Source organism: Ambystoma mexicanum, chromosome 4p (assembly GCF_040938575.1).
Source record: "Ambystoma mexicanum isolate Mex_15411 chromosome 4p, UKY_AmexF1_1, whole genome shotgun sequence".
NCBI lineage: Eukaryota > Metazoa > Chordata > Amphibia > Caudata > Ambystomatidae > Ambystoma > Ambystoma mexicanum.
The window spans coordinates 409,745,820-410,899,252 of record NC_090927.1 but is presented as its reverse complement, the minus strand read 5'-3'; the positions used below and the strand labels follow the sequence as shown (position 1 = coordinate 410,899,252).

Genomic DNA, 1,153,433 nt, shown 5'->3' with positions numbered 1-1,153,433 from the left:
CCATAGGGTTTTAAATGTGCTAACCTCGGGAACAGTGAGTGTCAGTAGTATTGGTGAATGGTCTGAGAAGGTCCTGGGCAAAAATGTAACGGCCGAAGTCCAGCCCAGTACTCTCCGGGATACAAGCCAAAGGTTGATCCTAGAGTGCATATTATGGACTGAGGGGTAGAAGGTATATGATCGTTGTGTCCCATGGGTCACACGCCAGGCATCCGCCAACCCCAGATCTTCCATGTGCAGTCCTATCTCACGGGCCACGCCCGTCTGTGGCCTGTGGATGATCGACGTCCTGTCTAGGACAGGGTCCAGTATAGTATTGAAGTCAGCCCCGCATATGATGTGGGCCGTAGGGTACTGGGCACATTTTTGAAATATCTCAGTATAGTACTCTGGGGAGTCTATATTAGGGCAATATATATTAATCAGCAGTACCTCTGTGTCACATAGTTTACCATGTACCAACACATATCTACAATCCGCATCACAGTCTGATGAGATACGTGTGAACGGCAGTGTTCTATGTATTAATGTCATGACCCCCTGGGCTCTTGTGGAGTAGGCTGTGTAGAAGCAGTGTGGACCCGATCCCGGTGCAAGTGTACTGGCTTGTTCACCCATCAAGTGAGTATGCGTGCACCTGTCCTATTGACGTATGCCATTATTTTTTGCGTGCCTTCATCTGCATCTCCGACCCCTTGACATTCCAGCTCATCATTTTTATCTCTTCTAGGTTCTTATCAGCCAATCTGTCTATCAGCCAAGCTGTCTACAACGCTATACCCTTGTGTCTCAGCGGCGCGGCCATGAGGTGCAATATCTTGTCTGTATATTTTTTCCAAATTAACTCCCCTAACAAACCACTCCCCCGCCACCCCACCCTCATAGTACCCCGAACATTGACTATGTAATGACCCGTCCCTCCCGGTTGTATACAAATTGTTCGAACTACATTTGATCGAATTACAATTGACCGAATTGTGAAGGTCAATTGTTACATATATGTGGGGGGAAACCCCAAGCAACCCCCCATTTTATATATATAATATATATATGTATATATATATATGCATTCAATTGTGTAAAGGTCAATTCGGACCTTTGACATTCAGTCAATTTGGGCATTCAAACAATAGTGTTCGAACAATTTGGGTAATACCCCCCTCCCCACCCACCCCCAGTTCTAACCCCTATGTCTAACTAGCGCACTTGCTTGTGGGGGCGCTTCGATGGCGGCCAGGGCCAGAGCTCTTGCCTAATCATATTTTCCTTCTGCGGTTCATTCTTACTTGTGTTACCATCTCTCGTAACAAACTGCATCAGCAGGTATATCATAGCTGCAGTCCGATTGCACATCAGTGCGTGTAGCGGCCTAGTGTTGCACAGTGTCCCTCTCGAGCTGTTCTAGTGGGTCGGTCCTCGTTCTGAATCAGTGATGTTGCCTGGGAGTTCAGTTTGTGGGGTTCCCACTCACAGGGGACTGCCTGTCGGGCATGGGTATATTCGCCTCAACAAAAAACAAAAAAAGTATGTCTTGTGTTGGAGCCTCAGCCTGGCGGGGTACAGCATTGCGTAAGGTATTTTATGGTCCCGTAGCATTTTCTTGACTCCCAAGAATGTCTGCAGCTCCTGTTGTACTGCAACTGTATAGTCCGGGAATATGCGGATGACGTTAGACCCCAGCTTCAGCACTTGTTTATCTCTGGCCGCCCTCAGCACCAGGTAGGTCTCTGTCCCTGTAGTTCAAGAGCCTAGCTATGATCGGTATTGGGAACGCGCCAGGTTTAGGACGTGGGACGAGGGATCTGTGTGCATGCTCCACCACGAACATTGCCGACCATTCGGGATCACCAAGCAAGTCCTTCAGCAGTTCTTCGATCGCTAGCTCCATAGGGCCTTTGAGCGCCTCCTCAGGTACCCCCACGATACGTATATTATTGCGGCGTGATCTCGCCTCCAAGTCCTCGCATTTCAATTTAATCGTGCCCAAGTCCTTGGCCATGTTGATGACTGTGTTCTGGAGGGCTTCCAGGGTGTCCTTGGTCTTACTGATTCTCGTTTCTGCCTCCGTAATGCACCCGGTCGCTTTTTCCAGCTGGTTACGGATAGATGTCACATTGGTGTTTATTCCGTTGAGCTTGTCGTTGAGTGCAGCGAACCCTTGTTTCATTGAGTTGAACACTCCCATTAGGTCCATGGATGGGGGAGCCGGTTGTTCAAGTGGGGAAGCCATCTGGTCGATGGGGTCACTGGGTTTACTTCTCTCAGTTGTAACAGGCTTAGTAAACTTTTCAATAGCTTCCCCTTTCTTGGCTGCCACGCCTTTGGGCATTGTATTGGGTCAGACCGGGTCGAGCACACTCGGCACCGTAGGGTGATGTTGCAGCCAATCCAGTCTGCTGTCCAGTGTGCTGGGCTTCTGTATTGTAGCGTGGACGGACCACGGCACAGCAGCAAAGGTGCCACACACCAGTTTATGCTCAGTAGATGTTTCTGTTATTGTAGGGTGGCGGGGCGTGGAACAACCATGAGGGAGTTGCCCACCAGTATATGCTTCGTAGGTGCCTGAGTTATGTGTCCAATATGTGGGATGGCGTAGGCACAATATAGACACAGTAGCTCTCTATACAAGCTCACAGATGGTTCAGCTGTTGAGGTGGGGTGAACTTCTACGCCCTGCTCCAATAATGTAACTAAAAAAGGTGATTCAGCGCTGTGTTGCCGCAGCCGTCAGGCGGGCCAGGATCGCGGGGCAGGCCTGTTGCACCCGATCCGGGTGCCCAGTGGTCTCAAGATGGCTCCCCCAGGTGGATGCCGGTTATCAGATTACAAGCGTGGTCCCTGTGGAGCATTCGTAGTCAAATGGTGGCACAGACGTGTCCAGTGTGTCCTCTCCTCTCCCTGTGCATAGTGTAATTGCAGGCCCTCTCCGATGCCCCAGATATATTTTGTGCCACTTTCCAGCGTTGGGCTTTTAAGAAATGGGCCGAACACCATGCCTTGCGGCTTGAAAAAGTTTGGTAGTGGGGTCCGGAATTTCCACCCTTAGTTGGGGACGTGCTGCCAGATAGGGGCTCTCACACCTGCACGTTCTAGCTTTATGCGCTGTCCCTCCTGTCTCAGGGGGTCAGCGAGCCCAGCTCTTCGTGTTTCACAATGGAGTTGTAGCCTCATCCCCTCTCCGCAGAAAGTACACGGCCGGCAGCCTGGGAAGCCACAACCCACGGCTATAGCATTCGGGCCTCCAGGTCCGGGCTATGCAAAATATCTCAGGTCACTCCCAGAGCCCAAAATCCCAGCAGGGGGACGTAGCCAACAGGCGTCCGCCTTGGTTCCCACACAAGCTCCATATTGGTTATTGGAGTATCTGTGCCCAGCTCAGGAGTGCGTGGGGCGCCGGGAGGAGGGCCGCCGATTCCCCGGTGGTAGCAGCGTTGATGTGTCGCTGGTGTGCCTGCGGCGGGGGTTAGACCGAGAGATCCGGATGGGCTCTCTTGCCTCTCCAAAGAGCAAGGGTGGCTCGCGTTGCACACCCGCCAACCCCTTTTGGGCACCAGAACATCATTGGGCCGGCTGGCACACGTGTAATTGCTTTGTTTGTTAGTTCCAAGTTTCAACTTCTAACTTTCCAAGCTTCCAGTTCCATCATAAATCATTCATTCAGAGTCTGCTCTGCTTGCAGGGCCTGGCTGGGCCTGGGAGTTCAGCACAACAAGGACAGCCAATGAAAACCAACATTCTGTTGTTACTATGCAACCTTTGATACATTCTGTATAGTAACACAGAATGTATACTTTTCATTGGCTGTTCTTGTGAGCCAGTGAAATGACACATTGACTTGGGGTTGTGGGGTGGGTGGTCACGTTGGTCTTTGTTGCAGAGGCAGCAGTGCAACCTCAGTACACTTGTTAAGGCGTGGGCAGCACTGCAGTCGACTCTGAGAGCCTCCCCTGCACGTGTGCGGCCTAGCCCTAGGATTGCTGCAGCTTAACTTCCTCAGGGGCAGGCCAGGCCCTGCTTGCTCAGTGCGGCACGCCGGCACCCGACAACGCAGTAAGTTCTGAAGAACTTCTTTTGTTATGTTGCAGGCAGGCAGGCCGCGAGGGCTGAGGCCTTGCGAGTGTCACTCGCATGATCCTTGCCAAGCCGCTGTGGCTTGCCAACATTATTATTGCGGCAGGCCGTCGTCGTGGATAGTGTGGTGTCACGTGCCCCGCGAGACGGAGGTCACGTGACACGGAAGGAAGAATAAAGTTTTAACCGGAACTGGCGTCACGGCGCCAGTCCGGAGTTGGAACCTGATCACGTTGGTCGCGTCTTTTGTATGCAGGCGACTCTGCTGCGCTGCACGCAGCGACAGGGGGCCCGGAGAGGCCCGAACGTTACGAGCGGTGAGGGCCTGCTTCCACACCACGCCTCCCCCCCGCTCGTAACATCACACTGGCGACGAAGCGGGATCGGCCCGCATTCCAAAACACACGCGGTGCCGCGTATCATTAATCCGCCCACGACGCAGAGGAATAGATGTTCTTTCTCCTCTCAATCCATTCCAGGGAGACCACGCGACGGCCCCACGACGTGCAGGTGCATGCCACAAGTCTACACAACCACTCCTAGGAATCCTGTATCTCCATGGGAAGCAGTGGAGGACACTCAACAAGCTAATGCGCAGCAAGCATTTCTTCCTCCGACACCTCCAGGCACCCCACATGCAGAGAACCAAGAGCACAAGACTCACCTCACCACAAGAGTTACCACGCCCTAAAACCAAGTAAGGAGTACATTGGCAAGGGAGAAGCAAAAGTACAATACGGCAAGGTGCGTTCTAAAACATGTCCAGCCCAAACACCAGCCCCACGAGAGCCAGCATAGGCTCGTCATCCAGGAGGAGCCTCACCCTGGACCCTCCAGACCCAACACAAACAACTTTTATGCCACCTTTCGACCCCTTCACCACTGGTGCAGCCATTTGGTGGGAGATCTGGCTACAACAATTTGAGATGCATCTAGATGCGAGAGACATTACCATAGCGAAAAAGAGGCGCATTTTCCTCCTACTCAACATTGGAGCAGCCACCCTACGCCTATTCAACGCTACCCCGAACCGTGGCAACGACAACAACTATGACGCAGCCAAAGCCGCACTTACGAATATGTTCAAACCTGACCTCAACCCAGACTACGAACGCTTTCATTTCTGCATGGCGAGGCAGCGCGAGAAAGAGACCGTAGACAAATTCCACGCTCGCCTACGAGAAATGGCAGTAGGTTGCGAGTTCCCGGATGAGGAGTTCGCCATCCGTCTCCAGATCATCAACGGGATATCCTCAGAAAAACTGAGACGAGCCATCATGTCCGAGAAAAACATCTGTCTCTCTCGCATCCTAGAAATGGCACGCCTCCGTGAGCAAACAGATGATCAAGTAGCGATCATGGAAGCTGCCATCCAAAGACTGCCGCTAGACAACCCCAAACCCACGGAAGACGTTGCAGCCATTTCCAAGCATCAGAGCAATCACATGAAACAGAGCCAAAGGCCCACCACGACACAAGGGCGAGACAGAAACTGCAAATGGTGTGGAGGCCCATGGCACAAAGGTGATTTGTGCCCGGCATGGTGTTCCGAGTGTAGAAAATGCAATCTCCTTAACCACTACGCTGCAGTTTGTTTGAATCCACCGAACAAAAATGACACAACACAACAACCCTCACAGGAAAAAGTTCGCGCCTAGAGAATTCTCCCACCAACAAGAATGGAAAGGTAAAGCTAGAGCCGTCGACGACCTCCAAAGATCCCCAGACACGTGCAGCAGCGACGACAGAGATGACGACTCGTCCCCAGAGAGGAGAGACAAACCTAGACGGAAGAAAGGGAGTAGACGGATTCACAGAGTACACCTGATCTCAGCAATCGAACCACATCGAGCACGAAAAAGGAAAAGACCATCGTGCACAGTTCTTTCCAACGGAGCACCCCTGAAGGTAGTCATAGACACCGGCGCAACTGTGAACGTCATGCCAGTGACGGCATTCAACAAACTCTGCCCGAAGCCCACGCTCCAGAGGAAAAAAGTTCAGCTGTATGCCTACGGAAGCAAGAAACCATTGCCCGTACAAGGATCGTTCAAGTCAGACTTTACTCACAAAAACACTAACTACAGAGCGCGCATCTACGTAGTAGACGCCGGCTGCGAAATGCTGATGAGCTGCAGGACAGCAGAAAAGCTAGAGCTGATCCACTTCGCCTTCGGGCTCCAACAGGACAATCTTGACAACCTGCTAGAAAAACATAAGAAGTTGTTCCAAGGCATCGGGTGTCTGAAAGGGCGAACCATCAAGCTCCACATAGACCCCACCATTGAACCCAAGGCAGTAAGGCATCGTCGAATCCCGTTCCACTTGAGGGGAGCGGTAGAGAAAGAACTAACTAAGCTAGAGGAAGAAGGAATCATTGAAAGAACGTCAAGACCCACCCCGTGGGTCTCGCCCATGGTAGTGGCCCAGAAGCCCAAACAACCGGACGCGGTAAGAATTTGTATCGACATGAGGCTTCCCAACACAGCCATTGGGAGAGAACGTCATGTAACACCCACGATAGGCGAGCTCATCGTAGACCTCACAGGAGCTACTATCTTCAGCAAACTAGACCTCCGATCAGGCTACCACCAACTGAGACTGTCCAGAGAGTCGAGATATATCACCACATTCTCCTCTCACCTCGGCCTGATGAGGTACAAATGACTCAACTTTGGAATATCATCTGCTGCAGAAGTGTTCCAGCATGAAATCCGCAAAGTCATCACAGGGTTAGAAGGCACTACCAATATCAGTGACGACATCCTTGTATACGCATCGAACAAAAGAGATCACCACAAACGACTGGAAGCGGTCCTAACAAGGTTGGAAGAAGCGGGCCTGACGCTAAACGCAGAAAAATGCGAGTTCAACAAAGAAGAGATATGCTTCTTCGGACATATCTTCAGCGCCAAGGGCGTGTCCCCGGACCCATCCAAGGTACAGGATATAAAAGACACCAAAGCACCCCAATCAGCCTCCGAAGTTCGAAGCTTCATGGGAATGGCGACGTATTGTGCACGTTTCATCCCCGACCTCGCCAGCACAGCAAGCCCACTCAGAGAACTAACGAAGAAAGACCAAAAGTGGGTATGGACCGAAACTCACCAGCAGGCGTTCCAACAGATTAAAGACACCCTCTCCGCGTCCACCACCATGGCGTTCTTTAACACCGACCGGCAAACCGAACTTCTGGTCGACGCCAGCCCTGTCGGCCTCGGAGCAGTCTTAACACAGACCGACAACGAAGGAAACGTGTTCCCCGTTCCATTTGCCAGCAGAGCTCTTACAAAACCTGAACAAAACTATGCCCACATAGAAAAGGAAGCCCTAGCCATTCTATGGGGATGCCGACACTTCAAAGTGTACCTGCTAGGCAAACGAGCAAGAGTCCTCACAAACCGCTGATCCCAATATTCCGGGGGTCTGCTCCTCACCCACCAGCGCGCATAGAGAAATGGATGCTGCAGTTGCAACCCTATAACATCGAGGTTGAATACCGCCCAGGAACAGACAACCCAGCAGACTACTTATCCCGCCACCCGCGGCCTGCTACCAACAGAGAGCGGCGTCAAGCAAAAGAAACCGACGAACATGTCTGCCACATAGTCACCTGCGCAAGGCCAAGGGCCCTGACCCTGCACGAAGTAGCCACCAAAACGGAAGCAGACACCATCCTACAACATACCGCTAATACCGTCCGATCCGGAAACTGGAAGACCTTTCTCACGTCAATGGCCCAGCGCACCGCGCCAGCCCAAGCCAAACTCGGAGCCCTGTTTGGGATTCGACATGAACTCTCGGTAGCCCCTGAAGGTGTCCTACTCAAGGGACACAGGATCATACTGCCTGAGTCACTAGAAGAAAGAGCTCTCCTCCTAGCACACAGTGGACACCAAGGTATGGTTAAAACCTACGCCTATCTGAAGTCCAGAATGTGGATGCCGAACATGCAACAAAAGGTGGTAGAGTTAGTAGATGCTTGCGCAGCCTGCCAAGCATCCAGGAGACCGGAAAATCCCGAACCCATCAGCAGTGCCCCAAGAAGCTGCAAACGCTGGGACGCGGTCAGCATGGACCACTGCACGATTGCCGGGGAGGGATATCTCCTCGTAGTGATCGACGAGTTTAGCCGATACCCGGAGGTGGAGCACGTAACATCCACCAATGCAGAGACCACCATCCTCACACTTGAAAAGATATTTGCCACTCACGGGATACCGAGAAAAGTGAAAAGTGACAACGGACCGTCATTCACCAGTCAAGAATTACGCGAGTATTTCAAAGAGGTAAATGTCAAACACCAGCGAATCACCCCAAGGTGGCCCCAAGCGAATGGAGACGCCGAAAGGTTCATGGGGTCACTCAACAAAGTCATCAGGATCGCAAAAGAACAAGGACGCCCGTGGCTGAAAACAGTTTACCGGTTCCTGAGAACACACAGACAAACCCCACACTCCTCCACAGGTATCAGCCCGGCGGCCCTCATGCTAGGCGTACCTATACAGGCAGAACTACCCATACACCCCCAATGGATAGCACCGGAACCAGACATCCCTGCCATAGACGCCAAGCGGCGGAGGCGAAATGAGCAAGAAAGCATCGCCAGGCGAGCCTGTCACAGAGAGCTGATGCCAGGAGACACCGTCATCGTCAGGAACCGAGCCCCACAAAAAAAGATGTCCCTCAACTTCGAACTCCAACCATGGACAGTGAGCACCGCAAACCACAGCATGGTCACAGCCACCCGAGGAGGGGAGACGGTGACGAGAAACGTATCTCACTTCAGGAAGGTACCCCCAGAACAGTGGGAAGAGTGACCGATGTCTCCGAGAGAAGAAACTGAAACACCGCCCTCACCCCCCGACCAAATGGCGCCAAGGAACACAGCCATCCCAGGAACATCAGACAGTTCACATCAGCAAACAGGGGGAGACGAGACCTCGTCCCCCAAAGCAGAAGCGCCAGAGAAGAAAAACACACGGTATCATCTGAAGGAGAAGCCCAAGCCGTCGTCCCGCCTCAAAGGATACGTAGTGGACAGAATAGGCCAGCCAAAATCACACCGGGGCGAACCCTGAATACAACCGCAAGTTTGACTACAATGTTAAGGTACCGGCTAAGATGTATGTTTGCAACCGCAAGTTTGACCATAATGTTAGATATTAGTTAAGATGTATGTTTTGACAGCCGCGCAAATACCTCCAATTTGGGGAGGAATGTGGTGTCACGTGCCCCGCGAGACGGAGGTCACGTGACACGGAAGGAAGAATAAAGTTTTAACCGGAACTGGCGTCACGGAGTTGGAACCTGATCACGGTGGTCGCGTCTTTTGTATGCAGGCGGCTCTGCTGCGCTGCGCGCAGCGACAGGGGGCCCGGAGAGGCCCGAACGTTACGAGCGGTGAGGGCCTGCTTCCACACCACGCCTCCCCTCGCTCGTAACATCACAGATAGGATATCCACAGCAGAGCCCCCCTCCAATAATAATGTAAGGTAAGAGTCCCCCCCCACACCCCACCCTTTGACCACAGTACTGTGGCGTGTCGTGGTGTACTAGCTAGTATACAGTTGCATGTTGAGGTGCTTTTCAGATGTTTATAGTGTGTACCCATTGAATCAGGTGTGATGTGCACAACATTCTTCCTGTGTTTCTGAACTCGCTTTGCCAAATCATGCCGCACTTATAACGCTTGCCGTGTTATTCGGGGTGGTCCTTACAAGGTGGTTTAGTCGGTGTATGGCCAGTGAGTGGTGCGTAGATCAAAGCCTCCCGTATTTTATCGACCTTCCTCCCAAAGACATTTAACTCAGATTCTACAGGTGACAGTTAAGCACTGCATACCCCCATGCACCTTGTTATCTGAAAGAATTCCAAACTGTTGAGGGATGTCAGTCCCACTGCAGGGCTGATATAGGTGCTCCGGGGTATTGCAGCTCTTGGCTGGATGCAGTGGTCTCGCTGAAGGCACTGCAGCCTCTGTCCACGCGACGGGCTGCAGTGACACCGCACAGTTTTCCCGAGCAGTGGCTGTGTGGCACGTAAGCAGCCGGGGGAGCTGTCCAGGGGTCCTGAACTCAAGTCTCAGTTTATAAATAAATCTCCACTGTTCAGGAAGTGTTCACTCGGGATAAGAACACAGTCCAACAAATGACTGTGCTCCGAGAGTGCTCGTATTATGCTGGTAAAATAGCTGACGCTGATGTGAGGCCGTAGAGACCAGCAGAGTTTTTCTAAAGTAATGTTTGTGACATGTATACAAAACCTGGTTGTGTAGTTTAAAAACATATTTAAGCTGTTTAATGTGTCTCAATTATTAGGACCACACCCTAGCACTGTGCCATGGAAGCAGCAAATACTTGCAATGCAATAAACGGATGTTCACAGCTAGTTTACACTTCTTAAAGCCTTGCAAATCCTGCGAACTAAATAACAGTTTATTTCTCAGCTATTTTATACACTAGCGTAATGCCGGATTACACATCAGATGACATCATGTCTGCCTTTCTCCTCCCAGTGCCTACATTATGGGGTGAGTGTGTGGACAGGCACCCTGCTGCCCTGTTCCAAGAATTAACTTATAAACTAGCCACATCTTACCGAGAGGTACTGGCCTTGTTACCAAGCACTGCTCCTATATACACACCTTAGGCTATTTTATCATGATAAGTAAACTTTCATTAGCAACAGGATTGTAGCTACTGCCTCGAGAATGCTATAGGTTTGCAACAATTTTATCAAATGCATTATCACTTTGAGGACAGCAAGTATGGTCCAGACGTCTAACAAGTGTGGTCTAGAACTTGGAAGTGTGTTCAAATGCACTCTTTTGCCTCTGGGGTTGCCGGAATGCTGGAACACCTACACTTACCATAACAAGTGTTTTCCAGCTTTAAAGCATTATACTTCCTCAACCCATGTGTGCCTTTCCCCATCCATCCCACTACTAGCCTGTGCCAGCAGATGCGTCAGCGCCAAACATGTGACATGGAGCAGCAGCAGTGTGATTGGCTGGTGGTGGGCTGATCTAGGTCTAGCACGGAACTGGCCTTGGCTGGGCCCAGCATTAAGGGGCCAATATTTTTGCTTGCTGTCTGTCCTTCAGCCGGGGACGGTTGGCAACCTAGGAGGGGCAGGGATTTTTTCCCCATAAAAGGAGAGGTATTCTAATGGTAGAGAGAGAATTGGAACACCGGGTGATGAAGTCTCGCTGAGAGGGAGGACACTCCGCTCCAGACCCTGTTTGTATGTGTGATCTCTCTGCCTACCTGCCTCGGGACTGGGTGGTGTCGCTGTGGCCGAGATGAAGTTTTATCCTAAAACTACAATAACAGTGATGTAGACTCTGTGTAACTATTCTTGCATGTTTATGTATAACCATTTGTTTGTATAACCAATTGCATTTATTCCAATAGTTATCTGTATGCTTATTGAGTGTGAATAAAGGGCCTGTAAAAGAGCCAATTATATTCCTATCATTGGTCTAGGTGTCTATTATTGCCTTCCTGAGTCTAAGAACTTTTAGTCTGTGTAATAGGGTGAGTAGCTCTGGAGCTCTGGAGTCATTACACGTGTCAGAAAAGCAAAACAGATGCCCGCAATGATGGAGCTGCGTAGGGGAAGCCCTCAGTTCCGCGATGTGTCCCAGCTCAGCTGCAATCATGAGGCAGCCCAGGTGTTACGCTCACCTAGTTCCCACAGGGGCGTCGATTGGACCCGGACAGCTGCGGTCTCCACCAACGCGAAGCGTAGTGCAGAGATGACAGTCTGGACTGACCTGCCTAGTCTCGTCTGCTTGACGCGTAGAAGTATTCTCCTGCAAGTGGAGAAAGGGATTTAGCCCCGTGGATTTGAGTGATGGTCCCTCCCCACTGTTCTTGCTCTCCCCACTAGTTACCTCCGATATTCCCAATTAGTATCCTCACCTTATGTTTTTAAATGATGAGCTCTCCATCCTGCATGGCATGCAGGGGCGCGTAGATACCAGTTACTTCACTGGTTTGGGTTACTGGAGTTCTGGAGGAATATTGGCTCTGGGGTTTACCAAGTTCAAAGAGTTCAATATGTCCGATGTTCTCTCTTGCATCCCCTTGTTGATTTGCAGCGAAAAAATAGTCTGGAGGCTGCTGATGGCATTCAGGTAAGAGTCTGTATTACCCAGCACTATCCGGTAAAGTTGCGTAAGTTTAACTTGTTGTTTTTTCCTCCCTTTATAGATGCGGCATAAGAAGATGTGGCGTATTGAAGGGTAATGCCTCTGGTGGTAAATCAGGTAAACCTTGTGGTAAAAGTGATTGTCTTTGTCGGCTCTCTAGGCTCACCTTGTTATTCCTTTGTTTTCCCCCAGGTATTGGAGTTCGCCGAGGAAAATGATGGAGGCAGCGCCGAGTCGAAAGATGCTGTGGACTGGTGAGTATGTCGCGGCGCCGCAGCTGGCGATGCGACGCATGCTGAAGTAATGTCCTTTCAGGCTCGGAGTCATGCAAAATCCTGAAGCAGGTAAGGAATTAAAATAATGTCCGTGATCTAACCTTTTCTCCTTCTTTCCCCTTTTTCTAGGAGCTCTGGATTTGAGGCGGGCGTGGCAGAAGACTGGATGCTGGCTTGCAGGCACGGTGAGCGTTACGCTGCAGAATAACGCGAAGCGTGTGTTGCTGGTCGGGCGTGGTTTAAATAGCCTCAAAAGTAGTCCTAGGTAAGAAGTCCCTAGAACCACACCCGAGTAAAAAATAGTCCCTGTGGAAAAATAGTCCCTTCCAGGCCTCACGTTGGCCTGGATGCATTTGCAGCATGGTCTGCCTGAGGTAAGTGATGACTATGAGCCTGGCGCCTTAGGCGCCAGGACTAATTTCTACTATGAGCCTGGCGCCTAAGGTGCCAGGACTGAACACAGATAGCCCCTGGCCGGGGCCTCTGAGGTTTTAATAAATGTCTGGATGCCTGCTTCTGGGGCTGATGGGCTTGGTCCAGATGCCCGGGGGTAGGCATCATGAGAGCACCCCCCCCCCCCCCCCCAAAGGCCCCTCCTAAGGTTGTTCTTCCCCTGGGCCCTGGTTTGTCTGGGAAGTTCCGATGGAATTTCTTCACCAACCGAGGTGCATGAACGTGGTCACTGGGTTCCCATGACCTTTCCTGTGGTCCGTAACCCTTCCAATCGATTAAATAAAAAAGTTTTGATTTAACCATCTTAGAGTCTAGGATATTTTTTACCTCGAATTCAGGTTCTCCATCTATCAGGATGGGGTCAGGTGGTTTGGTTAATCTTGTTCCGGGTTGAACTGGTTTTAGAAGTGAAACATGAAAGACAGGATGGATCCGCATATTAGAGGGTAATTCTAATTCGACGGCCACCGGGTTAATAATGGCTTTAATGGTGTAAGGTCCCAAATATCTAGGATTAAAAGTTCGAGTTCCTTTTAGAGTTATGTGTCTTGTAGCCAGCCAAACTTGATCCCCAATCTGGTATTGGGGAGTGTCACTTCTATGTTGATCAGCATTTTTCTTGTATTTCTCTTTTGCTTGTTTCAAATGTTCAGTTGCCTCCTTAAAGGCTTGTGTAATAGTAGAGTGCAGATGGGTCACTGCCGGCATTTCTAAGTGCTGGGGCGAATCAAGGTCTGAGGTTCGAGGATGATGTCCATATATGGTATAAAAGAGGCTTTGTCCGGTTCCTGAATGTACTGAGTTATTGTATGCGTATTCAGCAATCCATAAAATATCCTTCCAATTGCCTTCGGTCTGGTGTAGCATGCAACATAGGTATTGTTCAAGAGTCTGGTTGGTCCTCTCCGTCTGACCATCGGTCTGGGGATGTTGACTGGTAGATAACCTCACGCCGATTTGTGACAATTGACAACATTTCTTCCAAAATTGCGAAATGAATTGACTACCTCGATCAGAGACCAATACAGAAGGAAATCCATGTATTCGAACAATGTTTTCGAGAAATTCCTTGGCCAAAATTGAAGCGGAAGGTAATCCCTTTAAAGGAATAAAGTGGGACATCTTGGAAAAAAGATCAACAGTAACTAGAATGGTGTTAAACCCATTACACAGAGGTAGATCTGTAATAAAGTCTAAAGACAAAGTGTGCCAGGGTGTGGGTGGAATATCCAAAGGTTGTAAAAGACCGGCTGTTTTTTTATTCTGACTTTTGTTTTGGGCGCAGATACCACAAGACAGCACAAATGACTTTACATCTTTTCGCCAGGTGGGCCACCAGAATTGTCTTTTAATTTTAGCTTCAGTCTTTGCAATACCTGGTTGTTCTTCCATCAGAGCATCATGGTAATTGGAGATTACTAGTTCTTGTAGTTCTTTGTGTGGTAGAAATAGACGCCCTTGATAGTAAGGTAAGTCATTGATGACTGAGTATTCTTGGCCCTTTTTCACCCAGTCCTGCATGGCTGCTGAATCGTAAAGTTGTTGGATTTTTAAATGAATATCTTCTAAAGTCTGTAGAGTAGTTATGCCAAGGATTCTTTGTTCTGGAATTATAGGCACTGGTTCTGGGTTCGAAAATGCTTCTCCCATCCCTATTCGGGATAAGGCATCTGCCTTACCATTCTTGCAACCTGGTCGATAAGTGATCACGAAATCGAATTCGGCGGGGATTAATGACCATCAAAGTTGACGCGATGATAGGGCCTTGGCTGTTATTAAATACTGCAGGTTCCTGTGATCGGTGATTACAGTAATGGTGTGCCTGGCACCGAGAAGATAATGCCGCCAAGCCTTGAAGGCGGATTTGATGGCTAACAACTCTTTATCGGTAACCGCATAGTTTAACTCTGGGGCCGAGAACTTTCTGGACCAAAATGCTACTGGATGAAGTTGACCGGTTTCAGGATCCTTCTGGGACAGGACAGCTCCCATGGCTAAACTGGATGCATCGGTTTCGGCTACGTATGGGAGCTTGGGGCGTGGATGCTTCAAGACAGGTGCCGACGTGAATTTCAATTTCAGCTCTTGGAAGGCCTTTTCAGCCTCTTCGGTCCACAAGAAGCGTTTGTTTTTTCGCAAAAGTGCTGTGATGGGGTGTACAACATGTGAGAAGTCTGGAATAAATCGGTAGAAATTAGCAAATCCGAGCATGCTTTGTACCCCTTTAACTGAATTGGGTGATGGCCATTTGAGAATTGCATCAACCTTTCGAGAGTCCATTCGGACTCCTTTTGGAGTCAGGATAAATCCAAGGAATTCAACTTCTGCAGCATGAAAAACGCATTTTTCCAATTTTGCGTATAACTTGTGCTGACGTAGTTTCTCGAGGACTGCACGAACGTGCTTAACATGGTCTGCTTCTGAGGAAGAGTACACTAGAATATCGTCGATGTATATGACAACACAGACGTCAATGAGTTCAGGAAGGACATCGTTCATAAAATACTGGAAGGCTGCTGGTGCATTGCACAACCCGAAGGGCATCACCTAATATTCGAACAATCCATACTTGGTACGAAAGGCAGTCTTCCATTCGCCGCCTTTCTTTACTCGTACCAGATGATATGCCCCTCGGAGATCTAATTTAGTGTAGATGCAAGCATCCTTTACTTGGTCTAGTAATTCGGGGATCAGAGGCAATGGGTATCGGTTCTTCACTGTAATCTGATTTAATTCGCGGTAGTCTATACACGTTCTAAGGTCACCTTCCTTTTTAGGTACGAAGAATAAAGCTGAGAATGCAGGGGACTTGGATGGACGAATGAAGCCATTAGCAAGGTATTGATCCAAGTATTATCGTAGGTGCAGGTTTTCGGGTTCCATAAGGGCGTAGATCCTGCTGCATGGAGGTTGCGCACCGGGTATGAGGTCGATTTGACAATCGTATGATCTGTGTGGCGGTAAGGTGTTTGCCTGTTCTTTTTGGAAAACGTCCTGGAATTCTAGATATTCCTGAGGTAACTGCACGACTGGATTAGTGACTGTGGCCAGGCCTTTGTTCAAGGTTTTTTCCGGGTAACAGGTGTGCGCACAATCCGGGAAGGTTATTCTCTTCTCTCGCCATTCAATACAAGGATTATGTGTTTCCAACCAAGGTATCCCCAGTATTATTTGGAACAGCGGGGCTTTGATTAAATCAAACACAATAGTCTCTCGATGCCCATCCTGACCCAACAATGTCATCTCTGTAGTGGAATGAGTTACAGGCCCAGAGGCAATTTCAGTTCCGTCGACTGTGGTGATGACATCCGAAGTGGTCTTTTTGCAGAGAGGTAGATTCATCCTAGAAGCCAATTTGTGGTCCATATAGTTTCCTACGGCCCCGCTATCGATGTATGCCTTTACTGCGTGCATACGTGATGGCTGCCTTGGATCAATAAGGACCATTGGTATGATTAGATGCAAGGTCTGAGTGTCCTTCTTCAAGCTCGGCAAGCGGACCTCTACGCTTGTCGGGCGTGGTCGTTTCCTGAATCAGGCTCTGTTTGATTTCTAACAGCAACTCCGGCAACTTTCTTGGATGGTTTTATAGGGCAATCCTGTAGAAAATGTCCTGAGGCCCCACAGTATAGACACAATTGCATCTGTTGCCTCCTTTCTCTTTCCTTTTGAGTTAGGGGTCCCTTAACCCCCCCCCCGATCTCCATAGGTTCTGATGCGTCTGTTCCTTTGGGGGTAACATTGGGTTTAACCAATACCCGATTCTCGAACTTAGCTCGATCAGCCTTTCTATTCTGAAGTCGGTGGTCTAACTGGACTACTAAATCTATATATTCTGCGCAATCCTGAGGTGGGTTCACAACTTGGGCCAAAACATCTTTGAGTTCACCCCGAAGTCCACGATGAAATAATGTAACTCGTTTTTCCTCTGGCCAGCCGGTTTCCACCACCAACCTATTGAAGGTTTCGACATAGGTTAGCAGATCCTGATTACCTTTTCGTAGGGATAAAAGTTTGTTATCCAGGGCCTGTCCCTGTGAATGTCTGGCGAATAGTTTTTCTATGCTCAATTGAAAACTCTGAAAATCCCGAAGAACAGGGTCGTCCTGGTTGACCAGTGGGATTGACCAATTAGCTTGGTCGTTTGGGAAAGCTCCAGGTCTGCATAGAAAGTGCAAGCGGCATTGGTTCATGAACACGGCAAACCTTTTTGGGTCCCCAGCAAAATGTTCGGTGGAGCTAAAGGAATGCTCCCTGGTAGAACCACTTGCACAGGATTGCTCGATGAGACAGGAGTTGGATTCCCCCCTAGTCCAGGTAGTGGTGTTTGGCCAGCTTGGTTTTGGAGCAGTTGCCTAGCAAGATCATCAGTGCGTTCCTTTGACATAATCAGTTCTCTCCTGAGGGCATTAGTTTCTTGGCGCGCAAAGTACACTTCTGCCCTAAGTTCCCCTAACAATTGGGCTAGTTGGTCGGTTTCTGAGGTTTCCATTACGCCCAGGTGGGGATTTGTAGCTAGGCCTCGCGTTCTGTTACGCTCACCTGGTTCCCACAGGGGCGTCGATCGGACCCGGACAGCTGCGGTCTCCACCAACGTGAAGCGTAGTGCAGAGATGACAGTCTGGACTGACCTGCCTAGTCTCGTCTGCTTGACCCGTAGAAGTATTCTCCTGCAAGTGGAGAAAGGGATTTAGCCCTGTGGATTTGAGTGATGGTCCCTCCCCACTGTTCTCGCTCTCCCCACTTGTCACCTCCGATATTCCCAATTAGTATCTTCACCTTATGTTTTTAAATGATGAGCTCTCCATCCTGCGTGGCATGCAGGGGCGCGTAGATACCAGTTACTTCACTGGTTTGGGGTACTGGAGTTCTGGAGGAATATTGGCTCTGGGGTTTACCAAGTTCAAAGAGTTCAATATGTCCGATGTTCACTCTTGCATCTCCTTGCTGATTTGCAGCGAAAAAATATTGTCTGGAGGCTGCTGATGGCGTTCAGGTAAGAGTCTGTATTACCCAACACTATCCGGTAAAGTTGCGTGAGTTTAACTTGTTGTTTTTTCCTCCCTTTATAGATGCGGCATAAGAAGATGTGGCGTATTGAAGGGTAATGCCTCCGGTGGTAAATCAGGTAAACCTTGTGGTAAAAGTGATTGTCTTTGTCTGCTCTCTAGGCTCACCTTGTTATTCCTTTGTTTTCCCCCAGGTATTGGAGTTCGCCGAGGAAAATGATGGAGGCAGCGCCGAGTCGAAAGATGCTGTGGACTGGTGAGAATGGCGCGCGCCGCAGCTGGCGAAGCAACGCGTGCTGAAATAATGTCCTTTCAGGCTCAGAGTTGTGCAAAATCCGGAAGCAGGTAAGGAATTAAAATAATGTCCGTGATCTAACCTTTTCTCCTTCTTCCCCTTTTTCTAGGAGCTCTGGATTCGAGGCGGGCGTGGCAGAAGACTGGATGCTGGCTTGCAGGCACGGTGAGCGTTACGCTGCAGAATACAGAATAACGCGAAGCGTGTGTTGCTGGTCGGGCGCGGTTTAAATAGCCTCAAAATAGTCCCAGGTAAGAAGTCCCTAGAACCACACCCAAGTAAAAAATAGTCCCTGTAGAAAGAAAGTCCCTTCCAGGCCTCTCCAGGCCTCACGTTGGCCTGGATGCATTTGCAGCATGGTCTGCCTGAGGTAAGTGATGACTATGAGCCTGGCGCCTTAGGCGCCAGGACTAATTTCTACTATGAGCCTGGCACCTAAGGCGCCAGGACTGAACCCAGATAGCCCTTAGCCGGGGCTTCTGAGGTTTTAATAAATGTCTGGATGCCTGCTTCTGGGGCTGATGGGCTTAGTCCAGATGCCCGGGGGTAGGCATCATGACACCAGGCTGGAGCCGCAGTCGTCACTCCTCCAGGCCTCTCTTCGGACCCAGCAGTTGCATCCGCCTCCCCAGTGCCTCTATGCCAGTGGGACACCGGTAAGCTGCACACTGGTTTCTCCAGCCTCTCAAGAACCGCTTTGTTGGGTGGCATTACACAGATGCAGGAGGATATTGTCTGGATTTGTGCAGGTGTGCCTGTAGCTGAATACCGAGCAGCCATTCTTGCAGGTTAGCTGAATGTTGGGTAACCCACTCTTTAATAGATGTAACTAGACTAGGGGGTGGTGTACAAATACAAACGAAATGCACCTTCTCCAAGTTTGTGTCAGAAAATATGGGAAGTACATCCCCTCCCCCTCAAGACGGGATAAATCATTGGCCTCTCCGTGTGCAGTTGCAGTACAATATTATATAGTGAAGTTAAACATGGCAAAAAACAGGTGCCAGCGCACTTGATGACTGTTTACGCATTTCATGGAATCTAGATCCTGAACATTGCGATGGTCAGTATACACAGGAACAGGCCCCTTAGCCACAAGTAAATGGTGTCTCCATGGTTGAAACACATTTTTCACTGTCAACTCTTTTCTATGACAGTATAGTGCATTTCAGTGGGGATGAATTTACGAGAATGATAGGCCACCGGATGCAAAGGACCTGAGCCTGGACAAGTCTGGGACAAAATAGCACCCAAAGTAAAGGGGGAAGGATCGGCCTCTACTACAAACAGTGCGTCTGCATTAGGATGTTGTAAGATTGGGACTGTGGTGAAAGCCGCCTTTAGTGTATTAAAGGCTTCCTGTTGAGGAGTCGACCAGAGAAAAGGTACAGTCGAACTATTAAGTTTGGTTAAGGGAGAAGTAGTGGCAGAGAAATCAAACGTGAAACGCTGGTAAAAGTTGGAGAAACCCAAGAATGTTTGTAGAGCCTTAACTGATGCTGGAACAGGCCATTACAATATGGCCTTGACTTTAGCGGTGCTCATGGATAACCCATATGCCGTGATGTGGAAATCGAGGAAATCTATTTCACGTACATGAAATACACATTTCACTGCTTTAGCGAACGGTGCATTGTGCTGTAGTTTGAAAAGGACTTCCCTGACCTGTTTCACATGGGTTTGATACGTTGGTGAAAATATCAATATATATTCCAGATAGATGATAACATCGGAGTCAATTATGTCATAAAAAATGTCAGTTATGAAATGTTAAAATGTGGCAGGCGTGTTACAAAGACCAAAGGACATTACATCATATTAATTAAAGCTGTACCGCATACAAAAAGCCGTTTTTCACTCATCACCTTTCCTGATTCCGATGGGTATCTGTTCTTTACCGTGATTTGGTTTACCCGCCTGTTGTCGATGCATGGTCTTAAATCCCCTTCCCTCTTAGGGACAAAGAAGATTAGGCTGGCAGCCAGAGACTGAGAGGGTCTGTTATGACCATTGCGTAAAGCAGACATGTATTCCTTTAGAGCCTGGCCTTCTGCACGGGTTAGGGAATAAATAGGACCACAAGGAATTTCAGCAACAGGCATCAAATCAATCGGGCAGTCATACGGGCGATGTGGGGTTAAGGACTCTGCCTCGCCTTTATTGAACACATCCAAAAAGGAGTTGTACTCTTCTGGAACACCTGATGTGATGGTTTTTACTAGGTGGTCTATAGTAACTAATGCTTGGTAAAGATAATGGTACACTGAGGTGCTTGTGAGGCAATGTTCTTGACAGTAAAGGGAGCGAAAGTCAATGGAACCCTGTGCCCAATCAATTAACGGGTTATGTTTCTTCAACCATGGGATCCCTAGTATCACATGAAACTGGGGAGTAGATATAGGATCAAATTATAGTGAGAGATTTTATCTTGAATCGTGAGAATAAGAGACCTAATTTGTTGTCTGATGAGTCCGGAGACAAGTGAGTACCCATCACTAGCTTGCACTGGTTTAGGTCTTGATTTGTCCTGCAATGGTGCCAGGGTGATATCAACATAATTCCCTGTAGCCCCAGAATCGATCACCCCATGGATCGCATGTTTAGTAAGGTCAGGGACTGTAACACCAGCGTCTATTACCATGTGTGAAGTAGGAACAGACACAGGTTGACCAGGAGGCGGCGTAGGGTTTGGGCTCATCCGTGCCCCGTGTCCTAAGGATCAGCCTTCTGAACAGAATGGACTTGGTCAAGTTAGGAGGGAGGGAGGGAGGGAAGGGGGGGGGGGGTTTATTGTGATTGCGTTATTGTTCCCAATCCTTTATAAGTTTGTATTGTTTTTTTGGAAAATAAAATAAATTGGAAAAAAAAGGATGAGCCTTCTAAAAACCAGGAATCTTTTTTGGCCTTTTGGGATATTACTTAACAAAATGCCTCGATTGTCCACAATAGAAACAGGCATTAGACAGATAACTTCAATCTGACTCAGTTGGCGTCAGAGGGCTATGAACACCACCTATTTGCATAGGTTGCACAGTTGGTTCGGTGGATCCCGAAGAGTGTGTTGGTTGGCTAGGTGCAAACCGAGGTGTTCTATGCAAATCTGATTTTCATTCAGCCCTTCTGGAGTCCACCTGCAACGTCAAAACAACCAGGTTGGGGTATTGGGTGCGTAAAGCGGGTAATACAGACAAGGCATTTTTCATGGCCTCATTAAGACCCTTGTAGAACACTACTGCCTTTTTGTTTTCATGCCAGGAGGTTTCAGCAGCCAATTGATTAAACTGGGTAATGTAATCTAAAAAGCTGGTCTTGTCTTGCGTTAGTTCAAGCAATTAAAGATCACAGACTTGTGCCTTGAAATGAGTCTCAAAGACCCTGGTAATTTCCGTAACGAAGATATCAAAATCATATATCGGGCTATTGCTTTCTAGCAACGGATTCGCCCAAGTGGCTGCTGTCCCACTTAGATGGGACAGGGTAATGGCAGCCTTGATAGTGGAATTGGGGAATGCCAGAGGTCTACGGAGAAAGTGCAGTTTACACTAATTCACGAAAGTGCAGAATTTCTGTGGATCCCCGTTGAATCTTTCTGGTGGGGCGAAAGGGATGGATGTTGGAACAAAGATGGGAGCATGGGAGACATTCGGGGGGGGAGAGCGCCAGGCTGTGATAGCGGTACCGCAGCATCACCAAATTCCTCATCCGGAGGCAAAGGATGGTGCTCTGTATAAACGTCTAATTGCTGCTGGAAACTGTATTAGCAGTGGTCATGTCTGTCCTAAGCATGGTAATGGCCTGCAGTAACGGGTCCCCGGCCACTTCCATAAGTTCAGGTGCGAGTATAGAATAACGGCTTCTCATTCTGTTGTGATTCAAATTCCCAGGTGAACCTATACATGTGTCCCCAAATACCGGTCAGAGAGCTGTAATATGGACTCTCTAAATAGTCAATCCAAAAGGAAAAAGCCAGAGATAAAAAAAAGACCAAGTCAATCCAGGGAAGCAAAAGCACAGAAAAACGAAATGCTGCACGCAGGAACACTGAGAAGCACTGGTGTCCCCTTGCTAAGTCAATAAATACATTAAGCTTCCTGGTTCATGTTGTCACTTGACTTATTTAGGTCAAGTGAGAAGTGCTGAGACTGACGTGTGCGTTTCCGGGCTGCGGCGTCCCTGAGGCACCATGGCAACCTCCATCCGCGTTGCGGGTAGCGTTGTACGGGTGGGACACTGGAAGGTGGAGCAGTGCGTTACTGGACTCAGAGTGATGGTGAGTGTTTGACACTTTCCTGGTTTACTCACCTGCCAAGAAATGATCTCAACTTCACACACATTCTTCTTGATAACCATCATGTTTTCTGTTGGAAAATAACTGTAAATGTTCCTTTCCTGGTTTACCCTCCTGCCAGGAATAAACTTCAACTTCATACAACTGGTATCGCTCCTGGTTCACTCGCCTGCCAGGAATATGTCTTAATTTCACACAACTCTCAAATGTTTTCTCTCTTTGTGGTATTGGCAATATGGGCTCCAGATTTTCCCAAACTGATGTCCCAGGTGAGGGAATTGCACCCTGTGTGCCCTTCTTTCTTTAATTTATATGCTCTTGGCTGTTGGCAATGTTGGTTCCAGGTTTCCCCAAACTGATGTCCGAGGTGAGGGGAAGTGTACCTGGTTTGCCCTTCTTTCTGATGTCCCCTATGGAGCATCCCTAACTTCCCAATTGATCCCACGATCTTAATGGCATATTGCAAATTTGAAGTATGTGGCAAAAACAGGAACAAGAACATTAGGAACTCCAAATCCCCTAATGCTTTAAGTACTGGGACAAGGAAGAGGAGCTCAGAGGTGAAGAACTCTGATGCACAGTCTAGTAGCTCTAATGACCCACATCGGAGCAGGACTTTTTAGTACTTAAAAACCCTTCAGGTGCAAGCCATTAGAACTCATCAACCGTGTGAGCAGCAGAAGCAGAGAGAAGGCGCCGAACCGCTGCTGCGTTTCTAGTCTGTTGTGGTACTGAGAGAGTCATAAGAGTTGTGGCTTTGAAGTGCAGATATCATGCAGCGGGAAGTGATATGGAGGCTGACTGTCCCACGGGAGAGAGGAGCTCTCCCAATTCTGTGCAGTGCTTCAATTGCTGGCGTGCACAGGAATACATGAGAAGTGAAGCAGACTACATGCACTCAAGGCAGGAAACAGCAGCTACAACAGCAGTGGGTCGGAAGGAAGCACAGAGGAAGACCAGTTGACCCATGCCTATGCAAGGTGACCCTGGGACGATCCGTGACAGACCGCTGCCTGGAAATGGACATTTTGAATACCAAACTAATGAATTTGGATTCATTCTTACATTAAGAGATATCGAAAGATGAAAGATTATATACATTAATGCCAAAGAGAAGGCAATACTTGATCAAGAGAACCAGTATTTCCTAAGCCAAAGAAAGGCAATAATATATAAGATGGAAACACGTTTTCCTAGAGAGAGAAACCTAAATCGGAGACATTGGGCCTCAATACGGGTCTGGCGGTAACCATGCCGGTGCTACCGGTGGGTTGACGCCAGACCTGTATTATTTTACAGTGCCTGACTTCCCGGTGCCACTGGGAGATTACAACTCTGGTGGCCCGGGAAGTCAGGCGCAGGCAAAGTCCCCATTCCCAAAGATTCTCATAGGACTATATGGGAGTGGGGACACGAAAGCTCCGGCACGGTTGTTAACAGTGCCAGTGCTTCTGTGACTGGTCTGCCTACTGTGCCTGCTGCGCCCAGCAGGGTTAGACCTGTCGGGCACAGCGGCCACAGCAGGCAGATTTGGAGTTTGCCGGTCCGGAAATAAGGGTGCCAGTGAGCCTACCGGCACCCTTCTTTCCGGGCCGGCAATATACTATACTATATACGACCCTTACATCTATTCTGGCCCTATTTATGAAGCTCTATGAGCAGATAAGGGACCATCTTAAGGACCAGACTGCCATGCTCCACTCAAAAATGTTTTTTGTGAAGGGCTTTGTAACTGCTATTCAGAAAAATCTAGATAATAGCACTACAAACGTAGCCCGTTTGATGCATACCATACTAGACTCTCTGATTACTGATAAGGAAAATCGTAGGAAATCAAGACTGTTTGACATACAGGAGTTCAGAAACCAGTCAACATCACTGGAGAAAACAAATAACTGCCAAATCGGAAGCTCAGACATCACTGGCTCGGATATTGCGGGAGGGAGAAGCGTGCACCTAGACCACCTATCAACAGCCAAAGCCGGTGCAGGGTTATCAAGTTTGGACACTTTAGCTAAGATACATGATGAGGATCCTTGCCCAATTACGGTGAAAAATCCAACAAATAGCCGTAAAATAGCTGAACCTAATAAAAGTAGGATCACAGAGGAACCATTAAAGGAAAATTCATCTAAAGAACCGACTGTATTACAGCCAGAGGATATACAACATGAGGACAAAGTAAAAGTACAGAAATGTACAAATCAGATATGTCCCATATTTAATACCCTGAAGGCCTCTTAAAGGTTGGCTAAGGCCAAAGAAGGTACAGCAGATAAAATTGTACGAAAACAAAAAAGGTTGATATTATCATCGGTAGGGAATAAGTGGCAACCTCCAAAGAAGTCTAAAAATGAGAAATAAAGAGTTAACGGTACGCGACAATTTATTAAAAATCTTACAATACCAACTAAAGCAACTCAAATTAGCTCAGCAGGACTTAATAATCCAATACCGGAACTGCCTACTATTACCAAATCTGGAAAAACCCTAACTGCCAAGAAACAGAAGGTTTCATGGGAAGAAGAAGAGTTGAATGAGAAATCCTCAATCGATCTAATGGATATCTCGACATATTCCATTTCAGACCAGAGTGGAAACAGTGACCAATCCCAAGAGATTGATGACCAGGACTATGAAGAAGGAGTGAATGATCATGAAGAAGAACCTCCACTTAAAAACCAAACACCAGAAGGGAACAACAAACTGTCAGGACTGGTTATACTCAATAAAACTAATCTGTCATCCTTTGCCACTAAACATAACACAACAGCGGTGGGTGTACACCAAAAGAACTCCTGTGTAATATCGCAAGTAGAGGCACTATCGGAGCATGAAGAAGAGGAAGTCAAGAGACCGAGTACACTAACAAGAGAAACCATCAATCTGCCGAAACAGGCAGTGAAGAAACCTTGAGATAATCTCAGCAATCAACTTGAAAAGGGGGAGGCTCTCTCCAATTTCTCATATGTGGTCAAAAAGACACCTGTGGGGGATTACGGCAAACAGTATGAACAAGACCACAGATGAGAATTAGCCGGGAAATTGATCGAAAGTCGATCACCCGGGTCAGAGACCAAAAAGAAAGATCAGAAAGATTAGATTCTAGCAAATGGCCTGACATTTACCATCAAGATGGTCTATTGTTAGAAAGATTGATAAAGTCATCGGATGGACTGATTCTAAATAGAGCTAATTGTTTAAGGCTATTTCATCACGTCCCATCGCTAAGACTTCTGGCCTCAGATGACTTAGCAATAATCGAATTCTCTGATGACATGCGTACGGATAAGGTGACCATTTACCCTACTACACCACTGATTGTGCAACTTTTGAAAGAACAAGCGGGTCAGTTGAGACAAGGGTTTGACCATACAGAGCAAATGATCAAAATAAGATCGGCAAGAAGAGTTTCTCCAAAACATTGAGGAAAATATAGATACCTAAATAGTCGCAATTCTGACAATTATACCAAAAGAATGAACTCGAGGGAACGTGGACTAGTACGGAGGCCCTCAAGGGAACGTGGACAAGAAAGGAAGCATTGGTGAGGGGAAAAAACACTCCCAACCTAAGGAAAGAAGCTCTAAGAGCTGAGTTAAAGGGAACAGAGGACACCTGGAAGTGACTGATGGGTCTAGTGATGGATAAAATCAAAATGTCATAGACTGTTCAGCAGACCCATTTTGGCCCCCTCACTGTGGCGAGTTGGAACACAAGAGGCCACATTCTCTTGTTTACCAAAGGAGGGTTTAATATCAAAGAACATGACCTTATTTGTCTCCAAGAGACATGGCTAAGGTCGGCTCCAGTGATCAATGACTTTTCTGTTTACCTTAACCCAGCAGTGAAAGGAGCAATGGGTCGACCGACGTCATGTCTTTTGATACTTCTAAAGGATCAGTTTCAATTTGCAGTGGAGGAGGAAATAACACCAAACCCTCTAATTAAAATATTGGTGGGTAAACTGACGGTTGAAGACAACAAGATGAAGAAAACATTGGTTCTGATGAATTTATGTTGGAACCCAGCAAGTATGGCCAGTCTCAACTTTTCGAATCAGGTGGCGGAACATATAGACAGATGCCGAACCCTCTGGAGTGACCCTTGGTTTATACTATGTGGTGACTTAAAATGCACCTGTTTATGTAAAAATGCTGAATGGTCAGATATCGAGCCCATAAACGCAACGTCGCTGGAGAAAAGAGGATCCAGTGGAGGCAGACCATTGACTTAAAAGAAGTGGTTATCCTTAACGGTAATATCCTCAGAGATATTACAGGGCATACCACCAGGAATGGCAAGAATGGTGGGAAGATCTTGGATTACATTTGTATCTCAAAAATTATGGTATCATCCGCAGATACAATGAGAGTTGAAAACATGACGGGCAGTGACCACAACTTGTTAAGTTTGTCTTTATCTGTGGTCATTCAACAAAATGTTCAGGTTTACCCTTTAAATTTGGAGGTTACGCAGGGTCGTAATAGATTGAAAATCGCAACTCATAACTTAAATCATTTAACTAAAAATCTTAAAAACATGATTACCCTCCCAGGAAGGCCACGGGCCCCAGGTTTCCAAGGAAACTGGCGATAGAATTCACGCACAAGGAGGGAAGCGTGCACATGCTAGTGCGGTTCCCAAGTGCGATCACAAGCCGGGTATCCCTTCCAGTCCACCAAAAAAATGAAGCACCCCCCTACGGAAGCGGGAATCACAGATTGCCTGAATCTCGAATTCGGGGACCCCCTGCACCAAGACTGAGGCCGGACGGGGGCAAGTACGACCATAGGTGTCGTTGACATAGGGCTCAAAAGCTAGACCTGGAAAAACCGGGTGCACATGCCAAGAATGGGGTAGCTGGAGGCGGAAAGCCACAGAAGACAGGTGCTTGGTTATCCTAAATGGACCAAAATACCGGGGAGCCAATTTAACGGGTAAATTGCGAAGTGGCAGGTTCTTAGAGGACAACCAAACCCTGTCACCAACCTGGAAATCGGGTTCCACATTCCTCCTCCTGTCGGCCTGTGATTTCATGTGCTCCCGTGCCTCCATCAAGGTCTTGCTTGCCGTCTCATGTTGCCTCTGAATGGCCGTTATTAATACATCAGCGGCAGGAACCGCACTGGGAGGCACAGAACGGAAAGGCATCAGTTTCGGGTGTAGGCCTACAGAACAGTAGAACGGACTAAATCCCGTAGAGGAATAGACAGATTTGTTGTAAGACAACTTCAGCGAGATCCAGACAAGCCTTCCAGTTGGACTGTGTAGCGTTGGCAAAACAATGAAGATAATCTTCCAAAGTCTGATTAGTTCTTTCGGTAAGACCGTTGGTTTGTGGGTGATAACCAGAGCTCAGTGCCCTACGGATGCCAAGATGGCCACACACCTTGCTCCAAAAAGAAGAGAGGAACTGAGACCCCCGATCCGAAATGATCTTTTCTGGTAGGCCATGTAACCGGTACACTTCGTGTAGGAAGGCGAATGCCATGTGGGAGGCCGTGGGTATCTTGGTGAATGGGATGAAATGGGCATATTTAGTGAAACAATCTACTACGACCATTATGCAGGTGTAACCGTCAGAGGGAGGCAGATCAACAATGAAATCAGTGGCGATTGTGTGCCAAGGATATGGTGCCACCTCCGTAGGCACAAGCAATCCCAAAGGCCGCCTCCTGGGAGCCTTGGACTGGGCACAAACGCTGCAACTCTCCACGTATGTCTTGATTTCTCGGGCCAAACCAGGCCACCAAAACTGTCTGGATACCAGTTCTTGCGTGGCTCTAATTCCTTGATTCCCCCCAATAGGTGAATCATGAAAGCCTTGCAATATGCCATCGCGAATGGACCCCTTGGGAATGTACAGTCTTTTCTGGAAAAACAGGAGACCCTCACGTTCAGTCACTGACGTTCGTTGAAGAAGAGTTGTCCGTTCTGGATCTGTTCGGGTCGCATTCGAAATAGACTGTAAATGGGGAGACAGCGACAACAAGAAATGGTTTGGTGAAATCAATGGCTGGTCCAGACTGGGGTTCCCTGTGTCTTTTTCCAGGGATCTAGACAAGGCATCCGCTTTCAGGTTAGAAGTACCAGGGACATATGTCACATGAAACACATATGGGGAGAAAAAGAAGGCCCACCTGGCCTGGCGAGGCGTACGCCATTGCAAGGAATGTAGGTACTGCAGATTACGATGATCGGTACGGACCTCCACAGAAAAGTGACCCCCAAGTAAATGATGCCTCCATTCTTCAAAAGCAGTCTTTATGGCCAACAGTTCCTTCTCAATAACCACATAATTCCTCTCACTGGGGGTCAATTTACGTGAGAGGTAGGCCACTGGATGTTCAATGGACGTCTCGGGATCGCTCTGCAGAAGACCAGCCCCTACAGCGAAATCTGAAGCGTCTGCCTCCACGATCTAAGGTAACTCGCCTTGAGGATGACGCAATATAGGGGCGGTACTGAAGGCTGTCTTCAGGGAATTGAATGCCTGGGTAGCAAGAGAGTCCCATTTATACGTAACCCTGCTGCTGGTCAACCTGGTGAGTGGCGCTGTGATTTGAGAAAAGTGTGGAATGAAGCGCCTATAAAAATTGTCGAATCCCAAAAAGCGCTGTAACGATTTTACGTCATGAGGCTGTTTCCAATCCTGGATTGCTTGAACTTTCTTGAGGTCCATTTGTATGCCAGTATGGTTGATCACATATCCCAAAAATTCTATGCTTGGTTGATGAAAGGAGCATTTTTCAGCTTTGACAAACAATTGGTTGTGTGACAGGCGATGAAGAACCTCAGGTACATGTCCTACGTGTTCCTCTAATGAACAGGAGAAGATCAAAATGTCGTCCAAATAAATCCAGACTGAAATGCCTATCAGATCACTGAAGATGTTATCCATAAACCGCTGGAAAACAGCTGGGGAATTGCACACCCCAAAGGGCATAACCCTGTACTCATAATGCCCAAAAGGTGTTTTAAATGCTGTCTTCCATTCGTCCCCATTCTTAATTCGAACCAGATAGGCTCCTCGTAAATCGAGCTTGGTGAAAATCCGAGCGGTGTGGAGAGTCTCCAGGATACTGCGAATTAATGGTAATGGATATCGGTCTTTTGTGGTAATATCATTCAATTGCCGGTAATCAACACAGGGTCGTAAGGTTCCTTCCTTCTTCTTAACAAAAAACAAAGGGAATCCTGCGGGCGACTTTGAAGGCGCTATGTATCCCTTTCTTAAACATTCAGACAAATAGTCCTGTAACACTTGCCTCTCGACCTGGGTTAGGACATAAAGTTTCCCATGAGGAATCTCAAAGCCTGGCAACAAATCAATGGCACAATCAAAAGAATGATGAGGTGGCAGAGGTATGTCTCCTGGCTCAGAGAATGCATGTTCAAAGTCGGCATACACTTGTGGAACTTGAGAAATGGAACAAAGACCAGACCCTTTGCCGAGGGATTCTAAGAAAGTCGAAGTAACTTGAGTCTGACCTGGCAGGCTGCAATTCACAAAAGGCGGAGGAAAATGACAGAGTGTGAGTCTCCCAATTGATGAATGGATTGTGACGCTGAAGCCAAGGTAATCCCAAAACCAATTTGTATGTAGGGGACTTAATCCCATCTAAGGCAATATTTTCCTCATGTTTGGCAATCCGAAGTATCGGACCCACAGTGTGCAGATGGACGGGTCCGGAAGACAGAGGAGTTCCATCGATGACCTCAACCGGTAAAGCTGTGTGTCTGGAAAGAAGCAGTATCTTGTTGATGGTAGCAAATGTTTCATTGATGTAATTACCTGAAGCCCCACTATCCAGCAACCCGTATTCTTCCAAAAGATTGTCTGGCAGTTGTAGCTGGATCTTCAAGGTCATTAAGACGGCTGGTTGCATTGGGTAGAGCACAGAACAAGATGTGGAAAGGTCTGAAAATGGGGCAGGACCTGTCGTTGCCCTTCCATTACACAACAGGTCCTCTAGTTTTCCGCCTTCTTCTTCTGAGGGCGTAAAGGACATGTACCCAAGAAATGCCCAGCAGCCCTACAATACAGGCACAGGTGTAAAGTCCTTCTTCGTCTCTTCTCCTCTTCCGATAAAGAAACCCCCATGGCCTCTATTTGCATAGGCTCAGTTCCAGACTCCGCGGAACCAAACGATCCGGCAGGTACACTGGTCATTCTGGGGTTTAACCTCTCAAAACGATGTTTTTCTGCCCTTCGTTCTGCTAGTCTTTGGTCTATCCGAAGCACCTGTTCGATAAGGCGTTGGAGGGTCTCTGGCTCAGGAATATGAAGTAACTCATCCTTGTACTCCTCTCTCAGTCCTCGGCGAAACAGTGTCTTCTGCGTAATTTATGGCCATTGTGAGTCGGTTGCCAGTTGACGGAAATGACTTATGTATGCTATTATATCAGCATTTCCCTGTTTTATATCCATCAATTGGTTCTGTGCTGCCGAGGCCAGGTTGCGGGTTTGGAAAACCTCCAGGAAAGCCTTCTCAAAGGCTACGAAATCATTCAATATGAGGCTATTGGTAGCCACTAAAGGTGTTGCCCAGGCGAGAGCATTTCCAGTTAAGTTACCCAGGATGTATCCAATTTTGGCCTTATCGTTGTTCAAATGAGTTGATCTGAAAAGGAAGTAGATCCGACAATGATTGCAAAATTCCGCCACTCGTTGTGGATCCCCATCGAACTTGATTGGAGTCGTATGAGCTAATGAACCTTCAGCTTGTGAAGCACTCATTGCCCCCTTTGTTACCATTTGGCGTAATGCTTGATTCTCCTGATGTAGTGCAGTCATCTCTGCTCTGAGAGCTTGTAGCTCATTTCGCAATTCTTGATTATCCTCCATCTCCAGGTCTGAAGGCAGGCGTCTCAATCTGTTAAGGTGAGTATCACGGGAGTGTTGCGTACCTGTTGGTTTGGTTGCAGGTCTTGGTGTAGCAGCCAGACTGACAACTGTTTCCAGACGAGCGTATGACACGGGTACCGGCTTTTCCCCAATCCAGGAGTGATACTGGGTGGAAGATGGACCGACTCCCAACGTCACGGGGTGCTCTCTCCTGATTTGCGTGACGTCAGGACAGTGCAAGCACTGGCAGGAGAGGCGAATGTTCTGTAGTCCTTCAATTGATGAAGATAACCAGAAGATGGTTCTTTTGAAGAGCAAGTCCGGGAAGCAATGAAGCTGATGCAGAGAATGGCTGATGATCTGATGCTGACCAAAGGAACCTGGCAGGGAGATGACTGGCGCTGATCCAAAGCTGACCAAAATGAGTTGATGGCAGATGCAGGCAAGGTAGTAGATGAGAAGAAGTCAGGCCAGACTGAGGCGAACAACCAAGTTCCAGAAGGGCTCAGAACTGAGCAGGGGAGATAGCTCAGGCAGGAGGAAGTGGAACTGACCCAGGGAAGGGGAGCAGGCTACTGGCGGGAAGTGGATCCACAGAACAGTAACAGGATCCACAGAACAGTAACAGGGAGCAACCCAAGGGAAGCCAGCCCAAAAACAGGAAACTCAAAACTGCAGGAAGGAGAGCAGCCCAGAGGGGGGAGGCTAGGTAAGGAAGGGAACCAGAAGACCCACAAGGGAAGCAGGAAAAAGGCAAGGGACCGGCAAAGGCAGGGAGACGGGACCAGGAACAGGAACAGGGCTCAGAAGCCAAATGAGCAAGCAACACGATCTGAAGCAAACCGCGTTGAGACGCGACTTGCTTCCGATCTCCACTCCTTTTATGGGCCGCCAGCACACTAGAGGCTTGAGACGCAAGCCATCTTGTTGCCGGGTGCTGACGAGCCCAAAACGAGGCTTGGAAAGCAAGCCCTGACAGTGGCGAGGGCCCAGTCTACTGCGCATGCGCGGAACCGTGACTGTGGTCGCATGCGCAGAGGCAAGTCAATACGGACCCCTGACGCCCTCTGAACAGCGGATCCCCAGGTGCGGAAGCAGGGATAGATCCACCAAGAGGGAGAAAACCGAACTGGCACAGAGAATCCCGGTCTCCAGGTAAGTGGCGTGACAGGTATGTGGATCCTAATTAATCAATCAGATACCCCACCGGAGGCGCTTACATTAACCTCCATACCGTTAACAACTTGGGTTACATACTTTGGAAAATTCTAGAACAGAAGAATGAGAAAGATTCTGCAATCTCCGCTCAGCCGAAAGACAGGAAGCGGGACGCTTTTTACTTCCATCCAGATGCCATTCGCGAGAAAATAAATAAGTCTTCAAATTCCCAGGCTCCTTGACTGGATGGAAGAAAGGATTTTGGCATTGGTAGACAATTGAGGTTAGGCGCCCTGACGAGAAATAAGGTGTGTTAGAATTCTGCAGATGGGAGCAGGTTGTGGTTACCCTGCCAAGGTGTCCACGTCAAGGACTATGATTGGAGTGGATTTGCTACCATAGACTGCGCACACAAACACAATTGTTAAGGCTCATTTGAGCGTTATTTAATACAAATCAAAAAGAGCCGACACGTGTTTCGAGCAGCAACGCTCTTCTTCCAAGGCTGCAACATTATCACCAAGGATATGTACATATTGAACATAATTGTATGAAACAACCAAAATATAACGAACATCCAGGCCCAAAATAAGAAAGGGACATGGTGGTGTTGAGTGCAAGACAAAAGTGATAGCCCAACACAATGAATCAATGATATAAGTTGTGTAAAATAACCAAAGTTGAAGACCAAGACATATTCAATTAAAAAATTCATGAAAAGGATATTGGGATGAATGGTCAATGTAGTTAAGCAAACATTAAAGACAATTGACATACATGGAGAGAGAAAAAAAGGAAAAATTGAATGAGAAATTGTAATGGTAAGAGCTGTCATGTAAACACAATCCTGGTCACACATTGTGTCTTGCTATTGCAAAGCCAATTTGCAACATCCAAAATTAATGGTTAACTTGCGGATGCTTGAGCCAAAAATGTAGTGCAGAGGCTGAGAAAAACTAACAAGGATAAGAACCAGATTTCGTAGTCTAATAAAAAAATAAAATTGTGCCTAATTAAGTATAAATCATACGAGTAGGTAGCTGTAATGACCTTTCCTATGTAGTTGTGTGATTGAGAAATTGTAAGTACAGGGCACAATCCCTGGCTCCACTGTAAGCATAAAAAATGTGTATGTTACCTCTGATGGGTGTACAATTATCGTGATAGAGATTAAAATAATTTTAAACATTCAGCAACATACCTATATAAACGCAAATGCGAAATGACTCTATCCACGGTGACAAGTGAAGTTGTCAAAGTCAGGGGAACTGGCATGAATGCAGCACAAAAGTCAGGGGGAGACAAAGAAAACCAACCTTATTAGTGGTCTAAATTAAGGCTTAATTACTGCTCGCGAAGCGCGAGACAGTCACGTGCGTATGGCCCCTGGACTGTGCGAGCCTGCAGGGGTCTACACGAAAGACCTTCACTTACCGGCATTTCCGCACGTAGTGTAGACAACAGGAGCCTCGCGCATGTAAACAGGGCTCCTGTTTAAATAAGTTGCATGTGCCGTCTGCTTCCTAAACAAAACCCAGAAGCGTACGGCACATGCGGGCGGCCATGTTGAGTGTGAAAACTTCCTATGGACTTCATTGCTGGTGATATAACTGTGCTATGTAGATGCAGTGATTAACTCACTATTGGGCAAAAAAGGGTGAGGAGTAAAAAGAAAATATATATGTCAAGTTGACTGGGAGCCCAGGGAGCAATTCACTGCCAACGAGTTAGCTCCGTAGGTACGAGCTAAATTAAACAATTAAAAATAGTAATTTGCGCAGTGACAGCGCATTAGCTTGATGTCAGCCTCTTGCATACAAAATAGAGGATAATTATATCTCAATTTAAATGAATCTATTTATGTGCCAAGTAATAATTCAACATTAGCAACATTGTCCCCCCTTAAGGAATGAGGCATCCATACAGTCAAAAATAGATTGAACATTGAATTGTGAAATTTGAATTCTAACATGGTACCAAACCTGAAAAACACAAGGTGACCAGTGTTATCTGTACAGGACAATTCCTTTACAAGAGAATATATATATATATGCTCATGAGGCATAAAAAGGCAAAATGATCACGAGCATTTGTACACTATGGCTTCAGAGAAACACCGATAATTCATGGTCACTGTTGAGGCCAACTGATACAGTACGGTATTGGCAAATTAACCGTGCTTCCAGTTGTCTTAATTTAAGACTAAGATTGCCACCGCGTTGAGGCAAAGTTACTTTTGCCATGCCGGCAAACCTAATTTCTGACTTATTGTCCAATTGATTATTTTTTTGCCAATGTGTGGCCAGAGGGTATTTTGAATCCTGACTAGAAATAGTGGACAAATGCTCTCGTATCCTAATCTTGAGGGGCCTAATTGTGCTCCCAATGTAGTGTTTGCCACATACACACATAATGCAGTATACGCAACATTTGGTGTTACAATTAATAAAAGAGTTCACTTTAAACATGCCAAGTTTACCAAAGTCAATTTGAGAAACCTCTAATGCGAAACAACACATGGAGCATTTTCCACATTTATGAAAGCCATGGTTACTGCTCTGACTGAGCCAAGTTGTGACAGGTTGCTGGCTAGGCATGAATGATGGGGATAGCAAGTTTTTTAAATTATTTGCTTTACTATAGATAAAATTAGGTGATGTATCCAGCCATGGTGCTATCTCTTGGTCAAGCTGGAGCAAATGTGTTACAACTGCCGCTAGTTCGATTAGATATCAACTAATACACTGAGAAGTATCAATGGAATCTCACTAACCTGGTCGAAACTGGTTGGTCTGGACGCAGCAAGCAGAACGCAAGAATTGCTCTGAGGCCCCTGCTCCTCCCAATACTGGGACTGAACAACCAGCAGGAAGAAGCACGAACCCCAGGGAAACCCTCTGGGGAAGAAAACCCTGGGAGGCGAGGATGACCGGAGCTTCCGAAGGTTGGCGTCTAGCGTGAGGAATCTTGGAGAGTCTGCAGCATGGAGTCTACTGAATAAAGAAATGACAGGTGAGTACTAGAATTAGGGAAAGACAAGGGAATAGCAAGAAGAAAGTGCGAATGCTTACTGGAAGTTCCAAGGAGAATTGGGAAGCGATCAATGGGGAGAGTTCTTTTTAGGCAAAGTGGCGTGTGCATGCAGGAGTCTGAATCCTCCTGGAGTCCCTGAGATAGGAGAAGGGATTAATAAAGGAGGCAAGAAAAGAAAGCCTCTAAATCGGACGGGAAGGGAAGGTGACTCACTGTGGATAATGATGCTATATCTCCTCTACGCTCTGCATGGGTGTTGGTAGAAAGCGGACCGGGGAGCGTAGTCAGACCCGGAAGTAAAGGGTAACGTGGAAGCGTCCCTGAACGCAGGCACGGAAGAGGAATTCTAAAGAGTAAGTGAGAAGAAATGGTTAATACAGTAAATGGTTAGTACAGCAGAGGAAAGTAAGAAGTCTAGAAAACAAACTTATGGAGCGTCTTCCAAAGTAGCGACGCAATGTGAGGACAGTCTCTGCGGCTTAAATATAATCATGTGACTCGCCATAGGCTTCTGTTGAAAATGTGGTGAGATCACGTGACTCGGAGCAGACGTCCATAAGGAACGTGGACAACTAGACTGCAGACGCTTGCATTCTCCGAATCTCTTACTCTTGGTAATACATCAGGATGAATCTAACCACATATTCTTCTCTTACGTAACCATGACCAACGTTGGAAAGGTGTAACAGTATGCCCCCTTTTCCTGGGGGGTGAACCTGGCTTCCCGGGGTGCAGGCGGTATAATCGACGTACCAAAAGAGGGGAGTGAACTGCAGAGGCTGGTTCCCAGGTTCTCTCAGCCGCAGAATAGCCCTTCCAATCGACTAGAAATTGTAGCCGACCTTTATGATACCGAGAGACACAAATGCTAGCCACCTCATACTCGGTTCCTGAGTCTGTAACCACTGGCGGAGGAATAGTTTTCGCAGATCGATGAAACTGATCTTCGACAGCTGGTTTCAACTGAGAATGATGAAAGACAGGGTGAATGCGAGACTAAGAGGGTGGTAAGGCTAGGCGAACCGCACCAGCTCCTACTTTGGAAAGTATCATAAATGGTCCAAAGTATCTAGGAGACAATTTAGAAGGTACCAAGTGTCTTGGGAGAAATCGAAAGGCCAGCCAAACTCGGTTGCCCACCTTTAACTCCTTCATCTCCCGGCGATGTATGTCAGCGTAACGTTTGGCTCTGTCTTGGGCTGCTTGGAGGGCTAAGCGAGTCTTCTTGTGGCCAGTCTGAATGTCAGATATAAGACAATCTACTCCTGGAAAACTAGAGGAGGGAGGAGCAATTGTAGGGATAAACGAAGGGTGATAACCATAGGTACAATAGAAAGGACTTGATTTGAGGGCCGAATGCTTTACGTTGTTATAGGCAAATTCTGCCAATGGTAAAAGAACCATCCAATCATCTTGGGCCGCCGAAACAAAGCAGCATAAGTAACATTCAAGTGTCTGATTGAAGCGTTCCGTTTGCCCATTGGTTTGAGGATGATATCCTGAACTAAGTGCCCTCTTGATTCCCAGAATATGGCAGACTCTCTTCCAATACTGTGAAGTATATTGTGACCCTCTGACGGAGACGATAACCTCAGGCAAACCATGTTGTGAGAATATTTCTGTAATGAACAGTCTTGACATGTGTGCTGCTCCTGGAAGCTTGGTTAACGGAGTGAAATGAGCCAATTTTGTTAGATAGTTTATAGTGACCATTATCGTGGTGAATAGGGAAGAGGGTGGAAGATCTACAATAAAGTCTGTAGATATGATTTGCCATGGCTTGTCTGGTATAGGCATTCGGGTAAGGAGACCGAATGGAGGGGCTCGACAGGATTTAGACTTAATACATGTAGGACAGGCATTGACATAGTCTTGAGCATCATTTTGAAGGGAAGGCCACCAGAAATGCCGCTGGACCAGATCAAGGGTAGTCTGTATTCCTCTATGTCCAGCTGCTCTGGAATCATGGCACAGGCATAGTACTTCAGTCTGTAGAGAAACGGAAGGTATGAGGACCTGCTTAGCATGGAAGTATAACTCCTGATCCCTTGTAAGATGATGAGTTAGAGCAAGGTCTTCACACTTCAATTGGTGTTTCACAGTTTCTAGTTTAAGAAGTTGTAGAAAATCTGATACCATGGCGACAAATCTGGCCTTTGGAAACATCCTTTCAGGGCAAAATCGGGTGGTATAGGGAGATTTCCGAGATAAAGCATCTGCTCTCAAGTTTTGGTTACCTGGCAAGAATGTAAACTCGATCCGGTAGGGTAAAAAGAAGTGAGCCCATCATGCCTGTCTGCTATTAGTGGTTTGCGCCTGTTGCAATACCTTTAGGTTTCGATGATCCGTGCGAACCTCTATGGTAAAAGGAGAACCTAAAAGTAAATGCCTCCATTCTTCAAAGGCTCTTTTGATAGCCAGTAGTTCTTTTTCCAAGACCGAATAGTGTTGTTCTGAAGAGGTGAAGGTCTTAGACAAATAGGCAACAGGTCTCTCATTCCCTTGTTCTGTTTTCTGCAGGAGAACAGCTCCTAACGCATGATGGGAGGCGTCCGTTTCGACGATGAATGGTCGAGACTGATCTGGATGGAGTAGAATTGAAGCCGAGGTAAACAACCCCTTTAGAGTTTCAAAGGCTTGATGAGCTAGGGGATCCCAGGAAAAATTTGTACCTTTCTTAAGTAATCGGGTAATAGGTAGGATAGTCTGGGAATAGTCAGGAATTAATTTACGATAGAAGTTCGCAAATCCTAAAAATCTTTGGACTTCTTTTACAGACTTAGGAGAAGGCCAATCCAGCACAGCAGAGACTTTCTTGGGGTCCATGGAAATATCTTGGGCGGACAGAACGAAACCCAGGTACGTCACTTGTGTTTGATGGAACTCACATTTTTCTGCCTTAGAGTATAAATGGTTAGCTTGTAATCGGCTGAGAACAATATTCACATGCTGGATGTGGTCTTCTAAACTCCTGGAGAAAATTAGAATGTCATCCAAGTATATGACTACATAATGAAGAAGCAGGTCAGCAAATAGATGGTCCATAAACCGCTGGAAGACTGCTGGCGCATTTATCAGACCAAACGGCATAACTTGGTATTGAAAATGGCCAAAGGGTGTAAGGAAAGCTGTCTTCCATTCGTCATTGGGCGCTATTCTTATTAAATGATATGCCCCCCGAAGGTCTAATTTGGTGTAAAAAGTAGCACCTCTAACTGCTTCAAGAATATCCTTTATCAAAGGCATGGGGTATTTGTCAGGAATAGTGATCTTGTTGAGCCCTCTATAATCTATACACGGCCTAAATTCTTCGGTGTCTTTTTTGGGAATAAAAAACAAGGATGCCCCGGCCGGAGATTTGGATTCGGTAATAAGGCCGTTCTGAAGGTTATTCTGAAGATACTCTTTCAGAGCTGTCTTTTCCCGTTGAGAAAGAACATACATCCATCCAAACGGAATAGGTTGGTCCGGAAGAAGCTCAATGTGGCAATCATCTCTTCTATGAGGAGGAAGAGAGGGAAACTGCAGTGTGGAGAATACTTTCAGGTAAGAATGATGACATTCGGGGATTACTCCTAACCGACTAATGGAAGGAACCTCAGAAGAAACCGTAACCTCTGAAGGAATGTGAATGCCAACTGAATTTTGAGACAGACAATGAGATGCACAGTACTCTGAACCCAAAAAAAGAGTCCCAGCCTTCCAGTTAATATACGGGTTATGCAGACGTAACCACGGAAGGCCCAAAATAATTGGGAAATGAGCCGTTCTAATCAAATCAAACACCAGGATCTCTTTATGGGTAGTGATCATGCAGGTTACAGGTTTAGTTTGTTCTCTTATGGGTCCTGAACTCAACGGGCTCCCATCTACCCCTTGAATTGGTGTAGAAAAGGTTTTGGAAATCCTTTCTATGCCATGGGTTGCCGCCCATTGATCATCCGCAAAGTTGCCAGCAGCGCCACAATCTAGTAAGGCAGGTATACCTTGCAATGTCCGGTCTGGCAGAATCAAAGTTAAGGAAAGCACTATCATGGAATAATTGGAAGGTAGAGGTTCATGAGAAAATCCAGTTCTAGCTGGGGGAACGCTGTCGTTGGTCTCCTACCGCGGCTCCCCTTACGGCAGGGACTTGGCGTTTCCCGAAGGCAGTGGAGGCAGAGGTCGCGATCTGCGGGGAGGAACTAATGGGCAGTCCCGTAACAAGTGTGCTGATGAGCCACAGTGCATACATAGTCCGGAAGTCTTTCGACGTTCTCTTTCTGCCGCAGAAATAGGGCCCCTTACGGAACCGATTTGCATGGGTTCCTCGGAAGAGATGTGTTTACTTGGAGAATAGGCGGATTCAGAACCTGATCGGGTTCCTTTCCCTTTCTTCTTTTCTTGAGTGTGTTCCTGAAGTCGGTAGTCTATTTGCATAGTCAGGGTTATCATCTCAGCCAGATTAGCGGGCAGCGGGACCTTAGAGACCTCTTCTTTCAGATCTTCAGCCAGACCTCGTCGAAACAGGGTAAGTAAACCCTCATCGGGCCATCCCGTTTCCGATGATAATTGTTTGAATTGAGTGACAAAGGTCATGAGGTCCTTGTGACCCTGCCTAAGATCCAAGAGTCGTTCCTGGGTTGTTACAGAAATCTCTTGACGACTAAACATGGTTCTAAGACTGTTAGAAAAGGCAGGATAAGAATCCAGAATGACCTTGCCTGAAGTAACCAACGGGGTATCCCAAGCAAGGGCAGGACCCGTCAAATGGGATATGAGAAACCCAACCTTGTCTTTGTCGGTTGGAAAATATCTGGGTTTGAAAGTAAACTGAATAGTACAACTATCCAAGAATTCTTTTAATTTGTGCGGGTCTCCATGGAATTTGCCCATGGGTAAGGTGATTGGGGGGGTGTCGGAAAATGCTCGAGCGACTTGTTGCCTTAACTGAACATTATCCTGTTTAAGTGTCTGCATCTCTAAGGACATTGACTGCATGGCAGCCATAAGCTGCTGCATTTGCTGCTCCATACCAGAGCGGCTCGACCAGGCTTTTTCTATGCCAAATATTTTTATCTTTTATTTTAAGGCGTCGCTAACTGTTACAACTGCCGCTAGTTCGATTAGATATCAACTAATACAATGAGAAGTATCAATGGAATCTCACTAACCTGGTCGAAACTGGTTGGTCTGGACGCAGCAAGCAGAACGCAAGCATTGCTCTGAGGCCCCTGCTCCTCCCAATACTGGGACTGAACAACCAGCAGGAAGAAGCACGAACCCCAGGGAAACCCTCTGGGGAAGAAAACCCTGGGGGGCGAGGATGACCGGAGCTTCCGAAGGTTGGCGTCTAGCGTGTGGAATCTTGGAGAGTCTGCAGCATGGAGTCTACTGAATAAAGAAATGACAGGTGAGTACTGGAATTAGGGAAAGACAAGGGAATAGCAAGAAGAAAGTGCGAATGCTTACTGGAAGTTCCAAGGAGAATTGGGAAGCGATCAAAGGGGAGAGTTCTTTTTAGGCAAAGTGGCGTGTGCGTGCAGGAGTCTGAATCCTCCTGGATTCCCTGAGATAGGAGAAGGGATTAATAAAGGAGGCAAGAAAAGAAAGCCTCTAAATCGAACGGGAAGGGAAGGTGACTCACTGTGGATAATGATGCTATATCTCCTCTACGCTCTGCATGGGTGTTGGTAGAAAGCGGACCGGGGAGCGTAGTCAGACCCGGAAGTAAAGGGTAACGTGGAAGCGTCCCTGAACGCAGGCACGGAAGAGGAATTCTAAAGCGTAAGTGAGAAGAAATGGTTAATACAGTAAATGGCTAGTACAGCAGAGGAAAGTAAGAAGTCTAGTTACGGAGCGTCTTCCAAAGTAGCGACGCAATGTGAGGACAGTCTCTGCAGCTTAAATATAATCATGTGACTCGCCATAGGCTTCTGTTGAAAACGTGGTGAGATCACGTGACTCGGAGCAGACGTCCATAGGGAACGTGGAACAACTAGACTGCAGACGCTTGCATTCTCCGAATCTCTGACTCTTGGTAATACGTCAGGATGAATCGAACCACATATTCTTCTCTTACGTAACCATGACCAACGTTGGAAAGGTGTAACAAAATGCCAATGACGTCGGACTATTTTGTACAAATTAGAGCTATCTGTGTTATAGTGTTTAATACATTTTAATTTATTAGTATGGGTAGAGTTGGGTCTTATTTTAGGTGTGAGTAGGTCAATCCTCTTCATGCTTTGCACAGTGCGTTCTGCTTTTGACACCGTGCAGGGGTCGTAACCTCTGACTTGAAATTTATGACGTAGGAATTTACATTCTTGTGAAAAATCATTGTCATTAGAACGGTTTCTACGAGCTCTAATAAATTTGCATTCAGGTATGTTGGTGATGACAGATTTTTTGTGACAACTTGAGGCATGCAAGATTGCATTGACTGCGGTAGACTTGCAAAATGTTTTTAGTTACAATGGTGTTATCCTGCAGACTGATTGTCAGATCCAAGAAATTGATACTTTTACTGCTGCATTTGTGAGTGAATTGAATACCCCAATCATTATTGTTCAGGTAATTAACAAATTCATTTAGACAATCCACTGTGCCCGTCCAAATCAGAATCACGTTGTCAATATAACGTTTCCAGATATAAATAAATTGAACAAAATTGTTGCCAAAAAGTGCAAATTTCTCCTCTGCCGTACGCTTCCGAGTTTTGTTTAGGAAGCAGACGGCACATGCAACTTGTTTAAACAGGAGCCCTGCTTAAATGCGCGAGGCTCCTGTTGTCTTCACTACGTGAGGAAACGCCGGTAAGGAAAAGTCTTTCGCGTAGACCCCTGCAGACTCGCACAGTCCAGGGGCCATACGCACGTGACCGTCTCGCGCTTCGCGAGCAGTAATTAAGACTTAATTTAGACCACTAATAAGGTCGGTTTTCTTTGTCTCCCCCTGACTTTTGTGCTGCGTTCATGCCGGTTCCCCTGACTTTGACAACTGCACTTGTCACCGTAGATAGTCATTTCGCATTTGCGTTTATATAGGTATGTTGCTGCAAGTTTAACATTCTTTTAATTTCTATCACGATAATTGTACACCCATCAGAGGTAACATACACATTTTTTATGCTTACAGTGGAGCCGGGGATTGTACCCTGTACTTACAATTTCTCAATCACACAACTACATAGGTAAGGTCATTACAGCGACCTACTTGTATGATTTATACTTAATTAGGCACAATTTCATTTTTTGATTAGACTACGAAATCTGGTTCTTATCCTTGTTTGCTTTTCTCTGCCTCCGCACTAGATTTTTGGCTCAAGCATCCTCAAGGTAACCATTAATTTTGGATGTTGGAAATTGGCTTTGTAATAGCAAGACACAATGTGTGACCAGGATTGTGTTTACATGACAGCTCCTACCATTACAATTTCTCATTCAATGTTTCCTTTTTTTCTCTCTCCATGAATGTCAATTGTCTTTAATTTTTGCTTAACTACATTGACCATTCATCCCAATATCCTTTTCATGATTTTTTTAATTTAAATTGTCTTGGTCTTCAACTTTGGTTATTTTGCACAACTTATATCATTGATTCATTGTGTTGGGCTATCACTTTTGTCTTGCACTCAACACCACCATGTCCCTTTCTTATTTTGGGCCTGGATGTTCGTTATATTTTGGTTGTTTCATACAATTATGTTCAATATGTACATATCCTTGGTAATGATGTTGCAGCCTTGAAAGAAGAGCGTTGCTGCTCGAAACACGATTTGTATTAAATAACGCTCAAATGAGCCTTAACAATTGGGTTTGTGTGCACAGTCTATGGTAGCAAATCCACTCTTATCATAGTCCTGGACTGGATGGCCTGAGTAACTCCATCTTGAAACAAGACAAAGCACAATGGGCCACTTTTTTTTTCATCATGTTTGAACATATTGTTAAGTCTCAAAGGATCCCGAACTCCTGGAAGTCCACAAGCATCGTTCCCATCGACGACAAAAAAGGTGAGAACAGATCAGTTCAACTATTGTCCCATCGCTTTGTTGGACGTCCCGGGAAAGATTTTTGCTTCCTTGATTTTGAGATCTTTGGTCAAGTGGATATTAACCTCAGGTCACCAAGATATCTGGCAAGCAGGTTTTGTGAAAGGAGTAGGGCAGTCTTTAAACACCTTTATCTTGAGTTTATTAAAAGCTCGAACAGATAGAGACAAAAACAAGAAGAGCTACCTGGCGTTTGTTGATCTAACGCAGGCGATCAACACAATAACGTGCCCAAAACTATGGGATACATTACTTCATTGGGGATGTGTAACTCGCCACCAGTTGGACTGGCCAGGGCGTTGAATAGAAGTAGTATCCAATGGACAGGAAACTTCAGTCTCTGCTGAGAATTGCCCAATAAGGACACCTCAGACCGGACTACCTCACTTGAGGCAGCTCTTTATGATAATGAACCACCTCGGCTGTACAAACAGACAGGCAGGTTGGTGTATTACCCAAAAGAGCGGGGAAAACCACGCCACCACACCAAGCTGCAAGGAAAAGGCAAAACATTTTATACCGGAATATGTACAAGAAAAACTAAAGGTCTAGAGTAGAGGTATATACCTGAGACACTTGACAGCTAGTCCTAAGAGAGGAGTCTAGAGAAAGGCAGAGAGAACAGAGTGCTTTAGCAATTGGAATCCTATTCCGATGGATCGAAGAAAGAAGAATAAAGAAATCCTTACCCCCCTGAGTTGTTGGAAGAAAGTCCACAAAGAACACAACGACAGGATAAAATAATAAACGGTGTGGTTAGTAAAGGGTAACTCCCCGGGCGGCATGAGGGTTGCAACTAGGTCCGGGATGGTGCAAGGAATTCAGCACAGCATCCAGCTTGCACATGGAACAGATAGGAAGTACTTTCAGTCACTTGCAGGTTTCCCAAGTAGGTAACAAGAAATAACGATGTAAGTTACTGAACACAAAAGTACAATTGGTAGAACTCCTTACCGAGGATAACAGGGACGTAGTCTCTCTTAGCAGACACAAGGAAATGGCGGACACTGGTGACTTTCCATCCGGGTTGCAGAGGGTGTTAAAGCAGAGCAACAAATAAACGTGCAATGGAATGCACAGCTGCACGTAGAATGTCTCTGCGGCAGGAAAATAGTAACAAGTTCGGGAAGCCTTTCGAATGAGTTAGCGAATGGCAATTTCAGGGATCCGACAAAAGAAGTCCGATAAACAGTCCGAGGGCAGAGTCAGGCAGGCAGATCCAATGACAGACAAGGAGCGCGCAGTTGCGAGGTAGAGGGACAAAACCAGAGTCAAGATAGGAAGGTATCCAAGGCACAACAATGGTGATGAGAGGGAAAAAAGAAACGCTAATTAGAAGCACCGAGCTTCCGATCACGTGAACTTTTATGGAGAAAGAGGGCGTGAGCTGCCAACGCGTGTTGACTCGTTGGAGCGCGCCTGAATCAGCTGATTGAGGAAGCGCTGCACGGGCCTGTGATGTGGTTTCCCCAGCAACCACCAACGCTGCCAGAACGGGGAAGCAAGTAAAGCTACTCGAACCTTCGGGCGGCGGATACGATGCAGGTCGCAGTGCGCGAACCGGTACCTGGGTGTAACAGGATGTCTCAACAACCTGTTTGAACCAATACAAGATCTATATACAGACACCAACTTGAAGATCAGATTGAACACGCTGGGTCTTTTGACTAAGGCCCTAGAGACAAAGAAAGGCTTGAAGCACTGCTGTCCCTTGGCTCCAAAGCTCTTCAATCTGTTTATCTCAGACATTGACCATGCTTTCTCGGACATTAGATGCTCCCCCCCAATCTTGCAAACATCACCATCGGAAGACCTTTGTATGCCGATGAGGTGGTCCTGGCGGACCAAATTGGGTTACACAGACAATTGGAAGCGCTTCAATCTTACATCGAAGCCGACGGTCTCATGATCAATCCCAAACAAATCAATGATCCTTCCATTGGGGGAACGTAGGATAAGTGGAGGGAAAAAAAGGCTGAAATAGCAACTTCAGGGTGTAAAAATTCTGGTGGTAAATTCCCTTACTTATTTGGGAGTTTGTATGAATACTAGTTCCACGGATGCTCCAAGATTGGAGTCGCTTAGGAGGTAAACCCAGAACTTGGCGGCACAAGGGAAAGTGGATTTTCAATACTCCCGGTGATATCATTTTACCGCCTAAAAGTTGCCCCAATTCTATCTTACGGTGCAGAGTCTTGTTTCAACTTCAAAATGGAAAATTGGCCGAAGATCGAAGGTCTTTTCTGAAAAGAAGTCCTAGGTTTACCTAGATCTACTGTCAGGAATCAGGGGTTGTGCAGGAAAAGGTGTATTATGTGTAAATGAGCTGGGAACTACACTTCCCTAAGCGAGCCTGTCACCAGCTGCAGGCAATCTGGAAATCAGGAGGCGTGTTTGTTAGGGAGAATTCTCATTTATGGCTAATTTCCCTCACCTAGTGAGTCCCCCAGCAGCTTTGCTGGACTTCTGGAGTTTATTTTTTTCCACTTGGTAAGGGTGAGAGCTTTTCCCCCACTCTTACCTGGGTTTTGCTATGTGTTTCTACCTGTTTTTGTGATTGTGGACTTCAGTGCCGTGGCACAGGGTTGTCTTTGAGACTTCCCTCGACTCCATTTCTGAGGCGACTACTGTCCCCCAGAAAAGGGTAAAGTTACCATTAACTTTACTTAATCAATCTACCACAGATCCAGTACACCCCATCTTCCATGGAGTACTGGAAAGGGTTAACTTGTATCCCTTTGTATCTGTACCTCCTAGAGCAATGTTTTGCTCTTTTAACATTTAGACTTGGCTGGTGGCAGTGGTATCTACCCTAACTTTTCTACCGCGATTATATTAGATAAACGTGGTACTGTTCTTGGCTATTACATTAGCCTCGAACATAAACCCGCTTGACCAAATCGTCTTTCTCTTGGCTCCGGTTGGGTTTATTCACCATTTGTTTTTGTTAAAGTCCTTCTTGTATTTTACTTTGCGTGGCAAACTAGGTTCGCCTTCTTTGTTCACTGTCTTTTGGTGGGCTTCTGCCCAGAAGCCCTCATCAAGGCACCTGGCTGCCTAGGTGGGCAGAATGTGAGGGAGGGGTGTAGTCGCCCCCTCACAGGGTATCCTAGGAAACCCAAGTTGCACTTTGTCATGATTGGCCAGGGTAGTTGTCCGGGCTGGACAACCCCCCTGCTGGGTGATTGACAGCCAGGCTGCGTGAATGGGGGTTTTTCGCATAAAAGGCAGGTCTCTTGGGCTAGAAGTCAGAGAGTCGCCACTGGAACTACAAGGAACCGAAGAGAAGCGGAGAGAACGATGGCTGCTGCAACTACCCCGTCCCGGTGAAGCCCTGCTGCAGTCCTGAGCTATCTGCCCTTCAACGACTCAGAGAAGATCCAGTCCAGAGTCTTCTTCCCTTGAGCTTGGTGGGGATAACCAGCTCATCTTCTACAGCCAGAGGATCCTCTTCGAAGGTCGAAATCGCTGCACACTGCTGTAGTGGTCCGGATAGCCAACTGAAGAGCCTCTCCTGTTTTTAAGGAGCGCCCCTTTTATTCCTTATCGCTGCTGCCGGCTTCATCCCTGTGTGGTGCAGACCCCCTTCAGACGTCCTCCTTCACAACGAAGCTCAAGGAATCGTGGGTCTGCGGGAAACCAACAGGAACAACTGCCAGGGCACTAGCTGCACCACTGGAACAAGGTACTGTGTTCTGTTGAGGAAACTGGGTGAATCCCTTTTTCTTCATTTCCAAGGCTTGCCCTTGTCTTCCCTCCTTCTTATAACTTTTGCTTCTGAACATTGACAATATCAAAGTACTTTTGGCTACGTTGAATCGTGAACTGTCTGACCGTGTGATCTTCGGCAACTGGCCCCGGTGTCTTTTGACCCTGGCTCTGGCCCTTTGACTTTTGACCTCCTGTCTCTGAGTGTTTCTTGATTCTGCCTGCCTAACCAAAATATTGCCTTTGATTTTTGCCTCCAACTCCCTATGGGTATCTCAGGTGCTAAGTGTGTTTTTGCCCCGGTAGCATTTCATGTCACGGATATGCGTTCGTTTAGTAAACTGAACTGTCAAAAAGTGATCACAATCGTATTCGCGGTAACGTGTTTTGTTCATAACACCGGTTCATTCAAACACAGGGTACTTACCTTGAGGCTTACTGTACAAAGTGAATTGGTTAGTTGTAGTATATTTAACGTGTGGTTTTTATTGAAGTTCAATAGAAGTGTTGTGTTTATAACGAATGGTTTAAAAATAAATGTACTTATATTTTTCTACCTGAAACCTTGAGTCAGTGTTTGCTTGAGTCACAGTAATTGTGGTCCCTTTGTGTAATCTCTGCTACTGCTCATATACTCTTGAGATAAGCCTGGCTGCTCCGCCACTGCTACCACTCTGACATAGTAGTACAGGCTTGTACCAAAGGTAAAACTTGTATTGCCACCTGTAGTCTTAATTGTGTGTAGTGGTCCCTAAGGGCACTGCACAGGATTCTGCCCAACACTGTTGTACAGCAGTGAGGATTTGGAAGTAGAGTGATTACACTTAGAGTGCTGCTGTTGCTTGGGTTCAACTAACCACAAGGCTAACACCACTAATTCTATTTAACTAGGAAAACATGTCAAATATGGAAAACTTCACTGAAGTGAGTCTTTTACTCTATACTGCTGAGGTTCTAAGAACCATGTGTAGGGATAAGAATATCTCTGGTAAAGGAAAGAAATCTGAACTGGTTGCAAAGTTAATGGAAAAAAGCCAGGAGAGTGGGTCAGAAGGACCTACCACTCCAGCAAATGTGGATTTTGATGTTTCTGATTCTGAGAGTGTTAATTGTGAAGAAGTAGATGAGTCCTGGCTAGGAAACCCTGGAACTCCCTTGCCTGCTCAGAATGCACAACCTCTGTCCACAGGGACCCCCACAGGTCCTACACTTACTCCTGAGTTTATTGCACTTGAGAAAATGAGACTTGAATTAGAAGTGAAATGTATTGATGCACAAACTGCCATGACACATCAAGAGTTAAGGCTCAGAGAAATGGAGCTGAACCATGAACTAGAAATGAAGAAACTGTCTCTAGAAAATGCTTCTCTCCCAGAGTCCTCTAGGTCTTCGAGCCCTAAGAGACCTTTTATGCCAAAGGAAATTATTGCTATGTATGAGACTAAACTTGATATTTTGGATTGGTTAGCAATGTTTGAGTACAATCATGGGATTCAAGGTATCTCAGGGAATCAGTTGATTCCGTGGCTTTTCTCTAGGCTCCCCCCTGTTGCATGTGATGCTGTAATGGAGTTGGGGGAGGAGGATAAACAGGATTATGAGTGTGTGAAACCAGCATTAATATCTAGGTTTGGGACGACCCCCTCCCAGTATCTTAAGAGGTTTAGAGCCCTCAAAAAGCATTATGGTACCTCTTGGGCTACCTGGGTGTGTGAATGTTTGAAAAACTTAGATGGTTGGATTAAGGGTTACAAAGTGAACACTTATGAAGGTTTGAGGAATCTTGTAATGTTGGAGTCTATTTTTGATGTCTGCTCTCCTGAGCTTAGACAGCACTTGGCTGATTCAAAGGAGATAGATCCTAAGAAGCTTGCTAAGGCTGCTGACTTGTGGGTTGCCAACAGGGCCACTCACAAGGATTCTGGGGCTACTCAGAAGAAGGATGAGGGGAAGCAGTCAAAGAAAGACACCAAGAGAATTCCAATACCTCCCATCCGAAGAGGTCCCCAAACATAACCAGGGTAAGCCACACAGGAAACCAAACAGGGCTAGTGTACCTCCTGGTGCCAAACCAGAGGTAAGTCAGGAAAGACCCCCATTCCAGAGAGCATTTGGTAAATGCTTTAGTTGTGGGTCAACTGACCATATGAGAGGAGATCCCAGATGCAAGGGTAACCCTGCAGGGGTCAGCCCTACCCCCTTAGCCTTCTTCCCAGAGGAAGAAGTACAGATGTCTAGTGCTTACTTTCATTTGTGTGCTGAAGACCCTTTGGCTCTTCAAGCAACTGTATCCTTAAAGTCCAAGGGTCTGGGTAAGAAACCACGTAGTGATGTATATGACTCCATTCCTGAAAACTCTAGGGAGTATTATGTGGACAGTATTCTTGTCAATGGTCAGGACACCCCTGCCATGAGAGACACTGGGGCCAGCAGAACAGTTGTGGATGAAAGATTTTTCAGGTCTGAGGATGTTGCTAAGGCACCCACAGGCCCCACCAAACGTGCTGGAGGCCCTGTCCAAATGGTTCCTATTCTACCAGCTCTCATTCAGTATAACAATATGACAGTGAGGATCCCTGTCAGTATTCAGAGTGAGGTGCCTGGGAGGGTCCTGTTGGGGAATGATCTAAAAACTCTAGGAGTAGTATCCAGTACCCCCAGGTCTCCCAGTATGGAGAAGCAGAACCACACCAAATTGGCTAGAGAGGCCACCTTAAGGGACAACTCTGAGCCTGTGGGAACCTCTACAGAGAACCCCACTACAAGCCCTGGTGTTAGTAGGTTGACCTCTAACCCAGGCAAATTGCAGGCTAGTATGTTAGGGAAATGGGAGCCCAAAGCAAGCTCCATCATTGTTCCCCCAGTTTTAAAGTCTCTGACTCCCCCTGCTTCTGAAGAAGAGGTGGATAGACCAACTGGACCCCTCTCTAGGCCTACGAGAACTGGCAATTCTCAGTACTGGTGGAAAACCAGAAAAGACAAGTCTAAGGCAAAAAACCTTCAGACTGTTGGACCTTCTACAGAAGACTCCAAACCAAATCCTAATGTTAGGAGAGGAACTCCTAAAGTAGGTAAGGTTAGATCTAAGAGGAAGGGGAAGCATGTACCTTGCTTATCCCCAGTCCCTCCAACCAAGATACCGGAGACCCAACCTTCTCCCCAAAGAGAGGTGGTGAGGAACCCTGGAGGCCACTCTAGATCTAAGGGATTCCTTTATAAGGACACCTTGAAAAAGCCTATCACAGGTTCAGGAGTTGTAGCAACTTCTGAGGGACTGGTCACCCAGATCCCCTATAGATTCAAAAAGAAAGATGTCTCTCCAAGGGTATGTAGGTCATATAGCTTACAAAGAAAAACCTTTGATTGTAACATTGAAAACAGAGTAGGAAGTCACCACAAAAATGCTGATGGTCTCTCTAGGATGTTTGTAACCGACTAGAGGTATGAGGTCCATCCAGGAGTGGATTAAATCCTCCTGTCCCTTAGTCTGGGGGGGGGGGGCGAGTGTTAGGGAGAATTCTCATTTATGGCTAATTTCCCTCACCTAGTGAGTGCCCAGCAGCTTTGCTGGACTTCTGGAGTTTATTTTTTTCCACTTGGTAAGAGTGAGAGCTTTTCCCCTACTCTTACCTGGGTGGTGCTATGTGTTTCTACCTGTTTTTGTGATTGTGGACTCTGAAGTACACCACTTCAGTAGCTCCCTTCTTTTTGTGTGTCACACAGCACCTTCAGTGCCGTGGCACAGGGTTGTCTTTAAGACTTCCCTCGACTCCATTTCTGAGGCGACTACTGTCCCCCATAAAAGGGTAAAGTTACCATTAACTTTACTTAGTCAATCTACCACAGATCCAGTACACCCCATCTTCCATGGAGTACTGGAAAGGGTTAACTCGTATCCCTTTGTATCTGTACCTCCTAGAGCATTGTTTCGCTCTTTTAACATTTAGACTTGGCTGGTGCCAGTGGTATCTACCCTAACTTTTCTACCGCTATCATATCAGATAAACGTGGTATTGTTCTTGGCTATTATATTAGCCTCGAACATAAACCCGCTTGACCAAATCATCTTTCTCTTGGCTCCGGTTGTGTTTATTCGCCATTTTTTTTTGTTAAAGTCCTTCTTGTGTTATACTTTGCGTGGCAAATTAGGTTTGCTTTCTTTGTCCACTGTATTTTGGCGGGCTTCTGCCCAGAAACCCTCCTCAAGGCGCCTGGGTGTCTAGGTGGGCTGAATGTGAGGGAGGGGTGTAGTCACCCCCTGCACAGGGTATCCTAGGAAACCCAAGTCGCACTTTGTAATGATTGGCCCGGGTAGTTGTCCGGGCTGGACAACCCCCCTGTTGGGTGATTGACAGCCAGGCTGCGTGAATGGGGGTATTTCACATAAAAGGCAGGTCTCTTGGGCTTGTAGTCAGAGAGTCACCACTGGAACTACAAGGAACCGAAGAGAAGCGGAGAGAACGACGGCTGCTGCAACTACCCCGTCCCGGTGAAGCCCTGCTGCAGTTTTGAGCTATCTGCCCTTCAATGACTCAGAGAAGATCCAGTCCGGAATCTTCTTCCCTTGAGCTTGGTGGGGATAACCAGATCATCTTCTACAGCCAGAGGATCCTCTTCCATGGTCGAAATCACTGCACACTGCTGTAGTGGTCCGGATAGCCACCTGAAGAGCCTCTCCTGTTTTTAAGGTGCACACCTTTTATTCCTTATTGCTGCTGCAGGCTTCATCCCTGTGTGGTGCAGACCCCCTTCAGACGTCCTCCTTCACAACGAAGCTCCAGGAATCGTGGGTCTGCGGGAAACCAGCAGGAATAACTGCCAGGGCACTAGCTGCACCACTGGAACAAGGTACTGTGTTCTGTTGAGGAAACTGGGTGAATCCCTTTTTCTTCATTTCCAAGGCTTGCCCTTGTTTTCCCTCCTTCTTATAACTTTTGCTTCCGAACATTGACAATATCGAAGTACTTTTGGCTACGTTGAATCGTGAACTGTCTGACCGTGTGATCTTCGGCAACTGGGCCCGGTGTCTTTCCACCCTGGCTCTGGCCCTTTGACTTTTGACCTCCTGTCTCTGAGTGTTTCTTGATTCTGCCTGCCTAACCAAAATATTGCCTGTGATTTTTGCCTCCAACTCCCTCTGGGTATCTCCGGTGCTAAGTGTGTTTTTGCCCCGTAGCCTTTCATGTCACAGATACGCGTTTGTTTAGTAGACCGAACAGTCAAAAAGTGATCCAAATCGTATTTGCGGTAACATGTTTTGTTCATAACACCGGTTCATTCAAACACAGGGTACTTACCTTGAGACTTACTGTATAAAGTGAATTGGTTAGTTGTAGTATATTTAACGTGTGGTTTTTATTGAAGTTCAATAGAAGTGTTGTGTTTATAACGAATGGTTTAAAAATAAATGTACTTATATTTTTCTACCTGAAACCTTGAGTCAGTGTTTGCTTGAGTCACAGTAATTGTGGTCCCTTTGTGTAATCTCTGCTACTGCTCATATACTCTTGAGATAAGCCTGGCTGCTCTGCCACTGCTACCACTCTGACATAGTAGTACCGGCTTGTACCAAAGGTAAAACTTGTATTGCCACCTGTAGTCTTAATTGTGTGTAGTGGTCCCTAAGGGCACTGCACAGGATTCTGCCTAACAGTGTGTATAACGGCCGTCCGGCGAAGCAGCGACGCAGAAGGAGGCTGGCAGACACCAGGAAGCATAGGAGGGAAACGCTTGCCATGAAAGGCTGCAGGGTCACAACTCAGGCCGCGGCAGTTCGCAATTGCTGAGATTATCCTGCATACTCACTTCAGGTCCGGGGCAGCCGCAGGAGGCGCCCGGACAGCCAGTTAAGTGTGCCTTGTGTGTTTCGTGATGGGTAATGAAAGCCACATAATACCCGGGTCGCGGCGGTGATTGAGGTTGCCAGACGCTTCATTTTTGGCTTCATTTTATTGGGTCCGGACATCCGCAGGAGACGCCCGGACAAGCAGTTAAGTGTGTTTTCATAACCATTTTGTGCTACGGTGGACATTTATAGGTTATGATACGTTCTTGTTGAATTGGTGGTCAAGGAGAGGTTTTGCTAACACGGGGGGCCCAGGAAACATATGGTTCTTCACTGACAAGCAACAGTGACACTCCCAACATGTGTAGTGTGCTGGTTTATGTACTGTTGCTTGTGCTTACCTTAGTTGGGGCATTTTTGTCTCAGTGTCATGCCCGCTCTATGTGTGTACCATATGATACGCAACGTTGTGTTACATGTAAAAAGACTTGCCTAATAATGTTGCAATTCAGTCATGCTCACTAACATTTACGGTCCATGTATTGTGCTTTTTGAGTTTGTGAGAACTATGTCATGCTTTCCAAGTTCAAGTGACTAGGTGTATGTTCAGGGGTGTATGATTGAGTTTCAGAGTATCAAGTCAGGAATTACCAGGGTATGACTAAAAGGTGTTTAGTTTAGTTTCTTTCCATATGTGCATTGTTGTTTCACCCTTCCTTCCCTTTGTCAGTCCATCCCCTTTCCCTGACTACTTCTTCCCACCATTGGCTGCCACGTGACTTCCTGTACTTTAAATATTCAGGTGCCCGTGCCAACCACGGTGGGAGGGTCGATCCATTCGGCTTCTGTGGTTCGGGAGAGGGGATTGATATCCTGCTCCTTTAAGTTTGTTGACATCTACCCCCATACAGGCTGTCCGTATGGAACTGGGGTTAACGTCACTCAAGGCCCAAGTCATTTGGAAAACCTTGTTGTTTTTTAGGAAGTGTATAGAAGAGAACCCAAAGGGGGGTTTTGTGGTCCTGAAAAAGGCCTCGTCAGAAAGAAAGGAACTAACACTGATGGAATGAGAATCTAACTGCAAGGCAATATTGACAGACCTAGGAGAATCTACAAAAACCGTGGTTGGAAACCCTGATGAAACTAAAAAGAAACTGTTCACTCAGGATTGGATAACTGCGCAGGAAGAAAGTTCTAAGTATAAAGGTTACAGCAAAATGATTGAGGAATCAAGGAAATTAAATACCACTCCCAGATATCTACAACTATTCCCCAATTGTTTTTTTAGGAGACAATTTATGCTTTTCCGACTAAATCTGCTCTCAATTAGAGAAGTATTATGGTCGAAGAAAGGTAAAGAAAAATTGGTAACATGTAAATTGTGTCAAGAACTTGACTCAGTGGAAACACTAAAACACCTTGTGGTGAGTTGCCCAGCCTTAAATACCCAGCGAACAACATTAATTAATGAATGAAGTAATTGTCAAATATGGTCCGAGATCAACTGAGAAATGGCGGAAGATCCTTTTGGCCGGTGAAAAGGTAGCCATAACACTGGCTTTAGTCAAACTATTGATTGCCATCTTTGACATTAGTAAAGAGAATCCTGGAGAGACGGAAATAATAGAGGAACCAGCATGCGGCTGACAGTGGACTCATTTGTGTTGTCTATGTCTGTGCATATCTTAAGTATCAACTATGTGAATGGCTTTTTTCTTTTCTACGATGTATGTATTTGAATTTTTATGTGGCTAAAGGTTGTCTTTTGTATAACCATTTGTAAGTCACTGAATAAAAAAATAATAATTATCAATGGAGAGAGGAAATGAACCTGCATTGCATGTGCCAAGCAAGTCAATGGAACATATTGTCAGGTCCCGGACCTGTCACCGCCACCACCCGGGGAAACCTACCTAGCGGTGTTACCCGTGGTGGGTCTTGGCTACAGGAGGGTCGAGAGGGGTCTTGGGCATCGGGCGCCAGGGCCTGGAGTCCGGCCCGACACCCGTCAATTCCCCAGCCTCCTAGTCTTGCGCATGTGCAGACACGACCGCATCATTGGGAATCATGGCAACTCCGCCACCAGCATTTGAGTATTTAAAAACTTCTCTTGCACAGAACAGACGCATCTGAATGCACTCTGAATGTGCTTTTGTACTTGCCTTCTGTTACCTTGCGCTTTTGCTCTGCAATCTGGTCTAATTACTTGTGATCTTGCTGCCTGTACCTTTCCTCAGTCTCCTTGTGAGCCTGTCTCTCTCCCCTCCTCCACTAGTTCTCTCTTCCCGTCCTGCTGGTCACCTTCCTGTTATTCCTGGTTGCCTGCCGCCCTTGCCTGACACTCTCTACTCTGCCTGTTCCAGAAGCTACTTGCTGGAACCCAGTTGGACCTTGTGCTGTTCCTTCAGTCACTATCTACTCTACACTCAGTGGCTTGCTCGGCCAGCATCTTGGCACTGTTCCTGCACCACGTAAATCCAGGGAAGCTGTCCCGTGGTGCGGTTTTCTTGCCTCAGGAGTATTTACGAGAGGTGGGCTGAGAGACAGCTTCTCAAGTCACACATTTTTCCGGCAACACTCTGGACAAGTTAACAAGGTCCAAGGCCTGGGAGACATCATCACAACCTCTTCAGCGACGTGACCTGGTACTTGACACAAATGGCATCAATGTGTATTCTGCCATTGTGAAAGAAGTTATGAATCTCAATGTTTTTGAAAGTTGAAGACCTTTATGAAGTTTGAAGTTGACCTCACCACTGAGTACTCGTAGTAATAGTAGGAGTGTTACCCTGGCAACCAGAAAAGGGACTTTTTAGTGGTTAGTCGTGGCAGGTTAGTGGACTAGGAAGTAGACACTGAAGTACTACATTGTGGTTGAAGTTCGTGGTGGAAAGAAATTGGCAAGGCCACTAGTGTAATAATTTGAACTGTGATAAAAACTCATCCTGACAAGATCTTATTGTTTATAAAGAAGGAAAGATACAATGAACAATCAAAGAGTGAGAAGACAAACTTTGGGCCTCTTCGCAAGTCTGGCGGTAACCCTTAAAATTGGCAGTGACGGAATTAGCACAGACAATACCGCTCGGCTGGATCATGAGCCAGCGCAAATACTGCCAGTGCTATTACAGCCTATGCAATTACAGCCAGCACTTTTACAGCCGGCCACACGAGACGCAAACACAGCCGCATCACAAGTCCATGCCCGGCACTAATACTGCCGAAAACACGCCGCAGTTACCTCCATTTTGCAGCTGGAGGAAAATGAACACAGTGCCTGAAATGAAGCCACCGCTGATCCCAATACATTCCAGAGGGATGCATAAGGCACACCCTTACCCCAAACACCGTTACTAACACCATGCTGCCACTAGCCAGGAACAGGCAGTTGCACATGCTGTGCTTGCAAGTAGAGAGGCTGCACAACCAGGACAGGGCAAAGAGAGTACAGGTGGTTTGGGCAGGAGGAGGAGGAGTAGAGCCCAAGCAAGGCGTGCCCCAATCCCCAGGGTCAGGCCCTCACCTTGGACACTCACTGACAGCCAGTTGGTCACCCTGTACCGCCTCAAAAGGGAGGCCATAACAGAGCTGCTCAACACAATACAGGATGAAATAGGGAGCAAGCTCAACATCCAGACAGATGTGCCCCCACTGCTGAACTAGTGTCCGTCCTACAATTCCTTGGAATTGGCACCTTGCAGCACTCCGTGGCTATGATGCACAGCATGGCACAGCCCACATTCTGCACAGTGCTGGCCCAGGTGCTTGAAGCCCTCCTGCGGAAAGTGCAACACCACATCTCACTGCCCACAACCCCAGCACAGGTCAATGCCACGAAGGCACAGTTCTATGCTGTAGCCCAAATGCAAAATGTGATAGCTGCCCTGTACTGTACTCATGTTGCGCTGGTGGCCCCCCAGGCCCATGAAGCAGTGTACCGAAACCGCAAGCACTACCACTCCCTCAATGTGTTGGTGACCTGCGACCCCAACCTCATCACCCACTGCTGTGCCCGCTACCCTGGTTCCATGATGCCAGGGTCCTACAGAACAGCACACTGTCAGGATACATGGAGAGGCACAGAGGACAACGGACCTGTATTGTGGGTGAGAAGGAAAGCTAGTACACGTGCTGCGGGTCACATGCCCAAAGGGGAGGGGTGCGAATGACCACACAAAGGATGGCATGACAAGCAAATGTGAAATTGGCACTTTACCACCTCCCGCAGCAACATCACAGTACAGACCATGGAGCATTCACATGTCGGACTTATCCTGCACAGAGAAGCATTAGTTATATATACAGTATCAATCATAACAGGAACATCTTCAGATGAGAACAGTGATGCGGACCCACTGGCTGCACATTGCAGTTTTGAAGTTCAGATGTATTGGAACCTCACAGAAATACAGCTTCAATGTTGGCACCTGAGTTTTATATATTTGTAAGTGCTTCCCTTTTGAGGTTGAAGTTCTATGAAATAAACAACAACTCTGGAAGTGTATTTTATAATATTTAGGGATGGATGCATTTGAGCATCAGGTGTTCACCCCACCTCGTCTAGTCCCCCGGTGATGTTCTGTGTGCTCCCCCCTTCAAGCACACAGGTGTAGCCTGTTTTGCTTGATTCTTCTAACCTGCTCCTCCTCCCCCTCCAGCCTACTTCTCTAGGAGTCTGTCCTGATACATTCTGGTTTCGCCATCACCATCTTGTGGCCAATTCTGGATTTGACTTTTATGGACTTCATTGATTCACAGTGGGCCTCATTACGAGTCAGGCGTTAAGGGGTTAACGGCGCCGTAAACGGCGCCGACCCTTAAGGCCTGATTACAAGGTCCCTTAGCGCCATGGTGATTTTAACGCCTGCTTTTTGCAGGCGTTAAAATCCATGGCGCTGAGGGACCATGGTGCTAATTACGCCACCGTAATTTACGGTGGCGTAATTAGCACCTTCCCCACTCCCATTATGCTCTATGGGGCAAAAATGGGAATGGGGAAGGGTAAAATGGGAAATGGGGATTTACCGCCCCACTCACCTTGGAATGGGGCGGTAAATCCGCCATCCACCATGGTGTAAACACAGTTTACACCATGGTAGTAAGGGTACGACCCAGGCGGTAACTTACTGCCTGGGTCGTAATGAGGCCCAGTGAGTCACCCTTTCTCAACTCTCAAGCTGAACTTCCTTTGCATCTTGTACTCATGGTGGCCCTGAATCATGCTGTTCCTATCTTCATCTTGTATCCTGGCTTGCAACATTATGGGCCTCATTACAACTCAGGCGTTAAGGGTTAACGTCGTCGTTAACCCTTAACGCCTGATTCCAATTTTAACGGCTGCTTTTAGCAGCCGTTAAAATCCATGACGCTAAACCGCCTTGGTGCTAATTACGGCACCGTAATTTACGGTGCCGTAATTAGCGCCTTCCCCACTCCCATTATGCCCTATGGGGTAAAAATGGGAATGGGGAAGGGTAAATGGGAAATGGGGATTTACCGCCCCACTCATCTTGGAATGGGGCGGTAAATCCGCCATCCACCATGGTGTAAACGCAGTTTACACCATGGTGGTAAATTTGGTGTACTTACCGCCTGGGTCGTAATGACCCCATATGTGTTACTACTGACTTCTGCAATTGTAGTCGCTCTCCCCTCTTGCTTCTCCACTCTTTTTGACTGCTTACTCTCTGTTCTCTCCTGCTCTCCCTTTCTCCCTTTTCCTATCTCCTTCCCTTACTTTTTTCTATGCACTTACTCTATCAGAATTGCCCCAGGACCTAGTATGATGGCAACCTCGCCTGTCTCCTCCCACCTGCCTTTACTTGTTTCCCCCCACCTCCTCCAGCACTATCTGAAATGTCATCAGGTCTATTACGATAGTCGCTTGTTTTGTTCCTCCCCTCCCTTTCTGCACCCCTCTCCCTCACCTTTTGTTTTTCTCCGGCTCTACTAGAAATGTTGTCAGGCCTAGAACAGTAGTCGCCTGTCTGTCTACATTTCCTTCCCACTCTCCCCCTCTCTTCCTTATCTATGTCTTAGCTCTTGCACTATCTGAAATGTTGTCAGGTCAAGCACAATAATGTTAGGCAGAATCCTGTGCAGTGCCCTTAGGGACCACTACACACAATTAAGACCACAGGTGGCAATACAAGTTTTACCTTTGGTACAAGCCTGTACTACTAAGTTATAGTGGTAGCAGTAGCAGAGCAGCCAGGCTTATCTCAAGAGTATATGAGCAGTAGCAGAGATTACAAAAAGGGACCACAATTACTGTAACTCAAGCAAACACTGACTCAAGGTTTCAGGTAAAAAAATATAAGTACATTTATTTTTAAACTATCAGTTATAAACACAACACCTCTATTAGACTTTAAACAAAACCACACGTTAAATATACTACAACTAACCAACTCACTTTGTACAGTATGTCTCAAGGTAAGTACCCTGTGTTTGAATGAACAGGTCTTATGAACAAAACACAATACCGCAGATTCGGTTGCGATCACTTTTTGACAGTTCGGTCTACTCAATAAATGCATATCCGTGACATGAAATGCTACCGGGGCAAAAACACACTTAGCACCTGAGATACCCAGAGGGAGTTGGAGGCAAAAATCACAGGCAATATTTAGGTTAGGCAGACAGCATCGAGAAACACTCAGAAACAGGAGTCAAAAGTCAAAGGGTCGGAGCCAGGGTTAAGTCATACCGGAGACCTGTTGCAGAAGATCACACCGTTAGACAGTTCACGATTCAACGTAGCCCAAAAGTACTTGGATATTGTCAATGTTCGGAAGCAAAGGTTATAACAAGGAGGGAATACAAGGACGAGCCTTGAGGATGAAGAAAAGGGATTCACCCAGTTTCCTCGAGTAGAGCACAGTACCTTATTTCAACGATGCAGCTGGTGCCCTGGCAGTTGTTCCTGTTGGTTTCCCGCAGACCCATGATTCCTGGAGCTTCGTCAGGAAGGAGGACGTCTGCAGGGGGTCTGCACCACACAGGGATGAAGCCGGCAGCAGCGACAACGAATAAAAGGTGCGCTCCTTAAAAACAGGAGAGACTCGGCAGGTGGCTATCCGGACCACTACAGCAGTCTGCAGCGATTTCGACCACGGCAGAGATCTCTGGCTGAAGAAGATGAGCTGGTTATCCCCACCAGGCTCAAGGGAAGAAGACTCCGGACTGGATCTCCTCTTAGTCGTCGAAGGGTAGATAGCTGAGGACTGCAGCAGGGCTTCACCGGGACGGGGTAGTTGCAGCAGCCGTCATTCTCTCCACTTCTCTTCGGTTCCTTGTAGTTCCAGAGGCGACTCTGACTTCTAGCCCAAGAGACCTGCCTTTTATGCACAAGAACCCCATTCACACAGCCTGGCTGTCAATCACGTAGCAGGGGGGTTGTCCAGCCGGGACAACCACCTCAGCCAATCATGGCAAAGTGCGACTTGGGTTTCCTAGGATACCCTGTGCAGGGGGTGACTACACCCCTCCCTCACATTCAGCCGACCTAGACACCCAGGCGCCAAGAAGCCTGCCAAAAGACGGTGAACAAAGAAGGCGAACCTAGTTTGCCGCGCAAAGTAAAACACAAGAAGGACTTTAACAAAAAGAAATGGCGAATAAACCCAACCGGAGCCAAAAGAAAGATGATTTGGTCAAGCGGGTTTATGTTCGAGGCTAATACAATAGCCAAGAACAGTACCACGTGTATCTAATATAATCGCGGTAGAAAAGTTAGGGTAGATACCACTGCCACCAGCCAAGTCTAAATGTTAAAAGAGCGAAACAATGCTCAGGGAGGTACAGACAGAAAAGGGGTACAGATTAGCCCTTTCCAGTACTCCATGTAAGATGGGGTGTACTGGGTCTGTGGTAAAAATGACTATGTAAAGTGAATGGCAACTTTACCTTTCTCTGGGGGACAGTAGTCAGCCCTAGCGAAATGGAGTCAGAGGGATGTCTTAAAGACAACCCTGGGTTACTACACTGATGGTGCGGTGTAACCCATACAAGAACAGGGGCACCTGGAGTGGTGTGCTCCAGTGCCCAAGATCACACAATGAGTAAAAACACATAGGCCAAAACACAGGTAAGAGTGGAAAAAGGATGTACATTCTTGCCAGGTGGAAAAAATAAACTCCAGAAATCCAGCAAAGCTGCTGGGGGACTCATTAGGTGAAAGAAATTAGCCCTAGAAGGAGAATTCTCCCTAACACTCGCCCCCCCCCCAGACTAAGGGACAGGAGGATTTAATACACTCCTGGATGGATCTCATACCTCTAGTCGGTTACAAACATCCTAGAGAGACCATAAGCATTTTGGTGGTGACTTCCTGCTATGTGCTCAATGGAAAAATCAAACCCTTGCAGGCAGATTGACCATCTGAGTAATTTTGGGTTTTCCCCTTCCATTTGCATCAGCCATCTCAAGGGTTGGTGGTCAGTCTGAATGGTGAAGGTAGATCCATACAAGTATGGTCTAAACCTCTTCAGTGCCCACACAATAGCAAAGCATTCTCTTTCTATTGTTGCCCACCTTGTTTCAGTATCCTTTAACTTCCTGCTGATGAAACAAATGGGGTGTTCCCTACCTTTCTCATCCAGTTGACTAAGGACTGCACCTATACCTACTTTAGAAGCATCAGTTTGTACAATGAAGGGTTGGTGGTAGTCATGAGCTCTTAGGACTGGAGCTTGACAAAGGGCTTTCTTAAGGCTTGATTGCACTCCTCATTCCACCTGACCTTCTTAGGAAATTCGGGAGAGGAGATGACATTCAAGGGAGAAGCTATGGTCCCATAGTTCTCTATGAAGTTCCTATAGTACCCAGTAAGACCTAGGAAGGCTCTTACTCGGGTTTGAGTAGTTGGGGTGGCCCGGTTTTGTACAGCTTGTACTTTGCTAGGCAATGGCCTTATTTCACCTCCTCCTACCTCATGTCCAAGGTAGACCACTGAACTCTGACCAATTTGACATTTGCTTGCTTTTATGGTCAGATGGGCCTGTTCCAGAGCCTGCAATACATAACCTAGGTGTTCAATATGTTCTTTCCATGTAGGGCTGAACACTGCAATGTCATCCAAGTATGCCATGCAGAAGTCTTCCATCCCATTCAGAACTTGATTGACCATCCTCTGAAATGTTGCAGGTGCATTCTTTAACCCAAAAGGCATCACCTTGAATTGGTAGAGGCCAGCTGGAGTGGAGAATGCAGTTTTCTCCTTGGGATGGTCTGTCAGGGCTATTTGCCAATAACCTGACGTTAGGTCAAATGTGCTGAGGTACTTGGCTGCACCAAGTTTGTCCACCAGCTCATCTGTCCTAGGCAAAGGATGGGCATAAATCGTGGTGACTGCATTTAGAGCTCTGTAGTCCACGCAGAATCTCAGCTCCTTGGATCCTGCCTTTGGTACAAGCACAACTGGGCTAGACCATGGGCTAGTAGAGGGCTCTGTAACCCCGAGTTCAAGCATCTTGTTGACCTCATTCCTTATGTGGGATCTGATATTGTCTGACATTCTGTACCCCCTGCTTTTGACAGGTAAACAGTCACCAGTGTGTATGTCATGCTGGCCCCAAGGGGTCAAGCCTGGTGAAAGTGAGAACAGGGAGGCCAACTGATTTAACAGTAACTTGCACTCATCCTGCTGGTCAGATGTGAGACTGGAAGAGAGATTAACTCCTTCCACTTGCTCATATAAAGGTAAGCCTCTGAGGAGTTCAAGCAGAGGTTCACTCTCCTCCTCCTCCTGAGCTGAAGCTAGACGCAGAGCTCCTATGTCAGGTCTAGAGATATAAGCCTTTAAACGGTTGGTGTGAAAGACTCTGGGAGCCTCCTTAGGGTTGCCTAAGTCCACCAGATAGTTCACCTCTCCAAGTTTACCCACAACCTTGAAGGGGCCTATCCATTTGTCCTGCAAGGCCCTCTGCCTTGTGGGTACCATAACAAGAACAAGCTGGTCTTGAGTAAACTCAACCATGTTAGCCTTCTGGTCATGCCAATGCTTGACCAGAGCTTGACCAGCCTTCAAGTTATCACTTGCTTCTGCCATCATGTGTGACATTCTCCTCCAGAGACCTATCACATAGTCAGTCACTCTGACTGGCTTGGGGGAAGGAGCACTCTCCAACCCCTCCTTAATCAGGGCCAAGGGACCTCTGACTAGATGGCCATAGAGAAGTTTGAAGGGACTAAATCCTACTCCCTCCTGAGGGACTTCTCTATAAGCAAAGAAAAGGCATGGCAGTAGAAGGTCCCACTTTCTTCTAAGGGGTTCTTCTTCTGTTAAACCTCTATACCAGTCCATTGGTTTGGGGGTGGTAGGCAGTTGAGAACCTGTAGGTAACTCCACAGGTTTTCCACATGGTTTGCATGTAGTGGGACATAAAATTTGATCCCCTGTCAGATATCACGTCCTTAGAAGAACCTACTCTGGTAAAAATACCAAGTAGGGCCTTAGCCACAGCCGGAGCCGTAACAGTCCTCATAGGTATGGCTTCAGGAAATCTAGTGGCATGGTCCACTACAACCAGGATTAACCTGTTGCCTGAAGATGTGGGAGGGTCAAGAGGACCAACAATGTCAATCCCCATCCTCTCAAAAGGAATTCCCACCACTGGGAGAGGCACTAAGGGTGCCACATTCTTGGACCCACTCTTGCCAGTGGTTTGGCAAGCGTGGCAGCTTCTGCAGAATTTGTCTACTTCTGTACCCATCTTAGGCCAGTAGAAGTGCAGAGATAGCCTTTCCTTGGTCTTCTTAAAACTTAGGTGACCAGCCAAAGGTACCTCATGGGCTAATTGCAGAAACTGGAGTCGGTTCACTAGAGGTACTACAAGTCTTTTGTAGTCTCCAGGGGTTGACTCAGTTGGTTCACTGTAGAAGAGGCCATCTTCCCAGTGCAACCTATACTTCCCAGGCTCAGTCCGATTGAGCTGAAAAGTGGCCTGTTGGCAAAGACCTTCCAAGGTAGGACACTCTCAATCACACAGCAGGGGGGTTGTCCAGCCGGGACAACCACCTGAGCCAATCATGGCAAAGTGCGACTTGGGTTTCCTAGGATACCCTGTGCAGGGGGTGACTACACCCCTCCCTCGCATTCAGCCCACCTAGACACCCGGGCGCCTTGAGGAGGGCTTCTCTGCAGAAGCCCGCCAAAAGACGGTGAACAAAGAAGGCAAACCTAGTTTGCCACGCAAAGTAAAACACAAGAAGGACTTTAATAAAAAGAAATGGCGAATAAACCAAACCGGAGCCAAAAGAAAGACAATTTGGTCAAGCAGGTTTATGTTCGTGGGTAAGATAATAGCCAAGAATAGTACCACGTTTATCTAATATAATCGCGGTAGAAAAGGTAGGGTAGATACCACTGCCACCAGCCAAGTCTAAATGTTAAAAGAGTGAAACAATGCTCAGGGAGGTACAGACAGAAAAGGGGTACAGATTAGCCCTTTCCAGTACTCCATGTAAAATGGGGTTTACTGGTTCTGTGGTAGAAATGACTATGTAAAGTAAATGGCAACTTTACCTTTCTCTGGGGGACAGTAGTCAGCCCCAGCGAAATGGAGTCAGAGGGAAGTCTTAAAGACAACCCTGGGTTACTACACTGAGGGTGCGGTGTTACCCGTACAAGAACAGGGGCACCTGGAGTGGTGTGCTCCAGTGCCCAAGATCACACAATGAGTAAAAACACATAGTCCAAAACACAGGTAAGAGTGGAAAAAGGATGCACACTCTTACCAGGTGGAAAAAATAAACTCCAGAAATCCAGCAAAGCTGCTGGGGGACTCACTAGGTGAGGGAAATTAGCCATAGAAGGAAAATTCTCCCTAACACATACTAATTAATAATAATAATAATTTAACATCATTACTGTTCATGGCCTGTAGGAATGTCATTGTATTTTGCCTTGTTCCCTTTCTTGTCTTGAGGTGCTTTGAAACACATTGTGTATAGGCGCTATATAAATAAACTATCATATCAAATACACCAACATGACTACAGGTACCACAATGCAACATGCACCCACCAAGCAATGTAGACAAATGGCCAAATTACCACACAGAACTACATCCCTGCCAGTGCCATGGCCATGCACCCATGTGTGGCCAGCCCACAATGCCCACCGATAGCCACCGGACGCCCAGGGAGGGTCCATGGGGAGCCCAGCATGCCACATGCACGGTGTAAAGACACAGCCACATGACTGTCTCCATATCCGCAGCACATGGTACCGACAGACACCGTATGTAACATACGCTGCAAGGGAACATGGTGCATGTGAAGCACAAATGATGCATGGCACGAGTGGCCCTGCATGCACAGAAATAGGATAGATACATGCTGTGTAATGAATGCCCATCTGCATGCACAAGTAGTCCATTGACCTGATATTGGGCCTCATCACGACTTCGGCAGTAACCCTTAAATCCGGCGGTAGCGCTATTACCGCCGGATTTAAGGGTCCACTGAATCAGGGCTTTGGCGGATTTCGCTGGGGGGAAATCCGCCGAAAATTCACGCTATTACCGCCGGCGGATTATTAGCGCGAAGATTCCCCATTGAGCCCAATGGGGAATGGGGCATTCCCAAACGGGCTCAGTGGGGAATGGGGACTTACATTACCACCAAAATAGTGATCCGGCGCTATTAGCGCCGGGGAGTTCGGCGGTAGGGCTAATACCGCCCGCGCTAATAGCGTTACCGTTACTGCCCAAGTCGTGATGATGCCCATTGTGTAAATCCACCCCCACACCTTAAACTATGACTAATGCCTGTGCCTCCACCCATGCAGGTGATTCTTGATACCCCCAGTTGCCCTGGCTAATGACCCCTATGCATAATCCACAAGCACCTGAAGAGAATGCCTACAACCACGCTCACAGCCGCTCCCCTGTGTGCATTGAGCGTACCTTCAGCCTCCTGAAGGCATGTTTCTGCTGCCTCAACAGTACCAGTGGAGCCCTGATGCACGCTCCAGAGAAAGTCTGCAAAATTGTGCTTGTGTGTGTAATGTTGTCAATATTTACCTGAAGAGAAATGTTTTCCTACTCCCTGACGTGGACATGCCACCCCCAGAGGATGAGGATGCAGTGCCTGTGGGAGAAGCAAATGCACACATTTCCAGAGATGACGTGAGGGATGGGAGAATGGCACGCCAGGGACTGATAGGGCCTCATTACGACCCAGGCGGTAAGTTACCGCCTGGGTCGTACCTTTACCACCATGGCGTAGGTTGGCGGACTTACCGCCCCATTCCGAGGTTGGCGGGGCGGTAAGTCCCCAATCCCCATTTACCCTTCCCCATTCCCATTTTTGCCCCATAGGGCATAATGGGAGTGGGGAAGGCGTTAATTACGCCACCGTAAATTACGGTGGCGTAATTAACAAAATGGTCCCTTAGCGCCATGGATTTTAACACCTGCTAAAAGCAGGTGTTAAATCCGCCATGGCGCTAAGGGACCTCGGAATCAGGCGGTAAGGGTCGGCGCTGTTTACGCCGCCGTAAACCCCTTACCGCCTGGGTCCTAATGAGGCCCATAGACAATTTTGTTTGACACTTTCACATGGCACAAGCCATGCACCACTGTGTGACAAAACCCTAATCAATGAATACGACAGACACAATCATGAATGTCCTAGCATTGAGGAATTTGTATGTGCCTCCCACCACCAACATCCCAGCACACTATCCCTCCTCGCACCTCCCATCACCAACTCCCCAGCACACCATCCCCCCTACCCGACTCCCACCACCAACTCCCCAGTATATCCACCCATGGCGACCAGTGTCCCGGAGTCATTCACAGTCTGGGCTTCTTTCCCCCGCTGCCTGCCCCTGGTTAGTTTGCGTGAAGAAGGCGCTGGGACTGTGGCGTGCCCTGCTGTGACCCCTTCTTGAGTGTTGTGGGTCCCTGTGGCTTGTCTGTCATGGGGCAGGCCTACTGGGACAGCTTCTTGCTGGGGTGACTGCTGCACAGTGTCATGTTTGATCATGCACCACAATCCTGCTGGCATTGGGTGCGCCAATAGGGGTGTGGTGCACATGGCATTTGTTTGGTTCACTTGCCTGCCCTTCCCGCTGCTCTGACGCTCAGGGATGCCCTTGTTGCCATGCCTCATGGCTCCTGTGGAGGGTGGGCGATGTGCCACCCCGTCACTCTGCCTTGTCGGCATGCTCAGCGCCGGGGTCTGGTGACTTGTGTCCCTGTCTACTGGGGCATTTTATGCTTGGTTGTCATTTGTGCATGCATTTGGGGGAGGTGGCGTCACCTCCTGCCTCCTGGCTCCCGCCTCCGCACTGCTGACTCCCTCTATTCCCTTCGAGGTCCAGCACTGTGCTGCATTTCTACTCCCAGGCAGTGAGGGCCAGTGGCTCGACAGTACCTCCTCCTGTCACCAGGGACGCACGGCAGTGTTGGGACAGCAGTCCCTGCACCCTTACCCTCAGGTCGTTCCACCTCTTGCGGCAGTCCTCACCATCACAGGGTACACTTGCAACTGCTCACACCTTCTGGGCAGTGGTGTTCCAGATTGCTGTCCGCTGCTGGCCACTGGTCTTCCTTTACCTGCTTCCGTACAGCTCCTCGCAGTGGGCCACCACCTCATCTGTGAGTACCACAAGCTCTCCCATACTAGATTTCGGCTTTCTCAGACAATATTCAGCCCCCTTGCCTCGTAGCCTGTCCTGTGACATATTTGCAGCTTTACAGGACCGAAGGACTGCAGGTTGTGGAGATATTCAATGGAATGTGTTTTACAAAATGGCCGCCGCAATGCTTCCTGTTCCGGCGATAGCACAAATTCTGCCGGCACTAATAGCGCCGGGTATGCCGGCAGTAGCGAAACTTCGCCTTAGCACCCCATCTTCTTCCTAGCAATACTACAAGTGTTCATGGTTGCCTGGGTCATTTCTGCCAAAGTTTGGGCGTGTTTTGAAGTGGGATTTGGGCCTCGAGGTGGAAAGGGATCACAGAGCTTACCGAGGAGCCATCCGTCTGGCGAGGCAAGGTTGCAGCGCGGACTGAACCTCCCGCCAAGATGGTGGCCGATCAAAGGAAATGCAGAGAAGAATGTCAGTCACCCGGGAATGAGCGGCAGCTGGTGAGCATACTCCAGGGCCCCCCACTGGTACAACAAATCCAGCTGTCTGAGTCATAGAAGGCTCCCTGCTCCGTGCAGAGGCTGGTGGTGGTCTGCGGATCTTCACCCCCCCCCCCCCCTCCCATACTTGGGCTGCTGCGGCGGCAGCTTTGGATGAAGCCCGATAACGAGCAACGAAGGACTGAGGCGCCCGGAGTCGACTATCAGAGATGCGGAGGTGAGGAGGAGGCAGGTGCCGGCGTGGATGCGGGGGAACAGGCTGCTGCAGTTGAAGAGTGCCTGGCGGCCCTGAAAATAACGGACATCAGGCCCTCACCCACGAGGAGGGGAGAGAAGACAGATGACAGCACGAGCAAGTGAAAGTTGACTGAAGCGGGACTGGAGCCCCTTTGCACTATATGTGAACTTGTGCCGGAATGAGAGAAGACCCCGGGTGGTGCAAGAAGCCATAAATGGCACACGGGGTAGCAGACCCTTAAAGGCCCAAAACACTTAAAGGGCCTGCAATATGACACAGCATTGCTCGAACAGGCGGGTAAAGGAAACCTAGCTTGGCCATATATTTAAGCAACCCAAGAAAGAGACGTGAGAAGCTAACCAAGGCACTGTGGGCTTAATAAATGACGTAAAACATAATAGCTCATGGGGTCCTCACTAGGGAACCAATGAACCGGGAACTCTCAACGCAATAAAAGTGTCAGAGAGCTGCAAAGCATGTGCCAAGACCTAGGTGAGGTCCTGGTGATCCTGAGAACGCCTGCATAAGAGGAGAGCGCACCTCACAAACCCTTAAAGCCATAAAACACTGAGGAGGAGGTGATAGTCCCCACACTCAAGTGCCTGTGGGGGCTTCCGGATCCCTGAAAGCACAGCAAGCCCGGGAGGACTTGATTAGTTAAAGCTGAAGACGACCCTCCGGGGCCAAGCCCAGGATACAAGCAGGCCTTGGAAACCCAGATGCTAACTGAAGAAAATAGCATGGCCAAACAGGGTCAGAAGGAGAAAGGCCCATCGTCTGGGGACATCAAAGCCCATATGCAAGTGGCAGATACTCACAAATGCAACCAGCAGTAAACATCAGCTCAGGTGCACTCCCCTCCCTCAGGAAACATGCTGACACAGGAGGACACGCCTCTGCGCAAATCGGATCTGTTGGCGATGCTACAGAAGTTGAAAAAGGACATTAAGGATAGCGCCTCTGACTTGGCCAAATCAATAGCAGACCTAAATAAAGGAATTACGGCCGTGGAGAAACGGGTGGATGAAGCAGAAACGGCAATAGCGGAGCAGGGACACGAACAGGATGCACTGACTAGGAGAGTCCAAGAGTTGGAACAACAGATGGACCGGGTCCAAAGCAAACAGGAAGATGCCAAAAATAGGTCAAGGTGCAATATTATAAGGATCCGGGGAATTCTTAGATCAATTCCAGACTCCGAGCTCCAGCAAACAGGAATAGAGCTATTCCGACTAATACTAGGTCCGGAGGATGAGAGGGACATAGTACTAGACATAACTCATATAGTCTACTCCACCTATCAATACAATAAGAATGTGATCCTAGATGTGCTAACCAGAGTACACTTGTACCAATTAAAGGAGGACATCATGCGGGTGGCTTGCAATCGGCACCTATTCAGCTCTATCAAGACCTAGCGCAAGCCACATTACAAAAGAGAAAACGCTTGAGGGTGGCAACGGACTGGCTGAGGAATAAGAACATTCGGTATTGATGGATCTTCCAAAATGGGCTTAGACTTGAATGGAAAGGACAACGGTACACAATCACGAACGAAGAAGGCATGGAGGTACTCATGAGAGAGGAGGATGGAAGTGAGTGTGATGCTGCCGAAAAGGAATCCCTCAGGCCATCCAAGAGAAAATAATGCCCGGGAGAAGGATCAATGCAAACCGGCATGGCCTCGCCCAAGGGATCGCAATAGAGAGCCTAAGCAGAAGGACCCGACATGGTGAGCCCACATGAGAGGGTATAACGATGTTTATAGTTTTGGGTTGTTATCACTTTTTTGGCAGAGGGGTGACTGAATGACGGCTCTGAAATGGCAGGGGACCACGAGGCCATTAAATCAGTACTCTGTAAGGACAAATCACTAGGGGCAGAAAGGAATAACGCAAGGATATGTTTGGGGTGGGGGAGGAGGGAAGAAAGGGTGACAGGGGGGACACGGATCCCCATGTTCCTGGGAAAGTTTAATCCCAGTGAGTTACCGTGATATTTCATGGTAGGAGTTAATGTTGAATGTTATGGGGAAGTTAGAAGTCGGGGAGGGAAAGGAAATCTAAACAAAACACAGTTTGCGGTTGAGAACAAGAACGGCATAGATGCAATATCTAGAGGCTTTTGTGGAAACGGGGCCCGGCTAAAGAATATGAAGCATAATCTCAGGTCTGGTTGACCTAACATTTGTTACACTAAACGTTCAAGGGCTAAATTCCCCAATAAAGAGAAGATCAATTATGAGAAGGATGGTAGAATTGCAAGCCTCAGTGGTGTGGGGTGCAGGAAACCCACCTGCTCCCAGAAGATGAACATGGGCTAAGACATAGTGCCTTCCCAACGCAATTATTGGTCTCGAGTGAGATGAAAAAAAGAGGGGTGGGAATTCTCATTGCCAACGGGGTCCACTTCGAGAAGCAGTTTGTAAGAAAAGATCCAGAGGGGAGGTACCCGATCTTGAGAGGGACTCTGATGAATCAGCAGGTGACCATGGTAGCGATCTATGCTCCCAACGATAAGCAGGATCGGTTCCTACTAGAGTTACTACCGAAAATTGCAGAATGGGGGAAGGGACAGATCCTGATAGGGGGAGATTAAAATTGCATAATGGACGCCCCAATGAATAAAACTCTCCCTGCGACAGCCGGCAACAATGTAAATAGGCGAGCCCTAGCCCAATTTCTTAGAAACCCACAGCTAATAGAAACCTTGCGGTTTTTTCACCCTCAAGAAAGGGCCTACACCTTTTATTCAGCTGTACATAGAGGGTTCTCCCGGATCGATATGATCTTAGTCTCGGATGCAGCTATCCCACACATCACAGGGCTGGAAATAGGGGTACGGTGTATATCAGACCATGCGCTTGTCTCAATAACCATGGAGATGGCGAGCCCGAAACCACACATTCGTAAACCATGGTGCTGAAACTAACTGCTATTGAAGGATTTGGATATAGAACAGGTGCTAAGGAATTATTTCACACAGAACACCACACCAGGGATTAACTGGGGGACAATATGGGATGCCAGCAAAGCGGTAGTCCGGGGTGAAATTATTGCATACACAGCAAACTTCCTGAAGAGGAAGGAAAGGGAGAGGCAGGAATTAGAAACTAAAGTAAAAATAGCCGAAGCTCAATATAAGGATAAAAGATCCTAGAAGGCTTGGCGAGAACTCAAACAAACCAAAGCAGCACTAGAGGCTCACTATGCGGACGAATCTCTGCAACTCCATCTCAAAACAAGACAAATGTACTACATAAAGGGGGACAAAGCCAATCGGCTGTTAGCGGCCAAACTGAAAAAGCAGAAAAACCGCAACCGCATTAACCAATTAAAACGCCCAGAGGGGGGTGTGGAAAGGGGGGGGGAAAGAGATAGCGGAAATTATGCATGCATTTTACGCTAATCACTTATCAGGGGATAACCTACAAAGAGAGGCACAAATGTAGTTCCTGGCATAAACAGAATTGTCGCAACTCGCCGAAAGTGATAGAGAGGAGCTAGAATCACCCATATCAGAAGAAGAGGTGAGGAGGGTCATTAATGCCTTGAAAGGGAACAAATCCCCAGGCCCGGATGGCCTCTGTAATGCTTACTATAAAACATTCCAAAACATTCTGGTAGGCCCGCTGACACGCCTATTCAATTATATAAGGGACACTGGTCGAGTCATGGGTGATATGAGTCCAGCTACCATGGTCCTCCTGTTGAAGCCGGATAGGGATCCAACAGATTGCGCAAGCTATCGCCCTATCTCACTGCTACATGGAGATTCAAAAATGTACTCCACCATTTTAGCACAGAGACTAGCTAGAGTTCTCCCGAAGATAATCCACCCGGATCAGGCGGGCTTTGTGAGGGGGCGCCACACGTATGATAACATCCATAGGGCAATAAACACCATCGAATGGGGACAGAGAACAGGCCAGCCCATGTCAATAGTAACATTGGATGCCTCTAGGCCTTGGTGCTTCCTACAGCTGACCCTGGGGAGGTTTGGATGCGGTCCGATCTTCTCCCGTATGATACTAGGCAATTTTGTACACCTGACTACAAAACCAATGATTAATGGACAACTAACCAAAAGCATCCCGATCAGCAAGGGCACCAGACAAGGGTGTCCCCTCTCACCATTAATCTTTGCGAAGGCCATGGAGCCTCTGGCACAGAGGGTACGAGCGGAGCAAGGCATCCTGGGAGTGGAGACAGGGTCCTGTGGACCCCAGAAAATAGCCCTATATGCGGATGATATCCTTCTTTTCCTAAGGGATACAAAGTTCCCACTTCCCCAAGCCATTACACTACTAGAGAAATTTGCGGAAGTCTCAAGGTTTCATAATAATTACCCTAAATCCAAGGCACTCAACATTCACAGAAGACCCGAGGCGGGTAGCAGGTTGGGAAAGACGTTACCCACTAAAGTGGAGTCAAGGACCCATAGCCTACTTGGGCATAAACTTAACACCTACTTATAAGAAGCTTTACGGGGCAAACATCCCAGGACTGTTGAAAACTCTAACAGAGGACCTCAAAAGATGGGATATGCAAGAGCTATCCTGGTCAGCATAGATAGCGGCAGTTAAAATGTCCCTTCTTCCCAGATTTTTATACATAACAGGTGCACTCCCGCTAAAAATTCCCACCCCGGGGATTAAAAACCTGCAAAAGAAAGTTATGGCCTTTATTTGGAAAGGGAAGAAGCCTAGAATCCCTAAGAAGGTCCTAGTCCGCACGCAGGCAATTGGAGGGCTAGGAGTACCAGAATTCCGTGGATACCTATGGGCAGCACAGGTGGCACTGATGTTACAATGGGCTTCAAGGGAAAATCAGAATTGCTGGGTAAATCTGGAGAGGGGGATAACGAAAATCCTGTTGGAGTGTCTGGGGTTCTTGCGTCCGAGACATAGAGGGAAAGAGGGCACACTATTGGAAACAACTAAGGCCACTCAATGGTATTGGGACAAATCCCTGCGAAGCAAGAAGATAAAATTGGGGGGAGGTTGACTCACACCGATGGCCAATAACCCAGACTTCACACCAGGTACACAACCCCACTTTTGGTCTCGCTGGGAGGGTGGGAGAGCCCTTACCTTAAAATAATTTTACGTAGACGGGGTCCCCCTAACATTCGTGGAGTGTAAAGAAAAATTCTGAATCCCTGAAAGTGAACTATACCATTACACTCGGATCAGGCCTTGGATTACGAATACGAAGGTAAAAGAGTAGGCATCTCGGCAACCTATAGGGCTGGAACTCACCATACAGGAGGGGACACCGGAAAAATGGGTATCGCAAATATACCGACTACTTTGTGGGGAGGATCCAGAAGAAACTCTCTCATACATGAAGAAATGGGAGGAGAATGTGGGCAAACCTATTCCCGTAGAAACATGGGGACAAATATGGCGGTGGGCTGCGAAAAGCTCAAAATGAGCCTCAATTTAAGAGGCAGCAATTAAGTTATGTCTCAAATGGTACATGACACCACAGCGAATACACTCTACTAACGCTAGTTACTCCCCATTGTGCTGGCGAGGCTGTGGGAAAGCGGGAGACCTAATTCATATATGGTGGGCATGTCCTCGGGCACAGGCATATTGGAAGGAAATCCTGAGCCATATCAAAGAAATAATGGGGGTACTGCTACCTATGGATCCATTAGCGATACTGCTGGGGGAACAGTTGAAGGTAGCTATGCAAATACCGGGAGCAGGGCCACACTCATAACCCACATGCTGAGTGCAGCGAGAATCAACTTGGCACACATGTGGAAAAATAAACAAGGACCGGTTGTGGCTATGTGGTGGGTCAAGCTATGGGGGGTCATGGCTATGGAGAAGGTGACAGCGTTGGCACACGGCTCATACCCTAAATATTTGGAGACGTGAATGCCCCTCCATGAGTTCACCAGAGACAGAGAACAAATGTACTTTAAACCCAGAGTATTACGTAAAGTCTCTATTTTATGATTGAGAAAGCCAGATGTGAACTACCCGAGAAGAACAGCACTGAATCGCAAGTGGACACTTACTATGCTATCTCAACCGAACATTACTGAGAATAAGGGTAAGCGGGGACTGTTGGTGCGAATGTTAGACTTTGGTTCTGTCTAGCGGGTTTTCAGTTTCCTTGTGGTCATGCCTACATAATAGAAACCAGAGGGACACATCAGGCCATAAATAACATTCATAGTATCACAAGTGCACGAGTGTTTCAACCAGATTGGTTTACCTGAGTGGGGATGTCTGATATTATTGCCCTTGATTATGTTAGCACAATGCTGACAGTTCTGCCATGGTATAGTAGCCTTAAATGTTTTGTTTCTTGTTCTGGGAGTCACCATTTTGGCTTTAATCAAGCTATTGCGTATCGCTTTGTTGTTTCTGTATGCAAATGTGGGTGTCCGAGGAAACAGTTGTTGTAATTTAGGGTCCATTTGGAGCATCAACCAATGTTTCTGGATGATCCTCTTTATTCTCCCACTCTGCGTTGAGTGTGTAGTCACATACACTAAGGGTTCACTGTTTTAGGTGGCTTCGGAGTTAGAAGTGATTCTCTCTCTACGGTGTTGACTTTTTCTCTGATACCCTCAATCAACATGGTATCATAAACCCTTGCTTCAAATTTGGATTGCAGTGATTGAGATTTTCGAATGTATTCTGCTGGTTCAGAGATGTTTCTTCTGTAGTGAAGGAACTGACATAGCCGCACGCTATCGATGGTTCTCTGTGGGTGAAAACTTGTGGCGAGAAACAGGCTGTTTCTGTCTGTGATTTTAGTAAAGATACGTGTTTCCAACATCTGTTCTTTGACATAAACCTCAACATCCAAAAAATGGATCGAAGATTCACTGATCTCACTGGTAAATTGGATTCTTGGGTGCATTTGGTACATCATCGTAAAGAACTCTTGCAGTTCTTCGATTGGTCCAGTCCAGATTCCAAATATGTCATCGATATATCGCACATATAGAGGCAAATGTCGGGACCATCTGGGTGATGATAGCACATGCTCATGCTCTAGAAAGTACATAAACGTGTTGGCATAACAGGGGGCCATTGCCGCCCCCATGCTGGTTACTGAGATCTGTAAAAAGAACCTGTCCCCAAATTTAAAGAAATTGTTCATAAGAACTAATTTGAATAAAGTAAGCACCAGTAGGTGGTCGTCTTGGCAGTTTTCGGATCTTAAAAGGAGCCTTCCACGGCTTCTAGGCCTGCTTCATGTACTATAGTGGTGTAAAGGGACGTGACATCCATTGTAAATAGTATGTCAGGTCCCCTCACAAAGTGTACATCTTTGAGTTTCTGCAGGAAGTGCATGGTGTCCTTTAGGTATGTAGCCGTATTCTGTATCAGAGGCTGCCAGATCTTGTCTAGATACTGTGCTAGTGGCTCAAGTAGACTTTTGGTGGCAGCAATGATTGGGCATCCAGGTGGTTTAATTAGCCTCTTGTGGATCTTCAGAAGTATATATAGTACAGGTATTATAGGATGTTTGTTTTCTAGGAACCTTCTGGTTTTCTCAGACACTGTCCCCCTCTTTTCCGCCTCATCGAGTACTTCCTCGATCAGGGCCATCACCTGTGCAGTTGGATTGAACGATATTTCCTTGTATGTTTCAGTGTTGGATAGTTGTCATTCTATTTCCTCTAGGCAAATCTTGTTTGTCGATTAGGACCAAGGCAGCCCCTTTGTCGGTGGGTTTAAAAATGATACTATCATTATTCAATAGATTCCTAAGAGTCTGTCATTCCCGCACTGTGAAATTACCATATCCCTTGCTTTTAAACTGTAGTTTTTTCAGGTCTTGAAGTATGGTCTTCTCAAAAACTGAGAGGATTTGGTTCTGCACAGGTGGATTGAATGTACTTCTAGGAATAAGTACTAGATATCCTGATGGTTCTTCCTGGTTCAAATCCTCTTCGAGATCATCGAAGAACACTTTCAGCTTCATCTTTCTCAATAGTCTAAAGAAGTCAATTTTCTCTTTCAAAAGTGTGCTATTGTTCTGTGGAACAAAGGAAAGACCTTTCCTAAGCACTTGTAGTTCCAAGCTTGAAAGCGTATAGGACGAGATGTTCACTACTAAGTCTTCTTCTGTACCTTCTTTATCTGTGGATTCCTTTTTTTGTACACGTCTGGTGGGTCCTTTTCTAAAAAATGTGTACTTCCGGTAGCAGGTGTGTCATCACCTGAAGTTGTCACTAGCTCGGTTCTAGGATTTGGTACCTTTTCATGTTCTGTGCTAGAGACGTCAGATGACATGGTCTCTGGGTTTGGTACACCTGGGTTCAGTGTGTGGCCTTGGTATGGTTTATTCAGGCAATGTCCGTAGTACTCTTGCCATGTGTAGACGATATTGAGTTTGTAATCGTGTGTGTTGCACCTAAATTTCCAGATTTTCTTGGTTTCAAGCTCTTGCCTATATCTTTGTAATTTTTGATTAGTTTCTTCTAACACCTGTTGGAGTTGATCTGCTGTGTAGCCTTTACTGAGTCATGTTTTAAGGCTCACAATATCTTTGTCTAAGGTCTTCAAACTCTGTGCCAGTTCCTCGATGGTCAAAAGTATGAGGTCCAGCAAACATTTCTTTAAGATCTGGCGCCATCTCTTAACGAAAACGGGATTCTCTTTACACAACGTGGGCTCTAAATTCACTCTTAACCCCCGAGGGATTCTCTGGGCTTTATAGTATTGCGTTAAAGTCAACAAATGGAGTTTGAGGTTAATTTCACGCCGTATCTTCCACACTAGTTGCTTTATGAATGCCTCTGGTTTTTCTGATGTAGTTAATTCCTCACCGTTGATTTAATCAGTGATGAAATCTGTTTTGCTTCTTCACTAAAACCCAAGGTTTCAGCCCTGTTATTCGTTATTTGATCTATTTTGGCAAAGGACACGTTAGTTTCAGTTTAGTTCAAAGATTCTCTAACTGTGTGCTCTCCCAAGTGTGTGGCCGCTAATGGAGTATGAACAAGACAAGGGGAGGTGGGAGACAACAGACTAACACCAGAGCCGTATACCTGACATGTCCCAACACCATGGTCAGGCAAGGTCAGGCAATTACTGATCATTACACACACACTTGACTCCCATCACACTTCTCTACACGGATAAAAGGGAGAGCACGAAAGCACACTCTGAGCGAGGAATAGCGCACAAGGAAGCAGCTGTTCCAAGATGGCAGTGTAACAGAAAAAGAAATGTGGCGAGACCGGAGAGGGTTGCAAGGAGGGAAGTACCTGTCAACTTCCTTCTCCTGTTGGGGTTGAGTGTCCCTGTTTCCCTCCTCCACCTCCTCACCTGAGTAATCTGTGTCCTCTTCCACTGGGCTCAAGGATCTGTGGGATCTGTAGTCCTTTTCTTTCTTGTTGTGTAGCTTGGGTCTCGCACGGGAGGAAGCCACAGTGAAGGCTACTTGGGAGCACTTCCCTGGGCCCCTCTTCCCGGAAGGGACCAATACGGGGAAAAAGCCAAATGTGGCAAAAAAACCCTCTGAAGCGGTGTACAGCAGAACTGTTTGAAGGTACAGGATACAAGCGGCAGAGTAAGAAAGGTCCGGCAATGGGACCTCGAATGGCCAGATCCCAACCGGTACCACCAGTGATAGTGGAGCAGAGTGCGGAAGGCACTCCCGCTGGAAGAACCAAAAACGATAGGCGGAAGCACTGAGGAGGAGAGAAAAGAGAGCAGGGAAAGAGAGAGAGGCGGAGGCACCGCAGGGTACCGTAGACCTGTGCGCGAAACCGCACACGGGAAGGCAGCACAATAACAGAGAGAGCAGAGGAGGAGAGAAAGTGAATAATAAGGCAAGATAAAGAGGCCAGAACAGTCTGGGAAATAACACTGCGTAGCGCAACAACAGCAGCAAAAGCAAAACACAGCTGATCGAAAGGTTGCAACGCGCAGATGTCAACAAGGGGTATGCCTAAATAGTTCTACGTGCATCATGTGAAAAAGAACTAGACCGCTGTGTGCACGTAGATGAGAGCGTGGTGGGAATCAGGAAGTACGGTGGAGACTCAACCGGGGCCACAGACGCCAGTATCCAATGCGTCGCATGACAGTACCCTTGACCTCTAGAAACCGTTATTTCCACAAGCCTTAGAAAGTGAGAAGCCTAGGACCGGGAACAGAAGATGAACAAGCCTATACTGTGCATTAAAGTTATCCAGGGTACTCCTGTGTCGATAACCCAGGTCGGGAGGACCGATTGCTGTTGTGGTACTGTCCTTGGCTCCTGCAAGAAAGCTGCGCCAGTGAAAGCAGCACAGTCAGTGAGTCGGAGGAACTGATACGAAATCAGCTTGTGTTTGAACCAAGGTTTCAAGCGGCAACATTGTATGAAGAAATCCACAAAGAACACTGTTTGAAGCGTATGTAATGAGAGGCGCAAACAAGTGGAAACTAACAGAGTGAATATACTTTGGAAAGGCCAAATAAGATACTGTGTGCAGAGTGCTCCAGCTCCACGTGGGTGCTCATTTGAAGGTTTCTGTTAGGTATCCAACGAATTGGCAACTGTATTGTAAAAAAGGAACTTTGTATCGAAGTGATTCTGCGACATGTCAAGCTAAACCGTGTGCACATTTGAAAGTCTTTGATAAGTATCAAGTGAACTACAATTGGTCCAAGCCCGGCTGAGGGAGACTAATTGAAAGTGGAAATGGGATCTGACCCCGGATGAGGGGATCCGCATTGAACCGTGAGTCACCCGAGAAGGAATATTTGTGGAACCTTAAAATAATATGATCTGAGCCCGGAAGAAGGGGATCCACCTTAATAGAAAAGGGATCTGAGCCCGGCTGAGGGGGATCCAGGGAAGGACACCCGAATCACAAGAAGAAAATAACTTTCTATTTTTGTTTTGTACATCAGGCCCTCTGAATAAAGAAACTTTGATGAGAAAGGAGACTTGTCACAGATGGCCCTGATGCTGAAATTGGAACTGCTTCCTCTTGTCGAGGAAGTCACATTGTATGCTTGGCTCGGGTGAACCGCCTTGTACCGTCCGGACTTATCATTTTGTGAACACTTTCTTTCTCATGCACTGCACCCCACACTATTTGTAACTAGTAGTAAGGATTGGCAATAGTTTTTTTATCATAGACCCTTTTTATGTTGACGCAACTCCACTAGGACTGCCTTCATTATTATTTGATGGTCGTAGCTTGCTCCCATCTTCGATTTAGGTTTAGATAGGTGTTTATCACATCCCTGCAAAAAGTCAATAAACACCCTTCAACTGTGGTCACTTGTGTCTGACTTACTTCGATACCACGCCTTCCTTACAGTGGATTGGGACCAGACAGTCCCAGCCGACTTCCTGGCAGCAGACACCTGTAGCCCTCCTCTAGCCCACCAAAAGCCTCTGCTTTCCCATGCACTGGAATTCATATATGGATTTTCCTGGCCTCACAGCCCAGGAAGAAGGCTAAAAGGCAAAATAGCCAAAGGACAAGCGAAAAATCTCATGGCATGTCCATGTTTGCCCACTATCCACAGCCAAACGCAGTAAACACAGTAAGACTAAAACGAAATGCACCAAAAAATGTAAAAAAGTTACTGCTGCCAGATTCCAAGATGGCTGTGTCGCTGTAAGGACCGCGACTCCCGGGCTCCCAACCTGTGAAACGTAGGCAACCACTTCCCAAGCGCATCTGCCCTCCCCGGCACCCGCAGAGGGCAGGGAAAACCGTCGGAGCACAGCGGGACAATGGGGGCGTGTGGGTCGGCCCTCCGACTTACGGCGGAGAAGTTCAGCATTTTGGCCGTGGCATGGCACATCGCGGCCCGCGTCAGACAGCCCCTGGATCAAGTTGGCTGAGAGAGCAGTGAGTCTGACGTGGGTTCCAGCGACGACCTGTGCCCATCCACCCGACGGCGGACCTCGAAGCCCTGTGGGACCATTTTCAGCAGACCCAGCTGGGCTAGTGAGGAGGGGCAACAGGAGGAGCTGTACCACCCCCAGAGGAAGCGTGGCTAGCCTGTGTCCCCCCAAGGAGCAAAGGTATGGAGGTTGCGGTGGGGGGGTTGAGGGAGGTGCTCGTGTGGTGGCCCAGCCCTCCCCACCCCCGGTTGGGAGGCCGCCCTGTGGTGGTGCGGACCCCACGGTCTGGGAAGACCTGCTTCCTAGGGCCCGGGGCCTGCGGCGGGACGTGAAGTGCGCCACCACAAAAGAACTGAGCGTGAGTGTTACGCTCATCTGGTGTCCACGGGGGCGTTGATCTGGACCGGCCTGATGTTACTTCTTCCAGTGATACACGGAGCGCCGAGATGACGGAGTGGACCGGGCCACCCAGCTTGGTCTGTGTGGCTCGTATGAATACTCTTCTGTAATGCAGAAAGGGGGAATTAACCACCTGTGAGGTTTAAGCTTAACCCCACCTTCTCCCCATGAATTACTTTGGGACTCCTTTAGATTCTCACCTGATAATCTGGAAAGATGAACTCTCCATCCTGCTTCAAGTGCAGGGGCGCGTAGATGACCAGTTGCCTCACTGGTGTGGGAAGTTGGCGAGTTGCAGACGGTGTTGACTCCGTAGAGGTAATAGTTATAAAGAGTTCAAAACGTCTGGAATTCACTCTGTCCAATTCCCCTAGGTTGCCCTTATGGATCTGGAAAGAGTTCACGTGGCAACCAGAAATGCGCAGGTAAGTGTTTATAAAAGCTGCTTCGGAATAAAGAGGGAAGCTTGCTCTAACCTGTGGTCTTTTCCTTTTCAGGCATCCATTCGGAGGAAGATCCGTGGATTGAAGCGTTTACCGCAACCGGGTAAGTCTGTAGCAGAATATTTCCCCATAGGGGCCGCGGTGCGGCGCAGATGCGGAAAAGGTCGCGCCGACCCGAGATTAGGTGAGTATCCCCGGTGATCTCAAGTAAGTCTTAATATTTGCCTTTGTTGTCTTAGATAACTCTCTGTTGCTCACCTTATTGTTATTATGTCCATAGGTGATGAAGAGCGGCCGTGAACAGAAGATGCGCGTGAAGGAATGCTGAAAATGGCAACAGGTGAGTTCAGTGCGGCGTTGCAGGAGGCGCGGTAAGAGCGTCTAATGGATTCTTTCTTCCAGGTCCAAGTCGGGAAGATGCAGGATTCAGGTGAGTATGAATAAAACTCTTGCTCTAACCTTTCCGTCTGCTTTCCTTGCAGGGTTCAGGAGCTCCGGAGTGTAGACGGGCGTGGCTGAAGACTGGAAGCTGCTGCAGGCACGGTGAGCGTTACGCTGCTACTGCAGAATAACGCGAAGCCCGTGTGGCTGTCCGGGCGTGGCTTAAATAGCTTTGGAAGAAGTCCCAGGTAAGTATTCTTCCACTGCCCCACCCAGGTAAGAAAATAGTCCCTGCATTAAAATAGTCCCTCCTAAGCCTCATTTGGCTTAGGTCTTCATGCAGCATGGTCTGCATCAGGTGAGTAAGCAGCATGGTCTGCTTTAGGTAAGTTATCATTAATGAGCCTGGCGCCTGGCGCCAAAGGCGCCAGGACTACACCCAAACCACCCCTAACTGGGGCTTTTGGGCATGCTCCAAATGGCGTGAGGCCTGCTTCCGGGGCTGCTGGGCCTGGTCTGGTTTCCCGGGGGCAGGCATCATGACAGTGAGATGGTGGGAGTGCTCGGTTCCCGTCTCATTCAGCACGCTCCAGCTACGGAAGGGCGGCGCAGACCACCCCAAGCCCCTATAGCTGGAGGGGCGGGGGGCCCTTTTTGCCTAAGTGTTTCCATGGAGGGTCTGGCACAGGCACCTGAACATTGACTTCTGGGGGTGACCCCTCCGCACTGCCTGGGCTGGAGCGGCATCCCCTGGAGCATTACAATTTATCTCAACACGGTCTCCGGGGGCTCTCCTGGACAAGCCTTACTCTCCACGGAGGAGGCTTTCATTGGGCCTCAGCGGACCTAAGGAGGGGCGGAGGCCAACATGGGCCCAGCTGGGGGGGGCCACAAGCTGCAGGGGGACCATCAGTCTGACAGTTCACCGGTCCACCCACAAAGTCTTACAGAGCCAGAGGCGGCATGGGCCAGTTAGTGAATCTACATCGTACCAGCCTGAGTGTCACTACATTGGCCCCTTCCCGGCAAAAAGCCCCTTTCGTGACCCCTACTGCCTCGCCGGCAGATAGGTCGCTCCCTCAAAGGACAGCCACCACCACATAAAGCGAGGCAGCCGGAAATATCAAGGAACAGAGGGAAAGACGCGCTTGGCCCCTTGAACTGATCCAAAAAGGGGATGGATGGCCCCCTGACGAAGATTTGGCTAAAAGATCTCGGGACAACTGAGGGCCAAGAGAATGGAGAATGGACACATGATCAATCCGCCTCCTCTGGCCAGGGGGAGCAGGACAGGCCTGTGTCCCAGGCAATGCTCGCCCAATTCATGGGTGAATTGGTCGACAAGATCACGGCTGTGGGGCAGAAGCAGATGGACAAGCTGCGAGAGGATCTGGCGGAAGGTCTAAGAGAAATAAAAAGGGGTATTAACAAAGTGGAAGAGAGAGTGGACACTAATGAGAGGGCCATCCAAGAGCTGACAGAAGATGCAAGGAAAGTCGTCAATCTTTTGGAAACGCTGGCCGCCGCCACACAAAATCTCGAGTTACAGGCTGAAGATTTGGAGAACAGGTCAAGGAGAGTGAATATCAGAGTCAAATCCCTGCCCGAAGACATTCCGGATCAGGAGCTGACTCCAACCCTTAAATCAATTTTTGCAGACCTCCTGGAGTCTGATTCCGAACCAGAGATGCAATTTGACAGAATGTACAGGGTGGGCCAGCGCAGACTGGAACCAGGTGCGAGGCAGAGAGATGTTTGTTGGCCTTCCACAATTACGCTATGAAAGAGAAAGTGCCGGAAAAGGCAAGAAAGGCCACCCACCTCACCTACAATGGCCACAAAATCTTCCAGTATCAAGATTTGGCACAGATAACTCTAATTAAAAGGAAGCAAATGGGTCCGGTTTTGAACTATTTACGCTCTCATCAAATCTGCTACAGATGGTCCCATCCGTTCGGTCTGACTTTCATCTGGCAGGGCTCTTACCACAAGATTACAACCTGCGACCAAGGGCTGGCCCATCTGGGCCTGAAGGAGCACCCTTCAGGTCCCCTGCGGGGGTGGAGATTCACCCGAGTGTGCGCAAATGCTCTACGGTCAGGTCTAAGAGAGCGAGGAAGGGCGAAAAGGGATCTACTCCCAGGAAAATTGTCAACAATGCGGATGAGGGTCCCCCCGATGTGGCCAGGGGTTCCACTAATGGTTCCTGATGAAGCAAGATGTCTTGGTAGTCTAAGGCTGAGTCGGGGAAGGGAATTCGCCAATGCAGTTGTGTGGTATAATTCAAGTGGTTCAGTAAGGTTTGTACTTGAGGGGGGTGGGCTGGTGTCTTGGAATGGGATTGGGAAATCCTGCGTGGGGTGGGTCCGGGTTACCTATAAGGTCCGGCTCCCGTCTTTGTAGTACGAGGGGGGTCTTGTACCAGTCAGATTTTCCTGGAAGGAGGGGGGAGGGATGAGGGGAAAGAAGGGGGGTGGGGATGGGGGGAGGGAAGATCCAAGAGTCCCAACTCAGGGATGTATCCAGTAGGGTGCGAGACCGCTCCCAGGGCAGCGGAGACAGGGGTGTCGGCTCTTAGTGAGACTAAAAGTAAAACTATAGCCCCCCGCATGTCTAACATGGACTCCTTTAAGCTACTTTCACTAAACGTAAACGGGCTCAACTCCCAGGTTAAAAGGAAAAAGGTGGAGAGGTTTCTAAGGAGGGAACAGCCCCATATAGTAACGTTACAAGAGACCCATGTTCATTCTAAGGACACGCAGAGGATAAAATTCCGGGGGTACTCGAGATTCGCTCAGGCCACACAAGCAAGTAAATAGGGGGGAGTTTTGATCGCTCTGAAAGATGGGCTAGACTTGGCCATCACTGGGACGCAGAAAGACGACCAGGGGAAGTATTTAGCAGTGATCCTAGAGGGAAGGGGGGAGTCCTTTACAGTGGCGTCTCTCTACGCACCAAATCCTGCCCAGGACCCCTTCATTCAAAACGCTCTCTCCCACCTAGGGAAATTTGCCAGGGCTAACATTCTGCTAATGGGAGATTTTAACCTAGCATGAGACCCCTCGAAGGACAGGAGCTCACCCTCATGGGCTACACATGGGAGACCCTCCGGAGACCTGGTAAAGAAGATACAGGATTTGGCCTTGGTTGACGCTTGGCGGGAACTCCACGGAAACTTGGAGGGTTACACTTTTTACTCGCATGCACACAGAGTACATTCATGTATTGACTATGTATGGCTATCAAAACCACTGGTGGGGAGAGTCACTGACATGGAGATAGGTGCCATTTCCCTGGCCGATCATGCTCCACTTATGTTATCGCTAACTAGAGCATGGGGACCCCCGGGTCTTTGGAAGTGGAGGTACCCGGTCTCACTTTTCAAGGATCCCATTTTGGTAAAGGAGATAGAGGGGGAAATAGTAGAGTTTGCTAATCACAACAATTGGGATGACCCGACCCCGCAGATTTGGTGGGATGCCCTCAAGGCAACGATTAGAGGGAGAATTATAGCTATCAAGGCCAGAAGAGAGCAGGAGTTGAGGCTAGAGAAACAACAACTGGAAGTCAAACTCAAAGGAACTATGGCGCAGATGGGCTATAAACAATCGGCAGCCATTAAAAGGGAATACAGGGCAGTCAGAGGGCAGTTGAATCTCATACAAACAAGAGCGGCAGAGCACAGTCTCCTCTGGCTGTGCCAAAGATATTATATTAAAGCAAACAAATCTGATAGTCTTCTGACCAGACTGCTAAGAAAGGAGATAGTAGACAAATCCATTTTGAAAATCAAGGGGGTGGGAGGGCAAGTATACGACAATAATTCAGATATAGAAAGCGAATTCTGCAAATGTTACGTCGGCCTTTATACCTCCGATAACCCTCCTCTCCCTGAGCAGGTGGCATATCTAGATACGATAGACTTACATCAGATCTCGTTGGAAGACAGGGAGTTTCTGGAAGGCGAGATTACTTCACACAAAGTTAGAAGGGTTATCAACAACTTGCCTTCCAACAAGGCCCCTGGCCCAGACGGGTTTGTATCTGAGTTTTATAAAGTACACAAAGAGGTCTTAATTCCCCTCCTTACTAAATTGTTTAATTTTATAGGTTCCACCAAGGTCCTCCCCAAATCCATGGACGAAGCCGTAGTGATCCTAATTCATAAGAAGGGGAAAGACCCGACAGATTGTGGGTCCTACCGCCCTATAGCTTTAATTAACATGGACGCTACAATTCACACCAAAGTTCTAGCGAACCGATTAGACACTATCCTTCCTAAATGTATCCACACAGACCAGTCTGAGTTCATTAGCGGCAGGCAAACATCAGACAATGTAAGAAGATTGGCCCACCTTGTAGAAAAGACGCAGAAGAGGGAAATACCGGCCCTTCTGCTAGCAATCGATGCCGAGAAGGCGTTCGATTGGGTCGAATGGGGATTCCTTTTCGCGGCTATGGCCAAGATGGGCTTCGGTCCCAGTTATATATCGACCGATTCAGGCCTAGCTACCAACATCCACTTATCCGACTAGCAATCAACGGCTATATCTCACCCCCTATCCCGGTAGGGAGGGGCACAAAACAAGGCTACCCAATGTCACCTCTTCTTTATGCTCTCCACCTGAAACCCTTTCTAGCAGCAGTAAGGGCAGCCAGCGATATAGAGGGAATACCGTTTGGAGGCTCCGTCCACAAGGTAGCAGCCTTTGCGGATGACATGATTCTATCGCTGACTCATCCCAACTCTTCTTCATGTGTGGTAACTAGGGAGCTGGTCTGTTTTGGCCAGGTGGCGGGGTTAAAAATGAATATGCATAAATCTGAAATCCTCTCCCTCTCATTGTCAGACACCACAGAGCAAAACCTTGTGAAGGAGTATAAATATAGATGGTTCTGTAACTCTTTAAAGTATCTGGGAATATATCTAACAAAACGGCTGAGGACCTTTACAAGGCAAATTATCCTCCTCTCCTTCAGAAGCTCAAATCCAAATTGGTTGACTGGAGGCTCCTGTGTTACGAAATCCCTGAGTTTGACAATGCCACGCAGCCGCTTCGCTCGCTTTTCCGCATCTCCATTATTGCAGCGCTTGAGGTTGCCATGGAGACGCGGACGCTCTGCCTCCCGATTCGATGGAGGTCACATGACCTGTTTGTCACGTGTGCAGCGGGATAGGCTCCGACCCCACGCACAAGGAGAGGTTTAAATTAGGCTTGTATACTTCACAACGCTGCTTCTAATTAGCGTTATCTTGCCGCATTGCCTGAATTTTGGATTTTCAACCTACCTTTTGACCTCAGATTACATCCCTCGACTATTCTCTTTCTATGCATTTAGGGGACTCGGATTTGATGACACACTTGTTTCGGCAACAGTTTCGCCTGCACGCCGATCACCTTCGCCTTTCTGGCGATTTCTTCTACAGCTCCCTTCCGCTGGGGTTCTTCTCCGAACGCTGCACTTCCCGGCAGCCGTGATCAACGGTCCATAAGCACTCCAACGGTTCCCACAGTGGGTTTACATCTACCCACGAGTCAGTGCTAATCTCCTGTGATCTTGACTGCAGAAGTTGCCATTGAAGTACTCGTTCTGTGTACCTGGTGAGTTCAGTCACCCTTGTAAAGGTAAGCATTATTTCAGATTATCCTGTCCTTGCTGTTTAGAACTTTGCTCAATCAGTTTTTGACTGTTAAGTGGTTTTTTCTCCTTGGATTTTCTATTTGTTCTAGATTGTTTCATAAATTGGGACACTTTAAACAACTACTCCACAGCTACTACAGTGCATTTATGAACGCTATCCGACTCAATGCACCATCCCGAAACTAGAGGCGTCCCTCTTGCCGTTCGGGGTAGTCTGCTGTACTAACTCCCTGTTTGTTATTTTTTCCTGTCGTTGTTTATTCCAATTCTCAAACCACTCTCCTGTTAGGGTAAGCCTTCTACAATATTGTGCATTTTGGGTTTAGATTGGTATAACTTGGGATTGACCTATCTGTTTTCTTCCTTCCCAGTAATATGTCCCGACTACACAGCCCTACCAAGCTTATTTCAGGTATTCCTCCTTCTCGCTAAAACAGTATATATTGGTTTTGTAGTCCTCACCCTATAACTGTGTTTTATTTACTTCTGCAGCTTTGGTGTAGCGGTGTGGGTAACCAATTCCTTTGATTGTGTTCCTTAACAACAAAGGGGTGTGGTGCACTAAAGAGCTCCTCAAGTTGAGGAGGTCTGGTTCTGCAGAGTTCCGGTAACGGAACATACCAGCTTAGACTGAAGACTTACCGGAGCAGCTCCCTCTCCTCTAGTGTTTTAAGGTTGAGCAACGTCCCGACCTGTTCAACTAGTGGTGAGTAACACCCTGGCGATATCCTGGCTGGGACGTATTAATGTTTTAAAGATGGCGATGCTACCTCGACTGCTGTACTTTTTTTCAGCTCTTCCTGCACCCGTCCCAGCGTCTTTCTTCAAAGCCGTCCAGAAATAACCACCGGATTCGTCTGATCCCAGAAACGCCTGAGGGTGGCAGCTTCACTAATGAAGACTCAGCCAGCACGGGGCGGCTTGGGCGAGCCGAACTTCAGGGTTTACTACTTGGCGGCTCGGATCCGTGTTATCAGGGATTGGCAAAGGGATGACCTGGAGAAAGTTTGGAGGATGATGGACAGAGCGGTGGCGGGGGGGGGACTTAGAGGGGATACTGTGGTTGCCGAGACCTGATAGACCTATCCAAATGTACTGTAGCGTAATAACCGCGACAACGGGACAGGCTTGGGACCAAGCGATAAAAAGGGCGCACATCACCTCCTTCCCCTCCCCCTACATGCCCCTGCACAGCAACCCGCAGTTCACCCCAGCATACACTCGAGCGTCGGCCTTTAACATCTGGCACCAAGGGGGCTGCAGGATGGTGAGAGACATGTTTGTCGGAGACGAGGTTAAACACTTTGAGCAGTGTAAAAAAGGTTTTGGTATAGGTGAGACACAGAGATTTTCCTATCTCCAGATGAGCCCCTGGCTCTCTCACCCGTTGGTTAAGCAGGCGGGGTCCCGCCCCCTCATCCCTTTCGAAAAAGTACCTAGACACAGATGCGGGGGGCAAAGGGGTTCTAGCTTCTATTTATAAACATATCAAGCAAGGAGAAATCCTGTCAAGCAAAAAATATATGAAGAAATGGGAGGGTGACCTGGGACAGTGATAGCCGAGCCGGTCTGGGAAAACCTGTGGTCTCAGATTCCCAAATTTACAAGGTCAATTCAGATTTGGGAAATGTGGCTGAAACTGATACTCCAGTAGCACCTAACCCCGGTCAGGCTAAATAAAATATTCCCCAATGCGTCTAGGCTGTGCTGCAGGGAGTGCGGGGCAGAGGGCTCCTGGGCTCATATCTGGTGGGAATGTCCAGATATTGACCAGTTCTGGAACCAGGTACAGCGGGCGGTTACCCAGGTCTTGGGAATCAGGGTTGGCCAAAACAGAGGATTGCACTTGATGGGTCTAAATGGGGTCTTGGCAACCCTCGCAGCGAGGGCAGACCGTAAGCTTTATGTGATGATGATGATGATGTTGGCAGCTCTGGTCCTGGCCCGAAAATGGAAATCAAGAGAACCTCCACAGGAACATGAATGGTTTGCCAAAATATGGTCGTTTATAGCCCTGGAATGGCTCACCTACTCTATCCAGGGGGACCACATGCGGTTTGTCTCAGATTGGTCCAATTTATTGACATACCTAAAAGCGGGAGCCCGGCGAGCTTGGTGTCCCAAGGCCATGGAACTCCTTGGCATAATTTCCCCGCAAGACAAATCTGACTTGTGAAGAACTGTTGCAGGGGGTCCAAATGAGCGGTTGACCCTGGGAAGTTGTCAATGTTTCACACAATAGCTAAGACTGTTCTAACACGCAAGGTCGCAAACTGGGGTGCTCTTGGATCGTGGGTGGGGGAGGACAAGGGGAGGTTGTTGGGGGGGGGGGGGGCTTTTTGTTAATGTACTCTGATTAAAATTGTTAATAAAAACTTATTTGAAGAAAAAAAAAGGTTACTGCTGCCACCAGTTTGTCCATTTAGCACACCTAGAGTGAGTAACCAAAAATTCTCAGAGTGTCAGTCTAGGGCAAAACAAAATGTGTACCTCATTGTACTGCATTGTAAAATGCATTGTACAATGATAAAAAGTTACCACAGGTGATAACAATGTTACTAAAAGTAATAACTGTGAGAAACCTAGGGGTATTCCCCTATTTGGACCCCATGAATCCTCTATTCGGGTGGCCAGGGCACGACCATTGCCCTTGGATCCAGACCCTGGGGGTGGGTGGACCAGTGCGGGAGGATCACCCGTGTAGGGAAGTCTGGGGTCATTCTCATGGCAATACCCTAGGTGAGACACTTTATCCCCCTCTCAGCAATTATCCACAACCATACAACCCGTCTGTCTTTTTGGGGTATTTTCCAACACACAGCATCTGCCCCTCCCATTTTCGCATAATACTCGGATAAAAAAGAGGCGATCCCGAGGGGTGAAGATTACAAATGAAAAAACAACTAAGACTCAGAAGACAGACTACAACACTCTGACAGCAGGTTGTCCCCTTAATGAAGTCAGGCAGGTTCAGGCAGACCCAACCCTAATCACACACCTGCTACCCATTAACATCCCACAGCTGCATAAAGGGAAGCTGCTGGTGAGGAAAGGTCAGATGCAGTTGGGGGAGCAAGAAGGAGGCTGCAAGGCTGAGACCGGCAGAGGATCCCTCTTCAAATTGCAAACACCAAAAGCAAGCTGGGAAGATTGTCTTGAGCTGAGAGACCAAAGGGTGGGAGCTATAAGGTGAATCCAGAGGAGGGCAGCGTGCAGCGATGCTGGCCCAGTGAGATGGAAGGGCTGCAGCGTGTCACAGGAGCCGTGCCTCCTATGTGTTGGACTCAGGCAGCCAGGACCTTGCTGTTGAGGCCTGGACAATTGCATGTTATCTTGGGGCCAGTGCTCACCCCAAGGATGAAGAGGGGCAGGTGGTGAGACCCTGACCTCATAGCCATGCCAAAGGACAAAGCCACTGACATCACAATGCTGCCTGGTGAGTTTGATCAACAGACTCGGTGAGCAGGTGGGAAGCAGAGCACGTGGGGGAATGCACCAAGTAAAGCGGGCAAGTGGCCGGACCCAAACAGGAAGGTGAAAGTTGATGAAAAGTGCATTCTGGGACATGAAGTCCAAAGACTTTTTAACCTTGTAAATGAAGTTGGACCGAGCCCGGCAGAGGGAGATTAGCTGAGAGCTTTTCTTAAAGCAAACTGTGAGAAGGGAATTTTGATATCGAAATAGTCCTGCAATGGGTCAAGCTAATCCCTGTGCACATTCAAAAGTCTTTGATAGTTTGATGCGAACTGAAATTGGTCTGAGCCCGGCTGAGGGAGATTAATGTGTAAAGAGCAAGTATCTGAGCCTGGCTGAGGGGGATGATAATATAATAATAATATCTAGTTTTATATAGCGCTACAAGCCTGCAGGCATTTGAGCGCTGAGATAACAGTTGATATTATTATCCCACAGCGTGGTACTCAATTTATCGACCTCAGAAGGATGAAAGGTTGAGTTGGCTCTGCCAGGATTCAACCCTGCATCAGCAGGCTGCACACAGATGTTAGATACGGGCACTCAGCTCATTGAGCTATCTGACCGGGGTGAACCGTGAGTCACCCGAGAAAGAATATTCTCTGACTATGGTAAAGGGGGATCTGAGCCCAGAAGAGGGGGATCCAAAGTAATGAGCATTGTAAAAAGGGATCTGAGCCCGGCTGAGGGGGTTCCAGGGTGAAGAGTGAGTCATCAGAATTGAATACTTGAACACTTGGGCATCATCACCAGTCGGGCGGTATACCGGCAGTATGAATAGCATTACCGCACCTGGTCCGGCGCATTTAGCACCAGATCAAGGGTTGGGCGGTAATGGGTATTCCCCATTGGGTCCATAAATGGGGCATTTTCAGTGCAATTAGCGTGAACTAATAGCTCTGTGCTACTTGCACCCGAAAATGGCAATTTTTATGGCACATTTACCCGCAACTTGGAGCTGGGGGTAAATGCTGCCAGACTCCTGTTTGGACAAACCCTTAAATGTGGCGGTAATAGCGTTACCGCCGCATTTAAGAGCTACTGCCCAACTTGTGATGAGGCCCTTTGTGTTTTGTTTTTGATACATCGGCCCCTCTGAATCAATACTGACTTGGGCACAGAAGGCCCCGACACTGGTAATGGAACTGTATCATTGTGCCGAAGAAGCCAGAGTGTGTGCTTTTCTCGAGTGAACTGCCTTGTCCTGTGCTGAAAACGTGTTGAAGTGAGGCCGATGGCCTGAACATCCCGACATATCATTTTGTAAACACTTCTTTCTTTTTCACACACTATTTGTATTTAGCAGTAAGGATTGGCAATATTTATTTTTAGTATAGGCCCTTTTATTTTAATGAGACACCACTAGGACTGCATTATTATTATTTGATGGTCGTAGCTTGCTCCCATCTGTAGATTTAGGATTAGATAGGCATTTATCACACCCTTGTTGAAGTTCAATAAACACCCTTGTACTATGGTCACTTGTGCCCGTCTTACTATTGATACCATGCATTCCTTACATAACGAAGTAGGAAAACTAAGGGAAACAATGTTTCCCAGTACTAACAGCCTGAACGACATGTCAGTTTCCCCATAGCAGATGAGCAAAAGCCAGTGTAGTGTAGCTTAAGGCTTCACTGCACTGAAAAGATTAACAGGCCATATACAAAAATAAAAGCAAAATGTTTGGGGTCCTGTGAGAAACCAGAGGGTGTCTCACCTGCTAGTCCCTGGGGATCTCTCTCTCAGTTGGCCAGGGAATGGTCATCGCCTTTGGATTCAGACCCTGGGGGTGGAACAGTGTGGTTAGATCACCTGGGTGAAGGGTCTTCGGGAGTGGGGGTGAGAGAGCTGATGGCAAGCTGAGGTATTCACCCATATTTTGTTTATCAAACCCACCTATGTTTTAGGATGCTCCGAGATCCAAACCCCCCCCCCCCCCTTTACGAAAACACTGGACCGAGGATGACTGAGAATAACAACACTGACTTGCTTAAATCGTACTGGCCATGTCCTGCTAATCGGGTCAGGCAAAGTCAGACTCCTAATCCTAAGTGCATACATCTGATACCAATTAACTATCCTCACATGAATAAAAAACAGAAACCAAAGACACACTCTTAGCAAGGTGGAACACAAGAATGGGCAGAACTTCTGGGACAAAGCCACACCTACTAGAGCAGAGCAACAGACCAAGGGACGAGAGCCGTGGACGAAAACCCCAAGGCTTCCCTATATGAGGACGTTGCCTCCAACAGGCCACGAAAGACACGTGTAGAAGGCCAGAACCCACAAGGGAAGATTGTGTTTCAAGGAAGCCAACAACCCTCTCGGGTGAAGGGCAGAGTTGGCGAGGTGAGGTCAAGCTTGTGGTACTAACCGTGACTCGAAAATCAGAAAACGTCAAACAAGAAAGACACGCACACACCCAGTGAGTTTGCAAGCGACCTGAGAGTCCGGTGTGTGTTAAAGTGAATGAAATAGCAACATTATATCACAAGTGAAGGCTGGACACGTGGTTGAGACGCGAAGAAAGGCAGACCTGTAAATGAACTTTGATGTAAAGAACAGCTGGGAAATCAGCAATACTAAGTAACGGAGTGGTCTGGTGAAAGAAAATAACCCACTCGAAAGTCTCAGTGAAAGGTACTTTATTCGAAGTGAGAAAGCAAATGCACATTAAAAGTAAATGAAAGAAGATTAATTCCTAGAGAAGGGTAGAGTGAAATTAACACAGTGAACTTTGAATCGAAGTGGTCCTGCAGTGGTCTGACAAATATGCCACGCACTTTCGAAAGTCTTCAACACCCAAAAGGGGTCCGAGCCCAGTAGAGGGAGACCCGAAGTTTGTGTTGAAAGTTAATGTGAATGCTCCGAGCCCGACAGAGGGAGACCTGAAGTGAAATAAACTTGGGGGAGGGAGCCCCCCTTGCAACTTGTATTGAACTTTATCGTAGGAGATCTGAGCCCGACAGAGGGATATCTAAAAGAACTGTGTGGTGAAAGGTCTGAGCCCAGCAGAGGGGGATCTTTGGGAATGTTTTGGATAAGACATTATTTTGGAAGAAAGCGAAAGAGTCGTCTCGAGCGTGGAAGACCAGTCAGGCTTTGATCCACAGCTTTTTGAACTATATATATTGTGTTGGAAACCAAGCCAGAGTGTGTCATCTTGCCTACAAGGATCGCCTTACTCCATGAGGCCTAATGTGGGAAGGAGAGCTGCTTCAACCATATTATCATTTGAACACTGAGTTTTCCTTTTGTAGAAATGTTTCCTTTTCATCCTTGTTTGTACAAGAGATAGGGCAGGCATTCATTTTTTATAGCATAGCCTATTTTGATTTGACAGACTCCACCAGGACTGCGTTATTTTATTATTTGATGGTCGAGACTACTCCCATCTTAGTTATAGGGCAGACAGGAGTTTTTCCAATCCCAACCATTTAAATAAAGGTTTTACAAATTGTACCCATTGTGTCAGTCTCTGCTTGTGATACCATGCCTCCTCTACAGTCCATAGAGATGGAAGGAAAGGTGCAGTAAAGAGGAATCTTTCCTAATACCAGATTACATAGGACACTGTCACCGTCCACTGGAAAGCAGAAGGAGCAAGACCGGAACAAAAGGTAGGCTCGCAGCAGCAGTGTTTCCTGGCTCCAGTAGAAATCAGAAATGGTAGGAACCGGGAGCAGGAGCAGAGCGCTTGGAAGTGTTGGAAGGGCACGCAGACACTGAGAAGGAACGAAACAGACTGCAGGCAAGTTATATTCAAACAGAAAAGTTCATTTTGAATACTAAACTGAAAACACAAATCATATTCAACTACAAAAGTGCATTTTGAAAATCGAACTGAAAGCATATTTCATATTCAATTACAAAAGTACATTTTGAATACTGAACTGAAAGCAAACCGACATTTAACTATCAAAGTGCATTTTGAATATTGAATGGCAAACAGGCATATATTCAACTTACAAGAGTGCATTTCAAACTTATATTTGACCTTCAAGAACAAGAATGCACTTTAAGTTAACAAGAGTATTTTATTTTGCAACTTAAACTTTAAGCAACATAAGTAACCATTGCACTGAGAGCAATTCATCTTCAAAGTACATTAAAACCATTTTACATATGAACCCCCCTAATAAGAACTGTGAGGGACAACCCCAGAGGCTGACAACGGGCAAGTCAAAAGCAGTGGGACGTTTTACATGAGGCCAGGAGGCTCACCTAAAGACATTAAGCAGAATTACCTTTGTGCACAGGAGCAAGTGCCAAGAACCACCTTGGTACACAGGAGTAAGTGCCAAGGAACATCGTGGGGCACGAGGACAGATATCAAGGAAACCCTTGGCGCCCAGAAGCAAGTGTTAAGGAACTGGCAAGGGGCTGAAGAGCCCAGGGATCCTGGTTGTGTGACCTGTAATGAGTGGACCGTGTGGTCTAACAACTGCGCCTAGACCAGTGAACCCTGAATGCTGAAGACCCAGCATATTGGGAAAATGTACTGCTCAAATAAACTACAACACGTACAAAAGTTGAAGTCTTGGGGGAAGGGAGCCCTGAGACTGAGAAACCTGTTTGTGTTGTCTTTAGAGCGAGGTCTCAATACCCTTGCCTTTTTGTTTGGAATTGTGTTGTATGAGACTTGGGAAAGGGAACCCAGAGGATTATCTTGAACTATGTTGCTTGGAACTCGAGAGAGGTCATCTTGAGACGTTTGTGGGACTATATTATACTTGGGGAAAGAAAGCTGAGAGCTGGAAGAAGCTACAAACTTTGCATTGTGCGTTGCTTCTTTGGTTATTAACATTCCTACACATTATTAGTCTAAATGGTGAGGGCAGGTATAGGTTGTGGACATAGACAGACTTAGAAGTGGAACTATTTAACTCTGACTTTCCTTATTTTTATCCCGATAGGGAAATCCCACCATAGCATAGGGCAAGAAAGACTTTTAACCATCTTGACATTTGATTTAATAAAATAATTTAGTTTGAAACATACTTCTATAGTCTGTGTCTTGTTTCATGATGCCTTCACATGAGCAGCTTCATTTTACCAGCACTAGTCACCCGGCATCCCGCGCAGTTCTACTACTGCTGAGGGAGATCCTCACAGCGATCAACCACGCTGGCATCAGTGGCTCACTGCAGCACCACCTAGTGGAGTAAAATTAATTGCAAACCTCTTCACGATCACGAGCTAAAGCTTGGTCCCTGTGCAGCCTCAGTCTCTGTAAGACTGCACAGCAAAGCACCAACGAGCACAGTCCCAAGTGAATACTGCTAACAGCATCTGTTCAGACCTACAGCTTTATCATATCTTTGCAGTACTAGCATTACTAATGGTTTGATGGGAGCAGGCCCATGTACACATGTTGAAACTGTGAGAAACCTGAACGTAATCTCACATCTACTCCCCAGAGATCTTCTGTTCAGGTGACAAGGGAAAGGCCATCGCTTTTGGATCCCAACCCCTGGGGTGGACAAGCGAGGGAGGATCACATTGGTGGAGGATACTTGGGGATTGGAGAAAGGGTACCTGAAGGCGAGACATGGTATCCCCCTTTACTAACACTGACCTACCTGACCCTCCCTCAGTCTTCATGGGATACTGTCAATCTTATCCCATCCTTCCCTATAGTTTCCCACCAAGTACTGAGAAGAAGAGGCAGCTAAGAGTGGTTCACACTTCCTATTGCAAACACCACTCTAGTAGTGGGATGAAGAAGAGGGGCCTGGAGGCATCCAGTAATGAAGACCAGGTATGTCACACTAGCAGGTTTATGCAAGGTCAGGCAATTGAGTTTGACTCATTCACCTGCAGCCTGTTAACAGTGGAAAAGAGTATAAAAGGTGGTTCCCAAAAGCGTACAAGCAGCAGCAGCAGAAGAGAGAGAGAGAAGAGAATCTGCCGTGCTCGAGGACCAGGAAGCAGAGACGCTGATTAGGATCCCGGGAGAACTGCCAGAGGGACTGGGCAGGACTGGGAACACTCGTATGGGAAGGCGGGCAGCAGGCACTGCCGTATAGCAGAGCAGAGCACAGAGGCTGGTGTGTGCGTGATGAAGTGCCCGGCAAACTGGCGGTTTGGTAATCCATTCGCGAGAGCTGCGAAGAGCCGGTAAGTGTCAGAAGACACTGGGGAGACCGGAGGCCTCTGAGGCACCTAAAATAAGTAAGGGTCCACAAACACAAGGGAATGCTGCATTTACTAAATGCCAAACTGAAAGGAAGGTGCTATTTCAGTAAGCACAAGCCAATATTGCATTTATTGAATATCGAACTGAAAGAAAGGTGCTATTTGAGCGAGCACAAATCAGTACTGCATTTCTTGAATACCGAACTGAAAGAAAGGTGCTATTCGAGTGAGCAGAAATCATTACTGAAAGAAAGGTGCCATTTGAGTGAGCCCAAGTAAATGCTGCATTTATTGAATACCGAACTGAAAGAAAGCTATCATTTGACTAAACTACGATGTGCGGAATGGTGCACGATCACTTTAAGTCAAATAGACATATCAAATGGCACACAGCCAGAAAAACGCAATATGAACAGAACTAAAGATCTATGAAGAAATTGAAGAGTTGTTTTGCACATCATTAAGTAACACTTTGGGGAGATTTATGGTTGTGCGACCTGTGATGGGTGGACCATGCGGTCTGACAACTGTGCCCAGACCAGAAAGTCTCCTAATATGAAAGTTACCAAAATCAATAATCACACCAAAGACAAAGTATAGGGTTACTGGTTGCGTGACCTGTGATGGGTGGAACGTGTGGTCTGATAACTGCGCCTAGAATAGGAAACCCTGAATGGTGGAAAAGCTGCAAAGAGGTGTGAAACAACTGGTGAAACAAACCTGAAGGCGGGTCAAGTGGACCTGGTGTTTTCTTGCACCTTCGTTTGGTGTGAATTGTGATGCACTCGAGCTTAAAGAAGGTAATTTCAGAACTTGACCAAACTCTATTGCAGTGAAGCTATATTGTAACTATATTGAACTTGAGATAGAGAACTCAAGAAGAACTCAAGCTGCAAGTAGTTTAACCTTAATATTTGAACACTTATATTTTGCTGAGCAGATTCTCCACTATTTAGTTATAGTTGCGAGAACAAGCATAGGTTTTGACACAGACAGATTCTTATTTTGGACACAGGCTTTCCTTAGTTTCTTTAGGTAGGGAAAATCCCACCATAGCATAGGGCAAGTTAGGCATTAAACCATCCTTCTTGTTTTGACTTCTTATACTCAGTTGTTTGTTCCCAACTGCTTTTGAGTTTCTTCTTTGGGTATTTTTTATTAAACCATCTTGATCATTCATAATGTTTTGATTGGAACTGTACATCCGTTGTCTGTGTCATCTCTCTTGATACCATGCCTCTCTCACATATGGTGTCAGATGCGAGATGCAGCTCAACCAAAGCAGGCTATGGGGCCATGAAATATGAGAAAATTGAGCAACAGAGCTTCGGATACTATGATAGCCACAAAAGGATACGTGGGATTTGATATCTGTAGCAGTAGACAGGTATGAGAAACCTGAATGTGTCTCACCCGCTAGTTCCCAGGGACCTGTAATCCATGTGGCCAGGACATGGCCATCGCTTTTGGATCCAGTTCCTACGGGTGGACTAGTGAGGCAGGATCACCTGGGTGAGGAGTCTTCGGGGAGTGGGACACCGGATGGCAAAACGTGGTATCCCCTTCCCTGTAACACCTTAATCCCATTCTACCAGGTAGGATACTTAGGAACTCAACCACCCCCCCTTTCCCAACACGAACACTTCTTCCCGGACAGCTCACTATGAGAGAAAACAGACTAGCACCCGAGCCGTATACCTGTCATGTCCCAATAAAATGGTCAGGCAGGGTCAGGCAATTACTGCTGACCATTACACACACCTGACTTCCATTACACTTCCCCACACGGATAAAAGGCGGAGCCTGAAAGCACACTCTGAGCAAGGCAAAGCACACGAGGAAGCAGCAGTTCCAAGATGGCAGTTTAGTACAAGGCGAAAGACCACAAAACCGAAGGGGAACGCAAGGAGGCAAGTGCCCTTCATCTTTTCAACGAAAGACTGTTACTTTCATGATCCTTCGAGAATAGGAAACGTAAGACCAGGAATAAAGGCTGAAGTATCCTGCATTGTGTGTCGAGGTACCCGGGGCTCTCACGCATCAATAGTCAAGGTGGGGAGAATCGTTGCCGCTGTGGTACTGTCCTTGGCTCCTTCAAGAAAGCAGCGCCAGTGAAGTCAGCACAGCCCATGAGTTGAGGAGACTGATACCAGACCGGTCTATGTTGAAGCCAAGGTTGCAAGCGGCAAAATTATATAGTGAAAGCTGAAGAGAACTTTGTATGAAGCGTATGTGGCAAATGACCTGAACAAAATTAAACAACAGATGAGTGATTGACCTTTGAAATCAAGATATGATACCTTAGACAGAGTGGTCTGGCACCACGTGCGTGCTCATTCCAAAGTCTCTGTTAGGTATCCGTGTTAGGGAGAATTCTCATTTATGGCTAATTTCCCTCACCTAGTGAGTCCCTCAGCAGCTTGGCTGGATTTCTGGGGTTTATCTTTTCCACCTGGTAAGAGTGTGAACCTTTTTTCCCACTCTTACATGTGTTTTTCCATGTGTATTTATACTGTTTGTGTGATCTTGGGCTCTGGAGCTACACCACTCCGTGAGCTCCACTTTTTGTGTGTGTTACACAGCACCTTCAGTGCAGTGACACAGGGTTGTCTTTGAGACTTCCCACTGACTCCATTTTTCTGGGGCTGACTATTGTCCCCCAGAAACAGGTAAAGTTGCCATTTACTTTATGTAGTCATTTAAACTGCAGACTCAATACACCCCATCTTACATGGAGTATTGGAAAGGGTTAGTTCCTATCTCTTTTTGTTTGTGCCTCTCTGAGCTTTATTTTGCTCTCTTAACACTAAGACTTGGCTGGTGGCAGTGGTATCTACCCTAACTTTTCTTCGGCGATTATACTATATAAACGTGGTGCTGTTTTAGGCTATTGTATTAGCCTCGAACTTAAACCCGCTTGATCAAATACTTTTTATTTTGGCTCCGGTTGGGTTTTATCGCCATTTCTTTTTGTTAAAGTCCATGGGCCTCATTACACGGTAGGCGGTGAGCCATGGCGCTATTAGCGCCATGGCTCATGCCGGTAAAATACCGGCACCGCCTTGGCGGAAAGGGGATTTACCGCCCCATTCCAAGGTTGGAGGGGCGGTAAATCCCCCTTCCGCCATTGCCCTTCCCCATTCCCATTTCTGCCCCATAGGGCTCTATGAGAATGGGGAAGGCGCTAATTACGGCATCGCAATTTTGCGGTGCCGTAATTAGCTCCGAGGTCCCTTAGCGGGTTGGTTTTTAACGCCTGCAAAAAGCAGGCGTTAAAGCACCAACCCGCTAAGGGACCTCGTAGTACGGCGGTAAGGGTAAACGGTCACCCTTACCGCCGTCCGTGTAATGAGGCCCCTTGTGTTTTACTTAGCATGGCAAACCAGGTTTGCCTCCTTTGTTCACCGACCTTTGGCGGGCTTCTGTCCAGAAGCCCTCCTTTGGCGTCTGGGTGTCTAGGTGGGCTGAATGTGAGGGAGGGGTTTAGTCACCCCCTGACAGGGTCTCCTTGGAGACCCGAGTCGCACTTTGTGTCGATTGGCTGTGGTGGTTGTCCGGGCTGGACAACCCCCCTGCTGAGTGATTGACAGCCAGGCTGTGTGAATGGGGGATTTTGGCATAAAAGGCAGGACTCTTGTGCTGGAAGTCAGAGTCGCCAGTGGAACTGCAAGGAACCGAAGAGAAGCAGAGAAGAAGATGGCTGCTGCAACTCCCGAGTCCCGGTGAAGCCCTGCTGCAGTCCTGAGCTATCTACCCTTCAACGACAAGAGAAGATCTAGTCCGTAGTCTTCTTCCCTTGAGCCTGGTGGGATCAACCAGCTCACCTTCTACAGCCAGAGGATCCTCTTCTTGGTCGAAATCGCTGCACACAGCTGTAGTGGTCCGGATAGCCATCTGAAGAGCCTTGCCTGTTTTAAAGGAGCGCACCTTTTATTCACTGTTTCTTTGCTGCTGCTGGCTTCATCCCTGGGTAGTGCAGATCGCTCCAGACGTCCTCCTTCTTGTCCCCAAGACTGAAGCTCCAGGAACCGTGAGTCTGCAGGAACTACCAGGAACAACTGCCGTAGCACCAGCTTTTCTTCATACGAATAAGGTACTGGGCCTCATTCCGAGTATGGCGGTAAGGGATAGCGGCCACCGGTAACGAGACCGGTGGCGGTGATCCCTTACCGCCATACTCCGAGTTCCCTTTGCGCCCTCGCCCTTAACGCCTGCTTTGAACAGGTGTTAAAGTCGAGGGCGCAAAGGGGCCTCCAAGCCAATAACGGTGACCGGTCACCGTTATTTGCATCTTCCCCATTCCCATTGAGCCCTATGGGGGCTCATTTGGGAATGGGGAAGAGCCTTGGTGAATGGGGAATTACCGCCCCGCCAACCTTGGAATGGGGCGGTAATTCCGCCATCCACCAAGGCGCTGCCGGTCCGGGTACGGCGTCAACCAAGGCGTTAATAGCCCCATTGGTTAATGCCGTACTCGGAATGAGGCCCACTGTGTCCAGCTTCGAGGAATTGGGGTGAACCCTTTCTCCTCACCCAAGGCTTGCCCTTGTCTTCCTTCCCTCTTATAACTTTTGCTTCCCTTTTGACAATAGCTAAGTACTTCTGGCAATCTCGAATCGTGAACCGTTCTAACCTTGTGATCCTCGACAACAGGGCCCTGTCCCATTTGACACTGGCGCAGGCCTATTGACTTTTATCTACGTTTTAGAAGTGTCTCTTGATTCTATCTGCCTTGACAAAAGTATTGCCTATGATTTTTACCCCCAACTCTCTTGTGTTAATTCATGTGCTAATTGTGTTTGACTACGGTAACATTTCTTCTCGCGGGTACGCCTTTCTTTCGTAAGACCGAACTGTCATTACTGTCAAAAAGTGATTGCGTAATAACCCACGATAACGTCTTTGTTTCACAACACCGGTCTGTCAAATCCAAAGGTACTTACCTTGAATTGTTCTGCACAAGGGGAATTAGTTGTGTGTAGTGTATTTAAAGTGTGGTTTTAATTTAATAGAAGTGAAGTGTTTTGTGAACAGATGGTCTAAAAATAAATGTACTTTTACTTTTTAACCAGAAACCTTGAAGTCAGTGTTTGCTTGAGTCACAGTGATTGTAGTTCTTTGTGTAATCTCTAATACTGCTCATTTGCTCTTGAGATAAGTATGGCTGCTCAGCCACTGCTACCACTTTTTCTATGTAATACAGGCTTGTACCAAAGGTGAAATTGTACTACCATTTGTAGTCTTAATCTTGTGTAGTGGTCCGTAAGGGTACTGCACACACAGTATTCTGCCTAACATTCCAACTGAAATGTGGCAAATGTGAAGAGTGATAAAGAATTGTGAAATCAAAGTGGTGCTGCAACGGGTCAAGTAAAGCCGCGTGCAGATTCGAAAGCCTTCGATAGTTGATGACAAAGTAGATGAAGTTGGTCCGAGCCCGGTGGACAAAGATCAGCTAAAAGCTTTTGGCTAAAGCAAGTTTGTGTTAAAGGTTATATTGGAATTTGGAATTAGTTCGAGCCTGGCGGAGGGAGACTAATTGAACATTGTGTTTAAAGGATCTGAGCCCGGCTGACGGGGGGGTCCGAGGTGAATAGTAAATCACCTGAGAAATTGAGTACTTATAAAAACCTGAAAGAGGAAAGGAATTTATTGGTTGTTTGTTGCATCAGGCCTTCATGAACGAAGTAGATTTGAAAGGGAAAGAGACTTGGACACGGAAGGGCCTGATGCTAATGATTGAACCGTATCCTCACGCTGGAGAAGCCAGAGATTTTGCTTAGCTCGAGTGTACCACCTTGTACTTTGTGAAAAAGTGGGGAAGGGAGGCCAGTGGCCTGAACATCCTGACATATCATTTTGTGAACACTTCTTTCTTTTTTGTAACACTGTTTCCCACACTATTTGATTTGTATTTAGAAGTAAGGATTGGCAATAGGTTTATTAGTATAGGCCATTTTATTTGGACAAGACAACACTAGGATTGCGTTATTATTATTTGATGGTTTTAGCTTGCTCTCACCTGTAGATATAGGAGATAGGCATTTTTCAAACCCTTTTTGAAGTTCAATAAACACCCTTGAACTGTGGTCACTTGTGTCTGTCTTACAGTCTGTTGCCCATACCTTCCTTACACAGGAGACCATTCCTCCAGGAGAAAGAAGGCTGATATCCACAGCCTTAGAGCCTCAATATGACCCTGCTGGTCCGGTAACAATGGTGCTGGTAGGCTCACTGGCATTGTTGTTACCGGACTGGCAGAGTACAAGTCTGTAAGTCGGATGCCTTTCCGCCCCCAGGTCTGTCCTGGCAGGCGGAAAGGCGCCGGCTCGAAGACTTTGACGTAAGCTACGGCACTGTTGCACACAGTGCCGGTGCTTCCATCCTCCCCATTCCCATTGTGGGAATGGGGTGTTACTTTTTCCAGCGGCAGCCGTGTCATTTTTACCAGCACGGCTACCGATGGGGTCGTAATGAGGCCCTTAGTAAAGTCTCTGTGCTACCCCTTGAAAGAAATGTATAGGAAAGAAAGGTACATTCTGACAAACTGAACTTGTGTTTTGAAACTCAAAAGAAGCCTAAGCTTGGGGAAGGGAACCCTGAGAGGCCTAAGAGGTGAACTTGTATTTGAACTTGGAACAGGCCTGAGCTTGGGGAAGGGGACCCTGAGAGGCCTAGCAAAGCGGAATCTTGGAATTGAAGCTTGGGGAAGGGAACCTAAGATGCTTCAAGAATTTATTTAGTTGTTTTTTTTTATATTTTGAACTTAGAAGTACTAAAGCTTGGGGAAGGGAACCCCAAGGCACTAAAGACATTGGGCCTCATTACACGGATGGCGGTAAGGGTTTACCGGTACCGGTATTTTACTGGTACCGGTAAATCCTTACCGCCTTACTACGAGGTCCCTTTGCGGGTTGGGGAATTTAACCCGCAAAGGGACCAGGGAGCTAATTACGGTACCGCAATTTGCAGTACCGTAATTAGCGCCTTCCCCATTCCCATAGACCCCTATGGGGCAAAAATGGGAATGGGGAAGGGCAATGGTGGAAGGGGGAATTACGGCCCCGCCAACCTTGGAATGGGGCGGTAATTCCCCTTCCCACCAAGGCGGTGCCGGTATTTTAACGGCATGAACCATACGTGTAATGAGGCCCATTGACATTGTTTGAACCATGGAGAAGGTCCTACGAATAGTCAATTTTTGATTGAACCCATTCTTTTGAAGTTGCCCAACCTACACCTGGTGAGAAGACCACCTGAAACAAATCCTGGTTTCCTATTTTTGTTGAACCATCACTTTGTGCTTTTGAAAGACTTCCTAACACATTTTTGTCAAAGGGCCTCATTACACGGAAGGCGGTAAGGGTTCACGGTCACCGGTAATGGTACCGGTGACTGTTAACCCTTACCGCCTTACTACGAGGTCCCTTCGCGGGTAGGTACTTTAACACCTGCTGTTTAGCAGGCGTTAAAAACCAACCCGCAAAGGGACCAGGGTGCTAATTACAGTACCGCAATTTGCGGTACCGTAATTAGCACCTTCCCCATTCCCATTATGCCCTATGGGGCAAAAATGGGAATGGGGAAGGGCAATGGGGGAAGGGGGAATTACCGCCCCGCCAACCTTGGAATATTGTGGTAATTCCCCTTTCCACCAAGGCGGTGCCGGTATTTCACCGGCATGGACCAAGGTGCTTATAGCACCTTGGTCCTCCGCCTATCGTGTAATGATGATCAAAGAGTGAGGGCGAGCACAGGTTTAGACACAGACAGTTTTTTATTATGGACTCTCAGACATCGACGGCCCTCAGAAACATCAGTTAAGGGAACCACCATCCCTTTATTTTTAGGGCCAGTCGGGCAGTACACCAACCCAGGAACTTTAGTAAATAAAGGTATTTTTAAATGAATATCTTTGAGTCTGTGGGCCTCATTACAAGTGAGGCGGAACGGGTTAATGGGACCCGCTAAAGGAGGCGGACCCGTTAAACTCGTTCCGCCTCATTACAAGCTCCTCTCGCGGGACCCGGTAAGTAACGCCTGGTCAAACCAGGCGTGCTTACCGGGTCCCACGAGGGGAAGAGGGAGCAAACAACGGGCCGCTCGTAATCGTGTCCTATGGGGGCTGAATGGGAATGGGGAAGATCCGGGCCCGGGTTCCTGGAGGGAGGAATTACTGGGCCCTCCGAACTCGGAATGGCCCGGTAATTCCCCATTCTGAGAACCCGGACCCGATTTCGGCGGCATGGCTACCACCAAAATCGTAATGAGGCCCTGTGTCTCTCTTGATACCATGTCTGTCTCACATAGCAGTGGGATTCAGCTCAACTGATACATTTTGGGGACCGCACTAGATTAGAGAACAACAGCCCTTAAAACCGAGTCAATTGACAAACCTAGACCCCAAGAAAATAGACAATATCCTCTTTTCTACCAGCAGGTCCTTTTTCCCTGAATCAGAAGAATCTAAAACCATAAGGTGTTGCAACTTTGGGATGGGGATCACTTTTTATCCCTTAACCCCACGGGCAATTCTTCTCTTTAGGAAATTTGTAGAAGGGAAAAGTTACCATCTTTTTTGTCCCCAAGGTCATGTGGTACAAGGGAGAGACAAGGTGGTGATTTCCTTGGAGTTCCGTATATGTTTTCCCACCAACCTGCACATCTATGTAATACCCCACAGAGAAAGAGTATTCTAATTATTGCCCCTTCTCTCCTGTGCAGATGAACTGAGGTTTGTTCTACTAAATTTCTCTTTCCCTCCCATAAGGATCAATAGGGGTGAGGTAGTGGGAAACCTCATATATGAGAGTATGGGGCATCCCTTACCCAAGAAGACCATTAAAACCCCAGATATACCCGACTATCTACTCATTCTATGAAAGACTGCCCTCTAAGGATAAAGAACTAGAACCATCTTCTCTAGAAAAATCTTTCGCTGGTTCACACGAAAAGGAAGAGCTATGTAACTGTGAGAGAAGCAAACTGAATCCAAACATTATGAAGGTCAGCCAAGATGAAGGGTTGGAAAGCCTAGAGTGTGAGGGGCCAAGGGAACTCTCCATTGGGAGGACAAGGGAGAACCAGGGGGTGACAACCAACCAGAAAACTTTTCGGATCACCTAAAGGGAAAGAAGAAAGACCAGTCCTCGGAAAACCCCTTGCAGGGGGCTCCAATAATGCACCATCTGAGCTACCTCTTTTAACAGACATTTCTTTATAACACCATGGATAAAACAAGAGGTCGTACAGAGCAACCCCACATTTGAAGATGAGTTAGAATCCTCTAGCTTTGAATGCTGTTATTTTTGTGGGGATTTGGATCATAGTACAAAGCTCTGTCCCAAGAACTTAGAAGAGGAACAAATGGAGGCACAAGCAAGGGAAGACAGAGAAACTTCATCCGTTTAAAGACTCCCCTGTAAGTCCCCCATCCCAAGGATACCATCTTTGGAGTCCTTGTCTTCTACTGGAAACAAACCCATCCTTTTAAGGGAAGAGTTGGACCCCTCATTGGGTGACATTCTTTTAAACCAAGAGGGAAAGAATACAGCCATCTTTAAAATATCCCTCAATGGTTGCTCAGAACTGGAAACATCTGGGAGTGGTTGTGATATGGGGTTAGAAGAGAACATATATGTTGCAACATTCCCTGAAGACCCTGAAGATTGTGACTCTATAAAAGAAATTACTTATCCTCCCCCTGAGTCAGTGGTAAGATTGGAAAGTGGGACATTCTCATGTCCCATAACTACCATTGTACTGTCCAAAAATCACATTATAAGGGGATTAGACCAAAAGGAGAAACAAGCACGATCCCCATAAAGACATATCATAGAGAATAATACCATTAAGAAACAGGATGTTCCTATTCTAGAATAGGAACAACAAATAGAGCAGGAAACTCCATTAGGATCTGAGGTAACATGTATGATCCTGTACACCCATCCTGAGGAATTACTACCATTGCAGGAAACCCAAGGGGACCAAGTAGCTGTTACCTTAGATCGACCATGTTACTCCTGTCGAGAGGTGGGTCATGCAGCACGGAATTGCACTCTAAATAAAATAGATTGGACTCCTAACTAGATGAAAGAAAACCCCACTTGGGAATGGGCTGAATCAGGAGGGAAAAGTAGAACGGTCATCTAAAACCATCTCAGATATAGTCATATGTACCCCTGACAGAAGGAGAGGAGAACCTTAAGAAAGTTATCAAAAAGGGGAAGAAAAATAAGATCAATAGAAAACGCTATACGTTTCTATACACAGGCATCCAAACCATTTATAAAGTACCTGCTATCTGTAAGGAAGGCATGGTATCAAACAGTGAAGACAGACACAAGTGATCACAGTTCAAGGGTGTTTATTGAACTTCAATGGGTTGGTTGAATGCTTAGCTAAACCTACATCTAAGGATGGGAGCAAGCTACGGCCATCAAATAATAACAATGCAGTCCTAGTGGAGTCTTTGTCTAAATAAAAGCGCCTATGCTAATAAACCTATTGCCAAATGCAAATGGTGTGAGACAAAAATGTATGCAAAAAGAAAATTGTTCAAGAAATGATATGTCAGGATAGTTGAGCAGTTGGCTTCCCTTGCCCACGTTTTCAGCATGGGACAAGGGGGCACGCTAAAGCTTTGCACACACTCTGGCTTCTCTGCCACAAAGATATCTTTCAAATAATAGGTATCAGGGCACTCTGTGCCAAAGTCTCTTTCCAAATAAAAGTCTCTTATTGTAGAGGGCCTGACATAACAAAACAAACACCCAAGTTCCTTTCTTATCAGGATATTTACTTTCACAAGTTCTCAGGTCCACTGTTCACCTTGGATCTCCCATCTTCAGGTTTGGACCCCCTTTTAGCACACTGTTGACAATTGGTCTCCCTCATTCAGGCTCTGACCCCTTAAACACAATATTGACAATTGGTCTCCCTCATTCGTGCTCAGACCCCTTAAACACAATGTTAACAATTCGTCTCCCTCGTTTGGGCTCGGACCTCTTCATATCAAAAACTGCAGACTTTTGATTGTGTGATTGATTTTGCTTAAGCTATCCCTGCGATTGCCACTTCGATTAACTTAATTCCTCATTCTCGTTCTTTTACTTTCGTTTCTGCCACTGCTTGGCTGGATACCTTACAGAAACCTTCGATTGAGCAAACTCACAGTGCCGGACCCCTCTGTTACTAGTATTGTATCTTTCTTTGTTCGTTTTAACATCCATCAGCAATTAAGCTTTCTTCGCGTCTTTCATCACACACGTTACCAATCTTTGTTCTTGCATTCTTTATACAATGTTGCCACTTGCAACCTTGACTTCAACACAGACCAGTCTTGCATCGGTCTCCCGATCTCTCTGGCACTGCTTTGATCTTGGAGCCAAGGACGGTACCGCAGTGGCTGCTGCTCCTCCCCGACTCGATCAGCCATGCAGGAGGGCCGGGGTATCTCTGACACACAATGCAAGATTCTTCAGTCTGGTTTCCGGGCCTTACGCTGTTTAATCTGAAGGATTTAGAAAAGTCACGGTTTCTTGCCAGAAAGGTCATGAGTATCTCCCTCCTTGTGCACCCTTATAGGTTTGCCGTCTTTCTCCCCTTGTTCAGCTGCCGCCCGGAAGAAACTATTCCTTTGTGTGCTTTACCCTGCTCAGAGTCTGCTCTCGTGTTCCGCCTTTTATCCATGTGGGGAAGTTTAATGGAAGTCAGGTGTGAGCGGTTACCAGTAATTGCCTGACCTTGTTGTCCTGACAGGAAAGTCATTTTTTATTTTAATGGTGTGGGAATTTCTAGGCAGATTTTGAAATGTACGCCTATCATTAAAATGCTTGTAACCAAGGAAATACCAATCATATACACCAAGGTTAAAGCATGTTTCATTTACACCATGCAACAAAGTTTATTCTGCATCTATTTAGGCAAAAGCTTTTTAAAGAATACAAATACATTCAGCTGTTTTTGTATTAAAAAAACACTCAAAAGACACAAAATATCACAATAAAGACTGAAGAAAATTCAATTCAACCATACATCAAAGCAAGGCAAAATGTTTTTGTTGACATGAACATCACATGAAAGATCATTAAAAATAGCGCTAAACTGAGAGGAAACCTAATCCTCAAGAAACTTAATTACATATGAGAGTACCTCTCTGTCTAACTAGTTGCTCTGTGCTATTATGTGAAAAACATGCCCAAGAATCAAATGCTTAGGCTCAGAGGTCTACATAAAGCTCAGAGTCTATATATTAGAACTGAGCAGCTACTTTGCTGTGTGTCTGCACGGTTCACACAGGGCGTGTATGTTTCGGCGGTGGTATCCGAGTGGTTCTGCCTTCCTCAGGACCAAAATCAGAATGTTTTAGATGACCCAGTCTATGGAATGAATGTTTGCCTTCCGGGGTAAGAGATGCGGGAGAGCTGGTCCCCTTCACTGAGTCTAGTTTATTCATTTATTGAGACCATGAGTCATTGCTCTGTTTACCAGCATCCCACGAGCTGCAGTGATCTTCTCCAGAGCCCGCTACCTCATGCTCCGACGTCCAACTACCGCAGACTGTCACTTCTGAAGACAGGTGTGAGTTGTTACCAGTAATTGCCTGAACTTGCCTGACCATAGTAGTGCGACATGTCAGGTACAATGCTCGTGTGTGAGTCTGTTTTCTCCCAGACCGGGCTGTCTGGGTGAAAGTATTTGTGAAGGGAAAGGGGGGGGTAAAGATCCCAAGTACCATACTGGGTAGGATGGGGTGAAGGTGTTACAGGGAAGGTGATAACGCGTCTCACCATCATGTGTCCCACTCCCACTCCCGGAAGACCCCTCACCCAGGTGATCCTCCTGCACTGTTCCACCCCCAGGAACTGGATCCAAAAGCGATGGCCGTGTTCTGGCCACCTGGATGACAGATCCCCGGGGACTAGTGGGTGAGACACCTTCAGGTTTCTCACATACCCTTCCCCTGTGCAAGGTGGATATGCTTGGTCTTTTCCAGGGTCCTCCAATTTTAGGACCTTGGAGAGAGCAAGGAACAGATGTATCCATGGGGTCTCGCATATTCCAAGGGTTTCTTTTCCTCCGTTCCGGTAGAGGCAGGGTGTTCCTATTTGGCTCCTGTATGTATCCTACGAACTGGGATCGAGGTGGTGATTTTGTTATTTTGTATTCCTTATGCTTTGGGGTTAGCTCTTGGTGAATGGTTCATGAGATTCAGTTTCCTCCCACTGTTACGCATGGGGTCCCGTTGTGTCATCGCTCTGCTCGTTTTGGCACAGTCAGGCGATTGGCATCTCCCTTCCTTCAACATTGGAGGTTGCCTTGGAGACGTGGTGCTCGCGTTTCCCGGCTCCGCACCAAGTGACATGTTCAGTCAGCTGATTGTGGCACGTTGAGGTCCTGCCTTCTGACAAACATTCATAAGCGCTACTCGCCCAGGAAACGCTGCTTCTAATTAGCGTTATTCTTACAATTCCATTCGATATTGTTCTCCTGTTTTTTTACCACGGAATCCCGACTCGACCTTCCTACTTGCCTGCTCCTTTCGGGCTTGTTGAACCGGATCCGGTCTCCGTACCGGAATTACTCGGGTTGTTGCTCCCGAGCCATCCTCACCTGTTCCAGCGCTCCTGAGCTTCGCTCTCATAAGCTGCAGAGCCTGTGCCTTGAACTCTCCAGTAGAGTCATACAGCTCGCGTCCTCCATACTTGCGTGCTGTTTTCACCGTCCATGAGGCTATGTGGCACCCCTCCATGACACTGTACACCTGGCCCTGCTGATACTCAAGGTGAGCCCTCCGTTATTCTGATTACTATACCCATTGCGCTACTTCTCTTCTACTACTTTAGTACAGAGGGTCAAGGGTATTACACAACATCGTTCATCTAAAGCTTTTTGGGGACTTCCAAATACGTTTATGACCCAACTGAATACTTGATCTCCCGTTCTGTGAGAGACTTTGCTGCTTGGACCTGTATTTACTGGACCCGTAGTGCACTCCTGGACGCTATCCTGCTTAGTGCACCATCCCGGCTCTAGTTGCATTCCGCTTGCCGTCCGGGTAACTCTCCCATACTAACCTACCCCTTTGTTATTTTCTCCTGTCGTTGTGTCCTTATTTACTCTGCTCCCTTCCTGCCTTCACATAGGGTATGATTCTACCGGGGTGTAATATTGATATACCACCTTGCATTATAGGGGATAGCTGGTTCTTTATTTCTTTTCTATTTCTTAGTTGTTGGTCATTTGCTGTTACCATCCCACACTATCCTTTTTTCCAGTCCAGGGTTAATCAGATAGATTACTACCAGTAGGAGAATTGTACTTAAGAAGCTAACTTCAGAGGATTAACCTGTTTCTTGTTTCCCTTACAGCCTTGGTATAGCGGTGTGGGTCTCCCCGATCTTTTGGGTAATCAACTCCTCTGCCTGTTACACTACACAGCAGAGGGGTATATTGCATAAAAGAGATCCTCAAGTTGAGGAGGCCTGGTTCTGGGTGTCTCTCTTTCGGGAAACACCACAGCTTGGGCTGAACTCTTGTCTGGAGCAGCTCCCTCTTATCTGCTGATTCGAGGTCCGAGCAACGCCCCGACCAGTTGAGCTATCGGGGAGTAACAGAATTAGAAGCGATGGAACCTTCGGAGACTATGGCACAGATTCTGCAGTTGGTTGCACATTTGAGGGCCGAAATATCTTCCATGAAGGACAATTTTCAACAGCGTATTGACACTATCCAATCCCTGATTACCTCCGGTCAACGGGGAGCGGAAGCTTCAGGGGCTACCGCATCTGGTTCTGGGTTTCCCCCATCCAGGCAGGAGGCCACTCCAATAGTGCTTTCAGCACAATTTCCTTTAGCTCCACCAGAGCGGTTTTTTGGGCGACCCAAAACACTACAGGACATTTGTCAACCAGTGCAAACTGCACTTTCTGTGTCGACCCACTTCCTTCCCTACGTCTACCACCAAGGCCACCTTTACCTTATCTCATTTGGGAGGTACTGCCGCTGCTTGGGCTAGCCCCTGTTGGAGTCCAACAGCCATGTACTATACAACTGTGACGTGCTGTTGTCTGTCATGAGCATGGTCTTCGATACCAGGTAAACCTCTCAAGCTTCTGATTTGGAACTGCTTAAACTCAAAAAGGGCTTCTCTCCCCTACTCACTTACCTAACCCGCTTCAATCAGTTGGCGGCCAAAACCGTTTGGCCCGAAGAGAAGAAATCCGCTGTTTTCTACCAGGGGCTTTCTGAAGAATTGAAAGATACCCTGTCTACGGTACCTGTTGTGCCAACCGCATTTGGGGAACTCCTTGATATGGTACTCCCGATAGATGCCCGCAGGGCATAACGGAAGGGCGAGAAAAGGCCTAATATACCGCCTCTGCTTCCAGATGTCCCTACAGCAGCAGTCCCAACAACAGAACCTATGCAGATAGGGGCAGTTAGAGGGTCTCTGACTCCGGCACAGTGGGAATACCGCCGTAGCCACAATCTGTGTATTTACTGTGGCTCATCAGAGCATCTCCTTCCTGATTGTACTAAGAAACCGAAGAAGAAGGTGGGAAACGCAAGATCACGACAGTAGATGGAGTCCGTACGTCGGGAAGGCTAGCTCTGGACTCTCGCCTTCACAAACAGACAGCGTTGTTTCATCTGTCTGTTTCCTTCACGGTGGCTACTGGTCCCTCATTTCCAGTGTCTGTGGTCATAGACTCAGGAGCCACCGGGAACTATATCGATCAGCATTTTGCCATGATCTCCGGTATTGCGTTTGTTGAAAAGCCTCAACCTGAGTCCGTTAGTGCTGTTGACGGTTCTGCCCTGGTGTCTGGCCTTGTTACCCAGCAGACCATCCCCATTTCCATGTGCACTTCGGAGGGACACTCTGAGGACATCGTTTTCGATGTTATCATGGCCCCAGCATATAAAGTTATGCTGGGCATCCCTTGGTTTCGCCTTCACAATCCCGTAATAGACTGGGCTTTGGGTTTGCTTCAGTTTCCATCCACTTTTTGCAACAGCACGTGTTTCGCCACCCTAGGGGTTGCCTCAGGGGTCCCATGTCAGGTGCTGTCCACCATAACAGCTTGCATAGGGGCAGTCACGATCACACCAGTTCCTGTTGTTCCCCCCGAATACGTCAAGTACCATGACGTATTTGATAAAGGGAAGGCAGAGTCTTTGCCGCCTCACTGTGTTTACGACTGTCCTATTGATCTTATTCCTGGAGCCAAAGTCCCGTCTGGTCATGTTTACTCTTTGTCCCTAAAGGAAGACCAGGTATTGAAGGACTATCTGGACAAGGCTCTTGCCATGGGATTCATACGACCATCCAAGTCACCTGCAGCCTCTCCACATTTTTGTTGTGCCAAAAAAGGAAGGTGACCTATGCCCATGTATAGATTACCGGGCGTTGAACGAAGTAACAGTCAAGAACCAGTACCCCCTGCCCCTCATTTCAGTCTTAGTTGACCAATTGGGTAACTCAAAGGTGTTCACCAAACTTGACCTACGTGGCACCTACAATCTTGTCAGTATTCAAAGCGGTGATGAGTGGAAAGCAGCATTTAAGACCCACTTTGGTCTCTATGAATACTTGGTTATGCCGTTCAGTCTCTGCAACGCCCCTGCTACCTTCCAGGCGTTTATGAAGGACGTGTTTCATGATATACAGGATCAATACGTCGTGGTTTACCTTGATGACATTCTCATTTATTCAGAGTCTATGCCTGAACACGTACAACACGTTTCTAATGTCTTACAAAGATTGAGAGAAAATCATCTGTATGTCAAGGCAGAAAAGTGTGTGTTACATACCACGGAAGTAGAATTCCTGGGTTTTGACATTACTGACCAGGGAATCAGAATGAGCTCTTCCAAGGTAAAAGCGGTATTAGAATGGCCTGCTCCCAAGACAGTAAAGGATTTACAATCCTTTTTAGGATTCGCTAATTTCTACCGCTGCTTCATCCACTCTTTTTCAGCCATATCTGCCCGCTCACAGCTCTTAATAGTTCTAAAGCCTCGTTTCTCTGGAGTACTGTGGCCCAATCTGCTTTCGACCAGTTAAAGGAGGCCTTTACTTCGGCTCTGCTTTTGCAACATCCCAATCCAAATCTACCTTTCTTTGTGAAAGCCGACTCCTCTGGTTATGCAGTCAGAGCAGTGTTGTCCCAGTCTTGTCCGCAATCAGGGGAGGTACACCCTGTTGCCTTCTACTCCCGGAAATTATCCAGCTATGAAAGGAATTATTCCATCACTGAAAGGGAGCTTCTGGCTATCAAAGACGCTTTCATGGAATGGAGGCATCATCTCCTGGGGGCCATACACTCAGTCACCGTGTATTCAGACCACAGAAGCCTCTTCGCCTTCAAATCTATGAAATGTCTCACTGCCCGTCAAGCCCGCTGGCATTTGTTTTTTCCCCAGTTTCAGTTCATCATCACATACCGTCCTGCGTGGTTGCATGTCCCCGCAGACGCACTGTCTAGGCAGGCTTTGGTAGTTCAACAGGAAGTGAAAGCACCCGTTTCTCTCCTATCCGACAACGTTGTTTGCGGATGTACTATTAAACCATCACTGCGCTCCATCATTGAGACATGGGTTGTTTCTAACCCAGCGGAGGTGGACTCGCTCAACCTTGTTATACAAGGTGGTTTACCATTTATCCAGGGTCGTGTCTTTGTGCCTCCTGGTCAGGCGGAGTTGCATACCCTACAGTGGGCTCATGATTCTGTTTTTTGCAGCGCACCCCGGCCATCAGAAGACACTCGAGTCCCTTCGGCGCTGGTCTTGGTGGCCTTCGATGTCACAGGATGTCATGGACTATTGTCAACCTGTGCTATTTGTGCCCAATGCAAACCTACAAGGTCCAAACCTATGGGACTTTTAAAACCGCTTCCTGTTCCTTATAAGCCATGGCAGATGTTGTCTATGGATTTCGTAGTGGAATTGCCAACGATTGACAGGTGTAACGCTCACCTGGTTCCCACGGAGGCGCGGCGTCGAAGGCGCAGAACTCTGAAGATGGACAGGAAGGGCCCCTCTATTCTGGTTCCCTGGCTCGTTGGATACCCTCCTTAGGGTTTGGAAGGATGAGCTCTCCATCCTGCTTCTGATGCAGGGGCGCGTTGAAACCCAGTTACTTCACTGGATTGAGGATTGATGGGAGTTCAGGTAAGCTTGACTGTTCAGGTAAGGCGCTGTAAAAGTTCTGTTCAAAAGTTCAAGCTTAATAATAATGTTTGTTGTCTAATTGCAGCAAGCGCTAATGCTTATGTCTTTTTCCCCTTAGGGGCCGGGGTTCGGAGTGCCGGAGATATGGCGCCGACCCGAAGTGAAACAGTTCTGGATGAGCGCTCAGGTAATGTCTTTGCATTCGCTCATTCAATGTCTTTGTCTTTTTTCCCCATAGGGGCCGGGGTCCGGAGATGCCAGGAAGCGGCAGGACCCGAAATGCAGTGGGAATAATCCAACAGGTAAGACTTAAAAGGAAACTGAGCTTTCCTTATTCCTTTTCTCCCTCTCACCTTTGTTCTTGTCTTTTTTCCTCTAGGCGCCGGGGCGTAGCTGAATCCGGAAGATCGCTGCTGAAGATGGAAGCGCCTTGCAAAGGTGAGTAAAATGCAGCGCTGCAGCGATCGAAACAAAATGCCTTTAAAATGATGTCTTCCTTTTCAGGGCCGTTGGAGAAATGACTCCGGGATGCAGATTTAGCAGGTAAGGGCTTTTCTTCTCCTATTCTCTTCCTTTCTCCCCTTGCAGGTGTTCCAGGGTGCTGGCAGGCGTGGCTGAAGTCAGGATGCAGGAGCTGACACGGTGAGCGTCCAGCTGCTAGGTGCAGAACAACGCGAAGCACGTGTGGCTGTTCGGGTGGGGTTTAAATAGCCTTGGAAGAAGTTCCTGGTATGTATCCTTCCACCAATCAGGTATGTATCCTTCCCCGACCACACCCGGGTGGTGAAGTAGTCCTACAGGTAAAGTAGTCCCATTCAGGCCTCAAGAGGGCCTGGATGAAGCAGCAAGGTCTGCATCAGGTAAGTGTGCACCCAAGCACTTAAACACATATCCTCTTCTATGAGCCTGGCGCCTAAGGCGCCAGGACTGGGGTCCGCTATGAGCCTGGCGCCTAAGGCGCCAGGACTGAGTCCAAAGGGCCCCGACTTGGGCCCGCTGAGACTTCCCTGGGGAAAATGATGTCTGCCTCTGGGGTTGCTGGGCCAGGCCTGGCTCCATGGAGGTAGGCATCATGACAGTACCCCCCCTCAAGGCCCCTCCCAAGGTCTTTTCCTCCGGGGGTTTTGGTTTGTGCGGGAATCTTCGATGGAATCGTTGAATTAATCGTGGTGCGTGAACATAGTTACTGGGTTCCCAAGATCTTTCCTGAGGTCCATATCCTTTCCAATCAACAAGATAGAAGAGTTTCGACTTAACTATCTTGGAATCTAAAATGTCTTTCACTTCGAATTCTAATTCTCCATCAATTTGCACAGGGCCTGGGGGCTCAGACAGTCTGGTTCCAGGTTGTACTGGTTTTAGAAGAGATGCGTGAAAAACGGGATGAATCCGCATGTTGGATGGTAAATCGAGTTTAAAGGCCACTGGGTTGATAATAGCTTTGATGGGGTAAGGCCCAATGAATCTGGGATTAAAAGTTCGCTGACCCTTGAGGGGTAGATGTTTAGTTGCTAGCCATACCTGATCTCCTACTTGGTAAGGAGGAGTTTTACTTCGGTGCAAATCAGCGTTTTCTTTATACTTTTTCTTGGCTTGCTGTAAGTGGGTTGTAGCTTCTTTGAAGGCTTGGGTTATTGTGGAATGTAGGTGATTTACTGCAGGCATCTCCAGGGTCAGAGGTGGATCTAGGTCAGAGGTCCGAGGATGGTGACCATACAGGGTATAAAAAGGAGTCTGTCCGGTTCCAGAATGCACTGAATTGTTGTATGCATATTCTGCAATCCAAAGGATGTCTTTCCAATTTAACTCGGATTGGTGTAACATGCACCGCAGATATTGCTCGAGAGTCTGATTGGTTCTCTCGGTTTGTCCGTCGGTCTGGGGGTGGTGGCTGGTGGATAACCGCACGTCTATTTGTGCTAGTTGGCAACATTTCTTCCAAAAGTGGGAGATAAATTGACTTCCACGGTCTGAGACTAATATGGAAGGGAAACCATGTAACCGCACTATATTTTCCATAAATTCCGTGGCCAAGGTGGAAGCTGACGGCAATCCTTTTAAAGGGATAAAATGGGCCATTTTGGAGAATAGATCCACTATTACGAGAATCGTGTTGTAACCACCACAAGGAGGCAGGTCAGTTATAAAGTCCATTGACAAGGTGTGCCAAGGTGCTGGTGGAATGTCCAAAGGTTGAAGTAGGCCGGCTGGCCTTTTCTTTTGACTCTTATTTTGGGCACAGATTCCGCAAGACAACACAAATGACTTTATGTCTTTTCTCCAAGAAGGCCACCAGAAGTGGCGTTTGATCTTTTCTTCTGTTTTCGCGATACCGGGGTGTCCTTCCATTAATGATTCATGATGACGGGTAATGACAAGTTCCTGCAATTCTTTACTTGGCAGAAATAACCGCTCTTGGAAGTAGGGTAAATCATCCTTAACGGTGTAGTGAGGACCCTTTTGACTCCATTCCAGTAAGGCAGAAGAGTCAAAAAGCTGTTTTACTTGAGCTTGGATGTCCTCAATGGTTTGCAATGAAGTCAAGCCCAGAATTCTTTGTTCCGGTATGATTGGCACAGGTTCTAAACTCGAATTGGGTTCTTCCATGCCTATCCGGGATAAGGCATCTGCCTTACCATTCTTGCAGCCAGGGCGATAGGTAATTACAAAATCAAATTCCGCAAAGAATAAAGCCCATCGGAGTTGTCGCCAAGATTGAGCTTTGGCCGTCTTTAAATACTGCAAATTTCTGTGGTCCGTAATTACGGTGATGGTGTGTCTTGCACCGAGAAGATAGTGACGCCAAGCCTTGAAAGCTGATTTAATAGCCAGTAGTTCTTTGTCGGTAATTGCGTAATTGAGTTCAGGTGGAGAGAATTTTCTGGACCAAAAGGCTACAGGGTGTAGTTGGTTAGTTTCTGGGTCTCTTTGCGACAGGACAGCTCCCATGGCCGAACTGGATGCATCGGTTTCCACGATGTAAGGGAGATCTGGGCGCGGGTGCTTCAATACAGGTGCAGAGGTGAATTTGGTTTTCAGGTCCTGAAAGGCTTGTTCAGCCTCAAGAGTCCATTCAAAGCGTTTATTTTTCTTTAGGAGAGCTGTGATGGGTTGAACAGTTCGAGAAAATTCCGGGATGAACCTTCGATAGAAATTGGCAAAGCCAAGCATGCTTTGCACTCCCTTCACAGAGCTAGGAGATGGCCATTTGAGAATGGCGTCCACTTTCCGCGAGTCCATTCGGATTCCTTGAGGTGCAGGATGAATCCGAGAAACTCCACTTCTGTGGTATGAAAAACGCATTTTTCGAGCTTGGCAAATAATTTGTGCTGGCGCAATTTCTCAAGAACTGCCCTAACATGGTTTCTGTGATCAGATTCTGAGGAGGAATACACCAGGATGTCGTCAATATAAACGATGACACAAACATCGATAAGTTCCCGAAGAACATCATTCATGAAGTACTGAAAGGCGGCAGGTGCGTTGCACAAACCGAAGGGCATTACTTGATATTCGAAGAGCCCAAATTTGGTGCGGAATGCAGTCTTCCACTCGTCGCCCTCTTTTATACGTACCAGGTGGTAAGCTCCTCGGAGATCTAGCTTGGTGTACACACAAGCATCTTTTACTTGGTCGATAAGCTCAGGTATCAGGGGCAAAGGGTAACGATTCTTAATCGTTATCTGATTTAGGGCGCGGTAGTCAATACAGGCCCTAAGGTCTCCTTCCTTTTTAGGTACGAAGAACAAAGCGGAAGAGACTGGTGACTTTGATGGGCGAATGAAGCCATTGGCCAGGTATTGATCCAAATACTGGCGCAAATGCAGGTTCTCAGGTTCAGTAAGAGCATAAATCCTACTACAAGGTAGTTGTGCATTGGGTACCAAGTCGATTTGGCAATCGTAAGATCGATGGGGAGGTAAGGTGTTAGCCTGCTCTTTCTGAAAAACGTCTTGGAATTCTTGGTATTCAGATGGTAGCTGTACAGGGGTGGAAGTTACAGAGGCTAGACCCATAGCTGGATTCCTTGGGTAACAGGTTGGTTCACAATCAGGAAAAGGTATCTTCTTTGCTCGCCAGTCTATTCTCGGATTATGTGTTTCTAACCAAGGGATACCAAGAAGTACTTGAAATTGTGGGGCCTTGATCACATCAAACACGATTGCTTCCCGATGTCCGTCCTGACCCACCAGAGTGATTTCAACTGTGGAATGCGTTACAGGCCCTGAGGCTATTTCGGTTCCATCAACTGTAGTAATTACATCTTGGGTTACTTTCGGGCGGAGAGGAAGCTTAATCCTGGAAGCCAATTCACGGTCTATGTAATTTCCAATAGCTCCACTGTCTATGTATGCTTTTATAGCATGCAACTGCTGAGGCTGTTTTGGGTTCACAAGCACCATTGGCATGACAAAATGCGAGGTCAAAGAGTTTGTTTTCAAGCTCGGCAAGCGGACCCCTACGCTTGTCGGGCTAGGTCGTTTCCCGAACCAGGTGTCAATAACTCGTTATCAGTGGCTCCAACCACCTTCTTGGGTGGTTTAACTGGACAACTTTGAAGAAAGTGACCGGAAGTTCCGCAATACAGACAAAGTTGCATTTGTCGCCTTCTCTCCCGTTCCTTCTGCGTTAATGGTCCTTTAACACTGCCAATTTGCATAGGTTCGGAAACGTCAGTACTCTTGGAGTTAACGTGGGTCTTGATAGGTTCTCTGGTTTCATACTTGAGCCGATCTGCTTTTCTATTTTGAAGTCTGTGATCAAGTTGAACCACTAAGTCTATGTAGTCTGCGCAGGCCTGGGGTGGATCTACTATCTGAGCTATAACATCTTTAAGCTCTCCGCGCAGGCCTCGATGAAACAATGTGATCCTTTTATTTTCAGGCCATCCGGTTTCCACAACTAGTCTATTAAAGGTGGCGATATAGGACAAAAGATCCTGATTACCTTGTCGTAAGGATAGCAGTTCGTTGTCAAGGGCCTGTCTCTGCGAGTGTCGAGCGAACAATCTTTCCATGCTGGCCTGGAAGCCCTGGAAATCCCGGAGAATGGGATCATCCTGATTTACCAATGGAATAGACCAATCGGCAGCACAGCCACTGAGGTAAGATAGTACAAAGGCTACTTTGGTCTGGTCGTTGGGGAAGGCCCCGGGCCTGCATAAAAAGTGTAAACGGCATTGGTTCATAAAAACGGCATATTTCTTGGGATCCCCCGCAAAACGTTCCGGCGGGGCCAAAGGCATGTGTCCAGGTAGATTGATTTGTACCGGGTTATTCGAACCCATTGTTGTAGAAATATCTCCGGAAACAGGTAAAGGAGTGTGCTCTGCCTGGCCCTGCAATAACCTTTTGGCCAGATCATCAGTTCTTTCCTTGGATAGGATTAGTTCCCTTCTGAGAGCATTAGTCTCCTGGCGGGCTGAGTGCACTTCTGCCCATAATTCCCCTAAAAGATGGGCCAGCTGATCTGTCTCGGAAGTCTCCATAGCGCCCAGGTGGGAAATTGTGGTAAGGCTTCGCGTTCTGTAACGCTCACCTGGTTCCCACGGAGGCGCGGCGTCGAAGGCGCAGAACTCTGAAGATGGACAGGAAGGGCCCCTCTATTCTGGCTTCCCTGGCTCGTTGGATACCCTCCTTAGGGTTTGGAAGGATGAGCTCTCCATCCTGCTTCTGATGCAGGGGCGCGTTGAAACCCAGTTACTTCACTGGATTGAGGATTGATGGGAGTTCAGGTAAGCTTGACTGTTCAGGTAAGGCGCTGTAAAAGTTCTGTTCAAAAGTTCAAGCTTAATAATGTTTGTTGTCTAATTGCAGCAAGCGCTAATGCTTATGTCTTTTTCCCCTTAGGGGCCGGGGTTCGGAGTGCCGGAGATATGGCGCCGACCCGAAGTGAAACAGTTCTGGATGAGCGCTCAGGTAATGTCTTTGCATTCGCTCATTCAATGTCTTTGTCTTTTTTCCCCATAGGGGCCGGGGTCCGGAGATGCCAGGAAGCGGCAGGACCTGAAATGCAGTGGGAATAATCCAACAGGTAAGACTTAAAAGGAAACTGAGCTTTCCTTATTCCTTTTCTCCCTCTCACCTTTGTTCTTGTCTTTTTTCCTCTAGGCGCCGGGGCGTAGCTGAATCCGGAAGATCGCTGCTGAAGATGGAAGCGCCTTGCAAAGGTGAGTAAAATGCAGCGCTGCAGCGATCGAAACAAAATGCCTTTAAAATGATGTCTTCCTTTTCAGGGCCGTTGGAGAAATGACTCCGGGATGCAGATTTAGCAGGTAAGGGCTTTTCTTCTCCTATTCTCTTCCTTTCTCCCCTTGCAGGTGTTCCAGGGTGCTGGCAGGCGTGGCTGAAGTCAGGATGCAGGAGCTGACACGGTGAGCGTCCAGCTGCTAGGTGCAGAACAACGCGAAGCACGTGTGGCTGTTCGGGTGGGGTTTAAATAGCCTTGGAAGAAGTTCCTGGTATGTATCCTTCCCCGACCACACCCGGGTGGTGAAGTAGTCCTACAGGTAAAGTAGTCCCATTCAGGCCTCAAGAGGGCCTGGATGAAGCAGCAAGGTCTGCATCAGGTAAGTGTGCACCCAAGCACTTAAACACATAAACACATATCCTCTTATATGAGCCTGGCGCCTAAGGCGCCAGGACTGGGGTCCGCTATGAGCCTGGCGCCTAAGGCGCCAGGACTGAGTCCAAAGGGCCCCGACTTGGGCCCGCTGAGACTTCCCTGGGGAAAATGATGTCTGCCTCTGGGGTTTCTGGGCCCGGCCTGGCTCCTTGGAGGTAGGCATCATGACAACAGGCTTGATACCATCCTAGTGATCATCGATTACTTTACTAAGTATGCCATTTTTCTCCCCTGTTCTGGACTCCCTTCTGCTCCTGCTTTGGCCAATCTCTTTCTTGTGCATGTGTTCAGATGATTTGGTCTACCATCTATCATTCTGACTGACAGGGGTCCTCAGTTCACTTTACGGTTCTGGAAGGCTCTTACCTCCTTCCTCAATGTTGAAGATCGGTTCTCTTCTGCCTTCCACCCTCAAACAGATGGGCAGACGGAACGTCTTAATGCTACTATGGAGCAGTATTTGAGGTGCTTGTGTCTGCAATTTCAGAGCATGTGGCTCGCCGCTCTGCTCAAGCTGAGTTTGCTTATAACAACTCCCTGCACTCGGCTGCGGGTTCTTCACAGTTTTTCACATTGCAGGGGTTTCACCCTCGCTCCTTGCATCTAGACCCGTTCTTGCCTACGGACAATCTGGATGCCCTTGCTTGTGTGCAGGATATGGACCAGTTGCATCGCGATGTTGGCACCCGGTTGCCCCATCGGCCAGCCCCTTTCGTGGTGAACGGGGAGGAAGAGTTCAAGGTTTCGCCTATCCTGAACATCAGGTTGTCCAGAGGCAAATTGTTCTATTTGGTGGATTGGAAGGGCTACGGCCCTGAGGACCGCACCTGGGAACCATTGGCCCATATTCATTCTCCTGTCCTACTGCAGGCCTTCCATGCTGCCAGGGGGTTGCCTTGGCCTTTAAGGGTGGATACTGTTACGTATGGGGTCCCGTTGTGTGATCACTCTGCTCATTTTGGCAGAGTCAGGTGATTGGCATCTACCTTCCTTCAACGTTGGAGGTTGCCTTGGAGACATGGTGCTCGTGTTTCACGGCTCCGCACCAAGTAACATGTTCAGACAGCTGATTGCGGCAAGTCGAGGTCCTGCCTCCCGACAACCATTCATAAGCGCTACTCGCCCAGGAAACGCTGCTTCTAATTAGCGTTATTCTTACAATTCCATTTGTTATTGTTCTCTTGTTTTTTGACCACGGAATCCCGACTCGACCTTCCTATTTGCCTGCTCCTTCAGACTTGTTGAACCGGATCCGGTCTCCGTACCGGAATTACTCGGGTTGTTGCTCCGGAGCCATCCTTACCTGTTCCAGCGCTCCTGATCTTCGCTCTCATACGCCGCAGAGCCTGCGCCTTGAACTCTCCAGTGGAGTCATACAGCTCGCGTCCTCCATACTTGCGTGCTGTTTTCACCATCCATGAGGCCATGTGGCACCCCTTCATGACACTGTACTCCTGGCCCTGCTGATGCGCAAGGTGAGCCCTCTGTTACTATAACCATTGCGCTACTACTTGAGTACAGAAGGTCAAGGCTATTACACAACATCGTTCATCTAAAGCTTTTTGGGGACTTCCAAATACGTTTAAGACCCAACTGAATACTTGATCTCCCGTTCTGTGAGAGACTTTGCTGCTTGGACCTGTATTTACTGGACCCGTTGTACACTCCTGGATGCTATCCTGCTTGGTGCATCATCCTGGCTCTAGTTGCGTTCCGCTTGCCGTCTGGGTAACTCTCCTATACTAACCTACCCCTTTGTTATTTTCTCCTGTTGTTGTGTCCTCATTTACTCTGCTCCTTTCCTGCCTTCACATAGGGTAAGATTCTACCGGGGTATAATATTGATCTACCACCTTGCAGTATAGGGAATAACTGGTTCTTTATTTTTTCTCTATTTCTTAGTTGTTGGTCATTTGCTGTTACCATCCCACGCTATCCTTTTTTCCAGTCCAGGGTTAATCAGATAGATTACTACCAGTAGGAGAATTGTGCCTAAGAAGGTAACTTCAGAGGATTAACCTGTTTCTTGTTTCCCTTACAGCCTTGGTATAGCAGTGTGGGTGTCCCCGCTCTTTTGGGTAATAAACTCCTCTGCCTGTTACACTACACAGCAGAGGGATATATTGCATAAAAGAGATCCTCAAGTTGAGGAGGCATGGTTCTGGGTGTCTCTCTTTCGGGAAACACCACAGCTTGGGCTGAACTCTTGTCCGGAGCAGCTCCCTCTTATCTGCTGATTCGAGGTCCGAGCAACGCCCCGGCCAGTTCAGCTATCGGTGAGTAGCACCCACACTGGAGAGGTTTGGGAGTAACAGTCATAACAGTCAAATTGCCAATAATCTTGGGGCAAAAATTCCCTATGGGGTTTTGGTAGTCCTTGTAAGAGAGTAGAAAATGCAGATAAATCCCTTATTTATCACTTATAATCCCCCCTAATTTGAATGTACACTGGTATCTTGGGATAGACCTCGTTATCTCTGTGCACACATGTGACTCTAACTAGAGTCGCATTCTCTAGGTCCATTGTTGTAACCAAATTGGCCCTTATTTGGGTCTGTTTGCTGCCTGAATCAATTAGCACCTTTACGGGTCTTGCATTCACCAGGGTTTTTTCATATGTAAAGTCAGTTGAAGACTAGCATAGACATTTGCTAAAGGTTTCTAGATCTGCCTCTGTTTCTTCCCACTCATCCCCTTTTAGGCACCCTGTTTCCATAGGTTTTTCTTTAAAATATTTAGGGTAATATCGGGCCAGATGGCCAGTTTCTTTACACGAAAGACAAGTAGGACGTGACAGTTTAATTCCTTTAATTTCCTCTATCCTGCCATTCGGGTCAGGTCTTCTGACTTCTATTATCTCTTTCGGGATCCACTTTTGGGTTTAGAGAGCCCTCCTCTATCTAGTACCTGGGATTGGGAGCGGTAAGTGGGTTTGTGATCTTTCCGCTCCTCGCTTCTGTGTACTGTAAGGAAGGCATGGTATCAAAGTAAGATAGACACAAGTGACCACAGTTCAAGGGTGTTTATTGAACTTTATCAAGGGTGTGATAAACGCCCATCTAAACCTACATCTAAGATGGGAGCAAGCTACGACCATCAAATAATAATAACACAGTCCCAGTGGAGTCTCGTCAAAATAAAAGGGCTTATACTAAAAAAAACTATTGCAATCCTTACCACTAATTTGCAAATAGTGTGGGGGAATGTTTATGAAAAGGAAAGAAGTGTTCACAAAATGATAAGTCAGGATGTTCAGGCTGTTGGCCTCCCTTCCCCACATTTTCAGTATGGGACAAGGCAGGTCACTCGAGCATAGCACACTCTCGGGCTTCTTCGGCACAAGTACACAGTTCCTTCACCAACATCAGGGTCTTCTGTGGCCAAGTCTCTTATGATAAAAGTGTCTTGCTTCAGAGGGCCTGATGTATCAAAACAAACAAAAAGTTATTTTACAAAAAAAATCAAGTTGGGCGAGTCACTCTTCACCCTGGATCCCCCTCAGCTGGGCTCAGATCCCTTGTTTACCACAATCTTTAGTTTGGACCCCCCCCCCACTTCTGGGCTCAGATCCCCTTCTTCAGCGCTTGTAGAATATCTTTCCTCATGTGACTCATGGTTTACCCTGGAACCCACTCAGCCAGGCTCAGATCCCTTTTACACAATTTGTCTCCCTCAGCCGGGCGCAGAGCAATTACAGTTTGTATTAGCTATCAAAGACTTTCGAATGTGCACAGGGTTTGGCTTGACCCATTGCAGGACCACTTCGATTTCACAGTTCACAATTTTACACTCTCAGTTTGTACCTAACAGAGACCTTCGAATGAGCACCCACATGACATCGGAACACTCTGTATTTGGCATCTACCTTGGTTTCAAAACTTCAGTCACTCCTTGGATATTCATTTATATTTGCGTCGCTCATCACATATGGCGAACACTTTGCAGATTTCTTCATAGAATGTTGCTGCTTGCAACCTTAGTTCTAACACGGACTGGTCTGCTATTAGTCTCCCAGACTCACCAGCTGTGCTGACTTTACTAGAGCGGCTTTGTTGTAGGAGCCAAGGACAATACCACGGCGGCAATCACTCCTCCCCGCCTCGGCTACCGATGCGGGAGAGCCCCAGGTACCTTTGACACTCAATGCACCTTTCTTCAGCTTTAATTTCCGGTGTTATGTTTCTTATTCTCGAGGGCTCGTGAAAGTAGCAGTTTTCTTCCTCTGAAAAGACCAAGGGCAAATCCCCCCTTGCAACTCTTTCTGGTCTTGCTGTCTTTCTCCTCGTATTAAACTGCCATCTCGGAACTGCTGCTTCCTCTGGTGTTTTGCCTTGCTCAGAATTTTCTTTCGTGCTCTGCCTTTTATCCGTGTGGGGTAGTGTTATGGAAGTCATGTGTTTATGTGTAATTATCAGTAATTGCCAGACTCTGCCTGCCCCTTGTGTTGGTACGTGTCATGTATACGGCTCTGGTGTTAGTCCTTTGTCGCTCACTGTGGACTGTCCGTGAGAAAGTGTTTGTGCCGGAAAAGGGGCAGGGGTTGAATTCCTAGGTATCCTATCTGGTAGGATGGGGAAAAGGTATTACTGGGAAGGGGATCCCGCGTCTCACCCTCCGGTGTCCCACTTCCACTCCCCAAAGACCTCTCACCCAGGTGATTCTCCCACATTGGTCCACCCCCGGTAACTAGATCCAAAAGCAATGGCCGTGTCCTGGCCACCTGGATGACAGATCCCCGGGGACTAGCGGGTGAGACACGTGTGGTTTCTCACATATCCTAAAGGGAAGAACTAATTAGATACTGGGTGCCAAAGATGCGCAATAAGGGCAGACTTGCTTCCCTAAGGTTGGAAGAAAGTGGGGGAAGAAAGAGTAGGCTGTGTCCATGGCCACCTTTAGAGCCACCTACGAGCACAAATTCCCATTTCCATTCCAGGGGAAAAAATTACATCTTGGGGTAGCCGTACTTCCTAACCTCCCGCCCAATTATTTATAGGAAAGAGTGTACCACAATTTGATCAGTGGATCTCCCAAATAGGCCAAAAAGGGGTTGAGCTTAATAAACCTATGCAACACTATGGGTTGTGTTAGGGAGAATTCTCTGTTTAGGCTGAATTTCCCTACCTAGTGAGTCCCCCAGCGGCTTTGCTGGATTTCTGGGGTTTCTTTTTTTTTCTCCTGCCAAGAGTGAGACTCTTTTACCCTCACTCTTGGACATGTTGAAGTGTGTTTTCTTGGTTAAACCTTGTGTTGAATGGGCTATGGGGTCTTTTACTCCATAGGGCCTCATGTGTTTTTGTGATGTGGGTTACACAGCACCCTCTGTGCCGTGACCCAGGGGTGTCCTAGGGACTCCCCAACATAGACTCCATACCCTGGGACTGACTACTGTCTCCCAGGGCATGTAAAGTCACCAAAGACTTTGCTAATCTTGAATCCTGAACAGAACCAGTACAAACCATCATATTGTGGACGTACTGGCTGGGGCAATTCGATTGCCCCAGGGTCTGTTAGTCGAGGGGGCACGTCTCCGTCCCCCCTGATCGAGTTTTGGCTGGTGGCAGTGGAAACTACTTTTTATATTCGACCGCGAATATTTCCCTATGGGATTTCCCATTGTTTTAGGCTAACACATTTAATTATTTATTTACGGTAGCCTTAAACATACCGCCGGTTTATATATTTATTATTATAACTCCGGTTGGGACTTTTTGCCAAAACTTGATTCTAAAATGGCGTTGGCGTTCGCCTCTGTAACTCTGACCCAAAGTGGAGCCCTTTGTCCCACTTTTGGCGGGCTTCTCCACAGAAGCCCTCCAAAGTGGTGCCACTCTGTCTGGGGTACTTAGGAGGGGTGGAGGGGGATTTAGGCACCCTGGACTGAGTTACCTTGGTAACTCCAGTCGCACTCCGTCCTGATTGGCCCAAGTGGTGAGCCGGCCGGCTCACCACTTAGCATGTTTGAGTGACAGCTAGGCTGGGTGAATGGGGGTTTGCTGCATAAAAGCAGGGCTTTGGGGACTGGAACTTCAGAAGTCGCCACAGGACCAAGAATCCGACGAGGGAAGAGCTGAGCCGACCTGCTTCGACGACACCACCCGGTGGAGCCCTGCTGAACCGTCTCACCACTTTTCCCGACGACCGAGGAGAACTCTTAACGGAGTGGCTCCTTCCCTTGACTGGTGGGGACAACCAGTTTTCGCCTTCTTTTCGCTTCTCGAGGTATCTCGTGGCCGCCTTGCCAGTGCCAAGCACCCCGGCAACCGGAACCCCACCACTTTTACCCCAACCACGAAAGTCGGTACAAACCTTTAACCGGAGGACTCCGCGGCTGGTTTCTTCCCGGGCAGTGCAACGACCTTCTTCTTCTGCTCTTCAGCGAGAACTTCTTCTCTCCTGACCGACGTCGAGCCTTGCTGCCACTGCCTGGAACAACTGCCACCGCTGGAGGATCCTTTCCGCTTAAGGTACCGTGTTCCGCCTGGCTTCCCTTGCTACCGACTGTACGGGGTAGATTTAGCCCCCGGCTTTCGACCCTGGGAGTGCCTGGGACACCCTGGCTAAACTTTCTAAACCACTCTAAACTCTTTCTAACTCTTTGCAAGACTTTGAATCCCTAATAACAGTGTGATCTTGGGCACATTTTCGCTCCGGCTACTCTAAGAGTGGGCCCTGCCTAGTGACTTTTGCTCACCTGTGACTTTGTGCTTCTTGGAGCCTATTGCAAGTGTTCTGGACCTTAGAGTGGTGTGTTTAACCCATAGCTGTTTCTTTTTATCCCTTTCTTGAACCTACTAGAGTGTCATCTAACGTTAAGCGCTCACCTCTGTTTTAATTATGTGGTGTTAACTTAGAGTTGTCTAGATAGGAGTAAGGGTTGAAACTGCTTTCATTATAACTGTGTTTGAAGTGTTTTTACTATACTTTGCTAGAGTGTTTTCAACTTATGTGTTCTTAAAAATAAATAACTATATACTTTTGAAACCAAGCTCTGGTCAGTGTTTGCTTGTGCTATTGTGTCTGAGTACATATGGTGTATACTTTACATACTGCCTAACTCTTCTTGAGGGAAGTCTGACTGCTCAGCCACAGCTACCAGGTAAATCTGGGTGGTGCAGACTGCTACCAAGTGGGTTTACTGCTATACCTGTAGTCTTAAATCTTTTGCAGTGTTCCCCAAGGGAACTGCACAGGTTTCTGCCTAACAGGTTGGAGAAGGAATCTACCTCAAAGGTTATGCAGTGGTCCTTGGACCGTCAATCCCCCTGTTTCACAAGGGAATACCAAGAATCTCAAAACCAGAGTAACCTGAACTTTCATTCCCGGTTCCCATGTGATACGTCCCGGTCAAAACCGCATAGGGGAAGGTTCTGTGAGAAACCGGATGGTGTTCTCCCACCTACTCCCCCGGGATCCTCTAGTCAGGTGGCCAGGGAAGGACCATCGCTTTTGGATCCTTACCCTGGGGGTGACCTTCCACTCAAGTGATCCTCCCTCGCTTGTCGCTTGGACAGCAGGGCAGCAGGATCTACGGCCCAGAGGAGAACGGTGTGCTAAGACGCTGGCCCGGTGTTGGTGAGGGGCTGCAGAGTGGCTAGAAAGCTGTGTCTCCAGAAAGCTGGAGCGAAGCACCCTGCAGGCTGCTATTGGATTATTGCTTGTTCCCTTGAGACCTGTGCCGGCCCCAAAGATGTCTGCAGGGCAGGCGGTGAGACCGTGACCTCAGGTCCGCACAACCAGAAGGGGCCGCTTGTCAATGCGCTGCTGCCTGGGTGAGTCTCCGGACAGTCAGAGAGAGAGGGAGAGAGAGACTCGGGAGCATGCAGCTGACTGAAGCAGAGCGGGCGATAGGAATGCATAAAGCAGTACAGAGCGGAAAAGAAGAAAGAAATGAAAGAAACTAGTAAAGCAATACAGAATGAAAGAAGAGTGACAGGATCAAGAGGAAGTAAGAAAAAAGCAAGAAAAGCAGAGCGTGCAAGCAGCACAAATTGAAAGAACTGTAATAAAGAGGGGGAAAGCGACCCCAAACAAGAGAGAAGGGTACAAGCCACCCGGCAGAGTGTGCAAGTGTGCACGGGAAAGCTGAAAAAGGTGCTAGTGGGTACGGAAAGGTAAAGAGAGTGCAAGTGTGCATGGGAAAGTTAGAGAAAGTGCCAGGGGCACAAGAAGGACAAAGAAGGACGAGTGCCGTTCTGTGTGAAATGCGAAGTGCTAGGGTGGGAAGGGAAGTGCAGGGCAAAGAGGAGAGAGAACAAGGGAAAGTGGGGCTGAAGGAGGGGGTAGAGGACCACATGGACAAAAGGTTAAGAGAAGGAAGAGCAGGAAATTAAAGAGAGGGGATAAAGCTCAGAGTGGTCGCACTTAGGAGCAAAGAACCTGGAGTTTTTTAAAGTATGTGATGCCACCCCTTGAAAGAATTGTATATGAAAGAAAGGTACATTCTGACAAACTGAACTTGTGTTTTGAAACACAAAAGAGGCCTATGCTTGGAGAAGGGAACCCTGAGAGGCTACGATAGCTGATTTATCTAAAATGTCTCTAGTGAAAATTGACCAATAAACTGAAAAATGCAGAACCTCAGAAGATTAAATGGGATACAGATGAGGAAATCTGTAATAACCCTTTGAAACAAACGTTATGTCAAAGCCCCATCTTAAAGGTAGCAGACCTCTCTGAAGAGTTCATCCTTCAAACAGATGCCTACCTACCAAGACTAAGTACAGTCTTATCTCTAAATCATGATGGACTGGAATATCCGTTATTATACATTAAAAAAAACTGTTCCCTAGGGAGAAGAATGAATCAGTAATCAAATTGGAAGTGGGTTGAAAAATCAACCTAGTTACTGATCATTCTCCACTAGTTTGGAGAAAATAGTCTAACGCTAGAGTTATGCTGTGTTCCTGGACCTTCAACCATATTGCTTCTGAGTGGAACATCGTAGAGGTGGAGAACAAGGTAACGTCGACTACCTCTTAAGGTTCTGCTGTAAAGCTCCCAGGTCGACCACGCATTGGGGAAGAGTATGTGAGAAACCTGAAGGTACTCTCACATCTACTCCCCAGGGATCTTCTGTTCAGGTGACCAGGGAAGGCCCATCACTTTTGGATTCCAACCCTGGGGGTGGGCAAGCGAGGAAGGATCACCTGGGTGGAGGCTCCTTGGGGATTGGAAAGAGGGTACCTGAAGGCGAGACAGGAAACCCTGAATGGTATAAAAGCTGCAAAGAGGTGTGAAAAAACTGGTGAAACAAACCTGAAGGCGGGTCAAGTGGACCCAGTGTTTTCTTGTGAACTTTGAATAGATGAAACAAGGTGAATGCTTAGTTAAGTCTTGGGGAAAGGAACCCTGAGAGCTAAATCACCAGAGAACATTATCTTGGGGAAGGGAGTCCCAGGACCTCTGTTTTGTGTGAACTGTACTACATTTGAACTTTGGGAAGGGAAGCCCCGGACCTTTGTTTGGTGTGATTTGTGATGCACTCGAACTTAAAGAAGGTAATTTCAGAACATGACCAAACTCTATTGCAGTGAAACTATATTGGAACTATATTGAACTTGAGATGGAGAACTCAAGAAGAACTGAAGCTACAAGTAGCTTAACCTTTACTTTTGAACACTTATATTTTGCTGAGAAGATTTCTCCACTATGTTCAGTTATAATTGTGAGGACAAGCATAGGTTTTGAAACAGACAGATTCTTATTTTGGACTTGTAGACAGAGACTATCCTTTGTTTCTTTAGGTAGGGAAAATCCCACCATAGCCTAGGGCAAGTTAGGCGTTAAACCATCTTGATTATTATTAAATTAAAGTTTTATTTGGAACTGTACACCTGTTGTCTGTGTCATCTCTCTTGATACCATGCCTATCTCACAAAACCCAAGCCCTATTGTTAGTTGCAGCAGTATCAGCCGGAGAGAGCACAGCTACACGGAGGAGTCGTACGAGCCGCACTGCAGTCGCCGGCTGCACCTGTCCATGGGATGAGTAGTGCAGAAGGCCATCTGCGCCAGCTTGGGGCCGCTCGGGATACAGCTGAGTGTCATGGAAGACTTTATAGCCTTTTCGCAAAGGCATGCAAGAGTTCAAGGTTATCACCTCAGAGATTCTGCGTCAGTTGGCAGAGAAGGAGGAAGACACAAAGCCTGCAGGGCCAAGAGTGCCGAGACCCCCCCCCCGGGCACTCCGCGCAATAAGCATTGCAAAAGAACAAGGTCATGTGACAGCAGAGGCAGAGGATGGGGAGGGGATACCTCCTCCTCGGATGGCCAAGATGAGGACAGCTGGGCAGATCCCTCTGAAGCAAGCTCAGATAAGAGGGAAGACCTATCCTCTGACGTGGGGAGATCACGTAAAGCATCAAAGAAAAGCAAGAGATTGGGGATGAGGACCAGGATGTGTTTGACCCGGAAAGCTTCATCCACCCCAGATCGGCTGAGTGGGAATCGCCAGAGAAGATCGCTGCCTATCAGGGGAAATGTCTGCATATGCCCCTAGACAAAGAGGCCCGTGATAAGCTCAGGGCTAAGTGCTCCCGACCTCCACTTCCTAACAAAGTGGCTGAGACCCAGGAGATTGATGAGTGCATGTTCACTTTTATAGGGCGAGACATTAAGAAAGGCATCGACCAGTCCTGGAGGGAATGCCATGACAAGGCGTTGGACTTGATTGTACTGCTTGCAAAGGTCTGGTAACTGGCAGAAGAGGCCAAGCAGCAGTAGGCCGTCGACCCCGATGTCCTAGCGGGCTGGGCGCAACAGGCGATTTGCCTCCTAGAGAACTCCAATTGCGCCCTTGTTACTGAGCCCAGGAGGTCCATCCTGGTAAAAAATGTTTTAAAAACTAGGGGAGCTTGCCTCGTCAGAAGCGGCGGGAGCCACAAAAGGGATGTTCATCAAGGACATGAGCAAATTTGTTAATACGGTGCTCGACAAAGTGCAATCATCCCTGAAGAAGGTTTTCAGAAGTGGAGTTTTTGGCAGAGGCAGGGGCCGCACTGCCAGCCGCTCCTTCAGCTACGGGGTACCTTACGGGAGAAGCTGGCGAGACCAGCAAGCCAAACCCCTTCTTCCAGTCCAGGAGGCGAGGAAGAGGCTGGAGGCACGGCGGGAAGCAGCAACCCGCCAATTCAGGTGATAGTACTGCCCGTGCCACCTGGTAATCTAGCAAGTGTACATTTTCTCTCCATTAGGGGGGAGACTGGCGCAGTGCGCAGAAAAATTGCTAGAAATCACCAAAGATGTGTGGGTGTTGCAGGCGGTATGAGGATTCTGTTTAGTATGTTATCAGCAGCCCATGCAAGCGCAGCTACCCCGACCCACAGTGTTTGCAGCAGAAGACAAACACATGCTAGGAGAGCAGATAGCGCAGCTGCAGCACAATGGAGCAATCGAGCCAGCAGAAAGCAGCCCTAGCTCATTCGTGAGCAACATGTTTCTTGTGAGACGCAAAGCCAAGTTGTGCCCAGTGATCAATCCAAAGGCAATCAATGCCTTCTTAGTGTATCATCACTTTAAGATGGTGGCAATTCATCTCTTGCAAGATATTCTTCAGACGGGAGATTGACTATGTGATAAACCAGAAGGTGCTTCACAATCTCGTCCCTTGGGATGCCGTACTCAGGTGGCCAGGGAAAGGTTATTGCTTTTGGATCCCAACCCTGGGGGTGGACAAGCGAGGGAGGATCCTCTGGGTAGGGATCCTCAGGGAGTGGGGGAGAAGCACCCTATGGTGAGACATTGGGCCTCATTACGAGGTAGGTGGTAAGGGATTACCGGTAAGGACACCAGTGCCGGTAATCCCTTACCACCCTATTCCGAGGTCCCTTAGCGGGTCCCTTACTTAAGACCTGGTTTTACCAGGTGTTATGAAAGGGACCCGTTAAGGGACTTCAGAGCTAATAACGGTACCGCAAATTGCGGTACCGTTATTAGCTCCATACCCATTCCCATTAAGCCCTATGGGGGCTCGAATGGGAATGGGGATTGGTTCCCGGAATGGGGACTAACCGGGTCCTCCAAGGTTGGAATGACCCGGTAAGTCCCTATTTCGGGAACCCGGACCCGAAATGCGGTAAGGGGGTAGCCATGGTGCTAATAGCACCATGGCTACCTCCTACCTCGTAATGAGGCCCATTGTATCCCCCTTTTTCCACAATCTAAACCCTATCACTGCTTGTTTTATGGGAAACTACAACTCCCATAATTCCTCCCCACTTTATCTTAACAACAGTACTGCGCCGAAGAAGTTGAGGAATGAGGCCAGAAAGATTATCTCCCCTGACTTGCATTGGCCCTGTCCCTGTAATGTGGCCAGGCAGAGTCAGGCACGTAGCTCTAACAATGTACATCTGGCGCTTATTAACATTCCCTGTGAAGATAAAAGGTGGCGTACACAGGCACACTTTGAGCGAGGCTGGGTACAAGAAATAACAGCTCTTCCAAGGCTGATGCGAACCAGGCTGTGGAAGTTGGAAGGCCAATGGGCTGATCGGCAGTTGAGAGGATCAAAAGAAAGCCAGGCAAGATTTCGATGCTTTCGAGGAGGAAAGCCGAGTGTGCAAAGGACAGAAACCTTCAAGTTGCCAGAAAGTGGCCCGCGAACCTCCTGGATGAACGGCAGAGTTGGGGAGGAGCAGAGGAAGCATTGGTAACGGCCTGAGCTGCAGGAAAAAGATTAAAGAAATCCAATTGACACAACCAGTGAGTTATCGAAGGGAACAAAAGTCTGGTTGATGTCAAAGGGAAAGTGACTGTAATTTGAAAGTTGAAGGTTGCACGTGTGCCGATAAAACGCAAATAAAGAGAGCAATTTCTGAAAGGAAGGGACACAAAGTAACAGGGTGGTCCTGCAAGATGAAGTCACACATTCGAAATTCTCTGTGAAATGTTAAGTGTTTTGAAATATATTACAGTGGAGATCAAAGGAAAGAAAGTAACCGTGATAAAGAAAGAGAGGCCGAAGTGGTCATGTAGGGAAGAGAACCCCCACGAAGGAGGGACAGGCTCGATCCCGGCAGAGGGAAGCATGTGCAGAACTATGTGATAAAGTGAAAATGAGACAGGCTCAAGCCTGGAAGAGGGAAGCACGTGCAAAACTGTGAGCAATTGAGAAAGTGAATATGAACTGAATATTGATGTCAAGGCGGGCAAAGCCTAATGAAGTGATTGAACTACCAGAAGATGGAAGCCTAAGATTGAACTGTTGAATTTTACCAGTAAGCCGAAGTGTGCAAGACTGATATAATTGTGCCATCCTCCCACCCTTTGTTTTTTAAGAGACTCTCTAGGACCCCGTGGGGTTGAACCTGGGGAAGGGAGTTGATAGTGAAGCCATTCTGACATTTCTTTTTGAGACACTATTTTCCTTTTGTATTCCCTTAACACATTTGTCATTTTGTCAAGGAGGGCAAGGTTAGTGTTACTCACCACACAGGCTGGGGCATTGGTTACGGAACCCGGGAAGGTTGGAGAGTTAGCCAGAAGAATACCCGTAAGCTTCTTAAGCCCAAATCCGTTCGTCCGGGACTAGGCCTCCACAACTTAAGGGTACTCTTTATTATGACATATCCCTCTGCTGGATGACAGCAGACAGAGGGACCAATCAAACTAAAGAGCGGGGAGAACACGCACCGCCAAAACACAATACTGTAAAGGATAAAACCACAGGTCAATGCTGGGCAAAAGGTAGCATACAAGCAAGTTCTGATTTACAGTTATTGTACCTTATGAATGGGAGTTTGCTGTCTATGATATAAAGGGCTCTACAAGAAAACAGGACAAGATTGTCTAAATACCAGGAAGAGCTCACTATATCCAGATACAAATAAAGAGTTTTCCTTTCTTACCCCAACTGTATAACACCCAGTCAAGTAGGTTCAATACAACGATGGGAGAAAACAAAAAACTGGGAAGATAGTAAAGGAAAAATAACCCGAACGGCACGAGGGTCGCACTAGTGCCAGGTTGGTGTGAAGGGGCCCCTGAGGGACCCTCGGATGTGGAAACAAGGCACAGTCACCACACACAAATAGATACGCCAAACACGAGGTTCTGTTCCCAAAATCTAGGGTTTATTGCAATACAAAATAGTCCCAGTTGGCCAAGTGGTCCCACGCCCCGCGACATGTGTCTAACAGACCTCGGGGAATGCAAGAGAGTGCGAGACGTACATCAGTTACATATATACAAACGGAGCACCTTACAATCAGCAATGACACAGTATGACACATTCAATGCCGCCCTCAATTCATTTCCCTTTGAATTAGAGGCGATGATTGACCATCGTGACAAATATGACACCTTAGACCACCATATTTAGTAATAGTTTGCAATCTCCAGTTTTACAGACACCATTCTTTGTTTGCGAGAACACAGCGTTTCTGTTTTTCATGGGCAAGCTGCGCGTAGGAGACTGGCACATACCAGGCCTCACTATCTCTAAGTTTCGATTCTCGCTCTAGAAGTCAGCCCGCTCTCCGGGGCCTCACTGGGCTCAGAAAGGGGGGCCGTAAAGAAGATCATAATTCAACTCTTTAAATGCTAGTTTCGTACATTGCTATTCTTTCAGGAGACTCGCTGGCATTCGTGTACAGATTAAATGCCTTGCTCCCTGTCTTCAAGGATATGTGAGGTAGGGAATCGGGCTTTTCTGTCTGGCTCTCTAGTGTAATGTTTCAACATGTTTTTTAGCCTTGGACCATTGAAGCAAAATAATATCTACAGCAAAGCAGTTTTACATGAGGCAAAGTGGCAATGTTAGAGAGAGCTTCTGGTCATCTTAAAATGGCTTCACTCTAGTTAAACTAATAGCTACTTAATAACTAATGACTAATGAATATATATTTTCCTACACTGTAAATGAGGCGGTTGGTCTTTGGCCAACCAATTATCATTCATTTCCGGACCCTCAAGGGGTGTTTGGTTTTTCTGGACTGACAAACCCTCCTCTTGGCCGTAAGCCAAACGTCTCATCCATACATTGCATCCTCCTCCGACCAAGTATTTGGATTGGATTGGATTCGGAACCTGATTCAAATTCGGAGTCATGTACACTTGTTGTCTCCTTGTTATTATTATCAATATGAATTGCCATGAATTCTTTAATGGTTTCAGATTCGTTACTATGGCGAGTGCTTGGTTTAGTAATGTTTTTTTGTTTCCTCATTTGTACACACTCTTCACTAGTTTCAAAACATATTATGGGGAGACAATGTATGCAATAACAACATGTCACGAATATTCCTAGGATTGCAAATAGTTTCCATCCCCAGGATCGCAACACTTCCCAGAACCAGGAGCTTATGTTCAATTGCCAACTGTCTTCAGGGGGATGAAGATCAGAACTTAACACATGCAATTTTCTTATCGCCTCAAAGATCGTGGGGGAGGAGTCACTTACAAATACGCAACACGCTGATCCCACGATTTTGCAAACACCGCCGCGATCAACTAAGATTATATCAAGGGCCATTCTATTTTGTAGTGACATTAATCTAATTCCTTTTTCTTCAAGAGTCATATTATATAATATATCAGTGGTTCCATTTATTGTTTCTTCTAATATCCTAGACAGTCGTCTTATGTTATAAGAGTTTATCGCCTGGCCCCAAAATGGTATGAATGATTTTGCTATGTCCTCTACAATCAACCCGTCTTCAATATTACGGCGAGGTCATGACCTGGTCAATTTGGTTATGTCTGATGTTTTTAAAAGAAACACCCCAGGAAACAGAAATCCCAAACAACACGTACCTCCCCAGTTCCTAGGTAACCAAGGATATGCTTTTTCTCCACATATGAAATACACAGAATCTCCCACATATATTGGTTCCACTTCTTTATCGAGGAATGCTATATTCCTGCATCTGGTAAATGTTCCTACCTGGAAAGAACCCTTTTTATTTAAACAGAATGGGACAGAATGAGGGTTATAATTCACTGTATATGAAGGGGGTTCCGCATCCTTATTCCCATGTGGGTTCATGAGGAACGTGATCACAGAAGTTTTATAAGGTACAGACAATCTATCCTGTGGCATTATTGCTGGTGTAATTAATCGTCTTTTGTGGAACACGGAGCAACCCACCGGTTTCATAATCACTTCCTCAAATTCATTCATATGTGTTTTATCTAGTTGACCAGTTTCACTTTCGTTCCATTTCCCATAATATAGCGCACTCGGAGAAGCATAACATGCAGAAGTTAATAGAAGGGGCTGTACATATTCCCTGACCACCATGCTGCGGCAGGTGGGCACAAACCCAACAATTATTTTTTCTTAGGATTGAGTGTGTCATATTCATTTTTAACAGCAATGTGTTATTCCCATATCCTTCCATTGGGGACAAGGTATAGGAAATCACATGGGCTGGGCTTTCCGTTGTGGAAATGTTCATCATAGGCAAAGGTACTTCAAGAGGGTGCATTTCCTATAGGTACCATAACACTGGGGCTAATATACTCATTATGCACATTACTATGGTTAGACCCAACATACAATTCTTTCGACCATGTCCTTTTTTCACCTTATTATGTACTGCGTTTAACTCGCTATCAGCATTGGTGCAAGAGGGGGCATTTGCTGGTTCCGCCATTTCTTCTCTCATCCTTCTTCTTCTGCTGTGCTTGTTGTGAAGATCTCTTGTTCATGTGCTTCCCAGGATGTTGAAAAAATTCAATCAATGTCTACAATCTTTTATGCCAGTTTTCTGTCTGCCTGGATTGCTTTTTCACTTGGCAAGGCCTCCGTGCATTTTGCACATTGCTCTAGAATTTCTGAGCAGCTTCCTTTGTACCACGTGCGCCCCGCTTGTTCACTCGGGTTCCTGACACATGGATTTAGCACCGAGGAATTGCGTTTTGTGAGCTGTCTAATTTGCACAACTCTTACGCCACCCTCCTCTAGGCCTCCGGTTCCCACTTCATCCGAAAATAGGAAACAGAGGCAAGAAATTCACCAAGAGATGAAAAATGTGATCACTCCTTCTTTCTGCTCCGCAGGTTGTACCGATTTGCTCCTGGTACCGTGTGATCAACAAATAGTGCGGGTGCACTTCCGGTCTCGAGCTTGGAGTCAGCCTGGGGCACAATGGCAGATGATGATGGGTGCCCAGGCGACAATGCAGGCTGTGGCACAACAGAAGATGGTGGGCGCCACAGAGGTATGCGCTTGATGTCGGCCAGCAGAGATGCAGCTTCTGCTGGACAACGTTGAGGTACTCTTTGCTCTTCCATTTTTATGGCAATCTCATCAGGCTTTGTTTCAGGATCAGGCAGTTTCTGTGGCAAGGGACTGGCAATGGCATTTTTTCGTTTCTGGAACCGCTGCTATCTCTTTCTGGTCTTTGTCCCGCTCAGTTGACGTGTCGAATGGCGATGGGACTTTCTTGGCGTGCGTGGCATGAATCCACGCCTTGCGTCCATCCACGCGTAATGCTGTCTGTGTGGTTAAAAGTACCCTGTAGGGCCCACGCCACCTGGGTGCTAGCGATGTTTTCTGCTCATAATTTCTGATGAGCACCCAGGCTCCGGGCTCTAATGCATGTCCTGGGCCAGTATACCGCAGTAATGCCTCCTGCACCTGCTGATGAATCAAACGCAGTTTTTTTACTAACAAATTACAGTAAATGCTGAGTACAGGGTATTCTACCTCTCTCATTCTTTTAGGCTGAGGTGCGCACCACACATTCGCCGGTCTCCACATTATGATCTCATAGGGGGAGAGCCGAGTTCTGGCCTGCACTGACGTTCGCATGCACATTAACGCTATTGGTAATGCATCTACCCAGCTTAATTTGCTACCTGCACAGATCTTACTGATTTTGGATTTCAAAATTCCGGTATGTCGTTTGACCAGCCGAACTCGGATGTCTCGAACAATGGAATCGCTTGTCGATCTATAATCCTGCACAAATCTGCATTATCACTGCACCTACAAAGTGCGGACCATTGTCCGACCATATGACACGGGGCAGACCAAAGCGAGAGAAATACTCTTTTAGCATTACCTTTGCCGTGCTCATGGCTGTGCAATCTTTCAAGGGATATGCTTTACCCATTTGCTGAATGCACATATGATCACCAGAACGTATTTCAGATTTTGGCATCTCTCCATCTCTATGAAGTCAAAGTGAATCACTTCGAATGGCATAGAGGGAGGTCCAAAACTTCCTGTTTGGGTCACTGTTCCTTTTCCCACATTATGCTGTAGGCACGTGATGCAGTTTTGCACCAGCCTCTCAGCATTCTTTTTTATGAGTGGATTTTCCCAGACCGTGGCTAAATGTTGGACGATTTTCTTTGCACAGATGTGTGTGGGACTGTGAGCCATTGTAACCATTGCGTTTACATACGCATTTGGCAACATCCAATTCCCATTTTTTTATGTCCACCCAACAACCCTCCAAATCCAGTTCTGCAGAGCCCTTGGCCCATCCCTGTATTTCGTCGGCGGTAGCTTCCGCCTGCATTTCTTTAACAGTCATAATTCCATTTTCTATCATGCAGGGCACTTCCTCCGATTGTTCTGTCACATTTTTGTACTCAAATCAGTGGCAGTCTGTTTTGCAATCTTGTCCGCAAATGCGTTTCCTTCCCCCACTTTACATGTTATTTTTTATGCGCTTCGCATTTCACTATTGCCAGGTGTTTTGGACACGTAAGTGCAGACAGTAATCGCACAATCAGAGGGCCATGTTGAATTCCAGCCACATGGGATATTAAGAAACCTCTCTCGGTCCATAATCGGACAAAATTATGAACTACACCAAAGGCGTACTGGCTATCAGTATAGTTATTTACGCTAAAGTTCTCTGAAATTTCACAAGCTCTTGTTAAAGCAATTATCTCTGCTGCTTGGGCGGAGTTATAAGGAATTCTTTTACTCTCCACAACACTTTTTAATGTCGTAACAGCATATGCGGCAGTTGATGTGCCGTCAGGTAGTTTAAAACAGGAGCCGTCACAAAACAGTTCCCCATCTGGTTCTTTTAGTGGTGTGTCACTCAAATCAATTCTCCCTTTTGTTTCTTCCTCAGTAACCATTAGGTAATCATGGGGAAGCAATTCAGTCCCACCACTGTTTTCCCCGGGCATTGGCATTAATTCTGCTGGATTCAAAGCGCTACACCTCATAATTTTGATGTTGGGCGTGAACAATACAATTTCATATCTAGTCAATCTAGCAGAGGTGAGGTGTTGCGTCTGTGTTCTATTGAGTAGAACATCTATGGCATGTGGCACCATCAAAATTAAGGTGTGCCCCAAAACCATCCCTTCTGTTTGTTTCACTGACGCAGCAGCCACTGCAACAGCTCGCAAACATCGTGGTAGTGCGCGCTACAGGGTCCAGCGCAGAAGACAAATAGCCGCACAGCCTATTTCTTCCACCTTGTTCCTGTGTTAAAACAGACAACGTGCATCCTTCGTTCTCATGCACAAATAGCCTAAAAACCTTTTCATAATTTGGTGTGCCCAAAACTGGAGCAGAACTCAAAATGGTTTTTAGCTAATCAAATGCTTTCTGACATTCTTCATTCCATTGCAAAGGCATCACAGCATCCTATTTTGTTAATTCCACCATTGGTTTCACAATCAAAGCGAAGTTCATAACCCATTGACGGCAATAAGAAGCCATTCCTATTATCGCTCTCACACCTTTTTGCGTTGTTGAAGTAGGCATACCAGATATACTCTTTATTCTCTGTGGAGTTAATCTTCTCCCTTCCTTTGAGAGTAGGTAACCCAAATAAGCTACTTCTTTCTGACAGTACTGGAATTTCTTTAGGCTTGCTTTATGGCCATGCGTGGCTAGATGAGTCAATAATAGAACAGTACCTTCTTTACATATCTCCTCCATGTCAGCAGCGATTAGTAAATTGTCAATGTATTGTAACAATACACAGTCTGCTGGTAATTCTAACATGTCCAACTGCTCTTTCAAAGCTCTAGTGTATATGCTTGGACTTTCAGTATAGCCTTGTGGAATGCGTGTGAATGTGAATGATCGTCCTCCTAAAGTGAAGGCAAATAAATACCTGCTTTCTTTGTGTACTGGAATCCTGAAGAAAGCGTTTTTCAAATCAATAACACTAAAGTATTCTGCCGAAGCAGGGATCATTGTCAAGATCGTAGTGATGTCTGGCACTAACGGGAATTGGGGATCTACCACTTTGTTCAGTGCACGGAGATCAATTATGAAACGGTACGGTACCTTGTTACCCCCGTTCTTGTGTACGGGAAGAATGGGGCTGTTACATACACTACCTGTAATCTCTTCAATCACTCCCCATTTCACCAAATCAGAAACAATACTTTTCAATCCTTTTTCTCCTTCTGCTGAAATTTTATACTGCGGAATACGCGGTAGCGTTATTCCTTCTTTCAATGTAATTTTCACTGGCTCTATTTTCAAACATCCCACATCATTGTCATTCATGGCCCAAATGCAAGTTGGCACTGTACTCAATTCCCCTGTTAAGGGTTCCGCCATAAATTCAGAAGTCGGCATACTCTGGGGAGAAATAGTCAAAAATACCCCATCTGGTGTACAATGAATAACTGCGCTTAGTTTTTTCAATAGGTTCAATCCTAAAAGATTCTCCCCACAATGCTCTGTTAAAAGGAATGGACAATGTTCAGTAAAAGGCCCTATTATCACTGCCACTGGTTTGGACTCAGGGTTTATTACTGGTGTACCTGCGAACCCTACTGAGATATTCTGTCGCCCTGACAGAGGTATGTCTGGAACCAAGTGATGATCTATCTATTTGTGCCCCCGTATCTACGAGGAATCTATGCTCATCATTCCTGATTTTCATCTCTACGTAGGGTCCTTTCTGATTCACGGGAATTGACACTGGTTCCGACCCCTGTCCTGGGCTGTCCTATTGGGGTAACAACACGTCATCCGATGTGTAGTCACCACTGTTATTATAGTATGCACCTGTCTGGTTATCAAAAATGTTCCCCCCTCTCCCTCTATTTCCCGTTTGTACAACCTGCTGATTTTGACTTTGCGTAATTTGATTCGAAGCCTGGCCTTGATTCTATGCACCATTCCCTTGATCATTCTGATGCTGCTGCATATGATTTCTGTTGTGACCATTTGTTCCCATGTGCACTCTGTGAGGCCTTCTCTGACTATATCCGCCTCTATTTTCATTGCTAAAGTGTATTCATCAAATATTCCATGAATTTCCATTGTGGGAATACTGGGATCTGAAATCCAGTTTTGTGCCTCCTGTATGCATACTTTTAGCTCTGCACTAATTTGCGCTGCTGGTGACATAAATCGCTGCTTTCTACCCCTCTCAATATTCTTTCTCTTTTTCCCTGGTGTGGCGAGTACTTCTGAATACTCTTCATCCAATTCATTCTTTATTTCAAACAGTCGCTTCACATGCTCTTCTATTTCTTCATCTCTCCCTCTACAACGGGCTAATGCATTGAAATCCAACAATCGTTGCAGTGGTAACTTCCCAATTAACTTTTTCCATTGTCCTGACAAATATTCCCCCATGCATTCCAACAATACCTGTCTTTCGTTGTTTCTTCCGAAGTCATATAGGGACGCTAGCGTGGATACCTCATCATTATCGTCTATATACATTTCCGTCTGTTCTTGCAGCTCACGCTTTCTCTCCTTACTGATCGCGCTGCGAGTTACTCTCGTACATTCATTCTGCTCAATTCCACTCATGGGAGGGGCAGTCGGCACAGTGGCACCCTCTTGATCAGGAGGTGCAGATTGGGCAGTGAGAGCGGGATCCGTCTGCTGGGGCCGTGGTCATTGAGAAACACTCGGGGCTGGCTGGCTAGTGGGCAGTGCAGTGTCTGATGCAGTCTGTGGTTGTGCTGGTGTTGGGAGGGGCTGAGCAACGGGAGGAGGTTGAGCGGCAGCTACTGCCGTAGTCTTTTTAGTTACACTCCTCAGGCCCTGTTTTGTTTCAGTTAAGATTCTGTTTATTAATTCGTCCGATGAGTGTAGCTCTCTTTGTGGATATATTTTTTCTATTTTTAATTCATCGCGCCGTCTTGCCTTTCTCAAGCTATTACTCCACTCCTCCTCCTCCTTCTCCTCAGCTTTCTCCGTCTTTGAATTATGCCTGCGTGCATGTTTCTCTCTACTTTTAAATCGGAGCATTGCTTCCCTCCTCCAGTCCCTAAGGATACCAAGTGCTCCAGGGCGTGCTCTTTTACTTATCAACACCTTTTCCAGGTTATCTATACGTTCCATCTCAAAACTCCCATCCCTCGGCCAATGAAGATTTTCCTGTTTTCTGGTTTGCTTATGCCAAGTTTCACAAAACATTATCGCTCCCATACCATACTTTATGTACATATCATAAGCCAGCGTTCCTCCCGGAGGTGCTTCCTGGCCAGTTTCCAAAGATTGTTCACCGTAGCGGAAAAATCCCACTAAGGTGGACACTACCCCGGGCATGTTTTAAACTTATCGTTGGCTAATCAAACTTACTCTGGGTGTTTGATTTTGCAAAATCAACTCTCAACCAATATCAGGACTACTTATGAATTGGGGCACGACTCACCTGATCAATCAATTTGTCTTTTCAAGGCACAATTCGTCTGTATACTGACGCAACCAATGACGTTGTGTCTGCGTATCTCGGCTCTGCCTTGTTTCGGGACCCTCGCCTCCTTGTTCACTGGCCAGGGGCGTCGATCAGGGATCAGCGGTATGCAGATCTGCAAAGAAGTCTCATCGCTTTCGCAGGGGCGCCCCGAACACCTCTCGATCCCGGCTCGATCGCTCCCGTCCTCGCCGTTCTTACCGCCTTCCTTATTTTGCAATGTACACGATGGAACAAGTGGGGGAGGGTCCCTATTCGGGCGCCATCTTGAAGGGGCCCCTGAGGGACCCTCGGATGTGGAAACAAGGCACAGTCACCACACACGAATAGATACGCCAAACACGAAGTTCTGTTCCCAAAATCTAGGGTTTATTGCAATACAAAATAGTCCCAGTTGGCCAAGTGGTCCCACGCCCCGCGACGTGTGTCTAACAGACTTCGGGGGACGCAAGAGAGTGCGAGATGTACATCAGTTACATATATACAAACGGAGCACCTTACAATCAGCAATGACACAGAATGACACATTCGATGCCGCCCTCAATTCATTTCCCTTTGAATTAGAGGTGATGATTGACCATCGTGACAAATATGACACCTTAGACTACCATATTTAGTAACAGTTTGCAATCTCCAATTTTACAGACACCATTCTTTGTTTGCGAGAACACAGCGTTTCTGTTTTTCATGGGCAAGCTGCGCGTAGGAGGCTGGCACATACCAGGCCTCACTATCTCTAAGTTTCGATTCTCGCTCTAGAAGTCAGCCTGCTCTCCGGGGCCTCACTGGGCTCAGAAAGGGGGGCCGTAAAGAAGATCATAATTCAACTCTTAAAATGCTAGTTTCGTACATTGCTATTCTTTCAGGAGACTCGCTGGCATTCGTGTACTGATTAAATGCCTTGCTCCCTGTCTTCAAGGATATGTGAGGGAGGGAATCGGGCATTTCTGTCTGGCTCTCCAGTGTAATGTTTCAACATGTTTCTTAGCCTTGGACCATTGAAGCGAAATAATATCTACAGCAAAGTAGTTTTACATGAGGCAAAGTGGCAACGTTAGAGAGAGCATAGAGAGAAAACAAAATGACGATTCTGGTCATCTTAAAATGGCTTCACTCTAGTTAAACTAATAGCTACGTAATAACTGACTAATGAATATATATTCTTCCACTGTAAATGAGGCGGTTGGTCTTCGGTCAACCAATTATCATTCATTTCCGGACCCTCAAGGGGTGTTTGGTTTTTCTGGACTGACAGGTGCACACACACATAGCAAAGCACCCAGGGTGCACTTAAACGGATTCCACAAGACAGTTCACAACAACGTTGGTGTAGGATGGAGTATGCTGAAGGGCGTGCATGATTGGCAACAGCAAATGTTAAGTAGTTGTGGCAGTACTATGGATTAACCATGGATTAACCAGTATTTCCCCTATGAATGTATGTATGTATAACCATGAAGCAGGTAATACAGAGCTTATCAGAGGATGAAGAGGAGCTCAGAACTGGAAGCGTATGCAGAAGGAACAGCTCACCGCAGTCGGTGAGCTGCACTCGAGTGCTGAGGTAGGGAGCGAGTGAGAAGACATGTTGAAAGGAGTCAACGTGGTAGCATGCGTATCCGAATTGGAAGGCAGAAAACTGTCCCGGAGGAGTTCCGTGTTTGTCAAGGTGCTGGCGGAGGAGGATGACAGGGTAAACCAGAGGCAGTCCGGGAAAGAGGTCCGAGTTCGGTAACAAGAAGGCCATAAAACCAATTCACAAAGCGATAGAAAGTCCGGGGACAGGCCGAAGTCAAACACGTAAAGAAGTCATAAAAAAAGGTAGTATGGGAAGTAACGCTAAACAGAAGCAGCGTTCTATGGAGTAAGGCGTATCATGGAGGCATGTCTCAAACACTATTCACCTGACTGCCATGTGATACGTTCCGTCGAGCACCACGGAACAACAGAGCACATTGCCATGACAGCCGCCAACGCCTCCAAAGTGAACAATATCCCTGAACAGGCTTTCTAATAAGCCTGCCATTGTTTAGGCGAAAGGGGTGCCGCACGCGGCTACGGCCAGATGTGACAGCACCCGCCCCCTGTGAGCTACATTGACCTACTGAACAGAATTTCTCCATAAACAAACTGCGCTTCAGCAGAAACAGCAAAATGGCTGTGCTGGCTCCAGTGAGCACTATTGCACCAAAACTGCGTTTTGCAGCAACAAAAAGATGGTGGCACTGTTTTGCCAAGTGCCATGGAACAAGATGGAACAGGAAGCACCCCGGGAAAGGCTACTAGGGTGTGTTCATGTTTGTCTTAAAGAAATGGAGTGAAAAAGCAGTGCTGCTTTGCTGCAAGCCCAAAATTCCCATTGAAAAAGGGAATATGTCACCTCTAAAATGATGCTGCTCTGATGCTATGTTTCCCTGTTTTCACCAAACTGCTTTTATCAAAAAGACCCTGTCACGCCCAGCCAAATTCACATTGTGCTCCATCAGAAAAGAGCATTATTCCTGAATGACAGGCTGTGCCAGCCAAACCTGAGAAAATCAACAAATGCTTTCCTCCAGCTACACAGGAAATGCTTAAATTGTGCTACAAAATGTCAAAAATCACTGCTTGAAAAGAAAATCAGAGCTTTCTGTGCACTTGTCAATTTCAGGAGACCTTTGCCTTGTACAGACTGCTGTATACAAGAAACTATCTATGGCTGCAAAACAATGTTGGAATCTAGATAGAAAAACCGGATTTGCAAGAAATATGCAACAGTCACCACATGTTAAATGTACTTTTGCAAAATAAAGGAACATTTCTGTTTTAAAAGGGCATGTTGGATAAAGCCCTGACCTTATCTTGCAATGTGAAGGGGATTGTGATGGATGGGAAAATACGTGTATGAGATGGTTCTAGTCAGCAGGTTTTCTTCCAATTCAGAGCAAAAATAAATACAATTGACTCAAACTGCAATGGCTGCCTTGGGGGAAGTTAGCCCAAAAATAGTTTTATGCAGTGGCTACATGGGGGGAGAACCAGCCAAACAGGTCTACTTGGAGGCTGCTAGCAACATAAGGACCCCCACAGTAAACTCCTCGAACACACATGTGATAATTGCTAGGTTGGACAGACTGTTGTCTGTGCTCCAGCCTTGTACAATAGAATTCTAGGACACTAAAGTGTGAAGTGAAAATTCACACCACCTTGTGATTTCCATCAGAGGCCTCAAGGGAACTCTCTCTGACAACCTGGGGTGAGGGGGTAGCCTTGTAAAGGCATGCCCATACATGAGAACAATACTGACATTTGTTTCCAAAGACTATTTATTAGTAACAATGTTAAAGACTTTTATCTCTGCAGCAGGACTTTGCAAAAATGTGAAAATGTCACAGTTTAAATGTGATTTTGTGGTGTATAATTTAAGACATTGGGCCTCATTACGACCCTGGCGGAGAACCATGGTGCAATTTGCACCATGGTCCATGGCGCTAAGCTGCCAACTCCGCCATGGTGGTTGGCGGACTTACCGCCCCATTCCGACCTTGGCGGGGCGGTAAGTCCCCAATCCCCATTTACCCTTTCCCATTCCCATTTTTGCCCCATAGGGTATAATGGGAGTGGGAAAGGCGTTAATTACGCCACCGTAAATTACGGTGGCGTAATTAACAAGTCCCGTAGCGCCATGGATTTTTCCGCCTGCAAAAAGCAGGCGTAAAAATCACCATGGCGCTACGGGAACTCGTAGTCAGGCGGAAAGGGGCGCCATGGTTTACGCCGGCGTAAACCCCTTTCCGCCAGGGTCGTAATGAGGGCCATTGTAGCATTCACTGACCCCTTGGGAATAGAAATGGCAGATAATTGGGTATTATAAGGAAGGTATCCATGATGCCATTGTGAATTTTAACACTGATATGCCGAATAATAATCTACACACATGTGTAGAGTTATCGAATTTTAAGTAATATAATTCTCACTGAAAAGCACGAAAAACTGGTAGAAGGGCGAAACAAGGTCCCACAATTATGAGAATTGGACTGCTATGCTCTACATACAATATGTAATCCGCCAATGTGATTTGATAAAATCCCACAAATGTATAAATGTGTAAATTAGGTTATGACTGATTTTGGGCAAAAAGGACTATGGGATGGCTTTTTACCCCATAAAATTCAACCTCATAAACTGGGACTCCTCCCTATAGGAGGCAACCAACATTGCTTGTCCTATCCGCTTCTTGGAGGTAGGCCTAGCTCAGTTCTGCCCACCGATAATTCTGTGATGTCACTATGCTCTATATAAAGAGTAGCTGACAGAACTACACACACACACACACTCTTCCTGAAGTTCCTGTGCTGCGTTCCTGATCTGCTCCATTCATCTTGCTGATTCCAACTACAAGGCCAAAGCATTGCTGACCCTACTCCAGAGCCCACTGCAAAACCGCAGTGCATCGCTGATTCCTACGCCAGCAAGGCAATTGATCCAGAAAAATCCACTAGACTTCCATTAAAAAGGGGAAGAGCTGTGGTACCTTTTGCATCCTGAAATCAGACCGGCTTGCGGCCCACTAACTGCTTGCCCACTAACTGCATCCAGCGGTACCTGTGCCATCCAGTGTTCTGAATTGCCCAGCTGTTCGCTACCTGGTGACCAGACCTTGCCCAGCTGACTTTTAACAGGTGCGCCGCCATGTGGTGACCAGACCTTGTTGACTGTCCAAAAATCCCAAAACCAAAAAGTGGACTGTGAGTATAATCCCCACCCCATAGAAACACATAGCCTATCTTGTCTTGCCTTTGTCCTTATCCCACTCTCTGAGTAGTCATATTTATACCCTGGTAACGTGTTGAAACTGTTAGACTTATCCTCGTATCCTGTCCTTAATGTTTAAGTGCTAGCGCCATCTCTTTTCAATTTTGTCTGGTGTAAATTATAAGCCCATAGTTATATTTGGAGTAATCAAACTAATTCCCATAGATTTTATTATTGGGGTTGAGCACTGGCGTGACAAGGTTGGCCTCGCAAATCAACCTTGGAGCTTACTGTGTTCCACTTTAACAATGTAGCCTAGATAATTTAGTGTAAGTAACATTTTCCTTTCTTTCAAAACCGATTTTCTCACTTTTAACTGCTCTATTTTCATAAAAATGAACCTCACTCTACTTCCAAATTTCTCTCAATTCACCAGCTAGAGACCTATTTTCACCTCTATATTGTCCCTGCGATATATATCTATTCCCCAGCCCACAAACCACACTCCAAATCAGAGTATTTCACCCGTTTTTCAAAGAAACCGTTTTTGACATTTTGAACGGGAATTGGGTAAATTGCAAATTTTTCAACATGTCATTTAGCTGCAGCTGTGTTAAATTTCCACTCATTTTCTAATTATATGCTCCTCGTTGATCCATTGCATTGTGATTGTTAAGTATCTATGCAGTGTTTCCTCAGGGAGAAATCATATTTACTTCTAACCACATATTAATTATTTATTTGCCATTTCCGAGTGTTATTTTAGGCCTTTTCTAAGGGTTTAAAGAGTGTTTGCCTCTTATTTTGTGAGGCAAGGTCAGATTTTTATTCTATCTTCTGCCTCTTATCCCTAACTACCTGCTGCTTCTTTCTATCCACTCACTTATTTGTGGGTTCCTCATCCAAAAAGTGCTCCTATTCAGTGTGCTTTGTGTATGTCCTAGGTGTCACAGGTTTCCCCCCTTCTCACCTGTCTATGTTGCCTGATGTCCTCCTTTGGTGGAGTCTTCTTTCGTATGGTTTGGGACTTAAATAAGCCCGCTCGGCCGTCCTCGGCTTCCAGATTACGTTCAGCTTCGATGTCCAGGATCACGGGAAACTCCAGGAGTGTTCAAGAAGGTGTTGGGGGCGAGCGGAAGCGGCACAGGGATTCCGGGAAGTAGAAAAGAGGGACGAAGTCGGAAGAAGGGAATCCAGGGACCAGGGGATAGCAAGTAGCACTAGAGAAGGTTCGGAACACACGTTCGATCACAGCTAGTAGCAGTGTTGAGACGCGCGGGGCCGCGGGTGTGTGGCTTCTTTATAGAGGACGCTGCGTAGAACGTGAAGACTGGCGAGCAGCGTGCTGAACTTGCCGCCATGTTGGTAGTATTATGGAGTGTAAGGCCCGACGTGAAAGGGACCAGGAAACCCAGAAGGGGCGAGTTCGATGGTTCATGACAGCATGCCTCCTCCGGAAACTTGTTCCACCGGGTTTGCCCGGGTGTATGAGATGGAACCTTCTGAGTAGCCTGGGGGTATTTAGATTTGAGATAGGTTCCCAAGTGCGTTCACTGGGGGGATATCCTTTCCACTCCACCAGGTACTGGAGTTTGCTGCGTCTATATCTAGAATCGCAAATCCTGGAGACCTCATACTCCAGTTGGTCATTGATGAGTACTGGTTTGGGCCGAAGGTTAGTTCGAGAGGTCTGAACATATGGCTTTTTTTTTTTTTTTAAAACTCTTTTTATTAATGGTCACGTATAGGCCGCCACATCACAGCACAGTTGTTTAACAATTACATCAAGGGTAGAATATCCGTTACATTACACATAACAATATTATGAAGACAAGTCAGGATCGGCAATCATGTTACATAGGTAGGATCTGAACGGGCCCCAAATGTCCTTGGGCCTGCATGCCGAGGGGCGGGTTAAACAAACTGTTCCTCTGACTCGTTGACATGTGTCAGTTCTTGAAGGAACTGGTTTAGGGTGGGCGGGAGCGAACTTTTCCATTTCTGTAAAATACATTTTTTGGCAATAGCACATGCAATGTTAAATAATCTTCTAATTTTCTCTGGTTGCTTGTCAATGTCCCCAAACAAGTATTTCTGAGGAGTCAAATCGGGGGGAACCTCGGTGAATTCCTCCAGGAGCTCAGCCACCTCCCTCCAGAATCCCCTCAGTAATGGGCAGTCCCAGTACATGTGAAAGGATCCAGCCTGGGGAGCATTACATTTAGGACAGGCGTCAGAGGCATCCGGTGCAAACCTTGCGATTCTGGCCGGCGTATAATGTAGCCTGTTCAGGATTTTAAATTGAATCACCCTTAAGCGAAACCTTCTTGGATAACGCACAATAGTTGGCCCATTTCTTTTCTTCAATGGTCCCCTGTAAATCCGCTTCCCACTGCTCTTTTATCTGATTTAATGTGGGGGTATGAGCTTGCACGGCTGTGTACAACCTAGCAATCCCCAGGCCATTCTTAGATGTTATCAATTGCACACATGGGTGGGGAGGGGGCTCATCCGGGAAGAGCGGCCATCTCTTTTGGAATGCAGACCTCATACGGTAGTATTGCAACGTTTTTAGGGGCCCACCCCCCAGTGCTCTCAACAAGAGGCCCCAGTCCGCAAAAGTACAGTTCACAAACATGTCACCCAGTTTCATTTCCCTGTTAGGGTCCCAGGACTCCTGTATGTTAGTATCATGCATGGGGGGTATGCCCGGGAAGTCCCAAAGCGGCACCTCTGGGTTGTAGGGTACCTCCACTCCCAGCCTCTTAAATATCGCCATCCATGCCCTGACTGTGCAGCTAACCGGATTGTATGCGCATGTGTCTTTATACTTTGGATCGAAAATGACTGACTTTATATTCGTGGGATGTGTGGTGTGTTCCTCTATCCATGCGTGGGGTGTATCGTTCTCGTCATTGTACCAATATTTCGCAAATTGAGTTTGGGAGACGTAGTAATAAAGTTCGAAATCGGGGGCCGCCAACCCTCCAGAGGCATAGGGTGCCGCCATCCTCTCCCAGCTAATCCTAGCAGTCTTACCGTTCCAGAGAAATGTTACCACCATGGATCTAAGCCTGGAGAAGAAGGCCCTGCCCGGCCATATAGGAATATTAACAAATAGGTATAAAAGTTTAGGGAGGACCACCATTTTAAGGATGGCAACACGGCCGGCTAATGAAATTGGGAGCCGCCCCCAGATCTGAAGCTTGGAGCCTATTGCCTGTAGGGATTCCTCGTGGTTATCTGCGTAGAGTGTGAGCTTGTCCATGGAGACCAGTATTCCCAGGTATCTAATGTTGTCCGCTGACCACTTGAGTCCCACTGTGTCTGTAGGGCATTGGGTGGCAGGAGTTAGGGGAAATATTTCTGATTTTGACATATTTATGGTATACCCGGAATAGTCTGCAAACCCCTGGATCTCAGTCATGACGGGTGCTATATTAGCCTCAGGTTCCCTGACATATAATAGTGTGTCATCCGCGTAAAGCGAAATTAGTTGGGTGGAGCCCTGCATAGTGATCCCTTTGTCTGAGTGTCTAAGACGGACCGCGGCCGCCATGGGTTCAATGGTCAGTGCAAATAGTAGAGGCGAGAAAGGGCATCCTTGTCTGGTCCCCCTTTCTAGGAGGAACATCTCGGAAATGGTCTTATTGGTCAGGACCCGGGCACCAGGTTCCGTATATAGGAGTTTTACGTATCGTATAAAGGTGGGGCCCAACCCAAACGCCTCAAGCACCGAAAGGAGATAGACCCATGACACCGAGTCAAACGCTTTTTCAGCGTCAAGGGATATGGCCACCGCGCTCCTCGCTGGGTCGATCTGCGCCATGATACCAAAGAGTCGTCTGATGTTTAGGGCTGTAGATCGAGTAGGGACAGACCCATTTTGATCGGGGTGGACTAGGGTCGGGACTGCCGGCAGAAGGCGATTCGCCAGGACCTTTGCAAAGATTTTAGCGTCTGTGTTTATGAGTGATAAGGGCCTGTAGGACGAAACGTTCTGTGGTGGTCGCCTGGGTTTGTGGAGTACCACTATTATGGCCTCTCTCATAGTTGAGGGCAATCTGCCGGATTCGAGCGCTTCCTCCCACACCTGTAGTAGTATCGGCACAAGTTCCTCGCGGAACTCCTTGTAAAATTCGGCGCCTAACCCATCTGACCCTGGTGCCCTGCCTGTTGATAGATCCTTGATTGCTTCCCCAATTTCTTCCATCGTTACCGGCTGGTCCATTGCCAGTCGTACTTCGTCTGGAAGCCTAGGGAGGGATAGGGCCTCAAGATAGGTCCTGATTTCTGCGGACATTTTCTTATCTTGGTTAGAGTATAGCCTCTTGTAAAATTCCATAAATTCCCCATTAATGTCTTTATCCCCAAGGAGAACCCTCCCCTGTTGCGTGCATATGCTCGTGAACTGTGTGGGTTGTTTATCGTGTTTGATTAGGTTGGAGAGCGCCCTGCCAGCCTTGTTGCCCTCCCCGTACCTGCGTGCCCGAATCGGGGCCGCAACATATCGGACCTCCCTTAAAGCAAGCTTGTCAAATACCTGGAGATTAGTGTGTATGTCGGCTAGCACTTTCTTGTCTTGCGTATTTGAATATGCTACCTCAAGTGCATCTAACTTCCCTTCCACTGCCGATAGTTCGGTCCTCACAGCCCTTAACATACCCGTAGTTCTAGACATCAGCAGACCCCTCATCCAGACCTTGAATGACTCCCATACCATCGAGAGTCTGTCGACCGATCCGATATTATTGGACAGAAACTCCGAAATTTCAACATGAAGTGATTCCACCACACCGGGGGTCACTTAACATTCCACCAGACATTCTCCACCTCCTAAAGGGACTCGGGGTGTTCCGGAATAGTAATTCCAGCAATACTGGGGAGTGATCGGAGAGGGTGCGGGGTAGGATTTCACATCGCTCAACAGAGGGCGTCATAGGCGTGGACACCAACCAGTAATCAATCCTGGACTCGGAATCATGTACCGAGGAATAAAACGTGTATCTTCTGCTGCCCGGTTGAACCTCCCTCCATGCATCCAACCAGTGAGAGCTGTGCAATGACATGTCTGAGGCTCAATGCTGTCCTGCTTGGGGGTCTCATCACCATAGAGGATCTATCAAGAACCGGATCAATGGTCAGGTTGAAGTCCCCCCCCCCACAAGACACCCGAAACATCCAATGCTGTAACCATCTGATATATATCCAGGTAGAAGGCCGGGTCATCAATGTTGGGGCCGTATGTATTAACCAGGAGAAGCTGTTGGTTAGCCACCTCCCCCCAGACCATGACAAATCTCCCCTGGGGATCGACCTTGTGCCCACCAACCCGGAACCCAAGGCTTGGGTGAATAAGGGTGAGAACCCCTCTGGACTGGGTAGAGTAGTCCGTGTGGTACCTCTGGGGACCCCATCCGGGCAGGATGTGAGAATTGCCTGTCCCCACTGCATGGGTTTCCTGCAGCATCAGTATTTGTGGATTGTGCCTGGAGACGTAGTTGGATATCTTCCTAACCTTAACTGGATTATTCAATCCCCTCACATTCCACGTTAACAGCTTGACCAGCAGCCCGTCCCCGGGGACCAGAGATGTCATATTAGCCATTTCCAAACCTCACAGGTGCATAGTATTCGTGCCATGTAAACAGTGCAAGCCCAGCCGCGACCAAAATTTTCCTTTTCCAACAACAAGCAGCCCCCCTCCATCCTCCTTTCAGAGGTAGCTCCAGAAGGCAGCCAAAGCTTCCAACAAAATGTCCCCTCGAGACCATCCAACAACTGAACATAACTCCCCCCCCACCCTGTCCCACCCGTCCCCCCTCATCATCACCCCCAACTTGAAGATGCGGCCCATATAACTTATGGAACATTCCATGGGTGGCCATGTTGCTTCACATGGCCGCCGATCAGGTCCAACAGCTCCACCGACCAAAGTGCCTGGTGTACCTCAATCAGTTATTCGTATGGGCCCCGGGGCCCCGGGCCCGCGCCGGGTCGACATACAAGTGTTTCTCATTCCACGGGTCTGGGCCTGTTATTTTGTGCTGGTCTGCCCCCTCTGGGAGGAAGGGGTATGGAAGTTTCAATATAATGCATGGCCTCCGCTGGGGACTCGAAGAAATGGGCCCTTCCCGCATGTTGAAGCCTCATTTTTGCCGGAAACATTAAAGCGTATGGGATCTGGCGCTCTCTTAGGAGCTTCTTGACTGGTTCATAGGACCTTCTGCTCGCTTGTACTCCAGAGGAGAAATCAGGATAGAAATGTATGCGACTTTCCTCATAGTAGAGGGTTCCCGCCTCTCTTGCTTTTCTTAGGATTGTGTCTCTGTCTCTATAATTTAGAAGCCGAGCGATTATGGTGCGTGGTGGCGCACCTGGTTTAGGTGCAGGGGCCAGCGTACGATGTGCTCCTTCCACCAAAAATTGTTCAGAGAAGGCCTCTGGCCCAAACAGGGTTTTAAGCAGTATCTCAAGATGTGTCTCCATTTGGGCCTTCCCAAAAGATTCCGCTACGCCCACCACACGAATATTATTGCGCCTAGAGCGCGATTCTAGGTCCTCGCACTTGCTCTGTAGCTTCGTCATATTTTCCTTAATTTGGGTGATATCGCGGCCGTGGTGCGCGATAACGTCTTCATTGGTGCTGATACGGGTTTCAGTTTCCGTTATGCGTAGGCTTTCCTTCTCCACTCTAGCCTTTAATGAGCCGATGGTAGAGACTGTCATCCAGCTTAGAGTTTATCGAGCGGAACCCGTTTTGTACTATAGCTGTTAGGTTGTCCAAATTCTCACTGGATTCAGCTGCGGGGATCTCGGTGTCGGCCGAGTGGGCGTCGGCCGATACGGCCTGTCCCTGACCCCCCGTGTAGGCGTCCATGGGGCCCGTCCTCTGCTTCCCCGGAGTCTTGGTGCCCTTAGCCGGCCTCTGTGGTTCCCCCAGCACGCCGTATTCCAGTTATCGGTAGGGGCTTGGTATTCCGTCCGCTCGGAGACTTGAGCACACCGCCTCAACAAGGGTGGTTGCGGGTCCGGCCAACCCTGCGGCAACCCACGGAGCCCCCTCTCCGCCCAGCCCCGTCTCCTTACCGGTCGTCTGTGTGGGTATTACTACTGCGGTTCACTTCGGTTCTATGGGGCTGAGAATCCGCGGAACCACCACCGGGGCCGGGTCGGGCCTGGAGCAGATACGGGCCGGAGAGTCGACCACACCGCCGTAGACCAGAAGCCGTATCGTGTCGCCAGAAGGATGTCGGGGCAGAGCCGGGACAAAGCTCCTCCCCTTTTGGGCCCAGTCGTTCCGGCCGCGCCGCGGCTCTGTGGTAGTCTGCTCTGGAGCTCGCCTCCGGATACCTGTCACTCCGCGCGCCGGACAATCTGAATCGTGCCGTAACTCCGGCGACCTCGGACCCCGGGCCTCAGGATTTCGTCTGGTCACCCACGGGCGGCCGGGCAATCACCCCAGCCCGTCCGAGCCGAAACAGGCAGCGCTGGATGGATAAACTGGCTCAGGATTTCTCGGTGGAGCGGGAGCTCTTAGATCAGGCGGCCATTTCCAACGTGCGCAACAGCGCCCCCCCGTCTGAACATATGGCTTTATTAAGGACTTGTGAAAGACTGGATGGATTTTCTTCCAGGAGTCTGGAAGCTTGAGTCGGTAGGCCACTGGGTTGATGATTTCCTTTATAAGGAATGGCACATAATATAGAGGAGCCAATTTATTTGGTCGCAAATGCCGTGGAAGCAGTTTCGAGGATAGCCAAACCTTATTCCCTATTGTGTAGGAGGGGCTTGGTCTTCGTTTGGAATCTGCATACAGTTTGGTCTGGGTCCTGGCCTTTTCTAATTGTTCTTTGGCTTCTCTTTGAACATTAATGAGCATTTCAATCCAGGAATCGACTGTTGGAACTGGTGTAGGATGAGGAAGGATGGAGGGTAGAACCGAAGGGTGGAATCCTTGGCTACAGAAAAAAGGACTGGTCTTAATAGCAGAGTGGTCCGAATTATTATAGGCGAATTCTGCCACTGGTATTAAGAGGGACCACTCGTCCTGGACCTTGGTAGCGAAGCAACAGAGGATTTGTTCCAAGGTTTGGTTTACACGCTCTGTGGCTCTGTTGGTTTGGGGATGATATCCTGAAGAAAGAGCGCGTTGGATTCCTAGTATTTGGCAAAGATGTTTCCAGAATTGAGAAATGTATTGGGGCCCTCTGTCTGATATGATCTTGGAAGGAAGTCCATGCAGTCGGAATGTGTTCCAGGAAAATTCCTGCAAGTTCTGACAAGGATGGAAGTTTAAACAGAGGTGTAAAATGGGCCACATGGGTGAACAAATCAATGGTGACCATGATGGTTGTGTATCCCCTGGAAGGTGGTAATTCCACAATGAAGTCTGTTGCTGTGAATTCCCAAGGCCTTGTTGGAAGTGGAGGTTGCTGCAATGGACCCGCTGGTCTCTTGTTGTCATGTTTGTTTTGATTACAGACAGAGCATGCCTGGATATACCTTTGTACATCAGTTTTCACTCCAGGCGACCAAAATTGCCTTTGTGTTAATCAGAGGGTATTGGTAATACCACGATGCCTGGAGTAAAGAGTATCGTGACAGAGATTTATTATCCTTTGCTGTAGTTTTTGTGTTGGGATGACCAAGGCATTGTCTTTGAACAAGTATCCATCTTTGGTCTTCAGTTTCCACTGGTTCCTGTCCGAGATACCTTTCCAGAGTTCCGAGGATTGAGTCTGACTGCGGACTTCATCTAGGAGGCTGGTCGCCTGGGCTACAATTATTGTGTGGGGAAACATCTTGGGAAATGCTCGGTCATCAGGAGGTTCATAGTTAGGGCGCCGAGACAAGGCGTCAGCAATTACGTTTTGTGTTCCCGGAACATGGTGAATTTGGAACTTGTATTGAGCAAAGAAAAACGCCCAACGGGCCCGACGGCTGTTCCTGCATTCCAGGGCCTGTAACACTTGGAGATTTCGATGGTCCGTCCGAAGCTGGACAGGATGTTTAGCTCCTAGAAGTAAATGACGCCACTCGGTGAAGGCTTGACGGATGGCTAGAAGTTCCTTTTCTAAGACTGAGTAATGAGTTTCGTTGGAGGTCAATGTCCGTGAAAGATGGGCAATAGGATGTTCCAGCCCGTCATCTAGTTCCTGTTTCAGAACTGCTCCGATGGCATAGTTAGAGGCATCTGTTTCCACTAGGAATGGTCGATTTATATCAGGTTGAACCAGGATGGGGGCTTGTGTAAATTCTGTTTTTAGGCGTTGGAAGGCCTTCTCCTGGGCTGGGGTCCAACGATAGGGATTATCTTTCTTCAACAAGGAGATGATCGGTTGGAGAATCTCGGAGAAGGATGGTATAAACTTCCTATAGAAATTGGCCAAGCCCAGGAAAGATTGGATCTGTTTTACGGAGGTCGGAGTTGGCCAGGATAGTATGGCTTTAACCTTGGATTGATCCATGCCTATGCCATCTGGGCTAAGGACAAATCCTAGATAGTGAACAGTGGAAACATGAAAAAGGCATTTCTCGGGTTTGGCTAGAAGCTTGTGTTCGCGTAGCCGTTGTAACACTGATTTAACATGTTCTTCATGCTTGAGAGGATCCTTAGAGAATATCAAAATATCGTCCAAGTAGACGATGACGAAAAGAAATAGCATATCCGAAAACACCCGGTCCATGAAGCGTTGGAAGATTGCCGGAGCATTAGAGAGTCCAAAAGGCATGACCAAGTATTCGTAATGACCAAAGGGTGTTCTGAAGGCTGTCTTCCATTCGTCACCTTCTCTAATACGAATCAAGTGATAAGCACCCCTAAAATCCAATTTGGTGAATATTACGGCTCCTCTTACGGCTTCCAGGATATCCGAGATCAAGGGTAATGGATAACGATCCTTAAGGGTGCACTGATTAAGACCTCGATAATCAAGACAAGGTCTGAGTTCCTTGGTGTCTTTTTTAGGAACAAAAAATAATGACGCTCCAGCCGGAGACTTGGATGGGCGTATGGTGCCATTTTTTAGGTTAGTATCTAGGTATTCACAAAGGGCCTTTTTCTCTGGTTCAGACAGGGTGAACATCCTGTAACGCTCACCTGATTCCCGCAGAGGCGCCGGTCTTGACTGGGTGAATGCCGTATCTTCAAAGGTGATGTGTAACACACGGTTGGCTCTTTGGGCTGGACCTCTGTGCACTGTATGTCTGACTCGAAGAGTAAGATGTCTGCAGATAGAAAATATGGGATTCATGAACTGGGGTTATTGGGTGCCTCTCTCCTCTTCCCTTTCTCTTCTCCTGTAGAACCCCAAAGGTTAATGCCCTCACCTTAGGTAAGTAAACGCCGAGCTCTCCATCTGCCTCGGGGCAGGGTGCCGTAACCAGTTTCTTCACTGGATAAGGGTGCAGGCCTCTTGACCTCAGAGGACTGCTGTCCGTCGTTAACTGCACGAACGGTAAGTTCTGGGCACTTCAAATGTCTTAAAAGTCTTTTGTAATGATATCTCTTGTTTTGCAGGGTTCCGGCGATGGCGGATGGCGGGCTGATGAGAGTTGAGGATCGAACCCGCGTGAGGAATAGAAGCGCCTGGAAGCACGTAAGTAAGCGCTTGTAGCCTGCTTCATGATGCGCACTATCTGTCCCTTTTATCTTGCAGGTACAAGTTCGGAGCTTTAGAGAAGCTGAAGGGTGCTGGAATACCCACTGGATTCGGTGTGGGAAGGAGTAATGGCACGTGAGTAATAAAGTTGCCCAATGTCTTTAAACGCACCTTCTTTTGTCTTTCAGATGCCGGATGCAGCGCCGAAGGCCTCCGGAGCGTGCGAAGAGCTGGTAAGCTTTTGTCTTTCAGATGCCGGAATGCAGTGCGAAGACCTCCGGAGCCTGCGAAGAGTAGGTAAGCCTTTGTCTTTCAGATGCCGGAATGCAGCGCGAGGCGTTGGTGACAGCCGATGGACCAGGTAAGAGATGCGCTGCCACTGAAGACCGTAGTGCTAACCTGTTCTTTCTTTGTCTTTACAGGTGCTGCTGAAGACTGGATTCCAGGATGGTAAGCCTTTGTTCCCTTAGGCCCAGGATCAGAAGCAGAAGACACGATGAGCGTTCTGCTGCAGAGAATGCAGAATAACACAAAGCAAGATTCATCCATCGGGTGTGGTTTAAATAGCCTCCTGTAGTGCTTAGGTGTCTCCTTCCACAGCCACGCCTAGGTAAGAAAAGAGTTCCTGCTTTCCAGAAGAGTTCCAGTGTTCTGAACCTAGGGAGTGGCTCCTGCCCCACCCAACAGGAAAAGTAGTCCCAAACAGAAGAGGATCAGGGGTTCAACTGGCAGGTAAGTAAGCAGCATGGTCTGCTGCAGGTAAGTCCACCCAAGCATTATGAGCCCGGCGCTTCCAGCGCTGGGACTGGGCATCTATATGAGCCTGATGTCACTGGTGCCAGGACAGGGTCCAAAAGGTCCCAATTGGGACTGGCTGGCACTCGGAACCGGGGTTATGGGTCTGCTTCCAAGGGAGTCGGGCAAGTCCTGATCTTTTGGAAGCAGAGATCATGACACATCCTTCCAAAGGGAATCATGGCTGAAGGTTCAGTTTCAATAGCACAGTCCTCAGGCATATGGGGTGGCAGGGCTTGGACAATAGCAGAAGAGAACACATCAGCGTATTCCTGGTAGGTTTTAGGAACCTGGATGATGTTGGAGACCATAAGAGGATCTTGCTGAGTTGTTGAATGTTCTTCTGATGTTGTCGGTAAAGGATCCTGGAGCAGACAATGGGACATGCAAAATTCGGAACCTAGGAACAGGGAACCAGCTGTCCAATTGATGTATGGGTTGTGTTTTTGTAGCCAGGGCATTCCCAAAACCATTGGGTAATGGGCAGATTTTATGATGTCAAACTTTATCCTTTCTCGGTGATGGTTTACAGCAAGCTCAATTTCCTTAGTCTGAAGGGTTATGGGTCCAGAAGAAAGAGGTCTTCCATCAATTGCTTCTACAGGTTGCTGGACGTTCCGGGATTCATAAGGAATATGGTGTTTAAGGACCCATTCCTGATCTATGAATATTCCCATGGCCCCACAGTCCACTAGTGCCAGAATGGGGTAGGATTCCTTCTTAGATGACGATAGAAAAGCCTGTAAGACTACCAGGGAGTTTTGTCCAGGAGAGTTCAAGGATGGTATAGATGTGGAGCCTGCATCTCTCTCCCGAAACTGAGCTTCATCTAGGATCGGGAGTTGGCGTTTCCCGAACGACATGGAGGGGCTAAGGGACATTCTCTGACTAAATGCTTGTCCGAGGCACAGTACATGCATAAGCCAGTATGGATCCTTCTCAGCCTTTCTTGGGGGGATATGGGTCCATGGAAGAACCCTAGCTGCATGGGTTCCGGTTCATTTGTAGGAGCAGGAGACTCTTCGGATTTTGAAGGGCTCACAAGAGGATTTTTTTGGATGGTTGACTTGGTTTTCCTTTTCTCTGCCTTTCTTTCCTGGATTCGGAAATCAATTTGTAGAGCAAGATCCATAAGTGCCTGGTAAGAACTAGGACGTGCTACCCTGGCTAATTCATCCTTATCTTCATTTAGCCCTCTTCGAAAGAGGGTGAAGCAAGCTTCAGAAGGCCAACCCGCTTCTTTAGCCAATTGCTTGAATTGAGTTACGTAGGTGAGCATGTCCTGAGAGCCTTGCTGGAAATCGAGTAAACGTTCTTGAGCACTAAAGACCTGATCTGGGCGGTCATACATAGTTTTTAGTGCTTGAATGAATCCATCATAATCATCCAAAAGAGAATCTCGGTGTTAACTAATGGTGTGGCCCAAGCTAAGGCGTTCCCGGAGAGGTGAGAAATAATAAAGCCCACTTTAGCCCTGGGGGTGGAAAAATAATAACGTTTAAAGGTAAAGTGGACCAAACAAGAATCCAGGAATCCTCTGAGAGTTTTTGCACAGCCGTCATATTTGTCAACAATGCCGCCCAATAGCACGCTGTCCTTTGAGGCAGAGTCGCACAGAGTACCAATTGTTTCAGCGCGGCGTTCTCCGCTTTCAAGTTCTGTACTTCGGTCGATAGTTCTTGCATGCACGCATAAGATCCTGGATGACCGCCTCCATGTCTGTATCGACTTCGGTCAGGTGGCGTCTCAATCTGTCACAGGTTTCCCCCCTTCTCACCTGTCTATGTTGCCTGATGTCCTCCTTTGGTGGAGTCTTCTTTCGTATGGTTCGGGACTTAAATAAGCCCGCTTGGCCGTCCTCGGCTTCCAGATTACATTCAGCTTCGATGTCCAGGATCACGGGAAACTCCAGGAGTATTCAAGAAGGTGTTGGTGGCGCGCGGAAGTAGAAAAGAGGGAAGAAGTCGGAAGAAGGGAATCCAGGGGCCAGGGGATAGCAAGTAGCACTAGTGAAGGTTCGGAACACACGTCCGATCACAGCTACTAGCAGCGTTGAGACGCGCGGGCCCGTGGCTTCTTTATAGAGGACGATGCGTAGAACCTGAAGACTGGCGAGCAGCATGCTGAACTTGCCGCCATGTTGGTAGTATTATGGAGTGTAAGGCCCGACGTGACAGGGGCCAGGAAGCCCAGAAGGGTCGAGTTCGATGGTTCATGACACTAGGAGAAGTTTAACCAAGTGCACTGCTTCCATTTTCATTGTAAATATCACCCCATTGGTGATTGCTGCCCCATATTAAAAATGGTATGATTACTTTTGAATTTTAAAAATAAATAAATATTACCACGTATTGATACATGATGTCGTGGAAGACGTATTTCATGAACGCCTGGATTGTTGCAGGCGCATTACGGAGACCGACGGGCATCACAAGATACTCAAATAGACTGATTCTGGTCTTAAAGGTCGTCTTCAATTCCTCGTTCTCTCTGATACGTACCAGATTATATGCGCCCCTGAGATCTAGTTTTGTGAATATTCACGAAGAACCCAGTCTGTCAAGAAGGACTGATATAAGAGGGAGCGGATACTGATTATGTACAGTTACCGCATTCAGAACCCTATAGTCGATGTAGGGTCTCAGGTCCCCTTCTTTTTTGGGAACAAAAAAGAGGGGAGAGGCTGCGGGTGATTTGGATGGTCTAATGAACCCTGTTTTTAATGCCTTGTCTATGGGCCTCATTACGAGTCCGGCGGTAACCGCGGCGGTAAAACCGCCTGGTTACCGCCGGACTCGTATTACCATTCCGCCTCCGTGACTCCTGGAATTACCAGGGCATTACAGCCCTGGTGTCCCGGGAATTCCGGAGGCGGAATTCGGTAAATCCCCATTCCCATTGAGTCCCATAGGACTCAATGGGAATGGGGAAGTGGAAACACCGGCACCATCTCGTGATGGTGCTGGTGTTTCCACGTCTGCCTGCAGGTGGGAGGTGTTCAACCCGCCAGGTCAGACCTGGTGGGAAGATCACCTCCCGTCTGCAGGACTCGGGATCGGGCAGTCCGGAATTAACAGTGGCGGCGGGTTTACCGCCACTGTTAATTCTGGACCGCCCGACCTTTAATGAGGCCCTATGTATTCTTTGAGGACTTGATCCTCTTTCAGTGTCCGGGTATACACCCAGCCGGAAGGTGTTTTAGCCCCTGGTACGAGGTCTATGGGACAGTCATAGACTCTGTGTGGAGGCAAGGTTTCAGCCCTGACAGAAACATCATGAAAATCGACGTATTCCTGAGGAATACAAGCAAGTGTAGCAGACACAACTGAGCCAATTGAGGCCGAGGCTGCCACTAGCACATGGCAGGGGTTAGTTGTTGTTATGCCATGAACGGGCATACACTGGGTGTTGCAGGTGATAGACGGAAATTGAATGGTACGCAACGCCCAATCTATGGGGGTCATTTCGAGGTTGGAGGTAATGGAAAAACGATGCCGGTAAAGGATTACTGGCATCGCATACCGCTCCAGGCTATTCCGACCTAAGACCCCGGTATTAGAGGCACCGTTAATAGCAATGCCTCTAATAGCGGCAAGGGCACGCGCCCCGTCAGGCCAGCAATACCGGCATGCCGCTAATGGGAGGACATCACAAGTCAGGCGGACATGCAAATACCGGCATCATGAAAGCGCTAATAGGGTATACCGGCATGCCGGCAATACTGGCATTACCAACCAACCGTAAAATGCTATGTGCAGTGATCCCAACTGCCGCAGGTGCACACAATCAGCACAGGTGGAGGCAATGGAGTCTAGGCCAGCACAAAAAGAGCACACCCACACACCACACCCCTTCCCACACCAAAATGATTCCACTAGTAGTAGCAATACTGGGGATGGAGGACATGCTTGCATTGCTACACCAGCAACAACAGCAACAGCAGGCACCACAGAGGAGACGCAGGAGGAGAAGGAGGGTGAGACAGGCCCAGCATGCTCCACCAGGCAGCCCCCAATCCCTCGCATCAGAGCCAGTTCATTCAACCTAACCCCTGAGCATCCACACCCTGTACCATCTGGACCGGGACACCATCACCGCCATTGTGGACATGATACACAATGACATTGTCAGCCTCATTGAACTACGCACCGCCATCCCCCTCTACTGAAGGTAGTGTCGGTGCTCCACTTCCTTGCCACAGGCACCTACCAGCACACAGTGGGACACATGCATGGCATATCACAACCCTTATTTTCTCGCATTCTGAACCAAGTGCTGGATGCCCTCCTCAAGCACACAAGGGACTACATATCCCTACCATGGATTCCCCAGGAGATTTCTGATACAAAAGTTGGCTTACATGCACTGGCAGGCATGCCAAATTGTATAGGTGCCCTCGACTGCACCCACGTGGAGTTGGTGGTCCCACATGCCATGGAGGTGGTGTACCGCAACCCCAAGCAATACCACTCCATCAATGTGCAGATGGTATGTGACGCCAGCAAGATCATCGCACATTGTTTTGCCCGATATCCTGGATCAACTCATAACTCCACGCTACCACGCTACATGGAGTGACATGCAGGACGACGTGCCTGGCTGCTTGGTAAGTTGCATGACAGGCACATGCCATTGAAATGGGGGGAGAGATGCACACACCACCATGGTGTTAATGTTGATGTGGCAGCACGATGTGCACATCACTAAACACTGTGCCCCAAAGCATCCCAAACAGAACATGACAACCAAATCCCATAGGACTGCAGTAAGGTGGACACCTATCACAACATGCCAAACATTAAAGCACACCACATCCCACAACACGTGCACCACTCATCAGCGGACCTCACCCTCCGTAACAGCATCCAGAAGCATGCAGTGAATATGCACTATGTTGCTGTTTCCAACAAATCACCACACAGGACAAGCATCAATGGGAGTGCATTGAACAAAACCACCAAAGCAACTCACTGTCTGTTACAGGGCCGCCACAACCACAGGACTGCAGCATGTCACCATGTGAAAAATCAGCACTGAATGCCTAATATTGCAGAGCCTACTGCCAACGCTGGCAGTCAGAAAATCTTACACAACACAACACATCACAAATTTGACACAAACACAGCTGTATGCGTCCACAATGCATGAGCAACATCAAGGCAGTGCACACTGTGTATCATCTTGGAGATGCAACCCACACCATTAGTGCATGGCACAGGAGGGCATAAGAATGGCTTGCATACAACCAGGGACATGTGCATGTGACCAACGATAATCTGCAGGCATGTGTGACTAGTACAGCTGTCTATCATGAATCGACTGACCTATACCTTTTGTTGCCTCCCTTGCAGGTGGTAGTGGCTATCCCTTGAAGCCGTAGCTCCTCACCCCTGTCCGAAACCCACCTAACAGGCATGAGGAGGACTACAATTGTTCCCACACCCGTACCCGTGTGGTCATTGAGCAGACCTTTGGCCTGTTGAAGGCACGGTTTCGCTGCCTTAGCCGGTCGGGTGGGGCACTCCTCTACAGGCAGGAGAAGGTGGCCAAGATCATCATGGCATGTGTCATGCTGCACAACATGTGTATCCGACGGAACGTGCCCCTGCCCCCTGACATTGAACTGCTACCACCTGGTGATGATGAAGGGGATGAAGAAGATGTGGCTACACATCATCGCAGTGCCGATGCACAGGAGGGACGTGCTGTGCGTCAGTCAGTGATTGCGCAATATTTCTGACACACATGGCTGCAGAGGCTGACATGATAGTTGGACAGAGGGCACTGGGTGTGGGAGTACATGTACACTATGCACTGTATATGAATAAATGACACATGCGCAATGAGGAATGTCCACTCAAGATAATTCTTTTCACAAAACAGGTGTATTAAACTGTCCAATAAAGATGAAAGTGCACTAACCCTCCACCACACACACCTCCCTCCCCCCGCAACTCCCCCACACACCCTCACCCCCCTGAATTCCCCCACAACTCCCCCACACATGGTGTCCAAGCAATTGTCTATTGCCTTCATCAGGCTGGCCAGTCTACATCCTGCCACTCCCTGCACCTGGTGGCGGCATGTCTGGGCGGTGCAGGGCGTGCGCCGACCTGCCTAGTGGGCTGGTCTGCGTGGAACTTGAGGAAGATGGGGTGGCCGCCTGCTCGATTTTGGGGGGCCTGACACCCAGCCTCCATTGAATCTGCTATGTGGCTGAGGACCTGCCGCAGGGCAGACACCTCCTCGCACAATCTACCGGTGCTATCCTCGATGGTCTTCCCCAGGGAGGCGGTGTTCTCGCCCCACTGCTGCCTTGCTTGTGCATTGTCATTGACAAACTGTCTCACCAGGGCATTTAGCTCCTCCTGCCACTGCGAAGCCTGCCCTGCCTGCTGCCCCCCGCCGGTACACCAGTGGAGAGTGATTGTGTGTCATGCTCAATTTAAATTGGGTCCTCTATGGGACTCACGCTCCCTTGGATGTACTCCCCCCCCAGACTGCTCCGGGGTGGTGCCATTGTCGGAGTCAACCGATGTGAGCTGGGGGGATGGTGCTGGACTTGGTGTGTCAAGCAGGTCAGAGGAGTCGTCCTCCACGTCCCACACACCTGTCCCCGCGCCCGTCATCAGTCAGGGGTGCCGCCTCCCCGACAGAACTGTTCTCTGCAGCGAGTGCACCTTCAACTATATCCTGTGCCAGTGTCACTGGAGTTGTGGGTACAGTGTCGACGGGCCTTGGCGGCACCAGTGCCGTGGCATCCTGAGGTGGTTTGCTCTTCGGTGCCTGCCGTGGCTTGTGTGGGGCTTTGGAGGTGGAAGGCCTGTTGCCTTCATCCCGGGCCCTCTTCCGGGGTGTGGTCGGCTGTGGGGGTGAGTCCCGGGCCTCGCTGTCAGGATCTGAGCCTGTGGGGGTCGAAGAGAGGGACGACATGAGTGATGGTTTGAGAAGCATCATGCATACATTTGTATAATTGCTCATCTACACAATAGAGGGGAATAGGCAGTGGAGTTTGGATGATCACGTTGCTTGCTATATGGGTGGGTAATGCAGGCATCCGTCGGGCTCACTCATGTTGGGGCGGACGTATACTATGTGACATGCATTTCTGTTGTGGCCTGCATGCAGTGTGACTTATGCCATTAACATCTTAGTGTGGTTTGTGTAAGGTCTGGCATTGCCTTGCTCCAGGCATCTGCATGTGCCTGTGCTGCGGACTACAACTAGGCTGGGAATGTGTGTGTATTGGGGCATGGTTTGCCTCTTTAGACAGAGATATTGGTGGACTATCATCAGACTCTGCAATACAGTGTTTTCTTAGGACACTCGCCTCCTTCCGCCGATGAGGTTGCGCCACACTCCATGTCACCCACGCCTTCAATGGCCTCTATGCTGATCGTGCTGGCAGATATCTCCTCCCACCGGGACAGCTTTATCGGGGAACCTGCTCCTCTGCTAGTTGCCATGGCCTGGCTCCTGTTTGCAGACAGGATATTCCTGACGCGCAGGCGCAGGTCATCCCACCTCTTCCTGACATCCTTAGTTGTGCGTGGGGTGTTGCCAACCTGCGCTAACCCTTTGTGCAACTACTGCCCAGATCTCCTTCTTCTTGATGACTGCCTCCCTCTTGAGGCACTGAGCAAATACAACATTGGCTTTCTCAGCCAGGGTCTCTGCAAGCATGGTGAGCTCGTCTTCATTGAAGCGCTCCTTGCGCAGGCGGGAGGCGACTTTTTTCACTGCCTTGGGCATTATATAGCTGTTGTGGGTTTATGTAGGTACACAGCAATAAACTCCAGGTCCTGGGTGCTGAGGATGGCAATGGATTGTGTTTTTAAAGATGGCCGCCATGCTCTTTCCCGTTCCTGTGCGATGACGCTACTTCCGGTCAGGGTTGGACTGGCCTTTAGGGAACTCTGGAGATTTCCCGGTGGGCCTTTGCACTCTGGGCCTCTTTTCTGTGGTATTTCCAAATTTTCTCATAGGAAAAGCATTGGGCTTGCTGAAAATGTGTCATATAGGGCCACTTTGAACTTTATTTCCAGGGCCTCTTCTTTTGGTCCCCAGTAATTATTTCCAGGGCCTCTTTTAGTTCCCAGTCCAGCCCTGCTTCCGGTTCCGCTTATTTACGGTGACCGTTATTAGCAGTCACCGCTGATAGCGATGACCGCTAATGCCGTCTTGATTCATGCCGGTAGTGCTGTCTGCGCTTTACATGATGCCACTAAGGACCTTTTTTAGGACTTCAAAGGCATGGCAGTAATGTCATTACCGGCATGGCGCAAAGCTGGTGCACGCGTACTCATAATAGCCCTCTATTAGCAGGCTCTTGACTACATGGACACAGTATTTGCTCCATGCCGGGAAGGACGGTTGCTTACCTCCAAACTCGGAATGACTATGAATGGGATTGCAACCAGGGAAGCCCTAGAATGACTTTGTATTGCGGGGCCTTGATGATGTTAAAGGTCAATTCCTCAACGTGACCATCCTGTATACACATGGAAACAACAACCGTTTGTTGGGTAACCAGACAAGAAACAAGAGCGGAACCGTCAACCGCATTAACTGCCTCTGGATGTTCCTTGGTTTGGGTTGGAATACCCACGGACAGGGCATATTGTTGATCCATGTTATTGGCCGTGGCCCCGGAATCAACAATAGTCGAAGCGGGAAAGGGCATACCCGAAGCAACGGTAAAGACAACGGGTAGATGAAAAAGAACAGAATGCCCTGGAGTATGTGAGTCCAAGCATGACTCTCCCGAAGTAGGGACTCGATCTACTGTCGGGATTTGATGTTTCCTGCCTTTTTCTTAGGTTTCTTGGGGCATTCTGGTAAGAGATGTTCCGAAGACCCACAGTACGTGCAAAGGTTGTGAGACCTCCGGTACTCCCGGATCTGGAGTGAGAGGACCCCGTATAGCCCCTACTTGCATAGGTTTGGGTGTAGGTAGGAACGGAAGAAGCCAATGTTGCCTCTGAAGATGCAGAGACAGGAACAGCTCTCTTTTCGCCTTTCCTCTCAGCTTTCGAGCATTGATTTGTAACACCAAATCGAGTAGCTCTGGAAATTCTTTAGGCACCACAGGAACAGTGGACAGCATATCTTTGAGTTCCTTTGAAAGCCCTTGCAGCTTTTTTCTCTTCAAGCCAGTCAGTTTCTGCGGCTAGCTGATTAAACTTGGCCAGATAAGTCAAAAGCGAGGAACTCCCCTGTCTCAGTTTTAGAAACTCCAAATCCGTGTCTTACGTGGTATACCGAGTGTCAAAAACCCGGTTCATGGTATGGATGAGTGCATCACAATCATACAGCACCTGGCTGTTTGATTCAAGCAAAGGGTTTGCCCAAGTGGCGGCGGTACCCCCCAAATACGACAGAATAAATTCTGCTTTCGAGGTTGAGGGGAAAGAGGCAGGACAACACAGGAAGTGTAATCTACACTGGTTCATGAATGTCCTATATGTTTTTGGATCCCCCCCTAAACCTTTCCAGGGGTGCTAATGGAAATTGGTTTGACATTAGCACAGAAGTGACGGCAATGGGAGATCTGCTCACAAACACACACTCCATACGTGGACCAATCACGGACCACGGTGGTCCCAGTCATTCATGGCACTCCAGACTCTATGGCATCCAGGATGTGTATTGGATTTAGGCGTTCCAGCCCACATCCTGGAGGCACACACACAAGGCATGCAGAAGCCCGCGAAAGCATTGTGTTTCACGGTAAAATGCATGACCAAATAAGGACTGACCCGGGTCGACTCGACCTGGGGAAGGTGAAGGGCGCAAGATGGCCAAAGGACAGGACAAAGAACCTTGTGGCATGGCCATTTTGGAGCTAGGTCACCTATTTGTGCCAAACGCGGTTAACGCAGTTAACATGGCAGGAAAGGGTTAAAAATAATGCAAAAAGATAGCTGTCAACAGTCCTGTCCCTGACACATCTGCACAGTTAATAAAAAGTCCAACAGGAGTTTCTAGGGCCTTTGGAAATGACTAAGAGACCCAAGTGTGCTGTATGGTAAGATACATTGCACACTTGTTACATGTTGCAGAAAAGTTGCAACATTGGAAAAGGACTAAGGGAAGCAAAGTCTCACAGTACTGACTGTCTTAAGGGCATGTCAGTTTCCCCATTAAAAGTGAGCAAAAGCCCAGAGGAGTGCAGCTGAAGGCTGTGCTTCTCTGGCAAAGTCAGTCTATGGTGTCTAAACAGCAGCAAAAAGTGGTGTACATATGGAGGGTAAATTACATACAATTATGAAATCTTTCCTAACATTGACCACAAGTCTTTTTCACCCTCTGAAGTGACCTTTCGTGTCACCAAAAGAACAAAAACCAGGATTAGGTCAGTGTTGTATACGGCTTTCCCAGATCAGCCGAAGCTGTGTCCAGTTAAATGCCTGGTAGCAAACAAAGCGAAGACGGCACACCTTCGACCGCCGGAGCAGTCCCGCCTGCTGTTAGCAATGCAGAAGCATTCAAGGCCGTATCAGTTACAACTTTGGCCAGATGGGTGCATAGGTGCATGGAGCAGGCGGGGTCCACGTCCAAGCTTATGGAGCTCACTTGACCTGAGGTGCTATGGCTTCCAAGGGCTTTAGCGCAGGGGCCCGCTTAAAAGAAATCATGAGAGTGGCCGTCTAATGAATTGGTTTTCAAGACCTGGTACTTTAGGCCTATTGAGCAAGTATCGACGTTGGTGGTATGTAAGCTTTAAACTAGCATAATTCGGGCCTTTGTTCTTTTTTTTTTCAATAAGTTTTTATTAACAGTTTTCAGTGAAACAATTACATTGAGAAAAAAAAAAAATTAGAACCAACAAAAACCCCCTTTGTCCAACTCCTCCCCCTCCTCCCAGATCCTTTAGGTTTGCTGTCAGCCCGACTTCGACAACTAAATTAGATACATTAAGCATGTTAATGCAGCCCGGTGGCCCGAGTAAAACTTTGAGCCAGTGTCTCTAAACGGCCTCCCAAAAAGAATAGATGTACCAAGACACAAGTCTTCACAGGTCCAATTCGTCCTGAGGGCGAACTATGCCCAATAGTTCCATGGCCTTGGGGCACCAGGCACGGCGAGCTCCCGCTTTCAGATATGACAACAGGTTGGCCCAATCCGAAATGAACCGCATGTGAAGCCCCTGATCGAGTAGGTAAGCCACTCCATGGCCACCAGTGACCACAGCCTCGCCACCCACTCGTGTTCCTGTGGAGGGTCCTTTGACTTCCACTTCCTGGCCAGGACCAGTGCAGCCGACAACATCATTATCACATGCAGTTTGTGGTCCGCTCTGGTAGGGAGGGTTGTCAGCATTCCATTAAGGCCTAATAAGTCCCGCCCTCTGCCACAGCTCTGCTGGACCCCCAACACCTGGGCGATCACGCGGTGGACGATATTCCAAAAGAGATCGATTTTTGGGCACTCCCACCAAACGTGAGCCCAGGAGCCCACTGTGCCACACTCCCTCCAACAATACCATGATACAGTAGGGTATAATTTCTTTAACCTGAGTGGGGTTAGATGCCATCTCAATAACAGCTTCAGCCAAATATCCCGGATTTGAATAGATCTTGCAAGTTTCGGGATCTGAGACCACAGCTTAACCCATTCCTGTTCCTCTATGCCCGACTCAACATCCTGCGCCCATTTGATCATGTCATTCCTAGACCGTATAGTTTCTTCCCGTTTTATAAGTTTATAAATGGACGAGACCACCCCCTTGTCTCCCGTGTCCGTGTCGAGATATTTTTCAAACTGGGTAAGGGAACGAGAGCCCACCTGCGTTACCAACGGGTGGGAGATCCAGTGCCTGATCTGTAGATATTCGACAACCTCTGCTTCTCCCCCAAGTCAAAATCCTTCTTAGACTGCTCGAAGTTTTTCACCTCGCCCCCCCCACCAGCATATCCCGCACCCTCCGGCAGCCCCCGTGAAACCATGGGTCAAAATTCAGCGTATTAGTGGCCGCAGGAGTGAATTGCGGGTTACCATGCAGGGGCGTGTACGGGGAAGGAAAAGAGGTCATTTGGGCCCTATCAATGGCTTGATCCTAAGCATCCCCTATAGTCGGTTATTTCACTACAATACATTCTGGCCAGCCTATCCTATTTCGGCAACCACAGCACCCCCTCCAGGTCTTTACCCACTACCGCCCTATCCATGGGCCTCCACACCTTGCCCCTGTCATTTCTTTGCCAGTCTCTAATTGTAACGCTCACCTGATTCCCACGGAGGCGCTGGTCTAGGCAGGAAGGTGTCTGTGACTCGAAAGGTGATGTGCAGGACTCGGTTGGCTTCTGGGGCTGAGCCTCTTCGCACTGTGTGTCGAACTCGAAGGGTGAGATTTCTGCAGGTGAGAGAATATGGGGGTTAATGATCTGGGCAGTTGAGTGTCTCTCACTCTCTCTCTCTCTATTCCCAGCTTCCCCGTAGAATCCCCCAGGTCAACGTGCTCACCTTAGATAGGTGAATGCTGGGCTCTCCATCTGCGTCTGGTGCAGGGTGCCGTTGCCAGTTCCTTCACTGGGTAAAACGTAGGCCTCTTAACATCAGAGGATCGCTACCGCCGTTAACTGCACGAGCGGTGAGTTTCCGGACACCTTTTGTCCTTAAAGTCTTTAGGTGCGAGGGCACTTTTATGTAGATCAGGGTTTGGTATAATGCTTTCTCCTATTTGTTTTGCAGGGCTCTGGAGATAGAAGATGGTGTGAAGGGAGCCGAAGCTGGAGCCAGAGCCTTGGAATGGGAATGAAGCGCTTGAAAATGCGTGAGTAAATGCAAGCGCTCTAACTGTTTCTTTTCTCTTGCAGCTGCGGGTTCGTGCTGAAGAGATACTGGAAAACGCCGGAGTATTTGCAGGCGTCCTATTATGGCGAGCGTGATGGGCGTAAGTAAATACCTGTCTAATGTCTCTCCTTTTGTCTTTCAGGTGCCGGATTGCAGCGTGGGAGACCCAGAGTGCCGGTAAGAAATAACTATGCCTTTGTTTTCACAGGCGGAGATGCAGCGTGATGAAATGGACGCTGCCGATGGATCAGGTGAGTAATGCGCTTCGTATGAAGGTTGCCGTGCTAACCTGTAGTTTCTTAATTTGCAGGTGCTGCTGAAGACTGGATGCGGGGATGGTAAGTATTGTTCTTGCAGGTTCTGCTGAAGACTGGATGCAGGAATGGTAAGTATTGTTCTTGCAGGTTCTGCTGAAGACTGGATGCAGGAATGGTAAGTAATGTTCTTGCAGGTTCGGGCCCGGATAGAAGAAAAGCTGGAACAGACTCGGTGAGCGTTCTGCTGCAGATGCAGAATAACGCGAAGCACGTTTCATCAATCGGGTGTGGTTTAAATAGCCTTGGAGTGCTGAGGCGTCTTCCTCCACGGCCCCGCCTAGGTAAGAAAAGAGTTCCTGTTCCAGAAGAGTTCCAGTGTTGTATCCAGGGAGTGGAGCTTGCCCCACCCAGGTAAGAAAGTAGTTCCGGCTTACTGAGGATTCCTATGCAGCTGGTAAGTAAGCAGCATGGTCTGCTGCAGGTAAGTCCACCCAAGCATCTTCATATAGATTATGAGCCCGGAGCTTCCAGTGCCGGGACCGATGGCATTGATGAGCCTGGCGCCACCGGCACCAGGACAAGGTCCAAAAGGTCCCAGTGGGGACCGGCTGGTGCCTAGGATTAAGGTTAGGGGCCTGCTTCCAAGGACGTTGGGCTGGTCCTGGCTCCTTGGAAGCAGTGATCATGACACTAATGACCCTAATCTGCGCTGCAAGATAGTACACTCGAAAGTCCGGCTCCCCTACTCTCCCCCGGTCTGGCAGAGCTTTCATAATGGATGCCACCACCCTCGGGCGCTTTCGGTTCCAGACAAAACGGCTGGTTATTCTTTGCAGTGCCCTAAAGAATGACGCTGGGACTCGGACCGGTAAGACTGTGAAGTGATATAGGAGCAGAGTCAAGATTGCCATCTTTAAGGCATTGATTCTACCCAACCACGAGATCTCGAGGGGGTCCCAGTCCACCAGTTTCGATTTCACCTTCTGAAGGACCGGGGGATAATTTGCTGTATATAATTCCCCAACGGTATGGGTCAGATGGATACCCAGATACTTTAGCGAAGTGCTAACCCATCTATAATTGTAAGCCTTCCTGAGAGCTTGGGCCGTGCTGGATGACATGGTAAGGGGTAACGCTTCAGATTTGTGGACATTGATTTTTAACCCTGCTACTTGGCCAAATCTATTCAGTTCTCTTGCCACTGCCTGCAAGGAGGTGATCGGGTGGGTCAGCGACAGAATCATGTCGTCTGCAAAGGCAGCGATCTTGTGGACCTCGCCCTCAAACTGGACTCCCTTAATATCTTCAGTCGCACGCACCGTCTCCAAAAACGGTTCCAGGTGAAGGGCGTAGAGGAGCAGCGACATCGGGCAGCCCTGCTTAGTACCCCTTCCCACCCGAATCGGAGCTGATAGTTGGCCGTTTATTGCCAGCCGTATTACTGGGTTTTGGTAATTTGCCCTAACCCGCTTGATGAAACCCGGGTCAAATCCCATTCCGCCCATGACCGCAAACAAGAACCCCCACTCTACCCGATCAAAAGCCTTCTCCGTGTCAATCGCCAGAAGAAGGGCCGGGATATTCTTTTTCTGTGACTTTTCGACCAAATGAGCCAGTCTTCTGACATTATCTGATGTTTGCCTGCCTTTATAAAGCCCGCCTGGTCACTATGGATTAGATTGGGGAGGATGGTTTCAAGGCGATTGGCCAGGACCTTAGCATGGATTTTGGTGTCAACGTTTATTAAAGCAATTGGACGGTAGGATGCGCAGTCAGTCGGATCTTTGCCCTTTTTGTGTATCAGGATAACTTTGGCTTCGTTCATGGAATTGGGGAGATTTCCAGTGGACCCTATGCAGTTAAATACATTGGTTAGCATGGAAATTAACACTTCTTTATGGGTCTTATAAAATTCAGACACATACCCATCAGGGTCTGGGGCTTTACTGGACGGAAGGTTTTTGATGACTCTTCTAACTTTGTCTGTGGTGATCTCAACTTCCAGCGCATCCCTATCGTTTTGCAAAATCTGTCGACACCCTGCCTCGCATAGATAAGCTTCCTGGTCCGTGCCTTTGGGGTTACATGAGCTGTAGAGGTCAGCGTAAAATTTGGTAAATTCACCCTCAATGTCGGGATTCGTTGTTAACAGGACTCCTCCCTCCCCCTTTATTTTTAGGATTGTTTTGTCACCTGCCTCCCTACATAGCTTTCTGGCCAGCACACGGTCGGCCTTGTTGCCTTTGATATAGAGCCTTTGTCGCAGCCGTAGGAGATTGTGTTCGGCCGCTCTTGTTTGTATTAAGTTCAGCTGACCTCTCACCGCCTTGTATTCCTTTTTGGTGGCTGCCGACAACCTGGAGCCCATGCGAGCCATGACTTCCTTAAGTCTTGCTTCCAGCTGTTGTTCTTCCAGTCTAAGCTCCCGTTCCCTTCTGGCCTTGATTGCTATGATCCTGCCCTTGATTGTGGCCTTGAGGGCATCCCACCATATTTGAGGGGTCGTGTCCTCACACTTATTGTGGATGGTATATTCAATTACTTGCTCTTCTATTTCCCTGACCAAGACTGGATCCCGGAACAACGAGGCAAGGTACCTCTATTTCCAGCAGAGGGTCCCTTAGGTTTAGCTATTAACAGGGTGAGTGGAGCGTGATCTCCGAGGGTAATCGCCCCTACCTCCACTGCTGTCGCCCTTCCCAACAGTGGTTTTGAAATCCAGACATAGTCTATCCGCGAGTGGACCCTATGTGCATGCGAATAGAAGGTGTATCCCTCCGCCTCCCCATAGAGTTCTCGCCATGTATCAACAAGGGTCAAGTCGTGCATTTTCTTCACCAGATCTCCTGACGGTCGCCCCTGTACCTACCAAGAGGAGGAACTCCTGTCTTTGGAAGGATCCCAGGCTAGGTAAAAGTCCCCCATTAGGAGTATGTTCACCTTAGCGAATTTCCTCAAACGAGTGAGAATATTTTGTATAAAGGCATCTTGAGCCTGATTGGGAGCATAGAGGGTTGCTACCGTAAAATACTCCCCCTTTCCCTCGAGTATCACCGCTAGGTACCTTCCTTGCTTATCCTTCTGCATATCCCTAATGGTCAGATCTGATCCATCCCTTAGAGCAATTAAGACACCCCCCTTCTTGCATGCTTGCGAGGCCTGAACCACTCGGGAGTATCCCCAGAATCTTATCCTGTGGGTGTCCTTAGAGTGTACGTGGGTCTCTTGCAATGCCGCTACCTGGGGTTATTCCCGCCTGAGGAACCTCTCCACCTTCCTCCTCTTAACCTGGGAATTGAGGCCGTTCACATTTAGAGAAAGGAACTTCAGTGCATCCGAGGTAGCCATCTGACATTTTCATATAAAGCTATGTTAACCGTATTGGACCCCCTGTGCCCTTCCTCGTTTGCTGTTTGCGATGCAGGCTCCAACCGAGAGCCGCTGTTTGGGCCATCCAGCTCTGAACCTTGGATCTATCTCCCTCCCCCCCTTCGCCAACTCCCCCCACACCCTCCTTCTAGGCAAGCCCTGCTGGCACTCAGCCCCCCTCGTGATTTCTCCACGAGAGCCGTACTCAATAACTAACCCAGAAACTTCCCACGCAGGATTACCCAATCCCATTCCAAGACCCCAACCCACCCTCCCCCCCGCTCCTGCTACCCATTGCATCTCTAGTGAACTGCCCATCACCAACAACTGAACTGCTTTCACTAGCGCCCTCCCCGGGCTCTATTTTCGAAGACTCACACAACCATACGTTGTCCTATGTGCCTGTTGTAGGGCCACCCTCCTCCGAAGAACTTTCCAGAGCCCCGTTGTTGATGGTTTTCCTGGGAACTGGGCCTGTGGCTTTCCTCCTTCCTCTCTTGTGCTTGATTGTAGACCATTCCCATGGTTTGCGCCCACCAGACGGCAGTTCGCTCCCACCAGTGGAGCCGAGGCCTGCTCTTCCAGGCCCAGCAAGGCCAGCCCCTGGTCGCAGGTCGTGATCTTGTGATGGGAGCCTTGCCAGACAAAAGACAAACCGAAGGGGTGGGCCCATCTGTAGCGAATTTGTTGAGAACTTAGGAAGGACAGGACCGGACCCATCCGTCTCCTTTTGATTAGCGTGATCCTCGCCAGGTCTTGGTATAGCGAGATTTCATGGCCATTGTAAGTGATGTGAGTGGCCCCTCTCGCCTTCTCCAAAATCTTCTCCTTTACTACGTAATTATGGAAGGCCACCAGCACATCACGTGCTGGCTCCGATCTTCGCGGACCCACCCTATGAACTCTGTCTAACTGCATGTCTGAGTCTGAGCCCGCATTTAGCAGGTCCACAAATATTTCTTTTAACGATGGGGCCAGCTCCTGATCCGGGATGTCCTCTGGGAATGATTTAACTCTGTTCGCCCTTCTTGACCTGTTCTCCAAGTCTTCAGCTTGTAACTCCAGGTTTTGTGTGGCCGCAGCTAGGGTTTCCAGCAAGTTATCCACTTTTTGTGCATCCTCCATCAGTTCTTGAATGGCACGCTCGTTAATGTCCACTCTCTCTTCGACTTTATTAATGTCTATTTTGATCTCCCTTAGGTCTTCAGCCAGATCTTCTCGCAGCTTGTCCATTTGCTTCTGCCCCGTTGCCGTGATCTTCTCCACCAGCTCGCCTATGAACGGGGCTAACATTGCTTGAGATATCGGCTTGTCTCGGTCCTCATGGGACATCGCGGCCTCATTATCCGCTGAGCCTTGGCCCATCCCTTGAGTCTCTGCAGTCTCTGAGTCTTTTGGCCAAAATTTCATGAGGGGGCCGTCTGTTACTTTTTTAGGGCCTTTCCCCTGGGCTGGGTAGTCTTTCTCCTTATTTCTAGGCATCGCTACTCGGAGAGTGTGCACACAACGTCCTCCAGGAGGGGGAGCTAGTATGTTGGTGAGGAGGCGCTATCAGAACAGGCCCGGGGCCTCGCACATCTTCAAATGGGATCCCGCTGCGTCCTGGTGCAAATGCCAATGTCCCACAATTTCCCGAATGGGTGCCACTGCGCTCACTCCCCGACACAGTGATCAGCGCCCTCCCCTCTGGTGCTTCTACTTAGTGGGGCCAACTGCTGGCTTCCCCCGGGCTCAGCAATTTTAAAAGGCGCCGGTTCCTCCAGATGTCAAATAGTTTTGTTGCCTTAAAATCGAGGCATCATCCACACTGCAAGGCCCAGAGAGTCTAGAGGGAGACCCCACTCCAGAGTGTCGCATGTAGCTGCCACTGCTCGCTACCCAGGCGGCCCCCGGGTACCGGCTCCAGAGCCGAGGGCCAGCCAATCTGCACCAAGTCCTGCACCTGAGGTAGCGCCTCAATCTTCCGCCCCCAAGGGCCTCCTCGACCCCGCCGATCAGTTCACCCGGGGGAGCGCGCCCAGCGCGGACTTAATCCCTGCCCCGGCACGCTGGGGCCAGGGCCAATATGGCACTTCTCTCCCCGACTCCCCCCGAGGCTCCTCCGTACCTTCAGCAGTCCACGGGCGGGCAGGGACACTCCGCGCCCCCTCCTTTTTGTGCCTCGGGAGGGTCGGCAGCAACACGGTGAGCTTGCTCCCGTAGCCCACATAACACGCTCCGAGCGCCGAGGGCTCCGTCACCACCTCTCTGTGCCAGTCGCGGCCTCGGTCACGGGCAGCCAGTCCGCTGCAGTCCCAGCGACACCGGCCGCATCTCCTCCAGGGGCCGCCAGACGTCGCCCCCCGCTTGATAATCCCCCCGCCACCTAGTCTGGGTGCCGGGGAGGGCTGCAAGTGTGAAGGATGGGCTAGCGCTCGATAGCAGGACGGGAGTACGGGGCAAGACGTCCTCCACTCTACGCGGCCATCTTGGAATCTCCCGAGCCTTTGTTCTTGATATAGAATTCAGATTTTCCCTACTATCTTAATAGAAATGCATAATTCTATTAAAGACACAGAGGCGAAGGATTATCCCACCCATGCAATCGCGTAAATGTATGCATGGTAGCAGTATGTGTTGTGCAGCACGTCAGTTCTGTATGTCACGATTGCCCGCCATGTAGTTGCCCTTCATTCAGCTTTGCCATATTCTGGTTGCTTTGCAGGTGCATAGGTCAAGCCGGCAGGCTCGTGAAGTAGCAGGATGGGATGCTTGTTGGTTCAGAGGCATCAGAAGAAAGAGGAAGAGATTCAGTCAGACAGGGTGGTCTAGCCTGAGGTGAAGCAGGACTCGATGACAGTGTCACATGGATTTTAACACTCTATCAAGTGAAACTAGAAAAAGAATCTTTTTCCTCTGGGATGTTGTAGTTTTTCCTTGTTTTGTTTTGTTTACATTATGTTTCTAGTGAAGCTGCTCGAAAAGTAAAGAGTATCATCAGGTTGTTACTTCACTAATCTGTTGGATAATAGAAGCGAGGAATGTAGGAGCAACCCTCTGGGTATCCAGATACTTGGATGGAAACAGATTATTTGTACTCAACGGGCCAACGCCCTCAAGAAACCCTCTGGGGAATAATACCCAATCAGGATGTTGGATGGTTCCTTGCAGGCTTGTAATAATCCAGAAACAGATTAAGGAATGTTTCACAAAGTCCAGGTAGTCCTTCCAAGTAAGTTCTTGCAAGGTAAATTGAGGTAATAATACACAGGGAGGCAAGATAAGAAAAACTGGAACGATAGAAAAAAGGATAAGTGGGAAGGGAAAAGAAGTAACAGAATGGAAAAATAGAACAGAATAATAATAGAAACTACAAAGGTAGATGGGATGAGAATCAGGAGCAAGGACAACCGAGTTGCAAGTGAAGAAAGAATTTACAAGAATTAGACAAGTCAATTAGTTAGACAAGTCAGAAAGGGAAGGTTGCCTGGTAATGCAATTTGAAGAATGAACAGTTAAATGAAGAAATGAAAAGGAAGAAATGTGCGCTTCTTGTAAAATAGATCTGCGCTAGGCTGCACAGAAGGAGTCACAAGTGAGAAGTATGAAGGCAAGAGGGAAAAGAAGCTAACAGAGAAATACCGGGGCTCCGTAGGCTACTGCGTCGAAAACAAACACTGCAAAGGTAAGTAGAAGACAGTGGGCCTCAATCCGAGTTCAGAGATAACCACACCGCTATTTGCGGCATGCCTGCCTCCGAACTCGTCCAAACTCCGGCCTGGTGAATGGAGTAATTACCGGTCCATTCCGAGGTCGGAGGGACCGGTAATTCCCCATTCACCAGGGCCATTCCCCATTCCCATTTGAGCCCCCATAGGGCTCAATGGGAAGAGGGAAGGCGGCAATAATGGTACCGTAAATTATTGACCCCGGGGTCCCTTTGCGGATCCCATCCTTAACGCCTGCTAAAGGCAGGTTAAAAGCAGGCGTTAAGGAAGGACCCACAAAGGGAACTCGTAGTAGGGCGGTAAGGGATTAACGGCACTGTTCTCATTACCGGTGACGTTAACCCTTACCGCCCTACTCAGAATGAGGCCCATTGTCTGCCGCCGTGCGTAGCTGACGGGAACGGTAGCATGTAGAAAGTAAAACACACGCCAGTCCGTAGAAAAACAGAACGCCTGAAGAAAGGCAGAGTAGGAAATAAACACACCTAAGGAAAGGAGTTAGAAACAGAATAAGCGAGCTAGACGAAGCGCCTAGGAAGGATCCCGAAAGGATCTTAAACAAAAAAAAGCAAAGCGCAATGAAAGTAGGGACATGTCCACTCACCTTGAATTCCGGCTTAATGTAGAAGAGGATTCTTCAATTCTGGAAGTGGGCGTACAGCCGGCACCATGCTGGTAAAGACTAGAATGTTTTTTAGAATCGATAACGGTGTTCAAGAGACACCATTTTAAAACAAAAGAGGTATAATTAGGATGTCTCTTCTTCCAACAGTCTCATAAGGAGCGGGAGTTGGAATTCCTAACAAAGAGTAGAATTGAGCATAATCCTTTGCCTCCATGTCTTTTGTTTTTCAATATAACATATTTTGTTAGCATTTTATTAACATGAATTGTACAAAAACAAGAGAGGATTGTGGGATGTATTAACCCACTTATGCTCTGCCCTGCTGCATCACTGTGTTCTGATGGTGCCAGAATTATCAAAATGGCCGCAAAACCCTTGTGCGTGCCAAAACCTATGGAAATCTCGCTTTACAACACGAAAAGATGGTGTTACGCTCCGACAGCTCGGTTCTCGCCACCTCCCTTGGCAGTTACACCGGCTTACACCGTCCGGGGAAAGACATCGCTGTGGCAGCGTTATCGGTTTCCATGGAGACTGTATGGAGGTCAGTATCAGTATCGACCGAGTCAGCTGACTTGCGCATTACGCACTACGCGTACTCCGATGCCCCGCCCCTTGCCTTCTTAATCCGGTTCCGCCTTTGGCTCGGTGCTGCTAATTGTAGTCTACACGTACTCTTACATGTTTAGCCCTCGAGCTAAATTCCTTCTTCAAACCTTCCAACTTAGATTTCCTGGTTTTCGACCTTGCCTTCCACTTTGGACTGTTCATGGATTGCCCAGCTGATTTTGTTTCTACACGCTGTTACGACTCGGAACGTTTCCTGGATTGCTGACGGCTGTTAGAAGTCATTTTCCTATGCTCTGTAGCTTTTTGGTTCCTTCCACAAGGGCTGCATTAAAACAATCATCGCCTGACACTAGTTGCTTTCAGTAAGTGTTTTCATTGTCATAACTTCCTGTGATTTGGTTCTTGGATAAACACTGACTTCTCCCGCTGTGAAGAAATGACCTTCCTTGGACATTGTGCTGGATTTGTATTCTTACATTGCAAGTGCAGTTCAGGATGCTTTCCAGTTACCTGCACCAACCCGTACCTAGTGCGTCCCTCATGCCGTTCGGGTGTTTCCTCCCTCACTAACCTTCCTGTTTATTATTTTCTCCTGTCGTTGTGCCCTTTTAAACTGGAGTTCCCTCTTGGCTCCTCAACCATCTCCTTCCAGGTCAGTTGTGCATTCCCTAGGGGTTCAAGAGGATTTGTTAACTCAGTAGTTAGTTCCTTATTGTCCTTTGCATTGTTCTTTTAGGCTCTGCATCTGCTCTACTATTCCAACCAACTTATTATTCAGGTATTCATTGATAGTTGATTGTCTTACAATTATTATTCTTATCCTTGCCGTTTATAACCTTTTATGTGGTTTCTTTTCAGCTGTTGGTCTAGCGGTGTATGTGTCTACCCCGGTCTTTTATTTGATTGATACCTCTGTCTGTCTTATCATCACAGCAGAGGGATACATAATAGAAAAGAGCCCCTCTTTTGAGGAAGCCTGATTTATTAAAATCAGGGTAGCTGAGGTCGAGACTGGTTGATCTGAGACTTCCACCACTTCTGTCTTCGAGGTCCGTTTTCAATTCTCCGAATCCTGGTGTGGTGAGTAACAGATGGCTGCCAAATATACCATGCATGTTGTCAGTGGTGGAACGGAGATCTCACTCCAGAAACATGTCACTGGGCTTCACAACAAGTAAAAATGGAGCACTGAGGGAAAAGCAGTGCTTTGCTGAAAGAAATCCAAAATCTTGCTTGTAAATCTTTTTCTTGGTTGCTGAAACTGCAGAATTCCGGTACAAAACACCCTCAAACATCCAATATTCATGCTGGGTGCTACAATTCAGTTAGTTCAAGAAATCATTATGAACATACAATGTCCTGAAAGCTGAATTTGTTATCAAAACATTCACAGCAAAAATGTGCCTGCCTGTGAAATCTGTCATAATCTGGGCGCAGTACCCGTGGCCACCTGTATGACAGCTGTCAAGCTTGCATGATAGAATTGTACAACTGAAATCTAATGTCTGAAAACTAAGTGACCTGTTATTGAGAAGTAACCTAGGCTGTAACCGTTTAAATCACATGGTTTAGAATCTGGAATCAGTGTTCTAGCTGCTTGTTTTGAGATTACAAGTTTGGTTTAAACCAAGAAAACAATGTAACAGAATGACATTGAATTTAAGACTGCATAAAAACAATCAAACCAGTCCAACAGCTTCCCCCACAGAGGCCAGGCATCTCCCTTCTGCTTCACTCCACCAGGAAATCACACCTCTGTGATGATTAGATAAGGGGAGGAGAATTTAGGGCTGCATGGGAAGGGGAAAATGGACATCCTTTGGCTGAAAGGAAATGCGAAGTGTGAAGAGTCATAAATGGCCGGGCCCAGCAGGAACTGGGAGGGGACTGCTTCTGAGCTGCCAGGAGAAGAAGGAGGCAGAGACAAACCACAATTTGTTGCTTAACAAAGGCCAAAAGCACATTTTTAGAAGATTGATAAATGACTGTGTAAAATTGTGAAAAATATGTAAACAACAGATTTGTGAATCTAATCTTTGGCGGCACGTTTGAGAAGGTGCCAGAACTCTGTGACATGTTCTAGGAAGTAACGGCGGAAAATATGGTTTTACACCAAATGTATTTATGCCAAAAGCATGAAACTTCATACACTTATACCCATATTCAATGCGCACATTTGTACACATTTTCTGATAAACTAGATATTGTGCTCCGGACAAAAAGGGCAACATTCTGTCAAAAGCAGACACAAGATCCTACAACGACGGGGATTGGAGGAGCAGATGCTACACACAATATGTAAACTGTATATATGATTGTTATAGAGATTGCACACATGTAAATATGTATTGTACCAAAAGTAGATTTTATGTTCAAAGGGAAAAGGGGAGGATTCTCTGACTCATAAACTTACACCATCATGGTGACACCCTGTCTTCTCCTCCTATCAAGGTAGAGAAGAGATTCTAGCCAATCGCCTGCCTAAGGGGCGCGCTTAGGATAAACCAGCACACACTCCCCTTTGTCATAAGCATAAATAGAGACAGCTGAGGACTTAGAAGGACACAGACAGATTCACCCACTAACCGATTGCTGGCGGAGCACCCTGAAGCAGAAATCCATCTTCCTTGCTCCAGACTCCAGAAACTTGGAAAGCAGAAAGGCCCATCATGTAGCTGAACCACTTTCAGCTAGGCCTTAAAATTCCAGAACCCCAGAAATCTAAGGGAAACCAAAGAAACAGCCGGGCTGTGCTGTACTGCTTTCCTGCTAAAAGAATTATTACCAGAACCAAAAGATCCAATCCAGTGGTGCCGTGCTGTCTCCAGAACCATTGCAGACCCGATCCAGTCCATGCCGTGCTGTGAACAGACCCAGTCCAATCCGGTGTGCCCAGCAGTCTGTCCCAGAACCAGAATCCCTGACCAGAATCCCTGATGGTTCCGTTTGAAACCCATATAGTGAGTATATATAGATAGAACTGTATCACCAGCATATGTACTGTCCATGGTAATCCCTGTCTTAAACTCGACCTCTCTCGTATTCAGAACCGGTAGTGTTGGGAGTATTTTTGAATTGTCAGAGCTTTTCTTGCGCTAAGTTTCTCTCATTTGCTTTCTAAAATCATAATCATTAGTGTTGTGAATAAATAAATTGAATCCCAGAAAGAAAGTGAGTATCCACCACGTGAAGGGTCCAAGACCAGGACTGTGGAGATTCATGTGTGGCATTCTCTTTTTCTATAGTCATAATCTAGTATAAGAAATTCCATTTGTCTTTTAAAAGTGCATGCCTGTTTTCCCTTTCTTGCGCCTGTCTCAGAAAAACGACCTCCACTAAAACGACCATAACTCATTCAATTTGTATGCTAGAAACAAAATTTCAACTTCTGCTTGTATCTAACATCCACAGCTTTCCATAGAACCAATCAAATCCATATAGTTCTCCCGCAATCACAATTACGGTGCGCGGAAAGGTTTGCCGAAAAATTTTGTTTTAGGAAATTTCGGACACATGTAAAACAGCTTTTGATTGCACCCGACCTCAGTTTTAAGATTTCACATTGCTTATCAGTATCAAATCATTGCTAGTGTTTGTCTGCAACTATCTAAAGCGGCTCCCATAAGAATTTAAACAATTTCAGCAATTTAGCCCATATTTAGTGTTTTTGCACAATCCATTCTCAGATAACTTTAAAAACCATTTTGACAGCTTACCAATCAATTCCGTTTTTCTCTGGTGTTGCTGGGGGGAAATTGGGATTGAGATATTGTTTGAATTTTGCCATTCCTGAAACCTGTTCTCTCTCCTCCTATCTCTTTACATTGCCTGTTGGGAGGTTAAGGGGTATGCAGGGGGAAATAGTAACCACACTGCTATCTGTTTTGAACACAAACACAAAAGTATTATTTCTGTGCTGAATTATGTTGCTCACTATTACTCCTTGTGATTAAAGAGACTGCTTAGTGTTAGACCACCCAGTGATGATTATATTACACCCATTAAACATAGTATGATTAATTTGTAAATACATAAATAAATATTTTAACTTTGCAAGCCAGCCTGATTCCTGGTTCAGTGTGACCGGGGGGGGGTTCCAAGAGATGGGCGTGATATGAGTGGTACATTGTTTAGAATAAAAGAACTTTTAGACACAAATAAATAAGGATTTCAGTTGTGCATTGCACACTAGGCGTTGACTTAGGTGAAGTGCCGGATTGAAATCACGTACAGATTGGGGGCTCGTCACAAGATCCTGAATTAGGCATACCACTTGTGACAGTCTAATACAGCGTGCTAACTGACGGGGTACATAAGCCCTGTTGGGCTACCACACTGTGCTACACTGTAAAAACACCCTTCAATAGAAACACTCTAAGGAGTTTGGCCTGTTTTGCAAAAATAAAATAACTCCTGTAAGTCAGAAGGAAATTAATATTTCCGGAATGGCGACCCCAGTAGAAATTAATATGGCAAAAGAACACCTACTGCACAAATTATTTGTCAGGGGTGAATGGACAGAGCAGGATGAGAATGTCTGGCGGCAGGAAATCAAAAAACAAGCCACTGCCACAGAATTAGATATATGACAGGATCAGGGTCCATTACACATGGCACTTCGTGAATTGTACATGGCCCCAAGGGCAAAAGAAGAGCAATGTAAAATTGCCAAAATAGCGGCATACCTGTGTGGAGAAATACAGGAAAAATATGCTGAAAACCTAGATCTGGCAAAAAGGCAAGTACAATCACTAGAAAAAAACCCAAACTGATTTGGACTCTGCAGAGCAAAGGCTACAAAAGAGCCAAGAATCAGAGAATGAAATCAGACAGTACATAATCAAAGTAAAAGGAGATCTGGATATCCTGCAGCAAGAAAAGGTAGAGCAGGATACCAAAGTACTGGCGCTGAAAAAAGAGTGCCAAGAAGGGTTGGACTCTCTACTACAGAGCCAACAAAAGCTGGAGCAGCAATTAAACTATAATAGGGCCTGCGCAGGGCAGATAGTCACCCTGGATAATCAGATTGATGAGATAAAAGAAGAAAATAATAAATTAATTCTCAAAGATCTTGAATCTCAAACAGAATTTGATGAAGAGCACCAGAAAGCTGGTGCATTAAAAAAACAAAGGGACGACCTGACTGCACAGAGGGGCACTCTAATTCAGGAAAGGGACACCTTAGGCCAGGAAGTCAGTTATTTAAAAACCAAGATGGAAGAAAGTCACCTGGCCCTTCAGGGACTGGCTGAGCTCAAAAAGGTTTATGAAAAACTGTTAGAGCACACCAGGAGGGTGGAAGATGCTCTAGCAAAGAATTATCAGCCTGGGAATGATCAGACTCAGAAGGTCACCCTCCTGCAGCAAAAATTGGCCCAATACTCCAAAATTAGACAGGAAGCACAGAGAGACAATGAGGCTCTCTGTGAGAAAAATGACAGGCTCCATAGGCAGGTGGCCATGCAGGAACACTTAATAGAGACCGGTAAGGCCTTGATAGAAGAACAAAAGGGTCAGATTCTTGCATGCCAACAGGGTGTAGGGGTTGATAGAGATGAGGTCCACTGGGAGAGGGAAACCCCTGAGCATAACCTCAGGAACCCTGGCACCAGAGACTTTAATCTCTTCAATTGCATGGACCCTGCCACCCCCATGTCCACTGGCTCACATGAGCCAAGGACCATGGGGATGGTAGACTCCAACCCAAGGGGAAATATGGGGCCAATAGGTCAGCGCCTCCCAGAAATGGAAGGGCGGGCATCTATGTTTGGGTTCCCAAGTACTAGGGCCATCTTCTCTGATCAGGGAGACTCCAATGAGGGGAGAATCAGAGAAATGGATCCTCAGAAATATCACTTATCCAGAGATCAGATGGTAACATTTAGTGGGGAATTCCATGAGGGTAGCCCAACTAAGAGTACATTAAAAACCTCTTCCCAGCCAGGACAGTGGCGGGTGGGGGGTACTCAGCCAATCCTGGGAGCAAAGAAGAGTCAGAAGACTCTTCTGAGCGCCACAGGACCCAAGAAACTAGGCCCCCACATTCTGCCAGCCATTCCCAAGCTCGCAGAATCCGGCAGAGCCTAGACGACCAGACAGCCACCTCTGGTAGCAGTGTCTCTGAGTCAGAGGATGAGTGGAACAAGGTGACCCGAACTAAAAAAGCCAACAAAGTCAAAAGGGCCTTGCTCAAGGATCCCCTGAAACAAATAAAAGCCATTAGGAGCGTCATTACGCCCTACCACAAGAATGCTAAATATTCGGTTTGGGAGCACCTTGAGTTATTTGAACAGATGATGGAAACTTTCCATTTGAAGGACAGCCAAAGCTGTATTCAATATGTAAAGTGGACATTTTCTCCTGAGTACTCCAGCTTCTTTGCGGGGCTGGAGGATGAGAATCATTTCAGATGGTCCACCTAAAGGGCGGCCATCCTGAAACATTTTTCCATTCACAGGAATCCTCAAGAGGCTCGCAAAGCAGCCTACAACTTACAATGTGGGGAAGACCAGGCCCCACAAGAATTTGTCCAGGAATTAAAACGTGCCTTTGTGCAGACCACTAGAAGGGTGCGCACTGACAGTAAAGAATTTCTAAACACCTTCTTTCATGCGCTCCCTAAGTACATTATGACCCAGCTAGTGAGGGACTTTCATGAGAAAAGATCACTAGACTGGGTCATTGAACAAGCAACGCGCATCTATGAGGTGCAGAAGCCGTTAAAAAACAAAAATAGCAGCAAAAGCCCCAAAACAACCAACACCCCGGCTGCTGCTAAGGTGGCGGAGGTGAAGGTTGCCCCCATTTTAGATCTGGAGATGGGGGGGCCTAAAAACCTTCCTGCACAGAATCCAAACAACCCCAACCCAGAAGGCCCTCTGGCCAATCACAAACAGGGAGTCAGGGAGGCAACCTCACAAATGAGACCCCTAACTCCCCTGACTACATTAGCCCACGCTACAAGGGTAATAGGCCCATCCTGGGTTATGTGTAGACTCCTTCAGCCCAAGGAGGGGGGGATCCAACCAGACAGCAGGAAACCCAGGGAACTTCCCTCCTCACTTTCCCCAGTAGGGCAGTAATTCCCAAATGCCGGACCAAATTTCTTTCCCAGATACCCGCCAAATTTCAACCCCCAAAACAATCCATCATTCTTTCCCACTTTCCTGAGCCCAGACAGCCCAATCCAGGAGAGTGGAGGCCAAGGGTGGAGGGGTACCCAAACTTTCCTAACCCGGGTATTTTGGGAGAAGGGATAGCTACCCTTCCCGGGATCAACCCAGGGGAGACATGAGGACCCCGTACCAGCCAGAGTGGGTGTCCCAACTAGAGCGCTAGGTCCAGAACATGGCACAGGATCTGGGTCGCATGCTGAGGGCTCAACAGAATCCTCAGATGAGCTTGGCGGCTCAGAATGCCTCAAATCCAGGATCTGGTGCTCGAGAGCAATGACGGGGGAAGAACCCCCTAGCAGTTCGGGCTGGGCTGCTACCTTCGGTGGTGGCAGCTGCTGACTGATTTGCACATGGCTGGTCCCATTTTGCAATGGCGCAGACGGGCTAAAAAACGGTGGTGTGGAAGGTTGCCCAGAGCAATTTCCAGTGGTTTAGATTCATTCAAAACCTTACACCCATCACTTTTGTAGTCAGCTTGTTTCTCCTTGTGAGAGAGGTTATGCCCAGACGTGGGTCCTTTGCTCGCTGCGCCACAGGGAACCAGGCTGCACCTCACTGAGGAGCTGCAACAAGGCTGAAACATGTCTGGGGTTGCTTGGTTTTCTGTGCAGAAGGGACCTGGCCTAGCAGTTCGGGCTGGGCTGCTACCTTCGGTGGCGGCAGCTGCTGACTAATTTGCACATGGCTGGTCCCCTTTTGCAATGGCGCAGACGGGCTAAAAAACGGTGGTGTGAAAGGTTGCCCAGAGCAATTGCCAGTGGTTTAGATTCATTCGAAACCTTCCACCCATCACTTTTGTGGTCAGTTTGTTTCTCCTTGTGAGAGAGGGTATGCCCAGACGTGGGTCCCTTGCTCGCTGAGCCACAGGGAACCAGGCTGCACTGCACTGAGGAGGTCCAACAAGGCCGAAACATGTCTGGGGTTGCTTGGTTTTCTGTGCAAAGGGGACCTGGCCTAGCAGTTCGGGCTGGGCTGCTACCTTCGGTGGCGGCAGCTGCTGACTGACTTGCACATGGCTGGTCCCCTTTTGCAATGGCGCAGACAGGCTAAAAAACAGTGGTGTGGAAGGTTGCCCAGAGCAATTGCCAGTGGTTTAGATTCATTCGAAACCTTCCACCCATAACTTTTGTGGTCAGTTTGTTTCTCCTTGTGAGAGAGGGTATGCCCAGATGTGGGTCCCTTGCTCGCTGCGCCACAGGGAACCAGGCTGCACCTCACTGAGGAGGTCCGACAAGGCCGAAACATGTCTGGGATTGCTTGGTTTTCTGTGCAGAGGGGACCTGGCCTAGCAGTTCGGGCTGGGCTGCTACCTTCGGTGGCGGCAGCTGCTGACTGATTTGCATATGGCTGGTCCCCTTTTGCAATGGCGCAGACGGGCTAAAAAACTGTGGTGTGGAAGGTTGCCCAGAGCAATTGCCAGTGGTTTGGCTTCATTCGAAAACCTTCCACCCATCACTTTTGTGGTCAGGGGGAAGAACCCCGACAACCCATCGGTTCCCAGGGAGGAGGCACAAGGGGAAGGGGGTGTAAAGCCTTGGAGGAAGCTTCCTTCCCCGCTTGTGAAAAGCCCCTGGAAACCCAGGAACCGGAACCAAAATCTCCTGCCCCTGAAAGTCTGCAACCCAAGGAGCAGAGGGCGGGTAGGAGAAATAAAGAGCCCAAAAAGACCCATTTTGTGGAGGAGGTACAAATCTTCCAGTTTGAAGGAGAGGGATCCTCGGAGGATCCTGGGAAAAGGATCTTCTCCTTCAGGGATGGGGGAACTCCTCCCAAAGAAAAATGGGTCCCAAAGGATCCCAATCCAGACTGGGTAGATGTAGGGACCGAGTTAGAACCGCCCATCATAAGTACCCAGAATGATCAGCACGAAAATCCTCTGGTTCAAACCCATCCTGGTGACTGCCTCCAAAAAGGGGGGGGCAGCCCAGAATCAGAACCAGGGGAACCCGAAACTTCCCCCATATCTAGCTGTCACCTTTTTCTTACAGATTCCCAAGATCCCAAACAGAATCCTGCCCAAATCACCTCTCTATCAGTGTCCAAAGCAAAGAAACTAACCCACCAGTTGGGCAAAAATGCGCATTACCTCTGCCCCCTTCAGGAAAAGGAGGGAATATATTATGCCCTGGTCCAAAAACAGGGGCAATGTACAATTCTGGCACTGGGGGACACTGGATCCCAAGCTACCCTTCTGTCAAAAAAGGGCCTTTGATTAACTGAATTCGGGAAGGGGGGAGAAATACCAAATTCCTCTCACCCCTCTTCCTTGACAACTTCAGAACTTCGACGGGAAGGAAATTCCCATCGAGGGGACTGCGGATTTGGACATTAAAATTGGGCGACACAAGGTGAAGCACCTGGTCATTGTTTTGACTCCAGAGGGCACACCTTGTTTACTAGGGAATGACATCCTGCGTAGATTGTCACCCCTCATAGATTGTGTAAACAAGGCCCTCTGGACCCAGACTAAGCGACCAATAAAATTGAAACATAGTGTCAACCATGTTAGTTTAAACGGCACATGCCACATGGTTGAACAAAAACCTGACCAAATATAATTTCACTTCCAGAATAATCAAATCCCAGATGTGACTGTAATTGCAGTAGGACAACAAACTGGTGATGGGGAGTCCTCTCTATTTCTGAAAATCAACCTTCCTTCCAGTCTAAGGTGGCATTCCACACTGGAAGGAAACACTCTGAAATTCTATAAAAATTCACAATCAGAAAATCCCATTCCTATAGTCCAGAAAGATGAGAAATCAGCTCAAAGCTTGGCTAATATTCAGAAAATTGGAGAGCATTCTGTTCTCGCCCGAGTGTGTGTGAACAACGGTAAGCGCTTCATCAGCGAAGCCATGTTCCGGCAACTCCCAAAAGATCCAGCCATTCCCACATTTAAACTTATAGACAAATGGGAAATGGACCTGGAAACACCCAATTCCAAACATATCCTGCCTAGCAGGTGTATGCTCAAAATGTCCATAGGCAACAAGAGTATAGTCCATAATTGTTGGGTCGTGCGAGATGTCCCTGCTGCATTTTACTTAGGTAGTGACATTCTCAATCGCTTTGCCATTCTTAGATTTTCAAGATCTCTTTGCGCTGGACTCATATGACTGTGGTCGCACCAACATCCACACAACAAAAATTCCCACGGACCCTGGCATGATTCCAGTGTTTGTGAAGCAATATCGCTTGCCTCTCGCATCAATGGAGTCCCTTACTGAAATAATTAATAACCTTAAGTCCCGAGGGATAATTTGTCCAGTCCACAGCACCTTCAATAATCTGGTGCTGGGGATTTTGAAATCTAACGGCCAGTGGAGACTCTTCGCTGACTTAAGGGAGCTCAACAAACGGGTCCATACTTCCCGATGGCCTCTTCCCTACATTGACCAAGGGCTGGCCCAGATCCAGGGGTCAAAGGTATTCACTGCTATCGACCTGACCAATGGGTACTAGACTGTACCTGTCAGTAGGGAGGACCAATACAAGCTGGCCTTTACCTTCGGGGGCAGCAGTACACTTGGACCCGGACTCCCTTCGGATACATCAACTCCGGCAATTAATTCAACATTGTTCTACATAAGGCTCTGCCCGACCTGGGTGAAAGGGGTAACCTGGCCTCTGTAGATGATGTTCCAGTCGAAAGCTCAACTGTGGAGGAACACATAGCGGGGATCCGTTATGTCCTGATACAGTTAAGGGCTGCCGGAGCTAAAATCTCTTTTCAAAAGGCACAATGGTGCAGAACCCATGTCAACTTCCTGGGGCATGAGATTACTCCTCAGGGTCTCTGTCCCCAGGAAAAGAAAGTGGAAGCCCTCCAGAAATTAAAAGACCCCACAACTCCCCTTGGACTAACTAATTACAGCAGAAAGTTCATTGAGGACTACGCAGAGATCACAAGACCCCTGATCCATCTTTTGAAGGGGGGAGTCAAGTGGGAGTGGGGTCCAGAACAAGCCGAGGCAGTAAGACAACTCAAAAGAAGCCTATTACAAGCGCTTTGCCTAGCTTACCCTGTCAAAAACAAGAAGTTCTTCTTGGAGACAGGGTTCTCAAATACATGCTTGACTGCAGTATTATATCAAAAGCATGACAAAGTCAATAAAGTAATCTCCTATGCGAGTAAAACTTAATCCTCTGCGGAGGAAAAATTCAACGATTGTAAGAAGGTACTCCTGGCAACGATGTGGGCATTGAAGAATTACCGCCCGTTCATCCAGGGGGAACACATCATAGTGGAGACTCCACACCAATCTTTGCAATATCTTCAAAGTGACAAAATCCGGGCCGGAAATGTGAGTAATTCACAAATTACTTCCTGGATTCTGTCAATGCAAGGCTTTCCTGTGGAGGTCAGATATGGCCAAAACAAGAAGAGTCACCTTGCGCTGATTTGCATGATTGTGCCAGAGAAAACTGTCTCAAGGACGAAAATATTAAAATCAAGGACAACATGGAGGCATAGCTTAATTCCCCACACAAAGTCTATGAAGAAGACCAGTGTGAGGGAATGCCCACTGTCTATGTGGATGGGTGCTCCTACCATCTTGACAACAACGGGGAAAAGGAACTTGTGGCTGGCGTAGGGAATGCATGGGTGAATGATGCCCCAGAACCCTCCGCTGGGTACAAAATCGGTCCCCGAAATAGTCAAGTGGCAGAGTTGATGACTGTGCATCAAGCCATCCTCACTGCTGTCCAACACCAACTCCACGAACTGGTCATAATCACTGACTCTGATTATGTACGGAACGGGTTTGTGGAGCACCTGGTTAATTGGAAAACCAGAGGCATGCTATGTGCTAATAACAAACCATTGAAACATGGGAAATGAATACGAAATATTGATGATCTGGTCACCTCGAATGGGATGACCATATACTGGAAAAAGATCAAGGGTCATTCTAAAGTAGAGGGACCAGACTAAACTGGAAATGACATAGCTGATCAGCTGGCCAAAACCAGAGCCATCCAAGGGGATCTACTTGAGATTGAGTCCCTGTTGGGGGAAATCCAGGTCACTGCTATCACTAGGTCCCAGACAAATGCTCACAATGAACTCTCAACTGCACAATGGAGTAAGGAGACCGCAGATGCTGATTTGATTACAGCTCAAAAAGGGGATCCAATAATTGGTAAGTTTTATCAACACATTGAGGACCCTGAGAACTTTCCCCTGATGGATACCGATTACATAGGGAAAGAGGACCTCAGAGTGTTGATGAAATGTCCAAAAATGTTCCAAATCCAAGACGGTTTGTTGGTGAGGAGATCCCTAGCTGGCCATGACCAGTGGGTGGTCCCTACCTCATTCCGATGCCTGATGCTAAGTCACGCCCATGATGTGGCCACAGCTGGTCATCAGGGGTTTCATACGACACTAGAAATCTTCCGAGAGGTTGCATACTGGCCACACATGGGGCAGGACCTCGACCAATACTTGAAGGGGTGTCTTGTGTGTGCACAATTTCAGCCAACATCACTCACACACCATGCTCCCCTCCAAAAGAGGGGGATGACACTGCCTTGGTCAGATTTACAAGTCCATTTTATCGGGCCTGTGATTCGCTCCTCTAGGGGGAACAAGTACATGTTGACCGTGACATGCTTGTTCACTAAATGGGTAGAATGACTCCCGGCCCCAAATTGCAAGGCAGAAACATCAGCTGCCCTTATGATCAACCACATCTTCTCGCATTTTGGGCTACCCCAAAGGATTGAGTCAGACCGAGGTAGCCACTTCACCAGCGAAGTGATGACAAAGATGTGGGAGATACTTGGGGTCAAAAGGAAACTACACATTGCCTACCGGATTGCCTCTAGTGGTGGAGTTGAGAGATACAACAAGACAATTGTGAGCATATTAAAAATGTTTGTGGCAAATTCTGGGCCAAGTTGGGACATTTGACTACCTCTTGTCCTGATGGCCATCAGATCTACCCCTTCTTCTGCAACAAAAATGTCACAGTTTGAGCTGATGACTGGACGAAGGATGGTGCTTCCCCATCATCTGCTCTACAGAACTCAAGAGCAGACCTTGATAAATGCCTCCACAACTCATGAGTATGTTGAGAATCTGAGAAAACACCTTCAAAACGCTTTTGTCTATGCTCAGCGGAATCTAGAAAGATCTGCAGACAGTATGAAGACCCACTATGACCTTAATACAACTGGAAAAGAATACCAAAGGGGAGACCGTGTCTACTTGTACAATTTCCAAAGGAACCAGGCCAAACAGCACAAATTTCTTCCAGCTGGCGGGGTCTTTTTGAAATGGTAGACAGAATCTCACCAGTCGCCTACAAAATCTGCATCCCCAAAGGCAGTTTGGCAGAAGTGTTGCCATCCTAGGCATACTCTGCGGCAACTAGAGGAGCCATCTGGAAACCCAGAGGGGGAAATTCCGGATCCCTAGAAAATTCCAACTTTAAACCATTCCACCTGTCAAAATCAGTAGTAATTCCACCTGTCAAAATCAGTAGTAATTACAGGCGGGAAAGATTGTCAATTCTATTTCAAATGTATGCACCTGCCCCACTACATGAATAGTGGTGGGGAAATGCCCATAACCTTGCTCTGTTCTGTCATCATAGTACTGAAACCAGGGATTCTAAGCACCAAGGAGGACCACTCAGGGGCAGAAAGACCCAAGGGGCCCGGAGTATCGCTCCATACTCCCATCCGTAACCGGCGAGGAGAACCTGTCGATCCAGCATTGATGGGAGAAGCAGACGAATTTTTTCCACTTGGACCAAAGAGAAAGAATAACATCCCAATCTACCGACTTCCACTTGACGGGTGGTCAAATTCAAGTCGTTTTGATGGTGCCAGAATTATCAAAATGGCCACAAAACCCTTGTGCGCGCCAAAACCTATGGAAATCGCACTTTACAACATGAAAAGATGGCTGCCAAATCTACCATACATGTCGTGACCTGTTCTTGGGTCTCCTGCAACCCTCTTTCTTCCCCACTCTCCTCACCTGATTCGAAGTCTTCATAGCGTAGGTGACGATGGGCCAGATAATCCTTCTCCCTTTTGTGTGAGGTATGCCTGCCATGGGAAGAAGCCACAGTGAATGCTATTAGTGTCAGCAGTCCTGCAGCTCCTTTCCCATGATCAGGCCGTGTAGAAGGGAAAAAGCCAATCAAGGCAGAAAAAACCCTTCTGGCAAGTTGTTGAGCCGAGTAACACTGCCTGAAGTCGGCGCTGGACCCAGAAGCTTGATGATGATTGAATTCCAGGAATTAGGTGTGTCAGAGGAAGCAAGCTGGAGCTGCCGAGCATGCGGACCGGAGCCCGTGGTACACTGAAGAAATGCAGGGAGTCACTCGGAGCCAAAGTCTAGAAAGGGAGACAGATAAGGTGGGAAAAAGTGTTCGCTGTGGAAGAGGAGCGCCGAGCGAGAGGAAATGAGAGAGACAAAGCCGGAGGTAGGAGAGGCCGGCAGCAGGACTGAGAGAGACAGAATCGGAATGCTCGAGCAGCAGACCGAAGAGCAAGATACGGCCGAGAGGGACCGCGAAGAGGGAGCACTAGCCAAAGAGAGCTCAGAAGCCAAGCAAGCGGTTGCATGAGACTACCGCTGGAAGTGAAATGGCTAAGTACCTCCCAGTGGTCGCTATATTGGAAACCACTAGACCCGCAACAGACGTTAGAGGAAACGTGATGGAACTATCTGTTCCGTCTTCCGCAGTGGAGCCGCCAATGCAGAAGAAATCACCAAGCATGTCAGCGGATGACATGTTGTCAGTGGTGGAACGGAGATCTCACTCCTGAAACATGTCACTGGGCTTCACAACATGTAAAAATGGAGCACCAAGGGAAAATCAGTGCTTTGCTGAAAGAAATCCAAAATCTTGCTTGTAAATCTTTTTATTGGTTGCTGAAACTGCAGAATGCCGGTACAAAACACCCTCAGACATCCAATATTCTTGCTGGGTGCTACAATTCAGTTAGTTCAAGAAATCATTATGACAATACAATGTCCTGAAAAGCTGAATTTGTCATCAAAACATTCACAGTAAAAACGTGCCTGCCTGTTAAATCTGTGAAAATCTGGGCGCAGTACCCGTGGCTGCCTGTATGACAGCTGTCAAGCTTGCATGATAGAATTTAAACTTGTACAAAATGTCTGAAAACTAAGTGACCTGTTATTGAGAAGTAAGCTAGGTTGTAACTGTTTAAATCCCATGGGTTAGAATCTGGAATCAGTGTTATAGCTGCTTGTTTTGAAATTACAAGTTTGTTTTAAACCAAGAAAGAAATGTAACAGAATGACATTAAATTTAAGACTGCCTAAAAATAATCGAACCAGTCCAACAGCTTCCCCCACGGAGGCCAGGCATCTCCCTTCTGCTTCACTCCACCAGGAAATCACACCTCTGTGATGATTAGATTAGGGGAGGAGAATTTGGGGCTGCAGGGGAAGGAGACAATAGACATCTTTTGGCTGAAAGGAAATGCGAAGTGTGAAGAGTCATAAATGGCCGGGCCCAGCATGAACTGGGAGGGGGCTGTGTTAGAAGAACTCCTAGAAGCCTATGGAGACACTGGAAGTTACATCAACCACGATATACTCAGTGGAATCCAAGATGGCGGCTTCTTGATAACATCTCTATCCACTAACAATGCAGGTCTAGTCTTTTTCTTCCACTTTGTCCTTCTTCTCTTTCTACCAAATGTTCGTACTTATTCCCCGCGAACAAACTGGTAACTGCATTGCTACTCTGTTCTATAGCATTGCTCCCTTGTTGTTGTTTGCTCGTATCTTTTGGTACCTGCTCTCACTCAGACCTCCTTCTGAGTCCTCCCTCTTTCCCTTCCTTCGCAAGTCACCGTCACTTCGGTTTCTTCCTATTCCTTCCATCCCGCTTCCGACTCTTCCGTTCGGAGCCTGTCGCCTATTAGCCGTTCTCGGCACTGTTATCTGCTCTCTGTCTTTTCTGCCGCCCTTGGCATCCTATCCCTCCGTCTCCTATTCGCCGCCGCTTGCGGCCCCTGTTCTTTCCAGCTGTTTGCAGCTACTTCCAGTGCTTACCTTTTCTGCCGCCCTTGGCATTTCTTTTCCTCCGCTTCGGTTAGCCTCCGCTTGCAGCTTCTGTTGTTGCAGCCGCTCGCGGCTTCTTACTGCGCTTACCTTTCACCCGTCTCAGCTTTGACTTACCTAACTCTTCTTCTTCACGGTTCCAGCTGTCCTCCTCTCTCTCCTTTCATTCTTCTGTCTATCCTCTGTCCCTTTATTCTGCTGCCCCATTCCTTACCTTCTTGCTACAGCCGTCCACGTATTCTACTGCATTCAAGAATCATCAGCCATTGAATTACCTCCAGGACCCTTACCTATGGGAAAATATGAAGGCAACCCCAGGAAGCTTAAAGAATTCATAGATTCTTGTACCGTACAATTTACGCTCAAACCGGGATTTTTTCCTACAGAACGGTCCAAGGCTAGTTTTGTTATCTCTAACCTCTCTGGTAGTGCGCTGGCTTGGGCTACTCCATTAGTGACCACTAACAATCAACTCTTAGACTCTTTGGCAGGGTTTCTCAATAGTCTACAGGCCATGTTTGGTCGCAGAGAATTAGTGGTTACAGCCCAGGAAAACCTTCTTGATTTAAAGCAAGGAACCATGGAACTAATGTCTTTTATAACACAATTCAAACACTTGGCTAACGAGACAGCATGGTCCGATGATGCCCTCTTAACCATATTCAGAAGAAATGTTAACGAGGAATTAAAGGACAAGTTATCTCGTGTTCCCCGTCCACATAATCTTGCAGAGATGATCACTCTTGTTCTTCAAATGGATTATCGCATCCAAGAACGAAATTCGGAGAAAAGGAAAGGAAAGGCAAAAGGAATACCATCTTCTCTTAGAAGTGAAACACTCAAGACATCCCGTATCACCGAAGATGAACCTATGCAAATTGGCACTACTCGAGGCCCTCTTACAACTGAAGAGAGGAACAGGAGACATACTCTGGGGTTGTGCATGTATTGCGGATCCAACAAACATGTACTTAAAGACTGTAGCCTGGTTCCTCCACGGCGCTCGGGAAACGCATCCACCCGTTCATAAGGGGAACCGTGAACGGGTCCATTTTGAAGCGTTCCCTCAACTGCGTAACGAATGCCCCGCAAATGGTAGTGTTACCGTTAACCATCCAATTCCAGGACTCTATAATCGAAAAGGTACCAGCACTGGTGGATTGTGGTGCGGCAGGTCTTTTTATGGACATTGATTGGGCATACAAACATAAGATACCCCATCTATCCAAGACCACCGCTATACCAGTGGAAGGAATAGACGGAGAACCACTGTCCTCAGGATTCATCAAAGAAAATACTTCGGTCCTTACGATGAAGATAAACACACATCAAGAAGAGGTGATCTTTGACCTTATCAAGGCCGCACATTATCCTATTATCCTAGGAATTCCTTGGTTATCAAAACATAACCCCTATATTAACTGGAAGGCCGGAACTATGTTTTTGGGATCTGAGTACTGCATTGCAACATGCTTACCCCACTGTGACACTGGTGTACATATCTCCCAAGCTCAAGTAGCACCACAGAATTCCTCTTCTGTAGTACTGAATCTAAATCTGCTGCCTGAGAGCTATCATAAATTTCACAGAGTCTTTTCCAACGAGGAATTCAAGGAGTTGCCTCCCCACAGACGAGATGACTGCGCCATTGAGCTGTTACCAGATGCTCAGATCCCTTTTGGAAGAATGTATACTCTTTCTAACCCAGAAAAGGAAGCCTTACGGGAATATTTACAAACCAATGTACGCAATGGATTGATAACCGAATCCAAAAGTCCAGCAGGGGCTTCGCTATTCTTTATACCAAAGAAGGATTGCAAAGAACTTCAATCCTGTATAGACTATAGAGGATTAAACAAGGTCACTTACAGAGACAGATACCCCTTACCTCTTATCCAAGACATCCTCGAAGCAATCAGGGATGCTTCAGTCTTTTCGAAACTGGATTTACGTGGTGCGTACCATTTGATTCGGATAAAAAGCGGAGACGAATGGAAAACCGCGTTCCGCACACCATTTGGCCACTACGAGTATCGTGTGATGCCATTTGGATTAGAGAACGCTCCCTCAGTTTTTCAAAGGTTCGTTGACCATTTGTTTTCTGATTTACTCCTCCATTCCTTAATCGTCTACTTAGACGATATATTGATATTTTCTAAAAATCTACAAGAACACGTAGGCCATGTTTCCGAAGTACTCCACCGTCTACAAGACAATCACTTGTTTGCTAAATTGGAGAAATGTTCGTTTCATCAAACTAGTATCCCCTATTTGGGTTTTATCCTCTCTGCCGAAGGGGCTTCCATGGACCCACGAAAGGTACAAGCCATACTGCAATGGAAAGCTCCTCAAGGGGTAAAAGAGATCCAAAGATTCCTGGGATTCTCGAACTTTTATCGTAGATATATCCCTAACTTCTCAAAAACCATCAAACCTTTGACCACTCTTCTTCAAAAGGGTAAAAAATATATATGGACTACCGAGACACAACAAGCCTTCGACAAACTTAAGACTGCCTTTTCCACTGCACCTATCCTGAGATTACCAGATCAAACAAAACCATATGTTCTCGAAACTGATGCCTCAGATTCGGCTATTGGGGGAGTGCTAAAACAGGCCTCCTTGTCGGGCATTGAACACCCCATAGCCTACATGTCAAAAACCTTACTTCCTTCGGAACAAAACTACACAGTCCTTGAGAAGGAACTACTCGCTATTAAGAAAGCATGCTAAGAGTGGAGACATCTCATAATAGGTGCAAGACATCCTATCACCATCAGAACTGACCATAGTAATCTGAAGGTACTCCAAAACTATGAATGTCAGAACAGTCGCCAAGCCCGCTGGGCCTACTTCTTTTCCTCCTTTGACTTCATCATTACTCACATTCCTGGAACCAACAATCAATTGGCGGACGCCTTATCCCGGAGTCTATAAACAGCAGAAACCCACATTCAAGAGAAAATATTACCTCAAGCTACTTTTATCTTTTTGGTATCCACCTTTCTTCAGGACATTCGCAAACAGCTCCATGGAATCAACGAAATGGATATCCAAAAGTACCAACTCCAGAAAGAACAAGGATTGTACTACCACAACACAGAGCTATACGTGCCTACTGAATCCCTCAGGAAACAGGTATTATACATGTGTCACGACCACAAAATTGCAGGACATAGGGGAATAGCCAACACCCTCGAACTGGTCAATCGACATTTCTGGTGGGCATCTGTTTCTTCAGACGTAAGAGACTATGTTAGAGCATGTCCTGTATGTCTTCAGGAAAAGACACCAAGAAGACCACCTATAGGGAAGTTAGTTCAACCTCCCATTCCTAATCAACCTTGGGAAAGGATTTCGACTGACTTTATTGTGGAATTGCCTCCTTCCAATCGCAACACCACCATTATGGTGACCATTGATTCGCTGACTAAAATGGCACATTTCATTCCCATGGTAAAGCTTCCAACGGCTGCCCAGATGGCATTGTGCTTCCTACAGACTATCTTTCGTTTACATGGCTTACCAAAGAACATCATCTCTGACAGAGGGCCACAATACATTTCCGCCTTTTGGAAGAATATTTGCCAAGCTTTAGGCATACACCGGAATCTTACCTCAGGTTACCATCCACAAGCCAATGGTCAAACCGAAAGATTAAATCAATCATTGGAACAATATCTCAGATGCTTCGTATCCGCCACACAGGATAACTGGAATGAGTTATTACCATATGCAGAAATTGCTTACAACAATTCTCAACATTCCGCCATCAAGATGTCCCCGTTCTACTATAACTATGGGTTCCATCCTGTGGTTGTACCTTTCATAGCCACTCGGATAACAAACTTCCCCTCTGTAGAGGAGTGGGTGGCACACATTCAATCGGGACATAACATTGCCCGTACCATCCTGAAAGACACTCAACAGAGAACCAAAGTCCAAGCGGATAAAAGAAGATCCCAAGAACCAACGTACAAACAAGGTGATCTCATATGGTTGTCATCTCGTTATTTACCTAGAAGATTGATACCCTCCAAACTATCTCCCAAATTCTTTGGTCCTTTTCAGGTACTCAAGGCTATTGGAAAGGTATTGTATCAGATACAACTACCACCTTCATGGTCACGGATACACAATGTATTCCATGTCTCCCAACTAAAAACTCATGTATCTGACAGATTCTGCAGACAAGGAGTGATATCACCCCCTCCTATTGATACACCAGAAGGACCGGAATACGAAGTTTCCGCCATAGCTGATTCTAGGTATCAGAGAGGTACCCTACAATACTTGGTTGTTTGGAAGGGGTACGGTCCATCTGATAGAACTTGGGAACCAGCATCTGCAGTGCATGCACCTGCTTTGGTGAGGAAATTCCATCGATTCCATCCCTGGAAACCCGGTCCTTTCCCCCCACGGGGAGGGCATACTGTTAGAAGAACTCCTAGAAGCCTATGGAGACACTGGAAGTTACATCAACCACGATATACTCAGTGGAATCCAAGATGGCGGCTCTTTGATAACATCTCTATCAACTAACAATGCAGGTCTAGTCTTTTTCTTGCAGTTTGTCCTTCTTCTCTTTCTACCAATTGTTCGTACTTATTCCCTGCGAACAAACTGGTAACTGCGTTGCTACTCTGTTCTATAGCATTGCTCCCTTGTTGTTGTTCGCTCATATTTTTTGGTACCTGCTCTCACTCAGACCTCCTTCTGAGTCCTCCCTCTTTCCCTCCTCCTTTTCCCTTCCTTCGCAAGTCACCGTCACTTCGGTTTCTTCCTATTCCTTTCATCCCGCTTCCGACTCCGTTCTCGGCACTGTTATCTGCTCTCTGTCTTTTCTGCCGCCCCTGGCATCCTATCCCTCCGTCTCCTATTCGCCGCCGCTTGCGGCCCCTGTTCTTTCCAGCTGTTCGCGGCTACTTCCAGTGCTTACCTTTTCTGCCGCCCTCGGCATTTCTTTTCCTCCGGCTTCGGTTAGCCGCGGCTTGCAGCTTCTGTTGTTGCAGCTGCTCGTGGCTTCTCACTGCGCTTACCTTTCACCCGTCTCAGCTTTGACTTACCTAACTCTTCTTCTTCACGGTTCCAGCTGTCCTTCTCTCTCTCCTTTCATTCTTCTGTCTCTCCTCTGTCCCTTTATTCTGCTGCCCCATTCCTTACCTTCTTATTACAGCCGTCCACATATTCTACTGCATTCAAGAATCTTGAGCCATTTTTGCACTGATTGGTTTGGGATATTCTTCGTCCTTCTACCTGACACTACGGACATTGTGCATCTGATCCTCCTCTACACCTGCAGAGTCTGGGTTTTCTTCCCCAAGAGGGTTTCCCAGGGGGCGGCCCCCTAGGGAGCACAGAGCACAGATTATCTGGCCTCTGAACCTCCGGGGGGACGCCTCTTACCTCTTCACGTCTGATCTTAGAGTCCGAAGAGCCATGAGTACCCCGTCTGAGTACCAAAGATGTAAGAGGTTGTAAGAGGCTGCTTCTTAGCTGCCAGGAGAAGAAGGAGACAGAGACAAACCACAATTTGTTGCTTAACAAAGGCCAAAAGCACATTTTTAAAAGACTGATAAATGACTGTGTAAAATTGTGAAAAATGTATAAACAACAGATTTGTGAATTTAATCTTTGGCAGCATGTTTGAAAAGGCGCCAGAACTCTGTGACATGTTCTAGGAAGTAACAGCGGAAAATATAGTTTTACACCAAATGTATTTATGCCAAAAGCATGAAACTTCATACACTTATGCCCATATTCAATGCGCACATTTGTACAAATCTTCTGATAAACTGGATATTGTGCTCCGGACAGAAAGGGCAAAATTATGTCAAAAGCAGACACAAGATCCTACAATGACGGGGATTGGAGGAGTAGATGCTACACAAAATATGTAAACTGTATATATGATTGTTATAGAGATTGCACATATGTAAATATGCATTGTACCAAAAGTAGATTTTATGTTCAAAGGGACAAGGGGAGGATTCTCTGACTCATACACTCACACCATCATGGTGACACCCTGTCTTCTCCTCCTATCAAGGTAGAGAAGAGATTCTAGCCAATCGCCTGCCTAAGGGGCGCGCTTAGGGTAAACCAGCACACACTCCCCTTTATCATAAGCATAAATAGAGACAGCTGAGGACTTAGAAGGACACAGACAGATTCACCCACTAACCGATTGCTGACATAGCACCCTGAAGCAGAAATCCATCTTCCTTGCTCCAGACTCCAGGAACTTGGAAAGCAGAAAGGCCCATCCACTTTCAGCTAGGCCTTAAAATTCCAGAAGCCCAGAAATCTAAGGGGAAACAAAGAAACAGCTGGGCTGTGCTTTACTGCTTTCCTGCTAAAAGAATTATTACCAGAAGCAAAAGATCCAATCCATTGGTGCCGTGCTGTGACCAGAACCATTGCAGACCCGATCCAGTCCGTGCCGTGTAGTGAACAGACCCAATCCAATCCAGTGCGCCCAGCAGTCTGTCCCAGAACCAGAATCCCTGACCAGAATCCCTGATGGTTCCGTTTGAAACCCATATAGTGAGTATCTATAGATAGAACTGTCACCAGCATATGTACTGTCCATGGTAATCCCTGTCTTAAACCCATCCTCTCTTGTATTCAGAAACGATAGTGTTAGGAGTATTTTTGAATTGTCAGAGCTTTTCTTGCGCTAAGTTTCTCTCATTTGTTTGCTAAAATCATAATCATTAGTGTTGTGAATAAATAAATTGAATCCCAGAAAGAATGTGAGTATCCACCACGTGAAGGGTCTCTGGCCAGGACTGTGGAGATTCAAGTGTGGCATTCTCTTTTTCTATAGTCATAATCTAGTATAAGAAATTCCATTTGTCTTTTAAAAGTGCATGCCTGTTTTACCTTTCTTGCGCCTGTCTCAGAAAAAATGACTTCCACTAAAACGTCCATATCTCATTCAAATGATATGCTAGAAACAAAATTTCAACTTCTACTTGTAGCTAACATCCACAGCTTTCCATAGAACCAAATCCATATAGTTCTCCCACATTCTTGATTAGCACGCGATGAAATGTTTGTGGCAAATTTTGTTTTAGGAAATTTCTAACACGTGTAAAACAGCTTTTGATTGTACCCGGCCTCAGTTTTAAGATTTCACATTGCTTCTTAGTATCAAATCATTACTAGTGTTTGTCTGCAACTATCCAAAGTGGCTACCATAAGAATTTAAACAATTTCAGCAATTTAGCCCATATTTAGTGTTTTTGCACAATCCATTCTCAGATAACTTTAAAAACCATTTTGACAGTTTACCAATCAATTCCATTTTTCTCTGGTGTTGCTGGGGGGAAATTGGGATTGAGAAATTGTTTGAATGTTGCAATTCCTGAAACCTGCTCTCTCTCCTCCTATCTCTTTACATTGCCTGTTGGGGGGTTACGGGTTGTGCAGGGGGAAATAGTAACCACACTACTATTTGTTTTGAACACACACACAAAAGTATTATTTCTGTGCTGAATTCTGTTGCTCACTATTACTCCTTGTGATTAAAGAGATTGCTTAGTGTTACACCACCCCTTTGGTGATTATTGTATACCCATTAAACATAGTGTGATTAATTTGTAAATACATAAATAAATATTTTAACTTTGCAAACCAGCCTGATTCCTGGTTCAGTGTGACCGGGGGGGGGGGGGTTCCAAGAGAGGGGTGTGATATGAGTGGTACATCGTTCAGAATAAAAGAACTTTTAGACACAAATAAATAAGGATTTCAGTTGTGCATTACACGCTAGGCGTTGACTTAGGTGAAGTGCCGGATTGAAATCACTTACAGGATAAGACAGAACAACACAATACATCAGGGAAGTAACAGAATTATGCATAGATTGAGAGCTGCAGGATATTTTGACCCACTCAGATTTGCCTCACTACATCACTTTACTGCAATGGTGAAAGAAACAGCCCAAAAGGACCACTATGATCAAAAAAGACCCTGTTTTTTCATTTTCCCACGGCTAAAATGTTGCAACAAGTATCAAGAATCAGCAGTGCCGAGAGAGACTCTAAACAAATGTCTGATACATGTATCCATGCTGCAAAACAATTCTAGCACTCAAGACAAGAACTATAAGCTGCACAAAGTGTATTTTTGCTGAGATGAAAACGGAATTGAAAGGAATAGTAAAATGTGCTTTTTCCTGACTGAAGGGGGAAAATCGCCTATTTTAAAAGTATATTGTTGTGTCAAGGCTTAATTACTTAAGAAATGTAAAAGGATTTGTAATGGTAAAGACACACCTATAAACTGTTTTAATTCTATGGGCCTCATCACGACTTCGGCGGTAACCCTTAAATCCGGCGGTAGCGCTATTACCGCCGGATTTAAGGGTCCGCCGAATCAGGGCTTCGGCGGATTTCGCCCCAGCTCTGAGCTGGGGGGAAATCCGCTGAAAATTCGCGCTATTACTGCCGGTGGGAAATCCGCCGGCGGTATTAGCGCGAAAATTCCCCATTGAGCCCAATGGGGAATGGGGCATTCCTGAATGGGCTCAGTGGGGAAAGGGGACTTACATTACCGCCGAACTCATGATCCGGCGCTATTAGCGCCGGGGAGTTCGGCGGTAGGGCTAATACCGCCCGTGCTAATAGCGTTACCGTTACCGCCCAAGTCGTGATGAGGCCCTATATGTTTAAAGTTAAGATTCAAAAGCATAAATCAAAGCTCAACCCAGTCTGAATGGCAAACTATATTTAAAAGAAAAAAAACTTGCTCTGTCAGTGCTGACCCTGAGAAAGGGTGACACCTCAACTGCTGGAGCAGGAAAAGGCTAATTGCTGGCTGGAGGCTTGGAATCCCCAGGACAATGAGGCCTTTCAAGTCACATTAGACATTCGTTTTGGCCCCAAGCCTCCAGTGGGAGGGGCAGGAAGCTTCACTCTCAAGGAAGAGGCCACTCACTACTTCAAAGGATTGACATTTGTGTAACGCTCACCTGGTATCCACGGGGACGTCACTCAGCCTGCTCTGACCTCTTACGACCTCAAACCCTTCCCTGGAGGCTATTTGACTGGAAACTGGGCCTGAAACACAGGATTGGTAGAGTTTAACTCCCTATTATCTCTGTGTGCTTGAACCCCTTCTTCCCCGGGGTCCAACCCTTCCCTTTGGTCCACAGCTCACCTTGTTTTCTTGGATAGTGTACTCTCCGTCCTGCTTTCAGCGCAGGGGCGCGTTGATTGATGCGGGCTCGTTGCTGCCTAGTCCGACAGGTAAGTATAATGAGTCTTTTGAACAGTTCTCTAACTTCATTCCTTTCCTTCCTTAGATGATGGCCAGCGTCCAGAGATGGTGGCGTGCTGCTGAGATGAGTAGTGCTTAAGGTGAGTGAGACCACGATGCGCGATGCACCCCTTTCGTATTTGCATTGAACTGAGTTCTTTTTCTCTGTCTTTTAGGTGCCGCAACATTTTCAGCGTGGATGCCGGTTATTAAGAACAAATGCGGTGGGTAAGCGCGGTATGCAGCACCTCTAGATTTTTCCACGCTAACCTGGAGTGTCTTTTCCCTCTTGCAGATGGGTGAGAAGTTCCGGAAACAGAGTTCCCCCCAGAGCGGCTGGGATTCAGGTAAGCATTTGAAGCTCGTACAGTATTTAAAAATAAGCGAAGATTTGCAGAATGCTTACTAATGCCTTTTTTCTGTTCTTTTCCCTTTTCCTTAGGCAGCGGCGTGCCGGGATGGGAATGACACCGCAGAAGATGCCCGCAGAATAGACGGAGCGATGAATGATGGGCAGAAGAACCGCATGTTAAGGCTGTTCCTAACGGTGTTCTTGTTCTTGCAGGAGCTGAGCGCAGAAGAAAGATGCAGGCCTACTGGAGACTGATCCGAACACGGTGAGTGTCACGCTGCAGGTGCAGAAAAAGCAAAGCATGTTTCTCAGCCTGGGTGTGGCTTAAATATTCTCTGGGTATCCCAGGTGTCTCTGGCCTGAACCACACTCAAAAGACTAGACCGCACTGGGAAGCAAAATATGTGGGGGCATCCATCTTGTCCCCATCAATGTACTACAAGTCCAATCCCCAATGTTATCCTATTGGAGTGAGTGAGTCTGGTGCCACAAGCGCCAAGTCTGACTCCAAGTGGGTCTTTGGAGGGATGGAGAGGCCCTTGAGGGCCATGTAGGTGATTGTGGCCTGGCTCCAGCCTGACATCTTGGAGGGCTGGGGACATGAGGGGCAGGAATCATTACAATTTGCTTACACTTGGGAAAAATAAAAATAAACGGACGAGGACATTTGGTGTTTAAAAAGCCTATTTGCAACTGAACTCTAAGGATATTTAACTTTGCCACAAGAATGAGAAAAAATGTAAAAAGTGCATAATTCTAAATCTAATTTTATGTTATTCATTGGAAAACTTGGTAGAGCTTCATACTGCGTAAGGAACGGAAGTTGTGAAGAACGACCAATTGCGCGAAAAGTATTAATGCGGTGAATATAACATTTTGTACACATATTCCAGGGGTAATTGCGCATCTATGTACAAAATGTTAGGCTAAATCTTTCGTGGTTAAAATTGCAAAAATGTAGCAGAAAGGAAAAGCCAGGTCTCCCAGACTTGGGATTTGGATTGAAATGTGACCCACATGATGTGTAAGATGTACATCTGATTTTCTTAGAGGTCATAACTACATAAATATGTATTTCTGGGAAAGTTAGATTTTGGTCCCAATAGCTATGGGAGGTTTCCAGACATTGTAAAAGTAACACCATAAAACATGACATAATTTTCTATGATCCAATCAGCGAAAAGCAAGGCGGAGAGTGTGCTTTTGCCCAATTCTAGCCTTAGGGGTGTGGACAGTAAGACTGCCCTGCCATATAATGTAGTGATGTCATTTGGCATGATAAATAAGAGAACCTCACAACACACAGACACACAGATTTCTGACTTCATCCTGATTTTCTGCATGGCGCCCTGTTCCTGAATTCTCCATCCTTGTTCCTGATTCCTGATTTCATTACAAAGCAAAGGCCTAAGCATTTCTGACTCCTTTTGCAGCTAGACCTCAAATTCTAAACAAATCCCAAAACCTAAGGGAAGCATTTCTGATCCAGCCTGGCTTGCTACTACATGCATGCATGTTGCAAACTCACCATACCACTGATTTCCAGTCTCCAGTAACCAGTGCAGTCCAGTGCAGTAACCCGAGGTGCCAGTCTGCTGACCAGAACTGCCCAGCTGACCCTATCCCGCCAGACGTGCCCTGCTGTCCTTGGTTAGACCTGATCCGTGTGATGACCAGAACTCTTGACGGTCCAAAATCCTAAATAAAAGTGGACTGTAAGTATTAATAGGAAGCATAGAAAATCATAGCATACCTTGCCTTGTTTTGTTCCATCCAAATCTCTAAACCATCCTATCCTTACCTTAAGAACTTGTAACATTGTCAGAACCATTCTTGAAACCTTGCCTTTGATTCTTTGCGCTAGTTCTAACTTCTTTAAATAAGTTTGTCTTGTGAAATCCCAAACCCTTTAATCCTCCCTTGGGTAATCGGACTGAGTCCGCCAGGGCGGACACGGAGGTGCTGGTATTGGTTCCGCGGATCAACTCTAGAGCTTACTGTGTTTCAATCTGGTAACCTAGCCTGAATGCCCTAGTGTAGGATTAGACCTAAAAGCCATAGCTGCCATAGCTACATCCCAACCTAAAACCTGCACTCCAAATTAGTATATTTCCCCCATTTTTCTTAAAAATCGTTTGGTTAATTTTAGGCAGGAATCCGCATTTCTGCAAAGTTTACACATGTGATTTTTGTTTTAAATTATTTTCAAACTTCCATTAAGATTCAAAGTGTTTAATTTTGCTCAATGATTGTTAGCATCTTTTCAGTGTTGCTCCCATAGAAATTTGTATTGAGTTAAGGATTTTTACACACTTTTTCTTGTTTTGCTAAGTCATTTTCGAATATCATTTTAAAATTGTAAGATTTCCAACACATGTTTCTCTCTTGTTTGGGGAGGGAAGGTGGTATTTAAATTCTGTTTACTGTTCTTTATTCCTGAATACCTGCTGCTTCCTTATATCTATTCAGAATTGCTTTTTGGTGGGTTGAAGAATATTGCAGGGGGAAATCCTAACCTAAGTGCTATCCTTTCAAACAAGCCAAAAGTGTTCTTTTCTCTGATGTTTTATATTCTGTGTTGCTAAAAGTGAATTTAACTGCCTTACATACCCTATTATCTGTTATTGTCACCACATTGGTGATTGCTGTTCCCTATTCAAAAGTATATGTTTAATTTGAATTTTAAATAAATAAATAAATAAATATTACCTTTACCAACCAGCCTGATTCCTGGTCCATTGTGACCTGGGGATATTTTGAGAAGGGGTGTGATATGAGTGGCATATCACTCAGAATATTCAACCTATAGACATAATAAAATAAGCATTTCAGCTGCGCGCTGCATACTGGTCTGAGACCAGGGTGTATCGCCTGATTGAAATACTTAACAGAGCATCACACAGCATTGGTAGGCCATAATAGCAGGGTGAAATTCTTGATTTTTGGTGCGGGGCTTAAGCTTGATGGTTGGGTAGCGACGGATGCAGGTCGATGAGTATGGTCTGCTCTGTTCGGCGGTGTGCGCTGCCATGTGTAATCCATTCGCTTACGCCAGGGGGGAGAGGGGTAGTCAATATTTTGTGCTCCATCTAACTACAGGCGGTTTGCGAGCCACCCCCAGGAATTGTTCGGCCTAATCAAAGAAAGGGGACCAGATATTGTAAAATGTTCCCATATTTCCCAGGCGGGAGGCAGTTATTTTCTCTGCTACCAGTGTGTCCCAACATTTCACCCACCACATAGTGACCACTGGGCCTTCAAGTTTGCTTCCACAACTGGGCAACGGAAATCTTGCCCGCTGCAAGGAGGTGGGTGATTACGTCTGCCAAGTGCCCTGTCAGTGGGAATGCCCCATCGCCAGTGTCCCCCAGTAACACAATCCCCGGGTCCCAGGGGATCGTCAACCGAGTGATCGATCCAACATGTTCCAGAACCTCCCTCCAGAATTGGGTAGATTTTGGGCAGGTCCACAAGAGGTGGAACAGCCAGCCAGTGACTCCATGTCCCCTCTAGCACTGTGATGATCTTATTCAAGATTTCTATGGTGACATACCACTGATTACATACCTTCATTCCCCCTCCTTATTCATAACACATTTGGAGCCCTGTGCATGCGGGACCAGATGCGCCCCCACCAGTACCCCATCTCGAGCTCCCTCCCCAAGTCCCTTTCCCATTTGAGCATGTAATTCTCCTTCGTGGTGTCACCTTTCTCTAGGACCCTATGGAGGAGCGAGACTTTCACCCTCGGGTCGCTGATGTTAGGGTGCATTCCAGTGCATTAAGCTCCCTGCCCCCTTGTGTTCTTGTTTTGTGCTGCGACATCCAGTGTCCAGTGATAGGAATCTTTGAGCTTCCGGGAATTGGAATTTTGCTTTACATTCTTCAAACGATAGTGGCATCCCGTTATTAAAGAAATCTGTGATTTCCATTAAGCCCCCTTCCCACCATTTACGGAACCGCGCTGATTTAATCCCGGGCATGAAGTCTGGGTTGTCCCACACTGGGGTGAGGAGCCCCATTGACCCTTTACTGCCCCATCGACAAGCTGCCTTTTTCCAGCACTGGACCATATTTTTGGTGGATGCTAGTGGGCCGGTGCCTGGGGAAACGCGGGATGTCGCGAGGTGTAGTAGGACTGAGGGAGGGATCGGGCTCCATGATTCTTCAATATGCTTCCATCGGGGTTGGTTAGCGGAAGCCCGCTAAACGAAGAAGTGCGAGAGTTGCGCCCCTATACAGTACCTAAATGTGTCTGAAACTCTGAGGCCACCTCCAGAGGTGTCCCGGCACATGACTCTTCTGGCTATCGTAGTTTTTCCTACCCCATATGTAACTCCTCCTCCCCCTTTGTAATTTTTGGAGCTCCCCTTCGGGGATGGTCACTGGTAGAGCCCGGTAGTGGTAGATCAGTCTCAGGACCAAGTACATTTTGAGGGCGGTAATTCTCCCCAGCCATGATAACTCTTGTTTGTGCCAGTGGTCCAGGTCACTCAGTAAGTCCCTGAATAGCTTTGGGAAGTTATCTCAGTACACTCTCTCGATTTTATTCGGGATACAGACCCCTAGATAAGTAATGTGGGCTCTGGCCCATGGGATGGGACCCGTGTCTGTCAGTACATCTCTGCGCATGCAATAGACATTTTCCCCTAAAGCCCTTGATTTCACGTAGTTAACCCTAAAGCCGGATGCCTCTCCAAACGTTGAGACCTCCTGCCAGAGAACCTCATAGGAGCCATCAATCTGAGTTAGGGAGAGGAGGACATCATTGGCATACAGGGAGACCTTGTAGCCGTCCTCGCCCACCCGCAGCCCCTGGATATGTGGATTTTCATGGATTCTGGCCACGAACGGAGAGGGCAAATATTAACGCTGACAGGGGGCAGCCCTGGCGCGTGCCCCGAGAGATAGTGAGTTTCGGGGATCTCACGCCATTCATTATTAGGGAAGTGGAGGAATGCTGGTAGTTGGCCAGGACCCATTAAATGAACCTCGGCCAAACCCGAAGTGGGTCAGAGTCTTGCCTATGTACCCCCGGTCTCGTAGGTCAAACGCTTTGTGAGCGCCAATGAAGCACTTTCGATTAAGTCTATTGTGCGCCCGATTTTAGCCTGAATGGTGCGACCCAGGATAAACCCTTTTTCACCTCCATGTCTTTAATAGAATTACCTTCTGAACGCTGCTCTCATATGGCAGTATTGTAGTCTCATATGGAAGTATTGTAGTTTCAGTGATTGAGTGTTACCTGGCTTATTGGTGAAGTCCTCGAGTGACACAAATATACTTTCAGGGATAATACCCTTACATGTCAACGCTCCTGATTTAGGTAGGAGTCTCCCGGTTTTTCTATTAAGAATATTGCCATTTTTCCCTTTCTCACGCATAAAATAATTCTAAACCAATACAAGCATATAGGAACATTAATTTCCGTTGCTTTCCTTGACAAAATCTCCCTCTCTGGTCGGTGCTTCAGAATATTGGCATGTTATGTTATGTTGTGTTAAAGGTACTTCTATAGCGCACCGTCACCAACGGAATTGGTCCCCAGGCGCTCTGGCGGATCTGTAAACGAGAAGGTGGGATGGGTTAGTAAGGTGAAGAGGGAGTAGGTTAGTGAGAGGAGTGGTGTACTGTTGGCAGCTTCAACTCGGTGGACACCGGGTGCTGATCTTTGATGCGAGTATTGGATCGGTGTCAGTCCGCGTGTGCTGTTGGTGAGGCTTATGTGTTGTTGCAGTGTAGTGAAGTGCGTGCAGCTTGTGCGAGAGAAGGTTGTGCGAGTTATTTTTTAGTTGAGTATGCAGGTAGTTTGAGTTTATATTGGTTAGTGGGTTATATGACATTTAACATGCAAGCATTCACAGTTTTGTCTAAGTGTAGCACTTGCTGACCTACATAATTCTGTCTATGTACGGCGCAGGCTAATGTTCTCAATTTTAAGTGTGGCACATGCTAACATCCAAGTTCCATCTAGGTGTGGCATATGCTAACATTCACAATTCTATCTAGATGCGACGCAGGGCAAAGTTAGGAATTCCGTCTAAGTGTGGCACACGCTAACATTCACAATCCTATCTAGATACTGCGCAGGCTAATGTTCTCAATTCTATGTGTGACACATGCTAACATTTACAGTTTCATCTAAGTATGGTGCTTGCTAACATTCATAATCCCATCTAGATGTGAGGCAGGCCAAAGCAAAAAATTCTAACAAAGTGCGACGCATGCCTACATTCACATTTCTAACATTTCTATCAGAGTTCTATCAAGTGTGGTGTATGCTAAACCTTCCTAATTCCATCCAAGTAATCAGATGCCGACAATCACAAACCTATCTAGATGCGACGCAGGCTGGCATCCCCAATTCCCTCCTGGTTTGCCACTTGTTAACATTGACTAGTATGTTAGGATGCAGTTCAGGGCAACATTTCAAATACTCTCATGGATGAAATCCAGCTGGTGGTCACAAAACTTTCTAAGTATGCATGGGCTAAGTCTATGGCAGTTTATGTTATGGGAAGGCATAGGGTATATTTTATGGGTCTGTCCTGTTTTGAAGGAATCTCTCCTGAGCCGGACAGGAAAAAGTCCTGCCTGTTAATATCATAGACCCGGGCCGCCCATTCACACACACTCTGGTACATACGTCAAGTAACACGCAGACACGTCTGTATGCTTCATGGTATCGGCGGCTAATAATCACAGCGGGTTCCACTTTATTAAACGCACATGCGAGAGCCGGAACGAGGCTTGCGCATGCGTAACTACATGCGCTTCAATACGCAACATTCCTCCTTTTCTTTAAACAAAAACAGAACATCAATGCAACATGATACAACAACTCAACATGAGTCAACTATCACCATCTGTGCCGTTCAGGGATCGGTGTCCATTATATAATCTTGAAATCGGGCAGGACACCTTCTTGTCTCCCTGCTCGGGTATCTCCTGATGGCGTCCTGGGCCAGACGTGGCACATCCACTGGGGGAAGGTCCCCTCCCCCATCACCATTCTCTGCCGGATTGGCACTTGTTTCCACGACCCTCGTGGCCTCCAGCAGGTGGACGGGTCTCAATCTTTTTGAAATACGACACGTTTTACGTGACAGCTCCACGTCCATCTGCCGCGGTGACCATGGATCCGTTCACATGGGTCACATCCATGGGTTGGGGCTCATACGTAAGGGACATTTTACCCTCTGGATGTCTATTACACACCGACACCGTATCTCCTAAGGAAATGCTAGATTTTTGTAGGTTTCTTCGGGCGCTCTCACTCTCATTCCTCACCTGCCGCTTCTCACGTACTCGGTCATTGTCAATTACTCCTGGTTCTCTTCCCTCTTCCTCTGGTATGAGACCTCTGGGGCAGCGTTTGAATAGTGCCTCCGCAGGGATCATTCTGGTGGACTGATGAGGGGTTGCCCTGTACTCCCGGAGGTATTCGAATAGGTTCTTTCGCAGCTCCCCTCCCCCATTCAGGGATATCCGGAACACTTTGTTTAATGTTCACGTAAATCTCTCAGCCTCTCCTTTGGCTCTTGGCCAGAGTGGAGTCACTTTTCGATGTCGAATTCCTCGGTCCTCCAAATACTTTGCAAATTGTTGGCCCTGAAACGGGGGACCATTGTCCGAGCATAGCTCATTTGGAAACCCATGGGTTGCAAAGGCTTTCTCCAGCGCCAGTATGGTGTGGTCGCATGCTGTGGACTCCACCAGTTCAATTTCAGGGTATCAGGACCACTGGTCCACCACCACCAGGAAGTAGGTGCCCCGACCTGTGGACCCAAAGTCTGCGTGCACGGTGCCCCACGGTTGCTCACCTCTTTCCATGCACTGTATTTGAGGCCCCCTTTCTGCTGGACTGGCGGCTTGACATGGAATTCTTCTACCCTCTCATCTAGGTCCTTGAACCACACTTTGGCCCGTAAGCGCGCCTTCATCTTGGCTGCTCCTTGTGTGCCAGGTCCAATACTTTTGACACCAGTGTGCGAGGTATGACAATCTGGACCCTCTTAGCATCAGCCCTTCTTTGGACCTCGAGAGATCATTCCTGGGCCACCCCAAAGCCTGCATGTCCTGCTGGGCACCCTTTTCTCTTCTGGTCTTGTTGGCAAGTACTCCTTTCCAATCTCCGCTGTCCATGGCTGCTTCAATGACCTGAAAGACCTCGTCAGCTCTGGACGCCTCTACCAGTTCCTTGACCGTTAGTGCCACAGGTATCGCTGCCTCCACTACATATCGGACCATTTCGACACATTCAATCACTTCCACTTTCTCTTGTGCTCGGCCTGACCCCAGGTGGCGAGACAGATAGTCTGCAGGGTTGTTGGTACCTGGCCGGTATTGTAGTCTCACCCCATATTCCATTAAGGACAGCATCCAGCGCTCTATCCGAGGCGGTGGCTTGGACGACCTGCCAGCCATAATGGGGATAAGTGGCTTGTGGTCCGTTACCACAACTACTGGCTTTCCCAGACTATACAGGCGGAAATGTTTACATCCCCATAGGATGGCCAATGCCTCTCTTTCAATTTGCGAATACCGTTTCTCTGTGTCAGATAGCGCCTTACTGGCATATGCAATTGGGTGCATCTGTCCCTGTGTGTCTGCCTGTAGCAGCATGTTAGGCAGAATTATATGCAGTACCCTTTGGGAACATCACACACAATTGAGACTACAAGTGACAGTACAATTTCACCTTTGGTTCAAGCCTGTACTACACAGATAAAGTGGTAGCAGTAGCGGAGCAGCCAGACTTATCTCAAGAGTAAGTGAGCAGTATCAAATAGTTACACAAAGGACAGCAATTACTATGATTCAGGCAAACACTCACTCAAGGTTTTCAAGTAAAAGAATACTACATTTATTTCACTCTTCAGTTGTATAACAGTACACTATTATAAGCAGTTTAAACACCACACTCTTAATACACCCACCATTTCCCTTAAATTCTAGACAAGTTAAGCTCACAAAATGAAGTGGGAGCAAAATGGCACTCCAGCAATTTAAAAGGGAGGGAAAGACAAAGTTAATAGAAATTAAATCACACCAACAGGTAAGTACTCAGGGCAATTGAACAAGAGGAACTACAGGGATAGAATCAGGTAGAAAAGGCTAAGGGCCAAAGTCAATGGGTCAAAAGTCTTTTGCTCAAGATCGCACAGTTCAGGGTAGTTTGCGGTAAAGTTCGTGGCACGGTTTCCGGACGAGGTTGGTTGATACAAAAGTTAGTTCAAAGAGAAGAGAAGGACAAGCCCTCGGATTGGAGAAAGATTTCAAACACTTTCACCGCGGTTTAACGAAACGGACAACCGGATTTGCACAGTACCTTAAAACGGAGAGGGAGCTGTAGCTGAGGCGGACGTTCCTGGTAGTTCCTGCAGGCTCGCGGTTCCTGAAGCGACTGTTGGACTGGCAAGAAGTAGGAAGACTGGAGGGTCCTGCACTACCCAGGGAAGAAACCAGCAGCAGAGCAAAGCAACAAAAAGGTGCGCTCCTTAAAACCCAAGCAGGGTCTGACCTTCCTGGCTATCCGGCCCACTGTAGCTCTGTACAGCGAATTTGACCAGAGGATGGGTCCTGGCTTGCAGTTTGGGCGAATTGGTTGGTCCCACCAGCTCAAGGGAAGAAGTTTCCTGGAGGATCTTCTCTGTCATCGGATTCTGAAGATTCGGACCTGCAGCAGGGCTTCAACAGGCAGTTCAATCGTTGTAGGGGTCCTCTTCTGCCAGTTCCTCATTGGTTCTTTCGTTCCAGTGGCGACTCTGCCTTTCCAGTCCCAGAGATCTGCTTTTTATGCAGTTTTCCCCCATTCATACTGCCTGGCTGTCAATCACACAGCAGGGTGGCTGTCCTGGCAAGGACAGTCCCCTCAGCCAATCAAACAGGAGTGCGACCTGGGCTACCAAGGGAACCCATGGCAGGGGTCCGAAGATCCCTTCCTCACATCCTGTCTACCTAGACTTTCAGGTGCCCTGCACTGGGAAAAAAACAGCGAACAAAGGAGTAATCCCTGGTTTGGCGCGCAGAGAAAAACACAAGAAAGACTTTAACAAAAAGAAATGGTGACTAAACCCACCGGAGCCAAAACAAAATGTATTTGGTCAAGCGGGTTTATGTTCGAGGCTAATATAATAGCCTAAAACATTACCACGTTTATATAAGATAATCGCGGTATAAAAGTTAGGGTAGATACTACTGCCACCAGCCAAGTCTTAATGTAAAGGGAGCGAAACAATGCTCCAAGAGGCACAGACAAAAAGGGTTAAGAGTTAACCCTTTCCAATACTCCATGTAAGATGGGGTCTACTGGGTATGTGGTTTAAAGTGATTAAAGTAAAGTTAATGCCAACTTTACCCTTTTCTGGGGGACAGTAGTCAGCCCCAGAAAATGGAGTCAGTGGGAAGTCTCAAAGACAACCCTGTGCCACTTCACTGAAGGTGCTGTGTAACACACATGAAAATATGAGGCCATGGAGTAGGTGAGGCTCCAGTGCTCAAGATCACACAAAAAGTGAAAACACACACAGCAAAACACATGTAAGAGTGGGAAAAAAGGCTCACACTCTTACCAGGTGAAAAGAAAAAATAAATCCTAGAAATCCAGCAAAGCTGCTGAGGGACTCAGTAGGTAAGGGAAATTAGCCATTCTGGTGAATTCTCCCTAACACAGCACCTCACCCAAACCTAACGGGCTGGCGTCTACTACTATTTCTGACTCCTTCTCTGGGTCAAAGTAGGCCATTGTCTTACTGTCCGTCAGCGCCGCCTTGATGTCCTCAAATGCTCTTTGTTCTTTGCTGGACCATTCCCAGATGGCATCACTCCGAGTGAGGGCTCTCAACGGCTCTGACAGTGATGCCAGACAGCGGATGAAACGCCCACAGTAGGTCACCATCCCCAGAAAGCTCCTGACCTCCGATGGTGACTCTGGAGGAGATGTTTCTCGGATATCTCGCACTTTCTCTGGGTCAGGGGACATGCCGCCGGCATGGAAGACAAATCCAAAAAATTCGATCCGATCCTTAAAGAACTCACATTTGCTCTTGTGTAACGTGAGGCCCAGGCTCTTGATTCTATCCAATGTTCTTTCCAGTCTTTTCATGTGTTCTGCCTCTGATGAAGCAAACACCAAGATGGCGTTGCTTAAGTTTATCACACCCTTTAGTCCCGTGAGGGTGCCCCTAGTCACATTTTGGAAGACTTCGCAAGCTGACGAGATGCCGAAGCTTAGTCTTTTAAACTGGTATAAGCCCTTGTGTGTTGTAAAAGTCATGATGTAGCGGGACTCAGGGTATAGTTCCAGTTGATGGTACCCAGAGCGGAGGTCCAGTTTAGAAAACACCCTGGCACCCTGAAGTTTGCCTACGATGTCATCAAGCGTGGGTGTTAAGTGACGCTCTCGGCGGATGGCCATGTTGGGCAGCCTCATGTCCACGCATATGCGCACCGGCCCTGGTTGCTTGGGCTTTGCTGCCACCACAATTGGGGAGACCCAGGGAGTCGGGTCCTCAACTCTTTCAATAATTTCCATATCCACAAGAGCATGCAGTTCTTTCTCCACTTGCGCCCTCAGATGGAATGGAATCCTCTTGTGTTTTAGTGCCGTTGGTCTCACCGACTCGTCTATATGAAGGCATATGGGTTCTCCCTTTAATTTGCCTATGCCTCTGAACACCTCAGCATATCGCTCCATGATGTGATCCATGTTTGTCAGATACACCGGCATAGCAAAATTTACAATGTTGAGCGCCACCGAGGCCGCACAGCTGAGCAACGAATGGGGGCTAACATCCGTAACAAAGAATCTGGCCTTATTTGAGTTTTGTCCGTGAGTGACGGTCGATATGAATGCCCCTCTTAGAGGTAGAGGCGTGTCTCCTCCAAAGGTGTATATTTTCGCCTTTGTATCTTCAAGCGCCGGTTGGCCGGGTAGAGCTTCATAGTGTCCCGCAGCTAGGACACACACTGATGCACCAGTGTCTATGAGGACCAGCGTTGGCGTTGTTCCAATGCTGACTACACAGGATGGTTGACGTCGCTTTCTAGTGATGCTGGAAATGCATTGGAGGGACAGGGCCTCCCTGTCCTTGTCCTGTAGTCCTTTTTCATTTGTGTTCTGTATTGTTTTCTGCCCAGGAGTCCATGTGGGACTCCTGGCAGTGCAGCTCTTCCTGTTTTTGGTTTGGTGTACAGACCCATGGGATACCCTTATGGCACCCATGGGTGGGCGTGCAACCCTGTAACCCTAGTGTATGTTTTTGGGCACCTGTGTGTGGCCCACAGAGCAGGGTATGGGCTGGTGGCAGCTCCATGCTGAATTTGACAGGTGCTCTGATTATCCTCCATTTTGGGATACCCAGGACCTGTCATTGGAATCAGTTGATTCCTGATAGGAAACAAGATGGCCCCTGTGGCCTCTTGTTTTCTATTACCTGTTATCTTGTTTTCCCAAAGTCCTGAGAAGCCCTGACTCTGTCCCTTCCCCCTGACTGACTGTTGGGTGGAAGTTCCATATATGGTTTTGTTGTGAAGTCCAGGCCAGACTGGCTGGAGCCTTTCCAGTGACTGTATGTTGTGGGTACACCCTGTGGGTGGGACCTGGGTGAATGGGGTGTGTGACCAATATGCACTTCTTGTTGTGGATGTCTGGTTTCTGGTGTTTGATACAATTACTGAGACAGCCCTGCCCAAAACTGGTATGAATGCAGCGTGAAGTGTTGAATGGCTGGGTACTTGTCCCAATACACATAACTTTTTGTGAGTGTCTGGAGAGAAGTGAATGGCCTGAATGATTGGCTGCCTGCCTGCATGAATGCCCTTCTGACCGATTTGTTGCCTGTGTGTGACCCAGCAGAATGAATGGGAGATCAACTAGTATATCTGGAGGCCTCTCACTGCTAGAATTCGTGTTCAGAAGCTGAAGAGAAACTGGAGTTGAAACTGAAGCTTAACCTTGAAGCCCTGCTGGAAGAGAAGTCTTGCTGCTGCTCTACTTCGTCGATATGAAAGCTGCTGTGTCTCCAAGGACTGACAAAGAGAGGACCTGGCTAGGCGCCCTCTTCCCAAGCTATGAGGGACCATCATGCTCCAGCTGATCTTTGCCAAAGCTCCCTGGTAGACAGATCTATGAAAGGCTGCCGACCGGAGACGGGGACCGCCGCGGAACCACAAGGAGAAGCACCCGGACACTGTTGTCCATCTAGTCGACAACCGCCGTCGCTGACCGGAGCCGCTGTGCTCCCTTTGCCTAAGTAACATTTGATCCAAGGACGCTCTCACCTACACCGTCGACCGCTTTTGTCCCGCCGGAGAAAGTCGAGGCCGCTGATACGCCGAGGAGCATCCGCTGGTGGGTTTCCTGCCACCTAAAGACCACAGAGACACCAACGACTCAACGCCCTTGTTGGGCCACAGTTCTTCACAATCTCTTTACGGTCCTGAACTATCTTCACTGAGGTGCCCCGCACGCCTCTTCCTTGCAGGACGCCAACGCTCCGTCGTCGACGAGCACCTCTAGGATTGAAGCTGCCACCTCACCGTCGCCATTCAACCCTTTTTTCTCGTTGGATCTCGACGATCCGTGGCTCCTGCCTTAAAGAGAGCCGCTCAAGACGGATCTGTCAACCACCCGATGACGAACTCTGCTATTCCAGGTACATTGGGGTTGTAGAACTATTTTAGAAGGAAATCAGACTCATAGAACAATATATGGACTGGGCTTGTGAGATATCTTTATTTACAGGTTGCCCAGGTGGGGGGATCTCCACACAGAACTGTGTCTGTGTCTAGAAAACAGGCCAGTATTCTGCCAACTGTTCTAACCAACTGTTTTCCTCCTATGTCTAATGTTGGTTACCTCTATTCATTGATTTGTGTGACATTTAACCAGAGTACAGTTGATGCACTTTAATGGAATCTAATAATAATTGTGGTACCACTTAAACTGTATATATTTGCCATTGTAGATTCACTGAGCACAAAGGGAGTTATTGTGATTGTGTACATAACCTTGAACTTAATTATATAAAGACTGTGTTTGAATTAATACATTGTGTGGACAATCCTTGTGGGGGCTTGGGGACTACATTGTACTCAAGAACCAGCCTACATCACCTCCTGAGAAGCTAGGCCTTGATTGCTCGTCCATTGCTACCATAATAGAGAATCTTGGCTGGGGTCCCCTGTGCCTCTCCTCTACCATATAGAGAGCAGAAGTATAGACCCCCCCCCCCCTCCAGTCTTTACACTGGTGGCAGCGGTGGGAATCTTATGGTTTTAAGAATCAGTGTATAACCGTGCTGCACTTTGTTAAAATAAGGTTTAGTTGTGTACAGGATAACTGCATTACAAGCAATGGAGTCTATTGCAAATGGTAAATTGACTAGGATGAGTTTAGAGGCTCTCCAGAGTGCTTGTGAAGCCAGGGAGTTAGACTTTGTGGATAAGTCTAGGGCTGAGCTGATAGCTGCCCTGGTGGACTACCAGACTGATAGTGAAACTCTTGAAGGGGGGGATGCAACCAATGAGGACTCTGCCCCTGGGGTTGTGGCTGAATCTGATTCTGGGAATGCCACCATTCCTGCTGCCTCTGTTCCTAACCCCAGCACTGCTCTTCAGGGGGAAGCCCTGAAGATTGAACCTTTAAAATTGGAGCTACAACGGGAACAGTTAGCGTTTCAATACAAAAAGTTGGCAACAGAAGCTGAGTTGAAGAAAGATGAGTTGGCACAGCAAGTGATACTCAAAGATAGGGACACTGAGCATCAAAGAATCCAGCTAGAGAAAGCTAGAGTGGAGACTTCAGCTAAACCAGTTGAGAGTGGCAGGTCCCCAGCCACCAAGTTTATGAAAGATTTGGTTGGTGTGTTTGTGGAGGGTTCAGATATCCTCCAATGGATTGAAGCGTTTGAAATGGCTTGTGCAATTCATGATGTTAATAAAAGAGTTTGGGCTAAGTGTTTGTTATGCAGAGTGCCTCAGTCTGGATATGACTGTATTCTAAAACTGAGTGTGGAAGAAAGGGGTCAGTATGAGTGCATAAAGTCTGCTTTGATTGCCAAGTTCGGCAAGACACCTACCCAATACCTTAAAAGGTTCAGGGATTTTAAGAAAAGAGAGAATGTGTCTTGGGTTGACTGGGTGAGTGCAGCGCACATGAACATGATGGGGTGGATTGATAGTTACAAAGTGAAAACGTTTTTTGAATTGTCCCACCTTTTGTTTTTTGAGCATTTCTCTGAAGCCTGTTCACCAGACCTGCGTCAGTATGTTGCTGACCAGAACATTTTGGATCCCTTTAAGCTGGCTAGGTTGGCTGACAAGTGGGTCTCCCATCGGGTGTCCCCTAAGGACTCCAGTGGGAAGGACAAAGAAAAAGGGACCTCTCAGAAAGCTGAGGAGTCCCACAAGCAATCACAGTCGGGTAAACCAAAACCTTCCTCTCCTAAGACCCAAAAATCTAGTGGGGATAAGTCATCTGTGGGTGGGAATAAAGAGTAGTGGTCCACCTGCTGCAAAGCAGGCTCCCAGTGGTTCCAGTACCACACCCTGCATTCCTGGCACTTGTTGGGAATGTGGGGCTCTGGATCACAAGAAGGGTGACTCCAAGTGTAAAGGTAAGTCACTTGGAGTACAGGCTGTCAGCCTGACCTACCCTTAACCCATGTCTGAGGTGCAGGCCACTGTCCTCCCCTCCTTCACAGGAATCACATTTGGTGCTCCTGTAGGGATTTCCTTAGTGTCCCTTGGGGCCTGGGACCAGTACGCAGAAGTACTGGTGACTATCCCACAGAACACCCATAGGTTTTTGAGAAGTGTCCTCTTGAATGGCCAGCTTTCTACTGGTTTGAGAGACACTGGGGCAAGCATGACAGTGGTGGACAGGACCCTGCTCAAGCCAGAGGACTATGTAGGTGCTCCTCTGAAATCCACCAGGTTAGCTGGTGGGCCTCCCAAATTATCGCCTGTAGCCTTAGTCCCACTCATGATTGGAGACAAGACAGCAAAGCTTCCTGTCCTGGTTCAGGACAATGTCCCTGCTAACATTCTGTTAGGAAATGATCTAGTAGAGTTGGGGTTGATCTCGGATGGTCTACCCATGACTGCTGCTGCCGTCACTAGGTCTCAGATTCCGCAGGTTTATCACTCACACTTTCCTTACCACTAGCCCACTCCTCACCTGATGATTCTGTGTGTGTCTTTACGGATTCGTCGGATTAACTTTCCAGCTTTTCCCTCCAGGCTGTCTTTGTCTTTGTCCTGATGGCCTTATTCTTCTGTTTGACGAGATAGGGGCGAGCTCCCCCGGAGGCCATCTTGCCTATAAAGCTATTAGCCCGGCAGTGGGGACTCCGGGGAGCCCATCCCAAGCCAGGGAAAAGCTTTGCCGAAAAACCCTGGAAGATCTTGTAGCTGTGGTTGGCAGTGGTGAGTTGTAGTTATCCAGAGAGGTAGTTGTTGGCGTGCACTGGTATCTGGACTTCAATACCCAGCATGCACGGGTAGGTAAAGTAGCAATATATAGTTCCAACGGACTCAGGTTCTGAGGGTAACTGACTACCCTAACCAGCATGCACTAGAAAGCAGAGCAGCAATGTCCAGTTCCAGCGTACTCGGTTTCATAGAGTACTGGACCACAATAACCAGCATGCACTGGTAAGTATTCGTAGTAGATTGAGGAATAACGATCCAGTGCGGAACAGCACAAACAGTTCAGTACTCCGATGTACTCAAACAAAGTAGCGCTCCCAGCATAGAGCGTCTGATGGCAGGTGAGATGGCATGGCAGGGATGCGTACAAGAAGGCAGCGCAGAGTGCGGCACAACAGCGGGAAGCTGAAACAGACAGATAGGCAGATAGAGCGGGTGGGTGGAAACCGCGAACAGCAGTAACAGAAAGACACAGGCAGACGAACAAGGAAGGAGGACAAGGGAACACTGAGGAACAACGGGAGGCAGAGAACGAGTGTTGTGAAACTTACGTAGGCAGCAAGAAAGTTGCAACACACAGGTGTTCTCCATTCCCAGGCACTTGTAGGTACTACAACAGAAAGACTAGACCGTACCTTGCAGTGACTCTGAGTCTAGTCCTTCTTCCACATCGCCCATCTGCTCCATATTTTCCATGGGCAATATGACAGTATGACCCCTTTTCAGTGGTCCTCCTCCCGGTTTACCCGGGTGTAGCCGATGAAACCTTCGGATAAGTTGGGCTGCAGATATGTGATTGACCGGTTCCCATGAACTCTCAGACCTTGGGTATCCTTTCCATAGCACCAGATACTGTAAGGTGCCTCTCTTGTACCTCGAGATCAGTAATCTGGATACTTCATACTCCTTCGATGTTTCAATGGGTAGGATACCAGTTCCTCTCTTCCTTCTGTTGCATGGATCTTCCACATATTCCTTTAGCAAAGAGGTGTGAAACACCGGATGTATCCTTTGTAGCCTTGCAGGAAGAGCCAAACGAAAGGCGACAGGATTGATCTTGGCAGTAATCTCGAAAGGTACGATAAAACGGGGAGAGGACTTTCCTTGATGTACCCATCTGGGCAAGAACTTGGTGGATAACCATACCTTGGTACCAATGTCCCATTACGGATTGGGTCTTCGCTTGAGATCAGCCCACCTCTTATTCTCCAGACGGGAGATTTCAGGATTAGCCCTGGTTCTTTTGTGAAGGGTCTGAAGGGTGTTAAAAAGATGGTCCACAGAGGGAATGTTAGTAGACACCTGACCAAACAGAGGAATGTGTCTGAGATGAAAACCGTAGGTACAGGAAAAAGGACTCCTGCCTGTCGAGGAATGGCTTGTATTATTATAAGAGAATTCTGCCATGGGAAGTAGGTGAAACCAATTGTTTTGTTCCTGGTTACAGAAGCACCTAATGTATTGTTCCAATGTTGCATTAAGACGTTTGGTTTGCCCATTGCTCTCAGGGTGAAATCCTGAGGACAGTGATCTCTTTATACCCAAAGCCTTGCACAAGGCAGCCCAAAACATAGAGGTGAACTGTGAGCCTCTATTCGAGACTATGGATTGCGGAAGTTCATGTAACCTAACCACATCTTTCAGAAACACCTCCGCAGTGATACTTGCTGTTGGAAGACCTTTCAATGGTGAAAAATGCGCTAATTTACTGAACGAATCCACAGTGACCATTATGTCCGTATGTCCATTGAAAATGGGTAAGTCTACAATAAAGTCAGTGGAAATGTGTTGCCACGGCCCATCTGGTAGTGTGTCCTGTTGTAGTAAGCCTAATGGTTTACAGTAAGCATTCTGAGCACATATGGGACATGTAGCCACATATTCTTTGACATCTTTTTTCATAGTAGGCCACCAAAACTGTCTAGACACAAGTTGCATGGTGGCAAGTTGACCTTTGTGTCCCGCTGATGGGATATCATGGCACCAAGCCATGGCCTGTTCTTGTAGATCCTGAGTGGGTAGGAACAAAGCCTCTTTCATAAACCTCAGATCTCCTCTTTGGGTCATTCCATAGTCGTCTGTCTTCCTGTTATTCTTTTGGGCTTTCTGTACTTGTTGAAGAAATGTATTAACCATATTGATGAACCTCTTCCCTGCTAGAAGAATTTCTGGACCTTGATATCCTCCATAGTCACTCCCTTGACTGCGGGAAAGGGCATTTGCTAGTGGGTTATCCTTTCCTGGTAAATAGGTGATTACGAAATCAAATTGAGAAAAAAAATAGGCCCATGTGACATGTCTGGAATTTCGGCATTCCATTTTCTGTAACACCTTTAAATTCTGGTGGTCTGTACGAACTTGGAAAGGACAAACTGTTCCTTGTAATAAATGTCTCCACTCCTCACAGGCCTGTCTCATGGCCAGGAGTTCTCTTTCAAGCACTGAGTAATTCCGTTCACTGGGACTAAGGGTTCTGGAATAATAAGCTATAGGGTGTTCCAATCCATCCTCTCTTTTTGTAACAAAGCTGCTCCAATCGCCCCTCCTGAGGCATCGGTCTCCACGATAAATGGTAAAGATTGATCCCGTTGTCTCAGGATAGGAACTGTCACAAATGCTTCCTGAAGCCTTTGGAATGCTTAATCCATTTTCTGGGCCCAGAGAAACTTGACTCCTTTTTTAAGGAGGTTTGTAATAGGAAGTATGATGTCCGAAAAGTTTGGTATAAACTTACGGTAAAAGTTTGTGAGTCCCAAAAACCTTTGTATGTCCTTTACTGAATTGGGTATGGACCACTGTGTTATAGCTTGAGTCGTGGCTGGATCCATTTGTACCCGATCTGCGGAGAGGATGAATCCTAAGTAGGGTACCGTAGTAGCTTCGAAAACAAATTTTTCAGGTTTGGCCAATAGACTATTGTGTCTTAACCTGTGGAGGACTTCTTTAACGTGTTGATGATGTTCAGTCAGAGTGTTTGAGAATATGAGAATGTCGTCCAAATAAACCACCACTGAGGAATACAACATATTTGCAAATATCTTGTCCATGAATCATTGAAACTGGGACGGTGCATTTACCAAACCCAAGTGCATAACCCTGTACTCGTAGTGTCCTAGGGGAGTCCTGAAAGCCATTTTCCATTTGTCCCCTTCACGAATACGAAGCAGGTGGTAGGCCCGTCGAAGATCTAATTTGGTAAAGAGATGTGCTCCTTGGACTGCCTCAATAATGTCTTTCATTAAGGGCATAGGATACCTGTCTCGTATAGTCAGACTGTTCAGACCTCTGTAATCTATGCAGGGCCTTAGTTCCGTGGTCCCTTTTTTGGAGATAAAGAAAAGAGGTGCTCCTGCTGACGATGAGGATTCCCGTACAAGGCCATTTTGCAGGTTGGTTGACAAGTATTCCCTCAATGCCTCCTTTTCGGGTAGTGATAAAGGGAACATCCTTCCAAAGGGTACTTCAGTCTCCGGAATCAGTTTGATTCTGCAGTCTTCCTTCTGATGAGGAGGGAGATTCCTCGGTTGGGTGTCTAGGAACACGTCCTCATAGTCCTGATACTGAATAGGAATTGTATTAACACTGAGGATGGTATTTTATATTGTTGGAAGTATACAGGATAAGGCGGATTCATTAGCCAAATACTGCTGAGAGCAATATGTGGATCTGAACTCTACTGTGTTAAGTTGCCAGTTGATTGCATGGTTGTGTTTTCTGAGCCATGGTATGCCTAATATGACTGGAAAATGAGCCGCTCGAATAAGATCAAAAGATAGGTACTCAGAATGATTTGACACTCTGACCTGCAGTTCCTGAGTTTCCTGACAAATGGGTCCGGATGTCAAAGGTGTGCCGTCGACGTCTTCTACTGGAATCGGTCTGATCTTGGGCCGTCGAGGTAGGTGGTGTTCATCGGCCCATCTATCGTCTACAAAGTTGCCTGCAGCCCCACAGTCCAACATAGCCAAACATTCAATGGGTTTTGTAGAGTTCCAGTCTAACGTAATCTTAACCACCATCAGAATGTTATTGTTGATCAAAGCTGGTTGAGCATTAGCACAGGGATGCATAGCTGTCTCCCCTTCCTTATCCCTGTTCAAGGTCGGGGTCTTTCGTTTCCCTGGTTTCTGGGAGGGAATTCTGGGCAATCTCACAGCAAATGTGTGTTGGACCCACAATACATGCAAAGTCCTAGGTCCTTGCGTCTCTTCCGTTCGTTGGCTGAAAGTGGTCCTCTAACAGTTCCTATCTCCATTGGTTCTTTGTGTTGAACCTTTTCATGGACTGAGGGTAGGCTAGTGAAAGGTACGAAAGACTCAGGCTTTTTCTTCTCAGCTTTCCTCTCCGGCATGCAGAATTCTATCTGTAATACCAATGACACGGGTTCCTGAAAGGAAGCAGGTCTGGCTACTCTGGCCAGTTCGTCCTTTATGTCTTCATGCAGACCCCGATGGAAAATAGCCTGCTGCGCCGTTTCAGGCCAACCTGCTTCAGTTGCCACCTTCTGAAAACAGGTAACATATGTTTGTATGTCGGAGCTTCCTTGACGTATGTCTAGCAGGTTCTTAAAGGTGGAGTATAAGACTTCAGGTCTCTCAAATCTCTCTTTGAAACGTGTTACAAAGGCACCATAGTCATTTAAAGTTGGGACTGAGTTTGTTACCAGTGGGGTGACCCAAGCTAGGGCATTACCAGCTAAGTTTGAAATCAGAAATCCCACCTTTGTTCGGTCCAACTCGTACGTTTTGGGCCGAAAAGTATAATGTATTGTGCAGGCATCCAGAAACTCCTTTAATTTCCTGGGGTTTCCATCAAATTTACCACAAGGTAGGGATATAGGAGGTGGTTCTCCTCTGGAATCTTCTCTCTGTTGTACTTGTTGCCTCAATGCGGTATTATCCGTTTTTAGGGTTTGTACTTCAACCCTAAGGGCTTGTATGGCGTTAACCATCTCCTAGTATTGCTCAAGACTAGCCATCTTTTCTAGGCATAGCAATCTCTCAGATTCCGCAGGTTTATCACTCACACTTTCCTTACCACTAGCCCACTCCTCACCTGATGATTCTGTGTGTGTCTTTACGGATTCGTCGGTTGAGCTCTTCAGCTTTTCCCTCCAAGCTGTCTTTGTCTTTGTCCTGATGGCCTTATTCTTCTGTTTGACGAGATAGGGGCAAGCTCCCCCGGAGGCCACCTTGCCTATAAAGCTATTAGCCCGGCGGCTGGGACTTTGGGGAGCCCACCCCAAACCAGGGAAAAGCTTTGCCAAAAAACCCTGGAAGATCTTGTAGCTGTGGATGGCAGTGGTGAGTTGTAGTTATCCAGAGAGGTAGTTGTTGGCGTGCACCGGTATCTGGACTTCAATAACCAGCTTGCATGGATAGGTAAAGTAGCAATATATAGTTCCAACGGACTCAGGTTCTGAGGGTAACAGACTACCCTAAGCAGCATGCACTAGAACGCAGAGCAGCAATGTCCAGTTCCAGCGTACTAGGTTTCATAGAATACTGGACCACAATAACCAGCATGCACTGATAAGTATTCGTAGTAGATTGAGGAATAACGATCCAGTGCGGAACAGCATGTTAGGGAGAATTCTCCTTCTAGGGCTAATTTCCCTCACGTAGTGAGTCCCCCAGCAGCTTTTTCCACTCTTACATGTGTTTTGGCCTATGTGTTTTACTCATTGTGTGATCTTGGGCACTGGAGCACACCACTCCAGGTGCCTCTGTTCTTGTACGGGTTACACAGCACCTTTAGTGTAGTAACACAGGGTTGTCTTTAAGACTTCCCTCTGACTCCATTTCGCTGGGGCTGACTACTGTCCCCCAGAGAAAAGTAAAGTTGCCATTTACTTTACATAGTCATTTTTACCACAGACCCAGTACACCCCATCTTACATGGAGTACTGGAAAGGGCTAATCTGTACCCCTTTTCTGTCTGTATCTCCCTGAGCATTGTTTCGCTCTTTTAACATTTAGACTTGGCTGGTGGCAGTGGTATCTACCCTAACTTTTCTACCGCGATTATATTATATAAACGTGGTACTGTTCTTGGCTATTATATTAGCCTCGAACATAAACCCGCTTGACCAAATCGTCTTTCTTTTGGCTCCGGTTGGGTTTATTCACCATTTCTTTTTGTTAAAGTCCTTCTTGTGTTTTACTTTGCGCGGCAAACTAGGTTCGCCTTCTTTGTTCACCGTCTTTTGGCAGGCTTCTGCAGAGAAGCCCTCCTCTTGGTGCCTGGATGTCTAGGTAGACTGAATGTGGGGAAGGAGTGTAGTCACCCCCTGCACAGGGTATCCTAGGAAACCCAAGTCGCACTTTGCCATGATTGGCTGAGGTGGTTGTCCCGGCTGGACAACCCCCCTGCTGCGTGATTGACAGCCAGGCTGTGTAAATGGGGGTTTTGCGCATAAAAGGCAGGTCTCTTGGGCTAGAAGTCAGAGTCGCCTCTGGAACTACAAGCAACCGAAGAGAAGCGGAGAGAACGACGACTGCTGCAACTACCCCGTCCCGGTGAAGCCCTGCTGCAGTCCTGAGCTATCTACCCTTCGACGACTAAGAGGAGATCCAGTCCGGAATCTTCTTCCCTTGAGCCTGGTGGGGATAGCCAGCTCATCTTCTTCAACTAGAGATCTCCGCCGTGGTTGAAATGGCTGCACACTGCTGTAGTGGTCCGGATAGCCACCTGCTGAGCCTCTCCTGTTTTTAAGGAGCACACCTTTTTCATTGTCGCTATTGCCAGCTTCATCCCTGTGAGGTGCAGACCCCCTTCAGACGTCCTCCTTCACAATGAAGCTCCAGGAATCGTGGGTCTACGGGAAACCAACAGGAACAACTGCCAGGGCACCAGCTGCATCATGGGAATAAGGTACTGTGTTCTACTCAAGGAAACTGGGTGAATCCCTTTTCTTCATCCTCAAGGCTCGTCCTTGTCTTCCCTCCTTCTTATAACTTTTGCTGCTGAACATTGACAATATCCAAGTACTCTTGGGCTACGCTGAATCGTGAACTGTCTAACGGTGTGATCTTTGGCACAGGTCTCCGGTGTCACTTAAACCTGGCTCCGATCCTTTGACTTTCGACTCCTGTTTCTGAGTGTTTCTCCATACTGTCTGCCTAACCTAAATATTGCCTGTGATTTTTGCCTCCAACTCCCTCTGGGTATCTCAGGTGCTAAGTGTGCTTTTCCCCCGGTAGCATTTCATGTCACGGATATGCGTTTATTGAGTAGACCGAACTGTCAAAAAGTGATCGCAATCGTATCCGCGGTATCGTGTTTTGTTCATAACACCGGTTCATTCAAACACAGGGTACTTACCTTGAGACATACTGTACAAAGTGAATTGGTTAGTTGTAGTATATTTAACGTGTGGTTTTGTTTAAAGTTTAATAGAGGTGTTGTGTTTATAACTGATGGTTTAAAAATAAATGTACTTATATTTTTTTACCTGAAACCTTGAGTCAGTGTTTGCTTGAGTCACAGTAATTGTGGTCCCTTTGTGTAATCTCTGCTACTGCTCATATACTCTTGAGATAAGCCTGGCTGCTCTGCTACTGCTACCACTATAACCTAGTAGTACAGGCTTGTACCAAAGGTAAACTTGTATTACCACCTATGGTCTTAATTGTGTGTAGTGGTCCCTAAGGGCACTGCACAGGATTCTGCCTAACACAGCACAAAAAGTTCAGTACTCCGATGTACTCAAACAAAGTAGCGCTCCCAGCATAGATCGTCTGATGGCAGGTGAGACGCCGTGGCAGGGACGCGTATAAGAAGGCAGCGCGGAGCGCGGCACAACAGCATGAGGCTGAAACAGACAGGTAAGCAGATAGAGTGGGTGGGGGGAAACCGCGAACAGCAGTAACAGAAAGACACAGGCAGACGAACAAGGAAGGAAGGCAAGGAAACACAGAGGAACAACGGGAGGCAGAGAACGAGTGTTGTGAAACTTACGTAGACAGCAAGAAAGTTGCAACGCGCAGGTGTTCTCCATTCCCAGGTACTTGTAGGTACTACAACAGAAAGACTAGTCCTTCTTCCACATCGCCCATCTGCTCCATACTTTCCATGGGCGATATGTGACACTAGGTCACAGGTGATACCAGGTCTGGCTGTGAGTCAGGTACCCGAGCCAAAAGCGAGGCCTAGGGCAAGAAGACGGAAGAACAAGAAGGCCACCTCTGTGCAGGGCGCTACTTCTCTTCCTGCTGTTCCTACAGCACCCATTGGGATCCATGATCCGAACGGGCTGGATCCAGTGGAAAACCCAAACTCAACTCCTTAGGGAGAAGAGGCAGAAGACTCTCCTGTGGGAGAGGTTCTCAACCCAGAGGACCACACCGACCTTCAATGCCGGCTGGCTGAAGGGGGACCCTCCCGGGTGGACTTTTGTAAGGGACAGAGAGAGTGCCACTCTCTCGAGGGTCTGAGGAAACAGGCCCTGTCCCAGGCACAAGAAGATGTGCCTAGGACATTCTAGATCTATTGGGAGGGTGAGCTCCTTGTTAATGAGCCCACTAAGCCTGTACCTGGTGCCCTCAAGAGGTTGGTGGTACCCCAGGTTTACAGGCCCTTCCATCTGCAGTGTGCGCATGAGGTGCCCTTAGCTGGTCATCTTGGTACCAAGAAGACTAAGCAGAGGCTTTCTGCCCATTTCTACTAGCCTCAGATGGGGGTAGAAGTGGAGTCCCACTGCAGGACCTGCCCAACTTGTCAGTTATCTGGCAAGACTGGAGGCAGTGTCATTGGCCCACTGCTGCCATGGCCAGTGGTTGGCAAACCGTTTGAGAGGGTGGGCATCAACATTGTCGGTCCCCTTGACCCTCCCACTTCCGGTGGACATCGGTTCATCCAGGTCTTGGTTGATCATGCCACCAGGTACCCTGAGGCTATACCCCTTCGGACTGTTACTGCCAAGGTGGTTGCCAGGGCTCTCCTGGGCATTTTTACCCAGATTGGATTCCCTAAGGAAGTTGTCTCTGACAGAGTATCCAACTTCATGTCTAGTTACATGAAAACCATGTGGAAAGAGTGTGGGGTAACCTACAAGTTCTCTACCTCTTACCATCCTGAGACCAATGGTCTGGTTGAGAGATTTAATAAAACTCTCAAGGGCATGCTAGGCGCTTTGGAAGAGCCCCTAAGGAGGAAATGAGATCTCCTCCTGCCATGCCTGCTGTTTGCTTACAGAGAGGTACCTCAAGAGGGTGTCGGTTTCAGCCCCTTTGAGTTACTCTTTGGACATCCCGTGAGGGGGCCCCTTGCCTTGATCAGAGAAGGTTTGGAAGCCATCCCTCCAGTGCCTGCCAAGTAAGTGGGGGTCTATGTGTTAGGCCTCACACAGAGGATGACACAGATGATGGGTCAGGCGACAGAAAATCTCAAGGCCAGCCAGGAATTGAACAAGTACTGGTATGACCTTAAAGCCTTGCAAGTGGATTGGACTCCGGGACACGAAATCCTTGTCATGGAGCCTACCAAGCCTAGAGCTTTGGCAGACAAGTGGACCGGACCCTTCAGGATCATCTCCAAGATGGGCAAAGTCAATTATCTGGTTGACATGGAAGTCCTTGGGGTAGCCCCTCAGGTATTCCATGTTAACAGGCTCAAGCCTTTCCACAGGCGAGCAGAAGTCTCATGTCTCTTGCTAGCTTCAGAGCAAGAAGAGGATGCGAGTGAGCCCCTTCCTGATTTGCTGCATAGCAACCCTCAGGATGGCTCCATGGAGGGAGTGCATCTCTCTCCCGATGTGACGACAGAGCAGCAGAAGGCCTGCAGGGCTTTGCTCCGGCAGTATGCCTCTGTGTTTTCACTGACATCAGGCCTTACACCATGGTGTAGTCACGAAAATGACACTGGTGACAGTGTGCATGTCAAAAGCAGGTGCTACCGTATGTCAGATACAGTTAAGAACCACATCCAGGCTGAGGTCGCCAAGATGTTGGATCTGGGTGTCATTGAACCTTCAACCAGTCCCTGGCCCAGTCCAGTGGTCCTTGTCCCCAAGGCAAGTTCCCAGGCAGGTACCAACGATTGGAGGTTCTGTGTGGACTACCCAGGAGTCAATGTCGTCACCAAAACTGACGCGCACCCATTACCCAGGGCTGATGAGCTCGTGGACACCATAGGTGCTGCCAAATTCGTGAGCACCGTTTACCTTACCTCTGGCTATTGGCAAATAGCTCTGACGGACCATGCCAAGGAAAAGACAGCGTTCTCAACACCTGAGGGCCTCCACCAGTTTAGGGTCTTGCCTTTTGGGTTGAAGAATGCCCCTGCCACCTTCCAGAGATTGGTCAATCATGCGCTCAGTGGGCTGGAGGCCTTTTGTGTGGCCTACTTAGACGACATTGCCGTCTACAGTTCCACCTGGGAAGAGCATTTGACACATCTGGATATGGTGTTGCAGGCCTTGAAAAGGGCTGACCTCACTATCAAGGCCACCAAGTGCCAGATAGCTCAGGGGAAAGTCACGTATCTTTGTCATGAGGTAGGAGGGGGTCAAATCGAACATCTCCCCAGTAATGTACAGGGTGTACATGACTGGGAGACTCCCACTACTCAAACCCAGGTGAGAGCCTTTTTGGGCCTCACTGGGTACTATTGCAATTTCATGGCGGACTATGGAACCATAGCTGTACCACTGAGAGTTCTGACTTCACCCAAACAGCCTAGGAAGGTTAATTGGATTGAAGACTGTCAGAGGGCCTTAGATAGCTTGAAAGAAAGTCTGTGTAGGGCACCTGTGTTGTGTGTACCTGACTACAGCAAACCCTTTATCGTCCAGACGGATGCCTGCGACACCGGAATTGGAGCTGTCTTGTCCCAGTTAGATGACAAAGGGAGGGAACATCCGATCATATTCATCAGTGGCCAACTCAAGGGTAGAGAACTTAGGTAGGCTACTGTTGAAAAGGAATGATTCAGTATAGTTTGGAGCCTTAGGCGTTTTAGGCCCTACCTTACAGGGTCTACTTTCAATGTCCAAACAGATCATAAGCCCCTGAAGTGGCTTATGCAGATGAAGGGTGAGAACCCGAAACTGCTCAGGTGGTCCATTAGCCTACAAGGGCTAGACTTCACCATACAGCATAGACCAGGGAAGAGTCACAATAATGCAGATGACCTTTCCAGAAGGTATGTTGACTGTCTGGATGAGGGTGTCTATCTTGTGGGAGATTAGGCACCCTACCCTCAGTCTGGGGGGGGGGGGCGACTGTGATGCTGGAAATGCATTGGAGGGACAGGGCCTCCCTGTCCTTGTCCTGTAGTCCTTTTTCATTTGTGTTCTGTATTGTTTTCTGCCCAGGAGTCCATGTGGGACTCCTGGCAGTGCAGCTCTTCCTGTTTTTGTTTTGGTGTACAGACCCATGGGATACCCTTATGCACCCATGGGTGGGCGTGCAACCCTGTGCCGCTAGTGTATGTTTGGAAGGGTATGGGCTGGTGGCAGCTCCATGCTTAATTTGACAGGTGCTCTGAGTATCCTCCATTTTGCGATACCCAGGCCCTGCCATTGGAATCAGTTGATTCCTGATAGGAAACAAGATGGCCCCTGTGGCCTCTTGCTTTCTATTGCCTGTTACCTTGTTTTCCCAAAGTCCTAGAAAGCCCTGACTTTGTCTCTTCCCCCTGACTGGCTGTTGGGTGGAAGTTCCAAATATGGTGTTGTTAGACTGGCTGGAGCCTTCCCAGTGGCTGTATGTTGTGGGTACACCCTGTGGGTGGGACCTGGGTAAATGGAGTGTGTGACCAATATGCACTTCTTGTTGTGGATGTCTGGTTTCTGGTGTTTGACACAATGACTGAGACAGCCCTGCCCGAAACTGGTATTAATGCAGTGTGGAGTGTTGAATGGCTGGGTAGTTGTCCCAATACACATAACTTGTTGTGAGTGTCTGGAGAGAAGTGAATGGCCTGAATGCACTATGCACCTGATTGACTGCCTGCCTGCATGAATGCCCTTCTGACCGATTGGTTGCCTGAGTGTGACCCAGCAGAATGAATGGGAGATCAACTGGTATATCTGGGGGCCTCTCACTGCTAGAATTCGTGTTCAGAAGCTGAAGAGAAACTGAAGTTGAAACTGAAGCTTAACCTTGAAGCCCTGCTGGAAGAGAAGTATTGCTGCTGCTCTACTTTGTCGATCTCAAAGCTGCTGTGTCTCTAAGGACTGACCCAGAGAGGACCTGGTTAGGTGCCCTCTTCCCGAGCTACGAGGGACCATCGTGCACCAGCTGATCTTTGCCAAAGCTCCCTGGTAGACAGACCTACGAAAGGCTGCCGACCGGAAGCAGGGACCGCCGCAGAATCACAAGGAGAAGCGCCCGGACACTGTTGTCCATCACCGTCGATGACCGCCGTCGCCGACCGGTGGCACTCTGCTCCCTTTGCCTAAGTAACATTTGATCCAATGACGCTCTCGCCTGCACCTTCGACCGCTTTTGTCCCGCCGGAGAAAGTCGAGGCCGCCAATGCGCCGAGGAGCATCCGCCAGTGGGTTTCCCGCCACCTGCAGACCACAGAAACGTCAACGACTCGACACCCTTGTTGAGCCACAGTTCTTCACAATCTCTTTGCGGTCCTAAACTATCGTCACCGAGTGTAACGCTCACCTGATTCCCGTAGAGGCGCCGGTCTTGACTGGGCATATACCGTATCTTCAAAGGTGATGTGTAACACACGGCTGGCTCTTTGGGCTGGACCTCTGTGCACTGTATGTCTGACTCGAAGGGTAAGATGTCTTAGGTAAGTGAACGCCGTGCTCTCCATCTGCCTCGGGGCAGGGTGCTGTAACCAGTTTCTTCACTGGATAAGGGGAGCAGGCCTCTTGACTTCAGAAGACTGCTGTCCGTCGTTTACTGCACGAACGGTAAGTTTCGAGTAATTCTAATGTCTTTAAAAGTCTTTAGTAATGATATCTCTTGTTTTACAGGGTTCCGGCGATGGCGGATGACGGGCTGAAGTGAGTTGAAGATGAAGCCTGTGTGATGAATAGAAGCGCCTGGAAGCACGTAAGTAAGCGCTTGTTGCCTGCTTCACGATGCGCTCTAACTGTCTTTTTATTTTGCAGGTACAAGTTCGGAGCGGCTGCAGGGTGCCGGAATACCCACTGGGTTAGATGTGGAAAGGAGTAATGGCACGTGAGTATTAAAGTTCCCCAATGTCTTTAAACGCACCTTGTTTTGTCTTTCAGATGCGGGATGCAGCGCCGAAGGCCTCCGGAGCGTGCGGAGAGTTGGTAAGCTTTTGTCTTTCAGATGCCGGAATGCAGTGCGAAGACCTCCGGAGCGCACGAAGAGTAGGTAAGCCTTTGTCTTTCAGATGCCGGAATGCAGCGCGAGGCGTTGGTGACAGCCGATGGACCAGGTAAGTGAAGCGCTGTCACTGAAGACCGTAATGCTAACCTGTTCTTTCTTGTCTTTATAGGTGTTGCTGAAGACTGGATTCAGGATGGTAAGCCTTTTTCCTTAGGCCCAGGATCAGATGCAGAAGACACGATGAGCGTTCTGCTGCAGAGGATGCAGAATAACGCAAAGCAAGATTCATCCATCGGGTGTGGTTTAAATAGCCTCCTGTAGTGCCAAGGTGTCTCCTTCCACAGCCACGCCTAGGTAAGAAAAGAGTTCCTGCTTTCCAGAAGAGTTCCAGTGTTCTGAACCTAGGGAGTGGCTCCTGCCCCACCCAACAGGAAAAGTAGTTCCAAACAGAAGAGGATCAGAGGCTCAACTGGCAGGCAAGTAAGCAGCATGGTCTGCTGCAGGTAAGTCCACCCAAGCATTATGAGCCCGGCGCTTCCAGCGCTGGGACTGGACATATTTATGAGCCTGGTGCCACTGGCGCCAGGACTGGGTCCAAAAGGTCCCAATTGGGACTGGTTGGCACTCGGAACCTGGGTTATGGATCTGCTTCCAAGGGAGTTGGGAAAACCCTGACCTTTTGGAAGCAGAGATCATGACAGTACCCCCCCTCAAGGCCCCTCCCAAACCGGGCTTCTCCGGGGGTTTTGGCTTGTCAGGAAATGTTCGGTGAAATCTTTTGATTAGGCGAGGAGCGTGGACATATTCAGCAGGTTCCCAGGATCTCTCTTGGGGGCCGTAGCCTTTCCAGTCAATTAGGTAAAATAGTGTCATGTCACGCGGGAGACTGGGGTCTGCCGCTCCCATTTCCTCCTGGCGAGTCTACCCGCGCGTTCGCGTCTGGGGACTCGCCGGGAGGGGAGCAACGGATTACAGGGCCGGCGGCCTTCGGCGCATGCGCGGAGGTCCTCTCTCTCGGTTCCGCGCATGCGCCGTGGGGGCTTGCCTTCCAAGCCTCGTTCTGGGTTCGCCGGCGCCCGGAAACGGAACGGTTTGCGTTCCAGGCCTCTCGGGCGCCGGCGGCCCATAAAAGAGGCCGCTAGTCAAAGCTGCCCGCGTCTCAACGCGGTTTGCTTCGCTTTCCTCGTTGTTCCTGTCCAGCCTTACCTGTGGCCTGTCCTGGGCCTACCTGCTTGCCTCCAGCCTTACCTGTGGCCTGTCCTGGGCCTGCCTGCCTCCAGCCTTACCTGTGGCCTGTCCTGGGCCTGCCTGCCTCCGGCCTTACCTGTGGCCTGTCCTGGGCCTGCCTGCCTCCAGTCCTTACCTGTGGCCTGCCCTGGGCCAGCCTGACTCCAGTTCTTATCCGGGTCCTGTCCTGGGCCTGCCTGCCTTCAATCCTCACCTGGGTTCGGCCCTGGGCCAGCCAGCCTCCAGCTACTACCTAGGTTTTGCCCTGGGTCAGTCTTCCCTCAGCCCATTCCGGAGTTCTGTCCTGAGTCATCATTGTGTAGAGGGGACTTATCCCACACTAGCCTGCATTCCCCCTGTTCCATCTTGGGCACGTTCCTACAGTTCTCTAATTGGCCAGACAACTAGTTCCAACTGTCCTCACTCTTTCCCGTCTTGCCTGACTCCGAATCTCATCCTGTGTACCATTGGAACTATCTGCACCAGCCAAGCTCCTTTGCCTACTACGAATACCTTTCTGCTACACTGGTCTATCTATCAACTGTCGCTGCACTGAGGTTCTTGGAAGATTCATGGTCTGGACAACAAGCTCTACCTGGACTATGGTTCCCTCCATCTGAGCCTACATCCTCTTGTCACGCTTACCTGGGAGAGTGCCTTTGTGACATTGGGGGTTGGTCCATCCTTCACCCAGTTCCTCATTTGGGTGGTGGAGAGGCTGATTCCTCGTGCCGCTATCTCATCAGTTCCTGGACTCCAGACTGGCGACCTCTGCGAGACCAACCACCAAGTCTACAGGTACGCGGTCCTCTCGGGCCAATCAGCTTGACAGATTGAGACGCCTTCCTCCTGATTCAGAGATGGATGAATCGCAGGACATGAGGAACGAGTTGCTAGCGCTCAGGGCCGAGATGACCGCCCTGCGTCAGGAGAATCAAACATTACGACAAATGATAACGCAAGGAGCACCTAGTACCTCTCAAGGAGAGGGATCATTGGCTCATACAACACCCATCAAATTCGACGGAGACCCTAGACGGGTGGCGGAGTTTTGTAACCACTGCAGAATACACTTTCTCTTCAGGTCTACCTACTTCAACACTGATAGGGCCAAGATTGGTTACATCTTGGGGAACCTAACTGGGAACGCATTAGCTTGGGCAACTCCGTTTGTGGTTACGAACAGTCCTATTTTGAATGACTTTGCTGCCTTTGAAAAGGCCTTTCTTGAGGTATTTCAGACGCCGAACCTGGCCTCCGTTGCACAGAATCAATTGATGAACTACAAACAGGGAAGCAATGACGTCATCACCTACATCAGCCGTTTCCGACTTTTGGCTACTGACTCCCAGTGGCCCGAAATTACACAGAAGACACTGTTTCGTCGAGGCCTGAGAGAGGAGTACAAGGATGAGTTACTTCACATCCCTGAACCAGAGAGCCTTCAACTCTTGATCGATCAAGTACTCCGTATTGACCAAAGGCTAGCCGAACGAAAGGCTGAGAGACGTCGGCTTGACAGAAGCGGTCCCCGGACAACCAACACACCTGCTGGTTCGTTTGGGTCGACCGAGTCCGGACCTGAGCCCATGCAAGTAGGAGCCATGAGGGGACCTTTGACGGAAGAAGAGAAGAAACGAAGGAGGTCTTTGCGTTTGTGTCTTTACTGTGGAGCAGCTGGACATTATTTGGGTACGTGTCCTTTGCGTCCGCAGAAGAAGAAGTCGGGAAACTAGGAGACCTGTCGTATACAGGAAGGGCAACGACAGGTCCCATTCCTTCCTCAGACCCTTCTGTTATTTGTTCTATACGTCTGCCCATGCAACCAGCGGTACTACAGACCCTGAAGGTCCGAATTAAACTACCAGACAAGAACCTGGAAGTATCCGGTCTACTGGACTGTGGGGCTTCCGGCAATTACATCGACGAAACGTTCGTCACCAGACATAAGATACCACTCGTTTCCAGACACACGCCTCTGTCGGTGGAGCTTATTGATGGTACTCCCTTGTCTTCTGGACCCGTTAGTCAGTTCACAGTTGGACTGGCCCTTCTGATTGCTGATCATTACGAGGAACTAGCCTTTGATGTTATCAAGTCACCGAACTACAAGATGGTTTTGGGATTACCTTGGTTGCAACACCACAATCCTTTGATAGACTGGAGAACCCAGACCTTGACCTTTTCATCCGAACGGTGTGCTCAAGAATGCAAGCTACCCGTTCCCACCAGGACCGTCTCGACTTCTCTAATAACGGACAGCAATGGGGTTCATCTATGTTCCACGTCTCTGGTCCCACAGGAATATTCCGAATTCAAACATGTGTTTTCTGAACCTGGCAACATACCCCTTCCTCCACACCGTTCTTTTGATTGCTCCATTGACCTGCTACCGGACCACGTTATTCCCCATGGGAAACTATATGCTTTGACACGTGACGAGAAGCTAGTTCTTCAGGAGTATTTGTCGGAGAGTCTAGAAAAGGGGTACATTGTGCCATCGAAATCGCCTGCAGGATTCCCCCTGTTTTTTGTAAAGAAAAAAGAAGGTACATTGAGACCCTGTGTCGACTACCGGCAGTTGAATGACATAACAGCCAAGGACCGGTATCCTTTACCCTTAATTCGCAGCATCCTTGAAACCCTGCATACTGCGCGAATCTTCTCCAAATTGGACCTCCGCGGAGCTTATCATTTGGTGCGCATCAGGAGTGGGGACGAGTGGAAGACAGCTTTCAAGACATCTTTTGGGCATTTTGAATACAGGGTTATGCCTTTCGGCCTATGTAATGCTCCCGCTGTTTTTCAACGATTCATGGACTACATCTTTGGTGACCTGTTAGGGTTATCCGTTTGGGTTTATCTGGACGACATATTGATATTCTCTAAATCCTTAGACGAGCATGTGGAACATGTTCGTGAGGTCCTTCATCGGCTGTCCGTCAATAACCTGTTCGCCAAAGCGGAGAAATGTAGCTTTCACCAACCCAGCATTGAATTCTTGGGATTTGTTATCAATCAAGAAGGCATTGGGATGGATCCCAAGAAGGTGCGAGCCATACAAGAATGGAGACATCCACACGATATCAAGGCTCTCCAACGCTTCCTGGGATTCGCAAACTTTTACAGGCGCTTTATCCCACAGTTCTCACAGATCTCGGCGCCCCTCACCAGGCTAACCAGCAGCAAGATCACGTTCGAATGGGATCTCGTGGCTTCCCGGGCTTTCGACGTATTGAAGTCGGCCTTTATGGCTGCCCCGATCCTGCGCCATCCCCAGGAAGAGTTGCCTTACATAGTGGAGGCCGATGCTTCCAGCTTTGCTGTAGGGGCAGTCCTTCTTCAGAAAGATCCTATCACGTTGGTAGAACATCCAGTAGCCTATTATTCTCGCAAGTTGAGTCCCAGCGAACGAAACTACGCGGTGATTGAAAGGGAACTGTTAGCCATCAAGACCGCATTCGAGGAATGGAGACATTTTCTCCTCGGAGCACGCTTTTCTGTGGAGGTGCGGACAGACCATCGCAATCTGCAATATCTTCGCTCTCTGCAATGTCGGACTCCTCGTCAAGCCCGGTGGGCCTTCTTCTTCTCTCCGTTTGAGTTCCATGTTACTTATATCCCGGGAACCTCCAATACGAAAGCGGATGCGCTTTCCAGGTCCCTGGAAAACGTAGATGGGACGCCCTGTCCAGAACAGCCACTGATTTCTCCTCGCCATTTTCTGCTGGCCTTGTCCTCTCACCTTAAGTCCATCGCGGAAGCCACTCGGTCGGATCCAGAAAGAACGTCCCTTCTTAGTCGGCAACTAGTATCAGAACGAGACGGACTGTTGTTTTTTCAAAGAAGACTCTACATACCCAGAGGAGCCATTAGAAGGGGCATTCTACACGGATTCCATGATTCACCCATAGGAGGACATCGCGGGGTCAGAGCCACTCGAGAGTTGATATCCCGACAGTTCTGGTGGCCTGGTTGGGCGACCGAGGTCCAGAAGTACATTGACAGCTGTCCAATATGTGCCCAGTGCAAGGTTCCCAGAAGACGACCATTGGGTTTGTTAATGCCCACCGAAGTGGCTCCCTATCCATGGCATACCATCGCCACCGATTTCATTGTGGATTTGCCTCCATCTGAAGGGTACACCTGTATAATGGTGGTTGTGGACAGCTTCACCAAACTGGCCCATTTCATCCCATTCCGGAAAATCCCTACAGCTACTCAAATGGCTTCAGCGTTTCTGCACGACATCTACCGGTTGCACGGCCTACCGGAGAAAATCATATCGGATAGAGGTACCCAGTTTCTTTCATCATTTTGGAGACAGGTGTGTGGTCATCTGGGAATACATAGAGCTCTAAGCTCAGGCTATCACCCACAGACAAATGGGCTAACCGAAAGGACCAATCAGACTTTGGAGGGGTACCTCCGCTGTTTTGCCAATGCCACACAGTCTAATTGGAAAGGTGGGCTAGATCTGGCCGAAGTATCCTACAACAACACTGTTCATGCCTCCATTGGAGTCAGCCCATTCTTCTGTTCCACTGGTCTACATCCTCGGTTAATGCCTTTTCAACCAGTTCCGTCTAGTACTGTTCCCTCTGCTGATGGTCTGGTCTTACACATCCGGGAACAGCAAGAACTTGCACACAAGATCTTAAGTGAAGCCAAGGATCGGATGAAGAGACAGGCAGACAGGAAGAGGAGTGCAGAACCTAATTTCCAGGAGGGCGACAAGGTGTGGTTGTCCTCAAAGAACCTGCCTCTCCGCAATCTGCCCGTCAAACTGGCCCCTCGATATTTGGGACCCTTTGTTATCACCAAACGGTTGTCCTCTGTAGCCTTCCGTCTTCACCTACCCTCTTCCTGGCGTGTACATCCCGTTTTTCACGTGTCCCTGTTAAAACCCTATGTGGTCGATGATTATGGCCGCACCTCTCCTCGTCCGGCCTCTGTTTTGGTACAGGGGGGCCCTGAGTTTGAGGTACACGAGATCTGTGATGCCCGGTACCGTAGAGGGGTGCTCCACTATTTGGTTGACTGGAAGGGGTACCCGGCCTGTGATCGTACCTGGGAACCGCGCCAGCACGTGCATGCTCCCCGGCTGATACGTGAGTTCTACGTACGGTTTCCCTGGAAGCCTGGGGCCCCGGGTCTTCCTGGGAGGGGGCATAGTGTCATGTCACGCGGGAGACTGGGGTCTGCCGCTCCCATTTCCTCCTGGCGAGTCTACCCGCGCGTTCGCGTCTGGGGACTCGCCGGGAGGGGAGCAACGGATTACAGGGCCGGCGGCCTTCGGCGCATGCGCGGAGGTCCTCTCTCTCGGTTCCGCGCATGCGCCGTGGGGGCTTGCCTTCCAAGCCTCGTTCTGGGTTCGCCGGCGCCCGGAAACGGAACGGTTTGCGTTCCAGGCCTCTCGGGCGCCGGCGGCCCATAAAAGAGGCCGCTAGTCAAAGCTGCCCGCGTCTCAACGCGGTTTGCTTCGCTTTCCTCGTTGTTCCTGTCCAGCCTTACCTGTGGCCTGTCCTGGGCCTACCTGCTTGCCTCCAGCCTTACCTGTGGCCTGTCCTGGGCCTGCCTGCCTCCAGCCTTACCTGTGGCCTGTCCTGGGCCTGCCTGCCTCCGGCCTTACCTGTGGCCTGTCCTGGGCCTGCCTGCCTCCAGTCCTTACCTGTGGCCTGCCCTGGGCCAGCCTGACTCCAGTTCTTATCCGGGTCCTGTCCTGGGCCTGCCTGCCTTCAATCCTCACCTGGGTTCGGCCCTGGGCCAGCCAGCCTCCAGCTACTACCTAGGTTTTGCCCTGGGTCAGTCTTCCCTCAGCCCATTCCGGAGTTCTGTCCTGAGTCATCATTGTGTAGAGGGGACTTATCCCACACTAGCCTGCATTCCCCCTGTTCCATCTTGGGCACGTTCCTACAGTTCTCTAATTGGCCAGACAACTAGTTCCAACTGTCCTCACTCTTTCCCGTCTTGCCTGACTCCGAATCTCATCCTGTGTACCATTGGAACTATCTGCACCAGCCAAGCTCCTTTGCCTACTACGAATACCTTTCTGCTACACTGGTCTATCTATCAACTGTCGCTGCACTGAGGTTCTTGGAAGATTCATGGTCTGGACAACAAGCTCTACCTGGACTATGGTTCCCTCCATCTGAGCCTACATCCTCTTGTCACGCTTACCTGGGAGAGTGCCTTTGTGACATTGGGGGTTGGTCCATCCTTCACCCAGTTCCTCATTTGGGTGGTGGAGAGGCTGATTCCTCGTGCCGCTATCTCATCAGTTCCTGGACTCCAGACTGGCGACCTCTGCGAGACCAACCACCAAGTCTACAGGTACGCGGTCCTCTCGGGCCAATCAGCTTGACAAATAGTTTAGATTTGGAGATCTTGGAGTCCAGAATGCTTTTGACTTCAAACTCGAGTTCTCCATCAACTAGGATGGGTTTTGGAGATTTAGTTAGTCGGGTTTGAGGTTGCACGGGTTTTAATAGAGAGACGTGGAAGACCGGATGTATCTTCATGTGCGGGGGCAAGTCCAACTTGACCGCTACTGGGTTTACTATGGTAGTGATGGAATAGGGACCAAGGTATCTTGGGTTGAATGTGCGTGGCCCTTTTAGAGGTAGATATTTGGTGGATAACCAGACTTGATCCCCTACTTGATATTGAGGGGCTTCCTTCCGATGTTGATCTGCTCCTTTCTTGTATTGTTCTTTAGCCCTTTGAAGGTGAGAAACAGCTTCCTTAAAGGCTTGGGTGATTGTAGAATGCAGGTAGTCTACTGCTGGTGTTTCAAGATCTTGGAGGGGATCCAACTCCGAGGTTCGAGGGTGACTGCCGTATAAAAGAAAAAACGGGGTTTTCCCAGTTCCCGAATGGACAGAGTTATTGTAGGCATATTCGGCTATCCAAAGGATGTCTTTCCAAGTTTTTTCAGTTTGTTGCAGCATGCAGCGTAAATACTGTTCCAGAGTTTGATTGGTCCTCTTGGTTTGTCCGTCGGTCTGAGGGTGGTGACTGGTCGATAGTCTCACATCAATTTGAGCCGACCGACAGCAACTTCGCCAAAAATGAGAAATAAATTGACTACCTCGATCCGAAATTAGAACCGAAGGAAAACCGTGCAGTCGGACGATGTTTTCGAGAAATTCTCGGGCCAGAGTTGCTGCTGTTGGCAAGCCTTTGAGCGGAATGAAATGCGCCATCTTGGAGAATAAGTCCACGATTACTAGAATCGTATTGTATCCGGAGCATGGAGGTAGATCTGTGATGAAGTCCATAGAAAGCGTATGCCAAGGGCGAGGTGGGATGTCAATAGGGCGTAAGAGGCCTGCTGGTCTTTCCTTTTGACTCTTGTTTTGGGCGCATACCCCACAGGACATTATAAAGTCTCTGATATATTTTTTCCAAGACGGCCACCAGAAGTAGCGCTTGATCTTTTCTGAGGTCTTGGCCATACCGGGATGTCCTTCCATTAAAGAATCGTGATAACAAGAGATTACTTTTTTCTGTAAATCTGTGCTGGGCAGGTATAATCGTTCTTGGAAATACAATAAGTTGTCCTTTACTGCAAAGTCCTTTCCCTGCAGATGCCAATTCTGTATGTCTGCTGGAGTTACAAGTTGCCTGGCTTCATCCTTAACTTCCTCTATGGATTGTGTGGCGATTACACCCAGAATTCTTTGTTCGGGAATGATTGGTACAGGTTTAGGGTTGAACAAGTGTTCTTCCACTCCCATCCGAGAAAGGGCATCAGCTTTACCGTTTTTTGTACCAGGTCGATAGGTAATTATGAAGTAAAACTCGGCAAAGAATAATGCCCAACGGAGTTGTCTAGAGGATTGGGCTTTTGCGGTTTTCAAATATTGCAGGTTTCGGTGATCCGTAATCACAGTAACGGTGTGTCGGGCCCCCAGCAGATAATGCCGCCAAGCCTTAAAGGCAGACTTGATAGCCAGAAGTTCCTTGTCAGTAATCGTGTAATTGATTTCAGGAGGCGAGAATTTGCGGGACCAAAATGCCACGGGATGCAACTGATTGGTTACCGGGTCCTTTTGTGATAGAACTGCCCCCATGGCAAGGCTTGAAGCATCAGTTTCCACGATGTAGGGGAGTTCGGGGCGAGGGTGTTTTAAGATTGGTGCAGAGATAAATTTAGTCTTCAAATCCTGGAAAGCTTGTTCCGCCTCGGTAGACCATTCAAAACGTTTGTTTTTCTTTAACAAGGCAGTGATGGGCTGGACTATTCGAGAAAATTTGGGGATAAACCTGCGGTAAAAGTTAGCGAAGCCTAACATGCTTTGCACACCTTTTACGGAGGATGGTGATGGCCATTTGAGAACTGCATCGACCTTCTTTGAATCCATACGCACTCCGCTAGGTGATAATATGAATCCCAAGAATTCAACTTCAGTCACGTTGAAAACACATTTTTCCAACTTAGCGAAAAGTTTGTGTTGACGCAATCTTTCGAGGACCATTTTCACATGTTTCCGATGTTCAGATTCCGATGAAGAATAAACGAGGATGTCGTCAATGTAAACAACAACACACACGTCTATGAGCTCTCTGAGGACATCGTTCATAAAATATTGAAAGGCGGCCGGGGCATTGCAAAGTCCGAAGGGCATGACCTGATATTCAAATAGCCCATATTTGGTGCGGAAGGCCGTATTCCATTCATCGCCCTCTTTTACTCGTACCAAGTGGTAGGCTCCTCTAAGATCCAGCTTTGTATATATGCATGCTTTTCTGACTTGGTCCAGGAGTTCAGGGATCAAAGGTAACGGATATCTATTCTTGACGGTGATCTGGTTCAGGGAGCGATAATCTATACAAGTTCTAAGGTCTCCTTCCTTTTTTGGAACGAAGAACAAAGCTGAAGAAGCAGGGGACTTGGAAGGACGAATAAACCCATTTGCCAGGTATTGATCCAGGTATTGTCGAAGGTGAAGGTTCTCAGGCTCGGTGAGGGCATAAATTCTACTACATGGAGGAGTAGATCCAGGTATCAGGTCTATCTGGCAGTCATAAGACCTATGAGGAGGTAGAGAGTTAGCCTGATCCTTCCGGAAAACATCTTGGTATTCTAGGTATTCGGGAGGTAACTGGGGAGTCTCTGAAGAAATTGCTGCCAGTGCAACACCAGGTGGAGGGTGACAAGTAGAGACACATTCTGGAAACTGGACCGTTCTTGCTTGCCAATCGATCAGAGGATTGTGTTTCTCTAACCAAGGTATTCCTAGAATAATCTGAAACTGAGGAGCCTTGATCACATCGAACACGATCTTCTCATGGTGTCCATCTTGACTTACTAGCGTCACTTCTTGAGTGGTATGCGTTACTGGTCCGGAGGCTATCTCCGTTCCATCCACCGTAGTAATGACGTCCTTTACAGCCATGGGACAAAGAGTTAGATTCATCCTCAAAACCATTTCATGATCCACATAATTGCCGATGGCACCGCTGTCGACGTAAGCTTCAATTGCATGTAATCGATCCGGATTATCAGGGCTAATGAGGACCATAGGTATCACGAAATGCGAGGTCACGGAACTGGTTTTCACGCTCGGCAAGAGGACCTCTATTCTTGTCGGGCGAGGTCGTTTCCCTGCTCAGAGTTTGTAACTTTGGTAACTGCAGCTCCTACTGCCTTCTTGGCAGGTTTCACCGGACAGTCTCGAAGAAAGTGCCCTGAGTTTCCGCAATAGAGGCATAATTGCAACTGTTTTCTCCTTTCCCGCTCCTTTTGTGTTAGAGGACCTTTCAGGCCCCCTATTTGCATGGGTTCCCCGGAGTCTACTCCTTTGGAAGGAGTTGACGGTTTGGAAAATACTCGAGCATCAAACTTGGAACGATCGGCCTTCCTGTTCTGCAGTCTGTGATCTATTTGAACGACTAAGTCTATATATTCCAAGCAATCTTGTGGGGGATTCACTACTTGGGCTAACACATCTTTGAGCTCTCCACGTAGACCTCTATAAAACAGCGTAATCCTTTTGTCCTCAGGCCATCGAGTTTCCACTATCAGTCTGTTGAAAGACGCAATATAAGCCAAAAGGTCTTGATTACCTTGTCGCAACGAAAGAAGCTCATTGTCCAAGGCCTGCCCCTGTGAATGTCTTGCGAACAGTTTTTCCATACTGAGCTGAAAAGCTTGAAAATCATGGAGGACCGGATCATCTTGATTTACTAGAGGGATCGACCAGTCTGCCGCATTGCCACTAAGGTACGAAAGCACGAAAGCTACTTTAGCTTGATCAGTTGGAAAGGCTGCTGGCCGGCATAAGAAATGCAACCGGCACTGATTAATAAATACTGCAAACCTCTTTGGGGCACCAGAAAATCGTTCGGGCGGAGCCAGAGGTACATTCCCAGGTAGGTTGATCTGCACTGGATTCATAGAGGATGTAGAAGGAAGATTCCCCAGAGATGCGGGTAACGGGGTCTGTCCGGCTTGTGACTGTAGCAATTGTCTAGCGAGATCATCTGTTCGCTCCTTGGAAATAATCAGTTCCCTTCTTAGAGCGTTTGTTTCCTGACGGGCTGCATGCACTTCTGCCCTTAGTTCCCCAAGTAACTGGGCTAGCTGGTCGGTATCCGATGTTTCCATAGCGCCTGGACGGGAGTTTTGCAGTAGGCTTTGCGTTCTGTAACGCTCACCTGATTCCCGTAGAGGCGCCGGTCTTGACTGGGCGTATACCGTATCTTCAAAGGTGATGTGTAACACACGGCTGGCTCTTTGGGCTGGACCTCTGTGCACTGTATGTCTGACTCGAAGGGTAAGATGTCTTAGGTAAGTGAACGCCGTGCTCTCCAACTGCCTCCGGGCAGGGTGCTGTAACCAGTTTCTTCACTGGATAAGGGGAGCAGGCCTCTTGACTTCAGAGGACTGCTGTCCGTCGTTTACTGCACGAACGGTAAGTTTCGAGTAATTCTAATGTCTTTAAAAGTCTTTAGTAATGATGTCTCTTGTTTTGCAGGGTTCCGGCGATGGCGGATGACGGGCTGAAGTGAGTTGAAGATGGAGCCCGTGTGATGAATAGAAGCGCCTGGAAGCACGTAAGTAAGCGCTTGTTGCCTGCTTCACGATGCGCTCTAACTGTCTTTTTATTTTGCAGGTACAAGTTCGGAGCGGCTGCAGGGTGCCGGAATACCCACTGGGTTAGATGTGGAAAGGAGTAATGGCACGTGAGTATTAAAGTTCCCCAATGTCTTTAAACGCACCTTGTTTTGTCTTTCAGATGCGGGATGCAGCGCCGAAGGCCTCCGGAGCGTGCAAAGAGTTGGTAAGCTTTTGTCTTTCAGATGCCGGAATGCAGTGCGAAGACCTCCGGAGCGCACGAAGAGTAGGTAAGCCTTTGTCTTTCAGATGCCGGAATGCAGCGCGAGGCGTTGGTGACAGCCGATGGACCAGGTAAGTGAAGCGCTGTCACTGAAGACCGTAATGCTAACCTGTTCTTTCTTGTCTTTATAGGTGTTGCTGAAGACTGGATTCAGGATGGTAAGCCTTTTCCCTTAGGCCCAGGATCAGATGCAGAAGACACGATGAGCGTTCTGCTGCAGAGGATGCAGAATAACGCAAAGCAAGATTCATCCATCGGGTGTGGTTTAAATAGCCTCCTGTAGTGCTTAGGTGTCTCCTTCCACAGCCACGCCTAGGTAAGAAAAGAGTTCCTGCTTTCCAGAAGAGTTCCAGTGTTCTGAACCTAGGGAGTGGCTCCTGCCCCACCCAACAGGAAAAGTAGTTCCAAACAGAAGAGGATCAGAGGCTCAACTGGCAGGCAAGTAAGCAGCATGGTCTGCTGCAGGTAAGTCCACCCAAGCATTATGAGCCCGGCGCTTCCAGCGCTGGGACTGGGCATATTTATGAGCCTGGTGCCACTGGCGCCAGGACTGGGTCCAAAAGGTCCCAATTGGGACTGGTTGGCACTCAGAACCTGGGTTATGGATCTGCTTCCAAGGGAGTTGGGAAAACCCTGACCTTTTGGAAGCAGAGATCATGACACCGAGGTGCCCCGCACGCCTCATCCTTGCAGGACACCAACGCTCCATCGTCGACAAGCACCGCTAGGAAAGACGTTGCCACCTCACTGTCACCGTTCAACCCTTTTTCTCGTGGGATCTCGATGATCCCTGGCTCCTGCCTTAAAGGGAGCCGCTCAAAAAGGATCCATCAACGACCCGACGGCGAACTCTGCTATTCCAGGTACATTGGGGTTGTAGAACTATTTTAGAAGCAAATAAGACTCATAGAACAATATATGGACTGGGCTTGTGAGATATCATTATTTACAGGTTGCCCAGGTGGGGGGATCTCCACACAGAACTGTGTCTAGGTAACGGGGCCAGTATTCTGACAACTGTTCTAACCAACTGCTTTCCTCCTATGTCTAATGTTGGTTACCTCTATTAATTGATTTGTGTGACATTTAACCAGAGTACAGTTGATGCACTTTAATGGAATCTAATAATAATTGTGGTACAATGTCAGGAGTATGGGGTGGAGGAGGTGGAAGGGATGTCAAGGACTCAGGAAAGCTGTATACAGGGAATGAACTAGCTTTCCCAGCAATCCTTGGGACATCTGGTAGTTCTTGCCGTGCGCGCGTGGGGCCAGCTGACACTAATTAGTAACAGCTTATCAAGGGCCAACGGCGCACGGCAGGTGTGGCTTATTTTGTTTCTGGGACAAAGTCATGCCGGAGGATTGAGGGAGACCGCTCCCACCTGTATGTATTCTTTTCTCGCAGGCAACTCGAACTGGCAGCAGAGAAAGGATGCGCGGTTTCCGTGCCGGGAATTCATTTTCCATGAGCAGGCACTTTGAACTCGCAGCAGCGGAAGGAGGACCAGTGTGGCTGCTACGTGCTACACAAGATTACGTCCGGGAAGGCTTGCGAGCTTCCCGGACGAAAGATAAGTGTGGGAGGGGTTTGTTTTGAACTCTCGTTGTTACACAGGCACAACGCTGGTGATGTTTATTGTATTTTCATATGGAGAGGGCAATATCTTTTGATGGACATTACCTGGGGGTTCAGAATTCATAGGTTACCAGCAATAGTGTCTGGAGAGCCAACCTCGTTCTGGCCACATTGTTTTCAGGGTCTTGGCTCTTCAATGCATGTGGCGCTCACACTGAAAAGAAGCACAGGCTTCACTCGAGTATCAGTGCTGCAGTGCTGTTAACTAGATTACTCAGAGTGGGTTCAGAAACAGCACAGCGGTTGTGTCTGTTCCATGTCTATGACATTTCATGTTTGATGTTTGTACGTGTTGCTAATGCTTGCCCATAGGGCCATGTGTTATGTTCTTCATGTTGGGAAAACCTCCCATGTGTATGTTTCATTGTTCTTTGATTGCTTATATGTGATCCCTGCAATTGTATGACAACCAGTGCCTGTATCAAGGGGTACTAGGGTACAAGTGACCAAGGAAGGTGCATCAGGGGCCTGTATTAAGTGGTAATACTGGTGACTTGAGTTTGTGTTTATGGTCTATGGTATTTTCTATGGTATTAGATAGGGTAGGGTTTTTCTCCCTGTCACGTCCCCTGTCCTATCCAAAATAGGCATTCCCTAACCCTTTATCCGGGGTTCCTAAATTCCCCTCCCCGTCCACAACCTCTCCCTAGCCCTCTTCCCCCCACTGGCTGCCACGTGGTATCCTGTGTTTTGTATATCAGGTACCTGTGCCATCCACGGGTGGAGGGTCGACTTCATTCGGCTTCTGTGGTTCGGGGGAGAGTGTCGACACACCTTCCCCATTATTGTGTACTTGATTTTTGACATACCACTTAGAACTGTATATATTTGCCATTGTAGATTTACTGAGCACAAAGGGAGTTATTGTGATTGTGTGCATAACCTTGAACTTAATTATATAAAGACTGTGTTTGAATTAATACAGTGGCCCTCATTACGACCCTGGCGGAAAGTGACTGACCTGACCGCCACAGCGTAAATAGCGTTTCCGCCATTGCACGACGGAGCAAAGTGCGGCTAATTCCGACCCATCGGGCACGAGCACTACTCCATGGCGGAAGTGCAATGTCCGCGATGGCGGAAATGTCCCCAAAACGCCCCCCACCGCCGTCGTACGGCGCCCTAGGTGCAATTCCGCCAACCATCTTAGCGGACACCGTAATGAGCGGCAATCGGAAAGTACGGTGACCGTAAATATACGGAAACGGAAGTAAAAACATGGTCCCGGAACGGGAAACAGCACGCCGTACACCTATAAAATCAGAATTCCCACACAACCATTAAAAATACTACCCTGAGACACATCACAACCCGTCATCCACCCTAGTGAAAACAATAACAATGGGAAAAGTAGCGAAAAAAGCGTGCGACCGCAAGCGGCAGGTCCACTTCTCCCGTGAGGAACTCACCGTGCTCACAGAGACCCTCCAGGAGAATGCTGCCGTCGTCTTCTCGACGCAAATGACCAGGACGGCACTTGCGAACAAGAAGGCCATATGGGCCCTGGTGGCACAGCGGGTAAGTGCGGTGGGGACCGCACCCCGCAACCCACAGCAATGCAGAAAGCGATGGGACGACCTGCGGATACGCGTCCGGAGCATACTTTCTGCCAACCGAAACATTGCCACAGCTACCGGGGGAGGATCGGAATCACCCATCAAGTTGACCCCCTGGGAAGAAATCTGTGCCTCCACCATTGGAATGGAGAGTATAGAGGGAGTCGGAGGGATGGAGAAAGGAGTGCAGACATCCGAAGAATCAGGTAGGTGGGCCAAATAAAACAATGCTAAATCCACAATGTCCAATCATGTGAAGTACCATGTGTCCACATAGTGCAACAGTAACACATGTCCAGGAGAACGTCCACATACATTGGCCTGATAGCGCACTTTAAAACTCACAATAAATACATAAATAATTAAAAACCCTAAAAACACCCTCTACACGTGCAGCATGCACACCCTAACTGCAGGCTGCAAAACAACTGCATCCTCAATCCACACAAAAATGAAACCACCTCCAAGGCCCCGACCCAAATCACCCTCAGGTACCACCCCAATGCATGTGATACATTGCCATTCCAATTTCAACAGACCCATTAATAACGCTCGCCCTCCTTTACTCCACCACAGGGTCCGATTCAAACGACGAGCTCCAGGACACCCCTACCAGCACACCTGCAAAGAGGGCCAAGACCAACGGCCAAAGACCCTCCACCTCAGCTGCACGCATCAAGACACGGCAGCAGCACAAATCAAGTGACAGCACACAGGAGGGGACTTCAACAGGCACCCCAGCAGCCAGCATGCCCACAACAGCACCACCACAGGTCCCCCCAATGGATGCCACAGAAGGCACTGCTTCTGGTGGCAGCAGCACCATAGGTGACACTGCATTAATGGCAGCATGCTCCGACACAGAAAACGGGGATGTCGAAGTAAGATCCATCCATGACCTGTCTCAATCCCCCTGTTTGTTCCATCCCGTACACCATGAGGATACCACGCAGGGGCACCCACAAGACGACGACTGGCCATCCCCCACAAGCCCTGTGGCAAGGCAACATGAGGTGACCAGCCCCTCTGTGACACCACCGCAAATGGCCATGGCCCAGCAGAGGCAACAGTCCCTCGACCAGGTGATCGTGCAACAGCAGCAACTGGCCACGCTCCTCAAGGACCATGCTGATGAATGTGGGGGTAATAAGTCAGCCATAGAAACATCTACTGAGACACTTAGGGCAGAAATGGAGAGAAGTACAGAGACACTAAGGGCACAAATGGAGAGAAGCACCGAGAGCCTGAGAGTACAAATGGAGAGAAGCACCGAGAGCCTGAGGGGGGAACTGCATGCGACGTCCAAAGACGTATGTGCTGAACTTGCCGCTGTGCGCCGTGTGCTCACTGAGCTCTCACAAACCCTTAGGGACATGCATGGACGTGAGCAGGCAGAGACATCATCCGTTGCAAGTTCCGTCCAGGGCAGCCCCCAACGTAGATCTGGGAGGAACCTGCGCTCCACAGGCAGGGGTGCCCCTGATACCCGCAGAGGGGGCTTGCAATAGCGTCTGCCCACTGACAATGAGCATCTTTGGACACTGGTGTTCGGGGGGGAGGTAGGAGGGTGGAGGGGGTGTGTTGGGCTCACTTGGGTGGCGGGTCGATGGGGTGTGTAACATAATTTCACAAATGCGATAAACATTTCACTATCATCCAATGAGATGTGTGGACATTGATCTTTGTGTACGAGGCCATTATAGGCGTACAGTCCATATTGTGCATGTTCCAGACACACACATTGCCACAAGTCCCGTGTCCATGTATCAGCCACCAGGCGTGAGTGCTAGAAGCATGAATCTATGAGAATCTGACGAATGTCTCGGCCCTCCTGTGCCTCGCGGACTCCTTGAGGTGCTGCCACATCCCCACCCTCATCATGACCATCTTCAGGTGCTTGCAGTTCTGCGTCAGGGGGCATGGGCACATTTCTACGTACGCACATGTTGTGTAGCATGACACATGCCATGACCATCTTTGCCACCTTCACATGGCGGTACAGGAGTGCCCCGCCAGACCTGCTGAGGCAGCGGAAACGAGTCTTCAGTAGGCCGAATGCCTGTTCTATGACTACACGGGTACGTGAGTGGGCATGGTTGTAGTCCTCCTCATGCTGGTTCTGTGGGTTCCGGAGTGGTGTAAGGAGCCATCTCTTCAGTGGATACCCGGCATCACCTGTATGTGGACAATAAAGGATGTTTGTGGAATGACATTGCTACGTACGGCCCCCCCCCCTTCCTGCCAGGTCATTGCCGCATCACATACCCCACATTATCATGCATGAAATGAGACTCACCGAGTAGCCAGGATCTGTTCCCTGCGTGTCGCTCCATGTTGCGTGGTATTGTAGAGTTCCTCAAAACCATAGAATCATGGGTTGATCCAGGAAATCGGGCACAACAATGTGTAATGATCCTGTTGGAGTCACACACCATTTGTACATTCAGAGAATGAAATTGTTTTCGGTTGCAGTACTGGGCCTCCATGGCATGCGGGACGACCAATTCCACATGGGTGCAGTCGATGGCACCAATGCAACCCGGTATGCCGCCAAGTGCATGGAATCCCACTTTTGTGTTCGTAATTTCCTGCTCCGAGCGTGGTAGAGAGATGTAGTCGTCTGCGTGCTTCAGGAGGGCATCGAGCACTTGCAATAGTGTCCGTGAGAACACTGGCTGTGAAATGCCATGCAACTGTCCGACTGTGTGCTGGTAGGTGCCTGTGGCCAGGAAGTGGAGTACAGACACCACCTTCAGTAGGGGTGGAATGGCGGTTGGGCTATCTATCATGCTGACAAGGTCAGCCTGTGTCATCTCCACAATGGCGGTTATGGTGTCCCGGTCCAAACGGTAGAGGGTGTGGATCTGCTCATCCGTGAGGTCGAACGGATGTGCTCGGAGGCGTGGGATTGCGGGCTGCCTGCGTGGTGGTAGTGGCTGTGCTGGCGGGCCTTGCTGGCCCTGCCTTGCCCTCCTCCTCCTCCTGCGTCTCCTCTGTGCGGCCGGTTGTTGTAGTAGTTGCTGTTCCTCTTCTTCTTGAAGTTGGAGTACTTGCAGTGCAATCAGGTCCCCCAGGGCCAACATCGCTAGTCCTGCCGGTAGCATTTTGGTGTGGGTGTGGGAGGGGGTTGGGTGTGCAATTTATGTGTTTTCAAGCTGTATTGCCTCCACCTGTGGTGATTCATTCCACCTGTGGTGATTCATTCCACCTGTGCAAGCTGCAATCCCCTTTGGGCGAGCACGTCCCGCACACAACGCTGCAATTCGACGCATGGCATCTTGCTATTACAATCATGTATATGATCCCGATGGCAGTGAAATATTGGTTCATATGTTCATTCTGCTATGGTCCCATTGTTTCACATACTATCTTTGCAGTCGAGAACAAACTTGTGAAGGGTCAGTGGAATGTAGTACTCGATTAACGGTGGACCCTCATGCAGCACTGTACCGCGGTTCACCGACGGGCGGGGCGTCCCATTTGTGAGTGAAGCCAGTTTGCATTTACACACAATGCCGCACTACATGGATGAATTTGTGATTTCAAGCGGTCACAGATGCCTTTTCGACGTGATGTTGCAAATGAGGTATTCGAAGGACGGCGCTTTCGGTCTTCAGCTAGCGGCGAGGAGACGCCCACAGGTCTGACTGCAAATATAACGTTCTATTGTTTAGTGTCCTTGGGACAGGGGCCATGGCGAGAATGCAATGATTGATATGAATAGTATGGGATGCGCAATAGCGTAGTGGACGATGAGGCAGGACGTTCCCAAATACATCTTACTTCACAACGCTGGAATCCCGGCCTGGAGCACAGTGGATTTTGCAGACTGCATTACGCACAGACTCAATGGAAATTTCACATGTGATGTGAGTAAATAATCATGCGTTTTCATACCGGGATGAGGAAATGATGTATGGATGCATGGACAGATGATTTAATGGAGAGTTTGCCATGTACAGGGCTTTTTGGAATCTATCCACCTCCCCTGCGCTATGTGATGCAGAGCTGCCATAGTGGGACCATCGTCTATCTGCCCTTGTTGTACCCTCCGTGTCTCGACGCGCCTTCATACACTTGTGTCTATGCACGTTACTAATCCCATCGAATGGATTCTGTTTTGACAGACGCATGCACACAAGCACTCGTGTGTAATAGTGTTCCCAGCTCGATTTTTATAGTTATGATTCGCAAGTGATTTTTGGGTGGGAATAATCCTTTGGAGTGGGCTAGCATGCATATGGCTGTAGATTTAGTGTGATCATTGAAGTGAGTAATACGAATCAAGTTCTGATGGCCTACTATTCTTTTTCATTTCATTTGGGTGACAGGTATCTCCTCCCCTTTTGCCGCTGCCATCTGTATGCCACTCCTGCAGATGGCTTTTACTCCCGGGACCTGCTGCTTCGAGTTAATCAGTGGAGCACCATTACGATCTTATGGGACGATCGCCAATGGGCCACATGCCCTTACGCAGTACTAGTGGCTAGGAGCAACATTTCGAGCTTTCAGCTGGACTAGTGCCTACCTAATGGGACGGCCCTGCGGTTCTAGGCGCTTCCATGTTGCCTTTTTGAACGTGAATGTAGCCCCTGTGTACCATGAAGGAACAGGGCGTCACACAAGAAGAAGCTGGTCATTTATTGCGGATGCAGCCCACAATGATGAAATGTATTTTGGGGTTCATGACCTAATGGCTGTATGGGCTTGGTGATTTTGTGGTGCATTAAATGTCTATTCTGATTTTAACCGTGTAGCGTTCTTCTTTGCAAGTAATGTAGCATATTCCTATTTGTGGTGCGATGTTTTGTGAGAAGATCTGCATAGGGTTCCGGCTTCTGAGTATAGTTGCGTGGTACTGTACTGGCCGCGTTTGCCTACGAAGCCCAGTGTGGTCAGGGATAGGGGCTACCATTGTGACTGTTTTAATGATGTCCTGCTCATGGGCGGGGGATTTGCTTTTGTGTAACAGATGCCGGTCAGCCAGGTGGATTGGTGGAATGATGTGATTATCTGAATATGGCTGGTCACAGGTGCCTGTGTTTGCGTGCGTTTCTTGGAGGGAGACTGAGGTCATGTCCATTGGAATGGCTTCTGTATTCGTGCCATCTGTGCCCTGCAGCTCCCATTGGCCACTCTTGAGATGTGCCTGGCTGCTCAGTCACTCTGCCAACTTGTGTGGTCCATGCTTATGCTGATGGTTGGTTGGTTTACTGGCAGGAGTACAGGGCTGGTGCAGTCTCCCTCAGGATACTGCTTTGTATGTTGCCTTACACTGGTGTCAGTCGATGGGGGGGCCTGTTTTTGTTTGTCTCATTTTTCTGCTCATGTTGCTGTACTTGAACCTTCACATGCCTGTGCTGCATCAGTGCGGCAATGGTGCCATGGCATAAATGGATGGCCACTCACAAGGCACTTGGAGCACCTAGATTCATTTGTTCGTTGGCATGCATGGGTGGCTTGTACATTTCACTGGTTGCATTTGTGTCTTCATTGCACCTACGAGGAGTTGTGCAATGTGGCCAGGGAGTGGTGTACAGGCACTCAGTAGGGCCGTTTACGGTTGATTCGCGAAGCCGTACTTCTCACCATGGCGGAATGGTACTTTCCGCCATGCTTGATGGCGTTAGGTACATGTCTGCTTGGATCGGAATTCGCGTACCATTACGCCATGGTGGTAATTACGGTTTGGCATGGCGCGCGTGCGCGTACTTGGTGCAGTTAGCGTTGGCGTTCACTACGGTGTCGCTAATGGCATCGTACTTTACGGTGACGGCTCATAATCGCACCGAGCGCTATTCGATGGCGGTATTGCATTTCCGCCATCGTTTTTCGATTTCCGCCAGGGTCGTAATGAGGGCCAGTGTGTGGACATTTCTTGTCGGGGCTTGGGGACTACACTGTACTTAAGAACCAGCCTGCATCACCTCCTGAGAAGCTAGGCCTTGATTGCTCATCCATTGCTACCATAATAGAGAATCTTGGCTGGAGTCCTCTGTGCCTCTCCTCTACCATATAGAGAGCAGAGGTACAGACCCCCCCTCCAGTCTTTACATTTCTTGTGCCAGAAGCTATGTTTGAGATGAACAATACTTCCTCCTCCTCTTCCTCTTCTTCCGCGATGTCTAATTCTTGTAGGCCCTGTTCTATCGCAGCAACATCCTTTGGGCCTCATTACACGTTGTGCGGTAAGGGAATTACGGTACCGGTAAGGGATTACCGGTACCGCTAAATTCCCTAGCCAATTACGACCCGGACTTGCCACTATTAGCGGAACTGGTAAGTACGGTGCCACTAATAGCAGCAAGTCCGTGGGCGTGCGACCCCCAGGTCGGAAATATCGCCATGGCGCTAATAGCACGCCATTACAAGCCATGCGGACATGGCAATAGCGGCATGGTAAAGACCCAAAAACCCCTTACCGGCATGGCGCTAATACCGGCATCGCGAACCACCCGTAAAGAGACCTGAGCAGTGTTCCCACCTGCCACAGGTGGACACAATTAGCACAGGTGGAGGCAATGGAGACTGGCAGCACAAAAGAGCACACCACACCCCTTCCCACACCCCTTTCCACACCAAGATGGTTCCAATACTAGCAACATTACATGAGCTGGAGGACATGATTGCAATGCAGAACAAACAACAACAGGCAGCACAGAGGAGACGCAGGAGGAGGTGTAGGAGGAGGGCAAGACAGGCGCAGCAAGCACCACCAGGGCACCCAGAAATACCACAGAGGCAGCCAACAATCCCCAGGATCCAAGCCAGTCCATTTAACCCAACACCTGAGCAGATACATACCCTGTACCATCTGGACCGGGATACCATCAACAGCATCATGGATGAGATACATGACGACATTGTGAGCCTCATAGACATCAGACCTGCAATCCCCCCTGTACTGAAGGTGGTGACTGTGCTCCACTTCCTGGCCACAGGCTCCTAGCAGCATACTGTGGGGCAGATGCATGGCATCTCACAACCAGTATTCACATGCACGCTGAACCAGGTACTCGATGCCCTCCTGAAGCTTGCACATGAACACATATTCCTGCCACGGACTGCCCAGGAGATCACAAACACCAGTTGCCTTCTATTCACTGGCAGGCATCCCAAGTAGCATCGGGGCCATCGACTGTACTCATGTGGAATTGGTGCTCCCACATCACAATGAAGTAGTGTACCGAAACAGAAAACAGTTCCACTCCATCATTTTCAAAATGGCATGTGACGCAAACAAGATAATCACACATTGTTGTGCCAAATATCCCGGATCAACCCATGATTCAATGGTCCTGCAGAACTCAACCATACCACGCAACATGGAGCCACAAGCCGGACAACGATCGTGGCAACTTGGTGAGTAGCAGGGCATGCACATGGCGGTGTGATTGGGGGGGGAGAGATATATACTCCATTTGGTGTTGACTGTTGTGCGTAGGACAAAGGGACATACAGATGTACGCCAATGTCCATCAGGCAAGGCCACAATGTACTTGAGAAGACACCACATGCAATTTGAAGCTGCACAACATTTAAGAAAACCATGTTTCAAAAGATTACACATCCATCCACACCCACATTGCACATCATGCCACACCACATAATACACAAATCAGCAACATGCCGTCAAGACAGTCATACAGAATTAGGGCAGCACAACATCAATACAGCAATGTGCCCTTAAATGCATGCAAAGGGATCACCCCTAGCCATAGCATCGAACCACACACCTATAGCACCACTGAAGTGATGCTTCACAGCATGGCAACATGGATGTCGGAATGGCAGTACAGTGGCAGATTTGTACTATATTTGCCTGTGCCCAGGGACACCTGAAACCTGGCCTCACCCAGGACATTTATATTACTGTCGGAGGCATGATTCGGGCATGTCCACTTGCAGGGTCGAGCTCAGCTTTGTACATTGCAGTCACGCACTTCGTCTGCATGCATGCTGGTAGTTGTGATTCACAATCACAATGCAAAGACGATTTGTGTAACATGTACAGGCCGCACCAGAGGTGACCCGTAACAGGTACCCATTCCTCATACCATACAGGCGATGCCAGCTATCCACTGAAGAGGTGGCTCCTCACCCCTGTACGGAACCCACAGAACCAGCAGGAAGAGGACTACAATTTTGCACATACCCGTACCCGCGTCGTGATAGAGCCGTCATTCGGCCTTCCAATGACAGTGCGCTGGTGCCTAAGCGGCCTGGGTGAGGCTCTTGTACGGCCGTGACAAAGTGGCAAAGACAACCATGGCATGTGTAGAGCATCACAAAATGTGCATCTGATGGAATATGCCTATGCCACTTGACATTGACATGCAACCACCAGATGAGGATGATGTGGATGGGGCTGAGTATGGGTGAAATGCTCCGGCAGGACATGCAAGAGGCGATGTCAAGGAGGCACACGATGTGCGTCAGCATCTGAATCAGGAATTTCATCAGGTACAAAGGTGAAATTACATGGATGGAGATGGGTATTGTTGCCCTGGTGCATGTTATGAGGCCCACAAAGGACCCTGTCCACAATAAATGACACATACACAATGATGGAGACGACGCCTGGTTTTCATCTTCAGAACAGTGTATTGTGAACATAATGTGATAAAAATGTGCATGACCCCAACTTTCCAAACGCCCCTTCCCCCCTCCCCCTACAACACCCCCAAAAACACCCTCTCCCCCCTCCCCCCACAACACCCCCAAAAACACCCTCTACCCCCTTCCCCCACAACACCCCCAAAAACACCCTCTCCCCCCACAACACCCCCAAAAACACCCTCTCCCCCCCCACAACACCCGCATGTGAGCCTTATAGTGTCTATGTGTGCTGCTCAACATGTGCCACCTAGTCCTTGCTGGACCTAAGCCACAGGGCCTCCTCCACCATTGGGTGGTTGTGATGTGGGGCGCCTCAGGTTGCGCAGAGAGCGGCGCAGGGGGCTTGTCTGCTGGGAACCCGAGGAGGAGGAGGTGCCCGGTTGATCCCGTGTTGGGGGTTGGTATTGCTGCTCCATGATGTCCCCAATACGGTTAATGGCCTGGCGGAGTTGGCCCATTTCCTGGCAGATCCTGTCAGTGCAGGCCTCAATGGCCTCCCTTGTTTGGCCTGCATATTTGCTGAGGTCATCCCTCAGACGGCCTGTCTCGGCCACATGCTGGGCGACCAGCGCAGTAATGTCTGCCTGCCTCCGGCTGATGGTTGCAAGGTCAGGTTGGGTGGTATGTGATGGGCTGGCTGCTGCGTCCTGGTCCGTGCCTCCGGCGTCAGGTGAGGACAAATGAGGGCTCCATGCCCCTTCAACGGTGTGGGTGTCATGTGCTCCATGGCTACCTGATCTGGACATTGCCCTTGGACTTTCTGCAATGGAATGTGTCGGGCTGGGGGAATGGCATTGTTCTAGAATGTCAATTGCGTCCTCCTTGTCAGTGAGCAGTGCGGTGGCTGCTGCCTCACCAGTAGAACTGGTGGCAGCGGAGTGCGTGCCCTCCGTGCGCATTTCACCTATGATGGGGCACACTGGTGTGGGTTCAGCAATAACAGAAGCCGTGCCCTCAGGCTGTGTGGAACTGGTGCTCCTGCTGCCTTTGGGCCTCTGCTGATGGAGACTCCTCCCAGTTCCCCTAGAGGTGGTGGCGGTGTCACCTTTCTCATTCATCCTGGCCTTTTTGGCTGCTGGGGGGGTACGTGTTGCAGTGCATGTGCCTTCAGTGTCTGTCGGTGATCCTGTTGAGGACAAAAATAGGGTATATCAATGTAAATGGTTCTAGGTGCCTTATGCAGAATGTTCACGTCATGCTGCTCTATGCATTGGGGCCTCTTTATCATTGATTCTAGTAATGGGGATGTCGGGTTGGTCATGCATGGATGGGTCTCTGTTGCACGTGCATATGGTGATGCATGCATGTATGTGTGTGGCTGGATCAATGGCCTGGTCATGGACACATATTTGGGGGACCCCTCACCCTTCACTGTGCATTGTTTGATGTATACACTCACCTCCATCGGATGAAATGGCCACACCATGCTCCATATCTCCGACTCCCTCTATGGATTCGAGTCCAATTGTGGAGGCACATGTCTCCTCCCACTCCTTCAGCTTCAACAGGGAATCTGCGCCACCTCCTGTGGCCATTGCCAGGTTACGGTTGGCCGTTAGTATGTTCCGCACACGGACCCGGAGGTCGTCCCACCTCTTGCGGCAGTCCTTGATACTGCGGGTGGTAGTGCCCACCGCCCTGACTTTGCGGGCAACTTCGGCCCAGATGGCCTTTTTCTTATTGATGGCCTCCCGCCGCATATCATTGGCGAAAACAACTTCAGCATTAGCTGCAAGTGTCCCGGTCAACATGATCAGCTCCTCATTTGAGAATTTTTCTTTCCGCTGACGATCTGAAGATTTTATTAGCGCCTTGGGCATCTTCGGGCTTTCCTGGATGATTTCTTGTCGGAGTTCTCCGGAAAGAGGTCCTGGATGCGGAGTATGGCAATGGATTGTGTTTTTAAAGATGGCCGCCGTGCTCTTTCACCATTCCTGTGCGATAACGCTATTTCCGGTTCCGCTTTTTTACGGTGACCGCTAATGGCAGGGACCGCTATTTGCATGTAGCGTGGGGGCGGAGGTGCTATCCACACTTTGGTCGAAGCCGGTAAGGGGCATTTTGGGGACTTTTGCGGCATGGCGGTACGGACTTTTACGGCATGGCGCTATGCTTGCGTCCACGAACTCGTAATGGGACGCTATTAGCGGCCTCTTGCGAGGGTGGTCACGCTAATAGCGCCATGCCGTAAAAATCCGATTTTTACCGGACAACGTGTAATGAGGCCCTTTGTCTTTCTTGGGGTGCCACTGCCAATCCTTGTCGGGCCCCTGGATGCAGCAAACGGTACCGCCGCCCTGCATACCCTTGCGTAATGTCCTGCTACACCGCATCAACCACATATTCTCGATTTTGCTGGGCACTCCCCGACATGAGGGAGATCATAGCCACAATATTGACAGGACTTCGGGTGCGGATGATCCACTTTCTGATGACCTTACAGTTTCTTCGGAGCCCACCGTTGTTTCTGGGTCGCTGAGCGTCCTATGGCTTCCTCACTTTTCCCAGGACAGATTGTTGCTTCCATACGGGCACCTCTACTCTCCGCCAGTTCGTATGCTCACCCCATATCTAAGATCTGGGTCAGCGTCAGTTGAAGGCTCACGGAGTACCTGTCTTCTCAGCTTCCCAGAACTGCATCCTTGAAGACGTTGGTTGCGTATCATGCCTTCTTCATTTTCCCACCTGCAGGTGCTAGCCAACTGCCTCAGCCTGCCACAGAATTGGTCTAATGTCTCTTCACTCGACTGCCTCTCGGCACACATGACAAACCTGTCATAGTCTACATTTTCCAGGGATAAAAAGTGGTTCTGTAGGGCTGTCTTGACGGCTGCATATGTTGTCGCTTGTGAGTTCAGCGATGCACCTCCGATCCTGCCGAGTACAGCATGATCGCCACCTTAGCATCGTCATCAGTTTCGCCTGTGACTCTGATGAACATTTCTAATTTCTTCACCCATATTAAACACTTGGGGCCAGCTTGGATGGGGGCCCGGATAGGTAAAATTCCGGCATGGGCGCTAATGTTCCTTGTTCTCTTCGTGGCATTGCCACAGTGGTGACGGCAGCACCTTCTTGATCACCCATCTTTTCAGACCGCACGAGCACCCCTCCTTGTGGTAAGGGGCCGCAAGTCTGTCACTCCCTGGATGCAGCAGCGCACTCAGGCTGTGGATGTGCCGTATCTTCCTCTCCGACACCTTTTGGGAGCACCCACATTCAAAATTGGCTCAATATTGGGCCCACACACAATAGATGGTCATGTTAGTGTCCTGCACAATGTCCAGTTTCCTTTTCTTGTTTATAGCCACAGCTAACCACGATGGATTCACTGCAGAATGTCCGAAAATTGTCTTAAATTGCTTCCGACTGGCGCACGAGCACCCGTGAGGGCCACAACCATCGTAGCACAATTCAAAATGGCGGCTGCGATAGCCGCGTCGGGATCGGTACCATAGCTCTCAACTCACACGCTTTTGGAGGGTGTCACCCGCCTTGTAAAAGGCTGACTCACCCGCCAAGCCTCCAGCACTCCCATTCATTTCAATGGGCGTCTCACCCGCCAAAAACAAAATCGGGTGATTTCACCCGCCTTTGCAACACAAATGGTTGAGAGCTATGCGGCACCGTGCAGGTGTCAGATAGATCCTTTTGAAATAGCCAAGAATCCACCTTCCCCTCACTAGTGACTTTCCTCGTCGCCAGTGTTAATATTATAGACCCGGTCCGCCCATTCACACACACTCCAGTACATACGTCAAGTAACACACAGACACGTCTGTATGCTTCAGGGTCCCAGCGGCTAATGATCACCGTGGGTTTCGCTTTATTAAACAAGCATGCACGAGCCGGAACGAGGCTTGAGCATGCGTAACAACATGCGCATCAATACGCATCACTGCCTCATTTCATTCAGCAGTCTCGACTAATTCCTCCTTTTTGTGCCTGCAGATGGAGCCGCTGGTCTTCCAGGTGATGTTAACACTCTGACACCAGGCTTAATTACACCGCTAATGCTAATGGTTTGTCTTGGTCATGCTTACTGTTTAAAAACGTGACCATTACCTCCCAAGGGCAAAGCATTAGCATTTCAATTAAGTCGGGTGTTAGAGCGTTACAGAGAGACGATTGTATGGGGACGCTATTTCTAAGCATTTACAGTCTGGCTCACGCATTGAATGCATACCTGCCTAGCCTCTGGATTTTTCCCGGAGACTCAGGAATTTTAGCCATTTCTCTGGGTCTCCGGGAAAGACCCTGGAATCGCAGGAGTTTTTATGGGGGAAACTTTCACTGAATGTGTGGAGACGTGGATGAGCCTACAACATGCCCCGTCTCGCCAATCAGTGATCGCTCTCAAATAAAGGACGGACGCAGGGAGGCTCGATCAAACATGTCTTTATTGAATGAACACTTCTCAGGAACTGCCTGAGCTTAAACACATCTCGCCCCTCCCCTTCCCGTTGCCCCGTGTTCCTCTCCACGTGACACAGGAGTTGGTGACAACATCACACCTCCCTGATACTAAACATAAAGTTCAGGATCATGGCATCTCCTCAATGAGACAATGTGGTTTTCTTCGAGTCCTTTGCCGCCTCCCGCTATTTCTCTCACTCAATTCCGGCGATAGCCAACGTGGCTCATCTGTGCCAGAATCCTCCATGTCTCCTTCGTAAGGTGCGTCTCTTTCCCATGTATCTCTTGGTGTGCAAGGCTCAATTAGGGGTATGATCCTTGGCAGTCTTCTGAAGTGAGAGCTGTTTCTTGTCATGACACGGGTGCTGCCTTCAGCCGTGATGAGGGACCCTTTTCTTTGGGTTATGGTGAGGGGTTCTTCGTTGAAAGCCGCCATGTTCTTGCGGTTTTGTGGCTGTCTTGCAATGACGATGTCTCCTGGTTCTAAAGCATTCTCTTCGGCCCTTCTTCTCTTGTCAGCCGTTTCTTTCATGTCCATTTTCCGTGACGCATCCTGCTGTCTCTTTTCAGCGTCACCTTTGTACCTTTCCTCTTCCAGACCTATGTGAGGTAGTCTGGTTCTTACACTTCTTCCGAACATGACTTCCGATGGCGATTTGCCTGTGGTACTGTGTGGGGTGTTGCGATAGTCCCTCATTAATTGACACAGTAGTTTTTTCACTGATTCTCCAGTCAGGCGAGCTATTTGCGTGGCGCGCTTAATGTTGCCCATGAATCGTTCAACTGTACCATTTGTTTGGGGCCACAACGGTCTTATCTTGCGGTGATGGAAACCCATATATTCTGCGAAGGGTCTGAAGTCTTGTCCCGTAAACGGTGGCCCATTGTCTGATTTTAATACTTTTGGAATGCCATATGTGGCAAACATCCGATTCAGCGCAGGGATGGTATGATGCGCCGCCGTGGATGGTACGATTTGCACGTCAGGGAATCTTGAATATTCATCAATGGCTACAAGGATGTATTCGCCTCCTTCCAGAGGGCCATAGTGATCTACTGAAATTTCTTCCCAGGTCCCTTCAGGTAATTCAGTCATTCTTAGCGGTTCTGGTCTGGTCTGAGGGTTAAGGACCACACAAGTGGGGCAGTTCTTGAGCAGTTCTTGCACTTGGGTATCCAATTGAGGGAACCATACTCTTTGCCGCAACATCCTTTTTGTAGACATTATCCCTCGGTGTCCTTCGTGTGCCAGCTCAAGGACTTTTTTTCTCAGGGTCCGGGGAATTACTAATTTGGTTCCCTTAAGCAGCAATCCTTTCTCTGTTTTGGCGAGTTCCTCTTTTACAGCCAGTAGACATGTGATGTCTTGATTGGTTTCATTTCCAACATTCTCCTTGAGTTGCTTTGCATGCTTCCACCGACCCGTCTCAAGGCATTTCATGATGATCTGTATTGCTTGGTCCGTGTTGGATTCTCTGGTGATTTGTTCCATGTCCAAACCTTGCGGGGCATTTTCTTGGACCACATACATTATGTATTGGTCCGCTATGGATGGGTCTGGGCTGCAATCTTGAGTGGGGTGACGCGAAAGGAAGTCCGCTGGAATTTGTTCTTTCCCTGGCCGATGAGTGATGTCAAAGTGGTAGTCCTGCAGTCTTAAGGCCCAATGAGCTATCCTAGGAGGCATTTTGGCCTGAGCGTTGCCGTAAATGAACAGTAGCGCCTGGTGGTCCGTGACTATTGTGAAAGGTTTAACATAGAGAAATAGATGGAAGTGCTCACATGCCCACACCACAGCCAAACCTTCCTTTTCAGCTTGTGAGTAAGCTTGCTCAGTTTTTGATAAGCTGCGACTTGCATAGGATACTACATGTATGGCTTGACCATCTTTGCGATCAAGTTGAGTTAAAATGGCCCCAAGTCCAACTGGGCTTGCATCCACGATAAGTTCTGTGTGCCGCTGTGGATCGAAATACGCCATGTTCTTGGCATCCGCGATGCGATTTTTGATGACTTGGAATGCTTGTTGGCACTCGTCTGACCACCTGAATTCTGCGTTGGTTTTGGTGAGGGCTCTCAGGGGTGCACTGACCGATGCAAAGTCCTTTATGTACCTTGTGCAATAACTTGCTAGGCCTAGAAATGATCGCAGATCGGTGACAGAATATGGTGGTGTGGTGTTTGTGAGGGCACTGACCTTCTCGGGATCCGGTGTCATTCCACTTTCAGAGAAGATGCGCCTGGAGAATCTTAGTGTTGTCTTCCTGAATTCGCATTTGTCTTTGTTAAGAGTGAGGTGCGCTTCCTCCAGTGCCATGCACACCCGCATAAGTGTATCATCGTGTTGTTCTTGAGTTTGCCCAAACACTAAGATGTCATCGCTATAGTTCAGACAATTTGGCACATGTTTGATGATGTTATGGATTTCTGACTGAAAAATTTCCGCAGCTGAAGAGACTCCGAAGCTGAGTCTCTTGTATCTATAGAGACTCAGGTGAGTAGCAAATGTGGTGATGTACCTGGATCTTTTGTGGAGTTCTAATTGATGGTACCCTTTATTGAGATCCAGTTTCGAAAAGACAGTGGCTCCGTTGCGCAGATGTACCATATCCATGATTCTGGGAGATTGATGACGTTCTCTCAAAATTGCTTCGTTTGGTCTTCCCATGTCCACACAAATGCGGATGTCTGAAGAGTCTTTCTTTGGTACGGGTACTATGGGGGACACCCACGGAGTGGGGCCTTCTGCGGGTTCAATTATGTCTGCCTCTAGAAGTTTGATCAGTTCATTTTCTACCTGCTTTTGTATGTTGATAGGAATTCCCCGATAGTGCTGTGCTACGGGCGGGACGTTTTTGTCTATGTGTAGTTCAATCTGTCTGTCCTTCAATTTTCCTAGTCCTTTGAACAGCGCAGGGAAAACTTGGTCAATGTTTGCCGTGGGATCCAAATGTTTGTGCATCATGAGTCTGTACAGAACATGTATTAGTCCCATGTCGACGGCAGCTTTTTAGCTAATAATGCATCCACTGTCTGTGGCGGCTTCTAGAAGGTGCATGGGTATTTCTTTTGTGTGATCGTTGTATCTACATGATGCCATGAAGAAGCCTTTGCACGCTAGGGGTGTCTTGGAGCCGTATGGAAAGATGAGCGCTCTGGCTGGCTGCAGGCGTGGTGCATTTGGTATGTTGTTGTATACCTCCTCACTGACTACGTTGACCGTGGCTCCCGTGTCCACCAGAAATTCAGCAGCCACTTTGTTGACTTGTATTATGAGTGTGGGGCTGTTCTCTTTCGCAGTGGGGTTCCCTAGTGCATATAGGTAGCCTTTTACCCGTGGTTCTCCTTTTCTTGGTTTCATTTCGTTCCTAGGGTTGTCCTCTGAAGAGGCGCTGGAGACACTGTCTGACTGTGACTGTTCCACCAAGCATCTGACGTATCTCCGAGGACGCCGCCTTCGCCCTGAGGATGCGGGCTTGTTGTTTCTCCATTGCTGTGATGCTCTTGGTTGTCTTCGGTCTGATGGTTCTTCCCTGCTTCTGCGGCGTGTCGAGTCATTCTGGTGGTGTGAGTTGCGACTGGGGCTTGGACGTCTCGACTCTCTTTCTGGTATGGAATGTCTGTTTCTTCCACTGCCCCGCATTTTGCTGCGATATATGAAGCATACAGCCTTGTAATGGTTCCCCCCACACATGCAGAGCAAATTTGACCCATGGCGGGGCACGCGCCCTCATGTGGATATTCATGCCCACAACGATAACAGAATGGATCTGTGTTCCCTTTTGAGGTGTTCTCAAGTTTGTGTATACTCTCATGCTTCCCGTGGGTGATGGTGATGCCATCAAGACCTTCCACTTGTGCTGTCAGTGCCGCCTCAGATCGGGCCAGGCGTAGGATCTCTTCAAGGCTTCGTGGCTTTTGCAATAGTCGTCTCCTGAAATCACTGCTTTCACACCCCACTATGATTTGGGAGCGAAGCGCCTCCTCATTTGAATATTTGTTGAAGTCACAGTGTTTCATTTTTACTCAGTCTCATTACAAATGCATCCATTGTCTCACCTTTCAACTGTTTTGTGGTGTGGAAGATGTGCCGTTCATAGTCCACATTGGTGTGCGGCGTGAAATAGTCGGTGAGAGTCGTTTTGAGGTTAGTGTAGGTGTCTATGTTGTCTTCGGGAAGTTCATCTAGAATGTCTCTTACATTTGACCCTATGGCATGAGTGAGTAAGCTGTGTTTCCTTTCATCCTTGAGGGGGCCTACTGCTTTGAGACATACTTCAGCTGTGATATGAGGCTGTCCGTCATGCTTGTGCGTGCTACTCGGGCAGGTGTTAGCTGTACGGTTAGTGATTCCTCCGATGATTCATCCGGCATGACAAATGTTTCGCCGGCGTGCACTTACAATTTGTCGTGGTAGGAGAGTGGGGAGCCGCCTTGCTCCACCCTTTTGGCTGCTGCCTGCGCAGGAACTTGCGATGTGTTGATATTGAAGAGGCGTGGGGAGCCGATGTGTTCCACCCACGTTTTGCCGCCTGTAGCCAGAATTCCTTCTGCGCGTGGAGAGCCGAGGCGCTCCACCCACTTGGGCCGTTGCTATTTTGGCGGGAAGACCGTGGGGAGCCGATGCGCTCCACCCACTTGGGCCGTTACTATTTTGGCGGGAAGACTGTGGGGAGCTGATGCGCTCCACCCACTTGTGCCGTTACTATTTTTGCCGGGAAACTGTGGGGATCCGATGCGCTTCACCAACACGTTTCCGTCGTTGGCAGGAGTACGGGAGTGACGGCCTACCTCCACGTGAGGATCCGATGCATGTGGGGAGCCGATGCGCTCCACCCACCGCTGCCTTTCCAGGGCCAACGCTGTTGACGGGGATGGTCCGTCCAGAATGCAGGGAGCCGATGCACTCCATCTGCAGAGTGTTCATCGCCATTGGCGGGTACTCGCAGTACCCCGCCCGGAATCCTGACGAGGATTGTGGCTGGCGGGGAGCCTTCTCACTCCCACCCGCCTTACCTTTACCGTTGCGCCTTGGCAGGGCCACAGCCTGCTGCTCTTCCGACACTTGATGAGTCGAGTGCGAAAACGCCGGAATGGTAATTGTCGTGGCGTAGATTCTTCCGCCTCGTCGCCAGTGTGGAGATGTGGATGAGCCTACAACATGCCCCGTCTCGCCAATCAGTGATCGCTCTCAAATGAGGGATGGACGCAGGGAGGCTCGATCAAACACGTCTTTATTGAATGAACACTTCTCAGGAACTGCCTGAGCTTAAACACATCTCGCCCCTCCCCTTCCCGTTGCCCCGTGTTCCTCTCCACGTGACACAGGAGTTGGTGACGACATCACAGAATGCTTTTTTTTAATGCTGGCAGGACTTTGCCGCCACAGACTCCCTGCCTGAGTGTGGCTTTGTCTCTGCAGCAATGACTGTAACGCTTCCAACGCATTGGCAAAAAGAATGCAGGTGAAGCAAAATAACGTGTGTCTATTTTGCTTCACCTTTCATTCTTTTTTGCCAACTTTCAATGCGAACGCGTGTTTCTTTTGTGTTATGTTTGGTTTGATCACATTCAGGTGGGTGTGTCTCCATTTGGAATGTTTTATTGGAATATTTATCCTTGGGAAGGTAGCGTTCTATTATTGGCAGTTGGAGCTAACCTTCTGCATTGGTCAGACCGGTGGAGGTCTTTCCCCCTGATTACTTATGACCTCAATTTAATACTGCCTTACCTTTGAATAACAACTGTTCACATTAAAGAACTCAACATAATTCTGGGCCATGCAGTTTTTGCCAATATGCCGGTAACATTTTCCAAAAAGAATTTATGTTATAACAACATTCTCCTGGAGGGCTCTCTGAAATAACAAAAATAAAAATCCAACCACGTTAAATCAGAGCCGTTGCTGTTCTGTCCCTGGTCAGGACATTCCTGAACATTCCCAACCATGCTGTCGCCCTTGCTGGTAGGAAGTTCACGAAAGTTTACGAAAATGTTGTTGAACTAATCCCAATTGGTCGTAACATTGTCCAGCCGCGTCCTTGCTGGCTCTTCTGGACTAACGGGACCAATCTCCCATTCAAAAGACTTTTGTGCAGTACTTACAGTGTCGTCAGTTGTTACCTGCCGCTCATTTGACATAATAGACACTGTATCTCTGCAGCAATCCGCTGATTCATCCATATTGTCTTTCACAACACTTTCGTCCAGTGGACCCGGACCCGAAACATAAGCTCTGTCATGTTCACAATTGTTGGCAACTCTGATCCCGTTCCTTATTTCCTCATACGTAACTGGTGGTTTTGTATTCTTTTCTCTTCCAATACAAGGGCAATCTGCCATGGAAACAAACCGCTGTGCTTCACTAGAATTAACATGAAGCAGTACAGTATCGCTGGCCCAACCGTCACTCTCCATGGCGGAAGAGGTTGATCCTCCGCCTGGTGACGTCACCATATGTCCCGAAGCTCTCCACAGCTGCAGAGCTCCCAGAGGACCCAACTGGCAACCAACCCGAACAGCATATGACACAGACAGTGTCACCCTTATATGTCGGACCCAGCCCCAATGTCCGCTCTCTCCTTTGGCACACCTCCTTGCACCAGATGCGATACTGAACATCAGCACCTCCTCCTTGGCCAGTTCTGTGTGCTGGAATATTTCTCCACCAGCACTGCCGCACGCCATATCAGCTGTAAGTAGAGAGCCAGGGGCCCCGTTCACCTTCTCCGGAGGGGACACATCAAATGGGGGCGTGTCACAGACCCGGTGGATGTCTTTCCGCGGCACCGGCTGATTTTCCTGAATATCAATAGCTTCATGCAGCACCTCTTCAGTTCCATTATTCACGGTGTCACAACTCCCTTGCCGATTCTGATAACCGCTCTGAACCTGAAACTTCACGATACCTGCTATCTCACTCGCGTTGAAATTTGTGGCACGACACACACTTTGAGGTACAATTATATCCAACGCCTTTGTCAATCCCATCCTCGTTGCCAATGTTGGATCGCACACTTTTTTTTTTCAAACTCTTTTTATTGATTTTCACAGGATAACGAGTAAACATTCCCTTCCCCCCTCCCCTAACACCACCCCTCCCCCACCGGCAACAAGCTTGACCCCTTCAACCCCCGTCCACACGGGCTAAAATTCTACAGTCAGTGAAAATCCAACAGTCTCAATCGCTGTGGGCACCACATCACCTTAAAATCGTCTTTGAGAACGTTCAATAATTCCCCCCAATCTACCGCAAAGCGCTGGATCTTATTGTCCATGGCGTAAGTAGCCCATTCCAAGGCCACTATCTCCCACATCTTTCGGAACCAGTCTTGAATCATAGGGACCTCTGGGCCCTTCCATCTCTGGGCTATTAACAGCATTGCGGCAAGAGTCATTATAACTTTAGCTTTTTCCCTTCCTCTAGGTTCTCCTGCCTCCAATCCCTCCCGGACGCCCAGGAGGATTTGCGCTGAGTCCTTTTGTCTTCCAGCCCGAAGGCCTGCCCCTGAGCCTCCCGTACTTTCCCCCAAAACGATGCAATTTTTGGGCATTTCCACCAGATATGCTCCGCGGAGCCCACCATCCCACAGCCCCCCCAGCAGACCCCCGACACTGTAGGGTCAATCCTATGAAGCCAGGCAGGGGTATAATGCCACCCAAGCATAATCTTATACCATGCCTCTTGCAGGTGTGGAGCCTTGACCAGTTTAGGAATCCTCCTCCACAGCTTTTCGCAGTCCGTCCTACTGACCTCACATCCCAGGATCCGCTCCCATTCCTGCATGTAGGCCCATTGGACCCCCGCCCTAGAGCCCTCCAGAATCTTATAGAGGTTGGAGATGAGGCCCCTCGCCCCATCATTAGAAAGCAAACATTTTTCAAAGGATGTTGGGTCCCTTGTGGCCGCCTTCTTGACGCCTGGATGTAGTACCCAATGGCGTATCTGGTCATACCTTAACCTCTCTCCTTCCTTAACCGCAAAGTGGCTCTTACAGTCGTTAAATGATAACAATTCCCCCCCAGCAAACATATCGCATAATTTCCGACATCCGCCCTCCTGCCACTTCGTGAAGGCTCCCCTCTCCAAACCCGGTGAGAAATCCCCATTACCAAAGATGGGGGTGAAGGGAGACGGGAATGTGGTAATCCCCTCGGAGCCCGCCAGCCTGTCCCAGACATCAGCCAATAGTTTAGTTATGGAACTCTCGTACAGGTGCCGAGTGTTACTCACCAGAATGGGGAGTACGTAAAACAGGCCGGACCTCTAGTACTGGGGAGTTGCTTGAAGGAGCAAGGGTTGGAGCCTCCACCCAAGCCTCCTCTCTGTGAGGGAAAGAACTCTTTAATCCGATATGACCACCTGCTGAACAGTACAGACAAGGAGACCGATCGATCAAAAGAGCGGGGAGAACACACCGCCTCGAACCCAGGCTGTAAAGGAAAGGATAACAAGTTAAACTATATGTCAATTCTAAATCTGGTTTCCCCAAGACTATAGCCCTTAAGTAGTACCTGGTTTTACTCCCCTTAAGCCAAAAGAACTGGAACAACCTATAAAGCAAAGAGGCTTTAGTATATAGCTAAATGTGTAACTCTCCAATATTGAAAACCAAGAAAACTATACTTTACCACTGGTGGAAGTAAGATTGGTGTAAAGAATCCTGGGTAACAACGAAAGTATAAAATAAAAAAAAGGAAGGTTAGTAAGGCAGCTATCCCCGAGCGAAACGAGGGTCGCACTGGTTTCGGGATGGTGCACCACAGCAAAGCGTTCCAAAAAGCACTTTAGAAATGAAGCCAAAATCCACAGACGTGATGACAGTCTGAGGAAAGAGGGATTCCAATTATAGAGGTGTTCTTACCAGAGTAATCACTATCCAAGAGTACAGGAAGCAGGCAAGGGTTCTGGTACACGGGCGATCAAAAAACAGCAGAATCAATTATCCAAGAGTCCAGGAAGCAGGCAAGAGGTCTGGTACACGGGCGTTCAATTAACACAGCAAAATCACTATCCAAGAGTCCAGGAAGCAGGCAAGAGGTCTGGTACACGGGCGGTCAGCAAACAAATCAAAATAAGGTTTAAGAAGAAGGAGTCCGTGTGCAGGCAGGGTCGGTACACGGGAAAACAGGAACTTCCAAAATCAAGGTACAGAGAGAGCACTTTGGAAAGTATGCCGGTTGTAACTTTAAACAGAAGCAGCGTTCTGTACGCCGCTGTGGAATAAGTAACAACAAGGAGGCGTACCGTTTGAAAATGAGGCTCCCGTATCAACGCCGGGAACTACAACCCTTGACAGGTTTTCTGGGTAATGTAGTTCGTGTAGCAATTTTCCACGGCAGCTGCCAGCGCGATAAGAAGGGCGCATGCCGGCGCCGTAACCCTTTATGAAGGGCGATCACTTTCCTGTCCCTTATTCTGGCGTTACCTGGAACTCCCCAATTGTCCTTGTGTACACGGGAGGAACGAGGAAGAACCCAGGGAACGTGGTGCGGCTGAGGACGAAGTGTAACAGCATCCACCCCCAAAGGCGGCGCAGACCCCCTCCGAGCATGGAAACGGCGTAAGAGAGCCGGAGAATGTATATTGCATAAAGGCTCCCAGGACCTGTCTTCGGGACCGTACCCCTTCCAATCAACCAAATAAAAGGGGCGCCCCCTACGGAGACGAAAATCCAGGATGTCCGCCACTTCATATACATCATCCCCGTCCACCTGAACCGGAGGAGGGCGATCGGGCAACCGAACAGAGGGTGGACAAGGTTTCAGGAGACAGACGTGAAATACAGGATGTTGATTCCAAGAGGTAGGTAAAGAAAGGCGTACAGCCACCGGATTTATAATCTCAGTAATGGGAAAAGGACCCACGAATCTAGGCAACAACAAGCGTTTGCCAGGAATTCGCAAATTACGGGTGGACAACCAGACTTTCATGCCCACCTTATAATGAGGCGCCGGTTTTTTGTGACGATCAGCATTTTTCTTTGCCCTTGCTTGAGCTTGAAGTAGATGTGAGCGAACCGTTCTACGGGTCGTCACCAGTTCCCTGACACAATCCCGAGCCGCCGGGTTGTCAATGGGAAGTGTAGGATCAAAAGGCAAAGACCGTGGATGGCAACCATATAGGGCAAAAAATGGCGAGACCCCTGAGGCAGTATGCATAGAATTATTGTAAGCGAATTCAGCAGAAGGAAGCATCGTCAACCAGGATGCTTGAAAACGAAGGCAGAGACACCGGAGAAATTGTTCAAGGGTGGCATTTACTCTTTCAGTTTGCCCGTCCGTCTGAGGATGATAAGCAGAACTGAACCAGTCGTCAATACCCAATGAAGCAGTCAAAGCCCTCCAGAAACGTGATGTAAATTGAGAGCCACGATCCGAAATCAGGATAGCAGGCAATCCAAAGAACCGGAAAACGTTCTGGAGAAAAAGGGAAGCGAAGACAGGAGCAGAAGGCAGGCCTGAACAGGGAATGAACAGTGCCATCTTGGTGAAATAATCAATGACTACCCATATGGTATCAAGGCCTTTCACAGGAGGTAAATCCACAATAAAGTCCATAGAAACCATGTACCATGGTTTGTGGGGCACAGGGAGAGGGCGTAACAGACCCACAGGTTTAGAACGGGAGACTTTGCATTGAGAACATACTGAACAGGATGCCAGATAGTCAATCACATCCCTTGACATAGTAGGCCACCAGGACCAACGGCGTAATGCCTCCAGCGTCTTTTGCTGACCCGGATGAGCCGCACTTAGGGAGTCATGAGACCAAGCCAGAGCACGTAAGCGTGCCTGGCCTGGAGGCACAAACAAGCGTCCTTGAATGTAGGGTAGGCCTTGAACCACATCAAGATTGAGAGTTTCACACTCTTCCTTATGTGCGGAGACCCAATCCGAAATCATAGTCCGCAGGCTAGGTCGAGGGGTGCAGGCACAAACAACATTACAAGGTAACAAGAGAGGTTTGCCAGAGACATTGTTGTCAGAATGGAAGGCAATGCGTGACAAAGCGTCTGCACAAGAATTCAATCGGGCCGGTCGATACGTGATAGTGAAATAAAACTGGGAAAGAAAAGATGCCAACGAGCCTGTCGGGCGGTAAGACATTTCATTGATTGAAATGCCAAAAGGCTCCGATGATCCGAAAAGACTGTGACCTGATGTCGAGCCCCCAAAAGATGATGCCGCCATTCGGAAAAAGCGTCTTTTATGGCTAAGAGTTCTCGTTCTGTGATTGGATAGTTGCGCTCATAAGGCGTCAATTTCCTTGAAAAGAATGCAATCGGATGGATTTCCCCCGAGTCTGGACATCTCTGGGATAGAACTGCCCCAATAGCCGAGCCAGAAGCATCGGCCGCCACCAAAAATGGGAGTAAGGGATTAGGATGCTGTAACACTGGAGCGGAAGTGAATGCTGCCTTAAGGGCATCAAAGGCTCGTTGTGCCTCCTGGTTCCATTGATAGGATTTCTTAGAACTGGTCAAAGCCGTCAGCGGTGCATATATAGAAGAAAAAGAACGGATGAAGCGCCTATAGAAGTTCGAGAACCCCAAAAAGGATTGCAAGGCTTTAATCGATGTAGGAACGGGCCAATCCAAAACAGCCTTAACCTTGGAGCGACTCATTCGTATACCCCGACTAGTTAGATCATAACCAAGAAACTCCACCTCAGTGGAGTTGAAGACACACTTTTCAGCTTTAACAAATAGGTGGTTTTCCCTCAACCTTTGCAAGACAATTTGCACGTGTCTCGTGTGTTCCTCTCTGGAGGGTGAATATATGAGGATATCGTCCAAATATACTACCACAAATTGATCCAAACAGTCATGGAATATATCATTCATGAAGGCCTGGAAAGTGGCCGGGGCGTTACAGAGACCAAATGGCATGACCAAATATTCATACAATCCATAGCGTGTTTTGAAGGCGGTTTTCCACTCGTCCCCTTTCCTGATTCGAACGAGGTTATATGCACCCCTAAGATCCAGCTTAGTAAAGACTACAGAAGAACCGAGTTGGTCTAAGAGCACTGAAATAAGCGGGAGGGGATATTGTTTTTTTACCGTCACCGCGTTCAATGCCCTATAATCGATACAGGGACGGAGGTCGCCCTCCTTCTTAGGGACGAAAAAGAGCGGAGAGGCCGCAGGGGACCTGGAAGGCCTAATGAACCCAATGGCCAATGCCTTGTCAATGTACTCCTTCAATACCTTATCTTCTGGAACCGTAAGAGAATAGACCCTACCCGCCGGGACCTTAGCACCTGGCAGTAAGTCGATGGGGCAGTCGTAAGGCCTATGAGGTGGCAATTGGTCTGCCCCTCCTTTGTCAAACACATCACAAAAAGACTTGTATTCAGGAGGGATTTCGGTTTTGGGAGACTTAGTGATGGCTCCAATTATAGACATAGATGCTACCAAGGCTCGACAAGAAGACTCAGGGGACACACTAGTGTCTAGGAAACACTTTTCGTTACACTCAGTGGAAGGAAACTGCGCGGTTTTCCTTGTCCAATCGATGGCCGGATTATGATGTTGCAACCAAGGTATGCCCAAGATGACCTGGAATTGAGGGGCTTTAATTAGATCGAAGGAAATTGACTCAGCATGTCCTTCCTCTGTTTGCCTATGAATTAAGGAGGTATTTTGTGTAACTAGGCCAGAGATCAAGGATGTACCGTCCACAGCGTGAACAGCCTCGGGTTGGGCTTTAGAGACAATTGTAACATTCTTACTTGTGGCGTAATCGTAATCCATGTAATTCCCGGTGGCCCCAGAATCAATGATCGCCAAAGAAGAAAAAGTACTACCCTCAGTGGTAAACACCACAGGAAGGCTAACAGGAGCAGAAACAGCACCATGAGAGTCCAAGGAAAGCACCCCCGGCGTAGGGACCCTGTCTATCGCCGGGTTCTGGCGTTTCCCGGCTTTTTGACAGGTCTCTTAGGGCAATCCTTCAAGTGGTGTTCAGCAGATCCACAATACATACATAAATTATGTGATCTGCGATAATCTCGTTGTGCAGGAGTCAAAGGACCTCTTACTGCCCCGATTTGCATAGGTTCCGGAAGCGAAGTAGAAGGAGAAGACTGGTCCACCTGAGGAGTAACAGGGACTGGCGACTTGCGTTCGCCCCTTCTTTCGGTTCTTCTAGCGTCTATTTGTAAAACCAGGTCCAGCAATTCACCAAAAGTGGTAGGAACCACTGGTACTGTGGCCAAAACGTCCTTTAATTCTTCCGACAACCCTTTGTAAAAAACGGCTGATTTTTTCTCTTCAGGCCAATCGGTTTCAGCCGCCAGTTGGTTAAATTTAGTAAGGTATGAAATCAAAGAGGATGTGCCTTGACGCAGATTGAGGAACTCCAGGTCAGTAGCCTGAGATTTATAGCGGGTGTCAAATACTCTGTTCATGGCAGTGATGAGAGCATCACAGTCGTAAAGGACGTAGCTATTGGATTCAAGTAACGGATTAGCCCAAGCGGCTGCTGTACCCCCAAGATGAGAGAGAACAAAGGCTGCCTTAGTAGTAGAATTAGGAAAAGCAGTGGGCCGACAGAGGAAATGTAATTTACACTGGTTGATAAACGTGCGATAATGTTTAGGATCCCCAGAGAAACGTTCTGGGGGGGCCAGTGGGAACTGAGTAGCCATAAGCACCGGGGTAGCCGTAAAGCCAGAGGCAGAGGCTGTAGGACCGGTCGAACCTGATGCAGTAGCAGCAGACGTATCCACCCCCAGGGTGTGGGGGCTTGGAAAACTCTGCAAAGTGTCGATCCTTTGATGGATAGCACTATGCGCGGCTGTCATATCAGAACGAAGTTCAGATACCAAGCGAACCAAGGTGGTTAAAGGATCGACTTCTTCCATGGCTTCTGTTTTTGTTACTCACCAGAATGGGGAGTACGTAAAACAGGCCGGACCTCTAGTGCTGGGGAGTTGCTTGAAGGAGCAAGGGTTGGAGCCTCCACCCAAGCCTCCTCTCTGTGAGGGAAAGAACTCTTTAAACCGATATGACCACCTGCTGAACAGTACAGACAAGGGGACCGATCGATCAAAAGAGCGGGGAGAACACACCGCCTCGAACCCAGGCTGTAAAGGAAAGGATAACAAGTTAAACTATATGTCAATTCTAAATCTGGTTTCCCCAAGACTATAGCCCTTAAGTAGTACCTGGTTTAACTCCCCTTAAGCCAAAAGAACTGGAACAACCTATAAAGCAAAGAGGCTTTAGTATATAGCTAAATGTGTAACTCTCCAATATTGAAAACCAAGAAAACTATACTTTACCACTGGTGGAAGTAAGATTGGTGTAAAGAATCCTGGGTAACAACGAAAGTATAAAATAAAAAAAAGGAAGGTTAGTAAGGCAGCTATCCCCGAGCGGAACGAGGGTCGCACTGGTTTCGGGATGGTCCACCACAGCAAAGCGTTCCAAAATGCACTTTAGAAATGAAGCCAAAATCCACAGACGTGATGACAGTCTGATGAAAGAGGGATTCCAATTATAGAGGTGTTCTTACCAGAGTAATCACTATCCAAGAGTCCAGGAAGCAGGCAAGGGTTCTGGTACACGGGCGATCAAAAAACAGCAGAATCAATTATCCAAGAGTCCAGGAAGCAGGCAAGAGGTCTGGTACACGGGCGTTCAATTAACACAGCAAAATCACTATCCAAGAGTCCAGGAAGCAGGCAAGAGGTCTGGTACACGGGCGGTCAGCAAACAAATCAAAATAAGGTTTAAGAAGAAGGAGTCCGTGTGCAGGCAGGGTCGGTACACGGGAAAACAGGAACTTCCAAAATCAAGGTACAGAGAGAGCACTTCGGAAAGTATGCCGGTTGTAACTTTAAACAGAAGCAGCGTTCTGTACGCCGCTGTGGAATAAGTAACAACAAGGAGGCGTACCGTTTGAAAATGAGGCTCCCGTATCAACGCCGGGAACTACAACCCTTGACAGGTTTTCTGGGTAATGTAGTTCGTGTAGCAATTTTCCACGGCAGCTGCCAGCGCGATAAGAAGGGCGCATGCCGGCGCCGTAACCCTTTATGAAGGGCGATCACTTTCCTGTCCCTTATTCTGGCGTTACCTGGAACTCCCCAATTGTCCTTGTGTACACGGGAGGAACGAGGAAGAACCCGGGGAACGTGGTGCGGCTGAGGGCGAAGTGTAACACCGAGGCCTATGCGATTTCGGGAGCCACAGTACTTCTGCTAGGTTGCGATGCGCTACAGCCCTGTCCATCCGCACCCATAATTTGTCCTGCGTCCCTTCCTCACCCTTCAGCCATTCCCTGATAATTCGAAGCTGTGTTGCCTCGTAGTACCGCCGGAAATTCGACAATGAAAGACCTCCCTCGCCCTTCGAAGCCATCAAAAGTCAGACACCCACCCTAGGTCTTTTCCCCTCCCAAATGAATCCCTTAGTCAGCATTCCCAACTCCCTGAAGTAGCTTGCCGGGACTGGCTGTGGGACTGCCTGGAAAAGATACAAAAGCCGCAGGAGTGTGACCATTTTAACCGCGGCTATCCGCCCTATCCAGGACACCCTTAGATCTCTCCACCTTTGAAAATCCCTCTTGATTGCTTTAAGGAGCGGGGGAAAATTTGCCGAGAACCACCCCGCCAATGTCGCCGTAATTCTCACTCCCAGGTACCGAATCCCACTCGAGCTCCACAGGAAGCTATTATTTGCTCTCAGGCTCTCGCTCTCCGCTACTCCAAGCGTTAAGTTCAAAACCTCAGATTTATTGGCATTAATTTTTAGGCCTGAAGCCGCCCCAAAGGTCTGTGAGAGGGCCACACTCGCCTGTAATGATTCCAGTGGAGCCGTGAGCATGAGCAGCATATCATCAGCAAAAGCTGCTACCTTATGTTGCTCTCCTCCGAATGGGACACCCCGAATCTCCCCCGTCTCCCGGAAAGCCTGAAGCAGTGGCTGTCACCTGGAGGATGTTGGGAGGTGTAGAGCGTCTCGCAGTACTCAGCAAAGGCCTCCTGAACCCTGTCATGGTCCGTAACCCATTCCCCCGTGGCCGACCTCAAAGCTGTTATCGCATTCCTGGTCCTTTTACCTCCGAGCAATCGGGCCAGCAGGGAGCCAGTTCTATTGGCCTTTGCATAATATTTTTGTCGCACAGATAATAAGGCCCCCTCCGCCCTCTTAGTACATAGGAGTTCCTACTGCCTTTCTATAGGCCAGCATTGCCCTCCTCGAGGGGGTTCCCCCCGCCGCCTGTCTAGCCACCTCCACTTCTGCTTCTAAATGCGATTCCAACGCTTGCAGTTGCTTCTCTCGGTGGGCGGATATCGCTATCAATTCCCCCTAAGGGTGGCTTTAAAGGCGTCCCACCTCGTGTCCTCCCCAGTATCCCCCTTCTTGTTGGTGTCAAAAAAGAACTTGATTTTCTCTTCAACGCCTTTTCTGATTACTGGATCCCTCAAGATGGCCCTGGGAGTTTCCAGCCCCAAATCCCCCTTCTCCTCTGACCCACATCCAACTCCAGAGAGACTATTTTGTGATCTGCAATACCTATTGGCCCCGTGCATACCTCCCGAATGGCTCCAACTAAAGCAACCGAGACCCATATGTAATCGATTCTTGATCGGGAAACGTGAACGCCCGACAAGAAAGTGTGACCCTCCTCGTCCCCCCTTAGCTCCCTCCAGGCATCCCTTAGCCCCAACCTGCTGACTCTTTCCTTCAAGTCCGCTGATATTACAGCTCCTCCCCCCTCCACACTGCCTCCTGTCCTATACTTTCTCTTATCCCATGAAGAGTTAAGATCCCCCAGAAGGACAATTTGACCCCACGAGTGCTCTTCAACAAATTCAAAACCCGTTGCAGAAAGGGTTCCTGGCCCATATTGGGAGCGTACACTACCGCTATCATCAAAGGGACCCCCTGACACTTCCCCTTAACTACAATATACCTCCCTTCCTTGTCCCTAAGCACCTCGCAGGACTTGAAGTCTACCGTATTCCTAATTGCCAGGGCTACCCCCCTTGCCTTACAGGGGGCTGAGGCGTGAAAGATCTGATCAAAACCTCGCAATTTCAACCTACCCTGGTCCTTATGGAGCAAGTGCATCTCCTGAAGACCCATAATATCTGGCTTCTCCTTTTGTGTGAAGTGCTCCAGCTTTTTCCTTTTGAGAGGGGTATTCAACCCCCTCACATTATGTGTTAGCCACTTAAGGGAACCCCCAGTAGAGTAGAATCGCTGTTGAGTGGGAGTGCCTCTCAACATCGCCCTTCCAACTTTTGCTCGTCGCCGCCCCCCCATACTCCCCCAAATCCCCCCTTCTAGCCCCCCGTGAAGGCTAACACCTTCCCGCCCACACCACCCGCTAACCTTGGGCATCTTCGCCCTTTCTGCTTCCAACATGGTTGCACCCCCTACGACCCCTGAGAACTTAGACACCCTAAAGAGGCCCACCACCTCTACCACCCCGTGTCAGATCAAGACTGCCCCGGAGAGCCGCTTCTAGCTTCACTGGATGTTCAATCACTCCATCGACCACTTCCTCTGGGTCCCCTTTTCCTCTTCACTCGTACCGTCGTCCAATCCCAGGGCTTGGATCCCGAGCGACTACTCGGGCCCGGAAGGCCTGCACCAGGGGGGGGATCCTCCAGCTCAACGTGTAGAGGAGCAGCCCCTTCTTGGAGGGATGTGATTCATCTCTGGGATCCCTCCCATTCAAAGAGCAAGCCAAAAGGAAAGGTCCACCTGTATCGAATTGCTTTCTCATTAAGGACCTTCACCACTGGGCCCATCTGTCGCCTCTTTAGGAGTGTACTGCTCGCCAGGTCCTGGAAGAGAGCGATCTGCTGGCCCTCGAACATAAATGGTTTTCATAATCTTGCTACTCTGAGCACCGCCTCCTTCTGGGCATACCGGGTAAATGCGGCCAGTACATCCCTTGGCCTCGCCATCTGGCCCCTGGCCAATCGTCCACTTCTATGCACACGATCCAACTCCACCACCTCTGGACTGCCCTCATCCAAGATGTCCACAAAGATACCTTGCAGTGTCGCTTTCAGAGCCTTATCGGGCACAGATTCAGGCAATATTTTAACCCGTATGTTGACCCTACGGGACCTGTTTTCAGGGTCTTCCACTTGGAGTTCGAGATTCCTGGTGGCGACATCCAGCCTCTCTATAGCTTCACTATTTGCTGCGTTGTCTTTATCCACTTCTTGGAGGCCTTTCTGCAGGATATCGGTCCTCTCCCCCAGTTGTCGCATCTCTTGCTTCAACTCCCCCACAGCTTCATTCAGGTCTGTGCGCATTAACTGAAACTGTTCTTGGAAAGTCTTAGCTAGATTGGCTTGCAAGGTGTGTAGCTCTCCAATCAACTCATGTCTGGGCATATTTGCGAAATCCTCTGCTCGCCTTAGCGCGGATTCCTCCCTTGTCGTGCCCCCCAGGGCCTCGGACCCCTCCTTCGAGTTCTGCGCCGACCACATGGCTTGGAGGGTACCCGTGTTGTCCCCAGAGGCCTGTAGGTGCTTCCCCCCTCTTCCCTTAGATTTCGTGGACATGCCGGCCACCTCCCCCCCACTGGCTGGCTCCACCCCAGCTGCGCTTCACTGACCTCTTGCTGAAGCAGGATCCGCGGGCAAGGAGCAGGCTTTAACGGCCATCTGCGCAGGTAGAGTCTGCCCCCTAATTCCTGGGGGACCTGCAAAGCTATCCCGGGCGCTTTTTCCGCTTGCCTCCTCACACACCGCCCAGGCCTGGCGCAGCGTCGCTTGATGGAGGGATGGAGTCCACTCCGCGCTGAACGCGCCTCCAGAGAACGTACGTGGTCCTTCTGTTGTCTCTCCCGTCCCCAAGGAAAGCCGAGTCTGAGTCCCCCGGGCCTCTCTCCTCACCTCCGAGGGGCAGGGGGAAGCGAGTCTCCAACTCTCCCACAATGCGGAGCGGACAGGGCAAGCCGATGTCCGACCGCTCCTCCCGGGTCGGCGAGGTCCAGTCCTCCGCCGCCGGCCACCGCCCAAGCCGCGGCCAGCAGGGACGGGAGAACCCCAAAGATAAGGCTCCTCTCCTCGCTGCGCCCAGGCACCCACCTCCAGGCTATCCGCCTCCGCTCCGCTTTGTGGCTCCCAGCTTCAGAGCCCCAGCCGCCGGGCCCGCCGCAGGCTCCGTCCACCCAGACCGCCTCCACTCACGGGCCGCTCCCTGCGGGGGGCGCCGGTTCCCGCAGCCTGGGGATCCGCCAACGAAGGAGGCCGTCCCCGGCACGGCGTCCCACGCTGCCGAGCGCCGGCGGTTCTCCTCTTCTAGTTGCTCGCTGCAATGCTGCTCAACGTAGGACGGGACGGCGGCTACTCCCTCCGGAGCGGCGGGGCACCTCCCAGACTCACGCCTCTCCGCACACCGCCCGTCGCTCACGGGCGGGCCCGCTGCCACTAGCTCCGCAGTTCCTCCTCGCCTCGCAGGTCCCGGCTCCACTTTCTCGCCTCGGCTTCTCCGGGGCAACGCTCGCCACCAGCACTCTTCTCGCCCCTTAAAGTCCACAGGGGTCCACTTGATGCTTAAACGAAGTCTGTGAAGTGGGTGGTGGGCACCTTACAAACGGATGGGTCCAGGGAGCGCTGTCAGCACAGCTACTCAGTGCCGGCGGCCATCTTGGAATCCCGGATCACACACTTTGAAACAGAATGAAAGCTGCGTGGCCCAAGATTATTTTGAGTTCTTTAATGTGAACAGTTGTTATTCACAGGTAAGGCAGTATTAAATTGAGATCGTAAGTAATCAGGGGGAAAGACATCCACCGGTCTGACCAATGTAGAAAGTTAGCTCCAACTGACAATAATAGAACTCTACCTTCCCAAGGATAAACATTCCACTCAAACATTCCAAATGGAGACACACTCACCTGTACGTGATCAAACAAAACATAACATTTTGCTTTCGATTTTTTTGCCCAGGTTAGGGTGGACTCAGCCCCATTGAACCACAGCCATCAGGTCTGCAGGCTGGACAACTCGCCACTATATATAACCTGATTTTTGCGTAGTAGTACGCTGTTGGGCGCATGCGTGAGCCAGAACGAGGCTCACGCATGCGCAGTGTTAATAAACATGGCCCGTGCGGCAGTTCGCGCCGGGGACCCAAACCATCCACATGTCTCCGGCGTAGCTCCTTGGACGTATACGGAGCGAGTGTGTGTGTGACTGCGTGGGGCCCCCCAACACCCCCACGATACTCAACACTGGTGACGAGGACGGCGCGGGAGCCATCCTCCGCTCCGGCAACGTTCTAGGAGAAGAACGTTGACTCGCGTCCACACGAGTCCACGCGTATGGCCGGCGGCCATCTTGGTCAACACGTGAAAGGCAGTGGTAGCGGCCCGTGAGGGTGCTCGTGCGCCACTTGCACTTTTGCTTTGCCCAGCAGCAATTTTTGGAAATTCCACAGCCCTTACATTTACAGGGCTGTGGCACAGGGGACCAGGAGGAGAAAAGGGTGCAGGAAGAGCACCACATCGCAAGGGGACTCAGCACACCAGCCCAGCAGCCACAGAAGGTGTCCAGCAAGGACCGGTGAGTGCTATTCACCAAGATGGGGGAAGAAGATTACCTAGATGGTGCAATTGCCCCCATCCCACGCAGGATGAACAGCACGCTAAGCCCCATGCCTGAATTTGATACCACAGGCCCTCCATCTAAGCTGGGTCCAAAATGGCTCCTGTGGGTGAAACGGCTAGAAATGTTTTTCACGTCCGCGGGGGTCACAGAAGATGCAGAGAAGATCGCCATCATGGTATACTCGGCAGGGGTGGAGGTACACAAGATCTATGACTCGCTGACCATCCCTGTGGCCACCTACGCTGCAGTGAAACAAGCACTCAGGGATTACTTCCTCCCCATGGCAAACGTAGACTTTGACAGGTTTGTCATGTGCGCGGAGAAGCAGCGAGAAGATGAATCATTGGACAAGTTCTGTGCGCGACTCCGACACCTAGCAAGCTCCTGTAGATGGGGTAACGAAGAAGAGATGGTTCGTAACCAGTTGCTGCAAAGGTGCAGCTCCGGAAAACTGCAGAGGCAGGTTTTGAGAGAACCTGGGCTAACCCTACAACAAATCCTAGACATGGGGAGAGCATATGAACTGGCTGATGCCAGGGGGGCAAAGATGGACGCAGCTACTCATGTAAAGAAGGAGGAAGAAGCTTTTGCAGTCGGTCGCTATGCACCAGGGAAGGCAAGATGGGCGCCAAGAGATGGAGACCCACCCACAGGTCACAGCAATGCTCCATCATGCCAATACTGCGGATATGACCTGCCACATGTAGGCGAGTGCCCCGCCAAATCAGGAACCTGCGGCAGATGTGGCACTCCGGGACACTATGCGAGAGTGTGCAGGGCAACGACACCAGTCGCAGCGTCAAGAGGTCCCGAGAGAGTTGGCCGAGGCACCTCTAGGAGGATACGGGGTGTGTCGTCCATTGAACAGGGCATGCAAGATTTGAACATCGCAGAAGAAGAGGAAGAGGAGGACGAAATCTTCTTCATCTCCAGTATCGCCAAAGGCCCAGGAAAACGGCGCCAGCCCATATGCACAGTGAACATTGGGGAAACACCCACGCCGGTCCTGATAGACACTGGAGCGTCCATCTGTATGCTAGCGACTGAACATTACAACGCGTTGCCTGGCCCACCAGGGTTGGCAGAATCCACGGCACGCATATATGCTTATGGTGGACACACTCCGTTCCCCATCCAGGGGGTATTCGTAGCACCAGTGACTCATGGACAGACCAGAATCAAAGCAAGATTCTTCGTCACAGGTGTGAGCCCACACTCACTCCTTAGTTGCACCGCCGCTGAAGCGCTAAACATTGTCCACTTCTCATTTGCGGTGTACTGCGCCGACCTGGAAAACCTACTGCAACGGTTCGAGACAATCTTCAATGGCATAGGAAAACTGAAAGCTGATCCAATACGCCTCCACATAGACGGGTCAGTGAGACCAACAGCTCTCAAACACTGCTGTATCCCGTTCCATCTGAGAGCACAGGTGGAGAAAGAGTTGCAGTCCCTGATTGACCGAGACATCATCGAAAAGGTGGAAGGCCCCACCCCTTGGGTCTCCCCAATTGTAGTGGCCCGAAGCCTAAACAGCCAGGCGCAGTGTGCATCTGCGTGGACATGAGGCTACCCAATGTAGCCATCAAGAGGGAACGCCACATCACGACCACCTTAGATGATATCGTCGGGGAACTCCAGGGAGCGAAAGTATTCTCAAAACTGGACCTACAATCTGGATATCACCAGTTAGAGTTACACCCCGAGTCCAGATACATTACGACCTTCACGACTCATGAGGGGTTATATCAATACAAGCGGCTCAGCTTTGGAGTCTCTTCCGCGGCAGAAGTCTTCCAAAATGCCATCAGGGGAGCTCTGTCAGGACTCAAGGGAGTGATCAACATGTCGGACGACATCCTGGTCTTTGCCCGATCGGAGGCAGAACATCTGAAGCGCCTAGAGAACACCCTGGAAAGGCTGCGCACTCTAGGTCTAACACTACACAAAGAAAAGTATGAGTTTCTGAAAGACAGGTTGGAGTTCTTTGGTTTCGTTTTCCATGCTGGAGGGATCTCCCCTGATCCAGAGAAAGTGAAGGACATCCGTGAAGCCGCTCCACCGACATCTCCAGCGGAGATTAGAAGCTTCCTGGGGATGGTGAACTATTGCGGTCGCTTCATCCGTGACCTAGCCTCGCTATCAGAGCCCTTAAGAGCGCTCACCAGGAATGACGTCGCATGGAACTGGAGTGGAAAAGAGCAGCGGGCGTTCGATGACATTAAGAGCGCCCTATCAGGGCAAGAAACCATGGCTTATTTCAACTCGGACCGGGAGTCTGAAATTGTGGTCGACGCCAGCCCCGTGGGCCTGGGAGCAGTTCTTATGCAGGCGGACAATCAAGGAACCATGAGGCCCATCGCTTATGCCAGCAAAGCCCTCACCGAGACCGAGAGGAGATACTCTCAGATCGAGCGGCAGGCCTTGGCCATACTGTGGGGGTGCAAACATTTCCGCATTTACATTCTGGGGAAACCGGTTGTCGTGATGACGGATCACAAGCCCCTAATCCCAATTCTATCAGGGACCTCGTCCAAACCACCACCTCGCATTGAACGATGGATGCTCTCGCTAATGGAGTACGGGGTCAAACTACTGTATCGCCCAGGAACACTTAACCCGGCAGACTATCTGTCCCGCCACCCGCGCTCGGGGAGGCTCCGAGACTCCATTGAAGTGGCCGACTGCGTAGAGGCCGTACACCTGGCTGTCGAATCTGCGCTGCCCATTGCCCTGGCCCGCCAGGTAATTGCAGAGGAATCCAACAGGGACGAAACGTTCACCAAAATCAGACAGGCGATAGCGAGTGGGGAGTGGCGTGAGGTCCTGCAAGACAACTCCAGGAGGATCATAGGGGCTCAAAAGGACCTGCAAGCCCTCTGGAAGGCGCGGCACGAGTTGACGGTGGCGGATGACGGCCTCCTGCTGAGGGGTCACCAGATTGTGATCCCGAGAACATTAGTTGACAAAGTCCTACATCTCGCCCATAATGGCCACCAGGGGATGGCCAAGATGAAAGCTCGTCTGAGATTAAAGGTCTGGTTCCCGGAGCTGGAAAGCAGAGTGGAGGAGTTTGTGAAGAACTGCATTCCCTGCCAAGCTGCGAGTCCAGTGGAAAGAGGGCCGCCGATCCAAGCAATGGTAAGGAGCGACCAGCCATGGGGGACAGTACATGCCGATTTTGGGTCCACAGGCCGGGGAATGTACTTTCTGGTGGTGACCGATCAGTGGTCACGATATCCCGAAGTTGAGCTGGACGAGTCCACAGCCAGCGGACACACCATCATGGCGTTGGAGAAAATGTTTGCCACGCATGGGTTTCCAAGGGAGTTGTGCTCGGACAACTGTGCCCCGTTCAAAGGGCAGCAGTTTGCAACCTACTGTGAAGAAAGAGGGATAAAACATCGTAAGGTCACACCCCTCTGGCCAAGAGCAAATGGGGAGGTAGAGCGATTTATGCGAACGCTCAACAAGGTGTTCTGCATATCAATGAATGGAGGGGAAGATCTAAGACGTAACCTGTTTGAATTTCTCCGAGAGTACCGCTCGACCCCGCATCAGTCCACTGGGGTCGCCCCGGCGGAGGCGCTCTTCAAACGGGTGCCAAGAGGATTGTTACCAGAAATCGAAGGTCGACATCCGGGAGAGATCAATAATGAGCAGGTGCAAGCGGAGAGAGCCACTGAGAATGAAAGAGAGACCACCAGGAGGAGGCTCCCAGAGAAAGACATTGCTGTGGGAGACACCGTGCTAGTGCGAAACAGAAGGCCGGAAGGAAAGTTGTCACTACCATATGAGACGCAGCCACTCGGGGTGACGCACGTCAAAGGGTCTATGGTCACCGCCGCCAATGCACGAGGGACTGTCACCAGGAACGTGTCCTTCTTCAAGCGCATCGCAACTGCGAGCTCGGAGGAGACAGTCACACCCGACCCGGAGTAGAATGCCGAGTCAACACTGAGACACGATGAACCGCCCGAGACTCAGGGGACGCCCGATGTACCTCAGGATGAAGCACGCAGGTACCCGAGCCGGGCGGGGCGCAGGCCGCCGCAGAGGTTCCAAGACTTCCTTATGGACCCTGCTTCGTGATCAGTGATACACTAAGAGTTTAAGTTGTATTTGAGCACTGTTAATTCTATGTTTGTTCATGTTTTCTGTTTCGGGGGGAAAAGAAGGGATGTTGCGTAGTAATACGCTGTTGGGCGCATGCGTGAGCCAGAAGGAGGCTCACGCATGCGCAGTGTTAATAAACACGGCCCGTGCGGCAGTTCGCGCCAGGGACCCAAACCATCCACATGTCTCCGGCGTAGCTCCTTGGACGTATGAGGAGCGAGTGTGTGTGTGACTGCGTGGGGCCCCCCCAACACCCCCACGATACTCAACACTGATGAAATACAACTACGTTGAAATGTCCAATTTCAGTACTGCACAATTCAGGGAAAACCTGTGTTGGTTCTTGGAGTTTACATGTGCACATTATAACGTGTTGATTTTATGGAAGGCGGATGCCTTTTTTCCTATGCAATTTGGGTGGTTGTGAAAAGGCAATTTAATGAAATATGCACATTTCACTTTGAACTGCAAATTTCTGACTTCACATCACATTACAACAGAGTTTTGATATTTTACCTTTTTAACATGTGAGCGGAGCCATGTGAAAATGGGCGGAGTTTTGTGTGACTGTGGGCGGGGCATAAATCTCAGAAATTTTGATTTTCAAACGTAGGCAGGTATGATTGAATGTGGTCTTTAAGTTTCATTTAGGGGATCCTGTGGTTGTAAGTTCTGTATTCAATATAAAAAAAAATAACAAAACAAGAACACACGCACGTTCTCTTTATTGCTACAATTCACAGAAGGGTAGATTTAGAAACAGAAAACGTAATAGGCGCAAAGATCGTCTGCCATCTCTCATTACTTGAAGGACATTTTAGCAAGGGGATCGTTTTACGTTGGCCGGCTACGATCCACGGAGCTGTTCTTTTATTCGTCAAGTGACATTGTCTTAAAATATCATCGAAAAGTCATGATTAAGGATATGGAGCACACAGTAATCGCAGTACACATGCTGAGTTTAATTAACTATACATGTTATTGTATTATACAAATGTTTTCATTAGAATCATCATCAGGTAAATACTACTTTGGTTGAGGTTATATATATTTTGTTAATAAACATTTGTACACAGAGGCACGACTCGATGTTGTGGTTATTATATAAAGCAGCCACAGTCATTCCAATATGGCCGCGGAGAATACTAGTTGCCGGTGAGGTGGTGCTAAAGGGAAGAGGCCATTTTGCCCATTTCTTCATGTGTGCAATTCTGCTTCTGGGTTCACACTTAGCAGCGCCTGCACTGACATCATGGCGGCTTACGGAGGTAAGAACCGGGCCAGCCCTCGCGTTAAATGTCGGCGATCTCACATTTTGCGCACAGAGATTTATATGAAAGGTCTCAATACCGCTGGTAATAGATAATTTGCATTTGGCTTGGAGACCGGTGCAACTTGTCTTTTACAAACTTGTAACCAGGCTCTTTGGTTTAAATGTTACTATTCTGTGTTAGAACATTGGCGCAAATCAGCTTGCGTGGCAAGCGGCAGAGGCAGTCGATTAAAAGAAGTGCTTGTCTTGCCTGTATAGCCATCTGGCACACTATGGCTCATACAGGTGAAAGATAGGTCCCTCACGCATGTTACGTGCGCCAAACAGAGAGCCAGCGAAAGGTTATTGACTTACGGCGCCCTGCAACCTCTTCAGCCACGACACCCATATATTAGGCACCCGCCCCGCAATAAAATATACAAACATACCTGGCGACCCACTTTTGGCAGCCAGGGCACATGAGTGACAGAAAATAATTTGCCTGGGGTCACGTGGTTAGCCAAGAGGTGAAGCCTGGCTATGCACCCAGTTTGCTCTTTACTATATTCCAAGAAGGAACTTAAAATCCTTTTGTTAAGCAAGCAACCAGCTGAACCCACCAAGTCCCTCGTATGCCCATTCACTTATGTGGCCTCTCACCCGCCAAAAAGAAAATCGGGTGTTTTCACCCGCCTTGGTGACACAAAAGGTTGGGTGCTGTGTTTTTTCTCCATCTTGAATGGAAGATCCCTACTAGCACAGAGACCAGAAACTGGAGGCTGGGCAGCTCTGTGTCTCTCATTGGTCGTTATCCTTTCAAGGGAATCACACGCACCCACACAGAGCACGGTTTCCTTGCAAAGGTTGGTTTCTTTTTGATTCTTCTTGGTCTGTGTGGGCTTGAGTAAGGAACGGGTGAAGTATGAGGACAAAATGGGTCAAATATATTGAATAGAACGATTGAAGTATGAGTTTGGAACGGGTGAAGTATTGTGGGTGGAACAGATGAAGTGGGTGGAACGGGTGAAATATGTGGACGGAAAGGGTATATAGTATGTAGATGGAACGGGTGAAGTGGGTGAAGTGGATGGAACATGTGAAGATGACGTATGTGGATGGAGGATGCATGGAGAAAGGATAACGTGGGTAGCACGAATGAAATGAGCAGTTCATAAAAAGGTTGAAGTACATGGAACGGATGCAAGTCCATATACTGGCGTGACTTACATGGAATGGTTTGGAGGGCATGGAACGTCTCAAAGAGCATTGAAAGGAACGGTCTGAACGCTTGAAACGGTCGTAATGCACAGAACAGTTGGAGTACATGGAACGGATGGAGCACATGGAACTATTGGAGTGGGGTCGATCACAAGAGGCCTAAACTGCCTTATTCACATCTCTACGCTTACTCTCTTCTTTGCACCACCACTCAAATAGAACACAGCGATACTATGACACCATTCGGTATAGCTGTTCTCATACCATCATCTGCCTCATACTCCCCATCACCCTAACTAAACACTGCTGGTTACACACCCTCCAGCCTAGGCGTTCTCCTCAGGCCCAACGCAGCCAGAATCGGCCTGGATTACAACCTGCCAGAACAAACGCATACTCCTGATCTCTCAACCACCACACCTACCGCTAAGAAGCAGCTTTCACACGAATGCTACACCAGCTGCACACATATCCAGTGCTCACACACACCTTTTGACTCTACTGACTTGAGCTTCGGTTCCCGAGGGCGTTCAACCTACCAGCACCTTGAGACCATACCAATGGTACATAAGGCGCTATATAAATGCACAATAACATAACGTGTCACAGTAGGGCTGGTTTCACAGGGTCTTCGCTGTGATGGGCTGCGGGTCAGTGGCACATTTTTTGTGTGTTTTCTATGTAGTAATCCACTTTCCGAGCCCTTGTCCTTGGTAATAGGCCATTATAATATCTCAGAGGTGCAACTGCTTCCTCCAGGCAGTTTAGTAGGTGCTTAACAGAAAACATGAAAAATCCTATCACTGTCTAGGAAGAACAAGAGGGGGAAAATAACCGACAAATTAAATGGTGGAGGAAAGTTGCAGATGCATGGGTTTCAAGGCCTTTGGCTTCAGAGAGTGCCCCGTTGATCATGGCCTTGAAACTCGTGCATCTAGCCTACTTAAGGTTACCAACCTATTACAGAATGTTTGCGAGGAGATACTTTTCACAGTATTTTATCCCTGGGCGCGCACACGCACACACACCAACTTGTTTTGTCAGACTGCTCCCTTCAACACTCTAGCAGCAGAAGGAACGTCTTGGTGGTTTCTTTTCTTCAGCAGCACCATTTTGTTGTGGAATGCGGTCCTTCCCAGTACTTTAAGTTAGCTGGGGCTCAACCCCAGCAATCTCCCAAAACCATGATCGAGCCAGGTTCTCCTTACCCTTGTCAGCCCTGTGCAGGATTTGAACCCACGTACTGCCAGTGACCAGCTAGTGCCACGTTGCACTGTGCTGTTATTTAGTTGGTTGATTTCGTCTGTTTCATTCATCGACTGCTCAGCCCATAACATGCTTAGCGTCATGCAGTCTGTTGTATAAAACAAGAGATTGTGCACCTATGACAGTGAGCTGCAACACTGGTTGTCAGCGGCAGGGTTCGGGTTGGAATCCCTAGCACGGCGTCACATCGCACTGCTATTTCGCAGGTGCCCGATTTCATTGGTTTCATTCAATTGACTGCTCTACAGTCTATTGAATGAAACCAAATGAATTGAGTACCAATGAAAATAGCACCGTGTAATTCGACACTGGCGTGTCGCTGGCAGTGCTTGAATTCCCAGTGCGAGACAATAATAAAAAAAAAAAGGTAACCTGACATTTTTCTCTTTTTATTGTTCTGTGGACACTTCAGGCCACGCCCATAATTTAGGTTGCAGCCCATTGTTTTCTGACCTCACTTAAAGCAATGGTGCTTCATACCAACAGTAGCGGACCAGCAGAGGGTGGTGTACCCTAAGATATAAGAATGCCAGGCCACTTTTTTCAAGCAAAGAAACCTCCTTTTGGGCAGCAACCACCAAGCCTACTGTTAATATCCCATTTAGACTCTTCTCCACAGGCCTCCTTGTGATTTTGGTCAATCTCCTCACCTGTCCTTGAGCCCAGCAATAAGGGAAGGTTCTTTGTGAACATGTCCTATGAAAATGTAGCCAGCAAAAAGTAGTTTTCAAAAATGTTGTTGTTCAATACAATCATTGTAAAGGTGTTGCCAGTAATAAGGTCACCAAAAACAATTTGTAAATGCACAACAGTACAATGCTGTAACCCTAACGATGACCCAAACCTTTAATAAAGCCTCCACAATCACCCTTACTTAACCTTCTGCTAGCTCTAATTGTTATGCTGCACTCTTACAGAACACTAACCTTCAGCGTACTCGAGCCTTTTATTTGCATGTTACTAAATACAAAACCAATGGAAAATTAACAGTGAACTGAACTCCAACCCAGCTCTCCAGAAGTGATATAGCTGTTGCCCAAACCCTTGCTCTAATCCTAACCTTGCCTTACCCTACCTGCAACTCTAACACTTACCCTAATGCTTACTTTGCTCTAACCACTAGGTTTATTCTAACCCCCTATCTTAAGCCAACATCCACAGCCCTCCCCAACTTCCCTATCTTTAACACTTATCCACAGCATTACTCTTAGCCCTAGCATTACCATGACCCCTATCATAACACTTACCCAGTCACAGGCAATCACAAGCCCACAAAACCTTCCTTAACCCCAACAACCTTCGAGCAGTACCACATTTCTGGCTACCTTTCAGCTGCATTTATTGACTACATTTTGCTTGGCAACATTTTCACTGTAGAGGTATTTTCACCATGACATTTTCACTGACTACATTTTTGTTTTCACTGTGTACCTGAGGGAAGGCTCGCACTGTTAGGATTGAGTTTGTGAGGGGGGGGTACACCGTGGGGTAGGGGTACAAAAATCAGAATTGGTTCTGAATGGAAAGGTAAAAACTGAAGTGAGTACTGGGACAAGGAAGAGGACGTAGAGGTAGTAAGACTTGTATGTGTGTAGGAATATCCCACCACCTAAAAGTCCCCATTCAGCCTAACAAGAAGTAGTAAATGGGGCAATGAGCGCTACTCAAAAGTAAAGAATAGAACATATCTGGCCATGATCATTTCTCGTACGTTTTGTTTTTTGTAATTGGTTTTCTTTCTCTTCTGTACCTGCAATTTCCATATCAATTTGGTATTCATAAATAAAAAGCAAATACAAATATCTTGTAGATGCAGAGTATTCTGATTGGACCTGCAAGTGTGGCGTGCACAGCGTGTTTGGAAAAAAAAAGCACTTTGTTTATATACATGTTAAGCATACATCGTAAATCTTGCTACATGTGTACATTGTATTGTTGTTGCACAGGCTTCACGTATTGGCTGACTTGCCGTCTACAGTAACTCAGATTATGCATTTAGTCTTTGGTAAGGAACGTCTGAAGCTCAATCCATACATCCCTAGGACGTGATTTTGATGGCTGTATAGCAATAGATGTATCCTCACATTCATTAACCCATGTTGGGTCCCTTAACCATTCTTGCCTGCTTGGAGACGATTGGCATTGCCATCGCGGAAGAATGCAGCGTTTTGCCAGCAAATACCCCACATTTAGAAAGGCCCTCAGTTGCTTCTCCGGGATCCCCACCCACACACCAAACAAAGCACTCACAGGTGACCCTTACAATCGCCTGTTCACCACCTAAAACGGTGTCGTACTTCTGTTCTCAAAAGGTCACCAGCCCGGGGCAGTTCCACAACGTGTATATAGCCATCCCTATCTTGGCCACATCTTTGGCAACGCCACCCTGCCCCCCCAGGCCGGGTATATTTTCTGCAGTGCTCGTGGTGTGTGTAGTGTAACATGTGCGATCGTATACTGTATCAATTTGAACCTCTTATTAATGGAAACTGATTTAGTAAATAAACACATGTTCTTCCACATCCCGTCCAACTCCAGTTTAGCTGTCCGTTTATCGCGAGCCTTAGCACTTTTCATAAGGGTTCTATCTAATATTCTAGTGTATAAAGAGGCAACTATTCTCTGGAAGCCGTACGAGTTGTATTTGAGGACCAGCAAATCATTCCCAGTGGGTTTTAGCAAGTAACCTTCCCATCGTTGTTGCACTGCAGCTCTTAGTCTATAAAACTGGAGTATTTCCGTGGTTGTGACCCTGTGCCTCCGGCCATGTTTGCATTGTCAGGAACTTTCCATTTGGAAATAAGTCCCCTATTGAGTGGTACTCTAGCCTATTCCAGAGCATCATCGGGGAGGCATCCATAGTACGTACATGTTGCTCCCGTTCTTTCAAAAATGGCCCTTGAGGGGAACAGCGTGGTCTGCACAGGGTTGAAGGAGCACTCATGAAGTCCAGTGTCAGTGGTTTCATATCTGCACGCCCCACTACGGTTTTCTCCAGTTTAAGATGTAGTGGGAGCCCAGCTACACCATATCAGTAAGTTACGCAATGCGCCTGCACCACCAGCCAATGTACCTGTGTGGATTGGTTAAATCCCCCCCCTCCCCGCCCCCCAAAGGGCTGAGCCATGTATGGGGCACCTTTCCTTGCATCGCAGAAAATTATGTCACAAAATTGGTCATTAATATCCGTTGGGATCCAATAACCTACATTCTATATTTGGATTTTAACTGTCAATATTACGGTTGTAGCAATATCCGGAGTTAGGTTTATTTCGGAGTAGCCAACCTAGTCATTTGTAGAGATGGCTACTGCAAATGAAAGTTCTGTGATAAGGAAGAGCAGGACAAAGAGTGATGAAGATCACTAGTAAGTAATACAAACATACATAATGTGACTGCATGTTCCAAGGATGTAAGGGCAGGGATTGGCCCAGAGACAGACAGGGCAGAGTGCTTTTGCTGCAGGATAGTGCAATTGTAACTAGGCCTATTTACCAGAAAGGTGCTAAGGCAGTCGGAGCAAGCAATTCCGCAGATATTCAAATGTTATCAATAGGGTTGCAGTCCAGAAAAAAGTGTTGGGGATCATAACCGGACAGGGACTGAACGTATCCTAAAGTGAAAATGCTAAATTCAATTCAACTGGCCTTTCCTAATAGAAGAGCATTCAAAATGGAAATGAACATTGTTTTTCACAAAATAAATCAAAAAAGATGTGCAACTTTTTTATCTAAAAAATCTAAATTGAAATATTCGAAAATACCAATACAAGACGTGTACTTTGGAGACACTTTCATGTGGGTTAAAATCCTGGTGTGAAACTTGTGCAAACAAGTATTTTTGAATGCGGACCTCAAAAACACCCCAGGGTGATGGATTTGGCAAAGGAGAAACGTGGGCAGATGCTGTCAATGCACATGTAATCGCAACTTGTACCCTGAAAATCAGCACAGGCCTAGGTAGGACATCTTCAGTCCTGCAACCTCTCTTCCCACATCCATGGACCTGGCAAATCATAACAATAAACTTTCCCTCTGATCCTTTCCCCTTCTCCTCACGACATTTGGCTTTGAACAATAGTCTGTTTTATAAATCGAACTTGAAAAGTCATAATTAAAGTACTCCAGCAATATAGGAATCCTTATAGAAGTATGTTAAACAAAGAGTACAAATGTTGCATTATTTTCACCCCATCTTAAATACTAAAAATGCCAGAATGCAATTCCACAACATTATAAAAAAAATGGCTTGTAGGCTGTCTTTCAAGACTTCACATCAGAACAAAAAAAGAACGTGAAATGGTACCTTGCATCGTTTGCCAAAGGCATGCTTATAATGGGAGTGAAATGTGAACATATTAGTATCAATAGTGCAAAACCTGTGTTATTTTTTTTTTTTTGGGGTCATATTTTAATTTATTGGGTATTTGTAAGGCACCTATACAACAAAATAGTGTTTCGTGCCTGTTATATAGTCAGCTGGAGACAAACGAGGATTTCCTTTCACAGCGGTTTATTGCACAATTATTACTGGTCACAGATCAATAACTTCAGCCAAATGATGACGGTTCCTTTCACCTCATAGGCACAGGCGTTGTGCCTTGCTTTATTTGTACCTTCCGCTGCTGGGCTTAATTAGTTCCAAAATAACAGCCAGGCGATTACAGGCTTTCACCCTTCAAACCTGTCCGCCGGCCATGAAAACAAAATAACAAATGGCAATAGTACACACTTCACCCCTCCGAATCCTTTTCTTCGGAGGCCGTTTGTCTCCACTGGAATGTCTTGAGCCTTGGACCGGGTACGGCGTCACTCTGTGGACTTTCCGCTTCTTACTAGTAAGCCCACTCGTATTCTTGGCTGGTCTCACTCCACTCGGGTGCGGCGTCTCTTGCCACGCGCTGCTCCTGCAAGATAAAACGCCTCCTGAGTCTCTTGAAGTTGCATTTATCCCATGTCCGGCCCCTCCCCCGTAATCAGCCCCACGTGTTCTCAGCAACGGTTTTAACACACCTGACTCTGATTCCTCACCACCTCCCTGCTCTGTCCACTGTGGGTTAACCCTGTACTTTGTTTGTGTTCGGGCGGTTTTAACATAAGGAAACCCGGTTCTCCCTTTCCTCTTTTTCCTTTCTTTACCCATCGATGTGCCTCACCCCTGATGCAGTATTTCGTGGGGCATTCTGGGATCTGTAGTCTGTCTCTTTTCATTGATGGCCAGCACTTGACGGGCCCCTTCCGCAACCTCCTCCTTTCTCTCAGTATCCAGGGCGGCTGCCACTGCTTCCACCTCATACTTTGCCCCCCCCCACCCCCCCCCCCAGGACCCATGCCTGTTCGGGCAGGTCCATGGCACGTGACAAGTAATCAGCCACCATCTGATATTTTCCTGGTTTATGCACAGTCACGAACTGGTAAGGCTGTAGCGTCAAAAACCATCTCAGAACTCCATGGTTTGAGTCTTTTTGTGTAGCCAACCATTTTAGGGGTGCATGATCGGTAAAAATGGTAAACCGTCTACCCAGTAGGTAATATCGGAGAGACTCCACAGCCCATTTTATGGCCAGGCATTCCTTCTCCAGCGTTGAGTATGGAATCTCGTGTGGAAGTAACTTCCTACTGATGAAGACTATTGGGCAAAGGTTTTGCTCCGTCCCCTGGGACAGCACTGCTCCTAAACCACATCCCGAGGCAGCCGCCTGCAAATAGAATTCCTTTGAAAAGTCAGGACAATGGAGAACAGGTTTTGTGGAAATCATCCGGATCAGCGTCTGAAATGCTTGCACTGCCTCCGAGGTGATCTGTAGGGGACGGTTGGTTTTCAGCGCATCTGTAAGCGGTGCAGCTATGGTAGAGAAGTGTGGTAAGAATCTCCTGTAATACCCCACAAACCCCAAGAAGGCTCGAATTTCTTTCCTAGTTTCGGGAGGCCTAAGCTTTTGTAGGGCTTGAATCTTGTCCATAAGGGGGGTTATCACCCCTCCACCCACTGCATACCCCAAGTATTTGGTTGTGTGTGCTGCCAGTTTAGTCTTTTTTGGGTTAATGTGCAGACCAGCCTCTTTTTAATGATTGTATTACTTGGGTCAAATGTGCCAGGTGTTCGTTCCACGCATGGCTGAAGATCACTGTCATACAAGTAAGCCGCAGCATATTCTTGGTGTGGTCTCAAGACTTTATCCATTAATGCCTGGAATGTGGCCGGTGCCCCATGCAAACCAAAGGGTAGGACAGTGAACTGAAACAAGCCTTGAGGTGTCGAAAAGGCGGTTTTCTCCTGGTCTGCTTGGTTGAGGGGAATCTGCCAATATCCTTTGGTTAAATCCAGGGTGCTCAGAAATGAGGCTGAACCCAGTTTCTCTATCAGTTCGTCAATTCTGGGCATCGGGTAGGCTTCCAGTCGAACGCCTAAATGAACAAAAGATGAAGCAGACCACCTCCAAGGAGATGAAGACAAGTTGCAATGGCAGTTACCACGGTCGGGCGGTGACAGGCGATCTACCAGGACGAACAAGTTAACTCGAAAATGGTGACTGTTGGAGCCAGGCAGTCCATTAGAGAGCTGGCCAGTCCACTGGGATGAGAGAGTGCTGAAGTGGAACAAGGCTGCAGGGGCAGGGGTGGGCAGCTAATTGGTGTAAATGAACCACACCTGAAGGAGACTGGGAGGCTTAAAAGGCCTCCCTCAGGTGCAGTTATTAGAAGGAAAAGGAGAGGAGCTGAGTGAGCAGCAGTGCAGACTGTGCATGCAGCCGAAATCTGGACTGATGGAGAGTGACCCCGGGACCATTGAGGAAGCTAAAGAGTCTGAAAATGGTCTATACCTCCAGCTGTCCAATTGCAGAGGTCGTGTAATGGGAAGTGTGCAAAAGGAACGCTTGCCCTTTGAAGATTTATTGTGCAGAGGCTATGCGTCGGGGAAGCGAAAGCAGTGAGGCAAGTTTTCCCTCTCGAGAGGTCGCCGGTGGCTGGTGTGCACGAGAGTCTCCAGAGCAAAGGGGAAGCTCCAGTAATGAGTGGCACGGGCAAGGGTGGCCCAGGAGAAGCTTTTCGCTGAGTCGCGAGGAGCCACTGCAGCAGAAGACTTGCGAACGCCGAGAGGATCGGCAGCGTGCAACTTACCTGGTGAGTTCACAAGTTGAAACTGCTTGTGTGTTCAGGGCAGGCATTTTCACTTGCGTATGAGTGGAAGATGTGTTGGCAGTAATTTTGAATACCAAACTATCAGAAAGCAGCCATCATATTTGTTAAAGCCAAATGACTGTACATTTAAGCATGTGAGTTTATGGAGAGTTCAACAATTTGATGGGGCAACATTGTTAAAAGTTAACGCACACAACCATTCCCCAAGCCAAGAGAAACCAGAAATTAAGCAATACAAGTCCAACGGATATTGCCAAAGGCGGACTAATGGAAGGCCCAAGGGTTGTTATACTTTTATTCATACTTTGTGAAATATATATATTTTTTTATTGGTTTATTCAACCTTTAAAAAAAGAGACATAACTGCACACATCACTCCATTACGATTAGCCCTTTCCCCCCTCCCGCCCTCCTTGTGACTGACCATCTTTAAAACAAGAGAAAAGCAACCTTCCTTTCATCTCATACAGTACTTGACTGTCACTTTTAAGTTTTTTTTCTTGTTCTTCCAGCCGAGTTTTTAGGACTTGTAAAATGTTTATTACAGCAAACAATGCTGCTCTATTAAGTCCTTCAAAGAGAATTTTCCACCACTCTTCAGTGCTCTTTGTACGTTGAGTATTAATCACAGGGGCAAAGCTAAGGCCCCTTTGTTGCTCCAGAGTCGGACAGGACATAATCAGATGTTTCAAAGTTTCTTTGGCCTCGTTACAAAATCGGCAGTTAAAGTTGAAATTAATTTGTTTGGACCATGTTCCTATACGGTCTTTTGTCGGAAAGGCATTTAGTCTGAATCGCATATATAATGCCCTTGCGTGCTGATTTGGAAGGCGCAATACATAATTAGAGCGGTGTTCGTATGCTTTCGCCTCGCCCGGTACTTCAAGCATTGTTGTAGAGCTTGCTCTTCGATTGCAGGTTTTAATCCAGTCCAGTCTCCAGAGCTTCTTCTTTGCCGCCTCCGGATTTTCCAATAACAGAGTAAGAGTGATATCATATTCTTCCAGTAGGTCTTGAGACAGGCAGTTCCATTTCGCTAGAATGGTATTCGCGTTTTCCAAGTCAGGCCTGTGTAGAATACCAAATTGGGGTACCGGGACCTTCAACATTGTTTTGCGGTATAAGCTTAGTAGATTCCATGCAACTCTAGCGTGCATCGAAATCAGCCCTAATTCATACCGTATGCAAACAGTTGATGTACCCTTTGGTAATTTCAGCACTCGAGACCAAAAGATGTTTTCTAGTGTGTTCCAAAGCTCGTACGAGGAACCAAATGCATTTTCCCCTCCATAGATCAGAATAGGTACCACTTTCTGTTGATAAAACATAATGATTGGTTTTAATGAAAATTTCCCATATCTGTTATTGATCAATGAGGCTTGGGATGCTAGCTGATGACACTACTTTTTGACTGCTTCTACCTAAGGTCCGTCGTTTTGGCTCGCACTAATTCTCATGCCCAGATATATCGAGTGTTTGGCAAGCTGAATTTTGTCCTTGGCAATGTGCTAGGATAATTTCTTGCCCCTTCCACAAGCGCCTTGTAGCTTTTCTAAGATCAGAATTTCGCATTTTTGGTTATTGATAGACAATCCATTCGACGTTATATATGAGTCCATAAGAGTCATTTTGCCTTGAAGCCCTATTGGGGGTCTGATCTATCAGCACAAGGTCATCGGCATATACCAGGTAGTCAATAGGCGCGCCATGTATTTTTGGAGGAAACTTATTTGCACCAGAAAAAACTTCTTGTATATCTGATATAAACAGGTTAAATATTGTTGCTGCCAGAGGGCACCCCTGTTTTACACCATGTGTGTTTATTTTAGCAGACCGTGTACCTGTCATATCTATAAGTATCTTAATGGAGGTTTCCGTGTGCAATTCGTGAATTGCACTCACTAAGCTCGTGGGCCACTCCCACTTGGCTAGTTTTTTCCACTACAACTCTGTTTATACTGTCAAATGCCTGCGAAAGGTCTATCAGACAGCTTGGTGTTTAGTCTGATTGTTTCCATCTTTAGGATGTTCAGTAGAAGTAGATTTAGGCCACAGCCAACCCCCCCTTACAAACCCAGCTTGTCTAGGGTCAATATGGTTGAAGTCTTTAGCCCACTTCAAAAGTTTCCTTTGGAGCAGTGTTGCATATATCTTCCCCAAGACATCAAGAAGTGCTATGGGTCTGTAATTTCTCGGGTTAGATCGATTTCCCCCTTCTTGAATATTGGCACTACAACGGAACATTTCCAAGAACTAGGGGTTGCGCGACTCAAAACAATCCAATTGAATAAGGTAACGCAAAAATCTCCCCATAAGTCCGGATTACGCTTAATCGTGGTTTGTTAGGCCATCCGGACCTGGGGCTCTAGGTTCTCGCACACTTTTAATTGCGAGTAGGATATCTGTTCTCTCAAATTCCAGGTCCCATTCAGTTGCAGTCGGTGTATCGCAAGCTGTCGATGGTACTCCTTTGCTAAATAGGGCTGAGTAATACTCTACCCATACTTTTTCGGTCACTGCAATGGCCTGAAGAGCATGTTGAGGCGCTAAATTGCTGGTTATCAGTTTCCAGAAGTCTGCTGATTTTTCTTTTTTTTTCCCCTCCATTTTAGATAGCATGTTCTCAGCGTCATTTTGCAACATGATTGCCACATGGGACTTGAGCCAGTTCTTTTAATTTTGTTTAAGTATCCTTATCCTCTGTTTTGTATTTTTGTTCACAGGCCCCTTGGTCTTCCTTATTTCTTGTCTGATCAGTCGTTTTCGTTGCAGAACAGTCACGTCGAATTTATGTTTTGGTCGTAATTCGACTTGATTTAGGTTGTGTTTACGTTCTTCAAAATTAGACAACGGGTGTTAATATTCGAGGCCCTCTGTATTTTCCATAAAGGTAGCTGTTATCCCCTCTACTTCGGTAACGAGAAGGTTTAAACGGATCCTGCTAGACCCAGTACTTACAGAATGTGGCCAGTACGAACGAACGTGTTTATTCTGTTTTTCAAGGGTGAGTTGCACCATTTTGTGGTCACTATGAGTCCTTTTAAGAACGTCTAGGTGCAACACTCTCTTGTGGATGTTTTCGCTGACAAATATATAGTCAAGTACTGAGGTTTGCTTCAGCCTTCTCCATGTGGTCTGAGCTGGCATGTCGCCCACAGTGTTAACTTTCAGCATATACATTCCGCGTGACTCCATTTCTGTACACCATTGGGTCGCTTTTGGCGCCAGGTCATTTTTCTCATTTAGACATATAATGTTTAAGTCCCCACATAGAATCAGGTCCAGCGGCTGTGTCTTTTCAAGTAGCTCGTCAATCACTGTTGTCACTGTATCTGCAAACGCCTTTGCATCCTTTGCCTGGTGATACCAATAGACATTAATGATGTATAAGTGATCACTCTTGAGATTCACAGACTATGTGACACTTATTGTAGTTATCTGTATGTAGGGCGACACGTTATATGATTCAATTATCCTAAACCCTGAGGCCTTTCTAACTGCCGTCAATAGGCCAGCCATCGGTCTTCCCTTTGTCTGACATATCGCTGGGTTGAATGCAATTTCAAATCCTTCAAGTAGCGGACTTTCACTTGGGCATGTTTCTTGTATGCAAATAAGATCCAAATTCTTTGCCCATGCGGTTTTAAACAAGTGGCTGAAGCCTCTGGTATTCCACAAGGCCACTGTACAGATACTTCTGGGCTCCACTTCCTTGCATTAGGTGTTTGACACCTTATTTAGGGTGGCCGCAAGCCAAGACCAATCGGACACGCTATGGGGAGAGTTAGATGCTGTCGAGCCGTTGGCATTGCTGGACTCCGGGCTCCGTTGATTGTAATCCTTATCAGTTCATCCTTGTGTGGCAACGCCGCACAGTCCACAGACAAAGGTAAAGCCATTATTGGAGCCTTTATCATTGCGTCAGTTGTTCTTGATTTCTGCTCCTGAGATCGACCTCTATTACTCTCAGACTCTGTTATAGTGCTGTTATCTCTTTTTGATGGCAGCCGCGCGCTTTGGTCCACTATAGTTATGTCAAACCCTAATGACATCAGCCCAGGACCAGCATCATGTAGGGCGTCGGCTATCAGTTTCGAGTGAAGATGTAGTATTACAGCATCTTTTTTCTTTTCATTAAAGAATTCTACAATCGTGAGATCCTCCGGAAGCAATTGCTCTTAAGCTTGGAATCAAGTGGCACAGCCAAATTACGTTGTGGCGGTTTAGAATTAAGTCATCCGAGGTTACGATACGCTCAAGTAAAAGGCGGTGTAGACCTTGCTGGCATTTGCTCCGTAAGGTTTCCTCCTTCTTCTCACCCATGCAGTTGCTTCTTTTAACTGATTGTTGTCTATTATGATAATCTTTAGGCTGCAATGTAGAGTCAGACGGTTTGCTGTCCAATTTGTCGGCCCATAATGGTCCCGTCAAACAGGGCAACACTGGCTCATCTTTCCCGGACAGCAAACTCTTGCCATCCGGTTTGAATTTGGCATCAACAGATCCTTGCGCTACACATTGAATATTAGACTTTGCTTCCACCAGTTTGCGTTTATTAGCCAAGTTTAGAAAATGTAAGATCTGGTCCACTTTTCCGGGGGAACAAGGACGCAAAGGTTGAATCAATTGGCATAGTCTCGTCGGTTTTCTTTTGTCGTCTACTTCCTTTAGCCCTTCATTTATTGGGCACGGTGCAGGAGTGAGTGGCTTCATGCCATCTGGGCACCATTCCCGAGGCTGCGGGTGGCGACCATTCCAAGATGGCGGCCCTGCCTCGCTGACTTCACCTCCACCGGCCCCTCCGACGACATCCCTGACCATTGGCCGACGACGGCTACAAGGCAGCCAATCGGGCACCGGGAGGCGTGAGCCGGCCCCACAGAACGAAGGCCAGCAGGAACTAAGGCTGTTTCCTGTCTCAGCCTGTCTATGCCTGCCTTGCCTTATGCCAGAGACCCTACTCGTTGCCGCCTGTATCCAGACTATCACTAGGTATGTCAGCCTAACTCCCCTAAAAGAAACAGATAGGTCCTCCAGCGACGCAAGCGTGCATTCGCCGTTGCCACGCATGGGGTACTTGACGCAGCCCAATATGGCTGACCTATTCTTGTCGCCGATGGAACTACCTACATTCAAGTAAGGACTCTTTCAGTTACTTGATTGCCTATACTGTCCAGCCAGCCATACCCGGGTATTGCTTCTTCCAGTAACTGATTGTCCTCACTGCCAGGTGCACATCTTGCCTATTGTGATGTTGTGCGCCCTAGTCACTGTTGCTTTTGCACACAGGTGCATATCCAATCTTTGCCTATTGTGATGTTGTGAGCCCTAGTCACTGTTGCTTTTGCACACAGGTGCATATCCAATCTTGCCTATTGTGATGTTGTGAGCCCTAGTCACTGTTGCTTTTGCACACAGGTGCATATCCAATCTTGCCTATTGTGATATTGTGAGCCCTAGTCACTGTTGCTTTTGCACACAGGTGCATATCCAATCTTGCCTATTGTGATGTTGTGAGCCCTAGTCACTGTTGCTTTTGCACACAGGTGCATATCCAATCTTGCCTATTGTGATATTGTGAGCCCTAGTCACTGTTGCTTTTGCACACAGGTGCATATCCAATCTTGCCTATTGTGATGTTGTGAGCCCTAGTCACTGTTGCATTTGCACACAGGTGCATATCCAATCTTGCCTATTGTGATGTTGTGAGCCCTAGTCACTGTTGCTTTTGCACACAGGTGCACAACCACTTTTTGTTATTACTAATGTCGTGTGATTCAGCTACTGCTGCCTTGCACATAGGTGCATAGTCTCATTCTCCCCTTAGTGAGTTAGCCAGCTCACAAGAGAAACCCCCACTTTAGATAGCTAACACCTGCCCACTCCCCTATCCAAACCAAGCCATACCATGCAAGGCTGCTTACTATTCATGATGTTCCCCTTCTGTGCCATCCCGTTTGATACACGTTGCACAGGTGCCCACTTCCTTTTCCACGATAATGGCCTATCCAGAGCAGCCTGCCCCCGTCATCATCCCATCCCATGCCCCACTCCCTTCCTGCCCCGCACCAACCCATTCCACAACCTGCACCCTCCGATCAACAGTTTAACAGATCACAAATGTATCCAAACGCTACGAAGCAACAACACACCTCACTTTTCACCTATAACAACTACCCCAGTCCTCAGTGCACTTAGACGCACCAGACTCAGATCACGGACTTCCACATCTTCCTATCTCACTACGGGAGAACTACCCAAAGTTAATCAACCCAATCATATCCCAATTCTAGGCACATCAAGAACCCTAAGACTCAGATCTAGAACCTTCAACCCTCCTCGTAATATCACTCTTACCAATCATGCTAACACAGAAGGCATACCTCTATCAAGAACTCAAGATAAACACCCCAAAAGTCCCATCATAAGCAAACAACAATCTAACGCTACTGAAACTACCAACACTCGCCCACCCACCCCAATCCAAGAGCCACCTCCGGCCTCACACCTCAAAGCAGCCCTCATTAACGCGCGCTCCATACATGCTCATGCCACTGAAATTCACGACCTCATTACTGAGCAAGAGCTTGACCTATTCATAGTGACAGAAACCTGGCTCCACCAAGCATCCGGCCCCTCGCTCTCCATTGCCATTCCCCCAGACTATACCATTCTCAGAACTGACAGAACAAAATCAGTAGGTGGAGGAGTAGCCATCATCTCTAAAGACCACCTCAAACTAAGAACCAGCCCTATCGAGAGCCCAGACGGTTATGAAGTCCTGCTAGCTAAACTAGCTACGGACCACAAAACCACTATTAATTTAATAACCATCTATAGAGCACCTAACACCTTATCCCAACCAGAACTAGACATACCATTATTGCTAACGCCACTCATAAAACCAAACACAAAATGCTTAGTACTAGGGGACCTGAATCTAGGATTCAACGACCCCCAAGACCACAAAGCAGATGCACTACATAGTTCACTCAAAGACATGGCTTTCACGCAACTCGTGAACACCCCTACCCACATAAAAGGGAGGTTTCTAGACTGGATACTATATCTTAACACTACAGTATCCATAGATTCCATCTCCCCGGTACCATGGTCAGACCATCACTGCATAAACTTCACTATCCTGAGCAAAAAGCCAGATGCACCCAAAACGGCCATGAAAGAATCATATGTAACAAGAAACACACGTAAACTCACAGCAGAAAATATCAACCCACTATTAGCCAAAGCCCTCAATACCAAAATCATTAACGCCAAAGAACCGTGTGCCCTGGCAGACTTTTACCACAACTCTCTTACTAGTACAATAGACGCCCTAGCACCCTGCGTTAATAAAACTAAACGTAAAGACAAAAAATCCTCCTTCTGGTTCAATGAGGAACTAGTCGCCCTCAGACGAATTAAAAGATCGCTTGAACACCGCCTAAAGAAAAACCAGACCCCAGAAGCTTTGGAAGAATTCAACTCGGCAAACAAAACCTATAAATCAGCCATCATCGCCCATAAAGCAGATGCCTTCAACACAAGAATCAGTAATGCGTCCTCCGATAGCAAAGAGTTATTCACCATACTCAAGGAGCTGGAGAACCCGATCCCTATAATTAACCCAGTCAAACCTAGCAAAGAATGGTGCACCACCATCCAAGATGCCTTAGACACTAAGATTAAATTACTACAAAACAAAATTATCTCTAAAAGAAACCTATCCGACAAACACTCCACGGCCAACCAGATCTCCACTACCGGAGTAAACACTGCCCCTTCCTTCAACTTCACACCAGTCTCTCACGATACAGTACTTAAGACTATAGCCAAACTCAAAGCGTCCAACTGCAAAGGAGACAACTTCCCAGCACACCTAATTAAACTCTGCGCCCCCATCCTCACGCCCATAATCACCAACTTTGTAAATGCCTCCTTCTCCACCAACCAGGTCCCAATCAGCATTAAAGCAGCCTGGGTCACCCCCCTTCTAAAAAAGCCCACGCTAGACCCACTAGTGCCTACTAACTACCGGCCCATAACAACTGTCCCATTTCTACTTAAAATCATTGATAAAATAGCGTATAACCAACTACAAACTCACCTAGAACAAAATAATTTGCTAGGAGCCAGACAATCTGGCTTTAGGCCTAACCACAGTACTGAGACAGCACTCTTGGATCTAAAAATCCAATTAGACGCTATCAGAGACTCAGGCAAACTAGCTACACTACTGCTACTGGACCTATCAGCAGCATTTGACCTAGTAGATCATGACAAACTATGCAACACTCTAAAAAAAGATTTTAATCTTTCCAACAACGCCACTTACTGGATCAAATCCTTTCTTACGGACCGTACATCCAGAGTTGCCATTGGGAACTTTGCAGCGGACCCCATATTAGTGCCCTTAGGGGTCCCCCAGGGATCCTGCCTATCCCCCACACTCTATAATGCATACACCAAACTCTTATTCTCAGCCCTAGACGATATGGGTGTCATCTACACCAATTTCGCAGATGACACACAGATCCTCATCCCTATCTCAGGCGACCACACCCAAGACACCCTCACCATCAATAAAGTTTATTCCATAATCCAAAACTGGATGGCGCTGAACAGTCTTTGTTTAAATGATGAGAAAACGGAGATCCTCATCGTGGGCTCCCAAAAAAGATTAAGCACCCTCCAGCCGGACTACTCCCACATTAACATCGACGGTACCCAGATCCCAGTACTTAAACAAGTCAAAACGTTAGGTGTCTACATCGATGCCAACCTCTCCATGCACAAACAAATAGCAGCCCTCTCCTCATCCACAGCTTACACAGCAAAACTTATTGCTCTTAGTCGCCAATTTCTCACCCCTGTAAATTGTATCACTCTGGCTAGAGCCCTAATCCTAACAAAACTAGATTACTGTAACATCCTCTTCCTGGGAACATCCAAAACCAATATAAACAAAATCCAATTACTGCAGAATAAAGCCCTTAGAGCGGCTCTAGGGATAAAGAAATCAGAACATATCTCTAACATTAGAAGAGAAAATCACTGGCTGCCTATTGAAGCAAGGATCATATTCAAAACCCTTAGCATTGTCTACAAATGCACCACTAACAAAGCGCCCAGCTACCTCAACAACTCTATCAAAAACAAAATGGCTTGCAGATCACTGAGATCCAACAATCTTGCCCTCTTAGAAGTTCCCACATTCAAATATAGCAGAGCAGGAGGAAGTAGTTTCAAAGTTCTAGCCCCTTCGCATTGGAACGCCCTTCCACTAAGCATCAAAAAGGAGGAATCTTTACAAAACTTTAAAAAAGCTCTGAAAACCTGGTTATTCAATAAATACTGAACTATCTCACCAATTGTAATCTGATTTAGGACCATATTTTCCATTGTAACGTCTGTAAAAATATTACTGTCTTGAAACTGTAACATTGTGTATTAATTGACTACCTTCTGTATCCATTCGCCGTGATACCCCAGGGTCTGGGCGAGTAACAAATGTATTAAATAAATAAAAATAAAATTGTCTGGAACCAAGGTATTTGCCAATTGTTGGTCTCGCCTTAGCGTGGGCGGTAGGAAGGCATTTATCAGCCTTGCCTCTTTATCTAGGACAGTCTCTGCTGCTGACACCACGTTAGGTATGTGCGTCTGGCCAGTGACTACCTTCTTGGTTATACCATGCTCCAATGAGTTCCCAGATGGTACCTCATGAGCCGATATAACCGGTGCCAGCAGACAAGGCACTTGAGAGGTTGGTGGATTTATGGCATTGCTATGCAGCTCTTCATCCTCGTAAATAGATATATTCAGCAGCGCATCGGAGATGTCACTAATGCACGTGTACGAGGCCTCCAAATCTGTTGCCGTCTCCTTGGGAGCTTTCACCATCTACTTTCTTTCCAAGGGTTTACTTTTTGATAGCAGTCCATTAACCGTAACATTCACGGTTTTAATGTTACGTAGAAATTTTCGTGAATTGTTGGCTCCTCTCTTCGCTTTTCTTGCTGCTGGTAAATTTTTAGTTTTCTTACCGGAGCCACTTAATACATGTTCGGTTTTTTTGTTTGTTTTGTGTGTGTCAGTTGGGATCTTGAAGATGTCGTATATGACCTCCGACTTCTTGGGCTGCATCCGCCATCGCTTTAGGTGGTTCCTCAGGCACCGTCTCCTAGTGTAAGCAGCTTGCAGATGTCGAAGGCATTTGAGGGTTTTGTAAGGCTAAATTCGCAACGTCTTGGGCCTCTTTTACAACTTTCTCAAACCCGTTTACTATGGTGAAACAAGGATCCCTAGACGGGATAGTGACGGGCAAACTATGCTCAACAATACCAGTTAAGTCAACAGACCTTACCGGTTCCGGAGGAACTACTGCTGAGACCTGTAAGCCAAGTGTACTTTTCATAGGTTCCAAATTTTTCTCAGGCAATGCTGCTACGCATGCCGGGTTGTTAGATAGCTATTTTCTAGTCTGGAACAAGAAACACAAGTGTCCAATACTGTTGCAGGATTGCGCATCTGACAGTTGACGGTCCATTCGATGTTGTATCTTTTTGAAAGCTTCTTTTAACAGTTTTTTGTCAATGTTGGCGTTTCTTAAATTATCTAACGAGGCTGCAAACGTTGCATCCATCTTCTTGTTCATCTCTTGCAAAGCCGCCTTGCGGTCGGTGGACTCTTGTTCAATCTTATACACATTGTTTGTCAACGTATGTACTACCGAAGCCAGATCTTTCATGTTGTCATTAAGTTGCTCGTACATTTTAAGAAACGGGGCAGTGGACATACACATTGATGACATTATCAAGGCCTGTAGGACTTGTGAGTTTTGTGCATTGCCTAGTGCCGCCTGCTCAGGCTCTCCACAGCGCGCACTTCTTTTTTTTTTTGCGAATGACACAGCGTCTAATCTTCGGAAATGGTCGCTCCATAAGAGAGGAATCAGAGGACACTTGCTCTAAATCGTCCTCGCTTACTGTCAAAGTATTGCGCTCCCACTTTGTTCTATTTGCAGAGCTTCCGTTGGGTAGGTTGCATTCAATGAGTTGTGGTAAGAACTTTTCGCCTTTTTATTTTGTGAGCATCTAAGGCTGGGTGAAATACTTTCATCCATTCTTCTGCGTTTAACGAGGCAGCGGACTCGATGAATTTTCTGCTGCACAGAGTTGGGCGAGGACGCCCTTTCTTCGTAGGGCAACCTCGTAAGCGGATCTGTGATCGGCTGGCCGTCCATCGTTGTTCCTGTGTCGCCTTTCAGCGTTCTTTGTTTATTGATGCGTGTTAGATCGGCCAGCAGTTTATTCACAACCTCGAGTGAGTTTCTACGGTCCATGCCAACTACAATGGCCGAGGCAGATTCGTGCTTCCTTGTCATTGGGGTCCCGAGGTCATCTGCTGGATTTCTTCGCTGTCTTACCACATCCTCGTCTGGGCGTTTAAAGACCACATCTTCGTCTTCACAATTCGAGCCACAATTGGAAGCACAATGAAACTCTGTAATTGTGTATTCGCCTATGGAGCCCATTGAGGACACCGCACTGAAAAAGCGGCCGTGAGGTAGCTCTCCACTGGACGTGAATGTTGGTTTTGGACTTTGAGAAGAACACCGGCCCAGATTACCAGACGCTGTGATCGTTTGGATCGTGTCACTCACTCTTGCCCCCCCCCCCCCTCCCACCCCCCCTATAAGGTCCACCCGAGCCGCCTAGCCGGTCACATCATTGATTGCCGCTGGAAGGTGCTCCTGGGAGTGTGCCAGTGCAGTATGCTTGATAGTGTCATTTTCGTCGCTGTTAACCACTGTACAGACGTTCATACAGCCCCCAGCAACTCTCACCATACAGTCACTTACTTGGGGATCGTCCAAGAGTGCAGAAATGGCTGAAGGAGGGACTGGCTTGTTGCTGGTGGCAGAGTCCGTGAAGGCAAGATCGTAGCAGTTAACAAGGATTGCGGTCGCTGGAATTGCTGGTATGTCTAACAGTGCCGCTTCCAATCTCCGCTGTGCACGTGTTTTGGTGGGATAAATGTCTTTCATTGCCGCACAGGACCATACCGCCCACTCAAGCTCCCTCGAACTTCCTTGGGCTCCTTTGACTCTTCATCGACTCCGCGCCCGCTCTGCAGGGGAATCGAGTCTTTGTAGTCACGCAGGTACGCCCACAATTGTGAAAGGCAGTGTAAACGGACTGCTAAGACTGCTAAGGGAACAGCTCTCCGCTCCAGCTGCTGCTTCGACTCTTCACCGACTCCGGAAATATATAAAAAGCTGATATATATAGATACATAGCCAGAGCCAAGAAACGAACAGAATAAGACTTTTTCAGTATTTGGTTACTTTTTCAGTGGGGAAAAAGTTGCAAAAAGACTGCCCTTCTGGAAGAGTTTGTTCAGAAGGAGAGGAGCAGAGCTGGTCTTACACCAGATTGCACCCCAGGCGGGAAGCATCGTTGGTGCCCCCGACCCCTAAAAATGACAACCAGAAAATGTTATAAATGTTGTAAAGAGGACACTTCATTAAGAACCAGATAGAAATACAAATACAATAGGAAATGCATACACTAGACACTAGGTGGCAGTCTAAGAATGTTACCTGTATTATGTGTTCAAAAAGTAACTTTTGACTTTGGCCTTGAAAATTGAAGCACAGCGTCGGATAGATCAAGGGATTGGCCTTTGTCATTTTCGATTGATAAAATAGCAAGCAATGTCAGGCTTTCATTGGCCATTGTTGATCGAAGGTATGTTTTAATGAGCTTCAGTTTGGAGAAGCTGCGCTCACCGCTTGCAACTGTGATGGGCAGAGTGAGCAGAATCTTCATTGATATCCAGACATTTGGGAAAATGTTCTTCAGGTTAGCATCATGAATCTACTGGAGAACTGGTAGTGGTGTAACTTTCCCTCTTGGTAACATGTAGCATATATTTTCCAATTCAACATGAAGGTCCTTGCCATTGATGTCAGAAGATTCACTATGTTTTATTGTCTGGTGATTGTTTGTACAATGCTCCAATAGTGTTTTCTTGTCCATAGGAAGCTTTCTAAGGTCATACAGGAAGCCCCAGCATCGGTCACGATCCTTAATTTGTCCAAACCTTTCTTCAATTGAACCATGGGCTGTGTCAACAAGCGCATGATAAAACTCCCTCTTGAAATTTTCTTCTGGCCTTTGGGTCTGTTAGATCATCTCTGCCCTCATAATCAAACTGCCTCTTTCTTTGACAAATATGGATCTCCTGGAAGGCAGGCTCAACTCCTAGCTCAGCAGCCATTTCTTTGGCAGCAATGATGCCATTTTCAAATCCATTGTCTCTTTAGGCTACAAAGAAATGAATGCATCCTTTCATCAAAGAAGTAGCAATCCCAATGTCCACTGACTTATTTTGTAATGCCTTGCTCACAATGTTAATATGAAACAAGATATCGTGCCAAACTACAAGTGAAACCAGAAATTTGAAGTCCGTTATCCGGTTAACCAGACTTTGGGCCTCATGTCTGACTCCAGCATCCGTATTGCTTAACTGTGCTAAATCCATTAGTGCGTCATAGATGTCAGTCACTTGGAACCTTACTGCTTTGACACTGTCAATGCGACACTCCCAACGGCTATCCCTTAGCGGCTTTAGAGTGAGATTTCTAACATTATTTGTGAGGACTTTCCACCTAATAGTAGATGCAGACAAAATAGTGTATATTCGTTGTTGTAATCCAAAGATAGTTACTGAATCCAAAAATGACCATGCTGCTTCGGATACACCAGATTGAGGGAATGGCAGTCGTAAGCCACTAAAAATGATTTTTGATTAAGAGCAGGAATCCTAGCCTGAACCCCACTGTGCTTGCCTTTCATGTTTGCGCCATTTATTTATTTTTAAATGTTTTTATTGGCATTTATAAGTATACAGAAAAACTGTTGAGCAACTGCTTTTGGATTGCATCATCTAATGCATATATTGTGTGCCAATTAAACTGCAGTAAAACAATAACGAATAAACAAACAAAATAACAACATTGACTGTCCCACCATTTACTAGCACCTCGTGTTCCATGCTTCTAGGTTAAGGGCCCAGGTCCGAAGCCAGTTCTCTGCATTGACCCACTCAGGGCAGTGACATAGTGACGTATATGAGAATAATGGACTGATCTCTGCGCTCCGTTCCCCTTTGGCGCACAAGGGGGTTAGATTCAAGGAGGTTTATAGTTCGTCGAAAAAATCATGTCTCTCAGGAGGGCCCTCCAAACCTCTAGTGTGTTGCTCGCGTCGTCGCCTCTCCGGCTGTTCCCCTCCTCCCAAGCTCTAGTTTCGGCCATGGTCCACCTCTCCATCTCCTTAATCCAGGGCTCATATCTGGGGCCTGCTGGCGATTTCCAGGCCATGGCAATCGTCCTCTTAGTTAACACACAAGCCATGTCCATAGGTTTTGCCAGGTGCCTGATTTTACTCAGCCTCGGGTAAGTGCCCAATAGGCACTCCTTGGGTGTCCATTCATGTGTCTCCAGCCCAGCATTCCTGCAGGTTTGTTCAGCGGCCAGCCAGAGTTTCTGAGATTTGGGACAAGCCCAGAACATGTGGATCATGTCCGCAGGTCGGAGGAGCACCAAGGACATTTTGGGTCGGCTGTGTTATTAAACGTGGATATCCTGTGTGGGGTCATATAAGTTCTATAGAGTACGTTCAGTTGAATCAGTCTGAACCTGGCATTCCTAGACACCTCCTTTGGGTATGCCAGGGCTCTCGACCATTCGCCCTCTGTGATTTCAGTCCCCAAGTCGGTCTGTTGTTTATTTGGGTGTATAACCGTGATGTCGGCTTCCAGCCGTCGCCGAGGTCGTATATTTCCCGCAAAAGGGGGTGTGTCTCTGGCTCTTCAGGCCATTTGTCCCAATTCTCCTTGGCTACATGCTTCACTTTTTGGTACCATAGGAATTGGCCTGGTGGAAGTCCGTCCCTTTCTTGCAGTGATTCAAAGTCCCTGAAGAGTCCCTCGCAGAACATGTCTCCCCATGTGTAGAGGCCATAACTCTCCCAGCACCTCAGTGTTGATAGATCACTGGGGGTTTTGCAAACGTCCGCCAGCATGGGGATATCGGGTGCATATGAGTGTTGTAGTCCGACTATGGATCTAACCCTGTTCCATACTTGTCTCCCCACATCTAGTATCATGGGTGGGTTGGATGGCCCAACTCGTGTGTTCCATATTAACTCTTTGGGGTGCAACGGTGAGGTTAATTGGGAGAGAAGATTCAACTCAGCTGTAGGTTCGTCTGAAAGCCATTTTGCTAGATGTGTCGATTGAGCCGCCAAGTAGTATCTCTGGAAATCGGGAAGTTGGATGCCACCCTCGGTGCAGGTAAGTGTAAGGACATTTAGTGTGAGTCTGTGTCTGGCTCGTCCCCAGAGAAAGTCCCTAATCAGGGATTCCAGCTTCCTGAAGAAGGTTGGGGGAATGTAGTATGCCACATTGGTGAAGTAGTAGAGGAACCTGGGGAGTATTATCATTTTGGATATTGCAGCTCTACCCATCATGGAGAGCGGGAGCTTCGACCAGAATTTTATGGATCTACGTACTCCACTCATTGCAGCCTCTGTGTTGGACTCATGGGTGGATACTGGCGTGTGTGTGTGATAGTAAGGCCTAGATAGTGGAAGGCGTCCACCTGCCAACGGATCCCGATCTCGGGAAGCTCTTCCACAGGCTTTCCCCTTAGACTTGCAAGTGGGAACGAACATGACTTCTGTCTGCTAAATTTTATCCCCGAGTATTTCGCGAAATTATCCAGGACATCCAGTACTATTGGGGCATTCTTCAGGGGGTCTCGCAGATATAGGAGGACATCATCTGCGTATAAAGAAATAATATTGTCCGACCCACCAGTGTTAATGCCAGCGTCAAAAAACTACTTCCTGAAGTAGATTGCCACTGGTTCCAAACCCAGGATATATAGCATTGGTGACAGCGGGCATCCTTGTCTGGTACCCCTCTGAATAGACCAGGCTTCTGACACCATGGCTCCCGTTTTTACTCTTGCTACCGGGTTGCTGTAGAGCACCTTGATCCAACGGATGAAATGTTCTCCGACCCCAAACTCCCTCAGAGTCTCAATCAGCCATTCCCAATAAATTGAGTCAAAGGCTTTTATGGCATCAAGTGAGAGTACTACTAGGTCTTCCTTGCATTCGGTTGTTTGTGCTATTATATGTTGGAGCCTCCTGAGGATGGCAGTAGTGTTTCGTCCCGGAACGAAACCATTTTGATCTTCGTGTACCAGAGATCCAATCACCCTCGAGAGCCTCTTAGCCAATATGGTTGTTAATATTTTGCCGTCGTAGTTTAGGAGCGCCAGTGGACGATATGAGTCACACTTGTCGGCTGGTTTACCTAGCTTGAGCATTGGGACTATGAGGGTCTCTCTCATGGTATTAGGAAGAGTTCCAGACTCATATGCCTACATCTATACTGCGTGCAATACAGGGGACAAAATCTCCTCATAGGCCTTGTAAAATTCTGGGGTAAGACCATCAGTCCCGGGGGACTTGCATGTGGAAAGGGATCTAATCGCATCTGAGATGTCCTCAACCGTGATGGCCTCTCCCAGCGTATCCCGTTGTTCCTGATTCAACCTGGGTAGTCCTACTTTGGCCAACGTGTCTCTTATATCTGCCATAGGAATCTGATTCCCGTGGGCATATAGCTCAGTATAGAAATCCGTGAAAACATCATTAATCTCCTGTTGTGTCCTATGGGTTATATCATTCCTATCTTTGATCTTCTTGAGGGCTGGTCTCGGGTGTTCCTTCCTGCATAGCCATGCGAGTATTCTACCCGGCTTATCTGCTTCCTTGTGGGCCTTCAGGGTGCGTACAGAGAAGTCAAACTTTGAGAGTCTTTCCCATGCAACCCTGCAGTCTTCTCTGATCGTTTTCAGTTCTGGTTCCTTCTCAGTGGCCGATGGGCCGTCGCTTTCGAGGTGTCTGATTTTCTCCTCTGCTGTCTCTAGCTCCCTTCTCAGCTGCCTCCTGATCCCGCCTGCTTCAGCAATTATCACTCCCCTTGATACTACTTTCATCGCCTCCCAGAGTGTGCTCCATTTCCCGACTGATCCCTTATTGATCCTTAAATATTCTTCTAGCTTTTCACCTAGGGTTTCCTTAAATGCGGGGTCGGTTAGGGTGTCTACTGGCATGCGCCACATCGGGATAGGTGGGCGAGGGCCCTTGAAGCAGAGCTGTAACAGTAAAGGGGAGTGATCCGAGATCGATCTGCCAATGTAATCTGCCGATTCTACTTGCGGGGTTAGCTCGTTGGCGATGGAAAAAGTAATCTATCCTGGTGTGGAGGTTATGGGGAGCCGCGTAGAATGAATATGATCTGTCGAAGGGGTGAAGGTCTCTCCAAATGTCAGTTAAATGTAGGTCTGCAACCATCCTAGAGAGGGACCCTGAGGAAACGTTGTTAGGTACACGTGGCGTTACGGATCTATCTAATTCGACGTTCATGACGGAATTGAAGTCTCCTCCCCATATAAAAGTATATTCTCTATAATGCAACAATCTGGCACATAACTCCTTGATGTGAGAGGGTATGCTGTGTTGAGGGAAGTATGAGTTTACTATGCACAAAGGGGAGTTCTCAAGCATGCCCCACACTATCACGTACCTGTCTTTGTCCAATTCTACCCCCATTTGGTGAAACAGTGTTTCCGGACTCACCCACGTATAGACTCCTCTTGCATACCTTGAGTAGGATGCACCGTTGCCCTGGCCCCCCTAGTAGCTTACCATCTTGCCTGTGGCTTCCGTGGTAAGGTGCGTTTCTTGAAGGAGGGCCAGTGATACCCTTTTTCTCTTCAGGTACGAGTAAATTCTGTTTCTCCGTATATAGGTTCCCATCCCTCTAACATTCCATGTGATTAATTTGAGTCTTGCTGCCATTGCATGAGTGGGTTCCTTATAATGGGGAGCACCCCTCCTCCCGTCTGGGTTATATGTGTCGAATCATATGTCACATATTGTTCCGCTTGTATAGGATGGGAAGCCCCTGCCTCCGGTCCAATGTCCAAACCAGTCCGGCCATTAACGCACCCAGCTTCTGTCACCGGGGTGCAGTGCTCGGGCGCTCTCGCGCTGTCTGACCCAATCCGGGTCTCTGGCGCGAGTGGTTGCGTGCAGGCAACTGGCCTGCACTGGTCATCAGCGGGTCCGTGGTTTGTATCCATGTGCAGGAGGTCAGGTGAGCCCTGCAGTCATTTAGCATTCTCATGTCGTAGTTTTGCTTCAGTGGTAGTGTAGCTTCGTTCTGATTTAAGGTATACTACAAGGGCCATGGGTGCCCTAGCTGGGACACCAAGCGATCATCCTTAGCTGTTTTCATTATGTTTCTCAGGTGTGGGTTCCATGGGGGCCTCAGCCAGGTTGTTATGTTCCATCCACATGGTAGCTGCTTCTGGTGACTCTAAGAATATCGCACGCCCTTTGTAGATTACCTTCAATCGTGAAGGGTACAGCAGCATGTATTTTAGGTTTAGTCTCCTCAGCCTAGCCTTGATCGGGACAAAGGAATTCCTTGCTCTCTGCACCGATTGAGTATAATCAGGGTATATGGTGATTTTTGAATTGCCCCGCTCTATTTCTCCTCCCTCTCTCGAGAATTTCAGAATCGCCTCGTGGTCACGAAAATTGAGAACCTTCGCTATAATGGGACGAGGATAGGATCCAGGGGGGGGCCTCTTCTGAAGAGATCTGTGAGCCCTCTCTATGGCGAAACCCTGTGAGAGGTTCGCTGCCCCTATTTCCTGCTGTATTAAGGATTCCACATAGGTTGTCGGGTCCATGGTCTCTGTCCCCTCCGGTATACCTAGAATCCTAATATTATTTCGTCTGGTCCGACCCTCTGCCTCCTCAGACCTTGCCTCCAGGAAGCTCACTTTGCGTTTGAGGTCTACAACCTCTGTCTTTAGGGCCGTTGTATCATCCGAAATGTCCTGGGAGGATTCAATAATGGTGACACGCTCCGTTAGATTACGGGCATCTTGCCGTATGAGCTGGATATCGGCCTTAACCTCACCTATTTTCGTGTCAATGAATGTTCTCAGGGCTGCGATTGCCTCTAGCAGCTGGTTATGCCTGACCTCATCTTCAGGGCCATCGTGTGTTGCTGAGCCTTTTGGGGTAGGTTGGGCAGTAGGGTGAGGCTTGGCTGTTATGAAAGGGTCCAAAGTGGCATTCTTGGCTTTGTTCCTTGCAGCGGCCATCTCTACTTCGCCTGGTCCCGTTGGATAATGCAAAGTGGATATAGCTCTCCCTCAGAGAAGTAGTGTGTGTGAACTCTTACAGCTTGTCACAACCCAGTGTACGACAGTACAGTTCTGCCACTCACAGTGATGGTCTGGACCCTAAGGCATGGTGGCGCCTTGTGTCAGTGGCATAAATGGCGTTTAGGTCTGCGACCATGCCCCTTCTGCAGTGGTCTATGATGCTGGGGGGCCTCCTTGGGGGCTCTTGAAATAACACTGTCCAGGCAGTGTATCATATGGTCGGAGCACTGGGGGGGGGGGGGACGGGCGCCGTAGCGTGGTTCCGCGGTGTCCAATTGATTGGTTTGTCCCCTATGGGGTGGCCGTACTCCTTGACGGCGGTGGGTTTTCTTGGCAGGCAGGGGGCGCTGATAATGGGACCTATGCGTGCCCCAAGGAAAGATCTCACCACGTTAGCATTATTGTGTGTAGGGGAGACGTGGTTGGGAGAACCTGGATGTGCCCATTACATGAGGGTAGTGTCTTGAGGTCGTGGCAATGGGCAGATGGCTGGCTACCCCGGCCCCGCCAATGTAGGAGGCTCTGTGTCAGGGAACGGCTGCTCGGCTCCCCGATGCTGAAGTGACTGTCGTGGATGGTCTCCAATGTTCTGGTGTTGTGGCGATGGGCAGATGGCTAACGACCACCAGCACCGCCGATGGAGGAAGCTCTGTTTCGGGGAGCGGCTCCCCGATGCTGGAGTGACTGTCGGGGAGTGCCGTGAATGGTCTTAATGGGTTCTGCCACAATCTGTTCCCGCACTGCCCACTTGGCGCGGAACGGCGCCTCCCCCCAACAGGCACACCGGACACCCGGCTCGTAGATCAGGGGGGACAATCACCAAGTGCGTTGATCACGCACTGTCTCCCGGGTATGGATCAGCGCCATTCCTCAGTGTGTAAACGGGGCGCGTGTGTCGTGGAGGAGGTGCTCCCGCTGAGATGATCCCCAAGTGCTGCCGGTCCAGTTACCTCGGTGTGTGCCAGCCGCACACTGACTCCTCGCCGAGCGGCAGCGTCGGCCCTCGGCCGTTATCCAGGACGCTCGGGCCGTGGGGGGAGGGGAACCCCCCCGGTTCCAAATGGCGTTCTTGTGGGCTCCAGCAGCCAGCCCGCGGGTACGCCCTGTACCCCTAAGAAGGGAACATCCGCAGGAAATACGTGGGGCCAGCCCGGCTCCGGTGTCGCTGGCTCTCGGCGCTGATATGTGCCTCGGGTCCGTCAACACGAAACGGCCGCCATCTTGTGCGCCCCGCTCGGGGAGGAGGGGGAGCCCGCCGGATCATGGCAGAGGCTTCTCGGGCTCAGATTTTTGTCGGGGTAAGGAGGAAAGCACAGCTCCTCGCCTCGGTCGCTGGCAGATCAGTGTGGATGGTATATATGGGCTAGAAGCACCCAGAAAAGGATCAGACTGCTGTGGCTTAGCCGGAGCTCAGGGAACCTGCATCCTCACTCCTTGGACATCAGGCCACGCCCCTTCATGTTTGCGCCATTGTCATATCCTTGACCACGGCAGTGTGCAAGCATTATTTTATTATCATTCAGGACATTTATAAACCGTTCAGTTAAACCTTTTCCAGTAGTCATCCACAGGCTTAACGCAGACAGTGTTCCTTTACTTTGATTTGTCCATCACTGTCATCAACCATTCTCACCGTCCGTGACATCTGTTCTATGTGACTAATGTCGGAAGTGCAGTCCATGATAACTGAGTTCATATGTTCTCGAGCACCTTACTTGCCATAATGTTGAGCAATTCATTTTGAATTCTTTTTCTGCAGTTATGATCTTTGACCTCTTTACGAACTACTTGTTTTATAGGCTCATGCATGAAATCATCATATTTCCCCAAGAAGGACTACCAAACCTAGGAAATTTCCATTGCGATCAGTGAACAACTTATCTGATGAGCCCCGGAAAGCTAAGTTATTCTTTGCGAGGAAGAGAGTAATAGAGATTCAGATCTCCAATGAGTGATTTCTGAATTAATTATCAGCTGGTTTTCTGAATTTATGCCATGACAGCAGGCAGAATACAATTAGGCACGAAAATGAAGCGCCGGCACCACAGGACCAGCCGCTCCCCTCACAGCAGAAGTACAACAGAACACTGCCATCATTCACGGCAGAGGCGAGAAGTGGGTGAAAAGAGCCGAGTGAAGAGATGCAAGTGAAAGGAGGTGTCGTCCACGGGACGATGGGACGGAGCAACGCCACTGCCCCGCAACGCAGAAAGGAGTGCTGGCAGAGGAACCGGAGACACCAGAACGCCGCTATACCTACAAGGTATGAGCTTCGCAAGAGATCCCAAATGGCCTCTGTGATAAAACCACCAAGACACGAATGGCAGAAGAACCCACAGAGCGACTGCAGGCCAGCCCTGGCACGAGTATGTATAACTGGGGGGTTGGTAGCCGCCGAAAGAACTAAACCATTCTCAAATTGTGGAATGGTATATTATTTGTAGGGAACTGTAGTGGTGTTAAAAATAATCGCCTTATTCCCAGCATGCAAGTATTTAAATTATCCTCACATTTTAGAGAAGTAACAAAGGATATTCGAATAAATCATAACAACTTTTCTAAATCCCTTAGTTCAGGGGACATGTATTTATTTACATGTATTGTAAATGAAAATCAAATGAACAACCTATAAACACAAGAAAAAATCATTGTCATTGTATATGGTCAAGGAATGGAGACAATGTTTAGAACCAGGTTTACCCACATCTGAACAACAAACCCAAAGTGGGAACCTCAACTTTCACTGATACCTAGAGGTAACACCAAGTAATATGAACAAAAATGGTACCAGGAGAACAAGAGAGACTGAAGAAGGTGGGCAGACAAATATGAAGCTCAAATCGGTATATTCATTTTATTAAGATTTGTCTAAAAAAACAGACGCATATTGATTTAATTAATTCTAAAAAGCATTTAACTAATCATACATTCATACATTCACTCTCTAATGCAATATTTAAATAATATATTGACATGCTAAGAAATTACAAAAGCTGATCATTTCATTAAACCACTTCTTTTCCATTGTGCTGTAAATCATTCACAATGTTATTAATCACAGTCCATTCCCAATATAATATCGACTATTGGTGCCTAAGACTATTGGTGCCTAACAATATCAATCTTCTTTACAATAAAAGGCTTCCCAGTTGGTTAATAGTTTCGACTCGACAAGTTATGTGTGTCTTCATCAGGATTGGATGAACAATAGCAACGTTCTAAAAGTAAACAAACATACAATTAAAACATTGTTAAAACACATACTGCTGTCAACCTTCTATCAGTAACTCTCTCTCACGATTTGGACCAATCATTAAACACTAGAACAAAAATTGTCTCTGAGTCCAAGTGGGTGTTCCCTTGCCCATGATCCCATCAATACTGCTCAATGCAGCCAGCTTAAATGAAACCGACCAAATCGGTCCATTTTCATATACCCATATACAGTCCCCCCAATTTCATTTAGGGCTCCAGGGTTCAGAAAGGAATATAAACTCTTCCCATATTCATAATTAATAGCACATATCCTTTTAAGTGCTAAGTGCCCTCTCCATAACACCTACCGCCCCCACTGTGATATGCTTCAGAATTCAAATACATGTAAGAAAACATACCTGCGAACCTCATTAGGTTCGCCTAATAGCTTGTGTCCCAGTAGCTTCTGGTGTAAGTCCAGTAAGGCTGGGTTTTCACAAAAAGCAAAATCTGTGACAAGAACACAGGAAGCAATAAACCAAACTTATTAGTGCCGCACAATGGAAAATGCCTATACTAATCTCTTTGTAGGAAGATATAGATGGCGAAAGTTCTATACCTAAACTGATCCGTTCCAAACACAGGTCAGAAACACTGGAGACTAGGTCACTTCTTGCTCCAGCCGAACGGGAAGAAAAATAACTCTTCTCAAGTTTTCAAAAAACCGTCTAGGAAACAAATTAAATCCTCTTAAAACTAGCGAAATGCGGCTCAGGCATGTATACTATTGCGGGCAAATCCGCCATCTCCTTAATGCGAAAAGCCTCTCACCTTCGTTATAGTAACGCTATCCAAATGGAGTAGCACTTGTCTCCCTTCTATCCCGCAGCACAGTTTGTACGCTAACGGGCGTGTACGCTGATGCGTGAATCTGTAAATCAATGAATAAACAGATCCCGTCAGCAGCAGCCCCAATAAACCGTCCGGTAAACAAACGCCTACTTCAAACCCACTTCCCCACTTCCCCACGATCACGACCCTTCCCTTCCCAGCCCGGACACACCCAAGGCTATTGCAATCCTACTGGCCCAGAAGAAGGCTGTCCACTCAGAAGCCGAAACATCACTGCAGCAGGTTTTCACCTGCCGTCAGTCAAAACATCAGGGTTTTTAGTTCCCGACGTAGACCAAGGATTGGCCACCACCCTACTAATGTGCAAGATTTCACCATAAACAGAACTTTGCTTGACTAAACAAACCAAAAAGAGCTAGGCCACATACTCTTTAAGAGCAATGCATTTGAAATGTCACTTTTTCTAACCATAATGTCCGGTTCAGAGTTACCAAACGGCATATATAGAACAGAATGCATTGAATCTTGGCTATCACTGTTTTGGTATCATTGTATCACAAATCTGTTGTGCTAACATTGGATGTATTACAATCCAGTGTTTTACTAGAAGACTACAGCATCAGTAAAAATTGCTTTTGTTTACTTGTTGTCTTCGGTTTGAATATTGGGAACCAATTGATTTTGAAGAATGGTTTTCATGTAGAAAGCAATCTCCTGTTAAACCTAGCATTGTTTTCCATTCTTATTTCAGAACCTATGTTTTGTCTCAGATGTGGGTAAACCTGGTTCTAAACATTGTCTCCATTCCTTGACCATATACAATGACAATGATTTTTTCTTGTGTTTATGTTGTTCATTTGATTTTCATTTACAATACATGTAAATAAATACATGTCCCCTGAACTAAGGGATTTAGAAAAGTTGTTATGATTTATTCGAATATCCTTTGTTACTTCTCTAAAATGTGAGGATAATTTAAGTACTTGCATGCTGGGAATAAGGTGATTATTTTTAACACCACTACAGTTCCCTACAAATAATATAACAGTCCACAATTTGAGAATGGTTTAATTCTTTCGGCGGCTACCAACACCCCCCCCCCTCCCCCCAGTTATACATACTTGTACCTAGCCCAAGGTTCCGACAGTAGGGCTTCCCCTTTTGTTACAACAGCCCTGGCATGAGACCTGGGAAGAGGCGTTGACTGCAGTACAAGAAACGCTGTGGGCGGCCCATGCAGCAGGCAGGGCCTGCCGTTCTGCACACACCGCCCACGGCCCGGGTACGAAACCAACACTGCCCTAACCCCCCAAGTTAGTCAAGCATGCATCGGTGGCTAAAACGGAGGCAGCAGCCATGCGACGCCCTGCCAGCAGAGACAGAGCACAATCGGTGCCCCCACTCCAATAACACCGCCAGCCAGGTGGAAAAGGAGTGGGGGAGGAGGGAGAAAATAAAGAAAGAGGACATTATACTTAATACGGCCCCACCACATGACAACGAGCTGGGGCCTCATCTATTCTGTACGCCCTATCCAAAACCGAGCAAGTTAAAGGTGCACAACGGGCCGGTGGTGACACTGTAACGCACCTGCGAAAAGGGTGGCCGAATGCTGCAAGCAGGGGGATCCCACGCAACCACTGCAGTCTAATTGAGGGACCCAATGAAAAGGAATGGAGCTGCAATGGCTGAATTAGACTAACCCCCCCCTCCCCCCAAGCACAGGACCAGGGAGTGACCGTCTCCTCACTAGGAGCTCTCAAGGACTTGCAGAGGGGATCGGGACCAAAACAAAAAAAACATCTACACAGGAAGGAAACTAAGCGAACCAGGACAAAGGGGACACTACAGGCACCTTAAGGCAACAGTGGGGAAGAAGGCATAAGAAATAGAGCCCCCGGCGCTCCCTGGAGGGGAACTACTGCACAGAGCTATTCTCAAAATGACCAAGGAGGCTCGGGAAGTGGTGGGGACCCACTTAGGCCGGAGCCAACGCACACTGCTTACCACACACCCCGATGACACTGTGTCAACCCACGAACACCTGGAGGGCCCCCCCTCCCATCCCTAACACAAAACCTTACTCGGCCTCGAATACAAGACTACCATGCCTTAAGTGGCACAAATTGGATAAACACACTGAATTTGCGGGGCAGACCCGGCTCCCGGCCCTCACCTGCTCTCTGCGTCAGCCTGCTACGGAGCCCGTGAGAGGCCTCAGTCAGTTGAATATACATCAATCATTGGACAAGCTCAATGCTACTGCCCCATCACCTCTGACTTATTGGGGGAACATTCACATCTAGAAGCAGACCTCAAGCCTTTGAACCAAGCACATTTAATAAGTGCGCAAACCAGAGTCTGCTGTGGAAACATGTGGGGCCAAATATCTGGTAAGAGCCCCAACCGCTAGAGGGTACACTCCCTTTCGGGACTGAAAGGAAAAAAAAATAAAACATATCAAAGACAACGTGAAGACCATCCAACAATAGGACCACGCACAAAAAAAAACCTGCAGCTCGACGGAACGATAGCGGCACCCCCGCCAACCACCCCATGGGCACCAAGGACACTACACAGAAGAAAAACGGCACGACATTTGAAGACCCTACATAGTGCTACACACTGTAAACTGGATCTAAGGGGGCATACAACAATATATCTATACACCACTTCAAAAAGACACTGCAGACGTCCCACAACAAGGGGGCCTGCCTAGATGGTCAGCAAGAAACAAAACCGAAATGGATGTCCAGTCGCAATTGCAGGCCATACTGGCTGAAAGGAAACTAATAGGCTAGCGGACACAAGAAATGAACACGACTGTTCAAGACATTAAGATGGACCTCCAAGATATGCAAAGCCGCCTGACGGCCCAAGCAGAGAGAACAGATGATGAACAGCGCATTAGAAGACAACCAAGCAACCGTGGAAACGGACCTAGATGGGGTTATACGAGAAGTACAAAGACCCAGGAGACTAGATTTGAGGATCTAGAAAATAGATCCTGCAGAAATAACCTTATGATCGTTGGCATCCCGGAAAATGCGCAAGGACCGGACCTAGAAAGCTGCATATACGAACTCCTTACAGCTGGCCAACACCACACTGGGCGCCGATACCAAAGTCGGCGCCAAATGACACCCAAAGGTCATAACCATGAGGCTACTAAACTTCCAACACAAAGTGGCCATCTTGAAAGCCTATAGAATGGCGTCCCAAGTACGGCTTGGCGGAACAGAAATAAGAATATTCAATGACTACTCAATTTTAAGTCTCAAGACGGCAAACATTTTAATCCCATTTTCGAGACACTCAAATCGACAGAATGTAGACACTATCTAAAGTTTCCAGCGATATGGTGCATCCAAATGAACAGACAATGGCACTCATTCGATGACCCAGAACTGACATGGTGATTCCTACAACAACACAACCTAGTGATGACAGACTGGGGGGAAAAACCAGCAGAAGCAACAAGACCGGACTACAACCCCGTCCCCACATGAACAAATAAGGGCAGAGGGAATGTGGCAGAAGGCGGGCAGATTCCATCAGGGCTGGGACCAAGAATGGAGGAAACTGGCTGGAAAACCCTGAAGGCTACCCAGCTCTGAGATCCCGAAAGTAAACCCATTGCAATAACGGAAACATCAAAGCAATGCTTTGCACCGTGCATCCAAGCATCTCGGCCCCCGAGAGATTTGGCTCCACACAACCACGGGGTAGATGACAAGAGACGCATTATAGAGTGACTTTCGCCACACCAGCCATCTACCACCCCTCTGGTACTACCAGGACATTACATATGGGAATGGGAGGCAAACCTTGTGCTTGCACCCACAAACACCATATATGGCCTTTTTGGCCATGTATGGGTATGGGCTGGCTGGTTGGCCCACGCAATGTTACTGTTTATGGTTTTATACAGGCCTATGGTCGGGCCTGAGTTTTGTTATGATGAGGGAACCGACCCACAAGTTACATGGCATGAGACAAAGACTGGGGACGAACACAAGATGTATTGATACGCGTTTGGACCCTAGCAACAGAGACTTCATGGGGCCACACATTAGAGGAACCCACACAACTACAAAATGGCTAAACTCCCTTAGTGGACCCTAAACATCCAGGATCGGGGTCACCTTATAAAAAGTAGGCGAATAAATTACATGCAAGACCTACAGAGGGGGATATCGTATTTTTACAGGAGACCCATCTCAACAAAGTAGAGGCGGACAAAGCAACACTGGGTTGGGTGGGCACGGCCGCACACTCACCAAGCCAAGGGAAACTCTGAGTATCCATCCTGGTCCACAAGTGAATCCCCTTCCAACTACAACACACATGCAGTGACAAAGAGGGCCGATATATACTGATGCAAGGCCGGATCCAACAGCACTCCATCACCTTGCTAAACATTTACGCCCCCACAACAGACACACCATCCTACTTCACCCATGTGTTGTCGAAATGCACCCAATACATGGGGAACCTCACTATAATAGGCACAGACCAGAATGTAACCTTGGACCCAGAATTAGCCCTCCAGGGGTCAAAGCCCAACAACCCGCACAATCTAAAGAAAAGATTGATCCTCAAAGCACTAATGACCGACCTACAATTAGTTGACATCTGGAGAAACACCCATGGGTACCACCAAGATTTCACATTCTACTCCCACCGCCATAGTAGCTACTCCCGTATAGATTACTGGTTAATGCCAGCTAACACAGTGCACATGGTTACCAGCTGCAATATTATGCCGATCACTATCAAATCATGTCCCAATCACACTCCAACTCAAGTCTCTGGATATGAATCGCAAACTCCCGACATGGCGCCTAAATGTGCATCCTGCAATACCTGGACATACTAGGGCTCCTACAAGTTGGCATAGAGAACTTCTGGGAAAACAACAAAAGAACGGGCTATTTCTCCCCCCCCCCAGCCCTTATAAATGCTGGAACGCCTTCAAAACCTTCTTGAGAGGTCAGTGTATCTCGCAATGGACATATAAGCGAAATACTTGGGCAGAGACAGAAGCCCGCCTGACGGAGGAGCTTAAGCTGTTGGAAATGCGGCATAAAGCGACCCGCAACGGCCAACTACAACCTCAGCTCAAAAAACGGAGAATAGAGATTAGACCACTCGCCACAGACGGACGGGGCACAAAAATCTTATACAAGCTAGTCACAAGCGTATTATTTGAAGTGACAGACTCTTCCATATGATGGCACTTGCACTCAAACAACGACCAGCCACGCAAATGATCTGGTGGTAGGGGACGAACAAATCAACACAAGATTTGCAGAATACTACCGCAAATTATACACAGCAGCTGATACATAGACTCCCCAAGCTATAAAAGCCTTTCTGGATACGATACCAATCCCCCCGAGTTTCAGAAGATCAACTACAGGGCCTAGATGCCCACATCACGGCCGCCGAAATTACCCAGGCAATTCACACTTTCTCAGGGAAAGGCATCCGGCTCGACGTGATCCCAATAGACTTATACAAAAACATGCTTGATGAAAATTGGAAGCAGTCTTCGAGGAAGTGGTCACCCAAAACAGCTGCCAAGATTAATGCTAGCAGCCAAAATGATCGTATTCCATAAAGGCAGGAACGACCGGGAAGTATGTGGTTCCTATAGGCCAATTTCATTGATAAACTCGCATGCTAAAATATTAGCGACATGCCCGTCACACAGAATAGAGAACGCACTCCCGCAGCTAGTGCACAATGATCAAACCAGCTTTATAAAAGGCAGACACTCTAGCTACAACATCCACAGGTGTCTTTGCGGGAGAAAGAGACCCCCAAGACGCCATTCTGGCAGTAGACGCAGAAAAGGTATTCAACAAAGTTCAGTGGCAATTTGTTTCATATCCTTCCCGGATACGGCTTCCCCTGCGCCTTATCCAATTAATTAAGCTTCTATACACGGGTCCGACAGCCACAGTGGTCACCAACGGGGTGGCCTCTGCAGAATTTGCACTACAATCGGGAATGTGTCAGGGATGCCCACTATCGCCACTACTTCACGCTCTATCTAAGGTGAGGAAGAACATCGGGTCTCGCTCTACGCGGACGACCTACTTCTATATATTAGCTCGAGTCCAACAACCATCCCATACATCAGGTTACTATTACAGGATATGGGCCCGGTGGTAGGATCCAAAATAAACTGGAGTAAATCAGAAGTTATGCCCCTAAAACAAGACATCCCTTGGGACCCAGACGGGGTGGCCCCGTCACCCTTCACCTCCGATCCATCTATTACCTTGGAACGTATATTGAGGCCTCAATGGAGGGACTCTGCAACCTAAACTATCCACAAGCCCTGAGGAAAATCCAAACAGACTTAGAGAGATGGGACACCCTGGCCTTATCCATGACAGTGAGGATAAATGCCCCAAAGTTGAATTCATACTCCAAGCTAATTTTATATAGTGATGATATCAGCCATGCGAAAGGACGTAGATTTATTTTAAATTTTTTTACATTTGTATAGCGCGCAGGCAGCCCAAGGGCATTGTGGCGCTGTTACTTGCAGACAACTTAGTTACATTATGCCTAAGTTACAGATTGGGTACATAGGTGTAACATATAATATGTATAGAGGCGTACACAGGTGAGGTATACATATGGCGGGTGTACATGAGAGACGGTAGAGAATCAAGCAAACAGGGTGGTTTTCAGGGTTTTGCGGAAGGTGGTCAGAGAAGGTTCAGCTCACAGGGCAGGGGGGAGGGCATTCCAGTGTAGGGCCGCAAGTTAGGGGAAGCTGGCACCCCCTGCTCTTGCTTTTTTTTTACCCTGGGTACAGTGAGTAGGTTGGTGTAGGGGGTCCTGGTTGGTCTTGAGGACATGGCCAGGTGGATCCTTTGTGCCAGGTAGGCTGGTGCTGCAGAGTGGATGCATTTGTGGGTGAGGGTCAAGGTTTTGAAGATGATCCTCTCTTTTATAGGTAGCCAGTGGGAGGCTCTTCTGGCAGTAGATATATGCTCTCTTTTGGCGGTGCCTTGTGCTGCGCGGAGGGCGTTGTTTTGAGTGACTTGCAGTTTCTCAAGGTTTTTTGTGGAGGTCCCTAGGAAGAGGACGTTGCAGTAGTCCAGCCGTGACAAAATAAGTCTGGGGGAGGGGGGTTGGGAAAGCGTGAGTCTGACTCGCCATATTACAGGCAGACGAGACAAATGGAGGCCTGGCAGCCCCCTCACTAAAAGCCTACCACCAGGTGGCTCCGGTAAGTTGGATGAAACCTTGGTTAAATACGAACGACGACGTCAGTTGGCGGACCATGGAACTAGCCCTGCTGGCTCCATTAACTCTCATGGAGACCATGGCCATACCACCACACAAACTCCTGCCGCGACTCAAAACTCACCTGATAACTGGACGAACGATAGATACATCAATGGCATAGACTCCGGGCAGGGGTACTAACCAAGAACACACTAACATGGACCAGCATAAGATAGATCCTTTCATATGGGCTAACACAGACAATACACCAGAACCAGACAGACAAATGGGCAAATATGCAGATAATACCTCACGGAAGAGGGAGCACTAGTACTGTTCCAAGAAGCATGCCGTACACTAGGACTGGGGGCAAGCGATTGGCTAAGATACCACACCATCTGGGCCACGATCCTCCAACACACAACCGTAGAGTCTTGCCTACAGCCCCCACGCAATGTGAGAAAGAAATGAACAAAACATAGTCCCACGACTCTGCACGTTCTATGGCAATTCTAGATAACGAAGGCAGACTTCATGCGCAAGCTACAACATAGGCGGAAGACCTAGGGGCATACCTGCATGGCTACTTTTCGGCTATCCCAGCGTCCTCCCTCAGTCTTAAAAAATAGAGGGATTCAATACAAAATCCTCCAAGTCAAACTATACAAAATGGGACTTCAACCCCCACAGCCCAGTGCTGGAGAGGATGCAAGGGCATAGGGACAATGGGACACGTAATGTGGGCCTGCCCCCACACTAACTGCACAGAATACTCCGACATTTAGAGCAATACTGAGTTTGGCGTCAAAAGGAAAAGTTGGGGAATAAAACAATGGTTAACAAATACTCTTAAGCAGGAAAGCAGTTTTGAACGCCCCCTCCCCCGACCCCCCAATGCCATGTAGATTAACCCTTTCCAAGCTGTACAAGTAAAGAATGTATGACTTTTTTGCAGGGATAGTTAAAACACAGTCGGATGTTTGAAGAGTGTTCAGGGAGTCAGGACAGCCAATGTTAATTGAGCAAAGTCTAGGGGAGCGGGACTTCTTCTTGAAGGTAAGTAAAAAGTCTTGCACAATGTTAGATCTTTGTAGAAAATGAAATCGCTGTTGGGCCACAAGATGGGAGGCTTGTGAAGGGCAAAGCTGCAAGCAACTCTGCAAAAGGCAGCCAAGGCAAGTACCCCTTAGTTCACAGTGCCATAGGTCTGAAGAAATCGGTTCCAGCTGGCATCTGTTCCTGTTGTAGGTCCGGCAGATCCTGTTGTTTCTGGGCCTCAGTTGTGGGGACAAGAGGGAGGACGTCTGAGGACTCCTGCACTACGGTTCGAAGATCGGTGGGAGCAATGGGCAAACTTCAGATCAGCTGCACTTTGCGGTTTCAGCTTCTCGCGAATAGCACCACTGTGGTTCTCGGGTTACCTTATGGCTTTCCTCGCCTCTGGGGTCTGGAACTCTGAGGTGGCTCAGGCTTGGTTAGTCCTTCATGGGAGTCCGGAGGATCTTCCTGGAGCTTGGGTCCGACTTAGACGATAAACTCGATTCTGGTGTTACTCTACCCGGCAATCTGTTCCTGCAGCAGCAATGGTACAGCCAGCTCTGAGAGGATTTCCAGATTTTGTCTTGGGGTCGATTGGTCCCACCAACTCAAGGGGAGACGTAGTCCTTTGAAGGGCTTCTCTAGTTGAGGCAAATTCAGAGCTTCACTGCAGCAGGGCTTCAACGGACAAACCAACGGTCCACGAGTTGCAGCAGGCGTCTCTTCTAAGTTCTTCTTTTGGATTCCTTCGTCCAGTGGTCGGATCTGCCTTCTGTCCAAAAAACCTATCCTTTTATGCAGGTTTCTCCCACATTTGCAGCGTAGTTGTAACTTGCACAGGACAGCCAGCCGGCCAATCACCTTTGGGTGCATTCCTGTAACCAAGGAGACTAAGCACAGGGAGTTTCGGGCACTGTGATGCTGGAAATGCATTGGAGGTTCATGGCCTCCGAATCTTTGATTTATCATGTACGTTCTGTCTGGTTTTCCGCGCAGGATTACATGTGGGACTCCTGGCGGTACGGCTCTTCCTCTTTTTGGTTTGGTGAACAGACCCTTGGGATACCCTTATGGCACCTGTACTCCTAGTGTATGTTTTTGGGTACCTGTGTGTGGCTCACAGAGCAGGGTATGGGCTGGTGGAAGCTACGTGCTGAATTGACAGGTGCCCTGAGCATCCTCCATTTTGGGATGCCCAGGCCCTGTCATTGGAATCAGTGGATTCCTGATGGAGACAAATGTCCCCTGAGGCCTCTTGCTTTCCATCACCTGTTACCATGTTTTTCCCAAAGTCCCGGGAAGCCCTGACTCTGTCCCGGGAAGCCCTGACTCTGTCCCGGGAAGCCCTGACTCTGTCCCGGGAAGCCCTGACTCTGTCCCGGGAAGCCCTGACTCTGTCCCGGGAAGCCCTGACTCTGTCCCGGGAAGCCCTGACTCTGTCCCTTCCCCCTGACTGGCTGTTGGGTGGAAGTTCCATATATGGTATTGTGGGGGAAGTCCAAGCCAGACCGGCTGGAGCCTTCCCAATGACTATGTTGTGGGTACACCTGTGGGTTGGGACCTGGGTGAATGGAGTGTGTGACTAATACGCATTTGGGTGTCTAGTATCTGGTGTGTGACACAATGACTGAGACAGCCCTGCCCGAAACTGTTATGAATGCAGTGTGGAGTGCTGAATGGCTGGCTGCTTCTCCGAATCCACATTCCGTGTTGTGAGTGTCTGGATGGAGAAGAATAGCCTGAATGCACTGCCAGCCTGAATGCCCTTCCGAACGATTGGTTCCCTAAGTGTGACCCAGCTGAGTGAATGGGAGATCAACAGTGTATCTGGGGGCCTCTCACTGATGGAAATCGTTCAGAAGCTGAAGTTGATACTTGATGCTTAACCTTGAAGCCCACTGGAAGAATTGCTGCTGCTGTCCTTCGCCAATATGAAAGCTGCTGTGCCTTCAAGGAACTGATCCAAGAGAGGACCTGGCTAGGAGACCTCGTCCCATGCTACTAGGGACCATTGTGCACTGCTAATCTTTGTCATAGCTTCCTGGTAGACCTACGAAAGGCTGCCGACCGTAGAAGGGGACCACTGAGGAGAACTAAGAGAAGCGCTGTACACCTGTCCACCATCGCCGACCGGAGCCGCAGTGCTCCCTTTGCCTACATTTGATTCAAGGACTCCCTTGTTCATCACTGTCGATCGCTTTTGTCCTGCTGGAGAAAGTCAAGGCTGCCGACGACCGAGAAGAATCCGCTGGTGGGTTTCCCGCCACCCGAAGACCTCAGATGCCATCGTAGCTACTGAAGCCAGCCATGGTCACGTCCCATTTGCTGACGCCAGACGCCGATGACCTGACGCCCTTGCTGGGCCAAAGTTCTTCATTGACTGCGGCAAGAAACTATGGTCGTCGAGGTGCAGGACAAGCCTCAGCTTGCAGGACGTTTTCGACTGATCGTCAACGACCACCGCAAGAACTGAATCTGCGGCCTCAGACGACCGTGTACACCCCTTTCTCACCGAATCTGGATGACGTGCGGCTCCTGCCTTAAAGGGAGTGTGCTCAAGAAGGGCCTGTCGACTCGCAGAAGAGCTCTACAAAACCAGGTACTTTTGGGCAGTCGAACTTTTATAGAAGGAGATAAGACTCAGACGATATACGGACTGGCCATGTAGTGCATCTTTATTTACAGGTTGGGGACTACACTGTACTTAAGAACCAGCCCGCATCACCTCCTGAGAGCTAAGCCTTGATTGCTCGACTACGTTACCAATAATACAGAATCTTGGCTGGGGTGCTCTGGGCCTCTCCTCTGCCATATAGAGAGCAGGAGTACAGATGCTCCCCTCCGGTGCTTTACAGGCACCTCCTTCGCTTCCAGCCCTGCCAGACACGCTGGAGCCAGAGGCGGGCGTCACTGGGGAATCCTGCCAAAGACCAACGAGTTTGGCACACAGAGTAAATCTCAAGAAGGCCTTTCCAACAAGAAATGGCGAAAAAAGACCGGGCCATTTTGACAAAATGGACACCCATGTGTGCTTTACTGCAGCTGCAATTGTAGCCTGCGGTAGAAATTATCTATGGTAGTAAAAAGTAAACCACTGCCACCAGCCATTCATTGTATAAAGGGTAATTACATGAGAAATTAGACCAAGGGGAAACTAACCCCTCCAGCACCCTATTGTAAGATAATGTGTGCTGGGTCTAGAAAGTTACAGATGTAAGTAAAGTCATTTTCACTTCCCTGCTCTTGGAAACAGCTTCTCTTGGTTAAACTACTATATAAACCTTTGGGAAATCTGACTTTCCGTGCTACTGCACTGAAGGTGCTGTGTGTGTCAATGTAAAAAGATGATGCCTGTGGAGTTTGTCAGACTCCAAAACCAAAAGAAACGGAGTTCAAATCACAGAAAAATTCATGAGTGGGAAGAAGGTCTCACTCTCTCAAAGATAAAAATTAAGTCCTAAAGACCAGTAAAAAAAGCTGGGGGTCTCTAAGGTAGAAGAGAATTGGCACATTTCTGAGAAACGGCACCCCCATGCTTGTGTTTCTTCTGTACCTGCTTGCATCCCTCACGTAGTGTAGCCTGCCCTTGGACCGCGTTACCCCAACAGTGAAGGGGGTATGCACGTTGGCCTGCGTTTGCTTTGTCTTTGATTGGGATGACTGAGTAGGAGCTTCAGCCACTACTCATCCCTGTACTGTGCTGTATAAATTTAGTTACAAGACCTTGTATCAAAATCTGTTTTGCTCTAATTTAAATGGCAGATGTGCTGCGGGGGGTGGGGTTCTATGGAAGTAAAGGGATCCAGATTATTCTTTTTGCATCTCTGCGCCCTGCTTTGCTGTGTAAGAAAATCTCAATCTCCATGTTGGTGTCATATGCTAAGCACATGTGTTGATCCCTGTTAATGAGCGGGACCCTACATTAGCATATTGCAGCTTACTTTGTTCCACTGTGGGTGCTGGTCTCTCAGGTCTGAGTTGTAATATTATCAGAGTCTGACATTTTATTCAACATAAAATGGGTTGGAATAACTCCTATCCAGCCCCATCCTAATGAAAGAGGTTCCCTACCTGGGAAACTAAATCTAAGAATCTGTGTGTGCCGTGTAGTTAATAACTCTTGTGTCCAAAACCTTCTAAACTGACCCTCGTACTAGAAACAAACAATTAAGGGTTCAAGGAAATGTCTCTAATTTACGTTCAATGTAAACATAAAATAAACATAAGGATAAATCCAAAAAGTGTTTTCCGAGGCGAAACCCTTGGATCCAGAGGGTGGTTCTCTTCTCCTGGATAGTTTGGTAGGACGGAAAAGTGGGATGGAAAAGTGGGATGGAAAAGATTATCTTTTAAACAATAATATCTCTATCCCAGGAGTGTCTGTCTCTTTATCCAATAATTCCTTGAGGTCTTTACTCTGGATTTAGAAAGCTCTTTTCAGATACGTTCCAAAATAGTATTTGATTTGTTTTCCTAGTGACACTAAAGGATTGTCTGGTATACTCCTACTAGAAATCCTCTCGTAGGTATCTTGAGTCTCCAGGTATTGTTCCAAGATGTTCAAAGTTCTTTTACAGATTCAAATGCTTGGTATATTTGACTGTCGAGACGTCTTTTATGGCCACAATGTTCAAGTCTTTGCACAACTTTGATGGATTTCCTGGTATAATCCTGGATTTCTTGGTATAATCCCCTGCCAGGAATCCTGCTCTTGGGTTTTACAGATCCCCTGTTCTCCAGCATGGGGTCTGGCATGGATTCACATGCTCATGAATATTCCCTGTCGTCAGGCCGGGAATCCTCGGTATAGAAAAAAATCAGTATCGGTTTCGTTTCTGGTCTGTCTTTCTTAGTAGTAACCAATCGCTGGTCTCTGGGTCATACTGCCCCCAGCCAATGAATGCCCTCTCCCTAAGCCCCGCCTCTGGCAGCCATCCTCAGATTTTTACTGCACGTTCAAGTGTTGAGAGTCCTCGTGCTGTAGCTCTCGAGCTTTTGCTGCGTTTTTCGCGCTTTTTCAGGAGATTTTTCTAATTTTTCGGTTAATTTGAGCCTCAAGCCCCACCGTTTCTACATCCGATCAACGGCGAAGCTTCTGGAGAGGCCCCGGTCGATCTCGAAGATTCCAGCAGAGGGGGAGCGAGGCTTGACCCTCCCCCCAAGGTGAAGGCCCCAGGCGTACAGAAGGTGACGATGGCCTTAATTCACCCTGCTAAGACCTCGATTGAGGATGTCGCAGCGGCCCTGGCTCAGCCTGTGGAGGCTATGCCAGTGGAGGCAACCTCAGGACCCAGAGTCTCCCTGCCACCGCGGAGGGAGACGTCTTTCAGGCCCATTGAGAAGACCCCCATGAAGTCCTCGTTGGAAAAGGTGGGGGAGGGGCAGGTGGCCATCGTGGATACTGACACGACCTCTGAAGAAGAGCTCATCGAAGTCGTGGAAGAGGCCCAGCCCATCGGGACGGATCCCGATGGTGTCGCCGATGAGGTTCCTCAAGCGCCCGTCGTTTCCGGCGCCGCAGGACACTTCGGCGGCCATTTTGTCAGCGATTCAGTCCTTATGCTCGGAGATAAGGACAAGGTTGCCCCTTCCCCCGACGGAGGTACCTGAGCCAGACCCGACGGGGGAACCGGAGCCAGGACCTTCGGAAAGTCCACCGCATAAGAGGAGGACGACGCATCCTATGCCACCTCTCCCACCTCTGCGGCCTGCTCTGCCTTCCCCCCGGTCTACTACCCACAGGGATGATACAGATACAGACACGGACACGGCTACGACAGGTACAGATGACGACGGAGGCGACGACGGGACGTGTCCCCCGTCGCCCCCTGCTCGGGCGTCCCCGCCCGACGAGATTGGATCCTTTCATGCCATGATTTCCAGGGCATCAGAGCTCTGCCCAGAAGAGAAGAAGGAAGGGTACCTTTACCAACGGCGCGAGGCTAAAAGGAAGACTGTCCTCGCCGTACCTCTTCTTGATGACATCTGGGATGAGGGCTCGCCCTCCTCAAGAACTCTGCCACGGTGCCGGCAAAGAGGGACCAGTATGAGAAGAAGTACCGGGTCCCCGATGCTGCTCCCTTGTGCCTTCGGGCGCAACCTACCCCGGATTCGGTCGTCTCGGCGGCGGCAAAGAAGAAAGCTGGGGGGGCATCGGCCTCGACATCAACTTCCCCGCCGGATGGCGAGGGCAGGAAGCTGGACATGATGGGACGACGGGTCATCTCATCCGCAGCGACAACTATCAAGGCGGCCAACGCCCTGGCTATCGTAGCCCGCTACGACAGGGAGTTGTGGTTCAAAATCGCCCCTCTGTTGGACTTCCTTCCGGACGCCAAAAGGGCTGAGGCCCTTGAAATCCTACATGAGGGTGAGATTGCTTTGGACCACGCCATCACGGTGGCAACGGACATCGCCGACACCGGTTTCCGTCAGTTGGGCAACAGCGTTTGCCTGAGACGACGAGGATGGCTCAAGGCGACGGATTTCCGCCAGGACGTACAAACCAAGGTTTTGGACATGCCCTTCGACGGGAACAACCTGTTTGGGAAGGCGGTTGATGAGTCCCTTCAGGCCATCAAGACAGACACAGAGACTGCCTGGGCACTGGGAGTGCTCCAACGACGGCTGTCCTTTCGGAGCTCCGGAGGCAGACAAGGTGCCTCCAAGGGATCCGGCAGTGGCTCCTCCACGTACCGCCAAGTGGCAAGATCTTCGTCCCAGGAAGCCTACAGGGGACGCGGCAAGTCGGGTGGTGCCCGTCATTGTCGACAGGGAGGTCAAGGAGGCCTCCAAACAAGATTGAACCGACTGTGGGGTCGGGGCCCCCGCCGAAGCACCCCGGTGGGAGGCCGGCTGGCGAGGTTCGTCAGCGTGTGGGAGTCCATCTCCACCGACCGTTGGGTGCTGGACGCCCTGGCCCAAGGGCACGCCCTCGAGTTCCACCTGTGGCCAGGAAAGAAAATCACGTCCCTCAACTACTGTTGGAAGTAAGGGCGATGCTCAAGAAGGGTGCCATCGAGCTCGTCCCAAAGAGGCTTCGGGGCTCCGGAGTTTACTCAAGGTACTTACTCGTAAAAAAGGACAGGAGGATGGCGTCCCATCCTGGACCTGCGACGACTGAACAAGTAGATCAAGGCACAGAAGTTCCGGATGGTCACCCTCCAGCACGTGCTGGGACAGCTGGAGGAGGTCGATTTCCTGTCGTCGTTGGACTTGGAGGATGCGTACTTCCACATCCCCATTCTAAAAAGACACCGAAAGTTCCTCAGGTTCGTGGTCCAAGGGCGGCACTACCAGTTCAAGGCCCTCCCGTTTGGATTGAAGTCGGCACCCAGGGTGTTCACCAAGTACCTCGCGGCGGGGCTGCGCCTACAGGGGATCCACGTCTACCCCTACCTGGACGACTGGCTCATCCGAGCAAGGACAAGGGAGCTCGCCGTGGAGCACACTGTGAAGACCGTCCAGCTGCTCACGGACCTGGGATTCTCCAACTTTCCAAAATCCCACCTGGTTCCGTCGCAAGTCGCCCTGTTTCTGGGAGCCAAGCTCGACACAGTGGCGCGGCTGGCCTCGCCGTCGGAGGAAAGGACCAGGACCATTCTGGGCAAGGTGCAGCGTCTGCTGGCCACGGACATGGCCAGGGTAAGATCTATCAAGTCCCTCCTCGGGATGATATCCTCCTGCATTTATCTGGTGCGCCTTTGCAGGCTTCGGATGCGCCCCTTACAAGAGTTCCTCGACGCCCGCTGGGTCCAGTCGACGGGCAGCTTCGAGGACCGGATCCCTCTCCGAGACGTTCCGTCAGGCGAACCGGTGGTGGGGTACCCGCTCATCTGTCGGTGGGCACGGACTTTCAGACCCCAGCTCGCCAGGTGACTGTGACGACGGACGCCTCCCTGGAAGGTTGGGGAGTGCACCCCAGAGATCTTCACGCGAGAGGCCTTTGGCTCCCGGAGGAGAAGTCACTCCACATCAACATCTTGGAGCTCCGCTCGGTGTTCTGGGCCCTCGGGTCTTTTCTTCCGTCCCTCAAGGGCAAGGTGGTGAGGATCTTCACCGACAACACCACCACCACGATGTTCTACATCCGGAAGCAGGGCGGAACCAGATCCCCGTCCCTATCCAAGGAAGCCCAGGATCTGTGGCATTGGGCCGCCGCCCAAGGGATGTTTCTGGTGCCTCTTCATCTGGCAGGAATAAAAAACACAATCGCCGACTCTCTCGGCAGAGAGCTGCGCTCGTGCCACGAGTGGGAACTACGCCAGGATCAAGTGGACCGACTCTTCCGACGATGGGGCGAACCCCAAATCGATCTCTTCGCGCCGGCGACGAATTCCAAGTGCTGGAGGTTCGCCAGCAGGTTCCCCCAGTCGAGGAGCATGGGCAATGCTTTCTCGTTCCCCTGGGACGGCCTATTTCTTTATGCGTTCCCTCCGCTGCCGTTGCTGCTCCGGCTCATCAACCAGCTCAAGAGTTCCCTGTGCAGGATGATCCTCGTCGCACCGGCGTGGCCGAGACAGATCTGGTTCCCGGACCTTCTGGACATGTCAACGTCCACACCAGTGAAGCTGCCGACGGACGCAGACCTTCTCTCCAGAGAAGGAGGTGCCATTCTTCACCACAACCCGGAGTCGCTGAACTTGCAGGCCTGGCTCCTGCAGCACTAGAGTTTGGAGGGTACGATATCCCGGCCGACTGCAGAGAGGTTCTTGCAAAGGCCAGGGCGTCCTCAACTCAAGTGCTACGGACATAAATGGAAGAGGTTCTCTGTCTGGTGCCGTGCACAGAAGATTAAACCTCTGCGGATTACGGCCCCCCCAAGTATTGCCGTACCTACTGTCATTGGCCAAGGCTGGACTAGCTCACGCTTCCATCAAGCTACATCTGGCCGCCATCTCACGATACACCAGAACTACGGGACGGGCGTCCTTGTGGTCTCATCGACTGGTGAAGGAATTTATTAAAGGATTGTTCCGATCATTCCCGCCGGTGAAGGCCCCTGCCCCAGCGTGGGAGCTCAACGTGGTGCTGACCAGGCTGATGATGGGGGGGCCCCCATTTGAGCCTATGCATTTGGCACCATTGAAGTTTCTGTCGTGGAAGACAGCGTTTCTCGTGGCCATCGCCTCCGCACGAGTGGGAGAGATCCAGGCCCTATCTTGCAAGCCGCCATACTTGACGTTTCACGACACGAGGGTGGTGCTGAGGACGCACCCCTCCTTCATGCCCAAGGTGCCATCGGACTTCCACCTCAACAAACCCTTGGTGTTGCCAGTTTTCTTCCCGTCTTCTTCGTCGCCGGCTGAAAGGACTCTGCACTCGCTGGAGGTAGCTAGAGCCCTGAAGTTCTGCGTGGACTGCACGAAGAGTTTTCGGAAGACATCACAGCTGTTTGTGAACTTTGGGACTGTGAATGAAGGGAAGGCTCTCTCGAAGACTTCCATTTCCAGATGGCTCTCCGGCTGCATCATGCACTGTCACCGGTTGGCAAACAGACCGCTGCCCGGCCGTCCGAGAGCCCATTCGACCAGAGCGATCGCTGCTACCACGGCGTTCCTGTCTGGTGTGCCCCTGCTGGACATCTGCAGGGCTGCGACGTGGAGGTCGACGCACACTTTCACAAGATTCTACTGCGTCAATCGGGACTCCAGGGAGGAGTCCAGGGTCGGCCAAGCAGTGCTGCGCAACCTGTTCGCTTAAGGTGAGCCTGGTGAGAAGGTAAGAGATGCTTAATGTTGAGTTGTTGTATTGCTTAATGTTGAGCCTGTTGCCACCTCCCGTGGTTGTGCATGTGTGTACTGCTATGTATTCTCTTATTCATGAGCATGTGAATCCATGCCAGACCCCATGCTGGAGAAGGAACAAGTTACTTACCTGTAACTGTTGTTCTCCAGCATGGGTCTGGCATGGATTCACATGCGAACCCTCCCGCCTACCCCTCTGCGGCTCTTCACTTGGTCATACTGCCACTTTACGTGCTACCAAATCTGAGGATGGCTGTCGGAGGCGGGGCTTAGGGAGAGGGCAGTCATTGGCTGGGGGCAGTATGACCCAGAGACCAGTGATTGGTTACTACTAAGAAAGACAGATCAGAAACGAAACTGATACTGATTTTTTTTCTATACTGAGGATTCCCGGCCTGACGACTTGGAATATTCATGAGCATGTGAATCCATGCCAGACCCATGCTGGAGAACAACAGTTACAGGTAAGTAACTTGTTCCATATACTCCCCTGCCATGTATCTTCCCCCTTGAATATCAACTGGCTGGTACTTTACAAGGAATTCTCATTGGTTTCAATGTCCTTTTCAATATGCATCAGCACTTGATTTATTATGTGTATTTACTTAAGGTACTACTTGTTTCAGCTCTCCCCCACATTAACCTCTTATGTAGAGGCATTTGTCCAATTTTCGTTTTTACTTTTTCTTTCAAGCATAGATTTATAATATTAGGTCTTGTCTGGTTTTAACTTGCTTTTGAGTATTGTCCGGAATTCCGTAATATCAATCTCACATACTTCATTATATGGGAGTCGGTAGGCCCCGGGGGTCCCCAATTGGTCTGGCCATACTCGCTGGTTGTTTGCAGCCTCTCCAACTTCGGCAGCGCCTCTGCAGTGAAGCGTCCTTCCCTGGATTGGCTTCTGACACGATGCAGACGTCTCCCCAACATTTTCTGCGGCTCTGCATTCACTCATCGGTTTCCCTCTTGGGCCTGGACCAGAGAATGCTGTTTTCCGGCATGACTGTACCTCCAGTAGCTCTGCTGTCCCTCTCTGTGCTCCCACTTCTCCCTCCTTCATGTCAGTAAGTATGACATGTGTCACGAGCCGCCGCACGGTTCTGTCCTGTCTGCTTTCTCCAGCACAGTCCTTTCCCATGCTGCTTCCCTTTCAGATATTGTGGATGCCATGTTTAAAGGTCCCAGACTAGTTGGTCTGTTGGAGCTAGTCTTTGGACTACGTTTGGTTTGCATCAACTCTTCCCTCCTGTTCTTTATGGGAGTTGTAGATGTAATTGGATTTCTACAAGGTTGTTGTTCAAAACTCCCCAGGATCCGTGAGCGACTGCTGTCCCCTGGGAGGAGGTCACACCCAGGGAATCGGTGATGACTCAATTGGATTCATCACAGTATGCTGGGATTCCCTCTGGCATGCGAGATTACTCACTTGCTTCTTGGGTGTGACACATTCAGTCATTTATTCCTCAACAGTAGGCAATCTTGGTGAGAAACTCCTATCAATATGGCACACATTGAATTGGATTGTGATGAAATGCGCTCTTGCCTTACTTAATTTTTCGAAGTTTGGTAGTAAAGAGCCTTTAATTATCAGTCTTACAATTGAATCTTACAATAATTGGTTTATTCTTGATGCAATCAGCCGACATGTGTTTCGACCTTAGTGGTTTGCAAGGCTATTTTATACTTGATTAGTTGTAGGTCCGAATGATATCTTGTGGCCACTCTATCGGGACTGTTGTGAATATACTCGTTCTGAAACTTCCATTTTGAGGTGTATCTTGAATAGGCAGATTTGTATGCGTCGGCAATGTGTGGAACTCCACGCATACAAATGTGCCTATTCAAGATGGCCCATTCAATAGCGCACTAGTCGAGCTTAGTACCCATACGTCATTTGTTTTTATAGATGCCATCTATATGGCCCTGCACATAGTCTACCCCATGTCTCAGTCCAATCCGCTCCTGAAAAGCAAATATTGCCTAGTCTCATGGTCTTATTAAAGTTGGAAAGTCTTTGCCTAAATGCATGGAGAAATTTAGTATATGGGTTTGAGAACAGATCCATTGTGCAAACGCATTCAGAGTTATTAGCATAATTACTATCGCTTGTATTGGGCCAGGTCCAGGATTTTGAATGGGGTGCCCGCAACTCCCACCCTGTACTGCCTGCAGGTAGCTCACTAAGGTGATTCAACTCTGGTAGGATGGTTTTTCTAGGCTGCAAGTTCAATCAAGGCCTTTGGTGAGTCTGGTATATGATTTGGTTACATTATCTAGCGCTATGGGTTGTCTTACAATAATCTTAGTTCAAGGGTAATCTTATTAATTTAGACCCGGTGTCCATTCCTTAATGTACACGTTTTTAAGGCAAGTATTCCCATGCATGGTACATTTTCTGTAATCCTTTCTATAATTTGGACGTATGCAAATTGCTATAAAGTCAGGACAGAAGTACTTTGTCTCAAAGGGCATAATTGTTCTTTGCATACGGAGTGGGGACACAGAACAAATGGCCTGTTTCCGGATTGCATATTTGCGCCACCTTCTAAAACGACATGGTGTTAAGGTACCATGGCATTTTATATGCGCTGTAAAACCAATTAATGCATGTCATCTGTCTGCAATGGCAGGCTGCATATGCTCCATTTGCATTTATGAGGCGTTAGAACAATTTGCCTCTTTACACGTTTTTTTCTTTTGCACCTGGTAGTGCAAATGAAAATTGCACGCATGGGACTATTCTTGGTGCTAATTTAGGGTTTCCCTTATTTGCCCCACACTTTTTGTTAAATGAACCATCACAGAAGTGGTCTTCATTGTTGTATATGGCCACGTTTCTGCTCCCTCTGAGGATCTTAGTCTCTCCATTTTGAACCTCTTTGCTCCTTTCTTGATATTGCTGGTCTGTTTAATTTCCACTTTTAACTTAACCATTTTCAGACCTTCTCCGGTTCTCATGCTTTCAGTTTTCTTAGCACCTCTCTCGGGCTCTACGCTCTTTAAACACTTGTCAGCTCACCTGACCTGTCTGGTGACTTTCTAAAACTTTAAAACCCCTCTTCCGTTCTCATTGTCTCCCTGTGTGGCAGTTTTGGGTATCTGGAGGCTCAAGAATGAACTGCTGTGTCAGCCAGGTAGGTGGAGTCCATGGTGGTTCCCATGAGCAGTGGTCCCAGTACAGCAGTTTGATCCCTTCTCCAGTTCCAGTTGATTTTTTTTTTTTTCCTAGGAATCTTGCTCTTATAATAAACTGTTTTGAGCCCTGATAAGTAGGGAGCTTCCCTCCGTTTTCCTTTGAATTCTATTGTCCCTGGAAGTTTTATCGGTGGCTTGTTTTTTTTTATTTTTTTTATAAATGTCATGCTCTCCTTATGGCTGTTACATAACCACCGAACGTCGGGCAAGGGAAACTAGGTCGGCCAACTAAAAGTTTAAGATTCTCCATTTGTGGAATAGACTAAGAATGTCACTAAAACAGGCTTGAGGTAACTCGTTCTTTTTTGGGCTTCTGGGCATTTTGTCACACAATACAGTAGCGTTCTGCAACATTTGGCTCGCCAAATGTATTGGCTACAATGCCTACCAGCCATGGGTAACCATGTCAATGGTGAAGAATCTTGGGATTCCTATATCAAAACATTCTTAATTGCAGCTTGCAGAACCCTGCTGTACAGACGTCTCCCCATTCCTCTGGGAGAGTCCTTTCTCACACTAGTCAACTGTGTGACTGTTTTAATTTCAGCTGCATTTCTCCATTTAAAATCTCAGTCTATCCTAAAGCACAAGGAGCTTGTTATATCTGAACATCAAAGCAGCATTACTGACGCAGAACAATACCCGATGACAAATTGGTTAATCTGATCGTCGTCTTCTTAGTTCTTTACTACTGCTACAAGTCTTCGTATATCGTTTTAGTTCAACTGAGAAAATGTCCACCTTTCATAATTGTTCAACAGCACTTAATCTCTTGCCACCTCTAATATGTAATGCAGTAAATGTGTTAATATATTCTTGCAAACGCTGAACAAAAAAATGTGAGATTATTTTGCAAAAATAGATAAATACAAGAAAGACTGGCCAAAATGTACTGAACATGCTGAATATATTCATGCTATAAAAGTACTTTCAAAAGCTAGTTGATGATCCATGGTTAATATTTTTTCTGTTTTTTAACAGAGTTGGGTGTTATGGCTGAGATTGCTCAGGCAGTGGAGGAAATGGACTGGCTGTGAGTATTACCATTTTGAAAATGTTTGTTATTCAAGAGAACTAGAACTAACGTGCAGATTTTCTAAAGTTGTGGCAGTTACATGTGTTGTCACTGCTTCTATTGGGCGCTGTAAGTGGTGCCTGTAAAGTGAATCTATTGGCGTGGGAAGTAAACCTATGTGGGGTGGGTGGAGGGGCGTCGACGCCTAGCTTGTCCGTTTGGTTTTTCATCCACTTGTTTACTACTCCTGGCCATGCCAGACCTTAATGACATATATTGGCATGAAATAATGTGGATGGCTGCAAATCTAGCCCCACAAAACGCCACCTATGAACAGTATGGTCTGTATGGAATTCCTGTGTAGTGCTTGGAAGTATGAAAAACTCCTAAAACGTAATTATTCACAGCATAGAGCTTAAAGGAGCGAGTAAAGCACGTAATGGAACAGTATATCCATACCCCCCCTAGCGCGTTGAAGTAGGACAAGCACACAGAACGTCCTTGTTCACTGCAAGTAGCAGAACAGCGGGATCAGTATATTAACCCCTGCATAGAGCTCATAGCCAGGAGTATTGCTTAAAGGGGCAGTAACTGAGATTTTTGCACACTCGGTACACAATAATACAAAACCTATCTCAGCCAAATCAATTGTATGAGATCACATATTGTTAAGATGGATTTCCAAAGGCAGCCCTAGGGAGTGGACTTTAAGAGGCCACCCTAGTTATGGTGAACAGGAAGACGGAGCTTTGCAAAAAAAAACAATCAAGGTACGTGGGAGAGCAGTCAAAGCTTAGTCTCAGGAAATGTGGGAGTGGTCTAGGGCTGCAGAGTCCACACAGGGCAAAAATGACAGTCCGTGTCCAAATGCACACAAATGTATTAGCCCTTGCAATTGCAATCAAAAACCAGATATCGCATATACATACATTCTCTTTTAGATATAAGATCTCCTACTAAGTCATAAGGTAAGTAATACAATGCAAGAAAATGTATTGAATTAACCCTACTCCAGTTCCCTCTTTCTTAAGCAGTCCAGCCCCAAGATGTATGGCACCGATTGGCCAAATGTCACAGGTTCCAGGTACAGGAGGGGGATTTCAAAAACGATGCAGCAAAATAGTCCAGAAAATTTCCAAGTATTTTGAAGTTAAATAAGTATTTTCCCAAAATCAGGTAAGTACTCGTCTCTAATCTGGTCCCAAAGTTAAACCCCACGGTAGGATCCTTGATCCAGGTACGACAACCAAAGGTCACAAAGGTCATGGGACAAGGGACTTGGCACCTAATGTTGCCCTATGGAGGACTGGGGGGGGGCACTGAAACTGCTATTTTTACTTACCCCCCCCGGAACCCTCTGGCTCCTCTTCTTTCACGTGACACTGTGGGTTGTCTAGAATGTGCTGGGGAGGTGAGTTTGTTTGGGTGAGGGAGGTTGAGGGGCCACAGGGGTTAAGTCTGCATCGGAACAGCTTTGACCTCGTTGGATCCCTCGTAGGATGGATGAAGACAGGGTTCAGATTTGTCAGTGATCAGTCTGCAACAGGCGATCCTTTAGCAACAAACTCAAAAGTGGCCCCAGTGCTCAGACTCGCTTGAAGATCGGAAGCTGGAATTTCGGGAGCAGGCGACTTATGGCACAAGCGAGGCCTGGGTCAAGTTCCAAGGCTCAACTCAGAACGGCAATTGCTGCAGCAACGTAGCCCAGCAGGGAGCTGGTCAGTCCACCATCCAGTCCAGGGACACTTCCGAAGGCTCTGTGGGCACGGATCCTCAAGTAGGGGTAGAGACTAGTTGGTCCCACTAGTCACAGGGTCGAAGCACCAACAAGTGTCTTACCTCGGGTAGAGGAGCAGGTCTTCACCGGGCCAATCACTGAGTTGATGCTGGTCAGCTGCAAAAGTCGACCTCTGGTCATCAGCAGGCTACTTTTCTTCGTGGACATTTCTGCTCCAACATGGATCTCTAGAATGGGTGCAGGTGTCCTCCTTTTATCCATACTTTGGACTGGAAGCAACTTTAAGCCCACCAATAACAATAATAATCTGCCATGTTCAAACAACCGTCTCTAGATCTGCACAGCACCAGACTTTCTGGCATCCGGGAATGTTGACTGGGATGGGAGTATCCTGGTTCACCACCCCTGGCTCACACAAAGGGTCATTTCCCCACTAAAGCAGCTGCTTTGCTTTCCTGGGCAAGTGTAATACCATATATGGGATTTCATGACCTGAGGACTTGATGAAGGCCAAATTACAATATGCCCAATGAACAAGCGAAAAACCTTGTTGCACAGTCATCCTTGGGTCCTAGCCACCTTTAGTAAAGTTTTGGTGAACGTGCACAAGTAAAACGTTAGGAAAATTGTATAAATACCACTGCTTCCACTAGCTTGTTTTAGGCACTTATCAAAAGTAACTAAAACCCCAAAAGTTATAAGGAAAACCATAGTTATGGATACAAAGTATCCTAATTGCACTCCACTGTAACATGCTGTGTGCACAATTGTAACAATACAAGAATTCCGAAAAGCAAGCAAAGTTTCTCAGTACCGACAGTCTTAAGAAGTAATCGGCTTCCCTGTGACGATGAACAAAAGGCAAGGTAAGTGAAGGGCATTACTTGCCTTCAAAAAGTAAGGAAAGATTAAAAAACAAAAAAGGGTGACCCCTAGAAATCCATGGAGGGGAAAGGTGCAGAAAGGACACGTTTGTCCAAATTGAATGTACAGTTTAGCAGAGCAGCCTGCAAAGCTAAAGCTGTGTAAACCACTGCAGAGAAAACCAAATTATTGTCAAAGGGCTGCTTCGTAAACCAGAAAAGAAAATCTGCCTTACGTTGGGGAACTAGGATACGCTTAAGTAATTGCAAGGTTCTAAGACCAGCATGGCGATTCTAACCTATTGCCGAGTGTGTCCATAACCAAAAGGTCATGCACTACAATGGACCTTGTTTTTGCAAAGAAACTATGTTCGGTGAGCTCTGCGTTACTGGTGCCTTTCTGGGGTGGAGCCAGCACAATTGTGTAGCCGAAGGGTCACACTTTGATTTTTCCCAAACTGCCACTGTGGTTCATGGCAAGATATTTGAACATTAGACCGTCAGAAAAGCAGACAGGCCCATTCTCAAATGTTGGGGGTAAATACAAGAAACGTGCCGTAAAGCAGGATGGGGTGAGATTTCTGCACGTGTGCCAGAAGACGGCATGGTGACAAATCTGCGGTTTGTTATTTGAGGCTACAAGGCGGGAAAAATGCTTATCGGCCCAGCAGAAGGGGGGCACACCGAACGAGCTGCATGAGACATAATCCAGACCCACCGAATTGTATACCAGCATAACAATGAAAGGATCTGTGAGTTTGATGCATTTGTTTCACTGAGGCACAAAGCATGCTTATTCAGTTACCCATGAGCCTGTAATAAGCGGACTTTAGGATGACCAGGCACGCAAGTCTGATATACAATGTATGCGTTATGTTAAACAGCTGCTTAAAACGGGATAGTTTACATAAGTTGCAAGTAATTTTTTTTTTTTTTTTAAATATTTTATTGATTTTATATTTTAGAAAAACAAACAACACACAACACAATACAACTGTTAATTATTTACAGAAACCACAACAGGAAATACGAGAAAGGAAAAAGAAAAAAAAGAAAAAACTCCCCCCAGCCCCCATCAAGCCAGAGCCGGCTCCCTTGTATCCTCAGTCGGGGCACCGTCAGGAGAAACATTGTCCGTAGGCACATCTTCAGAATTCTCAGAGTCGTCCAAGCCCTGTTGTGGGTTGGTCATAGAGGCCACCAATTGTCGCCAGGCCAGCAAGGGCCCTATCTCCTCCTCGCCCCCTCTAGTGACCGCTTCAAACCAGACCACGGATTCAGCCTCCGCCCACCTCATAATGTCCGCCCACCACAGTTCCACTCTCGGCCTGCTAGCCGATTTCCAGTTCATGGCAATCCTGCGTTTGGCCAGAACATATGCCAGATCCCTCAGCTTGCTCAGGTGCCTAAAGTGTCTGGGCCTGGGGAAGATACCAAGCATACATGACCAGGCAGATCCCACGTCCAACACCACTCCCCCACTTGCGAGCTTCATCTTGACCTCCTCCCAAAATCTATACACTTCCGGGCAGGCCCAAAACATATGTAGCAACCCAGCTTCCACCTCCCCACACCTGGGGCATTTTTGAGTGGTCGAGCCTCCGAACCGTGCGATCCTCTGGGGAGTCAGGTAGGCCCTATGAGTAATGTAGAACTGGAGTTGTTGGAGCCGTGCATTTCTGGACACCTTTTTATGATATCCCAGGACCCCCTTCCACTGACCCCCCGTCATGAGTTCACCCATCTCCTCTTCCCATTCATGCCTCAGTTGGGGCAACTCTTTCCCAGCCTTCGTTCTGAGGAGTTCGTATATTCGAGATATTTCATGCCCACCCTCTGAGACATCATACATAGTTTCAACGGTGGCATCAGGATCATCTGCCAGTGCCGTCTCCGGCCATCTCTTTCTTACACGTTTTACTAGTCTAGCATGGGTGATGTACTGGCCTCTGTGCACCCCCGTCTCGTCCTGCAACTTTTGAAAGTCCAGCGCCTCCCCCTCTCTCCATATGTCCCCAAGCGTGGCCAGGCCCGCCGGCTCCCAATGCCTGCGGACAAAGTGAAACAGTTGGGTGTCATTTTCGCACAGGGCCACCAGCGGGACCTGCCACGATAGTGGTTCTGACTCCCCCATCAGTTTCCATGTTCTGTGCCAGACCTCCCATCCCAACCTCAATAGCCACCCTCTTCCCGTCAGTTTATTCCTTTGTAGCCACACCACCTCTCTCAGGAAATATGGGGCTGCATCCTCACGCAGCAACCTAGATTCCGCCGAATCTTCATCAGACAACCACCTGGCCACATACAACAGTTGTCCCGCCAGATAATATAGTTCGAAGTTAGGCAATCCTATACACCCCTTCTCGTACGGGTTCTGAAGCTTCCACAGGGCCACCCTATTCCTGGAGTTACCCCACACGAAGCCCCTACACATACTATGAAGTCGTACAAATAGGCTTTTAGGGATCAAATACGGGACGTTCACGAAGAAGTGCAGGAGTCTGGGAAGGACCACCATTTTCAGCAAAGCCGCCCTCCCCATCATGGACAGGGGCAATCTGGACCAGAATGTCATGCTGTTCTTGGCCCCCTCTATGGCTTTCTCTGTGTTATGCTTGTGCACCGCCTCAGTCCGGTGGTAAATATTTACCCCCAGGTACCTAAACGTGTCGGTCCGCCATGGTATTGGCAACACAGGCAGCCTCTTCAACGGGACGTCCCTGTACCCGCCCAAAGGGAACAGGCTGGACTTCCTGGGGTTCACTGATATGCCCGAGAGGACAGCGTAATGATCCAGTACTTCCAGTACGTACTGCAGGTTCTCCTCCGGGTAGCGGAGGTACAACAGCATATCGTCCGCATAGAGAGATGTTAAGTGACTGCCGCTGGCAGTGTTAATGCCCACCTCACCGTATTGTTGCCGCAGGCATATCGCCAGCGATTCCAGCGCAAGTATGTATAACATGGGTGACCAAGGGCATCCCTGCCTGGTCCCCCTGCTAAGCTGCCAGGCCTCCGAGACTGTGGCCCCAGTCTTGACCCTAGCCACCGGGCTGCTATATAACAACTGGACCCATCTGATATAACCAGCGCCCACGCCGTATCCCTGCAGGGCCGCTTTCAGCCAAGGCCATCTCACTGAATCGAAGGCCTTGACCGCATCCAGCGACACTACCGCCATCTCGCCCGTGTCATCCTTAGTATGGTCGATAACATGGTGCAGCCTCCTATGGTTATCACTGATATTCCTGCCTGGGACATATCCCGTTTGATCCGGGTGGATAAGCTTGCCAATCACTTTCTTCAACCTGTTGGCCAGCACCGCCGTGAGTACTTTGCTGTCCTGGTTTAGCAAGGACAGAGGTCTATAAGATCCGCACTCAACAGCCGGCTTGCCTGGTTTCAGTAATGGAACAATCATGGCCTCACGGAGGGACAACGGGAGTTCTCCCTGTTCGTATGCCTCGTTAAACAAGGCCAGCAGAGGCTGCAGCAGCTCCTGCACATACACCTTGTAAAACTCACCAGGCAGGCCATCCGCCCCAGGTGCCTTGCACGTGGGGAGGCCCCGGATCACCACCTCCAGCTCATCAGAAGTGATAAGGGCGTCCAGTTCCTCCCGCTCCAGGTCGTCTAGGGTGGGCAGACCAATGTCTTCCAGTGTGTTCAGGATGTCCTGGCTCCTGTCCTCCCCAGTGTCCTCATACAAACGTTTGTAGAACCTGAGGAATTCCTCGTTCACCCCATCCTGAGTGTTGCGAAGGCCACCGTCCTCATCCCGGATCTCATGGATAACCACTCGGGGGGACTCACTCTTGTACAGCCAGGCCAACAGTCTGCCTGGCTTGTCGCCCCCCGCGTGCAGCCTCTCAGTGTATTTCCTATGGTTCAGTCTACATAGTCGGTCCCAAAGAGCGCTGCACGCCACCTGAAGGTCTCTCATCCTAGTCTTGTCTGCCTGAGTGGCATTCTCAAGACGAGCCAGGCTCTCCAGTTCCCTTTCGGTGTCCTGAAGCTCCCTCTCGATACCCCCTTGCAGTCCCTTGGATTTAGAGATCGCCACTCCGCGCACCACTACCTTAAAGGCCTCCCACAGAGTTCCCGCGGAACGCACACTACCCGTGTTTATCTCGAAATATTCCCCGATGGCAACCCTCAGGTCCTCCCGGAAACCTTCATCCTGCAGTGCTTCCGCCCGGAGTCTCCATGTGGGGACCCGAGGCCTAGGGGGTTGGTGTCGCCACTCTACCACCAGGGGCGAATGATCCGACAATACTCGAGCTTTGTATTCCGCCTCCACTATTTCGCCCGCTATCTCAGCAGTTCCAAACACATAATCCAATCTCGTATATGAGTCGTATGGCGCCGCATAATGCGAATACTGCCTCTCCGTGGGGTGGAGTCTCCTCCACACATCCACCAGTCTCAAGTCTCCTAGCAATGTCCCAAGCGCCTTGGCCGCCGGCGACATTTTCCCTTTGGTGTCTGCGGACCGGTCAATTTTGGGATCTAAGACACAATTGAAGTCCCCACCCCACACCATCGCGCCCCCTACCAAGGGGCTAAGTTTGCCATAGAGGGATCTAAAGTAGGCTGCAGTATCATGATTGGGGGCATACAGGTTGAGGATGTGTACTTCCCTGTTCTCCAGGAGTCCTGTTATCGCCACCATTCTACCCTCCGGGTCCACTATCGAGTCGAGCACCCGGAACGGCACATGCGGCGCCACCCAGGTGATGACCCCTCTAGCATACGCCGAGTACGTGGCACCCACTACCTTGCCCTTCCACTTCCTCGTAACCACCTCCAATTTCTCCCTGGTGAGGTGGGTCTCTTGTAGCAGGGCTATGTCTATCCGCATCCTCTTCAGATATAGCATGACTTTGTTTCGCTTGAGGTAACTATTGAGGCCTCGGACATTCCAGGTAACTATGCGAAGACTATCCGATGCCATCTGTTTGGTCTGTATTCAGCCCCGCCCTCCCCACAATACCCCCTTGGTCTAACACTCCGCCGGCTCTTCCGCCCTTGATCTCCATCCCCCCCTCCCTGTTTCCCAACTACACACCACAGCAAACAACCCCTCCCCTCCCAACAAAAGCCCAGCTCCATCCCTGGATCTCAGGCCCACCCGCGTCTGGTCTTATCCCGTTTACAAGGAATAGGACCCCGCGGGGCGTCGCCGATCTAACAGCGACCTAACTAACTAGATATATTACTATTGGGGACAAAGGAAGCCTCTTAGAGCTCCCAATAAAGTGACCACGGGTAGGCACGCCCCACGGGCCAGCCAGTCAGTACCACATCATACGCATCACATATCGTACAAATGACTATATTCAAGTCCCAATGTCTCGGCCCCGTTGCCCCAGGCGGCCCAGCCACAAGCTACTTATCTTCCGTAGTCTCTGCCTGGATGCCTGATTCTTGAGGACTGCCCAGCGCGTCTAGCCAGTCCATCGCCTCAGTTGGTGTTTCGAAAAACAGGGATCTGCTTCTGTAGAAGACTTTCAATTTGGCCGGGTAGAGTAGCATATAGCGATGGCCAGCTTCACGAAGTCTCCTTTTCACCGCTCCGAAGTGCATCCGACTCCGCTGTACTTGTAGCGTGTAGTCAGGGTAGGCCGTAATCTTAGCCGATCCTCTGTCAATCGTTCCCCCTTTTCGAAAGAATTCAAGAATCTTTTCGCGATCACGATAGTTCAAAATGTTCGCGATCACCGGCTGCGGGGGGGCCCCGGGAGGCGGCCTCCTAGTTAGGGCCCTATGAGCTCTCTCAACTGCAAACCCCTGGGTCAGTACCCCGCCGGTAATCTCCTGCAAAAGCATGGATTCCACAAATTCCGTAGGGTCTGGCCCTTCAGTTCCTTCAGGTAGGCCCACGATTCGGATATTGTTGCGTCTGGCACGTCCCTCCGCCTGCTCCGCTCTGTCCTCCAGGTTGCCCACCCGTTGCACAAGGGCGTGTAGCTCCTTTTTATGAGCAGCGCAATCTGCCGTATTCGTGGCCGTCTCCTTCTCGATGGCCCCCGCGCGTTCCGAGACCGCCCTCACATCCAGCCTAAGTAGATTCACCTCCTCCTGGACGGCACCGATCTTGAGGTTTAAGCCTTCTTGTAGCTCTTTCATGGCGAGGCCCAGCTTGGTCTCCCATGACACTTTTAAGTCCGCAATCGCCGCCAGCACCTCCTGTATCGTGCCAGGTGACTCCGCGGTCGTCACGGGGGTCTCTTTGATTTTGCCTCCTTCCGCCCCTGGGGGGGACTTGGCGTAAGCCTCCATTGTGGGCTGTTTGGCCTTAGGTTTCACACCTCTCGTGGTCATAATGTTGTATGAGTCGGGCGAGGGCCCGTCCCGCCAGTCACCAAGGGGGAGTCACGCCACCCAACGTCCGAAGCCTGACCCACCACACCTTGGGGCATCCAACACGCCTGGAGCACTCCGACCACCAGGCCCACGGTCCTGTTGTTATAGCCACATCCGTTCGGCACTCCCGCTCGCTGGGCCCCCGTGCGTCCTAGGCGGCGCTCGTGTGTTTTAGTCTCCGAGCAAAGGGACGCAAAGGTCCAGCACTCGTGATCGCGACACTGACTTCATGATCCTCGGTGTTCGCAACGTGTCGCCGCCATTTTGTCTTGTCCGCCTGCTCAGGGCTCGTCCCAGTCAATCACAATTATTTCGGTTTCTAAGCCTTCTAGATGTCCCAAACTTTCACAGGATGTAGTGGTGGCATTCACACACCTGGACATCGATTTCCAACGTCGGCCGGCCCCCGTGGACGTACCCCTCCATCAGGATCAAAACAGGATCAGCGGAGCTCCTCCAGAGTGCGACCTCTTACATGGCCGTCCAAGCCACGCCCAAGTTGCAAGTAATGTTGTACCATATTTTATGTAAAAGAAACTGCAGCGCTTAAGCGCGTTTGTGAGCTGATGTTTTAGAAGCACATTGACAACGACATTAGAACGCTGCATTTAAACTGATAGTCAGATTTTGCTAGTATTATTTGATTGAACCTAGATACAACTATCATGTTAAACCTGCACAATGATTTGAAGGAGCTTGACATTAATGGCAAACAATGGAGAAAGTATTCTTTTTGTTGAAATCCTGAAAACACAGCTGATTTTAGCGAGATATTATGATGAGTCAATATCATATTTGTGGATGGCATATCAAACCATTCAGCGATTTTATTGAATGTAGTGAGTACGCATACTCGCATGTAGATGCTTAGATGAAGCAATTAGATTTACAAAATATTTTAAACATAAACCGGTGGATGATTCCAAATCTTTCTGTGCCAGTGAATGATTAAATGAGGCATTTGTCATAAATAATGTACTGAGAATTGTGTTCATGGACTTTATTCAAATATAGACGGACTAGTGTGAAAGCCTGTGTGCACGGCCAAAGTGCATGAGGAGAGACATTTTCAGCCTAAGGCAACAGCTCCATCTAGCGGTGACAATAGGCGAAGCGGGCAGTCTACTGCGATTGACTGCATCGGACAAACGTACATATGGCCTTTTTTAAATATTGTATATTAATACACATGGTGCCAAGAATGCATTATTTTGAATGAAATAGAAAACGATTACCCCCTATTATAGTTTGCCATGACCAGCTCAAATATGTTTTTCCAGATAAAATTGCCAAATCTGAAGCCCTAGCTTCCAAGTCCTAAAGGTGTAAATGCCGATTGTGTCCTCCTTAGGGCATGTGGGGATAAGACTGTGGTAAGTGGCCTAGCAAAATGTGTCACTGTGACCATTACCTGCCCTTTCCAAAAGCACACCTGCTCGCCTGTGATCTCTCTGAGCTAGCTGTGTGCTTTCAGGGGATGCCAATGATCCTATAAGCAGTCCTCTAAAAGGCAATGGCTTAATTGGGACTGTAAACCAGTTCCTTCAACCACGTGACGTTATGAGTAATATACGGCTTAAATCTGTTCCTTTACACTGTTTTATGTCAAAAATAAGAATTTGCAAAGAAAATGTTGGTTCTTGCCTTTGTAGTGTCTATACAAGAGAGAAAACAGTTGGATTAATCAATGCTTGTTGTAGACTTTGAGCACATTGATGGTCTTGTTATCTGTAGTTTATATTGTCTACAATGCTTTGGCTTCGTATAGGTTATCAGCTTTCGTTGCTCCTCCATTACAGATGAATATGAAAATGTTGTGTTTAGGTAATGGATGCTACTAGCAGTCTTTAGTTTTCTTTGTGCTGTTTGCATTCCTCTGTGTGCCTTACACTATACTGCTTTGTGGTCTGTTAATTATTTGCTCGGTGGATCTGAAGTTCTGGTAAAGGTAATTTGTTCATTAAAGGTATGGAAATAAAATGTTATAAAGGTCAAAAAAACTGCATCCAGGAGTCCAACATTTAGTAGTGCTCTTAGAGCTGCAATAAAGAAGCTTGAAGTTGCCGTAGACTAGTATTATATTGTTAAAGATGCACAACGTTTGAGAACATGGTACATTAGGGACTTTAAAAATAAAAGATTGCGGAGCCAAGTGGGCGCTGCTTTTGTTTTTTATTTTAAAAAAACCTATTTTCTTGGATGCTCTTCTCCTGGGATTTGTTTGATGTGGATGTGTGCTGTTAACTATTGTTGATAATTGTGGGTGAGACCACTTCTGGACATTGGGGTTTTGGGCAGGCTGTGCAGAGTGGTGTGTATTCTCATTCAATAAATATTTTTGTTGGTACTACTGAACTGTTAAGGCCCCTCAACAAACGATGGTTTTAAGAGCGTGTACACAATGGAAAGTAATCTCTCATACAGTTATTTTTCGCTGGCCCACCTAAGAGCTCCTGTACTCATTGAGGAACACCAAAATTGACCGTTCTCTCCTCATTCTCCAGATAAGGGAGGAGTTTGTATTGTAAATTCTGATCTCTTGTGCCCTAACCAATACAGCATATTAGGCACCTCTACTCTGATTCTCCCTCTGTTTAGATATCATCAAATCCAGAATTGCAGAAAAATATTCCACCCTCTAGACAAAGCAATTTCAACCCTGAACCAGTTTCTTCACATCCCACAAAGCCAGAGTAATTTCTAAACTGGTCGAAATGTTGGTGCTAGTGGCTCTCCTTCTACATGGCCCCTTGTAGGTTGGTCTCTAGCTGTCTACATACTCCAGTACTTACAGGTTGATGGAGTACAGTAAAGCGAGCGCACAACTCATATGCATGGAAACTATTGTTAATCTCACTTAGGAATGTGGCAAGTGTTGGCCACATTCCTAGGAATGTGGCCAACACTTGCCTCACTTAGGAATGTGGCCAACACTTGCCACATTAACAGTTGGCTGAAGCCTCAGTCATCCAGTATTTTAAACTCTCGTTCATAACCACCCTCCTCTGTCCTGACTGCTGTTTTAGCATGGATCAATAGCTTTGCCGCTCCCTGTTTTGGGGAAGTGCTCAGAGCGACACAGGTAAGACTTGCCAGCACATGCTGTTGACGCAGAAACGTGGGGCTCAACAAATGTCAATGTAAGCATGGCATGCCAATGCTGTGCACGCCAACCACTGGCCCACAGAAGACTGTTATATCGGATGAATGCAATCAAATAATAAAGGCCTCTGAATCCTGTTTTGCCAGAGTCCATAACATTGTTTGTCTCTAGCTATATGCATAAACAAGATATAGGCTGCACTGGCGATCTTGCTCCGTGGGTGGTGTCCTCGTTTCTCCTCTCAAGCCACCCCTTTCTCTCTCTGCCATTGAAGAGGTAGGTATGGGTATAGAGGTTTCAAGTTCACTGAAATATACTTCAACAAACTGGGCTATTTTAGGCAGTAACTGACTCCTTTTGGCCCCACACTATAGTTCGTTGCTATTACAAGTAATTTCCATTCGCAAGGCAATCCACTAGACCTACATCACAACTTGTCCCTACAACCGGATCTAAAATACCTTCACTTCATACACCAACCAGGTACTATGCAAACGCAGTCCTCTTTGATAGCAACCGAGCTTTTAATCCATGCCTGCATGACGTGATCAGCTTTTACCAATAACAATTCACACATTTGTTTTTTCAAAAGGTGTCATTTTATATCCGAGTTTATTTAAAGTCACTATGCATACACCCCAGTCAAAATAAGATGTAATGCTCATTCTGTAAACGCACGGAACTTCCTTTTTTATTAACCCTTTGATTGTTCTTGAGGTTTATATATTCGTCCATAACAGTTGGTCTAATTTTGCCCACAGGATGTATAGATCATAAACTTGGAATGGGTGTGTAAAGTATATATAGGTGTGCCCCTATGGGTATATGGCAAAACATTTCTTTACTGTGGAAGTCTGTACACTGAAGGGGAGAGTGGTTGGTCTTGGGTCAATTGCTAGTTTGGTTAGGGGAAAAGATGCTCTGGTAATCCTGTAACGAGATCCTCTGTACTCTTTCTGCAGGACGAAAAGATCTACAGGCGCCTAGGGCATGTTGGAAATTCTTTTCCAGGAAAAAGAGACGTACATGAAACTCTCCACTCCACATTCTAATTCATTTCTCACAAGCCTGATCGTTTTGATCACCAACCTATGATTTACAATGTACTGCATTGCCCCACCTTTATGATCTCCCGCCTACACTCAACAAATGCTTGCAGCCTCCACTTGGCAGACCAAATCCCTAAAACCTCTATCGTTACTTTTATTTCTTGACACAGCCACATAGGACCACGCCAGACAGCATCATTTGTATTCACTTTTATTTTTAGGTATTCGATTACCAACACCATACAGTTTAAAACAGAATATAATGTGTAGCTATTAAACCATTTCATGAATCATTTATGTAATGGGTTGGGTTCCTTATCAATCTGGCCCTCATTACCACCCTCTCCTTTGACATTTCTTTTTTTAAATTATGCCACTGTTAATCTCCCTCCCTCCACCTCCTCTTAGTGTTCTGGCTTGCTATTGACCCTCTGGCCCTGTCGTTGCTGTCTTCCCTGACCTGAACCCTCTCCTGGTGCCACTTCCGACTTACTACCCCATTGTCATTCTTGGGGATTTTAGCTTTTGCAGCTACCTACCTTGAACTTAACCCACACCCCCATCCTATTGGACCACCACCTCCATGACCAGCCTACCTACTCTGGTGGGAACTCTTGACCTATTCTTTCTTGCAACTTCGTTCTTCTCCTCTGACCTACTTCCCCTCTCCCTCTGATCACTCCATTAGTCACTTTTAAATGTCTTCACGCCTTAACGGTTCCATCAGTGAAGGATAAAATGCTGACGTGAGCACCAAGTGACTCTGGCAAGAAGGGGTAGCTTCCCCCACGAAAACTCCTTAACACTAACTACGCATTTTCACCATTGTAAAGCAAAATGTCATCTGTTAACTTCGATGGAGTACCCCTCAATAATATCCAACGTTGTCTTCCCTTTCAAAGCTAAACATTTGTTCATTAATTTGTAGGGTGCACGGAACCCTTGGGTTACAGGGCGCAACAGAATATAAAGGTCAATTACAGCTTAGTTACATGGTAAAAGCGGCAGAGTAGGGTAGAAACCTACCGACTGGCCTACATTGTAAAGACGGGTGGTTAAATGAGGTCAATAAATAATATAATACAATACATACATAATTGCACAATTCAGGGTAAGGTACAGTCAGGAGTCCGGTACGGAAGTCTCATCAAGTGCAGGAGAAGGTTCAGAGGCTGGTGTCGGTGGGTTAGTCATAGTGGTCGTTAGACCGGAACCAGTTGAGGGTTTTGCGTCAGAAGCTATAGTAGGATTGGTCTGTTCTGAGCTCAAGTGGGAGTGCATTCAATGCTGGGCAGCTTTTACCGGAAAGCTGTTTCCACTGTATTTTTTTTGTTTATTTTTTACCTAAATCTCGGTATTTGTAGGCGATTGGAATTAATCATTCTAGAAGGCCGGGTCAAAGCTCTTCTGATTATTCTTTCCTTAATATAAGGTGGGGCTGCATTATTAAGGCACTTGAAGGTTAGTGAGACGGTTTTGAGAAGGATCCTATCACTGATTCTAAACCAATGGTGATCTCTTCTAGTATTTGATATGTTCTCTGGAAGGTAGGTTAAGGGCTGTTCTAAGGGCGTTATTCTGCAGTGTCTGTATTTTGTTAGTGATGTATTTGTTGGCTCCTAGATATAGGGCGTTGCTGTAATCAAGTTTAGATAGTATTAGCACATTGGTTAAGATAATGCAACTAGTTTGTGTTAGAAATGGCCTGCAAGATCTAACAAGTTTACAGGTATAGACGGTAGATGAAACCTGAGAGTTTACCTGTTTTCTCAAGGTTAGGGTAGAGTCCAGGTAAAAGCCTAGCGTCTTAACTTCTTTAGCTACTGGGATTATGTTGCCATCAATTTTGAAGGCAGAGTGGTTAATGTCGAGTTTTTTTTAGATTGGCAGCAGAGCCAAGGATCAGGATCTCTGTTTTATCGTCATTCAGGCAGAGGCCATGGGTTGCCATCCATGCCTGAATGAGGTATATTTCATTTACCAAGGCTGTATCTGAGACAAAACTGCCCGAAAGGGGAATGAGGATCTGGGTGTCATCTGCGTAGTTTGTGTAGGTGATAGCCAGTCTGTCCAATTTGTCAAATAAAGGCTTGGTAAATATGTGATACATAGTTGGTGAGACACAAGAGCCTTGTGGAACGCCACATGTAGTCTGGATTGGGTCTGCCGAGGTGGAGAAAACCCTAATTGTTCTGTTATCTAGGAATGACTGGACCCATGCTATGGCTTTGCTCGAAGTGTGGTCAGCCAGTGTTTGCAGTTTGCATAAAACTGCATGGTCCACTAAGTCGAAGGCTGCCGGCAAGTCAAGAAGGAGCAACATGGCAGTGTTACCATTGTCATTGAGCTCATCAATTTGTGCCTTGAGGTCAATTAAGGCCGTGTTGTGAACTTTACTGAGGGTGAAGGTGGCATCTTGGCATGCAATCGCCCATAGCCTCCCTCTGTGACTTGGGATAAGAGGGTTGCTGGACATACTGCGTACCTCTTTCGACCTGTGCCACCCAACCCCATAATCAGAGGTAGGTGAAGGCCACCAGTTTGTTCAAGAAGCGCTTGCCATAAAATAATTTGAAGACCACTGTCTTACATGGTCGATAGTATTGGTTGATGTTTGACTAATGATGGCCACAGTAAGATACTGAGCAATGTAAGTTTTGTAGCACACGTAGACACAGAATGACGTGTCTTTCAGTGATATTGCAATAGCATTCATGTAAAACTTGTAATGAAGAAAAAATTGAAACCACTCAATCAATTGTTTATCTGCCTGTTTGTGTGTGAAGTGTTGCAAGTTTCTGGGATTGATGGAGACCATAGTCGGACATAGGCTAACGAATTCGGTGTACAAATACATTCCAAATGTTCAGTTGGCCTGTGTGTGACTGCAAACACATATTAGCATTGTAAAGACGAGAAAGACATGACCAGTAATAGAATAACCATGAGCCACAAGGCTAGCAAACATTGGTTAACCAATTAATACAGACATCCTTGAAAAGTGCAACCGTTAACAAAATGCAAAGTTTAAAATGTTGCACGTTAAGTTCTATAAGCAATGATTTAGTGTGTATTGGAAAAAAGTGCATTCTTAGGTGCAAGTGGCCCTCTATTTGGGAATTTATTAATTTATGCTATGCATATGGTTTATTTTCCATGGAGAAAGTTGCTCTTATCCTGAATACCATTTTGCAACAGTATTGTGTGGGATTTTCAAAGCCGCAGCTTGCACTATTGTACACATTTGTTGGATTTTCCACGTGTATATCCTATATTAACTTAGTGTACATATATTTTACTAAGTCTGTACTATTTCTGATGTGTGTTCTTTTTCTTTTTTTTAAAGTCTCCCCACAGATATCCAGGCCGAGTCAATCCCATTAATATTAGGAGGTGGTGATGTGCTCATGGTATGTTGTAAATAAATTATCATTTATTTTCCAAAACTTTATTCAAACACAATCACAGTTTACATGGCATTGTTGGCATAGTTGTTTCAATGAGTAACATATTGCACATTTATATGATTCAGTCCAACTTCAAATATAACAGTTCCAAACCTTTCCTATGCCCTCCAACCCTATTCCCCAACTGGTATGGTTCCTGTTTCTGTGATACTTGGTGAGTTCAGTGTGTCCACTCTTTAGGCATGTCTCACGATTCTGATTCTCCTGTTACCATTTTGGTGTCCCTCAGTTCTGTATTGCTCTCATTATTGTTGTCTATAGTACTGCCCTTCCATTTCCTTAACAAACTCAAGGAATGGATCACACACTGACAGGAATTTCTGATGTTTGCCCTCTCTCAGGGCTCCCACTTTTTCCATGGCCATTACGTTCCAAATTATGACCCACCAGCTTGCTATTATGGGACCCTCCGCATTTTTCCACCCTTGGGCCAAGGTCATCCTTGCCGCCATTAACAGGTGGGTGATGAGGGTGGCTTTGTTACCGGTTGCTGTGTAAATTTCTTCCACCTCTGTCGCCAGCAGTACTACCTTTTGGTGTGGGTGGCAGTTGTTTCCCTGTAATCTTTTGTGTCCTTGGACCACCTTCCAATATACCATAGCCTTGGGACATGACCGCCACATATGATACAGATCTATTATCCTTTGCCTCTGCATTGTCTCCAACATGTGGGGGGGGGTAACTAGGTTTCATTTTATGCAGCCTTTTGGGGGAGGGGTCCAGGTACCACCTGTAGCATATTTTATATGCCGTTTCCTTAATGGCAGTGCATGTGGATGTCTTGTGCCCGCCTACAGATTTGTCCCCATTCCTCCCTCGTGATGGGTGTGCCCAGGTCCTTATCTCAGTTGTCCTTTATGACAGTTTATGCCCCCCTTGTGCCTCATCTAACAGCCTATACAACCTCGATATTACCCTTGTCACCGTGCCCTCCTGCAGAGTCCGCTCCATCCCTATCTGGGTCCTCGTGGCCACCTCCCTAACATCCTTCTGTGATGTCCAGTGCCTAATCTGTATGTATGTATATCTTTCCTTTTCCCCAATGCCAAATTTCTGTTTGCATTCTTGGAGTAGAAGATGGTTTACTCCCTGGAAAAATTCCTTTAAGTGGATTGTTTGTGCCTGTCTCCAATTATCCCAGAGCCTATTTTGCTTGCCCCGGGGTAAAGTCCTGATTGTGTGTCATTGGGGTGAAGGGTCCTAGACCTGGTGTGATGCGGCCCCTTCTGAGTGCTCGGTCCCATCCCCTCAGCAACACCTTGGTGACTTCTAGCAGTTGTCCCTCTGGCCTCACCCGCAGAGCATGTAGCTTTCCCAGAGGGATAGATGTCACCCCTTGCTAAATTCCCTTCCAGCTATTTAGTGTCCACTCGCTTCCATTTCATCATTGGTGCTATTTGCGCAGCCAGAATATACCCCTCGACATCGGGAACCCCAAGTCCTCCCAAAATCGGTGGCCTTGTCAAAACATTCCTTTGTATTCTGGTTTTTTTCCCCGTACCACACGAAAGTGAACTCTTTCTGTAGCGCCTTACTTATCTTAGGGGGGGGGGATATCCACCGGGAGGGAACCCACCACATATAGCAATTGGGGTAGCAATGTAATTTTAAGTGCTGCAATACGTGCGAACCAGGATAACTCCTGGACCATCCATTTGTGTAGGTGTTCCTTCAATTGTTTCCACAGGGGTGTTCTATTTGCCCCATACAGGCCTTTGTAATCCTTTGTTAATTGTATCCCCAGATATTCTATTGCCTAGCTTTACCAGGTTTGGGGATATGATGCCCTCATTTTGTTGATCCCCCCCTCTTCTTCCGTTAAGTTCAGAGCCTTGGATTTAGTGAAATTTATGGTGAAGCCTGAAATCCTGGCAAATTCTTGTAACCTTTCCAATGCTTTCGGTAGTGTGTTTGTAGTGTCTTTAAGGAAGAGCAGAATGTCATCACATATAGTGCTATCTTGTGTATTGCCCCTACCACTTATTGATCCTGTCTTATTTCCGTTACAGGCTCCATCGCCATGGTGAATATTAGGGAGGGCAAGGGACATCCCTGGCGTGTGCCTCTGTGTTTTGATTTGGGTCGTGGTTTTCCCGTTGACCACAAAGGTTGTAGTTTGAAGTCGGAAGTTCGCCTGGACCATCCTGATGAAATTGGGGGCGCAACCGCATTTGCCTCAAGACCCGTTTCAAGTGCGTCCAATCTAGACCATCAAATGCACGTTGTGCATCTAGTGCAGCTATGGAGAACATTTGCCCGACCTGGGTCCTAGGTCTATGACATCCACTGCCTGCCTTATATTGTCTTGCGTGTGCCTCCCTGTTATAAAGCCTGCTTGGTCCTCATGGATTATTTTGCATACTGCCTTCATCAATCTTACTACAAGGAATTTAGCGCATAGTTTGGCATTACTTTTAAGCAGTGAAATCGGCCGGTAGCTAGTGCAGTCTGTGGGGTCTTTGCCCGGTTTGTGTATTAGCACAGTGATCGATCTTCCCATGTCGGTCGTGACCGTACCGCTTTGCCTTAAATTATTAAAATTTTGTTAGTGGGCCTAGTAGTTGATTTCGGAACGTTTTGTAATATCCGTTCCCTAGCCCATCTGGTCCCAGGGTGTTATTAGGGGGTAGGTTTGTTATGGCGTCACTTATTTCTTGTGCCGTTATGGGGGCTTGTAGGGTGTCATTGTCCTCCATTGTAATGTTGGGTAGCGTGAATTTTGACATGTATTCTATTTGTGCGTATGGATGCAGGTCCTCCTGTTTCAGAAGTCCCTGATGAAATCGCTCCATTATTTCCAGTTTCCCCCTCCTCTGATGCGCATTGTTCCCCTCTTTCGTTTTTAAGCTGTGCAATGTAATTTCGGGATCTTTGTTTACTTAACTTGGCTGCTAAGAATCTGTTGGCTTTCCCTCCCCCTGAATGTCACATGTCTGCTTGGTGTTCAGTAAGACCTGTGCCGTGCGATCTGCTACGTGTTTCTCCAACTGGACTCTTGCTTTCTAGAGTGCTCTCAGTGATTTTTGCGTTTGCCTGATTTTATGTTGTATGTTGTGTTTCCGCCTCCTGTAGCTCCGACTCAAGTTTCTTCTTAATGAGCCCCCTTTCCCGCATGTATGCTGTGGTCTGCGATATGAATTCCCCCCCGGACTACCGCTTTCCCTGCATCCACAATTACTCCCCAGTCTGTTTCTGTTTGTTTCCCCATTGTCATTATCTGGAAAATAGTTATTCAGTACCTTCTCCATATGTGCCCTAAGTGCAGTGTCACTCAATATCATTTCGTTCAGCCTCCAGTTCTTACGGGTTTTGATAGTGTCTTTTACCAATTACAATTTGCACTAGGACTGGAGCATGATCAGAGAGATATTTAACTCATATTTGTACTTTTTCCAACTGGGAATAAACGTGGCCGAAACCAATATTGTATTGATTCTTGTGTACCCTCTGTGTGCTGCTGAGTAGTGGGTGAATTCTTGCTAGTGGAAAAATCTCCACGTGTCCACTACCCCCAAATCCCTAAAGAGTTTCCCCTAGCGCCTTCCTTTTCCCTAGCGCCTGCCTATTTCTCCCGTCTGCAGCGGTGGTAGAAATGTTTTCGGTGGTAGAAATGTTTTATCCAGGGCAGGGTCCATCACACAATTAAAGTCTGCGCCAATCACTATCTGGCCTTCACACCACTCTCCCAGTTTTTGCAGTATTTCACCTAAATACAGGTCCTGTTTCTCGTTCGGGGCATATATTGCGATTAGAGTATATATCTGTTCGTCCAGCATGCCTTTGAGGAGCGGGTATCTGCCCTCCCTATCTCTGTACAAATGTTTCTTAAATTTTACATTGGCACCCAATAGTATAGACACGCCTTTGGTCTTTTTCTCGCCCGAAGCATAATACTGTCTAGGGAATGCTTAATGGGTCATCCTTCATCCTTTTTCCATCTGCAGGGAGTAGGTGTGTCTCTTGTGTAGAAAGACTATCGATGCTTGAAGGTGTCGTAGTCTCGCCAGAATAGAGAGCCGCTTCACCGGCGAGCTTAGGCCCTGTACATTTAGGGTTATGATGTTCAAGTCAGCCATGCCTCTTATGTCTGGTTTCCTCCAGATATTCCCTAGGTCTCCTCCAGCTGCCTACACTTCCTGTCTTCCCACCTTGCGGACCACACCTTGGAACTTTCCCATTTATCTCAGCTTCAACTTTAACTCCCCCGTTCCCCTCCCGGGGCATTGGGTCTTGTACCTGCCCCAACTTTCCCTCTGCCAGGATATTATCATATCCTGAATTAGGATCCAAGATGCCCCCTTGACCACCCCACCCGGGTCTGCTTCTCTCGTCTCACAACCATTTCCCCTCCTTAACCATCTTCCTCCCCCTGACCCCAACCTTGGGCCTCACTTATTGATTGATGTCTTATTTGCGTTTCTGCTTCTTCTGGGCCTCGTTTCGGACAGGGGCTTGTCAGAGTGGCCTCTTTGCCTCGCCTCTTTTCGGAGCCGGATGACCATTCCCAGTGTCTGGATCCTTCCCTTCTCTGATTTTGACTTGCCCCCTTGTCCGTACAGGGTTCCTCTTCCTCTATCTGTAGCAGGGTCCGTCCTTCCTCGCACGTGGTGATCCGCTGCTGTCTGCCCTCCCAGGTGAACAGCAAACCAAAGGGATATGCCCATTTGTAGGTGATTCTTTTGGCTGTTCACGCCCTTGTGACATGCTGCATCAGTCCTTTGTGTACAGTGGATGATGCTAGGTCCTGGTATAGTTGGACTTACGTTCCGTTGATGAAGACAATTTGTTGATTTCTCGCTGCTCGCAGGATTTCCTCCTTCGTGGTGTAGGTAATTGCTAGTAGCATGTCTCCAGGCCTAGCTCCTGGGTCCCCCTTCTTAGGGTCTACTCTGTGCACTCTATCTGTTAATATGTCCTCCAGTTGTGTACCGGTCAGGCAGCTAAAGCAATGCTGCATTGTTTTTTTTCAGGTCCTTAGCTCGATTGTTTGAACCGGGCCTTTAACCCTTATGTTGGATCTACGGGTTCTATTCTTGAGGTCTTCTGCCTGGAGTTCTAGGTTGTGTCGCCCTGGTGACCGTTCGAGAAGTACACTGTTCTGTTTAGAGTCTTCCGCGATCTCTGAAAGCCCTGCTTCTGTAGTGTCCACTCTGTTGCCCAGATCTGTAATGTCCCTCCTGACCTCCTTTAGCGAGGATCTCAGTTCTTCCCTTATTTTGCCCAGTTGGTCTTGAAGGGATTCCATCGTCCTACTTTCCACCCCATTCAAACTTTCTTGCATCTCCTCTTTGTTCAGGGCCGTCTTGGTGTCGTCCTGTGTTTTCACTGTTATCTGCTTCCTCTGTCGTGAGCCCACTTTGCTGTTCTTACAAACGATTTTGTCTCCTGCAGTGCTCCAGCTGCCCCCCTCGTATTTTGGATGTGCCTTTGGCTCTTAGCAGGGTGTTCTTAGGTTTGGCCCCTGGCATCTGTTGACTGAGGCTGACACAATGTGTCCTCACCGTGGCACACTAGGTGAGCAGGGGGTGAGCGCTTATTGAGTAGCTCAGTATTCCTCTATCCACATACCCTCTATCTGGAATTAGGTTGCGCCCCCTTGTCCGCGTAAGCGTTGGTGCCGCTGGGGTCAATGGTCTCGTAGGGCTCTTGCCTCTGTTCTTAATCTGTGGGTGAGCCGGGGTGGCCTTGTATGGGTCCTTTGTGCCAGTTGCAGTATATTATTTGATGGCTCCCGGGGTCAGTCTGCCCTGTTTCGCTCTGTTACCACCCTAGATACTTGCGTCTTCGGGCGCTGCCTCTTCCGTTCCGCTTAGGGGCCTTGTTTGCTCAGTTATGCTCCTTCATGCTCTGTCATATAGATTGAGTTTAGGGGCCATCCCAAGTTGCCCCTATGCCGCGTTGCTCCGTTTTACACATTACTCCTTGGTAGCTTATTTTTAGCTTACGTTTAACAGCTTGCTTCCTAGTGCCCATATGTTAGCAATGCCTTCTATGTGGTGGTGCTGATCTTCCCCATTCGCTGTGTGGGTTGAACGTTGCGCAATTGTGAGCTTTACCTTATCCCTGGAGTTGTTGGGTTTCCCCGCTTCTCTGTAAGTGCACGGCGTACCACCTTACTGAACTCCTTGGGAGGCTGCATGTGGAGTTGGGGGATGCAGCTCTCACGTTCCGCTCTGGGTGAGTGTTATGACTGTGTCCTGGCGCGGGCCGCCACGTCCTCCCCTCAGTAAGACTTTCCTTGTGGAGGGGTCGAGCCCGTTGTCTCCTCTTTATTATGCGGCCACAGTGGAGCATGGGCGCCACTCTTCAGTACGGCTTACCTCCCACTGTCCTCGCTGGGTGCATGCCTGTTGAGCAGTCCAACTGCTCCTCGCCCTCATGCCGCTGCTCCGCTTCGGACTGTCTGCTCCGTTGTTGCTGTGATTCCCTCACCGCGGGTATTGTGGGGCTGGGGGGGGGGGTTCCAATCCGGCTAGCAATGCGTCGCCCTCTGTCCTCGGGTCGCTGGCGAGCGGTTGTTTTCCTTTCCACCCTTCGCTCCGTGTTGATATTACGCACCAGTCTCGTCTCTCTGCGGTGCCTCCTCGCTGTGTTCTCGTTACAGAAGCTGCGGATCAGTGATGCGTAACTGCTACAATTCAGCTTCCCTTTCCTGCACACCTTTCAGTACACTTTCCGGGGGTTAGAAATTTGACTATCTTTGTTCTTTAGACTGCTAATTTCGCCTTTAAGATCCTGCCCGGGTGGAGCACAGGAGTTGTGCACCCTCACGGACTGGTACAATCTTGGAATCCGTACAAATTATCATTTTTAACTTCTATGGGACAGCCAGCCCTGCCAGCAAGGAGGACTGGGAGGAGGTAGGGGAAAAGCCCAGCATCCAAAAGGTAGCCAGGGCAAGCACCTAACACTCACCCCAATACATTTAAATCTGATTATCCAGAAACCACACCTTATCTCTGTTGCAATCCTCCAGTAATTCAGGAAAGAAACCATCTGAGAAATGGGCAGAGTCTCGCATAGATGTGCACATTCACTCATGGCCTGTCCTAAGCCAGCCCACCAATCGGACTCCATACGCACAATGGTTTTGGCAGCCAGCCAGTCGGGTATACCCTATAAAACCACCAGACACTCTGATATACCCAGTCAGGAAAACGGTTGTTGGCTTAAACTATTGTAGTAGGTTCAGCGATGGGCATAGGTGGAGCCCATGCCGGCACAAAGGCCATTCTAGGCCTACCTCATGGTCCACAGACACAGATGGCCCAAAGCACACAGGCCTGCAGTAGGGTTTTAAAATATGCGTTGGTATCCCAGTGGCTGCATGCTAGCAAATTGGTTAATGCAGTAAAAATTGATGCTGCAAGCCTACTCTACCACACAATTGTAAGGTGATGCAATCACCCATGGACCTATATTGGGTACTTGGAAAAAGCAGCAAATATTGTTCCTAGGTTTGGGCTGCTATCTAGGATTTCACATCAGAATGGGTTGCTGTGTCGGGGAGGGTGGGGGGGCTGTAGAAGTCCCTCTGGCCTTAAACCTAGTCCAGAATCCAGGAAAATGGGACAGAATCCAATTTTTGGGGCATCTGCTCTCCCTTTTTAATGGGTCCCCCTAACCTTTTTGAGATTTCTTAGTCGCCTGGTAAACCTACAAACTCGGACATGACATGGTGGAAAGCGTTTGAGACTGGACCTAGAAAGAAGGAATCCTCTGGCCACAAAAGTAAAATAAAAGTTCTAAGTAAAGGCAAAAACCTTAAGGGGTCTCATAAAATGGGACATGAGAACCCTGAAATGTCCTTATGTATAACAACTGTCAAGTAGCGGACAAGTCCACATACGAGAGAACACCCAAGGACTTGTATTTAAACTGGATTAATTTATGAAATGTTAGTGCCATGGGGAAAAACCCACAAGGCAGGAACAGCAACTGAAAAGTGTTGGTATGGCTGTGGGGACTTGCTACAAAAGAATGCAGAGGAACTGCAAGTTTGAAACACATGTAAGACTCAAATGGCATCGGGATTCAAGTGAGTCTGTTATAGTGCACCAAAATGCCTTAAGAACAACAATCTGCATTTTTCCCAATGTCTGAGACTTGCCTTCTCTCCCATATGCCTTGGTGGACGAAGAAATCACTGATGTCCTGAGGTTGTCCCTAATCTTCTTTCTTCTCCTTGCTAATCTTCTGTTGGATAGGTATCATGGGTATTTTGATCTCCCCCAGGAAATACTCTTTCATGTGTCCCAAGGAGAAAGGGGTCTGTGTCAAGTGACTGTTCAAGGCCTGGAGTGTGGTCCAATGGATCCCGGCAGGATGAGGTGGTGGCCAGCTACACTCGCTCAGATTTATTAGGCCCCCAAGTTGGTGGCATGTGCTCATAATCCCTCCCCTGGATTCTACTGCTAACACTGCTTGACCTGCTCATATTCCTAGGTACAAGTGGTCGATCTCTGCGTTCAGCTCCTTCGTCAACTGTCGCTCTCTTCAAATACGTATTCTTAAATGTTACACTCTAACCCTGCAATAGTCCCCTTGTTCAGTGCCATCTGCACCCCCCCCCCACTTATGTGCCTGTCTAGGAGATTCTGGCAGATCAGGTAGGCCCTAAACTATCTAGATATCTCCAATACTTCCTTTTTCATGTTCTTTCATGTTCTTTGCCACCACCTTACTCTTAAACAACCTGTTCCCTTTTGTCCACTTAGTCCTCTTTCAGCTGTATCCTTATCTACTATTTAAGATAAGAGGTGGGAGTATTTTACTCCCTCTCTTTTAAAGTTGAGAGTAAAATGATTTTTTAGGGAATAAAAATAAGTCCAATTCCCAATGGGAGTATTTTATATGTGGGTAAACGGGTTTTAACTGAAAAAACGGAAAGGTTATTCTTGCACAGGTTTACTTCTTCATATCGTGCAGTAATAATAGTAGTTGCTTCCTGTGGTACTACATAACTACTGGTCCAAATATACCCATGGAGCTTTGTGGGTAAAGGTTATTTTTTGTTGGGATTGTTTTTACTCCCCTTTTTTTTTGTTTGGGAGTATTTCCCTATTTGTAATGAGTAAAAGTGTCAGAAACACCCCTTATCTGTAGGGCTACCCTTATCCATGTCCTCTCTGATCAACTAATTGCTTCTTAACTTCACCAAACCTGATACTCCACATCTTCCCCTTAAGCAACTTGAACCTCTTAAAAATATTTCACCTCATTTAACTCCCACCCCCTTCTCCTGATGTTCAACTACCTTGCCATATCAATTTGACCAGGTTTTTCCAGATGTTTCCTAGCTTGGGTGCATCACTCCTAGCCTTCTGCTGCACTTCCTCCATTCCAATTCTAGTCTCCTACTACTGTTTACACTATTTATGCTCTTTCCTCTCTTTCTTCAAGTTGCTACTGTCTCTGGCACATTCCTACTCCAAACACTTCCACTGAAGACTGGTACTATGTGGATCTTTTTTCTTCTTCTTCATATAGTGCTGTTACCAGTCTTACAACATCTGTAGTGAAAGTGGTTTGAGGTGTTTTTGCTGGACTTTCAGAAGTACAGGTCAGTGCGGTTATACAGCGTGTTACCTTAAAAGATTTATTTAGATTATTAATACTGTATTCCCCGAGGGGTGGGGGGAAACGTCCAACAATATGGTTATTCTTCCCCTTGCAGCTACAGTCATGGAGAGAACTGTCTCACCTGCATACAGTTCTCGAAGATCACAATGAAAGCCCACTCTCCTTGTCCCCATTGGTCACAGTTTACAGTAAACAAATTCAGAGATTTTGCAACATCTATTACACAGACTTTACAAGCAAAATTTCATGAGACAAATGTTTTCAAATGTTTCTCACTCGCTTGTCTGTGCATCTAGGTCACCCATATGTCAATGTGCCTAGGCCCCTTGTACACCAGTATTTCCAACACTTAGCATTTGGTGCAAATGCCAATGTTGAGCCCAAGTGTGGGCTTTATCTAGGCTATAATCCTATACAAATGTACATACAATTTCCACAATTAGTAAATTACTGTGAATATCCTTCATTGCGACATTAAGTTGATCTAGTCTCAAGAAAAGATCCAAACACTTGAGTGCTTTCTCATGAGATGAGTATGCCCTTCACATTCTCCAGAATACTGCACACCCATAATAGGCTGGTTGCATACATCATTGTTGTTAATCTGAACCATCCATATTTTACGTCTTTCGAAACACTGTTCTTCTAAATGTGAATAGCGTGTGGGACTCTCTTCAACCCCTAAGGTCCATCTGGATTGCCTCATTGGCTTTTAAAAGTCCAAAGGTGGATATACCCTAAATGGGAGGATCTATTTCAAAACGGTGGTGGCATTCCGTGTGTTTGCTTCGATGGCTGTCCGGCTCCACCCACCTGGGATGGGCAACAGCATTGATCTGGGACTTTAACAGAGGCTTTTCTTCCACCAGCTGGTGTTGGGATTGGTTGGTAGGGGGGATGCTTTCACTCGGGATGTCACACCCTGTTAAGGCAGTATTGCTATTTTGGAGATTGTATGACCATTTTTTGGAGCCCTGTATCAATTAAACTTTTCTTGTGCGTTTTTTTTTTTTTTTTTTTTTTTTTGTCGTTGTTTCCCCTATAGCTTCTTTTTGGTGACCAGGGCCACTTCTGAAGTCCCCCTACCATGGAGCTCCCTTTTTACCCATGATAGGGTTATGGTATTCGGTTGCCTCTAAGGTGCCCAGTACCAGAGGTGCTTCTGAGGCTACACATTCTTGCCCTAGGGTGATTTTATAACCCTGCTCAGGTTTTAGGGATTAGGTTGGTGGCAGCTGTACTTCAGTTTTGTCTTCACCAAGGGTGCAAGCCATTTTTCTGCACTGGGCGCTAATGTACTTTTTTATTTTTTTTATTTTTTAATAGCCATTGGGGGTACTAATGGGTTTCTTAAATGCTGCTCTGACATTTTGTGTTTTAGGGTTTTCCTTTGCCTTTCAAATGGGCGTTCTTTGTAATCCTCCATATTGGTCATAACTTGTTTGTGAGTATAGGCCCCCTGGTCAATTTCTTTCGCTTCCTGTAGGGGTCGCTAAGTTTGAATGGCAATCCTGCTGACCAGTCAGTATGGTTGATTTTAAGAAAAGTTGCTGCTTTCCCTCTAAGGACAACTATGTAATCCCGCCCCCGCCCTCTTCCCCACAGCATTTTCCTGTTTTGAACCGGTCTTAACTTTTTGAGGCAAGTGAAGCCTTTCCCCAGCATTGCATCTTTCATGGATTCACATGTGGTGAATATTCCAAGTCAGGCTGAGAAACCCTGGTAACTTTAACTTAGTAGTTGTCCTATGGAAAAAAGAAAACCTTTGACACCTTGAGTGTCCCATCAACATCGTTGTGGGTGCTTTGGAAGCATCAATGGGACAGTGTATAGCTCTGCCCCAGCAGCTTCCCCTCAGATTTCAACCGTCTTCCAAACTGTTGGGATTCCTCGTGCTTCTCTCCTGAGAGAATATTAACTTTATTCATCAAACCATTTTTCAAATGAATTGTGTCCTCCAGCGTATTTTTCATCTTTGATATTCTGGTCCCGCTTCGGCTGCTTCAGAAAAATAATTCTTGGCAGAGGGTGCCGTGTGTCTCTGCCGTCGAGTTGATGTCACTCGAAGGCCTCCGTTGAGGGTGACGCAATCGGGTGTACAAGTAGCATGCGTGGCGCCCGTTGGCCTTCGTTACTTTTTTCCACAGAATATGTTGCTTTGGAGACTCCGCGCCTCGTCGGTTATACATATTACGCATTTTGTATTTCGAAAGAAAAATCATCGAAAGTTGTCCTCTTCATTGACCCCTGCTATCCCTCGTTCGGGTTTCAAGAAGTGCAAGGAATGCAGTTCAAAGATGTCGATCACAGACCCGCATCGATCCTGCCTGTGGTGTTTGGGAGAAGGCCACGACACAGAGGCCTGCTCGAAGTGTCGGGCGATGACCGCTAAAGCCCTGCAAGAGCGGAAGGGGAAATTACAGGCGAGTTAATTCTCCTCGACACAAGAGTGAGAAAAAAGGTTGAGATACTGAAGTGGTTCCCGCCACTCATGGTCTTCGACGAAGAGATCGAAGAAGCAACACTACTGGTCGCCATCTTCATCATCGTCAGACGAGTCCCCCCAGTAAAAATAAAGTGCCCCACCAAGCATTCTTCTGCAGAGTGGGTGGTATTTTTTCTAAAAAAGCTTGAAGTATTCGAGAAGGCCAAGCCTCTGTCTGCGCCTTCTTCGGAAGCCGGCCGAGAGTGTTCCCGTTCTGACACTAGCACGCCCTCAAGTCAGGGTGATCGAAGAAAGACCTTCGGAGAACCTTCGAGGTCTCCAACAAAGAGTCACTCGAATCATGACGAGCGCTCGCTGTCTTTGGCGCCGTCCAAGGCTCTGCATGTTTCGAAGGTGAGATCTTCGAAGGTGGTCGTCGAGGACTCGGCGCCATTTACATCAACGCCTTTGTCGACACCGAAACCATCGGCGCCGAAGGTTTCTAAGGCTTCAGCTCAGGCTTCTGAGCATGTGGCAGCAAAAGAAAAAGCTGCTAAGCCAAACAATGGCTCCATCTCCTGAAAGATCTTGCACCCCTTTATCTAGAAAGGAACACCCCTTTATCTAGAAAGGAGTACTTTAAGTCTCTATCTTCAATTTTTGAAGAGGATGAAAGATCTGAGGAAGAAGAGGTTCCTTTTGATCTGGAGTTTGGTTCTCCTAATGTGCCAGAGTGCCTAATCTCTGAAGAAAGTAGAATGAAAGATCTGGTTGACACACTGCACAATGCCAGTGGTGTGGATACATCGCCAGAAATGAATTTGGCAAACAAGAGCCAGAAGAGCATGCTGACTAATCTTATCTGCAACCAATGACAAAAGTTGTGGAATACTTCGGTGGGTTTAGACCACCAACCCAATTCATTCAGGATGATCTCACTGACATTCTAGATTAGGGTCTGCCTACAGACCCAATTTTACCCTTTCATGTGACCTTAAAATAGGGTGGCCACGAATTGGAAGGCCCCGGATTCTATCCCTGCTGTGGATAAATCCCTCACCAGAAAATACCGCCCTTCGAGGTGCGACTTGGAGGGGACGATCCTTTCGTTACTACTCCTCATTTGGAAAGGTGGGAGGAATGGCCAGTCAGAGGCCAAAGGAAAATCCCTTGTGGTGGACGAGGTAAAAGTGCAAAGCCAGCTCCAGCTACAGCGTCTTTGCCAGCAGCAGCTGCAGCAACCACCCCAAAACCGCTTTGAGTTTGCGTGTCAAAATACTAGTGGGGGGGGGGGGCAGATTGTCTCAGCATCTACAAGAATGGTGAGACATTACTTCAGATGCTTGGGCTCTGCAAACAATATCCCACAGTTACTGCCTTCCATTCATGACACAGCCTCACGACAACCCTGCTAGTGAAAGGTGCTATGGAACCAGTACCTGTAGCGGAGAGGAACAAGGGTTGGTATTCCCCATATTTTTTGATCACCCAAGAAAGACTGGGGACTGGGACCCATCTTCGACTCGAGATACTTGAACAAGTTCCTCAGGAAGGACAAGTTCAAGATGGTCACACTTTCCCAGATCCTTCAGGCCCTCCAATTACAAGATTGATTGGTGTCATTGGACCTTCAGGATGCTTATTTTCATGTGCCAATCCATCTCAAGCACAGAAAATACCTGAGGTTCGCTGTTGGCGGCTCACGCTTTCAGTTTTGAGTACTGCCATTCGGGCTGACCTCCGCCCGAGGGTCTTCACCAAACTGATGGTGGTAGTGGCAGCGTATCTCAGGAGAGGGGGAATTCATGTCTACCTCTACCTGGACGATTGGCTGATCCGGGCGCGTTCTCATGAGTAAGCCCTGGATCATCTCAAGGTCACCTTCCCTTCACAGACGGCTTCTCCCTCAATTTCAAGAAGTCACAGATGACACCTTCCCAACAGCTTCAGAACATCAGAGCTGTGCTAGACCCATCCTTGGGAAAGAGCTTGCCACCCAAGGCGAGGGATCAAGACATTCTTCAGATGGTTACCAAATTTCAAACTGCCCAGAATCTTCCGGACTACAATTTCTTGAGGTTGCTCGGCCTCAAGGCATCCTGCATTTTTCTGGTGCCAGAAGCCCGCCTGAGCATGAGATCCCTTCAATGGGCTCTAAGAACTCAATGGTCCCAGTTCTCAGGAAAGATGTCAGACCTACTTCAGGTTCCAAACAGGGTCGCACAGGATCTTCTGTGGTAGGCCTGCAAGGAAAATATTCTGAAGGGAGAACATTTTGGCAGCCATGGCTGGAGATTATAGTAGTGACGGATGCCTCACTCGCGGGGTGGGGAGCCCATGTCAACGGTCTGACAATCAGCGGTCGTTGGTCTCCATCTAGCGCTGAAAGCTTTCCTGCCCTCTGTACGGGGAAAAAATGTCCTGATAATGACGGACAACACAGTGGCCATGCATTACCTCAACAAAAGAGGAAGTGTAGGATCACTGCCACTGTGCAGAGAGGCAATGCTCTGGTACTGGGCTATTCAGGAAGGAATCTCCTTATCGGCAGTTCACCTGGCCTTGGAGGAGAACACGACGGCGGACGTCCTCAGCAGGCAGGGTGCAGTGTCCCACGAGTGGGAACTAGCTCAGGAAGTCCTTCAAGAGATCTTCGCCCTTTGGGGAACCCCTGAAGTACACCTGTTCGCGACCAGGACCAACTGGAAGTGCAAAAGGTATTGCTCAAGGGAATTTCCTCTGAGAGGAGCGCTAGGAGACGCGTTCGTGGTGGATTGGGAGTCCCCACTACTTTACGTGTTCCTTCCGATCCCCGTCATTCATCAAGTAATCAGGAGGTTGAGACGGTTCGGAAGGCGCATTATCCTAATTGCCCCGGATTGGGCCAGGAGAACATGGTACCCGGACCTTCTAGACATGTCCTTCTCTCGCAAAGGGTGGAACAGGTTCTCTATCCAGAGGTCAACACTCTCAACCTTCACGCTTGTTTTCTGAAAGGCTTGAGATACAAGGATTGAGACCTCCCGGATGACGTCATGGAGGTGTTGCTTTCGGCAAGAAGGCCAGCAACAAAATCTCTGCCGTTGAAACAAGTTTTGCGACTGGTGCAGGGAATAGAATGTTGATCCTTTTCCATGTTCAATTCCAGAGGTGTTATCTTTCCTCTTATCACTGGCACACAAATGTCTCAATGTTGGGGTCTATTCAAGGTTACCTGGCAGCGCTTTCTATCTTCAATCGCTCTTCGGAAGAGTGTTCCTACTTCAAAATTCCCTTGATAATTCAATTCCTGAAAGGGCTCATAAATGTGTTCCCACCACCTTCTTTGGGACCTTAATCTGGTTCTAGTTTTTAATGTGTGCCCCATTTGAACCTATGCACACATTCCCATTGAGGTTGTTAATCTTCAAGACCATTTGATTGGTTGCATTAACATCTGCATGTAGAGTGAGCGAGTTGCAGGCACTTTCTTCCAGGCCACCCTATACCGTGTTCCACAAGGACAGGGTTGTGTTGAGGCTTAATCCCGCCTTCTTGCCAAAAGTTGTCTGATTTCCATTTGAATCAGAAAATCATTCTGCCGGCGTTCTACCACTTCTGCATCCCGGAAAGGAAGAGGAAAGGCTCCATAGGCTAGACCCTAGAAGAGCTTTGAGCTTTTACATTTCTAGGTTCTCTAAGCTCCGAGTGGATGACCAACTTTGTATCGGGTATACAGGGAGAAAATTGGGTCAAGCTGTTTCAAAACAGACCTCATCAAGGTGGATTACCCTTGGCATCTCAATGCTACATAATGGTTGGCAAGGACCAGACAGAAGGCTTGAGGGCCCATTTGACCAGTGGTATAGCCTTTTCAACAGACCTTCAAAGCAGTGTTCCTATTAAATTGATCTGTAATGCAGCAACTTGGTCTTCACTACAGGCTTTCACTAAGTATTGGTCTAGATGCTTCCCTCTCGCAGGATGTTGCCTTTGGAAAGGCAGTACTTTTATTCTGCTTTATAAAATGCAGACAATCTCAACCTTCTACTCACGCCTCCAAATTCTGTATACTGCTTTGGGATTCTATGAAAGATGAGGAATACGTTGGGGGACACAATCCAGTTGAAGAGCAACTTAACAACTGGTAACGGTCTCTCGACTGGATGTTCCTCCAACATATTCCTCATTGCCCTCCCAGCCTACCCCTCTGTAGAATTTCCTATGCTATTACAACTTCAGCACTCGCAGGGCGGTCTGCTATTTGCCTACACTGTCAATTAACACGAACAGGAGGGAAAACAGAACTGAGGCCAACGGGTGCCGCGCATGCTACTTGTACACCCAATAACATGTCCCTCGAAGGAGGCCTTCGAGGGACACTGAGTCGACGCACGTCGCCCTCTGCCAAGAACAAAAGCTGGACGAGAATATCAAAGATGAGGAATACATTGGAGGAACATCCAGTCGAAAGAACGTAGTTAGTAACTTGTTCTTCTTCAGCATTCGGTTTTTCCGATCTTCCGACGCTGAAAAATCTTCTGTTCCAGCTCCATTATGGAATCTTCGCGACCGAAAAAGTCCTTGTTCAGGCCATGCGAGACCTGCGGCCTGAAGAACGTGTATGAGGGAGACGGGCACTCTGCCTTTATTGTCTGTACCTGAACCATTCGTCTGACTGATGTGACATCTGCCAGGGGTTCTCTCAAAGACCCTTAGGGACTGAAATGGACCCCTTATTTGTTGGCTCAATCAGGGGGCCTACCCAGGGTCGGAGGTCGGCTCGTCACAGAGCGGGAGGACAACCACTCCCTCTGACAAGAGGACGCAGTCACGTCGGAGATCCAAATATGAGGAACCGGCAACGAAAAAGCAAAGGACAGGTGAGGCTAAATAGTCTTCTGGCTATGACCAGGCCAAGCACTCATTGCCTCAAAAAGTAAAAAAAAAAAATCCTCTTTCTAGTGGTGAACTATCCCACATAGTCTGAGCACTCTTCTCAGGGTCCTATGGTGTCAGTCGCTGTCGGAAAGACCAATAGTAAAGGGATCATGCCCGTCTTTGAAATCTGCTGACTCTTCCCAGAAATCTGTTGACTGATGAGCATAAATCGAGGCCATCGAGGCCATCTACAACATCCTCCTCGACCTTGTCTTTGAGCACCAAGAAACACCACTTGTCATCGGGATCACATAGGTTTTCTTCTGGACATGAGTCCTCTTCAAAATATGACTCGACGACCAAAGCATTGTCTATTTCACCAACAACGGCGTCGACCATGAAGTCAACAACAATTTTGACACCATCTACGTCTTGACTTCTGTCGATGACTTCCTCCATGACGACTACCACCTCGTCGATGATGAAGAAAAAAAACCCCGGCAGAGAAGCTGATATGTACATCGTCGACTGTGCCACAGTGTGCAGGAATGGAGAGGGATATTAAAAACCCCATCTGGGCCCATGGTACACGGCAAGCCTATTTTGGAAATGTCTCCAATGGTCTTACCTGAAGAGATTCTGCAGCACGAAATCCCATCTGATTTCGAGGCTCCTCCTTATGAATGTCAAGCGGTATTCAAATCAGATCCTGTGGAATGCGGTTTGCAAGCACCCATTCCAGATCCATCTGCCTTTCACGTGCACACACACCAAAAATGCACATGTGCACACTCGGCTATTCACATCCTTTCAGATGCATGCACACAATTACCATTTTCATGCGCACATGAATGCCTATCATGTTTAAGGCCATTGCCGTGTGATTGGAATATAGAGCTCCGCAAAGGTGGGAATTGGACAATTAATTAATTTAGGAAGCAAGATGCATGCAAAAGAAATAGATGAAAGACAAGATGAGGAGAGATGGGCCAGAGAGAAAGTTATAGGGTCGGTGTATACATTAGAGAAAAGTGAGGGAAAAAAAGGGGGTAGACCACCAATAGGTGTAAAAGTGAGCAAAAAAATTATGAAATTGAAAATTGCTGGGGAACAGAGGTGGAAGCAACGACACATCGGAGAGAAAGGGCCATCTTGTTTAGTACCATCCTGACTCCCTCCATATATGTACAGTGCAAGACAGTCACCCTTATCTGCAGTTTCCATCAGCCAAAGTAGTCATTAAAAGTAAACTTTGGGGTCAGCCTGCAACCTGGATCTCTGCTTTCCTTTGTATAGGCCCTGTTCTGTCCTGGAGCTTGGTACAAAGAATAAAAAACATGCTCATCTTCGCTGAAATCACATTGCAGTTAGTGCAACATGATTTCTAAAATGAAAAGCGATTCATCATTCTTGTCTAGTGAATTGCGATGCAATACAGTTATTTTATGCCTTGAGAAGGCAATCTCCAATTAGACCGCCTCCACCTCCTCTGACATTTAGTCCATGATGAAGAGAACAGGGAGAAGGTGAGCTGGTGGAAACTCATCCACAGGAGACGCTTTCTACTATTTCCTCTTCACTAAAAAGAACTGACACATGGGACACGGACCCAGACCAGTCCTGCTTGAAGCTCGCCCCTGCTCCCCCCCCCCCCCGCTTGCTGACGATAACGGAGCTTTCCACTACATGATGGCAAAAGCCTGCCAAGAATTTGGCACGATTCCAGAAGAGGAGATAAAAGATTTTCCTCTTTGATCAATTGGGGAAAAAGGAGGAAAGCAGTTTTTTCCATTCTAGTTCTTGACCATGTGTGGCAGGTAGGCCTCTGGACCATGAAGCATCCCTTTACCGAGCCGGCAGTGAAAGGGTAATTGGAGAAAAAAATGTAAGGCTCCGGATTTCTCTCCAAAAATGCCTAAATTCGCAACCCAATGCCCGAGTCAGTTGTCTAAGCTGCAGCTAGCTGGAAATCCCGCAGACAACATAAGTGTGCCACTCCCCCGGACAATGACAATCGCAAGTTGGATGCCTTTGGTTAGAAAGTCCTTAGCATTGGAGCAATACCGGTGAAAGCTGCAAACTCCCTAGGCATTGTCGCAAGATACAACAGTGAAATGTGGCATTGTTTAGCCCCTCTATTAGACCACCTGCCAGAACAACATAGGAAGTAGGCTATGCTGTTGGTGTGAGAAGAAGAGCCTTTGAATCACAGCATCAATATAGCTGTTGACCTAACCGAAACCGGCTTTAAGCAGATAATCAATGGGGAGTGCTTCTCAGACGCCAAGCTTGGCTTCGCTGTACAGACTTTCGCCAAGAGGTGCAGCACAAGGTGGTGGATATGCCGTGCAAATGCAAATCTTTTTGGCGATAAGATAGATGAGGCCCTGAAGGCCATGAAAGCTGATTCATACACGGCTAAATCACTTACAACTCTGCAAAGAAGAACTTTTGCCCCTTACAATCCTTTCGTGGAGTTTCGGGGAAACTCCAGCTTCTCAGCCTCTAGGGACAACAAAGTATACAGCAGATACACCTATTACTCAAATGGTTACAAGCGCAACTTCCAATCTACCCAGCACAATAGAGAGTACCAGGGACAAAGGAAGCATGGATCTTCCTCCTCCCAGAGAGGCTGGAAAAATAAAACGCAGCAATGACTGCCACAAGGACAGTCTAATAGGAAATGTGGCGTTTCACCTCAGCGAGTGGCATTCTAGAACTATGGACAGATAGGTAATAGATGCTATCCAGTACGGTCACTTGTCAGAGTTCAAATGTCCACAATTCCCAATCCCACCCATGAAGGCTTCTCACTCACACCGTCGCGTCTTTCTGCGAGAAGTAAGTCTCATGATAAAGAATAGAGCCATCCAGAAAGTACCTCTCGGCAAGAGGAAGGGCGTGTATTCAAGGTTCTATGTGGTAAAAAAAAACAGATGTAAAATAGTGCCGATATTCAACCTTCAGGTACTAAACAAAAACATAAGAAAACAAAAATTCAAGATAACAATCCTGCAAGAGGTGATAAGAGCAGTTCAGCCATTCATTATGTCCCTAGACCTCAAGGATGCATATTTCCATATACAAATTCACCCAAAGCACTAAAAATACCTCCAGTTTGTAGTGGGCGAAAGCCATTTCCAATTTCGGGTTCTGCCTTTCGGCTTAAAATCGGCACAGAGGACATTCATGAAGTGCCTGGCGCTGGTAGCGGGCTTCCTCCGGAGACAGGGCCATCACGTTTACCTGTACTTGGATGATTGGTTGGTTCTGGGATCAACTTACCAACCAGCTTTATCTTCTCTCAACAAAACAGATTCTACTCCAACAATTGGGATTTACCATCAACTACAAGAAATCCTGCTCAATTCTCTCAAAGAGCTTGGTCTTCCTGGGAGCACAATTCCTGACGAACCACAATCTGGAAAAACCGTCTGTGGAAAGAGTCAAAAGGCTTCTATCCCTAGCGGGCTCTTTTACACCAAACAAATCCATCTGTCCCCTCTTACATGGCCCTTTTGTTAACCATGTCAACTTGCATTCCTCAGATTCCCCACTGTCACCTCCACTTGTGCCCAGCGCAGAAATTCCTTGCAACCAGATGGTCCCAAATCCAGGGTTCCTGGTCAGAGAGGGTAATCCTCTCCCTGCAACTGCCAGACATTCTCAAATGGTGGACGCACCCTTTCAACCTCACAAAAGCAATGCCACTGGTGGAGTCGTTGCCTCCCAAGGAAGATGGGGTACTCATTTAGACCAGCACCAGGTCAAAGGTCTCTGGTCACCCGCAGAAACCTTACTGCATATCAATGTCCTAGAGTTATGGGCAGTGCACTCCCCACCCCCACCTCATCGAAAGCTCAGTGGTGCGTGTCCTCACCTACAACACAACCACAATGTTCTACCTGCGGAAGCTAGGGGGGACGCGTTCAGATGTCTTATCCCAGGAAGCACAAATCATCTGGCACTGAGCCGTCCGGAACATTCAGATCCATGCCTTCCACCTACCCGGGATGCAGAACAAGCAAGCGGATACCCTCAGCAGGGACTCCTCCCAGACACACGACTGTTAACTGCACAGCACCCAAGTAGGAAGGATATTCGCGAAATGGGGCCTTCCCCCTCTGGACCTTTTGGCCATCCCCGAAAACTAGCAATGGCAGCAGTTCGCCAGCAGAATTCCACATTCAAACTCCACAGGGGACGCATTCTCCTTCCCTTGGAACGCGATGTTTGCTTACGCGTTTCCCTCCTTTCCTCTCATAAGGAAAACCATACAAATGATTTGCAAGGCTCCTTGCAGGATAATCCTGGTGACCCCATTCTTGCCTAGGCAGACCTGGTTCTCCGACCTGCTTCAGCTGAACGTGGACGCTCCGATTCATCAGGCATCCCAGCCGAATCTTCTGTCCTAGAACAACGCGATGATCTTGCATCACAATACGGACTCCCTCAAATTGGCGGCATGGCTCCTGACCACTAAGAATTCAGAAATCTGAATATCCTTCAGGACTGTCATCGTAATCTGGTAGCAGCAAGAGCTCAATCCACCAACCTCTCATATGGCCGAAAGTGGAAAGATTTTGTGCATGGTGTGCACAACAACCTAATATACAACCGCTAGATATAACTCTGCACCAACTCGGCGTTATCTTTTGTTATTAGCTACAGAAGGTCTAGCAGTCTCTTCCATCAAGGTACACTTGTCGGGGATCTCCAGATTTACACACAAAAAAAGAACATCTCCTCAACTCTACAGTGACAGACTAATCGAGCATTTCTTGAATGGCCTCTTTCGAATCTTTCTTCCAAGGAAAATGATTCCACCTGTAAGGAGCCTTAACCTAGTTCTAGTTCTAATAGCCCTTATGAAGCCCCATTTCAAACCCAAGTCATCGGCCCACATCAAGTTGCTCACTTGCAAGGTGGCCTTTCTGGTGGCTATCACGTCTTCCAGATGGGTTTTAGAACTCCAGGCCTTGGTTATCGATCCTCCATATCTTCGATTCATGAGACAAAGTGGTTCTCTCTATGAACCCGGATTTAATTCCTAAAATACCATCAGAATTTCATAAAAACGCAACAATCACTCTTCCAACATTTTTCCAAATGCCTCTTCACCACCTGAAAAGACACTCCATTCTCTAGATGTCAAGAGAGCATTGAAGTACTACTTGGATCGCATAAAATTGATTGGATCCTCTAATCAACTCTTTATGGCATTTTGGTCTTCCAATAAAGAGAGAGCTATTTTGAAGCAGGGCATCTCAAGATGGGCGCCATCTACAATATCCTGCCATGCAAAAGCCAATAGGCCATTACATTAGACTACCAGAGCTCATTCCACGAGAGCCACAGCTGCCTCAGCGGCTGTCTGGTCAGGGGTACCCATAAGAGACATTTGCCATGCGTCAACATGGGCAGTGCCCCACACTTTCACCAGGCACTACTGCTTAGATCAGAAACATGCAGAAGATGTGCAAATGGGACGGTCAGTCCTCCGACTGTTCCAGTAAGGTAAGCCCTGCAGCTTCCGGGGTGGTGTTCCTGTTTTTCTACCTTAAAGATGTATGTTTTTGCTTTAATGTGCACTTCTTCTCAAGGGCTATCTCCTGTTTGTCTGGTATACACCTCCAAGCATGTCTACTGCTACAAAATATATTCACAGCATGTGGATCCATGAGAGATCCAATGCTGGAGAAGGGAGTCGTTTCTTACATGTAACTCAATTGCGCCAGCGTTTGTATCTTTCATGGATTCACATGCGCCCTCCAGCCTCCCCACTCAGGCAAACATCCGTTATGGGACATCATCCTTCTGGAGAGGTTAAAATCTGAGGGGAAGTTGCTGAGGTGGAGATATACACTCGACGTCCCATTGGTGCTGCCAAAAGCACCCACAACGTCGTCCATGGGACACCCAAGGTGTCTACATTTTTCCATAGGAAAACAACTAAGTTAAAGTTACTGGGGATTCCCAGCCTGACAACGAGGAATATTCACACCAAGATACCAATGCTGGAGAAATGGAGTTATTGGTAAGAAACTACTCCATTTTACTTCACTTACCTTACTAAGCTAATCTGTTTTGGGTGCATTGATCAGTTCTATTGGATCTGCGTGATTTTTTTTTTCGTCATGGAAAAGCTTGCATGAGAAATGTGCGAACCACAAAAGGTTTGCACATTTCCCATGCGAACACGCAGTGAAACCGACACCCACCACACATACCCACCCACACCGCCAACATACCCAAACCCTACTTACCTTTTCAGATGCTGTGCCCTTGCGGTGCCAGTTCCCTTTCACTTCCGTGATCGGGAACCAGCGCCGCAGGGTCTTTTTTTTTTTCCTCCTTCACTTTTTTTGCAGGAGCTGCAGGGGTGTCCCCCACAACCCCCTCTCACTATACTGTGTGGTATAGTGAGCGTGGTGTTGTGGGGGACACCCTTTATTTTTTTTTCGGGTGTTGGGTGGCTGTCTCTCCCCCCCCCCCCTGTCCCCCCCAACACCCCGCTCACTATACCACACAGTATAGTGAGCAGGGTGTTGCGGGGGACCCCCCTGCAGTCTTATTTTAAAAAACATTTTTATACTTGCCTTCATTGCTACCACCAAAGGTTCGAACTTTTGGTGTTTGAACCTTTGGTGGTAGCATTTTTCGAGCTTTTGCTATCAGTGGATGGTATTCTTAATTGCGATGTAACTTGTTTTACATTGCACTCCTCACGTTACATTGAGGTGTGGTAGGGATACATTTTGTTCTTATAACATTGTTTCTAATGGATTGTGTCCTCCCACGTATTACTCCTCTTTCAAATATTAGTCTGCTTTGTAGCTTTCTCGTCAGTAGAGGGTGTCGTGCATAGTCGACCCGTGGCCTTCAACGGCTTCCACCCCGCTCTCGGCTGTGAACGTTGACACCAGTATAATTAGCAGTGCAGAGCCTGTTGCTGCAGTTCTGTTTTTTTGCACATCAGCTTTGGAATAGTTTATCCGCCTCTGACATTTACCTATTGCATTCATGGAGTTCTTCGATAATGTCTACCTCTGGAAACCGGGTTAAAGAGGTGCTTGAATTGTGGATAGAAGATGCCCATCACAGATCCACACAGAGTATGCCTCTGGTGCTTTGGTGTCAGCCACAAGGTTGCATGTGGTTTGTGACGGTTAAGGCATAGGAGAGGAAGGGGAAACTTGCCCTTGGTAGGTTCTTGCCCAAATCTCCTACCATTACCGCTTCAAAGGTGAGGTTGTCTGACAGGAGCTTGAGGGATGTTTCACCTTGTGTGGAAAGAAGGCTCAGCAAACATCGCAAGCGCGTGAGATTGAGTTCCCCACACAAGAAATCAAAGAAGCAACATAGATTCCACTAGTCATCTGACTTCTCACCTGATAAGAAGCGGGTACGTTTCCTGAGTAAATCGGCTACTAAAGTTGAGTTGGAAGATTCTCACCTCAAAATGTCATGTGTTCACAAAGGTGGTATCGTCTACCCCTGTTGGTGAATCGAAAAAGGCTTCAGACCCCATTGCACCTTGTGAGGCCGACAGGAAGTCGACAAATATTGCTGCTCACACGCCTGAGCCCGGGTAGTTAGGTCGCCAAGCTTCCTCGAGCAGCGTTGAGACTATATACTAGAGTCAAGTTGAAACCATCATCTTCTGCAGCTCTAAGGAATCAGCATTGCTCTTCGAAGTCTTTGAAGACATCCAAGCTATCGAAGCAATTGACATCCTCAAAGGACTTTTTAAATTGATTAGCATTATTTATGAAGAATCAGAGAGCCTTCTTCCTGCCCTCTCGGGCCTGATTTGCCATAATGGTAAGCAGATTCCCAGTCAAAGTTTTACTTTCCCGGGCAAAGTGGCGGTATGAGTTTGTGGCCAGATGTGGGGGCTGGCAACTGTGGTCTGTCCATCCATGCCAAATAGTATGTTGCTGGGCAGATGTGGTGACTGGATGCTTATCCATGGTTGTACAGCCCTTGCCGGTTTCAATGTTGCAGATACTTGGAGTGGGTGGGGGGCAACTCAAGCTAGAATATTGGATAAAAGGAATTTTGCAGCCATTAATCAGATTGACGTTGGCGCCAAGTCCCTTATGAGGAGTAGCATCTTGCTGAAGACCCCTGACCTCGTTTCTGCAGCCATCCAGCATGGGAGTCTTCAACCACCCCGGCAAAGCCCTGCTCCTTTATCGCCAGAAATCTCATCTGTGCTTCAAACGATGGGCAGAAACCAGTCTTAACCCTTGCTGGAGGAGCCTGCCTCGTAAGTCATCAGAGGTGTCCCGAAACCATCCTGTGGGATAACCAGCTGCCTTGTGTCCTATCTCACTGCGTCAGTCCCCGTCCCGAGATCAGACTTGGTACTCTGCAGACCTGAGACTTGTGAAACTGCAGTTGTAGCTCTGCAGCATGAAGAGGTACTTGCATCTTTGTCTCCGGCACAAAGTTCGACTTCTACCCTTTCTTTGAAGTGGACATTGCTGATCTCCAGCTGCATAGTATCCTGGGAGTCCTGAGGTCATTAACCACATGGTGGTCCATCATGCCTGGGTCGATCAGTTAGCCAGTACATGGAACAGTTTCTACCAGGGAGCATAACTGCCCACTAGACGGACATAAATCCTGATGCAAAAAATGATCTCTGCACCATCGAATCAAGACACGATGGCAAGCGATTTTTGAAGATCCCCAAAAGTGTTCCCTGAGTGAATCGGAGCACATTGGGTGAGTAAATCGATCTGTTTCTACCCTCTGACCGTGATCTGTGGAGTTCTGGTCCAGGATCCTCCCCTGGGCTTACCGTAAGGTGGTTGGATTGGGAGCCGGTCTCCTAAACATTATTGCTGTGTTCTAAATTTTGAAACGCTTACAAACTGACTGTTGGCTTTAACACTTGGTCAGACTTCTTTAGACTCCTTGCTCCCTGCAAAGTGTTCTACTGAGACTTGAGATTCTTAAGGACACTAGACCCCATAGGCACTAGCTATGCAAGGACTTTAGGTGTACAACTGCAGATTTATAAAGTTGTGCATGGTGTTTGAACTCTAAATTCCTTACATATTTTCTAAATTGGTTTTACTTACCTTGTTTTTCACTTTATTTGCTGCATTACAGTGTTCTAATATTGATCTGTGGTCAAAAGTAATGTGTTGATGTTGTAGCCAGACTAACCCAAATGTGAATGTGTTTTTATATTAGTGTATGTTTAGTATAATATTTACCTGTGGTTTTGGACTACTAAGATTTGTCCATGGCCTAAATAAATGTATTTGATTCATTCTCCCTCTTGTGGGTGTTCGCTGGGCTTAACTGAAGCCTTCACTCACACTCTCTTAAGACTAAGCTCAGTCACAGTACCTTGATAGTTTGTCTAGACATTAGTCTTTCCCTTTTCGCCAGAATATGGTGGCCTCTCAGAATCTGTCCATATGGCTTATTCTAAAATCCATCTTAAGTCTGGCATCTGAACGTCGGCCCTACCCCTTTTTAATGGTTGGCTACCCCAGGGCCTGTCCCTTTGTGCAAAGATATTTAGGCTTTGTCCTGCACTTGTGCACTGGTGTCTTGTTAGTCAATGAGGAGGAAGCGGGTCTGCTGACCTGCTGAAAGATTTTTGCTGCGATTCCTCCGGTTTTTAACCCTTACCTGGCTCTACTAGCCAGGTAAGGGCCATACTCTAAAGGGCAAGTCTGGGCCTTCTAATGTCTCAGGCAGTCTCCCTACATCTGCCAGGTTGAGCAAGCCACGCCAGAATAATTTCTGGACTGGTGACTGCCACCAGCGACATCTTCTTCTGATTGGCTGTGGGTCACTGCAGAAATCCAGAAGATGGTTAAAGCCTTAACTGCCTGCCAGATCCTCCTCTATGAGACGCCAGAGGGTGCCACCAGCCTTTTTTTTTATTTTTTATTCCTGGAACCGTTTGCTGCCGTGCTGCAGCCTCCTTTTGTTCACCCTGAAGCTGGGAGCCGCTTCTTCAGGTCCCCTCTTCTTGAAGTCTTTCCTTACCGGATTTCTCCCTTCTGGCTTAAAGGCAGTTGTTCTTGGAAAAGACTTAGTTTATTTCCTGGGTTGCAGGGACCTTGATTGGCCTATGTTACCAAATCCTGCAAACATCACCTGCATGAAAGGTATTTACTCACTGGGTGGTTTAGCACTACTATAGCAGTTTGTTCCCCCCCCCCCCCAACTACCGAGGTGGGTACCCACCTTCCTGGAGTGGGCGATAATTTGAGCGATTTACCTCCTAGATGTCCCTCAGGTCTGGCATGTAGATTTCTTGGTCTTTATCCTGATTGGCACATAGTTCTGTTGAGGCTCTCCCTGTTCTTCTGCCTCTACCTCCGGAGCCTGGGTGCATCTTTCAACCTCTGGGATGCATCTTTGGGCTCTCCTGTGGCCGCCTTGGCGCAGAATCCGTAAATGCGGGGTTCAAACGGACTTTTCTCCAGTAAAGAGGATGGTCCTTTAACATTTTCCATTCATTACAGTTGAACTGTGAACTTATCTGCAACACTCCTAAATATCAATAACTCCTAAAATGAATTTGTGAATTTGGGTCTCCTTGGGAGGCGCGGGGTCTTGGGGTAGTGAGGCCTTGGAGCAGTTTGATATACTTGGTTACCTGTAATTTTTTTTTCTTTTTTTTTCCTTTCTCTTTTGTTACATTTTCTTTATTTGATTTTAAAGGCTTAATATGCAATTCTTTTATGGAAATGTAAGGGAAACATTGCGACTATGTCTAATAACTTGTTTACTTTTTAACTTTTCAAATGTATGAATCGGTTAACTTCCTAAATTATTTTTTATTTGTGGAAGCCTTTGGCTAGTTTTTCAACCATTTAATTCTCTGACTATATATGTGCCTGTGCATTAATACTTGTACAATACACCACAGAGTTCAAATGAATATGGAGCATAGTTTTAGGCCTTAGATCTATTACATATGTTTTTCCTGTTGCTTAACTTGTTCCCTTTTCCCATATGTATGTGTAGGGTGCTGACCGCTAGGCCTAGGGCCTTTCACATTAACCAGGGTAATTAAGTCTATATAGGACACTACTGTATTGTGTACGCCTATAAGGAACTTAACTGCTGGTTAGGTTTGATCGTTTCCAGGTCCTTCCCACCCCGCTGTTATTTTATTTTGGGTGCTTACCCTGTGTAAAAGACCCACATATAACAAGAATAAAGTCATACATGGACTCCTCTAATCTCAGTGTCTATAATGTGCCTGCATATTAATACCCAAAGTACTTATTTGAACTGATCATTTGATAAGTGGTACTTAAGAAAACATTCTGCTCTGACATACTGAAAGATATATTTAATAGAGTTGGTGTCGACAAATTGAACCGTTGTTGGCCTACTACCCCACCTACCTGAGAGTTGAGCCCGTTCGAATGGAGTGTGTCCTCCCACGTAATCCTCATCTTTAGATATATCCTTACCTTTAGGTTTCGCCTCGGAAATTTTTTTCTTTCTCCAGCAGAGGGCGCTCCCCTCGAGGTCGCAGCGTCGATGTCTCAGCGGCATCCGTCGAGTATCGACATCATCCCTCATATAAGAGCCTTGAGCGCGCCCGTTGGCCTCAGTTCCGTTTTTCCGTTGGCTTCGCTTCGGATCGAGTAAAACGGCGCTTCAGTATTTCATGACAAAAAGCGATGCCGTCTTCGAACCCTTCAACGCCGAAGACAGGCTTTAAAAAATGCCTAAAATGTGGAAAGAAAATGTCTGACGGATCCACATAAGAACTGTCTATGGTGCCTCGGCCCCGACCACCGAATGGAAGACTGTGGTTCGTGCCAGTCGATGACCCACAAAGCCCTAAAAGAGCGTAGAGGTAAATTGGCGATGGGGGAGGGTTTATTGAAGCCTACTTTAAAAAAGAAAGACTCGGACGAGTCTTCGAAATCTCATCGAGGTAGATTGAGGAAATCTTCTTCGTCTTCTAAGAAGGCGAAGAAAAGACGGCATCAATCTCCTTCATCCTCTTCGACATCTTCGGAAGAGGTTATAACATGCCCATCCAAACGTGACTCTCCTAGAAAATGGGAAGCCTTTCGAGTATCCATGTAAAAAAAATTTGAGAACGTGGTCCAGACCCCCTCAAAAATAGCTAAAGACCATGCTCCTGCTCACAAAAAAAGGTGACAGAGGAAAGTCCAAAACAAGAAAGGCTCATAAAAAGACATCTAGAATGTCATCGAGAGATTCTCCTCGATCACCTCGTAAAACAGATCCTTAGGTGCATAAATCGAAGGCAGAGGGAAACAAAATGGCGTTGAAAGATCATACGCCATCGAAGTCGACATTGTCGTCTAAGACTTCGAAGCTCCTCGAGTCGACAACTCACTCAAAGGAAGCTACGTCGAGCTTGCGCTCGAAGACCACGAAGGTTCCTTCGACGGTTTCCACGGCTTCCTCGACAATTACGTCGATCATCGAAAGTTCCTTCCACAATATCGAAGGAAGTGATTAAGGCTTCAGCGCCATCGACGCTTTCGTCGACGCCCAAACCTCTATTGAAGCAAAGACATGTAATGCCTGAAAAGGTTTTTCAACCTGAGAGTCGACATGAGTTTTTCAGGACCATGTCATCCATATATGAGGGAGATTCATCAGAACAAGAGGAAGTAACCTCTGCTGGTGTTAGATATGGTACAAGATCTGTCCCAGAGGAATTAATTGATCCTCAATCAATAATTAAAGATTTGCAAGAATGTTTGGAGAAGTATCCAGGCCACTTGCTGTTTGCAGAGCATGAATTTGACAAACCAGACCCATCAGAACAAGTGGATACGAGTTATAGAAGACTCATGGGCAGAGTTGGAGTTTATGGGGTGGGGTAGGAGTTCACCAGTCAATCATGATGATGACATGACAGATATATTATCTGGAACACCCCAACAAGACCCCATTTTACCCTTTCAAATTGCATTACAATGAAGGGTTAGTTCTGCATGCGAACATCCTGAAGCCATATGGGCTGTGAATAGAAAGTTTGTGGCAAAGTATAGACCTTGTACATCTGATCCGGAATACCACAGTAAACATCCATCTCCGGAAAGCTTAGTAGTACAGGCAGCTACTTCCACAGAAAATGCTGCATACCCTACAATACCTCCAGATAGGGACGATAAAAAAGTGGATGCATGGTCCAGGAAAATCTTTACATCGGGTAGTATGGCTTTGAAGTCTACTAATGTAACCTGTACTTTAGCAAGGTTCTCTTATACCCTGTGGTACTGTATGTCAGCGGCAGCTGAACACATCCCAGAAGATGAAGAACGCGATGGCTTTCTAGCTATTATAAGGGAGAAAGGAGGCTTCGGGAGAATGCCTTCAATCAGGACTGGACACAGCTGACAGTATCTGCAGGTCCATGGCGACTAGCACAGTGCTACGCAGATTTGCGTGGCTAAGAAAAAAAATCTGGGTTTGCTCCTGATGTGCAATCCAGACTTCTTAATATGCCCTTTTATGGCTCGAGGTTGTTCGGTAGCAAGGGAGAGGAAAGTTTGGAGAAGCTACAGACCTCCAAAGCGGCAGAAAAATCTCTTAAGTGCCGCTATAAGACAACCTCAGCAATGCCCCTAGACAGGCTCATCTTCCTGGAGGGGTCGTCCTTTTCGCTATTATTCCTCAATTGTAAAAGGAAGAGGGCAGGTCAATCAAAGAGGTCAAAGAAAATTTCCTCGGAAGAGGAAAAGGTGCTAGATCGGCCCCAGCAACGGCATCTGTACCATCAGCCGCAAAACCACTCTGAGGTTTTGACCCACAAGACCCGGGTGGGAGGCAGGATCTCACAGCATCTGAAGGAATGGCGGGGCATTACTTCAGATGCTTGGGCACTGGAAACAGTATCCCAAGGTTATTGCCTTTCTTTTCTAAAGAAACCTCAGAATCATCCTCCGGAATACAACTCTGCCAAGCATCCGGATCTGCTCCTGTTGCAGGAAGTTTTAACCCTGCTACAGAAAGGTGCAATAGAACATGTACCTTTAGCGGAGAGGAACAAGGGTTGGTATTCCCCATTCCTTATTTCAAAGAAAGACTGAGGACTGAGACCCATCTTGGACTTGAGAAACTTGAACAAGTTACTCAGGAAGGACAAATTCAAGATGGTCACACTTTCTCGGATCTTTCAGGCTCTCCAACTACAGGACTGGTTGGTATCATTGGACCTTCAGGATGCTTACTTTCATGTGCCAATCCATCTCAAGCACAGAAAGTACCAGAGGTTCGCGATTGGCAATTCTCACTATCAGTTTCGAGTTCTGCAATTCGGGATGACCTCCGCCCCAAGAGTTTTCACCAAGTTGATGGCGGTGGTGACAGTGAGTCTCAGAAGAGGGGGGGGGATTCATGTCTACCCTTATCTGTATGATTGGATGACAGAGCACGTTCTCTAGAACAAGCCCTGGATCACCTGTCCAAGACTTGTCACTTCCTTCACAAACTAGGTTTTTCTCTGAATTAAAAAAAAATCAAACATGATAGATCACAGAAGCTCCAATTTATAGGAGCAGTCCTGGATACCTGTTCGGGCAAAGCCTCGCCTCCCGAAGAGAGAGCTCACCACATTCTGCAGATTGTGACAAAGTTTCAGAATGCCCAGAATCTTCCGGCCTTCGATTTTTCTCAGGTTGCTCGGTCTGATGGCATCCTGCAGTTTCCTGGTGCCAGAAGCCAGATTGAGAATGAGATCTCTTCAATGGGCTTTCAGAACTCAATGGTCCCAGTTCTCAGGGGAAATGTCAGATCTACTGCAGGTCCCAGCCCAAGTAGCACAGGATCTACAATGGTGGGCTTTCAGACATCATATCCTCAGAGGAGAATCTTTTTGGCAACCATGGCCGGAGATGACAGTAGTGACGGCGCCTCACTCATGGGGTAGGGAGCCCACATCAACGACCTGACAATCAGCAGACGTTGGTCTCCATCAGAGTCCAAACTACATATCAATCTTCTGGAGTTGAGGGCAATCAGACTAGCGCTGAAGGCCTTTCTGCCCTCTGTACGGGGAAAGAATGTTCTGATAATGATGGACAATACAGTGGCCATGTACTACCTCAACAAGAGAGGAGTAGGGTCACTACCGTTGTGCAGAGAGGCGATGCAACTCTGGTTCTGGGCAATACGAGAAGGGATCTCTCTATCGGCAATTCATCTAGCCGGAGAGTGATACACAACAGCGGACGCTCTGAGCAGGCAGAGCACAGTCTCTCACGAGTGGGAGATGGTTCAGGAAGTCATTCAGGAGATCTTTGCCCTTTGGGGGAACCCCTCAAGTAGATTTTTTTTTACACGACATGATATATGGCAAAAGATAAACATATAAAAGAAAGCTTGGAAATATATATATATCTTGACCCAAACACTGGAAGTTGTGGCTTAATATAGAGCAGTCTCAACGCAACCAAATTAATTCTCTTACAAAGCTCGAGTCTGTCAAACTAAAGGAGTTAATCGTTTTCACTCTTTCAGTTTCAAAGAATGGACATACTAAAAAAAGATGTTTAGAGTTTCGATTGCTTCAGATTTATTGCAAAATCTACAGCTGGTACTGGTAGTACTATTAACTGTACTCTCCCAATATTTCGTTCTCGATTTTGTATGCAATAGATCTAGGCGGAATCGCATGTAAAGGGCTCTGGTTTCAGCACAGGGGCAGAGTATCAGATATAGTAGTCTTGGCGATTGCTTATGACGGAATTTCGCGTATTCGGTGAACGACTTGTAGACCGATATTTGCGAACAGATAGCCGCCCAATCATTCCAGAACAGTCGTTTATGTGCTTTAAATAATTTAGATGGTAGAGCTTCAGCAGAAATGTTTATACTCGCTAAGATAGCAAGAATACGCTTATAGAAGGTTCTAATATAGGATAAGCTTCCTGCAACATGATTTTAAAGTCCTCATAAATGGAATTTTCAATCGGAGAGCACATTTTTGCAAAGTTCTTTGCAATGCGCCAATCATGACGCACTGCTAAGGAATTTAGCCCTAGTTCGTGTAGTAATATTGAATTAGGAAGATAATTTGGAAGACCTAAAGTGGCCTTCCACAATTTTGCTTGGAGTTTATTTAGGAAACCGGATAGATCTAAGAGACATAGATCCTAGACTATACAAAATTATTGCTTCAATCTTCTTAGAATAAAATTCAAACAACGGAAGTAGAGAAAATTTGCAATACTTATGGAAAATCATTTTCAATTGATTTTGCAAAGGTCGTATTTTTTCCGCAAGTGTAATTTGCCAAAAAATAGCAGAGGAGTTATTTGCCAAATTATAGCCCAGATAAATAGTCTGTTTAACAATTTGAATATTACAAGAGTTCAAGTGCCATCGAAATGTGCGAATTTTTACCTTTGAAGAGAGCACAAGAATATTCGATTTTGTGGAATTTATCGTCAAATTGTTATCACTACAATAATGCTGAAAAATATTCAATTTGTTTTGCAAACCTGATATCAAAGAGAAGCACATCATCGGCATACGCCAGCCAAGACAGCTGAAGTTTGCCAAGACGAACAGTGTTAGATATAGCAGGGTCCCATAACCATTCGATGTCAGATAAATAAAGGTTAAATAGGACTGCTGCGAGATTACATCCTTGCTTAACCCCAATTGCAGTGGAAATAGGGTCAGTCAAACTGCCCTGACTCGAGATGCGTACTCTGAAAGATGTTTTGTCATGTAACAACGCAATGAGTGCTACTAAGTAGGGAGGGAATTTCAGTTGGAGCATTTTGTTCCAGAGCCTACTGCGAATAACGCAGTCAAATGCAGATGATAAATCCAGTGATGCTATGAAGATTGGACCATGGTCAGGACGAAGTGCCTCAGCTTTTAAATGTGCTAGGATCGTGGCGTTTAATTGTGTGCCCATATTCTTTCGAAAACCAGTCTGTACTTTGTTTAAAATATGATTCTCAGAAATGTGGGCTTCAACCTCCTTCAATAAGAGGAGAGAAAAGATTTTGGTGCCACGTCCATAAGTGCAATAGGCCTGAAGTTAAGGGGGTTATTTATTGGTCCTTTTTATGTAATGGGATGATAATAGAGCTAACCCACGAGGTCGGAAGGTATTTTTGGGGAAAGATAGATTGAAAAATCTTCAAAAAAGTATTGGCCCAAAACAGTGGGTCATCTTTAATTACACAGGGCGGGAGGCCGTCAGGACCTGCACATTTCGAGGATTTAAGTTTGGAAATAGCGAACAGAATGTCTTCAATGGTCCATGGGCATATCATTGGGATATGGATAACTAGGTCCATAATATCTGCAGATGAAAATCTTGGTGGGAGCAGGTATTTCTGTGCATAAAAGTTGGACCAAGCAATGCCATCAATGGATGATTCAAGCGAGGGCCTAGTACTTTTGTTCACTGTACGCAGTAGTTTCCAAATATCCCGCGTATTGTGGTTACAGATTAGGCGTACCATGTTTTGGTTACCTATTAGGTGAAATGCAGATCTGACCGCTCTTATATTGTTTCTATATCTGCATAGTAATAGCTTCTTACTTACAAGATAGCTGCTACAGGATGTGGAACAAAAGTTTCTTTTAAGAATTCTTAGCTCGCGATTTCTCTCCGATTTTAATTTAGCGATTTTACATGTCAAAATATAATCAGGAGCATTTGATTGAGGCTGTATCAATGCAAGTTCTGCAAGGGCAGTTAGATGATTATGAATCATTTGCAAATTCCATGCAAGAATAAAATGGCAGGATTGTGCCCCTTGATCATGATCAGGCCACCAGTCCCGGTTTACTAAGAATGTTAAACGTCGGCAGGTAGAGATATTCTAGCGAATAGACAAGAATTGTCTATCGCTTTGAACTAAAGTCAGCGGTTGGGATCTGCCAAAGGACTGAATTTCAGCAAGTATGATACACTGTAGAATGGCATGATCACCGTATGCTGGAAAAAAAGAAGTAATAGGACAGATGATGCCCGCTAGACCTTGGGAGGCCACCATGTAATCAATAGTCGAGCAAGCCTTTCCCCTGTGCCAAGTTAGGAAGGATTGAGGGAGTAAGGGATCCAACACTACTAGATCCCATGACCAAAAAAATTGGGTCCATTTTAATCCATTTGCGTGTGCTGTTTTGAAGTGCTGAGAGGCTATGTGTGAGGGATAAACTCTTTGAGATGCAAATAGATAAGCATTAAAGTCGCCACAAATCAGCACTTCTGTCGCTGGATAGTTACAAAAAGTTTCTGTTAATAATTCATTTAAAATGTGGATGGCCTCTTCAATGGCAAGCTTAGCGGGATTCCAATAAATGGAAATCAACATCACCTTTTTTAGCCCAGAAATGTCAATATCAATGTTTGTCATTACAAACAATTGAGAGCACAACTTAGAATTTATTACAAAGACAAGATCATTATTGAGAAGAATAGAAATGCCTCCGACTGGCCGACCAGACAGTGGCTGACATGTGGTGTTGTGAATGGTTGTGAATCCATCAAGACAAAATTCTTTGCAGCACATGGTTTCTTGCAGAAATAAAATAGAGGGAAGATCATTCAATTTTCTATTTGTAAACCATGTAAGAAGATTGTTTAGACCGCAGCAATTGCAGGACTGAATAATGAGCTTGTTACATTATGATGAAAATGCCGCAGTCGTGCTCATTGTTTGTGAGGAATTTTGAGAAAGCGGCAAAATTCCCAAAAGTCCATTCAGAGCGGAAGTAAGGGAGGCCAACTGAACTAAAATTTTTCCATTCTCCAAAGACGTAAGGGCCGAGTTAGTTAGAGCATTACATTTCGACAGGGTGGGTGGGGGAATGAATTCTAGGAATTGCATTGCTTTTTCGAAAGAAGCAAATGCTTGTAGTTCCAATCCCAAGAAAACTAGGTCCGATTTATGCTCCCAGATTAACTTTGCAATAATGGGCGAAATTACCTTGCAAAGCATGCGATTGTTGTTGATTAGGGGTAACTTTATCCATTCTATGTCTTGGGAAATTAAATTACGTAACGAAGGGATTTTATATAGGGTGTTCATCAGAAATGAGCGATTGATGGGCACCACTCCATTGATTTGTTGATTGCTGGTCCAACCAATCAAGGTCTGCGTTTCTTCGGGGATTTCATTGAAGGAGCGCAGATCATGACTAACTATGATCTGTGTGACAGCCGGAGTACATTCAGCAGTGGGCTCTCGCCGGACAACATTCGCCACCTCAGAAGGAGATGAAGCTACAACTTGAATAACCTCTGGAGAAGCGCCGATGCCCGAGGATGAACCAGCTTGCGTTGCTAGAACTACTCCACAGGGATTATTAGTGGCTGTCAACATAGTTGGGAGGAGCATTTGAGTAGCAATATTCTGCGGGAAAGAGATTTGAGGTTCCTGCAGTTGAATCATAGTCGTGGGTTGGTGAAACATTACTGGGACATTCATAGTAATTGGAGTAATAGATTCGGGAGCTTCTTTCTTAATGTTAGTAGTCCCACCACAGCATGATGTTTTTTTGTTTTCAATCAGGGGAAAAAAAGTATTTAGATTTGCCTGAACTAACGTGCTAGAGCTTCCAACATCTTCACAACCAACTAATTCTCCAGTATGAGTGAGATCTTCTATTGCGTTCTCTACAATTGGTTTAAGAGAGTTTGGACACATTCCTTTCTTTGCTTTTTTTTTAGTTTTTTTAGAGGAATTTATTTGTAGCGCCATTAAACTTTCTTCGTTCAGTTGGCTTGAATTAAAACGAAAATCTTCGCTTCCAATTTGTGAAGTATTCAGTATTACATCCCCATTGTTACAATTTTTGGCTGGAACCTGCAAAGAGATAGCTGCACTGCCACTATTCGCAATGCAGGCATAGTTTTTCTTTGATTTGTTTCTTCGTTTCAATGCTCTCTGATAGGATTTTTTCATCCTCCGTGAGGGATGATAAATATTAGATGGCACCTCAGTCAAATCAAGCGAGGTCAAGATGGAATCCTCAAGTAAATTTATAATCGCTGAGGGACTATCAGGAGCCGGCTCATCCGCAGTAGCAGCTTGAGCATTTGTATCATTGTTAAGAAGGTCAGCTGAAAACAGCTCTGATCTAAATAGCATATGTTCAATTTGTAGTATTCTCTCGTGCTGAAGTTTCGCCACCTCTACTATGTCCATTGGGGTTGTGCCAGAAGTAGAAGTTTCTGGCAAACTAACTCCAACTGTGGCATTAGCAAAAGAGGTGGGCATGCCATTTAGTAAGTATGTAATTTCAGTTGTTTGTGTACTTTGCGAAGTTAGAGCCTGTATTGCCAGGTTGGCAGGCAAACTTCTCTTTACAAGCTCAGCCGTGCGTTCAGGACAAGCAATATGAAACTTATGACAAGATTCCTGGGCTAACATAAACCCTTCGATTTTTGCTAGTTTAATCGAATTGTCAACAATAGATTCTTTTATATCCTTTAACAGCACATGTGTGAATTCATGTCCCCTATCCAATAGATTTAAGATACGAGTCAATACAGGAAATGAATGTAATTCACGCTCCAATGAATGTGAAGAGTTTTCGTTGTTCGATATTGGAGATAGAGGAGAGTGGGGGGCAGTAGGATCAAGAGAAGTCACATGTGGTAATTGATTATTCAAAGGATCAGAGAATACAGTATTCTCATGTTGTGGTTTCATGAGAGATTGAAGTTCAAAAGTGGGTGAACTTCTCATTTTGCTCAACGCAAACATTTCCCGTGAATGACTTCTGGATGAAGAAGGCTGGTTAAAAGACGCTAAAGGCGGACATGGCGTCTGATGGAAATGGACATGTTCCCTCACTCCGCAAGAAGATGCTACGGGAGTGGATGGGCCTAGAGAGAGACTAATTCACCTTTCTAAGGCCGAGATTATGCCAGGAGCGAGCATAGAGGTATCGGAGATGGGCATAGGGTCTTTATCGGTCACCTCAAGAAAGACACTAGATTGAGTATCTATGTTGTTGGCAGTTTGTAATGTGAAAGGTGTGTGCACTTGTAATTCGAGTAAAGGAACAGATACTTCAGTGCCTGTATGTTGTTCAGAAGCACTCAGAGCGACCGCCAGTTCTACAGGATTCGCAGTAGACATCGTTTGTATGTCAGCGGGAGGCTCGGAATGTGGACAAGTTTCTGATACCCTAACTCCTTCCATTTTTGCTTTTGGAATAGATTTAAGACCAGATTTTTTGTTGGATTCCCGCAATTGTTTCCCGTTCCTTAAGGTGAATAAAGAGGAATCCATAAATTAGTGGTTGGTAGGAATATAACACGTCACCTATTGTAACATCACAACAATAGCAACTCACCGAAATAATGTGTGATGTTTTATTTTTTTTTAGTATTATTTTTTTATTTTTTATTTTAAGGTTGCGTTGCAAGAACCCAACCGTATTAGTATTTATTAATTAAGCTGTCAGAAGGGAAGCGGAATACAAAAGAATAAAGCAGGGCTTACCCAAATCGTTTGTCCGCTTAGAAACAGCCACCCACCACGTGCCGCGCACAGCAAACAGTCCTTGGCAGTGGTTCGCGGTGCGCAGCGCGGGTGCGCTGGGGGCGAGTGAATTTATGGAGGTAGGAGGGGCGTGTTCCAACAGAGGGAAGCTTGATTCAGAACACCTTTGAACAATAGAAGAGAGAGAGAACAAAAAGAATAAATTTAAATTACTGCTTAACTCGTATTCACTGTCCACTATACATAAGGGGGGGAGGAGGAGGAGGAGGAGGAGGAGGAGGAGGAGGAGGAGGAGGAGGAGGAGGAGGAGGAGGAGGAGGAGGAATAATAATAATAATAATGCTGCAGGTCAGGCACAACGGTGTCACTGTGAAAGACTTCCTCCTTGTCCAACGGCAGTTCAGGTTCAAGAGAGGCGAGGTTCGGAAAGGTGAAGACCACCGCCACACGAGGGCTGTGCAAAATCACAGCGCAGCGCTCCTCAATTAGGGACCAGCACAGCAAACAGTCCTTGGCAGTGCTTCCAGTAGATCTGTTCGCAACCGGGGTCAACCGGAAGTGCGAACTGTACTGCTCAAGGGAATTTCCCCCAAGAGGAGCTCTAGGGGATGCGTTCGTGGTGGAATGGGAGTTCCAACTACTGTACGCGTTTCCTCCAATCCCTGTGATCCCTCAAGTAATCAGGAGGTTGAGAAAGTTCGGGAAAACCATGATCCTAATTGCTCCGGATTGGGCCAGGAGAACGTGGTACCCGGACCTCCTCGACATGTCCATCTGCCCTCCAATACGTCTTCCAAGAAGAGAGGATCTTCTCTCGCGACAAGAAGGTCATGTTCTCCATCCGGAGGTCAACACACTCAACCTTCACGCATGGCTTCTGAAAGGCTGAGCTACAAGGATAGGGACCTTCCGGATGACGTGATGGAGATTTTGCTTTCGGCCAGAAGGCCAGCAACTAAGTCTCTGTATCAGTGTCGTTGGAACAAGTTCAGTAGCTGGTGCAGAGAAAAGAATGTGGACCCTTTTCAGTGTAATATCCCCACAATTTTATCTTTTCTGTTACATTTGGCCAATCTGGGGCTCCAGGTTGGGACAATAAAGGGATATTTAGCAGCGCTATCCATCTTTAAGTGCTCTTCTGAAGAAGAATCTTACTTTAAAATACCCTTGATAATTCAATTCCTAAAAGGTTTAAATAATGTCTTTGCCCCGGTACCTTTCCAGGTTCCGGTGTGGGATCTAAATCTAGTTTTAAAATTTCTCACATGTATTCCATTTGAGCCTTTACATTCTTGCCCACTAAGGCTCCTTACGTTAAAAACAATACTTCTTGTAGCATTAACATCAGCCCGCAGGGTAAGTGAGTTGCAGGCGCTTTCGAGCGGACCTCCTCACCATCTTTTAGGGTTAAACCTTCTTTTCTCCCAAAAATTGTTTCTAATTTTCATCTGTCATAAAAGATAACTTTGCCTACATTTTATCCTCCACCTCATACAAGCAAGGAAGAGGAAAGACTTCATAGACTGGATCCCAGGAGAGCTTAGTTTTTACATCTCTAGATTTGCAAAGATTCGACAGTGTGATCAACTTTTTGTGGGATACACTGGACGTAAACTGGGCCTTCTGATAACAAAACAAACTTTATCCAGATGGATAATCTTAGCCATAACAGAATGCTATAGATTGGCAGGAAAAGAACCACCTGATGGACTAAGAGCTCATTCGACTAGGGGCATGGCAACTTCTACAGCATTAAAAATGGGTGTCCCTGTGCAAGATATTTGTGCAGCAGCCACATGGTCATCTATGCACACCTTTTATAAAACATTATGCATTGGACTCGACTTCTTCTCAAGGAGGTCTGTTTGCAAAATCTGTACTACATTCTGTACATGATTAAAAAAGGATACTGTACTCCCACCTCCGAGACAAAACTACTTTGGGAGTCTATCTAAAGATGAGGAATACGTGGGAGGACACAATCAATTCGAAGAACAAGTTACTTACCAACTGTAACGTTCTTTCGATTGGATGTTCCTCCCATGTATTCCTCATCAACCCTCCCATCCTAACCCCACAGTACAGTTTACGTGTATTACACTCTAAACTCTTTTATGGCTTGGGTCAAAAGAGGCATACCTTAAACGAAGTAAGATCCATGGACTATATTATACGAAATAACAGAACTGAGGCCAACGTGCGCGCTCGAGGCACTTATACGAGGGATGACGTCGATACTCGACGGATGCCGCCGAGGGACATCGACGCCGCGACCTCGAGTGGAACGCCCTCTGCTGGAGAAAGAGAAAAAAAATTCCTAGGCGAAACCTAAAGGATATATCTAAAGATGAGGAATACGTGGGAGGAACATCCAATCGAAAGAATGTTACAGTTGGTAAGTAACTTGTTCATCTCTCTGTCCACTTTACCTAAATTAAGACGTTTGGCGTACCTTGGCTCTTTTCCACACACCCTGAGCCTGGAGTCGTCTCCCTTCTCCTAGTGGCTCCTCACTGTATGAGTGTGGAGGCCTGGTGTGCTGGCTGAGGTTCAGCTTTTCCCCTCTCTAGGTTTACATGGCCGGGACCGCTTTGGGCCCATTTTAAAATAATAATGTACCCGCAGCTGCCAGAGTGCAGCCTTGTCCCCTCTCCCCCTCCCGCCCAGCTTCCCGTGTTTTTCCCGCCTTCCAACCCACCCCATCCCTCCCACCCCGACCCCCGTGATTGGTCACATGATAGACAAATCTGAACTCCCCAGGGCAGCCCCTTCGGCTAAGGGCCCCAAGGCAAAGGGCGGCTCCAAGAGGTGTTGGGCAGGTGTCAGCAGCGGAAGCCAATGAAGCCAGCAGTCAAGAGACACCAACAAAAACCCTAAGTGTGGCTTGGGTGGGGTGTCGAGCAATTCCTCTACTCCAGAAAGCCCCCGCCACTTTACCTTACCGTTCCATAAAGTACACCACCACATACTTGCACCATGCATATTTAGAGAGATTTGTGTCCACCGACTGAAATCTACGCATGACCGGACTGTAAATGTTTTGCATTACTTAAGAACATAATTCCCAATGTTGGCACATGCCACACCTAGATGGAACTTGAATGTTAGCATGCGTCACTCTTAGTCGGATTTCCTAGCTCAGCCCTACCTCGCATCTAGATAGGATTGTGAATGTTAGCACATGCCACGCTTGGATGGAGCTTGAATGTTGGCATGTGCCATACTTAGTTGGAATTCTTAACTTTGGCCTACGTCGCATCTAGACAGAAATTCGAATGTTAGCTTGTGCCACACCTAGATGGATTTCTTAACTGTAGCGTGCGTCACACTTGGTCAGATTTCCTAGCTCAGGCCTGCCTTGCATCTAGATGGGATTGTGAATGTTGGCACATGCTACACCTAGATGGAACTTGAGTGTTGGAATCTGCCACACTCAGAATTGAGAACGTTATCCTGCCCCACATCTAGACAATTATTGGGAAGGTTAGCGAGTAACACACTCAGACGGAATATGTAGACTAGCAAGTACTACACTTGGACAGAACTGTGAATGTTAGCATGTTAAATGTCATATAACCCACTAACCAATATAAGCTCAAACTCTCTGCATACATCTCTCTAAAAAAAAAAGAAAACTCACACAACAAGCCGCACACACTTCACCACACCGCAACAACACATATGCTGCACCTACAGCACACGCGGACTGACTCCGATAGTCGCACCAAAGCTCAGCACCCGGTGTCTACCAAAATGAAGCTGCCAACAGTACACCACTCCTCTCTATCCTACTCCCTCTTCACCTTACTAACCCATCCCACCTTCTCGTTTCCAGATCCTCCCGAGCGCCTGGGGACCAATTCCGTTGGTGACGGTGTGCTATATAAGTACCTTTTAACATTACATTTCAACAAGCGCAGGAGATGAACTGAGCTTTCAGTTGCTGCTTGTTCTTTGTAGTTGCTAATTTAGTGTCTGGCACTTCTGAATCGGTGTCCCCAGTTCCAGAGGATGCAAAAGGTGATTTGGAAAGAGACTAATTTGCTTTCTCCCCAGTTGTAGAGGATGCACCGCCCTATCCCCCTTTAAAAGGGCCGGTTTCTTGATGGTGCCATGTGACTATCCCCTCCCGTTTGACTGGGTTCATACCACGCTGGTCAATCATTAACTAGCTTTGAAAGGCACCTGGCCACCTTATTCGCCTCACTGGTAGACCCATCACATGGATCCCCAGTTCCATGTGCTTCTAATAAGTCAACTTATTATGTTATAACTTCAAAACGAGGGTGGATGGACAAATTGAGTGTCAACAAATAAGGGTAAAAGTAAAGATCAGAACTATACAGATGAAATGTGTTGTGTCCAATAGGCTGTAGCAAGATGTCTTCGAATTTGCTATAAGAAATAGTAACACATGTGATTTACAGTCGCCTATGGCTACAGAAGAACTATAAAAAAAAAAAGAAAACCAAGTCTTTGAACAAAAAATTTACATTTATTTTTTCTTTGTAGGCTGCTGAAACCGGAAGTGGCAAAACCGGTGTAAGTAAATGCGGAAACTGTTTATAAGTATTTTCAAATGTATGGCTGGCACAGTGCGACAGAAAAATTTATTTTGCGATCAGTGTGAATTGTACCATGGGAACTTTTGTATACATTTAGTTTTTGGCTCCTGTAATTTGCAAATGGTGGTGCAGAATGCAGTGTTTTTCATTCACCACAGCTATTGTCTGTGATGGAAACCTGTTTATTCTGTCTATATTTTGAAGTGCGTTCTAGTACTTCTCCAGCATGGGGTCTGGCATGGATTCACATGCTCATGAATATTCCCCGTCGTCAGGCTGGGAATCCTCGGTAAAGAAAAAACCAGTATCAGTTTCGTTTCTGATCTGTCTTTCGTAGTAATAACCAATCACTGGTCTCTGCGTCATACTGACCACAGCCAATGACTGCCCTCTACCTAAGCACCGCCTCTGGCAGCCATCTTCAGATTTTTACCGCACGTTCATGTGTTGGGATCCTCGTGCTATTGCTCTCGAGCGTTAGTGCTATTTTTCGCGCTTTTTCACAAAAAACTTCAATTCTTTCGGTCAAAAAGAGCCTCAAGCTCCACCGATCCTACATCCGATCAACGGGGACCCGTGTCGGATTCGTCTGTGCCCCTCAAGGGTGAAGATTTCGTCGAGCTACACTTCGGAGGACTCCAGAAGCTTCTCAGGCCCGGTCTCGGAGATGGCCCAGGAGAAGGGAAGCTCGACGCCCGGAAAGCTGTTCAGGGTCTGCCCTGGATGCCAGCTGCAGAACGTCTTTAAGGAAGACGAACACTCTTTCTGCCTTTACTGCCTTCATGAGGACAAAACGCACGTGGAGAAGGACTGTGCGTTTTGCGGCAACATGTCGGAACGGTCCATGAAGGACCGTCATCAACGTCTCGCCAACTGGCTGGAGGGTAAGAGCCCGTCTGGCGAGAAGAAGAAGAAATCCGAGCGGTCTTCTAAGACCTTTGAGGGCGCCCCGGCGACGGGGGCCCAACATAAGGCCAAGCACCGCGAGTCCGCTGGCACCGGGAGCGCCGAACGGTCGGGCTCTACGGGCGCCAGGCAGGGCGCACCCTCCCCGGCACCATCAACCACGAGCCAACGCTCTGGGTCGGGTAAGAGGAAGGCCGAGCACCCGGCGAAGCTCCTGGAGAGGCCCCGGTCGAGCTCTAAGGCAGAGGAGGAGCGTGGCAGTGCCCCCTCCCTCAAGGATAAGGCGGTGAGCGCACCTAAGGTGGTGAAGGCCTTGATCCATCCGACCAAGCCCTCTATCGAAACGGTCGCGGCGGCCCTGGCTCAGCCTGTGGAGGCTGCGCCAGTGGTGGCGACCTCAGGGCCCAGAATCTCCCTGCCTCCTCGGAGGGAGTCTTCTTTTGTGCCCATCGATAGGACCCCCGTGAAACCCTCCGTGGGGAAGAAGAAGGGGGGGGCAGGGCGTCGTCGTAGATTCGGCCTCTACCTCAGAAGAGGAGCTGATCGAGGTCTTAAGCCACGGCCTAGGCGTGGAACAAGGCCAGCCCGTCGGAATGGACCCCGACGCGGGTGACGACGACGACATCGTCGAGGATACCGACGGGGCCCCTGCTCGCCCGTCGGATTCCCCTCTGCCAGCGCCGCGAGACAACTCGGCGGCCATTTTGTTGGCCATACAGTCCTTATGCACCGAGATAAGGACGAGGCTACCGTTACCGACGGAGGAACCTCTCCCGTCGGGGGATCCAGAACCGGGACCTTCTGGTGTTCCCCCTACCAAGAAAAGAAGGATCCATCCTCCACCTCCTTTTCAACCGTCGCGCCCCGTCCAGCCCTCCTCCCCGTCCACCCGAGGGGATGATACGGGGACTGACACGGCAGCGACGGGTACGGACGACGAGGCATACGACGAGGATTTTCCGTCGTCGCCCCCCACCAGGGCTTCTCCGCCCGACGAGATCGGATCTTTCCACTCCATGATCTCCAGGGCTTCCGAGCTTTTCCAACTCTGCCCTGAGGAGAAGAAAAAGGAAGGCTTCCTTTATCAGCGGCGCGAGGCCAAGAGGAAGACGGTCCTCGCAGTGCCTCTGTTGGACGACATTTGGGATGAGGGCCTTTCCCTCCTCAAGAACCCTTCCACTACGCCAGCTAGAAGAGACCGGTACGAGAAAAAGTACCGGGTCCCGGACACGGCCCCCCTATGCCTCCGGGCGCAGCCTACCCCGGACTCCGTCGTCTCCGCGGCAGCCAGGAAGAAAGCGGGGGGGGGTGCGGCCTCCACATCGACTTCCCCGCCGGACGGCGAGGGAAAGAAATTGGATGCTATGGGACGTAGAGTCATCTCGTCGGCAGCGACGACGATTAAAGCGGCCAACGCCTTGGCTATCGTGGCCCGCTACGACAGGGAGCTCTGGTACAAGATAGCTCCCCTGCTGGATTTTCTGCCGGACGACAAGAGGGCGGAGGCCCTTGAGATCCTCCAGGAAGGTGAAGTGGCTTCGGACCACGCCATCACCGTGGCGACGGACATCGCCGACACTGGGTTCCGCCAGCTGGGCAACAGCGTTTGCCTTCGACGTCGTGGATGGCTCAAAGCTACGGACTTTCGGCAGGACGTCCAGACCAGAGTCCTGGACATGCCCTTCGACGGGAACAACCTGTTTGGGAAGACAGTGGACGATTCCCTTCAGGCCATCAAGGCGGATACTGAGACGGCCCGGGCCCTTGGAGTCCTGCAGCAACGACGGACGCCCTTTCGGAGCGGCGGAGGCAAGAGCGCCTCCAAAGGTTCCGGCGGCGGTTTCGCTTCCTACCGTCAAGCGGCCCGCTCGTCGTCGCAAGAGGCCTACAGAGGACGAGGCAAGTCTAGCGGACCCCGCCGTCGTCGCCAAGGAGGTCAAGGCGGCAAGGCCGCGTCCAAGCAGGATTGAACCGGCCGTGGGGTCGGGCCCCCACCGAAGCACCCCGGTGGGAGGCCGGCTGGATCTCCACCGACCGTTGGGTGCTGGACGCCCTGGCCCGGGGCCACGCGCTCGAGTTTCAAAGAAGGTGCCCGCGCGTCCCCCCCGTGGCCAGGAAAGAACTTCACGTCCCTCAACTTCTCTTGGAGGTAAAGGCGATGCTCAGAGGGCGCCATCGAACTCGTCCCAAAGAGGCTTCGGGGCTCCGGAGTCTACTCGCGATACTTCCTCGTGAAGAAGAAGACGGGAGGATGGCGCCCCATCCTGGACCTGCGACGGCTGAACAAGTTCATCAAGGCGCAGAAGTTCCGGATGGTCACCCTCCAGCACGTCCTGGGTCAACTGGAGGAAGGAGACTTCCTATCGTCGTTGGATTTGGAGGATGCCTACTTCCACATTCCCATCCTAAAGGGGCACCGAAAATTCCTCAGGTTCGTGGTCCAAGGGCGTCATTACCAGTTCAAAGCCCTTCCCTTCGGACTACGGTCGGCACCCAGGGTATTCACCAAGTGCCTCGCACCGGTGGCGGCGCAGCTGCGCCGCGAGGGGATTCACGTCTACCCCTACCTGGACGACTGGCTCATCCGCGCCAAGACGAAGGAGCTCGCCGTGGTCCACACGGCAAGGACCGTCCAACTCCTCACGGACCTGGGATTCTCCGTGAACTACGCCAAATCCCACCTGGTGCCCGCGCAAGTCGCACTGTTTCTGGGAGCGAGGCTCGACACAGTGTCCCTTCTGGCCTCCCCGTCGGAGGAGAGGACCAGGACCATCTTGGGCAAGGTGCAACGGATGTTGGTGGCCGACGCGGCCAAAGTGAGATCCATCAAGTCCCTCCTCGGGATGATGTCTTCCTGCATCTACCTCATTCCCATGTGCAGGCTCCGGATGCGCCCGTTGCAAGAATTCCTGGATGCGCGCTGGATCCAGACGACGGGCAGCTTCGAGGAAAGGATCAAGCTCGACGAGAGTTTCCGACGAGCGATACGGTGGTGGGGCACCCGCGCGCATCTGACGGCGGGCATGGACTTCCAGACCCCAGCCCACCAGGAGACTGTGACCACGGATGCCTCCCTGGAAGGGTGGGGAGCGCACACCGAAAATCTGCACGCGAGGGGACTCTGGCTCCCGACGGAGAAGTCCCTGCATATCAACGTCCTGGAGCTCCGTGCAGTGTTTTGGGCCCTCAGGTCCTTCCTTCCGTCCCTCAAGGGCAAGGTGGTGAGGATCTTCACCGACAACACCACCACCATGTTTTACATCAGGAAACAGGGCGGAACCAGGTCCCCAGCGCTGTCCAAGGAGGCGCAGGACCTGTGGCATTGGGCCGTCGCCCAAGGGATTTTTCTGGTGCCGTTTCATCTGGCAGGGATAAAAAACACCATCGCCGACTCACTCAGCAGGGAGCTGCGCTCGTGCCACGAGTGGGAACTACGGCAGGATCTGGTGGATCGCCTCTTCCGACGGTGGGGCACACCCCAGATCGACCTGTTCGCGACGGCGACGAACACCAAGTGCCGGAGGTTCGCCAGCAGGTTTCCCCAGACGAGGAGCATGGGCGATGCTTTCTCGTTCCCCTGGGAGGGCCTGTTCCTCTACGCGTTCCCTCCCTTGCCTCTGCTAATCCGGCTCGTCAACCAGCTCAAGAGGTCACGGTGCAGGATGATCCTCGTCGCACCTGCGTGGCCGAGGCAGATATGGTTCCCGGACCTTCTGGACTTGTCAGCGTCCCCGCCGATCAAGCTGCCGGCGGACGCGGATCTACTCTCCAGGGAAGGAGGCGCCATCCTCCACCACGACCCGAAGTCGCTGAACTTGCAGGCCTGGCTCCTGCAGCGCTAGAGTTTGGAGGATACGACATACCGGCCGATTGCAGAGAGGTTCTTGCAAAGGCCAGGGCGTCCTCGACTCTTAAATGCTACGGACACAAATGGAAGAGGTTCTCTGTCTGGTGCCACGCACAGAAGATTAACCCTCTACGGATTACGGCTCCCCAAGTACTGCCGTACCTGCTGACGCTGGCCAAAGCTGGTTTGGCACACGCGTCCATCAAGATTCATCTTGCTGCGATCTCCCGATACACCAGAACCACGGGGCGGACGTCCTTGTGGTCTCATCGTCTGGTGAAAGAGTTCATGAAGGGACTGTTCAGATCGTTCCCGCCGGTGAAGGCTCCGGCCCCGGCGTGGGAGCTCAACGTGGTGCTGACCAAGCTCATGGGACCTCCGTTCGAGCCTCTGCACTCGGCCCCGTTGAAGTTTCTATCGTGGAAAACAGCTTTTCTTGTGGCCATCACCTCCGCACGACGAGTGGGAGAGATCCAGGCCCTTTCCTGCAAGGCCCCGTACTTGACTTTCCACGACACGAGGGTAGTGCTCAGGACGCACCCCTCCTTCATGCCCAAGGTACCGTCGGACTTCCATCTCAACGAACCCTTGGTGTTACCTGTGTTCTTCCCGTCGCCTTCGTCGCCGGCTGAAAGGACTTTGCACTCGCTGGATGTAGCTAGAGCGCTGAAGTTCTACGTGGACCGCACGAAGGGGTTTCGGAAGACGTCACAACTCTTTGTGAACTTTGGACCTGTCAATCAGGGGAAGGCTCTCTCGAAGGCTTCCATCTCCAGATGGCTCTCCGGCTGTATCATGTACTGTCACCGGTTGGCAAACCGACCGCTGCCTGGCCGTCCGAGAGCCCATTCCACCAGAGCGATCGCAGCTACCACGGCGTTCCTATCTGGTGTGCCCCTGCTGGACATATGCAGGGCTGCTACGTGGAGGTCGACGCACACCTTCACGAAATTCTACTGCGTCGACCGGGATTCCAGGGAGGAGTCCAGGGTCGGCCAAGCAGTGCTGCGCAACCTGTTCGCCTGAGGTGAGCCTGGTGAGGAGGTAAGATGCTTAATGTTGAGTTGATGTGATGCTAATTGTTGAGCCTTTGCCACCTCCCGTGGTTGTGCATGTGTGTACTGCTATGTATTCTTTATTCATGAGCATGTGAATCCATGCCAGACCCCATGCTGGAGAAGGAACAAGTTACTTACCTGTAACTGTTGTTCTCCAGCATGGGTCTGGCATGGATTCACATGCGAACCCTCCCGCCTACCCCTCTGCGGCTCTTCACTTGGTCATACTGCCACTTCACGTGCTTCCAAATCTGAAGATGGTTGCCAGAGGCGGTGCTTAGGTAGAGGGCAGTCATTGGCTGTGGTCAGTATGACGCAGAGACCAGTGATTGGTTATTACTACGAAAGACAGATCAGAAACGAAACTGATACTGGTTTTTTCTTTACCGAGGATTCCCAGCCTGACGACGGGGAATATTCATGAGCATGTGAATCCATGCCAGACCCATGCTGGAGAACAACAGTTACAGGTAAGTAACTTGTTCCTTTTTTGCCAGACAGGAGGGCAAACCCGATTATTTGGTACTATAAAATAAGTGGGCTGTCCAAGTTGGAAAATCCAAATCTCATTCAAATGCAGTAAAACCACTTCGTAAAACTTTATTTCATGTATTTTGAATTTTCCTACACTACTGCTTTGTAGTAAATAGTGTATTTTTGGCAATTTATTAATGATAAATAAAGAAATCCAAGGTAACTGTCTAACAGATTGGTTGTTTGTCATAGGTGAGAACGTCTGCTTTAGACGAATTGGACAAATGCACACCTTTGACCATTTTGTTTTTTTAATTGCTTGTTTGCTTTTTTAATATACAATTGGGGGTCCATCAGTCTCCTGTCCGCGGTCCAATTTTTCCTCTGTTCCTTTTTTCACTTTTTGTTTGATTTTTCTGTTTTTTTACTGCCCCCACTATTATTAGGAGCATCCAGGAATTTGTCAGTAGAGAGCGTGCACCAGTTTCATTTTTGAAAAGTGACAAAGCCTAAAGCTTTTTATTCTACATGTTCTATCGAAAGTGAAAACCCCCTGGAATGTGTTTCTGTTATGGGCGGTTGAGTAGATTTAACTAGTCGTTTTAAGTATTTGTACCTAAGTTTTTTTTTCTGTTATAGGCATTCAGTATTCCAGTCATACAAATTGTTTATGAAACACTGAAGGATCAGCAAGAAGGAAAGAAGGGAAAAACCACAGTGAAGACTGGTGCCACTGGTACGGTTTGTATTTTTTGGAATAACTCATTGCACTAGCTCCTCTTTAAGCAAGTGACATATGTAAAGGAACTCATTTATTTTTTTACTTAAAAGTGATATTTATTCCCAAACTCGAAAATACTGTGCTTGATATTAAAGATTTTTTTTTTAAGTGTTTTAAAATAATTTTCGTTTTGGAATTTCATAATATAGTACACTAACACAATGCTCATACCTCAGCTGTAGCGTTGCACCCACCACTAGTGCATCTGTAGATTGTCAAAGTGAAAACAACACAACATAACCAAACATTAACACAGAAGCTTATTACCATTCCGTAGTTCACCAGTTGCTTACTCTGTAGCGTAGCCCAGTCCCTTCTGCGTGCCAAAGAAGCCAAGACAAACCTACATGTGATCAGACATCCCATAACCCGTAATCTGGTCGGGCACATGAAGCCCTTATTATGGGTTTGAGCATAGGTTAAAAGCAATTTTATTTCCCCAAAAAGGGCTGCACATCGTTATTCGAGGAACAGGTCACCACCTCTGCTGCCATTAGACCACATGCGTCACACCAGTCGGCTGCTGTAGGAATTCTTGGCGATTTTCCAGTAAGCCGCAATCATGGCCTTGGTTATGAGAAGCGTGGTTCAAAGCAGTGGGATGTTGGGTGCACTACAATAATCTTGACCTCCCGGCAATAGGGACCCAACATTTGGTATAAGTCTGAGCGCCAGGGGATCACTCCAGTGGTGATAGTGCGCGCTACAAATATCCTTCAACATTAACTACACAGGTTGGGGCGCTTCTCTTGCAGCCCTCACTGGGGCTCCTAGGAAGGGCTGCATGAGGTGCGCCCCCCCTCCATTTTGGGTGGGGAGGAGAGGGCCACCACAAAACGTGGGACAGGCCCCCCAATGGATGTGGCAGTAGGGTTTGGGCACCCTGGGGGCAGATGGGCTCACTAATGTGCCCATCTACCCCAAGGGAAGTTGGGTAAACAAAAAAAAACAATTAAAAATGGTAGGATGAATTTTAGGGGGGGGCTGAGGCGCACCCTAAACCACTGGGGAATTATTAATGTAAAGGGGAGGAGGCCCTCTTTCCCCCCCACCCCAAAAGGAGGAGGGCACTGATGCAGCCCTCCCTGGGGGCAGATGCCCCTTCCTAAGGCACGAAATCTGCCCCCAGGGAGAGCTGCATAAGGTGCCCCCCATCCACTTGGGGTGGGTGGGGGTGCCACCTATTTAATTGGAAATGAACCTGGTGGTCTAGTGGGTCCCCCACACCTCCAAAACCACCCTTTTCTTTTTTTTCTTCTTCATGTTTGGCCTCTTCCCTAGTGACAGATGGGCACCCATCTGCCCCAGGGGCATGGGCGTAATTTTAGGGGGGGGCAGGGGTGTCCCCCCCCCAACTTTCATGGCACACCATTTTGTCCCCATTCATTTGGCTGGGGCACCTTTTCTTCAGATGTCATGTACCACCCCCCCCCAACATTTTCAGCAAAGTTACTCCACTGCCTGGGGGGGGGGGGCCTAAACTGCAAGCCCCGTCCTTTGGGGGGGCCGGCCAACACTTTCCTGGTGGCCCTCTTCCCCCTCCTCCCCCCAATGGATGGGGGTACACCTCATGTCCTCCCTGGGGGCAGATGGCCCTTCCTAGGGGCCGAAGTCTTCCCCCAGGGAGGGCTCCATAAGGTGCCCCCCATCCACTTGGGATGGGGGGAGATGTCCACCCCCCTTTCCATTAAAAAAAACTCCATGGTGGTCTAATGGAGGGGGTGGGGGAACTCCCCCCCCCACAGCCACCATTATTTTTTTTTTTTTTCCATTTTGGTATTTGGGCCCTTCCTTAGGGGCACAAACCTGCGGCCCCATGCTTTTTGGGGCTCGGGGCGGGGGGCGAAAGAGGGCTGCTGCCCGATTCGAGACCAGCAATGCCTCAAAAATGGTGTTGTTGGAAAGGGGAGAGTCTTCCCTTTCCAACGACACCTCCCTCCTTCTCATCGGCTCAAAAAAGCTGGAAATCAAGGGAGAAGGGCTCTTACCTTCTCTTTTCAACACGGCTGTCGAAAATGGCTGCTGCAGTGAAATTTCTTTGTTTCATGTCGGTGTGTGTTGCACATGACGAAGTGAAACCGAAGGTAATCCAACCCCCGGGCTGTGAAGCGGGACCTCCCCCTCACATAGCCCAGGGCTTGGCTGACAGTTTTATACTCACATGCACGTTTTGAACTCCCATCACAGGGTTCCAAAAAAACACCATCCTGCACTCTCCTCTGAGCCATGCCACGCTCCAAAGATCAGGCAGGAATTCAGCAAATATGGCTCCTGCAAAGCCACACAAGGATATGCATTATTCGGGACTCGTTGCTGTAGGTGGACGCTGCCCCTCGAGATGCGGTCTGGACACCTCCGCAGGCACGGGGGTCGATGAGATTACATCAGGTTCACCAAATGAAGATGCGGCCCCGAGCGCTCACACCAGAAAAAAATACAATCCGCAGGGAAAAAGGCCCAAGAAACTCATGCATGGTTAAAAAGTTTATATTTCTACAAAAAGTAGGTGCGCCAGCAAAGCACTCTGCTGCTGAACGTTCTAAGCAAATAAAAGGTGCAAGCATAAACTTAAGGAGACCTAGTCACTCGTATACGTTGAAAAGCTGCACAGTTGGTTGGTTGGTGCGACCCTCTGCATGGCCAGCCTACTCCACAGGGCATTCCAGGCCGTCGGTCGATTACGTGGGGTCTGCTGGGTTTATCTCCAGGGAATCAAGGTCGACGAGACACACATTTGAAGAACAGTGTTTCGAGGGGATTGAGTCCTCCGACGTATTCCATATCTATGACCGGTAATCACCACAGCTGTGCTGCTTTGGAAAACTTTCTGCGTCAATGACGTCGATACGCCATCCTCGAGGGCCTCCGTCGAGCCGATATCACTGGATGTTATAAGTAGGACGCATGATGCCCGTAGCCTCAGTTTTTTTTTCCTTTTTTTATTTTCCGCAAACTTGTTCCCTTGGGATATCTCGGCGCGCCTTGGTTCTTCCGAGTTCTGTTCTTTCGGTTCTTCAAACCTGTTGGTTTGTGAAGATTTCCATGATGTCTTCGTCTTCTTCTACCCCGCGGCTGGGTTTAAAGAAGTGTCGGGACTGCGGTTCCAAGATGTCGCTGACAGACCAGCACGACGTCTGCCTCTGGTGCCTCGGTGAGGACCACGCCACGGACGATTGCCAGTCCTTAACTTCGAAGGCCTTGCGGGCGCGTAAGAAGAAGCTTTCTGTCAGTAAGGTGGCCAAGCCCCAGAAGTCGAAATCCGCTGGGCTTTCGACTGACGATTCAAGGAGTGTCTCTCCGCATCGTCAGCGCAAGTCCAGGGGGGGGTCTCGGTCCTGGAGTGGGTCCTGCCATTCCTCTGCCTCTTGAGGCACTCGCGGAAGCGCCGTCACGGGTCGCCTTTCTCGTCCGAGGACTCTGCCCGTCGGCAGGTTGCTTGTCCCACTCGCAAGCCTTCGGACTCGGTTGGTCGGCGCGATCATCGAGCACCTTCGAAGTCTCGATCGGACAAGGCGGATCGCTCTAGACTTGCCCGCTCCAGGTCCCAGTCCTCAATGCCCTCGAGACCGTCGGAGCCTGTGAGGTCTTCGAAGAAGACATCGACGCCTTCGGCGACAAGGTCATCGAGGGACTCTCGAGGCTCCGCCTCTGAGGAAGCCGTCGGCGCCCAGGCTGTCGAATGACACGCTTAGGGCTCTGCCCTCGAGGGCTGTCGGAGCCGTCGGCGCCACGCTCGATGCAGATTCCATCGACTCCTTTCGAGGATGCTTTGTCGGAGGTACCCCGTGGCACAGTGGAACCCCCTAGAAAGGCTCTGGCCAAGTCTAAAAATGTCTTGTCCCTTTTTCTGTGCCCCCATTCCAGCCTATGGATTATATTTCTGAGCTGGAAGAAGGGTCTGAGGAAGGTGGTTTGGTTGCTGATGAGGTACCTGACGAGATTTTGTCTGGTCATAGCCAGATTGAAGACCTGCATCAGTCGCTGCATGACGCCAGTGGTCTGGACACCTCTCCGGAGGTGGAGTTCGGTAGGCCTTTGCCTGGCACCCACGCCGAGTCCTCGTACCGGTGTCTTATGTCGAGGGTAACAGAATACTTGGGGTGGTCTGCGCCACCAGTAGATTTTCTACAGGATGACCTGACGGATATCCTTGACCAAGGTCCACCAACTGACCCGGTACTGCCATTCCATATGGCCTTGCTGAGAAGGGTGGCAGCGGCTTGGACTGCTCCGGAGAGTCTCCCGGCAGTGAGCAGGTCTTAGCCGAAGAAATATCGTCCAGCCAGTAGTGACCCCAGCTACTTGACTACGCACCCCACTCCGGAGAGTTTGGTGGTGCAGGCGGCTACGGCCCCGGCGAACAGGCATTGTACCCTACCCTCCCTCCTGATGGGGACGACAAACGTTTTGATGGCTGGGCGAAGAAAGTGTTTTCTTCAGGGGGGTATGGCTTTACAGGCAGCCAACTCTGTGTGCCTTACCACGTTTCACTCATACTCTGTGGAATTGTCTCTTTGGCTGCTGAACATATTCCCGAAGGGGAGGAACGGGATGGCTTTCTTGATCTTGTTCAGGATGGCAAGGATGCCATGTGTGAATCTGTTCGGTCGGTTTTGGACATGACCGATTGCGTCAGCCAGTCCATGGCGGCGAGCACCGTAATACGCAGGTTTGCGTGGTTGCGGTAGTCGGGGTTTGCTCCTGATGTACAAGCCCGGCTTCTCAACATGCCCTTTGATAGTGAACATCTTTTTGGCAGCAAGGCTGACGAGAGCCTTGAGAGGTTGCAGACCTCCAAAGCTCCAGCAAAGTCGTTGAGCGCTGCAGTCCGCCAACCTCCGCCTTTTCGTCCAAGGGGACAGCAATGGAGGGGAGGTTCCTTTCGTTATTACTCATCGTTTGGTAAAGCAGGAGGAGCTGCCAGTCAAAGGGGCAACCGTAGGAGTGCCAGAGGTGGAAAACAAGGTACTCGAGGTGCCAAGGCCACACGGGCTGTTGCCTCTTTGCCCTCGGGCAACACCGCTGCCGCTTCAGCTCGGTCATGAGGCCATGTCCCATGGTTCGCCGGTTAGGGGAAGGCTGGCACTGCATCTTGCAGAGTGGCGTGCCATTACTTCAGATGTGTGGGTTCTGGAGATCCTAGCCCACGGCTACTGTCTTCCTTTCCAGCAGAGGCCTCACGACAATCCACCAGGGAATCTCTTTGAAGAGTCCGGATCCGCTCCTTGCGCAGGAAATCAAAGCCCTGCTGGAGAAAGGTGCCATAGAACTGGTGCCTGTAGCGGAGAGGAACAAGGGATGGTATTCCCCTTATTTTTTGATTTCAAAGAAAGACGGAGGATTGAGACCCATCATGGACTTGCGTGGTTTGAACGAGCTCCTCAAGAAGGTCAAGTTCAAGATGGTTACTCTCTCAAGTCCTCCAAGCCCTTTAACTTCAGGACTGGTTGGTGTCTCTCGACCTCAAGGACACTCACTTTCATGTGCTGATCCATCCCAAGCACAAGAAGTACCTGAGGTTTGCGGTTGGTGACTCGCACTTTCAGTTTCGGGTCCTGCCGTTTGGATTGCCCGAGGGTTTTCACCAAGCTCATGGTGGTGGTGGCAGCAGAGTATCTCAGGAAAGGGGGGATTCACGTCTACCCCTACCTGGACGATTGGTTGATCAGGGCGCGCTCTCCCGAGTAGGTCCTGTATCATCTGTCAGTCACCTGCCACTCCCTTCACAAGCTGGGCTTCTCCCTCAACTTAAAGAAGTCCCACTAAACGCCAACGCAGTGGCTCCAGTACATAGGAGCAGTCCTTGACACGTCCCTCGGGCAGTGTTTCCCTCCCCAGGTGAGGACTCATCACATTCAGCAGATGGTGCACAAGTGTCAACCTGCCCAGTGTGTCCCGGCGTTCGAGTTCTTGAGGTTGCTCGGCCTCATGGCATCTTGCATTCTTCTGGTGCCAGAGGCTAGGTTGCGGATGAGATCTCTGCAATCGGCTCTCAAGATGCAGTGGTCACAGGGAAGCTCATGCCAGCGAGTTGACAGTCAGCAGTCGTTGGTCTCCGTCGGAGTCCAGACTCCATATCCTTCTGTTGGAGCTGAGGGCCGTCAGGCTTGCCCTGAAGGCTTTTCTGCCGACTGTGTGAGGTAAGAATGTCCTGATTCTGACAGACAACACAGTGGCCATGCAGTACCTCATCAAAAAGGGGGCAGCCAGGTCACTTCCTCTGTGCAGGGAGGCGATGCAGCTCTGGTTCTGGGCCATCCAGCAGGAAGTTTCGATCTCTGCAATTCATCTGGCCGGAGAAAAAAACAAGACGGAGGATGCTCTTTGCAAGCGGAGCGCGATCTCTCACAAGTGGGAGCTGGCTCAGGAGATTCTCCTGGAGATCTTCGCCCTTTGGGGGACCCCACAAGTGGATCTCTTTGCCTCCAGTGTCAACCGGAAGTGCGAAAGGTTCTGCTCGTGGGAATTTCCTCCAAGAGGAGCCCTAGGGGACGCGTTCGTGGTCGAGTGGTCCTTCCCACTGCTGTACGCGTTTCCCCCAGTTCCTGTCATCCCGCAAGTGCTGCGGAGGTTACGGAGGTTCGGTTCCCGATGATCCTCATTGCTCCGGCATAGGCCCGGAGAACGTGGTACCCAGACCTTCTCGACTTGTCCATCTGCCCTCCACGCCGTCTTCCTTACCGAGACGATCTGCTCTCGCGGGAGGGGGGGGTCAGGTTCTCCATCTAGGGGTCAGATCCCTCAACCTTCACGCTTGGCTTCTGAAAGACGGCCAGACGGCTGCAACAAAGTCCCTGTACCGTTGCCGTTGGAGAAAGTTCTGCGACTGGTGCTGGGCTAAGAATGTGGATCCTTTTTCATGTGACATTCCTGTGGTTCTGTCTTTTTTTGCTTTCATTAGCCCACAAGGGCCTGCAAGTGGGTACCGTTAAAGGTTACCTGGCAGCGCTGTCCATATTTAAGTGCTTGTCTGAGGAGTGTTCTTGTTTCAAAATTCCTTTAATTTCTCAGTTTCTGAAAGGGCTCACTAATGTGTTTCCACCGTCACCTTTCGGTTTATAGTCAATAAGTCGAATTAAAAAAAGTCGAATACCAAAATGTGGAGAAAAAAAAAATTAGAATTTGTGTTTTTTTTTTTTTAACGGGGTAGGGGGGGGGGTGTTCCCTCCCCGGCCCCCCGTTTATTTTTATTAGCTAACCAAAACAAAAATACAAATAAAAAAAAGAAAACACATTCAGATTTTTTTTTTTTTACATTTTTGTATTTGACTTTTTTCATTCGACATCGACTGGCCACCTCACCTTTCCAGGTGCCCGGTTGGGATTTGAACCTTGTTCTAAAATTCCTAATGGGTGCTCCATTTGAGCCTTTACATTCTTGTCCTTTGAGACTGTTAACCCTTTCAACTATTTTTAGTTGCAATGAGTTGCAGGCACTTTCTGTTAAGCCACCCTTCACAGTGTTTCATAAGGACAGGGTTGTCCTTGGGGTTCATCCATCCTTTCTTCCGAAAGTGGTATCGGAATTTCATTTAAGCCAGAAGGTCATTCTTCCGGCATTTTATCCTCCTCTGCATCCTGGTAAGGAAGAGGAGAGGCTCCAGAGAGCTTTAAGTTTCTACATTTCACGCATGTCCTGGGTCAGAGTGGCCGATTATCTTTTTATAGGTTACGCTGGAAGGCGTTTGGGACAAACTGTTACTAAGCAGACTTTGTCTAGATGATTATCTTGGCAATTTCTGAATGTTGCCGCTTGGCGGGGAAGGACCCTCCGGTAGGCTTACGGGCCCATTCTACTAGGGGTATGGCTGCCTCTAATGCCCTGCAGAGGGGTGTTCTATTCGTAACATCTATGAAGCAGCTACTTGGGCTTGGTCCATACTTTTGTAAGACTACTCCCTAGATTCTATCCATGGGCAGGATCTGGCCTTTGGCAAGGCGGTCCTTTACTCTGCAATTTGATTGGGCATTCTAAATTTCTATATTCTAACTTCTTTTCCCTCCTCCATACGTTGGTACTGCTTTGGGAGTCTGTCATAGATATGGAATACGCCGGAGGACCCAATCCCCTCGAAGAACAAGTTGCTCTCTTACCTGGTAACGTTCTTTCAATGGGATGGTCCGACGACGTATTCCATATCGCTCCCTCCCTGCCTGCCCCGCTACAGAATTTCTTATGCGATTACAGCTTACGTTTCCGCAAGGCTTTCTGTGGCCATACTGGCAGAAGATTGGTGCCACACGTTTTGGGGAAAAAACTACAACTTAGGCTACGGCGTCGTACATCCTACTTATAACATCGGCTCGACGGAGGCCCTCGATGACAGCGTATCGACGTCATCGACACAGGACACAGACGCCGAAAATTTCCAAAGCAGCACAGCTGTGTTTATTACCTGTCATAGATATGGAATATGTCGTCGGACCATCCCATCGAAAGAACGTTACCAGGTCTACTTTATCAATACAAAGTGCACCTGGCAGGCTCGAAGACTAGCATTGGGTGAGTTTGTAGGTCACGCTAACCCACACACATCTCACTCATCCCGATCGAGTCTCTGTGCTTACAAGGCTACCACCCTTGTGTTTGAGCTATAATTTATTCCTCCTTGTACCTCGCATTACAAATCATGCTTTGTGGAATAGAGAATGGATGACCATACTCGTAGATCTTTTATAGTCGATTGGTTTATGGTCGGTAGTCTGGGGTCGACTAGTATCTTGGAATTCAGGGGTCTTGGCACTGGGGCTTGGGCTATAACTCGTGGCTGGGTGGGGGTCAGAGGCCTGCCTCTGCCTATTTGTGATAACACGTACACCCAACACGGTCACGTGACTGTGCATGGCACATTCTTTCTTAGAACAGACATATTGTCAACAATTTTAGAACAAAGGAGGGTTTCTGTGAAAGTTAGCAAGAGTGTGGACCTTTCTCATCAGAGCTTGGGCCTTTTCAGTTTTTCCTCTTCAGGCTTGCAGCCTGTGCTTAAAAAAATAAATACTGCTTGGCCATGCAGGCCCTATCCTTCGACCATGACTATAAAATACTATCTACGTGCGTGCTATGTCTCAATCCGCTAGATCGCATATAATATTATGATTGTGTGGGGACCTTTGTGACGTCCTTCTACTCCCTGGCATGTCGCAGGTCTTCCAATGGGATTTGCCTCACCCTAAAGCGCCAAGTGGGTTGGGATGGGGTTATTCCCTTCCCAACACCGGCAAAGACAAAGGAGTTGTAGGAACCTCCCCCACCCCGGTAAGTAGAAAACGACCTAAGAAAGGAAAAGCCATCTTGTTCAGGTTTCAAAAAGTAAAGCTACCATTTTGGCTCAATGGGTGACCCTTGAGTCCCCTACCGCAGCCGCAATGACGGTCGTCTGGGATACCACCAGCCTGAAAGGACTTGTCCCATTAACAAAAAGCTTACTGGGGAACTGAGAAAAGGGATACAATGTTCCCCTAAGCATTCCACATAAGGTGGCGTGTGGTGTTCTCACAAAAGAAAGAGGTAGGATAAAAGGTATCCCCCTGCCTTGGTAACCAGGTGTTAACCACGGGGAAATAAAGAAACATTACAGTGGAAGCTCCAGGAGCTTCCAGTAACACAGTAAAAATGCTGTGTACTAATTCAGTAAAATGTAGATGCCAGAAAAGATGAAGGAAAAGCATGACTCTAGAACAATCTACCAAAAAGTGGTAAAAAGGGTTCCCATGATCAGAGTAAAAAAGAATGAGGTAAAAACGGCCCCACTCAGGAGAATCAGACCTAAAACCACCAGTCCAGCAAACCATGCTGGGGACTCATAGGTGGAGAGAGTATTCACTCAAGAAGGAAGATCTAATCTAACAGATGCAAATTGTCCTAACTATACTTCACTGTAAGTTGGTTTGTGCAATTGTAGCAACACAAAAAATTCACACAGATGGCATCTCAGTACTGATCGCTATAGGGACGAGTCAGTTTCCACATAAGAATTATCAAACAGGAAAGGGAACTAAACCAGAAGGTTTTACTTGCCTCCAAAAAGTCAGGCCAAAGTTCACAGCAAAAAGAAAATCTTTCCTGACTAGTGTTTAAGAATGTGTAGAGTCCAACTGGTGTGGCACTTTACAAGACATATCTCTTGGTATTGGGTATCTCACTATTTCATATAGGCTTGTAGTACACAAGTTGGTTAAGTGACTAAGCAGCCATGCTTATCTTAAGAGGGGTAATGTGAGCTATAGAGCTGTACAATGAAATTAGTAAATGCAGGTGTCCAAGTAAACACTTACACACTTAGTTACACACTTAGTTATAGTATACATATTTATTTATATATACCCAAGGATAATTAGACCATATTTAAAAAGCAGCAACTAATGGTATCATTAATTCCGAAGTTAGGATTCAATTCAACAAGAGCAATAAAGTAGGTGAGTAAACATTTATGCTAAACATTTATGCTAAACATATTCAAGCACATGTACTGACTTCATTTGAGGTCAGTATTGGCACTTATTTGTGATCACCATTACGATATTGAGTTTCAAGGTTTGAAAAGTCTGATCAGAAGATACTTAGGAGGACCAATTTGTACGTACTGTAGGGTCTGTCAAACGTACATCATAGAACACCCAAAGGGGACAGACCAATCTACACAGCATTCAATAATTACACAGACTTGGTACACTCATGAATCTTATACTGGGCCAGGACAACCAATCCCAAAGGGGGGGGGGGATTGGACAAAAACAGGGACGGAACACACCCCTATCTGTCTCTAAGCCCCTGTCACTAATACTAAGGAACGGTGGTACACCGCTTATCTATGAGAGGATAGAGGAAGAGGGGTAAGCGTTATTCATTGTAAATGAAATCATAAATGCGTCCTGGCCCGTATAGCAAAGGTCACACATTCCTAAAAATCATGGTGTCATTCTATAAACATCTTGGCCTTAGGACAAGGGACATAGGACAAAAAAAACATTGAGTAGAAGCACCGTGTGTGAATGGCACAGGAATGGTATTCAAAAATGTTATTCCCCCTGGCTTATACAACACTACTCATAAATAATGTGCCACCTGACGTGTATTAGATCCAAGGCACAATATCTCATGAAGACAAAATAAGGAGGGATCAATTTCTCTCCAAAACACGACTAGTCTTGTTTATTTTGTTTAAGAACTGGTTCCACAAACTGTATACGTTGATTGATATGGCGATCTTCACCAGGACAGTCTTCTATGCCGCTAGTGTTACTATATCACTTGGAGCAAGTCCAATCATATTAAATAGACCCTCCAGTTTATAGCGATTTTGCAATCCCGCAAAATGCCGCGAAACCGGCCCTTTTGCGCAAAATGCCGCAAAAACAGCTGTTTCGTGCAAAAATTGCATCTTTAAAAATTGTTTTACAATTTTGAACATTTGCAGCCCAATCCACAAGGGACACATGAATGGGCACATTTTATATGCGCGCCCATTCAGATGGCCTTTTTCACCTCCTTGATCAAATAAAGTGGCGTTTCTGTCAATGTAAAAGCACATCCCTCATTTCCAAGCAAAATGCACTTTTAAATGTGCAGAAATTGTAGGCAACACTATGCGCACGGGATATGGGGCTGCCACTGCATGACAGGGTCTTTCCTGACCCTGTCATGCATTTCTTTTAAGGTATGAACCGCTGCTGTGCCGCTTGCTTTTCTGTTCCTCAAAAAGGATAAAAATGCATTTTTTTGGGTCGCATTTTACAGCGGCAGGCACCTGGAGGGCATGTCCCTGTGAAAGGTGCTAGGAGCTTGCAGAAGGGAGAGTGATTCTATTCAAAGTACTGCCCATTTTGATGACAAAAATCTATCGAATGTTACAATTTTTACCTATTTTGTCCAGTACTATTCGATCAATTTTTATAAATACTGAACATGTGTTGCGGGGGTGTCACCCGTCCCCATGTTCAGTATTTTTGGTCTAGGGTGGTTGCAGAAGTGTTTTCCCCTTTTTTCTCACAATTGGAACCGGGGACAAATAAAAAAGAAAATAACGAAAAAGGGACCCTGCGGAGTCGGATCCGACCCACGGTAGAGGGCGGATCTGGCACCGCAGGGTTGCAGGGGAAGCGGCAGCGACCAAGCATTTAAGTAGGGGAGGGGGTGAGGTGGTGGTGAAAGGTACATTTTGGGTTGTTTGGCTGAAGTACAAATCAATTCGCAGCGAAATTGACTACGGTCAATTCTGCCTCAAATAATTACACTTCGGTCAAACAACCCAGAACACCATTCAAGGCAGCTGGCCAGCGCACAATTTGCGTTACAGTTCAAGCCTGTGGAAATGCGCCTGTCACCTTTTGAGAATAAGGTGACCTGCTCATTTCCAAAAATGGGTTGTCTAAAAATAGCATATCCTCTGTTCTTTTTTTAAATGCCCCATTATTTGAGTAACTGGGTCAAAATCTACAGTTAAAAAAATGGTTACACTATGAAAGAGGGAGAGGGAGAGTGATGGGTGAGATGTGAAGTGATAGGCAAGAAAGCAAAGGGAGAGCAGTGGGTCAGAGGAGGAAGCGCTGCACAAGAGAGCAGAGGAAGCAGTGACGCGGTGGGCCAGAAACCTGAGAGCGAGCAGAGGTACAGAAAGTAGAGGGAGCGTGTGGTCAGTGAGCCAGAAAGCAGAGAGGAAGCGGTTGGCCAGAAAGAGGCAGTGAGCTGCAGATTGGGAAAAAGGATGAGGGAAGAGTGTGATAGAATGGGAGAAAGGATGCAAGATGCAGAAGCAGCATAAAAGAATGAAAGACTGTATATTGCGGGAGAAATTGTAGAGTGTAAGGTGTGAGTTGGGAGTATGATAGTGTGGCAGGGGCTGGGTAGTGCAAATTGTGACATGACAGTGTGACATAGCACGTGAGTATTTGTATGACAGAGTGAGAGGTTAAGGAATGTAAGTTGTGATGGAGAGTTGGTGAGATGTGTGTTGGTGAGAGAGGTGTTTGGGGGATTGGAGAACATAGAAGGGGAATATTTTCAGCATTACAATTGATAATGATCAATTTAGTTAATATTATTAAATAGTTCAAAGAAGGTAGCAGGCGCTCCTCTCCAGAAAGAACTTGGCATGATAACACGTGTATGGGGTTGCTTTTGGTACTCTTGTTCAGAGAGGAATTGCCATAGCGTTTCAGTGCTGGACTGCCCATGTGGGCGGGACAAAGACTGATATGCAAATGGACATTTCCCATCTGTGAAAGGTACAGTGAGCAAAAAAGCACGTGCTGCAAACTCCTGGAAGGTCTGATTAAATCAATAACAAGGTGCTTGCATGTTGCTGTCTTCGTTACAGTGGACATGGGGTAGTGCGCTATATGCACAGTGGGCAACTGTTGCCAGGACCCATAACCATGTGGGGCACCAAATGTCACGGTACAGTCCGCTTGAATCTGGCCTTGTCCAATATTGACTTTCAAGGAGGGAAAAGTTAGTCCGATCAGAACATAATTTGTAAGTAGAAAAAAAGTTAGATTCTTCCAGTGGGCAGAATTTTATCCCAGCAATAATAGTGCTAAACAATTAAAACCTGTAAGGTAACACGCACTGCCTCAGTCAATAGGTTCAGAAGGGGGCCTTTAGGGAGCCAGGACAGCCAAAGTCAATGGGCCAGTTCAAGGTTCTGATGCTCTTACATTTAAAAAAAAAAATAGTCAGTAGTTCAGTAGAAAAATCACAGAAGCTCAAGACGAGCCACCTTGAAGCACAAGCTGGGAGGCCAGTGCAGGTGAGTTGAGGGCAACTCAAAAGGGTTTAAAATATTCCAAGCTAGGAAGCGCCACAAATGGCAAAAGGTAGATGCGCCCCACAGTACCTAAGAATTAATTCCAGCTCGATGCCTTCCTGTTTCAGTGTAGCAGACCCTTGTTCCTCGTGACGAAAGGGAGGATGTCTGGCAGGCTACTTAGGCAGCACTGGGGAGAGGGACTCTGCGGCAATGGATTCTCCATGATTCAGCAGCTTTTTGTGGTTTTGGCGCTTTTTTCTCACCTGCAAAGAAGAACAAATAGCTCTGGTTAGAAGTTACTTGATCCCTCCGTCCTGAATTCTGATCAGTGGACTCTGGATGAAGATTTCCTGCTTCTGTAGGGTCCACTGGATGCCCACAAAGATTTGGCCGGATTCGCACTTCCGAAGACAATGCACTCGATGATGGTCAGGGGGACCCTGGGCATTGGGATTCTGCAGCCTTGGAAAGTCACAGCAAGTCGGGGATTGCACTTAAGGCTACTACAAGAATTGATAGGACTGGGCCAAGTGGATGTGGGCGTTTAGGTCCTACAAATAGAGAGGATAACTCTTTCTGACAGAGTAATGTATTGTTAGATAGCTGGAGATTCTGGCACCTCTAGGCTAAGCCCCTGCCGAATGAACTAAGTGACAAAAAAAAGGGGGTGCCTTCATCTAATGGGCTGCTTTAGCTCGATAAAATATTATCTTAACAATATTTTAATTGTCAAAGTAATTTCTCTCAATACTTGCCATAAATTGCAGACCCGTGTTTCAACCAAAATGGTTCTTTTCAAGGCAAAGCTCAGTTTCACAACTCCTTTAAACAAATGAATTAATATTAAATTCACAACATTAGACATGAACATTAAATCATAAAAAAAGAAATCGGTGGTATACAGTGTTAACGACCACAAAAATATTGACAAATAATTAGGTGAATTTTTTATAAATTAATTTTCATTGATCAAAATTAATAACTAATTCCTGTTACATTTTATATTAACTTTTAAAACTATATTCACAAACTACAGTACTTTTTGGGAACCGCAGTATATTTTTTCACCCGTAGGTGTCACTGTTATGGCTTTCTCCTATTTACATAAACCGGAAAAACACTCATCCCATTTTTGGCTTCTACTTTCAACACGGTCAGATTGCTTTTCTGGAGTTCCTGTTAGTTTATGGATTTCTTCATGTTTTTCGGATTATGGTTTTGACCTGGATTCTTCTTTTTGGCCTACTGGGTTTTTTCTGGCTGGATTTCTGTGCTCTTCTTGTTTGTTTACACTTTTTCTCTGTGTTGGGCAGAATTTTAATTTCTGTGCTAATTCCCTTCAACCTAGAGAACCTCAGCTCCTTTGCTGGACTTGGGGCTCGTGATTCTTTTTTCCTCCTGAGTGAGTGGGACCTTTTTTTTTCTTCTCACTCCATGTATTTTTCCTGACTACGATGTTTGTGTTTTATGGAGTCTGACAAACTCCATAAGCATCTGCTTTTTGCATAGTGACACACAGCACCTTAGGTGCAATGCCACTCCGAAGTCCCTTCGACTTCTCTTAATATTTAATTACATTTTCGTGGGTGAACTACCGTTCCCAAGAATAGTAAGATGATCCCTGTCTTACTTGCCTTTCTCTTTGTGGGACAAGCACACCACTCTGTGGAGTGCTTGTGGGGAGGGGGGGTTACCCAGTAATTCCCTATCCCACTTCTCATGTAAACATTTTTGTTACGTTAACTTACTTTAAAGGGCTGGAGGCAGTGGTTTACTTTTTACTACCAGTGTGCATTTTTACCACAGGCTGATTCCTCAACTGCAGTACAGCACCATGGATGACCATTTTTCCAAAATGGCCCTTTTCGTTTTTTGTTGCTATTTTCTGTTTGTTAGTTCCTGGCTTTTAGATAGAAATCTACAGCCTTAGAGCAACTGTTGGCGAGTCCAATTAGAGATATATGTTTAGTGTTAAATAGGAGCCGTTAGGCTGCAAAAATGGATCCACTGGTATTGAGGCTGTCCAATACTCAAGATACTTGGAACTGAAAGAAAGACGAATCCGGTATATTGTGCCAATTCAAATTGTAATTTTATTCTTGTTTTCTTTGGCAATCCCTAAACACGTGTTTCCACACCTGTATGTGGTGGTTCATCAGGAGGGTACAGTAACGTTTTTCAAAAGCGCAATTTTGCTGTGGCAAAATATAGTCCACATTTGAGGATTGGTTTAGGCCTTTGGAAGAAAACTCTTTACTATTGTTATCTATATTCCAAATCAAAGGATGGTACCTTTTTTGTTTATTCTCAGCGGTTTCCCTTTGGTTCGTTATCCTCACGGCATGTTGCGAGGATAAGGGATAGGCAGCATCTTTTTGTATTGTGACACACAGCACCCTCAGTGCAGCGTGTCAGAGAAGTCCTTTGGATTTCTGCTAAGGTTTAAATACATTCTCTTGGATAAACTACTGTTTCCAAGATTTGTCAAATGAAATTGACTTTACTTACCTTTTTCTCTTTGTAGACCGAGCACACACTAACTTTATATAGTGTTGGCGGGGTTACCTAGTATCCTCTTTGTCTACCTTCTCATGTAACATTTGTATGTTACCCTTTCTACAATTAATGGCTGATGGCAGTAGTTTACTTTTTCCTACCAATGTGCGTTTTTACCGCAGGCTGCATTCTCAGCTGCAGTATTGTGCCCATTTTGTCAAAATGGCCCGGTCTTCTTTTTTTTGTCATTTTGTGATGGAAAGGTCCTTCTTGCGATTTAATCTGCGTGCCAAACCAGGTTTGGTTCTTTTTTTCGTTTTGTCTTTGGCGGGATTCACTGCTGAAGCCCGCCTCTGGCTCCAGCGGGTCTGGCAGGGCAGGAAGCAAGGGAGGTTCCCGAAACTCCCTGTGCTCAATCGCCTTGGTTACAGGAATGCACCCAAAGGTGAATGGCTGGCTGTCTTTGGAGGACAGCCACCCTGCTGTGTGAGTGACAGTTAAGCTGCAAATGAATGGGAGAGACGTGCATAAAAGGCGAGACGTGCATAAAAGGCAAGGTCTTTTGCAACGAAGGCGGTCGACCACTGGATGAAAGAACCGAAGAAGAACCTGGAAGAGAAGCTTGCTGCACCATGCTGGACCGTTTGTTTGCCCAGTGAAGCCCTGCTGCATTGTGAATTTCTAATTGACTAGAGAAGCCCGGAAAGAACGACTTCTCCCCTTGGGTTGGTGGGACCAATCCGCCCCAAGATGAACTCAACTGGAACCCCTCTCTCTGCTGGCTGTACTTGATTGCTGCTACCCGAGCTCCAAGAAGATCCTCCTCCCTCGAAGCAGGACTAACCAAGCCTGAGCCACCTCAACAGAGTGCTGTACCCCAGAAGCAAGGAAAGTCCACAAGGTGTCCAAGAACCGCGTGGTGCTATATGCGAGTAGCTGAAACCGTAAAGTGCAGCTGATCTGAATTGTGCCAATTGCTGCTGCCGACCTTCAAACCGTAGTGCCGGAGTCCCCAGATGTCCTCCCTCTTGTCCCCACAACTGAAGCCCAGGAACAACAGAATCTACAGGACTACAACAGGAACAGAATCCACCTGGAACCTTTTCTTCAGACTCGAGGTACTCTAACTACGGGTATTTGCTACTTGTTGTGTGTAGCTTGCTTGCTTGCTCTCACTGGAGATTTGCATTTGCTGCCCTTTGCAGAGTTGCTTGCAGCTTTGCCCTTCACAAGCCTCCCAGATTATTTTTTTACAACAAAACTCTCTTTAACGTTGTGCAAGACTTTTGTGCCATCTTCAAGTAGGGCCTCAACTCCCATAGACTTTACTCAATTGACATTGGCTCTCCTGGCTCCCTGCAGACTCTTCTTACCCTCTGACTTTGTGTTCAACTGTCCCACAAGTCATACATACCATACTTGGAAAAGGGTTAACCTAGATTTCAATACGGGATTCTAAAGTGCTTACCTGTTTCAGTAACATTTTAACCATAGTTTCCTTCCCAAACCTTTCCTTTTTGCCATAACTTCAGTATTAAATTTTGTGTGAAAAGTGATATATTAATGTCCAGTGTCCTAACTATTGACGTCACCTCAGGGTGTAGGAAGTATCTGTGTCATCCCAAAAGGGTATCAATTTACAACTGAATTGAAGGAGTGTATTTTTGACATGTATTTATTTGTTACATATTGCTCCCTTCTAAAGAAGGCTTATTTTAAAACTGACAGTTAAATTAATAAATAATTATTTTAATGAAAAAACCTTGCGTATAAGTGATTTGAATACATGTCACTGTGAATCTCCATGTTACAACCTTACAGCTCACATTGACTCCTCTTGAGATAAGCCTGGCTGCTCAGTCACTGTAACAACTTGTGTAAAACAGGCATATACCAAAGGTTGGTTTACCTATTGCCAAGAGGACAAGGCTGGTGTAGTCTCCCACATGGCTACTACATACAATCTTGCCTTACACCGGTCGTTTTTAAATGAGCATTCTTTCAAAGGGCAATATATGTAGCAATCAAACTTCAATGTACTTTCTCAGAATCACCACAAAGCAAGTAGATACTCTTTAGCGATGCTTCATATACATTTCCTACAACCTGAGGTGACTTCACTAACTAGGACAGTAATGCCATTTATATATCACATGTACACTTTTGGATTCTGAGGTTTTGTAGAAAGGAAAGGTTAGAGGCAGGAAAAAAGGTTAAACAGGGTCTCGGAGCATTTGAGTACTTTAACATCTAGACTTCATTGGAAGATTTAATGTTAAAGGTATTTATATAGCGCACCGTCGCCAACGGCGTTGGTCTCCAGGCACTCGGGCGGATATGTAAACAAAGAGGTGGGGGAATGGGTTAGTGGGCGAAGCGGGTGTTGGAAAGTGAGAAGGTTGTGTCCTATTGGCAGCTTTAGTTCGGTTTTTACTGTGCACTGAGCTTGGGTATGGATATATGATCGAAGCAAGTCCTCGTGTGCTGTTTATTGCGCTCCATGTGTTGATTGTTGCGGTGTGGTGAAGTCTGTGTGGTTTGTTGTGAGAGAAGTGGATGTGTGGGTTTTTGTGTGAATTAAGTATGCAGAAATGTGAGATTTTGGTTAGTGGGTAATATGTCTCTTAATCCTTGTAGTTTGTTTTATGCATCAGGTTGTCATGGTGGGTAGGCCTAGTCTTTCTCTTGCATTTAGCTCTCTAATTTCTAGGGTGATGACGTGGCTGGTTCCTAGCAAAGTTATTTGGACTCAGTACACCCGGTTGGGCGAGCAATATCATCCCTAGTTCGATAGTGGTGTTATATTATCATTCACCTGCTCCTTTCTGTCCATTTACTGTTGGTAGTCCATTGGGTAGGTGTATTCATTCTCTTCCCTTTCCTGACTGTCTAGTTTCAGGGGCAGTGGAGGCTGGTCCCCAGCTAACTTTTCAAGTTTAGTATATCCCGGGGGCAAGCATTATCCCTGCTTAGGTAGTGGTGTTATATTATCATTCCCCGCTCCTTCCTATCTATTTACTGTCGGTGGTCCATTGCCGCCCGTGTTTACGAGGTGGGACAGGTGTTATTTCTAAGTCATGCCTTACCTTCCTTCCCAATTGATCTGTGTATGTTCTTTGGTATGATTCAATATGGTTTCTTTTAATTGAGAAGTGGATATGTTGTAGATGCGTATATCCTTAACTACTTTTAAGGGCCGATGGCTAATGCAGTAGAGATATGATATGATGGGTTATTTATAACGTGCTTAATACCCAGAAGTTTCTAAGTGCGGACACGGTGATCGAACCTGTGTTGCTCCATGTCGTCTTGATTCCAAGGCGAGCACATTGCCGGTGAGCTATTCTCCCGAGGTAGGTTCCTCTCTCAGCCTTGTTCCGCTGTGTATGTCTACATGGGTATTCTTTCTGGTTATGGGATGAAGAGCCATGAATTGAGGAGTTTTCCTGAATTGTAGGTTATCGCTTGTTCCGTATGTTCTTTGGTAGTTTGTTCGAGGTTTTTGGTGGCAAGGTGAGAGTAAGAGGATCCTCCGAGTTTGCTATTGTTGTACGATTTGGGTTCCAAATGGATGTTGCTGCTGAATCTGAGTGGCCTTGTAGTGTGATGTACGTTTAGTTTTCTTCTAAGGAACTCTGCACATTGGTCGTGGATTGCTCTGTGAGTTAGGCACATTGATTTGAACTTGATCCATTGTTTGATGCGTAGCCAGCAATATTGGTTAAAAACCAATGCATTACTTATGAGGGACAGTAAGAATCAAAGTCCAATGGAATAGAAGAGTCTGCAGGGAGCCAGGACCGCCAAAGTCCATTGGAGCACAGTCTATGGAGCTGAGGCACTTCTTGGATAGTAAGTCTTGCACAAAGTTAGAGAGTTTGTTGAAAAATCACGCTGTTACACTTGTGAAAGTTGGAGCTGAGATCAACTCTAGAAAAGCAGCTACTGAGAAGAGCAAGCTACAGATGGAGGTAAATACCCCAAGTCAGAACAGTACCTTTTGTTTAGAAGAAGAGTGGTCCAGCTGGCTTCTGTCTGGTTGCAGTGATGCATATCCTGTGTTCTTGGGCCTCAGTCGTGAGGACAAGAGGGAGGATGTCTGGGGACTCCTGCGGCAGCAATTCCATGTTTGGCGGTAGCTGCGGGCTCTTTTCGGAAAAGCGGCACTTTGCGGTTTAAGCGCTCGGTAAACCGCACCACCGCAGATCTTGGACACCAGTTGGGCTTCCTTCACTCCTGGCTTCCTGCATTCTGGTGAGGTGACTCGAGCTAGGGTCGTCCTGCTTTTGGAAGGTCCTGAGGAGACTCCTGGAGCTTCTGGCTGGATTAGACGTTGCACTCTACTATGGATTTCTCAAACCCTGGCACTCAGTGTCTGAAGCAGTAAAGAAGTACAGCCAGTTGGGGAAGGTCTTCCAGCAAAGTTTGTCTCTAGGTTAGTTGGTCCCAGTAACCCAAGGGAAGAGGTCGTCCCTTCCGGATCTTACCCAGGGTCTCGGGAGAATAGCTCAGGGGCAACGTGCTCTCCTTGGAAGCAAGACGACAGAGCCCCACAGGTTCGGTCGCCGGGTCCGCACTTAGAAACCCCTGGCTATTAAGCGCGTTATAAATAACCTATCATCCTCATCTTATCGATCAGAAAAAGGCGTTTCAGCACAGCAGCAGGGCTTCACCGGGCAGTTCAAAGGTCCAGGAGGATGCAGCAAGCTTCGTTCACGGTTTCTTCGCTGGGTTGTTCTTCCCAGTGGTCGACTCAGACTTCAGTACCAAAACCCTCGCATTTTTAAGCAGGTTTCTCCCATTCATGCACAGCCAGGCTGTCCCTCAAACAGCAGGGTGACTGCTAGGGAGAATTCTCAGAAATATGCTAATTCCCTCCACCTTAGAGATCCCCAGCAACTTTGCTGGATTTTGAGGGGTTGTTTATTATTATTTTTTTTAACCTGGAGAGAGTGCGACCCTTTTCCCCACTCATGTATTTTAATGTGGATTTTACCTGTTTCTTTTGGTTATGTAGTCTGACAAACTCCATAGGCATCATCTCTTACATTGTCACACAGCACCTTCAGTGCAGTGACACAGGGAAGTCTTCCAGATTTCCCAAAGGTTTAATTACCTTCTCTGCGATAAACTTTCCCAGAGCAGTAAAGTGAAATTGATTGACTTTACTTACCATTGTAACTTTCTAGACCCAGCACATACTATCTTACAATGGAGTGCTGGAGGGGGTTACCTAATATTCCCTTTGTCTAGCTTCTCATGTAACATTTATTTATGTTCCCCTTGTCTCATTGAATGGCTGGTGGCAGTGGTTTTGTTTGAACTACCATGGTGTGCATTTACCGCGGGCTGCGTTCACAGCTACAGTAAAGCACCCACAGGAGCCATCTTTGTCAAAATGGTGCCCGCTCTTCTTCTTTTTTCGCCATTTCTTTGTGGAAAGGTCCTACTTGAGATTTACTCTGCACGCCAAACCAGGTTTGGTCTCTTTGTTCATTTTGCCTTTGGTGGGATTCATGAGTGAAACCTGCCTCTGGTTCCAGAGTGTCTGGTGTAGGCAGGAAGTGAGAGAGGTGCCTGAAACTCCCTGTGATTAGTCTCCTAGGAGACCAAAATGCAGTCTGTGGTCATTGGCCGGCAAGGACAGCCACCCTGGTGGATGAGTGACATCTAGGCTGGAGTGAATGGGAGCGAACTGAATAAAAGGTGAGTCCTTTGGCTTGGAAGGCAGTCGACCACTGGACGAAGGAACCGAACTTGAAGAGGACGCCTGCTGCAACTCCTGGACCGTTGGTTTGCCCGGTAAAGTCCTGCTGCAGTGCCGAAATGCCAAGTTCGCATCGACAGAGGAGCCCCTGCAAGGACAACTTCTCGCTTTTGCGTTGGTGGGACCAATCAACTCCAAAGTAAGCTACCTGGACATCCATCTCGGAGCTGGTTGAATTTGCACATAGTTGCTGCTGGAAACCGTATAGCCAGGGAGAGGAACACCAGATTGTGTGCGTTGCTTTTAAGCTGGCCTAGAGCTTTTGGAAGATCCTCTGGACTCCCAAGAAGCAGGACTGACCAAGCCTGAGCCCCTTGAACAAAGTGCAGGATCCCAGAAGCAAGGAAAGTCCACCTCGACAGCCAGGAACCGCTGTTACCATTTGCGGTAGAATCGAAGAGCTGAAACACTGAACAGCCACTGAAAGTGAAGCTTGCTGGTTGCGAGTTTTGACCGTCCCAGTGCATTGTAGGATTCCCCCCCCCCCCCCCCCCCCCCCGACGCCCTCCCTATCGTCCCCACGACTGAGGCCCAGGAGCAGTGAGATCTGCAGAGCTGCACAGGAACAGAAGTCATAGCTGCATCTTTTCTAAGGTACTTTAAAACAAGTCTAAGAGAACTTACGTCTTACTGTAGAGTTGCTTGAAACTTCTACAACTCGCAAACCTAATCAACTTGTGGCCCTACATTTGATTCTTCTTTTCATCAAAGACTCCTAAGAACTTGTGCAAAGACTTTTCCATTTACTTACCAGAAGTGCTTCATCCTATACAAGACTTTTGCCCATTGACTTTGGCTTAGCCTATTGAATTGTATGCCTCTTCTTGGAGGATCCAAATGTTTTTGCCTGCTTAAAAATATTTGTGGTCTCTTGTGTTCTAATGACCTTTACCTTTTACCAATTCCTAAAAGTATTCTAAATGCCAACAGTAAGATATTAATGTCCCCAGTACCCTAATTATTGAAGTCACCTGTGGGTGTAGGTTGTCTGTGGGCCATCCCAAAAGGGTCTTTACTGATTTAGAAACTAAGAGTGTACAGTATTGAAGTGTATTTGTCTTACTATTATATTGCTGCCTTCTGAAGAAGGCTTTCTAACTGACTGATAAATACATGAATTGTTTATGCAAGAAACCGTGAGTATAAGTTTATTTGAATACCTGTAACTGTAAATCTGTGTACCTCCACTACAGCTCACATTTACCGCTCTTGGGATAAGCCTGGCTGCTCAGCACGTTACCAAAACTGTGTAGTACAAGCTTCTACCAAAGGTTGGGTTGGCTATACCTGTAGTCAGTTATCTTTAGTGTTCCCAGAGGGTACTGCATACAAACTTTGCCTAACAGTGGCTATCCTGCAAGGACAGCCAGCCAATTGGGACTGGGTGCATTCAGGTTTCCCTGGAGACAAAGGACAGGAGTTTCGGGCACCTCCCTCACTTCCTGCCCTTCCAGATAGACTGGAGCTAGAGGTGGGTTTCAGTACTGAAGCCCGCCAAAGTCAAAACGAACAAAGGGTTCAAACCTGGTTTGGAGTTTAACCCAAGAAAGACTTTGCAAACAAGAAATGGCAAAAACAGAGGGGGCCATTTTGACACAATGGTCACCCATGGGTGCTATACTGCAGCTGAGATTTTAGCCTGTGGTAGAAGAGCACAATGGTAGGAAAATTAAACCACTGCCACCAGCCATTTAAAGTAGTTAGGGTAACACAAACAATAATACATGAGTAGGTAGGAAAAGGGGCTACTAAGTAACCCCCCAGCACTCCACATAAGATGGGGTGTGCTGGACCTACACAAAGGGAAAAGGGAAGCAAAGTCAACATCACTTTACAATTCTTGGGAACTGTAGTTCACCCAAGAGAAGGTATTTAAACCTTATGAGACATTTAAAGGATTTCTCTGACACTGCGCTGAAGGTGCTGTCACCATAAAAAAGTAGATGCCTATGGAGTTTGTCAGACTCCAAAAACAAAGGAAACACGTAATCCAAATCAGTTCCAAACACATGACAGAGTGAGAAAAAAGGGCTCACTCACTCCAGTGTTAAAAGAAAAAGTCCTAAAGTCCATCAAAAGAGTTCTAATGTTGAAGAGAATTAGCACAGAAATGAGAATTCTCCCTAACACCATGTTTAACTGTATCTTTAATGCTAAATGTGTACAAAAGTAAAAGCGGCGTTTTTAATGTTCGTAGCAAAAGTATAGTTAAAGCAGTGAATCCGTTTACTGTTCCTTGTTTTATTCTGCTTGTCATTTCTACCCAGGTTGTTTTTGTTTTGTAGCAGCAATTTAATGCCATCTTATGGGCACTTGACGTCCCTGACATGTTTTATTTTATTTTCAGTGCTGAATAAGTGGCAGATGAATCCATATGACAGAGGGTCTGCTTTTGGTAAGTCTTTACTTGGTTGATGTAAGAACTTTAAAAAGCCTGTTCTGTTACCTAGCCCCACCCCTTTTTAACAAACCGCTGCTTGCTTGTGATAGCCACCCAGGAATAATGAAGTGTGAATTGTAATCCATGGAAAATACATTGTTTAAACCAATAGGCGGAAAGTATGTGCTGCTTCTATTAATTGGATGGGGAGGTGGGATTGGGCTTATTACATGAGACCAAGTACTTCATTAGGACACAGTACTCCTAATGTTACATTGTAACCATAGCTTACTGCTTAGAAGAGAAGCTGGTAACCACTATCAGTGTGTTTGCATGGTTGAGCAAAATGTGTATTGTAGGCTCTGTTTAAGGGAACTGCTGGCATTATATTTTTCCTCTTCCTGTTTAAATTGGAAGAGTTGAGATGGATTTTCAGAATCGGCCCTATGGACAGATTCTGCAAGACCACCCTATTATCTGGAAACTGAAAAACAAATCTCTAGTTTCACAGATGGCCTGAAGAGATGCTTCAAGGGCTTTTAAGAATACTTGGAAGGGCTCCGAGGGCAGTCCCTCAGTTTCGTCTTGTCTGGAAGAGGCAGTGCCCCTCCAAACTCAAGCTTCCCTAATCCCCAGGTTCTATCTCAAGCTTGTTAATACATCCTATCAGTTTTGTCTCACTGTTAGTGAGGGCATAGAGGAAATTGCTTTATCTGTCTAACCTTTCTCTGGGAATTGCTAAACTGGACATAAGCTAACATTGAGGTTGGTTCTGAGGGGTTGTAGGGTTGTGCCTTCCAGAGACTCAAGCCCCACTCTGTTTCCAACCATTCATGCCCTGATGTCCCTCACTATGTCTCACTGCTTTTCTATCCTGCTTTTCTGCTCCCAACTCTAAGTCTTCTTTACTTCTGACCCTCTCTCTACCCCCACCCTCTCCTAATTCTGCCTCTGCCACTTTCTCCACTCTACTACTACTACTACTACTAGGTGCTCCAGATAAGATTTGGAAGTAGGAGTATTTTACTCTATAAGTTGGGAGTTAAGTGATTTTTTAGGGAGTAAAAATGTAAGTCCAATTCCCAATGAGCGTATTTTATAAGCGAGTAAAAGAGTACAAATATGAATTAACTGAAAAACAAAAGTTTTTTTATCAATGTTTTCCACCTTTTTTATTCATGAACATGTATCTTAACTTCTTACAATTGTGCAGTTAAAATAGGTTCTTCCTGTGGTAATACTCGCACTACTGACCCAAACAGATCATTGAGCTTTGAGGGTGAAAGCAGGGGTGCAGGATTCTACTGTCTTTTTCCTATTGAGTATTTATACTACCTATTTTAATTTTTTGGGAGTATTTCCCCATTTTTAGGGAGTAAAAGTGGCCAATACTCCCGTTATGTATAGGGCTGCTACTATCCCCTCTCCACTACATCACCTCTCCACTGCTAGTCCTCTGACCTTTAACTCAGCCACCCTCCTTTCAATCTGTATCACCATCCACTTACTCTCCACCTTTTCTAATATTCCCATTCACCCAACTTGCGCACACACTCGCAACACAGAACCACTTGCTCTAACCAACCGATAATTGACTTCTCTCAAATGCCTTCACACTCAAGTCTGTTTTTTCTCCTTCTGGTCTCTTGGTGTACCATCGTCTCCTCTGACAGCACCCGAACAACCCACACATTCCTGTTTCACGTGCCCTACCTTATTCTCTCCCCTCCTTCACCCATTGGATTTCTTACCCCAACCAATCTTTCTCCAGCACGGGGTTGGCATGGATTCACATGCTCATGAATAGTCCCTGTCAGGCTGGGAATCCTCGGTAAAGAAAAAATCAGTTTCATTTCTGAACTGTCTTTCTCCTAACAACCAATTACTGAGCTCTGGGTCCTACTGCCCCCAGCCAATGACTGCCCTCTACCTAAGCCCCTCTCCTGGCAGCCATCTTCAGATTTTACCGCACGTTTAAGTGTTGGGAGTCTTCGTGTTTAGCTCTTGCTTTTTGGAAGTCTCAATTGGGCCTTGTGCTCCATTGATCAACTTATCTGTTTAACGGGGACCCGTTTTTGCATTCTTCAGCACCCCTCAAGGGTGAATTTCGTCGATTCTTCGTGCAGGCTTCCAGAAGATTCTTTCAGGCCTACGCTGCGTGGACCATGTCGGAGGAGAAGGATTCAACTCCCCTGTTCAAGATCTGCTCCAGCTGCAGCTCACTGTCTTTTTGGACGACAAGCATTCCGAAAACCTGTAGGATCGGTGCAGGCGGCTGAACGAGTGGCTACAGGTCAAGGCCTCTGCTCTGGGTGGGTCCCAGCTGCATGCCTGTTGGGGAGAATTCTATCTTTAGGCTGAATTTCTTAACCTAGTGAGTCCCCCAGCAGCTTTGCTGGATTTCTGGAGTTTGTTTTTTTTCTACTGTCAAGAGTGAGACTCTCTTTCTCCCACTCTTGGACATGATTTATGGTGTTCCTTTGACTGTTGATGTGTTTTATGGGCTATGGGGTCCTTTACTCCATAGGGTCTCATGTGTTTTTACTATGTGTGTTACAAAGCACTCTCACAGCACTCTCCATGCAGTAACACCGGGGTGTCATAGTGACACCCCACTAGACTCCATACCCTGGGACTGACTACTGTCTCCCAGGGCATGTAAAGTCACCATGGGCTTTACTAGTCCCAAATTATTAACAGAAACCAGTACAAACCATCATATTGTGGACGTACTGGTCGGGGCAATTCGATTGCCCCGGGGTCTGTTAGTCGAGGGGGCACGTCTCCGTCCCCCCTGATCGAGTTTTGGCTGGTGGCAGTGGAAACTATTTTTGATATTCGACCGCGAATATATCCCTTTGGGATTTTACCATTGTTCGAGGCTAGCAACTTTAATTATTTAATTCTCATAGCCTCGAACATACCGCCGGTTTATTTATTTAATATTAATTCACCGGTTGGTATTTTTTGCCAGGACTCGATTCTGAAATGGCGTTTGTGTTCTCTTCTGTGACTCCAACCCAAGTCGGGCCCTTTATTCCACTTTTTGGCGGGCTTCTCCACAGAAGCCTCCAAAAGTGATGCCACTCTGTCTGGGTACCACAGGAGGTGTGGGAGGGGGTTTAGGCACCCTGAACTGAGTTACCTTGGTAACTCAAGTCGCACTCTTGTGTGATTGGCCCAAGTGGTGAGCCGGCCGGCTCACTACTTAGCATGTTTGATTGACAGCTAGGCTGAGTGAATGGGGTGTGCTGCATAAAAGCAGGGCTTTGGGGACTGGAACTTTAGAAGTCACCACAGGACCTAGGAATCCGACGAGGGAGAAGCTGAGCCGACCTGCTACGACGACACCACCGGTGGAGCCCTGCTGAACCGTCTCACCACTTGTCCCAACGACAGAGAAGATCTCCCGGCTGGAGAGGCTTCTTCCCCTGACTGGTGGGCACAACCAGTTTACCTTCTTCTCTTCGCACCCCAGACAGTCTTGTGGTCGAATTGCCCGTGCCAAGCACCCCGGCAACCGGATAGCCACTTACCACTGGACTGCGAATAAAAGGACCGCTCCTTTTACCTGAGAACTCCGCGGCTGGTTTCTTCCCTGGCAGTGCAACGGACTCCTGTCTTCCTCCCCGACGAGATCCTCTCTTCCCCCGGACGAAGCACCGACTTGCATCCGCTGCCAGGAACAACTGCCCCCGCTGGGGTATTCTCACCACCTTAAGGTACCATGTCCGCCAGGCCTCCCTTTCTAAAGATTGCTACAAGGCAATAACCCCTTAACCTTCTGGACTGGGCTGGCCGCCTTGACCCTCTAACTGGTCCCTTACTTTTGGTCCAACTCTTTTTGAACCTTTGCAAGACTCTTGTGCACTTCAACCGTGTGGCCTTGGACACATTTCGTTCTGATCCTATTAAAGTGGATCCGGCCTACTGAACTCTAACTTCACGGTTTTCCTTGCCTCCCTCTCTTGTTTTGTTCTTGTGAAATTGTTGGGATCTGTTTCAATTTATACCCTGCCTTTCTCTCCCTTTTAAACCGAATTATTAGAGTGCCATCTGCGTTAAGCGCTCACCGCTGTCTAAAAATAAGTGGGGCCTTACTTAAGACTTGTCTAATATTCTTCTAAGGGAGTGTATATCTTTTAGTGACCGTGTTTTTGAATTGCTTACTATTAGTGCCTATGTGGTTTTAAATAAATAATTAAATCTCTTTTACACCAAGCTCTGGTCAGTGTTTACTTGCTATACTGTGTTCTTTTGACCTATTGTGAATACTCTGTATACTGCCTAACTCTTCTCGAGGGAAGTCTGACTGCTCAGCCACAGCTACCAAGTGAATCTGTGTGGTACAGACTGCTACCAAGTGGGTTTACTGCCAAACACCTTTAGTCTTAAATCTTTTGCAGTGGTCCCTAAGGGAACTGCACAGGTTTCTGCCTAACACTCTCCCAGTTCAAAGAAGGCTGAGCGGGCTTCGAAGACCTTTTTGAGAGTGCCCCTCCCACGGGGGGGTCCAACAGAAGGCCAAGCACAGCGAGTCCACTGTCACCGGGAGCTCCGTTGCGACGGGCTCCTCTGCGGCCACGGCGTGTTCAATGTCTCCAGCCTCCGTCACCAGCCAATGCTCAGGATCTTCGGCCAAGAGGAAGTCGGACCATACGGGCAAACTCAAGGAGAGGCCCAAGTCTGTCAACCGGAGAAGTCCCATGGGGAGTGGGGCTCGGACCCTCCCCCCTAAGGAGCAGGACAAGGCTCTGGCCCTGACCGCGAAGGCCCAGCCTTCCATCGAGGGGGTGGCGGTGTCTCTGGCGAAGGCCGCCAAGACTGTCCACATGACGCAACCCCTAAGACCAGGGTGTCTCTCCTCCCCCAGGAGGGAGGCCGCATTCCAGCCCATAGAGAAGACTCCGGAGAAGATGCCCATCATCTCCGCAAGACTTTCACCGCTGGATGCACAGAAGGGGGGGGGGGTGCAGTGGCCCTTCAGGGTATGGATATTTCCTATGAGGAGCTCAACGGTCTACAAAGCGTCCATGAGGAGAATGTCGGGAGCAGGCCCTAAGACGAGCGCACCGATTAAGGTGACAACGGCGAGGACACATTCTTAAGAGGAGCAGCAGGGTGACTGGGCCTGGGCTCACAGCCGGTGCCCCAGCGACCTATTCTGCCTGCACCTCAGCTGCCACCCACACCTCGGTTACCTCAGACATTTCGGTGGACATCCTCTCGGCACTACATACGCTGGTCCCTGAGATTCAGACAAGGATGCCTATTGCGCCGGCGAGCCAGCCCGCAGCACCAGTGCCGGCCGACTCCCCCACGGGGGAACCCCCGGCCAAGAAGAGTACACCCTCCACCGCCTTGCCCCTTGTCACCCCCCCCTCTGAGGGATGACACGGACGACGGCGGGTTAGGGGACCCACCTCTCCGCTGCCCAGGTCTTCACCACCAGACGAAATTGGCTCGTTCCACTCGGATCTCGAGAGCATCAAGCACTTTTTCAGCTCGCTCCAGAGGGCTTCCTATATCGGTGCTGGGAGGCGACGAGGAAGACCATCCTCTCGGTCCCACTCCTGGATGACATTTGGGACAAAGGTTTGTCCCTCATGAAGACTTCCACGGCCCTGGTGAAGAGGGATCGCCTTGAGAAGTAGTACAGGGTACCAGACTCCACGCTAAAGTGCTTACAGGCCCAGCCTTCTCCGGACTCTGGTGTCCGTGGCGACCAGGCAGAAGTCCTCGGGTGGTTCGGCTTCAGCGGCCTCTACCCCACCGGACAGCGAGGGCAAGAAGTTAGATGCCATGGGACGACCGGTCATCTTTTCTGTTGTGACTACCATCAAGGCCGCCCACGCCCTTGCCATCGTGGCTCGCTGCGACAGGGAGTTGTGGTTCAAGATCGCTCCCATCCTGGACTTCCTCCCTGACTACAGACAGTTCCATTGCAGTTGTTGTGGAAGACGGCGTTCCTCGTGGCCATCACATATGCACGACGAGTGGGTGAGATTCAGGCCCTGTCCTGTAAACCACCTTATTTGACATTTCACGACACGAGTGGTGCTACGGACGCACCCCTCCTTCATGCCCAAGGTGCCGTCAGACTTTCATCTAAACAAACCCTTGGTGTTACCAGTGTTTTTTTCCTTTGTCGCCAGCCGAGAGGACTTTGCACTCGCTGCATGTGGCTAGAGCGCTGAAGTTCTACGTGGACTGCACGTTGAGTTTCCGGAAGACGTCACAACATTTGTGAACTTTGGCCTTGTGTACCATGAGAAGGCCCTCTCCAAGGCTTCCATTTCTAGGTGGCTCTCCGGCTGCATCAACCATCGTCACTGGTTGCAAACGGACTGTTGCCTGGCCGTCCGAGAGCCCATTCGACCAGAGCAATCGCTGCAACTACAGCGTTCCTGTCTGGTGTGCCCCTGCTGGACATCTGCAGGGCTGCTACGTGGAGGTCTGAGCACACATTCACAAAGTTCTACTGCATGAACAGGGACTCCAGGGAGGAGTCCAGAGTCGCCAAGCAGTGCTGCGCAACCTGTTTGCTTGAAGGTGAGCCTGGTGAGGAGGTAAGAGATGCTTATGTTGAGCCTTTGCCTCCTTTCGTGGTTGTGCATGTGTACTGCTATGTATTCATGAGCATGTGAATCCATGCCAGACCCATGCTGGAGAACGACAGTTACAGGTAAGCAACTTGTTCCTTCCCTGACATCCCCACCCAGGAGGCGTTGCAAGTGCCAGAATACATAAAAAGGGGGTCCGCAATGCTGGGAAGTTCACAGTTGTTAGGGAGAATTTTCAGTTTCTGTGTGAATTCTCTTTAACCTTAGAGACGCCCATAACTTTTGCTGGACTCTCTATTTTTACTTGCGGAGTGGTCTTTTTTTTCCACTCGCTCTTTCTATTTTACTGTCTGTGATTTGCTTTTTGTATAGTGACACACAGCACCCTCTGTGCAGTGCCACTGAATGATTAAATACATCTTCTTGTGTGAACTACAGTTCACAAGAATAGTTTAGTGAGTATCAGGGCGCAAGCAGACAAGGATATGCTCAGCTTAGTTACAGGTACATAAAAATCAGATGAAGGTACAGATACGCTGAGCTTGGTTACAGTTATGCTCGGCTAATTGCAAGTACAAGGAAAAGGCAGGAAGTGTAGACATAGACATCAGCAATAGTACAGTAAATTATATACAGTTATGGACGGTTATACAGAAATGTACAATGTGGCAAGTGGAGTAGTTAGCTGTCATTGGCTCTCAGCCACCTAGTGAGGTTTTGTCTAAATTTTGCAAAAGGCTGAGGTTCTCTGACGTCATGGGGGAGGGAGTTCCATAACTGCACAGCCTTGACCGGGAAGCTATTTCCTTCTATAGTGGCAAGTTTGAAACGCGGAACTTGGAGGCAGTTTGCGTTGGCTATTCTGGTAGGTCTGGAGGAAGTTCTTTTGCGTAATCTGTCCATGAGGTAAGGTGGAGCTTTGTTGTTGATGCATTTGTGGGTGAGGGAAGCGATTTTGAGATGAATTCTGTCTATGATGGAGAGCCATTTGTGTTTTCTTCTAGTAGAGGATATATGCTCATTTCTATTAATCTTTAGTGCTGCTCTCAAGGCATTGTTCTGGAGCACTTGAATTTTGTGGATGGTCTGTTTATTTGCTCCAATGTAAAGTCCATTACAATAGTCTAATTTGGATAGTATCAAGGCTCTGGCAAGTGTAATGCAACTATCTGTAGAGAGGAATTGTTTGCTCGCTCTAATAAGTTTGCATGTGTATGCTGTGGCAGAAGCTAGAGAGTTAACTTGTTTGGTAAAGTTCATGGTGGCGTCTAGGTAGAATCCTAGGGTTTTTACTTCGTGAGCTACTTTTATGTTGTTCCCATCGATAATAAAGTTGTCATAATCAGGGCTGAGTTTGGATATATAGGTAGTGGTGCCCAGGATGATAAGCTCAGTTCGAGGGGATTGGGTCCTCCGACGTATTCCATATCTATGACAGGTAATCACCACAGCTGTGCTGCTTCGGAAACTTTTCCGGCGTCTGCGTCCTGCGTCGATGACGTCGATGCGCCGACGTCGAGGACCTCCTCCGACGTCCGACGTCATCCGATGTGATAAGTAGGACGCACGACGCCTGTAGCCTCAGTTCCGTTTTTTCCGCGAACGTGTTGCTTCGTGTTTCTCGGTTCTAAGCCTCGACTCTTTGGAGTTCTGTTCTTTCTGGTTCTTCGAACCTGTTCGTTTGTGTATTTCCTTCGGCGATGTCTTCCACTTCGTCTTCAACCCCGCGTCCGGGCTTTAAGAATGCGGGGAGTGTGGGTCCAAGATGTCGGTGACTGACTCGCACGACGCCTGCCTATGGTGCCTCGGGGAGGCCCACGACACGGATGACTGTATCGACTGCCAGTCGCTCACGTCCAAAGCCTTACGCGAACGTAAGAAGAAGTTGTCGGTAGGTCGGGTGTCCAAGCCCCGGAAGTCGAAGTCGGCGGGGCTTTCGACGGATGATTCGAGGGGTGACTCTCCGCGTCATCGTCGGAAGTCTCGTCGGTCTTCTTCTAGGAGTGGGTCTCGCCACTCCTCGGCCTCTTCGAGGCGTTCTCGGAAGCGCCGTCACCGGTCGCCTTCCAGGTCCTCTTCCGAGGATTCTGCCCGGCTCGTCGGTTGCCCCACCAGCCGTGCGACGCCGGAGGAATGGGCTTCCTTCGGGAAGAAAATGTTGGCGATTCTTGAGTCGCAGGGTACTCAGCCGTCCGCGCCCCTGAGTGGGGTCGGCCGTGTGAGGTCGAGAGACGCCACTCGCAAGAGTGGTCGGCACGAGTCACGGGAGCGGTCCCGTTCGGACAAGGAGGCTCGTTCTCGCCGTACCCGTTCCAGGTCCCGGTCCTCGACGCGTTCGAGACCGTGTGCTCCTGTGAAGTCTTCGAGGAAGACATCGACGTCTGAGGCGTCGAGGGCGTCGACAGGCTTTCTCGAGGCTCCGGCTTCGAGGGCCTCGTCGACGCCGTCGACGATCAGGTCGTCGAGGGACACGCTCGGGGCTCCGGCTTCGAGGGCTGTGTCGACGCCGCCGATACTGGAGGCGCTGCATCTGACGTCGACGCCGATCCTCTCGGCGCCGTTGCCGGTTTTCTCGGAGTCGGCGCCGATTTGCTCGACGCCTTTCGTGTCGGAGGTGCCCCGTGTCACGGGTGTACCCCCTAGGAAGGCTCTGGTTAAGAGCAAGCACTCTCGGGTGCCTTTTCGCCACCTGGAATATATTTCGGAGGCGGATGAGGATTCTGATGGCCTGGTTCCTAGTCTGGTGCCGGATGACATTGTCTCAGGCCATAGTCAGTTTGACGATTTGAGGCAGTCGCTGCATGATGCCAGTGGACTGGACACCTCTCCGGAGGTGGAATTTTGTAGGCCTGAGCCTGGCTCCCATGCCGATTCCTCGTACCGGCGCCTTATGGCTAGGGTGTCTGAGTATCTGGGATGGTCTACTCCCCCAGGGGAGTTTGTGCAGGATGATCTGACGGACATCCTTGATGTTGGTCCCCCAACTGACCCGGTACTGCCGTTCCATATGGCTTTACAGAGAAGGGTGGCGGCGGCTTGGACTGCTCCGGAGAGTCTCCCGGCGGTGGGCAGATCCTTGTCGCGTAAATACCGTCCAGCCAGTAGCGACCCCTGCTACTTGACCAGGCACCCCACTCCGGAAAGTTTGGTGGTGCAGGCGGCCACGGCCCCGGCAAAGCAGGCGTCGTACCCTACCATCCCTCCTGATAGGGACGACTAACGTTTTGATGGCTGGGCGAAGAACGTGTTTTCTTCTGGTGGTATGGCGCTTCAGGCGGCCAACTCCATTTGTGCCTTGTCACGTTTCACGCACACTCTGTGGAACTGTGTTGCGTTAGCGGCCGAACATATTCCCGAAGGGGATGAACGGGATGGTTTCCTTGCTATGGTCCAGGATGGTAAGGATGCCATGTGTGAGTCCGTTCAGTCGGGTCTGGACTTGGCTGAATGCGTCAGTAGGTCCATGGCGGCGAGCACCGTGATACGCAGGTTTGCGTGGTTGCGGAAGTCGGGGTTTGCTCCTGATGTGCAGTCCCGGCTCCTCAACATGCCCTTTGATGGTGAACACCTTTTTGGCAGCAAGGCTGACGAGAGCCTTGAGAGGTTGCAGACCTCGAAAGCTGCAGCAAAGTCGTTGGGCGCTGCAGTTCGCCAACCTCCGCCTTTTCGTCCTAGGGGACAGCAGTGGAGGGGTGGTTCCTTTCGCTATTACTCATCCTTCAGTAAAGCGAGAGGAGCTGGCAGTCAAAGAGGCCATCGCAGGGGTACCAGAGGTGGACGACAGGGTACCCGTGGTGCCAAGGCCGCTCGGGCAGTTGCCTCTTTGCCCTCAGGTAACGCCGCAGCCGCTCCCACTCTGTCGTGAGGCCATGTCCCATGGTTCGCCGGTTGGGGGAAGGCTGGCGCAGCATCTTGTAGAGTGGCAAGCCATTGCTTCAGATGTGTGGGTTCTGGAGATCATAGCCCACGGCTACTGTCTTCCCTTTCGGCACAGGCCTCGCGACAATCCACCGGGGAACCTCTTTGAAGTGTCCGGATCCGCTCCTTGCGCAGGAAATTCAAGCCCTGCTGGAGAAAGGCGCTATAGAACTGGTGCCTGTAGCGGAGAGGAACAAGGGATGGTATTCCCCTTATTTTTTGATTTCCAAGACAGACGGGGGATTGAGACCCATCATGGACTTGCGCGGTTTGAACAAACTCCTCAGGAAGGACAAGTTCAAGATGGTTACTCTCTCTCAAGTCCTCCAGGCCCTTCAGCTTCAGGACTGGTTGGTGTCACTCGACCTCAAGGATGCTTACTTCCATGTGCCGATCCATCCCAAGCACAAGAAGTACCTGAGGTTCGCGGTTGGCGACTCGCACTTTCAGTTTCGGGTCCTGCCGTTCGGATTGACCTCCGCCCCGAGGGTTTTCACCAAGCTCATGGTGGTGGTGGCAGCGCATCTCAGGCAAGGGGGGATTCACGTCTACCCCTACCTGGACGATTGGTTGATCAGGGGGAGCTCTCCCGAGCAAGTCCTGGATCATCTGTCCGTCACCTGCCACTCCCTCCACAGGCTGGGCTTCTCCCTCAATTTAAAGAAGTCCCATTTGACGCCAACGCAGAGGCTCCAGTACATCGGAGCAGTGCTCAACACTTCCCTGGGGCAGTGTTTTCCTCCCCAGGTGAGGGCTCTTCGCATTCAGCAGATGGTGCACAAGTTTCAGCATGCCCAGACGCTCCCAGCGTTCGAGTTCTTGAGGTTGCTCGGCCTCATGGCATCCTGCATTCTTCTGGTGCCAGAGGCTCGCCTGCGCATGAGATCTTTGCAGTGGGCACTCAAGATGCAATGGTCGCAGTCCTCCGGCAGGATGTCGGACCCGATTCAGGTGCCGCCCTCGGTCGCCCAGGACCTTCTGTGGTGGGCCGTCAAAGGCAACTTGATGAAGGGGGCTCCATTTTGGCTTCCCTGGCCGGAGGTGACGATCGTGACGGATGCATCCCTCACGGGATGGGGAGCTCATGCCAACGAGCTGACAGTCAGCGGTCGTTGGTCTCCGTCGGAGTCCAGACTCCATATCAATCTGTTGGAGCTGAGGGCCGTCAGGCTAGCCCTGAAGGCTTTTCTGCCGACTGTGCGAGGAAGGAATGTCCTGATCCTGACGGACAACACGGTGGCCATGCACTACCTCAACAAAAAGGGGGGGGCAGGGTCACTTCCTCTGTGCAGGGAGGCGATGCAGCTCGAGTTCTGGGCCATCCAGCAGGAAGTTTCGGTCTCGGCAGTTCATCTGGCCGGAGTCGAAAACGTGACGGCGGACGCTCTGAGCAGGCAGAGCGCGATCTCTCACGAGTGGGAGTTGGCTCAGGAGATTCTCCTGGAGATCTTCGCCCTTTGGGGGACCCCTCAAGTGGATCTCTTCGCCTCCAGTGTCAACCGGAAGTGCGAGAGGTTCTGCTCGCGGGAATTTCCTCCAAAAGGAGCCTTAGGAGACGCGTTCGTGGTGGATTGGTCGTTCCCGCTGCTGTACGCGTTTCCTCCAGTCCCCGTCATCCCGCAAGTGCTGCGGAGGTTGCGGAAGTTCGGTTCCCGGATGATCCTCATTGCTCCGGCGTGGGCTCGGAGGACGTGGTACCCGGACCTTCTCGACTTGTCCATCTGCCCTCCACGTCGTCTTCCCTACCGAGACGATCTGCTCTCACGGGAGGGGGGTCTGGTTCTCCATCCAGAGGTCAGATCCCTCAACCTTCACGCTTGGCTTCTGAAAGGTTGAGGTATAGGGATTGGGACCTCCCTGAAGACGTGATGGAGGTGTTGCTTTCGGCCCGAAGGCCAGCAACTAAGTCTCTGTACCGTTGCCGTAAGTTCTGCGACTGGTGCAGAGTTCGGAATGTGGATCCTTTTGCATGTGACATCCCCATGGTTCTGTCCTTTTTGCTTTCTTTGGCCCACAGGGGCTTGCAAGTGGGTACCATTAAAGGTTACCTGGCGGCGCTGTCCATCTTTAAGCGCTCGTCTGATGAGTGTTCTTACTTTAAGATCCCTTTAATTTCACAGTTTCTGAAAGGGCTCACTAATGTGTTCCCTCCGTCACCTTTCCTGGTGCCCGGTTGGGATTTAAACCTTGTTCTTAGGTTTCTTATGGGTGCTCCGTTTGAGCCTTTACATTCTTGCCCTTTGAGGCTGTTAACTCTGAAAACTGTGTTTTTAGTTGCGGTTACTTCCGCTCGCAGAGTGAGTGAGTTACAGGCACTTTCAGTTAAGCCACCCTTCACTGTTTTCCACAAGGACAGGGTTGTCCTTCGAGTTCGTCCTTCTTTTCTTCCGAAGGTAGTGACGGAATTTCATTTAGCCCAGAAGGTTGTTCTTCCGGCATTCTATCCTCCTCCGCATCCTGGTAAGGAAGAGGAGAGGCTCCATAGGCTTGATCCTAGGAGAGCTTTAAGCTTTTATGTTTCACGCATGTCCCGGGTCAGAGTGGACGATCAACTCTTTATTGGTTACGCTGGTAAGCGTTTGGGGCAAGCTGTGACGAAACAGACTTTGTCCCGCTGGATTATTTTGGCCATCTCGGAGTGTTACCGCTTGGCGGGTAAGGACCCACCGGCTGGCTTGCGGGCCCATTCTACCAGGGGTATGGCTGCATCTACTGCCCTGCAGAGGGGTGTTCCTATTCGCAACATCTGTGATGCAGCCACCTGGGCTTCAGTACATACATTTGTACGGCATTATTCCCTCGATTCCATCAGAGGGCAGGATCTGGCCTTTGGCAAGGCGGTCCTTTGCTCTGCTATTTGATTGGCTATTCTAAATTTTGTTTATAAATTCTTTCCCTCCTCCTTGCTCTGGTACTGCTTTGGGAGTCTGTCATAGATATGGAATACGTCGGAGGACCCAATCCCCTCGAAGAACAAGTTACTTTCTTACCTGGTAACGTTCTTTCGATGGGATGGTCCGACGACGTATTCCATATCGCTCCCGCCCTGCCTTCCCCGCTGCAGAATTTCTTTTGCGATTGCAGCTTACGTTCCGCAAGGCTTTTTGTCTGACTGGCAGTTGACTTATGTCACACGTTCTGGGGGAAAAAACTACAACTGAGGCTACAGGCGTCGTGCGTCCTACTTATCACATCGGATGACGTCGGACGTCGGAGGAGGTCCTCGACGTCGGCGCATCGACGTCATCGACGCAGGACGCAGACGCCGGAAAAGTTTCCGAAGCAGCACAGCTGTGGTGATTACCTGTCATAGATATGGAATACGTCGTCGGACCATCCCATCGAAAGAACGTTACCAGGTAAGAAAGTAACTTGTTCTTTTATCGTTCAGGCATAAGCCATGTGTGGCCATCCATTCCTGAACTATGCTATATATCCTGTTCACTATGGCCAGGTCCTTGGCGTAATCTCCTGAGAGGGAGGAGGATCTGGATACCCAGAAGATCCATTTCGTCAAAGAGGGGCTTCGTGAAGACATTGTAGAGGGTGGGTGACACACAAGACCCTTGTGGAACACCGAATGTTATGGGAATTGGATCTGCTGAGGCTGATGGAGCGAAGACTCTCATGGTCCGATTACTCAAGAATGACTTGCTCCAAATTATGGCCTCTTTTGAGAAGTGTGCTGCCAAATCGAGGTGACTACAGAGGACCGTGTGGTCCACTAAGTCGAATGCCGCTGATAGGTCCAGGAAGAGAAGTAGGGCCGCTTGACCATTCTCTGCAATAGTCTATTTGGGCCTTAAGGTCTATTAACGCTGTCTCGGTCCCATGTTGCGAGCAGAATCCTGATTGACGGGTTCCACGTAGGTGGTTAGACTCTAGGAAGTTTTGAATTTGCATGTAAGCCACTTTATCTAAGATTTTTAGAAGAAAGGGCACAGTCGTGATGGGCCTGAAGTTAGTTGGAATGGCAGGGTCAAGGGTTTGTTTCTTTAGTAGTGGCAGTACCCAGGACTCTTTTAGGTTGATCGGTACTGAACCTGAGGTAAAGGAGGAGTTGATTAGTTTGGTTATAAATGGCGATAGTTCTCTCGCAGCATCCTTGATGAGTTGTGCTGGGCATTGGTCGCCTTTGCAGTTGGACGGTTTCAGTCCCAGGATAACCTTTTCTACCTCTATGATCGATACCTTAGAAAAGCAGAATCGGGCTCCCATCTTAGGCTGTGGCGGTGGCGCTGAGCTCTGAGGGATGTGTGGTGTTAGCGATGCCTTCTTGATGGCAATTTTAGTTTGAAGATTTGCTACTTTGTTAAAGCAAGTTGTATGCTAGAGCACCATTTTTTTATCCTTGGTGCAGTTTTCTTGGGGTACAACAGGTGTTTCCAATTCTTTCAGAATGCTGAACAGTTCTTTGACACTGGATTTTGAGTTGGATATTCTAGTATTGTAGGTTTCTTGTTTGGCTAATAGTATTTCTTTCTTGTATTGGGAGGCGGCTTTGGAGAGGTCGAGTTTATTTTTGACTGATGGGGAGAGTCTCCAAATAGTTTCAAGTTTTCTTTTGGCCAGCCTGAGATTTTTTAGATGGGGCATGAACCAAGAATTGAGGTGTTTTTTTGGTTTGCTATTTCTTAGTTTGAGTGGGGCTATGTGATCCAGGGCTGAGGTCATGGCTACGTTATAATGTTCAACTAACCGATTAGGGTCCATGCTGTCAGGTAGTGAGTTCAATTTAGGTATTATAACGGGCATCAGATTTTCTGCTGTCATTAGTTTTTTATTTCTCGTTGGCAGAGGTGGGGCGGGTGAGGACGGGACAGTGGCCCGGTTAGTTGTCGCTGTGAATAATAGCAGGTAGTGGTCAGTCCAGATCTGCGGTACAGAGTCCATAATATTTACTTCGCAATTATGTTCTGCTATCCAATCAAGGATGCAACCTTTGTTGTGGGTAGGTAATTCAACTTTTTGGGAGAATCCTAGCTCTTTCAAGGTCAGAGCAATCGCTGTCGATTGGGTGTCCTTATTGTCATTATAGCCTAGATTAAAGTCTCCTAGCACTATTGTTTGGGATGTATTTTTTAGGTTATTGGACAGGGATGTCGAGATGTCCTCAGCAAAGGTTCCGATAGGACCTGGTGGTCTGTAGATGAGGATAATGTTTGGGAGTTGGCGATGGCTATTTTGACCGTGAGGCATTCGCAGGATTGCATAGTGGTAGTAGTGGTGATCCTCATGTCCAAGCTAGTTTTAGCTATGATTGCTAGACCTCCACCTCGGGAGGTGAGTCTGTCCGCACGTAGGATTGTATAGTTGTCTGGGACTGCTTGTGATAGGGCTGGGCCAGCCACATCATGTAGCCAGGAGTCTGAAATGGCCAAAATGTCTAGGTTGTCTGTGGCAATGATATCTCAGATCTCTGTGGCGTGTGCGACTAGCGACCTGGCGTTTATAAGCGCACCTTTGAGATGGGGTTTGTGGTCTGCTAAGTTAGGGCAGGTGGTGTTGTGACTACCTTTGGTTGTCTGTTTGGAGTTGTTTATTCTGGGTCTGTTAGGCTTGGCCTGTTTCCTGGTGGGTTCTGCAATACCCTTCAAGGGTAACTGTATTTTATTTTGGAATTTTAGTAGTTCAGCTTTCTTGGCAGGTAGCTCATGCAGTTTGGACAGGCGAGCACATAGTCTTAGGTTTCTGTCTGTAGTGTTGCATGGCCTTTGTAGAGTGGTGCTATCTGGATAGTGGGTCATTTTAATTACAGTATTGGGTTGTTGTGCGTTAAGCATGATAGGGCAGGTGCTATGGGTGGAATAGGACGTGGTGTGAGCTCTCAGAATGTTAGCTTTGGTGCTTATTTTAAGTGGTTGTATTCCTAATGTGATGAGGAGGGCGATATACAATGGTAGCCAGGGTGACCTGTAGGCAAGACTCAGGGTGTACATGCTAAGTGGCTGAGTAATAGTCAGTTAGGTGTAGTTTCAGTGGCAATTGAGGTGGCTAAAACTAGGCAGGCTAGATGCAACTATCAGGCTAGGTACAGTTTCAGTAGTAATTTGAACTGGTCAAGAATAGGCAGACTAAATGCAGCTGTCATGCTAGGTACAGTGCCAAGGCACAAGGACACAATGCAAGTCAACTGTGGTCTATTAGTGACCAAAGGGTCTATTTAGCGACCGTAGGGAACAATGCAAGTCAAGTGTGGAAGTGAGAACTATTATCTTACTTGGCTTTCTCTTTTGTGGGTCCAGCACACACCACCCTATTTGGAGTGCCGGGGGGGTTACATAGTAACTTCTTATCCCACTTCTCATGTAACATTTTGTTCACTGACTAACTTGAATGGCTGGTGGCATTGGTTCGTTTTACTACCTTTTGTGCAGGGTCCTAGCAGGCTGATTTCTAAGCTGCAGAACAGCACCAATGTGTGACAATGCCTCTGAAATGGGCCTGGTCTTCTTTTTTCACCAATTTCGTATTAGCCAGTGTTGGGCAGGATTGTATGCAGTACCCTTAGGGTGCACTACAACAACCCTGACCTCCTGGCAGTAGCAGCCCAACCTTTGGTATAAGTCTGTACTACACAGGTTGGTAGTGTGGACAAGTAGCCAGGCTTATCTCAACAGGGGTCAATGTGAGCTGTACGCGAGTTAGAGATTCACGTTGACAAGTATTCAAGCAGACACTCACAGGTTTTCTTGATGAAACAATTAATAATTTATTTACCAGTCAGTTAATATAAGCCTTCTTCAGAAGGGAACACTGTAAAACACCACACAAATATACTTCAAAATTACCCAATCTCTTAGTTCAGAATTAGTAAATACCCATTTGGGATGGCATACAGCAGAGACCTACACCCTCAGGTATGATATGATATGGCATTTATATTGCGCCTATACACAAGTGTTTACAATTGCTAGGGTGCTGTTTGCATTCAGATTTAGTTAAGAGCAAGTAAAAAGGTAAACTTTATTCGAGCAAACAAGATGCCACAAATATTTCTTAAGCAGGCAAATACTTTCAGATCCCCCAATAAGTCATTCAGTTAAAACAGGCTAAGCCAAAGTCAATAGGCAAGAGTCTATATGGGCTGAAGCACTTCTTTGAAGATGGGTAGAAAAGTCTTTGCACAATGTTTGAAAGATGAATCAATGTAGGGACACAAGCTGTTAGACAAGTGAAATAGTAGAAGATGCCAGCAATTCTACAACAAGCGTTAAGTTCTCTTAGACATTGTACAGTTCCTTTAAAATGAAGAAAAGATGCAGCATATGACTCCTGTTCCTTTGCAGATCTCATTGTTTCTGGGCCTCAGTCATGGGGACAAGAGGGAGGACGTTGGGGGGCTCCTGCACTGGGACGGTCAAAACTTGCAACCAGCAAACTTCACTTTCATTGTCTGTTCAGTGTTTCAGCTCCTCGCGTCTACTGCAAATAGCAACACCGCGGTTCCTGGCTGTCGAGATGGACTTTACTTGCTTCTGTGGTCCGGCACTCTGAGGGGGCTCGGTCAGTCCTGCTTCCTGGGAGTCAAGAGGAACTTCCTGGAGATCTTGGCCAACTTAAAAGCAACACACACAATCTGGTGTACCTCTCCCTGGCTATACGGTGTCCAGCAGCAACTCTTTGGAAATTCTACCAGCTCCGAGATGGGTGTCCAGGCGGCTTACTTTGGAGTTGATTGGTCCCACCAACGCAAAAGCGAGAAGTTGTCCTTGCAGGGGCTGCAGGGGTCGACTCTGCCTTCCAAGCCAAGAGACTCACCTTTTATACAGCTATCTCCCTTTCTTTCCAGCCTAGCTGTCACTCACCCAGCAGGGTGGCTGTCCTTGCAGGACAGTCAGCCAAGCAATCGTCACAAAGTGCATTTGGGTCTCCTAGGAGACTTAGCACAGGGAGTTTCGGGCACCTGCCTCACTTCCTGCCTACCCCAGAAACCCTGGAGCCCGAGGCAGGCTTCACTTGTGAATCCCACCAAAGGCAAAACAAAGGGACCAAACCTTGGCGCGCAGAGTAAATCTCAAGAAGGACCTTTCCACAAAGAAATGGCGAAAATTAAGACTGGGGCCATTTTGACAAAAATGGCAACCTTGGGTTCTTTACTGCAGCTGCGAACGCAGCCCGCCGCAAATGCACACCATGGTAGTAAAAAAAGAAACCACTGCCACGAGGAAAGGGTAACAAAGCTTTTTAGCTGAGATTCTAGACTAAGTGGATACTAGGTGACCCCTCCAGCACCCTATTGTAAGATAGTGTGTGCTGGGTCTAGAAAGTTACAAATGTAAGTAAAGTCTATTTCACTTTACTGCTCTGGGAAACAGTAGTACATCCCAGAGAAGGTAGTTAAACCTTTGGGAAATCTGGAAGACTTCCCTGTGTCACTGCACTGAAGGTGCTGTGTGACACCATGCAAAAGATGATGCCTATGGAGTTTGTCAGACTCCACAACCAAAAGAAACAGAGTACAAAAAATCTCATTAAAATATATGAGAAAGTGGGGAAAAAGAGTCTCGCTCTCTCCAGGTAAAAAAAAAAATGAAGTCCTCAAAATCCAGCAAAGTTGCTCGGGGTCTCTAAGGTAGAGGGAATTGGCACATTTCTGAGCATTGTCCCTAACAACCAGTTCTTTCTGGGCTTTAACTCTGTTTAAACTAGGTTTGAGTCCTTTGTGCATTTTGCCTTTGAAGCCCGCCAAGGCCGCATTGTCTGGAAAGGCAGGAAGTGAGGGTGGGGCCCAAAGCTTCGGTTTCTTTTCTCTGTAGGTGTGCTTGACTGAAATCAGTGCTGGCTGGCTGGCTGGCTGTCCTGGAGGACAGCCACCCCCCAGGTGATTGACAGCCTTAGGGCTGAATGGGATCTCACATATAAGGTGAGGATTTTGGTACTTCAGACAGTTGACCACTGCAACAAGACATCCAACAAAGAGGACGAGCAGAGACGCCAGCAGCACCTTCTGGGACCGCAGAAACACCAGTGCAGCCTTGCAGCTGTGCTGACGCAGTTTTTCGTTTCGACAGTGAAGATCTGTGCAGGACGACTTCCTCCCTTAGGCTGGTGGGACCAACTAGCCTCGAGTACTACTTCATTTTGGCTCATCCCCTCGACTTGCTGAGGGTTTCCTAGGCTGCAGAATCCCAATGCTCGCGGAACCCTGACCATAAAGTGCATTGTTTTCCAGAGAATGACCCCGGCCAAATACGTGGGCATCCTTGTGTACCTACAGAAACAAGAAATCTTCATCCAGAGTCCCTCACCAGAGTTCAGGACTGAGGAAAATACTTTCAGAGGTATTGGTTCCTTCTTGGCACTGAGAAAAAGGTGCCAAAACCAAAAAGTGGAATCCATTGCTGCTAAGTCCCTCTTCAGAGTGCTGCTGCATAAGCCCACCAGACGTTGTCCCCCCCCCCCCACCCCATCCCCTTTGTCACCATGACCAAGGAGCAGGAACAAGGGTCTGCATCGCTGCATCAGGAAAGAATTCAGCTGGAACCTTTTGTTCAATTCTAAGTTACTGTGGGTCTTTGAGTAGAACTACCTTTGCCATTTGTAGCTTCCTGACTTGGGAATTATTTTCAAACCTCTACAAATGACAACTCACTGGTCTTCCAGCTTGTACTCCATCAGTTATGCACCTCTTGAGCAACTGTCATTTCTTTCAAAGAACTCCTGATTGTTTGATCAAGCATCTCTAAGAAAAGCTGCATCAAAACTGGAAGTGTCCCATGACTTTGGCTGTCCCGGTTTCCTAAAAGCTCCTCATCTGAACCCTACTGGCTTTGGCAGTGCTTGTTCGCTTACATTGTTTAATTGTTGAAACTATTACTGGTATAAAAGACTGCCTACATCACTCAGGGCAAAACTATCTATTGAAACAGTTGCTAAAGTGTGTTCTTTTTTTTAAAACTTTTTTTTTATTCAGCGTGGCAGCAAAACACAGGCGAACAGCGCCAGGCAATTACAATATGAATACAGATGTACACAATATAGACATACAGAGGTTGCTTCATATATAAACATAACCATTGGGCATTTTTATAACATGGGCAGGATGACCGAGAGCTATGATAGGGGTGAGGACTCGAGCTAGTGGGGGAGGCAGCTGAGGGAGATGTATCCGGTGTCGTATTCAGGTCGGACATATAAGATCGGAATCTGAGCCAGATATTCCTAGGCCTGGAGCGAGTGGGTTGTAGCTGAGACCAGGCTTCCTCAGAGTCTGAGGCCCACGTGACCGCTCTTAGCCATTGGGCATGTGTGGGAGGTGAGGGGCGAAGCCAGCAAAGTAGGATGGATCGTACCGCGAGAAGCATGCAGAGGCCAGGTAGTTTTTTGGAATTCCGGGAGAGGCCTGGGAGGTCATGGAAGAGACATACCCCCGGGGAGGGATTGATGGGGTGGTCGAGCATAGCAGATACCGTCGAACAAACTGCCTCCCAGAACTGTGAGAGGCGGGGACAGGACCAAATCATGTGAATGTAATCGGCAGTATCCTGACCGCATCTAGGGCAGCTAGAGGGGTGATCGCTGGACATGTGGTGTAATCTGATCGGGGTGTAGTGGAACCTATGTAGTACTTTAAACTGAATCAGCTTGAAACGGGAGTTGAAAGACACCCTGTGTATGCGTTCGCATAAGTGTGCCCAGCGCTCATCCGACATTTCAACACCAAGGTCTGCCTCCCACGCTCGCTTCAGTTTAGTGAACTCTGGAATAGATCTGGACTGCAGCATAGTCTAGATATTTTACCTCTAGTGGGCGAGGGGGAGGTGAGTTCCTCGATGGCAGGGTCGTCCGGTGGTAATGCTGGGAACATCTGGTAATTACGTTTAAGGTTCCTACGAAGGGATGAATATTGGAGCCATACACACTGGCCACTCCTTAAGGACAATGGGAGGTCAGGCCATTCAACGAATATACCCTGATCAAACACATCACGCAGCAACTCATAATCCCGCTTCAGCCCAGTGACGAACCATGGCCAGTGGCACCCGTGGGACCCCTGGAAGGAAGTTCCAGAGAGGGAGGTTGCCATGAAAGGCGTAAGCAGTTCCGGTCAGCCTCCATGTTTTCGCCAATGCCAGGGATGTGCAGGCAACGGGGCTCTGGGAGTCCAGCTCCAGGGGGGGGCGGGTTGTATCACCAGGGAGCGGATGTCGCGGTCGCAGACCGCAAGTTTCTCGAGTCGAACATGGGGGGGGGGGGGACTCCGTTGTGTTAAACCAGTAGGATGTATATTGGATTTGGGATACGAGCCAGTATTTGAGGAAATTAAGGGCGCCAAAACCCCCGTAAGTCATAGGGGTAGACAAGGTAACAAGTTTAAGGCGAACCGCACCCGAGTGCCAAAGAAAGGAATTGAAAGTGCGGGTCAGCTCACGGAAGAAGCCCTCCCCTGGCCACAAGGGAATATTGGTGAACATGTAAAGTAGTTGGGGCAACACAACCATTTTCAGTAGACCAATTCTGCCTGCGAGGGATATTGGGAGTTTGTCCCAGACTAGGACTTTAGACGACAGATGTGTAAGATACTTCTGGTAGTTCTCCCTGAAGGTCAGCGCTTGATGGCGCGTTACCTCTATCCCCAGGTAGGTAATCGTAGACTGAGCCCATGTGAACCCCTGGGTGTCAGGGGGGGGGTGAGTGCACTCCGTGAGTGGGAAGAGTGTGGATTTTGAACAATACACCTTAAGGCCCGAGATTTGGCCAAAATGAATGACGTCCTCCAATATTGGGGGTAAGTTGATGGAGGGAGAGCGAATAAACAGCAGTGCGTCATCCGCATATAGGGACACTGTCCGCCTGGCCCGCAGCGCGGAGACCTCTATGCGCATGGAATTGGCGGAGCATATCGGCAAAAGGCTCTATTGCTATAGCAAAGATCAGAGGAGAGAAGGGGCATCCCTGTCTTGTCCCCCTGGCGATCTTAAAGAGAGGGGAGCAACGGCCGTCAGCGCGGACCCTAGCCACCGGATCAGAGTAAAGCAATCTAACCCAGGAAAGAAAGGAGGGGCCAAATTTACAGCTCTCGAGGACCTGCCACAAATACCTCCATGAAACCGAATCGAACACTTTTTGCATGTCAAGCGTGGCAGCCACCGCTTGTGTCTCGGGGTTTACTCTATTAATTATATTAAAGAGACTCCTTAGGTTCAGAGAGGTAGAGCGACCTGGGATGAAGCCCCCCTGATCTGGGTGGATGATAGATGGTAAAAATGGAGCCAACCGGAGTGCCAGTACCTTGGCATAGATTTTGACATCGCAATTTATAAGTGAGAGCGGGCGGTAGGAACCGCATTGCGAGGGGGATTTACCAGATTTAAGTAATACTGTAATTGTGGCTTCGCGGAGTGAAGGGGGAAATACACCGGCCTCCACCGATTCCTCCCAGAGAGCCAAAAGGTGAGGCAGCAATAGTGATTTATAGCGCTTATAAAATTCAACTGGGATACCATCCGAGCCAGGGGCTCTCCCCGAGGATAAGGAGTCCATAGCATCAGAGAGCTCCTCGAGCGTGAGTGGGGAATCAAGGGAGCCCGCGGCCTCCGGAGAGAGAGTCGACAAAGGAAGGGTATCGAGAAAGGAATCTACCTCCACCGCTAACACCTCATCAGAGTTGGAATATAGGGCTTCATAGAATGTGAAAAATTCCATATTGATGTCCTGTGCGGTGACAGCCATAGAGCCGTCGGACCTCTCAATCCCAAGTATATGCGGGGAACCCGTTTCATGACGGATCAGTCTTGCCAGAAATCGGCCAGGGCTTTAACCCTCCCCGTATCTCCTCGCCATGCCAGGGTTATCTAAAAATTTGTGTTCGCGCTCCACTAGGGATCGGAACGTATCCAGCTCCACCCCGATATCCGCCAGGGTAACCGGGGCGGAGTGGAGTGAGCATTTAGCCTCCAGGATCGATAATTTGTATTCACTCACGGCGAGATCTCTACGGATCGACTTAAGGACACCATTCTCCTTTGACAGCGCTATCCCTCTAAAATAAGCCTTAAAGGACTCCCATAGAGTGGCCTGTGATGCCACCGAGCCCGTGTTCGTCTCGAAGAACTCCTCAATAGGATACCTCGAGCTCGGAGCAAAACTCTGGATCCAGAAGGGAGAGGGGTTTCAACCTCCAACCTCGAGATCGGCCGGGATCCGGCCCCCAACCTATGGTGACGGTTACCGGAGAGTGGTCAGACAGGGTTCTGGGAAGGATCATTAGCTGTATGACATTCTTAACCAATTCGTTGGAGATCACCCATCTATCAATACGGGAATAGGAATCGTGGACTGAGGAGTAGAAAGAGTAAGCACGAGAATCCGGGTAGAAGAACCTCCATGCATCAACCATGGCGAGACGGGGTAGGGATGATAGTGCAGCATAGGCTGCCCTGGAAAGTTGACAGGGCCTGGACCCAGATCTATCGAGGGCTACATCAAAAATTGTATTGAAATCACCCCCCCAGAGGATGGGGACGCCATCGAGGAGGTACGTGACCTGTACATAGAAATCAGGGTCATCTATATTAGGGCCATAAATGTTAAGCAGGACTATCTCCTTGTTTTTAAGTGTGGCATGAAGCAGTACATATCTGCCTTGGGGGTCAATTTGTGAAGAGATAAGAGTGAACTTGAGACTCTTATGGATGAGAGTCATGACCCCACGGCTTTGGGAGGAGAAATCGGTGAAGAATCTATGGGGACCCCATGTTTTGGCAAATCTCACACACTGTTCCGTCGGGCATGTGTCTCCTGCAAAAAAAGAACCTTGGTCCCATGACGCTCAGCCTGCAGCTGGAGCTGCCGCATCTTTTTGTAATTACCCAACCCCCGTACATTCCAGCTCATAAAGGTCAAAGTCACTCCCAGACATTGATGCAGAGACGATTGTATCAGAAAAAATGTTGATGACCGATGGGCCAGTTTAGTAGCCCTGCGGAAACAGTCACTGAGTATCACCCCGCGGTCCGCCTTTGCTGCCAATGTTAAGCTTTTAGTAACATAATCCCCAACATGTCCCACCCCCACCCACATCCCTCACCCAAACAGATGGATGGCAATCCCAAAACCCCTCAACCAAAACCAAACTAAGGGCATCAGCGCCTGGGGGCCTGTAGGCCGGATTGGCCGCGTCTCTCCGGGCCGCGGCAGGTCCAAGTGAAGCAAAAGGTGCCAACAGTGGAAATGTGCACGTAACTTGGACGGGGTTTTTGCACATGTTGATGTGGCACATATTCGTAAAGATGAAACAATCTAAGCAGATTACAAAATAGAGAACCAGTATGTCCCCGATAAAGGAAGATGGCCGGGCTTGGGCCCTCCTCAACGGGGCTGAAGGATAACTGTAGAGCCGTGATCAGAGGAGGGGAATCAGCCCGGGTAACGTTCATCAATGAACTTGGAGGCCTCTTTTGGGAGCGTGAAGAACACCCGGTTGGCATGTTCTTTGAGAAGTTTGGCGGGATAGAGCATGGCATATTTAATTGAGTGGGCCCGCAGCCTGCGCCTGACCGCTAGGAAAGTCTTGCGTTCACGCTGGACGGCCATCGAAAAGTCTGGGTAAAGATGGATCCTTGAGCCGCCGAGTAGGAGCTAGCCCTTGAGTCTCGCGGCCCTGAGGAGGGCATCGCGGTCACGAAAATTCAGCACACGGGCTATGATGGGCCGAGGAGGAGCACAAGGCTTGGGTTTAGCCGTCAGAGTTCGGTGTGCACGCTCTATGGTGAATTGCGGGGAGAGCTTGGGTGAGTCGAGGAGTGTCAGTAATGTGTGTTCAACGAAATCTTCCATTGATTCATGAACCTCATTCTCGGGAACACGATAATTCGGAGGTTATTGCGCCTTGATCGGGATTCCAAGTCCTCCTTCTTCTCCACATCGAGGACTCGGTTGGATAGAGGGACGACCTCAGAACGCAGGGCACCCAGCGCATCCTCTGCGGAGCCCACCCATGTCTCGACCTCCGCCACCCGGCTATCTGTCCTCTCAATGTGGGCCTTGATAGAGGATATAGTGCCGTTCATGTCGTCTAGTTTGGAGTGGAGTGCGGTGAAGCCCTCACGGATAAAGTCCATCATATTTTGAGACTCCGGAGCTGTGGCGGATGATGACGCAGTGGGGGCCTGCTCAGTGGTTTCCTCTGGCGATCTCACCGGCGTCTCGCAAACATATTGATGGAGCTCTGTTTTTTTGCGGCCCCCTTGGTCATCTTGGCGATATTGGAGTTCCAATGGGTTAAGGGGGGGGGGTCACAGCAGCTCAAGAAAAAAGGTGGGGGGAGCTCAGACCGTACAACACGTAGGGCAGTAAGCAAGGCGTGATGTAGAGCAGGTGGTCTTCCAGGGGGGGCCAGCGACTGTGGACCCGTATGTGTAAGGCTTGTGGCTGCTGGTGCAGCCTGCGGGGGTTCAGCTTGCCCCAGGTGACGTAGAAGGCGCAGTCCGAGGGCCTCGGGCGTGGATGACACAAGGGTTGTGGGTGGCGTTGCCCAATGGCCACTATGAGCGCAGGGATCCAGATTTGGTTATCCAGGCGAGTCTGTAGGAGGGGTGGAAGAAAGCACCACCCAGCCCTGTACACTGCCGATGAGATGGACAGGCTGTGGCTTAGGAGCAGCAATGTAGGTTGTAGCAGGCACCGGGAGACCCCTGGCCAGGAGTCCCCCCAGAGTGGACATGTGGGTGGCTAGCGTGGCCCAGAGCACCCCAAGTAGATTGCACGGATGCGGGCAGGTCCACTGTGCAGGGGGACACCTGGGCGAAGTAAAGCCAGGGCAGAGCGTATCGAGCGGAGGAGCCAGTGACTATTGCATGTCCCAGAGTCGGGCCCCGCCAGCGCTCAGGTCGCGGAGCGATGCAAGGGGGGAGTGAGGCAGTACCCCCCCCTCCACGTACCTTATTGGGCCCAGAGCCCTTCGGTGTGCGTCAGCGGGGGAGCGCGGCACCAGGTATGCGAGGTGCGCCGCAGCTCAACCCCATCTCCGGAGTCTCGTTGAGGTGTGGGGAGGGCCTCCAATGATCGGCCCCTCCGGCGAGCACGGTCACGGTCCAGGAGGGGCCAGGCTGCTGCAGTGCTGAGGGTGTCTTCCGAGGCGGCGCCGGGACGTGCCGCGGCAGCAGCCGTGTGCACAACCCCCCTCGGCGGTGGGTGGCGGTCCCAGGATAAGTGCAGGGTCGACGCTCCGGGGGGGGGGGCTTCCTCATGTGTCGAGTCTCGGCAGAAGTGGGTGGGGGGGGGGCAAGGACCTCGGAGTGCCCCACGGATCCTCGCTCAAGTGGATGTCGGCTCCGGTGTGTAGAAAGGCCCGGCGTCTCCCACGGCCGGGGCTGAACGTTGGTGCGAAGACGCCTCGCTGGTGGGGGAGGGGCACGGAGATATCAGGATGTCAGGGCCCCCGTTTCTCGTCGGGATTCGGCCAGATGATGCCCGGATACTCAGCGCCCAAGTCGAGCCCTCCAAGGTCGACTGCCAATGCGGGAAAGTGCCGAAAAAAGGATCATGCGACCTTCCTGCCGCGGAGAGTAACTTCCAGGTGGCCATCTTGTTCGGCGCTCAACAGCGCCCCCGCTAAAGTGTGTTCTAACTGACTCGGAAACGTCTCTCCCAAACTCAATGTGTAAAGGTGATCTATGTATAAATGCTATTACTGACCTTTATTGATGTCACTCTGTGTGCTGTATCTGTATAGCATTGAAAGAAATCACTCGCCTGCATTATTGTTTCTGAAATAACTTTATTTCTGATGTTTGTTAATCTGCTTAGAATCACATGCTGCGCATAGTCCGACATCCGGTGGTCACTGCGGAGTATTGCATTTTGTTTTTCGTAGTCGAAAAGGGACGTCGACAAGGCGTGTCTGTAACACTATTCCTATAGTGACTTGCAGTGTACCCACAATCCCTCACGCGTCGAGGTCCCTCAGATTGTTTTTTTCCGTCCAGATATTGGTCGCCTTTACGCGGAGCTCCTTGAGAAACATTGCAAAAACTTTATTCGACCTTTGGTCGTTCTTAACTTTTATTATTACTTACATCCCTCCTTGGGCGTCATAGCTGCAAAGCTGTTCACCGCCGATCAAGATCTCTGACGGAGGTGCCTTCGACGGAGGAGGTTGTTCGGTGTTCGCCGAACATGTGGTCTGGCCTCGACGGCCAAATACAGTAGGGAGAGTGGGGTCGTGGAACATTTATTGTTTCTCTTTGAGAATGCCTTTCCCTTTCCCCTCCCTTTCCTTCGGGGTTGTTACATGCAATCGGTTCCTCAGCTATGGAGAGCCTGGCGCGGATTATTTCCACCGATAGCCACAGACGGATGGCAAAAGAAACGTCGACCACCGTTCATAAGGCCCGGGAGATGCCGAAAAGGTCAGAAGGAAAGCAGGAACCACCCCCTCCGTCGAGAGGGACTCCTAGCCTACCAGAAGGCTTTTCAGAAGGCGAGGGGAACCTTTCTTCGACGTTATGGGATAGGTCAAAGTGTTTTCTAACGGAAGGCCAAAGCGCACCCCCCCCCCCCCCCGACCGCTCTGGGGTACCTCACGAAACCCTAGAGAGACTCCAGTTCTGTATGGACAAAATAGAGAGGTTTATGGAGACTCGGAACCTTCCAACACCCAAGAGATCAAGAGAGGGACCTCAGGAGGATTCCCAGGGCCAAGTACCCTAGGCTGTTTGATTCCCCCCCCCCCCCAAGAGGATGTAGATTTATGACCTCACTGGAGAGGACCCCCACCTTCAGGAGGATGATGAATTCTTAGGCAATGAAGGGGAACAAAACCTAGAGGTGGAAGGTTTTGAAGACAACCCGGACATGGGTGGTGGGGGCTTCGGAGAAGACCCAGAAGAAGGCGCTTCACAGCCCTGGCAGTCCCCATCAGTGTTTTCAGACCCTGACGCCATAAACCTGTCGCCACCCAAGGACTCACCTATTAGGAATACGTCACCTTTAGACGATCAAGCTACTTTTAATGCACTACCATGCAAGGCAGCAGCGCATTTCGAGATCGAGACCGGGGTAACTTCTCCTGACATCGACTTTGTAGAAAAGATCATTAAGGAGAAACCCCATGTCAGCCAAACCGTTCCCCTTCTCGCCTCAGTAAAGCGACAAATTATTCCTTCACTATCCACTCCCGCGTTGATCAGATGGGTCAACCCGAGGATAGAAAAATGTAGTCCTTCTCCATCGCACCCGTTATACATCAGGGGCCACTCTGTACCAGACTCCTTAGTGGTGACAAATACTAGGAAGAGAGCAGGGGTCCCGCTGTCAACTAGCGAGGCACCACCAGATAAAGAGGGTAAAAAAATGCTATGCCCTAGGAAAGAGGATTACAGCCTCAGCTGTCTTTTCCGCAAGAATTGCCAACAACTCTTTGCTGGCAAGTTACGCAGATGCACAATGGAGCAAACTACGTAAGGACATTGAGGTGGTACCGGAACCCCTTTGTACTCGGCTTCTAGCCACGGTGACTGAAGGGACGTTAGTCAACCAAAGCATCATTAAAAATACTCTGGATGCTTCAGAAACAGCTGGCCGTTCCCTAGTCCAAGGAATCCTCCTCAAACGCCATGTATGGCTACGCAATTCAGGCTTTAAACCTGAAACGCAAGCATCTCTAATTAACAAACCATTAGAAGATGCAAACCTCTTTGGTAAGGCGGTGGATGAGGCACTAGAGACCGCAAAGAAGGAATTTGACACAATCAAAACCCTAGACCAAATTTCAAGGCCTCCCAACAAACGTGGTTATGGCAACAAACGCTTTTTTCGAGGCCAACACCAGCAGCAACAACTACAGCAGCAATACTCTGCAGGTAACTGGTCCTCTAACCAAGGTACCAGTGGACAATACAACCAAAGAGGACAACGTCGTGGCAAGGGAAGAGGTTGGGGTCCCACCCCTAGAGGTCCCCCAAGCCACCAACACCAAATGACTCGAAGATTCGGGTCCCCTCCCATGCTTCGCCGGTCGGGGGCCGGTTAACATCCTTTCTTCCAGCATGGGAGGGTATAACATCAGACCGCTGGGTACTATCAACTATAGCCCGCGGTTACTGTATAGAATTCAACAGTTCCCCTACATACAGACCCCCAAGGGGACGACGCATGTCGCCAGAACACCTCGCCATCCTTCTTCAAGAAGTGGACCAACTACTAGAAAAAGGAGCTATAGAGGTCGTGCCTCTATCCCAGGTAACAGAAGGTATTTATTCAGTGTAATTCCTTGTTTCCAAAAAGGACTTAACCATGTGCCTTGTACTAGATCCTCGCCCAGCGAACAAATATGTCAAACCTCAAAAGTTTCGTATGGTGACTCTACAGGAGGTAATCCCCCTGCTTTCTCAGGGAGATTACATGACAACACTGGACATGAAAGATGCATACTTTCATATTTTAATGTTGCCAGCGCACAGGAAATACCTCAGGTTCATGATGGAGGGCAAACACTACCAGTTCAGAGTGCTACCCTTCGGCATAGCATCAGCGCCAAGAGTATTCACGAAGGTACTGGCAGTGGCAGCGGCCCACCTGCGCAGGTTGTCCATCCCTGTATACCCTTACCTCGACGATCGGCTCATAACAGGGGATTCTTACGAAACATGTTTCTCAAATACCCAAAAGACTGCAGACCTTTTGTTCCAACTGGGCTTCTCCATCAACGAGAAGAAGTCCAGTTTAGACCCCATCCAGATCAAACAATTCCTAGGGGCTCTAATTCGAACAAAGGACGGCCTCGTCTTCCCCTCCAACGAGAGGGTCCAAAACATGCTGTTTCAAATCCCTCAATATGTGGCCGGTCGAGAGGTGACGGTACGCAAAGCAATGCGCTTACTAGGAATGATGGCATCATGTATTTACTTGGTACCTCGCCCGCGCCTGTGCATGCGCCCAATGCAAGAGTGGCTCAACAGCCAGTGGTGTCAGGCCAGCGGACAATGGGACGATCTAGTGGTGGTCTCGCAGGCCTTGGTTCTCTTGCTACGGTGGTGGTCGAAGGGAAAAACTGGTAATGGGGAAACCATTCGCCACCCCTGCAGTGGAAGCCACTCTAACCCCAGATGTATCCCTCACAGGATCGGGGGGCTGACCTATCCCATCAGATTGCTCACAGAGTTTGGACTCCGAGCGTAGCATCCAAGCACATACACTTACTGGAGCTACGGACAGCACCACAGCCATGTACTACCTCAACAAGCAAGGGGGCGCTCACTCTCCAGGACTGTCCAAGCTGTCCCAGAACATCTGAAAGTGGGCTCTCAAACACATGTTCCGACTGTCACAACATGTACCAGGGGAACTCGATGTGCTAGCAGACGAACTCAGCAGACCCTTCCCTCTGCCCTCAGAGTACGAATGGAGGTTACACGAAGACATCGTCTTCGACGTCTTCACACAATGGGGATTCCCAGAAATAGATCTGTTCGCAACTCTGGAGAACTCCCAATGCCAAGATTAAGCCTCCAGGTACCCACAGAACCAATCCAACGGTCTATCGATACTATGGTCAGGGAAATTTGTTTACGCTTTTCCCCCGACTCCCCTTCTCAACAAGATAGTGCACAAGATACACCAGGAACAAGTTACCATGATACTGGTGGCCCCTATGTGGGCCAGACAGCCTTGGTTCGCTCACTTGATGGAGATGTCCCTATCCCCTCCAGTGAAACTTCCATGCCCGTACAACATGTCACAGCACAAGGGCTGGACACTGCATCCATGCCCTCAGACCATGAACTTATCAGCCTGGCTCCTGAGATCATAGAATTTGGACATTTACAACTCCCGCAGAGATGCATGGACATTCTTAGGGAGGCTAGAAAGCCAAACACTCGTCACTGTTTTTCTAGCAAATGTAAAATATTTGTCATCTGGTGTAGGGGAAGGAGCATCAACCCGGTTGACTGCTCTCCCACACAAATTGTTTTGTACCTGACTCACCTACTAGACTCAGGCTTGGTGTTTAACTCTATTAAAGTCCATTTAGCTGCACTTTCCGCATACACCACTTCCCAACTTAGTGTCATGGTGGAAAGTCCCAGTTATTAAAGCCTTCTTGGAAGGAGTGAAGAGGATCCACCCTCCCATAGCTAATCCCGCTCCCGGATGGGACCTAAATGTGGTACTAGCCAGGCTCATGGGGTCTCCCTTTGAACCCATGCACAAAGCAACACTTAAAGAACTCACTCTTAAGACTGCTTTTCTATAGCTATAAGAGCGCTTGTAGTTCACTTACTCTCCTAATGGACGTCCATTAGGAGAGTAAGTGAACTACAAGCGCTCTCTGTACTAGACCCCTTTGTTACAGTTCACAAGGATAAGGTGGTTCTATGCACACACCCTAGGTTTTCGCCAAAATTTATCTCTAAATTCCATGTCAACCAATCATTAGAACTACCAACGCTCTTTCAAAATCCTTCAAATTTAGGTGAGAAGAGCCTGCATACACTGGATGTTCGCAGAGCCGTGATGTTTTATAAGGAAAGAACTAGACCATTGAGAAAGACTAATCAGTTCTTTGTCTCGGTGGCAGCAGGAAGGGAAGGAGATGCAGTTTCAAAATCCACTATTTCTAGATGGATTGTACAATGCATCTCTCTCTGTTTCTCTTGCTAAGAGAGAACTACCCTTCAAGCCAAGAGCACACTCCACTCGAGGCACCGGGGCTTCCCTCTTGAGTCCATTTGCAAAGCGGCAACCTGGAGTTCTGTTCACACCTTTACAAAACACTACTGTCTAGATGCCCACTCTAGAGCTGATTCCCAGGTGGGACAAGCAGTATTAAGACATCTTTTTTTTCTACTGTTCCTTCTCACAACCCACCTCCAACTCTGGGTACTGCTCGCTAGTCTATGCACAGCATCTGATTCTAAGCAAATTAACAAACATCAGAAGACAATGCATTACTTACCGTAACAGCATTTCTGATGGTTGTATCTGCTTAGATTCACATGCGCCCACCCTTCCTCCCCGCTCGGATGGAAGGAACATAGACTTTCTTCTATATCTCTCTTTTCTGTACTTACTCACGTCTAATAGGCTCCCTCAGGGAAGAAAAAATACAAACAGTGGGACCTCTACGCGTGAGGGATTGTGGGTACACTGCACGTCACTATAGGGATAGTGTTACAGACACGCCTTGTCGACGTCCCCTTTTCGACTACGAAAAACAAAATGCAATACTCTGCAGTGACCACTGGATGTCGGACTATGCACAGCATGTGAATGTAAGCAGATACAACCATCAGAAATGCTTTTACGGTAAGTAATGCACTGTCTTCTCCAGTATGGGGTCTTGGCATGGATTCACATGCTCATGAATGTTCCCCGCCGTCATGCTGGGAATCCTCTGTAAAATAGTTTCACTTTAGAACTGTATTTCTCCTCTAAACCAATCACTGCCCTCTGGCTCATACTGCCCCCATCCAATTACTTCTCCCTAAGCCCTGCCTCTGGCAGCCATATTCAGATTTTTACTGCACGCTTCAGTGTTGGAGGTTCTCGAGTTTGCTCTCTGAGCCATTTGTATGTTTTTCTGTGTTTTTCGATGAGAGTTCAATTTTTGTTCCAAAGAGCCTGTGTGCTCTCTTCCTCATCTACCGGCAATGGGGGATCCGATGTCGGTGAAGTTCCACGCCCATCAAGGGCGAAGATTCCAGAAGGCCACCTTGGGCCTACATCGCTGCCTACGACAATGTCGGAGGAGAAGGAGGTGGTGGAAGGTCCCTCTTCAGGCCCTGCACCAAATGCGGGTTATGTAATGTTTGTGGAGGACAAGCACCTACAATGCCTCTACATCCTTATGGTCTGGGTGTAGGCAGTAGAGTGCGAGCTATGCCAAGGATTGTCTAAGAACATGATGAGATTTTTTGGGAAGGGATGGTGGATGTTTGGAGGGCGCTCCACCCTGAGACAAGGGGCTATACTTTTTTCTGCCTTGTGCATTGTACAAGAACGAGGATTGACTATTGGTGTATTCAGAGGCCACACTTCGACAGGGTAGCCAGCTGTGACCTTATTCAGCTGGACGGACCACGACATGTTCATAATGGGAGTTTCCGTGGTAGGCTAACGAACAAGAGACTCCCTGAAAGGATGAGGTTTTTGCGGAGGAGATGAGGAAAGTGGTGGGGGACTTTTTCCCTGTTAAATGACACAGGGGACTTGGACCCCTGCACAGTTTGGGTGGCAGCATAGGCGACATGGAGAGGGTTGCTGATCGGAGAAGGAGCAGGGAAGAAGAGGGCCAGACCTCTGCTAGCGGAGAGATTGACTGGGGAGATTTGTGATCTCGGGGCTGAAAAGCTGGGTGAGGAAGGATCCGCCCAGGAGCGGTTGGCGCAGGCCAGGACAAAGACAGGAGCTGAGGGAATTGGAGGTGGGCATGGTGGTGCGGGGGGTTGCAGTCCCTCCGGCAACGATGTTATGAAAAGGGGGACAAAGCGGATGCCATGTTGGCGTCCATGCTAAGGGGGCCAATGGGCGGACCGGTGGGTGGAAGACATTGTGGACGCCTCAGGGAGGCTCCACCGAACCACAATGGGAGTATTGGAAGAATTGTTCTGGTTTTATGTGAAGTTATGAGGAAAACACGGTGGTGGATGACCGTCGGGTGCAGCCGTATCTGCAAGGAATCCTCCTGCCGAGCTTGACAAGTGGGGAGATGAAAGAGCTGGAGGGGCCCATTGTGGGGGAGGAGGTGCTCAAGGCGTTCTGTGAGATGAAGATGGGGAAAGCACCTGGGGACGACGGATACACAGTGGGCTTTTTTTTTTTTTAAGACCTTTGCTAGTGAGGTGGTCCCACACATGGTGAAACTCTTCAATCACATATTGTCTACCCCCTCTCTACTTTGGACTGGCCCTGATATCTGTTATTCCAAATGAGGGGAGGGATTGTAAGAACTGTAAGTCCTATTGGCCCATATCTCTTTTAAATGTGGACGTGAAGGTGTTCACAAGAGTCTTGGCCTCCAGGATGGACCGAGTCATGCCCCGACTGGTCAGCTCTGATCAGGTCGGATTCATATGGGGGTGGAGGCGCTATGGAAAAAAACATTGCACCTGATTTCCCGGGAGCAGGGAGGGTAATCCGATATTGCTGTCCCTGATGGGGTGGGATTTCCTCTATGGGGTCTTATGGAAATATGGGTTTGGGAGTAGGTTGATGAGGGGAATCCAGGTACCTTACTCCTTTCCCACAGCAAGGGTGGCGGTTAACAGTAGGCTGTCAAGGGCTCTTGTGTTACAACAGGGGACCGGACAGGGGTGCCCATTGTCCCTCCTGTTTGCCCTTTCTGCTACGTCTGTGCTATAATGCTGTTAAGGATTTCAATCAGGCAAAAACACCTTGGTCTCAGCCTAGGAAGTAGCGCTCAATTGAGATGCCTTTCTCTTTATTTTATGCAGATTGAATTTGAGATGGTACACAACTCGTCTAACACCCCCCTTTTTCAAATACCCTTGGTCACAATGGACCATGAACCAGGCCGGTTGGTGAAATTGCAATATTTATTTATTTTTTAAAATTCAAAAGAAATGGTACAATTGTTTTGATTATAGGGTAGCAATCACCAATGGGGCGATAGTTGCAATGAAAATGGAAGCAATGTACTTAATTAACCTTCTCCTAGAACATAGACAAAGCACAAGTGAATAGGAGCACTTTTTGAATTAGGATAGATCGCACCCAAGGTAAGGTTTACCCCTGCAAGGTTCCCTCAACCCACAATTAATCAAATTCAGAGTGGATAGAAAGAAACGGCAGGTAATTCCAGAATAAGGGGCAGAAAACAGAATCAAAATCTGACTTTCCCTCACAAAATACGACCCTTTGCAATGGCATGAAATGACACTTGGAAATGGACCAATAAATAATGTGCAGTTAAATGTGTGAGGCAAATATGATTTCTCACAATGGCAGGAATGCATGAACACTAGCAATCGCAAGGCAATGGATCAACAAGAAGCATATAAATCGAAAATGAGTGGAAAGTTAAAACATGCTGCAGCCGAATGACACGTGGGAAAATTGCATTTCTTTTCAATTTCCATTTAAAATTACCCAAACGTTTTTTTTATAAAAACGTGTGAAATACTGAAAATATCAATGCGGTTTTTGGTCTGGGGGGACAGATTTATCACAGGGACAATATCAAAGTGAAAGAATGGTAGTAGCTGAAGATTTGGATGAGATGTTCTGGGTGGAATGGGGTTCAGTTTTAGGAAAAATAGAGCAGTAGAAATAAGAAAACCGGTTTTGAGAGAGCCACAAATTTTACTTGATCTAAATTATCTACACTATATTGTTAAAGAGGAACGCAGTAAGCTCCAAGGTTGATTCACGAGGTCAACCGCAGCGCTCAACTTTAACTGGAAATTAGTATAATTACTCAAAATATGACTAAGGGCTTAGGATTTACACAAGACAAATTTTAATCAAGATATGTCGCTAGTACTTAGAAATCAAGGACAGGGTGCACAGAGAATTCTAACAGTTTTAACAAGTTACCAGGGAATGAATATGACTGCTTAAAGAGTGGGGATAAAGACAGAGGCCACATAAGGTAGGCTATGTGTTACTAAGGGGTGGGGCAATTATACTCACAGTCCACGCTTGAGTTTTGGGATTTTGGACAGTCAACAGGTTCTGGTCTCAAAACGGCAAGTGCGCCTTACAGCAAACAGCTGGGCAATTCTGCCCACCGGATGGCAAGGACAGCTGGATGGCAGGGTGGCAGTGGAAATGCAGGTAGTGGGCAGCGAGCCAGTCTGATTTCAGGATGCAAAAGGTACCACAGCTTTTCCCCTTTTTTTTAAAAGGGATTTTAGTGGGGGTTTTCTGGATCAATGGCCTTGCTGGGACAGGATCAGCACTGCTTTGGCCTTGTAGTGAAATCTGCATTCAGCAAGATGAATGGAGCAGATTAGGAACGCTGGCGCAGCAAATTCAGGAGAGGGTGTGTCTTTAGCTCTGTCAACCACTCTTATTTATAGAGCATGGTGACATCCCAGAATTATTGGTAGGCAGAACTGAGCTAGGCCTACCTCCAAGAAGTGGATAGGACAATCCATGTTGGTTGCCTCCTCGAGGAGTCCCAGTTAATGAGGTAGCATTTTATGAGATAAAAAGGCATCCTACAGTCCTTTTTGCCAAAAATCTGTCATAACCTAATTTACACATTTATGGCACTTTAACAAATCACATGGACAGATTACATATTGTATGTAGAGCATAGTAGTCCAATCCTCACGGTTGTGGGACCTTGTTTCGCCCTTCTACCCGTTTTCGTGCTTTTCAGTGAGAATCATATTACTTAAAATTCTATAACTTTACACGTGTGTGTGTGTATATACTATCATGGGGCCTATTTCTGTTAGTTTTTAACATGCCATCATATGTCCCCCCCCCCCCCATGATACATTCTTCTAGCGTTCGTGTCCCATACATGCTATTGACAGCAAAGATATTGTATTTGAAAGCCACAAAAATCATATTTAAACGTTTACATTTTTGCGAAGTCCTGTTGCAAAGATAAGTCTTATACGTTTTATTTAAAAAATAGTCTTTGGAACAAATGGGCATCCTTTGTCCTTCACTGGAAGCATTTCTTTCTCTCCAAGTGTCAGTTCAGCCCATTGTGGAGGGGGGGGTTTCCCAGTCTGATTTAAAGGTTTATGACTTCACAGGTTGATGTCCCAGAAATTCCTTTGTAAGAGACTGGAGCACAGACCAAAGTCTGTAAAGGTAGCACTTAACACTTGTGTGTTAGGATCTACTGTGAATGGCCTTCCGTTGCTAGCATCCTCCCCCAAGCAGAATCCTGTCTTGGGCTGGTTGCTCCCAGGCTGCCAATGCAGTTTTTATTTATTTTTGCTCTGAATTAGAAGAAAACCTGCTGAATAAAACCATCTCCTACATGTATTTCACAGCACAATCCTGTTTCATGTTGCTAGGCAAGGATACGTTTTTGTCCAACATATTCCTTTTAAAACGGGCATTTCCTCCTTTTGGTTTGTAAAAGGCCATTTTGACACATGTGGTGCAGGCTGCTAGCATTTTCCTTTCAAATTCGGTTTTGCCATCTGACTTCCCAATATTGTTTTGCAGCCATAGATTATTTCTTGTAGGCAGCAGTCTGTACACTTGATTTAATATTACCGAGGATATCCAGCCTGACGAGGAATATTCATAAGCATGTGAATTCATGCAAGATACAATGCTGGAGAACAGGAGTTACAGGTAAGTAACTTGTTCTTAAACGTCTGACCGTCGTGTTCCGCTTCTGACTTCAGAAGCATATCCCAGCATCTGAATAAAGCAGGCTTTCGCCAGTTCTATAGAATTGAGAGCTGTGCAGGGTCTCCATGAAATTGACATGTGCACAGCAAGCTAAAATTTCTTTTCAAGCCGTGATTTTTGCCATTTTTTAGCAAAGTAAAGCTTTTGTTGATTTTTCTCAGATGTGGCTGGCACAGAGCATATCATTGAGGAGTAATGCTCTTTTCTGAAGGAGCACAATGTGAATATGGCTGACCATTTGATAAAAGTAGTTTGATGAAAAGCAGAGGAAAATAACGTCAGAGCAGCTTCCTTTTCAATGTGAAATATTCCCTTTTTCAATGGGAACTTTGGCCTTGCAGCAAAGCAGCGCTGCTTTTTCACTCCTCTTATTTTGTACATGTAAGCAACACACTGGCAGGCTCTTTCACTGTGTCCCCTTGTTCCATCCTGCCCAATATGTGCTTGGCAAGGTGGTGCAGCCATCTTTGTCGTTGCAAAACGCAGTTTTGTTGTGAGGCAATGGTGCTCACAGGAGCCAGCGCAGCCATTTTGCTGTTTCTGCTGAAGTGCAGCTTGGTGATGTGGGGAAGTACTGCTGAGTGGATAAATATATCCCACAATGCGCCACACAGTTGTACAGATATTGTCAAAAATGCAGTTGCATTTCCCCCCTCTTTTTCAACAAAAAAGATAAAAACATACTCTATCTTCCCCCATCCCCCTGCTTCTCCTTTTGTTCATCTTACTCACACAAACAACACTCTATACACACACGTAGCCCACACCACGCCCCCCCGGACCTCCCCCCTGCACAATCAAATGCACAGATAAAACAAATTAAAATAACAGGCTAAAATATCAATCACTACTATACCCGAGCTCTCTATTTATACGGTGTCACCTCCCCCAGCCCCCTCACTCAGGATCCCTATCGTCCCATTTTCTTTTCCTTATTATTCTCCTTAAATTCATAAACATAAAACAACCAGCCATAGGCATGCCACACTCCCAATTTCAATCTCTGCGTGTTCACTGTTCACGCTTCCCCATACATCTGTCCCCTACTTGTGATCCCTTGCTAGGGTATAATCGCGCGCGTGTGTGTGCTCACCGAAACTCCTGCGTTAACGGGCTTCCAACAACACCGGCCTGCACCTCTCCTTGGGGCTGCACCCGACTCCAGAGAGCAGACCGGATTCTGCAAAGACCGCTCCTGTACGCCCACTGGGAAGTACATTTTTTGACTGGTTGCTGTAGGTGGGCGCAGCCCTTCCGGAGAGGCTGTCTGGATACTGCTGCAGGTACGGCGGGCGCCGGGATGAAGTCGGGGCCACCAATTGTATGCTTGCTCCAGAAGAAATACGCTAGGGAAAAAAGTCCAAGATATTTATTGCAAGGATAACAAGTATTCATCTCACAAAAATAGGAATGCTAGCAAAGAACTCTGCTACTCACAAACGTTGTAGCAAGAGTTTGTAGAAGCAGAAGCTTATAAGGCAATACATTGTCCTCATTATATGGGGTCAGCTGGGCTCATCTCTCCAGTGACTGGAGGTCAGGCTCTTCACATGTTGATTTACAGAGTTACTATTGTAAGATAAAACTACTACATCATTATGGCATGCACCTGGGAAACTTGGGAACAGGCACGGGGGAACACGATCATGCTGACACACCTTCTTTGCGTAGGTCATATTGCACTCTACGCACCCAAGTCTTCCACCCTCGCATTGTACTATAATGTATTCCATCCTGTACCACGTATTACAAAGGGTGTCGTTCTGGGATAAGGTGAAATGGTTGTGTTCTTTTTTAGATCTTTTACGACTACTGGTTTAATGGTTGGTGGTCTGAGGTCACCTACTATCGTGAAATTGAGGGGTCTTGGACTGAGTCAGTTGTGGGTGCTATTAATCCTGGTGGTTTGGGAGGGGGTTGGAGATCTGCCCGTGGCCTGGCTGAGATGAATGTGCGCGGCGAGGAGCCTTGTGCTGTCTCGTGGCCTTGCAAGGAGCATTCCTTTTCGGTATAACAGCAACAGTTAAGGAACAAAGGGAAGTTTCTATGGGAATTAGCAGCGCGGGTCCTTCTCTCATCGGTGCTTGGGCCTGTTCAGGTTTCTCCATCAGGCCTACATTTGCCACTCAGCCATGCAGAATTGTATTTTTCTACCATAATTAAAATATGGCGCCTTTTTATATGCGCCCATTAAGTCTATACTTCTGTAATTCATGCAATATTATGTTCGTACAGGGTTCCTTAGCACGGCCCTCTCCCCCACTGGTACATCGCACGTCTATCTATGGGAATCGCTTCACTCTAAAGCACCTAGGGGGTGGGAATGGTTCATTTCCTTCCCAACACCAGCCTGAAGACACTCTTCAAAATGTGAGCTTTCTGCCAATGTCCTGTGACCTCCCAGGGCTGCAGAATCCCAATACCCAGTGTACGTCGACCACCTTTAAGGGCATTGCCTTGCTGTTGAACAATCTCGCTGGAACTTGGCTGGCATCCTTGTGCACCTCCAGAAGCACAAATACTCACCTCCGTCCCCCCAGCAGACTGCAGGGCTGAGAAAAGATGAACATTCCAACCAGTGGTGATGGTTTACTCCTAGTGCTGCGAAAAGGCACTAAAACCATGAACTGACACAGGAGTAAGGACTCTTTGCTGGCGAGTCACCCACTCGAATACTACTGCAGGAGCCCATCCAGGCCCCTCCCTCTCACCCCCCCTTTCATTACCGCGATCAAGGAGCAGGCAACCGGGTTTGCAGTCGTGCATCGAGAAGGCGTCCAGCTGCATCATCTTCCCTCTTAAGGTACAGTAGGGCTGTTGGTACTGTTACCTTAAGCCATTTGTGTCACTCGTTTGCTTTTGGAGTACTGTTTCTACTGTTTGGGTGTTCACCCATTTGCAGTCTCTCAGGCCTAACAGCTTGTGCCTTACAGGAAGCCTTCTAGTAAGCTCCCGTGGTTTTTACAAAGACCAACTCATTTGTTAGATACCTGTGTTAAGATTTGCATTCAGAACTATTGCTCTCCTTTTCACTTTGGCATTGTCTTGTTTCCTTTCAAAACCTGAACTGAAGAACTCCTTGCTTGCTTGTGATTGTTGCTCTTTCCATTCCTGAACTTATGTATACCAGAGCAATGCAGTTAAAGTTCTTTTACTGACCTGACCTCACTCTGTGAGGATATGAAAAGTATATAACAATTTACTCGCTTGCTTTATTCTTCCTTCCTATTCTAACTGTATGTTTGATGTTGCTAGTTGAAACAATAAATCTTTAGTTTCTAACTGCGTTGTTTGTTTCTTTGCATCTATGTATATTCTGGTTTTTGTACTGATTTACAGCTCATATTCCTCCTCCTGAGATAAGTCTGGCTGCTCTGCCACTCTACCAACCTTGTTTAGTACAGGCCTATATTAGAAGTTGGGGCTCTAAAACCAAGGGATACGTCTTGTAGAGTTCAATACCATTTGGACTTTTTGAAAGACTTACCTAACAGTCCTCTACCACTTGAAACTGTTTATTGGACCGTGGAGACCCTACATTCATGTTTCCAGCCTCACAAAAAAACGGTATGAAACGTGTGAACATTTGGGCACAAGGCCCCATACATCTTAGGGATGGGCTTGTTAAGCTAGTATTGTATCTATGTGGACCTGTAGTGCTTATATAACCCCATGTAAAGGAAGGTGAGTATTAGTATATGTATTTTCCCCTACTCAAATGATTGTATATGTATCTATTAATAGTGTTGAGTGATATTACCTGTTAGTAGTCATTTTTCTCAGTGTTATATGGCCATAAATATCAAATAAGTATTTTTATAACGGATTATAGAATCTGTTATAAAAATACTTATTCACACTTAGACAGGTTTAATCCATAACTTTGCACTGTGTACTCCTTGGGGAACCCTCAACCACCTCTTTAGACTTAGCCTATACCACTCGCCTTGCTACCTTGAACTAGTTTGGATGTAGTGCCCAGAGTTGTCCCTATCACTATACTAGGTTGGCCTTCTATACGTTTGTCCACCAGGCCAGAGTATAGAAAATCAGTGCCAGCACTGCCCTGCAACTAGCGTCATCAAAATTTCAGGGAAACGTAACGCTAGCCTCTGAGCCATCATGGAGTGTTACAGTATAAAGTGAAATACAAATGTGTAATCCTTATTGCGCTATTTGAATTGAATATTTGTATCTTTCCAGCAATTGGCTCTGATGGTTTGTTGTGCCAAAGCCGAGAAATAAAAGAATGGCATGGATGTCGGGCAACCAGAGGAATAAATAAAGGTAAGAATTGACTGTCATTGAAGAAAACGCATCAAAGGTATTAAGTCTGAAAAATAAGCCTGTTCTATCTAGCTTTTCTTTTTTCTGCATGATACAGATGGCAAACAATATCACTGCAACTGTGCACCATGGTTATGTACATTGTAAATGACTTATCTGCATTTGTAACTTGCAAGTAGCAACAGTTCTGCAGTATGCTGGGGTACTATCTTTTAAAAAAATAACTTTCCTTTTTTTATACAGGCCTTTTTTAACGGGAACACACATTTTGCATCTGTACCTTCACGTTTGGAAGGACTGTCACAGTACCTAACTCCATTTTGTCAATGATTTTTGGGGTTGGCTGTTGGGAATGATTTCTCTTTTGTCAACTTTTCCTCCATAGTTTCTATGGACCCACTTGCTTTTTGCTCTATTTTTGAACCTCTTCTGACTTTTTAAAGGCAAGTAAAGCCTTCAGCTTTACTACCCTTGTCTTTTGCCCATTGTTATAGGGAAACTGATCGGTCCTTCAGACTATCGGTACTGGGAAACAATTTCCCTTTTGAATTCTTGTACTTTTTAATGTTAGTGCGCGGTACAAATGATCTTTAATATTATCACCACTAGAGTTGTCCCCTGGCAGATCTGAAGAGGCAAAGGGTGTGGGGTGAGTAAGTGGGATCTAGCAGGAAAAGTGCAAGAGAGTAGTGATGTGCTGTTGGCATCTTCATTTTGGTTTGTACTGTTCACTCCGCTTAAGTGTTTTTCGGTTGGTAGCCGTCAGATTCTGTTGTGAGTGGCTGTGTGATTTGTTTTGTTGCGATGTGGTGAAGTTTGTGCAGTTTGCTGTGCTTTAGGGTTGTTGGAGTTTGAGAGGTGTACGCAGAAGGGTGAGACTGTTAGTGGGTTGGTTAGAGGCCTCGCTATCTAGATGTGATGCTTGCAATTTTTGTTAATTTTTTCTAGATGTGGCACGTGAATAGCTTCATTTCTATCTAGTTGCAGCATTGTTTAATATTCTCAATCCTGTCTAGATGTGATGCAAGCTAATAGTCTAAATGTGCCGTAGTCTGATATTTAACATTGCATACAGAACCTTAGAGCAGTGAAATGGGGATATTACCCCATGTTAGGGGGTTTTGCCAGACTGACTTTGGAAAGCCCATCTTGGATGAACAGGGTTACACCCCTTTAGATTTAGTTAACTAACCAAAGGTTTGGTAGTAATGGCTGAGCAGCTAGGCTTAGTCTAGAATGATGTAGGTCCGTAGTGAGGCACACAGAACCCCGAGCAGGCACTTAGTTCAAGGAAACTCTTACACTGAGTTATATAAAAAAAAGTTATTTATTTATGTACACTAAGGCTTGTAGCATTCAGGCAAGGTAAGTACTATAGCATAATAATATAAGGGAATAGTTGCAATATTCAGAGTTGGATACTTCGGAATAGCAATCATTTTAACAAATCATCTAATCAAACCATCTGAAACATATTTGCAAACTTATAGACCCTTTGATAACTTCATATAACTTTAGTTTAGCCTGTCTAATAAAGTTCACCCCTGTCATGGTGGTCCCTGGAGAGTTGCAAGGATCTGCTGAATGCAGCAAGCACCAGGTAAGTACCTAGGTGCGGGACAGTACCTTTTAAATGAAAAACAAGCTGCCACAGGTCGGTCCCCAAGGTGAGACGACAGCAGTCCCTGTTTCAGGTTTCTTGGCCTTGACGGCTGAAGAAGGAACTTTGGAGGAATCAGACTGTTGTACTCTTGTAGTGAGACTCCAGCTGATGATCTTCACAGCACTGGCTTGTTGAAGCTCTTCACAGGCTTTGGAACCGCAATGGTTGGCATCCGGCAGACTACTCTACGGTTCTTGATTCTCGACTTGTCTGAGGGAACGTCTAGGAGCAGGACCGAGTCACTGCATGCCCAGAAGAATGCCCACAAGGTTTCAGCCGAAACCGCGGTTCCCAAGACGATGCACTGCAGAAAATGGCCCAGGTCCCAGTGTATTGGGAGACTGCAGGCCCGGAAGGTCGCAGCTCTTTGAGGGATGGTGCAAAATGCAGGTGGTCTTGAGACTGGTAGGCCCACCTAAGTTCAGGGGAGGAAGTAGTCTCCAGGAGATCTTCCCTGTTGCTCGTAATCTGGGATTAGGGTCAGCAGCAGCAATCGCTCAACGGCTCTGGCAGTCGCTGGAAGTTGCAGAGCAAGTAATTCTACAAATTCCTCCTTTTGGATCTTCAGTCCAGTGGTCTGAGTTTCAGCTCCACAATCCTCGCCTTCTATGCAGGAAAACCGGCTGAGCCCATAAATCACCAGACATGCATCCATTCAAACTTTGCAGGGGAGGCCGGGTTGGAGGGGGCAGTCCAATGGGGGACAGGAGAATGTCTAAAAATGCTGGGGGACTCACAAAATGGGGAGAATGTCAGGGCGACATGCCTGACCCAAAGAACTTCAGACTAATTGCCCTTTTCGATGCCTCCAGCAAAATCTTTGCTTCAACCTTTCCTGTCAGATAAAGGATCTCCACCTTCCCTCTTAATACCAGGTGGGGTTCTGATCTGATCTGATATGGAGACATCCCTTAATGGCACTATAATATCACATCGCTCCTAAGCAGTAAAAAAACATTGGTGGGCCCATCTATATGGCCTCCATAGACATGTCCAATGCTTTCGATACTGCAAGCCGGGAGACCCTGTGGCACTCAAAATGCCAGATCCTGACATTGTTGCATAGTGAATGTTAGCTAAGATTTTCGATGCAATGGTAGATCTTCCTGACCTGTCAACCCCAGAACATTTTGCTTTATTGCTGCATTATTTTTCCTTATACCTCTGTGAGTGGGAAACTTTTTCCACACGCAAAATGTTACTCTTTTTATGGGTGTCATTTTTTAGACTCCCTATAATGTCTTTTTAAAGTTATCCTCTTTGACAACTTTTTGGCAATAAGTGCCTGTTGTTGCTGGGTTGCCCTGGGGGCTCCCCATTTAACTTTCTCTGGCTAAGCTTGAGTGAACTACAGTTCCCAAGGGTAGAAAGCATCTTTGGATCCCTTTTACATTTTATTCGGTGAAACCAGCAGACACCACCTTATGTGGTGTGCTGGGAAGATGCAATGTATCCCTTTTCACACTAAAACTGTAACAATTCTGTTACAGGTACAAGCTCACCTTTAAGGGCTGGTGGCAGTGATACCTTTTTTACTAATTCGGTGCACATTTCTGCGGGCTGTGTTCACAGCTGCAGTAAAGGCACCCAAGAGTTCAGATTTTACCAAAATGGACCCTGTCTTGTTTTTTCACCATTTTAGTGTTCCTTGTCTTTCCTTCTTCCTTCCCCTGACATCCAGGGCAGGAAATTCCCTTGCGATTTTTATATTTGGCACAAGTCCCTTGGACTCCCCGCCCAGTCTCCAGTCTGTCTGTGAAGGCAGGAAGCGATGGAGTCCAAAACTCCACTGCACTTTCTTCCTCCTTACCCGAATGGTGACAAATCCCAGTGGGTGGCTGGCTGTCCTGATTGGACAACCACTCGCCCTTGTCGCAAAATGCAGAGAGAATGCAGAAGTTGTGTTGTAGTTCCTGTTAAATACTCAATGTTGGGCAAGAATTTATGTAGTAACCTTGTGGGAGACTACACAACACTTGTCCTCTTGGAATTAGGTAACCCACCTTTTGGTATAGGCCTGTACTACACAAGTTGGTAGTGTGAATGAGCAGCCAGGTGTATCTAAAGAGGGGTAAATATGAGCTGCAGCAATCAAATCAACCAATGCAAGTAGCCAAGTAACACTTGCACTCAAGGTCTCAGTTATAAATATTTATTTAACATGAGTTTTTAAATAAGCATTCTTTTTAAAAGGGCAATATATGCAACAATCAAATATACTTTAAAATACATTTCCAGAATCAACACACTCTTTAGAGATGCTTTTACACACTTCCTACACCCTGAGGTGACTTCTCTAACTAGGACAGTAAGGGCATTTATATATCACTTGCACACTTTGTAGATTCTGAGGTTTGTAGAATGGTTAAGGGATGGAAAACGTTTAAACAGGTTACCAGAGCATGTGAGCACTTTAAATCTTCCAATGAAGTCTAGATAAAAACCTTTTCCAGCAATAATTTAAAAATCAAGTTATCACTGAGAGACAGTAAGTATCAAAGTCAAATGGCCTGTAAGAGTCTGCAGGGAGCCAGGACAGCCAGTCAATTGGAGCCCAGTCTATGGAACTAAGGCGCTTTTTAGATAGGAAAGTCTTGCACAAAGTTGGAGAGTTTGTTGAATAAAAATCACTGTAGAGTCACAAGCTGTTACACTTTTGAAGGGTAGAGCTAAAGACACTTAGGTAAGTACCCCAAGTCAGAACAGTACCTTTGGTTAGAAGAAGAGTTGTCCAGCTGGCTTCTGTCTGGTTGCAGTGATGCAGAGCCTGGGTTCCTGGGCCTCGGTTGTAGGGACAAGAGGGAGGATGTCTGGAGGACTCCTGCCGCAGCAATTCGTAGGTCGACTGCCGCTATGGGCTCTTGTCAGATCAGCAGCACTTTGCGGTTTCAGCACTCGTTATCTTGGATACCGGTTGGGCTTCCTTCACTCCTTGAGTCCTGCACTCTGGTGAGGGGGACTAAAGTTCTGGTTGTCCTGCTTCTGGAGGGTCCTGCAGAGACTCGTGGAGCTTCTGGCCGGATCACAGACGTTGCACTAGACTACGATTTCTCGACCCGGCCACTCTGTTCCTGCAGCAGCAAAGTACAGCCCGTTGGGGAGGCTAGTCCAGTGGAGTTCGTCTAGGGGTTAGTTGGTCCCATTAACCCAAGGGAAGAAGTCTCCCCTTCCGTAGCTTCTCTTGTTGATTAGAAAAAGTAGTTCCAGCCCAGCAGCAGGGCATCACCTGGCAATTCGAAGGTCCAGGAGGATGCAGCAAGATTCGTTCATGGTTTCTTCGGGTTGTTCATCCCAGTTGCCGGCTCTGTCTTCAGTCCCAAAACACTTGCCTTTTAAGCGGGTTTTTCCCATTCATGCACAGCCTAGCTGTCACTCAAACAGCAGGGTGGCAGCCAATCAGGACTGGGTGCATTCAGGCATTCCTAAAGACCAAGGACAGGGGTTGTGGGAACCTCCCTCACTTCCTGACCTTCCAGACACATGAGCCAGAGGCGGGTGTCGGTACTGAAGCCCGGCCAAAGGAAAAACGAACGAAGGGCTCAAACCTGGCTTGGCGCGCAAGGTAAAACCCAAGAAAGACATCACAAACAGAAAATGGCGAAAAAAGACTGGGGCCATTTTGACAAAATGGTCACCCATGGCTACTATACTGCAGCTGAGGATTGCCTGCGGTAGAAAAGCACAATGGAAGGAAAATTAAACCACGGCCACCAGCCATTAATTGTAGTGAGGGTAACATAAAAAATGTTACATGAGTAGTTAGGAAAAGGGGCCACTAAGTAACCCCAGCACTCCACATAAGATGGTGTGTGCTGGACCTACAAAGAGAAAAGGTAAGTAAAGTCAATTTCACTTTACTATTCTTGGGAGCAGTAGTTCACACAAGAAAAGGTCACACAAGAAAAGGTATTTAGACGTTATGAGAAATCTAAAGGATTTCTCTGCGACACTGGACTGAAGGTGCTGTGTGACACCATACAAAAAGTAGATAACTATGGGGTTTGTCAGACTCCAAAAACAAAGGAACCACATAATCCAAATTGGGTCAAAATGCGTGAGCGTGAGAAAAAGGGCTCACTCACTCCAGGGTAAACATTAAAAAGTCCTTAACTCCAGCAAAAGAGCTGGGGGGGGTCTCTAAGGTGGGAGGAATTGAGCACTAACATGAAAATTCTACCTAACCTTGGAGCAATCCAGCGCAACAATGCTGGCCATGCTAGACATCCTGGCCAAACTCTTTGCTAAAGTTCCCCTTGTCGAATTTAATGAATGGATACGAGAGTAGAGTATACTGTCTCCAAATCAAATTTGATTTGGAAAGAACACTGAAACCACTCACAACCTCCTTATCCTCTGCAGTCGCATACACATGGAACAGATGTTAAGTCCCAGTTTATGTAGCATTTATCGATTTTTAGTTCCGCATTTGATACCGTAATGAGAAATAGACTATGGCTTGATATCACAGGATATCACAGGATATTCCAAGTGGTCTCTTGTCTATGTTGATGCTATTGCACAAAGGTACCAGTGTAAGAGTGTGCCTCGGTCAGATGAAACTATCCAAAACCTTTCCCACAAGTAGAGGAGTTGAGCTGGGTTGGATAGTCGTGGCAACCCTGTTTAACTAACCTGAATGCTCATCCGCTCAAAGTGGGAGCTCAAAAACTCCACTGGCTCGGATACGCTGATGTTCTACTCCTAGTCCACAAAATATACAAAAGCCCACAAACCAGCTTCCTTTATTCCTCTGTTATGGTGAGTTTTTAGATGCCTATAGACCTATTCATGTTTACCCTTTAACCATTCGTACCCATGTGATAGCAAAAAAATAAATATATTTTAATGTTTGATCAAAACCATTCACTGATCAGTGCATTAATCTAAAAACAACCGCATAATGAAAATACAGAAAAAAAGCATACAATTCAGGCTCTTTTCTACAAGAGTGGGCGGATAATCTCTATCCCTACCACTCCAATCTAGTAATACCCTCTTGATTTGTGAGGGCAAAAAACATGTGCCTACACTTCCAAAATGTGTTTCTAGGACCAAAGATGATTATACAAGAGATGTACATAAATCAATTTCAATTGCATTTCCTTTTGGTGCTGTCTTCAGGGCACTTAATCTTTTTCCTATGTTCCCATTTCTTTGTATGCCTTCACATAGTATTAGCCCTATTCGTACTTTTCTAAAATAACAAACAATTCTACTTAAAAACATGGTTATTACAACTTTCCGCATGACATGTCTATTCATCTTCACCTTTCTCTTTCAAAACAGAAGAATACATTTCTATTAGGTATCGTCATTATCCGTAGACATATAAATACTTAAGAATATTTATTTATTCCAAACATTCTCAAGGGAGCCGCCATTGCGCTACACTTTCTAATTCTTTGTCATTTCACTGATTATTACTCTCAGACTTATGTTGCAAAGTACCTTAATCGCTGCTCCTCGTGTTTTACAGGTAGGGCAAATCACCCTTAATTTTCTTTTTCTTTTAAGGAACCTCCATCGGTACAAATCCCCTTGCTGCCAGCTTAGTTCTAAATATCAAAGGAAAATATATATATTTCTGATGTTTGTTAATCTGCTTAGAATCACATGCTGTGCATAGGTCCGACATCCAGTGGTCACTGCGGAGTATTGCATTTTGTTTTTCGTAGTCGAAAAGGGGACGTCGACAGGGCGTGTCTGTAACACTATCCCTATAGTGACGTGCATTGTACCCACAATCCCTCACGCGTCGAGGTCCCTCAGATTGTTTTTTTCCGCCCAGTTTCTGGTCGCCTTTCGCGGAGCTCCTAGAGAGACATTGCTAATACTTGCCACGGACCTCGGTCCTTTGTTATACTTAATATATTATTAACGATCCCTCCCCTCGACGTTAGCTGTGAAGCTGTTTCTCCGCCGAACAGATTTTCGACGGAGAGGAAGAGCGGAGGAGATCCTTCGGCGCTGCCGAACACGTGGCCTGGCCTCGACGGCCAACATACAGTAGGGAGAGTGGGGGTTCGAACTTTTATCTTCTCTTTGAGAATGTCTTTCTTTCTCCCCTTTCTTTCCCTTGGGGTTGTTATCGCCAGCTATTATTGCCTCAGCTATGGAGAGGACACCTTTTAAGTTCTGCCCACGCTGCAGGGGCAAATATACTTGGAAGGATAAGCACAAGCTCTGTAATCGTTGCTTGCCCCTCGATCACAAAGAGGACAGCTGCGCAGCCTGCAAGCTCTTGAAACCTAGAACCCTTAAAGAATGAAGGGTTAAAAGGTGGGCGGACTACGCGATGTCGAAGTCAGTTTCCTCACCCGCTGCCGCTGTTACTGAAAGTGACGAGGAGGGCGATAACTCGACGTCCGTTACGGAAGTCATGAACCCCCAGAAGGAGCGTTCCCGCTCCTCGACGTCCGTCCCCGGCCCCGACGGGCTCGGCTCACGCCCTGCTTATGGGGATGAACACCCCGGCGACAAGGACGCACATAAACCACATAAGGCTAAACATACAACCCACGGCTCTTCTTCGTCGAGAACGAAGGATCCATCAGCGCCGAAGGGGACGCAGGGCACTCCGGCGTTTACCGCAGACCGTAAAGGTCTCAAGCCCCACCCGCAAACGCAGCCGCGACCAGCGATTGGGCTTTCATCTAACACGGGCGCTACCCCAAAAACATCCGACGTAACGCTCCATAGAGCGGCCGTCGAGGTACAACGCACACAACGTCGACACCAGAGCCCTCGACTGACAAACTCGTTGTCGAGAGCCTAGCGAGAATTGTCTCCGAAGACAAACGTGCGCGGATGACGAAACAAACGTCGAATACCGCGACGAAAAAGCACAAAGGTAGCCAAGAACTGCCCCTTTCATCTAAGGACGCTTCTGAACTACCGGAGGGCTTTTCAGAAGGAGACGGTAACCTCTCGTCGACGTTGTGGGAGCGTTCGAAGCGGTTCGAAGGTGAAAACACAGATTTCCCCCCTCTAGACTATTCAGGGGTACCCCATGAGACCCTTGAAAGACTCCATTCTTGCATGGAGAAAATGGAAAGGTTTCTAGGAAACCAAGACCCACCCACTCACAAAAGACAAAGAGAATGGCCCCAGGATGACCCTAGAGTCAAGATTCCTAGGCTGGTTCCCCCTTCCACAGATGTATATGACCTCACTGAAGAGGAGCAATACCTTCAGGAAGATGAGGAGTGTTTGGGTGGGCAAGAAGAAGAACTTGAGGAAGAGGGGTTCGAAGAAGATCCTTACACTAATTTCGAAGAGGATACAGCTACATCGCAGCCCTGGCAATCCCCGTCAGTGCAGCTGTGGCAATCCCCATCAGTGCACTCAGACCCTGATGCCTTTCACCCTTCTCCTCTCAAGGATTCACATATTGGGAACTCCTCTCCCATAGATGACCAACCTTCCCTCAATGCACTATTGCGCAAGGCAGCAGCGCATTTTGAGCTTGACACAGGGGAAGCTCTTCCAGACATAGACTTTGTAGAAAGAGTTATTAAAGAAAAAGCCCCTGTTAGCATGTCTATTCCACTCCTGGCTTCTATTAAGAGAAGAATTTCTCCTTCCCTTTCTAATCCAGCTTTAGTAAGAGGGGTCAACCCTAGAATAGAAAGGCTCTTCAGCCCTTCATCCTCTGACCCTTTATACATCAGAGGACACTCTATTCCGGACTCCCTTGTAGTTACCAACACAAGGAAAAGAGCAGGGGTACCACTATCCACTAGTGAAGCACCACCTGACAAAGAAGGCAAGAAGCTGTACGCACTTGGGAAGAGAATCACGACCTCCGCCGCCTTCTCTACTAGAATTGCTAATAACAACTCCCTATTAGCTAGCTACGCAGATGCACAGTGGAGCAAGCTGCGCAGCGAGGCAGAGGACGCACCTGAACACCTGCGGTCACGTCTGCTAACTGTAATATCAGAGGGAACACTTGTAAACCAGGGCATCGTTAAGAACTCCCTAGATGCCGCTGAGACTGCTGGCCGATCCCTGGTTCAGGGAATACTTCTCAAACGACACGTTTGGCTACGCAATTCAGGTTTTAAACCCGAAACCCAAGCCTCCCTTATAAATAAACCCATAGAACAGACGCTTCTGTTTGGGAAGGCAGTTGATGAGGCACTAGAACATGCTAAGAAAGAGTTTGATACCATCAAGACTCTTGATCAAATATCTAGACCCCCTAACAGGCGAGGCTATGGTAATAGACGCTCCTTTCGTGGCCAAAGACAGCAGCAAAACCAACAACAATGTTACTCTGCTACCAACTGGCCCTCTAACCAGGGTAACACCCAGTTCAGTCAAAGAGGCCAACGGCGTGGCAGAGGAAGAGGTCGTGGCTCCAGCCCCAGAGGTTCCACGCCCAATACCAGCAAATGACCCGAAGATTCGGGTCCCCTCCCATGCATCACCGGTCGGGGGCCGGCTAACATCGTTCCTATCAGCATGGGAGGGAATATCGTCAGACCGATGGGTATTATCAACCATAACCCACGGATACTGCATAGAATTCAACGGTTACCCGAAGTACAAACCCCCACGAAACCAACGCAGATCACCGGAGCACCTCACCATTCTTTTACAAGAAGTAAAAGAACTGCTGAAAAAAGAAGCAATAGAACCTGTCCCCCTATCTCAGGTAACAGAAGGTATTTATTCAGTGTACTTCCTTGTACCCAAAAAGGACTTAACCATGCGCCCTGTATTAGATCTGCGCCCAGCGAACAACTTTGTCAAACCACAGAAGTTTCGTATGGTGACCTTGCAGGAAGTAATCCCACTGTTATCACAGGGGGATTACATGACAACGCTAGACATGAAAGATGCATACTTTCATATTTTAATGTTGCCAGCACACAGAAAATACCTCAGGTTCAAGATAGAGAACAAACACTACCAATTCAGAGTACTACCCTTCGGGATAGCTTCTGCTCCAAGAGTATTCACAAAAGTACTGGCAGTAGCAGCGGCCCACCTGCGAAGGCTATCCATCCCAATATACCCTTACCTCGACGACTGGCTCATAACCGGGGATTCTTACGAAACATGCTTCTCCAATACCCAAAAGACCGTAAACCTTTTGTACCAACTGGGCTTCTCCATCAACGAAAAGAAGTCCAGCTTAGAACCCAGCCAAACCAAACAATTTTTAGGGGCTCTAATTCAAACAAAGGACGGCCTCGTCTTCCCCTCCAACTAGAGGGTCCAAAACATGCTGTTTCAGATCCCCCATTATGTAACAGGTCGTGAGGTGACGGTACGCAAAGCTATGCGCTTGCTAGGGATGATGGCGTCATGTATTTATTTGGTACCTCACGCGCGTCTGCGCATGCGCCCAATGCAGGAGTGGCTCAACAGCCAGTGGTGTCAGGCCAGCGGACAATGGGACGATCTAGTGGTGGTCTCGCAGGCCTTAGTACTTTCGCTGAGGTGGTGGACAAAAGAAAACCTGCTAATAGGGAAGACTTTTGCCACACCCGCGGTAGAAGCCACTCTAACCACAGACGCATCCCTCACAGGATGGGGGGCTCACCTATCCCATCAGACTGCTCACGGAGCGTGGACTCCGAGCTTAGCATCCAAACATATAAACCTGCTGGAACTTCTAGCAGTGTTCAAGGCACTGAAAGCCTTTCAGAAACACCTGCAAGGAAAGACAGTGATGGTCCTCACAGACAGCACCACAGCCATGTACTACCTCAACAAACAAGGGGGCACTCACTCTCCAGGACTGTCCAAACTGTCCCAGAATATATGGAAGTGGGCTCTCAGACACAACATGTTTCTACTATCGCAACATGTACCAGGGGAACTCAATCTGCTAGCAGACAAGCTCAGCAGAGACTTCCCACTGCCCGAAGAGTACGAATGGCAATTGCACGAAAACATCGTCTTAGACGTCTTCACGCAATGGGGTTTTCCGGAAATAGACCTGTTCGCAACTATGGAAAACTCACAATGCCAAAGTTACGCCTCCAGGTACCCCCAGAACCAATCCAAGGGGAACGGTATGTCGATTCAATGGTCAGGGAAATTTGTTTACGCCTTTCCCCCGACTCCCCTTCTCAACAAAGTGGTGCACAAGATGCACCAGGAGCAGGTTACCATGATACTAGTGGCCCCAATGTGGGCCCGGCAACCTTGGTTCGCTCACTTGATGGAGATGTCCCTATCTCCCCCAGTGAAACTTCCCTGCCCATACAACATGCTGTCACAAGACAAGGGCAAGACACTGCACCCATGCCCTCAGACCATGAACTTAGCAGCCTGGCTCCTGAGATCGTAGAATTTGGACATTTACAACTCCCTCAGAGATGTATGGACATCCTCAGGGAAGCCAGAAAACCAAATACTCGCCACTGCTATGCTAGCAAATGGAAAAGATTTGTCATCTGGTGTACAAATAGGAGCATCAACCCAATTGACTGCTCTCCTACTGACTTCCCAACTTAAAGTGTCGTGGTGGAAGATACCAGTTATCAAAGCCTTCATGGAAGGGGTAAAAAGAATACACCCTCCAATAGCTAACCCAGCTCCCGGATGGGACTTAAATGGGGTACTTTCTAGACTCATGGGCCCCCCTTTCGAACCCATGCACAAAGCAACTCTTAAAGACCTCACTCTTAAGACTGCTTTCCTAATAGCTATCACCTCCATTAGGAGAGTAAGTGAACTACAGGCTCTTTCTGTACTAGACCCCTTCGTAACAGTTCACAAAGATAAAGTGGTTCTACGCACACACCCAAGGTTTGCACCAAAATTCATCTCAAAATTTCATGTAAACCAGTCTATAGAACTACCAACGTTCTTTCAAAACCCTTCCAGCTTGGGAGAAAAAAGTCTGCATACACTAGATGTACGCAGAGCAGTCATGTTCTACATGGAAAGAAACAGACCACTGAGAAAGACTAATCAGTTCTTTGTCTCTGTGGCAGCAGGAAGAGAAGGAGATGCAGTTTCAAAGTCCACTATATCTAGATGGATTGTTCTATGCATCACTCTCTGTTACACTCTTGCTAAGAGAGAACTACCCTTCAAGCCAAGAGCACATTCCACTCGAGGCACTGGGGCTTCCATAGCATTCATTGCAAATGTTCCCCTTGAGTCCATCTGCAAAGCGGCTACCTGGAGTTCTGTGCACACCTTTACAAAACACTACTGTCTAGATACACACTCTAGATCTGACTCCTAGGTGGGACAGGCAGTATTAAGACATCTTTTCTCTACTGTTCCTTCTCATAACCCACCGCCAACTCCGGGTACTGTTCGCTAGTCTATGCACAGCATGTGATTCTAAGCAGATTAACAAACATCAGAAGACAATGCATTACTTACCGTAAAAGCATTTCTGATGGTTGTATCTGCTTAGATTCACATGCGCCCACCCTTCCTCCCCGCTCGGATGGAAGGAACATAGACACCTTTTTTATATATTCTCTCTTTTCTGTACTCACTCACGTCTAGAAGGCTCCCTCAGGGCAGAAAAATACAAACAGAGGGACCTCGACGCGTGAGGGATTGTGGGTACAATGCACGTCACTATAGGGATAGTGTTACGGACACGCCTTGTCGACGTCCCCTTTTCGACTACGAAAAACAAAATGCAATACTCCGCAGTGACCACTGGATGTCGGACCTATGCACAGCATGTGAATATAAGCAGATACAACCATCAGAAATGCTTTTACGGTAAGTAATGCATTGTCATATATTCCGATGTTACACACAAGAGGGCGGACTGTCTCTATTAGTACCTTTTTAATATGCCGCACGTTTGTGCTTACCCAGCTGCACTTGCTTGAAACAAGATCCCTTCTCGTGCTTCTCAGAGCGCATGGGGTGTTTGACTTTTCATGTCGCTGCAACTGTTCGCGGCCACGTCTAAACCTTCCCGCAGGCCTATTTAAATAACCATAGGGTAGGTATCAGTCAAAGGGAACAGTTTGGAACCCAACGTTTGCTCCCATGAAAAACCAGTGCTTGAATCTCACCTGGTGAATCGTGTCTCCTACGACTCTGTGTTTCTTTTTCTCAGCTCTGCGTAGCTTCGTTCCGGGAAAAACAGAATGTTCCCTGCATCTCTCACGTGACACTTAAAAAGCGTCCTACGTGGTGATGAGTAGTGTATCCAATTCAATCTGCATGTCTCGGCGTCTGCCATCTGAGAAGGTTGTACGAACACCTAACACTAATGGTATGCATTTGTTTCTATTGGATGTTTAAGAAATAGAAACAATGGTTCAGCATACACTGTGATCAAAACAAACTAATATTACACAGTGAATACTAAATCGGGGCACAAAGGCTTCAGTTATCTTGCCTTCAAATAGATCCCGAATGGGGTTGAAAATTGCAGATAGCCTTGCACTTCCTTATTTTCAATTGTTTATTATTTGTGATCAACAAAAAGGGGCCCATTCAGAGGCGCCCCAATAATCTTGCTGATCTCAATGTCGTTTTTTCTCAAGTCGATCCCAAATGGGACAGTTGAGAACTGCGGACGGCCTTGCATTTCCTTGTTTTCCATTATTTATTTTTTGTGATGGACAAAAAGGGCCCATTCGTTGGAGATATTTAAACAGTCTTTCACTGTATTTAATGAATAAATCCATTTCTGTTCAGCCTGCGTCAGCTTGAGGTCTCTGTTGCCCCCTCTGGATTGGGGAAGAATCATTTTGATGATAAACCAATGGATATCATCTACCCCATGATGTGCCGACTTGAAATGTGCCACCAGAGGTTTTTCTGCTACGCAGTTCTTCACACAAGATCTGTGTTCACAGATCCTTTGCCGTATGGGCCTCTTTGTTTAGCCTACATACAGCAGTCCACATGGACATTTTATGCCATATACAACCTATTTCGAGTTACAGTTGGTAAAACTCTTTAAGTTCCAAATTCTGCCTTTCAGATCTACACTTTTCAGATCTGTTGTTAATTTACATATGGAACATTTTCCACATCTGAAGTGGCCCACTACTGGTGGTAGACCCCAGAGTGTTGATTATTAACCCTGGTCCCTGGTGGTCTACATGTATGGACCAATTTGTCCCTCAACGTGGCTTATTTAGGGTGAAATCATGTTCCAGTGTTTAAGTATGCACCTGCGCAGATCGTTACTTATGGGAGAAAATGTGGAGACACATGTAATTTTCTCTTCCTTTATTCGTGGTTGTGGCACCAAACAGGACTGTCTGTTGGCATTTTTAGCTCTTCATCGATCGCTGTACAATGTATGAAGGATAACCTCTGGCTCTGAGTCTGTTCGATAGTTCCTTACTGTTGGTCTCAAAATCTTCCCTGCGGCTACAGTTTCTTCTTATTCGTAGAAACTGGCCGAAAGGTAAGTTCTGTCGCAGAGATAGAGGGTGAAAACTATCAAAAAGCAATAGTGTTTTTATCTGTGACTTTTCTAAAGAGGGTAGTACCAAACTTAGTATCTTTATAGATCTCAAGTTCTAAAAACGCAATCTTGTCGACATGTGAGTGCATTGTAAAATTGATGCACTGCTCTTGGTTGTTAAGCCAAGTCAAAAAGAGTTCAAGCTCCATTTGGTCACCTCCCCACAATATGAAAACGTTGTCGATCTAACGGACCCACGTTTTCATGAGGTGTTTAAATGGGTTGTGTTCAGCGAAAACAGAATGTATCTCCAAGTCATCCATAAAGAGAGTGGCCAAATCCGGGGCAAAGGTAGAGCCCATGCTGGTGCCATGTTTTTGTAAATAGAAAGTTTCATGTTCTATGAAAAAATTATTGGTCCTAGTCCATACACTGAGAGGTCTGCAGATTATGCTAGATGCACTTCTTGGATATGCGGAAAGCTACGGACTCTGCATTAATATCACTAAAACAAAGATCATGGCCCTTACCGGTAAGAATAAATGCAATGATGACACAGTGGTGCATTAACAAGTCTGTAGTTGAATGTGTTGGAGCATATAATATCTGGGAGTCATTGTGGACAAAAATCTTAATTGGAAGAGACATTGGAAAGACGAAGGAGATTTCTCACTATCGTGCACACAATTAGTTATTTTATTGGCAGACCTGGTAGTTTCTCTATGAAGACCATCCTGCAGCTTTAGAAGGCAGAAATAGAACCAGTTTTGCTTCTTGGAGCATAGGTATGGGGTCACAAATTGATCGATGAGTTACACAAATGTGAGGCGAAATTACTTGGGAATTTGTTTCGTATGCCTAAGGTTAGGGAGAATTCTCATTTCTGTGCTAAGTCCCTTCAACCTTAGAGACCCCCAGCTCTTATGCTGGACTTTTAATTTTGACCCTGGAGTGAGTGAGCCCTTTGTCTCACTCATGTGTTATTTTCCTTTTTTTTACTTGATTGGATTAGCATTTATAAAGTAAACCAGACATTTTCATAATAACAGAAAACATGTATAACCCACAGTGATCAAAATCGTCTAGATCTACCAATCCCCCCCCTCCTTCTCCTGCACCACCGCACTCACTTCCCCCCAGCCCCACATCCAAATCAACTTTTATTCAGTGGTGCAAGTTTCATCTATCACTCTCTCAGATCCGAGGGTTCTCGTATTGTCTGTATATCTCCCTTTTCGGCTCCCAGCCGGGCCACTCTCCTCTCCACTCCCTTCCACTCCACACTCCCCCAAGATCAGTCTACATGGCTGTTGGGACATGTGCTAATTCCCCTCCTTCTCCTGCACCCCCCTCACTTCCCCCCAGCCCCACATCCAAATCAACTTTTATTCAGTGGTGCAAGTTTCATCTATCACTCTCTCAGATCCGAGGGTTCTCGTATTGTCTGTATATCTCCCTTTTCGGCTCCCAGCCGGGCCACTCTCCTCTCCACTCCCTTCCACTCCACACTCCCCCAAGATCAGTCTACATGGCTGTTGGGACATGTGCTAATTCCCTCCACCTTGGAGACCCCCAGCAACTTTGCTGGATTTTGAGGACTTGATTTTTTTTTTCTTTGTCCCACTCTGTTTCTTTAGTTTGTGGAGTCTGACAACTCCAAAAGCATCATCTTTTACATTGTCACCCAGCACATTCAGTGCAGTGGCACATGGAAGTCTTTGAGATTTCCCAAAGGTTTAAATAGCTTCTCTGGGATAAGCTACTGTTTCCCAGAGCAGTAAAGTGAAATTGACTTTACTTTCACGTAACTTTCTAGACCCAGCACTCACTATCTTACAATAGGGTGCTGGAGTGGGTTACTTAGTATCCACTTTATCTAGCTTCTCATGTACAATTTTTGGATCTGCGTGAAAAGACCGAATTAAAAAGTGAGTCCCAAAAGTCATTTTTTTTTTTTTTACTTTATATTTCCCATTTGTTCGCATATATATATGTGGGGGGAGACCCTAAAGCCCCCCCCACCTTATCCCTAAGCATTTTTTTAACAACTTTAACTCCCCAATATATATATATATGCAAACAAATGGGGGTCGGACTTTTGGGACTCGGTCATTTTGGACGAACTCCCATTTTTATGTTAAGCTTTCCTCAATGAATGGCTGGTGGCAGTGGTTTACTTTTAACTACCGTGGTGTGCATTTTCCATGGGCTGCATTTGCAGCTGCAGTAAAGCACCCAAGGGTGCCATTTTTGTCAAAATTGCCCCAGTCTTCTTTTTTTCTCAATTTCTTTGCAGAAAGGTCCTTCTTGAGATTTATTCTGCGTGCCAAACCAGGTTTGTTCGCTTTGCCTTTGGCGGGATTCACGAGTGAAGCCTGCCTCTGGCTCCCGGGTGCCTGCTTGCGGCAGGAAGTGAGGGAGTTGCCCGAAACCCCTATACTCTGTAGTGATTGGCTGTCTGACTGTCTGGCAAGGACAGCCACTCTGCTGGGTGAGTGGCAGCTAGGCTGGAATGAATGGGAGAGAACTGAATAAAAGGTAAGGCTTTTGGCTTGGAAGGCAGTCGACCACTGGAACGAAAGAACCAAAGACGAGGACATCTGCTGCAACTCCTGGTCCGTTGAAGCCCTGCTGCCGGTCTGAATCGTCAAGTTCACCTTGACAGAGAAGCCCTGCAAGGACGACTTCTCCCCTTGAGTTGTTGGGAGCAATCAACTCCAAAGTAAGCCACCTGGACATCCTTTTCGGAGCTGGTTGCATGGAAACCGTATAACCAGGGAGAGGGACACCAGCTTCTGTGCGTTACTTACAGCCACCAGAATTGAAGTTTGCCAGTTGCAAGATTTTGACCAGTCCCAGTGCAGTGCAGGAATCCCCCGATGCCGTCAATCTGGTCCCCACGACTGAGGCACAGGAACAGCAAGATCTGCAGTAACTGCCAGGAACAGAAGTCATCAGCTGCATCTTTTTCTTCATTGAAAGGTACTCTGAAATGAGACTGAAAGTACTTACCTCTCGCGGTGAAAGTGCTTGCAACTTTTGCAACTCGCTGGCCTAATCAGCTTGTGACCCAATACCACGTGGCTTTGGGTGTGTGTTCGAAAGCCGCACATGGCTTTGGTATGCAGCAATTAGCCGCATGTGGCTTTGGGCGTGCGCTTGTTCAAGAGCCGCATGTGCCTTTAGCATGCACCGGTCAGCAGCATGTGGCTGTAAGCATGCTTTTTCAATGCCGTTGCCAGCCGCATGTGGCCTTTCTACATGCGGTTCTCATAAGCCGCACGTGGCTAATTATACGGTTCCAACATGCAGGGAGTGGTTGGTATGCATGGCTTCAGGACTTGCAGCGTGATGGGGTTTGGTGCAGTTCCATGCACCTTGAGTCATGCCCTACTGTGGCGAAGCTTTGTGACAGCGTGCACACTTAGTTTTCTCAAGGGCAGGGGGGGTCTGTAGACTTTGGGCAATGCCCCCTGCGTGTAATCCCCTCTGCCTCTTCTCCCACTTAGCATGCGTCCCTTCTCCCCATTCGAGGCAGCGCCACGTATCTCAATGTTGCGAAAGGCCGGAATGGAGATTGCTTGGGGCGTGGCCCTTCGCAGTGTTCCCCCCGAGGCTGGAGCTCCGATGAATGCGACCGCTTGCTTTGGCGGTCGGAGCACAAGACCCGTGCTCGGATATTCGCGTATGCGCGTTGCCGTGCCACTCGCAACGTGGCCTGAAGAAAGTAGTTCCAGGCTCTAGGATTGCTGGGTAATGTAGTTTGCAGAGCTTTTTTATGCAAAGAGGGCAAAGAAGCGTTCTGTAGGACTTCTCTTCCAATGTCCTTTCTTTGTCTTTTTTTTTTTTTAAAGCCCTCCAGCCTCCCCCTTTTATTATACCACACACATTCTTGCTGAGACCCCTGATGGTCCTGTTCACCCTCATTTGGGGGCTCACACTCTGTGTCCGGCTTTCGCCGCTATTTTTGCCTTTTTTCCTTCCCCTGTTTCAGGCTTCACAGCGCTTAGTTGACTCTGCGGACTCCTCCTATGCCTGGGGCGTGGAATGGCTCAGCTCTTTACTAAGGTGGGCACATGCCCTAGTTGGAATCCCTGGAGGCCCACACCTACCAGATTCACTTGATGTCGCTGGGGTCCCACCGGTCAGGCCTGGGGGAGAGCCGACTCCTCTCCAGACCCCCCTAACCCCGCACTTGAGGTGTCCTTGTTATTGTCCTGCACCGAATGAATGGCGCCTTCTCCTGGTTAGGGCTGTGAGGGGGAGCCCCCACAAAGTGGGCACACGCCCCAGGTATGGACCAGGGGCCCACAACTTTGCAGGATCTCGCCGACTGTAGCTGTTCTTGGGATTCCTCCACATCCTGTCCTGGTGCTCCTCAGGTTTAATGTCCTCCCTTGTGTCCTTGCTCTGGGTCGCGCCAGTCTCCCCGCTGGGCTACCTCACTGCTCCATCTGTAGGGGTTGCGGTTTCCTTCTGGCCCACTCCTACTGAACTCTGGTGGGTAGTTGTATTGAGTAGCTCTCTCTCTTCAGGGGGGGGGAAGCTCCTCCTCCCCGCTTGCTCCTAGAGTCCTTTTTAAGTCCTTTTTCTTACATTTTTTTTTTTTGGGTGGGGCTGTGTTTCTCCGCTCTCCCTGGCGGGGTGCAGCCCCCCAGGCACAGGGTATCCTGTATAGGCTGGGGGGTGGTTTTCCTCCTCACTTGTTCCTAGTCTTTTGTAAGACTTGTTGTTTTTTGTGTTTTTTTTTTTTTACTTTCCCACTGGGCCTCCTGCCACCTCAGGCTAGCCCCCCCCCCCCCCCCTCTCTTCGGTGTTCCCTGCTCCAAACACTGTTTACACCCGCTTGTTGCCAGGCCTTGAGGCGCTCCTGGATGCTATGTGGAACGGAAGACATCTATCCTTGAAGTGAGTCGCTCCCGCTCCACGTGGTTCTTGTGGAGCACTCGCGGAGCTCACTAGAGGCTAGTTCGGCCTCCTTCTCCCTCACCGGAACAATCTTTCCCACTGCGGGGGACCCCCACTGTCCTAAGGTGCTTTCCCGCGGTGTGGCGGCAGAGCACTTCTCCCTTCGCCACCCGTCCCCCAGGCAGACCTGCTCCCTCCCTTATGCAAGCCACCCACCTGTTGGGAGGGGGTGGGGGGGAGGGTGCCCTCGCTCCCCCGGCGGTGCTCACCTCAAGTTTGTGTGGTGGAGGGGTAATGCAACCCCTCCTCCCCTCCACTGCCTTTGTTTCTCCTCCTGTCGCAGTCAATTTCGGTTTCGGCTATGACGCTGACACACTTTTCTCCATTAGTTGCGGGCTGACTCTGCTACTTTTTTCACTCATGAGTGCCGAGGCGGGGGGGAGGGGGGGGGGGTCATCATCCATTGGTCGGTGCTGTCCGTGGGATGTGGGGGGACAATGCTGGGGACTCAATCCACTTTGCCGGTCCCCCAGGTCGGGAGAGTTGCGCTGGTGCTGTATACATCAACATGCCCCCTGGTGGCCCCCTCTCATGTGTTTTGACCGTATTTGGATTATGTTTCTTTTGTTTTTAGAGTCTGACAAACTCCATAGCATCTACTTTTTGTACAGTGACACACAGCACCTTCAGTGCAGTGTCGCAGAGAAATCCTTTAGATTTCTCAGAAGGTTTAAATACCTTTTCTTGTGTTAACTACTTTTCCCAAGAATCGTAAAGTGAAATTGACTTTACTTACCTTTTCTCTTTGTAGGTCCAGCACACCCCATCTTATATGGAATGCTGGGGGGTTACTTAGCCCCTTTTCCTACCTACTCATGTAAAAAATGTTGTTACCCTCACTGCTTTAAATGGCTGGTGGCAGTGGTTTAATTTCCGTACCCTTGTGCTTTTCTACCGCAGGCTGAATCCTCGGCTCCAGTATAGCAACCATGGGTGACAAGTTTGTCAAAATGGCCCTGGTCTTCTCTTATTGCCATTTTCTGTTTGTGAGGTCTTTCTTGGGTTTTACTCTTCGTGCCAAGCCAGGTTTGAGCCCTTTGTTCATTTTGCCTTTGGCAGGCTTCAATACTGAAAGCCGCCTCTGGCTCCAGTGTGTCTGGAAGGGCAGGAAGCAAGGGTGGTTCACGAAACCCCCCCTGTCCATTGTCTTTAGGAATGCCTATATGCACCCAGTCCTGATTGGCTGGCTGGCTGGCTGGCTGTCCTTTCAGGACGGCCACCCTTCTGTGATAGACAGCTAGGCTGTGCATGAATGGGCGAAACCTGCAGCAATGATATGTCTTCTGTGCTCCTGAAAAAGACGCCAAATACACGGAGCTGCATCAGTCGCAAGGAAAACCTTTCCTAGAGCCTTTCCCGTTGATCCCTGCTGCATCCAAGGTCCTGTTTTCAGTCACCACGACAAGGAATGCACCATCCGGGTTTTTGGCTGCAGATCCTGAAGTCGTCCTGCTGCTTAATCTTCTTCTGTGCTGAGGGTTTTGGGTCTATTTAACCTAATCACATTTGATCTAATTTATTTGATTTATATATAAATGTTTTAGGTCAATTAGGCTAATACCTTGCTGAGGTACTGTGCTGGCTTGGGTATTTACTTACCTTAAGTCTCTTGTGATTCCTGTGTAGTTTTAGGGTGTTTTCTCGTCCAGTGCACCCAGGTCCACTGCTGGAATCCTCCTAGGGTATCTTCTGTGAAGCCCCTGTACCCTCAACTAACTCTAAAGTAATGTATTTACTTGTTCTAGTAGTCTTCCTTAGGAATGACTTTTGCTACTTTAGAACCTATCCTGACACTGCCTGTTGGAACCTAGAACCTAGTGACATTCCCTTCTGCCACTGAGAACACTCATGCTCCAAGTATAAGGTAAATACTTCAAAGGATAGGGCCTTTTGCCTAGAAAAGAGCGGACGTGTTTAAAAGTTACTTATTTGTAATAGAGTTGGTTGGTAACTGTAACTCGAGAGTGAACGGTTACAAAAGTTTTTACTTACCTTGATTGTGTGTTGCACTATTCTGAAAAGTATTTATAAGGGTAAGTTACTCACCTGTGAATTGGTTGTGCCTCTTCCCCACAAGTAATGCTTTTTGTTTCACTTCACTATTCCTGTTAGGATAAATGTATGAGTGTCCCCCAACTGGATCTTACATAGCCGGTAAGAGAGCTCAGCGGGTTGAGCGCTCGCTGCTGCAATCTGAGTGTGATCTGCAGGTCGCAGGTTCGAATGCCGGCAAGGCCAACTCCACCTTTTATCCTTCAAAGGTTGATAAATGAGTACCAATTTCGGTTGGGTGATATTGTATGTAAATATGTGCTCTGTAAAGCGCTTTGGATTAAGGCGCAATATAAATAACACATAATTATCAATATCTTCACCCGACTTGCTGTTGGCCTGTCCAGAATAAGTCTGCATTCGGTTTTACCTACCTAGATTAACTGAGTCATTCATGTGTAACACTGGGTTTTGCTTTCCCTGGTCTGTTGTAGACCGGCACAAATACAGTCTTAGGTTTACACCTACCTTTAACTTGATTATAGCTCCTGTAAAAAAGTGTATAGGTTTTACTTACCTTGAGCATAACTGTGTTAAACTAAAATAAGTTATTTATTGCTTCCCTTAGTATGTGAACTGAAAAGCAAATGTAATTGAATATTACTCCCCAAGGTCCAACTCCCCTAGAATAACTGTTATCCTGAATCAGAGTTATAGGTTTATACTGTTCCTACAATCTGTTTCACTAGAGCAGAAAAGTATATTGTCCAGTTAATATTACTGTGATTTCTTGCTCAGCGTCCCGGTACAATTGGTAAGGTCTACTACCCTGGTATTAAAGTAATCTAAAAGTAACTATTGTACTCCTGCGTCTGGTCCCCTATCCTCCATACTGCATGGACGTTCCTCGCTAGGGACGGGAGACAGAACCTTTTTCACCAGAAAAAACCTTCTTCCCCTTTAATTTAACAGGAGAGTGGGGGCATGGCACTGGGAGCATGCAGTTCCCTTGTCTCCGCCCACCGTCGCCACTCCTCAGTCCCCTTTTCCACATAGACTGGAACGGGTCGATTTAACCAGCACTCATTTTGTTTGGCTTCGGCATTGTACTACGACGTGCTCTTCCCCAGATACTTCTGTCTGTCTTCTTTTTATCAATCGGGCACTCTGTCCTCTGGCGCCACGCCCTTCCCCGGCGCATGTTGCCGTCGGGCTTCAGCAGGTGTCCAGCCTGCGAAGGGCACTTCCCTATGTCCGATACCCACGCTATTTGCCTCTGCTGCCTTGGCCCGACCACAGCTGGGAGGATTGTACCATGTGCAACGTGCTTACACCGCATGCTCTGAAGTTCAGGCTAGCTCGGTGGAGGGAGTGCTTCGAGAAGTCTTCTCCAGAGGACTTGAAGGACTTAGTCAGGCGTAAATTACGGCTCAAGGTAAGGCCGCTTTTTTCCATCGCACCCTGCAAGGGCATCTCCTTCCCAAGGAAACACCAGAGCGGGAGGAAACTTTCAGGTTATCGCACCAGCACTGGTACCGAGGCGATTTCAGCTACCGGCCGCCAGGCCCAGATGGTCTTTAGATCCTTCCAGAGGAGGTACAGAGGGACTGCGAGGTTCTTTTACAGGGTGTACACCCGAGGGGTTACGCCCTTGTACCAGCCTGATGTCCGAGGGGGCGCCTGCACTCAGCACTAGCGGCGATACTGCCAGGGGCAACATGCCTACCAGGCCCAGTCCTGAGGTGCAGAAAAGCTCTCATGCTCCACCCCCAAGAGTGCCAGAGGAGGACAGGCCCAGTGAGCCAAGACTTTGGCATGCAGCTCGACTGGATGGCCGCTCGTCCGATACCGCCCATGGGAACGGAGCAGGTGGGAGAACGAGTTATAAGGTGAGACTGGTGTCAACCAGGTACGTGGTCCACAGCTTATCCGTCAGCATTGCAGGGCAGGTTTACCCCACTACCGGTTAGACAATGTATGCACCTGCCTCAGCAGCCGCCCGCTACCCCGTCAACATCACCTGCCACCTTACTGGCATGTGAGGACAGGTTCTTTGAAAAGTTCCTCACTCTCATGAGATCTCCTCAGATGGGTGCCAACCTTCGGGATGTGATCCGGGACGAGCTCCCTTTGACCCCTGCGCCGGTTGTAATTCTCTCTATGGCTCCTGGGCAGCTCCTGCTGCTCTTGCTGGCTCCTTCGATTCCACCCCCCCTGCCTCCCACAGTGCAGGCGGTTCCACACCAGCCTCCGCTGCAGCCCCTGGCTTCGGTCCCCACACCGCAGCTCTCGGTGCCTAGCACTCCTCCACCCGGTCTGGTTGGCAGAGTACTTGGGGCTTCCTCAAACTGAGGTCGAACAACCGGAGGCGGGGGTCCTGGCTGAGGTCCTCGCTCTACGCCTTGTGGCTAGAACAGGGATCCTGATGCAGAAGGATTTTGTCGCCTTGGCCATATAAAGGTGGCATAAGCCCCACTCTGCCCAGCCTGTCAATTGGCGCCTCAGCACCAAGTATAGGGAAATAAAGGGGATCCACTCTTGCTGTCGCACACCCTCAACCGGATTCTCGGTGATCGCTGCAGCATCACTCTACTCCAAGCCTCAGTAGTCCTCGGCCACCTCGTCCTCTGCGCTGTTAGGCAAGGAGGAGAAGATCTTGGCTGCTTATGGAAAGCTATATTCCAACGCCTCACTGCACCTTCGTCAATCCAACCTGGATGCCATGCTGGCAGCTGTTGACCAGAGGTTTTGGTGGTAAATAGCTGACTTCCGGTGCAGAGCAGGCAAGTTTCAAGGCGGGATTGGCGGAGGCTAAATTGGTGGCACAAGACATCATGGAGTCCACCGTGGCCCACATTGACACGTCAGGCCAAATGCATCGCCATGGACATGAGAAGGACGGCCTGGCTTCGGGCTACTAAATTCAACCCAGACGTCCAGGAAGGCATATTGTACCTTACATTCGAGGGTGGTGACCTCTTTCGCTCCACCACCGATGAGGAGCTAGATAAAAAGAAAAACAGTTCCCAAACTGCAAAGTCTTTATCCTTCCGAAGGCCACACCCAGTCGCATCAATGCTCTGATAAGGGGCGGCCGTTCAGCGGGTTCCGGGGCTTCCAAGATCAGACGTCTAGACAGCCTGACCGTTGTGAGTCAGCACCGGCGCAAACAACAAAGGGGTGGAGGGATGGGCAAGGGCTTTGTTCAGTCCCCGCACCCTTTTCAGTCCCCCCAGTCCCTTACAGTTATAGGAAAGTATGATTCCCAACATAAAATATGGAGAGAAACAAACATGCCTTCGATGGAAAGAGTAAAAGAAAGGGTGAGTGGGGGATGAAGGTTCCCACTCACTCAGGAACATAGACAAATAATCCAGCAGTCCAAGAAAAAGTGCTGAGGGTCTCACAGGTCAGGGAGACTTAGCATAGATATGAAAGGCGATGCGGCTGCAAGAAGACTTCAGTGCCTCTGTTAGCAAAAACATTGAAGATAACAGGAAAGCCAAGAGAAAGTTGAGAGGAATCAGCAAAAAGAAAGCTGAATACAGTAACGCACTGCATCAACATGTGTATAACACAAACACTTGTGTACGAGCGCGATACAAATTAAATATCAGATAACCACATTTCTCCCTCCCAGGCATCATGACACTAGAATTTCCTAAAAGTACTACAGTTTCTTTTTCCAATTTGCTACGTTTGTTTAAAGCCATCATTCAACCAACTGTTCATTTGTATGTCGTTCCTTGTGACAAAATAGAAGTATGCTATAATTGCATTTTCCATTGTCGTTACTTTGATACTTTTTCCGCCATGTTAGTAATTACAGATATACAATTCTGTTGTGCGCAAACTTGCTTTATTGTAGTGGTGTCTTTAAGTGTAGACCTATCATCTTGCTTTTTTTTTGTATTCTATTAACAGGCAAATATTACTATGAAGTATCCTGTCATGATCAGGGTTTGTGCAGAGTTGGGTGGTCATCCATGCAGGCTTCTTTGGACTTGGGTGAGTACCTTGGAAAAAAAAAACTAGATCGCAAGAAATATCTGCGGAGCATCTTTCGTTCATTGAAATGTTTGGTCTTTAATGTTGTCTACTTCCATGATGGATGTAGCATGCTGGCACAATGCCCTTGTAGAAATAGTAACCCTGAAAGTGTGGCTGAAACTTGGATACCTATTATCATCTTTACAAAAGACTAGAACATTTGTATTTTCTCTAGTGAAGGTTTTCACATTGGACACATTAACAAACTGTTAACTTTTTGATACTAATATAGGGCTAGTATTTGATAGTTTTTTTTTTCCTGTGCCCTAGGTAACTGAGTAATTATAGGTGAGGTAGGTGTGATGGGTAGAATTTGTCATGCGTGCTAATCAGAGGTGGTACTTTCTCTTTGTGGATTTTGTGTGCTTTTTATGATCTAGGTAGGGGATGCTGCTGCATGTTTGTATGTTGGGTGTTAGTTGTGAATACTTACTAAGCAAGAAGGGAGTACACCATGGTGTGCTTCTGTGGCAATTAGTTTTGAAAGGATGTGACGTGTCCACTTCCGGCGTTGACTACTCTGTGCATTCCATGGTGTTAGTCAGGAGCTCAGTGTGTTCATGACATCTGAGGGACCTGCCTTGTCTTTGTGGCTTGAACTTTAGTTGATGGATTTTCTATGTTTTATTTTTGACTTGGAGAATCTTGGCTGTGTTGAGGCAGTTTTTGTACCACCCTAAGAGGATGCTACAAACACTAATCCTAATGGGAGACGAACGTATCTGCCAAAGGTAAGCCAAACCTCTTAAATGAAAGCCACAAGCCTCAACTCTCAAGTAGATTTATTTAGTCGACACAAAGGTACACTTAGTCAGCACACTTTTCTCTAGTGTGGGTGTGTATATATTTATTTCTGAGGCTTGTGATCTGCTTAGAATATCATGATTTGCATAGGCCGCTATGTAGTGGTATGTGCAGAGTATTGCATGACTTGTTTTTGAAAGTCTAAAAAGGGACGTCGACTGGGCGTGTTTGTAATACTATCTCTAGTGTTAAGTCCATAGTACCCATTGTCATTCAAGCGTCTAAGTCTGTTAGTTTTTTTCCCCTACGTAGTGGACATTGCAAGTTGCGGAGCTCTTAGCTTTTAGCCTTTATTTCTTATTGTTAGACTAATGCTGTTATTCTCGACAGCACTTTACAAAGACCACCATTGCCGAGAGACTCCTCGTCAACTGCTGTCGAGGCTTGGGCCTACACATTAGGGAGGGGGGTGGGTGGTGGTGTCACATTCCAAGTGTCCCTTAGAGAATGCCTACCTTTCCACTTCCCTGCTTTTCTATTTGCACAGTTAGCAGTTTCCATTATCAGGAAAACACTCCCTTTAAAGTCTGCCCCTCCTGCCACAAGTATCCCTGAAGGACACCCATGAAAAGTGTACAATCTGTGCCTTCCCCGAGATCACCCTGAAAATCGATGAACCGCCTGCCAGCTTTTTCGACCCAAGACTCTCAAAAACCGGCATAGTAAACTTTGGGCAGCCCATGCCTTGCAGGCAGAGGCTGCTATAGAGGTGCCAGAAGAAACCGCCAATACCCTGAGTCTCGAGCCTGAGTGCAGTGTGTTTTCGGGGAGATTTCCTAAAGTCCACTTTGGGATAAGACTTGATCTATCCCAATGGTATATAGATTCCCCAACTCTTAGTTTCAGTCCGTACTATTCATGGAACCTTGGTAGAGTGGCAGAGCAGTCGGGCTTATATTGGGAAGCGGGGGGGGTTGATCATCCCAGGCCCCCAAGAGGTTCTGAATGTGGCATAGGCCTAACAGTGCTTTGTCGGGGCTCGGGAAAGATGCGGGGGGGGGGGGGTGTGGAAGGGTGTCAATAGAAGCTGCCTTGTAATGGATTATTATGTAACTACTGGTAGTAGATTGTACTAGAAAAATGAAACCCAATCTTAGGAATCCAGAAGCCATCCTGAAATTGAGGCCTGGCGTTGTGCTGCAACTAGGGCAGGAGGCCCATGCACGAAACATAGAAATGTGTATGTGAAGGAGTGGATTGCAGCTTGGGCAGCGGTGTGGAAGGCCAAATTCACGGGGATTTATAAACCTCTTGTCTAATACTAACAGCACATGTAAGTCAGAAGGAATGCGTCCTACAGGGCCATGAGCTCCCTCCGAGCAGCTATTCCATGAGGAGGGCAAGAGCCTCTGACCTACTACAGCCCAAATCCCAAGTTATAGTGTCCAGATGTAAAGTGCAGGCTGCAGATGCGGTATTGATGACCCCTCTTGTCCGCCAAGACTTGTTTGACTCTACTTTCAAGCTCTTCCGGTGGATATCCGCAATATCTGACCCATTCTCTTATTCGATCAACAGTTTTAGGGAATACCTGCATTGTAATGCCTTCAGAATTGTCATGGGTGTTCGAAGGGCAACCAAAAATAGAACATGCAGGCATTGTTGTAAATTCTGCAAAATAAAGGTCAACCTTATTCGAAAATTGTTTTGCATAAAAATGTGACAAAGAAGGAATTGGACCATACATTGTTCATTGCACGCTTTCTTTTGGGCACCACAGCAAAACCAGTGCAGCGTGGGCGGCTGTATAATAGGATAAGTTTCACAAACAATTCATTGATGTGCTGAAAATCAGAACATGTTACTCGTCCCTTGAATGTTCTATCGTGCATGAAAAGGAAACATGCTTATACTATAGACACAGTCCGTGAAGGATGCAATTCGATGCCATTTGACACTGATAAAAATTGATATATCGATAACCTAACAAAAAACTCGGGTCAATAGCAATGAGACAAATTAACATAGCACTACTGGGTACGTTACTTCGAAATAGATATAAATTTACAAATGAAGGAGATATGATTAGGATACATGCCCTTACCTTGACCAACAAACACAGTTAGATTCAGCAAGCAGAGTAGTTAGTGGCAGGAGAACAGGGAGAGGTTCACAGGTAACACACTCGAGAGTTCACTCGAAGCGGTCACAGAAGTTCACAGATAACACGACGAAGAGCAGATTAGCATCGGTCATTGGGCTTCTCGAGTAGCACGTTCACGAGTTGACTTGCAGTGCTCAAAGATGTTCTCATGATAAATATCAAGTGGTTTATAAAGAATTACAAAAAGGGGTGTGTTTGTGAATGAATGACGTGTATATTTCGTGGTATTGTGTATTGCAGGGGCGCGGCCTGCTTGAAGGGGAGCCTGCCTGGAGACACGGGGTCTGAGGAGGCCATGTGAACAATGACCCCTGCGCAAAGGATAGCTTTCAAGTGTACATGGTGTTTGGCACCTTGGCTGTTCAGGCCCCTTGGCAGCGCACATCCACTGGTGCGAACTGCCTTTTGATAGTGGAGGGGGGATGGATTGGTCTGGGGCGTGCAGACAAGGCACCGGAACACTGCTGAATGGAGACTCACTTATGTGGATTGCAGGGGCGTGGCCTGCTTGAAGGGGAGCCTGCCTGGAGACACTGGGTCTGAGGAGGCCTTGTGAACAATGACCCCTGCGCGAAATATAGCTTTGAAGTGTTCATGGTGTTTGGCACCTTGGCCGTTCGCACCCCTGACAGCACCCCTTGGCAGCGCACATCCACTGGTGCGAACTGCCTTTGATAGTGGAGGGGGGGGATGGATGGATGGGCCTGGGGTGTGCAGACAAGGCACCAGAACACTGCTGAATGGAAACGCACTTGATTCACTTAAAAACTGAAACAACAATTGATAACAAATATGTTGTGCTTTATTTGGTTTCTTATTTTGATGGCACAAAACTACTACACATTGTAAAGGTCTGGTTGCAGCACAGCGAGGGAAAATCCCCTGTACTGACCGCTGTCACTGGGGAAAGTTTATCTAATGGCACCAACGACACAGGCTGGTATTACTCGTTGAACGCGGTGTCCAAGCCTCCCATGAAGCCACCATGTAAACGAACGATAGGCCACCAGCCTGTACCACCTGTGAAAAAGAAAGATAGGAACTGTTTTTAAATGAGCAATATAAGCGTATTAAACCTTAGTTGTCAATGACAATTATTGTATCCAATGGCATTTTTGCCAGGACAAATGCTAACTAGAAACTGCACAATATTGAACGACTTTTATGCGACTATTTGTAGAGAATTGCAAGACTAAACTGATATGACAATGATATATTGAAGTTACGAGAATATAGGAGACAACCATGAAATAGTAGTGGCCTAACTGACATCACAACCAGAGTATACTTATTCATTACTTGGATTATGAGGCAAACTGTGAAGTTTGTGCATAAGCACCATCAAAATCCTCAACACGGACTGTGTGAGGCAGGCTGCCCTGAAGTCTGGCAGCTCGGTAACTCATTGAGGCTGTGGATCGCCTGGCGATATGTAGGACAAGCATCCAGAGTTTTCTCGGCAGCAGCAGTTCTCCTCCTCGGTTGGCATTAGCGCGCACCGATTGCAGGTACACCAGGTGGAAACACCGTCCATGCGACTAGGCCCAGGTTCTTCATCTGTTGAATCGTCCTCCCAACTGTTGTCTGAAGCCCCATGGTTTCTGCATCTTTCTCTTTCCAGTAATTCCTCCTCGGAATACTCGGGCTCGTACAGGTAGGGCATTATTGTTGCCATTGTGTGGTAAACGAACGAAAATAATTTATAGCGGTGGTACTGGTATCTGTTCACACGGGCTACAAGCAACAAAGGAAGTTGACCAGAGCACAGAAATGAGTCACAGAATACTCAAAGAAATACAGTGAGAGGAATGGAAAAGAAAATCTGCTGTGGTGTGAAACGGTCTGTTTATACTTATCAAGGAATGAGGCTTCCTGCCATTTCTATGGCGACACGTCATTAGCTGAAGTGCAGAGAATGTTGACACGGGACGTGCTTTGGTGTTGTGAAATGGGCGGTACGCGTCTAGTGATGTCAGGCTAAGGGGCGGGGGCTATGATTTAGTGCCGCAAAGGCAGGTCAGCCAGGGCGATGCGGCAAGTGATAAGATTATGACAAAATGGCCGTGCCCTGCTGCCTGATTTCGCTTGGGTTCAAGAGACGAAAACTCGGGTAAGGTGCATAGGAAATGTTTGTACGATCGATCGACTTACGGTTAAAAACACATGGCCGAACCATAGGGACAATAATATTTCTGACCGCACCATTCCTTTAAAGTCCCCCACAAGAATTATATTCCCTCTGGCAAACCCTTCAAGCTTTTGTACCGTTTTGTATGTAGTGATCTTGCCCCTTGTTCGGGGCGTACGCGATGCCACGGTTATAAACCCTCCAACCTTTATTTATTTGACTTGACAACACACAGACAAACAGATGCTCACAACATGGCGTTAAGACATATTTGGCACAATTATACTTTACAATACAGTGTTGGGATTTTGCATACGTTAAGGGGTTAGGGGTAGGAGATATCACGGATACATGATTCAAGAGTCACCGTTCATGGGATGGTGCTAGGTGGGAGGGGACGGGAGTAGAGGATTCCGTGTCTGAGTTCGAGGTCCTGTTAGACATATAGCTGCAAAATTTCTGCCAAATGTCTCTCGTCTTGAGTGCGGGTGTTGCAGCTCACCCCAGGCTTCCTCAGTGTCGTGCGCCCATGTGACTGCCCTGAGCCACTGTGCATACGTGGGTGGTCTAGGCCGAAGCCAGTTCATTAAGATGCAGCGTACAGCTAGTATCACGCAGAGTCCAGCTAGCTTCCTTGAGTCGCGTCCCAACTGGGGAAAATCGTGGAAGAGGCATTGCACCGGGGATGGGTCTATGGTATGGTCCAGTATGCTAGACGGTGTGGAACATACTTCGGTCCGTAATTGCGTAAGACGTGGACAGGACCAATTCATATGGATGTAGGGAGCATGGTCAGCACCTCATCTAGGGCAGCTGGAGGGGAGTTCACTGAACATATGATGAAGTCTGCCTGGAGTGTGGTGATATCTGTGCAGCAACTTAAATTGTATTAATTTAAACCGTGAATTATAGGAAACGTTATGGGTGCGGGCACACATACGGGACCAGCGTTCGTCAGTCATCTCGACTCCGAGATCCTCTTCCTATGTCTCAATTTGGTGAAGGAGGGGGCAGCTCTAGCCTGCAGTAGTGTACAACTTTGATACTTTCCCCTAGAGGAATCGAAGGAGCACAGCTCCGCAATTATGGGCTCATCAGGTGGCATAGTGGGGAAGTTGAGGTATCTAGCCTTGAGGTTCTTCCAGAGGGAGGAGTACTGTAGCCACGCCGCGGGTTTCTGCTTGAGGGGGAGTGGGAGGTCTGTCCACTCAAGGAAGTTGCCCTGTTCATAAACATCGCAGAGTGCCAAAATCCTGCGGCAGCCCAGCAAGCGACAGTGGAATGTGGGACTTGTGGGACATCAGGGAAGAAGTTCCAGAGTGGGAGGTCCCCGTGGAAAGGGTGAGGTTTGTCCACCAGTTTCCAGAGTTTGGTGAGAAGCAGGGATGTACTAGTGACCTGGTCTGCTGAGTCAGGGTTAGCCTGGATGGGTTTGAGAATGTGCATACAATCTTGCCTAACAGGGACCAGGGGGTTGGGGCACACAGCATCATGGGGGACCAAAGGGGCTGGGGGCAAACAGCATGACACGTGACATGAGGGTGCTGGGGTCACACAGCAACAACCTGGGGGGACCAGATGGGGCTGGGGTTCCACAGCGACAACCTGGGGGAGACCAGAGGGGGCTGGGGGCTGGGGGTACACAGCGACAACACGTGGCACCAGAGGGGGCTGGGGGCACACAAGCGGAAGCGGACTGGGAGCAGACAGAGGTCTTTGTTGAGGGCCTCGTTTGGTGAAAGGCAGCAAACATACTGGCAAGGATATGTGAATGCCAGTAAGGAGAGTGTTTGCACCCGGAGGTGACTTCATTCACAAGGACAGTAATGGCATTTATATATCACTAGTTATAGTTTGCAGATTCTGAGGTTGCAGAAAGGAAAGGTTAAAGGAAGGAAAAAGGTTCAAGAGGTTCTCAGAGCATGTGAGTATGCTTAAATCTTTCAATGAAGTCTAGATAAGCCTTTCACAGCATTAAGTCTAAAACATGTACCACCTATGAGGGACAGAAATATCAAAGTCCATGGACTAGAAGAGTCTGCAGGGAGCCAAGACAGCCAAAGTCAATTGGAGCACAGTCTATGGAGCTGAGGCACTTCTTTAATCAGTCTTTCACAAAAATCACTTGTGGGTCACAAGCTGTTAAGCCTGTGAAAAGCCGAGTTGGAATCAACTCTAAGGTCTCAACTGAGAAGAGCACAGCTCAAAAGAATGAGCCAAATACCCCAAGTCTAAACAGTCCCTCTGGTTTGAAGAAGAGTGGTCCAGCTGGACTTTGTCCTGTTGCAGCGATGCAGATCCTGGGTTCCTGAGCTACGGCAGCTCAAGGCGCTTTTCGGACCAGCAGCACTTTGTGGTTTCTGCGCGCAGTAAATGGCACCACAGTGGATCGCGGTTCGGCTTCCTTCACTCCTTGGGTCCTGCACTCTGGTGAGGGGACTAGAGCGCTGGTCGTCCTGCTTCTGGAGGGTCCTTGGGAGACTCCTGGAGCTTTTGGCTGGATTGCAGACGTTGCCCTAGACTATGGATTTCTCTACCCCTGGCACATTGCTCTTGCAGCAGCAAAGTAGTACAGCCAATCAGGGAAGACAGTCTAGCGGGGTTCATCTCAGGGTTAGTTGGTCCCACTAAACCAAGGGAAGAAGTCGTCCCTTCCCGAGCTTCTGTTGTTTTGAAAAAGGAGTTTTATCACAGCAGCAGGGCTTCACCGGGCAATTCAAAGGTCCAGGAGGATGTAGCAATCTTTGTTCACGGTTTCTTCAAGTGTTTCTCCCAGTGGTTGAATCTTACTAGAGTCCCAAAGCCCTTGCCTTTTTTTTTCAATTTTATTGGATTTTTCATGTCACAATGTACATAAGGAAATCAGTTTAACAAAATATTTTGTAGAGACATGTAGACAAGTTGAGCATCACATTATTACAACTGCAACCCTGATTATACCTTGGACCCACCCTCCCCCAGTCTCATTTCACCTTAGAATCAGACATCTAACATCGCTTTAGTTCACCTTACACATGAGAACATTAACAACCTTTTCCACACATGCAGTAACGTGAGCGTTTTATTTTACGAACCTTACACTATATTTAAGTGATTCTGTGTGTAGTGCTTCATTGGCCATATCGTGTACAAAAGCCAGCCCATTCCATTTCAATCGAGCCACCTGTTCCGTGTATGGCTGCAGTTAGGCGATCCATGTGATCTAGATTGCGAGCTACGTTCACCCATTCGGATTTTCTTGGGAGTAAAGTTCTTTCTGGCCTCTAGGAGCAGGCCATGTGTCATCCTCTGCAGTTTGGTGAGTTTGTCATACTGCTCAACTAGGCCAAACAATATAAGCATGTGTACTTTCTCCCTCTCTTCTATATCCTTGATCCAGCTGAGGACCACGTCCCAGTAAGACTGGACCGCAGTGCATCCCCACCACATGTGGCAGTAATCGGCTTTTGAGCCACAATTACGCCAGCATTGGGGACGCACTTCTTGGTACATTTTACTCAGTCTAACGGGATCATATTGCCATCTGTACAGAAATTTTATGCCATCGAGTTTGTACTGTGAGGCAATAAATGTTTGTGCCGTTCTCCTGCATATGTGAAGCCAGGTGTTTGGTGATACTTTCTTCTCTAGATCTCTCTCCATTTTCTCTCTTAGACACTGAACAAACTCCGTCTGACAGACAATCAGCGCTCTATATAGGGCCCCTACTAATCCCCTAGTGGCCGAGCCTGTGTCTAGTATTTTCTCAAGGGGAGTGAGTCCTCTTTGTAGTTTTGCCCTTTCACGCTTCTCTGGTCATGACCCCTTTCAATCGTAAGTATAGGAACGCTGGGAGTGGCACGAGTCCCAGTGCTTCCTCCAGCTCCTGTATGGTTATGAAGGTGCCTGCTTTCCATAGCTGTCCCGCTCTTTCTAGCTGGGCTTTCTTACCAGGTTTGATAGCTCGCGGGGTCTGGGATCTCATCTGTTCCCTGGTACCCACAGATGACTCGGTCGTGAGGGCCACGTTGTGACCCCCTACATGCCCCTGTCTTCGTACTAGATGTTCCACAGGGTTCCCAGTATGGGGTGGTTGTGTATTCTTTTGAGTAGCTAAGATCTGGGGACCCATAACCATTCACCCGCTGCGGCGGAATGGAGGTGGCAGTTGTGGAGGTCTACCCCTTGTATGTCTGACCGCGCTCTGAGATGTGGGATGAGGACTCTTAGCTGCGCAGTTTTGTAGTACATATACAAGTCAGGCAGTCCTACCTTCCCACAATCTTTGTGCAGGTGAAGGTATCTGTTTGAGACCCTGGGATTTTTGCCCTGCCATAGAAAGCATAGTAGAGAGGCTTTGGTCTTCTTGAAGTAGTTATTGGCTATCTGGATGGGGAGCATTTGGAAGAGGTATAGGATTTTGGGCAGTACCACCATTTTAATGGCATTGAACCGTCCCATCCATGAAATTGAGTCGATTCCAACGTTCAAGGTCTTTCTCTGATTGTCTTTAGGAGCGGGAAGTTGTCCTCGTAAAAGCTGGTAAGATCTCTGGTGACATTAATGCCTATGTATCTTGGTGTGGTTAGACTGACCTTCATGGCCAGTGGGTCCAAATGTGGAATCTATTTTTATGTATGGGGAAGAGGACCGACTTTCCAGTATTGATTTTGACTCCTGCCAGTTGGCCATATCTCTCTATCACTTTGATCGCAGCTGGGATGGTGGTCAGTGGGTTTGTTACGTGAAGCAGCATGTTGTCTGCGTATAATCTGAGTTTATATGTTTTGTTCCAGCCGTAATGCCCTCCACCCTGGGGTAGTTTCTTAGTCTTTGGGCAAGTAGCTCCAGTGTTAGGACAAATAGTAAGGCAGTTAAGGGTTATCCCTGTCTGGTTCCTCTCCCCAGGTCGAACCTTCTAGATTGGCCCCCATTGACTGCTACTGAGTTCTTTGTAGATTGCTCGGATTCCCCTCAGGACTCTTGGGCCCAGGCCTATTTTCACCAATACCCTGTCTAAAACGTCCCATGCCACCTTGTTGAATCCTTTGAATCCTTTGTCAGCATCTATAGAAAGGAGTGTGGGGTCCTCTTGAGACATTTGGGCTTCGTTTATTAAGTGAAGCGTCTTTCTCTTGGTGTCTGCCCCTGGCGTCCCATCCAAAGCAGACTTGTTCCGGGTGTACCAGTTTGGGCAGGTGGCCTTCAAGCCTAGCAGCTATGACTCTGGCATATATTTTTGCGTCAATATTCAGCAGCGATATTGGCCGATAGGAACCACATTGTCCAGGGTTTCTGCCTTCCTTGCGTATTACAGTGAGTAGGGCATGGGCGAAGGTTTTGTGTGCCTCTCCTTGCTCAATGAGATCGTTGAACAGTGTAGTTTGAAAGGGAGTTACGATCGCCACACACGTTTTGTAAAACCCTGGGGTGAAACCTTAGTCACCTGGTGCTTTCCCTTGTTTGAGGCGGCTGATGACTGCATTTATTTATTCACACATAATCGGGGTTTCCAGAGCCTCTGCTTGTGCGAGGGAGGGGAGGTAAGATTCCGTTGGGTAACGCTCGATGGTTCCTTCTGTTGCCGTGCCCTCACTTTTGTATACAGTTTCGTAAAAGGAGGCAAAGGTTTCCCTTGTTTCTTCTGGCATGCTCTTATTGGTGTCCCCTACTCCCTCTAGTTCGGTCACCCACCTCTCGGCTCGTTGTGTGCGCAATCGTGCTTCCAGGAGGGCATCAGCCTTGTCCCCTTTTTTTGCCTAAGAAACTGGAGGTTCCTAGCGATCTTGCCCTCCTCGAGCGACCTCAGTTTGTCTCTTAGGTCTCTAGCCTGTAGAAGGCATTCTTGTCTGTTTAGCGGGGAGGATTGGGCATGTGTCTTTGTTGTCATTATCTTTTCCCTTAGCCTATTCTCAATTAATGCACTTTCTCTTTTCTTACGGGCTCCCTCTGAGGATGCCTCGCCAACAAACAAATGTGGCCTTGGCTGCTTCCCAGACAAGTGGCTTTCTCACCTCGCCTGTGTCATTGGTGTCGAAGAATTGTGATTTAATTTTCTAAGATAAGATCTTTCCACAATGAGTCGTTACAGCGCCACTTTGAGCTATGGGGGCACAGATCATCCCAGATTCTCAAGAGACATCATGTCGTGGTCCGACGAAGAGATTGTGTAAATGTGAGTTTCTCTCTACATCCCATAGGTCTTTGGATGTGTAAATATAGTCGATCCTCGTGAGTGTTATATGGTGTAGAATAGAAAGTGAAGCCTCTTCGCTGTGGGTGTTGAGGTCTCTAGCTGTCTCTCAGGCCATAGAGTTCCAAGGCTGTGTCTAGTTCCGTTTCTCCTTGACTCTTGGGTGCATGGGGTGTTTCTCCCCCTGCCTATGAAGTGTGGCGTCCATCCATACGTTGTAGTCCCTTCCTAGTATGATGTGACCCTGTGCTTCTCCCATTATTTTTTTTCTAGTGCCCTTTGCAGGAATCTCCTTTATGCCTGGTTGGGGGCATACACTGTGGCAAAGGAGATTTGTATGTTCCGTATGAGCCCCGAGATCAGTAATATCCTCCCCTCCGTATCTGACCAGTTCTTGGTAATTTCCATACGTAGACCCTTCCGTTTGAGGTAGACCCTTCCGTTTAAGGATGCCGACCCCCGCTCTCTTGACAATACTAGAGTTCCAAAATGTGTTGCCTATAAGGCTGTTTGATAGCCTGTGTTAGTTGCCCCTTTGATATCTGGTGATACTGAGCAACCTCTGGGTATTAAGCACGTTATAAATAACCTATCATTATCATCAGTGAGATCTTGTACCGAGACCCCAGCCCAAATCACAACATTGAGTGCTCCCAACTTCCCTCATGTAACTTTTCAATTCGAAAACTCTAATAACTGCAACATTTTTCAATCGTGTCAATGCGATTTACCAGGCCCCTGTGAGGCTGAGTAACATTTTGCCTGACCATCGTTCGGTGGCCCGAGTTTGCCCCCTAGTTGGCGGCCCTCGGGTGGGATTGTTAGGGCGATTGTCTGCGCCTCATCCCACCCCATTGACCAAGGGCATCACAAAGAGGCTTTGGGCGAGGGTGTATTAAGCTTGATGAATTTCCTCATGCCTGGTATTCTTCTTCTGTTGGGCCCCTTCACTTTCCAACCTCAGTCTCCGTCTCCTCTGATGGCACCTGGGAAGCGGTCCTCCTCTCCGAGCAACTCTCGAATGTCGTTCTTAATCTTAATACCGTTATGAGTTTGTGCTTTAGCCCATCTAGTTAAAAGGTTAGTGAGAAGGATATCCCATCTGTATTGTACTCCCTTGTCTTTCAGCCATTTTGTTAGGGGTTGACATAGACGTCTCTTGGCGAGTGTCGGGGACAAGAGGTCTTGAAATATGGTGATGCGGGCTGTACCCACTGTGAGTGGTCTGCTCGCTTTACCTCTATCTAGGATTTTGAGCCTGTCGGGGTAGTTGTGGAAGCGGACTAGCACTGATCTGGGGCCACCCGCTGGTCCTCCAGCTCTATGAAGTCTCTCAATCTTTGTGACATTAATCGAATCGTCTTCAAAGAGGCATTTCAGAATTTGGTGGATTGAGCTTTTGAGGTTGCCTTCCATCTCACCCTCTTTCTCTGGAATTCCAAAGAAGCGGAGGTTGTTTCTCCGTTCTGTTTTCAAAGTCGTCCATCTTGAGGGCCATTTTGGCTTCACGTCTTTCTATTTCACTGAGCCATATGTTCATTTGTGTTTCCATGGTATCTTGTGATGACTGGTTGTGTTCTACTACTTACAACCGGTCTTCCATCTTGTCTAGCCTGAGATTAATGTTGTCCACTTTGTTGCCAATGTTGGAACGCATTCCTCTTATCTCTGCTAGTAGGGAGGCGATGTCTCCTTTGGTGGCCATAGTGTTTTGGCCTTCTGTTGCCATCGCTTTGTTTTCGTCAGAGCTGTGCCCTCCTCCCTGTCCCGTGTAAGTGAACTCCGCCAACCTGTTTCTAGAATCCATGTAATGGTTCCTCTGGCCTTATCTACCCCCGAGACGTTGGACGCCCTGGGGAGTCTTCACTTGCTTGTGGGCGGGGGCTACGTGATTGGTCAGGTGTGGACACTCGTGCTTCCCATTGAGGGATCAGTGTGGGCCTGTTTGAATGTCTGCGGTGTTGCTTGGGTGGACCCCTCTGAGATCTTTCATCCAGTGTGATCCAGCTTTTGTGGGCGGGCACACTCCCAGAGCAGGGGGCCACACACCCTGAGTGTACTCTATGTGCTTGTAAATGGTTGCACTACGTTTTCATCCAGTCTCCGAGCCAGATCTTGCCTTCCCCCAGGATGCAGCTGTCTGGAAATTGTAAGTGTTTTCCGAGTGACGGGCCAAGAGGGCTCAGTCTGTGATATATCTGCCTGTGCGGAGTGCAAGATCTCAAAACAGCACCTGGGCCACTGTGAAGAGGGACCCCTACCCACACATGGATCGTTGCAGTCCTGGGGTCCTGTCAGTGCAAGTTTGCTGTGTTACCATAAATGTTCAGCTTCCTTATCTTTCTTTTTCTGGGGTTGACCCCTCGTGCTTGTCTCAATATGGCAGGAACACGCCTCTTGGGAGAGGGCCTTCATCTCTTGTTTGTTGGAGTGACGTGTGTCTAGTAGACATTGAGTAGATAATCTGACGTAAGGGGACCATTTCGACGACATGCACTGTTATTGTATTGAAGCGCTGCTGTGCTTTGAATTTGCTTGCTCTGGGGCCACCAAACCGTGTCTCGTGTGTTAAAGGCAGTTGCCTGTCTGATTGGGGGATGAAGTGAGATGCTCTTTTTCTACAGTGGCCGTTACTCAGTGCATTGGGCTGTTATGCACTACATCAGGTTGTCAGCCCTCCTGCAAGGTAGCAGTCATTGTTCGGTTCTATGTCCTTCTGTATTTTCTGGCGAGCCCTTAGCGTAATGTCATTTCCCACGTGGGTGCTGCTCCGATGGTTATTGCGCTGTGAGCCTGGCGCTGGAGCGGTTTGGGGGCCCCTGGGGTCCAGCACCAGGAGCAGGAGCAACGTCCACCTTTCTTGGGAGCTGTGCATGGCGAGAGTCTCATGGGTCAGAGGGGACCCTGCGCTTCCTGCTTCCGATTAGGTGGGTGGCTGGGTGTTAGGCAGAAACATGTGCAGTTCCCTTAGGGACCACTGCAAAAGGCTTAAGACTACATGTGTTGGCAGTAAACCCAATTGGTAGCAGTCTGTACCACCCAGATTTACCTGGTAGCTGTGGCTGAGCAGCCAGACCTCTCTCAAGAAGAGTTAGACAGTATATAGAGTATACAAGATAGGTACCAAAATACAGTAGCACAAGCAAACACTGACCAGAGCTTTGGTATCAAAGTATATAATTATTTATTTAAAGACACACTTAGAAACACTCCAGCACTATTATGTAAGCAAGTTCAAAAACAGTCACTATTAATATATATATCCCTTATTCCTTATTAGACGAGTCTTAGTTAACACCACTCATTTCCAGACAGAGGTGAGCGCTGAACTAAAGATGGCACTCCAATAAGCTAAGAAAAAGGGAGGGAAAAGGCAGAAATTAGGAAAAGCACACAATACTTTAGAAGCGCCCAGCAAGGCAGGAAAGTCAGTCTACTTGTGAGTAAAAAGTTCAGAGGCCAGGCTCCCTCTTAGAGAGCACAGAGCACCAATGCGCCCAAGATCACACAGTTTAAAAGTCTTAGTCTTGCAGGGAGTTCAGAAAAGAATTAGTTCAGCTCAGAAAAGTTCAGTTAGCCAGCCCAGGGCCAACCCAAGTGGTAAGTGAAGGCTTTAAGAGTCACCCCACATAGACCGTTGGCGAGGGAGGCCAGGCGTACACAGTACCTTGAAAGTGGAGAGGATCCTCCAGCGGGGGCAGTTGTTCCTGGCAGCAGGTGCAAGTCATGGCGTCGTCCAGAGGAAGAGATTGTCTCAACGTGGAGGAAAGATGAAGGTCGTTGCATTGCCAGGGAAGAAACCAGCCGCGGAGTTCTCCGGTTAAAAGGTACTACCTTTTATTCGCGGTAGTGGTAAAACGTGGTATCCCGGTTGCCGGGGTGCTTGGCACAGGCAAGGCGGCCACGACATGACCCGGGAAGGCCAAAAGGCGGGAAAACTGGTTATCCCCACCAGTCAAAGGAAGAAGACTCTCCGGGATGAAGATCTGCTCTGTCGTTGGAAGAAGTGGTGAGACAGTTCAGCAGGGCTCCACCGGTGGTGTCGTCCTTGCAGGTCGGCTCAGCTTCTCCATCTTCAGATTCTTTCGTCCTATGGCGACTTCTGAAGTTCCAGTCCCCAAAGCCCTGCTTTTATGCAGCAAACCCCCATTCATCAGTCCTAGCTGTCACTCAAACATGCTAAGTGGTGAGTCGGGCAGCTCACCACTGGGCCAATCATACAAGAGTGCGACTTGAGTTGCCGAGGCAACTCAGTCCAGGGTGCCTAAATACCCCCTCCCCCACATCCTGTAGACCCAGACAGAGTGGCACCACTTTTGGAGGCTTCTGTGGAGAAGCCCGCCAAAAAGTGGAACAAAGGGCTCGACCTTGGGTTGGAGTTACAGAGGCGAACACAAACGCCATTTTAAAACCGAGACCCAACTGGGGAATAAATATTAAATAAATAACCCGCCGTTATCTTTAACATTGCACCAAAAAAGTGGTGCGTTTAAAATGAATGGGAAAATCCCATATTAAATATTCTTAAGGAATATTTTGCGTGGTAACCGCTGCCACCAGCCAGAAACTCGACGAGGGGGGACTGCACAGTGCCCCCTCTAAAAACAGACCCAGGGGCAATCTAATTACCCCTATCAGTACTTTCACGATATGATGGTTTGTACTGGTTCTGTTCCCAATTTAAGACTAGTAAAGTCAACGGTGACTTTACATGCCCTGGGAGAGAGTAGTCCGTCCCAGGGTATGGAGTCTATGTTTGGGGGTCACTATGACACCCCTGTGTTACTGCACTGAGGGTGCTGTGTGACACACTTAACAAAAACCACATGAAGCCCTATGGAGTAAAAGACCCCAAAGCCCATTAAACACATTACTAAGCCAAAGGATATTTCAAATCATGTCTAAGAGTGGGTGAAAGAGTCTCACTCCTAGCAGGAGAATAAAATAAACCCCAAAAATCCAGCAAAGCTGCTGGGGGACTCGCAAGGTTTGGGAAATTAGCCTTAACACAGAATTCTCCCTAACACTGGGGCACTGGCTGCAGAGGCACAGTGGGCACTCGGACCGGGAGGGAGTGCACATCCCGTCGTCGGAGTCCCGGTCGGCCGTGGCAGACTGTTCTCGCAGGCTGCCCCTTGAGCAGCACCCGCTGCCAACGTTACAGGCTGTGCGCTTGGCCAACACCTGGGATCAGCGGGTGTCTCCCTGCCACCAGCGCCACACCCGTGGTGATCGGTGCCTACCTCCGTACTGGTTCAGGACGTAGCTCTTTGATGTTGAGGCAGACGCACCCACAGTGCTGCGGGGGGTCCCCACAGCCACTGTAATGTACAGGCCAGTCTGCGCAATCAACTCTTAGGTGGGGGAGGGGGTCGGGCGGATTTGTTTCGTCAACGCCGTACTCCTGGATGTTCAGATGCTCTGCTCTTGCGGGTGGCCCTGCCACCAAGGGAGACCAGCCATATTTTTCCAGCAGCCTGTCTCTCTGGCACGGGCGGGGAAGGCGATGACGTTCTCTCACAGACCACCGGGTCACACAAACAAAACAAGTTTTCTCCTTGAGTTGTCCGATTTCCTTTGGATTTTCGCACAGTGTGTGCTCCTTATGTTTATGGTTTCAATCCTTGATGCAGGGCTTTTGTACTAGGGGCAAATGCAGGCACATTTGCAAAAAGAAGGGGTCTGAGATGCAGAGGGTACGCTAAGTGGTGTCCTCCATCTGTGCGCCCCCTGGTACCCCAGCCCTTGCCTTTTAAGCGGGTTTCTCCCATTCATGCACTGCTTATGCTGTCAAACTATGCTTTCAGGACAGCAAGCCAGCCAATCGGGACTGGCTGGATTCAGGCATTCCTAAAGACAAAGAACAGGGAAGTTTCGGGAACCTCCCTCACATCATGCCTTTCCAGACACACTGGAGCCAAAGGCGGGTTTCAGGACTAGAGCCTGCCAAAGGCAAAAGAAACCAAGGGCTCAAATCTGGCTTGGCTCGCTCAGTAAAACCCAAGAAAGACCTCACAAACAGAAAATGGCAAAAGGCACGGGCCATTTTGACAAAATGGGTCACCCTTGGGTGCTATACTGCAGATGAGCATTCAGCCTGCGGTAGAAAAGCACAATGGAAGGAAAATGAAACCACTGCCACCAGCCATTTAAAGTAGTGAGAGTAACATACTTTTTTTTTTTACGTGAGGATCTTGGATAAGGGGCTACTAGGTAACCCTGTGCACTCCACATAAGATGGGGTGTACTGGACTCACAAAGAGAAAAGGTAAGTAAAGTCAATTTCACTTTACTATTCTTGGGAACGGTAGTTCACACAAGAAAAGGTAGAACTCTAAAGGATTTCTCTGACACTGCACTGAAGGTGCTGTCACCATACAAAAAGTAGATGCCTATGGAGTTTTTCAGACTCCAGAAAAAAGGAAACGTATATAATCCAAATCAGGTCAAAACACAGGAGTGAACAAAAGGTCTCACTCACTCCAGGTTTACAATTACAAAAATCTTAAAGTCCAGCAAAAGAGCTAGGGGTCTCTAAGGTTGAAGGGAATAAGCACATAAATGAGAATTCTCCCTAACGCCTGAAAGTGTTGTGTAGTCTCACACTGTGTGACTGCATCAATTCGTACCTAACCTGCCTTGCTATGTGCAACAAAGATTGCATGGACATTAATATTTGTCTTGTTGTATGGGATTCTAATGTTTGGGTACTGGGTGATAATTGCTCTCATTTCACTTTAGGCACCGACAAGTTTGGATTTGGTTTTGGCGGTACTGGAAAAAAGTCTCACAACAAACAATTTGACAGTTATGGAGAGGTAAGCTACTTTAAATATTGTTAAAAGGGTGGATTTAACATCCATTTTTTTTTGGACTGCTTGCATTTTAGAAAAATGTCATGTCTGTGAGAAGGCTTGTGGAGATGCTCCTTCGGTCCCTTCCTGGCAAGCATGGGTTTATATTCTGCCTTTCTAGACCTTTTTGAAGTTTCATCACTGATTTAAGATTAATTTCTGTAACCTGGCCAGATGGACAGATTTTAGGAGACCACCCTAGTTATGGTGAACAGGGGAACTCTGATATGTTGGCTAGAACCCAAAGAAGGTAGCAATGGACAGCAGTCAAGGCTATTCCCAGGTGAGTGAGTATGTGGTCAGGGATACATAATGAGTCCGTACTGTGAAGCAAGCACACAATTAAATTTAAACAGGAATGTCCAAAAATACGAGTTCCATGCTGAAAACACACACTAAAAAAATGAAACGAGCAGGTGATCTTGCACAACACTCAATAATAAACATATGTACAGTCACCCTAGGTTCTTAAAATGAATTCAATTACTTAAAATCAATAAAAGAAGGTAAGTGATGGTTGGATGAAACCGAGTTACAAGAAATGTGCCCTGGCTTCAGCGGTCCAATTCCTTTGAAGTGTGGGACCATGTGCCCAAAGGTCACAATGCTTCTCCCCAGAATGTATCTGATGCAGGTGAGGCACTTGTGTTTGTGATTGTTCTAGAGAAGAGATGCAACAAAGTTACTGGAAATGTGTTCTTACATGTTTCACTGCCCATGTGCGACGACCAAAAAGCAGAGGAATGGAAGGATACAAAGACTTGTTCTCAATGTTATCCTATGGATTCGGATCCTGGAGGTGGAGAAGCTAGGGAGGAACACCTAGGTGGAGGGTCCATGGGGATTGGAAAGGGGGTATCCTCAGGCGAGACATGGTATCCCCCCTTTCTCTTGTGAGAACCAACTCAACCCTCCCCTGGCCTTTATGGGCTATTGTAAAACATTTTCCCCTCATTCAACCTACTACAATACAAGGACGAGGAAGAGGTGACTACGAGTAGTGTAAACTAGTAAGTCATTTCACCACTCTGGTACTGAGACGAGGAAGAGGCCTGCAGAGTACTGTAACAGTCAGGCATGTACCAGGTTTTACTCTAAATGTAGTTACGCAATTTCAATTGAGAACTTGCACATGCAACCTGTGAAGAAGTGGTTGCAGGGGTATAAGAATGGAGGGAACCAGCAGGGGGTCCTGTTTGCAAGAAGGCAGCCGTGGTGGGTCCTGCACGAGAGCCAGGACGCCGGCAGATGACCCCAAGGAACTGTGGTTCCCATGACCATGCAGGCCGTAAGAAGTCCATGGGCATGGAAGCCTCTGTGGTCGGAGATACACAACCAGATCTGCAGGGGGGGAGGAAACAAATTATCCGCCAGCGTCCGCGGAAGAGAAGCAGAGCTGCCAGCTGGAACAGAGGAGCCTCCAAAGTATATGCAGGGTTCGCGGTGGATGCAGAAACGGAATACTGCAACTGCTTGGAAGGAACGCCATGGACCGTGAGTGAAGGTGAAAGTCACTCGAAACCGGGGTGGTCCTGGGGGAAGGTGCCTGCTTAGAGAGGCGAATGCTGAATGCACAGAATAATACACACACAATGAAACAAACACAAAGCCACAGGTTTGGGAGAAAAGTGAAGCAGCAAAAGTGAACCATCACTAATATTTAATACCAGACTGAATGAACCCTTTATGGGCAGAGCTACGACCTGATAACAGATAAATGTGAAAGTGCCCATTTGAAAACAACGTATGAAATAAGAGAGCAAGTGTGAAAGAGCCTTAAGAGCATGACAGAAAGATGGGAAGGAAAAAAATACCACAGCAAAGTGAACTTTATGTATACAGTGTGGCAAGGCCAACGAATGGCAAAGGAGATGTCGCATTGTGGCAAGTGACACATTGTGGCAAAGCAAAGAGCCTGACCAGGAGAATTAAAGTGAGCGAACCTTCCCACAGGGACAGATGGAGAAGAAACTGTGTGGGCTAAAGAGCCTAGGGTTCCTGGTTATGCGACCTGTAATGGGTGTACAGTGTGGTCTTAACCACTGAACCCTCAATTGTGAAAGCCAAAGAGATTGTTGAAGTAAATCAAGCAGGAGTAATTTGATTGAACTGTTTATCCAACCCAGGAGTGTCTGTTAGGGCGGTTGTTCTGAGGTCCAACTAAGGGCTCAGTATGTCACGATGAGCAGACCAGATCGGCCCAGTCCAACAGCAGTGGGAACATTGGGGCACATTAAGGGCCCTGACTGGATCAAGCCTCAAAGGAGGGCCACCTGGACCCAATCCTGGCGCTTTTGGCACCAGGCTCATGGAGCTAATCCCAAGGAAAACCCAGGTATAATCGTTCTGCCACTAAGTGATTGATTTCTGTGCTAATTGCTGTTAGGGCGTGGCTCTGAGCCATTAGATTTTGCATTGGCCTGCAATCAGGGGCGTGGCAGAGAAATTCTGGAATTCATTGCAGCATGGCAGTGGCAGGGCATGGTTGGCTATATAGGCCCCACCCAAGCCCTAAAGCATCCTTTGCGTTATTCTGCAGTAGCAGCGTAACGCTCTCCGAGGAACTTCTGCCAGCAACCTTCCACAGACCAGCAAAGAAAAGCCGGAGACCATCGGGCCTTGCATACTCCCCTGCTCTGACTTAACTGTGCCTCCAACAGCGTTCCGGTTGTTCGTCAAGGACTCCAGCTTTCATTGGTCGCCGGCACCTGCACAAGCAAAAGGAGAACAAGGTTAATCACTGAACTCATTCTTCACGCTGTCCCCGCCGCTCATTACTCACTGCTTCCATCGCCATTGATCGGATTCATTCATACGCCAGCGCACAGGTACCTGGAAAAGAGAAACAAAGAACAGGTTAGATCACGCAAACCGCCCCTGAGCTAGCGCTGGCCCCTAGACATATGGCAGGCCACCCTGACCCACTGGCACAGCCACTCACACGTGTTGCACCACGCCAATGCACACCAAGGTGGGCGTAGTGCCACAGCAGCGACATGAGCTGCAACAGTGAAAGGCGCATGGACTGCGGCACGCAGCAAAGGACAACACAGATAACTGCACAAGGACGACATACAATACAACGGATTAAACGGACAATAACGAGCAGAGCAACACAAGCAACACGAGTGGCGACCGCAGCAGTACTGGGTTGTCAACCGACTCAAGGGTCAGTGAAGTAACTAGATCCTACAGGACATTGCGCCCCTGCTGAGACTAAGCAGGAAGGAGAGCCCACCAAACAAATACACAAGGTGAGAGCACCCCAGAGTGGGAATACGTGTGGAAGGAACAGGGAGGGGAGGGGGGGGGTGGTGATAGGAAGGAGGCAGGCACAGACTGTCTCACTCACCACCCTTTCCCCTGTCGTAGGAGCGGACCCAAGGCCAGTCCAGGGAACATAGGACGTGCAGCGCCTCAACCCAGGGAAGCAGACACTCCAAGCACCAGCACCTGACGTCCCCAAGGAGACCAGGGAAGCGTAACCTAGTAAAACCAATCAACTGAGACAGTACAAGACGCCACTCTTGGTGTAAGGCTGTACCGCCTGTGTATATGGTAGCGTAGAGAGAGCAGCCAGGCTTACCTTGGGAGGGAGAGAGGGCTGTAGGAACGTACAAAGAACTTGCAGTATACCAATGGTTCAACAGAAACACTTACAAGCAGAAGTATAACAAATAAAGGTTTATTATAAATAGTTAGGCCAAGTTAAGTCTTGGGGTAACTACGTTGTCATAGTCACAAATATATAAACACAACACAATGCTTTTAAGGTACACAGACCAAAGCATAAACCTGGTTTAGAAAACTAACAGTATTTCTAGGAAAGTCAGACCGCATCAAACCAGTTTACTTAAGCACATCTATTCATGGGGAGTAAAACCATAAGTTACTCTCTGATTACTTTCATTAATACAAGGGTACTACACCCGGTCAGTAATGCAGTGACTCAGAGAAAGCACATAATTAACCACCCTGTTGCCTGGATACTTTTCGGAATAGTGGAACACAGATTCAAAGAACAGTATATACCTACAACTACTACAGGATAATGAGGTGTTATTTATAGAGCACCTTTACCCAAAGCGCTTTACAGAGCACATATTTGCATACAATATCACCCGTCCGAGATTGGTACTGATAACAGTTCCACTAGGTAAGTAAAGTCTTTTGGTGCAATTTACAATTCTGATGTTTGTGAATCTGCTTAGAATCGCATGCTGTGCATATAGCACGACATCTAGTGTAGTTGCAGAGTATTGCATCTTTTTTCCAAAGATTAAAAAGGGACGTCGACATGGCCATGACTGTAACACTATATCCCTAATGTGACGTGTAGTGTACCCAAGATCCCTCATGCGTCGAGGTCCCACATATTGTGTTTTTCTGCCTACCTAGTTGGTTGCACAAAATGCAGAGCTTGTGCGTTCTAAAATTGGAGTTAATTCTACTGATACTCAGTGTTTCACTCATTTTCGACGACTATTGACGCATGAATTTGTCTGCTGACGTTCCATAACCTGAGCTGCTTGGCAACTGTTTACGGTGTGGCCTTGGCCTTCAGGCCCGCCCTTCACACTTTCTCCTTTTAAAAATACCTTTCTCTTTCCCCTTCTCTTCCTTCTTCCGGTCTGGCTGCTGCTTCCCTCTGCTATGGAGAGGACTCCCTTTAAATTTTGCCCGTCTTGCAACAGGATATTCCTTTGAGTAGAACCCCATCGCCAATGCAATCAGTGTCTTCCTCGTGATCATGACGAGCGCTTGTGCAAAGCCTGTAAACTCTTTCGACCGAAAACTTAATGGATAATGGAACGGTGCGCAGCCGACACCATGCAGGCCGAGAGTTAATCACCCGCTGTCGCCTCGGACAAGGAATCCGGCGGAAGCCACAGCTCTAATTCAGAGGCTGTTGACCGCCCTCATGCTCCTACCTGTCCGCCCCCAGCCGGAATGCCGCCGGTGGTGCTAAGGGGAGATCGCATCCCAGCGTCAAGGACACACGTGCCACATGTTTCAAAGCACCCAAACTTTCATCAGCCATGTCGTCAAAGTTTCTGCACCTGCAGGCCAGTCAAAACCTTCGGCTTGGCCTTCCAAACCTCGCGGTTCGTCACCCTCTGCGTTACACTGTTGCTGTCTGCATGGTGCGAAATCTGTTATAACTAGCTTTTCTTCTAAAATGGCACCAAAAATGCGTCTATGCCGAAAGATGTGCTGAAACGGGGCCACTCGACGATTCTACATCCAAAACTTCGGAAGAAGCTTTCTGAAGTTAATCCACTCGTTTCGACCCCCAGAAAGGACTCTTTACCAGAAGGCTATTCCCTGCCTCTCTGTAAGGCCCTATTTAAGGGCCTAACACTCTTTCCACCTCCAGATCCTTCAGACTCCTCTGCATGGACCAGGGACAGGTTTGAGGTCTGTATGAACAAAATGGCAGATTTTATAAACTTTGCAGACCTGTTTCATAACACTTTGAAGAGACTTGGTGAGGTGTACTCATGCCCCATCCCTGCCAAGTCCCAAAAGGTCCTCTCTCCGGGAGCTCGGCTCCCTGCCTCGGAGGAATCCAATCTGGACCCCCAGGCCAACGTTTTCAGAGATAACCCAGATGAACCTGATCAGGATGTAGTTTACACATCGGACCACAACCAGGGAGGCCATATTCCAGCTACCAGGACCCAGACTGGAACCCTGTGGATGATCGGGGCACATAGCACACCCCACCACATGACCCCAATACCAAAAGTAAATTCTTGGATACCCAGACAGTCTCCCAGCCTAGAGACCCATCGCCTATAGACGACCAGATGACATTCAATGCTCTTAAAAAAGGCTTCTGATCACTTCAAGATCACTACGCAAAAAGCCGCCCCCTATTCAGGCTTTGTGGAGGATATTTTAAATGAAAAGGCCCCAGTCAGCCAGGCCGTTCCTCTGTTAAACTCCATCAAAAAGTGACTGCCCCCCTCGTTGCTTACACTTTCACTCACGCGGGCAGTTTATCCCTGTGCAGAAGAGTTTCTGTCTGGCACCTTCTCACCCACTTTAACATCACGGGACACGCAATTCCGGACTCCTTTTGTTACTACAACCCGTAAAATGGCAGGAGTACTACTGTCCTCAGCGGAATCTCCACTGGACGAAGATTGCAAAAAGCTGTACGTCCCTGGCAAGCGAGTTACTACCTCTGCAGCATACTTGTACTCAACCAGGATTGCCAAAACTACATTACTCACAAGCTATAGTGACTGTTGGGGAGATTTTTTATTGCATTTTCATCCCCTCTCCTAGTGAGACCCTCAGCACTTTTGCTGGACTTCTGGACCTTTTTCTTTCAAATCTGAATTAGTGTAGCAGTTTCCCACTCTTTCATGCTTGTGGGCTCTGTCTTTTGGAACTCTATTCTTTGTAATCTACCTGTACAATGGAGTCTGTCTGCCCCATAGCTCTTAGAGGCATCTGTGCTTTTACTACTACAGCACAAGGCTCCTTATGAGCAGTGTTTTTGGGGTTTCTTATGGTCCTTTGAGATTCTTCTTCAATATCCTCAAGTAACTACAGTTCTTAATCTCTCCCAAAACTCTATAGTTTGAGAGATTGGCACACACCACCGTCAGTGGAGTTCCAGAGGGATACATAGTATCCCCCTTCTCTTTGTCTTATGTGACTAAAATGTCACAGGAGTAGTCTCCTAGTTATGGCTGGTGGCAGTGGACGTGTTCAACCAACTCTTGTGTAATTTCTATATCGCAGGCTATGTCCATAGCCGTAATAGTGCACAAAAGTGGCACCCAAGCACAAACTTGGGGCCTCCTTTCTTTTTTCTCCATTACTAGCATGATTTACCTTTGTTAGCCCTTTTCTACTGTTCTGGGAGGAGGTCAGTGTGTGTGTGTGTTTTGCCTTTGGCGGGAACCCTGGGGTATCCCCGCCTAGGCTTCAAAGTGTCTGGGCAGGCATGAAGTGGGGGAGGAGTCTTCCACCCACCTGTCCTTTGTCTGCCAGAATAGGACTGTTAGGGAGAATTATAATGTATGTGCTAATTCCCTTCAACGTGAGAGACCCCCAGCTCTTTTGCTGGATTTTAGGACTTTTTAATATTAACCCTGGAGTGAGACCTTTTTCTCACTCATGTGTTTTGACATGATTTGGACTGTTTGCTTTGTTTTTGGAGTCTGACAAACTCCATAGGCATCAACTTTTTGTATGGTGACGCACAGCGGTGTGCAGTGTCGCAGAGAAATCCTTTTAGATTTCTCATCAGGTTTAAATACCTTTTTTTCTTCTGTGAACTACAGTTTCCAAGAATAGTAAAGTGAAATTGACTTTACTTACCTCTTCTCTTTGTAGGTCCAGCACATACCAGTTTGTGTAGTGTTGCAGGATTATCTAGTAGCCCCTTAACCTACATCCTCATGTAACATTTTTATGTTACCCTCACTACGTTAAATGGCTGGTCGCAGTGGTTGAATTTTTCCTACCACAGGCTGAATACTCAGTTGCAGTACAGCACCCATGGATCCCATGGGATTACCTCTTGTAGCGTAGTCATGCAGAACTTTTGTGGCTTGACATACTTGTTTGCAGGGCGCAAATCTAATACTGGGCGCATTGTTAGATCTTTCTTGGGCACATGGAAGTAAGTTGAATAAATACCCCTGTTTTACTTGGTTGGCCGGGACGACTTCAATGGCGTCCTTTATTGGAAGTCTGGCTGTCTACACGAAGGATGCGCTGGTGTTCTGAGTGGATCTTCTGTTGTGGGGGGTGGTTGTGGGGTCGTTGGAGCAGTTATATACAGTATCCGCTGTTGGGGAGAATTCTCATAAAAGTGCTAATTCCCTTCACCTTAGAGACCCCCAGCAACTTTGCTGGATTTTGAGGACTTGATTTCTTTACCTGGAGAGTGAAACTTTTTTCCCCACTCTCTCATGAATTTTGATTGAAACCCTTATTCATTTTTATCTACAAGTTCAATATTCTGAACGATATACAACTCATATCACACCCTTCTCCTGAGACCCCCGTCACACTGAGCCAGGAATCTGGCTAGTTTGCAAAGGTAAATATTTATTTATGTATTTAAAATTTAATCCCAGTATATTTTAATAGGTAAACAACAATCACCATTGGGGTGACGGAACACAGAATAGTATCTTTAATACACTATGAATCAAGTAATGAGCACCAAAAACATATGCAGCACAGAAAAGAATACTTTTGGGTTGGTTTGGACAGATGGCACTATGGTTAGGAATAAGGGTTTCAGTTGCGCACTACATGCTGGGCGAGACTTGGGTGTGGGCCGGATTGAAATCACGTACAGCCTGCTACTGTGGACAGCACCCATCTGGCCCAACAGTGATTTTTATTAACGACACTCTCTTTAACATTGTGCAAGACTCTTGCCTATCTTCAAGAAGTACCTCAGCTCCCCTAGACTTTGCTCAAGTGACATTGGCTGTCCTGGGTCCCTGAAGACTCTTCTTACCCTCCGACTGTTGAACTGTCCTTCCAAAAGACATACCACAGAGGGCTCCTGTGCGGTACTTGGGACGTCGTCGGTAGCTATGGGCACTTTTTTAGTTCAGTAGCACTTTGCGGTTTCAGTGCTTAGCAAACAGCACCGTCGAGGATCTTGGATACCGGTTGGGCTTCCTTCACTCCTTGAGTCCTGCACTCTGTTGAGGGGACTCTGGATCTGGTTGTCCTGCTTCTGGAGGGTCCTAGAAGACTCCTGGAGCTTCTAGCATTTTCGTTACTGCATCAGACGTGTCACTTGACTACAGATTACTCGACCCCTAGCATTCGGTTCTTGCAGCAACAAAGAAGTACAGCTAGTCAAATGGTCCAGTGGAGTTGGTCTCTGTAAGGGAGAATTCTCAGATTTGCTAATTCCCTCCACCTTGGAGACCCCCCAGCAACTTTGCTGGATTTTGAAGACTTGACTTTTCTAACCTGGAGAGACCTTTCACCCACTCTCTCATGTATTCTAATGTGATTTCTGAACTGTTTCTTGGTTATGGAGCCTGACAAACTCCATAGGGATCATCTTTTACATTGTGTCACACAGCACCTTCAGTTTCCCAGAGCAGTAAAGTGAAATTGACTTTATTTACAATTGTAACTTTCTAGACCCAGCAAACACTGTTACAATAGGGTACTGGAGGGGTTACCTAGTATCCACTTTGTCTAGCTTCTCATCTAACATTCTTTGTTACTCTTTCCTCACTGAATGGCTGGTGGCAGTGGTTTGATTTTAACTTGCCATGGTGTGCATTTACCGCGGGCTGCGTTCACAGCTGCAGTAAAGCACCCAATGGTGCCATTTTTGTCAAAATGGCCCTGGTCTTCTTTTTTCGCCATTTCTTTGTTTCCTTCTTGAAATTTACTCTGCGCTTCAAACCAGGTTTGGTCGCTTTGTTCATTTTGCCTTTGGTGGCATTCACGAGTGAAATACGCCTCTGGCTCCAGAGTGTCTGCGGTAGGCAGGAAGTGAGGGAGGTGCCCGACACTCCCTGTGCTTAGTCTCATAGGAGACCTATATTCACTCTGTGGTGATTGGCCGGCTGACTATCCGGCAAGGACAGCCACCCTGCTAGGTGAGTGACAGCTAGGCTGGAATGAATGGGAGAGAACTCAATAAAAGGTGAGTCTTTTGGCTTGGAACGCAGAGTTGACCACTGGACGAAGGAACCGAAGAAGAACTTGAAGAGGACGCCTGCTGCAACTCCTGGACCGTTGGTTTGCCCGGTGAAGCCCTGCTGCAGTGCTGTAACACCAAGTTCGCATTGCAGAGAAGCCCCTGCAGGGACGACTTCTCCCTTTTTGAGTTGGTGGGACCAACCAACTCCAAAGTAAGCCACCTGGACATCCATCTCGGAACTGGTTGAATTTCCACAGAGTTGCTGCTGGAAACCTTATAGCCAGGGAGAGGAACACTAGATTGTGTGCGTTGCTTTTAAGCTGGCCTAGAGCTTTTGGAAGATCCTCCGGACTCCCAGGAAGCAGGACTGACCAAGCCTTAGCACCCTCAACAGAATGCGGGTCCCCAGAAGCAAGGAAAGTCGCATCTCAACCGCCAGGAACCTCTGTGTTGCTATTTGCGATACACTAGGAGCTGAAACACTGAACAGCCACTAAAAGTGAAGTTTGCCGGTTGCAAGTTTTGACCGTCCCAGTGCATTGCAGGAGTCCCCCGACATCCGCACGACTGAGGCCCGGGAACAGTGAGATCTGCAGATCTGCACAGGAACAGAAGTCATCAGCTGCATCTTTTCTTCATTTCTAAGGTGCTGTAAAACAAGTCTAAGAGAAATTACCTCTTACTGTAGAGTTGCTTGAAACTTCTACAACTCACAAGTCTAATCAGCTGTGGCCCTACATTTGATTCTTCTTTTAATCAGACTCCTAAGAACTTGTGCAAAGACTTTTCCATTTACTTACCAGAAGTGCTTCATCCTATACAAGACTTTTGCCCATTGACTTTGGCTTAGCCCATTCAATTGTATGACTCTTCTTGGAGGATCCCAAAGTATTTGCCTGCTTAAGAATATTTGTGGTCTCTTGTGTTCTAATAACCTTTGCCTTTTACCAATTCCTAAAAGTATTGTAAATGCGAACATTAAGATATATTAATGTCCCCAGCACCCTAGTTATTGAAGTCACCTGTGGGTGTAGGTTGTCTGTGGGCCATCCCAAAAGGGTCTTTACTGATTTAGAAACTAAGAGTGTACAGTATTGAAGTGTATTTGTGTCTTAATATACCATTGCTCCCTTCTGAAAAGGCTTTATAACGGACTGATAAATACATTAATTGTTTATGCAAGAAATCCGAGTGTAAGTTTATTTGAATACCTTTAACTGTAAATCTCTGTGTACCTCCAGTACAGCTCACATTTACCCCTCTTGAGATGAGCCTGACTGCTCAACACGCTACCAAAACTGTGTAGTAAAAACTTATACCAAAGGTTGGGTTGCCTATACCTGTAGTCAGAGTTGTGTGTAGTGGTCCCAGAGAGTACTGCATACAATCTTTGCCTAACAGAGGTGACTTCAATGCCATAATGGACCCAGCGATGCACTGGTGGTCGATACAGGGGGACTGGGTAGAACCGCAAGGGGGGGGGACCACAAGGCGCTGGCACAGTTCCTTCAGGATCATTTTTGGGAAGATGTGTGGAGATCAGGAAACACCCAGGCTGGTGGGTACACCTTTTCTCGCCCCCGCACCAAACTTAAACCAGAATTGACTTTTGCTGGTCCCAAAGTAGCAGGGGGGGGTAATGGTTGAGTCCCCGAGAGTGGAATCTATGACCTGGTCGGACCACGAGATGGTAGTAGTGGGATGGGGAGTGGAGACGGGAGCACGGGGAACCCCAAGATGGAGATGTAATGACGGCCTTCCCAGGGACAGTTTTCAGGGAATACCTACGAAAAGAGATCGAGCACTTCTTTGTGACAAACGCCACAGGGAGGTGCAATGTAAAATGGTATGGGAGGCTGCCAAGGCCACATTCAGGGTCATTATACAGGAATGCACCCGGAAGAAGAGGGGGAGAGAGGGCTGATGGAGGGGAGGTTGAGGAGGGACCTTTGAGCGATGAGGGCAGAGCTTACGCAACCGGGGGTGGAACGGGAGGGGTTGCTGGCAAAGATGCGCAATAAGCAACAGATGTTGCATACACTCCTGATTGGGGAAGTTTTGAAAAAACTGTGCTACGCCAAACGGTGGTATTACGAAAGGGGTGATAAAGTAGGGACCCTACTGGCCAACAGAATAACGGAGCAAAGGGTAGAGAGAAGAGTGACACGTGTGTTAGGCAGAAACCTGTGCTGTTCCCTCTGGGACCACTGCAAAAGATTTAAGACTACAGGTGTTTGGCAGTAAACCCACTTGGTAGCAGTCTGTACCACACAGATTCACTTGGTAGCTGTGGCTGACAGTCAGACTTTCCTCAAGAAGAGTTAGGCAGTATACAGAGTATTCACAATAGGTCAAAAGAACACAGTAGAACAAGTAAACACTGACCAGAGCTTGGTGTAAAAGAGAGATAATTATTTATTTAAAACCACATCTAGAAAAACACACAGGCACTAATGGTAAGCAATTCAAAAACACGGTCACTAAAAGATATACACTCCTTTAGAAGAATATTAGACAAGTCTTAAGTAAAGCCCACTTATTTTCAGACAGCGGTGAGCGCTTAACGCAGATGGCACTCTAATAATTCGTTAACAAGGGAGAGAAAAGCAGAGTATAATATGAAACAGATCCCAACACTTTCATAAGATCAAAACAAGAGAGGAAGGCAAGTACAAACGTGAAGTTAGAGTTCAGTAGGCCGGATCCACTTTAAGAGGATCAGAACGAAATGTGTCCAAGGTCACACGGTTGCAGTGCACAAGAGTCTTGCAAAGGTTCAAAAAGAGTTGGACCCAAAAGAAAGGGACCAGTCAGAAGGTCAAGACGGCCAGCCCAGTCCAGAAGGTTAAGGGGTTATTACCTTGTAGCAATCTTTAGAAAGGGAGGCCTGGCGGACACGGTACCTTAAAGTGGTGACAATACTCCAGCGGGGGCAGTTGTTCCTGGTAGCCGATGCAAGTCGGTGCTTCGTCCGGGGGAAGAGAGGATCTCGTCGGGGAGGAAGACAGGAGTCTGTTTCACTGCCAGGGAAGAAACCAGCCACGGATTTCTCAGGTAAAAGGAGCGGTCCTTTTATTCGCGGTAAGTAAGTGGCTATCCGGTTGCCGGGGTGCTTGGCACGGGCAATTCGACCGCAAGACGGCCTGGGATGCGAAGAGAAGAAGGTAAACAGGTTGTGCCCACCAGTCAGTGGAAGAAGCCTCTCCAGCCGGGAGATCTTCTGTCGTCGGGAAGTGGTGAGTTGGTTCCGCAGGGCTCCACCGGTGGTGTCGTCGTGGTAGGTCGGCTCTGCTTCTCCCTCGTCGGATTCTCAGGTCCTGCGGCGACTTCTGAAGTTCCAGTCCCCAAAGCCCTGCTTTTATGCAGCACACCCCATTCACTCAGCCTAGCTGTCAATCAAACATGCTAAGTGGTGAACCGGCCGGCTCACCACTTGGGCCAATCACACAAGAGTGCGACTTGAGTTACCAAGGTAACTCAGTCCAGGGTGCCTAAACCCCCTTCCACACCCCCTGAGGTACCCAGACAGTGGCACCACTTTTGGAGGCTTCTGTGGAGAAGCCTGCCAAAAAGTGGAACAAAGGGCTCGACTTGGGTTGGAGTCACAGAAGAGAACACATTTAGAATCGAGTCCTGGCAAAAAATATCAACCGGCGAATTAATATTAAATAAATAAACCGGCGGTATGTTCGAGGCTATGAGAATTAAATAATTAAAGTTGGTAGCCTCGAACAATGGGAAAATCCCATTGGGATATATTCGCGGTCGAATATAAAAAGTAGTATCCAAGTTTTGGCTGGTGGCAGTGATCAGGGGGGACTGGAGAGTGCCCCCTTGAACAACAGACCCCGGGGAAATCGAATTGCCCCGACCAGTACGTCCACAATATGATGGTTTGTACTGGTTTCTGTTCATAATTTGGGACTAGTAAAGCCAATGGTGACTTTACATGTCCTGGGAGACAGTAGTCAGTCCCAGGGTATGGAGTCTATGGTGGGGTGTCACTATGACACCCCTGTGTTACTGCACGGAGGGTGCTGTGTAACACACATAGTAAAAACACATGAGACCCTATGGAGTAAAGGACCCCATAGCCCATAAAACACTAACAGTCAAAGGAACACCATAAATCATGTCCAAGAGTGGAAGAAAAAAGAGCCTCACGCTTGGCAGGAGAAAAAAACAAACTCCAGAAATCCAGCAAAGCTGCTGGGGGACCACTAGGTTAGGAAATTCAGCCTTAAGAGAATTCTCCCCAACAACGTATGACCGATTGGGGGAGGGGAGGGGAGGCCACCCTAGAGGCGGAAATTACATGGAAGGAAGTATCGGGGGCCATAACCCAATTAAAATCTGGGATGTTACCAGGGGGGAAGATCGCTACACCTCAGCCTTCTATACACAATACCAGGAACTACTAGCGAAACCCATGGCTAGCCTATTCAACTCAATCCAAACTGCGGCGGATATCACCCCCTCCACCCCCCTACCTCCTACCTGGATGCACTTATTGAGGTTATACCCAAGCAAGGTAAAGATCCAAGGTATTGTGGTTCATACCACCTGTTAGGCAAGATTGTATGCAGGACTCTGTGGGAGACTGCACCAGCCTTGTCCTCTTGGCAATAGTTAACGCAACCTTTGTTACAAGCATGTACTACACAAGTTGGTAGTGACTGAGCAGCCAGGCTTATCTCACGAGGGGTCAATGTGAGCTGTAGCGTTGTAACATGGACTTTCAGAGTGACACGTATCGAAATAACACTTATACTCAAGGTTTCTTGATTAAACAATTATTTATTTAACAGTCAGTTTGAATAAGCCTTCTTTTGAAGGGTGCAAATATGTAACAAAAATATGCTTCAATAAATACACACTACACACTCTGTTTCAATAAATCAGAAAACCATTTTGGATGGCACACAGACACTTCCTACACCCTGAGGTGACTAATAAATAGGACACTGTGGACATCGATATATCACTGGTACATTTAAAGTAATACTGAATTTGGTGTCAAAAGGAAAAATGTTAGAGAGAAATAATGGGTTAACAAGCTTCTCAAACACGTAAGCACTTTTGAACCCCCCAATGCAGTGTAGCTTTACCCTTTCTCAGCTATACAAGTAAGGTATGTATGACTTTTTGGAGGGACATATCAAAACAGTCAGAGGTTAGAAGAGTCTATCAGGGAGCCAGGACAGCCAATGTCAATTGAGAAAAGTCTAGGGAAGCTGAGGTTCTTCTTGAAGGTAAGTAAACATTCTTGCACAATGTTCTAGAGAGTTTTTGTTGAGAAAGAAATCACTGTTGGGCCACAAGCCGAGAGCATCTTCCTGATACTCGATTCTGGTGTTCCTCTCCCTGGCACTCGGTTCCTGCAGCAGCAAATGGAAGTACAGCCAGCTTCGAGAGGCTTTCCGGATGAGTTTGTCTTCGGGTCGATTGGTCCCACCAAGCCAAGGGCAGAAGTCGTCCTTTGCAGGGGTTCTTTAGTCAAGGTGAATTCAGAGCTTCAGCACTGCAGCAGGGCTTCACCGGGCAAACCAACGGTCCAGGAGTTGCAGCAAGCGTTTCTTCCGAATTATTTTTCGGATTCCTTTGTCCAGCGATAGACATCTGTCTGTCCAAAAGACCTTGCTTTTTTATGCAGGTTTCTCCCATTCATTCGTAGCCTCGCTGTCCATCACACAGCCGGGTGGCTGTCCTTCAAGGTCAGCCAGCCTATCACATTTGGGCGCATTCCTGTAATCAAGGAGACTAAGCACAGGGAATTTGGGGAACCTCCCTCACTTACTGCCCTGCCAGACACGCTGGAGACCAGAGATGGGCTTCACCAATGAATTCAGCCAAAGACAAAACGAACAAAGGGACCAAACCTGGTTTGGCACGTGAGTAAATCTCAAGAAGGACCTTTCCAACAGGAAATGCAGATGGCTATGGATTTTATCAGACTCCATTAAACAGTAAAATACAATGAGAGTGAAAAAGTCCCACTCACTTAAGTTAAAATAAGAAATCACGGAGTACAGCGAAAGAGCTGGGCGTTTCTAAGGTTAAAGGGAATTGGCACATAAATGAAAATACTCGCTAACAATAACATTGAAGGTGGCCTCCTAAAATATGTCCACCAGGCCTGATTCTAGAAATCCATCTTAACACTGCTACACAAATAACACTCGGATCCTGATCCGATTAGATCTCAATCTGGCTGAGATGTCGTCGTGCCTACGGGGATGCCTGACTGCTGAGTTCTCCCTTTGATTCCTGCTCCTCTTCGCCCTCTAGTCGTAGCAGCCCTGATATTATCGCGGCTGGACTACTGCAACTCATTGTATTTGGCCCAGCCAAAGGGTCTCATTCAGTGATTACAACACCTCCAGAATATGGCGTTCCCGGGTGGCGACCAGTACACCCTACGGAGCGCACACATCCCCGGTGCTACGTTCACTTCACTGGCTCCCTGTTAACCAGCACATTAGTTTTAAGGCACTATGCATAGTCCATCGCGCTATACACGATCAGGGCGCTGAGTTTCTGCAAACTAAATTCTCACGCTATTACCCTATTCGTCAGTTGCGCTCAGCCTCTGGTAACTTCCTTACCGTACCCCCCCTACCATCGTACAAGGATCAGAGGGAGGGACTTTTCTATAGCTGGAGCCAAACTGTGGAACAAACTACCCCCCTCAATAAAGATACTTTCGAGTCATCTGGCTTTTAGGATAGCAAATAACTCTCCTGTTTTAGCAAGTTCGGCGTCCACTCTGTTGACAGCCTCTACTGTGGATGTTTACCCGTCTCTCCATCGCCAAGATACCTCTGATGACCGTGCGCTTAAGAAATGACAGTAACATAACATAACACTGGTCAGTGGCAGGGGTCCTGCTTGCTTCGTTTGAGGCCTGCTTGTCTTGGCTCCAATGGCGATTTGAAGAACAGTTGTTGGGAGTCACCTTTTATCCAGTAATCGGGCTGCAAGCATGCTTCAGCACACCAATGGTAACGATCTGCACCATTCGAACAGCCGGGCATTGTCCAAACTTGAACAGCCACTGTTCACCAAATCTGCCCAGCAGCAGACTTTCAGTAGTTTGTCGATTGGGAGACGACTGTCCCATGCCCCTCTTCTGGCTCACACATAGCCCTTTAGCCTGCAAAAGCCACCGCTTTCTCCAAGATCGAGATTTCCAAACAATGGATTTCTTGACCTAAGAAGGCCAATGAACAGTATGGCCAAAGAACAGAACGAAAATCCTTGGGCACTAGCCACTTTTAGTACCCATTTCCGGTAAATGCAAAATTGCATGAGTAAAATGTCACAAATGGTAAAAATCACACAGCTGCCACCAGTTTGCCTTGGGCATATTGTCAACGTAACCAAAAAGCCATTATATAAAAAGTTAAAAGAATACAAAGTATCCTAACTGCACTTCACTGTAAGGTGATGTGTGTAGTTGTAAAAATCTACGAATTAAGAGACTTGGTGCCTAATTCACAGAAGCGTGTTATAATGGCAAACCCCCATTGGGAAACATTTTGTGAATTAGACCCCAAGTCTCTGTACTAAGCGGAAGACTTTACCCCTCCAAAAAGTCAGGACCAGGTTAAAAACAAGCAAAATGAATACAAGTTATAGTTATCTATGGAGGGGAACGGTGCAAAACCGAAATATTTCCCAACTACATTTCTCTGCTTTTACTATGCATGTAATGAGTCCTTGTGGCTATTGCTGTAAGTCTTAACTGACCTTGTCATTTGGGTTTTATAGGTCTGGATCATGATAGAGTAAATGCAATGTTTACTGTATAGTTTCCCTTTTCAGCCCCCTTCCCGCCTTAGAATATTTGTAGTGCTGATCACCAGCTGGTGTTCTCACAAGTGAGTAGTTTGGCTAAGCAGCTTCTTGATTGATTAGCACGGTTTTCTATGCATACACTAGACACACAAGATGGAACCAAAGTACTTTTAAAACCATTGTTTTTAACCTGATGAGCATTATTTGCGACTTTACTGAAGTGTATAATTTTAATGTATGTGTTTGGTGTTTTCTTTTGGTTAACTGAACTACCCTGCAATCCCTCCTTAAGATTAGACTGACTGCTCTGCCTCACTGCTTAGCTTTGGAGGGGTTTGGCTTCTCTTTTGGTTGGTTTTGTTCTGCTATGAAGTTAAAAGGTTGTAGTGCTCTCCTCTGAGGGTTGCATAAAACATTTGCAAACTGTAGGGAATGATTATTCTAGCTGCCCTACCTTCTTGCTTGAGCCATTTTCCACTATTCCTCTAGGTCCTTTAGGCATTTGACCACCCCCACCCTGAGACTTTAAAACAATGAAGGTTTGTTTGAACTTTATTTCCTTTGTGCCACGCTTGCATCATTACTCTGCATTCCTACATAACCTATGCAGAATACAGTGCTACCCCGGGGGTTCCTGCAAAAGATGGCAAAATCATTGAAGTTTTCAGATTTGCAAACACTCTAACTCCCAAATATTAGACCTCCTGGGCCATGGAGAATCAGAAGGCATTTGAAAATGCCATTCTGTGTCTTTTCTTTAGATGACCTGTCTACACAGAAAGCAATTAAGCCATTTTCTTTACTTTTATTATTTCATGTCTTCAGGTTAAAATTTTCCTTACCACCAATTCTTCTTTTAAAAAATTATAATTGATTGTGGTCAGGTCAATCATCTTTAAAGGAGGAGGATTTTGGCAGTCCAACGCAAGAAATAAAACTACAGAGTAGATTTCATATATACAGGTCTATTAACTAGACTATGAAGTTTTGACATATTCTACTGTGTGCAGTTCTGCATGTAGCCTGGCCGACAGTGGTTGCAAGGGTTGCCTGATTTATTCCCGGGCCATATGGGTTTCTGCCTTCTTGATAATCTATTCTAAATGAATGTGCTAAATGCCTGTTGACTCAACTGAAATTTCCATGTATGCAGAAATAATCGAAGCAGATAGTCATTTTTGTGGGCACCCACTAACTTGCATGTTTACATTTGGTTATGTGAATAGTCCTTCAAAACAATGATTAATTTCGGATTGGTTGCATTGAGTTGTATACTGAAAAGTACATTGAATTACTACTCTCTCCACTCTAGGAGTTTACTATGCATGACACCGTGGGGTGCTACCTGGATTTAGAGAAAAGCTGTATCAAATTTTCTAAAAATGGTAAGTTCAGGAAATGTAATGTTTTCAGCAGCACCAGTTTGAGGAATTCTTTGTAACTATTCTTATTGTATAAAAGTATCGGCTCAAAACTAGGCTTGATTATAACTGGTATGCATCCTCCCATCCCACTCTCTTGTGAAATTAATCCATCTATTCCCCTCCTTTTTTAAAAAAAAAAGAAAAAAAAAAAAACCAAACCACAACAGTGCCTTTGTTCTAGGAGGACACCTCAGGTTTTCGCCAACCTGTGATGCTTTCTCAAAAAAGGGTGACCATCTATTTTAGAACAGTGACTCTTCCTTTTGCAGTATATACGGTAAACGTTCACAACAATCATATTCTACACTCTTGAAAGCTATGGACCTTTATCTTAAGTTATGTTCATTAGTCATCCAACAGCCCATTTTGCTGCCAATAACATTTTGATTTATGTATAGGTCTATCTAATAGATTGTGTCCTCCTATGGATTTCTCATCTTTGATTTTATTAAGTGCTTTAGCAGATCCTGGAAAAAAGTTTGATAGTAGGTGTTAGAGAGAATTCTCAAAATGGGCCAATTTCTCCCACCTTGGAGCCCTCCAGCTCTTTTGCTAAACTTTGGGACTTTGAACTTTTTAATTGTTTGTTTTCGGGGTGTGTTTTCTTTGGTGATGGAGTTTTAGACAACTCCATAGGCATCATCTTTTCATGTGTGTCACACAGCACCCTCAGTGCAATGGCACAGGGAAACCTTTTCAGGCTTTCCCAAGGTTTAAGTACCTTATCTGGGATAAACTACTGTTTCCCAGAGTAAGTAAAGTGAAATTAACTTTTCTAGTCTTTAAATTCCTAGACCCGCACACCCTATCTTACAATAGAGTGCTGGAGGGGTTACCTTGTATCCCCTGTGTCTAGATTCTCATGTAGCAGTCAAATGCTGCCCTTTCCTCTCGTAATGGCTGGTGGCAGTGGTTTTACAACAAACTACCATGATTTTTCCCGATTGCGAACACCGGTTGCGTTAAATTGTGGGAGCCATGCTTTTCAAGATGGCGTCTGAGCCCCCTTTGTTTAAACGGGTCCCGGACTTCTTTTCTCGCCATTTCTTTGTGGGAAGGTCCTTCTAGAGTTTGGCTCTGTGCGCCAAGCCAGGTTTGGTTGCTTTGTTCATTCGCCATTGGTGGGCTTCAGGAGTGAAGGGTGCCTGAGTGTCTGGGGTGGGCAGGAAGTGAGGGAGTTGCCCGAAACTCCCTGTGCTTAGTCTCCTAGGAGACCCAAATGCACCCTGGTATGATTGGCTGGCTGGCTGACTGTATGACAAGGACAGCCATCCTGCTGGTTGAGTGACAGCTAGGCCGGCATGAGTGGGAGAACACTGAATAAAAGACGAGTCTCTCTTGGCTTGGAAGGCAGAGTCGACCACTGGAACAAATGAACCGAAGACGAGCTTGAAGAGGACGGCTGCTGCAACTCCTGGACCGTTGGTTTGCCCGGTGAAGCCCTGCTGCAGGTTCAAAATCGCCAAGTTCATCTCGACAGAGAAGCCCTGCAAGGACGACTTCTCACTTTGAGTTAGTGGCACCAATCAACTCGACACTAAGCCACCTGGATACCATTCTCAGAGCTGGTTGTATTTTCCTCAGTGCTGCAGGAAACCGAACAACCAGGGAGAGGAACACCAGTTTACTACAGCTACCGGAATTGAAGATTTGCCAAGTGCCAGCATTTTGATCAGTTCCAGTGCAGTGCAGGAGACCCCCGACGTCCTCCCTCTGTCTCCACGACTGAGGCTCAGGAACAGCGAGATCTGCAGGAACTCCCAAGAACAGAAGTCTTCAGCTGCATATTTTTCTTCACTTGTAAAATACTGTGAAACGAGACTGAGAGTACTTACCTCTTGCAGTGAAAGTGCTTGAGACTTTACCATTTACTTACCAGAACCGTTAACTTATCCAAGACTTCAGCTGTCATGGTCATGAAGTCAGGGGCACAGGCATGCAGGGGTCGCAGGCACAGGAGACCTGGGTGGACACTGTCCTGGCGCCTTTGGCACTAGGCTCATGAACAAAAGTAAACAAGAACATCCATTTAACACCAAAAAGCTTTTATTATGGACATAGCACTTCAGATGCATTAACCTTGAACATTCCATCCATTAAACAGCCCCAAGTGTATTCTTGGGTGTGGCTGCTAATGGATTGCCTTCGCACGTGCTCGCTCTCTAGGAGTGGCAGGGTGTGGCAGTTAAGCCGGCCTTAATGGGCGTGCCCACGATCTTAGCTATATAAGCTGCCCCGATACTCAAGACAGACGCTTCGCGTTATTCTGCACTTGCAAGCAGCGTAACGCTCCCCGTCGCCCGAGGTCAGACTTACCTTTGAAGATCCTGCATCCTGGACATCCTGCTTCCTGCCAGCATACTTACCAACTGGGTGAAGCTGTTCTTGCCTGTAAATCTCTTCGGCGAATAAAGTATTAAACTTTACACTTTCCGGAATGTCAATCTTCATCTTGGCACCGCAGCACGACACGCTCCATCGTCGACAGCAGCGCCTGCAAAGAAAAACAGAAGACCAGGTTAGACATCGAAAAAACTGTCAGTTTAAGGTTGCGCTTCGCCATACTTCGTGCTTTTCCTTAATCCATCACTTACCTGCTGTCGAACATTGCAGTAGCATCCATCCTCCGGCCGCGTCTCACAGCTGCATTGAGGCCGCATTTCCATCTAAGGGAAGAAAACAGAAGAGAGACATTATTGCAAGCCTAAATTGGAGCAACATATAAAGACATTAAACAGAACGAACAGCATCACCAGAGCTCAAGAAAGACTTACCAATCATAAGAAGAAGCATAGTCGCAACTGGACTGGATTAATCCTTATCGGGGATCAGTGAAGGAACTACATCCCATTCGATGCGCCCCTGCCAGGAGTAGCAGGACGGAGAGCTTATCTTCCATAATTCACAGGTGAGCTTTATGGGCTGGCGTATGCTCACAGAAACCGTACTTTGGGGTGAAGGGTTTGAGAGGTACAACAATCACAGATTGGCGCAATCACACATTGGTATCTCCACGCAGGAGCAGTATCACCATGTACCACTGCTCACAGCTTTTGTACTGAGGGAGAGGCCGGAAGGGGGTGGTTCAAGTTCAGGGAGGGCTGCAACCGTGCCCCAACGCCTCTGCAGAGACCAGGAGAGCGTAACCTTAGCCCATTGACTTTGGCCTAGCCTATTGAATTGACACTTCAGGTGAAAACAAAGTATCTGCACTGTCTAAGAATAATTGTAATCCTTTTATGTTATGAACCTATTCCTTTTTGCTCCTCTTTCAAAGTATTCTGAATGCCTCAAACTTAATGAGTATATTAATGAAGTATATTTGTATATGATATTAAACTGCCTCCTTCTAGTGAATGTTTTATAACTAACTGTTGAATAAATGAAGAATTGTTTAACCAGGAAACTGTCACGACCCACATCCAGAAACCCCTCTGGCAAGCCCATGGGCCAGGAGGGGTCTTGGCTCGGGTCTCCAACAAACTTAGGCATCCATTATCTAGGCCCTTTTGGGGGCGGTCCTTGCGCCTTTGGCGCCAGGCTCATACTTAATAAAGACTTGTGTTTAGGGAACTACTTTATTTCAAGTGCCAGCCAACATGGAGGCATCCACATAGCTTGGTTCCAAGGAACCAAGCTATGCGGTATAGTGTTTTGGGTGTGGTAGCCTAGGAACTACTTTACCTGGACTACTTTCTTGAAGGTATTTAAACCACACCCGACTTGGATAACACGCTTTGCGTTACTTTGCAATCCTGCAACGTGACGTTCACCGTGTTCAGCTGTACCCGCAAACCTCGGAAGAACAGCATCTGTAAGGAGACAAAAGGACATCGTTGGCAGCAGCAGCAGCTTACCTGTAATTTCATCGTTAGCTGCCCGCAGTTCCTGCGAACAGCTTCCTAGGATCAGCGCGTCTCCCGGACCGACGGATCTGCAAAAAAAGAAGAAACAAGATATTAGAAACTTTACAACATAATGAACTGTGCTGAAAGGCTTACCTCGCAAGTCGCCCCTCCACTCCGCCTCGGAATTCCACACACCGGGTGAGCACCGCGATCTATGGGAAAGAAAAGACAACAGGTTAGCAAAGGCAAGGCATCACAGCGCTGCACATAGCGCCTACTTACACCATCATAGCGCTCTTTACACGACATCATTTACTGGCGAGACCCAATTCAGCCAATGCATCACACTGGACTTCTGCACACCTAAGGACGAGAGAGACATTTATTAAACCAAGAAAGGCATGCAAGAATAACAATATACAACAGCAATAAGACCCACCTGAAAGACTCCAAACGGGCTGGCATCAGTGAAGTAACTAGATCGCATTCGCCCACAAAGGACACGTCCCTGCCAAGAAGGCAGGACGGAGAGCACACCTGAATTAATAAGGTGAGAGGCCCAGAGGGGCTGCGGGAAACAGGGTGGTGGGGGGCTGATTACCCCAGTTGGCCAGTCTTGAACATAGCCCACCTGTATTCCAGGCAGAACTCCCCCGCTGGTCACACCTGGGAACCGCAGAGCAGGATACCAGAGTCCCTACGGCTGGGTGGCGTCCCCGTGGATACCAGGTGAGCGTAACAGAAACCTTGAGTGTAAGTTTATTTGAATACCTGTGATTTTAGACCTCTGTGTAACATCATTACAGCTCACATTCCCTCTTGAGATAAGCCTGGCTGCTCGGCTCCGCTACCAAAAACAGTGTAGTACAGACTTATACCAAAGGTTGGTTTTGCTTAAACCTGTAGTCATAGTTGTGTGTAGTGGTCCCAAAGGGTACTGCATACAAACCCTGCCTAACAGTAGGTGTTAGGCAAGATTGTATGCAGTGCCCTTTGGGTGCACTACAATTACCCTAACCTCCTGGCAATAGGAACCCAACCTTTGGTATAAGTCTGTAATACACAGGCTGGTAGTGTGTAGAGCAGCTAGGCTTATCTCAAGAGGGGTCAAAGTGAGCTGTAGGGGAGTTACACAGATTCAGTGACAAGTATTCAAATACAACACAAGGTTTCTTGAGTAAACAATTAATTTATCAGTCCGTTAGATTAAGCCTTTTTCAGAAGGGGGCAATATAACAGTACCACACAAATACACTCCAAAGTCCACACTCGTAATATTTATTAATCAGTAAGTACCCTTTTGGGAAGGCTTTCGGACACTTCCTACACACTCGGGTGACTTTAGTAACTATGACACTGTGGACATTAATAAACTAGTGTTGGCATTTAGAATCGGATTCAAGAGTTTGGCAAAGCAAAAGATTATTAGAACAGAACAAGAGATCACACAAATATTCTGGTAACCTCAATGCAAAGTTAGTTCAGACCTTCCTAGAAGGAAGACAAAACACAATGTCGGAGGGCAGAAGTCATTCAGGGAGCCCGGCTAGGGCAAAGCGACTTGGGCAAAAGTCTAGGTGAGCTGAAGCACTACTTGCAGGGATGAAAAAGTCTTCGTTTTAGAAGTCTTTGCAGAAAAGAAGAATTCAAAGCAGGGCCGCAAGCCGTTTAGACTTGTGAAGTAAAGAAGTTATCAGCAACTCTACAGAGCAATCACAACCAGTCTCACCAAAAGAGAACAAGTGCAGTTACACAACAGGAGGGAAGTTCTATTAGACTGTAGAGTACCTTTTGGTTGAAGAAAAAAGGCAGCAGATAACGTCAGTTCCTGTGCAGTTCTGCATATCATGGTGTTCATTGGCTTCATTCGTGGGGACAAGAGGGAGGACGTCTGGGGACTCCTGCACTGCAATGGGACGGTCACCGACTGCAACCGGCAATCTTCAAATAAGTGGCACTTCAGTGTTTCAGCTCCTCTCGTCTACCGCAAGTAGCAACACCACGGTTCCTGGCTGTCAAGATGAGTTTTCCTTGCATTTAGGGTTCGGCACTCTGAGGTGGCTCAGGCTCGGTCAGGCCTGCTTACTGGGAGTCCGGAGGATCTTCCCAGAGCTCTTGGCCAGCTTAAAAGCAACACACACAATCTGGTGTTCCTCTCCCTGGCTATTCGGTTCCAGCAGCAACTGCAGTGGAATTTCAACCAGCTCCAAGAGGATGTCCAGGTGGCTTAATTTGGAGTTGATTGGTTCCACCAACTCAAAGGGAGAAGTCATCCTTGCAGGGGCTTCTGTCTATACGAATTTGGAGTTTCAGCACAGCAGCAGGGCTTCACCGGGCAAACCAACGGTCCGGGAGTTGCAGCAGGCATCCTCTTCAAGTTCTTATTCGGTTCCTTCGTCCAGTGGTTGACTTTGCCTTCCAAGCCAAAAAGCCTCGCCTTTTTATGCAGGTTTCCCCCATTCATTCCTCCTAGCTGTCAGTCACGCAGCAGGGTGGCTGTCCTTGCCGGACAGCTGGCCAGCCAATCACTGAGTGCATTTGTGTCTCCTAGGAGACTAAGCACAGGGGGTTTCAGGCACCTCCCTCGCTTCCTGCCCCTGCCAGACACCCTGGAGCCAAAGGCAGGCTTCACTCGTGAACCCCGCCAAAGACAAAACGAACAAAGAGACCAAACCTAATTTGGCGTGCTGAGTAAATGTCAAGAAGGACCTTTACACAAATAAATGACAACAAAAAGAAGGCTGGGGCCATTTTGACAAAAATGGCCCTCTTGGTGGCTGTACTGCAGCTGCGAACGCAGCCCGCTGTAAATGCACACCACGGTAGTTAAAAGTAAACCACTGCCACCAGCCATTCATCGAGGAAAGGGTAACATAAAAATGTTACATGAGAAGCTAGAAAAAGGGGATATGAAGTAACCCCTCCAGCACCCTATTGTAAGATAGTGTGTGCTGTGTCTAGAAAGTTACAGGTGCAAGTAAAGTCAATTTCACTTGACTGCTCTTGGAAACAGTAGTTTATCCAAGAGCAGGTATTTAAACCTTGGTGAAATCTGAATGACTTGCTGTGTGACACCATGTAAAAGATGATGCCTATGGAGTTTGTCAGACCCCACAACCAAAAAGAAACAGAGTTCAAAATCACATTAAAATACATGAGCGAGTGGGGAAAAAAGGGTCTCGCTCTCTCCAGGTAAAGAATTAAAGTCCTAGAGTCAAGCAAAAGAGCTGGTTGGGGGGCTCTCTAAGCTAGAGAGGAATTGACACATTTCTGAGAATGCATGCTCCATAACAGTAGGGGCTCTGTGCTCCATTGCCTCGGTTTTGTTATTCTGCATGCTTCTCGACACTCAACCATGCCCCCGAATTTCATTCTTCACTCACACCAATTTTTTTCTTGCAACCTTTTAAGCCAAAATGTCAACTCTGAAATCCCAGGGTTTAAAAAGATGTGAGGACTGTTATTCTAATATGTCGATTACAGATCCTCACATAATCTGTCTCTTGCCCAAATGTGTGGCTCCAGTCAATCAATGACAGCTAAAGTATTGAAAGAGAGAAGGTCGAAGCTCAATTTGGGTCCTTTGATATCTAAATTGCCCGGTACCACAACTTTAAAAAGTAAATAAACCAGAGGTTGTAGTTTTGTGGGTGAAAAGAATCTCAGGACAGCCCCAGAAAGGGAGCCAAAAAACACTTATAGAGATGCTGCTCCAGGAGCGACACCCACCATTCTTCTTCATCAAAGAAGAATTCGGACGACTTTTGTTCGACCAATTCCTCACCGGACAGCTGGCAGTTACGTTTTCCCATTTTTCGGCAGAGGCGTATTTTAACGGGAGAGTACTGAATTCAGAATTAAAAATGATCAATGTAAGGCGGCCCCTTCGGTTCACTCGAAGGAACCTGGTACAAAAATGGAACCCCCCGCTGTTATGAAAGATTTCTCTTTTGGCAACTCTCACTTCATAGTTCTATGGACCCACAAACAGTTTGCTTTTGAACCTGTCCTGACATTTTACAAGGATTCCATGGCTATTTGTATTTGTTTATATAGAGCCTTGCCTCAAGGCGCTATTGTTAAAGCAGTTTTGCTGAAGTTCCACCCAACTTCCTCAAAACCATTCAACTGAAGCAGTACAAGACTCCACCCATAGTATAAGGCTTGGCCACCTGAGTTTGTTGGTAGCGTAGACGGAGCTACTAGGCTTATCTTGGGAGAGAGAGAGTGAGCTTTAGACAGGTACAAAGAATCTATAACACACAAATGAATCTATAGAAACACTGACAACCAGAAGTATTATAACAAAGCTTTATTTTAAATACAATTAGGCCAAGTTAAGTCTTGCGGTAAGTATTGGTGAAAGTCCTAAACACATTTAAAAAAAATAAAACCCAACACAATGCTTGAAGGTACACAGATCAAGCATATAACTTTATTTGGTACACCTAATGGCATTTCTAGTGAAGTTAAACCTTTTTAAACACATTCAGTATATGATATGGCATTTGTAAATTGCCTATACACGAGATGTAAGGCGCGACAAGGCAAGGAGAGGGGAACAGAGGGAGGACAGAGACCACTATCTTAATAGGCCAAGTGACATTGATATTGCACAAGTGCAGTGGAGAGGGAGGGGAAAAGTGCCAGGGGAGCGGGCAGTGTTGCACATGGGATCAAAACAATAGCAAGAAGTACGGCCAGCAGGTGGCAGGTGCAAGGGCAAGTGCAGACGACAGGTGTCCAAAAGTAAAGGTACGGTACTGTAGGGTTAGATACAGACCCAAGTGCAAGGGTTGCCGGAGGCAGTGCGGGAGTGCAACTGGGCAGGCAGGGACCTGGGCCTGGAATCGGAGTGTAGCCAGGTGACCAGTGCAGTATCAGACAGGAAATCGGCAGAGGAGAGGCAGAGCAAAGGCAGAAGCAAAGAGGAAGGTCTTGAGTTGCTTCCGGAACTAGAGATGTTTCTCCTCAAGTTTCAGAGAGGCATGGAGGATGTTGCGGATGGGGGCCCCAGACGAAGAAAAAGATCTACCACCAACTCGTTGCTTGGAGAAGCGACTGACCCTGAGGGAGTTGGAGGAGCGAAGAGCTTGAGTAGGAAGGTATTTACGAAGAGAGAGTTGGAGGTATTGAGGACCCAGACCCAAGAAGGCCTTGTGGACAATGCAGTGGGTCTTGAACTTAATACTCGCAGCCACTGGGAGCCAATGCAGAGATTTCAGTGCTGGAGAGATACGATCCCTGGGCTTGACGCCAAGGACAAGTCTTGCATTCCTGATCTGGATGAGTTGCAGAGGGCGGAGAGTAGAAGCAGGCAGATTTAGATAGAAGCTGTTGCGTTGGTCCAGCCTAGAGAGAACCAGTGCTCTAGAGACGGTGAGCTTCTCGGGGAAGGAGGGGAAAGGAAGAATACCTCTGAGGAGGTGTATTTGGTAGTTTGATTTCTTAAGGACATCAGAGATGTCAGGAGAAAAGGAGTGTGGAGTCGAACATGACCCTGAGGTTCTTAGCCTCACAAGGGGGAGCAGGAAGAGGGCCAAGTGGGGCTGTCCAGAGAGTGACAGGAAAGGAGGGAGCAGGTGTGCTGATGAGGAGAATCTCTGTCTTACTGGCATTGAGGCAGAGATTGTTGGAGGCACACCAATCCTGGATAGTAGACAGTCAGAGATGAGAGGAGGAGAAGACATGGCAGAGGGGATCCTGAAAACAAGCTGAGTGTCATCTGCTTAGCACTGATAGTTAGAGCACAGAGCGGCAATGCAGTGGGCAAGAAGTGCCAGGTATTGGTTGAACAGCCAGGGAGAGAGGTTACACCCTGGGGAACACCACAGGTAGAGAGTGAGATAGTGGAAAGGAAGGACCCAAGTTGGACCTAGGAGGGTCGAGCAGAGAAGAACAAGGTCAGCCAGGTCAGGGCCTGATCGGTGATAACCAGGTTATCACGGAGACGTTTGAGCAGGATTGCATGTTTGACCGTGATCGGTGATACCCAGGACACACCTATTCTTGGGAAATAAAACCAATTGTTACTTTCAGATTGTATTCAGTAATACCAGAGTAGTAGACCTTAACAGTTGTACCGTGATGCTTAGCAAAAAATCACATAATCGGTCAACTGGACAATATACGTTTTGTTAATAGTGGAACACTTAAAAACCTAGAAGTAATTTTGTGATAAACAGTTATGCTAGGTGAGTAAAATCGAAGGATGTAATATTCAATTACAGGTGATTTTGAGATCAATGAAACACAAATTGAGATAAGCAGTAACTCGAGTAACTTATTTTAGGATGGAACACAGCTAACTCGATCTAAGTGAAACCCATATACTTTTTCAAAGAGCTATCAGCAACTTGGGGTAGGTATAAACCTAAGACTATTTTTGTGTCTGTCTGAAACAGAACAGGGAAAGCAAAACCCAGTGTTCGTCTTTATAAATGACTCGAGGTTATTCTAGGTAGGTAAAACATAATGCAGACCTATTCTGGACAGGCTAACAGCAAGACGGGGATAGCAAGACCAAGTTGGGGGACGCTCATATAATTATCCTAACAGGAATAATAAAGTTAAAGCAACAGCATTATGTTAGGCAAGATTGTATGTAGTAACCCTGTGGGAGACTACACCAGCCTTGTCCCCTTGGCAGTATGTAACGCAACCTTTGGTAGAAGTCTGTACTACACAAGTTGGTAGAGTGACTGAGCAGCCAGGCTTATCTCAACAGGGGTCAATGTGAGCTGTAGTGTTGCAACATAGGGATTCACAGTGACATGGATTCAAATAACACTATACTCAAGGTTTCTTGATTAAATTATTTATTAATTGAACAGTCAGTTTTAAAATAAGCCTTTTTTTAGAAGGGAGCAATTGGCAACAATAAAAATACAATTCAAGATACTCCTCCAGTACAATAAAGTAAGTAGATACCCTTTTGGGATGGCACACAGATATTTCCACACCCTGAGGTGACGGACACTGTGGACATTAATATATCACTTTTCACACTTAACTTAATAATACTGGAGTTGTGGCAAAAAGGAAAACGTTAGGGAAGGAAACAATGGTTAACAAGTTTCTCCGAGGTAAGCACTTTTGAAACCCCAATGCAATGTAGATGAACCGTTTCCCAGCTATCCAAGTAAGGTATGTGTGACTTTTTGGAGGGATAGTTGAACACAAAGTCAGAGGGTAAGAAGAGTCTTCAGGGAGCCAGGACAGCCAATGTCAATTCAGCGAAGTCTAGGGGAGCTGAGGCACTTCTTGAAGGTAGGTCAAAAGTCTTGCACAATGTTAAAGAGTTTTGTTGTAAAAGGAATCACTGTTGGGCCACACGCTGTGAGGCTTGTGAAGGGCAAAGCTGCAAGCAACTCTGCAAAGATCAGCCAATGCAAATCCCCAGTGAGAACAAGCAAGCTACACACAAGAGGTAAGTGCCCTTTAGTTTACAGTACCGTAGGTCTGAAGAAATGGTTCCAGCTGGCTTGAGTTCCTGTTGTAGTTCCTGCAGATCCTGTTGTCCCTGGGCCTCAGTCGTGGGGACAAGAGGGAGGACGTCTGGGGACTTCTGCACTACGATTTGAAGATCGCCGGCAGCAATGGGTGCCAATTAGATCGGCGGCACTTCACGGTTTCAGCTACTCGCAAATAGCACCACCGCTGTTCTTGGACAGCTTGTGGCCTTTCCTGCTTCTGGGGTCCAGAACTCTGAGGTGGCTCAGGCTTGGTCAGCTCTGCTTCGGGGGAGTCCAGAGAATCTTCCTGGAGCTTGGGTCCAGCTTACAAACTATACACTCAATTTTGGTGGTCTGTCCCCTGGCACTTGGTTCCTGCAGCAGCAATGGAAGTACAGTCAGCAGAGGGAGGTTTTCCAGCCAAGTTCACATTGGGGTCGATTGTTCCCACCAACCCAAGGGGAGAAGTCGTCCGATCCAGGCTTCTCTAGTCGATGTCGAAATAGGAGCTTCAGCACTGCAGCAGGGCTTCACCGGGCAAACTAATGGTTCAGGAGTTGCAGCAAGCATCTTAAAGTTTTTCTTTGGTTCCTTCGTCCAGTGGTCGACTCTGCCTTCCTTGCAAAAGACCTTGCCTTTTATACAAGTTGTTCCCATTCATTTGCAGCCTAGCTGTCAATCACACAGCAGGGACAGCCAGCTGGCCAATCACCATTGGGTGCATTCCTGTAACCACGGAGACTAAGCACAGGGAGTTTTGGGGACCTCCATGGCTTCCTGCCCTGCCAGACACGCTGGAGCCAGATGCGGGCTTCACCAGTGAATCCTGGCAAAACAAAACTAACAAAAGAACCAAACCTGGTTTGGCGCACAGCGTAAATCTCAAGCAGGACCTTTCCAACAAGAAATGGCTAAAAAGACCTGGACATTTTGACAAAATGGGCACCCATGGGTGCCATACTGCAGCTGAGGATTCAGCCTGTGGTAGGAACACACCATGGTAGGAAAAAGTAAACTGCCACCAGCCATTAATTCTAGAAAGTGTAACATAAAAATGTTACATGAGAAGATCAACAAAGGGGATACTAAGTAACCCCTCCAGCACCTTATTGTAAAATGGGGTGTGCTGGGTTTATAAAGAGAAAAATGTAAGTAAAGTCAATTTCACTTCACTACTCTTGGAAACGGTACTTTATCCAAGAGAAGATATTTACACCTTAGAATAAATCTAAAGGACTTCTATGTGACCTGCACTCAGGGTGCTGTGTGTCAAAATGTAAGATGATGCCTATGGTGGTTGTCAGACTCTAGAACCAAAAGAAACTGAGTTCAAATCAAATAGAAATGCATGAGAGAGTGGGAAAACGTTCTTTTTTCAGGAAAAAATCCTAAAGTACAGCAAAAGAGCTCGGGGTCTCTAAGGTATTAGGTAATTTGCACATTTCTGATAATTCTCCATAACAGTCAGTATTAACACTTATTTTGTTCACCACAAAATTGGGTTTAGGAGGGATACATGGTTAGGGTTAAAGCAGAACACACTTTCAATTGGTTCAATAGTTAGTTTTTCCCAGAGGGATGTAGGTATGATAGGATAGGTTATTTATAACACGCTTAATACCCAGAGGGTTTCCAAGCGTGGACCCGGGGATCGAACCTGTGTTGCTCTGTCATCTTGCTTCCAAGGCGAGCATTTTGCTGCTGAGCTATCCTCCCGAGGTAGTCTTTTACCCCAGCGATAATTGTCAACAATTAAAACCTGTAAGCGGACAAGCACTGTCAGAAGAGGTACCTTTAGGAAACCATGACAGCCAAAGTCAATGGAACAGTTCCAGTTCTGATGCAGCGTTTCTTAGAAAAATGTTATCAAACAGTCACGAGTGCTTTGAAAAATCACAGGAGCTCAAGTTGAGCCTGCTTGATGGAGCACAAGCTGAAAGACCTGCAGAGGTGAGTTGAGGTGAACACCAAAGGGGTTAAAGGGAATACTACAAATGGCAAAATGTAGTCATACCCCAAGCCCCAAAGTACCTTAGAATTGAAGAAGAGGTGTCATGATCTCTGCTTCCAAAAGATCAGGACTTGCCCGACTCCCTTGGAAGCAGACCCATAACCCCGGTTCCGAGTGCCAGCCAGTCCCAATTGGGACCTTTTGGACCCTGTCCTGGCGCCAGTGGCACCAGGCTCATAAATATGCCCAGTCCCAGCGCTGGAAGCGCCGGGCTCATAATGCTTGGGTGGACTTACCTGCAGCAGACCATGCTGCTTACTTACCTGCCAGTTGAACCCCTGATCCTCTTCTGTTTGGGACTACTTTTCCTGTTGGGTGGGGCAGGAGCCACTCCCTAGGTTCAGAACACTGGAACTCTTCTGGAAAGCAGGAACTCTTTTCTTACCTAGGCGTGGCTGTGGAAGGAGACATCTAAGCACTACAGGAGGCTATTTAAACCACACCCGATGGATGAATCTTGCTTTGCGTTATTCTGCATTCTCTGCAGCAGAACGCTCATCGTGTCCTCTGCTTCTGATCCTGGGCCTAAGGGAACAAAGGCTTACCATCCTGGAATCCAGTCTTCAGCAGCACCTGTAAAGACAAAGAAAGAACAGGTTAGCACTACGGTCTTCAGTGGCAGCGCATCTCTTACCTGGTCCATCGGCTGTCACCAACGCCTCGCGCTGCATTCCGGTATCTGAAAGACAAAGGCTTACCTACTCTTCGCATGCTCCGGAGGTCTTCGCACTGCATTCCGGCATCTGAAAGACAAAAGCTTACCAGCTCTTCGCACGCTCCGGAGGCCTTCGGCGCTGCATCCCGCATCTGAAAGACAAAAGAAGGTGCGTTTAAAGACATTGGGCAACTTTATTACTCACGTGCCATTACTCCTTCCCACACCGAATCCAGTGGGTATTCCAGCACCCTTCAGCTTCTCTAAAGCTCCGAACTTGTACCTGCAAGATAAAAGGGACAGTTAGTGCGCATCTTGAAGCAGGCTACAAGCGCTTACTTACGTGCTTCCAGGCGCTTCTATTCCTCACGCGGGTTCGATCCTCAACTCTCATCAGCCCGCCATCCGCCATCGCCGGAACCCTGCAAAACAAGAGATATCATTACAAAAGACTTTTAAGACATTTGAAGTGCCCAGAACTTACCGTTCGTGCAGTTAACGACGGACAGCAGTCCTCTGAGGTCAAGAGGCCTGCACCCTTATCCAGTGAAGAAACTGGTTACGGCACCCTGCCCCGAGGCAGATGGAGAGCTCGGCGTTCACTTACCTAAGACATCTTACTCTTCGAGTCAGACATACAGTGCACAGAGGTCCAGCCCAAAGAGCCAACCGTGTGTTACACATCACCTTTGAAGATACGGCATTCACCCAGTCAAGACCGGCGCCTCTGCGGGAATCAGGTGAGCGTTAGAGGTTCCAGCTGGATGCCTTCCTGATGCAGTGATGCAGACCCTTCTTCTTGGTCATGGTGAGGCCGTCTGGCAGGTTTCTGCTGCAGCACTCCGGAGAGCGACTCGGCACAATGGTTTCCACACGATTCTGCGGATGTGCCTGGTTTTGGTGCCTTTCTCTCTGTGCCAAAGACTAACTAATAGCTCCTGTTGGAGATTCCTTGGTCCTTTGCTCTGGTGAGAGGACTCTGTATGAAGCATTCCTGCTTCTGGAGGGTCTTAGAGGTGCCCACTAAGTTTTGGCCGGATTAGTTCTCTAGAGGACGATGCACTCTATAATGGTCAGGGGTCCCCGGGCATTGCGATTGCGCAGTCTAGAAAAGTTGCAGCAAGTCGGGGATGAGCCAAAAGGAAGCGGGTCTCGAGGCTAGTTTGTCCCACTGTTAGGCAGAGTTTGTATGCAGTACCCTTTGGGACCACTACACACAACTATGACTACAGGTGTAAGCAAAACCAACCTTTGGAATAAGTTGTGCTACACAGTTTTTGGTAGCGGAGCTGAGCAGCCAGGCTTATCTCAAGGGGGAATGTGAGCTGTAATGATGTTACACAGAGGACTACAATCCCAGGTATTCAAATAAACTCTTACACTCGATGTTCCTTGGTTTAACACTTCTTAATTTATTCAACCGTTAGTTATAAAGCATTCAATAGAAGGAGGCAGTTAAATATCATACACAAATATACTTCAGTACTATACTCGTTAAGTTTCTGAGACATTCAAACTACTTTGAAGGAGGAGCAAAATGGCATTCAGAATACTTTGAAGGAGTCGCAAAAAGGAATATGTTCAGAACATAAAACGATTACAATTTCTTAGACAGTGTAGATACTTTGTGTTCACCAGAAGAGTCAATTCAATTCAATGCAATAGGCTAGGCCAAAGTTAATGGGCTAAAGTCTTGGATAGGTAAAAACGGGTCTGGTAAGTAAACGGTAAAGTTTCTGTAGAAGTTCTTAGAAGTAGTTTGTAAGCAGAAGAATTATATGTTGGGTCACAAGCTGATTTTAAAACCAAATGGCCAATGGAGAGACTGTGCAGACCTTAGGGAGCTAAATAAATGAGGCCACAGGTTCCGATGGCCTCTCCCATACATTGACCAAGGACTGGCCCAGATCCAGGGGTCAAAGGTATACACTGCCATTGGCCTGACAAATGGTTACTTGACCGTGTCTGTCAGTAGTGAGGACCAATACAAGCTCGCCTTTAACTTCGGGGGGCAGCAGTACATGTGGACCCGGACTCCCTTCGGATACGTCAACTCCGGCAACTAATTCAGCATCTCCCTACATAAGGCCATGCCCAACTTGGGTGAAAGGGGTAACCTGGCCTATTGTTATGCTCACCTGGTCTCTGCGGGACGTTGGGGCACAGTTGAAGCCCTCCCAGGAGGTAGAACCCCCGATCTGCTTCCTCACGCTGCAAATAGGCTGTGGGCTGCTGCGATGAATTTGAACCCTGCTCCTGCGTAGATATGAGAAGACGTAAGTTTACTGGCCTGCGAGTGAATTCCCTCTCAAACCCTTCCTCCCATAGCGTGGTGAGCATGCATCGTCCCATTAAGGCTCACCTGTAGATTATTAATGGCGAACTCTCCGTACTGCTACTTCTGGCAGGGGCGCATGTAGAATGAGGACCGAGTTCCTTCCCTGGTCCTTTATACGTGTTGTCCAGTCCAGCTGCGATGATTCCACGCCTTTCTGGTAAGTGTCTTTCTGTTTTCTGTTTGTCTTGAGTGAGCTTTTAAAGACAAGCGCGAAGAATTTTCCAAGCGCGACCTTAAACTGCAGGTTCATATGTCTAACTATGCCTTTTGTCCTTTTACAGGGTCCGTCTTCGTGGAAGAAGATGTCGTGCTGCGGTGCCGAGAGCTGAAGTTCTGCTTGCCGGAGATGAAGAATGTTGTGCCCAGAGCTGAAGTCCTGCGATCTGGAAGATAAAGAATGGACGCCAGGCTCAGCGGTAAAAATTGCAGGTGTACGCTGACTCCAGGAGGTAAGCGTATGGACAGGAGACTAGATTCCCAAGGTAAGTGCTACTTAACCCAGACGGCGGTGAGCGTTACGCTGCATGCAAATGCAGATAACCGCGAAGCGTGCGCCTTGCGGTTGGGCTGGCTTTTATATCTGAGCTCTTAAGGCGACGCTCATTAGCTCAGTTCTGCTTGCTACACCTTGAAGTTGCACGTGCAGCTGAAGATAGAAAGCCACACCCGGACTGATTGCACACAAGTGGAAAGTTCTTGAAAGCACGCCTGCCCATAATAAGAGTCTTACCTATGTTTCTACATGAGCATGGCGCCAAAGGTCCCCAGTGTATAAAAGTCCCAAAGGGACGTTTGTGAACCATGGTGCCCCTTGCTCTCTCCACCTGATGGTGCAGCTCCTGTGATCTTGGGCAAGTGGCCATGACCGCTATGTGGATGATGTCCTTATAAAAAAGCTCAACATATAGGATGGTACATATAGCGGAAATCTGTTATATTCTGACCCAGTTGAGGGTTGCCGGAGCAAAACAGTCCTTCCAAAAGGCACAGTGGTGCAGGACCCGTGTCAACTTCTTGGGACATGAAATAACTCCTGGGAGTCTCTGTTCCCAGGAAAAGAAAGTGGAAGCACTCCTAAAACTAAAAGACCCCAACACTCTGCTAATAAGCCTCCTTGGACTGACTAATTACACTAGGAAGTTCATTGAGGATTACGCAGAGGTCACAAGACCCCTGTTCCATCTGTTGAAGGGGGGGTCAAGTGGGAGTGGGGTCCAGAACAAGCCGAGGCAGTAAAGCAACTGAAAAGAAGTCTCTCACAAGCGCCTTGCCTAGCTTACCCTGTCAAAAACAAGGAGTTCTTCTTGGAGACAGGGTTCTCAAATACATGCATGACAGCAGTATTATATCAAAAGCATGACAAGGTTAATAAAGTCATCTCCTATTCAAGCAAGACTTTAATCCTCTGTGGAGGAAGAATTCTACGATTGTGAGAAGGCACTCTTGGCAACGGTGTGGGCTTTGAAAAATTACTGCACGTTCATCCAGGGGGAACACATCATAGTGGAGACTCCGCACCAGCCTTTGCAATACCTTCAAAGTGACAGAATCCGGGCTGGAAACGTGAGCAATTCCAGAATTACTTCCTGGATTCTGTCAATGCAAGGCTTTCCTGTGGAGGTCAGATATGGCCAAAACAAGAAGAGTCCCCTCGCGCAGGGTCTGGCTGACTTGCATGATTGTGCCAGAGAAAGCTGACTCGAGGACGAAAGTCTTAAAATCCAGGACAACATGGAGGCGTACCTGAATTCCCAGCACAAAGTCAATGAAGAAGACTAGTGTCAAGGAATGCCCACAGTTTATAGGTGGACGGGTGCTCCTATCATGTTGACAACAACTGGGAAAAGGAACTGGTGGCCGGCGTGGGGAATGCCTGGGTGAATGAAGCCCCGGAACCCTCCGCTGGGTACAATATCGATCCCCGCAGTAGTCGGGAGGCGGAGTTGATGGCAGTTCATCAGGCCATCCTCACTGCCGTCCACTCCACAAACTGGTCATAATCACGGACTCAGATTATTTATTTTATTTATTTGCATTTGTCAAGCACGCTTGCAGCCAAAAGGCATTGAGGCGATGTTACAGAAGATGAAAAAGACTTGTGAGTTACGAACAGGTGATCAGAGTCTTATAGTTACACAGTGGCAAGCAGGGATGACATGTACAACGTTCAAAATGATGGGAGAGGTCATTTAAACAAAGAGCCTGGTTTTGATAGCCTTCCGAAAGGCTAGGTGTGAATCAATCAGTTTTAGGTGAGGTGGCAGTGTGTTCCAATGCGTGGCTGCTAGGGTGGGGGAAGATGGAGCCACCAGCACCCACCTAACGCGTTATGGGCGTGACAATCGTGTTGGCATAGCATGATCTTAAGGATCTTGTTTTAATTATGTCGAACGGGTTCATGGAGCACATGATTAATTGGAAAACCAGAGGCATGATAAGTGCTAATAACAAACCACTCGAATATGGCAAGCTAATACAAAATATTGATGATCCGGTCACCTCTAGTGGAATGGCCATCTATTGGAAGAAGGGTCCTTCCGAATAGAGGCACCAGACAAAACTGGAAATGACCTAGCTGATCAGCTGGCCAAAACCAGAGCCATCCAGGGGATCTCCTTGAGATAGAGTCCCTGTTGGGGGGAAATCCATGCCAAGTCAAGCCCATGATGCGGCCACAGCCGGTCATCGGGGTTTTCACACTAATTTAGTTTGCATACTGGCCACACAGGGGGCACAACCTAGACCAATACTTGAAGGGGTGTCTTGTGGGTGCACAATTTCAGCCAACATCACTCACACACTGAGCTCCCCTCCAGAAGAGGGGTATGACACTGCCTTGGTCAGATTTACAAGTAGATTTCATCAGGCCTGTTGTTCGCTCCTCTACAGGGAACAAGTACATGTTAACCGTAACATGCTTGTTTACCAAATGGGTGGAATGTCTCCCGGCCCCAATTTGCAAGGCAAAAACAGCAGGTGCCCTGATGATCAACCACATTTTCTTGCGTTTTGGCCTACCCCAAAGGATTGAGTCAGACAGAGGTAGTCACTTCACCAGCAAAGTAATGACAAAGATGTGGGAGATACTTGGGGTAAAAAGGAAACTTCACCTTGCATACCGCTGTCCTCTAGTGGGGGAGTTGAGAGGTACAATAAAACCATTGTGAGCATTCTAAAAAAGTTTGTGGCAGATTCTGGGCCAAGTTGGGACAACGATTACCGCTTGTCCTGATGGCCATCAGATCTTCACCATCTTCTGTGACCAAGATGTCTCCATTTGAGCTAATGACTGGACAAAGGATGGTGCTACCTCAGCATCTGCTCTAAACGCCTCCACAACTCATGCGTATGTTGAGAATGTAAGAAAACACCTTAAACATGCTTTTGCATACGCTCAGCGGAATCTGGAACAATCTGCAGGGGGGCGTCACGCTCACCTGACTCCCACGGAGGCGCAGGTCTGGCTTCGAGTGCTGATGCTTCTTCTATGGTGAAGCGCAGGGCTCTGAAGATGGACTCTCTGGCTCGCAGGAATATTCCCCTGTGCGTGAAAAGGGAGTATTACCCACTGATGGAATAATGCTCAAGCCTCCCACTCCCTTCCAACCCTCCACGATACCCTTCCTCGATTCCCCGTGAAGTCTCACCTTAGGGTCTGGAAGGATGAGTTCTCCATCCTGCTTCTGATGCAGGGGCGCGTTGAAACCCAGTTACTTCACTGGATTGAGGTTTGATGGGAGTTCAAATAAGCTTGACTATTCAGGTAAGGCGCTGTAAGAGTTCTGTAGCAAGTTCAAAAGTTCAAGCTTAATAATAATGTTCATTGTCTTATTGCAGCAAGCGCTAACGCTTATGTCTTTTTCCCCTTAGGGGCCGGGGTTCGGAATGCCAGAGATATGGCGCCGACCCGAAGTGAAACGTGCAGTTCCAGTAAATGACAGGTAAGTTCTGGATGAGCGTTCGGGTAATGTCTTTGCATTCGCTCATTCAATGTCTTTGTCTTTTTTCCCCATAGGGGCCGGGGTCCGGAATGCCAGGAAGCGGCAGGACCCGAAATGAAATGGGAATGACCCAACAGGTAAGTCTTAGAAGGAAACTGAGCTTTTCCTATTCCCTTCCTTCTCTCACCTTGTGTTCTTGTCTTTTTCTCTCTAGGCTCTGGAAGTGGCTGCGGATCCAGATGATCGCTGCTGAAGATGGAGGTGCCCAGGAAAGGTGAGTGAAATGCAGCGCTGCAGCGATCGAAGCGAAATGCTTTTAAAATGATGTCTTCCCTTTCAGGATTGTCGGAGTGATGTCTCCGTGATGCAGCTTTAGCAGGTAAGGTCTTCTTTCTTTCCAATTCTCTCTTAGCAGGTGACCCAGGATGCTGACAGGCGTGGCTGGAGTCCAGATGCAGGAGCTGACACGGTGAGCGTCCAGCTGCGAAGAGCAGAACAACGCGAAGCGTGAGTTGCTGATCGGGCGTGGTTTAAATAGCTTTGGTGAAGTTCCAGGTATGTATCCTTCCACCGATCAGGTATGTATCCTTCCCCGACCACACCCAGGGGAAAGTAGTCCCACAGGTAAAGTAGTTCCATTCAGGCCTCAAGAGGGCCTGGATGTAGCAGCATGGTCTGCATCAGGTAAGTGCACATTAAAACACTTGAACACTTGTCTAGCTTTATGAGCCTGGCGCCTAAGGCGCCAGGACAGGGGTCCAACATGAGCCTGGCGCCTAAGGCGCCAGGACTGTGTCCAAAGGGCCCCAGCTTGGGCCCGCTGGCACTTCCCTGGGGGGAATGATGCCTGCCTCTGGGGTTGCTGGGTCGGACCTGGCTCCTTAGAGGTAGGCATCATGACAGGGGGATAAAGACTCAATATGACTTAAAAAAAAAAAGGAGTACCAAGTTGGAGACGGGGGTCTACTTGTACAATTTCCAAAGGAACCAGACCAAGGAGTGGATATTTTTACCAAGCTAGCGCGGTTCTTTTGAAATTGTAGATAAAGTTTCAACTGTCGTCTACAGAATCTGTATCACCAAAGGAGAACTGATGGAAGAGAAATGGGTCCATATTAATCAGTTAAAAAAGTTGTCACCCTCGGCACAAGCTGCAGCTAATTGAGGAGCCCAGAGAAAATCAAATAGAGGAGACAGCTGAAGAATGAGAACCAGAAAAAGAACAACCAGAAGGGAACAGGTTGGTTTAGAGGTATCATTATTTAACATGGAGTATTTTCTTCATGGTCAGGACGAAAGGGATTCCCACAATAGTTGTCTTGTGAGTGATCATTTGTCTTTATCGAAGTACTGTAATAATTGAATGCATGTGTGTCCCACTGCTGTCAACCTTCCTGGAAGGCAGTCCGTGAAAAATGTAGTAACCGGTTCTTATTTAATAGACTAAGGGGACCTCCCCGGGGACCTGGAAAGGAAAGATCAAAGAAAAATCTGGGAGTGTCGCTCCACACCAACGAGAGACAACGGGAGGATTGTGGCATACCGCTCCCTGATGGAAGGACTCCACCTGATTAACCCCACTTTGCCCTACTCTCCCTCGACAAAATGTTTCAGAAGAGTCCGGGGAGTTTGTGAGGTACATTGACCCACTCGGCAGAATTCCCATCCATGATCAAGCTGCACTTCAGCAGTTAACAGCAAAATGGCTGCGCTGGCTCCTTGGAGCACCATTGCCCCACATCAAAACTGCGTTTTGCAGCCATAAAATGATGGCTGCACCATTTTGCCAAACAACTATTGGGCAAGTTGGAACAGAGAGCACACTGAGAAAGCCCGCCAGTGTGTGTTCTTGTGTGCACCTTTAGAAGCGAATGGAAAAGCAGCGCTGCTCTGCTGCTTGCAAAAACTTCCCATTGAAAAGGGAATATTTCACATTGAAAAGGATGCTGCCCTGACGCTATTTTTACCTATTAAACATCACACTGCTTTTATCAATGAGGCCCTGCCATGCTCCTCCATATCCAGATTGTGCTCTAGCAGAAGAAAGCATTATCCCTGCATGACGGGCTCTGTCAGGCCAGAACTGGGAAATTAACAGAAGCTTTACTTTCAGCCGCACAGGAAAATGCTTGTCTTTGGGTTACAAAATGTCAAATATCAATGCTTCAAAGAAATCCTAGCTTTATGGGCATATGTCAATTTCAGTGAACCTGTGTCTTGAACAAACTGCTGTATAAAAGAAACTGACTGGGGCTGCAGAACAATGTGGGAAATAAGATGGAAGAGAAAAACCGAATTTGAGGGGGAAATCCCAGCAGCATTCACCATGTGTCAAAATGGGCTTTTGCAAACCAGAAAAAAGACCTGTTTGAAAAGTACAATGTTGAATAAAAACGTATCCTTGCCTAGCAGTGTAAAGCGGGTTTTGCTGGGAAACGTATATGGGATGTGTTATTTCAACAGGCTTGCTTCTGATTCAAAATAAAAAAAGAAATCATGGCAGTGGCTGCAATGGGGATAGCAGCCCAAACAGGTTTTCTGTCATGGCTCAAGGGACATTTGGCTGGCAACAGCAGTGACCTAACCCCCGAAAGAGGGAGCTACAATAGATTCTAGGACACATGCGTGTGACATAGGAAATCGCACGTCCTCCGAACTTTTACTGGGAGCTTCAAAGCCAACTCAAGAGCAGCTTTGTAAGCTATGCCCTTATTTGGGAGACAATGCTGACCATGTGTTTCAAAAGACTATTTTATTAATAAACTTTTAAGACTTTTATCTCTGGAACAGGACTTAGCAGGAATGGAAAAAGTTAACATTTTAAAGGTCATTTTGGTGATTTTTTTTTTTTATTTTTTAAGCCAGACTTGGTAGCCTTCACTGCCATATTGGGAAAAGAAATGGCAGAGAATTGGATATTCTGAGGAAAGTGTACATGATGCCACTTTGAAATTCAATACTTACATGCCTTATGATCATCTATACCCATGTATAAAGTTATAGAATTTTAGGTTGAATATCACTGAAAATGACGAAAAATTATTAGACGGCCGGAACAGTCTTACAAACTAGAAAGTTGGACTGTCATGCTCTGTGTGAAATATGTAATCTGCTTAGATGAATTGTAAAAAGGCCACAATTTCGTAAATGTGTGATTTTTGTGAAGAATGATTTTAGCTAAAGTAACTGTGGGATGATCCTATACATTGTAAAGCCACCTCATAAAGCTGATTTCATGTCCCTAAGAATCCAACCAGCTGACAGCAAGGCGGTAACAATCACCCCTGACCAATCCATTGTTTAGAGGCGTGCCCAGCTAAGCCTTCCCCACCATATAATCCTATGATGTCACCATGCCTTATAAATAAGGGAGGCTGACTGAACTCTGGACACACACTCCTTAATTTCCAGGGCCGGCGTATCCTGATCTTCTACATTCATCTTGCCAGATTCCACTGCAAGGCCAAAGCATAGCTGACCCTATTTCAGCAAGGCCTAGACCCAAAAATCCCAGTAACAAAAGGGAGAAGCTGTGGTATCCTTTTGGGGAGCATCCTGTGACAAGATCAGCGTTTTGCCCACTAACTGCATGCCCGCTGTGTACCCCTGCCATCCAGCTGTTCTGCTAGGAGAGTCCGCCGCTATCGGGTGACCCGAGCCTTGGAGTCCAGAACCCGGTTGACAGTTCCTAATCCCAAATTCAATAGCAGATTTTGAGTATTCCAATCCCATAGCAACATAGCTTCCCCATTCTTGACCATTTGTATTTCTTCCACTCTCTAAGCAACCCTATCCATGCCTTGGTAATTGGTTCAACTGTCAGAATTCTCTGTGCATTATGTCTGTTATTACCTAGCGTTAGCACCATTCTTGTATTCACCCCATCTTGTAACTCCTTAGTAATATTTGGAATAATTTAAGTAATTTCCACATAAAAAGAAACGCGTCGTGGAGCGGGTTAATCTGGCCGCTTAACCCGTTTCATGGGCAGCACTTTCTTCTTGATAATCTAGTATAAGTAAACTTTGTCTTTTTCTTTCCAAACAGATTTTCTATCTTTAACGGCTTTATTTTTCCAAAACTGAACCTCTTATCTTGCTACTCTCCAATTCTTCAGCTATAACGATCCGTTCACTTCTATATTGTCGCTGTGTTGTGCATCTATTCCCCAGCCCAAAAACCGCATTCTGATTTCGAGTATTTCACCCATTTTTCTTAAACGTTTTTGACATTTAAAACTGCAATTGAGAAATATGCAACTTTCCAACGTGTGATTTGGCTGCATCATGTTCTTACTTTCAACTTGTTTTTGAACTGTATGCCTTTTGTTGATGCCTTGCCTTGTGGTTGCTAGTGTTTATACATTCCTGCTATTGTGAGACATCATATTTGCCTCATTAATTTAACCATTATTTGTCAAATTCCGAATGTCATTTTATGCCACTGCAAAGGGCTTTAAAATCCTTAATTTGTGAGGGAAGGTCGGATTTTGATTCTGTTTGCTATCTCGTATCCCCGACTCCCTGCTGCTTATTTCTATCCACTCCACAATCGATTTACAGTGGTTTGGGAGAGCATTGCAGGGGGAAATCTTAACTCGGGTTCTATCTACCCATATTGCAAAACTGCACCTATTCATTTGTGCTTTGGATATTTTCTTGTAGAAGGTTAACCAAGGGTATTTCTTCGATTTACATTGTAATTATCACCCCATTGGTGATTGCTGCCCAATATTTAAATTGTATGATTTCCTTTGAATTTTAAAATCAATAAATATTGCATTCTCACCAACCGGCCTGGTTCATGGTCCATTGTGACCTGAGGTATTTGTAAAAGGGGTGTGAGACTGATTGTGTGCCATCTCAAATTAAATTAGCTGAAAATAAAGAGAAAGCATTCCAATTGTGCGCTACATCCAAGGCTAAGGGAAAAGATCCTGGTCCGGTGTGTGTTAACAATCTCCTTACTCCAGTCGGTCATACATTCTGGAGAGACCAACAGCATTTTGGTGATTACACCCTGACCTGTGTTCAATGGTAAAATCAAACCCCTGTAGGCTGATTGACCATCTTAACAATTTAGGATTTTCCCCCTTCATCTGCATTACCCATCTCAAGGGTTAGAGGGGTACCACGAGAGGAACTGCCACTATTACACACGCAATGGGAGACTAAGACTTTGTTACCTAGGGATTGATATCTATCACACGGTGGAGGCTGAATACAAACACAACACGGCGAAGGCAGTGGCCAACATTGAAAACAGTATGAGATTCTGGGCTAAACTCCTACTAGCCACGATGGGGAGGGTGTCGCTGTTGAAGATGGTAGTGCTGCCTAGGCTGTCAAACTTTTTTCGGAATATACCATACATGATACCCAAGTGATTCTTCATTAGACTCCAGAGCATATGTAGAGGGTATATATGGCATAACACCAGAATCAGAATAGCACTGTGGAAACTGCAAAACATGTATGATCAAGGGGGCATTAAATTGCACAAATTTGAGGTTTATTATTTAGCCAGCCAACTAAAATATATGACTAGGTGGTTAACGGAAGACTCAACATCGCAGTCTAGATTTCTGAGATCTGAATAGGTCCCGTTCTTTTTAAAAGAGATGATATGGCTGCTGAAATCAGAGCAAAAGGGGGGGGTACGAGAATGTTAGAATTGGGATGAGGATTTGGCGCAAGGCTTGCCAGGCCATGGAGAAGCCGACCCTGTGTTCCCCACGAATGCCGCTAGTGGCATTAACTGGAGTAGATGAGCAATTGAGGAAGATCATCCGTAGGCATATGGAACCGATTGGCATAGCAAAGCTGGTGTTACGCTCACCTGGCTCCCACAGGGGCGTCGATCGGACCCGGACAGCTGCGGTCTCCTCCAACGTGAAGCGTAGTGCCGAGATGACAGACTGGACTGGCCAGCCTAATCTCGTCTGCTTGACCCGTAGAAGTATTCTCCTGCAAGTGGAGAAGGGGATTTAGTCACCCGTGGATTCTAGTAATGGCACCCCACTGTTCTCCCCACTAATCACCTCCGATATTCCCTTTCAGTAATCTCACTTTATGTTTATGAAGGATGAGCTCTCCATCCTGCGTGGAATGCAGGGGCACGTAGATACCAGTTACTTCACTGGATCGAAGGCGTTGGAAGTGTTCCGGATGAATATTGACTCTGAGGTTCCTGGCGAGAACCCGTAAGTATAAAGTCCAAAGAGTTCAATATGTCCGATATTCACTCTTGTCCCATTCCCTTCTTGTGTTGCAGCTGGGTCCAAGAGAAGATTGTCTTGTGGCAGCTGATGGCGTTCAGGTAAGAGTCTGTATTACCCAACGCTGTCCAGTAAAAGATGCTTGTATTTAACTTTTGTTTTCTCTCTCCTTACAGGTGCGGCTTAAGTTGCGGGATGTTAAAGAATAATGCCTCCGGTGGTAAATCAGGTAAGTCTATGGTGGTAAAAAGATTGTATTTGTTGGCTCTCTCGGCTTACCTTATATTTCTTTTGTCCCCTAGATGCTGGAATTCGGCGAGGAAAATGATGGAGGCAGCGCTGAATCGAAAAATGCTGCGAGGACTGGTGAGTATGGTGCGGTGCTGCAGCTGGCGATGCGACGCGTGCAGAAATAATGTCCTTTCCAAGTTCGAAGACGTGATGGATCCGGAATCCGGTAAAGAATTTAAATAATGTCCGTGTTCTAACCTTTCCTTCTTCTTTCCTCGTTTTCCAGGAGCTCTGGATTCGAGGCGGGCGTGGCAGAAGACTGGATGCTGACTGCAGGCACGGTGAGCGTTGCGCTGCTTGATGCAGAAATTCGCGAAGCAAGTGCTGCTGTTCGGGCGTGGTTTAAATAGCCTCCAAAGTAGTCCCAGGTAAGAAGTTCCCCCCAGAACCACACCCGAGTAAAAAAATAGTCCCTGAAGTAAAGTAGTCCCATTCAGGCCTCACGTTGGCTTGACTTCATTGCAGCATGGTCTGCATGAGGTAAGTAATGTACATGAGCCTGGTGCCAATGGCGCCAGGACTGTACCCAGACAGCCCCTAGTCGGGGCTGCTGGGCTTTTAGTAAGCACTTGGATGCCTGTTCCTGGGGCTGATGGGCTTGCTCCAAATGCCTGGGGGTAGGCATCATGACAGCTGGTGGATGTGTATGGCAAGATGGGAAGGCGATGGAATTTGATGCGTTGGTAGAAAACCCTGGCCTACACCCGGGACAGTATATTGCTTACACTAGGTTGGTGCGGCGGGTGAATGAGACATGGTCGGAAACAGTGCTGAAGGGTAAGCCCAACACGGCTATAGAAACGGGTGTGCAGTCATAATGTCGAAAATAAAAAGTCGAATGACAAAAATGTCGAAAAAATATATCGAAAAAATGTCGAATCTATTATTTTTTTATTTATATGTATTTTTTAGGTTTGGTAAGTATAAAAAATGGGTAAAATAAAAAAAGGGGGGGATTGGGGGGGACCACCCCCATTTCGAAAAAAAAACATATTGAAAAAAACACGACATTATGACGTTCGACATTTTTGTTTTCGACTAAATGACTATAAACCATAGAAACGATGTCAGATGGAGGACACAAGGTCTCTCAAATTTATGAGCTGCTGATGTCAAGGGTGGGAAATTAGGTGATCCAGCTGAGACGGGACTAGGAAGAGGAAGCCGGGGAACTCATGAATCGTGGGTTGTGGGTGAGGGTGCAGAAGATACCACATGAAAGTGTCCAGGAACGCGAGGCTACAACAAATTCAGTTGTTAATTACCCACAGGGTGTACATAACTTCCCTCCTCCCCCCGCCTTCCAGAGGATTGCTCGATTCAAGAACACAGGAGTACAAACATGTCCCAAATGTGGGGAGGTAAACGTAGGGATGATAAATATGTTCTGGGCATGCCCGGAAATTGGAAGGTTCTGGAGCAAGGTAGCACACCACTTGATTTAGAAAGGGATTAAATTAGAAGTGGAATCTGTATGGACGTACATGGTAGGAGGGTTTTCCATGCCGTGCAGGTTGAAACACGTGAATAGACTTAAGGACTTGGCAATTCTGCACTTGGCCAGTATATAGGCTATCGGGTGGAAAGCAAACAATAGACCATAGGTATGGAGCGGGGCCGTTGGTAGGGGGGGGGTGAAGAAGCGGATATGTTGATGGCCTGGAGGCACTTAGTGGCCACATTGTCTGGATCCACCAGGCCAGCCTAGAAGATGATTCCTCTGGGAGTGCAGCGGAGAGAGCACCCCAGATGGAACAATGGCAGATGGTGAAGCGGAGTAGGCTCGAGTTAGGGAGGAGGGTAAGGGGGAGACGGTGGACATATGTTACTGCATATGATACTTGTACATTGTCACTGTTCACTGTTCGGATAGTTGTTGTTTATTAAAATCTATAGAAATTGTTCATATAAAACCATCTGAAGTGTTGGTAGACGGTCTGAATCACAAAAGTAGATCCATACAAGTATGGTCTAAACTTCTTCAGAGACCACACAATGGCAAAACACTCACATTCTATGGTTGCCCACCTTGTCTCTGGTTCCTTCAGATTCCTGCTGATAAAGCAGATTGGGTGTTCCCTACCTTTCTTATCCAGCTGACTCGGAAGTGCACCTATACCGGTATTGGAAGCATCTGTTTGCACAATGAAGGTTTGGCTGTAGTCCGGAGCTCTTAAGACTGGAGCTTGACAAAGGGCTTTCTTCCACCTGACCACCTTGGGGAATGTGGGTGAGGAGACAACGCTCAAGGGAGAAGCTATGGTCCCTGCATTGCTGAAGCTCTGAATTTTGTATTGACTAAAGAAGCCCGGAACTGACAACTTCTTCCCTTGGGTTGGTGGGACCAACTGACCCCAAGACGAACTCCACTGGAACCCCTCTACTTGCTGGCTGTACTGCCTCTTCTGCTGGAACCGAGTGCCATGGGTTAAACACCAGGAACAAGTACATAGTTTTTAAGCCGGACCCGAGCTCCAGGAACATCCCGAGGACCCTCCCACAGCAGGACAACCCAAGCCTGAGCCACCTCAACAGAGTGCTGGACCCCAGAAGTAAGAACTGCGGTGGTATTTTCCGGAAGCTGAAACCGTGAAGTGCCGCTGAATTGGAAGGAGCCCTTTGCTGCCGCTGACCTTCAAACTGCAGTGGAGGTGTCCTCCAGAAGTCGTCCTTGTCTCCACGACTGAGGCCCAGGAACTGCAGGACTGCAACCTGAACAGAAGCCTGATGGATCCTTCTTCCAACCTAAGGTACTGTCTTGACTAAAGGGGTACTTAACTCTTTTGGTCTGTAGCTTGTCTTTCGTGGGGATTGGGTCCTCCGACGTATTCCATATCTATGACATGTAATCACCACAGCTGTGCTGCTTCAGAAACTTTTTTCGGCGTCTGCGTCCTGCGTCGATGCGCCGTCGTCGAGGACCTCCTCCGACGTCATCCGATGTGATAAGTAGGACGCACGACGCCCGTAGCCTCAGTTCCGTTTTTTCCGCAAACGTGTTGCTTCGTGAATCTCGGTTAACGCCTCGACTCTTTGGAGTTCTGTTCTTCTCGGTTCTTAGAACCTGTTCGTTTTGTGAAAATCCTTTGTGTGAAGATGTCTTCTACTTCGTCTTCGACCCCGCGTCCGGGTTTCAAGAAGTGCGGGGAGTGTGGGTCCAAGATGTCGGTGACGGACTCGCACGACGCCTGCCTTTGGTGCCTCGGGGAGGCCCACGACACGGATGACTGTATCGACTGCCAGTCGCTCACGTCCAAAGCCTTACGCGAACGCAAGAAGAAGTTGTCGGTAGGTCGGGTGTCCAAGCCCCGGAAGTCGAAGTCTGCAGGGCTTTCGACGGATGATTCGAGGGGTGACTCTCCGCGTCATCGTCGGAAGTCTCGTGGGTCTCCTTCTAGGAGTCGGTCTCGCCACTCCTCAGCCTCTTTGAGGCATTCTCGGAAGCGCCGACACCGGTCGTCTTCCAGGTCCTCTCCGGAGGACTCTGCCCGGCACGTCGCTTACCCCACCAGCCGTGCGACGCCGGAGGAATGGGCTTCCTTCGGGAAGAAAATGCTGGCGATTCTTGAGTCGCAGGGTACTAAGCCGTCCGCGCCCCCGAGTGGGGTTGGTCATGAGAGGTCGAGAGACACCGCTCGCAAGAGTGGTCGGCACGAGTCACGGGAGAGGTCCCGTTCGGACAAGGAGACTCGTTCTCGACGTACCCGTTCAGGTCCCGGACCTCGACGCGTTCGAGACCGTGTGCACCTGTGAGGTCTTCGAGGAAGACATCGACGTCTGAGGCGTCGAGGGCGTCGACAGGCTTTCTCGAGACTCCGGCTCTGAGGAAGTCGTCGAAGCCGTCGACGCTCAGGTCGTCGAGGGACACGCTCGGGGCTCCGGCTTCGAGGGCTGTGTCGACGCCGCCGATGCTGGCGGCCCTGCATCTGACGTCCACGCCGATTTCCTCGACGCCGATGCCTGTTCTCTCGACGTCGGCGCCGATTCGCTCGACGCCATCGACGCCTTTCGTGTCGGAGGTACCCCGTGGCATGGGGGAACCCCCTAGGAAGGCTCTGGTTAAGGGCAAGCACTCTCGGGTGCCTTCTTTTCGCCACCTGGAATATATTTCAGATGCGGATGAGGATTCTGATGGCCTGGTTCCTAGTCAGGTTCCAGATGAAATTGTCTCGGGCCATAGTCAGTTTGACGATTTGAGGCAGTCACTGCATGATGCCAGTGGACTGGATACCTCTCCGGAGGTGGAGTTTTGTAGGCCTGAGCCTGGCTCTCATGCCGATTCCTCGTACCGGCGCCTTATGGCTAGGGTTTCTGAGTACTTGGGATGGTCTGCTCCCCCAGGGGAGTTTGTGCAGGATGATCTGACGGACATCCTTGATGTTGGTCCCCCAACTGACCCGGTACTGCCGTTCCATATGGCTTTACAGAGAAGGGTGGCTGCGGCTTGGACTGCTCCGGAGAGTCTCCCGGCGGTGGGCAGATCCTTGTCGCGAAAAACCGTCCAGCCAGTAGCGACCCCTGCTACTTGACCAGGCACCCCACTCCGGAGAGTTTGGTGGTGCAGGCGGCCACGGCCCCGGCAAAGCAGGCGTCGTACCCTACCATCCCTCCTGATAGGGACGACAAACGTTTTGATGGCTGGGCGAAGAAAGTGTTTTCTTCTGGTGGTATGGCGCTTCAGGCGGCCAACTCCATTTGTGCCTTGTCTCGTTTCACGCACACTCTGTGGAACTGTGTTGCGTTAGCGGCTGAACATATTCCCGAAGGGGACGAACTGGATGGTTTCCTTGCTATGGTCCAGGATGGTAAGGATGCCATGTGTGAGTCCGTTCAGTCGGGCTTGGACTTAACTGAATGCGTCAGTAGGTCCATGGCGGCGAGCACCGTGATACGCAGGTTTGCGTGGTTGCGGAAGTCGGGGTTTGCTCCTGATGTGCAGTCCCGGCTCCTCAACATGCCCTTTGACGGTGAACACCTTTTTGGCAGCAAGGCCGACGAGAGCCTTGAGAGGTTGCAGACCTCAAAAGCTGCAGCGAAGTAGTTGGGCGCTGCAGTTCGCCAACCTCCGCCTTTTCGTCCTAGGGGACAGCAGTGGAGGGGTGGTTCCTTTCGCTATTGTTCCTCCTTCAGTAAAGCGAGAGGAGCTGGCAGTCAAAGAGGCCAACGCAGGGGTACCAGAGGTGGATGACAGGGTACCCGTGGTGCCAAGGCTGCTCGGGCAGTTGCCTCTTTGCCCTCAGGTAACGCCACAGCCGCTCCCACTCAGTCATGAGGCCATGTCCCATGGTTCGCCGGTTGGGGGAAGGCTGGCGCAGCATCTTGTAGAGTGGCAAGCCAGATCATATCCCACGGCTACTGTCTTCTCTTTCGGCACAGGCCTCGCGACAATCCACCGGGGAACCTCTTTGCAGAGTCCGGATCCGCTCCTTGCGCAGGAAATTCAAGCCCTGCTGGAGAAAGGCGCCATAGAACTGGTGCCTGTAGAGGAGAGGAACAAGGGATGGTATTCCCCTTATTTGTTGATTTCGAAGAAAGACAGGGGATTGAGACCCATCATGGACTTGCGCGGTTTGAACAAACTCCTCAGGAAGGACAAGTTCAAGATGGTTACTCTCAAGTCCTCCAGGCCCTTCAGCTTCAGGACTGGTTGGTGTCACTCGACCTCAAGGATGCTTACTTCCATGTGCCGATCCATCCCAAGCACAAGAAGTACCTGAGGTTTGCGGTTGGCGACTCGCACTTTCAGTTTCGGGTCCTGCCGTTCGGATTGACCTCCGCCCCGAGGGTTTTCACCAAGCTCATGGTGGTGGTGGTGGCAGCGCATCTCAGGCAAGGGGGGATTCACGTCTACCCCTACCTGGACGATTGGTTGATCAGGGGGAGCTCTCCGGAGCAAGTCCTGGATCATCTGTCCGTCACCTGCCACTCCCTTCACAGGTTGGGCTTCTCCCTCAATTTAAAGAAGTCCCATTTGACGCCAACACAGCGGCTCCAGTACATCGGAGCAGTGCTCGACACTTCCCTGGGGCAGTGTTTTCCTCGCCAGGTGAGGGCTCTTCACATTCTGCAGATGGTGCACAAGTTTCAGCATGCCCAGACGCTCCCAGCGTTCGAGTTCTTGAGGTTGCTTGGCCTCATGGCATCCTGCATTCTTCTGGTGCCAGAGGCTCGCCTGCAGATGAGATCTTTGCAGTGGGCACTCAAGACGCAATGGTCTCAGTCCTCCGGCAGGATGTCGGACCCGGTTCAGGTGCCGCCCTCGGTCGCCCGGGACCTTTTGTGGTGGGCCGTCGAAGGCAACTTGATGAAGGGGGCTCCATTTTGGCTTCCCTGGCCGGAGGTGACGATCGTGACGGATGCATCCCTCACGGGATGGGGAGCTCATGCCAACGGGCTGACAGCGGTTGTTGGTCTCCGTCGGAGTCCAGACTCCATATCAATCTGTTGGAGCTGAGGGCCTTCAGGCTAGCCCTGAAGGCTTTTCTGCCGACTGTGCGAGGAAAGTGTCCTGATCCTGACGGACAACACAGTGGCCATGCACTACCTCAACAAAAAGGGGGGGCAGGGTCACTTCCTCTGTGCAGGGAGGCGATGCAGCTCGAGTTCTGACGGCGGACGCTCTGAGCAGGCAGAGCGCGATCTCTCACGAGTGGGAGTTGGCTCAGGAGATTCTCCTGGAGATCTTCGCCCATTGGGGGACCCCTCAAGTGGATCTCTTCGCCTCCAGTGTCAACCAGAAGTGCGAAAGGTTTTGCTTGCGGGAATTTCCTCCAAAAGGAGCCTTAGGAGACGCGTTTGTGGTGGAGTGGTCATTCCCGCTGCTGTACGCGTTTCCTCCAGTCCCCGTCATCCCGCAAGTGCTGCGGAGGTTACGGAAGTTCGGTTCCCGGATGATCCTCATTGCTCCGGCGTGGGCTCGGAGGACGTGGTACCCGGACCTTCTCGACTTGTCCATCTGCCCTCCGCGTCGTCTTCCCTACCGAGACGATCTGCTCTCACGGGAGGGGGGTCAGGTTCTCCATCCAGAGGTCAGATCCCTCAACCTTCACGCTTGGCTTCTGAAAGGTTGAGGTATAAGGATTGGGACCTCTCTGAAGCCGTGATGGAGGTGTTGCTTTCGGCCCGAAGGCCAGCAACAAAGTCTCTGTACCGTTGCCGTTGGCGTAAGTTCTGCGACTGGTGCAGAGTTCAGAATGTGGATCCTTTTGCATGTGACATCCCCATGGTTCTGTCCTTTTTACTTTCTTTGGCCCACAGGGGCTTGCAAGTGGGTACCATTAAAGGTTACCTGGCGGCGCTGTCCATCTTTAAGCGCTCGTCTGAAGAGTGTTCTTACTTTAAAATCCCTTTAATTTCACAGTTTCTGAAAGGGTTCACTGATGTGTTCCCTCCCTCACCTTTCCTGGTGCCCGGTTGGGATTTAAACCTTGTTCTTAAGTTTCTTATGGGTGCTCCGTTTGAGCCTTTACATTCTTGCCCTTTGAGGCTGTTAACTCTGAAAACTGTGTTTTTAGTTGCGGTTACTTCCGCTCGCAGAGTGAGTGAGTTACAGGCACTTTCAGTTAAGCCACCCTTCACTGTATTTCACAAGGACAGGGTTGTCCTTAGAGTTCGTCCTTCTTTTCTTCCGAAGGTAGTGACGGAATTTCATTTGGCCCAGAAGGCTGTTCTTCCGGCATTCTATCCTCCTCTGCATCCTGGTAAGGAAGAGGAGAGGCTCCATAGGCTTGATCCTAGGAGAGCTTTAAGCTTTTATGTTTCAAGCATGTCCCGTGTCAGAGTGGACGATCAACTCTTAATTGGTTACGCTGGAAAGCGTTTGGGGCAAGCTGTGATGAAACAGACTTTGTCTCGCTGGATTATTTTAGCCATCTCGGAGTGTTACCGCTTGGCGGGTAAGGACCCACCAGCTGGCTTGCGGGCCCATTCTACCAGGGGTGTGGCTGCATCTACTGCCCTGCAGAGGGGTGTTCCTATTTGCAACATCTGTGATGCAGCCACCTGGGCTTCAGTACATACATTTGTACGTCACTATTCCCTCGATTCCATCCGAGGACAGGATCTGACCTTTGGCAAGGCGGTCCTTTGCTCTGCTATTTGATTGGCTATTCTAAATTTTGATTCTAAATTCTTCGGAGGACCCAATCCCCTCGAAGAACAAGTTACTTTCTTACCTGGTAACGTTCTTTCGATGGGATGGTCCGACGACGTATTCCATATCGCTCCCGCCCTGCCTTCCCCGCTGCAGAATTTCTTTTGCGATTTCAGCTTACGTTCCGCAAGGCTTTGTGTCTGACTGGCAGTTGACTAATGTCACACGTTCTGGGGGAAAAAACTACAACTGAGGCTACGGGCGTCGTGCGTCCTACTTATGACGTCGGACGTCGGAGAAGGTCCTCGACGACGGCACATCGACGTCATCGACGCAGACGCCGAAAAAAGTTTCCGAAGCAGCACAGCTGTGGTGATTACATGTCATAGATATGGAATACGTAGTCGGACCATCCCATCGAAAGAACGTTACCAGGTAAGAAAGTAACTTGTTCCTCTCACTGGAGACTTGCAGTAGCTGCATTTTCTGCAGAATTGCTTGCAGCTTTGCTTTCACAAGCCTTACAGCTTGAGGCCTAACAGTGTTTCTTTTCTACAAACTCTATATATAACATTGTGCAAGACTTTTGTGCTATCTTCCAGAAGTGCCTCAGCTCCCTAGACATTTTAAATTGACATTGCGTTAGGAATCCAGTCCGGGCCATCTCTGAGGCTGTACATGTTCCTTCAACTAGTGCAGTTCATCATAGCTGTTTCCGTTCCTCTCCCAGTTTGCTACTTGCAGTGCCCAACTATTCACGAGCATTGAATGCAGCGCGTAAAGCTCCGTTGGATGTACCCTGTTCCTTCCAACAACGCTGGGGGTTGCCATGGAGACGCTGGCTGCCGTAGCACATTTGTTCTGGGTCACGTTACCTCCGACGTCATGCCGCTCTTCGTAGGTCAGGTGACCAGAATATAAACTACCAACCCCAGAAGCGTTGCTTCTGAATCTACATTCATTCAAGCTCTCACCTTCATCAGTTCATTGTTGGTTCTTATGATTCTTGACCATTTCTGCTTCACGGAACTCTGTTGTACTGCTCCTTGGTGATCATTGATATCCCGTTACTCAGACCTCGGAACTGTACTACGACCTGCCTTGCCTGCTGTTTTTTGTCTGGATTCTAACGCGGTACCGGACCTTGGCTCTAGTTTTTGGGTTTTGCTTTGCCTCACGTTTTGCTCACTCAGGTATTTTTTTAACTTTGTCGACCGTGGAACGCTTATTGGACTGCCATTGCTTCCCGGTTTCATGTAACTACGAACTCTTGGATTTCCTTACGACCATTTAATGTGCTTGGACTACAGACTGCCATACAAGCACCTTGATTAGGCGTCCTCGTGCCGGCGGTGTTAGGTTTGTCATCTTGGGTACATTTTTGGATTGAACTTTGCCCGACTACACCACTAAGACATTTTGGGATTTATTTGGTGCTTCACGGATCCTACAATCCACCTCCTATGGGTAAGATCTTGTTGTACATCTTTGCTTGAATTGGAGGAGGAGTTGCAGGTTCTTCCTTTTTTTCTAATTGTTATCCTTTCACCTGTAGGCTCTCGCCCATATCGCCACGTGAGTTACTATTGGCTCTTCTTGAATACCTTTTTGTTGTAACCACCTTGAAAACTGATTGCATGTTTTTCATTGCAGCCAGCTGTCTTCTGGGGCAAATACCATCTCCACTCTGCTGTCTTCCTGGGGTGACATTCCATCTTTCAGGCAATCCACCTTCCAAGATAGTCCTTCAGTGCTATTGGAAGTTGTATTGTAGGGAAGAATTCTTCACCTACACTACGAGGTCAACCGCCCATAGGCCAGGCCAGGATAGTAAGTCCACGTGAGGGATTTTACGCATTGGCTGTCCTTGCTCCCTGCAGACTCTTACTTGTATTGCTGGGAAAGGGTTAACCTATACTTAAGCATTAAGCTAACCTATACTTAATTGAGGGATTGTAAAGTACTCACCTGTTCAGAGAACTCGTTAACCTTTGTTTCCTTCCCTAACCTTTCCTTTTTCCATAACCTCAGTATTGCATTAAGTGTTTAAGTGATATATCAATGTCCACAGTGTCCTAGCAATTGAAGTCACCTCAGGGTGTAGGAAGTGTGTGTGTGTGTGTGTGTGTGACGTCCCAAAACGCTATCTACTTAATTTAAGGCTGAGGAAGTGTATTTTGAAGTGTACTTTATTATTGCATATTGCCTTTTCTAAAGAAGACTTGTTTTAAAACTAACTGTTAATAATTATTTTACTAGAAAACCTTGAGTGTAAGTGTTATTAGAATACTTGTCTTTGTGAATCTGTTACATCTCTACAGCTCACATTTACCCTTCCTGAGAAGTCTGGCTGCTCAGTCACTCTACCAACTTGTGTTGTACAGACCTATACCAATAGTTTGGTTTTCTATTGCCAAGAGGACAAGGATGGTGTAGTCTCCCACAGGGTTATTATGTACAATCTTGTCTAACAACTTGTAATGTACTTGGCGCACTGAAATACAGTTGCCAAAAGGAGCAACAAATTCATAAAACTAAGGGAAACCATGTTTCCCAGTACTGACTCTCAGAATGACAAGTCAGTTTCTCCAGAATGATGAGCGAAAGCCCAGTGGAGCGCAGCTGAAGGCTGTGGAACCCTGTCAGAGTCAGGACAAATATAGCGGTAACATAGCAGTAAGTGACATATTACCGCTAACCCAGTCACCCCTCCCTTCTCCTAGACTGACCACTCTCTATCCTCCCGCTTGGGGCCCCTCAGTCCTCTGTCAGACCCGCCCCTGCACTGCCACCCTCCTTCGCTGTCATTCGACTGATGGAGCGAGTGTCAGTCGCTGATTTTGCTTCCACTTTCATCCCTGCCTCCAACCCCTGCCCCTGACTCTCCCTCTGACTCTGTCCTTGCTAACCTGCACCTCCAACATCCTCAACATCCTTGCCCCTGTCATGAGGATCCACCTGAAACCTGCCTCTAAATGCAACAGCTCGTACAAGTCCGTTCTGGCATCTCTGAAACATAAGTGGCAGAATTGGGGTTCATCCTCTGACAAACTGGTCTATCGCTTGCTCCAAACGCAATATTGCTTTTTCTATTGGCTTTAAGAAGAGGGCCCACATCCAAGCCCGCATCTCTGGATCCACTAACACGGCAAAACTTTTCAAAATCTGCAAGAAACTCGCCAATCCAACTGCAGTCTCTACCTCTGCCCCCTTGGGCTCCCATTTCACCTCTAAAACTCAGGACATGCTGTCTTCACTCTCCACCCCACCTCCATTCCCGCTCCCGCAGTCTTGGCTCTTCTTCCTCCTGCCCATAACACCTGATGAGGTCGCCAAACGAGTGCTCCCCTGCTTTTCTCGATCCATTAAGGACAACATTTACCCCCCCCCCCCCCCCGGCCCGCAGCGCCCCCGGCTCTTGGTTACTTATGTAAACATTCGTTCACCACTGGCTCCTTTCCTCTTTCCCCTCAAACACTCTTTGTGCATCCTCTCCTAAAAAAACAGTCTGCTGACCCTACCTGCCCGGCTAACTATCGCCCCATCTGTACCACCTCCTTCCTGGGTAAACTCCTGGAGAAGTTGTCCCTCCCCCAACTGACTCTACAAAGTGAACTGGTTAGTTGCATCCATGACAGTCAATCTGGATTCCAGGTATCTAGAGGCACGGAAACTGCTCTCCTGAACACCCGTGAAGACATGCTCGCAAATCTTGACTCTAGTTCTCCTGCTCTTCTTATTCTCCTCGATCTCTCTGCCTTCGACACGGTCAACCACTCTATCCTCATAAAATGGCTCCAAGATACCCTCGGCACCACGGACCGGGCATTGGACTGGCTGACCTCTTTTCTCACTAACCACCCCTCCCAGTTGCAGCTGAACCTTTTCTCCTCCACTACTTCCCTCTCTACCTGTGGCGTTCCCGAGAGCTCTGTCCTATCGCACAGCTCTTCAATATGTATCTCGCCCCTCTTGCTCGCCTGATCTCCTCCTTCTCTCCTCATTTCCATTGTTATGCTGATTTCACACAGCTTTCCTTCACACTTCCCTCTTCCACTTCCTCCTCTCATTCTGGTTGTCTGTCCGCTATCCAGGAACGGTGTGCGGCTAATGACATCCGTCTCAATGCCAGTAAGACGGATATCCTTACTTTCGCGACCCCAGCGCCTGGTTTCCCTCCTACCCTCTGGCTGCCCTCCTTGGACCCTCTACATTAACCATCCCTTGAGGCCAAAAGCCTTGGGGGTAGTTTTTAACTCCTCTCTCCTTCACCCCTCGCATCTTGGACCTTGCCAAGAACGCCCACTGCCAGCTTCACCTCCTTAGAGGCATTCTCCCTTCCCTCACCTTTCCCCAGAAGCTCAATGTTTGCAAAACTCTGGTCTTCTCTAGTCTGGACTACTGGACTGCAACAGCCTCTTCCTCAATCTCCCCCATTCCTTCCTACGCCCCCTTCAGCTAATCCAGAATAGGGCTGCAAGTCTTATCCTTGGCCTCAAGCCCAGGGACTGTATCTTTTCAGCCCCAAGATCTCTCCACAGGTTCCCGGTGGCCGCTAGGATCACATTTAAGATCCTCTGCATCATCCACAAGACTTTCTGGGGTCTGGGTCCATGCCATCGCCAACTCTCTCCCTAACTACTTCCCTGCCAGAGCCCTCCGCTCCTCTAACTCCAACTCTGATTGTCAAACACTTCTCCAGGCAGAGAGTGGGGGAGGGAGGGTAGGTCTCTCTGTGGCTGCTGCCTCTCTCTCTCTCTCTCTCTTTCTCTCTCTCTCTCTCTCTCTGGAACAGCCTACCTGCCACTCTGACTTGAGCTGGACCTCCATAAGTTCCGTAAACTTCTCAAAATTCTGCCTTCCTCCACCGCTTTCACTTCCCTGCTAAACACCCACTGCCAATGAGACTGGCGGCCAGATACCTACATGACTTTCACAGGTTACCAGGCCCTCTGCCCAGTCGACACCAGTAAATCCCCCCCCCCCAATCCCCTTAAGGATTTCCCTTGTGGGCTCCCTGCCTGGCGGCTGTGCATCCCACTCCTTGGGATAGCTCCGCCCAGCAGTTGGCCAGTGGACCAGCATTTGCCCTGATCCTTCCTCCCCCTCCTTACCTCCTGCACTTAGCTTGACTGCACTTGCATGTCCAAAGGCCACAAAGTCTAGTAGGACCATGTTAGTATACTTACTGTTCCTTTGCATTGTATTTACTACTTTGTGCATTCCCCAATTGGCTTGTGGCGCTTGTAAACACGATTGTGTTGTATAAGAGCCTAACAAATGCTCAAATAAGTGAATGAGGGACCCTTCTGGTCTAGGTGCAAGCTGTAGGCAAGTCGGGATAGGGTTCAGTTGCAGGAAAGTCAGAGGTCCAAAGGATTTCTTCTTCAACAAGTAAGTATTCACTTCAGAGTTAGAAGTTCAGCTACTTCTGAAAAGTCTCCCTATGTGCGTTCCAGCATTAGGCCTGGCAAGTGGTATGGGCAAACTCCCAACCACACAAATCGCCCCCTAAGCCTCACAGGATGCACACCAGACTGATTACCCAAGCCCACACAGTACCTTAGGAGAAAAAAAGAGCTTCAAAGTGGATGCCTTCAGGATGCAGCAGCACAGGACCCGGTCCCTGGATTCTTCGTCTGGAGACGAACGAACTGGACGCTGGATGCGAACTTGCAGCAACAGTCAGAGGAGGCATCCAGCAAAGGTTGTCTTCCTGGATTCTTGCGGCCCTATGGATTTGGCACCTTTTTTACAGCAGCCGGATGAAGAACAAATATTACCGGTCAGATTCTCTTAACTAATCTGGTCCTGCACTCTGGTGAGGGGACTTTAAAGATTTCAATTGCGTCACTGGAGATCAAGCAGGAGTCCACCAACGTTTCGGACGGATTCAGACTTCGGAAGACTATACACTGCACTCAAGCTCAAGGTCCCAGGATATTGGTGGTTGGCAGCCCAGCAAGGTCGCAGCATGTCGTGGGATGGCTCACAATGTAGGTCTACCTGAGACTATTGGATCTCACCAGGCTTCGGTTACACAGCAGGCTCTCTGGTCACTGGAAATCGCTACAGACTTATTTTCTTCCCGTTTGGATTCAGTTCCATTGGTCGAATTGTCAGCAGCTTCCAGGATCTGAGTATTTACCAGGAACTACAGCACATCTTCTGCAAGCCCTCCCTGGAGTTTTTAGAAAGGGGGAGGGGAGGTCTGTCTGTCCAATCGGGACAGCCAGCCCCCCAGTTTTGACTTGGTTCCTTTCAGGCAAGGTGAAGGACAAAGGGCTGTGCTGTTTTGGACTCCTCACTCTCTTCCTGGCTTCTCAGACACTCTGGAACCTTGGCAAGGATTGCAGCCAAAGACGAAACTTCAACCAGGCTCTTTCCCGCCTAGAATCGCAGTCGACCACCTGATGAACACAAAGCTATGGAAAAAAGGAGCCCACCATTCTAGCAGCATTACCAAAGCTGATTTGACCGCCTGCGAATAATAGACTAAAAGTAAAACTGCTGCCACCAGCCATTCAAGTAAATTGTAAAGAAAATGTTCCTAGGTAAGTAAGAAAGGGGTTTCATTGTATCCCCCCAGCACTCTACATAAGGTGCGGTGTCCTGGCTCACTATATAAAATGTAAAGGGCATGGAAAATCCCACATTACTTCTTGGGAACAGTAGTTCACCCAAGAAATAAGAGAATTAAAAAGAAAGCCATTGCATTTAAAATGCTGTGTGCTGCCGTAGTACATTACCGTCAGTCCTAAGTAGTAGGAAACTGTAACTTCCACCACACACTATGGTGAGACCTAATGAGGGCACTTGTAAAAAGAGTAAATGACTAGGTGAGAGGGGGGAAAAAGATTCCCACTCCCCTAGGGACAAGGTAAAATAATTACAATATCCAAGCAACAAGTTCTGGGGTTGACATAGGGCAGGAAGATTTATCATAATTATGAAAATCTGATCCAGCACTGGTGTTAGGGAGAATTATGAGAAATGTGCTAATTCCTCTCTACCTTAGAGACCCCCAGGAATTTGGCTGGATTCTAGGACTTTTAATTTTTAATCTGGAGTGAGTGAGATTCTTTTTCCCACTCTCGTATTTTTCTGTGATTTGGACTCCGTTTCTTTTTGGTTTTGGAGTATGACAAACTCCATAGGCATCATCTTTGCATTGTGACACAGCACACATCACCTTCAGTGTAGTCTTAGATTTCCCAAAGGTTTAAATATCTTCCTTTGGTGAAACTGTTTACAAGAGCAGTACGTTGACTTTACTTACATTTTGTAACTTTCTAGACCCAGCACACACTATCTTACAATAGGGTACTGGAGGGGTTGCTTAGTATCATCTTTGTCTAGTTTCTCATGTAACATTTTTATGTTGCTCTTTCTACAATTAATGGTTGGTGGTAGTGATTTACTTTTTACTACCATTGTGCGTTTTTACCGCGAGCTGCAATCGCAGCCTTGGTAAAGCACCCAAGGGTGCCCATTTTGTCAAAATGGCCCCGGTCTTCTTTTTTGCCATTTCTTGCTGGAATGGTCCTCCTTGAGATTTGCTCTGAGCGCCAAACCAGTGTTGGTCCCTTTGTTCGTTTTGCCTTTGGCAGGATTCACAAGTGAAGCCCGCCTCTGGCTCCATTATGTCTGGCAGGGGCAGGAAGTGAGGGAGGTGCCTGAAACTCCCTGTGCTTAATCCCCTTGGTCACAGGAATGCACCCAATGGTGATTGGCTGGCTGGCTGGCTGTCCGGCAGCAAGGCTCGAATGAATGGGAGAAACCTGCATAAAATGCAAGGTTTTTTGGCTTCGAAGGCTGAGTCGACCACTGGACGGAATCCGAAGAAGAACTTGGAAGAGACGCCTGCTGCAACTCCTGGACCGTTGGTTTGCCAGGTGAAGCCCTGCTGCTGTGCTGAAGCTCCGAATTTGTTTCGACTAGAGAAGCCCTGCAAGGACGAATTCTCCCCTTGAGTTGGTGGGACCTATCAACTCCAAAGTGAACTCGTTTGGACATCCTTTCACAGCTGGCTGTACTTCCGCTGCTGGAACCAAAGTGCCAGGGAGAGGAACACCAAACAGAGTGCATCACTTTTAAGATGGACCCGTGCCGAAGGAAGATCCCCCGGACTCCGTTGAAGCAGGACTGACCAAGCCTGAGCCACCTCAACAGAGTGCTGGACCCCAGATGCAAGGAACATCCAGAGTGGTATCCGTGAGACCGCAGTGGTGCTATTTGATGAGACGTGAGGAGCTGAAACCACAAAGGGCCGTTAAATAAAAGTTTGTCCTTTTCTGCCACCGACCGTCCTGTCCCGTTCCGTTGCAGGAGTCCCCAGAAATCCTCCCTCTTGTCCCCACGACTGAGGCACAGGAACAAAAGGATCTGCAGAGCAACACAGGAACAGAAGCCAGCTGGAACCATTTCTTCTAACCAAAGGTACTGTACAGTCTAAAAACTTACCTCTTATTGTTGTAGCCTTACTTGCTCTCAGTTGAGACTCGTCTTGGTTGCTTCTGCAGAGTTGCTTGCATCTTCTACCTCTCGCAAGCCTTCCAGCTTGTGGCCCTACATTGATTCTATTTTTTCTACAAAGACTTCTAAAACATTGTGCAAGACTTTTACTTGCCTGCAAGAAGTGCTTCGGCTCACCTAGACTTTTGCTCCATTGACATTGGCTGGCCTGGCTTCACTGAATGACTCTTCTCCCCTCTACTTGGGTTTTACCTTCCCTCCAGGAAAGGGTTAATTTATTTTGCATTGGAGGGTTCAAAAGTAGTTATCTGCTTTAGAATATTTGTGTTGTCTCTTGTTTTATTCTGAAACCGCTTTACGTATCTCTGTATTACTCTAAATGTACCAATGATATTAATGTCCACAGTGTCCTAGCTATTTAAGTTGACTGGGGGGTGTAGGAAGTGTCTGTGTGTCATCCCACATGGGTACCTGCTGATTTAGAGACACTAAACTTGTGTTTTTCGTAGTGCATTTGTGTTACTATTATATTGCCCCTTCTGAAGAAGGCTTGCTCAAACGGACTGTTCAGGTTTATTGATTAAACAATTATTAATTTGAGTGTAAATGTTGGTTTGGATACTTGTCACTGTGAATCTCTGTGTAACTCCCCTACTGCTCATTGACCCCTCTTGAGATAAGCCTGGCTGCTCAGCCACACTACCAACCTGTGTAGTACAGACTTATACCAAAGGTTGAGTTCCTATTGCCAGGAGGTCAAGGTTGTGGTAGTGCACCCAATGTTAGTCTGAAAAAAACAAATCCCTAACCATCGCCTTCCCCCCTCCCCCCCTGGATGGCTCCAGTCTCAGACAATCTTTGACAATCCCCTAGGGGGTTATGGATCACTATACCCCCCTGGCTGCATTCGTATCTCAGGCCCTATGTGCACTGTGTTACTCCTAGATTACTTCTAACAACAGAATAACATAAGACACAACACAAAGATAACACATGAATCAATTCAATTTATAACAATGGGATACATTTATTTATGATGACACAGCTAAGCATAATGCAGGCAATGCTAAAACTCTAGCTACTCTCGAATTTGCACCTTTTATGCTTCTGGTGCAAAGCAAATCATGCAATAACTATAAGCCTTTCAGGTCTCTAATACAAGCCTATAATGTCTAATGCAGTCTAAATGCAAGCATCAGCATCCATCACCTCATGCAGGACCAAATCCACACCAATCCACACCATCTTCACACTCTCGCTCTCAACAATCCCTGTCTGATTTCCCCTTCACCCAAAGCTGTGTGTGTGTGTGTGTGTGTGTCTGTCCTAATCAATCAGTTCAGGCTACGCCAAAACCATACTTCCCATTTTGCATGTGTTTCCAGCTCTCTTTGCCAGGCCTCTCATCAAAGCCCCATCAGTCTGCTGCACTAAGACACCTCTCTCTCATCGCATCTCGTCCTCCATCTTGCACCATCTCCAACCAACAGCCAGCAACCTCAGCAACTAATCAGCACCTCTCTCGATCTCCCCTGTAGCTCTCCCTCCAGCAACCAACAACTATGCAACTCTTGCTAGCTCTCTCGAGACAGTCCCCTCTCCCCTTCTGGTTATACTCTTCAAATGACGCACAGATCTCTATGGTTACATACATTCTATAAGCTAAGAATGTCTCTGTCAGCGTTTTAGCAAAATGCCTGCCAGATTCTGTTTGCGTGTTCCTTTCGTGTCCTGTCACTTCGTGTGCTGTCAGCATGACATTTGGACATCATATCTTCTTTCATGGCCATCTGAGTCTGGTGCGAAAAACACCATCTAATTCCCTATTTCTCCATGCACTTCCACTGTTGGCTCTGTCTGCATTACGAAATGCTCTCTGTCCAGTCTCTCTCTCATGCAAAAGCACTGCCTCCATCTCCCCATCATGCTCATGGAGCAGCCCCCAACCTCGTGTTGTCTCCCCGAAGCTCAGAGCCCAGCTGATTAGGCTCCCTTCTTGGACAAGGGTGACTTCTTATCTTTCAGTGTTTCATAGCAATCTTCGCGCAGAGTGGCGCTTCTGTGTCTGCCATAAGAAATGGCTTTCATGATCCTTAAGCCTCGTGGTAAATGCTTCCTAGCGTTTACGCAAATCCAAGCACTATAATGCAAACTTATTCTAAGTGACTCAACAAACATACATGTGTGTCAAACATATCTCTACATATATAACTACAAAGCATACATGCGTCATCATACTAAATGGCTCTTCATGTCATTTCAAATATGCCTGTGTGTGTCATTCCAGGCCTAATTCGTCTGCTCTCCTGCTAACAATAGGTTTCTCTCAACCTAAGCGCTATTTCTAATGCAAACATAAATACATAGCAAATCATTCTTTCTCATGCTGCAAATATACTGTGTCTCTAAAGCTCTATTGTGGCACTTCAAATATGTGCAAGTGTCATTCTATTGCAAATGGCAAAGTGTCTAGCATGTTTCTCTCCTAATGGCAAGCACTATATGTAAACATGTCGATCTATGAGCAAATTGCAAATGCATACAAAGGTGGCAGTCTAATGTGGATAGTGTCTACTTCAATAATCTACCTATCAGTTCTAAACAGAATGCAATAATGGAATTATTCCATAGCAAAGAGTAATGATTGGGTAATGGTAATTCTAATGATTCTCTAACAGTGAGTCTAATAATGGGTAATGGTTCTCTACAGAGAGTACTGATTCTAATAATGGGTCTTATGATTCTTCTAATGATAACAATCCAGGCATCTCATTTTATTCCACACCAAAGGGTACTGCTTCAAATCTTGCCCAACAACTGGCTACCCTGAACTATTCTAAATAAGGGTTGCAGTGGGATTTCAGTAGAGGTCCTGCCGCAAAAATAATCCAAGTCCCAAAAAAAGTATGAAACGAAAGGTTTAGGGGTCCCAAAAATGGGACTGCACAATCCCCAGGTAACAAATTGGCCTAACAAATTTCAAGCAGCGAGACCAGACAGATGGCTATTGGTTTGATGGGTGGGTACATTGGGCCTATGCTCCTAAGTGGAAATTAACAAGTCCTTGAATAATAGTGGCCCATCAGATTAGAATGTGGGATGGACCGCGATAAGAGGAAGACCACGCCTTATTGTATTCTTCAGTGTTTTATCTGGAACTTGTGGATGATTAATTGTGGAGTGCCGACTTCTGATAGCCCACATCTAGTGTTTTTGTTAAATGCCAGGTCTATAGCGCACACACACTAAAGACAGACTAGATTTAATTGCTCCTTTCCCCTAGAAAAGGGGAGGAGTCTGCAGGGAGATGCTAGCCTTTATTTCTTGTAATCATGGGAAAGATATCCATACGTGTATTTGCATCTGCTCCTGAGTTCAGGGCCATCTTGTATATGGAATAAAATTACAAAAGGATTCATTTAGGTCTTGGTTTCATTTGTTGACGGTACCCACAGAGGCCTCAGCACTCTGCTTTCCTGTTGCCTAACTGGTGTAACATGAGGCTTCAATGTGATATGCTATGATGCATGCAGTTCATGGTTTCTATGCCGGTTCTCCTCACTACTTGTGTTTATTGCAGGAATCTGCTGTCAGTTATGTAATCTTGCAGTTTGAAGACACCAAGAACTGAATAATTATTGCTTTGACTGAAACCGCTATTGCTTTTGTCATTTTGGGTTTAGGCTCAAGTCCTCTCTGTTAACATTTCCAACTGGGTTTATCAAAAATGTGAGTCGTTTGAAGTTTCGTGTTTTATTTACAACAGTTGCGTGTCCATTTGCAGATACATTCAAGGAGCGTTTTTGGACATAATTTCACATTTTTCCTTTTCGAGAGGTTTGTAGGTAGAGTTTAAACATAGTGAAGGACAGATTATAATGGATCATTGTACATGAAAGTTAGATATGCTTAGTGGACACGATCAAAATCCTAATTTAATGTGCTTTATTCCAGGAAAGGACTTGGGGTTAGCATTTGAAATTCCGGCGCATTTGAAAAACCAGGCTTTCTTTCCATCTTGTGTTTTGAAGGTACTGTATCCGAGTATTGCAGTCAGTGGCTCATTTCTTTTTGATTGTTTTGGGCAATATAACTAATGCACATTTTTTTTCGTTCTTTTCTTCAGTGTTATAGTTGTCTTGTACTTTATTCTCAGCATAACACTTCGTTAAACTATTTGCAAAGCATTGTCCTTTTTTTTTTTTTTTTTTGTCAGCCAGTGATTGGTTAGTGAATACATTTTTTGGTGCAAATGTGCATGCTTCACACAATATTACCGATTCTCCTTCTGAGATGTTCGTTGCATACAATACATTATAGTTAAGGATTGTCAGACTCCACAAGGGGAAGATTCTGAAAGGCCCCCATATTATAGGGAAAAGGGAAGACACACTACAGTCTAGCAAACTCTATCAAGGGAGGTGACTGTGCAGTTAGGTTGTTATGAAAGATTAGTTTAGCCACTTTTCTCCCATACACTTCTATAGGACAGCCTATCTTTTTTGCTATTTTCTTCTTACTCGCCTGACTTTTTGGAGGGAAATCAAGCCTTCAGCTGTACTTCCTTGTTTTTTTTTTTCCCTCACTTTTAGGGGATAACTTATCAGTTCATAGGATACTGGAAGACCCAGTCTCCCTCTAGGAACTCTTGTATTTTTAAAGCTGAACACCTTGAAGTGTGGTTAGGATATTTTGTATCCTAATTCTTTCCTTTTTTAACTTTGTGGTTTCAGTTAGTGTGCCAATGATCAGCTGGTAGCAGTGGATGTTTATTTTTTCTGTTTTAAACTGTTTTACTTGTGCACAAACACATTTGACCACAATGCCATTTAGTGTACCATATATTCTAAAATAGCAGTGCCAGGAGATTTTCACTGGTCCTATGTCCATTTAGTACTTTGGCCTCTTTCCCGCCCTCTCTGGTTTGCAATTGCCATGTATGGAAAGCCCTTTAACGGGCAGTTAGGTAAGATTTTCATATTAAGGATAAATCTTCCTGACCTTTTGTCAACCCCAGAACCTTTTGCTGGACTCGTAGATTATTTTTCCCTATACCTCAGTGAGTGGGAATCTCTTTCCACCCTCACAGAATCTTTTACTCTTTTTATGGGTGTCATATTTAAGACTCTACATAGTGTCTTTTAAAAGTTATCCTCTTTGACAACTTTGTGGCAATACGTGCCTATTGTTGCTGGGTTGCCCTAGGGGCTCCCCTTTTAACTTTCTCTGGCTAACCTTGTGAGAAATACAGTTCTCCAGCATTGGATCTTTCATGGATTCACATGCTTAGAATATTCCCCGTCGTCAGGCTGGGAATCCCCGGTACATTATATAGACCCTTTCCCGTAGGAAAACTTTTTCGACGCTATGCGTCCTATCCACCTCGTTTTGTATCATGCGTGCCCGCGCCGTCAGGACGCCATGATATAAATACAGGACCCGCCCCCGCGCTCCCTCAGATTTCAACCGTCTTTCAAAGTAGTGGGATCCTCGTGGTTACTGCTAGTCATAATTAGGTTGTATTTCGCTTCGGCGACGTTACATTCTGGAAATAATATGTCCGGAAAAGCTTTATTTCGTCCTTGTGCGACATGTGGACTCAAAAAAGTCTATGAAGGTGATGCCCACATGGATTGTATCTACTGTCTCCACCCACACCACACGGCGGATACATGTGAAATATGCCAGGGTTTCTCCCAAAAAACCCTTAAAGACCGAAAAAGAAGGTTGGTCGACTGGCTTAACGACGGAGCGGGTGCCTATCCGGCATCGGAAGTTGGCTCCACGGCCTCCAGGAGCAAGTCGGAACCTCCCTCGAAGAAGGTACGGCCTGTCGAAAAACGCCCTGCGGACAAGCCTACGGAGAAGCATGCTGGGTCTTCCTCATCACACAAAAAGGCCTCCTCCTCCTCATCCTCTAAGACGGAGAGGCAAACGACATCAAAATCCTCCTCAGGGGACCGTCCTAGGTCTTCCGTGAGTCGAGACTCTTCAGCAGGGAAGTCGGCAACGAAATCAGCTACGAAGTCTAAAGGCTCGGTGCCGGCTACTTGCTCGTCGACCCCGGTGTCGCTGACGATGCCTATTACTCGAAACAGTCTGGGGGCCACGATGTCCCTCTTACAGATTCAGGCAGCAGCGTTGGGGATTCCTTCGTCGACGGTGACTCTATCTATGGCCGGGCAGCCAGAGGTCTGTGAACCGGCCCCCCCTGAGGTCCTACTGCAGCCAGACACGGCCTTGTCGGTGTCGTCGGTGGACGGAGAATGTGGCATGGTTATGCAGCCGTCGGACTTGGGCTTACGGCCTTCCAATACGTCGACGATGAGTGCGAGTGGGGGTGTGGCCCCTCTATCCTCGACGTTGCTGACCCCCCAGACGGTTTTGTCTCTGGATGTGCTTAATACACTTCAGAAGCTCCTGCAGCGTCTGGATACGCAGATCCCTCAGCCTGGCACTTCATCGTTGATATTTTCTGCACCTTAAGTCGAGGAGCAAGCTCAAGCAGCTCGTTCGACGACCAGAAGCCCGTTGGCCTCCCAGGCGGTGAAGGATCGTCCTCGAGCGCAGGAGGAGGGTGAGCTGTCGGAGTCCGATTCTATACGAGGCGACTCAGGGTCGGACATTTCCCTGTCGCCGTCGAGAGACCCAACATGGAATTCGGATGTAGAGGTAGAGTCTACGAGGAGCCAGGCACAACCATCTCCTCCGGATGATGTGGGAGCCTTCCATGCAATGATGGGAAAAGCGTGTTCCGAGTTCGGCTTAATTCCTGAGGAGCAAAAGAAAGACTGTTTTCTTTTTGATCACATGGGTCAAAGGAGGAAATCAGTATTTGCCATCCTAATCCTGCACTACGTGTGGCAAGAAGGCCTCAAGACGATGTGTCATCCGTTCTCGGAACCGGCTATTAAGGGGCGTATTGAGAAAAAGTTTAAAGCTCCGGAGTCCACTCCAAAATGTCTAACATCACAGCCTCTGTCAGACTCTGTGGTATCGGCGGCAGCGGCTAGGAAGGCCAGAGTACAGCAAAAATGTTCAAACCCACAAGAAAGCGAGGCCAGGAGGCAGGACGCCTTTGGGAAAAAGGTGCTCTCAGTGGGCGCCACGACGGTAAGAGCAGCCTACTCCTTGGCGATTGTATCACGAGAACTGGGCTTCGCGATAAACTTCAGCAAGTCCTCCGTAGAGCCTTCGAGGACCTTGGTCTTTCTAGGAGCGGAGTTTCATACGCACACAAGCCTTGTAAGACCATCCAGCGAAAGGATACAGAAGCTACAAAGCAAGGCGTCGGAATGGAGATGCGGTACCAGGGTGTCGGTGCGCAAGTACATGTCCCTGCTAGGGACCATGTCATCCTGCATTCCGTTGATAAACAACTGCTGTCTGTTTATGAGGCCTTGCCAGGAATTTCTAGCAGAGCCAAGGTCGCTGGTCCGACAGACTGGTCATCGATGAACAACTGGTACAAGCACTCTGTTGGTGGAGAGCTTCTACTCATCTAACGAAAGGAATGCCTCTGGTGGAACCGGAGTTCCAGAAGACGGTGGTGACGGATGCATCTCTGAGCGGATGGGGAGCTCATCTGGACACGTTACAGGTACAAGGCCGGTGGTCGTTACAAGAGTCCTCCCTGCATATCAACCTGCTAGAACTGAGAGCAGTGCGGTGGGCTCTAAAATCTTTTCTTCCTCAATTGAGAGACTCCGTGGTGCGTGTCATGACGGACAACACGACTTCAATGTTTTACCTACGGAAACAAGGAGGAACACGTTCCAGGTCCCTGTCGATGGAGGCACAGAAAATCTGGCATTGGGCCCTGCAACACAACATGCTAATCTTGGCGTTCCACCTGCCAGGAGTGAGAAATGTGGAGGCCGATGCCCTCAGCAGGGAAATGAACGAAGTTCACGAATGGGTGCTGAACGACCAGCAACTACAACATGTATTCAAGGAGTGGGGACATCCTTCCATCGATCTGTTTGCGACGAAGGACAACAGGAAATGCCCGCAGTATGCAAGCAGATGGCCTCAGCAGGGCTCACTGGGGGATGCTTTCTCCTTCCCATGGACGAACAAATTTCTGTACGCATTCCCTCCATTTCCTCTTATCCGGAGGACGTTGCAATGGATCCTCAAGTACCCATGTCGGGTGATTCTGGTGGCCCCGTATTGGGCCAGACAGGTGTGGTTTTCAGACCTGCTTCACATGGCGGCGGCGGAGCCAATGAGGTTCAGGAAGATCCCCAACCTTCTGTCTCGACAGGAGGGTACTGTTTGGCATCACGACCCGGACAGCCTCAAGTTGACGGCCTGGCTCCTGACTTCGCCGAATTTGGTCAGCTAACTATTCCGGAGGAGTGTCGTCGTATTCTGCAAGCGGCAAGAGCACCTTCCACAAACACTTCATACTTGTACAAATGGAGGAGTTTCTGTCAGTGGTGTGGGGATCACCCAGGTTTGGTTCCGCAGTCGATTACGCCGGAACAGCTCCTTCCATACTTGCTGTTCTTAGCTCAAAAGGGCTTATCGGTGTCGTCGATAAAAGTACACCTGGCCGCCATCTCCAGGTTTACACGTCAACGACATTCCGCGCCATTATTCAGCGATCGCCTGATTAAGCACTTCCTTAAGGGTATGTTTAGGAGTTTCCCTCCCGAGAAGATTTCCTCCGGTGTGGAGCCTCAATCTGGTGTTAGCGTCTCTTATGAAACCTTCCTTTGAACCAATGTCATCATCGTCTCTAAAGTTTTTGTCGTGGAAATTGGCCTTCCTGGTGGCCATCACTTGAGCCCGACGTATTTCGGAAATCCAAGCTCTAATGGTAGACCCACCATACTTAAGATTTTTCAAGAACAAGGTGGTCCTTGCCACTAACCCACAGTTCATACCGAAAGCTCCTTCAGTGTTCCATAAACATTCCTCTATTGTCTTACCTACGTTTTTTCCAGAGCCATGCTCGGGAGCGGAGCGCACGTTAAACACATTAGACGTGAAAAGGGCTCTCAAGTTTTATCTGCATCGCACGCAACCTTTCAGGAAAACGAGACAATTGTTCGTGGCCTATGGTTTGGGGGGCTAAAGGCAAAGCTATTTCAAAGCAAGGACTGTCAAGATGGGTATCGTCTACCATCTCGTACTGCCATTCCAAGGCTGGGAAGCCTCTTCTGCGACGCCCAAGAGCTCATTCAACTAGAGCGGCGGCATCGTCGACGGCGCTGTGGTCTGGAGTCCCTCTGGGGGACATCTGCATGGCGGCTACCTGGGCGGCTACACACACTTTTACCCGCCATTACTGCCTGCCACAACAACATGCCGAAGATACTCGGATGGGACAGGCGGTGCTTCGACACCTATTCCAATAAGGTACTCCACGGTTGAGGGGTTACATCTTGTTGCAATTATGATTGAATATTGTTCGTTCTCTATGTTAACTATTGCTGATGGGTACACGACCATAGGGAACGGGCATTGTGATGAAAGTATGTGAGTTTGCATGCACGCCTCCTCTTTTCGGGATGGTACTGCTATGTAATCTATTCTAAGCATGTGAATCCATGAAAGATCCAATGCTGGAGAAGGGAATAGTTTCTTACCTGTAACTCCATTTCTCCAGCATTGGTATCTTTCATGGATTCACATGCGCCCGCCTGCCTCCCCTGAGCATGCAAACTGGTTCCCCCACTACTTTGGGGGCCGAAATCTGAGGGAGCGCGGGGGCGGGTCCTGTATTTATATCATGGCGTCCTGACGGGGCGGGCACGCATGATACAAAACGAGGTGGATAGGACGCATAGCGTCGAAAAAGTTTTCCTACGGGAAAGGGTCTATATAATGTACCGGGGATTCCCAGCCTGAAGACGGGGAATATTCTAAGCATGTGAATCCATGAAAGATACCAATGCTGGAGAAATGGAGTTACAGGTAAGAAACTATTCCCTTCCAAAGGGCAGAAAGGATCTTTGGATTCCTTTTACATTTTTATTAGGTAAACCAGCACACCCCACCTAATGCAGAGTGCTGGGGAGATGCAATGTATCCCCTTTCATAAAACTAACAATTGTGTTACAGGGACAAGGTTAACATTAATGGCTGGTGGCAGTGATAATTCAGTGCACCTTTACCGGGCAGTTTGCTCATCCCTGGTAAAGGCACCCATGGGTGCTCATTTTACCCAAATTGCTCTTCTTGTCGCCATTTTTGTGTTCCTTGTCCTTTCTTGTTCCTTCTTTTGACATCCAGGGCGGGACATTTCTTTGTGTGATTTTTATCCTCAGGAGTCCTGTGGACTTCCCGCCCAGGCTCCAGAGTGTCTGTGAATGCAGGAAGACCAGGGGGAGTCCAAAACTCTGCAGCCCTTTGTCTTCCACCATGAGTGTGAGATTCCAGTTCAAACTGGGAGGCTGGCTGTCCTGAAAGGATTGTCAAACCCCCAACAATTTTGAATGTTGCAAGGCTGTTTGATTGGCTGGGTTCCTACATAAAAGTCTGATGCTGGAAGCTGAAGAGGTAGTCTACCACTGGAACCAAAACCGAAGAGGAAGAATTTGTGGCTGAAAAGATTTCCAGCAACCAGAGAGCCTGCTGTCTAACAGGAGCCTGCTGTAGCCCTTCCTTCCAATCGACCTGGGGACTCCAAAAATGACGACCCAACCCAGATTCTGGTTAGACCCACTAAACTCAGAAAGACCTGCATTTTGAGCCATCCCACGCTGTACTGCGGCTTTGCTGGGCTGCAGTACCCCAATACCCTGGGACCTCGAGCAATTGTCCGGTGCAAGGTCTTCCAAAATCCGAATCTCACGAACTTTGTGGGCATGCTGGTGAATCTATGGAGGCACAATTACAGTTCGAAAAGTCCCGTCACCCGAGTGCTGGACCTCACAAACAGTGAGAATCCGACTGGCGATAGTCTGTCGTCTTCAGTGTTCCTTTAAAGGTGCCAAATCCACGGAGCTGCTTCCAGCCGCGAGGCAACTCTTGCCTACAGCCTTCTTCCGTGATCCCTGCTGCAAAAGTCCTTCCAGAATCCTGTCTTCGGTCTTCTTGACAAAGGAATCCATTGACCGCTTTTTGGCTGCATATCCTGAAGTCTTCCTGCTGCAACTCTTCTTCTGTGCTGAGGTACTGTGTTGGCTGGGCTATTTTACCTACCAAAAGCCTTTGTGATTTATGTATAGCTTTGGGGTGTTTTCTGTGATTGGGAGACCACTCATCCAGGTCCACTGCGGAAACCTCCTAGGGTGTCTTCTCTTAAGTCCCAGGACCCTCAACGAACTTTAAATTGAAATGCTTGTTTGAACAGTCTTCCTCTGGAACTCTGATTTTGCCTGCAACTGAACCCTATCACACTCTGCCTACAGCTGGCACCTAGACCACTAGGGTCCCTCTACTGCCTCTGAGTGAACTCATGCTATAGAATAAGGGAAGGACTGGATAAGAAAAGGGTTCTCTGCCTTGAAAAGAACAAGTGTGCAAAAGTTACTTGTAAAGAAAGTTGGTTGGTAACTGTAATTCTGAGAGTGCACAGTAAGAAAAGTTCTTACTTACCTTGAATGGGTGTTGCATTATTCTGAAAAGTATATAGAAGGTTAAGTTAATCACATGTGAATTGGTTGTGCCTCTTCCCGGTTTCACTTTATTATGCCTGTTAGTATAATTGAATGAGTGTCCCCAATAGGGTCTTGCTTCCCCTGACTTGCTGTTAGCCTGTCAAAAATAAGTCTGCCTAGGTCAGATTTCCCTTTTAGGTAGCTGGTAGCGCCTTACAAAGGTATGAAGGGTTAACTTACCTTGAGTATAAAGAACTGTTATACTAAAATAAGTTATTGCTTCCCTTAGTCTGTGAAGTGAAAAGCAACTGTAATTGAATATTACACCCCAAGATCCAACTCCCCTAGAATAACTTATCCTGAATCAGAGTTATAGTTTATACTGTTAAGAATAGGGGAACACTTATTCTAGGAAAAGTATTCCTCCTCTAGATTGGAGTTTTTCCAACCTTTACAGGATATTTCAGAGGTTTAGGAACTATCTGATGAGGAGATGGCCTTGCCTGTGCCTCCTGATGTCCCTGATTACCTTTTGTCTGGGCATAGTCAGATGGAGGAACTCTCAGTCATTGCATGACGCTAGTAGCCTTGACACCTCTCCGGAGGTGGAGTTTGGCCGACCTGAGCCTGGGGCGCATGCAGATTCCTCCTATCAGCGTCTCATGTGAAGTGACAGAGTACTTGGGGTGGTCTACCCCACCTTTTGAGTTTGCTCAGGATCATTTGACAGACCTCCTGATCAAGGTTCTCCCACTGACCGGGTGTTGCTGTTTTACAAGGCTTTGCAAAGGAGGATGGCTGCAGCTTGGACTGCTCCGGAGAGTCTACCGGCAGTTAATAAGTTGCTTCCGAAGAAATTCTGCCCATCGAGTAGTGACCCCTGCTATTTATCGATGCACTCTACTCCAGAGAGTTTGGTGGTGCAGGCGGCTACGGCCACCTCGAAGCAGGCTGCGTACCCTACCATCCCTCCTGATAGGGACGAATAAGCACTTTGGCGGTTGGGCGAAGAAGGTATTTTCGTCTGGGGGTGTGGCGTTGAAGTCGGCCAACTCCACTTGTGCCTTAGCGAGATTTACACACACTCTGTGGAACTGTGCGTCTTTGGCGGTTGAGCATATTCCCGAAGGGGAAGAAAGGGATAAGCACCCTGTTGGCTGTCCTGGACTGAGCTGCTGGCTGTTTGTGTGCCGCCTGGAGGAAGGATCATCTGTGTGTCTGCCATAGCGTTCACACTCGCGCTGCCGTTTCATAAGGAGGACGTCTTTCTGTGTAACTCCTTGCAGCGCCTGACTTTCGTCAGTTCCAGGTGATTGAGCTTTCTTTCTCATTGCACTTCCTCACGGCATTGGAGGAAGGAGAAAGGACTGTGTACTCTTGGACTGTGGGAGGTGCTAACTTAAAAGTATATGTCTGGCATCCCACTAATTTTGTTTTTTTTTTTCTATCTTATTTTAAAGGCACGTTGTGATTGGCTCGCGCCCGGCGCCGCCCCTTACACCTCCCCTTATCCTCAGCTTCCCGGCGCACCGCAAAGGACTGTTGGCTGTTCGTGGCGAGGGGTTGCCTTGGTCTTTTGGTAGGCACTGCGTGTCAGTTGGGACTTACATCTACTTTGCCTCACATTCTCAGACATATTTATTTTACATCTTACATAGTTTAGTCTGGGTGATTTACAATTTGGTGTGCACTGTGTTTTTCTCCTTTGATTAGGTGCAGATAGCTTTTCCTATGGATTCCGCACTCGCGACACTTAGGAATGGCAAATGCCTAAAAGAAGTGGCAAAAATCCCACAGTCATTCAAGCCCCGCAAATCAAATGCGGAGGTTGATCAATTGAGGGAAGCTTCGAAACAATTGCCTTCTTTTAGTGCCTTTCATACTGTCAGCTCTCATGACATCGAAACAATGTCTCCCCCTCGACTTCCTTTGTCTTTGCAAGACACTCCTCAGTTACCTGATACTTTGTTTGTTGACAAACTAATACTCCCTTTTCATTAAAAATAGCAAATGATGTGGACACCATGTCCGACGTTTTTTCAGGGGAACTTGGTAAATCGCCCCTTGCCATCTCTGACACCTCGATGCTGGCACCTGGTGTGATATCTGCCCTAGAGCGCCGTATTAGCCTCTCTTTTGGACCTTCTACGCCAGCTGCAGCCTCGTGTGGTTTACGTGAGCAAGTACACTTCCATCCTATCTCACTCCCAGACTCACTCCGATCCAACAAACTCGTGCAAGAGTGCCTTGCCCCGAAAATATTGGAAGGTTCGCCTCGAAGCACATTTCCCTCAAATAGAAATTTGCTTTTTGAAGATCCCCTCAATCATGACTCTACGCTTAAACACTTATCTCAAGACTTTACCACTGCTCAGGTATACTCCCAACCTCTAATTTCTCCCATACCAACTGATGTGAACTCTTCCCATCTGATTGAACAAGAGCTACACTCTTTTCCAGTCCTGTCTCGTATTCTTAATTTACTTGACAAAGGTCATGAATTTACTCATGAACTTTTAAAGGACTTAAGAAACTCCATTTCATCTAACTCGCTGCAACTTGCTAAACTCGAGGGCTTCATCTTGAACCAAGAAGCTCGTTATAACTGTCATGCAGCTTGCCCTCAACGTATGGCTGAGTCAGTAGGTAAGAGTCTGCCTGCTATCCCTGTTATGCAAGTTTGCATTTCACAGAGCACTCAAACAATAGATGCTCCCCTTCTGCTTAATGGTATGCCTACTTCTTTTGCGAACGCAGTAGCACAATCGGCATCAGTGGATTGTACAAATTCCATCTTTTCTTCCACTGAGCTAGCCGAAATAGCTAAACTTCAACACGATAGAATTTTGCAAATAGAACAAATTATGATCAACTCAAAATTATTTGATTTGGAAGCTATTGGAACTGCGGTACCTCCTCCTTTGACTGCTCCTCACGATAATACTCTTCCTTCCCCAGATAGTCCTTCTGTTCTCACAAACCTTTTAGATGGAGATGACTCCGGTGAGTCTTTGTACGCCTCCGATAGACCAGCAAATTTATACCATCCGTCACGCAGAATGAAAAAGGCATACCAGAGAGCGTTGAAACGCAGAAATAAATCAAAGGCAAATATAAACTCTTCATCTTCTACTGATTTTGCAGCTCCTTTTCGACAAGGCTCTGCCGCTACTTGTGAAACACGTGATGTTTCAATGAACATTTCGCAGTTGGAATCTGAAGATTTACAACTAAATTCGAGTCAATTAAATGAAGTAAGCCAAATTGCCCTATTGAAATCCGTTAAAAAAACACAAAAAGGGAAAAAAACTTTTACGGTCTACAAATCTCCAACCTATTGTAGAAAATTCCTTAGAAGATCAAAAGGCTGAAGTAGGTGCTGTATGTGGTGGAGGCAGTGTGCCGCCTGTTGCCTCCTGTCAAGCTAATTTGTGCATGTTTTTTCCTACTATGGAGAATAAAAAAACCTCATGCTCAATTAGTGTGGCTAACTCTATGCTTGATGTTGTGGATAATCTGCCCTCTGTTCCAGTGTTAAACCATCTTCCCCCTCTCAGAGTTTCGCAGATAGAACCCACCACCTCTTCCCTACAAAATAGTACTCCTCAACCTTTATCTTCTGATGTGTCTATACAAAGTTCTACTCTGTTGCCAGCTGAGTCAAAACTTACCATTGCACAGTCTGTGCCCATTGTAACTTCTACATGTTTTGATTCTACATTGCCAGTTTCCACTTGTGTTGAGAGACACGAGGGGTCGGCTTTATCTATGCCTGTCGTTCCCTCCACTCCTACACTTACAATATTCAATAACAACCTAGTTGCCTTTAACGATATTCCTGAGGAAACTCGAACACTGATTGGCTGGTCTAGTAATCCCCTAATTAATGGCATGGCACCTATTAACCGCTCCTTCTTGATGAATACGTTGTATAAAATTCCCTCATTACGCAACCTTATTTCTCAAGATGTTGATTGGATAAAGCTGCCTCTGACTAACAACAATCGGATGCTCTGCAAAGTCTTTTCTCCGATTGTTGCAAAACTTATTTGGGAACACAAAAATGACTTGCTATTTTTGGGATTGGATTTGCAGGCTTTCTCTGCTCTGGAAAAGGCGACGCAGTTTTTAGAATTTATTCCTCCCCGGCTGGAAAAAAATTCTAATATTTCGAAAGGTTCTTGTTCTGACACATCAGAAAATGCCAAAATTTTAACACAATTGGCTTATCTGACTTCTGCTCTAAATGGTTTTTTAGGGACCTTACCTACTTTACTTCCTCTTAATATACCGGCACCATCTACCTCTTCTGCAGCTACAAACTTATAATGTAAAAGCTTCATCTTTCAGTCTTGGAATTGTTGTGGCTTTAAGAACCTTTTAAATTGGTTTCAAAATAAGGCTGCAAATTTACTCCCCACTATTATGTTTCTACAGGAAACTGTGTTCCAATAACTTTTCTTTGGATGGCTTTACAGCATTTCATCATGTAGCAACTCAACCATCAATAGGGCGACCAGTGGGAGGCATTTCCATACTACTCAACAATGAGTTACGATTTACAATTAATAACCAAATTGCTAATCCCTTGTTTCTGATGGTTGATGTCAATATTAATATTTATGGGATAAAGCGAGTGGTGCTTATATCACTTTATTGGAATCCCTCCACTCTCCCCATTGTTGATGCGCTTGCCTTGCTTAACGAGGCGCTCATGGATATCCATCATTGTCATCCTCCTGCTGAGATTTTAATTGGTGGTGACTTCAATGCACACTTATATGCAGCCTTTTCTGATATTCCTTTACATGCTGTCTCACAACATGCCAAAAACTCCTATGTAAATGGTGTTAAATGGACCAACTTTCATGCGGACTGGGACCTCTGTGTAATTAAAACACATTGTTCAAGCTCCCCATGTACCTGGCATAGGGGGAATGCTAATTCTATTATTGACTACATAATTACTTCGAAGTTTTTGTCAGGTCTACTTTCACCAATCATTCCCTTTTTTCCACAGTATGGTGATCATGCTATCTTAGTGAGCACTTTTTCGGCCCAAACTGACTCATTTATTAAGTCACCTGTTCTGGCTTTATTCCAAAATGATAGGCCCTTTCTTTCAATATGCTGGAATCATTCCACATGTCGACGACTGACCTTTTTAGTCAATCGTGATTGGTGGTCGGATCCGCATATTGATGTCAGTTCCTCTCAAGCGTTATTATCATGGAATACTCAGATGATACAGAACCACCTTAGAAACATAGCGGAATCTTCTTTTAAGCATTCTAATACTGCTAATCTAACGCCAAATTTAGCTTCTAATCTTGCTAACATAAAAAAGGGAAAAAACTTTGCACTTCGTCTTCTTGGGAAAAATCTGTTGAACATGAGCTCTTCTTGCTATACAAAAGCTAAAAACATTCTTCAAAGAAATTTTAAAATGCAAATTAAATATGCCCGTGCCAATTCTCATTTAATTGGCATTCAAAACATGATTCGCCTAATCTGCAAAAAAAACACCAGGGACATTTGGAAAATTCTTAGAGCCTCGTCCAAATTGGACCATCCTCACATGGAATCAGCAATTGACGGCGTCTCTTGGTTCAATTTCTTCGAACACAAATATTCATTGCCCATGCGCTTTCATAAAGTAAATTTATCAGATCTAACTAAATACATACCAGAGATCTGTCCATGGGATATAGATGATATTCTTCTAGCAATTGCAAAGCTAAAATCCTCAAGGTGTGCAGGCCCTGATGGTCTGCCGCCTTGTGTGATAAAAGATGATCCTCTATTCTGGGCCAATGTACTTTTGCAAGCATTTCAATTAGTATTTAAATCAAAAAGTATTCCCCCGTCCTGGACCTGCTCCATTATTATTCCTTTGCATAAATCAGGTCCCTTCAATAATCCACTTAACTTTAGGCCAATTGCGCTTATTGATGTGGCCGCAAAGATCTTCGCCTTATTGCTTCTAAAAGATATTGAAAAATATATCTTAGAAAGGAAGATCCTCAATAAAGTACAAACTGGCTTCAGAAAATATATGGGGACCCAATTAAATGCCACTCTTCTTGCACATTTGATTGCTAAATCCCATGAACCTGCAAATGGACCAATCTTTATTGCTTCTCTGGATTTATCATCTGCTTTTGACTCTGTAATTCGTAGCAGACTGTGGGCTAAAATGTTGCTACTCGACTTCCCCCCTGATTTAGTAGCACTTATTGCTCTATTACATCATAATACCTCTTTCCGGGTACGGATTGCAAATAATGGCCTTTTGACTCATTCTATTCCCACAGCTACTGGTGTCAAGCAGGGCTGCAATCTTGCAGCAGTCCTATTCAACTTATACCTGACGGACATTGAGGGTATCTGGGATTTCTCCAAATCTAATTCGGTCTGTCTTGGCAAGCTTCAACTATCTTGGCTTGCCTATGCTGATGATGTACTTCTATTTGATAGTACACATTCTGGGCTTCAAAGCAAACTAGATACCTTCTCCTCCTTTTGTAGAGAAAATAATCTCTCCATTAATGCTGTTAAATCAAACATTCTCATTTTATGCTCTAAAAAAAAAAAAATTCGTAAATTTAAGTGGCAAATCGATTCTAGATACCTTCAAATCGTTAATCATGTGACTTATCTTGGTTACAACCTGGCAAATAACGCTTCCGCCAATTTTTGGAAAAGAGCAATAGTTGAAAAAATCTTACCGTTGCAAAATCAAATGCGCATAATTTATCGTAAATACTGCAAGTTCACTTTAACGCCCTTGTTCGAGTTCTATTCCAAAAAGGTGGAGGCCATTATATTATATGGCTTGGATAGATGTTTGGTAGACCTGTCGATCTTCTTAAATAAAATACAAGCAAAACTGTGGAAAGTGACTCTGTGTCTCCCTACCTTTCTGCCAAATGCACTTGTACGCCATGAATTAGGTTTAAATTCTTTGGCATCTCGACATCAGTGGCGGCTTTTGAAACTTTACCACAAAATGAACTTCCCTCTCGAAAATTCGCTTTATGAAGATCTCCACATCATGTTGAGAGAATCGCAGCCTAGATCGATTACACACTTTCGACAGCGAATTTTTAACATCCTAGCTGGGATCAATATTCCTGCGGAAGATTTAGAGTTCAAATTGAATATTGCCTATAAACGGCTTTTCAACAACGACTGGGCGGCAACTTGCCTACAGATATCTCAATTTGTATCATTTGTGGAATATGCATCGTACAGACATGCACAGGTTCCTCGGCTATCCTATCTCATGCTGTGTCCTAGTGCTGAGACTCGTGAAATCTACATGCGATTTCGATTTGACCTTATTCACACTAAATCAAGAACTCAATTTTGGTCCTACAATAAACACATTTCTGCTGACATTACTTGCAGATTTTGTAAACTTGCAGAACATAGCGAGACTTTAAAACATCTCTTTATGATTTGTCCAGTTTTTGAAGAAGATAGACAAAAAATCATTTCTGCTTTTAGTTTTAGTAATACTCAATTTGGAAGAGATCTAATTTGGTCGCGCTGTATGTGGGGTGCTTCAAAGGCAATAATTTTGGCAACGGTACGTTTGATAAAAATCATCGATGCAGCAATTTCTCTACAGCCAGAGATTTCAAACTCATAAAAAAAAAGATTGTGTATTGCATTGAACTTGTGTTTCGTTAATGTATATATTTTTTAGACTGTGGAAAGGCTTATTCATGAATAACTGCTCACCTAATTGTATGATTTTGCTTGCACTTGGTCATGAATTATGTAGTCTCCCTAATTGTGAAAGTTGTTTGTGCATTGTGAATATCCGATAAAAGTGAACGCGCATATACTTGTTATGTCCCTATTGCTTTGCTGTCTAGTAACCATGTTTTATTTCTTTATTTTTAAAATTGTAGTAAATTTGCTGTAAAAAGTTTTACTGTATTTTTGAATGTGATCTAAATTTGTAATGATGCGTAAGCATCAAAAACAAAAATAAAAAAAAAATTTTAAAAAAGAAAGGGATAATTTTCTGGCCCTTGTGCAAGAAGGCAAGGATGCCATGTGCAAATCCCTTCAGTCGGGTTTGGACACGGCAGACTGTCAACCGGTCCATGGCTGCGATCACCGTGATATGCAGGTTTGCGTGGTTGCGGAAGTCGGGGTTTGCTCCTGATGTGCAATCCCGTCTTCTGAACATGCCCTTTGATGGTGTTCATCTGTTTGGCATCAAGGCTGACGAGAGCCTTGAGAGGTTGCAGACTTCTAAAGCTGCAGCGAAGTCTTTGAGCGCTGCAGTATGTCAACCTCTGCCTTTTCGTCCTAGGGGACAGCAATGGAGGGGAGGTACCTTTCGGGACTAATCTTCCTTTGGTAGATCGAGAGGAGTTGCCAGTCAAAGGGGCCACCATAGGAGTACCCAGGGTGGAAATCCAGGTACTCCGGGTGCCAAAGCCGCTCGGGCAGTTGCCTCTTTGCCCCCTGGCACTGCCGCGTCCGCTCAGTCATGAGGCCATGTCCCATAGTTCGCCGGTTGGGGGCAGACTTGCGCAGCATCTTGGAGAATGGCGGGCCATTACTTCAGATGTGTGGGTTCTGGAGATCATAGCCCACAGCTACTGTCTTCCGTTCCGGCATAGGCCTCACAACAATCAACTGGGGAAGCTGTGTTTGAAGCGTCCGGATCCTCTCCTTGCGCAAGGAAATCCTATCCCTGCTGGAGAAAGGCGCCATAGAACTGGTGCCTGTAGCGCAGAGGAACAAGGGATGGTATTCCCCTTATTTTTTTATCCCGAAAAAAGACGGGGGATTGAGACCCATCATGGACTTGCGTTGGTTGAACAAGCTCCTCGAGAAAGAGTTACCATCTTGAACTTGTCCTTCCGAAGTCCTCCAGGCCCTCAACTTCAGGATTGGTTGGTGTCTCTGGACCTCAAGGATGCTTACTTTCATGTGCCGATTCATCCCAAGCATAGGAAGTACCTGAGGTTCGCGGTTGGCGACTTGCATTTTCAGTTTCAGGTCCTGCCGTTCGGATTGACCTCCGCCCCAAGGGTCTTCACCAAGCTGATGGTGGTGGTGGCAGCGTATCTCAGGAAGGGGCGGGGGGGGGGGATCCACGTCTACCCCTACCTTGACGATTGGTTGATCAGGGCGCGCTCTCCCGAGCCAGCCCTGGATCATCTGTCTGTCACCTGCCACTCCCTTCACAAGCTGGGCTTCTCCCTCAATTTAAAGAAGTCACATTTGACACCGACCCAGCGGCTCCAATACATCGCAGTGCTCGACACATCCCTGGGATAGTGTTCGCCTCCCCAGGTGAGGGCTCATCACATTCTGCAGATGGAGGACAAGTTTCAACTTGCCCAGTGTCTCCCGGCGTTCAAATTCTTGATTTCTCAGCCTCATGGCATCCTGCATTTTCCTGGTGCCAGAGGCCAGGCTGCGGATGAGATCCCTGCAGTGGGCTCTCAAGATGCAGTGGTTCCAGTTCTCCGGCAGGATGTCGGATCCCTTTCAGATTCCGACCTCGGTTGCCCAGGGTCTTCTATGGTGGGCAGACGAAGGCAATCTGATGAAGGAGCACCATTTGGCAACCATGGCCGGAGGTGACGATCGTGACGGACGCATCCCTCACAGGTTGGGGCGTCCTGATTATAACCGACAATACAGTGGCCATGCACTACCTCAACAAAGAGGGGGCAGGGTCACTCCTGTTATGCAGGGAGGCGATGCAGCTCTGGTTCTGGCCCATCCAGCAGGAAATTTCGATCTCAGCAGTTCATCTGGCCGGAGACCAACGCGGCGGCGGATGCTCTGAGCAGGCAGAACACGGTCTCTCACGAGTGGGAGCTGGCTCAGGAAGTTCTTTTGGAGATCTTCACCCTTTGGGGAACCTCACAAGTGGATCTCTTCGTCACCAGTGTCAACCGGAAGTGCGAGAGATTCTGCTTGCAGGAATTTCCCCCCAAGAGGAGCCTTGTGGGACGCGTTCGTAGTGGAGTGGTCCTTCCCACTGCTGTACGCGTTTCCCCCAGTCCCCGTCATTCCGCAAGTGTTGCGGATCTTACGAAGGTTTGGTTCCCGAATGATCCTCATTGCTCCAGCATGGGCCAGGAGGGCGTGTTACCCGGACCTTCTAGACATGTCCATCTGCCCTCCACGCCGTCTTCCCTACCAAGGCGATCTGCTCTCACAGGAGGGGGGTCTGGTTCTCCATCCAGAGGTCAAGTCTGTCATCCTTCATGCTTGGTATCTGAAAGGCTGAGATATAAGGATTGGGACCTCCCCAAAGACGTGATGGAGGTGTTGCTTTCGGCCAGAAGACCTGCAACGAAATCCCTGTACCGTTGCCGTTGGAGAAAGTTCTGTGACTGGTGAGGGTACAGAATGTGGATCCTTTCCAATGTTCCTTTCCTTTGGTTTTGTCTTTTTTTGCTTTCTTTAGCCCACCAGGGCCTGCAAGTGGGTACCATTAAGGGTTACCTGGCGCCGCTGTCCATATTTAAGTGCTCGTCCTGAGGAATTTTCTTATTTTAAGATTCCTTTCATTTCCCAGTTTCTAAAAGGGCTAACTAATGTTTCCACTGTCGCCTTTCCAGGTACCGGGATGGGATTTGAATTTGGTTTTAAAGTTCCTAATGGGAGCTCCGTTTGAGCCCTTACATTCTTGTCCGTTGCGACTGTTGTCCTTTAAAACTATGTTTTAGTTGCGGTTACTTCTGCACGCAGAGTGAGTGAGTTGCAGGTACTTTCCGACAAGCCACCCTTTACTGTTTTCCATAAGGACAGGGTTGTGCGGCCTTCTTTTCCTCCGAAGGTTGTGTCGGAATTCCATTTGAGCCAGAAGGTGATTCTTCCGGCGTTTTATCCTCCTCCACATCCTGGTAAGGTAGAGGAGAGACTCCATAGGTTGGATCCTAGGAGAGCTTCGAGTTTCTCTCTCTCACGGATGTCCCGGGTCAGAGTGGACGATCAGCTCTTTGTTTGTTATGCTGGAAAGCGCTTGGGTCAGACTTTTTTCCTGCAGACCTTGTCCAGGTGGATCATATTGACGATCTCTGAATGTAACTGTTTGGCTGGAAAGGACCCTCCAGTAGGCTTATAAACTCACTCTACTAGGGGTGTGGTTGCCTCCACTGCTCTATAGAGGGGTGTTACTATTCGCAATATTTGCAAAGCAGCAACATGGGCCTCTGTCCATACTTTTGTTCCTTGGACTCCATCCATGGGCTGATTTGGCCTTTGGTAAGGCAGTCCTCTATTCAGCCATTTGCTTGGGCATTCTAAAATTCTAAATTCTTTTCCCACCTCCATAAGTTGGTACTGTTTTGGGAGTCTGTCATAGATTTGGAATACGTCGGAGGACACAATCCCCTCGAAGAAGTTACTTATCTTACCTGGTAACATTCTTTCGATGGGATGTTCCTCCGACGTATTCCTCATCGCCCTCCCAGCCTGCCCCTCTACTGAATTTCCTATGCGCTTGCAGCTTACGTTTCCGCAAGGCTGTCGGCGGTCATACTGGCAGGAGATTGGTGCCACACATTCTGGGAAAAAAACTACAACTGAGGCTACGGGCGCCGTGCGTCCTACATATAACATCCAGTGATGTCGACCCTCGACGGAGGCCCTCGAGGGACAACGGATTGACGCAGGCTGCCCTCTGCCGAAAATTTTCCGAAGCAGCACAGCTGTGGACATTACCTGTCATAGATGCGGAATACGTCGGAGGAACATTCCATCGAAAGAACGTTACAGATATGGTAAATAACTTGTTCTTTGATGGGACGTGGTGAAATGGTCACACATGCTCAGATCTTGTATGACCATTGGTTTTATGGCTGGCGCCTCCGGTCACAGTATTGTGGAATGCAGTCGCTCTTTGACTGGGTCAGGGGTGGGTATCATTGCTCATGGGGGAGCTGGTTAGGAGTTAGAGGCCTGCTGTTGGCCTAGCTGTGATGAATGAACGCCGCAAGGAGCCTGGTGCTGTCTCATATCCTTAGAGGGCGCATTCCTTTCTGCGATGCAAAGTAAGTGCAACAGTTAAGGGACAAGGGGAAGTTTCTATGAGAACTAGTTGTGCAGGTTTATCTCTCCTCAGTGTTTTGGGCCTGTTCAGGTTTCTCCATCGAGCTTACATTTTATCGCATGGCCATGCAGGGTTGCTGCCATAACTAGTGTTGGGTAAGATTTGCACAGAACTGGTAAATCTTCCTGACCTGGGTCAACCCCAGAACTTTTTGCTTTATTAGTGGGATAGCTTTCCATAATACCTAATTGAGTTGGAACCTTTTTCCACACTGACATAATCTTCAACTCTTATTTTTTTAATGGGTGTAATTTTAAGGCTCTCCAGTGTCTTTTTAAAGTTATCCTCTTTAACAACTTAAGTGTCTGTTGTTGCCGGGTTGCCCTAGAGGCTCCCCTTTTAACTTTCTTGTGCTAACCTTGAGTGAACTACTGTTACCAAGGGTAGAAAGGATCTTTGGATCCCTTTTACAATGTATTATGTGGAGCCAGCACACCCCACCTTATTTGGGAGTGCTGGGGAAATGCAATATATCCTCTTTCACACTAAAACTGTAACAATTCTGTTAGTGACAAGCTTACCTTCAATGGCTGGTGGCAGTGAAACCTTGAATTGATTAGGTGCACCTTTACCACGGGCTGTGTTCACAGCTACAGTAAAGGGACCGAAGTGTGTCAATTTTTACCAAAATGGCCCCCGTCGTCTTATTTTCGCCATTTTAGTGTTTCTTGCCATTTCTTGTTCCTTCGCCTGACATCCAGAGTGGGAAATTACTTTGTGTGATTGGGGGCTCCGAAAACGACGACCCCGACCCAGATCATGGTGAGACCCACAAGACTCAAGACGACCTGCATTTTGAGCCACCCCACGCATTGCTGCAACCTTGCGTTGCTGCAATACCCCAATACCCTGGGACCTCAAGCCATTGTGCAGTGCACGGTCTTCCGAATTCCGAATCTCGCTGAAACTTTGTGGGCATCCTGGTGGATCTCCAGAGACACGAATCGAGTCCAAAAAGTCCCCTCAACAGAGTGCTGGACCTTTGTAACAACGAGAATTCAACCGCAAATTTCTGTCTTCTGTGCTCCTTGAAAAGGCGCCAAATCCGCAGAACCGCATTCAGCCGCGAGGGAAACCTTGCCTCGAGCCGCCTTCATCGATCCCTGCTGCGAAGTCCCTTCTGAGGTCTTGCTTTCAGTCTCCACGACAAGGAATCCACTGACCGGGTATTTGGCTGCAGACCCTGAAGTTCTACTGCTGCAATATCTTCTATGCTGAGGTACTGTGTTGGCTGGGGTATGTACTTTTTTTTTTGTTTTAAATAATTTTATTTTATTCCAACAAACAATACAAACCAAACTTGCAGTGCATATAATGGCATTTTAAATATACATCGCTTTATCATGTCCACCGCTTCTCCCGTTCCCCCGCCCCCTGTGGAGCCTACTTCCTCTCATGGTCTGTTTCTGTGCCTTGTGATAGATTCCTCTCCCATGTGTTCCGTTGGGTCTCACATTGGCCCAAATAACTCTATTAATAGTTTCCAGGCCATCAAGGTCCCTGTTTCCTCCTCCCCCCGGCATGTCTTGCTTCTTGCCATACCATGGTTTCTGCTTCAGACCATTTCTGTAAATCTTTCCACCATACTTCTAGTCGTGGTCTTTGGGATGCCTTCCACCTCATGGCGATTCTCCTCTTTGCGAGTACATACGCCAGGTCTTTCAGTTTGCTAACAAGTTTTCGTGGTCTAGGAAACCCTCCTATCAAACAGGCCCACACTGTATCCACCACAATCTTAATACCTTTTTCCGCTAATCTGCGTGCCACTTCACCCCAAAAATGCTCAATGACTGGGCATGACCAGAACATATGCACCATTCCAGCATTCTCCCCATCACATTTGGGACATGCTTGTCGACTTGTATTTTTGAATTTGGCTATTCTCTGGGGCGTCATATACGCCCTATGTGTAATATATAGTTGCATCTGTTGTAGTCTTGCATTCCTTGACACCTTTTCTTGTCATCTTTGGGCTCGTTCCCACATTTCATCATTCATCGGGGCTCCCACTTCGGCCTCCCAGTCCTGTCTCAGTTGTGCCACCTCCTTCCCCACTTTGGACATCAACTCCTATGTTATAGATATCTCATATCCCCCCTCTGCTATGTCATATATTGTATCTATGGGGACGTCTGGTTCCTCTCCTAGTACCGCTTCGGACCATGTCTCCCTGATTCTCTGCACCACTCTATGGTATGTGATATACTGGCCTATGTGTAACCGGTTTCCTCCCCCAACACCTCAGTCTTTTATAGTCCCTCTTGCCAGATATCACCCATTGTTACTATCCCTGCCGGTTCCCAGTGTTTCCTAATCATCATCCTTAGTTGCTTTTCTTTACCCACCAGCGCCACTAATGGTACCTGCAGGGAGCACGGAAAAGGGTCCTCATCACCTGGCATGCCCTGCGCCATATCTTCCATCCAAGTATCATTATATTTGGGCGCCCTTCCATATCTGCCTTGGACAGCCACATAATAGAATGGAGCACAGTCCTGTCGGAACAGCCTAGACTCAAAGGTCAGCTCCTCGGAGAGCCATTTAGCTACATATTGCAGCTGGCTTGCTATGTAATAAACTTCATAGTTTGGCAGTTTTATACCCCCTTTCTAATGAGTTTTGTAGCTTCCAGAGGGCCACTCTATTTCTCGTTCCATGCCAAAGGAAATCCCTGCACATGCTGTCTAATCTAGTAAAGAACCTCCTTGCTATCAGGTATGGTATGTTCCCAAAGTAGTGCAAGAGTCTTGGTAGGACCACCATTTTCAACATTGCCCCTCACCCCACCATTGCTAAAGGTAGCTTCGCCCAGAACTTCATGCTGTTTTTAATTTGCTGGATCGCTACCTCTGTATTATGCTGATGTTCTTCCACTGTATGGTATATATCTATCCCAAGATATTGAGATGTGCTAACCTCCCATGGTATCTGTAACACCGGTAGTTGTTGCAACGGGATCTCTTTATTCCCACCCAATGGGAATATGCTAGATTTTTGAGGGTTCAGAGCTATGCCAGACAGCCCAGCATATCTCTCCATCACCTCCAGAATGTATGGAGGTTTTCTTCCGGGTGTCGTAAATACAGCAACATATCCTCCGCATACAGGGAGACTAAATGCGGTTCCCCTCCCATGGCGATGCCTATCGTGCCGTACTGTTGCCTCGGGTATATCGCCAGAGGTTCGAGGGCCAAAATATAAAGCATAGGAGACCACGGGCATCCCTGTCTAGTGCCCCCACGGAGTTGCCATCTCTCTGATATAACTGCTCCTGTTTTAACTCTAGTCAGTGGCTCACTATATAACATGTTTGCCCACTGCAGATATCCAGGCCCTATTCCATAACCAGCCAAGTCCGCCATCATCCACGGCCATTTGACCAAGTCAAAGGCCTTTATTGCATCCAACGATACAATTGCCAATTAGCCTTCGCTCTCATTTACATGCTCAATGACTCGGTGGAGTCGCCTAAGATTATTGGATATATTCCTATTTGGGACATAGCCCGTCTGGTTGGGATGTATCAGCTTACCAAAAACCCTCCTCGGTCTGTTTGCCAAGACAGACGTCAGTATTTTACTGTCCTGATTTAACATTGATAGGGGCCTGTATGAACCACAGCTACGACCAGGCTTATTAGGTTTGGGAAGCGGTATTATCGCCTTTCTGAGGGATTCTGGCAGCTTTCCCCTCTCATACGCTTCGTTCAACATCGCTAAAAGCGGGGGGAGCACCTCTTCCTTATATGTTCTGTAAAATTTGCTTGGGAGTCCATCAGCCCCCGGAGTCTTGCTGGTGGGCAGCTGCCTCACCACCTCTTCCAATTCCTCTGAAGTAATCGGTGCGTCCAGATCCTCTCATTCTTCGGCACTGATCTGCGGCAGTCCCATGTCCTCCAGTGTTTCTGCTTTTTCTGTGGGATTACTCTCCTCATCATCTTCAAATAGTAGTCTATAATACTCTACGAACTCCTAATTTGATTTGAATATCCACCCTAAAGTATTATTTCTGTGCTGCATTGTTTGTGCTCATTATTCCTCCTTATGATTAAAGAGATTGTTTAGTGTGACATCACCCCATTGGTGATTATTGTATCCCCATTAAAAATAGTGTGATTATATTGTGTATATAAATAAATATTTTAACTTTGTCAACCAGCCTGATTCCTGGTTCAATGTGACCGTGGGGGGGGGGGGGTTCAAAGAGAGGGGCGTGATATAAGTGGTACATCGTTCAGAATAAAAACTTTTAGACACAAATAAATAAGGGTTTCAGTTGTGCATTCCACGCTAGGCATTGACTTAGGTGAAGTGCTGGATTGAAATCACTTATAGGGGCGTGGTCAGATAGCGTCCTTGCCTTGATGTGTATCTCTGTGAATTCCCCCAGGGACACCCTCCCCGTAAATAGATAATCTATGCGGGTATGTGTACCGTGTGGGGCGCTATAGTGTGTGGATCCCCTGGTATTGGCATGTACCTTCCTCCAAACGTCTTCCAGTTCCAGCTGGTCTAGAGTCTTCCATAGAGCCTTGGCCGTCGGAGCCGGTTTCTTCTGCTTGTCATCAGATCTGTCCATCTGCGGGTCCAGCATGCAGTTGAAATCTCCTGCCCATATAAACGATGCTCCTCTGAAGGGGGCTAGCTGGGGTGTGATAAGAACTCTGTTGCGTTGTGATTAGGGGTGTATGTGTTTATCAGGCACACATTTGTTCTCCATCATTCTGTATATGGTCACCCTTCTGCCTTCCATGTCTCTCTTGTCTTATTAGTTTGAAGGGGACTCCCGGGGCTATCCATGTCAGGACTCCCCTGGCATAATTTGAGTATGTTGAGCTGTACATTTGTCCTCCCCATTTCTTAGCTATCTTAGTTTGCTTTTCCGCAATCAAATGTGTTTCTTGCAGCATAGCAATTTTTACTTTTGCTCTGTTCAGACAGGTGTAGACCCTTAGTCTCTTGACGTAGGCATTTAGTCCCCTGATGATCCAGGCGGCTATGATTGCTCTCTCCTGACCCATTTGGTTTCTTTGTCTCGTGGCACATCTGCTGCCATAGGCCTGCCTGTTGGTTGTTTTTTGTTAGTGGGCATTCTTGTTCCATTATTCGATAATTTCTCCATCACGAGGTGGGTCTGACCCTCCCCATACCTGCTGTGTCTCACTCGTTTGGTTTTGGTGCAAGTGCGCCGCCTTTTCGTACCTCTCCAGTAGCCGTCGTCTGGAAACAAGTCTGTTAGCCTGCCATTTGTTCTTCGTTCCAGTTGCTTGATGCTTCCTCCTCCACTCGTGCCTTCATCCTTCCTAACTAACCACAACTGTTAAACACCCAGCCTCCCTCCCCCTACTCGGGCTCTGCTGCTTCTCTTGCTTCGCCCACCTAGGCGGGCCGGCCTGCTGTAGCGTGGTGCCTTAGAACTGGCATCCTAACTAACAAAAGTCTCAGGGTTTTGTGTCTTGTCGCGATCTGCAGCGGTGCTGTCACTCGTAGCTCCTTTTAATTATCATCCATCTGGCTTACTTGGTGTTCTTATTGCCGGAGCTACTATTCCCTGGCAACCTCATCCAGAGCTCGTCGCTCCGTTACAAGTTCCTCCTGACTTGCATCATTTTCTGTGTACTAAATGTCTCTCACATAATTAGTCTTAGCACTTTATCATCGGGGTAGGTTCCCATCCTCGTTGCAATTCCTAGGTCTTCGTTGGGGGGGATACCTTGCAGATCCATCCATGTGGGGGCCTCTTCTGTCTTCTCAAAGAAGCTTGACCTGCCTTGGTGTATCACCTTGAGTTTAGCCGGATATGGCAGCATGTTGTGCTCCCTTGCTGCCTTAAGGCGGTCTTTCGTCGGGCCGAAACGCGCTCTTTGCTTCTGGACCGTGATCGTGTAGTCGAGGTGTTTAGTGATTCTGGAGGAATTCCTGGTGATCACCCCCCCACATCCCTTCTCTTGGAAATGTCAATATCTTTTCCCTGTCTTTGAAGTCCATGATCATGATGAACATTGATCTCAGGCGGGGCACCTGGTTGGTGCTTTCTGGTCAGGGCTCTGTGCTCTTTCTACTGCAACACTGTGGGACAGTACTCCTGCCCCTATCTCCTGGATCAGCAGATTTTCAACGTATTCTGCGGGATCTCTGCCTTCTTCACCTTTCCGGCAGTCCAACTATACAAATGTTGTTCCTTCGTGCCCTCCCTGCCGCATCATCCGCCTTACGTTCCAGGATACTTGTTGCATCACTTCTGACATTTCTGTCCGTGTGATGGCGACATCGGTGGTGTTTTGGTGCTTCTGCTGTTGTCACACGGTCCGTCAGGTTTTGTGCATCTTGTCGGAGGAGGCCCACCTCCACCATGACTGTGTCTAACTTATTCTCCAAGGACGCCTTCAGGGCACCTTTCGATGTGTCCATTTTATTTTCCAGGGACACCTTCAGGGTGGCAATTGCCTCCAGTATGGGCCCTCCACTTTCCGTTCCCTCTTGCTGCGCAGCACTCGAAGTAGCCATCACTGCGTTCGAGTGAGCCGGCTGTATCTTTTCGGATTTGCTGGTCAAGGGGACTATGCTGGTTTGTTTGCCTCTTCCTCCTTTTATCCTTTTCAGCATTATCCCCTTGCGAGCATGAGGTGTCGTTTTCCCTTTCTCCTTCCCGTGTTGGTCTGCGTGAGGGCAGCGGGTGTCTGGTTCTTCTCCTCGCCCGCCGAGCTCCTCCGTCTGATTAAGCCGGGGTCTCACGGGTCCTCGTGACTGTGGGTTGCGTGTCCCCCTGTGTCCAAGGCCCAGGTGGGTGCACTAGCTGTTCCAATGGCCTGCAGCTTCCTGTGAGCTCTTCTCCTCTCCGCCCCTTTGTTTGGGGGATGCGTCTCCTCTGGCCTGACCCCTTTGTCTCAGGATAATTTACTCAGTGACCACCCTTTTTTTCTTACTTTTTATTCCGCTCCACAAGTGGGTTGTTCTCCCTCGTCTCTTTGAGTGGTTGTGGGCTCAAAGTGGGTTGTGGTCTCCAATGTCAGCCGTCCCTCCCGGGTGGCACCTCACAGGACAACACCTCGCCTGTCACGTACTGCTGTTAATTCAGCCGCTGGCTCAGGATGTTTGTTATATGCTTAGGTTTTGTAGCCCTCCGCTCAGTCCGCTCGCCGTGTGAGCCCTCCCCTCCTCCCCCCACTGGGTTGTGCACCCTACTGTACCCTCCGGTGCTGTTCCAGAGGTGGGTCGTGCACTCCCACTTCAGCTGGCCCCTCACAGTTTGCCCCTCCATTGCAGAACCCTCCAGGGTGGAAGTCTGCTGAGAATGTGTATTCTCGAAGGCCCCTCGCCACTTTCCGCAGTTGGTGTCTGCTCGTTCACCTGGGGTGTCCGCTGTCCATTGACCTCTGTGCTACTTAGCGAATGGGTTGTCATCTTCCACGTCATATAGTCCTTGCCGTCCGTCTGCGCTCTTGGTGAGCCCACCAGGGTGGCTGTTTGCCTTGTATAATTAGTTATGGTATCCTTCTGCTATTCCCATTCAGCAGCAGTATCTGCATGCTCTACCAGAGTGCACACTCACTGCCAATAAGCTTATTGTTTTGCGCCAGGCGGTGTTGCAGGTGCATTTCAGTTGTCCCTGTGGAACCACACGGGCTATATCTTCTCACGTAACAACCCACTGTGTTGCCCCAAGGTCGTTATTTATTTTTAAATTTGTTTATTTGCATTTTGGTTACAGTTACTTATTCCAAGGTGACCGATTTGGTCAGTGACATTCAATCTTTGCGGTTAAACAACAATCTTTACATAACAAGTACTTAAAAACATTAGAAACATTAACTATCTCCGATTTAGAGGTAGGTGATGACTGATTGGGTCGTAAGCGGAGGGGGAGTGGCCGGGTGACACGGACGTGGGTATGGGCTTTCCACGAATGTTAATGCTGGAGGGGCTTGGTTTCGAGTGTCTTAGGCAATCATTCAGGTCCTGTGTTAGGGCCGGTGGATAATTCAGGGGGGCTTATCGTCTGAGGAGTGAAACAGTTTAGACATGGTGTCTTTCCATGCAGCAAGGGCCATACTCGACTCATCCGTGGATCTAGCCACGCTGTCCTCCCAAGCTCTTGTTTCGGCGGTCGCCCATCTTTCAAATTCTTTGCGCCATGCCCTGTGATTTGGTCCTGCCGGCCGTTTCCATGCCATGGCGATGGTCCTTTTGGCTGTTATGCATAGCAAGTCCATCAGCTTAACCGCATATTTGAGTTTGGCCAATCTGGGATAGCAGCCTAGGAGGCATTCAGCTGGGGTCCACTTATATCTGGTGACTTCTGCCTCTTCGCAGGTTTTTTTCACCATTGACCAGAGGCTGCGGGTTTTGGTGGCCCCAAGGTCGTTATGCGTTGTGCCCACGTTCACCCCACTTTATCACTGGGCATGCTTGAGGAGTTTGCTGTGTGATATATTTCAAATTCGGGCCAGGCCTCGCAGAAACTGTGTCCAGCTATGGTATGCTGCTCTCACCTCTTCGTTCCGGGCTGCTCTGCTGCCCTACTGTGGCTCGAGTTGCTCGTTGAAGCGGGCTGGGATCTCCCTCTTTGCCGAAGCCGGGGCACACTCTCCATAGAGGCAGGCCAGAGGTAGCTTCCCCCGGCATGTGTGCCAGTGTCTGGGCCACATGCCCGGGTGCCGTGGCGCGTTGCGCCCATGATCTGCTTGGTTGCTCATGACTCCCGGGGTGCCCCGCCTCCAGGTCCTCTTCTGCTGGTGTCTGCCTCTCCCTGGGACGGGGGCAGGAGGGCATCGGTCCACCACTACCTGAGCGTGTTTTCCGGCTGCCCAACCCGGGTCGCTCGACTGCCTTCAGTCCTGGGTATTCCGTTCCAATGCCTGGGATACGCTGTTGGCCGCTTTGTTGTCCAGGCACACTTGATCCTGTTGCTGCTTGGCCGCGTGCAGACCCGGGCCCCCAGTGAAACATCAGCTCCCGGTCTCCGGTCCTCAGGGTCTGCGCGGCAGTCACTGCTCCCGATGCTTTTCGGACGTGTCCGCTGCCTGCCTGCTGCTACTTTATGGCAGCTGTATGTTCTTGCTCCTTGGTGGGTGCCGTCCAGTCTTTGTGTGCAACGGCCCTTCCTCAGAGAACCACGCAGCTTGTGCCCGCCATCTTGGGTTTGGCGTGGGGAGTCCTTGCCTTCGATTTCTTAGTCGATTCCTGCTCCGATTCGTTCTGTCAAGCTCTCCAGCTGTGCCCTCAGTGTTCTGACACCTGCATTTATATTTCTTGCAATATTTCTCAGCGAATTACGCCAGTTTGGTCGGATAATAACCAGGATCTCACTGGAGGTCTTGAGCTTAAACCCCTACCGCATGGTTAGCAGAAAACCCAATGGAGAATGTAAATGTGTATGAGAGTAGATGGTTGATGATACTAATCTGAACGTTTAATACCTTCAAGTGTACTCGAATGGATTGCTTCCTCCCACAGATTCCTCATCCGTTATTTGTATCCCCATGCAGCTGATCTTTGGAATACTTTCCGCCACCAAGCGGCACAGCACCGCTCTACATCTCCTCGGTCTGAGGCCTTTATGCGCCAGACATGTAAGGACCGGTATATAGAGACCATGACCTCGGTTCCTTTTTTTTTTCCATGTACTCTTCCTACATTTTTAAGTAATCCCTAATACTGCGAAGGTCTAAGATTTCAAGCCTTTTGCAGATTGTTGCAGACAAATGTCAGTACCCAGCCCTTTAGGGTATATTTAAATTGCCTAGTGGAAAATCACAACATGCAGGATTGCGCATCACCCAGGTCCATGCACCTTAAGGCCATTTGTGAGCGGGCGTTAAATCTTTTACCTTTGTCCACAAGGAGAAAGGTGAATCAAAACAATCACTGTCGAGTTTGCAGTGCTCACTGGTCGAAGGACAGATAACCAGTGAGCACTGCAAGAGGCGCTGCTCGCCGAGCAGTTCCTTCCGGCATATCTCTTCCTTCCTGAAGGAGCCATCGATCAAAGGACTCAGTGGAAACTACCCCACAGGTACTATTTCTGGCCCAATGCTCTATTCCAGAGATGGGAGGCCTTCAGGCTGGCAACGCTCGACTTGGCTAAGGCCCCAGCACCAAGAACCCCCTCAAGTTCCGCCGCCCCTGTTCAGACTGGCAGGTAACACTCTGGGGACTGAGACATTACATCTATGGTCCTAGCCCTTGCTCCTGTAAGAATAGACACATCCTAATGTCATTGGGCAATGCCTCCGGGAGTTAAGGCATCAGTTCATACCTCTACCTCACGTGGCAACCCGTGATTCTGCCCTTCCCCCGCTGAGACCCTTCATGCCGAAGATGGGTCACTTCTTAGACAAGGAAGAACTCTCATCCTGTGTGAGATGAAATCCCTGTGCGAGGGTGAAGTAGAAGAATCCTCTCGGGATTTCTAAAGGGAAGGAGAGGATGTGTTGGCCTTGGTTATGGATCTCTGGGGAGCCTGTGGCATGGCTACTTCCCCAGAACCCTAGTTCCGACTACCGGAAGGACTTGGGTGTCTTTTCAGCACTTGAATAAGGTGATTGACAATTTGCAGATGTTAGCATCATCCAGGTTTTAGGTCCGGTATGAGCTCACTGACGTTCTGGATGAGAGGCCCCGAAAAGAGTGTGGCGAATCTGTGGATATCGTTCCTTTTCCCCTAGGAGGAGACTGTTATATAAGATTTTCATATTTGTAATAAATCTTCCTGACCTATGTCAACCGCAGAACCTTTTGCTTGGACTTGGTGATTCATTTCTCTTGTCCCTAGGTGAAGGGTAATCTCTTCCCCCCTCATCTAGTCTTTTACTCTTTTTATGGGTGACATTTTTGTCTCTCCATAGTGTATGGTTGGAGTTAGTTTCCTATAACTTTTGGGCTTAGGCTGGGTTGCCCCTTTGGGCATCCCTTTAAATTTGTTTAATGGACTTGGTAGAACTACTGATTCCAAGAGGGATTTTCATCCCCCTTTACATTTTATATAGTGAGCCAGCACACCCCATCTATGTGTAGTGCTGGGTGGATACAGTGTATCTCCTTGCTTACTTACCTGTAGCATTTTTGTTACAATTGCACATTTATTCGAGTGACTGGTGGCAGTGGTTTTACCTTAATTTCTCTTTAGCCTTATGTTAGGGAGAATTCTCAGAATTGTGCTAATTCCTCTCTACCCTATAGACCCCCAGTACATTTGCTGGACACTAGGACTTTTTAATTTTTAACCTGGCGAGAGTGAGACAATGTTCGCACTCTCGTATTTTTCTGTGATTTGAACACTTGTGTTTCTTTTAGTTTTGGAGTCTGACAAACTCCATAGGCATCATCTTTGCATTGTGACACACAGCACCTTCAGTGCAGTGGCACAGGGAAGTCTCTTAGATTTCCCAAATGTTTAAATAACTTCTCTTGGGGAAACTGTTTCCAAGAGCAGTGAAGTGAAATTGACTTGACTTATGTTGTAACGTTCTAGACCCAGCACACACTATCTTACCATAGGGTGCTGGAGGAGTTACTTAGTAATATCCCCTTTTTTCTAGAATCTCATGTAACATTTTTGTTACTCTTTCTACAATTAATGGCTGGTGGCAGTGGCTTACATTTAATTACCATTGGGAGTTTTTACTGCGGCCTGCATTTGCAGATGCAGTAAAGCATCCATGGGTGCCCATTTTATCAAAATGGCCCCAGTCTTTTTTTGCTATTTCTTGCTGGAAAGGTCCTTCTTGAGATTTACTCTGCGCGGTGAACCAGGTTTGGTCCTTTGGTTTGTTTTGTTTTTGGCAGGATTCATGAGTGAAGCCCGCCTCTGGCTCCAGTATGTCTGGCAGGAAGTGAGGGAGGTACCTGAAACTCCCTGTGCTTAATCCCCTTGGTTACAGGAATGCACACAAAGGTGATTAGCCGGCTGGCTGTCCGGCAAGGACAGCCACCCTGCTGTGTGATTGACAGCTGGCCTGGAATGAATGGGAGAAACATTCACAAAAAGCAATGCTTTTTGGCTTGGAAGGCAGAGTCGACCACTGGACGAAAGAATCAGAAGAACTTGGAAGACATGCCTGCTGCAACTCCTGGACCGTTGCTTTGCCCGGTGAAGCCCTGCTGAACCTCCGATTTCGCCTCGTCTACAGAAGCCCTGCAAGGACGACTTCTCCCCTTGAGTTGGTGGACCAATTAACTCCAAATTGAACTTGTTTGGACATCCTCTCGAAGCTGGCTGTACTTCCACTGCTGCTGGAACTGAAGTGCCAGGAAGAGGAACACCAAATCAAGTGGATTGCTTGTAAATCGGACCAGAGCGCCAGGAAGATCCTCCGGACATCTCTGAAGCAGGACTGGCCAAGCCTGAGCCACCTCAACAGAGTGCTGGACCCCAGATGCGAGGAAGGTCTGGTGGTATCTGAGAACCGTAGTGTTGCTATTTACTGCCAGCTGCAAGGAGCTGAAACACCAAAGTGCCACTGAATTGAAGTTTGCCCATTGCTGCTGCAGAACTTCCCATTGCAGTGCAGGAGTCACCAGACTTTCCTCCCTCTTGTCTCCACGCCTGAGGCCCAGGAACACCAGGATCTGCAGAGCTGTACAGGAATAGAAGCCAGCTGGAACCATTTCTTATAACCCAAGTTACTGTAAAGTCTAAGTGCAGAAGGGATGTGACCTAGCAGTTCGGACTGGACTGCCCCTTTTGGGGTAGGACCAAGCCTGATTGGCATATGGTTTTTCCCCTTCTGTAATGGCTTGGCAGGCTGAAAAATGATGGTCTGGAGGGTTGCCCAGAGCTTTGCCCGTGGTTAAGATTAATTCAAAACCTCCCAGCCATCACCTTTCTGTGTTGCTACTGTAAAGTCTAAGAACTTACCTCTTGTGGTGTAGCCTTACTCGTTCTCAGTTGAGACTTGTCTTGGTCAACTTGCAGAGTTGCTTACAGCTTTGCCGATCAAAAGCCTCCCAACGTGTGGCCCTACATTGCTTCTACTTTTCATACAAAGACTTCTTAAACATTGTGCAATACTTTTACTGACCTGCAAGAAGTGCTTCAGCTCACCTAGACTTTAAGGTAACTGAACATTGGCTGGCCTGGCTCCTTGAAAGACTCTTCTTCCCTCTGACTTTGTGGTTTACCTTTCCTCCACGAAATGGTTGATTTGCTTTGCATTGGGGGATTCAAAAGTACTTGCCTGCTTCAGAAAATGTGTGTGATCTCTTGTTTTATTCTTAAACCCTTTTATTTGACACCCACTTCTGTATTGCTCTAATTGTACAAGTGATATATTAATGTCCAGTGTCCTAACCATTTAAGTCACCTGATGGTGTAGCAAGCATCTGTGTGCCATCCCAAATGGGTATTTGCTGATTTACAGTATCTTGGAGTGTGTATTTTGGAGTGTATTTGTGTTCGTATTATATTGCCCGTTCTGAAGAAGGCTTATTCTGTTTTTGTTTATTTATTTCTAATGCGCACCAAACCCAAGTGTAACGGGGCGCAGCAGTAAGATGGTGCAAAGCTTACAAAGTTACAAATAATAAAAGTATGACACAATGTTACAGGTAAAATTACAAAGGCACTATATTTCAGTGTAGGAACAAATATACAGGTTAGCTTCTCATTTACTGGCTTGCGAGGGATAGACTAAGAACGCCAGAGGTGGCAGGTTTCTCTAGTATGGCTAGTGGTCAGTAGAGTTGAGCAGGTTGATGTAGTTCTTTCTAAACTGTAGATATGGTTGGTCTACTCTCAACTCATGAGGCAGGGAGTTCCAGAGCTTGGCCGCCTTCACGGGAAAGCTGTTACCGCCAATCTTGGTGAGTCTGAATCTCCGTACCACAAGGCAGTTGGCGTTGCCGGTTCTGGTCGGTCTAGTAGAGGTTCTTCTGTTTAGCCTCTCTACTAGGTAGATGGGGGCCGCTTTATTTAGTGCTTTATGGGTCAAGGAGACCATTTTTAACAGTATTCTGTTTTGGGTGGAGAGCCATTTCTGTTGACGTCTGATAGAAGAGATATGTACTCTTTTATTTATACCTAGTGCAGCTCTTAAGGCATTGTTTTGAAAGATTTGTAGCCTCTTGATGATGGCTTTGTTGGCACTACTGTAAAGAGCATGGCAATAATCCAGCCTAGAGAGTATTGGTGCTCTAGCCAAGATCATGCAACTGTCATTTGAAAGGAATGGCTTACCGGCTCTAATAAGCTTACAAGTGTAAGCCGTAGTTGAGGCCAGGGATTTTACTTTGTCAAAGGACATAGTTGAGTCCAGGTAGAATCCCAAGGTTTGGGGGAGGGGCTGTTGTGCAGCAGAACAAGATGGCCGCTGCCTGAAAAGCTCCGGCAACGACTACAAGAATCCTGCTTTGAATATCCTGTCCCTCCAGCCCTAGCTCCCTAATAACGGGACTGTGGCAGTGAATTCTCCAAGCACCAGCGGATGAAATATGGGAGCGAACTGCTGACGGGGAAGTAGTGTGAAGCTGCGGCGCTGTTGTGTGGTGAGAGCGGAGCAGGGAATGTCTGGTGATTGGAGCCGGTGCCGGGTGCCTGCAGGCCCGGACTGTCGGCGACGAGTGACGGTGTCTCTCTGCACGCGCTGCGCATATAGGAGCGGACTTTGCCCCTTCGCCATTGTGCTCCCCGCCCCCCCCCCCCTACTCCTACTCTCTTGGGCCGGCCGGCCGGCTGCACCCAAGATGACCTGGCCTCCATCGTCCCTGAGCCGCCTGCCCCCCCATCCCCTAATCGTGGTGGGCTGCGCTCTGTCATCAGAGGAGCAGTGCAACGCCGCAGGAGTCGTCTTCGTGCGGCTTTGCGGGGCGACAGGGAGGCGGCAGTATAGCACCCACAAGGAGGAGGATCTGCATGATTGGCTGCAACCAGTTTAAAAAAAAAACCTCCCGACTATGCATGGCTGAGACTCGCTGCCTTTAGCATCGCTTGTGGACTAGCGCCTGTGTTGGGATTGGATGTCTGAGGACCTAGCAGGGGGCTCTCAGCAAAGCGGGATAGGCGGTGTCCATGGGAGTTGAGACCTGTTTGATATAGGGCGCAATTTGCATTAGGGCCTAGGTCTCCTACCTAACGTGGCGCAGGCAGGCATCTGTCCACTATAAGCAAAGCTACATACTTAATTGAGTGGGTGCTTGCGGAGTACTATACTTCTCCAGCATGGGTTCTGGCATGGATTCACATGCTCATGAATATTCCCCGTCAGGCTGGGAATCCTCTGTATAGAAAAAAATCGGTATCAGTTTTGTTTGAGCTGTCTTTCCTAGTAGTAACCAATCACTGATCTCTGGGTCATACTGCCCACAGCCAATGACTGCCCCCTCCCTAAGCCCCGCCTCCGGCAGCCATCCTCATATTTTTACTGCACGTTCAAGTGTTGGGAGTCCTCGTGCTATAGCTCTCGAGCTTTTGCTGCGTTTTCGCGCTTTTTCAAAGAGAATTTCTAATTTTTCAGTTAAATTGAGCCTCAAGCTCCACTGTCATTACATCCGATCAACGGGGACCCGTTTCGGAAGTTTCTACGCCCCTCAAGGGTGAAGATTTCGTCGAAAGACACTTTTGGAGGATTCCAGAAGTTTCTGAGGCCTACCCCGGACATGGCCCAGGAGAAAGGGAGCTCAACGCCCGGGAAGCTGTTCAGGGCCTGCCCTGGATGCCATCTGCAGAACGTGTTCAAGGAAGACGAGCATTCCTTATGCCTCTACTGTCTTCACGAGGACAAAACGCACGTGGAGGAGGACTGTTCGCTTTGCGGGAACGTGTCGGAGCGGACCATGAGGGACCGCCATCTTCGTCTCGCCAACTGGCTGGAGGGAAAGAGCCCGTCAGGTGAGAAGAAAAAGAAGAAATCCGAGTGGTCTTCTAAGTCCTGTGAGGGCACCCCTGCGACGGGGGCCCAACAGAAGGCTAAGCACTGCGAGTCTGCGGGCACCGGTAGCGCCGAACGGTCGGGCTCCTCGGCTGCCAGGCAGGGCGCATCCTCCCCGGCGCCATCGACCACGAGCCAACGCTCTGGCTCAGGTAAGAGGCAATCCGAGAACCCGGCCAAGCTTCTGGAGAGGCCCCCGTCGATCTCGAAGATTTCGGCTGATGGGGAGCGAGGCGGGGAGCCCTCCCCCAAGGTGAAGGCCACAAGCACGCAGTCGGTGACTAAGGCCTTGAATTACCCAGCCAAGGCCTCTATCGCGAAGGTCGCGGCAACCCTGGCGCAGCCTGCAGAGGTTACACCTGTGGTAGCGGCCTCGGGGCCCAGAGTCTCCCTGCCACCTCGGAGGGGAGGCATCTTTCAAGCCCATTGAAAGAACCCCCATGAAGCCCCCGGCGGAGAAAGAAGGGGGGGGCAGAGGCCGTCGTGGATTCAGACACAGCCTCCGAGGAGGAACTTGTCGAAGTCCCCGAGAGCCACGACGCGGGCTTGGAGGAGGACCAGCCCGTTGAGAGGCATCCTGACGAGGGGGACGTCGAAAGCGACGGCAGCACCGACGAGACCCCAGGCCAACCGTCGCGCCCGTTTCAGCCAGTGCCGCAGGACAACTCGGCGGCCTATTTGATGGCAATTCAATCCTTATGCTCTGAAATAAGGACTAGATTGCCTTTACCCCCGACGGAGGAGCCAGGGGCAGGCCCATCGGAAGTCCACCACCGAAGAGAAGAACACATCCTCCTACACCCTTCCAGCCCTCGAGGCCTGCTCAACCCTCCTACCCGTCCACGGTCTGCGGGGATGACACGGCCACGACGGGCACAGACGAGGGCGGCGACGACGGGGTGGACATCCCGTCGTCCAGTCCCCCTCCCCGGGCTTCCCCGCCCGATGAGATTGGATCCTTCCATGCAATGATCTCCAGGGCATCCAAGCTTTTCCTGCTCTGCCCTGAAGAAAAGGAGGGGTTCCTCTATCAATGTCGAGAGACCAAGAGAAATACGGTCCTCGCGGTACCTCTACTGGATGACATCTGGGACGAGGGGCTCTCCCTCCTCAAGAACCCTTCCACGACGCCGGCAAAATACTCAAGATAATTTCTCGTAAAGAAGACAGGAGGTTGGTGTCCCATCCTGGACCTGCGGCGACAGAACAAGTACATCAAGGCTCAGAAGTTCCGGATGGTCACCCTCCAGCACGTGCTGGGACAGCTGGAGGAGGACGATTTCCTGTCGTTGTTGGACTTGGAGGATGCCTACTTCCACATCCCCATTCTAAAAGAACACCGGAAGTTCCTCAGGTTCGTGGTCCAAGGACGGCACTACCAGTTCAAGGCCCTCCCATTCGGATTAGTCGGCACCCAGGGTATTCACCAAGTGCCTAGCACCGGTGGCGGCGTGGCTACGTCTACAAGGGATCCAAATCTATCCCTACCTGGACGACTGCCTCATCCGAGCAAGGACAGGGAAGCTCGCCGTAGAACACACAGCGAAGACCGTCCAGCTACTCGCGGACCTGGGGTTCTCCATCAACTTCCCCAAATCCCACCTGGTCCCTTCGCAGGTTGCCCTGTTTCTGGGAGCCAAGTTTGACACACTGGCACGGCTGGCCTCGCCGTCCGACGAAAGGACGAAAGCCATCCTGGGCAAGGTGCAATGCCTGCTAGCCACGGACGTAGCCAGGGTAAGATCCATCAAATCCCTTCTCGGGATGATGTCCTCCTGCATCTATCTGGTACGCCTGTGCAGACTTCGAATGCGTCCACTGCAAGAGTTCCTCGACGCATGCTGGATCCAGGCGACGGGCAGCTTCGAGGACAGGATACCGCTCAACGAGACCTTCCGACGAGCGATCCGGTGGTGGGGCACCCGCACTCATCTGGCGGCGGGCGCAGACTTTCCAGACCCCAGCTCACCAGGTAACAGTGAGGACGGATGCCTCCCTGGAAGGGTGGGGAGCACATACCAGAGATCTCCACGTGAGAGGCCTTTGGCTCCCGGGGGAAAAACAGCTTCATATCAACATTCTGGAGCTCTGCGCAGTGTTTTGGGCCCTCAGGTCCTTTCTTCCGTCCCTCAAGGGCAAGGTGGTGAGGATCTTCACCGACAACACCACCACAAGGTTCTACATCAGGAAGCAGGGTGGAACCAGATCCCCAGCCCTGTCCAAGGAAGCCCAGGATCTGTGGCACTGGGCCGTCGACCACGGGATGTTTCTGGTACCTTTACATCTGGCAGGGATAAAGAACACCATCGTCGACTCACTCAGAAGGGAGCTGCGCTCGTGCCACGAGTGGGAGCTACGCCAGGATCAAGTGGATCGACTCTTCAGGCTGTGGGGCAGACCCCAGGTTGATCTCTTCGTGACGGCAACTAACTCCCAAGTGCCATAGGTTCGCCAGCAGGTTCCCCCAACCGATGAGCATGGGCGATGATTTCTCGTTCCCCTGGGACAACCTGTTCCTCTATGCTTTCCCGCCATTGCCACTGCTATTCCGGCTCGTCAACCAGCTCAAGAGGTCCCGGTGCAGGATGATCCTCGTCGCATCGGCGTGGCTGAGACAGATCTGGTTCCCGGACCTTCTGGACTTATCGGCGTCCCCACCAGTTAAACTGCCCGTGGACGTGGATCTTCTCTCCAGAGAAGGAGGCGCCTTTCTTCATCATGACCCAAAGTCGCTGAACTTGCAGGCCTGGCTCCTGCAGCACTAGAGTTTGGAGGATACGATATACCGGCCGACTGCAGAGAGGTTCTTGCAAAGGCCAGGGCGTCCTCAACTCTCGTGTTACGGACACAAATGGAAGAGGTTCTCTGTCTGGTGCCGGGCACAGATTAACCCTCTACGGATTACGGCCTCTCGTACTGCCGTACCTACTGTCGTTGGCCAAGGCTGGACTAGCTCATACCTCCATCAAGATGCATCTGGCTGCCATCTCCAGATACACCAGGACTACAGGACGGGTGTCCTTGTGGTCTCATCGCCTGGTGAAGGAATTTATGAAGGGACTATTCCGCTCGTTCCCGCCGGTGAAGGCCCCTTCCCCGGCGTGGGAGCTCAACGTGTTGCTGACTAGGCTCATGGGGGGCCCCTTTCGAGCCTATGCATAGGGCACTGTTGAAGTTCCTATCATGGAAAACAGCTTTTCTTGTGGCCATCACCTCTGCACGGCGCGTGGGAGAGATTCAGGCCCTATCTTGCAAGCCTCCATACTTGACTTTTCACGACACAAGGGTGGTGCTCAGGACGCATCCCTCCTTCATGCCCATGCTGGAGAACAGTTACAGGTAAGTAACTTGTTCCTTACTGTTGGACAGTCTGTGGATGGGCTGGTGTCCCACACACCTCTGGATATATTGTGACCGGATTGAAGTATACAGTGAGTAACTGATGGAGCAGAACCGGGCGGCTGATTGACTCTGGGAAGGAAAGGGGAGACAGTGCTGGCTGAACCTGATGCACTGGCGGGGTGAGGTGCCCTCCTGTGGACAAACAGACTTTAAGTGCCTCTAAGCAGTCCCACGCGGAGGAGAGCGGATTGGAACACTGTGCTGACTTGGGGCTGTCCCCGGGTGCTGGTGGCTGCACTGTGCGGCAGGGAACGTGTGGAGGTGCTCTGGTCTGACCTGGGGGCGGCGGCATGGGCAACCAGAAGAAGCAGGCGAGGATGGATCAGTTTGCTCGCGCGGACCAGGCTCAGTCCTCTCCGGCTATTCCGCATTCGCCGGTACCTGAAAAAGTGGATATGGCGGCCCTAAATCAAACTGCTGGCGCTGAAGGGGAGCATGGATACGCTTGGGGTTAAAATTGATGCACTTATCTGTAAAGTGGGCATCTCGGCTGTGCAGATAGAGAAACTCTGTGGGCGCATGGAAGAAGCAGAGCAGAGGATTGGGACTGCAGAAGACAGTGTTGCAACACTTCAGCGCGAGGTAGCGAGTCTACAGCAGGTGGTGAAGAAAATTGCGGCCAAGAATTAAGATTTGGAGGGGCGCTCAAGGAGGAATAACATCAGAATTCTCAGAATTCTGGAGTCCACTGATATAAGCAATATGGAAAAATTTGTGGAGCAGTTGTTACCGGAGGTGCTGGGCAATCCCTCGCTGTCCAGTATGTACATGGTAGAGCGTGCTCCTCGCTCGCTGGCGAGGAGACCGCCTCTGGGAACACCTGAGCGCCCGATCATAGCGAGAATCTTCTGCCACCGCGATAGATACCATATTGCGAGCGGCTCGAGAGAAAGGGGAGTTGAGATGGGGAGGTTCTACTATATGGCTGTTTCTGGACTTTAGTCCAGCTGTCCAGGATCAAAGGAAGACTTTTCAGGCGGCCAAAAACATTGAGGCGCAAGGGCAAGAAATACTCAATGATTTATCCGGCCAAACTTCGTGTGCAGCACAATGGGTCGGTGGTGTTCTTCACTACGCCGGATGCGGTGGAGCAGTTTGCTAGGAACTTGCCGGAAGTGGGCGGATCGCCGCAGCAACCGTCTTGAGCTGGCCATGGTGCCCTGAGTTGCTGGTGTGTGGTGGTTCTTTGGCACTTGTTTTTTGATGGGGACAGAACATTCATAGTGAGCGCCCAGTTGGGGTGGGGTCATGATATGGCATTTGAGGTTGGTTGCTATGGCCCAGACTATAGGAAGGGATAACCGCAAAACAGTCATATCATTGATGTCCTGCAATGTTCGGGGGCTTACCAATCTTGCAAGGGCAAGAAATACTCCATGATTTATCCGGCCAAACTTCGTGTGCAGCACAATGGGTCGGTGGTTGTTAGGGAGAATTCTCTGTTTAGGCTGAATTTCCCTCCCTAGTGAGTCCCCCAGCAGCTTTGCTGGATTTCTGGGGTTGAATTTTTTCTCCTGCCAAGAGTGAGACTCTTTTACCCTCACTCTTGGACATGTTGAACTGTGTTATCTTGGACAAACCTTGTGTTGAATGGGCTATGGGGTCTTTTACTCCATAGGGCCTCATGTATTTTTGTGATGTGGGTTACACAGCACCCTCTGTGCCGTGACCCAGGGGTGTCCTAGGGACTCCCCAACATAGACTCCATACCCTGGGACTGACTACTGTCTCCCAGGGCATGTAAAGTCACCAAAGACTTTGCTAGTCTTGAATCCTGAACAGAACCAGTACAAACCATCATATTGTGGACGTACTGGCTGGGGCAATTCGATTGCCCCAGGGTCTGTTAGTCGAGGGGGCACGTCTCCGTCCCCCCTGATCGAGTTTTGGCTGGTGGCAGTGGAAACTACGTTTTATATTCGACCGCGAATATTTTCCTATGGGATTTCCCATTGTTTTAGGCTAACACATTTAATTATTTATTTACGGTAGCCTTAAACATACCACCGGTTTATATATTTATTTTTATAACTCCGGTTGGGACTTTTTGCCAAAACTTGATTCTAAAATGGCGTTGGTGTTCGCCTCTGTAACTCTGACCCAAAGTGGAGCCCTTTGTTCCACTTTTGGCGGGCTTCTCCACAGAAGCCCTCCAAAGTGGTGCCACTCTGTCTGGGGTACTTAGGAGGGGTGGAGGGGGATTTAGGCACCCTGGACTGAGTTACCTTGGTAACTCAAGTCGCACTCCGTCCTGATTGGCCCAAGTGGTGAGCCGCCCGGCTCACCACTTAGCATGTTTGAGTGACAGCTAGGCTGGGTGAATGGGGGTTTGCTGCATAAAAGCAGGGCTTTGGGGACTGGAACTTCAGAAGTCGCCACAGGACCAAGAATCCGACGAGGGAAGAGCTGAGCCGACCTGCTTCGACGACACCACCCGGTGGAGCCCTGCTGAACCGTCTCACCACTTTTCCCGACGACCGAGGAGAACTCTTAACGGAGTGGCTCCTTCCCTTGACTGGTGGGGACAACCAGTTTTCGCCTTCTTTTCGCTTCTCGAGGTATCTCGTGGCCGCCTTGCCAGTGCCAAGCACCCCGGCAACCGGAACCCCACCACTTTTACCCCAAACCACGAAAGTCGGTACAACCCTTCAACCGGAGGACTCCGCGGCTGGTTTCTTCCCGGGCAGTGCAACGACCCTCTTCTTCTGCTCTTCAGCGAGAACTTCTCTCTCCCCTGACCGACGTCGAGCCCAGCTGCCACTGCCTGGAACAACTGCCACCGCTGGAGGATCCTTTCCGCTTAAGGTACCGTGTTCCGCCTGGCTTCCCTTGCTACCGACTGTACGGGGTAGATTTAGCCCCCGGCTTTCGAACCTGGGAGTGCCTGGGACACCCTGGCTAAACTTTCTAAGCCACTCTACACTCCTTCTAACTCTCTGCAAGACTTTGAATCCCTAATAGCAGTGTGATCTTGGGCACATTTTCGCTCCGGCTACTCTAAGAGTGGGCCCTGCCTAGTGACTTTTGCTCACCTGTACTTCTTTGAACCTATTGCAAGTGTTCTGGATCTTAGAGTGGTGTGTTTAACCCATTTCTGCTTTTTCTCTCCCTTTCTTGGAAACTACTAGAGTGTCATCTAACGTTAAGCACTCACCTCTGTTTTAATTAAGTGGTGTTAACCTAGAGTTGTCTAGATAGGAGAAAGGATTGAATCTACTTTCGTTATAACTGTGTTTGAAGTGTTTACTATATTTTGCTAGAGTGTTTTTTTCTTATGTGTATTTTAAATAAATAACTATATACTTTTGAAACCAAGCTCTGGTCAGTGTTTGCTTGTGCTATTGTGTTTTGGTACCTATTGTGTATACTTTGCATACTGCCTAACTCTTCTTGAGAGAAGTCTGACTGCTCAGCCACAGCTACCAGGTAAATCTGGGTGGTACAGACTGCTACCAAAGGGGTTTACTGCTCTACCTGTAGTCTTAAATCTTTTGCAGTGTTCCCCAAGGGAACTGCACAGGTTTCTGCCTAACAGTGGTGTTCTTCACTACGCCGGATGCGGTGGAGCAGTTTGCTAGGAACTTGCCGGAAGTAGGCGGATCGCCGCAGCAACCGTCTTGAGCTGGCCATGGTGCCCTGAGTTGCTGGTGCCGTACAAGTGTCAGAAAAAGGCTGCCCAAATTGGGTTCTGTGGGGACTGGGTGAGGGGGGGGGTGTTAAGATATATGCTGGTCGTTGCCATAAGGAGCTCTTGGGTTGCCTTCAGGGCCCTGGTTGCCGTAGACACTGCAGCATTCTCCAAGTATCGACAGGGGGCAGGGGGGGAGGGTAAGAAATGCTGGTATTTTCTTGTTTCTGGCGTGGGTGGGAGTGGAGGGTGTTCATGGTTTGGTTTTATTGTTGGGATGGGCGGGGTGGGTTGACTCCAACTTTATCTTCGAGGTGTGTGGTGGTTCTTTGGCACGTGTTTTTTGATGAGGACAGAGCATTCATAGTGAGCGCCCAGTTGGGGTGGGGTCATGATACGGCATTTGAGATTGGTTGCTATGGCCCAGACTATAGGGAGGGATAACCGCAAAACAGTCATATCATTGATGTCCTGGAATGTTCTGGGGCTAACCAATCATAAAATGACGCGGTTGATAGGCAATTATGGTAAGAATCATGGGGTGAATATATTGTGTTTACAAGAAACTCCTCTAGCTAAGGGTGTGCCTCCTCCAAACCTTGTAGGGTGGGGCTCGCAAAGGTATGGCTCCTCCATCTCTTCCCATTCTAGAGGAGTAGCTACTTATATACACAGGTCACTACAATTTAGGCTGCATGAACAAGTGTGGGACGAGGATGGGCGGTCTCTATTGCTGGCGGGTGAAGTGTTGGGGAATCGGCTTCTGATCATAAATATATATGCACCAAATATAGACTCGCCAGAGTTCTTCTACATATGTGCCAGTCATCTTCACAAATACACAGGGTATGAAATACTCTGGGCTGGCGATTTTCAATCTGGCCCTTATGCTATCTTTGGACAGGGCTTCGTCGGCCCAGCTTTCCGTCTCCCAGGTGGCTAAGGTATGGGGTAGTATCGCTCAGACCCATGATTTGCATGTGTGGCGCTCGTTGCATCCTGATGTTAAGGACTACACGTTTTACTCAGGGGTGTATGGGAGTGCATCTAGAATTGACTGTGATGTCCACCACTGCAATTCTTGGAACAGTCGCTGAGGCCAGTATCCTACCTCAGACTCTGTCCGATCACTCACCGGTACTAGTTAGATTCGTGCCAAAGACTGAAATTCCCACTGTGTTGCGCTGGCGCTGCCGGGCTGCAGCCCTTGGTGACGAAGCGTTCCTGACAGAGATTGGGGAGGATATAGATGTTTATTTTCAAACTAATGTGGGTTCAGTCTCAGACCCGGGGGTACTCTGGGAGGCCTTTAAGGTTTACATTTGTGGGTGTTGTATCTCCAGAGAGGGAGGGGTTTTAAAAGCCTTTAGAAGGTCCATGAAGAAGCTGGAGGATGTTATTAAAGGGGGTGAGCGGCAGCAGAGTATTCAAGACACGCCTGAGCTGCGTAGTGAATTAAGGGCAAATAGGGAGAGGCTGCGAGAATTGGCATGTGATGAAGATGGGTACCTGGGCGATCCAATGCAGGCGGCAAGATATGGGGAGGGGCATAGGCCTGGTAGGACACTGGCCTGGGCCATTCGCAGCGAGCAAGCGCCAGTTAATATAGCTGAAATCGTAGATCGGAATGGGAGCCGGGTGCGGGACCTGGTGGGGATAAACGAAGAATTTTGTAATTACTATGAGCAGTATATACGTCCCGGCCTACGCCTGGGCACAATGCTCTGCTGCGCTATCTAGATGAGGTAGCGTTGGGTTGGCTGGACCCTGAGCAGGGTGCTTCTCTCAATGGGCCTATCATGGAGGATGAGGTGCGTGCGGCCATTGAATCGCTTCCCAATGGTAAGGCCCCCCGGTTTGGACGGTATCACTGCTGAATTCTATAAGGCATATGCGGACCGTGTCATTCCCCATCTCCTTGCTATGTTTGAAGGTGCCATGGCCAACGGCATCCTCACGGAATCTACAAGATCTGCATTGATAACTGTGCTTCCGAAGCCTGGCAAGGATCCCCTTTGTCTTTCATCATATCGACCCCTTTCGCTCATTAACACAGATAATAAAATATTAGCTAAGATCCTCGTGAATCGGCTTCTCCCGTACCTCCCAGCTTTGATACTCCCGGATCAGGCCTGGTTCGTCCCTGGACGCTCCACTCAAAATAACCTGCGCCGTCTATTTACTCTTATGCATGATGTCAACCCTAGCATACCAATGGCTGTGGTGGCCCTGGACGATGAGAAAGCGGTCGATTCGATTGAGTTGACTTTCCTTTTTGAAGTACTTTGCCGGTCTGGCCTAGGTTTGATGTATATTAAGTGAATCAAACTGTTATATACGGCCCCGAGAGCGGCAGTGTGCACGAATGGGCTTATTTCGGAACAGCTATATCTCACGCGTGGCACCAGACAGGGATGTCCCTTCTCTCCAGCTTTGTTTGCCTTAGCGATGGAACCCCTGGCGTGTCATGTGCGTGAGAAGCATGCACACCGAGGTATTCGCGCATATTCACATCTTTCAATCATCTCATTGTATGCTGATCATGTTCTTCTCTATGTCAAGCACCCGTGCCAAAATCTCCCCCCACTGATGTGGGAGGTAACCAGATTTAGGGAATTCTCTGTGCTCCGGATCAATTGGGGGGGGGGGGGGAAGAGTCTGAGGTTCTCCCCTTGACTCCGGTAGTTCAGAGAACAGATGTGGGAGATAACTTTCAATGGCGACCGGAAGGCATACAGTATTTGGGAGTCGGTCTCTACGGTGAGGGAGAGGCTGTATAGGGACAATTATGTTGTGCCTTTGGAGAATTTGGAATTGAAGGTGGAGGCATGGATACGGTTGCCAATCTCGCAGGCTGCCCGCATGGCACCTGCAAAGATGGTGATGGTTCTTAAGCTTTTGTATGGTTATAATAACGTCCCAGTGTGGCCACCTGCTGTTTATTGGGCTCACATCGGGAAGGTGTTCACTAGACTGGTTTGGGCGGGTAAACAACCTAGGATAGCTTACAACACCCTAGCCCGGCCATATGAGATGGGTGGAATGAAATATCCAGATGTATATTTATATTACCTTACGGCACAAGTGCAGTGTATAGCTGGGTGGAACCCTCCCAGATCTGAATCCCCGCACGCAATGTTTGCTAAATCCCTTGCCCACCCGGATGCTCTGATGGGTCTGCTGTGGGGCGGGAGGGATAAGGTCCCGAGGGATGAGATGCAGCCTATGGAGATAACTTGCAGGGCCTGGGAAAGATTGTGTCAATTATTGCAGTCTACACCATACTCCCTCCCAGAGTTACCGATATATGATGTGATGGGGATCCCGCTAACACAGGAGAGGTCCTTTTTAAAGACCGATTTCAAGCTTTGGGGATGCGGGCATTGGGGGATTTGATTCATGAGGGGCCGTTTTATACAATGGGATGAGCTGAGTGCTAGAGGTGAAACGGATGCAGTGACGTTATTGCACTACTACAGGCTACGGGGCATCATCAGGGCCAATTGGCCCGAGTTTCGGAAATTGTCTACCATCTATAAGCTTGTGAGAAAGGAGAGGATAGTTAAGGAGCTGGCATGTAGGAATGCATGGGAGGCTGCATTGGGGAAAAACACTAAGTGGGGAACAGTGGAAGCCCATCTACTTACAGATGTGATATCTCTTTAAATTCGCGGTTCAGGCTGTTCCACTACAAGTATATTCACCAGGCATACTACTCCCCACAATTATTTTTCCGGATTGCGTGGCAGTGTGTAAGAGGTGTGGTGCAGACCGTCCAGATTTTTTTCATGTCTGTTGGAGTTATCCTGGTATTAGGGCCTATTGGGGAGAGATTGAAGAAGCCGTGTCAGTAATGTTCCCATCTACCCGAAGTTACCCACCTGAACTTTGGCTCTGATTGAGGGGGGTACGCGTACTGAAAGGAAACTGTTGCGCATGGCCTCTGTTGTGGCTAGATGTCAGGTGGCAAGGGCGTGGGGGAGGGTGGCCCCTCCCACCTTTTCCAGATGGCTAGAATGCATGGATGTTTGTGAGCGACGGGAGGCCATGCTTGCTTCAATGCTGCCGTGCACCAGCCGACCATTTGATTATTGGTCTCCTTACAGACAATACCAAAGGGACAGGACGCAGTCTGCACAGACCCCTGGATCGTCATCGGACTGATATGGGAAGTGTCCCATGTGTCTCATAGACTTGATAAATGGACGGGTGCAAAACTTGTGTTACCTGAAAAGACATTGGTTTTCGTCTTCAAAGTGTGCTGGTACTTCCAGGTTTGGGTAGAACCGAATGGTAAAGTGGGGAGTCAGGGGGTGGGAGGGAGGAGGGGTTACTGTATTGTTATGATGTTGATTATCGTTTTAAAACAATAAAGTTTTAAAAAAAGATTCCCAAGGTTTTAACCTCCTTAGTTACCCTAATAATGTTTCCATCAATGGTGAATGAGGAGTATGCATGGCCTAATTTATTGATGTTGGAGTGTGTACCCAGGATTATCAGCTCTGTCTTGTCATCATTCAGGCATAGACGTGGGTGGCCATCCATGCTTGGATGATGAGATATACTCTATTCACCAACGCCAGGTTCTTACCATGATCCCCTGAAAGACGTAGGAGAATCGGAGTATCATCTTCATAATTAATGTAGGTGATACCCAAAAGGTCCAGATCGAACAAGGGTTTGGTGAATATATTGTATACAGTAGGGGAGACACAAGAGCCCATAGGTACACCACACTGAATAGGGGTAAGCTCCGCCACTGCTTATTGGGTGAACACCCTCACGGATCTCTTGCTCAGGAAGGATTCTATCCATCTGATAGCCTCTGTAGAGAAGTGAGCTGCTGAGTCCAAGTGTCTAAATAAGACCTTGTGATACACTAGGTCAGATGCAGCTGAGAGATCGAGTAGGAGAAGGGCTGCCTTCCCATTATCTCTGAGCTCATCGACGTGTGTTTTTAAGTCAATTAAGGCCATTTCTGTCCCATGTAGTGGGCGAAAACCGGATTGTCTAGCTCCCAGGAGCTTATACAGTTCAAGGTATTTTTGAATCTGGGTATATGCGACTTTGTCAAGTATTTATGATGGGAAGGTAATTAGTGGGAATAAGTGGATCTAGGGTTTGCTTCAAGAGTGGGAGTACCCATGATTGTTTTAAGTTGGCAGGGATGGTGCCAGAGGCGAAGGAGGCATTGATCAATTTGAAAATAAATGGTGACAAGTCTCTAACAGCATCAAATTCATTATCTATTCAAACAGACTGTTAAATAAATTAATAATTGTTTAATTCTCCAGCATGGGGTCTGGCATGGATTCACATGCTCATGAATATTCCCCTTCGTCAGGCTGGGAATCCTCAGTAAAGAAAAAATCAGTATCAGTTTTGTTTCTGATCTGTCTTTCTTAGTAGTAACCATTCACTGGTCTCTGGGTCATACTGCCCCCAGCCAATGACTGCCCTCTCCTGGCAGCCATCCTCAGATTTTTACCGCACGTTCAAGTGTTGGGAGTCCTCGTGCTATAGCTCTCAAGCTTTTACTGCATTTTGTGTTTTTTCAAGAGATTTATCTTGGTTTTTTTCGGTCAATCGAGTCTCAAACTCCACCGTTTCTACTTCCGATCAACGGGGACCCGTTTCGGAATTTTCTACACCCCCCCAACGGCAAAGTTTTTGTTGAGTTGCGCTTCTTGGAGGATTCCAGAAGTTTCTGAGGCCTACCTCGTGGACATGGCCCAGGAGAAAGGAAACTCGACACCCGGATCCAAGCTGTTTAGGAACTGCCCTGGATGCGGATTACAGAATGTGTTCAAGGAGGACGAGCATTCGAGAGTCCTCTGCCTTCACGGAGACAAAGTACGTGGAGAAGGACTGTGCGTTTTGCATGAACATGACGGATCGGACTATGAGGGATCGTCTGACCCGTCTCGCCAACTGGCTGCAAGGTAAGCGCCCAGCAGGTGAGAAGAAGTTTGAGCGGTCTTCTAAGTCCTGTGACGGGGGCCCAACAGCAGGCAAAGCACCGCAAGTCCGCGTGGCACCGGGAGCGCCGATGGGCTCCTCGGCTACCAGGCAGGGCGCACCTTCACCGGCACCATCAACCATGAGCCAATGCTCTGGCTCGGGGAAGAGAAAGTCTGAGAACCCGGCTAAGCTCCTGGAGAGGCCCTGGTCACAACTGACCCTGGATTCGGTCGTTTCGGCGGCAGCCAAGAAGAAAGCGGGGGGGGGGGGGCATCGGCCTCAACTTCGACTTCCCCACCGGACGGCGAGGGAAAGAAACTGGACGCCATGGGACGAAGAGTCATCTCGGCGGCGACGACAAATAAGGCGGCCAACACCCTAGCAATTGTGGCCCGCTGCGACAGGGAGTTGTGGTACAAGATCGCCGTCCTCCCCCCTCCCCCCCCTTGGACTTCCTACCGGACAGATGCCCTGGCGATCCTACAGGAAGGTGAGGAGGCGTTGGACCACGCCATATCGGTAGCCACGGACATTGCCGACACTTTTTTCCGCCAGTTGGGCAACAGCGTTTGCCTTCAACAGCGGGGGTTGCTCAAGGCAACGGATTTCCACCAAGACGTGCAAGCCAAGGTTTTGGACATGCCCTTCGACGGGAACAATCTGTTTGGGAAGATGGTGGATGAGTCACTGCAGGCCATCAAGACCGACAGACGGCTCGGGCCCTGGGAGTTCTGCAGCAACGATGGCCGCCCCTTTTGGAACTTCGGAGGCAAGCAAGGTGCCTCCAAAGGATTCGGAGGCGTCTCCTCGACATAACTCCTCGTCGCAAGAAGCCTACCGGGGATGAGGCAAGTCAGGTGCATCTCGCCATCGTCGCCAGGGAGGCCAAGCCAGACTGAACGGGCTGTTGCGTCGGGCCCCACTAGAGCACCCCGGTGGGAGGCCGCCTGACTAAGTTTGTCAACGTGTGGGAGTCCATCTCCACCAACCGTTTGGTGCTGGATGCCCTGGCCCACGGGCCCACTCTCGAATTGCTAAAGTGCCCCCGCATTCCTCCCGTGGCCAGGAAGGAAAACCACGTCCCTCAACTGCTGTTGGAGGTAAGGGCGATACTAAAGAAAGGAGCCATCGAGCTCGTCCCAAAGAGGCTCCGGTGCTTTTGAGTATACTCCAGATACTTCCTCATCAGAAAGAAGACAGGAGGATGGCGTCCCATCCTGGGCCTGCGTTGACTAAACAAATACATCAAGGCACAGAAGTTCTGGATGGTCACCCTCCAGCACGTGCTGGGCCAGCTGGAGGAAGGCGACTTCCTATCGTCGCTGGATTTGGAGGATGCGTACTTTCACATCCCCATTCTAAAAGGACACCGAAAGTTTCTCAGGTTCGTAGTCAAAAAGACGGCACTACCAGTTCAAGGCCCTCCCATTCGGATTGAAGTCGGCGCCCAGGGTATTCGCCAAGTGCCTGGCACCAGTGGCGGCGCGCCTGCTGCTGCAGGGGATCCACGTCTACCCCTACCTGGACGATTGGCTCATCCGAGCAAGAACAAGGGAACTCGCTGTCGAACACACATCGAAGACCGTCCGGCTGCTCACTGACCTGGGATTCTCCAAGTTCCCCAAATCCTAAAAAAAGTTAGACATGTGACTAGCGAGCACTGGAGGACGTATCGGGAGGAAAGAAAAGACCCACCTCCTGTAGATTGGAAACTTAATTTATACAAAGAGGGAGGGGTGAAGAGCCTTCCGCTCCACCCGCCGCGCCTGAAGCAGATGGCGATGGTAAGAAAGATGGGTTGTACCCATTAAGGAAGCTCAAGGCAGCAACTAGGTATAGTAACCCATCATGAGTCACCTGTGCAAAACAGTGACGAGAGCCCAGAGAAAAATACTGAGAGGTGTAATCTCTAAGGTCCTGAGGGACAAGGAGAGACGAGATAAAGAGAAAAATGAACAACCAAGTACATCTCTAGATATAGGACGAGAAATAGAGTTGGAAAGGAGAAAAGATAAGACTGATGAGTTAGCGCTTATACAGAACAAATGGATGGGTGTTCAGATTTTGTTCAAACTTGATGTGAGGCAAAGGGAAGATCAAGATGAACAGGTAAAAAGGAACAAAAGAGGAGAGATTGAAAGACGATGGGTTGAAAATAAAGGATAGACGGGAACTGTTGTATCAAGAGAAGGGACTGAAATTAAGGGATAAAAGAATACAAAGATGAAGAGATGAGAAGGGCAAATGAGAGGAGAGATATGAAGATAAAAGAGGAAGACAGGGTAAGGGAGTGTTAGGCAGAATCCTGTGCAGTTCCCTTGGGGACCACTGCAAGAAGATTAAGACTACAGGAGTAAGCTGTAAACCCAATTGGTAGCAGTCTGTACCACCCAGATTTACCTGGTAGCTGTGGCTGAGCAGTCAAACTTCTCTCAAGAAGAGTATGGCAGTATACAGAGGATACACAGTAGGGCTAAAAATACAGTAGGGCAAGCAAACACTGACCAGAGCATGGTATCAAAAGTATATAATTATTTAACACACACTTAAGGAAATACACTAGCACTATAAATCAAAGCAAGTTCAAACACAATCAGAAAAGTATACACACCTCCTTTAAGAATTTTATTTAGACAAGTCTAAGTCAAAACACCACTATTTGTAAAAACAGATGTGAACGCGTAACTTAGATGGCACTCCAATAATTAAGTTAAAGGGAGAGAAAAAGGCAGGTCATGAACATAAAACAGTTCCCAACACTTTTCTAAGACCAAAACAAGTTAGTGACGGCAGAGTCTACTGTAGAGCCAAAGTTCATAGGCCAGGCCCACTTTAAATGGAGTAAGGTGAAATGTGCCCCAGATCACACAGTTTAGAAATGCATTCATGTCTTTGTAAAAATGTTCAAAAGAGGTTGGGTTGATTCAGAATGTAAAGTTGGGTCTGGGGGCCAACCCAGTTGGAAAGCCAAGGATTTAAGGGTCACCTTTAGCAAACCGTAGAAAGTGGAGGCCAGGTGGAACACAGTACCTTTTTAAAGTTGAGCAAGCTCCAGCGGTGGCAGTTGTTCCTGGCAGCGGGTGCAGTTCGTGGATTCGACCAGGGGAAGAGAATATCTCGTCGAGGAGGAAACTTGGAGTCGTTGCACTGCCCCGGGAAGAGACCAGCCACGGAGTTCGTTCGGTAAAAAGGTGTGTTCCTGTTATTCGTGGTCAAGCTTGGCTATCCGGCCGCCGGGGTGTTTGGCACTGGCGATTTTGACCAAGCGACGTCCTGGAAGGTGAATGGCGAACTGGTTGCTCCCACCAGCTCAGAGGAAGAAGACTCTTTCAGCATAAGATGTTCTCCTGTCGGGAAAGTGGTGAGGTGGTTGCAGCAGGGCTCCACCGGTGGTGTCGTCGTTGCACATGGCTCAGCTTCTCCCCTCTTTGGATTTCTTAGGTCTTGTGGCGACTTCTCAAGTTCCAGTCCCAAAAGCCCTGCTTTTATGCAGAAAAACCCCCATTCAACAGCCTCGCTGTCACACAAACATGTCACCACTGGGCCAATCGGAACAGAGTGTGACTTGGGTTGCTAAGGCAACGCAGTCCAGGGTGCCAATTCCCCCACCCACATATCCTGTGGAACCCAGACAGTGGCACCAGTTGGAGGGCTTCTGTTGAGAAGCCCACCAAAAAGTGGAACAAAGGGCTCGACCTTGGTTGGAGTTACAGAGACGGACACAAACGCCATTTTAGAAAATAGTTCTGGCAAAAAGACCCAACCAGTGATTTTATATTCAATAAATAAACCGGCGGTATCTTTAGCATTGCACCAAAAAGTGGTGCGTTTAAAATTAGTGGGAAAATCCCATAGGAAATATTCCGGTGGAATATTTTGCGTGGTAACCACTGCCACCAGCCAGAAACTCGACAAGGGGGGGGGGGGACTGGACAGTACCCCCTTGGAAACAGACCCAGGGGCAATCGAATTAACCCCTTCCAGTACTTCCACAATATGATCGTTTGTACTGGTTCTGTTCACAATTTTGGACCAGTAAAGCCAATGGTGACTTTACATGCCCTGGGAGACAGTAGTCAGTCCCAGGGTATGGAGTCTGTTTGGGGGTCACTATGACACCCCTGTGTTACTGCACTGAGGGTGCTGTGTAAAACATACACTAAAACAGATGATACCCTATGGAGTAAAAAGACCCCATAGCCCATAAGCACACAATAGTCAAAGACATACCTCAAATCATGCCTAAGAGTGGGAGGAAGAGAGTCCCACTCTAAGCAGGAGAAAAAAACAACCCCCAAAAATCCAGCATAGCTGTGGGGACTCACTAGGTTTGGGAAATTAGCCTTATGAGAGAATTCTCCCTAACAGGGAGGAAGCAAGGAAGCGAAGAGAATTTGATGAGATAGAACAAAAGGGAAGGCAGCGCGCACGGAACATTGATCATATGGAAAAGGAAGTCATGAATTCTAATCCAGTAGTGACATGGGAGGACAGATGAGTTCTTCCCAGCACATGAGCCTATAGCAGGTCTGTCCAGAGCAAATCTGGAGGATGAGTTTGACTCTAGAAGTATTGGGGACGCAATAGATAGTCTCTCATGTTATGAGGACTAAGGGAGTACTGCAGGGAAAGGGTAAAGATGATCGACTCGAGCACGTAGCTGTATGATAGAAAGGGAGCATCATGTAGTTTTGAACCGGAGGAGCTGTCTTTAGATAAACTGACTCTGAATAGAGATGAAGAGGTGAGAAGTCACAGAAATTGGGGACAGGATCTGTCCGATGAAGATGGAGTAACCTTCCGTGGGGAAAAGCCAGGGGACACATGTGGCCCTGTAGGGTGTGTTTATTTTTTTTGTTTTTTTTATGAATAAGGAAGTAAGATGGTCTGATTTAAACTTCCCTATATCTCGGGCGTCCATCATTGATGCGGCTAAATGAACCTAAAGAGCGTTCCCATGGTCAGAGGGAGGGGGCTCACCACTGTATGAAAGTAGTCTAAGGTCGCTGCCAGGTAGAAGGCGGTGCAGAACCATTGTCCCTGCTATGGATCGAAAAACGATGGGTGACGAGCACGAGTTTGGGATTTCAGTTTCCTTTATTTAGAGAAGGGAGGAGCTAGGCCACAGTATATGCCTTGACCACAGACAAAAGAAAGATAATTCAAGGTGCAGAACTCCCGAGGTTGAATTCTGGCACTGGGAAATAGATATACGAGTTAGAGAAAATGACAAGAGGAAACACGTTAGCTATAGGGAACTTAAAAGGTCTCCCGATTGACATCCATGGGGCAAAAGGCCTAAAGTCCAGCAAAAACAGCTGGGGGTCTCCCAAGGTGGGAGGAATTTAGCACTAAACTGAAGATTCTCCCCAACGGCACCTATGGGTGACCATTTTGCCAAAATAGCAGCAGGCTTCTTTTTTTTGTCATTGTCTGTTTGGGAGTTCTTTCTTGGGCTTTACTCTGCACGTTGAGCCAGGTTTGAGCCCTTTGTTCATTTTGCCTTTGGCGTTCTTCAGCCCTGAAGCCTCCCTCTGGCTCCAGTGTGTCAGGAAAGGCAGGATGTGATGGAGGGTCCCGAAACTCCCCTGTCCTTTGTCTCTAGGAATACCTGAATGCAACCAGTCCTGATTGGCTGGCTGGCCTTTCAAGGCAACCACCCTGCTGTGTGATTGACAGCCTAGGCTGTGCATGAATGGGAGAAACCTACTTAAAAGGCGAGGGTTTTAGGACTAGTGGCAGAGTTGACCACTGGGAGAAAACACTGGACGAAATGGCGAATGAAGCTTGCTGCATCCTCATGGACCTTTGTGCTGAAACTCCTTTTTCTGATCGACAAGAGAAGCTCCCTTGCGTTAGTGGGACGAACTAACCCCGAGACGAACTCCACTGGACCATCTTCCCCGACTGGCTGTACGTCTTTGCTGCTGCAAGAACCGAGTGCCAGGGGTCGAGAAATCCGTAGTAGTGCAACATCTGAAATCTATCCAGAAGCTCCAGGAGTTTCCTAAGGACCCTCCAGAAGCAGGACGACCAGAGCTAGACTCCCCTCACCAGAGTGTAGGACCCAAGAAGTGAAGGAAGCCCAACCGGTATCCAAGATACGCAAGAGTGCTGTTTATTGAGCGCTGTATCCGCAAAGTGCTGCTGAACCAAAAAGAGCCCGTAGCTTCCGACGGCAGCCATACTACCGCTGCAGGAGCCCTCCAGACATCCTCCCTCTTGTCCCCACAACAGAGGTTCTGGAACCCAGGGTCTGCATCGCTGCAACAGGACAGAATCAAGCTGGACCACTCTTCAAACCAGAGGTACTGTTTAGACTTGTGGGATATATTTACCCACTCAGCAGTACTCCCATCCATAACCAGGCTGCATTTCAGCAGAAATGGCAATATGGCTGCACTGGCTCCTTTGAGATCCACTGCATCACACCAAAACTGCGTTTTGCAGCAACAAAAAGATGGCTGCACCATCTTGCCAAGCACATATTGGGCAGGATGGAACAAGGGGGCCCACTGAAAAAGCCTGTCGGTAGGTTGCTTACATGTACACAAGGGGAGTGAAAAAGCAGCCCAGCTTTGCTGCAAGCCCAAAGTTCCCATTCAAAAAGGGAAATATTTACATTTAAAAATTATGCCGCTCTGATGCTCTCTCTTCCTGATTCCTCATACTACTTTTATTAATGAGACCCTGCCATGCCCATTCACATTCACATTGTGCTCCAGCAGACAAGAACAGTATCCCTGAATGGCAGGCTGTTTTTCAGTTCTGAAGGAATCAAAAGAAGCTTTACTTCAGCTACACAGGGAAACACTTTACTTTTGGGATACAAAATATCAAAGATCAATGCGCCAAAAAGGCCCTGGCTCTCTGGGCCTAGGTCAATTTCAGTACATCTGTGTGAAAACAAATTTCTGCCTACAAGAAACTAATGATGGCTAAAAAACAATGTGGGAGTTCAAAGGGAAGAGAAAAACCAGAGTTGCAAAGAAAAATGCCAGCAGTTACCACATGTTTAAATGTACGTTTGCAAACTAAGAAAAATACTTGTTTAAAAGTGTATGTTTGATAAGACTCTGCCATTATCTAGCAAGGTGAAGGGGTTTGTGCTGTGAAACATATACGAGAGATCTTATTCAACAGGTTTTATTCTGATTTATAACAAAAATAAATAAAATAAGGAATTAAATTGTTTTGGCTACTTGGGTGAAGTCCGTCCCAAACAGGTTTCTGCTTGGGGGTGATGCCAGCAACAGAAGGCCCCCACAGTAGATGCTAGAACACAAAAGTGCTAAGTGCTACCTTGGCAGACTTTGTCTGGGCTGAGGCCTCTTATAATGGAACTTCTGGGACACCAATCTGTGAAGTGCAAGTGGCCATAAAACCTTCAAACTGGGAAACACCCTCCCAACACTGGGGGTTGACAGTTGGTGGTAGCTGAAGACAAAAAAATGGTCCCAGGGAAGGACAAAGGATGCCGTTTGTTTCAAAAGACTATTTTATTAAGAAACCTTGAAAACGGTGCAACAGAAATTCGCAGGAATGTAAAAAGTTAAGTTTTAATGTAATTTTGTGGGTTGTAATTTAAGACGTTGTAGCCTTCAATGCCATCTCGGAACAGAAATGGCAGACAATTGGGTATTTCAAGAAAAGTGTACATAATGCCAATGTGAAATTCAATACTGGCATGCCTAACTATAATCCATACACCTGTATAAAGTTATAGAATTTTAGGCTGAATATTTCACACTAAAAATGAACAAAAAATATTAGACGGGCGAAACAATGTCTTACAGACTGCAGAGTTGGACTGGCATGTGCTGCATAAAGTATGTAACTTGCCCATGTAATTTATTGAGATGCCACAATTGTACACATGTGCCATTCATGTCAAAAATGGATTTTAGCTAAAGTAACTGTGGGAGGTTCTGGACATTGTAAAACTTGCATCATAAAACATCATACATCTGACATCATGCCCTTGAAACCCACCCAGCTAAGAGGAAGGCTGTAACTATCACCCCTGACCAATCCAGTTGTTTAGAGGCGTGCTACGCCTGCGTTCCCGATACTCTACATTCATCCTAGCAAATTTCAGATCCCACTGCAAAGCCAAAGCATAGCTGATCCTACACCAGCAAGGCCTCAATCAAGAACATCGCACTACAAAATCCCAATAACCAAAAGGAAAAGCTGGGGTATTCTTTTGGGAAGCATCCCGAGACCCAGCCCGGCTTTTTGCCCACTAACTGCATGCCTGCTGCAACCCTGCCATCCAGCTGTCCTTTTGATCCAGGGACCAGACAGGCCCAACTGTTGTGCTAGGAGAGTCCGCTGCTACCTGGTTACCCGAGCCCTGGAGTCCAGAAACCGCTTGACTGTTCCTAATGCCAAATTTAAGAGCGGACTTGAGTATCCCACATTCCATAACACATAGTCTACCCCATCTTGACCTTTTTCTTTGTTCCACTCTCTAAGCAACCCTATCCATACCCTGATAACTTGTCTAGACTGTTCTAATTCTCTGTGCACCCTGTTCTTGTTTTCTAGTGTTAGCGTCATTCTTTCATCCATCTCATCTGGTAACTCCTTAGTCAAATTTGGAATAATTTGAATTAATTCCTGCAAAGATTTGAACACGGAGTTGAAAGGTTGACGTTGCAAATCAATCTTTGAACGTACCGTGGCTTTCTTTAACATTATAGTCTAGATCATTTAGTTTAAGAAAAATGTGCCTTTAATTTTTAAAACCGATTTTTCTTTTTAACTGTTTTATTTTCCTAAAAACGAACCTCATTTTACCTTCCAAATTTCTTATTTCACCAGCTATAGTCCTCCTTTCACTTCTATGTTGTCACTGTGCTGTGCATCTATTACCCTGCCAAAAAACCGCATTCGAATTCAGTGTTTTTCACCCTTTTATTTTGAAAACCGTTTTTACATTTAAAACTGCAAACTAGAACAAATTCAACTTTTCCACATGTGAATTCGGCTGCACTGGGTTTTCAATGTCAATCTGTTTTGTGACCTGTATGCTTTTGTGATACCTTACCTTATGGTTGATAGTGGTATAACCTCCTGATACTGTGATGAAATATATGTATATCATTATTTAAACACACATTTAATTATTTGTCAAAATCAGAGTGTCATTTTAGGCCTTTTGCCTCTTATTTTATGAGGGAAGGTCAGATTGAGGGAATATCACAGGAGGAAACCTTAACTTGGGTGCTATCTATCCTAATTTAAAAAGTGCTCCTATTCAATTGTGCTTTGGTTATGTTCATGTGGAAGGTTAACACGTGTAGTTCAGTAGTTTTTATTGTAATTATCACCCCATTTGTGACTGCTGCCCAATATTAAAATTTGTTTGATTTTTGTGAATTCTAAAAATAAATATTGTATTTTCACCAACCGGCCTAGTTCATGGTCCATTGTGACCCGGGTATTTGTAAAAGAGGGTGTGAAACGGGTCGGGTACCCACTCAATTTGAATTCATTGAAATTAAAGAAAAAGCATTCCTATTGAGCACCACATCCCAGGCTAAGACGAAGTGTCCTGGTCCAGTGTGTGATGCCAGATTGGAATCCTTAACAGACTTGGGTACTTACCTCAGTGTGTTTGAGCTGTGCTTTTCTCAGTTGAGACTTGCAGTGGCTTACCTTTTAGAGTTGATTTCAACTCTACTTTTCACAGGCTTTACAGCTTGTGACCCTACAAGTGATTTTTCTACAAACCCTAACTTTGTGCAAGACATTTGATCTAAGAAGTGCCTCATCTCCATAGACTGTGCTCAATTGACTTTGGCTGTCCTGTGTCCCTGCAGTCTCTTCTAGCCCATTGACTTTGATATTGTTTGTCCCTGATAGCTGGTAACTTGTTTTAGACTGTTATTGCTGGGAAAGGCTTGTCTTCATTTCATTGGTAGATTTAGTTGTCCTCACATATACTGAGAACCTTTTTCCTTCCTTCAACCTTTCCGCAACCTCTGAATATGCAAAGTATAACTAGTGATACTTGAATGCCATTACTGTCCTTGTGAATGAAGTCGCCTCAGGCTGTAGGAAGTGTAAGAAGCATATTCACTAACTTGTTTGATTCTGGAAAGTATTTTAAAGTATATTTACAGTGTTCCATATTTTGCCCTTTTAAAGAATGTTTATTTAAAAATTGATGTTCAATAAATAACTATAACTGAAACCGAGTGTACGTGTTTATTTGCAAATTTCATTGTTGCAGCTTTACAGCTCACATTTACCCCTCTTGAGATGGGCCTGACTGCTCAGTCACACTACCAACTTGTGTAGTACAGACCGATACCAAAAGGCATGTTGCTTAATGCGAAGTAGACAAGTGTTGTGTAGTCTCGCAAAGTGTTCCTACATCAATTCTTGCCTAACGCACCCCACTGTCATTTGTCTGCCAGAGTGCCTGAATAGGACCAGCTCCTACAGAGGGAGTGTGGCTGTACTGATTGGACAGCCAAACGCCCCTTTCTGTAAAATTCTGAGGGAGATTGCAGAGGAGTGTGTGCTGGAACTGTATAAAAGGTGAACCTTCTGGAGTGAAAAGCTAGTCGACCACTGGAAACTGTAGTAACTGAAGAAGACGACCAGATACGCCTGCAGACCCTTTGCAACACCGTGAAGCGACCATTGCTGTCCTGACCCCGTTTTCTGAGTGACGGAGTTGTTGAAAGTCATGCCCCAGGTCCTCCCTCGAGACTGTTGCTGAGCAATCCCGTCCAGTGTTCTGCCTTCAGTCATCAGACCACGGAATCGAGAGGCTGGGTCCAGAGCTGCAACATCGCAGAGCATCCAGCACAAAAATGTTCTAACCCAAGGTACTGTGGGATAAAAGGTATTGTTTGACTTATTCCAGAAAGTCACTCCAGAGCTTTGGAGTGCATGTAGAGGAGTCCAGGACAATCCCCCTCATGACTCTGACTCAAGCTGCTGCTTGTGTCCCTTCGAGTCCTTAATAGGGTCTCCACTGTAAGTTTGCAACTTCCTGCTTCTAAAAGACTAGAGACTTGAAGAAATCCACAGGAACTCTACGTATTCTGCTACTTATCAAGACTTTGAGCCCTCTCCCAACTGCCTTTAGATCGGGTTATGTTTTTGGACTTAAAAGATTTGCTGTGCGAAGAAACCCTCTCTAGAACCTTGAACCAGACTAGTTTTCCTCCAACCATTTTCCTTCCTTTAAGTTACTTTCCTGTATGTGTTTTTAGAGTAAATGTCTTACCGTAAATCTGCAAGAACCGCAAGTGCGCGTAATTACGGATAGCCTTGTCTTTTCCCTTTCTAACATTGCAACAAATGTAACCACGAACAAACACAAAAGTGGAAGTGCCCTTTGAAGTATAATCTAAGATTTCTAGTGTAAACGTATAAGGTATTTAAAGTGATTCTGGGGTAAATATAATACTTATAAATTATATATTTAAGTGCTTCTTTGATGTGCATGCCTAACTGGGTTCAGTGCACTTGCGTTCAGCTGACATCTTCCTCTTAAGATAAGCCTGACTGCTCTGCCACTCTAATCAAGGTCCTGAGTCAGTACATACTTTTACTCAGAGTTGGAGATCTACAAACCACTGGGATAGCTTATTAAAGTTTTAATGTCAGTATGATTTTTGGAAAATGCCCCCAATAATGCTTATCTTTAGGTGCTAGGCAACTTTAGTAACCAATTGCCCTAAATGCAAAAGTGCTCCAGTAAAAAGTACGAAACGCTGTATATACATTGCCACCAGCCCATCCTAAGCACATTGTAAATGTAAACAAAAAAACACTGCAGAAAATGATACGATCAAAGTTTCCTAACCTTGCTTCACTTTAGGTTAATGTGTGCATTGCAACCATACAAGAAATCGATAGAGATACAGTCTCTCGGCTCAGATTCTTAAGGACTGATCAGGTTCCTGGTAGGAATGAGAGAAAAGACAAGGGAAGTTACTTGCCTCCAAAAAGTCAGCTCAGCAGTTCAATCAAAGCAAAAAGAAAGGGTGTTCCACAGAGGTCTTGAGAGGAAAGCGGCAAAAAGAATATCTTTACTAACAGTGTGCCAATGCTTATCTAGGGTTTTGTTGGCTTCAAATATTCAAAAGCCTAATACATTATTTTGTATTTTTGTAATCTTGTCTAATTTGAATTATTGGAGTGCTATGTGTCTCTCATATCTCTAGACTGCCCCTCCCCCCACTGAGACTAAACCTTAATAACCAGCTTCACTATCCTGATAGTTTTGCATGACATCAGTGTCCTTTCCCTGTTCACTATAATAGGGTTCCTCACAGAATCCATACCCTTGGGTGAAATTATCGAGCTAATATAAAAATGTGAAAAAAGGAAAAAGTGAATGGGCGTTACACAGTGGCCCCAGAATCTCCAAAATCAAAATCCACACATTGGAACATGACTGAAGTGCAGATTAAAGTGGATAATATGTACACTGTGATGTCCATGTGTCCCCCACCTGCTTGGATACCTGAATATTAAATGCAACCTTAAAATGAAATTACAGCAATCTCCCAACCACTTTTGGTCAATTTTGTACTCATCCAATAAATGGATGGGACCTTAACGAAGGTCATTTGTATGGATTCCTTATTGTTCATTGTAACAGATTTATTTGGATTGACCTTTAGCAAAATTCAGCACCATAATCAATTTGTACAAAAGAAAATTGATAGGGTTAAAATACACAAATACTAGAACTTAAAAGAACAAGTTGATATGAATGTTTGTTTGTAAGACCTCTGGAATTGGTACCTCCTCATAAGGGTACCCTCAATGAGGAGAGCATGCTTGCAGCCTCATGGGGTTACCCAACAAGTAAATCCCACATTGCCCCATAACCTTCTTAAAAGCTAAACGCGATGATCCTATCTGGCAGAGAAAATAACTTTCCAGCCCATTGAGCAAGTTAAAAACTGCACAGCATCTCAAGCGTTTCTTATCCTTGACTCCACAGAAATGGGTCACGGGTACCGACGTCTCATAAAAAGGTTGATGGGGACAGATTAGCATAAAATGCAATAAGGTTTAATTGGTCAATCTACAAAGGGGTCATTAGCCAGAATTGGACACAGACCAGATGCGGGTGTAGTGCGCCCTGGATAAAAACCCTAATCTAAAGCGTAAATATAGTGAACGCTCTGAGGGGGGATGAATACATCCAAGATGGGATTACAATTCCCCATCATGTTAAAATGTAAGAATTCTGGACCTTTCTTCAAAGCTCAGACTAGAATCTCAAATTTGGCCACGGCAATAGTCTTCGCCTTTGCTTTGAGGTCTGCTTTAGAATCATGCCGACAGTCTATGGGAATAACCCAACAAGATCCTGCTTCCAACCCAATTAACCTGTTTTTCACATGATGCACCCACCCACAGTTGGCCGCACCATCCATCTTCCGAAAGTCTCTAAGTGCATCTGTATAGGTTGACATGCCAGGAGAGGACCCGAGTCTTGCCCAATACAGTTCTGGCTTTAGGACAGTCTGTGCAGCTACAGGCCAGGTTTGCAAGTCCTAGTGAATCAACAAAGTCGGGGCATTTTTTGGAGGTAACAAAAATGTCTTTAAAAAGAATTCTCAATTGAGGATGTATAACCCCATATCTCGGCACCATACAGCGCTGCTGGTAGGGCTTGTTTGTCAAACAGCTCAATGGCCAGAGCGATTGCCCCACTTCCATGACTCCAAGAAGTAAGATACACACCCACTGTATTGGCTTAGGTTGACCTTAGCTTTCAACAATTGGCCGGCTCATCCACCACTTCATTAAATCTAATCCCCAAGTAATCGCAGCACCTAACTTGCAGGACTTGGTAAATTGAGGCTTGAAAACCGTAAATTTAGTATTTAACTGTTCACTATTAAATATTTTGCATTTTTTGTCAGAGTTTACTGTTTTGTTCTTCTATATTTGTTACTGGTCGTGCAATTTTAATGTTAGTTTATGCAATTCTCTTATTCTGCATCTTTTATTTTTGGCTAAGATTTCGTTGTCACAAGTGCACTTTTGATATTTTTGTCCAACTCCATTTCAGAATGCTGAATTAAAATTCAACTTTGGGGAAGAAGATTTTAAGTTCCCACCAAAAGATGGATTTACTGTTCTCTGCAAGGCATCTGATGGACATGTAGTTAAGTCACAGCACTCGGGTATGTAAATTGTTTTGTGTAAAATTGTGTTTCTTCAACAGTGAGGACATATTAACAGCATTTTTATGGGTCATTCTAAAACGTTTAATGTCAAAAATGCTTAATGTGCCAAATTAAGCCAATGCATAAATCATTTACAGAAACTCTGTACATTATGTATGTCCTTCCTACTTCCTAAACAGAACTGAAAGCACTTTCCTTAGAGCACTTAATGTTACTTAATGTGCTAAATTGAGCCAAAACATAAATCTTCGAAGAATTAGTGTCGGGTAGGATTTTCAGATTTGTTATAAATACTCCTGACCTGTGCCAACCCCAGAACGTTTTGCTGGAGTTGGTGATTATTTTCCCTTGTCCCTAGGTGTTGGGGAGGGAGACTTTCCATTTCTGTGCTAATTCACTTTTACCTGAGACCCCCAACACTTTTGCTGGACTCCGGACTTTTTGGTTTTAATCTCCTGAATGAGTGGACCTTTTATCCTTCACCCATTCTGCTTCTTTGACTGGGATTTTTTTTTTTTTTTTTAAATATGTTTATTTATAGCAAGGCAGTATAGGTTACAAACAGTATCGGGTGGCAGTATAACATTGCAAAGAAAAGATTCTGGCTTTGTGTCCCTTTCCCCCCATCATTCCGGTTTTCCCGGGCCAGAGATTCAGTCTATCACCCCCGCCTGGTGCGTACTCTCCAGGTCCCCCAGGGCCCAACGGGCGTTGATTGGCTTGAACGTCATTGCAGGAAATCGCTGATCATAGTCCAGCACTGGAGCCCATACATTCTGGAAGCGGTGCAGAGTCCCCGCTCTCGCAGCGGTGACCTTTTCCGCTATTAAAATGTCCCACAATTTTCCCCACCAGTGGGCTAGGCAGGGGCCGTCTTGCGACTTCCAGAAACGGGCCAGAACTGTCTTGCCCGCCAAGAGGCATTGTGTGAGGAGCTTAGCCCTGTTGCCGGAGCGGGGGTAGATTCCGGGGACCGGGATCCCCAGTAGAATTGTCTCAGTGTCCCGTCGGGAGGGTCGAGCCGGTGACTTGTTCAATGGTTGAGACACCTGGTCCAGAATTGCTGGATCTTGGGGCATGTCCACCACATGTGAAAGTAAGAGCCTGGTTGACTGCAGCCTCTCCAGCAGGCGGGGTCCACTTGTGGATTCATGTGGTGGAGTCTGAGAGGGGGGTAGTACCAGCGCAGGGTGAGTTTGTATGCACATTCTTTGTTGGTGACGCAGGTGGAGGAGGAGTGGGTGCGGGACCATATGTCTACCCAAGTTTGGTCATCGAACGGATGGCCTAGGTCCGCCTCCCACTGAGCCATGGATCGAGTTTTTGCCGCCAGAAAGTCCCCCGAGAAGCATCTATATATGGCTGAAGTTCTTCCTCTAGCCGGCAGTTCCGCGAGGGTTAGCTCCAGTGGAGTCGGGGGGCGAGTTGCCGCCTGGAGGGTCTGGGGGTGTGAACACCAGTGGCGGAGCTGGCAGTATGTGAATCTGTCCCTCTCTCGAAGCCGAAAAGTCTCCTTGCACTGTTCGAAGGTCTGGGGTCTGTTTTCGGAGTACATCTGCCCCAGGGTTTCAAGGCCCCCGTCTATCCAGTTCTGGAAGTTGCGGGGGAGAGATCCCGGGGAGAAGTCGGGATTGTGAAAGATCGGCGAAAGGGGGCCTCGGCCCCTCGGGATTCCTTTCTGCTTTAGGGCCCAGTCCCAGGAGCTTAGGGTCTGCTTCGTTGTCAGTAGGATGTCCTTCCAGCGCGCCCTGAGAGAGGGTTGGATATGAGGGAGGAACCGGAGGGGGAGCGGGAGCTGGGCTTGCTCCAGTTCCACCCATCTGGGGCGGGCTGTGCTCGACTGCCAAGCGTGTAGGTGTGACAGTTGCGCCGCTGCCCTATAGGCCTGCAGGTCCGGGACCCCTAGGCCTCCCAGCCTGGCGTTACCAATCAGGGTCTTGTGGGGGGATCCTGGCCTTTTTGCCTTTCCATATGAATTTCGATATCTTCCTCTGTAAGTCGTGGAGGGTCTGGGTCGGGAAGGGCACCGATAGAGATGAGCAGGCATAGAGGAACCTAGGGAGCAGGTTCATTTTGACGGCTGTGATCCGGCCCATTAGTGAGATCTCTTGCGTGGTCCAGCGCTTCAGGTCTCCCTCCAGCTCCTTGATCAGTTTGGGAAAGTTCGCCTGATAGGTCTCCTTTGGGTTTGCTGGGATGAGAACTCCTAGGTAGGGGAACGAGTGGTCCCGCCATTCAATCGGGCACAGACCCGTTAACGCCTCTTTTTCCTCTGGGCGGAGGCCGATTCCTAGGGCCACTGATTTGGCGAAGTTGACAGTAAAGCCGGTGACCTCCCCCAATTCCTTTATTTCGGCCAGGGCGTGTTTCGCTGAGGTACTGGCTTCCGTGAGTGTCAATAGTACATCGTCCGCGTAAAGAGCGATTTTGTGGTGGGACGGGCCCACCTGAAGTCCCTTAATGGATTCATTCCGCCTGATCTTCTGGGCGAAGGGCTCCATTGTGAGGGCGAAGAGTAGGGGTGACAGCGGGCAGCCCTGCCTTGTCCCACAAGACAGAGGTATCGGGGCTGAGTGGGCGCCATTGATCCTGAGGATGGTTTTAGGCTGCTTGTAGTTCGCCAGGATCATGGCTCGGGCTGTGGGGCCGAACCCAAATGCTTCCAGGGTGCATTCCAGATAGGACCAATCGACTCTGTCAAAGGCTTTGGTTGCGTCCAGGGCCATTAAGGCAAGGCCTTGGGAGTCGCGGTGGGCGATGTTCACTAGGTTCAGAGTCCGCCGGATGTTGTCCCCTGCTGCTCGGTGAAGAATGAAGCCTGTCTGGTCGGGGTGGATTATTTCCGGGAGGATAAGTGCCAGGCGGTTGGCCAAAATCTTCGAGTACAAGTTGGCGTCGATATTCAGTAAGGCGATGGGTCTGTATGACGCCGGATCTCTCGGGTCTTTCCCCGGCTTAGGAAGGAGGACCGTCACCGACTCTTGCATTGTGGGGGTTACAGATCCCGAGACCTGGAAAGAGTTGAAAAGGGCCACCATGTGGGGGATAAGCTGGAGCTTAAATATCTTATAGAACCTCGGGGAGAATCCGTCTGGGCCCGGGGCCCGCGATTTGAGGGCCTTGATGGCTCCGTCAACTTCTTCATCTGTTATTGGGGCTTCCAACTGCTCTCGTGTGGAGTCCGGGAGACGCGTCAGGGCTGCGTTCCGCAGGTATGCCTCCTGCTTTGACCGATCTCGGGGGGGTGCTGTCATGACCTGGGTTAAGTGGTCCGAAGCTAGTTGTAGTTTTGTCTGTTCGGAGTGATGTATCACCCCCTGTGGGTCCCGGAGCCCTATAATTGTGTTGGTCCGTCTTGTTTTGGCTAGCTTGGCCACCAGCAACTTGTTGGCCTTGTTGCTTTTGGCATAGTAAAATTGTTTGGTCTTCGCCAGAAGTTGCGCAGTGTGTTCTGCATAGTGGGCCTCCAGTTTCTTCCTGGCCGAGCGAAGCGCTCTCTGTGTCTTGGGAGACCAGCCACTCTTTTTCTGGGCTTCCTCAGCGGCTCGCAAGTCCTCCTCCAGGGATAGAGGAGATAGAATTCGCTGGCCTATCGACACCTCATTAGCGAGGGCGAGAGTTTGGGGGGAAGATAGAAGGAGGTCGATTCTGGAATAAGTTCGGTGAACGCCCGAGAAGAAAGAGTAGTCTTTCTCGGTGGGGTGAAGCACCCGCCATGTATCCTTCACCTCCAGGGTTCTGAAGAGCCGCAGCAGACTGAGGGCCTGACCGAACTCGCCAAGAGCAGGGGGGTTGGATTTGTCCTTAGTGGGGTCTGGAACCCCATTGAAGTCCCCTCCGATTATTGTCTGGCCATCCGCAAAGCTTGAGAGGGAGGAGCCCAGGGAATCATAGAAAGTTGCCTGTCCCGAGTTGGGTGCATATGCCGATACCAAGGTGTAGAGGTCCCCCAGCAGGAGGCACTTGATGGCCACGAAGCGGTCCTCCGGGCACATCATGGAGTCCAAGATCTGGGGGCGCAGGTCTTTCCGAAACATAATTGCTGTGCCCCCCTTTTTGGAGTTCCCTGAGGCGAAGAACTGGCGTGGATACATGCTAGATCGGAACCGGCCAAAGTCTGCCGGGAGGAGATGAGTCTCTTGAAGGAACACCACACCGGCCTCCTCATCTTGTAGCTTCTGGAGAATCGATTTGCGCTTGGGGGGAGAGTTGAGTCCGTTAACATTCCAGGAAAGGCATCTCGGCGTCTGGTGATCCGGGATCGGGGAGCCAGAGGTTCCTTGCTTGGGGGATGGAGGGAGGACTCCAGGTTGTCCATTAGCTGCCATCGTGAAGAGGGTGTAGAGGTGATCTGTACCGCACTTGCAGTTTTAACAGAGGCCCCCAACGGGAGGCCAACTTTTTAACTAGCGGGGTGGGAAACATTGTGGGTGAAACCCCACCCCAGGCCAACAGGGCCAATTGTGTCTGGCAAAGTAACGTTTGCATCCAAGGGCTCTAAGATGAAGCGGGCCTTGGAGGGGGGCATAGGCCGTGAAGGAAGCCCGCCGCGCCGGGCGAACGTAGGACTGTGTTGGGCCGGAGTTACTGTTTCTGAATTTAGCTGAAAGGGCGTTGGGTGTCCGGGACGCCGGAGGAGCGGAGGACATCTAGGGCCGCTCGAACTCGGGTTATCTTCTTCTGTTTCGGGAGGCCTTGGACCATGGAGGACGCCCGGGTTGGGGAGGGAGGGCTGACGTAGGGCTCCCCGAGGCTTCCAAGTCTGGGGCGGTAGTTCCCTCCGGGGAGGAGGATGTCTGCATGATTTTAGCGGCATCTTCTAAATGGGATATTCTCCGGAGGGAGCCATTATAAGAAAATTGCAGTGCTGTGGGGAAGAGCCATCTGTATTTGACTTTACGCTCTTGGAGGAAGAGGGTTAAAGGTCGGAGAGCCCTTCTTTTCTGAAGGGTTGAGAGGGAGAGATCCTGATAAATTTGAAGAGGGTGACCTTGAAAGGAGAGATCATCTCCGGACCGACTGATAGCGGAGATAGCTTCTTTTGTGGAGAAATAGTGAACTCTCGTTATGACATCCGGGGACTGGTTGGAGTCTACTCCTCGACGCGGACGCAGTCTGTGAGTCCGATCCAGCAGCAGTTGGGATTTATCTAGTTGTGGGAGGAGGATTTGGAAGAGGTCTCCTATGTAGCCTGCAAGATTTTGGTCGGGGACTGAGGACGGAACTCCCCGGATTCGGAGGTTATTCCGACGAGCTCTGTTTTCCAGGTCCTCTTGTTTGTATTCGAGGATTTCGCACCTGTCTTGGAGGGCTCTTACTGTTTGCTGAATATCTCCCATGGCAGCTGTTTGGTCTTGGGAGCGGTCCTCGATCTCACTCAGTCTTTGCTCCACTTCGGTCACCCTGTGGTCCGTTTGTTCCAATTTGGAGGTGAGTTCCGACATGCAGGACCGAAACTCGGCTTTGATGTCTGCCATAAGCGCCAGTAGATCACCTCTGGTAGCTGGGGTGTCACCCTCCTCCTGGGAGATCATTGGGGTGGGAGTAACTGAGTCCGGTTTCTTACCCCTGTCAGGAGCGGTGAGCATGGTAGCAATGTCCACGTTTCTAATGGCTTTCGACTGTCTCGACATATTGGCGAATCGTGGGTGGGGAGCTGGTTTGGAAGGCCCACCCTGTGGATGAGCGTCAAGGCTCTTGATTGAGGAAAGGGAATGCTGGTTCCAAGCTTGGCCGGTGCACAGTGGCTTCAGATAAGGGGGTGAGCTCTCCAAATCTTGGTGGTGGGCAAATGTGTGGGGCGTAGGTTCCGGTGGGCAGATAGATTGATGTGCGCCCACTTGGGACTAGGCCAGAGAGAGCAGAGAGGGTGATGCAGTGGGCCGGGGCGCCCCAGGAGACACGCAGTCGGGTCGCTTCTGAGGCCAGAGGGGGCTACCCCTCCGGAGTCAGGGGCAGCCCGGGATGGAAATGCGGCCAGGCCCGGGGGTTAGCCTAGGCGCTTCGGGGGGCGTCAGAGAGGGCCCCGGGCCGGGGGTCCAGGCGGGCAGCGTTGATCAGGCTCTTCTCGGGGCTTGCAGCTGTGGGTCACTCAACGTGGCCCGGCTTAAACCGCTCCTCCTCCGTGGACCCAGGCTTGGATCCCCTGGTGGGGCTGGTAGTGGGAGGGGACCTCCTGGTCTCAGGCCTGGGCGGAGGCCCCAGATGATGGTATGGGCCGGGGCGCCCCAGGAGTGCGGCGTATGGGGTCCGGATCTCCGGGTCCTGGGCAGCGAGGGGCGGAGGCAGGAGCCCGCTGGAGGGCGGAGGAGGGGGGGGTGGTGATGGCGCGGCCCCCACCCCAGGCGCTGTGGCAGGTCCGGAGGGCCCCTCCTGTGTGGCCTCGAAGGGGTGGGAGGCCAGCCCCCCACCCGGGTCCTCACCCCCAGCAGCCCCTACCTGATGGGCACCGTCCGTGCCGTCCTTCGTCAGGCAGTCGCGTGCAGGTTTGGGCTGGTAGTGCGGGAAGCCTCGGGGAGACCACCGGAGGAGAAGTCCGGGGGACTGGTGTCGCTCCGCCGCGCCCCGGGCGCTCGAGGAGTTGAGCCGCGTCTAGATGCGGCTTCAGGAAGCTCACCCCGCCCTCCCGGGCCGAGAGACGAACACGGCCGCCATCTTGGGGAGTCGTCACTGAGGACGGCTCGGGGAACCGGAGCGGATAACTTCGTCGGGCGTCATGGTCCCCGCTTCAGCCTGCATGGGCCCCAGGTCCTCTGACGTCCTTGGGATCAGCTGGGCTCCGGTATCGAGGTGTGGAGCCGCATTAGGGGCCCAGAAGCGGCGGGCTTCGCACGGCGGGCCTCAGGGGAGCAGCCACATCGATGGCGCTCCAAGCCACGCCCCCTGGGATTTTTATTTTTACTGTTTTATGGAGTATGTTAAAGTCCATATGTATTACAAAGGCATCTCTATTATGCTGTGACACCCAGCACCCTATGTGCAGTGTCACTGAAAAGTCCCTTGGACTTCTCTACATGTTTAAATTAATTTTCTCGTGATAACTACAGTTCTCAAGAATATTAAGATAACTTTTATCTAAACCTTTCCTTTTGTGGGTCCAGCACGCACCACCATATGTGTGGTGCCTGGCGGGGGTTACAGTGTAACTCCTTCTCCCACTCCTCATGTAACCTTCTGTTGCAACTGACTAACTTAACTGGCTGGTTGCAGTGGTTACTTCTTACTTCCGTTTGTGCAGGTTACTAGCAGGCTGATTTCTCAGCTCCAATACCGCAACCATGGGTGGCCATTTTCTCAATATCCCCATCCTTTTTTCGTTTGTCAGTTCCTTCTGGGCTTTTACTCTATCCTTTTAGAATACATACGAGTCCTTTGTGAGTTTTGCCTTTGGCGGGCTGCAGGAAGTGAGGCACGAGCCTGTAACTTCGCTGTCCTTTGTCTGTAGGTATACCTGGCTGAAACCAGTTGTAAATGGGTGTTGGGGAGAATTCTCATTTCTGTTCTAATTCCATTCAACCTTAGAGACCCACAGCTCTTTTGCTGGACTACGAACGTTTTTATTTTAACCCTGGAGAGAGTGAAACCTTTTTCTCACTCTCGTGTTTTGACCTGTTTTGGATTGTTTCCTTTTTTTTTTGGAGTCTGACAAACTCCATAGGCATCCACTTTTTGTATGATGACCTTCAGTGCTGTCACAGTAATATCCTTTTGATTTCTCATAAGGTTTAAATACCTTTTCTTGTGAGAACTACTGATCCCAAGAATAGTAAAGTGAAATTGGCTTTACTTAACTTTTCTCTTTGTAGGCCTAGCACACACCATCTTATGTGGAGTGCTGGGGGTTTACCTAGTAGTCACTTATCCTACATACTCGTGTAACATTTTTGTTACCCTCACTACTTTAAATGTCTGGTGGCAGTGGTTTAATTTTCCTATCATTGTGCATTTCTACCGCAAGCTGAATCCTCTGCTGCAGTACAGCACCCATAGGTGACCATTTTGTCAAAATGGCCCCGGTCTTCTTTTTTCGCCATTTTCTGTTTGTGAGGTCGGTCTTGGTTTTACTCTGCACGCCAGGCCAGGTTTGAGCCCTTTGTTCGTTTTGGCTTTGGCGGGCTTCAGTCCTGAACCCACCTCTGGCTCCAGTGTGTCTGGAAGGGCAGGAAGTGAGGGAGGTTCCCGAAACTACCCTGTCATTTGTCTCAAGGAGTGCCTGAATGCAACTAGTCCTGATTGGCTGGCTGTCCTTTTAGGACAGCCACCCTGCTGTTTGATTGACAGCCTAGGCTGTGCATGAATGGGAGAAGCCTGCTTAAAAGGTGAGGGTTTTGGGACTAGAGGCAGAGCCGACCACTGAGAAGAACACCTGTCGAAGAAACCTTGAACAAAGCTTGCTGCATCCTCCTGGACCTTTGAATTGCCCGGCAAAGCCCTGCTACTGTGCTGAAACTCCTTTTTCTAATCGACAAGAGAATCTCTGGAAGCGACAACTTCTTCCCTTAGGTTAGTGGGACCAGCTAACCGTGAGACAAACTCCACTGCACCATCTTCCCCAACTGCCTGTACTCCTTTGCTGCAGGAACCAAGTGCCAGGGGTCGAGAAATCCGTAGTCTAGTGCAACTTCTGAAATCCGTCCAGGAGTCTAAGGACCCTCTGTAAAGACGGGAGGGTTTTTTTTCTGTACTCCTGCCCTCTATGTGGCAGATTAGAAGCACAGTGCACCCCAGCCAAGATTCTCTATTTGATAGGTATGGACGAGCAATCCACGCTTAAGCTCTCAGGAGGTGATGCAGGATGGTTCTTAAGTAGAGTGTAGTCCCCAAGCCCCCACAAAGGAATGCCCACACACTATTAGTGATAACACAGTTCTTGATATAAATAAGGTTCAAGTTGTATACACAATCACAATAATAAACTTGTGCTCATGCAATACTATAGTGATAAATGCACCATTTCGAGGGGATTGGGTCCTCCGACGTATTCCATATCTATGACCGGTAATGTCCACAGCTGTGCTGCTTCGGAAAATCTTTGGCATCTGCGTCAATGACGTCGATGCGGCGTCCCAGAGGACCTCCTCCGACGGCCGACGTCACCCGATGTGATAAGTAGGACGCACGACGCCCATAGCCTTAGTTCCGTTTTTTCCGCGAACGTGTTCGCTTCGTGAATCTCGGTACGCCTCGACTCGATGGAGTTGCTGTTTTATTTCTTGGTTCGTTGAACCTTTTCGGTTGGTGTGAAGACCTGTTTGTGGCGATGTCTTTTTCATCTTCGACCCCGCATCCGGGCTTCAAGAACTGCAGGGACTGTGGGTCCAAGATGTCGGTCACGGACTCGCACGATGCCTGCCTCTGGTGCCTCGGGGAGGCCCACGATACGGACGACTGTGTTGACTGCCAGTCGCTCACTGCGAAGGCCTTGCGAGAACGCAAGAAGAAACTGTCGGTAGGTCCGGTGTCTAAGCCCCGGAAGTCGATGTCTGCAGGGCTTTCGATCGATGACTCGAGGGGTGACTCTCCACGTCGTCGTCGGAAGTCCGGTGGGTCTCCTTCCAGGAGTCGGTCTCGCCACTCCTCCGCCTCTTCTAGGCATTCCAGGAAGCGCCGGCATAGGTCGCCTTCCCCGTCCGAGGACTCCGCCCGTCGGTCGGGTCGCTTATCCCTCCATGCAATGCTAGCGATACCGGAATCGCAGGGCACCGGTCCGTCTGCGCCTCCGAGTGGGGTCGGTCGGCACCGGTTGAGAGACACCGCCCATACGCCTTTGGGCTAGGGTGGTCGGCTCGCGGGAGAGGTCCCGCTCGGACAAGGGTAGCCGTTCTCGCCATGCCCGTTCCCGGTCCTCGACGCGCTCGAGACCGCGTGATCCTGTGACGTCTTCGAAGAAGACGTCGACGCCTGTGGTGCCGAGGTCGTCAACGATTTCTCTCGAGGTTCCGTCTTCGAGGGGGTCGTCAACGCCGTCGGCGCCCAGGTTGTCGAGAGACACGCTCGGAGCTCCGGCTTCGAGGACTGTGTCGACGCTGCAGATGCTGGAGGCGTTGCAGCTGACGTCGACGCCGATTCGCTCGATATCGACGCCTTTTCTGTCGGCGCCGTCTCGCTCGGCGCCCTCGCCGCCTTTTCTGTCGACGCCGGCGCCGACTCGCTCGGCGCCCTCGATGCCTTTCGAAGCGGTTGTGTCGGAGGGGCCCCGTGGCACAGGGTTTGCCCCTAAAAAGGCTATGGCTAAGGTCCGGCACTGCTTTGGTCCGCAGAGGTCTTCCTCTCCCCGCCTGGAGTACATTTCAGAGGGTGATGAAGGCTCTGATGGCGGCCTGGTTCCGGTTACGGTTCTGGATGACCTTATCTCGGGCCATAGTCAGTTTTGATGACCTGAGGCAGTCACTGCATGATGCCAGTGGACTGGACACCTCTCCGGAGGTGGCGTTTTGTCGGCCGGAGCCTGGCACTCATGCCGATTCATCATATCTGCGCCTTATGTCTCGGGTTACCGAGTACTTGGGTTGGTCAGCTCCCCCACGGGAGTTCGTTCAGGATGATCTCACGGACATCCTTGATCTCGGTCCACCCACTGACCCGGTTTTGCCTTTTCATATGGCTTTGCAGAGAAGGGTGGCGGCGGCTTGGACTGCTCCGGAGAGTCTCCCAGCAGTGGGCAAGTCTTTGTCGCGAAAATACCGTCCAGCCAGTAGCGACCCCTGCTACTTGTCTAGGCACCCCACCCCGGAGAGTTTGGTGGTGCAGGCGGCTACGGCCCCGGCAAAGCAGGCGTCGTATCCTACCATCCCTCCGGATAGGGACGACAAACGTTTTGACAGTTGGGCGAAGAAAGTGTTTTCTTCTGGGGGTATGGCGCTTCAGGCGGCCAACTCCATATGTGCCTTGTCTCGTTTCACACACACTCTGTGGAACTGTGTTGCATTACCGGCTGATCATATTCCCGAAGGGGACGAACGGGATGGTTTCCTTGCTATGGTTCAGGATGGCAAGGATGCCATGTGTGAGACCGTTCAGTCGGGTTTGAACTTGGCGGATTGTCAGCCGGTCCATGGCGGCCAGCACTGTAATGCGCAGGTTTGCGTGGTTGAAGTCTGGGTTCGCTCCTGATGTGCAGTACCGGCTCCTCAACATGCCCTTTGACGGTGAACACCTTTTTGGCTGCAAGGCTGACGAGAGCCTTGAGAGGTTGCAGACCTCCAAAACTGCAGCGAAGTCGTTGGGCGCTGCAGTTCGTCAACCTCCGCCTTTTCGTCCTAGGGGACAGCAATGGAGGGGAGGTTCCTTTCGCTATTACTCGTCCTTCAGTAAAGCGAGAGGGGCTAGCAGTCAGAGGCCATCGTAAGAGTGCCAGAGGTGGAAACAAAGGTACTCGAGGTGCCAAGGCCGCTCGGGCAGTTGCCTCTTTGCCCTCAGGCAACACTGCAGCCGCTACCACTCAGTCATGAAGCCAGGTCCCATGGTTCGCCGATTGGGGGAAGGCTGCGCAGCATCTTGTAGAGTGGCAAGCCATTACTTTGGATGTGTGGGTTCTGGAGATCATAACCCACGGCTACTGTCTTCCTTTTCGGCAGAGGCCTCACGACAATCCACCAGGGAACCTCTCTTTGAAGAGTCCGGATCCGCTCCTTGCGCAGGAAATTCAAGCCCTGCTGGAGAAAGGCGCCATAGAACTGGTGCCTGTAGCGGAGAGGAACAAGGGATGGTATTCCCCTTATTTTTTGATTTCAAAGAAAGACGAGGGATTGAGACCCATCATGGACTTGCGCGGTTTGAACAAACTCCTCAGGAAGGACAGGTTCAAGATGGTGACTCTTTCTCAAGTCCTCCAGGCCCTTCAACTTCAGGACTGGTTGGTGTCTCTCGACCTCAAGGATGCTTACTTCCATGTGCCGATTCATCCCAAGCACAAGAAGTACCTGAGGTTCGCGGTTGGCGACTCGCACTTTCAGTTTCGGGTCCTGCCGTTCGGATTGACCTACGCCCCGAGGGTTTTCACCAAGCTCATGGTGGTGGTGGCAGCGCATCTCAGGAAATGGGGGATTCACGTCTGCCCCTACCTGGACGACTGGTTGATCAGGGGGAGCTCTCCCGAGCAAGTCCTGGATCATCTGTCCGTCACCTGCCACTCCCTTCACAGGCTGGGCTTCTCCCTCAATTTAAAGAAGTCCCATTTGACACCAACACAGCGGCTCCAGTACATCGGAGCAGTGCTCGACACGACCCTGGGGCAGTGTTTTCCTCCTCAGGTGAGGGCTCTTCACATTCAGCAGATGGTGCACAAGTTTCAGTTTGCCCAGACTCTCCCAGGGTCCGAGTTCTTGAGACTGCTCGGCCTCATGGCATCCTGCATTCTTCTGGTGCCAGAGGCTCGCCTGCGGATGCGATCTTTGCAGTGGGCGCTCAAGCTCCAGTGGTCTCAGTCCTCCGGCAGGCTGTCGGACCCTGTTCAGGTGCCGCCCTCGGTACCCCGGGACCTTCTGTGGTGGGCCGTCGAGGGCAATCTGATGAAGGGTGCCCCGTTTTGGCTGCCCTGGCCGGAGGTGACGATCGTGACGGACGCATCCCTCACGGGATGGGGAGCTCATACCAACGAGCTGACAGTCGGCGGTCGTTGGTCTCCGTCGGAGTCCAGACTCCATATCAATCTGTTGGAGCTGAAGGCCGTCAGGCTAGCCCTGAAGGCTTTTCTGCCGACTGTGCGCGGGAAGTGTGTCCTGATTCTGACGGACAACACGGTGGCCATGCACTACCTCAACAAAAAGGGGGGTGGGGGGCAGGGTCACTTCCGCTGTGCAGGGAGGCGATGCAGCTTGAGTTCTGGGCCATCCAGCAGGAAGTTTCGATCTCAGCAGTTCATCTGGCTGGAGACAACAACGAGACGGCGGACGCTCTGAGCAGTCAGAGCACGATCTCTCACGAGTGGGAGCTGGCTCAGGAGATTCTCCTGGAGATCTTCGCCCTTTGGGGGACCCCTCAAGTGGATCTCTTCGCCTCCAGTGTCAACCAGAAGTGCGAAAGGTTTTGCTCGCGGGAATTTCCTCCAAAAGGAGCCTTAGGAGACGCATTCGTGGTGGAGTGGTCATTCCCACTGCTGTACGCGTTTCCTCCAGTCCTCGTCATCCCGCGAGTGTTGCGGAGGTTCGGTTCCCGGATGATCCTCATTGCTCCGGCGTGGGCCCGGAGGACGTGGTACCCGGACCTTCTAGACTTGTCCATCTGCCCTCCACGTAGTCTTCCCTACCGAGACGATCTGCTCTCACGGGAGGGGGGTCAGGTTCTCCATCCAGAGGTCAGATCCTTCAATCTTCACGCTTGGCTTCTGAAAGGTTGAGGTTTAAGGATTGGGACCTCCCTGAAGACGTGATGGAGGTGTTGCTCTCGGCCAGGCGGCCGGCAACAAAGTCTCTGTACCGTTGCCGTTGGAGAAAGTTCTGCGACTGGTGCAGAGTTCAGAATGTGGATCCTTTTGAATGCGACATTCCCATGGTTTTGTCTTTTTTGCTTTCTTTGGCCCACAGGGGCTTGCAAGTGGGGACCATTAAAGGTTACCTGGCGGCGCTGTCCATATTTAAGCGCTCGTCTGAAGAGTGTTCCTATTTTAAGATTCCTTTAATTTCGCAGTTTTTGAAAGGGCTCACTAATGTGTTCCCTCCGTCACCTTTTTTGGTGCCAGGTTGGGATTTGAACCTTGTTCCTAAGTTTCTTATGGGTGCTCCGTTTGAGCCTTTACATTCGTGCCCTTCGAGGCTGTTAACTCTGAAAACTGTGTTTCGAGTTGCGGTTACTTCCGCTCGCAGAGTGAGTTACAGGCACTTTCAGTTAAGCCACCCTTCACTGTGTTTCACAAGGACAGGGTTGTCCTTAGAGTTCGTCCTTCTTTTCTTCCGAAGGTGGTTTCGGAATTTCATTTGAGCCAGAAGGTTGTTCTTCCGGCGTTCAATCCTCCTCCACATCCTGTTAAGGAAGAGGAGAGGCTCCATAGGCTTGATCCTAGGAGAGCGTTGAGCTTTTATATCTCGCGCATGTCCCGGGTCAGAGTGGACAATCAACTTTTCATTGGTTACGCTGGAAAGCGTTTGGGACAAGCTGTGACGAAACAGACTTTGTCTCGTTGGATTATTTTAGCTATCTCCGAGTGTTACCGATTGGCGGGTAAGGACCCTCCGGCTGGCTTGCGGGCCCATTCTACCAGAGGAGTGGCTGCGTCTACTGCCCTGCAGAGGGGAGTTCCTATTCGTCACATCTGTGATGCAGCCACCTGGGCTTCAGTACATACTTTTGTACGTCACTATTCCCTCGATTTCATCAGAGGGCAAGATCTGGCCTTTGGCAAGGCAGTTCTCTATTCCGCAATCTGATTGGACATGCTAAATTTGTATTCTAAATTCTTTCCCACCTCCTTGCTTGGTACTGCTTTGGGAGTCTGTCATAGATATGGAATACGTCGGAGGACCCAATCCCCTCGAAGAACAAGTTACTCTCTTACCTGGTAACGTTCTTTCGATGGGATGGACCGACGACGTATTCCATATCGCTCCCTCCCTGCCTTCCCCGCTGCAGAATTTCTTTTGCGATTGCAGCTTGCGTTCCGCAAGGCCTTGTGTGTCTGACTGGCAGAAAACTGGTGGCACATGTTCTGGGAAAAAACTATAACTGAGGCTATGGGCGTTGTGCGTCCTACTGATCACATCGGGTGACGTCGGCCGTCGGAGGAGGTCCTCGGGGACGGCGCATCGACGTCATCGACGCAGGACGCAGACACCAAAGATTTTCCGAAGCAGCACAGCTGTGGACATTACTTGTCATAGATATGGAATACGTCGTCGGACCATCCCATCTAAAGAACGTTACCAGGTAAGAGAGTAACTTGTTCTTCCATGTGGTACCACAATTACTCCTCAACTCCATTAAAATGAACCAACTGCTGACCGTTTCAAATGGGATACACATCAATAGCAAAAGGTATCAACAATAGACTTGGGAGGAAAACAAGTTGGTTAAAAAATTGGCAGAATACTTTGTCCCGTTACCTAGACACAGTTCTGTGTGAGGATTCCCCCACCTGGGCCACCTGTAAATAAGATATTGACAAGCCCAGTCCATATATTGTTTAGCAGTGTCTTATTTCCCTCTACAAATGTTCTACTACCCCAATGTACCTGGTTTAGCAGAGTTAGATGATGGGTCGTAGACAGATCCTTCTTGAATGAACTCTTTAAGACAGGAGCCATGTATCGTCGATTATTCCTCGAAGAAAGGGGTGAACAATGTTGAGGCAGCAGCTGTGGTCTTTGCGGTGCTTGTCTACGATTGGTCGTGGACGTCCTGCAAAGATGAGGCGTGCGGTACACATCGGCAATGATAGTTTTGTTGCAAAGAGTGAAGAATGTAGGCCCAGCAAGGGCGTCGGGTTGTCGGAAGTTGACGTCATCAATCGGGACTCAACCACGGCTGGCTTTCGGATCTTTGTCTGCGTCTTTTTTCATAACAACATTTTATTGATCTTGCAGGATAAAGTGTTACATGCAACAATGCAATATATCACATCTGAAACATTTAATTAGTGTCTTTGTAGTCCGATGTGGGTTGGAGGATGGAGGAAATGGAGGGCAGATTCTGAATGTGGCTCTAGAGTGGGAGAGTTCTGGGGACCTGAACCCTCAGTTCCGGTATGTTCGGGGAGTGGTTGGGAATTAGTAGAGAGGGCTGCATTGGAGCCATCTAGTAAGTGGAGGTCTCCTGGTGAGGGATGGGTATTTGGCCGCATAGTCCAAGAATGGGTCCCATATATTCAGGGTTCTGTTTAGGGAGTCCGAGCGGATTGCCGATATCTTTTCTGCTACTGCGATCTCCCAGCATTTGGCCCACCATAGGGCGATCGAGGGGCCATGTTTGTCTTTCCATAATCGAGCCATAGCTATCTTTGCAGCTAGTAGCAGGTGGTTGCATAGACGGGAGATGTGGCCTGAGATTGGGAAAGCTCCATCGCCGGATTCGCCCAGAAGAACAATTCCTGGGTCCCAGGGGATGGAGAGGCCAGAGATTTCTTTAATGTGTTTCAGGACTTCCCTACAGTATGTTTTTGCCTTTGGGCAGCATGTGGCGGGAAAGTCCGGGTTGGCTTTGTGGATTTGGGTGTGGGTGATATAGTATCTGTAGCATAGCTTATAGCCTCTTTCCTTGTTCGTAACGCATTGTGAGCTTTTATGCAGTCTGGACCAGATTTGCCCCCAGCTCTCCGCTGATATCTCCCGGCCGATATCCTTTTCCCAATCATTCATATATTTTTCTTTCTTTGCTGGGTCCGTTCTTTCCAGGAGCCGGTATATGATGGATATTTTCCCCTTGTTGGTCGGGGAAGTTAATGTGAGCTCCAGGGCTGATGGTTCTCTCGAGCATTTGTCCCGGGTTCTTCTGTGTGAGATCCAGGGTCTGATTTGTGAGTATCTGTCTGCGTCTTTTGAGGACTTCTGGTGACAGCAAACCCACCTGCGGATTCTCCCCGGTTCATCTGTGACCTTGACTTTGTTTGGCGGGACAAAGCAGTCGACGGTGATGAACAAGGGAGTCCTTGATTCAACTGTTTTAGGCACTGGAGCGTTGCGGCTCCGGTCGACGATGATGGTTGTCGTGTCGATGGCAATGGACTTCAAGGTCTGGGCGCTTTGCTTTGATTCCTTGGCGGTCCCCGTCCCCGGTCGGCATCCTTTCGATGACTGACTTCCAGGGAGCCTTGGTGAAGATTAGCTGGTGCACGTTGTTCCCTCTTAGCTTGGTAAGAGGTCTCCTAGCCATGTCCTCTCTTGGATCAGTTCTTGGAGACACGACAGCTTTTGGATTGCGTCGAAGGAAGCAGCAAAGCCTTCTTTCAGCTGGGCTTTAAGGTAAGCATCAAGTTTCGACTTCAGCTTCTGAACGATTTCCATCAGTGAGAGGTCCCCAGATATACTCTTTGGTCTCTTCGTTCTGCTGGGTCATGCTCAGGCAACCAATCATTCAGAAGGGCATTCAGGCAGGCAGACAGCCTATCGGGCTCACAGTGCATTCAGGCCAGTCACTTCCATCCAGACACACACAACACAGAATGTGGATTCGGACAAGCACCCGGCCTTTCAGCACACCACACTGCATTCATACTAGTTTCAGGCAGGGCTGTCTCTGTCGTCGTGTCACACACTAGAAACCTCACACCCGTAACATGAAATGTATATTGGTCACACACTCCATTCACCCAGGTCCCACCCCAAGGGCGTACCCACAACATTGTCATTTGGAAGGCTCCAGCCAGTCTGGCCTGGACTCCCCCACAATACCATATATGGAACTTCCACCCAACAGCCAGTCAGGGGAAGGGACAGAGCCGGGGTTTCCCAGGACTTTGGGAAAACAAGGTAACCGGCAATAGAAAGCAAGAGGCCACAGGGGCCATCTTGTCTCCTATCAGGAATCAACTAATTCCAATGGCAGGGCCTGGGTATCCCAAAATGGAGGATACTCGGAGCACCAGTCCAATTGAGCATGGAGCTGCCACCAGCCCATACCTTGCTCCATACACTTGGGGTGAAGTGTTGAACCCCCACCCATGGGTGCCTTAAGGGTTTCCAAAGGGTCTGTACACCAAACCAAAATAGAGAACAGCTGCTTTGCCAGAAGTCCTGCATGGACACCTGTGCAGAAAATAACACGGAGCACACATGATAAAGGGGTACAGGACAAGGACATAGAGGCCCTGTCTCTTCAATGCATTTCCAGCATCACACCCTCTAGTAGCCAGACGACCAGAGCTAGAGTCCCCTCACTAGAGTGCAGGACTAAGGGAGTGAAGGAAGCCCAACTGATATCAGATTTGCAGTGGTGCTGTTTACCGCACGCTTAAACCGCAAAGTGTTGCAGATCCAAAAAGAGCCCGTAGCTGCTGACGACCTCCAAATTGCTACTGCAGTAGTCCTCCCAGACGTCCTCCCTCTTGTCCCCACGACTGAGGTTCAGGAACCCAGGATCTTCATCACTGCAACACGACAGAATCCAGCTGGATCACTCTTCTTTAAGCCAGGGGTACTTTATAAACTTGCTCTTCTCAGTTGAGACTTGCAGTGGCTGTTAAAGTTGATTTCAACTCCACAAGTGTAACAGCCTGTGACCCTACAAGTGATTTCTACAAACCTCTCTAACTTTGCAAGATTTTATTAACTACGAAGTGGCTCGGCTCTGTAGACTTGCTCCAATTGACTTTGGCTGTCCTGGCTCCCTGCAGACTCTTCTAGTTTATTGACTTGGATATTTTCTGTCCCTCAGAGGTGATAACCTTTTTTTTAGACTGTTATTGCTGGGAAAGGTTTTGTCTAGACTTCATTGGAAGATTTAGTATACTGGCATGCCCTGAGAACCTGTTTAACCTTTTTCCTTCGTTTAACCTTTCCTTTCTGCAACCTCAGAATCTGCAAAGTGTACTAGGGATATATAAATGCCATTACTGTCCTTGTGAATGAAGTAACCTCTGGGTGTGGGAAGTGTGTAAGGGAAGAAAAAAAATAAAAATAAATAAAAATAAAAACTCTACTAAACGTATGCTGTTTATGGAAAAGTATTTAAAAGTATATTTGATACATATCTTGCCCTTTTTAAAGAAAGCTTATTTAAAAATTGATGTTAAATTTTATTTATTGCATTTATTATACGCCCAGACCGTAGGGTATCACGGCGTAGTTAGACAGTTCAAGAAATCATTATGTTCATTATACAGGACAATATAGTAGTTTCACAGTGAGTTGGTGAACTACGTCAAATACAATCAAGGTGAGAACAGCAAGGTACAAGCAGTATGGTCACACATGGGTGCTATACTGCAGCTGAGGATTCAGCCGGCGGTAGAAAAGCACAATTGTAGGAAAAAGTAAACCACTGCCTCCAGCCATTTAAAGTAGTGAGGGTAACATTAACATGTTACATGAGAATGTAGGCTAAAGGGCTACGAGGTAGCCCCGCAGCACTGGTTCCATGTGATATTTTCGCCGCAAAAATCGCCATATTTATGCGGCGAAAATAACATATGGACCCTGCGGGGGGGGGACACCCCCGCAACCCCTGCATCATTTTTTTATGTGCGGGGACACTCCCTGCAACCCCCGCACCTAATATTTTCGACACCAAAAATATCGCCTATGGCCGTTCCCGACGACCATATGTACGGCGATATTTTTGGTGGCGAAAATATTACCTGATACCGCAGCACTCCACATAAGATGCTGTGTGCTGGACCTAAGTTAAGTTAATTTCACTTTACTGTTCTTGGGGACTGTAGTTCACGCACGAAAAGATATTTAAACCTTATGAGAAATCTAATGTATTTCTCAGTGACCTTGCACTGAAGGTGCTGTGTGTCACCATGCAAAAAACAGCCAAATCGGGTAAAAACACATGCCAAGTGAGACGAAGGTCGGTCTCACTCCAGGGTTCAAATTAAAAAGTCTTAAGTCCACCAAAAGAGCAGGGAGGTCTCTAAGGTAGAAGGAAATTAGCACAGACATGAGAATTCTCCCTAACAAGGAGCAAAGCCAATCTTGTATAAGAGACCAAGGGGAGAGAACTGCAACCTGCATTGCCTGCAGCCAAAAGACAAACAGGAGAACCATTATTTTGTGGAATATGAATTTGGGAAGAAATGTTACACATTCTGGTAAGAGTCAAGACTATCAAGAGAAGCAGTTAGTTCAAAGCTCATTTATGGTTCTAGTGTGGAGTTTAAAAAAAAACTATTTATTGGCTGACATAAACATTACATAATATTTTATAATGCAGTTTCTGATGTAGTTTCTGATGTTTGTTAATCTGCTCAGAATCACATGCTGTGCATAGCTCCGACATCCAGTGGTCACTGCAGAGTATTGCATTTTGTTTTTCGTAGTCGAAAAGGGGACGTCGACAAGGCGTGTCTGTAACACTATCCCTATAGTGACGTGCGTTGTACCCACAATCCCTCACGCGTCGAGGTCCCTCAGATTGTTTTTTTCCGCCCAGCTACTGGTCGCCTTTATGCGGAGCTCCTCGAGAGACATTGCCAAATAGTTTCTTCGACCTTTGGTCGTTTATTAATATCAATAACGTAGATCCCTCCCTCGACGCAGAGCCGTTTCTCCGACGAGCAAGATCTTCGACGGAAGGACGAGCGGAGGAGATCCTTCGGCGCTGCCGAACACGTGGCCTGGTAGGGAGAGTGGGGCTTTGTGGTCTTTCTTTCTTTTCTTTAAGAATGCCTTTCGCGGGGGGCGTGGCTTGGCGCCATGGTGAACGGTCGGGTCCGGTGAGAGCTCCCGGCCGCGACCGCGTGTTACCTGCAATGCCCCAGTAAAAACAGGCCAAAGCGAACAAAATCGATGTCCTACAGAGCCGGGAGGCTCCGGCTGCCTATGCCTGAATTTCGCCACTCTTAACGGGAGTTGGACCGAGCTGGAGCTGTTTTCTCCGAGCGAGGGAGTGGCGGGCTAAGATGGCGGACGGCGGAGCGGCGCAGTGAATCTCCTTCCGACGTTCGAGTGGAGTGGGAGCCGGGGGAGCCCCCCCCCTTCCTAGGCTCACAGCAACCGATCCGGCCCTCAGTATCCCCAGTACATCGATTCTCGAAAGCTGTAGCCTCCGCTTCGGAAGACTGGCGGCGGCTGATCCTCGCCAAGAGAAGCAACAACGTAAGACTCTGACGCATGAGCCCTGTGGGAGACCCGCCGGAGGACTATCGAGGGAGCAGCGGAATCCTTCCTGAAGGTTACTAGCACCTCCACCACCCCGGCCCGAGAGCACAGCTGAACTGCCGCAAAACGGAACCTGGAAGACAGTGGTCTCCACGGCCGATCGCTGGCAGCGGGCTGATCCGCAAGTCAGTCCCCCCTCATCCGCCGTCTCCGCGTCATTGGACCCGTCCTTTCCAGCCCCTGACTTTCTGCCATCTGGAGGATCTCCGGAGCATCGGGCATCCAGGGTGCCTGCAGTACCCCGCAGCGCCTGCCGCCGGACCCCCTTTGACAGACGAGGCCCACATCCTCCCCTCCAGAGACCACCAACTGAAGGCACGGGATCCGGCCCTCCTCCGGGGATTTACCGGCACCTCCCTCACCCCAGCCTGAGGGAAGCATCAGGGCCCGACAGCGGGAGTACAGTAATACCGCTGCCTTCCCCGACCGCCATCCCAAACCAGCCGCGGCAGTGGAACGTCCTCCGATGCGGGGGGGTTATGCAGGGTGCAGTTGGGGAGAACACTAGCTAGCACCGGCGGCACCTGAGTAGGCCTGCTAAACCACAGCAAGAGGCCCAGCCGCCCTCATCAAGTGCACCAGTCCCCCTCCTACGACGCCTGCTGAGTCCCGCGATTGCCACCCGTAACACCGAGGCCCCCTCCTCCTACTGTGCCCTGGCTGAAAATCACTGACTTCCTGCTTCTCCCCCCTGCCCCCAACGAAGCCTAAAATCCCTCCTCCGGTGCGGACTAGGGGGAGAGCGGTGGAGGAGGTGGACTGAGCCCCGCAGAGGGGGATTGCCTGCGGTTCCCTCCCTCCCTTCCGAGTCCAGCGGACCCATCGGTGATTGTGGCCGCGGGGGGTCCGTGAAACCAGTGGTCCCCATCATCCCAGCTAGGACGGGAAGCCTGGAAGTTCCTCTCCCTGCAACACATCACTAATAACGCCTCCTGGAGTCCGAGAGAATTGAAAGAGTTGTATCCTCAAACCACCTTGACGTGGCAGAAGCGGGCTCCGGTACCCTGAGGAAGGTAAGGCGGCACCTGCCGCAGTACGCATACCCGAGTACGAACTCCACTAGGAGGGAGCTGGACCCCAGACCTGAAGGGGAGGCCATGTCCTCCCACCCTCATTGAGCCCCCTTCTCTACAGAAGTTCTACGCAACCAGCATAGAGTCGCTCCTCCTGAGAACGGCCACGGCCCTATCGTCTTCCCCCCACTACCATCACAGCCACCATCCACGCTCCAAGCCACAGAGGACACAGGGGGTGATCAGCCAACTGGCCCCACAGCAAAGTCCCCCCTTATATCTACATTTATCCGGCCAGGAAGCTAGGGCCAAGAAGAAGTCCCGCTCCTTCACAACCATCTACACTGCGTGGGGGGAGTGCAGGAGCCAACGGAGGGCGCAAGGGGCAATGTCCAGGAACCAGAAAACAGCTAAACAGACATTGCAACCCTACTATCTGCCAACATGGGTGAAAAATCAAGGAAAGGGGAGCGAAATGACACTTCTTGTGCCCCCTCGGAACACAACACTGAGTCGCCAACCCAAGCTGTGACTAAAGCGGACCTCCAGGAACTACTCTCTGCCATAACTAAGGAGTACCAAAAAGGAACAGAAGAACTAAAAGGCAGAATCTCCTCCCTGGACAAGAGAGTGGGGGAAGTAGAATCTAGAACAAAAGAAATCGAAACCACCTTAACTGAACACAACTTCGAGATAGGGGAGGGGGCGGACAGACTCGCTGCGTTGGAAGCCAGGTGTGAATCCCTCGAGAACAAACAAGAGGATGCTGAAAATAGGGCCAGACGCAACAATATCCTCTTGAGGGGAATCCCGAGCTCTGTCCCCGACGAGGAGCTCAACGCTTATGTCACCGACTTATTTCGTTTCATCATAACGCTCCCAGATGGAGCTCCTCTGGAACTGGACAGGGTCCACAGAGTCAGAGCCAGACAAAATGCAAATGTTGCGCCGGACGTCTTAGCAAGAATCCACTTCTATAAGGTAAAGGAGGAAATCATGCAGGAAGCTAGAAGTTTGGCCCGAATCCATTTCCGAGACGCCGAAATATCCCTATACCAGGACCTAGCAGCGACTACCCTCGCAAAAAGAAAAGCCCTTAAGCCACTGACTGAATGGCTGCGTGATCGGAAAACAACATACCGCTGGGGTTTCCCCACTTCTCTACTCTTCAGTTGGGAGGGTAGGTCTTGGTCTATCCCCTCGACTAGAGAGGCCGAGAGATTCATGAACCCGGAGAGTGAAGAGGGGGCCCTCCCTGAAGTCGCCGAGGCTCCTGGGAGTTCCCGCGGGGACTCCACTGGGGTCTGGACTAGGGTCCCTGGCCGCCGCAGACCCCGCGGCCCATCGGGCAAGCCAAAAAGGGATAACAACCGCTGAAAGAGCAACCTAGAACATTTGAAACACACGCTCCCTTCTGGCCCGATTGTCTGCCCCTCCCCCGTGTGGGGAGACTGAATTACCACAAATTGCCTCCTATCACTTAAAGCAGCAAATCTCAACCTGAATGTTTACTGGCCAAAGGAAGAGGCAAGGTTTGCCTCCAAGCAGAGTTTATACACCGGTCCGGCCGTATGCACCGTTGGTTGAAGGCTGGTCCAGAAACCTTGTTGTTGTTGGGTGGGCGGAGGGTGGGGAGATAGAGGGGGACAGGGAGGAGAGGAAATCACCACGAAAATGGAAGGACGGGGAACTTCATCACGTAAAGACAAGGAACAAGAGAGCTTCAGGGAACAATTCGAACCGAACTATGTGAAACCCAAAAGATGGGCTCGCTAGACAAAACCCTAACCATCACAACCTGGAACGTGCAGGGGCTTAATGCACCTAGAAAGCGGAAAGCAGTGGAACACAAGTTAGACCAGCTAGCAGCTGACATTGTCATCATCCAGGAAACCCACCTCATTGCGGACGATGAAAAGCGACTACGGTTCTGGCGCTTCCCAAAATGCTACTTTGCCTCGGCCACACAGAAAAAGAGAGGCGTCGCGATCCTGTTAAAAAGAGATCTTCCATTAACACAGATCACTATCAAAAGAGACCCCGAGGGCAGATTCCTACTTTTGAAGGGCCTTCTAGTGGAGCTACCGATCACCTTGGTGGCCATTTACGCGCCAAATAAAGAGCAAGACCAATTTCTTCACAACCTCCTCCCAACTATCACGACCTTCGCGGTGGGTTGCTTATTAATTGGAGGGGACTTCAACCTCCCCCCGGATCCGACGATGGACAAGACGCTTCCAGCTTCAAGAGTGGACTTTGTTAAATCCCTGGCCCTAGCGAAATTCCTGCGGGAAACCGAGACAATAGACATATGGAGATCCCACAACTGGAAAGAAAGGGACTACACCTTCTTCTCGCACATGCATAAAGGCTACTCTCGGATCGACCTCTTGCTAGCCACGAACAGCATAGCCCCCTGTGTGGAGAATATCCAGATTGGCCCAATCGCAATATCGGACCATGCGCCAGTCACGATGGTACTGCTTATCCACGGGGCTCCGGAATCTAACCAGCGGCAATGGAAACTGCAAGATTATATCCTCACCGACATAGCGGCCAGCTCAGCCCTCTCGGAAGCGATTCGAAATTACTTCACCGAGAACACAACCCCTGACTCCTCAACTGCAACAGTGTGGGATGCCATGAAACCGGTGATCCGAGGGGTGGCAATGGATTTGACAGCCAGACTCAAGCGCCAAAACCTACTGAAGCAACAGAAGCTCGAGCAAAGACTCACAGAACTGGAAAACAAACTTAAGGCCCGTTATATGAAAACAACGCACCAAGAACTTAAAAGAATTAAAAGGGAGCTTGAGATCCACCTAGCGGACCGAGCCGCCAAAGCATTAACTTATACCAAACAATACTACTACCTGAACAGTAACAAAGCGAATCGGCTCCTAGCACACAAATTGAAAAAGCTTCAAAGCAGAAACCACATCCAATCCCTGCTGGATAGAAACGGCTCCCCACACTACCTGGACTCCGAAAAACTTGAGTTAATGGTGCAACACCACGAAGAAATCATGACGGGGCCTCTGACAGCAACCTCTGCCATCACCCAATTCTTGGGCCTAATCCCAAAGAAACAGCCCCCTCCACCCCTAGCGAATTTGGAGGGCCCTATCTCAGAGGAAGAGGTCAGTGAAACAATCCGTCACCTGAAGAACACAACACCCGGTTCGGACGGGTTATCGGCAAAATTCTACAAAAAGTTCGCTCACCTACTAGCACCCCAGCTGGCAAATCTATTCAATTCATTCCTGTCCACTGGCTCCACGACGCCGTCTATGAATGAGTCAATAACAGTACTGATCCCTAAACCAGGAAAAGACCGAACACAATGTGCTTCGTATAGGCCCATAACGCTTTTAAACAACGATGCAAAAATATTCGCTAAAATCCTAGCAAATCGACTGGCCCCCTCCCTCCCAGTGCTCATCCACCCGGACCAAACAGGATTTATCCCGGGTCGGGGTACCCAAGACAACATCCGCAGAACCATCAACATCATCGAGTCAGCGAACAGACTGGGCAAAAGGCTCGCAGTACTCTCCTTAGACACGCACAAAGCATTCGACATGCTCGACTGGGGCTATGTTGGGAACATCTTAAGGCACTTCGGCTTCGGCCCGAATTTTGCAAAGTGGGTCCTAGCCATCTACCAAAGACCTTTTACAAATCTTCGTCTCAACGGGGCCAAATCCAGTAAAATCAACATAACCAGAGGCACTAGGCAGGGATGCCCCCTTTCCCCACTTATATTCGCCCTATCTATGGAGCCATTCGCGGAAAGGGTCCGCCAAAACGCATCAATACTCGGCCTAACGATTAAAAAAGCATCCTACAAAATTGCCTTATACGCGGACGACGTGCTCCTCACACTCACCAGACCAGAAGAATCAATAAGAGCCCTATGGCAAACGCTCGAAGAATTCCGAGCAGCGTCGGGATTCACAATAAAAATCTCCAAATCAGTTGCACTGGGCATAAATATCCCAAGAAAGTCCAAATCTCACCTCGAAGCGAAGTTCCAAATCCCCTGGGCAAGAAGCAGCATCAACTATTTAGGAGTCTATATACCCAATAAAACCGAGAAGCTGTACAAGTCAAACTTCCCGGCTCTCTTCAGAGACCTGAAAAGCGACATCAACCGTTGGAAAAAACAGGAGATCTCCTGGTTCGGCCGAACTACTGCGATAAAAATGAATCTCACACCACGGCTGCTATATTATGCCCAAGCTCTGCCAGTGTCGATCCGGGAAAAGGCCCTGCAAAAGCTACAAAGAGAGGTTCTGAATCTAGTCTGGGAAGGAAAGAAAGCCCGCATCCCAAAACGCATCATGCTCCGAAGTGCTGCCCTGGGCGGCCTAGGGGTCCCAGACGTATCAAGGTACTGCCTCGCGGCCCAACTAGCCCCGGCCTTCGCCTGGAAGCTCCCCGCCAACCGCCCTCGGTGGCTACAACTAGAGGAAGATTGGAGCCAGATCCCACTGGAAGCTCTACCCCACTCCAAGGAGCCCAAAGGGGCCCGGGGCCCGGGTCCCCTACCAGCTACAAGAAACACGGTGGCTAGCTGGAAAGCGGCTGCCCGCCGGTGGAAATGCAGAGGCACAACGGGCCCACTCACACCAATTTGGGACAATCCTGACTTCTCCCCCGGAATCACACCAAACCAGTTCACGGAGTGGCGGGCCGGTGGCCTAGAAACCGTTTCTGATTTCTTCGAGAACGGCCTCCCTTTAAACCTAGAAGAGTGCAAATCAAAGTTCAAGATCCAAGAAACAGAAAGGTTCCGCTATACCCAGCTGAGGCACTGGCTATCGAATCCCCAGGTCAGGAAACAAGGCAGCAGAGAGCTAACAGCATTGGAACTCACCCTCTCAACAAATCCCCCAAAAGGGAAAATATCCGCATTGTACAAAATACTTGATAGAACAGACCCCGCAAAAAAAGAACCGTACATGGTGAAATGGGAAGAGGACATCGGGAGACCAATCGAACCAGAGGAATGGCAACACATCTGGTCCCGTGCACTGAAAAGCTCAAAATGTGACACGAACAAAGAAAGTGCGTTTAAAGTCTGCTACAGATGGTATAGAACTCCAGTAATCCTTAACAAGTATAACCCGGCTATCCCTGCGCAGTGCTGGAGGGGGTGCCCGGACCGCGGAACTCTATTCCACCTCTTCTGGTCATGCCCTAAAGCCACCCAATTTTGGAAAAACACCCTGGAACAAATTAAAACAATCACTGGACTCAACATCCCCTGGGACCCAGGGATTGTGCTACTGGGGGGGACAGGAGAAGGCCAATTCCCTCTAACCGGCAGCCTGGCGGACCTATGCTCCCATCTCCTAACGGCGGCCAAAATCACCATTGCCAGACTCTGGAAAAATCCAGAGGGCCCGTCTACACAGATGTGGTGGTCCAAATGCTGGGAAATTGTCGCAGCTGAGAAAGTCACAGCCATCAGATCAGGCAATAAACCCAAATTCGAACGCATATGGGCGCCCTTCCTGGACTATGTGCAGCAATTCCCCGGGGTGGTGAGGCAACCACCTAACTTACGCTGGATGGAAACCCAAGACTGAAAAGAATGTTCAGACCCAAGCCGGACATGCAACTGAGTTCCCCCACGCCTCCGAACCGTCACTAACCATCAATCTTTTTACCATGACCCGGAAGGTCCTGCGCTAAAGCACCCTGCCGAAATCCAGCTAAGCGTCAACTCGAACCCTTGAAATTGTCCCCTTGTCGAAACAGACAGTTATCTGTTCCTAATGTGCGTACAGCTCCTTGTCCCTTGTTCCCCCCCTCCCCTCCTTTTCTCTTTTTTTTTTTTTCTGTTGTAGTTAAATTTTTGTTATGGAAGAGAACGCAGGACTAGCTAAGACTTAATTACGCAAGAGCTGTTCCTTCCATTAAATGTTCTAACAAGTTGGTAAAACATGCAATAATCACAGCTTCTGCATGAGTTAGGTTTAAAACAATAAAAATAATGTTGGAAAAAAAAAAAAGAATGCCTTTCTCTTTCCCCTCCCTCTCTTTCGAGGTCGTAGTCTCACCTATTACCCTCAGCTATGGAGAGGACGCCATTTAGGTTTTGCCCGCTTTGCAAGGGTAAATATACCTGTAAGGATAAGCTCAAACTGTGCAACCGTTGCTTACCCCTCGATCACCAGGAGGACGGCTGTGCGGCCTGTAAATTACTAAAGCCCAAAACTCTAAAGGACCACAGGGTCAAAAGGTGGGCGGCCTACGCCATGTCTAGGCCTGACTCCTCGCCCGCTGCCGCCGCCGAGTGTGACGAGGACAGTGACTACACGGCCGTAGACCTCTCAAAGGAGCGTTCACGCTCCTCGTCGTCCGTCCCCGACAAGCCCAGCTCACGCCAAGCTTATGGGGATGAACACCCCGGCGACAAGGACGCACACAGAAAAACACCAAAGCACATACCCCCAGGCATACATTCGTCGAAGACGAAGACAGCCATAGGGCCAATGGGGACGCCGGGCCCCCCCGACGTCTTCCACTGACCGTAAGGTTCATCAGCCCTCCCCGCCACCGCTTCCGCGACAGGCGACTGGGCACTCTAAAAATAAGGGCGCTAACACCAAAATTTCCGGCGACGCGCATCGCAAGAACGCTCACGTTGCCAACAAGGACTCGACGACCAGGGACTCGACGACCAGGGACTCGACGACCAGGGACTCGACGAGCAAAGGCTCGACGCTTCATAGCGCGACGGCGACCGATCCCTCGGAAGAGAGAATGATCGCCGAAAGCCTCGCGCGCATAGCATCTAAGGACGGCCAAAGACGTACGGCGAGTGAAACGCCGAAAACCGCGCACAAGGCCAAAGATACGCCGAAGGCGCCGGAAAGCAGATCAGGCCAGTTCCCGACGCCGACAGAAGGCCCTAGCCAGCATGAAGGCTACTCAGAAGGCGAAGGCTCTCTTTCTTCGACGTTATGGGACAGAACCAGACAATTACAGGAGGAGGAAACCCCCTTTTCTTTCCCAGACCGTCCTGGCCGACCTCAGTGGACCTTTGAAAGGTTCCAGACCTGTATGGACAAACTACATAGGTTCATGTCCATCCCAGAAGACAGGGCACCCAAGAGACCAAGGGAGGCACCCCTTGAGAGTCCAAGGGCTAAATACCAGAAGTTTTATAACCCCATACAGGAGGACATAAACTCTTTCAATCCCACTGAGGAAGGCACCTTCTTCCAAGAGGAAGATGAGTTCACCTATGTTCAGGACCAACAAGAAGAGGAGGGTTTTCACGAGGAAACTGACCTATGTGAGGAAGGATTCCAGGAAGACACAGGCGAGGGCGACCAAAATCCCTGGCAGTCACCGGCTAGGTCGACTGACACAGGCAGTAGCAGTATGGTCATCAGGTCTACTGAAACTACACGAGTCAGGAACCCTTCGCCTGTCGATGATCAACCCACCTTCAATGCACTGCTGAAGAAGGCAGCAGCACATTTCGAAATCGAAACTGGGGACGTCACCCCAGACACCGATTTTGTGGAGAGGATTATCAAAGAAAAACCCCCCACTAGCCAGGTTATACCTATCCTCGCCTCAGTTAAGAGACTTATTACACCTTCTCTTTCCACTCCTGCATTGGTGAGAGGGGTCAATCCGAGGATTGAGAAACTGTTCTCTCCCTCTCAATCAGACCCATTATATATTAAGGGTCACTCAATCCCGGACTCCCTGGTCGTGACCAACACCAGGAAAAGGGCAGGAGTCCCACTATCTACTAGCGAGGCACCCCCAGATAAAGAGGGGAAGAAGCTGTATGCCCTAGCCAAGAGAATCACTACCTCTGCAGCATTCTCTACCAGAATCGCCAATAATAATACCCTATTGGCAAGCTACGCCGATGCTCAATGGGCTAAGCTCAGACAGGTCATCGAAGAAGCTCCCGAACCCCTAAAGACTCGTTTACTGGCTACAGTTAACGAGGGCTCTCTGGTCAATCAAAGCATCGTCAAGAATACCCTTGATGCAGCAGAGACGGCTGGCCGCACTTTGGTACAAGGAATTTTACTGAAGCGTCACGTCTGGCTTCGCAATTCCGGATTTAAGGCGGAAACACAAGCGTCCCTTATTAATAAACCCATAGAGGAGTCCAACCTCTTTGGGAGAGCAGTGGATGACGCGCTGGAGAACGCGAAGAAAGAATTTGATACAATAAAGACCTTAGACCAAATTCCTAAACCCCCTAATAGGCGGGGATTTGGTAATAAGCGCTTTTTTCGTGGACAACGCCAGCAACAAAACCAACAACAGTACTCTGCCAGCAACTACCAAAGTAATAACGGCCAGTACAATCTGAGGGGTCAACGTCGTGGCAAGGGAAGAGGCCGGGGTTCCACCCCCAGAGGCTCCCAAGCCAACAACACCTCCAAGTGACGCGAAGATTTGCGTCCCCTCCCATGCAACGCCGGTCGGGTGCCGGTTAACATCCTTTCTTCCAGCATGGGAGGGAATAACATCAGACCGCTGGTTACTTTCCACCGTAGCCCGCGGCTAATGTATAGAGTTCAACAGTTCCCCAACATACAGACCCCCGAGGGGACGCCGCATGACACCAGAACACCTCGCCATCCTTCTCCAAGAAGTGGACCAGCTGCTGGAAAAAGGAGCCATAGAGGTCGTGCCTCTATCTCAGGTAATGGAAGGTATCTATTCAGTGTACTTCCTTGTACCCAAAAAGGATCTAACCATGCGCCCTGTATTAGATCTGCGCCCAGCGAACAAGTTTGTCAAACCCCAAAAGTTTCGTATGGTGACCTTACAGGAAGTAATCCCACTGCTATCACAGGGAGATTACATGACAACACTGGACATGAAAGATGCATACTTTCATATTTTAATGTTGCCAGCGCACAGAAAATACCTCAGGTTCATGATAGAGGGCAAACACTACCAGTTCAGAGTGCTACCCTTCGGCATAGCATCTGCACCAAGGGTATTCACAAAAGTACTGGCAGTGGCAGCGGCCCACCTGCGCAGGTTATCCATCCCAGTATACCCTTACCTCGATGACTGGCTCATAACAGGGGATTCTTACGAGACATGCTTCTCAAACACCCAAAAGACTGTAGACCTTTTGTTCCAACTGGGCTTCTCCATCAACGAAAAGAAGTCCATATTAGACCCAAGTCAAACAATTCCTAGGGGCTCTAATTCGAACAATGGACGGCCTCGTCTTCCCCTCCAACGAGAGGGTCCAAAACATGCTGTTTCAGATCCCCCAATATGTGGCAGGTCGAGAGGTGACGGTGCGCAAAGCGATGGGATTGCTAGGTATGATGGCGTTGTGTATTTATTTGGTAACTCGTGCACGCCTGCGCATGCGCCCAATGCAAGAGTGGCTCAACAGCCAGTGGTGTCAGGCCAGCGGACAATGGGACGATCTAGTGGTGGTCTCACAAGCCTTGGTTCTCTCGCTACGGTGGTGGACAAAGGAAAACCTGATAATAGGGAAACCCTTTGCCACACCCGCGGTGGAGGCCACTCTAACCACGGACTCATCCCTCACAGGATGGGGGGCTCACCTATCCCATCAAACTGCTCACGGAGTGTGGACTCCGAACATAGCATCCAAGCACATAAACCTACTGGAGCTACTGGCGGTGTTCAAAGCACTAAAAGCCTTCCAGGAACACCTACAAGGGAAGACAGTGATGGTCCTTACAGACAGCACCACAGCCATGTACTACATCAACAAGCAGGGGGGAACCCACTCTCCAGGACTGTCCAAGCTGTCCCAGAATATATGGAAGTGGGCTCTCAAACGCAACATGTTCCTACTGTCACAACACGTACCAGGGGAACTCAATCTGCTAGCAGACGAACTCAGCAGAGACTTCCCCCTGCCCGAAGAGTACGAATGGCAATTGCACGAAGACATCGTCTTAGACGTCTTCACGCAATGGGGATTCCCGGAAATAGACCTGTTCGCAACTCTGGAGAACTCACAATGCCAAAGTTACGCCTCCAGGTACCCCCAGAACCAATCCAGGGGGAACAGTCTGTCGATTCAATGGTCAGGGAAATTTGTTTACGCCTTTCCCCCCGACTCCCCTTCTCAACAAGGTGGTGCACAAGATGCACCAGGAGCAGGTTACCTTGATACTAGTGGCCCCAATGTGGGCCCGGCAGCCATGGTTCGCTCACTTGATGGAGATGTCCCTATCCCCTCCAGTGAAACTTCCCTGCCCGTACAACATGCTGTCACAGGACAAGGGCAGGACACTGCATCCATGCCCTCAGACCATGAACTTAGCAGCCTGGCTCCTGAGATCATAGAATTTGGACATCTACAACTCCCGCAGAGATGTATGGACATCCTCAGGGAAGCCAGAAAACCTAATACTCGCCACTGCTATTCTAGCAAGTGGAAAAGATTTGTCATCTGGTGTAGAGGTAAGAGCATCAACCCGGTTGACTGCTCTCCCACAAACATTGTTCTGTACTTGACACATTTACTGGATTCAGGTCTAGTGTTCAATTCCATTAAAGTCCACCTGGCGGCACTTTCTGCATACACCACTTCCCAACTTAAAGTGTCGTGGTGGAAGATACCAGTTATCAAGGCCTTCATGGAGGGGGTAAAGAGAATACACCCTCCGATAGCTAACCCAGCTCCCGGATGGGACTTAAATGTGGTACTTTCTAGACTCATGGGCCCTCCTTTTGAACCCATGCATAAGGCAACTCTTAAAGACCTCACTCTTAAGACTGCTTTCCTAATAGCTATCACCTCCATTACGAGAGTAAGTGAACTACAGGCTCTTTCTGTTCTAGACCCCTTCGTAACAGTTCACAAGGATAAGGTGGTTTTACGCACACACCCAAGGTTTGCACCAAAATTCATCTCGAAATTCCATGTAAACCAGTCAATGAAACTACCAACGTTCTTTCAAAACCCTTCCAGCTTGGGAGAAAAAAGTCTGCATACACTAGATGTACGCAGAGCTGTCATGTTCTACATGGAAAGAACCAGACCACTGAGAAAGACTACTACCCTTCAAGCCAAGAGCACATTCCACTCGAGGCATTGGGGCTTCCATAGCGTTCATTGCAAATGTTCCCCTTGAGTCCATCTGCAAAGCGGCTACCTGGAGTTCTGTGCACACCTTTACAAAACACTACTGTCTAGATGCACACTCTAGATCTGACTCCCAGGTGGGACAGGCAGTATTAAGACATCTTTTCTCTACTGTTCCTTCTCATAACCCACCGCCAACTCCGGGTACTGCTCGCTAGTCTATGTACAGCATGTGATTCTAAGCAGATTAACAAACATCAGAAGACAATGCATTACTTACCGTAAAAGCATTTCTGATGGTTGTATCTGATTAGATTCACATGCGCCCACCCTTTCTCCCCGCTCGGATGGAAGGAACATAGACATCTTCTACATCTCTCTCTTTTCTGTACTCACTCACGTATAGAAGGCTCCCTCAGGGCAGAAAAAATACAAACAGAGGGACCTCGACGCGTGAGGGATTGTGGGTACAACGCACGTCACTATAGGGATAGTGTTACAGACACGCCTTGTCGACGTCCCCTTTTCGACTACGAAAAACAAAATGCAATACTCTGCAGTGACCACTGGATGTCGGACCTATGCACAGCATGTGAATCTAAGCAGATACAACCATCAGAAATGCTTTTACGGTAAGTAATGCATTGTCATACATTGCATGGTGAAGCTTGTTACAGGTGGTTATGCATACATATATTCAATGCGTTAACTTTTTTATGCACTGGGGATAGATCTGAGGGCTATATTATTCTAGTTTTGCTGAGAGCTGAGTGGACAAGGCCAGATCTCTCCGGAGGGAGTCCTATGTACCCTGTTTCACAATCGTGTGTCTCAATCAGATCTCGAAGCCAAACTTGAACTGTGGGGGCCGTTTTAGCTTTCCAGTGATAGAGGATGTTGCGTTTTGCCACTGAAAATAATTTACGATGCTTAATTGGGGCCTTGCCTATGTCCCCCAGGAGATATTTCAGTGGTGTTGCCGGGATTCGGGTCTCAAGGATATCACTGATACACTCAGCTCTCAGCAAAACTAGAATAATATAGCCCTCAGATCTATCCCTAGACGGCCACCTCTCCCCAGAACCATTTAGTGGGAGGACATTCCCAGTACATATGGAAGGAATTGGTTTCCAGGAGCTGGCATTTGGGGCATAGGGATTGTTTGGATTTGTCGAATTTGGCAACTTTCCCAGGTTTACATGCAAGTGATTCAGAATTTTATATTGGATCAGTCTGAGGTTGGTATTTAGTGATATATTCTTAGTATATTGGCAATATGATATATTCTTAGTATATTGGCAATATCTAGCCCATTGTGTGTCGTCTATTACCACCCCAAGGTCTTTCTCCCATTTGGTTTTCATGTTCTGGGACGGGCAGTAGGACTGTACTGTAGCTCTTGGAAATAGTGCCATTGAATCCGTCTTGGTCTAGCATGTCTACCATGAAGGGATGAGGAGGAGGTACCGCTGGGAACGATGGCCATTTGTGTTTTAGGGCAGATTTCAGGCTATGATATTGAAGAGTTGTTGTAAGCCCCTGCCCTGCTATGTTTTGGGCTTCTGCCAGCGTTAGGAATTCCCTATTTGGGAACAGGTCCTCCCCCAGTTTCATACCTTTCTCAGGATCCCACTTCCTCTGCAATGTGGTGTCCTGTGTGGGGGTGATGTCTGGGTTGTGCCACAGGGGGGTGTGTTCCCAAAATGTGTGTGCGCAGCCCATCCTACGGAACCGTGCCGCCCAGGCTCGTGTAGTGCAGGTCATCGGGCTACTGTTGTTTTCGGTGAATATATCCGCCGGGGCAACTGCTTTTTTTCCACTTGCATGTGGGGGTATGATTCGGTGCCGTGGCACCAATATTTGGCATAGTGAGCCTGCGCTGCATAGTAGTACAGGGTGAAGTCCGGCGCTGCTAAACTGCGCCTCTCCACGTTTTCGATTAGTTTGACCCATCTCTAATTGTTCCATCCCCTCACCCCCAATACAAAGCATGAGGCCATTCGTTGCAGTTTTTCAAAGAAGGGTTTTCCCGCCCAGATAGGTATGTTATTAAATAGTGTAGCTTTTGGGACCACCATCGTTTTCAGAAGTGCAATACGGCCGTAAACTGGTTTGATTTAGGGTGCGTAGTTGGCATTATAGAGTGTATCTCTGTCGGTGGCTATAATTATGCCCAGGTACCGGGCTGTTTGGTGACCAGCGAAACTTTGCCATGGTCTCTGATTTGGTAACCACCTTTAGGGGTAAGGGGAATTATTTCCGATTTGGCATGATTCATTTTGTAGCCTGAGAATTTGGCAAAGTCGGTAATGTCCTGCATGACCGGTGTTAGGTTGGTGTTTGGATTAAGTATATATACGAGAGTGTCATCCGCATTGAGCGAGACAGTCTGGAGTGAGCCGCCTAATGGGATGCCCTGGTGTGAGTGTTTGTGGCGCAGGAGTGCAACCATCCCCTCTATCGTGAGGGCAAATATGACGGGGGGGGGGCAGGCAGTGGGCATCTGTTACGTGTGCCTCGTTGTAATGTAAAGGCTGGGGGCAGAGTATAGTTAGTATGAAATGTAGCCCTGGGGTTTTTGTATAACAACCGGATGAAGCTTTGGAAATGTGGACCAAACCCCATGCGGTGCAGAATAGCATGCATGTAGCGCCAGGACACAGAATCAAACGCTTTTTCGGCGTCGAGTGTTATGCTGCTGCCTCGGAATGTGGGTCCAATTGTGATATGATCACAAAGAGTTTTCTCAGGTTTAAGGATGTGTGGATCTTGTAGGTACGAAGCCGGATTGGTCTGGATTTATTAGCTTGTTCATTTGGGGGCGTAGTCTGTTCGCTATGACCTCGGCATACATTTTGGTGTCGTGTTAATTAATGAGGGCGCAGTACAATTTAGGGTCTTGCAGTGGCTTATGCGGTTTATGTAGCATGGTTATTGTTGGTTCCCTCAGGGAATCCGGGAGCATGCCGGATTTGAGGGCTTCTTCCCACAGTGCAAGTAGCCTTGTGGGATGTTCATCTACATAGCATTTGTAGAAGTCGGCTGGGAGGCCATCGGGGCTAGGGGCCTTGCCAGCCATCAGGTCTTTAATGGCTTGGGTGATTTCCTCCATGGAAAACAGGTTTTCCAGACTGTCCATGTCATTGTGTTCCAGTCTGGGCAGGGGAATAGTTGAGATGTAGTTCTCGAGTTCGTTTGGCGATCCTTGGTCGCTGTTCTTGTACATTTCTGAGTAAAAGCCCAGGAAGATTTTGTTCTTATTAGCGTTTGTGTGGACCTCCCCATCCGTGTCCTTGATGAAGTGATCGGCCTGAACCCCTGTTCTGTTTTAATAAAATGTGCCAGTACCTTCCCGGCTTTGTTGCCCTCTCCATACCTCGTGGCTCTGACCAGCTGACTAATGTACTTTAGTTCCCTCTCTGCCAAGGTTCTGAACCTGTCCAGTTGCTCCTGCAACGGCTTGAGGGTCTCCATGTTAGGTGCTCGTTCATGTGCTTTTTCCAGCACCCGAAGATCGCATTCCACTAGGTTTAGGTCCATTCTGATGGATTTCAATATGACCCCTGAGGTGCCGCCTGGTCCATACTTTAAATGTTTCCCAGAGCGTGGTGGTTGCGGAAACGACCCCTCATTTATGCTGAATTCTCTAATCTCGGTTCTTAGGGGCTTTATGGTCGACTCATCCTTCAGAAGGGACGGCCGCATGCGCCACGAGCGATGAATCTTTTCTGTGGTCTCCAGGGCTATTTCTAGCAAAACTGGTGAATGGTCAGATATGGTCCATGGAAGGATGCAGCAGTCGCTCACACTTGGGATTAGTGTCGGGGAGAGAAGCCAATGGTCTATTCATGAGCTTGTGTAGTGCACCGATGAGTAGAATGTGAATTATTTCAGTGCTGGGGGCAGTTCCCTCCATGCATCAAACAATGGGATTTCGACAATGCCTTGTATTATAGTTTTAGCTGCTCTGGAGTGGTATCTTGGGGGGAGGGGGTGGGTGTGGGAGGGTCCAGCCGATCTGTCCAAGTCGAGATGTAGAATTGTTAGTCACCTCCCCAGATAATCTCTGCGTCCCCACATGGAGCCACCAGTGTCATGATTTGGAGATAGAACTCCGGGGAGCCTATGTTCGGGCCATGTGTTCACCAGGATAACTTTGTGGTTGTGCAGTGTTCCTCATATTATAAAACTTATTTCCCCTCTGCATCCACGCATGACTTGATAAGCTGCAAGCCGGTGTGTCGATGGATGATGGTGCAAACGCCCTCTGGCCTGCGTAGAGTACCCGGTTCCGATCTTCAGAGGGCCCCATTCTCTGGCCAATGAGTCCACTACTCTTGTTGTTGCATGAGTCTCCTGCAAGAATAGTATGTCGACTTTGTGCTGCCTGGCGTGTGCTAGTGTTTTCCTGGCTTTTATAGCGTGTGCCAGGCCCTGCGCATTCCAGGATAGTTTCACATTATGCATTGAAACTAGCGGGGGTATAGCGGACTACGAGTTCTCTCAATGTGGACCATTTTGCCATTGTTGTACCAGCCATGCATATTTTTCATGTCAGCTTTTTCCCCTTTTTAACCTCCCCTTTCCTTCCCTCACCATCCCTCCAACTGGATAGTGTATTCCCCAAATTAGTTTAACAGTCGGAGTCAGTGGGTGGCTATTTGCGGCCACAACTTACATCTTCGGGGCTTGCTGCCTGAGTGTGCGTCGCAGCCTTGGTTTACGGTGGGTTTGGGTGTGCCGACGCTTAGGGCACTGCTTGAGGATAAGCACTTGGATCTTTGCGTTGTAGTTTCACGTTGTCAACCGTTGTTCTGGGTTTCCGGGATATGTCGTTCGATATAGGCCATTGCTTCACCCAGTGATTCAAAAATGTATGCTCTTCCTGCATGTTGAAGTTGTGATTTGGCGGGGAACAGCATCGCATACAGAATTTTCCTGTCACGCAGTGCCTTCTTCACTTGCTCGAATGAGCGTCTGGCTGTTTGGACCCTATGGGCTCTTTGTATCAGAAAGTGCTGTGAAAACTGGACCTCTGGGAACAGTGACCGAAGGATTTCCTCCATTTATTTCTCCATCGGCACATTAATGCTTTTCTGTTCCGCTCTGACCACCCTGATGTTATTATGTCAGGATCTAGATGTCATGATCTCTGCTTCCAAAAGATCAGGACTTGCCCGACTCCCTTGGAAGCAGACCCATAACCCCGGTTCCGAGTGCCAGCCAGTCCCAATTGGGACCTTTTGGACCCTGTCCTGGCGCCAGTGGCACCAGGCTCATAAAGATGCCCAGTCCCAGCGCTGGAAGCGCCGGGCTCATAATGCTTGGGTGGACTTACCTGCAGCAGACCATGCTGCTTACTTACCTGCCAGTTGAACCCCTGATCCTCTTCTGTTTAGGACTACTTTTCCTGTTGGGTGGGGCAGGAGCCACTCCCTAGGTTCAGAACACTGGAACTCTTCTGGAAAGCAGGAACTCTTTTCTTACCTAGGCGTGGCTGTGGAAGGAGACACCTAAGCACTACAGGAGGCTATTTAAACCACACCCGATGGATGAATCTTGCTTTGTGTTATTCTGCATTCTCTGCAGCAGAACGCTCATCGTGTCTTCTGCTTCTGATCCTGGGCCTAAGGGAACAAAGGCTTACCATCCTGGAATCCAGTCTTCAGCAGCACCTGTAAAGACAAAGAAAGAACAGGTTAGCACTACGGTCTTCAGTGGCAGCGCATCTCTTACCTGGTCCATCGGCTGTCACCAACGCCTCGCGCTGCATTCCGGCATCTGAAAGACAAAGGCTCACCTACTCTTCGCATGCTCCGGAGGTCTTCGCACTGCATTCCGGCATCTGAAAGACAAAAGCTTACCAGCTCTTCGCACGCTCCGGAGGCCTTCGGCGCTGCATCCTGCATCTGAAAGACAAAAGAAGGTGCGTTTAAAGACATTGGGCAACTTTATTACTCACGTGCCATTACTCCTTCCCACGCCGAATCCAGTGGGTATTCCAGCACCCTTCAGCTTCTCTAAAGCTCCGAACTTGTACCTGCAAGATAAAAGGGACAGTTAGTGCGCATCGTGAAGCAGGCTACAAGCGCTTACTTACGTGCTTCCAGGCGCTTCTATTCCTCACGCGGGTTCGATCCTCAACTCATCAGCCCGCCATCCGCCATCGCCAGAACCCTGCAAAACAAGAGATATCATTACAAAAGACTTTTAAGACATTTGAAGTGCCCAGAACTTACCGTTCGTGCAGTTAACGACGGACAGCAGTCCTCGGAGGTCAAGTGGCCTGCACCCTTATCCAGTGAAGAAACTGGTTACGGCACCCTGCCCCGAGGCAGATGGAGAGCTCGGCGTTCACTTACCTAAGACATCTTACTCTTCGAGTCAGACATACAGTGCACAGAGGTCCAGCCCAAAGAGCCAACCGTGTGTTACACATCACCTTTGAAGATACGGCATTCACCCAGTCAAGACCGGCGCCTCTGCGGGAATCAGGTGAGCGTTACACTAGATTCGAGGTCCTTGCATTTCTCCTGGATAGATTTGAGGTTCTTTTGGATCTCTTCAATTGCTTTCCCGTGTGTGGCCGATGTATCCTCTAAGGTGCTCACTCTTTCCTCTGTCTCAGACACCCTGGCGTTCATTTTCTGCAGGTCTGCTCTGATTGAGACAATGGTGCTACCTCTATCGTCTAACTTGGAGTTGACTGCTGCAAACCCAGCATGCAGGGTGTTAGGCAGAATCCTGTGCAGTGCCCTTAGGGACCACTACACACAATTAAGACTACAGGTGGTGATACAAGTTTTACCTTTGGTAAAAGCCTGTACTACTATGTCATAGTGGTAGCAATGGCGGAGCAGCCAGGCTTATCTCAAGAGTATATGAGCAGTAGCAGAGATTACACAAAGGGACCACAATTACTGTGACTCAAGCAAACACTGACTCAAGGTTTCAGGTAGAAAAATATAAGTACATTTATTTTTAAACCATTCGTTATAAACACAACACTTCTATTAAACTTCAATAAAAACCACACGTTAAATATACTACAACTAACCAATTCACTTTGTACTAAGTCTCCAGGTAAGTACTCTGTGTTGGAATTAACCAGTGTTTGGCACAAAAACACGTTACTGCGAACACGAATGCGAACACTTTTTGACAGTTTGGTCTACTAAACAAACGCGTATCCATGACATGAAATGCTACCGGGGAAAAAACACACTTAGCACCCGAGATACCCAGAGGGAGTTGGAGGCAAAAATCACAGGCAATATTTTGGTTAGGCAGGCAGAATCAAGAAATGCTCAGATAGGAGTTCAAAAGTCAAAGGGCCAGAGCCAGGGTCGAAGACACCGGGGCCAGTTGCCGAAGATCACACGGTCTAACAGTTCACGATTCAACAGAGCCAAAAGTACTTGGATATTGTCAATGTTCGGAAGCAAAAGTTATGAGGAGGAGGGAAGAAAAGGTCAAGCCTTGGGAATTAAGAAAAAGGGATTCACCCAGTTTCCTCAACAGAACACAATACCTTGTTCCAATGGTGCAGCTGGTGCCCTAGCAGTTGTTCCTGTTGGTTTCCCGCAGACCCACGATTCTTGGAGCTTCGTCGAGAAGGATGCCCGAAGGGGGTCTGCACCACACAGGGATGAGGCCGGCAGCAGCAACACGGAATAAAAGGTGCGCTCCTTAAATACAGGAGAGGCTCTTCTGGTGGCTATCAGGACCGCTACAGCAATTTGCAGCGATTTCGACCACGGAAGAGGATCCTCTGGCTATAGAAGATGAGCTGGTTATCCCCACCGAGCTCAAGGGAAGAAAACTCTGGACTGGAACTTCTGAGTCGTTGAAAGGCAGATGGCTCAGGACTGCAGCAGGGCTTCACTGGGCTGGGGTAGTTGCAGCAGCCGTCGTTCTCTCCGCTTCTCTTCGGTTCCTTGTAGTTCCAGTGGCGACTCTCTGACTTCTAGCCCAAGAGACCTGCCTTTTATGCTAAAGAAACCCATTCACACAGCCTGGCTGTCAATCACCCAGCAGGGGGGGTTGTCCAGCCCAGACAACTACCCTGGCCAATCATGACAAAGTGCGACTTGGGTTTCCTAGGATACCCTGTGCAGGGGGTGACTACACCCCTCCCTCACATTCAGCCCACCTAGACACCCAGGCGCCTTGAGGAGGGCTTCTGGGCAGAAGCCCGCCAAAAGACTGTGAACAAAGAAGGCAAACCTAGTTTGCTGCGCTAAGTAAAACACAAGAAGGACTTTAACAAAAAGAAATGGCGATTAAACCCAACTGGAGCCAAAAGAAAGACCATTTGGTCAAGCTGGTTTATGTTCGAGGCTAATATAATAGTCAAGAACAGTACCACGTTTATCTAATATAATCGCGGTATAAAAGTTAGGGTAGACGCCACTGCCACCAGCCAAGTCTAAATGTTACAAGAGCAAAACAATGCTCTAGGAGGTACAGATAAAAAAGGATACGAGTTAACCCTTTCCAGTACTCCATGGAAGGTGGGGTGTACTGGATCTGTGGTAGATTGACTAAAATTAATGGAAACTTTACCCTTTTCTGGGGGACAGTAGTCGCCTCAGAAATGGAGTCGAGGGAAGTCTTAAAGACAACCCTATGCCACGGCACTGAAGGTGCTGTGTGACGCACACAAAGAAGAGGGCTACTGAAGTGGTGTACTTCAGATTCCACAATCACAAAACAGATGGAAACACATAGCAGAACACAGGTAAGAATGGGGGAAAAGCTCTCACTCTTACCAGGTGGAAAAAAATAAACTCCCGAAGTCCAGCAAAGCTGCTGGGGGACTCACTAGGTGAGGGGAAATTAGCCATAATTGAGAATTCTCCCTAACACAGGCCACTCATATAAGTGTCCATGTTTGTTACCGGGTGTAGCTGGGGACCGGAAGCAGTCGTTTTGGTGGTTCCCTGGGCCATGTCTGTGCCGTTTGTGCTGGTAAAGGCATCCATGGGTCCATTATTGTTCTTCTTACCCTTGGCCCCTCTTGGCATGTCCCAATCGGGTAGGTGAAGGACTGAGGAGGGTTGGCCGCGATTCTTATAAGTTAAAAGTTGTCTGGTCGGGACTTCTAGTGCGTCTGGTGAGAAGGTTTGATCTTGGTGACCTGCTGGGTTGAGACTGGGACCACCTGTTTTTCAAGTGCTACAGTTCCTTATGTAGATGTGGCCCCATGGGTATTCACAATCTCGCTGGGGTGGACGCAACCCTGCGGTATGCACCCTTCTGTGTGGTCAATCGCAACCACTCTGGCTCAGGGTTGCGTGGAGTGAAGCCAAGCCAGGTGCTCATACGACTCTACCATTTGGCCCAGCCAGGTGTCCCTTGTATGGGGCCCGCTCCCACGTAGCCACGCCAGTTGTGTGTATTGGGGATAGTTGGTTTTGCAGTGTGCTGTGTGCCTATGCGTAGTCCCCTTCTTGGTGTGCCCAGGGGTGTATGCGGCCTGTTTCCAGGTTCCTCTCAGTGCAGTTGCGGTGCAAGGGATTCAGTTTGCAGCACCCCGCTGTAATTTAGGGCAGCCTGGGATCCCTCCGCCCAGGGAGGGATGTGCCGTGCACGCTGACTCCACAGTGCTGTGGAGTGTTCGGCGGACCCCGTGTGGGTATGTTGGGACCCTGGGGCGCAGGGGTGTCGTTGATCTGGGTGGTTGCAGGAGGCCCAGGGGATGCACCCAGGCACGTACCTTCTGTGCTGCAGACCCCTCCGTTGCAGCTCTCACTCTGTCCTCTTGCGCTGGTATGCAGCCGACTCCCGGGGGGAGCGGGGCAGGTGCCCAGGAGCGGGCACATTGTGGTATGAACGCCGCCACACGTGGTCTTCACCCGCTGCTACTCAGCCTCCGCCAGCCCTCGATGCAACGGCCAATGGCGGGCGGGCGGTTTCCTGATTCTCCGCCTGAGTACGCCCATCTCGCAGGTGGTGGGGGCACGCAGACACACCGCCTCAGCCAGGACTACTCACCCCCCAGGATGCCAACAGCAGGGTCGCTACTCACTGGCCCCTGCCTCCTTGGATGTTCGACACTGCAGGATCCTCAACCGCTTCCCCTCGATGGGTCACTGAGTCTCTGCCCTCCCAGCAGTTTTGGCGCACAGTCAGTGGGACGGTCTACGGATTGTCACAGCGTTACTGCTTCATACGTGCTTGTTACTGCACGGATTTCCCTCGGATTTCACCTGGTGCTGCCCGGATAGATTGCCTGTGCTTATCTTGTATTCTTAGTGCCGGCAATCATTCCATACCTCAGGATATTAAACTCCGGATCTTGATAGTTACGAAGCTACCACTTCAGGCGGCCATCTTTGTCGGCGCACAACCGCACCCCCGTGTGGCAAGGTTTTGACCAAGCATTACCTCAGAGTACAAATTGTAGTAGTAGGAGTTTTATCCTGGCAGGCCATTACACCAGGAAATGTATCAGTTGTAGTTACTCCTGGCATGCCGAGTATACCAGGAAAAAGCTGATTTAACGTAGGGTGGTTGTTGGAAAAGGTTGTGGTGGAAAAGACGTGTTAACTCCATCACCTTGTTTTGGTAAACTGTTCCATTTCAAGTGATTGTTGAACTATTCCGACTAAAGTGTTTCTTTTGAAGTAGTAGTATGATGTACTAACAAGTGCTTGTGCTTGGCCTTTTAAGAAAAGAAAACTTGCATTTGATTTGTGATTTTTGTGTTTGGGGAAGAGTATTTTTGTTTTTACCAAGCAGGAGGTTCAGGAAACATTAACAATTGCTTTGATTTGCGAGCAAGCCTTTGGAAGAGAGATAATCACTTTGCCAAGTGTAAGGATATTGGATGCAAAATACTTTGTATGCTACATTGAATAGAAATGTGTTATTTAACAGAACTTTATTGAAACTGAACTTTGTTCCTAATATTGCTTAATTGTTTCAGGGGAACAGAACCCATACCTCGTCAAAAGGATTACTGGTCAAATGTTTTGAGTTCGAATTACTATATTATTTTGTGAGATTGAAGACAACCAAACAAATCTTGTAGTGTGTTAGTGTGAGGGTCAGATACTTTTGGGCACTGGGTCATTTTTCTTTAGCCTTAGCTAGGGACATTCTTGTTAGATTAGGGAAAGATGAGTTTGTCTCACCCCTTTTATTCAATAGAAATGGCAACTTGTGAGGCAACTATACCTGTGTGGCATTCTCGCATTTCTGACCCCTCACAAGTGTCAAACTAACTGGAGTCTCCTCTAAACACATACGTTGACGCATATACATTTTTGAAACAGTTAATACAGTCACACATTTTATTACAACCCGCCCCCGTCCCACATATGTATTTGAACAAAACCTACACAAAGAAATCACTACGTTGCCCCATTATCATTGGTCACAGCTATCTTAACTACCATCCAAAGATGCTATTCATAGCACACACCCTTTTGGGATTCGTCCGTGTTAAGTCGTGACATCACATGGTTACACATGCGTATACAAACATTCATTACAAGTTACAACTGGCCTGAGCCCTTTAACCCTGAACGTAATTGCACATGGTTTGCATGGATACTTCAAACAACATTAGAATAAACCAGTTCCCTTTGAACTGACGTTAACTATCTCATCCACCCCGATTTTACTGGTGTCCCGGGAAAAACTAAGACTACCATTTCAGCATGCATGGCACATACCCAGAAAAAAAAGGAACACCCCCCCCACACCATCCCCTCGACCCCTGAAGGAAGTACCACCACTTTGGTGACTACCTCAGTGGACTCACAGGACACAATGCAGGCTGCAATCCGCGATTACCACTCTGAAGAAGTGGCTGCACTCTGCCCTCATTTTGGAAACTAGCTCGTCCTCCAAAGTCCCCATGTTGGAGAGCTGCAACTGCAGGATGAGTAGTCTTGTTAAGCAAGTCGAGTATCTCCAGAGTCCCAAGGCTTTACTTGGTACGTAGACCGATGCAGCTCGGGAACAAGCTGGTCATCCCACATGATGGTTTTGGGACACTTACGAAGGCTTCCAAGGCCAGAGGCCTCAAGCTAATATCATAACTGGTTGTTCTCACCGGTCATTGGGTCGAAGCACCCATGAAGTCCTCTAGCAGATCAGCAAAGTAGAAGTGCTTTACTGTGGTGGATTGAAGTGCGTGCTGGCTTCCAACGGCAAGCTCTAGGCCTTCATCAGGATGCTCCTCGTTGTAGAGGTCTTGGCTCCAATGGAGATCTGTTGAATGGCTGCAGGAGCCTCTTTTTATCCAGGATTCGAATTGAAGAGACCCCCGAAGCCACCCCCTAGATCACCGATGGTAAGGATCTGCAACATTAAAACTGGCAGATTAGAATCTGGCCAACATTGCTGCCCAGCAACAGTAACACGTTGGCATGAATGGGGACTTGGAACAGACAGTCCCAGCCGACCCATCTGGCCACAAACTCATACCTCTGCTTGCATGGGAAAGCTAAAGTTTTCCCCAGCAAAGGGCTTTCCATGTATGGAATTTCTGGGCCTATGAGGGCCGGAAGAAGACCAAACAAGTGGTTAAATGTAAAAGTGCACAAAACGAAAATGGTTCGAAAAGTATCTGCTGCTACTAGCCCATACGGGACAGATCATGTTAGCAAACACTAGGTTGTAAATAATGTATAGGGACAGTGTCTTTTCCACACGTCACAGGTGTGTTCAGTTGAAAAATAAAGAGTGAATATTACAGTGGAGAACAGAGGTCTCCTGCACCGATAGTCATAGGGACTGATCACTGCCCCTAAAACAATGAGCTTAGCAAGGCAAATGAAGTAGTCTTCACTTGCTTCCAAAATTCAAGCAATGGTAAAATGTTGGGAAGCCCCATTGTGGTCTATGGAGGGAAAGAAGAAAATCTTATTTCCTAACTGTACTACACCATAGTGCCCCCTTCTCCGTTGCTGCTTGGTCTGTGATACTTTGGCTTAGGTCAACTTGGGGTTGTGAATAACTTTGCTAGCCCTACGTGGCGCTGCACAAGCTTTACTGCTTCCATCTACCCACCAGGATCCTTTTCAAAACTGCATGCGTCACCTTCAAAGCAATCCCAAATAGGACCCCAACATACTTTGTTATTGAACCTCACACATCTGGAAGCTCTTGACCTTACATAGCAAAACTATTGAACGTTTAGTGTCTAAACTAGCCTGTAGACGGAGGCGATGCAAGCAGTCCGTCCTCTGTCATGCCTAGAGTATCTAGAATTTAATCTCAGCAGTTGCTCACTGACTCCACCAACTTCCAATTCCGCAAAACACTAGAAACGTAGGCTCTTTCAACAGTACCTGCCAGACCAATACAAATCCTGTCCTCCGACCTACACTACTGTATGACATGCCAAGATCGATGCTGGCACCCCTCATTGTAAAGCGATCCACTGCTCTTGAGCTGGGTTTGCTAAGAAATAAAAAGTAGCTTAATGTTAAACTTTTGATGTGTAGAACAACTCTACTTGTACATTTATTATTGAAATGTATAGATTGCACATTATATTGATATCTATTGAGGGAAGAAGTGTTTTAATAGTTTTTTTTGTTGTCCACAGGAACGGCACAAGTCGCTCAGACGAAAAATCTTCCAAATGCTCCTAAAGCTCTAATTATTGAACCCTCCAGAGAGCTGGCAGAACAGACTTTGAACAATGTCAAACAATTTAAAAAACATGTGGTTGATCCGAAACTCAGGTAGGCTATAATTACATGAGGTATTCAAGTCATAATTGGTTTCTTAAAAAGAGCATCCGTACAACATTCACATGCCCTAAAATTTGATATCTGTTAAGATGGGGTTTCAGAAACAGCCCTGAAGGAGGGTCAAGGAAAAGATCCTTCGATCTAGCCAAACTCAATCTGGGTAGAGCAGTAACGCTATAGGACTTCAGGACTTGTGCGGGTGGCATAATTGTTCAGATGGATTTCTAGAGTCTAGCCTGGTGGACCAGTTTTAGGAGGCCACCTTAGTTATGGTGTATAGGCAAGATTGTATGCAGTATCCTGTGTGACACTGCACCAGCCTTGTCCTGGCAATCGGTAACCCAACCTTTGGTATAAGTCTGTACTACACAAGTTGGTAGAGTGACTTAGCAGCCAGGCTGATCTCAAGAGGAGTCAAAGGTTACTGCATACAATCTTGCCTAACATCGTGGCAGGCGAGGGGGATCTATTGTAGAGTTGTTACATAGCCTTGTGAAGGTTTTTAGTTGAACAAAAGTAAAACAAACACTAAGCTCCACTAGAATAGTAATTGTAACATGTCTAATATGGATAAGTTCAAGCAGGAAGCCCTGATCATTCTAACAGTAGCTCCACTGAAAGATGTGTAGGATCAGGAATCTCTGTTTAAGATGAATTGATTACAAGGTTGTTAGATCACCAAAGGTTGAATAGTAGGCCTGTAACTCCTACTAATGCAGAAAGTTTGGAAATTGATAGAGAATGATAATTCAGAGTCCATCTCTAATGTCTTAGAAGAGCAAGGGGGAGAGGAGTCCCAGGATAGGAACCCCTCTATGCCTCAGCCTGCCGTTTTGCCTCAACCTTTGTCCACTGCAACCCCACAAGGTCCATCACAGAGTTCAGAATATGTGTCTCTTGAAAAAATTAGACTTCAATTGGAATTCAAAAGAATACAGGCTCAAGCTGAAGCCAAACTTCAGGACATCAAGCTCCGGGAACTAGAATTGCAACATGCTCTTGAAATGAAAAAAGTCTCTTGTAAATGCTTCTATCCTAAAGTACTCTAGGTCTTCCAATCAAAAGAGGCATCGCCTGCCCAAAGAAGCAGCGAGTATGTATGATGCAAAACTTGGTATTTTGGATTGGTTGAGTGCTTTTGAAATCAATCATGGGATTCAGGGTCTCACAGGGAATCTATTGATTCCTTGGTTTTTGTCTAGGCTCCCCCGGTTGTAACTGATACTGTAATGGAGGTGGGGGAACTTGAAAGAACAGAGTATGAGAATGTGAAGCTGGCTTTGATAGCCAGGTTTGGGAAAACTCCTTCCCTGTACCTTAAGAGGTTTAGGACCTTCACAATGACTGAAAAAGGATGGGTTAAGGTTTACAGAGTAACTACTTCTGAAGGAATGACATCTGTTTTTCTTGGAATCTATTTTTGATGCCTGCTCTCCTGAGCTAAGACAGCATTTGGCTGACTCAAAAGAGATTGATCCCAAGAAGCTAGCAAAGGCTGCTGACTCGTGGGTTGCCAACAGAGCTACTCGCATGTTTCTGGGGCCACTCACAAAAAGGATGAGGGGAAGCAGCACAAGAAAGATGGCAGAGTTCTAAATCCAACCACCCAAAAGAGGGCCACAAACATAAGAAGGGTAAACCATATGGGAAACCAGGTCAGTCTAGTGAAACCTCTGGTGCCAAACCAGAGGGTAGTCGGCAGAAGCCCCATTCCAGAACACATTTGGTAAATGATATTCTTGTGGGTAAACTGACCATGTGAAAGGGGATCCCAGATGCAAGGGTAAACCTTCAGGGGTCCACACTGCCCCCTTAGCCTTCATCCCTGAGGGAGAAGTACATATGGCAAGTGGAAACTTTCAACTATTGGCTGAAGACCCTATTGGAGTCTCAGCCAGTGTTTCTTTAGCGTCCCTGGGTCTGTGGGAACAGCAGAATGTAGATATGTATAACTATTCCAGATAACACAAAAGAGTATTAAAAGGACATTGTACTTGTTAATGGACAGGAGAACCCTGCCATTAGACATTGGTGCCAGCATTACAGTAGTGGATGAAACCTTTTTCAAACCTGAGGATGTTGCTAAGGCACCCAAAGGTCCCACTAAGCTTGCTGGAGTCCCTCTCCAGATGGTCCCAATACTACCAGCTCTCTTCAAGTGCAACAATATGACTGTAAGAATACCCGTTAGTGTACAGAACGAGGTGCCTGGGAGGGTCCTGTTGGAGAATGACTTAAAAGTTCTTTGAGTTGTATCAAGCACCCCCAGGCCGCCCAGTAAAAGGAAGCAGGAACAGACTAGGAAGGCCAGGGAGCTCACTTTACTTGACTCTCATGGGTAGTTACAGAGGTACATATAACACCCAGTCCACAGGAAGAACAAACTTCTAATTGCAGGAAGAAAGACAAAGGGGAAACCCAAGGTCTCGGGAAGAAAGAAAAGTATCATCCCTGTGCACAAAACCAGGACATCCCAGAGAGGACAGTCCAGGGTCACACCTGTGACCCCTCCACCAGCTGAGGCTGAGTGTGAGGTCCAACCAGAAGAGGTTGAGTCAGCTACTGATGACACAGAGCTGGAAGAAGACCTTCGCCCTGTTGGAGATCTGGATCCTAAAGACCATCCTGAGCTGCAGACTTTGCTTGCAGAAGGTGGTCCTTGTGAGGCAGACTTCAGCAGATGTCAGAGTGTCCTACTCTTGAAGGATTTCGCCAACAGGCAGCTTCCCAGCTGGAAGGGCAAGAGCCAGGGAAGCACACGCTGTACTGGGAGGATGACCTCCTTTACAGTGAGTCTATAGAGCAGGGGTCCCCAACTTTCTGTGCGCAATGAGCAAAATTGGCATATCAAATTAAATGGTGAGCAACATCAATTTTTCGACGGAACAAATCGGCGCACAGTTGGTGGACAAATTGTTTGCAACACAAATTACAAATGTAACAAAGTTAAAACTGCATATAGAACATTTAATTTGCAGTACTTAAGTTATCTAGACCACGTGTTATTCTAGTCAAAGAAATGTGCAAGGCCTTTAACTTCATTTGACGTTTAGTGGTTTACAAGAAATGTTGAGGAGATTGAATGGTCAGTAGTACATTTTTAGACATATAGGACCAGTCCGGCTGTTCAAAAATACAGTAGGAGTAAGTAAACATTACCAGGGGTTTCAGGTTCCCGAGCAAAATATTAGTGCAAATGTATGGACAGTAAAAATGGCCACAAACGGAGCACTAATTTCTCAGGTCTACTGAGATTCTGCCTAGGATTGTATGGGATCTTTAATGGCAAATGGTGCATTCCTAAGCATGCGAGATCAGCAATACTGTTCCACAGTCATTGATTACTGTATTGGGGATGTTTGTTTTCTTCAGGAATTTTATGAAATGTTACATTTCTTATTGAACAAAGAGTAAACACAATCCTCTTGAGTTAATTTTCCAATGGCGAGGGTAGGCACCACAACGAAGATATCTGACAGCCAGAGAGGCTGGTTGGTGATGCCTACGATCGAAAAGGAGGCATTGGAAAGAATGACTAATTCACAAGAAATTAAGATATTCTCTTAAAATTGTTGAACAATTCAGAGGCCACAAAGGAAAGTGTCAGTTTAAGTCTTTAGGAGAAACTATCCAGGACAGAGCTATTGGCAAACTGTGCCCCCAAGTTCATGAGTTCCAGGTTATAGAAAGGGATGCACCATGGTTCGATGCAGAATGTAGAATCTCAAAAAGAAAACTGAACCATGATTTAATGAGGGGTGTGTACACTGCTGGTCAGATTTATAGTTTCAAAATGGCATAAAAAATTGCCTTAAGACAACAAAAAGAATTTGAGAAACAATGGGAGCTTTTTTGAAGGACACCAAATTGTTTTGTTTGCTGTTGTCAAGACAGGCAATATGCCATCCCCTTAGACAAGCATTTCTTGGACCACCAGCCCCTCACAGATATAGGGAAATTCCCTTACTGGACATTGGGGCTCATTACGAGTTTGGTGGCATCTCAACGGTACCGTTACTGCCACTTGGTCCAGTGGTATCACTGCCAGATTCCAAGTGGTGGTTTGGCGGTGTTAGTCCCCAATTATGGAGTCTGTAGCACTCCAGGGTGGATTTTGTCTGTATTTGACTGAAACATAATGTGGCGTAATTTACATTTTATTGGAGTCTGTGACAAATCTGTGGATGCTGTCCCTTCTCCCCTATGGGGGAGACCATTCCCATGGGGCCAGGGCGGTACGTCCTCTGTACAATAGTTCCCTTGAGGGTGCCGCACAGGGAGAGGATCACACGGGAGAGGAAACCCCTCATGGGACTAGGAACGACCCTACCCTGAGAACGCAATATCCTCGCCAATTACCAGACCCTCGACCCCCCCCCCCTCTCCACCCCCCCTGCCTATAACCCAAAGAACAACCCCTTCCCTAATAGTGTCATGAGCTATAGTCGCCCTGCCATTTCCCTAGATAAGTACTGGGACTATGAAGAGCACAACCAACCCAAAGGAGATCAACGGTAGAAATACTGAAACAATTAAGAATGGGGAAGAGTTGAAAGATATGCTACTGATTGGATCCAGCACCTTAAAGCAAAAGCACATGCCCTGGCGAGACAAGGAGTATGTTTTCATTGAAAATATGGAAAATACTCACCGAGACCTGTTTTAACTTTCTATCGCCAGAAAGTAGTTGCAATCCTAGCATATGGAGCGGAAGCAATGATAAACCTTCACCCAAGCATATGGCAACAATTGGAAGCCATCTATTGGTGCAAGGTATTAGCTCTACCGCCCAATTTCCCAATGAGTAGGATATGCTATGAAATTGCGACCCAGTCATTCCAGACAATAGTGGATTGGAAACAGCTTGATTTGTTTTGAAAAATTCAGTGCGAGGATAATATTCCTGCAATAGAGATACTTTGTGAGAACTCTGCAACAGTTAACAAATATATATTGCTGGATTAGAAAAAGAAAATGGAAAAATGACTTGAAGAGGAAATCTCGATCGAAATGTTGATTCAACGACCGCAACATGCGAAGAAGAGAATACTCCTAAATGACTGGATTAGTACAATGCAAGAAAAGAGACAATACAGCATGCACCTCAATTATGTTATTGATATAAGAGCGGTACTTCCTGAATATTTAAAACAATTCCCGGACAAACATATTAGAGATCAAATCTTAAGGTTAAGCCTCAACCTGCTCCCTACCCGCAAATACCTGTCGAAGACTAGACAGATATCAAAGGCCCAGGCGGGCTGCAGATTCTGTAAACGGCAAGATCAGACTGAACCCTTTTACCATGTCATGATGGAATGTGAAGACGTGGTTGAAAAAAGAAATCTGTTCAAAGAAATGTATTTGAAACCATCATTAGTTTTAAGCCCTAAAGCCCGATGGGAACAAATCCTATTGGGAAATAACAAAAAACTAACATATGATTATTCAATTGTAGAGAAATATAATTCCTGTCAATTTAGAGAATTAGAAAGTCAAGACATTGATTCTGAAGTTTGTAACTTTGTAAATTTGGAAATGAAATGTAATGAAATTAAATGTTTAGAAATAAACAATCATTTTAATATATATATATATGCTATTGACAACCACTGAGACAAAGAAGATGCATGGAGGAATGTAGAGTGTTCTGCATAACCAACATGAGCATTCTAGACAACATGGAATAAATACTGGGATGAAGAGGAGGAGCGGAGGCATGAAGAGTTCTCCCAAGAACCACAATGAGCAGTCTAGTTGTTGCTGGCTGCTCATTGGCCAATGCAGAATAGAAAAAGAAGGGGGACTCAGGAAGAAGTTGTCTAGTACTCCATGAAGGAGCTGCAGGAGCCAGCACAGTGCAGGAAGGTGCAAGAAAGCACACCAGGATGCCAAGGGGGGAGCTGGAAGGACAAGGGCCAGTCGACAGTGGAAGGACCAGAAGGTGAGCTGGCAGAGAAGCTCCCAGTGTTCCTGCAGACAGGGAAGCACGTGAAAGGAAGACCACGCTGCCCTGGGAAAGATTGACACTGCAGTGTTCCCGGGCAGACCAGAGCCCACTACACAAGGGGAGCACTCAGGCTGGCAGGTGGGAAAATAAGACGGTGAAGTCTGCATCTTAATAGTCACAGTACCTGCCAGGCATGTGGACCATGTCTGTCCCCCAACAAGAGAAACTTAAGGGTCTGGGACCCACCAAACAAAAGCAACATGAGTCCTCTTCCTTGTGGTGGTACTTGGGAGGAAAGGGCTCCAAGTACCCTCACGCAAAGAAGGGGGGGTTTGGGACCCACCCCATGAGAAACACACAAGTCCCCTTTCTCATGGTGGTACTTGGGAGAAGAGGGCATCGAGTTGCCGAACATAGAGGGATCTGGGGCCCAATCCCATGAGAAGAAGGGAAACCAGAGTAATTTACTAAGGACCATACTTGGCAAGGAAGTGAACCAAGTTGGACCAAGCGGAAAGAGAGAAGCAGAGATCTGGGACCTACAAGAGAAGGAACCAGGACAAGGGAGTTGTTGCCCCTTGTTGCGAAGTTTGTGCAACAGATAAAGATCTATGAACTTTATGGAACTTTGTTTTACATTTGAGAACTTTGAGTTTGGAACCTTTGTTACTTGGAACTCTTTGATTGGATCTACAACCTATTCTTCTGAATTAAGAAGACCTTTTGTTTTTTATAGGTTAGTCAATAGTGTGAGGGACGGAAATAGGCTTCGGGCTTGTGACAGTGGACTATTTACTTTAGACAAGACATCCTGACAGTTTCCTTAGTTTTGGTTGAGGAAGGGAAACCCCTCTTAGCTGTCGGAAAAGGCAGGAGTTTCCCAAGTCCCCCACCATTTTACTTTCAATAAAAGTATAGGTCAATCAACATGAGGCCACTGTTTCCGAGTACTACTACTACATTCTTACAGGTCACTGATGTTTTTTTAAGTCTTATCCAACGTGATACGCAGACATCTCAGCATCTGTCCAATATACAAGATTGTGGAATTATACATTGTTTTCCAACACCAATAAAGGTGACAAGCAGGGATGTCAGTTGGTCCCAATGTACTCCTTTTAGATGTTGATTCTAGTACTTCCCTTAGGAAAGTTAATCCACCCTCCACCTGAAGGGTTCATTTTATTGCATGCTTCCTTATGCAGAAGACACTGCTATTTTGTACTTGCCCCTAGCAGGTCTCCAACTGGGCCTGCTAAACACAAGTTACTATTTTGGGAATTACAGTTTGAAATTAAATATAATAAAAACAAAAATGATGGTGTTCAGGCAAAGGGTGAAACCTTGTAGCTAGTTTTTAAATGAATGTAGAGATGAGGGGGCAGTCATTTTTATTTGAGCCTACTCTTCTGAAAGAGTAGTGCTTGCGTCAGTCATTTTAATAAGATAGCTGAAAAGGCATAATTATTTATTAAATGGCTCTTTACATTTTTATTTCAAGTTTGCAGCATTCTGATTGGAGAAGTGTCTGGTGGTATATAAGACAAAGGTCTGCTCCATGATTTTAAGGCCGCAAAATCTAGGGTGGTTAGAACTGTCATTTCCTGGAGGGGTTGCAAAATAAATTCCTGTGCCAAATAGCAGGTCTCCCTGCAGATACACCTGCTAGCCCCTTGTAAGGTAAATTGGGGGTGTTCAATTTGAAAATGTCAGGCCAGTTAAGAATGTTATTTTTTAAAAGCACATCTGGGATTTTTTGCTAATTATAAAGTGAATTTCAGTGCAAGTGCGATTGTAGCCTCCCTTGGTGAAGAGAAATACTTGTGGTTATGGGCGGTTGTAAGGCACTTTCCATTTAATAGGAATGGGATATAACTAAATTTGGTGCATTAAGCCACCTCCAAATAGCTCGAAAAGCAAGCGCTTGTCTGATGGAAAAAGTCAGGTGTCCAAATATACATAGGCTGCCCACTTTAGCCTTATATGCAGACTTACGTACACATGTAAGGTGGCACGAAGATATCTGTGAAATAAGATACCCAGAATGCAGGAGGCTGGTGGTAACGGTACCTTTAAATGTACCCACTCCTCAATAAATTAAAGTGTGTAGGAGGACGCACAAAGTGCGCTTGCAAAAGGAGTCAAAGATTTGGTTCATTTTCTGTCAATTTGCTGCTGTTTCTCTATTTTGCATAAGCGTGGAATGCATGGGAGCTATGTTTTATAGAATTAATTGTAATCAGACTTTTATATATAGCAGGTTTGAATATGTTAAAGTTGAATTTTTTTCTTCTTTTGGGCTTGTTCTGTGTGAATTGTATGAAAAACATGAAACCTGTTTTCAAATCTTGCTGACTTAATGGAGAAATACGATTAAATATTAATCAGTACTTCATGTTATTATAGAGTCTTCCCCAGGGGACTACAGAAGACTTGTAGTGCCTCAGGAGGTGAGACCCCAGTTTCTACAGTTAGCCCATGAGATTCCTTTAGCTGGTCACTAAAGTTTTAAGAGAACCAAGGAAAGGATTTCTCTGCATTTATACTGGCCTAAGATGGGGTCTGATGTAGATCCATTCCGTAGAAGCTGTCACACTTGTCAGACTTCTGGCAAGAGTGGAGCCAAGAACGTGGCACCCTTGGTGCCTCTCTGTGGTGGGAGTACCTTTGAGAGGGTAGGGATTGACATTGTTAGTCCCTTAGACCCTCCCACATCTTCATGCAACCGATTTATATTGGCTGTGGTAGACCATGCTACCAGGTATCCTGAAGCTATACCTATGAGGATAGTTACTGCTCAGGCAGTTACTAAGGCCCTCCTTGGTATTTTTACCAGGGTAAGTTTTCCTAAGGAGGTTATCTCAGACAGGGGGACCAATTTTATGTCCCACTACATGCAGGCCATGCGGAATAACTGTGGAGCGACCTACAAGTTCTCAACAGCCTACCATCTCCAAACCAATGGGTTGGTGGAGAGGTTTGATAGAAGTATGAAGAGCATTATAGGTACTTTAGAAGAACCCCTTAGAAGAAAGTGGGACCTTCTCTATAAGCAAAGAGAAGGCATGGAAGTAGAGGTCCTTCAAGAAGGGGTTGGCTTCAGCCCCTTTGAGCTTCTCTATGGTCATCTGGTTAGAGGTCCATTGACCCTAATCAAGGAAGGGTTGGAGAGTGCCCTTTCCCACAAGCCAGTGAGAGTCACTGACTGTGTTAGGTCTCCGATGGAGAATGACACACATGATGACAGAAGCTTCTGATAACTTGAAAGCAGGTCAGGCTCTGGTTAAACATTGGCATGACCAGAAGGCCAACATGGTTGAGTTAAACTCAAGACCAGCTAGTTCAAGTTATGGTACCTACAAGGCAGAGGGTCTTATGGTCTTATAGGACACATGGATTGTAACCTTCAAGGTTGTGGGCAAACTTGGAGAGGCCAATTATTTGGTGGACTTTGGCAATCCCAAGGAGGGCCCCAGGGTCTTTCCCACCAACCACCTAAAGGCATATGTCTGTAGACCAGAAATGGGGGGGCTTTGCTCTTAGCATCTGATCATAAGGGAATCTCTACCTGACCTCCTCAGGGCACAACCTTTAGATGGAAAAATAGAAGGGGTTAATCTCTCTTCTGATCCGACTTTGGACCAACAGGAAGAGTGCAAGTTTCTGTTAAATCAGTTTGCCTCCCTTTTTTCATTGACACCAGGCTTGGCCCCTTGGGGCTAACATGATATCCTCACTGGTGACTGTATACCTGTCTGTGAGGCAAAGTTTGTATGCAGTACCCTCTGTGAACACTACAAACAACTCTGACTACAGGTATAGGAAACCCAACCTTTGGTATAAGCATGTACTACACAGTGTTGGTAGCGTGTTGAGCAGCCAGGCTTATCTCATGAGGGGTCAATGTGAGCTGTAGGGGGGTTGCAGTAAGATTCACAGGGACAAGTATCCAAATAAACTCTTACAGTCAAGGTTTCTTGAATAAATGATTATTAATTTATCAGTCAGTTAGTATAAGACTTTTTCAGAAGGGAGCAATATAATAACACACACACTTCAATACTGTACACACTTGTGTTTTTTTTTATTTTATTTGTATAGCGCTCCAGACCCATGGGTAGATGTGTGCATGAAGAGTTCAGTTACAGGAATGAGGTATGCATTATACATGGTGCAACAATTACAAATTACAGTATTTTACATTATTTACAAAACTTCAGCAGGTTCATAGGCGATTCAGAGGTGATCGCTGCTCTTTGTTCAGTAGCCAGCGAATAACCTGTTTCCTAAAGATTGGAAAGGACTCAGTGGTTTTGATATTGAGGGGTAGGAAGTTCCAGAGAAGTGAGGCAAGCACTGTGAAACTGGAGCCGCCTGCTCTATTTAATGTGAATCTAGGCACTACCAAGCATAAGGAGTTGGATGACCTAGTGATTCTGGGAGCGGATTGCATAGTGAATTTGTTGGTGAGATATGGTGGGGCTAGGTTGTTTAAGGCTTTGTAGGTGAGGCAGATGGTTTTGAGGTCAAATTTTTGTTGTATTGAGAGCCATTTGCATGCTTTCCTAGTTGTGGAAATGTGCTCTCGTCTTGGGATGTTGAGTGCTGCGCGCAATGCGTTATTCTGGAGAACTTGGAGTTTGTTAATTATTGATTGGTTTGCACCTAGGTATAGGCTGTTAAAATAGTCCAGTTTGGACTGTATGAGTGCTCTGGCAAGTGTGAGGCAGCTATGGGGCGAGAGGAAAGGTCTGCAGGCTCTTATCAGTTTGCCAGTGTAGGCGTTGGCTGATGCCCTCATATTAGTTTGTTTGGTGAGGTTGGTGTTGGCATCAAAGTAAAAGCCTAGGGTTTTCACACTATTAACAATGGGGATGGTGTTACCGTCGATAATGTTTTTGTAGTGAGGACTGAGTTCGGACAGGTTGCTGGGAGAGCCGACAAGGAGAAGCTCTGTCTTCTCATCATTTAGACAGAGGCCGTGAGTGGCCATCCATGCCTGAATGATGGAGAAGATTTCATTGATTCGGGTGGCGTCTGTGTTGTAGTTGCCTGAGATAGTGAGGAGTATCTGGGTGGCGTCTGCATAGTTAGTATAGGTGACACCCAGACGGTCCAGTTTGTCAAATAGTGGCTTTGTAAATATGTTGTACAAAGTCGGGGAGACACAAGAGCCTTGTGGGACTCCGCATGTGATGGGGATGGGGTCTGCTGCTGATGTGGTGGAGAAGAGACTCATGGTTCTGTTCGCTAGGAAGGATTTTATCCTTCTTAGAAACTCAGTTTCTAATTCAGTAAAGAACCCTTGGGATGGCCCACAGACACAACCTACACCCTCAGGTGAATTGAATAGCTAAGGTGCTGGAGACATTAATATCTTACTGTTTGCATTTAGAATACTCTTAGAAGTTGGTAAAAGGCAAAGGTTATTAGAACAACAAGAGACCACAAATAGTCTTAAGCAGGCAAATACTTTTGGATCCCCCAGAAGAGTCATTCAGTACAACAGGCTAAGCCAAAGTCAATGGGCAATAGTTTTATATAGGATGAATCACTTCTGGTAGGTAAGTAGAAAAGTATTTGCACAATGTTTTTGAATTCTTAAAAGAAAAGACTCAAATGCCGTCAGACTTGTGAGTGGTAGATGATGCAAGCAACTCTACAGCAAGAGGCGAGTTATCTCAGATTTTGTACAGTACCTTTGAATTGATGAAAAGGTGCAGCAGACTACTTCTGTTCCTGTGCAGCTCTGCAGTTGTCACTGTTACTGGGCCTCAGTTGTGGGGACACGAGGGAGGGACTACTGGGGACTACGGCAGTGGGACAGTCGCCGCTCGCAACCGGCAATCTTCAAATCAGTTGCTGTTCGGTGTTTCAGCTCCTCACGTCTACCGCAAATAGCAACACTGCGGTTCCTGGCTGTCGAGCTGGACTTTCCTTGGTTCTGGGGTCCCGCACTCTGTGGAGGGGCGGGTATAAGCTCGGTCAGTCCTGCTTCCTGGCAGGAGCTCTAGGCCAGCTTAAAACCCACACACACAATCTGGTGTTCTTCTCCCTGGCTATACGGTTTCCAGCAGCAACTCTGTGGAAATTCAACCAGCTCCGAGAAGGATGTCCAGGTGGCTTACTTTGGAGTTAATTGGTTCCACCAACTTGAGGAGAGAAGTCGTCCTTGCAGGGGCTTCTCTGTCGATACGAATTTGGAGTTTCAGCACAGCAGCAGGGCTTCACCGGGCAAACCAACAGTCCAGGAATTTCAGCAGGCGTCCTCTTAATGTTGTTCTTCTGTTCCTTCGTCTAGTGGTAGACTCTGCCTTCCAAGCCAAAAGCCTCACCTTTTATTCCGTTCTCTCCCATTCATTCCAGCCTAGCTGGCAGTCACCCAGCCTTGCCGGACAGTCAGCCGGCCAATCATCACAGAGCGCATTTAGGTCTCCTAGGAGACTAAGCACAGGGAGTTTTGTGCACCTCCCTCACTTCCTGCCTACCCCAGACACCCTGGAGCCAGAGGCGGGCTTCACTCGTGAATCCCGCCAAAGGTAAAACAAACAATGGGACCAAACCTGGTTTGGCGCGCAGAGTAAATCTCAAGAAGGACCTTTACACAAAGAAATGGCGAAAAAAGTAGACTGTGGCCATTTTGATAAAAATGGCACCCTTGGGTGCTTTACTGCAGCCGCGACTGCAGCCAGCGGTAAATGCACACCACCGTAGTTAAAACAAAACCACTGCCACCAGCCATTCAGTGAGGAAAGTGTAACATAAAATTGTTACATGAGAGGCTAGACAAAGGGGATACTAGGTAACCCTTCCAGCACCCTATTGTAAGAGAAGATAGTGTGTGCTGGGTCTAGAAAGTTACACATTTCACTTTACTGCTCTGGGAAACACTAGTTTATCCCAGAGAAGGTATTTAAACCTTTGGGAAATCTGAAAGACTTCCCTGTGCCACTGCACTGAAGGTGACACAATGTAAAATGGAAAAGATGATGCCAATGGAGTTTGTCAGGCTCCATAACCAAAATCACATTAAAATGCACGAGAGAGTGGGAAAAGGGTCTCGCTCTTTCCAGGTTAAAAAAATCAAGTCCTCAAAATCCAGCAAAGTTGCTGAGGGTCTCTAAGGTGGAGGGAATTAGCACATTTCTGAGAATTCTCCCTAACTCTGTCAAAAGCAGGGGTTACATAATGTGTAAGGTCCCACATAAAGGAAGAGGTCAAGAAGATGCTTGATCACGGGATAATAGAGCCATCTACAAGTCCATGGGATAATCCTGTTGTACTAGTGCCAAAGGCAGGACCTAAGGAGTTGAGATTCTGTGTGGACTACAGTGCTCTTAATGCAGTCACCACGACTGATGCCCATTTATTTTACCGAGGACAGATGAGCTGGTGGATAAACCTGGTTCAGCCAAGTAGCTCAGTACATTTGACCTAACCTTAGGCTATTGGCAAATAGCTCTGACAGACCATGCCAAGGAGGAAACTGCATTTTCAACCCCAGGAGGCCTCTTTCAGTTTAAGGTAATGCCTTTTGGACTAAAGATTGCACCTGCTACATTCCAAAGGATGATAAATCATGTTCTGAATGGGATGGAGGACTTATGCATGGCATACTTGGATGACATTGCAGTGTTCAGCCCTACTTGGAAAGAGCATATTGACCACCTAGGATATGTATTGCAGGCTCTTGAGCAGGCCCATCTGACCATAAAGGCAAGTAAGTGGGAAATTGGTCAGAGTAAAGTGGTCTACCTTGAACATGAGGTAGGAGGTGGTGAAATAAGGCCATTGCCTAGCAAAGTACAAGCTGTACAAGACTGGGCCACCCCTACTACTCAAACCCAGGTGAGAGCTTTTTTAGCTCTCACTGGTTTCTATAGGAACTTCATAGAGAACTATGGGACCATAGCTTCTCCCTTGAATGTGATCTCCTCACCCAAATTCCCCAAGAAGGTCAGGTGGAATGAGGAGTGCACTAAGGCATAAAGCTCTTTGTGAAGCTCCAGTCTTAAGAGCTCCTGACTACAACCGTTACTTTTTTTTGTACAAACGGATCCTTCAAATACAGGAATAGGGGCAGTTCTGGGTCAGCTGGATGTCAAAGGTAGGGAACACCCTATCTGCTTCATCAGTAGGAAACTGAAGGACTGCGAAACAAGGTGGGCAACCATAGAACGCAAATGTTTTGCCATTGTGTGGTCTTTGAAGAAGTTTAGCACAAAACAAAAACTGGTTGTTGCCAAACGGTAGCCCTATGATGCACTCCTTGGAGGATGTGTAGTGCCAATAGATTAAATGGTCTTGATTGGGGACCACCCTTTCGGGTAAGTCCTAGTATTAGCAGTTTAGCGGATCAAGTTTTTGGCATGCAATTAGGTCAATAATCATTTAACCAAATAACACTCAATAATAATATTCAAGAACCTAAAATGATTTGAAGAAGATAGCGTGGCATCAATAGAGAAGTAACAGTACCTCTGATGTTTGTTAATCTGCTTAGAATCACATGCTGTGCATAGGTCCGACATCCAGTGGTCACTGCAGAGTATTACATTTTGTTTTTCGTAGTTGAAAAGGGACGTCGACAAGGCGTGTCTGAAATACTATCCCTATAGTGACGTGCGTTGTACCCACAATCCCTCACGCGTCGAGGTCCCTCAGATTGTTTTTTTCCGCCCACCTACTGGTCGCCTTTACGCTGAGCTCCTCGAGAGACATTGCAGATTTCATCTCCTTGACCTTTGGTCGTTTTCCTATTTAATATATAACACATCGATCCCTCCCTCGACGCAGTTGTGAAGCTGTCTCCGCCGAGCAAGATCTTTGATGGAGTGGACGAGCGGAGAAGATCCTTCGGCGTTGCCGAACACGTGGCCTGGCCTCGCAGGCCAAATACAGTAGGGCGAGTGGGGTCGTGGGACATCTCTGGTTCTTTTCTGAGAATGCCTTTCCTTTTCCCCTTATTTCCCTTGGGGTCGTTATCACGATTTATTGCCTCGGCTATGGAGAGGACACCCTTTAGGTTTTGCCCGCTTTGCAAGGACAAGTTTACTTGGAAGGACAAGCATTCACGGTGTAACCGCTGCTTGCCCCTCGATCACAAAGAGGAGGGTTGCATGGCTTGTCGGCTTCTTAAGCCAAAGACTCTAAAAGACCGTAGGGTCAAGAGGTGGGCGGCCTACGCTATGTCGAAGGCCGATTCTTCACCCGCCGCTGCTACCACCGACAGTGACGAGGAACGTGATAACACGACCTCCGCTACGGAAGAAGTAGATCCCTCTAAAGAGCGTTCGCGCTCTTCGTCGTCTGTCCCCGGCCCCGACGGGCTTGGCTCACGCCCTGCTTATGGGGATGAACACCCCGGCGACAGTGACGCACACGATACCACACATAAGCACACAACCCATGGCTCTTCTTCGTCGAAGAAAGCATCAGCACCCAAGGAGACGCAGGTTCCACCGGCGGCCTCCTCGGACCGTTCAGGTTCGAAGCCCCTCTCGCAACCGCAGCCGCGACTAGCGACTGGGCTTTCGGCAAATAAGGGCGCTGCCCCCAAACTATCGGCCGGCGCGCACGCCGCCGTAGAACGATCGACACCCGTAACGTCGAAACCACAGCCCTCTGCTGACAAACGAGTCGCAGAGAGCTTGGCGAGGATCGTTGTAGCCGACGCCCAGAAGCGTACGCCGAAAGACACGTCGAGCGCTACGCAAAGGTCGAAAGACACGCCAAAAAAGCCCGAAGAAAGACAGGGACTACCCCCTTCAGTCGGGGGGACCCCCAGCACACCGGAAGGCTTTTCGGAAGGCGACGGGACACTTTCCTCGACGTTATGGGAGAGGTCGAGCCGTTTTCAGCTAGACGACAATTTTCCCCCGCTAGACCGCTCAGGGGTACCCCATGAAACCATGGAAAGGCTCCATCTCTGCATGGAGAGAATGGAGAGGTTTATGAAGACCCAGAACCCTCCTACTCCCAAGAGAACAAGAGAAGGGCCTCAGGAGGACCCCAGGGCCAAATATCTGAGACTATTCAATCCCCAGCAGGACACAGCCTCAGATTTCCATAATGTGTATGACCTCACTGGTGAGGAACAATACTTGGAGGAGGATGAATTTGTGGACGATGAAGGACAGAACCAGGAGGAAGGTCTGGAAGACAGCCCAGACATGGTAGGAGAAGGCTTCGGAGAAAATCCAGAAGAAGGACCTTCTCATCCCTGGCAATCCCCATCAGTATATTCGGACACTGATGTCCTGAACCTAAATCCTCCTGACAATTCACCTGTTAGAAACAAGTCTCCCATTGACGATCAGCCCACATTCAATGCCCTGTTGCGCAGAGCAGCAGCACATTTCGAACTGGACACTGGGGAGATCTCTCCTGAAATAGACTTTGTGGAAAGAGTAATTAAGGAGAAACCCCCGGTCAGCCAGACCATTCCCCTCCTCGCTTCAGTGAAGAGAAGAATCATCCCTTCGCTATCCACACCCGCACTAATCAGAGGAGTTAATCCAAGAATTGAAAAACTTTTCACTCCTTCACCCTCAGACCCGCTGTACATCAGGGGACATTCCATTCCGGATTCCCTTGTAGTAACTAATACAAGGAAGAGGGCAGGGGTGCTGCTGTCCACCAGCGAGGCACCACCTGACAAGGAGGGCAAGAGGTTATATGCCCTTGCAAAGAGAGTCACATCCTCGGCTGCCTTTTCGGCAAGAATTGCGAACAACAATTCTTTGCTAGCTAGCTATGCGGACGCGCAGTGGGCCAAACTGCGCAAAGACGCCGAAGAAGCGCCGGAACCACTACGTACACGCCTGCTATCCACTATTGGCGAAGGAACCCAGGTCAACCAGAGTATTGTAAAGAACTCTCTGGATGCTGCAGAGACAGCGGGACGTTCCCTGGTTCAGGGAATACTCCTAAAACGCCATGTATGGCTGCGCAACTCAGGGTTCAAACCGGAGACACAGGCGTCTTTAATAAATAAACCTGTTGAAGACTCAAACCTCTTCGGGAAAGCGGTGGATGAGGCTCTAGAGATGGCTAAAAAAGAGTTCGATACTATCAAAACTCTTGACCAGATCTCTAAGCCCACTACCAGACGCGGCTATGGCAACAAACTCTTTTTCGTGGCCAACGCCAACAGCACAATCAGCAGCAACAGTACCCTGCCACCAATTACCAGACCAATAGTGGGCAGTACAGCCAAAGAGGCCAGCGCCGTGGCAAAGGGAGAGGTCGGGGGTCCACCCCCAGAGGCTCCCAAGCCCCCAACAACACCAAGTGACGCGAAGATTCGTGTCCCCTCCCATGCAACACCGGTCGGGGGCCGGATAACATCCTTTCTTCCAGCATGGGAGGGAATAACGTCAGACCGCTGGGTACTTTCCACCGTAGCCCACGGTTACTGCATCGAATTCCACGGTTCCCCAACATACAGACCCCCGAGGGGACGACGCATGACACCGGAACACCTTGCCATCCTTCTCCAAGAAGTACAACTACTGCTGGAAAAAGGAGCCATAGAGGTCGTCCCTCTATCTCAGGTAACGGAAGGTATTTATTCAGTGTACTTCCTTGTACCCAAAAAGGATCTAACCATGCGCCCTGTATTAGATCTGCGCCCAGCGAACAAGTTTATCAAACCCCAGAAGTTTCGTATGGTGACCTTACAGGAAGTGATCCCACTGCTATCACAGGGAGATTACATGACAACATTGGACATGAAAGATGCATACTTTCATATTTTAATGTTGCCAGCGCACAGAAGATACCTCAGGTTCATGATAGAGGGCAAACACTCCCAGTTCAGAGTGCTACCCTTCGGCATAGCATCGGCACCAAGGGTATTCACGAAGGTACTGGCAGTGGCAGCGGCCCACCTGCGCAGGTTGTCCATCCCAGTTTACCCTTACCTCGACGACTGGCTCATAACAGGGGATTCTTACGAAACATGCTTCTCCAATACCCAAAAGACTGTAGACCTTTTGTTCCAGTTGGGCTTCTCCATCAACGAAAAGAAGTCCAGCCTAGACCCCAGCCAAATTAAACAATTCCTAGGGTCTCTAATTCAAACAAAGGAAGGCCTCGTCTTCCCCTCCGAGAGGGTCCAAAACATGCTGTTTCAGATCCCTCAATGCGCTTGCTAGGCATGATGGCGTCGTGTATTTATTTGGTACCTCACGCGCGCCTGCGCATGCGCCCTATGCAAGAGTGGCTCAACAGCCAGTGGTGTCAGGCCAGCGGACTATGGGACGATCTAGTGGTGGTCTCGCAGGCCTTGGTTCTCTTGCTACGGTGGTGGACAAAGGAAAACCTGGAAAGAGGGAAACCCTTTGCCACACCCGCGGCGGAAGCCACTCTAACCACAGACGCATCCCTCACAGGATGGGGGGCTCACCTATCCCATCAGACTGCTCACGGAGTGTGGACTCCGAACGTAGCATCCAAACACATAAATCTACTGGCGCTACTAGCTGTGTTCAAGGTGCTAAAAGCCTTCCAGGAAAACCTACAAGGCAAGACTGTGTTGGTCCTTACAGACAGCACCACAGCCATGTACTACATCAACAAGCAGGGGGGAACCCACTCTCCAGGACTGTCCAAACTGGCCCAAAATATATGGAAGTGGGCTCTCAAACAAAACATGTTCCTACTGTCGCAACATGTACCAGGGGAACTCAATCTGCTGGCAGACAAACTCAGCAGAGATTTCCCCCTGCCCGAAGAGTACGAATGGCGACTGCACGAAGACATCGTCTTCGACGTCTTCACACAATGGGGATTCCCAGAAATAGACCTGTTCGCAACCCTGGAGAACTCACAATGCCAAAGTTACGCCTCCAGGTACCCCCAGAACCAATCCAAGGGGAACGGTCTGTCGATGCAATGGTCAGGGAAATTTGTTTACGCTTTTCCCCCCGACTCCCCTTCTCAACAAGGTGGTGCACAAGATGCACCAGGAACAAGTGACCATGATGCTGGTGGCCCCAATGTGGGCCCGACAGCCATGGTTCGCTCACTTGATGGAGATGTCTCTATCTCCCCCAGTGAAACTCCCCTGCCCTTACAACATGCTGTCACAAGACAAGGGCAGGACTCTGCATCCATGCCCCCAGAACATGAACTTAGCAGCTCGGCTCCTGAGATCATAGAATTCGGACATCTACAGCTCCCGCAGAGATGCATGGACATCCTCAAGGAAGCCAGAAAACCTAACACTCGCCACTGCTATTCTAGCAAGTGGAAGAGATTTGTCATCTGGTGCAGAGGAAAAAGCATCAACCCGATTGACTGCTCTCCCACACATATTGTTCTATACCTGACCCACTTATTGGATTCAAGTCTAGTGTTCAATTCCATTAAAGTCCACCTAGCGGCACTTTCTGCATACACCACTTCCCAACTCAAAGTGTCGTGGTGGAAGATCCCTGTTATAAAGGGCTTCATGGAGGGAGTAAAGAGAATACACCCCCCGATAGCTGACCCAGCTCCCGGATGGGACCTTAACGTGGTACTTACCAGACTCATGGGCTCACCATTCGAACCCATGCACAAAGCATCTCTTAAACACCTCACTCTTAAGACTGCTTTTCTAATAGCTATCACCTCCATCAGGAGAGTAAGTGAACTACAGACTCTTTCTGTTCTAGACCCCTTCGTTACAGTTACTCTCTGCTATACTCTTGCTAAGAGAGAATTGCCCTTTAAGCCAAGAGCACACTCTACTCGAGGCACGGCGGCGTCCATAGCATTCATTGCAAATGTTCCCCTTGAGTCCATCGCAAAGCGGCTACCTGGAGTTCTGTGCACACCTTTACAAAACACTACTGTCTAGATGCACACTCTAGATCTGACTCCCAGGTGGGACAGGCAGTATTAAGACATCTTTTCTCTACTGTTCCTTCTCATAACCCACCGCCAATTCCGGGTACTGCTCGCTAGTCTATGCACAGCATGTGATTCTAAGCAGATTAACAAACATCAGAAGACAATGCATTACTTACCGTAACAGCATTTCTGATGGTTGTATCTGCTTAGATTCACATGCGCCCACCCTTCCTCCCCGCTCAGATGGAAGGAACATAGACTTCCTTTTATATCTCTTTTCTGTACTCACTCGCGTCTAGAAGGCTCCCTCAGGGCAGAAAAATACAAACAGAGGGACCTCGACGCGTGAGGGATTGTGGGTACAACGCACGTCACTATAGGGATAGTATTTCAGACACGCCTTGTCGACGTCCCTTTTCGACTACGAAAAACAAAATGCAATACTCCGCAGTGACCACTGGATGTCGGACCTATGCACAGCATGTGAATCTAAGCAGATACAACCATCAGAAATGCTTTTACGGTAAGTAATGCATTGTCATATCAAACACTTTTGTAAATATATGTCCTGTGTTCATTGCACAGTTTTTTTTCTAAACAAATCAAAACATGGTAGCTTTCATCAAGTGATGACTTGTGTTTACTGCATTCACACAAGTTTTATATCCAAAATGGCTCCTCTTAGATAATAGAATTACCGACGCGTTTCGGAATCCTTAAGATCCATCTTCAGGGTTGAGGAGCTATGTGTTCCTAAGAAGTGTAGTTTAATCTCCTTGTGGACACCTGAGGGGTTACAAGTAGAACAGCCCAGTGTAAGGTCGTCTTTTAGGAAGTACACAGAACGGTAAATGTACAAAAGTTAGTGGTATAAGTCTGTATAAGTCTGTGTATTGGCTAAGAGGACACTTATCTCATATCAGTGTGTTACGCTCCTATGGCGCAAAGAAGAAGAAAAATAACTCACCCAGCTGTGGAGGCAGATGCAACAGATGCAGGCAATGTCAACAGAACGGTTATGTTACGTGGAGGAGGATGGCGCCCCCTTTTCTGGTGAGAAGATCTGCGTCGTCATCAGTTTGATCGGGGGGGGCGCTGACATGTCCCGAAGGTCTGCGAACCAGATCTGCCTCGGCCACGCTGGTGCGACGAGGATCATCCTGCACCGGGACCGTCTGAGTAGATTGAGTCGCAGCAGCAACGGCAACGGTGGGAACGCATACAGGAACAGGCCGTCCCAGGGGAATGAGAAGGCATCGCCCATGCTCCTCGGCTGGGGAAACCTGCTGGTGAACCTCCGGCACTTGGTGTTTGTCGCCGTCGCGAATAGGTCAATCTGGGGATTGCCCCATCGTTGGAATAGGAGATCCACTTGATCCTGCCGCAGTTGCCACTCGTGGCACGAGTGCAGCTCTCTGCTGAGTGAGTCTGCGATGGTGTTCGTTCTTCCTGCCAGATGGAAAGGCACCAGAAACATCCCCTGGGCGACGGCCCAGTGCCACAGATCCTGGGCCTCCTTGGATAGGGCTGGGGATCTGGTGCCTTCCTGCTTCTGCATGAAGAACATCGTGGTGGTGTTGTCGGTGAAGATCCTTACCACCTTGCCCTTGAGGGACGGAAGGAACGACCTGAGGGCCCAGAACACGGCTCGGAGCTCCAGGACATTGATGTGCAGTGATCTCTCCTCTGGGTGCCAAAGGCCTCTTGCGTGGAGATCTCCGGTGAGCGCTCACCATCCCTCCAGGGAGGCATTCGTCGTCACCGTCTCCTGATGCGCCGGGGTCTGGAAGTCCATTCCCGCCGCCAAATGCACGCAGGTGCCCGACCACCTGATCGCTTGGCGGAAGGTCTCATTGAGTGAGATCCTGTCTTCAAAGTTGCCCGCCGCTTGCATCCGACGGGCGTCGAGGAACCCTTGCAGTGGACTCATCCGCAGCCTGCACTGGCGCACGCGGTAGATACACGAGGACATCCTGCCGAGCAGGGACTTGATGAACCTTACCCTGGCCACGTCGATGGTTGACTGCCGTTGCACCTTGCCCAGGATGGCCTTCGTCTTCTCCTCCGACGGAGAAGCCAATCGCGCCACTGTGTTGAGCCTGGCTCCCAGGAACAGGGCGACTTGTGACAGTACCAAGTGGGATTTCGCGAAGTTGATCGAGAATCCCAGACCTGTGAGCAGTTGGAGGGTCTTTGCTGTGTGCACGAAGGCGAGTTCCCTGGTCTTTGCTCGGATGAGCCAATCGTCCAGGTAGGGGTAGACGTGGATTCCCTGCAGGCGCAGCCGCTGCCGCCCTGCAGCTACTGGTGCCAAGTACTTGGTGAACACACTGTGCGCCGACTTCAATCTGAAGGATGGGCCTTGAACTGACGGTGTCGCCCTTGGACCACGAATCGCAGGAACGTTCGTTGTCCTTTTAGAACGGGGATGTGAAAGTATGCATCCTCCAAGTCCAGTGACGATAGAAAGTCTCCTTCCTCCAGCTGTCCCAGCACGTGCTGGAGGGTGACCATCTGAAACTTCTGGGACTTGATGTATTTGTTTAGACAACGAAGGTCCAGGATGGGTCGGCATCCGCCTGTCTTTTTCCTTACGAGGAAGCAGCGTGAGTATACTCCGGAGCCCCAGAGTCTCTTTGGGACGAGTTCGATGGCTCCCTTTTTTAACATTGTTCGTACCTCCAGTAGCAGTTGAGGGACGTGGTTTTCCTTCCTGGCCACAGGTGGAATACGGGGGCACTTCCTTAGAAATTCCAGAGTGTGCCCGCGGGCCAGGGCATCCAGCACCCAACGGTCAGTGGAGATGGACTCCCACACGCTGACGAATCTCGATGTGGAAGTCGTAGTTGAAGCCGTCGCACCCACTGCTTTCTTCTTGGCTGCCGCCGAGACAACCGAATCCGGGGATGGCTGAGCCCTAAGGCACATGGGGGGCGGAATCCGGGACCTGGTACTTCTTCTCGTACCGGTCTCTCTTAGCAGAAGCCGTGGACGGGTTCTTCAGGAGCGCCAGCCCCTCGTCCCAGGTGTCGTCCAGTAATGGAACATAGAGGACCGTCTTCCTCTTGGCCTCACGCCGTTGGTAGTGGAACCCTTCCTTCTGCTCTTCGGGGCAGAGCTGGAAAAGCTTGGATGCCCTGGCGATCATGGCGTGGAAGGAGCCAATTTCGTCGGGCGGGGAGGCCCGAGGGGGTGGTGAAGGAAGGTCCATTCCGTCGTCACCACCATTGTCATCCATCACTGTCTCCATTCCTGCTCATCCCTCGGAACAGGAGAAGGAGATGAAGGCTGAGAAGGCCGTGAAGGCTGGAAGGGAAGGGGGGGGGGTGGAATTCTTCTCTGCTTGCTTGGTGGGCTTTCTGATGGTCCAGGCTCCACTGGATCGTCCGTCGGGGGTAAGGGCAACCTTGTCCTTATTTCGGTACACCAGGCCTGAATTGCCATCGTTCCCGAGTTGTCTTGTGGCATTGCCACCGGCTGCGATGGTTGGGAGCAGGCTCCGTCCCCTCCACGGCTCTCGGTTCCTCGTTGGCACTGTCGTCATTTTCTTCGTCCGCCTCGTCGGGATCCCTCCCGTATGACTGGGCCTCCTCGAGCTTCTTGTTCAGGATCTTTGCGACGCCTGCCAGCTCCTCATTAGATGCTGAATCTGTGTCCGTAATGGCCACCACCCCCCCCCCCCCCTGTTTTTGCGCCTGGGGTTTCACAGGGGTCTTAACGATGGGCTGAAAAGAGGATTCCCTCCGCGGTGGGGGGTTGGGAGGGGGTCACCGCCTTGCTCCCCCTCGGTTGTCTCCGTCGGGATCGACCGGGACTACTCCCGAAGCTTACCCGGGTTCTTTGACTTTCTCTTCCCCGAGCTAGAGCGTTGGCTCGTGGTTGATGGCGTCGGTGATAATGCGCCCTGCCTGGCAGCCGAGGAGCCCGGCCGATTGACGCTCCCGGTCGCCGCGGACTCGCAGTGCTTTGCCTTCTGTTGGGCCCCCGTCGCCGGGGCGCCCTCAAAGGTCTTAGAAGACCGCTCAGACTTCTTCTCACCTGCTGCTGGTCTTTTCCCTTCCAGCCAGTTGGAGAGGCGGATATGACGATCCTTCATAGTCCATTCGGACATGTTCATTCAAAACGCACTGTCCTTTTCCTGCGAAACAAAACTGAAACTGATTTTTTCTTTACCGAGGATTCCCAGACTGACGGGGAATATTCATGAGCATGTGAATCCATGTCAGACCCCATGCTGGAGAAACACTGTTATCTAGAGAAACCTTATGGGTAAAGTGCATGACATATCCTAATTCTATGACGTATCCGAATTCTTTTATGATCAAATATGTGGTTTTGTTGCAACAATTGAAACACAGCTATGGAATAAAATCTCACAAGGGACTTTAGAAATTGTTTGATATTAAAATAACAGAAAAGTAGTACTCGTATATCAAACAAAGGATTTGTACAAAGATTCTCACATTGTTTCGTGTGTTTAAAATCTGAGAGGGACTAGGATCTTTTGAGTCCCTACATGATGCTGTTAAAGAGTGATCAATGTGTGTTGTATGTTTTAATTGTTTATACTATTTTTCTTTTTTACTATGTTTTGTTATGGAATATGTATAGGATTGATATTTTAAAGAAATTGTTAAAGAAAAATGTTAAAATGTATGTAACTTTGATATGTAAAGATAAAATGTGTAAAAGGTTTTTTTAAAACTAAAATACACAATAAAAACAAATAATTACTGCCTGATGCCTCGCTACTAAGATGTAATCCGCCGCATAGTATGACCTAGTGGTCACCAGAGTGACTAGTTATGCACTGTGTGTGTAGACTCCAGTGGGGAGGTATCCTCAAATGGACTCGCGTATGTAGCCTCTAGCATGTGTTGCAGCTCTCTGATGATAAATGGCAGACCGTGGGGCAATGTCACAGAAAAACTTCTGCTTTCTGCTGTGGTGAAAGACCGAAGAAGTTTAGACCATACTTTTATGGGTTTACTTTTATAACTTAGACAGACCACCAACCCTTGAGATGGTTAATGCAGATGAAGGGGGAGAATCCTAAATTGTTAAGATGGTCAATCGGCCTTCAGCGGTTTGATTTTACTATAGAACATAAGTCAGGATGTAATCACCAAAATGCTGATGGTCTCTCCAGAAAGTATAACCGACTGGAGTAAGCTTCATCCAGGAGTGGATTAAATCCTCCTGTCCCTTAGTCTGGGGGGTACGAGTTGTAAAGATAATTCTCAAAAACGTGCTAATTTCCTTCTACATTTCTCTTTTGCTGGACTTCAGGACTTTTAATTTCTAACCCGGAGAGAGTGAGCCCTTTTTTTCTCACTCTCATGTATTTCTATTGTGATGATTCAGCGTGGCGTTGGAGGTTGCCGACTCGTGGTTGTTAGGCAGAAACCTGTGCAGTTCCCTTGGGGACCACTGCAAAAGATTTAAGACTACAGGTGTTGGCAGTAAACCCACTTGGTAGCAGTCTATACCACCCAGATTTACCTGGTAGCTGTGGCTGAGCAGTCAGACTTCCCTCAAGAAGAGTTAGGCAGTATGTAAAGTATACACAATAGGCACTCGGGTACAATAATACAAGCAAACACTGACCAGAGCTTTGGTATCAAAGTATATAATTATTTATTTAAAAAAAAAGTTTGAAGCACTCCAGCACTCTTATTGTAAAATATTCTAAATACAGTTACTCTTGTAATATATACACCCCTTTTTCCTTATCAGATAAGTCACAGTAAAACACCACTTATTTTCATACAGAGGTGAGCGCTTAACTAGATTGCACTCCAATAAGCTTGTGAGAAAGGGAGGGAAAAAGACATAATATGGAAAGGTACACCACTCTAAGATTCAGGAACACTGTTAGCAAGGCAGAAGAGCAAAAAGTCACTGGTGAGCCAAAGTCCAAAGGCTGGGCCCCCTCTTAGAGAGAGCAGAGCACAAATGCGCCCAAGATCACACAGTTACACTAGGCTTAGAAAGTCTTGCAGAGGGCTCAAAAAGAGTTTAGAGCGGCTTAGGAAAGTTTAGCCAGGGTGTCCCAGGCTAACCCAGGTTCGAAAGCCGGGGGCTAAATCTACCTCGTACAGTCGGTAGCAAGGGAAGCCAGGCGGGACACAGTACCTTAAGTGGGAAGGATCCTCCAGCGGTGGCAGTTGTTCCTGGTAGTGGGTAAAAGTTGCGTCGTCGTCCAGGGGAAGAGAAGATCTCGACTTGGAGGAAAGATGAAGGTCGTTGCACTACCAGGGCAGACACCAGCCGCTGAGTTTTCCGGTTAAAGGTGGTACCTTTGTTTCGCGGTCGTTGTAAAACGTGGTATCCCGGTTGCCGGGGTGCTTGGCACGGGCAAGGCGGCCACGAGGTACGTCGGGAAAGCGAAAAGACGGTGAAACTGGTTATCCCCACCAGTCAAAGGAAGAAGACTCTCCGGCGGGAGATCTTCTCTGTCGTTGGGAAAAGTGGTGAGGCAGTCCAGCAGGGCTCCACCAGTGGTGGTGTCGTGGCAGGTCGGCTGAGCTTCTCCCTCGTCGGATTCTTAGGTCCTGTGGCGACTTCTGAAGTTCCAGTCCCCAAAGCCCTGCTTTTATGCAGAAAACCCCCATTCACTCAGCCTAGCTGTCACTCAAACATGCTAAGTGGTGAGCCAGCCGGCTCACCACTTGGGCCAATCAGGACGGAGTGCGACTTGAGTTGCCTAGGCAACTCAGTCCAGGGTGCCTAAATCCCCCTCCACCCCTCCTAAGTACCCCAGACATAGTGGCACCACTTTGGAGGGCTTCTGTGGAGAAGCCAGCCAAAAAGTGGAACAAAGGGCTCGACTTGGGTTGGAGTCACAGGAGAGAACACAAACGCCATTTTAGAATCAAGTTTTGGCAAAAAATACCAACCGGAGAATTAATATTAATTAAATAAACCGGCGGTATGTTCGAGGCTACCGTAAATAATTAAAGATAGTAGCCTAAAACAATGGGAAATCCCATAGGAAAATATTTGCGGTTGAATATAAAGTATCCACTGCCACCAGCCAAAACTTGATCAGGGGGGACGGAGACGTGCCCCCTCGACTAACAGACCCTGGGGCAATCGAATTGCCCCAGCCAGTACGTCCACAATATGATGGTTTGTATTGGTTCTGTTCAGAATTTAAGACTGGTAAAGTCAATGGTGACTTTACATGCCCTGGGAGACAGTAGTCAGTCCCAGGGTATGGAGTCTATACTGGGGGGTCACTATGACACCCCTGTGTCACTGCACTGAGGGTACTGTGTAACACATCACAAAAACACATGAAGCCCTATGGAGTAAAAGACCCCATAGCCCATTAAACACATCTAGATTCAAAGAAACACACTCAAATCATGCCCAAGAGTGAGGGTAAAAGAGTCTCACTCTTGGCAGGAGAAAAAAATAAACCCCAAAAAATCCAGCAAAACTGCTGGGGGACTCACTAGGTTAGGAAATTCAGCCTAAACAGAGAATTCTCCCTAACAGTGGTTCCGGCAGATGGGGAAACGTGTCTGCCTTCGTCGACGAGGCTGGATGAAGGACACAAATTTCCGGCAGGAAGTCAAGGCGAAGGTGTTGGACATGCTTTTCGACTGAGAGAACTTGTTTGGGAAGATAGTCGACAAGTTCCTCCAGGCCATCAAGACTGACACGGAGAAGACCCTTTCCTTGGGCACTCTCCAACAGCAGCACTCTAACCTCCGCTCCTCCAGGGGAAAGTCGAGCAGGTATTCCAAAGGTTTCTCCTCTTCGTACTGTCAGCCTTCCAGATCCACGACCCAGGAAGCCTACAGAGGCTGTTCCCAGGCCTACGGTAGTGGAGGACCGCGTCGCCGTCGCCCTCAGGAGACCGGCTGCCCTCAGGAGACCGGTTGCCCTCAGGACACAGTCCGAAACGGGCCTGAACCACCTGGGACGTCAGGCCCCCACATGTGCACCCCAGTTAGTGGCCCGCTGACTCGGTTCTTCAGCTTGTGGAAGATCACCACTGACAGATGGGTGCTGGACGCTTTCACCTAGGGGCACAACCTGGAGTTCCAACGCAGGTGTCCGCGGATCCCTCCGGTGTCCCGTCAGGAGCAGCACATCCCTCAAGCTCCTGGAAGAGGTACGGGCCATGCCGCAGAAAGGGGTGATGGAGCTAATTCCCCAACGACTCTGGGGCACTGAAGGCTATTACAGATACTTTCTGGTCAGAAAGAAGACTGGGAGCTGGAGGCCCATCCTAGACCTATGACGTCTCAAGTACTTAAAGTCCCAAAAGTTCAGGATAATCACTTTGCTGCATGTGCTCGGCCAACTGGAGGAAGGAGACTTCTTGACATTGCTGTTCCTGGAGGACGCCTATTTCCACGTCCCCATTCACAAGAAACATCAAAGGTTACTGCGCTTCGTAGTGCACGACCAGCGCTACCAGTTCAAGGCCCTACCTTTTGGATTGAAGTCAGCCCCCAGAGTGTTCACGAAATGCCTTGCACCAGTGGCGTTCCATCAACTATCTGAAGTCCTGCTTGACACCATCACATAACGCGCTGTTCCTAGGAGCAAGTCTCAATACGGTGTCCTGCCTGGCGTCCCCCTCGGAGCAGAGGGTAGTGGCCATTCAAGGGAAGGTGCAGCAGTGGTTGCCGATGAAAGCGGCCACGGTGCGAACCATCAAGTTGTTGCTCGGCATGATGTTGTCCTGCCTCTACCTCATTAGGGTTACAGATGCAACGTCTTCGGGAGTTCCTGAACGCTTGCTGGATACAGGTGTCCGGCAGCTTCGCGGAAAAGATATCGCTGTATGACTAGTTCGGTTGGTCAGGCGGTAAGGTGGTGGGGCGTCCACTCCAACATTGCATGGGCTTTTAAAGCCTTCTGTACCAGGAGATGGTCACCACAGACTCTTCTCTGGAAGGCTTTGGACCCACACCGGACGTCTGCCAGAGGCCTGTGGATGCCGGAGGAGAAGAATCTCCATATCAACACCCTGGAGATGGGGGCTGTGTTCTGGGCCCTCAAGTCATTCCTTCTGTCTCTGAAGGGCAAGGTGGTGAGGATCTTCACGGACAACACCACCACAATGTTCTACATCAGGAAACGGGGGCGGTGAGGGGGCACTCGATCCCCAGCGCTGTCCAAGGAAGCGCATGACTTGTGGTGCTGGGCCATCGGACAAGAGATGTTCCTTGTCCCTCGTCACCTAGCTGGAGTGAAGAACACCATCGGAGACTCCCGCAGCAGGGAATTGTGCTCCTGCCATGAGTGGGTACTTTGGCAGGACCAGGTGGACCACATCTTCATCAAGTCGGGCCGACCCCAGATTGATCTGTTTGCGACGGCGGCAAACTCCAAATAACAGAGGTTTGCCAGCAGATTCCACCAACCGAGGAGCCTGGGTGACTCGTTTCCGCCATTGCCTCTCCTGCTACGAGTCATCAACACACTCAGACAGTGCCAATGCAGGATGATACTCCTCGCCCGTGGCATGGTCGAGTCAGATTTGGTACACGGACCTTCTCAGCCTGTCGGTGTCGCCTCTGATTAGCGGTCAGTGGTTCTGGATCTCCTCACAAGAGGAGGCGGCGCAATCCCACATCGCGACCCAGGATCGTTGAACCTCGCAGTTTGGAGGGTGAATTGCCAGTGGACTGCATGGAGGTCCAGGCAAAGGCAAGGGCATCATCAACCTTGAAGTACTATGGTCACAAGTGGAAGCGTTTTGCTTCGTGCTGCTGGTCACAGAAGATTACTCCTTTGAGGGTCACAGACCCACAGATTCTGCCGTACTTGATATGCTTGGCCAGGCCGGATTGGCGCATGCCTCCATCAAGGTGCACCTGGCGGCTATCTCCCGCTACATCATGTCACCAGGAAGGTCTTTGCTTTGGTCCCATCGACTCGTCAAGGAGTTTCTCAAAGGACTCTTCAGATCTTTCCTGCTGGTGAAAGTTCCAGCCCCGGCGTTGGAACTCAGTGGTTTTGACGAGGCTCATGGGTGCTTCCTTTGAGCCTCTGCATCAGGCTCTGCTCAAGTTCCTCACGTGGAAGACGGCTTTCCTAGTGGCCATCACCTCTGCCAGGAGGATAGGTGAGACCCAGGGCTTATCTTGCAAACAACCATACCTGAATTTCCACGAATTGAGGGTGGTGCTACGTACACATCCCTCCATGCCGAAGGTTCTTTCGGAATTCCACCTCATGGAGCCTTTGGTGTTGCCTGTTTTTTCCCCGAAACCATTGTCGCCAGCGGAAAAAGGGCCTTGCATTTGCTGGACATTGCTCATGCCCTTAGGTTCTATGTCACACACGCAAAGTATTTTCGGAAGACTTCACAGCTGTTCGTGAACTTTGGTCCTGTGAACCATGGGAAGGCCTTGTCCAGGACTTCCATTTCAAGATGACTCTCTGGCTGCATTATGCACTGTCATCGGTTGGCAAACCGACTGCTGCCGGCCGTCCGAGAACCAACTCCATCAGAGCGATTGCTCATACGACCCCGTTCCTGTCTGGTGTGCCCCTGCTCTATATCTGCTGGGCTGCTACATGGATGTCCATTCACACCTTCATGAACTTTTACTGCGTCGACAGGGATTCCAGGGAGGAGTCCTGAGTCGACCAAGCAGTGCTACGCAACCTGTTTGCTTGAGGTGAGTCTGTCCCAGGGATAAGTGTAATTGCTTTTGTTGAGCCTTGTGTTAGAAACCTGAAGGTGTCTCACCCGCTAGTCCCCGGAGGTATGTCATCCTGGTGGCCAGGACATGGCCATCGATATTGGATCCAGTTCCTGGGGTTAGACCAGTCTGGGAGGATCACCTGGATGTGCGGGGGGGGGGAAGGGTCTTCGTGAAGTGGGACTCCGAAGGTTGAGACGCGTAACCCCCTTCCCATTAACACCTGTTCCCCATCGGATACGTAGAAGCTCTGCCCCTCCCCCACCCGCTGTCCCCTTTTCCAATACGAACACTTTCTTACACCACGAAAGACAACAAACTAACACCAGAGCCGTTTACCCGACATGTCCCAAGACAAGGGTCGGTCAAAAACAGGCAATTGACAATTGCACACACACACACCTGAAAGCCCCTTCTCTTCCCCACTGGGATAAAAGGCAGAGCACAAGAGCACACTACGAGCAAGGCCGAATGCATGCGGAAGCAGCTGTTACGCACCGGTTGTTCAAACTGAGGAGAAAGGCGGTGAGACCTGAAAGGACGAGGAGGAGGGAATTTCCCTTGCCCTTTTCAATTCAGACCCGCAAAGCCTCAAAGAGAAATCTGAAGACCAGGGAGTCCAGCTGGCGTGTGGTGTATCAGATGTCAACGGTCCCCGGAGCCCACTAGCAACAGATAACCAAGGCGTGGAGACATGCTTGCTACCATGGTACCGTCCTTGACTCCAGAGGCAAGAAACGCCAACGGGTTCAACACAGCCAGTGAATCAGAGAGCGGATTGCAAACCGGACTGTGCTGAGCCCAAAGTTGCGAACACCAACATTGCATGAACTTGGAAACAAAGAACTTTGTGTGTTTGATCTTGGAAGAAAATACAGTGAAGGACCAGCTTCAGAGTGGTAAGGCGCCACATGAGCGCTCATTCAAAGGACTCTAGCTGGTCCCCTTTGTTGAAACTACAAGTGACAGGAGGCCATAGGAGAGGCCGGCTTGAGGAGTCAGAGGGGTTATACAAGGGTCGGGTCAAACCCCCTTGTACGATGAAAAGTCTGACACGTTGACAAAAAGGAAGTGAATCCCACATTGTGAGAAAGAAGAGTGAACTGTGTATTTGGCAAATGTGAACCCAGCTGAGGGATGCCTGCAAATTGGGGTGAACAGTAATACACCCGTGAACATTGTGTCGACAAAAGTGAATCCGGGTGAGGGTTGACCACAGTGAATGGTTGCTTAAAAAGATATTGAGACTCTGGAATGTTACATTGTGAATGAAAGGCCGTAGTGAACCCGACGGAGGGAGGCTCACGTTGTACGAAGGATCGGAGCCTGGCACAGGGGGATCCTTAGGCAAAGAGTAATTGCCCCATGACAATGTATTGAAGGAACTTTTGTTTTTGTTGATTGTAACACATCCGGTCCTCTGAGGCAAGAGACTTTGTGTAAAAGAGACTTGGCCACAGAAGGCCCTGATATTTTGGAAACTAAGTGTAACCTCGTTCTGGCAAGGCCCAGGAGTCTGCTGTGTTCAGGAGTCCCGCCTTGTCCTGTGCTAAAAACATGGGGGAGGGAGACCCCAGCCATACTATTGTCTTATTATTTTGAGAACCCTTTTTTCCTTTCTGATAAATTCTCCCACACTATTTTGTTAGTTAGCGGTAAGGATTGGCAATAGTTTTTTACAAAACGCCAATAGGGGTGCCTTATTATTATTTGATTGACGTAGCTTGCCGCCATCTTAAATTTAGGTTTAGATTAGGCGTTTTTCTCGCCCATTTAAACAGTTAAACACCCTTGAACTGTGATCACTTGTGTCTGTCTTTATTTACTTTTGCCACCATGAGTTTCCTTACACTTGCCACCTGGTTGTGTAATGTTGTACTGCTACGTGTTAGTTATTCATGAGCATGTGAATCAATGCTAGACCCCATGTTGGAGAAGGAACAAGTTGCTTACCTGGAACTATTGTTCTCCAGCATGGTTCTGGCATGGATTCACATGCAAACCCTCCCTCAAATCCTCTGCGCCTCTTCATAGTCATACTGCCAATTGTTTAGGGAGAATTCTTATTTCTATGCTAGTTCCCTTCAACCTTAGACTCCCAGCTCTTTTGCTGGACTTTAGGACTTTTTGATTTTAACCTTGTAGTGATTTTGTTTTTGCTCACTCTCGTGTTTTGACCTAATTTGGATTGGTTCCTCTGTTTTTGGAGTCTGACAAACTCCATAGACCGCTTTTTGTATGGTGACACACAGTGCAGTGTCAGAGAAGTCCTTTAGATTTCTCTGGGTTTAAATACCTTTTTCTTGTGTGAACTACTGGTCCCAAGAATAGTAAAGTGAAATTGACTTTACTTTTTCTCTTTGTAGGTCCAGCACGCCCGGTTTTATGTAGAGTGCTGGGGGGGTTACCTAGTAGCCCCTTATCCTAAATTTTCATGTAACATTTTTGTTACCCTCCATACTTAAATGGCTGGTGGCAATGGGTTTGTTATCCTACCATTGTGCTTTTCTACCGCAGGCTGAACCCTTAGCTGCAGTACAGTACCCATGGGTGCCCATTTTGTCAAAATGGCCGTGTTTTCTTCGATATTTTCTGTTTGAGGTCTTACTTGGGTTTTAGTCTGCACGCCAAGCCAGGTTTGAGCCCTTTTTGGGCTTCAGTACTGAAACCCACCTCTGGCTCCAGTGTGTCTGGAAGGGCAGGAAGTGAGGGAGGATCCCCAAACGCCCCTGTCCTTTGTCTTTAGGAATGCCTGAATGCACTCAGTCCTGTTTGAGTGACAGCTAGGCTGTGCATGAATGGGACAAACCTGCTTAACCCTTTAAGTGCCATGGGTCTCCCCCACCCCGCCAGTGGCAAGGCCTTTTTTGGTGATTTCGGTATATCGCCATTCAATGCCTTGTAACTTTTTTGTTACATGAGCTAGCTCGGCCAACTTTGGCCCCTTTTTTCGCCACATGTAGGCCGTCGTAACTCCACCCAGGAATCCTAGGTTGCTGTAGGGTGTGAGAAAATAACCAAAAAGGGCAAACATTTTGTGTTTTTTAAAAAAATGCCAATAAAATGATGTACAAAGAAGCATGTGTTTTTTTCATTGTAAGAGCTAGGAACAAATGGATGGTTTGCTATGCTGAATTCCCCAATTCCATGGCTTTCAAGAACAGGTTGAGTTGAAACGAAAAGAAATTATTTTGGTGTGGTTATCTCTCGTTTTGTGAGAGGTAGGCGATTTTGGCCAGGTCAGGCAAGTACTAGGCAGGGGAAAATTCCATAGTTTGGGGGAAAAAGCGGGAAAATTACTGAAAAAAAGGTATGTGGTGGACATGGTTGGTCTGGTCAGCAATGGCTTCTAGGAATTTTGAGAAAAACAATTCTCCGCTACATTCCCCCGACTGTTGCAGTTAGGAAATGACACATTTTTTTGTAATGTTTCACAAAACAAGCAATACCACAAGCCAAAAACTGAGCCATGGTACACAGGAATTTTATGCTTACGGCCTGAACAGACGTACTTATGTGTAAATCAGGAAAACCAATGTGGTGAGGAACGGCAAGCATACATTTTTTTTGAAAGAGCACAGCCAGACCTTTTCAAGGGTAGGTGACTTGTGCAGGTTACAAAAGTGTATGGTGCCTAAAGCAGCGACTACATGTAGGGCGCATTTGGAAAATGAAAGTGTTGTGTGACAAAGGTCACCAGCAAATGGGTCGAAACGTTATGAAAACCACAAACGCAACAAATGTCATACCTTCCCACGTTCCCACAGGTGTCCCGATGAAAACTGTACCTCACGTGTGGGTGCAGCTACCCCAAGTCTTTTCCGACAGCAGAATTTGTGGAATTCTGTTCAAGCGCACACCATACAGATATGGGCCTAAGGTGTCCAAGTCGCAAAGGAAAACGGGTAACCCCATGGATTTCTGAAGAGGACATCCGCGGGAGTCCGCAGAGGTCTGACTTGCGCAAATCGGCCCAGAATGTATTGCCCAGAAACCCCGGCTAATTCCGAAATGTGGCAAAAAAAACCCGATTTACACAGATTCCACTCAGCTCACCCACCGAAATACACCGCCAACAACACATGTCCTACCTTCTCGCGTTCCCACAGGTGTCCCGATGAAAACGGTACCTCACATGTGTGGGTGCACCTATCTGGGCGCTAAGGAGAAAGCCTAAAACACGGCTAACCCCAAGTCTTTTCCGACAGCTGAATTTCAGAATTTTTTTAGAAGCACACCATATGGATATGGGCCTAGGGTGTCCAAGCCACCTAGGAAAACCGGGAACCCCATGCATTTCTGAAAAGAGGACACCGGTGGGAATCCAAAGATGTCTTGACTTGCGCAAATCTCCCCAGAGTGTATTACCCACAAGCCCCGCCAAAGACCCACATGGGAGAAGGGTGCCCAAGGCCAGGGATATTACCGCTGACTTTGCTGGAGCTCTGGCTGGACATCCGGAGGTGACATCTGTAAGGTAGCACACCCAGCGGTGCAGCCTGGGCTTGCAGACAGATAACTCACATGGGAGACATCCGCTCCCAGGGAAACACCAATGTTATGTTGGCATGGCGGGCAATTTGTGGCCTGCCCTTGCAATTGTGTCCCAGCCCACCAAAATATCTTCCCAGACGGCCCATTCCCACCCACACCAACAATCCACCCCCAGTCTCACCCACCCCACTGAAAGTGGGTCCTAACCATAGAATAATAAAAAAACAGTACTCTCATAACGTTGTAGCTGCTCGCGTAGAAAAAGCTGTCAACGAAACAAAAAACGTTTTACCTATGGTCACCCCAGCAAAAACAAATCTACACTCATATTTTCCAATCATGCCCCCCCCCCCCTTGCAAGCCATCCCTGGTGGTCTACTGAACCTCACCCCCCTATCCCCCAGTAAAAAGACATTTGCCCCTTCCTACGGGCAGAGATCAGCCCCCAGGAGGTGCCCCCCCACGCTCCATTTGGGGTGGGGGAAGAAGCCCACCCCAAAACGTCGGACAGGCCCCCCCCCATGGATAGGGCAGTAGGGTTTGGGCACCCTGGGGGTACAGTGGCACACCAATGTGCCCATCTGCTCCAAGGGAAGTTTGGTAAACAAAGAACAAAATTGAAAATGGTAGGCTACACTTTAAGGGGGGGGGGGCGCTGAGGGACACCCTAAACCGCCAGAGAATTTTGTAATGTAAAGGGGGGGAGCACCTCCCCCCCACCCCAAATGGAGGGGGGCATCTCATGTAGCCTTCCGGGGGCAGATAAAGGGGGGCCTGTCATGCACTCCTCCCTCGGGTCAGGTGTCCCTTCCTAGGAACAGATATCTGCCCCCAGGGAGGGCTGCGTGACATGGCTCCCACTCCATTGTGGGTGGGGGACGAGGGGGCCGCCACCCCTTCCCATTAGAAAATTCCCCGTCGGTTTGGGGTATCCCACAGCCCCCTTAAAATGCTGTCTACCCTTTTCACTTTTCCTTTGTTTACACAACTCCCCTTGGCGCAGATGGGCACAGTAGTGTGCTATTTTGCCCCCAGGGTGCCCAAAACCTACTGCCCCACCCATTGGGGGGGCCTGTCCGACATTTTGTAGTGGCCCTCTCCCCCTTCACCCCAAATAAAGGGGGGTTGTACCTCATGCAGCCGTTTTTGTAGGAGGCCCAGGGAGGCCTGCATGAGGTGCCCCCCACCCATTTGGGGTGGGGGCCACCAGAAAATGTGGGACAGGCCCCCCAGTGGGTGGGGCAGTAAGGTTTGGGCACCCTGGGGGCAGATTGGCACACTAATGTGCCCATCTGTGCCAAGGGAACCTTGATAAAAAATTGAAAATGGTACACTACACTTTAGGGGGGGCTGAGGGGCACCCTGAACCTCCGGGGAATTTTCCAGTGTAAAGGGGGTGGCCCTCTTCCCCCCCCCACACACCAAATGAAAGGGGGGCCATCTCAATCAGCCCTCCCTGGAGGCGGATAAGACGGGGGCATCTCATGCAGCCCTACCTGGGGTCAGATGCCCCTTACTAGGAGCAGATAACTGCCCCCAGGGAGAGGTGCATACTATGGCCCCCAGTCCATTTTGGGTGGGGGAGGGACACCCCCTTTCCATAAATATAATTCCCTGGTGGTCTAGTGGAGGGGGCACTCCCCGCCCCCCCCCAAACGCCATGCATTTTTTTCCCTTATTTTTTTTCTTCCTAAGGCCCATTCCCTAGGGTCAGATGGGGTAGATGGGTGCCCATCTGCCCCAGGGGGACCCTAAACTGCAGGCCCCATCCCAATTGGATGGGGGCCACATTATGTATTCCTGCCTGGGGGCAAAAACAACGGATGTCCCCCTCCCCCTTTCCACTTGGGGTGGGAGGGAGAGGGCCACCACCCTTTCATGTACAAAAAAAAATCTCTGGTGGCCCCCAGACCCACCCCTAACCCACTTTTCTATTTGTTCACTTAATTCCCCCCCAGTATCCCCTCCTGGGGGCAGATGATCATCCATCTGCCCCCAGGAGAGCCCTAACCTGCAGGCCCCATCCTTTGCGGGGCCTGCACACTTATTCCTGGTGGCCCCCCTCCAATTGGATGGGGGGCCACCTCATGTACTCCTGCCTGGGGACAGAAATCTGCCCCCAGGGAGGGCTACAAGGGGTTGCCCCCCTTTCCACTTGGTGTGGGAGGCGGAGGCCACCACCCTTTCGTGTGTCAAAACCTACTGCCCAGACCTCCAGATTCAGTTTTACCAAAACCACGATCCTAGAAGTAGAGAAAACTATTCTATCTCTTAAACCTTCCAATTAAAAAGGTGACATTTGTCCTGCTCAAATTATAAAAGATGCCGCTAGAGATCTGTCGCCATTTATTTCCAAACTGATTAATGCATCCTTTGCCTCTGGCACCATTCTGGCCAACCTTAAACAATCCTGGGTACTTCCACTTTTAAAAAAGCAAACTCTTGACCAGCTCATTCCCACTAACTACCGCCCCATTACAACGGTACCATTTCTACTTAAAATACTTGTTAAAGTAGCCTACACCCAGATACAAAAATACTTGGAACTGCACAAACTCCTGGGAGCTAGACAATCTGGTTTTCGCCCACTACATGGGACGGAAACGGCCCTGATTGACTTAAAAACACAGATCGATGAGCTGAGAGATAAAGGGAAGACTGCCCTTATCCTACTTCTAGATCTCTCAGCTGCATTTGACCTAGTTGATCACATGGTCCTGGGCAGACACCTGGACTCAGCAGCTCACTTCTCCACAGAGGCTATCCGATGGATAGAATCATTCCTGAGCGAAAGGACCATGAGGGTGTGCTCCCAATCGGCAGCAGCGGATCCTACCCCCATCCAGTATGTCTCCCCCACACTTTGTAACAAATTCACCAAACACTTGTTCGATGATCTGGACCTTCTGGGTATCACCTACACTAATTATGCAGATGATAAACAGATTCTCCTCCCTCTTTCAGGGGATCATGGCAAGGACTCGGTGTGGGTGAATAGGGTATATCAGCATTCAAGCATGGATGGACAACCACGGTCTATGCCTGAACGATGAGACAGAGCTGATAATCTTGGGCACACACTCCAACCTCTTTAAACTAAGCCATGAATATTCCTCATTCACCATCGATGGAAACATCATTAGGGTATCTAAGGAGGTAAAAACCCTTGGATTTTACTTAGACTCAACTAGGTCCTTTGACAAACAAGTAAAATCTTTGGCCTCCACCACGGCTTACACTTGCAAGGTCATTGCAGCTGGCAAGCCATTCCTCTAAAATAACAGCTGCATGATTCTGGCTAGAGCACTCATACTCTCTAGGTTGGATTACTGCAATGCTCTTTACAGCAGTGCTAACAAAGCTGTTATCCAGAGGTTACAAACTCTTCAAAATAACGCCTTAAGAGCTGCACTAGGCATAAATAAAAGTTTCTGGTGCTTGTTAATCTGCTTAGAATCCCATGCTGTGCATATAGTCCGACATCTAGTGGTAACCTCGGAGTATTGCATCTTGCCTTTCGGGGACCGAAAGGGGACGTCTGCATAGGCGTGTCTGTAACACTATCCCTATCGTGACGTGTAGTGTACCCAAATACCTCACGCGCCATATTCCCTCAGATTGTTTTTTTTTCTGCCATGAGGGAGCCCAAGGCTTTAGTGAGTACATAAAGAGAGAAAGTAGTAAGACGTCTATGTTCCTTCCACCCCGAGCGGGGAGGTAGGGAGGGCGCATGTGAATTTAAGCAGATGCGATCATCAGAAATGCTATTACGGTAAGTAATGCATGTCTTCTGATGCTTGTTAATCTGCTTAGAATCACATGGTGTGCATAGACTAGCGAGCAGTACCCGGAGTTGGAGGTGGGTTGTGAGAAGGAACAGTAGAGAAAAGATGTCTTAATACTGCTTGTCCCACCTGAGAATCGGACCTAGAATGAGTGTCTAGGTAATAGTGTTTTGTAAAGTTGTGTACAGAACTCCAGGTTGCCGTTTTGCAAATGAGCTCTAGGGGAATATTTGCAATTAATGCTATGGATGCCCCAATGCCTCGAGTAGAATGTGCTCTAGGCTTGAAGGGCAGCTCTCTCTTGGCAAGAGTGTAACATATTGTGATGCATTTGACAATCCACCTTGAGATAGCTGATTTAGAGACAGGATCACCTTCTCTACCAGCTGCCACTGAAACAAAAAATTGGTTTGTTTTCCTCAGTGGTTTAGTCTTTTCCAGATAAAACATGACTGCCCTGCGCACATCCAGTGTGTGTAGGGTTCTTTCGGCCATGCTTGTGGGATTCCGGAAAAAGGCAGGTAGTTCAATGGACTGGTTCACATGGAACTTCGATATGCATTTAGGCGCAAATCTAGGGTGCATGCGCAGAACTACCTTATCATTGTGGACTGTAACAGAGGGGTCTAGAACAGAAAGTGCTTGTAGTTCGCTAACTCTTCCGATAGAAGTGATAGCTACTAGGAAGGCCGTTTTTATAAGTCAGGTCTTTCAGACTTGCTTAATGCATAGGCTCAAAGGGAGCTCCCATGAGCCTGGTGAAAACCACATTTAGGTCCCACCCAGGAGCTGGGTGAGAAATGGGAGAATAAATCCTCTTAACCCCTTCCATAAAGGCCTTAATCACCGGTATCTTCCACCACAACACATTTTTTGTTGTCATGTGGTTTAGGCTGACAGTGCAGCCAGATGAACCTTTAGGGAATTGAAGACTAACCCTGTGTCCAACAGATGGGTTAGGTACAGCACAATGTGTGTGGGTGAGCAATCAATGGGATCGATGCCCTTGGAATTACACCAGATGACAAAACATTTCCATTTGCTGGCATAGCAATAACGTGTGTTAGGTTTCCTAGCTTCCCTGAGTATGTCCATGCACCTCTGAGGGAGCTGTAGGTGTCCAAACTCGATGACCTCAGAAGCCAAGCTGCTAACTTCAGAGTTTGTGGGCATGGGTGTAGAGTCTTCCAATTTGCCCCCTTCCCTGGGGGCAGATCAGCCATCTGCCCCCAGGGTTATCCATATTTTCCCGCATGCTTTGGGGACCAGGGGGGGGAGGGTTGCTTACTGCAAGCATCCCCTACATCCCCCCCGTTTCTAAAACAGATCCCTGGTGGTCTAGTGGGCATTGCTGGGCGCGGTTAGAGCGCTCTGCGACCAGCAATGCTTTCACAAAAGGTGTCGTTGGAAAGGGGCAACCACCTCTACCACCGACGGACAGATCGGAGGACATCCTACAAGCTCTGCACAGCCTGTGCACGGAGATACGGACAATGCTGCCACGCCGACGGCCGATCCGGCGCCTGGACCGTCGGAGAGGACTAAGAGGAGACGCGTCCATCCTCTTCACCGTACCACACCTTCCCTCAATCACCTCCGCCGAGGGACGAGATGGAGCCGGATACGGATGATGGAACGGATCTCCCGTCGCTGGTACCCAGGGCTCCCCCCGCCCCCTGATGAGACCGGATCCTTCCACGCCATTATCTCTAGGTCTTCGGAGCTGTTCCAGCTCAAACCCAAGGAAAAGGAGGAGGGTTTCATTTATCAGCAACGAGAGGTCAAGAGGAAGACCGTACTCGCTGTTAGACGACATCTGGGACGAAGGGCTGTCCCTCCTGAAGAACCCATCCACAACCCCGGCCAGAGTGTTATGCTCACCTGGTATCCACCGGGACGCCACCCAGCCGGGTTACTCGCCGGTATGCTTCTCAGCTTTGCCCTGATATGGTCTGCTGGGAATGTTCTTGTGGTAGAATTAGGCGTGCTCTCCATCCTGCCTTCTTTGCAGGGGCGCGTTGTCTTTCATGGGCGAGTGCGGTCCAGTTACTTCACTGATGCCGGCCCGTTTGATATTGTTCAGGTAGGTCTTATTGCTGTTCTTTAGTTTTGTTGCTATCCTGCATGCCTTTCTTTGTTTAAAATGTCTTTTTTTTCTCCCTTAGGTATGTGGAGCTTCAGCCGCGGCAAACTGGCTTGGTTGAGCCCCGCTGGTAAATGATGGCGCATTAAGAGCGATAAGATGCGGTAAGTAAGCGCTATGCGCAACGCTGCAAAGTCTTGCCTTTGCTAACCTGTGTTTTCCTTCCTTGTAGGTCGCAGTGTTCTTCAGCGCTAGTGGAATGTCCGGAGTGGTGCCAGCCGAGAGGCGACCAGCCAGGTAAGCCTTTTGAGCAGTTCGTAATTTGTAAATGTCTCTACTGCTTTCTTTAATGTTGCCTCTATCTTCCTCTTTCAGGTCGTTCTGTCCGGGAGGCGTGCAGATTCGAGGAAGCTGTTCTCAGTAGCTGCGACTGTTTAAATATGAAGACTGCAGGTAAGATGCTGCTGCTAATGATGATCCCTTTGTCTCCTTGCAGGTTCTGCTTCTCCGAGGTTCAAGGGAATAGCCGGACACGGTGAGCGTCACGTTGCAAGCTGCAAAGTAACGCAAAGTGTGTTGTCTTGCTCGGGTGTGGTTTAAGTAGCTCCAACAAAATAGTCCATGTAAAGTCGTCCCTAGGCTGCCACACCCAAAACACTAGACCGCATAGCTTGGTTCTTAGGAACCAAGCTATGTGGATGCCTCCATGTTGGCTGACAATACAATAAAGTAGTTCCCAAGCACATTGTTTTTCATGGTGTATGAGCCTGGCGCCATAGGCGCCAGGACTGGCCCCATGAGGGCTTTTGAAGAGGATGTCAGGCTCTAGAGGCCCGAGTCCTGACTCCACCTGGCCAATGGGTTTGCCAGAGGGGGTTTTGGGCGAGGGTCGTGACAGAGACGGGTATGAGAAGAAATACCGGGTTCCAGACTCTGCACCGATGTGCCACAGAGTGCAGCCGTCCCAGGACTCGGGTCTCCGCAGCGGCCAGGAAGAAATCTGCAGGGTCGGCAACTTCCACTTCCCCACTGGACAGCGAGGGGAAGAAGCTGGACGACCATGCCATCACGGTGGCCACGGACATCGCCGACACCGGGTTCCGCCAGAAGGCCACCAACTTCCATCAGGACATCCAGGCGAGGGTACTGGACATGCCCTTCGACGGAGACAACTTGTTCGGCAAAGCGGTGGATGAGTCACTGCAGGCCATCAAGGCAGACACCGGGACGGCCCGTGCCTTAGGCACACTCCAGCAACAACAGCCATCCTTTCGGTCCCCCGGAGGCAAATCACAGGGTGCCTCCAAAGATTTGGTGGCAGCTCTTCTTCGTACTGTCAAGCGGCCCGTTCTTCGTCCCAGGAAGCCTACAGAGGCCACAGCAAGGCCGGAGGGTACCGTCGTTGTTGCCAAGGGACCCAAGGTGGCACGGCCTTGACGAAGCAGGACTGAACCGGCCTTCACGTTGGGCCCCCACCCGAGCACCCCGGTGGGAGTCCAGCTGGCGAAATCTGTCAGCGTGTGGAAGTCCATCTCCACCGACAGTTGGGTGTTGGATGCCATGGCCCACGGACAGACCCTCGAGTTCCGAAGGTGGTGTCCCCGTTTTCCACCTCTGGCCAGGAAAGAAAACCACATTCAACAACTACTGCTGGAGGTACGAGCCATGCTGAAAAAGGGCATACTAGAGCTTGTCCCGAAGAGGCTCTGAGACTCTGGAGTATACTCGTGGTACTTCCTCGTCCGAAAGAAGACCAGCGGTTGGCAGCACATTCTAGATCTCTGCCGCCTCAACAAATATATAAAATACCAGAAGATCCAGATGGTCACCCTTCAGCACGTGCTGGGACAGCTGGAGGAAGGAGACTTCCTGTCGTCGCTGGACCTTGAGGATGCTTACTTCAACATCCCCATACACAAGGGGCATCTCAAGTTTCTGCCCTTTGTGGTCCAAGGGCGGCACTATCAATTCAAGGCCCTTCCCTTTGGTTTGAAGTCTCCCCCAAGGGTCTGCACCAAGTGCCTGGCACCGGTGGTGGCGTGGCTGCGCCTGCAAGGGATCCACGTCTACCCCCTACCTGGATGATTGGCTCATCCGAGCAAAGTCAAGGGAACTCGCCGTCGAGCACACAGCGAGGACCGTCCGCCTGCTCAAGGAACTGGGGTTCTCGATAAACTATGCTAAATCCTGCTTGGAGCCATCGCAGGACGCTCGGTTCCTGGGAGCCAGACTCAACAAGGTGGCACGCCTGGCTTCACTGTCGGAGGACAGGATAAAAGCCATCCTGTGCAAGGTACAACGGCTGTTGACCGTGGAAGTGGCCAGGGTGAGGTCCATCAAGTCCCTGCTCGGCATGATGGCGTCATGCATATACCTTGTGCAATTGTGCAGGCTGCGGAAACGGCCACTGCTGGAGTTCCTCGACGCCCATTGGATGCAAGTGGCGAGAAGCTTCAAGGACAAGATCACCCTCAAAGAGACATTCCGTTGAGCGATTTGGTGGTGGGGTGTCTGTGTGCATCTCGCGGCAGGCACAGACTTTCAAACCCCAGCGCATCAGGAGACGGTGACGACTGATGCCTCCTTGGACGGATAGGACGCACATACCGGAAATCTCCATGCAAAAGGCCTGTGGCTCCCAGAGGAGAGATCGTTGCACATCAACAATCTGGAGCTCCGAGCCGTGTTTTGGGCCCTCAAGTCATTCCTTCCATCCCTCAAGGGCAAGGTGGTGCGGGTCTTCACCGACAACACCACCACGATATTCTACATTCGAAGCAGGGGGGCACCAGATCCCTGGCTCTCCAAGCAAGCGCAGGACCTATTGCACTGCGCTGTTTCCCAGAGGATGGTACCCTTTCATCTAGCAGGAGTGAAGAACACTGTTGCCGACTCACTGAGCAGGGAGCTGCACTCTTGCCACAAGTGGGAACTTCGTCAGGATCAGGTGGACCTACTGTTTTGACGATGGGGCAATCCCCAGATCGATCTGTTTGCGACGGCAACGAACACCAAGTGCCGGAGATTTGCCAGCAGATTTCCCCAGCCAGGGAGCATGGGGGATGCGTTCCCATTCCCCTGGGATGGTCTGTTTCGCTATGTGTTCCCACTGTTGCTTCTGCGACTCATCAGTCAACTCATATGGTCCCGGTGCAGGATGAGCATCATTGCACCGGCGTGGCCAAGGCAGATATGGTACCCGGATCCTTCTGGACATGTCAATGTCCCCTCCAGTCAAGCTTCCGGCAGAAGCCGATCTTCTCGCCAGGGAAGGAGGCTAGATTCTGCACCACGACCCAGGGTCGCTGAACCTGCAGGCCTGACTCCTGCAGCGCTAGAGTTTGGAGGATAAGAGATCCTGGTGGACTGCAAGGAGGTACTTGCCAAGGCCAGAGCTTTTTTGACTCTTAAGTGCTACGGGCATAAACGGAAGAGGTTCTCCGTCTGGTGCAGTCCACAGAAGATAAACCCTCTACAGAATACGGCCCCTCAAGTGCTGCCGCTGGCCAAGGCGTGGCTAGCACACGCTTATATCAAGAGCCATCTGATGGCTATCTCCCGCTACACCAGAGATCCGGGGCGGTCGTCAATGTGGTTGCATCACCTTGTTAAGAAGTTCATGAAAGGACTTTTCTGCTTGTTCCCGCCGGTGAAGGCTCCGGCCCCGGCCCCGGCATGGGAGCTCAATGTGGTGCTGACTAGGCTCATGGGTCCTCTGTTCGAGACCCTGCATTCGGCGCCTCTGAAATTCCTTTTGTGGAAGACAGTGTTTCTGGTGGCCATCACCTCCGCACGACTAGTGGGAGAGACCTAGGCCCTCTCCTGTAAGCCTCCGTACTTGTGTAGAGAAGGTCCCAAATATGGCCTGCACTCCAGTCGCCCATTTGGAAGTACCAGAAACATTCAAACCGAGATATGTGACGTACGGTGAGCAAATAAACCAGCAGAGAGCCGCACTAGGGCTCTGTCCAGTGCCAATCAGAAGACCAATACCTAGTGAAGCGGCAATAACCAGACAACCATGGGCAGTAAGATATCCATTGAGACAACCATATCTGCAAATGACAATAAATGAAGAATGGTTAAACATTATCCCAGAAAAAACTCAAAGGGCCTTAATGGAAGACGATGACGTCACAAGTGCCAGGACAAACGTACAGATGAAGAACGACAACCAAAAGATGACACGCAGACGAAACACCATGGATAAGAATATCACAGACCTAGAAGAAGAGACGATGGTGAAATATAAAGAAAAGTAACGGTAAAGCAGGATGAAAGTATTCAACCAGCTGAACGCCTGTACATAGGCTTGTAACGCAAGAAGCTAAGAAAACATTGCGACTTGCTATTCTTAGTTGAAGAATAGAGCGGCAAGCGCCAACCATACATCTACCTCAACAAAGCATATTATATAAGTGCAGTCCACTTTATACAAAAGCAGAATTAACCCAAGTTATTAAGGGTCTACAGGCCAGGATTTTTCCAGCTAAAACGAGAAGAGACGGCGGAATCTAAACTCGTCAAGGAGCAGGCCATGCCTGGGAAATCTAGGTCAAACCAAGAGAGGGAGGCGAACAGTAAGTTCGGAGAATCAAAACTTAAGAGCAGAGCAGCCTGCCCCGTGAAGGTCGAGATAAGGGGGCCCAGGCAGGTGGCGGCCGAAAAGGAGAATTAAATGCACAAATAGAAGGAAAACAAAGCTGATTCACGGTGTGCTAACACGTGACCAGCCAAGCGCGGAGAGGTACCAACGTCTGATGTCACCCAAAGCAGGAGATACCATAACTTTTCCTGACAAGAAGCTACAGTTTCGAGGCCATCCTCAGCCAACTAATTGACACATATCCCTAAAGTACTGATTGATGGAAGGGAGGCAGGGTAAATCTTGGGGTATAATGCATCTGGGTGACCATTCTGAATGCTGCTAATTAAAGTGTAGATTTATGCTTAGGGTTGTAGCCAGCCCAATCACAGTGGGACAAATAATCTAAGGTCCTATAGATGGTAGAGCCAATGAGACATCGTACTTGAAGTTACGGTTGCATAAGTAATGCTAGAGGGAAGGGCGTAGACGCCCACCCGATAAGAAGTTATCCAATCCTCACACTCCATTACCATATACAGATATAGCACCTATACCGAAGTAACCTTTTTCAACCAATAGAATTGCATGACAAACTTTTGAGTGTTACACGTCAATGATGATGAATTTTTACTCAAACTATTGTTTGAATGAAGATTGTTGGGAGATGAAGCGAGGCGGACCATCGCATCATTGTTGATCTCAAGGTTTCCCTGTTTCTCCAGCATGGGGTCTGGCATGGATTCACATGCTCATGAATATTCCCCGTCGTCAGGCTGGGAATCCTCGGTAAAGAAAAAACCAGTATCAGTTTCGTTTCTGATCTGTCTTTCGTAGTAATAACCAATCACTGGTCTCTGCGTCATACTGACCACAGCCAATGACTGCCCTCTACCTAAGCACCGCCTCTGGCAGCCATCTTCAGATTTTTACCGCACGTTCATGTGTTGGGATCCTCGTGCTATTGCTCTCGAGCGTTAGTGCTATTTTTCGCGCTTTTTCACAAAAAACTTTGATTCTTTCGGTCAAAAGAGCCTCAAGCTCCACCGATCCTACATCCGATCAACGGGGACCCGTGTCGGATTCGTCTGTGCCCCTCAAGGGTGAAGATTTCGTCGAGCTACACTTCGGAGGACTCCAGAAGCTTCTCAGGCCCGGTCTCGGAGATGGCCCAGGAGAAGGGAAGCTCGACGCCCGGAAAGCTGTTCAGGGTCTGCCCTGGATGCCAGCTGCAGAACGTCTTTAAGGAGGACGAACACTCTTTCTGCCTTTACTGCCTTCATGAGGACAAGACGCACGTGGAGAAGGACTGTGCGTTTTGCGGCAACATGTCGGAACGGACCATGAAGGACCGCCATCAACGTCTCGCCAACTGGCTGGAGGGTAAGAGCCCGTCTGGCGAGAAGAAGAAGAAATCCGAGCGGTCTTCTAAGACCTTTGAGGGCGCCCCGGCGACGGGGGCCCAACATAAGGCTAAGCACCGCGAGTCCGCTGGCACCGGGAGCGCCGAACGGTCGGGTTCTACGGGCGCCAGGCAGGGCGCACCCTCCCCGGCACCATCAACCACGAGCCAACGCTCTGGGTCGGGTAAGAGGAAGGCCGAGCACCCGGCGAAGCTCCTGGAGAGGCCCCGGTCGAGCTCTAAGGCAGAGGAGGAGCGTGGCAGTGCCCCCTCCCTCAAGGATAAGGCGGTGAGCGCACCTAAGGTGGTGAAGGCCTTGATCCATCCGACCAAGCCCTCTATCGAAACGGTCGCGGCGGCCCTGGCTCAGCCTGTGGAGGCTGCACCAGTGGTGGCGACCTCGGGGCCCAGAATCTCCCTGCCTCCTCGGAGGGAGTCTTCTTTTGTGCCCATCGATAGGACCCCCGTGAAACCCTCCGTGGGGAAGAAGGGGGGGCAGGGTGTCGTCGTAGATTCGGCCTCAACCTCAGAAGAGGAGCTGATCGAGGTCTTAAGCCACGGCCTAGGCGTGGAAGAAGGCCAGCCCGTCGGAATGGACCCCGACGCAGGTGACGACGACGACATCGTCGAGGATACCGACGGGGCCCCTGCTCGCCCGTCGGATTCCCCTTTGCCAGCGCCGCAAGACAACTCGGCGGCCATTTTGTTGGCCATACAGTCCTTATGCTCCGAGATAAGGACGAGGCTACCGTTACCGACGGAGGAACCTCTCCCGTCGGGGGATCCAGAACCGGGACCTTCTGGTCCTTTTCAACCGTCGCGCCCCGTCCAGCCCTCCTCCCCGTCCACCCGAGGGGATGATACGGGGACTGACACGGCAGCGACGGGTACGGACGACGAGGCATACGACGAGGATTTTCCGTCGTCGCCTCCCGCCAGGGCTTCTCCGCCCGACGAGATCGGATCTTTCCACTCCATGATCTCCAGGGCTTCCGAGCTTTTCCAACTCTGCCCTGAGGAGAAGAAAAAGGAAGGCTTCCTTTATCAGCGGCGCGAGGCCAAGAGGAAGACGGTCCTCGCAGTGCCTCTGTTGGACGACATTTGGGATGAGGGCCTTTCCCTCCTCAAGAACCCTTCCACGACGCCAGCTAGAAGAGACCGGTACGAGAAAAAGTACCGGGTCCCGGACACGGCCCCCCTGTGCCTCCGGGCGCAGCCTACCCCGGATTCCGTCGTCTCCGCGGCAGCCAGGAAGAAAGCGGGGGGGGTGCGGCCTCCACATCGACTTCCCCGCCGGACGGCGAGGGAAGGAAATTGGATGCTATGGGACGTAGAGTCATCTCGTCGGCAGCGACGACGATTAAAGCGGCCAACGCCTTGGCTATCGTGGCTCGCTACGACAGGGAGCTCTGGTACAAGATAGCTCCCCTGCTAGATTTTCTGCCGGACGACAAGAGGGCGGAGGCCCTGGAGATCCTGCAGGAAGGTGAGGTGGCCTCGGACCACGCCATCACCGTGGCGACGGACATCGCCGACACTGGGTTCCGCCAGCTGGGCAACGGCGTTTGCCTTCGACGTCGTGGATGGCTCAAAGCTACGGACTTCCGGCAGGACGTCCAGGCCAGAGTCCTGGACATGCCCTTCGACGGGAACAATCTGTTTGGGAAGACAGTGGACGATTCCCTTCAGGCCATCAAGGCGGATACTGAGACGGCCCGGGCCCTTGGAGTTCTGCAGCAACGACGGACGCCCTTTCGGAGCAGCGGAGGCAAGGGCGCCTCCAAAGGTTCCGGCGGCGGTTTCGCTTCCTACCGTCAAGCGGCCCGCTCGTCGTCGCAAGAGGCCTACAGAGGACGAGGCAAGTCTAGCGGACCCCGCCGTCGTCGCCAAGGAGGTCAAGGCGGCAAGGCCGCGTCCAAGCAGGATTGAACCGGCCGTGGGGTCGGGCCCCCACCGAAGCACCCCGGTGGGAGGCCGGCTGGCGGGCTTCGTCAGCGTGTGGGAGTCCATCTCCACCGACCGTTGGGTGCTGGACGCCCTGGCCCGGGGCCACGCGCTCGAGTTTCAAAGAAGGTGCCCGCGCGTCCCCCCCGTGGCCAGGAAAGAACTTCACGCCCCTCAACTTCTCCTGGAGGTAAAGGCGAGGCTCAGGAAGGGCGCCATCGAACTCGTCCCAAAGAGGCTTCGGGGCTCCGGAGTCTACTCGAGATACTTCCTCGTGAAGAAGAAGACGGGAGGATGGCGCCCCATCCTAGACCTGCGACGTCTGAACAAGTTCATCAAGGCGCAGAAGTTACGGATGGTCACCCTCCAGCACGTCCTGGGTCAGCTGGAGGAAGGAGACTTCCTATCGTCGTTGGATTTGGAGGATGCCTACTTCCACATTCCCATCCTAAAGGGGCACCGGAAATTCCTCAGGTTCGTGGTCCAAGGGCGTCATTACCAGTTCAAAGCCCTTCCCTTCGGACTACGGTCGGCACCCAGGGTATTCACCAAGTGCCTCGCACCGGTGGCGGCGCAGCTGCGCCGCGAGGGGATTCACGTCTACCCCTACCTGGACGACTGGCTCATCCGCGCCAAGACGAGGGAGCTCGCCGTGGTCCACACGGCAAGGACCGTCCAACTCCTCACGGACCTGGGATTCTCCGTGAACTACGCCAAATCCCACCTGGTGCCCGCGCAAGTCGCACTGTTTCTGGGAGCGAGGCTCGACACAGTGTCCCTTCTGGCCTCCCCGTCGGAGGAGAGGACCAGGACCATCTTGGGCAAGGTGCAACGGATGTTGGTGGCCGACGCGGCCAAAGTGAGGTCCATCAAGTCCCTCCTCGGGATGATGTCTTCCTGCATCTACCTCATTCCCATGTGCAGGCTCCGGATGCGCCCGTTGCAAGAATTCCTGGATGCGCGCTGGATCCAGACGACGGGCAGCTTCGAGGAAAGGATCAAGCTCGACGAGAGCTTCCGACGAGCGATACGGTGGTGGGGCACCCGCGCGCATCTGACGGCGGGCATGGACTTCCAGGCCCCAGCCCACCAGGAGACTGTGACCACGGATGCCTCCCTGGAAGGGTGGGGAGCGCACACCGAAAATCTGCACGCAAGGGGACTCTGGCTCCCGACGGAGAAGTCCCTGCATATCAACGTCCTGGAGCTCCGTGCAGTGTTTTGGGCCCTCAGGTCCTTCCTTCCGTCCCTCAAGGGCAAGGTGGTGAGGATCTTCACCGACAACACCACCACCATGTTTTACATCAGGAAACAGGGCGGAACCAGGTCCCCAGCGCTGTCCAAGGAGGCGCAGGACCTGTGGCATTGGGCCGTCGCCCAAGGGATTTTTCTGGTGCCGTTTCATCTGGCAGGGATAAAAAACACCATCGCCGACTCACTCAGCAGGGAGCTGCGCTCGTGCCACGAGTGGGAACTACGGCAGGATCTGGTGGATCGCCTCTTCCGACGGTGGGGCACACCCCAGATCGACCTGTTCGCGACGGCGACGAACACCAAGTGCCGGAGGTTCGCCAGCAGGTTTCCCCAGACGAGGAGCATGGGCGATGCTTTCTCGTTCCCCTGGGAGGGCCTGTTCCTCTACGCGTTCCCTCCTTTGCCTCTGCTAATCCGGCTCATCAACCAGCTCAAGAGGTCACGGTGCAGGATGATCCTCGTCGCACCTGCGTGGCCGAGGCAGATATGGTTCCCGGACTTGCTGGACTTGTCAGCGTCCCCGCCGATCAAGCTGCCGGCGGACGCGGATCTACTCTCCAGGGAAGGAGGCGCCATCCTCCACCACGACCCGAAGTCGCTGAACTTGCAGGCCTGGCTCCTGCAGCGCTAGAGTTTGGAGGATACGACATACCGGCCGATTGCAGAGAGGTTCTTGCAAAGGCCAGGGCGTCCTCGACTCTTAAATGCTACGGACACAAATGGAAGAGGTTCTCTGTCTGGTGCCGCGCACAGAAGATTAACCCTCTACGGATTACGGCTCCCCAAGTACTGCCGTACCTGCTGACGCTGGCCAAAGCTGGTCTGGCACACGCGTCCATCAAGATTCATCTTGCTGCGATCTCCCGATACACCAGAACCACGGGGCGGACGTCCTTGTGGTCTCATCGTCTGGTGAAAGAGTTCATGAAGGGACTGTTCAGATCGTTCCCGCCGGTGAAGGCTCCGGCCCCGGCGTGGGAGCTCAACGTGGTGCTGACCAAGCTCATGGGACCTCCGTTCGAGCCTCTGCACTCGGCCCCGTTGAAGTTTCTATCGTGGAAAACAGCTTTTCTTGTGGCCAGCACCTCCGCACGACGAGTGGGAGAGATCCAGGCCCTTTCCTGCAAGGCCCCGTACTTGACTTTCCACGACACGAGGGTAGTGCTCAGGACGCACCCCTCCTTCATGCCCAAGGTACCGTCGGACTTCCATCTCAACGAACCCTTGGTGTTACCTGTGTTCTTCCCGTCGCCTTCGTCGCCGGCTGAGAGGACTTTGCACTCGCTGGATGTAGCTAGAGCGCTGAAGTTCTACGTGGACCGCACGAAGGGTTTTCGGAAGACGTCACAACTCTTTGTGAACTTTGGACCTGTCAATCAGGGGAAGGCTCTCTCGAAGGCTTCCATCTCCAGATGGCTCTCCGGCTGTATCATGTGCTCTCACCGGTTGGCAAACCGACCGCTGCCTGGCCGTCCGAGAGCCCATTCCACCAGAGCGATCGCAGCTACCACGGCGTTCCTATCTGGTGTGCCCCTGCTGGACATATGCAGGGCTGCTACGTGGAGGTCGACGCACACCTTCACGAAATTCTACTGCGTCGACCGGGATTCCAGGGAGGAGTCCAGGGTCGGCCAAGCAGTGCTGCGCAACCTGTTCGCCTGAGGTGAGCCTGGTGAGGAGGTAAGATGCTTGATGTTGAGTTGATGTGATGCTTAATGTTGAGCCTTTGCCACCTCCCGTGGTTGTGCATGTGTGTACTGCTATGTATTCTTTATTCATGAGCATGTGAATCCATGCCAGACCCCATGCTGGAGAAGGAACAAGTTACTTACCTGTAACTGTTGTTCTCCAGCATGGGTCTGGCATGGATTCACATGCGAACCCTCCCGCCTACCCCTCTGCGGCTCTTCACTTGGTCATACTGCCACTTCACGTGCTTCCAAATCTGAAGATGGCTGCCAGAGGCGGTGCTTAGGTAGAGGGCAGTCATTGGCTGTGGTCAGTATGACGCAGAGACCAGTGATTGGTTATTACTACGAAAGACAGATCAGAAACGAAACTGATACTGGTTTTTTCTTTACCGAGGATTCCCAGCCTGACGACGGGGAATATTCATGAGCATGTGAATCCATGCCAGACCCATGCTGGAGAACAACAGTTACAGGTAAGTAACTTGTTCCTTCTTGTAGTTGTCATTAAACGGACTCTCCTTGCCAAACCATTTCAGATGTCCTTACTGATTGGTGTCGAAGTATGAGAATCCCACACCCCATCCACCTCAAGGTGCAGCTATCTCGTCTTAAAGTACTCGAGGGTGAGCTCTGGTTCTATGGACCGATCAGAGGTCACTCCCCCTCGCTGTACACGGAACGAGGGTCGTGCTGAGGACGCACCCCTCATTCATGCCCAAGGTGCCGTCAGACTTCCATCTCAACGAGCCCTTGGTGTTACCTGTTTTCTTCCTGTGGATAGGAAGAAGCAGCAGGTAGTCAGGAATAAGTCAGTAAACGGAATCAAAATCCGACCTTCCCTCATAAAATAAGAGGCAAAATAGATTTTAAACCCTTTGCAAAGGCCTAAAATAACACTTGAATTTTACAAATAATGAATGAATATGTGGTTCAATTATAATATACATGTTTCATCACAATGGCATGTATGTTATATCACTGGCTATCACAAGGTTATGGATCAGCAAAAGGCATGCAATTCGAAAATGAGTGGTAAGTTTAGAGCATGCTGCAGCCAAATGAAAAGTTGGAAAACTTGCCATTTACTTAATTCCCTTTTAAAATTCCATTAACTGTTACTATGAAAAACAGGTGAAATACTCTGATTTGCAATGCGGTTTTTGGGCTGGGGAAAGATGTGTTTCACAGGGACAATATAAAAGTGAAAGGATGGTGGTAGTGAAAGATTTGGATGAGATATTAAGGGTGGATTGATGTTCAGTTTTAGGAAAAAGACCAGTTAAAAGTGAGAATCCTTTATTTTTTTTTTTTTTTTTTTTTTTTTTTTTTTTTTTTTTAAAGAAAGACAGTTTTTGCTTATTCTAGTTTTAATGGCTTAGAAAAGAGGAACGCCACCCATGAATATAAAAGTTACGCTGCAGTTGTAACCCTTCACGCAGTGTACCTCTGTTCTTTAGGGGAAATTAATTTATTTAATCAAAACATTGCTAAGGAGTTACAAGATGGGGTGAAGAAAAGAAGGAAATCGCGGACAAGATGCATAAAGAATTCTGGCAGTTGGAAAAATTATCAGGGTATGGCTAGGGTTGCTTTGAGAGTGGAATAAAGAAAATTCAAAATGGGGTGGACTTTGGGTTATGGGATGCAGGATACTCGCAGTCCACTTTAGAATCTGGGATTATGGACAGTCAACGGGTCTAGTCACCACACGGCGGGCGCACCTGGCAAAAGACAGCTGGGCAGTTCTGGTCACTGGATGGCGAGGACAGCTGGGCAATTCGGATCACTGGATGGCACAGGTACCGCTGGATGCAGTTAGTGGGCAAGCAGTTAGTGGGCAGCAAGCCAGGCTGGTCTCAGGATGCTTCCCAAAAGAATTAATACCACAGCTATTTCCCTTTTTAATGGGATTTAGTGGGTTTTTCTGGATCAATGGCCTTGTTGGGACAGGATCAGCAATGCTTTGGCCTTGTAGTGAAAATCTGGAATCGGCAAGATCAATGGAGCGCCAGCGCAGGAAATTCAGGAGTGTCTGGAGTCCTGTCAGAGACTCTTATTTATAATGCATAGTGACATCATAGAAGTTTATGGTAGGGCAGGCTTAGCTAAGCACGCCTCTAACCCACTGGATTAGTCAGGGGTGATAGTCCCCGCCTCGCTGTCAGCTGGTTGGATTTCAAGGGCAGGATGTCAGATTTATGATGTGAGTTTTACAATGTTCAAAACCTCCCACAGATACTTTAGCTAAAATTCAGTTTTGCCACAAATGGTACATTTATACAGTTGAAGCATCTTAACAAATTGCATAAGCAGGTTACATATTTTATGCAGCTCATGATAGTCCAACTCTACAGTTTGTGAGCCTCTGTTTTGTCCGTTTAACAGTTTTTGTCGTTTTTAATGAGAAATCTTCGGCCTAAAATTCCATAACTTTATACAGGGGTGTGGATTATCATTAGGCATGTAAGTATTAAAATCTGCAAACTCATCATGGATAATTTCCTTATAATACCCAATTACCTGCCATTTCTATTCCCTATGTGGCAGTGAAGTCTATGACGTCTTAGATTAAAGCCCATAAAATCCCATTTAAACTGTGAACTTTTCAAATTTTTGCAAAGTCCTGTGGCAAATATTAAAGGCTTACACATTTTATTTATAAAATAGTCTTTGGAAACAAATGTTCAGTATTGTTCCCCATATATGGGCACAGCTTCCAGGCCATCCCCTAATCCAGGGTTGTCACAGAAATTTCCTTTGAGGCTTCCTGTAGAAGTCACGAGTAGGTGTGATTTTTCACTTCGCACATCCGTGTCCTAAGAGTTCCATTGTAAGAGGTACCTGCCCTGACCAAAGTCTGATGAGTATGTGAACTTTCTTTGTCTTGGTCAGTCAAATTTTTCCAACCTAGGAATTATCACTTTCGTGTCCTGGAATGTTTTGTTGGTGGTTTCCTTTTGGGGGACGCCTTCTCCCAGCCAGCAGAGAAAAACCTGTTCTGGAGCTTACAAAATTCAGCCAATGCAGTTTTAATAGTTTTGTTTTCTGAATCAAAACAAGCATGTTTGATAAAACATCCCCTATATATTCTACAGCAACAAACCCCTTTACATTGCTAGGCACAGACAAGTTTTTGTTCAACATGGTACTTTTTAAAACAGCCATTTTTATTTCTTCTGGTTTGCACAAGCCCATTTTGACACATGATAAATGTTGCTGGGATTTCTCTTCCATCTACTTCCCAATTTTGTTCTGTAGCTGTAGCCAGCTTATTTTACACAAGTCTTTACAAGGCAAAGGTCTCCTGAAATTGGCAGGGGCACAGAAAGCCAGAATTCCTTTTCAAGCAATGATCTTTGACATTTAGTTACAAAAGTTGAAGCGTGTTTCTGTGAAGCTGAAGTAAGGCTTTTGTTAATTTTCTCCGATTTGTCTGGCACAGCCTGCCATTCGGGAATAAGGCTCTTTTCTGAGGGAGAACAATGGGAATATGGCTGGGCATGACAGGGTCTTTTTGATAAAGGTAGTGTGATGAAAACAGGGAAAAATAGCATCAGAGCGGCATCATTTTAAAGGTGAAATATTCCCTTTTTTAATATGAATTGTGGGCTTGCAGCAACACAGCGCTGCTTTTTCGCCATTTCTTTAAGACAAACAAGAACACACCCTAGTAGCCTTTCTCGGGGTGCTTGCTGTTCCATCTTGCCCAATGGCGCTTGGCAAAACAGTGCAGCCCTCCTTTTGCCGCTGCAAAATGCAGTTTTGGTGTGAGGCAATGGTGCTCACAAGAGCAAGCGCAACCATTTTGCTGTTTCTGCTGAAATGCAGCTTGGTGATGTGGCCGGGAAGTACTGCTGAGTGTGTAAATATATCCCACATGATGTTCGTCTTTAAATCCAGACTGGGCATAATGCCCAAATACCTGCAAGACCATATTCTAGAGAAGGTCAGCAGTAGGGCATTAAGATCAGGTAACCAGAGCTTGCTAGTACTTCCGTGATGTAAACTTAAGATGGTTGGGAATGCGGCCTTCTTCATTGCTTCACCCAAACTCTGGAACTCATTACGGCAGACCCTCAGACAGCATGCCTCCATCATGGCGTTTAAGAAGGCCCTGAAGACTTAGCTCTTCTACTAATCCGAGATTATTTTGGTCAAAAGCCATCTTTAAATTGATGCGACTCCACCCTCTGTTTTTTGTACATGGTCGTTTTTGTCTGCGCCCTCACGCCTTAGGGCTCACGGCAGCGCAATATAAATTGATTAAAGTAAAAGGTAAATGCCAGCCAATGTCAATTGGGCAAAAGTCTAGGTGAGCTGAAGCACTTCTTGCAGGTAAGTAGTCTTGCACAATGTTTTAGACGTCTGTTATGCTCACCTGGTCTCTGTGGGGACGTTGGTGCACGGTTGCAGCCCTCCCAGGAAGTAGGACCCCCCCAATCTGCTTTTTCCCACTGCAATGAATTGGAACCCTGCTGCTGTGTAAATGAGAGGACGTAAGTTTACTGGCCGGCGAGTGAATTCCCTCTCCTAATCTTCCTCCCATAGTGTTGAGCATGCATCGTCCCATTAAGGCTCACCTGTAGATTATTAAGGGCGAACTCTCCGTCCTGCTACTTCTGGCAGGGGCACATGTAGAATCAGGACCAAGTTCCTTCACTGGTCCTTTATACGTGGTGTCCAGTCCAGCTGCGTCGATTCCATACCTTTCTGGTAAGTGTCTTTCTGTTTTCTGTTTGTCGTGAAGTATTGGAATTGTCTTGTTCTCAGCCTGTTGTCAGCTCTGTAACAATGTCTATCTTTCTCCCCACATAGGTGTGATTGCGGTACAGCAGAGCAACAGAGCCCAAAGTGACTCCTGAAGAGGATCGGAGGATTCTGTAGCGGTCCGGCAGCAGGTAAGTGTGCTTTTAAGGACAAGCGTGAAGAATTTTGCAAGCACGATCGTAAAATGCAGGTTCGTAGGTCTAACCTGGTCTTTTGTCCTTTTACAGGTTCTGCCTTTGTGGAGGAAGATGTCGTGCCCAGAGCTGAAGTCCTGCGATTCGGAAGATGGAGAATGGATGCCAGGCTCAGCGGTTATGGATGCAGGTGTAATCTGACTCCAAGAGGTAAGCGTAGGGACAGGCGACTGGATTCTCAAGGTAAGTGCTAGTTAACCAGGCGGCGGTGAGCGTTACGCTGCATGCGAATGCAGATTAACGCGAAGCGTGTGCCTTGGGGTTGGGCTGGATTTATAGCTGAGCTCTTAAGGTCACGCCCACTAGCTCAGTCTTGCTTGCCACACCCTGCCACTCCTTGAAGTTGCATGTGTAGCTGAAGATAGATAGGCCACACCCTGGCTGTTTGCACACAAGTGGAAAGTTCTTGAAAGCACTCCTGCCCATAGTAAAGAGTCTTGCTTATGTTTTTCCATGAACCTGGCGCCATGAGTCCAACCGGGGCCCCCAATGTATAAACGTCCCAAAGGGACGTGCGTGAACTATGGTGTCCCCTGCTCCCTCCACCTGATGGTGCCGCTCCTGTGATCCTGGGAAAGTGGCCATGACATCTGTGTAGAAAAAGTAGAATCAATGTAGGGTCACAAACTGGGAGGCTTGTGAGAGGTAAAAGATGCAAGCAACTCTACAGTGGCCACATCGGTGCTCCATTCCGCCAGTAAATGCTAACTTTACGTGGAAGTACAGGCCGGCAAGAGGAGATCATCTTTCCTGGCTTCTCATCCTTCTCTAGAAGGGCTTGTTGTGGAGGAAGCCACAATCCCCACCAGACCTGCAGCATCCACTTCTAATCTGCCTTTGGACAGGGAGGGTAAAAGGCTGGATGCATTGGCCAAAAAGGTCTTTACTTGTGGCAGCATGGCGTTAAAAGCCACCAATGTGGCCTATGGATTTGCCTACAGTTTTGCCACTAGGGGTAGAGGCTACAGGCTCTATGTGCCTTATGGCAGGAAAGTGCAGCTCCCACAAGCCACGCAGGGGCAGAGACGTTTCTCGTGTCCCGTAAGGGGGAGATGGGCTTCTAGAGGCCAGCAAACGGTAGCGGAGGCGGGACTGCGCTTTAAGCCGCTTTGATTTTCCCCTTCCCCGACTTGCTGGTTGGTGGACGGTTGGCAGAACATTGGCACCAGTGGCATGAGATTACCTCCGACGCCTGGGCCCTGCAGCTCGTTCCGTGGGGTTATTGTCTGCCCTTCTTAAGGAACCCACCGGATAGACCCCCCACTATCTCCAATCCAACCGGGACAGGAGCGCCTGGAAGAACTGCGAGCCCTGTTGTCGAAGGGTGCCATGGAAGAGGTACCTCCCGATCAGAGGGTCAGGTTGGTATTTCCTGGTGCCCAAGAAAGGAGGTGGTCTCGGTCCTTTTCTGGACCTTGAGCTCCTTTAACAAGTTTCTGAGGAAAGACATATTCAGGATGGTGACGTTGAGAGAAATGCTCCACGCTCTCGAACTTCAGGACTGGCTAGTGTCAATAGATCTGTAGAACGCTTATTTCCATGTGCCGATACATCAAAAGCACAGGAAGGTCCTAAGGTTCCTCATAGGGGAAAAGCACTATCAGTTCCAAGTGCTTCCCTTTGGGTTGACCTCCGCTCCAAGGGTCTTCAACAAGCTCAGATCCGGGGTCCATGTATTCCCATACCTTGATGACTGGCTGATCTAAGGAAATTTGGCGGGGCAGGTCTTGCCTCATCTGGAGGTCCCCTGTTTTCTACTGCACAGACTGATCGTTAAGTCCCATGTGCCGCCAGTACAAAGGCTCTTATTTATCGGACAGTCCTAGACACCTGTCTGGGCAAGGCCTTCCCAAGGAGAGAATCTGCAACTTAGCCTCTGCCTCTTAGGTCTCATGGCATTGTTCTGGTGTCAGAGGCCTGGCTGTGCATGAGATCCCTTTGATGGCTCCTAAGAGGTCAGTGGTCACATTACCTCTGAGCACTCACGGATCTTCTCAAGGTGTCCCTTCCTGGATGTTCCCCTGCCCTCCTGGGCGGGTAAGTCATTTGAGTGATTTTTTTATCTTCAGCGGGAGACCTCGGTCAAGCCGCTCCGCCCCCATGTTCCAGAGTGTCTGTGAAGGCAGGAAGCGAGAGAGTCCAAAACTCTGCAGCCATTTGTCTTCCAGCCTGACTGCGAGAATAAAGTTCCAACTGGGAGGCTGGCTGTCCTGAGAGGACTTTCAACCCCCAAGTTTGAATGTTGCACATCTGTTTGATTGGTTGGGTTCCTGCATAAAAGTCTGATCCTGGAAGCTGAAGAGGTAGTCGACCACTGGACCCAAATCGGAAGAGGAAGATTAAGAAACCGTGGCTGAGAGGATTTCCCGCGACCGGAGAGCCTGCTGTGTAACTGGAGTCTGCTGTTACCCTTCCTTCCAGGCGACCTGGGGACTCTGCAAATGGTAGCCCGACCCAGAGCTTGATGAGATCGAATAGACTTAAGACCTGTATTTTGACCCATCCCACGCTGTTGGGCAGAAACCTGTGCAGTTCCCTTATGGACCACTGCAAAAGATTTAAGACTACAGGTGTTGGCAGTAAACCCACTTGGTAGCAGTCTGTACCACCCAGATTTACCTGGTAGCTGTGGCTGAGCAGTCAGACTTCCCTCAAGAAGAGTTAGGCAGTATGCAAAGTATACTCAATAGGCACTCAGATACAATAATACAAGGAAACACTGACCAGAGCTTTGGTATCAAAGTATATAATTATTTATTTAAAAACACAGTTGAAACACTCCAGCACTCTTATTGTAAAATATTCTAAACACAGTTACTATTATGATATATGCACCCCTTTTTCCCTATTAGAAAAATCACAGTAAAACACCACTTATTTTCATACAGAGGTGAGCGCTTAACTAGATTGTACTCTAATAAGTTTGTGAAAAAGGGAGGGAAAAAGACAGAATATGAAGAGGTACACCACTCTACGATTCAAGAACACTGTTAGCAAGGCAGAGAGCGAAAAGTCACTGGTGAGCCAAAGTCCAAAGGCTGGGCCCACTCTTAGAGAGAGCAGAGCACAAATGCGCCCAAGATCACACAGTTACACTAGGCTTAGACAGTCTTGCAGAGGGATCAGAAAAGAGTTTAGAGAGGCTTAGAAAAGTTTAGCCAGGGTGTCCCAGGCTAACCCAGGTTCGAAAGCTTGGGGCTAAATCTACCCCGTACAGTCGGTAGCAAGGGAAGCCAGGCGGGACACGGTACCTTAAGTGGGAATGATCCTCCAGCGGTGGCAGTTGTTCCTGGTAGTGGGTGCAAGTTGCGTTGTCGTCCAGGGGAAGAGAAGATCTCGACTTGGAGGAAAGATGAAGGTCGTTGCACTACCAGGGCAGAAACCAGCCGCAGAGTTTTCCGGTTAAAGGTGGTACATTTGTGTCGTGGTAAAACGTGGTGTCCCGGTTGCCGGGGTGCTTGGCATGGGCAAGGCGGCCACGAGATATGTCGGGAAAGCGAAAAGACGGTGAAACTGGTTATCCCCACCAGTTAAAGGAAGAAGACTCTCCGGCGGGAGATCTCCTCTGTCATTGGGAAAAAGTGGTGAGACGGTCCAGCAGGGCTCCACCGGTAGTGGTGTTGTGGCAGGTCGGCTCAGCTTCTCCCTCGTCGGATTCTTAGGTCCTGTGGCGACTTCTGAAGTTCCAGTCCCCAAAGCCCTGCTTTTATGCAGCAAACCCCCATTCACTCAGCCTAGCTGTCACTCAAACATGCTAAGTGGTGAGCCGGCTCACCACTTGGGCCAATCAGGAAGGAGTGCGACTTGAGTTGCCTAGGCAACTCAGTCCAGGGTGCCTAAATTCCCCTCCACCCCTCCTAAGTACCCCAGACATAGTGGCACCACTTTGGAGGGCTTCTGTGGAGAAGCCCGCCAAAAAGTGGAACAAAGGGCTCGACTTGGGTTGGAGTCACAGAAGAGAACACAAACGCCATTTTAGAATCAAGTTTTGGCAAAAAATACCAACCGGAGAATTGATATTAATTAAATAAACCGGCGGTATGTTCGAGGCTACCGTAAATAATTAAATAAGGATAGTAGCCTAAAACAATGGGAAATCCCATAGGAAAATATTCGCGGTTGAATATAAAAAGTAGTATCCACTGCCACCAGCCAAAACTCGATCAGGGGGGACGGAGACGTGCCCCCTCGACTAACAGACCCCGGGCAATTGAATTGCCCCAGCCAGTACGTCCACAATATGATGGTTTGTACTGCTTCTGTTCAGAATTTAAGACTAGTAAAGTCAATGGTGACTTTACGTGCCCTGGGGGACAGTAGTCAGTCCCAGGGTATGGAGTCTATACTGGGGGGGGTCACTATGACACCCCTGTGTCACTGCACTGAGGGTGCTGTGTAACACACATCACAAAAACACATGAAACCCTATGGAGTAAAAGACCCCATAGCCCATTAAACACATCTAGATTCAAAGAAACACACTCAAATCATGCCCAAGAGTGAGGGTAAAAGAGTCTCACTCTTGGCAGGAGAAAAAAATAAACCCCAAAAATCCAGTAAAGCTGCTGGGGGACTCACTCGGTTAGGAAATTCAGCCTAAACAGAGAATTCTCCCTAACCCACGTCATGCTCGACCTTGCAGGACTGCAATACCCCAATACCCTGGAACCTCGAGCCATTGTGCAGTGCATGGTCTTCCGAATCTCACGGAAACTTTGGTGGCATCTTGAGATTCCTTAAGCCTTTGTGATTTCTGTAAAGCTTTGGGGGTGTTCCTGTGATTGGGAGTCCTGTCATCCAGTTCACCCAACCTATGTTCTACTTAGTGCACACCTGTTTTTTTTAGATAGATTTGATACTCTTCAGATAGGTAATGGTATGCCAGGGAGAAAACCAACCCTGACACTGGGTTGTACTAACAAATGTAAAAACAGAAGTTCACTAACTTGTGAAACTCTCCTGTCCCGTGCACAACCAATTGGTATTGTATAAATAAATATTTGATAATCAATAAGTTGTATGCAATAATATAATTCGTACAATTTGTTTACGATAAACCATATTTGATTTGTCAACACTTCGGTTCATGTCATACAGTTAGGTCAAATTAACAACATAGAATCTTTGATTAAACCATTCACTTTCAAAATGACTTCTGTTTTGCTGATCACAAGTAAACAGGTTTTCACAATGGATTTAAACAGTTTTCACATATGGATAGATTGAAAGAATTATGTGATGTGTTCAATCCTTGTGTGTTTCTCTATGCGTTTCGGGGTATGTTTTCACCCCAGCACCCCATTACCTATCTGAAGAGAATCAAAACTATCTAAAAAACCAGGCGTGCACTAGGCTAAGTAGAACATAGTCTTTATACATATCCCCTACACATAGGGTGTGACACAACAGCCATAGTAACACCCAAGGAGAAAACATCAATTGATATGTCATTCTCAAAAATCAATACCATAACTGAAAAACATGCAACTACCCTAGTATTTAACTAAGAGGAAGCAAACCGTATCATGGGACTTATAAAAGACATAGAAAGCAGTGTATCAACCGCTACCAACCCTGAAAAATGAATATCACAACTGGAGAGGGTAATTAGAGAAATATCACAAAAACTACACGCCACCACGTTGTCATAATATTATCGTGCACTACGTATCCCGTGAGGCTTTAGAGTATACTTGAGGCCCACCCTTTAAGCACAACCCAGAATTCGTAAAAAGATGGGAACACATCTTAAACAAGTGCCCACTTAATTTTATTCTTCTTACTATCGAGGAATTGGCAAAATCTGTTAAGTTTGGACAAAGAAATTGATGAATGAACAGAACAATTGGCCACATTTAAGAATAAGGAGGAATTAGCGATAATCCTAGAGGAAGTAAATGGAATCCTAGACAACTATCAAAAAGAAATTGAACAACAAAAAGTTCCCAAATTCAGAAGGGATACATTAGATTCCTCGCAGGATATAGTCTATACATGGCAAGAGCATTATACTCAAATAAGACCAGTACCTAATGGACTACCACTATCAAACCCGAAGGGACCAGGACAAGATATGTGATCCAAGCAGCAAAGCCCCAACAAGCTGGGAAGAAGGCATAAACCTAGGGAACATCCAACCAAGACCCTCTGCTTTACACACATCACAGGAGGCCACAACATCTAATGTCCAAACTATCTTTCTTTTGAAAAAAGACAATGAGAAGAGGGAACAAGAAGTCTAAGGTCCAAGAACAACCAAAACAGCTAGTTGTTAACATCTCTATAAAAATGTATCTAATGACCTATTGGACATACTGAATATGGGCTTATTCTTCATACCAACACAAAACTCCAATTTACTTGAAGAGAAGGTCAATCTCCATAGACTGGCACAGAAAATGAGACTCGGTCTTCTTCAACACACAAGTTATGCTAGAAACACACTATGAGGAACATGAATATCTAGAAATTAAACCTAAAAACCAATTTGACACTCAAGTAAATAATATCGTGATTAAAATATTTGAGGAACAAATGCTAAAAGACCTGGAAAAAAGTGCATTTTTCCAAAACCAAAAGTTAGAATATCAGAAGACATGAAAGTCAAAGCGGATGATCACAGCATAATCTTGAAACCAGCTGATGAGGGTCGAGCTATTGTCATAATGGACACCATATATTATGACAGCAAGATCAATGAGCTACTAGAAGATGAGGGTACCTACATCAAAATCGATCAGGACCCCACTACACAAGTTGGTGAAATCATAAAGGAAATTCCTAATAAAGCAACAGAACGTGGGTGGATATCTAAAAAAAAAAGACATATCTGAAGAATGACTATGCAAAAACGCCAGTCTTCTATGGATTGCCAAAAATTCATGAAAATCTAAACACTGCCACTAAGGCCCATAGTGGCAGGCATGGATAGCATCTTCAATCCTCTAGCCATTTACGTCGACAGAGCCCTACAACCACTTGTACATGCAACGTCCACATATCTTAAAGATACCACAGATTTTCTAAACAATTTAAAAACACTACCAGATATCTTTGAAAACTAACTTTTGATATCATTTGATGTGCAGTCTGTACACTTCAATCCCGCACCAGGCTGGATTAGAGGCACTGGAATGAACACTCTTGAGGAACAACTACAAAGCTAATAAAATATTCATATTGGAACTGAGCAAAATGATGTTAGCAAACCACTATTTTAGACACAAAACACAGTTCTACTTGCAGGCCTCAGGAACATCCATGGGCTCCTCTATGGGGTACCCTGATATTAACAGAACCAAGATGGCAGACACACTTAATCATCTGGGAGAGATTTATAGATGACGTATTTGTAATTTGGAGAGGTACTCGAGCAGATTTTTGGGACACTTGTGGAATTCTTGAATTCCCTACACGAACGGATCAAATTTACAATGGAAGTAGGTACTCCCAAACTACATTTACTGTATGTAGAATTAGAGATTGGATTAGAAGACATAATAACTAACATTTACCATAAGAAAACTGATATCAACAATTCTTCACATTACTTGAGCCATCATCCCAAACATTTGAAAAATAACTTGTCCTATAGCCAATTTTTACCTTTAAAGAGAATTGGCTTCCATGTCATTTCATGGTGGGATTTTTTTTTGCAGTGTTTTTTACTGTTTTGATTTTTTTACGAAAAAAACCAATTATTTGTTCCCCCCAAGCCCCTGTTCCCTATCATGTTTTATGTATTCCCAAACACCCACCATATATTTTTTTCATTAAAGAATTTGCAGTAAAAAACCCAGCGGAAAAACATCCCGCGATGAAAGGGCGTCATACCGAGAATTGTATCATCGGTTGAAACGCTAAGAGATGAGAACATGACCATGACTGAGAAATGTGGGAGGGGATACCCGAAAGATATCTTTGAGAAAGCCAGAGAAAAAACAGAAAGATTGGACAGAAGTGACCTTCTAACACCCAAAACAAAATCTAAAGAGACCCCGTTCCTGTATGCACTTAGATACTTGAGACAAAGCCACCACATAACGAGAATTATCAAGAAGAACTGGTGCATTTTTGAATTGGACCCACAACTCCACAAATTATTTCCCAAACCACCTATTATTGCATACAAGAGGGGACGGAACTTTAAGGACTAACTGGTTAAGACAGATAGACCTCCAAAGGACAGGCAACAGACAATCAGAAAAAAGACCGGCACACTTGCTTGTTTAAACTGTTGCAATTGCAATAACCTCATGAGAGTAGGATATGTGAGACATCCAAACAATGGAAATACAATTGAGTTAAATGACTAGGCAACTTGTGACTATAAATCGGTAATAAATGGGCTGAGTTGTCTATGCAGAATCTTTTATGTTGGCCAGACTAGTAGGAAAGCGAAAGAACACTGCAATGAACATAAGAGCAACATCAGGACAAACAATGTGCGGTCACCGGTAGCACATTTTGCCAAACATAACATAGCCCAGTTGAAGGTTGTGATTCTGGAAATAGTTAAGAAGTCCCAGAGAGGGGGTAACCATGCGAAACATACGGACCAAAGGTAAATCTTTTGGGTTGAGAAATTGAACAGCTTGGCACCTAATGGTATGAATGATGAGTATAATCTGGGGGCTTGCGTATGAATACTGATATGAGATGACTAGTTGACCACGTTGAAATACAAAGACATTCTAGAAAATCTGTGTTAGGAAAAGTTTGTATGCAGTACCCTCTGGGAACACTACAAACAACTATGACTACAGGCATAGGCAACCCAACCTTTGGTATAAGCGTGTACTACAAAGTTTTGGTAGTGTGAGCATCCAGGCTTATCTCAAGAGGGGAAATGTGAGCTGGAGTGGAGTTGCACAAAGATTCACAGTTACAAATATTCAAATTAACTCTTACACTCAAGGTTTCTGGCATAAACAATTAATAATTTATCAGTCCGTTATAAAGCCTTCTTCAGAGGGGAGAAACCAGACTAGTAACACACAAATGGGTATTACCCAAATTGACCTTTTACAATTGACCTTTTTTAGTTATTTTATATATGTATTGGGTTGGTTTTGGGTTCTAAATATAAGGGGATTGGGTGGGGGGTTGTGGGGGTTTCCCCCCGCATATATGTCCTAATTGACCTTCTAAATTAGGTCAATTCTCCCGAGGTCAATTGTGAAAAGGTCAATTAGTATACAACCCACAAATATACTTCAATACTGTACACTTTGAGTTTCTGAATCGGACAAGGCCCTTTTGGGATGGCCCACAGACACAACCTACATCCAGAGGTGACTTCAGTAACAAGGGTGATGGGGACATTAATACCTTACTGTTGGCATGCAGAATACTTTTCAAAAGTTGGTTAAAGGCAAAGGTTATTAGAACACAATAGACCACAAATTTTCTTAAGCAGTGAAGATGCTTGTAGAGTTCACTAGAAGAGTCATTCAATGCAATAGGCTAAGCCAAAGTCAATGGGCAAAAGTCTTGGAAAGGGTAAAGCACTTCTGGTAAGTAATGGAATAGTCTTTGCACAAGTTCTTAGGAGTCTTTGATGAAAAGAAGAATCAAATGTAGGGCCACAAGCTGATTAGACTTGTGTGTTGTGGAAGTCACCCGCTTTGATGCCTATAATTTCGGCCCGTTCGTCAGAAGGACAGGGCAGCCTTTGAAATTGCTGTTCAGCCTCACCAGCATATATGCACCGTAACGAGTACTGAGCGCCGCCATTGCACTCCATGTGGTTGCTCCAGTCCAACATGGCCGCCCTGTAATGCTTCAGGTCCCCCTGACCTACCAAGATTCCTGCACCCGCCCCTGGTGCCGGATTGGTGCACACCTCCACGTTCTGCTCCAATCAGAACGCCGGCAGGCACGAGCCGGCTCCCGGACGAAGGCGCAGGACAAAGGCGCCTGTCTCGAGCCTGTCCAGAGTTTGCCAGAGACCAGGGCCTGGACCTCTGGTTTCCCTTGCCCTTGACTCAATCCGCGGTCTAATGGAGCCAGCACCAAGGCACACTGGTAAGAACCTCCACTATGATCAAATGGTCGGAGTAACTCTATCTTTATAGACGCGCTAACTTGTACTAAGACCGAGATTCGTCGCCTGAGTATTTGCTCCATCTGGATAACTGTATGCTACTAGTTTCACTGCCTCCCGACCTAGGCATCTAAGGTCTTCACCAGCCCAACCTGCTGCACCCCAGATTTTTACTATGTAGGCTGCATGCAGTGCTCTTCGCCTGATATGCCCACATTTTGTTGCAAGTCTTCGTGTATCTACATTGCCTAACTTCTGATGTCCCACTACTGATATTGATTTCGATTTGTCCACACTTACTGCAAGCATTAGTGTATCTGTATTTGTGCCTACTTGCATTTAAACCTATTGGCCTTTGGGCACCTACTGTTAATATTGAATCTAGGTACCCTGTGATTTTGAATTTGATGTGCCTACTTGCATATATGCCTAGTGCCACTTGGCTCCTACTGCTATATTGTTTCTAGGTACTTGCTGCATATGCTCATCATACTCACAGGTCACCCTAGATCCTCTAACACCTAGTCTACTCGAGTCATTGACTATGCTGACCCATGCCCACTATGCCTCCGCGCTCTTAGTCACTGCTCGCTGCACACGGTGTTTCCGTGCAACTTAGTCACGGCCTATGCTTGAACTTATGTATTGCTTGCGCCACTAGCCACATGCCATCACCTAATGCCATCACGTGATGACCTATCCCGTACTACGTGCGGCCAATTGAACCTAGGCACTGCATGTGACACTAGCTTTTATGTCATCTCCTGACACTGCTTTTAGATATAGTACTCATTACACACTTTGAGTCCTCTATCCCTGCCCACTGGCATAGCTCTTCCCTCCTGCCCATTGGCCTAGCTTACTCCCTCTATGTATTCGTGTCTGACCACACTCCTACACCTATTGTACATCTACACTAAACGCTGGATAGGCCAGCCCTACCTACATACCAACCAACACAACCACACCAGCACACTTAAGCTAGCTACAATCTACACCTTGTGGACTACCACTATGGACACTGCCAACCCTTACTTAAATGAGCCAGCACTCTGGATATGCCACTTTGCAACTAGACCAATTCCAAATCAACCATGCAAAATCACTAATAGAAACTTCAGACTTAATTCCAGAACCACCCCACTAAAACAACGTCCTTACTTGAAGCCATATAATAGCTCACTCCCACACTGTAACAACATCACGTACAACTACGCCCCCGCCCCTCCATATTCTCACCACCCAAGCATCTCAACCAGAAATTCCAGACTAGGAGTACGATTAAGATTCAAAAAACCCCAATCGCACGACCTCAAGAACAACAAACCTAGGTGCATTAACAGTACCCTAACTAATCTGGTCACTGACTCAGACAGCAAGCTAACCCCTATCACCTTACATGGCCCATCCACATTATCGCAAAAAACTCAGACTAAAGACACATTCATTAAAGCTGCCTTGGTGAATGCTAGGTCCCTACCGGCCCACGCACTGGGCATCGCTGGCTTCATAACGCATGAAAAGCTTGATCTCCTCGCAATTACAAAAACCTGGCTTAATGCAGCCTCTGGACCAGCTTTGGCCCTTGCTATACCCAATGACTATGCCATCATACAATGTGATACAAACACTAACCAAGTAAAGGGAGACGGACTTGCCATCATCTTCAGAACCACCTTCGATATCGGAGTTATTCAGGACGCCCAAATTCCCTCTGTCGAATCCCTGTCCGACAAATTGCCACTATCACCTAAGCACACAGCAACAGTACACCTTATCTACCGACCACCAGGACCCATTTCCCCTTCATAGAGGATGTTGTATCCCTTGTTTCCACCGACACCAAACCTAATTCACAAACTATCCTACTAGGGGACTTTAACCTTGGTTTTAATGACCCTTCGACTAACACCCTATCTGATTTGGGTCATACCCATATTATTCATGAGCCTACGCATATTAAAGGAAGAACATTGGACTGGCTCACCACCTTAACTGCTCGATTGACCTTCTATCCAATGATCCATGTATTTGGTCTGATCATCATAAAATAACCTTCTCCATCAAAGCCAACACACAACACCCTGCTCCTATCATCGCGCCACCCACTTGCACTAGAAATAAGAAAGACATCACACCAGACAAACTCCTACCACTACTACTTCCCCTTCTTGACAACGTGGTCACTTCTGACCCCACAGTCTTAGTAGACATCTACAACCATGCAATATTGAAAGCCTTGAATACTATCGCCCCCTTACAACTGCGGAAATCTAAACCACAACGCCACCTTAATACTTGGTTCACGCCTCACCTTAGAGAACTACGTAAAACTAAGGGAACTGCAGAAGCACATTGGAAAAAGTGCCCTTCAGTAAATAATAAACATGAACTAATCTTAGCAACCTCTAGCTATAAAGAAGCTATTATACTTGCCAAAAAGGATACTTATAACAAAAGGATCGAACAAGCGGAATCTAACACAAAAGAACTTTTTTAAGATTCTAAAAGATAGAATCCCCTATTGCCCCCATTGATAAATGTGTCACAGATGCACTTTGGTGCAGTAACATCCAAAAGGCACTTCTAGACAAAATAGCCCGCTTACAATCTAAAATCAATACGAAAAAAGATTTGTTACTTGCTGACCCTGAACACAAACAACCTCCTAACAAGTCACCTACCTTTGAGCGAAACTGCAAACCATTTAGTTTCTCACCTCTCAAATTGGGAAGTAGAAAACATCATTCGGAAACTCAAACCATCCAATTGCCAAGGCGACGCTTGCCCTGCGCCGATTATCAAAGCAGCAGCTCATGATCTGGCACCATTTATTACTAACCTTATCAACGCCTCCTTCGAAACAGGAGTAGTGCCTGACAATTTAAAAGACGCCTGGGTCATCCCACTAATCAAAAAACCTACTCTTGACCCAGCCAACCCGTCAATATGCCGATAACAACTGTACCCTTCTTACTAAAGATACTTGATAGAGCAGCCTATCTGCAAATACAGGCTTATCTAGAAACAAACAATCTTTTGGGACTAAGGCAATCCGGCTTCCGACCTAGACATGGCACGGAAACTGCCCTAATAGATCTCACTACCCAGATTCAAATTTTAAAAGACAATGGCAAATTAGCACTGCTCTTACTGCTTGATCTTTCAGCAGCTTTTGACTTGGTCAACCACCAAACGCTCTGCCACCATTTGAAATCTGCAGCTCACTTTTCCGACGCAGCCACTGCCTGGATCAGTTCCTTCTTGGCGAACAGAACCATGAGGGTCTTCTCCCCTACTGACTCAGCTGAACCCTCACCAGTCCCTTTTGGCGTCCCGCAAGGCTCTTGTGTGTCTCCAACGCTTTATAATGTATTTACAAAGCCCCTCTTCGATATCCTTGACTCTCCGGGTGTCACGTACACTAATTATGCGGATGACACCCAGATACTCATTCCTATCTCTGGCGATTATGACATTGACAGCAAAATCCTCAATTAAATTTACGCTGTAATACAAGCATGGATGGCACATCATGGACTATGTTTTAACGACGAAAAAACTGAGCTGATTATCCTTGGCACTCATGCTAAACTAAAAGAACTAAACAATGCCTTCAAATCGTTCACCATTAATGGTAATTCCATCCCTGTCTCTAACAATACAAAAACCCTTGGGATCTACCTTGATGCCACATTATCCTTCACTAAACAAACCTATGCTGTAGTGTCATCAGCCGCCTACACCTGTAAACTTATTACTGCTTGCAGGCCGTTTATCTCCGCATCCAACTGCATTACTCTTGCTAGAACGTTAGTCTTGTCCAAAGTAGACTATTGCAACGCCCTATACCTAGGTACTAGCCGCAAAAATATTCACAAACTACAAGTAATTCAAAATAACGCCATCAGGGCAGCCCTCAACATCCCTGAGAAATCACATCTCTCAGAGACTAGACGTAATTTGCACTGGCTCCCTATAGAGCATAGAATATCCCTCAAAGCTCTTGCCCTCACCCACAAAGCCAGGGCTAACCTCGCACCATCTTACATCTCTAATCAATTTACCCCTCGTACATCCACAAGACCACTCAGAACAGCTCAAATTAACACCATGTCCATACCGCGATTCAAACTCCACAACTCGGGAGGAGTTAGCTTCCCAGTACAAGCCTCTAAGCTTTGGAACAAACTACCTGGTCCAATCAGATCTGTAACCTTCTTCAACCTATTTAAACTTAACACTAAACGCTGGCTTCATAACCTGGACACAGCAACAGCTTTAACACCCTAGAGCTGAGAATTACCAACTACCTATTGTACATGCTGTTGATCATATTACTGTCCTTATGGTGGAACCACCTTCGGTCCACCACATTTAAACTGCCACATGTATGCCTGTACCTGTATTACCTATGTATGTATTTATTCGTAACCACAATTACTGTAACTGATGCCTACTACCGGCTATTGTAACTGTACTCATATGTAACATGATTAAAAACTATCGCGCCCGTATGCCTCTGGGCCTGGTTGCGCTTTATAAATAAATAAACCAAACAAGGTCTTCTACAGTAAGAGGTAAGTTCCCTTAGACTTGTTTTACAGTACCTTGGTAAAGAAGAAAAGATCCAGCTGATGACTTCTGTTCCTCTGCAGCTCTGCAGGTCTCACTGTTCCTGGGCCTCAGTTGTGGGGACAAGAGCGAGGACGTCGAGGGACTCCTGCACTACACCAGTACTGTCAAAACTGGCAACCGGCAAACTTTACTTTCAGTGGCTTTTTCGCGTTTCAGCTCGTTGCAGTACAGCAAATAGCAACAAGCGCGGTTGCTGGCGGTCAAGGTGGACCTTTTTCACATCTGAGGTCCCGCAACCAACGGTCAAGGAGTTGCAGCAGGCGTCCTCTTCAAGCACTTCGTTGGTTCCTTCGTCCAGTGGTTAACTCTGCCTTCCAAGCCAAAAGACTTGCCTTTTTTTCAGTTCTCTCCCGTACATTTCAGCGTTGCTGTCACTCCCCCAGCAGGGTGGTTGTCCTTGCCGGACAGCCAGCCAATCACCACAGAAAGCATTTGGGCCTCCTAGGAGACTAAGCACAGGGAGTTTTCGGGCACCTCCCTCACTTCCTGCCCACCCCCAGACACTCGGGTACCAGAGGCGGGTTTCTCAGAAACCCTGCCAAAGGCGAAATGAACCAAGAGACCAAACCTGATTTGGCACGCAGAGAAACTCTCGAAGGACCTTTCCACAAAGACCTGGTGAAAAGAAGACTGGGCACCATTTTAGCAAGGATGGCTGGACATTTTGAAAAAGATGGCTCCCGCGGTTAACATTACCGGCTACGCAAACGGTTGCAGTAAATGCAAACCTAGGTAATTCAAAATTAAACCACTGCCACCAGCCAGTCAATTGAGGAAAGGGTAACATAAAAGATGTTACATTAGCATTTAGACACGGGGTAGTAAGTAACCCCTCCAGCACTCTATTGTAAGGGTGTGCTGGGTCTAGCAAGTACAATCCTAAGTAAAGCCAATTTCACTTTACTGCTCTAGGAAACAGTAGTTTATCCCAGAGAAGGTATTTAAACCTTGGGAAATCTAAAAGACGTCCCTGTGCCACTGCCCTGAATATGCTTTGTGACACAATTGTAAAAGATGATGCCTATGGAGTTGGTTAGACTCCATAACCAAAAAAGAAACTAACACAGAAAACAAATAGCATTAAAAGTACAAAGTCCCAAAGTTCATCAAAAGAGCTGTGGGTCTCTAAGGTAGAGAGGAATTGGAACCTTTTTATGAATGCTCCCTAACAATCTGTACACACAAGATAATTAACACCTGTACCCATTAAACAAGTGGACATGAATCTGGAATTAGTTTGATCATTAGATTGGGAGCATGATCATTATTTGATAAACATCTTGTTGAAACACACTAGGAATCCAATTACTATCCACTAGGAACTCATGATACACATCATACAGATGATATTATGATATCTAATGAATATACACCATTTGAATTTTGTGAGTTATGTATACGGTTAAAGATCTTTAAACTGTAAGGACAGTGGTTCATAAACATCTAAGGGAAAGTCAATGTTCCGGTTCCTACATATCTTTTCATGAACCAGTTGACTAAAATCAACCATTGCATAGGAACATGGAGACATAGGGCTCATTGCAGTGTGTAATTAAGTTCTTATAATCCATATGGATCGCCTTATAACTATGTGAAAACTTGTGCCAATGTGCAGCATCAATTTATTAATAAATGGAGGGCTTGGTTAAGAACTAGAACATTTGTGTATAGTACGTGGTGAGTATGTTACAATATTCAATCTTTTAAAGACACCAGCTATCTATTGACGTTCTAACAAACCATCATTCCTCTTGAAGTACCAAAGTACTTAGAACAATAGGTTAAACTTGTTGAATTCACAAACCTGATCATCCTTCAAATCCACATCTTGACACATTAAAACAATAGGCCTTGTTATATCATTTAAGAAGGTGCTTAGCAACAGAAGCACATAAATATTGTAGCACAATGACTGGATAGTGATCTTTACTAAAATTGAATTTCAATGGGGCTCTCCACATCACTAAACATTGAAATGTGTAGACATGATCCTTGAACAAATAACGCAATCATCTGATGACAAACTGCTAAGATCTGAGATTTTAGAATAGCTACACTACCGCGCATACGCAAAACTACAATGACGTCCTCACGCAATGACGTGATGACATGTACAAACAAAAGGCGGCCATCTTGATCGCATTTTCTTGCGGTTCCTGAGTAAAGACATGGAAACGGACAACTGTATGGAAGGTAAGAAATTAATTTAGACAATGGGATACCTTGACATCCTAATTTGTTTATTCATATCTGGTATCTGTTAGACACAGGACTTCGCTGTGATATTACATACAGCCTCCTGTTTTAATTTACAGGAGCATCACCTTTGGACTAAACTAAACACTCGTGAAGATTCCAATTCGAAAATGTTAATGAGCATAACATTACCTTGGAGATAAGCTTTAAAAGCTACACAGGGGTAAAACTACTTCACTATGTTACATTATTATCTAGATGAAAACATTAGGATGCTTTGATCTAGAAAACAGAAGGGGGATGGAGATAAGCTCCACATTTACGATGGAATATTTGTATTTCTGATGTTTGTTAATCTGCTTAGAATCACATGCTGTGCATAGGTCCGACATCCAGTGGTCACTGCGGAGTATTGCATTTTGTTTTTCGTAGTCGAAAAGGGGACGTCGACAAGGCCTGTCTGTAACACTATCCCTATAGTGACGTGCATTGTACCCACAATCCCTCACGTGTCGAGGTCCCTCAGATTGTTTTTTTCCGCCCAGTTTCTGGTCGCCTTTCGCAGAGCTCCTAGAGAGACATTGCTAATACTTGCCACGGACCTCGGTCCTTTGTTATACTTAATATATTATTAACGATCCCTCCCCTCGACGTTAGCTGTGAAGCTGTTTCTCCGCCGAACAGATTTTCGACGGAGAGGAAGAGCGGAGGAGATCCTTCGGCGCTGCCGAACACGTGGCCTGGCCTCGACGGCCAACATACAGTAGGGAGAGTGGGGGTTCGAACTTTTATCTTCTCTTTGAGAATGTCTTTCTTTCTCCCCTTTCTTTCCCTTGGGGTTGTTATCGCCAGCTATTATTGCCTCAGCTATGGAGAGGACACCTTTTAAGTTCTGCCCACGCTGCAGGGGCAAATATACTTGGAAGGATAAGCACAAGCTCTGTAATCGTTGCTTGCCCCTCGATCACAAAGAGGACAGCTGCGCAGCCTGCAAGCTCTTGAAACCTAGAACCCTTAAAGAACAAAGGGTTAAAAGGTGGGCGAACTACGCGATGTCGAAGTCAGTTTCCTCACCCGCTGCCGCTGTTACTGAAAGTGACGAGGAGGGCGATAACTCGACGTCCGTTACGGAAGTCATGAACCCCCAGAAGGAGCGTTCCCGCTCCTTGACGTCCGCCCCCGGCCCCGACAGGCTCGGCTCACGCCCTGCTTATGGGGATGAACACCCCGGCGACAAGGACGCACATAAACCACATAAGGCTAAACATACAACCCACGGCTCTTCTTCGTCGAGAACGAAGGATCCATCAGCGCCGAAGGGGACGCAGGGCACTCCGGCGTCTACCGCAGACCGTAAAGGTCTCAAGCCCCACCCGCAAACGCAGCCGCGACCAGCGATTGGGCTTTCATCTAACACGGGCGCTACCCCAAAAACATCCGACGTAACGCTCCATAGAGCGGCCGTCGAGGTACAACGCACACAACGTCGACACCAGAGCCCTCGACTGACAAACTCGTTGTCGAGAGCCTAGCGAGAATTGTCTCCGAAGACAAACCTGCGCGGACGACGAAACAAACGTCGATTACCGCGACGAAAAAGCACAAAGGTAGCCAAGAACTGCCCCTTTCATCTAAGGACGCTTCTGAACTACCGGAGGGCTTTTCAGAAGGAGACGGTAACCTCTCGTCGACGTTGTGGGAGCGTTCGAAACGGTTCGAAGGTGAAAACACAGATTTCCCCCCTCTAGACTATTCAGGGGTACCCCATGGGACCCTTGAAAGACTCCATTCTTGCCTGGAGAAAATGGAAAGGTTTCTAGGAAACCAAGACCCACCCACTCACAAAAGACAAAGAGAATGGCCCCAGGATGACCCTAGAGTCAAGATTCCTAGGCTGGTTCCCCCTTCCACAGATGTATATGACCTCACTGAGGAGGAGCAATACCTTCAGGAAGATGAGGAGTGTTTGGGTGGGCAAGAAGAAGAACTTGAGGAAGAGGGGTTCGAAGAAGATCCTTACACTAATTTCGAAGAGGATACAGCTACATCGCAGCCCTGGCAATCCCCGTCAGTGCAGCCGTGGCAATCCCCATCAGTGCACTCAGACCCTGATGCCTTTCACCCTTCTCCTCTCAAGGATTCACATATTGGGAACTCCTCTCCCATAGATGACCAACCTTCCCTCAATGCACTATTGCGCAAGGCAGCAGCGCATTTTGAGCTTGACACAGGGGAAGCTCTTCCAGACATAGACTTTGTAGAAAGAGTTATTAAAGAAAAAGCCCCTGTTAGCCAGTCTATTCCACTCCTGGCTTCTATTAAGAGAAGAATTTCTCCTTCCCTTTCTAATCCAGCTTTAGTAAGAGGGGTCAACCCTAGAATAGAAAAGCTCTTCAGCCCTTCATCCTCTGACCCTTTATACATCAGAGGACACTCTATTCCGGACTCCCTTGTAGTTACCAACACAAGGAAAAGAGCAGGGGTACCACTATCCACTAGTGAAGCACCACCTGACAAAGAAGGCAAGAAGCTGTACGCACTTGGGAAGAGAATCACGACCTCCGCCGCCTTCTCTACTAGAATTGCTAATAACAACTCCCTATTAGCTAGCTACGCAGATGCACAGTGGAGCAAGCTGCGCAGCGAGGCAGAGGACGCACCTGAACCCCTGCGGTCACGTCTGCTAACTGTAATATCAGAGGGAACACTTGTAAACCAGGGCATCGTTAAGAACTCCCTAGATGCCGCTGAGACTGCTGGCCGATCCCTGGTTCAGGGAATACTTCTCAAACGACACGTTTGGCTACGCAATTCAGGTTTTAAACCCGAAACCCAAGCCTCCCTCATAAATAAACCCATAGAACAGACGCTTCTGTTTGGGAAGGCAGTTGATGAGGCACTAGAACATGCTAAGAAAGAGTTTGATACCATCAAGACTCTTGATCAAATATCTAGACCCCCTAACAGGCGAGGCTATGGTAATAGACGCTCCTTTCGTGGCCAAAGACAGCAGCAAAACCAACAACAATGTTACTCTGCTACCAACTGGCCCTCTAACCAGGGTAACACCCAGTTCAGTCAAAGAGGCCAACGGCGTGGCAGAGGAAGAGGTCGTGGCTCCAGCCCCAGAGGTTCCACGCCCAATACCAGCAAATGACCCGAAGATTCGGGTCCCCTCCCATGCATCACCGGTCGGGGGCCGGCTAACATCGTTCCTATCAGCATGGGAGGGAATATCGTCAGACCGATGGGTATTATCAACCATAACCCACGGATACTGCATAGAATTCAACGGTTACCCGAAGTACAAACCCCCACGAAACCAACGCAGATCACCGGAGCACCTCACCATTCTTTTACAAGAAGTAAAAGAACTGCTGAAAAAAGAAGCAATAGAACCTGTCCCCCTATCTCAGGTAACAGAAGGTATTTATTCAGTGTACTTCCTTGTACCCAAGAAGGACTTAACCATGCGCCCTGTATTAGATCTGCGCCCAGCGAACAACTTTGTCAAACCACAGAAGTTTCGTATGGTGACCTTGCAGGAAGTAATCCCACTGTTATCACAGGGGGATTACATGACAACGCTAGACATGAAAGATGCATACTTTCATATTTTAATGTTGCCAGCACACAGAAAATACCTCAGGTTCAAGATAGAGAACAAACACTACCAATTCAGAGTACTACCCTTCGGGATAGCTTCTGCTCCAAGAGTATTCACAAAAGTACTGGCAGTAGCAGCGGCCCACCTGCGAAGGCTATCCATCCCAATATACCCTTACCTCGACGACTGGCTCATAACCGGGGATTCTTACGAAACATGCTTCTCCAATACCCAAAAGACCGTAAACCTTTTGTACCAACTGGGCTTCTCCATCAACGAAAAGAAGTCCAGCTTAGAACCCAGCCAAACCAAACAATTTTTAGGGGCTCTAATTCAAACAAAGGACGGCCTCGTCTTCCCCTCCAACTAGAGGGTCCAAAACATGCTGTTTCAGATCCCCCATTATGTAACAGGTCGGGAGGTGACGGTACGCAAAGCTATGCGCTTGCTAGGGATGATGGCGTCATGTATTTATTTGGTACCTCACGCGCGTCTGCGCATGCGCCCAATGCAGGAGTGGCTCAACAGCCAGTGGTGTCAGGCCAGCGGACAATGGGACGATCTAGTGGTGGTCTCGCAGGCCTTAGTACTTTCGCTGAGGTGGTGGACAAAAGAAAACCTGCTAATAGGGAAGACTTTTGCCACACCCGCGGTAGAAGCCACTCTAACCACAGACGCATCCCTCACAGGATGGGGGGCTCACCTATCCCATCAGACTGCTCACGGAGCGTGGACTCCGAGCTTAGCATCCAAACATATAAACCTGCTGGAACTTCTAGCAGTGTTCAAGGCACTGAAAGCCTTTCAGAAACACCTGCAAGGAAAGACAGTGATGGTCCTCACAGACAGCACCACAGCCATGTACTACCTCAACAAACAAGGGGGCACTCGCTCTCCAGGACTGTCCAAACTGTCCCAGAATATATGGAAGTGGGCTCTCAGACACAACATGTTTCTACTATCGCAACATGTACCAGGGGAACTCAATCTGCTAGCAGACAAGCTCAGCAGAGACTTCCCACTGCCCGAAGAGTACGAATGGCAATTGCACGAAAACATCGTCTTAGACGTCTTCACGCAATGGGGTTTTCCGGAAATAGACCTGTTCGCAACTATGGAAAACTCACAATGCCAAAGTTACGCCTCCAGGTACCCCCAGAACCAATCCAAGGGGAACGGTCTGTCGATTCAATGGTCAGGGAAATTTGTTTACGCCTTTCCCCCGACTCCCCTTCTCAACAAAGTGGTGCACAAGATGCACCAGGAGCAGGTTACCATGATACTAGTGGCCCCAATGTGGGCCCGGCAACCTTGGTTCGCTCACTTGATGGAGATGTCCCTATCTCCCCCAGTGAAACTTCCCTGCCCATACAACATGCTGTCACAAGACAAGGGCAAGACACTGCACCCATGCCCTCAGACCATGAATTTAGCAGCCTGGCTCCTGAGATCGTAGAATTTGGACATTTACAACTCCCTCAGAGATGTATGGACATCCTCAGGGAAGCCAGAAAACCAAATACTCGCCACTGCTATGCTAGCAAATGGAAAAGATTTGTCATCTGGTGTACAAATAGGAGCATCAACCCAATTGACTGCTCTCCTACTGACATTGTCCTATACTTGACCCATTTACTGGATTCAGGTCTAGTGTTCAATTCTATTAAAGTCCACCTAGCGGCACTTTCTGCATACACCACTTCCCAACTTAAAGTGTCGTGGTGGAAGATACCAGTTATCAAAGCCTTCATGGAAGGGGTAAAAAGAATACACCCTCCAATAGCTAACCCAGCTCCCGGATGGGACTTAAATGTGGTACTTTCTAGACTCATGGGCCCCCCTTTCGAACCCATGCACAAAGCAACTCTTAAAGACCTCACTCTTAAGACTGCTTTCCTAATAGCTATCACCTCCATTAGGAGAGTAAGTGAACTACAGGCTCTTTCTGTACTAGACCCCTTCGTAACAGTTCACAAAGATAAAGTGGTTCTACGCACACACCCAAGGTTTGCACCAAAATTCATCTCAAAATTTCATGTAAACCAGTCTACAGAACTACCAACGTTCTTTCAAAACCCTTCCAGCTTGGGAGAAAAGTCTGCATACACTAGATGTACGCAGAGCAGTCATGTTCTACATGGAAAGAACCAGACCACTGAGAAAGACTAATCAGTTCTTTGTCTCTGTGGCAGCAGGAAGAGAAGGAGATGCAGTTTCAAAGTCCACTATATCTAGATGGATTGTTCTATGCATCACTCTCTGTTACACTCTTGCTAAGAGAGAACTACCCTTCAAGCCAAGAGCACATTCCACTCGAGGCACTGGGGCTTCCATAGCATTCATTGCAAATGTTCCCCTTGAGTCCATCTGCAAAGCGGCTACCTGGAGTTCTGTGCACACCTTTACAAAACACTACTGTCTAGATACACACTCTAGATCTGACTCCCAGGTGGGACAGGCAGTATTAAGACATCTTTTCTCTACTGTTCCTTCTAATAACCCACCGCCAACTCCGGGTACTGCTCGCTAGTCTATGCACAGCATGTGATTCTAAGCAGATTAACAAGCATCAGAAGACGTACATTACTCACCGTAATAGCATTTCTGATGATTGTATCTGCTTAGATTCACATGCGCCCACCCTTCCTCCCTGCTCGGATGGAAGGAACATAGACACCTTTTCTATATATTCTCTCTTTTCTGTACTCACTCACGTCTAGAAGGCTCCCTCAGGGCAGAAAAATACAAACAGAGGGACCTCGACGCGTGAGGGATTGTGGGTACAATGCACGTCACTATAGGGATAGTGTTACAGACACGCCTTGTCGACGTCCCCTTTTCGACTACGAAAAACAAAATGCAATACTCCGCAGTGACCACTGGATGTCGGACCTATGCACAGCATGTGAATCTAAGCAGATACAACCATCAGAAATGCTTTTACGGTAAGTAATGCATTGTCTTACAGGCACAGCGCGAAAGTGAGGGTGCCTAACCACAGGGCCTCCAGCCGTTGGGGATCTCGTAACTTACCACTCAGCATTTTTAAGTGAAGGAAATTCTTTATACTATATAGGTTATTTTCCAAGTAAGGGACCCAAGAATCCATAATTTGCACATGATTACCTGATCTGAATGCAAATTGTTGAAATTAGAAACGCAGTGTATCTATGGTCTTTTATTAAGGGTAGATAGTCTTTACATATAGATCTGTTTTTTTTTGTTGGTTTTTTTGTAGGAAGAACCACATACCAGTTCTTGAGAATCAGATAGGAGAAAGAAATCGTGAAACCATTAATCAAAAGATGTACATCCAGGTGATTATGAAACATGGAATCATGACAGATGACTGATAATGTAGGACTAATATATTTGTTTATATAAGATCTACTACATTTTGATTATCCATTGTAGATATGAAAAAGAAACTGGGAATTGGTTACACCACTCCTGAAGAAGAGGGTCAACTTACCCCGAAACAAGGATTGAACACATCACATACTAATTTTTTTAATCTAACCATATATAAACATTATTTAAAATCCATTGTGAAAAACGGTCTACCTGTGATCAGCAAAATTGAAGTCATTTTGAAAGTGAATGGTTTAATCAAAGATTGTATGTTCATTTGATCTAATTGTATGACATAAACCTAAGAGTTGACAAATTGTGGTGTATTGTAAATAAATTGATATGCAACAATAGGATGAAGTAAAATATTTTGATCTATTTTTCAGAAATTTGAGTACGAATTATATTATTCAATACGACTTATTGATAATCCAATATGTTTTGTTTATACAATACCAGTTGGGTGTGCAGGGGACGTGAGAGTTTGTGGACTTCTGCTGTCTTTACATCCAGTTCACCCAGGCCCACTGCTGGAATCCTCCTCTGATGTCTTCTCCGAAGTCCCTGGACCCTAACTAACTCTTAAGTGAGCTACTTACTTGTTTGAACAGTCTTCCACAGGAACTCTGACTTTTGCCTGCAACAGAACCCTATCTCACCCAGCCTACAGCTGGCTCCTAGACCACTAGGGTCCCTCTTCTGCCCCAGAGTGAACTCGTGCTATAGAATAGGGAAGGACTGGATAAGTAAACGATTCTGTCTGAAAAAGTATAACAATGAATTGGTAACTGCAACTTGGAAAGTGAACGGTTACAAAAGTTCTTACTTACCTTGAAAATGTGTTGTGCCATTCTGAAAAGTATAGAGAAAGTTAATTTACTCACCTGTGAATTGTTTGTGCCTCTTCCCAAAAATAATTCTGTTCGCTTCACTAACTATTTCAGAATATTGGTGTGTAAGTTCATCAACTGGGTTTTGCTTTCCCTGGTCTGTTTTATAAAGATTCTAAAACAGTGTTGGGTGGTTTATGGTCATTTCATCTAATTCCACTGTTCCTTGAATCTGTGTTCCACTATTCAGAAAAGTATCCTGGTAACAGGGTTGGTTGATTGTGTGATTCCTTAACGGAGTGTCACTGCATAACTGACAGGGTATACTATCCTTGATTTACTGTAACGTAATCTGAAAGTAACTAATGATTTTACTCCCCATGAATAGGTGTGCCCTAGACTAAATGTGTTTGATAAGGTCTGACTTACCTAGAAATACTGTTAGCTTTCTAAATAAGGTCTATGCTTTGGTCTGTGTACTTTAAAGTATAGTGTTGTGTTTTTATAATGTGTTTATATGATCTGTGATGATGCTTCTTTCCCCCAAGATTGTTCTGGGCCTACTTGTATTTAAATAAACCCTTTATTTTTAAAATACATAGTGTTTCAGTGTTTGTTTGGAAAAACAAGGGGGTTCCTGGGAGTCCCTATGCCAGCCAATAAGTCCCGGCTTCGAGAGTCTTACCCAGATCCTTTAGCTCACGATCTCTCTCAGAGGAGAAATATCCATAACATGTCAGTCTTAGTCCTGCCCTGGGGCAGTCCAGCACTGAAATGCCAGGCAATTCTCCTCTGAACAAGAGTACCAGCAGCAACCCCAGACACATGTTTTGGCCTCAGTGTTTATTTGGACCATATGTGTACTATTTCTTCGTACTGGTTCTACAGCCCTCTCTCTCGTAAAATAAGCTTGGCTGCTCTGTCTACACTACCATATACTCTGGTGGTACAGCCTTATACTAAGAGTGGAGTCTTGTACTATCTGTCGTTTGGTTTTTACTTAGCCCTTAGTTGGAATTCAGAAAAACTGTCTGAACAGTCGGCCTATGCCAAGCATGTGAATGTAAGCAGATACACGCATCAGAAATATGATTACGGTAAGTAATGAATGTCATATAGCCTGTTGCCTTCCGGTACTGCTGATGAAAGATTGTCTCCTAACAATGTGTGCGCATGGGAGAGCAGGCATTTGGGGTACATGTTAATCGTCATGAAGCTACATTTTCTTAAGCATGTACAAGTATAGGGAAGCTTTAGTTTAATATTTTTGCACGTATTCTCATGGTTTTATTTTATTCTTTTACTATAGGGAGCTTTTGATCATTGGTGGTGTTGCTGCAAAGGATCAACTATCGATTCTGGAACAGGGTGTAAGTTGGTCTGAATTTTAAGCATTTGTTGTCCCAATTATTGTAGTTTTGAAATGCATACTTTCACAAGAAGGCGTTTGACTTTTCCTGCACAATTTAATTCTGTGCCTTACCAGTTCTATTGTCCATGTATAAGCATTTGAATAAGGTTGTTGTATGAAGTCATCATTGACTAGAAACTCTGAACATAGGTGTAGTTTGATTATAAATATCATGTAGCTCTTGGTGCCTTGCAAAAAGACTTCAACTTTGGATTTTTTGCACAATTTAATTTCAAGTTTGTTTTGCCTGGTGAATGACTTATGACAATAGAGTTTGATTAATCAATTAGACCAATATATTAGGACGTGGTGTCTTTGCTGATGTTGCACATTATTCTTTTGGTATTTGTACGTACTCTTCAGTTTTCTCTTTAATCTCCAGAAATTGTGGACTTGGACCAGCTTCATCCTGTTGTCTTGGCTGTTTCTATCCAACAGTTACAGGCACAGAATCCCTTTGTTCTTGTTTTGGTCGTCCTGTAAACATTTGTCTGAATACCATAGGTACTCAGAGTGCCATCCATGTCTAACTGAGGATGCACCTCTTTGACTTCATGTACCTCCATGGGAGTTCTTATACCTACAAATGTGGTCGTTACCACCAAGTTAACCCTTAATTTCCATGGGGAAATAACCCCCTTCCAGGGATTGCATTGTGGTTCTGGCTGATGACACTGTTTTTGATTAGAGCCTTCCCAAGTTATAGCATTTTTGGCTCACTGAATTCCTTTATTTCTGGAGGCTCTCAACATTGACATTAGTGTTGTGAAATTCACTAGCAGAGCAATTGTACTTTACCTGTGTGTGATTGACTAACAACCATGTAGGGTTAGATTCTAATAGATTCCTTCCTCATACGCTTTCCACATCTGATAATCTATCCACAGCACCAGCTGCCTTTGGAAACTTTTTCACCTCCAGGGGACACAGCCAAGCTCAGTGTCAGCTCTGCCCCTCTACGTGCCCTGCTCAGGATTTGACAATGAAAGTATTTATGCAGCTGCCACACCCATTACCTCAGTAGCTTTTATTCTGCACGCTGTATTATTCACCTCATCTTTAGCTCTTAGTACTGCTCAGTGCTTAACAGTGGTAAAGTCTTGGGCTTCAAGCCTTGCACGGATTGCTAGAGACAGATGACCATCTCTGACCCCCAAAGGATCTTTTTATACTGACTTGGGGAGGAACGCTATCTGCAGGATTGGGAGTCATTCCAATCCATGCATCCAACAGCCTTAAGGGATGTAAGGAAGCGTACTGCAAAACTCTTTACCTTTTGCCACAGAGGTGACAAAGGGAATTCAAGTTCCCCATGTGTGCAGCAGAGGAGAGAGGACAGATTCCCCACCCACAAATGCACGAAAAAGAAACTCTGCATGAGGTCCCACTCTCTAAGCAGTTCTTTGAGACACCGTTCTTTGATGAAGAATCACTGCTTAAGGGACTTCGCCGAAGATTCTGATCCACACATAAAGGTTTCCACCCACTCCTTAACCCCAGAGGTCTGGGAAGGCTTTCAGCTGAAGATACTGGAAACTGCACTGGCAGCATCAACAGGGCTGACCGTGCTTGAAGGAACCGGCAGTGATCCCTCTTGAGACTGTGATCACGCACCTGGGTGCTTGGCATTTGCACCAACATTCTCTGACCAAGTGCCACACTGCACTGCCTTTGGGCATCAAGCTCCTGGTGCCGGCTCACCAAGCTTCAGGCGCAGAGCCAATCACGATTCAAGGCAGGATTGGCAGAGGCCAAAATCGTGGCGCAAGACATCATGGAGTCCTCCGTGGCCCACATTGACACCTCTGGCCATGCCATCTGTATTGCCACGGACATGAGAAGAACGGCCTGGCTCTGCTTGGAAATGCAACCCAGATGTTCAGGAATCATACTGAATCTTCCGTTAGAAGAGGGTGACCTCTTCCACTCCACATCGGGCGAGGAGCTGGATAAAAAGAAAAACAGCTCTTAAACTGCCAAGTATTTATCCATTCTTACGAAGACCACACACAAACCATACACCCAGTCACAGCAACGCTCTGAGAAGGGGTGTACATACAGAGGTTTCCGCGGCTTCCAAGAGCGTAGGTCCAGGCAGCCTGACCGTTTGCCGTCCCAGCATCGGCGCAGACAATGAAAAGGGGGCAGTGGAGTAAGGGCTTTTTCCAGTCCCCCTCTGCCGCAGCAGCCTCAGAGGGAAAGAAGGCATGTCACGCCCCTCCTAGTCCACGTGTCTCCAGTGGGGGGTAGGCTTGCTCTCAATGCATATTTTTGGCACCAGAATTTTGCGGACCCCTGGATCCTCTCTGTAGTCTCCACGGGGTACCTCCTCCCTCCTCCCCTCCACTCCCACAGGTTGGGACCGCAACTGTTTTGGTGGAGATCTGGTCACTCATCGAGAGCCAGGCAGTGGAGGACGTCGCAATCTCCCAGCGAGGCTTGGGCTTTTACTCCAGGATTTTCGCCATTGTCTTTACCAGACTGAACACGGTGGCGGCCCTCCTCCGGTCGCAAGGCCACCACATTTACGCGTACCTGGATGACTGGCTCGTCAGGGCTACACCTCCGGAAGCAGTGCACCATACCTCCCACGCTCTTATGAACACACTGCGCGAGCTGGGTTTTTTGCTTAACCTCAAGAAGTCACAGCTGCAGCCCATGCAGGCACTGACCTTCTTGGGCCTCATTTGGGACACGTGCTCTGAGAAAGTGTTTCCCTCTGAGGAAAAGATCACGGCACTCAAGAGCCACGGCCCACTTCGTCAGCAGAGAAGTGACCTCGGCCTTGTGGTACCAACACCTACTGGGTCTTATGGCAGCAGTCCTCTTGGCTGTCCCCCACACGAGACTCGGGATGAGGAGGATACAGCTGCACTTTGCAGCATCTTGGAACCAGGGACGGGGCCATCGGAGATGATCAACGTTCCTCTGTTGCTTCACCCAGACCTCACATGGTGGTCCAGGCACTGCAACCTGCGGACGGGCAAGCCTTTCCGGTAACCTACACTACAGGTCACCATCACCACGGATTGTGCTCTCGAGGGTTGGGGGGCTACCCTGGACAACCACTGCGTCCATGGCACCTGGATCTGGCAGGAGCAGGAGTATCGCATCAATTGACTGGAACTGAAGGCCATCTGGTTGGCGTTCAGGTCCTTCCTTTTGGCTATCGAGAGCAAGGTCGTCCTCATTCAGACAACTCGACCAGCAGGTCTATGTCCACAAGCAGGGAGGTACCATTTCTCCAGCATGGGGTCTGGCATGGATTCACATGCTCATGAATATTCCCCGTCGTCAGGCTGGGAATCCTCGGTAAAGAAAAAACAAGTATCAGTTTCGTTTCTGATCTGTCTTTCGTAGTAATAACCAATCACTGGTCTCTGCGTCATACTGACCACAGCCAATGACTGCCCTCTACCTAAGCACCGCCTCTGGCAGCCATCTTCAGATTTTTACCGCACGTTCATGTGTTGGGATCCTCGTGCTATTGCTCTCGAGCGTTAGTGCTATTTTTTTCACGTTTTTTCTCAAAAACTTCGTTTTTTCGGTCAAAAGAGCCTCAAGCTCCACCGACTCTCCATCCGATCAACGGGGACCCGTGTCGGATTCGTCTGCGCCCCTCAAGGGTGAAGATTTCGTCGAGCTATCAATTGACTGGAACTGAAGGCCATCTGGTTGGCGTTCAGGTCCTTCCTTTTGGCTATCGAGAGCAAGGTCGTCCTCATTCAGACAACTCGACCAGCATGTCTATGTCCACAAGCAGGGAGGTACCATATCCCCTCCACTGTGCAGGCTGGCGGTCAGCATGTGGGAGTGGGCCCTGGAGAACAACATCTACCTCACAGCGGTCCACCTGCTGGCGCAATCCAACCTGAAGGCAGACAGGCTCAGTAGACTGGCAGCGGCTAACTACGAGTGGCAGTTGAACGACCTAGTGCTGCAGGAGATCCTTTGCAAATGGGGTCACCCTCAGGTGGACCTCTTTGCCTCCTGGGGCAACAGGAAGTGCCAACTGTTAACCTCCTTGCATGGTCAGGGCCCCCTGGGCGATGCCTTTCAGATTAGGTGCGATGGAATGACTGCATATGCCTTTCCGCCCACACCGCCAATTCTCAGCCTCTCTAAAGCTAATCTAGAGATCATACAGGGCACCAGGAGCAAATCCACCAGGGCCCAGTATGAGAGTAATTGGACCAGATTCTGCCACTGGGTAGACTCCAAGAGCATTAACCCTCTGGCATCTTCCCTGGACGACGTGCTCTCCATTTTGGTGCATCTCGCCTATTCAGGCGTGCAGGTGGACACTTGCTGCACTTACCTGGCAGCCATTGGGGCTTACAGAAACTCGGAGGAGAGTTTTTCCTCCTTCAACCTGATTGTCAGGAAACATCTGACTGGTCTCACCAGGCTCTACCCACCCATTAAGAAGCCATACCCTGTGTTGGACCTCAACATAGTCTTGGGTGCCCTGGCGCTCAAACCATTAGAACCAATGGTGTCCGCAGACATCAGGCTGGTCACCATTAAGACAGCCTTGTTAGTCGGCCTCACCTCGGCTTGCAGAATCGGTGAAATTCAGGCCTTGGTCACTTCGGAGCCATACACTACGTTCCACAAGGACAAGGTAGTCCTGCGGACGCACCCAACTAAGGTGCCTTCCGCATTCCATCTGAATGAGGCAATTGTGCTGCCCACGTTTTTTGTTCAGCCCAAAGATGAGGCTCGGCGAATTCTGCACTGCCGATGTCAGACGTGCACTGAAATTCTACCTGGACAGGATGAAGAGCTTCCGCAAGTCCTGACGCTCTATTCATCACCTTTTTGGAGGCTCAAGACCGGGGTATCAGGCATCCAAGGCCTCCATAGCCCGATGGATGGTCTCGGCCATCAGAGAAGCCTACGAGGGACAGCATAAGCCACCCCCGGCCAACATGCATGCCCACGCGGTCAGAGCCAAGGCAACTGCCATCGCCTTCCAGCTGCATGTCCCCTGGCAAGTCATAAGCAGGGCGGCCACATTGGCCACCCCTTGGGTTTTCTGAAAGCACTATTGTTTGGATGCCGGCTCTAGATCAGATGCAGCTTTCGGACAGGGTGTTCTTAGGAACCTGTTTGCTTAAGGAGGGTCTCCTCTCCACCCTGGGGCTACATTAAGTTGTTATCGCCCATGCAGTATGGAGGAAAGACAACGGGATGTAAGAGTAATTTTAAGTTGCTCCCTGTAGTGACTAACGTACTTAGTCCCACCAACCTCCCCCCTGATAAAACTGGTGTCATTAGGCAATGTCAAATCTATTGTTGGTGCACCTATGGGGACTGTGGTGCCGGAGGGCGGAGTCGGGGCACCGCATGCTCCCAGGGCCACACACGCGCGCCTCTTAATTTAAAGCGGAAGGTCTCCCGTCCCTCGCAAGGGACGCCCATGCAGTATGGAGGAAAGGGGACTAAGCGTACGCTGGTCACTACGATGAGTAACTTATACTTTCTGTAGGGGTTTTGATTGAGTGGTACTACTTGCCTAATATTTTCATTGCACATACTGTTCAGGCCTAATAACCAAAATATGTTTGTAATGCCCGTCTAATTTAAGTGTACTGTGTGTCTCATTGTACCACTACACCACCCCTATATCTCCTATAATCTAAGCCTCACTGGTCTGCTGCACTTCATTGATAGTTTCTTTGTTCGCTATAAAGGGTGGCCTCTCAGAACCCTCCCCATGACTGTTTCTGTAAATCAAACTTTACGGGGGGCCTCATATTTATAAAGCCGTTGATTTGAAAGCATTGTTTCTTCACTTTACTGGTCATTGTTTTTATTTATTTTTTACGGCATTTACTTTTTAGTGTAAAGTGTAGGTGATCCCAGTTTAACATCACCAATTCTGCAAAAGTGTTTTTCATTGGAAGCTGCTTGACATTTACTTGAACTGATTAATGTTCAAAGGTTTAATAAATGAGTACATGTTTGTACTCCTGTCTTGCCTGTTTTGATTGTTCTGTGTGTTAACAATATTTTACCATCCCCACATCTAATGTCTGCCTTACTGCTCATTCTATGTTACCTTAGTAGTTTGCCTAGACCTGAAGCGTCACTTACCCTGTTCTTTACCTTGGGTGGCCTATCTGTTCTGAAAATCTATCTTAACCTTCATGAACATCAGAAGATTGCAAATTGAAGAATGCAGGCACTTCCTGGAAATAAGATGCACATTAATCCCTCATTTTACATAAAAATGATGAAGGTTGAGAATGCAGAAAAGTAGAAAGACTGAACACTGGTGCTAGAAACCAGAGTAGTTAAAATGTTAATGTTTTACTCTTTTAAAGCATATATACTGATTTCTGCTGAGGAATTGTGACCATTATTTCAAGCATAGTGATACTTTGAACACTTGTTTCCAGGTTGATATAGTTGTTGGAACTCCAGGAAGAGTGGATGACCTTGTGTCAACAGGAAAGCTAAATTTATCACAAGTCCGATTCCTAGTCCTCGATGAAGCTGTAAGTAGAAAATGTTCATGTTTGTGATGTTCATTTGGAAGTTCAGCCACATAGAAAATTGCACGCTGTTTTGTCTTTTAGGGAGTAATTTCTTATTTGATGCCTTCTCTACTAGGATGAGTTCTAAACGGTTGTAGGTCAACTGGTCGAATCTAAATGGTTGACAGGACAAATGGTCGACATCAAAAGGTCGACAGGTCAAATGATCGCATTTTTTTTTACATTTTCTTTTTTTTTGAGGGGGGGTCCCCCTTAGCCCCCTTTTGTTTTGCTAAAAACCCCTTTTTTTCCCTAAACGAAAACCTAAAAAATATATATATAACTAAAAACGAAAAATTCCAGCATTTGTCTGTCGACCATTTGACTAGACACCGTTCTAAACTACTGCATGGACTCTTCCATAGATGCGTATGCTTCATTTTGCTGTCTGAGGGTTGGTCTTCTAACATTTAGATTAGCTTTATGGTGTGTGGTTTATAGATTGTATGATCGCCCACAAGCTTTGACATGTTTGGTACTGTGACATAATTGCAGAGGAGATTGGGGCTGAATTTGTGGAATAGTCGGTCTTCATGGTATCGTGAAGGTGAGTTTTGAGAAAGATTTTTTCTTTTTGCTGCTTTCCACCCGTATACTTCAATGCTATCCCTTTTTTGTGTTTAGACTCCTGGCCTTGCTTTTAGAGGTCAGTAAAGCCCTCCAGCTTTATCTCCCATATCATTTTGCTCATTATTATGGGAACACTGATAAGTTCATAAACAATGTTTGTTTGAATACAATTCACCAAAATGTACTTCATAACCATCTGGCAGTCACAATATGAAGTGGATCTTCTAATACAAAGTATAAATAAGAATCACATTATCAGTTGGTCATAAATCTTAAAGCATCAATAAAAAAATTGTTCAAGGCAAAAAATGTATATTTCCGTAGTTTTAGTATAATCCTAATATGCTGTTAGGCAAGATTGTATGTAGTAAGCTTTGGGTGCACTACAATAACCTTGACCACCTGGCAATAGGGACCCAGCCTTTGGTACAAGTCTGAACTACACAGGTTGGTAGTGTGGCTGAGCAGCAAGGCTTATCTCAAGAGGGGTCAGTGTGAGCAGTAATGTTGTGACAGTGTCCCAATAACAGTTATTCAAATAAACACTTGCACTCAAGGTTTATTGATAAAACTTATACATTTATTTCACAGTCAGTTGTATAAACCTTCTTCAGAAGGGAGCAATATATGTAACAATTAAAATACACCTCAAAACACACTCTTAGTTTCTCTAAAACAGATGATACCCAATGGGGATGGCACATACTTCCTACCCCTTCAGGTGACTTACATAACTAGGACACTGTGGACATTGATTTATCGCTGGCACATAATTCACAAACCGGTAAGTACTTTTAGAACCTTCCAACGCAGAGTAAATTAGCACTTTCCTGGGGGAAAAGTGTTACAGGGAATTCTCAAAAATGTGCCAATTCCCTTCACCTTAGAGACCCCCAGCGACTTTGCTGGATTTTGAGGACTTGATTTTTTTACTTGGAGGGAGTGTGACCCCTTTTCCCACTCATGTATTTTGATATGCGTTTTACCTCTGTGTTTTATTTCGATATGGTGTCTAACCAACTCCATAGGCATCATCCTTTTCAATTGTCACACAGCACCTTCAGTGCAGTGACACAGGGAAGCCTTTCAGGCTTTCCCAAGATTTAACTACCTTATCTGGGATCAACTACTGTTTCCCAGAAAAGTGGAGTGAAATTGATTTCACTTTGCCCTGTAAATTCCTATACCCAGTACACCCTATCTTACAATAGAGTGCTGGAGGGGTTACTTAGTATCCCCTGTGTCTAGATACTCATGTAACAGTCAAATGTTACCTCTCAGAATGGCTGGTGGCCGTGGTTTTAAAAGGAACTACCATGATTTTTCCCGACCGCAAGCTATTCGTAGCTCCGGTAACGTTAAATCGCGGGAGCCATGTTTTTCAAGATGGTGCCTGAGCTTCCTTCGTTAATACATGTCCCGATCTTCTTTCTTTCAGCATTTCTTTGTGGAAAGGTCCTTATACAATTTTTCTCTGCGCGCTCTTTGTTCTTTCGCCTGAGTGAAGACCGCCTCTGGCTCCAGAGTGTCTGGGGTAGGCAGGAAGTGAGGGAGGTGCCCGAAACTCCCTGTGCTTGGTCTCCTAGGAGACCCAAATCCACTCTGTGATGATTGGCTGGCTGACTGACAAGGACAGCCACCCTGCTGGGTGAATGGCAGCTAGGCTGGAATGAATGGTAGAGAACTGAATAAAAGGAGTCTCTTGGCTTGGAAGGCAGTCGACCACTGGAACGAAGGAACCATTGGTTTGCCCCGTGAAGCCCTGCTGCAGGTCCGAATTGCCAAGTTCACATTGACATAGAAGCCCTGCAAGGACGACTTCAACCTTTGAACTCCCAAGTAAGCCACTTGGACACCAATCTCTGAGCTGGTTGCATTTCCTCAGAGTGCTGCAGGAGACCGTATATCCAGGGCGAGGGACACCAGATTGTGTCGTTACTTGTAAGCTGGCCGAAAACGTTTGGAAGATCCTCCGGACTCCCATGACGTCGGACCGACTGAGCCTGACCCTCCTCAGCTGAGTGCAGGACCTCCGAAGCAAGGACAGTCCACCTTGACAGCCAGGACCAGCGGTGTTACCAGTGCAGTAGCTGAAGCGCGAAACCGCCACTGAAATTGAAGTTTGCCAGTTGTGAGCTTTGACCAGTGCAGTTCAGGAGTCCCCAGACGTCCTCCCTCTTGTCCCCACGACCGAGGCCCAGAAACAGAGAGATCTGCAGGAACTGCCAGGAACAGAATTCTTCAGCTGCATCTTTTTCTTCATTTTAAGGTACTGTAAAACAAGACGGAGAGAACTTAGCTCTGACTGTGAAAGTGCTTGAAACTTTTGCAACTCGCAGGCCTAATCAGCTTGAGACCCAACATATGATTCTTCTTTTTACAAACTGCTTCCAAGAACTTGTGTAGAGACTTTTCCGTTTAACTATCAGAACCGCTTTATCCTATCCAAGACTTTAGCCGATTGACTTTGGCCTAGCATATTGAATTGAATGGACTCTTCTGGTGAACTCAAAGTATATCTGCACTGTTTAAGAATAATTGTAACCTTTCATGTTCTAATAACCTTTGCCTTTTACTCCTCTTGAAAAGTATTCTGAAATAGTATTGAAGTATATTTGTATTATATAATTGCCTCCTTCTTATGAATGTTTTATAACTGACAGATAAATTAATAAGTATTTTTCAAAGAACCTTGAGTGTAAGTTTATTTGAACAGCTGTGATTGTAGTCCTCTGTGTAACATCATTACTGCTCACATTCCCTTCTTGAGATAAGCCTGGCTGCTCAACACGCTACCACAACTGTGTAGTACAGACTGTAACGCTCATCTGGTATCCACTGGGACGTCACTCAGCCTGTTCTGACCTCTTACGACCTCGAACCCTTCCCTGGAGTCTACTCGACTGGAGACTGGGCCTGAAACACAGGATTGGTAGAGTTTAACTCCCTATTGTCTGTGTGCTTGAACCTTTTTCCCCGGGGTCCAACCCTTCCCTTTGACCCACAGCTCACCTTGTTTTCTTGGATAGTATGCTCTCCGTCCTGCTTTCAGCGCAGGGGCGCGTCGATTGATGTGGGCTCGTTGCTGCCTAGTTACTTCACTGGCAAGGGTCTGACAGATAAGTATGAGTCTTTTGAACAGTTTTCTAACTTCGTTCCTTTCCTTCCTTAGATGATGGCCGGCGTCCGGGGATGGCAGTGTGCTGCTGAGATGAGTAGCGCTGAAGGTGAGTGAGAGCGCGATGCACTCCTTTCGTATTTGTATTGAACTGAGTTCTTTTCCTGTGTCTTTTAGGCGCCGCAACGTTTTCAGCGTGGATGCTGGTTATGAAGAACAAATGCAGTCGGTAAGCGCGATATGCGGTGCCTCTAGATGTTTCCACGCTAACCAGGCGTGTCTTTTCCCTCTTGCAGATGGATGAGAAGTTCTGGAGACAGAGTTCCCCCAGAGCGGCTGGGTTTCAGGTAAGCGTTTGAAGCTCGTACAGTATTTAAAAATAAGCAAAGATTTGCAGAATGCTTACTGATGCCTTTTTTCTGTTCTTTTCCCTTTTCCTTAGGAAGTGGCGTGCCGGGATGGAAATGACACCGCCGAAGATGCCCGCTGAACAGAAGCAGCGATGAATGATTGGCAGAAGCGCCGCAAGGTAAGGGTCTTTTTGTTCTTGCAGGAGTTGAGCGCAGAAGAAAGATGCAGGCCTACTGGAGACCGATCCGAACACAGTGAGTGTCACGCTGCAGATGCAGAAAACACAAAGCATGTTTCTCAGCGTGGGTGTGGCTTAAATAGTCTCTGGGTATCCCAGGTGCCTCTGGGCTGAACCACACCCAAAAGACTAGACCGCACATGCAGTTCTGGGAACCGAAATATGTGGGGGCATCCATCTTGTCCCCATCAATGCACTGTAAGTGCAATCCCCAATGTTATCCTATGGGAGTGAGTGGGTGAGTCTGGTGCCACGAGCGCCAAGTCTGACTCCAAATGGGTCTTTGGAGGAATGGAGAGGCCCTTGAGGGCCATGTAGGTGATCGTGGCCTGGCTCCAGCCTGACATCTTGGAGGGCTGGGGACATGAGGGGCAGGAATCATGACACAGACTTATACCAAAGGTTGGTTTGCTTATACCTGTAATCATAGTTGTGTCTAGTTTTCCCTAAGGGTACTGCATACAAACTTTGCCTAACAAAGCAGAAAGTCAGAGGTAAAGAGGAGTCTCTCAGGGAGCCAGGACAGTCAATGTTAATGGCACAATGTCAAGGGGAGCTGAAGATCTTCTTTGCAGGTAGGTAAAAGGTCTTGTACAATGTTTTTAGAAATGTTTGTAGAAAATAGAAAAGTTGAAGGGTGTGGGAGGCTTGGGAGGAGCAATACTTTAGCAACTCTGCAAGTTAACCAAGACAGGTCTCAACTGAGAGAAAATAAGGCTACACAGCAAGAGGTAAGTTCTTAGATGTTACAGTACCTCTGGTTAGAAGAAATGGTTCCAGCTGGCTTCTGTTCCTGTACAGCTCTGCAGATCCTGTTCCTGAGCCTCAGTCATGGGGATAAGGGGGAGGATGTCTGGGGACTCCTACTTTGCAATGGGAAGGTCAGCGTCAGCAATGGGCAAACTTCGTTTCAGCGGTTCTTCAGTGTTTCAGCTCCTCGCGTCTGACAGCAAATAGCAACACAGCGGTTCTCGGATACCACTCTGGACTTTCCTCACATCTGGGGTCCAGCACTCTGTTGAAGTGGCTCAGGCTTGGTCAGTCCTGCTTCAGAGAAGTCCGGAGGATCTTTCTAGTGCTCGGGTCCGACTTAAAAGCAACGCACACAATCTGGTGTCCTCTCCCTTGCACTTCGGTTCCAGCAGCAGTGGAAGTACGGCCAACTCCGAGAGTATGTCCAGATGGGCTTTCTTTGGAGTTGATTGGTCGAGGCGAATTCGGAGCTTCAGCACAGCCGCAGGGCTTCACCAGGCAAACCAACGGTCCAGGAGTTGCAGCAGCGTCTCTTACAAGCTCTTCTTCGGACCCCTTAGTCCAGTGGTCGACTCTGCCTTCCAAGCCAAAAAGCCTCGCCTTTTTTGCAGCTTTCTCCCATTCATTCCAGCAGAGCTGTCAATCACACAGCAGGGTGGCTATACTTGCCGGACAGCCAGCCGCCCAATCACCTTTGGGTACATTCCTGTAACCAGGAGGATTAAGCACAGGGAGTCTCAGACACCTCCCTCACTTCCTGCCCCTGCCAGACATACTGGAGCCAGAGGCGGGCTTCACTTGTGAATCCCGGCAAAGACAAAATGAACAAAGGGACCAAACCTGGTTTGGCACGCAGAGTAAATCTCGAAGGACCTTTCCAAACAGAAATGGCGAAAAAAGAAGACTGGTGCCATTTTTATGAAATGAGCACCCAGGGGTGCCGTACTGTGGCTCCGAAAGCAGCCTGCGGTAAAAACACAATGGTAGTAAAAAGTAAACCACTGCCACCAGCCATTAATTGTAGAAAAGGGTAACATAAAAATGTTACATGAGAAACTAGACAAAGGGGATACAAATTAACCCCTCCAGATCCTGATGGTAAGATAGTGTGTGCTGGGTCTAGAAAGTTAAACAATGTAAGTAAAGTCAATTTCACTTCACTGCCCTTGGAAACAGTAGTTTAGCCAAGATAAGGTATTTAAACCTCTGGGAAATCTGAAAATCCTCTGTGCCACTGCACTGAAGGTGCTGTGTCTAACAATGTAAAAGGTTGATGCCTATGGAGTTTGCTAGACTCTAATAGTTAAAGGAAACACAGAACACAAATAGAATTAAATGTACAAAGTCCTAAAGTTCAGCAAAAGAGCTGGGGGTCTCTAAGGTGGGAGGAATTTAGCACTAAACTGAAACTTCTCCCTAACAAATGCCAATCTATAGTACGACAGGTTTTGATTCCTCAACACAGGTACATTAAATTGGTCTTGCTATTTTGCATAGGTTACAGAGAAATATAACATGGAGACTAGATCTGTTGAGACTCCATCCTATTTGTATCTAAAATTGGAATCACTAACAACTTTTGATTTTGTTACTGACAAAATGCAGCATATGCTTCCAGATATGAAAATGATTGTAAAAATGTGCAACCATTGCAAGCTGACAAAGGAACCTATGCTTCCTTTTCTGCAAACTGACGCAGCTCATCTCAAAGGTTTGTGGTTGAGTTAGTTAACCATTATGGCACCTTACTCTCGGGAGCAGTTAATGCATTGGCACCAGATGACTTAACTTTCAACTGTCAATGCCTGGTTCTCCCCAAAACGTATTGCTCTCAGAGCATACAAAAGTAAATGTCATAGACATTGGACCTAGTCGCCCTTTGGGGAAAGTAAAGAGACATATAATAGTGTTGCACGCTGTTACAGAGTTTTACACAAGTTACTGTCTGTGACAGAACTTGGAAAAGCCCACCTTGGATGTACAGGGTTCCAACTCTTAAGTTTGGTCTGAACCACACAAAGGTTTAGTAGAATGGCTGAGCAGCTAGGCTTAGTCTAGGACGGGAGGAGGGTTGTAGGAAGGTACAAAACTCTGAGCGTACACTACTTCAGGGAAACACTAATTCTTATAGTTGTATATATTTCTCAGGCTTGTTGGGAGTTAACCAGTATAGGCAGTGTGATGCTGGAAATGCATCGGAGGGACAGGGCCTCCGTATCCTTGTCCTTTACTGGTTTTTATCGTGTGTTCTATAGTGTTTTCCGCGCAGGAGTTCATGTGGGACTCCTGGCGGTGCAGATCTTTTGGTTTGGTGTACAGACCCATGGGATACCCTTATGGCACCCATGGGTGGGGTACAACCCTGTGCACCTAGTGTGTTTTTGGGCACCTGTGTGTCCCACAGAGCAGGGTATGGGCCGGTGGCACTCCATGCTGAATTTGACAGGTGCTCTGAGTATCCTTCATTTTGGGATACCCAGGCCCTGCCATTGGAACCGGTTGATTCCTGATAGGAAACAAGATGGCCCCTGTGGCCTCTTGTTTTCTATCGCCCGTTACCTTGTTTTCCCAAAATCCTGGGAAGCCCCGACTCTGTCCCTTCCCCCTGACTGACTGTTGGGTGGAAGTTCCATATATGGTGGTGTTGTGAAGTCCAGGCCAGACTGGCTGGAGCCTTCAATGACTGTATGTTGTGGGTACACCCTGTGGGTGGGACCTGGGTGAATGGAGTGTGACGAATATGCACTGCTTGTTGTGGATGTCTGGTTTCTGGTGTTTGACACAATGACTGAGACAGCCCTGCCCGAAAATGGTATGAATGCAGTGTGGAGTGTTGAATGGCTGGGTACTTGTCCCAATACACATAACTTATTGTGAGTGTCTGGAGAGAAGTGAATGGCCTGAATGCACTATGCACCCAATCGGCTGCCTGCCTGCACGAATGCCCTTCTGACCGTTTGGTTGCCCGAGTGTGACCCAGCAGAATGAATGAGATGAACTAGTATATCTGGGGGCCTCTCACTGCTAGAATTTATGTTCAGAAGCTGAAAAGAAACTGGAGTTGAAACTGAAGCTTAACCTTGAAGCCCTGCTGGAAGAGAAGTCTTGCTGCTGCTCTACTTCACCAATCTGAAAGCTGCTGTGTCTCCAAGGACTGACCCAGAGAGGACATGGTTAGGCGCCCTCTTCCCGAGCTATGAGGGACCATCGTGCACTGCTAATCTTTGCCAACGCTCCCTGGTAGACAGACCTACGACAGGCTGCCGACCGGAGACTGTGACCGCCGCGGAATCACAAGGCCAGGCTACTCAACATGCCTTTTGATGGCTTGAGGCTGTTTGGCAGTAAAGCTGATGAAAGCTTAGAAAAACTGCAGACCTCCAAAGCGGCGGCTAAATCTCTTAGCGCCTCAATGCGACAGCCTCAGTCAGAAACCTTATTCAGGCTCATCTTCCTCGAGAGGTCGTTCTTTTTGATACTACTCTTATTTTGGTAGAGGAAGAGGACAGGCCATACAAAGAGGTCAAAGAAATGCCCCTCGTGGTGGACAAGGAAAAGGTGCGAAACCAGCTTCAGGAACGGCATCTTTGCCCTCAGCCACCTCCAAGTCACTCTGAGGCCTTATCACACAAAACCGCGGTGGGAGGTAGAATCTCATAGCATTTTCAGATGCTTGGGCACTGGAGACAGCAGCTCAAGGTTACTGCCTTCCCTTCCTAAAAAGGCCTCGGGACCATCCACCGGGAGCCAACTCTGTGAAAATTCCAGATCCGCTCCTTGTACAGGAAATTTTAACCATGCTTGAGAAAGGTGCAATAGAACATGTACCTGTAGCTGAGAGGAACAATGATTGGTATTCCCCATACTTTCTCATCCTAAAGAAGGATAGAGGATTGAGAGCCATCTTGGACTTAAGAAGGACAAGTTCAAGATGGTAACCCTTTCTCAGATCCTTCAGGCTCTCCAACTCCAAGACTGGTTGGTATCATTGGACCTTCAGGATGCTTACTTTCATGTGCCTATCCATCTGAAGCACAGAAGGTACCCGAGGTTCGCGGTTGGCGGTTCTCACTATCAGTTTCGAGTTCTGCCATTCGGGCTGACCTCCGCCCCGAGGGTTTTCACCAAACTGATGGCGGTTGTGGCAGCGAGTCTTAGGAGAGGGGGGATTCACGTCTACCCCTACCTGGACGATTGGTTGATCTGTCAATCACCTGTCACTCCCTTCACAGACTGAGCTTCTCCCTCAATTTCAAGAAGTCCCACATGATACCATCCCAAAAGCTCCAGTCGATCGGAGCAGTCCTGGCTACTTTCTCTGGCAAAGCCTCGCCTCCCGAGGTGAGAGCTTTCCACATTCTGCAGATGGTAACAAAGTTCCATAATGCCCAACATCTTCTGGCCTTCGATTTTCTGAGGTTGCTCGGTCTCATGGCATCCTGCATCTTTCTCGTGCCAGAGGCCCGATTGAGGATGAGATCCCTCCAATGGGCTCTCAGGACGCAGTGGTCCCAATTCTCAGGTAATATGTCGGATCTTCTGCAAGTTCCAAGCACAGTTGCTCAAGACCTTCTTTGGTGGGCTTGCAACGACAACATTCTCAAGGGAGAATCTTTTTGGCAACCATGGCCGGAGATAACTGTAGTGACGGACGCCTCACTCACGGGGTGGGGAGCCCACACCAACGATCTGACTATAAGCGGTCGTTGGTCTCCATCAGAGTCCAAACTACACATCAACCTGTTGGAGCTGAGGGCAATCGGACTAGTGTTGAAGGCCTTCCTGCCCTCTGTAAGGGAATGAATGTCTTGATAATGACTGACAACACGGTGGCCATGTACTACCTCAACAAGAAAGGAGGAGTATGGTCACTACCACTGTGCAGAGGGCAATGCAGCTCTGGTTCTGGGCAATAAGAGAAGGAATCTCTCTATCGGCAGTTCACCTAGCCGGAGAGCAGAACACAGCGGCAGCACTCTGAGCAGGCAGAACACAGTATCCCACGATTGGGAACTAGCTCAGGAAGTCCTTCAAGAGATCTTCACCCTTTGGGGAACCCCTAAAGTGGATCTGTTCGCGAACAGGGTCAATCGGAAGTGCGAACAGTACTGCTCAAGGGAATTTCCTCCGAGGAGCTCTAGGAAATGGTTTTGTGGTGGACTGGGAGTCTCCACTTCTGTACGCGTTTCTGCCAGTCCCCACGATTCCTCACGTAATCAGGAGGTTGAGAAAGTTCAGGAGAACCATGATCCTAATTGCCCCGGATTGGGCCAGGAGGACGTCGTACCTGGACCTTCTGGGCATGTCCATCTGCCCTCCAATACGGCTTCCGCAAAGAGAGGATCTTCTCTCGCAAGAGGAAGGTCGGGTTCTCCATCCAGAGGTCAAGACACTCAACCTTCACGCATGGTTTCTGAGAGGTTGAGATACAAGGATTAGGGTCTTCCGGATGACGTAATGGAGATTTTGTTTTCGGCCAGAAGGCCAGCAACTAAATCCCTGTATCGGTGTCGTTGGAATAAATTCAGTATCTGGTGCAGGGATAAGGATGTGGACCCTTTACAATGTGGCACCCTAATGGTGCTCTCTTTCCTATTGTATCTAGCTAATCTGGGGCTCCAATTTTCAAGCGCTCCTCGGAAGAGGTTTCCTACTTCAAAATTCCATTAATCATTCAATTCCTGAAAGGGCTCCCTAATGTGTACCCTCTAGTCCCGACTTGGGATTTAAATCTTGTACTTAAGTTTCTAACTTGTATACCTTTTTGAGCCTCTGCATTCCTGTCCCTTGAGGCTTCTAACATTAAAAACTGTCCTCCTTGTGGCCTTACATCAGCCCGCAGGGTTAGTGAGTTGCAGACTCTCTTGTGCAAACCTCCGTACACTACTTTTCATAAAGACAAAGTGGTACTTTAGGTTAAACCTTCTTTCTTACCAAAAGTAGTTTCTGACTTTCAATTGTCAGAAAAGATCATACTACAAATGTTCTACCCTCCTCCTCATTTGGGCAAAGAGGAGAGGTTTCAAAGACTGGACCCAAAAAGGGCTCTCAGTTTTTATAGATCAAGAAAGAATGTCAAAATTGCGTCCGGATGACCAACCTTTTGTGGGTTATACTAGCCATAAATTGGGATTAGCGGTGACAAAACAGACAATATCCCACTGGATCATTTTGGCTATGGTTGAGTGCTACAGATTGGCGGGAAAGGATCCGCCGGATGCCCTTCGACCCCATTCCACTAGGGGGTATGGCTACTTCCGCGGCTTTGAAGAGGCAAGTCCCTGCAGTGGATATTTGTTCAGTTGTAACATGGGCATCAATACATATCTTCATCAAGCATTACTGCTTAGATGCTTCGTCTTCCAATGAAGGTTTATTTGCCAAGGCGGTATTCCATTCCATCCATGAGAAAAATAATTCGTACTCCCACCTCCAAAATTACCACTGCTATGGGAGTCTATCATAAGATGAGGAATACATGGGAGGACGCAATCCATTCGAAGAACAAGTTACTTACCAACTGTAACGTTCTTTCGACTGGATGTTCCTCCCACGTATTCCTCATCACCCCTCCCATGCCACCCCGCAGTACAGTTTACGTTAGTTACACTTCTCTCTCACGAAGAGTTTTTCAGTCATGAGGCACGCCTGGGTGTTCCTTGAATAGTTCCTTGAAAAAACAGAACTGAATCCAACGGGCACGGCACAGGCTACTTATACTGATGGTGACGTCGACACGGTACGGAGGCCATCGAGGGACATCAACGCCACAACCTCGTGAACAGCGTCCTCTGGCGAGAAGTTTGTTTGCCAAAGCAGCAAAGCTGGCAAGATACGAATATCATAAAATGAGGAATACGTGGGAGGAACATCCAGTCGAAAGAACGTTACAGTTAGCAAGTAACTTGTTCTTCTCTCTTCCTGGTCGTTCATATGCTGCTCAATCTGAAATGTCTAAAGAGAGCCTAGCTGCATGATTCTCATGGTTTGTCCAATTCGGGTCATGGTTGTTGCTTTCCAGTTTGGCTTGAAGCACCCTTTTTATTATTGTTGCGACGTTGGTTTGATCATAGCATCATTTGTGTTGGATATCGTTTTATTACAAGATTCCACCTTCTCTTTATAGAGTCTCATTTGGTCATTCTTGAGTGGCCTTGATTTCTTGAGAAGTGTGCGGCACAGCTCGTCTCATGTTTCTGCAATGTCTCATAGTGAAGAGTTGTGTCTGAGGTGGTCTCCCCGTTGTTGCATTGCGGGCGTTTTCCTTTTTTTTTTTTTCAGCGCTTGTTTGGGTTCTCTGCCGAAATGCAAAAGTATAGTTGAGCGTATTAAAGGCTGTTTGCTTGCACGGCTTTGCAGGAGAGTTGGGAGTATTAAAATCTTCCTGTTAAATGTCGATGTTGGGAGTCGAGCTGCAATCACAACTCGCTGAGCTGTTTTTAGGCAGCGGTTCCTTCTCTTTGTAAAGTATAGATTAGGGTACAGGTTCGATATCATGTTAGTTGTTTTTAGGGATAGGATCCATGTCAAGGTGCTATCCTGGCAAATATTCGATCTTGGACTCTTTTGTTTTGTTGGTTTGTTCGTCAATTATCGTGCTCTGTTGTGGTTGTCGCGAGGGGCTGTCATTTAATTTAGGCGGCAAGATGTTCAAATAAAAGGATTTATTGCAAGTCATTGCAGTTGCATTTTTAGAGATTTCCAATAGCAATGAGAGCTTCCCTTCTGGTATTGGTCCAATGCGAGGAGCAGAGGAAGCAATTGTACAGGTCAGCTTGTATGAATAAACGGTAGCCTCGCAGGACAATGGGAGAGATTCACTGAGATCAGGGGAAAGGGGGAGGAATGGAGGGAAAGGGCAGGAGTCAAACGCAAAGGTTGTTTTGAAAGAGGAGCAGCTTACCGTAGCAGTCCGGGGGCTCCGGGAAGGTGCGAAAGGTAATCAGTAGTTGGGAGGCGGGGTCTCACGTCGGCTGTCGGAGACTCTCAAACACTCGGAACCGACTCCGCTCCGTGGAAGTGGGGTGCTTGAGTCTTCCCTCCTCCTCAGGAAACAAAATAGAAGACACACTTCCACGGCAACGGGAAACAGACAGCACGTAGTCTCCTGCGCTCTGACTCTACACCGACTAAGCAGATGCAAGCATCAGAAATAAGATTACGGCGAGTAATGTATCATATATATATATATATATATATATATATCTATATTTCTGAGGATTGTGGAATTTGCTTAGATCATATGCTGTGCATAGGCCGACATCTAGTGGAAGCTGCAGAGTGTTCTTTTTTTCCCAAACTCGAAAAGGGGTGTCGAACCAGGGCGTGCCAGTAATACTATCCCTAATGTGACGTCCACTGTACCCATGATCCCTCACACGTGTAGGACCCTCATATTGCAGAATTCCCTTGGCATTTGCCATTTATTCCTAAATATTAAGAATTTTCCCCATAAACTTCCATCCTACGCCGAAGATCGACGTCAACGAAGATCGAGGGAAGCAGCCGTCAAACTACATGATGGACCTTGGGCCTTGGAAGGCCACTGGCCTCGGCCCTGTACAAGTAGGGAGAGTGGGGGGTGGTCATAACTTTACCACATTTATTTCCTACATATACACAGCCTGCTGCCAGATTTACACATATGGAGAGTACTCCCTTCAAATTCTGCCCTAAGTGTAACAGGAAGTTTCCCTGGGTAGATGAGCACAATGGGTGCAATCTGTGTCTCCCACAAGACCATCCCGAGGGTACGTGTCGAGCTTGTAAGCGCTTCAAGCCAAAAACACGTAAGGACTGCTCCACGAATCGCTGGGCCCAGTACGCCAGGCAGCTAGGGGCCATGGACGTCGAGGGATCGTTCAGCGATGGCAGCAACGCTGCCGTATCGGATGGCAAGGGCAAAGGGGTTTCTTCAGATACCCACACGCAAGCCCCCGACCTCGGAGGACTGGCCAGCGGCCCAGTTATGGGGACAACACCCGGCAGCAGAAGCGCAATCCACCCCACTTCCTCTAAACACATCAGCCCGAGCCGTGACTCGACACGTGTGTCGAGCGATCAGCAACAGAAGGCACAGAGAGAGTGGTCCAACGATTCTGTGTCCTCTGGGCGTTCGCGATCGCCACATGACAAAGAACTGTCCGCGGTTGGAAAAGGTGCTGCACTCACAATAGTTCCAGAGGCTCGATCGTCAAGACGATTCCGACCTCTATGCTCCCAAGTCAAAGCGTGTAGCGTCTACTCCCGAGATTCGTTGCCCTCCATTTACTACCTCCGAATCTCGACATGAAGCGTCGAAACCCTCAAACCCCTAAAACCTCCGGAAAACGTTCCTCTAGTCATGGGAAGGGGGATAAACAACATAATAAACCTTCAGAACACTAAGGAAAAACAAAAGGCTCCTAAAGTAATAGGGAAGTCGAAGGTCCCTGACACTATTCCTAAGAGTAAAATTGTCCCTCCCACTCCTCATGATATGGGCATGGATGAGGAACCAGAACAAGAGGTTTATTCCCAGTTCCAAGGAATGGAACTCAGCTGATATTGATTGGGTGATGAGAAGGATGTAATTTATGGCAGACTTCTATGAGAAAGACCCTAACTATTTTCATAGTTATGCCAACACCCCTGCTACCTCTGCCCCTTCGGGGTCTAAGGACACTCAGCCCCCTGCTAAAAGACTCCGCTCTGAGGTACGCTCAGAGTTTGGTCACAGACCCTTTGGTGGTTGAATCTTACCATCCCGAATCATACTGCGAGGAGACAGAACCACAAATGGTAGATGACCAGACAGGGGTCTCTTTTTATGGTGATGATTAGGACCAGGAGGAGAAGGCCGCTGGAGTAATGGGCGCTGCTGTTTCAGCTGTGCGGCTGGGATACTGTGCGCCTCCTGCCTTTTTAAGACTTGTGTGCACTGCCTCCTAAGACCCTGCTCCGATTCGCATCAGTCTGATGGCAGAAGCCATCGGCAGTTGAAGAGCACATTTTTTTTCTTCTTTATTTATTTAGTTGTGTTTCCTGATTCGTCACGTGACCACATTGAGCCACTCCTCCAGGAACTGACAGATAAAACCAGCACAGTGCGACCCTTGTGGCGTGAAGCCCGCTGGAGTAAAGGGCGCTGCTGTTTCAGCTGTTTCCGGCTGTTCCTGGCGGGATCTGCGGTAAGTGCTCGCCAAATCAGTATACTGTCTTACATCTTGTAGAACACTGCTTAGCGTTTGCTTAATCTCCTCCCACTACATCCTGCCAATGGAACCCACAAAACCACGTACGCGGATACAGGGGAAACCAGAAGAATCTGTAGCCTTACTGAATAAACCCCCAACCCAACAAGAGTCGTACGGAAAACCCACGCACAATCCTAAACCTAGAGATGAAAGAAAGGAAGAATCAACAAGTGCCGAACATTCCATACAGAAATCAAATACAGAAGTCAAATTTCCTGCATTTCGTTATACGGCTCCATCTCCACCAAATTGCCACTCGGATGATCAAGCCCCTCCCATAGCTCGTTTCCCAATTCCGGTAAGTGTTCTGCTATCAACAAAACACATACCTTGTCCTCTTGATGCCGAGACTTCTCTGCATCCAGCCCAATCAAAGGTTGCCTCTTCGATCCAAAACATGTTTCTCCCTATACCTCAGTTATCAACCACAGTAAATGCCCCCCCGATTGAATAGCACTTGATTATCCCAAACCATCTTCGTTACCAGTGCAATTCCAATTTTCAAATAAAACATTCCAACAACCTACTTGCGAGGACTCGTGCTTTACACCATCCCTCCAAGAAAGAGCAAGAGCAGCCAAACAGCATTGGCAATCAACATACTACCCTGTTGACCCCACTAACGATGAGTACACCAAACCTTTGTCTGTTCGTATTGCGCGTCTTTCTCTTGACATTACAGAGATGGACGCGATCAGGGACTCTCAAGAAAAAACTGAAGTATTCAGCGGAGTCCTTAATTCTAATCAAATCCAAAAGATCAAAACATCTATGCCCATTGCACCTAAAAGAACTCTCTCCTATGAGAGAATCTCCAAAATCCTCCCCCAATTTGTCAACTAAGCCTAAAAAACAGGACATTGAATCCTCTTTTCTGATGTTTGTTAATCTGCTTAGAATCACATGCTGTGCATAGGTCCGACATCCAGTGGTCACTGCGGAGTATTGCATTTTGTTTTTCGTAGTCGAAAAGGGGACGTCGACAAGGCGTGTCTGTAACACTATCCCTATAGTGACGTGCATTGTACCCACAATCCCTCACGCGTCGAGGTCCCTCAGATTGTTTTTTTCCGCCCAGTTTCTGGTCGCCTTTCGCGGAGCTCCTAGAGAGACATTGCTAATACTTGCCACGGACCTCGGTCCTTTGTTATACTTAATATATTATTAACGATCCCTCCCCTCGACGTTAGCTGTGAAGCTGTTTCTCCGCCGAACAGATTTTTGACGGAGAGGAAGAGCGGAGGAGATCCTTCGGCGCTGCCAAACACGTGGCCTGGCCTCGACGGCCAACATACAGTAGGGAGAGTGGGGGTTCGAACTTTTATCTTCTCTTTGAGAATGTCTTTCTTTCTCCCCTTTCTTTCCCTTGGGGTTGTTATCGCCAGCTATTATTGCCTCAGCTATGGAGAGGACACCTTTTAAGTTCTGCCCACGCTGCAGGGGCAAATATACTTGGAAGGATAAGCGCAAGCTCTGTAATCGTTGCTTGCCCCTCGATCACAAAGAGGACAGCTGCGCAGCCTGCAAGCTCTTGAAACCTAGAACCCTTAAAGAACGAAGGGTTAAAAGGTGGGCGGACTACACGATGTCGAAGTCAGTTTCCTCACCCGCTGCCGCTGTCCTCTTATCCGAGCATGAAATCTGAACCCCCGAGCGATTCACCTGAAATTCCAGAAAGACTTCCAACTACAATGCTTGACCTCCAGAATACACTAGTAGCAGTATTATCAACAGCTATGATTCCATTCTTAAAGATCCAATAATTTATGGTCGATTCAACAAAAGACCAAGCGACCCTCTTAGCCATGATCATGACCAAACAAAACCCATTTCGAAACCTTCATAGGTACCATCCAGGAGCGTCTGAAATACAAAGCTGAAAGATCCAGGACATGGCAAACCCAACTAGCTGAGTTGGCAAGAGTGGATCGAGTAGATAAACAAAACCTAATGGAGACAGTATCAACAATCACTAAACAAAATGATGGAGGAAAAAACAAAATACCTACAAACGACCCCACAATTACAACAGACAACGAAACAAACGCAAACCAAGAATTCAACCCACCTAGATTGTCACGAAAACAGATCAAACGACACAATATGAAATTCAAACCTTTCCCATCGCAGTACTGAATTCTTCCGTGCCGATGAACCAGGCGAACATCGAACCATCTTTATGTACTCCCTTCGACATCTTTGACCTCTGTAAACGAGGATTTGTGAGCAACGAATCATCGAGCAAATCAAAGAACAAAAAGCCCCCAAAAAATCTCAAACAGGCTCGCGTGCGTTTCTTAGCAATTTTTGCACCGATTGCATTTTTCTATCTGAAAACACCTAAAAACAAGAAACAAACCGCTCATAAGCCAGTAACTCAAGAACGCGTCATCCCAACCTCAACAAATGCGAATCCACCGAGAATTCCAATCCAACAAGACAACCATTCACAGCCTGAACCACTTGACGTGCTCTTAGCAGTAATCAATCAGAATTCAGCTAACAAACCGGCAAATTTATTGCCGCCCATGGATACAGCTACGTCTGATGACTCAATTGATCGTAACTCCATCTCCATAAACTCACAAGATGACTTACTAATTTTCTTAGATGAATGCCACGACACGTCTATAAACCTTTCTCAAACCAACCCACACACCCGTGATCCACCAAATATCACCTCCCTTACTTACTCAACAGTATCCAACGATGAATCCTGGTCATCACTAGAAACGCAAAATGGCTCCAAGCACGATAGCCCCGTGGCTCATCAGAGCCCACCACTCGTTAGACCGAACTTTCATAATCCAATGAAGGCTTCTTGTGCATTCAGAATAGCACTATTTCCAACTACGACGAGCACGGAAAAGCCAGTAATCATGAATAGATCTAACATCTTGCCCTTATTCAATGCAATTCCACAATTAGCCCAAATTTGGATCTAGTGACCTTGAGGTAATTCTCTTTCCCAACAAACATATGGAATAAGCTCACATTGATTTCTACACCCGAGATACCATGCAGCGTGTCTTAGCTACAAATAGTCAACTAATAACACTAGGATTCAAAACAGAAGACATTTTTGTATCCAGATTAATGGCTGAAAAAAAATCTAAGAAACTTGCGTTGCATGATCTATACGCACACAACAAACGATCCGAACAACGCCTGCCACAAGCGACACAGAAACATGTTAAAGACACTGTATCAAACTCTCGTGAATCAATCAATGGAAACATCCCATTAAAAGCATATGATGCTACAAAAAGACAAAAAATATGGCGTGACCATCTATAGACCTCCCAATGTAAAACAAGATCAAATACCCCACGAGATAACCCGAGTCAATGTAGCAGGAAAACGTATTTATAACAATTAATGTGTAAAGACTTCCATTTCAGTAAAACATCTCTATGCTCCTGGAACAAGAGGCCACAAACACCTTTTTGAAGAACCTTCTGCAACCCTTGCAGAATCGGACATTTGTTTACAAGAAACTTGGTTGAATGAAGAGGTACTGTGCGATGGATTTATAACCTTGATGAATCCTGCAATAATCTCGCAACAAGGCAGACCCGCATCAGGAATGATCCTAACGAAAATCATGCCCTCATGGACGATAATAACAAGAAAGAACATCCACTCTTGGGCTCAATATATCACCATCCTAATGCCAACCTTCAACAACAACAATGTGATTCATTGCCCGGAAACCATCCACATAACCATTTTTAACATCTACTGGAATCCAACTGCAATGACCGACAACAAATTCATAGATTTGATATGTGAAGAAATCGACAACGTCGCCGTCACTAACAGCCAAGCAGAATTCATCATAGCGGGAGATTTCAATATCCATCTATTCAGCAAAGAAGGTTCGAAACTAGACCCTCAGGATATGTCGAGTAGAGCTAGAAAAAGGATTAAAGAACTAAATCTTCGTAACATCTCTTTGAGTGAACAACCTATGAACGACAATGTCCTCCCACACCCAACCTGGTCACGAGAAAACTCTACTTCAATTATTGAATACATTTTCACTTCAGAAGGATTACGGAAATCAACAATCTCGACTGATAACTCTGCACACTCTTCCAGCGACCATCATCAAATAACAATTTCATGGGCAATGCAAAATTGTAAGGACCAGCGTTTAATTCTATCAGACCTTGAACCTACCAACGGGTTGAATAGGCTCCGAATAAAGCACCATCAGATACCTGAATTAGTCTCCACCTTTGAAGCGCCACTTTAATAACAATTAAAACTGAACTATGGATGGATCCTGGAAAAATATCACCAATCATGATCAAGGCACAACAATCTACAAAAGCACACCCATAGTCATCATTTCAACATGGAAATCAAACAGAAGAAACTGCAGCATCAAAAACGATTACCACAACTAAAGAAAAAGAAAGAACCTGATATCGAAATAAAAAAAGAAAAACAAAAATACTCAAACTCCATTAAAGCTATAGCAAAACAAAATGATGCAGAAGCGATCTTAACTGCTCTGAACCAGAAAAACACCAGTCATTGTCATTTTTGAACAACTCACCCAAAACCCATACCATGATTCAAGAAGTCGAATCACACACTTGGGTTAACCATTTTTCAAATCTGTACAAACGAAATGTTGACCCCTTGACAAGCAACGTGGAGGAAGAAGACACTCCTTGGAATCTTACCTGGGAAATGGAAGATCTCAGGAATACCATCAAGTCCCTCAATTCATCCCGAGCACCAGGTCCTGCTGGACTGTCAAACCTCAATCTTAAAGCAGCTCCAGAAGAATGGGCCCACTTTTTCATCCACCTTCTCCACCTTATAGAAAAGACAAGAGATTCCACGCACCTGGTCAGTAGCCATTCTGATCCCAATCTTTAAGGCCGGAGACCGGAATAATCCGCTTAACTTCAGACCTATAGCCCTCTTAGATCCTCTAGGAAAATTATTCACTGGCTACCTCCTAAAAAAACTTAACATCTGGGCATCAGTTAATGACAAACGAGCAAAAAGACAAACAGGTTTTTTCACCAAAATCGGAACCAATGTGAACCTCCCTCTGTTGAACTTGCTAAAATACGAAGCTATAGTTAAAATCCAACAAATTTACGCCATCTTCATAGACTTAAAGATGGCTTTTGATTCCGGTAACAGACAAAAACTTTGGACTAAATCAACATCCTGGGGCTTTCCATCCTCCATCTTGAACACGATAAAACAGCTTTATTTGAACACCCCCATTCAAGTCCGTTTTACGAATGATGGTATGGTGACAGAACCAATCCCCACCTGGAATGGCTTGAAACAAGGATGCCCCTTGGCCGCTTATCTATATAATCTGTACACCGGCGAATCTTCCTAAGATTAACAAACCCATTCAAACTTTAATCTATGCTGATGATATCATCATCCTAGATAAAACAAACTGATAGGTCTACAAAAAACACTGGATAAAGCACACATTTTCATGATGGAAAACGATTTGCAAATAAATACCAACAAAACCAAGGTAATGAAACTCACCACTCAAAAAACGAGAATCAATGCAACCTAAAGATGCATCTAGAAAACAAAGATTGTGACAACTAAGACAATAAAATATCTGGGTGCACTGATTAACCCCTTCTTGAATGGAAATATCATATTGGGGGGAAAAGCAAGCTCATTGGCAAGACAAGGACGCTTTTTCTATTTAAAATATCGAACAAACTCAATAAAAGTTACAACTACGTTATACAAACAAATTAATCCCGATTTTGACCTACGCCAGTGAATCACTAATTAATCAGCAATCAATTAAATGGTCCTGCTATGAGGCGATATTCTGGAGGAAAACCCTAACACTACCAAAATCATTCCCGATGCCAAGAATCCGATTTGAATTAGCCCTTCAGTCTATACAATCCATAGTTCTCTGGAAACAAATGGATCTCCACAGAAAAATAATCTCAGAAGATAAAATACCGTCACTGGAAATCCTCAAAGAAAAAAACAAGCCTTTCAGATTTCAGCCCTTTCGAAGTGGACTTCCGAGATCAAACCAAAAATGCAAACGAAAAATTCGAACTAACGATTGGATAAGAACTATAGACGAACAAACAAGATACAAACGCCATCTCAAATATGAAATTGAAATCGGGGCTCTCAATGAATTACCACACTATTTGAATCAATTTCCGGATTGCAACATCTGTGATCTCATTTGCGTTTCCGACTTAATATTCTACCGACTTGTGACTATTTAATAATGACAGACAAATCAGATGGCACATCCTCGGACTGCCAGTTCTGCAAAGAGCCAAACATGCGAGAAACACTATTCTATCTGATTATGGTTTGCCCAGCTCTCAAAGAAAAAAGAGGTCTATACAGAGACTTCTTCAAGATATCTGACAAACCAATGACGACTGAAGAAAGCTGGGCGAAACTACTACAAGGACGAGATCAACGTCTGATCATCACAGTAATCAAATTTTGGACTGAGATCAGTAAAGAGCTTTAAATGAACGACTGAAATGTAATGATTCAATAATACTTTTTAGATGTAACATAAGTATAAATGAAGTTTGTCAAATCAAACGAAACATTTTAATTAACAAAAAAAATGTTTAAAAGGAGGAGGCGGCGGCTGAAGCCTACAATCTCGACTCCCCTATTCCTAAAGACTCTTCGGTGCACGATTCACCGGTAGATAACCAGCCACTCCTCAACGAGGTACTAGCTAAGGCAGCAGCCCATTTTCATATGGACACGCAAGGTGTGCAAGAAGATAAGGATTTCGCGGAAGAGATCGTAGGAGACAAAAGAGCTATTACCCAGGCTATTCCTATATTAAAATCTATCCAACGTAGGATTGATCCCTCACTGGTAACCCCAAATCTGACTTGTGCGGTTAATCCACGAGTCGAAAAAATATTTCGTGCTGCACCCTCTGATCCTATGTACATTAGGGGTCAATTAAAACCCGACTCCCTGGTAGTGACAACCACCAGAAAGAAGGCAGGTACACCTCTTGCTTCTTCTGAAGCACCCCCTGATAAGGAGAGCAAAAAAATATACTCTAGGTAGGAAAGTGGCTTCCACCTCAGCCTATTAGGCACGCATCGCCAATAGTGCCACTCTTTTGGCAAGCTATAACTGCCATCAATGGGAATAGGTAGCTGCCTTGGTATCCTCTGCACCTGAGCCCCTAAAAAGCCAGTTTGCCCAAATTTCAGCCGACGGAAGGTCCGTATCTGGATGCATCCTTAAAACAAATTTTGATGCAGCAGATAATGCTAGAAGATTGATAGCAGAAGGCACAGTAATAAAATGCCACGCTTGGCTGAGGCAGTCGGGGTTCAAACCCGAGACCTAAGCCACGCTTATAGATATGCCGGTAGAGCCGAACGTTCTGTTCGGCAAGGCAGTGGAAGAGGCACTAAAGACAGCTAAAGATGAGTACGAGACCCTAAAATCTCTCGGCCAACTCACAAATAAACCCTCGGGTCAGAGGGGAAATGATAATTTTCGTTGCTTTTGCTGCCAAGGCTCCCAGAGGGGTTCCAACTACTACCAAAATCAAGGAACCTCATGGGGCAACAATCTGTTCCAGACATCACATGGATTCACCAGAGGCCAGCGCAGGGGCCGCCCTGCCAGAGGTGGTACGCCACCCAGTAAAGTGACGTTCCGCTTCGGGTCCCCTCCCAGGCATCCGCAGTAGGGGGGTGCATTTCCATCTTTAACCACGCATGGGAGGGGGTCACTTCGGACAGATGGGTGCTGTCCACAGTGTCCACAGGATACTGTATAGAACTACTAGCGCGCCCCCACCGATTAGTCGAGGGATTCTTTTCGATGTAAAAAATCTAAATGGTCTCGATCGAGAAGTCTATCACGCCATTCGTAGTCTTCTTCAAAGAAGGCCAAGAAACAGCATCATAGGTCACTTTCGACCTTCAGCGATTACTCGACTGAGGTAATCAAGTGTCCAACTGGATCGGAATCTCCAGCAAAGTGGTATGTGTTTCGTAATGAAATTCTCAATGTTCGAGAATGCACCCTCGACCCCCTCGAAGGACAAGCAGGAAGCCCATGCCCCTGTCGGATCTGCAAAAAGGCAACAAAGGGAAGTCGAAGACAAAATCTTTGAAACCGAGCCTTAAGTCTTTATCAGCCATCTATGAAGATGAACAACCTTCAGATGATAAAACACCATGATTTGGGTTACAATTTGGCACACCTAATGTACCAGATTAACTGATCTCTAGATTAAAGGACTTGTATGACAACCTTTAGTCAGCCAGTGGGGTTAGATACCTCTCATGAGTTAGCCAGATCGTACTGAACATGCTGACTTCTCATATAGGAGACTGAGTAAGGTTTTAGAGTTTCTATGCTGGAGCAGGCCTACTCCTTATTTTGAGCAGGATGACATGACGGACATCTTGGACCAGGGTCCCCAGAAAGATCAAATTTTGCATTACAGAAAATGGTCTCCGCAAATTGGGATACACTAGAAACTGCGGCTGCAGTGAATAAAAATGTTGCTAATAAATACAGAGCATGCAGCAGCGACCCAGAGTATGTGACTAAGCATCCAAAACCAGAAAGTTTGGTGGTTCAGGCTGCTAAATTTACCATCAGTCAGCAATACCCATCAATCCCTCCTGATCGGGATAAGTGAGTGGATGGGCGAGAAAGGTATTAACTGCTGGCAGTATGGCATTAACATCAACTGATGTAACTTGTACCCTGTCATGGCTTACGTTTACCCAGTGGGACTCCATAGCTATGGCACCTGACCACATCCGAGGAGGAGAGGAAAGAGACTACTTCCTGGAAATCAAGGATGGTAAGGAGGCAATGGGTGAATGTTTCCAGTCGGTTCTGCATACTGGAGACAGCATCAGCAGATCCATGGTTAGCACAGTGTTACTCAGATTTGTGTGGAAGTCTGGGTTTGCACCAGATGTGCAAGCTAGACTACTCAACATGCCCTTTGACGGCTCAAGGCTGTTTGGCAGCAAAGCGGATGAGAGTTTGGAAAAGCTGCAAACCTCAAAGGCAGTGGCTACTTCCCTTAGCGCCACCATTAGATGGCCTCAACGATCCTTCTCTGGCTCATCTTCCTTGACGGGTAAGTCCTTTCGATTCTACTCCTCAATTGGAAGAGGAGAAGCTGGCCAAAGAGTTTGAGAAGATTCCCTTGTGGTGGACGAGGGAGGGGTGCTAAGCAAACCCAAGCAGCGTCAGTTTTACCATCAGCCATCGCTTCAGCTGCCTCAACCTCTGAGGCCATGATTCAAGACCCAGGTGGGAAGCAGACTTACTCAGCATCTGAAGCCGTGGCGAGGCATTACTTCAGATGCTTGGGCACTGGAAACTGTAGCCCAAGGTTACTGCTTTCATTTCCAAAAAAGGCCTCGACATTATCCACTAGGGAACAACTCTTTCAAAATTCTGGATCCGCTCCATGTGCAGGACATTGTTACCCTGCTAGAGAAATGTGCAATCAGTTGGTATTCCCCATACTTCCTGATTCCCAAAACGGATGAAAGATTGAGACCCATCTTGGACTTTAGAAACTTGAACAAGTTCCTCAGGAAGGACAAGTTCAAGATGGTTACCTTTTCGCAAATCCTTCAGGCTCTGCAATTCCCAAGAATGGATGGCATCAATGGACCTGCAGGATGTTTACTTTGATGTGCCCATCCATCCCAAGCACAGAAAGTACCTGTGGTTCGCCATTGGCGGTTCTCATTGTCCGTTTTGAGTTCTGCCATTCAGGCTGACCTCCACCCCAAGGGTTTGGACCAAGTTGATACTGGGAGTTTCCACTCATGTATGTTTCCTCCAGTCCCTGTCATTCCTCACGTAATCAGGAGGTTGAGAAAGTTGCGGAAATCCATGATCCTAATTGCTCCAGATTGGGCCAGGAGGACGTGGTACCCAGACCTTCTGGACATGTCCATCTTCAATCCAATGCGTCTTACACAAAGAGAGGATTTTCACTCGCAAGAGAAAGGTCGGATTCTCCATCCAGAGGTCAAGACACACAGCCTTCACTCATGTTTTCTGAAAGGCTGAGATGCAAGGATTGGGACCTCCCGGATGACGTAATGGAGATTTTGCTTTCGGCCAGAAGGGCAGCAACAAAATCTTTCTACCGCTGTCATTGGAACAAGCAGTGCAGAGATAAGAATGTCAATCACTTTCTGTGTGACACATCTATGCAAATCTGGGGCTCCGATTGGAACAATTAAAGCTTACCTGGCTGCACTATCTATTTTCAAGCGTTCTTCAGGAGAGGATTCATATTTTAAGATCCCTCTGATTGTTCAATTCTTAAAAGGCCTTACTAATGTATTTCCACCAGTTCCATTCAATGTCCCTGTATGGGCTCACAATAAGTTTTTTTTTTTTTTAAATCATTTTATTAAATTTTGCATGTGTTATAACATCACAGAGCACATTTAGAGATGGAGTAACAAAAAAACAATTATAACACGTCCCCCCCCAACCCTCCTCCCCATGTGTCCCACCTCCAGTTCAAGTTCTCATTTGCTGCTTGATTAACGGGTTCTCGGAGAGCATAGCAGTACTTTCGTAATGTGTCACTTAGCACGCCAAAGTCATGAGCCAGTTTTTAGGAAGTTCACAATCGAGTTAATAGGCAGCGGCATATCACCCCCGGGAGAGGAGCCCCCAGCCTGGGTGTAGCACATCAAGTGGGGTGCCTGTACTTATCAAAGAAGGGCAGCCATGTTTCTTCAATATTTGACTTGGCCTCGTCAAGTAGATTTGTAAGGAATGCCATGTCGTAAATAGCCCGCACTTTAGTGACCCATGCTTTTTCCCCTGGCATTCCGGGGCTTTTCCATTTCTGTGCCAGGCAGCACCTGGCCGCTAACATGATTTGTAGCATATGATCCTGGGTGTCTTCCTGGCCTTCTCAAGAGTCTATTCCAAAGAGGAGAAGCCAGGGGCTGGAAGATCGTTCAACCCCATCAACCCCTTTAATCCAAGTTAACACCTCTCCCCAGTACTTTTGAACCACTGGGCATCCACACCACATATGAATGTAGTCCCCCCCTCACTCTCTTGCACTTCCAGCAATGTGGGTCGTATCCTGGCCTCGTTCTTGCAATCCTCTGTGGGGGGGTAGTGCCATCGATGCAAAAACTTAAGGGCTTAGTGGCGATATTGGAGTGAGGCCGTGGATCTGTTGGCCCGCCTATACATTTCAGCCCATCTTTCATCATCGATTTCCTCTCCCAGGTCCCTCTCCCATTGCGTGTGTGCCGGTGGTGGATCTCTTGGGACAGAAAAGAGGAAGTTTGTAGAGGCGAGATATTATCCTCTTAGAGCCCCTGGCAGAGAGGAGGAGTTTCTCGAAGTCTGTAAGGTCCCTCATGAGGGTGTCCCCCCACAATGGTTCAGTGAGGACTCCTTTGATTTGGGGATAACAGAAGGGGGACAGAGTACCTATTCCCAGGGCCTCCTCCAGATCTCTCAGGGGTAGGAACGTGCCCCCCAACCAGAGGTGGCCAGTCCTGCAAAAGCCGGCTTCAAACCACTTTTGGTATGCCGCTGGCTCTGCTATCTTAGCTAAGAAAGGGGGGGGGGCCCAAATGCAGCTCACTGGAGAAGGCCAGGTCGTGAGCCAACGATAGTAACCTCCCTCCTTCCACAAGGACCACAGTACTTTCAGGACTGGGTGGTTCAGGACACTTATGGGGATGTTTTTCCTAGGGACCCAGAGACATTTCTCCACGGTTACAGGTGCAAGAACTCTATTATCCATGGCCACCCATTGTTTTTCTGTACCTGGGGTAAAGTGGTCGGTCAGGATCCTCAGCTGGGAGGCTCTGTGGTATGTTTCCAAGTCGGGGTATCCCACCCCGCCATCTTCCTCTGGCGTGGTCAGTACCTCATAAGAGATCCTATGTTTTTTGCCCGACCAGAGGAAGTTGAGAAGGACTCGCTTCGTTTCCGTGAAGAATGTTTTGGGGATCAGTACCGGGAGCATTTGGAAGAGGAATAGGAACTTGGGGAGGACAACCATTTTTATAAGATTAAGGCGTGCCATCCAGGAGAGACCCGACCCTGCCCACCTCTCCATGTCTTTTCTGATTGCTGACCAAAGGGGGGGCGGGAAGTTGGCAGAGTATAGGTCTTCGGGGTCACGGGTCACCTGGACCCCAAGATACCGGAATCTCTCCTCCCGCAGAGTAAAGGGGAGCCCATTCACATAAGCTGCCTCTGAGTCCAGTAAGTTTCCCCCTATGAATGCCACTGACTTCTCAAGGTTGACCCTGTACCCCGACAGTTCCCCGTAGCGTGAGAGACCCTGTAACATCATAGGGACCGTCTGGGACGGCTTTGTAATGTAGAGCAGCGCATCATCTGCGAAGAGGCAGATTTTGCAATGTGTATCTCCTATCTGTACCCCCCTCATGGCCTCGTCATTGCGTACCGAAATTGCCCATGGTTCCATTACAAGTGCATAAATCAACGGGGACAGTGGGCATCCCTGTCTTGTGCCGCGCTAGAGGGGGAACACTCTCGACTCTGTCCAGTTTGCTACTACTCTGGCGGAAGGAGAGGAATAGAGCGCAGACATCCAGCCAAGCCAAGCCACCTCAGGCCTATGCCCAGAGTCGGGAAGACCTCCCTCATGAAAGCCCAACTGACTCTGTCGAAGGCTTTCTCCGCGTCAAGGGCCAGTAGGAGTGCTCCCTCATCCCGAACCACCCTGGAGGTGAGCACGTGGAGAGTCTTCCTCATGTTATCAGAGCCCTGTCTATTTAGGACGAATCCCGCTTCAAGCGGGATGTATCAGGCGAGGGAGGCAGCGTTCCAATCTGGAGGCCAGGATTCTTGCAAAGATTTTGGTGTCTAAGTTTAGGAGCGAGATGGGTCTATAGGACCCGCATTCCATCTGGTCCTTGCCGGGTTTAGGTATTACGTTGATGAGGGCCTGTAGGAACGTCGGTGGAATTGAGTCTCGATTTCTGATTTGGTTAAATAATTTGGCTAATGGCTGGGCTTAGCAGGACAGATGTCTGCTTATAGAAGTCCGCCGTATAGCCGTCTCCCCCTGGTGCCTTTCCCGCTTTCAATCTCTTGATGGCGCCCTCCTCCTCCGATATCTCCCCCTCCAAGACCTCTAGCTCTGCTTCTGACAACTTGGGCAGAGGGTGTTCTGCCAGGTAGGTATGAATGTCATCTAATGATTCGCCCACCTGTTTAGAGTAGAGTTTGCTATAGTAGTCAGCAAAACATTCTGCTATTTTCTCCCGGCCCGCGTAGGTCCCGCCTTCCCCATCCCTTAGATGAGCAACTCCTCTCTCAACTCTACACCCTCGTGTTGTTTGTGCCAGGAGGGTCCAGAACCTATCACCCCGTTCGTAGTACCTTTGCTTGGTGTATCACATTTTCTTAATGACTTCCCCTATGAGGACCGTGTGAAGTTCCTGTCTTTTGCCTTGCATCTCCTCCAGGAGAGCCCCACGGTCCACCTCTGGGAGGCCTAGCCTGGCTCGCAGCCCGCCCAACTCCGCCCAGATCTTATTTTCAATTAGGCCCCTATCCCGTTTGCGCCTTGAACCCTCTGTGATAAGGAGGCCCCTAAACGTGGCTTTAGCAGCCTCCCATACCATGGACATATTGGTCTCCCCATTGTCATTTATCTCAAAGTAGGCCAACATTTCTTTCCTCATGAAGTCCCGAAATACGGGGTCCCTGAGGAGCGTGTCGTTGCATCGCCATCGGGAAGATCTTGGGGAGACGGGTAGAGACCAATTGGCTATGAGTAGTTCATGGTCCGACCATGTTATGGCTTCTACCTTCGGTTGTTCCACCCCCCCATTCCCCTCCTCGGAAAGCAACAAGAGATCGATTCTGGTGTAGGTGCAGTGTGGAGGTGAGAAAAAGGTGTATCCGCCCTGGCCTGGATATGTTTTACGCCAGACGTCTACCCAATAGTGTTCCCTCAGAAGGGTTTGCAAAGCCAGGTTATCCCTGGAAGCCACCCTGGGTGCCCCCCCTTCGCGGACCACCAGTCCAGGCGGGGATCCGATATCAGGTTGAAATCCTCACCCAATATCATGGCCCCCTCTGCCCATTCGTCCTTGAGATTAAAGATCTGGGTAAGGAAACTTGTTTGTCCCGAGTTGGGTGCGTATAAAGTGTCCAGGGTGATGCGTTCTCCCTCATAGGTTCCCTTGATACCTAGGAATCGGCCTCCAAAGCCCCTTTTGGTTTCTATGCCCGTGAGACGAAACGTCTTGTCAAGGAGGATGCCCACCCCCTCCTTTTTTGAGCTCCTGTGGGAGGTCCAGTAGTTACTACGAATCTCTTTCCCCTTTATCTTCGACTCTTTGCCTTGCCTGTAGTGTATTTCTTGTAGGAAGAGGACTGTCAGGTGTTTGCGGAACATATTACTTGTTAGGGACCTTTTGTTCTGGGAGTTGAGGCCCTTGACATTCAGCGTGCCTGTCTTCCCTTCAGTCATTGTCGTCTTTCATTTTGTGCTCTGCAAACTCCATAGAGTGTCAGCTATCTAGAACCCGTTGTAAGACCAGTGTCCATGACTTGAGCTGGATTTCCCCCTTCCCCTTAACCTCTTCAAAAACTCCGTCCCTTACCTCCCCCTTACCTGTTTTGTGGGGCGTTCGCCACCTGCTCCCCAGGAGGGGTTGAAGCGAGCAACGAACCGCCAGGGTCGCTGCCCCGGGAAAAATAATGTTTAGTATGACGCCTTGCATCATGCCTTTCTCAGTTACGTGTCTGCCCTCCAGTGTTAGTGGTGGGTATCCAGTGGTGGTGCTCGCTCCCTCATTTACCCTCCAACCTTGGCATATGATCGACATCTCTCGACCCCTTGGTGCGTGTCATAGTGCGGGGTCGCATGTCGCCAACAGTTATCTAGAGAGAATCGCAAAGTGTCACACTATAGGACCATAAAACAGCCACAAAATGGGCAACATTTCAACTCTGACCTGGGTCTTTTGAACAAAGAACTCCCCCCAAACCGTGCGAAAAACATACTGTGCCCATCGAGGTCTTCGGGATTACAAAGACTGGAAGGACCTGAATCGGGCCTTGGCACGGCGATTAGACCTTGAGTGCCATTTGTGTCCTCATGTGGGGTCCCCCCCAATCCGTTGAGGTGTGTCTGGTCTTCAGGAATTTATGTGAACCTTTGACTTTTAGCTTCCCTTGAGAGGGGTCTGGGCCCCGAGGGACATGTTCGCGATCTCTGTGGGTTCCACTCTGGTCTCCAGATGATCCCGCGTGGTTGCCTGTAAGGTCATCTGTGGCCCTTTGAATGTCTGTTTCCGTGACTAGTTGGTATCTCTGGCCCTGCCACTCAAACGCCAGGTAGAATGGATGACCCCAGCGATATTGTACCCCCTTTTCTTGTAGCCATCTGGTGATGGAGCCACATTTCTTTCTCATCTGGAGTGTGAGGGCGGAGGTGTCTTGGTATATCGTCACCCTGGAGTTCCCGTGCTGAATGTCACGCAAGGTTCTCGCCCTCTCCAGCACCCTAGATTTGTCTCTATAGTAATGAAATCTTGCTAGGACTGAGCGTGGGCACCGGCCTCTGTCGCCAGCCCGGTGGACCTTGTCGAGGAGAAGAGTTTCTCTTGAGTCGGACCCCAGGACAATTCGGATGATGTCTTGGATTTTGCTTTCCCCCCACCAGGGTCTCTCCCTCGGTCTCCTCAAGGGCGAAAATTCTCAAGTTGTTCCTTCTCTCTCGGTTTTCCATATCGTCAACCTTAAGCCGGAGATCTTCCTCGCGGCGTTGCAGTTCCTTGAGTCTGGTATCCATTTGCGTTTCAAGGAGGTCTGTTGATACCTGATTATTCTCGACCCCCTCCATTCAGTCCTCTAATGTAGAAACCTTGGCCGTGAGATCAGCCAGTTTGGCCCCCATGTCTGTCCTCATGCCTCTGATCTCTTCAAGGATCATTTGAATTTTACACTGCATGACGTTCATATCCGTGGGCTGTGTGCTGGTGGGGCCGGTTTCCATTGTGTGGTGTCCTGGGGTGAACTGGTATTTCGCAAGAGTTTCTCTCCAGCTCATGGGGTGTCGTTCACCTTGGGATGCCAGGACCTCTCAGGGTGTCTTCTGGGAGAATCCCAGGGCCCCGAACCGTCAGCCACACAGTTTTAACTCGAATCCTCGTGGTTATCTTTCAGATGGTGGAGCCGTATGTCGGCGTCTGAGCTCTGTTCTCTGGTGCACCACTTCAATTACACCAGGAGCACAGCCTCCCTCGGTCCGGCCTTAGGTCGCTGGGGTTTGCTGGTCCACTACGGTGTTCCTCCCGGAGGGTCCGGGTGGGCTTTAGCAGGCGGCTGGAGGTTTGGAACTAAGGGTTCCACCACCCGGCAGTGGGTCTGGCCTGATTCACTTCCTTATGTCCCATCGATGTGGCGGGCCCCCTGTGCTGGAGTAGTAATCACTGCAGGGTGCTGGTGGGTGTGCGGATTTTGAGGGAGCCCCCTGGGTGGGGGATGGTGCTGTTTTTCACCTGGGGTGGCTACCACGTGGCGGGCTTGTGGGGCAGCGCCCACGGTGCGGAACATAGTGTAGCTGGTGGGCAGGGGGCCCAATATGGCTCTGCAGCATAATGCGGAGCTGGACCCACGAGGCTCGGTGGTCAGACCCCTTCGAGTGGAGCCCGTCCAGGCAGATGGGCAGGCTGAGAGGTGGGTGGGGGGGGCAGGCACGCTCCCGCGACGGCCTGAGCCTGTCTACAGTGTTTTCGAGGGCTCCTCTGCTCGTTGTCACTGCCCCGGGGAGTTATGCAGAGTGAGCCCCTCTGCGTTACTGGCGGTGGTGCTCTGCGGAGGTGTAGGCCGCCGAGGCGGATCTCCGCTATCCTTATGGCGGCAGTATAGTGCCCCACAGTGTCGCAGCAGTGGGGCCCAGGAGCGCTCCCGCGTCGGCCCGGGCCAGATCGTGTCGATGGCACCAGAGTCGGTGGGTGGGGGGGCACGGCTCCCCGGTGCTCCGTGTGGCAGGACGCCGCTGCTGCTGTGTTCTCCGTTCCTCTGCAGCGGGCGGCCGTGCGCCGCTTATCTCCTGAGTTGGAGGGGTGGGCTACTGGCAAGCGGTGAGGATCTTTAGGAGGCCAGCTCAGCCCTGCGATGTTGTGTCGGGCAGCGGTTGTTCGGCGGGCGGGCGTAGGCAGAAGGCCCGGCTCCTCCCCCCGCAGCGCGGCTGGCCAGCACACTGTTCTCGTCGTGGAGCCTCCACAAATGCGCTTGGGGGAGGGCCGCGGTCTGCAAGCAGCTAGCGGGAGAACAGAAGCACCTCCGGAGACCGTGTAAACTCCTGCACGTTCCTTGAGAGTTCCCCTTCTCAAATGATGCTGGGAATCGGGGCTTGTAGGTTGTTGAGGCACATCTTATGGCTTGTTTCCCGGGGCCGTGTGGGGAGCTTGAAGTTCAGGCAGCCATCTTGCCTGCGCCCCCCTGGTGGCCTCTGTTAAGATTTTTAACATGCATTCCTTTTGAGCCTTTACACTCCTCCCCATTAAGACTTTTAACATTCAAAACTCTTTCTTATTGCATTAACGTCAGCCCGCAGGGTAAGCAAGCTGTAGACTTTCCTGTAAACCTCCACATACAGTTTTCCATAAAGACCAGGTTATTCTCAAGGTAAAATCTTCTTTTTTACCTGAGGTAGTCTCCGACTTTCACTTGTTGCAAAATAATCACTTTACCAACTTTCTATCCACCTCCCCAACTTTCTATCCACCTCCCCATATGGGAAAGGAGGAGGAAAGATTACATAGGCTGGCCCCAGAAATGGCTGTCAGTTTTTACATATCTAGAATGGCTAAATGTAGCCAAAATGACCAATTATTCATTGGCTAAATTTGTCCCAAATTCGGTTTAGCGGTTACAAAACAAACCATATCCAGATGGATCATCCTGGCTATTGGTGAATGTTATAGATTAGTGGGCAGGGGCCTGCTGGAAAGGCCTATAGGCACATTCCACAAGGGGCGTGGCAACCTCTGCTGCTCTTCAAAGAGGTGTCCCAATCAAAGACATTTGTTCAGTGGCCCCTTGGTCGTCTCTTCACCCTTTTGTGAGACATTACCGTCTGGATTTATCTTCCAGTCAGGGAGGACAAAAGCAGTCCTTCGTTCGGTCCACGATTAGAACAAAATTTAATTTGTACTCCCACCACCAACTTATTATTGCTTTGGGTGTCTGTCATAAGATTAGGAATACGTGGGAGGACACAATCCATTCGAAAAACAAGTTACTTACCCCTGGTAATGGTCTATCGATTAAATGTTCCTCTCACGTATTCCTCATCGCCCCTCCCAGCCTACCCCGCCGTACAATTTACATATTCATACACTTTGCTTTCTTGGCGCCTACTGTCTATGGTACGCCTGGTGATCCCTCATTGGGGGGACAGAACTGAAGCCAGCGAGCGCTGCGCGCACTACTTATACTGATGAGGACGTCTACAGTCGAATGAAGGCCCTCGAGGGACCTCAACGGCACACAGCGCCCCCTGTCAAAAAACACTTCTGAAGCTGGAGAGATAATTATCATAAAATGAGGAACATCCAATTGAAAGAAGGTTACCAGGGGTAAATAACATGTTCATCTCTTTTATAGTAGGTGCATACGCATATTTGCTTAGAGGTTAAATTTGCTTAATTATTTGTTTATTTTAAAGGCCTAATAGATCATTGTATATATTTGTACTGATCTGTCTAGCTGGAATTATTGGTGGTGTCCTGTGTGAAATCCTCCTGAGTCTAAGCCTTGCCGCTATACCTTACCTTGATTGGGTTTGGCTAGACTTCAGCGTCTCCCTCTTCACAATGAGAGGTTGGTCTCCCAAAATCTAACCCCAGGGTTGATTTTGGGAATCTATCTAAACACAAATTATTTTTCATTTTTTATTGATGGTCAATGTTCTGTTAAAATAACATTTGTTATATAATTGTGTACCTATGAGGATTTTATTGTCGTCCTTTAGGTCTTTGTCCGTTGATGTTAAGAATTTATACCAAAATGAAAGCTATCTAAAAGTATTTACAATTAGGGTAATGTTTTGACACGTTACCCGACCACCTACAATCAGAAAACTGTTACACATGGTTTCATTTCCTATTTTAAACCCAGGATGGTCTCTTAACCCAAGGCTACTCAGATTTCATTAATCGGATCCATGGTCAAATTCCACAGATTACTTCAGATGGCAAGAGGCTGCAGGTATGAAAATCAATTTGGTGTCTATATATGGTCATTTAATCGTTTGAGAATTATTTTCTATGTATAAAGCAACATCTTTTATTTCCCTTTATTGGAGGCACTAACAGTGGTTAAGTTGGTAAATGTATGATCTCTATTGAAATTATATGTTCATAAACATAGCAGGAGCTCTGTCTATGTTGGTCAGCTTTTTATGAGGTAAAGGGCTCCTATTTTGAGACACGTTACATTGTAAAAAGGATGATCCACCCAATGTCACGCTCAATGACCCGGAGGAACTCATTTCTGAGAATTTAGGGATTTCTGCACAGGACAGTTTTCTTTTTTCTGACTGTTTGTTTCTAATGTATAGTGTCCTCCCACAGATTCCTCATCCTCGATCTATTGCAGCGTCTGCTGGATGGTGGGAATCTTTTAGCTAGCTGAGGGCTTGTGTGATTCTTGCAGTGGGATCTCCTCAACACATTTTCATCTGACTGGCTGAGTGGCAAGATAGACCTTGTGCTGCACACCATGAGCTCACTTCCCCTTGATCAGCCGTGTTGGGGTGACATGGAAAACTTCGGAAAGCTCTCCATCAGTGGCGCAGGATGGGAAGGCGATTAGGAATCTGTGGGAGTGACATCCACCAGAAGGAACATTCCCACAAGTAAGTATCTTGTTCTAATGGATAGTGGCCTTCCTCAGATGCCTCATCTTTGACACCCATAGTAATAAAATAATTCCTTGCAGTAGGGAGAGCGAGACCAGAGAGAAGCTAGTTCATAATGGATTCCTTCCTCTCAAGGATTACCCATCTTTGATCATTTATCTCCCAGAACAGGTGCTCTTTACAATCTCTTCTGCCAGGGGTTGCAGCTCGGCTCCACTTGACACCTCTATACGGCCGCACAGGGGAAGATATCCGGGCCAATATATGTTGGGGAAAGTTTGTTTTGCTGTTTTCCCTCTATAGTTTTCTATTCGTTTTGCCTGGTTTTTGATCCTGTCCTGACTTTTTGAAGGGAAGTAAAGACTTCTGCTTAACTTGAATTAACATTTGCTTATTATTAGGGAAAACTGACTAGTCCTTCACACTTTCAGTACTGAGAAACTTTGCTTCTGATGTATTGTCCTCCCACAAATTCCTCTTGTTTTTTATATACAGATATCCTGCTTGCAGCTTCTTGCGCTATTGCATTTCTCCCACAGATTCATCATCAGATCGATATCCATTGCAGCATCAGCTGCTTGGAAAACTTTTTGACAAGTGGCATAGTGCACTTCAACTCGGCGTCGATCCGTATTGCCTCGGTCTGCTTCAGACATGTCTGTTGTACATATACTTTATCACTATGCCCCTGTGCCCCAGTTCCTATATTCCGCACGCTGAGCACACTGCACGAGGAACGTCTCTCTCAATAGCGTTTACATTCGACAAATTCCTCCTTTTTTTTGACAGGAATTTGAGTTATGTCCGCTCCCAAGGTATCCAGGTTCAAACGCTGCAGAGACTGCAGCTCCAAGATGTTCTGTACAGACCTGCACGACATCTGCTTGGGGTGCCTCAGTGCCGATCACAACACCCAGAGCTGTGGTAATGGCAGAAAACGTAACTCTTAAGGCCCTCAGGGAAAAGGCGACACAACTCAGTTGGCGACCTCATTCGAAATCTCTGGTGTGGTCGACTGTTCGATCATCGGAAGCCGCGGTGCAAGGGCATACTCCTGAGAAGGAGGAAAGGTACACAGAAAACCAAGAAGAGGTCACACTCTCATAGTCGCTTGCTCCTCTTCCTACCATGAGAAAAGTCAACACCATCAGCACCAAAACTGGTCCGATTCTTCAGACTACCATAGTAAGTAGTCGGCGGGGCTGACATCCATTGTCGAATGGGAGGCTTTTAATGAACAAATGCGAGATATGTTCCGAAAGGAGGCTGCGGGCACGGTTGATCGCTGGATGCAGCAGCCCTCAATGGCTCCAGCTGCGCCTGAAAGTGACCAACATTACTACGGCGACAGTGGCGCCTGAGTCGTCGGGCTCGGTGACTAATAAAATTGGGCTGACTTTCAGCACTGATACTCGCTAGCGCGCCTTCAGCGCTGATCACAGCTAGTGTGCCTCTAGCGTAAAAAGAACCTTTCGGCGCCGATTGGAAAGCTGTCTACGTTGTCGATCTGTCAAGCAGTCATATATAGACAAACTAAAACCAAAAAAGTGGTGGGTGGAAGGTTTTGAATACATCTGAACCACTGGCAATGCTCTGGGCAACCTTCAAGCAGTCATATGCGCCTAAATCAAGGACTCGATTCTTTGGCACCATGACCAAATGTTGTCGTTTTGACCCGGCTTATGCAGGTGCTGGAGGTGCAGATTTCTTTGCTGAAAGGCAGATTTGGTCACCCTGTCTGAGGACCATCATAAAACCCATAGACTGGACTCATCGCTGGACTTGGAGACACACAGCAGGCCCATCCTTATGGCCATGCTAATGCCATGTATAGGGCTCTGGTGGACAAGGTGTAGATGCCCTGGACTGGAATGCTTCAGCCAAGTCTTTGTCAGGCTATGACCTCACAGATATCCTGGACGAAGGGTCTTCTACTGAGAGGGCCATGCCCTTTAATGCAGCCATTTCTGAGCCCATTGCAACCTTGTGGCAAACCCGCAGTTAACTACCGACTTGACTAAGAAGTACGGACCGGCAAGGGGAGACCCACCTTATCTCTCCACCCACCCGACACAAAAGGGGTTAGTAGTGCAGCTGCCCATAGTTGGTACCAGATCGGCTTCATCCACGTCAATTCTCCTTACCGAAAGATGATGCAAAATAGTGAATGCTTTACCCAAGAAAATATTTTCGAATGGATTGTGTCCTCCAACGTATTCCACATCTTTGACATGGTCCACAGCTGTGTTCTTTGGAAACGTTTTCGGCAGAGGGCCTCCTGCGTTGATGGCGTCGGGTCGATGTCCCTCGAAGGCCTCCGTCGAGGGCGACTTCACCGGATGTTATAAATAGGACACACGGCGCCCGTAGCCTCAGTTCTGTTCTTTTCTTCGAACGTGTTTGCTTCGGAGACTCGGCGCGCCTCATGTATTCTTCGTGAAGATTCTTCGACCCCTCCGACTCCGCGGCTTGGCTTCAAGACTTACCAGGACTGCAAGTCGAAAATGTCGATTACCAACCCACATCGCATTTGTTTGTGGTGCTTGGGGGAGAGTCACGACACAGATGACTGTTCCAAATGCCAGTCGCTGACTGCTAAGGCCTTGCGGGAGCGTAATGGAAAGCTTCAGTTATGTAGGGGTTCTAAACCCAGTAAGTCCCGTAAATTAAGTCCAAGGGTATGTCCACTAATGATTCGAGGGGCGACTCTCTGCGTCGGAAGGAGTCCCTGGGTTCTCGGTCCCAGAGTGTTTCCCGCCATTCGTCCTCGTCTTGGCATTCTAGGAAGCGCCGTCACCGGTCGTCTTCCCCGTCCTCGGAGGATGGAGCCCTGAGGAAAGTGGCTTGTCCAACAAAGTCCTCAACTCCGGAGTAATGGGCTGCCTTCAGGGAGCAGATGTTGGCAATTTTTCAATCGCAGTGCACAGTTCTGTCCACGCCTTCTGATGAAGCCGGCAAGGAACAGTCCCGATCCGTGGCTCGTGTGCCTTTGGGCTCGTGTCCTCTGCGCGATCCTCATCAGGAACCTTCGAGGTCCCGTTCGACAAGGCTCAGGATGGTCGTAAGAGACGGGCTTCCAGGTCTCGGTCCCCATCCCTAGCGAGACCACAGAAACATGCTAAGGGCTTGAGGTAGGCGTCGACTCCGTCGGTGCCGTGTCCGTCGGATACAGATGTCGAAGCTTTGCCTTCGTACCAGCCCTCTGCACTGCTCTCGACGTCTAAGCAGTCGGCGCTCTCAACGTCTAAGCAGTCGGCGCTCTCAACGTCTAAGCAGTCGGTGCTCTCGATGCCTTTGGGGCCTTTTGGCCGGGAATTGCCGTCGGAGGTCCCTGGTACAGTGGATCCTCCAAGGAAGGCTACTTGCTAGTCTGTGAGGCCTGTTAAGGACTCCAGAGCCTCGGCTGTCCCGAGACAGGACTTTTACATACCTCTGATGACATTTATGAGGAGGAGGAGAGTTCAGATTTCGATTTTGACCCTGTTGAGCCTGATGAGGTTCCTGTCTTTTCAGGAGTTAGTCAATTGGAAGAGTTAAGGCAATCTCTTCATGATGTTGGTGGCTTCTCCTGAGGTGGAATTTGGTAGGCCTGAGCCTGGGGCTCATGCTGAGTCGTACTACAGGAAACTGATGGCTAGGGTCACGGAATATCTTGGGTAGTCCACTCCTCCTGAGGCTTTTGTTCAGGATGACTGGACGGATATTTTGGATCAAAGCCTGTCCTCTGACCCGGTGTTACCTTTTCACTTGACCTTACAGAAAAGAGTGGCGGCTGCTTGGCAGACCCCGGAATCGCTTCCGGCAGTTAACAAATTGTTAACTAAAAACTACCGCCCTTCCGGTAGCGACCCCAGCTACCTTTCATCTCGCCGCACTCCCGAGAGTTTGGTGGTTCAGGCGGCTACGGCCACAGGGAGGCAGGGGCGTACACTACCATCCCTCCGGATAGGGACGACAAGCGCTTCGGCGGTTGGGCACGCAAGGTGTTTTCTACTGGGAGTATGGCGCAGAAATCGGCCAACTCCACTTGTGCCTTAGCAAGATTTTCACACACACTGTGGAATTGTTTCTCTAGCGGCTGAGCATTTTCCCGAGGGGGAAGAAAGTGATGGATTCCTTTCTCTCGTTCAAGATGGCAAGGATGCCATGTGTGAATCCTTTCAGTCGGGTTTGGACCTGGCCGACCATGTTCGGGAGAATTCTCTGTTTAGGCTGAATTTCCTAACCTAGTGAGTCCCCCAGCAGCTTTGCTGGATTTTTGGGGTTTATTTTTTTCTCCTGCCAAGAGTGAGACTCTTTTACCCCTCACTCTTGGGCATGATTTGAGTGTGTTTCTTTGAATCTAGATGTGTTTTATGGGCTATGGGGTCCTTTACTCCATAGGGTCTCATGTGTTTTTACTATGTGTGTTACACAGCACCCTCCGTGCAGTAACACAGGGGTGTCATAGTGACACCCCACCATAGACTCCATACCCTGGGACTGAATACTGTATCCCAGGGCACGTAAAGTCACCATTGGCTTTATTAGCCCCAAAATATTAACAGAAACCAGTACAAACCATCATATTGTGGACGTACTGGTCGGGGCAATTCGATTGCCCCGGGGTCTGTTAGTCGAGGGGGCACGTCTCCGTCCCCCCTGATCGAGTTTTGGCTGGTGGCCGTGGAAACTACTTTTTATATTCGACCGCGAATATTTTCCTATGGGATTTTCCCATTGTACGAGGCTACCAACTTTAATAGCCTCTAACATACCGCTGGTTTATTTAATTAACATTCATTCGCCGGTTGGTATTTTTTGCCAGGACTCGATTCTAAAATGGCGTTTGTGTTCTCTTCTGTGACTCCAACCCAAGTCGAGCCCTTTGTTCCACTTTTTGGTGGGCTTCTCCACAGAAGCCTCCAAAAGTGATGCCACTCTGTCTGGGTACCACAGGGGGCGTGGGAGGGGGTTTAGGCACCCTGGACTGAGTTACCTTGGTAACTCAAGTCGCACTCTTGTGTGATTGGCACCACTTAGCATGTTTGACAGCTAGGCTGAGTGAATGGGGGTATGCTGCATAAAAGCAGGGCTTTGGGGACTGGAACTTAGTCGCCACAGGACCTAAGAATCCGACGAGGGAGAAGCTGAGCCGACCTGCTACGACGACACCACCGGTGGAGCCCTGCTGAACCGTCTCACCACTTGTCCCAACGACAGGAGATCTCCAGCCCGGAGAGTCTTCTTCCTTCGACTGGTGGGGATAACCAGTCTGCTTCCTTTTTCGCTTCCTGGAGCATCTCATGGCTGCCTTGCCTGTGCCAAGCACCCTGGCAACCGGGATACCACGTTTTACCACTACCGCGAATCAAAGGGTAGTACGTTTAACCGGAAAACTCTGTGGCTGGTTTCTTCCCTGGCAGTGCAACGACCTTCAGCGTTCCTCCACGTCGAGATCTTCTCTTCCTCTGGACAACGCCGCGACTTGCACCTGCTGCCAGGAACAACTGCCCCCGCTGGAGGATCCTTTCCACTTAAGGTACCGTGTTCCGCCTGGCTTCCCTTGCAACCGACTGTACGGGGTAGATTTAACCCCCGGCTTTAGAACTTGGGTTAGCCTGGGACACCCTGGCTAAACTTTTCTGAGCCTAACTAAAACCTTTCTGAACTCCCTGCAAGACTTTTAAGCCTGTTGTCATTGTGTGATCTTGGGTGCATTTGTGCCTTGCTCTCTCAAAGAGTGGGCCCGGCCTATGAACTTTGGCTCACAAGTAACTTTTGACTTTCCTGCCTTGCTTAAGAGTTCCTAAGTATTAGTGTGGTGTATTTTCCTACATTTTGCCTTTTTCCCTCCTTTTTTCGTTAAATTATTGGAGTGGCATCTATAGTTAAGCGCTCACCTCTGTCTGGAAATAAGTGGTGTTAACTAAGACTTGTCTGATAAGGAATAAGGGATGTATATATAATAATAGTAACTGTGTTTAGAGTGATTTACAATAATAGTGCTGGAGTGTTTCAATCAGTGTGTTTTTAAATAAATAATTATATACCTTGATACCAAAGCTCTGGTCAGTGTTTGCTTATGCTATTGTATCCGAGTGCCTATTGTGTATACTTTGCATACTGCCTAACTCTTCTTGAGGGAAGTCTGACTGCTCAGCCACAGCTACCAGGTAAATCTGGGTGGTACAGACTGCTACCAAGTGGCTTTACTGCTAACACCTGTAGTCCTAAATCTTTTGCAGTGTTCCCAAAGGGAACTGCACAGGTATCTGCCTAACAGACCGTGTTAGCCGGTCTATGGCTGCGAGCACCGTTGTATGCAGATTTGCGTGGTTGCGGAAGTCAGGTTTCGCCCCGGATGTGCAAGCCTGTCTTTTGAACATGCCCTTTGATGTGGACATGTCAAAGATGTGGAATATGTTGAAGGAACATCCAATCGAAAGAACGTTCCCAGTTGGTAAGTAACTTGTTCTTCTTTCGGCAGCATGGTTCTTAAAGCGGTTAAGTCCTCTTGTGGGTTTGCAAAATCTGCGTTTGGTTTGTGGACTGCCAGTGGTGAGACTGCCCAGTATATTTTCCAAAGGGGAGATGTGAGAGGGCGTTTCAGAGACTGATAGATGATGGCAAGGAGGTGGCCCGGCAGTCATTGCAGACGAGTCTGGACGGCGTCGGCAGATCCATGGGGTCAGTGACCATCTTAAGGAGGCAGGCTTATTTGCATACATCTGGGTTTTTGCCAAATGTTCAGAGCAAGCTACTGGACATCACCTTTGACGGCATAAACCGCTTTGGCCCAAAGGCTGGCAACTCCTTGGAGAAATTCAAGGAGTCAAAGCCGGCCATCAAGTCGGTAGGCCTAGTTGTCCAACAGCAGGCCAAACGTGCCTTTTAGCTCCACCTCAAGGGGTAGAGGCTACTGATGGTATGTCCCTTTTGGCAGGAAGGCTCAGCTTCCACAACCCACGCAGCGGCGCTTACCGCACTCTGGAAGGGCTAGGGGGCCTCCAGCGTTCAGCTGATGTCAGGGGTGACTCTGCCCTCGAAGCTGCTTTGCTTTCTCCCCCCTCCACACCCCTATTATTCCCTGGTTGGAGAACGGATAGGCGAGCATTGGCCTCTATGGCAGGGGATTACCTCTGATGCCTGGGCTCTTTAACTCGTTCAGTTGGGTTACTGTCTGCATTTCCTAAAGAGGCTGCCGGACAGGCCGCCGCCGCCGCCACCACCATCACCACCACCACCACCACTGGAACAGGAGCTTCAAGAAGAACTGTGAGCCCTGCTTTTGAAGGGTGCCATGGAAGAGCTACCTCCCGAGCAGAGGGGATCGGGCTGGTATTCCTGGTTTCTGATGCTTGTTAATCTGCTTAGAATCACATACTGTGCATATGGTCCGACATCCAGTGGGAACCGCAGCGTATTGCATCTTGACTTTCGGGGACGTCGGCATAGGCGCGTCTGTAACACTATCCCTATCGTAATGTGTAGTGTACCCAAAATCCCTCACGTGGCGAGGTCCCTCAGATTTTCTTCTGCCCAAATAACTGGTTGCCCTATTGCAGAGCTCTTCATAAGAGACGTTGTTAATCATTGTTTACCGACTTTGACGGTTATCCCCCTAAAGTCACTTCGACAGTGCTTCATATACTACGACGAAGACTGCAGGAACTTTCAACGGCGGTGGACTTCGACGGCTAAGATTCGGTGGCAGAGCCATCCACGTGGCCGGGCCCTCTGGCCTGCCTACACAGTAGAGCTAGTGGCGTCGGGATGGCCATATCTTCCACTATGTCTCTCCTCTTTCCCCCTCTTTGCCCTCTAGGTCTGGTCATCACCTTAATTACCTTTCACTATGGAAAGGACACCATTTAGGTTTTGCCCCTCTTGCAGGGTCAGATACCTGTAGAAGGACGAGCACGTTAAGTGCAATAATCGTCTACCCCTTGACCACGACGAAGCGCAGTGTGCGGCCTGTAGACTCCGACCTAAAACACTAGTGATGACCAAGCATCTATACCGGATGCCATCAACCTTACGACGGACACTTCTAGGGCCGCCATGACCTTCCCCGCTAGGCCTGACTCAAGTCACGCTATGGGGAAAACAACCGGCGACAGGGTCGTACAAGATTGCCACACTAAAAACACAACCCCCGCTTCGACGGTTCCGCCGCAACTGGCAAAAGCGCCAACAGGAATCCTCCGTTCTGATGGATGTTAATCTGCTTAGAATCACATGCTGTGCATAGTCCGACATCCAGTGGTCACTGCGGAGTATTGCATTTTGTTTTTCGTAGTCGAAAATAGGACGGCGACGAGGCCTGTCTGTAACACTATCCCTATAGTGACGTGCAGTGTACCCACAATCCCTCACGCGTTAAGGTCCCTCAGATTGTTTTTTTCCACCCAGATATTGGTCGCCTATATGCGGAGCTACTGGAGAGACATTGCAAAACTTTACTTGACCTTTGGTCACCCTTGATTATTAATTTTTTCACCCCTCCGTCGTAGCTGCGAAGCTGTTCACCACCGATCAAGATCTCCGACTGCGGTGTCTTCGACGGAAGAGGTTGTTCGCCGAACACGTGGCCTGGCCTCGACGGCCAAATACAGTAGGGAGAGTGGGGTCGTGGGACATTGTTTCTCTTTGAGAATGCCTTTCCCTTTCCCCTCCTTTTCCCTCGGGGTTGTTGTCACATGCGATCCGTTTCTCAGCTATGGAGAGGACGCCCTTTAGGTTTTGCCCACGTTGTAAGGGCAAGTTTACCTGGAAAGACGAGCATAAACGGTGTAACCGTTGCTTGCCTCTCGACCACAAAGACGACGGCTGTGTGGCCTGTCAGCTACTTAAGCCGAAGGCCTTAAAAGACTGTAGGGTCAAAAGGTGGGCGGCCTACGCCATGTCTAGGTCTGACATATCACCCACCGCCGAAAGTGACGAATGTGACAACACGACGTCCGTTTCGGAAGTCGTAGACCTCTCTAAGGAGCGTTCACGCTCCTCGTTGTCCGTCCCCGACAAGCTCGGCTCACACCCTGCTTATGGGGATGAACACCCCGGCGACAAGGACGCACACAGAAAACACGCCCATAAACACACAACCCATGGCTCTTCCTCGACGAAGATGGCGTTGGCGCCAACGGAGACGCAGGTACTACCGGTGGCTTCCTCAGACCGTAAGAGTATGAAGCCCCCCTCGCAACCGCATATGCGACCAGTGACTGGGCTAACCCCTGATAAGGGCGCTACCACTAAACCGCCAGACGACGCGCAACGCCAGAAAGCGCCCGTCGGCGTAGAGCAAGCGATGCCTGTAGCGGCGACGCCGGAGGTACCCCCAACAGACAGCTTTGTTGTCGAGAGCCTGGCAAGGATCATTTCCACCGATAGCCTAAAACGGACGGCGAAAGATACGTCTGTTAATGCTCATACGGCCCGGGAGATGCCGAAAAGACCAGAAGGAAGGCAGGAACCTCCTGCTTCGTTGTACCGGAAGGCTTTTCTGAAGGCGAAGGAGACCTCTCTTCGACGTTATGGGATACGTCGAAGCGTTTCCTAACGGAATGCCCTCCCTTTCCTCCCCCTGACCGTTCCGGGGTACCTCACGAAACCCTAGAGAGACTCAAGTTCTGTATGGACAGGTTTATGGAGACTCAGAACCTTCCAACACCTAAGAGATCAAGAGAGGAACCTCCGGAGGATCCCAGGGCCAAGTACCCCAGGCTGTTTGATCCACCTCAAGAAAATGTAGATTTATATGACCTCACTGAAGAGGACACCTACTTTCAGGAGGATGATGAATTCCTAGGCAATGAGGGGGAAGAAAACCTACAGGAGGAAGGTTTTGAAGACAAGCCTGATATGGGTGATAGGTGCTTCGGAGAAGACCCAGAAGAAGGGGGCCTCTCAGCCCTGGCAGTCCCCGTCAGTGTTTTCAGACCCTGAAGCCATAAACCTGTCCCCTCCAAAAGACTAGCCTATTAGGAATACATCGCCTTTAGATGATCAACCCACCTTTAATGCACTTCTACGTAAGGCAGCAGTGCATTTTGAGATCGAAACTGGGGAAACTTCTCCCGACATCGACTGTCGAAACAATCATTAAGGAGAAACCCCCTGTCAACCAAACCATTCCGCTCCTCGCCTCATTAAGGAGGAGAATTATTCCTTCACTATCCACTCCTGCGTTGATGAGGGGTCAACCCTAGGATAGAAAAATTGTTTAGTCCTTCTCCATCGGACCCTTTAACATTAGGGGCCACTCTGTACCAGACTCCTTAGTGGTGACAAATACCAGGAAGAGAGCAGGGGTGCCGCTGTCACCTAGCGAGGCACCACCAGATAAAGAGGGTAAAACATTATATGCCCTAGGAAAGAGGATTACAGCCTCAGGTGCCTTTTCCGCAAGAATTGCCAACAACTCCTTGCTGGCAAGTTACGCAGATGCACAATGGAGCAAACTACGTAAGGACATTGAGGAGGTACCAGAACCCCTACGTACTCGCCTTCTAGCCACGGTGACTGAAGGGACTTTAGTCAACCAAAGCATCAAGAATACCCTGGATGCTGCAGAAACGGCCGGGCGTTCCCTAGTACAAGGAATCCTACTGAAACGCCATGTATGTCTACGTAATTCAGGCTTTAAACCCGAGACGCAAGCATCTCTTATTAACAAACCTATAGAAGATGCAAACCTCTTTGGTAAAGCGGTGGATGAGGCTTTATAAACCGCAAAGAAAGAATTTGACACTATCAAGACACTAGATCAAATTTCAAGGCCTCCCAACAAATGTGGTTATGGCCAAGGCACCAGTGGACAATATAACCAAAGAGGACCACGTCGTGGCAAGGGAAGAGGTCGGGGTCCCACCCCTAGAGGTTCCCAAGCCACCAACACCAAATGACTCAAAGATTCGGGTCCCCTCCCATGCTATGCCTGTCGGGGGCCGGTTAACATCCTTTCTTCCAGCATGGGAGGGTATAACATCAGACCGCTGGGTACTATCAACCATAGCCTGTGGCTATTGTATAGAGTTCAACAGATCCCCCACGTACAGACCCCCGAGGGACGACGCTTGTCACCGGAACACCTCGCCATCCTTCTTCAAGAAGTGGACCAACTACTAGAAAAAGGAGCCATAGAGGTCGTGCCTCTATCCCAGGTAACGGAAGGTATTTATTCAGTGTACTTCCTTGTACCCAAAAAGGACTTAACCATGCGCCCTGTACTAGATTTGTGCCCAGCAAACAAATTTGTCAAACCTCAAAAGTTTCGTATGGTGACTCTACAGGAGGTAATCCCCCTGCTTTCTCAGGGAGATTACATGACAACACTGGACATGAAAGATGCATACTTTCATATTTTAATGTTGCCAGCGCACAGGAAATACCTCAGGTTCATGATGGAAGGCAAACACTACCAGTTCAGAGTGCTACCCTTCGGCATAGCATCAGCGCCAAGAGTATTCACGAAAGTACTGGCAGTGGCAGCGGCCCACCTGTGCAGGTTGTCCATCCCAGTATACCCTTACCTCGACGATTGGCTCATAACGGGGGATTCTTACGAAACATGCTTTGCAAATACCCAAAAGACTGTAGACCTTTTGTTTCAACTGGGCTTCTCCAACGAGAAGAAGTCCATCTTAGACCCCAGCCAGATCAAACAATTTCTAGAGGCTCTAATTCGAACAAAGGACGGCCTTCTCGTCCCCTCCAACGCCAGGGTCCAAAACATGCTGTTTCAGATCCCTCCATATGTGGCCGGTTGAGAGGTGACGGTACGCAAAGCAATGCGCTTACTAGGAATGATGGCGTCATGTATTTATTTGGTACCTCACGCGCGCCTGCGCCCAATGCAAGAGTGGCTCAACAGCCAGTGGTGTCAGGCCAGCGGACAATGGGACGATCTAGTGGTGGTCTCGCAGGCCTTGGTTCTCTCGCTATGGTGGTGGTCGAAGGAAAACCTGGTAATAGAGAAACCATTCGCCACCCCCGCAGTGGAAGCCACTCTGACCACAGACTCATCCCTCACAGGATGGGTGGCTCACCTATCCCATCAGACTGCTCACGGAGTCTGGACTCCGAGCGTAGCATCCAAGCACATAAACTTACTGGAGCTACTAGCTGTGTTCAAGGCACTGAAAGCCTTCCAGGCACACCTACAAGGGAAGACAGTGATGGTCCTCACGGACAGCACCACAGGTATGTACTACCTCAACAAGCAGGGGGGCACTCACTCTCCAGGACTGTCCAAGCTGTCCCAGAACATCTGGAAGTGGGCTCTCAAACACATGTTCCTACTGTGACAACATGTACCAGGGGAACTCAGAGTACGAATGGCGGTTACACGAAGACATTGTCTTCGACGTCTTCACACAATGGGGATTCCCAGAAATAGACCTGTTCGTAACTCTGGAGAACTCACAATGCCAAGATTACACCTCCAGGTTCCCTCAGAACCAATCCAAGGGGAACGGTCTATCGATACCATGGTCAGGGAAATTTGTTTATGCTCCCCCCCCACCCCCCGTCCCCGACTCCCCTTCTCAACAAGATAGTGCACAAGATGCACCAGGAACAAGTTACCATGATACTAGTGGCCCCTATGTGGGCCAGACAACCTTGGTCCGCTCACTTGATGGAGATGTCCCTATCCCCTCCAGTGAAACTTCCCTGCCCGTACAATATGCTGTCACAGGACAAGGGCAGGACACTACATCCATGCCCTCAGACCATGAACTTAGCAGCCTGGCTCCTGAGATCATAGAATTTGGACATTTACAACTCCCGCAGAGATGCATGGACATTTTCAGGGAGGCTAGAAAGCCTACCACTCGTCACTGTTATTCTAGCAAATGGAAAAGATTGTCATCTGGTGTAGGGGAAGGAGCATCAACCCATTTGACTGCTCTCCCACACAAATTGTTCTGTACCTGACTCACAAGACTCAGGCTTGGTGTTTAACTCTATTAAAGTCCATTTAGCTGCACTTTCCGCATACACCACTTCCCAACATTAAACCCTTTATGGAAGGAGTGAAGAGGATCCACCCTCCTGTAGGTAACCCCGCTCCCGGATGGGACCTAAATGTGGTACTAACCAGGCTCATGGGGTCTCCCTTTGAACCCATGCACAAAGCAACACTGAAAGACCTCACTCTTAAGACTGTTTTTCTAATAGCTATCACCTCCATTAGGAGAGTAAGTGAACTACAAGCGCTCTCTGTACTAGACCCCTTTGTTACAGTTCACAAGGATAAGGTGGTTCTACGCACACATCCTAGGTTTGCACCAAAATGTATCTCTAAATTCCATGTCATCCAGTCAATAGAACTACCAACGTTCTTTCAAAATCCTTCAAACTTAGGTGAGAAGACCCTGCATACACTGGATGTTCGCAGAACAGCGATGTTTTATATGGAAAGAACTAGACCATTGAGAAAGACTAATCAGTTCTTTGTCTCGGTGGCAGCAGGAAGAGAAGGAGATGCAGTTTCGAAATCCACTATTTCTAGATGGATTGTACAATGCATCACTCTGTTACACTCTTGCTAAGAGAGAGCTGCCCTTCAAGCCTAGAGCGCACTCCACTCGTGGCACCGGGGCTTCCATAGCTTTCATTGCAAATGTCCCTCTTGAGTCCATTTGCAAAGCGGCAACCTGGAGTTCTGTTTACACATTTAGAAAACACTGCTGTCTAGATGCCCACTCTAGATCGGATTCCCAGGTGGGACAAGCAGTATTAAGACATCTTTTCTCTACTGTTCCTTCTCACAACCCACCTCCAACTCCGGCTACTGCTCACTAGTCTATGCACAGCATGTGATTCTAAGCAGATTAACAAACATCAGAAGACAATGCATTACTTACCGTAAAAGCATTTCTGATGGTTGTATCTGCTTAGATTCACATGCGCCCACCGTTCCTCCCCGCTCGGATGGAAGGAACATAGACTTTCTTCTATATCTCTCTTTTCTGTACTCACTTATGTCTAATAGGCTCCCTCAGGGCAGAAAAAATACAAACAGAGGGACCTTGATGCGTGAGGGATTGTGGGTACGCTGCACGTCACTATAGGGATAGTGTTACAGACACGCCTTGTCGACGTCCCCTTTTCGACTACAAAAAACTAAATGCAATACTCTGCAGTGACCACTGGATGTCGGACTATGCACAGCATGTGAATCTAAGCAGATACAACCATCAGAAATGCTTTTACGGTAAGTAATGCATTGTCATCTTCATGATCAACAGCCTTCCCCACATCCGCAGCAGCGTCTTGCGACTGGGCCTTCAAAAGCTAAGGGCGCTACTGCAAAAACACATTTGGCCAGCGAAGCACGCTCAGCTGACGCTCCGACGCCCCGTAAGGCCCGAGTAGGAGAAAAATCTACCGTTGGGCCTCCTAGTCACTCGGTAGGTGAAAAATCTACCGCTAGGCCTCCTAGCCATACAGCACTCCCCGCTTTGCCGAACATCGCTGAAAGCATTGCGAGGATTTCTACGGCAATGGGGCTAAAGTAGAAGCCTAAAAAGTCGACTAAGCGCAAAGGGCGTTCTGCGGACACATCAAAAGACGCGCCGCGGCACCCCGATGCTTGCAAGCACTACAAAGATAGTCATGGGCCTTTGTCTAGCACTGTTAGTAACACATTTCCCCGTCATAGGGGGGGAAAACGAAGATTAAATGGACCAGGGAAAAATTCCTCCTCCCTCTCTGTCAAGATTTCCTGGAAATTTTGGACCTTCTCAGGAACATTTCACTTCTATCCACCCTGAAGATGAAATCCAGATGGACACATATCAAGACATTTATGATGAAGAAGAGGACACTACCTTCCTACAGGACTATACTGTGTGGATGACCAGGCGGACGCCACGGAAAACTGGGAGGACCATCATCAGGTTGAGACGGAGTCATGGGCGCTCCCTACCCACAATCAAGACACAGATGTCCTGTGTTTGGATTCTTCTCCTTCCACTCCGGCCCGCCAGGCTTCACCAGTAGACGATCAGATGGCTTTCAATGCCATCTTTTTTTTTTATAACACATTTTATTGGTTTTAAAACCTACATACAGTAAACCAACAAATCTCACCCCCCCCCCCACCCTCCCTCCCCTCAACGCCCGGATTGGTTCATCACTCCATTCCTGTCTTGCCGCTCTGCACTTTACTTTCGGGGTCTGCATTTCTCCTTATGTCCCGTATAGTGGTTGTGTCCATCTCTTTTCCTATTTAACCGGCGAGGTCTATATCACATGGTCTTCCCACTTTCCCCAGATCTTGATGGCTTTTGCCGGGCATCCCTGTGCTGTATAGATTCTATGCTCTTTTGCTGCACATATGTCCATTTCGTTTAACCATTGGGCCACTGATGGGCTTTCCGGGGCCCCCCATTTCTGTGCTATATCGCGTTTTATCAGGCCCATTGCATTGGAGAGAAAAATACTCTCCCATTTATACGGAATATTATCATCTGGGGCACCCAGTAACATTATTGCAGGTTGTGGGATTGTGCACCCCAGGGTTCTCGTTAACAGTGGACAACATTGCGCCCAGAAGATCTTGATTTGAGGGCATTCCCAGAGAAGGTGGATGAAAGTGCCCTCCTCCCTCCGACATTTCAGACAGTTAGGGTCCTCCGCCCTCCCCCAGCCAAATAGGGCCCCTCGGGGGTAGTACACCCTATGGAGTATCTTAAGTTGTACCAGTCTAATTCTGGAGTCTATTGCGATATCGCATGGGTGCATCAGTATTTGGATCCAGTCCTCTGGTTCAATGGGCCCCACAGCTCCCTCCCATTTATTTTTGAGACTGACCAAGTCCGGAGTGGCGAACGCGTTAATCGCCTTGTACAGAATAGTGGTGCTCTTGGCAGGAATGTGTTGTGGTAGTAAATTGCGTTCCAGAGGTATGTAATCTGGTATGTCGTTGAGCTCTTGCCCATGTGCATTAATGGCGTGAGTAAATTGCAGGTAGTGGTAATGTTCTGTGGCAGATATTCCGAATCTCTGCTGCAGGGTTTCGAATGGAAGGATGGAACCATCCGCAATAATGTCTCCTATTGTGGTTATCCCAGCCTCCACCCTCCGGGTCCATGCAGCCAACTTCCTTACCTCCTTCAACCCGTAGTTGTGCCATTATGGTTGTGCCATAGTGATCCTGTTCCCCCAGCCTATATTGGGTGTGTGCCTGCCTCCAGATCATCGCGATATGGGTAGACATCGTTTGTGAGGGGGGGCCTTGTTAGGGTCTGGTATGTTGTTTCCAGTGGTGGGTGCCTTGGATAATGGGTTCCTCCGCTCTAATGTGTGGTTGTTCGGGGTCTTCGTGAAGGAGGTCATTAACTACGTTTAGTTGACAGGCCCAGTAGTAGGACCTGAGGTGTGGGAGTCCTATGCCCCCCTCCCAGATGGATCGTTGCAACGTGGTCAACGCGATTCGAGGCTGCCTGCCCTTCCATATCAGTTTCCTGACTTGGCGCTCTACTCGGTTAAATTCCCCGTTTGGTATGGCCAATTGGGCATTCTGCAGTACATAAAGGAAGCGTGGAAGCACCATCATTTTGAAGAGGGCCGATCTGCCCATGAGTGTGAGAGGAAGGAGCATCCAGTGCTGTACATCCCCCGGCAAAGCGGTCAATAAGTGGGTGCAGGTTGTGCGCTATGTATTCTGAGAGAGTCCCTGAGACCCATATGCCCAGATGGCGGAAGCCTCCTCTCTCCACCCGATATGGCATGCCCCAGGGGACTGCCAGGTCGTCGCCCTTCACTGGGAACAGGACCGATTTACCCTAGTTAACTGAGTCCACTGAATTCCCCAAAAGTCGTTATGATTGGGCATGCGTAGTCTGGGTTGCTGACATAGAGTAGCAGGTCATCTGCATATAGGGATACCCTGTCCTCTCATCCGTCTGGCCAGCAAAAGCCTGACCATGTAGTAACCTGCCGGAGCCATTGGGCAAGCGGTTCAATCGCTAGGGCGAATAGAAGGGGGGGGGGAGCCCTGAGCCTCGACGCGCCACTTGCTCTTTTAGCAATTGATTTCGAGAAAGCGTTCGACTCGGTGTGGGTAAGCCTGTGGGCGATAATGAGACGCATGGGCATTGGTGAGACCTTTCTCAGCTGGGTTCAGCTGCTGTATGAGGCGCCAATGGCTGCGGTCAGGGTAAATGGCTGGACCTCTAGGACCTTCCCACTGGGCAGAGGCACCCGACAGGGCTGTCCTTTCAATGCCATCTTAAGGAAGGCGGCCGATCATTTTTTCAGATCGCCACCCAAGAGGCCTTACCTACACAAGATTTTGTGGAGGACATTCATAAAAAATGTCCCCCTCAGCCAAGCCATTCCTCTCCTAAATTCCACTAAAAGGAGATTGGCTCCTTCCCTAGTCACACCAGCCCAGACTAGGGCAGTGAATCCAAGGGTGGAGAAATTATTTCGGCCATCGCATACTGACCCAAAATATATTAAAGGCCATGCCACCCCCGGTTCCCTAGTGGTTACCACCACCCGGAAACTGGCGCGAGTACCCCTTGCTACGGGAGAGGCACTTCCCGATAAGGAGTCAAAGAGGCTGTACGCCTTGGGAAAGTGAATCACCTTGGCAACTGCTTTTACCACACGCATAGCAAACACTACGCTGCTTGCCAGTTATGCTGATGTACAGTGGAAACTAATGCAGGAAAGCCTCCAAGAGGTGCCTGAACCCGCAAGAACTATATTTCTCCAGCATGGGGTCTGGCATGGATTCACATGCTCATGAATATTCCCCGTCGTCAGGCTGGGAATCCTCGGTAAAGAAAAAACCAGTATCAGTTTCGTTTCTGATCTGTCTTTCGTAGTAATAACCAATCACTGGTCTCTGCGTCATACTGACCACAGCCAATGACTGCCCTCTACCTAAGCACCGCCTCTGGCAGCCATCTTCAGATTTTTACCGCACGTTCATGTGTTGGGATCCTCGTGCTATTGCTCTCGAGCGTTAGTGCTTTTTTTCGCGCTTTTTCACAAAAAACTTCAATTCTTTCGGTCAAAAGAGCCTCAAGCTCCACCGATCCTACATCCGATCAACGGGGACCCGTGTCGGATTCGTCTGTGCCCCTCAAGGGTGAAGATTTCGTCGAGCTACACTTCGGAGGACTCCAGAAGCTTCTCAGGCCCGGTCTCGGAGATGGCCCAGGAGAAGGGAAGCTCGACGCCCGGAAAGCTGTTCAGGGTCTGCCCTGGATGCCAGCTGCAGAACGTCTTTAAGGAAGACGAACACTCTTTCTGCCTTTACTGCCTTCATGAGGACAAAACGCACGTGGAGAAGGATTGTGCGTTTTGCGGCAACATGTCGGAACGGACCATGAAGGACCGTCATCAACGTCTCGCCAACTGGCTGGAGGGTAAGAGCCCGTCTGGCGAGAAGAAGAAACCCGAGCGGTCTTCTAAGACCTTTGAGGGCGCCCCGGCGACGGGGGTCCAACATAAGGCCAAGCACCGCGAGTCCGCTGGCACCGGGAGCGCCGAACGGTCGGGCTCTACGGGCGCCAGGCAGGGCGCACCCTCCCCGGCACCATCAACCACGAGCCAACGCTCTGGGTCGGGTAAGAGGAAGGCCGAGCACCCGGCGAAGCTCCTGGAGAGGCCCCGGTCGAGCTCTAAGGCAGAGGAGGAGCGTGGCAGTGCCCCCTCCCTCAAGGATAAGGCGGTGAGCGCACCTAAGGTGGTGAAGGCCTTGATCCATCCGACCAAGCCCTCTATCGAAACGGTCGCGGCGGCCCTGGCTCAGCCTGTGGAGGCTGCGCCAGTGGTGGCGACATCAGGTCCCAGAATCTCCCTGCCTCCTCGGAGGGAGTCTTCTTTTGTGCCCATCGATAGGACCCCCGTGAAACCCTCCGTGGGGAAGAAGAAGGGGGGGCAGGGCGTCATCGTAGATTCGGCCTCAACCTCAGAAGAGGAGCTGATCGAGGTCTTAAGCCACGGCCTAGGCGTGGAACAAGGCCAGCCCGTCGGAATGGACCCCGACGCGGGTGACGACGACGACATCGTCGAGGATACCGACGGGGCCCCTGCTCGCCCGTCGGATTCCCCTCTGCCAGCGCCGCGAGACAACTCGGCGGCCATTTTGTTGGCCATACAGTCCTTATGCACCGAGATAAGGACGAGGCTACCGTTACCGACGGAGGAACCTCTCCCGTCGGGGGATCCAGAACCGGGACCTTCTGGTGTTCCCCCTACCAAGAAAAGAAGGATCCATCCTCCACCTCCTTTTCAACCGTCGCGCCCCGTCCAGCCCTCCTCCCCGTCCACCCGAGGGGATGATACGGGGACTGACACGGCAGCGACGGGTACGGACGACGAGGCATACGACGAGGATTTTCCGTCGTCGCCCCCCACCAGGGCTTCTCCGCCCGACGAGATCGGATCTTTCCACTCCATGATCTCCAGGGCTTCCGAGCTTTTCCAACTCTGCCCTGAGGAGAAGAAAAAGGAAGGCTTCCTTTATCAGCGGCGCGAGGCCAAGGGGAAGACGGTCCTCGCAGTGCCTCTGTTGGACGACATTTGGGATGAGGGCCTTTCCCTCCTCAAGAACCCTTCCACTACGCCAGCTAGAAGAGACCGGTACGAGAAAAAGTACCGGGTCCCGGACACGGCCCCCCTATGCCTCCGGGCGCAGCCTACCCCTGACTCCGTCGTCTCCGCGGCAGCCAGGAAGAAAGCGGGGGGGGTGCGGCCTCCACATCGACTTCCCCGCCGGACGGCGAGGGAAAGAAATTGGATGCTATGGGACGTAGAGTCATCTCGTCGGCAGCGACGACGATTAAAGCGGCCAACGCCTTGGTTATCGTGGCCCGCTACGACAGGGAGCTCTGGTACAAGATGGCTCCCCTGCTGGATTTTCTGCCGGACGACAAGAGGGCGGAGGCCCTTGAGATCCTCCAGGAAGGTGAAGTGGCTTCGGACCACGCCATCACCGTGGCGACGGACATCGCCGACACTGGGTTCCGCCAGCTGGGCAACGGCGTTTGCCTTCGACGTCGTGGATGGCTCAAAGCTACGGACTTTCGGCAGGATGTCCAGACCAGAGTCCTGGACATGCCCTTCGACGGGAACAACCTGTTTGGGAAGACAGTGGACGATTCCCTTCAGGCCATCAAGGCGGATACTGAGACGGCCCGGGCCCTTGGAGTCCTGCAGCAACGACGGACGCCCTTTCGGAGCGGCGGAGGCAAGGGCGCCTCCAAAGGTTCCGGCGGCGGTTTCGCTTCCTACCGTCAAGCGGCCCGCTCGTCGTCGCAAGAGGCCTACAGAGGACGAGGCAAGTCTAGTGGACCCCGCCGTCGTCGCCAAGGAGGTCAAGGCGGCAAGGCCGCGTCCAAGCAGGATTGAACCGGCCGTGGGGTCGGGCCCCCACCGAAGCACCCCGGTGGGAGGCCGGCTGGCGGGCTTCGTCAGCGTGTGGGAGTCCATCTCCACCGACCGTTGGGTGCTGGACGCCCTGGCCCGGGGCCACGCGCTCGAGTTTCAAAGAAGGTGCCCGCGCGTCCCCCCCCGTGGCCAGGAAAGAACTTCACGTCCCTCAACTTCTCCTGGAGGTAAAGGCGATGCTCAGAAAGGGCGCCATCGAACTCGTCCCAAAGAGGCTTCGGGGCTCCGGAGTCTACTCGCGATACTTCCTCGTGAAGAAGAAGACGGGAGGATGGCGCCCCATCCTGGACCTGCGACGGCTGAACAAGTTCATCAAGGCGCAGAAGTTCCGGATGGTCACCCTCCAGCACGTCCTGGGTCAACTGGAGGAAGGAGACTTCCTATCGTCGTTGGATTTGGAGGATGCCTACTTCCACATTCCCATCCTAAAGGGGCACCGAAAATTCCTCAGGTTCGTGGTCCAAGGGCGTCATTACCAGTTCAAAGCCCTTCCCTTCGGACTACGGTCGGCACCCAGGGTATTCACCAAGTGCCTCGCACCGGTGGCGGCGCAGCTGCGCCGCGAGGGGATTCACGTCTACCCCTACCTGGACGACTGGCTCATCCGCGCCAAGACGAAGGAGCTCGCCGTGGTCCACACGGCAAGGACCGTCCAACTCCTCACGGACCTGGGATTCTCCGTGAACTACGCCAAATCCCACCTGGTGCCCGCGCAAGTCGCACTGTTTCTGGGAGCGAGGCTCGACACAGTGTCCCTTCTGGCCTCCCCGTCCAAGGAGAGGACCAGGACCATCTTGGGCAAGGTGCAACGGATGTTGGTGGCCGACGCGGCCAAAGTGAGATCCATCAAGTCCCTCCTCGGGATGATGTCTTCCTGCATCTACCTCATTCCCATGTGCAGGCTCCGGATGCGCCCGTTGCAAGAATTCCTGGATGCGCGCTGGATCCAGACGACGGGCAGCTTCGAGGAAAGGATCAAGCTCGACGAGAGTTTCCGACGAGCGATACGGTGGTGGGGCACCCGCGCGCATCTGACGGCGGGCATGGACTTCCAGACCCCAGCCCACCAGGAGACTGTGACCACGGATGCCTCCCTGGAAGGGTGGGGAGCGCACACCGAAAATCTGCACGCGAGGGGACTCTGGCTCCCGACGGAGAAGTCCCTGCATATCAACGTCCTGGAGCTCCGTGCAGTGTTTTGGGCCCTCAGGTCCTTCCTTCCGTCCCTCAAGGGCAAGGTGGTGAGGATCTTCACCGACAACACCACCACCATGTTTTACATCAGGAAACAGGGCGGAACCAGGTCCCCAGCGCTGTCCAAGGAGGCGCAGGACCTGTGGCATTGGGCCGTCGCCCAAGGGATTTTTCTGGTGCCGTTTCATCTGGCAGGGATAAAAAACACCATCGCCGACTCACTCAGCAGGGAGCTGCGCTCGTGCCACGAGTGGGAACTACGGCAGGATCTGGTGGATCGCCTCTTCCGACGGTGGGGCACACCCCAGATCGACCTGTTCGCGACGGCGACGAACACCAAGTGCCGGAGGTTCGCCAGCAGGTTTCCCCAGACGAGGAGCATGGGCGATGCTTTCTCGTTCCCCTGGGAGGGCCTGTTCCTCTACGCGTTCCCTCCCTTGCCTCTGCTAATCCGGCTCGTCAACCAGCTCAAGAGGTCACGGTGCAGGATGATCCTCGTCGCACCTGCGTGGCCGAGGCAGATATGGTTCCCGGACCTTCTGGACTTGTCAGCGTCCCCGCCGATCAAGCTGCCGGCGGACGCGGATCTACTCTCCAGGGAAGGAGGCGCCATCCTCCACCACGACCCGAAGTCGCTGAACTTGCAGGCCTGGCTCCTGCAGCGCTAGAGTTTGGAGGATACGACATACCGGCCGATTGCAGAGAGGTTCTTGCAAAGGCCAGGGCGTCCTCGACTCTTAAATGCTACGGACACAAATGGAAGAGGTTCTCTGTCTGGTGCCACGCACAGAAGATTAACCCTCTACGGATTACGGCTCCCCAAGTACTGCCGTACCTGCTGACGCTGGCCAAAGCTGGTTTGGCACACGCGTCCATCAAGATTCATCTTGCTGCGATCTCCCGATACACCAGAACCACGGGGCGGACGTCCTTGTGGTCTCATCGTCTGGTGAAAGAGTTCATGAAGGGACTGTTCAGATCGTTCCCGCCGGTGAAGGCTCCGGCCCCGGCGTGGGAGCTCAACGTGGTGCTGACCAAGCTCATGGGACCTCCGTTCGAGCCTCTGCACTCGGCCCCGTTGAAGTTTCTATCGTGGAAAACAGCTTTTCTTGTGGCCATCACCTCCGCACGACGAGTGGGAGAGATCCAGGCCCTTTCCTGCAAGGCCCCGTACTTGACTTTCCACGACACGAGGGTAGTGCTCAGGACGCACCCCTCCTTCATGCCCAAGGTACCGTCGGACTTCCATCTCAACGAACCCTTGGTGTTACCTGTGTTCTTCCCGTCGCCTTCGTCGCCGGCTGAGAGGACTTTGCACTCGCTGGATGTAGCTAGAGCGCTGAAGTTCTACGTGGACCGCACGAAGGGGTTTCGGAAGACGTCACAACTCTTTGTGAACTTTGGACCTGTCAATCAGGGGAAGGCTCTCTCGAAGGCTTCCATCTCCAGATGGCTCTCCGGCTGTATCATGTACTGTCACCGGTTGGCAAACCGACCGCTGCCTGGCCGTCCGAGAGCCCATTCCACCAGAGCGATCGCAGCTACCACGGCGTTCCTATCTGGTGTGCCCCTGCTGGACATATGCAGGGCTGCTACGTGGAGGTCGACGCACACCTTCACGAAATTCTACTGCGTCGACCGGGATTCCAGGGAGGAGTCCAGGGTCGGCCAAGCAGTGCTGCGCAACCTGTTCGCCTGAGGTGAGCCTGGTGAGGAGGTAAGATGCTTAATGTTGAGCCTTTGCCACCTCCCGTGGTTGTGCATGTGTGTACTGCTATGTATTCTTTATTCATGAGCATGTGAATCCATGCCAGACCCCATGCTGGAGAAGGAACAAGTTACTTACCTGTAACTGTTGTTCTCCAGCATGGGTCTGGCATGGATTCACATGCGAACCCTCCCGCCTACCCCTCTGCGGCTCTTCACTTGGTCATACTGCCACTTCACGTGCTTCCAAATCTGAAGATGGCTGCCAGAGGCGGTGCTTAGGTAGAGGGCAGTCATTGGCTGTGGTCAGTATGACGCAGAGACCAGTGATTGGTTATTACTACGAAAGACAGATCAGAAACGAAACTGATACTGGTTTTTTCTTTACCGAGGATTCCCAGCCTGACGACGGGGAATATTCATGAGCATGTGAATCCATGCCAGACCCATGCTGGAGAACAACAGTTACAGGTAAGTAACTTGTTCCTACTCGCCATAGTGGCCGAGGGCAGGCAGGTCAACCAAAATGTACTAAAAAATACTATGGATACTGCAGAGACGGCAGGAAGATCCCTAGCCCAGGGCACCATGCTCAAACGGCACGCTTGGCTCCGAAACTCGGGTTTCAAGCCAGAGACGCACGCTGCTCTTATTAATAAGCCTATTGAGGAATCAAATCTCTTTGGTAAAGCAGTCGACGAGGCCCTCGAGACTGCCAAAATGGAGCATGAGACTATTCAATCCCTGCAGAAAATCACCCAAAAACCTCCCCCCCCCCCCCCCACCCCCCACCCCCCCAAAGGGGGGGGGGGAGGGGCGGTTCCCGTTGGTCCTTTCGGGGCAAACCCGTTCTACACAAAACCAGTATAATATGGGAAACACATGGAACTCAGGTCAGGCTTCTAGCACCCCCGCCAACTATCCACCTAGGTGGCGGCGGCGCAGGAAGGGCAGAGGCAGAGGTCCCAACTCCAGGGGAACCACAGCCTCCGGCTTGAAATGACCTACAGATCCAGGTCCCCTCCCATGTCACCCCGGTCGGGGGGCGCTTAACATCTTTCTTTTCGGCATGGGAGGGGATAACGTCAGACCAGTGGGTTCTCAAGACGGTCGCCCACGGGTACTGCATGGAATTCGCCTGACCACCACAGTTCAGGCGCCCAAGACAAGACGCCAGACCATATATGAATCCTGAAACAAGAGGTGGAAACACTTCTAGAAAAGGACGCCATAGAAGCCGTCCCAATTCTTCAGGTAAACAAGGGTATTTATTCAGTGTACTTCCTTGTACCCTAAAAGGACCTCACCATGCGCCCTGTACTAGACTTGCGCCCAGCGAACAAATTTGTCAAACCTCAAGTTTTGTATGTTAATTCTGCAGGAAGTAATCCCACTGTTGAAACAGGAGAATTACATGGCAACGCTGGACATGAAAGATGCATACTTGCATATTTCAATGTTGCCAGCGCACAGAAAATATCAAGGTTCATGATAGAGGACAAGCACTATCAATTCAAAGTCCTCCCCTTCGGCATTGCCTCGGCACCAAGGGTGTTTACAAAGGTCCTGGCAGTTGCGGCAGCACACCTGCGCAGACTATCCGTCCCAGTTTACTTTTACCTCGACGACTGGCTCATAACAGGCGACTCTTACGAAACATGCCTATTGAATGCTCCGAAGACAATACACCTCCTGTTCAGTCTGGGATTCTCCATCGAGAAAAAATCCAGCTTAGACGCCAGTCAAGTCAATCATTTTCTAGGGGCTCTAATATGGGCAAAAGACAGCCTCGTCTTCCCCTTCAACGAGAGGGTTCAGAACATGCTTTCTCAGATCCCTCAATATGTAGCCAGTCGGGAAGTGACTGTACGCAAGGCCATGCGCTTGCTAGGTATGATGACGTCATGGATTTACTTAGTTCCCCACGCGCGGCTGCGCATGCGTCCCATGCAAGAGTGGCTCAACAGCCAGTGGTGGAAAACACAAGAGAACTATGGGGTGGGAATGCACAGCTAATGTAAATCAGGATAATTGATGTGGAGTAGAAGCACACCAAAGGTGTTAGTTCACACTATTAAATAAAGAAATAATGTCAATGAATTTTATGGTGAAATTTCAGGTGCAGGCGGGCTAACGTCACAAGACCACTTGGGACAAAATATCTAAACAACCTAAACTACCTATTGCTAGGCAGTAAGCCCAAATGCACTCCTACCGAATCTTCGTTCGGGAGTTAAATGTTGACTCTTAGTTGATCAATTGATACTCTCATGTGGAAAGAGTGTTAATTGAGTCTTGACTTTAACAAATTACAAAATAGAAAATACATAACATCAATAAAGGGTAAATCGGGCATGTAAGATCACTTATGTAACCAATTATACAGATCTGGTACTGACCAATACTTTTTGATACTTTTTAATAGACCTCTCAAGGTCTGTTTTTTCAAACAAATGAACAATGTACAAAAGAATTATTCAGACAATGGTGAAGCATCCAGGAATTCTCATTCCAATTAACAAACAGAGTATATCCTGGTTTGTAAAGGTACATAAATGCAACAAAAGCAGAAAGCAAGTAGCTCAAAGCCTAGCATTATTATTCACATCCTGTAAATGTTCAAAGGGACATGTATATATTTCATTAACCAATTGTAAACCAGCGATATAAATTTAACAAACAGCAATAAGTTCACTCTTGGGGTTTTGTATTGTGAAGTAACACCATTCAGGGAAGCCCCTTTTAATAGGTGACATAGGTAACCAACGCGTTTCGGATCGAATGATCCATCTTCAGGGTGGGGACTTCACTGTTCCTGTATGTAGTAGGGTAGTGATTGTTAAATGCGTTCTAAAAGCCTTTCCTGCAGGGAATTCAAAAGAATAAACATTACCATTTAAGCTAATCAGTGAGGTTAACTGATATAATTTTGAACCGAAATAAGTAGAGAGGTAATGGGTACTAACCTCAATCTGAGGCTGATAAAGTTCCAATTCAGACCCAGTTAACAGCTGTAATGCGCCGGAGGCCGGGAAGTGACAGAATGCGGCCGGGACACCCTATAAGGAATAGTAACAGAGTAATGATCAGACCAAACAGTCGTGAGTCATCTAGATGGTCATAACAAAGTTTTCTCAACGAGCTATGTCTAAGCTATCCACCGAGGGGATAGAAACGGATATTAAATGTATATAGGAGCGCCAGCCTGGTATCTCGCTACGAGATACATGAAGTTCAATGCATCACGCCAAGTGTAAAAAGGCGGGTGCAAAAAAGTGCAGACGCAGGTGCGCCGTCCAAACGGAGTCTAAAGACCTACCTAGGTTGCAGATAAACACCGAGTGAGCCGACCGCTGTAAGCGTAGCGGCTCCACTACGGTAGGCATTAGTTGTTGTCCCGGTAACCCCACGCATGCGCGTTGGGCCAGCCGGGAAATCCGCCATATTGGTGTGGGCCACTCATCGCAGAGAGAGGAGCTCCATAGAGTAATAGGTAAGAGGACCTTGGAATCAATGTAACCCATGTAGCGGGGTCTCTATATTAAATATGTAGAGGAAAGCACTCAAACAGAAATTGATTACTCTGGGATGCGAGTGGGGGCACCACCGCGAAACCAAAAGGATTCGCGGGGTGCCCCCATCTCGCATCAATCTAAATGACAATTTCATGGGGGGGTATCTCAGGTGGCCGCATCTCTGTACTAAAAAGAGGTATTGAACTGGCGAGTCAAGCCAATATAGCTATGTGCATTCCTAATCTACTAATCACCAAGTGACAAAGTCATAGAGTAAATGTATCGACAAGTCCATGGTGACGAATCGAGTGGACAAAGAGGGGAATATGTGATATCACACAATCTAGTTGTTAAGGACACAGGCTCTAGGTATTTGAGAACGAAAACCTAATAAGGAATATAGAGAGTGGAAATATGAGCTCAGAGTCACAATGGCGTGGGGACAACCGTATTTACCGCTTGGGGTGAGGCATTGTAGTCCATGAAACAATCATATGTCAGTTACCCTTGCAGCTGGGCGGACATTGTGGCGATTCAGGCTAATTTATACAAAGCACATTAAATCAAATTCAACATTCATCCCCCGAGGGTGCAGTGAGTCTAGAAGATCAATCCATAGTATTTCACGTTGTGCTAATTTCCGTTGTATATCTCCCCCCCTGGTACCTGATGTCACTTGTTCTAAAATAACACATTTTAACTGCGCCACCGTGTGGCGTGCCTCTGTAAAGTGCAATGAAACAGGTGATTTGGGACTCTTGTTCCGAATATTGGACTTATGCTCAGTCCATCTTGTTTTCGCTTTCCGAGTAGTCATTCCTACATAATAGAGTCCACATGGACATTTCAGTGCATATATCACATTTTGAGCATCACAGGTACAGGAGTGTTTTAATTGTAAAGGTTTGCCAGAATGGGGGTGTGTAATGTGATTGCCCTTTATGATGTTGCCACAGTGTTGACAATTGTGGCATGGAATAGTGCCTTTGTGTTGGGTGGACGGACCCCCAACTGGGATCTCAGCTTTCACTAGGGTCTTTCGTATAGATTTGCTATTTCTATAGGCAAACGTTGGAGGATCAGGGAAAAGATGTTGCAATTGTGGGTCCAATTGTAGCATGGGCCAGTTTTTTTTGATGGCTTTCTTAATTCTTGTGCTCTGGACCGAGTAGGTGGTAACATATGTCAGTGTTTCTCGAGATTTTGTTGGTTTCGGTACTAGTAGTGAGTCCCTGTTTATCTCACGGACCTTTCCTGATACATCTGAGATCAATGTAGAGTCGTATCCTCTTGCTGTGAATTTATTTTCCAGTGTAATCACCTGACGTTCATATTCAGTGGGTTCTGAGATGTTCCTCCTATAACGTAAAATTGACTCAGTGGCACACTGTCAATGGTTCGTTTAGGATGGAAACTTGTGGCGAGTAATAGACTATTCCTGTCAGTTGGTTTGGTGTAAATCCTGGTCTCCAATTTAGCTCCAGCCACGTAAATTTCCACATCCAGGAAATGTATGGTTGTTGTACTTGTCTCTGTAGTAAACCTAATGCGTGGATTCATCCGATTCATCATGTCAAAGAAATTGACCAATTCGTCTTGAGGACCAGTCCATACCCCAAAGACGTCATCAATGTATCTCACGTACAGGGATAGGTGTCTCATCCATCTTGGTGATGTAAGAACATGTTCGTATTCCAGATAGTACATAAATGCATTGGCATAGCACGGTGCCATAGCTGCACCCATGCTTGTGCCTGAAATTTGGATAAAGTATCTATCCTGAAACTTAAAAAAGTTGTTATTAAGTACCAATTTCAAGAGGGAGAGAATGAACAGCCGGTCTCCTTGACATTTGTCCGATCTCAAAATAAGCCATTCTATAGCTTCTAGGCCAGCTTCATGGGCAATATTTGTGTATAAGGACGTAACGTCCATAGTAAATAATATATCTCTCCCTTCCACAAACTGCGTGTTCTTCAACAGTTGCAGGAAGTGCATGGTGTCCTTCACATAAGTCGGCGTCTCTTGGACCAAGGGTTGAAGTATTTTGTCCAGATATTGTGCCAAAGGTTCAAGGATGCTATTAGTAGCTGCTATAATGGGGCGGCCTGGAGGTTTTAACAGTCTCTTATGGATTTTAGGTAAGATATACATCACCGGCATGATGGGATGTTTATTGTCGAGAAACCGGCGTGTTTTCTCAGAGATTACGTCATTCTCTTCGGCCTCATCCAGGACTTTTTCAATCAGAGCTCGCACTGTTGGGTTCATAGGGACCTCAAGGTAAGTTTCCTCGTCTCTTAATTGGCCTTCAATTTCATCGAGGTAATCCTGTTTGTCCATCAGGACTAGGGCTCCTCCCTTATCTGCTGGTTTGAAGATGATAGTTTGATTGTCTAATAGATTTTTCAATGTCTGGCGTTCGATTTTAGTGAAGTTTCCTTGAGCCTTAGTTTTGAATCGTATCTTCTTGAAGTCTTCAAGTACGGTCTTCTCAAAAGTGGATAGTATATGGTTATGTATTGGGGGATTAAAAGTACTTTTAGGAGTAAGCTCTAGGAATTCATGTGGTTCCTTTTCGATGTTGTCTTCTTCCAGAGAGTTGAAGAATACTTTAAGCTTCAATTTGCGCATAAGTTTAAAGAAATCAATCTTTTCCCTCAATAAGGTACTGCTATTCATTGGAACAAAGGATAAACCTTTCCTCAGAACTTGTGTCTCCATCTTCGAGAGATGGTATGACGAAATATTGACTATCAGGGTTTCTTCGTCCCCTTCTTTCTCTGTGGATTTTTTCATTTGTCCTCTTCGAGTCGGCTTTTTTCTAAAAAAGGGGAAGTCGTAGCTTCATGGTTCGTGGGCTCGCTGGCTGAGGGACCTTGTGTTGTTTCCGCGGTCTGACCTGATATGGCGTCTAGTTCTGTGCTGGAAGCGTCAGAAGAGGTGTTCCCAATCGAGGGGTGTCCGGTCTTCCGTGGATTGCTACTATTCTGTTTATTCGGGTTATACCCGTAATAGGCTTGCCAGCTATAGACTATGTCCAACTTATAGTCTTCCAGCAGACGAAGAAACCCTGATAGTCAATATTGCCACATGAATTCCTAGAGCTTACTCCTAAAAGTACTTTTAATCCCCCAATACATAACCATATACTATCCACTTTTGAGAAGACCGTACTTGAAGACTTCAAGAAGATACGATTCAAAACTAAGGCTCAAGGAAACTTCACTAAAATCGAACGCCAGACATTGAAAAATCTATTAGACAATCAAACTATCATCTTCAAACCAGCAGATAAGGGAGGAGCCCTAGTCCTGATGGACAAACAGGATTACCTCGATGAAATTGAAGGCCAATTAAGAGACGAGGAAACTTACCTTGAGGTCCCTATGAACCCAACAGAAACAGTGCGAGCTCTGATTGAAAAAGTCCTGGATGAGGCCGAAGAGAATGACGTAATCTCTGAGAAAACACGCCGGTTTCTCGACAATAAACATCCCATCATGCCGGTGATGTATATCTTACCTAAAATCCATAAGAGACTGTTAAAACCTCCAGGCCGCCCCATTATAGCAGCTACTAATAGCATCCTTGAACCTTTGGCACAATATCTGGACAAAATACTTCAACCCTTGGTCCAAGAGACGCCGACTTATGTGAAGGACACCATGCACTTCCTGCAACTGTTGAAGAACACGCAGTTTGTGGAAGGGAGAGATATATTATTTACTATGGACGTTACGTCCTTATACACAAATATTGCCCATGAAGCTGGCCTAGAAGCTATAGAATGGCTTATTTTGAGATCGGACAAATGTCAAGGAGACCGGCTGTTCATTCTCTCCCTCTTGAAATTGGTACTTAATAACAACTTTTTTAAGTTTCAGGATAGATACTTTATCCAAATTTCAGGCACAAGCATGGGTGCAGCTATGGCACCGTGCTATGCCAATGCATTTATGTACTATCTGGAATACGAACATGTTCTTACATCACCAAGATGGATGAGACGCCTATCCCTGTACGTGAGATACATTGATGACGTCTTTGGGGTATGGACTGGTCCTCAAGACGAATTGGTCAATTTCTTTGACATGATGAATCGGATGAATCCACGCATTAGGTTTACTACAGAGACAAGTACAACAACCATACATTTCCTGGATGTGGAAATTTACGTGGCTGGAGCTAAATTGGAGACCAGGATTTACACCAAACCAACTGACAGGAATAGTCTATTACTCGCCACAAGTTTCCATCCTAAACGAACCATTGACAGTGTGCCACTGAGTCAATTTCTACGTTATAGGAGGAACATCTCAGAACCCACTGAATATGAACGTCAGGTGATTACACTGGAAAATAAATTCACAGCAAGAGGATACGACTCTACATTGATCTCAGATGTATCAGGAAAGGTCCGTGAGATAAACAGGGACTCACTACTAGTACCGAAACCAACAAAATCTCGAGAAACACTGACATATGTTACCACCTACTCGGTCCAGAGCACAAGAATTAAGAAAGCCATCAAAAAAAACTGGCCCATGCTACAATTGGACCCACAATTGCAACATCTTTTCCCTGATCCTCCAACGTTTGCCTATAGAAATAGCAAATCTATACGAAAGACCCTAGTGAAAGCTGAGATCCCAGTTGGGGGTCCGTCCACCCAACACAAAGGCACTATTCCATGCCACAATTGTCAACACTGTGGCAACATCATAAAGGGCAATCACATTACACACCCCCATTCTGGCAAACCTTTACAATTAAAACACTCCTGTACCTGTGATGCTCAAAATGTGATATATGCACTGAAATGTCCATGTGGACTCTATTATGTAGGAATGACTACTCGGAAAGCGAAAACAAGATGGACTGAGCATAAGTCCAATATTCGGAACAAGAGTCCCAAATCACCTGTTTCATTGCACTTTACAGAGGCACGCCACACGGTGGCGCAGTTAAAATGTGTTATTTTAGAACAAGTGACATCAGGTACCAGGGGGGGAGATATACAACGGAAATTAGCATAACGTGAAATACTATGGATTGATCTTCTAGACTCACTGCACCCTCGGGGGATGAATGTTGAATTTGATTTAATGTGCTTTGTATAAATTAGCCTGAATCGCCACAATGTCCGCCCAGCTGCAAGGGTAACTGACATATGATTGTTTCATGGACTACAATGCCTCACCCCAAGCGGTAAATAGGGTTGTCCCCACGCCATTGTGACTCTGAGCTCATATTTCCACTCTCTATATTCCTTATTAGGTTTTCGTTCTCAAATACCTAGAGCCTGTGTCCTTAAGAACTAGATTGTGTGATATCACATATTCCCCTCTTTGTCCACTCGATTCGTCACCATGGACTTGTCGATACATTTACTCTATGACTTTGTCACTTGGTGATTAGTAGATTAGGAATGCACATAGTTATATTGGCTTGACTCGCCAGTTCAATACCTCTTTTTAGTACAGAGATGCGGCCACCTGAGATACCCCCCCATGGAATTGTCATTTAGATTGATGCGAGATGGGGGCACCCCGCGAATCCTTTTGGTTTCGCGGTGGTGCCCCCACTCGCATCCCAGAGTAATCAATTTCTGTTTGAGTGCTTTCCTCTACATATTTAATATAGAGACCCCGCTACATGGGTTACATTGATTCCAAGGTCCTCTTACCTATTACTCTATGGAGCTCCTCTCTCTGCGATGAGTGGCCCACACCAATATGGCGGATTTCCCGGCTGGCCCAACGCGCATGCGTGGGGTTACCGGGACAACAACTAATGCCTACCGTAGTGGAGCCGCTACGCTTACAGCGGTCGGCTCACTCGGTGTTTATCTGCAACCTAGGTAGGTCTTTAGACTCCGTTTGGACGGCGCACCTGCGTCTGCACTTTTTTGCACCCGCCTTTTTACACTTGGCGTGATGCATTGAACTTCATGTATCTCGTAGCGAGATACCAGGCTGGCGCTCCTATATACATTTAATATCTATTTCTATCCCCTCGGTGGATAGCTTAGACATAGCTCGTTGAGAAAACTTTGTTATGACCATCTAGATGACTCACGACTGTTTGGTCTGATCATTACTCTGTTACTATTCCTTATAGGGTGTCCCGGCCGCATTCTGTCACTTCCCGGCCTCCGGCGCATTACAGCTGTTGACTGGGTCTGAATTGGAACTTTATCAGCCTCAGATTGAGGTTAGTACCCATTACCTCTCTACTTATTTCGGTTCAAAATTATATCAGTTAACCTCACTGATTAGCTTAAATGGTAATGTTTATTCTTTTGAATTCCCCGCAGGAAAGGCTTTTAGAACGCATTTAACAATCACTACCCTACTACATACAGGAACAGTGAAGTCCCCACCCTGAAGATGGATCATTCGATCCGAAACGCGTTGGTTACCTATGTCACCTATTAAAAGGGGCTTCCCTGAATGGTGTTACTTCACAATACAAAACCCCAAGAGTGAACTTATTGCTGTTTGTTAAATTTATATCGCTGGTTTACAATTGGTTAATGAAATATATACATGTCCCTTTGAACATTTACAGGATGTGAATAATAATGCTAGGCTTTGAGCTACTTGCTTTCTGCTTTTGTTGCATTTATGTACCTTTACAAACCAGGATATACTCTGTTTGTTAATTGGAATGAGAATTCCTGGATGCTTCACCATTGTCTGAATAATTCTTTTGTACATTGTTCATTTGTTTGAAAAAACAGACCTTGAGAGGTCTATTAAAAAGTATCAAAAAGTATTGGTCAGTACCAGATCTGTATAATTGGTTACATAAGTGATCTTACATGCCCGATTTACCCTTTATTGATGTTATGTATTTTCTATTTTGTAATTTGTTAAAGTCAAGACTCAATTAACACTCTTTCCACATGAGAGTATCAATTGATCAACTAAGAGTCAACATTTAACTCCCGAACGAAGATTCGGTAGGAGTGCATTTGGGCTTACTGCCTAGCAATAGGTAGTTTAGGTTGTTTCAACAGCCAGTGGTGCCAGGCCAGCAGACAATGGGAAGATCTGGTAGTTTTCTCACCAGCCCTCGCTATCTCTCTCTCTGCAGTGGTGGTCGAGGGAAAACCTCTTGAAGGGGAAAACCTTCACCACCCCTGCAGTAGAAGCCACTCTCACGACGGACATCTCTCACGGGGTATGGGGCACAGCTGCTTCATCAGACAGCGCATGGAGTGTGGTCCCCACAAGTAGCATCCAACCATATAAATCTGTTAGAGCAGTTAGCGGTATTCAAAGCACTGAAGGCCTTTCAGACACAGCTATAGGGGAAGACAGTTCTGGTCCTGACAGACGGCACCAAAGCCATGTATTACATAAACAGGGGGCACACACTCTCAGGGCTATCCAAGCTTTCCCAGAACATTTGGATGTGGGCTCTCAAACACAAGATGTTCCTACTGTCCCAACACGTTCCAGGAGAACTCAATCTTTTAGTGGACGTACTCAGCAGAGACTTCCCACTGCCCTTAGAATACGAATGGCGTCTGCACGAAGACCTAGTCTCCAACGTCTTCGCAGAATGGGGCTTCCCAGAAATCGACCTGTTCGCTACTCAGGAGAATGCCCAATGCCATGACTAAACCTCCAGGTATCCCCAGAACTGCTCCAAGGGGAACTGACTCTGGATAACATGGTCAGGGGAATGTGTCTACGCTCCCCAAAGCCCCCACCCGCCCCCCAGACTCCCCTACTCAACAAGATAGTGCACAAGATGCACCAGGAACCAGTTACCAGGATTTTGGTGGCCCCCATGTGGGCCCACCAACCCTGGTTCGCTCATCTAATGGAAATGCTCGTACAACATGTCTCAGGACAGAGGGGAGACACTACACTCATGCCCGCAAACTCTGAATTTAGCGGCCTGGCTCCTGAGGTCATAGAGTTTGGACACCTTCAACTCCCTCGGAGATGCATGGACATACTCAGGGAGGCTAGAAAACCTAACACTCGTTATTGCTATTCCAGTAAGTGGAAACGCTTTGTCATCTGGTGTAAAACCAAGGGCGTCGATCCCATTGACTGCTTGCCTACCCACATTGTGTTGTACCTAACTCATTTGTTAGACTCAGGTTTGGTTTTTAATTCCCTAAAGGTTCATCTAGCTGCTCTATCGGCCTACACTACGTCACAACAGAAAGTGTTGTGGTGGAAAATATCTGTTAAGGTTTTTATGGAAGGGGTTAAGAGAATTCACCCCAAACCCCAGCCCACCCCCTACCTAACCCAGCTCCCGGATGGGATCTAAATGTTTTGACCACACTCATGGGGTCTCCCTTTGAACCAATGCATAAAGCAAGTCTAAAAGACCTTGCTTACAAGACAGCCTTCCAAGTGGCTATCACTTCCATTAGATGGGTTAGCGAACTACTGGGCCTTTCATTTCTAGACCCTTTTGTTACAGTTCACAGGGATAAGGTGGTTATGCGCACTCATCCCAGATTTGCACCTAAATTCATCTCGAAGTTCCATGTGAACCAATCATTTGAACTACCTACTTTCTTCCGGAATCCCACTAGCATGGCCAAAATACTAGACTAGATGTGCGCAGGGCAGTCATGTTTTACCTGGAAAAAACAAAACCACTGAGGAAGACAAACCAGTTTTTTGTTTCAGTGGCAGCTGGTAGAGAAGGGGATCCTGTCTCTAAAATAGCTATCTCAAGGTGGATTGTGACATGCATCACGCTGGTATACTCTTGCTAAGCGAGAACTGCTCTTCAAGCCTAGAGAACACCCTACTTAGGACACTGGGGTTGGTTCTGGTTCTGGAAATTTAAGGCCTAGCTGAAAAGGGTTCTGCTATGCAATGGGCCTTTCTGCTTTGCCAAGTTTCTGGAGTGTGGAGCAAGGAAGATGGATAGTCCTGCATCAGGGTGCTCCGCCAGCGTCGGGATAGTGGGTGGATCTGTGTGTGTCTTGATCTACCCCCTGCTGTCTCTATTTAGGCTTTGATGAAGGGAGGGGTGTGCTGGTTTATCCTAAACTCGCCCCTTTGACAGGGGGATTGGTCAGGGTCTCCTCACTTCCTTGATAGGAGGAGAAAAACAGGGTGTCACCTTTATGGTGTGGGTTTGAGGCTTAGAATCCACCCCTAGCTCCTTGAACACAATCTACTTTTGGTACAATACATATTTCCACATGTGCAACCTCTATAACAATCATATGTACAGATTACATATTTTGTGTAGCAGCTACTCCTTCCAACCCCGTCGCTGAGGGATCTTGTGTCTGCTTTTCACAGAATTATGCCCTTTTCATCCGTAACACAATGTCCAATTTAGGAGCAAATTTCTACAAATGTGTGCGTTGAACATGGGCATATGTGTATAAAGTTTCATACTTCTATCCGAAATACATTTTGTGTAATATCACATTTTCCGCCGTTTCTTCCCAGAACATGTCAGAGTTCTGGCGCCTTTTCACCCGTGCATCCAGAAATCACATTAACAATGCTGTTATTTCTATATTTTGCACAATTTTACATAGTAAGTCATCAGTCTTTTTACAATGTGTATTTTGTCCTTGTTAAGCAACAAATGGTTGTTTAGCTCCACCCCTTTGGTCTCTCCCTGGGACCCAGGAGCAAAATGTTTTGATTTTCCTTGCTCTGTTCTAGGACGTTTACTTCTGAACCAAACCTTATTCTCAGAAAAATTCCTTCGCTTTTCCAATCTTCTCTCTCCCAATCTCATATCTAATTGAATAACCAAGTTAATCAGATCTTCACTAGAGGTAGGTCTCTCAACAATGTTTGATAAAGCATCCTTCAACTCATCCCTAAGACCTCTCTAAAAAAATGGAAGCCCTTTTTTCCTCTGGCCAACCACTTTCTAACACTAATCCTCTAAAATGTGTGATGTAAGAAACCAATTCCCGATTTCCTTGACGTAATTCTAAAAGCTATCCATCAACACTTTGGGAATGTGTTCTGTCAAACATCTTTCCAAAGATCACCTTAAACTCCAACCAATCATGTAACTCTGCTGCTCTTCTTTCTACCAAAGGAACTGACCAAGCTGCCGCTTCTCCTGTGAGATAAGAAATCAAAAAGGCTACTCTAGAAGTTTCTGTGGGAAATGCTTCTGGTCGGCACATATAGTGTAATTCACACTGCATAATGAATGATTTGAATCTTTTGAAATCCCCTCCAAATCGTTCTGGGGGAGCTAATGGGGTAGATACTATTGTACCTCCTGAAAAAAAGTCCCCACTTTTTTTTTCTTTAGCTACTCTAGATCCTTTGACTTAAATTCCTTCTGGATACAAAGTGGGTGGTTCTCTCTCTTCACTCTCTAGTCCAAAGCTAAAACCTGAAGCTTCTGCTAAATCCCCCTTTCTCACTTTACTATTCAACTCCTCCATCTTAATTCCCAGGGACAAAGTCTCCTTTCTAGTCTCTTTTAATTCTGTCTTTAATTCTAATACTATCTTTTCCAAAGTTACCAAACTCAACCCTGACTCTGGGTCCATCTTCACTCACAGGCAGGATCAAATCCGTGGGCCTTTCATTCTGACAGGAAAACTGAAGTAGTGGATCCTGCAGGAGTGAAGCTGGCCCACCTAGCCCCCTAAGCCTGCCTGCTCAACAATCCTGCTTCTTAAGACCATTGGCCAGGCAAACCCAAGGGGAATGGATAAAACAACAAAAGACAAGAACTCCCACTGCAGGTACTTCAGACCGTCTTCATGGAAAGTTTAGCTCAAATGGGATGATCCTAAAAGAAAATACAACTTTAAATGAATCAGTCTTCTAATCACTACTGACCACTCGCTATTATATTTTCCCAAATAACTTTTACCTGTTGCCTAAGCTTGATTTGCTAATAGGCTACTTCAAAGAGATGTATGTTGACTGTAGATCCTCTAGTGATATCTCTTCTATTTGTCTTTCTGCTAACTTGCTCTTTTTAGTATCTGGTAATCATGAATTATCAAAATATATCCACAGAAAAACATTATTGTTACTATTGTCTAATTGTTGTGTGAACTAGGAATCATAAATGCTAAAAAGAAATGTGTAAGGTAATTACCTTTTTGTTTCTCTGAAGACTCTTTAAAAAATAATCCTGCTGTAAAATGTATTTATGCTCCAACTCCTTTTACGAAGTACATTAGAAAATGTTTCTTGCTAAACTTGTACTTCTCTTGAAAGAACTCTTAATTGAACAGGAATAAACAATAGCTCGCAAACGCTGCGTTAACGGAGCCCAAAACGCTGTCTTTAAATTGTCTTTCTCTTCCGTTACTACTACGTATCAAAAATGAGGAAAACAATGAAAACTCAAAATGGCCACGACACACGCGCGACGTCGTTAGGTCTTTTCCTCTAATCGCGCTTGCAATCCACTGAAGTACGCGGCGCTAGCTCGAAACCAAAAACGAACCAGACGTTAGTTATCTATATATTAAAGAATTATTGTTAAATGTTAAAAAACACAGCGAAACGAACCGCGCGCCTTATTAGTATGGATAAAATTAATATACACAAAAAAATGAATTGTTGAACTTTCTTTATATAAATATATTATCATCAAAGAATCCTTCACTATATCTTCTCAAAAAATGATTTTAAGCTCAAGTGCTAAAAACTAAGTGCTTATTTAAAGTCTTTAAATGAATAACATTTCAGAAAAATTAGAGTCTTCACTTAAGATTCAGAAGTCCACTTAGCTTATAAGTGTTCTAGGAACAAGGCTCTTCACTGGCTCAGCAAACTGATTTACTCTGGAATTCTTCTACTGCAGGCTTCTATACTATTATACTTTTAGAACTCTCAAAGGATATTTGACTCTTTTAAAAAGGGTAACTTAAAGTGGAAATTAACTGGAGCTAACTAATATATGACCTACTCGGATGCATACTTTAATGAAAGGCTGTTGAGAATTGTTATTAACCTTCTAAATGACATCCTAATGTTACATGCTGTAAACTGAACCAATCACTGCTGTGAAAGTGTTTCACCATCTTGGCTTGGGGGCTTTTCATCTTTCTAAATAAGTTAATTAAGGGAAATTAAAACAAACTAAAAAGAAATGCTCTATTCTCAAAAACAGCATCTAGTTTAATATTTCAACCACCTTCCCTTTCTAACTTTACTGGAATAGTATTTGACATACCCTATTCTCCTAAGAATGTGAGGTACAAAATGTGAAAACCTGACAGTTAAGCAACAAATGGTTGTTTAGCTCCACCCCTTTGGTCTCTCCCTGGGACCCCAGGAGAACCTCCTCCCTGTTTGTTCCTTGGCAGAGGCCATTTACGACCCTTTACACCTCGCATGTCCTTTAGCTGGAGGATGTCCATTGTCCCCTTCCCCACTGCAGACCAAATTCTTCCCGCACCCTATAATCATCACTTAGGTGTGATTTCCTGCTGGAGACGAGCTGGAGGGAGAGGCCTTGCCTCTGTGCGGAAAGCGGTTATTCCAGTTTGGGTGGCTTTTAGCAAGGCTTAAATTTAAATGTTAATTCTGTTGCATTTTTCCTTAGCTTAAAACAAACTTGTGATTTCAAACGAGCAGCTAGAACACCTCTTCCAGATTTTAAGCCATGGGCTCAAATAATTACAACATAGGTTACTCTCAGTAACAGGCCACTTAGATTGCAAACATTTGATTTCAGTTTATATAGGTTTAAAGTTTATCGTGCAGGCTTCTGACAGCTGTCATTCAGGCGGCCGAGGGCACTGCACCCAGATTTTGACATCCACAGCCAGGCTACTTTTGCTGTAGAAATCCCTTGATGCTTTCAGTTTTTCAGGACATTGTAAGTTCACAATGATTTCTTGAACTAAGTGAATTGTAGCACCCAGCAAGAATTGTGGATGTTTGAGGGTGTTTTGTACCGGCATTCTGCAGTTTCAGGAACAAAGAAAGTGATTTAAAGCAATATTCTGGATTTCCTTTAGCAGAGCAATGCTTTTCCCTCTGTACTCAGTTTTCACTTGTTGGGAAGCCCAGTGACATGTTTCAGGAGTGAGATCTCTGTTCCACCACTGACAACATGCATGGCAGATTGGGCAGCCATCTTTTTGTGCGTTGCAAAGCGCGATTTTCAGAGGTTTTGGGTGCGCACAAGGGTTTTGCGGCCATTTTACTATTTTGGCACCATCAGAACACAGTGATGCCGCATGACGGAGCAAAAGTGGGTCAAGACATCCCACAGCAAGGAGCTGAAACAGCCAAGTGCCGCTGATCTGAATTTTGCCCATTGCTGCCACCAACGTTCAATTTGTAGTGCAGGAAACCCCAAATGTCCTTCCTCTTGTCCCCACGACCGAGGCCCAGGAACAACCGCATCTGCCGACCTACACTGGAACAGAAGCCAGCTGGAACCAATTTCTTTAAACCAAAGGTACTGTAAACTAAGGGGTTTGCTTACCTCATGTTGTGTAGCTTTGCTAGCTCTCCGTTGAGACTTGTCTTGGTTGCTTTTGCAGAGTTGCTTGCAACTGTGCCCCTCACAAGCCCCTCCAGCTTGTGGCCATAGTGATTTTTTTTTTTTCTACAAAAGACTTCTAAAACATTGCAAGACCTTTTACTTCCCTTCAAGAAGTGCTCCAGCTCACCTAGACTTTTGCTCAATTAACATTGGCTGGCCGGGCTCCCTGAAAGATTCTTCTTACCTCCAACTTTGTGCTTTAACTATCCCTTAACAAAAGTCACACATTAGATAACTTGTGTAGCTGGGAAAGGACTAATTTACTTTGCATTGGGGGTTCAAAAGTACTTAGCGGCTTGAGAATATTTGTTAACCATTGTTTTATTCCCACATCTTTTCTTTTCAACACTAACCTCAGGATTGCTCTAAATGTGCCAGTGACATATCCGTGTCTACAGTTTCCTGGTTATTTAAGTCACCTCAGGGTGTAGGAAGTGTCTGTGTGCCGTCCCAAATGGGTATCTACTGATTTAAAGAAACTGCGTATTTTGAAGTATATTTTTGTTACATTTATTTGCTCCCTTCTAAAGAAGGCTTATTCAACTGACTCTAAAATGAATAAATAATTGTTTAATCAAGAAACCTTTAGTGTAAGTGTTTATTTGGATACTTGTCACTGTGAAACTCTGTGTTACAATCCTTACAGGTCACATTGAGCCCTTCTTGAGATAAGTCTGGCTGCTCAGTCACTCTAACAACTTGTGTAGTACATTCTTATACCAAAGGTTGGGTTAACAATTGCCAAGAGGACAAGGCTGGCAATGTCTCCCACATGGTACTGCATACAATCTTACCTAACAATAGTGATGTTTACAAGGAGGGAATTTGGACCTGTCAGCCACCTAGTGTTTGTCTATCACACTTTGTCTTTGAGCTAGCATTTGTAAAGGGTGGTTTCCTTTTTATGCAATTGATATGAATTGATTTTATCTTTTAAAGAATTGGTTTTAAAATTATGTAAATGATTTGGTTTTAACTATAACTATTCCAACTGAAAATGTTGTAATATGTTTGTGTATGCTTGTAGTGTAAAGGTCTGACTGACCATAAACACTAAATAAATAAAATATAAAAAAAATCTCGTACTGGCTAACATCCTTTTCTATGCATCTTGTTTCAGGTGATTATATGCTCTGCAACTCTGCATTCTTTTGATGTGAAAAAATTAGCCGAGAAGATCATGCACTTTCCAACCTGGGTGGACCTCAAAGGGGAGGATTCTGTCCCAGAAACAGTGCACCACGTAGTTGTACCAGTCAACCCTAAAAATGACAAAAGTTGGGAGAGAATGAAATCTCATATTCGTGTAAGTAGATATGTATGTTTTATTTGCGTGTCCAGCCTTAAGCATTTAAATCCAGTAAGTTAGTCTATTATGCAAGTGTCTTAGATATTGGGCACCTTTGGTGGTTCTTATTTGGTTTGGTATGCTTGAATTTTTCCCATTTCTTACAATCCAATTGGATGCATTCACTTTTATGGCTGTACCTTTTGCATAAATAGAGCATGCACAAAACTATTCTTGGATTTACAGGACAGAACGTTTTCCCCATTTTATAGGGTTCCCATTGTTAAGATGAATTTCTCAAATGTGGCCTGGTTGATAGATTTTAGGAGGCCACTCTACGTCTAGATAACAGGGGAACTCTGAGCTTCACCATACCCAATCAAAGTAAATGTGGAGAGTAGTCAATGCTTAGTTAGGAGAAAGTGAGTGGGCTCGGGTTCACACAACGAAGCACGCAATGATTCTACTTAGACAGGTAAGTACAAAAATACTCTTATAGGCCTAAAACACACTAGTACAATGTGACAAGCAGGTAGTAGTATCACACAAAACTCAGTTATCAAACATATACAGTCACCTTAGGTTTGTAGTAATGCATACAATTCACTTAAACAACTAAAAGAAAGTAAATAATGATGCTGTAAGGAAAGCCAGGTCACAAGAATAGTGCCCTAATTTTATAATTCCAGCCCCTATGTTAAATGGGGCCTTGTAGCTGTTAAAGAGATTTATCATGTTTATGCTTCATCCCCTCTCCTAGTGAGACCCCAATCACTTTTTGCTGGACTTCTGTTCTATTCTTTGTATTCTACCTGTACTACGGAGTATGTCTGCTCCATAGCTCTTAAAGGCATCTGTATTTTTCCTACTGCAGCGCACAGCTCCTTATGGGCAGTGTTGCTGGGGACCCTTAGGGTCCTCCTTTAAGATTATTTTTCTATATCTTCAAGTAACTATAGTTCTAGATACTTCGTATCGCTCCCAAAACTCTATAGTCTGAGAGATGGCACACGCCACCTTCAGTGCAGTGCCATAGGGGTATACAGTGTTTATATCAAATTCAATATATTGAATGCCCAAATATCGCATCCTTTATCTAGAAAACGTTTATAGTGAATGTTTTTAGGGTGGGGTAAAGGGTTAAATATTTTTGGGAAATGGTCTGGATTTTATTTTTAGGGGTTTGAAACTAGGGTTTACCCCCCTCCCCCCAAAAGAAAACAATGCATTCACTATAAAGGTTTTCAAGATAAAAGATTTGATATATGGTTATTCGTTATAAAGTACCTTGATATAAAGACATATAACCTGCCAAAGGGATACCTAGTTATCCCCCTTCGCTCTGTCCCTGTGACTTTTGAGTCACATAGACAATCCCCTAGTTATGGCTGGTGGCAGTGGAAGTGTTCTACTAAATATTGTGTAGTTTTGTACGGCAGCCTATGGCCATAGCCTCAGTAGTGCACTATAGGGGCAACAAGTACCAACTTCGGGCCTCCCTTCTTTTTTCACCATTACTAGCGTGGTTGTTCACTGTTAGCCCTTCTACCATTTTGGGCGTGTGTGTGTGGGCGTGTGTGGGCGTGTGTGGGCGAGACCGTGACCAGATTAGCAACGAGAATCCGACCAGTGATATTCAGTCTTCTCCTGGCTCCTGAAAAAGGGCACCAGAGCCACGGCCAGCCTTGAAGAAACTCTTGCCTGGAGTGTGCCCCGTCAATCCCTGCTGCAAGTTCCCATCCAGTGTCCTGTCTTCAGTCACCACAAATAAGAATCGAAGGGCTGGGTCTTGTGCTCCCATATCCTGAAGACGTCCAGCTGCAAACTCCTCTTCTCTGCTGCGTTACTGTGTTGGCTTGGGTATTACTTACCATAATCCTTGTGTGATTCCTTTGAAGCATTGAGGGTGATTTGTGTGCTTGGGAGTTCACTCACCCAATTTGCCTAGGCCTAATGCTAGAATCCCTCTAGGGTGCCTTCTGTGAAGTCCCTGGACTTTTTCTGCAACTCTAGCACTTGCTTATTTGAAGAGCTTACCTTGTGAACTCTGACTTTTCCTGCATCTGCGCCTATCCTCAACTGTCTGTTGGCCACTAGAGCGCTAGTGACCCCCTCTTGCCACTGAGAACACTTATGCTTCAAGATTAGGGAAGGACTTACAAGCTTTGGGTCTTTGCCTTGAAGTGTAACAAGTGTTGAAAAGTTACTTGTGAAAGAGTTGGTTTGGTAACTGTCCCTCTGAAATATGAGCAGTTGCAAAAGTTCTTACTTACCTTCTGCCATTCTTAAGTGTATAGGGTTATTTTACTTACCTGGGATTTGATTTCTCCTCTTCCCTAATGTAATCGTGTTGGCTTTACTTAATTAATGCTATCAGAAAATGGGTGTATAAGTTCACCAACTGGGGTTTGCTTCCCCTGACTTGCTGTGTAGCCTGTCTAGAATAAGTCTGCCTTGGCTTTAACTACATTGAATAGCTGTGTGCCATTCTGAATAAGCGTACTGTGGGGTTTGCTTACCTTGGTCTGCCTGGTGCAATCCTCAAATAGTGTACGGAGTTATTGCTTAACTTAGTCTGTGTTTAACTGGTCTGAAAAGCAACTGTAATAGTTTATTACAACATTCGTTTTTACTCACCTGGTATAACTGACTGTTATCCTAAATGTAGTTGTAGGTTCATACTGTTCTATGAATTTGTGTTCAACTATTCAGAAAAGTATACTTGCAACAGGGTTGGTTTATTATGTGATTTTTACAACTGAGTGTCACGGTATAACTGACTGGGGGTCTACTACCCTTGAATTACTGAAAGTAAGCTAAAAGTAACTTGTGGATGTACTCCCCGTGAATAGGTGTGTTCGATTCTAAATGTGTATAATTGCGTCTGACTTACCTAGAATTACGGTTAGTTATTCTGAACAAGGTCTATGCTTTGGTCTGTGTACCATAAGCATTGTGTTGTGCTTATGATTCTATGACAAAGTACTTACCACCTAAGATGTATCTTGGCCTTATTGCATTTATAATGAACCATTATTTTTTATAATACCTCTGGGTGTAAGTGTTTCTGTCGAACCATTTGTAGGCTACAGGTTCTTAAAACTTTACTACAGCCCTCTCTCCCTCCTAGGATAAGCCTGGCTGCTCTGTCCATGCTACCAACATTCTCCGGTGGTACAGCCTTATACTAAATGTTGAGCTAGTTTACTGCCTCAGATGTATGTTTTTTATGAAGTCTGGTAGGGTTTCAGAAGAACTGTCCTAACAAAAGGTCATACACTTGCCCGGTAAAGGTGCAGTGATGCCTTTGTGTATGTGTGTGGCCCAGGAGCTGGGTAGTACTGTCTAATTCTAGTCCATAGCCTTGCTGACAGAAACCCTAGGTGTGGGGTGTTAGGCAGAACCCTGTGCAGTTCCCTTGGGGAACACTGCAGAAAGATTAAGACTACAGGAGTAAGCAGTAAACTCAATTGGTAGCAGTCTGTACCATGCAGATTTACCTGGTAGCTGTGGCTGAGCAGTCAGACCTCTCTCAAGAAGAGTAAGGCAGTATATAGAGTATACACAACAGGGCTAAAAACACAGTGGAACAAGCAAACACTGACCAGAGCTTTGTATCAAAAGTATATCATTATTTATTTAACACACACTTTAAAAACACACAAACTCTAAATCAAAAGCAAGTTCAAACACAGTCAGATAAAGTATAACCACCTCCCTTGATAACTATTAGACAAGTCAGAGTTAAAACACCATTATTTGTTAAAACAGATGTGAGCGCGTAACCTAGATGGCACTCCAATAGTTAGGTTAAAGGGAGAGAAAAAGGCAGAGCATAGAAATCAAACAGGTCCCAACACTTTTAGGAGTTCTCAGCAAGGGAATAAAGGCAGTATACACTGTAGAGCCAAAGTTCATAGGACAGGCCCACTTTAAATGGAGCAAAGCGAAATGTGCCCAGGATCACACGGTTGAAAATGCACTAAAAGTCTTTGAAGAAAGCTCAAAAGAGGTTTGGGCGATTCAAGAAGATAAAGTTAGGTCTGGGGCCAACCCAGTTGGAAAGCCAAGGATTTAAGGGTCACCTTGGGCAAACCGAAGAAAGGGAGGCCAGGCAGGACACAGTACCTTAAAGAGAGAGGAAGCTCCAGCGGTGGCAGTTGTTCCTGGCAGTGGTTGCAGTTCGTTGTTTCGACCAGGGGAAGAAAGGATCTCGTCGAGGAGGGAACGTGGAGTCGATGCACTGCACAGGGATGAAACCAGCCACGGAGTTCGTCGGTAAAAGGTGCGTTCCTTTTATTCGCGGTCAAAGTGGTGAAGCTTGGCTATCCAGCCGCCGGGGTGCTTGGCACAGGCGATTCGACCAAGAGACGTCTTTGGAAGGCAAAAGGGTGAACTGGTTGGTCCCACCAGCTCAGAGGAAGAAGACTCGTCCAGCAGAAGATCTTCTCTTGTCGTTGGGAAAGTGGTGAGTTTGTTGCAGCAGGGCTCCACCGGTGGTGTTGTTGCAGATGGCTCAGCTTCTTCCCTCTTCGGATTCTTAGGTCCTGTGGCGACTTCTGAAGTTCCAGTCCCAAAGGCCCTGCTTTTATGCAGAAAACCCCCATTCAACAGCCTAGCTGTCACTCAAACATGCTAAGTGGTGAGCCGGGCGGCTCACCATTGGCCCAATCAGAACAGAGTGCGGCTTGAGTTGCTAAGGCAATGCAGTCCAGGGTGCCAATTCCCCTCCTCACTCATCCTGTGGAACCCAGACAGAGTGACACCATTTGGAGGGCTTCTGTGGAGATGCCTGCCAAAAAGTGGAACAAAGGGCTCGACCTTGGTCAGAGTTACAGAGACGGACACAAACGCCATTTTTAGAAAAGAGTTCTGGCAAAAAGACCCAACCGTGGATTTAATATTAAATTTAAAAAAACGGCGGTATCTTTAACATTGCACGAAAAAGTGGTGCGTTTAAAATCAATGCGAAAAGCCCATAGAGAATATTCTGGTGGAATATTCCGCGTGGTGACCACTGCCACCATCCAGAAACTCGTCAAGGGGGGGACTGGACAGTGCCCCCTTGAAAACAGACCCAGGGGCAATATAATTAACCCATTCCAGTACTTCCACAATATTATGGTTTGTACTGGTTCTGTTCACAATTTAAGACTAGTAAAGTCAATGGTGACTTTACATGCCCTGAGAGATAGTAGTCAGTCCCAGGGTATGGAGTCTGTTTGGGGGTCACTGTGACACCCCTGTGTTACTGCACTAAGGGTGCTGTGTAACATATACATAAAAAATAGATGATACCCTATGGAGTAAAAAGAAAACCCAATAGCCCATAAGCACACAAAGAGTCAGACATACCGCAAATTATGCCTACGAGTGGGAGGAAAAGAGTCTCACTCTTAGCAGGAGACAAAAACAAACCCCAAAAATCCAGCGAAGCTGCTGGTGGACTCACTAGATTTGGGAAATGAGCCTTATAAGAGAATTCTCCCTAACATGGGGCAAATGTGAAACAAGTAGTTTTCCCTGATTGGACACTACTGGCTGTTTGAATGGTGCAGATCCTTGCTATTGGTGGGTTTGGACTTGGTTCCAACTCGGAGTTTGTATAAAGTGGACCTCTGCAGCCATTTCTTCAGATTCACTGTTCGAGCCAAGAATACCCCAAAGAAGAGCAGCCTTCTGGAGATCCAAAGACTACTATTGAAGTGGCCCAGCATCCCTTCCAGCAGCCAACCAGGTGATTCCCTGTTCCTATGCCTGATCTCTGAAGACAATGAGCTGGGCTTCAGCCCTTGGACTAGTGGGGGCCAACTGGTCTGAAAGCCTTCTCTAAGGATCCTGCCCTTCTGAGCCTTCACAAGTGTCCCTGGACTGGCCAGTGGACGGACCGCTCTCTTGGGCTACCTCGCCAGAAGCGTTGCCGTTCCGTGATTGACACAGGAACTTCAGTGGTCGCTAGCGCATGTACACAATGTGCACACCAAAAATAATGCAAAAGTTGTAAAAATGTAACTACTGCCACCAGCTTGTCCTTGCACATACAAAAGTAACCAAAAACCCTATGTGTAAAAAGATAGGTTGATAAAAGGTATCCCCTTTAAACTGCACTGTAAGGTGCTATGTGCAATGTTAAAGTACAAAAAATATAAAAAGGGTAACAGTTTACCAGTACTGTGAATGTGAAGGACTGATCGATCGCTTTCCCCCCAACTGTGAGCAAAAGGGAAGTGAAGCTGAAGGCTTTTCTTCCAGGCAAAAGGTCAGGGCAGAATAAAAAAAGCAAAAAAGAATGTGGGCTCCAAAGGAATCTATGGATGAAAGTTAACAAAGAAAAATCTTTCCTAACAAGCATTCCTTAAGTTCTTAAAATTGGTTTGAATTTGCAATTGTAATTTCCATTAATTAAATGTTTCCTAATGTTTGTTTGTATTTCATTTTCCTCTTCAGACTGATGAAGTTCATGCCAAAGATAATACAAGACCCGGAGGAAATTCTCCAGGTAATCAATTGTCCCATCTCTGCACCAACTCTTTTTATCTCACTGAAGACATCCATTTAATTTTTTTTGCCAATTGGAAATGTTATTTCGAGGGGATTGGGTCCTCCGATGTATTCCATATCTATGACATGTAATCACCACAGCTGTGCGGCTTCGGAAAATCTTGGGCGTCTGCGTCCTGTGTCGATGACGTTGATACGCCGCCCTCGAGGACCTCCTCCGACGGCCAACGTCACTGGATGTTATAAGTAGGGCGCACGACGCCCGTAGCCTCAGTTCCGTTTTTTCCGATTCACTCGACGCCTTTCGAGGCTGTTTCGACGGGGGTACTCCGGGGCTCTGTAAAACCCCCTAGAAAGGCTCTGGCCAAGGTCAAGCATGGCTTTGTTCCACATTCTGTGCCTTCTTACCGCCATCTTGAGTTTATTTTAGAGGTGGATGAGGGCTCTGATGATGGCATGGTTCCTGATACGGTGCCAGATGAGATTCTCTCGGCCCATAGCCAAATTGAGGACCTGCGGCAGTACCTGCACGATGCCAGTGGGCTGGACCCCTCTCCGGAGGTGGAGTTTTGTAGGCCTGAGCCTGGCACTCATGCTGACTCCTCGTACCGGCGCCTTATGTCCAGGGTCACCGAGTACTTGGGGTAGTCTGCTCCCCCAGGGGTTTTCTTCAGGATAACCTTACGGATATCCTCGACCAAGGTCCACCAACTGACCCGGTACTGCCATTCTATATGGCTCTACAGAGGAGGGTGTCGGCGGCTTGGACTGCTCTGGGGAGTCTCCCGGGAGTGGGCAAGTATTTTCCGCGAAAATACTGCCCAGCCAGTAGCGACCCCTGCCTACTTGACCAAGCATCCCACTCCGGAGAGTTTGGTGGTGCAGGCGGCTACAGCCATGGCAAAGCAGGTGTCGTATCATACCTTCTCCAGCATGGGGTCTGGCATGGATTCACATGCTCATGAATATTCCCTGTCGTCAGGCCGGGAATCCTCGGTATAGAAAGAAAATCAGTATCAGTTTCGTTCCTGATCTGTCTTTCTTAGTAACCAATCACTGGTCTCTGGGTCATACTGCCCCCAGCCAATGACTGCACTCTCCCTAAGCCCCGCCTCTGGCAGCCATCCTCAGATTTTTACCGCATGTTCAAGAGTTGGGAGTCCTCGTGCTGTAGCTCTCAAGCTTTTGCTGCGTTTTCACACTTTTTCAGGAGATTTTTCTCATTTTTTGGTTAAATAGAGCCTCAAGCTCCACCATTTCTACATCCGGTCAACGGGGACCCGTTTCAGTGTTTTCTACGCCCCTCAAGGGTAAAGATTTTGTCGAGTTACGCTTTTGGAGGATTCCAGAAGTTCCGAGGCCTACCCCGGACATGGCCCAGGAGAAAGGAAGCTCGACGCCCGGGAAGCTGTTGAGGACCTGCCCTGGATGCCAGCTTCAGAATGTGTTCAAGGAGGACGAGCATTCGTTATGCCTCTACTGTCTCCATGAGGACAAGACGCACGTGGAGAAGGACTGTGCGTTTTGTGGGAACATGTCGGAGCGGACCATGAAGGATCGCCACCTCCGTCTCGCCAACTGGCTGGAAGGTGAGAGCCCGTCAGGCGAGAAGAAGTAGTAGTCCGAGCGGTCTTCTAAGTCCTGTGAGGGCGCCCCGGCGACGGGGGCCCAACAAAAGGCCAAGCACCGAGAGACCGCGGGCACCGGGAGCGCCGAACGGTCAGGCTCCTTGGCTGCCAGGCAGGGCGCATCCTCCCCGGCGCCATCAACCACGAGCCAACGCTCTGGCTCGGGTAAGAGGAAGTCCGAGAACCTGGCGAAGCTTCTGGAGAGGCCCCGGTCGATCTTGTAGATTCCGGCAGAGGGGGAGCGAGGCTCGGACCCTCCCCCCAAGGTGAAGGCCCCAGGCGTGCAGAAGGTGACGATGGCCTTAATTCACCCTGCTAAGACCTCGATTGAGGATGTCGCAGCGGCCCTGTCTCAGCCTGAGGAGACTACGCCAGTGGAGGCGACCTCAGGATCCAGAGTCTCCCTGCCACCGCGGAGGGGGGAGTCTTTCAGGCCCATCGAGAAGACCCCCACTAAGTCCCTGTTGGAAAAGGAGGGGGAGGGGCAGGTGGCCATCGTGGATACGGACACGACCTCTGAAGAAGAGCTCATCCAAGTCGTGGAGGAGGCCCAGCCCATCAGGAGGGATCCCGACGAGGGCAACGACGAGAGCAACGGTGTAGCCGACGAGGTTCCTCAAGAGCCCTCGCGCCCATCGTTTCCGGTGCCGCAGGACACTTCGGCGGCCATTTTGTCAGCCATTCAGTCCTTATGCTCGGAGATAAGGACCAGGTTGCCCCTTCCCCCGACAGAGGTACCTGAGCTAGACCCGACAGGGGAACCAGAGCAGGACCTTCGGAAAGTCCACCGCATAAGAAGAGGAGGATGCATCCTCCGCCACCTCTCCCACCTCTGCGGCCTGCTCTCCCTTCCCCCCGGTCAGCTACCCACGGGGATGATACAGGCACGGACATGGCTACGACAGGTACAGATGATTATTTATTTATTTATTTATTCGCATTTGTTAAGCGCACAGGCAGCCCATAGGGCATCGTGGCGCTCGTTACAGATATGAACATGACTTGTTATACATACAGAAAAGTCATAACTTAGTTGCAAGAGAAAAGTAGTAGCTATAGGAGAGGAGGAGAGAAGAGGAGAGGGTCAGAAGACAAAAGTTGGAGGAGTTAGTTGAACAGGGTGGTTTTCAGTTTTTTTCGGAAGGCAGTGAGAGAGGTTTCTGCTCTGAGCGTGCTAGGTAATGCGTTCCATAGTTTAGGTGCGATGTAGGGGAAGCTTATTCCACCTGCTTTAGCTCGCTTGATGCGTGGGACCCTAAGTTGGTTGGTGTGGCATTGTCTCATTGGTCTATTGGAGTGAGATCTGACTAGCGTGTCGGACAGGTATGAAGGTGCAGACAGGTTAATACATTTGTGTGCGGTGGTAAGTATTTTGAATGTAATGCGCTCTTTGACAGGTAGCCAGTGTGCTTCCCTTCTGGTTTGCGCGATGTGGTCCCTTTTAGGTATATTGAGGGCTGCTCTTAGTGCATTATTTTGTGTTATTTGGAGTTTATTGAGATTGGAGTTGGAGGTGCCAGCCAGTAGCGCATTACAATAATCTAGTTTGGCTCCAATGGTGGCTCTGGCAATGGATAGGCAGGTATCTTTAGTTAGGAATGGTTTGATTGCATTAATGAGCTAAGTGCTCAGGGCGGAGGCAGAGACAATGGAGTTGACTTGCTTGTCCATGGAGAGTGATGCGTCAATGTGGACTCCTAGTGTTTTAACAGAAGGTAGAACTGGGATGACACAATTGTCAATGCAGAAGTTGGTGAAGAGGGGGTCGAGGTTTGTGAGAGTGGATTTTTGGCCAAGGATGAGGATTTCGGTCTTGTCTCCGTTAAGACATAGACCGTTTGTGGCCATCCATGCTTGGATGGTGGCGTATATATTCTGGAGGGTGGCTGCGTCCTGGTGGTAGAGTCCTGTGAGCGGGAGGAGTACTTGGGTATCGTCAGCATAGTTGGTGTATGTGATCCCAAGTGCGTCCAAAGAGAGGTTTGGTAAAAAGATTATAGAGGGTGGGAGCCGTACATGAGCCCTGAGGGACTCCATACCTGATGGTGGTAGGCTCTGCGTTGGCTGTATTAGAAAACACTTTCATCACTCTACCTTCGAGGAAGGAGGTGATCCAATTTGTGGCTTGTTTGGAGAAATGTGCGGCCTGAGTGAATTGGTTGGTGAGGATGGCGTGGTCGACTAAATCAAATGCCGCCGAGAGGTCTAGGAGGAGCAGAAGGGCCGGCTTGCCTTTATCTAGGATCAGGGTAATTTGATTCTTAAGATCCAGTAAGGCGGTTTCAGTGCCATGACCTTTGCGGAATCCGGACTGCCTTTTACCTAGGACAGAATTGTTTTCCAGGTAAGCCTGTATCTGCATATGTGCAGCTTTATCTAGGATTTTTAGGAGAAATGGAACCGTAGTAATGGGCCGATAATTATTAGGTTGGGCAGGGTCCAGGGTTGGTTTCTTTAGGAGTGGGCGCACCCACGCCTCTTTAAGGCTGTCAGGGACTTTGCCTGTCTTGAATGAGGCGTTAATGAATGCTGTGATGATTGGTGCGAGGGCTGTCGCACATTCTTTAATGATGTTGGGGGGGCATATATCTCCTTTGCATTGAGATGGTTTGAGCTGTTTGAGGATGTGGAGAGTGTCTGACTCGGTGATTGGGGAGAAATCGAATTTGGAGGTGTGCTCATCTTTGGTGTTATTGACGGAGAGGGTCTGTTGGGGGTGCAGAGCCTTAAAGTGTTCTGCTATTTTATTTTGAAGAAGGTCTATTTTATTTAACATTGCTGTTTGAATGCTGTTGCACCAGGCCTCATCCTTAACAATCTCATCTGTGCAAATTGGGGGGATAGTGAGCTCTTTAAAGATGGTGAAAAGCTCTTTTGAGTGGGAGTTGGCTTCCAAGATACGTTTATTGTAGGTTTCTGATTTCGCCTTGAATATGGCATGTTTGTATTTTTTAGAGATACTGAGAAAGTCTACTTTGGTGGCGTCACAGGGATTGGCCTGCCATGTTTTGAGGGCTTGGCGCTTGCATTGGCGAAGATTTAATAAGTCCTCCGTGAACCATGAGTTGGAGTGAAACGATTTTGTTTTTTTTTGTTTTCAAGAGGGGCTGCGGTGTTGATGGCATGGGTGAGTGTGTCTTTGAAGATCTCTGCTAGTATGCTGGGGTCAGAGGAGAACGGTGGCGCTAGGCAAGGGATGTTGAGAAGGGGACGTATATTGTCTGCTGTAAGTTTTTTGGCACTTCTGGCTAGCATGGCCGGTGCTGGTATAAGAGGTATGGAGTAGGAGGTTATGGGGATGCAGAATTGAAGGCTGTTGTGATCAGACCATGGAAGGGCTGTGTTGGAGTTGAGGGTGGAGCCACAGTTGTGATCAGCCACCCAGTCTAGGATACGGCCTTTATTATGGGTCGGGGCAGTGACTATCTGTGTGAATCCTAGATCTGTGAGGTTTCTGGTGAGGGTGATAGCTTCTTTGTCAAGTTTATCATTATAGCCAAGGTTAAGGTCTCCTAGAAACAATGTTTTGGAAGTTTGTTTAATGTTTTTTCCAAGAAGATGGTTGACTATGCCTTTGAAATTATTGATGGGGCCTGGGGGTCTATATATGACATGAATGTTTACTGTGTCTTTGGGGGAGAGGGTGAGTTTGGCTGAGAGGATGTCAATGAAGTCTTCCCCTGTGGTGGGAGTCTGTCTTAAGGCTAGGGTGTCTTTAAAGAATAGTGCGACTCCACCTCCCATTTTAGCTGATCTGTCCTGTCTTAAGATCGAGTAACCTGATGGTACAGCTAAACTGATAGTCGGGCCAGAGGCAGGGTGCAACCATGTTTCTGTTATGGCTAATATGTCTAGGTCTTGGTTGGTAACAATGTCATTGACTTCTAAAGCGTGGGCGTTGAGTGAGCGAACATTTAATAGAGCACATTTAAGGTGTTGGAGCTTTTTTGGTAGTGGTGGCTTGAGGTTGGTACTAGGGGTAAGCTTTTTGGTAGCGTGAATAGGCTTGTTAGTCAAGTGATGTCTGACTTCACATTGGTCGTGTGGGGTTGGAGCGAGCTTCGGGGACCTGATAAGGTGCTTGCGGGTAATAGTGTATGGTGGGCAGCAGGTCTTGGCGTGAGTGCGAGAGCCTAGGCGTGAGTTCCTAGGTGTAACCTGCATGGGTGTGGAGAGGAAAGCTAGAGGGAGTGTGCGTGTTCTAAGTCTGTACTGTCTGAGTATGATCTCGGGAGGAGTAGCGTGTGTGGTGGTGTGTCTGAGTTCCATGAAATGGCTGTTGGGTTGCCCTGAGGGCACGGAGTAGTCAATAGTACTAGTCAGTAAGGTGTAGACTAGACCTGTGAGGAGGTACAGTGTGTGGCAGGTGTACATGTTGAGATAGGTTAGCGAGAGCTGGTGGGTTAAGGTCTCCGCGACCCTAAGGCGCAACACAATATCACAGTGGTCAATAAGCGACCGTGGTGCAGATGCAATTATCAAGTGGCAGCATACAGCAATGCAGGGCCAGGGCATGGTTAATTAGCTACAGATTAAGCATTGAAACATTATGTTGCAGTTCGAGAGCACAACGGTGCAGGTGGGACCTTGGACGTAGCAATGTTGGGAGGTGCCTGTACGCCGGGTCCGTGATGGATGGGAACAGTTCAGGACTCTGGCTCGAGGGTCAGGAGTAGATTGTGGAGGGGGGCAGTATGCTTACCCTGTAGCTGGAGGGCAAGGGGTCCTGGCTCTGGGCTCGACGGTGTAGACAGGCTGGAGACAGGCACAGTGCCTTCGTGGTGGGCCGGCTCCAAGCCTGCCGGCTTGTGGTTGGCTCCCAAGTAGGGGAGAGGAGCCAATCACGATGCTTGCAGGGCTGTGGGGCCGAGTGGAGGGTTGTGGCAGTGACGGTCGGCCATCTTGGAGTGGAGCAGACCTCGTGTCTCCGAATGGTGGCTGGATGCACTCTGAGTGCAATAAGGGGGCAAATCCTGAGTGGAAGTGGGCCACTGGGCAAAGCAAGTGCGGCGGATATATTAATAAATAATCCGCCGCGAATTGACTAAAAATGGCACACTCGCGCTCCGTATTCCAAAATGCATCTGAGGGAGGCTTGTGGCATACCTGGAGTTAGGCAGGGCTCGAGGGCGTCAGTGCAGGGCTGACTACTGCTCCAGCAGTAGAAGGAGGGATCTCCTGCTCCTCCAGGCTCAGCATGTCCCCCGTCGCCCCCTGCTCGGGCGTCCCCGCCCGACGAGATTGGATCCTTCCATGCCATGATTTCCAGGGCATCCGAGCTCTTCCAGCTCTGCCCCGGAGAGAAGAAAAAGGAAGGGTTCCTTTACCAACGGCGCGAGGCTAAAAGGAAGACGGTCCTCGCCGTCCCACTTCTGAATGACATCTGGGATGAGGGGCTCTCCCTCCTCAAGAACCCTGCCACGGCGCCTGCAAAGAGGGACCGGTACGAGAAGAAGTACCGGGTCCCCGACGCTGCCCCCTTGTGCCTTCGGGCACAACCTACCCCGGATTCGGTCTTCTCGGCGGCGGCAAAGAAGAAAGCTGGGGGGGCATCGGCCTCGACATCAACTTCCCCGCCGGACGGCGAGGGCAGGAAGCTGGACACGATGGGATGACGAGTCATCTCATCCGCAGCGACAACTATCAAGGCGGCCAACGCCCTGGCTATCGTAGCCCGCTACGACAGGGAGTTGTGGTTCAAAATTGCCCCTCTATTGGACTTCCTTCCGGACGCCAAAAGGGCTGAGTCCCTTGAAATCTTGTGAGATTGCTTCGGACCACGCCATCATGGTGGCAACAGACATCGCCGACACCGGTTTCCGTCAGTTGGGCAACGGCGTTTGCCTGAGACGACGAGGATGGCTTAAGGCGACGGATTTCCGCTAGGATGTACAAACCAAAGTTTTGGACATGCCCTTCAACGGGAACAACCTGTTTGGAAAGGCGGTTGATGAGTCCCTTCAGGCTATCAAGACGGACACGGAGACTGCCCGGGCACTGGGAGTGCTCCAACGACGGCCCTCCTTTTGGAGCGCCGGAGGCAGACAAGGTGCCTCCAAGGGATCCGGCAGTGGCTCCTCGACGTACCGCCAAGATCTTCGTCTCAGGATGCCTACAGGGGACGCGTCAAGTCACGTGGTGCCCGTCGTCGACAGGCTGGTCAAGGAGGCAAGGCGGTCTCCAAACAAGATTGAACCGACCGTGGGCTCGGGCCCCCGCCGAAGCACCCTGGTGGGATGCCGGCTGACGAGGTTCGTCAGCGTGTGGGAGTCCATCTCCACTGACCATTGGGTGCTGGACGCCCTGGCCCAAGGGCACGCCCTCAAGTTCCAGAAGAAGTGCCCTCGCGTTCCACCTGTGGCCAGGAAGGAAAATCACATCCCTCAACTACTGTTGGAAGTAAGGGCGATGCTCAAGAAAGGTGCCATCGAGCTCGTCCCAAAGAGGCTTCGGGGCTCCGGACTTTACTCAAGGTACTTCCTCGTAAAGAAGAAGATAGGAGGATGGCGTCCCATCCTGGACGTGCAACGACTGAACAAGTACATCAAGGCACAGAAGTTCTGGATGGTCACCCTCCAGCACGTGCTGGGACAGCTGGCGGAGGGCGATTTCCTGTCGTCGTTGGACTTGGAGGATGCGTACTTCCACATCCCCATTCTAAAAAGACACTGAAAGTTCCTCAGGTTCGTGGTCCAAGGGTGGCACTACCAGTTCAAGGCCCTCCCGTTCGTATTGAAGTCGGCACCCAGGGTGTTCACCAAGTGCCTCGCACCGGTGGCGGCACGGCTGCGCCTGCAGGGGATCCACGTCTACCCCTACCTGGACGACTGGCTCATCCGGGCAAATACAAGGGAGCTCGCCGTGGAGCACACTGCGAAGACCGTCCAGCTGCTCACGGACCTGGGGTTCTCCAACTTTCCAAAGTCGCCCTGTTTCTGGGAGCCAAGTTCGACACAGTGGCGCGGCTGGCCTCGCCGTCAGAGGAAAGGACCAGGACCATCCTGCGCAAGGTGCAGCGTCTGCTGGCCATGGCCAGGGTAATATCTATCAAGTCCCTCCTCGGGATGATGTCCTCCTGCATTTATCTGGTGCGCCTTTGCAGACTTCGGATGCGCCCCTTACAAGAGTTCCTCGACGCCTACTGGGTCCAGTCGACTGGCAGCTTCGAGGACAGGATCCCATTCAACGAGACGTTCCGTCAGGCGATCCGGTGGTGGGGTACCCGCTCTCATCTGTCGGCGGGCACAGACTTTCAGACCGCAGCTCACCAGGTGACGGTGACGACGGATGCCTCCCTGGAAGGTTGGGGAGCGCACTCTGGAGATCTTCTCGTGAGAGGCCTTTGGCTCCCGGAGGAGAAGTCACTCCACATCAACATCTTGGAGCTCGGTGCAGTGTTCTGGGCCCTCAGGTCTTTTCTTCCGTCCCTCAAGGGCAAGGTGGTGAGGATCTTCACCGACAACACCACCACGATGTTCTACATCCAGAAGCAGGGCGGAACCAGATCCCCTGCCCTATCCAAGGAAGCCCAGGATCTGTGGCATTGGGCCGTCGCCCAAGGGATGTTTCTGGTGCCTTTTCATCTGGTAGGAATAAAAAACACCATCGCCGACTCACTCAGCAGAGAGCTGCGCTCGTGCCACGAGTGGGAACTACGCCAGGATCAAGTGGATCGACTCTTCCGACGATGGGGTGAACCCCAGATCGATCTCTTTGCGACGGCGACAAACTCCAAGTGCCGGAGGTTCGCCAGCAGGTTCCCCCAGCCGAGGAGCATGGGCGATGCTTTCTCGTTCCCCTGGGACGGCCTATTTCTTTATGCGTTCCCTTTGTTGCCGTTGCTGCTCCGGCTCATCAACCAGCTCAAGAGGTCCCGGTGCAGGATGATCCTCGTCGCACCGGCGTGGCCGAGACAGATCTGGTTCCCGGACCTTCTGGACTTGTCAGCGTCCACACCAGTCAAGCTGCCGTCGGACGCAGATCTTCTCTCCAGAGAAGGAGGCGCTATTCTTCATCATAACCCAGAGTCGCTGAACTTGCAGGCCTGGCTCCTGCAGCACTAGAGTTTGGAGGGTACGACATCCCAGCCGACTGCAGAGAGGTTCTTGCAAAGGCCAGGGCGTCCTCAACTCTCAAGTGCTACGTACATAAATGGAAGAGGTTCTCTCTGGTGCCGTGCACAGAAGATTAACCCTCTGCGGATTACGGCCCCTCAAGTATTGCCGTACCTACTGTCATTGGCCAAGGCTGGACTAGCTCACGCTTCCATCAAGATACATCTGGCCGCCATCTCACGATACACCAGAACTACAGGACGGGCGTCCTTGTGGTCTCATCGGCTGGTGAAGGAATTTATGAAAGGATTGTTCCGATCATTCCCGCCGGTGAAGGCCCCTGCCCCGGCATGGGAGCGCAACGTGGTGCTGACCAGGCTCATGGGGGCCCCATTTGAGCCTATGCATTCGGCACAGTTGAAGTTTCTGTCGTGGAAGACAGCATTTCTCGTGGCCATCACCTCCGCACGACGAGTGGGAGAGATCCAGGCCCTATCTTGCAAGCCACCATACTTGACTTTTCACGACACGAGGGTGGTGCTGAGGACGCACCCTTCCTTCATGCCCAAGGTGCCTTCGGACTTCCACCTTAACAAACCCTTGGTGTTGCCAGTTTTCTTCCCGTCGCCGGCTGAGAGGACTCTGCACTCGCTGGACGTAGCTAGAGCGCTGAAGTTCTACGTGGACCGCACGAAGAGTTTTCGGAAGACATCACAGCTGTTTGTAAACTTTGGACCTGTGAATCAATGGAAGGCTCTCTCGAAGGCTTAAATTTCCAGATGGCTCTCCGGCTGCATCATGCACTGTCACCGGTTGGCAAACCGACCGCTGCCCGGTCGTCCGAGATCCCACTCGACCAGAGCGATCGCTGCTACCACGGCGTTCCTATCTGGTGTGCCCCTGCTCGACATCTGCAGGGCTGCGACGTGGAGGTCGACGCATACCTTCACGAGATTCTACTGCGTCGATCGGGACTCCAGGGTCGGCCAAGCGGTGCTGTGCAACCTGTTCGCTTAAGGTGAGCCTGGTGAGGAGATAAGAGATGCTTAGTGTTGTTTTTGTATTGCTTAATATTGAGCCTGTTGCCACCTCCCGTGGTTGTGCATGTGTATACTGCTATGCATTCTTATGTTCATGAGCATATTAATCCATGCCAGACCCCATGCTGGAGAAGGAACAAGTTACTTACCTGTAACTGTTGTCCTCCAGCATGGGTCTGGCATGGATTCACATGCGAACCCTCCCGCCTACCCCTCTGCGGCTCTTCACTTGGTCATACTGCCACTTTACGTGCTACCAAATCTGAGGATGGCTGCCAGAGGCGGGGCTTAGGCTGGGGGCAGTCGTTGGCTGGGGGCAGTATGACACAGAGACCAGTGATTGGTTACTACTAAGAAAGACAGATCAGAAACGAAACTGATACCGATTTTTTTCTTTACCGAGGATTCCCAGCCTGACGACGGGGAATATTCATGAGCATGTGAATCCATGCCAGACCCATGCTGCAGAACAACAGTTACAGGTAAGTAACTTGTTCCATCCCTCCTAATAGGGACGACAATTGTTTTGACGGCTGGGCGAAGAAAGTATTTTCTTCAGGGTGTATGGCGCTTCAGGTGGCCAACTCTGTATGTGCCTTGTCACGTTTCACGCGCACACTGTGGAACTGTTTCCTTAGCGGCTGAACATATTCCCAAAGGGGACGAACGGGATGGTTTCCTTGCCATGGTTCAGGATGGCAAGGATGCCATGTGTGAGGCCGTTCAGTAGGGTTTGGACATGGCAGATTGCGTCAGCCGGTCCATGGCGGCGAGCACCGTAATACGCAGGGTTGCGTGGTTGCGGAAGTCGGTGCTTGCTCCTAATGTGCAGGCCGGGCTCTTCAACATGCCCTTTCACGGGGGAACATCTTTTTGGCCGCAAGGCTGACGAGAGCCTTGAGAGGTTGCAGACCTCCAAAGCTGCAGCGAAGTCGTTGGGCGCTGCAGTTCGCCAACCTCCGCCTTTTTTTCCTAGGGGACAGCAATGGAGGGGAGGTTCCTTTCGTCATTACTCATCCTTTTGGTAAAGCGAGAGGAGCTGCCAGTCAAAGGGGCCACTGTAGGAGTGCCAGATGTGGAAAACAAGGTACTCGAGGTGCCAAGGCCACACAGGCTGTTGCCTCTTTGCCCTCAGGCAACACTGCAGCCACTTCAGCTCTGTCATGAGGCCATGTCCCATGGTTAGCTGGTTGGGGGAAGGCTGGCGCAGCATCTTGCAGAGTGGCGCGCCATTACTTCAGTTGTGTGGGTTCTGGAGATCATAACCCATGGCTACTGTGTTCCTTTCCGGCAGAGGCCTCGCGACAATCCACCAGGGAATCCTCTTTGAAGAGTCCGGATCCGCTCCTTGCGCAGGAAATTCAATTCTTGCTGGAGAAAGGCGCCATAGAACTGGTGCCTGTAGCGGAGAGGAACAAGGGATGGTATTCCCCTTATTCTTGATTTCCAAGAAAGACGGGGGATTGAGACCCATCATGGACTTGCGCGGTTTGAACAAACTCTTCAGGAAGGACACTTTCAAGATGGTTACTCTTTCTCAAGTCCTCCAGGCCCTTCAACTTCAGGACTGGTTGGTGTCTCTCGACCTCAAGGACGCTTATTTTCATGTGGTGCCAATACGTCCAAAGCACAAGAAGTACCTGAGGTTTGCGGTTGGCGACTCGCACTTTCAGTTTTGGGTCCTGTCGTTCGGATTGACCTCCGCCCCGAGGGTCGTCACCAAGTTCATGGTAGTGGTAGCAGCGCACCTCAGGAAAGGGGGACTCACGTCTACCCCTACCTGGACCCCTACCTGGACGATTGGTTGATCAGGGCGTGCTCGCCCGAGCAAGTCCTGGATCATCTTGTCAGTCATCTGCCACTCCCTCCACAAGCTGGGCTTCTCCCTCAACTTATAGAAGTGCCATTTGACACCAACTCAGAGGCTCCAGTACATCGGAGCAGTGCTCGACACGTCCCTGGGGCAGTGTTTTCCTCCCAAGGTGAGGGCTCATCACATTCAGTAGATGGTGCACAAGTTTCAGCCTGCCCAGAGTCTCTCAGCGTTCGAGTTCTTGAGATTGCTCGGCCTCATGGCATCCTGCATTCTTCTGGTACCAGAGACCAGGTTGCGGATGAGATCTTTGCAATGGGCACTCAAGCTCCAGTGGTCTCAGTCCTCCGGCAGGTTGTCGGACCCTGTTCAGGTGCCGTCCTCGGTCGCCTAGGACCTTCTATGGTGGGCCGTCAAAGACATTCTGATGAAGGGGACTTCATTTTGGCTACCCTGGCCGGAGGTGACGATCATGACTGGATGGGGAGCTCATGCCAACGAGTTGACAGTCAGCGGTCGTTGGTCTCTGTCGGAGTCCAGACTCTATATCATTCTGTTGGAGCTGAGGGCCGTCAGGCTAGCCCTGAATGCTTTTCTGCCGACTTTGCAAGGGAAGACTGTCCCGATCCTGATGGACAACACGGTGGCCATGCACTACCTCAACAAAAAGGGGGGGGGGGGCAGGGTCACTTCCTCTGTGTAGGGAGGCGATGCAGCTCTGGTTCTGGGCAATCCAGCAGAAAGTTTCAATCCCAGCAGTTCATCTGGCTGGAGACGAAAACGAGACAGCGGACGCTCTGAGCAGGCAGAGCGCGATCTCTCACGAGTGGGAGTTGGCTCAGGAGATTCTCCTGGAGATCTTCGCCCTTTGGGGGACCCCTCAAGTGGATCTCTTCGCCTCCATAGTCAACTAGAAGTGCGAGAGGTTCTGCTCGCAGGAATTTCCTCCAAAAGGAGCCTTGGGAGACGCGTTCGTGGTGGAGTGGTCATTCCCAATGCTGTACGCGTTTCCTCCAGTCCCCGTCATCCCGCAAGTACTGCGGAGGTTACGGAGGTTCGGTTCCCGGATGATCCTCAGTCCTCCGGTGTGGGCCCGGAGGACGTGGTACCCGGACCTTCTCGACTTGTCCATCTGCCCTCCACGTCGTCTTCCCTACCGAGACGATCTGCTCTCACGGGAGGGGGGGGGGGGGTCAGGTTCTCCATCCAGAGGTCAGATCCCTCAACCTTCAAGCTTGGTTTCTGAAAGGTTGAGGTATAAGTATTGGGACCTCCCTGAAGACGTGATGGAGGTGTTGCTCTCGGCCAGACGGCCCGCAATAAGGTCCCTGTACCGTTGCCGTTGGCGCAGGTTCTGCGACTGGTGCAGAGTTAAGAATGTGGATCCTTTTGCATGTTACATTCCCATGGTTCTGTCTTTTTTGCTTTCTTTGGCCCACAAGGGCCTGCAAGTGGGTACCGTTGCAGGTTACCTAGCGGCGCTGTCCATATTGAAGTGCTCGTCTGAAGAGTGTTCCTATTTTAAAATTCCTTTAATTTCTCAGTTTCTGAAAGGGCTCACTAATGTGTTCCCTTTGTCACCTTTCCAGGTGCCCGGTTGGGATTTGAACCTTGTTCTCTAGTTTCTGATGGGTGCTCCGTTTGAGCCTTTGCATTCATGCCCTTTGAGTCTGTTGACTCTTAAAACTGTATTTTTGGTTGCGGTCACTTCTGCTCGCAGAGTGAGTGAGGTACAGGCACTTTCAGTTAAGCCACCCTTCACTGTGTTTCATAAGGACAGGGTTGTCCTTAGAGTTCGTCCTTCCTTTCTTCCGTCGGAATTTCATTTAGGCCAGAAGGTTGTTCTTCCGGCGTTTTATCCTCCTCCACATCCTGGTAAGGAAGAGGAGAGGCTCCATAGGCTTGATCCTAGGAGAGCGTTAAGCTTTTATATTTCACGCATGTCCCGGGTCAGAGTGGACGATCAACTCTTCATTGGTTACGCTGGAAAGTGTTTGGGACAAGCTGTGACGAAACAGACTTTGTCTCGCTGGATTATTCTGGATGTTTCTGAGTGTTACCGCATGGCGGGTAAGGACCCACCGGTCGTCTTGCGGGCCCATCCTACAAGGGGTATGGCTGCCTCTACTGCCCTACAGTGGGGTGTTCCTATTCGTAACATCTGTGATGCAGCCACCTGGGCTTCGGTAGATACTTTTGTACGTCACTACTCCCTCAATTCCATCCGAGGGCAGGATCTGGCCTTTGGCAAGGCGGTCCTTTACTCCGCAATTTAATTGGGCATTCTAAATTTCAGTTTTCTAAATTCTTTTCCCACCTCCTTGCATTGGTACTGCTTTGGGAGTCTGTCATAGATATGGAATACGTTGGAGGACCCAATCCCCTCGAAGAACAAGTTACTCTCTTACCGGTAACGTTCTTTCGATGGGATGGTCCGACGATGTATTCCATATCGCTCTGTCCCTGCCTTCCCCGCTACAGAATTTCTTATGCGATTGCAGCTTACGTTTCCGCAAGGCTGTGTGTGTCAGACTGGCAGAAGACTGGTGCCACACGTTCTGGGGAAAAAACTACAACTGAGGCTACGGGTGTCATGTGTCCTACTTAGAACATCCAGTGACGTCAGAGGTGGTCCTCGAGGGCAGCGTATCGACGTCATCAACGCAGACGCCGAAGATTTTCCGAAGCAGCAGAGCTGTGGTGATTACATGTCATAGATATGGAATATGCCGTCGGACCATCCCATCGAAAGAACGCTATCAGGTAAGAGAGTAACTTGTTCTTCTCATTGCATACATTCATGAAACGAGTATACCCTTGCAAGAATGTGAATTAAAACTTTTTTCAAATTTAACATCAAGGAAATCTTTTGCCATTATGATCCATTGACAACAACACTATTGCTCATTTCCACCTTCCTAATTGTTAACCTCCCCAAGCGCAACTGTTAGGATGATTTTCCCAAGTTAGCCCCGGTGGGAGGATTTTGGGAGGCTACCCTATTATGGTGAACAGGGAAGAGAAATTTTAGCCAAACCCAGTCAAGGCAAAGTAACAGAGTGGAAAGGCTTGGTCTCAAGTAGGGCGTGACATTGGTCTCAGGCTACAGGGAGTCCACGCAGAGCAACACCAATAATTCTAGTCTGAAAGAGAAGTATATAAATATACAATAGTTTGTAAAACCTCTAGTCAAATATTGTCACATCAACACTATTAAACACATTCACCCGGTGTAATAGCATAGCATTTGATTCATTGACCAGTGAAACACAGGTACGTACTCTGATGCAGCAGAAATAGAAAGAACACTTCTAATGGACTCCTTCATTGCACGGATTCCTCATCTGATATCACCAAAGCAGTAAAGGCAAATGCAGTGCAAGTCCTACAGGGACATTTGGCACCCGCAATGCACGCATGGTTTTAATTTCGAAGACCTTGTCGGATTTGTTGCCAGTCAATGGGCCCGAAGGTGCCGCGTGAACGCAAAGCTGTTCACCTTTCTCCACGAGGAGAGAAGGGGGATAAGCGGCCACGCTCGGTCAACGGACGCACAAAGGAACGACAAAAACCAAAAAGCACTTCAAGCTGTCGAAGTCACCCGCCGGTTCTTCTCTGCATCACTCGCTTTCTTCCTTGAAGAAGAGGAACTGCCACTCAAAGGAAGTCCAGGAGGAAGAGGACCCGCAGGCATGTTTTCCAACCAAATTCTCTTCATCAGAGGAGTGGGAGGCTTTCTGTTAAAGGCTCTGGCCCGACGACATGTGGCATCAGCGTGGACGCCGAAAGCTCTGGCTTCAGCCGAGCCGACTGACCCCCTTCCCCCCCCCATGCCCCCCCCCCCCAGGCCACTTGTGCTTGGAGGAACTGGCAGGGAGCCCGCAGGACAGCGCGAGAAAGGGATGCACTATTCAGTCATCTTTTGTCGGTCCACTTGCCTATGGTCCTGGTCCAACACTGTCTGAGTCGCTAAAGAGTTCCTCCCACTCCCAAGAAGGGCATATGTCACTTTTGGAGGACGTTTATGACAAGGGGGATGTCCCATTTGGTCTGGAGCCTTTCCACCCCTGGAAGGTAAGACTTCCCAGAGGATTTATACGGGGAACGGGGTGATTTGGTGGATCTGGCAGCCGAATTGCAGGAAGCAAGTGGCATGGACACCTCGCTGAAGATCAATATGCCTTCTGCAAGTGCTTCAGCGCCTGATGGCAAAGGTAGTCGACACTCTTGGGCTGTCTACCCCCACAAGGCCTAAGGTGCAGTATGACCTTTGCAACATTCTGGACACGGGTCCTAAGGAGACCTTGCTGTCTTTCAATCGGGCAGTGGAGGGGACTGGGGTGGAACTGTGGGCCAAACCAGCGTCGGGTCCTCACAGTGGACAACGACCTGGCCAAGAAGCACAGACTGGCCCCTTTCAGACCCCTTAGTGCTCTCTGCCTACGCTTCTCCCGAGAGTTCAGTGGTGCAGGCTGTCACAGCGAACCTCAAGTTCATGACTTTTCTATCATTGCTCCCCCCCCCCTCCTCCCCTATACCACCTTCCGCCCCGGATAGGGAGTGCAAACGGTGGATAGGTGCGGCAATAAGGTTTTCAGTTCCTAGAGCCTGCATCTCTGGTGCGTCAACACCTCTTGTACACTGGCCAAATTCTCCTTTGGTCTGTGGTCCGTGTTAACAGAGGTGGCAGAGCACATCCCAGAAGGGGAGATGCAGGGTGGTTATCTGGCCATTGTTACAGATGGCAAGGAGGTTTCCCCTCAAATATTTGTCTGGTCTGGACACTGCAGACTGTCACTAGTACGATGGCCATCAGCACCGTCTTGGGTGCTTTCCTCGGCTGAAGACGTCCGGGTTCACCACTGACGTCGAGGAGAAGCTCCTGGACATGCCTTTTGATGGCCTGAACTTGTTTGCTGTCAAGGCTGGCGTGTCACTCCAAATGTTCCAGGCTTTTAAGTTCGGCAAGGAATGGAGAACTACCACCTCGGATGTCTGGGCTCTGCAAATCATCCAGCAGGGTTACTACCTCCCATTTCCTTCTCTCCCTCCAGGCCGCCCCCTTTGCCACCAACCCTTAGCTCCGGAACCTCTCCTGCTGGAGATCTGTCAGCTCCTGCCAAAAGGGGTCATAGCGATTGTACCCTACTCTGAATGAGCATGGGGGTTGGTACTCCACTTCCTATCTGGTGCTGGAGGACGACGGAGGTCAGACACCCATCATGCATCTGTGGCTTCTGAATTTGTACTTGCGCACAGACAGTTTCAAGATAGTCACTCTAGCCGAGATCCTCCAGGCCCTGAACATGAACGAATGGCTAGTTTCCCAGGATGCTTACTTCATGTGACTATCCACAAGAAGCAAGGAAGTATCTCAGATTGAAAGATGGTTTCAGGGTGCAGATGAATCAGCCAGTAGTAGCTTTTACGCCCAGCACCTACCAGTACCAAGCAGGTGAAAAGATGCAAGCTGATTCAGCTGTACTCCATTCCTGAGATATAAAAATGACACTTGCGCGTAAGCTGAAAGCAGAATCCACAAGCTTAGATTTAAACAGGCAATGCATATGTTAACTGCCATAAGAATTACTTCGTTAAAATGACAATGTAGATTTAAAATTCGATAAAACCAGAAACAGTGTGCTAAAACATTCTTGGAGGAGATCGGTTTCCTGCATATAATAGGTAGGGCCTCACTACATTGGTAAAGGGACAGTGGAAAAACGAGGGCAAGATATTGTGTACACTTTCAAGGAAAAGAAACCTGGCAGAAAATGTATTTAAAACCCAGTAACATATAGCAGTGAAATACTAGCATAAATGGTTCATTTTTAAAAAACCATTATAAATTAAAGGTCGGCTTTTACAAATCTAGCTAGGCCGTGAAGCTTAGTACGAGTCAGACAAACATAATTTCAACAGCCACGCAGTGTTTAAGGGGCATGGAATGTAAGGCTACAAGATAAACGCATCAGAGCAGGGAGAATTTGCTTGCAAGCTGGACAGTGTGCGGTAGTTAAATGTAATAAGCTTGAGATTAAGGCAGATAAGGCCTTTCATGTCCCAGTGCATGGGTAAGCAACAAAATAAATGACCTAATAGACCTATTGATGGACGCTGCCAGACGATGTGCGTTCAGCGTAGCTAAATTCTGAATAAAAAAAATAGATATTCCAAGCTAAAACATAGACTCAAGGAAACAAATAATTGAGACTGCAGTTTAAAATGACAACTGAGATTGGCAACACCTGCCGTACTAGACGGAGGAAGGACATGGCTCAGAAGTAGCCTTGCATTCTCAGACATGACTTGGAGATAACTAGAGCTAGTGGTTCATTACAAATTAGAAGTGGCACACTAATCTCTGTCCTCATTATAACAAATATATTTTATCCTGGTCAGTGCAAGGTTGTGCACAGCGGATGCCAGCCAATGAGAAAACAATTACCTCAGCTTATTTATGTAAGTAATTGGGATATCTAAAATGGGCTGTCCATTAAGATGGGGGAATCCTCCAATCCAGAACTTTGTACCTATGAGAGATAGATGTATCCTAGGGATGCAAACCAATTAAGGATAGACATTGGTTTTTTTCAGTTTGCTTGTCATGACACCATGGATGATGAGCTTGGGCTTCAAAGGCAATTGGGTTGCCTATGCGGTATTGTTGTGTGCTTTCCGCCCAGCTTTTCTTGTATTTTGAATAAAGAGCCGGTATTACCCTGCATTTAACATCTTTCCATCCTCTGTTGGCTATTGGCAACTGCCAGGTGTTAGGACTGTTTTTCTATACTCTGGCCTGGTGGACGGATGTAAGGACTGATTTTCTATACTCTGGCCTGGTGGACGGATGTATAGAAGGCCAACCTATATTGTGACAGGGACATCTCTGACATCTCTGTCACAATATAGCTGTACCCAAATAAGTCAAGATAGCAGTGACAAGGATCTAGGCTAAGTCTCAAGAGGTGGTGAGCTTGTAAATGGTCCACAATGAGTACACGCAATGGGAATCACAGGTTACACTTGGACAGTATGTATAAAAATTATTTATTTATGGCCAAACACCATGAAAAATGACTAACAGGTAGAAATATCACACAACACTCATTATAGATCACGTATATACAGTCACTGGTTGAGGGCATAATACAAATCAAACCCCTGTAAAAGAAAGTACAGATTAGATTATGCACCAATAGTCATAATCATAACTTCAATTGTCCTTCCCAAAGTTGTCTGGGGCTTTATGTCAAAAGTTCAGGAAAGTTCCAACAAAGTTTGTGAAGCTGGAAAACATGAAGGTAGGGTCTCTAGGGTCCATTGAACAGTTCCAAGGGTTAGGGGACAATGTATTCTAACTAATAGACATGTCCCCAATTCTCGGAATGCTTGCATCAGCAAGCTATGGTAAAACCAAAGTATAGTAAACGTTTTGTAGAAGTTGGGACAACTTTTAAAGGGAGTATAGGGGCAGGTAAGAACCGCCTTAACATACCCCCGTGCTCCGATTCTTCCTCAGACTTGGCTCTTGAAGAGAGTTCGAAGTTGCTTTCCCGCTGTTTGTCGCAGTCCTCGAATCACAGGGGTTGCAGGTTCGAGCTGATCTCCGGTTGTTGTCTTTTGCTGGTGCACGGACTCTTGGATGAAGAATGCAGCAAACTCGATGCAGGACCCCTCTCAGGACTGGACTCTGTCAGGTAACCAATTTCGGGCGGTGGTTACCGCAGCACGGCGATGTAAAGGGCCTCACTTGTCGTGGTCACACTTTCCCTCCTATCTTGGGTTCCCTTGAAGCTAGGACGCCGACATTTCGCTTAGGTAATCTTGTTGGACATGCTGAGGATCCCCAAAGTTCCAGGTCAAACAGTGACGTCTGCAGCACGGTAGCCAGAACTCTGAGCTGGTCAGCTACAGGACGGTCCCAGGACACATCCGAAGGCTCTTCTTTCGCAGGGTACCTGTAAAGACTGAAGGGGGGGGTGTATCTGTACTTCAGCCCTCTATATGGCAGAGTAGAGATCCCCAGCCATGGTTCTCTATACGGTAGCTTATGGATGAGCAACCAAGGCTTAAGCTCTCAGGTTATGCTGGCTGGTTCTTATGTACAGTTGGTCCCCAAGCTCCCACAAAGGAATGTCTGCACTCTGTTATGTGCTTACACAGTTCCTTATATAAAAATAAGGTTCAGAGGTAGAGAAAGCTACAGACACTGAGGTAAGTACCCCAAGTCAGAACAGTACTTTTGGTTAGAAGATGAGGATCCAGCTGGCTTCTGTCTGGTTGCCTTGATGCAGATCCTGTGTTCCTGGCCCTCAGTCGCCGGGACAAGAGGGAGGACGTCTGTGGACTACTGCAGCATCAATTCTAAGGTCGGCGGCAACTACGGGCTCTTGTCGCATCAGCAGCACTTTGCGGTTTCAGCACTCGGTAAATAGCACCTTCGCGGATCTTGGATACCGGTTGGGCTTCCTTCACTCCTTTAGTCCTTCACTCTGGTGGGGGGACTCGAGCTCTGGTCCTCCTGCTTCTGGAGGGTCCTGGGGACACTCCTGGAGCTTCTGGACGGATCACAGACGTTGCACTCTAATAGGGATATCTCGACCCCTGCCACTTGATTTCTGCAGCAGCGGAGAAGTACAGGCAGTCGGGGAAGGTGCTCCACTGGAGTTCTGTTAGGGAGAATTTTCATAAATGTGCTAATTCCCTTCACCTTAGAGACCCCAAGCAACTTTGCTGGATTTTGAGGACTTGATTTTTTTACCTGGAGAGTGTGAGCCTTTTTTCCCACTCTCTTGTTTATTTAAAGGTTATTTCTGAACTTTATGTTTCTTTGGGTTATCTCATGTATTTTGATGTGTGTTTTACTCTTGTGTTCTTTGATTGTGGAGTTTTAGACAACTCCATAGGCATCATCTTTTCATGTGTCACACAGCACCCTCAGTTCAGTGACAAAGGGAAGCCTTTTAGGCTGTCGCAAGGTTTAAATACCTTCTCTGGGATAAACTACTGTTTCCCAGAGAAAGTAAAGTGAAATTGACTTTACTAGTCTTTTTTCAAATTCCTAGACCCAGCACACCCTATCTTACAATAGAGTGCTGGAGGGGTTACTTGGTATCCCCTATGTCTAGAAACTATGTCAAATGCTACCCTTTCCTATCGAAATGGCTGGTGGCAGTGGTTTTGCAACGAACTACCATGATTTTTCCCAACCGCGAACTCCGTTAGCGTTAAATCGCGAGAGCCATGTATTTTCAAGATGGTATCTGAGCCCCCTTTGTTTAACCAGGACCCGGTCTTCTCTTTTCGCCATTTATTTTTGGAAAGGTCCTTCTAGAGTTTGTCAATGCGTGCCAAACCAGATTTGGTGCCTTTGTTCCTACGCCTTTGGCGGGCTTCAGGACTGAAGATCGCCTCGGGCGCCCGAGGTTCTGGGGTGGCCAGGAAGTGAGTGAGGTGCCTGAAACTCCCTGTGCTTAGTCTGCTAGGAGACCCAAATGCACTCTGGCGTGGTTGGCTGGCTGACTGTCCGGCAAGGTGAGTGGCAGCTAGGCTACAATGAATGGGAGGAAACTGGATAAAAGGCGAGTCTCTTGGCTTGGAAGGCAGAGTCGACCACTGGAACGAAAGAACCAAAGACGAGCTGACAGAGGACGGCTGCTGCAACTCCTGGACCATTGGTTTGCCCAGTGAAGCCGTACTGCAGGTCCGAATTGCAAGTTCATCTCGACAGAGAAGCCCTTCAAGGACGACTTCTCCCTTTTGAGTTGGTGGGACCAATCAACTCGTAAGCCACCTAGATACCATTTTTGGAGCTGGTTGTATTTTCCTCAGAGTGCTGCAGGAAACTGAATAGCCAGGGAGAAGGACACCAGTTAGTGTGCTTGACTACAGCTACCGGAATTGAAGATTTGCCTTTGCCAGCTTTTTGACCAGTCCCAGTGCAGTGCAGGAGTCCCCCGACGTCCTCCCTCTTGTCCCCACGACTGAGGCACAGCGAGATCTTCAGGAACTGCCAGGAACAGACCTCTTCAGCTGAATCTTTTTAGTCATTGTAAGGTACTGTGAAAACCTGACAGAAAACTTACCTCTCACTGCGAAAGTGCTTGAAACTTTGGCAACTTGCAGGCCTAGTTTGCTTGTGACCCAACATATGACTTTCTTTTACAAACTACTTCTGAGAACATTGGCAAAGACTTTTCCGTTTAACTTCCAGAACTGCTTTATCCTATACAAGACTGAAGCCCATTGACTTTGGCCTAACTTATTGCATTGAATCAGCTCCTCATGTGAACTCAACTATTTGCACTGTTTTAGAGTAACTGTAATATTTACTATATTGCAGGCCTAGTCTAATACCTTTTTGCTCCTACTTCAAATGCCCTGAATGCCATTTTGCTCCTGCTTCAAAGTAGTAAAAGTCTCAGAACCTGATAGTGTGAAGTACTGAAGTATATTTTTGTGTGATATAGATTGCCTCCTTCTAGTGAATGTTTTATAACTGACTATGAAATAAATTAATACGTGTTTTACCGAGAAACCTTCAGTATAAGAGTCGATTTGAATACTTGTAATTATAGACCTCTGTGTAACATCCTTACAGTTCTCATTCCCTCTTGAGATAAGCCTGGCTGCTCAGCAACACTACCACAAAACTGTAGTACAGACTTATACCAAAGGTTGGTTTTGCTTACACCTGTAGTCTTAGTTGTGTGTAGTGGTCCCAAAAGGTACTGTAGACAAACTCTGCCTAAGAAGTTAGTCTCAAGGTTAGTTGGTCCCACTAACCCAAGGGTAGAAGTCCCTTGCGGAGCTTCTCTTGTCTATCAGAAAGAGGAGTTCCAGCAGAGCAGCAGGACTTCACCAGACAGTTCAACGGTCCAGGAGCATGCAGCAAGATGTGTTCACGGTTTCATCGGGATGCCCTTCCCAGTGGTCAACTCTGTCTTCAGTCCCAAAACCCTTGCCTTTTAAGCAGGTTTCTCCCATTCATGCACAGCCTAGCTGTCACTCCAACAACAGGGTGGCTCCTGCAAGGGCAGCCAGACAGTCAGGACTGGGTGCATTCAAGCATTTCTAAAGACAAAGGAAAGGGGAGTTTCGGGAACCTCGCTCCCTCACTTCCTGCCCTTCCAGACACACTGGAGCCAGAGGCGGGTTTCAGTACTGAAGCCTGCCAAAGGCAAAATTAACAAAGGGCTTAAACCTGGTTTGGCGCACAGAGTAAAACCCAAGAAAGACATCACAAACAGAAAATGGCGAAAAAAGACCAGGGCCATATTGACAAAATGGTCAACCATGGGTGCTATACTGCAGCACAAAAGCACAATGGTTGGGACATTAAACCACTGCCACCAGCCATTTAAAGTAGTGAGGGTGACGTACATTATTTTTACATGAGTAGGTAGGAAAAGGGGCTTCGAAGGGGCTAGTACATAACGCCCCAGCACGCCACATAAGATGGTGTGTGCTGGACCTACAAAGATAAAAGGTAAGTAAAGTCAATTTCACTTAACTATTCCTGGGAACCGTAGTAAGAAAAGGTATTTAAACCTTAAGAGAAATCTAAAGGGTTTCTCTGACACTGCACTGAAGGTGCAGTGTGCCACCATACAAAAAGTAGATGCTACTTTTTTTTTTTACTTTTTACAAAGTAGCATGTTAGGCAGGATTTGGAGTATTTCCCTTTGGGTGCACTAAACCAGCCTTGACCACCTGGTAATAGGAACCTAACCTTTGGTAGAAGTCTGTACTACACAGGTTGGTATTGTGGCTGAGCAGCTAGGCTTATCTCAAGAGGGGTCAATGTTGTTTTACAGTCAGTTTGAATAAGCCTTCTTCAGAAGGGGCAATATACTAGTAACACACAAATACACTCCTAAATACACACTTAGTTTCTCTAAATCACCCCATACCAATTCGGGATGGCGCACACACTTTCTACACCCTCGGGTGACTTAAATAGCTAGGGCACCGTGGACATTAATATATCACTGGTACATTTAAAGCATTACTGAGATGAGTGTTAAAGTAAAGAGGTTTCTGAATAAACAAGAGATCACACCAATATTCTGAAGCAGTTAAGTACTTTTGAACCCCCCCACCCCCAATACAAAGTAAATTAACCCTTTCCTGGAGGGAAGGTAAGACACAAGCGGAGGAGAGAAGAGTCATTCAGGGAGCCATGTCAGCCACTGTCAATTGGGCAAAAGTCTACGTGAACTGAAGCACCTCTTGCAGTTAAGTAAAAGTCTTGCACAATGTTTTAGAAGTCTTTGTAGAAAATGTAGGGTCACAAGCTGGGAGGCTTGTGGGAGGTAGAAGATGCAAGCAACTCTACAGAAGCAACCAAGACAAGTTTCAACTGAGATCAAGTAAGGTTACAACAATAAGAGGTACGTTCTCTTAGACTGTACAGTACCTTTGGTTAGAAGAAATGGTTCCAGCTGGCTTCTGTTCCTGTGTGGCTCTGCAGATCCTTTTGTTCCTGTGCCTCAGTCGTGGGGACAAGGGGGAGGATTTCTGGGGACTCCTGCAACACGAGACAGTTGGCGACAGAAAAGGACCAACTTCTATTCAGCTGCACTTTGCGGTTTCAGCTCTTCGCATCTCAGCAAATAGCACCACGCAGACTCTGTTACCCCTCTGGACTTTCCTCTCATCTGGGATCCAGCACACTCTTGAGGTGGCTCAGGCTTGGTCCGTCCTGTTTACTGGGAGTCTGGAGGATCTTCCACAAGCTCGGGTCTGCTTTAAGTGATGCACTCCGTTTGGTGTTCCTCTCCCTGGCACTTTGGTTCCAGCAAAGGCAGCAGTGGAAGTACAGCCAGCTCCGAGAGGATGTCCAAACAAGTTCACTTTGGAGTTGATTGGTCCCACCAACTCAAGGGGAGAAGTCGTCCTTGCAGGGCTTCTCTAGTTGTGGCGAATTCGGAGCTTCAGCACAGCAGCAGGGCTTCACCGAGCAAACTAACAGTCCAGGAGTTGCTGCAGACATCTCTTCCAAGTTCTTCTTCGGATTCCTTCGTCCAGTGGTCGACTCTGCCTTCCAAGCCAAAAAGCCTTGCCTTTTATGCAGGTTCCTCCCATTAATTCCAGCCTAGCTGTCTATCACACAGCAGGGTGGCTGTCCTTGCCGGACAGCCAGCCAACAATCAACTTTGGGTGCATTCCGGTAACCAAGGGGATTAAGCACAGCGAGTTTCGGGCACCTCCCTTACTTCCTGCCCCTTCCAGACATACTGAAGCCAGAGGCAGGCTTCACTCGTGAATCCCGCCAAAGACAAAACGAACAAAGGGACCAAACCTGGTTTGATTGCAGAGTAAATCTCAAGAAGGACCTTTCCAGCAAGAAATGGCGAAAAAAGACTGGTTCCATTTTGACAAAATGGGCACCTGTTAGGGAGAACTCAGAAATGTGCTAATTCCCTCCACCTTAGAGAGACCCCCAGCAACTTTGCTGGAATTTGAGGACTTGATTTTTTTACCTGGGGAGAGTGAGACCCTTTTTCCCACTCTCGTATTTTAATGTGATTTCTGAACTTTGTGTTTCTTTTGGTTATGGAGCCTGACAAACTCCATAGGCATCATCTTTTACACTGTGTCGCACTGCACCTTCAGTGCAGTGACACAGGGTAGTCTTTCAGATTTCCCAAGGTTTAAATACCTTCTCTGGGATAAACTAGTGTTTCCCAGAGCAATAAAGTGAAATTGACTTTACTTACATATGTAACTTTCTAGACCCAGCACACCCTATCTTACAATAGGGTGCTGGAGGGGTCACTTAGTATGCCCTTTGTCTATCTTCTCATGTAACCATTTTATGCTACCCTTTCCTCACTGAATGGCTGGTGGCAGTGGTTTATTTTTAACTACCGTGGTGTGCATTTACCGCAGGCCACGTTCGCAGCTGCAGTAAAGCACCCAAGGGTGCCATTTTGACAAATATGGCCCGGTTTTCTTTTTTTGCCATTTCTTTGTGGAAAGGTCCTTCTTGAGATTTACTCTGCGCGCCAAACAGGTTTGGTCCCTTTGTTCGCTTTGGCTTAAGCGGGATTCAGGAGTGAAGCCCGCCTCTGGCTCCAGGATGTTTGGGGTGGGCAGGAAGTGAGGCAGGTGCATGAAAACTCCCTGTGCCTAGTCTCCTAGGAAACCCAAATGCACTCTGTAGTGATTGGCTGCTTGACTGTCCGGCAAGGACAACACCCTGCTGGGTGACTGACAGCTAGGCTGGAATGAATGTGAGAGAACTGTATAAAAGGCTAGGCTTTTGGCTTGGAAAGCAGAGTCGACCACTGGACAAAGGGACCAAAGAAGAACTTGAAGAGGACGCCTGCTGCAACTCCTAGACCGTTGGTTTGTCCGGTGAAGCCCTGCTGCTGTGCTGAAATTCCAAATTCGTTTCGATAGAGAAGCCTCTGCAAGGACGACTTCTCCCCTTGAGTTGGTGGGACCAATCAACTCCAAAGTAAGCCACCTGTACTTTCTCTCGGAGCTGGTTGACTTTCCAGAGAGTTGCTGCTTGAAACTGAAACGCCAGGGAGAGGAACACCAGATTGTGTGTGTTGCTTTTAACCTGGCCAAGAGCTCCAGGAAGATCCTCCGGACTCCCAGGAAGCAGGGCTGACTGAGCCTGAGCCCCCTGAACAGAGTGCGGGACCCCAGAAGCAAGGAAATCCCATCTCGACAGCTAGGAACTGCAGTGTTGCTATTTGCGGTAGACGCGATGAGCTGAAACACCGAACAGCAACTTGTTTGAAGATTGCCGGTTGTGAGCGGTGACCATCACATTGCAGTGCAGGAGTCCCCAGAAGTCCTCCCTCTTGTCCCCACTTCTGAGGCCCAGGAACAGTGAGATCTGCAGAGCTGCTCAGGAACAGAAGTCATCTGCTGCACTTTTTCTTCAATACAAAGGTACTGCAAAAGTCTGAGAGAACTTGCCTCTTGCTGTAGAGTTGCTTGCTTCTGCTACTCACAAGTCTAATGGCTTGTGGCCCTACATTGATTCTTCTTTTTCTTCAAAGACTTCTAAAACATAGCACAACGACTTTTCTTACTTAACTTCAAAGAAGTTCTTCAGCTCATAAAGACCTTTGCCTATTGACTTTGGCTTAGCATGTTCCGCTGAATTACTCTTAATGGGGGATCTGAAAGTATTTGCCTGCTTAAGAATATTTGTGGTTTCTTGTATGTTCTAAAAACCTTTTCTTATGACTTACTCCGAAATGATTCTAAATACAACAGCGATATATTAATTTCCCCAGCACCCTAGCTATTGAAGTCACCTGAGGGTGTAGGTTGTGTCTGTGAGCCATCCCAAAAGGGTAATTAAGGGTGTGTATTTTAAGTATATTTGAGTGTTACTGTTATATTGCTCCCTTCTGAAGAAGGCTTATTCTAACTGACTAATAAATTAATAATTGTTTATTAAAGAAACCTTGTGTGTAAGTTTATTTGAATACTTGTCACTGTGAATCTGTTTGTCTCCCCTACAGCTCACATTGACACCTTTTGAGATAGGCCTGGCTGCTCAACACGCTACCAACCTGTGTAGTACAGACTTATACCAATGGTTGGGTTCCTATTGCCAGGAGGTCAGGGTTGTTGTAGTGCACCTGTGGGTGCCTTACATCAGCTGCGAACGCAGCCCGCTGTAAAAGCACACAATGGTAGTAAAAAGTAAACCACTGCCACCGGCCATTAATTGTAGAAAGGGTAACATAAAAATGTTAATGAGAAACTAGACAAAGGGGATACTAAGTAACGCCTCGATAGTATGTGCTCGGTCTAGAAAGTTACAAATTATAAGTAAAGTCAATTTCTCTTCACTGCTCTTGGAAACAGTTTATCCAAGAGAGGTTTTTAAAACTTTGGGATTTGTAAGACTTCCCTGTGCCGCTGCACTGAAGGTGCTGTGTGTCACAATGAAAAGATGCCTATGGAGTTTGTCAGACTCCAAAACCAAAAAGAAACAGTGTTTAATCACAGAAAAATGCATGAGAGAGTGGGAGTAAGATCTCACTCTCTCCAGGTTAAAAATTATAAAGTCCTAGAGTCCAGCAAATGTGCTGGGGGTCTCTAAGGTAGATAGGAATTAGCACATTTCCGAGAATCCTCCCTAACATTGAGGGAGTCAGAAAAAGGGCTCACTCACTCCAGGGTTAAAATAAAGAAATTCTTAAGTCCTACAAAAGAGCTTGGGGTCTCTATGGTTGATGGGAATTGGAACAGAAATGAGAATTCGAGGGGATTGGGTCTTCCGACGTATTCCATATCTATGACATGTAATCACCACAGCTGTGCTGCTTCGGAAAATCTTCGGCGTCTGCGTCAATGACATCGATACGCCGCCCTCGAGGACCTCCTCCGACGGCCGACGTCACTGGATGTTATAAGTAGGACGCACAACGCCCGTAGCCTCAGTTCTGTTTTTTCCGCGAACGTGTTCGCTTCGAAGATCGCAGCGCGCCTCGACTCTTTGGAGTTTCTGTTCTTTCTCAGTTTTTCGAACCTGTTCGTTTTGTGAAGTATATTCTTCGTGAAGATGTCTACCTCGTCTTACACCCCGCGTCCGGGCTTTAAAAAGTGCGGGGACTGTGGGTCCAAGATGTCAGTGACGGGCTCGCACGGCGCCTGCCTTTGGTGCCTCGGGGAGGCCCATGACACGGATGACTGTGTCGACTGCCAGTCGCTCATGTCCAAAGCCTTGCGGGAGCGCAAGAAGAAGTTGTTGGTAGGTAAGGTGTCCAAGCCACGGAAGTCGAGGTCTGCGGGGCTTTCGACGGACGATTCGAGGGGCGACTCCACATCGTCGTCGCAAGTCCTGTGGGTCTCGGTCCCGGAGTCGGTCCTGCCACTCCTCTTCGAGGCTCTCCCGGAAGCGCTGTCATCGGCCGCCTTTGCTGTCCTCATCAGAAGACTCCGCCTGTCAGCGGGTTGCTTATTCCACCAAGCATGCGACGCCGGAGGAATGGGCTTCCTTTGAGAAGAAAATGTTAGCGATTCTCGAATCGCAAGGCACTGGTCCGTCCGTGCCTCTGAGTGGGGTCGGTGGAGACACCACACGCACGCCTTCGGGCTCGGGTGGTCGGCACGATTCGCGGGAGAGGTCCCGCTCGGACAAGGGGAATCGTTCTCGTCATGCCCGGTCCAGGTCCCGGTCCTCGACGCGCTCGAGACCGTGTGCACCTGTGGTGTCTTCAAGGAAGACGTTGACGCCGATGGCGCCGAGGTCGTCGACTGACTCTTTCAAGGCCCCGCCTCCGAAGAAGTCGTCGATGCCATCGGTGCCCAAACTGTCGAGGGACATGCTCGGGGCTCCGGCCTCGAGGCCTGTGTCGACGCCATCGATGCTGTTGGTGCCGTACTCGACGCCTTTCGAGGCTGTTTCGACGGGGGTACCCCGGGGCTCGGTGGAATCCCCTAGAAAGGCTCTGGCCAAGGTCAAGCAGGGCTTTGTTCCACATTCTGTGCCTTCTTACCGCCATCTTGAGTTTATTTCAGAGGTGGATGAGGGCTCTGATGATGGCATGGTTCCTGATACGGTGCCAGACGAGATTCTCTCGGGCCATAGCCAAATTGAGGACCTGCGGCAGTCCCTGCATGATGCCAGTGGGCTGGACACCTCTCCGGAGGTGGAGTTTTGTAGGCCTGAGCCTGGCACTCATGCCGACTCCTCGTACCGGCGCCTTATGTCTAGGGTCACCGAGTACTTGGGATGGTCTGCTCCCCCAGGGGATTTCTTCAGGATGACCTTACGGATATCCTAGACCAAGGGCCACCAACTTACCCGGTACTGCTGTTCCATATGGCTCTACAGAGGAGGGTGGCGGCAGCTTGGACTGCTCCGGAGAGTCTCCTGGCAGTGGACAAGTCTTTCCCGCAAAAATACCGCCCAGCCAGTAGCAACCCCTCCTACTTGACCAACCACCCCACTCCGGAGAGTTTGGTGGTGCAGGCAGCTACGGCCATGGCAAAGCAGGCGTTGTATCCTACCATCCCTCCTGATGGGGACGACAAGCTTTTTGATGGTTGGGGCGAAGAAAGTGTTTTCTTCAGGGGGTATGGCTCTTCAGGCGACCAACTCTGTGTGTGCCTTGTCACGTTTCACGTACACTCTGTGGAACTGTTTCCTTGGCACATATTTCCGAAGGGGACGAACGGGATGATTTTCTTGCTATGGTCCAGGATGGCAAGGATGCCATGTGTGAGGCCGTTCAGTCGGGGTTGGACATGGCAGATTGCGTCAGCCGGTCCATGGCGGCGAGCACCGTAATACGCAGGTTTGCGTGGTTGCGGAAGTCGGCGTTTGCTCCTGATGTGCAGGCCCGACTCCTCAAGATGCCCTTTGGCGGTGAACTTCTTTTTGGCAGCAAGGCTGACGAGAGCCTTGAGAGAGAGGTTGCAGACCTCCAAAGCTGCAGCAAAGTCGTTGGGTGCTTCAGTTCGCCAACCTCCGCCTTTTCGTCCTAGGGGACAGCAATGGAGGGGAGGTTCCTTTCGTTATTACTCATCCTTTGGTAAAGCGAGAGGAGCTGCCAGTCAAAGGGGCCACCGTAGGAGTGCCAGAGGTGGAAAGCAGGGTACTCGATGTGCCAAGGCTGCTCGGGCAGTTGCCTCTTTACCCTCAGGCAACGCCGCAGCTGCTTCAGCTCAGTTATGAGGCCATGTACCATGGTTCGCCGGTTGGGGGAAGGCTGATGCAGAATCTTGTAGAGTGGCGTGCCATTACTTCAGATGTGTGGGTTCTGGAGATCATAACCCACGGCTACTGTCTTCCTTTCCGGCAGAGGCCTCGCGACAATCCACCAGGGAATCCTCTTTGAAGAGTCCGGATCCGCTCCTTGCGCAGGAAATTCAATCCCTGCTGGAGAAAGGCGCCATAGAACTGATGCCTGTAGCGGAACAAGGGATGGTATTCCCCTTATTTTTTGATTTCCAAGAAAGACTAGGGGGATTGAGCCCCATCATGGATTTGCACGGTTTGAACAAACTCCTCAGGAAGGACCAGTTCAAGATGGTTACTCTCTCAAGTCCTCCAGGCCCTTCAACTTCAGGACTGGTTGGTGTCTCTCGACCTCAAGGAAGCTTATTTTCATGTGCCGATACGTCCAAAGCACAAGAAGTACCTGAGGTTTGCGGTTGGAGACTCGCACTTTCAGTTTCGGGTCCTGCCATTCGGATTGACCTCCGCCCGAGGGTGTTCACCAAGCTCATGGTAGTAGTGGCAGCGCATCTCAGGAAAGGGGGGATTCACGTCTACCCCTACCTGGACGATTGGTTGATCAGGGCGGGCTCGCCCGAACAAGTCCTGGATCATCTGTCAGTCACATGCCACTCCCTCCACAAGCTGGGCTTCTCCCTCAACTTAAAGAAGTCCATTTGACACCGACTCAGAGGCTCCAGTACATCGGAGCAGTGCTCGATACGTCCCTGGGGCAGTGTTTTACTCCCCAGGTGAGGGCTCATCACATTCAGCAGATGGTGCACAAGTTTCAGCTTGCCCAGAGTCTCCCAGCGTTGGAGTTCTTGAGATTGCTCGGCCTCATGGCATCCTGCATTCTACTGGTGCCAGAGGCCAGGTTGCGGATGAGATCTTTGCAATGGGCACTCAAGCTCCAGTGGTCTCAGTCCTCCGGCAGGATGTCAGACCCTGTTCAGGTGCCGTCCTCGGTCGCCCAGGACCTTCTGTGGTGGGCCGTCAAAGACAATCTGATGAGGAGGGCTCCATTTTGGCTACCCTGGCCGGAGGTGACGATTGTGATGGAAGCATCCCTGATGGGATGGGGAGCTCATGCTAACGAGTTGACAGTCAGCGGTCGTTGGTCTCCGTCAGAGTCCAGACTCCATATCAATCTGTTGGAGCTGAGGGCCGTCCGGCTAGCCTTTTTCTGCCGACTGTGCGAGGGAAGAGTGTCCTGATCCTGATGGACAACACGGTGGCCATGCACTACCTCAACAAAAAGGGGGGTGCAGGGTCTCTTCCTCTGTGCAGGGAGGTGATGCAGCTCTGGTTCTGGGCAATCCACCAGCAAGTTTCGATCTCAGCAGTTCATCTGGCCGGAGACGAAAACGAGAAGGCTGACGCTCTGAGAAGCAGAGCGCGATCTCTCACGAGTGGGAGCTGGCTCAGGAGATTCTCCTGGAGATCTTTGCCCTTTGGGGGACCCCTCAAGTGGATCTTTTCGCCTCCAGTGTCAACCAGAAGTGCGAGAGGTTCTGCTCGCGGGAATTTCCTCCAAAAGGAGCCTTAGGAAACGCGTTCGTGGTGGAGTGGTCATTCCCACTGCTGTACACGTTTCCTCCAGTCCCCGTCATCCTGCAAATACTGCGGAGGTTCGGTTCCCGGTTGATCCTCATTGCTACGGCGTGGGCCCGGAGGACGTGGTACCCGGACCTTCTCGACTTGTCCATCTGCCCTCCACGTCGTCTTCCCTACCGAGACGATCTGCTCTCATGGGAGTGGGGTCAGGTTCTCCATCCAGAGGTCAGATCACTCAACCTTCACACTTGGCTTCTGAAAGGTTAAGGTATAAGGATTGGGACCTCCCTGAAGACGTGATGGAGGTGTTGCTCTCGGCCAGACAGCCAGCGACAAAGTCCCTGTACTGTTGGCATAAGTTCTGCGACTGGTGCAGGGTTAAGAATGTGGATCCTTTTGCATTTGACATTCCCATGGTTCTGTCTTTTTTGCTTTCTTTGGCCCACAGGGGCTTGCAAATGGGTACCGTTAAAGGTTACCTGGCGGCGCTGTCCATATTTAAGCGCTCGTCTGAAGAGTGTTCCTATTTTAAAATTCCTTTAATTTCTCAGTTTCTGAAAGGGCTCACTAATGTGTTCACTCCTTCACCTTTCCAGGTGCCCGGTTGGGATTTGAACCTTGTTCTCTAGTTTCTGATGGGTGCTCCGTTTCACCCTTTGCATTCATGCCCTTTGAGACTGTTGACTCTTAAAACTGTATTTTTCGTTGCGGTCACTTCCGCTCGCAGAGTGAGTGAGTTACAGGCACTTTCAGTTAAGCCACCCTTCACTGTGTTTCATAAGGACAGGGTTGTCCTTAGAGTTCGTCCTTCCTTTCTTCCGAAGGTGGTGTCGGAATTTTATTTAGGCCAGAAGGTGTTCTTCCGGCGTTTTATCCTCCTCCACATCCTGGTAAGGAAGAGGAGAGGCTCCATAGGATTGATCCTAGGAGAGCGTTAAGCTTTTATATTTCACGCATTTCCCGGGTCAGAGTGGACGTTCAACTCTTCATTGGTTACGCTGGAAAGCGTTTGGGACAAGCTGTGACGAAACAGACTGTCTCGCTGGATTATTCTGCATATTTCTGAGTGTTATCCCGCTTTGTGAGTAAGGACCCACCGGTCGGTTTGCGGGCCCAGTCTACCAGGGGTATGGCTGCCTCTACTGCCCTACAGAGGGGTGTTCCTATTCGTAACATCTGTGATGCAGCCACCTGGTCTTCGGTACATCCTTTTGTACGTCACTACTCCCTCGATTACATCCGTGGGCAGGATCTGGCCTTTGGCAAGGCGGTCCTTTACTCCGCAATTTGATTGGGCATTCTAAATTCTGTTTTCTAAATTCTTTTCCCACCTCCTGGCATTGGTACTGCTTTGGGAGTCTGTCATAGATTTGGAATACGTCGGAGGACCCAATCCCCTCGAAGAACAAGTTACTCTCTTATCTCGTAACGTTCTTTCGATGGGATGGTCCGACGACGTATTCCATATCGCTGCCTTCCCCGCTACAAAATTTCTTATGCGATTGCAGCTTACGTTTCTGCAAGGCTTTGTGTGTCAGACTGGCAGAAGAGTGGTACCACACGTTCTGGGAAAAAACTACAGCTGAGGCTACGGGCGTCGTGCGTCCTACTTCTAACATCTGGTGCCGTCGGAGGAGGTCCTCGAGGGCGGCGTATCGATGTCATCGACGCAGACGCCAAAAGATTTTCCAAAGCAGCACAGCTGTGGGGATTACAGTCATAGATATGGAATACGTTGTCGGACCATCCCATCGAAAGAACGTTACCAGGTAAGAGAGTAACTTGTTCATCTCCGTAACACCAACCAACTGTTTCACAAGTAAACCTGTAAACAATTGTACTCTTACGTCCCGTCCCCTTTCCTCCATACTGCATGGGCGTCCCTTCCTAGGGACGGGAGACGGAACCTTTTTCACCAGGAAAACCCTTCTTCCCCTTCAAATTTAGAAGTGCGTGGGGGTGCGACCCTGGGAGCATGCGTTGCCCTGAATCCACCCTTTGGCGCCACATCTCAGTCCCCTTTTCCGCATAGACAGGAACCAGCCGAAATCACCAGTGCTCCTGGGTTTGGCTTCTGCTATGTAATTCTACATGCAGATAACTCTTCTTCTGTTTTTGTCTTTTTCACATTTAGGTACTCGGTCCTCGGGCATCACGCTCCTCCTCGGCGCATGTTGACTTCAACATGGTTCAGCAGGTGGCCAGCCTGTGAAGGGCTCTTGCCTACATCAGACCCCCACACCCTTTGGCTCTGCTGCGTTGGCCCCGACCACAGCAGGCAAGGTTGTACCGCGTGCAACGGGCTTTGCTCGAGGACTCTGAAGAACAGACTCGCTAGGTGTAGGGAGCTCTTCCAGAGGTCGCCTCCAGAGGACCTGAAGAATTTCGTCAATCATCGATCAGGCCCTCGGTAGGGACGCTCTTTTCTAGAACACCCCACAAGGGAGACTCCTTCCAAAGGACTTGCCAGAGCGGGAGGATCCTCCAGGTTCTCATACCAGCACTGAGGCTAGTCCAGCTACCTGCCGTCAGGCCGAGAGGGTCAACAGATCCTCCCGGTGACAGTGCTGAGGGACCGGAAGGTCCTTTTACTGGGTGTTCACCTGAGGGGCTATTCCCTTGTACCGGCAATATGTCCGAGGGGGCGCCTATACGCAACTCTACCGGCAACTCTGCAGAGGGCGAAATGCCTACCAGGTCTCGACCTGAACCGCAGGATAGGCCTCATGATTCACACTCGAGTCCTGGATGAGGCTGGGCCCAGAGAGTCAAACAACCTGACGTGGAAGGCAGCTCGTCAAGATGGGTGCCGCGCCAGACGATATGGGCACCTGACCGAAACCTCACCAAGGAAGGGAAGCAGGTGGAGGAACGAAAGTCAAGGTGGGACTGGTGTCAACCAAGTACGTGGCCTACAGCCTATGCATTTGTGCAGGGCAAGTTCCCGCTGAGTCCATGTAATCGGGGCATGCAACGGCCTCTGCAGCCACCCGCTACCCCGTCAATATCACCTACCACCCCTAAGGCCTGCGAGGACAGGCTCTTTGAAAGCTTCCTCCGGCTAATGAAATCTCCTCGAATGGGGGCCATCCTCAGGGATGCCATCAGGGACGTGCTGCCGCCAGCCGCACCCATATCATTCCTCCCATGACTCCAACGCCGCAGGCCCCAGTGCAGTCCGCTCCGGCCCCCCAGCCGATGAAGTAGGTGGTTCCGTACCAGCTTCCGCCACAGCCTCTGGCTCCGGTCTTCACACTGCAGCCTTCGGCTGCCAGCTCTTCTCCACTGGCGCCGGACCCTGCGGACCCCCGGGTGGACACAGACGAGGAGGAAGAACCCGACACCCTGGTCAGCCAAGGCCTTCCACAAACGTCTTGCAGGGCTGACGGAATACTTGGGCCTTCCTCAACCTGAGGTCGAGCAGCCAGAGGAGGGGGTACTCGCCGAAGTCCAGACGCGACGCCCTGCGGCCAGAATGGGGATCCCGATGCAGAAAGATGTTGTTGCCTTGGCAAAAAAGGGGTGGCTCAAGCCCCCACTCGTTCTACCTGGTCAATCGTCGCCTGGATGCCAAGTACAGGCAAATGGAGGAGGATACACTCGTGTTGTCGGCCCATCCTCAGCCACACTCTTCGGTGATTGCTGCAACATCACTCTACTCCAAGCCTCATTAGTCCTCGGCCTCTTCGTCAGCAGCGCTGCTAGGCTAGGAGGAGATCTTGGAGGCATACGGGGAAAAAGCTTTATTCCAACGCTTCGCTGCATCTTCGTCAAGCCAACGGCGATGCCATGCTGGTAGCCATTAGCCAGAGGCTTTGGCGGGAAATGGCGGACTTCCACCCATAACCTCTGGCGCAGAGCCTGTCGTGTTTCAAGGCGGGACTGGCAGAGGCTAAAATGGCTCCATGCTACTAAATTTAACCTGGATGTCCAGAAGCGTATTTTGGATCTGCCTTTCGAGGATGGTGACCTCTTTCATTTCATCGTTGACGAAGTGCTAGATAAAAAGAAAAACAGCTTGCAAATAGCATATTCTTTATCTATATTCATAAAGGCCACGCCCAAGGTGTACACCCAGTCACAGAAGTGCTCAGACCAGGGGTGTACATACGCAGGGTTCCGTGGCTTCCAAGAGCGGAGGTCCAGGCAGCCGGACCGTTCGCTGACTCAACATCGGCGCACACTACAAAAGGGGGGGGGGAATTAAGGCCTTTTTTCCAGTCCCCCTGCCCCGCAACAGCCTCAGAGGGAAAGAAGGCATGACATGCCCCTCAAGGTCCACGTGTCTCCGTTAGGGGGCAGGCTTGCCCTCCATGCACAGTTCTGGCATCAGAATTTCACTGACCCCTGGATCCTCTGTAGTATCCACAGGGTACCACCTACCTAGCCCTTCCTCTCCTCCCCTCCACTCCCACTGATTGGGACAGCAACTCTTCTGGCAGAGATCTGGTCGCTCTTCGAGAGCCAGGCAGTGGAGGAAGTCCTGGCCTCCCAGCGAGGCTTGGGCTTCTATTCCAGGATTTTCGCCATTCAAAGAAAGATCCAGGCTGGCCTGAGAGTTGTGTTGGACCTATCCACCCTCAACCTCGCCCTACCTCTGCAAAAATTCAAGATGTTTATGCCCGTGCTCATAGCGCAGACATTGTGCAAGGAAGACTGGATGTGCTCCATGGATCTGAAGGATGCGTGCCTACACGTCCCGATTTGTCAGCCCATTGCCCTTATCTATGATTCAGAAACATGGGCCACCATTAGCAATACAAGGTGCTCCCCTTCGGCCTCAACTCGGCCCCCAGTGTCTTTACCAGGCTTATGAATACAGTGGAGGCCCTCCTCAGTGTCCAGGGCCATCACATCTACCCGTACCACGATGACTGGCTTGTCAGGGCTACATCGCCGGAAGCGGTGCACCACACTTCACAAGCTCTTATGAACACACTCCACGAACTGGGTTTTTCGCTCAATCTCATGAATTCCCAGCTGCAGCCTACGCAGAGACTGACCTTCCTGGGGCCAGTCTGGGACACGTTCTCCGAGAGAGTTTTTCCCCTCAGAGGACAGGATCACGCCCATCAGGAGGGCCACTACTCACTTCCTGAGCCGAGAAGTGACATCGGCCTGGTGGTGCCAACACCTACTGGGTCTCATGGCAGCAGTGCTATTGGCTGTCCCCCACACGAGACTCAGGATGAGGAGGCTACAGCTGCACTTTGCAGCATCATGGAATCTGGAGCGGGGTTCTCATGCAGAGATGATCGTCTCTTCACCCGGACCTCACATGGTGATCCAGGGACTACAACCTGCGACGGGCAAGCCCTTCCGGCAGCCTACCCCGCAGGTCACCATCACTACAGACTCCTCCCTTGAGGGCTGGGGCGCCACTCTGGACAGCCATAGTGTCCATGGAACCTAGACCCGGCTGGAGCAGGAGTACCATATAAATTGGCTTGAACTAAAGGCCATCTGGCTAGCACTCGGAGCCTTCCTTCCGGTTACTGGGGGCAAGGTCGTCCTCATTCAGACAGACAACTCAGCCAGCACGTTCTATGTCAACAAGCAGAGAGGGACCAGATGCCCTCCATTGTGCAGACTAGCAGTCAGCATGTGTCAATGGGCCCTGGAGAACAACATCCACCTCGGGCTGTCCACCTTCCGAGGGGGTCTAACTTGGAGGCAGACTTGGAGTGTAAGTGATTTCAATCTGGCACACACCCAAGTCACGCCCAGCATGTAGTGCGCAATTGAAACCCTTATTTATATTATCTATAAGTTCAATATTCTGAACGATATACCACTCCTATCGCACCCTTCTCCTGAGACCGCCCCGGTCACACTGAACCAGGAATCGGGCTAATTTGCAAAGGTAAATATTTATTTATGTATTTAAACTTTTAATCGCAATATATTTTAATAGGTAAACAATCATCACCAATGGGGTGACCGAACACCGAATAATGTCTTTAATGCACTAGGAATCAATCAATGAGCACAACAAAAAATTGCAGCAGAGAAAAGAATACTTTTGGTTTGGAACAGATGCCACTGTGGTTAGGGGTTCCCCCTGCAACACCCGTCAACGCCCCAATGGGCAATTAAATAGAAGTGAGGAGAGAGCAGGTATTCAGGAATAGCACAAATCAAACAGAATATCACTCCCACCTTCCCCCTTCAAACACAAGAGAGAAACGGAATTGACTTTTCAGGTGTCAGAATGGCTTTGGAATTGGCTGAGCAAAAACACCAAATGTGGTCAAAAATACTTAAAATTATTATAAATTCCTATGGGAGCTGCTTTGAACAGTTGCACACAATCACAAACAATGATTTAGTCAAAAGAAAGCATATGAAATCTCAAAGTCCAAGTGGGAATCAGTTTAAAGCTAGTTCACACATGTAAAAACCTTTCAGAATTTCAATTCGCGGCAAACTTTTCCTTGCGTGATATTTGCTTTAATGGGTGAATCACATTGGGTTCTATGGATAGCTAAGGATGGTAGGTACAAGTAGGAGTTGAAATTTCGCTTCCATCATAATAACTGAGGGAGTTATAGAGGTTTTAGTAGGAGGGATTTTTGCAAAATAGGCGCGAGAATGGAAAACAGAAATGCACTTTGAAAATGACAGATGGGTTTGCTTACACGTTATTATGACTATGAAAAAGCGAAGGCCACAGATGGATTTTACAGTCACGTGATCCGCGTAACCCACCAGTTGTGGATACTCTACTTCTTCCTGGGATTTACTTTTCTTAATCAGATCAGTAAGAAGTTAGGGTTTAATAACACAGATGAGAAAAGAGTTGGCACAAAGATAGTTCTAGCAATACTATGGTTCTGAATTAAAGATGGGATGGGTTTGAGATTGGGATCATACAATGCAGATATATTACGGGTCACTGTTCTTCCTACTAATTCTCACAGAATAAGTTATGAAATTGGACCGCCAGTTCTGGTCATGGATTGGATCTGTCAAGGAAGACCAGCACATCAGACACGGGACTGGATCAGCTAGGCAGGTCACCGGATTTGCACAGGATCTGCCCTCCTTGTTTGTGGCTATTTCAATCAGCTGGATAGCGAGTTCCTCAGGCAAGCCTTGTGGTAGCAAGCCAGAGAGTTTCAGGATACTAGTTGAAAAGGCCTTCTCACACCACAGCGCTTCTCTGGGTTGCAAGAATAAGTTTGAGGATTTAGGCCTTGCTGAAATCAATAATTCTCTACTGCTGGCAAGAGTCTTGGCATCTGGATCTGGAAGGATGCTAAAGCTGGATGTAGAATGCTGGATCAGAGTGCTTCGCCGGAATCAGGAAACTGAGTGAATCAGTGAGTCCCTATGTGTTGTCAGCTTTCTCTATTTATCCTTTCAAATGACATCACAAAATGGGTGTATGGGCCGGCTTAACTAAGCTCGCCCCTGTGAGCTGGGATTGGATCAAAACCTCATCTCCGGATGAGGTCGCATTTGATAGTTTTGCTTTACAGTCCTTAGAAACCTCCGTTTAGCCACTGGTCTCAAATTCGGATTTGATCCTAAATACATATTTCTACATTGGTAATCTCTACACAAATCACACACAAAGATTCCATATTTTATGTCGCATCTGTTCATCAAAATCCTGCAGCTGTGGGATCTTGTTTCACCTTTCTACAGAATGTTGTCCTTTTCACCATGAACACAATTTCCAAACTTTCTGCAACTTTCCACAAATGTGTGTGTTTACCATAGGGATGTGTGTAAGGTTTTACAATTTTAGCATTAACACAGTTCACATAAACCCACATATATTGCCATTCCTGTCCAGAACATGTTACACAGTTCTACCGCCTCTTGAAATGTGCAGGCAAAAATTAGACTAACAGACCTGTCTTTGGTACATTTTTCACCACTTTGAATCACAAGTTATGAGTCTTTAAAAATGTTCATTGTTCATGCTTAACAGCAAATGGTCTGCCCATTTGTCTCTCCCTGCAGTCCAGGAGCAGCCCCCTCCCTTGGGGATTTCCTTGCAGGAGCAGTTTACGACCCCTTTCACACCTCAGTTTCCTGGGCTGTAGCTCTGCCATTGTTCATTCTCTTTCTGTAGACAAGTCTGAGCTAACCCACATTTACCATCTCCCAGTGAGCTTCTGCTGAGAGGATTTTCCTCTCCCTGGGAGAAACCTGCCTTTCCAGTTCTTGCAGCTCAGCCAGGCTAATTAACTTCTTAAATCCAGCAAAACCCAAACTTGTTGCATCAAACATAAATCCATTACTTTCTTAGCTTTACATCTGGGGGATCAAAAACACAACTGAGATCTGTTTTCCTTTTAGCAACAATCCTATGTGTGCTAATCCGGCAGACTTTTAGTTTTAAATACTTTTAAGTTTCATCAGGAGCTCATCTGACAGCTGCCATCCACAGGTCGTCCAGGGTACTGCACCCAGATTTTGACAGGGGCTGTCAGTTTACAGACAATCCAATTTGTCTGAGGAAATGTTTTGCTCTTCACACTTTAGACCTTTATAGATTTGCAATGCTTCATTAGATTACATGATTTTTAGCACCCAGCAAGATTTTGAATGTTGAGAAGTGTTGTGTTTTAGGCATTTTGGAGTTTTTAGCAACGAAGCAAATGTCATTTGTGGGCACCTTTTGGAGTATCATTTGCAAAGCGCTGCTTCTCTCTCTGCACTCTGTTTGCTGGTCATGGAGCCCACTGGCACATTTTCTGCAGGGTGTGCTCTATTCCACCACACAGGCACCATGGGTGGCAGGTTGTGCATCTATCTTTTTATGTTGCAGAATGCGTTTTTTGTAGGTTTTTGGCACACACCAGAGTTTTGCCGCCGTTGTTGCAGATTCTTGCACCATAAGTATCAGAGCGATGCCACCATAGCACAGCCGAGTGGGTCAATACATCCCACAGGCGCAGACAATGAAGAGTGGCAATTGAACGACCAGGTGCTGCGGGAAATGGTCAGCAGATGGGGACACCACCAGGTGGACTTCTTTGATTCTTGGGACAACAAGAAGTGCCAACAGTTTCCATACTGGCAGGGACAGGGCCCTGGCTCCCTGGGAGACGCATTTCAGATTCAGTGGAGCGGCATTGGCAGCATATGCCTTCCCGCCCACTCCGCTGATCCACAGGATGAGATGCAAGATGGAGTCTTGCCACCTCAGCGTCATTCTGATAGCTCCAGTGTGGCCATGGTTCTTGCAGGTGCTCAGCCTCTCGGAGAGACCACCCATTCACCTTCCGATGGGCCCACCGCTCCTTCTGGCGAAACGGGGGCAGGGTCATCCAGCCGCACCTCAGACATTAGCCCTCACAGCATGGTTCCTGAGCAAGTCACGCTAGGGCACCTCAGCCTTTCACTCACAGACTAAGGTAGAGATCATACAGGGGGCTAGGAGCAAAGCTACCAGGTTTCAGTATAAAAGCAAGTAGACTAGGTTCTGTCACTGCGCAGACACTAAGGATATTGATCCCCTTGCATGGACGTTGGGCGACGTGTTCGCCTTCTCGGCGAACCTCACCTACTCGAGCGTGCAGGTGGACACATGCCGCACTTATTTAGAGGCCACAGGAGCCTATAGATACTCAGAGGGAGAGGTATTTTCCTCTGCCAACCCGATAGTCGAGAAGCATTTGACCGGCCTCGCCAGACTCTACCAGCCCATCAAGAGGCGACAACCTATGTGGGATCTCAACTTAGTGTTGGGCGACCTGGCACACAAACCCTTTGAGCCAATGGTGTCTGGACATCAGGCTGGTCACCATTAAGACGGCCTTGTTAGTTGGCCTCACTTCGGCTTGCAGAGTCAGCGAAATCCAGGCGCTAGTCTCCGCGGAGCCCTATACTACGCTTCACAAGGGTAAGGTGGTCCTGCAGACACACCCAGCATTCCTACCGAAGGTACCAGCCGCTTTCCATCTAAACGAGGAAATAGTGCTGCCTATTTTCTTTGCCGAACCTAAGGATGAGGCTCAGAGGGTTGTGCACTGCCTCGATGTCAGACGTGCTCTAAAATTCTACTTGGACAGGAGCAAGGGCTTCCGCAAGTCAGACGCACTATCCCCTTCAGCGGGTCAAGGCCTGGGTACCAGGCATCCAAGGCCTCTATAGCACGATGGATGGTCTCAGCTATCTGGGAAGCATATGAAGGGCAGCATAAGCCACTTCCGCTTAACATGCTCGCCCATGCTGCCAGAGCCAAAGCCACGGCCATCGCATTCCATCGGCAGCTTCTGTGGTAAGTCATAAGCAGGGCGGCCACCTGTGCCACCCCTTCGTCTTTCTGCAAGCATTCCTGTTTGGGCGGCAGTTCTAGATTAGACACTGCTTTCGGACAGGTGGTTCTCAGAAACCTGTTTGCTTAAGGAGGGTCTCCTCTCCACCCTGGGTCTACACTCAGTTGTAATTGCCTATGCAGTCTGGCGGATAGGGGATGGGACGTAAGAGTAATTATAAGTTACTCACCGTAGTGACTTAAGTCCCCTTTCCGCCATACGTCCCACCATTCCCCCCTCCCTAATAAAACCGGTGTCATTATGCAATGTTCAACTATTGTCGACGCGTCTATGGGGACAGAGGTGTGGCGCCAGAGGGCGGAGTCAGGGCAGCGCATGCTCCCGGGGCCACACGCCTCTACATTTAAAGGGGAAGAAGGGTTTTTCCAGGTGAAAAAGATTCTCACGTCCCTAGGAAGGGACGCCCATAAAGTATGGAGGAAAGGGGACTAAGGACTAAGAGTATGTTAGTTACTGATAGTGAGTAACTTATAATTTATCCTTTCGAGGCAAAAGGCCCAAACCTTAGAAGTATTTCCCTATTCTTGGAGCAGGAGTGTTCTCACTGGCAGAAGAGGGGTCTCTAGGCCTTTAGTATCCAACAGACAGGTCAGGATACAAACAGATGTAGCAAAAGTCAGGGTTCCTGAGTATGACTGTTCAAACAAGTGTTTCACTTTGGAGTGGTTGAAAGGGTACAGGGACTGCTGAGAAGACCCCTTAGGAGTATTCCATCAGTGGGCCTGTGTAAACTGTATGAGAGGAATCCCAATCACAGAAAACACCCCAAAGCTCTACAGAAATCTTGCAGGCTTAAGTAAATACCCCAGCCAACACAGTACCTCAGTACAGAAGAAGAGTTTGCAGCAGGAAGGCTTCAGGATCTGCAACGCAAAACTGTAGATGAATTCCATGTCTTGAAGACTGGGCACTGGAAGGGATTTTGCAGCAGGGGTCAACAGGGAAGGCTCCAGGCAAGAGTTTCCTCGCGTCTGGATGTGGTTCTGTGGTATTGCCACCCTTTTCAGGAGCCAGAGGAAGACTAAATATCGCTGGTTGGATTCTTGTCGCTAATCTGGTCCAGCACTCTGGTGAAGGGACTTTAACTAGTGGAATCGCGTCCCTGGACTGCCAGCAGCATCCCACCAGAGTGTCTGCTTTAATCGGAAGACTGTGCACTGCACAATGGTTCGAGTTCCCAGGGTATTGGTATATTGCAGCCCGGCCAAGGTCACAGCACGTCGTGGGATGGTTCAAAATGCAGGTGGTCTTGAGTCCAGTGGATCTCACCAGGCTTTGTCAGGGTCTTTGTTTTCTTTATCCCCAGGTCGCTTGAAATGAATGGTAACCAGAAGGCTTTGGTTACTCGGCAGGCTCTCTGGTTGCTGGAAATCATCTCGGCCGCGGTTTCTTCATCTTCCTCTTGGGATTCATGTCCAGTGGTCGACTACCTCTTCAGCTTCCAGGATCTGACTTTTATGCGGGAACCCAGTGTTAGGGAGAATTCTCTGTTAGGGCTAATTTCCCAAACCTAGTGAGTCCCCCAGCAGCTTTGCTGTATTTTTGGGGTTTATTTTTTCTCCTGCTAAGAGTTAGACTTTACCCCATAGGGCTTCATGTGTTTTTGGTATGTGAGTTACACAGCACCCTCTGTGCAGTAACCCAGGGGTGTCGTAGCTACCCCCAAACATAGACTCCATACCCTGGGACTGACTACTGTCTCCCAGGGCATGTAAAGTCACATTGGCTTTACTAGTCTCAAATTGTGAACAGAACCAGTACAAACCATCATATTGTGGACGTACTGGTCGGGGCAATTCGATTGCCCCGGGGTCTGTTGTTCAAGGGGGCACTGTCCAGTCCCCCCCGACCGAGTTTTGGCTGGTGGCAGTGGATACTACTTTTTATATTCAACCATTCCTATGGGATTTTCCCATTGTTCGAGGCTACCACTTTTTAAAATAGCCTCGAACATACCGCCGATTTATTAAATTAATATTAAATCACTGGTTGGTATTTTTTGCCGAAACTCGGTTCCAAAACGGCATTTGTGTTCGCTTCTGTGACTCCAACCCAAGTCGGGCCCTTTGTTCCACTTTTTGGCGGGCTTCTCCACAGAAGCCTCCAAAAGTGGTGCCACTCTGTCTGGGTACCACAGGGGGTGTCGGAGGGGGGTTTAGGCACCCTGGATTGAGTTGCCTCGGCAACTCAAGTCACACTCTTGTGTGATTGGCCCAGTGGTGAGCCGCCCGGCTCACCACTTAGCATTTGAGTGACGGCTAGGACTGATGAATGGGGGTTTTCTGCATAAAAGCAGGGCTTTGGGGACTGGAACTTCAGAAGTCGCCACAGGACCTAAAGAATCCGAGGAGGGAGAAGCTGAGCCGACCTGCAACGACACCACCGGTGGAGCCCTGCTGAACCGTCTCACCACTTTTCCCGACGACAGAGGAGATCTCCAGTCCGGAGAGTCTTCTTCCTTTGACTGGTGGGGATAACCAGTTTGCCCGTCTTTTCGCCTTCCTGGATCATCTCGTGGCCGCCTTGCCTGTGCCAAGCACCCCAGCAACCGGAATACCAAGGTTTGCCACTACCGCGAAGAAAAGGGTAGTACCTTGTAACCGGAGAACTCCGCGGCTGGTTTCTTCCCTGGCAGTGCAACGACCTTCATCTTTCCTCCACGTCGAGACCTCCTCTTCCTCTGGACGAAACACCGACTTGCACCCGCTGCCAGGAACAACTGCCCCCGCTGGAGCCTTTATCCCATTACAGGTACTGTGTCCCGCCTGGCTTCCCTTGCGACAGATCGTTCGGGGTGACCGTAAATCCTCGACTTTCTAACCTGGGTTAGCCTGGGGCCTGGTAACTAACTTTTCCTGACTTGATCTCATCTTTTGTTGAACGATCTACAAAGACTCTTTGGGCATAACCCCACTGTGTGATCCTGGACACATTTCGCTTGCTCTCTCTAAGAGTCGGCCTGTAATTTGAACTTCCTTGCTCTCCAGTAGACTTTGCCTAACCTGCCTCTCTGTGGTTCTTTTAAAAGTATTGAAATTGTGTGCTTTCATAACTCTGCCTTTTTCCCCCTCCCTTTTTTAAAACTTATTAGAGTGCCATCTTAGGTTAAGCGCTCACCTCTGTCTGAAAATAAGTGGTGTTTCTCACTAAGACTTGTCTAATAAGTAATCATGGTTGTATATCTATAATAGTGACTGTGTGTTGAATTTACTTACCTCTTTTTGTGCTAGTGTAATTTACAAGTGTGTCTTTAAATAAATAATTATATACTTTTACACCAAAGCTCTGGTCAGTGTTTGCTTGTGCTACTGTATCTCTGTACCTATTGTGTATAATCTATATACTGCCTAACTCCTCTTGAGAGAGGTCTGACTGCTCAGCCACAGCTACCAGGTAAATCTGGGTGGTACAGACTGCTACCAATTGGGTTTACTGCCAACACCTGTAGTCTTAAGCCTTTTGCAGTGGTCCCTAAGGGAACTGCACAGGTTTCTGCCTAACACCCAGCCAATCGGACAGGCGTGCAACATTCTAACCTGGATGGGTGGCAGTGCTTTCAGGACATCCAACCTCCCAGTTAGTACTGGATTCTCGCAGGCAGGCTGGAAGACAAAGGGCTACAGAGTTTTGGACTCCTCTCCCTCTTCCCGCCTTCAGACACTCTGGAGCCTGGGTGGGCTTGACTGAGGTCTCCTGTGACGATAAAAGTTAATGGAAAGAACTTTCCTGCCCTGGAGGGCAGGGGATGCACTGAGAAAGGACAATGACCCCTGAAATGGCAGAAAAAGAAAACCAGGGCCATTCTGGTAAAATGAGCACCCATGGGTGCCTTTACCCCAGCTCTGGAAACGTCCCGCACTAAAGGTGCACTGAATTAGTAAAAAGGTTCATTGCAACAAGCCATTGAAGGTAATCTTGTCCCTCCCTTATAGCAGAAACGTTAGTGAGAATGCGAAGGGGGCTATACACTGTATCCCCCCAGCTCTCCACATAAGGTACGGTGTGCTTGTCTCACCAGAATAAAATGTAGGGAGGATAAAATATCCTGTCTTTTCTTGGGAACTGTAGTTCTCTCAAGGTTAGCCAGAGAACATTAAAAGTGGAACCCAAAGGGCAACCCACTAACAATAATGGGGTATATGCCAAAAAGTTGTCAAAAGGATAAAATCCAAAAGACACTATGAAGAGTCTTACAAATGACGCCCATATAAGAGTATAAGAAGCTGAGAGTGTAAAAATATTCCCACTCACTGAGGTATAAAGAAAAAATAATCCACCAGTCCAGCAAAAAGTCCTGGGGGTCACACAAGTGAGGGAGATTTGGTACTAAACAGAAAATCTTACATAACAATTGGAGGCAGATTGTGCTAGTGATACTGTATGGTTGGACAAACTGGAGAGAAAAATCTAGTGCACCATCTTATCCTTACCCCAATGTATTCTGATACAGGCCATAATATCCAACTGGGGCTTGCTTCATTTGCTGACTGCATAAGGATGAGAAGGGCTCCTCCTGCACATCAGCTTTCATGTCTATTGTCGGTCCTGTGAAAAGCTTTGATAGGCGGGAAACTGTTTAGCTAAATCAATTCAGAACAGATAATGAGAAATTCTGTATTGATAACATGATTTATTGGGATTTGTATATATTAATGGAACAATTAACTAATAAGGTAACATTACAATACTTGGGAGTGATTTATGAGCATAATACTGTGCTATTGCACATCTAATTCGTATGTTCTCAAATTTCCTTAGCCCAAATATAGAAACACATACATGTTAATGAGGCTCAATCAGTTAGCCGTTTTATCAACATTAGGCCCATGTCCGTGTAGATCTGTTTTGGATTTTAGCAGCTTTTAACAGATTGTATTAGTTGTGAACATTTAACCAAGAAATATTTAGGGAAGATTGTCTACAATGTGACTACTATTAACACAAGTGTGTTGACTCTGATGTCTAATGGGATCCTGCTTGTCATTGTCTTGCCACTAGCAATCTGTGGTATAAAATTGAAGAGAATGTGGCAGGGGATGGTCATATTGAGATTTCATGAAATATATTCTAGTGTCTATTATATAAATGATGTTTAAAGCGGATTTCTTAATTTTTAAAACCGATTCTAAGAAATTGTTATCTTATTGGGATTTTTTAAAATAGTTTGCTATGTGTTTTAAGAAAAATGAGGTGTTGCAACCAGCAAAGCTCTCCCTTGGCGCCAGCCTCTAAAGAGATATGGTTGTCAGCATGAGTAGCTCCCAAATCTTTGTGTGGTTGCTACACAAATATTGATGCACAAAAAATAAAGAGATGAGAATAAATATACTCGAATGCACCAACCCTGAGTAGAAAATACTTGATTGGTGAGTCAGATATACTTTCAGCAAAGGTAAGTACTGGTATGTAAAAAGAGGATTTCATTCCACGTGGATGGTAAAGATGTTTTTAATTTGGTGTTAGCTACACATCTAGTGGTGATGGTTGAAAAAGGTAAACAAATTGTTTGTCCCGGTGTTAACATCACACCATAAATGTTCATTTTACTCAAAGAATTGTTATCTGCTTCTGGTGTTAACATCACACCCTTGCAATTATGTTACTCTCAAATTGTACTCGACACATGTTTTCCCCATTGTGTGTGTCAATGGTTCATCAGGAGAGAGTCGTTTCTGACAGAAAAAAGAAGTAAAGAAACAGAAAAAGATGTTGAACTATGGGTGTCTAATTTTCTGTAATTATTTCTTAGACAGTTGTGCCAACATCTTACATAGTAAACAATAATTTCTAAAAAATCTGACTCGCCTTGTTTTTTTGGTTACAGAGTTCTGTATTGTATAACTTGGGTATTGCATAATTTTTTCATCAATAACTTCAATGTACATTTTTCGAATTGCTTCAATTTGTAATTTCCATAGTTTTTTAAAAGTGTTCTGTTTGATAAGATCAAATTTTTGGAGAAGCTATTGGAAAGAGAAGACTAAATTAGAATACTGGTATATACATTTAAGAAAGGAAAAGAGGACTTGGAGATAAGCATAGATCTTATTTAAGCTGTTTTCTAAGATTGACCATGGCTTACCTTTTATCTAGTTACCGGTCCATCTGTGGTCAAAGATGTCCTTGGTGCCCTGATAAGCGTTGATTCCAGTGGCCAGGTTGCGCTGCGTTTGTTTTGAAAAATGGGCTTTATATAACCCTAGCGATGCGCGGTGACATCACACCGCGCGCAACTTATTAATGCACGGCACGATGATATCATCGCGTTCTCAGTGCGTGCGGCAGCCATTTTGGAGCGGGACGCTCATTCGACAGCTTGCTTTTGTTGTAAAAGTTCATTTACTATGCTTATGAAAGTATTTGTTGAATGCGTGATGAATAGCCACTGTTAATACGATTATATATAATTTGCGGGGGGGTCGCGTAACTAATATTTAAATAAACATGTATTTTGAAAAAAGCTTTACTTTTCAATTATTGTGGTTGAATGTGGACTAATTAAGCTCTGTTTTGGAGAGACATTTTTAGAATAAATCACTGTTTTAGTTTTCTCTAACCTCCTTCCTTGTCGGAGTGTTTATTCATGGGAATAAACGGTGTTGAACAGATTAACAGAAATGGCACAAAATGAAATTATGAATTATGTAGAGATGGATGAGAAAGAATAAAGCCTGCAAGAAAGTTTAGCGTATAGTGAAAGTCAATTACATTCAAGTTGCTATCAACTGAGTGTGTATCAAAAAGAAAATACATTCTAATAGACAAATCTGTTCAAGTATACACAATGTGTATATTGAGGTAATTGTAAATAATTGTCCAACCTATAATGAATTTAATACAATTTACGATTATGAAAATGGATAATGTTCTTAACTTTTTATTGTATGTATTGTATGAAAAGTTTGTTTAAACTAACACACTATAATTGCATTTGAAAACACTCCATCACATACTGTATTGTAGGGAAGTTGCATGGCTCTCATATTTTGAATCTGTTAAATGTTCTGTGTTTCTGTCCTCAGAGATGTGGTCTGAAGCTATCAAAATCTTAAAGGGAGAATACACGGTGCGTGCAATCAAAGAACACAAGATGGATCAAGCAATTATTTTCTGCCGAACAAAAATTGACTGTGATAACATGGAACAATACTTTATCCAACAAGGAGGAGGTACAGTTTAAATCATAGCAACAGCATCATTTAATAATCCTATTTGGCAGGGCCAACCTTTATAAAATCAGAAATTATGAACATTTACTAAATCTGATTAGGATGAGAAAATGATCCTAACAAGCGATCATTTTGTTTAATGTGCACTGCCTTGCGGATTTTTCTTTTTTAGGCCCAGATAAAAAAGGACACCAGTTATCTTGTGTTTGTCTGCATGGTGATAGAAAGCCTCATGAAAGGAAGCAAAACCTGGAAAGGTTTAAGGTAAGCAAGAAATGGCACAGTACAAAAGCTTTACTTTGTGTTTCTTGTCATTTGTATTTTTTAGCAATGGATTCTCATTTTTACAGATTCCTTATTGTTAAGCCAGAATTCCTATTTCAATGTATTGCCTTCCTTATCAGATATCCATTCCAGTATCAGCTGCCTGGAAAACCTTTCGACAGGGGATGCAGTGCACCTCGACTCGGCCGTCGATCCATCTCGCCTCGATGCCTCAGTCGTCGGCTCCGGACATGAAATGCTCGTCGTACATATAGTGCATCACAACGCCCCTTGTTAGGGAGAATTCTAAGAAATGTACTAATTCCTCTCTACCTTAGAGACCCCCAGCACTTTAGCTGGAGTCTAGGACTTTTTGATTTTTAACCTGGAGAGAGTGAGACCTTTTCCCACTCTCGTATTTTTCTGTGATTTTAAACTGTTTCTTTTGGTTATGGAGTCTGACAAACTCCATAGGAATCATCTTTTTACATTGTGACACATAGCACCATCAGTGCAGTGCCACAGAGAAGTCTTTCAGATGCCCCAAAGATTTAAATACCTTCTTTTAGATAAACTACTGTTTCCAAGAGCAGTGAAGTGAAATTGACTTTACTTACATTTGTTACTTTCTAGACCCAGCGCACACTATCTTACAATAGGGTGCTGGAGGGGTTACTTAGCATCCCCTTTGTCTAGTTTCTCATGTAACTTTTGTTACCCTTTCTACAATTAATGGCTGGTGGCAGTGGTTTACTTTTAACTACCATTGGGAGTTTTTTCCGCATGCTGAATTCGCAGCTGCAGTAAAGCACCCATGGATGCCCATTCTGTCAAAATGGTCCTGGTCATCTATTTTTGCGATTTCATGTTGGAAAGTCCTTCTTGAGATTTACTCTGTGCGCCAAACCAGGTTTGGTCCCTTTGTTCGTTTTGTCTTTGACGGGATTCACAAGTGAAGTCCGCCTCTGACTCCAGTATGTCTGGCAGGGGCAGGAAGTGAGGGAGGTGCCCAAAACTCCCTGTGCTTAATCCCCTAGGTTACAGGAATGCACCTACAGGTGATTGGCCGCCTGGCTGTGCCACAAGGACAGCCACCCTGCCTTGTGATTGACAGCTAGGCTGGAATGAATGGGAGAAACCTGCATAAAAGGCAAGGCTTTTTGGCTTGGAAGGCAGAGTCGACCACTGGGCGAAGGAATCCGAAGAACTTGGAAGAGACGCATGCTGCAACTCCTGGACCGTTGGTTTGCCTGGTGAAGCCCTGCTGCTGTGCTGAAGCTCGGAATTTGCCTCGACTAGAGAAGCCCTGCAAGGGCGACTTCTCCCCTTGAGTTGGTGGGACCAATCAACTCCAAAGTGAACTCGTTTGGACATCCTCTCGAAGCTGGCTGTACTTCCAATGCTGCTGGAACCGAAGTGCCAGGGAGAGGAACACCAAATCGAGTGGATTGCTTTTAAGTCCGACCCGAGCACTAGGAAGATCCTCCAGACTTCCATGATGCATGACTGACCAATCCTGAGTCACCTTAGAGTGCTGGACCCCAGAAGCAAGGACAGTCTGAAGTGGTATCCGAGAACCGCAGTGTCAAAGCCTTTGCTGTCGGACGCGAGGAGCTGAAACGCTGAAGTGCCAATGAATTGAAGTTTGCCCTTTGCTGCTGCGGCCGACTGTCCCCTTGTGTTGCTGGAGTCCCCAGACGTTCTCCCTCTTGTCCCCACAACTGAGTCCCAGGAACAAAAGGATCTGCAGAGCCACACAGGAACAGAAGCCAGCTGGAATCATTTCTTCTAACTAAAGGTACTGTACAGAAGAGAACTTACCTCTTGTCTTGTAACCTTACTTGTTCTCAGTTGAGACTTGTCTTGGTTGCTGCTGTAGAGTTGCTTGCATCTTCTACAACTCAGAAGCCTACCAGCTTGTGGCCATACTTGATTTTACTTTTTCTACCAAGACTTCTAAAACATTGTGCAAAACTTACTTACCTGCAAGAAGTGCTTCAGCTCACCTAGACTTTTGCCCAATTGACATTGGCTGCCCTGTCTCCCTGAATGACTCTTCTTTCCTCTGATTGTGTGTTTTTACTTTCCTTCCAGCAAAGGGTTAACTTACCTTTCATTGGGGGGTTCAAAAGTACTTTCCTGCTTCAGAATGTGTGTGCGCTCTTGTCTTATTCTCAAACCTCTTTTCTTTGACACCAACTTCAGGATTGCTCTAAATGTACCAGTGATATATTTATGTCCAGTTTCCTAGCTATTGAAGTCACCTGAGGGTGTAGGAAGTGTCTGTGTGCCATCCCAAATGGGTACTTGCCGATTTAGAGGAACTAAGTGTGTATTTTGAAGGGTATTTGTGTGTTACTATTATATTGCCCCTTCTGAAGGCTTATTCAAACTGAATGTTAAATTAATAATTGTTTAATCAAGAAACCTCGAGTGCAAGCGTTTATTTGGATACTTGTCACTGTGACTCACTGTGTAAATCCCCTACTGCTCACATTGACCCCTCTTGAGATAAGCCTGGCTGTTCAGCCACATAACCAACCTGTGTAGTACAGACTTATACCAAAGGATGGGTTCCTATTGCCAGGAGGTCAGGGTTTTTGTAGTGCACCCAAAGGGTAGTGCATACAATCTTTGCCTAACACCCCTTGCCCCAGCTCCTCTTTTCTGCGTGTTCCGCACGCTGCTCGAGGAACACTGCTAATCCTTAGTGTTTAAATTCAATGAATGTGTCTGTTTTTCAAGTTCGAGTCATGTCTGCGGCCAAAGTATGTGGGTGTGAGTGCTGCAGAGGCTGTAGCTCCAAAATGTCCATTATGGACCCGCACAACATTTACATGTGGTGCCTCTGTGCCGGTCACGACACTGAGGGATGTGGTTTGTGCAGAACAATGAATCCGAAGTCCCTCACGGAACTGGCAGGGAAATTCACGGTGGGCTGAACTCCTTCAAAATCTCTGGCGCGGTCGACCGTTCGATCGCCGAAAGTTGAGACGGATGGTCCTACTAATGAGAATTAAGGAGCATACAGAAAAAAGACCAAGAAGAGGTCACACTACGGTAGTCGCTCCTTCCTCCCACAAGAAAATATGATGCCATCAGACACAGGACTGGTTCTTTGGACGACCCCAGTAAGTCGTCCGGGGAGCTGAATTCCAAGGCGGAGTGGGTGGCTTTCAAGGAACAGATGGTTCATATGTTCCAAAAGGCAGCTGCGTGCATGGGTGATCCCTCGATGCAGCAGGCCACAGTGGCTCCAACAGCGCCCAGTAACCCAGCCCCAAAGTGAACACTGTTCCAATGTCATCGGAAGAGCCGTCGGTCTCAGTGCCAATGCACCTCCGGCGATGATACAGACAGTATGCCCCCCGTGTGGAAGCATCTTTCAAATCCGAACGCAAAGCCTTCGACATTCTCGACTGCTGTCGAGCGGTATTATGTGCCGAAGTCAAGAGCAGAGTTTTTGGGCTCCATGGGCGCTATTTTCCGGCACTGCTGATGACAACCAAGTGGTTTTGATGCTGCATATGCAGGTGCTGGAGGGGCAGATTTCTTTGTCGACCAGGCAGATTTGGTTGCCTTGGCTGAGGGCATTCATGATGCCAGTAAGCTGGACATATCCCCAGCCATGGAGACACTGCAGACTCATCCTTACGGCCATGCTAACGCCAAATATTGTGCTTTAGTGGACCGGGTTGTAGATGCCCTGTGATGGAGTGCTCCAGCCAAGCCTTTTTCATGCTATGACCTTACTGATATCTTCGATGAAAGGCCTACGGAAAGGGCCATGCCCTTCAATGCAGCTGTTGCTGACCCAATCGCCACCTTGTGGTAGAGGCCTTGCACCACGCCCCTTGTTAAGTCTGACTTCACCAAAAAGTATAGGCCGGCAAGGGGAGACCCTCATTTTCTCTCCACCCACCCAACACCAGAGGGGTTAGTGGTTCAGGCAGCCAATCTTTACCAGATCAACCACGTCCATGTCAATTCTACTGACCGATAGGGAGGGAAAGAAAAATAACACTTCGAAGGGATTGTGTCCTCCGACGTATTCCTTATCTTAGATATAAATCCTTCAGCTTTGCTGGCCTCGGAAAATTTTTTCGCCAGAGGGCGCTGCGCGTCGATGATCGCCGAGTCGATGACCCTCGACGGCCTCCGTGCCGACGTCGACGTCATCCTGCCTATAAAGGCCGCGCGCAGCGTCCGTTGCTCAGTTCCGTTTTTCCGCGCTTCGTTGTGCCTCGGAACACCGTTGCTCAGTTCTCGTCAAGATAACGTATATAATAACTACTATTTACCTCGATATCGATGGCATCCTCCTCCGACCCGACGACCCCTCGGTCCGGTTTCAAAAAGTGCCGAGACTGCGGGAAGAAAATGTCGTTGACGGACCCTCACAGGGTCTGTTTGTGGTGTCTGGGAATCACGCACCAGAGTTCGGAGTGTGAGGAATGCCTTTCCATGACGGCGAAAGCCTTGAAGGAGCGTAGGGGGAAGCTCGAGAGAGGTAGGTCAACTTTAACTTCCTCGAAAGCTTCTTCGGTAGAGTCGAGACGTTCGTCTCCTCACCATAAAAAACACTCTCGATCTAGATCACGAAGTGGCTCCCACCACTCGTCGACATCGAGACACTCGAAGAAGAGACGTAGGAGATCCCCTTCGTCATCTTCGTCGAGTTCTCCTGAGAGAGTTCATTGCCCCACAAAACGCAGCTCGCAAGCTGAGTGGGAGGAATTCAGGAAAAAGATGCTAAGCGTCTTCGAGAAAGCGGCCTCGTCCCCCTCGAAGACAGCTGAGGGTGATACCCCGGGTAAAAAACCCAAAAAATCTAAACGCCGCGAGTCGCAGTACCCGGCGGAAAAGTCAACCCGAAAGCGCCTCGAGCCATCGGGAGATAAAGCATCATCGACGCCATCGTCGAAAACTCCTTCGAAACAGAGGTCGGCGCCATCGACGCCGTTGTCGAAGGATTCATCGGCGCATCAGTCGATCGAGTCGACGCCGACGTCGACGCCGATATCGACGCCGGTGAAGGAAAGAACCACGGCTACTCCACAGCCAACGGTTAGACAAAAGACCTCCGACTCGACGCCGAGAACGTCGACGTCGTTCTCGAGCAGGACTCCGATCCTTTCGAGTTCTTCGAGGCCTAGTACACATTTCTCGACGCTTTTCACGGCGCCTTCGAGTACTTTCACGTCGGTGTCGACGACATCGACGTTTTCAAGGCCTGTGATGATGGCTCCTTCTGCATTGGAAATGGGGTTTATACCATTCCAAAAACCAATGTATCCCCCTTTAACCTCGATTTTTGAGGAAAGGGAGGATTCAGACCAAGATATTGATTTACAGAGGACCACATCACCAGAGCCAGAGACTTTCGCCTCTGAGGAAGGAAGATTAAAAAATCTTCAGGATGCACTTCAGGAAGCTAGTGGCTTGGACACTTCTCCTGAAGCAGAATTTATCAAACCAGACCCAGGAGAACATGCGGAGACTCCATATAGAGCTCTGATGTCTAGAATCATAGAATTTATGGGTTGGTCTGCACCTTCTCCTGCCTTTCAGCAGGATGACCTCACTGACATACTGGACAAGGGCCCACAGGAGGATCCTGTGGTTCCATTTCACTCTGCTCTACAGAGAAGGATTTTGACAAACTGGGAAACGCCAGAAATTATCCCGGCAGTAAATAAAAAACTGTCAACAAAATACAGGGTGGCTAGTTCTGACCCTGAATATTTGTCAAAACACCCTACTCCTGAGAGCTTGGTTGTACAGGCTGCAACCTCATCAGGCAGCACATCTGCATACCCCACTGCTCCGCAGGATAGGGATGACAAAAAGTATGATGCCATGGCTAAGAAGGTTTTTTCTGCCTGTAGCATGGCGTTAAAGTCTATTAACGCGACCTGTACGCTCGCTAGGTTCAGCCACACCCTTTGGGAGTGCGCTTCATCAGCGGCTGACTGCCTCCAAGAAGGAGAGGAAAGGGACGCATTTTTAAACATCATCAGGGATGGTAAAGATGCGATGTGCGAGACCCTACAAACTGGCCTAGATTCTGCTGACAGTATCAGCAGGGCCATGGCGGCAAGTACCACAATCCGCAGGCATGCGTGGTTGAGGAAGTCTGGTTTTGCCTCTGACGTGCAGACCAGGCTTTTGAATATGCCCTTTGACGGTTCTACCCTCTTTGGAAAGAAGGCGGATGACAGTTTGGAGAAACTGCAAACGTCCAAGGCAGCAGCCAAGTCATTGGGAGCTGCTATCCGTCAGAATACCTTTCGTCCTTCGGGATCATCGTGGAGAGGACGGTCCTTTCGTTACTATTCCTCATATGGAAGGGGCAGGGGACGACCGGCTCAAAGAGGCCAAGGAAGATTTACCCGTGGTGGACGGGGTAGGGGAAAGAAAGCCGCACCCGCAGGAGCAGGAGCCACTTTACCTTCGGCAACTGCATCAGCCGCTTCAAAACCACTCTGAGGTCTCCCCTCACAGAACACCAGTAGGGGGCAGGTTAACTCACCATCTGACGGAATGGCAGGCTATTACGTCAGATGCTTGGGCTCTGGAGACAGTGGCCCAAGGTTACTGCCTGCCCTTCCTACATATCCCTCAGAGTCATCCACCGGGGAACAACCCTTTGAAGCTTCCAGATCCGCTCCTCTTGCAGGAGGTTTTAGACCTGCTAGAGAAAGGTGCCATAGAACTGGTACCTGTAGCGGAAAGGAACAAGGGTTGGTACTCCCCCTACTTCATAATACCGAAGAAGGACGGAGGACTGAGACCCATCTTAGACTTACGGGAATTGAACAAATTCCTCCGAAAGGACAAGTTCAAGATGGTGACTCTCTCTCAGATCCTTCAGGCCCTCCAGCTTCAGGACTGGTTGGTATCTCTAGACCTCCAGGACGCTTATTTCCATGTGCCGATCCATCCCAGGCACAGGAGATACCTGAGGTTCGCAATTGGCAGCTCTCATTATCAATTTCGAGTTCTGCCATTTGGGCTAACCTCCGCCCCGAGGGTCTTTACCAAGCTAATGTCGGTTGTGGCTGCAAGTCTAAGGAGGGAAGGGATTCATGTCTACCCTTACCTAGACGATTGGTTGATCAGAGCTGTATCTTCGGAACAGGCTCAGAGACAACTAGATTATGTTTGCCACTTCCTTCACAAGCTGGGCTTCTCCCTCAATTTAAAGAAGTCACAGATGATACCATCACAGAGACTCCAATTCATTGGAGCAGTCCTGGACACTTCCCTGGGAAAAGCCTTGCCACCAGAGGTGAGGGCTCGAGATATTCTGCAGATGGTCATCAGATTTCAGAATGCCCAATATCTCCCAGCCTACGACTTTCTGAGGTTGCTAGGCCTCATGGCATCCTGCATATTCCTCGTGCCGGAGGCTCGCCTGAGAATGAGATCCCTCCAGTGGGCACTGAGAACTCAGTGGTCACAGTTCTCAGGAAGGATGACAGATCTCCTTCGGATCCCGGTCAAAGTAGCCCGAGACCTTCAGTGGTGGGCCTGTCGGGAGAACATCCTGAAAGGAGAAATGTTTTGGCAACCATGGCCGGAGATAACAGTAGTCACGGATGCCTCACTCACGGGGTGGGGAGCTCACGCCAACGACTTGACCATCAGCGGTCGTTGGTCTCCATCGGAGTCCAGACTACATATCAACCTGTTGGAGCTGAGAGCCATCAGACTAGCGCTGAAGGCTTTTCTGCCGTCTGTACGGGGAAGAAACGTCCTAATAATGACGGACAATACAGTGGCCATGCACTACCTCAACAAAAGAGGAGGCGTAGGCTCACTACCACTGTGCAGAGAGGCGATGCAGCTCTGGTTTTGGGCAATTCAGGAAGGAATCTCTCTATCGGCAATTCACCTAGCCGGAGAGAAGAACTTGACAGCGGACGCTCTGAGCAGGCAGAGCACAGTCTCTCACGAGTGGGAGATAGCTCAGGAAGTCCTTCAAGAGATCTTCGCCCTTTGGGGAACCCCTCAAGTGGATCTGTTCGCCACCAGTATCAACAGGAAGTGCGACAGATTTTGCTCAAGGGAATTTCCCCCGAGAGGAGCTCTAGGAGATGCGTTCGTAGTGGACTGGGAGTTCCCACTTCTGTACGCGTTCCCTCCGGTCCCTGTCATTCCTCAAATGATCAGGAGGTTGAGAAGGTTTCGGAAGACCATGATCCTAATTGCCCCGGATTGGGCCAGGAGAACGTGGTACCCGGACCTTCTAGACATGTCCATCTGCCCTCCAATTCGACTGCCATACAGAGAGGATCTTCTCTCGCAGAAGGAAGGTCAGGTTCTCCATCCAGCCATCAAGACCCTCAACCTTCACGCTTGGTGTCTGAAAGGTTGAGGTACAAGGATTGGGACCTTCCGGATGATGTTATGGAGGTGTTGCTTTCGGCCAGAAGGCCGGCAACTAAAACTCTATACCGCTGCCGTTGGAACAAATTTTGCAGCTGGTGCAGAGAAAAGAATATTGAACCCTTTTCTTGTGGTACACCTATGGTGTTGTCATTCTTACTTTACCTGGCTAATTCAGGCCTACAGGTTGGCACAATTAAGGGCTATCTCGCAGCGCTATCAATCTTTAAGCGCACTGCAGAGGAGCCTTCATACTTCAAAATTCCATTGGTAATACAATACCTAAAAGGATTAACTAATGTTTATCCCCCGAAACCTTTTCAAGTTCCCTTATGGGATTTAAACCTAATTTTAAACTTCCTAAAGGGTGCCCCTTTTGAACCACTACACTCTTGTTCATTGAAGCTTCTCACCCTCAAAACTGTTTTGCTAATAGCATTGACATCTGCTAGAAGGGTTAGCGAGTTGCAAGCCTTATCGTGTAAACCTCCACATACAATCTTTTACAAGGACAAAGTTGTTCTTCAGGTGAAGCCTAACTTCCTCCCGAAGGTAGTCTCGGAGTTTCACATCACTCAGAAGATTATATTACCTTCTTTCTACCCTCCTCCTCATCCGGGGAAGGAGGAAGAGAGACTGCACAGGCTGGACCCTAAGCGAGCCTTGAGCTTCTATATCAGCAGATTGGCTAAGATCAGACAAGCAGACCAACTCTTTGTAGGTTATGCAGGACATAAGTTGGGCCTTCCAATAACAAAACAAACCATCTCCAGATGGATTATTTTAGCCATTCTGGAGTGCTACAAATTGGCAGGAAAGGAGCCTCCTCAAAATCTAAGGGCTCATTCTACCAGGGGTATCGCAACATCCTCAGCCCTTCAAAGAGGGGTGCCAATTCGAGATATATGTGCGGCTGCCACATGGTCGTCCGCACATACATTTACCAAATTCTATAGCCTGGATTCCTCCTCTAGTCAAGAAACTAGATTCGGCAAGGCTGTGTTACACTCTGTCCATTCTGGAAGGGTAACATAACTTTTATTACTCCCGCCTCCAGTCACAATACCACTGCTATGGGAGTCTATCTAAGATAAGGAATACGTCGGAGGACACAATCCCTTCGAAGAACTAGTTACTCTTACCTTGTAACGTTCTTTCGATGGGATGTTCCTCCGACGTATTCCTTATCGACCCTCCCATCCATCCCCGCAGTATGACTTCCTGTGGGTTTGCAGCCTATGCTCCTTCAAGGTGATTAGTCTAATCCAAAAACATTACTGGGGACTACAAAACGGAACTGAGCAACGGACGCTGCGCGCGGCCTTTATAGGCAGGATGACGTCGACGTCGGCACGGAGGCCGTCGAGGGTCATCGACTCGGCGATCATCGACGCGCAGCGCCCTCTGGCGAAAAAATTTTCCGAGGCCAGCAAAGCTGAAGGATTTATATCTAAGATAAGGAATACGTCGGAGGAACATCCCATCGAAAGAACGTTACAAGGTAAGAGTAACTAGTTCTTCTCTTCCGGCATCATGGCCATAAAGGCAGTCAGCGCCTCTTGTGGGTTTGCCAAGTACTCATTTGGTCTGTAGACGGCTGTCAAGTTTGCTCAGTATATTCCCGAACGGGAAATGCAAGATGGCTTTCAAAAGCTGGTAGATGACGGGAAGGAGCTGGCTCGGCAGTCATTGCAAACGGGCCAAGACGTTGCGGACTGCAGCACAACCATGGGGTCAGCCACAGTGATAAGGAGGCAGGCTTAGCTGCATACTTATCACAAAATGTTTAGAACAAGCTGCTGGTCGTTTCCTTTGACAGCGAGAATCTCGTCGGCCCAAAGGCTGACAGTCTTTGGAGAAATTCAAGGAGTCCAAGCTAGCCGCCACGTCACTGGGCCTAGCTGTCCAACAGCTGGCCGTACCTGCCTTTAGCTTCGCCTGAAGGAGTAGAGCCTACCAACGCGATGTCCCTTTTGGCAGGAAGGCTCGGCTCCCGCAACCCAGGCAAGGGCAGAGGCATTTCCCACACTGGAAGGGGCAGGTGGGCCTCAAGAGGCAAGCAGACTGTGGCAGCAGCAGGGCGGCTAAGCCCTCGAAGCCGCTTTGATTTCTCCCCCCACCATTGCCCTGGTTGGCCCTTTTACCTCCGACACCGGGGCTCTTGAGCTCGTTTAGTTGGTTACTGTCTGCCTTTCTTAAAAAGGCTGCTGGACAGACCACCACCTAAACAACCGGAACAGGAGCTCCAGGAAGAACTGCAAGCCATACTTTTGAAGGGTGCAGTGTAAGAGGTACCTCCTGAGCAGAGGGGATCGGGTTGGTATTCCCTGGTACCCAAGAAAGGGGGAGGACTGTGTCCCATCTTGGACCTCAGGGCCTTGAACAAGTTCCTGAGGAAGGACAAGTTCAAGATGGAGATGTTGAGAGAAATTCTCCAGCATGTGGTCGGGCATGAATTCACATGCTATTTGTATTTGTTTATTTATAACGCGCATACTATCAGGCCCAGGGGCACCAGAGCGCAATTTGTACAGGGTTGCAAGAAAGAACATACAGGCAGGAGATTACATTACAAAATTAAACAATACGAACATAATAAAAATCATATTAATTACATATATTACATAGGTTACAGTGCAACTGGAATATTGCTCATGAATATTCCCTCCCGTCAGGCTGGGAATCCTCAATAAAAGAAAAAATAGTTTCACTTTAAAACTATTTCCCCATCCAGTGACCGTCCTCTTCCTAAGCTTCACCCCTGGTGTCCATCTTCAAATTTGTACCGCACGCTTCAGTGTTGGTAGTCCTCAAATTACTCTCTGAGCTATTTTTGTGGTTTATTAGATTTTGATCATATTAGTTGCAAATTTGACCGATTTTTGCTTAAATATCTTCGACAAAGGACAGAGGTTGGCAGTGGGGATCCGCTACCGGCAAAGATCTCCATCCACTGTCGGATCATCATTGAAGTTTTGAGAAAGGCCCGGCATTGGGTCTACTTCGCACCTTTTCTACCATGAGTGAAGAGAAGAAAGAAAGTTGAAGCACCTTCAAACTCGCAAAGTGTGGATTAAGGAATGTCTTTCTGGAAGAACGGCATCATAAATGCTTACATTGCCTGCATTCGGACCACGATGAGAAGGGGATGCGAAGTATGCCATGGTTTTTGAAGAAAATCCAAAAAGACTGCTACAGCAGACTGGCGGCGTGGCTCAAGTCAGCCGCAGGGCAAAGTCATGCCTCATCTAGTACCAGCCAGTCCAAGGAGCAAACTCCCTCCGAGTGGTCGAGATCCTTTAAGGTCTCCCTGCTCGCGGAGGTCTAAGAGAAGGCCAAGCTCTGCACCGCCGGTTTTGCCCTCTGATGCGGTTCCTGAGTCGGGCAAAAGACGATGCCATAACCAACGACCTCTACAGAGAGTTGAACATCAAAAGGGTCTTCAGAGAGGAAGTCCCCAGACCCAGCAAAACTCTGTGTCTACGGATAAGCAGACGAAGGACAAGTCCGGGGAGGATTCTTCGAAGCTGGCAAAGACATTGCAGCATGCCAGGCCAAGGGAATCAATGACTGCTCCGTCAACAAAGACAGACAAGCTCATAGTCAAAGTCAACAACGACCGCTGAGATTGTGCTGAAGGAGAGTGGATCAGCAAATGAGGTGGCAGCCACTCCACGGGTGTCCGTACCCCTAAGGCTAGATACAGCTGCGCATGCAATGACTGACAAAGGCAGCAGCCACTCCAGGGTCAGGGATGGACCAGAGGTATCCAGCAGCCTCCGGATAAGGAGAGGGAGATGGTCCCGCCGGTGGAGCTTCTCTGGTATGTGGATCAGGGGGCTGACCCAGACCGACCGGAGCAGATCTACTCGAGTACCGATGAGGACAGTGATCTGCAGAGCGATTTGCTACACGGATCACCAGGGGGTCACCTGCTCGCAAGAGAAGGCACTTAAGCTGTAAGGAAGGCGTGGTATCAAACACTGAAGACTGACACAAGTGGTCACAGTTCGAGGGTGTTTATTGAACTTCAATGGGTTGGATGAATGCCTATCTAACCTAAATCTAAGGATGGGATAAAGCTACGACCATCAAATAGCACAGTCCTAGTCAAGTCTGTCAAAATAAAAGGGCCTATACTGATAAACCTATTGCCAATCCTTCTAAATACAAATGGGTGTGGGACAATTGTGTATGCAAAAAGAAAAGTGTTCAAGAAACAATATGTCGGGCTGGTTGAGCAGTTGGCTTCCCTTTCCCACGTTTTCAGCACAGGGCAAGGCGGCACACTCGAGCTTTGCTCACGCGCAGGCTTCTCTGCCACGAGTATACAGTTCAAAGCAAGGTATCAAGGCCTTCTGCCAACGCCCCTTTTCCAATCATTCTCTTACTGCAGAGGGCCTGTCGTAACAAACAAATATCAAAGGTCCACTCTTATCAGGATCTTCACATGCACAATTTCTCTTTTAGTATTCATTATGGGTCTCCCGCCTTTGTGCTTGGGCCCCCTTTTTACCACAATGTATCACTTGGTTTCCCTCGCTCGGACCATGCAGTCTCACTTTCTACGGTTTCCTCTTGATATCAAAATCAAAGCCTTTCGAATGTGTGATGGGTTTCGTTTAAACTGTCGCAGGACCACTTTGATTCACTTTGTACAATGTTATAATCAATCTCCTACTTTTGTTTCTTCCACTTCTTGGACAGATAACTTACAGAGACCTTCGATTGAGCACATTCGCGTTGCTGAACCATTCTGTCTATGGTATCGTATCTTTCCATCTCAAGTTCAAACAGTCATCAGTCGTTGAACTTTAGTCACGTCTTTCATCACACCCGTTTAACAATGTTCGTTCCAGCGCTCGTTGCACAATGTTGCTGATTGCAACCTTGACTTCAACACAGACTGGTTTTGCATCGGTGGCCCCAACTCACCGGCTGTGTTGGTCTTTCTGGCGTTTCTTTGTTCTTGAAGCCAAGGATGATACCACGGCTGCTGCTGTACCTCCCCGCCTTGGTCAGTTCAGCGGGAGGGCCTCCGGTATCTCCGACACACAATGCAGGATTCTTCGACCTGGTTTCCTAGCATTATGCTTTCTGACTGAAAGGTTTCTTGAAAGTAATGGTTTCTTGCAGAAAAGGTAATGGGTATTTCCCTTCTTGTAAAACCTTCTTGGTTTGCAGTCTTTCTCCCCTCGTTCAGCTGTCTACTTGAAACTGCTGTTCCTTCATGTGCTTTGCCTCGCTCAGAGTGTGCTCTTGTGCTCCGCCTTTTATCTGTGTGGGGAAGTTTAATGGAAATCAGGTGTGAGTGATTGTCAGTAATTGCCTGACTTTGCCTGCCAAAGTAGCGGGACATGTCGGGTACACGGCTCGTCTGTTTTCTCCCAGAGTGGGCTCTGTAAGGGAGAATTCTCATTTCTCCAGCATGGGGTCTGGCATGGATTCACATGCTCATGAATATACCCCGTAGTCAGGATGGGAATCCTCGGTAAAGAAAAAATCAGTATCAGTTTAGTTTCTGATCTGTCTTTCTTAGTAACCAATCACAGATCTCTGGGTCATACTGCCCCCAGCCAATGACTGCCCTCTCCCTAAGCCCCACCTCCGGCAGCCATCCCCAGATTTTTACCGCACGCTCAAGTGTTGGAAGTCCTCGTGTTTAGCTCGAGTTTTTTACTGCGTTTTCACGCTTTTTCAGGAGATTTTCTCTTTTTTTTTTGTTAATCGAGCCTCAAGCTCCACCGTTTCTACTTCCGATAACGGGGACCCGTTTCGGAATTCTTCTACGCCCCTCAAAGGTGAAGTTTTTCGTCGAACTTACACTTGGAGGATTCCGGAAGATCTGCGGCCTACCTCAACGGACATGGCCCAGGACAAAGAAAGCTGGACACCCGGATCCAAGCTGTTCAGGAACTGCCCTGGATGCGGATTATATAACGTTTTCAAGGAGGACAAGCATTCGCGATGTCTCTACTGCCTCCATGGGGACAAGACGCATGTGGAGAAGGACTGTGCGTTCTGCAAGAACCTTTCGGAACGGACCAAACAAGATTGTCGTTCCCGCCTCGCCTCCTATCTGGAGAAGGGCACAGCAAGTGAGAATGCAAAGAAGAAGGTTGAGCGGGCTTCTAAGTCCTTTGAGGGCGCCCCGGCGACGGGGGCCCAACAGAAGGCCAAGCACTGCGAGTCCGGGAGCGCCGAAAGGTCGGGCTCTTCGGTTGCCAAGCAGGGCGCTACTTCCCCGGCACGTTTGACCACGAACCAGCGCTCTGGTTCGGGGAAGAGGAAGTCAGAGAACCCGGGTAGGCCGCTGGAGCGGACCCGGTCGATCTCGAAGGGGGAGCGAGGCGTTGACCCTCCCCTCAAGGCGAAGGCCCAGGACGCACCTAAGGTGGTGAGGGCCTTGATCCACCCGGCTAAGGCCTCTACCGGAGTGGTCTCTGTGACCCTGGCGGAGCCGGCTGAGACTACGCCAATGGAAACTGCCTCTGGGCCCAGAGTATCCCTGCCGCCGCGGAGGGAATCCTCTTTCCAGTCCACCGCTAAGACCCCCGTGAAGCCCCTGGCCGAAAAAGAGGGGGGGTGGCCGCTACAGACTCGGAATCAGCCTCTGAGGAGGAACTGGTGGAGACCGAGAGGGGCCTCAACGAAAGGTCCATAGGCCTCAACGAGAGGTTCATAAACCTCAACGAGAGGTTCGAGAAGGTTCGATCCCAGGGGACGGTCCCTGCTGACGTGATCGAAGATAGCGACGAGCAGGACGAACAGGGCTCAGTGGAACAGCCTTCCCGTCCGTCGCAGCCATTGCCCGAGCCCCAGGATAGCTCGGCGGCCGTTTTGTTGGCAATCCAATCCTTATGTACCGAGATAAGGATGAGATTACCACGGAGCCCGACGGAGGATCCAGAACCAGAAAAAAAGAGGGGTTTCTGTACCAACGACGGAGGCTAAGAGGAAGACGGTCCTCGCGGTGCCTTTACTCAATGGCATTTGGGACGAGGGGCTTGCCGTCCTCAAGAACCCTGCCATGACACCCGCCAAGAGGGACAGGTACGAGAAGAAGTACAGAGTCCCCGATGCTGCCCCCTTGTGCCTCAGGGCCCAGCCCACGCCGGACTCGGTCGTCTCGGCAGCGGCTAAGGAGGAGGCAGCGGGCGCGGCGTCTTCAACTTCCACTTCCCCGCCGGACAGCGAGGGCAAGAAGTTGGACTCCATGGGACAACGGGTCATCTCGTCGGCGGCGACGACGATTAAGGCAGCCAATGCCTAAGCGATCGTGGCCCACTACGACAGGGAGCTCTGGTTCAAGATAGCTCCCCTGCTAGATTTCCTGCCTGATGACGAAAGGGCAGAGGCCCTAGAAATTCTGCAGGAGGGCGAGGTGGCGTCGGATCACGCCATTACGGTGGCAACGGACATTGCTGATACCGGATTTCGCCAACTGGGCAGCAGAGTTTGCCTCCGACGACGATGGCTCAAGGCAACAGACTTTCGCCAGGACGTCCAGACCAGAGTGTTGGACATGCCGTTTGACGGCAACAACCTCTTTGGTAAGGTGGTGGATGAGTCTCTACAGGCCATCAAGACCGACTCGGAGATGGCCCGGGCCCTTGGAGTGCTTCAGCAGCGACGGCCCTTTCGTAGTGCTGGAGGCAGACAGGGTGCCTCCCAAGGATCCAGCGGCGGCTCCTCCTACCGCCAGACGGCCCGCTCCTCTTCCCAGGAGGCCTACAGAGGTCGCGGCAAGCAAGGGGATTCCCGCCGTCCTGGCCAAGGAGGCCAAGGCGGCAAGGCCGCGTCCAAGCAAGACTGATCCGGCCGGGTGGTCGGGCCCCACCGAAGCACCCCAGTGGGAGGCCGACTGACGAAGTTCGTCAGGGTGTGGGAGTCCATCTCCACCAATCGTTGGGTGTTGGATACCCTGGCCAACGGGCACTGACTAGAATTCCTAAAGAAGTGCCCTCGCATTCCTCCCGTGGCCAGGAAGGAGAATCACGTCCCTCAACTGCTGTTGGAGGTAAAGGCGATGCTCAAGAAAGGTGCCATCGAGCTCGTCCCCAGGAAGCTCTGGGGCTCCGGAGTGTACTCAAGGTACTTCCTCGTCGGGAAGAAGCAGGCGGTTGGCGCCCCATCCTAGACCTGCATCGGTTAAACAAATACATCAAGGCGCAAAAATTCAGGATGGTCACCCTCCAGCACGTACTGGGACAGCTGGAGGAAGGCGACTTCCTATCGTCGCTGGACCTGGAGGATGCCTACTTTCACATCCCCCATTCTAGAAAGGCACAGGAAGTTCCTCAGGTTCGTGGTTCAAGGACGCCACTACCAATTCAGAGCCCTACCGTTCGGATTAAAGTCGGCACCCAGGGTTTTCACCAAGTGCCTGGCACCAGTGGCGGCGCGGCTGCGCCTGCAGGGGCTCCACGTCTACCCCTACCTGAACGACTGGCTAATCCGGGCAAGGTCAAGGGAACTCGCCGTCCATCATACGGCGAGGACCGTCCGGTTGCTCACGGAGCTGGGGTTCTCCATCAACTACCCCAAATCCCACCTGGTTCTGTCACAAGTAGCACTGTTTTTAGGGGCGAAGCTCGATACAGTGGAGCAATTGGCCTCCCCTTCAGAGGAGAGGACCAAAACCATCCTGGGCAAGGTACAGCGATTGTTAGCCACGGGCGTGGCCAGGGTGAGGTCCATCAAGTCCCTTCTCTGGATGATGTCCTCATGCATCTACCTTGTACCCCTTTGCAGACTTCGGATGCGTCCGCTACAGGAGTTCCTCGACGCCCGCTGGGTTCAGGCGGGGGGCTGCTTCGAGGACGGGAACCCCCTCTACGAGGAGTTCCGTTGGGCGATCCCATGGCGGGGCACCCGGGCTCACCTCACGAAGGGCACGGACTTTCAAACCCCGGCGTTTCAGGAGACAGTGACTACGGACGCCTCTCTGGAGGGTTGGGGGGCCCACACCGGAGATCTTCACGCAAGAGGCCTTTGGCTCCCGGGGGAGAGGTCTCTTCAGATCAACATCTTGGAGCTCCGTGCAGTGTTCTGGGCACTCAAGTCGTTCCTCCCATCCCTCAAGGACAAGGTGGTGAGGATCTTCACCGACAACACCACCACCACCACGTTCTACATACGGAAGCAGGGAGGCAACATATCCCCGGCCCTATCCAAGGAGGCCCAGGATCTGTGGCACTGGGCCGTCGCCCAGGGGATGTTTCTGGTTCCCTTCCACCTGGCAGGAATAAAAAACACCATCGCCGACTCACTCAGCAGGGAGCTGCGCTCGTGCCACGAGTGGGAACTGCACCAAGATCAAGTGGATCGACTCTTCCAACGATGGGGCAAACCCCAGATCGACCTGTTCGCGACGGCGACGAACTCCAAGTGCCAGAGGTTCGCCAGCAGGTTCCCGCAGCCGGGGAGCATGGGCGATGCTTTCTCGTTCCCTTGGGACGGCCTGTTTCTATACGCGTTCCCTCCGTTGCCGTTGCTGCTCTGCCTCATCAGCCAGCTCAAGATGTCCAGGTGCAGGATGAACCTCGTTGCACTGGCGTGGCCAAGGCAGATCTGGTTCCCGGGCCTTCTGGACTTGTCAACGTCCCCGCCAGTCAGGCTGCCGGCGGACGGGGATCTTCACTCCAGAGAAGGAGGCGCTATTCTACACCACGACCCACAGTCACTGAACTTGCAGGCCTGGCTCCTGCAGTGCTAGAGTTTGGAGGGTACGATATCCCGGCTGATTTCAGAGAGGTTCTTGCAAAGGCCAGGGCGTCCTCAACTCTCAAGTGTTACGGTCGTAAATGGAAGAGGTTCTCTGTCTGGTGCCGTGCACAGAAGATTAACCCTCTGCGGATTACGGCCCCTAAAGTGCTGCCGTACTTACTGTCGCTGGCCAAAGCTGGACTGGCTCATGCCTCCATAAAAATACATCTGGCTGCCATCTCCCGATCTACCAGGACTACGAGACGGGCGTCATTGTGGTCTCATCGCCTGGTAAAGGAATTTATGAAGGGACTATTCCGTTAATTCCCGCCGGTGAAGGCTCCTGCCCCGGCGTGGGAACTTAATGCGGTGCTGACCAGGCTCATGGGAGCCCCATTCGAGCCTATGCACTCGGCGCCCTTGAAGTTCCTGTCATGGAAGACAGCGTTCCTCGTGGCCATCACCTCTGCACGACGAGTGGGAGAGATTCAGGCCCTATCTTGCAAGCCTCCATACTTGACTTTTCATGACACAAGGGTAGTGCTTAGGACGCACCCCTCCTTCATGCCCAACGTGCCGTCGGACTTGGTGTTACCAGTTTTCTTCCCGTCGCCTTAGACGCCGGCCGAGAGGACTTTGCACTCGCTGGATGTAGCCAGAGCGCTGAAGTTCTACGTGGACCGCACGAAGAGTTTCCGGAAGACGTCACAGCTATTAGTGAACTTTGGGTCTGTGGATCAAGGGAAGGCTCTCTCGAAGACTTCCATTTCCAGATGGCTCTCCGGCTGCATCATGCATTGTCACAGGTTGGCAAACCGACCGTTGCCCGGCTGTCCGAGAGCCCATTCGACCAAAGCGATCGCTGCTACCACGGTGTTCCTGTCTGGTGTACCCCTGCTGGATATCTGCAGGGCTGCTACGTGGAGGTCGATGCACACCTTCACAAGATTCTACTGCGTCGATCGGGACTCCAGGGAGAAGTCCAGGGTCGGCCAAGCAGTGCTGCACAACCTGTTCGCTTAAGGTGAGCCTGGTGAGGAGGTAAGAGATGCTTAATGTTGAGTTGTTGTATTGCTTAATGTTGAGCCTGTTGCCACCTCCCGTGGTTGTGCATGTGTATACTGCTATGTATTCTTTTATTCATGAGCATGTGAATCCATGCCAGACCCCATGCTGGAGAAGGAACAAGTTACTTACCTGTAACTGTTGTTCTCCAGCATGGGTCTGGCATGGATTCACATGCGAACCCTCCCACCTTCCCCTCTGCGACTCTTCACTTGGTCATACTGCCACTTGGCGTGTTACCAAATCTGAGGATGGCTGCTGGAGGCGGGGCTTAGGGTGAGGGCAGTCATTGGCTGGGGGCAGTATGACCCAGAGATCAGTGATTGGTTACTACTAAGAAAGACAGATCAGAAACAAAACTGATACTGATTTTTTTCTTTACCGAGGATTCCCAGCCTGACGACGGGGACTATTCATGAGCATGTGAATCCATGCCAGACCCATGCTGGAGAACAACAGTTACAGGTAAGTAACTTGTTCCTTCTGTGCTCATTCTCTTCAACCTTAGAGAACCCCAAGCTCTTTTGCTGGACTTTAAGACGTTTTAATTTTAACCCTTGAGTGAATTCGCATTTTTCTCCCTCTCTCGTTTGTTTTGACCTGATTTGTATTATGTGTTTCCTTTGTTCTCCAGCATGGGGTCTGGCATGGATTCACATACTCATGAATAGTCCCTGTCGTCAGGCTGGGAATCCTCGGTAAAGAAAAAAATCAGTATCAGTTTCGTTTCTGATCTGTCTTTCTTAGTTTTAACCAATCACTGGTCTCTGGGTCATACTGCCCCCAGCCAATGACTGCCCTCTCCCTAAGCCCCTCCCCTGGCCGCCATCTTCAGATGTTTACCGCACGTTCAAGTGTTGAGAGTCCTCGTGCTATAGCTCTCGAGCTTATACTGCGTTTTGCATTTTTTCAAAGAGTTTTATCTAATTTTTTTCAGTCAACCGAGCCTTAAGCTCCACCGTTTCTACTTCCGATCAACGGGGACCTGTTTTGGAATTTTCTGCGCCCCTCAAGGGCAAAGTTTTCATCAAGGTTGGAGGATTGCAGAAGATCTGAGGCCTACCTCGTGGACATGGCCCAGGTCAAGGGAAGCTCGACACCCGGATCCAAGCTGTTTAGGAACTGCCCTGGATGCGGATTACAGAATGTTTTCAAGGAGGATGAGCATTCAAGATGTCTCTACTGCCTTCACGAAGACAAGACACACGTGGAAAAGGACTGTGCGTTTTGCAAGAACCTGTCGGAACGGACTATGAGGGATCGTCGGACCCGCCCCGCCAGCTGGCTGGAGAAGGGCCCAGCAGGTGAGAAGAAGTCGTCAGGGCGGTCTTCTAAGTCTTGTGAGGGCGACTGGGGCCCCAACAGAAGGCAAAGCATCGCGGGCACCGGGAGCACCGAAGGGTCGGGCTCCTCGGCTGCCAGGCAGGGCGCACTTTCACCGACGCCATCAACCACAAGCCAACGCTCTGGCTCAGGGAAGAGAAAATCCGAGAACCCGGCTAAACTTCTGGAGAGGCCCCAGTCGATCACGAAGGGATCAGCTGAGGGGAAGCGAGGCGGTGACCCCTCCCCCGAAGGTGAAGGCCTCTATTGAGGGAGTCACGGCGGCCCTGGCAAAGCCTGTGGAGGTGACCTCAGGGCCCAGAGTTTCCCAGCCGCCACAGAGGGAATCCTCTTTTCAGCCCATCGATAAGACCCCCCGTGGAAAAAGAGGGAGGGGGCTGGTGGCCGTCACGGACACGGATACAGCCTCTGAAGAGGAGCTAGTTGATGTCGTCAAGGGCCTCAACAAGAGGTTCGAGGAGGTCTGGTCCCACGGGGGGAACCCCGAGGAGGCAGACGAAGAAAGCGACGGTGGCGCCGACGAGACTCCCGTGGAGGAGGAGCAACCGTCGCGCCCGTCGCAGCCAGTGCCCGAGCCTTAAGGCAACTCGGTGGCCATTTTGATGGCAATCCAAACCTTATGCACGGAGATAACGAGATTGCCCCTCACCCCAACGGACGACCGAACCGGGCCAGTCGGGAAGCCCGCCGAACAAGCAGAGGAGAGTTCACCCCTCCTCCCTCCCCCCCACCCCACCTTTCCAGCCCTCACGCCCACTCAGCCTTCACCTCCTTCCCCTGAGCCTAGGGATGACACGGGAACGGATACGGCCAGGACGGGGACGGGTGACGACGGCATGGGCCTTCTATCACCACTCCCTCGGGCCTCCCCGTCGATCAACGACATGATTGCCAGGGCATCCAAGCTTTTTCAGCTCTGCCCTGAGGAACAGAAGAAGGAAGGTTTCCTCTATCAGTGGCCAAGAGGAAGATGGTCCTCGCGGTACCATTGATTGATTGACAACATCTGGGAGGAGGGACTTTCTCTCCTGAAGAACTCGCCCACAACGCCTGCCAAGAGGGACCGGTACGAGAAGAAGTACTGGGTCCCCGATTCCACCCCTTTGTGCCTTAGGGTGCAGCCGACCCCGGATTCGGTCGTCTCGGCGGCCGCCAAGAAGGCGGCGGCAGGGGCGTCCTCCTCAACTTCGACCTCCCCCCCTGACGGCGAGTGAAAGAAGCTAGACGCCATGGGACGACAAGTCCTCTCGTCTGCGACGACAATTAAGGCGGCCAACGCCCTAGCGATTGTGGCCCGCTACGACAGGGAGCTGTGGTACAAGATCGCTCCTCTGCTGGACTTCCTAACGGACGACAAGAGGTCGGAGGCCCTGGAGATCCTACAGGAAGGTGAGGTGGTGTCAGACCACGCCATAACGGTGGCCACAGATATCGCTGACACCGGATTCCGCCAGTTGGGTAACAGTGTTTGCCTTCGACGACAGGGATGGCTCAAGGCAAATGATTTCCGCCAGGACGTGCAAACCAGAGTTTTGGACATGCCCTTCGACGGGAACAACCTGTTGGGGAAAACAGTGGATGAGTCACTTCAGGCCATTAAGACCGACAGACGGCTCAGGCCGTTGCAGCAGCAACGGCCGCCCTTTTGGAACGCCGGAGGCAGACAGGGTGCCTCCAAGGGATCCGGCGGCGGCTCCTCGACGTACTGCCAGGCGGCCCGCTCCTCGTCGCCAGAGGCCTACAGAGGACGCGGCAAGTCAGGAGGATCTCGTCATCGTGGCCAAGGTGGCAAGGCCACCCCCAAGCAGGACTGAACCAGCCGTAGCGTCGGGCCCCCACCTGAGCACCCCGGTGGGAGGCCGGCTGCTGAAGTTCGCCGGCGTGTGGGAGTCCATCTCCACCGTTCGTTGGGTGCTGGATGCCTTGGCCCGCGGGCACTCTCAATTTCTAAAGAAGTGCCCCGCATTCCTCCAGTGGCCAGGAAGGAAAATCACGTCCCTCAACTGCTGTTAGAAGTAAGGGCGATGCTCAAGAAAGGTGCCATCGAGCTTGTCCCGAAGAGGCTCTTGAGTATACTCAAGGTACTTCCTCGTCGGAAAGAAGACAGGCGGTTGGCGCCCCATCCTGGACCTGCGGCGGTTAAACAAGTACATCAATGCGCAAAATTTCAGGATGGTCACCCTCCAGCACTAGCTGGGACAGCTGGAGGATGGCGACTTCCTATCGTCGCTGGACTTGGAGGATGCTTACTTCCACATCCCCATTCTAAAAGGACACCGAAGGTTTCTCAGGTTCGTAGTCCAGGGGCGGCACTTCCAATTCAAGGCCCTGCCGTTCGGGCTGAAATCGGCTCCCAGGGTGTTTACCAAGTGCCTCGCACCAGTGGCTGCGCCTGCGGGGCATCCACGTCTACCCCTACCTGGACGATTGGCTCATCCGGGCAAGGACAAGAGAACTTACCGTTGAACACACAGCAGAGACCGTCCAACTTCTCACGGACCTGAGATTCTCCATCAACTACTCGAAATCCCACCTAGTCCCGTTGCAGGTCGCACTGTTTCTGGGAGCCAAGCTCGATACAGTGGCGCGATTGGCCTCACCGTCTTAAGGAAAGGATGAAGGACATCTTGGGCAAGGTGCAGCGCCTGCTGGCCACGGACGTGGCCAGGGTGAGATCCATCAAGTCCCTGCTCGGAATGATGCCCTCATGCATCTTCCTGGTGTGCCTGTGCAGGCTACGGATGCGTCCTCTGCAAGAGTTCCTCGACGCCCGTTGGATTCAGGCGACGGGCAGCTTGGAAGACAGGATCCCGCTCAACGAGGCTTTCCGCCAAGCGATCCAATGGTGGGGCACTCGCACGCATCTCGCGGCGGGCAAGGACTTTCAGACCCTGGTACATCAGGAGACAGTGACGACGGGCGCCTCCCTGGAGGAATGGGGAGCGCACATTGGAGATCAACATCCTGGACCTCCGTGTAGTGTTCTGGGCCCTCAGGTCGTTTCTCCCGTCCCTCAAGGGCAAGGTGGTGAGGATCTTTACCGACAGCACCACCACAATGTTCTATATCCGGAAGCAGGGAGGCACCAGATCCCCTGCCCTGTCCAAGGAGGCCCAGGATCTGTGCCACTGGGCTGTCGCCCAGGGGATGTTTCTGGTGCCCTTCCATCTGGCAGAAATAAAGAACGTCATTGCCGACTCGCTCAGCAGGGAGCTGCGCTCGTGCCACAAGTGGTAGTTGCGTCAGGATCAAGTGGATCGACTTTTCCAACGATGGGGCGAACCCCAGATCGACCTGTTTGCGACGGCGGCGAACTGCAAGTGCCAGAGGTTCACCAGCAGGTTTCCCCAGCCGAGGAGCATGGGCGATGCTTTCTTGTTCCCATGGGACGGCCTGTTCCTGTATGCGTTCCCTCCGCAGGATGATCCTCGTCGCACCAGTGTGGCCGAGACAGGTCTGTTTCCCGGACCTTCTGGACTTGTCAGCGCACCCCCCCCCCCCCCCCAGTCAGACTGTCGACGGACGCAGATCTTCTCTCTAAAGGAGGAGGCGCCATCCTCCATCAAGACCCGGAGTCTCTGAGCTTACAGGCCTGGCTCCTGCAGCACTAGAGTTTAGAGGGTACGCTATCCCGGCGGACTGCAAGGAGGTGCTTGCAAAGGCCAGGGCGTCCTCAACTCTAAAGTGCTACGGACACAAGTGGAAGTGGTTCTGTCTGGTGCCTTGCACAGAAGATTAATCCTCTGTGAATTACGGCCCCTCAAGTGCTGCCGTACCTGCTGTCGCTAGCCAAGGCGGGGCTAGCTCACGCTTGTATCAAGGTCCATCTTGCAGCGATTTCCCGTTACACCAGAACTACGGGACGGTCATCCCTGTGGTCTCATCGCCTGGTGAAGGAATTTATGAAGGGACTGTTCCGATCATTCCTGCCAGTGAAGTCTCCAGCCCCGGTGTGGGAGCTCAACGTGGTGCTGACCAGGCTCATGGGGCCGCCATTCGAGCCTCTGCATTTGGCACCGTTGAAATTTCTGTCATGGAAAACAGCGTTACTTGTGGCCGTCACCTCTGCACGACGAGTGTTCTTATCTGGTGTGCCCCTGCTGGACATCTGCAGGGCTGCTACGTGGAGGCCGACGCACACCTTCACGAAGTTCTACTGCGTCGACCGGGATTCCAGGGAGGAGTCCAGAGTCGGCCAAGCAGTGCTGCGCAACCTGTTCGCCTGAAGGTGGGCCTGGTGAGGAGGTAAGAGTTGCTTAATGTTGAGTTTATGTAATGCTTAATGTTGACACTTGCCACCTCACGTGGTTGTGCATGTGTATACTGTTATGTATTCTTGTATTCATGAGCATGTGAATCCATGCCAGACCCCATGCTGGAGAAGGTTACTTACCTGTAACTGTTGTTCTCCAGCATCGGTCTGGCATGGATTCACATGCGAACCCTCCCTCCTACCCCTCTGCGGCTCTTCACTTGGTCATACTGCCACTTTATGTGCTACCAAATCTGAGGATGGCTGCCAGGGGAGGGGCTTAGGGAGAGGGAAGTCATTGGCTGGGGGCAGTATGACTCAGAGATCAGTGATTGGTTACTACTAAGAAAGACAGATCAGAAACGAAACTGATACTGATTTTTTCTTTACCGAGGATTCCCAGCCTGATGACGGGGAATATTCATGAGCATGTGAATTCATGCCAGACCCATGCTGGAGAACAACAGTTAGTGTAAGTAACTTGTTCCTTTCTCTAATTGCCCCTTTAACAGAGCGAGAATGTCTCTTCCTTTCAATGTCTCTTCCAGGTATTTCAATTGTAAATTGTATTTACTGTGTTTGCTTTGGATGGGCTTTCTTATGTTCGTTCCCTACCAGAGATTAAAGTGGTTAGAGGAGCTACCTCCAAAAACTGGGTGCTGCTACCGGCACTGGGACCTGACCGCTCGGGTACAGTCTCCAAGGGCGCGGTCTACTCCGCACTCTGAGCACCCCGGCGAATGCAGAGACAGTTTACAAGGCACCAGTCCCACCATGCATGTTGAACACTCCTCCGGGTTTCCTCGCCGGCCGTGATCAAAGGATCTTTGTCCCGCAGTCACTCGACCAAACGTATGCGAGTTAGGTCCTGCAGCTCTCTTAATCTGTGTGCATTTCTCGAGTTGTAGCCAATTCAAACGGCACTCAATGAAAGTCACCTTTTCTCACTGAAAGGTTTACAAACGGGTGAGACAAAGGCTCCAGCGCTCTGGCGCACCAAACACCATCCACCGGACATTGGATACGGGACACAGTGTGATACACACGAGTGCCTATCCCGGAGAACACTGCCTATCCCAGAGAACACTGTCAAACCCACTTTACACCCAAACTCCAAAAAGCGGCTATGGGGGGAGTCAGAACGGCATTTCCAGCAAGCATATGCAACTTTAAGCTATTAAAAGCCACAGTAAGAATTGACCTTTGCAAAGGTGGCTCATAAGCCTCAGGACACCAAACGAGCAACATGTGCTCCAGGCCACAGGACCGCCAGCTACAGCGCTCTGATGCCCCTCCGCGCACCCCACTCGCCATAGGACGCTGCAGATCACCCTTGTCGGGCAAGGAGCACCATGGGCAGCTCGTTTCGTTGTGCGTCCGTCCTCCTTAAGAGTTTCATTTTCACTTTTCGAATTCCAGGCTAGAGGAAAGCACCTAGCCGCTTCGTATGATACCCATAGAGTTGCAGAGAATCAAGCCGCACTGAAACACAGCAGTTTCCGATTCTCAGTATTTTATCCAAGTGAAGGTATTTAAACCTTTGGGGAAAAGTAAGACTTCCCTGTGCCACTGCACTGAAGGTGCTGTGTCACAATGTAAAGATGATGCCTATGGCGTTTAAAAAAGAAACACAGAAAACAAATAGAATTAAAAGTACAAAGTCCCAAAGTTGAGCAAAAGAGCTGGAGGTCTCTAAGGTGGGAAGAATTTTGCACTAAACTGAAAATTCTCCATAACAGTGGCAACCTCTTCCATTCCACCACAGACTGTTAGGGAGAATTCTCTGAAAAGGCTAATTTCCCAAACCTAGTGAGTCCCCCAGCAGCTTTGCTGGATTTTTGGGGTTTATTTTTTTCTCCTGCTAAGAGTGAGACTTTTTTTCCCACTCTTAGGCATGATTTGAGAATGTCCTTTGACTTTGTAATGTTTTATGGTCTATGGGGTCTTTTACTCCATAGGGCTTCATGTGTATTTGCTATGTGTGTTACACAGCACCCTCAGTGCAGTAACACAGGGGTGTCATAGTGACCCCCAAACATAGACTCCATACCCTGGGACTGACTACTGTCTCCCAGGGCATATAAAGTCACCATTGACTTTACTAGTCTTAAATTGTGAACAGAACCAGTACAAACCATCATATTGTGGAAGTACTGGTAGGGGTAATTCGATTGCCCCTGGGTCTGTTTTCCAAGGGGGCACTGTCTAGTCCCCCCTTGTCGAGTTTCTGGCTGGTGGCAGTGGTTACCACGCGAAATATTCCACCGGAATATTTCCTATGGGATTTTCCCATTCATTTTAAACGCAACACTTTTTTTGGTGCAATGTTAAAGATACCGCCGGGTTATTTATTTAATGTTTATTAACTCAAGTCGCACTCTTGTGTGATTGGCCCAGTGGTGAGCTGCCCGGCTCACCACTTAGCATGTTTGAGTGACAGCTAGGACTGATGAATGGGGGTTTTCTGGGGACTGGAACTTCAGAAGTCGCCACAGGATCTAAAGAATCCGAAGAGGGAGAAGCTGAGCCGACCTGCAACGACACCACTGGTGGAGCCCTGCTGATCCGACTCACCACTTCCCAACGACAGATCTTCTTCCAGGAGTCTTCTTCCTTGAGCTGGTGGGGTTAACCAGTTTGCCCTTTTTTCGCCTTCCTGCATCGTCTCGTGGTCGAAACGCCTGTGCCAAGCACCCCGGTGGCCGGATAGCCACACTTCACCACTACCGCAAATAAAAGGGTAATACCTTTTAACTGGGAAACTCTGCGGCTGGTTTCTTCCCTGGCAGTGCAATGACCTCCAGCTTTCCTCCGCGTCAAGACCTTCTATTCCCCTGGACGAAGCACCGACTTCCACCCGCTGCCAGGAACAACTGCCCCCGCTGGAGCTTTCTCACCATTTCAGGTACTGTGTCCCGCCTGGTCTCCCTGGCAACAGATCGTCCAAGGTGTCGCGTAAATTCTTGACTCTCTATCCCGGGGTGACCTCGGACCTGTTAACTAACTCTTCTGAACTGATCTAACTCCTTTTTGAACTATCTGCAAAGACTTTTAAAGTGTACTTCAACTGTGTGATCTTGGGCACATTCCGCCTTGCTCTCCAAGAGTGGGCCTGGCCTATGAACTTTTTGCTCTACAGTAGACCCTGCCTTTCTTGACTTGCTGTGGTTCTTTAAAAGTGTTGGTATTGTGTGTTTTTCCTATTTCTGCCTTTTCTCTCCCTTTTTAAATAATGATTGGAGTGCCATCTTGGTTAAGCGCTCACCTCTGTGTTGATAAGTGGTGTTCTTTTCCTAAGACTTGTCGAATAATTAATCAGGGAGGTGTATATATTTCTAGTGACTGTGTTTGAACTTGCTTGACATATTAGTGCCAGTGTATTTTTACAAGTGTGTTTTTAAATAAATGATATACTTTTATACCAAAGCTCTGGTCAGTGTTTGCTTGTGCTACTGTATTTTTGTACCTGATGTGTATACTCTATATACTGCCTAACTCTTCTTGAGAGAAGTCTGACTGCTCAGTCACAGCTACCAGGTAAATCTGGGTGGTACAGACTGCTTCCAATTGGGTTTACTGCTAACACCTGTAGTCTTAAGCTTTTTGCAGTGGTCCCTAAGGGAACTGCACAGGTTTCTGCTTAACACAGACGAGGAACTGGATAAGAAGAAAAACAGTTCCCAGACTACAAAATCTTTATCCATGCTCACGAAGGCCACTCCCAAGGCGTATAGCCAGACGCACCAGCATTCATACAAGGGTCGGTCCTTCGTTGAGTTCCGGGGTTTCCTGGAACGGCGGTCCAGGCAGCCAGACAGGTCCCCCAGCCAGCACCGGCGCAAGCAACACAAAGCCGCGTACAAGGGCTTTTTTCAGTCCCCCTCCTCTACCTCAGCCTCAGACGCAAAGAAGGAATGACACGCCCATCCGGGTCCACTTGTCTCTGGTGGGGGGCAGACTTGCCCTTTACTACCAATGCTGGCGCACAACTTATGCGGACCCCAAGACCCCATCTGTAGTAAGCACGGGCTACCGCCTACCAATCGCTCCCACTCCTCTCTCCTCCGCTCCCACAGATTAGGACAACCACTGTGTTGGTGGAAATTTGCTCGCTTGTAGAGAGTCAGGCGGTGGAAGAAGTCTCAGCCTCCCAGCGGCGTCCGGGCTTCTATTCACAGATTTTTGCCATACACAAGAACCACCAGGCAGGGCTGAGAGCTGTGTTGGACTTTTCCACCTTGAACCTTTCCCTTCTTCAAAAGTTCAAGATGGTTACCCCAGCGCTTATAGCAGAGACATTTGCAGGGGAGAATAGATGTGCTCCCTGGAGCTGAAGGATGCTTATTTGCACGACCCAATCTGGCAGCCCCATCAGTCTTTTCTGAGGTTCAGGATAATGGGCTTCCACTTCCATTACAAGGTTCTACCCTTCGGCCTCAATTCGGCTCACATGGGCTTTACAAGACTGATGAACGCAGTGGCCGCCCTCCTCAGGACCCAGGGTCACCACGTCTCCATACCTAGATGACTGGCTCGTCAGGGCAGGATCTCCAGAGGCAGTCCACCAGACAGCCTCCGCCCTCATGCTTATACTACACGAGTTGGGATTTTCCATCTATCTCAAGAAGTCACAGCTGGAACCCACAGTCGGACGTATCTGAGATACAGGCTCTAAGAAAATAGTCCCCTTCGAGGACAAGATCACGGCCATCAAGAGGGCCACGGGGCACTTTCTTAGCAGAACAGTGACCTCGGCATGGTGGTACCAGCACCTCTTGGGCATTATGGCAGCATGCCTCCTGACAGTGCCTCACACAAGGCTCAAGATGAGATTTCAGTTGCACTTCGCAGCCTCCTGGAATCAGAAGGGTTCCCAGGCAGAACTAGTCGGCATTCCACCACAGGTCCACCAGGATCTGGTCTGGTAGAGCAAGGACAGCAACTTGCGGAGAGGCAGGTCCCTTAGTCTGCCTGCTCCGCCGGTCACCATCACCACGGATTCATCCCTGTAGGGTTGGGGAGCTACACTGGACAGCCAGTGTCCATGGAGTATGGTCACGGCAGGAGCAAGAGGCCCACATCAACGGGCTCATTGTTCCTTGGTGGCCGGCAAGACCTTAATTCTCAGAACTCCTCAGCCTGTCGGAGCAGTTCCCAATAAACCTTCCGCTGGGCCCAGCTCACCTATCATCACAACCGGGAGGCACGGTCATCCACCCCACCCCCCAAAGGTTAGCCCTCGCAGCGTGGGGCCTGAACAGGTCACACTAAGGCATCAGCATCTGTCACAGGCCAACCTGGACTTGATACAGGACGCAAGGGGTGGTGCTACCAGGAGCCAGTACAAAAGCAAGTGGAGCAGGTTTTGTCACTGGGCAGCTTCTAGAGATGTCGATCCACTGACCTGCATGTTGGATGACGTGCTATCCTTCTCTGCCCACCTCGCCCACTCTGGGGTGCAAGTAGACAAGTGGCCACCAGAGCCTACCGGAACTTGGAGAAAGTTTCTTCCTCCTCCAAACCCACTGGTAAAAAGACAGTCGGCGGGCCTGACCAGGCTCTACCCGCCAATCAAGAATCCACACCCGGTGTGGGACCTCAATGTGGTCCTGGGCGCCCTGGCGCATAAACCATTCGGTCCAATGGCGTCCACATACATCAGGCTGGTCACCATTAAGACAGCCCTCCTGGTGGGCCTTAACTCTGCACGCAGGGTCAGTGAAATCCAGGCTCTGGTGGCTTCAGAGCCATATACTACTTTCCATATGGAAAAGGTGGCGCTTAGAACACACCCAGCATTTCTATCTAAGGTGGTCTTGTCTTTTCATCTTAATGAATAGATAGTCCTACCAGCTTTTTTTGCGGACCCTAAGGACGAGCCTCAGAAGGTACTGCACTGTCTAGATGTTAGGCGAGCCCTAAAATTCTACCTCGACAGAACTAAGTGCTTCTGCAAATCAAAGGCTCTATTTGTCACCTTCGGTGGGTCAAAACTTGGCTATCAGGCTTCTAAGGCCTCCATAGCAAGTTGGATGGTGACAGCCATCAAGCAGGCATACGAGGAGCAGCATAAACCTCTGCCAGCTAATATGCATGCTCACGCTATCAGAGCCAAGGCCTCGGCGGTTGCCTTTCAGAGGCATGTCCCTTGGCAGGTCATCAGTAAGGCGGCTACATGGGCTACGCCCTCAGCCTTCTACAAGCACTACTGCTTGGATGCCAGCTCCAGGTCGGATGCAGCATTTGGTCAGGCAGTCTTGAGGAATGTATTTTCCTAGGAGAGTCCCCTCTCCACCCTGGGGCACCTACAGTTGTAATCGCCCATACTGTATGGAGGAAAGGGGATGGGACGTAAGAGTAATTATAAGTACTCTTACGTCCCGTCCCCTTTCCTCCATACTGCAGGGGTGGCCGTCGCTAAGGACGGGAAACGGAACCTTTTTTACCAGAAAAACCTTCTTCCACTTTAAATTAAGAGGCGCGGGGGCGCGGCCCTGGGAGCATGCACGTGCCTGACTCTGCCCACCGGTGCCACTCCCCAGTCCCTTTTTCCACGTCAACGGGAACTGGCAGATTTCACCAGAGCTTCTGGGTTTGGCTTCGGCCATGGAATTCCACGTGCTCTTCCCCGGATACTATTTCTATCTTTTTGTCTTCTTTTTGTCATTTAGGTACTTGGTCCTCTGGCATCACGCTCCTCACTGCCGCATGTCGATGTCAGCGGGCTTCACCAGGTGTCCAACCTGCAAAGGGCTCTTTCCTACGTCTGACCCCCATACTCTTTACCTCTGCTGCCTTGGCCCCGACCACGGCTGGGAAGGTTGCACCTGTGCAACGCACTGACTCCACGCGCACTCAAGAACAGGCTAGGTAGGTGGAGGGAGCTCTTCGAAAGGTCGCCTCCAGAGGACTTGAAGGACTTTGTCAGACAAAGATCGAGGCCCAAGGGAATGCTGCTGTTTTCCATCGCAGCCCGTAAGAGCGACTCCTTCCCAAGCAAATGCCAGAGCGGGAGGAACCTCTCGGGTTCTCGCACCAGCACACGTACCAATGCTAGTCCAACTACCGTCCTCGCGGCCGAGGGGGTCATCAGATCCTTCCGGAAGCCGTGCTGAGGGACTGCAAGGTTCTTTTACTGAGTGTACACCCGAGGGGCAGCGCCCTAGTCCCGCCTAATGTCTGAGGGGGCGCCTGCACGCAGCACTACCAGTGACACTGCCGAGGGCAATACGCCTTCAAGGCCCCGGCCTGAGGTGCAGGGTAGGTCTCATGCTCCACCGCCAAGAGTCTTGGTGGAGGCTGGGACCAGGGAGCCAAGCACCACGAATTTGGCACATGGCACGCTGCTTGAAAAAATGGCCGCCATGCCAGACAATCTGGGCACTCGTCCGAGAACGAGCTTCAAGGTGGGACTGGTGTCAACCAGGTACGTGGCCTACTGTTTATCCATGAGCAGCGCAGGGCAGGTTCCCCCTGAAAACTAGACACTGCGCTCTAGCCCCAGCAGCCCCCAGCCACTCTGTCAATATCACCTGCCACCTCTTCAGCCTCCGAAGACAGGGGGCTATCCTGCCGGAAGCAGTCAGGGTCTTGCTCCCTCCGGTCACTCCACCAGCGCCTATAGTCATTCCTCCCATGGCTCTTGCACCACAAGCCCCAGCGCAGCCCTTGCTGCCCCTGCCGGCTCCTTCGATTCCGGCTCCCCTCCCTCCCACAGTAAAGGCGGTTCCACACCATCCTCTGCAGCAGCCGGGCACTCTGGTGGACACTGACTAGGAGGAGGACCCTGACACGCCATCGCCAGCAACGGCCTTCCACGTCCGGCTTGCATGTTTGGCAGAATATTTGGGTCTTCCTCAACCTGAGGTCGAGCAGCCCGAGGAAGGGGTCTTGGCAGATGTCCTCACCCTACGACCCCCTACCAAAACGGGTATCCCGATGCAGAAAGATGTTGCCTTGGCCAGGAAGGGGTGACTCAAGCCACACTCGGCCCAACCTGTCAATCAGCGCCTCGATGCCAAGTATAGACAGATGGAGAGGAATCCACTCTTGCTGTCGGAGCACCCTCAACCGCACTCTTCGGTGATGGCTGCAGCGTCACTCTACTCTAAGCCTCCGTCGTCCTCGGCCACCTCATCCTCAGCGCTGCTAGGCAAGGAGGAGAAGATCTCGGAGGCTTACGGGAAGAAGCTGTACTCCAACGCCTCTCTGCACTTGCATCATTCCAACTCGGATGCCATGCTGGCAGCGGCTTCTGCACCTTTGTCAATCCAACGCGTATGCTATGCTGGCAGCCGCAAACCAGAGGCTTTGGCGGGAAATGGCGGACTTCCTTCCTTAACTTCTGGTGCAGAGACAGGCACGCTTCAAGTCGGGTCTAGGGGAAGCCAAGCTGGTAGCGCAAGACATCATTGAGTCCACCGTGGCCCACATCTGTAACTCTGGCCGGGGCATATGCATCGACACAGACATGAGGACGGCCTGGTTTCGGGCTACTTAGTTTAACCCTGATGTCCAGGAACGTATATTGGACCTTCCGTTCGAGGTTAGTGACCTTTCACTCTACCACCGATGAGAAATTGGATAAAAAGAACAGCTCGCAAACTGTGAATACTTTATCCTAACGAAGGCCACGCCCAAGGCGTACACCCAGTCGCATCAACGCTCCGACAGGGGGCGGTCGTTCAGCGGGTTCCGGGGCTTCCAGGAACAGAGGTTGAGGCAGCCTGACCGCTTGCTGTGTCAGCACCGGCGCAAACAACAAAAGGGGGGCAAGCGCTTTCTCCAGTCCTCCTCCGCACCAGCCTCAGAAGGAAAGAAAGCATGACGCGTCCCTTGGGGTCCACGTGTCTCAAGTGGAGGGCAGGCTTGCCTTTCACGTGCAATTTTGGCGCCAGAATTTTTCAGACCCCTACATCCTCTGTAGTATCCTCGGGGAACCACCTATTGGTCTCTCCCTCCCCTCCACTCCCACAGAGTGGGACGACAACTCTGTTGGCGGAGAGCCAGTTGCTCGTCGAGAGCCAAGCAGTGGAAGAAGTCCCAGCCTCCCAGCGAGGATTGGTATTCTATTCCAGGATTTTCGCATACAAAAGAGTCAGGCTGGCCTGAGAGTTGTATTGGACCTCTCCACCCTCTACCTCTCGCTCCCTCTTCAGAATTAAGATGGTTACGCCAGCACTCATTGTGGGGACAATAGACCTGGGAGATTGGATGTGCTCACTGGATCTGAAGGACGCTTATCTACACGTACCAATTTGGCAGCCACATCGCTCCTTCCTGCGCTTCAGGATCATGGGCTGCCCTTTCCAGTACAAGGTGCTATGTTTTGCCCTCAACTCAGCCCTCAAGGTATTTACCAGACTCATGAATGCAGTGGAAGCCCCCCCTCAGGGCCCAAGGCCATCACGTCTACCCATGCCTGGACGACTGGCTCGTCGGGACGAGGTCGCCATTCATGAATGTTGTGGAAGCCCTCCTCGGGGCACAAGGCCACCACGTCTACCTGTGCCTGGACGACTGGCTCGTCGGGGGGACCGCCACAGCATCAATGGAGTTTGGACCCGGCAGGAGTCACATAGAAACTGGCTGGAGCTCAGGGCCATCTGGCTAGCTCTGAGCTTTCCTTCTGCTCATTGAGGGCAAGACTGTCCTTATCCAGACTGACAACTCCACCAGCATGTACTATGTCAACAAGCAGGGGGGGGGTACCAGGTCCCCCCTACTGTGTAGCCTAGCTAACGGTCAGCATGTGCGAATGGGCCCTGGAGAACAACATCTACCTCATGGCCGTCCACCTCCCGGGGGAGGCCAACTTGGAAGCGGACAGGCTCAGCAGACTGGGAACAGACAATTGCGAATGGCAATTGAACGACCAAGTGCTACTAGAGGTCTTCAGCAGATGGGGGCATCTTCAGGTGGATTGGTTTGCCTTCTGGAAGAACAGGAAGTGCCATCAGTTTGCGTCCTGGCAGAGGCAGGGCCCTGGCTCCCTGGGCGACCGTTATAAATATGGTGGGACGGCATGACAGCCTATGATTTTCCTCCCACTCCCCTGGTCCACAGGGTAATCCGCAAGATAAAGGAATCTTGTCACATCAGCATCATTCTAATAGCTCCATGGTGGCCGGCGAGAAAGTGGTTCTCCGAACTGCTCACCCTCACAGACAACCCAGTCACCTTCCGATGGGGCCAGTCCATCTCTTGTCCCAGCAGGCGGGCAGGGTCATCCACCCCACCCAACAGAAGTTAGCCCTTGCAGCGTGGTTCCTGAGCAGGTCTCCCTCAAGCACCGGAGCCTATGGCAGGCTAACCTGGAGATCATTCAGGGCGCCAGGAGCAAGGCTACCAGGAGCCAATACAAGAGTTAATGGACTAAGTTCTATCATTGGGTGGACTCTAAGGAGATCAACCCCTCCCCAACTCCCCTTATGTGTACACTGGATGATGTGCTCTCCTTCTCGGCACATCTTGCGCACTCAGGGGTACAGATGGACACATGTCGCACCTATCTGGCCGCCATAGGGGCCTACAGAAATTCGGAGGAGGAGGTCTTCTCCTCTTCCAACCCGATAGTCAAACATTTAGCGTGCCTGTCCAGGCTCTACCAGCCCATCAAGAAGCCACCCCCCGTGTGGGACCTCAATGTGGTGTTGGGCGCCTTGGCGAACAAACCCTTCGAGCCAATGGCGTCCACGGACATCAGGATGGTCACCATTAAAAAAAGCTTTGTTAGTGGGCCTCACCTCTGCTCGCAGAGTCGGCAAGATCCAGGCTCTGGTGTCCTCGGAACCCTATACCAAGGTGGTCCTGCGCACTCACCCTGCGTTCCTACCTAAGGTACCCTCTGCTTTCCATCTAAACGGGGGAAATAGTCTTACCTATGTTTTTTGCTGACCCCAAGGACGAGGCTAAGAGTCTTGCACTATCTGGATGTCAGGCACGCTGTGAAATTCTATCTGGACAGGACCAAGGGCTTCCGCAAAAATCGGATGCTCTGTTGTCACCTCTGGGGGATCCAGGCCCGGGTATCGCGCATACAAGGCATCTATTGCACGGTGGATGGTTGCGGCCATCAAGGAGGCTTACAAGGGGCAGCACGAGCTGCTGCTTGCTAACATGCACGCCCACGCTGTCAAAGCCAAGGCCACGGCCATTGCATTCCAATAACAGGTTCCATGGCTGGTCATCAGCAGGGCGGCCACCTGGGCCACCCCTTTGGCTTTCTGTAAGCATGACTGTTTGGACCACAGCTCCAAGTCAGATGCAGGCTTTCGGACAGGTGGTTCTAAGAAACCTATTTGCTTAAGGAGGGTCTCCTCTCCACCCTGGGGCTACATTCAGTTGTTATCGCCAATTGCAGTATGGAGGAAAGGAGTTTGGATGTGAGAGTACTTACTAGTTACTCACCGTAGTGACTAACGTACTTAGTCCATAGTCCCCTTTCATCCATACTTCCCTCCATCCTCCCCCCTAATAATGCTGGTGTTATTAGGCAATGTTAAATATTGTCAACGCGTCATTGGGGACTGAGTAGTGGCGCTGGTGGGCAGAGTCAGGGGAGTGTGGTCCCAGGGCCCGCCCCAACGCGCATCTAAACTTAAAGGGGAAGACGATTCTTTCTGGTGAAAAAGGTTCTGTCTACTGTCCCCCAGCGAGGGACGCCCCTACAGTATGGAGGAAAGGGGACTATGGACTAGGAGTACATTAGTCACTACGGTGAGTAACTTATAATTTTCAGGCATACTGGAGCCAGAGGCGGGCTTCAGGGCTGAAGCCTGCCAAAGGCAAATAGAACAAAGGACTCAAACCTGGCTCAGCGTGCAGCGTAAAACCCAAGAAAGACCTCACAAACAGAAAATGGCGAAAAAAGAAAACCGGGGCCATTTTGACAAAATGGTCACTCATGCGTGCTATACTGCATCTGAGGATTGAGCCTGCGGTCGAAAAACACAATGGTAGGAAAATTAAACCACTGCCACTAGGCATTTAAAGTAGTGAGGGTAACATACAAATGTTACATGAGAATCTAGGATAACAGGCTACTAGGTAACCCCCCAGCACTCCACATAAGATGGGTTGTGCTGGACCTACAAAGAGAAAAGGTAAGTAAAGTCAATTTCACTTCACTGTTCTTGGGAACAGTAGTTCACACAAGAAAATGTATTTAAACCTTATGAGAAATCTAAAGGATTTCTCAGTGTCACTGAGGTGCTGTTTGTCACCATACAAAAAGTAGATGCCTATGGAGTTTGTCAGACTCCAAAAACAGAAGAAACCTATAATCCAAATCGGGTCAAAATACATGAGAGAGTGAACAATAGGTCTCACTCGCTCCAGGATAAAAATTTAAGTCCTAAAGTCCAGCAAAATAGCTGTGGGGGGGGGGGTCTCTAAGGTTGAAGGGAATAAGCTCAGAAATTAGAATTCTCCCTAATAGTTGTCCCTCAATTGCTGGATGCTTAATTGCAGGTGCCGATCCATCAACAGCACAGTCCATGACTTTCCCTACTTGGACAATCGGTTAATCAGGGCACTGACCCGGATCAAGCCATGGATCATCTCAATCACACCGGTCACCTACTCCACAAGCTGGGCTTCTCGCTCATTTAAAGAAGTCTTAGCTGACACCTTCTCAAACGCTCTGTTAGGCAAGATTGTATGCAGTACCGTTTGGGTGCACTACAACAACCCTGACCACCTGGCAATAGGAACCAAACCTTTGGTATAAGTCTGTACTACACAGGTTGGTAGTGTGCTGAGCAGCCCAGCTTATCTCAAGAGGGGTCAATATGAGCTGTAGGGGAGTTACAGAGATTCAGAGTGACAAGTATTTAAGTATTTAACACTGACAATAAAATCCTAGCTAAGCTGCTGCCCAATAGACTTCTACTGTATATGCCTGCTATGGTCCTTCCTGATTAAGCAGGCTTCATCCCTGGGAGCTCCACTGGGAACAATTTTAGGCACCTGTACTCTCTCGTGCATAATGTAAACCCTGAGGTCCCGATTGCTGTGGCCACTCTGTACGCCGAGAAGGCCTTTGATCCCTTGGAATGGCCATTTGTGTTCAGCTCCTTCGGCGGTCAGGGATTGGGCTGTCTTACCTTTAGTGTGTTAAGATGCTATATACGGCGCACAGAGCAGCAGTGTATACTAATCGAATTACGTTGTACTACATCCTTCCATCACGGGGCACGAGACAGGGCTGCCACTTGTCCCCCATCCTCTTTGCCTTTGCAATTGAACCTTTGGCCTGCTATCTCAGGTAATACCACGCTCACAGGAGGTTCAGGGGCTAAAGATCTATTCCCATGTCTCTATAGTTTTTGTATGCAGATGGCATGCAGTTATATGTGAAACATCCCCGGCAAAATCGGCAACCGCTAGTACAAGAGATATGCAGGTTCAGAGACCTCTCTGGATAAAATATAAATTGGTCTAAGTCGGAAGTGCTCCTGTTAACACCCATAGTGCTGCAGGCCGATGTGAGGGAGGCCTTTAGGTGGTGTCCACAGGGCGTGCAATATTTGGGGGTTTTGGTTAGTCCCCAGTGGACCTATACACTGAGAACTATGTGGTGGCACTTGAGAATTTGGAGCATTAGTTGGAGGCATGGATTCTCCTCCCTATCTCGCAGGCAGCCCGAATATTACTTGCCAAGATGGTGATCCTCCCGAAACTTCTATATATCTTTTAATAATGTACCGACTTGGCCTCCTGCAGGCTTCTGGACCTGCCTTAAGAGTTTGATGGTTTGTCTAGTGTGAGCAGGCAAGCAAGCTAGGATATCGTATGACGCCCTGACCCAACCCTATGAGAAAGGGGGCCTGGAATACCCAGATATGTAGGTTTATTACCTTGCCACACATACAATATTCAGTCTGGTGGTGGTCCCAGTCCACAGAACTCACACATTTCGCTCAAAAAAGCCACTACATACCTGAATGGTTTAAGGGGGTTGTTATGGGGCGACCGAGCGAAGGTAGATACGTGCGAGATCCAACCGGTGGAATCCACCTGTAATGATTGGGACAGACTTCAGCACTTATGGGGGAGCAGGCACGTTATTCCCCTGTTTGCCATATACAGAGTGCAAGCTGTGCCGTTTACCTTTCAATGGATATTTTGGTTCCATTTTGAAAGGCTGGGGATCCATGCCTTGGGGTCTTGATACAGAAGTGGAGTTCATCAACTGGGCGGCTATTAAGGACAGAGGGGACCGCAGTGACAATGCTGCTGTATTTTCGACTTCCCAAATGCACCCACAATCTCGCCCCTTTCTTCAATATGTCATTGCACCACTGAGTGGTTAAGTCACAGAAAAGAACTATGCTGGCTAATTGTATGGTTAAATGGGAGACTGCTTTTGGTCGAGTGCTATCCAAGGAGCAGTGGAAATTGATATGTATGCAAACGCAAAACCTGTCCTTGAATTCCCGCTTCCGGGTAACCCACTTTAAATTCTTACACCAAGTTTATTATTCTCCAAATGCGCCTACGTAAATATTACCCGACAAACCCTCCCAGTGCCTTAGGTGTACGTATGACCCAGCTGACTATATCCATGTGTCATGGTGCTGCCCACGAATCCGCCCATTGTGGGGCAAGGTAGAGGATGCCATGTCTCAGATACTATGTACTTAAAGGCAATAATCCCCAGAACTGTGGTTCCTAGCTGTGATTGAGGGAGGGTCTCAGGCTGAACAGAAGCTGATGGGAATGGCGTCCGTTGTTGCTAGATCTGATTGCTAGGTCCCAGGGGAAGCGCAGGGCACCATGCTTCCAGGAATGGTTGAACTGAATGAATATGTGCGAGAAACAAGAGACTCGATATACGGCACCCTTGCGAAGTTGAAGCAGGCCATTGGACTATTGGGCCCCCCTCAGATATTTATATGGCTGTTGGTGCAGGTGACTCGGAGCCCACCGGCCCCCAGTGGAGTCTTTATTAATGGTGATCTTCGGTCATCTGCTACCTAGGACTAGGGGAGGAAATTGGGGGGTCACGACGATGTAGGACTTGCTGTGGTAGGCTTGTTGTATTTTAGCGGCAGGTAAGGGGACATGGGGTGGATGCCAGAGTGGGGACTGGGGCTAACTTTAGATAAGTATGCTTGGGGTGTCATTTTATGCTTTCAGGTGTTTTTACAACTGTAGCGAGCTGCCTTTTTGTTTTGGTTGGGGGTTAGGGTGGGAGAGGGATATTTTGTGGTTAATGTTTATTGCACTGTGCATTATGGAAAATAATAAAGGTTTTAAAAAAAGATACATTGAGATATGGTGTACCTAACAAAATATTTACCATTTTTTAAAGAAAGTTGAGGTGAGATTCCTGATTTGTACGGATGTGGCTGCCAGAGGGATTGATATTCGTGGTGTTCCATATGGTAAGCAAACAAGTGATAAACCAGACACCCACATGATATTGTAGCTATCTAGATACATTTTTTAATTTTTTTTTATTTTGACTTGTAGTTATAAATGTAACACTGCCCGATGAAAAACAAAATTATGTTCATCGTATTGGACGAGTCGGCAGAGCTGAGAGGTACATTTCAGAATATTTATTTTTAATATTTTAAGTAATTTTGCAGCTTTCAACTACTGATTAACTTTTGATTTGTGTTTTAGGATGGGCTTAGCCATTTCGCTTGTGGCAACTGAGAAAGAGAAAGTAAGTGACACATTTTATATTTGTTATTTACTACTGGTTTTCAAACTTAACGCCTCGATACGCATTTGATTCTCAACTAAAACACACTAAAAACATAAACTGATTTGAATTGTTTTATGGCGTTAATCCTCCATTCCAAGGGCTGGAACAGGGGTTAACGGCCCGGTACCCCAAGTTATCGGCCTAAGCAAAGCAAGGGCGGATAACGAGGGTTCTAGGCCGTTAACCCCTGTGCCAGCCCTTGTAAGGGGGGATTAAGGCTATTCGCACCTCGGCTGCCAAAGAGGTAACCTGGAGTGCTTGATTAAAAAAAAAAAGTCCTTCGTTCAACAGGATGCAGCATGCGTCCCGTTGAACGAAGGAAAATGCTTTACAAAGATGGGCACCATGGAAAGGGAAGGCAGGGCTCCGTACAGAACCCCATTGCCTTTGCTTTCCATTGTTGGTGTTGGGAGAAGAGTGGAAGGTGCGGCTGCGGCGGGGAGTGCCACTGCAGCCGAAATAAAGTATGTTGGGAGCGGGGGATAAAAAAATAAAATACATGGGGACAGAGGGTGGTGGGAAGGTGTCGGCAGGGGGAGCCAGCCGTCAGGCGGCATGGAATGCAGGTTTTCACCAGCGGTTCAAGCCTGCCTTTCTAGCCACATGATTGGCTGGCACCCCCTGCCAGGGTGCTAATAACATATCCCATGCCACACCTTCACCCACCCTCTCCTTCCTGTTAACTAAACTGTGCTTCAATAAAATGAAACTAATACACATGCACTTCATTATGTTACAAATACCGGTTTTGCTAAGTACGTGTAGCTGTTTCAGAGTGTATTACATTCTAGTTTGCTTCCATCGATTTGATCCAAGAGGCCCTTCTAATTCGCTCAGATAAGTTCGGTTTGCTAAGAGTTCCAAATTTGGGAATTCTGGTTTCCTGTTTAATGGGCCCTTGAACATTTAGCTTTTTTTAATGTATTGTGTCCTCCTAAGGATTCCTCATGTTCAATATTGTTAGGCCATTTTTCTGAAGTCCTACCATATCTGAGGCAGTACATAAGGTCCACCCTTAGTATAAGACTGTACCACCTGAGAATGTGGTAGCATGGACAGAGCAGCCAGTCTCATCTTAGATGGGAGAGAGGGATGTAGGAAAGTACAAAGAAAATCTTGGGGGAGGAGTAGGGGCAACTACTTACTCATAGAATCATCAACACAGTATACAAACACAAAACAGTGCTTAAGGTACACAGACCAAAGCACAGACCTTGTTCAGAATAACTCAAAGTAATTCTATTAAGTCAGGCCCACTTCTACACATTTAGAATAGAACACACCTATTCAGAGGGATTAAAACTGCAGGTTACTTTTGGATTACTTCTAGTAATTCAAGGGTAGCGGATCCTGGCGGTTATACAGTGACACTCAGTTATAGAAATTACATTGTAAAGCAACCCTGTTAAAAGTATACTTTTCAATGGATTGCCTTTTTCCCGCAGATTCCTCATCTTGATAGATATCCATCATACAGCTCTGCTGCTCAGAAACTTTTAGCCAAGGGGCATAGTCGGCCTTGACTCAGCAGTCGAACAGTCCTGCTCAGTGCTCGATAATCGACTCCGGAAGTGACGTCAGGCGTCATGTATATAACACGTCACTAGGCCCCATGCTTCAGTTCCTTTTTTCCGTGCGATTGCATGCTGCATCGGGAACATGACTTTGTTAGTTGCGGCTCACATCGGGAGATCTGGGGTCCATCTATTTCCTTACCCGGGCGACTGGTTGATCTGGGGGAAGTCAGCAGGGCAGGTCTTGTCTCATCTGGAGGACACCTGCCTACTACTGCACAGGCTGGGCTTCTCCCTCTACTTCAAGTGACATTTGACGCCAGTTCAAAGGCCCCAGTTCATTGTAGAAGTCCTAGACACTCTGGGTAGGGAAGGATTTTCTTCCGAGGAGTGAGTCGGCAACATAGCACAGATGGTGCATTTGTTTTAGAACCACGCCACCTTATTAGCGGCTTCCTTCCTCCGCCTCTTAGGTCTTATGGCCTCCTGTAGTTATCTTGTGCCAGAGGCCAGACTGCGCATGATGTCCCTTCAGCGTCTCCTGAAGGACCAGTGGTCTCAGTACCTGGGAGCACTCACGGATCCTCTGTGTCCAACCAAATGGTTGTCGACCTCCACTGGTTGAACAGGCGCAGCAATCTTATGGCAGAATAACCCTTCTGTCCTCCTTGGCCGTCGGCCCGAGTGGTCACTGATGTGTCTCTGAAGGGTTGGGGCGCCCACTGTGAGCATTTGCAGGTGAGCTGCCTCTGTTCAGCGATATAAGCCCAGTGGCACATCAACAGGCTGGTGTGGCATGCCGCCAGGTTAGCCCCGAGGGTCTTTGCCCTGTCTCTGAGGGAAGCATGTTCTTATTCTAACTGCAGTGGCCATGGACTTCCTCAAAAAGCAGGGTGGTGTGCACACCCGCCCCCTCTGCACAGAAGCGATACAACTGTGGTTCTTGTTACTGGAGAACCACATCTCGGTCTCAACAGTTCATCTGACTGGGACGCAGAACACTTTGGCGGATGATGCTCTGAGCAGGCAGTGCATGGTCTCACACAAGAGGGAGGTGTGCCAGGAAGTCTTTTCTCTGTCTGGGATATCCCAGCCTTGGACCTGTTCACCATGGAGTCCAACAAGAAATGTGAACAGTTTCGCTCGAGGGAGTTCCCAGCGAACAGTGCACTGGGGACGCGTTTCTAGTGGACTGGACCTACCCTCGCCACTATGCCTTTCCCCCAATTCCCGTCATTCCTTGGGTTCTCGGAAGGTTAAAGAGATTTCGAGCAACCATGATCTTGATCGCCCTGGACTGGGCGAGGAGAATGTGGTACTCTGATCTCATGGATCTGACCATCTGTCCGCTTCACTGTTTGCCTTGGCGTCTGGATCTTCTGACCCAGTCGGAAGGCAGAGTGCTCCACCCGACCCCGGATCCACTCAACCTACATGCGTGGCTCTAGAGAGGATGAGGTATGATGACTGGGACCTCTCTGCGGAGGTACCTAGTGTTGCTGGCTGCATGCAGACTGTCTACAAGATCTCTGTATGTGTGCAGGTGGAGAAGATTTGAGGCGTGGTGCAGGGAACGCAAGCTTGACCCCATCTCTGGCCCCACCACTACAGTGATGTCACTTGCCTCCAGGTTACCACAGTCAAAGGATATTTGGCGGCCTTGTCTGTGTTCAAAAGGTCCACAGACCACAGTTCGTTCTTCACTATTCGTGGCCCAATTCCTGAAGTGCCTTTTCAATTACTTTCCACGGCTGGAGGCTCCATTTGAGCCCATGCACTCATGTTCTTTAAGGCTGTTGTCTCTAAAAGCAGCCTTTTTAGTTGCAGTCACGTCAGCTAGGAGAGTTAGTAAGTTGTGTAAGGGAGGCATGGTATCACAAGTAAAGAGTTGTACGTTTCAAAACCTTTGTTAAATTCAAGGGGTTTGGAAAAACTCCCGTCTGTCTGGCCGTATAACTAAGATGGGAGTAATCTCGACCATCAAATAATAAACAGTCCTAGTCAGTCTTAGTCAAACAATAAAAGCCTATACTAACAAAACTATTGCCTGCCCTCACTCTAATACACTCGAAGGTGATATAGGGATATGTATCTACAAAAGGAAAAATCAGTGATCAAACGAAATGTCGGAATGGCAATATAAATTCTCGTCCCCGCGTTGTACACCACAGGGTTATGTGGAACACTTGATGGATGAACACAATTTGGCTTATAAACACAGTTAGGCGGTTGGCTCTGCCCTCCAGAGCCTTCTTGGCCATTCAAGTCTGAGTCACAAGTTCATGGGTTTAACCTCTTGGGTTCCTCTCCTCAAGTCCAGGTCATCCTGCAAGCTTTTACACAGTTTCAGCAAATCAGTTTCCAAGTATAGTATTTGATCACAGTTCACTATTGGCTCCCCTCAATCGGGCTCAAACCTCCTTTCGTATTTTGATTTTGCTGTTGAAGACTTTCGAAACTGGGGGGATTTTTGCTCTCACTTCCACATGACCACTTTGACCCTCCTTGCTTTCTTTACTTCCACTTCACATATTTTCCTTCAGTTCGAATGTCTTTTGAAAAATGTTCTTTTTACGCATGACTTGCTTTTCAAATAGGTCTCCCTCAGTCGGGCTCAGGCCCTCCTTTTACTTTCACACACAGGTCTCCTTCGATTGGGCTCGGCACTTTTGATTGGGAAATCTCGCTTAGGACCACTCTGCTACTTTGTATTTTTTATTCTCCGTTCTTGGCAATGGATTCACTTTCTCTTGCCGCTTATCGGCGCTCACGTAACCTTCATCCCTCGGATACCGTGGCAAGCATTTCAATTAAACACAGGCCAGGCTTTCTCTGCTTCCTTCAACTCACTGGTCGTGTTAAGATGCTTTCCGTCTTTCGCGCCTTTGATGTACGAGTCAAGGTTGATACCATTGCTGCCTCTGTGTCTCCCCAACTCTGTTGTTCACCAGAGGGTGGCCGGTAACCTTGTAGCACTCGGAGACTCTTTTTCTCTTGCACCTGAGTTGTCGTACGCAATCCTTATGGCCTTTCGGAAATGATGATCTCTCGCCGGGGGGCGGGGGGGTCTCTGGCTTCCTGCCCCTTCGGTTTAACCCCTTGGTTTGTCCTTCTCCTTCGCCTGGTTCGCCTTAGCCCTGGAGGGACTGCTCTTTTTTGTGCACCGCCTTGCTCAAAGTGTGTTTCAATGTTCCACCTTGAACCATTTGGGGAGAGTTAATAGGTATTAGGTGTGCGTGACTGAAGTGCCTGACCCTGCCTGATCTCGTTAGAGGGACATGTCCAATTTTTTGGGTGCAAATCCTTTCAACCTTAGACCTCCTCTTACTCGGCTTTGTGTAGGAATGGGGGGGATCGGGGGAGTTGGAATATCCCAAGAAATAGGATTGGATAGAGGTATTGGAAACAGGGGGATACAGTGTCTTGCCATTGGGTGTCCCTCCCTCACTCCTCGAGCAGCCCTCACCCAGGTGATCATCTGGCACTTGTCTCCCCTCCCCATCCTCCTCCCACCCCCCCCCCCCCCCCCGTTTCTGGATCCAAAGATGATGGCCATGCCCTGGTCACCTGAGCAGGGATTCCCAGGGTTTGGGCAGTGAAACAACCTCTGGTTTTTCACCCTCTGGTTTTTCATTGTGCTGCAAACCTCAGTTTCTATTTTATTTTTGGGGGGGGGGGTTTCCTGAGAAAGTTTCTCTCAAAGTCCGACCTGGGTTCCTTCTTAAGATTGTTTGTGTTTCGCCTGTTCCAATCTATTGATCTCCGCCACATCCCTTGAAAGAGGAAGAACGGTTCCACCGCCTTGACTCCAAAAGAGCGTTAAGCTTTTATGTTGCTCGAACATCAGAGTTTCGTAATTCAGACCAGTTATTCGTGGCCCATTCTTTATCTCGAAAAGGTCTCGCTATAAACAAGCAGACCCTGTCTCGTTTGATCATTTTGTACCATTCGGCAGGCAGGGAGCTTCCGATGGGCAACAGGGCACATTTGGCCAGAGGGGCCTCAGCTTCTATACCCCTTCAGAGCGGAGTTCCTGTTGGGGACATATGTCGGCAGCCACTTGGTCGCTGTTGCATACATTCACCAAGCATTATACCTTGGACGTTGCACATGGAGCTGATGCACGGTTTGGTAGGGCAGTTCTGCAGAATATCCTTTTCAATGGATTGCTTTTCTCCCACGGATTCATCATCTGATAGGTATTCTCTTCAGCTCTGCTGCTTCAGAATATTCTCGACAGGGGGCGTAGTGGACCTCGACCCGGCCATCGATCCGTCTTGGTCGGCCTTCTGGTTGTCTGCTCCGAACGGGACGTCAGGTGTCATAGAAATACCTTGTCACTAGGCCCCAATCCCCGGTTCCTTTTTTCTGCGCTCTAACACGATGCATGGTCACGCAGGCGAGTCTTCCACTCATCCGACATTTTCATCAGAAAAAATGTTTGCTTTTTCATTCCTTGACGCAAGATGTCGGTCATTTGGGTATCCGGTTTCAAGCGGTGTACCAACTGTGATACCAAGATGTCCATCACTGACCCACAGGAGTTCTCTGCTGCCTCGGCACTGTTCACAGGACTGACGGGTGTCTGTTGTGCGCCAAAATGCAGCTGAAATCCCTGTGCGATCGAGCGGCTAAACTCTCTTGGTCGACCGACCTCCAAATTGCTGTGCGGTCGACAATTCGGTCTTCGGAGGTTGAAACTGAGGGTCACACCCCCAAAAAATAACAGGCAGAAGAAGAAACAGTGCCACTCGAGCCATTCCTCCTCGTCCCGAAAGAATAAAAGGCGTACCTGGCACCATCGGGACTCCGATTCATCGACGGATAAAGGTAAGCCGTTGGCGGGGCCTACCACCCGCCAAGAGTGGGAGGATTTCAATTCCTCCATGTTTGACATGTTTAAAAAGAATCCTGCAGTCGGCGCGGCTAAGACCTCGAATTCCAGCAATCCCAGCCCTATGTTCATAATATGTCTAAATTCAGGGCTTTGGTAGAAAGGTTTGATACCCTAGGATTGCATTCATCAGTGACGCTGATACAAGGTTATGTGACCTTACATATATCTTGGATGAAGGCCCCACCACAGAGCGCAATATGCCTTTAAACCCTGCAGTTGCTGATCCATTAACAATTATGTGGCAACATCCTTGTTCTGTTGCTCCTGTCCGCTCCACCATTTTCAGGAAATATAGGCCGGCTAGAGGAGATCCCTCACTCCTCTCCTCTCACCCTTCCCCAGAGGGGCTGGTCAAGCAGGCTGCCACTGTCCTCTAGACATGCAACTTCCCCTTTGACGCTGCCTCCCGACAGGGAAGTGAAAAATGTTCATGCCCTAGCAAAGAAAGGGTTAGGCAAGATTGTAGAACAGAATATACAGCCTGTAAGCAGCTGATGGCAAGTCTGTTTGGTAGCTGATTTACTTGTTTTGGGCTGCAGTACCCTGTGGAAGACTGCACCAGCCTTGTCCTCTTGGCAATAGTTAACCCAACCTTTGGTATAAGCATGTACTACACAAGTTAGTAGTGACTGAGCAGCCAGTCTTATCTAAAGAGGGGTCAGTGTGAGCTGTAGGGTTGCAACATAGTTTCAAAGTGACAGGTGTCCAAATAAAACCTATACTCAAGGTTTCTTGATTAAACAATAATTTATTAATTTAACAGTCAGTTTGAATAAGCCTTCTTTAGAAGGGAGCAACTAGGTAACGCTTAAAATGTACTTTAAAAATACACGCTCTGTTTCAATAAATCAGTAGATACTCCTTTGGGATGGCGCACACACTTCCTACACCCTCAGGTGACTTCAAAGACTAGGACACTGTGGACATTGATATATCACTGGTCCATTTAGAGCAATACAGAGTTTGGTGTCAAAAGGGTAAGGGAGAAAACAATGCTTACCAAATTTCTCAAACAGGTAAGCACTTTTAAACCCCCAATGCAGTATAGATTAACCGTTTCCCAGCTACAGAAGTAAAGAATGTGTGACTTTCTGGAGGGACAGATCAAAACAGTCAAATGTTATAAGAGTCTTCAGGGAGCCAGGACAGCCAATGTCAATTGAGCAAAGTCTAGGGAAGCTGGAGTTCTTCTTGAAGGTAAGTAAAAAGTCTTGCACAATGTTAGAGCGTTTTTGTTGAAAAGGAAATCACTGTTGGGCTACTAGCTGGGAGACTTGTCAAGGGCAAAGCTGCAAGCAACTCTGTAACAAAGGCAAGTCTCAACTGAGAGCAAGCAAGTTACACAGCAAGAGGTAAGTACGCCTTAGTTTACAGTACCTTAGGACTGAAGAAATTGGTTTCAGCTGGCTTCTGTCCCTGTTGTAGTATGTCAGATCCTGTTGTTCCTGGGCCTCAGTCGTGGGGACAAGAGGGAGGACGTCTGGGGACTCCTGCACTACGGTTCGAAGGTCGACGGCAGCAATGGGCAAAGTTTAGATCAGCGGCACTTCGCGGTTTCAGTTTCTCACAAATAGCACCACCGCGGGTCTCGGATACCTTGTGGGCTTTCCTTGCTTCTGGGGTCCAGCATTCTGTTGAGATGGCTCAGGCTTGGTTAGTCCTGCTTCGCGGGAGTCGGAGGATCTTCCTGGAGCACAGGTCCGACTTAAAAATGATGCACTCGATTCTGGTGTTCCTCTCCCTGTCACTCGGTTTCTGCAGCAGCAATGGAAGAACAGCCAGCTTCGAGAGGATTTCCAGTTGAGTTTGTCTTGGGGTCGATTGGTCCCACCAACCCAAGGGGAGAAGTCGTCCTTGCAGGGCTTCTCTAGTCGAGGTAAATTCAGAGCTTCAGCACTGCAGCAGGGCTTCACTGGGCAAACCAACAGTCCAGGAGTTGCAGCAAGAGTCACTTCCAAGTTCTTTCTTGGATTCCTTCGTCCAGTGGTCGACTGTTCCTTCCAAGCAAAAGACCTCGCCTTTTATGCAGGTCGGTCCCATTCATTTGCAGCCTAGCTGTCACTTACACAGCAAGGTGGTTGTCCTCCAGCTAATCACCTTTTAGGTGCATTCCTGTAACCAAGGGGATCAAGCTAGACACGCTGGATCCAGAGGCGGGCTTCAGCAGTGAACCCCACCAAAAGCAAAACTAACAAAGGGGCAAAACCTGGTTTGGCACACATAGTAAATCTCTAGACGGGACCTTTCCAACACGAAATGGCGAAAAAAGACCGGACCATTTTGAGAAAATGGGTACCCATGGGTGCTTTACTGCAGCTACAATTGGAGCATGCGGTAGAAACACTCAATGGTAGAAAAAAGTAAACCACTGCCACCAGCCATTAATTGTATAAAGGGTAACATAACGTGGATCAGACTTTGAACACCAATTGTATTGACAATTCTGGCCGATAAACAAGTTTATATCGACTTCATGAAGGATAAGGAACTTAATGTAATATTTAGGACTCTCTCCTGATGAACCATGGCAAACAACTATGGGGAATGTTAGGCAAGATTGTATGCAGTACCCTTTGGGTGCACTACAACAAACTTGACGTCCTGGCAATAGGAACCCAACCTTTGGTATCAGTCTGTACTACACAAGTTGGTAGCGTGTTGAGCAGCCGGGCTTATCTCAAGAGGGGTCAATGTGAGCTGTAGGGAAGTTACACAGAGATTCACAGTGACAAGTATTCAAATAAACTCTTACACACAAGATTTCTTGATTAAACAATTATTAATTTAACGGTCAGTTAGAGTAAGCCTTCTTCAGAAGGGGCAATATATAACACCACACAAATATACTTAAAAATACCCACTCTTGGTTTTCTAAATCAGTAAGTACCCTTTTGGGATGGCCCACAGACACAACCTACACCCTTAGGTGACTTCAATAGTTAGGTTGCTGCGGACATTAATATATCACTGTTGCATTTAAAATATTCTTAGATTTATGTCAAAGGAAAAGGTTACTGGAACAAAACAAGAGATCACACAATTATTCTGAAGCAGGTAAGTAATTTTGGTAACCCCCAATGCAAAGTTAGTTAACCCCTTCTGGGAAGGAAGACGAAACACAATGTCAGAGGGAAGAAGAGTCATTCAGTGAGCCAGGCCAAAGTCAATTGGGCGAAAGTCTAGGTGAACCGAAGTCCTTCTTGCAGGTAAGTAAAAGTCCTGCACAATGTTTTAGAAGTCTTGGTAGAATGAGAAGAAATCAAAGTAGGGCCCCAAGCTGTTTAGGCTTGTGAGGCAAAGAAGCTCTTGGCAATTCTACAGATGCAACCAAGACAAGTCTCCAACGAGGACAAGCAAGGTGGCACAACAAGAGGTAAGTTCTCTTAGACTGTACAGTACCTTTAGGTTGACAAAGTGCAGCAGATGACTTCTGTTTCGAGTGGATTGTGTCCTCCAACATATTCCTCATCTTAGATGTATTCCATCCAGCTTTGCTGCTCTTCGGAAATGTTTTCGGCAGAGGGCGCCGTGCATCGATGTCAAGTCGATGGTCCCTCGAAGGCCTCCGTCGAGGGTGACGTCATCGGGTGTATAAGTAGCACACGCGGCGCCCGTTGGCCTCTGTTCCGTTTTTCCGCAGTTACGTTGCTTCGGACATTCGGCGCGACTCGACTTCTGTGAAGAATATATATATAAACAAGAAGAAATATGTCCTTGTCATCGACACCGACCACGAGCCCGAGATCGGGTTTCAAGAAATACAAGTCGTGCGGCTCAAAAATGTCGATCACGGACCCGCACCTCGAGTGTTTGTGGTGCCTCGGAGAAGGCCACGACATGGAGGCCTGTTCGAAGTGTCAGGCGATGACGGCGAAGGCCTTCCGAGAAAGGAGAGGAAAGCTACAGGTAGGTCGGAAGGATCGAAAAAAACTCTAGCGTCGAGACCCCATGAGGAGAAATCTCCTAGACGCGAAAGGCATCGATCTAGATCCCGAAGCGATTCTCATTGCTCGTGTTCTTCGTAAAAAAATCGAAGAAACGACGCCACAGGTCTCCCTCCACCTCGTCGTCAGACAAGTCTCCGAAAGAAATGAAATGCCCCACGAAACATTAGTCTTCCGAAGAGTGGGAAGCATTTAGGGTCAAAATGATGGCGGTGTTTGAGTAGGCGAAACCTCGATCTGCGCCTTCTTCGGAAGCCGGCCGGGAGCGTCATCGCTCCAACACTCGCGCGCCCTCGAGCCCGGGTGATCGTAAAAGGAAGGATAGGGAACCTTCCAGGACGCGGAGCGATAAACGCTCGAGTCGACCGCTCAAGGTCACCGACGCCGTCCGAGACCTGTCACACCTCGAAGGGAAAATCGTTGAAGACTGCCTTGACCATCTCGAAGCAGACCCTGTCGATGACCACTATGCCGTCGACGCCTTTATCGACGTTGACGCCGAAACCCTTGGCGCCAAAGGCTCCAACCAAGCCAGGGCAGCCAGGAAAAGAGAAGGAGAAAGTTACAAAACATGTAATTTCTTCAGAGCCTGGTACTACACCTCTTCCTCCTCCGCTCCCAGGGAAGGTTTTCAAGCCTCTCCCTAGGAAGGAGTTTTTCAAATCCTTGACCTCAATTTTTGAGGAACAGGAGAGATCCGAGGAGGAAAATGTACCTTTTGGATTGGAATATGGCACCCCAAATGTCCCAGAATGCTTAATCTCAGAGGAACCAGAATGAGGGATTTGGTGGAGTCTCTACATAATGCAAGTGGCATTGACACTTCTCCTGAGAATGACTTTGGTAGACCAGATCCAGGAGAGCATGCCAGTCCATCTTACCGTCAGTTAATGACCAAGGTGGTAGATTACTTGGGATGGGCTAGACCACCAGCCCAATTCGTCCAAGACGATTTAACAGACATATTGGACCATGGTCCCACTGAAGACCCAGTACTACCTTTTCATGTAGCCTTACAAAACAGGGTGGCCAAGAATTGGGAAACTCCGGATTCTATTCCTCTGGTAAATAAGTCCCTCGCATCAAAATACCGCCCAGCCAGTAGCGACCCCTGCTATCTGTCAAAACATCCAACTCCCGAGAGTCTGGTCATACAGGCAGCCACAGCTTCCAACAAACTTGCGTACCTGTCTATCCCTCCAGACGGGGACGATAAGTGTGTGGATGGTTGGGCACGGAAGGTATTTTCAGCCGGGAGCATGGCATTAAAATCTGCCAACTCCACATGTGCCTTGGCAAAATTTTCGTACACTCTGTGGGAGTGTATCGCAATGGCGGCGGACCATATACCAGAAGGGGAAGAAAGGGAAGGTTTCCTAGCCATCATTGGAGATGGAAAGGAGGCCATGCAGGAATCCCTTCAATCTGGATTGGACACTGTGGATAGTGTAAGCACGTCCATGGGCACTAGCACGGTAATGCGCAGGTTTGCGTGGTTACGGAAGTCTGGTTTTGCACCGGACGTACAGAACTGACTTCTGAACATGCCTTTTGACGGGTCTAACCTTTTTGGCAACAAGGCTGACAAGCGCTTTGAGAGGTTGCAGACCTCAAAAGCAGCGGCCAAATCTTTAGGCGCTGCGATTAGGCAACCTCCACCTTTTTGTGCGCAAGGGCAATCATGGAGGGGAGTTATTACACCTCATATGGAAAGACGAGAGGAATGGCCAGTCAATGGGGCTAAAGAAAGGCCACTCGTGGTGTTCGAGGAAAAAATGCTAAGCCAGCTCCAGTTGCAGCCTCTTTGCCATCAGCAGCTGCAAGAAATCTGCTCTAGAAATAGCCCAAGGCTACTGCCTTCCTTTTCTAAAGCAACCTCAAAGCAATCCACCAGGGAGACACCCGTTGAAAGTTTCAAACCCGCTCCTACAGCAGGAAGTTCTAACCCTGCTGGAGAAAGGTGCTATAGAACCAGTACCTGCAGCGGAGAGGAACAAGGGATGGTACTCCCCATAATTTTTGATCCCCAAAAATGACAGAGGACTGAGACCCATCTTGGACTTAAGAAACTTGAACAAGTTCCTCAGGAAAGACAAATTCAAGATGGTTACCCTTTCTCAGATCCTTCAGGCCCTTCAACTCCAGGACTGGTTGGTGTCATTGCACCTCCAGGATGCTTATTTTCATGTGCCGATTCATCTCAAACACAGAAAATACCTGAGGTTCGTAGTTGGCGACTCACACTATCTGTTTCGAGTCCTGCCATTCGGGTTGACCTCTGCCCCGAGGGTCTTCACCAAGTTAATGGTAGTGGTGGCAGCGCACCCCAGGAGAGGGGGGGATTCATGTCTACCCCTAACTGGATGATTGGTTGATCAGAGAGCGCTCTGCCGGGCAAGCGCTGGATCATCTGAAAGTCGCCTGCCACTTCCTCCACAAACTGGGCTTCTCCCTCAATTTCAAGAAGTCTCAAATGACACCTTCCCAACAGCTTCAGTACATAGGAGCCGTACTAGACACGTCCTTGGGAAAGAGCTTGCCTCCCAAGACGAGGGCTCAAGACATTGTTCAGATGGTTTCCAAAATGCCCAAAATCTCCAGGCTTACGACTTTTTAAGGTTGCTCGGCCTCATGCTGGTGCCAGAGGCACGCTTGAGGATGAGATCCCTTCAATGGGCCCTAAAGACTCAGTGGTCCCAGTTCTCGGGTCAAATGACGGATCTTCTTCAGATTCCGAACAAGGTCAGACAAGACCTTCTGTGGTGGACCTGTACAGAGAACATCCTAAAAGGAGAACCTTTTTGGCAACCATGGCCGGAGATCACAGTAGTGACGGACACCTCACTCCTGGGGTGGGGAGCTCATGCCAACGATTTGACAATCAACGGTCATTTGTCTCCATCGGAGTCCAAACTACATATCAACCTTTTAGAGCCGAGGGCAATCAGACTAGTGCTGAAGGCCTTCCTGCCATTTGTCAGGGGAAAGAATGGCCTGATAATGACTGACAACACAGTGGCCATGCACTATCTAAACAAAGGAGGAGGTGTGGGGGTCACTACCCCTGTGCAGAGAGGCAATGCAGCTCTGGTATTGGGCGATTCAGGAGGGAATCTCTTTAATGGCAATTCTTCTAGCCGGGGAAGAGAATATGACGGCAGATGCTCTGAGCAGGCAGAGCACGGTGTCCCACGGTTGGGAACTGGCTCAGGAAGTCATTCAAGAGATCTTCGCCCTTTGGGGAACCCCTCAGGTAGACCTATTGGCAACCAGTAGCAACCGAAAATGCGAAAGGTATTGCTCAAGGGAATTTCCCCCGAGAGGAGCCCTGGGGGACGCGTTCGTGGTGGGTTGGAATTTCCCACTATTGTACGCGTTCCCTCAGATTCCCGTCATTCCTCAGGTCATCAGGAGGCCGAGACGCTTCGGGAACCACATGATCCTAATTGCCCCGGATTGGGCCAGGAGAACGTGGTATCTGGACCTTCTAAATATGTCCATCTGTCCTCCAGTACGTCTTCCTCAGAGAGAGAACCTTCTACCTCAAATGGAAGGTCAGGTTCTACACCCAGAGGTCAGAACATTCAACCTTCATGCTTGGTATCTGAAAGGGTGAGATACAGGGATTGGAACCTTCCAGATGATATGGAGGTGTTGCTTTCTGCAAGAAGGCCAGCAACAAAGTCTCTATACCGTTGTCGTTGGAAAAAGTTTTGCAACTGGTGCAGGGAAAAGAATGTCGATCCTTTTCTATGTTCTATTCCGGAAGTACTATCTTTCCTTCTGACCCTATCACATAGAGGTCTGAACATCGGAACAATAAAAGGTTACCTTGCATCGCTTTCTATTTTCAAGCGCTCATCGGAAGAATGCTCCTACTTAAAAATTCCTTTGATAACACAATTCTTAAAAGGTCTCACTAATGCGTTTCCTCCTCACCCATTTCAAGTACCGATTTGGGATCTAAATTTAGTCCTAAAATTCTTAATATGTGCCCCTTTGGAGCCTATGCACACATGTCCATTAAGATTACTAACATGGAAAACGGCACTTTTTAGTTGCTCTAACATCGGCAAGAAGAGTGAGCAAATTGCAGGCACTGTCTTCTGGGCCACCCTATACTGTGTTCCATAAGGACAGGGTTGTATTGAGGGTTAAACCATCATTTTTACCAAAAGTAATATCTTATTTTCATTTAACTCAGAAAATTGTTTTACCCTCATTCTGTCCTCGCCCTCATCCTTCTAAGGAGGAAGAAAGATTACACAGACTGGATCCAAAAAGAGCTTTAAGCTTTTACATCTCTAGACTTTCTAGGCTTGGAGTGGACAACCAGTTGTTTATAGGCTACACAGGAAGGAAACCTATAAACGGGTCAATCGGTAACAAAACAGACAATTTCACGCTGGATTGTACTTTGCATTTCAGAATGCTACGGACTAGCACAAAAAGACCCACCAGAAGGGTTGAGGGCTCATTCCACCAGAGGCATCTCCTCTTCCACGGCCCTTCAAAGAGGTGTCCCAATAAGGTCCATTTGCGAAGCAGCAACTTGGTCTTCACTTCACACCTTCTCAAAATTCTATAGCCTGGATGCTTCCCAGTCTAGGGAGCTGACTTTTGGAAAAGCAGTGCTTTATTCCGCCATATAAAGGCATTGATAAAAAAAATAATAAATTAAAAAAAATACAAAATCTGACCCCTCCTCCAGAGAAAGTAACAAAATACTGCTTTGGGAGTCTATCTAAGATGAGGAATATGTTGGAGGACACAATCCACTCAAAGAACAAGTTACTTACTAACTGGTAACGTCTTTCGATTGGATGTTCCTCCAACGTATTCCTCATCACCCTGCCAACCTACCCCTCAGTAGATTTTTCCGGGTTATTGCCTTCTGAAATCTTGCAAGGCTGATACCTGTCTGCCGGCACAATCTATACAGTACAAGATCACAGGCAAAAAAAGGGGGAAAAACAGAACGGAGGCCAACGGGCGCTGCACGTGCTACTTATACACCCGATGACGTCACCCTCAACGGAGGCCTTCGAGAAACCATCGACTCGACAACATCGACGCACGGCGCCCTCTGACGAAAACATTCCCGAAGAGCAGCAAAGCTGGATGGAATACATCTAAGATGAGGAATACGTTGGAGGAACATGCAATCGAAAGAACGTTACCAGTTGGTAAGTAACTTGTTCTTCTGTGCAGCTCTGCAGATCCTGGTGTTCCTGGGCATCAGTCGTGGGGACAAGAGGGAGGACTTCTGGGGATTCCTGCACTGCAATGGGATGGTCACCGACCGCAACCAGTAATCTTCAAACAAGTGGCACTTTTGTGTTTCAGCTTCTCGCGTCTACCGCAAATAGCAACACTGCGGTTTCTGGCTGTTGAGATGGCCTTTCCTTGCATCTGGGGTCCCGCACTCTGAGGGGGCTCAGGTCAGGCTCTGTCAGTCCTGCTTCCTGGGAGTCCGGAGGATCTTCCTGAAGCTCTTGGCCAGCTTAAAAGCAACGCACACAATCTGGTGTTCCACTCCCTGGCTTTTCGGTTCCAGCAGCAACTGCAGTGGAATTTCAACCAGCTCCGAGAGGATGTCCAGGTGGCTTACTTTGGAGTGGATTGGTCCCACCAACTCAAGGGGAGAAGTTGTCCTTGCAGGGGCTTCTCTGTCGATACGAATTTGGAGTTTCAGCACAGCAGCAGGGCTTCACCGGGCAAACCAACGGTCCAGGAGTTGCAGCAGGCATCCTCTACAAGTTCTTCGTTGGATTCCTTCGTCCAGTGGTCGACTCTGCCTTCCAACCCAAAAAGCCTCGCCTTTTATACAGGTTTCTCCCATTCATTCCAGCCTAGCTGTCCTTGCTGGACAGACAGCTGGCCAATCACCTAATGGTGCATTCCTGTTTCCTGGGAGACTAAGCACAGTGAGTTTCGGGCAACTCCCTTGCTTCCTGCCCCCGCCAGACACCCTGCAGCCAGAGGCAGGCTTCACTCGTGAATCCTGCCAAAGGCAAAGCGAACAAAGGGACCAAACCTGGTTTGGCACGCAGAGTAAATCTCAAGAAGGACCTTTCCGCAAAGAAATGGTGAAAAAGGAAGACTGGGCCATTTTGACAAAAATGGCACCCTTGGGTGCTTTACTGCAGCTGCAAAGGCAGCCCACAGTAAATGCACACCACGGTAGTTAAAAGTAAACCACTGCCACATCCATTCTTCGAGGAAAGGGTGACATGAAAGTGGTACATGAGACGCTAGACAAAGGGGATACTAAGTAACCCCTCCAGTACCCTGTTGTAAGATGGTGTGTGCTGGGTCTTGAAAGTTACACGTTTAAGTAAAGTCAATTTCACTTCACTGCTCTTGGAAAAAGTAGTTTATTCAATAGAAGGTATTTAAACCTTGGGAAATCTGAAAGACTTCCCTGTGCCACTGCACTAAAGGTGCTGTGTGACACAATGTAAAAAGATGATGCCTATGAAGTTTGCCAGACTCCACAACCAAAAGAAACAGAGTTCAAAATCACATTTAAAATACAAGAGTGTGTGGAAAAAAGGTCTCACTCTCTCCAGGTTAAAAATTAAAGTCCTCAAAATCCAGCAAAGTTGCTCGGGGTTTCTAAGGTAGAGAGGAATTGGCACATTTCTGAGAATTCTCCCGACAGGGAAACACGTTTTGAAAGATGAGAAATATGAGTGTATGTAAAGGAAAATGTATGATTACAATACAAAGAATTGAAGAACGGCAACAAAAAGAAATAGCAAAGATAGAGTTACTCAAACCGCATGAACCCTATGTTTATTGAAGGTCAAACCAAGAAATACACAGTTGGCGCACAGGCTATTGACACCATTAAGGTTAATTATAACATAAAAATCTTACATGAGAAACTAGACAAAGGGGATAGTAAGTAACCGCTCCAGCACCCTATTGTAAGTGTGTGCTGGGTCTAGAAAGTTAAAAATGTAAGTAAAGTCAATTTCACTTCACTGCTCTTGGAAACAGTGGTTTAACCAAGAGAAGGTATTTAAACCTTTGGGAAATCTGAACGACTTCCCTGTGCCACTGCACTGAAGGTGCTGTGTCACAATTTAAAAAGATGCCTATGGAGTTTGTCAGACTCCAAAACCAAAAGAAACAATGTTCAAATTAATTAAAAATACATGAGAGAGGGGGGGGAAAAGTTCTTGCTCTATCCAGGATAAACATTAAAAATCCTAAAGTCCAGCCAAAGAGCTGGGGTTCTCTAAGGTAGAAAGGAATTAGCACATTTCTGAGTATTCTCCCTAACACTCGTCCCCCCCAGGACTAAGGGACAGGAGGATTTAATCCACTCCTGGATGCATCTCCTGACTCCAGTCGGTCATACTGATGGAGAGACCATCAGCATTTTTGTGATTACACTCCGACATGGCTTCTATGGTGAAATCAAACCCCTGAAGGCTGATTGACCACCTTAACAATGTATGATGCTCCCCCTTCATCTGCTTTAACCATCTCAAGGGTTGGTGGTCTGTTTGAATTACGAAAGTAGATCCATACAAGTATGGTCTAAACTTCTTCAAAGACCACACAATTGCAAAACATTCTATTTCAATTGTTGCCCACCTTGTTTCATTGTCCATCATTTTCTTACTGATGAAGCAGATAGGGTGTTCCCTGCCTTTCTCATTCAGCAGACTCAAAACTGCACCTACTCCTGTATTTGAAGCATCAGCAAAAGATTGGTTGTAGTTAGGAGCTCTCAAGACTGCAGCTTGACAAAGGGCTTTGTTAGTCCTTCAAATGCCTTGGTGCACTCCTCATTCTACCTGGCCTTCTTGGGGAATTTGGGTGAGGAGATCACATTCAAGGGAGAAGCTATGGTTCCATAGTTCCCGATTAAGTTCCTATAATAACCTGTCAGACCTAGAAAGGCTCTCACTTGGGTTTGAGTAGTAGGGGTGGCCCAGTCTTGTACAGCTTGTACTTTTCTAGGCAATGGCCTTATTTCACCTCCTGCTACCTCATGTCCAAGGTAGAACACTTTGCTCTGACCAATTTGACATTTGCTTGCCTTTATGACTGGCCTGCAAAACATATCCAAGGTGGTCAAGATGCTCTTCGCAAGTTGGGCTGAACACTGTAATGTCATCCAATTATGCCTTCCAGAAGTCCTTCAGAACATGATTCATCGCCCTTTAGAATGTAGCAGGTGCATTCTTTAGTCCAAAGGGCATAACCTTAAACTAGTAGAGGCCTCCTGGGGTGGACAATGCAGTTTTCTCCTTTGCATAGTCTGGCAGGGCTATTTTCAAATTGCCTGATGTTAGGTCAAATGTTCTGAGGAACTTGGCTGAACTAAGTTTGTCCACCAGCTCATCTGTCCTAGGTAAAGGATGGGCATCGGTCGTGGTGACTGTATTAAGAGCACTATAGTCCACACAGAATCCCAACTCCTTGGATCTTGCCTTTGGCACTAGTACAACAGGACTAGCCCGATGGCTCTATTACCCCAAGATAAAGCATCTTGGTGACCTCTTCCTTTATGTGGGTTCTTACATGGTCTGACATTCTGTAACCCCTGCTTTGGACAGGGAGACAGTCACCAGTGAGTATGTCATGCTGGCCGCAAATGGGTCAAGCCTGGTGTCAAAGAAAACAGGGAGGCAAACTGATTCAACATAACCTTGCACTCCTTCTGTTGTTGCAGTCAGATCAGAAGAGAGATTAACTCATTCTATTTTTCCATCTAAAGGCTGTCTCTTGAGAAGGTCAGGTAGAGGTTCACTCTCCACCTCCTCTTGATCAGATGCTAAGAGCAAAGCTCCTAGTTCTGGTCTGGATACGTTTGCCTTTAGGCGGTTAGTGTGAAGGACCCTAGGGGCCTCCTTGGGATTGCCCAAGTTCACTAAGTAATTGACCTCTCCAAGTTTGCCCACAACCTTGAAGGGTCCAATCCATTTGTCCTGTAAGGCCCTCTGCCTTGTAGGTACAATAACTAGTACTAGCTGGTCTGAAGTGAACTCCGCCATGTTGGCCTTCTGGTCTGCTTTCAAGTTATCAGGAGCTTCTGTCATCATTTGTGTCATTCTTCTTTGGTGACCTAACACATAGTCATTGACTCTCACTGGCTTGAGGGAAGGAGCACTCTCCTACCCTTCCTTGATTTGGGTCAATGGACCTCTAACCGGATAACCATAGAGCAGCTCAAAGGGGCTGAAACCAACTCTTTCCTGAGGGACTACTCTATAAGCAAAGAGAACGCATGGCAGTAGATGGTCCCACTTTCTTCTAAGGGGTTGCTCTTAAGCACCAATCATGCGCTTCATAGTTATTTTTTTAATATTTTAATATTTCTTTATTTGTTTTAAATGTATACAGTTACAATGCAGTGATGCAAATAAACATATACTTCAAGCTTCAATTCCACTATTACCCCATTAACTTCCCACCCCCAACTGCCTGTTTATAGTTTGCAATCTTTATATCGCATTTGATGATACACACATCAGCTCTGTCTTTTCTGGTCTGTTCAGCATTCTCGGCCTTATTTTAGTTAAACAATGTTACCGTTATAACAATCCACTGCAGAATGTCTGTTGCAAGTTCGTGTTTCTGCTCTCACAGTGCCTTCTCCCGCCCTCCCATTTCTGCTGGTGCCCATTTCCTTCGGTCTTCCCACCATCTATCAATACTCTGTCCCGGAGTGGCTATCCACTGCATGGCTATGCTGCGTTTAGCCAGTATATAAATTAGGCCTTGGTTTTATGATTTGTGCTTCTCTTTGAGTCCCAATATACATGCCTCTGGGGATTGGAGGTCAAGGTGAATGCCTCCTGGGGCCACTTTATTTGCCACACTCTTCCAAATTCCCTTTGTTATGTCATTCCCAGAACATTTGTATTATGCCTATGTTTTCTTCCTTACATTTGGGACAGGCCCGATTACCCGCCCCCCTGAACCTTGCTATTGCAGCTGGCATTAAATCTGCTCTTTGGGTAATATAAAGTTGAAGCAGCTGCAGTCTGGGGTTTCTAGAGACTTTCTTGTGGTATAGCACTATGCCTTGCCACTATCTTCAAATGATTTCCCCAATTCCTTTTCCCATCCTCTCCTGAACTTCAATTTGGCTCTCGAGTTGCGATCCATAAGTACCTCATACATTCTGGATATAGCGTGCAACCCTTTACAGATATGTATTAATGTTTCAATGTCTTCGCACCCTATTGTATCCTCTGTGACAGATTGCCACCTACCCTTTATTGTACTTGGCATAGTCCTATATAGTAGAAATTGACCTTTATGTATACCCGTAGCATCTTTCAATTCTTTAAATTCCAGCAAGCTATTATCATTCCTCAGATCCCCGATCGTAGCAATACTACAAGACTCCCACTGTGATCGCACCCTTGCTCCATTTCCCTGTGTCTTCCATTACCGACGCTAAGGGGGGCTGTGGTGATATTGGGTCTCTAAATCCCATGGTTCTGCAGGTCCTCTGCCATATCTGTATTCCCAACTTCACTAATTGTGGATGACTATGCGACTCTAGCTGGGGAGTCCAAATCAAGTCTCTCAGATATAATCTTTCTATTGCTGGTTGTAGGAGCATTGTCTACCCTGCAGGGCCATTTGCCATCCATTGTACTACATACTGTAACTGGCACGCCAGGAGGTACAACTCAAAATTGGGGATCTTCAACCCTCCTTGCGCATAGGGCCTTCGCACGACCCTGTGTAACCCCCCCCCCCCCCCGCCTCCCTGCCATAAGAAGCCCCTGCATACTTGGTCAAGTTCTAGAAATAACTTCTTGGGATCATTGTGCAGGATATTCCCAAAACAGTGCATAAGCCTCGGTAGTGGAAACATTTTTATAATGCCGCTCTTCCTGCCATCGACAGTGGTAGCTTGCCCCAAAATTCCATCGATTTAACTAAGCCCTCTTTAGCCAGTAATGTATTGGATTCTAGTTCTAGCTTGGGATTGTGATATATGTTCAGTCCTAGGTTTCGGAAGGAGTTCCTACTCCATGACAGGGTAAGAGTTGGTAGCTCTTCATCCTCAAGAGTTGCTGATTTTGCTAGCGGGAAGAGACCCAATTTACTCTTATTTATTCGAATCCTAGTCAGTTTGCCAAAGTTGTCTAGCACCTTTAACAAATATGGAAGGTTCTCTGCAGGGTTGCTCAGGTATAATAGCATGTCGTCTGCATACATAGATTCTTTATGCCTGACCCCATCTATTTATATTCTGGCATCGCTATATTCCTGTCGCAGAAAAGCCGCAATGGTTTCTGCTGCGATTATGTATAACATTGGGGAATTGGGGCAACCTTGTCTCGTCCCCTTTTGGTACCTTTCCTGACCCTGGCTGTCGGTTGGGTGTATATTAGCTTCACCCACTTCATATAGTGCAGACCTATTCTCATCCTAACCATAGTGGCATACCACCAATCCCAGTGGACAGAATCAAACACCTTGGTCGCATCGAACAAAGCCGCGGCGCAGTGCTTTGCACTGTCTCTTAATGTGCTATTAATGACATGATGTAACCGTCTCAGGTTCCCAGAGATATTCCTACCCGGAACATATCCAGTCTAATCTTGATTTACTATCTTGGGTATTACTTTCCTAAGTCTGTCCGCTAAGATTGCTGTAAGGATTTTTCTGTCTTGGTTCAATAACGGCAGAGGTCTGTAGGAACTACAGTCGTATATATTTTGTTTGGTGTTTGCGGCGATTCCCAATTCATATGCTTCGTTGTATACTCTGGCTAGAAGTGGCGCCAACGTCTCGGCATATGCCTTATAAAACTCCCCTGGCAGCCCGTCTGTGTCTGGTGTTTTTCCCCAAGGGTAATGTTCTTATTGTGGCCAAGACTTCCTCTGGGGTTATGGGGTGTTCCAGCATATTCTTTTGCTGTTCGTCTAAGTGAAGAAGGGTGATGAGATCTAAAGCATCCTGCATCTTGCCATCTCGCTCTATCTTGGGATCTGTGTAGAAACTCTTACAATATACTGAAAAAACTTTGTTAATGCCTACTTGCGTATTTACCCTTCTTAACTTCTGCAGTTTGGATGATATTGTTAATATTCTGCAGTTAAGATATTGGGGATCTTTAGTTCCTGTTTTTATACGGCCAGGCAAGCATTCTACCTCCGTTATGTCCTTGTGCAGGACTTCTTTCTAAATATTTTGCATAGGTTAACTTTCCCAGCCTCTCCCATTGTGTTAGACATACATGCCTCAATCTGATTTCCTCCTCCAAGTGCTCCTCCCCTGCGCCCACCTGCCTCTTAATTTCCAATAGTTTGCTTTCAGTCTCCTGCAGGTCGTTGGTGATGGTTTTCTGGACCCCCACCTGCTGTGGCTATCGTCTCCCCTCTAATTACCACCTTGTATGTTTACCAAATCATGCCTACATGCTTAACACTTCCCTCATTCACTTCTATGAAATCTACCATGCTTTTCCTGATGTGTTGGTTAAATGCCTTATCCAATAATGCTTCACTCCTAGGTCTCCAGGTAGGTATGGGCCGTCTCGGGGCAGCTATCCTCCATTTTGTTAAGTGGGGCATGGTCCGACAGGACCCTAGCTATGTATTCAGCCTCTGTAAATTCCATGACGTGTTCTTCCACTGCGAACAGATAATCAAGTCTCGTGTGAACTTTGTGGGGCTGAATAATGGGAGTGTTCTCTGTTCTCCCTATGTAGTGACCTCCATTTATCTTTCAACAAAAAATTATTTAAAGGGGGTTCATAGTCATAATATCGAAGAAAAAAAAGTCGAAAAAAAAGTCAAATTTCTTTTTTAATACGTTTTTTATTCGAAATGGGGGGTTCCCCGCAAACCCCCCTTTTTTTTGTTTTTACCTTTTTTTTATCTACTAGAGCCAACAAATAAATATAAATAAAAAAAAATAATAATTCTACTTTTTTTTCGATATTTTTGTCATTCGACATTTTTTTGGGGATATTTTGACTGCACACCTTAAAGGGGTACTTAGGACTTTAGCAGGTGGGGCCGGTCTTTTGTATTTTGTGTCGGACCTGTCTAGTGTGGGGTTTAGGGTGCAATTTAAATCTCCGCCCCATATCATGACTCCATTTCTGTAGGGTCCAAGCCTTGCATATAGTGACTTTAAAAAAGTGGCGTCGTGATTGGGTGCATAGGTGTTCACGATGCATACCTCCCGATTCTCTAGCATGCCATATATCACAGCCATCCTCCTTTCGTCATCAATCTTAGTATTCAGTACTTTAAGTGGGATAGCTGGGTCGATCCAGATAAGAACTCCTCTAGTGCATGATGAATATGTGGAACCCACCATCACCCCGCCCCATGCACTAGCAAGCTTCTTTTGTTTCTGTGCATTCAAGTTAGTCTCTTCTAATGGCGCTATCCCAACTTACTCTTACGTCCCGTCCCCTTTCCTCCATTCTGCAAGGGCGTCCCTTCCAAGGGACAGGAGATGGAACCTTTTTCACCAGAAAAAAACTTCTTCCCCTTTAATTTTAGAGGTGCGCGGGAGTGCAGCCCTGGGAGCATGCGCTGGCACAACAGGAAGTGTCTGCAGTTCGCCTCCTGGCAGGGGCAGGGCCCCCGGCTCCCTGGACAATGCATTTCGTATTCGGTGGAATGGGGTGACTGCGTACGCCTTCCCGCCCACTCCGTGGATTTAGAGTGATTTGCAAGATAACGGAGTCTTGCCAGCTCAACATCATTCCAATAGCCCCATGGTAGTCAGCCAGGCCATGGTTCTCGGAGCTGCTCAGCCTCTCGGAGATGCCACACATTCACCTTCCGACGGGCCCAGCACATCTTCTGGCGCAGCATGGAGGCAGGGTCATCCACCCTACGCCACAGAAACTAGCCATCACAGCCTGGTTCCTGAGCAGGTAACGCTAGGGCACCGCAACCTCTACCAGGCCAATCTGGAGATCATACAGGGCGCCAGGAGCAAGGCTACCAGGGCCCAGTATAAAAGTAAATGGACCAGGTTCTGCCACTGGACAGACTCCAAGGAAATCAACCAACTGGCATGTACTTTGGACAATGTGCACTCCTTCTCGGCGCACCTAGCCCAGTCAGGCGTGCAGGTGGACACCTGCCGCACTTGCCTCACAGCCATCGGGGCTTACAGGAACTCAGAGGAGGGGGTCTTCTCCTCCAATCCGATTGTCAAACATTTGATGGGGCTCGCAAGGCTCTTCCCGCCCATCAAGAGGCCACATCCAGTGTGCGACCTGAACATAGTCTTTGGCACCCTGGCGCACAAACCGTTCAAACCAGTGGCGTCCGCTCACATCAGGCTGGTCCCCATCAAGACAGCCTTACTGGTAGGCCTCACCTCTGAAATCCAGGTTGCTGGTCGCCTCAGAACTATGTACTACCTTTCACAGGGACAAAGTATTCCTGCGGACGCACCCAGCATGCCCAAGGTGCTGTCTGCTTTCGATTTGAACGAAGAAATAGTCCTTCCTACGTTTTTTGTCTATCCTAAGGACGTGGCACAGAGACTTCTGCACTTCCTGGATGTCAGGTGTGCCCTGAAATTCTACCTTGGCAGGTAGAATTGACTTCTACCTTCCGCAAGTCAGACGCCCGGTTTGTCACTTTCGGAGGTGCAAGACCAGGCTATCAGGCCTCCATATCACGCTGGATGGTCTCGGCCATCAAAGAAGCATACGAGGGGCAGCACAATCCACTTCCGGCGAACATGCGTGCCCACGCAGTCAGGGCCAAAGCAACGGCTATCGCATTCCAGCACCAGGTCCCTTGGCAAGTCATAGGACGGCCACTTGGGCCACTCCCTAGGCTTTCTGCAAGCATTACTGTTTGGATGCTGGCTCTAGATCTGATGCGGCTTTCGGACAGGTGGTTCTCAGGAATCTATTTGCTTAAGAAGGGTTTGCTCTCCACCCTGGGGCTACATTCAGTTGTAATGCCCATGCACTATAGATGAAAGGGGATGGGAAGTAAGAGTAATTATAAGTTACTCACCGTAGTGACTAACATACTCTTAGTCTATAGTCCCCTTTACTCCATACGTCCCACCATCCTCCCCCCTAATAAAACTGGTGTCATTAGGCAAGGTTAAATCTATTGTCGACGTGTCAATGGGGGACTGAGGTGTGGCGCCAGAGGGTGGAGTCAGGGCACCGCATGCTCCCAGGGCCACACCCCAGCACGCCTCTAAATTTAAAGGGGAAGAATGTTTTTTCTGGTGAAAAAGGTTACGTCTGACGTCCCTTGGAGGGGACGCCCCTGCAGTATGGAGGAAAGGGGACTATGAGTACATTGGTCACTACGGTGAGTAACTTATAATTTATGCCTCCTTAGATACTTGATCACCCTATGACGTTTGACATAATTATTCAGACCCCTGATATTCCAGGTCATGATTTTGACTTCTTCAGCCATCCATACTTTAATTTCATGCGTTCTGGCGGGGCCACTGGACAGCCCTGAGCTTGACCGGGATCATGTGTAGTCTACTTGCAACTATACTAGGCTTCCCCTCCCCCTGTGTGAAACCCTCCCCTCCCCCCTAACTAACAGCAAAACACACTCCGACAGAAACTGTCCAGCTACGCACGCTAAGACTTTCCCGCTTCCGCTCCATTTGACCTAGTCACTGGACTAGATTCCTGGTGCCCAACGGGCAGGTACTATTCCGTACCCTTAGAAACACAATCCAGTGTGGGGCAATAGAAGGGTCTGCATATTGCGTTCCCTCTACTAGGCTTCAGTGACTGTACTGTCATGTTCCTGCTACATATTAACTCAAACAGCAGCATCATTGCGCCCTATTGTCAACAATCCTCGGGCTAGCTTACATCTTGCCACCGTTGCTGTGTGATGTGTTCCTTACAAACTCAGCTTCCCCCTGTAGAGCTCTTTGGCATCCTCTGACTCATGTTTAAGTTTGTTGTCCCTGCTCTTCAGCTTCTGGGATCTGCACACTATCAATCCAGTCCTGCTCTTCAGATGGTGTCTCGAAGAAGAGCGCCTTACCATTGTGTAGGATCTTCAATTTAGCTGGGTATGTTAGCATATATTTTAGTCTGCCCTTTTGAGTCTGACTGTTGTTGAAATAAATTGGGATATCCTCTTTTGCACCTGAACGGTGTAGTCTGGGAATATTGCTATCTTTGCTGAGGCCCTTTGTATGGTTCCCCCGGTCCTGGAAAAGGTGCGAGGATCTTTTCCCTGTCCTTGTAATTTAGGACCTTGGCAATGATGGGCCTGGGCGGGATACCTGGTGGTGGTCTTCTGGTCAGAGAATGGTGCACCCGCTCAATGGTGAACACCTTAGGTCCCAAGCTCCTATTTCCTGCAGTAGCACATTTTCAATATAGGTGGTGGGGTCTGACCCCTCCATTCCCTCAGGCAAGCCCACTATCCTGATGGTGTTCTTACGCGCCCGTCCCTCCGCGTCATCCGCTCTGTCTAGCAATGTGACTTTCGAAGGGATTGTGTCCTCTGACGTATTCCTTATCTATGATATATGTATCTCCAGCTTGCTGGCCTCGGAAACATTTTTTCCCAGTAGAGGGCGCTGTGCGTTGACATCAGTCGAGTAGGTGTTCCTCGACAGCCACCGTATCGACGCCGACGTCGTCATGCCTATAAATGGCCACGCGTGTCCGTTGCTCAGTTCCGTTTTTCCGCGCTTCGTGTGCCTCGGAATACCGTTGCTCAGTTCGTCAGTCGAAATATATTCATATTTCCTCGAGAAAACCGACTCGTACTCGATGGCTTCCTCCTCCGACCTGACGACTCCTCGGTCCAGTTTCAAAAAATGCTGAGACTGTGGGAAGAAAATGTCATTGACGGATCCTCACAGGATCTGTTTGTGGTGTCTGGGAATCGAACACCAGTGTTCGGAGTGTGAGGAATGCCTATCCATGACGGCGAAAGCCTTGAAGGAGCGTAAGGGGAAGCTCGAGAGAGGTAAGTCAGTTTTAACTTCCTCGAAAGTTTCCGCGGTAGAGTCGAGACATTAGTCTCCTCACCGTCGAAAGCATTCTCGTCGAGGTCTAGACACTCGGAAAAGAGACGTAGAAGATCTCCTTTGTCGTCGTCTTCTAGTTCCCCTGAAAGAGTAAATTGCCCCACAAAACACAGCTCTCAGGCTGAGTGGGAGGAATTCAGAAAAAAGATGCTAAGCGTCTTCGAGAAAGCGGCCTCGACCCCCTCGAAGTCAGCTGAGGGTGATACCCCGGGTGAAAAGCCCAAAAAATCTAAATGCTGCGACTCGGAAGCACCCGGCGAAAGAGTCGACCCGAAAGCACCATGAGCCATCGGGAAGTAAAGCATCTTCGACGCCATCGTCGAAAGCCCCTTCGAAGCATAGATCGGCGCCATCAACGCAGTTATCGAAGGGTTCTTCGCATCTGTCGACGCCGACATCGACGTCGATAAAAGTAAAAACCCACGGCTACTCCACAGCCAACGGTTACACCGAGAGCCTCCGACAAGACGTCGAACGTCGTCGACATCCTCGAGCAGGATTCCGATCCTCTCGAGTTCTTCAAGGGCTCTTCCAGTTTTCTCAACGCCTTTGTCGGCGCCTTCGAGGATTTTTACATCGGCGTCGACGACATCGACCTTTTCAAGGCCACCGATGATGGCTCCCTCAGCTTTAGAGATGGGTTTTATACCATTTCACAGGGCAGAGCATCCCCCCTTAACTTCAATTTATGAAGTAAGGGAAGATTCTGATCAAGAAAGGTCTTTTGGGCAGCAGAGGACCACATCACCTGAACCAGAGACTTTTGCCTTTTGAAGAAAGAAGGTTAAAAGACCTTCAGGATGCATTACAGGAAGCAAGTAGCCTAGACACTTCCCCAGAAGTGGAATTTGTCAAACCAGACCCAGAGGAACATGCTGAAACCTTATAGAACCCTAATGTCAAGAATTATGGAGTTCATGGGTTGGTCTGCGCCTTCACCTGTTTTTCAACAGGATGACCTCACAGATATTCTGGATAAAGGTCCACAGGAGGATCCTGTGGTTCCCTTTCATTCTGCTTTACAAAGAAAGATTTTAACTAACTGGGAAACTCCTGAAGTTGTCCCTGCGGTTAACAAGAAGTTGTCAGCGAAATATAGGGTATCTGCTGCTGACCCTGAATACCTATCTAAGCACTCTACTCCAGAGAGTCTGGTGGTCCAGGCTGCAACTTCATCAGGCAGTACATCTGCATACCCCACTGCTCCACAGGATAGGGATGATAAATATGATGCCATGGCTAAGAAAGTCTTCTCGGCCTGTAGCATGGCTTTAAAATCTGTTAATGCGACTTGTACGCTCGCTAGGTTCAGCCACACTCTTTGGGAGTGTGCTTCATCAGCAGCTGACTGCCTCCAGGAAGGAGAAGAAAGGGACGCATTTTTAAATATCATCAGAGATGGTAAAGATGCAATGTGTGAGTCCCTTCAAACTGGCATTGATTCTGCTGACCGTATCAGCAGGGCCATGGCGGCAAGTACCACAATCCGCAGGCATGCGTGGTTGAGAAAGTCCGGCTTTGCTTCTGACGTACAGGCCAGACTTTTGAATATGCCCTTTGACGGCTCTTCCCTGTTTGATAAGAAGGCGGATGACAGTTTGGAAAAACTGCAAACATCAAAAGCAGCAGCCAAGTCACTAGGAGCTGCAATCCGCCAAACTAATTTTCGTCCCTCAGGATCCTCTTGGAGAGGAAGGTCCTTTCGCTATTATTCCTCATATGGAAGAGGCAGAGGATGGCCGGCTCAAAGAGGCCAAGGAAAATGTACCCGTGGTGGACGGGGTAAAGGAAAGAAAGCCACATCAGCAGGAGCAGGAGCCGCTTTACCTTCGGCAACTGCATCAGCCGCTCCGAAACCACTCTGAGGTCTCCCATCACAAGACACCTGTAGGGGGCAGGTTAACTCACCATCTGACGGAATGGCAGGCTATTACGTCAGATGCTTGGGCATTGGAGACAGTTGCCCAAGGTTACTGCCTGTCTTTTCTACGCGTCCCTCAGAGCCATCCACCGGGGAACAGCTCTCTGAAAGTGCCGGATCCGCTCCTCTTGCAGGAAATTGTAGACCTGCTAGAGAAAGGTGCCATAGAACCGGTACCTGTAGTGGACAGGAACAAGGGCTGGAACTCCCCCCTACTTTCTCATACCGAAGAAAGACGGAGGACTGAGACCCATCCTGGACTTAAGAGAATTGAACAAGTTCCTCAGGAAGGACAAGTTCAAGATGGTAACTCTCTCTCAGATCCTTCAGGCCCTTCAGCTTCAGGACTGGTTGGTATCTCTGGACCTTCAGGATGCTTATTTCCATGTGCCAATCCATCCCAAGCACAGGAAGTACCTGAGGTTCGCAATTGGCAACTCTCATTATCAATTTCGAGTTCTGCCATTTGGGCTGACCTCCGCCCCGAGAGTCTTCACCAAGCTAATGTCGGTTGTGGCTGCAAGTCTAAGGAGGGAGGGGATTCACGTCTACCCCTACCTGGACGATTGGTTGATCAGAGCAGTTTCTTCGGAACAAGCTCGGATCCAACTAGATTATGTCTGCCACTTCCTTCACAAGCTGGGCTTCTCCCTCAATTTAAAGAAGTCACAGATGATTCCATCACAGAGACTCCAGTTCATTGGAGCAGTCCTGGACACGTTCCTGGGAAAAGCCTTGCCACCAGAGGTGAGGGCTCAAGATATTCCGCAGATGGTCACCAGGTTTCAAAATGCCCAACGTCTCCCAGCCTACGACTTTTTGAGGTTGCTAGGCCTCATGGCATCCTGCATATCCCTTGTGCCAGAGGCTCGCCTGAGAATGAGATCCCTTCAGTGGGCACTGAAGACTCAGTGGTCACAATTCTCAGGGAGGATGACAGATCTCCTCCGGATTCCGGACAAGGTAGCCCACGACCTTTAATGGTGGGCCTCTCCAGAGAACATCTTGAAAGGAGAACTGTTTTGGCAACCATGGCCGGAGATAACAGTAGTCACAGACGCCTCACTCACGGGGTGGGGAGCCCATGACAACGACCTGACCATCAGCGGTTGTTGGTCTCCATCGGAGTCCAGACTACACATCAACCTGTTGGAGCTGAGAGCCATCAGACTGGCACTGAAGGCTTTTCTGCCGTCTGTACGGGGGAGAAACGTCCTGATAATGACGGACAATACAGTGGCCATGCACTACCTCAACAAAAGAGGAGGCGTAGGGTCACTGTGCAGAGAGGCGATGCAGCTCTGGTTTTGGGCAATTCAGGCAGGAATCTCTATCGGCAATTCACCTAGCCGGAGAGAAGAACTTGACAGCGGACGCTCTGAGCAGGCAGAACAGTCTCCCACAAGTGGGAGATAGCTCAGGAAGTCCTTCAAGAGATCTTCGCCCTTTGGGGAACCCCTCAGGTGGATCTGTTCGCCACCAGTATCAACAGGAAGTGTGACAGATTTTGCTCAAGGGAATTTCCCCCGAGAGGAGCTCTAGAAGACGCGTTCGTAGTGGACTGGGAGTTCCCACTTCTGTACACGTTTCCTCCGGTCCCTGTCATTCCTCAAATGATCAGGAGGTTGAGAAGGTTTTGGAAGACCATGATCCTAATTGCCCCGGAGTGGGCCAGGAGAACGTGGTACCCGGACCTTCTGGACATGTCCATCCATCCTCCAATTCGTCTACCGTACAGAGAGGATCTTCTCTCGCAGAAAGGAGGCCAGGTTCTCCATCCAGCCATCAAGACCCTCAACCTTCACGCTTGGTATCTGAAAGGTTGAGGTACAAGGATTGGGACCTTCCAGATGACGTCATGGAGGTGTTGCTTTCGGCCAGAAGGCCAGCAACCAAAACTCTATACCGCTGCTGTTGGAATAAATTTTGCAGCTGGTGCAGAGAAAAGAATATCAAACCCTTTTCATGTGGTACACCTGCGGTGTTATCCTTCTTACTTTATTTGGCAAATTCAGGCCTTCAAGTTGGCACTATTAAGGGCTATCTCGCAGCGCTATCGATCTTTAAGCGCTCTGCAGAGGAGCCATCGTATTTCAAAATTCCATTGGTAATACAATACCTGAAAGGTCTTACTAATGTTTACCCTCCAAGACCATTCCAAGTTCCCTTATGGGACTTAAATCTAGTTTTAAACTTCCTAAAGGGTGCTCCTTTTGAACCACTCGACTCTTGTTCATTGAAGTTTCTCCCCCTCAAAACTGTTTTATTGGTAGCATTAACATCTGTTAGAAGGGTTAGCGAGATACAAGCCCTATCTTGTAAACCTCCTCATACAATTTTCCACAAGGACAAAGTCGTTCTACAGGTGAAGCCTAACTTCCTCCCAAAGGTAGTTTCTGAATTTCACATTACTCAGAAGATTACTTTACCTTAATTCTATCCTCCTCCCCATCCGGGGAAAGAGGAAGAGAGACTACACAGGCTGGACCCTAAGCGAGCCTTGAGTTTTTATATCAGTAGACTTGCTAAAATTAGACAAGCAGACCAACTCTTTGTAGGTTACGCAGGACATAAGTTGGGATTACCAATAACCAAACAAACCATCTCCAGATGGATTATTTTAGCCATTCTGGAATGCTACAAACTGGCAGGGAAAGAGCCCTCTCAAAATCTAAGGGCTCATTCGACCAGGGGTATCGCAGCCTCCTCAGCTCTTCAAAGAGGGGTACCAATTAGAGACATATGTCCGGCTGCCACATGGTCGTCCACACATACCTTTACCAAATTTTATAGCCTGGATTCCTCCTCTAGTCAAGAGACTAGATTTGGCAAAGCTGTGTTACACTCTGTTCATTCTTAAAGAGTAATATGGCATCTCTTACTCCCGCCTCCGATCACATACCACTGCTATGGGAGTCTATCATAGATAAGGAATACGTCGGAAGACACAATCCCTTCGAAGAACAAGTTACTCCTTACCTGGTAACGTTCTTTCGATGGGATGTTCCTCCGACGTATTCCTCATCGCCCCTCCCATCCATCCCCGCAGTAACATTTCCCTTGTGGTTGCAGCTTACGCTCCTTCAAGGGTAGTAACCATTCATGCAATAACTACCTTACTCTACAAAACGGAACTGAGCAACGGACGCTGCGCATGGCCATTTATAGGCATGATGATGTCGGCGTCGATACGGTGGCTGTCGAGGAACACCTACTCGATGGACGTCGACGCACAGCGCCCTCTACTGGGAAAAATGTTTTCCGAGGCCAGCAAGCTGGAGATACATATATCCTAGATGAGGAATACGTCGGAGGAACATCCCATCGAAAGAAATTTACCAGGTAAGGAGTAACTTGTTCTTCTGAAGCAGGATATAAACGTCTCTGGACGTTTGCACTCTTACAGTGGTGTTTTTTCTGACCTGTTCCACTAATTTACATTTGTGCTCCGCCAAGGCTCTAACATCTTGCAGCAAGAGGCTTACATTAATTCCCACTGCGTCAATCTTGGCTTCCAATGTTGCCTGTAATTGCATTCAGAATCTGCCGATTCCCTGAGTCCGTTACTTCTCTAGGGTGCTGTTAGGCATGATTGTATGCAGTACCTTTTGGGTGCACTACAACAACCCTGACCTCCTGGCAATAGGAACCCAACCTTTGGTATAAGCTTGTACTACACAGGTTGTAGGGTGTTGAGCTGCCAGGCTTATCCCAAGAGGGGTCAATGTGAGCTGTAGGGGAGTTGCACAGAGATTCCCAGTGACAAGTATTCAAATAAACACTTACACACAAGGTTTCTTAAATAAACAATTATTAATTTATCAGTCAGTTAGAATAAGCCTTCTTCAGAAGGGAACAATAGAATAGTAACACTCAAATATACTTCACAAAATACACACTTAATATTTCTAAACCACGAAGTACCCTTTTGGGATGGCCCACAGACACAACCTATACCGTCAGGTGACTTCAATAGCTAGGGTGCTGGGGACATTAACATCACTGTTGTATTTAGAATCATTAAGTCACAGGATAAGGTTATTAGAACATACAAGAGACCACAAATATTCTTTAAGCAGGCAATTACTTTCAGATCCCCCAATAAGTCATTCAGTGGAACAGGCTAAGCCAAAGTCGGTGGGCACAAGTCTATGTGAGCTGATGCACTTTTTGCAGGGAAGTAAGAAAAGTCTTTGCACAATGTGTTTAGAAGTCTCTGAAGAAAAAGTAGAATCAATGTAGGGCCACAAGCTGTTAAAATTGTCAGTAGTAGAAGATGCAAGCAACTCTACAGCAATAGGTAAGTTCTCTCAGACTTTTACAGTACCTTTGTATTGAAGAACAAGTGCAGCAGATGACTTCTGTTCCTGGGCAGCTCTGCAGATCTCACTGTTCCTGGGCCTCTGTCGTGGGGACAAGAGGGACGGTCACCGCTCGCAACCGGCAATCTTCAAACAGTTGGCTCTTCAGTGTTTCAGCTTCTCGCGTCTACCGCAAATAGCAACACTGCGGTTCCTGGCTGTCGCAATGGACTTTGCTTGCTTCTGGGGTCCCGCACTCTGTTGAGGGGGCTGAGGGGGCTTAGCTTGGTCCGTCCTGCTTCCTGGGAGTCCGGGGGATCTTCCTGGAGCTCTTGGCCAGCTTAAAAGCAACGCACACAATCTGGTGTTCCTCTCTGTGGTTTCGGTTTCCAGCAGCAACTCTGTGGAAAGTCATCCAGCTCAGAGAGAATGTCCAGGTGGCTTACTTTGGAGTTGATTGGTCCCACCAACTCAAGGGAAGAAGTCGTCCTTGCAGGGGATTCTCTGTCGCTAAGAATTTGCAGTTTCAGCACAGCTGCAGGGCTTCACCGGGCAAACCAACGGTCCAGGAGTTGCAGCAGGCGTCCTCCTCAAGTTCTTCTTTGGTTCCTTTGTCCAGTGGTTTACTCTGCTTTCTAAGCCAAAAGCCTCGCCTTTTATTCCGTTCTCTCCCTTTCATTCCAGCCTAGCTGTCGGTCACCCAGCAGGGTAGCTGTCCTTGCCGGACAGTCAGCCGGCCAATCACTACAGAGTGCATTTGGATCTCCTAGGAAACTAAGCACCGGAAGTTTCGGGCACTTCCCTCACTTCCTGCCCACCCCAGACACCCTGGAGCCAGAGGCGGGCTTCACTCGTGAATCCCGCCAAAGGCATAGCGAACAAAGGGACCAAACCGGGTTTGGCACGCAGAGTACATCTCAAGAAGGACCTTTCCACAAAGCAATGGCAAAAAAAGACCGGGGCCATTTTGACAAAAATGGCACGCTTGGGTGTTTTACTACAGCTGCGAACGCAGCTCGCGGTAAATGCACACCACAGTAGTTAAATGTGTAAGAGGATTCAATCCAGCACTACAGCTAAGTCAATGCCTAGTCTGGGATACTGAATGGAAACCCTTATTGATATATCTTTATGTCCAGTTCATGAGTTCTGGATGACTACCCCTATATAGCACCCCTCTCTTGGAACCCCACTGAGCCAAGAAGTAATTCTGTTTTGCAAGTTAAACGGTTTATTTGAGAATGTAAACATAATATATATATATATATATATAATCACACTTTATAATAAATTAATATCACACTTCAGAACATGAGCAGTTAACAACAATGGGTAATGTTCTACTAATAAACTGATTTGATTACCCAGGAGTAGTATAAAGGATGAGGTAGCACGCTTGGGAATAGGAACAGAAGAATAAGGTGGTAGAGAATGCTTTATCTAGTTTCAGATGGATGCAATGTTGAATGAAAATGCAATACAGAAAATACTCAATATGATTTCAACAAAACAATGTAATCACTTTTCTCTGGCAATCCACTCCCCCCCCCCCCCCCCCCTTATGCAATGTAAGGAAATGAAGAGGGGAGAGCACACAGTTCTTAGAAATGCAATCAAATGTAATTCAGTTCACCCCAGCAAGCTTATACAACAATAGCAGTTTTGAAACACAGGTAAAATGCTTTGAATATGGTGACAATGCAGCGAGAAATATGCTGAAAATACTTTTAATTCCCTTCAGGAGATTCAGGGTGAGTGGTATCTAGTTAATGAGTTCAGGCTCACTTTAGCAATGATTCAGAGATGGTGATTAAGAGGCAAACGAATTTTTAGCAAGGAAAGAGATGACTGCTGATGGTTACACGTGGCTGGATTTTTAACCAAATCGCAAATCGCGGTAAAATTCGCAAGTGCGTGAATCGTGATTACGGCAAAAGTATAATGAGTAGCTGAGATTCTAAGCTTTCAGAGGAAAGTTAAATCAAGTTGCTAGCCCAAACGGTTCCAGAGATACGGACGATTAAATAAAGGTAGTTTTTCGGATTTGAAATTTTAAAAGTTCAAAGCAACAGGTTGCAGCTAGAAAATGACAGGTGACAGTTCTACTTTAGGTTAAATAGATTGAATTATATTATATTAAACTAAGGGATAGGTTCTGAGTTTTGCTGAGTACTCACAAGAGATTTTGGACAGGAAGGCGACTTTGTCACGGATCCGGTCACTGCGCACAGCACTTCACAGCGATCTGGTCTCCGGTTCCGAGTACAGCTCTGCTTTCTGGGTCACCGGCACTGCTCCTGGATCTTGGGTTCTGCTGGTCTGGTCTAGCACCGATCTGCACGGCTCCTGGTCCCGCTTTCTCCGGACACAGCAATGTTCTAGGCAGGGAATTCAAACAGCTCGCCCGGCTGTTGATAGTCTACAAATGATTTTTGGGCCCGCTGACAAATACTTTTGCTTGCAGTGGGCCTTCCTGGTTCAAAGTTCTGTAGTCTCTGTTTAGCTTGGAAGTCTAAGTGTAGGATCTCTGGATGTGAAGTCGTCGGTCAGCATGCTCCGCAGCAAATGGAATTGAATGGCTCTACCTGTCCCAGCAGTCTCTTTTTATGTGTTTTGAAAGTGGGTGGAGAGGCTAGCTTTCTAGGCCCAACCCCTTCAGAGTTTTTTTTTTTTTTTAAATATTTTATTGATTTTATATTTTAGAAAAACAAACACAATACAACTGTTAATTATTTACAGAAACCACAACAGGAAATACGAGAAAGGAAAAAGAAAAAACTCCCCCCACCCCCCATCAAGCCAGAGCCGGCTCCCTTGTATCCTCAGTCGGGGTACCGTCAGGAGAAACATTGTCCGTAGGCACATCTTCAGAATTCTCAGTCGTCCAAGCCCTGTTGTGGGTTGGTCATAGAGGCCACCAATTGTCGCCAGGCCAGCAAGGGCCCTATCTCCTCCTCGCCCCCTCTAGTGACCGCTTCAAACCAGACCACGGATTCAGCCTCCGCCCACCTCATAATGTCCGCCCACCACAGTTCCACTCTCGGCCTGCTAGCCGATTTCCAGTTCATGGCAATCCTGCGTTTGGCCAGAACATATGCCAGATCCCTCAGCTTGCTCAGGTGCCTAAAGTGTCTGGGCCTGGGGAAGATCCCAAGCATACATGACCAGGCAGATCCCACGTCCAACACCACTCCCCCACTTGCGAGCCTCATCTTGACCTCCTCCCAAAATCTATACACTTCCGGGCAGGCCCAAAACATATGTAGCAACCCAGCTTCCACCTCCCCACACCTGGGGCATTTTTGAGTGGTCGAGCCTCCGAACCGTGCGATCCTCTGGGGAGTCAGGTAGGCCCTATGAGTAATGTAGAACTGGAGTTGTTGGAGCCGTGCATTTCTGGACACCTTTTTATGATATCCCAGGACCCCCTTCCACTGACCCTCCGTCATGAGTTCACCCATCTCCTCTTCCCATTCATGCCTCAGTTGGGGCAACTCTTTCCCAGCCTTCGTCCTGAGGAGTTCGTATATTCGAGATATTTCATGCCCACCCTCTGAGACATCATACATAGTTTCAACGGTGGCATCAGGATCATCTGCCAGTGCCGTCTCCGGCCATCCCTTTCTTACACGTTTTACTAGTCTAGCATGGGTGATGTACTGGCCTCTGTGCACCCCCGTCTCGTCCTGCAACTTTTGAAAGTCCAGCGCCTCCCCCTCTCTCCATATGTCCCCAAGCGTGGCCAGGCCCGCCGGCTCCCAATGCCTGCGGACAGAGTGAAACAGTTGGGTGTCATTTTCGCACAGGGCCACCAGTGGGACCTGCCACGATAGTGGTTCTGACTCCCCCATCAGTTTCCATGTTCTGTGCCAGACCTCCCATCCCAACCTCAATAGCCACCCTCTTCCCGTCAGTTTATTCCTTTGTAGCCACACCACCTCTCTCAGGAAATATGGGGCCGCATCCTCAAGCAGCAACCTAGATTCCGCCGAATCTTCATCAGACAACCACCTGGCCACATACAACAGTTGTCCCGCCAGATAATATAGTTCGAAGTTAGGCAATCCTATACCCCCCTTCTCGTACGGGTTCTGAAGCTTCCACAGGGCCACCCTATTCCTGGAGTTACCCCACACGAAGCCCCTACACATACTATGAAGTCGTACAAATAGGCTTTTAGGGATCAAATACGGGACGTTCACGAAGAAGTGCAGGAGTCTGGGAAGGACCACCATTTTCAGCAAAGCCGCCCTCCCCATCATGGACAGGGGCAATCTGGACCAGAATGTCATGCTGTTCTTGACCCCCTCTATGGCTTTCTCTGTGTTATGCTTGTGCACCGCCTCAGTCCGGTGGTAAATATTTACCCCCAGGTACCTAAACGTGTCGGTCCGCCATGGTATTGGCAACACAGGCAGCCTCTCCAACGGGACGTCCCTGTACCCGCCCAAAGGGAACAGGCTGGACTTCCTGGGGTTCACTGATATGCCCGAGAGGACAGCGTAATGATCCAGTACTTCCAGTACGTACTGCAGGTTCTCCTCCGGGTAGCGGAGGTACAACAGCATATCGTCCGCATAGAGAGATGTTAAGTGACTGCCGCTGGCAGTGTTAATGCCCACCGCACCGTATTGTTGCCGGAGGCATATCGCCAGCGGTTCCAGCGCAAGTATGTATAACATGGGTGACCAAGGGCATCCCTGCCTGGTCCCCCTGCTAAGCTGCCAGGCCTCCGAGACTGTGGCCCCAGTCTTGACCCTAGCCACCGGGCTGCTATATAACAACTGGACCCATCTGATATAACCAGCGCCCACGCCGTATCCCTGCAGGGCCGCTTTCAGCCAAGGCCATCTCACTGAATCGAAGGCCTTGACCGCATCCAGCGACACTACCGCCATCTCGCCCGTGTCATCCTTAGTATGGTCGATAACATGGTGCAGCCTCCTATGGTTATCACTGATATTCCTGCCTGGGACATATCCCGTTTGATCCGGGTGGATAAGCTTGCCAATCACTTTCTTCAACCTGTTGGCCAGCACCGCCGTGAGTACTTTGCTGTCCTGGTTTAGCAAGGACAGAGGTCTATAAGATCCGCACTCAACAGCCGGCTTGCCTGGTTTCAGTAATGGAACAATCATGGCCTCACGGAGGGACAACGGGAGTTCTCCCTGTTCGTATGCCTCGTTAAACAAGGCCAGCAGAGGCTGCAGCAGCTCCTGCACATACACCTTGTAAAACTCACCAGGCAGGCCATCCGCCCCAGGTGCCTTGCACGTGGGGAGGCCCCGGATCACCACCTCCAGCTCATCAGAAGTGATAGGGGCGTCCAGTTCCTCCCGCTCCAGGTCGTCTAGGGTGGGCAGACCAATGTCTTCCAGTGTGTTCAGGATGTCCTGGCTCCTGTCCTCCCCAGTGTCCTCATACAAACGTTTGTAGAACCTGAGGAATTCCTCGTTCACCCCATCCTCAGTGTTGCGAAGGCCACCGTCCTCATCCCGGATCTCATGGATAACCACTCGGGGGGGACTCACTCTTGTACAGCCAGGCCAACAGTCTGCCTGGCTTGTCGCCCCCCGCGTGCAGCCTCTCAGTGTATTTCCTATGGTTCAGTCTACATAGTCGGTCCCAAAGAGCGCTGCACGCCACCTGAAGGTCTCTCATCCTAGTCTTGTCTGCCTGAGTGGCATTCTCAAGACGAGCCAGGCTCTCCAGTTCCCTTTCAGGTGTCCTGAAGCTCCCTCTCGATACCCCCTTGCAGTCCCTTGGATTTAGAGATCGCCACTCCGCGCACCACTACCTTAAAGGCCTCCCACAGAGTTCCCGCGGAACGCACACTACCCGTGTTTATCTCGAAATATTCCCCGATGGCAACCCTCAGGTCCTCCCGGAAACCTTCATCCTGCAGTGCTTCCGCCCGGAGTCTCCATGTGGGGACCCGAGGCCTAGGGGGTTGGTGTCGCCACTCTACCACCAGGGGCGAATGATCCGACAATACTCGAGCTTTGTATTCCGCCTCCACTATTTCGCCCGCTATCTCAGCAGTTCCAAACACATAATCCAATCTCGTATATGAGTCGTATGGCGCCGCATAATGCGAATACTGCCTCTCCGTGGGGTGGAGTCTCCTCCACACATCCACCAGTCTCAAGTCTCCTAGCAATGTCCCAAGCGCCTTGGCCGCCGGCGACATTTTCCCTTTGGTGTCTGCGGACCGGTCAATTTTGGGATCTAAGACACAATTGAAGTCCCCACCCCACACCATCGCGCCCCCTTCCAAGGGGCTAAGTTTGCCATAGAGGGATCTAAAGTAGGCTGCAGTATCATGATTGGGGGCATACAGGTTGAGGATGTGTACTTCCCTGTTCTCCAGGAGTCCTGTTATCGCCACCATTCTACCCTCCGGGTCCACTATCGAGTCGAGCACCCGGAACGGCACATGCGGCGCCACCCAAGTGATGACCCCTCTAGCATACGCCGAGTACGTGGCACCCACTACCTTGCCCTTCCACTTCCTCGTAACCACCTCCAATTTCTCCCTGGTGAGGTGGGTCTCTTGTAGCAGGGCTATGTCTATCCGCATCCTCTTCAGATATAGCATGACTTTGTTTCGCTTGAGGTAACTATTGAGGCCTCGGACATTCCAGGTAACTATGCGAAGACTATCCGATGCCATCTGTTTGGTCTGTATTCAGCCTCGCCCTCCCCACAATACCCCCTTGGTCTAACACTCTGCCGGCTCTTCCGCCCTTGATCTCCATCCCCCCTCCCTGTTTCCCAACTACACACCAAAGCAAACAACCCCTCCCCTCCCAACAAAAGCCCAGCTCCATCCCTGGATCTCAGGCCCACCCGCGTCTGGTCTTATCCCGTTTACAAGGAATAGGACCCCGCGGGGCGTCGCCGATCTAACAACGACCTAACTAACTAGATATATTACTATTGGGGACAAAGGAAGCCTCTTAGAGCTCCCAATAAAGTGACCACGGGTAGGCACGCCCCACGGGCCAGCCAGTCAGTACCACATCATACGCATCACATATCGTACAAATGACTATATTCAAGTCCCAATGTCTCGGCCCCGTTGCCCCAGGCGGCCCAGCCACAAGCTACTTATCTTCCGTAGTCTCTGCCTGGATGCCTGATTCTTGAGGACTGCCCAGCGCGTCTAGCCAGTCCATCGCCTCAGTTGGTGTTTCGAAAAACGGGGATCTGCTTCTGTAGAAGACTTTCAATTTGGCCGGGTAGAGTAGCATATAGCGATGGCCAGCTTCACGAAGTCTCCTTTTCACCGCTCCGAAGTGCATCCGACTCCGCTGTACTTGTAGCGTGTAGTCAGGGTAGGCCGTAATCTTAGCCGATCCTCTGTCAATCGTTCCCCCTTTTCGAAAGAATTCAAGAATCTTTTCGCGATCACGATAGTTCAAAATTTTCGCGATCACCGGCCGCGGGGGGGCCCCGGGTGGCGGCCTCCTGGTTAGGGCCCTATGAGCTCTCTCAACTGCAAACCCCTGGGTCAGTACCCCGCCGGTAATCTCCTGCAAAAGCATGGATTCCACAAATTCCGTAGGGTCTGGCCCTTCAGTTCCTTCAGGTAGGCCCACGATTCAGATATTGTTGCGTCTGGCACGTCCCTCCGCCTGCTCCGCTCTGTCCTCCAGGTTGCCCACCCGTTGCACAAGGGTGTGTAGCTCCTTTTTATGAGCAGCGCAATCTGCCGTATTCGTGGCCGTCTCCTTCTCGATGGCCCCCGCGCGTTCCGAGACCGCCCTCACATCCAGCCTAAGTAGATTCACCTCCTCCTGGACGGCACCGATCTTGAGGTTTAAGCCTTCTTGTAGCTCTTTCATGGCGAGGCCCAGCTTGGTCTCCCATGACACTTTTAAGTCCGCAATCGCCACCAGCACCTCCTGTATCGTGCCAGGTGACTCCGCGGTCGTCACAGGGGTCTCTTTGATCTCGCCTCCTTCCGCCCCTGGGGGGGACTTGGCATAAGCCTCCATCGTGGGCTGTTTGGCCTTAGGTTTCACACCTCTCGTGGTCATAATGTTGTATGAGTCGGGCGAGGGCCCGTCCCGCCAGTCACCAAGGGGGAGTCACGCCACCCAACGTCCGAAGCCTGACCCACCACACCTTGGGGCATCCAACACGCCCGGAGCACTCCGACCACCAGGCCCACGGTCCTGTCGTTATAGCCACATCCGTTCGGCACTCCAGCTCGCTGGGCCCCCGTGCGTCCTAGGCGGCGCTCGTGTGTTTTAGTCTCCGAGCAAAGGGACGCAAAGGTCCAGCACTCGTGATCGCGGCACTGACTTCATGATCCTCGGTGTTCGTAATGTGTCGCCGCCATTTTGTCTTGTCCGCCTGCTCAGGGCTCGTCCCAGTCAATCACAATTATTTCGGTTTCTAAGCCTTCTAGATGTCCCAAACTTTCACAGGATGTAGTGGTGGCATTCACACACCTGGACATCGATTTCCAACGTCGGCCGGCCCCCGTGGACGTACCCCTCCATCAGGATCAAAACAGGATCAGCGGAGCTCCTCCAGAGTGCGACCTCTTACATGGCCGTCCAAGCCACGCCCCCAACCCCTTGAGAGTTCTGATAGGTTGGAGAATTCTTTGCGTTCTCACTGGAGAACAGGATTGTGTGTCAGAATGATGTCATTTAATGGCTTGCAGAAAGGACACTCCCCTGTCAAATTACACACATCTATATTTGACCTAAAGACATATTTCATAGATACACAGTGGTTTGAAATTACATGCACCCATCACGGATCACATGAGGTATACTCTGTTCAAACTCTGATGTTTCTAAGAGCTCGCATTCAGAACTGGCAACATTTTGCATTTTTTAACTGGTTTTGCAACATTGGTTTTTCATTAAAAATTATACACATATACACGGCCTGTCCATACATACTCCAGTAAATTCCCATGTCTCTAGCTTAAACACAGAGTATGTGGTGTCAATAAATAGCAGGGTTTTGCCCCAGAACATCACACAAATTCCCAACGCGTCTTAAAACGTGCACCGAAAAATCACAAGAATTATGGTATCATTTAAATAATTTTGACAAGTCTGCACTGTGAGTTATACATCTTTCTTAGAATCATATTCTGGCCAACAGGGGTGTGTCTTTTCAGGTCACATGGTATAGAAACCAGTTTATCCAGTTTCTGCCAAGCTCAGAGACCCTGCCCCTCCCAGCTTCTGCCAAGAGGAAGCTGTTTTACGGTCCCCCCAATAAACCATCTGCCTGAGTCAAGGCAGGGCTTTGTTCAAAAGGAAGCCATTTACGACCACCCTAATAAACCATCTGCCTGGGCCCTTTCTTTAGTTTCTTGCAATCCCCCCTGGTAATTCAATCAGAGAGTGTGTGACCTCCTTTTGGCAGGAGCAACAGAATGCAGCCAGGCCTGGGAATGCATTTGTTGGGCAAGCCCCCACTCCTGTCAGGGGTAGCTGTCTGGCAGAATTCCAGTTTCCTTAAGCCAGGTTTCAGGTAAAATGTCACTTTTTGTTCCCCAGTTTAAGTCAAGACAATTTTTACATATGCAGCTAGAATGCTGATTCTAAGTTCAAAACTATGACATTTTAACAGTTACAAACTATGTGACACTCAAAAGTAGGTCACTCAGTTAATTTAAACATTTTCGATTTTTGGTAGTTTTAAATCCAGTTTGTTAGGCTGCTGCAGACCTGCAGAACTCAGCCAGTCTTGTTATGAACATTGTTTTGGGGCTCTTCAACTTCCCAGATTTAGTATGCACACATACTTCATTCTGCCAGATGTCCGCTGGTGTTCAGTGAGATTTTTGGATGTGTTGCAATGTTTGAAAATAGGCATTTTGAGCTGGCATTCAGAGAAACCAAAGGTAATTTTAAAGTGCGGTTTTTCCTTTGGCACACATTTCACTCATGGCACCCCGGCCCATCCTGCTCGCACTGGTGGGTGGCAAGTTAGGCAACCATTTTAGTGTGCACAAACTGTGTGGTTCTCCTGGATTTTGGCGCACATGTGGGCTTTTTGGCCATCTTGGATTTTCTAAGCCCACAGCACCAAATGTTGCAGCATGATAGCTCAAACGTGGGTCAGGACACCCAACAAATGTAAACCACTGCCACCATCCATTCATCTGGTAAAGGGTAACATAAAATTGTTACGTGAGAAGCTACTAAGTAACCCCTCCAGCACCCTATTGTATGATGGTGTGTGCTGGGTCTAGAAAGTTATAAATGTAAGTAAAGTCATCAATTTCACTCTACTGCTCTGGGAAACAGTAGTTTATCCCAGAGAAGGTATTTAAACCTTTGGGAAATCTAAAAGACTTCCCTGTGTCACTACACTGAAGGTGTTGTGTGACACAATGTAAAAGATGCCTATGGAGTTGGTTAGACTCCATAACCAAAAAGAAGTGTTCAAAAATCACATTAAAATACATGAGAGATTGGGAAAAAAGTGTCTCACTCTCGCCAGGTTAAAGAAAAATCAAGTCCTCAAAATCCAGCAAAGTTGCTGGTGGGTCTCTAAGTTGGAGGGAATTAGCACATTTCTCAGAATTCTCCCTAACACTCTTCCCTCCTCCCCCCAGACTAAGGGACAGGGCTTACTCCAATCGGTCATTCTTTCTGGAGAGACATTCAGCATTTTGATGATTAAACCCTGACCTGTGTTCAATGGTAAAATCAACCCCCTGTAGGCTGATTGACCATCTTAACAATTTAGGATTTTCCCCCTTCATCTGCATTAACCGTCTCAAGGAATGGTGGTCTGTTTGAATCGCAAAAGTAGATCCATTCAAGTATGGTCTAAACTTCTCCAAAGACTACACAATGGCAAAACATTCACGTTCTATAGTGGCCCACCTTGTTTCAGGTCCTTTCCGTTTTCTACTGATGAAGCAGATTGGGTGTTCCCTGCCTTTCTCATTCAGCTGGCTCAGAACGGCACCTACTCCTGTGTTGGAAGCATCCGTCTGTACAATATAAAGTATTGGTTGTAGTCAGGAGCTCTTAAGACTGGAGCTAATGCCTTAGTGCACTCCTCATTCCACCTGACCACCTTGGGGATTTTGGGTGAGAAGATCACATTCAAGGGAGAAGCTATGGTCCCATAGTTCTCAATGAAGTTCCTATAGTAACCCTTGAGACCTAAAAAGGCTCTCACTTGGGTTTGAGTAGTAGGGGTGGCCAGTCTTTTACTGCTTGTACTTTGCTAGGCAGTGGCCTAATGTTACCTCCTCCTCCTCCTCCTACCTCAGGTCCAAGGTAGACGACTTTACTCTGACCAATTTGACATTTACTTGTCTTTATGGTCAGATTGGCTTGCTCAAGAGCCTGGATTACATATCCTAAGTGGTCAATATGTTCCTTCCAAGTAGGGCTGAACACTGCAATGTCATGCCATGCAGAAGTCCTCCATCCCATTTAGAACATGATTCACCATCCTTGTAGCAGGTGCATTTATTAGTCCAGAAGGCATTACCTTAAACTGGTAGAGGCCTTCTGGGGATGGAAATGCAGTTTTATCCTTGGCATGGCTTGTCAGAGCTCTTTGCAAATAGCCTGGAGTTAGGTCAAATGTACTGAGGTACTTGGCTGAACCAAGTTTCTCCACCAGCTCATTTGTCTTGGGTAAAGGATGGGCATCAGTCGTGGTGACTCCTTTAAGAGCTCTATAGTCCACACAATCTCAACTCCTTGTATCGTGCCTTGGTACTAGTACAACTGGACTAGACCATGGACTTGTAGAGGACTCTATTATTGCGAGATCAAGCATCTTGTTGACCTCTTCCTTTATGTGGGTCCTTACATGGTCTGACCTCCTGTAACCTCTGTTTTTAACTGGTAAACAGTCACCAGTGAGAATCTCGGGCTAGCCCCAAGGGGTCAAGCCTGGTGTTATAGAAAACAGAGGGGCAAACTGATTTAACAGAGCTTTGTACGCCTCCTGTTCCAGTGTCCGATCAGAAGAGAGATTAACTCCCATCTTTCCATCTAAAGGTTGTCCCCTGATGAGGTCAGGTAGAGGCTCACTCTCCTCCTCCTTCTGAGCAGAGGCTAGAAGCAAAGCTCCCAGTTCTGGTCTAGAGGCATAGGCCTTTAAGTGGTTGGTGTCAAAGACCCTGGGGGCCTCCTTAGGATTGCCTATGTCCACCAAGTAATTGACCCCTTCATGTTTTCCCACAACCTGGAAGGGTCCAATCCATTTGTCCTGTAAAACACTCTGCCTTGTAGGTACCATAACTAGAACCAGCTGGTCTTGAGTAAACTCAACCATGTTGGCCTTCTGGTCATGCCAATGCTTCACCAGAGCCTGACCTGCTTTCAAGTTATTTGATGCTTCTGTCCTCATGTGTGTCATTCTCCTCCGGAGATCTAACACATAGTCAGTGACTCTCACTGGCTTGTGGGAAGGAGCACTCCAACCCCTCCTTGATTAGTGCCAATGGACCTCTAACCGGATGACCATAGAGAAGCTCAAAGGGGCTGAAGCCAGTCCCTTCTTGAGGGACTTCTCTATAAGCAAAGAGAAGGCATGGCAGTAGAAGGTCCCACTTTCTTCTAAGGGTTTCTTCTAAAGCACCTATCACGCTCTTCATAGTTCTATTAAACCTCTCCACCAACCCATTGGTTTGGCGATGGTAGGCTGTTGAGAACTTGTAGGTCACTCCAGTTTTCCACATGGCTTGCAAGTAGTTGGGCATAAAGTTGGATTTCCCTGTCAGATAACCTCCTTAGGAAAACCTACTCTGTACAAAATACCAAGTAGGGCTTTCGCCAATGCCTGAGCAGTAACAGTCCTCATAGGTATGGCTTCAGGATTCCTAGTAGCATGGTCTACCACAACCAATATAAATCGGTTTCCTGAAGATGTGGGAGGGTCTAAGTGACCAACAATGTAGATTCCTACCCTGTTCTTGGCTCCACTCTTGCCAGAAGTCCGACACGCGTGACCGCTTCTACAGAGTTTATCTACATCAGACCCCATCTTGTAGCCAGTAGAAATAAAGTGAAATCCTTTCCTTGGTTTTCTTAAAGCTTAAGTGACCAGCCAAAGGAATCTCATTGGCTAACTGTAGAAACTGAGGTATCACCTCCTGGGGCCCTAGAAGTCTACTCTAGTCTCCTGGGGAAGACTCTATAGGTTCATTGTAGAGGAGGCCATCCTCCCAGTACAATATGTGCTTCCCTGGCTCTTGCCCTTCCAGCTGGGAAGCTGCCTGTTGGCGAAGTCCTTCAAGAGTAGGACACTCTTTGACCTCTGCTGAAGTCTGCCCTACAGGGGCCACCTTCTGCAAGCAAAGTCTGCAGCTCCGGATGACCTTTAGGATCCAGATTTCCAACAGGGGGAAGGTCTTCTTCCAGCTCTGTGTCATCAGTAGCTGACAACCTCTTCTGGTTGGACCTCACACTCAGCCTCAGCTGGTGGAGGAGTCACTGGTGTGACTTGGGACTGTCCTCTCGGGAATGTCCTGGTTTGATGCACAGGAGTGCTATCTTGCTTTTTCCCAGAAACCTTGGGTTTCCCCTTTGCCTCTTTCTTCCTGGAAATAGAATGTTGTTCTTCCTGTGGACTGTGTGTTAGTTTCTTCTGTAACAACCCATTGAGAGTCATTCAAGGTGAGCTCTCTGGCCTTCCTAGTCTGCTCCTGCTTCCTTTTACTGGGAGACCTGGCGGTAAGTCATTCCTCAGCCCGACTCTCCCAGGCACCTCACTTTGTACACGGACAGGTATTCCTAGCCATATTGTTGCACTGGATGAGTGCTGGTAGTATTGGAACCATCTGGATAGGGCCTCCAGCAAGTTTAGTGGGCATTTGCATGCCTTAGCAACATCCTCAGGTTTGAAAAAGGTTTCATCCAAAACTGTGATGCTGGCCCGAGTGTCTCTAATAGCAGGGGTCTCCTGACCATTCACAAGTACACTGTCCTTGTAGTATTCGTTTGTGTTATCTGGTATAGAGTTATACACATCTACATTCTGCTGTTCCCACAGACCCAGGGAAACTGAAGAAACACTGGCTGAGACTCCAATGGGGTCTTCAGCAAATAGTTCAAAGTTTCCACTTGCCATATGTACTTCTCCCTCAGGGATGAAGGCTAAGGAGGCAGTGTGGACCCCTGAAGGTTTACCCTTGCATCTGGTATCCCCTTTCACATGGTCAGTTGACCCACAACCATAACATTTACCAAATGTTCTTTGGAGTGGGGGCTTCTGCTGACCTTCCTCTGGTTTTGCACCAGAGGCTTTACTAAACTGGCGTGGTTTCCCATGGTATTTGCCCTTTTTCTGTTTGTGGGCCTCTTTTGGGTGGGTGGAATTTTAATTCTCTTTTCCATCTTTCTTGTGCTGCTTCCCCTCATCCTTTTTGTGAGTGGCCCTGTTGGCAACCCACAAGTCAGCAGCTTTTGCTAACTTTTTGGGATCAATCTCTTTTCAGTCAGACAAGTGCTGGCTCACCTCAGGATAGCAGGTGTCAAAAATAGATTCTAACAATAACAGATTTCTCATTCCTTCAAAGGTGTTCATTCTGTAACCCTTAACCCAACCATCTAAGTTTTTCAAACATTCACACATCCAGGTAGCCCAACGGGTACCATCAATCTTTTTGAGATTCCTAAATCTCTTAAGGTACTGGGAATGAGTTTTCCCAAATCTTGCTATTAAAGCCAGCTTCGCATTCTCATACTCCTGTCTTTCAAGTTCACCCACCTCCATTACAGCATCAGTTTCAACCTGGGGAAGCCTAGACAAAAGCCAAGGAATCGGCTGATTCCCAGTGCAACCCTGAATCCCATGATTGTACTCAAAGGCACCCAACCAATCCAAAATATCAAGTTTGACATCATACATACTCACTGCTTCTTTAGGCAGACAAGGCCTCTTGGGACTGGAAGCCCTAGAGGACTCTGGGAGGGAAAAACTTTCAAGAGAAAATCCTTTCATTTCAAGATCATGTTGCATGTTCAATTCCCTGAGCTTGATGCCCTTATGTTTGGCTTCAGCTTGAGCGTGCAACCTTTTAAATTCCAATTCAAGTCTCATTTTCTCAAGCGACACATATTCTGGACTCAGCTTTGGGCCTCTTGGGTCCCAGTGGACATGTTTTGAGGCAAAAGGGCAGGCTGAGGCAAAGAGCTGCTCCTATCCTGGGACTCTTCTACCTCCCCTGACTCTTCTAAGACTTTAGAGTAAGACTCTGAACTATCATCCTCATTATCAATTTCCACATTTGTTGAGTTAGTAGGTGTTGTAAGCCTTCTTCCCAAACTTTGGTGATTCAACAACCTTGTAATCAACTCATTTTCCTTTCCTTTTACAGTAAGATTCTTGACTTTAAAAATGTCTTTCAGTTTATATACTGTTAAAATGATCAGGGCTTCCTGACTGAAGTTAACCATATTCGGCATGTTACAATTGCTGTTCTGATGGTGCTTAGCCTTGTGGGTGTTTATTTGAACACAAGCAACGTAAAATACTCAATGTAACAACTCTACAATAGATACCACCGCTGCCACCGGTGTTGGGCAAGATAATATTCAGTACCCTGTGGGAGACTGCACCAGCCTAGTCCTCTTGGCAATAGTTAACCCAACCTTTGGTATAAGACTGTACTACACAGGTTGGTAGAGTAACTGAAAAGCCAGGCTCATCCCAAGAGGGGTCAATGTGAGCTGTAGGGTTGCAACATAGTGTTTCACAGGGACAAGTATCCAAATAACACTAACACTCAAGGTTTCTTGATTAAACAATTATTTCTTCATTTAACAGTCAGTTTGAATAAGCCTTCTTTAGAAGGGAGCAAATATGTAACACAAATATACTTCAATAAATACACACTGTTTCAATAAATCAGTAGATACCCATTTGGGATGGCACACAGACACTTCCTATACCCAGAGGTGGCTTCAATAACAAGGATACTGTGGACTTTGACATATCACTGGTCCATTTAGAGCAATACTGAGTTTGGTGTCAAAAGGAAAAGGTTAACCATTGTTTTCTCCCTTAACAATTTTCTCAAACAGGTAAGCACTTTTAAACCCCCCAATGCAGTATAGATGAACCCTTTCCCAGCTTCACAAGTAAAGAATGTGTGACTTTTTGGAGGACAGCCAATGCCAATTGAGCAAAGTCTAGGTGAGCTGAAGTCTTGCCTCTTCGTGACCTCATCGAACAGGAAACTTCCTCTTTATGCTTCCAGGAACGGGCTCGGAGCTTCTTCCCTGGGGGGTGCTCTCGAGATTCTGTGGCACAACATGAGGTCCTACGCCTTCTTGCCTCTTCCTCTAATTCACAGAGCGCTATGCAAGCTCAGGAACACAACGAATTGCACTCTCCTGTTCATAGCCCCTTGGTGGCCAGCCAGATTCTGGTTTTCGGAGCTTCAGCATCTGTCAGTCTGCTCACGTGTCAGGCTTCTGCTGATTCACGACCTGCTTCACCAGAGCGATCAGCAGATGTGGCACCCCTCCACACGATTGTTTAGCTTGGCAGCCTGGTGCCGGAGTTCAAATCCTTAGGAAGTTTCAACTTGTCCGCTGATGATATGCGTATTATCCAGGTGGCTAGAAAATCTTCAACAAGGTCTCAGTATATGAGCAAATGGCTCTGGTTCTGTCACCGGTGTTTAGCTAAGCAGCTGAACCCCAGAGAAGCTACCATCAACAGTCTTGTCATTTGTTTCTCATCTGGCAACTTCAGGTATACATGTCTTGTCTTGGACTTATTCGTGGGCTATTGCTGCTTAACTGTCCACGGACTCTTGCTCTTTTTCATTGACACACCCTGTCATTAAAAGACACTTTGCGGGTCTATTGTATCTTTATCCACCTGCGCGCAACCCGCAACCAAAGTGGGAATTGAATGTGGTCCTCACTGCCTTACGCCATGAACCTTTTGAGCCCATGGCTACGGTGGACTTGAAGTTCCTTTCGTGGAAAATGTCTTTTCTGAATGCGGTGCCTTCAGCAAGGCTTCAGGCCTTGTCTGTAGAACATCCATTCCTCACCTTTCATAAGGATAACGTTGTCCTCCGGACTAATCCTTCTTTCCTTCCAAAGGTGGTATACGATTTTCATCTGAACCAGTCTATTTCCTTACCCGTTTTCTTTCCAGACCCGGCCTCAGATGCCGAGAGGGTATTGCATAATTTGGATGTCAGACTAGCTCTAAAGTTTTATTTGGACTGAACATCTAAATTTAGGAGCTCTTCCCAGCTTTTTGTGACCTTCGGAGATCCGAAAGGAAAGCCGGCCTCGAAAGCAACTATCTCCCAATGGATTGCTTCCTGTATTTCAGAGGCGTATAATGTTCAGGGCCTTCAGCTTCCAAAGGGGATTCATGCTCATCTTGTGTGTGGCAAGGCAGCTGCTGTAGCCTTCCAAAAATGGGTTCCCTGGGAAACCATTGCCAGAGCAGCTATTTGAGCTTCCCCATCAGCTTTTTGTAAGCATTACTGCTTAGACCTGAGCTCCAGAGCCGATGCCTATTTCGGGCTGGCGGTTCTTAAAAACCTCTCGGTAAAGGAGTTCCATCCACCCGTTTTCCTGTAATGAGTGCTTGGTAATCTCCCAAAAGTATGGAGGGAACGGGATGTAGGAGTATAACAAAGTTACTCACCGTAGTGACTACCTTACTCCTAGTCCACTTTCCTCCATACGCCCGCATGCCGTCCCCTCTAATAACTATCTGCTATTGCTTAAATGATCTCAGGCTTGGCGATAGAAAAGGACTGAAGGGCGATGCGTGGGGCAGAGCCAAGGAGGGCAGGGTTACGGCCGTGTGCGGTACCCCACGTAAAAGACACATTTTTCAATTTTATGCTTTTTTACAAAAAGTGGTCCTGTCCCACAGGACGGAATGTCCCAAAAGTATGGAGGAAAGGGGGCTATGGATTTAGGAGTAAGGTAGTCACTACGGTGAGTAACTTTATTTTCCAACCCCTTTTTCATTTAATAAGTGTAGAGCAAACACCTTGAGTCCTCTGTCCGTGTCTCATTCCTGGCTCTTCACAATACACAAGCCTTTTTAGAGCTGAGGCCAATTAGGTTGGCACATTTTGCCTTTTTGCCTTCCATTAAGGGGAAAAATGTTCTGAACAATACAGTGGCCATGCATTACCTCAACAAAAGAGGGTGCTGTAGGGTCCCTACCACCGTATAGGGAGGCAATGCAGCTCTAGCTTTGGGCATTGCAAAACGGCATTTCTCTATCATCCATCACCTAGCCAGAGAAGAGAACATGACGGCGGATGCTCTAAGCAGCAGAGCACTGTCTCCCACGAGTGGGAGTTGGCTAAGGAAGTCCTTCTAGAGATCTTCGCCCTTTGGGGAATCCCTCAAGTGAATCTGTTTGTGTCAGTATCAACAGGAAATGTGACTGGTTATGCCCCAGGGAATTTCTGCGGGACACGTTCGTGCTCGACTGGGATTTTTCACTCCTGTACATGTTCCCACCAGTCCCCTTCATTCCTCGTGTCATCAGGAGGTTAAAGTTTAGGGAGTCCATGATCCTGTTTCTTCCGGATTAGGCCACAAGGACGTGGTACCCAGAACTTTTGGACATGTCGATCTGCCCTCCATTTCGTCTTCCTCAGAGAGTCGACCTACCCTTGCAAGAGGAAGGCATCATCTTCACCCTGAAATCAGAACCTTGAACCTTCACACCTGGTTTCTGAGAGGTTAAGATGTAAAGATTGGGACCTCCTGGAAGACGTGATGGAGGTGTTGCTTTCAGCCAGAACGCCAGCAGCGGGGGCACTATACCGCTGCCATTGAAATAGGTTTTGCAGCTGGTGTAGATCTAAAGATATATTGATCCTTTCACTTGTGATATATCTACAGTGCTTTCTTTTCTGATACACCTGGCCCACCAGGTGTCTACAGCCAAAGGTTACCTGGCGGGAATTATCCATCTCCAAACCCACGCCAGAGCAATGCTCTGATTTTAAAATACCCTTTGTCATAAGTTCCTCAAGGGACTGACAAATATTTTTATTACCAGCTTGGGATCCAAACTTAGTGCTGACATTTTTGATGGGAGCTCCATTTAAACCTCTCCATTCCTGTCCATTCGGATTTACATTGAAGACAATTTTCCTGGTGGCCATCACTTCTGCTCGCAGAGTGAGTTGGCTACAGGCTCTTTCATGTAAACCTACTTTCACTAAGGAGAAGGCGGTCTTGAGGGTTCATCTCTTTAATTCCCAAGGTGGTGTCTGAATTTCATATGACACAAAAGATTATCCTACCAGCATTTTAATCCACCTCCTCATCCTTCCAAGGAGGTAAAGAGATTGCACAGACTTGACCAAAAAAGGGCTTTGAGCTTTCATTTTGCCAGATTGGCAAATGTCCGACAAGATAACCAACTCTTTGTTGGTTAAACTGGACACAGGCCGGGTCAAGCCGGGACCAAACAGACTTGATCAGGATGGATCATTCTATGGATTTCAGAAGGTTGTTCTTTGGTTGGAAAAGATGTCCTTGGAAATCAACGGGCACAATCCACCAGAGTTGTAGCCACCACTTTGGCTCTGCAACGAGTACCGTTGGTGCAGGACATTTGTAATGCTGCAAATTGGTCTTCGATACGCACCTTCTTAAGACATTACTGTCTGGACACCTTGTCGGGTCAGAACGCTAGCTTTGGTTAAGCCGTTTTGCACAGTATAAACCAGTATCAAACTCCACTGGTCCCACCTATCTAACTGCTATGGGAGTCTATCAACAATGATGAATCCGTGGGATGACACAATCCGTTAGAAGAAGAAATTACTTCTGGCTATGTTAGTTCTACTGGATATTCCTCCCACGGATATCTCCTCGCCCTCCCAGCTTACTTTTCTGACTGGGTGAATTTCTTTGAGAATGCTTTCCATTTTCAATTCCTATGCGAGTTATGTATCCTTAAGTCGGCTCTGCGAAAGGGGGAAAAACTAGAACTGAGGCAACAAACGCAGTGCATGCTTTTTTATCCCAACAGTGACTTCCCGTCCAAGCGTGGGGGATGTAAGTCGTGGAGGGACATCGACCCGACTACTCACAGCGCCCTCTGCTGTAGAACAGGTTTCCAAACTGCAAGCAGGATATCAAAGATGAGAAGTCTGTGGGAGGAACATCAAAGTAGAAAGAACATTACTGATTCGAAGTAATTTGTTCTACCAAAGTTTTCCGTAATTTGGGAATTTGTGGAAGGAATGTATCGGTTACAACCTATTTCTTTGCTAATGTTTTGCTGAAAGATTCCATCTTTCACCTAATCGTGCTTTTCTAGTTCCCTTTGGCCTATACGAGAAGGGGTAAATTGGATGGAACTGACTTAATGGCACATGGGCAGGTTTTCATCATATACCCGGTATGTCACTTTTGCTCCAACTAGGTCTTTAGACATAGTTAGGCTTGTGTTGCTCCAGTCCCCCCTTTTGACCGTTTTGAGATTCATGCATGAAGTCTGTTCCTGAAGTTATTTGAGATGATTAGGAATCTGTTTAAGGAATACTGTGCTCATCAAAAATAATATTGAAGGTAAGTAATTTTTTTTTTTTTCTTTTTCTAATGTGAAGATGTTGAATTAGTTTTAAGGTTTATTCCCCCCACCCCCCAAAAGTCGGTGCCTTTCATGCATCCTTTGCTAGAAGTCACATTTTCACTCGCATTTCCACATTTCTTCTTTGTAAGCCGATAAAAATAAAAGCGGAAAATATCAGCACCGTTTTGGTGGTATTACTGCTCATAAAGGAAGTTAATTTTCTGTAGGCATCATTTAATTGATGGTCAATATGAGATGGATAAAGAGGTTCTCCCTGGAGCTAAAATAGTTAACCTGGAAAATAAAATAGCTACGCTTCTGTGAAACAAGTGCAGTTGTAGTACTTGGCTTATGTAAATGTCTCTGAACGAAGTCAATCCTGCTTTTATATTTTAGAGCATGCCTGTTAACATTTGTAGTACCAAGTGGCTATCCATGCATGATAGCAAAAATGTGATTTTGGGAAATTGCCATATCATCCCAGAGATGCATGCTTTATATGAGTAGTGACTCTGGCAAATGGTTGTTTCTGAACAATGGCACGGTTTGGCCATGGATTTATTTTTTCTTCGTTTTGATGCTCGATTCTTGGACCCTTTTGCCCTTTACTTTCTTGGGAGATATTGTCTGTAATTCTGGAATTGTTAAAAGGATTATTTAAACATTTAAACAAAATTTGTCTCCTTTCCCTTATTTTTCCTAGGTGTGGTACCATACATGTAACAGCCGTGGAAAGAGTTGCTACAACACAAGGCTAAAGGATGATGGTGGATGTACTATCTGGTACAATGAGATGCAGGTATTTCGGTCTGAATAAAGTACACAATGTGAATGAACTACCTATGTAAATCCTGTTTGATGTGCGTATTGCTTGGATTCATGTGTCTTCTGCCCTCTAATGGTTTATGAATGTGTACCTCAAGTTTCAGATTTGAACATCCTGAAGTCTGTGGTAGATTTTCCAAGAACTGTGTTCAGGAAGATCAATCCACAACTAAGTTGCCTGTTAACGTGCCATAGCACAACATGGGCGAAATTCTATTGGATTCCTTCCACAGATTCCTCATCTTAGATATAACTTATAACTTCTCCAGTACCAGGTGTCCTAGTAACTTTTTCCTCTGCTGCATTCAGTGCCTCTGATGTCGCGGCCAGTATATAAAAGGTCATGCCTGTTAGGGAGAATTTTCATTTTAGTGCTAAATTCCTCCCCCCTTGGAGAACCCCAGCTCGTTTGCTGGACTTTAGGACTTTTAATTTTAACCCTCGAGTGAGTGAGACATTTTTCTCACTCTCATGTGTTTTGACCTGATTTAGATTAGTTGTTTTCACTTTTTTTGGAGTCTGACAAACTCCATGGGTATCTACTTTTTGTATGGTGACACACTGCACCTTCAGTGCAGTGTCACAGAGACATCCATTAGATTTCTACAGTGTAACTACCTTTTCTTGTGTGAACTACAGTTCCCAAGAATAGTAAAGTGAAATTGAGGTTACTTAACCTTTCTCTTTGTAGGTCCAGCACACACCATTTTATGTGGAGTGCTGGGGGGTTACCTAGTAGCCCCTTAAACTACATTCTCATGTATGACATTTTGTTACGCTTGCTACTTTAAATGGCTGGTGGCAGTGGTTTAATGTTCCTACCATTGTGCTTTTCTGCCGCATGCTGAATCCTCTACAGTACAGCACCCTTGGGTGACCATTTTGTCAAAATGGCCCCAGTCTTCTTTTTTTGACATTTTCTGTTTATGAGGTCATTCTTGGGTTTTACTCTGTGCGTTGAGCCAGGTTTGAGCCCTTTGTTCGTTTTGCCTTTGGCGGGCTTCAGCCCTGTAGCCCGCCTCTGGCTCGAGTGTATCTGGAAAGGCAGGATGGGGGAGTGAGGTTCCCGAAACTCCCCTATCCTTTGTCTCAAGGAGTGCCTGAATGCAACCATCCTGATTTGCTGGTTGGCTGTCATTTAAGGCCAGCCACTCTGCTGTGTGATTGACAGCCTAGGCTGTGCATGAATGGGAGAAACCTCCTTAAAAGGCAATGTTTTTGGGACTAGAGGCAGAGTCGATCACTGGAAAAAAACACCCAACGAAGAAACCGTGAACAAAACTTGCTGCATCCTCCTGGACCTTTTGAATTGCCCGGTGAAGCCCTGCTGCTGTGCTGAAACTCCTTTTTCAATTTGAGAGAATCTCCAGAGGGGACGACTTCTTCCCTTGGGGTAGTGGGACCAACTAACCCCCAGACGAACTCAACTGAACCATATTCCCAGACTGGCTGTACTACTTTGCTCCTGTAAGAACTGAGTGGCAGGGGTCGAGGACCCAAGCTTGAGTCCCTTCACCAGAGTGCAGGACCCAAGGAGTGAAGGAAGCCCAACCGGTATCTGAGATCCACAACAGTGCTGTTTACTAAGCACAGAAACCGCAAAGTGTTGCTGAACCGAAAAGAGCCCGTAGCTGCCGATGACCTCCCAACTACCACTGCAGGAGCCCTCCAAACGTCCTCCCTCTTGTTCCCACGACTGAGGCTCTGGAACACAGGGTCTGCATCACTGTAACAGGACAGAATCCAGCTGGACCACTCTTCTTCAAACCAGAGGTACTGTGTAGACTTGGGGTACTTCATTGTCTTTTAGCTGTGCCTTTCTCAGTTTGGAATTGCATTAGCTTACTTTTAGAGTTGATTCCAACTCTCCTTCCACAGGCTTAACCGCTTGTGACCCTACAAGTGATTTTTTTTTTTTAAACCAACTCTCTAACTTTGTGCAATACTTTGATTCTAAGAACTGCCTCAGCACCATAGACTGTTTCAAATTGACTTTGCTGTCCTGGCTCCCCGCAGGCTCTTGGAGCCCATTGACTTTGATATTGCTGTCCCTCATAGATGGTAACTTGTTTTAGACTGTTATTGCTGGGACAGGCTTGTCTAGACTTCATTGGAAGATTTAAGTGTCCTCACATATACTGAGTGTTAGGCAATGTTTGTATGCAGTACCCTCTGGGACCACTACACACAACTAGGACTACAGGTGTAAGCAAAACCACCCTTTGGTATAAGTCTGTACCCCACAGGTTTTGGTAGCGAGCTGAGCAGCCAGGCTTATCTCAAGAGGGAATGTGAGCTTGTAAGTGTGTTACACAAAGGTCTACAATAAGTATTCAGACAAGTATACTCAAGGTTTCTTGGTAAAAACACTTCTTAATTTATTACACAATCATTTATAAAGCATTCACTAAATGAGGCAACCAATAGCACACAGAAATTATATTACAATACTGATTACTAAGCAGTTGAGCTCCCTTGAAGTAGGAGTAAAATAGCATTGAAGTAGGACAAAAAAGCCATAAGTTAATAAAACCAATATTAGTTACTCTAAAACAGTGCAAATAGTTTGAGTTCACCAGAGTAGTTGATTCATTGCAATAGGTAGGCCAAAGTCAATGGGCTGGTGTCTTGTATAAGTAAAAACGATTCTGGTATTTAAAACGGAAAAGTCTTTTCCACGGTTCTTAGAAGTCGTTCACAGAAGAAAGGTTCGTATGTCGAGTCACATGCTGACTAGGCCTGCAAGCTGCCAAAGTTCCACAAACTTTCGCGGTGAGAGGTAAGTTCTCTCAGTGGGTTTTCACAGTACCTTATTTTGAAGAAAAAGACGCATCTGAAGACTTCTGTTCCTGGCAGTTCCTGCAGATCTCGCTGTTCCTGAGACTCAGTCGTGGGGACAAGAGAGAGGACGTCTGGGGACTCCTGCACTGCACGGGGACAGGTCACCAAGCTGGCAAAATGGCAATTCTTAGATTCCAGTTGCTGTTCTTAAAGCCCACAAGCTGGTGCCCTTCCCCCTGGTTAATCCTAACCAGCTCTGAGAATGGTATCCAGGTGGCTTACGAGTAAATTGGTCCTACCAACTCAAAGGAAGCAGTCGTCCTTGAAGAAGCTTCTATGTTGAGATGAACGTGGCAATTCGGACCTGCAGCAGGGCTCCACCGGGCAAACCAACAGTCCAGTAGTTGCAGCAGTCGTCCTCTTCCAGCTCGTCTTTGGTTCTTTCGTTCCAGTGGTCGACTCTGCCTTCCAAGCCAAGTGACACGCCTGTTAAACCGTTTTCTCCCATTCATTCGCCTATCTGCCACTCACCAAGCAGAGTGGCTGTCCTTGACAGCCAGCCAGCCAATCATGCCAGTGCATTCGGGTTTCCTAGGAGACTAAGCACAGGGAGTTTCGGGCAACTCCCTCACTTCCTGCCCACCCCAGACACTTGGGCGCCAGAGGTGGTCTTCAGTCCTGAAGCCCGCCAAAGGCATAGAACAAAGGGACCAAACATGGTTTGGCATGCAGAGACAAACTCTAGAAGGACCTTTCCAAAACGAAATAGCAAAAAAAGACTGGGACCTGTTTAAACAAAGGGGGCTTAGGTGCCATCTTGAAAAACATGGCTCACACGATTTTTAGCTACTGGTGTTCGCGGTCGGAAAAATCATGGTAGTTCATTGTAAAACCACTGCCACCAGCCATTTTGATAGAAAAGGGTAGCATTTGACTGCTAGATGAGTTTACAGACCTAGGGGATACTAGATAACCCCTCCAGCACTCTATTGTAAGATAGTGTGTGCTGGGTCTAGGAATTTAAAAAGACTAGTAGTCAATTTAACCTTTCATTCTCTGGGAAACAGTAGTTTATCCCAGAGAAGGTATTTACACCTTGGGACAGCTTAAAATTATTCCGTGTGTCACTGCAATGAGGGTGCTCTGTAACACACATGAAAAGATGATGCCTATGAAGTTATCTAATATATGAAACGAGTAGGGAGGCGTCCTGCCACTTGTTTTTAGATCTCTTTACCTATACATTTTGGTAAAGGGTGATTATTTAGCATGCAAAAATAGGATTTGGCAACAGCTTTATTACTTAGCTAGCTGTCAAAGGATATTCTAAAAAGATGAGCAAAAGAGGCCCTTGGATTGCCACATTTTTTAATTTTCTTTTTAAGAAAAAAAGGGATTACTTAGTGCTAGTAGCTGCACAACATCTTCTATGCAATTAATTTTACAAGAAGATGTATAGGTGTTTTTTAAGGTACATCGTTCGTCAAAATACATTCATTTTCTCATTTTTAGAAGTGCATTTGAGAAAGGAACAGAAAACAAACATGTTTATGGCAAACAACTTGAAAAATACAAAAAAATTAATAAACAAATGAAAAAACCTAGAACCATCATTCACAAAGTTTTTTGTCTTAAGTAAATAATAAGTGCAAGACAACTGGTGTCTGTAAGTTCTTAGGAAAACAGGGACCTAGTCTTTGGTCGCTGGGGGTCGCGTGACTAGTTAGCATGGAGGAGTCTCGTTCGTTATCGGAATTAACCAGACAAATCGCTCCACCAACTAAGAACGGCCATGCACCACCACCCACAGAATCGAGAAAGAGCTATCAATCTGTCAATCCTTGAAGTTATCTAAAACACCATAATCAAAGAACACAAGAGGAAAACGCACATCAAAATAAATGAGAGAGTGGGGAGAAAAAGCTCACAATCTCTCCAGGTAAAAAAAAAATCAAGTCCTCAAAATCCAGCAAAGTTGCTGGGGGTCTCTAAGGTGAAGAATTGGCACATTTATGAGAATTCTCCCCAACACTGAGATCCTGTTAACCTTTTTCCATTCCTTCCTTAACCTTTCCTTTCTGTGACCTCAGAATCTGCAAAGTACAACTAGTGTGATATATAAATGCCATTACTGTCCTTGTGATTGAGGTCACCTCAGGGTGTAGGAATTGTGTAGGAAGCATATCTAAAGATTATCCATTAACTTGTTCTGATTCTGAATAGTATTTTTAAAGTGTATTTTTATTTTTGCACAAATTGCCTTTTTAAAGAATGCTTATTGAAAACTTGACGTTAAATAACTATAACTGAAATCTTGACTGTAAGTGTTACTTGTATTGACCAATTTCATTGCTACAGCTCACATTTACCCCTCTTGAGATAGGCCTGGCTGCTCAGTCACACTACCAACTTGTGTAGTACAGACCTATACCAAAAGGTGGGTTACCTAATACCAAGCAGATAAGTGTCTAGTCCCACACAGTGCAACTGCATCAATACTTACCTAACGATGCCCCATGTTAGGAAAGATGTTTCCTTCCATTGACATAAATGGAATTGACGGCTGTTTGCTATGTCTTGAACCCTTTTTGAGGTAGGTAAAGTGTTTTTTCTTTACCACCCTTCCTCGACTCACTGAATCTGGGGCCACTGGTCAGCCTATATGGTTACCAGTGCAAGGATGTTCTGTCCCCTGTATAGAATGTCTGTATTTTACTGTAGCACACGTTGCCTTATAGTGAAGTGCTGCAAAGTACTATGTATCCCTTTTTTATTGTTATGTAGTTACATCATGTAAGGTAAGAATTAGTGCAGTCACACTGTGTGAGACTACACAAGACTTATTTGATTGGCATTAGGTACCCACCTTTTGGTATAGGTCTGTACTACACAAGTTGATAGTGTGACTGAGCAGCCAGAACTATTTCAAGAGGGCTACATGTGAGCTGTACAAATGAAATCCGTCAATACAAGTAACCAAGTAACAATTACACTCTCAAGGTTTGTTATACCAAGTTTTAGTTTAGCTTCTTTAAAAAGGCAATTGTTTGTAATAGTCGAGCACACTTTGGAATAACTTTTCAACCGTGAATAAAGTTGGTGAATACTCTTTGGATATGCTAATACATTTCTCCTACACCCTGATGTGACTTCAATAACAAGTATAGTATTCCATTTATATATAACAGCAATATACCTTTTTAGACTGAGTTTCCGGAAGGAAGGGTTAAAGGAAAATCGAGGTTAGAAAATACTTTCTTACAAAGTAAAGACAGTTTGAATCATTCAGTGAAATCTAGGTAAGCCTTTCCCAGCGTTAAAAGTATTCAACAAATTGCAACCTATGAGGGACAAGTAATACCAAAGTCAATGGTTTCAGAAAGGTGCCTTTAGGGAGCCAGGACAGCCAGTCAATTGGACAACATCTACAGTTCTGATGCACTTCTTGGACGAAGAGCTTTTCACAAAAGTCAGATAGTTCAGAAAATCACTGTAGGAACACAAGCTGTTAAGCCTGTGCAAAGGGGGGGTTGAAATCAACTCAGAAAGTTAAAGAAGGGCAAATCTCAAGTGAGACAGCACAACTTGAGGCAAGAAGGTAAGCGCCTCTGGTTAGAAGAAAAGTGGTCCAGTTGGAGCTTGTCTTGATGCAGCCAAGCAGACCCTGGTTCCTGAGCCTCAGACGTGGGGACAAGAGGGAGGATGTCTGGAGAGCTCTGGCGGCAGTACTCGGGAAGGTCGTCGACAGCTATGGGCTCTCTTCGATTCGGCGGCACTTCATGGTTTCTGCGCTTTGCAAACAGCACAGATGCAGAACGAATATTTCTGGTTGAACTTTCCTTGCTCCCTCGGTCCTGGGCTTGTGAGGGGACTCTGGATCGGGATTTCCTGCTTCTGGAGTGTCCTTAGGAGGCTCCTGGAGCTTTTGGCCGGATTCGTTCTGCAGCAGATGTTGTACTCTGTTATAGACACTCGACCCCTGGCGTTAACCCAATGGGAGAAGTCGATCCATCCAGAGCTTCTCTGGTCAGCACAGCAGCCAGCGACTTCACCAGGCAATTCAAGGTCCAGGAGGTTGCAGCAGGCTTCTCTTCACGGTTTCTTCGGCTGTTTCTTCCAGTGGTCATCTCTGCCTCTAGTCCCAAACCCTAGCCTTTTTATGAAAGTTTTCCCATTCATGCACAGCCTAGGCTGTCAATCACACAGCAGGGTGGATGTCCTTTCAGGACAGCCAGTCGGCCAATCAGGATTGGTTTCGTTCAGGCACTCCTATAGACAAAGGACAGGAGAGTTCCGGGACCATCCCTCACATCCTGTCCTTCCAGACACACTGGAGCCAGAGACCAAAGGCAAACTCGCACAAGGGGCTCAAACCTGTCAACTCAGAGTAAAACCCAAAAAAGACCTTGCAAACAAAAAATGGTGAAAAAAGACAGGGCCATTTTGACAAAATGGACACCAGTGGGTGCTGTACTGCAGCTGAGGGGTCAGCCTGCGGTAGAAAAGCACAATGGTAGTAAACATTATACCACTGCCACCAGCCATTTAAAGTAGTGAGGGTAACAAAAAAAATTTGCATGAGAAAGTAGGATAGGGGGCTACTAAGAAACCCCCCAGCACTCCACATAAGATGCTGTATTTCATTTTACAAAAGAAAAAAGGGTAAGATCAATTTCACCTTACTATTCTTGGAAACAGTAGCTCAGCCAAGAAGGTATTTAAACCTTAAGAGAAATCCAAAGGATTTCACATTGACACTGCACTGAAGGTGCTGTGTCACCATGCAAACAGCAGATGCCTTTGGAGTTTGTCAGACTCCAAAAACAGTGAAAACAAAATCCAAATCAGGAAAAAACACATGAGAGTGAGAAAAAAGTCCCACTCACTCGGGAGTTAAAAAGAAAAAATCCTAATTCCAACAAAAGAGCTAGGTGTCTCTAAGGTGGGAGGATTTTTGCACAGAAATGAACATTCTCCTATCACATTACTTTTTTGATGTGCCTAGTATAGGATGGTAGCAGCAGACAATGTCCTGTCATTTCTTTTCTCCAATGCCTGCAAGTTTCTTTTTTACCACATGTTAAAGTAGATTTTCAGAAATAATTCTGAAGATGATTCCGAGAGGTTACCGTATTATACTGAATGGCGAAAAAATACTTCTGTTTAACCAAACCTTTATCAAGGTAGGTGTTAAAAGAATATTTTCTTTTTGCAGCTCCTTTCCCCCCATATATTTCTATGGGACCCCATTTCTTTTTTGCTTGTTTTGAACCCCGTCCTGACTTTTTGGAGTGTTGTGTCCCGTTTGGGGATTGCTCCAGTTAGCCTGACCTCTGACTTTAAGGGGGCTTCCCCTGCTCCCAGTCCAGCTGAGAGTAAATTCAAGGGCTCTGGAATGCAACAGTGAAGCTATCAGACACTGAATTAGAACTCGGAGAACGTCTTCCCTCGCCTTGGTACAGTGCTGATTGTGCCCTTGCTACAATTACATTTATTTACATGGGTTTAGAAGTGTATTCCATCTCCCTCACTCGTCACAGAAACAGTTCACAAACCTTTCTCTTTGCAACCGTTACGGATTCTTATCGGCCTGCACACACCGGACCAGGACCCTTGCCCTTAGCCTAGGATGTAGCGCTCAATTAGAATATTTTTATTTTATTTCCTAGAATTCAGATTGAGCTGGCACCCAAACCGTCTCACACCCCCTTTTACAAAAACCCTGGGTCACAATGGACCATGAATCGGCCGGTTGGTGGAAATGTAATATTTATTTTATATTCAAAGAAAAAACACACAATTTTAATATTGGCCCGCAATCACCAATGGGGTGATAATTACAATGTAAACTGATGAAATACACTTGGTTGACCTTCTACCATAACATATCCAAAGCACAGATGAATAGGAGCAATTTTACTGTTCAGGTAGATAGCACCCGAGTTAAGAGTTCCCCCTGCTGTGGTCCCTACATCCACAACAAATCGAATTTTGAGTGGATAGAAAGGAGCAGCAAGGAGTCGGGAATGCTCGGCAGCAAACAGAATTAAAAACCGACCTTCCCCCATGAAATGAGGCAAAATCGGATTCAAAAACCTATGCAATTTCCTCAATAACACTCAGAATTGGTAAATAATTTAAATGTGCAGTTGAATAAATGAGGTAAATATGATTTCTAACAGTATCAGCAATGTGAGAACACTAGCAACTATAAGGCAAGGTATGAACAAAGGGCATACAGTTAAAAAAACCAACTTGAAAGTAAGAATACACTGCAGCCAAAATTACACGTTGGAAAGTTGCATTTTCTTTTTTTTTTTTTTTTACAGTTTTAAATGTCAAAACGGTTTTGGAAAAAAAAGGGGGAAATTGACAGAATCGAAATGTGGCTTTTAGGCTGGGTGGTAGATGCTCATCACACGGATAATATAGAAGTGAAAGAGGGACTCTAGCTGAATAACTGGATGAGATTTCCAATGTGAAAGGAGATTCGGTTTTGGGAAAATCAAACAGTTAACAGTGAAAATTGGTTTGGAAAGAAAGGACAAGTTTTACTTAAACTAGATTATCAAGAAGATAGCACTGAAACAGGTTAAGCGGCCGTCTTAACCCGCTTCACGCCGCGTGTCTCTTATGTGGAAATTAATTAATTTACTCCAAATAGGACTAAGGACTTGAAATGAGTGGAAGAATTGAGCTAACACTAGAAAATCAAGGACAGGATGCACAGAGAATTCATACTATCTTAAACAAATTATCAGGGTATGGATGGGATTACGGAATCAAGACAAGGTATCAAGATCGGGTAGGGTATGTGTTGTTATGGGATGGGGAGATGTTCTCAATCCGTGCTGGAGTTTGGAATTTGGGACAGCCAACCAGGTGTCTGGACTCAAGGCAATATCTGGTCACTGGTTACTGTGGAGCTCTCCTAGGAGAAAACAGCTGGGCCTGTCTGGTCACTGCACAGCAGCATGCAGGTAGTGGGGCAAAAAGCAGGTCTGGCGACAGGATGCTCTCAAAAAAGGGTACCACAGCTTTTTCCCCTTCTCCCTGAGTTAGTGGGATTTTGTTATGGGGTTTAGTTCTGAAGGGTGGTCCTGCCTGGATAGGGTCAACTATGCTCTGGCCTGGCAGTGGGTCTGGAATCTGCCAGATGAAGATGAAATGTCTGGATACGCAGGCGCTGGAAAATTCAGGAGTGGGTGTCTCTGTGAGCTCCTACTTTTTATAAGCCGGGTGACATCACAGGATTATACAGTGGGGGAGGCTTAGGCTGGGCATGCCTCTAACGACTGGATTGGTCAGGGGTGATTGTTACCGCCTTGCTGTCAGCAGGTTGGGTTTCAGGGGCATGACTTCAGATTTATGATGTGTGCTTTACAATGCAAAGGATCATCCCACAGTTACTTTTGCTAAAACCAGTTATGGCACAAACCTGGATATTTTCTTTTTTTTTTTTTTTTTTTTTTACAGTTGTGACAATTTTGAAACTTACATAGGCAGATTACATATTTCACACAGAGCATGGCAGTCCAACTCCCAAGTTTGTAGTGTTTTGTCAGTCTAATAATTTTTCATGATTTTCAGTGTAATATAGTTTATTAATTAAAATAGTCTTTTGAGCCAGATGGCCAGCATTGTCTCCCAAAAAAGGGCATAGTTTACAAGGCTGTTCTGAAGCCGGCTTTGAAGCCCCCCCCATTGGAAATTGAGGGGGAGGTGTTATTTGCAATTTCACACCCAAGTGTCCTGGAACTCTATTGGAACAGGCTGAAGCCCAGGCACAAAGTCTGATAAGCGTGTTACATTCTCCCCCTTAGTCCCGTCAGAGTTTCCAAGGGCCTGGCCCTTACGGGGGGCAGTACATTCTGTTCCCAAAAAGCAAATGTCCTTTGACGACAAGGGCCTAAAAACCTGTTTTGCTGGTTCCCCAGAACAGCAACTGCATTTATTTATATATATTTTATTTCTGGGCCAAAAGCAAGGCTGTTGGAATAAAACATTAGATTTCCAACAAAACCACCCTTGCATTTCTAGGCAAGGACAGGGCCTTATTCAACATTACATTTTTCTTGTTTGCAAAAGCAACCCTTTTTACATGTGGTGAATTCTGCTGCGGTGTCACTTTCAAATGCAGCCTTCTTACATCCATTTTCTGAATCTTTACAAAGCCCCAGTCATGTTTCTAATACACAGACATCTGTCCAAGTAAAGATCCCTTGAAACTGACATATGCACAGAGATATAGGGTTTCTTTTGAAGAGTTTATCTGGAATATTTTGTAGCAAAATGTCAAGCGTTTTTCCGTACGGCTGGGAATAAAGTTTTGTGATTTCAGATTTTTGCCTGACACAGCCTGTCATTCAGTGAGAAATGCTATCTTTAGCTGGGGCCCAACTTGAATATGTCTGGGCATAGCTGGGTCTTACTGGATCAGAACTGTATATTGTTGAACAAATGAAAGAGCATCAGGGCGGCATCATTTTAAATGTAAAATATTTCCTTTTTCAATGGGAAATTCTGAGCTAGCAGCAAAGCAGCGCTGCTTTTCAATTCTCTTCTTTGGTGTGCATAAGGAAACGCACTGGCAGGCTTTCTCAGTGTGTTACCTGTTTCATCTTGCTCCGTAGGTGCTTGGCAAAGACAGCGCAGCCATTATTTTGGTGATTGCAAAACGCAGTTTTAAGGCAATGCGATGGTGCTCAACAGTACCAGCGCAGCCATTTTGTTGGTAACTGCTGAAGTGCAGATTGGTGATGGAGGGGAATTCTGCTGGGTGGGTAAATGTACCCCACACAACAGCATTCTGCTAACCAAAAACCTGTCTAGTTAGGACTACTTACTCACAATCCCGGCAACCCATCCACAATGTGATGTTGCACCTAATTTACACATTAGTTAGGGATATAGAGAGACCCCGAGTCTTCAAGGAAAGAGGCATGATGCAACACAATAAGTGTTCATTGACCTTAAACTGCACTTTACCAACATATCTCAGTCAGCAATGACTAATGTTGGAAAGGGAAGCTTTTAATCACATCATACATTATTGCTAGCATAAATCCAATACGCCAACTCTTCACGTTTCCTCACAATCACATAGTACACAATCACATCAATCTATATAAAAAATGTCCCAAGCATGGGGCTTCAATCACATGAGCTGCTTTGATGCAGAAAACCCTGTCCAATTTATAAAGACTCTGCTCAATTGAAATCACAAATCAAAAGCAATACTGTAAAACCTACTCTGTAGTTTCAACCATGAGATAGTATACAATAAAACAACATAAAGTCAATACAAATCTTCATATTTAATGCATAGCATGTTTCTACTGCATTAAAAATAAAGAGAAGACCACATGTATAGCACATTGTTCAAGCAAGCAAAACCTAAAGTAAAAACACCCCCTCTAATCCAAGCCCTCGGGAACTCAGAGACCCCCACCAGCCAGCCCACATATTGGGGCTGCCATGCGATTTTATAGTGAATCGAATGGAAAGCCACTTACCATCAAAAACCGTGGTTAATAATTCTTAACCTGTATGACTTGGAAGGCCCTTTCCTCATGTGTGCGATGTAGGTAAATATTTATGTAGGTAAATAATGTGAGGGCACCTCCCTTTTAGCAAGTCACGAAGATATCGGTTCTTAGGTTGGTATAAACATTAAACCGTAGCAAGTAGCTAAAGACATCAACCCTCAGCAGGTTGCTTGAAAAAACATCTCTCTGAAGTGTCTGGCTGTTTTATCAATTCTCAGTAAGTGTCTCCAATGTCAATAATACAAAAACATTATATGCTCCTTAGCGAGTTGCTTGAGAAAGCATCTTGCAGCAATATCAATGTGGAACATGAGTCAAGGCCGCCTTCACATGCTCCGGCCTTTCTCGTTGGTAGACTGCCGTTAATATGGGGAATAAAAATGGATTTGAAATCACGGCCTGCTGGTGCAGTGATTTAAGCAGATGTGCTTCTTGTATTTGTCTGCTTAAAATATATGAACATTTATACATAAATGCATGAATCAAGCTGTTTAAAGCTGCTAAGCGCTTTGTTATTATGGTTTCATGAAAGGTAACTGTTAGGCAAAGTTTGTATGCAGTACCCTTTGGGAACACTACAACAACTCTGACTACAGGTGATACGAAACCCAACCTTTGGTATAAGCTTGTACTACACAGTTTTGGTACCGTGTGGAGCAGCCCGGCTTATCTCAAGAGGGGTCAGTGTGAGCTGTAGTGGAGTTGCACAGAGATTCACAGTGACAAGTATTCAAATAAATACTTACAAGGTTTCTTGAATAAACAATTATTAATTTTTCAGTCAGTTAGAATAAGACTTCTTCAGAAGGGAGCAACATACAAAGCAACTGTTAGGGAGAATTCTCAGAAATTGTCTAATTCCCTCCACCTTAGAGACCCCCAGCAAATTTGCTGGATTTTGACAACTTGATTTTTTTAACCTGGAGAGAGAGACCCTTTTTTTTCTCCCCACTCATGTATTTTAGTGTGATTTCTGAACTTGTTTCTTTTGGTTATGGAGCCTGACAAACTCCATAGGCATCATCTTTTACATTGTCACATAGCACCTTCAGTGCAGTGGCACAGGGAAATATTGCAGATTTCCCAAAGGTTTAAATACCTTCTCTGGGATAAACTACTATTTTCCAGAGCAGTAAAGTGAAATTGATTTTACTTACATTTGTAACTTTCTAGACCCAGCATACACTATCTTATAATAGGGTGCTGGAGGGGTTACCTAGTATCCCCTTTGTCTAGCTTCTTATGTAACATATTTTATGTTACCCTTTCCTCACTGAATGGCTGGTGGCAGTGGTTTCATTTTAACTACCGTGGTGTGCATTTAGCGCGGGCTGCGTTTGCAGCTGCAGTAAAGCACCCAAGGGTGCCATTTTTGTGAAAATGGCCTGAGTCTTCTTTTCTCCCCATTTCTTTGTGGAAAGGTCCTTCCTGAGATTTACTCTGCGCGCCAAACCAGGTTTGGTCCATTGTTCGCTTTGCCTTTGGCGTGATTCATGAGTGAAGCCCGCCTCTGGCTCCAGGGTGTCTGGGGTGGGCAGGAAGTGAGGGAAGTGCCCGAAAATCCCTGTTCTTAGTCTCCTAGGAGATCCAAATGCACTCTGTAGCAATTGGCCGGCTGACTGTCCAGCAAGGGCTGCCACCCTGCTGGGTGACTGACAGCTAGGCTGGAATGAATGGGAGAGAACTGAATAAAAGACAAGGCATTTGGCTTGGAAGGCAGAGGCGACCACTGGATGAAGGAACTCAAAGAAAAACTTTGAAGAGACGCCTGCTACAACTCCTGGACCGTTGGTTTCCCCGGTGAAGCTCTGCTGCTGTGCTGAAGCTCCGAATTCGCCTCGACTAGAGAAGCCCTGCAAGGACGACTTCTCCCTTTTGAGTTGGTGGGACCAATCAACTCCAAAGTAAGCCCGTCTGGACGTCCTCTCAAAGCTGGTTGCATTTCCACTGCTGCTGGAACCGAAGTGTCGGGGAGAGGAACACCAGATTGTGTGCGTTGCTTTTAAGTCCGACCTGAGCGCTAGGAATATCCTCTGAACTTCTCTGATGCAGGACTGACCAAGCCTGAGCCACCTCAACAGAGTGCTGAACCCCAGATGCAAGAAAAGTCTGAAGTGGTATCCAAGAACCGCAGTGTTGCTATTTGCTGTCAGACGCGAGGAGCTGAAACACTGAAGATCCGCTGAATTGAAGTTTGCCCATTGCTGCCGCTGACCTTCCAATTGCAGCACTGGAGTCCCCAGACGTCCTCGCTCTTGTCCCCATGACTGAGGCTCAGGAGCAACAGAATCTGCAGAACTTTACAGGAACAGAAGCCAGCTGGAACCATTTCTTCTAACCAGAGGTACTTTAAAGTCTAAGAACTTAAGTCTTGTGGTGTAGCCGCACTTGCTCTCAGTTGAGACCTGTCTTTGGTACCTTGCAGAGTTGCTGAAGCTTTGCACCTTACATGCCTCTCAGTTTGTGGCCCTTCAAGTGTTCTATTTTCTACAAACATCTCTAAAAACACTGCAAGACTTTTTACCTACCTGCAAAGATCATCTTCAGCTCCCCTTGACATTGTGCAATTAACATTGGCTGCCATAGCTCCCCAAGAGACTCCTCTTTACCTCTGACTTTGTGCTTTGGCCTTTCACCCAGGAAAGGGTCAAGTTTACTCTGCTTTGGAAGGTTTTCAAAAGTACTTACCTGTTTATTAATTTGTTAACCTTTGTTTTATCCCCCAATCTAACCTTTGCACCAAACTCTGTATTGCTCTAAATGTACCAGTGATAAATGTCAGTGTCCTAGCTATTAAAGTCTCCTGTGTGTGTAGGACGTGTCCGCAATGGTTATCTGATTTGGAGAAACAGAGTGTGTTTTGAAGTGTTAAATATATATATATATATATATATATATATATATATATATATATATATATATATATATATATATATATATATATATATATATATATATATATATATATATATATATATATATCTATCTCTGAGGCTTGTGGAATCTGCTTAGATCACATGCTGTGCATAGGCTGACATCTAGTGGGAGCTGCAGATTATTACAGTTTGGTTTTCGAAACTCGAAAATGGGCGTCGACACAGGGCATGCCAGTAATACTATCCCTAGTGTGACGTCCACTGTACCCATGATCCCTCACGCGTCTAGGACCCTCAGATTGTTTTTTTCTGCCATACTGGTCGGAAGCATTCTGCGGAGTTTCCTGGCCTTAGCCATACTTTTTCTAAAATGGTTATATTTCCCCATTTCTCCACCCCAACGTCGAGTCACCGAACATCCACACTCGACGCCGGCACGGAGAAAGAATCGACCGTCGAGAGCTGCACAACAGATTTGGGCCTCGGAAGGCCTCTGGCCTCGGCCCTGCAAGTAGGGAGAGTGGGGGGTGGACATACTCTACACTCTTTTGGTATATAGGTACATTCTTATATATTCCTACACTTATTAGCCCGCTGCCACAAGGTGCGTATGGAGGGTACCCCTTTCCAATTTTGCCCCAAATGCAACCTCAAGTACCCTTGGGTTGACAGACACGCCACGTGCAATCTCTGCTTACCGAGGGACCACCCCGAGGCTAACTGCAGAGCATGTAGTAGGTTCAAACCGAAAACACTCCAGGACCGTTCGATCAAGCGTTGGGCCCACCACGCCAGGCGTCAAGAGGCCATGTAAGCGGAGGGCGCCTTCAGCAATGGCAGCGACGCCGTGCTTTCGGACGGCGAGGGCAACGTGGCGTCAATTGACGGCCAAGAGCAAGTCCCCGACCTCGGAAGGTCGTCTGGCAGGGCGGAAATGGGGAATACCCCCGGCGACACAAGCGCTACCCACAGCACTTCCACAAAACACACGAAGTCCAACCAAGACTCGACGCGCACGTCGAGTACTCGGAGAGAGGCACATAGAGAACGGTCCGAATCGGTGTCCTCTGAGCGTTCTAGATCGCCGCATGACTCCAGGAAACCATCCACTGTTGCTAGAAGTGCCTCGCTTCCCAAGGTAACAGAGGTTCGATCGTCAGGAGACGAAGCCGACCTCTATCCCCAGACGGCATTCCAGGAGTCGGCGTCAACAGGCCACGCAACGGCTGGTCCCGAGTCCCAACCGCCACACTCCAGAGATAGGGACACTACCCCCGAACCTCAACGCCAGGCGTCGAAATGCTCCGAAGGGGCGAAAAAACAGGGTAAACACTCTTCCACCCACTGGTAAGGGGAAAAAACAACAGAGGAAGCAGTCTCAGCCTCTTTCCACACCTCAAAAACATTCTACCCCTCATAAACAGATGGACAAGTCTCCGTCTTCTGTTATCCCAAAGACCCCTGTTCAAACCAGTAGGTCTAGTCAAGATAGAACGGGGAAAGGCCTTCAAGAAAGAATCATTCCCAGTTCAAGAGAATGGTCTAGTGATGACATAGACAGTCATGTCAAGGATGTCATCATTGGCAGATTTGTACGCCAAAAACCCTGAACACTTTCTCTTTTACCCCCGATGGGTCAACTCCCTCAGGCTCTAAGGATCCTATACCCTCAAGTAAGAAGTCCTGGGTTGAAGCTTCTACTTCAGACCCCTTCGGTGTACAGCCCTATTCTCAATATCAGGGAGCTCATCCCTTTGTGAGGATCCAGATTTGGGCATGTTGGAAGAACAAACTGGGACGGGCTACTATGGGGAGGAGGAGGAGGAGGAGAAGGACAACCCAGAAACCTACAGGCTAGATTCCCCGGTAGATAAAGAACCCCCGGTTACCGACTCCCCTGTCGATAACCAGCCTCTCTTGAATGAAGTGCTGTCCAGAGCGGCAGAACACTTCCACATTGACACCCAGGGTGCTCAGGAAGAGAGGGACTTTGCCGAGGAGTTAGTGGGAGAAAGGAGACCTGTTGCCCAGGCCATCCCTATCCTTAAGTCAATACAAAGGATAGACCCTTCCCTTGTTAATCCCTATCTCACTAGGGCGGTAAACCCCAGAGTTGAGAAGCTTTTCAGGGCAGCCCAAACAGACCCACTGTACGTAAGAGGGCATCTGAAACCAGACTCCCTGGTAGTTACAAACACTCGTAAGAGGGCGGGAACACCCTTGTCATCGTCGGAAGCTCCTCCCGACAAGGAGAGCAAGATGATTTATGGCTTGGGCAGGAAAGTAGCCTCCACATCCGCCTACCAGGCAAGGATTGCCAACTCCACCACCCTGCTGGCGCGTTACAACTGCCACCAGTGGGAAGAAGTCGCGGCACTCATAGATTCCGCCCCAGAACCCATTTGTGATGTCATCTTTGATGTCCTGGGTGTTAGTCTTAGCAGTGCACGGTGGTGGCGTGAGTTATGGTTGCTTAGTTTGCCATAACTGCCGAATTTCAGGGTTTTTTTGGTTTTACTTGGAACCATAACGTCCCTTTAACAAAGTTTTTTTTTTACTGAATTTCATAGGTTTTAATAGCGCAACTTAACCATAGTGTCCCTTTTAACATTTTTTTAGTGAATTTCATGGGTTTTTACCAGTGCATGCTATTTTCCTACAACTCACTAATATCATACTTACCAAATATAACAATATTTGTGTCCAATTTACTAAATGTCACAACTCTGCCATTTCCCACCGTCTAGAATCATTTTTAACACTTCATTACACTTTCTGCAACATCCTACCAAACTTTAGAAAACTATTTATATCTAGATCCAAATTCGTTTTACCAAATGTTGTGCAGATTCGTTAAATCACACCACATTTATATGCCTTTACAATATTTTGGGACCGCCCCCTCTAGTTTTGCCCCCTCTTGACAGAATCCCACAAAACCCATTCAGGGTTAGTCCTAGAATAGAATTGCAAAATTACATGCAGTTTCACTGAGTGCCGCAAAAGTTATAAGCCATCCAAAAACTGCCTTTCCCCAACCCTGTAATGCAGAAATAGGTACAGATGTCATAGGACATCTGAAGTGTCCGCGAACACCACAGGACTGCCCCAGGACATCTAGAGTATTAGCGGACTTTTGGGGGGTGAAACAACGCGTTTTTTGGCTTTTTATGGCCATATCCCATCCCATCCCCGCCCCCCCCATTGCCCCAGAGATTGTTCAGTTTGACAAGTGAAATGCTGTTTTTTTTTTTTTTTAAAGAAAAATCACTGCGCTGTCCGCGCACCCCAAAAGAGTCCTTGAATCCAAGATGGCGGGCGTTTCAGGAAAGCTAATGCATTTCATGTTTTTCCACCAGCGGCCGCGGACCATGCAACAGTCAGCAAATTTTTTGGCCAATCAGAGGCCAGTCCGCAGACAGCACGGCCAATCAGAGGCCAGTCCGCGGACCGAACAGGGAAGTGAGTCCACAGACCGGGCATAGATATCACTATTTTTTTTTTACTTACATTTTTGTCATTTAAAAGAAAACAACTCAACTGATTTACACCAAATTAACGAATGCACACTTTCGGGACCAAGCTGCCGCTCCCGCCGCAAATTTTGTGAAAATCCGTCCAGCGGTTTGGGCTGTAGGCGTGAGCAAAGTTTCTTGCCATTGTGTCTATGGGGAAAGAAGAAATTATGGGACCCCCTCTATAACTTTGCCCCTCCCCTCCCCCCCCCCCCCCCCTTCCTTGACCAAACCTCACCAAACTTTGCAAAAAATTCAGGGCCATATTCTTTTTTTTTCTTTTTTTTTTTGTGCAAAGTTTGGTGAGGAGTCATCCTGGGAGAGCGAAGTTATAAGCCGCCAAAAAAGTGATTCTTCCTATGGGATTAGCAACTTAACCAGAACTACCGTGGCTGTGTAAAATATATATATATATATCATGCACAGTTCACTGTGCAATTTATTCTGTTAGAGCTGAATTCCTTCAAGCTAAAATATCTCTTTAGCAACCTAAGAGCCTCCTCTGCTCAACTGTAGTCTGTCCCTGGCTACCGACGCACCCGTGCGGGAGGCAGCACTTTCTCTGTGTTGGCTCCGTCTTTGTGTAATGCCTTTCCTTTTCATATAAGGAACATTCACGTCCTATCCATCTTTCGCAAACAGCTGAAAATGCTGTTTTAAATGTGGGGTGTTGCCTTTTCCTCTACGGTTTTTAGCGCCTTGATGCCACCAGGTCTTTGCTGCACTTAAAAAATTCTGATACAATACAAGGGTCTTTACCAAGCTCATGGCGGTAGTCGCGGCTCGTATTCCCGTACCTGGACGACTGGCTGATCCGGGGGAAGTCAGTGGGACAGGTTTTGGCTCACCTGGAAGAAACCTGTCTGGTGCTGCACAGGTGGGCTTCTCCAGGAGCTTAATGAAATCCCACATGACACCAGTCCAAAACCTTCAGTTCATCAGAGCAGTCCTCGGCTCCCTTCCCTCCCGAGGAGAGAGCCGACAACATACAACAGATGGTCCAGTTGTTCCAGAGCCACGCCACCTTTCCAGCGACTTCCTTTCTCAGCCTTTTGGGCCTCATGGCCTCCTGCATTTTCCTGGTGCCAGAGACCAGACTTCGCATGACATCCCTTCAGTGGCTCCTATGAGACGATTTGTCTCAGTATCTGGGAGCCCTCTCGGATCCTCTCAGGGTGTCCAGCCAGGTAGTTTGTGGACTCGGCTGGTGGGACAGGCGCAGGAATCTTATGGCCTGGGATCCCTTCTGGCCATGCACTACCTGAACAGGCCAGGTAGTACATTCCCGGCCCCTCTACACAGAAGCGATGCAACTGTGGTTCTGGTTGCTACAGAATCAAATCTCGGTCTCTGCAGTTCATCTGGCAGGGACAGAACAGTTTGGTGGATGCTCTGAGCAGGCAGAGCACGGTCTCACACGAGTGGGGGGTGTGCCAGGGAGTCCCGGAAGAGGTCTTCGCTCTCTGAGCTACCCCAGCAGTGGATCTGTTTGCCACGGAAGCCAACAGGAACTGCAAACAGCTTTGCTCGAGGGAATTCACAGTGAACAGTGCACTAGGAGACGTGTTTCTGGTGGATTGGACTTTCCCTCTCCATTGCGCGTTCCCTCCGATCCTCATCATTCCGTGGATTCTCATGAGGTTGACGAGGTTTCGCGTGACCATGATCTTGATCGCCCCGAATTGGGCAAGGAGGGTGTGGTACTCGACCTCTTAGATCTATCCACCTCACCGGTTGCCTTGGCGATCAAATGATCTCACCCAGTCGGAGGGTCGGATACTGCACCCAACCCGGACTCCCTCAACCTACATGCGTGGCTATTGAGCAGATGAGGTATGATGACTGGGACCTCTCTGAGGAAGTTCTTGAGGTGATGCTAGCTGCACACAGACAGTCTGCCAGATCTCTGTATGCGTGCAGGTGGAGAAGGTGTAGGGAGTGCAAGGTTGTCCCCATCTCTTGCCCCACCACAACAGTGGTGTGGAGTTCCTTCTGTCACTAGCCTCTGCAGGGCTTCAGGTTGCAACGGTCAAGTGGTATTTGGCTGCCCATTCTGTGTTTAAAAGGCCCCCAGGTCAAGGTTCCTTTTTCACCATACTGGTCATGGCCCAATTCCTGAAAGGCCTGCTCATCAAATTCCTGCCAACTCCGTTTGTTCTGTGTTGGGACCTTAACCTGGTTCTCCGCCTTTCTTAAGGCAGCTCAGGTTGAGCCTATGCATTCTTGTTTACTTAGGTTACTGTCCCTTAAGACGGCTTTTTTGATTGCCATCACATCGGCCAGGAGAGTTAGCGAGCTGCAGGCCTTAAGCTGCAAGCCTCCCTGTTTGCATTTCTTTAGAGAGAAGGTATATCTTAAGGTCCGACCAGGGTTTTTTCCGAAGGTCGTTTCGGAATTTCACATTTCGGTCTTTGGACTTGCCAGTGTTCTTCCCTCCTCCTCAACCTTCAAAGGAAGAAGAGTGCTTTCGCCCCAATCGTAAAAGAGCCTTGAGTTTTTATCTTGCAGGCACAGCAGAGTTCAGGAAGACGGACCAGTTGTTCCTGCAAAGGTCTTGCGATTACTAAACAAACCATCTCACACTAGATAATTTTTTGCATCTGAGTGCTACCAGTCAACGGGAAAATAAGTCCCACCGGGTATCTGTTCCCATTCCACCAGGGGAGTCTTTGCTTCCACAGCCCTTCAAACGGGACACTTGCTGTGCTGCCACGTGGCCGTCATGACATACTTTTACAAAGCATTATGCTTTGGACATTGCACGTGGGGCTGATGCACGTTTTGGCAGAGAGGTTCTGCAGAACCTACATCTGTAATCCTTTCTGGCCTCCTCCTTTAACTTACTGCTTGGGGAGTCTATCAGATGAGGAATCTGCAGGAGAACAGCAATCCATTGAAGGAGAAATTACCTTACTGTAATGTTTTTTCTATGGATTCTTCTCCGCAGATTCCTCATCACCCCTCCCAGACGTCCCAGCTCAAATTGTTGTGGCTCTTAGCTTCTAATTTCATCAAGTGTGATAGCTTTGGGAGGCTAAAGGTTTCTAATTGGAATGTTTTTAACCTGTTGGTTTCTATTCCATATTTGCTTTTTAAGGCTGGTTAGCCACCTTCTGTTTTCTTATACAGTGTTTGTGCTTTTGGGGTTGGGGGGAGTGGGAGGAACTGAGGCATGGAGCGTAGTGACGTGGTATATGTATGGTGCATGACGTCACTTCCGGAGCAGATGATTGACCACCGCGCAAGACAGATCGACGGGCAAGTCGAGTTCCACTACGCACACCGTTGGCAAAATTTCCGAGCAACAGAGCTGTACAATGGATATCAGATGAGGAATCTGCAGTAGAAGAATCCATCGAAAGAACATTAGGGTAAGGTAATTTGTCCAATCGGCTTGAGCCGGTTTAGGCAGTCGGCTTCTGTGTCTCACGGATGAGAGGCGCTAGGCAAGTTGACCAGCGTTTCATTAATTACACTGGGGTTCATGCTGGCAGGGCTGTTACTAAACAGACCCTATTTAGGTGGATCATTCTCTATCTCGTAATGTCATGATCTGGCTGCAAAGGATGTCCCTGGATGTCCTGGGGGGAGGTGTAGTACCTGTTCTGGATATCTGCCAGGCAGCAACATGGCCATCTGCACACCTTTGCTAAACATTACTGCTTGGATTCCCTTTCAGGTCAGGGCGCCTGTTTTGGTAGGGTGGTTCTCCATTGTTTTCTTGTCTAGATGGTGTCCTTGCTCTCCTCCCTTCTCCAGATTTTCATACTGCTTTGGGAGACTTATCATAGATGAACCCATGGGAGAAGTGACTCCATTAGAAAAACAAATTACTTACTTCCCAGTAATGTAATTTCTGATGGATGTTCCTCCCACGGATTCCTCATCACCCTCCCTATTCCCTTCTTGGCGGATAATCTGTACACCAATGCTTCTGTGGTCCCTCTGCGTCAGTTCTTGGGGAAAAGGGTGAAACTGGGGTCACGGTGTGCAGTACTTCAAAATGTTCGGCGAATAGAAGCGTCAAACTGAGCTGACGCAGAGCTGTGCTACGCCCCTAGGCAGCAGAAATGTTTCTGAAGAACAGCTGCACTGTGGATATAGGGATATCATAGATGAGGAATCCGTGGGAGTAACATCCATCAGAACAAACATTATCGACAGGTAAGTAATTTGTTCTTCAGCATCCTCTCCTTTTCAAGTGTACAGTATGATCACTCCTCTCATTTAAATATTTTTTTGTTCTCTTCACAGTTACTCTCTGAGGTTGAAGAGCACCTGACATGCACCATATCCCAGGTGGAACCGGATATTAAAGTGCCTGTGGATGATTTTGATGGCAAGGTTGTTTATGGGCAGAAAAGAGCTGCAGGAGGCAAGTAATAGCTTTTCACCTTCTACAACTGTTGCCTTTAAAGAGAGCTAATGTAGATATTGTTCCCTGACACAGTACCTCCCATGCTATCTGTAGAAATAATTGAATGAAAAGGAAACAATGACTGAATTTACTTGCCCGTTTTTTATCAACATTTTGTTTATTAAAATATAGGTGTGCGGTGAGGTAAGGAAATTAATGTAGGGGTTTGTGGGGGGTATCCCCGCATTATTAGAAAGACTAAATAATTAAGTCATTTATCATTTTGATTTTTTTTAATTCTATCATTTCATGGACACCCATCTTCTACAAATGAATGTGCTTTACATGATTCTTCCAATCTGCTGGAAAGAATTGTAAAAAGTTAATGCTTACAATAACCCTCTGCAGTTAAGGCAAACTGCTGAAACTGCAGACACATTGCATTGACTGGATTATGCAAAGGTACAGACTTTCACTTCTTCAAGAGAATGATTAGAATGGTATGATGAACCTCTTGAAGTGTGCCAAGAATGGTCCAAGGGTCTTTCACAGTCCAAAGTGTTAGGAAAGATTTTCGTTTTGCTGCTTTCCATCCATAATCTTCTATGGGACACTTGTTTCTTTTTGCTTTGTTTTCAACACTTTCCTGAATTTTGGAAGGTAAGTAAAGCCTTCAATGGATTGCCTTTCTCCTGCAGATTCCTCATCCGATCTCCCTTCCAGCGTCGGCTGCTCGGAAAACTCTTTGACGAGGGGCGTATTGCACCTCGACTCGGCAGTCGATCCGTCTTGCCTTGATGCCTCGGTCATGGGTTCTGTATGGGACGCCGGTCGTTGTACATATACGGCTTCACTACACCCCTGTTCCTCAGTTCCTTTTATCCACGTGCTCTACACGCTGCTCGAGTAACATCGCTATAGTTTTATTTTCTTGTTCGATGCAAGTTTGAGCCATGTCCGATTCCAGAGTCTCCGGATTCAAACGCTGCAGGGAATGCAGCTCCAAAATGTCTTTTACGGACCCACACAGCATCTGCGTGTGTTGCTTCAGTGCTGGTCAAAACATCGAGGGCTGTATTTCGTGAAGCAAGATGATCAAAAATCCTGCTGGGAACGGGTGGCTCAGATCCCGGTAGGCCGACCTCCCTCTAAACACCTGACGTGGTCGATTGTGTCGGCTTCCAAAGACTCAACAGAGGAGCCAACTCTAGAAAAGGAAGAGAGGCATTGTAAAAATACCAAAAAGAGGTCCTTTTCCTGTAGCCATTCATCTTCTTCCTTCTCCCACAAGAAGGCACAAGTCTGATTCTTCAAGTGACTGCGGGAAGTCTGTTGCGGGGCCGACCTCCAGGGCTGAGTGGGAGGAATTTAAAACTCCAATGCTGAATATATTTTGCAAGGCAGCTGCCGTTACAGGCGACCCCTCAATGAGGCAGGCCCACGTGGCTGGAGCGGCGTCCTCTGGCCCCAGAGCAAACACCATCAAGACACCATTGGCGTCTGGAGTTTTCTGGCTTGGCACTGAGCAAAGTCGTGTTGCCTTCAGTGCCGGTACTTGCCAGTGCTCCATGACTGATATTTTCAGCGCAGCTGATGGCGACCAGAGCGGCTTCGATTTTACGTACTGGGGGCTGACTTTTCGTCTACCATGCAGATCTGGTAGCACTGCCTGAAGGTCTTCACGATGCCAGTGGACTCAATACGTCCCTGGACATGAAACGCAGCAGACCCACCTGTATGGCAACACTAAGGCCAAGTTTAGAGACAGGGTGGTGGATAGCCTGGGGTGGAGTGCTCCAGCCAAGCCGTTATCAGGCTATGATTTAACTGATATTCTTGATGAGGGACCTGCTACTGAGAGGGCCATGCCCTTCAATGCAGCTATTGCTGACGCTATCGCCACCCAGTGGCAGAGACCTTGTGCCACACCCTCAGGCAACTCTGACTTCTCCAAGAAGTACAGGCCGGCAAGGGGAGACTGTTAGGAAAGATTTCTCTTGACTGCACCTTTCCTTCCATCTTTATGGAACCCCCAAACCTTTTGCTTTTATTTTTGATGCTGACCTATTTTTACAGTGCAGTGAAGCCTTAAGCTTCACTGCACTAGCTTTTTCTCATATGCTATGGGGAAACGGGCATGTCCCTCAGGCTGTCAGTACTACGAAAAATGTTCTCCAGCATGGGGTCTGGCATGGATGCACATGCTCATGAATATTCCCCGTCAGGCTGGGAATCCTCGGTAAAAGAAAAAAAACAGTATCACTTTCACTTACAAACTGTATTTCTCCTCTAAACCAATCACTGAACTCTGGGTCATACTACCCCCAGTCAATGACTGCCCTCGTCCTAAGCCCCTCCTCTGGCAGCGATCTTAAGATTTTTACCGCTCATTCAAGTGTTGCGAGTCCTCGTGTTTTGCTCTGTAAGCTGTTCTATGTTTTTGCGCTTATTTCGATAAAACGTTTCTATTTTTGTCTAATGGAGCCTGTGTGGTCTTTTGCTCCTTCGGCCGACAAGCAGGGATCGTTTGTCGGTAAATTCCAACACCCCTCAAGGGCAAGAATCGTAAAAGTTTAATCTTAGATTCCATAAGGCCCTCGGGCCTACTCCGCACTCGGAAGTCGGAAGAGAGAAGTTCCCTTTTCAAGCTCTGCTCCGGACTACGGAATGTGTTTGTAGAGGACAAACTCCTCCAGTGCCTCTACTGTATCCATCTGGATCACAGGGAAGCGGATTGTGAAATCTGCCTCGGGTTCTTCAAGCAAACCGTGAATGATACACAGTAGGCTAGCGGCGTGGCTCAGCACCAAGGCCTCTGCCCTGTGTGGCAAGCAGGGGCATGCCTCACGTACAACCAGCCAGTCCGAGGAGCAGGCTTCTAAGTCCTTAGAGGGCGCTCCATCCGTGGGGGCCCAAGACAAGGCCAAGCATTGCGAGTCGGTTTCCTTTCGGGTCACCGCGCATGCGAGTCCTGCAATGGCCAGGGCACGCTCATGTTCTCCATCTGCCTCCATCTCCAGCCATCGCTCCAGCTCCTCATCGAAGAGGAAATCGGCTAACCTGGTGGGAAAAGCCTGAGAAGACAAAAGCGCAGGAAAAGGCAACAGACCTGCCCCAGAAGGCCCCAGGACAATAAAATTGGTGTTGGCCGCCCTCTCAAAGGCCAAGGGTGCTGAACCAGTCGAGGTAGCCCCGACAATGCCAAGTGTCCCTAACCCCGAGGCGGGAGGCCTCTGCCAAACCGATGCAGAGGACGACAGAGAAGAGGATGCCATCCCTAAGCCCGACCCCAACCCCTCAGGATGCAAAAAAAGGGGAAGGCGGGGGTTCTTCAACCTTACTCCATGGCACCGATATTTCTTCCTTGGACGTGGAGGACCAGGTGTCCGTACACAAGGTCCAGGAGGACGAGGGGGGGCAACGCCGACAGCGGAACCGCTGTTAGGCACAATTGTATGCAGTACCCTTTGGGAACACTACAACAACCCTGACTACAGGTAATCGGAAACCCAACCTTTGGTATAAGCTTGTACTGCAGTTTTGTTAGCGTGTTGAGCAGCCAGGCTTATCGCAAGAGGGGTCAATGTGAGCTGTAGGGGAGTTGCACAGATTTTCAGTGACAAGTATTCAAATAAATACTTACACAAAAGGTTTCTTAAATAAACAATTATTAATTTATCAGTCAGTTAGAATAAGCCTTCAGAAGGGAGCAATATAAAAGTAACACACAAATACACCTCAAAACTGTACTTTCTTAGTTTCTAAATCAGTAAAGACCTTTTTGGGGTGACCCACAGACACAACCTTCACCCTCGGGTGACTTCAATAGATAGGGTACTAGGGACATTAATATATCACTGTTGCATTTAGAGTCATTTAAGAGTAAGTCAAAGGAAAAACGTTATAAGAACATACAAGAAAGCACAAATATTCTTAAACAGGCAAATACTTACAGATCCCCCAATAAGAGTCATTCAGTAGAACAGGCTAAGCCAAAGTCATATGGCAAAAATCTATATGAGCTGAAGCACTCCTTTGCAGGTAAGTAAGAAAAGTCTTTGCACAATGTTTTAGAAGTCTTTGAAGAAAAACAAGAATCAATGTAGGGCCACAAGTCGTTAGACTTGTGAGTAGTAGAAGATGCAAGCAACTCTACAGCAAGAGGTAAGTTCTCTCAGACTTTTACAGTACCTTTGCATTGAAGAAAAAGTGCAGCAGATGACTTCTGTTCCTGAGCAGCTCTGCAGATCTCATTGTTCCTGGGCCTCAGTCGCGTGGACAAGAGGGAGGACTTCTGGGTACTCCTGCACTGCAATGGGACGGTCACCACTCGCAACCGGCAATCTTCAAACAAGTGACTGTTCGGTGTTTCAGCTGCTCGCGTCTACCACAAATGGCAACACCGTGGTTCCTGGCTGTCGAGGTGAGCTATCCTTGCTTCTGGGGTCCCGCACTCTGTTGAGGGGGCTCAGGCTCAGTCAGTCCTGCTTCCTGTGAGTCCAGAGGATCTTCCTGGAGCTCTTGGCCAGCTTAAAAGCAACGCACACAATCTGGTGTTTCTCTCCCTGGTATTTCGGTTTCCAGCAGCAACTCTGTGGAAAGTCAACCAGCTCAGAGAGAATGTCCAGGCGGCTTACTTTGGAGTTGATTGGTCCCACCAACTCAAGGGGAGAAGTCGTCCTTGCAGGGGCTTCTGTCGATACGAATTTGGAGTTTCAGCACAGCAGCAGGGCTTCACTGGGCAAACCCACGGTCCAGGAGTTGCAGCAGGCGTCCTCTCCAAGTTCTTCTTTGGTTCCTTCGTGCCGTGGTCGACTCTGGCTTCCAAGCCAAAAGCCTTGCCTTTTATTCAGTTCTCTCACATTCATTCCAGCCTAGCTGTCAGTCACCCAGCAGGGTGGCTGTCCTTGCCGGACAGTCAGCCGGCCAATCACTACAGAGTGCATTTGGGTCTCCTAGGAGACTAAGCACAGGGAGTTTCGGGCACCTCCCTCACTTCCTGCCCACCCTAGACACACTGGAGCCAGAAGCGGGCTTCACTTGTGAAACCTGCCAAAGGCAAAGGGACCAAACCTGGTTTGGCGCGCAGAGTAAATCTCAAGAAGGACCTTTCCACAAAGAAATGGCGAAAAAATAAGCCTGGGCCATTTTGACAAAAAATGGCACCCTTCGGTGCTTTACTGTAGCTGCGAATGCAGCCCACGGTAAATGCACACCACGGTAGTTAAAATCAAACCACTCCCACCAGCCATTCATCGAGGAACGGGTAACATTAAAAACGTTACATGAGAAGCTAGACAAGGGGGATACTAGGTAACCCTTCTGGCACCCTATTGTAAAATAGTGTGTGCTGGGTCTAGAAATTTACAAATGTTAGTAAAGTCAATTTCATTTTACTGCTCTGGGAAACAGTAGTTTATCCCAGAGAAGGTCTTTAAACATTTACGAAATCTGAAAGACTTCCCTGTGCCACTGCACTGAAGGTGCTGTGTGACACAATGTAAAAGAGAATGCCTATGGCGTTTGTCAGGCTCCATAACCAAAAGAAACACAAAGCTCAGAAATTTTAAATACATGAGTGGGAAAAATGGTCTCACTCTGTCCAGGTTAAAATAAAAAATCAAGTCCTCAAAATCCAGCAAAGTTGCTGGGGGTTTCTAAGGTAGAGGAAATTAGCACATTTCTGAGAATTCTCCCTAACAACTGCTGAGGGGGACGGAGACAGCAACGGCAGAAATGCTGACGGCGCGGGCCCAGTAGGCCTAACGCCTGACCCCTCCGAGGGATGTATCGCTGGACATTCTTTCGACCATAGACACCCTGGTGGCAGATATTCCGAAAAGGATGCCGACGACTGCCGGCAGCCCCAGACCAGCCTCTGGCGAAAAAGCAGCACCCTATGCCGCTGCATTCAACCTCCACATGTGCCCTCCCTCCGAAGAGACACAGGAACGGACACAGAAAACATGGCCCTGGCAGGTAGTTCGCCGCAGCCAAGGCCTTGTCCCTGGGACGAGGTGGTGTCGTTCCGTTCCATGCCATGTCACCAGAGCATCGAAACTCTTCCAACTGACGCCGGAAGAGACCAAGAAGGAAGGTTTCCTATACCAATGGCGCAAGGCCAAGAGGAAGACCATTTTGGCGGTGCCTCTCCTGGATGACGTTTGGTAGGAGGGCCTAGCTTTGATGAGAAATCCGTCCATGGCCCCGGCCAAGAGGGATAGGTTATAGAGAAAAAGTACCAGGTGCTGGACTCCACACCAAAGTGCCTTCATTCGCTGCCTTCCCCAGACTCTGTGGTATCGGCGGCAGCGAGAAAGAAATTGTCTAACCCCTCGTCTTCATCCTCTGTTCCTCCGGATAGCAAGGGGAAGAAGTTAGATGCAATGGGAAGAAAGGTGATCTACTCAGCGGCATCGACGGTCAAGACTGCCAACGCACTTGCAATCCTGGCCAGGTGCGACAGGGAGCTGTGGTATAACATGGCCCTGATGCTGGAGTTCCTACCCGACAACAGGCGGGTCGTGGCACTTTACATCCTCCAGGAGTGGGAGGTGGCATCGGACCATGCCATCACAATGGCCCTGGACGTCGCAGACACGGTTCTGACAGATGGGGACTGGTGTCTGCCTCTGTCGTCGTGGCTGGCTGAAAGCCATCAACTTCCGTCTGGACCTCCTGGTCCAGACTAGGATGCTGGACATGACCTTTGACTGGTAGAACCTTTTTGGGGAAGGCTGTTGATGAGTCATTGCAGGCCATTAAGATTGACATGGAGACGGCCTGGGCACTCAACAACACTGCCCTTCCTTCGTGCCTCTGGCCGGAAGTCCGGCAGATCGTCAAAGGTTTTGGCGGAGGGTCTTCTTCGTACCGTCAACCCTCCCGGTCCACAACCCAGGAGGCCTACAGTGGGCATTCCAAGGCTTTCGGTGGAGGTGGCCGACATAGTCATCGCTCCCAAGGTGGCACACAGGCCCCAAAACAAGATAGAACCAGCCAGGACATCGGGCCCCCACCCTTGCACCCCAGTGGGAGGCGAGCTGGGGCGCTTAAGATCTCGACTGACCGACCGATGGGTGCTGGACGTTCTCGCCCACGGACATACTCTAGAGTTCCAGCAGAAGTGTCAGCGGATACCACTGGTGGCCTTGCAGGAGCAGCCCATCCCTCAGCTCCTGCAGGAAGTACGGTCCATGATAAGAGAAGGGGCAATAGAGCTGGTTCCAAAGCGACTCCATCCTCCAGAGCCTGCTCCAGATACTTCTTGGTAAAGGCCCATTCTAGACCTGCGGCGTCTCAACAAATACCTCAAGTCCCACAAATTCAGGATGGTCACGTTGCAGCATGTGCTCGGCCAACTGAAGGAAGGAGACTTGTTGACGTCGCTGGATCTGGAGGACGCATACTTCCACGTCCCCTTTCACGAGAAGCATCAGAAGTTCCTGTCCGTCGTACAGGGAAAGCAATACCAATTCAAGGCCTTCGCCTTTGGACTGAAGTCGGCGCCCAGGGTGTTTACGAAGTGCCTGGCACCAGTGTCAGCCCATCTGCATCTACAGGGGATACACGTGTACCCGTACCTCGACGACTGGCTCTTCTGGGCCAAGTCAAGGGAGGTAGTCATCAAACATACAGAGAGGACCGTCCGGCTGCTGACGGATCTGAGGTTCTCTGTCAACTATCCAAAGTCCTGCTTGATGACCATCGCAGAACACGCTGTTCCTGGGAGCCATGCTCAACTCGGTCTCCTGCCTGGCGGCTCCTTCGGAAGAGAGGATAGCGGCCCTGCTGGGAAAGGTGGAACGGCTGTTAGCACCGAAGAGCGCCGCAGTGCGGACCATCCAGTCGCTGCTTGGCATGATGTCGTTGTACATCTACCTGATCCGGATCTGCAGGTTGCAGATGCAACCCCTTCAGGAGTTCCTGGACACACGCTGGATCCAGGGTCTGGTAGCTTTGCAGACAAGATTGCTCTTGATGGTTGGCACACAGAAGATTTTGAAACTTGGTCCATTGTACAGTTATTTTTCCATCGCAGACTGCAAGATTGAGGTGAAAAAGAAAGTCAAAACTCTAGGCATAATTCTGGATTAAAACCTTAATATGAAAGCACATAATTTGGTTTCTGCATCAACGTATTATATAAAACTACTTGCTCACCTTCGACCACTCATTTCTCAAAAAAATGCTGAGACTATTTCTAGGCCGTAATTGGCTCAAAAATGTATTGCTGCAGTCTTTTGAGTGGCATTCCACAATCAGAATGTAACCATCTACAGGTTATTCAGAATAGTGCAGTCAGGGTGGTTAAAAGCCTCAAGTGGAGAGACCATGTGTCGGATGCAAAGCAGAGTCTGCATTGGCTCCCAGCGAGTGCTAGAGTCCTGTATCGGATGCTATTAGTTACCCAAAAATGTTGCATGGGACTCATGCCAACCTACTTAAAGGATCGCTTGGTGGAGAAACCGAGCCTTGGAGCTCTAAGGTCTAATAATACTGACCAATTGGTGACTCCCCGCTGCAATAGTAGCAAAGTCTTGAAGGGAGCTTTTATGTCAGCTGCCCCAAGAGCATGGAACTCTCTTCCTGCTGATCTAAGGGAAGTTAAGTCTACTGAACTTTTCAAAAAGAAATTAAAAACTAATATTTTGCTTGGATGCTGTTTTTGTGGCATTCCCTTTCCTTGGGTGTAGATGCTCTTTCCGTCACTTAGGACTGTTACTGTGTTATGTTCTGTGTGCACCCTTAAGCCTTCGGGTCCATGGTGCGCGGTATAAGTGTAAAGTAAAGATGAGGAGTTCAGTCTAGCAATACGGTGGTGGGGCGTGTGCTCCAACATCGCCGGGGGTACAGGATTTCAGAGCCCACCGTGCCAGGAGATGGTAACCATGGACACTTCCCTGGTGGGCTGGGGAGCCCACACCGGACGTCTTCACGCCAGAGGCCTGTGGCTGCCGGATGAGAGGGATCTCCAAATCAATATCCTGGAGCTGCGGGCAGTGTTCTGGGCCCTCTAGTCGTTCCTTCGGTTCCTCAAGGGCAAAGTAGTGTGAGGGTCTTCACCGACAACACCACCACGATGTTCTATATCAGAGGGGCAACAGATCCCCCAGTGCTCTCCAGAGAGGCGCTGGACTTTTGGCACTGGGCTGTCGCCCAAGAGACGTTACTCATCCCCTTTCACCTGGCGGGAGTCATGAACACCATCGCTGACACCCATCGACAGGGAGCTGCGCTCCTGTGGGGCAGACCCCAGGTCAATCTGTTTGCGACGGCGATGAAATCAAAATGGCAGAAATTTACCAGCAGGTTCCACCAGCCGAGAAGTATGTCGGACGCGTTTCCTTCCCGTGGAAAGGTCTGTTCCTGTACGCATTCCTCCATTGCCTCTTCTGCTGCGAGTCATCAATCAACTCAAAAGGTGCCGATGCAGGATCATCCTTGTCGCTGAGGCAGATTTGGTACCCAGATCTTCTCTGCCTGTCAACGTCGCCTACAGTTAAGCTGCTAGTGGTTACTGATCTGCTCACAAGAGAAGAAGGCGCGGTCCTGCATCACGACCCAGGGTCGCTGGACCGGAGGACTTGGCTTCTACAGGGTTAGTTCGGAGGGTACAGTTGCCGGTGGACTGCAGGGAGGGCCTTTCAAGGGCCAGAGCGTTGTTGACTCTTAAGTGCTATGGGTACAAGTGGAAGCGTTTCCTCCTGGGAGCCGCGGCCCTGCAGATTCTTCCGTACTTGTTGTCCTTGGCGGGCTGGCGCACACCTCTATCAAGGTGCATCTGGCGGCTATCTCCCGCTACACCAGGTCTCCTGGACAGGCTTCTTTGGTCCCACCGTCTCATCAAGGAGTTCCTCAAAGAACTGTTTCGATCGTTCCCGCCAGTGAAGGCACCTGCCTTCGCATGGGAACTCAACGTGGTACTGACGAGGCTTATGAGCCCCCTCCCCTTTGAAGCCTATTCATCAGGCCCCTCTCAAGTTCCTCTCATAGAAAACAGCTGGCCATCGCATCTGCCAGGAGGGTGGGTGAGATCCAGGCCCTATCATGCAAACAGCCAACTCGAGGGTGGTACTGCGGACACACCCCTCCTTCATGCCAAAGGTTCAGTTGGAATTCCACCTCAACAAGCCTTTGGTGCTGCCTGTGTTCTTTCTGAAACCTTTGTCGCCGGCTGAAAGGACTTTGCACTTGCTGGATGTGCTCGTGCTCTGAAGTTCTTTGTGGCACGCATGAGAGTTTCCGGAAGATGTCTCAACTATTCGTGAACTTTGGTCCTGAGAACCATATGAAGGCCTTGTCCAAGGGTTCCATCTCCAGATGGCTCTCCGGCTGTATCACACACTGTCATCGGTTGGCAAACCGACTGCTGCCTGGCCGTCCGAGAGCCCATTCCACCAGAGCGATCGCTGCAACGACGGTGTTCCTGTCTGGTGTGCCCCTGCTGGACATCTGCAGGGCTGTTACGTGGAGGTACACGCACACCTTCACAAGATGCTACTCCGTCAACAGGGATTCCAGAGAGGAGGCCAGGGTCGGCCGAGCAGTGCTACGCAACCTGTTCGCTTGAAGGTGCGCCTGTTCTGGAGGTAAAAGTAATTGCTTCTGTTGGGCCTTGCCACCTCCCGTGGTTGTGTAATGTTGTATGTATTCTTTATTCATGAGCATGTGAATCAATGCCAGACCCCATGCTGGAGAAGGAACAAGTTAGTTATCTGTAACTATTGTTCTCCAGCATGGGCTGTGGGCTACTTCTGTCATTGGCTAGTGAGGGCAGCTGCTCTTAAATGGCTTTTAGCATAAGAAGGTGACCCCTGCACAAACTCTTCTGAGATCCTGGAGAAACCTGAAGGAGCCAAGAAGCCTATCCAGCTGTGAGACCTGCGCAGAAACTGGTGACCTGTTGGAAGGAAGGCTGGCTACCAACCTCTGCTGCTGTCCTGGAGTAGCCCTGTCCTGCTGAAGATCTTTAGCAGTCCTGCGAGGGAGCAGCAACCCTTGGAGTGGAGGGAACATCCATTCCTGACGTCTGCTCTGTACCCTGCAACAAAGAGCCTTCGCAAGTATCCCAGGCCCATCCTGTAGCTGACGAGCTCTGATTTTGGGCTCCCATGCTGCCGGTGTCACAGTTCAGAAATTGGACCTGGAACTTTGGGGATCTTCAGCTTGCCCTACGAGACTAACCTCTGCATAATTTCAGCATCCTAGCCTCAAGGGAACCAGAGATTGGAGGGAAAGTCCGACCGCAGCAGTTGAGTCCCTTTTGCGTCGCCGTGCTGCAGTGACCACCATCCGAAATCGCTTACCTGACCCGAGTCCAGTCCCGAGAGGGGCATCGAGTTTTTCTGCATTCTTCAATCGAGAGTCCTTGCAACAGTGGAAGACACCAACCAGAGATCAGCTAGAACCTGCAACCCCTGTGAAACGAGCACTGCGACATTTGGCAGGAAAAGCAACCTCAGACCCTCTCCCTTGGTCCTGCCAAGTCTGGGTAAGAATTGAGTACGGGTGGGGCCGGGGAGAGAGTTACAGAGCTCCTTACCTACCCCTATGCTCCCATTTTAAGTCAATGGGCTTATAATACACTGTATTAAAACAATACTGGCTTTGCCATTGCTTGTGCAAGACTTCTTCTGTTAGCTAGTTTAACTGGTACTCTGAACATTAGAACCCTTCAGTGGACCCCAGAGGACCCTACTTGCATTTCTTTCCTGCTTCAATGATTCTGTGTAACTTTTGGGCAAAAGGCCCCAGACAACTTAGGGCTGGACAATTTTTAAGTTGGGTCCTTTCTCTGTGGACCTATAAGTGCATATATAATCTTACCTTTCCTTTGCAGGAGTTTGTGTTGAATATTTTCCCTTTTTAATAAGGGAATGTATATGTCATTTTACAAGCCTTGTGTGATGACTCTATTTGCTAATATTGTGTTTTGGCCAATATATAGTAATTGTAATTGTATTTGTATACATCCTGTCTAAGCGTAATCTGTGATTCCCATTGTGGACACTTTACAAGCTCACTACCTCTGAAGAACATTTGTTTTATTTGTTTAGCGCTCCAGACCCGGGAATAAAAGGGCGTCTAGGACAGGTTACAAGGCACTATATATATATATATATATATATATATATATCATTTGCAGTAATACATTTGTAAAGTTATGTACAGTATATACAGACAGAGGTAGTTATAGCTTACATATGCGGCGTAGGTGAGGCATGTACAATATAAGCAATTTGTCATAGGCTAGGTCTAACTTAAGGTTAGTATTTGGTCAGTAGCCAACCAATGGCAAGTTTCCTGAATAAATGGAAGGATTTGGTCGATTTAATGTTCAAAGGCAGGGTGTTCCAGAGTTGAGAGGCGAGAACCATGATGCTTGAGCCGCCAGCTCTTTTAGAGGTGAATCTGGTGAGGCATAACGTATTGGAGGATCTAGTGATTGGTTTCAAGGTGTATTTGTTAGAGAGGTAGGGAGGGGCTAGGTGGTTGGGTGCTTTGTAGGTGAGGCAAATGTAGCCTAGACCACCTGTCACTGCTAACTGAACTGGTTTGGCTGGCTACAGCACCCTAGAGTTGTCCTTGTCACAATATAGGTTGGCCTTCTGTACATCTGTACACCAGCCCAGAGTATAGAAAATCAGTCCTAACAGAGATTCTCCCCCCCACCCCCCCTGTATCTTTCCACCCACCCGACACCGGAGGGGTTAGTGGTGCAGGCGGCCACTGTATCTACCAGACCAGGCACATCTACGTCAATTCTCCTGCTTAATAGGGAGGGGGAAAAGGTTGACGCTTTGGCAAAGAAAATATTCCTGTCGGGCAGCATGGCCCTGAAGGCGGTCATTGCCTTGTGCAGATTCGCCAAATATTCTTTTGGTTTGTGAATGGCCATTGGTGAGGCTGTCCAGTATATCCCTGTGGGGGAGATGCTGGATGGCTTCCAGGGGTTGGTAATGACATCAAGGTGGTTGCTCGGCATCCTTTGTAGATGTGCTTGGACATCGCAGACTTTGTTGGCAGATCTATGGGATCGGCAATGGCGCTCAGGAGGCAGACTTACCTGCATACTTCAGGATTCTCACATAATTTTCAAAATAAACACCTCGTCATTGCTTTCGATGGGCAGAATTTTTTCGTTCCCAAGGCCGACGACTCTCTGCCGCTAGCTTGGACTTTTTAATTTTTCCAAAGTCCCTTGGCCTAACTGTGCAACAGACGGCCCAGCCTGCCTTTAGTTTTGAATCAAGGGGTGGAGGCTGCCGGCGCTATGTCCCCTATGGCAGGAAGACTCTGCTCTAGCAAGCCAGGCAGGAGCAGAGGCATTTTGCCAGCATTGGATCTTTCATAGATTCACATGCTGTGACTTTTCCCCTTCGTCAGGCTGGGAATCTACAGTAAGATAGAGCAGTTTAAACTTAAACCTTTCAATCACTTTTGTCCTCCATCATATTCATTTTGGGTCGAACTGCTCACAGCCAATAGGAACACCTCCCTTAGCTCCTCCCCTGTCGGCCATCTACAGATGTTTTACCGCACGTTAGTGTAGGGAGCCCTCAAAAATCATTTCTAACTTTTCTTTGATTAATACTAAAATGTAACATCTTTTCCACGAAAAATATATACTTTTTTCGGCATCTACTCAACGACTGACTTTGACGGAGACGGCACTAGCCCCGTTGGACGTCTCTGCCGCCGGTAATCTTCGACGAAGCTTCGTCTGTGTTGTTGGGCCTACCTTATTGCGGAATCCACGAGAAAACCCCTGTTCAAGGCCTGTGCCCGCTGTGGATTTAAGAATGTCTATGTAGAGGATCACCACGACTGCCTTTACTGCCTTCATCCTCACCATGTCATCCAGGACTGCGAAATCTGCCAGTTGGTCTCCTACAAAACACTGACGGATAGTCACTGCTGTCTCGTTGCGTGGCTCGAGGAAGCCGGCGGGGCCTTTGACTCTGCTTCAGGATGGAGTCATGCTTTGTTAGGGTGGGGCAGGACGGCCCAGCGAACCACCTCTATCAAGAGGTCTACGTTGCATGAAGTACAGGCCTCCAGCAAGAAGAGGCATGGGGGTACCTCGGCGACAAGCCCAGATCCTCACAAAATGACCAGCCTTCACCAAAAGTCAGTGCCCAAGGGGAATCGGCAGGGGACAAGAGCCAAAGTTCTTTCCATCGCCCCAAGGATGTAACGTCCCCTAAGTCCACGTTGAAATCTGGGGGCCACTCTTCACCTTTTACAGTCAAAAACAAGCTTGTCGTTCAAATCATAGACCGGTATGTCATTGTCGATGACCAAGCCTCACTCCAGGTCATCTATCCGTCTGCCGTCGACACCGTCCGGCACCCTGTCAATGAAACGGTCTACATCTACGGCCACAACCACAACAGCCTCCTCACGACCGTCAATGAAACCGTCAACTACCAAAACTACCTTGTAAACTAAACCGTCATCGGCCACGAGGATCTAGTCGACATCTGCATCCATGGCTGTCATACCCTCGTTGACGACACCATTGATGGATCAAAAAGACCACCACACTGTTACCACTGCCATCATCACTGGCGTTTCCGAAACCAGCACACTGTCTGAATTGACTGCCTGTCCACAGGCATTTTTCCCTAACCTTGGGGTGGCCTTGCTGCTGGGTGGTATTGTTGTGTCAGAGCCAGCTCTCACCCAATCGGAGGCAGAGGAAGGAGAGGAGGAGGCCATCCTATCACTGCTGTCCTCGCCAGAGCACAGGACATCGCCTCCCAGAAAGAGGGGTTAGTCAAGCCAGATCAGGCTACTACCTTTATCCCATCTGCATTCAGAGCAAGCCATCCCTTTGTCTTCACAATGAGACCTGTCACTGGACGTTTTATCTACTCTAACCACTCTGGTGGCAACCTTGCAACGTCGTCTGCTTGTACCATTCACTGTTACAGCACCGGTCAGACAAGGTCGCAAAGATATCCCAGGCCCTTCCAGGGTGGTGAAAGACAAGTATAAGCACCAAGGGGATAAGCACCGGTTGGTGCCACAGAGGCTGTTGGATACTGGAACAGACACAGACCCCGACTGCATGGCCTCCACTCTCACTACCCTAACTGATGAATTTGACGACTTCATCACAGCTGATGGGGAACCAGATGGCGTTCGACTCAGGGACGCACCCCCTGATGAGGTTGGGGGCCTTCCATGCTCTTATATCCAGGGGGGGGCCATGATGTTCGGCCTTGTGCCGGATGAACAGCGAAAGGAGTGTGCTGTACCACTGTAGAGAACAGCGCAGGAAATCTGGCATGTCTATCCGGCTGTTTGAAGATATCTGGGACGATGGCCTGATCACCTAAGCACATCCTGCAACTGCCCTGGCTAAAAAAGACTGGTTCGACAAAGTAAAGAGCCCCAAAGAGCTTTGCCTCCCCACTGATTCCATGCCAGACTGTTGTCTCGGCTGCGGACAGGAAAAGGGTGGCTAATCCATCCTCATCCTGCTCTGTCTCCCAGACAAGGACAGAAAACACCTTGACACCTTTTGGTAAGAAGATTATTACCACTGCAGCCACGACTATCAGGGTGGCAAATGCAATGGCCATACTCCCATGTTGTGATCACGAGCTGTGGTACAAGTTGGCTCCCTTGCTGGAATTCCTACCGGAAGGCAAGAACCAAGAGGCCTTGGACATCTTCCATGAAGACGAGTTGGCGTCAGACTATACCATTATGGTCTCTGTGGACATCGCTACACTGGTTTTCACCAGCTTGGGAACGGAGTGGTCCTATGCAGGTAGGGTTGGCTCAAGGCTACATTTTGCCAACCAGACTTCTAGTCCAGGGTCATAGATATGCCCTGCGACAGATCAGCCTTCTTTGGAAAGAAGGCGGAAGAGGCCTCCGTGTCCATAAGAATGGACACGGGAACTGCTCGCGCCTTGGGCAAACTACAGCAAATGCGCCAGTCCTTTAGTTCAGGAAAAGGTCGCTATGGCAGGACTTCGCTGGAAAACTGCACCACATACCAGTCTTCCTCCTCTTACAAGACCCCATATTCATCAGGGGTCCAGTACAGGAGAAGGTCTCAGTCCTACAGGTGTTCGCAGCGATGCCGTGGCTCAGCCCGATCTAGGGGCCAGCCCGGCAAACAGGCATGACCAGCCTAGGGTCAGGCCCTCCCACTTCAGCAGCCCAGTGGGAGGACGCCTGTCCAGGTTCATCGAAGAATGGACACACATCACAACCGACAAATGAGGTGCTATCCCTCGTTCAGCAGGGCTACTCGCTGGAATTCGTGGACTATCCACCGGACATTCCTCCTGCGCACAAACCAGAAAGGGTGCAAAACCTCTTGCTTCAAGAAGTAAGATCTGCAGCAGAAGGGCACAGTGGAGAAGGTTCCAATGGATGAGCTGGGCACAGGAGTCTGCTCCCGCTACTTCCTGGTGAAGAAGAAATCACTGCACAGACAGTCGTGCGGGGCGGGGGTTGGAGGCCCATCATAGACCTGAGGGTGCTCAACAAGTTTCTGAAGGCGAAGACATTCTGCATAGTCACGCTACAGTAGGTGTTGGCCCAACTACAACAAGGAGATTTCTCGACCTCAAAGAAGTCTACTTTCACGTCCCTATTTGCCTCACACTGGCGCTACCTCCGCTTCATTGTAGCAGGACTACATGATCAGTTCAAGACCCTTCATTCGGCCTGCGGTCTGCTCCGCAAGTGTTTACTAAATGCCTTGCACCAATGGTAGCTCAACTGTGGCGGAGGGGCGTCCATGTGTACCCGTATCTAGACTGGTTAGTGGGAGCCCCCTCTTATCCGCTGGCAGAAACCAACATCGCCACCAACATTTGGTGTCTACAGCAACTGGGTTTCTCCATCAACTTCCCAAAGTTGTGCAGGATCCATCGCAACAGGCACTCTATTTTGGAGCAAGACTTGACACCCAAACCTGCACCGCCAAACCCTCGGACGAAAAGGTGGCAGCTATTATACACAAGGTGCGGTACCTCAACAGCTCCCAAGTGATGCCAGTCCGCAACTACAAATCCCTGCTGGGAATGTCATCATGCATCCCGTTAATCTCCAACTGCCGATTACACATGAGACTGGTGCAGGAATACCCGGATTCCTGCTGGTATGACCGCATTACCCTTAAACCGGGTTTCAGACTGAGCCTTTGCTGGGTGAGATCTTATGAAGGCATGTGGTGTCTCTTCATGCTGGAAAACGTTTTTGATGCCTGTTCCCCAGAGCTGAGATAGCACCTGGCTGTCTCCAAAGAACTGGGCCCCAAGAAACTAGCAGTGGCTGCTGACTTATGGGTGGCCATCAGGGTTACCCAAAAGGATTCTGGGGCTCCTCAAAAGAAAAAGGAGGGGAAAAAGCATAAAAAGGATGTAAAGGATCATTCCAAAAATCCGCCACCAAAAGAGAGCCACAAACATAACGGTAAATTCCCCCAAAAACAACTTTATAGGGCTAGTGAAACCTTGGGGCCCAAACCAGAGGAAGGTTATCAGAAACCCCCATTCCAAAAGACATTTGGGAAATGTGTGGTTTGTGGGCCTGGTGACCATGTGAAAGGAGATCCCAGGTGTAAGGGTAACCCTTCAGGGATCTCCTCTGTCGGCTTAGCATTCACACATGATGTGGATATTCCAATGACGGGGGCTAGCTTTCACCCTCAAGTTGAAGAACCTATTGCTGTTTAGGCTAGAATTTCTTGAGTATCTCTGGAACTGTGGGAACAGAACATTGACGTCTATAATTCCATTCCTGATAATATTCAGAAGTATTATAAAGACGGTGTACTTGTGAATAATCAGGACACCCCTGCCATTGGAGCCACTGGGGCCAGTAGAACTGTTATAGAAGAAGTTTCTTGCAACCTGGGGATGTTGCTAAGACTCCCCAAAGGCTTACCAAGTTATCAGGAGGCAGAGTCCAAATGTGCCCTGTATTGCCAGCTATCATTAAGTATAATGAGATGACTGTAAACATTCCTGTAAGTGCTCAGTCAGAAGTACCAGTAAGGGTTCTGTTGGGTAATGATTTGAAGGCCTTAGTGGTAGTCTCTAGGACACCCAAGCCCTCCTTGAAGAAGAGAAGGGGGTTGACAAGGAAAGCCAGAGAGGCAACCTTAAAGGATCTTCCATCTGAGGCCAATGGGAAACCCAGAATCTCCCAAGGAAAGAAGGGCCCCTAGCCTAAAACTTCCACAGGGAAAAAGGTACCAGTCGAAAACTTGGAGTTGACCCCACCACCAGCTGAGCCTGAGGTGGTGCCAAAGGAATCCCCTGAAGAACCCTCTTGTGATGAGTCGAAGGAGATTCAACCCTGTCTAGAAGATCTGGATCCTAGAGACCATCCTGAGCTGCAGACTTTGCTTGCAGAAGGTGGACCCTCAAGGACAGATTTCAGTAGGGGACAAAGAGAGGATCCCTTTCTAGAAGGTCTATGTCAGGCAGCTTCCTAGAATGAAGAGCAAGACCCTGGGAAGCATAGGCTATACTGGGAAGATGGACTTCTCTACAGCCTGTGGAGTATATTCCAGGAGACCTCATGAGACTGGTGGTACCCCAGGAATTGAGACCCAAATTCCTACAGTTGGCACATGAAGTCCCCCTGGCTGGTCACTTAAGCTTTACGAGGACCAAGGAGAGGATCTCATTTTATTTTTACTGTCCCAAGATGGGTGCAGAGATTGACCAGCACTGTAGGAGTTGTCACACCTGCCAGTTATCTGGTAAGAGTGGAGCCAAAAACATGGCACCCTTAGTGCCTCTTCCAGTAGTGGGAGCCCCCTTTGAGAGGGTAGGGATTGACATTTTGTGTCCCCTAGACCCTCCAACATCCTCAGGCAACCGATTTATATTGGTTGTGGTGGACCATGCCACCGGGTAGCCTGAAGCTTTTCTAATGAGGACTGTTACTGCTCAGTCAGTGGCTAGGGCCCTACTTGGTATTTTTTTTTTACCAGAGTAGGATTTCCTAAGGAGGTTGTATCCTACAGGGGGGGGTCACATTTTATGTCTCACTACATGCAAGCCTTGTAGAAATCCTGTGGGGTCACCTACAAGTTCTCAACTGCCTACCACCCTCAGACAAATAGGTTGGTAGAGAGTTTTAGTAGAACATTGAAGAGCATGATTGGAGCTTTGGAAGAACCACTTAGAGGAAAGTGGGACCACCTTCTGCCATGGCTTTTATTTGCCTAAAGAGAAATTCCTCAAGGTGGAGTGGGCTTTAGCCCCTTCGTTTCTTTATGGTCATCCAGAGACCCTTTGGCCCTGATTAAAGAGGGTCTGGAGAGTGCTCCTTCCCTCAAGCCAGTAAGGTTTTCTGACTGTGCTTGGCCTCAGACAGAGGATGGCACTTATGATGACAGAGGCTACTAAGAATTTCAAATCTGGTCAAGCTCTGATTAAGCATTGGCAAGATCAGAAGGCAAACATGGTGGAGTTTATTTTAGACTAACATGTTTTCATCATAGTCCCAATAAGACAGAGGGTCTTAAACATAGGACAGGACCCTTCCTTCCTTTGTAGGAAAACCTAGAGGGGTCAATTATTTGGTAGACTTGGGCAACCCCAATGAGGCCCTGAGGGTCTTTCATGCCAACCGTCTGAAGGCTTATGTTTCCAGACCAGAGATAGCTTTGCTCTTGGCTTCTGATCAGGAAGAAAAGAGTGAGCCCTTCAGATGGGTCACTAGAAGGGGTAAATCGCTCTACTAATCTACTCTGACAATGCAGCAACAGGAGTGGTGCAAATCTTTAACTCACTTTGCTCCTCTGTTCTCACTGACACTAGGCTTGACCCCACTGGTGATAGTTTACTTGTAAATAGCAGGGGCTACAGGATGTCCAATAATGTGAGGAATCGCATAAGAGGTCAATTAAATCCTTGACCTAGGAATGATTGAACATACCACAAGTCCATGGGCTAGCCCTGTTGTGTTGGTACCAAAAGCAGGAACTAAAGAACGTAGATTCTGAGTGGACTATAGGGCATTAAATGCAGTTACCAAGACTGATGCCCATCCCTTACCACGGACATATGAACTAGTGGATAAGCTGGGCTCAGCAAAATTCCCCAGTACTTTTGACCTGACAAGTGTTTATTGGCAGATTGCCATGACTGAACAGTCCAAGGAGAAGACCGCATTCTGAACCGCAGAAGGCTTATACCAGTTTATGGTCATGCCCTTTGGTTTAAAGAATGCACCTGCCACATTCCAGAGAATGGTTAACCATGTATCACAATGGTCAAAAATGTCCTCTTCCTCGGATGTTAAATCCGTCCCCCCTCCTTCCCTTTCTTCTTTTTGTCCCTCAAAGATGGCTTCTTTTTTTTTTTTTTTTTTGAAAGTAGGGGCGACCACAGAAGGACGCCACAGTGCCACTAGAATAGTGGGCTGTGGACGAATCCCTGTGGTCGTCTGTTTAAGGGGAAAAAGCCAGCGGCATAAAAAAACCCCGAAACAGGAACTGGAGTCGGATATCGCAGTCGATCAGGCGGGGACCCAGAAGGTAGGAGGCTTGTCCACGGAAGTTATCCACGTATGGATAGAGTAAATACAGGGAAGTTCGGGAGAACACCAGAACCAACATAAGTAGAAAGCGATCCGAAAGACGCACAAAGAATGGTCAGCTGCGAGCGATGCAAAAGAAAGGGGAGAGCGCAGATGAAAATGCAGGGAGCCAGTAGCGAGGGGGAATCGGCACAGAAAGGACGGAAATCAGAGCGAGAAATGATAGGCGGACGAAACCGCAAGGGAAATAACACATGGAGCGCCACAACAGACAGGAAAGCCTAGCGTTGCAACGCGTCTGCATAACAGAAGTAGCAGGCTAAATACTTCCGAAACAAACGTGTACAAAGACTAGACCACTGAGAGACGTAGCGAAAAGCGTGCCGGAACGACTAATGGCGGACCCGTCTCCATAGGTCCCAGACACGCCACTTAATCTGCAGCATGACAGGATGCCCCCTTCGAAACCGCACCCCCCCCCCGGGCTTGCCGGGATGAGACCGATGGAATTTACAGACCAACAACAGGGCATGAAGGTGAGACCTTGGCTCCCAGGAATTTTCGGACCATGGGTACTCCTTCCAGTGAACTAGGTACGCTAGTCTACCATGACAGTATCGGGAATCAGATTTGAGTTACCTCACACTCCTCACTGGACGCTACGGTTGGTATCGGCATCTTTTTAGAGGTGCGAGCCCATTCGTCTACCTGGAATGGCTTTAGTTGGGATGAGTGAAATACTGGGTGTACCCGACGTAAGCCTTCAGGAAGTTTAAGGCGGAACGCCACTGGATTGATCTTGTGCAGAATTTCGTAGGGACCAAGGTAACAGGGGGAAAGCTTAGAGGGTCTCACCCATCTGGGTAGGTATTTGGTGGAGAGCATAACCTTGGACCCGATCTCCCAGTTGGGCGCAGGTCTCCGATGTTTGTTGGCCTGGGCCTTGTTGAGATGAGCAGTTTCCTGTAGACAAGCCTTCGCCTTATGATGGGCTTCTTGGACCATAGCCAAGGGAGATTCAACAGCGGAATGCTTGATGCCATCTTAGATGTAGGCAGAACCGCAAGTGGGTGGTAACCATAGGTACAAAAAACGGACTCATGCCCAAAGCAGAATGTACTGTTATTATAGGAGAATTCTGCAGTGGGTAAAAGTGACACCCAGTTGTCCTGTTGTGAGTTAATGTAGCAGCGGAGATACTGTTCAAGCGTTCCGTTCAAGCGTTCGGTCTGTCCGTTAGTTTGGGGGTGGAACCCAGAAGACCGAGCTCTCTCAATCCCCAATCTCTCTTCTGTCGGAAATGATTTTAGTGGGAATACCATGAAGCCGGAACACATCTTTTACAAATACCTCAGCCATTTCAGGAGCCGTAGGTAGACCTGAGAGAGGAGAAAAGTGAGCCAATTTTGTCAGGGAGTCGACTGTAACCATGATACAAGTACATCCTTGTGACTTGGGCAAGTCAGCTATAAAGTCTGTAGTCGAAGTCCTCCAAGGACCAGAAGGTACCGGGCTGGGCTCTAGCAGTCCTAATGGACCTTGAGTGGGGTTCTTGCTGCGAAGGCAGATGGAGCAAGACTGTACGTATTGAGTGGTATCCTTTGACATGGTAGGCCAATAGAAATGTCTTTGGAGAAGATCCAACGTACCCTTAAGTCTTCTGTGTCCTGCGATACTTGAGCCGTGACACCAGAAAAATGTCACTCTCCTTAAAGATGGCGTGGGCAGGTACAGCCTTCCATTGACAGTATATAGACCACCCTTGACGTCATAGTTGAGAGACTTGGGATGTCTTTCGGTCTCAAAGGTTCCTCCAGAGGCTTCTCTGACTTGTTGCAAAAAGGTGGAAAGTATACAGATCTGTAACGCTCACCTGATTCCCGTAGAGGCGCCGGTCTTGACTGGGCGTATACCGTATCTTCAAAGTTGATGTGTAACACACGGTTGGCTCTTTGGGCTGGACCTCTGTGCACTGTATGTCTGACTCGAAGGGTAAGATGTCTGCAGATAGAAAATATGGGATTAAGGAACTGGGTTATTGAATGTCTCTCTCTTCTTCCCTTTCTCTTCTCCTGTAGAACCCCAAAGGTTAACGCTCTCACCTTAGGTAAGTGAACGCTGTGCTCTCCATCTGCCTCGGGGCAGGGTGCTGTAACCAGTTTCTTCACTGGATAAGGGGAGCAGGCCTCTTGACTTCAGAGGACTGCTGTCCGTCGTTTACTGCACGAACGGTAAGTTTCGAGTAATTCTAATGTCTTTAAAGTCTTTAGTAATGATGTCTCTTGTTTTGCAGGGTTCCGGCGATGGCGGATGACGGGCTGAAGTGAGTTGAAGATGGAGCCCGTGTGATGAATAGAAGCGCCTGGAAGCTCGTAAGTAAGCGCTTGTTGCCTGCTTCACGATGCGCTCTGTCTTTTTATTTTGCAGGTACAAGTTCGGAGCGGCTGCAGGGTGCCAGAATACCCACTGGGTTAGATGTGGAAAGGAGTAATGGCACGTGAGTATTAAAGTTCCCCAATGTCTTAAAACGCACCTTGTTTTGTCTTTCAGATGCGGGATGCAGCGCCGAAGGCCTCCGGAGCGCACGAAGAGTAGGTAAGCCTTTGTCTTTCAGATGCCGGAATGCAGCGCGAGGCGTTGGTGACAGCCGATGGACCAGGTAAGTGAAGAGCTGTCACTGAAGACCGTAATGCTAACCTGTTCTTTCTTGTCTTTATAGGTGTTGCTGAAGACTGGATTCAGGATGGTAAGCCTTTTTCCTTAGGCCCAGGATCAGATGCAGAAGACACGATGAGCGTTCTGCTGCAGAGGATGCAGAATAACGCAAAGCAAGATTCATCCATCGGGTGTGGTTTAAATAGCCTCCTGTAGTGCTTAGGTGTCTCCTTCCACAGCCACGCCTAGGTAAGAAAAGAGTTCCTGCTTTCCAGAAGAGTTCCAGTGTTCTGAATCTAGGGAGTGGCTCCTGCCCCACCCAACAGGAAAAGTAGTTCCAAACAGAAGAGGATCAGAGGCTCAACTGGCAGGCAAGTAAGCAGCATGGTCTGCTGCAGGTAAGTCCACCCAAGCATTATGAGCCCGGCGCATCCAGCGCTGGGACTGGGCATATTTATGAGCCTGGTGCCACTGGCGCCAGGACTGGGTCCAAAAGGTCCCAATTGGGACTGGTTGGCACTCGGAACCTGGGTTATGGATCTGCTTCCAAGGGAGTTGGGAAAACCCTGACCTTTTGGAAGCAGAGATCATGACAAGATCCTCTTAGATGGGGGAAACATGAATTCTTTAGTAGGTATTGTGTCTCCCGTGTAATCGCTGCGCCTAGAGAGCATCAGCCACGATATTTTGAGGACCAGGAATGTAAGAGATATTGAACTCGAATTGAGCAAAGAAATGGGCTGATCGGGCCTGATGGGTGTTAAAGCATTCAAACTGCCTCAAGATCTGGAGGTTTTTATGATCCGTGCGGATGGTAAAAGGATGTACACCTCCTTGGAGCAAATGGCGCCATTCGAGACAGGCCACCTTCATTGCCAACAGTTCTCGCTCCATCACTGAATAGTTTCTCTGACTGCTTGTGAGTGTTTTGGAAAAATAGGAAATGGGATGTTCCCTATTCTCATATAGCTGTAGTAAAACCGCACCGACGGCTGAGGAGGAGGCGTCAGTCTCTAGGATAAATGGAAGGCTTTGATCCGGCTGGCGTAAAATGGGAGCTGAACAGAAAGCCTGCTTGAGACTACAAAAGCTGTCCTCAGCTTCTTTGGACCAATGAAAAGGTAAAGCAGACTTTTTTAGAAGAGAGGTTATGAGTAGAACCTGTAGAGAGAAATTTGGGATGAATTTCCTATAGAAATTGGCTAGTCCGAGGAATTTCTGGACTTCCTTGACAGTCTTGGGAGAAGGCCATTCCAGGATGGCAGAAACCTTCTGGGGATCCATGGAGATTCCCACACTGGAAAGTCTAAAGCCCAACTAGGAAATGGTTGTTGCGGAAAAAACACATTTCCTTAGCTTTACAGAGACATGGTTAGCTTGTAATCTCCGAAACACCTCTGACATGCTCCTCGTGATCGTCTTGAGTCTGGGAGAATACCAGGATGTCATCTAGGTAAACAATGGTGGTTTGGCATAATAGGTCAGAGAAAAGGCGATCCATGAATCGTTGAAAGATAGACGGGGCATTTACCAACCCGAATGGCATCACCTGATACTCGTATAAACCAAATGGAGTACAAAAAGCAGTCTTCCATTAGTCTCCCTTGGAAATACAGAGTAAATGGTAAGTATTTCTTAGATCCAACTTGGTAAAGATGCTGGCCCCTTGGACAGCTTGAATGATTTCAGAGATAAGTGGCATGGGGTAACGATCTTTAACAGTCACTTTGTTCAGACCCCTGTAATCTATGCAGGGACGTAATTCATTAGTACCCCTCTTTGGGATAAAAAACAAGGATGCCCCTGGCGGGGACTTAGAAGGTTGAATGAGCTTATTTGAAAGGTTCTTGTCTAGATATTCTCTAAGGAACTTCCGTTCTTCCAGGGACAGACGATACATACGTCTGAGTGGGACGAGAGCATCAGGATAGAGTTTGATGCAGCAGTCCTCTGCGCGGTGAGGCGGCCATTCCAGCGGTATCTTTTCCGTAACCACTTCGGAAAAATCTTTTAGGAAATTGGGCAGACAATGTATGGTGCTGCTCTCACTGCTACATATCGTCTTGATAGTCTCAAACTGAGGTCCAGGAAGGCATGTTTCGTGGCAATACGTGGAGTGAAAGCTGAGGGTGTTCTTGGCCCAATTGATGGTAGGGTTATGTCTCGTAACCAACCGATGCCAAGAATTAAGGGAAAATGAGCTGCGTGAATGAGGTCAAACGCAATCTTTTCAGAATGTTGTTGTATGTTCATGGTAAGTCTTTCGGTGGGATGAGTGATGAGACCTGAGCTTAGGGGTTCTCCATCAACCCCCTCGACTTTTTGATCTTCTGCCTTGGCTATGCAAGGTAATTGCATCTTTTCCGCCCACTGAGTGTCCATAAAGTTCCCGGCGGCACCACAATCCAATAATGCCTGTGTCGGGATGTCGGCATCACCAATACTCAAGGACACGAATATCACCATGAGACGGGAGTCTTCAGATGTTCGAGAAGAGGTCACAGAGAGGGTGGTATAAGGACTCGGTTGAGCCCCTCGGTAGTTGGCCCTTACTACTACCGGGAGAATTCGTTTCCCGAACGCCTGAGAGGCACGTCAGGACAATATCAGTAGATGGGTTAAAGATCCACAGTACATGCATAAACTACTCTCTCGTCTTCTCTTCCGTTCTTCCGGAGTGAGAGGAGCTTGAGTTGTGCCAATTTGCATGGGTTTGTCTTTAGCCGAACGTGGGGCTGATGAGGAGGGTGAGGGAAGTGCTTCTGGGGAGGACTGTATGCTTCGGTTCTTTCTTCTCTCAGAGCGACGTTCATTTAGTCAAATCTATTCATAGTACTGCTGTAAGTAGATCGGCAAAGGTTTGAGGCCAGGCAATGCGAGCAAGTTCATCCTTCAGCTCCGCTCTTAATCCCCTGTGAAAAATGGCATATTGTGCCTGCTCTTGCCATCCAGCCTCACATGCCACTTGCTTAAATGAAGTAATATAGGACAACAGATCAGAGTTTCCTTGTTTGATGTCCAATAAGTCTTCAGAAGCGATGTAGGTGGTTTCAGTCCTTAAAAAGATTTGTTGTAGAAGTGCCTTAAAGGCTGTGTAATCTTGTAAAACCGGGTCTGATTGGTTAACCAAAGGAGTGGCCCAGCTTAGAGCGTTCCCTGTCATGTGGGTTATCATAAATCCGACTTTTGCATGATCTGATGAGAAGGAATGGGTTCTAAAGGCAAAATGAAGATTGTAGGCATCTAAGAATTCTTTCACCTTCTTGGGTGTCCCATCAAATTTTTCCGAGACCAATGGGAGTGGGGGAAGATCATTAGAGGATTGTTCCATCTCAGGCATCCTCTGTTGTAGAGTAGTATTAGCACTCTTTAAATTTTGAACTTCTAAGTTCAGATTTTGGACTGCTGCTACGAGTTCTTGAAGTTGCTGTGGTGTGGCCAAAATTGTTTCCTGGCGTTGCAAACTATCACAATGGTCAAAAATGTCCTCTTCCTCTGATGTTAAATCTGTCTCCCCTCCTTCCCTTTCCTCCTCACCTCTTGACTTCAGCTTGGTTCCTTTCTTTTTTTTGTCCCTCAAAGATGGCTTCTCCTTTTTTTTTTTTTATTTTGAGGTAGGGGCGACCACGGAAGGATGCCACAGTGCCACTGGAATAGTGGGCTGTGGACGAATCCCCGTGGTCGTCTGTTTAAGGGGAAAAAGCCAGCGGCATAAAAAAAACCCAAAACAGGAACTGGAGTTGGATATCGCAGTCGATCAGGCGGGGACCCAGAAGGTAGGAGGCTTGTCCACTGAAGGTATCCAGGTATGGATAGAGTAAATACAGGGAAGGTCGGGAGAACACCAGAACCAACGTAAGTAGAAAGCGATCAGAAAGACACACAAAGAATGGCTAGCTGCGAGCGATGCAAAAGAAAGGGGAGAGCGCAGATGAAAATGAAGGGAGCCAGTAGCGAGGGGGAATCGGCACAGAAAGAAAGGAAGGAAATCGGAGCGAGAAATGATAAAAAAGGTGGACGAAACCGCAAGGGAAATAACACATGGAGCGCAACAACAGACGGGAAAGCCTAGCGTTGCAACGCGTCCGCATAACGGAAGTGGCAGGCTAAATACTTCTGAAACGAACACGTACAACGACTAGACCGCTGAGAGACGTAACAAAAAGCGTGCCGGAACGACTAATGGCGGACCCGTCTCCATAGGTCCCAGACACGCCACTTAATCTGCGGCATGACACCATGTTCTGAATGGATTCGAGAACTTCTACATGGCATACTTGGTTGACATAGCAGTGTTCAGCCCTATCTGGGAAGAACATCTTGACCACCTTGGACATGTGTTGCGCGCCCTTCAACAGGCCACTCTGACCATCAAAGCAAGTAAATGCCAAATGGTCTACCTTGGTCATGAGGTAGGAGGAGGGGAGATCAAGCCCTTGCCCAGAAAAGTACAGTCTGTACACGATTGGACCACTCCAACTATTCAAACTCAAGTAAGAGCCTTCTTGGGACGTACTGGATATTACAGGAACTTCATTGAGAACTATGGGGCATAGCCTCTCCTCTGAATACCATATCCTCTCCCAAGTACCCTAAAAAGGTCAAGTGGAATGAGGCCTGGGGACAAAGCCTTCGAAGGGATGAAAGATGCCCTCTGTAAAGCTCCCGTGCTGAGAGCTCCAGATTACACTCGGGCCTTACTAGTCCAAACTGATTCTTCCAACACAGGGTTGGGAGCAGTCTTGAGCCAAATTGATAGCAAAAGCACGGAGCACCCAATCTGTTTTATTAGTAGACATTTAAAAGCTGGGGAAACAAGATGGTCAACCATTGAACGTGAATGTTTTTCTAATTTGTGGGCCCTGAAGAAATTCAGACTATACCTCTATGGAACTACTTTCAAGATTCAAAGTGACCACCGACCCTTAAGGTAGGTGATGCAGATGAAAGGAGAACAACCAAAATTGCTTAGGTGGTCCGTAATCCTACAAAGCTTTGACTTACCTATTGAGCACAGGTCACAGGTACCCCACATAAGAATGCTGATGGTCTCTCCAGAAAGTAGGACCGACTGGATCAAGAGAGCCATTCAGGAGTTGATTATATCCTCCTGTCCCTAGTCCGGGGGGTCTGTGGGGGGGGGCGGGGGAGGAGTAGGCGAGTGTTGGGGTGATTTGTCATTTTTATGCTTCATCCACTCTCCTAGTAAGACCCCCAGCACTTTTGCTGGACTTCTGGGCCTTTTTTTTTCATTCAATCCTGAATGAGTGGAGCCTTTTCCCCCCTCATTCAGGATTGTGGGCTCTGTCTTTTGGAACTCTATTCTTTGTATCCTACCTGTACTGTGGAGTCTGTCTGCTCCCATAGCGCTTACAGGCATCTGTGTTTTTTATAACTGCAGCACACAGCTCCTTATGAGCAGTTTTGGGGGGGTGGGGGGGACACCCTTAAGGGCCACCCCTTTAAGTTTCTTTTTCTATATCCTCAATTAACTACAGTTCTATATCCTCAAGTAACTACAGTTCTTAAGAATGGAGATACTCTGCCAAAACTCTATGGTCTGAGAGTGGCACACACCACCTTCATTGGTGTGCCAAAGGGATACCTAGTATCCCCCTTCTCTCTCCTCCTGTGACTTTTCAGTCACATACACAACCACTTAGTTATGGCTGGTGGCAGTGGACGTGTGCTACCAACTATTGTGTATTTTTTATACCGCAGGCTATATCCATTGTCTCGGTAGTGCACAATCGGTACCAACTTGGTGCCTCCCTTTTCTTTTCGCCATTACTAGCTTGGTTGTTCTTTTTTTGTCCATCTACCATTCTGGGAGGGGGAGGTCAGTGTGTGTTTTGCCTTTGGCGGCAACCCGTAAGTGTCCCCGCCTAGGCTCTGGAGTGTCATGGCAGGCAGCAAGTGGGGGAGAAGTTTTCCACACTCCTGTCCTTTGTCTGCCAGAGTGCCTGAATAGGTCCAGCTCCCACAGGAGGTCTGATGACAGCCAAACGCCCCTTTCTGTAAAATGCTGAGAGTTGGCAGAGGAGTGTGTGCTGGAACTGTATAAAACATGAGGCCTCTGGAATGAAAAGCAAGTCGACCACTGGAAGCTGAAGTAACCGAAGAAGACGACCAGAGACGCCTGCAGACCCTTGGCAACACTAAAGTGACCACTGCTGTACTGGCTCCGTTTTCTGTACGACGGAGGATCTCCGAAGAGGACGGCTCCTTCCCTTTGGCTGGTGGGAACAATCCGTCCCAAGACGAACTTTGAAACGAGCCATCTCCTGAGGTCCTAGGAGTTTCCAAAACTGCAGACCCCCAATACAAGGAGACCTGCTGCCCATTTCAAGTGCATCATCGTATAAAGGCCGAAACCGTCCAAATCTTTGCTGATCCCGTAAAGACACTCCAGAGATCTGATCCGACTCGCCCAGACCCCCTCACCAGTGTGTGGTACTGCAGGAAGCAAAGAAGATTGGCCGGGCGATCTGTGTTCTTTGTTGGTGCTGCAGAAAAGGTGCCAAAACCACAGAGTGAACCAAGAAGTTGCTGAAAGTCATGCCACAGGTCCTCTCTCGAGACTGCTGCTGAGCGATCCCGTCCATTGTCCTGCACCAAGGAACCTGGAGCTCAGTTCCAGAGCTGCAACATTGCGGAGCATCCAGCACAAACCTTTTTTTCTAACCTAATGTACTGTGGGGGAAAAATAAATTGCTTACCTGATTCCAAGAATTTGCTCCAGAGTGTTGGAGTGCACGTAGAGGTGTCCAGGGAAACACCCTATTACCTCTGACCCAAGCAGCTGCTTGTGTCCCCTTCTCGAGTCCATTTTAAGGTTTCCATTGTTGGTTGTTAACTTGCTGCTTCAATAACTCTAGACACTGGAAGAAATCCACAGGAACTCTTAGTAATTCGCTGATTGCCAAGCTTTCAAGCCCTCTCCCAACTGCTTTTAGCTAGTGTTTTGTTTTTGGACCAGGCAAAGATACTGTCTCTAGAACCTTGAACTAAGCTCATGCTATTTTCCTGCCTTTAAGTGACTTTACTATGTGTTTGTAGAGTAAATGTATTACCTTATAAACCGTTGAAAACCGCATCAGTGCGCAATAATCAATAATACGATAACTTTGTCTTTCCCTTTCTGCCGTTGCTACAAATGTAACCCTGAACAAACGCAAGTGAAAGTGCCCTTTGAAGTGTATTATAAAGTATTCCTAAGTGTTCTAACGTAAACGTCAGACATATTTAAAGTGATTCTGGTGTAAATATAAAAAATATATACTTTTTATATAAATAAGGGTAAGTGCTTCTTTGTTGTGCTTGTCTAGCTAAGATTCAGTGTGCTTATCTACAGCTCACATCTTCTTGAGATGAGCCTGACTACTTTGCCTCTCTACCAAGGTCCAGAGCTCGTACAGAGTGATACTAAGTGTCTTACTACCAGTAGGACTTTAGGAAAACCCCCCTAACGCTCGGTATGTAGCCGATCGTCAAGTAATAGTGCGAAAGGCAATGCGCCTTCTAGGAATTATGGCTTCCTGCATCTATTTAGTGCCACACGCCTGACTGCGCATGCATCCAATGCAAGACTGGTTAGCGAAACATGGTTGCATGCAAGTCCTATGTGGTTTCGCAAACCTCTAGTTCAATCGGTGCAGTGGTGGTCCAAAGACAACCTGTTAAAGGGAAAGCGTTTCAACTCACCAGTAATCGAAACCACTCTTACAACAGACGCATCCCTAACAGGGTGAGGAGCTCATTTTCTCCATCACACTGCACACTGGGTGTGGACACAGGCATTAACCAAGACACATATCAACTTTCTGGAACTGCTAGCAGTCTTCAAAGCACTTCAAGCGTTCAAGACTCCGAACACAAGACAGCCGTCATCCTGACAGACAACAAACACCACAGCCATGTTTTACATAAAAAACGGGGGGCCAGGCCTGTCCATACTAGCCCAGAACATTTGGCTGTGGACACTAAAATATGACCTGTTTCTCCTAGCATATGTTCCAGGGGAACTCCATTCACTGGCAGACATATGAAGTAGAAGTGTGGTGCTACCCTCAGAACACGAATGGCAACTAAACAGAAATAGACTTCTTTGCTACTCAGGAGAACGCACAATGCCTAAATTACGCGTCCAGGATTCCACAGATAGGTTCCAATGGGAATGCACTACTAATGAATTGGTCAGGGAGATTTGCATATGCTCAGCTGCCACTCCCCCACCCCCAAACACTTCTCAACAAAATAGTCCACAAGTAACACTTATCCTGATGGCTCCTATGTGGGCACAATAAACATGGTTCGAAGGGATTGGTTCCTCCGACGTATTCCACATCTATGACCGGTAATCACCACAGCTGTGCTGCTTTGGAAAATTTTCGGCATCCTGCGTCGATGACGTCGATATGCTGTCCTCGAGGGCCTCCGTCGAGCCGACGTCACCGGATGTTATAAGTAGGACGCCCGTAGCCTCCGTTCCGTTTTTTCGGCGAACGTGTTCGCTTCGGAGATCTCAGCGCGCCTCGGTTCGTCTGAGTAATTCTATCGGTTCTTTGAAATTGTTTGTTTGTGAAGATTCCTGATGTCTTCGTCTTCTACCCTGCGGCCGGGTTTCAAGAAGTGTCGGGACTGCGGTTCCAAGATGTCGCTGACGGACCCGCACGACGCCTGCCTCTGGTGCCTCGGTGAGGACCACGGATGATTGTGACGATTGCCAGTCGTTAACATCGAAGGCCTTGCAGGAGCGGACGAAGAAGCTTTGTCGGTAGGGTATCCAAGCCCCGAAAGTCTGGGCTTTCAACCGACGATTCGAGAGGCGAGACTCCGCATCGTCGACGCAAGTCCAGGGGTCTCGTTCCCGGAGTGGGTCCCGCCATTCCTCTCCCTCTTCGAGACACTCATGGAAGCGCCGTCACCGGTCGGCGGGTTGCTTGTCCCAACATGCATTCCTCTCCTGTGGAATGGGATTCATTTCGTAAGGAGATGTTGGCGATTTTTCAGTCGCAGGGCTCCATTCCGTCCGCGCCTTCGCAAGAAGCCGGCCGGGAACGTGCTAGAGCCACCGCTCGCACGCCTTCAGGCTCGGGTGGTCGGCGCGATCACTGGGAACCTTCGAGGTCCCGGTCGGACAAGGTGGATCGCTCTAGACATAACCGCTCCAGGTCCAGGTCCTCGACGCCCTCTACACCATCTGAGCCTGTGAGGTCTTCGAAGAAGACGTCAACTCTTCCGGTGCCGTGCCGTCTAGGGACTCTCGAGGCTCCGCCTCCGAGGAAGCCATTGGCACCGAGGCCGTTGAAGGACACGCTCGGGGCACTGCCCTCGAGGACTGTGTCGAAGCCATCAGCGCCACGCTCTACATCGACACAGATTCCGTCAACGCCTTTCGAGGAGGCTTTATCAGAGGTGCCTCTCAAAACCCAGAGGAAGGCTCTGGCCAAGTCAAAAAACGTGGTTGTGCCTTTTTCTGTGCCCTCTTCCAGGGATTTTTTCCAGCCTCTTGATTATATTTCTGAGGTGGATGAAGGGTCTGAGGAAGGTATGGTACCTGATGAGGTTCCCGATGACCTGTTATCTGGTCATAGCCAGTGGAAGACCTGCGTCAGTGTTTGCACGACTCCAGTGGTCTTGATACCTCCCCGGAGGTTGAGTTTGGCAGGCCTGAGCCTGGTACGCATGCTGAATCTTCGTACAGGTGCCTCATGTCGAGGGTGACGGAGTACTTAGGGGGGGGGGGGTCTCTGCGGCACCAGTTGATTTTCTGCAGGATGACCTGACAGATATCTTGGACCAAGGTCCATCAACTGACCCGGTACTGCCATTCCATATGGCCTTGCAAAGAAGGGTGGCAGCAGCTTGGACTGCTCCGGAGAGTCTCCCGGCAGTGAGCAAGTCTTTGCCGAAAAAATACCGTCCAGCCAGTAGCGACCCCTGCTACTTGACTACGCACCCCACTCCGGAGAGTTTGTTGGTGCAGGCGGCTACAGCCTGATGGGGACGACAAGCGTTTTGATGGCTGGGCGAAGAAAGTGTTTTCTTCAGGGGGTATGGCTTTACAGGCGGCCAACTCGGTGTGTGCTTTAGCACGTTTCACTCGCACTCTGTGGAATTGTCTCTTTGGCAGCTGAACATATTCCCGAAGGGGAGGAACGGGATGGTTTTCTTGCCCTCGTTCAGGATGGCAAGGATGCCATGTGTGAATCTGTTCAGTCGGGTCTGGACATGGCAGATTGTGTCAGCCGGTCCATGGAGGCGAGCGCCGTAATGCGCAGATTTGCGTGGTTGCGGAAGTCCGGGTTTGCTCCTGATGTACAAGCCCGGCTTCTCAACATGCTCTTTGATGGTGAACATCTTTTTGGCAGCATGGCTGACGAGAGCCTTGAGAGGTTGCAGACCTCCAAAGCTGCAGCGAAGTCGTTGAGCGCGGCAGTTTGCCAACCTCCGCCTTTTCGTCCTAGGGGACAGCAATGGAGGGGAGGTTCCTTTCGATACTACTCTTCCTTTGGTAGATCGAGGTGGAAAACAAGGTACTCGAGGTGCCAAGGCCGCTCGGGCAGTTGCCTCTTTACCCTCAGGCACTGCCGCAGCCGCTTCGGCTCAGTCATGTGGCCATGTCCCATGGTTCGCCGGTTGGGGGAAGGCTGGCGCAGCATCTTGTAGAATGGCGTGCCATTACTTCAGATGTGTGGGTTCTGGAGATCGCCCACGGCTACCATCTTCCTTTCCGGCAGAGGCCTCACGATAATCCACCAGGGAACGTCTCTTTGAAGAGTCCCGATCCGCTCCTTGCGCAGGAAATCAAATCCCTGCTGGAGAAAGGCGCCATAGAACTGGTGTCTGTAGCGGAGAGGAACAAGGGATGGTATTCCCCTTATTTTTTGATCCCGAAGAAAGACTGGGGATTGAAACCCATCATGGACTTGCATGGTTTGAACAAGCTCCTCAGGAAGGACAAGTTCAAGATGGTTACTCTCTCAAGTCCTCCAGGCCCTTCAACTTCAGGACTGGTTGGTGTCCCTCGACCTCAAGGATGCTTATTTTCATGTGGCGATTCATCCCAAGCACAAGAAATACGAGGTTCGCGGTTGGCGACTCGCATTTTCGGTTTCGGGTCCTGCCATTCAGATTGACCTCTGCCCCGAGGTTCTTCACCAAGCTCATGGTGGTGGTGGCAGCGTATCTCAGGAACGGGGGTATTCACGTCTACCCCTACCTGGATGATTGGTTGATCAGGGCGCGCTCTCCCGAGCAAGTCCTGGATCATCTGTCTGTCACCTGCCACTCCCTTCACAAGCTGAGCTTCTCCCTCAACTTGAAGTCCCACTTGACACCTACCTAGCGGCTCCAGTACATCGGAGCAGTGCTCGACACATCTCTGGGGCAGTGTTCACCTCCCCAGGTGAGGGCTCATCACATTCTGCAGATGGTGTACAAGTTTCAACATGCCCAGAGTCTCCCGGCGTTCGAGTTCTTGAGGTTGCTCGGCCTCATGGCATCCTGCATTCTTCTGGTGCCAGAGGCCAGGTTGCGGATTAGATCTCTGCAATGGGCTCTCAAGCTCCAGTGGTCGCAGTCCTCCAGCAGGATGTCGGACCCCGTTCAGGTACTGCCCTCGGCCACCCAGTGTAACGATTCCTACCCCTAGCCCCCCGGCATATCAGGCTGGAGCCAGGTCACGGCCACCTAGTCGGCCCCTAAGGGCCTTTCCATCTCCCCAGACACCTACTTGGACTCAGACTTGGCGCCTTTGGCATCAAGCTCACACAGTCCTGATATCCACTTAGTATTGGACTTGCAATGTATTATGGGGCAATGGATGCCCCCATGTAATTCAGTTCCTTGAACTGGATGAGCGGTCTAGTCTTTCGGGTGTGGCCCTGCCCAGGGATACCTGGGATACCTACAGACTATTTAAACCACACCCGGCCTGAGAAAAATGCTTTGCGTTTCTCTGCACCTGCAGCGTGACACTCACCCTGCTCTGATCTCCTGAAGAGGCCCACTTCTTTATTCAGCACCAGCGCACCTGCAAAAATAAGAACTTCGTTGCTAATACTCACCTCAAAGAGCATCCAACTTCTGTCCAGCTCTTCCCAGTCTTGCGGATTCCTACGGCAGAGTTATCTCCATCTCGACACGCTGCGGCCTACCAAAGGGGAGAAGAATAGAAGGAAAGACATTAGTAAGCATTCTGCAATACTTGGCTCTCTCGAATTTGCAAATAGTTTAATCCTTGCCTGAACGCCTGTCGACCGGACAACCTCTGCTCCGGAGCATCCCGCCGATCTGAAAAAGGGGAAAAGACACATCAGGTTAGCGCAAAACATTTAAGAGGCGCTGCACATCGCGCTTTGTCACTGCACCTCATCTCCTGAGCTCGCTTCCATGCTGGGTTACTGCGGCACCTAAAAGGACACAGAAAAGACAAACATTGGTTAGTGCTAAGGAAGCCAATAAGCATCACGCTCCACATTCCTACTTACTTCAGCAGCGCATCAACCTCCTCAAGACCTTCATCACCTAAGGAAAGAAAGACGGTGTTAAATGGACTAGAGCCATCAGAACTTTTGTAAGACTCATTCCAATTACTGGTCGGGCTGAAGCCGCAACAAGCCCCGTCTGCCGGGACCGTGCCAGTGAAGCAACTAGGCACCCTCCAGCCGCATCACCCAATGCACTCCTGCATTAAAGGCAGGACGGAGAACGCCCCACATCAAAAAACAAGGTGAGGAGAGGTCTGTGGGGATGGTTGGGACACAGGGAAGAAGAGGGGGGCCAGACAAGCAAGACCAATAGGGAATTAATCTCTGATAATACTGTTTCAGGCCCAGTGCTTGGTTGAGCATGTCCAGGGAAGGGTTCGAAGTGGTCGGAAGTCCGGACCGGCTGAGTGGCGTCCCTGTGGATATCAGGTGAGCGTTACACCCAGGATCTTGTGTGGTGGGCCGTCGAAGGCAATCTGAAGAAGGGGGCTCCATTTTGGCTTCCCTGGCCAGAGGTAACGATCGTGACGGACGTGTCCCTCATGGGATGGGGAGCTCACGCCAGCAAGTTGACAGTCAGCGGTCGTTGGTCTCCGTCGGAGTCCAGACTCCATATCAATCTGTTGGAGCTAAGAACCATCAGGCTAGCCCTGAAGTTTTTCTGCCTTCTGTGCGAGGGAAGATATCCTGATCCTGACGGACAACACAGTGGCCATGCACTAACTCAACAAAAAAGGGGGGGGGCACGGTCTCTCCCTCTGTGCAGAGAGGCGATGCAGCTCTGGTTCTGGGCCATCCAGCAGGAAATTTCGATCTCGGCAGTTCATCTGGCCAGAGACGAAAACACGGCAGAGAACGCTCTGAGCAGGCGGAGCACGGCCTCTCGCGAGTGGGAGCTGGCCCAGGAGATTCTCCTGGAGATCTTCGCCCTTTGGGGGACCCCACAAGTGGATCTCTTCGCCACCAATGTCAACCGGAAGTGCGAAAGAGTCTGCTCGCGGGAATTTCTTCCAAGAGGAGCTTTAGGGGATGCGTTCGTAGTGGAGTGGTCCTTCCCACTGCTGTACGCGTTTCCTCCAGTCCCCGTCATTCCGCAAGTGCTACAGAGGTTCGGTTCCCGGATCATTCTCATTGCTCAGGCATGGGCCAGGAGATCGTGGGACCCGGTCCATCTGCCCTCCATGCTGTCTTCCTTACCGAGACGATCTGCTCTCACGGGAGGGGGGTCAGGTTCTCCATCCAGAGGTCAAGTCCCTCAACCTTCAGGCCTGGCTTCTGAAAGGTTGAGGTATAAGGATTGGGACCTCCCTGAAGACGTGATGGAGGTGTTGCTTCCGGCCAGAAGGCCCGCAACAAAGTCCCTGTACCATTGCCATTGGATAAAGTTCTGCGACTGGTGCAGGGTTAAGAATGTGGATCCTTTTTCATGTGCCATTCCTGTGGTTCTGTCTTTTTTGCTTTTGTTAGCCCACAAGGGCCTGCAAGTGGGTACCATTAAAGGTTACCTGGCGGCGCTGTCCATATTTAAGCTCTCGTCTGAGGATTCCTTTGATTTCTCAGTTTCTCAAAGGGCTCAATAATGTGTTCCCACCGTCACCTTTCCAGGTGCCAGGTTGGGATTTGAACCTGGTTCTAAAATTCCTAATGGGAGCTCCATTACATTCTTGTCCTTTGAGACTGCTAACCTTGAAAACTGTATTTTTAGTTGCGGTCACTTCCGCTCGCAGAGTGAGTGAGTTGCAGGCACTTTCCATTAAGCCATCCTTCACGGTGTTCCATAAGGACAGGGTTGTCCTTGGGGTTCGTCCTTCTTTTCTTCTGAAAGTGGTGTCGGAATTTCATTTAAGCCAGAGGGTTGTTCTTCCGGCATTCTATCCTCCTCCGCATCCTGGTAAGTGTTAGGCAGAAACCTGTGCTGTTCCCTCTGGGACCACTGCAAAAGATTTAAGACTACAGGTGTTTGGCAGTAAACCCACTTGGTAGCAGTCTGTACCACACACATTCACTTGGTAGCTGTGGCTGAGCAGTCAGACTTCCCTCAAGAAGAGTTAGGCAGTATACAGAGTATTCACAATAGGTCAAAAGAACACAGTAGAACAAGTAAACACTGACCAGGGCTTGGTGTAAAAGAGATATTATTTATTTAAAACCACATCTAGAAAAACACACAGGCACTAATAGTAAGCAATTCAAAAACACGGCCACTAAAAGATATACACTCCCTTAGAAGAATATTAGACAAGTCTTAAGTAAAGCCCCACTTATTTTCAGACAGCGGTCAGCGCTTAACGTAGATGGCACTCTAATAAGTCGTTTTAAAAGGGAGAGAAAGGCAGAGAATAAATTGAAACAGATCCCAACACTTTTTCACAAACACAACAAGAGAGGAAGGCAAAGTAACACTGAGTTTAGAGTCAGTAGGCCGGATCCACTTTAAGGGGATCAAAACGAAATGTGTCCAAGGTCACACGGTTGCAGTGCACAAGAGTCTTGCAAAGGTTCAAAAGGAGTTGGACCAAAAGAAAGGGACCAGTCAGAGGGTCAAGGTGGCCAGCCCAGTCCAGAAGGTTAAGGGGTTATTACCTTGTAGCAATCTTTAGAAAGGGAGGCCTGGCGGACACGGTACCTTAAAGTGGTGAGAATACTCCAGCGGGGGCAGTTGTTCCTGGCAGCGGATGCAAGTCGGTGCTTCGTCCGGGGGAAGAGAGGATCTTGTCGGGGAGGAAGACAGGAGTCCGTTGCACTGCCAGGGAAGAAACCAGCCGCGGAGTTCTCAGGTAAAAGGAGCGGTCTTTTTATTTGCGGTCCAGTGGTAAGTGGCTATCCGGTTGCTGGGGTGCTTGGCACGGCCAATTCGACTACAAGACGGTCTGGGGTGCGAAGAGAAGAAGGTAAACTGGTTGTGCCCACCAGTCAGGGGAAGAAGCCTCTCCAGCCGGGAGATCTTCTCTGTCGTCTGGAAGTGGTGAGTCGGTTCCGCAGGGCTCCACCGGTGGTGTTGTCGTGGTAGGTCAGCTCAACTTCTCCCTCGTCGGATTCTCAGGTCCTGTGGCCACTTCTGAAGTTCCAGTCCCCAAAGCCCTGCTTTTATGCAGCACACCCCCAATCACTCAGCCTAGCTGTCAATGAAACATGCTAAGTGGTGAGCCGGCCGGCTCACCACTTGGGCCAATCACACACAAGTGCAACTTGAGTTACCAAGGTAACTCAGTCCAGGGTGCCTAAACCCCATCCCACACCCCCTGTGGTACCCAGACAGAGTGGCACCACTTTTAGAGGCTTCTGTGGAGAAGCCCGCCAAAAAGTGGAACAAAGGGCTCGACTTGGGTTGGAGTCACAGAAGAGAACACAAACGCCATTTTAGAATCGAGTTCTGGCAAAAAATACCAACCGGCGAATTAATATTAAATAAATAAACCAGCGGTATGTTCGAGGCTATGAGAATTAAATAATTAAAGTTGGTAGCCTCGAACAATGGGAAAATCCCATAGGGATATATTTGCGGTCGAATATAAAAAGTAGTATCCACTGCCACCAGCCAAAACTCGATCAGGGGGAACGGAGACGTGCCCCCTCGACTAACAGACCCCGGGGCAATTGAATTGCCCCGACCAGTACGTCCACAATATGATGGTTTGTACTGGTTTCTGTTAATAATTTGGGACTAGTAAAGCCAATGGTGACTTTACATGCCCTGGGAGACAGTAGTCAGTCCCAGGGTATGGAGTCTATGGTGGGGTGTCACTATGACACCCCTGTGTTACTGCACGGAGGATGCTGTGTAACACACATAGTAAAAACACATGAGACCCTATGGAGTAAAGGACCCCATAGCCCATAAAACACATTAACAGTCAAAGGAACACCATAAATCATGTCCAAAAGTGGGAGAAAGAGTCTCACTCTTGGCAGGAGAAAAAAACAAACTCCAGAAATCCAGCAAAGCTGCTGGGGGACTCACTAGGTTAGGAAATTCAGCCTAAAGAGAGAATTCTCCCTAACAGTAAGGAAGAGGAGAGGCTCCATAGGTTGGATCCTAGGAGAGCTGTAAGTTTCTACATCTCACGCATGTCCCGGGTCAGAGTGGACGATCAGCTCTTTTTAGGATACGCTGGAAGGCGTTTTGGACAAGCTGTTACTAAACAGACCTTGTCTAGATGGATTATCTTGACAATTTCTGAATGTTACCGCTTGGCGGGTAAGGACCCTCCGGTGGGCTTACGGGCCCATTCTACGAGAGGTGTGGCTGCCTCTACTGCTCTGCAGAGGGGTGTTCCCCTTCGTAACATTTGCGAAGAAGCCACATGGGCCTCTGTCCATACTTTTGTCAAACACTACTCCCTGGATTCTATCCATGGGCAAGATTTGGCCTTTGGCAAGGCGGTCCTCTACTTTAATTGGGCATTCTAAAATTCTAAATTTTTTCCCACCTCCATTTGGGAGTCAGTCATAGATGTGGAATACGTCGGAGGAACCAATCCCTTCGAAGAATAAGTTACTTTCTAACCTGGTAACGTTCTTTCGATGGGATGTTCCGACGACGTATTCCACATCGCTCCTTCCCTACCTGCCCCTCTACAGAATTTCTTATGCGATTGCAGCTTTCGTTTCCGCAAGGCTTTCTGTAGTCATTCTGGCAGTAGATTGGTGCCACACGTTCTGGGGAAAAAACTACAACTGAGGCTACGGGCGTCGTGCGTCCTACTTATAACATCCGGTGACGTTGGCTCGACGGAGGCCATCGAGGACAGCGTATCGATGCAGGACGCAGACGCCGTAAATTTTCCCAAGCAGCACAGCTGTGGTGATTACCTGTCATAGATGTGGAATAATCGTCGGAACATCCCATCGAAAGAACGTTACCAGGTAAGAAAGTAACTTGTTCTTCTCATACCTACACATGATGTCCCTGTGCCCTCTTATGTGAAACTGCCGTGTGGTGGTTGGTTTCATCAATGATTTGCTGTAATCTGCATAGGTTCAGTGTAGTATACCGACAAATAGGTACAAACCCATTTTGGTCAGTGTGGATCAACGAGGAGATACATGTACGGGCGTGTTGCTAGTACAGTGGTCAATATTTTTCCGTCATAGTTTAGCATAGCTAAGGACTGATGAGATGCACACAGGTCTGCTGGTTTTCCTGGTGCGAGTATGGGCACCACCAGCGTTTTTCGCATACTGGGAGGTAGTATACTTTTGTCAAATGCCCCTTCAAAAACTTTAAGTAGCGTCGGGGCTAGTGTGGCATGATATGTCTTGTGAAACTCGACCAGGAGGACATTGCGTCCACGCGTTTTACCCACAGAGGGATGCAATTGCCTCCCCCAGCTCTTCTGGGGTTAGGGGAGAATCTAATTGGTCTTTCTGGCCACTGGTGAGATTTGGGAGTCTGATCTATGCGAAGACCTGGTCCATTTCCTCAGTGGGGATGCACCTGTCATGCCTATACAGGTTAGCGTAGTATGTTGCGAAGATGTCCTTAATCGCCCCTGGGCCTGCCACAGGGCCGCACACCGTGTAGGAGCGTAGTCAAGGCTCTAATATGCTCCCTCTTGCACAACCATGCCAGCAGTTTCCTGCCTTTGTCTCCTTGTTGTGTGCCCGTGCCGTGTGTGTAGCATAGTCAAACTTCTCCAGTCTCTCCTATTCGGTTAGGCATTGAGATCTCATCTCCTTAAGCTCTTCCTCAGCCGCCCTTCGGCCCAACCCTTGACTCTCAAGAGCAGCTATTTTCTTTTCCAGTACTTCCAAGTTGCCCTTCAACTTCCTGCGTACGCCTCTTGCTCCCGCCATGAATTCTCCCCTAGTCACCATTTTTAGGGTTTCCCATATTATCTCCCAGTTGTCTACACTCCCTACATCATCATCCAGGTAGGAAACCAATGTTCTAAGTTGCTCCCTAAACAGGGAATCGGACAGGACTTCTACTGGCATACGCCACGTGGGGATAGGCCTGGTGTATCATTTTTCCATGTGACTTTCAAGGAGGAGTGGTCTGACACCTTGCAGCCTAAATATTCAGCCTCAATCATTTCTGAGAGTTGTCCCGACCCCACCATTAAGTAATCAATTCTGGAATTGAGTTTATGCGGTGAGAAATAAAATGAGTACCCTCTAGTGCCCGGGTGCCCAATTCTAAGTCGGTCATTACTTAATTTAAAGTGGTGGTAGCAGGGTGTGGGCAGCCTCAAGGGGGTGTTGACCTATCTAGCATTATGTCCCGCACACAATTGAAGTTGCCTCCCCATATAAAAAAGCATCTTTTTGAGGCGATATGCGTATATAGTACTCAGCCATGGGCAGGTGGTATATGGTTGGGGGAAGTAGTGGATTGGACCTTTGCTCTCCCTTACGCCTTCCCTCTGATTCCCTTCTTTCCTTGGGTTCTCAGGAGGTTGAAGAGATTTCGAGCGACCATGATCTTGAACCCTCCCACCCCCTCTGGACTGGTCGAGGACAAAGTGATACTTGGATCTCTTGGATCCGACCATCTGTCTGCCTCACTGGTTGCCTTGGCGTCCGGATCTCCTGACCCAGTCAGAGGGTTCATTGCTCCACCTGACCCCGGATTCCCTCAACCTACATACGAGGCTCTTGAGAGTATGAGGTATGTTGACCGGACCTCTGAGGAGGTACTTGAGGTGTTGCTGGCTGCATGCAGACCTTCTACAAGATCTCTGCACGTGTGTAGGTGGAGAAGATTTGAGGCGTGATGCAGGGAACACGAGGTTGACCCCATCTCTTGCCCCACCACCACAGTGATGGAGTTCCTTCTGTCACTGGCCTCGTCAGGCCTTCAGGTTAACACAGTCAAAGGGTATTTGGCGGCTTTGTCTGTGTTCAAGGGGTCCCCAGACCAAGGTTCCTTCTTTACTATTCCAGTCATGGCCCAATCCCTGAAGGGCCTTCTCAATAAGTTTCCGCCAACCCCCTTTGTTGTCCTATATTGGGATCTTAATCTGGTTTTGACCTACTTGATCGCGGTTCAGTTTGAGCCTATGCACTCATGTTCTTTATGGCTGTTATCCCTTAAAACAGCTTTTTTGGTGGCAATCGCATCTGCCAGGGGGGTTACCAGCTTTGTGCTGCAAACCTCCCTTTCTAAGGTTCTTTCGTGAGAAAGTCTCGCTCGAAGTCAGGCTCGGATTCCTTCCTAAGGTGATTTTCAGAGTTTCACCTGCCCGAGTCTATCGATTTGCCTGTCTTTTACCCTGCTCCACATCTCTCGAAAGAAGAGCAGTTCCACCGCCTTGACCCGAAGAGAGCATTGAGCTTCTATGTTGCTCGCACATCTGAGTTTTGGAGGTCAGATCAGTTGTTCGTGGCCCATTCTTTGTCACAAAAGGGTCTTGCCATAACAAAACAAACTATCACGTTGGATTGTTTTGTGCATATCTGAGTGTTGGAAATCGGCTGGCAGGGAGCTTCCAGCGGGCATCAGGGCTCACTCAACCAGAGGGGCTTTCGGCCTCTTCTGCCCCCCAAAGAGGAGTTCCTGTTAGGGACACATGTCGGGCAGCCACATGGTCATCCTTACATACATTTACCAAGCACTATGCCTTAAATGTTGCACGGGGACCTGATGCACAGTTTGGTAGGGCGGTTCTACAGAAAATGTTCTGCCCTCCTCCGTTGTAACTGCTTGGGGAGTCTATTAAGCTAAGGAATCTGGAAGAAAAGCAATTCATTGAAGGAGATATTACTCCCCGTAATGATCTTTCTATGAATTATTCTTCCACAGATTCATCATCGACCCTCCCATCCATCCCTGCTCTGAACGTTCTGTGGCTTGTCGCTTATGTCCAAACGAGAAGACATCTGGCGATGGCTCTTAGATGACCGCTTCCATCTCATTCAATAAAAAAAAAGGTTTCAATCACTGTTGTGTGGGATCATTCTGTTGGGTTGTATCCTTAAGTTGATTAGCCTCCTGTGGTTTTTCCTTCTGCAGTGTTCATGCACGGGGGGAAGGGAGGAACTGAAGCATGGGACGTAGTGACGTGCTTTGTATAAGACACCTGGCGTCATTTTCGGAGAAGATGATTGAGAGCCGGGCAAGACAGATTGACGATCGACGGCCGAGTCGAGGTCCACTACGCCCCCTAGCAAAATGTTTCCCAGCAGCAGAGCTGGATGATGGATATTTAAAAAGATGAGGAATCTGCAGGAGAAGAATCATAGAAAAATTATGGTGAGTAATTTCTCCTTTATAGAGGTGCACTTTTCAGTCAGAAGTCTTGCAGCATGCTTTTTCCGTATTGCCACCCTTTTTTTTGCAATTCTAAAGAGAAAGTTACTCTGCAAGAAACTTTTTCCCACAAGATGGTTTCAGAATTCCATATGCTGTCAAAGTGCCACTTATCAAAACCCATGCGCCCCCCCCCCCCCACAACCGTTTCAACCATCAAAATCGAAGGATAAATCCCATTGGTTGGACCCCAAAAGGGCCCACAAAATTGAACTCTTCTGATCCAGCGAAGATTGTCTAGATCAACACTGGGTTTTGTTGAAAGGCAGAGCCATCACTAAGTAAACAATCTCCAGATAAATTCTTCTTTTTATTAAGGCATGTTAGGAGCTAGCACACAAGCAAGTATCTTCCTTGCAGAAACTTGTCCCTTTCTGGACATTTGTTTGATAGCTACTTGGGCGTTGCTGCATACCTTTGCCAAGCATTAACAGGTGGACTCCCTGGCTGATAAGAATATGAGAGTGCGTAGGTTGGTCCTGCATAATTACATTGTTTACCACCTCCATTGCGTTGGGAGCATACCTCCATTGTGTTTGGAGCATGGCTTCAGTAATCTCTAAAGCTAAGGAATCGATGGGAGGAATGGAGACATTAGAAAAATAAATGACTGAACTTCTGGAATGTTTTTTCTGATGGATACTGCCACATATTCCTTCTTGTCCTCCTGACGACCCCACTAGTACAGTCCTCTCATTGGAACGTTTGCAATTAGCTTAGGAAATGTTTGCAGAGTATTGCAATCGACCCCGAGTTTTCGACGTACATGGCCAGTAACGGCTAGGCAGTTCCGAGCGAAGCGAGTGCCTCATCCAGGGCTGTGGACTGTTACCTGCTATGTACACACACCCCCTACAAGGGGTGAAAGCTATTTGTACCTTTTGGTTTGCCTGGGGTGCAAATAGTTTTTGTTTAGTAGGTGGGCTGCATGCGTTTTGCATGATGCCAATCTCCTGATAAGAGAGAACAAAAATGTCTGCTGCCATGGGAGAAGGGACTGAGTCCCTTTTCCATGTCTATGACTTTGGTGAGAGTAGCGCCAGGACCAGAGCACAGAGTTCTGGTTCAGCAGGTAAGTGGGGAGGGAGCACAGGGGGTGGGGAAAGTGGTATTTTTGGGTTGGGGAGGCATGAGGGAGGGGCTCCATGTTGCCTCCCCACAATCAAGATGGCGCCGCCCAGGGAAGGGCGTTGGGTAGCTGGAAAGATCGGGTAGTACACAGTGTATTCTCGCACTCTTCCAGCCACCTGATTTGACTCGGTGCCCTTCCCTGGGTTCAAGTTAGTTCTTTCATTCCTTGCATGTGCTTGCGGGAAAAATACAATTGAGGAAATCGTGCCAGCGGCTTTGAGTGTATGAATGGATGACATCATGTCCAATGATATAAGTGCTGATGGAAGGCGTTCTTGGGGTTGCATGGTGCCACTTAGTGGCTCAGAAAGCTTCCCGTAGCAGACCGCGCCTGAGGCATGGCTCATAAAATGAGGATTTGGTGGCAGGATTAATCGTATCCATCAGAAAGAACATTACAAAAGTTAAGTAATTTGTTATTTCAATACCCAGGATGGACAACTGGGTTTCGGGTAGGTAATATTTACTTTAGAGAACATTGGATATGAGTATAAAGTTGATTTCACTCTTTGCTAATAGATGAAGCATATGTAAATCCGCATATGTGTAACTTGAGAGGTGATCTTTTATCAATTTCTATATCAAATTTCATTAACACATTTTTTCCCCCCCCTCATGGCAGGTGGAAACTATAAAGGACATGTGGACATTTTGGCTCCTACTGTACAAGAGTTGGCCGCCCTTGAAAAAGAAGCTCAGACGTCTTTTTTGCAACTTGGCTATCTTTCTAACCAGTTATTTAGAGCATTCTAATTGTTACATTGAATACAATGATTCCGCACCAGACACTGTAAATGTTCGTTTAATTTCAGTTAAACGCAAGCTATGCAGTTGTTACCCAGATTACAAATAACATTTTTTAAGGTATCCTGTCTGGTAACTTTCATTTTCCGAAAATAGATTGTGATGTATAACTGATGAGAACAAATAAAATAGTTTGGCATCTTGCATCAGATTTGTTTTGTAATAAACTTCACTCTGGCTAATACATGCACAATTTAGTACTGTTAAGATTTATTTTAATAAATATTTGCTACTAATGTTTCATGTACCACTAATTCCTGACTTTATTTTGCCTCCCCTTTGCCTGACCTTTCTGGATTCTCATGCTTCAACTGGATGCATTCTGCCCAGAAATTCCATTTGTTAAGATATGGGGCTAGATGGAAATCAGATCTGCAAATATTTGATCACCAAATGACACCCGTGTAATACCAGCATTACTCCATCCCTGTGACACTGACGCAACTAACACCTGAAGTGACGCCCTGGATATAGATCTGGAGCTGCGCATGCCTCGTTGTTAGCCTTTGGTGTACCAGATGTTATACTCGAAGGTTTATCAAACAATGCAGAGTTATATGCGTTACACAGTAATCTTCCAATAGGCAATCCAAATTAACCAGAATTACAAAGTCGCTATTGCCAACCCCATTTTAAGATATAGATTCTAGCCTGGATTATTTTGGAAACATTTTGTGAGTTTCCTTCATGGTGGGGGGCAGGTGTCCAGTTTACAGTGGGCGTCGTAAAACCTGACGTTCCCATGCAGTTTCTCATAGGGAAAAATATTCTCACCTACATCCTAAACTGCTTGATGTGCTTGCCCCAAACTGGTGGAGGCGTTTGGTTACAGATGAGAGCTGTCACAAATTTGGCACACATGAGTGGTCAGAAGCCAAACATTTTCCAATTCCAACTACCCCACAAAGGGCATACCTGCCGCACATTTTCTGTTCTCTAATTGGTGTGTGCGCCCCTAGAGAGACATATGATTAGGGTCATTAGTTGTTTAGGTAGGTTTCTTTTAGAACACCGGATACACAGTCAACGAGGGGTTGCGGCTGGGAAGGGGATAATAGTGTAAGGTATTGTTATAGTGGGTTCCCTCCTCCCAGAGATTTCCCAACTTAATCTATCTCGCATGACAGCGGCTCTTCTAATAATTTTCCACCATGGGGGGAAGGTGGGGTGGCGCGGCGCAGTAGGGCCAGTATGACATCTGGCCAGTGTGTGTGTATATATATGTATCTCAGATGCTTGTGAATCTGCTTAGAATCCCATGATTTGTATAGGCCGAAATCTAGTGAAAGTTGCAAAGTATTGTGCAAATGTTTTTCGAAGCTTGAAAGGGGACGTCAACAGGGCGTAGCTACTATCCCTGGCGTGATGTACCCTGTGCCCATAATCCCTCACGTGTCGTGGTCCCTCGCATGATATTTTTCTGCCATTGTGGCAAGTTGTATCCTTGCGGAGTCTGTAGCAAAAAGCTGCTTTTTGAGTTAATTTCATCCAAACTACTCTTGTTGGTTACCGACCGACGCACTCCGACAGCTGGAGCATCTCACCGTCTGATTCCGAACACGGAACACGTATTTTCTGACAACGGGCTATGGCCTACACCTGGCTTGGCCCTACCAGTAGGGAGAGCGGGTGGAATAATCTTACCAGTTTAGAGGATGCCTGCCCCCATTCCCTGCCCCTACTGCCTTTGTCTTGCTGCCTCAGTGTCCACCATCCAGTATGGAGCGTACTCCATTTAAATGTTGCCCCTAGTTTAATGGGACATTTCAAAATTTCTGTGGAAAGACGCAAAAAGGGTGTGTAGCCACTGCCTTCCATGTGATCACTCATGATCCTTCTACTGCTGGTTGGCCCAAATCGTGCAAAATCGAGGTATATTGACTGCACACATCTATGGTCACTAGGATGTCACATTCGTGTATCGCGATGCTGTTCAGTCTATTCAAAAAGTCGGTATTGTCTTTAATGTGTGATGGACATTTTTGAATAATTGGTTGCAAAATCTTGTCGATGTAAATACCCAAAGGTTGTAGGATCCCATTAGTGGTCACCACGATGGGGCGGCATAGAGGTTTGTTCAAAGATTTATGGATTTTAGGAAGTAAGTATAAGTGTGGTACTTTTGGATGGCATGTTGTCATAAACAGTCTTGTCATTAATCCACTCGATATTCTCTGCCTTATCTAAGATTTCACGTTCTCCATAATCTTTTGTGGGTTTATCAGGCAAAATGCTGTAAATATTTGTACCACTCAATTGTCTGTTGCATTCTTCTCGATAATCCATTGCATTCATTATGATCAATGCTCCCTCTTTGTATGCTGAACGGATAACGATATTCTCATCCTCATATAGATGTAGACTCATTCTTTTATCTAGGAGCTTTAAATTATATCCTTTTCAAATCTTTTAGTACAGTCTCATGGAATAAGTTGATGGTTCCATGTGGAAGTGGAGGTACAAAATTGCTTTGAGTTCGTAGTTCAAGGAAACCGGTTTCCAGCTGCAACATTTCTGTCAATGTTTGCAAAATATGATTTGAGTTTCAATTTACGTATAAACGAACATCTCGATTTTAGTGTCAAACAATTTGGACCCATTTGTTGGTATGAATTCAAGCCTCTTTGTAAAATACGTGTTTCTGTCTTATTCAAATTTCTATCCAAGATGTTAATGACTAAGTTTTCCTGCTCGGATACCTGCTCTGATGTTTCTGGTCTTTCTCCTTCCCACTCCTGGTTCTTTTCTTCGATTGCCTGGTCCTAAAAAAGGTTGCGGTCTCGTGGGGTCGTTGATCTTCCGTTCAGCTGTCTCACTTTGTTTCTTTTGTGCTGATATTTTCTCTAGTATACTGTTGGGCAGATGTTTCTGTTGATGGGAATCCCTGTCTGTGTGTCAGAATCAGTTGAATTTCTGCGCTGCGATGGTCGGCCGTGGTTGCTATATTTATTCATCCAGGTATAGACTTTATTGCTATGGTAATTGTAAGTATCTTGTTTGAATTTACACACTTTCTTGTTTTCAAGCTCCTCTTTGTAGACTTCTAACTTGTTGTTAATGTCTTCCAGGGTCTTTACTATTTCTTCTTTATTACGGATTGTATCAATTTGGTTTTAATATTTTCAATTTCTGTCGTGATCAATTTCAATTTGTTAGATAATTCTGTAATTTGCTGTTGAAGTGGATTGTGTCCTCCAACGTAGTCCTCATCTATGACATGTGATGTCCACAGTTGTGCTGCTTCGGATTTTTTTTCGGCAGAGGGCGTCCTTGCATAAATGACGTCGGGTCGATGTCCCTTGAAGGCCTCCGTCGAGGGTGACGTCATCGGATGTTATAAGTAGCGTGCACGGCGCATGTAGCCTCAGTTCTGTTTTTTACACAAACGTGTTTGCTTCGAGAACTCGCCTCGTGTCTTCTTCTTCGTATTGTCCGATTATGTCTTCTTCTTCCACCCCGACGACCCCTCAGTCTGGCTTTATGAAGTGTCGGGACTGTGGGTCCAAGATGTCCATCACAGACCTGCACCGTATCTGCTTGTAGTGCCTGGGGGAGGACCATGCCACGGACGACTGCTTAAAGTGTCCGTCGTTGACTGCCAAGGCCTTGCGGGAGTGTAAGGGGAAATTGAAGGTAGGCTATGTTTCCAAGCCCCGTAAATCCAAATCTGCTGGTATGTCGACCGACGAGTTGACGGAGTCTCCTTGTCGGAAGACGTCCAGGAGGTCTAGGTCCCAGAGTGGTTTGTGCCACTCTTCCTCTTCGTTGAGGCGGTCCCAAAAGCGGCATCACTGTTTGCCTTCCCCGTCCTTGTCGGATGACGACTGCCTGAAGAAAATGTCATGCCCCACTAAATCCTCTACCCCCGAGGAATGGGAGTCTTTTCAGGAGAAAATGTTGAAAATATTTCAATCTCATGGCACAGTTCTGCCCACGCCTGTCTCGGTCCGATGCTCTTCCGCCCTCGGGCCTGGCTAGTCGGCGTGATAAAAATCGGGAGCCCTCGAGCTCCCGTTCGGACAAGGCATCAGGGGGGATCTCCTGAGACGTTGCAGGTCACGGTCTTCGTTCCAGCAAAACCATCGAAGCCTGTGAAGTTGTCGAAGAAGGTGTCGACCCCATCGGCGCTGTGTCTGCCGAGTGAGTCTATCAGGTCTTTACCCGCGGTCACACCTATGTTTTTGCCGATTCCGTCAGAGCTGTTGCACCTCCAAGGAAGGCTACGTCTAAATCTGTGAAGCCTATACCTGATGTGTACTCCTCTCCCTAGGAAGGAGTTAATTCAGTCTCTCCAGTATATTTTTGAAGAGGAAGATGGCTCGGAGGAGGATGTGCCCTTTGGTCTTCCTTATGGGACACCTGGGGCTCCAGAATGTCTCATTTCTGAGGATAGTCGGATTGAGGATCTGCGTCAATCCTTGCATGATGCCAGTGGCCTAGACACGTCTCCTGAGATGAAGTTTGGGTAGCCCGAGCCTGGTGATCATGCCGAATCTTCCTATCGGAGGCTGATGTTGAAGGTTGTAGAGTACCTGGGATGGTCCAGGCCTCAGTTGCTTATGATCAGGATGACCTTACTGACATCTTGGATCAGGGGATGTACACTGACCCAGTGTTGCCATTTCATGTGGCTCTGCAAAAGAGGGTGACTGCTACTTGGAATGCCCAGGAGTCTATTCCGACGATTAACAAGTCGTTGTCAAGGAAATACTGCCCATCCAGTAGCGGCTACCTGTCCACACACCCTACTCCCGAGAGTTTGGTGTTCCATGCAGCTACGGCCACCTCGAAGCAGGCAGCATACCCTACCATCCCTCCCGATAGGGATGATAAAATGCATGGATGAATGGGCGTGCAAGGTATTTTCTGCTGGGAGTAATGCGCTGAAATCCGACAACTGTGCCTTGACCAAATTTTCGCACTCTGTGGAATTGTATTTCGCTTGCGACTGAGCATATTCCCGAAGAGATGGCTTTCTAGCTATTGTGCAGGAGGGCAAGGATGCCATGTGCGAATTCCTTCAGTCTGGGTTGGACACTGTGGATAGTGTTGCAGGGTCCATGGCTACGAGCACCGTCATGCGCAGATTTGCATGGTTGTGGAAGTCTGGTTTTGCACCTGATGTGCAGGCCAGTCTTCTCAATATGCCCTTTGACGGGTTGCATCTTTTTGGCAGCAAGGCTGACAAGAGCCTTGAGAAGTTACAGACCTCCAAGGCAGCTGCCAAATCTTTGGGCGCAGCTGTCCTACAACCTCAGCTTTTTTGTCCTAAGAGACAGCAATGAAGGGGTGATTTATTTTGCTATTACTCCTCATTTGGAAAGGCGAAAGGGAAGGCCAGTCAAAGGGGCCAATGTAGGTTCACTCGTGGTGGACGAGGTAGAGGTGCCAAAGCCGCTCAGGTAGCTGCCTCTTTGCTATCGGGCACTGCTGCTGCTAAACAGCTCTGAGGCCAGATCTCATTGTTCTCGGGTGGGGGGGCCAAGCTGTCGCAGCATCTCGAAGAATGCCGAGCCATTACTTCAGATGCGTGGTTACTGCCTCCCTTTTCTCCAATGGCCTCAAGACAATCCACCGGGGAAACACTCTTTGAAGGTTCTGGATCCACTCCTTGTGCAGGAGATTTTAGCCCTGCTGGAGAAAGGTGCTCTAGAACCAGTGCCTGTGGCGGAGTGCAACAAGGGTTGGTATTCCCCTTATTTTTTGATACCCAAAAAGGACAGAGGACTGAGACCCATCTTGGACTTATGTTACTTGAACTAGTTCCTCAGGAAGGACAAGTTCATAATGGTCACTCTTTCTCAGATCCTTCAGGCCCTCCAACTTCAGGATTGGTTTGTGTCATTGGATCTGCAGGATGCTTGTTTTCATGTGCCGATCCATCTCAAGCACAGGAAATACCTCAGGTTCGCAGTCGGTGGATCCCACTATCACTTTCGGGTTCTGCCATTCCAGCTCACCTCAGCCCCAAGGGTTTTCACCAAGCTCATGGTGGTGGTGGCAGTGCATCTCAGGCGAGGGGGGCAGGGGGTGGGATTTAAGTCTACCCCTACCTGGACAATTGGCTGATCAGGGCGCGTTCTTCTGAACAAGCCTTTGATCATCTCAGCGTCACCTGCCACTCCCTTCACAAGCTGGGCTTCTCCCTCAACTTCAAGAAGTCGCATATGATGCCATCCCAAAGGCTCCAGTACATGGGGGCAGTTTTGGACACGTCCTTGGGGATATGTTCGCCACCCAAGGCGAGGGCTCATAACATTCTTCAGATAGTCACAAAATTTCAGCATACCCAGAGTCTTCCAAATTCTTAAGGTTGCTCAGCCTCCTGGCATTCTGCATTTTTCTGGTGCCTGAGGCCCGCTTGAGAATGAGATCACTTCAGTGGGTTCTACAGGCTCAATGGTCCCAGTTCTCGGGCAGGATGTCGGATCTCCTTCATGTTCGGCTCTCGGTCTCGCAGGAGCTTCTGTGGTGGGCCAACGAGAAGAATCTCATGAAAGGACAGCCTTTTTTGCGGCAATGGCTGGATGTCACGGTGATGACGGACGCTTCCCTGACAGGGTGGGGAGCTCATGCCGACGATCTGTCCATCAGCGGTCGTTGGTCTCCATCGTAGTCCAGACTTCACATCAATCATTTGGAGCTGCGAGCCATCAGACTGGCAATGAAGGCTTTTCTGCAGTCTGTACAGGGGAAGAATGTCCTGATAATGACAGACAACACAGTGGCAATGCATTACCTCAAAAAGGGAGAGGGTGTGGGGGTCAGTGCCTCTGTGCAGGAAGGCAATGCAGCTCTGGTTCTGGGCAATACGAGAGGGAATGTCCCTATCGCCGGTTCATCTAGCCGGCGAGGAAAACATGGCAGCAGACGCTCTGAGCAGGCAGAGCGCGGTCTCCCACGAGTGGGAAATAGCTCGGGAAGTCCTTCAGGAGATCTTCGCCCTTTGGGGAACCCCACAGGTGGACCTGTTCGCGACTGGTGCCAAGCGGAAGTGCGAAAGCTACTGCTTGAGGAAATTTCCTATGAGAGGATCTCTAGGAGACACGTTTGTCGTGGAGTGGCTCTTCCCGCTACTGTACGCATTTCCTCAGATCCCCGTCATCCCTCAAGTTCTCAGGAGTTTGAAAGGTTCGGGACCAGCATGATCCTCATTGCTCTGGATTGGGCCAGGAGAGCGTGGTGCCCGGACCTTGTAGGCATGTCCATCTGTCCTCCAATGCGTCTTCCCAACGAGAGGATCTTCTCTTGCGAGAGGAAGGCTGGGTTCTCCATCCAGAGGTCAAGACTCTCAACCTTCATGCATGGTTTCTGAGAGGTTGAGATCCAGGAATTGGGACCTCCCGGATGACGTGATCGAGGTGTTGCAAAGTCCCTGTACTGTTGCCGTTGGTGTAAGCTTTACAACTGGTGCAGAGGAAAGAATGTGGATCCTTTCCTGTACTCGATTCTGGAGGTTCTCTCCTTGCTTTCTTTGGCCCACAAGGGTCTTCAAGTGGGGACCATTAAAGGTTATTTGGCATCGTTGTCTGTATTTAAGCGCTTTTTAGAATGATGCTCTTATTTTAAAATTCCACCGATCACTTCGAGGACACAATCCATTCGAAGAACAAGTTACTTACCAAACTGGTAACGTACTTTTGACTGGATGTTCCTCCAACGTATTCCTCATTGCCCTCCCAGCCTACCCCTCAAGAATTTCCCATGCCATTACAGCTTACGCCCGCAAGGCTAAGTGCAGTCGATGTTGTGTTCTGGGCATGTGTGCCAGACGTGGTGAGGTGGAAAAAACATGAACTGAGCCTACGGGTGCCGTGCATGCTACTTATAACATCTGATGATGTCACCCTCGAGGGAGGCCTTTGAGGGACATCGACTCCACACCATCGATGCAAGGACGCCCTCTGCCAAAAGAATTTCTGAAGCAACACAGCTGTGGACATTACATGTTATAAGTAAGGAATACGTTGGAGGAACATCCAGTTGAAGGAACGTTACCAGTTTGGTAACTTGTTCTTCTCCTTACATAGGGTAGGATGCACAGGCATGTGGGGGTTATCCAGCGCCACCCATTAACAGTCCCCTTGCTCCCTTAAATGCGGTATGAGAGCTCAGAGTTGAGATGCCTTGTAATACAGGTAGATGTCTGGAAAGCCCACTCCACCTTTCTCCTTTTGGGAGCACCCGGATATCCTATGCAACCCATGCCTTCCTACCCTGCCACAGGAACGTCGATGTGACCCTTGATCTCCCAGACCATGGAGTCGGGGATATGGATCGGAGCATCTGAAATAAGTACAGTAGTCTAGGGAGAAAGTTAATCTTAATTGAGTTAATTTGCCCCAACCAGGACATTGTCAGTTTTCCCCATTTTTCTAGATCATCAAAAGCCTCACTCGTAAGGGTGGAATGTTTGCTTCATAAAGTCAAATATATCCCTCATTACCTCCTATACCCAAGTAACGTAATTGGTCCTCTTCGATTCTCATCCCCAGCCTGTCCAGATTCTGTCTATCCTCGACTCCTAATTGGTCCAATCGAAATCGGATGCATTTGCCCATGCTGATTTTAAAACCCGAGAGGGCCCCATACCTTCGTACAATCTCAACCAGGAGATTGGATTCCAAAGGTGAAGCAGTACGTCATCCCTGTATAAACCCAGTTTATATTCTACACCACCCATGGATCCCTTCCACCCGGGGGTAATCACATAGCTGCTGAGCCGAGGGATCCAAACAAAATCTGGGAGAGGGGACAACCCAAAACAGCGTGAAAAGGTCCCGTTGGCTGACACACAGGCCACCCGGTAGGAGTACATTTCTAGGAAGCCCTGCATGAACTTGGGCCCAAAACCAAAGTTGACGAGCATTGCCTTCAAGAATGCCCAATCGACCCTATCGAAGGCATTTTTGGTGTCGACAGATAGAAGCGCGGGATTGATATCCCCACGTCGGGCCCCCTCAATAAAGTGTAGGGTCTTAGGCCGCATATCCGTCCTTTGTCTACCTCTTGTGAAATCCACCTGGTCGGAATGCACCAGTCGCGGCATATGTGGATCCAGTCTCGACGGCAGGACCTTGGCAAATAACTTTGCATCAACGTTGAGAAGTGAAATCGGGCAGTATTTACAGGCTCAAGGGTCTCTGCCCTCTTTCTCCAGCATGGGGTCTGGCATGGATTCACATGCTCATGAATATTCCCCGTCGTCAGGCTGGGAATCCTCGGTAAAGAAAAAACCAGTATCAGTTTCGTTTCTGATCTGTCTTTCGTAGCAATAACCAATCACTGGTCTCTGCGTCATACTGACCACAGCCAATGACTGCCCTCTACCTAAGCACCGCCTCTGGCAGCCATCTTCAGATTTTTACCGCACGTTCATGTGTTGGGATCCTCGTGCTATTGCTCTCGAGCGTTAGTGCTATTTTTTCACGTTTTTTTCTCAAAAACTTCGTTTTTTCGGTCAAAAGAGCCTCAAGCTCCACCGACTCACTATCCGATCAACGGGGACCCGTGTCGGATTCGTCTGCGCCCCTCAAGGGTGAAGATTCGTCGAGCTACGCTTTTGGAGGACTCCAGAAGTTTCTCAGGCCCGGTCATGGCCCAGGAGAAGGGAAGCTCGACGCCCGGAAAGCTGTTCAGGGTCTGCCCTGGATGCCAGCTGCAGAACGTCTTCAAGGAGGACGAACACTCCTTTTGTCTCTACTGCCTACATGAGGACAAGACGCACGTGGAGAAGGACTGTGCGTTTTGCGGCAACATGTCGGAGCGGACCATGAAGGACCGCCATCAACGTCTCGCCAACTGGCTAGAAGGGAAGAGCCCGTCCGGCGAGAAGAAGAAGAAGAAATCTGAGCGGTCTTCTAAGTCCTTTGAGGACGCCCCGGCGACGGGGGTCCAACATAAGGCCAAGCACCGCGAGTCCGCTGGCACCGGGAGCGCCGAACGGTCGGGCTCTACGGTCGCCAGGCAGGGCGCCCCCTCCCCGGCACCATCAACCACGAGCCAACGCTCTGGGTCGGGTAAGAGGAAGGCCGAGCACCCGGCGAAGCTCCTGGAGAGGCCCCGGTCGAGCTCGAAGGCCCCATCGGAGGGGGAGCGAGGCGGTGTCCCCCCCCTCAAGGATAAGGCGGTGAGCGCACCTAAGGTGGTGAAGGCCTTAATCCATCCGGCCAAGCCCTCTATCGAAACTGTCGCGGCGGCCCTGGCTCAGCCTGGGCAGGCTACACCAGTGGTGGCGACCTCGGGGCTCAGAGTCTCCCTGCCACCTCGGAGGGAGTCATCTTTTGTGCCCATCGATAGGACCCCCGTGAAATCCCCCGTGGGGAAGAAAAAGGGGGGGCAGGGCGTCGTCGTAGATTCGGCCTCAACCTCGGAGGAGGAGCTGGTCGAAGTCTTAAGCCACGGCCTCGGCGTGGAAGAAGACCGACCCGTCGGGATGGATCCCGACGCAGGTGACGACGACATCGTCGAGGGTACCGACGGGGTCCCTGATCGCCCGTCGGATTCCCCTCTGCCAGCGCCGCGAGACAACTCGGCGCCCATTTTGTTGGCTATACAGTCCTTATGCTCAGAGATAAGGACGAGACTACCGTTGCCGACGGAACCTCTCCCGTCGGGGGACCCAGAACCGGGACCTTCTGGTGTTCCCCCTACCAAGAAAAGAAGGATCCACCCTCCGCCTCCTTTTCAGCCGTCGCGCCCCTTCCAGCCCTCCTCCCCGTCCACCCGAGGGGATGATACGGGGACTGACACGGCAGCGACGGGTACGGACGACGAGGATGTACCGTCGTCGCCTCCCACCAGGGCTTCTCCGCCCGACGAGATTGGATCGTTCCACTCCATGATCTCCAGGGCATCCGAGCTTTTTCAACTCTGCCCTGAGGAGAAGAAGGAAGGTTTCCTTTATCAGCGGCGCGAGGCCAAGAGGAAGACGGTCCTATCAGTGCCTCTATTGGACGACATTTGGGATGAGGGCCTCACCCTCCTCAAGAACCCTTCCACGACACCAGCTAGAAGAGACCGGTACGAGAAGAAGTACCGGGTCCCGGACACGGCCCCCCTGTGCCTCCGGGCGCAGCCTACCCCGGACTCCGTCATCTCCGCGGCGGCCAGGAAGAAAGCGGGGGGGGGTGCGTGTTAGGGAGAATTCTCTGTTTAGGCTGAATTTCCCTACCTAGCGAGTCCCCCAGCAGCTTTGCTGGATTTCTGGGGTTTCTTTTTTTCTCCTGCCAAGAGTGAGACTCTTTTACCCTCACTCTTGGACATGTTGAAGTGTGTTTTCTTGGTTAAACCTTGTGTTGAATGGGCTATGGGGTCTTTTACTCCATAGGGCCTCATGTATTTTTGTGATGTGGGTTACACAGCACCCTCTGTGCCGTGACCCAGGGGTGTCCTAGGGACTCCCCAACATAGACTCCATACCCTGGGACTGACTACTGTCTCCCAGGGCATGTAAAGTCACCAAAGACTTTGCTAGTCTTGAATCCTGAACAGAACCAGTACAAACCATCATATTGTGGACGTACTGGCTGGGGCAATTCGATTGCCCCAGGGTCTGTTAGTCGAGGGGGCACGTCTCCGTCCCCCCTGATCGAGTTTTGGCTGGTGGCAGTGGAAACTACGTTTTATATTCAACCGCGAATATTTTCCTATGGGATTTCCCATTGTTTTAGGCTAACACATTTAATTATTTATTTACGGTAGCCTTAAACATACCGCCGGTTTATATATTTATTATTATAACTCCGGTTGGGACTTTTTGCCAAAACTTGATTCTAAAATGGCGTTGGCGTTCGCCTCTGTAACTCTGACCCAAAGTGGAGCCCTTTGTTCCACTTTTGGCGGGCTTCTCCACAGAAGCCCTCCAAAGTGGTGCCACTCTGTCTGGGGTACTTAGGAGGGGTGGAGGGGGGTTTAGGCACCCTGGACTGAGTTACCTTGGTAACTCAAGTCGCACTCCGTCCTGATTGGCCCAAGTGGTGAGCCGGCCGGCTCACCACTTAGCATGTTTGAGTGACAGCTAGGCTGGGTGAATGGGGGTTTGCATAAAAGCAGGGCTTTGGGGACTGGAACTTCAGAAGTCGCCACAGGACCAAGAATCCGACGAGGGAAGAGCTGAGCCGACCTGCTTCGACGACACCACCCGGTGGAGCCCTGCTGAACCATCTCACCACTTTTCCCGACGACCGAGGAGAACTCTTAACGGAGTGGCTCCTTCCCTTGACTGGTGGGGACAACCAGTTTTCGCCTTCTTTTCGCTTCTCGAGGTATCTCGTGGCCGCCTTGCCAGTGCCAAGCACCCCGGCAACCGGAACCCCACCACTTTTACCCCAACCACGAAAGTCGGTACAACCCTTTGACCGGAGGACTCCGCGGCTGGTTTCTTCCCGGGCAGTGCAACGACCTTCTTCTTCTGCTCTTCTGCGAGAACTTCTTCTCCCCTGACCGACGTCGAGCATTGCTGCCACTGCCTGGAACAACTGCCACTGCTGGAGGATCCTTTCCGCTTAAGGTACCGTGTTCCGCCTGGCTTCCCTTGCCACCGACTGTACGGGGTAGATTTAGCCCCCGGCTTTCGAACCTGGGAGTGCCTGGAATACCCTGGCTAAACTTCTAAGCCACTCTAAACTCTTTCTAACTCTTTGCAAGACTTTGAATCCCTAATAACAGTGTGATCTTGGGCACATTTTCGCTCCGGCTACTCTAAGAGTGGGCCCTGCCTAGTGACTTTTGCTCACCTGTGACTTTGTGCTTCTTTGAGCCTATTGCAAGTGTTCTGGACCTTAGAGTGGTGTGTTTAACCCATTTCTGTTTCTTTTTATCCCTTCCTTAAACCTACTAGAGTGTCATTTAACGTTAAGCGCTCACCTCTGTTTTAATTATGTGGGGTTAACTTAGAGTTGTCTAGATAGGAGTAAGGGTTGAAACTGCTTTCATTATAACTGTGTTTTAAGTGTTTTTACTATACTTTGCTAGAGTGTTTTCAACTTATGTGTTCTTAAAAAAATAAATAACTATATACTTTTGAAACCAAGCTCTGGTCAGTGTTTGCTTGTGCTATTGTGTCTGAGTACATATTGTGTATACTTTGCATACTGCCTAACTCTTCTTGAGGGAAGTCTGACTGCTCAGCCACAGCTACCAGGTAAATCTGGGTGGTGCAGACTGCTACCAAGTGGGTTTACTGCTATACCTGTAGTCTTAAATCTTTTGCAGTGTTCCCCAAGGGAACTGCACAGGTTTCTGCCTAACAGTGCGGCCTCCACATCGACTTCCCCACCGGACGGTGAGGGAAAGAAATTGGACGCTATGGGACGCAGAGTCATCTCGTCGGCAGCGACGACGATTAAAGCGGCCAACGCCTTGGCTATCGTGGCCTGCTACGACAGGGAGCTCTGGTACAAACTGGCTCCCCTGCTGGACTTCCTGCCGGACGACAAGAGGACAGAGGCCCTGGAGATCCTGCAGGAAGGTGAGGTGGCTTCGGACCACGCCATTACCGTTGCGACGGACATCGCCGACACTGGGTTCCGCCAGTTGGGCAACGGCGTTTGCCTTAGGCGGCGTGGATGGCTCAAGGCTACGGACTTCCGCCAAGACGTTCAGACCAGAGTCCTGGACATGCCCTTCGATGGGAACAACCTGTTTGGCAAAACAGTGGACGATTCCCTTCAGGCCATTAAAGCGGACACTGAGACGGCCCGGGCCCTGGGAGTTCTGCAGCAACGACGGACGCCCTTTCGGAGCAGCGGAGGCAAGGGCGCCTCCAAAGGTTCCGGCGGCGGTTTCTCCACCTACCGTCAAGCGGCCCGCTCGTCGTCTCAGGAGGCCTACAGAGGACGAGGCAAGTCTGGCGGACTCCGCCGTCGTCGCCAAGGAGGTCGAGGCGGCAAAGCCTCGTCCAAGCAGGATTGAACCGACCGTGGGGTCGGGCCCCCACCGAAGCACCCCAGTGGGAGGCCGGCTGGCGAGCTTCGTCAGCGTGTGGGAGTCCATCTCCACCGACCGTTGGGTGCTGGACGCCTTGGCCCGGGGCCACGCGCTCGAGTTTCAAAGAAGGTGTCCACGCGTCCCCCCCGTGGCCAGGAAAGAACTTCACGTCCCTCAACTTCTCCTGGAGGTAAAGGCGATGCTCAGGAAGGGCGCCATCGAACTCGTCCCAAAGAGGCTTCGGGGCTCCGGAGTGTACTCGAGATACTTCCTCGTGAAGAAGAAGACGGGGGGGATGGCGCCCCATCCTGGACCTGCGACGTCTGAACAAGTTCATCAAGGCGCAAAAGTTTCGGATGGTCACCCTCCAGCACGTCCTGGGTCAGCTGGAGGAAGGAGACTTCCTGTCGTCGTTGGATTTGGAGGATGCCTACTTCCATATTCCCATCCTAAAAGGGCACCGAAAATTCCTCAGGTTTGTGGTCCAAGGGCGTCATTACCAGTTCAAAGCCCTCCCCTTCGGTCTACGGTCGGCACCCAGGGTGTTCACCAAGTGCCTCGCACCGGTGGCGGCGCAGCTGCGCCGCGAGGGGATCCACGTCTACCCCTACCTGGACGACTGGCTCATCCGAGCCAAGACGAGGGAGCTCGCCGTGGTTCACACGGCAAGGACCGTCCAACTTCTCACGGTCCTGGGATTCTCCGTGAACTACGCCAAATCCCACCTGGTACCCGCGCAAGACGCTCTGTTTCTTGGAGCGAGGCTCAACACAGTGTCCCTTCTGGCCTCCCCGTCGGAGGAGAGGACCAGGACCATCCTGGGCAAGGTGCAACGGATGTTGGTGGCCGACGCGGCCAAGGTGAGGTCCATCAAGTCCCTCCTCGGAATGATGTCTTCCTGCATCTACCTCATTCCCATGTGCAGGCTCCGGATGCGCCCGTTGCAGGAGTTCCTGGACGCGCGCTGGATCCAAACGACGGGCAGCTTCGAGGAAAGGATCACACTCGACGAGAGTTTCCGACGAGCGATCCGGTGGTGGGACACCCGCGCGCATCTGACGGCGGGCATGGACTTCCAGACCCCAGCCCACCAGGAGACAGTGACCACGGATGCCTCCCTGGAAGGGTGGGGAGCGCACACCGAAAATCTACACGCAAGGGGCCTTTGGCTCCCGACGGAGAAATCTTTACATATCAACGTCCTGGAGCTCCGTGCAGTGTTTTGGGCCCTCAGGTCCTTCCTTCCGTCCCTCAAGGGCAAGGTGGTGAGGATCTTCACCGACAACACCACCACCATGTTTTACATCAGAAAACAGGGCGGAACCAGGTCCCCAGCACTGTCCAAGGAGGCGCAGGACCTGTGGCATTGGGCAGTCGCCCAAGGGATGTTTCTGGTGCCGTTTCATCTGGCAGGGATAAAAAACACCATCGCCGACTCACTCGGCAGGGAGCTGCGCTCGTGCCACGAGTGGGAACTACGGCAGGATCTAGTGGATCGCCTCTTCCGACGGTGGGGCACTCCCCAGATCGACCTGTTCGCGACGGCTACGAACTCCAAGTGCCGGAGGTTCGCCAGCAGGTTTCCCCAGGCGAGGAGCATGGGCGATGCTTTCTCGTTCCCCTGGGAGGGCCTGTTCCTCTACGCGTTCCCTCCTTTGCCACTGCTAATCCGGCTCGTCAACCAGCTCAAGAGGTCACGGTGCAGGATGATCCTCGTCGCACCTGCGTGGCCGAGGCAGATATGGTTCCCGGACCTTCTGGATTTGTCACCGTCCCCGCCAATCAAGCTGCCGGTGGACGCGGATCTGCTCTCCAGGGAAGGAGGCGCCATCCTCCACCAGGACCCGAAATCGCTGAACTTGCAGGCCTGGCTCCTGCAGCGCTAGAGTTTGGAGGATACGACATACCGGCCGACTGCAGAGAGGTTCTTGCAAAGGCCAGGGCGTCCTCGACTCTTAAATGCTACGGACACAAATGGAAGAGGTTCTCTGTCTGGTGCCACGCACAGAAGATTAACCCTCTACGGATTACGGCTCCCCAAGTTCTGCCGTACCTGCTGACGCTGGCCAAAGCTGGACTGGCACACGCGTCCATCAAGATTCATCTGGCTGCGATCTCCCGATACACCAGGACCACGGGACGGACGTCCTTGTGGTCTCATCGTCTGGTGAAAGAGTTCATGAAGGGACTGTTCAGATCGTTCCCGCCGGTGAAGGCTCCGGCCCCGGCGTGGGAGCTCAACGTGGTGCTGACCAAGCTCATGGGACCTCCGTTCGAGCCTCTGCACTCGGCCCCGTTGAAGTTTCTGTCGTGGAAGACAGCGTTTCTTGTGGCCATCACCTCCGCACGACGGGTGGGAGAGATCCAGGCCCTTTCCTGCAAGGCCCCGTATTTGACTTTTCACGACACGAGGGTGGTGCTCAGGACGCACCCCTCCTTCATGCCCAAGGTACCGTCGGACTTCCATCTCAACGAACCCTTGGTGTTGCCTGTATTCTTCCCGTCGCCTTCGTCGCCGGCTGAGAGGACTTTGCACTCGCTGGATGTGGCTAGAGCGCTGAAGTTCTACGTGGACCGCACGAAGTGTTTTCGGAAGACGTCACAACTCTTTGTGAACTTTGGACCTGTCAATCAGGGGAAGGCTCTCTCGAAGGCTTCCATTTCCAGATGGCTCTCCGGCTGTATCATGTACTGTCATCGGTTGGCAAACCGACCGCTGCCCGGCCGTCCGAGAGCCCATTCCACCAGAGCGATCGCAGCTACCACGGCGTTCCTTTCTGGTGTGCCCCTGCTGGACATATGCAGGGCTGCTACGTGGAGGTCGACGCACACCTTCACGAAGTTCTACTGCGTCGATCGGGATTCCAGGGAGGAGTCCAGGGTCGGCCAAGCAGTGCTGCGCAACCTGTTCGCCTGAGGTGAGCCTGGTGAGGAGGTAAGATGCTTAATGTTGAGTTTGATGCAATGCTTAATGTTGAGCCTTTGCCACCTCCCGTGGTTGTGCATGTGTGTACTGCTATGTATTCTTTATTCATGAGCATGTGAATCCATGCCAGACCCCATGCTGGAGAAGGAACAAGTTACTTAGCTGTAACTGTTGTTCTCCAGCATGGGTCTGGCATGGATTCACATGCGAACCCTCCCGCCTACCCCTCTGCGGCTCTTCACTTGGTCATACTGCCACTTCACGTGCTTCCAAATCTGAAGATGGCTGCCAGAGGCGGTGCTTAGGTAGAGGGCAGTCATTGGCTGTGGTCAGTATGACGCAGAGACCAGTGATTGGTTATTGCTACGAAAGACAGATCAGAAACGAAACTGATACTGGTTTTTTCTTTACCGAGGATTCCCAGCCTGACGACGGGGAATATTCATGAGCATGTGAATCCATGCCAGACCCATGCTGGAGAACAACAGTTACAGGTAAGTAACTTGTTCCTTATCTATCGCCAAGATAAGAGCCCGCACAAAGGTCTTCGGGGCTTTGCCAATTTCCAGGATGGCATTAAAGAGTTTGACCAAGTGGGGCGCCTATATGGACGCAAATGTTTTGCAAAACGCAGCTGTAGACCAGTCTTCCCTCTGCGCCTTTCCTGCTTGCAGATTGCCAATAAAACCTCCTCTCCTGTAATAGGGGCATCCATTTCTTCAGCCTCCTCCAAGCACACTGTCGGTAATGACATAGCTCCCAAATAGGCCCCTATTGCATCCCCTCCAGTTGGTCATCACTCTTATGTAGTACCTCGTAAAAATCTGCAAAAGTTTCAACCGCCCCCCTCATTGGCATCTCAAACATGCCCCCAGGTCCCACAACCCCCGGTAGCCATCTGTCGGCCCGCTGACCACAGAACCGCGCTGCAAGCAGGACATCTACCTTATCCCCTTTTTCATAATATTTCTGCTTCAGGAAATGGAGCTTCCCAATTATCCTGCTGTAAGGGTAGCCCAATTTACAAGGGTATCCCTAATTAAAAGGGTGTCTCTAAATCACGATCACACCAGAGTAAAGTACACCGCTCTAGGGAAGTAAGGGCAAGAGTCTATCTTGCAAGGATAACAAATGTATTCTTTACAGAAATGAGGATAGGAGACTTTTTTTTTTCCTCCAGCAAAGACAGTCATACTAGTATTATTTACCAACTGTCCATACCCCTCCTTTTATATGGCCACCCTATATAACAGACATACCTTCATCCACTCCAACAACCATGACCAGTGTCATACAAAACAATACTTAAAAAGCATAATATATCATTCCTAGAACAAATGACATCCTTAAACTTATCCCTACATAAGAGGTTTGAGCACGTTGGTCAGGCATCCTTGCTTATTCCTGGAGAGGAGAAATAAAGTGATATATAAAAAATACACCGACCCTTTTCCCATCAGGGCCAACTGGGTTCTTCAAAAAATTGAAAAAAGATACAAAAAATAAAACAGTAAAAAAAGAAAATAAGTCATGTGCCACTGCACACCACTCTGGCATGGATACTTAAAAAGGCCTCTTCTTTGGCTATCTCCTTACTGCCCTTTGCCTTGTCTCAGGTGCTCTTCGGGCATCCAAGAGATGCACCCAATATCTTAATTCCTTCACACGGACTGCGAGAGAAGTACAGGGATTGTTCCATCTACGGACCACATTTTTTTTACATAGATCAGCTCGCCAGGTAATAATGGTCCAGTTGTGGCAGATGTGTCCTGTCCTTCACTCGTGGGTAGTGCAATCTGTAGAGAGATATATTTGATGGCATGTGTTAGTGCTGTTAAATATTCCCTAAATTTCTCTCATAGTACTGTTGCTCTTGATGTGCATCTGATGCTTTTCTAACGGGATATGGGGGTCTGCATGCGTCCGTCTGTGACTCTCATGTGATGTCAAATGGTGGTCCTTACTAGGCTGTGTGCGTAAACTGAAGAGGGCCAAGGGCAAACAGTGCATCCAGTTTTTCTTCAATGTGGAACACCATTTTTTTTCCCACTTAAATTTTTTTGAATATTTTCCAAATAAAAAAATGCATTTCCACAAGTCACATTTGTCATCCGCAAAGAATCCTCCTGCCCCCCTCCCTCACTCACCCCCCGCTCGTAAACAACCGAACCCCTAGGGGTATAGGAGAGTCAGTAACAACTTAACCAGGGACCAAATAAGCTCCAAGAGCTGACATCTTGGATTCGACCCAACCAAGTAAGGAAGAGGTACCATTTGTTGGATGGAGTAGACAGAACATGGATCACACCGTACCAGCTGATCTCAGAGTCTCATTGATTCACAATCCTTGTGAAGCAAAACTACTGTCCAATCTAGAAGAAATGACTTCATGGTGTCGTGAGTCAAGGCTGTGAGTTTTTTGCAAGTTAATATCGTCCAGAGTTTGGCCAGCCAGTTTGACCTGGAAGGCACTGAGGAAAATTTCCACTTCTGAGCCAGGGCTATCCTCCCTGCCCGTAACATGGCCTGTAACACCCTTGGCAGGGTATCCAAGGCCTCTTCTGGGGCTGGGATGCTAAAGAGAAGTTCCAGGGGGAGCATGGGTAGGGAAGCCCCTGTGATCTCTTTAATCCAGCTTTGCAGCTCTGACCAATACACCTGTATCGCAGGGCACTCCCACCAAAGATGGAACCAAGTTCCGTGTTGTCCACATTGCTTCGGACAAAGTGAGGGCACCCCCGGGTACATTTTCACAAGCCTCTCTGGCGGGAGATGCCAGGCGTGGAGTATCTTAAAGTTATGCTCCATTGCTGACGTGTATAGGGAGCCCGAGAAAAGGGATTTAAAGATAGAACACCAAGTAGATTCATCCACCTCCTTCCCAACCCTCGTCTCCCACTGCTTCTTAAAACCCTCCCTACCCTCCACGTTCGCTGTGATTAAGCAATTGTAGACTTTAGACAGGGACCCTCTCCTCTATATGGACTTCACAATGACTTTCAAGTGACGTAAGAGGACGGGCCACCCATTGTGTGTTGGACAAGATCCCCTTCACTCGGAGATAATCAAAGATCGGCATCGGAGTAACCCCCATGTCTTCCTCTAAGTTGTTATAATCGATGAATGCACCTTGACTAAAGAGCTGAGCCGCGCGCTGTAGGCCAGCATCCAACCACCCCTGCATTCCACGAAACCCCCTTTTGCCTAGATCAAGAGGGGGACCCCATAAGGGGGAGGGCCAAGAAGAGAGAATTCTCCCTGTTGTGTCTCCATAGTGCCCATATAATCGACAATGTGGGATGATGCTTGAGGTTGCTTGGGATGTTTTTATTAGGGGCCCATAGGAGGTCCCGCACTTTTCTGTCATGGGCCTGGAAGTCTTCGATATAGGACCAATAGGTTCTCATATCATCTCTCGAGTGCTCCAACAATACCCTTAATTGGGCAACCTTGTGATAGAGGCAGAAATCGGGTAAGCCAAATCCCCCGAGGGACCTCAGGAGCGTCAGGGTCCCGTGCCTAACCCTTGGCTTTTTGCCCTTCCAGACATAGCGCTGAACCATTACATGAAGGGATCTGAAGAACGAGGCCGGCACCAAAACTAGGAGGGAGGAAAAGAGGTAGAGGAGCCGAGGCATGATATTCCTCTTAATTGACACCGTCCGCCCAAACCAAGAGCGTTAAGGGGCCCACCGAAGTAAATCAGACTTTATCTTGTCGAGGATGGGAGGAAAGTTCACCTCGAAGAGGAGGGTCAAGTCCCTAGGGAGGAGAACCTCCAGATAAGATGTAACCTTACTCGCCACTCTGAAACCTCCCAACAACTCCCTCCCCTCAATCCCAGCCTCGGGTTTACCCATTGGCATCAAAACAAGATTTCGCGAAGTTAATTTTCAATCCGGAAAAAAGGCACCATAAGAGTCGATCAAATCTAGAAGATTTGGGAGAGCGCTTTGAAGGTTAGTTATATACGCCAGGACATCATTCGCAAAGAGTGGGAGCTTCAAGGCGAGATCCCCACACCAGACCCCTGCAATCCCTTGGTGGTGCCTTATAGCTATCGCCAGGGGCTCCATAGCAAGGGCGTAGAGAAGGGGCGAAATCGGTCAGCCCTGTTGGGTTCCCCTGGAGAGCGAGAACTGAGCTGAGACCGTTCCATTTACCGCCACTCTGGCTGTTGGGCCATTATATAGGGCTGCTATCCATCTACAAAATCTAACCCCTAGCCCAATTTTCTGCAAGACTTTGCTCATGTAAGCCCGCTCAACACGGTTGAAGGCCTTCTCTGAGTCTAATGACAGGAGATGGGCCTCCTCGTTAGTGATAGCTACTTCATGCATCAGGTCCAGTGGTTTCCTGATATTATCCCCCCCTTGCCTCCCCGGGGTGAAACCTACTTGGTCGCCATGCACCAACGAGGGGAGACACTGGGCAAGTCTATTAGCCAGTAGCTTAGCCAAAATCTTCAAGTCCGTGTTGAGTAGGGAGATCAGGCGATAGGAGTTTTTTGGACCTTTTCCTTCCTTAGGGATAGCTAAAATACAGGAGGAAAGCATAGATTGAGGAAGGCAGCCATTGTCCAAGATTGTGTTGAAGAGTTTGGACAGGAATGGGGCAAGGACAGAGCGAAAGGATTTATAGAAGAGGACTGCAAACCCATCATCCCACGGGGTCATGCCCATCTTCATAGAGCCGATAGTATCGCTCACTTCCTGGGGTGTAATGGGTCTATCTAAGGGATCTGCTTTATCGGGGGAGACTGGGGATTGGCACCGAGTCCAGAAAGCAATCTATATCCACACCATCCCCAGTGTATTCTGTCCTGTACAGGCTCTCATAATATAAACAAAATTGCTCTGCAATCCCGGAGTCATCCTTGCAACTTGCCCCACCCGGAAGAACCAGCGAATCCACCCTCCTATTTCTAAGCTCTCAAAACCTCTAGGCTAAGATTTTATCTGCTTTCTCCCCCTTCTTCATATATCTTTGCTTGAGGAAGGATAATTTCCTCTCGGTTTGCTCTACGAGAAGAGCAGCAAGCTTCACCTTTAGCTTCTGGAGCTCGGCTTGTTTGTCCGGAGACATTGTTAAACCATATTTGCATAAATGTTGTCTTGATTATGAATATTGTCCGAAGCCATTTCGCATTTGTATTAAAACCTGCAGTTAATTAGAATTGACTTCAAACGCCATTTTGGAAAATATCCTCCATCTTGATTCTAACTTCTGCTCTCTTTTCAGTAATGATTAACCATGTTTTCAGCTGCCAGAGCAGAAACGACCTTTGAGCCTATGTCAACACTAGGGCTGGCAGAGCAGACTGTTTGTCCTGTGCAAAGAGACCTTGCAGTCAGAATGAACTCTCATTCAAAGTGTTATCTATGTCTACAAAACTCATCCTCCCTCAAACAGTGATATACAATGCATGTAAACTAACTGTCATGATCTCTGCTTCCAAAAGGTCAGGGTTTTCCCAACTCCCTTGGAAGCAGATCCATAACCCAGGTTCCGAGTGCCAACCAGTCCCAATTGGGACCTTTTGGACCCATTCCTGGCGCCAGTGGCACCAGGCTCATAAATATGCCCAGTCCCAGCGCTGGAAGCGCCGGGCTCATAATGCTTGGGTGGATTTACCTGCAGCAGACCATGCTGCTTACTTGCCTGCCAGTTGAGCCTCTGATCCTCTTCTGTTTGGCACTACTTTTCCTGTTGGGTGGGGCAGGAGCCACTCCCTAGATTCAGAACACTGGAACTCTTCTGGAAAGCAGGAACTCTTTTCTTACCTAGGCGTGGCTGTGGAAGGAGACACCTAAGCACTACAGGAGGCTATTTAAACCACACCCGATGGATGAATCTTGCTTTGCGTTATTCTGCATCCTCTGCAGCAGAACGCTCATCGTGTCTTCTGCATCTGATCCTGGGCCTAAGGAAAAAGGCTTACCATCCTGAATCCAGTCTTCAGCAACACCTATAAAGACAAGAAAGAACAGGTTAGCATTACGGTCTTCAGTGACAGCTCTTCACTTACCTGGTCCATCGGCTGTCACCAACGCCTCGCGCTGCATTCCGGCATCTGAAAGACAAAGGCTTACCTACTCTTCGTGCGCTCCGGAGGTCTTCACACTGCATTCCGCCATCTGAAAGACAAAAGCTTACCAACTCTTTGCACGCTCCGGAGGCCTTCGGCGCTGCATCCCGCATCTGAAAGACAAAACAAGGTGCGTTTAAAGACATTGGGGAACTTTAATACTCGCGTGCCATTACTCCTTTCCACATCTAACCCAGTGGGTATTCCGGCACCCTGCAGCCGCTCCGAACTTGTACCTGCAAAATAAAAAGACAGTTAGAGCGCATCGTGAAGCAGGCAACAAGCGCTTACTTACGTGCTTCCAGGCGCTTCTATTCATCACACGGGCTCCATCTTCAACTCACTTCAGCCCGTCATCCGCCATCGCCGGAACCCTGCAAAACAAGAAACATCATTACTAAAGACTTTAAAGACATTAGAATTACTCGAAACTTACTGTTCGTGCAGTAAACGACGGACAGCAGTCCTCTGAAGTCAAGAGGCCTGCTCCCCTTATCCAGTGAAGAAACTGGTTACAGCACCCTGCCCCGAGGCAGATGGAGAGCACGGCGTTCACTTACCTAAGGTGAGAGCGTTAACCTTTGGGGTTCTACAGGAGAAGAGAAAGGGAAGAAGAGAGAGACATTCAATAACCCAGTTCCTTAATCCCATATTTTCTATCTGCAGACATCTTACCCTTCGAGTCAGGTATACAGTGCACAGAGGTCCAGCCCAAAGAGCCAGCCGTGTGTTACACATCACCTTTGAAGATACGGTATACGCCAGTCAAGACCGGCGCCTCTACGGGAATCAGGTGAGCATTACACTAATGCTGTGTGTTTTTTAAGGAATCCTTGGTACATTTCCTGAAACAGGGCTTGCTCTAAAAACTAAAAGATCCACACAGCTGACTACAACACAGTTTGTCAGTATGTTTAAGGAACCTTGGAGCCAAAGGGAACTTCAATTTAATGTGTTGTCTCATCAATAGCCTCAGCCATATTCAAAAATAAGAACTGAATGGTAGATAAACTAGAACTATGTGCCTTAGCATAAGCTATTGAATTTGTTTCTTGAAACTAGGATCAACCTAAGCTGGAGAACCAACAACACCATTGAATCTTCAAGGATGGGACAACATGTCAAAAGTACAAACCAATATTGTAGATTTATGTGAACTGGGCACAAACCCAAATTTGTAACCTATTAGTCTGGAGATGGACTGGCCTATGACCAGGACTGTGTATAAGTACTGCATGTTTTGTGATGACCAGTACTCACTCCCCTCAGTGTTTTCTGATACACACTGCGAGGTGTTGGGAGCCAGATAGCTATCTGCTTTGATATTTGAATCTGTACAGAATACATTTTTGACTTTGTGACTGGCGGATCCAATTTTTGGTGGTACTAAGCCTCGATATTCCTTGCTTGATCTTACAACATCTGGGACTTAATTCTTCCCCCTGGTTGAATCGCCTCGATTTTGTCGCGAAGGAGCATCTCCTTGCCCCTCTCCCGCTTCCTCACTGCTCCCATCCCGATTAGAACACCCCTGACTGTAGCCTTAAAAGCCTCCCAGCCCCCTGCCGCCCCCACTTGCCCATCGTCGTTGATCATGAAGTAGTCCTTAATGGTAGCAAGGAGGGACTGGGACAACTCCTTGTCTTTCAGGAGGAGATCATTACAAGTCAACCTCCCTGATGCGGGCGCTCTCCGGGGTATCCCCAATTAGACTTTAACTAGATCGTGGTCCGACCAAGGAGTCGATTCCACTCTCACAGTAGAGATCCGCTCAAAGAATGATTTGTCCACCAGGATGTGGTCAATTCTAGAGAACGACGGATGGACTCCCGAGAAAAAGGTAAATAAGGGGTATTGGCACTCTCAAACTAAATGGGAATCGCTGAGCCCTAACTTGTCGTCGTTGCTCCGAAAGGCGGCCGCCAATCGCCTCTGCGCTAGAGAATCCATAAAGGGCCGATCAGATTTCCTGTCACTATCAGGGTCTAGGACCATATTAAGATCCCCTCCCACTACAATCGCACCCTCCATAAAGGTAATGATTTTGGACTTCAAGTCTAACCAGAAACGGTCTTGAGCTTTGTTCGGGGCATAAATGGCAATTAGGGTCACCTTGAAGCCCTGATTTCTCCTTTGACCATTATATAACCTCCCTCCAGGTCCCTGCATTGGGCTTTTGGGGTAAAGGGAGCATTCGTGGAGACTACTATCACCACCCCTCTTTTCTTGGCTTGGAATGAAGCATGGAAGACTTTTTGTACTGACTTAGCTTTCAGGGTCGTTTCACCTCCCCGCACCCAGTGGGTTTCTTTAAGAAACAGTAAGTCGAGCTTCAGCCTATTGAACTCCTTCACAACTAGGGACCTCTTAAAGAGAGATTTGAGACCCTGCACATTCAAAGAGCCCAAGCTCAGCGGTTGACTTAATTCAGCCATTGGGAGGTTGTTGTAACAGCTCTAATCGACTAGAAGTGCGGACTCCACCACAGCATCCCCCATAACTGATTCTCCTCCGGCCCCCCCCATATACAACTAACCCCAACAAGCTGACACTCCAAACAGTTGTTGCAAACATTTATAACCTCTGTGTAAGAGACATAGTCCCTTTGTCCCCCTTCCCGAGCGCCTGGCTTGCCTGCAACATTAAACCTGCCGCACGACCAGGCCACCAAAGTCCGCCTCCACCAGGGCAGAACATAGCATTCTGAGCCCCCCCCAACTTACCAAACCAACTGCTTCCTCCATCCTCCCCATCCCCTCCAGGAAGCATGACAAGATGCATAAACAAGGCCCTATAGCGGAGACCTCAAGCCCTGGGTATCCCCAGAAGCATCTAGGGGAGATAACCTGGCCCAAGCTCCATTCCAAAACCCTCCAGAACAATATAACCACTGGAACAGATCAAGTAGCCGGCTGCTCGGGATATCACAGCGCCACTTTTCTGTATTTCCTGTGGCCCCGGACGCAGCGTCTTTCTGCAAGACCGTTAGTCTAATGGGGTTCCGCCCCCTCTTTTCCCCTGCTGTCTTCACCATCACCCGGGAGGGGGAACCCAGGAGCTCCTGAGACACCCTCTCTATATCATCCTCCGTGACGAGGGAATATTTGTAACCCTCGACTTCAAACGAGAGTGAAAATAGATGACGCCACCTGTATCTCACACCTCTGGCTTGAAGCTACTTCGTTAAAGGACTGCAGAGCCACCGGCGCGCCAATGTAAGGGTGGAGGGATCCTGGTAGATTGAGACTTTAGAACCTTCCCAGAGAATGGGGCCCTTCTTCCACGCAAGCTCCAGGATCTTAGCTTTTTCAGAGTAGTAATTAAATTTCACGAGAATCGATCGGAGCCCTCTAGCGGAAGCACCTGCTCTGTGTGCTCTATCAATGGTTGGCTCGCTGGTGTTACCCTCATCAAACAGTTGGCTGACAACCGCATTGACTATTCTTGCAACATCTGCTTGAGTCTCCCCTCTTGTTCTGGAATGCCCAGAAATCTCAGGTTAAAGCTGCGCTCTGTTTTCCAGGTCGTCGAGTTTGAGGGTAACCTTCTCTTCTCTCCAATTCTGATAGCCGCATATCAAATTGAGTTTCAAGGATATCCAGCGAGTTTTGATTGGCGTCCAGGGCTTGGACTGTGTCATCCACAGAGTCTACTTTTTTATCTAATCTGTCCAGCCTTTTACTAATGTCCGCCCTGAATCCACAGATCTCCTCCAACAGGGCTGCCATGCATCGGCTCATTGATTGGGCATCTGTGGCTTCTGGGTAGTCAGAGGCAGGCATGGTGCACCCTTTTCCCGACGATGCAGGGCAGTGCCGGAACTTTTGCGGGGATTTTGACCAGTCCAGCAGAGGGGGGTGGGGAGGGCCTGCAAGGCCGCCCCCTCCAAGCAGAGCAGGTAGCCACCAACAAGGGGCGTCGGATAATGCTCCCCTACGGGCACCAGGAGAACCTCCAGATCGGTCGTGAAGGGAAACTTCCAAAGATCAAGTCGCTGTGCTGCAGCCGGAATTCAAATATCTTGCCAGGTACAGGCTACTCAAGGATGTTCAGGCTGATTTGTGCACTGGAAGACGCGACGTGACTCGCTCTCATGTCCTCATGATTCAGAATAGCATTAGGGGGACCTGCATCAGACACACACTGCGGGCCACCTGCCAAGAAGCTCAGGAGGATGCAAAGAAGATGCAGTTCAATAGAAACCACATCGGACAGAGGGGGAGAGCTCATCAACACCCTCTGAGAGAGTGTGACACACTGCACTCCGGCGCACCCACAGGACCAGTTCACAGGGCATCCAGTTCTAAGACAATATGAGCGAATAGTTATGGGCAGGAGGCCCTGACCAGGGTATCAGTGGGGAGGCAGGAGTCTAAAAGCGCGGCCGGACCAGATGCGTGTACCGAGCCAAAGGAGCAAAGGGAGAGTCACTACTAGGAGCTCCCCATGCAGGCATCCAGAGTTCCAGCTAGATTCCTCCCCTTCGGGGCCACAGCTTGGAGAAAGGCGTCAGGACCAGCCACAACGATGAAGAGGCATCCATGAAGAAAAACAAGCTGGAGGCAGGCGAGCAAGGGAGGAGCGGGCTGGGGCAGAGACCAAAGAGCCAAAAACTTCCGATGAGTTTGTCTGCAATACTAGCAAAATAGGAGCTGGAAGGATCTGTGGTTCCCACATCAGGCTAGGCAATGAGGGCCTGGCTCCACTGCACTAAGCATGCCGCATAGCTTGGTGTAGGCTCTGGCCTGCGAGGGAAGCTCCCCCACTGCGCTGGTAAGCAGAGTCCTGGGGCTCACGCCCAATCCCACCCCACAGGCAGCAAAAACGAAGAGGATTGCAATACCGCCTCAGAGTGGGGTCAATGGGAGGAGGCTCAACACACCGACCTTCACTGCAACGAGGAGCCAACAGCCCCTCAGCTCCACTGTACTACTTCTCCTCCAGCCGGGCTCCAACAAAGTCAGACCAATGCTACTTGCCACTGCCTCAACATAGTCGCTGCTGTATAAGCAGCCAAGCTCCACCCTGAGCTCCCACCAGGTCCAGCAGCCTCAACCAGGATTCTGCGTCGGTGGAGGCGGTTCGCCCAAGAGTCCTGGGCTCCACTGAAGCCTGCCCCTCCAGCACCCACACTCCCCTCCAGCAGCTCGGGCCGGACTCCGAAGGCACGAGCGGGCAGGAGCAGGAATCCCCCCCCACTGCCTTGGCGTGCCAGGTCACAGGAGCATGGAGCTGCTTCAAGCGAGAGAGTGGGCAAATCTTCTTAGCCCCATGGGGGGATCGCACACCAGATTCCAGGTAACGCCGGCAGTGGGAAGGGCAGCGTCCCCTCACCCACTCAGGAGAGCACTCAACCGCCACAGATCTGCCGGTGGGAAGCAGCCCTCACACAGCTCCCCCGACTCGCCAAGCCGGCTCTGTTCTCAGACTTCCCGGCATCTCCAGCAACCGGGGAAACTCTCAGCAGCTACCCGGGGGATTCACACAGCCTCTGGGGAGGTCGGGCTTCTCTCCAGTGGGGCTAGGTGGGGGGCTTGGATCCCTCGTTAGGTGCCCTGGAGAGGAGACCGGCAGAGACACTTTAGATCATCTCAGCGCCCCCTGGTGGCTCCTGGAACACAATTTTGACAGTTTACTCTTCAAAAGCCCATTGATACTCTCCACAGCGCCATTAGCCTGATGGTGGTAAATTGAGCACTTTCAATGTTTTATGCCCAATAGCGCTGCGACATGCTGAAATCACGCATTAAAGAAATGTGTGCTATTATCTGATCTCAATACTTGGAACACACCCCCATCATGGAAACACCTCTCTGACCAGGAACCGTGCTGCACACTTTGCATCTGGGTGTGCACATGGGCCTCCCTCCACCCACCTTGAAAAGGGGCAAACCACCACAATAAGGTACCTATATCCATTGCACCTTCCCCCATATCTGCATAATCTATATGCAGTACACGGAATGGCCGTATAGGGCGAGGTAATGTACCTCTTAATGTCTGTAATTTCATACCTGTGCTGAAACTTTGGCATGTCAATGTATTGCTTTTTTTAAACGCTCTCTTGGAGGTTTGACACAAACCAGTCCTCCTGAATATCTGCTACAATATGTTTGGAGCTATGGCAGGGGAAATGGAGTTGCTCAAATGCCACAGAGTAATTCTTGGGGCATCACCACCTTCCCAGAACTCTCCTGCCTCCACAATATGTCAGTGGCAGACTGTTTGCATCCCCTCTGCAACCATAGCTCCTTTTCCCCCTCAGGTGCTTTCCCTTGCAACTCTATAATCTGTGATATAGGCAATGCAGTGTATGGAACTGTGGTCCTGCTGTCTACAGAGTTGGTCCCTGTGCACTCTGTTAACATTGTATACATTGTATACCAACTTGGCCGCCTGATCTGCAGCTGCATTGCTTTTAGAGATTTCATCTGTACCATTGGTATGGGCAGCACATTTGACCACTGCCACAGCGGAGGGCCATGATAAGGCTTCAATCTGTTCTTCCAACAGACTTGCATGATGCACTTGAGAGCCATCTGCCCTCCGAAACCCTCTCCTCTTCCACCGAGACAGACCTGCATGCACTGTTGTCTGAGTAGGTGGTGACACACTGCCCTTGAGAGGCTCTTAATGAGAGCGACAAATTCCGCGGCATGAGCTGAATAATGCATAGGTAATTTTTTCATGATCAGAACTTCATGCTCCCCCCTGCCCCTTTTTACTGTGCACTACTGCCGCCCCTGTATGCCTCCGTCCCGTCTCATGGACAATTGTTGATGACCCATCAACATATATTATCCCTCCTTCTGTCAATGTCTCTAGCTTTAGATTTACCCTCCTCCTCACCCTCGTATGTAACACAGTCCTGCATTTTCAGGTATTCATCAGTGGATGCCTCAGTCAAAAATGTGGCAGGATTCACCGGCCTGCACCTTACTATATGAATGAGGTTTCCTCCAAGTTGTCAAGGTTGATTTAGATCTTGCCAAAATGGCGAACAGTGTATGTTCCACAAACAAGGTAACAGAGAACCACATGACAATCGTGGAACTTTTTTCTATCGCAAATGCAGCCGCTGCGTGTGCTTGTTCGCACGCAAACTGTCCTTGCATAACTGAATCGAGCGTCCCACTATAATAGGCCAATGGCTTGTGGCCCATTGTGCTCTTTTGGGCCAGTACTGCTGTAATGAGCCATCCATCAGAGTGGGCAAATAAATAAAACTCCTGTGTATAATCCGGAGTTGCTAAAACAGAGGCTGTGCAAATAGCTTCTTTCAAGTCCTCAAATTGTCTAGTCATTTCTTCAGTCCATTCCAATTTACAATTGTTTGTCTTCTGTCCTTCTCCGAGACTTTGAAACAGTGGCATTGTGTAAGCCTTGTATACATTGTGTAGTCTCGTATACATGCCCTACAATAATTACATAAGCCCAACAATTACTGCATTTCCTTGACAGTATGGGTGGCGCGTACTGCCGCTGCCCTATCTGGCAATGTTTGTTTTCTATTTGCATAAATAAGTTGTCCCAAGTATAGTACTTCCTGTTGGCAGTATTGTAGTTTATTTCCATCTTCTTTGTACCCTTTGTGAGCCAGCAATTGCAATAATGCAAAAGAATCCCTCCTGCGCTGTTGTTAATTTTCACTACATACCAGCAGATCATCCACATACTGGATGATTGGGCTAGGTACCTGAATATTTCCCAAGTCGGCATGCAGTACTCTATTGAAAATACTTGGACTTTCACAGTACCATTGAGGCAATCTCGTGTGCCCAAAGCACCGTTGACCATACATAAATGCAGTGAGATACCATGAACCAGGGTGAAGTGGGATTGAGAAGAACGCATTCTTCAGATCCACCACTGTGAAATATGTCGCTGCCTTGGGAATGCTACATAGGATCGTCGCCAGATTTGCAACTACCGGAAACTCCTTCTGCACCATGTCATTAAGAGGACGTAGATCCTGGATCATCCTCCAACTACCCCCTGTTGCTTTCTTGACTGGGAATATGGCCATATTACAACGGGACGTGGCTGGCACAATGATCCCTTGCTCTAATAGAGCCTGAATAGTGCCTTTTATCCCTTCCTCTGCTTCCCTTGACAATGGGTACTGCCACACACTCAGAAGTACTGCTCCTGACTTCAATGTAATCTTTACTAGAGTCACATCTCTCTGTAACCCAACATCATGTGGATTTACAGTCCATATTTGTGCTGGCACATATCGCATGTCCTCCTCAAAACAGGACTGCGAGATTTGTCCTTGGCCTCAAGCCCAGGGATCGTGTCTCTCCAGGACTGAAATCTCTGCACTGGATCCTAGTGGCGGTGAGGTTTAAGTTCAAAACCCTCTGCATTGTCCACAAGGCCTTCTGGGTCCTGGGACCTCAATACCTTCAACTCTCTCTTCCTAAGTATCTTCCTTCTCGAGCTCTTCGCTCATCCACCTCCAACTACCTCAGGGTCAGTCGCTTCTCCAAGCAGCGAGTTGGTGGTAGATCTCTTCTGCTGGGACCTTTCTCTGGAACAGCCTCCCTAGCTCTCTGAAATTTGAGGAGAACCATCTCTGGTTCCGGAAGCACCTCAAGACCTTCCTCTTTGCTTCTGCTTTCTCTCCCCTGCTGATCTCCTGGCTGAATCTGAAACTGCACTGGTTACCTGGCTACCCTCTGATCTCGGGCCCAGGTCTCCTCCCCACCAGTTACACACCTGCATTGCCCTTCTGGCAATCCTTGCACTCTGGGACTGTTTCTGTATCCCTACAGCCCCTACTAGCACTTGCCACCTGCTGGCCGCACTACCATTTGTCTTTATTTTATTGTTAATCTATGTACTGCACTGCCCCCTCCCCATTCCCCCCGCATTTTGCCCTCCCCCCCACCCCCTGCATTTGCACGATCTCAATGTGGCCTGCCCTAGTAGGATTGTTCTCCATCTTCAGGTGAGTGCTTGCGGCCCCCGACCTCCATTTTGCCCCGCTGACCCCCCTTCCCACCGCATCCCGCATCCCTTCCCCAAGCGTGTCCCTGCTCCCTCCCGCCTCCCAACCCGCCCACCGCCCGTGATTGGTTACTGGGCTTCCTGGCCCAGGGTCTAGTGACCCGCGCTGCAGGCGCCCACTGCCTCCTAAAAAAAAATCATCGGCAGGTGAGTGCTTGCGGCCCCCGACCTCCATTTTGCCCCGCTGACCCCCTTCCCACCGCATCCCGCATCCCTTCCCCGAGCGTGTCCCTGCTCCCTCCCGCCTCCCAACCCGCCCACCGCCCGTGATTGGTTACTGGGCTTCCGGGCCCAGGGTCTAGCGACCCGCGCTGCAGGCGCCCACTGCCTCCTAAAAAATCATCGGCAGGTGAGTGCTTGCGGCCCCCGACCTCCATTTTGCCCCGCTGACCCCCCTTCCCACCGCATCCCGCATCCCTTCCCCGAGCGTGTCCCTGCTCCCTCCCTCCTCCCAACCCGCCCACCGCCCGTGATTGGTTACTGGGCTTCCGGGCCCAGGGTCTAGCGACCCGCGCTGCAGGCGCCCACTGCCTCCTAAAAAAAAAAATCATCGGCAGGTGAGTGCTTGCGGCCCCCGACCTCCATTTTGCCCGGCAGCCCCCAGCGGCTAAGGGCCCCGAGGCCAAGGGCGACTCCAACAGAGGCAACTCCAGGAAGTGTCAGCAGGTCTCTGCAGGGGAAGCCACCCCAGTGACCAGCCGTCAACCAGCGACTACAAGGACCAGTAAGGTAGGAGGGCCGGGGTTGGGAGAGGTACAGCTTTACACCAGATACCTAACCCCGTTGCCCCAAACTGCATTTGATAGAAGGGCCGCCACGCCCAAATTGCATTGTCTATTCTCCAAACTGCATTGATGGGCTTTTCTCCCACTATACAGGTGTCTCAAACTTAGCAGGGCCGCCGTGCCCAAAGTGTATTGTCTGTTCTCCAAACTGCATTGATGGGCTTTTCTCCCACTACACAGGTGTCTCAAACTTAGCAGGGCCGCCGTGCCCAAAGTGTACTGTCTGTTCTCCGGACTGCATTGGTGGGCTTTTCTCCCACTGTACAGGTGTCTCAAACTTAGCAGGGCCGCCGTACCCAAAGTGTATTGTCTGTTCTCCAAACTGCACTGATGGGCTTTCTCCCACTATACAGGTGTCTCAAACTTAGCAGGGCCGCCGTGCCCAAAGTGCATTGTCTGTTCTCCAAACTGCATTGATAGCCCACTCCCACACCGTACGGGTGTCTCAAACCTAGCAGGGCCGCCGTGCCCAAAGTGTATTGTCTGTTCTTCAAACTGCATTGATGGGCTTTTCTCCCACTATACAGGTGTCTCAAGCTTAGCAGGGCCGCCGTGCCCAAAGTGTATTGTCTGTTTCTCCAAACTGCATTGATGGGCTTTTCTCCCACTACACAGGTGTCTCAAACTTAGCAGGGCCGCCGTGCCCAAAGTGTACTGTCTGTTCTCCGGACTGCATTGGTGGGCTTTTCTCCCACTGTACAGGTGTCTCAAACTTAGCAGGGCCGCCGTACCCAAAGTGTATTGTCTGTTCTCCAAACTGCACTGATGGGCTTTCTCCCACTATACAGGTGTCTCAAACTTAGCAGGGCCGCCGTGCCCAAAGTGCATTGTCTGTTCTCCAAACTGCATTGATAGCCCACTCCCACACCGTACGGGTGTCTCAAACCTAGCAGGGCCGCCGTGCCCAAAGTGTATTGTCTGTTCTTCAAACTGCATTGATGGGCTTTTCTCCCACTATACAGGTGTCTCAAGCTTAGCAGGGCCGCCGTGCCCAAAGTGTATTGTCTGTTTCTCCAAACTGCATTGATAGGCCTCTCTTCCACTATACAGGTGTCACTCAAACGTAACAGATAAAAGGGCCGCCGTGCCCAATTTGCATTGCCTGCTCTCCAAACTGCACTGATAGGCTTTTCTCCCACTATACAGGTGTCTCAAACTTAGCAGGGCCGCCGTGCCCAAAGTGTATCGTCTGTTCTCCAAACTGCACTGATAGGCCACTCCCACACTATACAGGTGTCTCTCAAACGTAACAGATAGAAGGCCGCCTTGCCCAAATTGCACGGTCTGTTCGCCAAGCTCCATTGACGGGCCTCTCTCCCACTATACAGGTGTCTCTGAAACTTAGCAGATAAAAGGGCCGCCGTGCCCAAATTGCATTGCCTGTTCTCCAAACTGCACTGATAGGCCTTTCTCCCACTATACAGGTGCCTCAAACTTAGCAGGGCGGCCGTGCCCAAAGTGTATTTTTCTGTTCTCCAAACTGCACTGATAGGCCACCCCACACTATACAGGTGTCTCAAACCTAGCAGGGCCGCCGTGCCCAAATTGCATTGTCTGTCCCCCAAACTGCATTGATAGGCCCCTCTCCCTCTATACAGTTGCCTCAAATTTAGCTGGGCTGCCGTGCCCAAAGTGCACTGTCTGTTCTCCAAACTGCACTGATAGGCCACTCCCACACTATACAGGTGTCTCAAACTTAGCAGGGCCGCCGTGCCCAAATCTGCATTGTCGCTAAGGGAGACGGAGACTAAAGAGAGCCACTGTTAGAACCCAACTACATAACTATACAACCCTTAACTCCACCCTTACACCCCGACCAAGACAACAACTAAACTAAAACAACTCAATCGTACAATGCCGCGCAAACGACCCACCCAGAGGGAAAGAAGAGAAGAAAGAACAAACACCCCGAAACTTCAACTAAGAACCGCAACAACAGAACACACCCCCACAGACAGGTTCAAAGATCGGACCAACACTGAAAGAAGAGACAAATCCCTTTACCTAACTCCATACCCCACTGAGACCTACTCACCAGATCGAAACAACGCGACACCAAAACCAACTACACTGAACAACCTACCAACATCACGAAGAATGACAAACTCCACCAGATACAACATGCGCACAACTGAAGCGATAACACCATACATCACCAAAGCAAGAAGAACCCCCAACCATGTCCCCTGGAAGACGAACCAGATGAAAACAAAAACCCTAGGCTAAACCTAGAAGTACTACTTGAGAACGCTGACAACCCGAAACCTGCTCCTGAACAAGATCAGAAAACGACCCTAACAAAAAAAGGCAAACCAAGCTACACCTCTAAACTCCACTGCAATCTAATAAATGCAAGATCCATGTCAAAACACTCTACAGAGATCTTCGACCTACTCGACGACAACGGCATCGACATCCTCTTCATCACAGAAACTTGGCTAGACGACAACTACAAAATCACACTCCAAAGCTGCCTCCCAGCAAACTTTAAATGCCTTCAAATAAACAGGAAAAACAGAAAAGGAGGAGGCATCGCAATAGCATTTAAAGAGCAGCTAACAATAAGAACAGACGAACCACTCAACATCCCCAACTGCGAGTCCATGGTCATACACCTAACAACTAGCCCAAAAACCAACATAACATTCATCCTGGTGTACAGACCCCCAACTTATGATGCATCCTTCGTCGACAACTTCATAGAAGCCATAACCAACATAGCCATCAACCACGAACACCTAATCATACTGGGGGATTTCAACATCTGGTTCGAAGACAGTCATGCCAACTCCCAAAACTCACTGATTGAACAACTCGCCACCATGAAACTACGACAACTAGTAAAAGGGGCAACTCACTCGGCAGGACACACCTTGGACGCAATATTCGCAGAGGAAAAACTCATCACCATGGCACCGCCGATACAAATACTGTGGAGTGACCATCTCATCATCCCATTCGTAATCACTCTGCCTACTCAAGTCTACATCCAACCTCCCAAACTCACAGCCACCACAAAAAGAAACTGGAAAGACGTCAAAAAAGGCAACCTATTCGAACAACTGGAGTTAACCAAGCCCTCAACAACAGAACTAGACCTAGCTGACCTAGACGGGAAAGCGGAGATACTACACAAATGGATTGCAGATACAATCGACAAGATGGCCCCAGAAAAACCATTCACACCATCAAAAAAAAGAGCAATGGCAAAATGGTTTACCCCACTACTAAGCACCATGAAAAAGGAAAACAAAAAGATGGAAACTGAATGGAGGAAAGATTACAATCCAGACAAAAAAACAATGTTCCAGAAGCACATTCGCGCATACAAGAAGGAAATTCAAAAGGCAAAGAGAAAGCATTATGATGACAGAATCACAAATGCCACCAACACACAAAAAGAAATGTTCCGTATCATTAAAGAAATGAGAAACCCACCAGGCTGTGACAACACCCCAACCCCCTCGGAGAAACTATGCAACAACCTTGCAGACCACTTCAAAAAGAAGATCAATGACATCCGACAAACCATCCAACAGAGACCAACCAGCAGCGACTTACAACCAAATGAACCCAAATCAGAACCGCAGCACAAACTCAATAACTACCCTCAAATATCAGCAGAGGCATTCGCAATGCTAATAAAACACAGCAAGAAAGCGGGCTCACCGATGGATCCCTGCCCCCCGGACATCTACAAATCAATCCTCGGACAAGGAACACCAGCAGAATACTTCAGAAACCTTCTAAATCTATCACTGGCAACAGGGACAGTACCAAGGATCTTCAAATCGGCTTACATCAAACCACTTCTGAAAAACACAAGCGGGGACGTAGATGACCTCTCCAACTACAGACCAATCTCCAACATCCCCTACCCAGCCAAACTCCTCGAAACCTACCTATACAAACTAACCCAAGAATACGTTGAAGAACACCACCTGCTAGACCAAGCTCAAGTCGGCTTCAGACCCACAAGAGGTACAGAAACAGCACTACTATCCATCTGGGATGACCTAAAAACAAACGCAGACTCCAACACAACATCTGCCCTTATCCTGCTCGACCTCTCAGCAGCCTTCGACACAGTTAGCCATGACACCCTAACCAAAAGACTAGAAGACATAGGCATAACAGACACAGCGCTACGCTAGCCTAAATCATTCCTAGCAGACAGAACTGAAACCGTCTGGATCAAACCCTTCAAATCCACCCCACGAGTCAACGACTGTGGAGTACCACAAGGATCCTCACGATCTCCATTGTACTTCAACATCTACCAAACCCCTGTAATCAGAATCTTCAAGAAACGCAACATCAAATGCTACAACTATGCAGACGACACTCAAATCATCTACAAGATCGAAGACACCCAATCCGATCATTCAAACCTAACCGACTGTCTAAAAGAAGTCTTCAACTGGATGAATGCCAACAACCTGAAAATCAACCCAGGAAAAACAGAAATCATGATCATATCCAAAGACCAAGAGAAGGAAACCGCCATCCCGTGGCCAACAGAAATGGGATCTATACCATCACCATCTAAAGTAGTAAAAAATCTGGGAGTCCTGATGGACAACACCCTAACCTTAGAACCGCAAATAAACGCAACAGTCAAGAAATGCTTCTTCCTCCTCCACACGGCAAGAAAAATACTACCTTTCCTCTCCTTCACACACAAAACACTCACCATCCTCGGCCTCATCATGTCAAGTATCGACTATGCAAACAGTCTCTACCTCGGAATACCGGAATACCTACTGAAGAAGCTACAACGGATCCAAAACACTGCAGCCAGACTACTCCTCAAACTATCCAGAAGAGACCACATCACCCCGGCCCTAAAAACACTACACTGGCTCCCAGTAAAACAGCGTATCATCTTCAAAACAATGTGCATAACGCACAGGGCAATCAGCGGACAAGGAGCCAAATTCCTACAAAAAAAATAACAATCTACAAGCCAACGAGACCACTCAGGTCAACCAACGAAATCCGACTGGAACAAAAACCTTACATCAAGAAGAAACTCGGAGGCACCGCTTTCTACCACTTAGCCGCGAAAACCTGGAACAACATCCCAAAATTGATAAGGAACACCAAAGACCACCTTAAATTCAGAAAATTACTAAAAACCTACCTCTTCAACACCGGAGACTAAAACCGAAACAACAATAAGACAAACGAATCATCAAAAAAGGACAGTGACAAACCGCTAGAACCGACAGAAGTACCCTGGGCACCAGCAGGGCTGACGCTGGACACAGGGGTCCACCCGCGAGACCCGGAGAAACGGATACAACTACTCCAGCCAACCCTTACCATCCCCCACCGCCCTCACAGCCACAACTAGGTCCCACGAGGCTGTGGAACAGACAAGATACCACCAATCACCACACAACCGGGTGTATGGACAATAGCAGCGGCGCTAGTCATGTGGAGGGGGGGAGGAGCATGCAAGGTTATTAAGGGAGCGGGCGGAGGGGACAGCTAGATCCTCAAACGGCCTCGAATGGAAAATCGGGCACGTACCTCCTGAGGCTCAGGGTGTACAAGCATCCCGTCGGGTAAGATTACACGAGCCCAACCGGTTTCAGTCCAGGATAGAGATGACTAACGAATACCATTAACAATTTCCTTCTCTGCATACAACCACAAACCTCTAGCGCAGCAAACCGCACGAACTTCACTACACTGCAACAACAAAACAAAAAAACACATACTCGCACATCAGCACACGACGACTACCAGCCGCATACACCCCAGGCCCAGCCGACGGAACCACCGGGCTGAGGCTGCCAACAGCACATCACTGCAATCTTGCACTTTTCCAGCCTCCACCCACTAACCCACCACCCCCCCCCCTCTTTCAGAGCCGCCAGAGCGCCAGGGGACCACTCCGGTGGTGATAGTGTGCGGTACAAATGACCTTTAACATTAACATTAACATTCCCTATGTCCCCCTCCTTGCCTCGTAGTGCCTTGAAACACTTGTGTATAGGTGTGTTATAAATGCTATATCATATAAAAAATAAAGACTGTGTCACCACTGCCAACAGGGGGGATACTGTACCTTCCTATACTGCACCATATCATCACAGGGGATGCAGATTTCCAAAATCTCCCCATTTTGCTCACTGTCCTCAAATAACGCATCATCAGTCATTTCCTTCAATTGTACTGTTGGGTCTACACATAGTACTGTGAGCCACTCACACCCCTCCTGGTCTGTTCCAATCAGGACTACTCTTTTGTCTGACACTACTAGTCCTTGCATATCTAATGACAATATTGTCCCTGCCACCATCTCGGGTGGCACCATGGGTCAGAAAATAAAATCTGTGAGCACTCGCCAACATTATGTTGCAATTTGAGGCACTGCTTTTGTTAATACCTTGATACCATAGACAAATATGTCTGGGACCACAGGAACCCACGTACTACTGCCTCCCTTGCCATTGCATTTATTATTACCATTGTGTTACGCTCACCTGGTGTCCACGGGGGCGTCGATCTGAACTTGGCTGTTACCTCTTCCAGCGACACACGGGGCGCCGAAATGATGGACTGGACCAGACCACCCAGCTTAGCTTGTTTTGCCTGTATGAATATTCTTCTGTAATGGAGAAAAGGGAATTAGCCACCTGCGGGGACTGGGCGCCAACCCCACCTTCCCCCCACTCCTGCGATCTCTTCCCACAAATTACTTCCGAACTCTTGCTATGTTCTCACCTGATAGTTTGGAAAGGTGAGCTCTCCATCCTGCCTCGAGCGCAGGGGCGCGTAGATGACCAGTTACTTCACTGGTGTGGGATGTTGGAGAGTTGCAGAACGGTATTGACTCCGTAAGGAAATAGTTTGAAAAAGAGTTCAAAAACGTCTGGCCTTCACTCTGTCCAAATTCCCTAGGTTGCCTTAATAGTTCTTGAGAAGAGTTCCAAGTGGCAACCAGTAAGATGCAGGTAAGTGTTTATGGATTCTGCTCAGTTCGATAATGAGGACCTGGTCTAACCTGTGACCCTTTCCTTTTGCAGGCGCTGAATCAGTGGAGGTTCCGGTGATTGCGGCCTCAGGCAGTAACCAGGTAAGTCTGTAGCGGAATTCGGTTTCCCCTTGCGCTTTTGTGTTGCTTTTGTTTCTCCTTTGGGGGCTGGGGTACGGCAGAGAAGCTGTGGAGGCCGCGCCGACCCGAAATGAGGTAAGTACCCCCTGTGGTATCAGGTAAGTCCTGGGGATTGCCTTTATTGTCTGGGAATGCTCCCTTGCTCACCTTATTGTCTTTATTTCCACAGGTGTTAGAGAGCGGCCGCTGGATGCTGAAAAGCGCGATGGAATGCAGAGGATTGCTTCAGGTGAGTTTCCGCGTGGCGCTGCAGGATGCGAAGCGGCGCGCGTCTGATTTCTTCCTTCTAGGTCAGAGCCAAGAAGATTCAGGATTCAGGTAAGGATTGCAGGTAAAAACTCCGGACCTAACCTTCCCTCTGCTTTCTTTCAGGAGCTCCGGCATCCAGGCGGGCGTGGCTGAAGACTGGAAGCTGCTGCAGGCACGGTGAGAGTTACGCTGCAGGTACAGAATAACGCGAAGCATGGGTTGCTGTCAGGGCGTGGTTTAAATAGCCTTGGAAGTAGTTACAGGTAAGTATCCTTCCGCGGCCCCACCCGAGTAAAAAATAGTTCCTAGGGAAAAATAGTCCCTCCTAGGCCTCATTTGACTTCTGGTCACTGGCAGCATGGTCTGCCTCAGGTAAGTCAGCAGCATGGTCTGCTTCAGGTAAGTCCTTGACCATGAGCCTGGCGCCATAGGCGTCAGGACTGCACCCAAATAGCCCCTAATTGGGGTTCATGGGCTTGCATTAAATGGCATGTCTGCTTCTGGGGTAGCTGGGCCAAACCTGGTTTCCCGGGGGCAGGCATCATGACACATTGCTCGAGCTACACATATCCCTGGAGTGGAACACACTACCCCTTGATCTGTGAATGATAGTTACATTTAGTTTACTGAGTAGATCCCTACCCAACAAGTAAACGGGAGAACTTTCTGTCACGATGCCCGCTCCCGGGGAGCCGGCTCAGGCCCTGCGTCCCCGAAAGCGGACATCAAGTCCCCGGGGAAGGTCCCAGCAACCCCTTATAGGGGCCCTTTGGACAGCGTCCTGGCGCCTATGGCGCCAGGCTCATAGAAAACGTCAGTCCTGGCGCCATAGGCGCCAGGCTCATTATGAAAGTGTTTGGGTGCACTTACCTGATGCAGACCATGCTGCAGAACCCCGGCCTCCTTGAGGCCTGAAAGGAACTACTTTACCTGTGGGACTCATTTACCACCCGGGCGTGGTCGGGGAAGGATACATACCTGATTGGAGGAAGGACACATTCTAGGAACTTCTTCCAAGGCTATTTAAACCACACCCAATCAGCCACACGTGCTTCGCGTTGTTCTGCATCTAGCAGCTGGACGCTCACCGTGTCTGCTCCTGCATCTTGACTTTTGCCACACCTGCCAGCATCCTGAATCACCTGCAAAGGAAGGGAACAAGAGAACAGAAGAAGGAAAAGGCCTCACCTGCTAAATCTGCATCCCAGAGACATTTCGCCGACAATCCTGAAAAGGAAGACATTTATTTTTAAAAGCACATCGCATCGATCGCTGCAGCGCCGCATTCTACTCACCTTTACAGGGCGCCTCCATGTTCAGCAGCGACCATCCGGATTCGCAGTCACGCCCCCGCGCCTATGGAGAAAAAGACAAGAACAAAGGTGAGAGAAAGAAGGGAAAAGGGAAGCTAAAACTCCATGTCAAGACTTACCTGTTGGGTCATTCCCTTTTCATTTCGGGTCTGCGCCGCATCCAGGCATTTTCGGACCCCGGCCCCTAAGGGGAAAAAGACATCAGCGTTAATGAGTGAATGAAAAGACATTACCAAAACACTCATTAAAGACTTACCTGATTTCCACAAGGATTTCACCGCTCACCTCGGGTCGGTGCCGTTCCCCGGCATTCCGTACCCCGGCCCCTATGGGGAAAAAGACACTAGCATTAGAACATTAATGCATTGACACAAGGGGAACCACTTACAGAAAAACTTACCTGGAAGCCAAGCAAGTTTGGTTCTCACCCATCCGAAAATCCAGTGACGTAACTGGATACCAACGCGCCCCTGCATCAGAAGCAGGATGGAGAGCTCGTCCTTCCAGACCCTAAGGTGAGACGCTACGGGGAAGCACAGAAGGGTTTTGAGGAGGGTGAGAGGGGTAAGTGGGAGGCCGATTGCATTACCCCGCAGACAGTTAACCCCCTATTCTCACCTACAGAAGGATACTTCTGCGAGTCAGACAAGCCAGATCTGGGGCCCGGTCCAGTCCGTCTTCCGAACCCTGCGCATCAACTTAGACGAGGTCACAGCAGCGCGAACCAGGCCAGCGCCCCCGTGGGAGTCAGGTGAGCGTTACACTTTCTGAATATAACAAGGGGGCTCGTACTACCTTTACATCCAGCTCCTCAGTGTATAGAACTGTAGAAATAGCCCCAGAGAATCCCTGGGTGTCAAGAGTTTTACCTTCTAATAGAAAGCTCCCCTCCATAATGCATGACTTGGCTCCACCTGAATCTAACATAAATATAAATTGCTTGTTTCCTATTTCCACCTCCACCAAAAGGGGTCCTCTTCAGGGTGTGTGGTTGTCAATAGGATTGGACACGCGAGTGCTCTCTGTGGGCTGTTCCAATTAGGATATGCTTTTGTCCTGGGGAATGAAGAAAGGGCTGCACCAGCCATGTAATTCCTTGGAATGGGGCGCCTGTTCCCCCTTCTATCCTGTCTGTTAAACTGTGTTCCCTCACCCTGCTGTGGTTGTTGCCCACATTGCTCCTGCCTGTCAGCCCCACAGTGTAACTGATTTTGACCCCCTCGCCCAAATTGCTGTTGTCCCAGTCCTTGAGGCCCTTGGAACCCCTGCCCTGGAGATGATGGCCCATAATTAAATTCCATCCCAGGCCTATTAAGGCATTCCCTTTCAAAATGCCCCCATCTCCGGCAATACCAGCACTGTGATGTTCCCAATCATCCTCCCTGGGCTTTATTTAGCTTCTTTTCTACTAGTTTTGACTTGTCCATTTGCCGCTTCTGGGCTGTCTCCCTGCCCCGCTCCTTGATTCTCTTACAATGGTGGACTATTATACTTTATATCTCTGCCCACCCTTTGGCTTCAATTCCCACAATTTTATCTAGTGGCTTCTGGACCTCTTTTGGTAATCCCCCCCCCCCATGATAAAATTAAAAAAATGGTACCGAATGGTCCCATTGCCCTCCTGTCTGAACTCTCCACATTTCCTGTAACATAAGGATAAACCTAACTCGATCCTCATCATCACCAATTGTGCACTGCATTAAAGAATGTAAGTCAGGGGTATTTGGGTATATCCTTCGTAGGGCATCCCATACCCTTGCCCTTACCTCATTAAAGGCTGCTCCATCATGTTCATTACCTGCAAGACTTACCCCAGGGTACTCAGCCCTTTGCCATATGTCCCCAGCCTGATCCCCCAACTATGGCGACTAGTAAACTCTTACGGTCACCTAGTGCTAAAGGTACCCCTGCTGTTTTGTCTTTCAAATTCATAAATCCATTTATTGGTGCCGGCTGTAAGCTGGGGCAGAACTTTAATCACAATATTTTTGTCCATTTGAGGCCATGGCACATACTGTTATCCCTATTCCTTTATGTATAAGAGGCATCTGCATGTCTATTTTGTTTCTACCCCTTTAGTATTCTTCTGATCTTGTACCACTACCATTAATTCTGGTCTATTTCTTGGCCTATCCCTCCTCACTGCCTCCTGTGGTGGGGACGCGTTTCTCGCCGCCTCTTCTCCTTTATCTCTTTCTTGCCCTGCCTCTTCATTATTTCTACCACCTTGACCTTCCCATTCATTTCCCCTTGCTCGTTGTACTTCTTGCCCCAGGACCGTCCATACCCTCTCCCCATCATCTTTTTCAACACAAACTTTTCTTATTGCCCCAGGGTTGAATCTAAACAAAAAAATCTCTAGACTTCCAATCCCCTATTTTCTGCACCAGTACCCTTATTTCCGGTGATACTACTTCAGGTTCTTGCAACCGGACTAACCTTTCCCGCAACGCTCTTAACTCGTTGTCTATATCTACTTGTGGACCCTCTGGGTACACTGATGCTACGTGCATGTCAGCGCTTGTGGGTGGGTTATGTGGAGGTGGAGGTGCAAAATCTCTTGAGGAACCCCCCCCCCTCACCACCCAGTTGCTAATCCTGTTGTTGATGCTCTATCTTGCACTGGAGGCTTATAGACTGGATTTGTATACCATACTGCAGGTTTAGGCATTATGGGGTATATCACCATACATTGGATCTCTTTTTCACTTTCCTGATCTTCCATATCCTCGAATAATCACCAGAGATCTAGAATCTCTTTTCTTTTTTGGAATTTGTTTCCTTTATATTTTGCTGCTAAAAAGATGGACATTTTTTCTAGCATGTTTCTGTTATGGGAGCCCTGCTCTAGCCAGAAGCAGTACACCCCCCCCCTTCCTTTGTTTCCACTATCCATTGTTTGTGATATTTATCTATCCTGTCATAATACAGTGGCAGGACCCTATGCATGTGTTTTATTGTAGTTTCTTCCCCCGTAATGTTGTGAGCGTATCTAGTGCTTCATTTAAACCTTACTACTACGCTGTTGCTTATTACAATAATACAGATCAACCCACCTTTTCCCCCCACCCCCTTTTGATTCTTTTCCACTTTGATTTCACCTATATACACCGCGACTCATCCACCTTCCTTTTTTACCACAAAATACGAGAAGAAAAAATATTTAAAAATAATGGACTAAAATCCAGGCCCATTCTTTATACCGAGCCGCTACTTTTTTTTCCTTATATCCTTCCCAGCTTTTTTAATATGCGGAGGATCCCGTTGCTTTTATCATAAAAGAATGATGCGTGGTACTACCTTCTCAACCTATTATGGCTGAGGATCCCTTACTTTCCAGTCCTTATACGCAGACTTTTTCCATGACAAAAAGTAGAAAAACAGAAATATGTGACAATTTCAATACAGAACCCACCTCCTATCCAATCTACTCCTTAACAAATCTCCTAAAATCCCATCCAATCTATACCATACCACATCACCAAAAGTCCTATTCAATCTATTCCATTGACTTCGTACTTCATCCTCATCACCATACTATCATACATACATATCCCCTTGTTATCACTTTCAAGAGTTCTACTCAAATGGGTGTTGTTCACTCGATTTTCCTCTGCTAGAAGTCCCAATACTGGCCTGTCTTTCTGGAGCCACACCTGCTTTAGTGAGCAGAGATGATTTCTATTAAAATGGCTCCTACTAAAATGTTTTTTGATTTAGGGACCTGTCGCTATAGATGGGCGTGACTCCTTCCTGATGACTGGCCTGTGCTTTGCAAAATACGGAGGAAAGACTAAGATCACGTTGGGACGTCAGCACTGTTTTACAGGGGTATCCCTAATTATAAGGGTGCCCCTAAATAATGCTCACACCAGAATAAAGCACAACCCTCTAGGGAAGTGAGGCCAAGAGTCTATCTTGCAAGGATAACACATTTATTCCTTACAGAAATGACTGTCCCTCAACCGTTCCTTTCTCCTGCCAAACTGATGCCAGTCAGGAGCTTATGTACTCTTGGCTTGGTCACTGGATAAGGGCATGGCTCCATCCCAAACCATCCTTTTTCCATACAAGGGATGCTGCAAAGTATTCCTTTCTTCATTGTCAGCGATTACTGTCAGGACATGCTTCTTTACATATTGATACCTTACATAGACACACACTGCAGCCCTGGCAGATTTTTACAAACCTTGAGGCCTAGCCCAAGGGAAAACTAAACATTTCTATAACTAATTTTCATTCATACTCCACTCATTCTACTCATATTTGTATCTGGTCTTGTAATTTCTTTTAAACCTGGTTGTCATAATTCTGCCTGTTGTGCATTGAGCATGTTAAAATCCCCTTTTAGCATAAATGGGTTTTTGACAGACCGCAGGCAGCTGCTGAGTTATTTCGTGCAGCTCTGCCAGCCTTAGTGACGCAACACTGCATGAGCCCTGTGATCAATTTTTACCACAGGCTACATTCTTCCCGGCAGAGAGCCTGCTTGCATCAACCGTGCTTCAAGGTTTTAGAACTACATAGGATTTAACATTTACAACTGTATTCAGCTAGTAGTTATTTGCACCTTATATTTAAATAACAGCCTTCTTTTAGTGCCGGCTCATGTCTGTGTATATGATTATATTTGCATGAGAGCTTTACCGTTGCCCCCCCGTTGCCCCTGGTGCTTTGTAGTCCCTAGAAGCAGTCAAAAGAAGTCTTGCCTAATTCTAAAGCGCTTAGGGGTGCAGAAAGGCGCTAGCTCCTTCCCAACACTTCCTCCAGCAACCTGAGTTCCTCTCTTACCTCTGTGTTATGCTCACCTGGTCTCTGCGGAGGCGTTGGGGCACAGTTGCAGCCCTCCCTAACTTGAATCACCCCCTTTAGGCCTCTCCCTCAGTAGAAAAGCTGTGAGCGGTGGTACGTGGTGATACTGCTCCTGCGTGGAGAGAACAGTGTGTGAGTGCGCCAATCTGTGATTGTCGTACCTCTCGAACCCTTCACCCCAAAGTACGGTTTCTGTGAGCATACGCCAGCCCATAAAGCTCACCTGTGAATTATGGAAGATACGCTCTCCGTCCTGCTAGTTCTGGCAGCGGCGCGTCGAATGGGATCTAGTTCCTTCACTGATCCCTGATAAGGATTAGTGCGGGCAAGCTGCGACTATGCTTCTCTTTATGATTGGTAAGTTTTCCCTCAGCTCTTGTGATGCTGTTTGTTCTGTTTAATGTCTTTATATGTTGCTCCTATTTATGCCCGCAATAATGTCTCTTCTGTTTTCTTCCCTTAGATGGAAATGTAGTGCAGCTGTGAGATGCGAGACGCGGCCGGATGGAAGATGGATGCTACCGCAATGTTTGACAGCAGGTAAGTGATGGTTTAAGGAAAAGTGCAAAGTATGGCGCAGCGCAACCTTAAACTGACTTTTTTCGATGTCTAACCTTGTCTTCTGTTTTTCCTTGCAGGCGCTGCTGTCGACGATGGAGCGTGTCGTGCTGCGGTGCCAAGATGAAGATTTCAGCGTTCCGGAAAGTGTAAAGATGAATACTTGGTTCGCAGAAGAGATGTACAGGTAAGAATAGCTTCCCCCAGTTGGTAAGTATGCTGACAGGAAGCAGGATGTCCAGGAAACAGGATCTTCAAAGGTAAGCCTGACCTCGATCGACGGTGAGCGTTACGCAGCTTGCAAGTGCAGAATAACACGAAGCGCCTGTCTTGAGGATTGGGGCAGCTTATATAGCTGAGATCGTGGGCACTCCCATTAGGGCCGGTTTACCAGCCACACCCTGCCACTCCTAGAGAGTGAGCACGTGCAAAGGCAATCCATTAGCAGCTACACCCAAGAATACACTTGGGGCTGCTTAATGGATGGAATGTTCAAGGTTAATGCATCTGAAGTGCTATGTCCATAATAAAATCCTTTTGGTGTTAAATGGATGTTCTTAACTTTTGTTCATGAGCCTGGCGCCAGAGGCGCCAGGACAGTGTCCACCTAGGTCTCCTGTGCATGCGACCCCTGCATGCCTGTGCCCCTGGCTTCATGACCATGACACTCTGACTTCATCAATCCAATCCCTGCTCCCTCTTCCATATCCTGTATCTACCTTTCCAAAGCCCATATCGCCTTCAGCAATTTGTCCTCCAACAGGTTCCTCACTCTCTTCCTAGGCACCCCCTCTCTAATCAGCAGTCCCTTCCATGTCGCCTTCCCTGCATCTCACACCATGCCCTGATCCACCTCCCCAGTGACATTGTGGATGAATTACTCCCATATAGCGCCCTCCAGTTCCACACGAAAGACCGGGTCCTTCCACAGGGACTCGTTGCACCTCTATTTTGAGGTATTTGGGGCTAAACCTGACCAAGACCAGTCTAGGGATACCATGTTGTGATCAGACCATTAAATCGGGTGAATCTCTGCTCATAGGGCCCCTTCCAAGAGCTCACTTTAGACGCAAAGGTAGTCTAAATGGGTATAAGTCCCATGGGGAACGGAGTAGAAAGTGTATCTACTTTCCTGTATGTGGAAGAAGGGCCACACATCATGCAGGCCGTACAGTTCCAGAAAGCCCTGAAGCCACTCCCCGAGGGGGACCCCATCCCGGCCGGCACCATGGCCCTCCTGTCCAACTGCCAAAATCTCCAGCAACAATCAAATGACCTGCCCCTTCATGCAATACTTTCACCAGCATGGATTCAAGAAAGCGCAGCTGGCCCTGGTTGGGAGTGTAAAGTGCCACAAGAGTGAATCGGACCCCCTTCAGTTGACCTGAGAGTAAATTTGCCCTTCCCTCATTACATCTCCTGAATTTCTCCACTTTCATTTTCAGTCTTTTATGTATCAAAATACCCACGCCCCTTTTACTTTTACGTTTCCGACCCCCAGTACACCTGGCCTAAAAGCCCACATGGAATGTTCCTTTCATTCCCCCTTGAGAACTTAGTTTCTTGAAGGAAAAGAAAAGCTATTTCCATTCTACAGTTGCCCCTGGCCACTAAAGACCGCTTTGTCAGTGAATTTAGACTTGAAGACGGTCTACCGTTGTTTCTCATCAAACATCACCAGGAGAGGCCACCACCAATACCAGACACTTTCCACCTGGGTCATAAAAACTTGAACATAACAGTCCCCCTTCCCAACTGCTCCCCAGCCAATCATAACCCCCCTCCCCAAAACCCTTCCTCCTGCGGTGCCAGGCTTCCTCCAGTTAACATCACGGGATGAACGCCGGACCAGCATTAGGACCTGGTCCAACGGGTCACCTCCATGAAAAAACTCCCAGAAACATGAGCCCCCAACTTCACAACCGCCCCTTACCCCCAAATATTTCCTGCCGCACCCCCCACCCCCCCTCACACTTCTGTTCACATATCATTTCCCTACTCCATTACGGACCAAATCGTAGATGCTACATTTATAATACCTTCCCACTCCCTCCCCTCTCAAACAACATTAGTGACCCTCTTCAGGAAACCATTGTACCCAACCCCCAACCTTAACGGAGAACCTAAGAGCCTCAGGTACTTGCGACATGGACCCATGCAGAGGCGCAGAATCTCCAAATTCAGGTAGGGCCAGTTTGGGGAGTGTTCAATTTCCTGAATTTTCTTTAGCCAGGCATTATGCACCAATTTGGCCCCTTAATGTGATGCGGTCTGTCTTCCGGGTCCTTTGTTCCCTCCTCCGGTGTGGACCCTGAACCTGCCATAAGCTCTCCTGAGACCCTCCGTATATCATCCTCTGTGACCAATTTGTAAACATATCCGTCCACCTCGAAGGAGACGGAGAAAGGGAACCCCAACTTGTGTCTGACCACCTTTTCATTCAGCCATTTTGTGAGAGGCATGCATAGGCGCCTCTTTGCCAACGTGAGAGAAGGCAGATCTTGAAAAAAATTAAAATCTTTGCATTGCCCAATGTCACCGAACCCACACCTATAGCTTTTTCCAAGATCTTCTGTTTGTCTGGGTAATTATGGAAGTGAGCCAAGACTAACCGCGGACTGCTACCGACTCCATCTTCCCTGTGCACCCTGTCAATCTTGGGCTCATCGATGGCATAGTCTCCAAATAAAACTTTCACAACTTTGTGTATGACCCTCCTTAGGTCTCTGTCCATCTTGCCCGCTCTCTCCGACACCCCAAAGAGTCTCAGGTTGTACCTCCTTTCACGGTTTGCAAAATCATCAATTTTGAGGGTGATTTCCCACTCCCTCCATTGTGTCGAGGGATGACTGGCTATGCTCCACTGCCTGCAGTCTCTCGTTGATTTGGTCAATTCTGAGGTTTATTTTTTCCACCTTGCCTCCAATGTTGGCCCTCATTCCCTGAATCGCTAACATTAGTGAGGCGATGTCCGTCTTTGTGGAGATGGGGTATTCCCCTCCCTCCTGCATATTTGAGCCATATTTGGGCCTCGGGTAGCACTCCTCTGCTGTGGATTTTTGACTTCCAGTCCTTATAGAGTACACAACACACCAGCTGGGGGATGGGGGTGCACGCCGGTGTTTGTGCGCCTGTCCTTAGGTGGGGGGCACAGTCCAGACCCTCGGGTACCTCCTTGATGTCTTCAGGTGCCGTAGTCCTGCAGAAGACTTCAAGATTTTCAAAGAGCGTGGTGCACTGGTCCCCTTATCTCACCAGGCAAGCCTTCAGATTCCCAGCCCTTCTGCGCTCCAATCGCCTGCCAGTCTCCACCAGATCTCGGGCCCCCACCAAGTCCGGGCCAATGCCGGATTCCGGATGTCAGTCTTCCCCTTCTAAAATATGCCCCAAGGCTCTCCCCTCTCTGCTCCGTGGCTCTGAGAAAATCCACCGTCTCTGAGGAGCAGCTGGGGCACCTTCCTCTGATTGCTGCACTCTTCCCAATACCAGCCTAGGAGGCGGGCGCACACCCCTATCACAGGTCAGGGAGCCCACACCTCCCTGATAGTGCTCCACCAGCCTCAGTAGCCAACAGGCGAACGCTGTGCCCCTCACTGCAGCCCTTCCTGTTTTCAAACGGTCCCGCTGTGCAGTGAGTCAGCTGGGCCCACTCCCCTGCCACAGCGTGCACACCCCGTATCCCAGAGCCAAAGGGGTATGGGGGGGATCCACACGCCGCCAGAGAAGCACTTACCAACACGCCTGATATGGAGTTGGGGAGGGCAGGCCGCTCACCTCTGAGTACACCACCAGTGCCATGTCCCTTTCCTCTGGCTCTCTAAGCCCTCTGCTTCCCCTCGCCTCCTTCCAAAGGACCCAGGCCGCTCCTGGGCCACACCTGCAGCCTACCACTGCGGAGCTCCATAGGAGCAGAGTTAGTTTTGTTTTCTCTGTAAGTCACCCCAGGCGGATATCTCTGCAGCCCGGGGCACGATTCACTTCAAATGTTCTACAGTTGTTATAACCCCGGGCCCTTCAGGGATCACACCCTTCAGTTGTCCACCCGGGGGGTGGGGGGGGGCTTAAAGTGGGGGCTCAATCCGCTTTACCGCCTTACCGCCTGCTGGACAAGGTGACACGCATTCAGACAGCTTCCATATGCGTGTCGCCTGGTGGCCCTCCTATACATTGCCTTTTAATGACATTACCACTTTGAATTATTTGTATTATAGACTGGAGTCCTATTTTTAAGCAGAAGTAAAACTGCATGTATCATGCAAAGACAAAAACTAGACTAGAGAGTCTTCACACACTTGACATTACAGACTTAGTAACTGACTTTAGGCCAGGCCACACTTCATTAAACTCATGTTACTTAGAGATCGATCAATAATGTCCTGAGAGGTCCCATTTTAAAAAAAAAGTTTTAATACATTTTTTAACAAAATAATATAGACTTTGTTAATAACCTCCAATGATACATCACATTGTGTCTGTTCAAACCTCCTCCCCTCACTCCCCCTATCCCCCCAGCCTATTCCACTTGCAATGTCTACCTATGGAATTTATTAAACTGCTTTGAACTTCCCACCATATCTCTATTCCACCGATTGTGATGGTGCTTGTATCCGAGTCTGAGTGTCATTGTGCGCAGGGGGCGTCAGCTCCTGTATAAAAGGTTTCCAGGCCATTAAATCCATGTTCTGCTCCTGTTGGCCCCCATGGGATGCTTCTTGCCATGCAGTAGTTTCTGGCAGTGACCATTTCTTGAGGTCTCTCAACCACATGTCTATCCCTGGACCGTTACATGCTTTCCACCCCATTGCTATCCTACACTTTGCCAAGATGTATGCTAGATCTCTCAATTTACTAACGTGTCTTGCTTGCTTAGGTCTCGGAAAAATTCCTTGCAAGCACGCCTTGGGGGAGACTGTTTCTGGCGACAAGCCAATCTTAGTTAGGGTCCGGGCCCCTTCCTGCCAAAACCGGCGCATTTCCACGCAGGTCCAGAACATATGTATCCGGTCTGCGTTGGGTAACACTATGCGGCTGAGAGTGGAGAGCGGCTGAGAGTGGAGAGCGGCTGAGAGTGGAGAGCGGCTGAGAGTGGAGAGCGGCTGAGAGTGCGGAGAGCGGCTGAATGTGCGGAGAGCGGCTGAATGTGCGGAGAGCGGCTGAATGTGCGGAGAGCGGCTGAGAGTGGAGAGCGGCTTAGTGCGGTGAGCGGCCGAGTGTACGGAGAGCGAACGAGGGTGTGGAGAGCAAACGAACGTGCCGAGAGCAAACGAACGTGCTGAGAGCAAACGAATGTGTGGAGAGCGAACGAATGTGTGGAGAGCGAACGAATGTGCCGAGAGCAAACGAATGTGCCGAGAGCAAACGAATGTGTGGAGAGCGAACGAATGTGTGGAGAGCGAACGAATGTATGGAACGAACGAACGAACGCATGGAACAAATGAGTTATGGGTGAATAGTGCATAGAGCGGATGTGAAGATAGAACGGATCTGACCGCTCAGAATTGCGCGACGTGCTTATTTTGTTTTGGAATGCAAAGAATCTTTGAAAGAGCATACTGCATATCACACCCCACGCTTACTCTCTCCTTACACCACCATTCAACTAGAACACAGAGATACTATGACACCATTCGGTATAACTGTTCTCATATCAACATCTGCCGCTCACCCCCCATCACTCTAAGTAAACATGGCTGGTCTCACACCCCCAGCTAGGCGTATCTCCTCAGGCCTAACGCCGCCACACTCGGTCTGGATAATTCCAGCCAGACTGAACACATATCCCTGATCTCTCAACCACCACACCTACCGCTAAGAAGCAGCTACCACATGAATTCTGCACCAGCTGCACACATACCGGTGCGCACACGCACCTTTGGACTCTCTCTAATCTTTCCACTGACCCGAACTTCGGTTCCCAAGGGCGTTCAACCTACCAGCGCCTTCAGACCATACCAATGGTATATAAGGCGCTATACAAATGCAAAATAACAATAACAATAACAACGGTGTCTGGAGATTATCTAAGTTACTGGTCACACATCCATGTCAATATCTCTAAAAGAGATCACACACATACAGGCTGTCCCTAGGAAGAACACCCTGTCCCTGTTTATGAACTCTCTCCCTACGCTACGGATGATGTGTCGCCTATCTAATCTTCTTTCATACCAACAAAATGCATTAAACAATACAAAACTTTAGGCCTTGACCATATGTATTTTCTATAACAGCGTGTACATCACTGCTGTCTCAGTCTTACTGGTACTGGGCTGTCCTCTCATCTTGGATTTCAATCTGTGTTTTATTCACCATTCAACAGAGGCAGGTCCATTCAATACATGTATTGTTAGAGGCAAACATAACTGCTTTCACCAGAGAGCTAAAAGCAACTAGAGGCTATCTAGTAGACAACAACTGGTTTAGTGGACATGTCCAGACAGATTTTGATGAACATTGTCTTCTGCATGAGCTTCCTCATGCCCTTCAGGGTCGATCGGTTTTGATGATATTAAGTGTAATCATCATCTTCAGGACCTGTGTTTTGATAAGGAAAACTTCCTTCTTCAGATCACGAGGATGATCTGTGTTAGAAGTTTTGCTACACTTTTTCATGCTATTTTTGCACGGTTTGGAATTGCTTGTTGCGTCTCGCTGGACTGCCTCTGGTTCAGCCTTGGGAGTAATCCAATAGCTAAAATAGACACTGTAGCGGTCAAGGAGGGGCCGAAGGTGCCCCTCACTTACTTCTACGTCCCAGCAAACGCTATCGCTGCTTGCGTCTGTGGGTTACTGCTTCCTACTCCAAGCTGTGTCCGGCAGCTGCTGTTGCAAATCTGCTCCCCAACTTTGCCTAATCTGTAATAGGTTACTATCTCGCCTCGCCATCAGGATCTCATATAGTCTTGATATTGTGTGTCCCCCTTCAGAGATATCGTAGAGTTGTTTCTATCATTTCGCCTTCTACCAATACTCCCTCCGATCCTGGCCATTTCAATTTTATTCTATGGAGAAGTGAGGCATAGGTTATGTGTTGCCCCTCCCGTACTCCTAATTCCGAAGCGTCCTCATTAAAGGTCATTGATCGTCCCTCTTTCAGTATATCGCCCAATGTCACCACCCCTCTAGGGTCCCAGTATTTCCTAACATTCAGCCTAAGCTGCGCATCTTCACTCTTTAGTGTCACTAATGGGATCTTGGGTGAGTAGGGTGTTTCTTTGCCACATCATCATGCCTAGCTTCAGCAACAGAGGGGTCTTGGGATCCCATGATGTCGTGGTCCACACCATCTCTTTCAGAAAGAATGGAGTGCATGCTGGTTGTAGTAACCCTGTGTCCTGGGTCTGTTCGTCTGACAGCCAGTACGTGGCAAACTGTAGTTGGCATGCCACAAAGTACCCCTCGAAATCCGGCACTTTTAGCCCTCCTTTTTTTTCGTATGGTCTCTGTAATTTCTCCAGCGACATTCTACACCTCGAGTTGTCATAGGAAGCTCCGGCAAGTGGTGTTCAGTGTCCTAAACATTTTTTGGGTATATTATATGGAACATTCATAAAATAATGAAGCAGCCTTGGAAGCACTACCATATTTAACAACGCGGCCCTTCCCATTAGGGAAAGCAGCAGCTTGGCCCAACATTTAATGGAGTTCTCTATTTTATTCACTGCCTTTTTAACATTTTCTGTGCATGTTCTACTTTAGGGTCATGGAAGATGTCTACTCCCAGGTATCTAAATGTGTCAATTTCCCATTTAATCGGTAACACAGGTAACAAGCTCCGGGGTCTTCGCATGTACCATGTGAGGGGGAATACGCTTGACTTCTGTGCATTTATTGTAATCCCAGAAAGGTCTGCATTGCGCTCACACATCCAATATGTACTGTAAATTGGTCTCTGGTTGTTGTAGGTAAAGAAGCCTATCATCCACATACAGGGAGATCAGGTGTGTGCGGCCCCGTATTCGGATGCCTGCATCATGATGGTATTTCCCTAAATACACTGCTAATGGCTCGAAGGCCAATATAAATAACGGTACAACGGCCTCTCATTGCAGAATGTTTTTTCGTAGGGATTTTTACTGCAAATTCTTTATCGAAAAAACCCATCAAATTTGTTTTTGGGGGGGTTAAAAAATTATATATTTGGGATGTGGGTTTTTGGTAATAGATATAAACTGAAAGGGAATGGGAGTTTGGGGGGGCAACCCCCCCAAAAATAAAAGTTAAAAAAATCGTTTTTTTTCGATAATAGATTTGCTGTAAAAAACCACACGAAAAAACATCCTGCGATGAAATGACATGGAACCATAAATAACATAGGAGACCAAGGACAGCCCTGCCTAGTGCCTTTGCTTATCCCCCATTGTTATGATATAGTGGTGCTTGTCTTCACTCTCGCTAGTGGGTGGCTGTATAATAGCCTTACCCATTTGATATATGTAGGGCCAGTACCGAAACCGCTAGTAGCCATGGCCATCTGACCGAGTCGAATGCCTTGACTCCATCCAGCGAGGCTACTGCCATAAACTGTGTGCTGTCTTGGGTATGGTCAATGACATGGTGCAATCGTCTTAGATTGCATGTGATATTCTTATTTGGGACATAACATGACTGATCTGGGTGTATGAGTTTGTGAATTACTGGCTTCAACCTGTTAGCCAATAGAGCATTCAGCATTGCCAATAATGAGGGCATGTTTTCTGCAATTAATTCTTTATAGAACTCGCTTGGTAGTCAGTCTGCACCTGGAACCTTACCTGACGGCAACCCTCTTACGGTGTGTTCTAACGCCTCTTTGGTTATGGGGGCTTCAAGCTTGTCTGCCGCTTCTGCATCTAGCTTTGGAAGATCTATCAGCGCTAAGGCTTCTTCTATCTTTGACTCCTGGGTTTCTGATGTCTCCTCATATAACAATCATAAAAACGTGTTAATGTCCTGTTGTGTCTCACAGATTTCCCCATTCCTCCCTGTGATTGCCCGAATCAGGCTCCACTCTGTTTCGCTTTTGTACAAGCAGGCTAGCAAGCGCCCAGGTTTGTCCCATTCCACATATTTCCTATAACTCAATTTACCTAATCTATCCCAGTGTACTAAACACTCATGCTGCAAGGCAAGAGCCTCTTGGGCACTCCCACTGGGTAGATCTCTCGGACAGTTTATGGCTGCTAATTTTATTTCCGCCTTGCGTAAGTCATTCTCTATTGCGCCTGAACCCGTCTCTATTGCGGCCTGAACCCTGTTCACCGTGGCGATTGCAGTCCCCCTGATCACCACTTGGAAGGCCTCCCATAACGTGCCCGCTGACTCCACACTTCCTGTATAATGCGTAAAGTAATCCTGCACCCCTTCTCTTAAATGTTCCTGGAATGCTTCATCTCTCAGGGACTCACTCTTAAGTCTCCATGTCTGGATATGTCCTCTGGGGGGGGGGAACATGACATGCAACCACCAGCGGGGCATGATCTGACAACACACGTGCTTTATATTCCGTCCCCTCGAATTTACCCAGGGTGTCTTCTCCTGTAAAAATATAATCCAGTCTAGTGTACTATGTGAATATCCACGAGCCTGCAAGTGTAGAGTCCGCCATATGTCTGAGAGCTTAAATGCTTGCAACAATGTGCCCAGGGGGCAGGGTGCATAAATGTGTAATCCGATCTGTCCATTATAGGGTTAAGCGTGTAAATAGTCTCCTCCCCATATCAATATACCATCTCTTTGTGGACTTATTAGTGGGTATGACGTGCGGAAGTAAGCCAAAGTCTCTTGGTTTGTTGCATATATGTTGATGATACAAAATTCTCTGTGTTCAACCTGACCGCTCAATACGAACATCCTTCCCTCTTTATCTTGGAAGGTCTTGAGCACCCTCAAAGGTAGGTATTACTCCCCCCCCCCCTCCCTAGCAAAAGCAGAGTATGACAAGCCCAGCGTTGTGCCTCTCCATTTTCTAGCAAGAGCAATCTGTTTCTCTTTTGTGAGGTGAGTTTCTTGCAGGAGCGCAATGTCAATTTTCTGACACCTAAAGTAAGTCATAATTCTGTTAAGTTTAATATAACTGCTGAGGCCCCTGACATTCCAGGAGACTATTCCAAGTTCTCCCCTCGCACTTAAAAATTCTGACATGTATCAGCAGTCAAATGTTCAAGTTCAGCATATACAGTGTGGACTCGTAGGCTAACTCCTGACTAACTACCCCAACTCCCCTGCCCTCCACCTCCCAACAATTGCCCAGCTCAATACCTTGTGCTCAGGCATCCCCACTTCTCGCCTCTGCTCCAGGGTCTTATTCTGGTGTGTGGGCTGCAGTAGGCAGATACATAACTGCTAGTATCTGAACGAACAAATTTGGTCTTCGGGCTAGGGCGCTCCTGCGTAGTGCGAGTTTAAATAAGCACCACATCATGGGCTCCTGAATTTGGCAACTCTTATTTTCCTGAAGCTTCCATCTAGGGGGGGTCTTAACACCACCTTGTCTTGTATGTACAGTCCTCTGCTGACTTGCATTGTCCTGGTCTTCTGTGTCTCTCTACTTGTCGCTACTCGGACCAGCCTCTGCTCTGGTTGGTAAATTCTGCTTGTCCATCCATTTGTATGCGTCTTCAGGGTTATCAAAGAAAATGGCGCAACCTTTGTGAATTACTTTGTCTAGCTGGGTACAGCAACATGTACTTCAGTTTAGCCTCTTGTAGTCTCCTTTTAACCGATATGTAGGTCATCTTTTGCTTTTGCACTTGTAGGGTGTATTCCGTTATCGTGGCGGAAGCTCGTTGGATCATCCCTCCTTTGCGGAAGTGTTCGAGGATCTTTTCCCTATCCTGGTAGTTCAGTATCTGGGATATTATTGGCCTTGGCGGGGCTCCAGGCAGTGGTTTCCTCATCAGTGACCTATGCGCCCTTTCGACCGTAAAGCCTTGAGAGAGGGCGCCTGGACCGATTTCTTGCTGCAGCAGGTTCTCTATGTAGTCTGTTGGATTCGCCCCTTCTTCTGGGAGCCTAACAATTCTTACATTATTCAATATAGCTGTGCCTTCTGCATCCTCGGCTCTGTATTCCAGATTATGCACTTGCTGTTGCAGTACCCTGACTTCTTCAGAGGTGTCCTTTAGGCCACTTGTATTCTCCATTACTGCCTTTTCAAGTTTTCCTGTGCATTCAGCAAGTGACCTCACATCCTGTCTTGACAAGTTCACATATATGCTGATACCTATGGCTTCTAGGATCTGTTGATCTCCTTTCTCTAGCATCAGCTCTCTTTGAAGAGTTCTTGAACTGGTGTTTTCTGTTGCATTTGTGTGCTTAGTAAAGGTGTCCAGTGTAGGTTGCTTAGCCTTACTTTTCTGGGACTTGGATGCCATGGCTACTTCTCTGCGATGGGATCTTGGTTTTTTCAGTGCCACCCTGCTCTCGACTACGTCAAGACAGCTCTCCAGTAGGTGGTCACTCGTATCCGCCGATGTTGTGTCCCAACTGCTGCTTGGTATAATGTACTAGAGGTAGGGTAGCATTTTGTTGCCGCGTCACTGCGTGCCTATGGCCTCTTGTGCATGTGTGTCGCCTTGGGTTTATACCACCCAAACTTGCCACCAATAAGCTACTTATGTCTGCTGAGGGTCATCCGTTGTCCTCCGTTGGCCCTTTATCGAGATGACACCCAAGGTGCGTAAATATACCCAGGACTACTGCGTAACCACCAGGTTATGCCCCGTGCAGGCAGGGAAGCCGGTAGTGTTCCCTCTCTGTTGGTACGTATCCGTGGTTTTTACGGGGTGGCACTAGTCTGTGTCCCGTGTTGACCTACTCATCAGGTCCCCACAGGGCGCATGTATATAGCAGCCTTGTTCCTCTTTAGTCCTGACTTCTGGGCAGTGCTTGAGTTGCCAATTGCAGAAATTCCACAGGTCGCCCTGGTGTCTTGTCCCACGATAAAGGTACTGCTCACATGTGTATTTGTCCTGTCAAACTGCTGCAATTTTTCACCTCTTGTATATCCCACCTGCTGGCTACTGCTCCTTTATGCAAGTCTTCATCATACAGCTGCAATGTAGAACATTGACTTTGTTCAGCACTCGTAGCGTCAATCGTGTGGTTCACTCCACCCACAGCTTTTGTATCCGTTCCTCCGGCAGTGTATTCTCTGAGCCCCTGGCTTTCATCTCCGTTCAGCTTCTGCCTTAGTGGGCATTGGCCGGATCACAGTTGAAACTGCCTTCATTCGGTGCATACGTGCTTTACAGCAAGCGCCCATCATCTCGGGCTGGACCACAAAGGACAGCTTTAACAGATTCTCACTCGTACTGCAGCTGTGCTCATCGGCGTGAGCCGAACCACAGTGGAAACCGCCAATCAGTTGTTGCTACGTGCTTTGCCGATTGCGCTCCTCTGCTTGGGCCGGTCCACAGTGGAATCTGGCTAATGGTGTTATATATATATTCATGCTTCCTTATTGTAGCAGAACAATCGTTTCCCACTCTGCAACTTCGGTCTGTTTGGGCCGGACCGCAGTAGAAACCGGCTATCAGCTTGTTTCTTCGTGTCAATAATGGCCTTAGCCGCCACACCCCAAACTCAGCCATCCCGGGTCCTGTACTGTGATATCAGTGACATGAAGCGACCTTGCTACCTCGGCGGCCCCCCCAATCCATTCCCTCTCCTCTTCACCAACCCCCCCACCTGAAATAACACAGATACATTTATTTGTGGATGTATAGGCCGCAGTTGCTTTATTAAGAAGGAGGTAGCTTACAGGTGCTCCGTTACTCGCATTTGGCAGTACTGCTCAGGATATTCTACTCTGAGCAGCACCCCTTTACATTCCCTACTTGTTGGCGAGCAGCATCCGTGGAGCGGAACTGACGCCGTTACTTTTACTTTACTTTAGCCAGGACTCCCGACTTGGCGAGCAGCTTCACTTAAGCGGAGCTGACGCCGTTACTTTTTACTTTACTTTAGCATGAACTTCTGACTTGACTGGCGAGCAGCTTCCGTTAAGCGGAGCCGACGCCGTTACTTTTCCCACTTTACTTTTCGTGAGCCAACTTGTTGGCGAGCAGCTTCAGTTAAGCGGAGCTGACGCCGTTACTTTCCCACTTTTCTTTTCGGGTATCCTCTTGTTGGCGACCAGCATCCGTGGAGCGGAACTGACGCCGTTACTTTTCACTTTACTTTAGCCAGGACTCCCGACTTGGCGAGCAGCTTCACTTAAGCGGAGCTGACGCCGTTACTTTTTACTTTACTTTAGCATGAACTTCTGACTTGACTGGCGAGCAGCTTCCGTTAAGCGGAGCCGACGCCGTTACTTTTCCCACTTTACTTTTCGTGAGCCAACTTGTTGGCGAGCAGCTTCAGTTAAGCGGAGCTGACGCCGTTACTTTCCCACTTTTCTTTTCGGGTATCCTCTTGTTGGCGACCAGCATCCGTGGAGCGGAACTGACGCCGTTACTTTTCACTTTACTTTTTTCCATGAAGTCCCGACTTGAATGGCGAGCAGCTTCCGTTAAGCAGAGCTGACGCCATTACTTTTTACTTTACTTTAGCATGAACATCCGACTTGACTGGCGAGCAGCTTCCGTTAAGCGGAGCTGACACCGTTACTTTTCCCACATTACTTTTCGTGAGCCAACTTGTTGGCGAGCAGCATCCGTTAAGCGGAACTGACGCCGTTACTTTACTCCACATTTTCGACGGCTTTACTTTGAGTCGGTGCCCCTTTTCCCACTTTCCCAGGTGCAGGATCGTTAAGTTTCTTCTCACCCCTGTTGTCTGCCCCCCCCCCCCTTTTCTCCCTGTTGGTCAGGTGTAAGTGTTCTAAGCTTTCCCTTTACCCACCCCTCTGCACCCGTATGCTCCGTGGAGAGCGCCTCCTGATCATCAAGCCCGTCTGCCTGGCCAGACCGGAGTGGGAACCAGCAGCTTGTTCCTTTGGTCGCGCAGATATGTTGCAACAGCATGTCTTATGGCAATCCCTCTGCACACTTTCCGCCATGTCTCCTCAGGCCGGATCACAGTAGAAGTTGAGCGCCGTGTTACAGCCACAAATCTGTTCTTGGTAACAACCTGCCGACCCAATGTGCCGCAAGGTTGTTTATTCACCAGTTTGTGTTGGTGGCGCCATTTTGTACATCGTCCCTTCGGCGGAGCTGTAAACTTCACACGCTCGTTCTCCTCATCCACTTTGTCCGCAAGAAGTACATCAGCGCTCAAGTGTGCCTGCATCCTTCATTTCTCCAGCAGGATGTTAATCATTCCAGGCCAAGATCTTAGTCTGGATCATCAGCAGCCGAGGGAGAATGCGTCTCTACAGCATGGCCGCTTAGCCACACACCCCATTACCTCTTTGATTTATTGGGATTATAGACTGGAGTCCTATTTTTAAGCAGAAGTAAAACTGCATGTATCATCATGCAAAGACAAAAACTGGACTACAGAGTCTTCACACCCTTGACATGACAGACAGACGTACGTACTGGCTGACTGACTTTAGGCTAGGCCACATTTAATTAAACTCATGTTACTTAGAGATCGATCAATGATGTCCTGAAAGGTCCCATTCGGCCCACAGGCCTCATGCTGTGGACAATTGGTCTACACAAACAAGAAGGGAAGACCTGTCCGAAACTACATACATACCGTTGTGTGTACTGAGTATATATAGGCTTTTATTCTCGGTTGGCTGAGTTAAAGATGTGACAATCCATAGGGTCTTGAACATTCCAGTACCTGCATAGCCCACTTTACTTTGTAAAGCACTACAATCCTAAGGTACCGTACACTGAAGAAAGACCTCTTATGAAGTATCCTTATATTACATATCTGACATCAGTCACGTGGATTTACCGCATACAATATTTCGGGTAAGCAACCCCATAGGTTTGGGGGAGTTTGATATGCATTTGATTAATATCCAATGCAGTGTTCTGTACCAAGATTTTCATAGATTTATAATTGGATTAACGTAATACTATGTTTTGTCTCCCTTTTTCTCTTTCTGATTTTCTTATTTGAATTTGAGTTTTGCTTTATTCTGGTGCTGCCTTTTTTGATTTGATTTGTTCTCTTCATCCCCTTACAATCCTCCCCATTACCAACCCTTATTTTCTGTCTTTGCAATTCTTGTCTTTCTGATCCCCACATTGTTGGGAATGATGGAGTAATGTCTTACAATGTATTTCATTTGTATGAATTGTTTCTTTTTTAAATGTTGATTGCTTCACCAGTGATGTAACCTTTTGTTCAGAATAACAGCCCTGATTTGACAAAGGCTCAGCCGAGCCGAAACACGTGTAATCATGGAGAGGGCACATTTTTTTGAATGATCATTAAACCAAGTATACACATACTTAATGGCGCAGAGTCCTGGAGTTGTTTTTCTTCAATCCTACACATATACCTGTGTTAGTCATGGTGAATCTACTATAATACAGTATGACCTCAAAACGGTGTTTTGGCACTTCAAATGAAGTGTCAAGTTATTACAAGAATACAGTCCTGGTAACGAAATTAAAATTCTACAGTCTGCGCAATGAGCCCTGTGCGCGGTGAGACTTCTTTGAGCAGATCATTTTTGTTACCTAATGGTTACCAAGTAATCCTGTTTAAAGAGACAGGCCTTGGTATGCCTGTGGGAATGGGACACCATGAATACTTTCACCAAGATTGTCTCGTGCTTTGGCAACCAGTGTAAAGTAAATGGAACTGCAATTGCCAGAAGCCCACATCTTCACTTCGCACTGCTGCTGAGGTTGGCACACCTAGAGAATATAATTGAGACTTTCAGGGAAGCAGCAGACAAGGCAAAGCACCAGAATCCTCAAAAGCTGTACCTTATCAAGGTTTAACTTCAGTTTTGGAAATAGTCACGGGGTGGGTAACTCACTCAGGTGCTAGAACACTGGATGTTTTGTCGAATATGGGTTCTGGCATGTCACCTTTGATTTACATTATTGCAACTGGAGTAATCCTGTTTCTCATCTTTCTTTTCAACACTAAAAACCAATGAAAGTTGATATGCTTCACTCGTCATTGGTGGACAGGCTGAACTGGAAAGCAAAGAGGCCATTCCGTAAACAGGTGTCATACTGGACGTGATTGGCACAATGCAACAAGATATTTTCACAATAATAAAGTCCTGCGGGCCAATGCAAATGGTCAACAAGTGACCACCTTGCTAGACCCCAGAGGTGTTCCAGACCGGAACTCACTGACATTTCCCATTCTGATGTGATAACTGAATTTCTCTATGCCAGGGGTGTACAACAGGTTTTCTGGAGGGCCGAATGTACCACACTAGTCCCACACAGTGGGCCAAACTATCTATGGAAATGATTGGGTAATAGTAGCATGTGTGCAGACATTTGAGTTAAAAAAAAGAAAAAATGGGTTCAAAGTGTTCTTTTATTTATTACTTTTTTACTGTGACACGTGATACATTGCCTTTCTTTTTTAATTTCAAGTTTGACATTTTAAAATATTACCACACACCTTACAGTCAAGTAAAAGACATAGGCAAATACAAAACCACCACTTAACAGTGGCCCCCCATAAATCTCCCATGTGTGTCCCCCCCCAACATATGCTAACGCTACCACTTGACCCGGGTTAAATCCAAAGTGAGTCAGGCCAGAGGGGAGGATGGACAGGAAGAGGGAGTCGCAGAGGTCACGGAAGAGTACAGAGGAGGAGCAAGGAGAGTCTAAATGTATAATAATCTTGGTAGCCATACCCATTCTCCGACTGTTGCCGGCCTCAGGTGAGTTATCCAGCCCCACCCATTGACAGTCCCCTCACTCCCTCAAATGCAGTATGAGAACTCGGAGTTGGGATGCCTGTATTAACAGGTAGATGTCAGGAAAGCCCACTCCACCTCTCTCCTTTGGGAGCACTAGGACATCATATGCCACCCTTCCCTCCCTACCCTGCCAAAGGAGCCTAAAGGGCCGACCCTTGATCTCCCAGAACATGGAGTCTAGGATATGGATCGGAGCATATGAAATAAGTACAGTAGTATAGGGAGAAAGTTCATCTTAATTGAATTCAGTTGTCCCAACCATGCCGATGTAAATTTTCCCCATTTCTCTAGATCATCAAAGCCTTGCTAATAAGGGTGGGAAGTTTGCTTTATATAAGTCACCTATATCCCTTGTTACTTCTATGCCCAAGTAACGCAATCGGTCCTCTTCCATTCTCATCCCCAGCCTGTCCAGATTCTGTCTATCCTCGACCCCTAATTGGACCAATGGAAACAGGATGCATTTCCCCATGTTGATTTTAAAACCCGAGAGGGCCCCATACCTTTGTACAATCTCAACCACCACTGGGATTGAGGAGATTGGATTCCGAAGATGAAGCAGTATGTAGTTTGTTTATAAACCCAGTTTATATTCTACACCACCCACAGGGATCCTTTCCTCCCGAGGGTCATTACGTAGCTGCCTAGCGAGGGGCTCCAGGGAGAGAGCAAACAAAATCGGGGAGAGAGGGGGAATCACCCTGTCTCGTCCCCCAACCCAAACAAGCGTGAAAAGGTCCTGTTGGCTGACACGTAGGCCACCTGTTCCGAGTACAGTGCCAGGAAGTCCTGCAGGAACTTGGGCCCAAAACCAAAGTTGACGAGCGTTGCCTTCAAGAATGCCCAATCGACCCTGTCAAAGGCATTTTTTGACAGGGACAGACCGAAGCGTGGGATTGCCCTCCCCATATCGGGCCCCCTCAATCAAGTGTAAGATCAAATGTAGGGGCTTACACATTGTGTCTGTCCCTTGTCTACCCCTTATGAAAACCACCTGGTCGGAATGCACCAGTCGTGGCATATGTGGATCCAGTCCCGATGCCAGGACCTTAGCAAACAACTTTGCATCAACGATGAGAAGTGAAATCAGGCAGTATGAACCGCTCGCCTGAGGGTCTCTGCCCTTTTTATGTATCAGAGAGATAAGAGCCTGCTCAAAGGTCTTCGGGGCTTTGCCAGTTTCCAGGATAGCATTAAAGGAATGGTTCAGTCAAAAATTGTTATTGTCCCTACGGGTCGGCCATGTGTTTTTAAGCCTAAATCGCTCAATTTTAGAAAAATTTCCTATGGACCTTACCTGAGTTTTCGTCCATTAAATGCACGCAAAAACAGGCACCAGGGTGCTGCCGTTTTGTGATAATCCTATCACTTGCTGCATCGCCCTGGCTGACCTGCTTTTGCGGCACTAAATCATATCTTCCGCCCATGAGCCTGACATTATCAAAACATTCATATTCCCCGTCTCTCCGTGACGTTACTGTGCTGCGTAGGCAAACGTGCCCAGTCGACTTCTCCGCGACTTCACACAGAACCCGGAAACCAACACAGATCAACTCACAACACAGCGCGCCACAATTTGGAATATGAAACTGTACTTTAAAATCAAACAGCAATACGATAAATTTGGTAAAGTACATTTATTTGACATTAGGGGGTTGAATCATGGAGCAAACTTGCGCCGAAAATCCCAGCGCAAGCAGGCGCAAGGTGGCGCACGCGTGAGAAACCCAGCGCACGCGCGCGAGTCAAGGAAGACGCTGCACGTGTTTCCCGCTGTCCATGCGCCAAATCCTTGCATGGCGCACGTGGGCACAAACTCCACCAAACGGCGTGCGCTACGCGCACAGCAAAAGCGCACATAGCGCGGCGCACACAACCAAAGTGGGTGGAACAGTGGGCATAACACGCGGAATGGGGAATAACGCGTGAAAAAGAAGGCGGAACTGGGGAAGTACTGCAGGGAACTACACGGAATGCCCACACGCACGCGAACAACCCGTATTCATGGATTCGAATACGGGAAACCCGTGCACGGCAAATGATGCTCACAGGCGTCAACGCGTCTGCCACAGGAAGGCAGGCGGAAGCGTCCCCACGCACAGTATAAAAGTGCGCGCAAACAACAAACACGTATATACAGCTACGATGAATGCCCCATTTGTCGCAGCACTGATCGTGGGACACCGCAGGAGGAGGAGAATAGCCAGGGCACGCATTTTTGCACCACGGACAAGCCTTTTGGGATGCCTGACGACAAGGTCTACGGCAGGTATAGGTTTCCACCCCATATCCTAGACCTGGTCAGGGAGTGGGAAGATGACCTTACATCCCCCACCCTTTGCTCCCAAGCATTGAGCCCCTTGGAGAAGGTGCTCAATGTCCTGCATTTCTTGGCCACTGGGTCATTTCAGCAGACTACTGCCATAGTGGGGGGGGGGTCTCACAGGCCATGCAGTCACGCTGCCTACACCAGGTATTGGCAATCATGACAGCGCACCCCTCAGTCCGCAAGCACATATACATGCCCAGAACACCCGCAGAAAGGCTGGCCGTTGTCCTGGATTTTTACAGGGTGGCACATGACCCACTGAACAACTGCACCTGGGTCATGGAGCCTTCAACCCTCAATTTCACCTGGCCACAGGATAACCCTTCCCCTTCATCACCATCTCCCACCTTGTGTGTAAAAAGGTGCCTGCA

General features: G+C 48.3%; 1 protein-coding gene and 1 long non-coding RNA gene across 3 annotated transcripts; both read left to right on the top strand.

The window, feature by feature from the left end:
* The first annotated feature begins 291,793 nt into the window (after window positions 1-291,793).
* DDX1 (DEAD-box helicase 1) lies at window positions 291,794-1,087,345 on the top strand. 2 transcript variants are annotated; one of them, XM_069605939.1, is made up of 26 exons: window positions 291,794-291,955; window positions 347,154-347,205; window positions 363,653-363,716; window positions 406,617-406,646; window positions 413,594-413,690; window positions 438,097-438,144; window positions 480,105-480,188; window positions 506,099-506,182; window positions 524,174-524,250; window positions 543,045-543,117; window positions 590,433-590,509; window positions 653,043-653,157; window positions 699,565-699,703; window positions 782,350-782,410; window positions 788,856-788,954; window positions 823,432-823,521; window positions 865,601-865,786; window positions 872,216-872,267; window positions 922,382-922,528; window positions 922,701-922,792; window positions 962,869-962,941; window positions 963,030-963,102; window positions 963,186-963,228; window positions 1,018,090-1,018,185; window positions 1,041,186-1,041,306; window positions 1,086,971-1,087,345. In XM_069605939.1, exons 1-26 carry the CDS (start codon window positions 291,940-291,942, stop codon window positions 1,087,099-1,087,101), a joined length of 2,220 nt encoding a protein of 739 aa, XP_069462040.1. In that variant the 5' UTR covers window positions 291,794-291,939; the 3' UTR covers window positions 1,087,102-1,087,345. The 2 variants fall into 2 exon arrangements, with proteins under 2 accessions (XP_069462040.1, XP_069462042.1); XM_069605941.1 differs by lacking the exon at window positions 291,794-291,955 and adding an exon at window positions 292,286-292,802.
* Window positions 780,018-781,637, top strand: LOC138452589 (uncharacterized). Its single transcript, XR_011260240.1, has 2 exons — window positions 780,018-780,176; window positions 780,670-781,637. It is a non-coding gene; the product is annotated as an uncharacterized lncRNA (long non-coding RNA).
* Window positions 1,087,346-1,153,433: the final 66,088 nt, after the last annotated feature.

What these genes read in the sequence shown, in the direction of transcription:
- DDX1 (XM_069605939.1), top strand. An exon ending in TCCTAGTCCTCGATGAAGCT is followed by an intron (nt 788,955 to 823,431) that starts GTAAGTAGAAAA and finishes TTTTAAACCCAG; the next exon opens with GATGGTCTCTTAACCCAAGG. An exon ending in TGGCAACTGAGAAAGAGAAA is followed by an intron (nt 963,229 to 1,018,089) that starts GTAAGTGACACA and finishes TATTTTTCCTAG; the next exon opens with GTGTGGTACCATACATGTAA.